Genomic DNA, 1,153,433 nt, shown 5'->3' on the forward strand with positions numbered 1-1,153,433 from the left:
CCGTGGGCATGAGAACCACTGGTAAAACAATTCCAGCCATGGGAGTAACAGGAGTAGTACAGCACTACCCTTTAAGCAAACCCGCAGAGATTACGATAGGGCCTTTGCATACCAAGCATTCTTTCCTGCTGGCTGCATCGGCTCCGACTAATCTCTTAGGGAGAGATTTACTGTGCAAAATGGGATGCGTCATATACTGTACTCCTGAGGGTGTGTTCTTGAACATACCCGAAAACCACGCTCAGGAAGCGCAAGATATGCTAGACTCCCCAACAAGATTAATGTCACACACTGTTATTATAAATAGGTGTCCGTCCAAGGTAGAAGAAATGATTTCCCAGATACCGGAGTCACTTTGGACCAAAGATGGACAAGACACTGGATTGATGGCAAATGTAGCCCCAGTAGTTGTGCAAGTAAAAGATGGTAGGATAGCTCCAAAAATCCCACAATATCCTCTGAAGCCAGAGGTGGAGTTAGGAGTTTACCCTGTAATAGAGCGCTTGCTACAACAGGGCATTCTGGTAAGGACGTCCAGCACTGCAAATAGTCCCATCTTCCCTGTTAAAAAGAGTGGGGGGAGGGGTTATAGATTAGTGCAGGATCTAAGAGGGATCAACAAAATAGTTGAGAGTCAATTCCCCGTAGTGCCAAATCCAGCTGTCATCCTAATGCAAATCCCTCCCACTGCCAAATTTTTCACTGTGATTGACCTCTGCTCCGCTTTCTTCTCGGTACCTCTACACCCTGACAGCCAATACTTATTTGCATTTACATACAGAGGAGTTCAATATACATGGACTCGCTTACCCCAAGGTTTCATAGACAGTCCAAGTATTTTCTCACAAGCTCTGCATGATTGTTTACAGTCTTTCCAACCAGTGAGTGGATCAGTATTGATACAGTACGTGGACGATTTACTACTGTGTTCAGATTCATTGGAAGCGTCCCTGAGAGATACGAAACAGCTCCTGTTTCATCTTTCAGACACAGGACACAAGGTTTCCAAAGACAAGTTACAATTATGCCAGACCCGTGTGAAGTATTTGGGACACTGTCTAACACAAGGACTGAGACACCTTACCGCTGATAGAATTCAAGCAATTCGTGACATGACCCTGCCACAAACCCAGCAACAGATTAGAACGTTTTTAGGAATGTGTGGGTACTGCCGTAACTGGATCCCAGGTTTTTCCATACTGGCCTTACCTTTGCAGGAGATGGTCTCATCAAGCAAACCTGATCGGATTTCGCACACAGACGAATCCGAGATGGCATTTGAAAGACTAAAACAGTGCCTAACGCAGGCACCAGCATTAGGTATGCCTGACTATGGGAAACCCTTTGAGCTGTACGGAACAGAGAGTGCTGGGTGCGCAGCAGGTGTCCTAACCCAGAAGCATGGTGATGCCAGCAGGCCGGTAGCTTACTACAGCGCTCAGCTTGACACGGTAGCGCGATCCCTCCCCACATGCTTGCGAAGTGTTGCAGCGATAGCATTGCTAGTTACGAAAAGCGAAGATGTAGTGCTAGGACACAACCTCACAATCCATACACCACATGCAGTGTCAGCCTTACTAAATTCTGCCCAAACCAGACACGTCTCATCAGCGCGGTTTACAAGATGGGAATTGGCATTGATGGCCCTCGTAAACATTACCATAAGGAGATGCAGCGCATTAAATCCTGCAACGTATCTCCCAGGTGTGCCTGGACAGGCACAAAGGGTGGAGGATGAGAATAATGGTGAAGGAGGATTTAATACAGAGGATGACACACATGATTGTATGGAATATTTGACCCAAAATTTCACGGCAAGGCCTGACATCAGTGACAACCCACTGGAAGATGTAGATTTTACTTTCTACACTGACGGTAGTTGTCACAGACAGACGGACTCGGGAGACTTGTGTACTGGATACGCAGTCGTAGATGACCAAGGTACCATAGAAGCAGAACCGCTAGGCCCACCTCACTCAGCACAAGTTGCTGAACTGGTTGCCCTGACCAGAGCATGTGAATTGGCTAAGGGCAAGTCAGCCAATATCTACACAGATTCTGGGTACGCATTCGGAGTAGTCCATGATTTCGGAGCCCTATGGCGCCTCAGAAATTTCATGACGGCAGCTGGCACACCCGTAGCGCATGCAGCCCACATCAAAAGACTTCTAACAGCGATACAGGAACCCGACAGAGTGGCTGTTATCAAGTGTAAAGCTCACACGTATAGCCAAGACCCGGTATCACTTGGTAACAGCCGAGCAGACGAAGCTGCTAAATCAGCAGCTAGTAACCCCATACAGACAGACATCACACAACTGATGGTATTTAATACTGTAAACACACAGAAATTGTGTGAAATGCAAAATTTGTGTTCTCCACAGGAAAAGGCAGTTTGGAAGTCAAAAGGATATGACCAGGAGTCCTCAGGACTCTGGACAGATGGACATGGTAAACCAGTGGCACCCAGAGCATACCTTCCAAGTCTAGCGGAAGCAGCACATGGGCTGACTCATCTAGGCAAAGAAGGGATGTGCAAGCTAGTAAGAGCTTATTGGTGCGCCCCAGGATTTTCTTCCCATGCGGGTAAAAGAGCGATGACATGCCTTACCTGTTTGAGGAGGAATATCGGAAAGGCAATACCGACAGAGCCATCCCATATCCCTCCAACAGATGGCCCTTTCCAGGTGATACAAATTGATTTCATACAATTGCCACCTTGTAGAAATTTAAAGTATGTTTTGGTCTGTATTGATGTATTCTCAAATTGGGTTGAAGCATTTCCTGCGGCCACAAATACCGCTGTATTTACTGCAAAGAAAATTGTGCAGGAATTTGTGTGTAGGTACGGTATCCCTAGAATAATTGAAAGTGATAGGGGTACCCATTTCACAGGTGAAGTCTTTCAAACAATGTGTAAGTTGATGGAAATTAATAGTAAGCTGCATACTCCGTATTGCCCCCAGGCGAGTGCAAAGGTGGAAAGAGTAAACAGCACTATTAAAAATAAATTGAGCAAGGTAATGACTGAAACAGGACTGTTATGGCCTGAAGCTTTGCCAATCGTATTATACAGCATCAGAACCACTCCCAGGTCCCCTCTTAATCTGTCTCCTTTTGAAATTCTGTTTGGTCGACAACCCCATGTTATGATTAACCCCCAGGATGATTTGAAATGTAACAATGAAGTAACCGTAAAGTACTTGGTTAAGATGAGTAAGCAATTGAGGAATCAGAATGATAATCTAAAGTTGGTGATTCCCGATTTGCCAGACAGTAATTGTCATGACATTGAACCTGGGGATTATGTAATGATACGGAATTTTCTACGCTCAGGTTGCCTTATTGACAGATGGGAAGGACCATATCAAGTCTTATTGACCAGCACAACTGCTTTGAAGGTTGCCGAGAGAGAGACTTGGGTCCATTCGTCTCATTGTAAAAAGGTCACTGACCCAGAGAGGTCCCGTGATAAAGAACAGACGGTAGAGGTTGTATCACTAGAGTGTCTGTTCAGGGAGGATTGAGACGACACCTGAGCGCTGAGAATAACAAGACCGGAAGCTTGTCGAGCCAGATTTCTTTTTCCCATTTGTTATTTTCTCCAGTTCCCACCTCCCTCCTATTTCTTTTCCCCCTTCTTATTTTTCTCCTTTTACTCCTCAAAGATGGACTTGCCCCAAGAGACTGTGATCCGGATTTTCCTGTTGACCATGATGTTGACCAGAGCAGTCTGTTTCGGTGAGAGTACCATGGAGGTCGAGAAAGGATCAGGAATAGGTTCTGATGACCAGGATGCAGGCGTAGATTTCCAAGAACAACATAATCTCCGAGTAAAGGCGAGTATCAGAAAACGATCTGGTAGCATTGACAATAGAAGGAATTGTGAAGGATTGTTAGCTGAAGAGAACTGCATCTGTAGGCATTGTGACAATATAGTTGAGGATGGGTGCATAAAGAAATGTCAGTCCAGTTTTAATGTCCACATGGACCGGCATCCATTGAGTGACTATCACTCCTTAGTGGGTAAAGTGTTAAATCAGACAGACTGTTGGGTATGCTCTCAAGTACCTCAAGGCCATAGCAAATCAGGACTAGTACCATTCCCTTTAACGGTAGGAGAGGTACTTGAGCTAAGTGGTGGGAGGCCGGTGGACAAGAGGTTTAATATCTCTAGTCCTCCTAGTTTGAAGCTCCACCAATATCATGTGGATAGGTCCTTAGTGTGCTTTAACATTTCCAATCCCCGAAAGCCGGGAAATTGGGAAGTGTCATGGAGTAATCAAACCATGACATTCTCACATAGAGCCGACAGATTGCCCATAGACACAGAACTTATACGCCAGATAGCCGACCATAGGAAATTCTTTCGGTATAGGTACACCTTAGGAAGTAGGATCATGCGAGTTGGAGAAGTATCACCAGGATACTGTGCACAGATCGTACAAACTGATACGTGTACTAAACAGATGGAAGAATTAGGGTTAGGAGAGTTCACATGGAAAATCTGTAATATGGTTATGTCACACTCCGTCCCATATGTTCTCCCAGATGATGCATACTTCATATGCGGGAGGAAGGCGTATAAGTGGCTTGCCCCAAACTCAGAAGGGTTATGTTATATTGGAAAAGTACTGCCTGAGGTAATGACTGTATCCCACACTAAAATGAAAGATATTCACCGTGGTGCCCAAGCTCCTTATACTCACACTCATTACGAGCACATCGTTAAACGGCACCTGATAGAAAGAACAGAGCATTCAGCCTCTGACCTGATCCATGAATCCACCGGGATTCAATTCCTACTCGCGTTAGATATCACTCGTACCGCTAGAGGAGTGATAAATTATAAATATATATCTGCGCTTGCAAATTTATTAGACAATATCACCGAAATGTATGACAACACCTTCAGGTACACTGGGAAAGAGTTACAAGCCTACAAAACGGAACTGGTTCAGCATAGGATGATTCTCAATTACCTCACAGCTGTGACAGGTGGGTATTGTGTAACCCTGGCAACTCAATATGGAATCAAGTGCTGCACGTACATTACAAACAGCACGGAGGACCCAGCCGAGGTCATAGACCAAAAGATGGATGACATTTTACAATTAAAATGGGAGTTCCGAAGGAAACACAATCTCACCCTTGCTGCTGTGGGTAATGAGCTGACCAGTTGGGTGTCATGGTTGAACCCACGAAATTGGTTCTCTGGTTTAGGAGAATGGGCCCAAGGTATTATCATGGATGTAGGGAAATTTCTTTTGTGTATTCTGGGTGTCATCATATTGGTCGGTCTGATATTTAGATGCGTTCGGGTTTTAACGAAGTGTAAACGTAGTGCCCGAGTGATGAGTTTAAGAAGCGAGGACACTGTATTAACAACGATTAATTTGATGTATGACCCAACAATAGAGACAATGTTGTGATGAAAATGTGATTCCACGGTCCGTTTCTTTCACCCGTTTCTCCTTTGTTTTCCTCCAAGTTACAAAGACATCCGCTTGGAAGAAGAATTTGACAACCTTTTACACAGACCATTGATGGACAATGCCATAGACCCCCATTTTCCCTAGTGACTCTAAAATTTTACGATAGCCCAACACTTCAAAGATTGTAAGTCTATGGACATTGAGAAAGCTTTTTGCTCAAGCAATTATAGCAAAAGCATCGGGAGACTACAGTCAACATGTACATCGAGACAAGACACAAGACAAGACCTCAAGCAACAAATGTACATTAAACTCACATAGTTTATGACTGCATTTACCATAATTGCTTCTTATCTTCATCTCTACAACCTTCAGGTAATGACACACATAGTCGATAGGGAATATAGGCACAGATATCAGCACTCACATATCCCCCCATTCATGTATCATCAACTAAAATGTGCTCCCCCATTTTGTTGCAACCAAAAGCCGAAAAGAGCTTGGTAAAGTTTGACAGCCCATCCACAGACCCGTACTACGGGATAAGAAGGAATTCAAATGTATACTTCGCAATACCTCGAAGCTTGATTTAAAACACGTACGGCACGATGATACATGACCCCTCAAACATGGACTCATACATACATGCTTCTACTATCTCACTAGGTCATACCTTTTTCCCACCTTCTTCTCTTCTCCCTTACCCAATCATAGAAATGTATTTTTACATGACATATATTTTTATCTTTTTGAACTGTTTTTAGGAAGTGGCAGTTATTGGTGACTGCCAAAGGGTGGACTGTCAAAGTCAGAAAAATATCACGCTGCACGTTGCCATATATTCACCTCATGCGCGTGCCTGCTGCACGTGCACATTCTCTCCCGTGCGTACGGATACTCGCAGCCGCGTGATGGCGCCTCGGCCATGCGCTCGAGCGCGTGGTATGTGCATTTACGGTAGAGTTTGTGTGCGTCTAGCGGGCGACTCAATCGTTAGATAATAAATCCATATAGCATGTTTTATAGGTAATGTTCCCTTTAGTAATAACTGTAAGTTTGTTTAATGTGACTTGTTCACGGACTTGGGAATCCCTCTTTGCGTGGTACAAAGGGTCTGATTAAGGTTGAACAGTGGTGTCTGGTACCTAACCGAAGAGTATTTTAATAGCAATAATCCGGTGTTGGTTAGGTAAAGATTAATCGCTCCTGCGTGTAGTTATGGCCATTAGTAGTTTCTGGACATATTCTATAATTGCAGTTCATTATCCATGCGGCGGGAATCCGGAGATTCCCACCCACCTGAGCAGTTTGAAATAGTCACAGCCCACCTGTTCAAACTAACCTATGACCTTTTGATATGATGCGAGGAGACATTCCTGTGTCCAATGAACAATGAGATTGTAGGTCCCTTTGTAGTATACTGTACTCAGTGTATATAAGATCAGCCAGCCTGAACAGCTCCCCCACTCTCCACAAACGGTTTTCATATTGATTAACTCGGAGCTGGTACCAGGCTGCGCTGCGATCGTTCCCAGTGTGTGTAAGTAATTCTCTGTGATTATCTCGCTCTTTGTTTGTATTGGCCACATTCTCTCTCTCTCTCTCTGTTTAGTTTAAGATTGTAACGTTATTGTATATTTCTGTCTAGATATTCTGTTAGAATTATATGTTAGTATGTAGTGTATGACTTGTAACTGTTTTACCCCTTTTCGATATAACTAAAAGCTTGTTAGTAAAGGTGTTGGATCCTTAGCACGGTATTGTGTGTTCATTACATTGCAGAGGGTAATAGGAGCGTCTCGATCGCTCAAACAGCTTTAGTGTTAACAAGGTTAAGCAGCGTTATATCGCTACAGTGTTTCAGTACAAGGTTTACAGTATAAGAATATCCTTTCTGTGTGTCACATTCAAGGTTTACTGATTGTCATCCTGTGAGCGTCTGCGCCGCTCGTGATCTCCTCGTGGTCTCGAGCGTCCGCTACGCTGATAGCGTAGCATTACGGTTGTCGCTCGCCTATAGCGTGCTCGACACCACGCATTAAGCTGTGAGCGAGCGTGCCGCATGTGCGTCTCGATCACGGCCTAGCGTATGCTACGCTAAATACGTACCCTTACGGTACCCCATACGCCAATTGCGTACTGTGTCTCTTACCCATTATTGTGAAGTTATAAGGTAATCTAAATCAGCATTATCAATGGGCTGGGTGTGTATATTACATACAGTGCCTGTATATGGGCTGGGTGTGTGTATATTACATGCAGTGCCTGTATATGGGCTGGGTGTGTATATTACATACAGTGCCTGTATATGGGGGGGGGTATGTTACATACAGTGCCTGTATACAGGCTGGGTGTGTATATTACATACAGTGCCTGTATATGGGCTGGGTGTGTATATTACATACAGTGCCTGTATATAGGGGGGGGGGTATATTACATACAGTGCCTGTATACAGGCTGGGTGTGTATATTACATACAGTGCCTGTATATGGGCTGGGTGTGTGTATATTACATCCAGTGCCTGTGTATGGGCTGGGTGTGTATATTACATACAGTGCCTGTATATGGGGTGGGTGTGTATATTACATACAGTGCCTGTGTACGGGCTGGGTGTGTATATTACATACAGTGCCTGTATATGGGCTTGGTGTGTGTATATTACATACAGTGCCTGTGTACGGGCTGGGTGTGTATATTACATACAGTGCCTGTATATGGGGTGGGTGTGTATATTACATACAGTGCCTGTGTACGGGCTGGGTGTGTTTATTACATACAGTGCCTGTATATGGGCTGGGTGTGTATATTACATACAGTGCCTGTATATGGGGGGGGGGGTATATTACATGCAGTGCCTGTATACAGGCTGGGTGTGTATATTACATACAGTGCCTGTGTACGGGCTGGGTGTGTATATTACATACAGTGCCTGAATATGGGCTGGGTGTGTATATTACATACAGTGCCTGTATATGGTGGGGGGGGGGGGGTGTATTACATGCAGTGCCTGTATATGGGCTGGGTGTGTGTATATTACATACAGTGCCTGTGTACGGGCTGGGTGTGTATATTACATACAGTGCCTGTGTACGGGCTGGGTGTGTATGTTACATACAGTGCCTGTGTATGGGCTGGGTGTGTTTATTACATACAGTGCCTGTATATGGGCTGGGTGTGTATATTACATACAGTGCCTGTATATGGGGGGGGGGGGTATATTACATGCAGTGCCTGTATACAGGCTGGGTGTGTATATTACATACAGTGCCTGTGTACGGGCTGGGTGTGTATATTACATACAGTGCCTGTATATGGGCTGGGTGTGTATATTACATACAGTGCCTGTATATGGGGGGGGGGGGTATATTACATGCAGTGCCTGTATATGGGCTGGGTGTGTGTATATTACATACAGTGCCTGTGTACGGGCTGGGTGTGTATATTACATACAGTGCCTGTGTACGGGCTGGGTGTGTATGTTACATACAGTGCCTGTGTATGGGCTGGGTGTGTATATTACATGCAGTGCCTGTATATGGGCTGGGTGTGTGTATATTACATACAGTGCCTGTGTACGGGCTGGGTGTGTATATTACATACAGTGCCTGTATATGGGGTGGGTGTGTATATTACATACAGTGCCTGTGTACGGGCTGGGTGTGTATATTACATACAGTGCCTGTATATGGGCTGGGTGTGTATATTACATACAGTGCCTGTATACGGGCTGGGTGTGTATATTACATACAGTGCCTGTGTGTGGGCTGGGTGTGTATATTACATACAGTGCCTGTATATGGGCTGGGTGTGTGTATATTACATACAGTGCCTGTAATGTATATGGGCTGGGTGTGTATATTACATACAGTGCCTGTGTGTGGGCTGGGTGTGTATATTACATACAGTGCCTGTGTGTGGGCTTGGTGTGTATACATACAGTGCCTGTATATGGGCTGGGTGTGTGTATATTACATACAGTGCCTGTAATGTATATGGGCTGGGTGTGTGTATATTACATGCAGTGCCTGTATATGGTGTGGGTGTGTATATTACATACAGTGCCTGTATATGGGGTGGGTGTGTATATTACATACAGTGCCTGTGTACGGGCTGGGTGTGTATATTACATACAGTGCCTGTATATGGGCTGGGTGTGTATATTACATACAGTGCCTGTATATGGGCTGGGTGTGTGTATATTACATACAGTGCCTGTAATGTATATGGGCTGGGTGTGTGTATATTACATGCAGTGCCTGTGTGTGGGCTGGGTGTGTATATTACATACAGTGCCTGTATATGGGCTGGGTGTGTGTATATTACATACAGTGCCTGTAATGTATATGGGCTGGGTGTGTATATTACATACAGTGCCTGTGTGTGGGCTGGGTGTGTATATTACATACAGTGCCTGTATATGGGCTGGGTGTGTGTATATTACATACAGTGCCTGTAATGTATATGGGCTGGGTGTGTATATTACATACAGTGCCTGTATACGGGCTGGGTGTGTATATTACATACAGTGCCTGTATATGGGCTGGGTGTGTGTATATTACATACAGTGCCTGTAATGTATATGGGCTGGGTGTGTATATTACATACAGTGCCTGTAATGTATATGGGCTGGGTGTGTATATTACATACAGTGCCTGTGTACGGGCTGGGTGTGTATATTACATACAGTGCCTGTGTGTGGGCTGGGTGTGTATACATACAGTGCCTGTATATGGGCTGGGTGTGTGTATATTACATACAGTGCCTGTAATGTATATGGGCTGGGTGTGTATATTACATACAGTGCCTGTAATGTATATGGGCTGGGTGTGTATATTACATGCAGTGCCTGTGTACGGGCTGGGTGTGTATATTACATACAGTGCCTGTGTGTGGGCTGGGTGTGTATACATACAGTGCCTGTATATGGGCTGGGTGTGTGTATATTACATACAGTGCCTGTAATGTATATGGGCTGGGTGTGTGTATATTACATGCAGTGCCTGTATATGGTGTGGGTGTGTATATTACATACAGTGCCTGTGTGTGGGCTGGGTGTGTATATTACATACAGTGCCTGTATATGGGCTGGGTGTGTGTATATTACATACAGTGCCTGTATATGGGCTGGGTGTGTATATTACATACAGGGGCTGGGTGTGTACACAGTGCCTGTATAGAGGCGGGTGAGGGTAAAGAATTGAGCCCCCATTGTGTCACTGACTGTATAGATATGACATACACAGCAGTCCTCCCACACCCGTGACAACCACCTCAACCAGTCACGCCGCTCGCGGTGCTGCTCACAACACAGACACAATAACAGCCACACGCCACCACACCCCGGCCACCCTATTGGACAGCTTAGTCAGTCAGGCCCATTGTGACTGGACGAAGCGCGCACGGCTTGTGCATTTCAACCAATCAGAAGCCGGCTCCGGCAGCAGCCTGGCCAGTGGCGGCCCCGGAGTGGTTAAGAGGCGGGCTCAGGGGCCGCTCCCATTGGCTGGCGTCAAGGCAGTGCGCAGGCGCATTGTTGAGAAAACGAAAGACGACGGAGGAAGAAGCTCTGTGTGATCCCGACATTGCCGAGAGCGATCCCGGGGCCCGCAGCGGCAGCGACGCGGGATCGACACACGGGCAGCCAGAGGGAGCGCCTTCGCCTCACCCAACGGCCCCGTCTCGGGTCTGCCGGGTCACAGCGCTGTGTCCTGTTCGTCAGCCGCCGGCTGGCCATTTCCCCCAGGTCAGTCATCGCCCGCCGCCCCCTGCCCTCGCATTCCCCTCCGCCCCGGGCTGAGTGGGGGGATGGGGGTAACTGGAGGGGATGGCCATGGGAGTGACAGCCGCCTCAGCCAATAGGAGCCTTCCGCACGTTTCCCCGGTCCCCGTTTCCGGTGTGCGGCCAATCGGATGCGAGTATAGCTGCCAGGTCCCGCCCCCTCTGCCGCTACTTCCGTTCTGTGTGTTGTAAGCGTCATTATAGTACTGACTGTCAGGGCACCCTGGGACTAGTAGTCCCCCAGGTGCTGGGAGCACCCCTCCTCCTCCTCCCCACGTAAATTCCTGACTCCCACTGATTCTGTGATGTATGTAGCTCTATTTATAATATAAAGGCGTTTATTATACACAGGTGTGTGTGTATTATAATATATATGTGTGTCTATAATATAAAATGTTAATTCACCGGTCAGTAAATATAGTGACTGTGTGCAATTCTATACATTGGCATGAATACTATGCACATGTTACCGTATACAGTCATTATATGTAGACATTACGGGTCTGATTCTGAGCCCGACGTGGGCTCGTCCTCTGCAGACTATCTGCAGTCCGTGCATGTGCCCCACACGGATGCAGAATGACAGAGTAGACGGTCTGATTCACCCGCTGACAGGTCACCCTTTCTGTGACCTCGGTATTTACAGGGCAGAGACCGCATGAAAATGGCTTCTCTCGTGTCTGTGTAGGCCGGCTCCTGGGACTGCTGTTTCTGAGGGAAGGTGTAATAGTGATAACAATGTCTGCTGTGGGGGGAAGGGGGGGGGGGGGTGTCGGCCATCCGCGTACAGACAGGAGGGCAGTCGGCATAGACAGGCCGGTACTCCCGTTACCGTAAAGCCTAGGAGAGTGGCCTGAAGGGAAAGCTGCTGTAGACACCTCTGACTCACTATCAGACCCCTTTTGTAAACCTATATCCATATGTTATACGTGTATATACAAATACATATAGCTTATTGTATTTATCACTACAATCATTTTAGGTAAACTATTTTGTGTAACAGCCTACACCTCTATTACTGTTCGCCACTCCACTTCAGTACAGTGTGACATCATCTCCAAGCATCGGTGACCCGGCTCTCCATAGGCTTGTAACAGGACGACACGGTTTACCCGTTCATACTACCCCGTTACCCCAGTTCAACCCTGCTCGCTACCCTGGTTGGATTCCCAGGTCACTGAACCTATGTAATTTTTCAGGGCCCCATTTAAACTGAGCCATGGCCCGGCAATAACCCTGGTTATTGCAGCGGTGTAAAAGGGGTATAACGCAGCCCGTATAATACCACAGAAGGAGTGACGCATATTAGTCTGCCGGATGTTATGATTATATAGGGAGAAGTCGGACAAACCACTACCCGCACGTGGATATGTAACATGTTTATTAGATGCCTGTAATATTTGTGGTGCTCTGTCTATAGTTTAGAGCATTATTTAATGTTCACAAATTATATGTGAAAAATTTATCAGAAGTAACGTGATTTCCAGATAAGATTTGTGTGAACGTGTCGTTTGTATACCTGGTACGTTACTTTGTTATTTTTTTTTACACTCCTATGTTTGGTTTATTAGTTCTAGCCAGCTGAAAAGCTAACTGGGTGATAGACATCAAGATGGCGGGTGAAAATGAAAACCCAAATCCAGGCTCCCGAATCATGACGTTCTATCCAACCATGGAGGAGTTCCGCAACTTCAAGCGATACATTGCGTACATTGAATCACAAGGGGCGCACCGAGCTGGGCTAGCGAAGGTAAGAATATGAACTCGTATTGTTGTTGCATATAACATATAATCTATATTGACTTCTTGTTAAGTAGAGGACTGCTGCTTACAAAGGAATATTTTATTAACCGTTTCTTTTATAGCGCCGCAAATTCCATTGCACTTTACAGTCGAAAACAGTGATAAAATAAAACTGGGTTATAACGAACCGTCATAGAAGTAGGAAGGCCCCGTTCTTACGCTCTGTAGGAAACTAGGCATTGATACACGAGGGTGGTCTTCAGGTTGCCGGCCTCCCGGCGACCACCATACCGGTGCCGGCATACCGACATCTTTTCTCCCTCTTGGGGGTCCACGACCCCCCTAGAGGGAGAATAGATAGTGTGGCGCGCACGCCACCATGCCCGCAGCGAGCCCGCAAGGGGCTCATTTGCACTCACCCAGCTGTCGGTTTGCCGGCGGTCGGGATTCCGGCGCCGGTATGCTGGTCGCTGGGGCCCGACCGCCGGCAAACCATACTACACCCAATACACAAGGATAGGTGCTATCTATTGCATAATTGTCCATCAGATTGCAAAGGTTCTTGATGGGCTGCATGAGATGGCCACACTGCAATGAAGAACTGGGGTCAGGAGGACGTGAAGTGAAGAAAGAGAAAATGTGTGGCCTGTACAGTGGGTATGTAATTAGATATGAAGGTTATGTGAGCGTTTCTGGAATTTGACAAGCTTGCCTGAAGAGGTGAGTTTTCAGGGAACGCTTGAAGGTTTGGAGACTATGCTTATCTTGTCCTCAGATGCATACTTTTATTTCACATTAGTCCCTTCAGTCAGAGCCCAGACAGACAGAGACCCTCCTGCAGCATTTTAACTACATCCCTGTTTTCTGTTCAGAGAAGCTTGTTGGGTAATTTTGTGTTTTATTGCACCGTCGAGAAGGAGTTGAAAGATATTACTGTTGTTACATCGTTTGTACACTCTTTCTAGGTGGTTCCTCCGAAGGAATGGAAACCACGGACTTCATATGATGACCTGGATGATCTTGTGATTCCAGCGCCAATTCAACAAGTGGTAACTGGGCAGTCTGGACTCTTCACCCAATATAATATACAGAAGAAGCCAATGACTGTCAAAGAATTCAGACGTATTGCAAACAATGACAAGTGAGTGGAGAATTTGACAATGTCTCTATAATCAGACCATTTTGAAGGAGCCCTATGCCAAATAATGGTGGTTCTGTAAGATTGGTGACAGCACAAGTTCTGGGTATGTAAAGCGCTGTTTCCACCAGGATCACTTCCTCCTCTCCAATTAAACTCCTAGAACATTGTACAATTAACTCTTCTACATAAGCCCACTTGTATTTGGTGTTACACGGAGTGTCCCCTACAACATGTAAGGACCCTGCCTCACCAGTGTGTTTGTTTGTTTTTTATACAGTATATATTGATATAATGAAATACTGTCTCGCTAGACTTCCTACCACCTCTCTGCGAATGGTGTGGTCAGCTGCACTCTGACATAGAATGGATGTGTGCTTTGTTAGGTCCACGAACAGACAACAAATATTTGTATCTAGTCTTTGCGCAATGGTTGATTTGTAAAGACATAACTTTGAATTATTTATATACGGGTTTCATACAATTTTCGGGCAGAGCCTACCTGCGAATAGAGCATATGCCCAAAATCCCAAGGTTTTCTCTGTATGTCAGTATACTGAAAACCTTTGCTGGTCTTGACATTCCGTTGTATTGGTAGTGGGGTCTTCCGTAAGACTGATTCTGTGAATTGTAGCCAGTAATCTTCCATACAGTGTACAGCTCTACTGTGTGAGCAGCAATACTGTATGGGGGCAATTCAATTGCTTTTTGCTTGCCTGCGTCCCGACGGCGCAGTTCAGTTATTGCACTGTTCGGGTAGAAATAGCGCGGGTGACATTTATTTCTGATCGCCCCCCTTTTCCTGTGGGAGAGAATAGAAATGGTGGAAAGTCTGGCTATAGGCAGCTAAACCTGGTCTATCTGGGTATGACAAAGCAAAAAGTATAGTGCCCTTGTTTAAACAAACAATTGAATTGCCCCCTATATGTAGAGTTATTTCCTCAGTCGTGTTATTAGCCTATCAAATCGCCAAAAACTAACCTCGCTAAGGCTTACTAGTAACTTGTTTTATGGAAGAAATTTAATGTGTATTGGTTTAGTCGACAAAATGGCTGCCCCTTGTCTGTAGACAGTACGTCTACTATAAAATCCCCTTCTTGCTTTGGAGTAAATGGTTTTACATTATGATGGCATTCTAATAAGAACAATGGTCACCAGCGCTTGGTTGCTTAAAGTATATATCACTAAATTAACCTACTGTCCTAGGTTTTTATTGATTGTTGAAAGAATATATGTTACATATAATAGAAACATTCACTTTAAAAGCACAGATGTCATCAATACACAGTTACTAAAATCAAAACATTCATATGTCGTGACAGATTCATATGTCCCCTCAGTAAGGAATTATATCATACCCCGGCTAGGACTCCCTCTGGAACTAAGTCCACACTAGACGGTTGGAGGAAATGAACAGGCAGTGGAGTTTGATTAAGTCTCTTATTAAGCACGGAGGTACAAGCATTTTGAGCAGGTAGGGGTAACTCCAGTTCCTCCGCAAGTGGTAATATCCACGGGAAAAGCTGTCCAATTGGTGCCTTGTAGGTAGAGCTGAATGGAATGTCCAAATGTGTTGAGGGGGGGTTTCCAATAGTGTGTCCGACAATCTCAACGCGTTTCGCTGGTGTTAACAGCCCAGCTTCCTCAGGAGTGAATGATGGGAGTCTAGCCTGGGACTCCTTATAAACCACAAACAATTAGTGGAATCCTAGACACCTGTGATTGTGTTAATTCAACAAACCTAACCGTCCATAGAAATAAAGAGCCATCATATTCATAATGTTATTGGTCTCCTATGAAAATATAGAGACCAATAACATTATGAACCCCTACCTGCTCAAAACGCTTGCACCTCCGTGCTTAATAAGGGTCTTAATCGAACTCCACTGCCTGTTCATTTCCTCCAACCGTCTAGTGTGGACTTATTTCCAGAGGGAGTCCTAGCCGGGGTATGATATAATTCCTTACTGAGGGGACATATGAATGTGTCACAACATATGAATGTTTTGATTTTAGTAACTGTGTCTTAATGACATCTGTGCTTTTAAAGTGAATGTTTCTATTAAATGTAACTTATATTTCTCTAACGTCCTAGAGGATGCTGGGACTCCTTAAGGACCATGGGATAGACGGGCTCCGCAGGAGACATGGGCACTTTAAGAAAGACTTTGGATCTGGGTGTGCACTGGCTCTTACCTCTATACCCCTCCTCCAGACCTCAGTTTGATACTGTGCCCAGTGGAGACTGGGTGCATTTCAGGGAGCTCTCCTGAGTTTCCTGTAAAGAAAGTATTTTAGTTAGGTTTTTTATGTTCAGGGAGCCTGCTGGCAACAGACTCCCTGCATTAAGGGACTGAGGAGAGAGAAACAGACCCACTTCTCTGAGTTTCAGGGCTCTGTTTCTTGGGCTACTGGACACCATTAGCTCCAGAGGGATCGGTACGCAGGTCTCACCCTTGCCGTCCGTCCCAGAGCCGCGCCGCCGTCCTCCTCGCATAGCCGGAAGATAGAAGCCGGGTGAGTATGAGAGGAAAAGACTTCAGAGGCGGCAGAAGACAGCTTGATCTTCATAGAGGTAACGCACAGCAGTGAAGCTGTGCACACCATTGCTCCCATTCACCTCACACACATCGGTCACTGTAATGGTGCAGGGCGCAGGGGGGGCGCCCTGGGCAGCAATATAAACAAATGTACATATATACATGTACAGCTGGGCACTGTACATGTATATAAAGAGCCGCCGCCATGTTTTTAAGAATTTTGAGAGTGACAGAAGCCCGCTGCCGAGGGGGCGGGGCTTCTCCCTCAGCACTCACCAGCGCCATTTCTCTTTCATCCATCTGGGGGACGCTGCGCCATTACTTGTGGGTTAGAGGTGTGTGGTTGTGGAGTTTGGCACAGAACTATTAAAACCTGACTCCTCCCCCCTCTAACCCCTCCCATCTCCTTCCTGCCTAGCCAGTACCTCAGTTTTTGTTTTGTGCCTGTGGAGTACAGACACAGATTTTTTTCTCTCTGAAGATCTTAGTTAGGTATTTTCTTATTTTATTATTTAAGTGCCTAGTCCCTGTATACAGGTGACAGGTACTATTAGAGTGGGGTTAGATAAGAGTTCCCACTCTATAATCTGCCGCTGGAAGGTCACCACACTTCGGTCACTGGGGCTGGATTCCTATTTCTAAGAAGTCGGCAGTGAGAAGGTACATGATAGACACAATCTGTCTCTGACAGTATTGGTCTATCCTTCCTATATCTTTCTATACAATTTGCACAAATATATATAATATTTATTACTTGATTTCCCCCCCCCCCCCTCCCCCAAAACACACTCTGCTCTCTCTCCGGAGGTGAACCGTGGAGCGCAGTACCAAGGATTTATTTATTCCTGCTACTGTTAGCTGAGTAGCCCGGGAGAGTGGTGAGTCACTCCCCGGGGGATCGATAGATGCTGCCGAACAGAGCCGCTGTAAGTAGCGGCGCGCGGGAGCCACTGCCAATCAGAGCCGCTGTACATAGCGGCGCGCGGGAGCCACTGCTCGAACAGAGCCGCTGTAAGTAGCGACACCCGGGAGCCGCTGCCCTAACAGAGCCGCTGTATGTAGCGGTGTGCGGGAGCCGCTAACCGAACACGGGAACTGTAGACTTCCGGTTATAGCGCGCCTACGCTGAGCTACCCGGCGCTTACATGCTTCAGAGAAGGGACGGATTCCCGCCCTGCACTACCTGGCGCACTCCCGTCCAGCGTCTGCAAAGCTCCGGGCGCCATCTTCTCCAGGGGCAGTACGGGGGACGCAGTGCAACACACAGCACACAGCTTGGACACTTTTTCAGTACTACTCACCCTGTTTATTCAGTGGAGGTCACCTAACAGCAAGTATACTTTGGGGGCATTGTGTTATTCTATACTTTAATGAGAGTTATCAGACTTTGTTTTCAATATAAATTACACAGTATGCTTCACAGTACTGACCACTACTCTACTGAGTTTATAGTTCATTGGTAGTGCATTTGTTTTAAAAAATTTCATTATGAACATAAGGTGGTCAGTGATGGCATAGTGGTTACAGTCTCCTCCTGTAATGCGTGCATCCCGTGTTCAAATCCTGGCGAGACCAGAATTTTCCAGACAGATCTACACGGGGGAAGACACCCTCGGGGGTTTTAAATTGCCTGCTTGCAATGTGAGTCAAAGCTCGCTAAGGGTAGAACGGCCGCGGGTACCCTCTGTGCTTTATGCTCTGGTGCATCTGTGGTGGACCAACAGGGAGGTTCTGCGGACCTGTCTCTGCCTCCGTGGGCTCAAAATATGGGCAGATGTCTTGCTAATTTAACAATCCCTAAACAAGTTGTAAACTCTGCCGGCAGTTTTTCTGCTACAACAAGGTCACAACCGTTGCCCGCTATAACTTTATGGGGGAGGAGTTAGAGTCATTCCCATTGGAGAATGGGGACGAAGACCCAGAGTGGGACGAAGTTTCGGTCTGGAAACATTATTGTTTTACTAGCTTAGGTGTTAGATTGCTGTTAGACACCATCCGTCAGACTCTTAATAACAGGGATATTTTAAAGGATCCCTGACTTAAGCCGGATTCTCATTCCGAGTCCCTAAGAAATTAAAATTTCTATATCCTTTTACAGAAAACAGCCCAAAGGTAGACGCTCCGATTTTCACTTTTAGCAAGAGCTACGGCTATTCCTTCGGTACAGTCGGTGACATTGAAAGATCCTACAGATAGGACGATTGAAGCAATGCCTAAATCTGTTTTCTTTACCACGATTCTAGCTGGCGCTTGGGTCCTCAGGGCCGCGGATGACTGACTAGCACAGGTCATATCTGGAATGCAGTCTGACGATCCATCGGAAGCCATTCAATTAGCAGAAATTTTTTTGGAGGCTCTTACTTATGTGACTGAGGCCTTAATTGGTTCTGCTACGCTACACTCCCGTATTTCTGCCTTGACCGTGACAGCAAGACGGTCTCTTTGGCTTCGGGTTTGGAATGCCGATTTTGACTCTAAACAGACCATGTCGGCGGTACCCTTTGAAGGTGAGTTCTCTTTGGGTCGGAATCAAAGAAGATTATTCAGCTACTACAGGAGGGCAGGAGCCCCTTTCTTCCGGCTGTTCCTCCGAAACCGAATACTACAAGGGATTCGTTCCTTTCATGTACAGGACAGAGGTAGTTCCATTCCTTTCGTGCTGTATCCACGAAGACAGTTTCAGAGGTAGAAGTAAACCTACCGACAAACCTACTGCATGATGCCGGAGGGAGCAGTGACGGTTGGGACTCTGTTACTACAGTTCAAAGAAGTGTGGCTCCTGTCAAAACCAGATAGGTGGGTGACGGAGGTCATATCCAGAGGATATACGTTAGATCTCGAGGAACCAGTCCCATATCGTGTGTTCTTCACTTCTCTTCCAAACGGTCCCTCCAGCCATCGAGTTCTTCGTCATGAAACAGCCACTCTTCTACGAAATGAAGTAACATTTTTCTAGTTTCCGCTCAGCAGAGAGGTCGGGGATTTTAGTCGTGGACAAACTGGACGGTTAGTTTCAACAATAAAGCTCAAAATGGACGCTCTATTATCGTCGCCATGGAACCAGGGGGATATTTGGCTTCATTAGACATAAGACGCCTATCTGCTTGTTCCTATGTGTACGGGTCATCAATCTCTTAGATTCGCAGTCGGCCTTGACATTTTCAGTTTCAGGCTCTTCCCTTTGACCTAGCCACGGCTCCTCGGGTATTCACAAAGATCATAGACCATGCGGTGGCAGTTTTGCAGTGTCAGGGAGTCAACATTACTCTGTATTTGGATGATCTGTTGATCAGGGCACCGTCAGAGTTGATTCTTCACCAGAACTTGCGTCTCACAATAGAGACTCTACAGTCATTCGGATCAATAATAGATTGTCCAAAGTCATCTTGGCTTCCTTCCCAGAAGATAATGTTTATGGGACTCTTATTCGATACCAACAACAGAAAGTGTTTCTTTCTCATTCAGGACATACAGTCCAGAATTTGAACACTGCTGCATTTACAGTTCACAATTTGGCCTTGGGTGAGGGTCACCACAGACGTCAACCTCATAGGTCGGATTACGTTTTTTCAGACTCATCACTTTCAGGGGCTCGGGGCCAGTCAGAGTCAAAGTTGCAGATCAACATCTTTGAGTTGAGGACGATCCGGTAGGCACTACTCCGGATTCAAACCAGAGTACAGGGTCATCCAGTGCGGATTCAGTCCGACACCGTCACGGCGGTTGCTTACATAAACAAGCAAGGAGACACTCGAAGCTGATCCGCCTTGACATGTTCAGATCTCATATGGTCTGAACATTGGGTTCCAGCCAGATCCGCGATTCACATGCCAGGAATCGAGACCTGGAAAGCGGATTTCTTAAGCCGTCACACGGTGCATCCGGGAGAGTAGGAACTTCACCGGGTGGTGTTTCTGACTCTATTAGCCGGTCGGCAATACCCGATGTAGATCTGATGTCGTCTCGTCTCAACAATAAACTTCCTCTCTACGGGTCACGTACTCAGGACCCTCAAGCAATTCTAATAGATGCACTGACGGCGCTGTGGCACTCTCAACTGGGATATATGCCAACATTTCCACTGGCTCTAGGTCTGCTTCAACGCATTCAGATTGAAGGTCTTCCAATCATTCTGGTGGCCCCAGATTGGCCAGGCTGACAGTGGTGCGCTCTTCTGCGCACTATGGTCATCAATGAACCATTCTGACTCCCTCTGCATCCACATCTTATGATTCACGGACCATCTCACTACCCAGGTTGGATTGGCTGGTTTTCATTTAAAAAAAAAAAAAAAAAAAGTTTTATTCTCGTACTGTTGTGTAAATTATGATTCAGACTAGCAAGCCGCTGGCTTCTGAATTTGACCACAGAGTGTGACGTATTTACATTGCTTGGTGTAAACAGCGGGGTTTAACACCGGATTTGTTTAGAGTTCCTCGTCTGTTATTCTTCCTTCAGGAGAGTCTCAATAAGGGTCTGAGATTTTTTTTCATAAATGGGTCAAGTTTCTGCCTTGTCGGTTCTTTTTTCAAAAGAGACTGGATATCATTCCAGAGGTTCGGACGTTCCTTTAGGGGTTTCTGCGGATTTAGCCACCTTTTGTTCCTCCGGTTCTTCCCTGGGACTTTACCTTGGTCCTTATGGCTCTTCAAAAATCACCATTGAGCCTTTGGAATCTGTAGAATTGCGGTATCTAACGTTACTCTGTTGTCTTCCTATTAAAAATTACCTCCGCTAGATGAGTATCTGTATTGGCAGCTATTTTCTTGCAGACCACCCTTGTTGGTGTTTCATGATAATCGGGTGGTTCTGCGAACAAAACATTCCTTCAGAAGGTTGTGTCAGCGTTTCATCTAAATCAGGACATTGTCCTTCCAGCGTTACTCTTTCTCCTTCCAGGGAGGATTCCCAGTTGACTTTTAGATGTGCTTAGGGCCTTACGGTTTTCTTTATCTTGTGCGGATTCTATCCGTCATGCGGATGCTTTGTTGGTTTTTAATTGATGCATCCAAACAAGATTGGCCGACTTCCAAGTACACAGTGGCTCGTTGGGTAACTTCGACCAGCATATCAGTCTTCTGATGTTTCAGTTCCTGAATCAATCCGAGCTCCTTCGCCTCGAGCTGTTGGATTTTCTTGGGCTGCTCGCAGGGGTGCACCTATTGAGCAGCTGTCAGACAGACAGCGACATGGTCGTCTGTGCATTCGTTTAAAAAGTTTTACCGTTTTCATACTTTCGGTTTGTAGACTGCCTTTGTTGGGCGTCACATTTTGCGGACGGCTATGCCGTCTCCGTCTCCCTCCTCTTATTTGCTTGCTTTGGGAAATCCCACAAGTAATGGCGCAGCGTCCCCCAGATGGATGAAAGAGAAATAGGGATTTTTGTTTACTTACCGTAAAATCTCTTTCTCTGATTCCATCTGGGGGACGCTGCGATCCCTCCCAGATGTTTGTCTGGTTTAACCAGTTAATTTTTTTTGGTCTATCTCCTTTGGCTTGGCTAAACGTTAACTGAGGTACTGGCTAGGCAGGAAGGAGATGGGAGGGGTTAGAGGGGGTAGGAGTCAGGTTTTAATAGTTCTGTGCCAAACTCCACAACCACACCTCTAACCCACAAGTAATGGCGCAGCGTCCCCCAGATGGATGAAAGAGAAAGAGATTTTACGGTAAGTAAACAAAAATCCCTATTTTTCTCCACAGCACCGCTGAGAGGAAGCTCCCCGGACTCTCCCCTGCTTGATACCACGGTGAAAGAGGGTTTTAAAGTAGAGCACATAATTGGCGCATATACATACTTGAAAAGCGCTACTGGGTAAACATTCTGTGTTTTTTCCTGGGTCATATAGCGCTGGGGTGTGTGCTGGCATACTCTCTCTCTGTCTCTCCAAAGGGCCTGGTGGGGAACCTGTCTTCAGAAAAAAGCTTCCCTGTGTGTGTGGTGTGTCAGTACGCGTGTGTCGACATGTCTGAGGTTGAAGGCTCACCTAAGGAGGAGGGGGAGTGTATGAATGCAAGGTCTCCGTCGGCAGCGCCGACATCTGACTGGATGGATATGTGGAATGTTTTAAGTGCTAATGTTAATTTATTGCACAAAAGATTAGACAAAGCTGAAGCTAGGGTACAGTCAGGGAGTCAACCCATGTCTGTCCCAATGTCTCCGGGACCTTCGGGGTCTCAGAAGCGCCCACTATCCCAAATAGTTGACACAGATACCGACACGGATTCAGACTCCAGTGTCGACTACGATGATGCAAAATTACAGCCAAAAGTGGCTAAATGTATTCGATATATGATTATTGCAATAAAAGATGTTTTGCATATCACAGAGGAACCCCCTGTCCCTGACACAAGGGTACACATGTATAAGGGAAAGAAACCTGAGGTCACCTTTCCCTCCTCACATGAGCTGAACGAATTATGCGAAAAAGCGTGGGAAACTCCAGACAAAAAACTGCAGATTCCCAAAAGGATTCTTATAGCGTATCCTTTCCCGCAAAAGGACAGAATACGGTGGGAATCCTCCCCTAGGGTAGACAAGGCTTTGACACGCTTATCAAAAAAGATAGCGCTCCCATCCCAAGATACGGCTACCCTCAGGGATCCTGCTGACCGCAAGCAGGAGGTTACCTTGAAGTCCATTTACACACATTCTGGTACGTTACTCAGACCGGCAATTGCGTCAGCCTGGGTTTGTTGTGCTGTAGCAGCATTGACAGATTCCTTATCAGCGGATATTGAAACCCTTGATAAGGATACCATTTTAATGACCCTAGGGCATATAAAAGATGCTGTCTTATATATGAGGGATGCTCAAAGAGACATTAGTTTACTGGGTTCCAGAATAAACGCTATGTCTATTTCTGCTAGGCGAGTCTTATGGACCTGACAGTGGACAGGTGATGCCGACTCAAAGAGGCATATAGAGTTTTTGCCTTACAAGGGTGAGGAATTGTTTGGAGAGGGCCTCTCGGACCTCGTCTCCACAGCTACGGCAGGTAAATCGAATTTTTTGCCTTATATTCCCTCACAATCTAAGAAAGCGCCTCATTATCAAATGCAGTCCTTTCGTTCAAATAAAAGCAAGAGTACGTGGATCGTCCTTTCTTGCCAGAGGTAAGGGCAGAGGGAAAAAGCTGCACAACACAGCTAGTTCCCAGGAACAGAAGTCCTCCCCGGCCTCTGCAAAATCCACCGCATGACGCTGGGGCTCCCCTGAGGAAGTCCGCTCCAGTGGGGGCACGTCTTCGACTTTTTAGCCACATCTGGGTTCACTCACAGGTGGATCCCTGGGCAATAGAAATTGTTTCCCAGGGATACAAGCTGGAATTCGAAGAGGTGCCTCCTCGCCGGTTTTTCAAATCGGCGCTACTGACTTCTCCCCTGGAAAGGGAGATAGTGTTACATGCGATTCACAAATTGTGTCTTCAACAAGTGGTGGTCGAGGTTCCCCTGCTTCAAAGAGGGAAGGGGTACTACTCAACTCTGTTTGTGGTCCCGAAACCGGACGGTTCGGTCAGACCCATTTTGAATTTAAAATCCCTGAACCTTTACTTAAAACGGTTCAAATTCAAAATGGAATCGCTCAGAGCGGTCATCGTCAGCCTGGAAGGGGGGGATTTTATGGTATCTCTGGACATAAAGGATGCATACCTGCATGTTCCCATATATCCTCATCAGGCGTACCTGAGATTTGCGGTACAGGATTGTCATTACCAATTTCAGACGTTGCCGTTTGGGCTTTCCACGGCCCCGAGCATTTTCACCAAGGTAATGGCGGGAATGATGGTGCTCCTGCGCAAGCAGGGTGTCGCAATTATCCCGTACTTGGACGATCTCCTCATAAAAGAGAGATCACGGGAGAAGTTGCTGAACAGCGTATCACTTTCATTGAAGGTGTTACAGCGACACGGCTGGATTCTCAATATTCCAAAGTCGCAGCTGAATCCTACGACTCGTCTGCCCTTCTTGGGCATGATTCTGGACACAGACCAGAAAAGGGTTTTTCTTCCGATAGAAAAAGCGAAGGAACTCATGACTCTAGTCAAGAACCTGTTGAAGCCAAAACAAGTGTCAGTACATCATTGCACTTAAGTCCTGGGAAAAATGGTGGCGACGTACGAAGCCATTCCCTTCGGCAGGTTCCATGCATGGACTTTCCAATGGGACCTATTGGACAAATGGTCCGAGTCACATCTACAAATGCATCAGCGGATCACCCTGTCCCCCAGGGCCAGGGTATCTCTCCAGTGGTGGCTGCAGAGTGCTCACCTTCTAGAGGGCCGCAGGTTCGGCATTCAGGATTGGATCCTGGTGACCACGGACGCGAGCCTCCGAGGTTGGGGAGCAGTCACACAGGGAAGAAATTTCCAAGGCCTTTGGTCAAGTCAAGAGACTTGTCTTCACATCAACATCCTGGAACTAAGGGCCATATACAACGCCCTACGTCAAGCGGAGACCTTACTTCGCGACCGACCAGTTCTGATCCAGTCAGACAACGTCACCGCAGTAGCTCATGTAAACCGCCAGGGCGGCACAAGGAGCAGAGTGGCGATGGCGGTAGCCACCAGAATTCTTTGCTGGGCGGAGAATCATGTAAGCGCACTGTCAGCAGTGTTCATTCCGGGAGTGGACAACTGGGAAGCAGACTTCTTCAGCAGACACGACCTGCATCCGGGAGAGTGGGGACTTCATCAGGAAGTCTTCGCACAGATTGCAAGTCTGTGGGGACTGCCCCAAATAGACATGATGGCGTCCCGTCTCAACAAAAAGCTACAAAGGTATTGCGCCAGGTCAAGAGATCCTCAGGCGGTAGCTGTGGACGTCCTAGTGACACCGTGGGTGTTCCAGTCGGGCTATGTATTCCCTCCTCTTCCTCTCATACCCAAGGTGTTGAGAATAATAAGAAAAAGAGGAGTGAGAACAACTCATTGTTCCGGATTGGCCACGAAGGACCTGGTATCCGGATCTGCAGGAAATGCTCACAGAAGATCCTTGGCCTCTTCCTCTAAGACAGGACCTGTTGCAACAGGGTCCCTGTCTGTTCCAAGACTTACCGCGGCTGCGTTTGACGGCATGGCGGTTGAACGCCGGATCCTAGCGGAAAAAGGTATTCCGGATGAGGTCATTCCTACGTTAATAAAGGCTAGGAAGGACGTGACATCTAAACATTATCACCGAATATGGCGAAAATATGTTTCTTGGTGTGAGGCCAGGAATGCTCCTACGGAAGAATATGGAATTCTTCACTTCCTACAAACTGGAGTGAATTTGGGCCTAAAATTAGGCTCCATTAAAGTTCAGATTTCGGCCTTATCCATTTTCTTTCAAAAGGAATTGGCCTCTCTACCTGAAGTACAGACTTTTGTGAAAGGGGTACTGCATATTCAGCCTCCTTTTGTACCTCCAGTAGCGCCTTGGGACCTTAACGTGGTGTTAAGTTTCCTTAAGTCACATTGGTTTGAACCACTTAGAACAGTGGAGTTGAAATATCTCACTTGGAAGGTGGTCATGTTGTTCGCCTTGGCTTCGGCTAGACGAGTTTCGGAATTAGCTGCTTTTATCACATAAAAGCCCCTATCTGGTTTTCCATATGGATAGAGCGGAATTGCGGACCCGTCCTCAATTCCTACGTAAGGTGGTCTCATCCTTTTCATATGAACCAACGTATTGTCGTGCCTGTGGCTACACGTGACTTGGAGGATTCAGAGTCCCTTGATGTGGTCAGGGCTTTGAAAATTTACGTGACCAAAACGGCTAGGATCAGAAAAACAGAAGCACTGTTTGTCCTGTATGCAGCCAACAAGGTCGGCGGCCCTGCTTCAAAGCAGACTATTGCTCGCTGGATCTGTAACACGATTCAGCAGGCGCATTCTACGGCAGGATTGCCGTTACCAAAATCTGTTAAGGCCCATTCCACTAGGAAGGTGGGCTCGTCTTGGGCGGCTGCCCGAGGGGTCTCTGCACTACAGCTGTGCCGAGCTGCTACTTGGTCGGGGTCAAACACCTTTGCAAAGTTCTTTAAGTTTGATACCCTGGCTGAGGAGGACCTCATGTTTGCTCAATCGGTGCTGCAGAGTCATCCGCACTCTCCTGCATGTTTGGGAGCTTTGGTATATTCCCCATGGTCCTTACGGAGTCCCAGCATCCTCTAGGACGTTGGAGAAAATAAGATTTTAAACCTACCGGTAAATCTCTTTCTCGTAGTCCGTAGAGGATGCTGGGCGCCCGTCCCAAGTGCGGATTTCTTCTGCAAGACTTGTATATAGTTTTGCTTACATAAGGGTTATGTTATAGTTTTCATCGGTCTTGAACTGATGCTATGTTGTTTTCATACTGTTAACTGGTTAGTATATCACAAGTTATACGGTGCGATTGGTGTGGCTGGTATGAATCTTGCCCTTGGATTAACAAAAATCCTTTCCTCGTACTGTCCGTCTCCTCTGGGCACAGTTTCTCTAACTGAGGTCTGGAGGAGGGGCATAGAGGGAGGAGCCAGTGCACACCCAGATCCAAAGTCTTTCTTAAAGTGCCCATGTCTCCCATGGAGCCAGTCTATCCCATGGTCCTTACATCCCAGCATCCTCTACGGACTACGAGAAAAAGATTTACCGGTAGGTAGGTGTATATGTATGTATGTATGTATGTATGTATGTATGTATGTATGTATTCGCTATAGCGCGTATTTTACCCCAAAACGAAGGATGAGGACTCACTTTTTAATAATGGGAGGGTCCCCGGGGACGCGCTCCGCTGGGATGCACTCTGGCGCTGTGCGCTTGCTCTGACGTTACTTGTCAGACATGCGCGTCAGGAGGCTGCTGCTGGGCGGGAGGACGCAGAGAGTACCACGCTCCCGCTGAGAGGAGCGAGGGACTGCATGATCATGCTGCCGACCACGGGAAGCCGCAGTGCGGCTCTCCGGGGAGGGAGGAGGTTCGAGAGAGCCGGAGTCTGTGTCAGAGCCGGAGCCGCGGCCGGGTGACATTACTCGGCAGTGATGAAATTTGCCGGACCCGCCACCAGGAGACAGCTCCCTGCAGTGCAGAAATTGAGGATGCAGGTAGGGTGCTGGGACAGTGAGGAAAGGAGTGTGTGGTGCTGGAGTCAGTGTGCAGGGCCAGGCAGAAACAGCAGCATGCCAATGCTCCCTTCACAGTATCTGCCCCTTCTCCAGCCCAGTGTCCCCCAGCATTACTGACCCTGCCAGCAGAGCATTTCCCCCTTCCCTCCCCATCCAGTCCACTGTGCCATCTCACTGTCCTCCCATCTAGAACCCTCAATCAGTCCAGACACACTGATCCCCCCCCACCCCACCCAGTGTCACACCCCTATCTCACTGCCACCTTCCCACCCTGCTCAGTGCCTCCCCATTCATAGTGTCCCCCCATACAGTCCAGTGTCCACCACCATCTCATGGACTCCCTCATCCCAGTCTCCCCTCCCCCAACCAGCCCCCTGCCCCCATCTCACTGCCCCCTCAACAAGAACCCCACCAGCCAGTCCCATTACAGTGCCTCCTCATTCATTCCAGTGTACTCCCTTCTACTGCTTAAGGGCCCTACACATTTAATGATCCACGCCGAGCTGCCCGACGGCGGATACAGCTGACGGGCGACCCAGCGGTGGGGGGCAGTGACGGGGGAGTGAAGTTCCTTCACTCCCTCCGTCACCTGGCTCCACAGAAGTGCAGGCAAATATGGACGAGATCGTCCATATTGGCCTGCATGCACAAGGGAAGGGGCACCAGCGATGAACGAGCGCGGGGCCGCACATCGTTCATCGCTGGTGCCTCCACACTGAGAGATATGAACGGTATCTCATTCATTTAATGAACGAGATCGTTTGTATCTTTCAGTCAGATCGACCAGTGTGTAGGACCTCTTAGTGATCCTGCATCCCACCACCATCTCTCTGCCCCATCCCCTCCAGACCAGTGCTTTACCTGGCGCAAAGTGTATAACATGCTTTGCCTGGCGCAAAGTGTGTAACGTGCTCTGCCTGGCACAAAGTGTATAACGTGCTCTGCCTGGCGCAATCTGTATAACGTGCTCTGCCTGGCGCAAAGTGTATAACATGCTCTGCCTGGCGCAAAGTGTATGACGTGCTCTGCCTGGCGCAATGTGTATGACGTGCTCTACCTGGCGCAATGTGTATAACGTGCTCTGCCTGGCGCAATGTGTATGACGTGCTCTGCCTGGCGCAATGTGTATGACGTGCTCTGCCTGGCGCAATGTGTATGACGTGCTCTACCTGGCGCAATGTGTATAACGTGCTCTGCCTGGCGCAAAGTGTATGACGTGCTCTGCCTGGCGCATTGTGTATAACGTGCTCTACCTGCTGCAATGTGTATAACGTGCTTTACCTGGCGCAATGTGTATGACGTGCTCTGCCTGGCGCAATGTGTGTGACGTGCTCTGCCTGGCGCAATGTGAACTGGCACTATTATGTGGTCACGCCCCTTCCCCATGAAGCCACGCCCCTAATTTTTAGCAGCGCGCCTTCGGCGCGCAGTCCTTGCTTCCATGCTTTGGAGAATGGGAGGGGGAGCACCTATTCACTTTCTGCTGGAGGGCACCAAAGTGTCTAGTTACAGCTCTGGTGCATGGTGTACTGTATGCCACACAGCGCAGCAGCATGGTCACCCCCTCCTCCCCCATGCAACACTTTTAAGTGTCAAAATCAAGTCTGTGTGTTTTTATATTTGAATCATTTAATACGATTAATAAGAGCCTTCATCCCGATGGGACCCAGAAAAGGACAGGTAGGACCCCAATTTTTAAAAGTGAGGGGTCCCTGGGACCCACTTTTTTTTCGGCTCAGCGCGATCACTGATTGTGATATATATATATATATATATTATACTTTTTAAGCAACCAAGCGCTGGTGACCATTGTTCTTATTGTATATATTATTTTGGGAATTTACCACCACCTGCAGCTGTTGACAGCGCACTCTTTTATGATGGCATTGTACGCTGCCTTCTCCTCCCCCAGTTGCCCTGTGTGCATGCATAGGAGATAGGCAGGTAGTGTTCACGCTAGGCTGTTTTAGAAGGGTTCCGCACCCTACCCGATTTAAAAACTGCCATATGTGCCCTGCCCTTTTAGCAGCGCCCTGCTGAAACCGCCTGCCCTGTGCCTTCCTCACTTGTGGGCTGCAGTGTCCCGCAGGTGGCGAAACTTGCAGTTGTCGATCATCGCCGGTTGAATATATGCCATGCGCACGGCATCTATTAAGTGTGGAGGGAAGGCTTGGGGCAGCCCAGTATGTTTAAGTGCTGGGCACAACCCCAAGAGTGACGACGATGGGATGGCGCCACCCTCCCCGGCTGGCCATGCCCCCATTTCAAACTCCTGCACAGATACCCTCCCGCACCATAGTGCCCTGCTTTAATGCTGGAGGGAACACTAGGCAAGGTGGGTGTTGGTTATTGTTTCCCCCACTTTACACTACTATGAACACTATCTCTAAATTCCCAAATTGCCTATTTATTTTGTTTCTTTTTCTTATGCAGAAATTATTGTAGCCATGCTTTGGTTGCATTACATGTCTACTGAAATGGCTGTAGCGTCTTCTTTTTTGCTGTGTTTCTGTTTGAAGTAGCACAATATGTAATCATGTAGCTCCCTTATTGATCTGTTAAATTAGTATTGGACTGTACATTGGCTTTTTATGACTTTGTATACAGTTTACAGTTTCTCTAGAGAATGCTGGAGAATGTTTTCTATAGCTTGTTCTATTCCTTCCTCCTCTTCAGCCAATCATGCTGCGTGTCTAGTCAGCGAATAGGCTGCATTCTCATACTTCTATTTTGAACATGCAATAGGACTATTTCCACTGTGCAGCCGGTGACTGGTCAAATGTGTAACCCATTGATGTTCAGGGCTATTTTGTAGATCTGTGACCAGATTACATTGCAGTTTTGTTAAGGCCCTTTAGAACGTTTTGTGTATGTTAAACTGGCTTGTTTTGTTTGGCTGGTTTCTCAGACAAGGCGTTCATTTTGCAGCACCATAAAATGAATCCTATATAATAAAACGCTTATGCTGCTACTCACTACTTCGGGGAAAATTTGGGTGTTTTTCACGCCAGTGGCCACTAGATGGCGCCCGACGTAGCAGTTCAAGTTCTGCTCCGTTGGGCCATGCTGACATTGCTGTTATGATGATCCGTCGTTTTTGACAACCTGGTAGCTAATAGACTTTACATGCATTCGGTGTGGAATGTAGTATTTAATATATTTCCAAGATTCTTCCCATAGTTACAGTGAGTATAGTGATATCAAATCCGTACACTGTGCAAGGTGAGAGGGAGGTGTCACTTATTTGTTACTATAGCTTATGGGTTTTCCCTATAGTCACTGATATATTTAGCGTAAGGTGCTGACTACACGATCGGTGACAATGTTGGTGTAGAGAGCGCTTCCCTACACTCAGGATTCATGTCCTATCCGGTGCCTGGTGGGGAAGTCTGGGCTCCTTTCCTCCCATGTTGCGCTGACTGTAGTGTTTGCATCATTTGACACCTGTGTTCAGCAATTGGGAATTACATTGTATTTCTCTGACGTCCTAAGTGGATGCTGGGACTCCGTAAGGACCATGGGGAATAGCGGCTCCGCAGGAGACTGGGCACAACTAAAGAAAGCTTTAGGACTACCTGGTGTGCACTGGCTCCTCCCCCTATGACCCTCCTCCAGACCTCAGTTAGAATCTTGTGCCCGGCTGAGCTGGATGCACATTAGGGGCTCTCCTGAGCTCCTAGAAAAGAAAGTATATTTTAGGTTTTTTATTTTCAGTGAGATCTGCTGGCAACAGACTCACTGCTACGAGGGACTAAGGGGAGAAGAAGCGAACCTACCTGACTGGAGATAGTTTGGGCTTCTTAGGCTACTGGACACCATTAGCTCCAGAGGGATCGAACACAGGACCCGACCTCGATCGTTCGGTCCCGGAGCCGCGCCGCCGTCCCCCTTACAGAGCCAGAAGCATGAAGATGGTCCTGGAAATCGGCGGCAGAAGACTTCGGTCTTCAACAAGGTAGCGCACAGCACTGCAGCTGTGCGCCATTGCTCCTCATGCACACCTCACACTCCGGTCACTGATGGGCGCAGGGCGCTGGGGGGGGGGGCGCCCTGAGCAGCAATATGAATACCTTGGCTGGCAAAAAATCACAATATATAGTCCCAGAGGCTATATATGTGATAAATACCCCTGCCAGAATCCATGAAAAAAGCGTGAGAAAAGTCAGCCGAAAAAGGGGCGGGGCTATCTCCCTCAGCACACTGGCGCCATTTTTTCTTCACAGTGCAGCTGGAAGACAGCTCCCCAGGCTCTCCCTTGTAGTTTTCAGGCTCAAAGGGTTAAAAAGAGAGGGGGGGCACTAAATTTAGGCGCAATATGTGTATACAAGCAGCTATTGGGGGAAAAATCACTCAGTTATAGTGTTAATCCCTGCATTATATAGCGCTCTGGTGTGTGCTGGCATACTCTCTCTCTCTCTGTCTCCCCAAAGGACTTTGTGGGGTCCTGTCCTCAGTCAGAGCATTCCCTGTGTGTGTGCGGTGTGTCGGTACGGCTGTGTCGACATGTTGGATGAGGAAGGTTACGTGGAGGCGGAGCAGAGGCCGATAAATGGGATGTCGCCCCCTGTGGGGCCGACACCATAGTGGATGAATAGGTGTAAGGTATTAACCGACAATGTCAACTCCTTACATAAAAGGCTGGATGACGTAACAGCTGTGGGACAGCCGGCTTCTCAGCCCGCGCCTGCCCAGGCGTCTCAAAGGCCATCAGGGGCTCAAAAAAACGCCCGTTACCTCAGATGGCAGACACAGATGTCGACACGGAGTCTGACTCCAGTGTCTAAGAGATTGAGACATATACACAATCCACTAGGAACATCCGTTGCATGATCTCGGCAATGAAAAATGTGTTACACATTTCTGACATGAACCCAAGTACCACATATAAGGGGTTTTATGTTTGGGGAGAAAAAGCAGCCAGTGTTTTGTTCCCCCATCAGATGAGTGAATGAAGTGTGTAAAGAAGCGTGGGTTCCCCCGATAAGAAACTGGCAATTTCTAAAAAGTTACTGATGGCGTACCTTTTCCCGCCAGAGGATAGGTCACGTTGGGAGATATCCCCTAGGGTGGATAAGGCGCTCACACGTTTGTCAAAAAAGGTGGCACTGCCGTCTTAGGATACGGCCACTTTGAAGGAGCCTGCTGATAAAAAGCAGGAGGCTATCCTGAAGTCTGTATATACACACTCAGGTACTATACTGAGACCTGCAATTGCCTCAGCATGAATAGTGCTGCTGCAGCGTGGTCTGATACCCTGTCAGATAATATTAATACCCTAGACAGAGATAATATTTTGCTAACATAGAGCATATTAAAGACGTCGTCTTATATATGAGGGATGCACAGAGGGATATTTGCCGGCTGGCATCCAGAATTAAGGCAATGTCCATTCTGCCAGGAGGGTATTAGAGACCCGGCAGTGGACAGGTGATGCTGACTTTAAAAGGCACATGGAGATTCTGCCTTATAAGGGTGAGGAATTGTTTGGGGATGGTCTCTGGGACCTCGTATCCACAGCAACAGCTGGGAAGAAATTTTTTTACCTCGGGTTTCCTCACAGCCTAAGAAAGCACCGTATTTTCAGGTACAGTCCTTTCGGCTTCAGAAAAGCAAGCGGGTCAAAGGCGCTTCCTTTCTGCACAGAGACAAGGGAAGAAGGAAAAAGCTGCACCAGACAGCCAGTTCCCAGGATCAGAAATCCTCCCCCGCTTCCTCGGAGTCCACCGCATGACGCTGGGGCTCCACAGGTGGAGACTAGTGCGGTGGGGGCGCGTCTCGGGAACTTCAGGGACCAGTGGGCTTGCCCACAGGTGGATCCCTAGGTTCTGCAAGTAGTATCACAGGGATACAAGCTGGAGTTTGAGGCGACTCCCCCTCGCCGTTACCTCACATCAGCCTTGCCTGCTGCCCTCGGAGAAAGGGAGGTAGTACTGGCGGCAATTCACAAGCTGTACTTCCAGCAGGTGAAATCAAGGTACCCCTCCTTCAACAAGGCCGGGGTTACTATTCCAAAATGTTTGGGGTACCGAAACCAGACGGTTCGGTGAGACCCATTCTAAAATTGAAATCCTTGAACACTTATATACGAAGGTTCAAGTTCAAAATGGAATCGCTCAGGGCGATTATTGCAAGCCTGGAGAATTTCATGGTATCACTGGACATCAAGGATGCTTACCTGCATGTCCCTATTTACCCTCCTCACCAGGAGTACCTCAAAATTGTGGTACAGGATTGTCATTACCAATTCCAGACGTTGCCGTTGGTCTGTCCCCGGCACCGAGGGTATTTACCAAGGTAATGGCCGAAATAATTATCCCGTACTTGGACGATCGCCTTATAAAGACGAGGTCCAGGGAGCAGTTGTACGTCGGAGTAGTACTATCTCGGGAAGTGCTACAACAGCACGGCTGGATTCTGAATATTCCAAAGTCGCAGCTGGTTCCTACGACGCGTCTACTGTTCCTGGGTATGGTTCTGGACACAGAACAAGAAAAAAGGGTTTCTCCCGGAGGAGAAGTCCAAGGAGTTGTCGTCTCTAGACAGAGACCTCCTAATACAAATACAGGTGTCGGTGCATCAATGCACGCGAGCCCTGGGAAAGATGGTAGCTTCTTACAAAGAAATTCCATTCGGCAGGTTCCATGCAAGGATCTTCCAGTGGGATCTGTTGGACAAGTGGTCCGGGTCGCATCTTCAGATGCATCGGCGGATAACCCTGTCTCCAAGGGCCAGGGTGTCGCTGTTGTGGTTGCTGCAGAGTGTTCATCTTCGAGAGGGCCGCAGATTCGGCATACAGGACTGGGTCCTGGTGACCACGGATGCCAGCCTTCGAGGCTGGGGGGCAGTCACACAGGGAAGAAACTTCCAAGGACTATGGAAAAGTCAGGAGACTTCCCTACACATAAATATTCTGGAACTAAGGGCCATTTACAATGCCCTAAGTCAGGCTAGACCCCTGCTTCAACACCGGCCGGTGCTGATCCAGTCAGACAACATCACGGCGGTCGCTCATGTAAACCGACAGGGCGGCACAAGAAGCAGGATGGCGATGGCAGAAGCCACAAGGATTCTCCGATGGGCGGAAAATCATGTGTTAGCACTGTCAGCAGTGTTCATTCCCGGAGTGGACAACTGGGAAGCAGACTTTCTCAGCAGACACGACCTCCACCCGGGAGAGTGGGGACTTCATCCAGAAGTCTTCCAAATGATTGTACACCGTTGGGAAGGGCCACAGGTGGACATGATGGCGTCCCGCCTCAACAAAAGGCTAAAAAGATATTGTGCCAGGTCAAGGGACCCTCAGGCGATAGCTGTGGACGCTCTGGTAACACCGTGGGTGTACCAGTCGGTGTATGTGTTCCCTTCTCTGCCTCTCATACCCAGGGTAATGAGAATAATAATGAGAGGAGTAAGAACTATACTCATTGTTCCGGATTGGCCAAGAAGAGCTTGGTACCCAGAGCTCCAAGAAATGATCTCAGAGGACCCATGGCCTCTACCGCTCAGACAGGACCTGCTGCAGCAGGGGGCCTGTCTGTTCCAAGACGTACCGCGGCTGCGTTTGACGGCATGGCGGTTGAACGCCGGATCCTGAAGGAAAAGGGCATTCCGGAGGAAGTTATCCCTACGCTAATTAAAGCTAGGAAAGAAGTGAACGCAAACCATTATCACCGCATATGGCGGAAATATGTTGCGTGCTGTGAGGCCAGGAAGGCCCCAACGGAGGAATTTCAGCTAGGTCGATTTTCTGCACTTCCTACAGTCAGGGGTGACTATGGGCCTAAAATTGGGTTCCATTAAGGTCCAGATTTCGGCTCTATCGATTTTCTTCCAAAATAGAACTGGCTTCACTGCCTGAAGTTCAGACTTTTGTTAAAGGAGTGCTGCATAGTCAGCCCCCGTTTGTGCCTCCAGTGGCACCGTGGGATCTCAACGTGGTGTTGGATTTCCTGAAGTCGCATTGGGTTGAGCCACTTAAATCCGTGGAGCTAAAATACCTCACGTGGAAAGTGGTCATGCTGTTGGCCTTGGCGTCGGCCAGGCGTGTATCAGAATTGGCGGCTTTGTCATGCAAAAGCCCTTATCTGATTATTTTTTTTATATGGATAAGGCGGAATTGAGGACTCGTTCCCAATTCCTTCCTAAGGTGGTATCAGTTTTTCATGTGAACCAACCTATTGTGGTGCCTGCGGCTACTTGGGACTTGGAGGATTCCAAGTTACTGGACGTAGTCAGGGCCCTGAAAAATGTGTTTCCAGGACGGCTGGAGTCAGGAAAACTGACTCGCTATTTCTCCTGTATGCACCTAACAAGCTGGGTGCTCCTGCTTCTAAGCAGACTATTGCTCGCTGGATCTGTAGCACGATTCAACTTGCACATTCTGCGGCTGGACTGCCGCACCCTAAATCTGTAAAAGCCCATTCCACGAGGAAAGTGGGCTCTTCTTGGGCGGCTGCCCGAGGGGTCTCTGCTTTACAAATTTGCCGAGCTGTTACTTGGTCGGGTTCAAACATTTTTGCAAGAGTCTACAAGTTTGATACCCTGGCTGAGGAGGACCTAAAGTTTGCTCATTCGGTGCTGCAGAGTCATCCGCACTCTCCCGCCCGTTTGGGAGCTTTGGTATAATCCCCATGGTCCTTACGGAGTCCCAGCATCCACTTAGGACGTCAGAGAAAATAAGATTTTACTCACCGGTAAATCTATTTCTCGTAGTCCGTAGTGGATGCTGGGCGCCCATCCCAAGTGCGGATTGTCTGCAATACTTGTATATAGTTATTGCCTAACTAAAGGGTTATTGTTGAGCCATCTGTTGAGAGGCTCAGTTATATTTCATACTGTTAACTGGGTATAGTATCACGAGTTATACGGTGTGATTGGTGTGGCTGGTATGAGTCTTACCCGGGATTCAAAATCCTTCCTTATTGTGTCAGCTCTTCCGGGCACAGTATCCTAACTGAGGTCTGGAGGAGGGTCATAGTGGGAGGAGCCAGTGCACACCAGGTAGTCCTAAAGCTTTCTTTAGTTGCGCCCAGTCTCCTGCGGAGCCGCTATTCCCCATGGTCCTTACGTAGTCCCAGCATCCACTACGGACTACGAGAAATAGATTTACCGGTGAGTAAAATCTTATTTTATCCCTTTTAATTGTCTCCCTGACCACTCATTGTGTGCTGTCTGTGCAGATACTGTACTCCCCGCTATACAGACTTTGAAGATCTGGAGCGCAAATACTGGAAGAACCTGACTTTCAATGCCCCCATATATGGGGCAGATGTGAATGGATCTCTGTATGACAAGGTACTGTAGGTGGATCCCTCTTGCTGATCTGTAAATATGCATGTTAGTATATCTCAGCAGTGTGCTTCTATTATTTTTATTTTTTTAAATCTTTTTCATTTTTGGTCATTGCTGGGAAACTTATATATTTTTTGACATTTTAAAGATGTTACACCTGAACATTTTGTGGTTTTTGCATGGTGATTTGCTGTAGAGCAGTGGTTCTCAAACTCTGTCCTCAGGACCCCACACGGTTCACGTTTTCCACGTCACCCAGCAGGTGCACTGTGTATCACCAACTGTCACATTTTATAAATCTATAGGTGACCTGCATAACATGAACCGTGTGGGGTCCTGGGGACCGAGTTTGAGAACCTGTGCTGTAGAGGGAATGGGAGAGCTGAGTGCAGTAACTGCCATTAAATCAATATGCTTCCATGTGTGCATCTAGCACATAGAGGACTGGAACATCGGCCACCTGAACACAATCCTGGATGTGGTGGAGCGGGAGAGCGGGATCACCATAGAGGGAGTGAACACGCCATACTTGTATTTCGGCATGTGGAAAACCTCCTTCGCTTGGCACACTGAAGACATGGACTTGTATAGCATCAATTACCTGCACTTTGGCGAGCCCAAATCATGGTGAGGTTATTCAAGCTGCCACTTGTGGCCAACTGCCCCCTATGCGTTGCTGCCCTCTCTACACTTACTAAGTCCACCTCGCTGTCTTTGCAGGTACACTATTCCACCAGAGCATGGCAAGAGGCTGGAGAGACTGGCCAAAGGTATGTCTGATGGTTATTCTGCTTTCCATAAGCTATAGATGAAGAAATATTAGTGATCATTGCAACCTGTTATTAGGAACTTCAGTCCAGTGACTGTGGGCTCTTTGTTTCTCCAAGTCGTAGAACGCCCGTATTTGCTGGTATCCAGCCGGGTCGTTGCCTTGTAGCAATTCTTAGTGATGCTCCGCCTACTGGAATGTTTCGGGTACTTAAAGGTTTCCTCTGCTTGTGGTTTGTTGCCTCCAGGAATACTTCAGACAGGTTCCTTGTTCAACCATGCACCCAGTTGGTACTGCGTTAGTTTCAGCTCTGTGCCGATAGTCACTGGTGCTGCCGCAGTTTGTTCTGGTGTGGTAGTGGAACAGTTTTCAGCTGCCTTATTGCTTGTGCCAGAAATCCCTCCTTGGAACAGCAGATCTTCTCCTTTATTGCCTGTAGTTTGCTTTCCTGGTCTGTTTAGAAAGAAAGATGCAGCCAGAATTCAGACCAAGTTAATAGAAAACCATAAGGGCCGCCCGCAGATCAGATTTGCAGGCGTTTCATGCGTGTTTTCACGCTGAGCATGTTCCGAAGCGGAGTTTGCGCTACATCAGGCAGTGCAGAATTGCAGGCAACTTCAGCCCCATCTCCATTTACGGCTTAGTGTGTAAAAGGGCATTACGTGTAAGGCGGTATACAATAAACACTGTGATTTTCCGAAGTTAATTGATTCGCCGGAGGCTATCCAATTATCCCTGATATCCAGCACTTATTGGGGATTATACTTTGTGTGCCTCAGGTACACAAAGTATAATCCCAGATAACCAGCCCTCAGAGCTGTGATAACACATGGATCCAGGAACATATCCCAGATGCCATGTGTGTTGGGCTGCAAACGGGACATTTTTCTGTCTGGAGAGGGGAGAAGAAAAAAGTGTGGCTATAATTGGATAGCCCGATACTGACCATCGGGCTAAAATCGCGATATTTACCTCCCTTTTTTTTTTTTTTCTTTTTTTTTTCCTGACAAAAATGAATGTGGCTAATAGGATACCCCTATAGACTAAATTCAGTGAGGGCCACTTGTGTTCAGTTCAGTTCTATGGGTAATGTGACGGAATCAGAAGTGTGTGTTGCAATTTGAAGGGGCGAGTCAGAGGAGGAGACTTTAGTGCACTGCTCAGCACCCTCCTATAAGTGTACATCACTACTCTTCATCCTACTGAGGCCTCTGTTTCTATGAAATAGGTTTCTTCCCTGGTAGTGCTCAGAGCTGTGAAGCCTTTCTCCGCCACAAGATGACTGTCATTTCCCCATTCATCCTCAAGAAGTATGGCATCCCCTTCGATAAGGTAAGGAGAGAACCCAAGGAGGCGATGTGGCGTAAACTGTGAAATTGGAAAACAAATCCTGGTTCTCCTGATTCTCTGTATCTGACTTTTCCACTGGTTATTGTGGGGTTTGTATACTTTGCACCATTGGTGTGATCTGTATTATCCTATATTTATACAGTGACCATATTCTGTTGTGCTTTACAGTTGTTTCCCAATGTTTCAGATCACGCAGGAAGCTGGGGAATTCATGGTCACTTTCCCCTATGCATACCATGCTGGCTTCAACCACGGATTCAACTGTGCAGAGTCCACTAATTTTGCCACATTACGATGGATTGATTACGGCAAGCAGGCTGTTCTGGTAAGATAAATTGCTCCTCCGTATTGGCAGGTTAAAGGAGTTCTCTAAAGGGAAAAAAAGATCTCTTTGGTGGCTATGTGAGCAGAAGGAAGTGTAATAACAATCTACCCCCTCCTTCCGTTGTTCCCATCTTATTGCTGCAGTTTGTTGCCAGGCTATGTAGCTTGTCTTGTCCCTGTGATCAGATCGTTCCCCAAACTACGTACAGAGGGATAGGGATCGCAAATTATAACCCAAACAGCAAGAAGCGGCACCACCCTCTGTACTGTCGTAAGGCTATAACTCAGAGGTTCCCAAACTGTGTGCCGTGGCTCCCTGGGGTGCCTCGGGACACTTGCAGGGGTGCCCTGGGTTGGTGGTCCAGGACCAATTCAAATTATTCAATATAATAGGCAAAACCAGTGCTGGTGGCTGCCAGTCATAAAATATGTGGCCAAACAGAAGCAAATCTTGTCCCTCACCACACAACTGACCCTAAGGATGACATATAAACGCGATCTACTTAATGTAATATTTCTTTCTAAATTTCTCAATAAGAAATGTTTGGCCATGGGGTGCCGTGAAAAAAAATTCTGTTATTCTAGAGCGCCGTGATTCAAAAAAGTTTGGAAACCACTGCTACAACTGTATCTTTTTAGATTTCTGCAGAGAATCCCCTTTGCAAATCTGTTCAAGAGACTTGACATTCTGTGTTGTCTTCAGTGTTCCTGCAGAAAAGACATGGTGAAAATCTCCATGGATGTCTTTGTGCACAAGTTTCAGCCTGAGCGGTATAAACTCTGGAAAGTTGGAAAGGACAGCCTAGCCATTGACCACTCCCTGCCCACACCGGAGGCTGCAGAATTTGTAGATGAACAAACCGAGTCAGAACAGAAGAAAAGGTCAGAGATGCTTTATACAAATACTTCTCCCAAATGCGTTACATAGATATAAGGGGAGCTTCGTAGTTTGATCTATTTATTTTCCTGGTGTGGTTTTAAATATAATATAGTGTTCATTCTAGCACCCTGTACCTTTCAAAATCCGTGCAGTTCCTCTTTCCTGCCTGGGGTGTCGCTCTCTGCTGTGGTGCTTCTCGGCACACTCTGATCTGTTACTCAGTGCTGTGATACAGACCTGTGTGTGCTGAGAAGTACCAGAGTAGAGAGCGACACCCCAGACAGGAAAAAGGAACTGCACAGGATGTGAAAGGTGCAGGGTGCTAGAATGAACACCAATATTGGACATCTGATCATTGGGAACCATAAAACCATGTTCAAGGACCTCAACTGAGATCCATACACCTCTGCTTTATATCCCCTTTACAATAAGGTTTATCGCCACTCTCATGTAGAGCAGCGGTGTCTTGTGCTGCATGCTGCCGTCTGACTGGATGTTCTCTCCCCAGTGTGACAAAACACCGCATAGGAACCAAGAGGCACAGGGTGTGTTTGGAGGTTCCTAAAGAACTTGACCAGAACGATGACTTTAAGAATGAACTGTGTCCTGTCCAGTGTGATATGGAGACCTCCTGCGTGGAAGAAACCAAAGAGTGCCTGGAAGAAGATATGGAACCAGGTACTTGTCCTGTCTGGAGTGGGGGATTCAAGGCAACAAATTACTTGAAATCAAAGTTTTTCTTCTGTTGTGTAGCAAAACTTTATCATTGGTTAATGCAACACAAGTGCAGTTAATGTTTGGGAAGGGGTCTTACTTTACGGAACGGTAAACTGTGTAATATCTTTTGTACGTGAGGCACTGATGGCAAATTCACTAACCCACTGTTCCAGTCCACTAACCCAATTAAGTGGACTGGAACATTTCTTACAATTGTCCTATTATAGCTGGTAGATGACATTCTGGAGTGTTTGGTTTATGGAATGCATTGAGTTTTGGACCACTGAACCGTTATTTATCTTTTCAACTGAATGTACTAGACCTGTGTGTTGTTTTTTCCCTTACTTTGTAAATACAAGTTCCGCCTCTTTGTTGCAGGCTCATCTGGTCAGCAGTTTGAAACATTGAAAAATGTTGAAAGTTTTGCCCTATCTGGAAACGACACTCCACTCTCTGACCCCGGAAGTCCCTCCAGCAGCTCGGACAGCTCTGAGATGTCGTCCTCGTCCTCCTCCTCACAAGACAGCTCTGAGTCATCAGACTCTGACTCGGATGGACAGCAGGAATTTAGCCCTGGGAAGTCCCGCAGTGTGCACAGCTATGCCAAGGAGCAGTGTAAGGAAGGCGTCTGGAAGAAAAGTAGCACCTTGGGCTGCGTCGGAGAACAGGATCTGGAAGTGGTACGTAATTGCTCTGGAGTACCCAAACGTGGCCTGGGTCTCTGGTGATTGGATCCTGCCATAGTACATTCTGAAGTGTCTTCCACTCCAAACGAACAGCCTAAAAGGAGCAAATTGGCTCCAAAAACAGAAGTACGCACAAAGGCGTTTCTATAATGGGTGCGGTGCACACGGGCCCCTGGGTCCAGGGGGGCACGCACTGCACCCATAGAATTTACTTACCCCTCTGGAGTCCTGCCACGGAGGCCCTGCTGTGTGGGCACAGATCACTCGGAAAATGGCCGCCGCGGCCATTTCCAAGTGTTTTGGGCATGCGCACTAGAGGTGTCCCCGGGAACAAGGCGCGTGCGCCATGTTCCCGGAGACCTGCGCATGCGCAGTAGACTCGCATATGCCAGAGTCTATTGCTGCTGGAGAGGAGAGGTCCCGCGATGGAGGCTGCTTGCTGGTCCCTTCCTCTCTTAAAACGCCCCTGAGTACGGAACTATTATTTTCATAAATGTTTGTGTGTGTCGTACTGGTGGTGGCACCCAGGTCATTTTCTGTTGCCATGTAGTGTTAACCATATGTCCTACCCATGACATACTAGATGGTATTTGCAGTTTATTTCAAAAATGTTTTAGAATGGAAAGTTATTAGGCTTCCACTTTAATTTTAATTCTGATCATACTCTTTTCAGACACAGCCAATGACTTGGGAATTTGCCACCCTGGGTTCTGCTTATGCCTGAAAGGATCAGTCATAGGTCCGCAACCCTGCAACAGAGCATTGTTATTCCCGGGACTTGTAACCCAGGTCAGTGACCTGGCTTATGTCTGAATGGTGCGACCCGGGTTTTTAGACCTGGGTTGCGCCAGTAAGGAGCTGACTGGCTGTTACAGATGACCTCATCGGCAGAGGTTGGCCGAGCTCGGAAAACGGCAAGGCAGACACCGCTTATGTGTGAAAGGTGTCAGGCCTGGAAAAAGTCGGCTCTGCGGTGTAGTGTAATAGGGGTTCGCCGTGCTGGAACCCAGGTTGCATCCGTGTTGAAAATCTTGGGTCGGAGCTGTGTATATCTGAGAAGGGTGTCTGTGAGCACTGGCTGAGCTTTGCGCTGCTGAAGCTGTTTATCTATGCCTTGCCCTGAGTATATTGAATAAGGTGTACATAGCTGGCTTTACATTTGTACAGTAGGTCAAAGTGCAGAGACTAGACTGTCCACCTGTGTGTGACGAGTTGTGATTCATTTCTGGTAGGTGGCCAAGAAGCACATGAACTCTCTGCATGAGAACCACAATGCCAAGAGTCGTAGGCAGCCTCTGTCCAAGCTCCCACGTTACCACCCTCTAGTGATGAAGGACAGTGGCAGCGATGATGGTAAGTGCTGGCTTACAGTATACTTTTGGGGGTGTCTCGGTAGCTGATGCATCTCAGGGGTATTATCGGTGAACCCTGCAGACTGACCAGTTTCCGGCTCATTTTACAGACCAGCCAGACCAACTGCTCATGGATGAGGAGTTTGAAGAGACTGAGACCTGGGCCAAACCGCTTGCCCATCTCTGGCAGAACAAACCTTCCAATTTCCAGATGGAGAGAGAATACAATCTGACGATGTCTCAAGTGCCTCCGCATTGCTCGGTCTGCATGCTCTTCCGGACATACTATCAGGTGAATAGACTAGAGAGGGTAGCCTAATATAATATAATGGGGTTGTAGATGCATCGCAGGGTAACTTTTATTACCCATAAATACATGGGCAATGATCGCAGTAACTTGCTGATCTGGAGTTTTCTGCAATCTGCTGACTGTAATATTGTATCTTTTATTCTCCAGTCTGAGGGTGGAGGACAGAAAAAGACTGAGCAGAACCCTGTTGGATTCCAATTGAAGACCAAGCCCCTTATCCCAGAGATGTGCTTTACAACCACTGGTAGCAATGCTGAGCTCAACCTGTCTGTACCGTTCCTGGAGGAGGACGGGACCAGCCTGCTGGTGACCTGTAAATCCTGCAGCGTCTGTGTGCATACCAGTGAGTCTTATTCCTCGCATAAACTGAGATAGCAGAGCAGTGTGTGTGTGTGTGTGTGTGTGTGTACATACCTCTCATAAACTGAGATAGCGGAGCAGTGTGTGTGTGTGTGTGTGTGTACATTCCAGTGAGTCTTATTCCTTGCATAAACTGGGATAGCGGAGCAGTGTGTGTGTGTACATACCTCGCATAATCTGTGATAGCAGAGCAGTGTGTATGTTTGTACCTTGCATAAACTGGGATAGCGGAGCAGGGTCTGTGGACATACCTCGCATAAAATGGGATAGTGGAGCTGTGTATGTGTGTGTACATACCTTACATAATCTGGGATAGCGGAGCAGTGTGTTTGTGTACATTCCAGTGAGGCTTATTCCTCGTACAATCTGGGATAGCAGAGCAGTGTGTGTACATACCTCACATAAACTGGGATAGCAGAGCAGTGTGTGTGTTTGTACCTTGCATAAACTGGGATAGCGGAGCAGGGTCTGTGTACATACCTCGCATAAACTGGGATAGCAGAGTAGTTTGTGTGTGTGTGTACATTCCAGTGAGTCTTATTCCTCGCATAATCTGTGATAGTGGAGCAGTGTGTGTGTATATGCCTCACGTAAACTGGGATAGCAGAGCAGGGTCTGTGTACATACCAGTGAGTCTCGTACCTCACACGGAACAGCTGTCCACTAGTTTGTGGGTTTCCTCTGTCTGGGGTACCCCATTGTCAGGTCAGGTGTTTTCCATTTTGTTTTATCCTGTAACCTCAAAGGATTTGCTATATCTGTAACTGCATTGAGCAGTGCAGAGAATAGACTTCATATTTTTCTCTAACGTCCTAGTGGATGCTGGGGACTCCGTAAGGACCATGGGGAATAGACGGGCTCCGCAGGAGAAAGGGCACTTTAAGAAAGAATTTGGATTCTGGTGTGTTCTGGCTCCTCCCTCTATGTCCCTCCTCCAGACCTCAGTTTGAATCTGTGCCCGGACGAGCTGGGTGCTACTTAGTGGGCTCTCCTGAGCTTACTAAAAAGAAAGTATTTTGTTAGTTTTTTTATTTTCAGGGAGCTCTGCTGGCAACAGGCTCTCTGCTACGTGGGACTGAGGGGAGAGAAGCAGCCCTACTCTCTGAAGCTAGGTCCTGCTTCTTAGGCTACTGGACACCATTAGCTCCAGAGGGATCGTACACAGGATCGCACCCTTGGTCGTCCGATCCCGGAGCCGCGCCGCCGTCCCCCTCGCAGAGCCAGAAGACAGAAGCCGGTGTCAGAAGCAAGAAGACTTCGAAATCGGCGGCAGAAGACTCCAGTCTTCATATGAGGTAGCGCACAGCACTGCAGCTGTGCGCCATTGCTCCCACACTAAACCCACATACTCCGGTCACTGCAGGGGGGGGGCGCCCTGGGCAGCAATTAGAGACCTCTTTGGCAAAAGTTAGCATAATATACATTTGGGCACTGTATATATGTATGAGCCCCCACCAAAATTGTACATGAAAGCGGGACAGAAGCCTGCCGTCGAGGGGGCGGGGCTTCTTCCTCAGCTCTCACCAGCGCCATGTTTTTTCTCCACAGCACCGCTGAGAGGAAGCTCCCCAGTCTCTCCCCTGCAGTTACACGGTAGAAGAGGGTAAAAAGAGAGGGGGGGCACATAATTAGGCGCAAAAATCAATATAAACAGCAGCTACTGGGTTAACATTAAGTTACTGTGTTATTCCTGGGTTAATAGCGCTGGGGTGTGTGCTGGCATACTCTCTCTCGGTCTCTCCAAAGGGCCTTATGGGGAAATTGTCTTCAGATGAGCATTCCCTGAGTGTGTGGTGTGTCGGTACGTGTGTGTCGACATGTCTGAGGTAAAAGGCTCCCCTAAGGAGGAGATATAGCAAATGTGTGTGAGAGGGTGTCTCCGTCGACTACGCCGACACCTGTTTGGATATGTGTAATTAAGTGCTAAGGTGAATTTATTGCACAAAAGATTAGAGAACAGACAGGGAATCTACCCATGTCTGTCCCTATGTCGCAGAGACCTTCAGTCTCTCAATGATCACTATCCAAAATAAGACACTGATATCGACACGGAGTCTGACTCCAGTGTCGACTAAGATAATGCAATGTTACAGCCAAAATGGCAGGAAAGTATTCAATATATGATTATTGTAATAAAAGATGATTTGCATATCACTGATGACTCATCTGTCCCTGACACAAGGGTACACATGTTTAAGGGGAAGAAAGCTGAGGTAAATTTCCCTCCTCTCATGATGAAAAAGAGCGTGAATCTCCAGACAAGAGACTGCAGTTTCCCACAAAGAATTCTCAGACAGTATCCTTTCCCCACTAGGGCCAGGATAGGATGGGAATCTTCCCCTAGGGTGTCACATTTGCCCAAAAGGGTAGCCCTGACGTAACAGCTATTCTCAGGGATCCTACAGATAGCGTGCACATTCTGGTACACTACTGAGACCGGCGATTGTGTCGGCATGGGTTTATAGCGCTGTGGCAGCGTGGACAGGTACCTCATCAGCAGAGATTGAGACCCTAGTATGTATGTGTGTATGTATATATGTATATATATATATATATATATATATAATATATATATATTAAAGATGCTCTCTTAAGAGATGTGTATATATAAAACATGCCCAAAGAGACATGAGTATACTAGGTCCTAGAGTCAAAGCTATGTCGATTTCTGCTTGACGTGTCCTGTAGAATATGCAATGGACAGATGATGCCGACATAAGAGGCATATGGAAGGCTGAGGATTGTGTGGAGAAGGGTTCTCGGACCTGGTCTCCACAGCTATAGCTGGTAATTCTGATATTTTGCCTTATATTCCTGCACAGCCTAGGGAAGCACGACATTATCAAATGCAGCCTTTCGAATAAAGAAACAAGAAAGTCCGAGGTGCGTCCTTTCTTGCCAGAGGCGGGGGCAGAGGAAAGAAGCTGCACAACGCAGCTATTTCCCAGGAACAGAAGTCCTCCCCGGCCTCTACAAAAATCCACCGCATGTCGCTGGGGCTCCACAGGTGGAGCTAGGTCCGGTGGGGGCACGCCTTCGTAAGTTCAGCCACAAGTGGGTTCACTCCCTGTTAGATCCCTGGGCAATAGATATTGTGTCTCAGGGATATAAGCTGGACTTTGAGAAGTTGCCCCCTCACCGACGGCCCTGCCGGCTTCCCCCCACGAGAGGGAAACAGTGTTAACTGCAATTCACAAATTGTATCTTCAACAGGTGGTGGTCAAGGTTCCCCTCCTTCAACAAGGAGAGGGTTATTATTCGACCATAAATATCTCAATATAGAAACAAAACAAAAAACTGCAAAACAAGCGCCTGAATATCAAGTTGTATAAAATAAACTAATAATAACACATCTGAAGATAACAATTCCTGAGATGCTGCGCTTGCCGGAATACTATGTGTAGTATCGAGATAGCAACAGAAGGAAAAAGGCAAACGGCTGCGCTGGATGTCAGGAATATAAATATACTGTACAGAGAGCCAACGTAAAAAAGAACAATATTTATTATAAATAAAACATTATATACCGGTAAATGATTAAGAACAATCACTAATAGTGAACTATGGGTAACTTGTAGTAGCTCAGGATCAGTATAATAAACGTAACCTTGAAGGAAAAAGTTCCGTATTCCACTTGATAAGATAGGTAATTAATAGAGAACAAGGTGCACTGGTATTATCCCAATGAGATGTAAGTTCCTCGGGTAGAATGAATCTCAATACCTCTCCGGTGGGCTGGTCAAAGCCGAGCGTCCTCGGCGTGTGTGTCCTGCAGTGCCCACATATGCTGTGCAGCGGAGGGGAGAAGACCGTCTTTTTCACAACCTGGCTGTGGCGGCGTGTATGTTAAAGCCGCTGATGACGGAAGCTGTGAACGGAGGGTGCAGTAGGGATCGATGTGCACCTTGCAGTTACACCTGAGCTGGGTGTGAGTGGGGGCGGGTACTGACGCGTTTCGTCACACTCCACGTGACTTTTTCAAAGGTACCTTGAAAAAGTCACGTGGAGCGTGACGAAACGCGTCAGGACCCGCCCCCACTCACACCCAGCTCAGGTGTAACTGCAAGGTGCACATCGATCCCTACTGCACCCTCCGTTCACAGCTTCCGTCATCAGCGGCTTTAACATACACGCCGCCTCAGCCAGGTTGTGAAAAAGACGGTCTTCTCCCCTCCGCTGCACAGCGTATGTGGGCACTGCAGGACACACACGCCGAGGACGCTCGGCTTTGACCAGCCCACCGGAGAGGTATTGAGATTCATTCTACCTGAGGAACTTACATCTCATTGGGATAATACCAGTGCACCTTGTTCTCTATTAATTACCTATCTTATCAAGTGGAATACGGAACTTTTTCCTTCAAGGTTACGTTTATTATACTGATCCTGAGCTACTACAAGTTACCCATAGTTCACTATTAGTGATTGTTCTTAATCATTTACCGGTATATAATGTTTTATTTATAATAAATATTGTTCTTTTTTACGTTGGCTCTCTGTACAGTATATTTATATTCCTGACATCCAGCGCAGCCGTTTGCCTTTTTCCTTATTATTCGACCATGTTGAAGTCCCGAAACCAGACTGTTCGGTCAGACCCATATTGAATTTAAAATCCCTGAACATATACCTGAAAAGGTTCAAGTTCAAGATAGAATCGCTAAGAGCGGTCATTGCAAGCCTGAAAGGGGGAGATTTTATGGTGACTCGGGACATAAAGGATGCATACCTTCATGTCCCCATTTATCCACCTCATCAGGCGTACCTCAGAATTGCGGTACGGGATTGTCATTACCAATTTCAGACGTTGCCGTTTGGTCTCTCCACGGCCTTGAGAATATACACCAAGGTAATGGCGGAAATGATGGTGCTCCTGCGGAAGCAAGGTGTCACTATTATCACGTATTTGGACGATCTCCTCATAAAAGCGAGATCAAGAGAGCAGTTGCTGAACAGCGTAACAGCAACACGGCTGGATTCTATATATTCCAAAGTCGCAGTTGGTTCCTACAGCTCATCTGCCTCTCCTAGACATGATCCTAGACACAGACCAGAAAAGGGTTTATCTCCCGATAGAGAGCTCAGGAGCTCGTGTCACTGGTCAGGAATCTATTAAAACCAAAACAGGTGTCGGTGCATCACTGCACTCGAGTCCTAGGAAGGAGGGTGGCATCATACGAGGCCATTCCCTTCGGCAGGTTCCATGCGAGGACCTTCCAATGGGACTTACTGGACCACTTGTCCAGTTCACATCTTCAGATGCATCGGTTAATCACCCTATCCCCCAGGGCTAGGGTGTCTCTCCTGTGGTGGCTGCAGAGTGCTCACCTTCTCGAGGGTCGCAGATTCGGCATTCAGGACTGGGTCCTGGTGACCACGGATGCAAGCCTCCGAGGGTGGGGGGCAGTCACACAGGGAAGAAATTTCCAAGGGCTGTGGTCAAGGCAGGAGACTTGCCTTCACATCAATATCCTGGAACTAAGGGCCATATACAACGCCCTAAGTCAAGCGGAGACCCTGCTTCGCGACCAGCCGGTTCTGATTCAGTCAGACAATATCACCGCAGTGGCTCATGTAAACCGCCAAGGCGGCACAAGGAGCAGGGTGGCGATGATGGTAGAAGCCACCAGAATTCTTCGCTGGGCGGAGAATCACGTAAGCGCACTGTCAGCAGTGTTCATTCCGGGAGTGGACAACTGGGAAGCAGACTTCCTCAGCAGGCACGACCTCCACCCGGGAGAGTGGGGACTTCATCAAGAAGGCTTCATGGAGATTGCAAGTCGGTGGAAATTGCCACAGGTGGACATGATGGCATCCCGCCTCAACAAAAAGCTGCCGAGATATTGCGCCAGGTCAAGAGACCCTCAGGCGATAGCTGTGGATGCACTGGTGACTCCGTGGGTGTTCCCGTCGGTCTATGTATTTCCTCCTCTTCCTCTCATACCCAAGGTACTGAGAATCATAAGGAAAAGAGGAGTGAGAACAATACTCTTTGTTCCGGATTGGCCAAGAAGGACTTGGTATCCAGATCTGCAAGAAATGCTCACAGAGGACCCGTGGCCTCTGCCTCTAGGACAGGACTTGTGCAACAGGGACCCTGTCTGTTCCAAGACTTACCGCGGCTGCGTTTGACGGCATGGCGGTTGAACGCCGGATCCTAGCAGAAAAAGGCATTCCGGATGAGGTCATTCCTACGCTGATAGAGGCTAGGAAGGATGTGACGGCTCAACATTATCACCGTATATGGCGAAAATATGTGGCTTGGTGTGAGGCCAGGAATGCCCCTCGGGAGGAATTCCAGCTGGGCCTTTTCCTTCACTTCCTACAGTCGGGAGTGACTTTGGGCCTTAAATTGGGTTCCATTAAGGTTCGGATTTCGGCCTTATCCATTTTCTTTCAAAAAGAACCGGCTTCTCTGCCTGAAGTTCAGACGTTTGTAAAGGGAGTGCTGCATATTCAGCCCCCTTTTGTGCCTCCAGTGGCACCTAGGGATCTTAACGTGGTGTTGAGTTTCCTGAAATCACACTGGTTTGAACTACTCAAAACGGTGGAAGTAAAATATCTCACGTGGAAGGTGGTCATGCTATTAGCCTTGGCTTCGGCTAGGCGTGTGTCAGAATTGGCGGCTTTGTCACATAAAAGCCCTTGTCTGGTTTTCCATGCGGATAGAGCAGAATTGCGGACCCGCCCACAATTTCTGCCGAAAGTGGTTTCATCCTTTCCTATAAACCAACCTATTGTGGTGCCTGTGGCTACTACTGATTTGGAGGATTCCGAGTCACTGGATGTGGTCGGGGCTTTGAAGGTTTATGTAGCCAGAACGGCTAAAGTCAGGAAAACTGAGTTGCTGTTTATCCTGTATGCATCCAACAAGCTGGGTGCTCCTGCTTCAAAGCAAACTATTGCTCGCTGGATCTGTAACACGATTCAGCAGGCTCATTCTGCGGCTGGATTGCCGCTTCCAAAATCCGTAAAAGCCCACTCCACAAGGAAGGTGGGCTCTTCTGGGGCGGCTGCCCGAGGGGTCTCGGCATTACAGCTTTGCCGAGCGACTACTTGGTCAGGTTCAAACACTTTTGCAAAATTCTACAAGTTTGATACCCTGGCTGAGGAGGACCTTGTGTTTGCTCATTCGGTGCTGCAGAGTCATCCGCACTCTCCCGCCCGTTTGGGAGCTTTGGTATAATCCCCATGGTCCTTACGGAGTCCCCAGCATCCACTAGGACGTTGGAGAAAATAAGATTTTACTTACCGGTAAATCTATTTCTCGTAGTCCGTAGTGGATGCTGGGCGCCCGTCCCAAGTGCGGACTTCTTCTGCAATGCTTGTATATAGTTATTGCTTAAATAAGGGTTATGTTTGGTTGTATCAGGGTTGATCTGATGCTCCGTTGTTGTTCATACTGTTAACTGGGTAAATTTATCACGAGTGATACGGTATGATTGGTGTGACTGGTATGAGTCTTGCCCTGGATTCCAAAATCCTTTCCTTGTACTGTCAGCTCTTCCGGGCACAGTTTCTCTAACTGAGGTCTGGAGGAGGGACATAGAGGGAGGAGCCAGAACAAACCAGAATCCAAATTCTTTCTTAAAGTGCCCAGTCTCCTGCGGAGCCGTCTATTCCCCATGGTCCTTACGGAGTCCCCAGCATCCACTACGGACTACGAGAAATAGATTTACCGGTAAGTAAAATCTTATTATCTATTGCTTACGGGGCATTGTGCAATCCCCTTACTTGAGCGTATTCACTTCTGCCCTTAGGTTGCTATGGAGTGCCCAAAGACAAAGCTGTAGACGGCTGGCTCTGTTCCAGGTGTGAAGAGAATGCTATCACGGAGGTAAGACAGCTGGTATGCTGGGGCGCATCAGTCTTCTGCACTGGTCTGTGAGCCCTAAGACCTGATCTTGTCCCATTTTGCTAATCTGCTTCTGACCTCCCTAGGACTGCTGCCTCTGTTCCCTGCGTGGCGGAGCCCTGCAGAAAGCCAATGACAACAGGTATCTCCTCCTGGTTTATTCTTTTTCTGAAACATTGTACTACACCTTTAGCTCCCTTTTTAGTAACTAGCTGCACTCGGATCAGATTCCCTCTTATCTAATGATTGTGACGGGATGCGGTCAAGATCCCGCCGGACGGAATCCTGGCGGTCGAAATACCGACACCGGGATCCCGACCGGCACAATCCTGACATATTCTCCCTCTGTGGGTGTCCACGACACCCATAGAGGGAGAATAAATGAGTGTGCCGAGCGTAGCGAGACACCGTGCCCGCAAGGGGCTACGTTGCGTTTGCCCCCTGTCGGGATCCTGGTGTTGGTATTCCGACTGCCGAGATCCCTTCCGGCGGGATTTCCTACTGATCCCATTGTGACCTTTTGTTGTAGCTGTTCTGTAATAAGTGGATGTACTGATTACATTATACTGTCCTCCTTTGTATTACAATGTCAGACTGTTGACCATCAGGATACCTGACCTCTTTATCTCCTGCGCCTGCTAGGTGGGTACATGTGATGTGCGCCGTGGCGGTCGCCGAAGCAAAATTTGTGAACATCGCAGAGAGGCGTCCCGTGGACATCAGTAAAATACCATTGATGAGATTCAGGCTGGTAAGTGCTCGCCGCGGCTGCTTTGGCAACTGGTCTTTGGCCGACAAGGGCATACTGAGCGCTGCGACTTCTCCATCTGTTCTAGAAATGTGCTTTCTGCAAGAAGAGACGGAAGCGGGTGGCTGGGTGTTGCGTTCAGTGCTCCCACGGGCGCTGCCCCACTTCATTCCATGCCTCCTGTGCCCAGGCTGCTGGCGTGATGATGCAGCCTGATGACTGGCCCTTTGTGGTGTTCATAACCTGCTTCAGACATAAATCCTCCAACAATGAGGTAAGATGCTAATACTATCGCTGTATATTTTCGGGTTGCACCACCTGGGGAAATGGGATTTATGAATTGATGCTTAATCCAGTGCGTAGATCAGCAGAGTACAGAATAAGTGGTGTGTGATTCTGTCACTCTACTACCTTCTCCTAACTTTAGGGCAAAGACTCTCACCGAGACATTGTACTGGGACAGACTGTGATCAGCAAGCACAAAAATGGCCGCTATTACCAGTGTGAGGTGGTGAAGTTGATGAAGGAGACGTTCTATGAGGTCAATTTTGATGACGGCTCTTTTAGTGACAACCTTTATCCAGAGGATATTGTGGTAAGAAAGCTGTGTTAAGTAACTGTCCAGAGACTACGTATTTCAGTCCTTCACGTCAGCCCCTGCCCCAGTGGAGCTTGCAAACTATATTCCCCGCCACATGTATACGCTAGGGCTTATTTGTGTTGTTAGAAGCCCATTAACCTACCCGTGTTTTTATGATTGTGGGAGGAAACTGGAACACTCGGGGGGAAAAACTGTGCACACACTGGGTAAATACAAACTCTACACAGATGGACTTGTTGGAAATTAAACCCAAGACTACAATGCTGTGAGACAGTGTTGCTAACCCCCCACCATACCATGGTTTCAAAGATTTCTTCCGTTTACACTGATGGTGCATTAAATTTTCTCTGACGTCCTAAGTGGATGCTGGGGACTCCGTCAGGACCATGGGGGGATAGCGGCTCCGCAGGAGACAGGGCACAAAAGTAAAAGCTTTAGGATCAGGTGGTGTGCACTGGCTCCTCCCCCTATGACCCTCCTCCAAGCCTCAGTTAGGTTTTTGTGCCCGGCCGAGAAGGGTGCAATCTAGGTGGCTCTCCTAAAGAGCTGCTTAGAGTAAAAGTTTTGTTAGGTTTTTTATTTTCAGTGAGTCCTGCTGGCAACAGGCTCACTGCAACGAGGGACTTAGGGGAGAAGAAGTGAACTCACCTGCGTGCAGGATGGATTGGCTTCTTAGGCTACTGGACACTAGCTCCAGAGGGACGATCACAGGTACAGCCTGGATGGGTCACCGGAGCCGCGCCGCCGACCCCCTTGCAGATGCTGAAGAGAGAAGAGGTCCAGAAATCGGCGGCTGAAGACTTCTCAGTCTTCATGAGGTAGCGCACAGCACTGCAGCTGTGCGCCATTGCTCTCAGCACACTTCACACCAACGGTCACTGAGGGTGCAGGGCGCTTGGGGGGGCGCCCTGGGCAGCAATGAAAGTACCTATGCTGGCTAAAAATACATCACATATAGCCCCTGGGGCTATATGGATGTATTTAACCCCTGCCAGGTTGTCAGAAAAACGGGAGAAGAAGCCCGCCGAAAAGGGGGCGGGGCCTATTCTCCTCAGCACACAGCGCCATTTTCCTACGCAGCTCCGCTGCTAGGAAGGCTCCCAGGCTCTCCCCTGCACTGCACTACAGAAACAGGGTTAAAACAGAGAGGGGGGGCACTTATTTGGCGATATTATTATATATTAAGATGCTATAAGGGAAAACACTTATATAAGGTTGTCCCTGTATAATATAGCGTTTTGGTGTGTGCTGGCAAACTCTCCCTCTGTCTCCCCAAAGGGCTAGTGGGGTCCTGTCCTCTATCAGAGCATTCCCTGTGTGTGTGCTGTGTGTCGGTACGTGTGTGTCGACATGTATGAGGACGATGTTGGTGAGGAGGCGGAGCAATTGCCTGTAATGGTGATGTCACTCTCTAGGGAGTCGACACCGGAATGGATGGCTTATTTAGGGAATTACGTGATAATGTCAACACGCTGCAAGGTCGGTTGACGACATGAGACGGCCGGCAAACCAATTAGTACCTGTCCAGGCGTCTCAAACACCGTCAGGGGCTTTTAAACGCCCATTTACCTCAGTCGGTTGACACAGAAACAGACACTGACACTGACTCCAGTGTCGACGGTGAAGAAACAAACGTATTTTCCATTTGGGCCACACGTTACATGTTAAGGGCAATGAAGGAGGTGTTACATATTTCTGATACTACAAGTACCACAAAAGAGGGTATTATGTGGGGTGTGAAAAAACTACCTGTAGTTTTTCCTGAATCAGATAAATTTAAATGAAGTGTGTGATGATGCGTGGGTTTCCCCCGATAGAAAATTATTGGCGTTATACCCTTTCCCGCCAGAAGTTAGGGCGCGTTGGGAAACACCCCTTAGGGTGGATAAGGCGCTCACACGCTTATCAAAACAAGTGGCGTTACCGTCTCCAGATACGGCCGCCCTCAAGGAGCCAGCTGATAGGAGGCTGGAAAATATCCTAAAAAGTATATACACACATACTGGTGTTATACTGCGACCAGCGATCGCCTCAGCCTGGATGTGCAGCGCTGGGGTGGCTTGGTCGGATTCCCTGACTGAAAATATTGATACCCTTGACAGGGACAGTATTTTATTGACTATAGAGCATTTAAAGGATGCATTTCTATATATGCGAGATGCACAGAGGGATATTTGCACTCTGGCATCAAGAGTAAGTGCGATGTCCATATCTGCCAGAAGATGTTTATGGACACGACAGTGGTCAGGTGATGCAGATTCCAAACGGCACATGGAAGTATTGCCGTATAAAGGGGAGGAGTTATTTGGGGTCGGTCCATCGGACCTGGTGGCCACGGCAACAGCTGGAAAATCCACCTTTTTTACCCCAAGTCACATCTCAGCAGAAAAAGACACCGTCTTTTCAGCCTCAGTCCTTTCGTCCCCATAAGGGCAAGCGGGCAAAAGGCCAGTCATATCTGCCCAGGGATAGAGGAAAGGGAAGAAGACTGCAGCAGGCAGCCCATTCCCAGGAACAGAAGCCCTCCACCGCTTTTGCCAAGTCCTCAGCATGACGCTGGGGCCGTACAAGCGGACTCAGGTGCGGTGGGGGGTCGTCTCAAGAGTTTCAGCGCGCAGTGGGCTCACTCGCAAGTGGACCCCTGGATCCTACAAGTAGTATCCCAGGGGTACAGATTGGAAATTCGAGACGTCTCCCCCTCGCAGGTTCCTGAAGTCTGCTTTACCAACGTCTCCCTCCGACAGGGAGGCAGTATTGGAAACAATTCACAAGCTGTATTCCCAGCAGGTGATAATCAAAGTACCCCTCCTACAACAAGGAAAGGGGTATTATTCCACACTATATTGTGGTACTGAAGCCAGACGGCTCGGTGAGACCTATTCTAAATCTGAAATATTTGAACACTTACATACAAAGGTTCAAATCAAGATGGAGTCACTCAGAGCAGTGATAGCGAACCAGGAAGAAGGGGACTATATGGTGTCCCTGGACATCAAGGATGCTTACCTCCATGTCCCAATTTGCCCTTCTCACCAAGGGTACCTCAGGTTCGTGGTACAAAACTGTCACTATCAGTTTCAGACGCTGCCGTTTGGATTGTCCACGGCACCCCGGGTCTTTACCAAGGTAATGGCCGAAATGATGATTCTTCTTCAAAGAAAAGGCGTCTTAATTATCCCTTACTTGGACGATCTCCTGATAAGGGCAAGGTCCAGAGAACAGTTGGAGGTCGGAGTAGCACTATCTCAAGTAGTTCTACGACAGCACGGGTGGATTCTAAATATTCCAAAATCGCAGCTGTCTCTGACGACACGTCTGCTGTTCCTAGGGATGATTCTGGACACAGTCCAGAAAAAGGCGTTTCTCCCGGAGGAGAAAGCCAGGGAGTTATCCGAGCTAGTCAGGATCCTCCTAAAACCAGGAAAAGTGTCAGTGCATCATTGCACAAGGGTCCTGGGAAAAATGGTGGCTTCTTACGAAGCGATTCCAGTCGGCAGATTTCACGCAAGAACTTTTCAGTGGGATCTGCTGGAAAAATGGTCCGGATCGCATCTTCAGATGCATCAGCGGATAACCCTGTCTCCAAGGACAAGGGTGTCTCTTCTGTGGTGGCTGCAGAGTGCTCATCTACTAAAGGGCCACAGATTCGGCATTCAGGACTGGGTCCTGGTGACCACGGATGCCAGCCTGAAAGGCTGGGGAGCAGTCACACAAGGAAAAAATTTCCAGGGAGTGTGATCAAGTCTGGAGACTTCTCTCCACATAAATATACTGGAGCTAAGAGCAATTTACAATGCTCTAAGCTTAGCAAGACCTCTGCTTCAAGGTCAGCCGGTATTGATCCAGTGGGACAACATCACGGCAGTCGCCCACGTAAACAGACAGGGCGGCACAAGAAGCAGGAGGGCAATGGCAGAAACTGCAAGGATTCTTCGCTGGGCGGAAAATCATGTGATAGCACTGTCAGCAGTGTTCATTCCGGGAGTGGACAACTGGGAAGCAGACTTCCTCAGCACGACCTCCACCCGGGAGAGTGGGGACTTCATCGGGAAGTCTTCCACATGATTGTGAACCGTTGGGAAAGACCAAAGGTGGACATGATGGCGTCCCGCCTGAACAAAAAACTGGACAGGTATTGCGCCGGGTCAAGAGACCCTCAGGCAATAGCTGTGGACGTTCTGGTAACACCGTGGGTGTACCAGTCGGTGTATGTGTTCCCTCCTCTGCTTCTCATACCTAAGGTACTGAGAATTATAAGACGTAGAGGAGTAAGAACTATACTCGTGGCTCCGGATTGGCCAAGAAGGACTTGGTACCCGGAACTTCAAGAGATGCTCACAGAGGACTCATGGCCTCTGCCGCTAAGAAGGGACTTGCTTCAGCAAGTACCATGTCTGTTCCAAGACTTACCGCGGCTGCGTTTGACGGCATGGCGGTTGAATGCCGGATCCTAAGGGAAAAAGGCATTCCGGAAGAGGTCATTCCTACCCTGGTCAAAGCCAGGAAGGAGGTGACCGCACAACATTATCACCACATGTGGCGAAAATATGTTGCGTGGTGTGAGGCCAGGAAGGCCCCACGAAGAAATTTCAACTCGGTCGATTCCTGCATTTCCTGCAAACAGGAGTGTCTATGGGCCTCAAATTGGGGTCCATTAAGGTTCAAATTTCGGCCCTGTCGATTTTCTTCCAGAAAGAATTGGCTTCAGTTCCTGAAGTCCAGAAGTTTGTCAAGGGAGTACTGCATATACAACCCCCTTTTGTGCCTCCAGTGGCACTGTGGGATCTCAACGTAGTTCTGGGATTCCTCAAATCACATTGGTTTAAACCGCTCAAATCTGTGGATTTGAAATATCTCACATGGAAAGTGACCATGATGTTGGCCCTGGCCTCGGCCAGGCGAGTGTCAGAATTGGCGGCTTTGTCTCACAAAAGCCTATATCTGATTGTCCATTCGGACAGGGCAGAGCTGCGGACTCGTCCCCAGTTTCTCCCTAAGGTGGTGTCAGCGTTTCACCTGAACCAGCTTATTGTGGTACCTGCGGCTACTAGGGACTTGGAGGACTCCAAGTTGCTAGATGTTGTCAGGGCCCTGAAAATATAGGTTCCAGGACGGCTGGAGTCAGGAAAACTGACTTGCTGTTATCCTGTATGCACCCAACAAACTGGGTGCTCTTGCTTCTAAGCAGACGATTGCTAGTTGGATGTGTAGTACAATTCAGTTTGCACATTCTGTGGCAGGCCTGCCACAGCCAAAATATGTAAATGCCCATTCCACAAGGAAGGTGGGCTCATCTTGGGCGGCTGCCCGAGGGGTCTCGGCTTTACAACTTTGCCGAGCTGCTACTTGGTCAGGGGCACACCCTGGCTGAGGAGGACCTGGAGTTCTCTCACTCGGTGCTGCAGAGTCATCCGCACTCTCCCGCCCGTTTGGGAGCTTTGGTATAATCCCCATGGTCCTTACGGAGTCCCCAGCATCCACTTAGGACGTCAGAGAAAATAAGAATTTACTTACCGATAATTCTATTTCTCGTAGTCCGTAGTGGATGCTGGGCGCCCATCCCAAGTGCGGATTGTCTGCAATACTTGTACATAGTTATTGTTACAAAAATCGGGTTATTATTGTTGTGAGCCATCTTTTCAGAGGCTCCGCTGTTATCATGCTGTTAACTGGGTTCAGATCACAGGTTGTACAGTGTGATTGGTGTGGCTGGTATGAGTCTTACCCGGGATTCAAAATCCTTCCTTATTGTGTACGCTCGTCCGGGCACAGTATCCTAACTGAGGCTTGGAGGAGGGTCATAGGGGGAGGAGCCAGTGCACACCACCTGATCCTAAAGCTTTTACTTTTGTGCCCTGTCTCCTGCGGAGCCGCTAATCCCCATGGTCCTGACGGAGTCCCCAGCATCCACTACGGACTACGAGAAATAGAATTATCGGTAAGTAAATTCTTATTTTAATTTATTAAATACATTTTCTCACAAAAACACGCCTGTTCATTGAAACCTGTGTGGTTTCGCCGGCCGCAGCTGCTTTCGGAGATTTTGTTTTGCCTTCCTGAAGCAGGTGAAACAAAATCCCTGATAAGCCGCGTCTCGCGCCGGCTTATTGGAGCTATTTGGATAGCCCCTGGCATGGCAATTACCCGCTATTAATGACTGCTGGTAATTAGATACCCCCCTTAGTGGATAAATGCCAATAATTCATGCCAGAATACCATCAATTTCTCTTATGCCAAAGGAAGGGGATTGGGGACTACCTGGCCCTGTGACCTCTAATGTTTTGCCGGCTGGCGCCCTTCAGATGCATCAGGAACGACCATGCGGCTTCCTGTCTGATTTTATTTAGAACATTTCTGAATGATTTTTATCTTACGTCCTAGAGGATGCTGAGGTCCACATTAGTACCATGGGGTATAAACTGGTCCACCAGGAGCCATTGGCACTTTAAGAGTTTGAGAGTGTGGGCTGGCTCCTCCCTTTATGCACCTATCAGACTCTGTTTAGAAAATGTGCCTAGGGGAGCTCCATAGGAGTTTTTATAGTTTTATTATTTTATTAGAGTTAGGCACAGGTAGGCTGCTGGCAACAGCCTCCCTGCTTCGTGGGACTTAGGGGGGAGAGTAGTGTCCGCCCTGAGGGGTCCGAGCCACTATATCCGCTGACAGGACACTGATCTCCTGAGGGTGATGATCGTTAGCCGCCCCAGGCGACCGCTCACTCCCGCAGCATGCCGCCACCCCCTAACTGAGCCAGAAGATAGAAGGTGGTGAGTTATGGCGGCAAAAGGGTAGGAGCACAGCTCTGAATGGCTGCGCTCCGGGAAGGCTCAGCGGCACACGGTGTTGGTACTATGAGGGGCGTCCTGAGCCAACCTCTAAATACCCTAAACTGGTCACGGCCGCTAACCGGAGACTGAATGCCCCAGCTAGTGACAGAATCCTCAGGCCAGTATAAAGAATTTGTGCAGGAAGATGCGCCATCTTCAGGGGGCAGAGCTTCTCCACAGAGTGGACCCAGCAGCGTTCAGCGCCATTTTCCTGCCTGCAGCTTCTATTCCAGACGCTGACAGGGAGAGCTGTCCATCCAAGCAACTCCAGCTTGGGAGGGGTGGGGAACTGTGTCTGACATTTCCCTGTGTGTGTGTGTGTGTGTGTGTGTGTGTGTGTGTGTGTGTTGAATATCTCCCATATCCATGTCTAGGGACTCTGTGTCATATGCTGCAGAAGATATTTCCTCTCAGGAGGAATCCATTCCATGTACACAGGAATGTAATGCCTTGTCTCAGATCCCTATTGATGAGCCTGAGTGGTTAACTTCTATCAAAGTAATGATTTCTCAGATCTCTACTAGGGTAGCTAATACTGAGACTAAAACTCAGGTCTTATATCTATGGCGGTTTGGTCAGGCTCTGTTCCTATTCCTGCAAAATCCCCTAGCATGTTCCCACGGAAACGTGCACTTGCCCAAATTATGCAAGATGACACGGATACCGACTGATACTGCAGACGGTGATGGGGACGTGCTGAAGGGGGCGGCATCCCTTGCAAAGGTGGTGCAGCTCATGATTGAGGCCATTGGAGATGTGTTACACATTACTGACACGCCACCTGAGCAGGTTGAGGAGGCTTACTTCACTGACAATAAGAAAGCCTCGCTAACCTTCCCTGTGTTTTAAATAATTAAAAGCTGTATTTGAAAAATTCTGGAAAAACCCGGGGGAAAAATTCCAGGTCCCAAAGAGGATTCTGATTGCTTTTCCCTTCCCTGAGGAGGATAGGAAAAAATGGGAAAACCCACCCATTGTTGACGCATCTGTCTCCAGACTGTCTAAAAAGGTCGATCTACCATCTACGATCTGTCCCTGGATCTACCGCGTTAAAAGAACCGGCTGATCGTAAGGTTGACACTACACTCTAATCCTTTTACACTGCTTCAGGAGTGACGTTAAGGCCCACTATTGACTGTGCGTGGATTTCTAAAGCCATAGTAAAGTGGTCAGGCACATTACTAGAGGATTTGGATACAATGGATAGAAGTGACATTGAATTGTTTTTATGTAACATACAGGATTCTGCGGGGTTCGTGGTTGAATCCATGAAGGACCTGGGTACGCTGACTGCGCGGATATCTTCCATGTTGGTATCTGCTCGCAGGAACTCTGGCTACACCAATGGTCTGCAGACCAGTCCAGGCGAAGTGTGGAGAACCTACCCTACACAGGTCAGGCTCTATTTGGGGAAGCATTGGATGCGTGGATTTCCACAGCAACTGCGGGTAAGTCACCTTTCCTTCCCTATGCTACGCTTCCTACAGATATATTTTCTTCAGCTGTTTCGCAGTCCTTTCGGACCACTAAGGCAAAGAAGTCAAAGCCTCCTACTAACTTCTTCAGAGGTGGTCTGGCGAAATCCAAAAAGCCTGCTCCCACAGGCTCCCAGGACCAGAAACCTGCTTCTGATTCATCAAAATCCTCAGCATGACGGTGGACCGCACAGCCTGGAGGAAGGGTTGGTGGGTGCGAGACTCAGGCGTTTCAGCCACGTCTGGGGGTCGTCCGGCCTGGATCCCTGGGTACAGGATATTGGGGGTAATTCCAAGTTGATCGCAGCAGGATTTTTTTTTAGCAGTTGGCCAAAACCATGTGCACTGCAGGGGAGGCAGATATAACGTGCAGAAAGAGTTAGATTTGGGTGGGTTATTTTGTTTCTGTGCAGGGTAAATACTGGCTGCTTTATTTTTACACTGCAAATTAGATTGCAGATTGAACACACCCCACCCAAATCTAACTCTCTCTGCACATGTTAAATCTGCCTCCCCTGCAGTGCACATGGTTTTGCCCAACTGCTAACAAAATTCCTGCTGCGATCAACTTGGAATTACCCCCATTGTGTCCCAGGGGTACAGACTGGAGTTTCAAGAACTTCCGCCTCACCGATTCTTCAAATCAGGCTTGCCAGCCTTGATGACAGACAGGGCTATCCTACAGGAAGCCATCCAAAAATTGGAAAAGTCACAGGTTATTGTTCCAGTTCCACCTCGTATGCAAAACAAGGGTTATTATTCAAACCTTTTCGTGGTACCTAAACCGGATGGTTCGGTCAGACCAATTTTGAACTTGAAATCGCTGAACCCTTACCTGAAGGTGTTCAAATTCCAAATGGAGTCTCTCAGGGCAGTGATCTCAGGTCTGGAGGAGGGAGAGTTTCTGGTATCCCTGGATATCAAGGATGCGTACCTCCACATTCCGATTTGGCTGCCGCACCAGGCTTATCACAGATTTGCACTGTTAGACAGTGACTATCCGTTTCAGGCGCTGCCATTCGGCCTTTCTACAGCACCGAGGGTGTTCACCAAGGTGATGGCGGAGATGATGGTTCTGCTCCGCAGACGGGATGAACATAATCCCATATCTGTACGATCTGCTGATAAAGGCATCATCCAGGGATACGTTGTTGCAGTCCATTGGTCTTACGACTCGTCTGCTCAGGGACCACGGTTGGATCCTGAACCTTCCAAAATCACATTTGGAGCCGACAAGGAGATTGTCTTTTCTGGGATTGATCCTCAACACGGAAGTGCATAGGGTGTTTCTGCCAGAGGAGAAAGCATTGGTTATTCAAACAATGGTCCGGGATGACCTGAAGCCAGCCCGGGTCTGGGTTCATCAGTGCATTTGCCTTCTGGGGAAGATGTTGCCTCTTACGAGGCTCTACAGTACGGAAGGTTTCATGCTCTGTCCTTCCAACTGGATCTCCTGGACAAGTGGTCTGGATCTCATCTACACATGCACCAGAGAATACGTCTGCCGCCGAAAGCCAGGATTTCACTCCTCTGGTGGCTGCAACTACCTCACCATCTGGAGGGCCGCAGGTTCGGGTTTCAGGACTGGATCCTTCTAACCACGGATGCAAGTCTCCGGGGCTGGGGCGCAGTCACTCAGGGGGAAACCTTCCAAGGAAGCTGGTCAAGCCTGGAATCCAGTCTTCTCCAAGCGGCCCATCTTCTGCGAGATCCAGCCATTCAAGAGCAGTTGGACAATGTAACAACGGTGGCCTACATAAACCGGCATGGCGGAACGAAGAGCAGAACTGCAATGTCAGAGGTAACAAGAATCGTCCTCTGGGCAGAAAAACACGTGTTGGCGCTGTCAGCAATCTTCATTCCGGGAGTAGACAACTGGGAAGCAGACTTTCTCAGCAGACACGATCTCCATCCAGGAGAATGGTCCTCCATCTGGAGGTGTTCACAGAGGTTACAGATCTTTGGGGTATACCTCAAATAGACATGATGGCCTTCCGTCTCAAAAAGAAGCTTCAGAGGTATTGTTCCAGGTCAAAGGACCTGCAAGCCGTGGCAGTGGACGCCCTGGTGTCTCCGTGAGTGTTCCAGTCGGTGTACGTGTTTCCTCCACTTCCACTCATTCCAAGAGTTCTAAAACTCATAAGGAGAACAAGAGTTCAGGCAATCCTCATTGCTCCGGTCTGGCCAAGAAGGGCTTGGTACGCGGATCTTCTGGATCTACTGCTGGAAGATCCGAGGACTCTTCCTCTTCGGGAGGACCTGTTGCAACAGGGGCTGTTTGCTTATCAAGACTTACTGCGGCTACATTTGACGGCATGGAGGTTGAACGCCAGGTATTAGCTCGGAAGGGCATTCCGAACAGTCATTCCTACTCTGATACAGGCCAGGAAAGGAGTTACGTCTAAACATTACCATCGCATTTGGAAAAAGTATGTGTCTTGGTGTGAATCCAAGAAGTTTCCTACAGTGGAGTTTCAACTGGGACGTTTTCTCCTTCCTGCAGGCAGGTGTGGATATGGGCCTGAGGTTGTGATCCGTAAAGGTCCAGATTTCGGCCTTATCCATTTTCTTCCAGAAACAATTGGCTGCCCTCCCTGAGGTTCAGACTTTTTTGAATGGGGTTCTGCACATCCAGCCTCCCTTTGTGCCGCCTACAGCGCCCTGGGATCTTAACGTGGTGTTGCAGTTCTTCCAATCAGATTGTTTGAGCCTCTACAGGAGGTTGAGGTCAAGTTTCTCACGTGGAAGGCTGTTACTTTGTTGGCATTATCTTCTGCTAGACGTGTGTTGGCGTTGGTGGCTTTGTCCTGTAAGAGCCCCTATTTGATCTTCCATGAAGATAGAGCTGAGCTCCGGACACGTCAGCAGTTCCTTCCGAAGGTTGTGTCGTCTTTTCATATCAACCAACCTATTGTGGTGCCAGTTGCTACTGACTCCTCAATTTCATCAAAGTCCTTAGATTTTCAGAGCCCTTACAATGTGAAGAGGACTGCTCGTCACAGAAAATCGGACTCTGTTTGTCCTGTGACCCCAAGAAAATTGGGTGTCCTGCTTCTAAGCAGACAATATCTCGCTGGATCAGGTTCACTATCCAGCATGCATATTCTACAGCAGGATTGCCGTGTCCAAAATCTGTTAAGGCCCACTCTACTCATAAGGTGGGTTCTTCCTGAGCGGCTGCCCGGGATGTGTCTGCTTTACAGAGCAGCTACTTGGTCAGGGTCGAAAGCGTTGGGTAAGTTCTACAAGTTCGATACTTTGGCCTCTGAGGACCTACAGTTTGGTCATTCGGTTCTGCAGGAGCCTCAGCACTCTCCCTCCCGTTCTGGGAACTTTGGTACATCCCCAGCATCCTCTGGAACGTAAAAGAAAATAGGATTTTAATTACCTAACAGTAAATCTTTTTCTCATGGTTCGTAGAGGATGCTGGGTGCCCGCCCAGCGCTTCTTTACCCTGCAGTGATTTATTGGTTCATTACTGCTTTGTTCTTGGTTAAGTACTGTTTTGTTACTTGGTAAGTAATCTTGTTCAGCCGTTGCTGATTTTTCAAACTGGTTAGCTTGATGTGCCTTGTATGTGTGAGCTGGTGTGAATCTCGCTACTATCTGTGTATAATCCTTCTCTCGAAGTTGTCTGTCTCCTCGGGCACAGTTTCTAGACTGAGTCTGGTAGGAGGGGCATAGAGGTAGGAGCCAGCCCACACTATTAAACTCTTAAAGTGCCAATGGCTCCTGGTGGGTCAGTCTATACCCCATGGTACTAATGTAGACCCCAGCATCCTCTACGGACTACGAGAAAAGGATTTAGCGGTAGGTAATTTAAAATCCTATTTCCTATTAATATGTCCTCTGTAGTTACAAAGGTGTGTAGTATGGTATGCCGGCGGCCGGGCTCTTGGCGACCAGCATACCGGCGCCGGGAGCCCGACCGCCGGCATACCGACAGCGTGGCGTGCGCAAATGAGCCCCTTGCGGGGCTCGCCACGCTATGGCGCCGGTATACTGTGCACCGGGATCCCGACAGTCGGCAACCTGAAGACCATCCGTAACAAAGGTAAAGTATTTCAGGTGTTAGTGTGGTTGAGAGTGGGTGGTTCCTTTTAGTAGTTTGTGGCTGCCTTTTGTAGGAGCGCCGGCGAGACTGTTAAGGTTTTTAGTTTTAGATATCAGATTTGTGTTTATACTGTAGAGTAGACCTTAGGATTATGGGCTTTTATTTTTGCTTATCTGTATTTGTTTCCTTCAATATTATTTAGAGCCGTGACTGTCTCAATTTGGGTCCCCCACCTGCTGGCGATACTGTCCAGGTCCGTTGGACAGATGGACTCGTCTATGGAGCCAAGTTTGTTGCATCTCACACGATTCAGATGTACCAGGTGAGCATGAGGCTTACACCCATGACAAGCACTTTTCTCCTAAAATATAGATTTAAAAAATAATAAATAAAAAAATCTGAGCCATTGTGGAATATTAAGGGAGTTACTGCTTGAATATAACATAACTGTATAGATCGTTGCCCGAAAACCAATCGGCTGTCGGATCAGGGAGTGGCGTCTCAGAACAGTACTAAAGCTGCCGGCTGTCTCTGGCTCACTATTTATTAGGGTGTGTTAGAAGTTGTGGGTGCTGCTGCATTGGTATTTTATTTATTAGCAGTTATTTCTATAGCGCACATATTCCGCATCGCTTTACAGAGACTACTTGCCCATTCACATCAGTCCCTGTCCCAGTGGAGCTTACAATCCATATACTCTACATCAGGGGTGGGGAACCTCCGGCCCGCGGGCCGTATAAGTCCCACAAAGCCGTTTTTTCTGGCCCACCAGCTTGTGTTGGTGAGACATGCCGCCGCTCAGTCCGGTGGTGGCGTGTCTCAGCTGTCCGGGCAGGGAGGAGAGCGCAGCTACATGTCCGGCGGCAGCGGCGGGTAAGATCTCAAACCAGCCGCCGGTTCGTGAGCCAATCGGATCTCGTGGACCGGCAGCCAGTCAGGAGCTGCCACTACCAGTTCGCGAGCTCTGATTGGCTCACGTACCGGCGGCTGGTTTGAGATCCTACATGCTGCCGCCCGACATAGCCGCGCTCTCCTCCCTGCCCTGACCCAGACAGCTGAAACACACCGCCGGACGGAGGAGCAGCAGCAGCGGTGAGCAGCATGGGTGGTTGGGGGGAGGGACGGAGACTGTGGAGGGCATTTGTGGATCTGGCACTGGGGGGGCAGTTGTGTACCTGGCACTGCACTGGCATACGTGTATCTGGCACTGCACTATTGGGGACATATGTGTATCACGTCCCATTTTAATTGGACACACCCATTTTTTGGCACGCGCGCCTTTTTGTATGGCCCCAGAAGGATTTTATAAATATCTAAATGGCCCTTCGTAGAAAAAAGGTTCCCCACCCCTGCTCTACATGTACATGCAGACACATTCACGCTAGAGTTGGGTGCCCATTAACCTACCAGTATATTTTTGGATTTTGAGAGGAAACCAGAGTACCTGAAGCAAATCCATGCTAGCACAGGGAGAATATACAAACTTCACACAGTTAGGGCCATGGTGGGAATTGAACCCATGACCTCAGTGCTGTGAGGCAGTAATGCTAACCATTACACCATCCGTACTGCACATTGTTATGGATTCTTCCAGCTACCTGTGGATAAAATATACTTGAACACGTACAGCTCCATCAAAGGTTTGTTCTTGCTTCTGCAATGGTACTAGAAGAATGGCTATTTTTGGCAAGTCTTTTTCCTACACTCTTAACCGGAACAATAACCACGCACGTCCTGCTGAGTATTGTGTTCCTCTATTGTACATTAGTTGCCCAAATCTCTTGGTGAGGGAATACATGAAGAGATCGGGCTCTAGCTGCAGCATCTGCGGTGACCAGGCTAGGTGACCACCATTCCTGGTGCTGTGGGGTTTTTTTTTCTCTGCTTGAGACTAGTTAAACATTGGCTATAGAAATATAGAGCCCGATTCTGCGTCACGTAGTTGAGTGCCACCGTATAAGTGAGAGCGACTGCGTTCTCAAGCGCACAGCCACAGAGGCCGTAGACAGATAAACAGCAGCTGTCATAGGTTTGGCGGTAAGTATTGATGGTGGACTGTCGGGAATCACCGGAATTGTTGCAGCGTGCAGAGAACACACAGTGGGCGTCTCAGTACTTGCTCACTCAAGCGCACACTTGTACACCAGGGGAAGGGCTGATACTAGCATCTGAATATTATCGCAACTGTGACTCCGGCAGCAGACACATCAGCCTCCATCCTTCAGTCAGGCCCATAATGTTTCCAGAAATTATAACACCACTCCTTCTTACAAATGTACAAGATCACTTTGCAATCTGTAGGGGCTTGCTTTTATTATTTTGTTTTTAAATGAGTACATTTTTTTTTATTTTAAGGTGGAGTTTGAAGATGAATCACAGCTATCTGCAAAGAGAGATGACGTGTACACTCTCGATGAGGATTTGCCAAAGAGAGTAAAGACCCGTCTGGTGAGTGCATTTTTACTGCAAGACGCAGAGATTCTGTTTGTCTCCAGATCAACTATTGGGGTGCGTTTTTTGTTTTTTCCCCTTTCCTCTGCCACCACCCATTAGAAAATGAATTGCACTTATGTCTTTCTGCACGTCAATTCTAACTCTTATTTCCCTCCCCGGCAGTCTGTGGCATCTGACATGCGTTTTACAGAAATCTTCACAGAAAAGGAAGTGAAACAAGAAGTGAAACGACAAAGGGTCATCAACTCGCGGTATCGAGAGGATTACATCGAGCCAGCTCTTTACCGCGCAATCATGGAGTGATACTGCCGCATACGCCCCTCTCCTTCATGGTTCTGGGGGGGGGCAAAACACCATTGGCCAATCGTCTCCTGCTGACTTGATCTCCATGACTGGACACTTTTCACTTTTGAATAAAATATGAATTTAAAAAAACAACCCTGCCCTCTCTTGTAAAGCATGATGGTAACGGACACCTGGGGGGACCTGTCCTGGCGCCCTGCATCGGATCTCTTGGACTCACCGGTATTTCAGATTGTGCCGGGAGATTGCAGTGGACTTGCAGGCACGTTAAACTACCTTCGTAACAGTGTTACCCGTGATCTCCTTTTCAGAGATGCAGACTCCTCCTTCGCACAGGACCCGCGGCAACAATTTTGCCAGGGAGCTTTTGAGCCGAAGTCGATCGACCTTAATATATATATATATATAATTGCCCCACTTTTGAGAAACTGCAGTCGCTTTGTGTTTTTCTTCCTTCCCAGATCCTGGCTTTGTTTTGATAAATTTTGCATTAGAAAGCTGGACTTTTTTTTTTTTTCATATTTAAGCAGAACTCTGACCGCAGATGAAATGATGCGCAGGTTTCCTGTATATGCTTCTTAGTTAAGATGAACTTCTCCTTTGAAAACACGGTTACAATGTATTCACTGTGGACGGGGTAAATATTAGACCTTTTTAAGTGTCTACCTCTAACAATCAAGTTTGTTGTGAAATGGTCAATATTTATAAATCCCCATTTTCCGGATTAACAGAACGCATTGGCAATGTGAGCAAGTCTTTTGTGATACATTTGCCCTCAGGCCCATTCTGTCTTAACGAGGAACCTCACTGCCTTTTTAATTCACGTAAATGAGCTTCGAACACGTTTACAAATTGTGTACCCCAGATTACAATTGCACCTAAACTACTAATTCGGAATTTACCAGCATTTGGACTACTGTGAAGAACAGTATAGAATATTCCCACCAAAAATATTGATTGTTGTGGGCGAAGTGGTCGGTGTGTTACGAATTAGTCAGTAACCATATGTTCTAAACTACCGTAAAACAAAGTGGTCTGAAAAGTCCTATTTTATTAAAGATCATTCCCTTTCATCTTCAGAAAGTCCTTTTAAAGAGTATATTTATAATGAAATGTTTGTAGGGGTAGTACTTTCTCGCAGAATGACGGAGGTAGTCGGTGGCCGTTTTCTAATGAATTAGCATTGTGTAGGTGAAAATGTATAATACTTTGCAGGTCAACCATATTGTAGTGTCGGATGTTGTCAATGCCTCGCTGATGGGTATCTGGAGAACTCCGAAAGTAGACTGAAGAGGAGGCGGAGGGGCTGTCGCAGACCCAGAACCTCTCATCGGATAGGAGCTGGACTGTTATCGCCCTAAACATTTTTTTTAACCGCCCCCTGATTTTGCGTTCGCTTTCCCCATGTGGGTGGGGTTTTTTGTTTGTTTTTCAGCATTAAACCCTTTCTGAACACAAAAAAAATACACAGGAAAAGACTGCTTATTTTTCTTTAAACCTTAAATTATATGGCAAGGTAGAGCATTAATTTTAGCAATAAACTGTGTGGTGTGCAGCTTTTGTGTCTGAATATTATTTGAATATATGTGGTATTTAAATAAAAAAAATATTACTCTGTATTGCTGATGTTCTCTTTGTCATTGCATTGTAGGTCCTGTGGAATTCTGGGGTTTGATTCATATTGCATATATACACTGTTATTGCTGTAGCATCTCACCAAAAGATATAGTGATCTGTGTTTGCTTAGTCATCTTGAGCTGTGGTTGCAATAATCTTTATTAGTTAAATGCATGTTCCATTAACCGTAGTCTGTTTTCCAGAGATTTAATAGCGCTCTCTCTCTCTCTCTCTCTCTCTCTCTCTCTCTCTCTCTCTCTCTCTCTCTCTCTCTCTCTCTCTCTCTCTCTCTCTCTCTCTCTCTCTCTCTCTCTCTCTCTCTCTCTCTCTCTCTCTCATGGGCCTAATTCAGGCCTGATCACTGTTGTGCGAATTCACACAGCGGCCGATTATTGAATGATTACGTATGCATCGCAATGCGCAGGCGCGAGCCCAAACAGCGACAGAATGGTGTGAAAATTTAGATCGCTAGGCGTATGCAAGGTGATTGACAGGAAGCTGACGTTTGTGGGTGATAACTGCCCATTTTCTGGGAATGTCATGACCAACGCAGGCGTTCCCAAGCGTTTTCAGGGAGGGCATGTGATGTCGGCTCCGGCCCCAATCAGCCTGTTTGTATCGCACTGGAGGAGTAGTCCTGGGCTACGCACACACTGCACAGACTGGAAAAATCATTCAATGGTGAGCGAGTTGCGAATGAATTTGTCTGCTGTATGGTGAAGTTTTTGCATGGCGTATGCATGCATTCACACACTTGCATGAGGAGGTTTTTCACACTCTATGGGCGGCGACTATCTGATCACAGAGGAGTATTCAGGTCTGTTAGGCCCTATGTCCGTGCCCATGACCTAACTTTTGTGGCTGCAGTGTGTACGTCACATTTAATGTGAGCTGCAGCACCCCAGCTCCCACTGTACACAATAAGTGTGACGTTGTGACCCAGCAGAAGCCGTGTCCAGTTATTTACCTGTAGACTCGTATATTTAGTCTGTAAATGGGACCTGTGAAACTTTTCTTAGCAAAATAGGAGTAAGTTTAGATTTAGGTGATAGCAATAACGCTCATGAGGGGTTGGGATAAAATAACTTTTCTTCTACATGCCATAGGCTTTCACAGTGGGTTAAGGCTGTAGGCATGTGGGCACCAAACTGGTAACTTTCATAGATGGAAACCACAAAGTTAATAGAGGGGAACTCTGATTTACATAGGATAAAATGTAGCAGATTAAAATCTATGGGGATGGGTTTAATTAACAGCGCAGCTGCTCACAGCCATTCACTAGGCAGCTTTTACAGTGGCCCCCTTTAGTTTCCTGGTGGGTCTTTTAATGACAGAAGTCACCCTGGTCTCTGCTCATGTTATAAGAAGTAGATGATCGTGATTTACGTGAGATCACAGACACTGAGGATATAAATCCCCTGGAGACGGCAGAGGTAGTTGAGCTCCTTATTTAAGGTACTAAACATTTCTGAGATTGTCACCGGATTCTCCAGACACTACTCTATTTGGTAGCAAGCAATGATCATCTGTCACTTATCCCTTTTCAAAAAAGCTTGACGATCGATTATCCGAGCTTGGAGAAACCCAGATAAGCATTTTCAGATGCCAAAAAGGTTTCTGATAAATTACCTCTTTCCAGCTTCAGTGATGGATAAATGGAAAAAATTGCCCTAAGTGGATTCCTCACTCCGTGTTCAAATCCATTTATACGGCAGCAGGTGTTTCACTTAGACCAACTTTGGTCAGTTCATGGGTTAACAAGGCAGTGGAATACTGGGCCACTAAGTTGATCAAGGAGTTGCAAGACGTGGTTTCGGTTGATGTAGTAATTCTAGCGGAACACATTAATGAATTGGCTATATATTTAGGAGAAGCTGCTAGGGATATCGGTCAAGTAAATTCTAAAATCTCTGCATCTGCTATTGCTGCTAGGAGTGCGCATTGGCTACGTTCATGGCAAGTATATGCGAGTCTAAGAAGGTGGTTGAAGCAATTCCGTTAACAGGAGAAATTCTTTTTGGAAAGGTCACCAAAATGCTCCTTTCATACAGCGCAAGCCTCTCAAGGACAAGGGAACCTACACCTCAACGAGGTAGAGGCTGTGGCAAACAACCAGCAATTGCTTGTTGCAGAGACCCAAATCCTGCAGAAAATAATGTGTAATGACAGTCTCCCCTACCACCGAGGCTCTGATACGGTGGGGGGCAGTTTTTTCAAATTTTTCAATGTGCTTGGTTTCTCATATCCGAGGATGCATGGGTCTGCAATGTCATATCCAAGGAATACAAACTAGATTTTGAAGTTTTGCAAATTTTTCACACAAGGTCTTCCCATTTTACTGGACAAACACAGAGATCTTCAGGGAGCAGTACAAGCCTAGGTGGACTCGGCAGTGCTGATGACTGTCCCGCCTCACCACAGAAAAAAAAGTTTACTATTCCAATCTTTTAGTAGAACCAAAACCGGACGTCCGGTAAGACCAGTTTTGAACCTGAAGTCACAATCAATTTATTTCCTACTATAGGTTCAAGATGGAATCGATCAACTTGGTAATTGCGAGTTTAGAACCCAAAGAGTTTCTGGTATCACTGGATATCAAAGATTCGTACCTTCACATCCTGATAGGGGAACCACATCAGGCTTTTCTCAGATTTGCAATAAACCAGGATCATTTTCTGTTCAGAGCTTTACTATTCAGGATCTCCACAGCACCCAGGGTGTTTACCAAGATCATGTCAGTGATTGCTCACCTCATATCATTGGGGGCTACTTGACGTACAACATTTTAGTACACCATGGTTGGATAATCAACTTCCGAAAATCCAGCCCTCAGCCGTCGCAGCGTGTCCACTTTCTAGGTATAATACTGGACACCATTGTACAAAGGATCTTTCTACCAGAAGACAAGGCGCTGAGTATCCGTCGCTTGGTTCAAAAGGTTCTCAAAACGCGAACAGTATCTGTTCACCCGTGCATTCGGTGGTGGGGAAGATGGTAGCTGCCTTGGAGGCCCTACAATGCGGTTGTTTTTATTCATGCCCTTTCCAGCTGGACCTCTTACACCAATGGTCGGAGTCTCATCTACACCTTCAACAACTGAACCGTTTATTACCTCGGACGAGAGTATCGCTCCTTTGGTGGCTGCAAATGCACAATCTCACAGTGGGCAGGCGGTTCGGAATATGGGACTGGATTCTTCTGACAACAGATGCCAGCCTCAGAGGTTGGGGCATGGTTGTGTTAGATCCACACTTCCAAGGCCATTGGTCTCAGCAGGAATCCTTGTTACCGATAAATGTGTTGGAACTGAGAGCGATCTACAATGCACTGTTGGAAAGCGCACACATTCTTCACTCCAGAGCAGTGAAGTTACAGTTGGACAGCGCAACAGCTGTCTCATACGTCAACAAACGGAGAAACTTGAAGTTACATCGCTATGCAGGAGGTAACTTGGATTCTGCAGTGGGCAGAACGCAACAAGGTAATTCTTTCGGCCATATTCATTCCAGGTGTAGACAATTGGGAGGCCGACTATCTCATTCGCTGGGTTTTCCATCTGGGAGAATGGGCTCTTCACCTGGAAGTGTTCAAAGCTCTAATACACCGATGGGGTTATCCACAGGTGGACCTCATGGCGTCCAGACTCAATTATACGCTTCCTCGATATGTGTCCAGAACACGGGATCTACAGGCAGTAGCGGTGGATGCTCTGACAGTGCCGTAGCCATACGATCTCGTCTACTTCTTCCCACCATATCCGCTTCTTCCTCGGGTCCTCAAAAGAATCAAGCGAGAAGTCACCACTGTGATTCTGGTAGCACCATATTGGATTTCGGACCTGTGCTCTTTTCTAGCGGACGATTCGTGGCCTCTTCCTCTACGTCTGGATCTGTTACAACAAAGAGCCTTTGTTCACCCAGATTTACCGCGGACATCTTAAAACATAAAGTAATTCCGGAGGCTGGGGTTCCCACAATGTTGCAGGCACGTAAACCAATAGCAGCTTCCCATTACCATCGCATTTGGCGGTCCTATGTGAATGCTGATGTTTTCCACTGGTGTGAATGCCAGAGTTTTCCACTGGATCCTTTCTCCTGTCCCAGGTTTCTGCTGTTTCATCAAGCGGGATTAGATTCGTCTGGGATCTCTGAAGGTGCAGGTGTCCGCACTATCAATATTCTTCCAACAACGACTGGTGCTCTTGCTGGAAGTACAGGGAGTTCTCAGAGTCCAACATCCGTTTGTGCCACCCGCGGCACCTTGGGATTCGAATCTCATGCTTTATTTCCTGTAGTCTAGTTTCTTTGAGCCCCTGGAGGAGGTGGCTCTGAAATACCTTGGATGGAAGATGGCTTTTCTTCTGGCCTTGGCTTCAACGAGAAGAGTATCTGAGTTGACTGTGTTTTCCTGTAAGTGTCCGTACCTGATTTTCCACGAGGATAGATCAGAATTGAGTACACATGCGTCTTTTCGTCCAAATGTCGTTTCAGCTTTTCATATCAATCAGCCCATTGTAGTCTCGTCTTTATGGGAGGATTCTGGGACACCTTCTACCCTGGATTTGGTTCGGGCTTTGAGGATGTATGTGGCCCGAACAGCACCTTTTGCAAAAATTTGATACTTTATTCATGCTGTATGATGCACCCCGCTGGTGGTGGTCAGCTACAAAACAGACCTTGGCCCGATGGATTCAATGACTATTTGACAAGCTTATCTAAACAAGTTTCAAAGACCTCCAATGTCAATTTATGCTCACTCCACACATTCCGTAGGGGCATTGTGGGCTGCTAGCCGTGGGGCTACCACGTCTCGACTCTGCTGGGAAGCAACTTGGTCTAGGATTCATACTGTTGTTAAGTTTGAAAAGTTTGATACGTTTGCACCTTCAGCTTCTATATTTGGTGGCTTAGTTTTACAGGTTCCTCAGTGCTCTCCCACCCAGGGTGGGAAACTTTTGAACAACCACAGTGTCATCTGAATCCCCCAGTGTCCCCTAGTGGCTGAATGAAAAAAAGGGGATTTTGGTACTTACCAATAAATCCTTTTCTCGGATGCCACAGGGGACACTAGACGTCCACCCAGTGCTGTTCTCTTGCCTTGGTTCTTGTTCAGGTTGGTTGTTACTTTTGTTGTATTCTCCCCTCGTTCTAGTTGTCTCTTGGCTCCCGTCTCTTCTCGGCTCATTCTTAGACTAAAGGATTAAGGGGGATAGAGGTGGAGGAGCCTGTTTCATTTCTCAATTAATTTAAAGTGCTAGATCCCTATAGCCACTGTCTATATCCCCCATGTCCTCTGAATCTCCCAGTGTACCCAGTTGCATCTGAGAAAAGGATTTATCGGTAAGTACCAAAATCCCCCCCTCCCCCTTTTATTTTATTTTTTTCACAAAGTAAATGGACTTTCAACACTGCACCCACTGCCCAGGGGTGCTGGGGATAGCCCCAGGCTTTAACCCTGGACTTTGTTGCTGGAGAAGGGGGACCCCACTTCCCCAGGAAACCCCAGCCACGTCTGACTAGTTAGGGGGGAGTTAATGTTACTGCCAGAGAACCGATATTAAAAATACAGGGGACCTCTACGTCTCTCTCCCCCTTCCTGTATTTTTTGGAACCAGGACCGGCTCTAAGAGCCTGGGGATGGTTATGCTTTGGGGGGGGGGGGGGGGGAGGAGGAGAAGAGAGAAACAGAATTGTTAATTTTTTTTTTTTACATTTACACATCGAAGCACTGCACAGATCTCGCTGATCTGTGTAGGCTTCATATTCAAGAATGCTTGGCTGCCTGCAAACACGGTGGCTAAACACAACTAAGAGCAATGGATTATGCTGCGCTATATAAGAAACTGTTAATAAATAAACTACATACATCATCAGAAAACACTATTACGTATAACACATCAACATAGTAAATTCCTGTGTTTTAGTTATAAAAAAAATAATCGCACTTTTCAAATTAATCCCACCTATGTTTAGTCTAGGACAAACACGGGTGAGATACAATTCTTAGTAAATTTACTTCTAAGGGGGGGTTTCAATTAGCTCCATTTTTTTTCCCTTGACAAAAAAAATTTGCTTTTCACTATTTTAAGGGCGAATGGGGATTTGCCCAATGCAAGAGCAGGGACGTTTTTTTGCCTAGGTGAAACCTTCATCAAGAGCGAAAGACGTGGCTCGGCGGATTCCCTTCAATGCAGTTTGCAGTGTCACCAACAAAGCTATTAAGGAGCACTGCTCCAAGTACAGATCCCTGGGGTATTCCACTGGTTACATTTCTCTCTATAGTATGTGCTCCATTAACTACAACTGTCTGTTTCCTATCCTGCAACCAGGTTCTTATCCATATAACTGTTTTATAACCCAGTCCCACACTTCTGAGTTTATTTAGCAGTCTGTGTTGTGGGACTGTATGAAATGCCTTGCTAAAGTCTACATATGCTGCATCCACTGCCAACCCCCCCCCCCCAACCCCTAAACTATTATTGTAGTCACAGAGTAAAAAAAGTAAGTAAGATTTGTCTGGCGTGATCCCCCCACCCAGTAATTCCAAGCTGTTTGGGATCCTTAAGTGGTTTAACTTTAGATATTCCACAAATATTTATTTTAACAGTGTTTCCATTACTTTCCCTACTACTGATGTAAGGCTTACTGGTCTGTAGTTACTTGCTTCCACTTTTGTGCAGTGGAACTACATTTATGCTTTTCCAGTCCTCTGGAATTGCTCCTGTATTGACGGGTTGAATAATTCTGTTTACAAACACAAACACATCTGGAAGCTCTCTTAGTATCCTTGGATGTATCTCATCCGGCCCCATTGATTTATCGACTTTCAGTTTTGAGAGTTCTTTTAGGACCTTCTCTGTAAATGTACTTTATCTACCTTATTTTTATGAATGTCCTTACAACTTAATTGTGGCCCCTTCCCTTCTTCTGTAGTGAATACTGAGCAAAAATAATTATTTAGATGATCTGCTATTGCCTTGTCTCCCTCCACCACATTCTCATTCTCCCTTTCACTAATATGCATAACGTTTTGTCTCCTTTATTTACTGCCTGGGCCATTTTCTCCCCAGAAAGCAGGAGGTTAAATACAATTGAAATTTGTGTCAGTGGTACACTTTTTTTTTTTTGTATGCAATGTTGTGAATAAGAAGCTGGAGCATGAATAAGCTGGGCGAATATATTTTTTTATTTTGTAAGTCACATACCCGGATATGTAAGGAGGATTCCTGAGGACTTTCCGAGGATAAAGAACTAGATATAATCACAGCACCTTCTATTTGTTTCTATAGTACGTGTGCACTTTGTAAATATCCTTTTTTAAAATTTATTACTACTATTTTACTACTAGAGGGCGCCTTTAGGCTTCATTTTATATATAATGAACATTACACTCCAATAAATCGGTAAAAAAAAAAAAAGTATATATTTATTGTTAGCAGCAAACATTGAGATTTGGGGCGTTTGTATATGACCCTCAGTTAATGAGCGTCCAGCACAGGTAACACCGGAAGTTTCTAAGTTACTGTAAATGTCATATTGTTATGTGCCGCCTTCTGATAGGTTACAGCACAGGTTCTCAAACTCGGTCCTCAGGACCCCACACAGTGCATGTTTTGCAGGTCTCCTCACAGAATCACAAGTGAAATAATTAGCTCCACCTGTGGACCTTTTAAAATGTGTCTGTGAGTAATTAATACACCTGTGCACCTGCTGGGTTACCTGCAAAACATGCACTGTGTGGGGTTCTGAGGACCGAGTTTGAGAACCCCTGGGTTACAGGGCTCAGAGTGGAATTTTACACCTATGCAGAGGTTTAGTCAATGACACATACTCAGCTGTACGCTATTACAAGGTATTAAAAAGCAACAACTGAGATGATTACTGAGCGGAGCAGCTGTAATTTGGCTGATTGTATATAGAGTAGTGAGGATCACACTCCTCTAAGGCAGGGATGGGGAACTTTCGGCCCCGCCGCTGTTGTTTAACTACACATACCAGCATGCATTGCTACAGTTTTGCTATTGGACCTTGCTAAAGCTGTTGCAGGGCATGCTGGGATGTGTAGTTCAACAACAGCAGGAGGGCCGAAGGTTCCTCATCCCTGATCTAAGGGATTGGGTAAAAACTAAATGGTCCAAATGGGCTCGCAGCAGCAGAATGCTGGTAGGGTGGGGGGCGAGCGCAATGGGCTCGCTGCGCTCGCTACAGGTTAAATTCTCACTTTACGAGTGGGAATAGACCCTGTGGGCCAGCATTCCAACTGCCGGCATTTTTAGCATTCGGGATCCTGGCGTCGGCATGCTGACGGCTGGGATCCCGAGTGCTGGTAACATAACCGCATCCTGTCCAAACCCCGGAATACCAGACAGGATGGCTCCATGCATCAGCCTCAGCCACTCTGGAGCTTGTAGTGTGCATCCGGTCTGTCCCCATGAGTTGGGGTGTCTGTAACGGCTGTCACCAGGGATACGGGGAGGGAGAGATTACAGCCTCCGGGTATGGAGTAGAAAACAGAATTGTCCGGAACATACAGGGAGGCTGCAACCTCTCCCTCCCCGTATCCCAGGTGACAACTGTCAGAGACCCCCCCCCCCCTTCCCCCACACACCCCCATACGGAACACGTGCTGCAATCTTCAGCGTGGCAGAGTATGCTGCAGGGAGCCGGTTCAGCGTTCTGGAGTCCGGACCGCTCAGGTTTGTACACAATCCTCTCTTCTAATTATACTTCAGCCAACAGGAACCACATTTTAACAATAGTAATATAGTCAGGGGGGCTTGTACATGCTAGATTAAAAAAGTCACGTTTAACTCATATGCAGTGAGCAAATTCCACCACATGGTGGCAGTATCTAGAACATCAGTCATTGACATATATGGTAAATACCTGTGGGGGTCATTCCGAGTTATTCACTCGTTGCCGATTTTCGCAACGGAGCGATTAAGGCAAAAATGCGCATGCGCATGGTACGCAGTACGCATGCGCTAAGTATTTTAGCTCAAAACTTGATTTACTCACGTCCGAACTAAGAATTTCCATCGTTGAAGTGATCGGAGTGTGATTGACAGGAAGGGGGTGTTTCTGGGGGTGTGTGGAAAAACGCAGGCGTGCCAGGATAAAACACGGGAGTGTCTGGAGAAACGGGGGAGTAGCTGGCCGAACGCAGGGCGTGTTTGTGACGTCAAACCAGGAACGAAACGGGCTGAGCTGATCGCAGTGTAGGAGTAAGTCTGGAGCTACTCAGAAACTGCTAAGAATTTTCTATTCGCAATTCTGCTAATCTTTCGTTCGCTATTCTGCTAAGCTAAGATACACTCCCAGAGGGCGGCGGCCTAGCGTGTGCAATGCTGCTAAAAGCAGCTAGCGAGCGAACAACTCGGAATGTCCCCCTATATGTGGCCTATATGGTAAACACCTATATGTGGCCTATATGATAAACACATTCTTTACACTCACTGAGGAGCAGAAGCAGCACAAATAGAGCAACATACGACTATAGATAGCACACAGAGAGCCAGAAGACACAGCTACTATAGAGATTAAGCACTGGGAATGTAGTTTTGTGCGCAGGGACAATACGATTGATGTACATAGTGGGGCTGAGTCAGTAGGGTTGGCCATTATTTCTGTTTTAAAACATTGATGGGAAACCATTGACAAACACCTGTGCTGTCCGTCACAGGAATGGTCATTCCTATACTGCAGTAGCTGGTCTTTTTTATCCTGTAACGAAAATAAATAAAAATACCCGCAGAAATAATAGTATATCTGCAAATGCGCAGGACTCAAAAAGTGAAAAAATATATGATAGATAGATAGACTTATAATCTGATGATGGTGCACTGGGAAGACAGTTGCCTCCTTATCAGAGGTTTTGGGCCTCGGGGTCGACAGCAATTAGGTCGACACCCATTGGTCGACAGTGGATAGGTCGACACGGCCATTAGGTCAGCATCAACAAGGTCGACATGAAAAAAGGTTGACATGAGGTTTTTATGGGGGGTTTTGTGTAGTTTTCTCCAAGTGACCGGGAACCCCAATTAGTGCACCGCGTCCCCTTGCATGGCGAGCAAAAGCTGCGGGCAAGGTGCCTCGCTCCACTACCGCTGCGCTCAGCACAGGTTACCATTCCCAATCGTAGTCCACGTGGATCGTAAAGTATGAAAAAGTTTTAAAAAATGTGAAAAACTCATGTCGACCTTTTTTCCTGTCAACCTTGTTGATGTCAACCTATTTCTAGTGTTGACCTATCGACTGTCGACCTAATGTGTGTCGACCAAGAGTCCGGATACCTTATCAGATACACAGCGCCACCACAGTGGGAAAGTCTTAAGGTGGGTACACACTAGTAGATATATCTGCAGATCAATTGATCTGCAGATATATCTATGTACGGATCGGGCAGTGTGCTGTGCATACACACTGCCCCATCCGTCGGGGGACTGACGTCATGAACTGGGCGGTCGGGCGCCCGCCCAGTTCACCTGTCAATCACCGCCGGCCGCCGCAGCATGTGTACGGGCGGTCGGCCGACCGCCCCGTACACACACAGCGTCGCGCCAATATATCGTTAGATATATTGGCCGTCGGCTGTGCTGCGCAGCCGACGCGATACGTCTGTGAACGACGGAGTTCACAGACGTATCACCCGTACACACTGGCTGATGGTCCCGCAATGTATCGGCCGTTCAAGAGAACGGCCGATATATCGACCAGTGTGTACGGGCCTTTACACATGCCCACAAGGGGGCAAAAAATAGCTAGCGAGCGATCAACGCTGAATGACCCCCAAGGTCCTAATGAGGAAACAATGTTGCCTGTAAGTCTATATGATTGCTATCAGGTGCTGGAACACAGGGAACTAGAGCGTAAACGTGGGCTACATGTAGGAGCGGCCAGTATTTACCCTGCATGCGTACATAATAACTGCATTGCCCTGCAGTGGAGCATGGCTTGTCCAGGTGCAAAGTTACTTGCCCTATTTGCTTGGCTCCCAACCTCAGGATCAGCCCTGTACCTACCACAGAGATTAGCATTAGTGAGAATAATCCAGTAGGTAGGTCACACCCAGGGCCGTTTCTTGGGGCAGGCGGTCAGTGCAACCGCACTGGGCGCCCGCCGCGGCACTAACTGTGGCTCCCTGCTTCCCCCTCCTGTTTCTCCCCGAGTTACCCGTCACGACACAACCCTGTCACTCCGCGAAACCCCCCCGAGCGGAGTACAGAGGGGGATCCAGGTTAGGAAGAGGGAAAGGCCGGCGCGAGGAGCGACTGGTGAGGCGGGCCGAAGAGCGGTAATCGCCTCTGTAAGTATTCTCTCTCTCTCTCTCTCTCTCTCTCTCTCTCAATGTGTAAAATGGGGACACCCGCCGTAATGTGTGAAATGGGGACTCTTGCCTGCCGTAGTGTGGGGATTTAACGTATCAAGGGCATTGCGGTGTGTGGCATAATATGGTGCAGGGGGCATTACTGTGTGGGGCTTAATATGGTAGAATTTTTTTTTGCTGTGGTGGTTGTGATCTGTTGGAACAGGGTCAAAAACTGGATTGTGAGGTAGTCTTTTCAGACAAGGCCATGCCCATTTAAATGAGACCACACCCATTTAGATGAGGCCACGCCCCCTTGCCGGGTGCACGCGCAAGTTGTTGTTTTTTATCTAGGTGTGGGGGGGGGGGGGGGGCACATTTTTTTATGTCATGGGGGGGGGGGGGGCGCATTTTTAAACCTCGCACTGGGAGCCAAATTGGCTAGAAACAGCCCTGGTCACACCGCACCAACCACAGGGCACAGTCCTGACCAAGCAGCTACCTGCGCCCAGCAGGAAGAGTGTGCCGAGAACATGCCAAGTCTGACCGTTTGTTCATCTCCACCACTTGTGAAGTTAAACGATGATCAAATAAAAATATATATACACTATTGTTATATAAATAATAAATACTTCTGTAGTTTAATATTAGGATGGCTGCACTTGAACAGTTTCAGTCCTCTACAATAGATATACTGGGACAGGGCCGGTTCCGGGGCTTCTTGCGCCCCGGGCGGCATTAGGGGGCGTGGCTTCATACAGGGGGCGTGGTCAGCTACGCCCCCTGTACTGTAGTAGGATGTGCGGTGCGCGATGACGTCATTGCGCACCGCACAGCAAAGGTCCTCTCCACGAAGGAAAACTAGACGCTAAGCAGCGGATCTTGCCATGGTGCGGCGCCCTCCGGATGGCGCCGGCGCCCTCCGGAAGGCGGCGCCCCGGGCAAAAGTCCTGCTTGCCCGTGGCAAGATCCGCTACTGTCTGGGGATACACAGCTGCAGCCGTAATAGAGCAATCAAGTGATGCCATAAAGCTGGGTACACATTAAGGGCCTAATTTATTTATTTATTATTTATTTATTACCAGTTATTGATCATTCAGACCTGATAGCTGTTGTGTTGTTGGCGGCTGATTATTGAACGACTGCGCATGAGTACGGATCGTAATGCGCACACACGAGGCCAAACTGCAAAAGAAATCAGCGTCTTTTTTGATCGCTAGGTGAACACAGTTTGATTGACGGGATGCAGGCATTTGGGGGTGGTAACTGCCCATTTTTTGAGAAAGGCAGGAAAAACGCAGGCGTTCCCAAGTGTTTTCAGGGAGGGTGTGTGGCGTCAGCTCCGGCCTGATCAGCTTGTTTCTTTCGCACTGTAGGAGTAGGTCCTGGGCTACGCACAGACTGGAAAAATCATTCGATGGTGATTTGTGAACAGATTTGCAGCTGACCAAAGCTTTTCGCACGGCGTACGCAGACTTACACGGGGCGAATTTCAGTCTGACTAGGTGGCAACTATCTGAGGAGCGATCAGGTCTGAATTAGGTCCACAGTGATTTACTGAATGATATATCATTCCTACGGAGATCAGAATGATACTTCATAATCCTCATAAAGTGTGTGCACTCAAGTGTGCGTTCACGGGGGTCGTACGTCGCATCTTCTCATCCAATGTGCTGCACATCCGGTAGGACAACGAGCCTAATTCCGACCTGATCGCTAGCAAGTGATTTTTGCATTGCTGCGATCAGATAGTCGCCGCCTACAGGGGGAGTGTATTTTAGCTGTGCAAGCGTGCAAACAGATTTTGTGCAGTGTCTGCCGAGGACTTACTCAGCCGCTGCGATCACATCAGCCTGTCTGGGACCGGAATTGACGTCAGGAACCCTCCCACACTAAAGCTGCGCTGGTCGGGAGCTACTCCTGAAGTGCAAAGGCATCGCTACTGTGCGATGCCTTTGCACTTCTGCAAGGGGGGGCCGGACTGACATGCTGGGCGTCCCCCCGCATGTCAGTGTGAATGATCGTAGCTGTGCTAAATTTAGCACAGCTACGATCAACTCGGAATGACCCCCAAAGTACGATGGGTATAGACGGGGTCCAAAGGGGCCAGTGCACTTTCTTCAGCTGGAAATTGAAGTTAGATGGAAATCAGAACTGAATATTACCCTAACAAATTGGGAAAAGATTTTTCTAAATGTTTTTAAGATGTCTAGATGCATCAACCATTCGGAAATGATGTTTAAACTAATGCATAATTTATATCACACGCCGGTTAAATTACATAAAATTTGGCCTGAATCCTCCAAATTTTGTTGGCGGTTATGTGAACAGGAGGGTACTCTCTAAAGCACATATTTTGGTCATGCCCGAAGATTACACCACTGTGGTTAGAAGTCTTTGATCTGATTAAGTAATGGATATCTCCCTCCCGTTCTCTCCAGAGATTGTGTTTTTACATCATTTCCCTCCTACAGTGCAAACGGTTGACAGGTATGTCATAGGGCACATATTCATTGCTACAAGAGCTCTAATAGCTCAATATTGAAGACGGAATGATACCCCCAAACTTTCAAAAATGATATCATATGTTCAACGTAGTTGTGCAATGGAAACAATAGGTTTTAAATATTCCATGGCTATGCCCTCCCCTTTGAGGAAATGGTTAGCCTGGTCTAATTATTATAGTGTTTATGTTGCTTCAAGTAATATCTAACATAAAGTTGAATATATTGTTATTGTCTTTCTCTTTCATATGCCTAACAAACTGTAACATATCTCTGCGTGGTGGACTCTGTGCTTTCTTGATAAATTTATGACGGTAGACTCTCGAGGCACACGCATATCACCTACTTAATTATTTTCTTAATCATTTACTTATATATACACCTATTTTTCCCCCTTTTTTTTGTTTTGTTTGTCTCTTTCTGTTTGTTTTTGTACGACATGATGTTATTTTATGATTAGTACAGGCTGATTAATACTGCAATGCCGTTTACTTACTAGTACTAATTTATATATGGGATCAGTACGTAATCCCGCTGGACGGGATCCGTTCTGTGAAATCTGTACTGTGAATCTAAACTGTTTTCTTCAATAAAATATAAAACTTTTTCAGTTAAATGTCTTCCACTGGGTGTGCTGGCTCCTCCCCTCTGTGCCCCCTCCCACAGGCAGTTTAGAAAAAAGTGCCCTCAGGAGAGGATGCACATCTCTACAAGCTCCAGAGAATTTTCTTCAATTTCTTTTCAATCTTCATTATTTTTGGCAGCGGCGTCACTCACCTCCTTAACATCCGCTGCGGTGGCGGGGGAAAGGGGTGGGGCTTTTATTGGAATGGGTGGTGCTTAATTAGAGGGGCGGGGCTTCACATGTGGCACCCAAATGCAGACCACTGAAGGCCTGGAAAGGGTGCGGGGCTTTGTGGGAAGGGGTGGGGCTTCATGTCCTGACACCCATTTTTTTGTCACTTGGGGGGTGTGGGAGGTGAGGGCTGACTCCCGGGGAGTGCTGTCCCTGCAGTGCTGTCTCCTACACAGTGACAGCAGCCGAGTGCTGCACATAATATAACAGTGCAGCACTCGGCTCCTGTCACTGTGCAGGAGCCGGTATTTTGGTGTCACCCCTTGGCGGGTGACACCCGGGAGCAGGCCGCACCCCCCTTGTGACGCCACTGCATTATGCTGTTTGGGCAACAGTATACCTGCACCATGGAAGTTGGGGGGAACGGTCACTGGCCTTGCGAGGTGTCAGAGTCGCTTTCCAGCTGCAGTACCTCCGTCCTGACAGGGTGTTGAACAGCTGGGCACTGCGCCTTTGCGGATACAATCGCAGCATGACGCACGCCCCTAACGATAGCCTGAAGGTGACATCAGTGGTGAGTACACACCAGGGGCCCTGCTAGGGGGGTCCCCCGGTTCATGGTGCGGCAGAACGCGAGCACTGCATACGAGACCCTCCTGGGGGGACCAGCTATAGGCACCCTGTGTACACTGGCACCGGTGGGTAAAACTAGCACTTGTGTGATGTTTTTTACTCATGGGGAGACCTTTGCCAGTATAGCAAAAACTCCGGCCCCACAGGGGCGGAGCTTCCTCAGAGCGGGACCAGCAGCGTTTTGGCGCCTTCCTCTGCTTACAGCTGCAGCAGCAGGCACACACAGCTCATCCAGGCACTCAGGATACGCAGGAAAACTAGTACCGGGGTGTAGCAAAGGGGAAGAGCCACTATTGGCCCTCATTCCGAGTTGAGCACTCGCTAGCTACTTTTAGCAGCGTGCAAACACATAGTCGCTGCCCACGGGGGAGTGTATTTTCGCTTTTGCAAGTGTGCGAACGCATATGCAGCCGAGCTGTGCAAAAACATTTTGTGCAATTTCTGAGTAGGTCTGGACTTACTCAGCCCTTGCGATCTTTTTGGTGCCGGAATTGACGTCAGACACCCGCCCTGCAAACGCATGGACACGCCTTTTTTTTTTTTAAACACTCACAGAAAACAGTCAGTTGCCACCCACAAACGCCCTCTTCTTGTCAATCTCCTTGTGATCGCCCGTGCAAATGGATTCTTCGTTAAATCCATAGCTCAGCAACGATCCGCTGTGTACCCGTATGACGCGCATGCGCAGTAGAGACCTGATCGCAGCGCTGCGAAAAACGTCAGCGACCGATCAACTCGGAATGACCCCCATTGTACACTAATCTGTGTCCTAAAATGGACAAAACACCGGTGTTTCACCGTGGTATATCAGCTTACAGCCTTACTGGGGCTGTTTAGCTTGGGTGTGCTGGTCCCTTCTCTTTGTCTCCCTCGCACATACATTTAGTGCAGGCTTGCTATTGTATTACTTGTCTGTGTGTATGTGCATATAAGTGTTGTTTACTGTAAACAATTATGCAATGTATGTCACACCAGACTCGCTCCTCCTACGTCAGGTTCATTATCATGTGAACAATGTAGTCAGTCCTCACAGCTCAGTGAGGTGACTGGGGGGGGAGGGTCAAGAGTAGAGATGAGTGGGTTTGGTTCTCAGAGAACCGAACCGTACCGAACTTCACCATTCGAGTCCGGTTCCGAGCCAGACTCGGGTTTTCCTGCCTGACTCGGAAACTTGAACACGGCAAAACTTCATCATCCCGCTGTCGGATTCTCGCGGTATTTGGATTCCATATAAGGAGCCGCGCGTCGTGGCCATTTTCACTCCAGTCTCGGAGAGTGTAGTGAGAGGATGTGTCTCCATCTTCAGTGTCTGTGTGAGGGCGGGAAAGTGGGGTGGCGAGTCTAGTGTTGCTCAGTCCAGTCCAGTGTAGTCAGCCAGTCACAGTGTTGGTGTCCTCTGCTGCTATATTTCCCCAGTGCTGCTAGTTGCTGTATAAGTCCCTTGCATTTTTGCTGTGATGTCTTGCATTAGACCAGGGGAAGTGTCTTGTGCAGCATCAGTCCAGTGACCAGTCACAGTGGTGGTGTCCTCTGCTGCCATATATCCAGTGTTACTGCCGTATAATTCCTGTGACATTGCCGTATAATTCCTGTGATATTGCCGTATAATTCCTGTGATATTGCCATTTAATTCGCGGAATACTGATGTATAATTCCTGTGATACTGGCATATAATTCCAGTGATACTGGCGTATAATTTCTGTGACATTGCCGTATAATTCCTGTGATATTGCTATATAATTCTCGGAATACTGGCGTATAATTCCTGTGATACTGCCATATAATTTCCGTGATACTGGTGTATAATTCCTGGGATACTGGCGTACAATTCCTGTGACATTGCTGTATAATTCCTGTGATATTGCCATATAATTCTCGGAATACTGGGGTATAATTCCTGTGATACTGGCGTATAATTCCTGCGATACTGCCATATAATTCCCGTGATACTGGCGTATAATTACTGTGATACTGCCATATAATTCTTGTGATACTGGCGTATAATTCCTGTGACACTGCCATATAATTCCCGTGATACTGGCATATAATTCCTGTGATACTGGCGTATAATTCCTGTGACATTGCCGTATAATTCCTGTGATATTGCCATATAATTCTCGGAATACTGGGGTATAATTCCTGTGATACTGCCATATAATTCTTGTGATACTGGCGCATAATTCCTGTGATACTGCCATATAATTCCCGTGATACTGGCATATAATTCCTGTGATACTGGCGTATAATTCCTGTGACATTGCCGTATAATTCCTGTGATATTGCCATATAATTCTCGGAATACTGGCGTATAATTCCTGTGATACTGCCATATAATTCCCGTGATACTTGCGTATAATTCCTGTGATACTGCCATATAATTCCCGTGATACTGGCGTATAATTCCTGTGATACTGCCATATAATTCTCGTGATACTGGCGTATAATTCCTGTGATACTGCCGTACAATTCCCGTGATACTGACGTATAATTCCTGTGATACTGCCATATAATTCCCGTGATACTGGCGTATAATTCCTGTGATACTGCCATATAATTCTCGTGATACTGGCGTATAATTCCTGTGATACTGCCGTACAATTCCCGTGATACTGACGTATAATTCCTGTGACATTGCCGTATAATTCCTGTGATATTGCCGTATAATTCTCGGAATACTGGCATATAATTCCCGTGATACTGACGTATAATTCCTGTGATATTGCCGTATAATTCTTAGAATACTGGCGTAGAATTCCTGTGATACTGCCATATAATTCCTGTGATACTGCCATATAGTTCCACTTATCCTGCAGTATATTTCCATATAAATCCATATAATTCCGTATAAATCCAGTCCAGTGGGGCTGCCATATAAGTTCAGTGGTGCTGTCCTGTGCTGTATATTATCTACTCCAAATAAATAAGTTATTAATATTTAATTCAAATAATTTTTAGTGTTTGCCCTGTGAGGTGTAGGGGTACGCTCTCTTGTGCCGCATATTGTGTTATATAACTCCAGAAAACTTATGGAGAACAAAAATTTGCGGGATAAAATAGGTAAAGATCAAGAACCACTTCCTCCTAGTGCTGAAGCTGCTGCCACTAGCCATGACATAGAAGATGAAATGTCATCAACGTCGTCTGCAAAGGTCGATGCCCATTGTGATAGTAGAGGGCATGTATAATCCAAAAAGCCAAAGTTCAGTAAAAAGACCCAAAAAAAGAAATTTAAATGGTCTGAGGAAAAACGTAAACTTGCCAATATGCCATTTACGACACGGAGTGGCAAGGAACGTCTGAGGCCCTGGCCTATTTTCATGACTAGTGGTTCAGCTTCGCATGATGATGGAAGCCCTCATAACTGAGGCCTTGACACTTATGTTGGTGTTAGACGTGCGTCCAGTATCCGCCATTAGTGCAGTGGGATTTAGACAATTGATGGAGGTATTGTGTCCCCGGTACCAAATCCCATCTAGATTCCACTACACTAGGCAGTGATCTTGCCAATTAATTCCAGTGATTTGGACGTATAATTACAGTGATTTTGCCAAAATATTCCAGTGATTTGGACATATAATTATTAATTACAGTGATCTTGCCAATTAATTCCAGTGATTTGGACGTATAATTATTGATTACAGTGATCTTGCCAATTAATTCCAGTGATTTGGACGTATAAATACAGTGATTTTGCCAATTAATTCCAGTGATTTGGACGTATAATTACTAATTAAAGTGATCTTGCCAATTAATGCCAGTGATTTGGACGTATAATTACAGTGATTTTGCCAAAATATTCCAGTGATTTGGACGTATAAATATTAATTACAGTGATCTTGCCAATTAATTCCAGTGATTTGGACGTATAATTACAGTGATTTTGCCAATTAATTCCAGTGATTTGGATGTATAATTACTAATTACAGTGATCTTGCCAATTAATTCTAGTGATTTGGATGTATAATTACAGTGATTTTGCCAATTAATTACAGTGATTTGGATGTATAATTATTAATTAAAGTGATTTCGCCAATTAATTCCAGTGATTTAGACGTATAATTACAGTGATCTTGCCAATTAATTCCAGTGATTTGGACGTATAATTCCAGTGATTTTGCCAATTAATTCCAGTGATTTGGACGTATAATTCCAGTTGGAATTGTTTGTGTCGCTTGGCTTAGTCATACAGCTACCTCATTGCACCTCTTTGACATCTTTGCATGAGGTGCTGTTTGGGGCCTAGTTTTTGAGAAGTGCCATTCTGTGTGACTCTGCCGTATGAGTCCAGGGGTACTGCTGTATTAGTCCTGGGGTACTGCCGTATAAGTCCACCAATTGCAGATTATTTTTAAAGTGACTAGAGCGTGCTGGAGATGCTGTCAGTGGACCAAACAATTGCAGCCCACTCTCGACATTCAGCCACTGCGTGACACTACAAGATGGGCCAGGTGGTTATGTCGGTTAGCTTAGTCATACAGCAACCTCGGTGCACCTTTTTTTCTTCTTTGCATCATGTGCTGTTAGGGGCCTTTTTATGATATCTGCCCTCCTGTCTGCCACTGCAGTGCCACGCCTAGATGGGCCAATTGTTTGTGTCGCTTGGTTTAGTCATACAACTACCTAATTGCAATTCTTTTTCTTCTTAGCATGATGTGCTGTTTGAGGGCTTTTTTATTTATTTATATATCTGCCCTCCTGTCTGCCACTGCAGTGCCACTCCTAGATGGGCCAGGTGTTTGTGTTGTCCACTTGTGTCACTTAGCTTTGTCATCCAGCAACCTCAGTCCAACCTTTTGGCCTAAAAACAATATTGTGAGGTGTGAGGTGTTCAGAATAGACTGTAAATGAGTGGAAATTATTATTATTGATGTTAATAATACCGTAGGAGCAAAATTACCCCCAAATTCTGTGATTTTAGCCGTTTTTTATGTTTTTTCAAAAATCATCCAGATCCAAAACCAAAACTAAAACCCGAAAGGCAAAAACCAAGCCAAAACCAAAACACAAAAGTGGAATTAGAACCAAAACACAAAACACGAAAAGTGCCAGCCGCACATCTCTAGTCAAGAGCCTTCCTGGCTAGGTGTCATTAAAAACATGATGTCAGATATGTCATCTCAGCTCACTCCAAATGCTCAAAAAAACTCAACATTTGCAGCAAGCTATTGCAGACCTGGCATCAAGGGCAGAGCATCCCCCCCTCTCTAATTTAGGACCACAAAAATATGGGTTACCTGCTTTACTCTCTTCAGATTCAGATGAGGAAATACTGGAGGAGGGGGAGGAATTGGAACCTATTACTGGGGATTCCCCTTCTGCACAGGGTATTGAACCACTCATTTTGGCTAAACAGGACGTGTTAAAACTCCCTCTAGAGGACGCTGCGTCACAGCAGTCCTTTTTCTTCACACAGAACAAACCAAATGTCAATTTCCCTGATACTGCAGAGTTAGATGACCTATTTAAGTTAGCCTGGAAAAAAACAGATAAAAAAAACAAGTGTCAAAACGGTTTTACACACTTTCCCATTTGTTGCTGAAGGCAGAAAATTCTGAGAAGAACCCCCGGTTGTGGACGTATCAGTCTCGCGCCTATCTAAAAAGGCGGTACTACCAGCTCCGGGCTCCTTCACCATAAAGAACCCTGGGGATAGAAAGACAGAGACTACACTAAAGTCTATCTACACAGCAGCAAGTATGTCACAAAGACCGGTCATAGCAGGTTGCTGGATGACTGATGCCATTCATACCTGGGCTACTCAAATTCAGGAGGGCCTCTCGGGGGATATGCCGCTGGTCACTACAGCGACTCTCCTGAAACACATTCAGGACACCGCACGCGTCCTGTGTGCCTCTCTCAAGGAGATAGGCAATATTAATGCTAGGACCACTGCTATAGCAGTGTCGGCACGCAGGGCTTTGTGGTTGCGTCAATGGATAGCAGACACAGAATCTAAGCACAGTGTCGAGTCTCTTCCCTTTTCGGGGGAATGGCTCTTCGGGGTAGAATTGGACACGTGAATTTCTAAAGTTACTGCGGGGAAATACACGTTTCTCCCCCCTGGGGCCGTCTACTCAGTCCTTTCTGTCTAACAAGTTTAGATCTAGGGCCAGGGGTGCCTCCAATGCAGCTAGAGGCCCCAGAGGTAAGACAAGAAAACCAGCGATCGCCAGTTCTCAGGAGAGCACCGGCACAGCTTCCACTAAGGCCTCAGAATGATGGTGCCCGCCCACCCCGAGGGGATCTCGAGGGGGAGCTCGACTGCGTAACTTCAGCCGCATCTGGGAAAGTTTCTGCCAGGATACCTGGGTCAAGAACCTCATTTTTCAGGGCTACAAGCTGGAGTTCGACTGTGCTCCTCCCCAACGATTTTTTAAATCAAGCTTACCAGTTTTGGAGGATACGTGTGTTACGCTGCAACAGGCCATCCTAAAATTGGTCCAATCCCACGTCTACTCCAACCTGTTAGTGGTCCCGAAACCGGATGGTTCGGTAAGGCCCATTTAAAGTCTAAACTCCTTGAACCCTTACCTAAAGGTCTTCAAGTTCAGGATGGAATCCTTGCAAGCGGTGATTGCGGGTCTGGAAGAATGAAAGTTCATGGTCTCCCTGGATATAAAAGACGCTTATCTCCATATCCCGATTTGGCCACCTCATCAGGCCTAACTGAGGTTTGCCCTGCTAAACGATTACTACCAGTTCCAGGCGCTACTCTTTGGCCTATCCACGGCTCTGAGGGTGTTCACGAAGGTGATGGTGGAGATGATGTTCCAACTCTGGGTCCAGGGGGTCAATGTTGTCCCTTACCTGGACAATCTTCTGATAAAAGCAAGATCCAGGGAACTTTTATTGCTCCATATAGAACGCACTATCCAGCTTCTGTCACATCATGGGTGGATCCTCAATTTACAGAAGTCCCACCTAGAGCCAACTCAGAGGCTCCTGTTCCTTGGAATGTTGCTGGATACTGTGGCCCATAAAGTGTTCCTCCTAGAGGACAAAGCGAGAACATTTCAGGAGATGGCCCACATGGTTCTCTGGCCTACTCGTACATCCATCCATCTTTACATAAGATTGTTGGGGAAGATGGAAGATTGAGGTGATCAATTATGGAAGGTTTCATGTCAGAACATTTCAATTGGATCTCCTGAGCAAGTGGTCTGGATCACATCTTCAGATGCACCAGATGATTCGGCTGTCACCTCAGGCCAGAATTTCCCTCCTGTGGTGACTGCAGTCCTCCAACCTACTGGAAGATCGAATTTTCGGGATTCAGGATTGGAGCCTCCTCACGACGGATGCGAGTCTGAGAGGATGGGAGCTGTCACCCAGGGGACTCAGTTCCATGGCAGGTGGTCAGCCCACGAAGCCCTCCTTCTGATCAACATTCTGGAACTTTGGGCGAGCTACAATGCTCTGCTTCAGGCCTCTTCTCTGCCCAAGGGTCACACGATCCAAGTTCAGTCCGACAACGCCACGGCAGTGGCGTACATCAATCGACAAGGAGGGACAAAAAGCAGGGCTTGCATGCGAGAGGTGTCAAAGATACTCTTCTGGGCAGAAAGAAATGTAAGAGCAATGTCCGCAGTCTTCATTCCGGAAGCGGACTTCCTGAGTCGCCACAATCTCCACCCGGGGGAGTGGGGGCTTCACCATCAGGTGTTTCAACAGATCGTCACAGGTGGGGCTGCCCACAGATAGACATGATGTCTTCTCGACCCAACAAGAAGCTTCGTTGGTATTGCTCATGAACCAGGAACCATCAGGCGAGGTCAGTAGATGCATTGACGTCCCCTTGGCCTTACCAGCTGGTCTACCCGTTTCCTCCGTTTCCACTGCTCCCAAGGGTGCTCAAGCGAATCAGGAATCAAGGAGTCCAGGCATTTCTGATTGCCCCAAATTGGCCTTGGAGGGCATGGTACGCGGATCTTCTGGACATGTCCGTTGAAGATCCTTGGCCTCTGCCACTAAGAATAGATCTTATTCAACAAGGTCTGTTCGTCTACCCGGACTTACGGCGGCTTCATTTGACGGCATGGAGGTTGAGTTTAACATCCTAGCTCACAAGGGCCTTTCCAAAAAGGTTATTGCTACTATGGTTCAGGCCAGGAAACCTGTGACGTCAAAACACTATCATCATATCTGCAGAAGATATGTCTCTTGGTGTGAGGAACGCACGTATCCACCTGCAGAGTTCCACTTGGGTCGTTTCCTCCATTTCCTGCAGACTGGTGTGGATAAAGGCTTACGTCTGGGTTCCATTAAGGTCCAGCTTTCTGCCCCCTCAATTTTCTTCCAGAAGAAATTGGCACTATTGCCAGAAGTTCAGACCTTCTTGCAAGGGGTGCTTCACATTCAACGTCCTTTTGTGCCGCCCGCGGCACCCTGGGATTTGAATATAGTGTTGGAATTTCTTCAGTCCTCCTGGTTTGAACCTCTCATGACAGCAGAAAACAAGTACCTCATGAGGAAGACGGTGAAGTTATTGGCCCTGGCTTCTGCAAGGCGTGTCTCAGAATTGTGGGCCTTATTGTGTAAAAGCCCTTCCTTGGTCTTTTATGAGGACAGAGCGGAGGTCAGGACCAGGCAGCAGTTCCTGCCAAAGGTCGTCTCTGCGTTCCACTTAAATCAACCTATTGTGGTTCAGTCCAGTTCTGGCACTTCTGCTCCTCCTCAGGCATTGGTTGCTGTGCGAGCCTTGAAGATCTATGTCAAGAGAACGGCTCAGATCAGAAAGACGGATTCCCTGTTCGTGCTCTATGATGCACAGAAAAAGGGTTGCCCTGCTTCAAAGCAGTACATTGAGCGTTGGCTTAGGCTTACGATCCAACAGGCCTATGTGACGGCAGCCTTGCCTGTTCCACAGTCTCTGAAGGCCCACTCTATAAGGTCAGTGGGGCTTCCTGGGTGGCTGCCCCATGGAGTCTCGGCCTTGCAACTATGCTGAGCTACTACCTGGTCGGGGAAAGAACACCTTTGTCAAGTTATACAGGTTTGATACCCTGGCCAGAGAAGATACCCAGTTTGGGCAGGTGGTGCTGCAGAAGTCTCCGCACATTTCCGCCCGTTCTGGAAGCTTTGGGACGTCCCCATCGTACTAAGTCTCCCCAATATCCCTTATGAATTCTAGAGAAAATAGGATTTCAATAACCTATCGGTCAATCCTTTTCTCGTAGTGCGTAAGGGATATTGGGCGCCCGCCTCAGTGCGTTGACTTTTCTACAGGTTCTCTTTGTATGGTTACCTGTTCAGCTGTTGCTGTTTTGTTGCCAGCCGCTGCTGGTCGTTATGTTAGTGGTGTGCTGTTGTGTAAATCTCACCACTTTTTGGGGGTCATTCCGAGTTGATCGCTAGCTGCTTTCTTTCGCTACGCAGCGATCAGGCAAAAAAACAGCACTTCTGCACATGCGTATGCAGCGCAATGCGAATGTGCGTCGTACTATTACAACGAACGATGTAGTTTCACACAAGGTCTAGCTAAGCATTTCAGCAGCACTGCTGGCCGCAGAGTGATTGACAGGAAGAGGGCGTTTCGGGGTGTCAACTGACCGTTTTCAGGGAGTGTTCGGAAAAACGCAGGCATGGCTGGGTGAACGCAGGGCGTGTTTGTGATGTCAAAACAGGAACTGAACAGTCTGAAGTGATCGCAAGCGCTGAGTAGGTCTGAAGCTACTCTGAAACTGCACAAAATTATTTTGTAGCCGCTCTGCGATCCCTTCATTCGCACTTCTGCTAAGCTAAAATACACTCCCAGTGGGAGGCGGCATAGCGTTTGCACGGCTGCTAAAAACTGCTTGCGAGCGATCAACTCAGAATGACCACCATTGTTGTTATGTTCCTTCTCTCAAGTATGTCCTTTCTCCTTCGGTCACTGTTTTACCTATAACTGAGCTGTGGGGGGAGGCATAGAGGGGAGGAGCCAGCACACCGAGCTGAAGAAATTTAAAGTGCACCGCCTCCTTTGGACCCCGTCCATACCCCATCGTACTAAGTCTCCCCAATATCCCTTATGGACCACGAGAAAAGGATATACCGTTAAAATCAATTAATTAAAATCCTATTATATATCTCCTATATAATAGCCCAGATCTGTGACTCTGTGACAGGTTACATCCAATGGGAGGCTCCGCACTTTGGCTGCTGTGTGTTCCCAGAGCAGGATTAACAATGGGGCTGATGGAGCTGCAGCTCCAGGTCCATGCCCCAAAATAGGCCCACTGCATCTGCAGCAACATACTCTCCAACAATTTACACATAAAAATTGCTACAAATTCAAAAAGGGGCATGGCCACAGGTAAAGTGGCATGGTCACGCCCCTTTTCCTATATTTTCAATGGAAGTTTGGAAAGACAAAAATCGGTACAGACCATAAAATAAAAGGTCCTGTACCTGCCACAAAGGTACAGCTGGAGGGTATGCCACTGCATCTGCAGCAAGTCTCTGCGCTGTAGATAGAGGAAACAAAAATCCTTTTACTGCAGCGTCCTCTGTCCTGCTGCCAGTCCGCCTGCCCCCTCCAGCATCAACAATCCCCACTCCCTAGCCGCGGCACCGGTGGAACAAAAGCTGCTGCGGCCACCGGCATAGATGTGTATGTGTTTCATAGCCCTCCCTGTGCCGAATACTCTCTGAGCCCCGAAGCCTCCTCTCCTCTGTCACAGAAGTGCCTCCCCGCCACAGCCGCACCCAGATCCCCAGAGGCCCTGACTCCGCAACACAGCGCCTGGGCTGCCGGCCTGGAAGCCCCAAGATGGCTAATGTAACGGATAGAGTGGGTGATATCGCGGAGGGTCATGTCTGGACGCTGAGTCAATGTAAAAGGTGACAGTTCTTTGCAGTGCAGTGGGACACTGCACAGTACTCTCACCTTTTACATTGATTCAGCGAGTCAGTCAGTTCTGCCAGCGGGTGGTCTTCAGTTTGCCGGCTTTTCTGGATCCCGGCGCACAGTATACCGGCGCTGGGATCCCGACAGCCGGCATACCGACAATTTTTCTCCACGACCCCCCTGAAGGGAGAATAAATAGCACAGCGACCCCGCAAGGGGCTCATTTGCGCTCGGCCAGCTGTCGGTATGCTGGCGGTCGGGATACCGGCGCCGGTATGCTGGTCGCCAGGAGCCCGGCCGCTGGCATACCCTACTACACCCCTGCCAGCCAGTCACTATTGTTAGCGCCGGGGTCCCAACGCGCTTATTACAGGGAAGTAGACGCACTAAATAAACTACAGCTCCCAGCAGCCTTTAGCGCCAAATCATTCCGGCGCTAAGGGTTGCTGGGAGCTGTAGTTTATTGAGTGCATCTTCTTCCCTGTAATGCGGCGTGTTGGGACCCCGTCGCTAACAATAGTGACTGACTTCTTGGTTGCTGTGCGAATCTCCGGGAGAGCCACTGCCAAAGGGAGGACAGCAGCTCCAGACCCCCTCCCAAACCCACAGCACCACAGCATCAGCCCTTCCCCCACACGCGGCACCCTCGCAACCGCCCCTCTCCCACCCGTGTCTCCCCTGAATCCCCTTCCCCATCTCCCCCGCACCCGCGACTCCCCCAACCACAGCATCTACTAGGTGATTCATCAGGCCCTGCGTGCGCTGTTCACGCCGTTGCAAGGGGCTACGACCCCTTAACCATCACATGCCCCTTGTCTGTGCAATTATGATTATGATGATTGGAGGTAATACTGCATATAATAAAAATATTGCACACCACAAGGGCGTGCAAGGATTAAGGGGGTGTAGCTCCTTACGACAGTGTGAAAATGCGCCCGTAGGGCGCGATGAATCACCTAGTATACATATATCTATTTATTTATCTATATCTATATATATGTAATATATATATATATATATATATATATATATATATATATATAAAGTGTAGAATTATGCCGGCACTCACTCCGCCTCCAGATAGGTGCCCGGGTGCCTCCAAACAGGTATCACTACCGCTCAGGTTCAATCTAAGATAGATCCTGAGACCACTGTGTCTGTTCTTTCTGCTTTATGAAGTCCTGTGAGTGCCACTGTTTACTGAATATATATAACTAGGTGATTCATCGCGCCCTACGGGCGCTCTCCACACCGTCGTAAGGGGCTACGCCCCCTTAACCCTTGCACACCCTTGTGGCGTGCAGTATTTGTATTATATGGAGTATTACATCCAATCATAATTGTGTGAGTGGTTAAATATTGCACGGACAAAGGGCGTGCAATGGTTAAGGGGTGGAAGCCCCTTGCAACGGCGTGAACAGCGCACGCAGGGACTGGTGAATTACCTAGTAGGTGCTTTGGTTAGGGAAGTAGGGGGGTGCGGGGAAGAGGACGATGGGATCCTGAGGTGCCACGGGAGGGGTGGTTGCGGTGGTGCCGCTGGTGGGGGACGGTGCGTGGGTGTTGCGGGTGGTGGTCCGGAACCGCTGCGGGTGGGGGAGGAGCAGTTGCGGGGTTGCCCCGAGTGGGGGAGGGGGAGATGCGGTGGTGTGGTGGGAGGTACGGGTGCGGGGTCGCTGCGGGTGGGGGAGGGGGTCCGGAGCTATCGCGGGTGCTGGAGGGGCGGGTAATGCTTCTCCTGCTTCTCCTCCTGTCAGCAGCTAAGCTTCTGTCCTCCCTTTGACAGTGGCTCTCCCGGAGACTCGCACAGCAGCCAGTCACTATTGTTTGCGCCGGTGTCCCAATGCGCCGCATTACAGGGAAGAAGATGTACGCAATAAACTACAGCTCCCAGCAGCCCTAAGGGACAGAATGCTTTGGGGCTAAGGGCTGCTGGGAGCTGTAGTTTATTTAGTGCGTCTACTTCCCTGTAATGCGGCGCGCTGGGACACTGGTGCTAACAATAGTGACTGGCTGGCAGAACTGTGTGACTGGCTGAATCAATGCAAAAGGTGAGAGTGCTGTGCAGTGTCAGTTGACACAGCAGACAGGGCCGGCGCTAGCCGCTCAGCAAAGGGATGCAGTGCAGGGAGGCACCAGGAAGGAGAGACGTTCTCCCTGCTCTGCATCCCTGTGCTGAGCTTCTGCGGCTATCCCTGCTGCTGCCGGCTGCTGTCGCACATGCAGCGGCGCTGGAAGCACAAAACCTTTTCTCCCCCTCGGCGCCAGCAGCACAAAGCCTCCTCTTCCCCTCGGCGCCGTCAGCATAAAACCTCCTCACCCCCCTCCCCTTTGTGACATTCAGTGTCCGGGAGGTAACCAAAGTGGGCGGAGCTAGATGGGAGTAAGGGGCGGAGCTACACGGGACCATGCTGCAGCAGGAGGATGAGCTGCTACAGCTTCGGCCAGCCAGACTTCATTAGATAAGTGTCTGGAAAGAGCGTGAGTGTGTGTGTGTATATACAGTGTCTGTGTATACTGTACATATGTGTGACTGTGTATGTGTGTAATGTATGTACAGTATGTATGTGTGTGTATTTGTGTATATATATATGTGTCTGTTGTGTGTGTGTGTGTGTGTGTGTGTGTGTGTGTGTGTGTGTGTGTGTGTGTGTATGTGTGACTGCTGCATAATGTGTGTAAGTGTCACTGGTACAGGGGGCGTTACGTGTGTAAGCGGCACTGGTACAGAGGGCGTTATGTGTGTAAGCGGTACTGGTAGAGGTGGCATTACGTGTGTAAGCGTCACTGGTACAGGGGGCGTTATGTGTCTAAGTGGCACTGCTACAGGGGGCATTATGTGTGTAAGCATCACTGTTACTTGTGTAAGCGTCACTTGTACAGTGGGGGCGTGACATGTGTAAGCGTCACAGGTTCAGGGGGCATTACATGTGTAATCGTCACTGCTACAGGTGGTGTTACTTGTGTAAGCGTCACTGGTACAGGGGGGGGCGTGACATGTGTAAGCGTCACTGGTTCAGGGGGCATTACATGTGTAAGCGTATATCTGGTTCAGGGGGCATTACATGTGTAAGCGTATCTGGTACAGGGGGCATTACATGTGTAAGTGTCCCTACTACAGGGGTCATTATGTGCGCTGTGCGTTTGTAAAGTATGCGAGGGTGCAAATTTATAGTTTGCTGGGGGGGCGCCGAACACTCTAGCAACAGCCCTGACTGCACACCCACTGCACTGCACAGCACTGTCACCTTTTACATTGATTCAGCGTCCAGACATTACCCTCCGCGAAATCACCCTCTCTATCCGCTACATTAACCAGCTCGGGGCTTCCAGGCCGGCAGCCCAGGTGCTGTGTTGCGGAGTCAGGGCCTCTGGACGCGGCTGTGCCTGGGAGGCACTTCTGTGACATCACACGCAGAGGAGGCTCCGGGGCTCAGAGAGTATGCGGCGCAGGGAGGGCTATGAAAGTCTTCCGCTGCACCGTTTTCATACACATCTATGCCGGTGGCCGCAGCAGCTTTTGTTCCACCTGCGGGCGGCTAGGGAGTGGGGATTGTTGCTGGCGGAGGGGGCAGGTGGACTGGCAGCAAGACATTGGTGGTCATTCCGAGTTGATTGTTCGCTAGCAGTTTTTAGCAGCCGTGCAAACGCTATGCCTCCGCCCACTGGGAGTGTATTTTAGCTTAGCAGAAGTGCGAACGAAGGGATCGGAGAGCGGGTACAAAAAAATGTTGTGCAGTTTCAGAGTAGCTTCAGACCTACTCGGCGCTTGCGATCACTTCAGACCATTCAGTTCCTGATTTGACGTCATGAACACGCCCTGCGTTCGGCCAGCCACGCCTGCGTTTTTCCGAACACTCCCTGAAAACGGTCATTTGACACCCAGAAACGCCCTCTTCCTGTCAATTACTCTGCGGCTGCCTGTGCGACTGAAAAGCATCGCTATACCCTATGTAAAACTACATCGTTTGTTGTAATAGTACACCACACGTGCGCAATGCGCTGCATACGCATGCGCAGTAGTACCGAGTTTTTGCCTGATCGCTGCACAGCGAACAAATGCAGCTAGCGAACAACTCGGAATGACCCCCATAGGACGCTGCAGTAAAAGGATTGTTTTTCGCCCTATCTACAGCACAGAGACTTGCTGCAGATACAGTGGCATACCCTCCAGCTGCACCTTTTTGGCAGGTACAGTCCCTTTTTTTATGGTGTGTACCGTTTTTTGACTCTCCAATCTTCCATTGAAAGTATAGGAAAAGGGGCGTGGCAACGGCGTTGTACCCGTGGCCACGCCCCCTTTTGGAATGTGTATCAATGTTTATGTGTAAATTGTTGGAGGATGTGTTGCTGCAGATGCAGGGGGACTATTTTGGGGTGTGGGGCTGGAGCTGCAGCTCCATCAGTCCCATTGCTAATCCTGCTCTGTGAAAACACAGCAGGCAAAGGGCGGAGCCTCCCATTGGATCTAACCTGTGTGGAAGGGCATTTCTCGCCCAACCAGCTGTGGACTGGGTGTGATAGACCTGCCACTAACCCAATGAGAGCTCCTAGCCACGCCCAGCGTTAGAGACCCAGGCACAGAATCACAGGGCTATTATATAGGAGATATCTCCACAAATGTTTGATAAGAAATTATGTCATCATTTTCCCATTTATATAGTTGAGAACCTTCTCACTGACCCTATAAATGATTCAGTAACACTAAGGTTTAGCTTAGGTGCCACACTACAAGAGATATCCTTCTGTAACCATGACAGAGGATAATTATTGCCCTGCCTTGTCTTCTCTGACTCAACATGGCCAATATAGATAGCAGACGGTAAGAAGAGCTTTGTATAAAAGATTATATATAGCTTAGCAGACAATACCTTGACGCACCAGCAACATTATCTCTGCCAAATCCTACAGAGGTATTTTATAGTCCTGCATGGCTGGTGACGCCAAATATACAGAATAATCCTGTTCATTATTTCTGGGATTTAACCCATTGGTTCACCATATTTCCACTCTGAATAACAGGATAGATAGATAGATAGATAGATAGATAGATAGATAGATAGATAGATAGATAGATAGAGGCCCCAGAGGTAAGACAAGAAAACCAGCGATCGCCAGTTCTCAGGAGAGCACCGGCACAGCTTCCACTAAGGCCTCAGAATGATGGTGCCCGCCCACCCCGAGGGGATCTCGAGGTGGGAGCTCGACTGCGTCACTTCAGCCGCATATGGGAAAGTTTCTGCCAGGATACCTGGGTCAAGAACCTCATTTTTCAGGGCTACAAGCTGGAGTTCGACTGTGCTCCTCCCCAACGATTTTTTAAATCAAGCTTACCAGTTTTGGAGGATACGTGTGTTACGCTGCAACAGGCCATCCTAAAATTGGTCCAATCCCACGTCTACTCCAACCTGTTATCGGTCCCGAAACCGGATGGTTCGGTAAGGCCCATTTTAAGTCTAAACTCCTTGAACCCTTACCTAAAGGTCTTCAAGTTCAGGATGGAATCCTTGCAAGCGGTGATTGCGGGTCTGGAAGAATGAAAGTTCATGGTCTCCCTGGATATAAAAGACGCTTATCTCCATATCCCGATTTGGCCACCTCATCAGGCCTAACTGAGGTTTGCCCTGCTAAACGATTACTACCAGTTCCAGGCGCTACTCTTTGGCCTATCCACGGCTCTGAGGGTGTTCACGAAGGTGATGGTGGAGATGATGTTCCAACTCTGGGTCCAGGGGGTCAATGTTGTCCCTTACCTGGACGATCTTCTGATAAAAGCAATATCCAGGGAACTTTTATTGCTCCATATAGAACGCACTATCCAGCTTCTGTCACATCATGGGTGGATCCTCAATTTACAGAAGTCCCACCTAGAGCCAACTCAGAGGCTCCTGTTCCTTGGAATGTTGCTGGATACTGTGGCCCAGAAAGCATTCCTCCTAGAGGACAAAACGAAAACATTTCAGGAGATGGCCCACATGGTTCTCTGGCCTACTCGTACATCCATCCATCTTTACATAAGATTGTTGGGGAAGATGGTAGCCTCTTATGAGGTGATCAATTATGGAAGGTTTCATGTCAGAACATTTCAATTGGATCTCCTGAGCAAGTGGTCTGGATCACATCTTCAGATGCACCAGATGATTCGGCTGTCACCTCAGGCCAGAATTTCCCTCCTGTGGTGACTGCAGTCCTCCAACCTACTGGAAGATCGAATTTTCGGGATTCAGGATTGGAGCCTCCTCACGACGGATGCGAGTCTGAGAGGATGGGAGCTGTCACCCAGGGGACTCAGTTCCATGGCAGGTGGTCAGCCCACGAAGCCTTCCTTCTGATCAACATTCTGGAACTTTGGGCGAGCTACAATGCTCTGCTTCAGGCCTCTTCTCTGCCCAAGGGTCACATGATCCAAGTTCAGTCTGACAACACCACGGCAGTGGCGTACATCAATCGACAAGGAGGGACAAAAAGCAGGGCCTGCATGCGAGAGGTGTCAAAGATACTCCTCTGGGCAGAAAGAAATGTAAGAGCAATGTCCGCAGTCTTCATTCCGGGAGTGGACAACTGGGAAGCGGACTTCCTGAGCCGCCACAATCTCCACCCGGGGGAGTGGGGGCTTCACCATCAGGTGTTTCAACAGATCGTCACAGGTGGGGCTGCCAACAGATAGACATGGTGTCTTCTCGACCCAACAAGAAGCTTCGTTGGTATTGCTCATGAACCAGGGACCATCAGGCGAGGTCAGTAGATGCATTGATGTCCCCTTGGCCTTAACAGCTGGCCTACCTGTTTCCTCCGTTTCCATTGCTCCCAAGGGTGCTCAAGCGAATCAGGAATCAAGGAGTCCAGGCATTTCTGATTGCCCCAAATTGGCCTTGGAGGGCATGGTACGCGGATCTTCTGGACATGTCCGTTGAAGATCCTTGGCCTCTGCCACTAAGAATAGATCTTATTCAACAAGGTCCGTTCGTCTACCCGGACTTACGGCGGCTTCATTTGACGGCATGGAGGTCGAGTTTAACATCCTAGCTCACAAGGGCCTTTCCAAAAAGGTTATTGCTACTATGGTTCAGGCCAGGAAACCTGTGACGTCAAAACACTATCATCATATCTGCAGAAGATATGTCTCTTAGTGTGAGGAACGCACGTATCCGCCTGCAGAGTTCCACTTGGGTCGTTTCCTCCATTTCCTGCAGACTGGTGTGGATAAAGGCTTACGTCTGGGTTCCATTAAGGTCCAGCTTTCTGCCCCCTCAATTTTCTTCCAGAAGAAATTGGCACTATTGCCAGAAGTTCAGACCTTCTTGCAAGGGGTGCTTCACATTCAACGTCCTTTTGTGCCACCCGCGGCACCCTGGGATTTGAATATAGTGTTGGAATTTCTTCAGTCCTCCTGGTTTGAACCTCTCATGACAGCAGAAAACAAGTACCTCATGAGGAAGACTGTGAAGTTATTGGCCCTGGCTTCTGCAAGGCGTGTCTCAGAATTGTGGGCCTTAGTGTGTAAAAGTCCTTCCTTGGTCTTTTATGAGGACAGAGCGGAGTTCAGGACCAGGCACAAGTTCCTGCCAAAGGTCGTCTCTGCGTTCCACTTAAATCAACCTATTGTGGTTCCATCAAGTTCTGGCACTTCTGCTCCTCCTCAGGCATTGGATGCTGTGCGAGCCTTGAAGATCTATGTCAAGAGAACGGCTCAGATCAGAAAGACAGATTCCCTGTTCGTGCTCTATGATGCACAGAAAAAGGGTTGCCCTGCTCCAAAGCAGTCCATTGAGCATTGGCTTAGGCTTACGATCCAACAGGCCTATGTGACGGCAGCCTTGCCTGTTCCACAGTCTCTAAAGGCCCACTCTATAAGGTCAGTGGGGTCTTCCTGGGTGGCTGCCCCATGGAGTCTCGGCCTTGCAACTATGCCAACCTGCTACCTGGTCGGGGAAAGAACACCTTTGTCAAGTTATACAGGTTTGATACCCTGGCCAGAGAAGATACCCAGTTTGGGCAGGTGGTGCTGCAGAAGTCTCCGCACATTTCCGCCCGTTCTGGAAGCTTTGGGACGTCCCCATCGTACTAAGTCTCCCCAATATCCCTTATGAATTCTAGAGAAACTAGGATTTCAATAACCTATTGGTAAATCCTTTTCTCGTAGTGCGTAAGGGATATTGGGCGCCCGCCTCAGTGCGTTGACTTTTCTACAGGTTCTCTTTGTATGGTTACCTGTTCAGCTGTTGCTGTTTTGTTGCCAGCCGCTGCTGGTCGTTATGTTAGTGGTGTGCTGTTGTGTAAATCTCACCACTCTTTGGGGGTCATTCCGAGTTGATCGCTAGCTGCTTTCTTTCGCTGCGCAGCGATCAGGCAAAAAAAACAGCACTTCTGCACATGCGTATGCGGCGCAATGCGAACGTGCGTCGTACTATTACAACGAACGATGTAGTTTCACACAAGGTCTAGCTAAGCATTTCAGCAGCACTGCTGGCCGCAGAGTGATTGACAGGAAGAGGGCGTTTCTGGGTGTCAACTGACCGTTTTCAGGGAGTGTTCGGAAAAACGCAGGCATGGCTGGGTGAATGCAGGGCGTGTTTGTGATGTCAAAACAGGAACTGAACAGTCTGAAGTGATCGCAAGCGCTGAGTAGGTCTGAAGCTACTCTGAAACTGCACAAAATTATTTTGTAGCCGCTCTGCGATCCCTTCGTTCGCACTTCTGCTAAGCTAAAATACACTCCCAGTGGGAGGCGGCATAGCGTTTGCACGGCTGCTAAAAACTGCTTGCGAGTGATCAACTCAGAATGACCACCTTTGTTGTTATGTTCCTACTCTCAAGTATGTCCTTTCTCCTTCGGTCACTGTTTTACCTATAACTGAGCTGTGGGGGGAGGCATAGAGGGGAGGAGCCAGCACACCGAGCTGAAGAAATTTAAAGTGCACCGCCTCCTTTGGACCCTGTCCATACCCCATCGTACTAAGTCTCCCCAATATCCCTTATGGACCACGAGAAAAGGATATACCGTTAAAATCAATTAATTAAAATCCTATTATATATCTCCTATATAATAGCCCAGATCTGTGACTCTGTGCCTGTGTGTATAACGCTGGGCGTGGCTAGGAGCCCTCATTGGGTTAGCAGCAGGTCTATCACACAGGTTACATCCAATGGGAGGCTCCGCACTTTGGCTGCTGTGTGTTCCCAGAGCAGGATTAACAATGGGGCTGATGGAGCTGCAGCTCCAGGTCCATGCCCCAAAATAGGCCCACTGCATCTGCAGCAACATACTCTCCAACAATTTACACATAAAAATTGCTACAAATTCAAAAAGGGGCATGGCCACAGGAAAAGTGGCATGGTCACGCCCCTTTTCCTATATTTTCAATGGAAGTTTGGAAAGACAAAAATCGGTACAGACCATAAAATAAAAGATCCTGTACCTGCCACAAAGGTACAGCTGGAGGGTATGCCACTGCATCTGCAGCAAGTCTCTGCGCTGTAGATAGAGGAAACAAAAATCCTTTTACTGCAGCGTCCTCTGTCCTGCTGCCAGTCCGCCTGCCCCCTCCAGCATCAACAATCCCCACTCCCTAGCCGCGGCACCGGTGGAACAAAAGCTGCTGCGGCCACCGGCATAGATGTGTATGTGTTTCATAGCCCTCCCTGTGCCGAATACTCTCTGAGCCCCGAAGCCTCCTCTGCGCATTATGTCACAGAAGTGCCTCCCCGCCACAGCCGCACCCAGATCCCCAGAGGCCCTGACTCCGCAACACAGCGCCTGGGCTGCCGGCCTGGAAGCCCCGAGATGGCTAATGTAACGGATAGAGTGGGAGATATCGCGGAGGGTCATGTCTGGACGCTGAGTCAATGTAAAAGGTGACAGTTCTTTGCAGTGCAGTGGGACACTGCACAGTACTCTCACCTTTTACATTGATTCAGCGAGTCAGTCAGTTCTGCCAGCGGGTGGTCTTCAGTTTGCCGGCTTTTCGGGATCCCGGCGCACAGTATACCAGCGCTGGGATCCCGACAGCCGGCATACCGACAATTTTTCTCCACGACCCCCCTGGAGGGAGAATAAATAGCACAGCGACCCCGCAAGGGGCTCATTTGCGCTCGGCCAGATGTCGGTATGCTGGCGGTCGGGATACCGGCGCCGGTATGCTGGTCGCCAGGAGCCCGGCCGCTGGCATACCCTACTACACCCCTGCCAGCCAGTCACTATTGTTAGCGCCGGGGTCCCAACGCGCTCATTACAGGGAAGTAGACGCACTAAATAAACTACAGCTCCCAGCAGCCTTTAGCGCCAAAGCATTCCGGCGCTAAGGGTTGCTGGGAGCTGTAGTTTATTGAGTGCATCTTCTTCCCTGTAATGCGGCGTGTTGGGACCCCGTCGCTAACAATAGTGACTGACTTCTTGGTTGCTGTGCGAATCTCCGGGAGAGCCACTGCCAAAGGGAGGACAGCAGCTCCAGACCCCCTCCCAAACCCACAGCACCACAGCATCAGCCCTTCCCCCACACGCGGCACCCTCGCAACCGCCCCTCTCCCACCCGTGTCTCCCCTGAATCCCCTTCCCCATCTCCCCCGCACCCGCGACTCCCCCAACCACAGCATCTACTAGGTGATTCATCAGCCCCTGTGTGCGCTGTTCACGCCGTTGCAAGGGGCTACGACCCCTTAACCATCACATGCCCCTTGTCCGTGCAATTATGATTATGATGATTGGAGGTAATACTGCATATAATAAAAATATTGCACACGACAAGGGCGTGCAAGGATTAAGGGGTTGTAGCTCCTTACGACAGTGTGAAAAAGTGCCCGTAGGGCGCGATGAATCACTTAGTATACATATATCTATATCTATATATATATCTATATATATATATATATATATATATATATAAAGTGTAGAATTATGCCGGCACTCACTCCGCCTCCAGATAGGTGCCCGGGTGCCTCCAAACAGGTATCACTACCAGGGCCGTCTTTTCGTATGGGCTCAATGGGCTCTTGCCCAAGGGCCCCAGGAGTAAAAGGGCCCTAGGCTGATAGCTGAGGGTCCCCTCTTTCCAGGGGTACCAGATTTTTGAAAATCGGCCCTAGGGAACCAGAGATATCCGACTTCAAAGCAGTGGTCCCCATCCAAGCCTGTTAATTGTTCTTCCCAGCCAGATATCTCGGGTTCTGTCTGACTTAGAGTTTTTCTGAGGGTATACTCCAAAAGCTGGGACTCTCCCCTTTCAGTGGACACTGGCAGCTTGCCTCTACTATGCCCAGAACCAGAGATATCAGCCTTCAAGCAACTGCTCTAGCTCCACACGCCTAATGTGCAGTTTTAAATTTTTGTTGGTGGATTGCTCTGGCTCCTGAACTATGATGAATATTAAGCCCACTCCACTATCCACCCCTCCCCTGTGTATTAAACACCCCCTAACACCCTGGAAGTCATGTACCAGATCCCCTTCATTCAGCACAATATCCCCTTCTACAGTTTAGTGTTCTCTCTCCCGCCCCATCTGTGCAGTAAAGGAGCAATTATCAGAAATTATTGCTCCAGGTCCTAAATGCTGAGCGAAAGATAGAACACCCATACCCCTCACGGGACATCAAAGCTGCCACTGATAGCACCCCCCACCCCTACTGCTGATGGTTGGGTAGGGGCCCCAGTGCATTGCTGTGCCCAGGGGCCTACACTGCTGTTAAGACGGCTCTGATCACTACCGCTCAGGATCTATCTAAGATAGATCCTGAGACCACTGTGTCTGTTCTTTCTGCTTTATGAAGTCCTGTGAGTGCCACTGTTTACTGAATATATATAATATCTCCACAAATGTTTGATAAGAAATTATGTCATCATTTTCCCATTTAAATAGTTGAGAACCTTCTCACTGACCCTATAAATGATTCAGTAACACTAAGGTTTAGCTTAGGTGCCATGCTACAAGAGATATCCGTCTGTAACCATGACAGAGGATAATTATTGCCCTACCTTGTCTTCTCTGACTCAACATGGCCAATATAGATAGCAGACGGTAAGAAGAGCTTTGTATAAAAGATTATATATAGCTTAGCAGACAATACCTTGACGCACCAGCAACATTATCTCTGCCAAATCCTACAGAGGTATTTTATAGTCCTGCATGGCTGGTGACGCCAAATATACAGAATAATCCTGTTCATTATTTCTGGGATTTAACCCATTGGTTCACCATATTTCCACTCTGAATAACAGGATAGATAGATAGATAGATAGATAGATAGATAGATAGATAGATAGATAGATAGATAGATAGATAGATAGATAGATAGATAGATAGATAGACTCCCAAGTAACCTAAAGGGTAGCAGGCAATAACGTGGGCCGCAAAGTTTAGACACAGTTCTAGTCAACATTATTGCGTTGTAGCATAGGATGGAGGATGGATATAACCTTGATATTTGTTTATTTGAAGATGTTTTGTACAAGAAAATAAAATTGAATACATGCATATAATCATGCTGTAAGAATTCTAATGATCTATGCACCCACACAAGGCTTCATGGTACACTTAGCAGAGACAAAAACCCACATTATCTAACCTGCATTTTTATTTTTAGCCAAATTGCTTATTTAGCCATTCGGCACACCCCAGAGTTTTTTGCAGCTCAGTCCATCTCTCATTTCTTAAAGCTCTTCTAATGTATTATGTATAATTCTGCACTGTCAGAGCTCCCCACAGGTGTTATAATAAATGTACAGTAGAGGGTTTTTACCTCTTATATGCTTACAATTAACAATTTTCCCTGATGCATTTCTCCAGGATTGCTAACATGTTATATATTACACCTAATAGAAGCCTCTCGTTTCTGTTCTTTTGTGATCATACATGCAAACCATAAATAGCTTATTGTTCCTAACATCCTTCCATGGGACGGAACATTTCTAGCATCTTTGCCAGGGGTGTTTGTGCCTATTATGTTAACTTTTGTTCCCCCTCCTAACAGATCCGCAGTGGAATATAAAAAAGGGAGCTGTTCATAGCTAGCCAATCAGAGCAGCTTCCCTCAGATTACCAGGAGCGTGAGAAAACCTGATTGGCTAGTATAGACCCAATGAATGAATGACCTTCATAGTTTGAATTCATTTTAAATGTATTGTTTGAGAGATTTATAAATACCCCTTAAATATATGCAAGATTCTCAATTAAAACAGCGCCACTTGAACCCCACTTTTGGAGCCCAAGCATGCTGTAATACATGATTGGGGCCACCGTCGGTCACATCATCGAAATTTAGACCAGCCCTGTGGCAGGTGCAGTGTCTCTGCCTGACCCCGGCCTCCTAAGTCTGCGGCTGTGCGCCTGTTTACGCAGCCGCTTTCACTGAAACGCCCACTGAATGGACCAGTGTTGCGTGCACTACTAGCCACCTCACAGGAACGTCCATCACTTTGACGCCACATTTCCGATACCGTCAGTTCTGATAGCAACAGCGCCTCTTTGTGTACATCCTGTGTAATTCGCAGTGGGGGTTTTCGGAAATATGCACACATGCACATTTGCAAACAATTGCTCAATTATGTGAACAGCAGTATCAGCTGCTGCTCGGAATCAGGCCCACAAAGTGTAAGCTCATATAGCCCATCTTGTAGAACTATGGGGAGATGTATAAATCAGAAAAAAGAAGTGAGTCAGTGGAAAAGTTGCCCATGACAACCGATCAGCTGCTACGTATAATTTTATAGAATGCAGTAGATAAATGTTACTTCAAATGATTGGTTGCCATGGGCAACTTCTCCACTGGCTCACTTCTCCACTGTTTTCACTGCTTTATACATCTCCTCCACCCACTACTATTCTAATTTCTAACAATATATTTATTAACCAAGATGCTACTGTATAATACAGGCTGACGTAGAAACATACACACAGAGATATTGCCGGCAGAGCGCGTCATGAAGAATCCAACAGATAAAACTAGAGCACCGTTTTGTAATGAGATTGTGAAGTATTGAGAAACAGCAGATAATGTATATCCAGCAGAGATAAACGCTATTACACATTAACGCTGCAATCAGTATAATTATTCTTAAGCCAAGAGACACATTACATCTACATACATTCACTTTGACCTTCATTTCAGAGAAGATAATCTGAAAAGTGGTGGGAAACAAATGTATACTGTATGTGTTCACAGACATGACCCCCAGAATTTAGGAATACTGTTGGCAATGTTTCTCTCCCGCATTTATCTCTTTCTGCTGGTGTGACACTCAGACTTCGATGAATGTCAGCGAATGGGTCATAACGGATTTTGTCTGGAACTGGCTTGTGGCTGCAGAGCCGGCCCTAACCAATATGATGCCCTAGGCAAGATTTTGGCTGGTGCCCCCTAGCATCGCTGCTAGTTCCACCTCTGACCCTGCACCCCTTTCCCAGCACCATCACCCCTCACCCATAGCAGTCCTCATTTTGGTGCTCCTACCCCCTATATTTTAAAAAGGAACAGTGCGTACATTCAGCATGCAGCCCAAAAAGGGGTGTGTTCTTGCTAGGAAGGGGCATGGCCACACAATAGTACCCCCAGTTCAAATTACACCACACAGCAGTTCAACTTTATTCACATTGTATCATGTGATAGTGTTCCTTATTCACAGTAGTACCACTTTACCTTATACACGTTACTCCTCAAAGTAGTGCCCCTTATTCACATTACATCACACTGAATTGCTCCTTATTCACATTACACCACACAGTAGTGCCCTTTCTATATGTAACATATACACAGTAGAGCATCTTATACATGTAATGCCACTCACTAGTAATGCCTTTTTACACATAATACCACACAGTAATACCCCTTACACATATGACATGCATTATTAATGTCCTTATAAACATAATGCACCTTACATATTATACCAACCTTTATTAATGCCCTTAAACACATAATATCCCTGACACATATTCCGCACATATTTAATACCATTATATACAAAATCACACACATAATGCCCCTTACACATATGCCCCACATTATTAATTCCCTTATACACATAATGACACACATAATGCCCCTTACACATACTGTATGTCACACATTATTAATGCATTTATACTAGAGATGTGCACCGGAAATTTTTCGGGTTTTGTGTTTTGGTTTTGGTTTCGGTTCCGCGGCCGTGTTTTGGATTCGGATGCGTTTTGGCAAAACCTCCCTGAAAATTTTTTGTCGGATTCGGGTGTTTTTTTCCCCAAAAACCCCTCAAAAACAGCTTAAATCATAGAATTTGGGGGTAATTTTGATCCTATAGTATTATTAACCTCAATAACCATAATTTCCACTCATTTCCAGTCTATTCTGAACACCTCACAATATTATTTTTAGTCCTAAAATTTGCACCGAGGTCGCTGGATGACTAGCGACCCAAGTGGGCGGCACAAACACCTGGCCCATCTAGGAGTGGCACTGCAGTGTCAGACAGGATGGCACTTAAAAAAATTGGCCCCAAACATCACATGATCCAAAGATAAATAAATTAAAAAAAGAGGTGCAAGATGGAATTGTCCTTGGGCCCTCCCACCCACCCTTATGTTGTATATACAGGACATGCACACTTTAACAAACCCATCATTTCAGCCACAGGGTCTGCCACACGACTGTGGCTGAAATGATTGGTTGGTTTGGGCCCCCACCAAAAAAAGAAGCAATCAATCTCTCCTTGCACAAACTGGCTCTACAGAGGCAAGATGTCCACCTCATCATCATCCTCCAATTCCTCACCCCTTTCACTGTGTACATCCCCCTCCTCACAGAGTATTCATTCGTCCCCACTGGAATCCACCATCTCAGGTCCCTGTGTACTTTCTGGAGGCAATTGATGGTGACTGTCTCCACGGAGGAATTGATTATAATTCATTTTGATGAACATCATCTTCTCCACATTTTGTGGAAGTAACCTCGTACGCCGATCGCTGACAAGGTGACCGGCTGCACTAAACACTCTCTTGGAGTACACACTGGAGGGGGGGGGCAACTTAGGTAAAATAAAGGCAGTTTGTGCAAGGGCCTCCAAATTGCCTCTTTTTCCTGCCAGTATACATACAGACTGTCTGATGTGCCTACTTGGATGCTGTCACTCATATAATCCTCCACCATTCTTTCAATGGTGACAGAATCATATGCAGTGACAGTAGACGACATGTCAGTAATCGTTGGCAGGTCCTTCAGTCCGGACCAGATGTCAGCACTCGCTCCAGACTGCCCTGCATCACCGCCAGCGGGTGGGCTCGGAATTCTTAGCCTTTTCCTCGCAGCCCCAGTTGCGGGAGAATGTGAAGGAGGAGCTGTTGACGGGTCACGTTCCGCTTGAGTTGACAAGTGTCTCACCAGCAGGTCTTTGAACCTCTGCAGACTTGTGTCTGCCGGAAAGAGAGATACAACGTAGGCTTTAAACCTAGGATCGAGCACGGTGGCCAAAATGTAGTGCTCTGATTTCAACAGATTGACCACCCGTGAATCCTGGTTAAGCGAATTAAGGGCTCCATCCACAAGTTCCACATGCCTAGCGGAATCGCTCAGTTTTAGCTCCTCCTTCAATCCCTCCAGCTGCTTCTGCAAAAGCCTGATGAGGGGAATGACCTGACTCAGGCTGGCAGTGTCTGAACTGACTTCACGTGTGGCAAGTTCAAAGGGTTGCAGAACCTTGCACAATGTTTAAATCATTCTCCACTGTGCTTGAGTCAGGTGCATTCCCCCTCCTTTGCCTATATCGTAGGCAGATGTATAGGCTTGAATGGCCTTTTGCTGCTCCTCCATCCTCTGAAGCATATAGAGGGTTGAATTCCACCTCGTTACCACCTCTTGCTTCAGCTGATGGCAGGGCATGTTCAGGAGTGTTTGCTGGGCTCCAGTCTTCGGCACGCGGTGGCTGAATGCCAAAAGTGGCCCGCAATTGTTCAGGCCACCGACAGCATCTCTTACACGCCCCTGTCATTTTTTTTTAAATTCTGCACCACGAAATTAATTGTATGTGCAAAACATGGGACGTGCTGGAATTTGCCCACATGTAACGCACACACAATATTGGTGGCGTTGTCCGATGTCACAAATCCCCAGGAGAGTCCAATTGGGGTAATCCATTCTGCGATGATGTTCCTCAGTTTCCGTAAGAGGTTGTCAGCTGTGTGCCTCTTATGGAAAGCGGTGATACAAAGCGTAGCCTGCCTAGGAACGAGTTGGCGTTTGCGAGATGCTGCTACTGGTGCCGCTGCTGCTGCTGTTGTTGCTGTGGGAGGCAATACATCTACCCAGTGGGCTGTCACAGTCATATAGTCCTGAGTCTGTCCTGCATGTCCGTGGTTAAGTGGACATTGGGTACAACTGCATTTTTTAGGACACTAGTGAGTCTTTTTCTGATGTCTGTGTACATTCTTGGTATCGCCTGCCTAGAGAAGTGGAACCTAGATGGGATTTGGTACCGGGGACACACTACCTCAAGAAATTCTCTAAGTCCCTGTGAATTAACGGTGGATACCGGACACACGTCTAACACCAACACAGCTGCCAAGGCCTGAGTTATCTGCTTTGCAGCAGGATGACTGCTGTGATATTTCATCTTCCTCGCAAAGGACTGTTGGACAGTTAATTGCTTACTGGAAGTAGTACAAGTGGTCTTCCGACTTCCCCTCTGGGATGACGATTGACTCCCAGCAGCAACAACAGCAGCGCCAGCAGCAGTAGGCGTTACACTCAAGGATGCATCGGAGGAATCCCAGGCAGGAGAGGACTCGTCAGACTTGCCAGTGACATGGCCTGCAGGACTATTGGCGTTCCTGTCTAAGGAGGAAATTGACGCTGAGGGAGTTGGTGGTGTGGTTTGCAGGAGCTTGGGTACAAGAGTAAGGGATTTAGTTGTCAGTGGACTGCTTCCGCTGTCACCCAAAGGTGACGTATTAGGGAGGATGTTCCTAGGTGGTTAATGTCCTTACCCCTACTTATTACAGCTTGACAAAGGCAACACACAGCTTGACACCTGTTGTCCGCATTTCTGTTAAAATAATTCCACACCGAAGATGTGATTTTTTTTGTCATTTGACCAGGCATGTCAATGGCCATATTCATCCCACGGACAACAGGTGGCTTCTTACACATATGCCAAACACTATTGCCCAACCAACCCACCCGCACACAGCACTCACACAGCCGCTAAAACTGTGACCTCTGCCTTTGCTTGGATATAGATGTGTCCTCATACATCTTGCCTTAATACGCCACGCAGCAGAAGATGCTTGGCGTGAGTCAGTTGGTAGCTCTGCTAACGTCGGGCACCTTTTTTTTGCCATATTATTTGCATTAGTATGTGACAAGGACACACAAACAGCTTCCATTGATAAAAATGATATACGGCATGCCTATATTCTGTGTGTGGCTGTTGCTGTATCTACATATGAAATGCTACGTTACAGTGATTTCCAGGAATACACTGTAACGTAGCATTTCGTATGCAGATACAGCCGCAGTCACACACAAAATATAGGCATGCTGCATATAATTTTAATCTGCAGAAGCTGCTTGTGCCACTAGACATTGGCTATGCCCTAGGGCCAGCTCTGTGTGGCTGTGTCGCCCGATGGATCTGGGCCGTTCCTCTTCCGGGGTACTCGTACTATGGCAAAGGGACAGAGAACCCCCCATTAACTCAACACAGTAAAGACACACTTTAACGGTGATGATATGATTAATTGTGCTGGAACACTTCGTCATGCTAATACGGTATAAAGTAACGGTTAGAACCATACACAGGTAATACAACATAATATAAACAAGTGGCTTGTACCATATAAGGTCAACATACACGTTTCACAATATTTACTTTAAACAGGTATTAACTAATATCCCTTCCACACAGAAAGGCAAATTCCCAGGTTAAGACGTTCTACCCGGTAATTTGCCGATAAACACAGGTCCTTTTTGCTGTGTGAAAGGGTCAACCCAGGTTGAAATTCCCAGGACTTTGACCCAGGAATTTACCAGGGTTGGAGACCTGGGAATTTCAACCCGGGATGACCCTTTCACACAGACAAAATATCTGTGTTGATCAGCAAATTACCGGGTAGAAATTCTTCACCCGTTAATTTGCTTGTCTGTGTGAAAGGGGGGTCAGGCAGGTCCCTGAATTGCCAGGTAAAAGACGGGATTTGCAGACATATCTGTCTGAAAAAGGTATAATTTGCATCTGACCCTCAATCATAGTAACTTTCACATTAACTCTATAGGTATTGAAAAATTATTCTTAAATAATCATTACTGATTAAATATAATACTTTTAAATAATAACTCACAATTATACAATGTCCCTATTGTGCGTCTTTATGTATACATCTTTTCTTCATAGTACAGCATGTTGGAGCTCAATAAGAATACAAATACCTGGGTATTAGTACAATACAATTTAAGTCTTTAAGGTGAGGTAGGAAACTCTTTTTCAGATATTTTGTAAATGTTCTTGTAATACTGTATTCTGCCACAAGGTGGGGTATTGTAACACATACAATGGGGTATATTTACTAAGGTCCCGATTTTGACCGAGATGGTGTTTTTTCTTCAAAGTGTCATCTCGGGAATTTACTAAACTCAAATCACGGTAGTGATGAGGGCATTCGTATTTTTTTGGAAGTCCATGAAAATAAATACGAATGACATTGACATCGGTAAATACGAAAATTCAGAATACGACAGCTTAGTAAATCAGTCGTAATAAATTAAAAAAGTTGCAATTTTACACTTTCGATGTCATTCGTGATTGAACTTTAACCTCATTCGGAAAAACAAGAATTTTAGTAAATATACCCCAATGTATGGTAGCCAGTGGCATGTGTTATGAAGCAGAGCAGTTGGAAACACTTTAGTGAGGTAGACCAATAAGAGCAATGTCTGCGACTCATCACTCCTGGTCACTTGTCACTGCTTTGCCAAGTCCCTTCCCTTGCTGGAGCTGACTGTGTCTCTCTTCAGCTACTTGGAAGGTTTCCTCAAACTCTGGCTCTGTAGTAGAGTACAGATCCCCTCCTGCATGCAAGAGGGTGGCGGTGCGGTGTAGTGCCTGCTGCCGTGCAGGTGTAGATTCACCACTTACCAGGCGCCGCACTCTCTCACCTTCAGGTACCGGAACCATCAACGGACCTGGAAATCTTCAGCCGGATCCGGACACGGTGATCCCCTCTCGGAGCTGACGGACGACCGAACTGAGGAGAAAATAAACTAACTTAAGGGGGGGTATCAACCCTTCTTCCACCGGAAAAGGGGATACCCCAGGGGTGGTGGCGACCTTCACCAGTTGAGTGTAAGGTCATCACTGGCACAAAGCCTCAGCCACCCAGATTTCACACACTCGCACTCTCGCGCGTAGTGTGATGAAGGGGTTCTCATGTCCGTGAGCAACCCCTATTCTGGCGCTCGGGGACAGACAAAGCGACAAACGTACACAGATGCTACTCACCGTCGTCAGTCTAGCAACGAGATCTTCCTATCCACTTACAGGTCCCTGTAAGGAGACAAACAAACAACAGCCGTGCAGGGCCTAACTAACCTATTGGGCCAGATGTACTAAGCCTGAAAAGTGATAAATATCACAGTGATAAAGTATCAGCCAATCGGCTCCTAACTGTCATTTTTCAAACACAGCCTGTAATATGGCAGTTAGGAGCCGATTGGCTGGTACTTTATCACTGATATTTATCACTTTTCAGGCTTAGTACATCTCCCCCATGTAACACCCATATACCAACTATAACAGCAGAGCCCTCAACTAACTCTGTGGGTGTGGTGAAACTAGACACAAACTTTACAAACTAACACTTTGCCCCGCACGGAAACAACATACATCACAATACACAGTGCAAGATTCAACGGTGCTGTTCCCTTAAATCCCCACCTGCCGCTAGGGGGGTGGCCGCCGTACAGCCTGCCCATCTCCTGTACACTTCCTTAGCGGGCCTGCCTACTTATCCACCTCGGGGTGGCCTGGACCTAGTGCCCAGTGCCACCTGTATTCACCTTGGGGGGGCACTTATTCACTGGCCTAGCGCCCCTAACTGCACACAGGCCAGAGGCCTGACATCACCCACGGGCCTAGCGCCCGCCTAACTTGTCACCCGTTGGGTGACCTGGGCCTAGTGCCCAGGGTCACCTTATATACACCTAATAGGGGGGGGGGGGGTTTGCTGGAACTATGGCCTAACGCCCCCTCTATCTGTCCCCCACAGGCCTACTGCCTGGATTGTGCCTAATGCCTAATGGATTGCCTGGATTGTGCCTAATGCGCGCCTATTTGCCAACGGGCCGGGAGGGCCCGACTGTGCCTACAGGCCTAGTGCCCGATCACCCGGTGGTCTAGGGAGGAGTGCGGGTACAGGGGCACCTGAGAAGGGCCTACCTGACCCGGTGGGAGAGGGACCGGGGGGGGAAGGGGGTGCTTCGTCAGCTCTCTTCCTTTTCACCCCTGGTGGCCTCTCCGGCGCTCCTTGTCAGTCTTCGGCCGCTGGCCCGTCATGGCCAGCGGCGCCGCCGTCTCTTCTCCTCGGAGCCTGGCATCTTCTGGCCTCTTCCGCGACCACCGGAGCTCTTCCCGCGATGTCTTCTTCCTCCTGACGCCGCCCGACTCTCCAGCACTCTTCCGCACGCTTCCTCTCTTCGGCTCCCGCCCGGTGTCTGATGTCAGACGCCGGGGGCGGGGCCTATGGTGCGGCGAGCGCCGATTGGCTTGCCGCGCCCTCCTCTGATTGGCCGGCACCCCGCGAGCCGCGATTGGCTCGCGGTTGGCGCCGGATTTGAAAAGCCGCGGGTGGCGCTTTCCATTGGCGGCCAAATTGGCGCCAAGTTTGAAGCGCCAATTGGGATGTATCCTTGCAGTTGGCCCTGACCCCACCCCTGCACCCAGCTCACCTCACCCAGCATTACTACAGAGTAACAGAAGCGACCGCTGGCCGCACAGTCATTTCCAAGCATCATCTCCAAGCGTCCACTGCTAGAAGACCCGGGTCTGGTGAGGAGGGTGACAACCTCGGAATAACCCATTTCTGAACGTGGGTAAGTACTGAAAACCTCCATTTCAACGCGTGTTCTGTGTCCACAGGTTGAGTTAGGTTAAAGCCAGGATTTATATCGGAAAGGGGTATAACTGTGCACTTTGGTAATATCATGCTGCACTTCAGATGGGGCAGATGTATAATGTGCAGATTGTGAGTGGTGTCCCGACTAAAAGCTAGATTGCAGCACGGCCCTCCGGAATAAGTTGTCATCGAGAGTTGGGGAATAACAACATGGTTCTGCGACAGCTCTGAGGTCCCTCTCCGCTGCTCCTCGGGGGCCTCCCCAGTGCTCCTGTGCCAGCTCATGTTCCCCATCTGCCTTGGCTCCCTTTCACTGTCCGGTCTGTTGTGCATACCCCTGTTTACCGAATTGTGCTGTTCCTATGACTCCTGCACACACCCCACAGCTGGACCTCGGTAGCCTGGCCATGAGTATTCTGCTCATATACCCTAACCCTCACACAAATACCCTAACCCTTAATCCTAATCCCCTAACACTAATCCCCTAACACTAATACCCTAACCCTCACACAAATACCCTAACCCTTAATCCTAACCCCCTAACACTAATCCCCTAACACTAATACCCTAACACTAATACCCTAACCCTCACACAAATACCCTAACCCTTAATCCTAATCCCCTAACACTAATCCCCTAACACTAATACCCTAACCCTCACACAAATACCCTAACTCTTAATCCTAACCCCCTAACACTAATCCCCTAACACTAATACCCTAACACTAATACCCTAACCCTCACACAAATACCCTAACCCTTAATCCTAACCCCCTAACACTAATCCCCTAACACTAATACCCTAACACTAATACCCTAACCCTCACACAAATACCCTAACCCTTAATCCTAACCCCCTAACACTAATCCCCTAACACTAATACCCTAACCCTCACACAAATACCCTAACCCTTAATCCTAATCCCCTAACACTAATCCCCTAACACTAATACCCTAACCCTCACACAAATACCCTAACCCTTAATCCTAATCCCCTAACACTAATACCCTAACACTAATACCCTAACCCTCACACAAATACCCTAACCCTTAATCCTAACCCCCTAACACTAATACCCTAACCCTCACACAAATACCCTAACTCTTAATCCTAACCCCCTAACACTAATCCCCTAACACTAATACCCTAACCCTCACACAAATACCCTAACTCTTAATCCTAACCCCCTAACACTAATACCCTAACCCTCACACAAATACCCTAACTCTTAATCCTAACCCCCTAACACTAATCCCCTAACACTAATACCCTAACCCTCACACAAATACCCTAACTCTTAATCCTAATCCCCTAACACTAATACCCTAACACTAATACCCTAACCCTCACACAAATACCCTAACTCTTAATCCTAACCCCCTAACACTAATCCCCTAACACTAATACCCTAACCCTCACACAAATACCCTAACTCTTAATCCTAACCCCCTAACACTAATACCCTAACCCTCACACAAATACCCTAACCCTTAATCCTAACCCCCTAACACTAATACCCTAACCCTCACACAAACACCCTAACTCTTAATCCTAACCCCCTAACACTAATACCCTAACCCTCACACAAATACCCTAACTCTTAATCCTAACCCCCTAACACTAATACCCTAACCCTCACACAAATACCCTAACCCTTAATCCTAACCCCCTAACACTAATACCCTAACCCTCACACAAATACCCTAACTCTTAATCCTAACCCCCTAACACTAATCCCCTAACACTAATACCCTAACCCTCACACAAATACCCTAACTCTTAATCCTAACCCCCTAACACTAATACCCTAACCCTCACACAAATACCCTAACCCTTAATCCTAACCCCCTAACACTAATACCCTAACCCTCACACAAACACCCTAACTCTTAATCCTAACCCCCTAACACTAATACCCTAACCCTCACACAAATACCCTAACTCTTAATCCTAACCCCCTAACACTAATACCCTAACCCTCACACAAACACCCTAACTCTTAATCCTAATCCCCTAACACTAATACCCTAACACTAATACCCTAACCCTTAATCCTAACCCCCTAACACTAATACCTCACACAGATACCCTAACCCTTAATCCTAACCCCCTAACACTAATACCTCACACAAATACCCTAACCCTTAATCCTAACCCCCTAACACTAATACCCTAACCCTCACACAAATACCCTAACCCTTAATCCTAACCCCCTAACACTAATACCCTAACCCTCACACAAATACCCTAACTCTTAATCCTAATCCCCTAACACTAATACCCTAACACTAATACCCTAACCCTCACACAAATACCCTAACCCTTAATCCTAACCCCCTAACACTAATACCCTAACCCTCACACAAATACCCTAACCCTTAATCCTAACCCCCTAACACTAATACCCTAACCCTCACACAAATACCCTAACCCTTAATCCTAACCCCCTAACACTAATACCCTAACCCTCACACAAACACCCTAACTCTTAATCCTAACCCCCTAACACTAATACCCTAACCCTCACACAAATACCCTAACTCTTAATCCTAACCCCCTAACACTAATACCCTAACCCTCACACAAACACCCTAACTCTTAATCCTAATCCCCTAACACTAATACCCTAACACTAATACCCTAACCCTTAATCCTAACCCCCTAACACTAATACCTCACACAGATACCCTAACCCTTAATCCTAACCCCCTAACACTAATACCTCACACAAATACCCTAACCCTTAATCCTAACCCCCTAACACTAATACCCTAACCCTCACACAAATACCCTAACTCTTAATCCTAACCCCCTAACACTAATACCCTAACCCTCACACAAATACCCTAACTCTTAATCCTAACCCCCTAACATTGATACCCTAACACTAATACCCTAACCCTTAATCCTAACCCCCTAACACTAATACCTCACACAGATACCCTAATCCTTAATCCTAACCCCCTAACACTAATACCTCACACAAATGCCCTAACCCTTAATCGGGTGTAGTACGGCTGACTGGCGGTCTGGAGACCGCCGGTCAGTTTACCGACGCCGGGATCCCGGCAGCATACCGATGCCGGGATCCCGGCGGGGAGGGGCACCCACGTGAGGAAATAGTCCCTGTTGGTTGGCATGCCGACCATCGGGATAGTGAGCCGTCGGGATGGTGGAGGAGGTCATGTGACTGACGGTCAGCTGACCGGCGATCACATGAATACCACCCCCGTTAATCTTAACCCCCTAACACTAATACCCTAACCCTCACCCTTAAACCCAACAGTAATACCGTAACACGGCATGATGGTCTGTCCGGGGGCGTGGTTAGAGTCAATGCAGGCTGTACAGGGGCGTGATGACAGGGAAGTGGGCAGTCCGAGGTGTGTTGCATCACGATTGCGTTATTGTGGCTCTGCCCCCGCTATACAGTGCTGAGAAAATAGACACTGTACAGCGGGTGGCGAATCGCGTCATCGGATCCCCTCGGACCGCCCACTTGTTCTCTGCTGTGGGGCGGCCGAGGGGGGGGGGGGGGGGTGGAAGGGTATTGCAGAGGGCCTGACAGGGTAAATGGAATGCTTGCCCACCTTTCCGGAGGGGGGGGGGGGCAGGAGGGTCACCCGATTTTCGTGTGCCTTCCGGCCATTCCAGGAGGGTAGGCAAGTATGACTAATACCCCAGCCCTCACGCTTAATCCTAACCTTTAACACTAATACCCTCATCATTGATCCTAATACCCTAACATTAACACTAATACCCCAAACCTCACCCTTAATTCTCACCTAATACTCAAGCCAAACCCATCACCCTAAAAGGGCAGACCTGATGGGTCAAATGGTTCTTATCTGCCGTCTAATTTTGTTTCTTTGTTTCTATGTACGTGCTCTAAAATAAGTCTGTATTTCTTTTTTTAGAGCAATTTATAGTGTCGCTTGCTGAATGATGGCGGTTCATCCCCTGAGCCCCCTCCTCTATGCCGGTGGTGGCCGTAATGCTATTGGTTGCCCACAGCAAGGGCCTAACGCACAAGTAGACTGTAAACCTGTGGGGAGGGTCAAATATTTACTACTATGCTTTAGAGCCAGTAATTACACAGATTACCTCCAAGTGAGGAATTCCGTCATGTACAGTATATCAGAGTTTACAATGTAAACCCCATAAACTTGGGTGTGGATCAATAGAGCTACAGTTATAAGATAGACAGTCAATAGGTTGTCCCAAAATGATCGATATGCGAAAAGTGAACAGGGACACAAGCTCAACACAATAATGGTCGACACAATTAAAAATAAAAAGTGACATTTTGTATGTCTCTCCATATCAGAAATGAGTGGCAACGTGTACCCTGGTAGGCTCGCGTCGCTTGCCACGCTTTGGGCAAGGTGCCACGCTGCATCGGGCACAGGTTACTATGTCTAATAGTAGCCCATGTGGATGGTAAATGGAGAAAAAACATTGTAAAATGTTTGTTTTGTTAATTTTGTCGGCCATATGTGTGTCAACCATTGCCCTGTCGACGTTAAGCATGGTCTACCTTTTTACTGTAGATCTACCGACCAGACGACGTAAACGTCATGCTCCTTTCACAAACAAACAGCGAAACACAGAAACAGCTCAGTGCGCCGACGCCATACACGCATAGCGTTAGTACATTTGTCTGCGCTGCTTATGCACATTTTAAGGGCTGTAACTAATCCTCACTCGGTTGCACTGATTGAAGACAGTGCATATTTTAATAGCGGATCTCAGTTTGCAGGGAGACACGTAGCTGCCTTATTATGGCCTGAAACTTTCACCACCTGGGTAATACACATAATCTCTGTTTTTCTAATAATGTATAACTAAGGGGGTCATTCCGAGTTGATCGTAGCTGTGCTAAATTTAGCACAGCTACGATCATCTTACCTGACATGCGGGGGGACGCTCAGCACAGGGCTAGTCCGCCCCGGATGTCAGTCTCCCCCCCACACACACACACACACAAACAAACAAACACAAAAGCATCGCACAGCGGCGATGCTTTTGTATTTGTGGAGTAACTCCCGGCCAGCGCAGCCCCTGCGGCTGGCCGGGAGTTGATCGTAGCTGCCACTGGCCTAAGCGGCTGCGTGAAGCGTCACGCAGCCGCCGCGGCCCGCAGTCCCAACGGTCCGGCCACGCCTGCATTGGCCAGACCACACCCCCTAAACGGTCGGCTTAACGCCGCCGTCCAGCCCCCTCCCGCACTGCGACCGCCTCTGCCTGTCAATCAGGCAGAGGAAATCGCTACTGGACGACGGCCTTCGGCGGCGCACTGCGGCATTCCGACCCGATGGCTGCACTGTGATAAACTGCAGCGAGCGATCGGGTCGGAATGACCCCCTAAGCCTCTTGCAAATTTAACCAAGTAAGGCAAAAGCGCACACACACACACACGCACGCATCATAAGGGGGGGACTGTAGGGACTGGAATCCCGAGCCCTTATAGAAAGGGGGGGGCCACCCGTGGCTCTTACAGTGGACTGATGCGCAGAGAGGACTTAAACAAGCCTTCCCTGTGCATCAGTTCTGTGAATTGTTCCTGCAGGGCCGCAATGCTCCAAATATATGTAACGTCATGATGTGTGACATCACGTAAGGGTGGAGCGGTGTGGCAGTATCACTGACCTGGTTTGAGGAGGTTGTGGACTCGGGGTTTCTTCCGATGACCGGGAAGTGGAACCGCAACTGGGCCGCAGCAGAGATGGCCGGATGTAAGTCTTCCTCATGCAGGATCTGATCGGCGGACAGGAGGCACGTGCGGACGCTGAAGGTCTCCTGAAAGAGAGAACTTGACAGGTGCTGGTAAATCACGAAGGTGCTGGGGGCACGGAGGTGCTGAAGGCACGGAGGTGCTTGGAGGCACGGAGGTGCTTGGAGGCACGGAGGTGAGGCACGGAGGTGCTTGGAGGCACGGAAGTGCTTGGAGGCACGGAGGTGCTGGAGGCACGGAGGTGCTTGGAGGCACGGAGGTGCTTGGAGGCACGAAGGTGCTGGAGGCACGGAGGTGCTTGGAGGCACGGAGGTGCTGGAGGCACGGAAGTGCTTGGAGGCACGGAGGTGCTTGGAGGCACGGAGGTGCTTGGAGGCACGGAGGTGCTGGAGATCACAGGTACAGTTTGAACGATGATACTCAGGCGCCGGAGCACTGCCCGGCGTCTGAATTTAAACTTCCCGCCAGGGCCTGATTGGAGGACGGGCCGATGACGTCACCCGCAGCTCCCGAGGACGTCGGACGTGGAGGCCTGCTAGACTGAGCGCCGGACGCCGGGGACCCGCCAGCGAGGACGGCCGCACGGAGACCCAGCGTGCCCGGAGAGGTAAGTATGAAGACCGCGGCGCCGTGACAGTACCCCCTCCTCTAGGAGTGGCCCCTGGACACTTTCCCGGCTTCGTAGGATGTCTAGCATGGAAGATCCGGACTAGTCGAGGAGCCGAGACCTCAGAAGCCTTTATCCAACTTCTCTCCTCAGGACCATATCCTTTCCATTCCACCAGATATTGCAGATTCTTGTGAAGGTAACGCGAGTCTAGAATATTTTTGATCTCGAAGTCTGTTCCTGTTTCAGTCTCCACTGAGGTGGGGCTAGAGGTCTTTGAATGGAAACGATTAAGGACGAGAGGACGAAGAAGAGAAACATGGAAGGCGTTCGGTATACGTAGGTGTGAAGGTAACCCCAGCTTGCAGACCACAGGATTCAGGACTTGTAGCACAGGGTAAGGACCGATGAATCTTGGAGCAAACTTCATGGTGGGCACCTTCAACCGGAGATTACGTGTGGACAGCCATACCCTGTCGCCAACCTTGTATTGTGGAGCGGCTCGCCGTTTCTTATCTGCAAAGAACTTGTACCGGACTGAAACCTTCTTAAGATTAGCATGAACCTTACTCCAAATTTGTCTGAAGTGTAGTAGAGTGGACGTTACGGCTGGAACCTCTTCCATCGGAAGGCTTAGTAATTCTGGAACACTTGGATGGAACCCATAGTTGATGAAAAATGGAGATTCACCAGTGGAAGAATGAAACGAATGATTATGGGCAAACTCTGCCCAAGGTAACAACTCCACCCAGTTGTCCTGTGAAGGGGAGAGATAAAGACGGAGGAAAGTCTCTAGATCTTGATTGACTCGTTCCGTTTGTCCATTCGTTTGGGGATGATAAGCGGAGGAAAACTTAAGTTTAATCTGTAGAGTCGAACAGAGGGCTTTCCAAAACCTTGCGGTGAACTGTACCCCACGATCAGAGACTATTTCCTGTGGCAACCCATGCAACCGAAAATGTTCTTGGATGAACAGTAGAGCTAGTTTCGGGGCTGTTGGTAGACCAGTCAAAGGAACGAAGTGTGCCATCTTCGAAAAATGGTCGACGATTACCCAAACGGTGCTGCAACCCTTGGAATGGGGCAAGTCAGTGATGAAGTCCATGGAAATATGAGTCCAGGGTTTCATAGGAATGGACAGAGGACGAAGCAACCCAGCAGGAGGTAAAAGGGGAGATTTATGCTGTGTACACTGGGGACAGGAATTAACGTAATCCTGTACATCCTTCCTCATGGAGTCCCACCAGTAAGATCTTTGCAGAAACTTGTACATCTTCTGGGCGCCGGGATGACCGGAGAATTTGGAGATATGGGCCCACTGAAGTATCCTCGACCGGAATTTGACCGGTACGGACATTCTTCCAGGAAGAGGACCTGGAGTAGTCGAGGCAGCAGAGACAGAAATTGGATTTAGAATTAAACTCCGTTCAAAGGAATCCTCATCATCTGTGGGAGTTTGTGAACGGGACAGTGCATCCGCTTTGGTATTGAAAGTCCCGGCTCGGTATTTGATAATGAAAGAAAATCGAGTGAAGAAGAGTGCCCATCTAGCTTGGCGAGGATTCAAACACTGTGCGGTTTTGATATACAACAAATTTTTGTGATCAGTGTAAATGGTAGTCACATGTTTGGCCCCCTCTAAGAGATATCTCCACTCTTCCAAGGCAGATTTAATCAACAAGAGTTCCTGGTCTCCAATAGTGTAATTCCGTTCAGCTGGAGAGAATTTACGAGAGTGAAAGCCGCACGGATGTAATTTCTTATCTGAGGCATACTGAGAGAGAACGGCCCCAACTCCGACCGAGGATGCGTCGACTTCTAGGAAGAAAGGTTCCTCGAAATTTGGTTGTTGGAGTACTGGAGCGGGCATAAAAGCTGATTTCAAGTGGGAAAAGGCCTCTATGGCTTCGGGAGACCACAACCCCGGGTTGGAACCCTTTCTCGTTAGGGCGGTAATGGGTGCAACAATGGTGGAGAAACCTCTAATGAACTTTCTATAATAGTTCGCAAAACCCAGGAACCTTTGTATTGCTTTCAAGGAGAGTGGCTGTGCCCAGTCCCGAATGGCAGAGAGTTTCTCCGGATCCATGCGAAGCTCCTTTCCCGAGATAATATAACCGAGGAACGGTATTGATGTTATTTCAAAGGTACACTTGGACATCTTGGCATAGAGATGATTCTCACGTAGACGGCGGAGTACCTCTTTGACTTGTAATCTGTGTTCAGCAAGGTCTTTTGAAAAAATCAGGATGTCATCCAAATACACCACGACACTTAGGTATAACATGTCTCGGAATATTTTGTTGACGAATCCCTGGAAGACAGCAGGAGCATTGCTAAGACCGAACGGCATCACCAGGTACTCATAATGCCCATCCCGGGTATTGAAGGCGGTCTTCCATTCATCTCCCTCTCTGATGCGTATGAGGTTATAGGCCCCCCTCAAATCGAGCTTGGAAAAAACATGGGCACCACAAACTCTATCAAATAACTCTGTGATTAGAGGCAAGGGGTATTTATTTTTGATGGTAATATCATTTAAGCCGCAGTAGTCGATACATGGTCTTAACCCTCCGTCCTTTTTTTTCACGAAGAAAAAGCCCGCTCCAGCCGGGGAAGTAGAGGGGCGGATGAATCCCTTGTGAAGATTGGTTTTGATATAGTCAGACATAGCCTGTGTCTCTGGGAGAGACAGAGGATAAATGCGACCCCGAGGCGGCATTTTTCCAGGGATAAGGTCAATGGGGCAGTCCCAAGATCTATGGGGTGGTAACTGGTCGGCTGCTTGTTCCGAAAACACATCTCTAAATTCTTGGTATGCCTCTGGAATAGGTTCCTCCTCCGCCTTAGAAGAAACACGAAGCGGACAAACAGGGGTGAGACAGTTAACGTGACAAAAAGAACCCCAAGACCGAATCTGTGCGGTCTTCCAATCGATATGGGGATTGTGACTTTTGAGCCAAGGTATTCCGAGAACCAGATCGTGATGCATTTCCGGAATCACCAGGAACTCCAAGTATTCTTGATGTAGAGCCCCGACCTGTAGTTAAACCGGAACCGTGCGTTCTGTTATGATACCCTTGGATATCCTAGTACCATTGATGGCTGTCAAGGAAATAGGCCGTTCGATGGACCGTACTTCCAAATTCAGGCTTTGAACACAGAGGGAAGAAACGAAATTCCCCGCAGCTCCAGAGTCCAACAGGGCTTCAAAAGACTTGGAAGTGGCCTTGGTGATTAACGTTACAGGAAGCAAACAGTCCGAAGTGGGAGAAGATTTGGTCGTAACCCCCAACTTGACTCCTCCGGAACAAGCTAGGCCTTCTCGTTTCCCGGACGGGATTTGCAGGACTTGATGAAGTGACCCGCAGCTCCGCAGTACAGGCAGAGCTTACCCTCATGACGACGTTGCCGCTCCTCCGGGGACAATCGGGATCGGTTAATCTGCATGGGTTCGTCTGGACTTGGACCCACCGCTTGCCTTGCAGGAGGAAGCCAGGACCTAGAACGATCCGATCGACTACGTTCTCCTCCACGTTCCTGCATCCGGAGATCTACCTTGACACAGAGGGAGATCAATTCCTCTAAAGAATCCGGAAGCTCTCGAGTGACCAACTCGTCCTTCAGGCGATCAGAAAGACCGTTCCAGAAAGCAGCTCTCAGAGCCTCATTATTCCAACGAAGTTCAGAGGCAATGGTTTGGAAATGAACCACAAACTGACCCACGGATCGGGAGCCTTGACGGATGCGGAGTAAGTCAGAAGAGGCCGAGGTCATCCTGCCGGGCTCGTCAAAAATTCGTCGAAAAGACGTGATGAATACGGAGTAATTGGAAACCAGTGAATCAGAACGTTCCCATAATGGAGACACCCAGTCCAAGGCAGATCCTTCCAGCAGAGAAATAATATATGCTACCTTGGACCGGTCTGTAGGAAAGTTGTGAGCTAGTAGCTCGAAATGTACCTCGCATTGGTTTAAGAAACCACGACAATTCTTAGGATTCCCATTGTAACGGGATGGCGTAGGCAGCTGAAGGCGCGGAGTGGCACCGGCCGATGGTTGGACATTGCTGGAGGTGGCAAGTGGTGCAGCTACCGGAACTGGTGCCGGAATTACTGAGGCTAGAGACGCCTGAATCTGATCCAGACGTCCGGACAACTCCTGGAGGTACTGCATCACCTGACCTTGTGCCGCTTCCTGACTTTGTACACGGGAAGCCAGGTCCTGGATGGCACTTGAGTCCGTGTTCCGATTCCCCGGGTCCATGTGGCCTGAGTATACAATCACTGACCTGGTTTGAGGAGGTTGTGGACTCGGGGTTTCTTCCGATGACCGGGAAGTGGAACCGCAATTGGGCCGCAGCAGAGATGGGCGGATGTAAGTCTTCCTCATGCAGGATCTGATCGGCGGACAGGAGGCACGTGCGGACACTGAAGGACTCCTGAAAGAGAGAACTTGACAGGTGCTGGTAAATCACGAAGGTGCTGGGGGCACGGAGGTGCTTGGGGGCACGGAAGTGCTTGGAGGCACGGAGGTGCTTGGAGGCACGGAGGTGAGGCACGGAGGTGCTTGGAGGCACGGAAGTGCTTGGAGGCACGGAGGTGCTTGGAGGCACGGAGGTGCTGGAGGCACGGAGGTGCTTGGAGGCACGGAGGTGCTTGGAGGCACGGAGGTGCTGGAGGCACGGAGGTGCTTGGAGGCACGGAGGTGCTGGAGGCACGGAAGTGCTTGGAGGCACGGAGGTGCTTGGAGGCACGGAGGTGCTGGAGATCACAGGTACAGTTTGAACGATGATACTCAGGCGCCGGAGCACTGCCCGGCGTCTGAATTTAAACTTCCCGCCAGGGCCTGATTGGAGATTTCACCCGCAGCTCCCGAGGACGTCGGACGTGGAGGCCTGCTAGACGGAGCGCCGGACGCCGGGGACCCGCCAGCGAGGACGGCCGCACGGAGACCCAGCGCGCCCGGAGAGGTAAGTATGAAGACCGCGGCGCCGTGACAGGCAGTATCTTTTTTTTTTTTGGGGGGGGGAGAGGTTGGGCCCTATCTATTTTGTCAATCCCTGGATCCACAATTTCTGATGGCAGCCCTGCACGCACATAAGACAATGTGGTAACAACACGAGAATTGTAGTAATTAGTACACAATATAGGGCAGCCGGAATATCCCTCCTCTACCAGAAGTTTCAATTAGTATGCAGGAAACAAGCAGAGTAACAACTACTTGTGGGAGATAATGGAGGGGGTTAGAGTGGTGAATGGTATCGCCCGGGGTCAGGTATTCCCCTCATACGCAGATGTACAGTATAAACTTTCTATTCCAACACAAGAACGTTTATCAATATCTACAGCTCCGCCCCCTTTCTACAGTGTAGAATCGATTGGCAGGCAGACCTTTAACTACTTGTGAATCACTGGCCCTGAGATCGTTAGCAACAGGGTTCATGGTTCTATTGTGTATGAAGACATCACATAGTCTGGATCCGATCTGAGGGATCCGCATGAGACGGGCTGATTTAGGGGAATCCCTAGATAATGAAGATTGGGAGGTGTGGCAGTATGAAGGTAAATTGCATTACTGACACATGTATTCTGTGTGCAGAAGGAGGGATCTTCTCACACATAGATGATAAGGTGTGATATACCTGTGAGAGACAGGACTGGAAAGATTTTATTTGCAGACTAGATGCCCAAGGATAGGTAGGTCATACTTACCGACATTCAGGCTGCCCCATGTGGGAGGGGACAGCCAGGTCGGTCAAACAGTGGCCACAGCCTCATCATGGGTGGGCGGTACGGGAGCGCGTTACCATGACCTTGCCCCGCTATTCAATGCCGATTACTGGCACTAAATAGCAGGGGGGGGGGACTATGATGACGCAAATCACGTAATCTGCCTCACCGGACCGGTCACATTGCAGGTCAGCCGAGGGGGGTGCGGGGGGGATGAGGCGGGCTCGGGAGACTTGACAGCCCTTCCAGGGGATGTGGGCGCCACCCGATTTTCTGGAGCCTCCTGGCCGATCCTGGATAGTAGGCAAGTATGAGTCGGGGGCGAAGAAGTAAGTTCAGTGCCTTAAATGTGGGTTAGATGCAGGCTCGGACTGGCCCACAGGGGTACAGGGGCCCCTCCTCCTCTAGGGATCAGGTTCCAGACTGTGCACTTGAATTATATATTATACATATGTTACCTTATACTGCACAGGATTATGATGTATTCTCTACAGTACATTGCTGTCATTAATCTGGCACATTATCATGCATGCACTAGCATTAATTACTATATAAATTATCAAGGAGTCCAGACCAGGTACTCTATAATGGTGAGCCAAACCTCTGTGGTGGCTGGCCACACCTCCTTTGGAGTCTGGCCACACCTCTAATCATGGGCCCCTACCACTGCATACCCCCGGTGGGCCCTTCATGCTCCAGTCAGACACTGGTTACAGGTTTGTTATTTCCTGTTCATTTATGTTGAATGCTGCCAGCAAAGTTTATTATTTCATTTATTCAGCGGAAAAAAATGTTTTTGGATCCCGATTTAGCACTTAGATAGACACTCAACACACCCCTATACCGAGCTAATTACCCCAAGTCATCACGGAGGATATACGTACCAATGTGTAATGTGTACCTCCATCTATGTGTGCATAAAGCAAAATGCTTAAAAAACTTTTCTATAGACAGGGCCGGCTCCAGGCATGTTCGAATAGAGCGGCCGTGCAGGGCGCCACCCTTTATGGGCGCCGCGCGCTGGCGCCGCCATATTCGAACCTGGAGCCGGCCCTGTGCACAATTACTCGGCCTTGAACTCTTGTGTGCGCTATGCGCGCTGAGCGGCGCCGGTGTCTAACGTCAGACGCCGGCGCTGTGCAGCGCGCATAGCGCACACAAGCGCTTTGGAGGCCGCCCGCCTGCACGCCCGCACCCGGACCCACACCAGCAGACAGCAGCACTCCTCCCTCTCCCAGCGCCGCAGGTATTTTTTTTTTTTGGGGGGGGGGGGGGCATTTATGGATGGCGTTGTGTGGGGACATATCTGCACTGTGGGGGCATGGCACTGTGTGGGGTCATATCTGCACTGTGGGGGCATTTATCTGGCACTGTGGGGGCATTTATCTGGCACTGTGGGGGCATTTATGTATCTGGCACTGTGGGGGCATTTATGTATCTGGCATTGAGGGGGCATATCTGGCACTGTGGGGGCATTTATGTATCTGGCACTGAGGGGGCATATCTGGCACTGTGGGGGCATTTATGTATCTGGCACTGTGGGGGCATTTATGTATCTGGCACTGTGGGGGCGTATCTGGCACTGTGGGGGCGTATCTGGCACTGTGGGGGCATATCTGGCACTGTGGGGGCATTTCTTTATCTGGCACTGTAGTAGGGGCATTTATGTATCTGGCATTGTGGGGACATATCTGGCACTGTGGGGCCACTTATCTGGCACTGTGGGGGCATTTATTTATCTGGCACTGTGGGGGCATTTCTGTATCTGGCACTGTAGGGGCATTTATGTATCTGGCACTGTGGGGACATATCTGGCACTGTGGGGGCATTTCTGTATCTGGCACTGTAGGGGCATTTATGTAACTGGAACTGTGGGGACATATCTGGCACGGTGGGGGCATTTATGTACCTGGCACTGTGGGGGCGTATCTGGCACTGTGGGGGCATATCTGGCACTGTGGGGGCATTTCTGTATCTGGCACTGTGGGGGCATTTATGTATCTGGAACTGTGGGGACATATCTGGCACTGTGTGACCATTTATGTATCTGGCACTGCTGGGGGGCATGTCATGTGTTGCTGGCACTGCTGCGGGGCATGTCGTGTAGCTGGCACGGCTGGGGAACATATCAGGTAGTGTTCCCGCTAGGCGTCTGTGGCTAAGCAATGTGTCTCAGTGCTCTGCCTGGCGCAAAGTGTCTAACGTGCTTTGCCTGGCGCAAAGTCTCTAACGTGCTCTGCCTGGCGCAAAGTGTCTAACATGCTCTGCCTGGCGCAAAGTGTCTAACGTGCTCTGCCTGGTGCAAAGTGTCTAACATGCTCTGCCTAGTGCAAAGTGTCTAGGAGGTTCTACCTGGTGCAATGTGTATTAACTGCACTACTGTGTGGTGTAATGCGAATTGCCACTATTATGTGGCCACGCACCTTCCCTACGAAGCAACGCCCCTAAATTTTTGCTTTACCATGTAGGTAGATGAGCACCAAGCATTACAGTATGTACATCATTTTGCCCTCCTAACTTATAAATGTGCCCTCCCTGTGATCAGCACCCTGCCCTAAAAAGTGAACACTATCATGTGTAGCTGGCACTGCTGGGGGGCATATTGTGTGTAGCTGGCATTGCTGGGGGGCATGTCATGTGTAGCTGGCACGGCTGCGGGGCATGTCATGTGTAGCTGGCACTGCTGGGGGGCATATCATGTCTATCTGGCACTGCATATTGGGGGTCATTCCGAGTTGTTCGCTCGTTATTTTTTTTTCACTACGGAGCGATTAGTTGCAAACTGTGCATGCGCAATGTTCGCAGTGCGCCTGTGCCAAGTAAATTAGCACAAAAGTTTGGCATTTTACTCACGGCGTAACAAAGTTTTTCTTTGTTCTGGTGATCGGAGTGTGATTGACAGGAAGTGGGTATTTCTGGGCGGAAACTGACCGTTTTCTGGGAGTGTGCGGAAAAACGCAGGCGTTTCATGGAAAAACGCTGGGGGTGTCTGGAGAAATGGGGGAGTGGCTGGGTGTGTTTGTGACGTCAAACCAGCTACTCAGAAACTGCTAAGAAATTTATTTTCGCTATTCTGCGAATCTTTCATTCACAATTCTGCTAAACTAAGATACACTCCCAGAGGGCGGCGGCTTAGCGTGTGCAAAGCTGCTAAAAGCAGCTAGCGAGCGAACAACTCGGAATCACCCCCATTATGTGTATCTGGCACTATACTGGAGACATGGGCCCTCATTCCGAGTTGTTCGCTCGCTAGCTGCTTTTAGCAGCATTGCACACGCTAAGCCGCCGCCTACTGGGAGTGAATCTTAGCTTTGCAGAATTGCGAACGAAAGATTCGCAAAATTGCGAATAGAAATTTCTTAGCAGTTTCTGAGTAGCTCGAGACTTACTCTGCCACTGCGATCAGTTCAGTCAGTTTCGTTCCTGGTTTGACGTCACAAACACACCCAGCGTTCGCCCAGGCACTCCCCCGTTTCTCCAGCCACTCCCGCGTTTTTCCCAGAAACGGCAGTGTTTTTCACACACACCCATAAAACGGCCAGTTTCCGCCCAGAAACACCCACTTCCTGTCAATCACATTCCGATCACCAGAACGAAGAAAAATCCTCGTAATGCCGTGAGTAAAATACCAAACTTCTTAGCAAATTTACTTGACGCAGCCGCAGTGCGAACATTGCGCATGCGCAGTTAGCGGAAAATCGCACCGATGTAAAGGAAAATAACGAGCTAACAACTCGGAATGAGGGCCATTGTGTGTATCTGGCACTATACTGGAGACATTGTGTGTATCTGGCACTATACTGGAGACATTGTGTGTATCTGACACTATACTGGAGACATTATGTGTATCTGACACTATACTGGAGACATTATGTGTATCTGGCACTATACTGGAAACATTATGTGTATCTGACACTATACTGGAAACATTATGTGTATCTGACACTATACTGGAGACATTGTGTGTGTGTGTGTGTGTGTGTGTGTGTGTGTGTGTGTGTGTGTGTGTGTGTGTGTGTGTGTGTGTGTGTGTGTGTAAGGAACACTACTGTGGCTGTTATGTGTAAGGCTGCTAATCGTGTGCGTAGAGGGGGGGTGAAAATATATTTATTTATAGTCTAATAATATGAAGTTATGAGGCCACGCCCACTTTTCCAGAGGCCACACCCACTTTTTCTGGAGCGCACACACCTTCGGCGCGCGCATAGGGGTTGGGGGGGGGGGTGCTTTTACATGTTCTCGCTCAGGGTACTAGTAGATCTGGAGCCGGCCCTGTCTATAGATGTTATAATGTTCCGTCCAGACTGAATGATATGCACCCAGAGAGTTCTAATTTATGCTAGACCAGGTACGGACAGGGCCGGTTCTTGCCCTTTCGGCGCCCCGGGCAAAATTTAGGGGCGTGGCTTAACATGGGGGCGTGGTCAGTCACGCCCCCCATTTGTAGCGCTGCTGGGGGAAGAAAAAAAAAATTATACTTACTGTACCCCGCTCCTGTTTCCAGACTCTGCAGACCGGCGCCGCTCTTCTCCTCGGATCTATGGGAGAGACGTCAGTCATGACGTCTCTCCCATAGCACAGCATAAGCGCTAGAGATCAATTATGACCCCTAGCGTCTATGCCACAATGCTGTGCGGTGCGCGATGACGTCATCGCGCACCGCACACCAAAGGTCCTCTCCATGAAGGGAAACTAGACGCTTAGCGTCTGATTCCCTTCAGAGCGGGGGAGGACCAGCGCCACGAAGGGAAACCAGACGCATAGCGTCTGGTTCCCTTCTCACAGCGGGAGGGGGGGCACAGCGGGGGGACACTGCTGGGGCGCACACTGACAGTGGAGGATCTTGCCATGGTGCGGCGCCCTCCGGATGGCGCCGGCGCCCTCCGGAAGGCGGCGCCCCGGGCAAAAGTCCTGCTTGCCCGTGGCAAGATCCGCCACTGGGTACGGAGGTAGGAACATTAACATTTCTGGATATGTGGTAGAGCTGGGAGGGCCGTACAGACATGGGCAGAGTACACTTATATATGTCTCAGAGTAGGGGTGGGACTATCGCCATAGCAATAGCGCAATGGCAAAGGGGCCTGGGGATAATCAGAACTACTGCCTGCACCCACCATAATGTTACGCTAAAACAGAGCGTCACTGCGCGTGCACAGAATTGCAGCATACAGACCTATCAGTTTGCAGAGGACTAGTTCTATGTTCAGTTCCCAGCAGATCAGTACTTCCTAAAATCCCCTTATTATATATGCATTCATTTTACAGCAGGATAAAACGTTTCTGGACAAGATAAAAAAATAAGTGCGATATTTCCCCTGTGTTACAGTGCTAATGTACAGTAAATGTGTGGTGTGCCATCCACTAGCAGCTGTGGCCCTCGGCCCAGTTCTTGTGTATCCAGGGATTGTCTTAGTAAATGTCATATAACAAAAAAATGTTTGCAAGGGGTGTTCCGTGTCATGCCACCAGGCACATGGAAGAAGTCTTATTTTGAAGGGAGAATGGAAACAGTAAATCACAGAGGACAGCGAGAGGACCAGTTTCCTATCATGTTTTCCCAATTGTAACTTAGCAGCGCCTCATTATTACTATAGCGCTGTAGCTGCCGGTACATAATAGATTGCTGACCGTGCATTACTGAGCGTGGAAAATGTCAGATACAGTATGTCAGAAGAATATGTTCCACAGCCATACAGTATACAGCAGAGATTTTCAACCTTTTACAACTCGCGGCACACTGGACAAGATTTAAATATTGCCAAGGCACACTCACATATAATGGTGATGCATGGTGCAGTTGCGTGTCCTAGGATGTCATGTCGCAGCTTCTCCATAGGTAACGCCTGAGCCACATCTGAGAAAGCCAGAAGAGCCCAACACTGCCCGACACCATAAATAGAACTGGCTCTGCAACCACTAGACCAGAGGTTCTCAAACTCGGTCCTCGGGAGCCCACACAGTGCATGTTTTGCACTATCTATCTATCTATCTATCTATCTATCTGTCTGTCTGTCTGTCTGTCTGTCTGTCTGTCTGTCTGTCTGTCTGTCTGTCTGTCTGTCTATCTATCTATCTATCTCTCTATCCATCTATAAAGCTATTATCTATTATAAACTATTTTCATCCATTATCGGAATTATTATTACTAATCCTCCTTTATCTGATCAGCGTGCCATGGCGTTCCACTATCCCAGGGATCTAATTAAATGTGTAACAAGCAGTAGCGCTGGCAGGAGTCACACATGATCTTAGCATGTAGCGTGACAGCTGGTCACGTCTGTCAGAGAGAGGAATACACCGCCCACCAGGGGGCTGCCTCGGTCACTGTAAGGAGCGGCTTGGCAGAGGGTTAATCCCAGCAGCAAGAGCTGTATTAGGCCGACAGAGCTCTAATGAAACTCACTGTCAATAAGCCTCTTTGTGTCTCTGGGTCTGACAGTAACTGGTGTGTCTCCTCAGTCCGAGGATTAGGGGGTGGGCCGAAATGTGCAGAATCCACGTTAACTGCTTCCAAACTGGGCCTGCGGCACCTCGTACCCAGACTCTTGGTGAGGGACTTAAAACCAGTGGATGCCAGTCTGTAATTCCATGCGGCACAAAGGCGGTCCGTGTCAGTCTGCGTTAGTCTCCTCTCCTCTAATAGCATTAGAAAGAAACCGAGGGGGAGATTTATCAAAGCTTGGAGAAAGATAAAGTGCTAACCAATTAGCCTCTGTCATTTTTCAAACACAGCCTGTAACATGGCAGAAGCTTATTGGTTAGTACTTTATCTCTCTCCAAACTTCCTATTTTCAAGACACGAGGTGGGGGGGGGGGGGGGGGGGGCAAATGTACAAAGTCTTGGAAAGAGGTACAGTGGAGAGAGATAAAGTACCAGCCAGCCAGCTCGTAACTGCCATGTTACAGGCTGGTTGGTAGTTTATCTCTCTTCAAGGCTTAGCACACCCCTTCCCAGGATAATTTTCTACGGATCATCACAAAGTCTAATCCCATTGATCACTGTTGTGTCAGCTCTTGTGCCCAGCGGTATTGATGCACATGGGATTGTTAGCACATGGAGGCAGCTGCAGATGTATTTTTCTGCTTTCATGCGATTAGGCTCGTGGGGTGTGTGGCCTGAGTATGGCCCAATTTATTTTATTTTGTTAAATCATTAATGCTGACAGCATTATTTTTGCTATAAAATAGGGGGGTGATTCAGATCTGATGGCTGGGCTGCTAATTTTGCTGTCCTGCGTTCAGATAGATGCCGCCTCCAGGGGGAGTGTATTTTCGCAGTGCAAGTGTGCGATCCCATGTGTACGCTGAGCTGCTAAAATCCAGTGTGTGCAGTGTGTGCACAGCCCAGGACTTACTCCTACAGTGCGATGAGGACAGGCTGATCAGGGCCGGAGCTGACGTCATACACCCACCCTGAAAACGCTTGGTCACACCTACGTTTTTCCGAACACTCCCAGTAAATGGTCAGTTGCCACCCACAAACGGCCTCTTCCTGTCAATCACCTTGCGAACGCTTGTGCAAATGTAATTTTCGCACCATCCCGTCACTGGCCGGCGATGCCCGTTGTTGTTGTCCGACACACGTGCGCATTTAGTACCTGATCGCCCCGCTGTGTGAAAACGCACAGCAGCGATCAGATCTGAATGACCCCCAATATTGGGATGACTTATAACGGTCCCACCTCACATGAACATAACCTTGTTCTGCACCTCACACGAACATTGTTCTGCACCCCACACGAACATAACCTTGTTCTGCACCTCACACGAACCTTGTTCTGCACCCCACACGAACATAACCTTGTTCTGAACCTCACACGAACATAACCTTGTTCTGAACCTCACATGAACATAACCTTGTTCTGCACCTCACATGAACATAACCTTGTTCTGCACCTCACACGAACATAACCTTGTTCTGCACCTCACATGAACATAACCATGTTCTGCACCTCACATGAACATAACCTTGTTCTGCACCTCACATGAACATAACCTTGTTCTGCACCTCACACGAACATAACCTTGTTCTGCACCTCACATGAACATAACCTTGTTCTGCACCTCACACGAACCTTGTTCTGCACCTCACACGAACATAACCTTGTTCTGCACCTCACACAAACATAACCTTGTTCTGCACCTCACATGAACATAACCTTGTTCTGCATCTCACACGAACATAACCTTGTTCTGCACCTCACATGAACATAACCTTGTTCTGCACCTCACATGAACATAACCTTGTTCTGCACCTCACACGAACATAACCTTGTTCTGCACCTCACATGAACATAACCATGTTCTGCACCTCACATGAACATAACCTTGTTCTGCACCTCACACGAACCTTGTTCTGCACCTCACACGAACATAACCTTGTTCTGCACCTCACACAAACATAACCTTGTTCTGCACCTCACATGAACATAACCTTGTTCTGCATCTCACACGAACATAACCTTGTTCTGCACCTCACACGAACATAACCTTGTTCTGCACCTCACACGAACATAACCTTGTTCTGCACCTCACATGAACATAACCATGTTCTGCACCTCACATGAACATAACCTTGTTCTGCACCTCACACGAACCTTGTTCTGCACCTCACACGAACATAACCTTGTTCTGCACCTCACACGAACATAACCTTGTTCTGCACCTCACATGAACATAACCATGTTCTGCACCTCACATGAACATAACCTTGTTCTGCACCTCACATGAACATAACCTTGTTCTGCACCTCACACGAACATAACCTTGTTCTGCACCTCACATGAACATAACCATGTTCTGCACCTCACATGAACATAACCTTGTTCTGCACCTCACATGAACATAACCTTGTTCTGCACCTCACACGAACATAACCTTGTTCTGCACCTCACATGAACATAACCTTGTTCTGCACCTCACACGAACCTTGTTCTGCACCTCACACGAACATAACCTTGTTCTGCACCTCACACAAACATAACCTTGTTCTGCACCTCACATGAACATAACCTTGTTCTGCATCTCACACGAACATAACCTTGTTCTGCACCTCACATGAACATAACCTTGTTCTGCACCTCACATGAACATAACCTTGTTCTGCACCTCACACGAACATAACCTTGTTCTGCACCTCACATGAACATAACCATGTTCTGCACCTCACATGAACATAACCTTGTTCTGCACCTCACACGAACCTTGTTCTGCACCTCACACGAACATAACCTTGTTCTGCACCTCACACAAACATAACCTTGTTCTGCACCTCACATGAACATAACCTTGTTCTGCATCTCACACGAACATAACCTTGTTCTGCACCTCACACGAACATAACCTTGTTCTGCACCTCACACGAACATAACCTTGTTCTGCACCTCACATGAACATAACCATGTTCTGCACCTCACATGAACATAACCTTGTTCTGCACCTCACACGAACCTTGTTCTGCACCTCACACGAACATAACCTTGTTCTGCACCTCACACGAACATAACCTTGTTCTGCACCTCACATGAACATAACCATGTTCTGCACCTCACATGAACATAACCTTGTTCTGCACCTCACATGAACATAACCTTGTTCTGCACCTCACACGAACATAACCTTGTTCTGCACCTCACATGAACATAACCATGTTCTGCACCTCACATGAACATAACCTTGTTCTGCACCTCACATGAACATAACCTTGTTCTGCACCTCACACGAACATAACCTTGTTCTGCACCTCACATGAACATAACCTTGTTCTGCACCTCACACGAACCTTGTTCTGCACCTCACACGAACATAACCTTGTTCTGCACCTCACACAAACATAACCTTGTTCTGCACCTCACATGAACATAACCTTGTTCTGCATCTCACACGAACATAACCTTGTTCTGCACCTCACATGAACATAACCTTGTTCTGCACCTCACATGAACATAACCTTGTTCTGCACCTCACACGAACATAACCTTGTTCTGCACCTCACATGAACATAACCATGTTCTGCACCTCACATGAACATAACCTTGTTCTGCACCTCACACGAACCTTGTTCTGCACCTCACACGAACATAACCTTGTTCTGCACCTCACACAAACATAACCTTGTTCTGCACCTCACATGAACATAACCTTGTTCTGCATCTCACACGAACATAACCTTGTTCTGCACCTCACACGAACATAACCTTGTTCTGCACCTCACACGAACATAACCTTGTTCTGCACCTCACATGAACATAACCATGTTCTGCACCTCACATGAACATAACCTTGTTCTGCACCTCACACGAACCTTGTTCTGCACCTCACACGAACATAACCTTGTTCTGCACCTCACATGAACATAACCTTGTTCTGCACCTCACATGAACATAACCTTGTTCTACACCTCACACGAACATAACCTTGTTCTGCACCTCACATGAACATAACCTTGTTCTGCACTTTCCAACAGTCCCTGTGAGCAGCAAATAGGGAGAGTCCTGATTGTATCACAATTTTTTTTTTGTAACTTGAAGTATACAGACAAGCATGCAAGGAGTCTATAGTAGAAAGACATGTACTAGCGGCAACTCACACAATTGCTTAAGTATGTAACAACCAACAGTCGCTGTGAATAACCAATGGGTGTCATGATTACGTCCCCATTTTCTGTTTGGGCAGTAAGGATGGTGTAATGGTTAGCATTACTGCCTCACAGCACTGTGGTCATGGGTTCAATTCCCACCATGGCTCTACCTGTGCGTGGGTTTCCTCCGGGTACTCCGGTTTCTTCCCACAATCCAAAAATATACTGGTAGGTTAATTGGCTCCCTACAAAATTAACCCTAGCATGAATGTGTGTGTGTGTACATGTGGTAGGGAATATAGATTGTAAGCTCCACTGGGGCAGGACTCTGCAGTGAATGGCTAAATATTCTCTGTAAAGTGCTGCGGAATATGTGTGTGCTATATAAATAACTGGTAATAATAATAATAAGGAATTCTCAGGCTTGCCAGCAGTCTAGTATACCAACACATTGCTTTGTACTGTATTACCAGTACAGGGCATCTGTGTGTCTAGGATGGGAAAATATTATAACACCCGGTTTCTGCAAAATAGGGATTAATGAGTGACTTGATATTCTGACTTTCATAAATGACCAGTATGTAACATTCCCTGACAGAATGTAAGATACATGATTTGGGCGGTATTCAATTGTTTGAAAAGTCAGTTGGGTGTCTGTTTTGTCCTATCTAATAGACAGGAAAACAGACACCCAACCGACTTTTTTGAATTCCCCCTTTGTGTCAATGTTTTATACTCAGCTTACAGTAGAGTGATATATTTAATGTTTTCAGCTATTTTTATTACTATTTTTATTATTATTTTATTACTGTAGATGTTTTTTTCAATATGATGTGATAGGAAGTGCAATTAGGAAATATTTGTCCACCAGTAGCTGATTATGTGGGAATGGGTCACTGTGGTCCCCATTAGATGTATGGAGACCCCCCACCACTCTGCCATTCATTATGTGTCGCTCAGACAAGTGCTGACACTGCTCATTAATATACAGTAACCAGGATGAAACAGGGTTCGCCGGCAGGTGGTTCCACATCAATTTTTTGGATCAATGCTGGTTTGCCATGTAGGCATTGGAATGGGTTTGTTTGGTTGACCCTATGTAGGTCGACAATCATTAAGTCAATCACTATTGGTCGAGAGGCACATGGAAAATGTCGACATGAGTTGTTGTTGTTTTTTTTCTTCTTCTTTGTGTAGTTTTCTTCATAAAGTGACCGGGAACCCCAATCAGTGCACCGTGTCCCCTCGCATGGCTCGCATTACTATTCCCAGTCGTAGTCCATGTGGATCGTAAAGTATGAAAAAAGTTTTAAAAATGTGAAAAACTCATGTCGACCTTTTCATGTGCCGACCTTTGCCATGTCGACCTAATGCTCATGTTGAATCTTTGCAATAGTGGTCGACCTATTGAGTGTCGACCCAAGTAAGGTCGACCTAAGGACCATGTCCCGTAGGCATTTAAGCGTCTTTGGATATAATATGGTAATGCCGCAGGATGCGTCTAAGGGCTGTACACGCCTACAGCTGGCATTGCAGATCTGAGTGCGGCATATGAGGCTGCAGCATCAGACCGGCAGATCGACCATCAGACTACTCAGATTGGCTGCCTCATCCCTGCTGCTGAGGCCTGTATATGGCAGCACTCCCAGAAAACGTGTACGATGCGCCCCTGTTATCAGGAATGCTGCACGAGGCCACGCCCTCAAGCGGCTGCAGCCTCTTAATCAGGCTTAGGGGGGGCATTGAATGCGATAACACAGGACGTGTGCAAATCAGGTCCTGCACATGCGAAGTCCACTCACCATCGGAGTTGTACGCAAAGCTCCTGCAAATGCCGCAGGAGGCGTCTTGAGTTAGAATTCACACACCGCAGGCTTCTGTGATCTACTGCTGCATCCAAGGTTGCAGCATCGGATCAACTGCGTGACCATCAGGCGCCCGGTTAAATCAGGCAGCTGGGAGCCAGTAAAGCTGTGTCCAAGCCACTGACTTCAGCACACCCGGAAAATGGGTCCAACATGTCCCCGCGGATATAAAGTACCAACCAACCGGCTCCTGTCATTTTTCAAAAACAGCCTGTAACATGGCAGTTAGGAGCTGATTGGCCGATACTTTATCTCTCTTCGGGGCTTAGTACGCAGGGGTCTTTGCGGCAGATGTTTGAAGCACTAGCAGTGATAAGATTGGAGAAGTGAGCCAGTGGAGAAGTTGACCATGGCAACCAATCAGCTTTGAAGTAACCATTCATGAAGTGAATTCTGTAACATTATACATAGCAGCTGATTGGTTACCACTTCTCCACTCTTATCACCCCTATATTCCCTATGGACACACTAGGGCCATTTTTATTTATTTATTTTTTTCTGTCAGAAACCAATGAACCAGTATGTCTTTACAGTTTTGGAAGAAACTGGAGGAAACCCACGCACACACGGGGAGAACGTACAAACTCCACAAGGTAGGAATTTAATTCGTACCGACGCCGCTCGGGATGCTGGCAACACATTACCGACAGCTGGCATCCCGATCGCCCTCACAGCGGGACGCGCTGCCGTCCTGCCGCAGAGGGGGGGAGGTTAGGTTTAGGCAAGAGAAGGGGGGTTAGGAAGCACGGATGGGAAGGTTAGGGACCGGGGAGGGAGCGTTAGGGTTAGGCACTGAGAAGGGGAGGTTAGGGTTAGGCATTAAGCAGGGAGGGTTAGGTTTAGGCAGCGGGGAAGGGACAGTTAGGGTTAGGCACCGTGGGGAGGGTTAAGGTAGGGAAAAGGTGAGGGTTAGGGGGCTGAATAGGGCCGCTGACGGTCTATCTATCTATCTATCTATCTATCTATCTATCTATCTATCTATCTATCTATCTATCTATCTATCTATCTATCTATCATCTATCCCTCTGAGGCACCTTGCAGCAGCATTGGGTAAGGGGTGCCAGCTGCAACTGCTGCTGAGTGTGTAGCGTTAATTTAAACCCTCCTACCAGTTTGTCCCTGCAGCCAGTGTGATAAAGAAGCACTACAGCCACAGCAAGGAGGGGGCAGGGAATAGGAGTGTGCTTAGGACTGCGAGGGAGGGAGGCAGAGGAAGGGAAATGCTTCCAGTGCCAGTGCTCAGGCTATACAGAGTAATAGCAGAGATGGATTATTAGTGTCCAGTGCCTGGAGCCTTCTCAATGGTGCCTTTCTGTGCTGCAGTCCTACCCTCCTCACTGCTGCCCCTCCAGCTCAGGTAACTGGGTACTGGGCAGCCCACTCATGGAAGAGTGAAGGGAGCTGTGTACACAGGAGCATGGATCATTGGGAGTGTGACCACAAGGTAAGGACACCCTGCTAATGGCCTGTGTTGTATCCTGCACTAGTACTGTAGCTGGCATAGTGCACTGGGGAAGCATCAGCTGAACAGAGCAATAAAGTTGTGTTATTCAAGTTCATGTATCTTCTGTTAATAAATGTAACAATTTTGCCAATGTCAGTTTTTAGTGAGTGATATGAAGACATGTTGTCTTGTATATGTAGCTGGTAAAGGATGGTGTGAGGCCGTCTTATAGATGACAACAGTCCCTAATTGCCAGGGGACTGTCTCAGGTTTAAAAAGAATTGTCCCTGGAAATGTCCCTATTTTTCATTATTGGCCAATTGTATTGTTCTTGTCTATACAAGATACTACTTCTTACTATCTGTATTCTGTATTTTATGTCTTATATGTATATGTATATATATTACATTCTAAATGGTGTGTCATGTCATGCTGGAACGTCTTGTGGTGCACCAAAGTCCATGTAGAAAGCACAGCGTGTGACATATTTATTTAAAGTTTCTCTGGGAAGTATTTTCTTGGCGTTAGCAGCACTCCGCATTATTTTCATGCTGTCTGTGTTATAGTCTGATACAGGTTCAGCAATGTTTTACGTTATTAGGTTTCAGTGCTGGATGCAAAGGTAAAGGGGATTCTTTCTGCCAGCACAGGATGTGTTTATAGCGGCAGTTGTCCTTCTGTGTACAGTATTCAGGCGGCTAATTGTATCTTATTGGATGGTGGCATTAATCCCGCCAGAGGCAAAATGTTCAGATTTGACAATTTGGTTGCTTTCATTACATGAGCACTGCTCAGTGTTTGTGGCCAGTGCATGCAACACTGGTATTGACGTAGTCAATGTTTATCAACTGTGCATGCAACTAATTATCTGAAATGCAACACAGTGCATGCGTCCCACGGTACCCACGCATAGAGACATGGCGATTGAAATGCACGGCCTCAGAAATCTACTGGGCATTCCTGGGCCGTGACTGGGATGTGGCCATTCAGACCCAAGGAGATGGGGGTGTCGCAAGTGTGGCCATAATCGGTAGAGAACCCATACACTTACATTGGAGACCATAGTCTGATGGAAGTTGGGCACTTAGCACAGGACTGGGGCAAGTTTCAACGGGATTGTTGTGTCTAAAGTAGGCTTACCATATCTTCCCTTTAAACTGGACGCTCATGGATTACACAGGTTCTGTGGCTGATTAAAACCAGGTGAAATGCATGGTTGAAGTCATCCAGCCCCAGAACCTGTGTAATTCGTGAGTTAAAGGGAGAGTTTAAAGGGCTAGTCTGGTAAGCCTCATCTAAAGACCCACAGAGTGCACATCTCAGTACTTGCACATTCAGGTGTAAGGATATACACTGGGGAAGGGCTTGCACTAGTATTAGCATACAGTCCCAGGTACAACTGCGGCAAAATAAACCAACATGGATGCCGCTGCGTCAAACTCAGAATCAGGCCCATTATAAGGTGTATTGGGCAGGCTGGGAAATCTGGTTGGCCAATGACTGTAGTTTGCACTAGCTGACTACTCTGTTGTATGATCTGATTGCCAAACAAATGAATGAAGCTTTAGGTCCAGGCCGGTTACCTGAGCCAAGCTGTGTGTGTGTGCTGTCTGTGTGTCAAACAGATCTGATAAGAGCATTCAGAGCAGACTGTATGTGACACAGCTCAGTGCTGGCCTAGTCATGCTGGCAGCTTTTGTGGAACTCTCAGTGTGTGGGTTTGTGATCTAGTGTGGGAATTACAGTGAGTATAGTGATTATCTGGCTGGATGTACAGTAGTGCCACCACGTTGGCTATTCTGCAGAGCTCTGCTAAGAAGTATCACTGATTTCATATTTTGTACATTACTACGTCGACACTTGTAATAGAAGCTATGTAATAAGCTTCCGTACATTTCACTGTTACTGTTTATGTATTATTATTGTTTACTACTAAAAAAAAGTGACATCATACTACGCTGCTATGTACAGAAAATATGTAATCATTAACATCAATCCTTGCCCCATTGGAGCTTACAGTCTAACATTCCTTCACACACACACACACACACACACACACACACACACACACACACACACACACACACACACACACACACACTTCGACGTAGTATATAATAATTCTCCCTTTCATTCTGTGTGAAAGTCCTCAGGTTCTTGGGGCTTTGTGCAGCTTCCGTACTGAGTTACGTCCTACCGCTTCCACTGGAGAATAGGCGGAATATGCTCCACCAGTCATAGGGTTAGAAATATAGAGCATTGGTAATAATTACAGGCCCTTCTTCAAGCACAAGCACTATATGCAATTAGACAGATCTAAGCATAGGAACCCATTGTTAGAACATTATTTGAAAGGGGTGCATGAAAAAATATACCGATGTGTAGTTAAAGCCACAGCTAATGCATATTTGGCAGTACGGATGGTGTAATGGTTAGCATTACTCCCTCACAGCACTGAGGTCATGGGTTTGATTCCCACCATGGCTCTAACTGTGTGGAGTTTGTATATTCTCCCTGTACTTGCGTGGGTTTCCTCCGGGTACTCTGGTTTCCTCCCACAATCCAAAAATATACTGGTAGGTTAATTGGCTCCCAACAAAAATTAACCCTAGCATGAATGTGTCTGTGTGTACATGTGGTAGGGAATATAGATTGTAAGCTCCACTGGGGCAGGGACTGATGTGAATGGCCAAATATTCTCTGCACAGCGCTGCGGAATATGTGTGCGCTATATAAATAACTGGTAATAAATAAATATTTATGTTATACTAGCTGGAGTACCCGCTGTTGGCCGGGATTTTAAGAATGTCTGTGTACAAAAATAAATGTAAATATTAAACACACAGTATAAATAACATTGTAGATAGCTGAATACCCATGCTTCGCTACGGGATGAGGATGGTAAATTAGAATGATAGTTGTTAGTTAATTTACGTTGGTTGGAGATCTAGTACAGGGGTTCTCAAACTATTTTGCTCTGGGACCCCATCTGACAAAACATTTTTTTATGTGACCCCAGCAAGTTACTGCCGAACAATGGGTGTAATTCCAAGTTGGTCGCAGCAGGAAATTTTTTAGCAGTTGGGCAAAACCATGTGCACTGCAGGGGAGGCAGATATAACATGTGCAGAGAGAGTTAGATTTGGGTGTGGTGTGTTCAATCTGCAATCTAAATTGCAGTGTAAAAATAAAGCAGCCAGTATTTACCCTGCACAGAAACAATATAACCCACCCAAATCTAACTCTCTCTGCAAATGTTATATCTGCCCCCTCTGCAGTGCACATAGGGGGTAATTCCAAGTTGTTCGCTCGTTATTTTTTTCTCGCAACGGAGCGATTAGTCGCTAATGCGCATGCGCAATGTCCGCAGTGCGATTGCGCCAAGTAAATTTGCTATGCAGTTAGGTATTTTACTCACGGCATTACGAGGTTTTTTCTTCGTTCTGGTGATCGTAATGTGATTGACAGGAAGTGGGTGTTTCTGGGCGGAAACTGGCCGTTTTATGGGTGTGTGTGAAAAAACGCTACCGTTTCTGGGAAAATCGCGGGAGTGGCTGGAGAAACGGAGGAGTGTCTGGGCGAACGCTGGGTGTGTTTGTGACGTCAAACCAGGAACGACAAGCACTGAACTGATCGCAGATGCCGAGTAAGTGTGGAGCTACTCAGAAACTGCTAAGAAGTGTCTATTCGCAATTTTGAGAATCTTTCATTCGCAATTTTGATAAGCTAAGATTCACTCCCAGTAGGCGGCGGCTTAGCGTGTGCAAAGCTGCTAAAAGCAGCTTGCGAGCGAACAACTCGGAATGACCACCCATGGTTTTGCCAAACTGCTAAAAAATTTCCTGCTGCGATCAACTTGGAATTACCCTCAATATCCATATATATTTATAAGTCTCACACTTTATTTTTAAGATCTGGTGATTTTTTTTATTCTTACAAAATAAATGCACAAATGTAGAGAACATGATACTTTCCTTTTTTAAATTTTTTTTTAAAGAATTCTTTATTTTGAGTGGTCAGCCAATTATACAGAAAGAAATAACACCAAGGCTGCTTGATAAACAGATAAAAGCAGACAAAATAATTGCAAAATAGCATGGTGTGTCTAGGTCTAATAAGATGACACTTTTCAATAACTAGAACTTATTTATATAATAAAAACTTTATTTACGTCTTAATTAATGGGATGGGTGAGCTTGTAGTGTTGAACACAAATTCTTGAAACGGGGTTTTGTGTGACTGAGATAAAGGCGAATGTCATCTTCAACAGCGAGACGGGATCTGTACCTATTTTTCAGTAATGTTAAAGCTGAAAATCCAGCTTCACAAAGGTAGGTAGATGTAAACGGCGTCAGCACCTTCAATGCAGCAGATGACAGGTCTGGGTATTCCTGTTGAACCGAGATCCAGAAGTTTGCAAGAGGTTGTTCAGAGTATCTCAGATTCAGTGTCTCATCACAGGAGAGATCAATCAATTTTTCAGCCACTGAAAGTGGCAAACAAGCATTTGCAGTCGCTTCAGCACTGAAGGGATTCCTAATCCACGCTTCTGCTTTTCGATCCTTTTCAGGAAAGTACTGACGAAATTGCTGTTGGAGGCTCTCCAGATGGCTGATGATAACAGGTTTCAAATCATGTTTTGGAAGATCATTGTCATGCAAAAAATCATCCAACAAAGGAAATGCTTCAAAATTACCACTTTCTACACGAGTGTACCACAAGGACAGCTTCTTGATCCAACTTTCAATCTTGTCAGTGGATGAAAAAACTGTCATTTCTTGTCCTTGGAGGGAGGTATTTAGCACATTTAACCGGTCAAAAATGTCTGCTAGGTAAGCTAGCATAGCAAGCCACTTGGCATCTAAAAAATTTTCAGCCAGCATGGAATCTCTGTCTGAAAGAAAAAAATGTACTTCGTCCCTAAGCTCAAATAAACGGTTGACCACATTTCCCCGTGACAACCAGCGTACTTCTGTGTGGTAAAGTAACTGATGGTGCTCAGCTCCCATCTCCTCACACAAAACTCTGAATAGGCGTGCACTTGTTGCACTGCTCTTAATGAAGTTTACTGTGCGTACAGCTTCATCAAGGACTTGTTTTAGAATAGGTGGCATTTTTTTTGCAACAAGGGCTTGCCTGTGTATAATGCAGTGAGTCCAGACTGCTTGTGGTGCAACAGCTTGCACTCTGGTCACTAGCCCACTGTTGTTTCCAGTCATTGCCCGAGCACCGTCACTACAAATTCCTACACAGCGCAGCCATTCCAATCCAGAGTTAGTGACAAAAGTATCCAGAAGTGAAAAAAGCTGTTCCCCAGTAGCACGTTGCGGTAGAGGCTGGCAGAAAAAAAATTCCTCATGTAGTTTTTGATAATTTTCAAATTTTATGTAGGTCAGCATCTGAGCAGACCCCGACACATCTGTCGTTTCATCAATCTGAATGGCAAAAAAAGCACTTTGCTTAACCATGTTGGTGACTTGCTCTGTCACGTCTTTTGCCATACTATGAATTCGCCTAGCTATAGTGTCATTAGACAGGGGGATCAAATCAAGCTGAGTAGCAGCATTTTGCCCAAGCATAATACAAACCATTTCTTTGGCACAAGGTAGAAAAAAGCTTTCTCCAATGTTGTGGGGTTTACCTGTTTTGGCTATCCAGTATGACACCACAAATGAGGCCTCAAGTGCTTTCTCATTAACTGTAACTGCACCTTTTAGTACGGTTTTTTGGCCGCGTAGTTCCCTCAATTTTCGTTTAAAATAATCAAGCGGTTTGGTTTGTAGAGAACTGTGCTTTGTCTGTAGGTGCCTGATCATTTTTGACGGTTTTAAGCTCTCTTTAGCAAGAACTTCACCACACACCACACACTGTGGACGTGGTGCTTCCTCTGAGCCAGCCCATGTAAAGCCATATTCCAAATATTTTGGATCATATTTCCGGTTTCTTGGCTTTTTATTGTTACTTGAATCTTCGCTGGCAATACATCTTTTGCTGCAACTGGCAACAGACTTTCCATCATTGCTCTGCTTTCTGACACTCTTTTGAAGAAAACGGTCCATTTCATTCAGTGATGTGCAACTGGCAGAGAAAAAAATGGGTTTAATGCTCTTTATTCCACTGGTTCTTTTTTATGCCATTTCAACCCCCTCCCCATCGTCTTCCTTATATATTCTTATGCCATAAAAATATATAGGGAGGATGATGGGCATGGGGGAGGGAAGGGGGGAGACGGTTTGATGAGGCATAAAATGTATGCACTTCATCTTCCTTATACAAGGGTGCTTCAATAAATAAGGTAACCTCTCATTGCATATATTTAACTCGTACATCTATCCCAGCATGGTTGAAGCGCCTGAAGCCAAACATGGCAGCTTGCTGAACTTCACTGTCATTTGCGAATAGCCTTGCACCCAGGTGCTTCAATTGTCCAAAGAGATGGGAATCAATCTGTGACAGGTCAGGGCTGTAGGGAGGATGGTCCAGTACCTCCCAAGGATAGTGGCCCTCATTCCGAGTTGTTCGCTCGCTAGTTGCTTTTAGCAGCCGTGCAAACGCTAAGCCGCCGCCCACTGGGAGTGTATCTTAGCTTAGCAGAAATGCGAACGAAAGGATCGCAGCGATGCTTCAAAAAAAGATTGTGCAGTTTCTGAGTAGCTGCAGACCTACTCCTAGCTTGCGATCACTTCAGACTGTTTAGTTCCTGTTTTGACGTCACGAACACTCCCTGCGTTCGGCCAGCCACGCCTGCGTTTCCCCAGGCACGCCTGCGTTTGTTTCTGGCACGCCTGCGTTTTTACACACACTCCCCGAAAACGGTCAGTTACCTCCCAGAAACACCCACTTCCTGTCAATCACTCTGCGGCCAGCAGTGCGACTGAAAAGCGTCGCTAGACCTTGTGTGAAACTGCATCGGCTTTTGTGTAAGTACGTCGCGCGTGTGCATTGAGCCGCATACGCATGCGCGGAAGTGCCGATTTTTTGCCTGATCGCTGCGCTGCGAACAACGGCAGCTAGCGATCAACTCGGAATGACCCCCAATGCTTTAACAACTCACACATGCATTATCAAATGTAGTGCATGAAACCCAAACCTGTTTCTGTGACATGATGTTATCACCGTGCACCTCAGCAAGTTGGCGATGAATGTCAGCTGCTGATGTGCCTTTGGACTCAGAAATCTGATCACACTATGCACTTCAATGTTTGACCATATTTCCATCAGCCCCGCCATCTTACAACTGATATTTTGTTGTGGGATGTTGGGAGGGTCAGTGTGGTATTTGTTGTGGCATGGGGAGATCAAAGCTGCATTTGGTGGTCTGAGTGGTTTGTGCTTGCCTCTCTTCCCATCTTCTTTCAGTGCCAGCCTTTCTGCCTATCCTCTGTGCCAGCCTCTCTTTCTTTCCTCTGCACTAGCCTCTTCCCTTCCTCTGTGCCCATCCTCTCTGCACAAGTCTCTCTTCCCTTCCTCTCCACTCCGGCCTTACACATAATCGGTCTTGATACATTACTTATTGAACTGCCTTGTATATTTTTATGGCATACAAATTTATAAGGAAGAACATGGGCAAGGGGTTAGAGAGGTGGCAAAAAATGTATGCACATGACCCCTCATCTTCCTTATTTATCTTTATGCCCATTGTCTTTCTTATATACAGTATTTGTATGACATAAAAATATATAGGAAAGATGATGGGCATAAAATGCAGATACTCATCTTTGCCGATAGCCATGGCAAATGCTACTTGTTTGCTGTGACTAGCATACCCACGGGTGAGTGCGTACACTGCGCATGCACCCACAAACCATAGGATCGCATGGGTGTGTATGCTCCCGCAAATGGGTCACACATGGGTTTGAGTAGTTGCAATTGCAATGCAGCTGCATGTGTGGCCCATTTGCAGCAAAGAGGAGGGCGGCATATCTGCATATACAGTATAGGGAAGGTAGTAGGCAAGGAAGGTGATGAAGCATAAAATGTATGCACATCAGCCAAAGGGCCCATCATCTTCCTAATGTATTTTTATGGCCATCATATTCCTTATACCTGTATATTGGGGTGCAGTATGTGATGCCTGGCGGTCGGACTCCCGGCGGCCAGCATACCGGCACCAGAATCCCAACCGCCTGCATACCGACAGCTGGACGAGCGCAAATGAGCCCCTTCCGGCTCACTGCGCTCACCACACTGCGGCGCTATCTATTCTCCCTCCAGGGGGGTCGTGGACCCCCAAGAGGGAGAAAAGCTGTCAGTATACCGGCGGTCGGGATTCCGGTGCCGGTATGGTGGTCGTTGGGAGCCCGGCCGTCGGCAACCTGAAGATCACCCGTATATTGTTATGGCATATGAATATTTAAGAAAGATGATTGGGCATAAAGACATATAAGAAAGGTGATAAGTGTTGTGGAAAAAAAAGCACAAACGTGAATAGTTGTAGCCAAATTGTAAAGTTTATATTGATAATGGCAGAGCAAGATTACAATAAAGTGACAGTCAGCATGCACTTATAAGTAATTACAAGGGAGCTCCATCTGCCTCCCGAACATTGCATAGATGGCCCCTAATATTGCATTTTACAAAGAATTACTCCACCCAAGCTTGGACCAATCACAGCAGGCCTTGAGGCCCATTCCTCCTTATCGAACACCATCTGGTCCTGGGTGGGCACATAACACAAATAAGCAAGACTAGGGTGACTTAGCAAGTTCTTGTCACGTACCTACATTCTTTGTCAGCAAAACATCTTACATAATAATGTCTGTTACGTATTACATGATATTAAAAAGTCAGAATAGATTCTATACATTGCTTAAATTTCCTTAACAATTCTCACCCTTTTGATAATTTTATTATCACACATATATAAAAACATAAACTAAAAGGTAACAATGGCAGTACTACTAATGCTAAGAGGGTGGTGTGACTGTGACTGGGGATGATATAGCCACAGACGCACCTGGGCCTACCCTGACTCTGTTGCCACACCCCGCAGTCAATTGGTACCTGCAGGTCAAAGTCTTGTCCTTTAGCAGCCGCTTTTCCCGGGCGAATTAGGTCCACCCAGTACTCTGATGCCCCCAGGTTTTATTATGTGACAAAGTACCAATTGAGACAGGATGTATGCAAGAGGAAGAACTGACTAAGTACTGCCTCGCGGTTGCTATTCTGCTAAGCATTCACACACCTTTATTGAAGCATTCACACACCTATCTATCTAGCTGTAAGAATAGTAACAGCAGCCAGAGGTGCACTAGGGCACAGAGACCACTCGGTGAATTCGCTGGAATCGGAATGACTGACTCGTCGAAATCACTTCTCGGGATAAACTCCCTCTGGGGTGGTGTCCAAACTGTCGAAGTGCACCTGCGGGACCCTCTTTCAGAGATGATGTCTTCCACCCAACTCTTACAACAACTGAGGGGTCTCTCAGAAGAGATGGGCAGTTGGGCTGGGCCATCAGACGGTCATCTCTGTGGCTGTTATCATTCTTCCTATTAGGCGAGCGAATCCACATTTTTCCTGAAATGAGAAATACAGCACATTAAGCATTTCCAAGCGATCAAAAGAAATACAATCAATCCTATCACTACCACTATGGGTTTTATTAAATCCGATAATAGATTGTTAAACCATACACCAATTGACCCCATCCAGGAGAAGGGATTCCATCCCTCCTTGGATATGTCTCTAGCTTGTTTCTGTAATTCCTTTACTTTATTCATGTGCTCTTCTATGGGGTCATGTGAGTCCTCAATCCAGGTACAACATTCCTTCCATATAACAGCACACGTTCCTCCCTCCATAGCTAACAAATAAATGAGAGCCATCCTATTTTGTAGGGTCACCTTCCTAATTTGAGCCTTTTCTTCATTGATAGCATGGATGGCACTTGTGGTCTCATTAATTATCCCATCCATAATATTTGCATATTTATTTAACTTATTTGCTAATTCAATTCCCCAGCCTGTCCAGGCAGGGAACCACATCCAGGCTTTATCTGCTGCAGTAAACAATTCTCTCTTGTATCTAGTCTCTCTAGGGCTTGTTTCTATCATATTGGTAAAAGAGATGTTCTCACGTTGTCTTATGGCTGGCACAACTCTTCCTATAGTGCAGTTCCCCCATGCTCCCATAGGAAGCCATGAGTATGCCCTATTTCCACAAATATAGTATAGGCCTTGCTTCAGCACCCTAGGGATTATCTTACCATGGTTTCCCAACCAGCTCTGAAACCATACCATATTATTGTGCACTTGGGTCTTACAATCCCAATCATTCTCATCCATCTGGTTAGGGCAGGCACACCTAGGGGCACAAAGAGCTTTCATTTTTGCACACCAACATTGATTGTTACAGTTACCGTTCACCTTGTCACATAACTTTTCATTGTATTCCATGTTAAACACTAAGGCAGCATTTTTACAATTTGTTTCTCCAACATATACCTTAGGTAAGTTGACTAGGTGACCTTTTAGTTCAGCCACGTGGTTAATAAACATAGGCCCTATGCACATAGTGGGCGGAGAGATTATACCAGCAATTTCTAAATATATTCCTAGGTCTGAAAGAGCATTGTGAGCAGTGTGATTTATGTCTATTTCAACATTATAGCTATAATCTGTGAGGTTAAGATCATTCATCGAGATAGGGATACCAATCAAAGGGATTCCTTTATGGTTAGCAGGAACATAAGAACAGATCCAACAGTCAGTGGCGTTCAGCTCCTTAGCGGTCTGCTGATGTAGAAGCCATATAGAGTTCTTTTGCTGTTCTCCTTTCACCTGCACACACTGATATAAAGCACAAACAAGCAGGCAGAAAAACAAGCGTATCTTAACAGTCCATTCAGTTCTCTTCTCCCCGGGGGCCCCATGCTTTTAGGACCAGTTTGCATCATTGACCTGAAAGTTAATTTTCTTACAGTGAGAAGCGTACTTTCCTCTCCACTTTGACGGAGGTCACTGTGGTCAATAGCACCTGGTACGGGCCATCAAATCGGGGTTCCAGATGTGTCTTGTGGATCTGGTAAAGAAGAAAACACTTTGCCATGCAAATTAGTCAGTGGCTTATGAAGCTGAACAACGTAGTCAGTAAGAGAAGCGTACTGTCCATGCAATTTGAGTGGCAGCCTGCCAAACAGTATCTCAAATGATGAAAGTCCATGTAATCCCTTTGGGGTATACCTCATTGCAAAAGGATCTACTAGTAAAGCTTGTACCCATGTAAGTTTTGTTTGCTCACAGATCTTAGACATTTTTAATACGCTATTTGCTCTCTCAACCGTTTCATGTAGGCCATACCTGCACACAAATTCAGATATCAATTTCTTTGCTGTTACTGCAGCCGTTACCTTGGCAACAGGCCACGCCTCTATCTACAAGGAGAACATAACCATTCTGTTATAAAGTATTTCAAACACTGTGCAAACCAAAATTTAGCAATCATATCAATCATTCCCCCTTTGGAAACATATGAAGGGAGATGTGCACACAATCGACCATCCTCATGTTTCCAAACAATATTTATTTATTTGCAACCTGCCTTCCCCCATATACCAAGTGTTTGGGGACCTGCCTGAATTGACATACTTTCTCTCTTGAGAACACGGGCTGCTCCACTGTCCACCAGATACTCCACTGAGTAAAAAGGCATTTCAGAGAGGGTCAAGTGGACAAAAGCATAACCCCCCTACTCTCCGAGTGTTAGGAAACGAGTACAATGTTACAAATTGAGACCCTGGAACTCTGTGGAATGTGTGACAACTGGGGAGTTCCAGTACTCATGAGTGAAGCTGCAGTCAGTATGAATGGCCGCAGCAAGACCTTTTCTAACCCAAACTCCATTACTCCTCCCAGTGGTCGGATGGTGCCTGAGGTGCTAGTCTTCTGCCCAAGGCAGCCGCGTTTGAATGGGCGAATTAGGTTCGCCCAAACTCCGATGTCCTCCCGTCTTACAAGGTTACAAGGCACCACCTGAGACTGCGAGTGAGGGGAAAACTAGCTACAGCTAAGGTGACTATAACATGAGAACTAAACAAACAAGTTATGTGCGGCGCTGCCGCCAGTACACAAACACAAAACTAAGGCTAGTGGGAAGACCCACAAAATATGACACTGTAGTTACCAGGCTAGTAAACAAAAGTATAGCACTCTAAATAAGTACATAAGAAATCCTGGCATGCAAACAGAAATATAACATACAATACATGAACCGAATGCAAACAGGAATGAACCATTGCTGTGGCTCATAACACCAAGATGACTGGTAACACTGGAAGCCCTCCCTGTCAGGCGCTATCCTGCCCCCCTTTTTGGAGCTGGACAATTTCTTACAATGTGGCCGTGTTTCACACAATTGTAGCACTTCACATTTCTGGGCTCCTAATTGTTCCTCCCCCTAAACTTACCCCTCTGGGGGTTACCAGGTGTGTCAACTACCATCACCCTATGGACCATTTTCTCCTGTACCTCCTGTATATTTCTCTGTCTTCAGCTGGCTAAACTCACTTGTACCAGGCATGAACTGCTCTCTAACAAGTTAGGCTGAGGCTTGAGGCAAGCGATATTCCTCGGCCCTTTCATCTCTCTCACCTTGGGTTATTTTAGGAGTGATGACAAGCTCACCTTCCACTCCACACAAAATCCTTCCTCCCCCTCTTTCTCATCTGACTGTACCTCCCCTCCTTGCTGATTTGCCCTTCCTGTTCTTGTTTCTGATGTAAAAAAAATACTTTGGGCTTTTTGCTGTCTTTTATAAGATTCTACCATCCACCTACTCCAAGCTGCCTATTCATTTGGCTCAGTGAATTTTGTTTTATTTTTTGTAGAGGGTTGCCCAGCGGGATAATTCAAAGGTTCCCTCTTTTGGGATCCCACAATCCATCCCCCTAGTCAGCCTGCCCCACTTAGGTAAATGCCGGCTGACCCATTTGCCATATTTCTTACTCATCTCCTCCTGTGGGGTACGAGGAGTCTCAGGACGTCCATTACTCTGATTTGGTGATCAGCCAAATCCACGTTTGCTGTGACTGTTTCCCATAGCCCTGCTATGGTGGAGGGGACTCTTGCACCCCTCTCTCAGTGTTTCACAGCACTATATTCTATGGCTATTGGCTGTTAGGGGAAGTCCCACACAGCGAATCCCCGCTTTTGGTCCCTCCAAATTTTCCAACAGAGCCAAATGAAAATCAGCAAGGCGAAGATGCCAAACAATATTTGCCCTCTAATGTCCTCTAGGTAAAACCATGCAAGTAAGGGATTATCTAAGTAAGAAGTATGATTTTTCATGAGACACAGAGAGACGCCAGTCTGCAGCTTCAGGACACGCCCTTCAGTGTAGCGAGAAGCAGACTCAAACCAGTGTACACAGAGCTGTCAGATAGCAGGCCAGGAGGTAATCAGAGATTATATCGCTCCTGTTCTGTGGGGAGAGCCACAATCAGTTGCCCACAGACCGGTATTGACAAGCAAGGGTAGACCAGCAGAGAAACTACTCTTCACCAACACTTATCCTTATATTTGTCCTTCCACTATGCAGACAATGTTAATGACAGTTTACGTGACAGACTGAGAAGATAGGAAACATTCGTGTCTGAGGACGATAGGGTCCTCTTACTTTTTATTCCACTGCCCCCAGCATGTTTGGGGCAGCACAATCATTCAGCCATAAAGGGCCTCTCTCGTGCTGATGTGGCAATGTGCCAGCATCTACATACACTCACACATGCATATCCAAACAGATATTACAACACAAAACAACTATTCAGGTTCTTGGGATCTGTACTCACGATAGTGGGACGGAGGGTCTTAGGAGCGGAGGAGGGGAGAGCAGACAGAGACACAAATGTTCTCACCTTTTTTGAATGGCGCCAATCTGGTCTCCAGTCCTCCGTTCCTGTCCTGATTCCGTTCCAATCGTTTTCAGATCCCGGGTTTCGGCACCAAATTGTTGTGGAAAAAAAAGCACAAACGTGAATAGTTGTAGCCAAATTGTAAAGTTTATATTGATAATGGCAGAGCAAGATTACAATAAAGTGACAGTCAGCATGCACTTATAAGTAATTACAAGGGAGCTCCATCTGCCTCCCGAACATTGCATAGATGGCCCCTAATATTGCATTTTACAAAGAATTACTCCACCCAAGCTTGGACCAATCACAGCAGGCCTTGAGGCCCATTCCTCCTTATCGAACACCATCTGGTCCTGGGTGGGCACATAACACAAATAAGCAAGACTAGGGTGACTTAGCAAGTTCTTGTCACGTACCTACATTCTTTGTCAGCAAAACATCTTACATAATAATGTCTGTTACGTATTACATGATATTAAAAAGTCAGAATAGATTCTATACATTGCTTAAATTTCCTTAACATAAGCAAAGGTGGGTAACGTGCATACATTTTATGCATCATCACTCCCCCTTGACCATCATCTTCCCTATAAATATTATATGGCCAAAAACTTTCTTCAGTATATTTTTATAGCATATAAACATCTAAGAAATATGAGAATACAAATAAAAATGGGAAGATGATGGGCAGGGGGTGAGGGTGATGTGGTATAAAAATAATGCACATTAACCTTTACTAATTTTACTACATGACAATGCTCCCATTTGTACTTACTATAAATTATTATAATTTTTTTTTTTAAACAACTGTAATTTCTTCAGTCTGCCACTAGCAGACTACAGGGGCCGCGAGTCCTTCTGTGCCTGACTAATTCTTTTTATGTTTAGTTAACTTTTTTCAGGACGCCCGGACGTCGTGACGTCATGACGCCCGGACGTCTCTTGGGTGTCAATCATAGTGCGGGGAGGAGGAGCCGACGGGGGAACGTGTGTGCTGGGTACAGGCGTACCGCTGTGAGTCAACATTGCAGCGTGTGCGCCGGGGATTGGAGCCTGTCTGAGTGCCGGTAACTGCGGGTGAGTCGCGACCCCATGCTGAGATGGGTGCGACCCACTCTGGGGTCGCGACCCACAGTTTGAGAAACGCTGATCTAGTATATAGGCATATCTTGCTTCCCTGACGCACTTTGTGTAGTGGCCGGACCCCTTTTTGGTCCCCGAGGGGACCCTGCTCTTCCCACTATACAACTCTCAGTATGTGGCTTCCTGCTGCCTCCATTGCCCTCCTCACATCATGTCAGTGCCCCTGTGAAATGACTGATTTATTTACAGTTTCTTATATAGCACAGCACATTATGCATCTCCTGATATACTCTGTGCTGCTGGGGGACCCTGCTACTTCCACTGTATAACTCTCAGTGTGTGGGTTCGTGCTGCCTCCATTCCCCTCCTCACATCATGTCACTGCCCCTGTCACATGCAGCCCTGACATCACTGACATATCATGCATGTTCTGATATACTCTGTGCTGCTGGCCACCCCTAGGGGTGCTAGTGGTGTGTTACCCCCACAGTGTTTGTTCCCAGAGTGTAAGTCAAATGTGTAGCAAGTTTGGTGTAAATTGCTCCAGGCATTCCAGAGTTATGCTGTCTGCTGAAAAACTCTGTGCTGCTGCCTCACCCTTAGGGGAGCTAGTGGTGCCTTACCCCCTCAGTGTTTGTTCCCAGCTTGTAAGTCATATGTGTACCTAATTTGTTGTAAATTGCTCCTCTGTGCTGCTGTCCCACCCCTAGGGGTGCTAGGGGTGTCTGACCTCCACAGTGTTTGTTTCCAGAGTGAAAGTCATATGTGTACCAAGTTTGTTGTAAATTGCTACAAGCATTCCACAGTTATGCTGTCTGCTGAAATACTCAGTGCTGCTGCCTCACCCCTAGGGGTGCTAGGGGTGTCTTCCCCCCACATTGTTTGTTCCCAGATTGTAAGGCATATGTATATTTCTCCAGCAACTCCGGAGTTATGCTGACTCCTGATATACTCTGTGCTGCTGTCTCCCCCCCCCCCCCCCAGGGGTGCTAGGGATTTCTAATTGTTTTAGTTGCCTCCGCCATGTTTTAATACGCTCGTATGTAAAATTTCACGATCTTCGCTTGTAAACTGTGGATTTGTATAGAAAGACAGAAGTACAGAAGGACAAATTTTCACTTTTATATAGTAGATTTCCTGCAAATGTACATAAACGTAAGATCTACCAAAAAGAGCATGTAATGAAATAAATACACAAATTCTATGCAGGCAGAGACATGCGAGGACACTTTGGTTGCAGTGACAGCAGTGTGGGGAAATAAAGGGGTGTGGTGTGACAGTCATCAGATGACCATTCAACCAGATACCCATAAAAGAAAGGAACAATAAATACAAGAAAGGCAGAGTGGGGTCTTGCGTTCTGTCGGTGAATCGCCATCGTCCTTTTCACCGTGTGTCTAGCTTTGAAGTTAAAGGGGCAGTATCACCTTTTGACAGATGATGTTTATTGTATAAAGCATACTGTAGTTCTCAAGTTAGTAAAATATTGATAAAACAGTCGCAAATGATCTCGTTTATTTCTATTCTTGTATGGTTAGCTCTCATTTCAAACCTGTTCTCCAATAAAATTATTGGATTTCACGTGAGATAAGAGAGATTGAGTTTTTGCAATTTAAAAACGTACCCTTTTTTTGTTTTTGGTTACTTTGTATCTATAAGCCTAGCAATGTGTTTTATGTTTTTGATGGGATGTGAGATAAAGGATTGGTTGCACAATGGAACGAACATCTTTTGCAGGGCGTATTCGCACTGTGCGTGCTACAGCAAATGGCGCACAGACATACAGGCAATGCAGAGCAGAGCTGTAATAAGTAAGTAGTGTGCGAGCAACAGGGCAGCCATCGTGAATGGGGGGGATGGGGGGGGGAGGACTGTGGGGACTGGTGTCCCGGGCCCTTACAGAGAGGGGGGCCCACCCCTAGATCCTACCACCAATACCTGGAGAGTTGCACCAGGCTGTGAAATAACAGTGGGCTGATGCACAGGGAGACTTCTTAAAACAAGTCTTCAACTGCGCATCAGTGAACTGTTCCTGCAGGTCCGCAACACTCCACCTATGGGGTATATGCAATTAGCGTCAAATCGTGGCAATTTTTCGCCCGTTTTTTAATTCGACACAATTCGACCGTCGAATTCCGGCAAGTGGGTGCCGGAATTCAACATATTCAATAAAAAACGGATTCGACAGTCCCGCTGTCGAAAAACGGCCGATTTGACGGATTTTGATCCGATTTTTAAAAAAACTGAAAAAACTGTAAAAAACCCGAAAAAAACCCATAACCAGCCAAGGGCTCTTCGAGCCGGTCCTGGTTCTAAAAATCCGGGGGGGGGGGGGAAATGACAGGGGATCCCCCGTATTTTTAAAACCAGCACCGGGCTCTGCGCCTGGTGCTGGTGCAAAAAATACGGGGGACAAAAAGAGTAGGGGTCCCCCGTATTTTTTACACCAGCATCGGGCTCCACTAGCTGGACAGATAATGCCACAGCCGGGGGTCACTTTTATACAGCGCCCTGCGGCCGTGGCATTAAATATCCAACTAGTCACCCCTGGCCGGGGTACCCTGGGGGAGTGGGGACATGTCGACATGTGTGAAATAAAGTTTTACTATCACGGTGTGCGTGTCCTGTTTTTATTTGGGTATTTTTTTCCCAGTAGAACTACAGGTACCAGCGGACCCGTTTTTCTCCCGCATGCTGGTACTTGTGGTTCTCCAAGTACCAGCTTGCGGGGGAGGCTTGCTGGGACTTGTAGTACTACTGGAAAAAACATTATTCTTTCAATTTTCTCAAGGCTATCAGCCCCCATCCGCAGCCCTTGGATGGGGGGGGACAGCCTCGGGCTTCACCCCTGGCCCTTGGGTGGCTGGGGGGGGGGACTCCTTGATTGAAGGGGTCCCCACTCCCCCAGGGTACCCCGGCCAGGGGTGACTAGTTGGATATTTAATGCCACGGCCGCAGGGCGCTGTATAAAAGTGACCCCCGGCTGTGGCATTATCTGTCCAGCTAGTGGAGCCCGATGCTGGTGTAAAAAATACGGGGGACCCCTACTCTTTTTGTCCCCCGTATTTTTTGCACCAGGCGCAGAGCCCGGTGCTGGTTTTAAAAATACGGGGGATCCCCTGTAATTTTCCCCCCGGATTTTTAGAACCAGCTCGAAGAGCCCGAGGCTGGTTATGCTTAGGAGGGGGGACCCCACGCAATTTTTTTACTGATTTTTACCATTCCATTTAAAAAAATAATAATAATATTTTTAAAAATATATAAATAATACTTGTACCTCCAAAATAGACAAACCAAGTACCTAATCCCTTCTAATATAAATAGATATGCTATTACCAATAAAAAAAAACACCAAAAAAAACATGTTTTACATTTTTTTTATTAGATTCCGCCACCAAAGTGTGGCGGATTGAAAATGACGAATTTACTGTCTAAAAGCACTGTTGTCGAATTTCCAAACTTCAATTGAATATACTTTTGGCGAATTGCCGCATTTGTACCATTGCAGAAATGTCGAATTTGACAAATGTCGAATTTCAAAAAGTCGAATTTGGAAAGTCCGTTTTTCTGACGGAAAGTACTGAATTGCATTATCGATTTTTTTTTTTGGGCGAAAATGTCCCGTTTTTCGACATTTTCGGGAATTCGACCGCAATTGCATATATCACATAAGGGTGGAGCGATGCTGCAGAATCTTTTTTTTTTTTTTTTTAAGGGGGGGGGATGGAGAGGGGCCCTGCCTCTTTTATCAGTCCTGGGCCCCACAATTTCTGATGGCAGCCCTGACGAGCAAAGCCACCACCCAGGGTGCAGGGCCTATGTGTGCAGTCCCATCAGGGTGCCTAGAACGGCAGCCTGCAGACTGTAGAGCCGCCACAGAGCCCATATGCTTCTAAAGAGGAGAATTGGAAAAGTTGCCTATAGCAGCTTCAACGGTAGATATAATTTATCTTGTACATTCCTTAAAATGATAGGTATACTCCAATTGGTTGCTATGGGCAACGTCTTTCCTTATACTCCTAGACTGGGGAGCGTGTTTAAAAAAAATAAAAATAAAAAAGGGCTTTGCAGAACATAAAACAGGTTGCACGATTGCACCAGCTCATAAGATCATTGAATTTGTGTTTTCAGTGTGAGGTCACCTACCCTTCAAGGAGTAGGCCACGCCGGCGGACCACAGATGCGCAAACAATAAAACAATGGAACTACATGCTGAAAGTTGATGGGCCAGAACGACACGCAGCAGCTCGCCCCCAGAATATCGGATTACTCTGCAGTTAAGGGAAAATGGATTTCCATTTCAGGTTTTATAATGCAGAAAGATTCACTACATTATGGTAATGCGGGTGTCCTGCATCTGCCAGCGGAAGCCCGCCGTGCCCACTGGTTTTAAGTACTTGATGTCAGGAGCCTCAACTCTTGCTCTCTGTGAAACCTGATTTGTACAGCTCTACAGAATATGTTGGCATTCTATTAATGATGACCTTGCAATATATCAGTCCGTCTCCACTACACATGTTATGTAAGAGGGAAAGTGACTTGTACAGCCCTCCCCCTATGGGTTGTCCCCAGAAGTACAGGGCAGGTGGGGGGTCTTCCACTTGTCTTTCTGCTGCCTCCAGTGGGCGTTCACAGCTGTCCTTCTATACACTGGCACAATAGATTCTGCATTAGAGGACCTTGCAGCTGTCTATGGGAGGCTGGAAATCCCACACCGCCTTTGTGAGCTGCGGTGAGGAGACCCCCCATCTGATCCCTGACACACTTTGTGTGGGATTTATAACCCAGCACTCCGCATAATGAAGGGTTTTGCTCATACTGAGGTCCCACAAATAAACCACTGGGTGGAAAACATAGTTAACCCCTTTGGGCCATTTATATACAAAGGAAACATGAATTATTCATCCGATGTCAAAACAGAAGATATTTTCTGAAGCTGGAAAATTGTCAGCGTGACCATTTATCATAAACAAGGAGAATATACATTAGGAGCCGTCAGTAAATGTTTCCATCTCAGGTTGCAATAACGAGACGTGGGCAATGGCTGTATCTATGACACGCACAAATGTGCCATACGGGGCACATGGGGCATTTGTGATGTCATTGCGGCTCCTTTTGCGCTGTTGGCGTCTTTGCCAGAGCTGGCAATATACGTCTGGATAGTGGACTGTATGCACCAGACACAATTGCACTTATTTATCAACCCTGGGAGAGTGATAATTAGCACGGTGATAATGCATCTGCCAACCAGCCCCTAACTGCCACGTTACAGGCTGTGTTTGAAAAATGACAGTTAGGAGCTGATTGGTTGGTACTTTATCAGCGTGCTATTTATCACTCTCCAAGGCTTGATAAATCTGGGAAATAATCTGTATCTTTGGAGGTTATCTACCAAAGTGGAGAGAGATTAAGTACCAACCAATCAGCTCCTAATATTTTCCAAACACAGGGGTAGATGTTTTAAGCCTAGGGGATCTAGTATCGACCAATCAGCTCCTGTAATTTTTCAAACACAGCCTGTAAAGTGACAGTTGGGAGCTGATTATCTGGTACTTTATGTCTCTCCACTTTGTCTTTCTCCTAGGCTTAGTACATCTCCCCGACGGCCTGTAAACTAACAGGAGCTGATTGGTTGGTACTTTATTCCTCTCCAAGCTTTGATAAATCTCCCTCTTTATTTTATTCAGCGCAAAAGCACAAAAACAAGATGGTGGCCATGCCAGCTTCATATTGGAACGAGCAGAGGGCAATGTATTGGTCAGTTGCCGGAGAGTGCATTTTTGTCTAAAAGGCTTTACAAGTTGCACGATTGCACCTGTTCATCGGATCATTGAATTTGAGTTTTCAGTGTGAGGTCAAGCACCCTTCAAGGAGCAGGCCAGGCTGGCAGCGTGCAGATGTGCAAACAATAAAACAATGGAACTAAATGCTGAAAGTTGATGGGCCAGAACGACACGCAGCAGCTCGCCCCGACTCCTGATCAGGGTGAACGTTGCTTCAATAAAGAGGTGGGGGTGGGGCCTGGATGTATGGTGGCAACTAGACCCTGGCAGTAAGTGCTGAGATGTGGCTTTGCATGGGATGCACTCAAGTAGGGGATGGTAAGGGGCTGCACATAGCATTACAGATCACACATGTACATTTAGGCGTTGTACACATTGCAGTGCCCCTGCACCCATGGTCCGCTGGGTGATAGGCAGACCCCGAGCTCCCACGTGTATTTTCTGTGCATACTTTGTGGGGTGTACTGGACACTGGGGGTCATTCCGAGTAATTCGCTCAGTATTTTTCTTCGCATCGCAGCGATTTTCCGCTAACTGCGCATGCGCAATGTTCGCACTGCGACTGCGCCAAGTAAATTTGCTATGCAGTTAGGTATTTTACTCACGGCATTACGAGGTTTTTTCTTCGTTCTGGTGATCGGAGTGTGATTGACAGGAAGTGGGTGTTTCTGGGCAGAAACTGGCCGTTTTATGGGTGTGTGCGAAAAAACGCTACCGTTTCTGGGAAAAACGCGGGAGTGGCTGGAGAAACGGAGGAGTGTCTGGGCGAACGCTGGGTGTGTTTGTGACGTCAAACCAGGAACGACAAGCACTGAACTGATCGCAGTTGCCGAGTAAGTTTGAAGCTACTCAGAAACTGCTAAGAAGTGTCTTTTCGCAATTTTGCTAATCTTTCGTTCGAAATTTTGATAAGCTAAGATTCACTCCCAGAAGGCGGCGGCTTAGCGTGTGCAAAGCTGCTTTTAGCAGCTTGCGAGCGAACAACTCGGAATGACCCCCACTGTACTCCGTGACAGATGCGTTAACAAAACAGTGAACATGACTCTGACCGAACATACTGGGGATGCAGAGGAAGTGTCCATGCTTAACTAGGCAGTCACCTAGGATAACAGTGGTTAGTGGAACCTAAAACACAGAGTGGGAGATGTCTCAAATCTTGGAGAGAGATACAGTGGAGAGATCGGTTGGTACTTTATCTCTCCCCACATTATCTCTCTTGAAAGTCTGATACATCTGCCCCCCCCAAGTGACAGAGATAATGTCACTTGTTCAACGTTGGTAATGCCCCCCCATGATGTAGTGCGCTGTTAGCTGACTGTGTGCAGTTGACGCTTCTTACCCGTGAAGCTGCCGGATGCTGGTCCTCAGTGTCAGTTACACAGTGCAGGTGTGGCACTGGGATGTGATGTCACTACACAGTGCCACACTCCTCCTCTGAGGATCAGAAGATACCGCCTCTTGTAATATAAGAAGCAGCAGAGGGTGGAGACTGAGTGGCAGATTTGATAAGCCTGGTGAAGTGATAAAGTGGAAGGTGATAACGCACCAGCCAATCAGCTCCTAACTTCCATGTTACAGGCTGGGTTTGAAAAATGACAGGAGCTGATTGGCTGGTGCGTTATCACCTTCCACTTTATTACTTCACCAGGCTTAATAAATCTGCCCCACAATGCTTGATGGGGGGGGGGGGGGGGGGGGGGAGCATTGCTCCCAAGGAGGGTGGTGTGCCACTTCCGCATAGGGGTGTAGTGGGGCATCTGCGGAGCTTCTGTTGGCCCTGAGAATATGCATACACTGGGAGCAGCCCTTTGTCTGAATGTGGGTTCCCCCTGCGGCAGCACAGTGAAGGCTACACATAAGCGGGTGATTCCAGTCCTTCTAAACTGCAGCACAGTCATCAGTAGTTTGGTATAGAAGGGATGATTTATTAATACTACAAAAACAATAATTAAACATGTACTTTATAGCACTAAGTAAGTGGTAACGGAATAAATGACACTAGTGAGATATCCAGAACTGCACCATTGTACTCTCTTAGCTTCGCTTATCTAAGGCTGAGTACACACTTGGGGGTGAGGATCATTAGATCGACAGTGTCTAGTTTGACAATATTTTGGTCGACCACTAAAGGTTGACAGTCACTAGGTCGACAGGGTCAGAAGGTCGACATGTTGTAGGTCGATAGGTCAAAAGGTCGACATGAGTTTTATATGTTTTTTTGGTGCCGTTTTCTTCGTAGAGTGACCGGGAACCCCAATTAGTGCACCGTGTCCCCTCGCATGGCTCACTTCGCTCGGCACAGATTACTGTTCCAGTCGTAGACCACGTGGAACATTAAGTATGAAAAAGTTAAAAAAAGGAATTTAAAAAAAACAACAACTCATGTTGACCTTTCAACCTGTCGACATAGAACATGTCGACCTAGAAACCCTGTCGACCTAGTGGCTGTCGACCTATAGTGGTCGACCTAAACATTGTTGACCTAGACACTGCCGATCTTCAGAACGGATCCCCACACTTGGTGATGTGCACCCGATATATATATCGTCCGATCCACCCACATGTCCAGTGTGTATTCACTATATCGTTAACAATGGGCGTTCCCACGGGTCGTTAACGATGTACAATATTACCTTGAAATCTAAAGATATTGTATAAGACTGGATGTGGCCGTGTTCCGTCACCGAGTATAGCAAGTGATATCGTTCGGTGTGTATATGAATTATATCGTTTGCGGGGGAAATCTTGCATGATGTCTCTGATGTGCATCGGCAAGTGTGTACCCAGCGCACTGGCGTATCTATAATGAGTGCAGTGTGTGCGGTGCACACGGGCCCCTGAGTCCAGAGGGGGCCCCCACCGCACACACTGCACCCATTATTTGAATACTTACCCCTCCGGAGTCCCGTGCCGGTCTCAGCAGCGCTGTGGAATCACCATGAAAAGGAAGCAGCGCCCATTTTCACAGTGTTCTGCGCATGCGCAGTAGAGAACTCACAGGGAAAATGGCCACCGCGCCATTTCCCAGGTGATCGGTGCATGCGCAGTACAGTCTGAGCCCTCTAGTGCTCAGAGTCTCCAGCATTGTTGGCAGAGAGGAGGGGGCCAGAACGGAGGAGGCAGCACACGGGTGTGGTTCATATGGTCGACCACACTTAGGTCGACAGGCACTAGGTCGACCACTATTGGTCGACAGTGACTAAGTCGACCCCTAAAATAGGTCGACACAAGAATTAGGTCGACGTGAGCAAGGTCGATGTGACAAAAGGTCGACATGAGTTTTTGTTTGTATGTTTTTTTGTCATGTTCTTCGTAGAGTGATCGGGAACCCCAATTAGTGCACTGTGTCCCCTCGCATGGCTCACTTCGCTTACCAAGCTTCAGGCAAGGTGCAGCGCTCCGCTACCGCACAGGTTACTATTCCCAATCGTAGTCCACGTGGATCGTAAAGTATGAAAAAGTAAAAAAACAAACAGAAAAATATTGTGAAAAACTCATGTCGACATAATGCATGTCGACCTAAGTGTGGTCGACCTAGAGACCGGATACCGCAGCACACGGGCCTGGCCCAGCCTCACTCTTTCCTCCTCTACTGTGCCTTTAAATCCCTCTTTAGCTCAACAGGTCTCACTTGTCTTTTCTGTTCCTTATCTGGCTTGTCCTTCTGTACTGTTCTGACACTTCTGTACACTGGTGTCTCTGTGTTATCCTGAACTAGGAATTATTCTCCTTCCTATCTCATGTTCCCTCCCCGTTCTGTCTCCCTCCCTCTGCTCCTCTGTACAATCTCTGGTCCCTCCCCATCTTAGCAAGTGCGTAACTACCATATGTTCAGGAGATGGGGCCCACAGCTGTGAGGGGAATACTCCGTCCCTGTCAAAGGCCTGTATGTACAGGTATATGTGTTTTTATGTACAGTGCATCCGGAAAGTATTCACAGCGCTTCACTTTTTCCACATTTTGTTATGTTACAGCTTTATTCCAAACTGGAATACATTAATTTTCCCCTCAAAATTCTACACACAATACCCCATAATGACAACGTGAAAAAAGTTTTTTTTGTTTTTTTTTGCAAATTTATTAAAAATAAAAAAATAAAATCACATGTATATAAGTATTCACAGCCTTTGCACAATACTTTGTTGATGCACCCATGGCAGCAATTACAGCCTTAAGTCTTTTTGAATATGATGCCACAAGCTTGGCACACCTATCTTTGGGAAGTTTCACCCGTTCCTCTTTGCAGCACCTCTCAAGCTCCATCAGGTTTTATGTTTTACTAGGTGATTCATCGCGCCTTCACGGGCGCTCTTCACACCGTCGTTAGGGGCTACGCCCCGTTAACCCCTGCACGCCTTTGAACATACGCAGGCCGGTAGATAACAGAACCAGAAATGCAGGGCAGTATAGAGGGCATACAGAAATGGGTTCCGGTTGAGAAAAGGTAGACAGGTGTAGGGGGGGAGAAAGGGAATGTACAGAAAAACGCTGTGCGATGGGTAAAGGATAGGGAGAGGCAGGGTGGTAGGGAGAGGATAAAAGAGAGGGAAGGTGTTAGACAGAAAATAGCGTTGCAAGAGGCTACGACCTGTTAACCCCTGCACGGGCTTCAGCTGTGCTATAATTGTTATTATATGGAGTATTACCTTCACAAAAGTTTATGCTATTGGGTAAATATTGCAAGGGGGAAGGGCATGCAATTGTCAAGGGGACGTAGCCCTTTGTGAGGGCGTGAAGAGTGGCCGCAGGGCACAATGAATAACATAGTGTAGTATATACTGCTAGTGTATGTAAGCAGCTTATACACACAGTGGCCACAGGTGTCAGAGCCGCATATACACACAATGGACACAGGTAGCTGAGCCGCTAATACACACAATGGCCACAGGTAATGGAGCCGCGTATCCACACAGTGGCCAGAGGTAGCAGGCCAGCTTATGCACACAATACTCACAGGTAGCAGAGCCGCTTATACACACAATACCCACAGGTAGCAGAACCGCTTATACACACAGGGCCCACAGGTAGCAGCGCAGCTTATAAACACAGCGCCCACAAGTAGCAGCGCAGCTTATACAAACAGTGGCCACAGGTATCAGAGCCACGTATCCACACAGTGGCCAGAGGTAGCAGGGCAGCTTATACACACAATACCCAATGGTAGCAGAGCCGCTTATACACACAGCGCCCACAGGCAGCAGAGCCGCTTATACACACAGTGCCCACAGGTAGCAGAGCCGCTTATACACACAGCGCCCACAGGTAGCAGAGACGCTTATACACACAGTGGCCACAGGTAGCAGAGCCGCTTATACACACAGTGCCCACAGGTAACAGAGACGTTTATACACAACGTGCCCACAGGTAGCAAAGCAGTTTATATACACAATGACCACAGGTAGCAGTGTTGCTTATACACACAATGGCCCCCGGTAGCAGTGCCACTTCTACACACAATTCCCATAGGTAACAGAGGCGCTTATACACACAGTGGCCACAGCTAGCTAAGCCGCTTATACATACAATGGCCACAGGTAGCAGCACCACTTATACACACAATGGCCACTTTTAGCAGCACCGCTTATACACACAATGGCCACTGGTAGCAGTGTCACTTATACACACAATGGCCACAGGTATCAGCACCACTTATACACACAATGGCGACAGGTAGCAGTGTCATTTATACACACAATGACCACTGGTAGCAGAGCCGCGTATACACACAGTGCCCACAGGTAGCAGCACCACTTATACACAATGGCCACAGGTAGCAGTGTCGCTTAGACACATAATGGCCACAGTATTACTTTTTTTAATTAATCCAATGTCCACTGGTGGCATCTATACTCACAGAAGTTCAGTGTGTGTGTGGGGTGTTTGGAAAGAGGGTGGGTTTAGTGAGGTGGAGGTGCCTATCCGTGCCGCTGATCACCCTGATTCAGGGAATCACTTGTAGCGGCTGTGGATGGTGTCCGAGGTGCTACGTGTGGTGGAGGTGTGGGTGCGGGAGGGGGTCCAGAGGTGTTGCGGGTGGTGGAGGGGTGGGTGCAGTCAGTGGCGTAAGTTCGTCCTAGTCGCCCGGAGGCATGATACATTTTGGTGCCCCCCTACACATACACACACATACCATATGTAGCTATCCGGCACCCAGGGTGAACAGTAGCAGCGTGCTCAGGTACCTTTCCCAATAGTAATATAGATACACATAGAAAGTGGACGCACTCCAAGTCAGTCATTACAATAAAACAGACACCAGCATACCATTATAGTACACCTACAGTGCTCCCTCACCCGCCAGGTCTCCATGGAGATGCTTTGGCGCAGCGGTGTGCCAATATAATTAGTGTTCACTGTGGTATTTTTTTTTAGGGCAGGGTGCTGATCACGGGGAGGGCACATTTTTCATTCGGGAGGGCACATTTTTAAGTTAGATGGGCAAACTTAGGTACATACTATAATGCTTGGTGCTCCCATTCCTATGGCCAAAACATGGACAGTGCGCACCGAAGGTGCGCAGCAAAAATCTAGGGGCGTTGTTTCGTGGGGAAGGTAGTGCCCCTAATACACATTGCACCAGTTAGAACCTCCTATACACACTGCGCCAGGTAGAGCACGTTATACATATTGCGCCAGATAGAGCACATTATACACATTGCGTCAGATAGAGCACATTATACACATTGCGTCAGGTAGGGAGCACTGAGGCACATTGCACCAGGTAGAGAGCACTGAGACACATTGCACCAGGTAAAGAGCACTGAGGCACAATGCACCAGGTAGAGAGCACTGAGATACATTGCACCAGGTAGAGAGCACTGAGACACATTGCACCAGGTAGAGAGCACTGAGGCACACTGCACCAGGTAGAGAGCACTGAGGCACACTGCACCAGGTAGAGAGCACTGAGGCACACTGCACCAGGTAAAGAGCACTGAGGCACACTGCACCAGGTAGAGAGCACTGAGGCACACTGCACCAGGTAGAGAGCACTGAGGCACACTGCACCAGGTAGAGAGCACTGAGGCACACTGCACCAGGTAGAGAGCACTGAGGCACACTGCACCAGGCAGAGAGCACTGAGGCACACTGCACCAGGTAAAGAGCACTGAGGCACACTGCACCAGGTAGAGAGCACTGAGGCACACTGCACCAGGTAGAGAGCACTGAGGCACACTGCACCAGGTAGAGAGCACTGAGGCACACTGCACCAGGTAGGGAGCACTGAGGCACACTGCACCAGGTAGGGAGCACTGAGGCACACTGCACCAGGTAGAGAGCACTGAGGCACACTGCACCAGGTAGAGAGCACTGAGGCACACTACACCAGGTAGAGAGCACTGAGGCACACTGCACCAGGTAGAGAGCACTCAGGCACACTGCACCAGGTAGGGAGCACTGAGGCACACTGCACCAGGTAGGGAGCACTGAGGCACACTGCACCAGGTAGAGAGCACTGAGGCACACTGCACCAGGTAGAGAGCACTGAGGCACACTACACCAGGTAGAGAGCACTCAGGAACACTGCACCAGGTAGGGAGCACTGAGGCACACTGCACCAGGTAGGGAGCACTGAGGCACACTGCACCAGGTAGAGAGCACTGAGGCACACTGCACTAGGTAGAGAGCACTGAGATACATTGCACCAGGTAGAGAGCACTGAGATTAATGTTTACAGCTGCAAAATACTTACAAGGTTAATTTAGCCCAGGGGGACTCTCATGTACGTACCGGGTCTGGCGGCGCACGGCTGGCCGACGTGGAGGGGTCCGGCAGGCAGCAAACGGCGGGGCGGCAGGGCGCACAAAAACTGGCAGGGCGGGATTCAGCTGTCTAAAAAAGGGGCAGACACCTAGCGTGAACACTAGATATATATTAAAAAAAACACAAACGCCTCATTCACTTAAACACTCACACACGTCTCACTTAAACACACACGCCTCTCACTTACATACACATGCCTCTCACTTACACACACCTCTCACACACGTGCCTCTCACTTACACACACCTCTCACACAAGTGCCTCTCACATACACGTGCCTCTCATATACACATGCCTCTCACTTACATACACATGCCTCTCACTTATAGGCCCTACACACATAGCGATTTCACTGCACGATATGAACGATCTTGTTCATTAATGAACGAGATATCGTTCATATCGTGCAGTGTGGAGTCCCCAGCGATGAACGATGTGCGGCCCCGCGCTCGTTCATCGCTGGGGCCATGTCGGCTGTGCATGCAGGCCAATATGGACGAGATCGTCCATATTTGCCTGCAAGTCTACGGAGCCGAGTGACGGGGGGAGTGAAGAAACTTCACTCCCCCCGTCACTGCCCCCCCGCCGCCGGGTCGCTCGTCGGCCGTATCGGCCGTCGGGCACCTTGGTGGCGCATCGCCTAGTGTGTAGGGCCCCTTACATACACATGCCTCTCACACACACACACACACACACACACACACACACACACACATGCCTCTCACTTACATACACATGCCTCCCACTTACATACACATGCCTCACACATGCCTCACACACACACACACACACACACACACACACACACACACACACACACTCACACACACACGCCTCTCACTTACATACACATACATGCCTCTCACACACATGCCACTCTCACACACACATCACACATGCCTCTTTTACTTGAATGTACAACTTTCCTTAAAAACACACACACCTCACTTAAAAACAAGCACACACAAAACACAGTACTTCCCCCCCAAATACACCTCTCCCCCACCCCCCACACAGTGCCTACCTTTGGCTATCATCCAGAGCATGGAGGAGCAGAGAGTTCTGAGCTTCCCTCGGCTGGCTTACTAAGGGCCCGGGAGGAGCTGTGCTCTGGAGCTCCCCCTAGCTGCAGCCAGTGCCATCTCTCTCTACAGGAGGCAGCTTCCGTGTCACTGACACAGCTCCTCCATCTGCAATAGCAGCGCAGTTCTCAGGCTGCGGGAGACAGTGGAGGAGATGCGCCCCCTTGTGGCCAGGAGCCCGGCGGCAGCCGACTCCACTGCCTCCCACAGTTCCGCCCCTGGGTGCAGTGGCACGGATGGCGGAAAGGGTGCAGAGGTGCTGTGGGTGGGGGAGGGGTAGGTGTGGAGGGGGTGCGGGTGGGGGAGGTGTGGGTGTGGAAGGGGAGTGTAGATGCTGTTGGTGGGGGAGGGGTGGGTGCGGGGGGGCTGTGGATGAAGGAGGGGGTCTGGAGGTGGTGTGCGTGGGGGAGGGGCGATGTAGTGGGAGTGTGTTTGGGGAGGTGGGGTTGCAGGGGGGGTGAGGTTGGGTTCTAGAAGTGCTGCGGGTGGAGGAGGGGTGGCTGCAGGGGAGCCGTGGATGGGGTCCGGTGGTGCTGTGGGAGATGGTCCAGAGGTGCTGCGGGTGGGGGAGGTGTGGTAGGTCCACGAATGGGGGAAGGTGTCTATAGATGATGTGGGTGGGGGAGGGGGCCGAGGGGCTGGGGTTGGGGGAGTGGCGGCTGCGGGGGCGTGGTGGGGGTCCGGATGCACTGTGGGCAGGGGAAGGGGTGGAGGGTGCTGCGGGTGTGGGTGCTACGGGTGGGGGAGGGGGCGGGAGTGCAGCGGATGGGAGGGGGATGTTGTGGATGGGGGGGCAGATGTTATGGATGCTGTTGGTGCCGCGGGTGGGGGAGGGGTGGGTGGAGTGGAGGGTGTAGCGGGGGCGAGAGGTGGGTATGGGGGTGCCGTGGGTGGGGGAGGGGTGGTGGGTGCTGCAGGTGTGGGTGCTACGGGTGGCGGAGGGACGTGTTCCGCGGGTGGGGGGCGGATGTGGTAGACGCTGTGGGTGCCGCGGGTGGGGGAGGTGCGGGTGGGGTGGAGGGTGAGGGAGGGAGAGGTGGGTATGGAGGTGGGTTGGGGGAGGGTGGGGTGGAGGGTGCGGGGGTGTAGCGGAGGGAGAAGTGGGTATGGGGGTGGGGGAGGTACGGGTGTGCCGCGGGTGGGGGAGGGGCGGGGGTTTTGCGGGTTGTGGGTGATACGGGGAGGGGAGGGAGCGGGAGTGCCGGGGGTGGGGGACGGATGTGTTGGGTGCCGCGGGTGGGGAAGGGGCGGGGGGTGCTGCGGGCCGGAGTGCCGTGGATGGGGGAGGGACGGGGGGTGCTGCGGGTGTGGGTGCTACGGGTGGGGTAGGGGACGCGAGGCGGATGTGGTGGATGCCGCGGATGTGGTGGATACTGTGGGTGGCGCGGGTGGGGGAGGTGCGGGGTGGCGCGGTGCGGGGGTGTAGAGGGGGGGTGGTGGGTATGGGGGGGCGGGGGGGCTGCGGGTGCTATGGGTGGGGGAGGGGGCGGGAGTGCTGCAGGTGGGGGAGGGGCGTGTGCCGTGGGTGGGGGAGGGATGTGGTGGGTGCTGCGGGTGGGGTGGAAGGTGCATGGGTGTAGCGGGGGGGAGAGGTGGGTATGGGGGTGCGGGGGGTGCTAGGGGTGGGCAGGAGTGCAGCGCACGGGGGAGGGGCGTGTGCCGCGGGTGGGTGGTGGATGCTTTGGGTGCCGCGGGTTGGGGAGGGGCGGGTGGGGTGTAGGGTGCGGGGGTGTAGCAGGGTGGGGGAGGTGCGGGGGTGGGGTAGGGGGTGCTACGGGTGGGGGGGTGTAGCAGGGTGGGCGTGTGGTGCGAGTGGGGGGGCAGATGTGGTGGATGCTGTGGGTGTCGTGGGCGGGGGAGGTGCGGGGGGGAGAGGTGGGTATGGGGGTGGGGTAGGGGCGGGTGGGGTGGAGGGTGTAGTGGGGGGGGGGAGATGGGGGTGGGGGAGGTGCGGGGTGCTGCGGGTGGGGGAGGGGTTTTGCGGGTTGTGGGTTATACGGGTGGGGGAGGGGGTTGGAGTGCCTCGGGTGGGGGAGGAGCGTGTGCCGGGGTGGGGGATAGATGTGGTGGGTGCGGCGGGTGGGGAAGGGGCGGGGGGTGCTACGGGTGGGGGCACGAGTGCCGCGGGTGGGGGAGGGGCGGGGGGTGCTGCGGGTGTGGGTGGTACGGGTGGGGAAGGGGGTGGGAGTGCAGACATTGGGGGCGGATGTGGTGTTATACTGTGGGTGCCGCGGGTGGGGGTGGGGTGGAGGGTGTAGCGTGGGGAGAGGTGGGTATGGGGGCGGGGGTGCCGCGGGTGGGGGAGGGGCGGGGGTGCCGGGGTTTGAGGGTGCTACGGGTGGGGAAGGGGGCGGGAGTGGTGCGGGTGGGGAGGGACGTGTACCGTGGGTGGAGGACAGATGTGGTGGGTGGTGTGGGTGCCACGGGTGGGGGAGGGTCGGGGGGTGCCACGATGGGGGATGGGGTGCTGCAGGTGTGGGTGCTACGGGTGGGGGAGGGGACGGGAGTGCCGTGGGTGGGGGAGGGGCATGTACCGCGGGTGCTGGAGGGGGGGGGAGTGGCGCGGGTGGGGGAGGGGCGGGGGGTGCTTCAGGTGTGGGTGCAATGGGTGGGGGAGGGGGCGAGAGTGCCGTGCGTGGGGGAGGGGCGGGTGCTGGAGGGGCGGGAGTGCCGCGGGTGGGGGTGCTTCAGGTGCGGGTTATACGAGTGGGGGAGGGGCGGGAGTGCCGCGGGTGGGGGAGTGGCGTCTGCTGCGGGTGGGGGAGGGGCGGGAGTGCCGCGGGTGGGGGATGGGCGGGGGGTGCTTCAGGTGTGGGTGCAATGGGTGGGGGAGGGGCGAGAGTGCCGCGGGTGGGGGAGGGGCGTCTGCCGCGGGTGGGGGAGGGGCGGGAGTGCCACGGGTGGGGGAGGGGCGGGGGGTGCTGCAGATGTGGGTGCAATGGGTGGGGAGGGGCGCTGCTGGTGTGGGTGCCGAGGGTGCGGGGTGGCGCAGGGCATGTGCCACGGGTGGGGGGCGTATATTGTGGAGGCTGTGGGTGCCGCGAGTGGGAGGGGGGCGGGTGCGGCAGGCCGAGGTCGTCCACAGCATTCTCAGCCGCACTGTCTAGCAAGACTCACCGGCTGCAGTGTCACAACTCACCAGGGTGCAGGGAGTGTACGGGGAGGGGGGAGAGAGGGGACTGGGCGGAGATGGGGAGGAGACTGGGCGGGGATGGGCGGACCGAGGGAGGGGACTGTTCCTGGCCTGCATCCAGCCACCCAGATCTGTGCCTGTGACTCCGCCCAGCGTTAGAAATGCAGGCACAGAGTCACAGGGCTAATATATAGGATATGGGGAGCGTTGGTGCACAGCCATTTTCAGATCTCTCCAGAGATGTTCAATCGGATTCAAGTCTGGGCTCTGGCTGGACCACTCAAGGACATTCACAAAGTTGTCCTGAAGCCACATCTTTGATATATTGTCTGTGTGCTTAGGGTCGTTGTCCTGCTGAAAGATGAACAATCGCCACATTCTGAGGTCAAGAGCGCTCTGGTGCAGGTTTCATCCAGGATGTCTCTGTACATTGCTGCATTCATCTTTCCCTCTATCCCACAGGTTCTCAAACTCGGTCCTCAGGACCCCACACAGTGCATGTTTTGCAGGTCTCCTCACAGAATCACAAGTGAAATAATTAACTCCACTTGTGGACCTTTTAAAATGTGTCGGTGAGTAATTAATACACCTGTGCACCTGCTGGGTTACCTGCAAAACATGCACTGTGTGGGGTCCTGAGGACCGAGTTTGAGAACCTGTGCTCTATCCTGACTAGTCTCCCAGTTCCTGCCGCTGAAAAACATCCCCACACCATGATGCTGCCACCACCATGCTTCACTGTAGGGATGGTATTGGCCTGGTGATGAGCGGTGCCTGGTTTCCTCCAGACATGACGCCTGGCATTCACTCCAGAGAGTTCAATCTTTGTCTCATTAGACCAGAGAATTTTGTTTCTCATGGTCTGAGAGTCCTTCAGATGCATTTTAGCAAACTCCAGGAGGGATGCCATGTGCATTTTACTAAGGAGTGGCTTCCGTCTGGCCTCTCTACCATAGAGGCCTGATTGATGGATTGCTGCAGAGATGGTTGTCCTTCTGGAAGGCTCTCCTCTCTCCACAGAGGTATGCTGTAGCTCTTACAGAGCGACCATCGATTTCTTGGTCACCTACCTGACCAGGGCCCTCGTCCCCCGATCGCTCAGTTTATACGACCGGCCAGCTCTAGGAAGAGTCCTGGTGGTTCCAAACTTCTTCCATTTATGGATAATGGAGGCCACTGTGCTCATTGGGACCTTCAAAGCAGCAGATATTTTTCTGTACCCTTCCCCAGATTTGTGCCTCGAGACAATTCCTTTGACTTCATGCTTGGTTTGTGCTCAGACATGCACTGTCAAGTTTGGGACCTTATATAGACAGGTGTGTGCCTTTCCAAATCATGTCCAATCAACCAAATTTACCACAGATGGATTCCAATTAAGCTGTAGGAACATCTCAAGGATGATCAGTGGAAACAGGATGCACCTCAGCTCAATGTTGAGCTTTATAGCAAAGACTGTGAATACTTATGTACATGTGATTTCTTAGTTTTTTATTTTTAATAAATTAGCAAAAATCATCAAAAAAACTTTTTCACGTTGTCATTATGGGGTACTGTGTGTAGAATTTTGAGGGGAATTTTTTTTTTATTCCATTTTGGAATAAGGCGGTAACATAACAAAATGTGGAAAAAGTGAAGCGCTGTGAATATTTTCCGGATGCACTGTATATGTGTTTTGTCAAAGTCAGAAAAATGTCTCAATGCACGTTGCCATATTTGCACCGCACACTGGTCCGTGCTGCGCATGCGTACGCTCTCCCGTGGAAGCGCATACCCGCAATAGCGTGCACTCGCACGCGCAGTATGCGCATTTACGGTAGAGTTTATGTGATCGTAGCGTGCGACTCATTAGTTACAAATGTTCACAATTAATGTAGTTTATAGATCACGGTCCCTTTGATAGATTCTGAAAGTTTGGTTAAAATACAATGTCCCAGAGCTGAGGAATCCCTCTTTATATCGTACGAAGGGTCTAACAGGAATCATACAGCAGTGTTTGGTACCCATCGGAAGAGTATTTAATTAGCAATATTCCGGTGTTGGTTTGGAGCGTATTAATCGCTCGTGCGAATAGTTATGGACATAAGAAGTTTATGTCCATTTCTATTAATTACACATACTCAGGTATGCGGCGGGAAACCCAGATTCCCACCCACCTGAGCTGTTGAAAATCGTCACAGCCCACCTGTATGAATCACCCTATGACCTTTTGTTATGATACAGGGCCGAATTCCTTCGGCCAATGGACAATGGGATTGTAGGACCAGGAGATTGCATTGTGTGTGGGGCATAAATAGGCAGGCCGACCACATCCAGCTCTCACTCTCTCATCAACGGTTATCTGCTGATAGCCGGGAGCTGGATGTCCAGGCGCATGCGATCGTTTCCCCTTGTGCGTAAGTTTCTCTCCGTTATCATTGTCTTTCTGTGAGCCAATTTCTCTCATCTCATCTCTCTCTCTCTCTCTCTCTCTCTCTCTGTTCTGTTCTCTCATATCTCCCCTAGACTAGGCTAGTATTGTATTGTATTAGATAGTATTGTATTGTATTGCATGTAGGTCAGTGTAGTATTGTCTTTTTGTATTTATTGTTTAGTTCTGTGGTTAGGAAGTCTCTGTTATATTGTAGTGTATCATATGTACTGTTATCCCCTTTTACAAGTATATTAGATATAATACAGTTAATAGGCCTTGGAACCTAAACCAGCATCTGTGTATTTCCTATAGTGTTAAGTGTTCACTTGAGCGTCGGTGACGCTCAAGCAGCTTTGTAGTTAGTCAGGTTACACAAGGTTGCACTTACACCCTGTACTCACATTAAGGTATTCAGTGTATTTCATTAGTATAAGGTTTTATCGTAAAGGTATAGTGTTGTGAGCGTCTGCATCGCTGGTGACCTCCTCGTGGTCTCGAGCGCAAGCTACGCCATAGCGAATCATTACCCTAGACATAACCAATAACGTGTCCTGTGATCACTGGGCCGTGAGCGAACGTGACGCTTGAGCGTCTCGCCTACGGCTGAGCGATCGTTACGCAACTAGCGTACCATTACGGTACTTTTTAAGTAAACGGCGTACAGTGTTCTTAGCTTCATAAAGGGTTGTTATACGACAAAGGAATTTAGCATTGTCAATTGCGGGCTCGTCCTATACTTCTCACATCTGCACTAGGTAGATCAGCAGACATTATCCCTCCAGCAAAGGGTGGGAGGTTGTCTCATAGTGCTGGCGGGATAAGCGTCTGCTTCGCTTAGATAAAGAGTGCTGAAGGAACCCGGTAACCGGAAGTAAGAACAAAACGCTTGTGTCTTTTTAAAACTGTTTATTTTTCTTTTGTCTTGCGTACGCACGCATATATCTGCATTTCTGTTTCATTTTCGTATATCACTATTCCTGTTTGCCAATTTTATAGTTGATAGAAAGTGCTAAAAAGAGATTTGCTGTTATTTCATAGTAGAGGTGATAGTTAAAGTATAGAACAAACACACGGTTTGTCTGAGATACAAGGCAGTCAGTGTGGATTGCGGTAGATGATCAGGGATCATTTACATTGATAAAAATATATTGTGTTACGGTGGATCCTTTGCATTGCGTACACGTGTCGCTAACAAAGACTAGCGTACGCAATCCAAAAGGCAGACGCACGCAGCGTTCATTACGCAACGTAGCGTCCGGTTACGCCCACGTAGCTCAAGTTGTGATAAAGTGAAGTAACGCAAAGGCGATAATTAACGCACAGCGGTAGATAACGCGAAGCGGAAAATAACGCAAATCTATTTTTGGGAAAAATCTGAAATTTAGTTTAACAGATCCTGCTCCTAATTGGTAACACTCTTGGCCTGAAGACAATTTCTGCGCAGAAATAGATATAGAAACAAAGTGTACATGTGTTGAGTGAGTGTGTTTTGTATACAAAAGTTTATATAACTTTAAGGTGGAACCAAAAGGAAAGCCGGGTACTCGTCAAGGGACATACGTGTAAGTGACATATACGGTGGCCAGGGAGGCATCCCTGGTTAAATAATATTTGAGCATTAGAGTATAGCGGACCATAAGGTAACAAGACCAGGAGGTCATAAGGTAACAAGACCAGGAGGTCGTAAGGTAAAAGGTCCGCTATAAAAGTCCAGTGGCACAACGCCTGGGGTGTTGGTGCAGAACCCATATAGGCCATACAAGCTCTGGCTGAAGGAATCGCAGCCGGAAACATAGATTCCATTGATCTTTCAGTACATGACAAGTAGTGCTCGTATACTGAACGATTGGACCGCACGTAATTGTGTGCAGTAGTTAGTAATCTGACCTAATACCATTAGAGTAAAGTGGTCACAAACGCTATCTGTACATTCTGACGTGATTTGTGTAATTTTTTATTTTTGGAAGGGAAGTTCGCTGGTCACTCGGGAACTATCCAACAACCAATACTTACTGGGGACTGGTAGGTCCAGCACGCCCCAGTAAATAAAGGTTCACAGGGGCCCTAAGTTGGGTACAGCAGCTCTGGCTACAGTGATTGCAGCACAGGCCAACGTGGGCGAGAAGTAAGTGGGGTACTTGATAAACCACCACCGCCGGCCTGCCCAAGGACATCTTGGTTTGTTTGTAAGGGTTCGCTGAAAGCCTTGATATTCAAGGAGGAATAGGCAACGCCTGCAGATTATGGGGGCCATTTGTTCAGGTAGGGGGCGATCAACCTCGGTTCGGGTTGATTCAGAGAACCGATCCATCGGGTCGGCACGATATGTGATGTGTAAGAAATATGGAAATCACGCTGAAGTTTTATGTGATGAATGGGAGAGAATGACTGTACAAGACAGGGACAAATTCCCAAGAATAGGTAGCTTCAGTCCAGTAGTGTTACAAAATTTAAGGAGGAGGATAAGTCTCGTTGAACCAACGAAGAGACAAAATAAACATTATGAATATTTACAGTTATGGCAACAGGAAAGTGAATTACAAAAAGAGTCTATTGACTTTTCTGACTCTTATCTTGAGAGGAGAGATATGGCAGCAGGAGAGGAGTTGATTGCGGAGAGAAAAGCACAAAGGTGGAACAATAAAAACGCTCTTAGCAACTGTAATATAGATTATAAGGATAAGTGTAATAAATGTAACCATGATTATTGTAATACTGTTGAATGTACAACTATTAACCTGTGCAAGCTGCACCCCATGTCAAACTTCCCTCAGGAATACAAACAAGAAAGTGAGCCCAGAACGATGTCGGCACCTCTTCCAGAAGCCATCCTACAAGACATCCAGGTGGACACGACCAAATTGGTAAAGGCAATAATCGAACCCCCTAACAGAGGGTCAGGTGAGGTCGTGTCCACAGGTACGTACAATGTTTCATATCACGCACAAACAGATGTACCCCATATTGTAAGACCAACACAAGATGATGTAACTGAGCTCGATCTGGCCAGGGTGATCTCAGTCCCCAATGGGAAGACTGACGATCAGGGAATCATTCCCGTCAAGGACAGTGCAATGCGCTGTCTCTTGTCCCGGACCGAATTGAGATCAATTATGTCCGAATTTCCTGATCCTGGGAAAAATCTAGCCAAATGTCAAAGGTTTATTAAAGAACTAGGAAACGCCACAGAACCCACCAACAAAGAGTGGCGGACAGTGCTGAGGGCATGTTTGCCCTCCAGGGTTGACCCTGAAAAATTCATTGCTGATTGTAAATTAAACATGGAGGTACCCTGTATGGAGGAACACAATCAGGAATGTATTAGGCAGATTAACCGACAGTTAGGAATATATTTCCCAACCACTGTCAAGTGGAGTGAAATTTTCTCCATAAGGCAAAACGAAAAGGAAAATGTTTCTAATTATTTCAATCGAGCACTGCAAATAATGGCTAGGAACACTGGGATCGCAGACATCAAGACAAATGCACAACATAAAGGAATAGCGGTTAAGGTATTAATGAATGGTTTAAAGGATGAATTAAAAACAAGGGTACAGACCACCAACCCAAACTGGAGAGATATCTCGGTGGCCGCACTAAGAGAGGCCGTCATTGATCACGACAGAAATATCACCAGGTACAGAGAGTCACAAAAAGATAAGTTAATAGCAGCAAATATACAGGCCCAAACCACAAGATCACCCCAACAAAAGCCCCACACCCCTGCGAGAAACCCAGATATGGTAGTCTGTTACCATTGTCATAAAAAGGGACACATTGCAAGAGATTGTAGATCAAGAGAAAGACAACGACATAATCATGGTATCCAAGGAACCAGGGAAGTACAGGGGAAACGATTGATGATGATGAGCATCCGAGCGTTTGAGGAGGCATCAAATCAACCAAAACCTCAGGTCATTGACACGTGGAGGGAGCCCAGGATTTGTTACCATTGTAGGAGAGAAGGGCATTATGCCAGCAACTGTAATAACACACATAAGGTTAGACCCCCTAGACCAAGAAATGAGCAAAATTACAATACACACCATTATAATCAAGGATCATATAGTTAGGAAAGGTGATCATTAGGAATGGAGGCAAGCCTGAGGTAACGGTTAGTAAATTGGGAGGTCATTCACTGAAGACACAGGAATGACCAGGTTAAACGTTGTAAATGTATTTGTGAAAAATGTTTTTTCTTTCTCTCTCTATCCCCATCTCTGACGATTATTGGTAAGAATTCAAACATTGCATATTCGCTTGGTCCTTGCAGAAGTCTACCAAACCCCAGCATGACCTATCCACCACAATGTATTCTGGCCAGATACAGACAGTGGAATAATGCAAGTGCTGGTGGGGAGGGACTGCTCAAGGAAACCATTAGACACGTAGATACGACAGCCAAATAGTCTGACAATGTTTTCTTAATGTTGACAATGTTTAAAAATACTTTGTTTCTCTTTTCCTATTGATGGTTAATGTCGAGTTATGTAATATATATATGCATATGAATTGTTCTCTATCTCTTTTGTTTTTTTGTTGTCTCTCTCTTCTCACTCATGTTTTCATGGTTTAAAGATGGTATGTCACCCCTCAGTTGGACCAATGGTAATGCCAGATTTTTGCTCCACACAGAAAGATCGCTAGTTAGGAAGAAAGATTACATCACCAGAAGGTTCATTCGGAAGACTGAAGAGACAGCACCTTTTGAGAGGACAGCAGAACAAAAAGAACAACAAAACGAGAGAACTTATTATCGTAACGAGTTCTCTCCCCCTCAAACTGATTTTCTTATACCCCCTTTACAAATTTCTTCTTTTCTCCTCCTGTAAGATGGACTTGCCCCAAGAGACTGTGACATGGATTTTCCCGCTAACCATGATGTTGACCAGAGCAGTCTGTTTCGGTGAGAGTACCAGTGAGGTCGAGAAAGGATCCAGAAAGGTCCTGATGACTGAGACGGAGGTGTAAATTTCCAATAGCAACCAAACCAACAAGCAAAGGCGAGTATCAGAAAACGATCCGATAGAAGAAATTGTGATGGATTGTTAGCTGAAGAAAATTGTATCTGTAGGCTCTGTGATAATCTGGTTGAAGATGGATGCATAAAGAAATGCCAATCTAGTTTTAATATCCATATAGACCGGCATCCATTGAGTGACTATCACTCCTTAGTGGGTAACGTGTTAAACCAAACAGATTGTTGGGTATGCTCTCAAGTACCTCAGGGTCACAGCAAATCAGGGCTAGTACCATTTCCTTTAACGTTAGGGGAGGTACTTGAGCTAAGTGGTGGGAGACCGGTGGACCGGAGGTTTAATATCTCCAGCCCTCCTAGTTTGAAGCTCCACCAATACCATGTGGATAGGTCCCTCTTATGTTTTAACATCTCCAATCCCAGAAAACCGGGAAATTGGGAAGTGTCGTGGAGCAACCTTACCATGACCTTTTCACACAGAGCAGATAGAATGCCTACAGATACAGAGCTCGTACGCCATATAGCCAGTAGAGGAAAATCTTTCCGGTATCGATATACCTTAGGAAATAGGATTACTAGAGTTGGAGAGGTATCACCAGGATACTGTGCACATATCGTACAAACCGATACGTGCATTAAGCAGATGGAAGAATTAGGGTCAGGAGATTTCACCTGGAAGGTTTGTAACATGGTCATGTCCTTCTCCGTCCCATATGTTCTCCCCGATGATGCATATTTCATATGCGGGAGAAAGGCGTACAAGTGGCTTGCCCCAAACTCTGAAGGATTGTGTTATATTGGAAAAGTATTGCCTGAAGTGATGACTGTAACACATGACAAAATGAAGGACATACACCGTGGTGCCCAAGCTCCTTATACTCACACTCATTACGAACACCGAGTTAAAAGACAACTGTCAGAAAGGTTAGAGCATCCGGCCTCTGATCTTATCCATGAATCCACCGGGATTCAGGTTCTGGTAGCGTTAGATTTCACTCGTACCGCTCGAGGAGTGATGAATTATAGATACATTTCCGCACTCGCCAATTTGTTAGATAATATCACTGAAATGTATGATGACACGTTTAGATACACTGGAAGAGAACTTCAAGCTTACAAAACAGAACTAGTTCAGCATAGGATGGTTCTTAATTATCTTACAGCAGTAACAGGCGGATATTGTGTTACATTGGCAACACAGTATGGCATAAAGTGTTGCACGTATATCACAAATAGCACCGAGGATCCGGTAGAGGTCATAGACCAAAAGATGGATGATATTCTGCAATTAAAGTGGGAATTTCGTCGAAAACACAATCTCACCCTTGCTGCTGTAGGTAATGAGCTGACTGGTTGGGTGTCATGGTTGAACCCGCGAAATTGGTTCTCCGGTTTGGGAGAGTGGGCTCAAGGAGTCATAATGGATGTTGGAAAGTTTCTACTGTGTATTTTGGGTGTCGTTATATCGTTTGGATTGATATTTAGATGCGGGCAGGCTTTGATGAGGTGTAAACAAAGTACGAAAGTGATGAGCTTGAGGAGTGAGGAAACTGTAATTAACCTGGATTTGATTTATGACCCAATGCTAGAAACCATGACGTAATGATGTAATGAGTATACGGTCCGTCTTTCACCCATTTCTATGTTTTCCTCCGAGGTACAAAGACCCACGTAGACGAAGGATTTGATGAGCCAAGGGGCCGACAACGGAAAGATGGAAAGAAGAAGAGCAGACGACCTGATATACAAGATTTTGATGGACAATGCCATGGGTACCCCAGTTTCCCTAGGAACTTTAAAAAATCACGCTAGCCCAACATTTTTGTAAATCCATGGACGTTGTTTGCTTTACTCACGATTTATGAGCAAAAGCACAAAGAAGAAGACTCCAATCAACCGACACCAATCAAGACCTCAATCGACGAATGTACATTTCCCTGACATAGAATATCATTGCATTTTCCATAAGTGTTCTTTATCTTCATCTCTACAACCCTCAGGTAATGACACACATAGACGATAGGGAATTCAGGCACAGATATCAGCAACCACATACCTCCCCCATTCATGTATCATCAACTAAAATATGCATCCCCATTTTGTTACAACCACAGCCGAAATGAGCTCGGTAAAGTTTGACAGCCCATCCACAGACCTGTACCACAGGATAAGAAGGAATTCAAATGTATACTTCGCAATACCTCGAAGCTTGATTTACCACACGTACGGCACGATGATACATGACCCTCCAAACATGGACTCATACACACATGCTTCTGCTTTCTCACTAGGTCATACCCTCTTCACACCTTTATTATTGACTGCCAAAGGGTGGACTGTCAAAGTCAGAAAAATGTCTCAATGCACGTTGCCATATTTGCACCGCACACTGGTCCGTGCTGCGCATGCGTACGCTCTCCCGTGGAAGCGCATACCCGCAATAGCGTGCACTCGCACGCGCAGTATGCGCATTTACGGTAGAGTTTATGTGATCGTAGCGTGCGACTCATTAGTTACAAATGTTCACAATTAATGTAGTTTATAGATCACGGTCCCTTTGATAGATTCTGAAAGTTTGGTTAAAATACAATGTCCCAGAGCTGAGGAATCCCTCTTTATATCGTACGAAGGGTCTAACAGGAATCATACAGCAGTGTTTGGTACCCATCGGAAGAGTATTTAATTAGCAATATTCCGGTGTTGGTTTGGAGCGTATTAATCGCTCGTGCGAATAGTTATGGACATAAGAAGTTTATGTCCATTTCTATTAATTACACATACTCAGGTATGCGGCGGGAAACCCAGATTCCCACCCACCTGAGCTGTTGAAAATCGTCACAGCCCACCTGTATGAATCACCCTATGACCTTTTGTTATGATACAGGGCCGAATTCCTTCGGCCAATGGACAATGGGATTGTAGGACCAGGAGATTGCATTGTGTGTGGGGCATAAATAGGCAGGCCGACCACATCCAGCTCTCACTCTCTCATCAACGGTTATCTGCTGATAGCCGGGAGCTGGATGTCCAGGCGCATGCGATCGTTTCCCCTTGTGCGTAAGTTTCTCTCCGTTATCATTGTCTTTCTGTGAGCCAATTTCTCTCATCTCATCTCTCTCTCTCTCTCTCTCTCTCTCTGTTCTGTTCTCTCATATCTCCCCTAGACTAGGCTAGTATTGTATTGTATTAGATAGTATTGTATTGTATTGCATGTAGGTCAGTGTAGTATTGTCTTTTTGTATTTATTGTTTAGTTCTGTGGTTAGGAAGTCTCTGTTATATTGTAGTGTATCATATGTACTGTTATCCCCTTTTACAAGTATATTAGATATAATACAGTTAATAGGCCTTGGAACCTAAACCAGCATCTGTGTATTTCCTATAGTGTTAAGTGTTCACTTGAGCGTCGGTGACGCTCAAGCAGCTTTGTAGTTAGTCAGGTTACACAAGGTTGCACTTACACCCTGTACTCACATTAAGGTATTCAGTGTATTTCATTAGTATAAGGTTTTATCGTAAAGGTATAGTGTTGTGAGCGTCTGCATCGCTGGTGACCTCCTCGTGGTCTCGAGCGCAAGCTACGCCATAGCGAATCATTACCCTAGACATAACCAATAACGTGTCCTGTGATCACTGGGCCGTGAGCGAACGTGACGCTTGAGCGTCTCGCCTACGGCTGAGCGATCGTTACGCAACTAGCGTACCATTACGGTACTTTTTAAGTAAACGGCGTACAGTGTTCTTAGCTTCATAAAGGGTTGTTATACGACAAAGGAATTTAGCATTGTCAGTTTTGTCGTCGGCAATCGATGGTTTGGAATCATTGAACAATGGTATAATCATTGATGATGGAGATCCGATGATTCAATGCCACCGATGGCTGTCAGGCAACAATTTGTTGTTGTTTTTTTCCTCAGTGCCAGGGAATGAAACCTAAGCCGGGTACACACTAGATGATATTGTGAACAATATGTCCGATTCCAACACATCGTTCACGAAATTGACTATTGTGTATGCACTATGTTGCTGACAATGTGCGCTCACGCACGTCGTCAGTGTCATCCTCTGTCGGACTGACTAATGCAGTCTCACACATCCTCCTCCAGGGCAAATAAGAACAGATTAATCGGCATGCGGAGTGCCAGTTGCTATGTGCCTCTCTGAGTGACACGGATGTCTAGAAACTGTGGTCACTGGAGCAGGGTGTTCTTCATTGTCACTCTGTGTTTCTACAAAGGGATCTAATTAGGCAACCACAGTGAAACCGGAATGAGAGAGTAAAAATTATCAGAGATTATACCTAAGGAAACAACGTGCTACTTAACAATACAAAGGACAGGTTATACATAATTAAAGGACCTTGTATATTTTGAGAACTAAAATCAGTAAACAGTAAAGGTGCATAAACACTAGACGACGTTGCTCTACGAGCGACGGCGGCCGGGCGTACACACTGGCGCTCATTCCGAGTTGATCGCACCAAACAACTTTTTGCTGCTGGTGCAATCAACTAATCACCGCCTATGGGGGAGTGTATTTTAGCTTAGCAGGGCTGCGATCGCTTGTGCAGCCCTGCTATGCTAAAAAAGTTTCCTGCAAAACAAGACCAGCCCTGGACATACTTACCCTGTGCGACTGATCCAGTGATGATGGGCTCGGTTCTGACGTCAGACATCCGCCCTCCGTTTGCCTGGACACGCTTGCGTTTTACTCACCACTTCCCGAAAACGGTCTCCAATGGTCAGTTGATGCCCCGGAACGCCTTCCTGCAGTCAATCTTCTTGCGATCGCCGCTGCAACCGCTTTTTCCGCTGTCAGCATCGTTGCTCGGTGATGGCTGTCGCCGGGCAACGATGCGCTTGCGCATTACGGCCCCCGCGCGTGCGCAGTAGTGACCCGGTCGCAGCTGTGCGAAGGAAAGCACGCAGCGATCGGGTCGGAATGACCCCCACTAAGAGATAGGACAACCATATTGCTTAGTGACGTCACACCGCGGCCGGGCCTGCAGACAGCTCTTGGACGACAGTCCAAATTTAATCAAACCAGCTTTGGTGCCGCGCATCGGTCGTCGTCGCCGGCATACACACTTTCCGAGAAAGTGAATGACGTTGCTCAGGAAGGGTGAAAATGAGCAACGTTATTAAGGTGCCTATTTATTATTTAATATTTGTGGATTATAAAGGCTGTTTTCAGTGGTTACCTGCAAATAGTAAGTATTCCCCAGATGTACTACATACCTCCCAACTGCCGCTAAAGGGACGCTGTCCCACTGTCCCACTTGCGGACCACAGTGTCCCACGGGCGGGAGGGTTTGTTGGGGAGGGTTTGACCACCCGCTACTCTGCTCTGCAAAGCAGCGAGTGATCCCTGAATAGATGCCATGCGCACATGCTGGGAAGTGAGTCGGGGACTGCCCAACTGCTCTGGGAGCACTGGCACCCCCCAAAATGTTGAACACAGGGTCATGTCATGAGGCCATGCCCACTTAGCCGAGGTCACACTCCCTTTTCCTGGTTGCATGCGACTCCAGCGCGCAAGGGTCCCAACCCAGGGAAAGTAAAAGATTGGAGTTATGGTACTATGGAGGGATACTTCCATTCTTGCAGGCAAATGCAGCCCCCATAGGTTTACATTGAGGCTGCAGCGCTGCTGGATTTACCAGTGCTTCACATTTTCCGGAGCGTGGCCGTGATAGGACAACGCTGTCTCCAGATGGTGTTACCTCATAATAGCGTATGGGCTCCTATTTCACACATTTTACCAGGAGAGGGTCCTCTGGAACCCTGCCAGGCAATGGCCACTGCACATGCGTGAATAGCAAACCGCACATGTGTGATCAGCAGACCGCACATGCGTGATTAGCAGACCGCACATGTGCAGAACGGCCCACGCTCCTCTTCCTGCATGTGATTGTCAGTACATTCCTGCGAGTGGTCATTTCTTATTGGCATGAATAGCGGCGATAGGAAATTCTAATTAACAGGTTTAAAACTGTTATGCACACCAGTGCCTGCAGGAAAGTACTGGTGTCAGAACTGTTATGCACTCCAGTGTCTGCAGGAATGTACTGGTGTTTGAACTGTTATGCAAAACAAATGGACTCACAGACAAACTGGGGAATATGACATAACGTACACAGAAGGTAATAGGGTAACAAAATACACACAAAGTGAACAGAGAAGCCCAGAGGCTAAGGAACTGGGTATCTCCTTTGTATTAGAACTGCACAGATGGAAAAAGCAAGATGTTGTGTTTTAATACATAGAGAACCCGAAATGCTGTTGCTAAGGGCAACAGCAAAACCCTAAAGGGTTACCAACGGGTGTGGCAGTAAACTCCTTGGTCAGAGATGGAATGATAGACACAAGGAGAGTCTCCACAATCCTATTTCTCACTTGCAGTGCACAGGTTTTAGCTTACTGCCACTAAACTGACCCCTGACACCTAGCACAGTGAGACAGGATTAGACAGGCAAGTCTTAGAATACAGCCGCAAACTTGCTAAGTTCACAGAGTGGTAACAGAACCCCAGCAAGCTAAACGACTGACTCCAGTCTTACTGCTAGGTCTGGATTGGCAGAGTGTAATACCAAATCCCCAGGCCTATTTGCAGTAAGCAACAAACAAATACAAAGCTACACAGTACTGGCTAACTTTCACGAACTGACTAACCAACAAAGATTCAGCAGCATCTGCTTACCCTGAAAAGAGGCCTTATAAAGCAGGTGCTGTCCACGCCCCACTCAGACCTCACAGACTGTGAGCACAAAAACCAGCACCGGATCCCCTGCCGTGCACAGAGCCTATAACCACTGCACAGCAAAAGACCCGAACCGGAGTATCAGCTGCGCTCAGGTTACTCCACTAGCACTTGTCTCCCGGTTGCCATGACGACGTGGCAGCACAGGGCAGGAGACCCTAACAGTACCCCCCCTCTGACGAGGGGTCAAAGAACCCCTACCACCGGGTTTATCGGGGAACTGCGAGAAGAAAGAGCGTATCAGTCTGGGGGCATGAAGATCACAACTGCGCACCCACGACCGCTCCTCCGGGCCATACCCCTTCCAGTGCACCAAAAATGACAGCCGACCCCGAACCACCTTGGAGTCAAGAATCCTTTCAACAACAAACTCCCTCTGGCCACGTATCAGAAGAGGGGAAGGTCTTCCACTGGAAGAAGGATTACTAATCGCCCGTTTTAAAAGGGAACAATGAAATGTTTTATTGATACCCAAAGAACGGGGCAGATCTAACTGAAATGCCACCGGATTGATAACCCTGGTGATCTTATAAGGGCCGATGAACCGGGGCCCTAACTTATGAGATGGCTGTCTCAACTTCAAATTCTTGGTAGACAACCAGACGAAGTCTCCTAATTTGAAGCTGCAGGGTCTTTTCCGCTTATCAAAAACCCTTTTGGTCACTAATGACACAGACACAAGGGCTTTCTTCACTTTCCGCCAAATACCTCTAAGGACCGAAACCACAGAGGAACCACCAGGCGTGGAGTCCAGGGGGTCAAAAGAATTGGCCTTAGGATGATGCCCATACACACAAAGGAAGGGAGAGATCCCTGTAGCAGAGTGAGCCGCGTTGTTATAGGCAAACTCCGCCATGGACAGATGAGCAACCCAGTCAGTCTGACACTTGGAGACATAACACCTGAGGAACTGCTCCAAGGACTGGTTCACCCTTTCAGTCTGCCCATTAGACTGCGGATGGTAGCCTGACGACAAGCTGACAGAAATCTGGAGATCGGAACAAAATGCCCTCCAGAATTTGGCCACAAACTGGGATCCGCGGTCAGAGACCACATCAAGTGGCAACCCGTGGAGACGCACAACATGCAGCATAAATAATTCAGACAGGCGTCTGGCTGATGGCAGCCCAACCAGTGGAACGAAGTGCGCCATCTTCGAAAACCTGTCAACGACAACCCAGATGGCTGTCATCCCCGAGGATTTGGGCAAGTCCACCACAAAATCCATTGAAATATGGGTCCATGGCTTAGATGGGATAGAGAGTGGATGTAATGGGCCAACAGGAACCCCTCTAGGAGTCTTATTTCGGGCACAGATGTCACATGCCCGAACCCACTGATCCACATCCTTAGCCACCGAGGGCCACCACACCGCCCTAGATAGCAACTCCCGAGTTCTGGCAATACCCGGGTGACCTGCCGACTTCTTGGCATGGAATTCCAGGAACACTCGCTGTCTTAACCTAGGAGGCACAAACAAAAGACCTACCGGAAGGTCTGGAGGAGCCTGCTCCTGTGCTCTAAGGACTAATGATAAGAGGTCCTGGGTAATGCCCACTTTAATACATGATGGGGAAACAATGGGCAACGGCTCCTCGGTGGTCTCCTGGATTGGAGCAAAACTCCGCGAGAGTGCATCAGCCTTGATGTTTTTTGACCCAGGGCGATATGTTATCAAAAAATTAAAGCGAGCAAAAAACAAAGCCCATCGTGCCTGCCTGGCATTGAGACGCTTCGCTGACTCTAAATATGCCAGATTCTTATGGTCAGTGAGAATTGAGACCACAAACTTAGCCCCCTCAAGCCAGTGTCTCCACTCCTCGAGTGCATCCTTAATAGCCAACAATTCCCGGTTACCCACGTCATAATTCATCTCGGCAGGCGAAAATTTACGGGAAAAGTAAGCACAGGGATGAAGGCGATTATCAGACACTCCCATCTGAGAAAGCACTGCCCCAATACCCATCTCAGAGGCATCCACCTCCACCACAAAAGGACGCTCTGGATCTGGGTGTCGCAGCACCTTGGCCGAAACAAATGCCCTTTTGAGACGGGCAAAAGCCGCTTTAGCCTCACAAGACCAGTGAGCAACATCCGCCCCTTTCTTAGTGAGTGCCACCAAGGGCGCCACTATAGACGAAAATCCAGCGATAAATCGTCTATAAAAATTCGCAAAGCCCAGGAAACGCTGAAGCGCCTTCAAACTAGTGGGCTGCACCCAATCCAGGACTGCCTGTACCTTGGAACCCTCCATTTGGAAACCTTCTGGGGAGATAATATATCCTAGAAATGCGATTTGCTGAACTTCAAATTCGCACTTCTCCAGCTTCGCCCCAAGCCGGTGGTCTCTGAGTTTCTGGAGGACTAAGCGTACATGCTTCCGATGTTCCTCCAGGGAATGGGAGAAGATTAGGATGTCATCTAAGTATACAACTAAGAATCTATCCAAATATTCCCTGAGCACATCATTCATGAAATCCTGGAAGACTGCCGGGGCATTACAGAGTCCAAAAGGCATCACCAAATATTCATAATGCCCTGAGTGGGTATTAAAGGCAGTCTTCCATTCATCCCCCTCTCTTATTCGGATTAGATTGTACGCACCGCGTAGGTCAATCTTAGAAAAAATGGTGGCAGTACGAAGCTGGTCAAACAAGACCGAAATGAGAGGCAGTGGGTATGAGTTTTTAATCGTGATACGGTTCAATTCCCTGAAGTCGATGCAGGGTCGCAACGAACCGTCCTTTTTACCCACGAAGAAGAACCCCGACCCAACTGGAGACTGTGAAGGTCTGATAAATCCCTTAGCCAAGTTCTCCTGAATGTACTCTGCCATAGCCTGAGTCTCAGGACGTGACAGGGAGTACAACCTGCTCTTGGGAAGCTTAGCATTTGGCAACAAATCAATGGCACAGTCATAGGGGCGATGGGGAGGTAGTACCTCTGCAACTTTTTTGGAGAACACGTCCGCAAAATCTGCATAACACCCTGGCAATCCTGGCAAACTTAGCTGCGAGAGCCTGACTGGAAGGCTCAAGCAACTCCTGAAACAATCAGTACCCCAACTAAGAATCTCCCTAGAGACCCAGTCAAATTGAGGATTGTGGGCCCTTAACCAGGGTAACCCCAACACCAATGGGGCAAAAGTACAGACAGTCACATAAAAGGACAATTTTTCAGAGTGTGTGGCTCCAATAAACAAAGAAATCTGGCTAGTGCAAGAGGTAATTTTACCTTGGGATAATGGTTCCCCGTTTAACCCACAAATCTCAATTTCCGATGCCAAGGGTACTAAGGGAACAGAGTGTTTCAGGGCGAATTGGCGGTCCATAAAAACCCCGTCGGCCCCACTGTCCACAAAGGCCTCAGTCTTGACAGTTTGACCGAGGATCTTCAAGGTCACCGGAATGATAAAAGTCTTCTTGGGAAATTCTGACTTCTGGCCTGACAGGATATTTCCCATCACCCTCAGGCCCTGAAGTTTTCCGGCTTTTCTGGGCATGATACTACCACATGACCTTTATTCCCACAGTACAAACACAACCCCTGCTGTCTCCTCCGCGTCTTCTCACGCGAGGAGAGGCGGGTAGCCCCAATCTGCATAGGCTCCTCAGAAAATTCCTCAGAGTCTGAGGTTCCCTTGGGAAGGAAGGAAATCTCAGTCTCCCTTTCAAGCCTACGCTCTCTCAGCCGTCTATCCACCCGGATGGATAACTGCATGAGCTGATCCAAGCTATCAGGCAAGGGATATTGTACCAGTTGGTCCTTTATCTGGTTAGAAAGACCTCTTCGGTACTGGTGTCTCAGGGCTGGGTCATTCCACTGGGTATCATGGGCCAACCTCCGAAACTCCGTACAGTAAACCTCAACTGGCCTTCGCCCTTGCTTAAGGATCGAAATCTGAGCCTCGGCTGAGGCCGTCTTGTCAGGGTCATCATACAACATGCCCAGTGCCGTAAAAAAAGCATCAACACTTTTAAGCGACGGACAGTCAGGCTGCAACCCATATGCCCAGACCTGTGGGTCTCCTTGTAGCAAGGAAATCACTATGCCCACCCGCTGAATCTCCGACCCAGAAGACTGAGGCCTAAGCCGGAAGTATAGCTTGCAGCTCTCCTTGAAACAAAAGAACTGCGAGCGATCTCCAGAAAAACGATCCGGGAGATTTACTTTCGGCTCCTTAACCCCTGCAGGTGCTGCTGCTGCGGGAGCTCCACCAGCAGCCTGGGAGGTGTGCATTTTAATGGACAAATCATTAAATTGTCGAGTCAGGACCTGCACCTGATCGACCACCTGTTGCAACGTATTTTGAGGGGTATGCTCCATATTCCCACAAAATTTCAACAGGAGTATTAGGCTGCTGAATATGTTATGCACACCAGTGCCTGCAGGAAAGTACTGGTGTCAGAACTGTTATGCACTCCAGTGTCTGCAGGAATGTACTGGTGTTTGAACTGTTATGCAAAACAAATGGACTCACAGACAAACTGGGGAATATGACATAACGTACACAGAAGGTAATAGGGTAACAAAATACACACAAAGTGAACAGAGAAGCCCAGAGGCTAAGGAACTGGGTATCTCCTTTGTATTAGAACTGCACAGATGGAAAAAGCAAGATGTTGTGTTTTAATACATAGAGAACCCGAAATGCTGTTGCTAAGGGCAACAGCAAAACCCTAAAGGGTTACCAACGGGTGTGGCAGTAAACTCCTTGGTCAGAGATGGAATGATAGACACAAGGAGAGTCTCCACAATCCTATTTCTCACTTGCAGTGCACAGGTTTTAGCTTACTGCCACTAAACTGACCCCTGACACCTAGCACAGTGAGACAGGATTAGACAGGCAAGTCTTAGAATACAGCCGCAAACTTGCTAAGTTCACAGAGTGGTAACAGAACCCCAGCAAGCTAAACGACTGACTCCAGTCTTACTGCTAGGTCTGGATTGGCAGAGTGTAATACCAAATCCCCAGGCCTATTTGCAGTAAGCAACAAACAAATACAAAGCTACACAGTACTGGCTAACTTTCATGAACTGACTAACCAACAAAGATTCAGCAGCATCTGCTTACCCTGAAAAGAGGCCTTATAAAGCAGGTGCTGTCCACGCCCCACTCAGACCTCACAGACTGTGAGCACAAAAACCAGCACCGGATCCCCTGCCGTGCACAGAGCCTATAACCACTGCACAGCAAAAGACCCGAACCGGAGTATCAGCTGCGCTCAGGTTACTCCACTAGCACTTGTCTCCCGGTTGCCATGACGACGTGGCAGCACAGGGCAGGAGACCCTAACAAAAACCCAATCATTAATACATCACAAGATACAATTATTGGGACGCCTATCTTTGGCAGGTGCCGTAGGTTTGACGTAAAGATTCACAATGATGACACCAGTAGCGCTAGCTAAACTCTTCTGATTGGCTGTTTATGTTTTGACCCCTCCAGCTGATTTGTCAGCATTGCAGCTATACTATGCAAAGTTGAAGCTGTTTAATCCAGTTTTGCACAGGCCAGTCCTGTTCGCTGGACTTTTTGTCAATCAGGACAGTTGTCTCAGTTTGCAGGGGGCTGTTTGGGATGTACTTACTACCCCTACTGATTTTTTTTTGTAGTTTTTTAATCCAGATGATGTGCATGGGCATTTCCCCTATGCCGCAGATATGCCCCCTGTGTGTTACAGTGCTGTACTCCCAAATGTTGGGACATGTGTTGGTCTGCAGTTGACACTCATAGTCAGAGACTGTCTGTCTTGGCCAAGTGGCACCAGTTGGAGTCGTCAGTGATGACTTGCTATTGGTAATCAGAGTAACCGCATAAAGGGTCTGATTCTGAGTCAGATGCTGCAAAATTGCTTCTCCGACTTGTGACCAAGTGGCGTCTGAATGTGCAAGGACTGAGACTCCCACTCTCAGCGTCTTAAGATGCTCAAATGCCTCTTGGTGCGTCTTTAGCTACAACCATTGGTCACACCAGGAAAACACCAGCCCCATGCCATGCAAGGTGAAGATTCTCCGTCATAGTGTGGCCACCAGTGTGAGCGATTATGAGTTCGCAACCTCCATGCCTCCGCTCAGCCACCTCACTGTCGCTGCGTAGGAACGGCCGAAACATTTCTAAAACATCTCAGAGGCCGTGCATCTGAATTGCAACCTCAGCTCTGTTCGCACGGACTCTGAATGCAGGCACAGTGTGATAAGACAGATACTCAGCAGAAAACAAATGGTTTAACTGCGTGCGACACCAACATTGCGTCAGGCCCACCGCGCAGTAGAGTGGCAGATCAACCTCATCCTGGTACAGTCTCATTTCATTCCCAATCAGGCCATGCCATTTGCCTTCCTCCATGCTACACTGTTTACTAAAGAGACCTTTCACCTATTCATATGTTCTCAGATCAAAAAGGTATAGCTTGCTTCTAGGTTTTAGAGAGTCTCTGTAAAGACCTTTGTATATACGTGGACTTCTGTTCCATTTAACAGCCTCAGTTTATTATAGAGATGAGCGCCTGAAATTTTTCGGGTTTTGTGTTTTGGTTTTGGGTTCGGTTCCGCGGCCGTGTTTTGGGTTCGACCGCGTTTTGGCAAAACCTCACCGAATTTTTTTTGTCGGATTCGGGTGTGTTTTAGATTCGGGTGTTTTTTTCAAAAAACACTAAAAAACAGCTTAAATCATAGAATTTGGGGGTCATTTTGATCCCAAAGTATTATTAACCTCAAAAACCATAATTTACACTCATTTTCAGTCTATTCTGAATACCTCACACCTCACAATATTATTTTTAGTCCTAAAATTTGCACCGAGGTCGCTGTGTGAGTAAGATAAGCGACCCTAGTGGCCGACACAAACACCGGGCCCATCTAGGAGTGGCACTGCAGTGTCACGCAGGATGTCCCTTCCAAAAAACCCTCCCCAAACAGCACATGACGCAAAGAAAAAAAGAGGCGCAATGAGGTAGCTGTGTGAGTAAGATTAGCGACCCTAGTGGCCGACACAAACACCGGGCCCATCTAGGAGTGGCACTGCAGTGTCACGCAGGATGGCCCTTCCAAAAAACCCTCCCCAAACAGCACATGACGCAAAGAAAAAAAGAGGCGCAATGAGGTAGCTGTGTGAGTAAGATTAGCGACCCTAGTGGCCGACACAAACACCGGGCCCATCTAGGAGTGGCACTGCAGTGTCACGCAGGATGTTCCTTCCAAAAAACCCTCCCCAAACAGCACATGACGCAAAGAAAAAAAGAGGCGCAATGAGGTAGCTGACTGTGTGAGTAAGATTAGCGACCCTAGTGGCCGACACAAACACCGGGCCCATCTAGGAGTGGCACTGCAGTGTCACGCAGGATGTCCCTTCCAAAAAACCCTCCCCAAACAGCACATGACGCAAAGAAAAAAAGAGGCGCAATGAGGTAGCTGACTGTGTGAGTAAGATTAGCGACCCTAGTGGCCGACACAAACACCGGGCCCATCTAGGAGTGGCACTGCAGTGTCACGCAGGATGTCCCTTCCAAAAAACCCTCCCCAATCAGCACATGATGCAAAGAAAAAGAAAAGAAAAAAGAGGTGCAAGATGGAATTGTCCTTGGGCCCTCCCACCCACCTTTATGTTGTGTAAACAAAACAGGACATGCACACTTTAACCAACCCATCATTTCAGTGACAGGGTCTGCCACACGACTGTGACTGATATGACGGGTTGGTTTGGACCCCCCCCAAAAAAGAAGCAATTAATCTCTCCTTGCACAAACTGGCTCTACAGAGGCAAGATGTCCACCTCATCTTCACCCTCCGATATATCACCGTGTACATCCCCCTCCTCACAGATTATCAATTCGTCCCCACTGGAATCCACCATCTCAGCTCCCTGTGTACTTTGTGGAGGCAATTGCTGCTGGTCAATGTCTCCGCGGAGGAATTGATTATAATTCATTTTAATGAACATCATCTTCTCCACATTTTCTGGATGTAACCTCGTACGCCGATTGCTGACAAGGTGAGCGGCGGCACTAAACACTCTTTCGGAGTACACACTTGTGGGAGGGCAACTTAGGTAGAATAAAGCCAGTTTGTGCAAGGGCCTCCAAATTGCCTCTTTTTCCTGCCAGTATAAGTACGGACTGTGTGACGTGCCTACTTGGATGCGGTCACTCATATAATCCTCCACCATTCTATCAATGTTGAGAGAATCATATGCAGTGACAGTAGACGACATGTCCGTAATCGTTGTCAGGTCCTTCAGTCCGGACCAGATGTCAGCATCAGCAGTCGCTCCAGACTGCCCTGCATCACCGCCAGCGGGTGGGCTCGGAATTCTGAGCCTTTTCCTCGCACCCCCAGTTGCGGGAGAATGTGAAGGAGGAGATGTTGACAGGTCGCGTTCCGCTTGACTTGACAATTTTGTCACCAGCAGGTCTTTCAACCCCAGCAGACCTGTGTCTGCCGGAAAGAGAGATCCAAGGTAGGCTTTAAATCTAGGATCGAGCACGGTGGCCAAAATGTAGTGCTCTGATTTCAACAGATTGACCACCCGTGAATCCTTGTTAAGCGAATTAAGGGCTGCATCCACAAGTCCCACATGCCTAGCGGAATCGCTCCCTTTTAGCTCCTTCTTCAATGCCTCCAGCTTCTTCTGCAAAAGCCTGATGAGGGGAATGACCTGACTCAGGCTGGCAGTGTCTGAACTGACTTCACGTGTGGCAAGTTCAAAGGGCATCAGAACCTTGCACAACGTTGAAATCATTCTCCACTGCACTTGAGACAGGTGCATTCCACCTACTATATCGTGCTCAATTGTATAGGCTTGAATGGCCTTTTGCTGCTCCTCCAACCTCTGAAGCATATAGAGGGTTGAATTCCACCTCGTTACCACTTCTTGCTTCAGATGATGGCAGGGCAGGTTCAGTAGTTTTTGGTGGTGCTCCAGTCTTCTGTACGTGGTGCCTGTACGCCGAAAGTGTCCCGCAATTCTTCTGGCCACCGACAGCATCTCTTGCACGCCCCTGTCGTTTTTTAAAAAATTCTGCACCACCAAATTCAAGGTATGTGCAAAACATGGGACGTGCTGGAATTTGCCCATATTTAATGCACACACAATATTGCTGGCGTTGTCCGATGCCACAAATCCACAGGAGAGTCCAATTGGGGTAAGCCATTCCGCGATGATCTTCCTCAGTTGCCGTAAGAGGTTTTCAGCTGTGTGCGTATTCTGGAAAGCGGTGATACAAAGCGTAGCCTGCCTAGGAAAGAGTTGGCGTTTGCGAGATGCTGCTACTGGTGCCGCCGCTGCTGTTCTTGCGGCGGGAGTCCATACATCTACCCAGTGGGCTGTCACAGTCATATAGTCCTGACCCTGCCCTGCTCCACTTGTCCACATGTCCGTGGTTAAGTGGACATTGGGTACAACTGCATTTTTTAGGACACTGGTGAGTCTTTTTCTGACGTCCGTGTACATTCTCGGTATCGCCTGCCTAGAGAAGTGGAACCTAGATGGTATTTGGTAACGGGGGCACACTGCCTCAATAAATTGTCTAGTTCCCTGTGAACTAACGGCGGATACCGGACGCACGTCTAACACCAACATAGTTGTCAAGGACTCAGTTATCCGCTTTGCAGTAGGATGACTGCTGTGATATTTCATCTTCCTCGCAAAGGACTGTTGAACAGTCAATTGCTTACTGGAAGTAGTACAAGTGGGCTTACGACTTCCCCTCTGGGATGACCATCGACTCCCAGCGGCAACAACAGCAGCGCCAGCAGCAGTAGGCGTTACACGCAAGGATGCATCGGAGGAATCCCAGGCAGGAGAGGACTCGTCAGAATTGCCAGTGACATGGCCTGCAGGACTATTGGCATTCCTGGGGAAGGAGGAAATTGACACTGAGGGAGTTGGTGGGGTGGTTTGCGTGAGCTTGGTTACAAGAGGAAGGGATTTACTGGTCAGTGGACTGCTTCCGCTGTCACCCAAAGTTTTTGAACTTGTCACTGACTTATTATGAATGCGCTGCAGGTGACGTATAAGGGAGGATGTTCCGAGGTGGTTAACGTCCTTACCCCTACTTATTACAGCTTGACAAAGGGAACACACGGCTTGACACCTGTTGTCCGCATTTCTGGTGAAATACCTCCACACCGAAGAGCTGATTTTTTTGGTATTTTCACCTGGCATGTCAACGGCCATATTCCTCCCACGGACAACAGGTGTCTCCCCGGGTGCCTGACTTAAACAAACCACCTCACCATCAGAATCCTCCTGGTCAATTTCCTCCCCAGCGCCAGCAACACCCATATCCTCCTCATCCTGGTGTACTTCAACACTGACATCTTCAATCTGACTATCAGGAACTGGACTGCGGGTGCTCCTTCCAGCACTTGCAGGGGGCGTGCAAATGGTGGAAGGCGCATGCTCTTCACGTCCAGTGTTGGGAAGGTCAGGCATCGCAACCGACACAATTGGACTCTCCTTGTGGATTTGGGATTTCAAAGAACGCACAGTTCTTTGCGGTGCTTTTGCCAGCTTGAGTCTTTTCAGTTTTCTAGCGAGAGGCTGAGTGCTTCCATCCTCATGTGAAGCTGAACCACTAGCCATGAACATAGGCCAGGGCCTCAGCCGTTCCTTGCCACTCCGTGTGGTAAATGGCATATTGGCAAGTTTACGCTTCTCCTCCGACAATTTTATTTTAGGTTTTGGAGTCCTTTTTTTACTGATATTTGGTGTTTTGGTTTTGACATGCTCTGTACTATGCCATTGGGCATCGGCCTTGGCAGACGACGTTGCTGGCATTTCATCGTCTCGGCCATGACTAGTGGCAGCAGCTTCAGCACGAGGTGGAAGTGGATCTTGATCTTTCCCTAATTTTGGAACCTCAACATTTTTGTTCTCCATATTTTAATAGGCACAACTAAAAGGCACCTCAGGTAAACAATGGAGATGGATGGATTGGATACTAGTATACAATTATGGACGGGCTGCCGAGTGCCGACACAGAGGTAGCCACAGCCGTGAACTACCGCACTGTACTGTGTCTGCTGCTAATATATAGACTGGTTGATAAAGAGATAGTATACTCGTAACTAGTATGTATGTATAAAGAAAGAAAAAAAAACCACGGTTAGGTGGTATATACAATTATGGACGGGCTGCCGAGTGCCGACACAGAGGTAGCCACAGCCGTGAACTACCGCACTGTACTGTGTCTGCTGCTAATATATAGACTGGTTGATAAAGAGATAGTATACTCGTAACTAGTATGTATGTATAAAGAAAGAAAAAAAAACCACGGTTAGGTGGTATATACAATTATGGACGGGCTGCCGAGTGCCGACACAGAGGTAGCCACAGCCGTGAACTACCGCACTGTACTGTGTCTGCTGCTAATATATAGACTGGTTGATAAAGAGATAGTATACTCGTAACTAGTATGTATGTATAAAAGAAAAAAAAACCACGGTTAGGTGGTATATACAATTATGGACGGGCTGCCGAGTGCCGACACAGAGGTAGCCACAGCCGTGAACTACCGCACTGTACTGTGTCTGCTGCTAATATATAGACTGGTTGATAAAGAGATAGTATACTCGTAACTAGTATGTATGTATAAAGAAAGAAAAAAAAACCACGGTTAGGTGGTATATACAATTATGGACGGGCTGCCGAGTGCCGACACAGAGGTAGCCACAGCCGTGAACTACCGCACTGTACTGTGTCTGCTGCTAATATATAGACTGGTTGATAAAGAGATAGTATACTCGTAACTAGTATGTATGTATAAAGAAAGAAAAAAAAAACCACGGTTAGGTGGTATATACAATTATGGACGGGCTGCCGAGTGCCGACACAGAGGTAGCCACAGCCGTGAACTACCGCACTGTACTGTGTCTGCTGCTAATATATAGACTGGTTGATAAAGAGATAGTATACTCGTAACTAGTATGTATGTATAAAGAAAGAAAAAAAAACCACGGTTAGGTGGTATATACAATTATGGACGGGCTGCCGAGTGCCGACACAGAGGTAGCCACAGCCGTGAACTACCGCACTGTACTGTGTCTGCTGCTAATATATAGACTGGTTGATAAAGAGATAGTATACTCGTAACTAGTATGTATGTATAAAGAAAGAAAAAAAAACCACGGTTAGGTGGTATATACAATTATGGACGGGCTGCCGAGTGCCGACACAGAGGTAGCCACAGCCGTGAACTACCGCACTGTACTGTGTCTGCTGCTAATATAGACTGGTTGATAAAGAGATAGTATACTACTAATATTATATATACTGGTGGTCAGGTCACTGGTCACTAGTCACACTGGCAGTGGCACTCCTGCAGCAAAAGTGTGCACTGTTTTAATATAATATTATGTACTCCTGGCTCCTGCTATAACCTATAACTGGCACTGCAGTAGTGCTCCCCAGTCTCCCCCACAATTATAAGCTGTGTGAGCTGAGCAGTCAGACAGATATATAATATATATAGATGATGCAGCACACTGGCCTGAGCCTGAGCAGTGCACACAGATATGGTATGTGACTGACTGAGTCACTGTGTGTATCGCTTTTTTCAGGCAGAGAACGGATATATTAAATAAACTGCACTGTGTGTCTGGTGGTCACTCACTATATAATATATTATGTACTCCTGGCTCCTGCTATAACCTATAACTGGCACTGCAGTAGTGCTCCCCAGTCTCCCCCACAATTATAAGCTGTGTGAGCTGAGCAGTCAGACAGATAATCAGATATATATAATATTATATATAGATAATAGATGATGCAGCACACTGGCCTGAGCCTGAGCAGTGCACACAGATATGGTATGTGACTGAGTCACTGTGTGCTGTGTATCGCTTTTTTCAGGCAGAGAACGGATTATAAATAAAACTGGTGGTCACTATCAGCAAAACTCTGCACTGTACTGAGTACTCCTAATGCTCCCCAAAATTAGTAAATCAAGTGTCTCTCTAATCTATTCTAAACGGAGAGGACGCCAGCCACGTCCTCTCCCTATCAATCTCAATGCACGTGTGAAAATGGCGGCGACGCGCGGCTCCTTATATAGAATCCGAGTCTCGCGATAGAATCCGAGCCTCGCGAGAATCCGACAGCGTCATGATGACGTTCGGGCGCGCTCGGGTTAACCGAGCAAGGCGGGAAGATCCGAGTCGCTCGGACCCGTGAAAAAAAACATGAAGTTCGTGCGGGTTCGGATTCAGAGAAACCGAACCCGCTCATCTCTAGTAAATATACCCCTAAATGAGTGACATAAGGTTACTAGGGTTAATTTTGTTTGGAGCCAATTAACCTACCAGTATATTTTTGGATTGTGGGAGGAAACCGGAGTACTCGGAGGAAACCCACGCACAGGGAGAATATACAAACTCCACACAGTTAGAGCCATGGTGGGAGTCGAACCCATGACCTCAGTGCTGTGAGGCAGTAATTCTAACCATTACACCATCTGTACTGCCCGCATGGATACACACATACACACCAGGGCAGTTATGGGGTGCCTTTGGCACTCCAGCTGTTGTTGAACTACACATCCCAGCATGCCCTGCTACAGTTTTGCTGTTTGGCCATGCTAAAACTGAAGCAGGGCATGCTGGGATGTGTAGTTTAACAACAGCTGGAGTGCCAAAGGTTCCCCATCACTGCACTAGGGTTATATTTTGGTCAGAAGCCAGTAAACCTACCAGTATGGCGTTTTATTGTGGTAAGTAACCGGAGAATCCAGAGTGGTTGGATTTGAACACAGCATTGTCAGTCAACAGTGCTAACCACTTTGTCACTTGTTCATGCTATCTCCGTCCTGTATTATGCAATTGTCCTGATATCAAATTATGCCTAATCCATACAGTAGCAGCTGTTTCTGCATTCTGTCTAATGCTTGATAAATAGGCGCACTGTGAGGGAAGAGACGGAACATCGCTACAAGGGTATCCGGTCAGATGGTCGACAATGTTAAGGTCGACACTCATTAGGTCGACCACTATTTGTCGACATTGACATGGTCGGCATGAACTAACGAGCGCAGCTGTAGCGGAGCGAGGGGACGCGGTGCACTAATTGGGGTTCCCCGTTGCTTTACGCAGAAAATGACACCCAAAAAAAGTTTAAAAACTCATGTCGACCTTTTCATGTGTCGACCTTTCATACCGGAACCCGCTACAGGGCACAGTCAGTTTAACTTAAATTATTAACCACACCCCCTCTACTTTATTGGCAGTGAATGAGAAAGTGGAGGTTGGGGGGTGTAATCAAATGCACAGGGTGGCCGGTGCTTAGCGAAGTCACCTGAAAAAACATAAACACTAAGGGGTATATTTACTAAGGTGTGAGTTTCTTAGAAGTGGAGATGTTGCCCATAGCAACCAATCAGATTCTAGCTATTGTCTTCTAGAAGCGGCTAAATAAATGTTAAGTGGAATCTGATTGGTTGCTATGGGCAACATCTCCACTTCAAAAAAAAAAAAATCACACCTTAGTAAATATACCCCTAAATGAGAGACGTAAGGTTACTTGCCCAGCGTAGGGTCCCCCAAAATTCAGGTTTATATCTTCAAATACATATGTAATATGATTAAAGATTGCATATTATTATGGTGACTAAACAGCAACTTGAATAACCTAAAAAACAAAAAGAACAACAATTTAAGATGGCAAAAGCCAATATGAAGTTAGCGGAAAGGTGCGGCAAGGGAAGTGCATGCTTTGTAGAGATATACGTTCAGGATCCCGGCTGTCATCAGAACACAGACGACGGAATACAGAAAAGGATCCGGATCCTGACAACGGAATCCCAACAGTCAGGATCCCGAAGGTACGTATCAACGTCCGTCTTAGGTTTAGACTGCTGAAGGGGGGTTAGGTGTAGGCACACTCCAGGGGGGATTAGGGTTAGGCTGCGGGATGGGGGAAGGTTAGGGTTAGGCTGCAGTGGGGGGAAGGGGGGGGGGGGTTAGGGTTAAGTACCACCGGGGGAGTGTTAGGGTTAGGCACTAAGGGGTTAGGTTTAGGCACACTCCAGGGGGGATTAGGGTTAGGCTGCGGGGTGGAGAAGGTTAGGGCTAGGCTGCAGTGGGAAAGGGGGGGGGGTTAGGGTTAAGTACCACCGGGAGAGTGTTAGGGTTAGGCACTAAGGGGTTAGGTTTAGGCACACTCCAGGGGGGATTAGGGTTAGGCTGCGGGGTGGGGGAAGGTTAGGGTTAAGCTGCAGTGGGAAAGGGGGGGGGTTAGGGTTAAGTGCCACCGGGGGAGTGTTAGGGTTAGGCACTAAGGGGTTAGGTTTAGGCACACTCCAGAGGGGATTAGGGTTAGGCTGCGGGGTGGGGGAAGGTTAGGGTTAGGCTGCAGTGGGAAAGGGGGGGGGGTTAGGGTTAAGTGCCACCGGGGGAGTGTTAGGGTTGGGCACTAAGGGGTTAGGTTTAGGCACACTCCAGGGGGGATTAGGGTTAGGCAGCGGGGTGGGGGAAGGTTAGGGTTAAGCACTAAGGGGTTAGGTTTAGGCACACTCCAGGGGGGATTAGGGTTAGGCTGCGGGGTGGGGGAAGGTTAGGGTTAGGCTGCAGTGGGAAAGGGGGGGGGGGTATTAGGGTTAAGTGCCACCGGGGGAGTGTTAGGGTTAGGCACTAAGGGGTTAGGTTTAGGCACACTCCAGGGGGGATTAGGGTTAGGCTGCGGGGTGGGGGAAGGTTAGGGTTAGGCTGCAGTGGGAAACGGGGGGGGGGGTTAGGGTTAAGTGCCACCGGGGGAGTGTTAGGGTTAGGCACTAAGGGGTTAGGTTTAGACACACTCCAGGGGGGATTAGGGTTAGGCAGCGGGGTGGGGGAAGGTTAGGGTTAGGCACTAAGGGGTTAGGTTTAGGCACACTCCAGGGGGGATTAGGGTTAGGCTGCGGGGTGGGGGTAGGTTAGGGTTAGGCTGCAGAGAGGGGTGTTAGGGCTAGGCACCACCGGGGGAGTGTTAGGGTTAGGCACTAAGGGGTTAGGTTTAGGCTGCGGGAAAGGGGGGTTAGGGTTAGGCTGCGGGGTGGGGGGAGGTTAGGGTTAGGCATTAAGGGGGGAGGATTAGGTTTAGGCTGCGGGGAAGGTGGGAGGTTAGGGTTAGGCTGTGGACAGGAAGGGTTAGGGGGTAGGGGAGGGAGGTTATGGTACCTAATGCACCCCTGTCGGCATTGCCGCTATCAGCATGCCGGCGTCAGGATACTGACCGCCGGCATCCCGACTGACGGCTTTTCATACTGAATCCTTTGTAGAGTGCACACAAATGCTCAGGATGAGCAGACAAATATAGAGACAAGACACAGAAAGCCCAGAACCACTGCTCTCAGGCGTTACTATGAAAGTTGCCTGTCTGGCACAAAAACCAGCCTCAAAAAAATGCTTCATACAGGGATTGTTTGCTCGGTGTGACAGCAGATAAACCCGAAGTGATGCATTTACGCTACATCTGATCTGGAGGCGGCAGACGCTGAGAGGAATTTCTTATCTCTCACTTTCTACTGCCCCTGTGGGAGCATATCCAGTAGTAAAAGTAGGTAACAAGAAAACACTGTACCATTAGCTGGGATTCTTCACACAGCCGCACAAGTAAATAGCTGCAATTATAGCACTGTGATAAATAAAATTGCTTCCGATAAATCATACAACAAAAACTGTTAGGATAAGGTAATGACTGAAAGTAACAGTCAGCTGTAGAGTGAAATGCACATAATAATAATAATGATAGACTGGCGGATTTTACCCACGGGCTGCAGCCTTCCCCCCCTCCCCCTCTAGTAAAATGTGTCACTTGCAGGGGCAGCCCAGCAGTGGCAGTGACTTCCTATTGAAAGCACTCCCTGCTAATCACAGCCAGACATTCCGTCCCAGGGGGAGGTATTTACTTCTCCTGGGACCGCCAGTCCGGAATGCAATAGCAGAGAGAACGCTTCCCATGGGAAGCCACTCCCCTGCTATTACGGCAGCCCAATCTGACTTATAGGGGCTGCAGCCGCCAATTACCGTGAGGGCAGGAGCAGGGAGGAGATCAGCCACACCGCCCACACCACTACCAGACAGGTAAGGAGCCAACCAGGCCCAGTGCTACCCGCTCAGCAAAGGGATGCAGTGCAGGTAGGCGCCAGGATGGAGAGGCGCTCCGGCTGCCCTGCATCCCCGCTGCTGCTGCGCCGCCTGTCCCCATGCTGCTGCCAGCTGCTGTGGCTCTCACACTGTGACAGGCAGCGGCGCCGGCAGCTTTAAGCGTCCTCTCCCCCTCCCTGACTGTGTGACAGGCAGCGGGGAGTGCTCAAGTTCACTCTGCAGGAAGACCCAAAAAGGGGGCGGTGCTACACAGAACGGAGGGGCAGGGCTACAAGGGACCATGCTGATCATGAGGAGGAAAGCCTGGAGGATGGACAGCTTCGGCCAGCCAGACTTCCTTTTGGTAAGAAGATGTAGAGAGTGAGTGAGCTTGAGAAAGTGTGTGTATGTACGTCGAGATCCGAACCCCCCCCGAACTTCACCTATTTTACACGGGTCCGAGGCAGCCTCGGATCTTCCCGCCTTGCTCGGTTAACCCGAACGCGCGCATGAACGTCATCATCCCGCTGTCGGATTCTCGCGAGATTCGTATTCTATATAAAGAGCCGCGCGTCGCCGCCATTTTCACTCGTACATTGGAGATTGAACGGAGAGGACGTGGCTGCGTTCTCTCCCTGAAAAGCTCCGTATCTGTGCTCAGTGTGCTGCAAATATCTGTGCTCAGTGTGCTGCAAATATCTGTGCTCAGTGTGCTGCAAATATCTACGTTCTCTGCCTGAAAACGCTCCATATCTGTGCTCAGTGTGCTGCAAATATCTGTGCTCAGTGTGCTGCATTGCGGGGACCACCAGTATATAATTATAGTAATGCAGTACAGTAGGCCATTGCTGTATCTTGCAGCTCTGTGTCACTGCAAGTATCCATTCCATATCTGTGCTGCATTGTTGTGAGCAGTATATAGTAGGACAGTGCAGCATTTTGGTGACCAGCAGTATACATATAGTACAGTACAGTAGGCCATTGCTGTATCTTGCAGCTCTGTGTCACTTCTAGTATCCTGATCAGTGCTCAATATCTGCTGCATTGTTGTGACCAGTATGTATACTGTACTGTGCGACGTGTGTTATACACCTGGTGATTTTATACATCCTGTAATCTGTACTGAGCGATGTGTGAGATACACCTGGGGATTATACACCTTGTATACTGTACTGTGCAACGTTTGTGATACACCTGGTGATTATACACCCTGTATACTGTACTGAGCGATGTGTGAGATACACCTGGGGATTATACACCCTATATACTGTATTGTGTGATGTGTGAGATACATCTGGGCATTATACACCCTATATACTGTACTGTGCGATGTGTGTGATACACCTGGTAATTAATTATACACCCTGTATACTGTACTGTGCGACGTGTGTTATACACCTGGTGATTATACACCCTATATTATTATTGATATTATTATTATTATCCTTTATTTATATGGCGCCACAAGGGTTCCACAGCGCCCAATTACAGAGTACATAAATAATCAAACAGGAAAACAGCAACTTACAGTTGATGACAGTATAGGACAAGTACAGGGTAAATAAACATAGTTACATCAGCAGATGACACTGGAATAAGTATCCGGTGGCAGAAGACTGCTGGATGTGGTACAGTTGAAGATTATTAAAGTAAGACAAAGATAAACACATGAGGGAAGAGGGCCCTGCTCGTGAGAGTTTACAATCTAAAGGGGAGGGGTAGACAGACAGGGGTGACACAGATGGGGTACATAGAGCAGAGTTAGGAATGAGTGCTTATGAAATACAGTAACATTTTGTCATAATATTTCAGAAACTGCATGGCTGGTCTCTTGCACTATTTTGCTCTAATACACCACCTGCTTTAGGATTTATATTCAAAAACATTATGTCTTCATAATCCCAAAAACGTCAGTCTTCTTGGAAAGTGGTTTGTTCCTTTGTAAGGGAAAGAGAACAAACGTTCTCAAACAACGGTTTCTCAATTTCTTTTTCCTCTGGGAAAGGATTGTGGATTTGCAGGAATATCTGAGCATTTCTGTAATCAGAAAGCAGCGACTTTCTACAAATGTTTACATTAGCTTACGTTTGGCAAAAAAAAAAAAAAAGTACAGAATCCCATTTAGGATGTCTTCACCAAATCGTAGACATAAATATGGAAATCGTCATCAAACTTAATGAAGTACACAGATGGTTTAGCTTCAACTTGATGAATAACCATGCCAGTCCTTTTTGAGCCATCTTCTTTGGCATATTCCACTTGCTTGCCCACCAGGCTGTCTACAACCTCCCTTGGTTCTCTTTCAGCTGGAGGGGAATCATTTGAGTCTGGCATGATCCGAAGATCTCCTTCTTTATAGTCATCTAAAAGTTGATACATATATAAGACTGGGTCCTTTTCATAGGTTATATAAAACCATGTGTTCATAATAGGTGTTCGTGCTAATACCATCCCTCGCCACTCATCCTTGGAACCATCCTCTGTTTCAAACATATGCTCCACTGCTTTACCAATCATTGTGTCAGCCAAATAGGCATCGCTGATTCGGGATGAGGCAACTCTGTCTGGTAGAACTTCAAGAGCAGACACCCTTTCATCCTTGTGAAGCTCAAGTCCATAGACACAATCAAATCCATCATACTTTATAAGATGGAGGGATTCACTGGTACTTGATCCAGAACTGTTCCTTTCCACTGGTCTATTGGCCCACTGCCCTCTTTCCACCCATGCTGTATTCTACAGCCTACAATATTTCGCCTTGGCTGGGAGATTGGTTTACTTGGTCCCATATTGTTTCGATGTTTCTTATGAGATGTTCTTTTCTTCATCATATTTGCAGAAACACCTGCATGTGCTGCATCAGCTCTTGATCGCTGAGCGGCCGCCTTTCCAAATGGAGTCTTCATTCATCTGTGTATTAAAGGGCAGCAGGGCTGCCGAACTAGGGTGAAAAGTGTAGTCACTCCAAGTTTGTTGTAGTCCTTCCAGTCTACATGAAAAAGAACCCCTTCCTTTCCACCTTTCAGAAAAACTCTGACCCTCAATTGCTCTGATCAGAAGTCACTTATCTGGGGCAGATAGGATGTGTTTCCCTCCACTCCCCCTGCAGGTGATGGCTGCGGCACAGTGCTCCCCTGCGGCCAGTTGCCCCAATCCTCCTCCTCCCTCCTTTGTCAGACTCCATCACCACCACTGTGCGCTGCTATGGAAGAGCAGCTCCTGCCTCACTCCCCCTGAACTTCCAAGCCCTCCGCTCAGACACTCCAGCGCTCGTTCCCTTCCATCACCCCCTCCCTCTCCACACACTGCCAGATTTGGAGCTGGCTGCTACTATACGGCCGCCTGTCACTCTGCTGCCAGGACCAGGCCTTGCCTTCCTGCCAAATACTGATCCCTCCAGAGCTGCATACTGTATACTGTACTGTGCGACGTGTGTTATACACCTGGTGATTATACATCCTGTAATCTGTACTGAGCGATGTGTGAGATACACCTGGTAATATCTGTGCTCAGTGTGCTGCATTGTGGGGACCACCAGTATATAATTATAGTAGTACAGTACAGTAGGCCATTGCTGTATCTTGCAGCTCTGTGTCACTGCAAGTATCCATTCCATATCTGTGCTGCATTGTTGTGAGCAGTATATAGTAGGACAGTGCAGCATTTTGGTGACCAGCAGTATACATATAGTACAGTACAGTAGGCCATTGCTGTATCTTGCAGCTCCGTGTCAGACTCAGTTCTAGTATCCTGATCAGTGCTCAATATCTGCTGCATTGTTGTGACCAGTATATAGTAGTACAGTGCAGCATTGGGGGACAGTCATAACTACCATAGCATTCATTTCTGATGCTAACAGGGATTACAACTGTACAAATGTAGCCATTCTCGTTGTGGCTACATCATATTGCGATTGCGCCTTATTAGGCGCGACCGCACCGCATACGTCTGGACGTCTAAGACGTGTGTGTGCCCCATACGCATGGATGGGAGCGGCAAATGCTGCAGCTCGGCACAGCTAGGCACAGGTCCCAGCAAGCCCGCCTCAGCATGCCGGCACTTGGAGAACCACAAGTGCCAGCATGCCCGGACATTAAGGGGCCTGCTGGCACCTGTAGTCTACCTGTAAAGAAAATATTTAAATAAATACATGACAGTTTTAAAATAAAATTTATTATTCAGGTCTTCACCTGGGAGGCGGCGGCCTGTAAGCTCTTTTGCATAGCCGCCGCCTGTCCAGGGCTTCTGACGTCTTCCTCCTGCACCTTCACCTGGTAGGTGGCGGCCTATAAGCTATTTTGCATAGCCGCCGCCCATCCAGGACTTCCATGGCGTCTTCTATCTTTAGGAGCTCTTCACTGCTCCTCCGCCGTTGGACTGACAGCCGCTGCCTCGCGCTGACTTATATAAGTCAGCCTGAGGGGGGGGGGTGAGGATGCGGCGAGCTGTGATTGGCTCGTGATGGCCATCTTTAATTTAAAAAATTACGCTGTGGCGCCATTTTTGAAATGGGTACCGCTCCGCTGCCAAACTCTCTGCAGAATGGCAGGCAGGGATCACGGATCCACGCCTGCCGCCACTGACACCCGCCACCGTATCACGCCACGTCCCGCCACGCGCATCTCTGCCGCCCACATCTTCACTCTGTCCTGCCGCATTCGCCTGCAGCCAGTGAGTGATGGCAGCGGATCCAGTGACGGATCCGCTGGCCAATCACATCTGGCATCACTGACAGGGGCGTGCTTTCATGGGTTGAAAGCACGTTCCTATATGAAAGCGGCACTTTAGTAGGTGTCGCTTTCCATTATATTTTGAATGGGCTTTTACTGCCCCCGCTCCTGCCCGCCCCCCATTAACATGTGGCCGCGGTATGGCCAACTTAGGCGTGGCTGGACCGTGTGGGGGGCGGGCCGCAGCGGCTGTGTGACGTCACACACAGCCGCTACGACCCAGGCAGCGACGAGTAGCTCCCGGCCAGCACGCAAAAGCTGCGCTGGCCGGGAGCTACTCCTGAAGTGCAAAAGCATTACCGCTGTGCGACTAGCCCTGTGCTGGGCACCCCCCCCCTCATGTCAGTGTGCCTGATCGTAGCCCTTCAAATTTTTTCAGGGCTACAATCAGGTCTGAATTAGGCCCAATGTAAAAGGTGACAGTGCTGTGCTGTGCAGTGCAGTGGGTGTGCAGTGTCACTGACACTAAACAGCACTCTCACCTTTCTCTTACGTCCTAGAGGATGCTGGGGACTCCAAAAGGACCATGTAGTATAGACGGGATCCGCAGGAGACATGGGCACACTAAAAAGACTTTTACTGGGTGTGAACTGGCTCCTCCCTCTATGTCCCTCCTCCAGACCTCAGTTAGATTCTGTGCCCAGGAGTGACTGGACACACACTAGGGGAGCTCTACAGAGTTTCTCTGGAAAGACTTTTGTTAGGTTTTTTATTTTCAGGGAGACCTGCTGGCTACAGGCTCCCTGCATCGTGGGACTGAGCAAAGAGAAGTCAGACCTACTTCTGCTTAGTTCAAAAGCTCTGCTTCTTAGGCTACTGGACACCATTAGCTCCAGAGGGTTCGATCATTTGGTGCGCCTAGCTGCTTGTTCCCGGAGCCACGCCGTCACCCCCCTCACAGAAGCCAGAAGAAGGAAGCCGGGTGAGTATTAGAAGAACAGAAAGCTTCAGACTGGAGAAGACTTCAGTGACGGAGGTACAGCGCAGCGGTAGCGCTGCGCTCCATGCTCCCACACACACACCAACGATACAGGGTGCAGGGTGCTGGGTGGGAGCGCCCTGGGCAGCAGTTACTGAAGGCTTTGTGTGCACTGGCAAAGGCAGATTCGGCACCCGGGCACCGTATACATTACCCCCGCCAGTATAAAAAATTCAAATTTGAGCGGGACTATAGCGCGCAGGGAAGGGGCGGGGCTTAGCCGCACAGCTCACCAGCGCCATTTTCTCTCTCCACAGCTGCTGCAGAGACGCTGGCCCGGACCTCCAAGCTCCTTACAAGTAACACCGATTTGGAATCCAGGACTGGGTCCTGCTGCCCACAGATGCAAGTCTCCGAGGCTGGGGCGCAGTCACGCAAGGAAGAAGTTTCCAGGGAAAATGGTCAAGCCAGGAATCTTGTCTCCACATAAATGTTCTCGAGTTAAGAGCCATTGACAACGGCCTCCTGCAAGCGAAGAACCTTCTTCAGGGTCTCCCTGTCCTGATCCAGTCGGGCAACATAACAGCGGTGGAGTACGTAAACCGCCAAGGCGGAACAAGGAGCAGGGCGGCAATGGCGGAGGCCACAAGAATTCTCCGCTGGGCGGAACAGCACGTGAGCGCTCTGTCAGCAGTCTTCCTCCCGGGCGTGGACAACCGGGAAGCAGACTTCCTCAGCAGACTCGATCTCCATCCAGGAGAGTGGGCGCTTCATCAAGAGGTATTTGCAGAAGTGACAAGGCGTTGGGGAATTCCTCAGATAGACATGATGGCGTCTCGCCTCAACAAGAAGCTTCTGAAGTATTGTTCCAGGTCGAGGGACCCCCAAGCCTGTGCAGTGGACGCCCTGGTAACTCTGTGGGTGTTTCAGTCGGTGTATGTGTTCCCTCCGCTTCCTCTCATTCCAAAGGTGTTGAGGATCATAAGACGAACAAGGGTTCAGGCAATACTCGTCGTTCCAGATTGGCCACGGAAGGCCTGGTATCCGGATCTTCAGGAATTACTGGTAGAAGATCCTTGGCCGCTTCCTCTAAGAAAGGACCTGTTACTGCAGGGGCCCTGCGTGTTTCCGGACTTCCCGCGGCTGCGTTTAACGGCGTGGAAGTTGAACGCCGAATCCTAGCTCGGAAAGGTATCCCGGGGAGGTCATCCCCACTCTCCTTAAGGCTAGGAAGGAGGTCACGGCAAAACATTATCACCGTATTTGGAGAAAGTATGTGTCGTGGTGTGAAACCAAAGCAGCTCCTGCGGAAGAATTTCACTTGGGTCGTTTCCTCCACTTTTTGCAGGCAGGCGTGGATGCAGGCCTGAAATTGGGTTCCATCAAAGTGCAGATTTCGGCTTTGTCTATTTTTTTTCCAAAAAGAATTGGCCGTCTGTGACAGATCACCAGTCTGTTAACTGATAACTACCAAACCTCTCTTTATTGAGCAATTAGCTTCTACGTTTGTTTCTGGTGAAGACTGTGTGTTATTTATACACTGAAATAAACTACTGTCAATAAAAGTAAAACAGGGAAGGAAAACTTTTATTTGACTGGAACCACTCTCCGTCTTCTGCTGTTTGTGGTAAATGAGGTAACATGCGCAGAGAGGTTAATACAGCTACCTAGTTCATACAATGCTAAGACACAGTGTAAAATGCAACAAAGTAATAACTTTATAATTACTGCGCACTACCGGTATCGTACGGGAAGGGGTTCCCTTAACACTTTAACTTTCTAATTTGAGTACTCATAATCACTCACTGGTGCAAATTAGAACAACAATCCCCACATTCCGACTGAGCTATGTGAGTCCCTCTATTTCCTGTGACGGCTGTATCAGCCCGTAGTCTAATTAAGAGAACCGTATAAGTGTAATATTCAGCTCTGGCAATCAACTCCTGGTTAGTGATGAGCGGGTTCGGTTTCTCTGAAACCGAACCCCCCCCGAACTTCACCTTGTTTACACGGGTCTGAGGCAGGTTAGAAGCTTCCCGCCTTGCTCGGCTAACCCGAGCGCGCCCGAACGTCATCATCCCGCTGTCGGATTCTCGCGAGATTCGGATTCTATATAAGCAGCCGCGCGTCGCCGCCATTTTCACTCGTGCATTGGAGATGATAGGGAGAGGACGTGGCTGGCGTCCTCTCCGTTTATTGTAGAAGACAGAACTTGATTCATTGGTTGTTTATTGCTTATTTGTGGGGAGGATTGGGGAGCAGCTGTTAGTTAGTACAGTGCAGAGTTTTGCTGATAAGTGACCACCAGTTTTTATCCGTTCTCTGCCTGAAAAAAACGCTCCATACCATATCTGTGCTCAGTGTGCTGCATAATATATCTGTGCTGAGTGCTCACACTGCTTAATTGTGGGGACTGGGGAGCAGCTATAGCAGTACAGTGCAGAGTTTTGCTGACAGTGACCACCAGTATACGTTGTCTGCCTGAAAAACACTCCATATCTGTGCTCAGTGTGCTGCTTTATTGTGGGGACTGGGAGTGGGGACCACCAGTATAATTAATATTATATAGGAGGAGTACAGTGCAGAGTGCACTGCTGTACCTACCTCTGTGTCGTCATCCATTAAGTATACTATCCATCTACATCATACTTACCGATATTCTGGCTGCTCTCTGCGGGAGAGAGCAGCCAGGTCGGCTCAGCGGGCGGGCAGGGGAGGCTGTGCTGTAAAGGAGGGGGTGGCCGGAGGCGGAGCAAGGGTGGGACGGGGCGGAGCAAGGGCGGGGTCACAGTGACACCTCCTTTAAGCCACGCCCCCCGCTCTGTAATGCCGCAATCACCGGCATTACACTGCAGGGGGCGTGACTATGATGACGCTATTCAGCAAGAATCGCGTCATCGACTGCCCGGACCGCCCACTTTACACACTAAGTGGGCGGACGGGCAGGGGGGACCCCGCAAATCGGGAGACTTGCCTGCTCTTCCGGGGGGCCGGGAGGGTCACACGATTTTCGGGAGCCTCCCGGCCATTCCAGGAGAGTAGGCAAGTATGATCTACATTCTATACCTGTGGTGCATTTTAGTTTTGCAGTTTGCTGACAGTGTCCACCAGTATACTATATATAGCAGTACGGTAGGCCACTGCTGTACCTACCTCTGTGTCGTCACTCGTCATCCATTAAGTATACTATCCATCTACATTCTATACCTGTGGTGCATTTTAGACAGTTTTGCAGTTTGCTGACAGTGTCCACCAGTATACTATATATATACTTATAGCAGTACGGTAGGCCACTGCTGTACCTACCTCTGTGTCGTCACTCGTCATCCATTAAGTATACTATCCATCTACATTCTATACCTGTGGTGCATTTTAGACAGTTTTACAGTTTGCTGACAGTGTCCACCAGTTTATTATATATATACTTATAGCAGCACGGTAGGCCACTGCTGTACCTACCTCTGTGTCGTCACTCGTCATCCATTAAGTATACTATCCATCTACATTCTATACCTGTGGTGCATTTTAGACAGTTTTGCAGTTTGCTGACAGTGTCCACCAGTTTATTATATATATACTTATAGCAGTACGGTAGGCCACTGCTGTACCTACCACTGTGTCGTCACTCGTCATCCATTAAGTATACTATCCATCTACATTCTATACCTGTGGTGCATTTTAGACAGTTTTGCAGTTTGCTGACAGTGTCCACCAGTTTATTATATATATACTTATAGCAGTACGGTAGGCCACTGCTGTACCTACCTCTGTGTCGTCACTCGTCATCCATTAAGTATACTATCCATCTACATTCTATACCTTTGGTGCATTTTAGACAGTTTTGCAGTTTGCTGACAGTGTCCACCAGTATACTATATATACACTTATAGCAGTACGGTAGGCCACTGCTGTACCTACCTCTGTGTCGTCACTCGTCATCCATTAAGTATACTATCCATCTACATTCTATACCTGTGGTGCATTTTAGACAGTTTTGCAGTTTGCTGACAGTGTCCACCAGTATACTATATATATATACTTATAGCAGTACGGTAGGCCACTGCTGTACCTACCTCTGTGTCGTCACTCGTCATCCATTAAGTATACTATCCATCTACATTCTATACCTGTTGTGCATTTTAGACAGTTTTGCAGTTTGCTGACAGTGTCCACCAGTATACTATATATATACTTATAGCAGTACGGTAGGCCACTGCTGTACCTACCTCTGTGTCATCACTCGTCATCCATTAAGTATACTATCCATCTACATTCTATACCTGTGGTGCATTTTAGACAGTTTTGCAGTTTGCTGACAGTGTCCACCAGTTTATTATATATATACTTATAGCAGTACGGTAGGCCACTGCTGTACCTACCTCTGTGTCGTCACTCGTCATCCATTAAGTATACTATCCATCTACATTCTATACCTGTGGTGCATTTTAGACAGTTTTGCAGTTTGCTGACAGTGTCCACCAGTATACTATATATATACTTATAGCAGTACGGTAGGCCACTGCTGTACCTACCTCTGTGTCGTCACTCGTCATCCATTAAGTATACTATCCATCTACATTCTATACCTGTGGTGCATTTTAGACAGTTTTGCAGTTTGCTGACAGTGTCCACCAGTTTATTATATATATACTTATAGCAGTACGGTAGGCCACTGCTGTACCTACCTCTGTGTCGTCACTCGTCATCCATTAAGTATACTATCCATCTACATTCTATACCTGTGGTGCATTTTAGACAGTTTTGCAGTTTGCTGACAGTGTCCACCAGTATACTATATATATACTTATAGCAGTACGGTAGGCCACTGCTGTACCTACCTCTGTGTCGTCACTCGTCATCCATTAAGTATACTATCCATCTACATTCTATACCTGTGGTGCATTTTAGACAGTTTTGCAGTTTGCTGACAGTGTCCACCAGTTTATTATATATATACTTATAGCAGTACGGTAGGCCACTGCTGTACCTACCACTGTGTCGTCACTCGTCATATATTAAGTATACTATCCATCTACATTCTATACCTGTGGTGCATTTTAGACAGTTTTGCAGTTTGCTGACAGTGTCCACCAGTTTATTATATATATACTTATAGCAGTACGGTAGGCCACTGCTGTACCTACCTCTGTGTCGTCACTCGTCATCCATTAAGTATACTATCCATCTACATTCTATACCTTTGGTGCATTTTAGACAGTTTTGCAGTTTGCTGACAGTGTCCACCAGTATACTATATATATACTTATAGCAGTACGGTAGGCCACTGCTGTACCTACCTCTGTGTCGTCACTCGTCATCCATTAAGCATACTATCCATCTACATTCTATACCTTTGGTGCATTTTAGACAGTTTTGCAGTTTGCTGACAGTGTCCACCAGTATACTATATATATACTTATAGCAGTACGGTAGGCCACTGCTGTACCTACCTCTGTGTCGTCACTCGTCATCCATTAAGTATACTATCCATCTACATTCTATACCTGTGGTGCATTTTAGACAGTTTTGCAGTTTGCTGACAGTGTCCACCAGTTTATTATATATATACTTATAGCAGTACGGTAGGCCACTGCTGTACCTACCTCTGTGTCGTCACTCGTCATCCATTAAGTATACTATCCATCTACATTCTATACCTTTGGTGCATTTTAGACAGTTTTGCAGTTTGCTGACAGTGTCCACCAGTATACTATATATATACTTATAGCAGTACGGTAGGCCACTGCTGTACCTACCTCTGTGTCGTCACTCGTCATCCATTAAGTATACTATCCATCTACATTCTATACCTGTGGTGCATTTTAGACAGTTTTGCAGTTTGCTGACAGTGTCCACCAGTATACTATATATATATACTTATAGCAGTACGGTAGGCCACTGCTGTACCTACCTCTGTGTCGTCACTCGTCATCCATTAAGTATACTATCCATCTACATTCTATACCTGTTGTGCATTTTAGACAGTTTTGCAGTTTGCTGACAGTGTCCACCAGTATACTATATATATATACTTATAGCAGTACGGTAGGCCACTGCTGTACCTACCTCTGTGTCATCACTCGTCATCCATTAAGTATACTATCCATCTACATTCTATACCTGTGGTGCATTTTAGACAGTTTTGCAGTTTGCTGACAGTGTCCACCAGTTTTTTATATATATACTTATAGCAGTACGGTAGGCCACTGCTGTACCTACCTCTGTGTCGTCACTCGTCATCCATTAAGTATACTATCCATCTACATTCTATACCTGTGGTGCATTTTAGACAGTTTTGCAGTTTGCTGACAGTGTCCACCAGTATACTATATATATACTTATAGCAGTACGGTAGGCCACTGCTGTACCTACCTCTGTGTCGTCACTCGTCATCCATTAAGTATACTATCCATCTACATTCTATACCTGTGGTGCATTTTAGACAGTTTTGCAGTTTGCTGACAGTGTCCACCAGTTTATTATATATATACTTATAGCAGTACGGTAGGCCACTGCTGTACCTACCTCTGTGTCATCACTCGTCATCCATTAAGTATACTATCCATCTACATTCTATACCTGTGGTGCATTTTAGACAGTTTTGCAGTTTGCTGACAGTGTCCACCAGTATACTATATATATACTTATAGCAGTACGGTAGGCCACTGCTGTACCTACCTCTGTGTCGTCACTCGTCATCCATTAAGTATACTATCCATCTACATTCTATACCTGTGGTGCATTTAAGACAGTTTTGCAGTTTGCTGACAGTGTCCACCAGTATACTATATATATATACTTATAGCAGTACGGTAGGCCACTGCTGTACCTACCTCTGTGTCGTCACTCGTCATCCATTAAGTATACTATCCATCTACATTCTATACCTGTGGTGCATTTTAGACAGTTTTGCAGTTTGCTGACAGTGTCCACCAGTACACTATATATATACTTATAGCAGTACGGTAGGCCACTGCTGTACCTACCTCTGTGTCGTCACTCGTCATCCATTAAGTATACTATCCATCTACATTCTATACCTGTGGTGCATTTTAGACAGTTTTGCAGTTTGCTGACAGTGTCCACCAGTATACCATATATATACTTATAGCAGTACGGTAGGCCACTGCTGTACCTACCTCTGTGTCGTCACTCGTCATCCTTTAAGTATACTATCCATCTACATTCTATACCTGAGGTGCATTTTAGACAGTTTTGCAGTTTGCTGACAGTGTCCACCAGTATACTATATATATACTTATAGCAGTACGGTAGGCCACTGCTGTACCTACCTCTGTGTCGTCACTCGTCATCCATTAAGTATACTATCCATCTACATTCTATACCTGTGGTGCATTTTAGACAGTTTTGCACAGTAAATATAGTAGTAGGCCATTGCTATTGATACTGGCATATAATTCCACACATTAAAAAATGGAGAACAAAAATGTGGAGGTTAAAGGGAAAGATCAAGATCCACTTCCACCTCGTGCTGAAGCTGCTGCCACTAGTCATGGCCGAGACGATGAAATGCCATCAACGTCGTCTGCCAAGGCCGATGCCCAATGTCATAGTAGAGAGCATGTAAAATCCAAAACACAAAAGTTCAGTAAAATGACCCAAAAATCTAAATTAAAAGCGTCTGAGGAGAAGCGTAAACTTGCCAATATGCCATTTACGACACGGAGTGGCAAGGAACGGCTGAGGCCCTGGCCTATGTTCATGGCTAGTGGTTCAGCTTCACATGAGGATGGAAGCACTCATCCTCTCGCTAGAAAAAAAAAAGACTAAAGCTGGCAAAAGCACAGCAAAGAACTGTGCGTTCTTCAAAATCACAAATCCCCAAGGAGAGTCCAATTGTGTCGGTTGCGATGCCTGACCTTCCCAATACTGGACGGGAAGAGCTTGCGCCTTCCACCATTTGCACGCCCCCTGCAAGTGCTGTAAGGAGCACCCGCAGTCCAGTTCCTGATAGTCAAATTGAAGATGTCACTGTTGAAGTACACCAGGATGAGGATATGGGTGTTGCTGGCGCTGGGGAGGAATTGACAAGGAGGATTCTGATGGTGAGGTGGTTTGTTTAAGTCAGGCACCCGGGGAGACACCTGTTGTCCGTGGGAGGAATATGGCCATTGACATGCCTGGTCAAAATACAAAAAAAATCAGCTCTTCGGTGTGGAATTATTTCAACACAAATGCGGACAACAGGTGTCAAGCCATGTGTTGCCTTTGTCAAGCTGTAATAAGTAGGGGTAAGGACGTTAACCACCTCGGAACATCCTCCCTTATACGTCACCTGCAGCGCATTCATCATAAGTCAGTGACAAGTTCAAAAACTTTGGGTGACAGCGGAAGCAGTCCACTGACCACTAAATCCCTTCCTCTTGTAACCAAGCTCCTGCAAACCACACCACCAACTCCCTCAGTGTCAATTTCCTCCTTACCCAGGAAAGCCAATAGTCCTGCAGGCCATGTCACTGTCAAGTCTGACGAGTCCTCTCCTGCCTGGGATTCCTCCGATGCATCCTTGAGTGTAACGCCTACTGCTGCTGGCGCTGCTGTTGTTGCTGCTGGGAGTCGATCGTCATCCAAGAGGGGAAGTCGGAAGACCACTTGTACTACTTCCAGTAAGCAATTGACTGTCCAACAGTCCTTTGCGAGGAAGATGAAATATCACAGCAGTCATCCTGCTGCAAAGCAGATAACTCAGGCCTTGGCAGCCTTGGCAGCCTGGGCGGTGAGAAACGTAATTCCGGTATCCATCGGTAATTCAGAGGCAACTATAGACTTGATTGAGGTACTGTGTCCCCGGTACCAAATACCATCTAGGTTCCATTTCTCTAGGCAGGCGATACCGAAAATGTACACAGACCTCAGAAAAAGACTCACCAGTGTCCTAAAAAATGCAGTTGTACCCAATGTCCACTTAACCACGGATATGTGGACAAGTGGAGCAGGGCAGACTCAGGACTATATGACTGTGACCGCCCACTGGGTAGATGTATTGCCTCCCGCAGCAAGAACAGCAGCGGCGGCACCAGTAGCAGCATCTCGCAAACGCCAACTCGTTCCTAGGCAGGCTACGCTTTGTATCACCGCTTTCCAGAATAGGCACACAGCTGACAACCTCTTACGGCAACTGAGGAAGATCATCGCACAATGGCTTACCCCAATTGGACTCTCCTGGGGATTTGTGACATCGGACAACGCCAGCAATATTGTGCGTGCATTACATCTGGGCAAATTCCAGCACGTCCCATGTTTTGCACATACATTGAATTTGGTGGTGCAGAATTATTTAAAAAACGACAGGGGCGTGCAAGAGATGCTGTCGGTGGCCCGAAGAATTGCGGGCCACTTTCGGCATTCAGGCACCGCGTACAGAAGACTGGAGCACCACCAAACATTCCTGAACCTGCCCTGCCATCATCTGAAGCAAGAGGTGGTAACGAGGTGGAATTCAACCCTCTATATGCTTCAGAGGATGGAGGAGCAGCAAAAGGCCATTCAAGCCTATACATCTGCCCACGATATAGGCAAAGGAGGGGGAATGCACCTGACTCAAGCGCAGTGGACATATATATTGTGCTGACATCTGGTCCGGACTGAAGGACCTGCCAATGATTACTGACATGTCGTCTACTGTCACTGCATATGATTCTCTAACCATGGAAAGAATGGTGGAGGATTATATGAGTGACCGCATCCAAGTAGGCACATCAGACAGTCCGTACGTATACTGGCAGGAAAAAGAGGCAATTTGGAGGCCCTTGCAGAAACTGGCTTTATTCTACCTAAGTTGCCCTCCCTCCAGTGTGTACTCCGAAAGAGTGTTTAGTGCAGCCGCTCACCTTGTCAGCAATCGGCGTACGAGGTTACTTCCAGAAAATGTGTAGAAGATGATGTTCATCAAAATGAATTATAATCAATTCCTCCGTGGAGACATTCACCAGCAGCAAATGCCTCCAGAAAGTACACGGGGACCTGAGATGGTGGATTCCAGTGGGGACAAATTAATAATCTGTGAGGAGGGGGATGTACACAGTGAAAGGGGTGAGGAATCGGAGGATGATGATGAGGTGGACATCTTGCCTCTGTAGAGCCAGTTTGTGCAAGGAGAGATTGATTGCTTCTTTTTTGGTGGGGGCACAAACCAACCAGTCATTTCAGTCACAGTCGTGTGGCAGACCCTGTCGCTGAAATGATGGGTTCGTTAAAGTGTGCATGTCCTGTTTATACAACATAAGGGTGGGTGGGAGGGCCCAAGGACAATTCCATCTTGCACCTCTTTTTTCTTTCATTTTTCTTTGCATCATGTGCTGTTTGGGGACAATTTTTTGGAAGTGCCATCCTGTCTTGATTGACACTGCAGTGCCACTCCTAGATGGGCCAGTTGTTTGTGTCGGCCACTTGTGTCGCTTAACTTAGTCACACAGCCACCTTGGTGCGCCTCTTTTTTTCTTTGCATCATGTGCTATTTGGGGACAATTTTTTGGAAGGGCCATCCTGTCTTGATTGACACTGCAGTGCCACTCCTAGATGGGCCAGGTGTTTGTGTCGGCCACTTGTGTCGCTTAGCTTAGTCACACAGCCACCTTGGTGCGCCTCTTTTTTTCTTTGCATCATGTGCTGTTTGGGGACTATTTTTTGGAAGGGCCATCCTGCCTGACACTGCAGTGCCACTCCTAGATGGGCCAGGTGTTTGGGTCGGCCACTTGTGTCGCTTAGCTTAGCCATCCAGCGACCTCGGTGCAAATTTTCGGACTAAAAATAATATTGTGAGGTGTTCAGAATAGACTGGAAATTAGTGGAAATTATGGTTATTGAGGTTAATAATACTATGGGATCAAAATGACCCCCAAATTCTATGATTTAAGCTGTTTTTTAGGGTTTTTTGAAAAAAACACCCGAATCCAAAACACACCCGAATCCGACAAAAAAATTTCGGTGAGGTTTTGCCAAAACGCGTCCGAATCCAAAACACGGCCGCGGAACCGAACCCAAAACCAAAACGCAAAAAATTTCCGGTGCACATCACTACTCCTGGTACACTAATTTTAGAGGCCACAAAGTCTGCGTGGATGAAAGCTATTCCTGAAGTTCAGCTATGGCTCCGTATTTACTGAACCGGCTTATTACAATTCTGATGCACGCTACTTACTAATGTCACCAAGTAATGTTTAGCTGTACCTCACGGTAGTGCTATCAAACTTGCTGAAATGCTGCCAGACTGGGTGACAAATGATAATATTAATCCGACTGTCCCTGACCAGACTACCACAGTGTTAAATAACTGTTAATTACACTGGCTGTTACTGACAGGGTTGAGACAAAACTGTGAGAATTGTAGATGCGCTGCACTGACTGTCTCTGGTGAGGCTGAAACAAGGCTGAGGGACCGGTAAATGCGCTGCACTGACTGTCTCTGGTGAGGCTGAAACAAGGCTGAGGGACCGGTAAATGCGCTGCACTGACTGTCTCTGGTGAGGTTGAAACAAGGCTGAGGGACCGGTAAATGTGCAGCACTGACTGTCTCTGGTGAGGCTGAAACAGGGCTGGGAGATTGACAGGTGCACTTTACTGACTGTCTCTATCAAATCTGCGGCGGGCTGGGTGTATTTAAAAAAACACTACAGCTGACCGGCTACTGGGGATACATAGATACCGTATATGGAAGCGCCGGTTCCGCCTTCAGCTGTCACTCTTGTCCCGACCCGCCTCACTCGGGGCCGGCTTGGCTGCGTCACTCCCGCCAGCCTCACTACGGTTCGTCTAGGCTCTCTTGGCTCTGCCTCACACTGTCCCTCCTTTCCAAGCTGCGCACCGTACTCTATCTCCGGTCACGGCTTCTCAGGCGGCCACCCGCTGAACTGTCAGAGCGGGTGAGACAGGTACCAACTCGCGGGGTCAACTTGGGTGTCTGGAGGTACGGGTCCCGTCTTAAGCTCCTCACGCAGCGTCGTCCCTTCTCTCTCCTCTCTCCCTCAAGACGACCAACGGTTCCTCCCCTCTCCCCTTTATATCCTTTTGGCCAGGTACCCGGATCAGTCCCGTCAGAGGTCCCTTGCACGAGCTGGCTTATCCTACAATAGTCTCGTGCCAGCACCCCTCTCCTGGATAGGCAGTGTGACAGTCTATTTAAACCCATATCCAGGCTGACAGTACGAACTCCCCTCTGTGAGGGACCCCTATCTTTCTGTGAAAGCAACTATATTAAATATGCTAATATCCTCATACGAGGGTCTCTGTGTAATTACATAAACTTTTTACTTTTCTTATCCCTATTTACACAAAGCACATTTAATAATATTATAACTTTACCCTGTTATAACTCATTGCCCACGCAGGGGTCTTAATAAAGTGCTACATACAGGTTTTAACAGGGTGTTACACGTCCTTCCTGAGGTTCAGACTTTCGTGAAGGGAGTGCTGCATATCCATCCTCCATTTGTGCCACCCGTGGCACCGTGGGATCTTGAAGTGGTGTTGCAGTTTCTTATGTCTCACTGGTTTGAACCTTTGCGTAAGGTTGAGTTAAAGTTTCTCACTTGGAAAGTGGTCATGCTTTTGGCTTTGGTGTCTGCCAGACGAGTGTCCGAATTGGCGGCTTTGTCTCACAAGAGCCCATATTTGATTTTCCATGTGGTTAGAGCGGAATAGAGGACTCGTCAACAATTTCTGCCGAAGGTGGTTTCTTCGTTTCACATAAATCAACCTATTGTGGTTCCTGTGGCTACGGATGCTGTGGCAGTCCCAAAATCTCTTGTCGTAAGAGCTTTGAAAATTTATGTCGCCAGAACGGCTCTTACTAGGAAAACAGAGGCTCTGTTTGTCCTGTATGCTTTCAACAAGATTGGAAATCCTGCTTCCAAGCAGACTATTGCATGCTGGATTTGTAATACGATTCAGCACGCTCATTCTTTGGCTGGATTGCCGTTGCCGAAGTCAGTAAAGACCCATTCTACCAGGAAGGTGGGCTCTTCTTGGGCGGCTGCCCGAGGGGTCTCGGCACTTCAACTTTGCCGAGCAGCTACGTGGTCGGGTTCAAACACTTTTGCTAAGTTCTATAAGTTTGATACCCTGGCTGAGGAAGACCTCATGTTTGCTCAATCGGTGCTGCAGAGTCGTCCGCACTCTCCCGCCCGGTCTGGAGCTTTGGTATAGACCCCATGGTCCTTTTGGAGTCCCCAGCATCCTCTAGGACGTAAGAGAAAATAGGATTTTAATACCTACCGGTAAATCCTTTTCTCCTAGTCCGTAGAGGATGCTGGGCGCCCATCCCAGTGCGGACTGTTCCTTGCAGTTGTATTGATACTGGTTATTTTCGGTTACATGAGGTTTGTGTATCAGTTATATTCAGCTTGTTGCTGTTGTTCGTTCATACTGTTATCTGGTTTCCTGCTGATACAGTTGTACGGTGTGTTTGTGGTGTGAGCTGGTATGTCTCTCGCCCCTTAGTTTAACAAAAATCCTTTCCTCGAAATGTCCTTCTCCCCTGGGCACAGTTCCTATAACTGAGGTCTGGAGGAGGGGCATAGAGGGTGGAGCCAGTTCACACCCAGTAAAAGTATTTTTAGTGTGCCCATGTCTCCTGCGGATCCCGTCTATACCCCATGGTCCTTTTGGAGTCCCCAGCATCCTCTACGGACTAGGAGAAAAGGATTTACCGGTAGGAATTAAAATCCTATTTTTACATTGATTCAGCGAGTCAGTCAGTTCTGCCAGCCAGTCACTATTGTTAGCGCCGCTGTCCCAACGCGCCGCATTACAGGGAAGTAGACGCACTAAATAAACTACAGCTCCTAGCAGCCCTTAGCACCGAAGCATTCCGGCGCTAAGGCCTGCTGGGAGCTGTAGTTTATTGAGTGTATCTTCTTCCCCGTAATGCGGCGCGTTGGGACACTGGCGCTAACAATAGTGACTGGCTGCTTGGCTGCTGTGCGAGTCTCCGGGAGAGCCACTGCCAAAGGGAGGACAGTACGTAAAGCCTCTGCTAGGTGATATACTATATTTTATATATCTCCTATATAATAACCCAGATCTGTGACTCTGTGCTTGTGTGCCTAATGCTGGGCGGAGTCACAGCGGAGGGTGGAGTCACAGAGCCTACCACATCTGCAGCAAGTCTCTGTGCTGTAGATAGGCAGCGTCTTAGGTCCTGCTGCCTGTCTGTCTCACCCCTCCGCCATCAACAACTCTGACTCCCTGGCCACAGCACCAGGGGAACAACAACGACAGCTGCCGCCGGCATATACATTTATGGGGGATGGGTGGCGCAGCAGAAGGCTTTCATAGCTATCCCTGCGCCGCGTACAGAGACCCGGCGCCTCCTCCGCGCACGTGACATTACAACGGTGCCTCCCACCATCCCCAGAGGCTCTGACTCCACAGCACAGGGCCTGGCCTGCCGGCCCAACAGCCCAGAGATTGGGGATGACACGGACAGAGTGCGTGATACTGTGGACGGTGATATCTGGATGCTGCACCAATTTCACAGGTGAGAGTGCATCGCTGAGAGTGTCAGGTGCGAGCTGGGGGCCAGGAGACAGCTCTGCCACCCCGGTGATGTATGTGGGGTCAAGCTGTCACCTCTTCCACCACCGGTCACATCTACCAGGCCCCCCCATACTTTACCTGTATACCCAGGTTCAGGAGCAAACTCAGCACACTGCCCTATCTAACCAGTGCACTTCCTCTTCTCTGTTCCCTAGGTCTACGCTTCTGGGGGGGTAATTCCAAGTTGATTGCAGCAGGAAATTTTGTAGCAGTTGGGCAAAACCATGTGCAGTGCAGGTGGGGCAGATGTAACATGTGCAGAGAGAGTTAGATTTGGGTGGATTGTTTTGTTTCTGTGCAGGGTAAATACTGGCTGCTTTATTTTTACACTGCAATTTAGATTGCAGATTGAACTCACCACACCCAAATCTAACTCTCTCTGCACATGTTACATCTGCCCCCCCTGCAGTGCACATGGTTTTGCCCAACTGCTAAAAAAATTCCTGCTGCGATCAACTTGGAATTACCCCCCTGGTGTCCACCCCCTCCACTACTTTACCTGCTTCCTCACTGTGGACTCCCCTCCCTACCACCGTGCTTCTCTGTATCACCGCCCTGCATCTCTGTATCCCCTCCCTACCGCCCTGCATCTCTGTATCCCCTCCCTACCGCCCTGCGTCTCTGTATTTTCTCCCTACCGCCCTGCATCTCTGTATTCCCTCTCTACCGCCCCGCGTCTCTGTATCCCCTCCCTACCGCCCTGCGTCTCTGTATCCCCTCCCTACCGCCCTGCGTCTCTGTATCCCCTCCCTACCGCATTGTCTTTCTGTATCCCCTCCCTACCGCTCTGCGTCTCTGTATCCCCTCCCTTCCGCCCTGTCTTTCTGTATCCCCTCCCTACCGCCCCGCGTCTCTGTATCCCCTCCCTACCGCCCTGCGTCTCTGTATCCCCTCCCTTCCGCCCTGTCTTTCTGTATCCCCTCCCTACCGCCCCGCGTCTCTGTATCCCCTCCCTACCGCCCTGCGTCTCTGTATTCCCTCTCTACCGCCCTGCGTCTCTGTATCCCCTCCCTACCGCCCTGCTTCTCTGTATCCCCTCCCTACCGCCCTGTCTTTCTGTATCCCCTCCCTACCGCCCTGCGTCTCTGTATCCCCTCCCTACCGCCCTGCGTCTCTGTATCCCCTCCCTACCACCCTGCGTCTCTGTATCGCTCCCTACTGCCCTGCGTCACTGTATCCCCTCCTTACCGCCCCGCGTCTCTGTATCCCTCCCTACCGCCCTGCGTCTCTGAATCCCCTCCCTACCACCCTGCGTCTCTGTATCCCCTCCCTACCACCCTGCGTCTCTGTATCGCTCCCTACTGCCCTGCGTCTCTGTATCCCCTCCTTACCGCCCCGCGTCTCTGTATCCCTCCCTACCGCCCTGCGTCTCTGAATCCCCTCCCTATCGCCCCGCGTCTCTGTATCCCCTCCCTACCACCCTGCGTCTCTGTATCGCTCCCTACTGCCCTGCGTCTCTGTATCCCCTCCTTACCGCCCCGCGTCTCTGTATCCCTCCCTACCGCCCTGCGTCTCTGAATCCCCTCCCTACTGCCCCGCGTCTCTGTATCCCCTCCCTACCGCCCTGTGTCTCTGTATCCCCTCCCTACCGCCCTGTGTCTCTGTATCCCCTCCCTACCGCCCTGTGTCTCTGTATCCCCTCCCTACCGACCTGTGTCTCTGTATCCCCTCCCTACCGCCCTGTGTCTCTGTATCCCCTCCCTACCGACCTGTGTCTCTGTATCCCCTCCCTACTGCCCTGCGTCTCTGTATCCCCTCCCTACCGCCCTGTGTCTCTGTATCCCCTCCCTACCACCCTGTTCTCTGTATCCCCTCCCTACCGCCCTGTGTCTCTGTATCCCCTCCCTACCGCCCTGCATCTCTGTATCCCCTTTCCACCGCCCTGCGTCTCTGTATCCCCTTTCCACCGCCCTGCGTCTCTGTATCCCCTCCCTACCGCCCTGTTCTCTGTATCCCCTCCCTACCGCCCTGTGTCTCTGTATCCCCTCCCTACCGCCCTGCATCTCTGTATCCCCTTTCCACCGCCCTGCGTCTCTGTATCCCCTTTCCACCGCCCTGCGTCTCTGTATCCCCTTTCCACCGCCCTGCGTCTCTGTATCCCCTCCCTACCGCCCTGCGTCTCTGTATCCCCTTTCCACCGCCCTGCGTCTCTGTATCCCCTCCCTACCGCCCTGCGTCTCTGTATCCCCTTTCCACCGCCCTGCGTCTCTGTATCCCCTCCCTACCGCCCTGTGTCTCTGTATCCCCTTTCCACCGCCCTGTGTCTCTGTATCCCCTCCCTACCGCCCTGCGTCTCTGTATCCCCTTTCCACCGCCCTGCGTCTCTGTATCCCCTTTCCACCGCCCTGCGTCTCTGTATCCCCTCCCTACCGCCCTGCGTCTCTGTATCCCCTCCCCACCACCATTGGCATTAATACAATCAATATTCTTAGGCCTCAGGGGCCCTAAACAGGAATTAAAACGTATTCGCTATGTTGAAACCAAATGATTAACCTCCATGGTTACAGTGATATAGTGGGGCGTGGCGTCCTCCAAGAAATCAATTATAAATACTATGCACGCCACTGCTTTGCGCTGCAAAGAGAAGCATTTGTCACTCTCAACAGCTGGCTCGGTTCCGATATGAATGGTCGACCATGTTATGGTCGACGGTCATTAGGTCGACCACTACTGTTCGACATTGGCATGATCGACATGGACAACTGGTCGACACATGAAAATGGTCAACACATGAAAAGATCGACACATGAAAAGGTCGACATGAGTTATTTTACTTTTTTGGTGTAGTTTTCTGCGTAAAGTGACGGGGAACTCCAATTAGTGCACCGCTTCGCTCGCCATGCTTCGGGCGAGGTGCCTAGCTCTGCTACTGCTGCGCTCGGCACAGGTTGCCGTTCCCAATCGTAGTCCACATGGATCGTAAAGTATGGAAAAGTTCCACAAAAGGAAAAAAAATGTGAGAAACTCATGTCGACCTTTTCTTGTGTCGACCATGTGTCAATGTCGACCAATAGTGGTTGACATAATGACTGTCAACCATAACATGGTCGACCATCCAAACGTATACCAGCTGGCCCACACCCCCAATGCTGCTGTCTGTATCTCAATGGTGCCTGAATATAGGAAGTCAGCATTGTATAGTTTTCCCTAGCACATAGGGGGTCATTCCGAGTTGATCGTAGCTGTGCTAAGTTTAGCACAGCTACAACCGTTAACTCAGACATGCGGGGGGACGCCCAGTACAGGGCTAGTCTGCCCCGCATGTCAGTGCCGGCCCCCCCCGCACAAATACAAAAGCATTGCACAGAGGCGATGCCTTTGTATTTGAGGAGTAACTCCCGGCCAGTGCAGCTCCGGGGGCTGGCCGGGAGTTGCTCGTCGCTCCCGCTGGCTGCAGTGTCACGCAGCCGCTGCAGCCCGCCTCCCCAACGGTTCGGCCACGCTTGCGTTGGCCGAACCGATCTCCTTAAACGGCGGCTTAACGCTGCCGTTCAGCCCCCTCTCGCCTAGCGACCGCCTACTGCAGAGCTTGAAAAAAGTGAAATGTTTCAATTGATTGTTGTATGTATTGTTAGATGTATAGTGTATCTATATTAAAAATGAATAAAAAAGTACTCAAACAAACAAAGGTGCTCTATGTATTGCATATGATAAAAGTCACTAGAGTGCTCTTTGTACTGTATACGAGTCACTGGAATATACTGTACTATCTGTATTCTATAGAGGTCATTGTCATGCTCTTTGCATTGTACTGTATATGTTAAGTTTACCTTATTTAACTGCAAAAGATAGTTCAATATGATCGTTGCGAAGCACAAGAACTATTTGCAAATATGAATTATAAGTGCTGCCAATTACATATGCATACACGGACAGCACTGCCCCAAGCTTCAATGCAGAAAACTCTCTGCCCTCAGAGCCAGAGCTGTACAATATATATACACATACATTTCACAATGAAAAGGCTATGACTTCACAACTGTAAACGAACTATACAATAAAGATCTATAGGTGGAAGTGTCAGGACATTCCCATTACTCGGCGTCCTATAGGTTGCTTCATCGGGTCAATGGTGGTCATTCCGAGTTGATCGCTCGCTAGGAGTTTGTAGCAGCCGTGCAAATGCTATGCCACTGGGAGTGTGCGTTAGCTTAGCAGAAGTGCGAACGTTTTTATCGCAGAGCGCCTGCAAAAAATGTTTGTGTCGTTTCAGAGTAGCTCAAAACCTACTCAGCGCTTGCGATCACTTCAGACTATTCAGTTCCGGATTTGACGTCACAAACCCGCCCAGCGTTCACCCAGCCACGCCTGCGTTTTCCCTGGCACGCCTGTGTTTTTCCGAATACTCCCTGAAAACGGTCAGTTGCCACCCAGAAACGCCCACTTCATGTCAATCACTCTGCGGCAAGCAGTACAACTGAAATACATCGCTAGACCCTGTGCAAAACTGCATAGTTGGTTGTGCCCGTACGTTGCGCGTGCGCATTGCGCCGCATACGCATGCGCAGAACTGCTGTTTTTTAGCCTGATCGCTGCTCTGCGAACAAATGCAGTTAGCGATCAACTCGGAATGACCACCAATGGGGGTAATTCCAAGTTGATTGCAGCAGGAATTTTGTTAGCAGTTGGGCAAAACCATGTGCACTGCAGGGGAGGCAGATGTAACATGTGCAGAGAGTGATAGATTTAGGTGTGGTGAGTTCAATCTGCAATCTAAATTGCAGTGTAAAACTAAAGCAGCCAGTATTTACCCTGCACAGAAACAAAATAACCCACCCAAATCTAACTCTCTCTGCACATGTTATATCTTCCCCCCCTGCAGTGCACATGGGCCCTCATTCCGAGTTGTTCGCTCGCAAGGCGATTTTAGCAGAGTTGCTCACGCTAAGCCGCCGCCTACTGGGAGTGAATCTTAGCATCTTAAAATTGCGAACGATGTATTCGCAATATTGCGATTACACACCTCGTAGCAGTTTCAGAGTAGCTTCAGACTTACTCGGCATCTGCGATCAGTTCAGTGCTTGTCGTTCCTGGTTTGACATCACAAACACACCCAGCGTTCGCCTAGACACTCCTCCGTTTCTCCAGCCACTCCCGCGTTTTTTCCGGAAACGGTAGCGTTTTTATCCACACGCCCATAAAACGCCGTGTTTCCGCCCAGTAACACCCATTTCCTGTCAATCACACTACGATCGCCGGAGCGAAGAAAAAGCCGTGAGTAAAAATACTATCTTCATAGCAAATTTACTTGGCGCAGTCGCAGTGCGGACATTGCGCATGCGCACTAAGCGGAAAATCGCTGCGATGCGATGAAATTTACTGAGCGAACAACTCGGAATGAGGGCCATGGTTTTGCCCAACTGCTAAAAAATTTCCTGCTGCGATCAACTTAGAATTACCCCCTAATGTTCCTTGCAGTGAATCTTTGTCCTGCCATTGTATACCCCTAGGGCCCTGCTTGTAGACCTGTATAATGTGGATAGGTAATGCATATTTGAAGTACAGTTTAATATAAGGACTTTGTATTAATCACATTTAATAGTCATAGTAGACGGATTTGTAAAGCCGCATACAAGCGGCTTTGTAAATCCCTTCTCTGAAAGTGCAAATGCAGAAGAAGGTGTCATACACCTCCTTGCTGCATTTGCGATATCAGTGATGTGACCAAGGTCACAGCCTGGGATCAACATCGCGATCAATGTTGCGCTGTTTCCTGCAGATGGTCAGCTGAGTAAGCTCCAGCTTACTCAGGCTGGCCGTTGCAGGGTGCCTTGCGAGGGTGTGGTTCATCAAATCGACAGTATCTAGGTCGACAATGTTTAGGTCGACCACTATAGGTCGACAGTCACTAGGTCGACATGGATGGAAGGTCGACAGGGTTTCTAGGTCGACATGTGGTAGGTCGACAGGTCTAAAGGTCGACATGAGGATTTTTTTTTCTTTTGGTGTCGTTTTCTTCGTAGAGTGACCGGGATCCCAAATTAGTGTACCGCGTCCCCTCGCATGGCTCGCTTCGCTCGACATGCTTCGGGCATGGTGCCTTCGCTCCGCTACCGCTTCGCTCGGCACAGATTACCGTTCCAATCGTAGTCCACATGGATCGTTAAGTATGAAAAAATTCAAAAAAAGAAAAAAAATTGAAAAAGTCATGTCGACCTTTAGACCTGTCGACCTAGCACATGTCGACCTAGAAACCCTGTCGACCTTCCATCCATGTCGACCTAGTGACTGTCGACCTATAGTGGTCGACCTAAACATTGTCGACCTAGATACTGTCGATCTTCAGACCGGATCCCGCCTTGCGAGGCCAGGAAGAATACATCCTGAGACACATACCCTGGTCTTGCCACTCCCGGAAAACGGGGGGAGACAATGCCCTGTTTCTGGAAATGCTGGCCGTCCCCGCCCCTGCACCCAACCCCACCCCACCCCCGAACGTCTCTGTCTGTTTATCAAGCAGAGGCAGAAGGGGGACTACGTGCGATCACTCAGGACCTGCGCAGATTCCCGATAATTGGGAATCTGCGTGGGCTTTAGAAACAGCGTCTATTGTTGAATCAAGCCCGGAGTACACAAATAATATTTATCTAAATAGTACACAGTGGGGCAGATGTATTATTATATTCTTAACATTCTTTATGTAACGTTTGGCATATCACCATTTTATCACAGTGATATGCCCACACACATCACCCTAATGTATGAACTTTAGCCCTTTCTTCATACCACTCCTTTATTCCTTCCCCAGGCGTTCTGGATCCTCTGCAGATTTCGCCGTTTGCTGTTGAGCCGCGCATGTGTAGTAATCATACTACCCAGCGGCCCCTGCGCGATTCATCTGGTTCGACCTGAGGTGGGCGTTGCAGCACGCATGTGCCAACTCCCCTGCTCCCAGTGTGAACCAGCGCATGCGTGGAGGAGCCCTCAGGCACCGTGGCCAGTCAATAAAGTTATATTTAAAAAAAAAAACACAACGAAGAGCTAGTGCTTCAGCACCAGCCCCGACCTGCTGAACTCACAGAGGCGGAGTAACGAGCGGTAAGGTGCATCAGGTAGCCGCCGCCAACACACAGCACAGCGCACCAGACAAAGCGGCCCCATGCGCATTGTGATTGCCTTAAACTCCCACTGTGAGCCGCATCATACATAGCGGTGATTCGGTAACAGCGGAGTTAGCATGCGCTATGTTAGCATGCGCAACAGCAGCGGCGGGAGGTGGCCTCATCCTCATCATGACATCCTGTGCCCGGGCTCAGCTGCCCTCCTAACCCCAGCACAGGAGCTGGGAACCGCGGGGAGGATGACGCGTCCGGCCGGGAAGATGGTATATTAGGCCAGATCTGTGAGTCTATGACTCTGACTCCGACCAGTGTTGTGACTCCGCCCAGCGTTAGGAAATGAGTCACAGAGACACAGATCTGGACAAATATATATAGTATATATATACACACTAGGTGCTTCATCGCGCCCTACGGGCCCTCTTCACACCGTCGCAAGGGGCTACGCCCCCTTAACCCTTGCATGCCTTTCTGGGGTTCAATATTTGTATTATATGGAGTATTACCTGCATTCCTTTGTTAGTGGTTAAATATTGCACAATGAAAGGGCGTGCGATGGTGAAGGAGGCGCAGCCCCTTGTGACGGTGTGAACAGCACCTGCAGGGCACCATGTACAGAATGTAGCGGGTGCGGGAGGGACTGTGGATGGGGGAGGGTGTCTGTAGATGCTGCGGGTGGAGGGGGGGCTTGCCAGGGGTGGAGTAGGGGGCCCGGAGGCGCCGCAGGTGGGGGAGGGGCATGTGCGGGTGGTGCGGCGGATGGGGAAGGGGGTCCAGTGGCGCTGCAGGTGGTGGAGGGACGGGTGCGGGGGTGCCGTGGGTGGGGGAGGGGGGGGGGGACTGCGGATGGAGGAGGGTGTCTGCAGATGCTGCGGGTGGAGGGGGGGCAGGTGTGGGGGGAGACATATATGGGGGGTGGATGGTGGAGAGGGTCTGGAGGTGCTGTGGGTGGTGGGGCAGGGGAGTGGGAGCGACGGGTGGTGTAGGGGGTCTGAAGTCTGGAGGCAGAGCATGTGGGGGAGGGGTGGGGTGCCGCATGTGGTGTAAGGGAAGGTGCGGAGGTGTGGTGCATTGGGGAAGGGTCTGGAGGCGCTGCGGGTACTGTACCTGCCAAAAATGGTAGTTGGAGGGCATGCAGTAACAGGGCCGGGACAGGGGTGACAGGGTCAGAACAGGGGTGACGGGGCCAGGACAGGGGTGACGGGGTCAGAATAGGAGTGATGGTGCCAGGACAGGGGTGACGGGTCCAGGACAGGGGCGACGGGGCCAGTACAAAAATGACAGGGACAGGATAGGGGTAACAGGGCCAGCGTAGGGGCGGCAGGACCAGGACAGGGGTGACAGGGCCAGGATAGGGTTGACAGGACCAGGATAGGGGTGACAGGGCCAGGATATGGGTGACAGGGCCAGGTCAGGGGTGACAGTGACATGACAGAACACAGGGCACGGGAGAGATTGGTATTAGGGACAAAACAGTGGTGACAGACAGATGTGTCATACCAGAGTCACTGCTGGTGGCTGCTGCTGTTCCACTCCAACCTGTTGGGATCTGCTGCTGCTGCTGGAGACTTGGCATGGCTGACTCTCTCATGCTGGAGTCCTGCTTCTTCTGCCCGTCCGCATCCCTCCCCCCCACTCCTCAGTCACACACCACTGACCTCGCGCGGCTGCCGGGCACTGTGGTAAGGGGAGACTGGGAGTGACTGGTTAGCCCCCAGGAGATGCTGAGGCTGGAGGGAGGAGGGGGTCGGAGCCTGCAAGCAGCGCGGACTTCTGCAGCGCTGCCCGCCAGCTAAAGTGTGAGAAGGAGCTGGGCGTACCTCACTGCGGGCGGCAGCGCTGCAGCTAGCGGTGGGGTTGCCGGGGCTGGAGATAACAGAGGCAGTACGGAACCTGCACAGCGGCAGGTGCCCCACAAAACTGCAGCTAAGAAGCGTGGAGTGTGCCAGAAAGTGACGCTCCTTCACGCCAGAGAGCCCCTGCTGAGTATGCTGATGTGGGGGGTCAAGCACACAGTGAGCCGGTACCCGTCTGTCTGTATGGCATACCCCCTCACACACCCGCATACCTCCCAACTGTCCCGATTTTCGCGGGACAGTCCCATTTTTTGGGGTCTATCCCGCTGTCCCACCCGCGGGCCGCAGTGTCCCGCGGTGGGGGGCAGTTGGGAAGCTCCTGTACTCGCTGTTCTGCTTAGCAGAGCAGCGGTGAATAGACGCTGTGCGCATGCGCACAGCGTCTATTTAGTGGAGACAGGAGGAGAGGGGGCATCAGGGGGTACGGATTAAGGGGGGGCCCGGCAGCAGAGCCGGATTAAGGGGGGGAGGCAGAGGGTACGTACCCCGGGCCCCTCAGTTTTAGGGGCCCCCCCGGCTGGAGTAGCTCTGTCCCAGCTCTGAAACTCCCCCGTTCTGCCAGTAACAGCAGCAGCATTGTGCTACAGTCAGCACACGCTGCTGCGTGTTGACAGGTCTGCGGTGTTGCAGTGAGGCAGCAGCCTCCCTGCTTTCTTCTGCCTGTGCGGGTGTGTAGGGGGGAGTGACTACCCCCTCTGGATTGACCCCTAGCTGAGGGGCCAAAATCCCATAAAAAAATAAAAATATTCCCGGGATTTGCATAAGGGGCGTGGTCACGCATCACATGATTAGTCCACACCCCTAAACCCACAGCAGGCACAGCAATGAGATAGGGCCCCCCTGTCTCAAGTGCCGTGGGCCCCCCAGACTCATAATCCGCCCCTGGGGGCATGCCAGCAGCTCACAGAGCACTGGGCATGCCCCCTCACTGACAAAAACGGGGGCGTGGCTCGTGATCGCGGGTCCTCCCGTGGAGCCACGCCCCCTTTTCGTTGGTCACCCCCCCTTTTCGCCGCGTGCGTGTCCCTCCGTCTGCCCGAAGAAAGCTGGGAGGTATGCACCCCTGCCTGTGCCATGCCCATACCATCTGCTTCTGCTCCTAGTCTCCTATAGATTTGCCCAGATCTGTGACTCATTTGACTAACTCCGCCCAATGTTGTCACTCCGCCCAACGTTAGCAAATGAGGCGCAAAGTCACAGATCTGGGCTAATATATAGGAGATGTTACCAGCCAGCCCATAAAACAAAACAGTAATGTCAGCACCGGCAGCTGTGTGCACCCTAACGGAGCAACAATTGAATTGCTCCATCAGGCGCCATCTAGTGGTAGCCATGTAAAACACTTGAATTCTCCTTATAGAGGTGAGAAGCAGCAGCATAAGCCTTTTATTATATACGATAGATATGGAGACACACACACACACACACACACACACACACACACACACACACACACACACACAAACTTTTTTGAATTAGGGCACCCTAGAGTATTAGAATTTTTTTCACTGCACTCCTAGACCAAAAGTCTAACTTAACTATCCATCAAGTGATCCTAAATATATATTCTCTCCTTATAAGGAAATAATAAGATTTAATGTAGTGACGCTGGTTATTAATAGTTCAGCAAGGTAGTTACATTCTTCTTCTTCACTAGATCATTGTAGTTAGTAAGCAATTACATGCGCTGTAATCAGTAATGTTTGTTACATTCAGTGTCCATGTGTTGAATTCACAATACACATTTGTTCCACAGTGTTTAGGAAATAAGGATTTGTTTATTATGTAAATGTTATACAAACGAACTACTAGTACTGAAGGGAATATAGGGCCTAATTCAGACTTGGTTGCAGCAGCAAAATCTTTCTCTAATGGACAAAAACATGTGCACTGCAGGTGGGGCAGATATGACATGTGCAGAGAGATTAGATTTGGGTGGGTTATTATGTTTCTGTGCAGGGTGAATACTGGCTGCTTTATTTTTACACTGCAATTTAAATTTCAGTTTGAACACACCCCACCCAAATCTAACTCTCTCTGCACATGTTACATCTGCCCCAACTGCAGTGCACATGGTTTTGTCCATTAGCTAATACATTTTCTGCTGCGATCAGGTCTGAATTAGGCCCATAATGTGATAAAAACAGATCAGACTGCTGCCACTGCACCTGCACATTAGTATAAATACAAAATCAATACAACCACAGATTAAATTCCACTATTGTTGTCTCCACTATGACAGGATTACAAAGCACACAATTGTATTACCATGTCCTTATAGTATTCCGTATACAATTGTCATACATTGTCCTGTGAGTTATAACTTAGACATTTGTTTGGATGTGGTCACATAAATAAATATTAGAGATGAGCGGGTTTCGGATGTAACACTAGAATTAACGCCAGTTCGGTTTTATTCGGATTCTTTCTATTGGCTATCCAAAACACGTGACATCCGTGAGCCAATAAGATAACGTTTTGAGAACTGAGTAAAACCGAACCTGCTCATCTCTAATAAATATAGCAATAAATATAGCAAGAGGTAAACAGCATTGGCCCTAATTCAGACCTGATCACACCTCTGCGAATTTGCAGAGTTTTGCGATCGGATAGTTACTGCCCAGCCTGAATGAAAATCCAGTCTGTGCAGTGTGTGCGTAGCCCAGGACTTACTCCTACAGTGCGATGAGAACAGGCTGATCGGGCCAGAGCTGACGTCACACACCTGCCCTGAAAACGCTTGGAAACGCCTGGGTTTTCCCTGACACTTCCAGAAAAAGGACAGTTACCACCCACAAACGTCCGCTTCCTGTCAATCAATCTGCATAAACCTAGCGATCAAAAAAGATGAGGATTTTTTCACAGTTTGGCCTCAAACCTGCGCCTTACGATCTGTATGCATGCGCAGTCATTCAATAATCGGCCGCTTTGCGATTTCACACAACAGGTCTGAATTAGGCCCATTGTTTAAACCCATGGGCACGCTGTATAGCATGTGCTGCATGTCAACCTCACGCACGTTTCGCTTTCAGCTTAATCATAGGAACGACTCGAGTGCCGGGTTGCCAAACATTATATTCTGATCATACACCAATCAGCGGTGAAGCCTCTGACTGTCATATGAGCCAATGTATGCTGCCTGTCAGTTTCCTCATTGGCTGATGCATGGCAGTAATACAACAGAAAGTGGTCGTATTCCATTTGGATTGTATATTTTATTAGGATTATACATTCCATCATAATGCTCTAAGGAGTCATGCTACAGTATGATTCGATCACTATATACCTAACGTCAATCTAAAATATAAAGGGGGAGATGTATCAAGCTTTGGGTAGAGATAAAGTGGAGAGTGATAACGTATAGAAACCAGAAACAGAAAACTTTTATTCTGGCGCACTCTTCAAAATCAGTTAAAACTTAACTTTGAGAATTGGACCCACAAAGGACAAACCTACATAGAACACATAAGTAAATATCAATATGCATAAATATACAATCTAATTATACACAGCACATAGGTATACAATATTATAAATCTAAGGCATGTGATGTCATATAATACTCTTTTGTAATCATATGTTGGGCTTTCCTACCAGAGATATAATCAATATAAGGGTATATAAGAGATATTCTAGAATAGTACTGTAAACACCTTGGGGTATATTTACTAAGGTCCCGATTTTGACCGAGATGCCGTTTTTTCATCAAAGTGTCATCTCGGTAATTTACTAAGCAATAATCACGGCAGTGATGAGGGCATTCGTAATTTTATGGAAGTCCAACAAAAAAAATACAAATGAATACACCATCGGTCAAAACGCGGCTGTTTAAGTATGAATCTCGGTAATTTACTAAGAAGTGCAAAGCAAAAAAAAAAACAAACACTGCCGTGAAAAATTACAACTCGTAAAAAAGTGCTAAAAAAAAACAGACCTGCTTTTTTAATCCGTGATTGTATAGGCATGCAGGGATCCATGAGATCCGTGCATGTATATCAGTGGGAAGGGGTGGGAAAGTGGTTATTTTATTAAAAAAAATTGCGTGGGGTCCCCCCTCCTAAGCATAACCAGCCTCGGGCTCTTTGAGCCGATCCTGGTTGCAGAAATATGGGGAAAAAATTGACAGGGGTTCCCCCATATTTAAGCAACCAGCATCGGGCTCTGCGCCTGGTCCTGGTTCCAAAAATACGGGGGACAAAAAGAGTAGGGGTCCCCCGTATTTTTAAAACCAGCACCGGGCTCCACTAGCTGGACAGATAATGCCACAGCCGGGGGTCACTTTTATATAGTGCCCTGCGGCCGTGGCATCAAATATCCAACTAGTCACCCCTGGCCGGGGTACCCTGGGGGAGTGGGGACCCCTTCAATCAAGGGGTCCCCCCCCCCACCCAAGGGCCAGGGGTGAAGCCCGAGGCTGTCCCCCCCCATCCAATGGGCTGCGGATGGGGGGGCTGATAGCCTTTTGTGATAATCAAAAGATATTGTTTTTAGTAGCAGTACTACAAGGCCTAGCAAGCCTCCCCCGCATGCTGGTACTTGGAGAACCACAAGTACCAGCATGCGGCGGAAAAACGGGCCCGCTGGTACCTGTAGTACTATTACTAAAAAAATACCCAAAAAAAGACAAGACACACACACCTTGAAAGTAAAGATTTATTACATACATCCACACAAACATACATACATACTTACCTTATGTTCACACGAGGGTCTGTCCTCTTCTCCAGTAGAATCCAAGGGGTACCTGTTGAATAAATTCTACTCACCAGATCCAGGGTCCCAGGGTCCTCGGGGCAACCATTTGTAATCCAGGTACTTGAATAAAATAACAAAACGGAGAGCCGAGCCACGCACTGAAAGGGGCCCCATGTTTTCACATGGGACTCCTTTCCCCGAATGCCAGAAACCCACTCTGACTGATGTCTAAGTGGGTTTCTTCAGCCAATCAGGGAGCGCTACGTTGTAGCACCCTCCTGATCGGCTATGTGCTCCTGTACTGTATGACAGGCGGCACACGGCAGTGTTACAATGTAGCGCCTATGCGCTCCATTGTAACCAATGGTGGGAACTTTCTGCCCTGCGGTTGACCTAAAGTGACGTCACCGCTGAGCAGAAAGTTCCCACCATTGGTTACAATGGAGCGCATAGGCGCTACATTGTAACACTGCCGTGTGCCGCCTGTCACTCAGTACAGGAGCACACAGCCGATCAGGAGAGTGCTACAACGTGGCGCTCCCTGATTGGCTGAAGAAACCCACTTAGACAGAAGTCAGAGTGGGTTTCTGGCATTCGGGGAAAGGAGTCCCATGTGAAAACATGGGGCCCCTTTCAGTTCGTGGCTCGGGTATCCGTTTTGTTATTTTATTCAAGTACCTTGATTACAAATGGTTGCCCCGAGGACCCTGGGACCCGGGATCTGGTGAGTAGAATTTATTCAACAGGTACCCCTTGGATTCTACTGGAGAAGAGGACAGACCCTCGTGTGAACATAAGGTAAGTATGTATGTATGTTTGTGTGGATGTATGTAATAAATCTTTACTTTCACGGTGTGTGTGTATTGTCTTTTTTTGGGTATTTTTTTAGTAGTAGTACTACAGGTACCAGCGGGCCCGTTTTTTCCGTCGCATGCTGGTACTTGTGGTTCTCCAAGTACCAGCATGCGGGGGAGGCTTGCTGGGCCTTGTAGTACTGCTACTAAAAACAATATCTTTTCATTATCACAAAAGGCTATCAGCCTCCCCATCCGCAGCCCATTGGATGGGGGGGTACAGCCTCGGGCTTCACCCCTGGCCCTTGGGTGGCTGGGGGGGGACGGACCCCTTGATTGAAGGGGTCCCCACTCCCCCAGGGTACCCCGGCCAGGGGTGACTAGTTGGATTTTTGATGCCACGGCCGCAGGGCACTATATAAAAGTGACCCCCGGCTGTGGCATTATCTGTCAAGCTAGTGGAGCCCGGTGCTGGTTTTAAAAATACGGGGGACCCCTACTCTTTTTGTCCCCCGTATTTTTGGAACCAGGACCAGGCGCAGAGCCCGATGCTGGTTGCTTAAATATGGGGGAACCCCTGTAATTTTCCCCCCCATATTTCTGCAACCAGGATCGGCTCAAAGAGCCAGAGGCTGGTTATGCTTAGGAGGGGGGACCTCACGCAATTTTTTTTTTGATTTTACACTGTTTAATTTTAAAAAAAACAAAACAAAAAAAACCCCAGCACGGATCACACAGATCCGGCCGAGATTCATTTTTAAAAAGTCGGCAGTGTTTTGCTAATCACTGCCGTTTAAAAAAAAAAAAAAAACACGAATGACATCGACATCGGAACAAAAAAAAAACCCGAATACGACAGCTTAGTAAATTAGGCGTAATAAATTCAAAAAGTTGCAGTTTTACACTTTCGATGTCATTCGTGATTATTCTCCCACCAAATCGGGAGAATTACGAATGTTAGTAAATATACCCCCTTGTTAGAAAAACCATTCCATATCAAAAAACTACCAGTTATTTATATAGCGCACACATATTCCGCAGCGCTTTACAGATAATATTTGGCCATTCACATTGGTCCCTGCCCCAGTGGAGCTGACACTCTATATTCCCTATCACATGTACACACATTCACACTAGGGTTCATTTTTGTTGGGATCCAATTGACCTACCAGTATATTTTTGGATTGTGGGAAGAAACCGGAGTACCCGGAGGAAACCCACGCAAGTACGGGGAGAATATACAAACTCCATACCGTTAGGGCTGTGGTGCGAATCAAACCCATGACCTCAGTGCTGTGAGGCAGTAATGCCAACCATTACACCATGCGTACTGCCCTACCTTATAAATAATAGAATTATTCATGGTGCCAAAAAACTGGATAACATGCAAGAAATGCCTTTATTGCCAAATGATACAGAGAGTCTATGGCACTGGTTCTCAAACTGTATGCCGTGGTACCCTGGGGTGCCTCGGGTTGGTGGTCCAGGACCAGTTCAAATTATTTATGGTCAGCGTAATAGACAAAACCAGTGCTGGTGGCTGCCAGTCATACAATATGTGGACAAACAGAAGTGAATTTTGTCATTCACCATGTACATAACCCTAAGGATGACCTATAAACACAATTTACTTAATTTCATATATATTTTTTTTCCCCCTGAATTTCTCAATAAGAAACTTTTGGCCCTAGGGGTGCCGTGAAAAAATAAATAAAATTGTGATATGTAGGGCGCCATGACTAAAAAAAGTTTTCTAAATAAATAATATGGTGTAAAACCTTTTAAAGTTTTAGTAATTTAAAAAAAAATGTGTAAAAATAAAAATCGTGAAAAGTGAGAAAAAAAACATACTAGTGAAAGTGAAATAAGACACTTTGCTATTTCACAAACCGTAACAAAATCATAAATACTGTAGTGATAATATTTACTTTTACAAAAAGACACTATGGGGGTCATTCCGAGTTGTTTGCTCGTTATTTTTCTCTCGCAACGGAGCGAATAGTCGCTAATGCGCATGCGCAATGTCCGCAGTGCGACTGCACCAAGTAAATTTGCTATGCAGTTAGGAATTTTACTCACAGCATTACGAGGTTTTTTCTTCGTTCTGGTGATCGTAATGTGATTGACAGGAAGTGGGTGTTTCTGGGCGGAAACTAGCCGTTTTATGGGTGTGTGCGAAAAAACGCTACCGTTTCTGGGAAAAACGCGGAAGTGGCTGGAGAAACGGAGGAGTGTCTGGGCGAACGCTGGGTGTGTTTGTGACGTCAAACCAGGAACGAAACTGACTGAACTGATCGCAGTTGCCGAGTAAGTCTGGAGCTACTCAGAAACTGCTAAGAAGTGTCTATTTGCAATTCTGCTAATCTTTCGTTCGCAATTTTGCTAAGCTAAGATTCACTCCCAGTAGGCGGCGGCTTAGCGTGTGCAAAGCTGCTAAAAGCAGCTTGCGAGCGAACAACTCGGAATGACCCCCTATAACCTTATTTGTTAATTTCATCTCATAGGTTTAAGGCCTCCCATTAAAAGGTCCAATTGCTCTATCTCTTTTAGTTATTGATAAGTATTACCATCCCTAATACCTAAGAGTATTCTCTCTATACCGAATGTTCTCAAACCATATGGATTTCCTTGCTGTTAGTCATGAAAATGTTGGTCTGTGGATGTCAACTTTTTAAATGTATCCAGGTCAGTTTTAGAGTTTATGATGAAGCTCACGTACTGAATGACTCTCTGTTTGAGACGACTACTGTAGTTGTCATTCCAATTTCTCGTTTGTCAAATGGACATGTGGTTCAATATACCACCCCTGATGTTTTACAATTAATAAAATTGCGTAGTGCGCAGTATGTTGTATTTCTCCTTAAATTCTATAGTGCAGTGCATATATGTGATCATTCCGAGTTGATCGCTAGTTGCATTCGTTTGTTGTGCTGCGATGAGGCAAAAAAACGGCAATTCTGCACATGCGTATACGGCGCAATGCGCACGCGCGACGTACTATTACAACGAACTATGTAGTTTCACACAGGGTCTAGCGAAGCTTTTCAGTCGCACTGCTGGCCGCAGAGTGATTGACATGAAGTGGGAGTTTCTGGGTGTCAACTGACCGTTTTCAGGGAGTGTTCGAAAAAACGCAGGCGTGCCAGAAAAATGCAGGCGTGGCTGGGCGAACGCAGGGCGTGTTTGTGACGTCAAAACAGGAACTGAACAGTCTGAAGTCATCACAAGCGCTGAGTACGTACTGAGCTATTGTAAAACTGCACAAAAAAAACGTTGTAGCCGCTCTGCGATCCTTTCGTTCGCACTTCTGCTAAGCTAAAATACACTCCCAGTGGGCGGCGACATAGCGTTTGCACAGCTGATAAAAACTGCTAGCGAGCTATCAACTCGGAATGACCACCATAGTCACAGGCCTTACCACCACCACCACATTTGAATGATCCCTCTGCTAATTGTTTCTTCTTACACTGTTTGTAAATTGGCTCCTGATCAATTTGTCTTTTTTAAATTATGTGACCATCTCCAACTGGGATGCAGTTAAAATGCCGGCGGTCAGAATACCAGCGTTCAGGAGACCGACGCCGGAATCCCAACAGCCGGCATTTGCACGTGGCTGGCATCCCGACACCCGCCCCTAATTCACACTTGGTTGGTGGGTCCACGCCACCAACTGAATGGGAATAGAACCTGTAGCGAACGAAGCTTGCCACCGGGCCCGCAGCGCGGCGAGTGTGCAGCGAGCCTGCAAGGCTTCCCGTCTGCTGGTATATCATACCGGACCCCTCCAGCTAATGGAGATGCCCTGGTCCAAGGGCCTACAAGCCAGTGCTTATGTGTTAGGTTCTGAATATCGCTTGGAGCAACAACAAAAAAACAATCCCAAATAAACCTGATGACGTCAGATTTTTTTTGTTTCTATTTTATTTGTATATATATATTTATTTATTACCAGTTATTTATATAGCGCACACCTATTCCGCAGCGCTTTACAGAGAATATTTGGCCATTCGCATCAGTCACTGCCCCAGTGGAGCTTACAATCTATATTCCCTACCACATGTACACGCACACACATTCACGCTAGGGTTAATTTTTGTTGGAAGCCAATTAACCTACCAGTACATTTTTGGATTGTGGGAGGAAACCGGAGTACCTGGAGGAAACCCACGCAAGTACAGGGAGAATATACAAACTCTGCACAGTAAGGGCCATGGTGGGAAGTGAAACCCATGACCTCAGTGCTGTGAGGCAGTAATATTAACCATTACACCATCCGTAAAAGGGAATTCCTTCCGCTTCAACATTTTTCATATCTTACCTTTTTCTATTGCCCTCTTACTGTACCCTTTACTATCTTTCAGTTGGTTCTTCTGATATTAAACTGCAAGGGACTGGAGCAATTTCTCTTAAGATGTAAAAACTCCCCTTTTGGTATTTCCCCAAAACAGGAGGAAATTGGGCAGTCGTTTCTGCAAAACACTGTTAGTCTCAGTGGGTTATCTGTGTAGGTCTGTTGAAATATCACCATCTTTCATATTTTGAAATCAAGATATGTGACCTCACTATTCAGAACTTCATGTGTTAGCCTGAGGTTCAAGTCATTAGTATTCAAGAGACCGTTGAAGTCTATACACTTGTCTGGAAGGATGAAGAGATGTAGTATATGATGGGTATACTCCTCATTCATCTGGTGAAAAAAAAATCATGGTCTCCTCCCACCGCCCTAAACAGAAGACTGCCTAGGTGGGGGCACAGGCTGCCCCCATTGCTATGCCCCTAATATGCAAGTAGAAATTGTCATTACAGACAAAAAAAACTAGTCAATACAAAAGTAAGTCCACCAAGAAATTACCAAATTCCCTTATTTTTTCCAGAAAAAAAAATCACATATCGTATGTCCTTCTCATGTTGGATACTAGTGTCCTCTGTAATGTATGGAGATGACTAGCATGTTCTCTGTACTGCATACAGTTTAAATTACTAGGATGCTCTCTGTAATGTGTGGTGCTCACTAGGTTGCTTTTTGCACAGTATATGTCACTAGAATGCTCTGGTCAGGTGGAATGCTGAAGTGTCTGATTACTGCTCTTTGATACTGTATAGCAATCTTCAAAAAATATTTAATTGGCTTGTAACCCACTTCCATGTTAGACTTACCCTGCTCACATGGCTTTAACGACATTCATTTTCCTAATGCAGCTCTTCTAGAAAAATTGGCCAACTTCTTGTGTTTGCAGTCCCAGTCCAAAAGTTGGCAACACTCTCCCAGTTGCGTCACTATGGGGGTGCGGACTACACCGGATGACAACATCTGAGTTGGTTGATACCAAAATCAGAGCAGCAGGTGAAAATATGTTGTGCCGGGAGAATCTCCGGGGGAGATCCAGAATCTCCGGGAGTGCTGGCTATGATGCCTCACTTCATTCCCTGAAAGGCCATGCCCCCTTTTTGGGTATGTGCGATTTGCAGTGGGTGACACCAGCCCTAGTGATGCCACTGCACTCCCTTGATATACATTATACACACATAGGGGTATATGCAATTGCGGTCGAATTCCGGCTGGAATTCGACTGTTTTTAAATTCGCCACAATTCGACAGTCAGACACCCTATCGCCGGGACCCGAATTCGACATATTCAATAAAAAACGGATTCGACAGTCCCGCTGTCGAAAAACGGACCACGGATTGTGTGCGTCCTGGATTTGACTTCATGGACGGCACAAGTGTGTGTAAAAAATCAAGAAAAAAATTACGTGGGGTCCCCCCTCCTAAGCATAACCAGCCTCGGGCTCTTTGAGCCGGTCCTGGTTGTAAAAATACGGGGAAAAAATTGACAGGGGATCCCCCGTATTTGAACAACCAGCACCGGGCTCTGCGTCCGGTCCTGGTGCAAAAAATACGGGGGACAAAAGACGTAGGGGTCCCCCGTATTTTTTGAACCAGCACCGGGCTCCACTAGCTGGAGAGATAATGCCACAGCCGGGGGACACTTTTATATAGGTCCCTGCGGCCGTGGCATTAATTCCCCAACTAGTCACCCCTGGCCGGGGTACCCTGGAGAAGTGGGGACCCCTTAAATCAAGGGGTACCCCCCTCCAGCCACCCAAGGGCCAGGGGTGAAGCCCGAGGCTGTCCCCCCCCCATCCAATGGCTGCGGATGGGGGGCTGATAGCCAAGTGTGAAAATAAAGAATATTGTTTTTTGTAGCAGAACTACAAGTCCCAGCAAGCCTCACCCGCAAGCTGGTACTTGGAGAACCACAAGTACCAGCATGCGGGAGAAAAATGGGCCCGCTGGTACCTGTAGTTCTACTACAAAAAAAATACCCAAATAAAAACAGTTCACAGACACTGTGAAAGTAAAACTTTATTACATACATACACGCCGACACACACATACTTACCTATGTTGACACGAGGCTCGGTCCACTTCTCCAAGTAGAATCCAAGGGGTACCTGAAAATTAAATTATACTCACAAAAATCCGGTGTAGATCGGTCCTCTTCAGAGCTTGTAATCCACGTACTTGGCAAAAAAAACAAACCGCAAAAACCGGACCACGCACTGAAAGGGGTCCCATGTTTACACATGGAACCCCTTTCCCAGACTGCTGAGACCCCCCGTGACTCCTGTCACAGAGAGTCCCTTCAGCCAATCAGGGAGCGCCACGTCGTGGCACTTTCCTGATTGGCTGTGCGTGTCTGAGCTGTCAGGCGGCGCATAGCACTATGCCGCTCCATTGTAGTCAATGGTGGGAACTTTGCGGTCAACGGTTGACCGCGAGTAACCTCATCGCTGACCGCAAAGTTCCCACCATTGACTATAATGGAGCGGCATAGTGCTATGCGCCGCCTGACAGCTCAGACGCGCACAGCCAATCAGGAGAGTGCCACGACGTGGCGCTCCCTGATTGGCTGAAGGGACCCTCTGTGAAAGGAGTCACGGGGGGGTCTCAGCAGTCGGGGAAAGGGGTCCCATGTGTAAACATGGGACCCCTTTCAGTGCGTGGTCCGGTTTTTGCGGTTTGTTTTTTTGCCAAGTACGTGGATTACAAGCTCTGAAGAGGACCGATCTACACCGGATTTTTGTGAGTATAATTTAATTTTCAGGTACCCCTTGGATTCTACTTGGAGAAGTGGACCGAGCCTCGTGTCAACATAGGTAAGTATGTGTGTGTCGGCGTGTATGTATGTAATAAAGTTTTACTTTCACAGTGTCTGTATACTGTTTTTATTTGGATATTTTTTTTGTAGTAGAACTACAGGTACCAGCGGGCCCGTTTTTCTCCCGCATGCTGGTACTTGTGGTTCTCCAAGTAACAGCTTGCGGGGGAGGCTTGCTGGGACTTGTAGTTCTGCTACAAAAAACAATATTCTTTATTTTCACACTTGGCTATCAGCCCCCCATCCGCTGCCCTTGGATGGGGGGGACAGCCTCGGGCTTCACCCCTGGCCCTTGGGTGGCTGGAGGGGGGGGGGGGGCCTTGATTTAAGGGGTCCCCACTCCTCCAGGGTACCCCGGCCAGGGGTGACTAGTTGGGGATTTAATGCCACGGCCGCAGGGACCTATATAAAAGTGTCCCCCGGCTGTGGCATTATCTCTCCAGCTAGTGGAGCCTGGTGCTGGTTCAAAAAATATGGGGGACCCCTACGTCTTTTGTCTCCCGTATTTTTTGCACCAGGACCGGACGCAGAGCCCGGTGCTGGTTGTTCAAATACGGGGGATCCCCTGTCAATTTTCCCCCCGTATTTTTACAACCAGGACCGGCTCAAAGAGCCCGAGGCTGGTTATGCTTAGGAGGGGGGACCCCACGCAATTTTTTTCACGATTTTTAACCCATTCCCACCCTTTCCCACTGAAAAACATGCTCTGATCTCTCCATATTATTTTAGTCAGTAAAAAAAAAATAATATTCTTTTAAAAAATATATAAATAATACTTGTGGCTCCTAATAGACAAACCAAGTACATAATCCCTTCTAATATAAATAGATATGTTATTAGCAATAAAAAAAAACACCAAAAAATACATGTTTTGATTTTTTTTTATTAGATCCCGCCAGCAAAGTGAGGCGGAATGAAATTGACGAAATTACTGTCGAAAAGCACTGTTGTCGAATCGACATTCTTCAATTGAATATACTTTTGTCGAAAAGCAGCATTTTTAGCATTGCAGACATGTCGAATTACAAAACTGTCGAATTGCAAAAAGTCAAATTTGAAACGGACGTTTTTTTGTCGAAAAGTACTGTATTGCATTGTCGAATCCAATTCGACAGTTTTTTTTGTCGAAAATGCCCCATTTTTCGACATTTTCAAGAATTCGACCGCAATTGCATATACCCCATATACTATTGGAATCACACATGCACAAAGCAAAAGGTGCATTACTGAATTGGAGGCTTATAAGGGTTAGACACAATCAGTGGGGACCTTAATAAGGACCGGACCTGATGCAGTGTACACATACATGTTTTGGCCACAGAATAACTAATAAGGTATAAATGATGACAAATACCAAAACCAATAAACCAGAAAAAGCAATGGGATTAGCACAAGTCGCGGTCCCTTTGCAAACCTTACTCTAAAAGGGCATAACATGGATATGAGACTCTAAAGGTGTCACCCATTCATTTTCACCCTTCCTGAGCGACGTCGTTCACTTTCTCGCCAAGTGTGTATGCCGGCGACGACGGCCGTAGCGCGGCACAGCGGGTCATTAACGACCCTCGATGTCGGTGGTGAATGTATGCTCAATCTGGACTGTCGTCCAGGAGCTTCCTGCACGGCCCGCCGCTGCGTGACATCACTGAGCGATATGAACGGTCATATTGCTCGGTGTGTACGGCTGGCCGCCGACGGCCCGGGAAGGGAAACACTAGACGACGTCGCTCATAGAGCGCCGTCGTCTAGTGTGTATGCACCTTAACACTGAGGTTGCTTTTGTTGCTGCCATAAAAGTGATAACCAGTGAAAACAGGAATTACATTAAGTTGGATATAAGATAGACACGGATGCATTACCCACAGGGTCAGTGCCAGAGCTCGATCAGGCATGCCAGGAACTCATGCAACACGTCCCGTGACTGTAACGCAGATTCTGAGAAATAAACCGTGGCCACAGTAGTGGGATGTGACACATTCCATCATCACATTCACGGTCACAAGACAGTGGCTGAGACAGTCCACAAACCAATGGAACAGCACTCCCACCCCCGGACGGCTGCTCGACAAGGGTAATGTGCCGATTATAAAATTACAAATCATTAGTGCAACGCAGAGAGCCAGACAGCTCAGTGGCAGACACATTATACAGGACGTTTACAGCCAGAAAGGATGAATAGGAAGAAAGAGAATAAGTGGAACAAGTGCTGGCATATGGCATCTTCCAGTGACCAGTGCCAAATGCAGTGTTACAACAGGAAAACACTGAGGATGGAATGCTGCAGTAACTGATACAAACATTGTGTTGGGGTCAGCATATAAGGAAGAGTGGTGACAATCAGGGCCGGCCCGACGCATACGCGGGCTACGCAGCCGCGTTGAACGCCGGGCAGTAGAGGGCGCTGCTGCAGAGAGTGAGTCACAGTGACTCACTCTCTACAGCAGCGGTGGCCAGCAAGCGGCTCGATCCGCTCCCGGCCACCGCTGCCCAGCGCGCACTGACGTCTCCAGCGGCGGTGTGTATCTGAAATTCGGCGCCGGCCGTGAGCCAATCAGAGCTTGCAGACCGGCAGCTGAGGCTCCTGATTGGCTGCCGGACCGTAAGCTCTGATTGGCTCATGGGCCGGCGCCGAATTTCAGATACACACCGCCGCTGGAGACGGAGGGGGAGGAGAGGCGCGCGCTGCGCTCTTCTCCCCTCACAGCAGCAGCAGGTGAGCAGCACTTTTTATTCCAGGTGGGGGAGGCATATCTGGCGCTGTGGGAGGCACTGTGGGGACATGTAACAGCACTGGGGGAATATCTGGCGCTGTGGGAGGCACTATGGGGACGTTTATCAGCACTGGGGGCATATCTGGCGCTGTGGGAGACACTGTGGGAGGCACTGTGGGGACGTGTATCAGCACTGTGGGCATATCTGGCACTGGGGGCATGTGTAGCAGCATTGGGGGCATATCTGGCGGTGTGGGAGGCACTGTGGGGACGTGTATCAGCACTGTGGGCATATCTGGCACTGGGGGCATGTGTAGCAGCACTGGGGCATATCTGGCGCTGTGGGAGACACTGTGGGAGGCACTGTGGGCATATCTGGCACTGGGGGCATGTGTAGCAGCATTGGGGGCATATCTGGCAGTGTGGGAGGCACTGTGGGGACATGTATCAGCACTGGGGGCATATCTGGCGCTGTGGGAGACACTGGGGACGTGTATCAGCACTGTGGGCATATCTGGCACTGGGGGCATGTGTAGCAGCACTGGGGGCATATCTTGCGCTGTGAGAGGCACTGTAGGGACCTGTATCAGCACTGGGGGCATATCTGGCGCTGTGGGAGGCACTGTGGGGACATGTAACAGCATTGGGGGAATATCAAGCGCTGTGGGAGGCACTGTGGGGACGTGTATCAGCACTGTGGGCATATCTGGCACTGGGGGCATGTGTAGCAGCACTGGGGGCATATCTTGCGCTGTGAGAGGCACTGTAGGGACCTGTATCAGCACTGGGGGCATATCTGGCGCTGTGGGAGGCACTGTGGGGACGTGTATCAGCACTGGGGGAATATCTGGCGCTGTGGGAGGCACTGTGGGGACGTGTATCAGCACTGGGGGCATATCTGGCACTGGGGGCATGTGTATCTACACTGGGGGCATATCTGGCACTGTGGGGGCATTTCTGGCACTGTGGGGGTATGTGTATCTACACTGGGGGCATATCTGGCACTGTGGGGGTATGTGTATCTGCACTGGGGGCATATCTGGCACTGTGGAGGCATGTGTATCTGTACTGGGGGCATAGCTGGCACTGTGGAGGCATGTGTATCTGTACTGGGGGCATAGCTGGCACTGTGGGGGCATGTGTATCTGTACTGGGGGCATATCTGGCACTGTGGGGACATGTGTATCTGCACTGGGGGCATATCTGGCACTGTGGGGATATGTGTATCTGTACTGGGGGCATATCTGGCACTGTGGGGATATGTGTATCTGTACTGGGGGCATATCTGGCACTGTGGGGACATGTGTATCTGCACTGGGGGCATATCTGGCACTGTGGGGACATGTGTATCTGCACTGGGGGCATATCTGGCACTGTGGGGACATGTGTATCTGCACTGGGGGCATATCTGGCACTGTGGGGATATGTGTATCTGTACTGGGGGCATATCTGGCACTGTGGGGACATGTATATCTGTACTGGGGGCATAGCTGGCACTGTTAGGACATGTGTATCTGGCACTGGGGGCATATCTGGCACTGTGGAGGCATGTGTATCTGCACTGGGGGCATATCTGGCACTGTGGGGGTATGTGTATCTGCACTGGGGGTATAGCTGGCACTGTGGGGGCATGTGTATCTGGCACAGGGGGCATATCTGGCACTGTGGGGGCATGTGTATCTGCACTGGGGGCATATCTGGCACTGTGGGGATATGTGTATCTGTACTGGGGGCATATCTGGCACTGTGGGGACATGTGTATCTGTACTGGGGGCATAGCTGGCACTGTTAGGACATGTGTATCTGGCACTGTGGGCATATCTGGCACTGTGTAGGCATGTGTATCTGCACTGGGGGCATAGCTGGCACTGTGGGGGTATGTGTATCTGCACTGGGGGCATAGCTGGCACTGTGGGGACATATGTATCTGCACTGGGGGTGTATCTGGCGCTGTGGGGACATGTGTATCTGGCACTGGGGACATCAGTCACCCACTATCTCAATGTCACCCTGCCTCAGTCACCCATTATCTTCCTGTCACCCCTGCTTCAGTCACCCACCATCTCCCGGTCACCCCTGCCTCACCAGTAACCTATTATCTCCCTGTCACCCACTATCACCCTGTACCACGGTGAGTACAATTGTGTAGCCACACCCCTTTCTTGTAAGACCACACCCCTTTTATACCATCAAGGGGCGCCAAAATAGATGTTTGCATACTAAAAAAAATAAGCTTGGGCCGCCCTGGTGACAATACAGTATTGTAATCTCACTATAACCTGGGACTATGGGCAGCTTGTGGTCACGGGAGTGGGTGCAGGGCAGTATTGTGAAAATACATTTAGAGGTCTATTTATTAACATTATTTTTACTAAAATAATGTGAAAAAGGGTGTTTTCTGTTTTCACACCCTTTTCACATTATTTTAGTATCAACTTAAAATGTATTAAAGGGCATTTGAAGCAGTTTTCATGAAAAACTGCTCCAAACCCTTTAATTCACTTTTTTTTTTTAGTAAGCCACATCGCACACCCCCATACCTCCCAACTTTTACCCTACCTGAAGAGGCCCCCGAAAAGGGGAGTGGCCTATTGAAAAGGGGGCGTGACTTCGCGGGAGGACCCGCGATCGCGAGCCACGCCCCGTTTTCGTCACTGAGGGGGCATGCCCAGCGCACTGTGAGCCGCTGGCATGCCTCCTCTCCCTCTGTCTGCACTGAATAGACGCTGTGCGCATGCGCACAGCGTCTATTCACCGCTGCTCTGCTAAGCAGAGAAGCGAGAGACGGAGCCTCCCAACTGCCCCCCCCACCGCGGGACACTGCGGCCCGCGGGTGGGACAGCGGGACAGTCCCCAAAAAACGGGACTGTCCCGCGAAAATCGGGACAGTTGGGAGGTATGCACCCCATACTTATAATGGGAAATGTGATGTGGCCAAATTTACTAACAATAAAATATGAAAAAATACCGCAATGTGCTCTGTGATAATCTCACGGCATTTGCCCAGCTTTCTCTGCCCCTGGCTGGACCCGGCTACAGCGATCAGCTATGTGTGTCCGATGGACACAAAAGACACAAAAAAAAAGAAAAGAAAAGTAAAAACAAAAAAAAACATACTCACCTGTCCAGGGAGCCGGTGTTCGCTGCTCCGCTGGCGCTGACGGGTGCCGGGTCTCCCATATGCTGCAATGTGATGCCGGTGCTGTAAAGTGACGCTGCAAAGCGTCAGCGCACTTTACAGCACGGGGGTCACCGCAGCGCACAGGCGCCTAGCAGCCCAGCAGGTGCAGTGCGGACCGGCTCCCCGGACAGGTGAGTATATTATCCTGTTGGGGGGGGGGGCACAGCACGCATGGATAGTCGCGATGGGGGGGGGGGGGGGGCGACTGGGCGGCGGCGGTAGTGGCGATGTCGGCAGGGGGTGGCGCATGCGCAGCAAGACATCGGGCTGATTTTTAAGAAAAATACCCCGATGATGCTGCGAAGAGGCATCGCAGGGACAGAGCTTGACTGCAAGCTCTGTCCCTGCTGCGATAATTGATACATCCCTGCGATGTAATCAATTATCGCAGTGCGAGTTTTATCACATGATATATGCATCCATGATGCTGATGGTGAGTAATAGGCCCCTTAGCCTGATGAAGGCTGGAACACAAAATAAGTGCTATTACATTTATAAAAGTGTGCACTAAAATATTGTGTTTCCACCCACAGTGCTAGAGATACATTCTGGTTGGTAACAGTAGTGTATGCAAGGGTATAACTACCTTAGGTGCAGGGAGTGCAGCTGCTATGGGGCCCAGGGCTGAGAGGGGCCACCTTCCCTGTCACAGTTACATGTGTTATATACAAGGACATAGCTACCATAGGTGCAGGGAGTGCAGCTGCTATGGAGCCCAGAGCTGAGAGGGACCACCTTCCCTGTCACAGTTACATGTGTTATATACAGGGTGTAGTTACCATAGGTGCAGAGAGTACAGCTGCTATGGGGCACAGAGCTGAGAGGGGCCACCTTCACTGTCACAGTTACATGTGTTATATACAAGGACATAGCTACCATAGGTGCAGGGAGTGCAAATGCTATGGGGCCCAGAGCTGAGAGGGACCACCTTCCCTGTCACAGTTACATGTGTTATATACAGGGTGTAGCTACCATAGGTGCAGGGAGTGCAGCTCTTATGGGGCCTAGAGCTGAGAGGGACCACCTTCCCTGTCACAGTTACATGTGTTATATACAGGGTGTACCTACCATAGGTGCAGGGAGTGCAGCTGCTATGGGGCCCAGAGCTGAGAGGGGCCACCTTCCCTGTCACAGTTACATGTGTTATATACAGGGTGTAGCTACCATAGGTACAGGGAGTGCAGCTCTTATGGGGCCTAGAGCTGAGAGGGACCACCTTCCCTGTCACAGTTACATGTGTTATATACAAGGACATAGCTACCATAGGTGCAGGGAGTACAGCTGCTATGGAGCCTAGAGCTGAGAGGGGCCACATTCCCTGTCACAGTTACATGTGTTATATACAGGGTGTAGCTACCATAGGTACAGGGAGTGCAGCTCTTATGGGGCCTAGAGCTGAGAGGGGCCACCTTCCCTGTCACAGTTACATGTGTTATATACAGGGGCGTGGCTGCCATAGCTGCAGGCAGTGTAGCTGCTATGGGGCCCAGAGCTGAGAGGGGCCACCTTCCCTGTCACAGTTACATGTGTTATATACAGGGGCGTGGCTGCCATAGCTGCAGGCAGTGTAGCTGCTATGGGGCCCAGAGCTGAGAGGGGCCACCTTCCCTGTCACAGTTACATGTGTTATATACAGGGGCGTGGCTGCCATAGCTGCAGGCAGTGTAGCTGCTATGGGGCCCAGAGCTGAGAGGGGCCACCTTCCCTGTCACAGTTACAGGTGTTATATACATTTCTCTGACGTCCTAGTGGATGCTGGGGACTCCGTAAGGACCATGGGGAATAGCGGGCTCCGCAGGAGACTGGGCACTCTAAAGAAAGATTTAGTACTATCTGGTGTGCACTGGCTCCTCCCTCTATGCCCCTCCTCCAGACCTCAGTTAGAATCTGTGCCCGGACAGAGCTGGGTGCTTTTAGTGAGCTCTCCTGAGCTTGCTAATAAGAAAGTATTTTTTTTTTTTTTAAAATATGTTTATTAGTTTTTCCACATAGAGACATAAAGAGAGAAAAAGGCAGAGAAACAATGCAGTACAAAGTGCATGTAAAATGCTTATACTTATGGATTACATAATAGGCAACAAAGGTATGGCATAGTATCAAACATCACCACTACCCCTGGTGCTGTGTGTAGGAGCGAGCAGTGCAGAGGACCATATCAAAGCATCAGCAGTGATGAATATAAACAGCAATTTAGGCCTATAATATATTATGAAAGAAAAACTGCATATTATCACATATGTAACAAACCAAAATCAACTAGACAATCATAGAGAAAAAGAAAGAAGAAAGAAAGACAACAAAGACATGGATAAGAAGTGTGAGGGAGGAGGGGGGGGGGGGGGGTTGCAGATGCCTAAAGAATATTCATCATACATGATAAGGCACATTCCTAGGGACTGTGGGGATCAAATCGCTCAGTATCAAGGTACGGAAGCGAGCATCACCCCGGTGCCGAAGGTGGATCATCACCAATAGGGATACCTAGTCTGCGGTAAGAATCCCAACTAAGGGAATCAAACAATTTCAGTATATGAGTTCGTTGTGGGGGTAGAAGAGAGTCAATGTATAGTCCCCATTTCTTATAAAAGCGCAAAGCGTTACGGTCAAGGTCTGGGAGAGTGGATTGGCGTTCAAAGTATAGTGTATTAGTAAGTAAAGACTTGAGGTTACCTAGGGAGGGAGAGGTTCGATATATCCAATGATTCAGAATTAACTTTTTCCCCAGGGTCAATAGTACATATAGAAACGGAATGCAGTATGTCTGGGATGGATGTAAACGCCAGGTTGTAGTATTAAGGCCGAGGAGTGCCGCTGGATCCATAAGGAGAGAGATCCGGAAAGTGGATTTTATATACCACACTACTTTATTCCAGAATCGTTTAATTTTCGGACAATGCCAAAAGTTATGCATAAAGAGAGCATTTGGTGCTTTACATTTGGGGCAACGACCAGAGTCTGTAGAGACCATATATTTGCGTTGTCCCGGGGCAATATATGCCCGATGTAAAAATTTAAAGTGGATTTCCTGAAGCTGGGCAGAATGCAGGGCTTTCAGTATAGCGGGAAGGGGGGAGAGGAAGCACTCCACCGATGGGTCCCAGGACCACTCACTCGACCATTTTGACAACATGGGGGGCCAGAAAACTTCCGGCTTGCCGGGCAACAAGTCCCGGTATAACCAGCATATCTTGTATGAAAAGGTAGGTAACGTGACCAGCAGGGCGGACAGAGGATCCTTTCTCCGCTCGTGCACAGGAGGGATGGGGAGAGTTTGTACAAAATGGCGTACTTGTAGGAACATGAAGAAATCAGATGAGGGCACACCGTGTCTCTCGGCTAAATCCGCGAATGACAGTACATGGCCACCCGGGTCAAACACATCACGAATGAGGGCTATGCCCCTAGATTTCCATGTGAGGAATTTGGTATTATCAAGGGGAGGAGTGAAGCAGGGATTTCCGCACAATGGGATAAAAGGAGAGTATTCTGGGTTGCGATGTAGGGCCTTGTTAATGGCCCACCAGGAGCGATAGGCGTCCCAGAAAAGAATATTAGGGCGTACCATTGGTGGGAGCAAAGCTTTCGGGGTATGTAGCAAAGCCCTTAGGTCGTAAGGGTGTACAAGGCCCTGTTCCATGTCATAATTAGCATATGAGGAGGTGCCCCTTAACCAATCCGAGATATACCTAAAGTTCGCAGCCTGGAAGAAAGCCAAGAGGTCTGGGACAGCCAAGCCACCCTGGGCACGGGGGAGTTTAAGTTTAGGTAAAGAAATCCGAGACCTCTTGCGATTCCACAGGAATTTGGAGAACATTCTATCACATTTTTTTAAGTCTTTAGTAGGGGGCTGGATAGGAATCATCTGGAGTAGATAAGAGATCTTGGGGAATACAATACTCTTCAAAATAGCTACTCTTCCTAGTAGGGACACAGGAAGAGATGACCAAGTGGATAGCAATTGGGAAACTTTGTTAAAAACAGCGATATAGTTGACTGAGTATAGGTCTAAGATATTCACAGGGATATATATACCCAAATATTTAAGGCCTAAGGTGTTTCTCTTAAATTGAGTGAGAACTGGCACCGGGGGGCGCTGACAGGCAATCGAGTTGAGTGGGAAGAGTTCAGACTTAGAGGCATTAACACGATATCCCGCAAAGGCACCAAACTCAGAAATAGCCAGCATGATCGGCGGGACAGAGGTCTCAGGTCGTGAAATAAAGAGGAGCATGTCATCTGCAAACAAACTCACACGGAGCTCATGGTCATGAACCAATACTCCGGAGTATTCTGGGAGATGACGCAGTTTAATAGCCAGGGGCTCTATGGCGATAGCAAATAAAAGTGGGGAAAGGGGGCAGCCCTGTCTTGTGCCTCGGTGAAGAGGAATAGGAGCCGACAAGTAGCCATTACACATGATGCGAGATGAGGAGGGGGAATACAAATTACGTATCATGTTGATCAGGTCCAGCGGAAACCCAAACTTATCCAGCGTCGTGTATAAGTGATCCCAACTGACAAGATCAAACGCTTTCTCCGCATCCAGGGAGAGGATGTATTGGGGGTCAGGGTCTCCGCTGGAGTGTAACCAGGTGGCCGCGGCAAGAACTTTACGGATATTGTTAGTGGAGTGTCGGCCTGAGATGAAACCAGTTTGGTCAGGGTGGATAATGGAGGGGAGTAATCCCTTTAACCTATCTGCAATAATTTTCGTAAATAGTTTATAGTCAACGTTGAGCAAGGAGATGGGGCGGTATGAACCGGGGAGATGGGGATCCCTTCCAGGTTTGGGAAGGAGACGTATCAGGGCTTCGTTAAAGTACAGAGGGAGGGAATGGGAAGATAAAATGTTATTAAATACCAGGGTCAGAGGATCCAGCAATTTAAGTATGAGCATTTTGTAGAATTCCCCAGAGAAACCATCGGGTCCAGGTGCTTTCATGGGCTTAAGATGTTTAATTGCCGCTTCCACCTCCTGGGTAGTAATCGGCAAGCAAAGATCCCCCTTCACCGATGTTGATATTTGAGGCAAGGAAACAGAGTCCCAGAAAGAAGTTTTAGCTGCTAGGTCGAGGGGAGGGGGGGAAGTAAATGTCAGTATAAAATTCTGAGAGGATCTGCGCCATGTCCACAGATCTGGTAGCCAACGAGCCATCGTCTCGTTTCAATGTCTGGATCACAGAGGACGGCACTGAACCCCGCAGAAGATTTGAAAGGAGACGGCCCGTTTTATTGCCGTACCTATGAAAGCGGTGATTTCTGCTAAATGTATGGCGGTCGCCCATTAATGCCAGTACAGCACCAAACTGAGACTTGCAATCTAAATATACCTTCTTTGAGGCAGGAGACGGGCACTGTTTGAAGTGTTGGTAGGCATCAGTTAGGCAGCGTTGGGAGGTATTAAACTCAGAAAGAAATTGTTTCTTTCTTGTGGAAGTATATTCCACAAGCCTACCGCATATAACCGCCTTTGAGGTCTGCCAGAACAATAAGGGATCAGTTTCAGCAATACTTGCATTATCCAGTCTGAACTCCTCCCAAAATGCCTCCAACCTGTTCCGAAATTGTAGGGAAGAGGTAAAGGAAGTGGGGAAACGCCAGCATTCAAAGGAGCCATAGTCTAATGAGGTGGTAAGGGAAACCCAAACTAGGGCGTGATCAGAAAGAGAAATTGTTTCCATCTGTGCTTCAGTATTTTGGGGAATCAGGGAATCTGAGAGCAATAAAAAGTCTATTCTGGACAGTGTGCCGTGAGCAGCCGAGAGACACGAGTACTCCCTGTCAGTGGGATGAAGAAATCTCCAAGCATCAGTCAGATGCAGTTGTTGTGCAAAAAAGGTGACACCTAAGGTAGGAGGGGAGCGTGCACGAGCGGAGGAGTTCGAATCCATATAAGCGGAGGCCACAATATTGAAGTCTCCGCCCACAATCATTGGACAGGGCATAAACGGGCACAGTGTTGTTATGAGACTCTTAAAAAAATCTTTTGAATATGAGTTTGGAGCATACACAGAACATAAAACATATTTGGTATTATGAAGTAAAATTTCGAGTATTAGGAATCTACCAGCAGGATCGCACAGGGAAGTAATGACTTCAATATGTAAGCTACTTTTAGCGAGGATCAACACACCCCTAGCTTTAGAAGAATAGGGGGCGTCTGAGAGCACCTGCCAGCCCAAAACACCCAATTTTTGGGCCTCTGGGGTGAGAAGGTGCGTCTCCTGTATAAACACTAAATCCATATGTAATCTATTTAAATAGAGCAGGATCTTCTTCCTCTTGATAGGGGAATGGATACCCCCAACATTCCATGTGCCCACCTTAATAGAAGACATGGGGCTTTAAGTAATAAGTAATCATACAGGAAGACATCTTACAAACCCATAAGCAGTGTAGGGTGGGAAAAGACACAAGAGGAAGGAGGGGAGGGGGAAGACACAAGGATAGTAGAGACATAGAGATGAGAAGAAAATATTAGACCCACCGGGGGGTCCCACAGCAATATTCGTGTAGCAACTTCACGGTATTATAATTAAAGTAATAACCAAGGGCAGCAAGGAGGGCAGTGCTCCTAGCCAGCAACCACTAATGAGCAGCATAGGGGATGGGGGGGGGGGGGGGGGGGGGGGGGGGAGAGGAAGGAGGGTAAGGGGAGGGGGGTGTGGGGGAGGGGGAGATAGGGAGTGGAAGGGGGGGAGAGGGGTAAGGGATATGAGTGAGCGGTCAGAATGACATCAGCCTACCCCTAAATGGATGGGCAAAACAGGCATCCAAGCATATAAAACTATACAAAACTGGAAACAGGCATATAGGTATACATTGCTTAGAGGAAACTTATGTCACTTTAAGATTATATATACCGTATATACTCGAGTATAAGCCGAGTTTTTCAGCACATTTTTTGTGCTGAAAAAGTTCCCCCTCGGCTTATACTCGAGTGATGTTCCGGAGCAGAGCGTAGAGAGCTCTGGGAAGGAGGGAAGGAGGAGGAGGGAGGGGGACACGGGAGCCGCAGCAGCGCACTGTAATTGGTGCATCAATCAGTGACGCTGCTGCAGCCGTCCGTCTCCCTCTCCCTGCTCGCTGAAGCACCGCCGCGCCGCCCGCCTCCTCAGCCGCTGCAGACTTTCCTGTATGACCTAAGGCCGGCCACCGATGCCCGCACCGCCTGCTGCTGCCCGCATTCCGCTGCCCCTTCATTCGTTTACACATAGCCCGTCAATGGTGAGTAGAGACAGGCGGCGGCAGTGGGGGGGTGGGGGGGAGGGTTGGGGACTGTGCATATCTGGCACCATGAGGGTATATCTGGCACTGTGAGGGCATATCTGGCACTGTGGGGGAATGTGTAGCACTGTGGGGGCATATCTGGCACCGTGGGGAAAATCTGGCAGTATGAGGGCATATCTGGCACTGTGGGGGCACATGTAGCACTGTGGGGGTATATCTGACACCGTGGGGGAATATCTGGCAGTATGGCACTGTGGGGGCATATCTGGCACTGTGGGGGCATATCCGGCACTGTGGGGGCATATCTGGCACTATGAGGGCATATCTGGCACTGTGGGGGCATATCTGGCAATGTGGGGGCATATCTGGCAATGTGGGGGCATATCTGGCACTGAGGGCTGTGTACGGCTAGACTTGCATTTCCCACCCTAGGCTTATACTCGAGTCAATAAGTTTTCCCAGTTTTTTGGGGTGAAATTAGGTGCCTCGGCTTATATTCGGGTCGACTTATACTCGAGTATATACGGTACATCACCCAGAAGACCACTGAGGGATTAGCGAGAAGGTCCAAATAAGACTAACAGGGGAACTTATAGTCCACGGGGTGGGGATGAGAAATAAATGTATGTCGAAGGTGACTAAGTCCAGGCAACAATGAAGCAGGATAGTTACAGGGCAGTGTCTGTAGAAGACGGCTATTTCGGCACTTGGTCGGAGGCTTCGGTCTCCGAAAGATAAGCGGCAGCATCCTCCGGGGTGTGGAAGTCCTTAAAAGACGTGCCATCGAAAATCCTCAGGCGTGCAGGGTAGAGTAGAGCAAACTTTCTGCCCTCGTGGGCTAATTTTGAGCATGTGGGGGAGAACGCCTTTCGTAGCCTGGTAAGCTCCGGGGAGAAGTCCTGGAAGATTAATAATTTGGCATCTTCCCAAACAAGGTCTCTTATACGGCGGGAAGCAGACCACAGGGCCTCTTTATGGAGGTAGTTAAGACACCGAAATAGCACAGCACGTGGTCGGTTGGATGTAGCGGAGCGACCGGGGCCTGTTCTGTGTGCACGTTCTACCACGAGATCCGAGCAAATATCTTGAATTCCAAGGAGATCGGGAAGTGTGTGTCGAAGGAAGTGATAAAGAGCTTGGCCCTTAATCGTCTCTGGGAGCCCAATGAGCCTGAGATTGTTTCTGCGCGATCTATTTTCTAGATCGTCGATCTTAGACCATACCATGTTTTCTGATTTCTGCAGTTTAGCGGAGATGTCGGAGAGTTCAGCGATTTGCTGAAAATTTTCACCAGCAGTATGTTCCACTTGTAAAACACGCTTGGATAGTTGTTTATACTGGCTTTTAATATCCAGGACAGCTTGCTGTAGTGCAGCAGCATGCAGCTGTGCTTGTTCTTGAATAATGGCTGGACGGTCTCTTTCACCGCTCTAACAATGCCCTCATAGGACAAGGAATGCCCCGGGGTTGAGGAGGGCAGTAACGAGCCTAGGGTAGCGGACCCAGCAAGGGATGGAGAGACGCTGGGCACAGGGGTCAAGGGAGGAGCTGAGGTAACCGCCGTTCGAGCTCCGGCCTCCAGAGAAGCCGCGGCAGCCATCTTGGAAGCCGAGCCGCGGCTTTCAGATTTGGCCCGTGGAGGCTTTCCCTGCATCGTGGGAGCTAAGAATCGGTCCATAGAGGGGGGCCGGATGTACGAGGAGCGGGCCGGTGTGAGTGACCGCTCAATGGACGCCCAAAGCGGGCGATATGTTAGAGGTCAGTGGCTGCAGGCACTGGAGCTTCTAAGCAGCGTGTCACTCCATGCGGTGCCGGAACCGGAAATCAATAAGAAAGTATTTTAGTTAGGTTTTTTATTTTCAGAGAGCTTCTGCTGGCAACAGACTCTCTGCTACGAGGGACTGAGGGGAGAGAAGCAAACCTACTAACTGCGGCTAGGTTGCGCTTCTTAGGCTACTGGACACCATTAGCTCCAGAGGGATCGAACACAGGACCTGACCTTGTCGTCCGTTCCCGGAGCCGCGCCGCCGTCCCCCTCGCAGAGCCAGAAGACAGAAGCCGGCAGAAGCGGAGAAGACATCGAAATCGGCGGCAGAAGACTCCTGTCTTCACATGAGGTAGCGCACAGCACTGCAGCTGTGCGCCATTGCGCCCACACTAACCCACACACTCCGGTCACTGTAGGGTGCAGGGCGCAGGGGGGGGCGCCCTGGGCAGCAATTGTTACCTCCTGGCGAATGCTGCATATAGACAGTGGCACACTGTTATATGTATGAGCCCCCGCCATTTATTTTACTAAAAATCGCGGGACAGAAGCCCGCCGCTGAGGGGGCGGGGCCTTCTTCCTCAGCACTCACCAGTGCCATTTTCCTTCCACAGCTCCGCTGAGAGGAAGCTCCCCAGGCTCTCCCCTGCAGTATCACGGTAGAAGGGTAAAAAAGAGAGGGGGGGGCACATAAATTTAGGCGCATAAATCATAATACAGCAGCTACTGGGTAAACACTAAGTTACTGTGTAATCCCTGGGTTATATAGCGCTGGGGTGTGTGCTGGCAGACTCTCTCTCTGTCTCTCCAAAAGGCCTTGTGGGGGTCCTGTCCTCATTTAGAGCTTCCCCTGTGTGTGTGGTGTGTCGGTACGCGTGTGTCGACATGTTTGACGAAGAGGGCTATGTGGAGGCAGAGCAAGTGCAGTTGACTGACGTGTCGCCGCCGACGGTGCCGACACCTAATTGGATGGATATGTGGAAGGTGTTAAATGATAATGTAAACTCCTTACATAAAAGGTTGGATAAAGCTGATACCTCGGGCCAGTCAGGGTCTCAACCCATGCCTGATCCTACAGCGCAGAGGCCCTCAGGGTCTCAAAAGCGCCCACTATCCATAATGGTTGACACAGATGTCGACACAGATTCTGACTCCAGTGTCGACGACGATGATGCAAAGTTGCAACCAAAAATGACAAAAGCTATACGTTACATGATTATAGCGATGAAGGATATTTTACACATATCAGAGGTAAACCCTGTCCCTGACAAGAGGGTTTATATGTATGGGGAGAAAAAGCAAGAGGTGACTTTTCCCCCTTCACATGAGTTAAATGAGTTATGTGAAAGAGCGTGGGATTCCCCGGATAAGAAAGTCCTGATTTCCAAAAGGTTACTTATGGCGTACCCTTTCCCGCCAGAGGACAGGGTGCGCTGGGAATCCTCCCCTAGGGTAGATAAAGCTCTGACACGCTTATCTAAGAAGGTGGCCCTGCCGTCGCAGGATACGGCCACCCTAAAGGATCCTGCAGATAGAAAGCAGGAAAGTATCCTGAAATCTGTTTATACACATTCAGGTACTCTACTGAGGCCGGCAATTGCGTCGGCGTGGATGTGTAGTGCTGTAGCAGCGTGGACAGATAATCTGTCTGAGGAAATGGATACCTTAGACAGGGATACCATTATGCTGACCCTGGGGCATATAAAAGACACTGTCCTATATATGAGGGATGCCCAGAGGGACATTTGCCTACTGGGCTCTAGAATTAATGCAATGTCAATTTCTGCCAGGAGGGTCATGTGGACTCGGCAGTGGACAGGTGATGCCGACTCCAAAAAACACATGGAGGTGTTACCTTACAAGGGTGAGGAATTGTTTGGGGACGGTCTCTCGGACCTGGTTTCCACAGCTACTGCTGGGAAGTCAAACTTTTTGCCATATATTCCCTCACAACCGAAGAAAGCACCGTATTACCAAATGCAGTACTTTCGCGCACAAAGAAGCAAGAAGGTCAGAGGTGCTTCCTTTCTTGCTAGAGGCAGGGGCAGAGGAAAAAAGCTGCACCTTACAGCTAGTTCCCAGGAACAGAAGTCCTCCCCGGCTTCCACTAAATCCACCGCATGACGCTGGGGCTCCACGGGTGGAGCCAGGAGCGGTGGGGGCGCGTCTCTGACATTTCAGCCACCAGTGGGTTTGCTCGCAGGTGGATCCCTGGGCTATACAGATTGTGTCTCAGGGATACGAGCTAGAATTCGAGGTGATGCCCCCTCATTGTTACCTAAAATCGGCCCTGCCAGCTTCCCCCATAGAAAGGGAAGTAGTGGTAGCGGCAATTCACAAGCTATTTCTCCAGCAGGTGGTGGTAAAGGTTCCCCTTCATCAACAGGGGAAGGGATACTATTCCACAATGTTTGTGGTACCGAAACCGGACGGTTCGGTCAGACCTATATTAAATTTAAAGTCCCTGAACATTTATCTGAAAAGATTCAAGTTCAAGATGGAATCGCTCAGAGCGGTCATTGCAAGCCTGGAAGAGGGGGATTTTATGGTGTCTCTGGACATCAAGGATGCTTACTTGCATGTCCCCATTTATCCGCCTCATCAGGAGTACCTCAGATTTGTGGTACAGGACTGTCATTACCAATTCCAGACGTTGCCGTTTGGCCTGTCCACGGCACCGAGAATATTTACCAAGGTAATGGCAGAAATGATCGTGATCCTGAGAAAGCAAGGAGTCACAGTTATCCCATACTTGGACGATCTCCTCATAAAGGCGAGGTCGAGGGAGCAGTTGCAGATCAGCGTAGCGCACTCACAGGAAGTGTTGCAACAGCATGGCTGGATTCTGAATATCCCAAAGTCGCAGCTGATTCCTACGACGCGTCTGCCCTTTCTGGGCATGATTCTGGACACAGACCAGAAGAAGGTGTTTCTCCCGACGGAGAAGGCTCAAGAGCTTGTGACTCTAGTCAGAGAACTCTTAAAACCGAAACAGGTGACGGTGCATCACTGCACGCGAGTCCTGGGAAAGATGGTGGCATCGTACGAAGCTATTCCCTTCGGCAGGTTCCATGCGAGGATCTTTCAATGGGATCTGTTGGACAAATGGTCCGGATCGCATCTTCAGATGCATCGGCTGATCACCCTGTCCCCCAGGGCCAGGGTGTCTCTTCTGTGGTGGCTACAGAGTGCTCACTTTCTCGAGGGCCGCAGATTCGGCATACAGGACTGGGGCCTGGTGGCCACGGATGCAAGCCTCCGAGGGTGGGGGGCAGTCACTCAGGGAAGAAACTTCCAAGGGTTGTGGTCAAGTCAGGAAACTTGTCTGCACATAAATATCCTGGAACTAAGGGCCATATTCAACGCCCTGAGTCAAGCGGAGCCCCTGCTTCGCAACCAACCGGTGCTGATTCAGTCAGACAACATCACCGCGGTGGCTCATGTAAACCGCCAGGGCGGCACAAGAAGCAGAGTCGCGATGGCGGAAGCCACCAGGATTCTTCGGTGGGCAGAGAATCACGTACAAGCACTGTCAGCAGTGTTCATTCCGGGAGTGGACAACTGGGAAGCAGACTTCCTCAGCAGGCACGACCTCCACCCGGGAGAGTGGGGACTTCATCAAGAAGTCTTCATTCAGATTACAAATCGATGGGAACTGCCACAGGTAGACATGATGGCGTCCCGTCTCAACAAAAAGCTGCAACGGTATTGCGCCAGGTCAAGAGACCCTCAGGCGATAGCTGTGGACGCCCTGGTTACACCGTGGGTGTTCCAGTCGGTCTATGTGTTCCCTCCTCTTCCTCTCATACCCAGGGTACTGAGAATCGTAAGAAGAAGAGGAGTGAGAACAATACTCATTGTTCCGGATTGGCCAAGAAGACCTTGGTACCCGGAATTGCAAGAAATGCTCACAGAGGACCCATGGCTTCTGCCTCTCAAACAGGACCTGTTGCAACAGGGGCCCTGCCTGTTCCAAGACTTACCGCGGCTGTGTTTGACGGCATGGCGGTTGAACGCCGGATCCTAGCGGAAAAAGGCATTCCGGAGGAAGTTATTCCTACGCCGATAAAGGCTAGGAAGGACGTGACAGCAAAGCATTATCACCGCATATGGCGAAAATATGTTGCTTGGTGTGAGGCCAGGAAGGCCCCTACAGAGGAATTCCAACTGGGCAGATTTCTGCACTTTCTACAGTCTGGAGTGACTATGGGCTTGAAGTTGGGATCCATAAAGGTCCAGATTTCGGCCCTATCCATTTTCTTTCAAAAGGAACTGGCGTCTCTTCCTGAAGTTCAGACGTTTGTTAAGGGAGTGCTGCATATTCAGCCCCCTTTTGTGCCACCAGTGGCACCTTGGGATCTCAACGTGGTGTTGGGTTTCCTAAAATCCCACTGGTTTGAACCACTTAAGACCGTGGAGCTGAAGTATCTCACGTGGAAGGTGGTCATGCTATTGGCATTAGCTTCGGCTAGGCGTGTGTCAGAATTGGCGGCTTTGTCATGTAAAAGCCCCTATCTGGTTTTTCATATGGACAGGGCAGAATTGCGGACTCGTCCCCAATTTCTGCCAAAGGTGGTGTCATCTTTTCATTTGAACCAACCTATTGTAGTGCCTGCGGCTACTCGTGACCTGGAGGATTCCAGGTTACTAGATGTAGTCAGGGCTTTGAAAATTTATGTAGCCCAAACGGCTGGAGTCCGGAAAACTGACTCGCTGTTTATCATATATGCCCCCAACAAGTTGGGTGCTCCTGCTTCAAAGCAAACCGTTGCCCGCTGGATCTGTAACACGATTCAGCAGGCTCATTCTGCGGCTGGATTGCCGCATCCAAAGTCAGTGAAAGCCCATTCCACAAGGAAGGTGGGCTCTTCTTGGGCAGCTGCCCGAGGGGTCTCGGCATTACAGCTTTACCGAGCTGCTACTTGGTCGGGTTCAACACACATTTGCAAAATTCTACAAGTTTGATACCCTGGCTGAGGAGGACCTTGAGTTTGCCCATTCGGTGCTGCAGAGTCATCCGCATTCTCCCGCCCGTTTGGGAGCTTTGGTATAATCCCCATGGTCCTTACGGAGTCCCCAGCATCCACTAGGACGTCAGAGAAAATAAGATTTTACTCACCGGTAAATCTATTTCTCGTAGTCCGTAGTGGATGCTGGGCGCCCGTCCCAAGTGCGGACTTTCTGCAATACGTGTACATAGTTATTGCTTAATAATGGGTTATGTTATGTTGGCATCCATTGTTGATGCCCTGTTTGTTGTTCATACTGTTGACTGGATAAGTGTATCACAAGTTATACGGTGTGATTGGTGTGGCTGGTATGAGTCTTACCCGAGATTCCAAAATCCTTTCCTTATAATGTCTGCTCTTCCGGGCACAGTTTCCTTAACTGAGGTCTGGAGGAGGGGCATAGAGGGAGGAGCCAGTGCACACCAGATAGTACTAAATCTTTCTTTAGAGTGCCCAGTCTCCTGCGGAGCCCGCTATTCCCCATGGTCCTTACGGAGTCCTCAGCATCCACTACGGACTACGAGAAATAGATTTACCGGTAAGTAAAATCTTATTTTTTCACCATTGAGTGGTACATAGGGGCCCTTGCAAACATTGTAAAGTGGTACAAAAAATGGAGAGCATTATACTGTTAAATAACACAAACTAGGGGCACTGTGATGTGGCACAATAGGAAGTGGGGCACTACAGTGTGGCATAATGTGAACTGGGGGCACTGTAATGTGACATAATATGAACTGGGGACACTATGTCATAATGTGATTTGGGGATACCATGTGGCATAACGTGTACTGGCAGCCCTAGAATGTGACATAATGTGAACTAGGGCACAACTACGATTCGTAAAATAAACGAGGGCACTGCTATGTGGCATTACATTAACTAGGGCACTACTATGGGTCAGAAAATGAACTAGGGCACTACTATGGGGCATAAAAATAACTGCTGCAGAGAGGTGTCTCTCTAGCATTATTGGGACAGGGTCCCCTTCAATATGTTGCTATGGTGCTCAGAAAGTTCTGGCTACACCCCTTAGAATGTGTGTCTGCTTTATGCCAGGCACGTCACAGACACTGGTGCTCATTCTGCAAACCATTTATTTTATGTGCAACAAATGCATTCGCTACAAGGACCTGTATTGCATCAGACACAACTCTCCGTCCCACGTATGCACACAAAACAAAAGCATCATTTACGTCTGAGTGGTTAAGAAAGAACCAATCAGTGGGGGTGATTCAGACCTGATCATTGCTGTGCGCCTCAGACAACAACAAACGGCATCGCCGATCAGCGACGGGATGGTGCGAAAAATCAGATCGTGCGGGCGTTCGCAAGGTGATTAACAGGAGGAGGCCATGGATTTTTGTAGCTCGGCGTACACTTGCGGCGCACACTTGCACAGCGAATTTACACTCCCCCTGGAGGCGGGGACTATCTGAATGCAGGACAGCAAAGTTTGCAGCCCAGCGATCAGGTCTGAATCACCCCCTGTGTCTGCACAGAGTTTGCAAACAGCCAATCGCATGTGATTCACTACTGCTGGCGACCAGCATCCTCATCAAAGAGACCATCGAAGCCATTGCAAACTCGTTTACAACTGCGTACACCAGTGGCGGAACTAGCGAGCGGTGGGCCCAGGTGCGACAAAATGCTTTGCCCCCATCCCATCCAAGACCACCCCATCACCCCTGGAGAGGATCTGGTGAGGGGGACCTGCTCAGGGCCAGGGAAATGGATACCTAGCAACAGTGCCGTAACTAGACATTTTAGCGCTGTGTGCAAGAAACGGCATTGGAGCCCCCCCCCTCTATGTAAAACAGGGGCAGTGCGCGACGTAGGCGCGCGCCAAAAATATAGGGGTGTGGCCTCAAAATAATACCAATTCATAAAACGGTGCACAGTAGTCTCCATTATTCAAATTACGCTGCACAGTAGCACCACTACACCAGGTAGAGACCCTTTTACACATTACGGCGTACAGAGTCCCCTTTTTACACATTACGGCAGACAGCGTCCCCTTTTTACACATTACAGCAGACAGCGTCCCCTTTTTACACATTACGGCAGACAGCGTCCCCTTTTTACACATTACGGCAGACAGTGTCCCCTTTTTACACATTACGGCAGACAGCATCCCCTTTTTAGACATAGCGTCAGACAGCGTCCACTTTTTACATATAACGGCAGACAGTGTCCCCTTTTTTACACGTTACGGCAAACATCGTACCCCTTTTTACACATTACGGCAGACAGTGCCGCCCTTTTTACACATTGTGGCAGACAGACAGAATATTTACATAGATAGATAGATAGACAGACAGAAAGAAAGGAAGAAAAGATTATACTTACTGTCTCCACTGGCAGTCAGGCTCCTCGGTGAAGCTTGATGGCGGATGATGATCCCGGGTAGGGGAGAAGAAGGAGGAGGGAGGTGGAGGAGGGAGCCGCAGCAGTGCAGTGTAATTGGTGGAGGCGCTGCTGCTGCTGTCCCTCTCCTTCACCATAGGCTGCCCTCCGCCGCTGTTAATGCTGGGATGTGCTTCCGCCACTGGCATACACGTTTGCAGCCTATGTGCAAGAGCGAGAAACATCGACCTGTGGCTACACAAACCGGCTGCTGCAGTGGCGACGCTGGCGCCATATTTCTCTACGTAGATGATCACAGTTGACGTCAGATACGCACCCCATAAGCGGCCAAGACATGCCTTTGCCGCTTCTCCCCTTTAGCTACCCCAAACGGTCCTTTCTTGTCAATCACTTTGCCATGAAATCCACATTGCGTGCGGGATCACAGCAGCACCTTAACACATGTGCACTGCGATCGCAGCAAATGCGCAGTCTGTTGATAATCACTCACTTGCGTCAATATCGGCCACAGCGTACAAACACAAATTAGGCCCTGTATCGTTTTCTCGGTCTGCATGCCTTCAATGGAGACAAATGATGGTAGACCCATTGATGGCCATCCCTACACACAAGGGGCCTGATTCAGTTGTGGTCGGAGGAGGCATCGCTGCTGCTTACATGGAAGCAGCAGTGGTGCACTAATTTCTAAATACAAAATGAGGCATATAAGTAGATGCCTCCTACATGCATTTGTGCCCAGTACTGCATTCTAGGATGCAGCATTGAATCACCTGCGACACCATCGGCCAGCTGAGTTACCCATGGAGTCACCAAGCTGGCCTCCACAGCGCCTTCCAAGAGACCAGAAAATCTCTGTCTTCAGAAGAGGGCCGTCCCCGTGCCCCATGACACCCGCTGCTCATTAAGATCCGTAATCTTGTGGGGATAGGCGTGACATCACACAAGGGGGCATGGTGTCATGGGCCAACCCCCATTTCATCATCATTCCGGGGTACGGGAGATGCTGGGCTGCCCCATGGCACTGCTGTGGCTGCACTGCCGACTCCTTCAATGTTACAGGAGCCGAGTGCTGCACATCATGTTACAGTGCAGCACACGGCTCCTGTCACTGGGAAGAGCCAGCATTTTGGTGTCACCCCTTGGAGGGTGATCCAGGGAGTGGCTCGCACCCCCTGCATACCCCGCATGACGTCACTGCTTCCGATGGAGAGCCTGGCCTCGGCAATCCCCCATAATGGAGGCGGCACTTCTCTGTTTTGGGAGACGGCTGCCGTTGCTGCACCTTCCCCGCCCCCAAATGGCTGAAGACCTTCAATCTCTTGACACCTGCAGCGGAAGTGTATTAGACCATCGGTACTTTGCGTCTCATGCCACAGATCCTTCGGTATCTGAATCAGACCCCAAGCCTAGGGATGGGAGCAGATTTTCTTTATCACTATATTTTTATTATTACTGAAATGCACCAATTAATCAGAGATTCAATTATTAATAGGCAGAAGGTTACAATTTCTGCCTCATATGCTCTAAACGCTCTCATTTATTTTTAGGATACCTTAAAGTGTTTAATGCGTCTTAATACTACAATACTACTAAGTGGTTTAATGTGTCTTAGTTAATGCTACAACTATATACTGTTAAGAGGTTATGCTCCAAGAGAAGTTTGGGTAGCACGTCAGCATTACTAAATTAATAAGAGACCTTAAGGATAATAGCATGCAAATTAAATGCAAATGTTACTCAGTATTAGCTATTCTCTGAATGCCTTTATACGAACACAAGGTCAAAAATATAAGTAACACCTAAACCTGTCATTATAGCATTTTAGTAACACATTAAGTTCAATAAGGTGACCTTACTGTGTCCTTAGGGGAGCTTGTTTCTCAGAAACGTAATATACAGCCTTCAGGGCATTACCCCTGCTTTATCATGTGTTACTCCATTCTACTGGGATACAGTAAGTACACTTTATTACTACCCTTGTGGGAATGTTTTTTGCTTTACAATATATAACTTATTTCTTTTTATTGAAACTCAGTGTGGTGTGCTGTTTTTTTTCTATGCCTCCTTGCTGGAGTATGGATTACTAATAGGACTGCAAATACTGGACCCGGGGGCTAATTCAGACCTGATCGTAGCTGCACGGCTATGATCAGCCACCCTGACATGTGGGGGGACGCCCAGCACAGGGCTAGTCCACCCGCATGTCTGGCCCTCCCCCCGCCGCACAGGTGCGATAGCATCGCACAGCGGTGATGCTAGCGCACCCGGCGGAGTAAGTCCCTACCTGTGCAGCATTGCTGCGCTGGTAGGTGACTTTTCGCCGCATCAGGGTCACAGTGGCCCGCCGGATGCACGGTCCGGGCGCTCCTGTGTTGCCCGGACCACGCTCACAAACCGGCGGCCGAATGCCGCCGGCCCGCCCCCTCCTGCCCAGCGAACGCCTCTGCCTGTCAATCAAGCGGAGGCGATCGTTGGGCTGAGATGCCGATCTTATCTCTGGCATGCACATGCTCACTGCGGCATGCGCATTTCAGTCCTGATCACCTGCAGTACAGCTTTAGTGGCAGTTTTGCTAATTTAGCAAAACTGCAACTGCTATCAGTCACATGCTGGGGGCCGCCCAGGCCAGGGCAAGGCCGCCATCAGGCTAACGGCCGCCAGCTAATTGTGATCAGATCTGTGAATAAGGTAAGCCTCCCTGCCTGCGCTGCCTGGCTGCAAAAGGCAGTCGGACCGCTGACATTTTCCCTGTCACCGGGGCTGCATGTGATGTCCCCAAAAATGACCTGGACCCGTTCCCGCTTCCAACGCTGCGCCCTCGCAGCGCTGCATTGCCACCCCCGACTGCCCCGCAGAAGCCTCTGCCTGTCAATCAGGCAGAGGTAGTTTGCATCAATGCAATCGCATTGCCCTGCCTACGTGCGTGCAGAATGGGCCCAGCATGTGCGCACTGGGCTAGAAATCAGCAGTATGCGATCTCATCTCTGATGCGACCCATACTGAATAAGGCCCACTATCTGACCTTGCACCCAACAATATTCTGGATTTGTGATTGTTCTATTTGTCTGCGGAATTCGTTTGTTTATATTCTATCTATCTATCTATCTATCTATCTATCTATCTATCTATCTATCTATCGGTGATAAGTCTCCATAGGGTTTATTGCGGATTTCTCTTCACCGGGATCGTGTCATTCGTGCGAAGCCACGTCCCCTTTCCATTAGGCCACACCCCTTTTCGGCTCTGCCGCGCATGGAGTCCCGCTCCCAAGCCTCCGGATGTTGGGAGGTATGCGTTTGCATCTAGGTAGTAATTCAGGCCTGGTCGCACGCAGGCTATTTTTCGCACTGCTGCGACCATGTATTCGCCGCCCACAGGGGAGGAGGGATTTGCTGAGCAGGGCTGCAAACGCTTGTGCAGAGAGCGGCACAAACAAAATGTCTCTGCACAGCTCAGAATTTACTCACCTGCTGCGATGATCCTTCCTGGAGCTGACGTCAGGATTCCTCCCTGGAAACGGCCGGGCACGCCTGCGTTTTCCTCAACACTCCCAGAAAACAGTGAGTTGACACCCCCTGGACGGCCTCTTCCTGTCAATCTTCTTGCGTTTGCCACTGCGAACGCTTTCTTTGCTGTTTCCGTCGCTGCCCGGCAACGGGCGTTGCTGGCCAGCGACGCGCCTGCGCATTGCGGTACACACCATGCGCTTTTTCAGACCCGATCGCACGGCTGCAAAAAACTGCAGCATGCGATCAGGTCTGAATGACCCCCACAGAGTATACGCAAAAAAAAAAAAAATTAAATAATTACACTGACCACACTAATGTTTGCTTTTAGTACCACATCATCCTCTTCCCCATTACTGTTCTCTTTCCCCCTCATAATTATAATTTCTCTTACGTCCTAGAGGATGCTCGGGACTCTGTAAGGACCATGGGGTATAGACAGGCTCCGCAGGAGACATGGGCACTCTAAGACTTTAGATGGGTGTGAACTGGCTCCTCCCTCTATGCCTCTCCTCCAGACCTGTGCCCAGTGGAGACTGGGTGCACTGCAGGGGAGCTCTACTGAGTTTCTCGGAAAAGACTTTTGTTAGGTTTTTTATTTTCAGGGAGCACTGCTGGCAACAGACTCCCTGCACCGTGGGACTGAGGGGAGAGAAGCAGACCTACTTAAATGATAGGCTCTGCTTCTTAGGCTACTGGACACCATTAGCTCCAGAGGGTCGGAACACAGGTGTCGTCCTCCCTGTTCGTCCCGGAGCCGCGCCGCCGTCCTCCTCACAGAGCCAGAAGATAGAAGCCGGGTGAGTATAAGAAGAAAGAAGACTTTACAGGCGGCAGAAGACTTCAGCTCTTCACTGAGGTACCGCGCAGCAGTCACGCTGCGCGTCATTGCTCCCACACTCACACACACATAAGGCACAGTAAGGGTGCAGGGCGCAGGGGGGGGGGGGGGGGGGGCGCCCTGGGCAGCAATAATTACCTCAAGGGACACTGGCACGAATAATAGGTACTGCGGAGGCAGTATATTACAAACCCCCCGCCAGTATAAAGAATTTGAGCGGGACCGAAGCCTGCCGTCGAGGGGGCGGAGCTTGATCCTCCAGCACTAACCAATACCATTTTCTCTGACGTCCTAGTGGATGCTGGGAACTCCGTAAGGACCATGGGGAATAGCGGCTCCGCAGGAGACAGGGCACATCTAAAGAAAGCTTTAGGATCACCTGGTGTGCACTGGCTCCTCCCCCTATGACCCTCCTCCAAGCCTCAGTTAGATTTTCTGTGCCCGACGAGAAGGGTGCACACTAGGGGCTCTCCTGAGCTCTTTGTGAAAGTTTTAGTTTAGGTTTATTATTTTCAGTGAGACCTGCTGGCAACAGGCTCACTGCATCGAGGGACTAAGGGGAGAAGAAGCGAACTCACCTGCGTGCAGAGTGGATTGGGCTTCTTAGGCTACTGGACATTAGCTCCAGAGGGACGATCACAGGTTCAGCCTGGATGGGTCACCGGAGCCGCGCCGCCGGCCCCCTTACAGAGCCAGAAGAGCGAAGAGGTCCGGAAAAATCGGCGGCAGAAGACTTTCCTGTCTTCAGATAAAGGTAGGCGCACAGCACCGCAGCTGTGCGCCATTGCTCTCAGCACACTTCACACTCCGGTCACTGAGGGTGCAGGGCGCTGGGGGGGCAGCGCCCTGAGACGCAATAAATCGTTAGAAAACCTTTTATGGCTAAAATAAATGCATCACATATAACTCCTGGGCTATATGGATGCATTTAACCCCTGCCAAAACATACAAGAAAACGGATGATAAGGACGCCGAGAAAGGGGCGGAGCCTATCTCCTCAGCACACTGGCGCCATTTTCCCTCACAGCTCAGTTGGAGGGAAGCTCCCTGGCTCTCCCCTGCAGTCACTACACTACAGAAAGGGGTTAAAAAAGAGAGGGGGGCACAAATTAGGCGCAGTATAAACAATACAGCAGCTATAAAGGGAAAAACACTTATATAAGGTTATCCCTGTATATATATATAGCGCTCTGGTGTGTGCTGGCAAACTCTCCCTCTGTCTCCCCAAAGGGCTAGTGGGGTCCTGTCCTCTATCAGAGCATTCCCTGTGTGTGTGCTGTGTGTCGGTACGTTTGTGTCGACATGTATGAGGAGAAAAATGATGAGGAGACGGAGTAGAGTGTCTGTAATAGTATTGTCACCCCCTGGGGGGTCGACACCTGAGTGGATGTACTGTGGAAATTGCGTGACAGTGTCAGCTTTGTATAAAAGACAGTGGTTGACATGAGACAGCCGGCTACTCAGCTTGTGCATGTCCAGACGTCTCATATAGGGGCTCTAAAGCGCCCGTTACCTCAGATACAGACGCCGACACGGATACTGACTCCTGTGTCGACGGTGAAGAGACAACCGTGATTTCCAAATAGGGCCACACATTGCATGATTGAGGCAATGAAAAAAGTTTACACTTTTCTGATAATATGAATACCACCAAAAAAAAAAGGGGTATTATGTTGGTGAGGAAAAACTTCCTGTAGTTTTCCTGAATCTGAGAAATAAAATGCGTGGGTTTCCCCCCGATAACAATTGATAATTTCTAAAAAGTTATTGGCAGTATACCTTTTCCCGCCAGAGGTTAGGGTGCGTTGGGAAACACCCCCTAGGGGGGATAAGGCGCTCACACGCTTGTAAGAACATGGGCTCTACCCTCTCTTGAGATGGCCGCCCTTAAGGATCCTGCTGATAGAAAGCAGGAGGGTATCCTAAAATGTATTTACACACATACTGGTGTTATACTGCGACCAGCAATCGCCTCAGCCTGGATGTGCAGTGCTGGGTTGGCGTGGTCGGATTCCCTGACTGGAAATATGATATCCTAGATAAGGACAGTATATTATTGCCTATAGAGCAATTAAAAGATGCATTTCTATATATGCATGATGCACAGCGGAATATTTGCCGACTGGCATCAAGTATAAGTGCGTTGTCCAATTATACCAGTAAAGTGGTCAGGTGATGCGGATTCCAAACGGCATTTGGAAGTATTGCCTTAAAAGAGGGGATGTACCCCAGGTCGCCTCTCAAAATAAGACGCCGTATTATCAGGCGCAGGCCTGGTTGGCAAGCGGACAAAAGGGTTCCTCTTTTCTGCTCGTGACAGAGGGAGAGGAAAATGGCTGCAGAGATCAGCCAGTTCCAAGGAACAGAAACTCTTTTCCGCCTCTGCCAAGCCCTCAGTATGACGCTAGGGCTTTACAAGTTCAGGCACGGTGGGGTCCCGTTCTCAATGAATTTCAGTGCGCAGTGGGCTCACTCGCAAGTAGACCCCTGGATCCTTCAGGTAATATTTCAGGGGTACAAATTGGAATTCGAGACGTATCCCCCTCGCCGTTTCCAAAGGTCTGTTTTACCGACGTCTCCCGCTGACAGGGAGGCAGTTTTGGAAACCATTCACAAGCTGTATTCCCAGCAGGTGATAATCAAGGTACCCCTCCTGCAACAGGGAACGGGGTATTATTCCACACTATTGTGGTACCGAAGCCAGACGGCTCGGTGAGACCGATTTTAAAATCTAAAATCTTTGAACACTTGCATACAGAGGTTCAAATTCAAAATTGAGTCACTCAGAGCAGTGATTGCAAACCTGGAAGAAGGGGACTACATGATGTCTCGGGACATCAAGGATGCTTACCTTCATGTCAAAATTTACCCTTCTCACCAAGGGTATTTCAGGTTATGGTACAGAACTGTCACTATCAGTTCGGACGCTGCCGTAGGGATGGTCCACGGCACCCCGGGTCTTTACTGAAGTAATGACCGTAATGATGATATTCCTTCGAAGGAAGGGAATTTTAGTTATCCGTTACTTGGACGATTCCCTGATAAGGGTAAGATCCAGGGAACAGTTGGAGATCGGTGTAGCACTATATCAGGTAGTGTTGCGGCAGCACGATTGGATTCTCAATATTCCAAAATCGCAGCTGGTTCCGACGACTTGTCTTCTGTTCCTAGGGATGATCCTGGACACAGTCCAGAAAGAAGGTGTTTCTCCCGGAGGAGAAAGCCAGGGAGTTATCCGACAGGAACCTCCTAAAACCGAACCAAGTCTCAGTGCATCAATGCACAAGGGTTCTGGGTAAAAATAGTGGCTTCCTACGAAGCAATCCCATTCGGCAGATTCCACGCAAGACTTTCCAGTGGAACCTACTGGACAAATGGTCCGGGTCGCATCTTCAGATGCTTCAGCGGATAACCCTGTCACCGGGGACAAGGGTATCCCTCCTGTGGTGGTTGCAGAGTGCTCATCTTCTAGAGGGCCGCAGATTCGGCATTCGGGACTGGGTCCTGGTGGCCAGGGATGCCAGCCTGCGAGGCTGGGGAGCAGTCACACAGGGAAGGAATTTCCAGGGCTTATGGTCAAGCCTGGAGACATCTCTTCATATAAACATTCTGGAACTAAGGGCCATTTACAATGCCCTAAGTCAAGCGAAACCCCTGCTTCAGGGTCAGGCGGTATTGATCCAATCGGACAACATCACGTCAGTCGCCCACGTAAACAGACAGGGCGGCACGGGAAGCAGGGGGGCAATGGCAGAAGCTGCAAGGATTCTTCGCTGGGCGGAAAATCATGTGATAGCACTGTCAGCAGTGTTCATTCCGGGAGTGGACAACTGGGAAGCAGACTTCCTCAGCAGACACGACCTTCACCCGGGAGAGTGGGGACTTCACCCAGAAGTCTTCCACCTGATTGTAAACCGTTGGGAAAAACCAAAGGTGGACATAATGGCGTCCCGTCTAAACAAAAAACTAGACAGATATTGCGCCAGGTCAGGGGACCCTCAGGCAATAGCGGTGGATGCTCTGATAACACCGTGGGTGTACCAGTCAGTGTATGTGTTCCCTCCTCTGCCTCTCATACCAAAAGTACTGAGAATCATAAGAAGGAGAGGAGTAAGAACTATACTCGTGCTTCCGGATTGGCCAAGAAGGACTTGGTATCCGGAACTTCAAGAGATGCTCACGGACGAACCGTGGCCTCTACCTCTAAGAAAGGACCTGCTCCAGCAGGGGCCTTGTCTGTTCCAAGACTTACCGCGGCTGCGTTTGACGGCTTGGCGGTTGAACGCCGGATCCTGAAGGAAAAAGGCATTCCAGATGAAGTCATCCCTACCCTGGTCAAGGCCAGGAAGGACGTAACCGCAAAACATTATCACCGCATTTGGCGAAAATATGTTGCGTGGTGGGAGGCCAAGAAGGCCCCTACAGAGGAATTTCAACTGGGTCGTTTCCTCCATTTCCTGCAAACAGGACTGTCTATGGGCCTAAAATTAGGGTCCATTAAGGTTCAAATTTCGGCCCTGTCGATTTTCTTCCAAAAGGAACTGGCTTCAGTGCCTGAAGTTCAGACATTTGTAAAAGGGGTACTGCATATACAGCCTCCTTTTGTGCCTCCAGTGGCACCTTGGGATCTCAATGTTGTGTTGAGTTTCCTAAAGTCACATTGGTTTGAACCACTCACCACTGTGGACTTAAAATATCTCACATGGAAGGTGACGATGCTGTTAGCCCTGGCTTCAGCCAGGCGTGTGTCAGAATTGGCGGCTTTATCATATAAAAGCCCTTATTTAATATTTCATTCTGACAGGGCAGAATTGAGGACTTGTCCTCAATTTCTACCTAAGGTGGTTTCTGCATTTCACATGAAGCAACCTATTGTGGTACCTGCGGCTACTAAGGACTTGGAGGATTCCAAGTTGCTTGACGTGGTCAGGGCCCTGAAAATATATGTTTCCAGGACGGCTGGAGTCAGAAAATCTGACTCGCTGTTTATCCTGTATGCACCCAACAAACTGGGTGCTCCTGCTTCCAAGCAGACGATTGCTCGTTGGATTTGTAGTACAATTCAGCTTGCACATTCTGTGGCAGGCCTGCCACAGCCAAAAATCTTAAAATGCCCACTCCACAAGGAAAGTGGGCTCATCTTGGGCGGCTGCCCGAGGGGTCTCGGCTTTACAACTTTGCCGAGCAGTTACTTGGTCAGGAGCAAATACGTTTGTAAAATTCTACAAATTTGATACCCTGGCTGAGGAGGACCTGGAGTTCTCTCATTCGGTGCTGCAGAGTCATCCGCACTCTCCCGCCCGTTTGGGAGCTTTGGTATAATCCCCATGGTCCTTACGGAGTTCCCAGCATCCACTAGGACGTCAGAGAAAATAAGAATTTACTTACCGATAATTCTATTTCTCGTAGTCCGTAGTGGATGCTGGGCGCCCATCCCAAGTGCGGATTGTCTGCAATACTGGTACATAATTATTGTTACCAAAAAATTCGGGTTATTGTTGTAGTGAGCCATCTTTTATAGAGGCTTCTCTATTATCATGCTGTTAACTGGGTTCAGATCACAAGTTGTACAGTGTGATTGGTGTGGCTGGTATGAGTCTTACCCGGGATTCAAAATCCTTCCTTATTGTGTACGCTCGTCCGGGCACAGTATCCTAACTGAGGCTTGGAGGAGGGTCATAGGGGGAGGAGCCAGTGCACACCAGGTGATCCTAAAGCTTTCTTTAGATGTGCCCTGTCTCCTGCGGAGCCGCTATTCCCCATGGTCCTTACGGAGTTCCCAGCATCCACTACGGACTACGAGAAATAGAATTATCGGTAAGTAAATTCTTATTTTCTCCACAGCAAGCTGCAGAGAAGCTGCTCCCCGGACTCTCCCCTGCTGAACACAAGTACAGAGGGCAAAAACGAGGGGGGGGGCACATTTATTTGGCGCAGAAAGTGTATAATATATCGATAAAAGCGCTGTACAGACTGGGACTTGTTTCCAGTGTCCAGTGGCGCTTGGTGTGTGCTGGCATAATCTCTCTCTGTCTCTCCAAAGGGCCTTATTGGGGGGCTGTCCCCATATTTGTATATCCCAGTGTGTGTGGGGATGTCAGTACGTGTGTGTCGGCATGTCTGAAGCGGAAGGCTCGTCTAGGGAGGAGGCAGAGCAGATGATTGTGGTGTCTCCGTCGGCACCGCCGACACCGGATTGGTTGGATATGTGGAATGTTTTAAATGCAAATGTGACTTTATTACATAAAAGATTGGACAAAGCAGAGTCCAGGGAAAAAGCAGGGAGTCAATCCATGGCTTTGACTGTGTCACAAGGCCCTTCGGGGTCTCATAAACGTCCCCTTTCCCAGATAGCAGACACTGATACCGACACGGATTCTGACTCCAGTGTCGACTATGATGATGCAAGGTTACACCCAAGGGTGGCCAAGAGTATTCATTATATGATTATTGCAATAAAAGATGTTTTGCATATCACAGAGGACCCCTCTGTCCCTGACACGAGGGTCTGCATGTTTATGGAAAAGAAACCTGAGGTAACGTTTCCCCCATCTCATGAGCTGAACGCTTTATTTGAAAAAGCTTGGGAAACTCCAGACAAGAAACTGCAGATTCCCAAGAGAATTATTATGGCATATCCTTTCCACTCACAGGACAGGTTACGGTGGGAATCCTCGCCCACGGTGGACAAGGCTTTGACGCGCTTGTCCAAAAATGGAAAGAGTCGGGGCTCTTCCTTCCTCGCTAGAGGTAAAGGTAGAGGGAAAAGAACGCCTGCTACGGCCAGTTCCCAGGAACAAAAGTCCTCCCCGACCTCTACAAAATCCACCGCATGACGCTGGGGCTCCACTGAGGGAGTCCGCACCGGTGGGGGCACATCTTCGACTATTCAGCCAGGTTTGGGTTCAGTCGGATTTGGATCCTTGGGCGATCGAAATTGTATCCCAAGGCTACAAACTGGAGTTCAAAGAAGTGCCTCCTCGACGATTTTTCAAATCGGCTTTGCCAGCTTCTCCCCCAGAGAGGGAAATAGTTTCAGCTGCCATACAAAAGCTGTGTCAACAGCAAGTGATTTTCAAGGTTCCCCTAATGCAACAGGGGGAGGGGTATTATTCAACCCTTTTTGTGGTCCCGAAGCCGGATGGCTCGGTCAGACCCATTCTGAATCTAAAGTCCCTGAATCTGTATTTGAAAAGGTTCAATTCAAGATGGAATCTCTCCGGGCAGTGATCTCCAGCCTGGAAGGGGGGGATGTTATGGTGTCGCTAGACATAAAGGATGCATACCTTCATGTCCCCGTTTATCCCCCTCATCAGGCATACCTGAGATTCGCTGTACAGACGTTGCCGTTTGGGCTTTCCACGGCCCCGAGGATTTTTACCAAGGTAATGGCGGAAATGATGTTGCTCCTGCGCAGGCAAGGAGTCACAATTATCCCATATTTGGACGATCTCCTGATAAAGGCGAGATCGAGAGATCAGTTACTGAAAAGCGTGTCGCTCTCCCTGAGAGTGCTGCAGCAACACGGCTGGATTCTAAATCTACCAAAGTCGCAGTTGATTCCGACGACTCGGCTATCATTTTTGGGCATGATTCTGGACACGGAAAAGAAGAGGGTTTTTCTCCCAACGGAAAAAGCCCAGGAACTCCAGAACATGGTCAGGGACTTGCTAAAACCAAAAAGAATGTCAGTTTATCAATGCACTCGAGTATTGGGAAAAATGGTGGCGGCTTACGAGGCCATCCCCTTCGGCAGGTTCCATGCCAGGACGTTTCAGTGGGACCTTCTGGACAAGTGGTCGGGGTCCCATCTACAAATACATCAGAAAATAAGCCTGTCCCCTAGGGCCAGGGTATCTCTCCTGTGGTGGCTTCCGAGTGCTCACCTTCTAGAGGGTCGCAGGTTCGGCATTCAAGACTGGGTTCTTGTGACCACGGACGCGAGCCTCCGAGGATGGGGAGCAGTCACACAAGGAAGACATTTTCAGGGACTATGGTCAAGCCAGGAGGCTTGTCTACACATCAATGTGCTGGAATTAAGGGCCATATACAATGGCCTACAACAAGCGGAGAATCTTCTTCGCGACCTACCCGTTCTGATTCAGTCAGACAATATCACAGCCGTGGCACATGTAAATCGCCAAGGCGGGACAAGGAGCAGAGTGGCAATGGCGGAAACCACCAGGATTCTTCGCTGGGCGGAAAATCACGTAAGCGCTCTGTCAGCAGTCTTCATTCCGGGAGTGGACAACTGGGAAGCAGACTTCCTCAGCAGACACAATCTCCATCCAGGAGAGTGGGGACTTCATCAAGAAGTTTTTGCAGAGATAACAAGTCGTTGGGGACTTCCTCAAATAGACATGATGGCGTCACGCCTCAACAAGAAGCTTTGGACGTATTGTTCCAGGTAGAGGGACCCTCAGGCAGTAGCGGTGTAAGCCCTGGTGACACCATGGGTGTTTCAGTCGGTCTATGTGTTCCCTCCACTTCCGCTCATCTCAAAAATATTGAGAATCATAAGACGAAAAAGAGTGCAGACAATACTCATTGTTCCAGATTGGCCTCGAAGAGCCTGGTATTCAGAGCTTCAGGAAATGCTCACAGAAGATCCGTGGCCTCTTCCTCCCAGGGAGGACCTGTTGCAACAGGGGCCCTGTGTGTTCCAAGATTTACCGTGGTTACGTTTGATGGCATGGCGGTTGAACACCAAATCCTAGCTAGGAAAGGTATTCCGGGGGAAGTCATCCCTACTCTGATCAAAGCTAGGAAGTGACGGCGAAGCATTATCACCGTATCTGGAGGAAATATGTATCTTGGTGTGAAGCCAAGAATGCTCCTACGGAAGATTTCCACCTGGGCCGTTTTCTCCACTTTCTACAGACAGGAGTGGATATGGGCCTAAAGTTAGGCTCCATTAAGGTGCAGATTTCGGCCCTATCTATATTCTTTTAGAAGGAATTGGCTTCTCTTCCAGAAGTACAGACTTTTGTAAAGGGAGTGCTGCACATCCAGCCTCCTTTTGTGCCCCCAGTGGCACCGTGGGACCTTAACGTGGTGTTACAGTTCCTTAAATCTCACTGGTTTGAACCTCTTCAAACGGTTGAATTAAAATTTCTCACTTGAAAAGTGGTCATGTTGCTGGCCTTGGCATCTGCAAGGCGGGTGTCCGAATTGGCGGCATTGTCTCACAAGAGCCCCTATCTGATTTTCCATGTGGATCGAGCAGAGTTGAGAACTCATCCTCAATTTCTACCTAAGGTGGTTTCGTCGTTTCATATGAACCAACCTATTGTGGTGCCGGTGGCTACAGGGGACTTGGAGGATTCCAAGTCCCTTGATGTAGTCAGGGCCTTAAAAATTTATGTAGCCAGGACGGCTCGAGTTCGGAAAACAGAGGCACTGTTTGTTCTGTATGCGGCCAACAAGGTTGGCGCTCCTGCTTCTAAGCAGACGATTGCTCGCTGGATCTGTAACACGATTCAGCAGGCTCATTCTACGGTTGGATTGCCGTTACCTAATTCGGTAAAAGCCCATTCCACGAGGAAGGTGGGCTCTTCTTGGGCGGCTGCCAGAGGCGTCTCGGCTTTACAGCTTTGCCGAGCAGCTACTTGGTCGGGTTCGAACACGTTTGCAAAATTCTACAAGTTTGATACCCTGGCTGATGAGGACCTCATGTTTGCTCAATCGGTGCTGCAGAGTCATCCGCACTCTCCCGCCCGGTCTGGAGCTTTGGTATAATCCCCATGGTCCTTACAGAGTCCCCAGCATCCTCTGGGACGTAAGAGAAAATAAGATTTTAAACCTACCGGTAAATCTTTTTCTCCTAGTCCGTAGAGGATGCTGGGCGCCCGTCCCAGTGCGGACTAATTTCTGCAAGGCTTGTATATAGTTATTGCTTACATAAGGGTTATGTTACAGTTTGGATCAGTCTCTGGCTGATGCTGTTGTTGTTCATACTGTTAACTGGTTTCGTATATTCCATGTTATACGGTGTGGATGGTGTGGGCTGGTATGTATCTTGCCCTTAGATTAACAAAAATCCTTTCCTCGTACTGTCCGTCTCCTCTGGGCACAGTTCTTTATCTGAGGTCTGGAGGAGGGGCATAGAGGGAGGAGCCAGTTCACACCCATCTAAAGTCTTAGAGTGCCCATGTCTCCTGCGGAGCCCGTCTATACCCCATAGTCCTTACGGAGTCCCCAGCATTCTCTACAGACTAGGAGAAAAAGATTTACCAGTAGGTTTAAAATCTTATTTTATCTTATCATTATCTCCCTCCTTTCAGCTCTCTCCCTCCCTTCTCGTTTTCATCATCCCTTCTTAGCTTTCCCTCCCTTTGGCCCTGATTCAGATCTGCATATGATGACAACATTGACAGAGTTTACTGTTTTTTTTGCTACTACACAGTCACACGTGAAAATTCCCAGAACATGCAAGTTCTGGGGGTGGGGCCAGACGATTTGCGTCATTAGGTCCTGGCCCATCACAGGGAAAATATGTTAAGATGAAGACGGGTGGTGCCAAATTATATTACAATAGAAAACATCATATTGGGGGTCATTCCGAGTTGTGCTGCGATCATGTTCCCAGACAAGCGGGGGGAACGCCCAGCACAGGGCTAGCCCACCCCGCATATCTGTCCGCCCCCCCCCCCCCGCACAAGTACAAAAGCATCGCACAGCGGCGCTGCTTTTGGACTTGTTGAGTAACTCCCGGTCAGCGAAGCTTCTGCGGCTGACCGGTAATTGCTCGCCGCTGCCCCTGGTTGCAGCGGCTGCGCGTGACGTCACGCAGCCGTTGTGGCCCGCCCCCCACACGGTCCGGTCAAAGCAAGCGGGAACGCGCTCCCAAAATGGCGGCCAAACGCCGCTGTGCCGTCCCCTCCCGCCCAGCGACCGCTTCTGCCTGTCAGTCAGGCAGAGGCGATCGCTAGGAAACGACGGCCTTTCGACCGTCCGGCATGCGCTAGCGCACTGCGGCGGCAGTTCCGACCCGATCGCTGCGCTGCGAACAACTGCAGCGAGCGATCGGGTCAGAATGACCCCCATTGGCCCCACATTCAAAATATTAAGCATCCCCAGGTTTTAAAAAGGAGTGAACCCTCTATTTCTGTCTGCAAAGCAGCTCCCATCAGTTTCTAAGGTGTGTAGGATCATAGGGTCGTCAGTAACTAGGTCGACAGTCATTAGGCGACCACCATTGGTCGACAGTGACTAGGTAGACACCTGAAATAGGTCGACATGGAAAAAGGTTGACATGAGTTTAAAAAAAAAATGTTGGTGTCGTTTTCTTCGGAAAGTGACCGGGAACCACAATTAGTGCACCGTGTCCCCTCACATGGCTCACTTCACTCGCCATGCTTCGGTTAGGCTACTATTCCCAATCGTAGTGGTTCCGGTATGAATGGTCGACCATGTTATGGTCGACAGTCATTAGGTCGACCACTATTGGTCGACATTGACATGGTCGACATGGACAAATTCTCGACACATGAAAATGGTCGCTATATGAAATGTTGTCACATGAAAAAGGCGACATGAGTTCTTTTACTTTTTTTGGTGTTGTTTTCTGCGTAAAGTGACGGGGAACCCCAATTAGTGCACCGCGTCCCCTTGCATGGCTCGCCATGCTTCGGGCAAGGTGCCTCACTCTGCTGCCGCTGCACTCGGCACAAGTTACCGTTCCCAATCGTAGTCCACGTGGATCGTAAAGTATGAAAAAGTTCCACAAAAGAAAAAAAATATTGAAAAACTAATGTCGACCTTTCATGTGTCGATCATTATCATGTGTCGACCATGTCAATGTCGACCAATAGCGGTCGACCTAATGACTGTCGACCATAACATGGTCGACCATCCAAACGGATACCATCGTGGTCCACGTGGATCGTAAAGTATGAAAAAGTAAAAAAAATGAAAAAAAGAAAAAAAAAGTGAAAATCTCATGTTGACCTTTTCCATGTCGACCTAGTGACCATGCCGACCTAATGCATGTCGACCAATAGTCGTCGACCTAATGAGTGTCGACCTAAGTGCAGAGTAAAGACCGGATCATGTTTCTAAGGGGGCTGCTATGCATTTGGATTTACTAGGCTCCGGAATGGTGTTAGCCCCAAGTAGCCTATGGGATACCGATTCACGAGACGTACCAGAGGGGGTACCTCAGGATCCCTCCCCATCCGCCCCATGGACACATACCCCAGCCAGCGGTTGGGCAGTACGTGCTCCAGATCTGAACCAGGAAGCAGAGCGATAGCGATTGTCAGCAACTGCGCATTTATTGGTGCTGTGCGCATGCGTATATGAGCGGTACAGATTCCAATGCATATCAGTCACATCTCACTTGTGAATGGGTGTAATTGGGGAGCAATGCAGTGTTCTGGGGGCGTATTGAGGGTGTGTCGGAGGGATTGTGGATATTTAGAGTTGAGCATACGCAGAGGTGCAATGTCAGCTCTTTCCCCGAGGATAGGCTGGTGCAGGCCTGCACTGATAGTGATATGCAGATAGAAAGATACCGAGTGGCATCCCAGACTAAACCAGATCCTCTCTCCCCCACAGGCTAACCCTAACCCTCCCTGCCCACAGCCTTACCCTAACCCTCCCCCAAAGTCTAAACCTACACCCTCCCTCCCTGTTTACCTCTCTGGTAGCCCATGTAATCATCTTTCGGGATCCTGTCGCTGGGATAGTGATAAATGTCAGGATCCCGGCGCCAGCATTAATGGATCCCTAGGTAACACATGGTTGGTTGGTGTAATGCTTTGGGCAGGGGATAATGGTGGTGATAGGGGTGTGGTATGGAAGGTAGATAGTAACTAGGTTGACAGGGTCTTTAGGTCGACATGGTCTAGGTCGACAGATCAAAAGGTCGACATGAGTTTTTAATGTTTTTTTTGTGTTGTTTTCTTCGTAGAGTGACCAGGAACCCCAATTAGTGCACCGTGTCCCCTCGCTTGGCTCGCCATGCTTCGGGCAAAGTGCCTCGCTCCGCTCAGCACAGGTTACTGTTCCCAATTGTAGTCCACGTGGATCGTTAAGTATGAAGAATTAAAAAAAAGAAAAAAATTGTGAAAAACTCATGTCAACCTTTTGACCTGTCGACCTAGAATATGTCGACCTAGAGACCCTGTCGACCTAGAAACCCTTTCGACCTAGTTACTGTCGACCAATAGTGGTCGACCTAGATAGTGTCGACCTAGTTACTGTCGACCTAGAGACCGGATCCCGGTGATAGACACCCTCTAGCTGTATTTTGTAAAACTAAAATGGTAACATAGATGTTTTTCGCTATAATAAGTGGACAATACATAATTAACAATTTTGTGATCCCCCCCTTCCCAGTGCCAGTGATTGGTTAATAAACAGCTCGGCCCCTTTGTTTTAGCGAGCGCTCATATGTAATCTGTGCACTGCATAAAACGCTGGTGCTTATTAATGGAAGGTACATTCAATCGGTCTCAAGATCATGTTACATGCATCTAAAAAACATATCCAAAATACGACCATACCTTACACAAGACACTGCTAAAACTCTAATCCACGCTCTCATTATCTCCCGCATTGATTATTGCAATAGTCTCCTAACTGGTCTTCACAAAACGAGACTCTCACCACTACAATCCATTCTGAATGCAGCTGCGAGGCTAATCTTCCTCGCTAGACGTTCATCGTCTGCAGATCCACTCTGTCAGTCCCTCCATTGGTTACCTGTACTCTACCGCATTCAATATAAAATACTTTTACTCACACACAAGGCCATTAACCAAACTACACCAACATACATCACTTCGCTTATCTCAAAATATCTCCCAACCCGACCTCTTCGCTCTTCACAAGACCTGCGTCTCTCATCCACACTCATTACTCGCTCTCACTCACGACTGCAGGACTTTCATCGGGCTGCACCCACTCTGTGGAATGCCTTACCACGCACAATAAGACTCTCCTCTAGTCTCCAAACATTCAAGCGTTCCCTGAAAACTCACCTCTTCAGGCAAGCGTATCAAATTCTAGAACCGCCCACATAACTTTCATAAACCTTCCTATCAAATTGCATCCACTCTGTACAGTCCACACATATCCTCACATGTCTTCTCATTCTATGCAATAGATAGCACTTTTCCTTATGTACACATGCCTATTTCCCTATAGATTGTAAGCTTGCGAGCAGGGCCTTCCTACCTCTATGCGAGAAGGATAATATATACCCAAGGGTATTCGGGCGCTGTGAGGCGAGATGCTCGGCTAAGCGGCAGCCAAGTTTGAGAGGGAAGTCACTCTCAATATAATTACGAAAGAAAAAGGAAGAAGGCTGCGCTGCAAGAGGGAAAGAGCAATAATCCACTAAATGTGTACAATTTAATAAATTTATTAAAAGCGCTAACTGATTAAAAAACAGCAAGGTTCTGTACAATTAAATGTGCCATGTGCATGCAAAATTTTTTTTTATATAAAAAGATTTTTTTTACCCAGAGTAATGGTTCAGGATATGTGTCATAAAGCTCTATAGGATCCGTTCCAAATATTGCCCTGGAGTGCTGAAAGTCCAGTTATAATCCACTGTGGAGAGTCCCTTTTATATGGTATTTAGAGAGTCCTTTGTAAATTCCATATGCCGCTAGAGCAGGGGTGGCCAACCAGTCAGAGACAAAGAGGCAAAATATCTTGTTAGGTACGTCAAAGAGCCGACATCAAGCCGAAGGCATGTGTGCAAAAATGGGGTGTGACCTTGTGCCTGATAGGCCACACCCCATGGTATAAAATACAATGAAAATGCCAGATCCACATAAAATACATTTTAAAGCCAGAATCAACATAAAATACATTGAAAAAGACACTTCCACATAAATGAATAAAAAAATCCAGATCCACATAAAATAAATTGAAAAAGCCATATTCACAAAATACACTTCAGCTCCTCCATGTGTCACTCCAGCCAGCTCTCTCATGTGTCACTCCAGCCAGCACCCTCCTGTATGACTCCAGTCAGCTAACCTCATTATGTCTCTCCTGACAGGATCCTTCTGTGTCACTCCAGCCCACCCTCATATGTCACTACAGCCCAGTATCTGGCTCCTTCAGTTTTCAGTCGCCGTAGTGCTGCTGTGTGTCTGGTTGGAGTGCACCAGTTTCCAGGATCGGTTGTGCTCAGGTGACTGAGCGTCAGGAGCCACATTTGAATAAAGAAAGAGCCTCATGTGGCTCAAGAGCCACAGGTTGGCCACGGCTGCGCTAGAGGATTGGAGATGGAATACAATGTCCCATGTGCAGTGGGTACCTCATGCAGTGCGGTAATTGGATGGTGCCTCTCTGGGACTCCTCTGAAAAGCTGGAAAGGTTTGGTAAGGGCTGGTCCGGATCCAATTGAGAAGAAGTCCTGCTCCAATGGGTAAAAACCTGACGCGTTTCGCTGCGTATGCCTTGCAGCTTTTTCAAAGGTATCTTTCCTACCTCTATGACTGTTTGTTATCACCCATTTTGTTATTGTTATTTCAAATTGTAAAGCGCAACGGAATTTTCTGCGCTATATAAGAAACTGTTAATAAATAATAATAAATAAATAATGGAAGGTAATAACACGCAGCAACAAGTAGTTTCCCTTCAGCAGTTACTGGCCTCAGAGCTGACAGACTGGACAATAATTACAGTAACTCCAGGTACACCTCCATACATTGATGGAAGCTGACAAGTGCACAGTGTCCCTGTGTATGCCTGTACAATGTTACTAGTCTTGTGCATCAGTTATGGTTCAGCATACACACAGAATTAACAAATGTGCCAAATGCAGCAAGAATGTCATTGTTACTAGTCTCTGATAGATCTGTAATACTAGAGAAAATGGGATTATATGTACAACTAATATATAAAACACGTTCATTGGGAAGAATACAGTTTGCGGCTGGTGCTTTGTTAAAAATAAATAAATACAAAAATAGAAAAAAAAACATACAAAAAAAAAAGTAAGATAAAAATCCCAATCTCCATCTGTACAGAATTTCCATCTTTATAAAAAAATATAAAATAAAGTAAAATAAAATATTTGACTGCTGTCATAGTAACAGTTTACTTGTCTCCTGGGAAATTACTCTGAATGGCTATCCACACATTGAGCCTAATTAATAGATGGAGCCATCTGAGAGTTGCCATGATCTATGCATGGGTATATGAGTCGCAGTGCACATGTGTCATGTTACATTGCCGCCGGTGGCTGCAGCAAGGATTTGGCCGCAGCGTGATTGACAGTCAGGGAGCGTTTTTGCCAGGTAATGGGGGAGTGGCGACTCAAACGCAGGCGTGTCCAAGGCTGCGATTATGATCCTGAATGCAGACTCAACGGTTTTGGCATGTGTTTTGGAGGCTATTCTGAGTGACCGGAACCCCTATAATCGTCTGATCTGTGATCAAAAATAGGATTTTAATACCTACCGGTAAATCCTTTTCTTGTAGTCCATAAGGGATATTGGGGAACACATTAGTACGATGGGGTATAGATGGGTCCAAAGGAGCCAGTGCACTTTAAATTTCTTCAACTGGGTGTGCTGGCTCCTCCCCTCTATGCCCCCTCCTACAGGCAGTTACAGGTAAAACAGTGCCCTAAGTAGAATGACATACTTGAGGGAAGGAACATGACGACAATAAGCGTGGTGAGATTTACACACCAGCACACCATAATATAACTTGGCCAGCAACGGCTGGCAACACATAACAGAGAACCTGCAGAACGTCACCGCACAGAGGCGGGCATCCAATATCCCTTATGGACTACGAGAAAAGGATTTACCGGTAGGTATTAAAATCCTATTTTCTCTAGCATCCATTAGAGATATTGGGGAACATATTAGTACGATGGGGATGTCCCAAAGCTTCCAGAATGGGCGGGAACGTGTGGAGACAACGGCAGCACCGCCTGCCCAAACTGGGTATCCTCTGTGGCCAGGGTATCAAACGTGTAGGACTTCACAAAGGTGTTCTTCCCCGACCAGGTAGCAGCTCGGCACAATTGCAGGGCCGAGACTCCAAGGACAGCCGCCCAAGAAGACCCCACCGATCTTGTAGAGTGGGCCTTCAGAGACTGTGGAATAGGTAAGGCTGCCAACACATAGGCCTGTTGGATAGTCAGCCTAATCTAACAAGCAATGGACTGCTTTGAAGCAGGGCAACCCTTTTTCTGCGCATCACACAGCATGAACAAGGAATCCGTCTTTCTGACACGAGCCGTCCTCTTGACATCAAGGCTCGCACCGCATCCAATGCCTCCTGAGGGGCACAAGTGCCAGAACTGGACGGAATCACAATAGGTTGATTCAAGTGAAATGCGGAGACCACCTTCGGCAGGAACTGCTGTCTAGTCCTGAGCTCCGCTCTGTTCTCGTAAAAGACCAAGTATGGGCTTTTACACGATAAGGCCCCCAATTCCGAGACACGCCTTGCAGAAGCCAGGGCTAGTAACATCACCGTCTTCGCCGTGAGGTACTTGTCTTCTAACGTCATCAGAGGTTCAAACCAGGAGGACTGTAGAAAGCGTAATACCACATCCAAATCCCAAGGCGCCACAAACGGAGGTTGTACACGTTGCAAGAAAGTCTGGACTTCTGTCAACATAGCCAACTTCTTCTGGAAGAAGATAGAAAGAGCTGAAATCTGGACCTTACTTGATCCCAGGGGTGTAGTATGGTTTGCCAGCGGCCGGGCTCCCGGCGACCAGCATACCGGTGCCGGGAGCCCGACCGCCAGCATACCGACAGCGTGGCGAGCACAAATGAGCCCCTTGCGGGCTCGCTGCGCTCGCCACGCTGCGGGCACAGTGGCGCACTACGCGCGCCACGCAATTTATTCTCCCTCCTGGACCCCCACGAGGGAGAATATCTGTCAGTATGCCGGGTGTCGGGAGTCCGGCGCCGGTATACTGTGCGCCGGGATCCCGACATTCGGCAAACTGAATACCACCCGATCCCAGACGTAAGCCTTTATCCACTCCAGCCTGCAGGAAACGAAGGAATCTTCCCAAGTGGAACTCTGCAGGCGGATAAGTGCATTCCTTGCACCAGGAGACATATCGCCGCCAGATATGATGATAGTGTTTTGACGTCACGGGTTTTTTGGCTTGCACCATAGTGGCAATGACTTTTTTGGAAAGACCTTTGTGAGCTAGGATGTTCCGCTCAATTTCCATGACGTCAAATGAAGCCGCCGTAAGTATGGGTAAATGATTGGTCCTTGCTGAAGAGAATCCCTTCTTAGTGGCAGAGGCCAAGGGTCTTCTACGGACATGTCCAGAAGAGCTGCGTACCACACTCTCCGGGGCCAATCCGGGGCAATCAGGATTGCCTGAACTACCTGATGCCTGATTCTCTTGAGCACCCTTGGAATCAACGGAATCAGAGGAAATAGGTAGACCAGCTGGTAAGGCCAAGGCAAAGTCAGCGCATCCACTGCGCTCGCCCGAGGGTATCTGGTTCGCGAGCAATAGCAGCAAAGTTTCTTGTTGATGCGAGATGCCATCAAGTCGATCTGGGGGCAACCCCACCTGTCGATGAGCAGTTGGAAAACCTGAGGGTGTAGCCCCCACTCCCCTGGGTGGAGATCGTGGCGACTCAGGAAGTCCGCTTTCCAGTTGTCCACTCCTGGGATGAAGATTGCAGACAGTGCTCTTGCATTCCTTTCTGCGAGGAGTATTCTTGACACTTCTCGCATGCATGCTCTGCTTTTTGTCCCTCCTTGTCGATTGATGTACGCCACTGCCATGGCGTTGTCCGACTGAACTTGAATTGCCTGATGCCAGAACAGAGGGGGAGCCTGAATCAGAGCATTGTAGATAGCCCGTAGTTCTAGGATGTTGATTGGAAGTAGGGCCTCTTGGGCAGACCACCTGCCCTGGAATGGCGCCCCCTGGGTGACAGCTCCCCATCCTCTCAGACTCGCATCCGTCGTGAGGAGGATTCAATCCTGAATCCCAAAGCGTTGACCTTCCAGCAGATTGGAAGACTGTAGCCACCACAGGAGTGAAATCCTGGCCTGTGGTGACAGCTGAATCATCCGGTGCATCTGAAGATGGGAACCAGACCACTTGTTCAGGATGTCCAATTGGAAGGATCTGGCATGGAACCTTCCATACTGTATCGCCTCGTATGAGGCCACCATCTTTCCGAACAATTTTATGCAAAGATTAATGGATACTCGAGCAGGTCGGAGAACCATGCAAACCATTTCTTGCAGTGTTCCTGCTTTGTCTTCTGGGAGGAACGCTTTCTGCGCTACAGTATCCAGTAACATTCCCAGAAACAGGAGCTGCTGAGATGGCTCCAGGTGGGACCTCTGTAGATTGAGGATCCACCCGTGGTGAGACAGAAGTTGGATAGTGCGATCTATATGGAGCAGTAGAAGCTCCCTGGAAATCGCTTTTATTAGGAGATCGTCGGGACCCCCTGGACTCTGAGCTGAAACATAATTTCCGCCATCACCTTCGTGAACGCCCTCGGAGCTGTAGACAAGCCGAAGGGTAACTCCTGGAACTGTTAGTGATCGTTGTTCATCAGGGCGAACCTCAGATAGGCCTGATGAGGAGGCCAAACTGAGATATTGAGGTAGGCGTCCTTGATATCCAGGGACACTAGGAATTCCTGTTGTTCCAGGCCAGTGAGCACCGATCTTAAAGATTCCATCTTGAATTTGAAAACCTTCAGGTAAGGATTCAAGGACTTCAGATTCAAATTGGGTCTTACAGACCCGTCTGGTTTTGGTACTATGAACAGACTGGAGTAGTAACCTTGTCCTTGCTGTTGCAGGGGTACTGGAACAATGACCTGGGACTGGACCAACTTTTCGATGGCCTGTAGTAGCGTAACACGCATATTTTCCAAAGCTTGTAAGCTTGATTTGAAAAAATTGTTGGGGCGGAGCACCATCAAACTCCAGCTTGTAACCGTGAGAGATAAGGTCCCTTACCCAGGCATCCTGGCAGGTACCGTCCCAGATGTGGCTGTAGTGACGTAACCGAGCTCCCACCACGAGATCCCCTTGGGTGGGTGGGCACCGTCATGCTGGAGTTTTTGCGGAAGCTGAACTGGTGCTCTGTCCCGGCAACGACTGGTTTCTTAGGCTTACCTCTGGTGCATATAGCTGCGTTGGAAGCGCCTCTGGCCCTAGATCGAAATCTGGAGGCCCAGGTAGGTACGTCTAGCAGGCGGAGTCCCCGAGGGAAGAAACATGGATTTTCCAGCAGTAGCTTTGGAGATCCATGCGTCCAATTCACCTCCGAAGAGTCTTTCACCTGTGAAGGGAAGAGATTCCACATTACGTTTGGAGTCAGCGTCTGCAATCCACTGACGCAACCATATGGCTCTGCGTGCTGACACAGCCATAGCAGTGATCCTAGCATTAATATTGCCAATCTCTTTAGAGGAGTCACAGAGGACTCTTGCCGTGTCCTGAATGTGTTGTAGGAAAGTTACCGTAGTAACTGAGGTCATGGCAGGAAAACAGGAAAACAGTTCTGAGGAGGGTCAGACGCAAACAGTACAGAGGGCAAGAACACAGGGAATAGCGGTTCTGAGGGGGGTCAGACACAGACAGTACAGATCATAGGAAAACTTGGAATAGCAGTGCTGAGGGGGGTCAGACACAGAGTACAGATGGCATGAAAACAGGGAATACAGTAGTCTCTGAGCCTCGAAATCAGGTAACATTTCACTGTGCAGCAAAAAAATAGCTAAGTGTAACTGTGCATTCTCATTACTCAGACTATACGCTTGTCATTAAACGTTATTTAAGTATAAATGAGACAGGTATAAGGAGTTTTTGTTGAGTGCAGCACCAGTTGCAGGGGCCCCATTGCATGTATTCTCCGCTATAAACTCTGTACACACCAACCATACAGAGGGCCTTATTCAGGTCCTAACAGTGTAGCCGTACATTCCGCAAAATACTGATATCTGCTACTTTGCGCATATGCCGGACCCGTACTGTGCATGTACAGTATGGGTTCTGCATTGACGGACACGCTACGGCTACAAAAGTTAGTAGATTGACAGTCTGCAGCCGTTTGGGTGTGGGAGAGAGGCGGCGATTGCATCTGTTTCCCAAAATGGAGACATGTCACCTCCATTTTGGGGGAGTGCCGAGGCCAGCATCTCCATTGGAAGACAGAGATTTCCTGGCCTCTAGGTCAGAGCTGCGGTGGTTGGCTTGTGTAACCCCGTGGGTCATGCAGCCTGCCAATGGTGAAGTAGGTGATCTGATGCTGCCTTTTAGTAAGCAGCTCGAATAACTAATGCTTGCAGTAGGTGTCTCGTTTTATCAGACACCTCTTACGGCATTACCATATAAGTGCATTGCTTATTAATTAGCCCCAGTGTGCCTCAATTGTCTCTGAATAGACTCAAATCCGCAATCTCTCTTTACTGCCAAACAGCCCCTCTGTGCTTGTACTTGTTGGGTAAATGTGTCCTGTACAATGGGTGGCTCAACAATGGGCTAAATTTACTAGGGTGGGAGATTTTTTTAAAACTGGTGATGTTGTTGCCCATGGCAACCAATCAGATTCTATCTATTATCTGCTAGAAACAGCTAGATAAATGGTAAGTAGAATCTGATTGGTTGCCCTGAGCAACATCACCAGTTCCAAAAATATCCCACCTTACAGGCCCTACACACTCGTCGATCTGCCTGAAAGATATGAACGATCTAGTTCATTAATGAACGAGATACCGTTCATATCTCTCAGTGTGGAGGCTCAATCGATGAACGATGTGCGGCCCCGCACTCGTTCATCGCTGGTGCCCCGTCGGCTGTGCATGCAAGCCAATATGGACGAGATTGTCCATATTTGCCTGCACTTGTATGGAGCCGTGTGACGGGGGGAGTGAAGAAACTTCACTCCCCCCGTCACTGCCTTCTCAGCCCCCGGGTCACACATCTGCCGTATCGGCGTTACGGCAACTCGGCGGCGTATCGCCATGTCTGTAGGGCCCATTAGTAAATTTACCCCAATGTATCTTGCAGATCTTATGGGCCCTACACACTGGGCGATAATACTGAAAGATATGAACGATCTCGTTCATTAATGAACGAGATGCCGTTCATATCTTTCAGTGTGGAGGCACCAGCGATGAACGATGCGCGGCCCCGCGCTCGTTCATCGCTGGTGCCCTATCGCTTGTGCATGCAGGCCAATATGGACAATCTCGTCCATATTTGCCTGCACTGCTATGGAGCCGGGTGACGGGGGGAGTGAAGAAACTTCACTCCCCCCGTCACTGCCCCACCGCAGCCGGGTCGACCGTATCCGCCGTCGGGCAGCTCGGCAGTGGATCTGCCAGTGTGTAGGGCCCATTAGTTTTTGTGCGTGCATGTCCATTTATACGTCAAGCACATGGGTGACATCCTCTTCTGTGGACAGCTTATTGGCTCAGTGGTTAGCATTGCTGCTTCACTGCTCTCAGACCATGGGTTCAATGCGTTGTTTCCAGGTGCTCTGGACATTTGCATCAAGACATTGGCCTCCATTTCTAATGGGGTGCTTTAATGGGGGGATTTAATTCAGCAAGATCTGCTGCCGGTCATGGATTGATGCTCGGCTGCACACATATCGGCCAATTACAGTAGCCTCGGCATCGCAAGTTTTCCTGTGCATGCAGCTGTCGAGTGCGAGTGAAAAAACGAGATTTATGGTAAGAACTTACCTTTGTTAAATCTCTTTCTGCGAGGTACACTGGGCTCCACAAGGATTGGACAATGGGGTGTAGAGTAGGATCTTGATCCGAGGCACCAACAGGCTCAAAGCTTTGACTGTTCCCAGAATGCACAGCGCCGCCTCCTCTATAACCCCGCCTCCCTGCACAGGAGCTCAGTTTTTATTTAACCAGCCCAATGTAGTAGCAGGAAAAGAGACGACAACGGTTAGTAGCCACATACACCACACTCTCACGACAAGAGAAGTGTCAGCGGCTAATGCCATACCAACCCATAAGTGCGTCAGGGTGGGCGCCTTGTGGAGCCCAGTGTACCTCGCAGAAAGAGATTTAACAAAGGTAAGTTCTTACCATAAATCTCATTTTCTGCTGCGGGGTACACTGGGCTCCACAAGGATTGGACAATGGGGATGTCCTAAAGCAGTTCCTTGTGGGAGGGGACGCACTGTAGCGGGCACAAGAACCCGGCGTCCAAAGGAAGCATCCTGGGAAGCAGCAGTATCGAAGGCATAGAACCTTATGAACGTGTTCCCGGAGGAACACGTAGCCGCCTTGCACAATTGATCTAGTGTCGCACCAAGTTGGGCCGCCCAAGAAGGTCCAGCAGACCGAGTAGAATGGGCCTTAATGTGAGCAGGAGCTGACAGACCAGCCCTCACATAAGCATGTGCAATCACCATTCTAATCCATCTGGCAAGGGTCTGCTTGTGAGAAGGCCAGCCACATTTGTGAAATCCAAACAAAACAAAGAGAATCAGATTTTCTAATAGAAGCAGTTCTCTTCACATAGATACGGAGAACCCGTACCACATCCAAAGACCGCTCTTTGGGAGACAAATCAGGAGAGACAAAGGCCGGAACCACAATCTCCTGATTAAGGTGGAACGAAGAAACCACCTTAGGCACATATCCGGGACGAGTCCTAAGGACCGCCCGGTCACGGTGAAAAATCAGATATGGGGAACTACAAGACAAGGCACCCAGATCCGACACTCTTCTAGCAGAGGCAATAGCCAGCAAGAACACCAACTTAAGGGAAAGCCACTTAAGGTCAGCTGAACCCAGGGGTTCAAACAGAGGCTTCTGCAACGCCTCCAAAACTACCGACAAGTCCCAAGGAACCACAGGCGGGACATAGGGAGGTTGGATACGCAACACACCCTGAGTGAAAGTATGAACATCAGGTAAAGTCGCAATTTTTCTCTGAAACCACACCGACAAGGCAGAAATATGAACCTTGAGGGAGGCCAGACGCAGGCCTAAATCTAGGCCCTGCTGCAGAAAAGCCAAAAGTTTGGCTGTACTAAACTTGGAAGCGTCATAATTATTAGATGCACACCAAACAAAGTAGGAATGCCAGACCCTATGGTAAATCCTAGCAGAAGTCGGTTTCCGGGCCCACAACATAGTTTTAATGACCTCTTCAGAAAAACCCTTAGCCCTCAAGACGGAAGCTTCAAGAGCCACGCCGTCAAAGACAGCCGGGCTAGGTCCTGAACGAGGAGGTCTGGGCGTTGTGGAAATAGAAGTGGACGCTCTGACGATAGGCCTTGCAGGTTTGAGAAACAGTGCCATCTGGGCCACGCCGGAGCTATGAGAAGCAGATTTCCTTTTTTTTTCTTGAACTTCCGAATTACCCTGGGCAGGAGTGACACCGGAGGGAACACGTACAGCAGCCGAAACCTCCACAGCACCGCCAGCGCATCCAAGAATGCTGCTTGAGGATCCCTTGTCCTTGCTCAGAAGACCGGAACCTTTTGATTGTGTCGAGACGCCATCAGATCTACATCTGGAAGACCCCACTTTTCCACTAGGAGTTGAAACACTTCTGGATGAAGGCTCCACTCGCCGGCATGCACGTCCTGACGACTGAGAAAGTCCGCTTCCCAATTCAGGACTCCCTGAATGAATATTGCCGATATGGCCGGTAGATGGCGTTCCGCCCAACGTAGAATCCGTGAGACTTCCTTCATTGCCAAACGGCTTCGAGTACTGCCTTGATGATTTATGTAAGCCACTGTGGTGGCGTTGTCCGACTGTATTTGAACTGGATGGTTCTGAATTAAATGCTGGGCCAGGTTCAACGCATTGAAGACCGCCAGCAATTCCACAATGTTGATCGAGAGGAGAGATTCCTCCTTGGTCCACCGACCCTGAAGGGAGTGTTGCTCCAGCACCGCGCCCCAACCTCTTAGACTGGCATCTGTCATCAACAGGACCCAGTTGGATATCCAGAAGGGACGGCCCCTGCACAACTGTCGGTCCCGGAGCCACCAAAGTAGCGACAGACGGACCTCCGAAGTCAATGAGATCATCTGAGACCTGATCCGGTGAGGCAGGCCATCCCACTTGGCTAGAATCAGCCTCTGGAGGGGGCGAGAATGGAATTGAGCATACTCCACCATGTCGAATGCTGAGACCATGAGGCCCAGCACCTGCATTGCCGAATGTATCGACACTTACGGACGAGAAAGGAAGCAACGAATCCTGTCCTGAAGCTTCAGGACTTTCTACTGAGACAAGAACAACCACTGGTTGTGAGTGTCCAATAGCGCTCCCAGGTGCCCCATGCTCTGAGCAGGGACCAGGGAGGATTTCTTCCAGTTGATGAGCCACCCGTGGGCTTGTAGAAACCGGACCGTCATATCCAGATGACACAGGAGAAGTTCTGGGGAATTTGCCAGCATTAACAAGTCATCCAGGTATGGCAGTATCCTGACCCCTTGACGGCGGAGTACCACCGTCATCACCACCATTACTTTGGTGAAGACTCGCGGAGCCGTTGTTAAACCAAAAGGTAACGCCCGAAACTGGTAATGAAGGTTGCCAATAGCGAATCTCAGGTATTGCTGATGTGACGCTGCTATAGGAATATGCAGGTAAGCATCCTGTATGTCCAGGGAGACCATGTAGTCCCCAGGTTCCAAGACCAGAACTATACAGCGAAGGGTTTCCAACTTTCCATACGGAACTTGAAAACCTTCACAAACCTGTTCAGTGCCTTGAGGTTGAGAATGGGCCGGGAGGACCCATTCGGTTTCGGGACTAGAAACAGCGGAGAACAGTACCCCCGGCCCCTCTGAGCAAGAGGCACCTGTACTACAACTCCTGTATCCAGGAGGGTCTGTACCACTGAATGCAGAGTGTTTGCCTTTGCCTGATCCAACGGGACGTCTGTCTGGCAAAATCGATGAGGGGTCGGTTTTGAAGGCTATGGCGTAACCTCGAGTGACGACTTCCCGTACCCAGGCATCTGAAGTGGTCTTCAACCATTCCTGGGTATACCCTAGAAGCCAGGGGGAGGCCCGCCCCGTCATGCGACAGGCTTATCAGTCTTGGAAGCTGGCTGACGGGCAGCCCATGCTCTTTTGGGCTTCGGCTTACCAGGTTTGGAAGTGCGGGCCTGCTTGTGGTACGCCTGACCTTTTGCTTTACCCGAACGGCGAAAAGGGGCGAAAGGACGTACTTTTAGCCTTCGACACAGAAGGAGCGGTATTTGGTAGACAGGCAGTTTTGGCAGTAGCCAAGTCAGCCACTATCTTATTTAAGTCCTCCCCAAACAGAATATCTCCCATGAAATGGAGTACCTCCAGGGTTTTTCTAGAGTCCAGATCCACAGACCAGGATCTCAGCCACAATATCCGGAGAGCCAGGACTGACGTAGTAGAGGCCTTGGCTGCTAGGATACCGGCATCCGAAGCCACCTCTTTAATATAGAGAGAAGCTGTGACAATATATGACAAGCATTGTCTAGCATGTTCAGAGGAGATTTCAGTATCTAACTCCAAGGCCCATGCTTCAATAGCCTCGGCAGCCCATGTAGCTGCAATAGTGGGCCTTTGCGCAGCACCCTTGAGGGTGTAAATCACTTTCAGACAACCCTCCACACGCTTATCCATAGGCTCTTTTAGAGACGTGACGGTAGTGACAGGCAGAGCTGAGGAAACCACCATCCTAGCCACATGTGAGTCCAATGGAGGAGGCGTTTCCCAATTCTTAGACAGCTCTGGCGCGAGGGGATAGCGAGCCAGCATCTTCCTGTGAGGCACAAACTTCGTACCCGGGTTTTCCCAGGGTTCCTGACGTATATCCACTAGGTGGTCAGAGTGAGGTAAAACTTGTTTAACCTTCTGACGCTTGAACCTATCTGGTTTCTTAGGAGGGACGGATGGCTCGGGATCATCCGTAATCTGTAAAATTAACTTAATAGCCTCCAAAAGATCAGGAACATCCACATGGGAACTACCCTCCCCATCAGCCGTATCTGAGTCAGAACCTGTGGGGTCAGTGTACGTGCCGTCTACATCAGACGAGGTGTCAGTGACAGCAGTGGATTGTGAGGAGACAAGCGCTCGCTTAGAGGACCCTTTGGACTTAGGCGAGCGATGGTCAAACTTTTTAGTAGTCAGGGATTGGTTCAACTTCTTTAACTAAGCAGATAAATCGTCCGCCCACGGCGGGTTAGCTGCAGGGACTACATACGGTTGTACCGGCATTGGGGGTCCCAGAGGGGGTGTTTGTTTATGAACTAGCGTATGCAGACGCGTGGAGAAAGCGGCCCACGGTGGGTCAGTATGTGCCTCCGTTGCCACAGTCCCACTGGGGGGCAAGGAGCCCCCAGAACCAGAGCCCACAGCTGATATATTCTCCTCATATGGGTCTGTGGCTTCAGCAACACCAACAGTGTGTTCAGCCCCAGAACCGTTACCCTCAGAAGCAGACATGATATAACTTGCAGTATGAGGTAACACAGTACAAATATCAGCAGCACTATATCCCTAAACCCAAACCTCTGCGCAGTGTATTCAGCACCAGCAGAGATAAAGGAGAGATATGGTGACTAAATCACAGAGAAAAATACGTAATACAGTATATCTTTGTGAAAATCCTATATTAGATAAAACCTGACGCACCAAGCCCCCTCAGGTTATAGACTATTGGGATAGCAGGTTGATTGAAAGACACGAGATGGACACCACTCAGCTATCAAATGCACACACAGAAAGTCACAGTTTGTACAATGCAGAGGTTATTACTGACAATAATACTGCACTGGACTAGCTTACACAGCTATATAACAATAGATATAACAGTACACAGTCAGAACTGGATGTATATCACAGGGTAATTGTACTATAAAACCCTGACTAAATGCACTCTTTCTTAACTATCACTGTCTAAAAAGGCAGGTAGAATACTTAAGTGTCATGTAAAGGCACAACACTGACAACCAGGCGGCTTTACATAGGAGGATTTGCCCAAGCAGTCCCAGGAACAGTGAGCTGAGGAGTAATGGCGCCGCAGACACTGACAGGGAGTGAGGGAAAGACAGAAATGCAGCTCCAGGGCGGGAACACTTGCTGGAAATGGCACCCTAGGGCTGGGGGAGGGGCTTTAGGTCCAAGCCTGATCACCCTGCTGGCAAAACCACCGGGTTCTGTGGGCGATATAATAATCGGTTTAGAGAGAGAACCTGACCTGCGCCCATGCCCTGGTGATCTAGTGGGATCGCCTGTACTGCCACAGTGTCCACCGCCAGCGCGCGCAGCCCGCCTCCCACTGACCGCGCCGGATCGCGATAAAGACCGGGTCCCGCAAGCGGGATCCACTTACCACCTCCCGAAGTGCGGCCACGCGATCCTGGAGAGCCCCAGCCGTGTGTGTCTAACGTGAAGAAAACCGGAGCCTCCGCTGTAGGTACCCGGCAACCAGGGCTCGGGAGTGTACAGCGCCGCTGGGGAGAGCTGGAGCTGCAGCAGTGAATGTCTCCTGACATTTACCACCGCTGCTGCCCTTGAAGTCTTCATTTTTTCTTCACAAAAAAGCTCTTTTTAGGGCTGCCTGGAGCAGCCCCCCTGTTAAGTGCCTGCTTACTGCAGCACCAACTTACAAAACTGAGCTCTTGTGCAGGGAGGCGGGGTTATAGAGGAGGCGGCGCTGTGCATTCTGGGAACAGTCAAAGCTTTGAGCCTGTTGGTGCCTCGGATCAAGATCCTACTCTAGACCCCATTGTCCAATCCTTGTGGAGCCCAGTGTACCCTGCAGCAGAAATATCAATGCAGATGGACGTGATTTGTATATTGTATCCATCCCATAGAATTGAATTCCCCCATATATGTGAGAGGGTATCTATAAGTGCAGTTCGACAATGTGAATACAAAATGCAAATGAGGAATAGTGGAAGGTGTCATGGAGACTAGAAGGACATAGGAGGAGATGTTGGTTTGGGTAATGCTACTGTCAGAGTTACACAGGGAGCCCTCTATATAAGGACATAGGGGGGAGATGATGATTTGGGGTGTTATTATTCTTTCCTTTCAGGGGTTACACAGGGAGGACATGGGGGGATGATGATTTGAGGTTATTCTCCTTTCCTTTCAGGGGTTACACAGGGAGCCCCCTATATAAGGACATAGGGGGGAGATGATGATTTGGGGTTATTCTCCTGTCAGGGGTTACACTGGGAGCCCCCTATATGAGGACATAGGGGGGTAGATGATGATTTGGGGTAATTCTCCTGTCAGGGGTTACATTGGGAGCCCCCTATATAAGAACATAGGGGGTAGATGATGATATGGGGTTATTCTCCTTTCCTGTCAGGGGTTACTCTGGGAGTCCCCTATATGAGGACATGGGGGGGGGGGGGGGGGTGATGAAGATTTGGGGTTATTCCCCTCTCCTGTCAGGTGTTATACAAGGAGCCCCCTATATAAGGAAATAGGGGGGATATGATGATTTGGGGTGATTTTATCTCCTCTCCTGTCAGGGGTTATACAGGGAGCCCCCCCCCTCTTTCCCTCAGGCAGAGTGAGTGATTGGTGGCCAGGCCTGTGCTGCCGCCATTGGTGGTCTCTCCTCCCCTCTGTCCTGTGCCATGCTGCTGCCATTGGCTGCTGCCTGGCGGCCGGGGTGGTGGTCGTGCAGGCGCGGTGGTATTGGCTGCTCCTGGACGCTGCTGCTCTCCGTAGTCGCGTCCTCCGGCCGGTGACAGGCAGCGGCCCCCAGGTGGCTCCCCATCACCCACAGCATGGCACCCCGCTGCGGCCGCTGCATGGCTCGGCTTAGGCTGGAGCGAGCAGGCCTCTCCGGGACCCTCCGTCACCCGGCGGCGCTGACCAACAACTGACGCCGCCAGGCCGACAGGTATGACTGATGAAGGGGCGAGGCCTCAGCTGATGCAGAACCTCTTACCAAGGGGGTTCTGCACAATCATCCTCATCCTCTCCCTGTGCGCAGCATGTGCGCGTCCTATCCCGTCATACATTGTATATAGTAGTGGTACATGGTATATACTGTGTATATGGTGATGCATTATACTGTATATAGTGTGTGTTTCCCGTCATACATTGTATATAGTAGCGGTACATGGTATATACTGTGTATATGGTGATGCATTATACTGTATATAGTGTGTGTATCCTGTCACACATTGTATATAGTAGCGGTACATGGTATATACTGTGTATATGGTGATGCATTATACTGTATATAAGGGGGAGAGGTCGACCTACGGCGTCCCCCCTGCTCCCGCTCAAATAAACTCCCCTTTAAATAAGAGTCTGACACATGTCTTTTGGATCGAATTACTGGCCACAGTTTATTTCCATTACCTTATTCCATGTTACCGTACAAGGTTGCAGGGCACGGACAGAAGCGGTGGGCAAGGCGCAAATGGGTCACTGACCCCTCCTGTATACCATGGGGGCGTGCCCTGCCTACCTGGTAGGCACCGCCCCAGGGGAACCAGCCCTCCTGGCGCGTATCACGCTCGCCTGGCACGCAGCCCACTGGCCCAACCGTCCAAGGCTGGAGCCTAGCGTGCGCCCATTCACCGAGGGTGAATCTGCCAACCTCAGCTGGCTCCCCCCGTTCGCCCTGCCTTGCGCACCGCTTCTTCCCGCCGCCTGCTGATTGTGACATACATATAACCTGCCTTCATTTGTTATATCACGTTAACATACAACCATAACTGTAACTTGCACATGATTGCACCTGACAATTTATACAATAAAAACTTTGATTACCATCACCCTTCACACAAAATCCTGTGACAACGCCAGATTGCAAATGTATATGTATTATTATTATTTTTTTAAACCAAACCGATGTATACTTGTCCCACATATGCGCCTACCGCGAGACAAGAGAAGGGGTACAAAATGCAAAAAGAGGGGAGTGTGCAACCTGCTAGCGGCTCGCTTTAATGGGTGGGTGAGTCACGCTAGCAGCTCTGCTCTACCTGCACTCAATGCCCGCCTCCCCCCTGCTCGTTCTATTTAACCCCCAGCTCCTGACTGGCTGCCAGGTACCCGCAGGTGTGAAAGAGGGGACGGGCGTACCTGCCCCCCCCTCCTTCGCGCCGTTGGCCCGCGGGCCGCCTGCTACCCCTCCCCCTTAACCCTCTTTGGCGCCATCTCTGGCTCGGCACCTTTGTTCTCCTAAGGGGGAGAGGTTGACCCACGGTGTCCCCCCTGCTCCCGCTCAAATAAACTCCCCTTTAAATAAGAGTCTGACACATGTCTTTTGGATCGAATTACTGGCCACAGTTTATTTCCATTACCTTATTCCATGTTACCGTACAAGGTTGCAGGGCACGGACAGAAGCGGTGGGCAAGGCGCAAATGGGTCGCTGACCCCTCCTGAATACCTAGGGGGCGTGCCCTGCCTACCCGGTAGGCACCGCAGCAACGCCTCTGGGGAACCAGCCCTTCTGGCGCATATCACGCTCGCCTGGCACGCAGCCCCCTGGCCCAACCGTCCAAGGCTGGAGCCGAGCGTGAATCTGCCAACCTCAGCTGGCTCCCCCCGTTCGCCCTGCCTTGCGCACCGCTTCTTCCTGCCACACGAGGATCTCGGATGCCCCCCGAGACCCGAAGCCCCCACCCTGCAACCAGCTACCGCTCTCCGGCCTCTAGCGCCTCCTGAAGCGCATTATTGAACAGATCAATACCGATGTCCGACAAATGGACCCCGTCGCCCCTATACATGCCCTCAATCCTTTGGTTGATGTCCTTATGCCGTATGACCCATCCGCCTAGCGCTGCAACGCACTTGCCCCACGGCAGCGTTGACCCTTTTCCGGGCCCTCTCTATTCCAGCCCCTCTCCATGCTCCGCGCAATGATAGCCTGGGGATGATGTTAGACCATATTAACTCTACCTCCGGCCATCGGTCTTTTACCCACCCTAGGTCAGCCCGTATTAGCCTGATCATGTCGAGGGATTTCATGTCGCCCAAGTCGTTACCCCCCAGGTGTAACACTATGGTGTCCGGGCTGCCAGTCGCTTCTTCCCCGAATAACAAGGTGCCCCTCAGGCCATGGCACCTCATCCCTCTTTGCCCGAACCAGCGTACTCTCCCATCCTTCTCCGCTAGCCCCAACTGCCTTCCATAAGGCCTCCCGGTGGCCCTTGCTGCCGCCCAGTGAATGTATGAATGGCCGACGATCCATATCTGCCTTGCCTCCTTTTTCCCTGCGGATGGGGATAGGTGGGAGAGGGGGATATGATGGCTAGATATTTTATGTTTCGTCGGTGAGGGGTCTAATGTAGCGTCTATAGCTGTTGGTACCCCACCTGCCTAATGCTTTGATCTCCTCGACCGCGCACCCTTCGCTAGCGGCTGACGTGGCTGCCCCTATTCTAAATGAGTGCGTCCTGAACTTCTCCGCCTGCCAGCCAAGGGCTGTTATGCCAAAACAAAAAACTGCAACAAACGAGCGCCTAATCATCAAAATAAAAAGTGAAAACCAATACGTGTTTCATAGAATTAAATAATCACTATTTTATGTTCCTGATAGTCTGCGCTTGCCGGAATACTATGTGTAGTATTGTGGTGATAGCATAGAAAAAGAACAAACGGCTGCGCTGAATATCAGGAACGAAACATAATGTACAGAGAGCCAACGTAAAAAATAACAATGTTTATTAATAAAACATATAAAAAGATTATTTATCAAATAACCGGTGAATAATATATATAAATATATATAAGAACAATCACTAGACGTGAACTAGTGGTATATTGTAATAACTCAGCTTATTGGGGTGAAAAGTTCCGTGATTCACTTGTTAGATCGTTGATAAATACCAGGTGTGTTGGTAGGATCCTAATGAATTAAAAGTCCCTCAGTTGAAATTGATATTCAATACCTTTCCAAAATGGGCTGGTAAGAGCCGAGCGTCCTCGGCTTCAATGTCCTGCAATGCCCATATACGCTGTGCAGCGGAAAGGAATGGACCGTCTCTCTCACAACCCGGTCGTGGCGGCGTGTGCGCTGAAGCCGCTGATGTCGGATGCTGTAGACGGAGGGTGCAGCGGGGACCAAGGAACACCTGGAAGATTTCACCTGAGCTGAGTGTGGATAGGGGCGCTCGGCTCTTACCAGCCCATTTTGGAAAGGTATTGAATATCAATTTCAACTGAGGGACTTTTAATTCATTTGGATCCTACCAACACACCTGGTATTTATCAACGATCTAACAAGTGAATCACGGAACTTTTCACCCCAATAAGCTGAGTTATTACAATATACCACTAGTTCACGTCTAGTGATTGTTCTTATATATATTTATATATATTATTCACCGGTTATTTGATAAATAATCTTTTTATATGTTTTATTAATAAACATTGTTATTTTTTACGTTGGCTCTCTGTACATTATGTTTCGTTCCTGATATTCAGCGCAGCCGTTTGTTCTTTTTCAAGGGCTGTTATGCATCTCTTCAGTATTGCTGAGAACTGGTACCTCGTGAGCGCAGTCTCGTCCTTGTGCACGAGAAAATTCTCCCCGCCTGCCGGCCTTGCGACCACAAAAGCTTCGACCGCCCTTACCGGGCAGATCGTAGCGTCGGCGTGCCTACGTAGCTGCTCCCATTTGCCCTTTCCGCCCCGGTCTGTCTTAGATCGACGTATTTTGCACAATACTGCATCTTTTGTTACGTTAACGCTACTGCGCTGCAGGCCAGTTTCCTTTGCCATTTTGGACTGCGCTACCAACTCTCTAACCCTCAATGCCCCACTAAAAGCCATGATAAACGCTGTTGTAAACAACCTCGCCTCACTCTGGTCGCGACAGACGCTTGGTACTGCTTCTAACAGCTTCCTCAGCCTCTCGATGGTGACTGGCTCTCTAGCGTCTGGTTTCCTAACCTCTGCCCGCGCCCAACCCCTCATTACAGTGCGCACTACAAAACTCTTTGTCTCATCCCTTTTGCCTGCCAGTTTTTGAAAAAAGGATACACCTGCTAGTATCGCATTCGCTCTGGCCCTGGAAGTCTGCTCCCTTCTGAGCTTGTCCAAGAACGCCAACAATTGATGCTGCAGGGGCTTGGATTCAGTATCTCCCGCCGCTTGGAACTGCCGCCATTTTCCCTATGCGGCCTTGTAAGCCTTCCAGGTCTTTGGTGCCAGGGACCGTTCCACCAAGCTGTCTAACTCTGATCGACTATCTGCCAGAGATAGGAGGGGCATGTTAAACCAACCGCGCTTGCTCCTGGCACTGCGGCCCTAAAGATGTCCCACTTCTGCCTGGACAATGCGTCCGCTATCGCATTCTTCTCCCCTGGCACGTGTCTAGCTTTGAATGTAATGTTGTGGTGTTGTGGTGCAGGCATGCCGCCACTAACCTCCTAAGCAACCTGACAACTGGTGGCGATGATGATCGCTGGTTGTTCACGGCTTGCACCACCCCCATGTTGTCGCACCAGAATTGGATTTGCCTATTGGCCAGCTTTTTGTCCCATATATCAACTGCCGCGACTATCGGGAACAACTCCAATGCCACTAAGTTCTTGGTGTGCCCAGCGGCCTCCCACTCTGATGGCCATTGCTGGGCGCACCATTCACCCTGCAAATATGCCCCAAACCCCGTAGCTCCTGCTGCGTCTGTAAATAACTGCAGTGCGCGGTTTGACACTACTGCCTTGGGCCAGATTTGCACACCGTTGAAATGGGTATCCGTTCACATGGTCGACCATGTCATGGTCGACAGTCATTAGGTCGACCACTATTGGTCGACATTGACATGGTCGACACGGACACATGGTCAACACATGGTCGACACATGAAAATGGTCAACACATGAAAGGTCGACACATGAAAAGGTCGACATGAGTTTTTTAACTTTTTTTTCTTTTGGGGACATTTTCCATACTTTACGATCCACGTGGACTACGATTGGAACGGTAATCTGTGCCGAGCGAAGCGGTAGCGGAGCGAAGGCACCATGCCGAAGCACTAATTGGGGTTCCCAGTCACTTTACGCAAAAAACGACACCAAAAAAAGTTAAAAAACGAATGTCGACCTTTTCATGTGTCGACCTTTCACGCGGCAACCATTTTCATGTGTCGACCATGTGTCCATGTCGACCATGTCAATGTCGACCAATAGTGGTCGACCTAATGACTGTCGACCATAACATGGTCGACCATTTATACCGGAACCATTGAAATGTAGGAGGAACTCCTCCCACACCTGCAGGTCTTCCATAAGCTCCCTGGTGATACGTATGAAGTGATGCTTCCTTGCCATGCCTGCGGTGGCTTGTTCCAGCCGCCTCTTGAAGATTCTGCTTGTGGGAATCACCATGCAAGCGAAATTTAGGCTCCCCAATAATGACTGCAACTGCCCCAACCTGACCTTCTTGGCCTTAGCACAGTCGCTCACCTCCCTGACCAACCTTACCACCTTCTCTGTGGGGAGTCTGCACTCCTGCCTAACCGTGTCGATCTCGATGCCTAAGTAGGATAAAACATCCTTAGAACCCTCCGTCTTCTCCGCTGCGATGGGTACGCTGAACTCCTCCAGCATGCCCTGTAGCTCGTGCAAGAGGTGGCTGCACTGTTCCGACTCTGGTGGGCCCGCCACCAGGAAATCGTCCAGATAATGAGCTATGGCCCCCGATCCTGCACGTTCCTGCAAACACCATTGTAGGAATGAACTAAATGCCTCGAAGAAAGCGCACGAAATGGCGCAACCCATTGGCAGGCATTTGTCCACGAAGAGAAAGCTGTCAAAGCTTAACCCCATCAGCCTGGAGCTCTCTGGGTGCAGCGAGAGCAGTCTGAAAGCTGACTCGATGTCTAGCTTCGCCATGAGAGCTCCTTTCCCTTGTGCTCTTACCATATTGACCGCCCGGTCAAATGATTGATACTGAACTGAGCATTGCTCTTTGTCCAGGGCGTCATTGACTGACGCTCCCTCGGGATAGGACAGGTGCTGAATGAGCCTGAACTTCCCCGGTGCCTTTTTTGGGACCAGTCCCAAAGGCGAAACTATCAAATCCGGTATTGGGGGGGGGGCTGTGAATGGCCCCGCCATTCTACCTAACGCTAGCTCCCTTGCGATTTTCTCGCGCACTACCACCGGTTGCTCCTTAATGGATTTCAGGTTTCTTATTCTACTTGTGAGAGGGACCTCTCTTATTATCGGTATTCTAAAGCCCTCCCTAAACCCGTCTAGCAGCAATTTGGCTTCCTGGTGCTTGGGATACCTGGCTAGCCACCCCAGGATCCTGCTTAGGTTCACTGGACTAACCGCTTTTCCCAGCCCCTGCTGCAGCGGGTAGCTTCTTTGGGTGATTAGCCCTTTTCCTATTGCAATACTTTGCGGCATGGCTTGCATTGCAAAAAGCACACGCGTGCTTGAACTTGGAATGCGCGCGGGTGCAGTGTGATTCGTTAAATGCCCAGCATTTAAGGTCATGCTTCTGCGTGCTAGACCTCCCCGCCCGGCTGCGTGTGCCGGTGTGGCCTTCTCCCCTAAACCGCTAGCTAACGCCTTGAGCCAAGCATCCAGGTCCCTAATTTCGAAGTCAATGGGCTTACAGCCCTCTGCCTTCGTTCTGAACCTCTCGTCGTACCTCAGCCAGACTGATCCACCTTGCTCCTTGTACACGGAGTATATAAAATCCGTATATTTTAGCATGCTCATCGCTACCTCGGGGTACGCTTCTATGTAACAGCCGGAGTAGGCGAACATTCCGCTCAGCCAGTTCTCAATAGTCTTGTAGCTATCGGCTTGTGTACCCCCTTTTGGTTTTGCCTTTTCCTTGTCGCTCAGCCCTTTCTCTCTCAATGAGCATATATCTACGAAAGCCCCTTTTTCAATCTCCTTCCTGGTTTGCTTTGGCAGGTGGCCTGCCACTGAACTGAACTCACAACCCACTGAGGTCCCTGTCTGCAAAAATGTCTTTGCTGTGTCCTGCTGCACCTGCCCCATCCGCTCCCTAACCGCGTCTGTCCCAGGGATACCACCTTTCTTTTTCTTACAATTCGCTCTGGCTAACTTTAGCTGCTCCCTCAACGCTCTACATGATTAGTCTTCGTCCGAATCCGCTGAGCTGTCTCCCTGCTCCCTCCCCTGACCTGCTCCGCCATTACCAACCACCCATGTAAACTTAACCATAACATTACTAACATTCTGCGAGATATCTGGGGACACGTTAACATTGCACAAACTGTTAATATCGACATTGGTCTCACCCTTCCCGTGTGAAGATGCCCCTCCAGCTACGCTGGGACTGGTTGTCGGTGCTGCTGCCGCTGGACCCTCCACGCTGGGCATCGCGCAGGACGCCGCCTTCGGTGTGGTAGCCACTTGGACCGTGTGGACTGCTGGGGCATCGCTGGCCGGATCGTAGCCCGTGACGCTCTCTCCTCGCCTCCTGGCCGCTGCATGTACGTGCGCTGGCGCTCCCGCGGCGTGATGCTATGTGCTTCGTGGACCGCCGTAGTGCTCCCATGCGGAGCTCTGGCTGGTGTGGTGAAGACTGCTGCGTCTTGACGCAAGTTCCTGTGTGTTGCCGCCCTGGCGCCTTGCCTTGCCGGGGTGCCATGCTGGCTGCTATGGTGCGCTGATCGATGCCCTCCTCCTGTAACCTGATAACGCTGTTCTCGTCTGTCCTCCTGCCTGCTGCAGCTGCACCCTCATAAATGGGCGGCAGGTCACTCACCCCGTGTAGCTGCTTGCTACTGGTCGCTGCTGCCGGCTGCTTCTTCTTCTTCGCAGCCCTTTCTGTAGTATTGGAGCTGCTTTTCCTTCTCCTCTGCTCCTACAGCCGTCCTGCTACTTTCCGGCCACCAGGGGGAGCTCCCATCTCCTTAGACCCGTGCTGCTGCTGCTGCTGCTGCTGCCATGCTCCGTCCCTCCGTGCAGAGCTGAAATGTAACCCTGTGATGTTCTCGGCCTCCTCCCGGAACCTGTGAGGTATGCTTCTCCTTCTGTCCCCCTCTCTGCCTTGCCCTCCATGCTGCTTTGAAGCTGGCTTCCTTTGTCCGTTTATGCTGCTGCGTTGAAGCTGGGTCACGCTAGCAGCTCTGCTCTCCCTGCACTGGGGGGGGGGGGGGGGAAAGATGATGATTTGGGGTTATTCTCCTTTCCTGTCAGGGGTTACACAGGGAGCCCCCTATATAAGGACATAGGGGTGTAGATGATGATTTGGGGTTATTCTCCTGTCAGGGGTTACACTGGGAGCCCCCTATATGAGGACATAGGGGGGAGATGATGATTTGGGGTTAGTCTCCTTTCCTGTCAGGGGTTACTCTGGGAGTCCCCTATATGAGGACATGGGGGGAGGGAGGGGTGATGAAGATTTGGGGTTATTCCCCTCTCCTGTCAGGGGTTATACAGGGATCCCCCTATATAAGGACATAGGAGGGAGATGATTTGGGGTGATTCTATCTCCTCTCCTGTCAGGTGTTATACAAGGAGCCCCCTATATAAGGAAATAGGGGGGATATGATGATTTGGGGTGATTCTATCTCCTCTCCTGTCAGGGGTTATACAGGGAGCCCCCCCCCTCTTTCCCTCAGGCAGAGTGAGTGATTGGTGGCCAGGCCTGTGCTGCCGCCATTGGTGGTCTCTCCTCCCCTCTGTCCTGTGCCATGCTGCTGCCATTGGCTGCTGCCTGGCGGCCGGGGTGGTGGTTGTGCAGGCGCGGTGGTATTGGCTGATCCCGGACGCTGCTGCTCTCCGTAGTCGCGTCCTCCGGCCGGTGACGGGCAGCGGCCCCCGGGGGGCTCCCTATCACCCGCACACCCGCAGCATGGCGTCCCGCTACGGCCGCTGGACGGCGCGGCTCATCCAGGAGTGAGGAGGCCTCTCCGGGACCCTCCATCACCCGGCGGCGCTGACCAACAACTGACGCCGCCAGGCCGACAGGTATGACTGATGAAGGGGCGAGGCCTCAGCTGCTGCAGAACCTCTTACCGAGGGGGTTCTGCACAATAATCCTCATCCTCTCCCTGTGCGCGTCCTATCCCGTCATACATTGTATATAGTAGCGGTACATGGTATACACTGTATATATGGTGATGCGTTATACTGTATATAGTGTGTGTATCCCGTCATACATTGTATATAGTAGCGGTACATGGTATATACTGTGTATATGGTGATGCATTATACTGTATATAGTGTGTGTATCCCGTCATACATTGTATATAGTAGCGGTACATGGTATGTACTGTGTATATGGTGATGCATTATACTGTATATAGTGTGTGTATCCCGTCATACATTGTATATAGTAGCGGTACATGGTATGTACTGTGTATATGGTGATGCATTATACTGTATATAGTGTGTGTATCCCGTCATACATTGTATATAGTAGCGGTACATGGTATATACTGTGTATATGGTGATGCATTATACTGTATATAGTGTGTGTATCCCGTCATACATTGTATATAGTAGCGGTACATGGTATATACTGTGTATATGGTGATGCATTATACTGTATATAGTGTGTGTATCCCGTCATACATTGTATATAGTAGCGGTACATGGTATATACTGTGTATATGTTGGTGCATTATACTGTATATAGTGTGTGTATCCCGTCATACATTGTATATAGTAGCGGTACATGGTATACACTGTATATATGGTGATGCATTATACTGTATATAGTGTGTGTATCCCGTCATACATTGTATATAGTAGTGGTACATGGTGTATACTGTGTATATGGTGATGCATTATACTGTATATAGTGTGTGTATCCCGTCATACATTGTATATAGTAGCGGTACATGGTATATACTGTGTATATGGTGATGCGTTATACTGTATATGGGCCCTCATTCCGAGTTGTTCGCTCGGTAAAAATCTTCGCATCGCAGCGATTTTCCGCTTAATGCGCATGCGCAATGTCCGCACTGCGACTGCGCCAAGTAAATTTGCTATGCACTTAGGAATTTTACTCACGGCATTTTCATCGTTCTGGCGATCGTAATGTGATTGACAGGAAATGGGTGTTACTGGGCGGAAACAGGCCGTTTTATGGGCGTGTGGGAAAAAACGCTACCGTTTCCGGAAAAAATGCAGGAGTGGCCGGAGAAACGGAGGAGTGTCTGGGCGAACACTGGGTGTGTTTGTGACGTCAAACCAGGAACGACAAGCACTGAAATGATCGCAGATGCTGAGTAAGTCTGAAGCTACTCAGAAACTGCTACGAGGTGTGTAATCGCAATATTGCGAATACATCGTTCGCAATTTTAAGATGCTAAGATTCACTCCCAGTAGGCGGCGGCTTAGCATGAGCAAATCTGCTAAAATCCGCTTGCGAGCAAACAACTCGGAATGAGGGCCATAGTGTGTGTATCCCGTCATACATTGTATATAGTAGCGGTACATGGTGTATACTGTGTATGTGTATATGGTGATGCATTATACTGTATATAGTGTGTGTATCCCATCATACATTGTATATAGTAGCAGTATATATTGTATATGGTGATGCATTATACTGTATATATTGTGTGTATTCTGTCATACATTGTATATACTGTATATGGTGATGCATTATACTGTATGTAGTGTGCGTCTGTGTGTATCCTCTCATACATTGTATATAGTAGTGGTACATGGTATATATTGTATATGGTGGTGCATTATACTGTATATAGTGTGTGTATCCTGTCATACATTGTATATAGTAGCGGTACATGGTATATACTGTGTATGGTGATGCATTATACTGTGTATATCCTGTCATACGTGGTATATAATGATACATGGTAGTGTATGTCCTTCTGTCATGCACTTTTTATAGTGATGCACTACGTATAGTGTGTGGGGAGCCGTCACCATACCGCTAGTCAGGATCCCGGACGTGCAATGCCAGTGGTGAAATACCTCTACATACCGATCCCAGTGTGTGTGTTCTGTCATACATATTATGTGGCACATGATATATTGTATATGGTGTATAGTATTTTGTACCCCTGTCAAATTGTATATAGTGATGCACTAGATATAATGTGTGTGTGTGTCCCTGTTATACATCATGTGATATGTCATGGTAAATAAATACATGGAGTATATTATAACCCAATGTCATACATGTTGTATAGTATATGTGTGTATCCCTCTGCCATACATGTTGTATAGCGTGTGTACCCCCCTGCCATACATGTTGTGTAGCGTGTGTACCCCCCTGCCTTACATGTTGTGTAGCGTGTGTACCCCCCTGCCATACATGTTGTGTAGCGTGTACCCCCCTGCCATACATGTTGTGTAGCGTGTGTACCCCCTGCCATACATGTTGTGTAGCGTGTACCCCCCTGCCATACATGTTGTGTAGCGAGTGTACCCCCTGCCATACGTATGTATGTAGTATGTGTCCTCTTGTAATACATTGTATACAGTGTGAGTTTTCTTGTGATAGCTTGTATGTAATGCAGGTTCTCCTGTCCTATATTGTGTGTAGTGATACATATATAGTATGTGCCCTCCTGCCCTGCACTGTGTAGCATAGGGTTAGGCCAGGCATGTCCAAACTGCGGCCCTCCAGCTGTTGATAAACTACACATCCCAGCATGCCCTGACACAGCTTTAGCATTCTCTGACAGCAAAACTGTCAGGGCATGCTGGGATATGTAGTTTCACAACAGCTGGAGGGCCGCAGATTGGACATGCCTGGGTTAGGCAATATCTGGCCATCCAGCTGCTGTGTAACTACATATCCTAACATGCCCTGCCACAGTATTGTGGCTACGGCATGCTAAAACTATTACAGGTTGTACTGTGATGTGCGGATCCATAGTAATTGCTGTGCCAGAGGTTGTCGACCCCTGGTGAAGACTGCGGCTCTTCCTGTAGCATGTCGCATATAGTGTAAAAATTGCTAAAGATTATTATTATCCTTTTATATGGCGCCACAGGGCTCCGCAGTACCTTACAAAATACAGAAATAGTACAAGTACACACTAGACAACATTTTGAATGATTTGCCCGTTTCCGACAGACTGGAACAACGAAGCGTTCAAATCATCAAGTATGCACGTTGTAGAGATTCTGATAGGGAGTGGAAGAGCGTTCCAGGGTTGAGGAACAGCACAAGCACATCTTGGAGGCGGGAGCTGAGGAAGTCATCAGTCGGCAGGAGAGGAGGCTTTCATTTGTGGGGCAAAGTGGGTCAGAGATATAAATGAGACAGGGCTGTGTAATACCACTTTTCCGCCAAAATCCCAGGTCAACCCAAGTTTATGGACACGGTTCCAGCCCGGGTCAGACCCAGTTTACACTGTACCTTGGACCTGGGTCTGATCCCGGAGATATTTTTGTGATGGAGTCAAAACCGAGCTGTTTAATTGTAGCTCCATCCGGGGGTGAATGGCTGCTGGCGCTTGCATTTCAGCTCATAACCGGTTTGGGTGCCCAAACGGCACTCTCCCTCAATCGTGCCCAGCACATTGGTCAGGTTAGCTTCTTTATGCGGCTAAACCCGACCTCTATGGCCAAGATAGCCGCGCTAAAAATGATCAATTGGATAGCGCCCTGTGATCTCCCTTTAGATGGGAAACGGGCATGATGTAACAATTGAATTCCACCCGAAGAGTTTATGGGTGGGGGCTAGTTTACTACAGACAGATCTGGCATTCCAGGGGGCGCAGGAGAGAGTTAATGGGAGAGATGTGAAAGTGATTATTAGGGTCGTAGTAGCGTGGAGGGGAGATTGATTTGGAGGACAGATATAAGAGTGCCTAGGAATGGTGCAGGTGATAGGCAAGTAGGGAGTTTAGAGTGATGTGCATGTAGGCGAGGGGAGATGTCAGGGAGAGAAGGGGGGGGGAGGGGGGGGAGGGGATGCGGGCTATGTGGTGGGGTCGCGGGACCATGGCGGGAGAGAAGAATGAATATGGAGGAGCGGGAGAGGTGGAAGAGTTACGCAGCGGTGTGTAGGGGAGACAGGTAGGAGGGGTGTGGATTATTAGATCTACACTAAAAAAGTCTACACTCAATAAGTCTACCGCTAATGGTAGACATGCATTAGGTTGACAGGGTCAATAGGTCAACATGGAAATGGTCGACACAAAAAAGGTAGACACAATTTTTTTTTTTTGGGTGTTTTGTCACTTTTCTGCCACAAACAAGCCCCATTACTGTACTGCGTCCCCTCGCCAAGCTTCGAGCAAAGGTGCCTGGCTCCGGTACTGCTGCGCTCGGCACAGGTTACTATTCCCAATTGTAGTCCACGTGAATGGCAAAGTATGAAAAGGTTGAAAAAAACAAAACAAAAAAAACTTGTGTCGACCATTGTCATGTCAACATTTTGACCGGTTAGAACCTTCCACCTTTTACATATTGACTTTTTGACCCAGTCGACTGATGACGTCACCAACCCGCTAATGTGCCATGTTGGAAATGTCAGTGGAAAGGGGCCTGAGCGAGTCGCACCTGTGTACGGCTCCCGGATGCGACCCGCGACCTGCGGTCTAAAAGAAGTGTAAGTGAGGGGGTGAGTTGAAAATAGAGGGTGTGGCGAGAAATAGGAGGAGGATAACGAAGTAGGAATGGAGGCTGTCTGATGTACAAACAGTGCCGCTAAATTGTCTTAAGTGCAGGTAAAAGAACAGGGATGGTAAATATAATAATAGTGTAGTATGAGAGGAATAATCAGGAGATGGTATGGGTGCAGAAATAGAATTAATAAAAGTAACAGTGTTAGAGGCAATGGCAACGCAGACACCCATTCCAAGTGTATAATGAGAAACTGACATTGGCACAGCAATGATGTACAGCAGTCAGAGATCCGTCTCATAGACAGGAATAGAGCGTCCGCCTCTCTAGTGAGAGGTCTCTTCAAGGGGGTAATTCCAAGTTGATCGCAGCAGGAATTTAGTTAGCAGTTGGGCAAAACCATGTGCACTGCAGGGGAGGCAGATATAACATGTGCAGAGAGAGTTAGATTTGGGTGGGTTATTTTGTTTCTCTGACGTCCTAGTGGATGCTGGGACTCCGTCAGGACCATGGGGATTAGCGGCTCCGCAGGAGACAGGGCACAAAAATAAAAGCTTTAGGACTAGGTGGTGTGCACTGGCTCCTCCCCCTATGACCCTCCTCCAAGCCTCAGTTAGGTTTTTGTGCCCGTCCGAGCAGGGTGCAATCTAGGTGGCTCTCCTAAAGAGCTGCTTAGAAAAAGTTATTAGGTTTTTTTATTTTCAGTGAGTCCTGCTGGCAACAGGCTCACTGCAACGAGGGACTTAGGGGAGAAGAAGTGAACTCACCTGCGTGCAGGATGGATTGGCTTCTTAGGCTACTGGACACCATTAGCTCCAGAGGGATCGAACACAGGCCCAGCCATGGAGTCCGGTCCCGGAGCCGCGCCGCCGACCCCCTTGCAGATGCCGAAAAGTGAAGAGGTCCAGAAACCGGCGGCAGAAGACTTTTCAGTCTTCATGAGGTAGCGCACAGCACTGCAGCTGTGCGCCATTGTTGTCAGCACACTTCACACCAGCGGTCACTGAGGGTGCAGGGCGCTGGGGGGGGGCGCCCTGGGCAGCAATGATAATACCTTGTTCTGGCTAAAAATACATCACATATAGCCCCTGGGGCTATATGGATGTATTTAACCCCTGCCAGGTCTCACAAACACCGGGAGAAGAGCCCGCCGAAATAGGGGGCGGGGCCTATCTCCTCAGCACACAGCGCCATTTTCCTGCACGGCTCCGCTGCGAGGAAGGCTCCCAGGACTCTCCCCTGCACTGCACTACAGAAACAGGGTAAAAAAACAGAGAGGGGGGGCACTTTTTTTGGCGATATTGATATATTAAGCTGCTATAAAGGAAACAACACTTCTGTAGGGTTGTTCCTATATATTTATAGCGCTTGGGTGTGTGCTGGCAAACTCTCCCTCTGTCTCCCCAAAGGGCTAGTGGGGTCCTGTCTTCGATAAGAGCATTCCCTGTGTGTCTGCGGTGTGTCGGTACGTGTGTGTCGACATGTATGAGGACGATGCTGGTGTGGAGGCGGAGCAATTGCCGGTAATGGTGATGTCACCCCCTAGGGAGTCGACACCGGAATGGATGGCTTTGTTTATGGAATTACGTGATAATGTCAGCACGTTACAAAAATCAGTTGACGACATGAGACGGCCGGCAAACCAGTTAGTACCTGTCCAGGCGTCTCAGACACCGTCAGGGGCTGTAAAACGCCCTTTACCTCAGTCGGTCGACACAGACCCAGACACGGACACCGAATCTAGTGTCGACGGTGAAGAAACAAACGTATTTTCCAGTAGGGCCACACGTTATATGATCACGGCAATGAAGGAGGCTTTGCATATCTCTGATACTGCAAGTACCACAAAAAGGGGTATTATGTGGGGTCTGAAAAAACTACCTGTAGTTTTTCCTGAATCAGAGGAATTGAATGAAGTGTGTGATGAAGCGTGGGTTAACCCCGATAGAAAACTGCTAATTTCAAAGAAGTTATTGGCATTATATCCTTTCCCGCCAGAGGTTAGGGCGCGCTGGGAAACACCCCCTAGGGTGGATAAGGCACTCACACGCTTATCAAAACAAGTGGCGTTACCGTCTCCTGGAACGGCCGCCCTCAAGGATCCAGCTGATAGGAGGCTGGAAACTACCCTGAAAAGTATATACACTCATACTGGTGTTATACTGCGACCAGCCATCGCCTCTGCATGGATGTGCAGTGCTGGGGTGGTTTGGTCGGATTCCCTGACTGAAAATATTGATACCCTGGATAGGGACAGTATTTTATTGACTATAGAGCAATTAAAGGATGTTTTTCTTTATATGCGAGATGCTCAGAGGGATATTTGCACTCTGGCATCGAGAGTAAGTGCGATGTCCATATCTGCCAGAAGAAGTTTATGGACACGACAGTGGTCAGGTGATGCGGATTCCAAACGGCATATGGAAGTATTGCCGTATAAAGGGGAGGAATTATTTGGGGTCGGTCTATCGGATTTGGTGGCCACGGCAACAGCCGGGAAATCCACCTTTTTACCTCGGGTCCCCTCCCAACAGAAAAAGACACCGTCTTTTCAGCCGCAGTCCTTTCGTTCCTATAAGAACAAGCGGGCAAAAGGACAGTCATATCTGCCCCGAGGCAAAGGAAAGGGTAAGAGAGTGCACCAAGCAGCTCCCTCCCAGGAGCAGAAGCCCTCCCCGGCTTCTGCAAAGTCCTCAGCATGACGTTGGGGCTTTACAAGCGGACTCAGGGGCGGTGGGGGGTCGACTCAAGAATTTCAGCGCACAGTGGGCTCACTCACAGGTGGACCCCTGGATCCTGCAGGTAGTATCTCAGGGTTACAGGTTGGAATTCGAGAAGTCTCCCCCTCGCCGGTTCCTAAAGTCTGCTCTGCCAACGTCTCCCTCAGACAGGGCGACGGTATTGGAAGCCATTCACAAGCTGTATTCTCAGCAGGTGATAGTCAAGGTACCCCTCCTACAACAGGGAAAGGGGTATTATTCCACACTATTTGTGGTACCGAAGCCGGACGGCTCGGTAAGACCTATTCTAAATCTGAAATCTTTGAACCTGTACATACAAAAATTCAAGTTCAAGATGGAGTCACTCAGAGCAGTGATAGCGAATCTGGAAGAAGGGGACTTTATGGTGTCCCTGGACATCAAGGATGCTTACCTGCATGTCCCAATTTGCCCTTCACATCAAGGGTACCTCAGGTTCGTGGTGCAAAACTGTCATTATCAGTTTCAGACGCTGCCGTTTGGATTGTCCACGGCACCTCGGGTCTTTACCGAGGTAATGGCCGAAATGATGTTTCTTCTGCGAAGAAAAGGCGTATTAATTATCCCTTACTTGGACGATCTCCTGATAAGGGCAAGGTCCAGAGAACAGCTGGGGGACGTAGTAGCACTAACCCAAGTAGTGCTGCAACCGCACGGGTGGATTCTGAATTTTCCAAAATCTCAATTGACCCCGACGACACGTCTGCTGTTCCTGGGAATGATTCTGGACACGGTTCAGAAAAAGGTGTTTCTTCCGGAGGAGAAAGCCAGGGAGTTATCCGAACTTGTCAGGAACCTCCTAAAACTAGGAAAAGTGTCTGTGCATCAATGCACAAGAGTCCTGGGAAAAATGGTGGCTTCTTACGAAGCGATTCCATTCGGCAGATTCCACGCACGAACTTTTCAGTGGGATCTGCTGGACAAATGGTCCGGATCGCATCTGCAGATGCATCAGCGGATAACTTTGTCTCCACGGACAAGGGTGTCTCTTCTGTGGTGGTTGCAGAGTGCTCATCTGTTAGAGGGCCGCAGATTCGGCATACAGGACTGGGTCCTGGTGACCACGGATGCCAGTCTGAGAGGCTGGGGAGCGGTCACACAGGGAAGAAACTTCCAGGGAGTGTGGTCAAACCTGGAGATGTCTCTTCACATAAATATACTGGAGCTAAGAGCGATTTACAATGCTCTAAGCCTGGCAAAACCCCTGCTTCAGGGTCAGCCGGTGTTGATCCAGTCGGACAACATCACGGCAGTCGCCCACGTAAACAGACAGGGCGGCACAAGAAGCAGGAGGGCAATGGCAGAAGCTGCAAGGATTCTTCGCTGGGCGGAAGATCATGTGATAGCACTGTCAGCAGTGTTCATTCCGGGAGTGGACAACTGGGAAGCGGACTTCCTCAGCAGACACGATCTACACCCGGGAGAGTGGGGACTTCATCCAGAAGTCTTCCACATGATTGTGAACCGTTGGGAAAAACCAAAGGTGGATATGATGGCGTCCCGCCTCAACAAAAAACTGGACAGGTATTGCGCCAGGTCAAGAGACCCTCAGGCAATAGCTGTGGACGCTCTGGTAACACCGTGGGTGTTCCAGTCAGTGTATGTGTTTCCTCCTCTGCCTCTCATACCAAAAGTACTGAGAATTATACGGCAAAGGGGAGTAAGAACGATACTCGTGGCTCCGGATTGGCCAAGAAGAACTTGGTACCCGGAACTTAAGGAGATGCTCACGGAAGATCCGTGGCCTCTACCTCTAAGACGGGACCTGCTTCAGCAGGGACCGTGTCTATTCCAAGACTTACCGCGGCTGCGTTTGACGGCATAGCGGTTGAACGCCGAATTCTAAGGGAAAAAGGCATTCCGGAAGAGGTCATCCCTACCCTGGTAAAAGCCAGGAAGGAGGTGACTGCACAACATTATCACCGCATTTGGAGAAAATATGTTGCGTGGTGTGAGGCCAGGAAGGCCCCGACGGAGGAATTTCAACTGGGTCGATTCCTACATTTCCTGCAAACAGGATTGTCTATGGGCCTCAAATTAGGGTCCATTAAGGTTCAAATTTCGGCCCTGTCGATTTTCTTCCAGAAAGAATTGGCTTCAGTTCCTGAAGTCCAGACTTTTGTAAAAGGAGTACTACATATACAGCCCCCGGTTGTGCCCCCAGTGGCTCCGTGGGATCTTAATGTAGTTTTGGATTTTCTCAAATCCCATTGGTTTGAGCCACTCAAATCGGTGGATTTGAAATATCTTACATGGAAAGTAACCATGCTACTGGCCCTGGCTTCAGCCAGGAGAGTGTCAGAATTGGCGGCTTTATCGTATAAAAGCCCATATCTGATTTTCCATTCGGACAGGGCAGAACTGCGGACGCGTCCTCAGTTTCTGCCTAAGGTGGTTTCAGCGTTTCACCTGAACCAGCCTATTGTGGTGCCTGCGGCTACTAGCGATTTGGAGGATTCCAAGTTGCTGGACGTTGTCAGGGCCTTGAAAATATATATTTCAAGGACGGCTGGAGTCAGAAAATCTGACTCGCTGTTTATACTGTATGCACCCAACAAGCTGGGTGCTCCTGCTTCTAAGCAGACGATTGCTCGTTGGATTTGTAGCACAATTCAACTTGCACATTCTGTGGCAGGCCTGCCACAGCCTAAATCTATCAAGGCCCATTCCACAAGGAAGGTGGGCTCATCTTGGGCGGCTGCCCGAGGGGTCTCGGCATTACAACTCTGCCGAGCAGCTACGTGGTCGGGGGAGAACACGTTTGTAAAATTCTACAAATTTGATACCCTGGCTAAAGAGGACCTGGAGTTCTCTCATTCGGTGCTGCAGAGTCATCCGCACTCTCCCGCCCGTTTGGGAGCTTTGGTATAATCCCCATGGTCCTGACGGAGTCCCAGCATCCACTAGGACGTCAGAGAAAATAAGATTTTACTTACCGATAAATCTATTTCTCGTAGTCCGTAGTGGATGCTGGGCGCCCATACCAAGTGCGGATTGTCTGCAATACTTGTACATAGTTATTGTTACAAAAAAATCGGGTTGTTATTGTTGTGAGCCGTCTGTTCAGAGGCTCCTACGTTTGTCATACTGTTAACTGGGTTCAGATCACAAGTTGTACGGTGTGATTGGTGTGGCTGGTATGAGTCTTACCCGGGATTCAAAATCTTTCCTTATTGTGTACGCTCGTCCGGGCACAGTATCCTAACTGAGGCTTGGAGGAGGGTCATAGGGGGAGGAGCCAGTGCACACCACCTAGTCCTAAAGCTTTTATTTTTGTGCCCTGTCTCCTGCGGAGCCGCTAATCCCCATGGTCCTGACGGAGTCCCAGCATCCACTACGGACTACGAGAAATAGATTTATCGGTAAGTAAAATCTTATTTTCTGTGCAGGGTAAATACTGGCTGCTTTATTTTTACACTGCAAATTAGATTGCAGATTGAACACACCACACCCAAATCTACCTCTCTCTGCACATGTTATATCTGCCTCCCCTGCAGTGCACATGGTTTTGCCCAATTGCTAACTAAATTCCTGCTGCGATCAACTTGGAATTACCCCCATGTGTACTCCGTTGTGTGACTGTGCTTATGTCAGTATATAGCCAGAGATTGTCCTAATTGAGGTTGTGACAGTAGTATAGAGGTTTTTTCCCCAAGTATATACATAAGATTCTACATTTCAATTACTGTAATCCTTATCAGGATGCTTATAAAATACAAGAGGACTCTGATCGATATCTTTTGCGGGTCTGGGACTCAATGTCGACACCAATTGGTCGACACAACAAATAGATGGACACGGACAAAAGGTCGACATGGAAAAAGGTCAACATGGTTTTTTAAATGTTTTTTGGGGTCATTTTCTTCGGAATGTGACCAGGAACCCCAATTAGTGCACCGTGTCACCTTGCTTCGCTCGCCATGCTTCGGGCATGGTGCCTCGCTCCGCTACCGCTGCGCTTGGCACAGGCTACCGTTCCCAATTTTAGTCCATGTGGATCGGAAAGTATGAAAAAAGTGAAGGAGAAAAAAATGGTGAAAAACTCATGTCGACGTTTTTTCCATGTTGACCTTGTTCATGTCGACCTTTTGTCCGAGTAAACCTATTTGTGGTGTCGACATAAGGTGTGTCGACCTGGAGTCCGGATACCAACTTTTGCAGTTGCTGCACTCACTGTATTAGACGATGCTGCACTCATGGATACTCTGTAAAAGAACAGTTCACCCTTTTTTGTGCAAATAATTTGCAGATTGGTTTTGGTGATACAGGTTGAGTATCCCATATCCAAATAATCCGAAATACGGAATATTCTGAAATACGGACTTTTTTGAGTGAGAGTGAGATAGTGAAATCTTTGTTTTTTGATGGCTCAATGTACACAAACTTTGTTTAATACACAAAGTTATTAAAAATATTGTATTAAATGTCCTTCAAGCTGTGTGTATAAGGTGTATATGAAACAAATGAATTGTGTGAATGTATACACACTTTGTTTAATGCACAAAGTTATAAAAAATATTGGCTAAAATTACCTTCCAGCTGTGTGTATAAGGTGTATATGTAACATAAATGCATTATGTGCTTAGATTTAGGTCCCATCACCATGATATCTCATTATGGTTTGCAATTATTCCAAAATACGGAAAAATCCCATATCCAAAATAACTCTGGTCCCAAGCATTTTGGATAAGGAAGACTCAACCTGTATCACTACCTGTATATGAAACTCTGAGGGGCATATTCAATCGCCGGCAAAATATTGAAATTCTCCACGGCGCAGGATTTTTCCTATTCAGTTGAAGAAGAGAAAATGAGCCGCAGTGATTTCTATAGAGATCACCGCTTCTTTTTTTCTTTTCATGCAGCCCCAGTGCAAGTCTAATTTTTTCTCAAAAGGGGGTTGATTCAATTCACCGACAGTTGAATAGCGCCGGGAGTCAGCTCCCGTCGCTAATCAATTCTGCTCAAGTTAAGTCGGCGAAGGGCCGTTCTCCCGGACTTAACAGGTTGAATTGTCGGGAGAACGGGCATTCTCCGACTTGACTCCCCGCCGCGATGCTGATTCCCGACAGAATCAGCCTCGCGCCGGCCGCGCAGCAGCACTTTTGTCGGATTTCCTCTCTCATCCCCTGGGAGTGAGAGAAGAATTCCCGACAATTGAGGGTCACTTGTCGCTGTATTGAATAGCGCCGGGAGCAAACTCCCGGCGCTATTCAACTGTTGGTGAATTGAATCGACCCCATTGTTTTTCTCCCCTGCGGGATTTTGCTCACAAAAAGTATTGTAACAATAAAAATTTTTGGGGGGGAATACCGCGAGTATCGGGAGCACATATACCTGCGGTGATTGAAAATTGGTCACGAGGTAGGCAGAATCCTGCACACAATTGAATATGTGCAGAACTTTTTACCTTTTAATCTGCTACATTCATCTATCTGCTGGTCGCTCAACTACTTCATACAAAAGGTCCCATTTAAGCAGTCGTTTGTTAATGATGAAAGTATACACGCATGGACGAAAGCAATACATTTACTTTTACCTTCACTGGGGAGTTTCCATATATGTAATGCTAAAAATGTAACCTTATACACACATACAGGTGCGTGCGAGTTAATATAATCCACGTACAGTATGGAGATTCTCCTGTTACACGTGTGTGTATGTACACAGTTTATGCAGATAAATACATTCATGATTCATAAGCTGTTTTTGATTAACAAATAAACTAGTGATTAGATTAGAGCTTTTGTGTGTAGCTGTCAATTGTAGCACTAGTCAGATTAATCAATCTAGCAGTCCAAAGGTATATGTAATAAAATACACACGTTAATACTTGTTTATCTTGGGCATGGGTAAAACCTTGCTATTTACTACCTAAGCTACAATCCTATTGGTACGAGGCAGGACACCTGTTCTATATTAAACAGTAAACTAGGTCTGGTAAGATACAGAGCAAAGCAACCGCAGAGTAGATCAGTGATGTGACAACAGGCGCCCACTGCTCTATCTTGGGTTTGTTTAATTCCGTTACTGCTCTTTCAACATCTAATGGAAGTTTATTGTTCACATCCAATTTGTTGCATTTACCTTTTCTTGTTTCTATAGTCTTTACTGATTAATAGGTCAGACTCGTACCACGATGTACATGTAGTTTGTGTAATCCCGCACCAGTTCTTTAACTATAATTTTTTGTGTATACAGTTCAGTTGTATTATGGTACTCTCTGCGTTACTAAAAAATATTTGGGGTTCCTCTCGACCCTATATACCACGATGCCCTAGAGTTTGTGCTGCTTTTTGCTACTAGAGTCTTTTATTTGAAGTTTCGTTTTCACATAAATTAGACTCTTTGGGTATATTTACTAAAGTGCTGGTTTTCAAAGGTGGTCTTCAGTGTGCCGGCTGTCGGGGTCCGGGCGCACAGTATACCGGCGTTGGAATCCCGACAGCCGGCATACCGACACCGTTTCTCCCTCTTGGGGGTCCACGACCCCCCTGGAGGGAGAATGGATAGCGTGGCGCCCGCAAGGGGCTCATTTGCGCTCACCACGCTGTCTGTATGCCGCCGGTCGGGATTCCGGCGCCAGTATGCTGTGCACCCGGTTTTCAGAAGTGGAGATGATGCATAAAAAGGGTTTGGCATGATATACCACTGAACAGGATGCCAGCGGTCAGATGACCGATGCCAGCATCCCGACATATAAGATCCTGTTGTCGGAGGGTGTAAGTATATATAAACCCATTACTCCTAACTCCTCAGGGGTGGTGACTAGGGTTAAACCTCGGGGGTTGGCGGCTAGGGCTAACACCCCACAAGTGCCTAACTCTAATTCCCCCTAGTGCCTTCCCCTAACCTTTCCCCCTCCAGGCCCTAACCCTAACAGTGCCCCCAATACTTACCGACAGGATGTCTGCTGTGGTGTCAGGATTCCTGCGTCGGTCACATGACCACCGGGATGCGAAATGCATCCCCATATAACAACCAATCCGATTCTGCTGAACATTTATCTAGCACCTTCTAGAACAGGCCTGGCCAACCTGTTGCCCTCCAGCTGTTGTGAAACTACAAACCCCAGCATGCCCTGCCACAGTTTTGCTGTTAGGGGAATGCTTAAACTGTGGCAGGACATGCTGAGACAAATAGTTTTGCAACAGCTGGAGAAACACAGGTTGGCCAGGCCTGTTCTAGTAGATAATACCTAGGATTTGATTGGTTACTATGGACAACATCTCTTCTTGTAAAAACCTGCATGTTATTAAATATACCCCTTTTAGGCCACAATTGGGAAAGGGGGCTTTGACACAAATATTTCAGTTGTTCTAGTGCAGCTGGGATTAAGAAGAAATATGAAGCGACTTTTAGAAATGTTTCTCAGTGCAAACAGACGACATAGTTTTTGCAGCGCCATACACAAAACATGGGAAGGAACAATAAAACATATCAGTGGTACAGTAAATGTAAGTTGACATAGCATTGGAACAACACAGAGTAATAAACCAACAAACTGCTATACGTAGGATGTGGACAAGGGTTTGGTCACTCGCGGTATCTTGACAGTCAAGTGGCAGTGAGTCACAGGGTGGGGAAGGCAGCTGAACAATCAATAAGCCTGTATCCTGCAAAGGGGGAGCACATAGTGTCAGAGGGACAAGTGATCATATTAGACCCAATAATTGTAATTTCTTATTGTCGCTATTCGCAGCAATACGAATTGATATACCGCACAAATGTTTCAAAACTTGCATGCATCCCACCGACGAATTTGAAGTGAAGTGACCGATTTCAGTGGTCTCGTTACTCCTCTATGGGGACCCTTGAGTGTTACTGCGCCGGCGAGATCTACTTATCACCTGTGTGCGGTGGCCTTTGCTGGGGAGGTCATTTTACAAACCTTAGCCCATAGCTGCCGGGACCATATGGGGTAAATCTCACAAATATTATTTTCTAAACAGGCCCCAGTGTGACTTAAGCCTACTAGGAGACAAAAGATAAAGAGGTTATAAGAATTATAATAGGGATGAATATTAAAAAGGAGGGCCCTTACATGCTAAGAGGAAGTGTGAACAGGTGGAGGATGAGTTGGGGAAGAAGCATAGGACAAGGGAGTGGGGATTTATGAGCAGGGATGTAGGCTATGAGGAACAGGTGTGTAGTAAGCTGGTTTAAGTATTACGGGTGATGCTTTGTGCATCTTTGTTGCTTTTTGGAGAAATTCAGTCTACTGGCAGTTTTGCTGCACGCTCTGCCCTTGTGTTGCTCAGAGAGAAAGGGAGGAAACATGAATACTGCCTCCCGTAACTAACTGATGCTCTAATGTCGGCCAATACGCAGTGTGATTTAATCGTCACTATTACATAGCAGGTAGCTCTCTGTGTGCTCTCTCTCGAATGCTTAGGTGAAATTTGGCTACAGCCTCATACATTCAAACTTCATTAGGCATATTAGTAGTGAAACTCTGATGTTGGGGGAGTAGGACCTGGACAGCAGGAACCCCCCCCTGAGTGTTCACCTGACACACAAAACCTTACAAAAGGTAGTGCTAACATCCACAGCAGTTATTGGGGTCAGTTCAGTTTGAGGCGATGTTTGCAGTGTGCCGCTGTGATGGCTCCTAAATTTTAGTTTGTAGCTCCATAGAGGTATATAGCAAACTGCACAAATCATAGATGCGGGTTTTCTCCCACAGTCCAAACATGCACAGGGGATATAGGGATTGATTTTTAGTTGGGAATAAAGTAAGAGAGAGCAAATAACCATGCCGCAATGCAACGGGTGCAAATACAGACATATTTTGTTTTTGCATGTACTGTAATTACTGGCTCAATTTGTATGTAGCCCACATGTGCTGGCCAGCTTTATTTTTACACTGCCATTTAGATTTCAGTTAGGACACCTCAAACTCTCTTTACACATTATACATCTACCCCACCTGCAGTTCAGCATAGTTTTACCTACCAATGTGCACAGTTACTTGCTCTATCTTACTTTATTCCCAACTCAGATCAGGCCCATAGATTGTAAGGTCCACTGGGGCAGGGACTGGTGAGAACGGTGGCAAATATTCTCTAAAGCGCTGTGGAATATGCATGCGCTATATATAAAGAACTGGTAATAAGAAATTAAAACTACCTTTTACTTTATGTAACTTTAATGCCAGTGTTGCAAGTGGCCTGGTATCTTCAGCACTGTATCAAAAATGTATATATTATATCTGACCCATTATATCCAGGAGACGCTTGTCTGCTAATAACCTTAGGGCCTAATTCATGTTTGTATGGAGCTGCACAGCTGCAAGGAAGAGGCTGTGCAATTCCATGTCATTAAAATGCAGAGGCAGCAGGAGGCGTCTGTAGGAGATAGACGCCTCCTGCATGCATTTGTGAGATGCAAGTTCTGCAGGTCCAGTAAGTCTGCGTCTGACGATGAAGACCCTGAACCTATCATGCCTTCAAAATGTGCATTCTGAAGAATGGTGCTGCCCCCGCTCCGCCTCCTGCTGCTGCTGGGGTTGCAAGCGATAATGCAAGAACTGTTCTGCACATGCACAGAACGGCCTTGCACCTGTGTGGGCCCCGCACCATCAGATTTGTGTGTAAACTATTGGGTTTACATACAAATCTGAATTAGGCCCATAATACTGACTTTGGGCCTAATTCAGGCTTGAACGCTGCTGAGAAGATCAGGTCTTAACTGTGCATGCGGCCATCTCAGCCCTGCGATTGCCTCTGCCTGATTGACAGGCAGAGGCAGTCGCTGGGCGGGAAGGTGCGGGCCGGCAGGCGTCTGGCCGCCGTTTTAGGGGCGCGGTCCGGGCAACGCAGGCATGCCCGGACCGAGAGGGGGGTGGGCCGTGTCTGCTGCGTGACGTCACACGCAGCCGCTGCGACCCGAACAGCGATGAGTAGCTCCCTGCCAGCGCAATGCTTTTGTACTTGTGCAGCGGGGCAGACTTGCCCTGTGCTGGGCGTCCCCCCCCCCCCCCCCCCCCCACCGCATGTCTGATTGGCTGATCGTATCCGTGCAAAATTTTGCACAGCTACGATCAAGTCTGAATTAGGCCCTTTGTCTGAATTAACCTGGACTCAGTGTATTAATTATCTTCAATCGATCATAAGCACATGGGCATTAATTATATGCACTAGATCAGTGGTTCCCAAACACGGTCCTCAAAGCACCCCAACAGTCCAGGTTTTAGGGATATCCCTGCTTGTGCGCAGATGGTTTAATCAAAGTGACTGAGGTGCTTTTTAAGTCACCTGTGCTTAAGCATGTTTATCTTTAAAACCTGGACTGTTGGGGTGCCTTGAGAACCACGTTTGGGAACTACTGCACTAGATTCATATTATGGGGAGAGCAGGAAATCATGCACTGCCAGCAGTCTCTAAGGACTGCTGGCAGTGCTCCTGGACACTTCCACCGGTGCACCAGGATGGTCCAGGCAGTGCAGTGGCGCAGTTAGGAACAAAGTCAAGAAGTCAGTCACTCCCCAATAGGGTGTGGCCACTCCCCTTCCTCAGAGTGATGGCACAGCATTTACTGGATACAAGTACATTAGAGATGTAACCATTTGATAGTTTAACCATCGATGGTTAGTTTGTGTGCATGCGCAGTGTACCTGGGAAGGAGCTCTGCTGTAAACACTCCTCCATCACGGTCTCCGCAGCAAAAAATAAATCATCCTCTCACTCTGCGCAAAAGTCCTCCGGTTCTTGGGGCTTTGTCCAGCGCTCGTGAGTTATGTGTTACCACTTCCACTGGAGAACAGACGGAATATGCTCCACCGGTCATTGGTAATTTTAGGCTCCTCTTCAAGAACATCAACTATATTCGGTTATACAGAGCTAAGCCTAGAACCCCATTGGCATTATGAGAGGGAGGTTGTATAAAACCTGCAAAACCCCACAAAGCACGCAACTAAAATAATGGATTATTTTTACATATTAAATAACTAGCTGCAGTAGCCGGCACCACTCAGATAGATAGATAGAGAAAATGTGTCCAGTCAGTGACTCAAACTATAAATAAATAAATAATAATTACAAATAAATGAAAGTGCAGGTGCTAGAGTCCATTATTCTTAATAAGGATTAGTTAGTCAAGATTAGATGCAATAAAACAAGCAGGAACTATTCAAATCAGTGTGATTCTTATTCAAGCTGAACCATATATGATGCTGAAGGGCGAGTGTGTTCAGCCACCCAAGGTGCGTATTTCATAGCGTGACTGCACACCTAAGAGTGGTATATCTATCTTATAAAATGGTTTGTTTCTGCTGCGGGGTACACTGGGCTCCACAAGGAATGGACAATGGGGTGTAGAGAGTAGGATCTTTATCCGAGGCACCAACAGGCTCAAAGCTTTGACTGTTCCCAGAATGCATAGCGCCGCCTCCTCTATCACCCCGCCTCCCTGCACAAGATCTCAGTTTTGTAGTTGGTGCTGCAGTAGCAGGCACTTAACAGAGGGGCTGCTCCAGGCAGCCCTAAGAAGAGCTTTTTTTCTGAGGAAAAAAGTGAAGACTTCAAGGGCAGCAGCAGTGTTATATGTCAGTGGACATTCACGGCTGCGGCTCCAGCTCTCCCCAGCGGCGCTGTACACTCCCGAGCCCTGGTTGACGGGTACCTAGAGCACGAGGCTTCGGTTTTCTTCTGTGTCAGGCACACACAACGGGGGCTCTCCGGGATCGCGTGGCTGCGCTTCGGGAGGTGGTAAGTGGGTCCCGCTTGCGGGACCCGGTCTTTATCGCGGTCCGGCGCGGTCAGTAGGAGGCGGGCCGCGCGCGCTGGCGGTGGACACTGTGGCAGTACAGGCGATCCCACTAGATCACCAGGGCATGGGACAGGTCAGGTTTTCTCTATAAACTGTTTTATTAGAGCCCGCAGTACCCGGTGGTTTTGCCAGCAGGGGGATAAGGCTTGGACCTGAAGCCCCTCCCCCAGCCCCAGGGCGCCATTTTCTGCAAATGTTCCCGCCCTGGAGCTGCATATCTGTCTCTCCCTCACTCCCTGGCAGTGTCTGCAGCGCCATTATCCCTCAGCTCACTGTTCCTGGGACTGCTTGGGCAAATCCTCCTATGTAAAGCCGCCTGGTTGTCAGTGCTGTGACTTTACAAGGTATTCTACCTGCCTTTTTAGACAGTGATAGTTAAGAAAGAGTGCACTTAGTCAGGGTTTCCTAGTACAATTACCCTGTGATATACATCCAGTTCTTACTGTGTACTGTTATATCTATTGTTATATAGCTGTGTAAGCTAGTCCAGTGCAGTATTATTGTTAGTAATAACCTCTGAATTGTATAGACTGTGACTATTTGTGTGTGCATTTGATAGCTGAGTGGTGTCCATTTTGTGTCTTTCACTCAACCTGCTATCCCTATATTCTATAACCTGAGGGGGCTTGGTGCGTCAGGTTTTATCAAATATAGGATTTTCACAAAGATATACTGTATTACGTATTTTTCTCTGTGATTTAGTCACCATAACTCTCTTATCTCTGCTGGTGCTGAATACACTGCGCAGGGGTTTGAGTTAGAGGTATTGTGCTGCTGATAATTGTACTGTTTTACCTGATATTGCAAGTTATATCATGTCTGCTTATAAGGGTAACGGTTCTGGGGCTGAACACACTGCAGGTGTTGCTGAAGCCGCAGATACCTATGAGGAGAATGTAGCAGCTTTGGGCTCTGGTTCTGGGGACTCTTTGCCCCCCAGTGGAACTGTGGCAACGGGGGCAAATAATGACCCGCCGTGGGCCGCTTTTTCCGCGCTTCTGCATACGCTAGTTCATAAACTAACACCCCCTATGGGACCCCCAATGCCGGTGCAACCATTTGTGGTCCCTGCAGCTAACCCGCCGTGGGCGGACGATTTATCTGCTCAAATAAAGAAGTTGAACCAGTCCCTGACTACTAAAAAGTCTGACCGTCGCTCGCCTACATCCAAGTCTCCTCCCAATCCACTGCTGTCACTGACACCTCGTCTGATGAAGACGGCACTTACACTGACCCCACAGGTTCTGACTCAGATACAGCTGATGGGGAGGGTGGTTCACATGTGGATGTTCCTGATCTTTTGGAGGCTATTAAGTTAATTTTACAGATTACGGATGATCCCGAGACATCCGTTCCTCCAAAGAAACCAGATAGGTTCAAGCGTCAGAAAGTGATTAAACAAGTTTTACCTCACTCTGACCACCTCATAGACATACGTCAGGAACCCTGGGAAAACCCGGGTACGAAGTTTGTGCCTCAAAAGGAGATGCTGGCTCGCTATCCCCTCGCACCGGAGCTGTCTAAGAATTGGGAAACACCTCCTCCAGTGGACTCACATGTGGCTAGGATGGTGGCTTCCTCAGCTCTACCGGTCACCACCGTCACGTCTCTAAAAGAGCCTACGGATAAACGCGTGGAGGGTTGTCTGAAAGCGATTTACACCCTCACGGGTGCTGCACATAGGCCCACTATTGCAGCTACTTGGGCTGCAGAGGCCATTGAAGCATGGGCCTTGGAGTTAGATGCTGAAATCTCCTCTGACCATGCTAGACAATGCTTGTCTTATATTGTCACAGCTTCTCGTTATATTAAAGAGGCGGCTTCTGATGCCGGTATCCTGGCAGCCAAGGCCTCTACTACGTCAGTCCTGGCTCGCCGGATATTGTGGCTGAGATCCTGGTCTGTGGATCTGGACTCTAGAAAAACCCTGGAGGTACTCCCTTTTAAGGGAGATATTCGGTTTGGGGAGGATTTAAATAAGATTATGGCTGACTTGGCTACTGCCAAAACTGCCTGTCTGCCAAGTACTGCTCCTTCTGTGTCGAAGGCTAAAGGTACTTCCTTTCGCCCCTTTCGTCCTTCATGTAAAGCAAAAGGTCAGGCGTACAACAAGCAGGCCCGCACTTTCAAACTTGGTAAGCCTAAGCCCAAAAGAGCATGGGCGGCCCGTCAGCCAGCTTCCAAGACAGATAAGCCTGCCGCATGACGGGGCGAGACTCCCTCTGGGGGATCCCAGAGTGGGGGGCGGCTTCTGAGGTATACCCAGGAATGGTTGATGGCCACTTCAGATGCCTGGGTACGGGAAGTCGTCACTCGAGGTTACGCCATAGCCTTCAAAAACCGACCCCCTCATCGATTTTGCCAGACAGATGTCCCGTTGGACAAGACAAAGGCAAACACTCTACATTCGGTGGTACAGACCCTCCTGGATACAGGAGTCGTAGTACAGGTGCCTCTTACGCAGAGGGTCCGGGGGTACTATTCTCCGCTGTTTCTAGTCCCGAAACCGAATGGGTCCTCCCGGCCATTCTCAACCTCAAGGCATTGAACAGGTTTGTGAAGGTTTCCAAGTTCCGAATGGAAACCTTTCGCTCTATAGTTCTGGCTTTGGAACCTGGGGACTTCATGGTCTCCCTGGATATACAGGATGCTTACCTGCATATTCCTATAGCAGTGTCTCATCAGCAATACCTGAGATTTGCGATTGGCAACTGCCAATACCAGTTTCGGGCGTTACCTTTTGGTTTAACAATGGCTCAGCGAATCTTTACAAAAGTCATGACGGTGGTACTCCGCCGTCAAAGGGTCAGGATACTGCCGTATTTGGACAACTTGTTAATCCTGGCAAATTCCCCAGAACTTCTCCTGCGTCATCTAGATGTGACGGTCCGGTTTCTGCAAGCCCATGGGTGGCTCATCAACTGGAAGAAGTCATCCCTGATCCCTGCTCAGAGCATGGTGCATCTGGGAGCACTATTGGACACTCACAACCAGCGGTTGTTCCTGTCTCAGGAGAAAGTCCTGAAGCTTCAGGACAGGATTCGTTGCTTCCTATCTCGTCCGCAAGTGTCGATACATTGTCCATTCCTTGTGGAGCCCAGTGTACCCCGCAGCAGAAAACGAGTTTTATGGTAAGAACTTACCTTAGTTAAAACTCTTTCTGCAAGGTACACTGGGCTCCACAAGGCGCCCACCCTGACGCACTCAGCTTCTTTGGGTTGGTATAGCATTAGCCACTGACACTTCTCCTGTCGTGAGAGTGTGGTGTATGTGGCTACTAACCGTTGTCGTCTATTTCTCTAACGTCCTATTGGATGCTGGGGACTCCGTAAGGACCATGGGGAATAGACGGGGTCCGCAGGAGACTGGGCACTCTAAAGAAAGATTTAGTACTATCTGGTGTGCACTGGCTCCTCCCTCTATGCCCCTCCTCCAGACCCCAGTTAGAATCTGTGCCCGGACAGAGCTGGGTGCTTTTAGTGAGCTCTCCTGAGCTTGCTAATAAGAAAGTATTTTAGTTAGGTTTTTTATTTTCAGAGAGCTTCTGCTGGCAACAGACTCTCTGCTACGTGGGACTGAGGGGAGAGAAGCAAACCTACTAACTGCGGCTAGGTTGCGCTTCTTAGGCTACTGGACACCATTAGCTCCAGAGGGATCGAACACAGGACCTGACCTTGTCGTCCGTTCCCGGAGCCGCGCCGCCGTCCCCCTCGCAGAGCCAGAAGACAGAAGCTGGCAGAAGCAGAGAAGACATCGAAATCGGCGGCAGAAGACTCCTGTCTTCACATGAGGTAGGGCACAGCACTGCAGCTGTGCGCCATTGCGCCCACACTAACCCACACACTCCCGTCACTGTAGGGTGCAGGGCGCAGGGGGGGGCGCCCTGGGCAGCAATTGATACCTCCTGGCAAAAGCTGCATATAGACAGTTGGACACTGTTATGTGCATGAGCCCCTGCCATTAATTTTACACAAAATCGCGGGACAGAAGCCCGCCGCTGAGGGGGCGGGGCCTTCTTCCTCAGCACTCGCCAGCGCCATTTTCCTTCCACAGCTCCGCTGAGAGGAAGCTCCGCAGGCTCTCCCCTGCAGAATCACGGTAGAAGGGTAAAAAAGAGAGGGGGGGCACATAAATTTAGGCGCATTAATCATAATACAGCAGCTACTGGGTAAACACTAAGTTACTGTGTGATTCCTGGGTCATATAGCGCTGGGGTGTGTGCTGGCATACTCGCTCTCTGTCTCTCCAAAAGGCCTTGTGGGGGTCCTGTCCTCATTTAGAGCTTCCCCTGTGTGTGTGGTGTCGGTACGCGTGTGTCGACATGTTTGACGAAGAGGGCTATGTGGAGGCAGAGCAAGTGCAGTTGAATGACGTGTCGGTGCCGACACCTGATTGGATGGATATGTGGAAGGTGTTAAATGATAATGTAAACTCCTTACATAAAAGGTTGGATAAAGCTGATATCTTGGGCCAGTCAGGGTCTCAACCCATGCCTGATCCTACAGCGCAGAGGCCCTCAGCGTCTCAAAAGCGCCCACTATCCAAAATGGTTGACACAGATGTCGACACGGATTCTGACTCCAGTGTCGACGACAATGATGCAAAATTGCAACCAAAAATGACAAAATCTATCCGCTACATGATTATAGCGATGAAGGATGTTTTACACATATCAGAGGTAAACCCTGTCCCTGACAAGAGGGTTTATATGTAAGGGGAGAAAAAGCAAGAGGTGACTTTTCCCCCTTCACATGAGTTAAATGAGTTATGTGAAAGAGCGTAGGATTCCCCTGATAAGAAAGTCCTGATTTCCAAAAGGTTACTTATGGCGTACCCTTTCCCGCCAGAGGACAGGGTGCGCTGGGAATCCTCCCCTAGTGTAGATAAAGCTCTCACACGCTTATCTAAGAAGGTGGCCCTGCCGTCACAGGATACGGCCGCCCTAAAGGATCCTGCAGATAGAAAGCAGGAAAGTATTCTGAAATCTGTTTATACACATTCAGGGACTCTACTGAGGCCGGCAATTGCGTCGGCGTGGATGTGTAGTGCTGTAGCAGCGTGGACAGATAATCTGTCTGAGGAAATGGATACCTTGGACAGGGATACCATTATGCTGACCCTGGGGCATATAAAAGACACTGTCCTATATATGAGGGATGCCCAGAGGGACATTTGCCTACTGGGCTCTAGAATTAATGCAATGTCAATTTCTGCCAGGAGGGTCCTGTGGACTCGGCAGTGGACAGGTGATGCCGACTCCAAAAAACACATGGAGGTGTTACCTTACAAGGGTGAGGAATTGTTTGGGGACGGTCTCTCGGACCTGGTTTCCACAGCTACTGCTGGGAAGTCAAACTTTTTGCCATATATTCCCTCACAACCTAAGAAAGCACCGTATTACCAAATGCAGTCCTTTCGCGCACAAAGAAGCAAGAAGGTCAGAGGTGCTTCCTTTCTTGCTAGAGGCAGGGGTAGAGGAAAAAAGCTGCACCTTTCAGCTAGTTCCCAGGAACAGAAGTCCTCCCCGGCTTCCACTAAATCCACCGCATGACGCTGGGGCTCCACGGGTGGAGCCAGGAGCGGTGGGGGCGCGTCTCCGACATTTCAGCCACCAGTGGGTTCGCTCACAGGTGGATCCCTGGGCTATACAGATTGTGTCTCAGGGATACAAGCTGGAATTCGAGGTGATGCCCCCTCAACGTTACCTAAAATCGGCCCTGCCAGCTTCCCCCATAGAAAAAGAAGTAGTGGTAGCGGCAAGTCACAAGCTATTTCTCCAGCAGGTGGTGGTAAAGGTTCCCCTTCTTCAACAGGCAAAGGGATACTATTCCACAATGTTTGTGGTACCGAAACCGGACGGTTCGGTCAGACCTATATTAAATTTAAAGTCCCTGAACATTTATCTGAAAAGATTCAAGTTCAAAATGGAATCGCTCAGAGCGGTCATTGCAAGCCTGGAAGAGGGGGATTTTATGGTGTCTCTGGACATCAAGGATGCTTACTTGCATGTCCCCATTTATCCGCCTCATCAGGAGTACCTCAGATTTGTGGGTCAGGACTGTCATTACCAATTCCAGATGTTGCCGTTTGGGCTCTCCACGGCACCGAGAATATTTACCAAGGTAATGGAGAAATGATGGTGATCCTGAGAAAGCAAGGAGTCACAGTTATCCCATACTTGGACGATCTCCTCATAAAGGCGAGGTCCAGGGAGCAGTTGCTAATCAGCGTAGCGCACTCTCAGGAAGTGTTGCAACAGCATGGCTGGATTCTGAATATCCCAAAGTCGCAGCTGATTCCTACGACGCGTCTGCCCTTTCTGGGCATGATTCTGGACACAGACCAGAAGAAGTTGTTTCTCCCGGCGGAGAAGGCTCAAGAGCTTGTGACTCTAGTCAGAGACCTCTTAAAACCGAAACAGGTGTCGGTGCATCACTGCACGCGAGTCCTGGGAAAGATGGTGGCCTCGTACGAAGCCATTCCCTTCGGCAGGTTCCATGCGAGGATCTTTCAATGGGATCTGTTGGACAAATGGTCCGGATCGGATCTTCAGATGCATCGGCTGATCACCCTGTCCCCCAGGGCCAGGGTGTCTCTTCTGTGGTGGCTACAGAGTGCTCACCTTCTCGAGGGCCGCAGGTTCGGCATACAGGACTGGGTCCTGGTGACCACGGATGCGAGCCTCCGAGGGTGGGGTGCAGTCACTCAGGGAAGAAACTTCCAAGGGTTGTGGTCAAGTCAGGAGGCTTGTCTGCACATAAATATCCTGGAACTAAGGGCCATATTCAACGCCCTGAGTCAAGCGGAGCCCCTGCTTCGCAACCAACCGGTGCTGATTCAGTCAGACAACATCACCGCGGTGGCTCATGTAAACCGCCAGGGCGGCACAAGAAGCAGAGTCGCGATGGCGGAAGCATCCAGGATTCTTCGGTGGGCGGAGAATCACATGCAAGCACTGTCAGCAGTGTTCATTCCGGGGGTGGACAACTGGGAAGCAGACTTCCTCAGCAGGCACGACCTTCACCCGGGAGAGTGGGGACTTCATCACGAAGTCTTCACTCAGATTACAAATCGATGGGAACTGCCACAGGTAGACATGATGGCGTCCCGTCTCAACAAAAAGCTACAAAGGTATTGCGCCAGGTCAAGAGACCCTCAGGCGATAGCTGTGGACGCCCTGGTAACACCGTGGGTGTTCCAGTCGGTCTATGTGTTTCCTCCTCTTCCTCTCATACCCAAGGTGCTGAGAATCGTAAGAAGAAGAGGAGTGAGAACAATACTCATTGTTCCGGATTGGCCAAGAAGGACTTGGTACCCGGAACTGCAAGAAATGCTCACAGAGGACCCATGGCCTCTGCCTCTCAGACAGGACCTGTTGCAACAGGGGCCCTGCCTGTTCCAAGACTTACCGCGGCTGCGTTTGACGGCATGGCGGTTGAACGCCGGATCCTAGCGGAAAAAGGCATTCCGGAGGAAGTTATTCCTACGCTGATAAAGGCTAGGAAGGACGTGACAGCAAAGCATTATCACCGCATATGGCGAAAATATGTTGCTTGGTGTGAGGCCAGGAAGGCCCCTACAGAGGAATTCCAACTGGGCAGATTTCTGCACTTTCTACAGTCTGGAGTGACTATGGGCTTGAAGTTGGGATCCATAAAGGTCCAGATTTCGGCCCTATCCATTTTCTTTCAAAAGGAACTGGCTTCTCTTCCTGAAGTTCAGACGTTTGTTAAGGGAGTGCTGCATATTCAGCCCCCTTTTGTGCCACCAGTGGCACCTTGGGATCTCAACGTGGTGTTGGGTTTCCTGAAATCCCACTGGTTTGAGCCACTTAAGACTGTGGAGCTGAAGTATCTCACGTGGAAAGTGGTTATGCTATTGGCCTTAGCTTCGGCTAGGCGTGTGTCAGAATTGGCGGCTTTGTCGTGTAAAAGCCCCTATCTGGTTTTCCATGTGGACAGGGCAGAATTACGGACTCGTCCCCAATTTCTGCCAAAGGTGGTGTCATCTTTTCATTTGAACCAACCTATTGTAGTGCCTGCGGCTACTCGTGACTTGGAGGATTCCAGGTTACTAGATGATGTCAGGGCTTTGAAGATTTATGTAGCCAGAATGGCTGGAGTCAGGAAAACTGACTCGCTGTTTATCCTGTATGCCCCCAACAAGTTGGGTGCTCCTGCTTCAAAGCAAACCGTTGCCCGCTGGATCTGTAACACGATTCAGCAGGCTCATTCTGCGGCTGGACTGCCGCATCCAAAATCAGTGAAAGCCCATTCCACAAGGAAGGTGGGCTCTTCTTGGGCGGCTGCCCGAGGAGTCTCGGCATTACAGCTTTGCCGAGCTGCTACTTGGTCGGGTTCAAACACATTTGCAAAATTCTACAAGTTTGATACCCTGGCTGAGGAGGACCTTGAGTTTGCCCATTCGGTGCTGCAGAGTCATTCGCACTTTCCCGCCCGTTTGGGAGCTTTGGTATAATCCCCATGGTCCTTACGGAGTCCCCAGCATCCACTAGGACGTTAGAGAAAATAAGATTTTACTCACCGGTAAATCTATTTCTCGTAGTCCGTAGTGGATGCTGGGCGCCCGTCCCTAGTGCGGACTTTATGCAATACGTGGAGAATACGGATTTGAGAACCCTTGTAAATGGCGCCCTGGAAGCTGCCCGAGCCGTGATTCACCACAATTGAATCTCACCAAAATTCAAAGTTTAAACAAATTTAACACAAAGAATGTGTGGGACTCAAACAAATACAGGCGCTTTGATATTAACGTGATTGGTACTTTACAATACGTTCCTCAATGTTCTTCTTTGACGGGACCTCCCTTTCACTCGTGTAGATGTCACCATGAAAAGAAAGGATTGTATAAATGTGTGACAGAGTCTTTAATAGTCCATGAATATCTTTTTATTAACTGAACGTATCAGACAGTGAAGAACGTGATTATTTCACCAAAGAGGCGTACCCCAACTCACTTATCCAAAGAAAAGATTACACTCATAAAGGTATCTTTCATCCACCACTGTGTTAGACAGAATCACTCTCACGGTCAAACCCTTTTGCACGGGAAGAAGATGGGCATACCTCACTCACAATAAAGGAGGCTGCTTCAAACACATCAAGGTTTCTTTTGCTGATAGTTCTTTCTTCCTCCTAAGCAAAATGTCCTTCCCTCTCGTATGGGTGTTGCCGTGAAAAAAATATATATATGTGTGAAATCGTTTTCACCTGTACAACACTTATCTAAAATGTAGATTTGTAGGATTATATAATAAAGATTCTTTAACAGTCCATAAAATATCTTTTGTTTCTGGACTTATCATACAGTGAAGAACGTGATTATTTCACCAAAGAGGCGTACCCCAACTCACTTTTCCAAAGAAAAGGTTAAACTCATAAAGGTATCTTTTATCCACCACTGTGTTCAAAAATATTTGCTCTCACGGTAAACCCTTTTACACGAGAAAGATAGGCATACCTCACTCACAATAAAGGAGGCTGCTTCAAGCGTGTAAAGGTTTCTTTCGCTGCTGATACCTTCTTCCTTCTAAGCAGAATATCTCTCCCTCTCCTGTGGGTATTGCCGTAAAAAAAGGAATATATATATATGTGTGATATCGTTTTTACCTGCACAACACTTCTCTACACTGTACAATATTCTCTTTCCTTAATATATGCATTCATCCATAAAGGAATAGTGATCACTCTCCACGCGGGGGTGTACCTTGACTCACTCTTTCTATAGAGGGGAAACGCCCATCAAGGTATCTTTTTATTCCACCACTATGATCAACTCGTAAGCCCACTTTGCCCAAAGAGAAGGAAGCGTATCTCACTCACACAAAAAAAATGCTGATGGAAGCACATCAAGGTTTCTTTATATTTAGTGAGAAAATATCAGGCGTACCCTACTCACAGAAAAGATGGTTGTGTGTAAGCTCATCTGGGTTTCTTTGGGAGACTGACCAGGGTAAAAGAGAAAGTTCCTGTCTCCGTGTGTATTAAATCCACCGTAGTGTCAGGTTTCTCAAAAAAAAAATGTGTTCCAATCACAATGGATCCATATGCAAAAAACACAATTTTTATTGTTAAAAAATACCCCACACACTCGGGGAAACATACAGCTGACAGAAACAATTCTTTTAAAAAACAGAGTCTAAAAAAGGATTGTAGCAGCAAGACTCACGATGGTAAAATGACTCAAAAAAACATATATATGATAAAGGCCTATGAATAGGCCGAAACATGTCGACCAGCTGAGAGTGTGGATCTATTACATAGGTATGAATCAAGTACTTTTCCAAGGATTTTTTTGTATATATGGATTTTAAATATATATGTTTTTTTGAGTCATTTTACCATCGTGAGTCTTGCTGCTACAATCCTTTTTTAGACTCTGTTTTTTAAAAGAATTGTTTCTGTCAGCTGTATGTTTCCCCGAGTGTGTGGGGTATTTTTTAACAATAAAAATTGTGTTTTTTGCATATGGATCCATTGTGATTGGAACACATTTTTTTTTGAGAAACCTGCCACTACGGTGGATTTAATACACACGGAGACAGGAACTTTCTCTTTTACCCTGGTCAGTCTCCCAAAGAAACCCAGATGAGCTTACACACAACCATCTTTTCTGTGAGTAGGGTACGCCTGATATTTTCTCACTAAATATAAAGAAACCTTGATGTGCTTCCATCAGCATTTTTTTGTGTGAGTGAGGTACGCTTCCTTCTCTTTGGGCAAAGTGGGCTTACAAGTTGATCATAGTGGTGGAATAAAAAGATACCTTGATGGGCGTTTCCCCTCTATAGAAAGAGTGAGTCAAGGTACACCCCCGCGTGGAGAGTGATCACTATTCCTTTATGGATGAATGCATATATTAAGGAAAGAGAATATTGTACAGTGTAGAGAAGTGTTGTGCAGGTAAAAACGATATCACACATATATATATATTCCTTTTTTTACGGCAATACCCACACGAGAGGGAGAGACATTCTGCTTAGAAGGAAGAAGGTATCAGCAGCGAAAGAAACCTTTACACGCTTGAAGCAGCCTCCTTTATTGTGAGTGAGGTATGCCTATCTTTCTCGTGTAAAAGGGTTTACCGTGAGAGCAAATCTTTTTGAACACAGTGATGGATAAAAGATACCTTTTATGAGTTTAACCTTTTCTTTGGAAAAGTGAGTTGGGGTACGCCTCTTTGGTGAAATAATCACGGTCTTCACTGTATGATAAGTCCAGAAACAAAAGATATTTTATGGACTGTTAAAGAATCTTTATTATATAATCCTACAAATCTACATTTTAGATAAGTGTTGTACAGGTGAAAACGATTTCACACATATATATATTTTTTTCACGGCAACACCCATACGAGAGGGAAGGACATTTTGCTTAGGAGGAAGAAAGAACTATCAGCAAAAGAAACCTTGATGTGTTTGAAGCAGCCTCCTTTATTGTGAGTGAGGTATGCCCATCTTCTTCCCGTGCAAAAGGGTTTGACCGTGAGAGTGATTCTGTCTAACACAGTGGTGGATGAAAGATACCTTTATGAGTGTAATCTTTTCTTTGGATAAGTGAGTTGGGGTACGCCTCTTTGGTGAAATAATCACGTTCTTCACTGTCTGATACGTTCAGTTAATAAAAAGATATTCATGGACTATTAAAGACTCTGTCACACATTTATACAATCCTTTCTTTTCATGGTGACATCTACACGAGTGAAAGGGAGGTCCCGTCAAAGAAGAACATTGAGGAACGTATTGTAAAGTACCAATCACGTTAATATCATAGCGCCTGTATTTGTTTGAGTCCCACACATTCTTTGTGTTAAATTTATGCAATACGTGTATATAGTTATTGCTTAATAATGGGTTATGTTATGTTGGCATCCATTGTTTGATGCCCTGTTGTTGTTCATACTGTTGACTGGATAAGTGTATCACAAGTTATACGGTGTGATTGGTGTGGCTGGTATGAGTCTTACCCGGGATTCCAAAATCCTTTCCTTATAATGTATGCTCTTCCGGGCACAGTTTCCTTAACTGAGGTCTGGAGGAGGGGCATAGAGGGAGGAGCCAGTGCACACCAGATAGTACTAAATCTTTCTTTAGAGTGCCCAGTCTCCTGCGGAGCCCGTCTATTCCCCATGGTCCTTACGGAGTCCCCAGCATCCACTACGGACTACGAGAAATAGATTTACCGGTGAGTAAAATCTTATTTTTTCCTGCTACTGCATTGGGCTGGTTAACTAAAAACTGAGCTCCTGTGCAGGGAGGCGGGGTGATATAGGAGGCGGCGCTATGCATTCTGGGAACAGTCAAAGCTTTGAGCCTGTTGGTGCCTCGGATCAAGATCCTACTCTACACCCCATTGTCCATTCCTTGTGGAGCCCAGTGTACCTCGCAGAAAGAGTTTTAACAAAGGTAAGTTCTTACCATAAAACTCGTTGTTGTTAAGAAATAGTTCTACGCGAAATGATATAGGGTGACACAGATAAAGAACAGGAGGAAAAAATGGTCATGTTCATGTTCTTTGAACATAAATGTGTATGTCTCTCAGTGAGGGAGGGATGTGCCGCTGTCAGTGAGGGAGGGATGTGCCGCTGTCAGTGAGGGAGGGCTGTGCCGCTGTCAGTGAGGGAGGGCTGTGCCGCTGTCAGTGAGGGGGGGGATGTGCCGCTGTCAGTGAGGGGGGGATGTGCCGTTGTCAGTGAGGCAGTGATGTGCCGCTGTCAGTGAGGGAGGGATGTGCCGCTGTCAGTGAGGGAGGGCTGTGCCGCTGTCAGTGAGGGAGGGCTGTGCCGCTGTCAGTGAGGGGGGGGATGTGCCGCTGTCAGTGAGGGGGGGATGTGCCGTTGTCAGTGAGGTAGGGTTGTGCCGCTGTCAGTGAGGGGGGGATGTGCCGCTGTCAGTGAGGGAGGGATGTGCCGCTGTCAGTGAGGGGGGGCTGTGCCGCTGTCAGTGAGGCGGGGATGTGCCGCTGTCAGTGAGGGGGGGATGTGCCGCTGTCAGTGAGGGGGGGATGTGCCGCTGTCAGTGAGGGGGGGATGTGCCGTTGTCAGTGAGGTAGGGTTGTGCCGCTGTCAGTGAGGGGGGGATGTGCTGCTGTCAGTGAGGGAGGGATGTGCTGCTGTCAGTGAGGGGGGGATGTGCCGCTGTCAGTGAGGGGGGGATGTGCCGCTGTCAGTGAGGGGGGGATGTGCCGCTGTCAGTGAGGGGGGGGGGGGGATGTGCCGCGGTCAGTGAGGTAGGGTTGTGCCACTGTCAGTGAGGGATGTGCCGCTGTCAGTGAGGGAGAGGTGTGGATGTGCCGCTGTCAGCGAGGGAGAGGTGTGGATGTGCCGCTGTCAGCGAGGTGTGGATGTGCCGCTGTCAGCGAAGGTGCGGATGTGCCGCGGTCAGCGAGGTGCAGATGTGCCGCTGTCAGTGAGGCGGGGATGTGCCGATGTCAGTGAGGCGGGGATGTGCCGCTGTCAGTGAGGCTAAAATAATTTCAAGCAGAAGTAGACCAGCCCTTGACATACTTACCCTGTACGATGGATCCAGCGATGATGGGCCCGGCTTTGACGTCACTCCTCTGCCCTCCGTTGTCCTGGACACGCCTGCGTTTCATCTCACCACTCCCCGGATCCGCCCATCCACGCCTCCTTCCTTTCAATTTTCTAAGCGGTCGCCGCTGGGACCGCTTCCGTCGGTAGCCGCGACGTAACCCGGTGACCTCTGTTGCCGGGCAACGTTGCGCACGCGTACAGCGGTTGCCAAGCATGCGCATTTTGCACCCGAAAAATCGCTGCGTGCGAACGGGTCGGAATGACCCCCATTGTTATATGCATGTAGGTAAGCACCGGTAGCATGTGTGTCTGCTTCACAGTCGTGGGTAGATTTGCTGGTACCCTTACAGTTTATTGAAACAATGCTTCATTCTTCCTGAAAAGTGCTGGAATTAAAAGCTATTGTCTCAGGTATACCTACATGTCTTTGCTATTTCATAGAGTTAAGCAAAAAAAAGAAAGTATATATAGTTTTTGTTTTTTCTCCAAAAATAATCTAAAATGGCCTGGACAGATTTGTTGGTACCCCGTAGAAAAGATAGTAAATAATTGGATTATAGTGGTTTTTCAAACTAATTGCTTTCTTCAATTAACATCACACGTGATGCTGGCAGTGGGGTGAGTGCAAAGAGTGCCCTCGCTGTGCTCGCCACAGGATCTATTCTCACTTTATGGGTGTCGTGGACCCACACAAGTGGGAATAGTCCTGTAGCGCTGGTATCCCGGATGGCGAGATTCCAGCATCTGTATTCTGACCGCCGGGATCCTGACAGCCGGCAAATTACATGGAACCCGTTCATTTTACTAACCAGTCATTAAGCCAATTTTAAATGGAAAAAAAAAGTAGTCGCTCTGATATTTGGTATCATCATGTGCACCACACTGAACATGGACCACAGAAAGCAAGAATAGCATTGTCTGAGGAGAGCAGAAAGAAAATTATAGACAAGCACATTAAAGGCTGTAAGACCATCTCCAAGCAGCTTGATGTTGCTGTGACTACAGTTGCAAATATTATTAAGAAGTTTAAAGTCCATGGGACTTCAGCCAACCTGTCTGGAGGTGGCCCCAGATTAAATAGAAGGATAGTGTGATTGGTAGAAATAGAGGCAAGGAAAACTTCCCAAGAGATACAAGCTGAACTCTACGGTCAGTGTATGTCAGTGTCTGATCGCACCATCTCTGACGCTTTTTGAGCGACTGGGCAGCGTGGAAGAAGACTTCACTTTTGAAAAAAACATTATAAAATAGCCAGACTGGAATTTGCTAAAATGCATGTTGACAGGCCAGAATGCTTCTGGAGAATATCCTTTGGACAGAGTCTCCAAATGGAGCTCTATGTTTACAGATGAAAATAATTAGCCTACAAAGAGAAGAACGCCATACCTACTGTGAAATATGGAGGAGGCTTGGCTATATTTTTGGGCTGCTTTGCTGCATTGAACATGGGGTGCCTTGAATCTGTGCAGGGCACAATGAAATCTCAGGACTAGCAAGGCATTCTGGAGCAAAACATACTGCCCAGTCTCGGGAAGCTCTGTCTCAGTCACAGGTCCTGGGTCCTTCAATAGGATAATGGCACTCGGCTACAGGCACCCAAGAATTGGATAAGAACAGAACAGAGAAAAATATAGGTTATTCTTTTTATCATAGAAGGGTACCAACAAATCAAGAATACATCAGAAACAGTTCTGTTTATAGCTCTTATAGAGATTCAATTGTGCAAACCAAAGCATAATATGGGGGAAAGTCCATTACCTGCGACCCGTTTTCATGGTAAGAAATTTCTGTAAATTCCCATTTTACTCCGATTTGTGGGGGTGGGGGGAGGGGGGAAGGAGCATTCAATTTCCACCCTGTTTTTTTTTTGTTAGAACCCAGCATGTCTACAGAGCCACAATGGAGTGAATACAGTTGATATCCCCACCCCCCTCCCTTCAGATGCCACTAGATGGCGCCTGATGGAGCAATTCAATTGTTGCACTGTTTGGGCATGCATGCAGCCAGTGGGGCACATTTCAGCTCCTAGCCTCCTCAGGCTAGGAGCTGAAATGTGCGAAAACTCTGTGGTTTGGCCTAACCAGAACTTTATATGTGTTTAGCCGCTTTGCACGGTTAAACCCGGTTCTAATGGGCGCGTACAAGCAGCTTGCGCGCCCATAAGGAGGAGCATTCAATTTCCACCCTGTTTTTTTTTTTGTTAGAACCCAGCATGTCTACAGAGCCACAATGGAGGGAATACAGTTGATATCCCCCCCCCCTCCCTTCAGATGCCACTAGATGGCGCCTGATGGAGCAATTCAATTGTTGCACTGTTTGGGCATGCATGCAGCCAGTGGGGCACATTTCAGCTCCTAGCCTCCTCAGGCTAGGAGCTGAAATGTGCGAAAACTCTGTGGTTTGGCCTAACCAGAACTTTATATGTGTTTAGCCGCTTTGCACGGTTAAACCCGGTTCTAATGGGCGCGTACAAGCAGCTTGCGCGCCCATAAGGAGGAGCATTCAATTTCCACCCTGTTTTTTTTGTTGTTAGAACCCAGCATGTCTACAGAGCCACAATGGAGTGAATACAGTTGATATCCCCCCCCCCCCTCCCTTCAGATGCCACTAGATGGCGCCTGATGGAGCAATTCAATTGTTGCACTGTTTGGGCATGCATGCAGCCAGTGGGGCACATTTCAGCTCCTAGCCTCCTCAGGCTAGGAGCTGAAATGTGCGAAAACTCTGTGGTTTGGCCTAACCAGAACTTTATATGTGTTTAGCCGCTTTGCATGGTTAAACCCGGTTCTAATGGGCGAGCACAAGCAGCTTGCGCGCTTATAAGGGGGAGCAATTGAATTGCTGCGATGGATGCCCATTATGTTTTCATTTTTCACAGTGCGTTCATCTACTTTTAAATCGATTTCATACAGGTTATGCTGTGGAAACTGGCATCGTACGCTGCATTAGCTCCAAAATCTATTGAAAAGAGTCCTTGTTCCTCACACCAATGAGAGTTCGAGGACCAAGATGACAGTAACAGAAGTAAGGCTGCAGAGTTGCATGCTTGGGAAAATTTTTATGTTTGGCGTACATTCAGCCATCAAATTTTACTGCCGTCAGAAGTTACTGCAAAGCTACCATCTGTAGTAATGTCTTTGTGAACAGTGCAAAGCTGTCTTACATCTACCCGATGGTCCTGATAACTACAGGACTACAGTAACTGCATAATAATTTGATAATTGGTAGGGGTGAACACAATCTTTCTGTTATCTAGGGACACATGATAGTATAGGGACATTTTCTTTAATGTTAGCTAGAATCTGATTGGTTGCTATGGGCGTTGCCGCCACTTGACTATTTTAGGAGGTTTAGTAAATATACCCCAGAATAACTTACTTCACTTTGAGGTTCCGCAATGGAGGGTCACAGAACAGAGTTAATGGTTAGGGGCAGCTGAGTCATGTGACCTGACATTAATTTTTTTTTTTTTGGAATATTTTGGTTTTTGGAGTCATGATATCAATAACATAGATCCGGGGGCCTGGGCGCGTTTTGGAAGCCATTCTGAGTGTCAGCAATCCTGCCTGCACTTCTCCACCCCACTGGACCTTCTCCCAACCCCCTGCGACCACTTATACCCCTTTTCCACTAGCTTTTTTAAACACGGGTAAATGCGCGGGGGCCGTGTTTTTCCCTAGTGGAAACGGGTCCCCCGGCATATTCCCGGATCAAGTGATCCGGGAATCCTACCCAGGTAGCTAGCCGGGTTGAACACGTGTTCAACCCGGCTAGCTGTCTAGTGTGAACGGGAGCCGTGTCGAGGTGACACGGCTCCCGTTCACAGTGCATAGGGAGGGCGGCGCTGGGAGATCATGTGATCTCCCAGTACCGCCCCTGCCGCGTCACTAGCGCGTCACCAACCCGGCAATTGCTGGGTTGGTGAGCGCTGCCGTGCTACACTAGTGGAAAAGGGGTATTCCCCCCCCCTTCCCCCTCCTAACATTTTCAGCTCACGGTGTTCCAATCTCAGGCTGTCTGATGATATACTGCTTTGCTCTTTATACTCCTGACAGATAAGCAACATATCTTTATTACTGCATATTGTGGTTTCTCATCTCCTGTTACCGTATATCAGTATTTCTCTGCTGCTGGAGTTCAACGATAACATTGAGTGTGGCCCTGTACTATTTTATTGATGACAGTTAGTGCTTGTTCAGGCAAGTGGACTTTTTATTTGCGTGAAATCCCCCAAATGCGAGAAAATTGTGCATTTGCGTTTTAAAAGCATATTATTGTAAGCTATGGTTTCAATTGCTGCTTGTATGAAAAGGCCTCCGGACTCCTATACGTTTTATACAGTAGTCTCCTCGCAGTGTGTTCCGTGTAAAGGGGGTAATTCCAAGTTGATTGCAGCAGGAATTTTGTTAGCAGTTGGGCAAAACCATGTGCACTGCAGGGGAGGCAGATATAACATGTGCAGAGAGAGTTAGATTTGGGTGGGTTATTTTGTTTCTGTGCAGGGTAAATACTGGCTGCTTTATTTTTACATTGCAAATTAGATTGCAGATTGAACACACCACACCCAAATCTAACTCTCTCTGCACATGTTACATCTGCCTCCCCTGCAGTGCACATGGTTTTGCCCAACTGCTAACAAAATTCCTGCTGCGATCAACTTGGAATTACCCACAAAGTGCGTTGTTAGGTAATTCATGCAGTATACTTTTTGGAATGAACCCTTGAATTTTTCTTTTACTGTGGAACCACCCCTCCACTGAGAGTCCGGCTGTAGGTATGAAACACGGGGGAAGCTGCGTTGCTTTGTAGATTCCTGGGATGGCGCCACATCAGAACTTGGTTCAGATGGTTAATTTCTCATTTGGAGCCCTGCTGACTTATTTCATTTTAAAATCACTTGTAGTGATTTCTATGAGCTGGATGATCGCCATGGTAATAGAACACATGGTCTTCGTGCTTTTGTACGTCTGTACACAGCTGTCCTTGAGAGACATAATAACCTGATTATTCTCGTAATAAAATAACCTTTAAGTCAGTTCAGCTGGATATACAGGAATAGGCTGTGCGGCTGCACTGCTGGGCAAGTATGAACTAAATGACATGCAGCCACGGAACTGCGGATCTGTTACGTGCCTGGATATAAGGGCCCCATACACTACAACGATATGTCCTGAGGCTGAATTTGGAGGCGATTTCCCTTGAACACTCCCGGGAGCTTCCTGGGAGCGATTCCATACGATTCTATACAATTCGGTATATTTTGCATGCGATATATCTTATGCGATCCCAGCCATGCCTGCGGGAACCAACATATCACGAGTGCAGCACTAACGATCTAGAGGAGCCGATCCGACCCTCAGAGGAACGCGGATCAGATCGGATACACAGCCAAAATTCCCGATTTCACCTGATATATCGGCACGAATTCCCGAAATTAGGTGAAATCGGGCATTATCTTCCTAGTGTATGTGGTCGTTTACATGTATATCCTGATGAAACTTTGCTTGATCAGAGGAGTGGTTTCAGCATGCTGTTAGAGCCATTGCAGACGTTGCATGCTATACTCCGGGTAGTCATGCGCATTCGAGTTGAGAATGTCAACATGCATAATAAGGCATTCATGGGGGTCGATTTAATTCAGCGACAGTTGAATAGCGCCGGGAGTTAGCTCCCGACGCTATTCAATTCAGCTCCAGTTAATCAGAATCAGCTTTATTGGCCAGGTATACTTGCGTATACTAGGAATTTGTCTTCGGTTTGCTATACAACAGCCAAGTAGGTAACAGATAAGCAGGTGGGGGTGGGGGGGAAATAAAGTCGCACAGATAGGTATACCGTAGGGACACAAGTGAGTTACATGTACGTCTAGTCAGTCAATGTTCAGGAGTTCAGCAGGCGGAACGCTTGGGGAAAGAAACTTTTGAGGCTTCTGGTGGACCTGGCGGGGACGGCCCTGAAGGAAGCAAGTTAAACATGCTGTGGCCGGGGTGTAGTTGGTCTTTTACGATCTTCCTTGCCCGCTTTTTAGCTCTGGACAGGTACAGGTCCTGGACTGAGGGAAGGTCGGCCCAGATGATCTTCTCTGCGGTTCTGACCACCTTTTGGAGCCTGCATCTGTCCCTCGCGCTGGCGGAGCTGTACCATACGAGTATCGAGGAGCACAGTACCGACTCCACAATCGCAGAGTAGAAGAGGAGAAGAAGCTTCTGTGGGATGTTGAACTTCCTTAGTTGCCTGAGGAAGAACAAGCTCTGCTGCGCTTTCCCAACAGTGGCGTCAGCGTTGGACCCCCATTTAAGGTCCCGGGAGATTGTGGTCCCTAGAAACTTGAAGGAATCCACTAGCGATACCACACTGTCAGCAATCGTTAGCGGAGGTGCACTAGATGACTTCTTCCTGAAGTCCGCTATCATCTCAACAGTTTTGAGGGGGTTGAGCTCAAGGTTGTTGTGGATGCACCACTGGGCCAGCCGGTCTATTTCCCGTCTATAGGCCGATTCGTCCCCGTCCTTGATGAGGCCGATGACGGTGGTGTCATCGGCGAATTTGATGATCTTTACTGATTGCGCCTCTGAGGTACAGTCATTTGTGTACAGGGAGAAGAGCAGGGGTGAGAGGACACAGCCCAGAGGGGCCCCTGTACTAATGGACCACGCTTGAGAGGTGAATTCCCCCGCTTTCACCACCTGTGTCCTATCTGTCAGGAAGTCTACTATCCAGGAACATGTAGCTTCTGGGACCTCTAGGCGAAGTAATTTGAGGTGGAGGATGCTGGGGACGATTGTATTGAAGGCTGAGCTGAAATCGACAAACATGACCCTCGCGTAGGTACCGGGAATGTCTAGGTGCTGTAGAATACAGCGCCAAGTGACACCAATTGTTGGGAATTCTCTCACCCCTGGGGGATGAGAGAGGAAATCCAATAAAAGTGCTGCCGCGCGGCCGGCGCGAGGCTGGTTCTGTTGGTAATCAGCATCGCAGCGGGGAGTTAAGTCGGTGAAGGCCCGTTCTCGCAGACTTACCAGGTTGAATTGTCGGGAGAACGGGCATTCTCTGACTTAACTCCCGCCGCAATGCTGATTACCGACAGAACCAGCCTCGCGCCGGCCGCGCGGCAGCACTTTTATTGGATTTCCTCTCTCATCCCCCAGGGGTGAGAGAATTCCCAACAATTGGTGTCACTTGGAGCTGTATTGAATAGCGCCGAGAGCTAACTCCCAGCGCTATTCAACTGTCGCTAAATTGAATCGACCCCATTGTGTACACATATTCAGAATGTCCACATATACCTATCGATATGCGCAATATTGACGCGGAAGTAATGTTGACATACTGTAGTACTATACGTCTAAAATGTCAACATGGTAATCCATCACCTGCTCCAGAACTGGAATTGACACAAGAGAGATATAGGCTTACCATATTATCCCTTTTACCTGGACGCTCATGAATTACACAGGTTCTGTGGCTGGCTGACTTAAAGCATGCATGTCACCTGGTTTTAATCAGCCACAGAACCTGTGTAATCCATGAGCATCCCAGTTTAAAGGGATGGTATGGTCAGCCTATCCAGATATGTTCATATACATTTAATCCTGTTATAACATCCTGAGCACTTGGTCCTGCTAAACAGGTGCTGCAGCCTCCAATCAGCTGCTTTCCATGGCCTCTATACACAGCAGGAGGTTTTGGTGAGCTTGTGCACACTGTTATAAACATTCTAACAGGTGTGCTCCTCTCCTAACCCGGATTGACAGGTGATAAAATCACACAATGCGTGCTTTGTGGTCAGCATTCCTAAAGGGGGGTACTCACAGAGCGATCCCAGCCTAAAATCTAAGCACTCTGACTAGAGTGCTTAGATTTTAAGCATGATCGCTCCGTGTGTACTCCCCACAGCGATAGCGATGCGCAGCCCCGCGCATCGCTATTGCTGGTGCTAGATTGAGCCTGCATGCAGGCCAATCTAGCAGGTTGCTCATTTCACTCGCTGGGTGAAATGAGCGCCCTCCCCATTCCCCCGTACGCTCAGCACACATCACGCTGTGCTGAGTGAGGGGAGAGATGTGTGCTGAGCGGTTCGCTCAGCACACATCTGCCCGTGAATATGGGCCTTAAGACTATCTGGGGGTGATTCAAATTTTTTTTTTTTTGGGTGCCTAAATAAGCAATTACATCGTTGCCGACATGCCCAAAAGCAGGGTTTAGACAAGCAAATCGGTTAAAGCTGACCTAAATACTGCCCGCAACACGACAAACTTCCATTTGGGACATTTCTCCTCGGTAGGCTGTGAACAGAAATGTTGGTGGGCGCCCTCTAGTGGCGGCTGGCAAAATAATCATTAAATCGCCACCTCTTATCTCTGCAATAACTCATCAATTTTCGCCTACAGTGCAGTATACTCACCTTTTGTTGCTGTACTGCATTTATACATACCAGGACGACATTTAGTGAAGGACTGAAGCAGTGAGAAAATAATCTTTTTGATTAGCTAGCAGGAGGGGTACGGGTCGTTGGGTCGACTCAATTTAGGTCGACAGTCATCAGGTCGACCACTGAAGGTCGACATGTACTAGGTCGGCAGGTGAAAAGGTCGACATAAGTTTTTGGGCTGTTTTTGGTGTCGTTTTCTTCGTAAAGTGACGGGGAACCCCAATTAGTGCACCGTGTCCCCTCGCATGGCTTGCTTCGCTCGCCATGCTTCGGGCAAGGTGTTTTGCTCGGCATAGGTTACCGTTCCAATCGTATTCCACGTGGATCGTCAAGTATGGAAAAATTTAAAAAAATGAAGTAATAAAAAAAAACCCAAAACCTCACGTCGACCTTTTGACCTGTCGACCCAGTACATGTCGACCTAATGACTGTTGACCTAAGCTGTGTCGACCTAACGGCCGTATCCCGGCAGGAGGGTCCTGTATGTGTATATTTATAAATATATTGCATTAGTCACATGAATATATTGATATACTGTATGTGTAGTATCTAGAGATGAGCGGGTTCGGTTCCTCGGAATCCGAACCCCCCTGAACTTCACCCATTCTACACGGGTCCGAGGCAGACTCGGATCCTCCCGCCTTGCTCGGTTAACCTGAGCGCGCCCGAACGTCATCATCCCGCTGTCGGATTCTCGCGAGATTCGTATTCTATATAAGGAGCCGCGCGTCGCCGCCATTTTCACTCGTGCATTGGAGATGATAGGGAGAGGACGTGTGCAGCGTTCTCTCAGTTGTGTTTAGTGTGCTGCAAATATCTGTGCTCAGTGTGCTGCAAATATCTGTGCTCAGTGTGCTGCAAATATCTGTGCTCAGTGTGCTGCAAATATCTGTGCTCAGTGTGCTGAAAATATCTACGTTCTCTGCGTGAAAAACGCTCCATATCTGTGCTGCATTGTAGGAGGACAGTGCACAATTTTGCTGACCAGTGACCACCAGTATTATATCAGTACGGTACAGTAGTCCATTGCACTACCTACATCTGTGTCGTCAAGTATACTATCCATCCATACCTGTGGTGCATTTTAGTTGTTGTGCGCAGTAGTAGGAGGACAGTGTATAATTTTGCTGACCACCAGTATATAATATATAGCAGTATGGTACAGTAGTCCACTGCTCTACCTACCTCTGTGTCGTCAAGTATACTATCCATCCAGGGGCGGATTGGGAACAAAAAATGGCCCTGGAAAAAATTTGTACTAGTGGCCCCACATGGGCAGCACCAGAGGTGTAAGGTCTAGCCATGGGCCATGGCAGCAGCACCCTCCCCCCAAGACTTTGCAGATAGTGGGGATGTCCAGCATCAAGGGGGAAGTTAAAAGGAAATACAATTAAATATTATGAGCACATTATATGATACACCTTTAGAATTTAGGAAACTATATCATTCTTTAGAAAGATATATTTTCTTGCTTATTACACCAACCGTATCCCAATCACTATTCACTCAATCTTATATGTCAGCCAAGCAGGCAGACAGAGCATACACTAGATCAGGGGTGGCCAACCAGTCAGAGGCAAAGAGCCAGAAAAGATCTGTAGTCAAGGGCAAGAGCTAGGAAAATGGGGGCGTAGCCTAGTTTTCACAAAGCCACACTCCATTTTGTGCACACACCTTTCGTTATGACGTTTGTAGGAGTATATCCTTGTGTCATAACTCCGTTTTTAGTCATGTTGTACAGTGCCAAATACATATAATGTCCCAGTACAGTGCCACGTACATAGAAAAATGTCAAAAAATGGGTGCCTCCACACTGCTAGAAACATATATGCCCCCACAGTGCCACATACACATATGTCCCCACAGTGCCAGATACATATATGCCTCACAGTGCCAGATACATATATGCCTCACAGTGCCAGATACATATGACCCCCCAGTGCCAGATATACATTTCCCCCCAGTGCCAGCTATGCCCCCAGTGCCAGATATATATGTCCCCACAGTGCCAGCTATGCCCCTAGTGCCAGATATATGTCCCCAAAGTGCCAGCTATGCCCCCAATGCAGTGTCCCCACAGTGCCAGATATGCCTTCAGTGCCAGATATACATGTCCCCACACAGTGCCAGCTCTGCCCCCAGTGCCAGATATATATTTCCCCCCAGTGCCAGCTATGCCCCCATGCCAGATATTCCCCCAGTGCCAGATATATATGCCCCCACAGTGCCAGCTATGCTCCTAGTGCCAGATATATATGTCCCCACAGTGCCAGATATGCCCCACAGTGCCAGATATACATGTCCCCCAAGTGCCAGATATATTATGTCCCCACAGTGCCAGATATGCCCCCAATGCCAGATATACATGTCCCCCAAGTGCCAGATATATTATGTCCCCACAGTGCCAGATATGCCCCCAATGCCAGTGTCCCCACAGGGCCAGATATACATGTCTCCCCAGTGCCAGGTATACATGTCCCCACAGTGCCAGCAATGCCCCCAGTGCCAGATATACATGACCCTTCCCCCGTGCTGCTCACTGCGCTGCTGCTGTCTGTGAGGGGAGGAGAGTGCAGCGTGCGCGTCTCCTGCCCCTCACTCTCCGGCGGCTGTCTCTCTCTTCAATTAGGCACTGGTCTATGAGCCAATCAAAGCTCGTGGTCCGGCAGCCTTAGCTGCCGGTCCGCGAGCTCTGATTGGCTCACGGACAGGCGCCGAAGAGTGAGGGGCAGGAGAGGCGCACGCTGCGCTCTCCTCCCCTCACAGACAGCAGCAGCACGGGGGAAGGGGGGGGCCAGTGCAGCGGTGGCCAGGAGCCGGCTGAGCCGCATGCGGCTCAAGAGACGCGCGTTGGCCACCCCTGCACTAGATCATCTGCAATCACAGGCTAAGTGGCAAAGTAATTTTCATATATGCAAATTGTTTGGCATCTTATTCATTATGTCTATAAATAGGACCACATGTCCTCAAACAGAACAGGCCCGCGGGTGCGTCGGCCCACCGGGAATCTTCCCTGTAGACCCTATGGTCAATCCGCCTCTGTATCCATCCATACCTGTGGTGCATTTTAGTTGTTGTGCGCAGTAGTAGGAGGACAGTGCATAATTTTGCTGACCTCCAGTATATAATATATAGCAGTACGGTACAGTAGTCCACTGCTCTACCTACCTCTGTGTCGTCAAGTATACTATCCATCCATACCTGTGGTGCATTTAAGTTGTTGTGCGCAGTAGTAGGAGGACAGTGCAGAATTTTGCTGACCACCAGTATATAATATATAGCAGTACGGTACAGTAGGCCATTGCTATTGATATATTACTGGCATATAAGTCCACACATTAAAAAATGGAGAACAAAAATGTGGAGGGTAAAATAGGGAAAGATCAAGATCCACTTCCACCTCGTGCTGAAGCTGCTGCCACTAGTCATGGCCGAGACGTTGAAATGCCATCAACGTAGTCTGCCAAGGCCGATGCCCAATGTCATAGTAGAGAGCATGTAAAATCCAAAAAACAAAAGTTCAGTAAAATGACCCAAAAATCAAAATTAAAAGCATTTGATGAGAAGTGTAAACTTTGCAATATGCCATTTACGACACGGAGTGGCAAGGAACGGCTGAGGCCCTGGCCTATGTTCATGGCTAGTGGTTAAGATTCACATGAGGATGGAAGCACTCATCCTCTCGTTAGAAAACTGCAGTGCCACTCCTAGATGGGCCAGGTGTTTGTGTCGGCCACTTGGGTCGCTTAGCTTAGCCACACAGCTACCTTATTGCACCTCTTTTTTTCTTTGCATCATGTGCTGTTTGGGGACTATTTTTTAAATCTGCCATCCTGTCTGACACTGCAGTGCCACTCCTAGATGGGCCAGGTGTTTGTGTCGGCCACTTGGGTCGCTTAGCTTAGCCACACAGCTACCTCATTGCACCTCTTTTTTTCTTTGCATCGTGTTGTTTGGGGACTATTTTTTTTAAATCTGCCATCCTGTCTGACACTGCAGTGCCACTCCTAGATGGGCCAGGTGTTTGTTTCGGCCACTTGGGTCGCTTAGCTTATTCACACAGCGACCTTGGTGCACCTCTTTTTTTCTTTGCATCATGTGCTGTTTGGGGACTATTTCTCTATCGTCCTAGTGGATGCTGGGGTTCCTGAAAGGACCATGGGGAATAGCGGCTCCGCAGGAGACAGGGCACAAAAGTAAAGCTTTCCGATCAGGTGGTGTGCACTGGCTCCTCCCCCTATGACCCTCCTCCAAGCCAGTTAGATTTTTGTGCCCGGCCGAGAAGGGTGCAATCTAGGTGGCTCTCCTAAAGAGCTGCTTAGAAAAGTTTAGCTTAGGTTTTTTACTTTACAGTGAGTCCTGCTGGCAACAGGATCACTGCAACGAGGGACTTAGGGGAGAAGAAGTGAACTCACCTGCGTGCAGGATGGATTGGCTTCTTGGCTACTGGACATCAGCTCCAGAGGGACGATCACAGGTACAGCCTGGATGGTCACCGGAGCCTTGCCGCCGGCCCCCTTGCAGATGCTGAAGTAAGAAGAGGTCCAGAATCGGCGGCAGAAGACTCCTCAGTCTTCTAAAGGTAGCGCACAGCACTGCAGCTGTGCGCCATTTTCCTCTCAGCACACTTCACACGGCAGTCACTGAGGGTGCAGGGCGCTGGGAGGGGGGCGCCCTGGGAGGCAAATGAATACCTATTTTGGCTAAAAATACCTCACATATAGCCTCCGGAGGCTATATGGAGATATTTAACCCCTGCCAGAATCCGTTAAGAGCGGGTGACGAGGCCGCCGAAAAAGGGGCGGGGCCTATCTCCTCAGCACACAGCGCCATTTTCCCTCACAGAAAGGCTGGAGGGAAGGCTCCCAGGCTCTCCCCTGCACTGCACTACAGAAACAGGGTTAAAACAGAGAGGGGGGGCACTAATTTGGCGTTAGAAATATATAAAAAATGCTATAAGGGAAAACACTTATATAAGGTTGTCCCTATATAATTATAGCGTTTTTGGTGTGTGCTGGCAAACTCTCCCTCTGTCTCTCCAAAGGGCTAGTGGGTCCTGTCCTCTATCAGAGCATTCCCTGTGTGTGTGCTGTGTGTCGGTACGTGTGTGTCGACATGTAGGAGGACGATGTTGGTGAGGAGGCGGAGCAATTGCCTGTAATGGTGATGTCACTCTCTAGGCAGTCGACACCGGAATGGATGGCTTATTTAGGAAATTACGTGATAATGTCAACACGCTGCAAGGTCGGTTGACGACATGAGACGGCCGACAAACAATTAGTACCGGTCCAGACGTCTCAAAAACACCGTCAGGGGTTTTTAAAACGCCCGTTTACTTTAGTCGGTCGACACAGACACAGACAGGGACACTGAATCCAGTGTCGACGGTGAATAAACAAACGTATTCCTTATTAGGGCCACACGTTAAAGGCAATGAAGGAGGTGTTACATATTTCTGATACTACAAGTACCACAAAAGAGGGTATTATGTGGGATGTGAAAAAACTACCATAGTTTTTCCTGAATCAGATAAATTAAATAAAGTGTGTGATGATGCGTGGGTTCCCCCCGATAGAAAATTATGGGCGGTATACCCTTTCCCGCCAGAAGTTAGGGCGCGTTGGGAAACACCCCTTAGGGTGGATAAGGCGCTCACACGCTTATCAAAACAAGTGGCGGTACCGTCTATAGATAGGGCCGTCCTCAAGGACCAGCTGACAGGAGGCTGGAAAATATCATAAAAAGTATATACACACATACTGGTGTTATACTGCGACCAGCGATCGCCTCAGCCTGGATGTGCAGAGCTGGGGTGGCTTGGTCGGATTCCCTGACTAAAAATATTGATACCCTTGACAGGGACAGTATTTTATTGACTATAGAGCATTTAAAGGATGCATTTCTATATATGCGAGATGCACAGAGAGATATTTGCACTCTGGCATCAAGAGTAAATGCGATGTCCATAACTGCCAGAAGATGTTATGGACACGACAGTGGTCAGGTGATGCAGATTCCAAACGGCACAAAGGTGTATTGCCGTATAAAGGAAGAGGAGTTATTTGGGGTCGGTCCATCGGATCTGGTGGCCACGGCAACTGCTGGAAAATCCACCGTTTTTACCCTAAGTCACATCTCTGCAGAAAAAGACACCGTCTTTTCAGCCTCAGTCCTTTCGTCCCTATAAGATCATATCTGCCCAGGGATAGAGGAAAGGGAAGAAGACTGCAGCAGGCAGCCCATTCCCAGGAACAGAAGCGTTCCACCGCTTCTGACAAGTTCTCAGCATGGCGCTGAGACCGTACAGGACCCCTGGATCCTACAAGTAGTATCCCAGGGGTACAGATTGGAATGTCGAGACGTTTCCCCTTCGCAGGCTCCTGAAGTCTGCTTTACCAAGGCCTCCCTCCGACAAGGAGGCAGTATGGGAAAAAATTCACAAGCTGTATTCCCAGCAGGTGATAATTAAATTACCCCTCCTACTACAAGAAAAGGGGTATTATTCCACACTATATTGTGGTACTGAAGCCAGAAGGCTAGGTGAGACTTATTCTAAAAAATTTTTTGAACACTTACAAAGGTTCAAATCAAGATGGAGTCACTCAGAGCAGTGATAACGAACCAGGAAGAAGGGGACTATATAGTGTCCCGGGACATCAGGGATGCTTACCTCTGTGTCCCAAATTTGCCCTTCTCACTAAGGGTACCTCAGGTTCGTGGTGCAGAACTGTCACTATCAGTTTCAGACGCTGCCGTTTGGATTGTCCACGGCACCCCGGGTCTTTACCAAGGTAATGGCCGAAATGATGATTCTTCTTCGAAGAAAAGGCGTCTTAATTATCCCTTACTTGGACGATCTCCTGATAAGGGCATAGTCCAGGGAACAGTTGGAGGTCGGAGTAGCACTATCTAGGATACTGCTACAACAGCACGGGTGGATTCTAAATATTCCAAAATCGCAGCTGATCCCGACGACACGTCTGCTGTGCCTAGGGATGATTCTGGACACAGTCCAGAAAAAGGTGTTTCTCCCGGAAGAGAAAGCCAGGGAGTTATCCGAGCTAGTCAGGAACCTCCTAAAAACAGTGCATCATTGCACAAGGGTCCTGGTAAAAAATGGTGGCTTCCTACGAAGCAATTCCATTCGGCAGATTTCACGCAAGAACTTTTCAGTGGGATCTGCTGGACAAATGGTCCGGATCGCATCTTCAGATGCATCAGCGGATAACCCTATATCCAAGGACAAGGGTGTCTCTCCGGTGGTGGTTATAGAGTGCTCATCTTCTAGAGGGCCGCAGATTCGGCATTCAGGATTGGATGCTGGTGACCACGGAGCCCAGCCCGAGAGGCTGGGGAGCAGTCACACAAGAAAAAAAAAAAAATTTCCAGGGAGTGTGATCAAGTCTGGAGACTTTTCTCCACATAAATATACTGGAGCTAAGGGTAAATTTATAATGCTCTAAGCTTAGCAAGACCTCTGCTTCAAGGTCAGCCGGTATTGATCCAGTGGGAAAAACATCACGGCAGTCGCCCACGTAAACAGACAGGGCGACACAAGAAGCAGGAGGGCAATGGCAAAAACTGCAAGGACTTTTCGCTGGGCGGAAAATCATGTGATAGCACTGTCAGCAGTGTTTCATCCCGGGAATGGAAACTGGGAAGCAGACTTCCTCAGCAGGCACGACCTCCACCCGGGAGAGTGGAAACTTCATCGGGAAGTTTTTTCCACATGATTGTAAACCGTTGGGAAATACCAAAGGTGGACTTGATGGCGTCCCGTCTGAACAAAAAACGGGACAGGTATTGCGCCAGGTCAAGAGACCCTCAGGCAATAGCTGTGGACGTTCTGGTAACACCGTGGGTGTACCAGTCGGTGTATGTGTTCCCTCCTCTGCTTCTCATACCTAAGGTGCTGAGAATTATAAGACGTAGAGGAGTAAGAACTATACTCATGGCTCCGGATTGGCCAAGAAGGACTTGGTACCCGGAACTTCAAGAGATGCTTACAGAGGTCTTATGGCCTCTGCCGCTAAGAAGGGACTTGCTTCAGCAAGTACCATGTCTGTTCCAAGACTTACCGCAGCTGCGTTTTGTCGGCATGGCGGTGGAAAGCCGGATCCTAAGGGAAAAAGGCATTCCGGAAGAGGTCATTCCTACCCTGGTCAAAGCCAGAAAGGAGGTGACCGCACAACATTATCACCACATGTGGCGAAAATATGTTGCGTGGTGTGAGGCCAGGAAGGCCCCACAAAGAAATTTCAACTCGGTCGTTTCCTGCATTTCCTGCAAACAGGAGTGTCTATGGGCCTCAAATTGGGGTCCATTAAGGTTCAAATTTCGGCCCTGTCGATTTTCTTCCAGAAAGAATTGGCTTCAGTTCCTGAAGTCCAGAAGTTTGTCAAGGGAGTATTGCATATACAACCCCCTTTTGTGCCTCCAGTGGCACTGTGGGATCTCAACGTAGTTCTGGGATTCCTCAAATCACATTGGTTTAAAACCAGTCAAATCTGTGGATTTGAAGCATCTCACATGAAAAGTGACCATGCTCTTGGCCCTGGCCTGGACCAGGCGAGTGTCAAATTGGTGGTTTTTTCTCAAAAAAGCCCATATCTGTTTGTCCATTCGGACAGGGCAGAGCTGCGGACTCGTCCCCAGTTCTCTCCCTAAGGTGGTGTCAGTGTTTCACCTGAACCAGCTTATTATGGTGCCTTGCACCTACTAGGGACTTGGAGGACTCCAAGTTGCTAGATGTTGTCAGGGCCCTGAAAATATGTTCCAGGACGGCTGGAGTCAGGAAAACTGACTTGCTGTTATCCTGTATGCACCCAACAAACTGGGTGCTCTTGCTTCTAAGCAGACTATTGCTAGTTGGATGTGTAATACAATTCAGCTTGCACATTCTGTGGCAGGCCTGCCACAGCCAAAATATGTAAATGCCCATTCCACAAGGAAGGTGGGCTCATCTTGGGCGGCTGCCCGAGGGGTCTCGGCTTTACAACTTTGCCGAGCAGCTACTTGGTCAGGGGCAAACACGTTTGCTAAATTCTACAAATTTGATACCCTGGCTAAGGAGGACCTGGAGTTCTCTCATTCGGTGCTGCAGAGTCATCCGCACTCTCCCGCCCGTTTGGGAGCTTTGGTATAATCCCCATGGCCCTTTCAGGAACCCCAGCATCCACTAGGACGATAGAGAAAATAAGAATTTACTTACCGATAATTCTATTTCTCGGAGTCCGTAGTGGATGCTGGGCGCCCATCCCAAGTGCGGATTATCTGCAATACTTGTACATAGTTACAAAAATCGGGTTATTATTGTTGTGAGCCATCTTTTCAGAGGCTCCGCTGTTATCATACTGTTAACTGGGTTTAGATCACAAGTTGTACGGTGTGATTGGTGTGGCTGGTATGAGTCTTACCCGGGATTCAAAATTCCTCCCTTATTGTGTACGCTCGTCCGGGCACAGTACCTAACTGGCTTGGAGGAGGGTCATAGGGGGAGGAGCCAGTGCACACCACCTGATCGGAAAGCTTTACTTTTGTGCCCTGTCTCCTGCGGAGCCGCTATTCCCCATGGTCCTTTCAGGAACCCCAGCATCCACTACGGACTCCGAGAAATAGAATTATCGGTAAGTAAATTCTTATTTTTTTGAAGTGCCATCCTGCTTGACACTGCAGTGCCACTCCTAGATGGGCCAGGTGTTTGTGTCGGCCACTTGGGTCGCTTAGCTTAGTCATTCAGCGACCTCGGTGCAAATTTAAGGACTAAAAATATTATTGTGAGGTGTTCAGAATAGACTGGAAATGAGTGGAAATTATGGTTATTGAGGTTAATAATGCTATGGGATCAAAATTACCCCCAAATTCTATTATTTAAGCTGTTTTTGAGGGTTTTTTGTAAAAAAAACACCCGAATCCAAAACACACCTGAATCCGACAAAAAAATTTCAGGGAGGTTTTGCCAAAACGCGTCCGAATCCAAAACACGGCCACGGAACCGAATCCAAAACCAAAACGCAAAACCCGAAAAATGTCCTGTGCACATCACTCATTTTTAGATTTGAGATATTTATGTTGGCTAAATAACATTTATTCTAACCACGGCATTGTTCTTATATAATATATTTTTCTGTAGATTGATGAATGCAGAGCTGTGTGTTTTTTGTCTTTTTTCGAGATAATGGGGGTGATTCACTTGTTTCCAGCCACTAGGTGGCTCCGGACAGCAGCAATTCAACTGTTCCGCTGTTCGGCACAATCACCGGCAGTGCCGACAATATTGCCCGCTGCCTCCTGAGGTGGCGAGCAGAAATTTGCAAAAATGTGTTTCGAAATATGGGCACTATTTTAATCGGGTTTAGCCGCTTTGTGCAGCTGAAACCGGTGCTTTTGGTTGATTAAAAGTAATGGGCGACCAATAGGAGCAACAATCGAATTGCTTTGATGAGCGTCCATTATTTTGAGCGCCCATTTGAATCGCACCCAGTCATTGTTGATATGCCACGCATGTCAACATTACGACCAGTGTTGTAAGATAGAACATGCTCATTTTCCTGGGTTTCTGCAGGAGACCTTCGGGTTCTGCTTTTGATTGATTAGTGGAGAATCAATTAGTGACTTGATGTTAGTCTTCAGTTTCAAGTGCAGCGTGAAAAATGTTTTGATATATGACTAGACCATAACTCAAATGACAGGTTGGATCTAGCCCAGTGGATGGCATATTGCTACCTTCCGCATGTTCTTTTCGTACAGCAGTTTATTTGTATCTCTTACTTACTGACCCTGTGTTGGGGTTCTTGTGTTTTGCTTTTACAAGCGCTTTCATGTCCTGTTGGCACCTGCTGTTACTCAGAAATTAATTGAACAACTTGCAATATGTATGACTAATGCTTTGGTCAGAGGTGGGTTCTGAGTTTGTGTTGGGTGTCATTAGTTTTGCTTTTAAGGTAGTGTTCATTCTAGCACCCTGCACCGTTCAGATCCCGTGTAGTTCCTCTTTCCTGCCTGGAATGTTGCCATCTGCTTTGGTGCTTCTAGCCCACTTTGGTATCTCAGCACTGAGATACAGACCAGCGTGTGCTAGAAGCACCACAGCAGAGAACGACAGCCCAGGCAGGAAAGAGGAACAGCACTGGTTTTGAAAGGTGCGGGATGCTAGAGTGAAAATTAATGCATTATAAAATGGTGGCAGGGCATGCTGGGATGAGCAGTTCTACAGCAGCTGGAGGGCCACATGTTAAATAGCACTGGCGTACACAATTACAGAATATCTCTCGCTTGGAGTCTAGCCTTTTGCCTTTATAGCACGCCGATCTCCTTATGGTGTGTACACACAGTGAGATTTCCAAAATCGTAAGGAAAGTTAGTGCAGATCGCAAGGTGAAAGTCGCCTTGCGATCCCGATTCGATGCTGATGCGCGGTCCCGCGCGAGAATAGATAGACTGTGCAGACAAGTCAATTTTGACTATCTCTATAAAAGAGAGAGTCAAAATTGACACTTAGCCAAAATCGTACATAGTCAGTATCGCAAGCACAGTCATTGGGGTCGATTCAATTCACCGACAGTTGCGGGAGTTAGCTCCCGTCGCTATTCAATTCAGCTCAAGTTAAGTCGGCAAAGGCCCTTTCTCCCGGACTTAACAGGTTGAATTGTCGGGAGAACGGGCATTCTCCGATTTAACTCCCCGCCACGATGCTGATTCCCGACAGAATCAGCCTCGCGCCGGCCGCGCAGCAGCACTTTTGTCGGATTTCTTCTCTAATCCCCCGGGGGTGAGAGAAGAATTCCCGACAATTGAGGGTCACTTGTCGCTGTATTGAATAGCGACGGGAGCTAATTCCCGGCGCTATTCAACTGTCGTGAATTGAATCGACCCCATTATGTGCTTGCGATGCCGACCTAGCCCCTATCGCATAGTGAGAATCGGGCATAGCCCGAATCTCACCGTGTGCATGGGCCACAACAGTTAGGGTGCACAAGCCAATCACACATTACCAAACTGTATTATCGGGGGACTCGTAAAATATGGTGGAACACTGGATCCACAATAAGTAATTTTCTATGATCCTTTTTTCAATATGGAATCAACCTTTGCTTCTGTAGGGCTCAATTATTGATATTGCACAAATGACAATAAATCCGTATATTGCTGTTGCCTACCTACCTACATTAGATCATCACATATCCCCATCATCCTCTTATAAGGAGCCATAAAATAATCTATTTCCTTTACTCAGTTTCTTGTATTACCATAGTTCTTTAATGAGTGGGATGTGTCAGGTGACGGCTGCAGACAAGCGAGGTGTGAGGGGAGGATGGTAATAGTGCGGCCATTCGCTGTTATCTGTTAATTTATTATCTGTTAGGCTCTAAATTGTGCCAATAATTAAATACTGTATTAAAATGATTATTTCCTAAATATCCTGGCATGAGGGGCTGTGTCTGTTACTGTATTACTGTTGCCATTTCGGTGGCTTTAAACTCTGCATCACCGAACAGCATATAAACTACAGTAAATTTGCTGGTATTTTCAGAGGGGACCAGCAAATATTAAGGAAACCTGGGATTTAAAAAGGAGGCACCGATATGTGTCGCAGTACCTCCATTTCCAACAACAAACACCCCCCCATAGAACTATGGGAGCTGCTAAACTGTCTAATTTATCAAGCTTCACATTCTGGAGCTTGGCGCTGAAGGTGGAGCAAAGCGCAGAGCCTAAGCTCTCACTGTGCGTCCAGGTCTTCGCCGGGGCAGACCCGTGTCCCCACAAAAGCTTTTTGACAAATTACAGTAAAAATGTTTATTTTCACGTTGTAAATTTTAAGCATAATTTATCACACTTGCAATAATAATGCAGATTATAATAAATAAGGAGAACCTAACAAATCATGCATAAGAAGGGTGTTGGCTGGGGGAAAAGGCTTTGAAGCAATGGACGTTAATGATTTGTGCGGGATTACCTATAGATACATACATATAGGGGGTCATTCCGACCCATATGCACGCAGCGGTTGTTCGCTGCGGTGCGAACGGGTCGGAACTGCGTACAGCGAAAAAAAGACGCAGCGCCGATCGCATGAAGATTGACAGCGGAGAGGCGTTCTGGGGCGGATACTCACCATTGGATGCCGTTTTCAGGGAGTGGTCGTCCGAACGCAGACGTGTCCAGGCAAACGGAGGGCGGATTTCCCTATAGATTGTAAGCTTGCGAGCAGGGCCTTCCTACCTCTGTCTGTTTTTACCCAGTTTTGTTCTATTACTGTTGTTCTAATTGTAAAGCGCAACGGAATATGCTGCGCTATATAAGAAACTGTTAATAAATAAATAAATAAATAAATGTCTGACGTCAAAGCCGGGAGGAACGTCGCTGAATCCGTCGCACAGGGTAAGTAGCTCCAGCCTTACTCCTAGGTTGATGAAAACTTTTTTTGCTTAGCAGGGCTGCACAAGCGATCGCAGCCCTTCTAAGCTAAAATACACTCCCCCATAGGCGTGGATTAGTTGGTCGCACCAGCAGCAAAAAGTTGTGGGGTAGAGGGGTGGGTTAGGTTTAGGGTGTAGACGTGGTCCTTGAACCGGCAATGGAAAAGCATGTACTTGCTGTGTTTCTAAAAGGATGAGTGGAGAACACTAAAAACTAAACTAACTGAATAGATAGAATAAAAATACAGTAAAAAATGCCTTTTGGCTGCTGTCACATGGTTTACTCCACGTTTAAAGCTCAGCCCCGATCTCTTCAAGTTGGAGTCGTTCATTTCCATGACGTAACTGAGAGGATGTCACATATAGTTTTCTGGAAAAATCGCACATTCTCAAAAATCGCACCCTATTACATCTGAGCCATAATGTTGGAACAGAGCTTTCTAAACTGTGATATTCTAAGGAGTCCATGGGGGAATTAAATTGAGCCCCCCGGGTATATCCAATTAGCGACACTATCAGGGATTTTTTTCCACTTGCTCGAAGGGAGGGAAAAAAAATCCCCAATAAAATAAGTTTTTTTGGCAGTCACAGCTGCAAAAACATATGGATCCAGAAACCTATCCTTGATTCTATGTGTTTTTGCTCAAAAACGGGGTTCTTCTTGTCGGGCAAATAAAAACAAGCTGCAATTGAATTGCCTGAAAAAAAATTATGGCCAAACAAACTGCAACAAATCAGTTTGTTTCAGCCAAAAAATTTTCGTGGAAAAATTAACCCCACCACCCCATTTATCAGTGACCCCAAATTTGCATTGTGTTACCGCTGCAACTTATTATTACTCACCTGTGATGAAGTGTGCGGCGCAAAGTGCATGAGATGTACCTTCACCAGTAGCGTAGTGCTCTACTGCAAAGTAGAACTAAACATAGTTGGTAAATTGACAAGACATTGTATTCCCCAAGTGAAGTCCAAAAACTAAGGGATTGCAAGAGGAATCATTAATTTCTCCTCTTTCTCTGTTGGTAAATTGAATGAAACGGTGATAGGCCGAGTGAACAGGAGAAAAAGGGGTTACCACTGCTTCGTGAGCAGACCCTTAAAAAGCAATTCACTTTCCAGCTGCAATAAATGTGAAGTAAAGGGTGCCCCCCTTAGTGCTAGCGGGGAGAGTGCCGTCCTGCTTACCCGGGTGGCTTTGTGGAACATGCTACATGGCTAGCGGGAACGCTCTTCCTAGAGGTTGGTGAAGTAGAAAGAACATGAAACGTACAGTTTATGCTGTAACACCATTAACATCTGTGTACTGTAACTGCAGCTTGCTAATACCCCTTTCACACCGCACAAAGGGGGTGGTATGGAAGGTAGATAGTTACTAGGTTGACAGTGTTTAGGTCGATCACTATTGGTCGACAGGGTCTCTAGGTCGACAGGGTCTAGGTCGTCAAGTCAAAAGGTTGACATGAGTTTTCTATGGAGGGTTTTGTGTCGTTTTCTTCGTAGAGTGACCGGGAACCCCAATTACTGCACCGTTTCCCCTCGCATGGCTTGCTTCGCTCGCCATGCTTCGGGCAAGGTGCTTTGCTCTGTACAGATTACCGTTCCAATCGTAGTCCACGTGGATCATTAAGTATGAAAAGGTTCAAAAAAAGAAAAAAATTGTGAAAAATTCATGTCGACCTTTTGACCTGTCGACCTAGATAGTGTCAACCTAGTTACTGTCGACCTAGAGATCGGACCCTCCGCACAAATAACCCAGTACCAACCCGGCGTATTGCCAGGTAGACACGGGTCAGCGCGCGGTGTGAAAGTGCCATGTCGGAAATCCCGGGTCGCCTGACCCGGCAATTCAACCTGGGAATAAAGCAGTGTTATACCTGGGTTGAATACCGGGTCAATGGCAGCGTAAACGGGCTCCGGTCGATGCGACCCGGGACCCATTCACTACAACAGGGAGTGGCGGCACAAAGGTGATCTCATCTCCCAGCACCGCCCTCGCTGCCGGCTCCGCCCCCTGCTGCTATGGCAACCCGCCCAGCATATTGCCAGGTCGGGGAAGCCAGCAGCAGCAGCGTCCAATGCCAGATCCCACCCGGGAAGGGACCGTTTCCAGTTCCCGGGTGGGATCCGGCATTAGCAGTGTGAAAGGGGTATTAGTAGCACCTGTCGTTTTTGGAGTGAATTATTCCATTGTAAACCATTATTTCCAAACTTGGATATGTAATTGTTCATATTATTAGTGGAATTCTGTACGTCAAAATCCTCTTGTAGTTCACAGGTTTGTGTATACCTCATAGACAGACGTCTGGAGGAAGGTGGGGTGTGGTATTAGAGGTGCATAGAATAGCCCCTCAAGAAAAGAGGTAAGGCGGGTAATGTAATGGGGCGCAAGAATCAGAAAGTGAGACATTTTGTGAGCGTTCTCCTCATTTACATGGCAAAAACATGGTTGATTACCCAATGCAAATGATTGCCACTTTTAAAAAAAAAAAAACACAGGAGATCGCTCACAAAATCTCTCACTTCACGATTCTCGCACCCTATTACATTTCCCCAATGGTTTACAAAGAACATGGGGGGTAATTCCAAGTTGATCGCAGCAGGATTTTTGATAGCAATTGGGCAAAACCACGTGCACTGCAGGGGAGGCAGATATAACGTGCAGAGAGAGTTAGATTTGGGTGGGGTGTGTTCAATCTGCAATCTAATTTGCAGTGTAAAAATAAAGCAGCCAGTATTTACCCTGCACAGAAATAAAATAACCCACCCAAATCTAACTCTTTCTGCACATGTTATATCTGCCTCCCCTGCAGTGCACATGGTTTTGCCCAATTGCTATCAAAAATCCTGCTGCGATCAACTTGGAATTACCCCCATGGGGAGTAATTCAGAGTTGATCGCAGCAGCAAATTTATTAGCAGTTAGGCAAAACCATGTGCACTGCAGGGGTGGGGTGGGGGGGAGATAGATGTAGCATGTGCAGAGAGAGTTAGATTTGGGTGGGTTATATTGTTTATGTGCAGGGTAAATACTGGCTGCTCTATTTTTACACTGCAATTTAGATTTCAGTTTGAACACGCCCCACCCAAATCTAACTCATCTGCACCCCCTGCACTGCACATTCCGAGTTGTTCGCTCGCTAGCTACTTTTAGCAGCATTGCACACGCTAGGCCGCCGCCCTCTGGGAGTGTATCTTAGCATAGCAGAATTGCTAACGAAAGATTAGCAATTCTGCTATTAAGTATTTCCTTGCAGTTTCTGAGTAGCTTCAGACCTACTCCTAGATTGCGATCACCTCAGTCCATTTAGTTCCTGGTTTGACGTCACAAACACGCCCTGCGTCCGGCCAGCCACTCCTGCGTTTTTACCTGACACGCCTGCATTTTTTAGCACACTCCCTGAAAACGGACCGTTTCCGCCCAGAAACACCCACTTCCTGTCAATCACACTACGATCAGCAGAGCGATTGAAAAGCTTTGTTCGCCCGTGAGTAAAATAGCATAGTTTTGTGTAAATTTGCTTAGCACGTGCGCCCTGCGGTGCATGCGCAGAACTGGCGGATTTTAGCCTATTAGCAATTCTGCTAAATAGCAGCGAGCGAACAACTCGGAATGACCACCATGGTTTTGCCCAACTGCTAACAAATTTGCTTCTGCGATCAACTCTGAATTTGGCCCCTGGCCAGGTCATGTATATAAAAAGCTAGCCTGCCTTGGTTGCCTAGAATTGTGGCTGCAGAGACCCCAGTAACTTTGAAAGAGGCTTTATATTGGCTCCCATTCAGATGTAGTTGTAGATGCGAGCTGATGCGTAAAAGTACAGACGTTTGGTTCTTTGCACACGCGCAAACGGGTCCTGCAACACCGGACTCATGTACTGCATCAAACTGTCAGTAATTGACAGTCCGATGCCAATTGGGGTCGGAGACGGGGTGGAGAAAGCCTCCTCCGTTTAGGGGGAGGTAAATGTCCAGGGATCTCCGTCTTTGCACTGATATCTCCTTGCCTCTGCAGTGGGCGGCTTGCCCATCTCCATACTGCAGTACGGACCAGTAACGCAGTAGGGGGTGTGACCCCCCCCCCCTGATGTATTACCACATTAGTGGTAGTGCTGCTTCTATTTAAGGATCAACCACGTCTGAATGAAGGCGAATGTCAGGTGCATCTGGCAGGAGGTCCCTGCCCTACAGCTCAACCTGCTAATGTTTAACCAGTAATTCTTATACCCTGCAGGCAGGGTTGGCTGCTTTAAACAAATGTTTTTTTATTTTTTCATGCTGTTAGTTCTGGCACGGCGCCGTGACTTATTAAAGAAGCCGATTATACTAAAAAATTGTGTTTTTATTCAAAATGTTTAATGCCAGTGACATGCCTGGTGCTTATACTTAACTCTTCCTTTGTATGTGTATATGTGTGTGTGTGTGTATGTGTGTGTTCCCGACTCAGACGTGGCCTAGCAGTGCAGCCTCACCTCCTCCCCCCACCGGTACTCTCTCTCCTCGGGCAGTGCTGAGAACCCGGCTCAGACTCTGCTTTCTGAAGCCGGGCAGCCTCACCTCCTCCCCCCACCGGTACTCTCTCTCCCCGGGCAGTGCTGAGCACCCGGCTCAGACGCTGCTTTCTGAAGCCGGGCAGCCTCACCTCCTTCCCCCACCGGTACTCTCTCTCCCTGGGCAGGGCTGAGCCGGGCAATAAGGTACTCTCACTGACTGACGCTACCTCTGGACCTTGGGGACCCCTCTACTAATTAGTGAGTAGGTTATTTATTTTTCTCTAACGTCCTAGTGGATGCTGGGGACTCCGTCAGGACCATGGGGATTAGCGGCTCCGCAGGAGACAGGGCACAAAAATAAAGCTTTAGGATCAGGTGGTGTGCACTGGCTCCTCCCCCTATGACCCTCCTCCAAGCCTCAGTTAGGTTTTTGTGCCCGTCCGAGCAGGGTGCAATCTAGGTGGCTCTCCTAAAGAGCTGCTTAGAAAAAGTTTTTAGGTTTTTTATTTTCAGTGAGTCCTGCTGGCAACAGGCTCACTGCATCGAGGGACTTAGGGGAGAGAAGTGAACTCACCTGCGTGCAGGATGGATTGGCTTCTTAGGCTACTGGACACCATTAGCTCCAGAGGGAGTCGGAACACAGGTCTCACCCTGGGGTTCGTCCCGGAGCCGCGCCGCCGACCCCCCTTGCAGATGCCGAAGACGGAAGAGGTCCAGAAGCAGGCGGCAGAAGACTCTTCAGTCTTCCTGAGGTAGCGCACAGCACTGCAGCTGTGCGCCATTGTTGTCAGCACACTTCACACAGCGGTCACGGAGGGTGCAGGGCGTTGGGGGGGCGCCCTGGGCAGCAATATATAATACCTTTTTATGGCTAAAAATACATCACATATAGCCCTTTGAGGCTATATGGATGTATTTAACCCCTGCCAGATCTCACAGATTCCGGAGAAGAGCCCGCCGAAATAGGGGGCGGGGCTTATTCTCCTCAGCACACAGCGCCATTTTCCTGCTCAGCTCCGCTGTGAGGAAGGCTCCCAGGACTCTCCCCTGCACTGCACTACAGAAACAGGGTAAAACAGAGAGGGGGGGCACTTTTTTTTGGCGATATTAATATATTTAAGCTGCTATAAGGATACAACACTTATATAGGGTTGTTCCCATATATATTATAGCGCTTGGGTGTGTGCTGGCAAACTCTCCCTCTGTCTCCCCAAAGGGCTAGTGGGGTCCGGTCTTCAATAGAGCATTCCCTGTGTGTCTGCTGTGTGTCGGTACGTGTGTGTCGACATGTATGAGGACGATGTTGGTGTGGAGGCGGAGCAATTGCCGGTAATGGTGATGTCACCCCCTAGGGAGTCGACACCGGAATGGATGGCTTTGTTTATGGAATTACGTGATAATGTCAGCACATTACAAAAATCAGTTGACGACATGAGACGGCCGTCAAACCAGTTGGTACCTGCCCAGGCGTCTCAGACACCGTCAGGGGCTGTAAAACGCCCTTTACCTCAGTCGGTCGATACAGACCCAGACACGGACACTGAATCTAGTGTCGACGGTGAAGAAACAAACGTATTTTCCAGTAGGGCCACACGTTATATGATCACGGCAATGAAGGAGACTTTGCATATCTCTGATACTACAAGTACCACAAAAAGGGGTATTATGTGGGGGGTGAAAAAACTACCTGTAGTTTTTCCTGAATCAGAGGAATTGAATGATGTATGTGATGAAGCGTGGGTTAACCCAGATAGAAAAGGGCTAATTTCTAAAAAGTTATTGGCATTATACCCTTTCCCGCCAGAGGTTAGGGCGCGCTGGGAAACACCCCCTAAGGTGGATAAGGCGCTCACACGCTTATCAAAACAAGTGGCGTTACCGTCTCCTGATACGGCCGCCCTCAAGGATCCAGCTGATAGGAGGCTGGAAACTACTCTAAAAAGTATATACACACATACTGGTGTTATACTGCGACCAGCCATCGCCTCAGCCTGGATGTGCAGTGCTGGAGTGGTCTGGTCGGATTCCCTGACTGAAAATATTGATACCCTGGATAGGGACAGTATTTTACAGACTTTAGAGCAATTAAAGGATGCTTTTCTTTATATGCGAGATGCTCAGAGGGATATTTGCACTCTGGCATCGAGAGTAAGTGCGATGTCCATATCTGCCAGAAGAAGTTTATGGACACGACAGTGGTCAGGTGATGCGGATTCCAAACGGCATATGGAAGTATTGCCGTATAAAGGGGAGGAATTATTTGGCGTCGGTCTATCGGATTTGGTGGCCACGGCAACTGCCGGGAAATCCACCTTTTTACCTCAGACCCCCTCCCAACAGAAAAAGACACCGTCTTTTCAACCGCAGTCCTTTCGGTCCTATAAGAACAAGCGGGCAAAAGGACAGTCATATCTGCCCCGAGGCAGAGGAAAGGGTAAGAGAGGGCAGCAAGCAGCCCCTTCCCAGGAACAGAAGCCCTCCGCGGGTTCTGCAAAGCCCTCAGCATGACGCTGGGGCTTTACAAGCGGACTCAGGAGCGGTGGGGGGTCGACTCAAGAATTTCAGCGCGCAGTGGGCTTGCTCACAGGTGGACCCCTGGATCCTGCAGGTAGTATCTCAGGGTTACAGGTTGGAATTCGAGAAGTCTCCCCCTCGCCGGTTCCTAAAGTCTGCTTTGCCAACGTCTCCCTCAGACAGGGCGACGGTATTGGAAGCCATTCACAAGCTGTTTTCTCAGCAGGTGATAGTCAAGGTACCCCTCCTACAACAGGGAAAGGGGTATTACTCCACGCTATTTGTGGTACCGAAGCCGGACGGCTCGGTAAGACCTATTCTAAATCTGAAATCTTTGAACCTGTACATACAAAAATTCAAGTTCAAGATGGAATCACTCAGAGCAGTGATAGCGAATCTGGAAGAAGGGGACTTTATGGTGTCCCTGGACATAAAAGATGCTTACCTGCATGTCCCAATTTGCCCTTCACATCAAGGGTACCTCAGGTTCGTGGTGCAAAACTGTCATTATCAGTTTCAGACGCTGCCGTTTGGATTGTCCACGGCACCTCGGGTCTTTACCAAGGTAATGGCCGAAATGATGATTCTTCTGCGAAGAAGAGGCGTATTAATTATCCCTTACTTGGACGATCTCCTGATAAGGGCAAGGTCCAGAGAACAGCTGGAGGACGGAGTAGCACTAACCCAAGTAGTGCTGCAACAACACGGGTGGATTCTGAATTTCCCAAAATCTCAGTTGACCCCGACAACACGTCTGCTGTTCCTGGGAATGATTCTGGACACGGTTCAGAAAAAGGTGTTTCTTCCGGAGGAGAAAGCCAAGGAGTTATCCGAACTTGTCAGGAACCTCCTAAAACCAGGAAAAGTGTCTGTGCATCAATGCACAAGAGTCCTGGGAAAGATGGTGGCTTCTTACGAAGCAATCCCATTCGGCAGATTCCACGCACGAACTTTTCAGTGGGATCTGCTGGACAAATGGTCCGGATCGCATCTGCAGATGCATCAGCGGATAACCTTATCGCCACGGACAAGGGTGTCTCTTCTGTGGTGATTGCAGAGTGCTCATCTGTTAGAAGGCCGCAGATTCGGCATACAGGACTGGGTCCTGGTGACCACGGATGCCAGTCTGAGAGGCTGGGGAGCGGTCACACAGGGAAGAAACTTCCAGGGAGTATGGTCAAGCCTGGAGATGTCTCTTCACATAAATATACTGGAGCTAAGAGCGATTTACAATGCTCTAAGCCTAGCAAAACCCCTGCTTCAGGGTCAGCCTGTGTTGATCCAGTCAGACAACATCACGGCAGTCGCCCACGTAAACAGACAGGGCGGCACAAGAAGCAGGAGAGCAATGGCAGAAGCTGCAAGGATTCTTCGCTGGGCGGAAGATCATGTGATAGCACTGTCAGCAGTGTTCATTCCGGGAGTGGACAACTGGGAAGCAGACTTCCTCAGCAGACACGATCTACACCCGGGAGAGTGGGGACTTCATCCAGAAGTCTTCCACATGATTGTGAACCGTTGGGAAAAACCAAAGGTGGATATGATGGCGTCTCGCCTCAACAAAAAACTGGACAGGTATTGCGCCAGGTCAAGAGACCCTCAGGCAATAGCTGTGGACGCTCTGGTAACACCGTGGGTGTTCCAGTCAGTGTATGTGTTTCCTCCTCTGCCTCTCATACCCAAAGTACTGAGAATCATACGGCAAAGGGGAGTAAGAACGATACTCGTGGCTCCGGATTGGCCAAGAAGAACTTGGTACCCGGAACTTCAGGAGATGCTCACGGAAAATCCGTGGCCTCTACCTCTAAGACGGGACCTGATTCAGCAGGGACCGTGTCTATTTCAAGACTTACCGCGGCTGCGTTTGACGGCGTGGCGGTTGAACGCCGAATTCTAAGGGAAAAAGGCATTCCAGAAGAGGTCATTCCTACACTGGTTAAAGCCAGGAAGGAGGTGACTGCACAACATTATCACCGCATTTGGAGAAAATATGTTGCGTGGTGTGAGGCCAGAAAGGCCCCCACGGAGGAATTTCAATTGGGTCGATTCCTACATTTCCTGCAAACAGGATTGTCTATGGGCCTCAAGTTGGGGTCCATTAAGGTTCAAATTTCGGCCCTGTCGATTTTCTTCCAGAAAGAATTGGCTTCAGTTCCTGAAGTCCAGACTTTTGTAAAAGGAGTACTACATATACAGCCCCCGGTTGTGCCCCCAGTGGCTCCGTGGGACCTTAATGTAGTTTTGGATTTTCTCAAATCCCATTGGTTTGAGCCACTCAAATCGGCGGATTTGAAATATCTTACATGGAAAGTAACCATGCTACTGGCTCTGGCTTCAGCCAGGAGAGTGTCAAAATTGGCGGCTTTATCGTATAAAAGCCCATATCTGATTTTCCATTCGGACAGGGCAGAACTGCGGACTCGTCCTCATTTTCTGCCTAAGGTGGTGTCAGCGTTTCACCTGAACCAGCATATTGTGGTGCCTGCGGCTACTAGCGATTTGGAGGATTCCAAGTTGCTGGACGTTGTCAGGGCATTGAAAATATATATTTCAAGGACGGCTGGAGTCAGAAAATCTGACTCGCTGTTTATACTGTATGCACCCAACAAGCTGGGTGCTCCTGCTTCTAAGCAGACGATTGCTCGTTGGATTTGTAGCACAATTCAACTTGCACATTCTGTGGCAGGCCTGCCACAGCCTAAATCTGTCAAGGCCCATTCCACAAGGAAGGTGGGCTCATCTTGGGCGGCTGCCCGAGGGGTCTCGGCATTACAACTCTGCCGAGCAGCTACGTGGTCGGGGGAGAACACGTTTGTAAAATTCTACAAATTTGATACCCTGGCTAAAGAGGACCTGGAGTTCTCTCATTCGGTGCTGCAGAGTCATCCGCACTCTCCCGCCCGTTTGGGAGCTTTGGTATAATCCCCATGGTCCTGACGGAGTCCCCAGCATCCACTACGGACTACGAGAAATAGATTTATCGGTAAGTAAAATCTTATTTTAACTTGAAACCTCCCTGACCCCCTCCCTCCACATACAGGAATTGAAGGTGGACAGGTCAATCCCAGGATTGAGATTTTTTTCAATCCCGATACCTGGGATTGAAAAAATGGCCCGGGATTGGCCTCCCTAATTGTATCAAATTAATTGTTGCTCCTGTTTTTTTTTTTTTTTTACCCAACCTTGAGGACCACAGTTGCTGCATCCTGGGGACCGGAGGGCTGCGGTGCTAGACCCTTTTCCAGTAGCATTGAGGAGATTATAATGTACACTGGCCCCTGGGGAGCAAATCTACAGAACCGGCCTGCAGCTCCAAAGTCTGGTTTGTGCTGGAGATTTAAAATAGTAATCAGTTGGACCAGGGTGAGAAAGGAAGTGAGGTTCCCCCAGATTGACACCCCCCCCCACCCCACCCCACATACCTTGTGTGATTAATGGAAAAGAAATAATTAAATAATTAATTAACCATAATAATGATGATGATCATGATAATAAAATAAAAAAGATTGCCGCAAACACCCATGTAAAGGGTTTGTGTGGCTCTTGTGTGCAAGCATTACCTTTCATTATTCTTAAAGCTTTTCCTCTATAGCTAGAATACCCATATAGCTGCTGCCATTGAGAAGAGCTAATGCTGTCATGCCTCCCCCGGCTGTCCTGCATTGAACTCTACATCATGAGTCTCCGAGTTGCCCCCTTCCCAGTAGTCCTGATTCCAGATAAGTCGTGAGGGAGGATCCTTCCAGGCACAGTCGCTAGCAAACAGGTGCTGCTATACCATGCACCAAGAAGTAAGTGGCTCTAGGTGCAAAGGGGTGGAGTCAGGTGGTGGCAGCGACTACTCTCCTACAACCACTGCTTGGTCGGTGAGAGTCCGGGCGCCAAGTAGGACATCTCCGTTACGCCACCTTCCGCAGACACGGTGGCAGAGTAATCCCATCCTATTACATGGACTTTAGAAGTTCTATTTTTATTAAAGGTGAGTATTAACTGTGCAAACACTTATAATTAAATTATCTTCAAGTGTTGCCCACCGTGCCTGGAGAGCAAAAAAGTACTTGTGTACATTCATGTGACATTTGTCACGTAATCCATGTAGGTGTCAATTAAAAGGTGCATGAGTTGACATTAAACAGCAGTACAGCGCAGACCTAGAATATGGACATCCTGTTGCCAAAACATTATTTTATTCAAGAGAAATTCATATGAAACATGAATACTCAGGAAACAAAGAGGTTATCTGTAGCGAAGGCAATAAATATGTTATTACTAAGACAACCGCGCATCTGAGATAAGATAATATTGTATTTGGTAAACGCCCTGTGGAAACTGCTATAATCTTCCTGATGCCCTCCTGCCTGGCCTTGCTGTCTGTGTCATGTGCTGTTAGGGCATACCCACACGTCTGCCCTTTCTATAGGACTAATCATGATGCCGGGAGTTGGGTTCACTCCAGCTGATACTAATTGGCAAGAGGGTTTTGGAGTTTATTCTGTATACGGCAACAGCTTAGTTTTGGTTCCTATTTGCTAGTCTGTGCAGTCGCCTGGATTTTGCAGTACTGACCCAGTCTTTCTTGCCTGCTCAGACCTTTTGGTCTGTCTTTGACTATTTTGTGACTTGTCCCTGGATTTCTGGTCCTTGTGTCAGCAACTATATAGCATGGCGATTCTGCGGCCCAGTGGGTGTCCATCACCTTGCCCATTTAGTCTTCAGGTGAGTTGATTTTTTTCTTAGAGCCTAATTAAAACCTTGTGGACCATAGGCAAGATACTGGTTTGGGGTGCCCTTTTTATTTTTTTAATTTTGTGTTTATTTTATTTTCCATAAACAAGGATGCAAGATAATGGGTATACCCGGTACAGTAACAGTAATGGGGCCCACACACGGTGCTATCTGTGCTAGGTGCGGTTTGACCCATACGATTTGTGCTATGCTATATGTATTTTAGTGGTATGCGATTTGAACTACGGGCCTAATGCAGACTTGATCGTAGATGAGCTAAATTTAGCACATCTCCGATCAGTCACACAGACATGCGGGGGGACTCCCCGCATGTCAGGCCCGAGCCCCCCGCACAAGTACAGAAGCATCGCACAATGTCGATGCTTTTGTACTGGAAGAGTAGCTCCAAGCTAGCGCAGCTCCTGCGCGCTGGCAGGGAGTTACTCGTCGCTGCCCGCATCGCAGCTGCTGCGTGTGACGTCACGCAGCCACCGCGCCCTCCCCCCCCCCAATGGTACGGTCACGCCTGCGTTGCCTGGACCACACCCCTTAAACGGCGGCCAAACGCCGGCCAAACGCCGGCGGCCCGCCCCCTCCCGCCCAGCGAACACCCCTGCCTGTCAATCAGGCAGAGGCGATCGCAGGGATGATGGCTTGCGCCGACGCACTGCGGCGCTGACGCATGTGCAGTTCGGACCTGATCAGCTGCTGTGTGTAAACGCACAGCACCGATCAGGTCTGAATTAGGCCCTACATGCGATTTGAACTACACCCGAATTTGACTGTACTACAATATGTAATGTATGCGATGTAGTTCAGAAATACCTGCCTGCACATACTATTCTTCCTTGTGATATGGACTACACGGGAGCATGCATCGCAAGGGAAACTAAACACTGTGCGATGTGAACTAGTCGCAATGCTATTTGAACTGAAAAGATCAAATAGCATGCGATAATCGCACCGTGTGTGGCCACCTTAAGTTATTAGAAAGACAAACAATAAAAACATAGTACCAAAACAGTAATAAAACAGATACAAATAATAGAACAAGATAGAGTCAGAGTACATATAGGGGGTAATTCCAAGTTGATCGCAGCAGGATTTTTGTAGCTATTGGGCAAAACCATGTGCACTGCAGGGGAGGCAGATATAACATGTGCAGAGAGAGTTAGATTTGGGTGGGGTGTGTTCAATCTGCAATCTAATTTGCAGTGTAAAAATAAAGCAGCCAGTATTTACCCTGCATAGAAACAAAATAACCCACCCAAATCTAACTCTTTTTGCACATGTTATATCTGCCTCCCCTGCAGTGCACATGGTTTTGCCCAACTGCTATCAAAAATCCTGCTACGATCAACTTGGAATTACCCCCCTAAATAACAGTGGACGTATAAGAGATAGACTGCGGCATGACAAAGGCGGGGAGGAGAAAGAGTGAGTGAAAAAATAAAGGAAAAAGAAAAACAGGAGGAGCAGAGACCAGAGTGAGGTGAAGGTTTTGGGGCCCCATTTTACCCCTGAAAAAAACAGGACATGTTTTATTTTTTCTAGTGGCTGTGCAAATTTCCCCCTTTTTTTCTGCACTGCCGCAGGTAAATAAATTAGAAGGAGAAAATTGGATGTAGGTAGGTTTAATCCAACTGTGCCCCCCCCCCCCTTTTCGCCTCTTTGTTTATACAAAACAAATGCATATGTTAGGGCTGGCATGTCCAAACTGCGGCCCTCCAGCTGTTGTGAAACTACATATACCAGCATGCCCTGACACAGTTTTGCTGTCGGAAAATGCTAAAGCTGTGGCAGGGCATGCTGGGATGTGTAGTTTCTCAACAGCTAGAGGGCCGCAGTTTGGACATACCTGTGTTAGGGTAATAAGGGTCCTTTTCATTTCCATAGTTATGCAGAAGCCTATGGGGGGATTCAGTTAACTGCAGTAATTTGCTGCGGCTAATTTACATAACCGCCACCCCAAATAACCCCCCTTGGCGGTTATCTGGGATTTTTGTTTTAAACCTGGCTGGCAAAAAAAAGTTCCCCAACAATCATCCCTAACCAGCCTCGTTCTTTATGGAAGCACATAGGTCAATAAGCTCATCACGGATTCTAGGATTCTATGTGTTTTCGCCAGAAAATTGAACATGACCGTTCAAAATGATTTTTTCATAAGAAACTGAATAAAGACTCTAGTGCAGTTGTAAATTCTGAATTCAAATATGTGATTAGAATTTTCCCATCAGGCACAGTGTGTATGTGACAGTTACTGTTCTTTTTTCTTCTTCATATTTTAATATTCTTTATGGTCTGTCATACCTACTGTGACACATTAGAAAACAACGGCCTAACGCTGTTAAGTAGCCCTTTAATGGATCCTGAAAACGTGTATTTACCTCCTCTGCATATTAAACTAGGACTGATGAAACAATTTGTAAAAGCAATTGCTAAAAACTCGGCTACATTTATGCTTCTGAAATTACATTTACAAAAGTAAGTGATGCAAAACTGAAAGAAGGAATTTTTATAGGGCCACAAATAAAATCAGTAATGGATGATGAAAAAATATCTGCACTCGTTTTCTTGGACATCATAAAGCGGAAAACTATCGTGATATAGTGAGTGATCTAGTGACTTCATACAAAGCTGTGGGTTGCAACATGTCTTTAAACTTCACTTCTTGGATTTCCACCGAGACTTGTTCCCAGAAAGTCGGTAGCAAGAGGATAGGTCAACAGTCAGTAGGTCCATCCCAAATGGTCAACGTTCATATGGTCAATCTGGTCAAAAGGACGATAGGTTTAAATAGTCAACAGGACAGTGGTCGACACAACATATGGTCAACATGAGTTTTTTTGGAATTATTTTCAACTTTTTCATACTTTGCCATCTACGTGGACTACAACTAGGAACCTTGGTCGAAGCTTGGCGAGTGAACGCAGTACATTAATTAGGGTTCCATGGGGTCGATTCAATTCACCGACAGTTGAATAGTGGCGGGAATTAGCTCCCGGCGCTATTCACTACAGCGACAAGTGACCCTCAATTGTCGGGAATTCTTCTCTCACCCCAGGGGGATGAGAGAAGAAATCCGACAAAAGTGCTGCGGCGCGGCCGTTGCGAGGCTGATTCTGTCGGGAATCAGCTTTGCGGTGGGGAGTTAAGTCGGAGAATGCCCGTTCTCCCGACAATTCAACCTATTAAATCCGGGAGAACGGGCCTTCGCCAACTTAACTTGAGCTGAATTGAATAGCGACGGGAGCTAACTCCCGGCGCTATTCAACTGTCGGGGAATTGAATCAACCCCCATGTGTTGTTAGCTAAAATTTTACACCTAAAAATAAATAAATAAATAAAAAAAATCGGGGCTAATTGAATTCCCCCCTAGTTTGCCTAATGGACGATTCGGCTGTGGTCCCAACAGCCAGTTCGACAAGTCCATTCCCACAGACTGGGCCAGTTACCGTGAATAGCACTGAGCAGCAGATTTAAGTAAAGCACATTATACCAGTGCGTAGTCGGAGCTTTCATAAATAATGAACATAATAAACAGCTAAAATGTGTCCATATTTCTAATTATTTGTGAACCAGCAAACACAAAACCCGTGAGGCTTCTCAGCCCGTCTGCAGGATAATTGGCTCCTTAGATTACATTTTTTTTGGCCTATCCATTAGCAGCATCACAACCTACTTGAAAGAGACACCGCAAATTAAATTTAATAACTTGAGTGAAGCATAATCTAATTGCAGGATAAGCTGTGATTTTCAGATGTTACTTGTGCTTTTTCCATGGTAGCACTATCTGTTTGTAATAAAAAAGAATATGGTTGCAGCTATTATGGAAATCGCACTAGGATTAACTTGATAAATGCCCCATAATCTCATCATTGCTTGGTCATTTTCACGTTTGCCATGTTAGTACGACATCTTTCATTATGTTTGGTTTGCCTTCGCGGCAAACTGGCACAGATTTGGTTTGGGGTCAGTAAAATTAATTGTTTTCTCTTATCATAAGAGCCCCTGAATGCCTTTACGCTACTGGTTACATGACATAATTTGGATCCAGGTATGGAAGAGTACCGCGACTGGTGAAACAGTGCAACCAGAATCCAGCAACATTCAAGGAGATTCACCTTTCCTCATATTTCAGGATCGAGAGAAAACACATTCATGCTGTAGCAGATTAAAAAATCTAAATGTATTTAAACAATGGTTCAAAATGCGCGTACAACAAAGCAAATGAACCAGCACTTATGACAAATTAGTCCTCCTTCCGACATCCACAGCCAATCCAGAAACAGTACCAGTGATTATTATTTCTGGTACTATTTTTGTAATATAAATACTTTTATATAATAGAGTATTGTATAAGTCCCCCCTCGTGCAGCCAAAACAGCCCTAACCTGTCGGGGCCATGGACCCCACAAGACCTCTGAAGGTATCCTGTGGTGTCTGGCACCAAGATGTTAGTAGCAGGTCGTTTTAGTCCTGTAAGTTGTGAGGTTGGGCCTCCATGGCTTGGACTTGATTTTTCAGCACATTACATATATCTCGATTGTTTAGCTGGGGAATGTTGGAGGCCACGTCAACACCGTGAACTCTTTGTCATGTTCCTCAAACCATTCCAGAGCAATTTTTGCAGAGTGCTGCTGAAAGAGGCCGCTGCCATCAGGAAATACTGTTGCAATGAAGGGGTGTACTTGGTATGCAACAAAGTTTAGGTAGGTGGTACGTGTCAAAGCCAGGAACCAAGGTTTTTCAGCAGAACATTGCCCAGAGTTTCACACTGCCTCCGTTGGCTTGCCTTCTTCCAATAGTGCATCCTGGTGCTATCTCTTACCTAGGTGAATGCCGCACACGCTCCCAGCCATCCACATGATGCAAAAGAAAAGCAGATTCATCAGACCAGGCGCTATCTTCTTCCATTGCTCCATGGTCCAGTTCTGATGCTCAAATGCCCACTGTAGGTGCTTTTGGTGGTTGACATGGGTCAGCATGGGCACTCTGACTGGTCTGCGGTTACCCAGCAAGTTGCGATGCACTGTGTGTTCCGACACCTTTCTATCATAGCCAGCATAACCTTTTTTTAGCAATTTGGTCAGTAGCTCTTCTGTGGGATGGGACCAGACAGGCTAGCCTTCGATCTCCATACACATCAATGAGTCTTGGGCGCCTATGACCCTGTCGGAGGTACACTGGTTATCCTTCCTTGGAACACTTTTGGTAGGTACTAACCACTGCATACTGGGAACATAACACGACAGGACTTGCCGTTTTGGGGATGCTATGACCCTGTTGCCTAGCTTTCACCATCTGGCCTTTGTCAGAGTTGCTCAGAATCTTACACTTGCCCATTGTTCTGCTTCCAACACATGTACTTCAACAACTAAGTGTGCACTTGGTGCCTAATCTATCCAACCCCATGGCAGCTTCACTGGAGCATGACTAAATGTTCTCTGTAAAATGCTACAGAAGGTGTGTGCTCATACATACATACATACATACATACATACATACATGCACACACATATGTAGTAGTTCTGCCAATCATAGTGTAAGTTGACACTTCACACCGTTGCCTTCCCAATGGTCCATGAAACAGACAAACAAAAAACATGTAAATCATCCAGAATAATCTGACATTTCTCACAGGAGTCATTTTGCTGAGTTTTGTTTCACAAGAAAAGGAATTTGGACCTGGGGAGTCTGTTCTGAGCCTTCCACTGGTTGGATTTGGACGATAACATCACAGAGGGGTAGCAATTGGTCTGGGATGCCGAATATAGTGGTTTAGGTCCCCGTCAGACCTCCCGTTGGTTTACACTAGATAGAGCTTTGACACAGGGAGCCTGTTGTGGGCCTTCCACTAGATAGATTGGGATGTAAACTTTAACGAACTGTAATAACTGACAGAAACAACCATAATTCTATGACCTGAAATAAGTGACTGAAATGGAGGAAGGAAGACAAAAATATTGTGTACCCAAAAGCCTTGGAATAGTAACACTGATAACAGAAACTTTATACCCATCTTGAAATGTAAAAGTCATTGTAAAACTGAACAGAAAGGACAGTTGGGGATTAGGGTTACTGACGACACCTCATAAAAAAACAAAAATACACTGAGCAGCCACCTTAAGGGTGTGTTGGAAGAGCTACTAATTATTTTTAAAATGTTGACCATTACATCCAACTCATTGATAATTTAATAACTTGAACATTTAAAATCTGGAAACGCCGGGTACTTCAGCTAGTATGTTATATTTACAATCTGTGCACCATTTTACCATTCCCATCCCTATATTGACAGTTGCTGCTTTGTTTTTTTTGTTTTAATAGGCTTACTTAGCAATTGTGGATGGGATGATCCATGTCTTCTATCATTCCAATGCAGTACAAAAGCCGTCTGGTGCTTACATACTGCTGGAAATGAGCAGGGTACTTGTGTGAAATACTATACAGGTGCAAAACAAGTTTGAAGGAGAATAACTGCACTGCTATGTTTTATTACTTCAACTTTTTGTCCTGTATCAGATCAATTGTGCACACGCTCCATTTTCTTGTAGGCAATGGGTTAAGGGCCCTACACACTTACCGATCCGCCGCCAAGCTGCCCGATGGTGGATACGTCCGACGGGTGACCCGGCGCGGGGGGGGGGGGGAGAGGTGACGGGGGAGTGAAGTTTCTTCACTCCCCCCGTCACCCGGCTCCATAGCACTGCATGCTAATATGGACAATCTCGTCCATATTGGCCTGCATGCATAAGCGACGGGGCACCAACGATTAACGAGCGCGGGGCCGCGCATCGTTAATGGTTGGTGCCTAAACACTGCACGTTTTAAACGAGTTCTCATTCATTAATGAACGAGAACGTTCATATCGTGCATTTTATCTGCCAGTGTGTAGGGCCCATTAGCTAAACAAATCTACCACTTACCAATGTTTTATATAGAGCTTATTATACTAAATGCTAATTGCAAAACTCACAGAATTGTTCAGTATAATATCCAACATAACAAAAAACTGAGAAATGAGAAGAATTTAGCAAGGGAACTAAGATCCCATCCCACAGAATCTGCAATGTACAACAATGAAATGAGCTGGTGATTTCCTGAGAACAGCAGGAGAACAGGGCAGAGAAAATCTATATTTGCAGAAATAGAAAGCCCAGCCGTAAATGCTCCCATGTAGTTTGCTTTTCATTCCACAATCGGGAAACATAACAGGCAACTGTTTTTTTTCATGGGACTGCTGATTTAAGCAATTTTTCCCTTTTAATTATTTCTGGGTAAACAAAAACATTCTTCAAACCTATATAATTATTGTTACTACACTATGGTCTCAATGTCCGTGGCAGTCGTATTATCCGTTATATTCTGTATTTCACACTGTGGGTCTTGCTGCCTCGGTTGAACCTCGGATATAGGCTCACTGTACTAGTGACGGAACAGATCAAAGACGGTGTATAATTAGCAGCATTTGGAAGAACATTAAAGCAGATTTCAATAACTGTCCGAGTCTCTAGATTTTATACATTCAGCACTAAGCATTTCAGGGCTCCGGGATAGGGGATTTCTGCCCAGTCCTCTTCAAGCACCTTTGCATATGGATTATCAAATATTAATACATTATATTGGCCATCAACAGGGTGTGTGTGCGGCGTTCACCTAGGTAAGAGATAGCACCAGGATGCACTATTGGAAGAAGGCAAGCCGACGGAGGCAGTGTGATGCTCTGGGCAATGTTCTGAAAAACCTTGGGTCCTGGCTTTGACACGTACCACCTACCTAAACTTTGTTCCATACCAAGTACACCCCTTAATTGCAACAGTATTTCCTGGTGGTAGCGGGCTCTTTCAGCAGCACTCTGCAAAAATAGCTCTGGAATGGTTTGAGGAACATGACAAAGAGTTCAAGGTGTTGACGTGGCCTCCAACATTCCCCAGCTAAACAATCGAGATATATGTAATGTGCTGAAAAATCAAGTCCAAGCCATGGAGGCCCAACCTCACAACTTACAGGACTAAAACGACCTGCTGCTAACATCTTGGTGCCAGGTACCACAGGATACCTTCAGAGGTCTTGTGGGGTCCATGGCCTCGTTGGGTCTGGGCTGTTTTGGCTGCACGAGGGGGGACCTCTACAATACTGTATTACATAAAAGTATTTATATTACAAAGATAGTACCAGAAATAATAATCACTGTTACCGTTTCTGGATTGGCTATGGATGTCGGAAATGAGGACTAATTTGTCATGAGTGCTGGTTCATTTGCTTTGTCGTACGCGCATTTTGAACCATTGATTAAATACATTTAGTTTTTTTTATCTGCTACAGCATGAATGTGTTTTCTCTCGATCCTGAAATATGAGGAAAGGTGAATCTCCTTGAATGTTGCTGGATTCTGGTTGCACTGTATCACCAGTCGCGGTACGCTTCCATACCTGGATCCGAATGATGTCATGTAACCAGTAGCGTAAAGGCATTCAGGGGCTGTAATGAACTTACTGATGGGACATCGCTCTTGTGTGTGTGAGCCATCCAGGAGTCCTGGCATCGGCCATGTGTGGAAGTTTCCTGGCTCTATGTCACACGCTGCCTATAAATAAATTCTGTTCTATTTCCTGATTTCAGAAACAAACATTAATGTGGGAGTAATGCTGTTCTGGAACCTGAAGGTCACTTATGTTCCCAGGTGCTGTGTTGCTGGGATCAGATGCCATTCTGTTTTTATAGAGCCCAATATTCAGATGTACTACTTCTGTCTAGTCTTTATCATGTTTCCCTGACGTCTGTTATCCATTCTGCTCATAGTCTGCAGCATTGTAAAGGGAATTGTGTTCTAGACAATGAGCATCCACTCATCCAGGCTCATAGGAGCTTACGCTCTAAGGGCCTAATTTATATTTGTACTCTAATGTATTGGCTATGGAACTGCAAATGTTAGTAAGTGAAGCTGCACCCAGAAATGAAAAGAGACGACTACCGGAGCTATAGCAAACTCACCGGGCCTAATTCAGATCTGATCGTAGCAGCAAATTTGTTAGCAGTTGAGCAAAACCATGTGCACTGCAGGGTGGGGCAGATGTAACAAGTGCAGAGAGAGTTAGATTTGGGTGGGGTGTGTTCAAACTGAAATCTAAATTGCAGTGTAAAAATAAAGCAGCCAGTTTTTACCCTGCACAGAAACAATATAACCCACCCAAATCTAACTCTCTTTGCACATGTTATATCTGCTACACCTGCAGTGCAGCATGGTTTTGCCCAACTGCTAACAAATTTGCTGCTGCAATCAACTCAGAATTACCCCCGTCGTGCACTCATTCACAGACTACATCAAAAACGAGCAACAGCTGAGCTAAGGATTGGTGTATGGCTGCGTTGACTGGACACAGCAGCAGCGACTCAGACACCATGTTTTTTTTTCCAGCTGTCCGCAGATACACGCCCAGTAAACGGCCATGTTGTGCCTGCGTTTTCCCAACCACGCCCCATAAACTCCTCTAACACTTTCAAATGGCCACTTCCTGTCCGTGACTTTGCAGCTAAAGCTTCATTGCAAGTGGCATGGAAGCGGCACCTTCGCGCATGCACACTGTGATAGCATCTCATGCACAGTCTACCGATAATCACTCTGTTGCATGATAACCGTGTCATTGCATACAAACATGAATTGGTCCCTAAATGCAACAGTGTGTAGGCCCCATCCACTTGTGCGATATGACCAATTTTTCATCCGATTCCGAGATTTCTGTTTGATGGATCGGATGAAAAGTGTCACATCGCATGTCATTTTTCACCGACTCCGATCCAAGGCGCGTTCCCGTGCTCCTTTGATCGGAGTCGCAGATCGCAGTGGCTGCCATGATTTTTAATTGCAATCGGAGGAAAAGGTGCACATCGGAATGCATTTGTACACAATTGGATGCTATTCATCAGATGTAAATAACACACTCAGTGCCAAATCGTAGTCGCAGGACTCCCGGGAAGGTCGGGGGAAAATCAGATCTGACTTTCAGTTCAGATAAGTCTCGCTAGTGGATGGGGGCCTTGAGATGGAAAGTATCACTTCTCATGTACTATACAGTGGGCACGATTCAATTCAAAGATAGTTGAATAGCGCCGGAAATTAGCTCCTGGGTCTATTCAATGCAGCGCCCTGTGACACCCGATGACGGTATTTCTTCTCGCACCCGTGGTGCGAGCAGAAATCAGGCAGAAGTGCCGGCGTGATGTTGATTTCTGCCCTTAGCACGGCGGAAATGGCATTGCGCCGGGCACTTAAGTTGGAGAATACTGGTTCTCCCGACAAAACACAGTTTAGTCTGGGAGAATGGGCATTCTCTGACTTTTCTCTAACGTCCTAAGTGGATGCTGGGGACTCCGTCAGGACCATGGGGTTTAGCGGCTCCGCAGGAGACAGGGCACAATAATAAAAGCTTTAGGATCAGGTGGTGTGCACTGGCTCCTCCCCCTATGACCCCCCTCCAAGCCTCAGTTAGATTTTTGTGCCCGGCCGAGAAGGGTGCAATCTAGGTGGCTCTCCTGAGCTGCTTAGAATAAAAGTTTAAGTTAGGTTTTTTATTTTCAGTGAGTCCTGCTGGCAACAGGCTCACTGCTACGAGGGACTTAGGGGAGAGAAGTAAACTCACCTGCGTGCAGGATGGATTTGCTTCTTAGGCTACTGGACACCATTAGCTCCAGAGGGAGTCGGAACACAGGTCTCACCCTGGGGTTCGTCCCGGAGCCGTGCCGCCGACCCCCCTTGCAGATGCCGAAGTTGAAGAGGTCCAGAGGTCCAGAAACAGGCGGCAGAAGACTTTCAGTCTTCATAAGGTAGCGCACAGCACTGCAGCTGTGCGCCATTGTTGTCAGCACACTTCATACCAGCGGTCACTGAGGGTGCAGGGCGCTGGGGGGGGCGCCCTGGACAGCAATGTATTATACCTTTTTTATGGCTAAAATACGTCACATATAGCCCTTGAGGCTATATGGATGTATTTAACCCCTGCCAGATCTCACAAACTCCGGGAGAAGAGCCCGCCGTTTTAGGGTCGGGGCCTATTCTCCTCAGCACACGGCGCCATTTTCCTGCTCAGCTCTGCTGTGAGGAAGGCTCCCAGGCTCTCCCCTGCACTGCACTACAGAAACAGGGTTAAATCAGAGAGGGGGGGCACTTATTTGGCGATATGATTACATATGTGAAAATGCTATAAGGGAAAACACTTGTATAAGGGGTTGTCCCTGTATAATTATAGCGTTTTTTGGTGTGTGCTGGCAAACTCTCCCTCTGTCTCCCCAAAGGGCTAGTGGGGTCCTGTCCTCTATCAGAGCATTCCCTGTGTGTGTGCTGTGTGTCGGTACGTGTGTGTCGACATGTAGGAGGACGATGTTGGTGAGGAGGCGGAGCAAATTGCCTGTATTGGTGATGTCACTCTCTAGGGAGTCGACACCGGAATGGATGGCTTATTTAGGAATTACGTGATAATGTCAACACGATGCAAGGTCGGTTGACGACATGAGACGGCCGGCAAACAAATTAGTACCTGTCCAGGCGTCTCAGACACCGTCAGGGGCTTGTAAAAACGCCCATTTACCTCAGTTGGTCGACACAGACACAGACACGGACACTGACTTCAGTGTCGACGGTGAAGAAACAAACGTATTTTCCTTTAGGGCCACACGTTACATGTTAAGGGCAATGAAGGAGGTGTTACATATTTCTGATACTACAAGTACCACAAATAAGGGTATTATGTAGGGTGGGAATAATCTACTTGTAGTTTTTCCTGAATCAGATAAATTAAAGTGTGTGATGATACGTGGGTTTCCTCCGATAGAAAATTATTGGAGGTATACCCTTTCCCGCCAGAAGTGAGGGCGAGTTGGGAAACACACCTTAGAGTGGATAAGGCGCTCACACGCTTATAAGAACAAGTGGCGTTACCGTCTCCAGATACGGCCGCCCTCAAAGAGCCAGCTGATAGGAAGCTGAAAAATATCCTAAAAAGTATATACACACATACTGGTGTTATACTACGACCAGCAATCGCCTCAGCCTGAATGTGCAGCGCTGGGGGGGCTTGGTCGGATTTCCTGACTGAAAATATTGATACCCTTGACAGGAACAATATTTTATTGACTATAGAGCATTTTAAGGATGCATTTCTATATATGCGAGATGCGCATTCTGGCATCAAGAGTAGATGTGATGTCCATATCTGCCAGACGATGTTTATAGACATGACAGTGGTCAGGTGATGCAGATTCCAGACGGCACATGGAAGTATTGCCGTATAAAGGGGCGGTCCATCGGACCTGGTGGCCATGGCAACAGCTGGAAAATCCACTTTTGTTACCCCAAGTCACATCTCAGCAGAAAAGGACACAGTCTTTTCAGTCTCAGTCCTTTCGTACCCATAAAGGCAGGCGGGCAAAAGGCCAGTCATATCTGCCCAGGGTTAGAGGAAAGGGAAGAAGACTGCAGCAGGCAGCCCATTCCCAGGAACAGAAGTCCTCCACAGCTTCTGCCAAGTCCGCAGCATGACGCTGGGGCCATACAAGCGGACTCAGGTGCGGTGGGGGGTCATCTCAAGAGTTTCAGCACGCAGTGGGCTCACTCGCAAGTGGACTCCTGGATCCTACACGTAGTATCCCAGGTGTACATTGGAAATTCGAGACGTCTTCCCCTCACAAGTTCCTGAAGTCTGCTTTACCAACGTCTCCCTCCGACAGGGAGGCAGTATTGGGAAAAAAATTCACAGGCTGTATTCCCAGCAGGTGATAATCAAAGTACCCCTCCTACAACAAGGGAAGGGGTATTATTCCACACTATATTGTGGTACTGAAGCCAAACGGCTCGGTGAGATCTAAAAGATTTGAACAATTACATACAAGGGTTCAAATCAAGATGGAGTCACTCAGAGCAGTGATAGCGAACCAGGACGATATGGTGTCACTGGATATCAGAGACGCTTACCTACATGTCCAAATTTTGCCCTTCTCACCAAGGGTATCTCAGGTTCGTGGTACAGAACTGTCACTATCAGTTCAGACGCTGCCGTTTGGATTGTCCACGGCACCCCGGGTCTTTACCATGGTAATGGCCGAAATGATGATTCTTCCTAAAAGAAATATGGACGCTTTCCTGATAAGGGCAAGGTCCAGAGAACAGTTGGCGGTCGGAGTAGCACTATCTCAAGTAGTTCTACGACAGCACGAGTGGATTCTAAATATTCCAAAATCGCAGCTTTTTCCGACGACACGTCTAATGTTCCTAGGAATGATTCTGGACACAGTCCAGAAAAGGATGTTTTCTCCCGGAGAAGAAGGCCAGGGAGTTATCCGAGCTAGTCAGGAACCTCCTAAAACCAGGAAAAGTATCAGTGCATCATTGCACAAGGGTCCTGTGAAAAATGGTGGTTTCTTACAAAGCGATCCCATTCGGTAGATTTCACGCAAGAACCTTTCAGTGGAATCTGCTGGGAAAATGGTCCGGATCGCATCTTCAGATGCATCAGCGGATAACCCTGTCTCCAAGGACAAGGGTGTTTTCTTCTGCGGTGGCTGCAGAGTGCTCATCTATGAAAGGGCCGCAGATTCGACATTCAGGACTGGGTCCTGGTGACCACGGATGCCAGCCTGAGTGGCTGGGGAGCAGTCACACAAGGAAAAAATTTCCAGGGAGTGTGATCAAGTCTGGAGACTTCTCTCCACATAAATATACTGGAGCTAAGGGCAATTTACAAGGCTCTAAGCTTAGCAAGACCTCTGCTTCAAGGTCAGCCGGTATTGATCCAGTGGGACAACATCACGGCAGTCGCCCACGTAAACAGACAGGGCGGCACATGAAGCAGGAGGGAAATGGCAGAAACTGCAAGGATTCTTCGCTGGGCGAAAAATCATGTGATAACACTCTCAGCAGTGTTAATTCCGGGAGTGGAAAACTGGGAAGCAGACTTCCTCAGCAGGCATAACCTCCACCCGGGAGAGTGGGGACTTCAGCGGGAAGTCTTCCACATGATTGTAAACCGTTGGGAAAAACCAAAGGTGGACATGTTGGCGTCCCGCCTGAACAAAAAACTAGACAAATATTGCGCCAGGTCAAGGGACCCTCAGGCAATAGCGGTGGACGCTCTGGTAACACTGTGGGTGTACCAGTCAGGGTATGTGTTCCCTCCTATGCATCTCATACCAAAAGTACTGAGAATCATAAGAAGGAGATGAGTAAGAACGATACTCGTGGTTCCGGATGGGTCAAGAAGGACTTGGTACCCGGAACTTCAAGAGATGCTCACGGAAGAACCGTGGCCTCTACCTTTAAGAAAGGACCTGCTCCAGCAGGGGCCTTGTCTGTTCCAAGACTTACCGCGGCTGCGTTTGACGGCATGGCAGTTGAACGCCGGATCCTGAAAGGGCATTCCAGATGAAGTCATCCCTACCCTGGTCGAAGCCAGGAAGGATGTAACCGCAAAACATTTTCACCGCATTTGGCGAAAATATGTTGCGTGGTGTGAGGCCAAGAAGGTCCCTACAGAGGAATTCCAACTGGGTCGTTCCTACATTTCCTGAAAACAGGACTGTCTATGGGCCTAAAATTAGGGTCCATTAAGGTTCAAATTTCGACCCTGTCGAATTTCTTCCAGAAAGAACTGGCTTCAGTGCCTGAAGTTCAGACGTTTGTAAAAGGGGTACTGCATATACAGCCTCCTTTTGTGCCCCCAGTGGCACCTTGGGATCTCAATGTTGTTTTGAGTTTCCTAAAGTCACATTGGTTTGATCCACTCACCACTGTGGAATTAAAATATTTCACATGGAAGGTGAAGATTCTATTAGCCCTGGCTTCAGCCAGGCGTGTGTCAGAATGGGCGGCTTTATCATATAAAAGCCCTTACTTAATTTTTCATTCTGACAGGGCAGAATTGAGGACTCGTCCTCAATTTCTCCTTAAGGTGTTTTCTGTTTTTCACATGAACCAACCTATTGTGGTACCTGCGGCTACTAGGGACTTGGAGGACTCCAAGTTACTTGACGTTGTCAGGGCCCTGAAAATATATGTTTCCAGGACGACTGGAGTCAGAAAATCTGACTCGCTGTTTAGTCTGTATGCACCCAACAAGATGGGTGTTCCTGCTTCTAAACAGACGATTGCTCGCTGGATTTGTAGTACAATTCAGCTTGCACATTCTGTGGCAGGCTTGCCACAGCCAAAATCAGTAAAAGCCCATTCCACAAGGAAGTGGGCTCATCTTGGGCGGCTGCCCGAGGGGTCTCGGCTTTACAACTTTGCCGAGCTGCTACTTGGTCAGGGGCACACCCTGACTGAGGAGGACCTGGAGTTCTCTCATTCGGTGCTGCAGAGTCATCCGCACTCTCCCGCCCGTTTGGGAGCTTTGGTATAATCCCCATGGTCCTGACGGAGTCCCCAGCATCCACTTAGGACGTTAGAGAAAATAAGAATTTACTTACCGATAATTCTATTTCTCGTAGTCCGTAGTGGATGCTGGGCGCCCATCCCAAGTACGGATTGTCTGCAATACTTGTACATAGTTATTGTTACAAAAATCGGGTTATTCTTGTTGTGAGCCATCTTTTCAGAGGCTCCTTCGTTGTTATCATACTGTTAACTGGGTTCAGATCACAGGTTGTACGGTGTGATTGGTGTGGCTGGTATGAGTCTTACCCGGGATTCAATATCCTTCCTTATTATGCACGCTCGTCCGGGCACAGTATCCTAACTGAGGCTTGGAGGGGGGTCATAGGGGGAGGAGCCAGTGCACACCACCTGATCCTAAAGCTTTTATTATTGTGCCCTGTCTCCTGCGGAGCCGCTAAACCCCATGGTCCTGACGGAGTCCCCAGCATCCACTACGGACTACGAGAAATAGAATTATCGGTAAGTAAATTCTTATTATTACTGCGCTCTATTGAATAGCCCCGGGAGCTAATTCCCTGCACTATTTAACTGTCTTTGAATTGAATTGTGCCCTTTATAGGCTATTTCCGTGCATAAGAGTATATTATGTGTATAAAGAGTGAGCTTTGTTTCATTTATCATACATTTCATTGCTGGAATGTTTTGTCAAGTCAGATAACTATTGCTAAAATCTACAGTAATATATATGGTGTGACTTTCCTCTGGAGACTGCAGTGGACTCTAGTTAGCGTATGGTAAATCGGTCCATTTGGACCAAATGCAAGTCTTTGTTTATTTTGTGCCATCCATTCCTGAGAGTTGGGATCTGCCGGGCACCCCCGTGTTCTTGCCATGCTCACCTTGGCCAAGATAAGCATTTTACATCTGCCTATATAAGCCCATAATGTGTATATCATTTTGCAATATGGGTTGTCTTCAGTTTGCCGGCTGTTGGGATCCCGGCGTACAGTATACCGGCGCCGGAATCCCGACACCCGGCATACCGACACCTTTTCTCCCTCTTGGGGGTCTACATTCCCCCTGAAGGGAGAATAAATAGCGTGGCGTGCCACCGTGCCCGCAAAGGGCTCATTTGCGCTCGCCCAGCTGTCGGTATGCCGGCGGTCGGGATTCCGGCGCCGGTATGCTGGCCGCCGGCATACCATACTACACCCTTGCAATATATATGTTTAGATTTTGGAGCCATTAAATTCTCATTGTGTCCTTAAGATGACTCTCACAAGTATCCATACAAGCAGTTTATGAAGCTTTGAAATCATTGTTTTATGTACGCAGTACAAGCATTTGCTTTACAATATAAATGTTACTTCCCATGGTGCACTGGTTCTGCATTGTTGCACTGGTTCTGCATTGTTGCACTGTTTCTGTATTGGTGTTTCTGAAAGTAAACTGAATATTTAATACGTTTACTACAGTATCTCTGGTACGTTTGACAGCAGCTCGCCTCAGGTACCTTCAACTGATTGTACACAAAGTTGCTTAAGATAGTTTACTTTGAGGCGTAATGCTAATATTTCTTAGGGAGGCAGTATATCTGTTTCCAGTTGTACAATAATGTATGAAACTGTAAAGTTTTTGTATCTGACCCTTCCGGGGCCGGCAACAGCAAACTTGGGGCCTGGTAAACCTATATCTCTGGGGCCCTGCAATCCTCCTTGGACCCCCCCCCCCCCCCTTTTAAAGCAGATGCCGTTTTTAAATAAATAGTGTGTATGTATGTATGTATGTATGTATGTATAAATAAATATATATAAAAAATAAAAATATAAATATATATATATAAAATCACAAACTGTATGCAGGGGACTCACCATAGTCCGTGTATCTCTTCTCTGTAGGGTACTGAATTGGACCTGTGTGGAGCCTTCGACTCAGATTGTCAGTGAGTCTGGTGGGTGGTTTTCCTGCTGGGCCGCCCGGCTCTTCGGTGGTGGTGTCAGGGACAGACGGGGAAGTGTCAGCGCAGCGACATGCATAATGACGGCAATACAGCACGGAGTACAGGAACTGGACCAAGTTACGGGGTAAAAGAAGGCGGGAGGGGTTTGGGGGCCTGTTATTATTTTCTTACTTATAAGCATTATTAGGTGGTGCGGTCCTGTTTTTTGTGGGTGTGGTATTGAAAGTCGACAGTAACTAGGTCGACAATGTCTAGGTCGACCACTATTGGTCGACAGTAACTAGGTCGACAGGGTGTCTAGGTTGACAGGGTCTTTAGGTCGACATGCTCTAGGTCGACAGGTCAAAAGGTCGACATGAGATTTTAATGTTATTTTGGTGTCGTTTTCTTCGTAGAGTGACCGGGAACCCCAATTAGTGCACCGCGTCCCCTCCCATGGCTCGCTTCGCTCGCCATGCTTCGGGCATGGTGCCTTCGCTTCGCTCGGCACAGATTACCGTTCCAATCGTAGTCCACGTGGATCGTTAAGTATGAAAAGGTTCAAAAAAAGAAAAAAATTGTGAAAAACTCATGTCGACCTTTTGACCTGTCGACCTAGAACATGTCAACCTAAAGACCCTGTCGACCTAGACACCCTGTCGACCTGGTTACTGTCGACCAATAGTGGTCGACCTAGACATTGTCGACCTAGTTACTGTCGACTTTCAATCCGGATCCCGTTTTTTGTGCCCCTTATCCTTAGGGCCCCCTGAACCTTGGGGTCCTGTACGGGTGTCCCCTTTGTCCGCCATGTCTGTGAAGAGCATCACAGTGACTGCTAGATAATGTGGACAATATTATAGTGATTACCATAAAATGCAGAGACTATTATATTGAGCACCATATATTTATTTATTTATTAGCAGTTTCTTATATAGCACAGCATATTCCGTTGCGCTTTACAATTAGAACAACAGTTATAAAACAAAACTGGGCAAAGACACAGACAGACATAGAGGTAGGAAGGCCCTGCTCGCAAGCTTACAATCTATAGGGAAATAGGCATTGATACACAAGGATAGTTGATGTCTATTGCATAATGGTCCACCAGATTGCTAGGTTCTTAATGGGTTGTATGATATGATCACCCAGCAATGTTGGAAGACAGAATATGTGAGGGTATGTGGACTGTACAGAGAGGATGTAATTGGATAGGGAAGCACTGTAGGTTATGTGGGTGGGTCTGGAATTTGGTAGGCTTGTCTGAAGAGGTGAGTTTTCAGGGAACGTTTAAAGGTTTGGAGACTAGAGGAGAGTCTTATTGTGTGTGGGAGGGCATTCCACAGAGTGGGTGAAGCGCAGGTAAAGTCCTGTAATTTTGAGTGGGAACAGGTAATACATGTGGATGAGAGATGCAGATCTTGGCAGAGCGGAGAGGCCTGGTAGGGAGATATTTTGAGATGTATAAACCAGAGAGCATCAGTGACCTCCATATAATACAGAGAACATCGCAGTGACCTCTACATAATGTAGAGAGCATTGCAATTACAGCCAAATAATACAGAGAGCATCGCATAGAGCATTGTAGTGGCTCCATATAATGCAGAGAGCATTGCCGCTACGACCATAAAAGACAGGAGAGCATCGCAGTAACCACAATATAATATAGGGAACAATTCTGTAATACTGTATACAGAGAATTACATCCAGTATACAGTATTATAGAAGAGTTGTGGTGCAGCTGTCAGTGATATATACGGAGAATGACATGCTTCACAAAGGATTACACAAGTGGTACTGTGCAGCAGTCAGTGACATATACTGAGACCTACATGCTTTACAAAGGTTTACACAAGTGGTACTGTGCAGCAGTCAGTGACATACACTGAGACTTACATGCTTTACAAAGGATTACACAAGTGGTACTGTGCTGCTGTCAGTGACATATATGGAGACTTACATGCTTTACAAAGGATTACACAAGTGGTACTGTGCAGCAGTCAGTGACATATACTGAGAATTACATGCTTTACAAAGGATTACACAAGTGGTACTGTGCAGCTGTCAGTGACATACACTGAGACTTACATGCTTTACAAAGGATTACACAAGTGGTACTGTGCTGCTGTCAGTGACATATATGGAGACTTACATGCTTTACAAAGGATTACACAAGTGGTACTGTGCAGCTGTCAGTGACATATATGGAGACTTACATGCTTTACAAAGGATTACACAAGTGGTACTGTGCAGCAGTCAGTGACATATACGGAGAATTACATGCTTTACAAAGGATTACACAAGTGGTACTGTGCAGCTGTCAGTGACATACACTGAGACTTACATGCTTTACAAAGGATTACACAAGTGGTACTGTGCAGCAGTCAGTGACATATACTGAGACTTACATGCTTCACAAAGGATTACACAAGTGGTACTGTGCAGCAGTCAGTGACATATACTGAGACTTACATGCTTTACAAAGGATTACACAAGTGGTACTGTGCAGCAGTCAGTGACATATACTGAGACCTACATGCTTTACAAAGGTTTACACAAGTGGTACTGTGCAGCAGTCAGTGACATATACTGAGAATTACATGCTTTACAAAGGATTACACAAGTGGTACTGTGCAGCTGTCAGTGACATACACTGAGACTTACATGCTTTACAAAGGATTACACAAGTGGTACTGTGCTGCTGTCAGTGACATATGGAGACTTACATGCTTTACAAAGGATTACACAAGTGTTACTGTGCAGCTGTCAGTGACATATATGGAGACTTACATGCTTTACAAAGGATTACACAAGTGGTACTGTGCAGCAGTCAGTGACATATACGGAGAATTACATGCTTTACAAAGGATTACACAAGTGGTACTGTGCAGCAGTCAGTGACATATACTGAGACTTACATGCTTTACAAAGGATTACACAAGTGGTACTGTGCAGCAGACAGTGACATATACTGAGACCTACATGCTTTACAAAGGATTACACAAGTGGTACTGTGCAGCAGTCAGTGCCATATACTGAAAATTACATCCACTATACAGGAATATAGAAGTGTTATGTATATGAGTAATTATTGCAGCTGGACTGTTGGTTACGGGATGCAGTTGATATGTCAGCGGTCGAGATCCCGGCGGTCAGGATACCGACGCCAAAATCCCATCTGCTGACAATACCACCAACCGGAATGCCATCTAACAGCGGCTGTTCCCACTTGTGGGTGTCCACGACACCTATAGAGTGGGAATAGAACCTTTGGCAAGTGCAGCGAGCCACAGAGCCCGCAAGGGGCTCCGTTGTGCTCGCCGCTCCGCCGGCATTCTTGCGGCCAGGATCCCGGGTTCGGTATGCTGACCTCCGGGATCCCGACTGCCAGCATATCAGCCCCAACCTGTGAGTTATAGCTCCCAGCTCAGGGTCTGCAAAAATAAAAGAGCAACAATGTAATTTGAGTGACAAGCTGCAGAAATTAACCCTTTCTGTGACTGCTGCACAGGGATCACACAACCTCTATTCATAGGGCTGAATTCAATTAGGGGAGATGTTCTCGCCCCACAAGTGCAGGTATATACCGCACTTACCATACCATTTGGATTCTCAGATATTTTCTTGGAATACACCATATATACATAGAAACATAACATTTTACAGCAGATAAGAATTACATGGCTCATACAGTCTGCCCTTTAGGGTTAAGGTACTAGGGATAGTTTAGGGGTCGGCATCAGCCAACCCCTAAATAAGCAATGCGGGTAAAATACTGTACAAGCTAAAACATGGAAAGGAGGGGAATAGGGGTATCGGTGACCACTGGTGTAATAATATATATTTCTCTATCGTCCTAGTGGATGCTGGGGTTCCTGAAAGGACCATGGGGAATAGCGGCTCCGCAGGAGACAGGGCACAAAAAGTAAAGCTTTAGGATCAGGTGGTGTGCACTGGCTCCTCCCCCTATGACCCTCCTCCAAGCCTCAGTTAGATTTTTGTGCCCGGCCGAGAAGGGTGCAATCTAGGTGGCTCTCCTAAAGAGCTGCTTAGAAAAGTTTAGCTTAGGTTTTTTATTTTACAGTGAGTCCTGCTGGCAACAGGATCACTGCAACGAGGGACTTAGGGGAGAAGAAGTGAACTCACCTGCGTGCAGGATGGATTGGCTTCTTTGGCTACTGGACATTAGCTCCAGAGGGACGATCACAGGTACAGCCTGGATGGTCACCGGAGCCTCGCCGCCGGCCCCCTTGCAGATGCTGAAACAAGAAGAAGGTCCAGAATCGGCGGCATGAAGACTCCTCAGTCTTCTTAAGGTAGCGCACAGCACTGCAGCTGTGCGCCATTTCCTCTCAGCACACTTCACACGGCAGTCACTGAGGGTGCAGGGCGCTGGAAGGGGGGCGCCCTGGGAGGCAATGAAAACCTATTTATGGCTAAAAATACCTCACATATAGCCTCCGGGGGCTATATGGAGATATTTAACCCCTGCCAGAATCCGTTAAGAGCGGGAGACGAGGCCGCCGAAAAAGGGGCGGGGCCTATCTCCTCAGCACACAGCGCCATTTTCCCTCACAGAAAGGCTGGAGGGAAGGCTCCCAGGCTCTCCCCTGCACTGCACTACAGAAACAGGGTTAAAACAGAGAGGGGGGGCACTAATTTGGCGATAGAAATATATATAAAAAGATGCTATAAGGGAAAACACTTATATAAGGTTGTCCCTATATAATTATAGCGTTTTTGGTGTGTGCTGGCAAACTCTCCCTCTGTCTCTCCAAAGGGCTAGTAGGTCCTGTCCTCTATCAGAGCATTCCCTGTGTGTGTGCTGTGTGTCGGTACGTGTGTGTCGACATGTATGAGGACGATGTTGGTGAGGAGGCGGAGCAATTGCCTGTAATGGTGATGTCACTCTCTAGGGAGTCGACACCGGAATGGATGGCTTATTTAGGGAATTACGTGATAATGTCAACACGCGGCAAGGTCGGTTGACGACATGAGACGGCCGACAAACAATTCGTACCGGTCCAGACGTCTCAAAAACACCGTCAGGGGTTTTAAAACGCCCGTTTACTTTAGTCGGTCGACACAGACACAGACAGGGACACTGAATCCAGTGTCGACGGTGAATAAACAAACGTATTCCTTATTAGGGCCACACGTTAAGGGCAATGAAGGAGGTGTTACATATTTCTGATACTACAAGTACCACAAAAGAGGGTATTATGTGGGAGGTGAAAAAACTACCGTAGTTTTTCCTGAATCAGATAAATTAAATGAAGTGTGTGATGATGCGTGGGTTCCCCCCGATAGAAAATATGGGCGGTATACCCTTTCCCGCCAGAAGTTAGGGCGCGTTGGGAAACACCCCTTAGGGTGGATAAGGCGCTCACACGCTTATCAGAACAAGTGGCGGTACCGTCTATAGATAGGGCCGTCCTCAAGGAGCCAGCTGACAGGAGGCTGGAAAATATCATAAAAAGTATATACACACATACTGGTGTTATACTGCGACCAGCGATCGCCTCAGCCTGGATGTGCAGAGCTGGGGTGGCTTGGTCGGATTCCCTGACTAAAAATATTGATACCCTTGACAGGGACAGTATTTTATTGACTATAGAGCATTTAAAGGATGCATTTCTATATATGCGAGATGCACAGAGGGATATTTGCACTCTGGCATCAAGAGTAAGTGCGATGTCCATATCTGCCAGAAGATGTTTATGGACACGACAGTGGTCAGGTGATGCAGATTCCAAACGGCACAAAGGTGTATTGCCGTATAAAGGAAGAGGAGTTATTTGGGGTCGGTCCATCGGACCTGGTGGCCAGGACAACTGCTGGAAAATCCACCGTTTTTTACCCTAAGTCACATCTCTGCAGAAAAAGACACCGTCTTTTCAGCTTCAGTCCTTTCGTCCCTATAAGAGTCATATCTGCCCAGGGATAGAGGAAAGGGAAGAAGACTGCAGCAGGCAGCCCATTCCCAGGAACAGAAGCGTTCCACCGCTTCTGACAAGCTCTCAGCATGACGCTGAGACCGTACAGGACCCCTGGATCCTACAAGTAGTATCCCAGGGGTACAGATTGGAATGTCGAGACGTTTCCCCTGCGCAGGCTCCTGAAGTCTGCTTTACCAAGGTCTCCCTCCGACAAGGAGGCAGTATGGGAAACAATTCACGAGCTGTATTCCCAGCAGGTGATAATTAAATTACCCCTCCTACAACAAGAAAAGGGGTATTATTCCACACTATATTGTGGTACTGAAGCCAGAAGGCTAGGTGAGACCTATTCTAAATCTAAAAAAATTTGAACACTTACAAAGGTTCAAATCAAGATGGAGTCACTCAGAGCAGTGATAACGAACCGGGAAGAAGGGGACTATATGGTGTCCCGAGACATCAGGGATGCTTACCTCCATGTCCCAAATTTGCCCTTATCACTAAGGATACCTCAGGTTCGTGGTACAGAACTGTTACTATCAGTTTCAGACGCTGCCGTTTGGATTGTCCACGGCACCCCGGGTCTTTACCAAGGTAATGGCCGAAATGATGGTTCTTCTTCGAAGAAAAGGCGTCTTAATTATCCCTTACTTGGACGATCTCCTGATAAGGGCAAAGTCCAGGGAACAGTTGGAGGTCGGAGTAGCACTATCTCGGATACTGTTACAACAGCAGGGGTGGATTCTAAATATTCCAAAATCGCAGCTGATCCCGACAACAAGTCTCCTGTGCTTAGGGATGATTCTGGACACAGTCCAGAAAAAGGTGTTTCTCCCGGAAGAGAAAGCCAGGGAGTTATCCGAGCTAGTCAGGAACCTCCTAAAATCAGTGCATCATTGCACAAGGGCCGTGGTAAAAAAATGGTGACTTCCTTCGAAGCAATTCCAGTCGGCAGATTTCATGCAAGAACTTTTCAGTGGGATCTGCTGGACAAATGGTCCGGATCGCATCTTCAGATGCATCAGCGGATAACCCTATATCCAAGGACAAGGGTGTCTCTCCTGTGGTGGTTACAGAGTGCTCATCTTCTAGAGGGCCGCAGATTCGGCATTCAGTTTTGGATGTTGGTGACCACGGAGGCCAGCCCGAGAGGCTGGGGAGCAGTCACACAAGGAAAAAATTTCCAGGGAGTGTGATCAAGTCTGGAGACTTTTCTCCACATAAATATAGCTAAGGGTAAATTTATAATGCTCTAAGCTTAGCAAGACCTCTGCTTCAAGGTCAGCCGGTATTGATCCAGTGGGATAAAACATCACGGCAGTCGCCCACGTAAATAGACAGGGCGGCACAAGAAGCAGGAGGGCAGTGGCAAAAACTGCAAGGACTTTTCGCTGGGCGGAAAATCATGTGATAGCACTGTCAGCAGTGTTTCATTCCGGGAATGGAAACTGGGAAGCAGACTTCCTCAGTAGGCACGACCTCCACCCGGCAGAGTGGGAACTTCATGGGGAAGTTTTCCATATGATTGTAAACCGTTGGGAATTACCAAAGGTGGACATGATGGCGTCCCGTCTGAACAAAAAACGGGACAGGTATTGCGCCAGGTTAAGAGACCCTCAGGCAATAGCTGTGGACGTTCTGGTAACACCGTGGGTGTACCAGTCGGTGTATGTGTTCCATCCTCTGCTTTTCATACCTAAGGTACTGAGAATTATAAGACGTAGAGGAGTAAGAACTATACTCATGGCTCCGGATTGGCCAAGAAGGACTTGGTACCCGGAACTTCAAGAGATGCTCACAGAGGACTTATGGCCTCTGCCGCTAAGAAGGGACTTGTTTCAGCAAGTACCATGTCTGTTCCAAGACTTACCGCAGCTGCGTTTGACGGCATGGCGGTGGAACGCCGGATCCTAAGGGAAAAGGCATTCAGGAAGAGGTCATTCCTACCCTGGTCAAAGCCAGAAAGGAGGTGACCGCACAACATTATCACCACATGTAGCGAAAATATGTTGCATGGTGTGAGGCCAGAAAGGCCCCACGAAGAAATTTCAACTCGGTCGATTCCTGCATTTCCTGCAAACAGGAGTGTCTATGGGCCTCAAATTGGGGTCCATTAAGGTTCAAATTTCGGCCCTGTCGATTTTTCTTCCAGAAAGAATTGGCTTCAGTTCCTGAAGTCCAGAAGTTTGTCAAGGGAGTATTGCATATACAACCCCCTTTTGTGCCTCCAGTGGCACTGTGGGATCTCAACGTAGTTCTGGGATTCCTCAAAACACATTGGTTTAAAACCAGTCAAATCTGTGGATTTGAAGCATCTCACATGAAAAGTGAACATGCTCTTGGACCTGGCCTGGACCAGGCGAGTGTCAAATTGGTGGTTTTTTTCTCAAAAAAGCCCATATCTGTTTGTCCATTCGGACAGGGCAGAGCTGCGGACTCGTCCCCAGTTCTCTCCCTAAGGTGGTGTCAGTGTTTCACCTGAACCAGCTTATTGTGGTGTCTTGCGCCTACTAGGGACTTGGAGGACTCCAAGTTGCTAGATGTGGTCAGGGCCCTGAAAATATAGGTTCCAGGACGGCTGGAGTCAGGAAAACTGACTTGCTGTTATCCTGTATGCACCCAACAAACTGGGTGCTCTTGCTTCTAAGCAGACTTTTGCTAGTTGGATGTGTAATACAATTCAGCTTGCACATTCTGTGGCAGGCCTGCCACAGCCAAAATATGTAAATGCCCATTCCACAAGGAAGGTGGGCTCATCTTGGGCGGCTGCCCGAGGGGTCTCGGCTTTACAACTTTGCCGAGCGGCTATTTAGTCAGGGGCAAACACGTTTGTAAAATCCTACAAATTTGATAACCTGGCTAAGGAGGACCTGGAGTTCTCTCATTCGGTGCTGCAGAGTCATCCGCACTCTCCCGCCCGTTTGGGAGCTTTGGTATAATCCCCATGGTCCTTTCAGGAACCCCAGCATCCACTAGGACGATAGAGAAAATAAGAATTTACTTACCGATAATTCTATTTCTCGGAGTCCGTAGTGGATGCTGGGCGCCCATCCCAAGTGCGGATTATCTGCAATACTTGTACATAGTTACAAAAATCGGGTTATTATTGTTGTGAGCCATCTTTCAGAGGCTCCGCTGTTATCATACTGTTAACTGGGTTCAGATCACAGGTTGTACAGTGTGATTGGTGTGGCTGGTATGAGTCTTACCCGGGATTCATAAATCCTTCCTTATTGTGTACGCTCGTCCGGGCACAGTATCCTAACTGGCTTGGAGGAGGGTCATAGGGGGAGGAGCCAGTGCACACCACCTGATCCTAAAGCTTTACTTTTTGTGCCCTGTCTCCTGCGGAGCCGCTATTCCCCATGGTCCTTTCAGGAACCCCAGCATCCACTACGGACTCCGAGAAATAGAATTATCGGTAAGTAAATTCTTATTATATATATATTTGGAAATGTAAATAAGATAATAGCTTTCTAAAAAAGGGGGGACCAGGTAGCCAGTATAAGAAGTTTAAAAGTATAACAATTTATTTAAGTCAGTTACCAAAAAAATAATAATAATAATAATAAAAAATTAAGACATATTAAAACAATGAGCAGAGTATAAAAATCAGGAGGTAGATCGTATCTTAGTGCAGGAGGTCAGTAAGGGAAACCCAACGTGTTTCGTCCTTAGGACTTCAATGCATTTCGTCCTTAGTACCTCATGACCTCCTGCATTAAGTGCCTTCGGCGTGCGCATAATGCATAATTACAGCCTTCACTTTTCCATACTTCCACTTCAGAATTTCCACTTCGACCACTGTATGTATGTGTATGTGCATCTTTTGGATTTTAAGTACAAGTATGCTTTTAAAGAGACAGGAACCACACCCAAGCATATCGGTTAATAAACACCTGGGGAATTTCTTAATATTTCATTTACATATGGAACAATAGGGGTGCAAGAAAAAGTGCGACCACAAAACTTTTATATAAACAATAGGCTAGAACCCACAGCACTCATACATCCGCGGTGCCAGTGGTATTTGTGACCGCCCCATTTAAATAAAAATATCACACAAATTCAGCACTCACCTAATATTAACACTTCAAACTGTAATTCATCTGAATTCAGGGAATGTTCGTTCCAAAATATTGCAATAGTTTGTTAAGCTGACCAGCCACTTCACGGCCACTCCAAACTATTGCAATATTATGGAACTAACATTCCCTGAATTCAGAAGAATTACAGTTTGAAGTGTTAATAGTAGGTGAGTGCTGAGTTTGTGTGATATACACACACACACACACACACACACACACGCGCGCGCACACTATTAATATTAATTGCTTTATTACTTAAATTGAGCAGTTGGAGTAAAAACCAATATTGGCACTATGGCCCCAGTTTTTGTGTCTCTTATCCTTGGGGACCCCTGAACCTTGAGGCCCTGTACTGTTGTCCCCTTTGTCCTCCCCTGTTGCCAGGCCTGAACCCTTTCAGTACCTCATTTGTATATAAAAGCCACCAGGCACTCACAAGTACAGTATTAAATTAATTAAGGACAGATTCTCCAGAAGGATCAGCACAAAGTAGTGCATTTTAGCCTGTGGGGACTTACCTCATGGGGGAGTGTAAAAATAATTTCTTAACTACACTGTGCACTGTGTATTTGCACTTTGTCTATAATACATATATACTTGTGTGGCAGTATTATTTCATATTTACTAATCAGCTGCTTTAACTAATAAAGTTTAAACCCAATACAAATAAATGCTAAATCAGGCTTGCTTATTAGCATTTATTTCTCTAACGTCCTAAGTGGATGCTGGGGACTCCGTAAGGACCATGGGGAATAGCGGCTCCGCAGGAGACTGGGCACATCTAAAGAAAGCTTTAGGACTATCTGGTGTGCACTGGCTCCTCCCCCTATGACCCTCCTCCAAGCCTCAGTTAGATCTCTGTGCCCGAACGAGAAGGGTGCACACTAGGGGCTCTCCTGAGCTTCTTAGTGAAAGTTTTAGTTTAGGTTTTTTATTTTCAGTGAGACCTGCTGGCAACAGGCTCACTGCATCGAGGGACTAAGGGGAGAAGAAGCGAACTCACCTGCGTGCAGAGTGGATTGGGCTTCTTAGGCTACTGGACATTAGCTCCAGAGGGACGATCACAGGCCCAGGTTGGATGGGTCCCAGAGCCGCGCCGCCGGCCCCCTTACAGAGCCAGAAGGCAGAAGAGGTCCGGAAAATCGGCGGCAGAAGACGTCCTGTCTTCAACAAGGTAGCGCACAGCACTGCAGCTGTGCGCCATTGCTCTCAGCACACTTCACACTTCGGTCACTGAGGGTGCAGGGCGCTGGGGGGGGGGCGCCCTGAGACGCAATAAAAAACACCTTGGATGGCAAAAAAATGCATCACATATAGCTCCTGGGCTATATGGATGCATTTAACCCCTGCCAGAATACATAGAAAAACGGGAGATAAGGCCGCCGATAAGGGGGCGGAGCCTATCTCCTCAGCACACTGGCGCCATTTTCCCTCACAGCTCCGTTGAAGGGAAGCTCCCTGGCTCTCCCCTGCAGTCACTACACTACAGAAAGGGTTAAAAAAGAGAGGGGGGCACAAATTAGGCGCAGTATTTAAGATACAGCAGCTATAAGGGGAAAAACACTTTTATATAAGGTTATCCCTGTATATATATAGCGCTCTGGTAAAATTCTACAAAATTGATATCCTGGCTGAGGAGGACCTGGAGTTCTCTCATTTGGTGCTGCAGAGTCATCCGCACTCTCCCGCCCATTTGGGAGCTTTGGTATAATCCCCATGGTCCTTACGGAGTCCCCAGCATCTACTTAGGACGTTAGAGAAAATAAGAATTTACTTACCGATAATTCTATTTCTCATAGTCCGTAGTGGATGCTGGGCGCCCATCCCAAGTGCGGATTGTCTGCAATACTTGTACATAGTTATTGTTAAAAAAATCGGGTTATTATTGTTGTGAGCCATCTTTCAGAGGCTCCTCTGTTATGCTGTTAACTGGGTTCAGATCACAGGTTATACGGTGTGATTGGTGTGGCTGGTATGAGTCTTACCCGGGATTCAAAATCCTTCCTTATTGTGTACGCTCGTCCGGGCACAGTATCCTAACTGAGGCTTGGAGGAGGGTCATAGGGGGAGGAGCCAGTGCACACCAGATAGTCCTAAAGCTTTCTTTAGATGTGCCCAGTCTCCTGCGGAGCCGCTATTCCCCATGGTCCTTACGGAGTCCCCAGCATCCACTACGGACTATGAGAAATAGAATTATCGGTAAGTAAATTCTTATTTTCTATTACCGTTTTAAATATCTCTGTCAAGGCCGCCGCAGATTGCTTCCTTTTTTCTATATATGTCGTAAAATGCTGAAAAAGAGAAGGATAAAAATAAATAACACATAAGTATTTATTAATGGAACTATTTTTCCTTTGTTATTTATCTTTCTAAACTCAGCGCCATCTGGTAACCCAATTATTTTATGTACTATTTTCTTTGTTCAAAGATTGATACCTCTGGCCCACCTCAACAGTTTCCTTAAGCACACACAACACACTCCACCCTCCTTAAGCACACATAACACACTCCACACTCCAGGATTAGCCACCGTGAGTGATGGCTAATCGCGTTTAAAGTAATCCCCGCATTGCGAAAAGTCCCATTTGGACATCCAACAGTTTTTTTTAGATGATTTGTCTCTGGGACCCAAAAATATTTTGCCTTAGCACAGTGTTTGCTGATGTCAGTGAGCAAGGGCTCGGCTGGAAGACAAACCAAACCTGCTACTATATTGGAGGACACAAAATTCAGGCTGTATTACTGCTATAGGTTTACCATCATAGATAGGAGGAGGATGTGTCTGCTGCAGTGGAGATGAAATGAGACACAGTTCTTAGCTTCCAGTCGCACCAGGCAGTCTACAAGAGTGCATGTACGATTTTACTCCTCCATCTACACTGTTTATGGGCAGCTACAACCATCAAAGATATGAGGAGAATGTCTCTGCTAGAGTGGAGATGAAATGAGACACAGTTCTTAGCTTCCAGTCGCACCAGGCAGTCTACAAGAGTGCATGTACGATTTTACTCCTCCTCCAGCTACACTGTTTATGGGCAGCTACAACCATCATAGATCTGAGGAGGATGTGTCTGCTGCAGCGGAGATGTAATGAGACACAGTCCTTGGCTTCCAGTCGCACCAGGCAGTCTACATGAGCTCATGTACGATTTTACGCCTCCATCTACACTGTTTATGGGCAGCTACTTGCTCATTGCCAATTAAAGATCGCTGCCAGTCGTGACTAGTCTGTAACAACTGATATTGGATAACATGTTTCCCAGTGTTGCAGGCCCAAAAGTTCTTCTTTGTATAGTTCTATGGTAAAAAGTAGCATTAAATCCGTTGTTGTAGAAATATTGCTATGACTGTTCCCTACTTGGAATATAAATTACTGCTGTTTTGTAAAGGCTTTGCTGTTAATCAACCATTTGTTTTTCCACGTTATTACCACTTGTCATTATGTCGCTGTCTTTAGAGAAGGACAAGGTGTGTTTTCTGCGGAAGGTGCGGCAGTTGTCTGCACTTGTAAAAGGATTAGGTATCAGAGATATGCCGTCTTCAAAGTGATTGGGGACATGAGCACACATGCAGTCTTTTGTCTGATTTAAGTCTTTGGCAAATTGAGATCTAGTGCCTATAAAGTTATGGAGAACATGACTAATGTCTGATGTTTACCGGCTATTTACAAGACACATTGAAATCCATTTCCTGATTACGAAGATCACTGTGGCTTAGGTGGAGAAGAGGAAGGGATGTTCTGTCCCACCGCGTGGTCTCCTGCACGCTGCACGGACGTTTCTCGCCCCTTTATCAGCGTACTATAAGAAGGTAGAGAGCTCTGAGCAGCAGTTGGCACAATGATTATTTACATTCCTGAATCTTGAGTCTTGCTTGGATGGTGAGCGATGGTGCGTGTTACCCCCTTGGCATCGTACTGTTGTGTGGGTAGTCAGCAGCACTTGGAATGCACCAGTCCACCTTCATACATGAGAAAGTTTTATATTCATGACCTTTAATGTCCCTAAAGCTTGAGGATCATATAGCCAGTGACATATTGATGCATTTCCTGTATACGCACCTCTGTTTCAGTTTGTCCCTTACAGTGTTCCAGATATAAGGGGTAGATTTACTAAAGCTTATAAAAGGAAAAGTGTAGGTGTTGCCCACAGCAACCAATCAGATTTTAGCATAATTTCTCTTGGGTTCTAGAAAATAATAGACACATACCTGCCTACATTGAAAAACTCCTCTCCGGGAGAAGCCTGGAGAGAATATGCAATTAGCCAGTGTGGAGGGCGAGGCCGGGGTACATTTCACTATACCTCGCCACCAAAATGAGGCCATTTGTGGGTAGTGGGCAGGGCTAAAGTACATGAATTTACATATTTAGCCCAGCCCCCTCCATTCGGCTCTAGGATTCCCCTGTTAACCAGGAAGCGGGCAGCATGCAGGAGATGCAGCCAATCTTCCATGCGTGTGGGGGGACTGCCTGAAAAATTGTGAGTCTCCCGCAACCTGTGAGAGAGTACAGAATCTGGTTACTATGGACACAAGACCACTTGTCTGTTTTAGAACCTTTAGTAAATCTACCCTTTGGTATAAACTCTGCTCTGTGTGTGTGTTCATATTTTTATTTTGTGTTCACTTTGTCACCCTATATAGGCCTAGCCTATCTTGGATATAGGCGTATAGGCTAAATATAAATATGCATTTTGTCATCTGTATGAAATCATTTAGTAGATTTGTAGCCTGCTTTATGGCCTGGCTGTGTCACTTGCTGCAGCCTCTGAGCTCACTGATGCGGGTGTTCGGACATGTTGCAGTTTGGACGTGTAGGATAAATAGAATAAATCTTATAGTGCACGCCTGTGAGCTGAAAGCACCCTCCTTACAGTCAAGGCTGTGTCCTCTAGCGCAAGTGAGCAGACAGGCGAAATATCAAAATCACCCCTTGCTGTGAATTCTGTTTATTAATGTATTTGCAGGAGTGTCGTTTATTTAGTGCATAATGCACAATTATAGATTTCTAGTATGCAGAAACAATACTGTTCTGTTGATTAAACAATTAAAACTGGAAATTTAGAATTGTTTACATATGAGTAGTAGAATATATTCAGTCTTAATGTACCTTTTTCCATAAATGTAAAATTGAAGCAATTTCATCTTGGATGTCATCTTGCCAACTCAAACTTAATATATCCCAAAAATAATTAATTATATTTCCTCCAGCTAATAGTAGTTACCAACCTGATATTTCTATCACTGTTTATAAATCAACCATCTACCCTACCCCACAAGCTCACTGCCTAGGTGTCCTCCTTGACTCTGAGCTGTCCTTTGTCCCCTACATTCAATCTGTCTCTAAATCATATTACATGCATCCAAAAAACATATCCAAAATACACAATATACGGCAAAACTCGAATCCATGCACTCATTATCTTCCACATTGATTATTGCAATAGTCTCTTTACTGGTCTTACCAAAACAGACTCTCACCACTACAATCCATTCTGAATGCAACTGCAAGGCTAATCTTCCTCTCTATACGTTCGTCTGCTGATCCGCTCTGTCAGTCCCTCCATTGGTTACCTGTATTCTACCGTATTCCATATAAAATACTTTTATTTACGTATAAGGCTTTTAAACAAACTACACCTATGTGAATCTCTTCGCTTATCTCAAAAAGTGTTTTTTGTGCCTTCATGGGATAGCACGTTCTGGACTGAACTCCAGACTTTTTTAATTTTTACTTTTTAATTTTTAACCACAGCCCTTCACAGCTTATTAAGAAGCTTGGGTCTGGGTCAAGGCAGCAAAAGCTTGGGTCCGGACAAGGCAGCAAAGTCTTGTTGGCGCTTGGAGAGAAGCCCCGCCGTAGACCTTCATCAGCATAAGCTGATTCCAGCCTTGGCTGAGGGAGCAGGACAGAGCTTGGAGAGAAGCCCTGTCAGTGCTCCAGACCCCAGAAAAGGTACTGAGTGGGCGGTCAGCTCACGCTGCCGCCACTCTGTGTGTCAGTACTGGGCTATCTATAGCGGTGGTCAGCTCATGCTGCCACCGCTCCGGGGGTGGGGGAGTTTTTAATCAAGGCTAAATCACCATGCGCCCTTCCCCACCACTCCCCTCATATGGAGGGGAATGGCGCTATCACCGCTGCCGCTTGTCCCTGTCCTCTCTTCCCAAATCCCCGCCGCGCGGGGGGATTTACAAGCGAGGTTTTCGGCGATCGCGGCTCACAGGCATAGATCCGCTACATTGCTCCTGCCATCGCTCCCAAGATACGCCAGACGCTGCTGGCACCCGTCACTGTTCCCTGATTCCTCACTCTGCCAGCGGTTGGTGGAGGAAATGGCGGTCTCAGTGTCTGATGGCCCAACAGACTAAGGCTACACGATTTCACAAGTGGCTATAAGGGGCAAAGCAGGCTATTAAGACGATGCTGGGGACTGTGTTCTGTATAACATTTATTTAGTCCTGTTGCTTACTATAGTCTATATGTTTAAAAAAAAATAAAAAAGACAACAAGCACACGGTGATATGCCATCTTACACTTACTTCCTGTTTCTTCCTGCAGGAAGTTTGGTGAGGTCCTACAACACTCTGCCACTGGAGGGGTCAGGGGTGTTAGTAGGGTTTTTTAGTGCAGCACAGACTTAGTGTGTCCTAGAGTGCAGTGCCCTCGGTCTAATACACACACACACTTTAGTTAGTTGTGAATATTCACTATATTACTGTTGTGTATACTGTCTGTCTCTGTGCATCATAAGCTAATGCAAAATCTAAAACGCAGCTTGTCTGCGATAACTGTGATTGTGTTACGTGATGAAACTTCCACATGCACAATGTGTCTTGCAAATGCGGGTCCAAGTAATGATCTCTGCCTTGATCCTCCTTAGGCGATGATGGCAGGTGTGATGGCTGATTTTGCGTCAGAGTTGTCCGCAGCACGCATAGATCGTGAGGCGGCTAAGTATCAGCCAAGGTCAGTGCCGTGTGAACAGCCAGAGTGGGCTCAGCATATTTCTAGAAATGTATTCCACGGTTTTACACTCTGACAATTCAATGCCAGAGCTTGTATCTCAAGAAAAACAGGAGAAGGGTGATTTGGGCCAGGAGTCCGATAGTAAGGTCACTAAGGCCTGGCTATTGATGATCTCTTCAGAGCGGTACACCAGGTGCTAGATTTTGCTAAGACATTGTTTGCTAAGAGACAAAGGGTGACTGTGTATACAGTATATATATATATATATATATATATATATATATATATATATATATATATATATATATATATATATATATATATATATATATATATATATATATACTGAACAGTCCTAGACAAGTGTGTGTATGTATGTATATCTCCTATATAATAGCCCAGATCTGTGACTTTGTGCCTCATTTGCTAACGCTGGGCGGAGTCAAAACACTGGGCGGAGTTAGTAAAATGAGTCACAGATCTGGGCAAATCTATAGGAGACTTGGAGCAGGAGCAGATGGTACGGGCATGTCACAAGCAGGGGTGCATACCTCCCAGCTTTCTTCAGGCAGACAGGGGTGCATACCTCCCAGCTTTCTTCAGGCAGACAGGGGTGCATACCTCCCAGCTTTCTTCAGGCAGACAGAGGTGCATACCTCCCAGCTTTCTTCAGGCAGACAGGGGTGCACACCTCCCAGCTTTCTTCAGGCAGACAGGGGTGCACACCTCCCAGCTTTCTTCAGGCAGACAGGGGTGCACACCTCCCAGCTTTCTTCAGGCAGACAGGGGTGCACACCTCCCAGCTTTCTTCAGGCAGACAGGGGTGCATACCTCCCAGCTTTCTTCAGGCAGACAGAGGTGCATACCTCCCAACTTTCTTCAGGCAGACAATACCTCCCAGCTTTCTTCAGGCAGGAGGCACACACGCACAGCAAAAAGGGGGCATGGCCAACGGGAAAGGGGGCGTGGATTTGCGGGTGGACCCGCGATCGCGAACCACGCCCCTGTTTTCGTCAGTGAGGGGGCATGCCCAGCGCTCTGTGAGCTGCTGGCATGCCCCCAGCGGCGGATTATGAGTCCGGGGGGCCCAGGGCACTTGAGACAGGAACCCTATCTCATTGCTGTGCCTGCTGTGGGTTTGGGGGCGTGGCCTAATTGCGGGAGTCGTGGTCACGCCCCCTTATGAAAATTTCGGGGATTTTTTTTTTTATGGGATTTTGGCCCCTCAGCTAGGGGTAAATCCAGAGGGGGTGGTCGCTCCCCCTACACACCCGCACAGGCAGAAGAAAGCAGGGAGGCTGCTGCCTCCCTGCAACACCACAGACCTGCCAACACGCAGCAGTGTGTGATGACTGTAGCACAATGCTGCTGCTGTTGCTGGCAGGACGGGGAGCTTCAGAGCTGGGACAGAGCTACTCCAGCCGGGGGGTCCCCTAAAACTGTGTGGCCCGTGGTACATCCCCCCTGGGCCCCCCCTTAATCCATACCCCCTGATGCCCCCTCTCCCTCTGTCTCCACTAAATAGACGCTGTGTGCATGCTAAGCAGAACAGCGAGTACAGGAGCTTCCCAACTGCCTCCCCCCCCCCACCGCGGGACACTGCGGCCCGCGGGTGGGACAGTGGGACAGACCCAAAAAAATGCGACTGTCCCGCGAAAATCGGGACAGTGGGGAGGTATGGGGGTGTGTGAGGGGGTATGCCGTACAGACAGACGGGCACCGGCTCACTGTGTACTTGACCCCCCACATCGGCATACTCAGCAGGGGCTCTCTGGCGCGGAGGAGCGTCACTTTCTGGCACACTCCACGCTTCTTAGCTGCAGTTTTGTGGGGCACCTGCCGCTGTCCAGGTTCCCTACTGTCTCTGTTATCTCCAGCCCCGGCAACTCCACCGCTAGCTGCAGCGCTACCGCCCGCAGTGAGGTGCGCCCAGCTCCTTCACACACTTTAGCCGGTTGGCAGCGCTGCAGAAGTCCGCGCTGCTTGCAGGCTCCGACCCCCTCCTCCCTCCAGCCGCAGCGTCTCCTGGGGACTAACCAGTCACTCCCAGTCTCCCCTTACCACAGTGCCCGGCAGCCGCGAGGTCCGCGCCGTGTGCATGCTATGACCCCCTCCTCCGTCCAGCCGCAGCGTCTCCTGGGGGCTAACCAGTCACTCCCAGTCTCCCCTTACCACAGTGCCCGGCAGCCGCGCGAGGTCCGCGGTGTGTGACTAAGGAGTGGGGGGGGGGATGCGGACGGGCAGAGGAAGCAGGACTCCAGCCTGAGAGAGTCAACCATACCAAGTCTCCACCAGCAGCAGATCCCAACAGGTTGGAGTGGAACAGAAGCAGCCAGCAGCAGTGACTCCGGTAACAGACATCTGTCTGTCACCACTGTTCTGTCCCTAATACCAATCTCTCCCGTGCCCTGTGTTCTGTCATGTCCCTGTCACCCCTGGCCTTGCCCTGTCACCCTTATCCTGGCCCTGTCACCCTTATCCTGGCCCTGTCACCCCTATCCTGGCCCTGTCACCCCTATCCTGGCCCTGTCAACCAAATTCTGGTCCTGCCGCCCCTACCCTGGCCCTGTCACCCCTATCCTGTCCCTGTCATTTCTGTCCTTGCCCCGTCACCCCTGTCCTTGCCCCGTCACCCCTGTCCTGACCCTGTCACCCCTGTTCTGGCCCTGTTACTGCATACCCTCCAACTACCTTTTTGGCAGGTACAGTACCCGCAGCGCCTCCAGACCCCTCCCCAATGCACCACACCTCCGCACCTTCCCCTCCACCACATGCGACTTTCCACCCCTCCCCCACACGCTGTGCCTCCAGACCCCCTACACCACCAGCGGCTCCCACTCCCCCACCCCTCCACCACCCACAGCACTTCCAGACCCCCTCCACCATCCACCCCCCATATATGTCTCCCCCCACACCTGCCCCCCTCCACCCACAGCATCTGCAGACACCCTCCTCCATTCGCGGTCCCCCTCTCACCCACCCACGGCACCCCCGCACCTGCCCCTCCACCACCTGCAGCGCCTCCGGACCCCCTTCCCCATCCGCCGCACCACCCGCACCTGCCTCTCCCCCACCGCGGTGCCTCCGGACCCCCTACCCCACCCCCGGCACCCCCGCCCCTTCCCATCCCACAGCACCTCCGGAACCCTTCACCCATCCGCAACATCCCTGCACCTGCCCCTCCCCCACCTGCAGTGCCTCCGGACCCCTCCCCCATCTACAGCCCCCACTCTTCTGTCTCCCCCCCACCCGCAGCACCTCCCGACCCTTCCCCATCCGGCCCCCCCGCATCTGCCCCCCCTCCACCTGCAGCATCTACAGACACCCTCCTCCATCCGCAGTCCCCCCCGCACCCGCTACATTCTGTACATCGTGCCCTGCAGGTGCTGTTCACGCCGTCGCAAGGGGCTGCGCCTCCTTCACCATTGCACGCCCTTTCATTGTGCAATATTTAACCACTAACAAAGGAATTCAGGTAGTACTCCATATAATACAAATATTGAACCCCATATAGGCATGCAAGGGTTAAAGGGGCGTAGCCCCTTGCGACGGTGTGAAGAGCGCCCGTAGGGCGCGATGAAGCACCTAGTGTGTGTGTGTATATATATATATATATATATATATATATATATGTGTGTATATATATATATATATATATATATATATATGTGTATATATATATATATATATATATGTGTGTATATATATATATATATATATGTGTATATATATATATATATATATATGTATATATATATATATATATATAATTTTTTTTTTTTTACTAAAATCATTTGGGAGTGGGTTAAATTCATGTTCTTCACCTAATTCACTCATAAAAGACCCCGACAATTTAGGAGCGCTTTTTGGGGTATATTCAATTGAAGTCGAAAACTGCCGTCTTTCGAAAAGACAGCAGTTTTCGACTTTTTAAGGTCGAATCGTGATTCGACCTATTCAATATTTTCGACAAGTCGATGAATTCGACTTGTCGAAAAGCATGTGGATCGGCGGAATAGCTGCCGATCCACGTGCTTGTTTCGAAAACGGTTTTGGCCCCCATTTCGACCATCTCAGTCCGACATAAAAAAATGTCGGACTGAGATGAGGGATTAGAGCAGGAGAGGGGTAGAGCTGCGGGGACAGGGTGAGCAGCGCTGGAGGACAGCTGCCGCTCACAGCAGCGTCCACCCGGCTCCAACAAGCAAGACATCGCTTGCTGGAGCCGGGTGGGTGCTGCCGTGAGCGGCGGCTGTGAGAGAGGGGGAGACGGGGAGCGGGACGGAGCGGCGGCTGTGACGGGGGACAGAGCGGCGGCTGTGACGGGGGACGGAGCGGCGGCTGTGAGACAGGAGGGACGGGAGAGAGCCGCGGGCAGACAGGGGAGAGCAGCGCTACAGCAGCGGCTGCTGCTACTGTAGCGCTGCTCTCTCCCATCTGCCCGTGGCCCCCCCCCCCCCCCCCCCATCTCAATTCGACTTTTGTAAAAGTCGAATCGAGATGTCCATTGAATAGGCCAGGTCGGATCCATTCCGACAAATGAATGTCGGAATGGATCCGACATCAATTGAATATACCCCTTTGACGAAATAAATGGTCAGTTAAGTGGTTAATAAGCAATTGGCGTAAGCATTGAAAAATCCAGATATACTTTTTTTATGCTAAAGCGATTTTTGTCTAACTACCCTTTTCCAGGTTATGACAACTAAATGGGAAAATGTGCCGCCAGTGGATTATTCAGTTTTCATAACTTTCAAACAAATTAACTATTCCAGTCCCAGCTGCAATGACGCTAAAACACCCGTCGGAGCGTAAGCTGGAGGCCATGTTAAAATCCATGTACACAGCAGCAGGAGTGTTGCTTAGACCTGCTTTAGTAGGAGTGTGGGTTAACAAGACAGTAATTGCATGGGCGAAACAACTCAGGTTAGGCCTACAACAGGGTCTTTCCTCAGATCAGCTTGTACTTTTCGCTGATCACATTTGTCAATCTGCTGAGTAGGTACAGCTTCTATGGATGTCGGACAGGTTAGTTCTCGACTTTCAACTTCACTAATGACAGCCTGACGGGCGCTTTGGTTGCGTTCTTGGCAGTCCGAGGCTGAGTCAAAACGAGAAATAGAAGCGTTGCCTTATACTGGCGATATGTTATTTGGTCCTGAATGGGACAAATGGATTTCTCAGGCTACTTGGGGAAAGTCTGGTTTCCTACCGTTCCCCGTGCCAGTTCCTAAAAGACAGTGGGGCAGATGTATTAACCTGGAGAAGGCATAAGGAAGTGATAAACCAGTGATAAGTGCAAGGTGATAAACGCCCCAGCCAGTCAGCGCCTGTCAATTTGCATATTGGAGCTGATTGGCTGGTGCGTTTATCACCTTGCACTTATCATTGGTTTATCACTTCCTAATGCCTTCTCCTGGTTAATACATCTGCCCCAATATGCTAGACCGGCGTTCAAATATTTTAGACCTCAGTCCTTTCGAGGCCGTGCTCAAGGAACAACCATACAGAGTAGACGTGGTAGAGGACGTGGTTTTCAACAAACTACTAACCGTCGTCAAGACACGAAGCCAGCTGACAAACCACTGGCATGACGGTCTTCCAGCCCATCTCGTATCTTCAGTTGTGGGTGCACGCCTTCAAACATTTCACTTGGCGTGGTTTCAGACGTCCACAGATAGGTGGATCCGAAATTTAGTTCGATTGTCTACCACCGATGCGATTTTTCAAGACAGGTCTGCCTGTGTCAGCAGACAAGAGGGCAGTTCTGCAGACCGCTATTCAGTTTATCGTAGATTCAGCAGTTTTAATTCAAGTACCCGTATACCAACAAGGTCAGGAGTTTTATTCCAATCTTTTTGGAATATCTGCGGTCAGGGAATGCAGGTTTAAAACCACAGGAATTCATGATTTCACTGGATCTCAAGGATGTGTACTTACACATTCCTATTTGGCCACTGCATCAGGCATACTTATCGTTTGCAGTACAATAAAACCATTATCAATTTCAAGTACTACCATTTGGTCTCTCATCAGTGCCTGGGTATTCACAGAAGTGATGTCTGTGGTGATAGCTCATCTCAGATCCCTGGTAGTGATAATAGTTCCATACTTAGACGATCTTCTCATCAAGGCTTCGTCTCAACAATGTACTAGTTCAGCACGGTTGGTTTGTCAACTTCAAAAGAATCAAGCCTGGTCCCGTCTCAACAAATTCAATTTCTAGGAATGATTCTGGATACGGTAGATCAACGCATTTACCTGCTAGAAGAGTAAGCACAAAGTATTCGTCATCTAGTACAGTTAGTGCTCAAACCACGGACGGTCTCGGTGCACTTGTGCATTTGACTGTTATGAAAGATGGTGGCGTCTTTTGAAGCACTTCAGTTCGCAAGATTTCACTCCCGTCTTTTTCAGCTAGATCTCGCACAGTGGTCAGGCTCTCATCTACAAATTCATCAGGTGGTGCCGTTGTCTCCAAGGGCCAGAATATCGCTACTCTGGTAGCTCCAAATAACTAATCTCAACGTGGGAAAAAGGTTCGGAGTCTTGAATTGGATAATTCCAGCGGCAGATGCAAGCCTCAGAGGTAGTAGTCCTACATTGTCAGCTTCAGTATCTATGGTCAGACCGAGAAAGATTACTGTCAATAAATGTCCTAGAACTCAGGCCAATTTACACCGCTCTTAAACAGGCAGTTCACATACAGCAGTCTCAGACTGTTCAGGTTCAGTCGGACAACGCAACGGCAGGCCGCTGGGGAGACGTGTGTGGCGTCGAACAATAAAGTTAATTTGATAGACAAAAAAACCCCAAACCCTGTAGCGATCCAGCAGCAGAACGGCACTGCCAGCCCCGACCAGCTGAAAGGACAGAGGGGGCTTACCGAACGGTAAGCCACTGCCCCAGCCTTAATACATCTGGGAGCCTTCACCTGCAGATAGGCACAGCGCCGCAGACGAAACTGCAGAGTGCGCTACTGGCTTTCCTTAAGGTGGTGTATCATACATCCCGGTGATGCGGTAACAACGGCAGTTAGCGTGCGCTATGTGCAAAGAGCACATAGCACACGTTCTTACATCTACCCCATTGTTTGTTCTCTATGCTGCAGTCAAGATAGATTGGCCAGCTTCCAGACAGTGGTTGGCTAGATCGATTAAGCTGACCATTTGTCAAGCTTACTATCATACTAGTTTACAACCTCCTGCATCTATTTCAGCACATTCCACGCGTTCTGTGGGAACGTCATTGGCAGTAGGTCGCGGGGCTTCCACAATATAACTTTGCCATGCGTTACATGATCATCAGTGCACACGTTTGTGCGTTTTTACAAGTTTGATACTTTTGCGGCATCAGCATCTAGCTTTGGCCGTCTAGTGTTACAGGTGCCAACCAGCTCTCCCGCCCAAGGGGGAAACTTTGGTACATCCCAAGAGTACTCCAGTAACCCTACTGAATGAAAAAGAAAATAGGATTTTGGTACTTACCAGATAAATCCTTTTCTTTGAATCCATAGGGGGCACTGGACGCCCACCCAGAGCAGTTTCACCTGTATTCTGGTAGGTTCAGTTTCTACTTATAGTACACATTATCACCTGCTTGTTTGAAGGTTAAGGTGATTGTTATCTGTTGTCGTTTCAACTTTCTAGTTGTTCGTTATATTATAATGTTATATGTAATTCTCCATTGTTCATCCTCTCTTTCGCTCCTGTTCGGCTCAGCAAAAAACACTGAGGTATCTCGGGAGTATGGAGGGAAAGGAGGGTTACACATTTAAATATTTAAATGTGCCTATCCCTGCTACTGCCCCATCCATATCCCAAGAGTACTCCAGTGCCCCCTTGTTTCTTCTCCAAGATATGCAGAAGCTGAAGGAATGGATTGGGGAGACAAAACCCCACATTTCTACGCTTGAAGATACAGATGGAGCCATCTTTATCTTGGCCTTTAATAGGATTAACTGAGCCAGGGCAGTTGGACTTAATACCCTGCTGTATTGTTCTCTGTTATTGTATTGCAGCTGAGAACAATAGATGAAAGCCTTATGCTAATAAACCATGGTGTGACTAGGCGCAGCATAGAAGCCTAGATGATCGTGGCTCCATCTATACTACCTTCCATTCTAATCGCAGATTGTGGCATATCAGCATAAACTGTTTGACAACTCCGCCACAATAACGTTTGCCTGGTCAGTTTACCCGAGAAGACGGATCCCTCTAGTTTGCTGTTGAAATAGTTAAGATTATGCATGATAAGGATTGGGATATCATTGTACAGCTTGCCAGGACCAAGGGCACCCAGGAATTTAGTGTACAGCGAGCTGCTATTTATCAAGACTTTTCTGCAAATGGAACACAAATCCTATATTGCAATTTGCGCAGGTTAAAAGACAGTTATGAGACTTACAACTTGTTGTTGTGGGACTTATGCTATTACTGCTTCGACTTTGGGGGCAATTCAGACCTGATCGCTGCTGTGCGTTTTCGCTCAGCGGGCGATCAGATCTGAACTGCGCATGCGTATACACCACAATGCGCCGGCGCGTCGCACAACAGCACCAGGCCTGGCGACGGGGTACTGCGAAAAAAGCGATCGCACGGCCGATCGCAAGGTGATTGACAGGAAGAGGCCGTTTGTGGGTGGCAACTGACCATTTTACAGGCGGGGCCGGAAAAACACAGGAGGGGACCAGGTGTTTTCAGGGAGGCTGTCTGACGTCAGCTCCGGCCCCGATCAGCAGCAGACAATCGCAGTGGCTAAGTAAGTCCTGGGCTGTGCATAGACTGCACAAACTTATGTTTGTGCAACTCTGCTGCAAAAGCGATGCCCACTTGCACATACCTTATACCCTCCCCCTGTAGGCGGCGACTATCTGATCGCAGTGCAGCAAAAAACGCACCCTAGTGATCAGGTCTGAATTACCCGCTTTGGGGGAATTCAAATGTTTGAAAAGTCGGTTGGGTGTCTGTTTTTTCCTGTCTATTAGATAGGAAAAAACAGACCCAACTGACTTTTCAAACAATTGAATATCCTCTTTTGTGTGGTCTTGGACGGAAAGACTCACTTTTTCACTTCTCGCGATGCTGCTTCCAGGCTCAGCCATCAGGGACTGGCACAGAATGGTTCTCCAGGATGAAACTTTTTCCATTATTATGTTTGATTACTGTGCAGTTCTGCTATATGGTTACCTACGTATTTGCTTTCATTTTATTCTGTTTTATTCATTAATTGAATTGCTGTTCTGTATCCAAATGTTTGTTTTGATACTGTTTTCTTATTTATATGTCCGGAGTATCGCCTGCTCTATACATTGGGGCAGAACCTGCTGGCTCCTTACTTTCTGGGCTGGATGAGTTGTGTCCTTATTTTCTAATTTGTTCTCTGTTTATAGTTAATTTTTCTTGAGTCTAGGTCATTTTGTTGGGTTTAGGTGTACCTTAGTTTGAGATTGGTGTGCAGAATCGGTTGGGCAATTTTTTTTGTTTTGTTTTCTTGTTGTTTTTATTTTTCTTGTATGATGTTTTGAATTTTCTACTTGGCACAACACCGTTATTTCATTTGTTATTAGGGATGGCGGTACACCTGCGGGCCTCTTGTTCCCCAATTGTCTCAAGTTTTGAGTTCTGTCCTCTGATTTCTCTCAGTATCGCATTTTCTATATAGAAATATTTTTCACATGGAATATCGGGGGACTCAATGATGAAATAAAACTGCTTATCAACAGGTTAAAGCCATGTTCCTGGTATTGTTGGTCTCTTAGAGACTGCTTTGGTGGGTACTAAATTACTTATCCTCAAAAACCCTGGGTGGGATTGTCCTACCATTCTACTTTCCTTTCTTATGGTGACCATACACTTGTGCGATACCCATCGCGGGGCATCGCACCTGAACTGCCAAAGTGATTACCATGCAATCATGCGATAGATCGCATGGTAATCACGTGATGGGCACGTCACCGCCGAGTGGGAGCGGCCTCCATTCGCTCCCCGCAGGTACACATCGCGCATCGCAGTGCAATATATCGCATGTGTTTTTAAAACACGTGATCGCACTGCGATTCGATAAATATTAAGTGCAACACATACTATCTTGAGACGCGAGATTCAAACGGCGTGCCTGCGCATCGCGTTGCAAGGTACCTAAATTGTGCATACAATCCTTCGATTTATCTCACAGATGCGGTCGAAATTGAAGGATAGTACCTAATATCTCACAAGTGTATGGGCACCATAACTCTAGGGGGGGGGGGTTGGTTCTTTTTCATACATCTTTGTGTTTTGTCTGTCTCAAAGCACAGGTGCATCCTCTGAGTTGTTTGTTTTCTTTAGCTGTACATAACATGCTTTCCCTTTTGTTTTGCTGGCTGTTTATATCCCCCCCCCCCTCCCTTATCCTCTGAGGTGCTCTCCAAATATTGCTACTTTGTAACTCAATTCCCCATTGTTCCCACTTATTTATTATGCTGTTCTGGATGACTCTTTAGACAGATTGAGAGAGGACGTACGTCTCCATTCAGGTGGTTCGTCTGCATTTTCCCGTTTGATTGCAGAGATAAGCCTTGTGTATGCCTGGTGTCAAGCTCACCCTTGCGATGAGATGTTACACCTATTTTTCTTCTCCAGGAATGATATGAGGTTTGTTTCCAGGTTCCTTCTCCCGGAGATCTCTGTGGTATCTTGTTACTCTTGCGGTGTTTCAAACCAATCCCCTTTGTTTTCTTCTTTGAATTTGAAGCTTCCAAGGGGGGCCTCCTTTGGAGATAAACCCCTCTATCACAAATAAGGGCGTCATTCGAACTCCTAGCAGCCTTGAATGGTTTCTTTACTGCTGACCCTTTTGGACCCTCTGCCCCACTAGTTTGGGTCACATTTAAGGCTTTTCTCCGGGGCAAGACAGAGACTTCTTTTCTCTTCTCACGATGACTACATCCAAGCAGACAGGGTGAGCAGATTTATGGCTCGGGTTGACTCTACCCCACCTACTGTGCACAGATTATTGGATGTAAATGGACTGATATACCACTACACCATCTATAGCTGCGGAGTTCTATGACTATTTTCGGAAGATATATGCTTCTCAGGTTAGCAATTTCTTTTTTTTTTTTAAACACATTTTATTGAGTGGATCATGAAATAGGTACAATGATAACATAACAGAGCACCCGAACATTTTGGGTGCTTAAAATACAAATGTAGGTACAGTAAATTGTTGCTACAACAGCATGGATCCTTTTTTTTTTGTTTTTGTGTTTTCCCGTGTTTAGAGATTCAAGTTAGAGCATAAAAAGTGGGAAACTCTCGGCAACGGAGTGGCCTTCCGTCAAGAGAGTCAGCAAAGGAAATGAAAAAAAGAGAGTGCTCGGAGAGCGATCAGAAGGGGACAGAAAAGCATAGGAGGCTGGGCACCTCCGGTTGAAGAAAAGAGGGGGGGGGGGAGTAGAGAGAGGGCAAAGAGGTGGAGGGGTAGCCTTCGGGGGCAAGACGTGGATAGGACCTTGGCATGCCGTGTCAGATTATGAATGGGGAGGAAGCCTGTTGTAGGTTTAGCCATGGGGACCATACTTTATCGAATTGCTTCGCAGTATTGCGAATAACTGCGGTCATGTATTCCATTTTGTGGACATACCATATCCGAGAAATTATCCCCTGTATTGGTGAGGGGGTCGGGCTCTTCCAGTCTGTGGCAATTTGGCATGTCATTGCCGAGACTATATGTCGGAATAGTTTGTTTTGATGTCTGTTGAGGGTAGGAAGAGTCATGGGGAGCAAAAAGTATTGGGGGTCGGAGGGGATGGAGGTGTCGAATAAACGCGAAAGCATGGTGATGAGTTCACCCCATATTGTGTAGATTTTAGGGCAGGCCCACCATATGTGTAAGAATGAACCGATGTCCGTACAGCCCCTCCAGCATCTATCTGGAGTATCGGGGAACATAGTATGTAGACGGGAAGGGACATAGTACCATCGGTAGAGTAATTTATAAATATTTTCTTTAATTCTTACACATATGGAGCTGGAAGCCGCATTGTCCCATATATCTACCCAGTCCTCATTGTCTATAGTGAATCCCAATTCCTTTTCCCATGCCACTTCATGAGGGGCCCGGGATGTTGTGGGGAGGTCGTCCAGGAGGGTGTAGATGTCTGATATAAGGCCTTTAGTGTTGGTGCGTTTCCAGCTAATGTGTTCAAAGGGGGATAAATGTCTGTGGAGAAGGGTGGTGGTGATGGTGGAGTGGAAATGTCTAATTTGTAGATAGCGGAAGAAGTCCGATGAGGGGATTACTGTTCCTTCACGGATATCTGCGAATTGTGGGAACGTAGCTGTGGAGGTGATATCATTAACATAGAAAATACCACTCATGCGCCAAGATGTGTGCGTGGCTCTGCTCATACCTGGTGGGAAGGCTGGGTTGTTAAATAACGGAATTAGCGGGGACGGGTATGGGGCCAAACTGAACCGTCTATTTGTCAGGTCCCATGTTGCCAGGGAGCGACTTACTACAGGGTGCAATAGGGCCGCACGGGGACGCTGGTTCCGGTGAAGCCACAGTAGGGAGGATAGTGTAGCTAGGCCCGTCTCCTCCGCCTCTATCCCCACCCAGACCTTCCGCGTCCCGCCTTCGTTGCACCATTGTGCACATTGAGCGAGTTGCGCGGCATAAAAGTATTTCTTAAAATCCGGGATACCCAGACCGCCGCCTCTGGAGGGGCGTTGAAGCAGTTTAAGTCTGACTCGAGGGCGTTTGTGATTCCAAATAAAGAGGGAAGATTGGCGTTGTAGGGTCTTGAAGACGTAGGTAGGGACGTAGATCGGGAGGGTCTGAAATAAGTACAGGAGTCGGGGGAGCACGCTCATCTTGACAGAGTTAATTCTGCCTATCCATGATATAAAATAACTGGACCAGTCCACCAAGTCCTCCTTAATTGTCTGTAATAAACGGGGATAATTTGCTTGGAAAAGTTGGTGGTGATGGTGGGTCAAGTACACACCAAGGTATTTAATTTTCTTGGTTTGCCAGTTACAGGGGAGAATAGTTTGAAGTTCTTGTTTGAGAGCTGCCGGGATATAAAAGTTAAGGACCTCTGTTTTGCTCACGTTTATTTTATAACCTGAGAGCTGTGAGTATGAGCTAATCTCAGATAAAAGCGCGGGGAGAGATTGGGCTGGGTCAGTGAGGGAGATCAGGACGTCGTCGGCATATAGCGCTATCTTGTGTTCAGATAGGCCTGTGGATATTCCATGGATAGCACTGTTATTACGGATCCTTGCTGCTAGGGGCTCCATGACTAGGGCAAAGATTGAAGGGGAGAGGGGGCATCCCTGCCTGGTACCATTGGTGATCCCGAAACTGGAGGAGGAGACACCGTTAACCATAACCTGGGCCGACGGAGAGTGGTAGAGTGCTTTAATTCCCTCTAGAAAGTTTCCGGAGAATCCCATTTTGTCAAGGACTGCAAAGGCAAAAGACCACGATATGCGGTCGAAGGCCTTCTCCGCGTCAAGAGCCAAAATGAGAGAGGGAGGTTTCCGTTTTTGGATTGAGTATATTAGATCTATTGCCCTTCTAGTGTTGTCGGACGCCTGGCGTCCAGGAATGAAGCCGACCTGATCCGGGTGGACCAGGCCGGGCATCAGGGGACCCAGACGGTTAGCTAGTATTTTCGCGTATATTTTCAAGTCAACATTCAATAATGAGATTGGTCTGTAATTTAAGCAGCTAGTCGGATCTTTGTCAGGCTTTGGTATTACCACTATATCGGCCCGAGTCGTCTCCGGCAGGAAGGAGGCTCCCTCGAGGATACCGTTAAATAGGGAGGCTAGGTGTGGGGCCAGTTCCTTCGCGAAGAGTTTATAATATTGGGCTGTGAAACCGTCCGGACCCGGGGCAGCCGACGAGCGCATCGATCGTATGGCAGCTATTGTCTCCTCCTCCGAGATTCGACTATTTAGGGCTTCCAATTGATTGTCGGATAGGGTTGGGAGGGGGGTATCGGATAAATATGAGCGCACTCCCCCGGATCCGTCAGGAGACAGCAGGGGCGAGTCAGGTAAGTTATAGAGGGAGCTATAAAACAGGCGGAAATCTTCAGCCATCAATTCAGGGTCATATGTATAGGTTCCCCTTTGTGGCGAGTACAGTTTATCTATTGCACCCAACGCTTGCTTACGACGTAGTTTGTTGGCTAGTAGGGTATCTATTTTATCCATTTTGTCGTAAAAGCGTTGTTGCAACTTCCGAAGAATTGTTGCCGCGCGGGTGGATAGGAGAGTGTTGAGTTGTCCTCGGAGGGAGTCTATCTGGGTGAGTAAAGAGGGGTCGGGGGATGCTTTGTGTTTGGGTAGTAAGGTGGCTATTTCTGATTCGAGGGAGGCTATTTCCTGTGCGGCTTTTTTCTTGATTGCCGACGATTTTGCTAATAAGGTACCGCGAATCGTGGCTTTGTGGGCTTCCCAAAGGATATTAAGTGGAATATCGGGAGATATATTTTCAGTGAAGTATTGTGTAATCGCTAGTCTAGTTTCCTCTAGTGCAGAGGGGTGTTGTAGAAGCGAGTCATCAAGACGCCATTTAAATTTCCTATGAGGCGAGCGGTATATATCTATGAGGAGGTAGACCCCAGCGTGGTCCGTCCAAGTCAGTGGTGTAATGCCCGTGTCCGAGATCAGTGGCGCTAGGGCAGTGGTGATGTGGATCATGTCAATCCTGGAATAGTGTTGATGTGGAGCTGAGAAGTGCGTAAAATCTTTGGTGTGGGGGTGTTGGGAACGCCAAGTGTCACAGAGACCGTGGAGTTTCATGGTGGCGGTAAGTGTGCGGGAAGCCCGAGGGAGGGTCGTCATGGAAGCATGAGGCGGAGGACCAGATCTATCCAGCAAGGGGTCTATTATGGTATTAAAGTCACCACCCATGATAATGCTTCCCTGTGCTTCTCGTGATAGGCGTTTGGAGAGAGAATCAAAAAACAAAGATTGGTCTTGGTTGGGGGCGTAGACGGAGACCAGGGTGAAAGCCTTAGAGCGGAGGGTACCCATTACCATGAGGAACCGTCCGTCTGGGTCTGTCACCGTCCTGGAGTGAATAAACGGGATATTACGGTGAACTAAGATGGCCACACCCCGTTTTTTGCAGTCTGCTGAGGCAAAGTAGGACTGGGAGAACCATTTGCCCGTAAGCCGAGTGTGGGGACCGGTGAGATGTGTTTCCTGCAGGAATGCTATGTCAACTTTCTCACGTCTGCAAGCACTCAGGAACACGGTACGCTTCCTAGGGGAATTCAGGCCATTTACATTGACCGAGAATATTTTAAGAGACATGATTATTTACGTGGGGGAGTACGGCATATTGCCAGGTATGGTCCAGCGAGGTACAATTTGTGCCAGGCAAAGGCCACCCCTCCAGGCCAAGCAAGAGAAGGAGCAGGAAAGTCAAGCAGAGGCCACAAGAAAAGAGAGAAAAGAAAGAACATAGAAAAGAAGAAGAAGAAGTACCCCAAACGGGGAAACATCCCTGAGGTTGTGGGTCCCATTTAGGGGCCGCTAGGAAAAAGCATCGAGTTAGTAACATTATAAACAACAGTAAGGGATTGTAGGGGGGTAACTGAGCTACCATGTGGGAGGGTGAGCGTCACCCGGGCCATGAAGGCTGGGAATGGCTATGACCTTTTTACATTTATAGCAAACATAATATAATATAGGACATTGAGAACTGTGTCCATACAACAAAAATGCAAGCATGAAAACAAAAAAGAGAGAGAAAAAAATAAAAATTGGGGAGGGAGAAAGAAGGGAAGGGGAGGAGGGGGGTTGGAAGAAAGGGAGGGAGGAGGGGGGGGGGATTCAAACAGTTATAACTTGTTTATAACAGCATTAACCAAGGATAGTTACGATACTGGTAGTTGAACTGAGGTCGAATCTTCCACTGTTCACACTCGTTTCGAGTCGTGGAGAAGTTGCACCGACAGTTCATGCACTATACACATCGGGGGGTTTCCCCAGGTCAGGGAGGGTCCTTGTCCACATTGCGCTGTCGGGTCACCCGTGTCCAGTCGGGAAGAGGGGACTGAGGATGTGGCGGTTGGGATGATGAGGCCGCCATGTCTTCTACTGCTGATGTTGGGAGGAGATCTAGCTTTGCCAGCAGTTCCTGTCCTTGGGGTAAGGTCTTGACCGAGTGAACAGAGTTATTGACCGAAACATGTAAGTGGAAGGGGAATCCCCATCTGTATCTGATCTGGTGTTGTCGTAGGATCCGGGTGACCGGTTGGAGGTCTCGCCGTTTTTGGATGGTGGAGGGTGCAAGATCCTGAAAGATCTGCAGCTGTGTGCCTTTAAACAGGATCTCCGATGTGTCTCGAACGGAGGACATGATTTTCTCCTTCGAACGGAAATAATGGAAACGGACAATAACATCCCTGGGCGGTTGGGCGGGAGATGGTTTTGCCCGGAGTGCTCTATGTGCCCTGTCGCAAAGGCATTCTTCGACTGTGAGGTCTGGTACCAAGTGTATGAAGAATTCTCTCAAGAATGTTGGTAGTAATGGGCCGAGGACCGTTTCTGGAACGCCACGTATGCGCAGATTATTTCTACGCGAGCGATTTTCTTGGTCCTCTTGTCGCTCCTTGAGGGACTCCATTTCCTCGTGCAATCTAGCGAGTTCACTGTCAATGCGGTGTTGGGAGCGGCAGAGATCGTCCGTCTTTGTTTCCAGTGCATCCGTCCGGTTACCGAGATCTGTAAGGTCCGATTTAAATTCGGCTATAGCGTTCGAGAGTTCTTGCTTGAACGCGGACTGCACTCCCTCCAATAGGCTCGACATAACCGCCTGTATCTGGGGATCGATACCCACTTCCGACGAACATGGAGAGGGGGGGGAGCTTGCGGCCATGGTGGGGTTCTGTGAGCCCTTGGACTTTGAGCCAAAGAAGTTAGTCGGAGCTTGCGATGCTTTTTTGTTTTTGGACATAGTGGCTTATATCCATAAGAGGTAGGGTAGGAGTGGGGGTAAAAAAGAAAAAGGAAGGAAAAATTATTGCTGGGGGGACACAGGCCCGAGTCCGTTTAATGAACAGGTAATCCGGTCAGATCCGATCCTCCAACCGCGGAGCTGGGGGGGTAGGGTGCCAGAGTATTATATATGGGGTCTGATCATTTGGCTATGGCACATGTAGTATTTTATTATTTTGCGTTAAATCATCTTGAGAGTCATCTTAAGGATAGGTCTGGGATGTGCGGATCCGAATATCATAACGCTGAGGCCATGACTCTTCCAGGCGCCAACTCCGACGTCGGGGCAGATCGCGGTTCGATCCCCTATTCAGTGGCCCGGGCGCACTTGGGTGGTATTAAAGCACTTCCATAGCCTTCGCCGATACTGGCGGTAGTGTAAATAGAATCTGTACTCCTGCGGGGGTGAGGAGTGTGTGGTATAGTGCGGGTTATCTTTACCCTGGCTGAGTGCCAGAAAGTAAAATGGTGACTCTGGGTTCCTGTCGTGGGCTTCTATGGAGCAGGGGTGCAAATGAGAAATGAGTGCTGTGGCAGCAGCAGGCACTCACAATATTCCAGGATGGTTGGGTGCTAAAGGTAATGCAGCCTTTTTGGATGTGCTGTAGAGATTCCTAGAGCTGCAGGTGTGCTCAGCCTTCTCCAGCTAAATCTCCAGGAATCCAAGATGGCCACCGCAGCACTTATAGGGCTGCTCCTTTCCCCTCTTTTATCCCTTGTGGGGCTGCTTGTGGCACAGAGGCTCTTTGGAGGTGCTTAAGAGTGTCCAGCCTCGCATGTGGGGGTGATCCGGGGTGTCGGGGAGCCCGTCGCGGCCGCGTTCCGATCCCGGAGCTCACGGCCGGGTCTTCCCCGAACTCGAGGTCCCGGCTTCTGGGCGCGTGTTAGGCCGCGGCGGCCGGAGGTAGCAGGGGGGCCGCAGGCCCGCTTCAGCTGCTGCACAGCTCCGCCGGAGGGGTCCGCAGGAGGGATGAGGCCACCACAAGCCGCTGCCAACGGTCCGGAGGGGAGGAGATGAGGGTCCCAAGTCCCGCGAGTAGCTCCGGAGCCCGGCCCCGTGAGGCGGCGAAATCGAGGCCCCGGTTTCACAGGAGGGGGAAGGCCACAATCCGCAAGGGCAGCCAAGGCCGCCCTCCGACTCCGCAGCACGCTTCCCCTGGTCGGGTTGATGTAGGCAGAGGCAGTGGGGTAAGTGCAGGGGGCACCAGGATACTAAATAGAGTTGTTTTTCTCTATCGTCCTAGTGGATGCTGGGGTTCCTGAAAGGACCATGGGGAATAGCGGCTCCGCAGGAGACAGGGCACAAAAAGTAAAGCTTTTTCCGATCAGGTGGTGTGCACTGGCTCCTCCCCCTATGACCCTCCTCCAGACTCCAGTTAGATTTTTGTGCCCGGCCGAGAAGGGTGCAATCTAGGTGGCTCTCCTAAAGAGCTGCTTAGAAAAAGTTTAGCTAGGTTTTTTATTTTACAGTGATTCCTGCTGGCAACAGGATCACTGCAGCGAGGGACTGAGGGGAGAAGGAGTCAACTCACCTGCGTGCAGGATGGATTGGCTTCTTGGCTACTGGACATCAAGCTCCAGAGGGACGATCACGGGTACAGCCTGGATGGTCACCGGAGCCACGCCGCCGGCCCCCTTGCAGATGCTGAAGACAGAAGAGGTCCAGAATCGGCGGCTGAAGACTCCTGCAGTCTTCAAAAGGTAGCGCACAGCACTGCAGCTGTGCGCCATTTTCCTCTCAGCACACTTCACACGGCAGTCACTGAGGGTGCAGGGCGCTGGGAGGGGGGCGCCCTGGGAGGCAAAATGATTACCTATAAAGGCTAAAAATACCTCACATATAGCCCTAGAGGCTATATGGAGATATTTAACCCCTGCCTAATTTCTCTAAATAGCGGGAGACGAGCCCGCCAGAAAAGGGGCGGGGCCTATCTCCTCAGCACACGGCGCCATTTCCTCTCACAGTTCCGCTGGTCAGGACGGCTCCCAAGTCTCTCCCCTGCACTGCACTACAGAAACAGGGTAAAACAGAGAGGGGGGGGCACATTTATGGCGATAAAATTGATATAACAAAGCAGCTATAAGGGAGCACTTATTAAAAGGCTATCCCTGATATATATATAGCGCTTTTGGTGTGTGCTGGCAAACTCTCCCTCTGTCTCCCCAAAGGGCTAGTGGGTCCTGTCTTCGTTAGGAGCATTCCCTGTGTGTCTGCTGTGTGTCGGTACGTGTGTGTCGACATGTATGAGGACGATATTGGTGTGGAGGCGGAGCAATTGCCAAATATGAGGATGTCACCCCCTAGGGAGTCGACACCGGAATGGATGCCTTTATTTATGGAACTACGGGATAGTGTCAACACGCTAAAGCAGTCGTTTGACGACATGAGGCGGCCGGACAATCAATTAGTGCCTGTCCAGGCGACTCAAACACCGTCAGGGGCTGTGAAACGCCCTTTGCCTCAGTCGGTCGACACAGACCCAGACACAGGCGATGACTCCAGTGGTGACGGTGACGAATCAACCGTATTTTCCAGTAGGGCCACACGTTATATGATTTTGGCAATGAAGGAGGCGTTACATTTAGCTGATACTACAGGTACCACTAAACAGGGTATTATGTGGGGTATGAAAAAACTACCTATAGTTTTTCCTGAATCAGAAGAATTAAATGACGTGTGTAATGAAGCGTGGGTTGCCCCTGATAAAAAACTGATAATTTCAAAGAAATTATTGGCATTATACCCTTTCCCGCCAGAGGTTAGGGAGCGCTGGGAAACACCTCCTAGGGTGGACAAGGCGCTAACACGCTTATCTAAACAAGTGGCGTTACCCTCTCCTGAGACGGCCGCACTTAAAGATCCATCAGATAGGAGGATGGAAAATATCCAAAAAAGTATATACACACATGCAGGTGTTATACTACGACCAGCTGTAGCGACTGCCTGGATGGGCAGTGCTGGGGTAGTTTGGTCAGAGTCCCTGATTGAAAATATTGATACCCTGGACAGGGACAATATTTTACTGTCGTTAGAACAAATAAAGGATGCATTTCTTTATATGCGTGATGCACAGAGGGATATCTGCACACTGGCATCACGGGTAAGTGCTATGTCCATTTCGGCCAGAAGAGCTTTATGGACGCGACAGTGGTCAGGTGATGCGGATTCAAAACGGCATATGGAAGTTTTGCCGTATAAAGGGGAGGAGTTATTTGGAGTCGGTCTATCAGATTTGGTGGCCACGGCTACAGCCGGGAAATCCACCTTTCTACCTCAAGTCACTCCCCCACAGAAAAAGGCACCGACTTTTCAACCGCAGCCCTTTCGTTCCTTTAAAAATAAGAGAGCAAAGGGCTATTCATATCTGCCACGAGGCAAAGGTCGAGGGAAGAGACAGCAACACGCAGCTCCTTCCCAGGAACAGAAGCCCTCCCCGGCTTCTACAAAAGCCTCAGCATGACGCTGGGGCTCCTCAAGCGGACTCGGGGATGGTGGGCGGTCGTCTCAAAAATTACAGCGCGCAGTGGGCTCACTCGCAGGTAGATCCCTGGATCCTGCAGATAATATCTCAAGGGTACAGGTTGGAATTAGAGACGGATCCACCTCGCCGTTTCCTGAAGTCTGCTTTACCAACGTCCCCCTCCGAAAGGGAGACGGTTTTGGAAGCCATTCACAAGCTGTACTCTCAGCAGGTGATAGTCAAGGTACCTCTTCTACAACAAGGGAAGGGGTATTATTCCACTCTTTTTGTGGTACCGAAGCCGGATGGCTCGGTAAGGCCTATTCTAAATCTGAAGTCCTTGAACCTGTACATAAAGAAGTTCAAGTTCAAAATGGAGTCACTCAGAGCAGTGATAGCGAACCTGGAAGAGGGGGACTTTATGGTATCCTTGGACATCAAGGATGCGTATCTCCACGTTCCAATTTACCCCTCACACCAGGGGTACCTCAGGTTCGTTGTACAAAACTGTCACTATCAGTTTCAGACGCTGCCGTTCGGATTGTCCACGGCACCTCGGATCTTTACAAAGGTAATGGCCGAGATGATGATTCTTCTTCGAAGAAAAGGCGTATTAATTATCCCATACTTGGACGATCTCCTAATAAGGGCGAGGTCCAGAGAACAGCTAGAGATGGGATTAGCACTGTCTCAAGAAGTGCTAAAACAGCACGGGTGGATTCTGAATATTCCAAAATCCCAGTTAATGCCGACAACTCGTCTGCTGTTCCTAGGGATGATTCTGGACACGGTTCAGAAAAAGGTTTTTCTCCCGGAGGAAAAAGCCAAGGAGTTATCCGAGCTTGTCAGGAACCTCCTAAAACCAGGAAAGGTGTCTGTACATCAATGCACAAGAGTCCTGGGAAAAATGGTAGCTTCTTACGAAGCAATTCCATTCGGCAGATTCCACGCAAGAATTTTCCAAAGGGATCTGTTGGACAAATGGTCAGGGTCGCATCTTCAGATGCACCTACGGATAACCCTGTCTCCAAGGACAAGGGTGTCTCTTCTGTGGTGGTTGCAGAGTCCTCATCTATTGGAGGGCCGCAGATTCGGCATACAGGATTGGATCCTGGTGACCACGGACGCCAGCCTGAGAGGCTGGGGAGCAGTCACACAAGGAAGAAACTTCCAGGGAGTATGGACGAGCCTGGAAACGTCTCTTCACATAAACATTCTGGAACTAAGAGCAATATACAATGCTCTAAGCCAGGCAGAACCTCTGCTTCAGGGAAAACCGGTGTTGATCCAGTCGGACAACATCACGGCAGTCGCCCATGTGAACAGACAGGGCGGCACAAGAAGCAGGAGTGCAATGGCAGAAGCTGCAAGGATTCTTCGCTGGGCAGAGAATCATGTGATAGCGCTATCAGCAGTGTTCATCCCGGGAGTGGACAACTGGGAAGCAGACTTCCTCAGCAGACACGATCTTCACCCGGGAGAGTGGGGACTTCATCCAGAAGTCTTCCACATGCTGGTAACCCGTTGGGAAAGACCAATGGTGGACATGATGGCGTCTCGCCTCAACAAAAAACTGGACAGGTATTGCGCCAGGTCAAGAGATCCGCAGGCAATAGCTGTGGACGCGCTGGTAACGCCTTGGGTGTACCAGTCGGTGTATGTGTTTCCTCCTCTGCCTCTCATACCAAAAGTATTGAGAATTATACGGCAAAGAGGCATAAGAACGATACTAGTGGTTCCGGATTGGCCAAGAAGGACTTGGTACCCGGAACTTCAAGAGATGATCACGGAAGATCCGTGGCCTCTACCTCTAAGGAGGGACTTGCTTCAGCAGGGTCCCTGTCTGTTTCAAGACTTACCGCGGCTGCGTTTGACGGCATGGCGGTTGAACGCCGGATCCTAATGGAAAAAGGCATGCCGGAAGAAGTCATTCCTACTTTGATTAAAGCAAGGAAAGAAGTAACCGTGCAACATTATCACCGAATTTGGCGAAAATATGTTGCGTGGTGCGAAGATCGGAGTGCTCCGACGGAGGAATTTCAACTGGGTCGATTCCTACATTTCCTGCAATCAGGATTGTCTATGGGTCTCAAATTGGGATCTATTAAGGTTCAAATTTCGGCCCTGTCGATTTTCTTTCAAAAAGAATTGGCTTCAGTCCCTGAAGTCCAGACCTTTGTGAAGGGAGTGCTGCATATACAGCCTCCTGTGGTGCCTCCAGTGGCACCGTGGGATCTCAATGTAGTTTTGGATTTTCTAAAATCTCATTGGTTTGAACCACTAAATAAGGTGGATTTGAAATATCTCACTTGGAAAGTGACCATGCTTCTAGCCCTGGCTTCTGCCAGGAGAGTGTCAGAATTGGCAGCTTTATCTTACAAAAGCCCATATCTGATTTTCCATTCGGACAGGGCAGAACTGCGGACTCGTCCGCATTTTCTCCCTAAGGTGGTGTCAGCATTTCATCTGAACCAGCCTATTGTAGTGCCTGCGGCTACAAGTGACTTGGAGGACTCCAAGTTACTGGACGTTGTCAGAGCATTAAAAATATATATTGCAAGAACAGCTGGAGTCAGAAAATCTGACTCGTTGTTTATATTGTATGCACCCAACAAGATGGGTGCTCCTGCGTCTAAGCAGACGATTGCTCGTTGGATCTGTAGCACAATCCAACTGGCACATTCTGTGGCAGGCCTGCCACAGCCTAAATCTGTAAAGGCCCACTCCACAAGGAAGGTGGGCTCATCTTGGGCGGCTGCCCGAGGGGTCTCGGCATTACAACTTTGCCGAGCAGCTACGTGGTCAGGGGAGAACACGTTTGTAAAATTTTACAAATTTGATACTCTGGCTAAGGAGGACCTGGAGTTCTCTCATTCGGTGCTGCAGAGTCATCCGCACTCTCCCGCCCGTTTGGGAGCTTTGGTATAATCCCCATGGTCCTTTCAGGAACCCCAGCATCCACTAGGACGATAGAGAAAATAAGATTTTACTTACCGATAAATCTATTTCTCGGAGTCCGTAGTGGATGCTGGGCGCCCATCCCAAGTGCGGATTATCTGCATAAATTGTACATAGTTATTGTTAACTTATTCGGGTTATTGTTGTAGGAAGCCATCTTTCAGAGGCTCCGCTGTTATCATACTGTTAACTGGGTTTAGATCACAAGTTGTACGGTGTGATTGGTGTGGCTGGTATGAGTCTTACCCGGGATTCAAAATCCTCCCTTATTGTGTACGCTCGTCCGGGCACAGTACCTAACTGGAGTCTGGAGGAGGGTCATAGGGGGAGGAGCCAGTGCACACCACCTGATCGGAAAAAGCTTTACTTTTTGTGCCCTGTCTCCTGCGGAGCCGCTATTCCCCATGGTCCTTTCAGGAACCCCAGCATCCACTACGGACTCCGAGAAATAGATTTATCGGTAAGTAAAATCTTATTTTTTTATTTATGTTGGCCAGTTTGCAGGAGCTCCTAGGGAGTGCTTCCTCTCCCATTGCCAGCCAGGCCACGCCCCAGTGCGGGTGATTTTCAATTGGGAGAGTCGTCTTCTCGGGTCTCCTTTAACAGGAGCTCTAGCAGTGGCACAACTTCTCCCTTCTACGTCCAGGCCACGTCCCCAGCATCTCCTTATTCTTACCTTCAATTTTTACCTTACAGTATAGGAGGTGAGGATGGCCACTAGCTGCCGGCTGCTGTGCCTGTCCTCCCCGCCCCCAATCACCTGTGACAGCGGGCTGTGTGCTGTCCAGGTTAGCAATTTCATGACGATCTTAACCCTTTATTTAGAACAGATTGTTTTGTCCATGTTGACAGATAATAGTAAGGCATTTTTTAGATTACCCCATCTCTCTGGAGTATTGTGGCTAATCCCGGGATCAGGATCGGCGGGATCCCGGGATTTAGGCCAAAAATTGTCCGGAATTCAATCCTGGTATTGGAACTTCCAATCCCGGGGATTTTGGGATTAGCCAATCCACTGTTTTGTTTTTTTCCAGTACCAGGCAGTGTTGAACCTCTCTTTAGCAGGCTCAGACGCTGCCTGGCTCTCTCCTCCCGGTTTCCCCTGCCCCCGGCTGTGCGTAATGTACAGCGTGACATGATGTCAGAGGTCACGCTGTGCAGTCTGATGCCCGCCCCGCACGGTCCGCACATGGTCGTTTGCAGCCTGCAGCCAGTGAACCCTCCTGTCTAGGATGGTGAGTATTTGTGTGGGCTGGGTTGGGCTGGGCAGGTTCGGGGGGTGGGGGGAATCACTGAAGATTTAAATTTAAAAATCTTCAACCCAATCCCGGGTATCACAGGAATTCCGGGATTGACCATTTTTCAATCCCGATACCCAGGATTGAAAAAAAGGCCCGGGATTGGCCTCCCTACTCCGGAGGAGGTGAAGGATGCCATTGAAGTTCTTTCCATCTGTTTCTGGTGTTGATGGGCTCCCTGGTGAGCTGTACAAGGCTCACTTGGGCTTTTTTGTCCCTAAACTGTTGGAGGTTTTTAATACGCTCCTGGATGTTGCAGCGTCTATAGCAGAGGCTCTGTTAGCGATAATTCCCAACCCCCGTAAGGATGTAGTTTTTCTGGACTCCTAACATCTAATCCCTTTATTGTCCACTGATATTAAAATATTGGCCAAGATCCTTGCTGTATGTTTTTATAAGGTAGTCTTGACAATTATTCACCCTGATCAAACTGGCTAGGATGATGTTTATTTTAATTAATGCAGCAGACTACTTTTCTGTAGCTACGGGCACCAGGCAGCGCTGTCTGCTTTCTCCCTCCTTTATTTGCCATTACCATTGTACTGGTAGCTTGTGGACATTTCCTACTATCCGTGAGTTTATGGTATCGGGTCGTGAGGGAAAGCTTCCAAATGTAATAGAGTGAGAGTTTCAAAAAGTGAGAGATTTGGTAAGGTTTTGCATTTTTTTTTAAAGTGGCAATCATTTATTTACACAGCAAGATCAACCTGGTTTTGCAGAGTAAATGATTGCCACTTAAAAAAACCTAAAAAACCTTACCAAAGCTCTCACTTTCTGAAACTCTCACTCTATTACATTTGGCCCATGGTGTTTTTCTCTGACATACAACTCTCCCTGACATCTCTGGGCAATGATGGATACTTTTTTATTTTTTTTGGGGGGGTGTATGGATTAATTGGGATAGGTGTATACCTTGCCATCTGCTGTACTCATGTCTGCAAGTTTTGTATCTTTGGCTTATGCCTTTAAGCACTACAGCTCTATGTGGAATATTTACTAAAGGTCGACTTCAGTTGTTATTTTTTCATAGATTTTTAATTTGATCTAAATCAATATTTTGTTTCAGGGGCTAAAATACACATTTACTAACAGACCATTTTTTTTTTTTTTTTATGACGTTTAACTCCTAAAACACAACATTGTTTTAGATCGATTTAAAATTGATCTTTAGTAAATATACCCCTATGTCTCTGTTCTAATGTTGTCCAAAGTGCTTATTGCTTGGGATGGATGGTCCACACACCCCTGCTTTTCGCTTCTTGGATTGGTGTGGTAAATTCTATTGTTTCTTATGAATGGTTCATATATATCCTCAGAATGATATAAGATTTAGCTGTATTTCGTAATACATTTTTTATGCAAACAAGAAAACCTGTGAGTGCCGTCCAATACACCTTTCTACATTTGACGGAAATACAGCATCTGACTAGGACACCGGGGTAATATTGCCTTTATATTGAGTGCCGGACCCTGCTACTATATATATCTCAAGCTGCAATGTCCTGATAAATTTGATAAAGTGTGGTCTCTTTGGCAATCATCCTGTTTTGACTTTGACCTAGAACCTCCTGCTCTCCGGATTACCTGGGTATCCCGTGGGTGTTCCCGTCTCCTCATTAGCTTTATAAATGTTGTTTTGGTTTTCTGTTGGTATCTAATGTCTGCTCAAACCATTGTGAGTTTATACCTTGTTTTATACTGTATTTTTAGTTTAGATCTTTTATTTTTATTCTGCAAGTGAATTGCTGTTTATACTTTGATAATGCTGATTTATATACAGGAATGAAAGCTATACCTTAAACACGCCTTAAATACACTTTACCATGGAGCCGCTGCGGCCGCTATACTTAATACACACTCGACTTACTTTGTACGCTATTAGCGTAGAGTCCCGTACTGCGTACGGACTTTGCGTACAGATGCCGCGCTGACGGTACAAAGTACACCCAGCGCGTACACACCCAATGAATACACTTTAAACCTTATGCAGCAATGCGATGCTAATACACTTTAAACCTTAGCAGGGAAAGAAAGACACGACACCAGTCTGTAGTTAAACCACTGGGTTCCGACACCACAGCGTATTATTGCTGAAAGGGGGTTACAATACAAACAATACAATACAACAGAATAATGGCTACATTCAATGGTACATACGTGATTGGATTCGCCGCGCTACCCGGTCCGGCACTCGGTCATCTAATAGATAACTTTGTGAGTCTTGTGTCTGACCAGGCCTGCAGCAGGCTCTTTTTATACACTTCATCCAAAACTTAACACAATGGATACTGTAATCTCTTTGTCCATTGGACACAGGTATGGTCATTTACAGTACAGGAGAGGTCATAGGTCGGTTTGAATAGGTGGGCGATGTCTGTTCCAACTGCTCTTGTGGGTGGTCTCTGGATTCCCGCTGCATACATAATGTACAGTAAATACAGTTTATATCTATATTCTGCTCCTGCACATAACTATCCGCAGGAACATGCAATCTTTCTCAAACCAACACCGGAATGTTACCCTTAAAATACCCTACAGCTGGATACCAAACACCACCTTATAACCTTGTTCTGTCCCCTCCTATCCTGTAAAGGCGAATCCCTTTGTTCTGTTACCATTTAAACTGCTGTTACTTTCTGATGTGGTGCAGGGAGATTATGTGTACATTGTGCACTATTTGGATTAAATATGTCATGTGTTTTGATGGCTTTTCCATGCGTTCACAAACTCTACCGTAAATACTCATACCACGCGCTAATACGCAGGTCCGCGGGAGCGACCATACGCAAATTGCGGATATTCGCACGCACGGCAGAGCAAGTACGCGCACGGAGGCCATCTGTGTGTAGTTTGTACGTGATGTGTGTATTGCAATATTTTGTCTGGATGCATTGTAGCGCTTATGTGTGTATTATGGGCCTAATTCAGAATGGAACGCTGCTGAGGCAGCGCTCACACGCTGATGCCTGTGAAGTGCGCACATGCGCAGACCCGCACTGCATGTGCTCACACTGTGAGATGACATTTCTGCCTGATTGACAGGCAGAGACGTTCACAATATGGGAGGGGGCGTCGTTTAAAGGGCGTTGGGAGGGGGGGCACGGTCCGGACAACACGGCTGCGTGATTTCACACGCAGCCAATGCGACCCAAAAGCTGCGTAGGCAGAAGGCAACCCTAAACATGTGAAAGCATCGCTGTCGTACAATGTTTTCGCATGTGTGCGCTGGGGTGGGTGGTGGGCAGGGCCAGACTTGCCCTGTCAGTGTAATGGATTGTAGATGTGTTGTTGTTTTTCCTTTTTGTTTTATTTGAACAAAGCTTCAACAAAACAATTACCATTTACAGTCCGTGTTCAGCTCATTCCCTTCTGTTATCATATGTAGCATGGAGCTGTGTTAAACGGGGGCGGTAGCTATTAATCCGACATTCACAATCACATTGCTCACTCATTTTTCCTGCTACCAACTCGTCAACCGCGACTTCAGTTGTCTGAACTCATAGTTGACTTACATCATAAATTGTAAACGTGCTGATTAAACATTTATACCAGAGGATGCACAGATTGAATGGAATCACCTGCGCACAAAGAATCACCTACATGCACTCTTCACAATCAGCTGCCACCTCTACAATTACTGGTGCCTGACTCAGATGCGGTCAAAATGCTGACACAGCAGCGATCTTTTTCAGTGACGGAACTGCAAAACAAGTGTAGCTGCCAACCAAAAGTGAACAGAGACACCCACCGAAGCCATCGCAACATGCTCAGCAACTGCGTACTCCTTCGCAACTCTGTGATGCAGATGCAAGGAATTCCGATTTCCTTAGTGCCACCATGGCCACGAGAGCTGCGACAATGGCACCAGGTTTTATGCTTATTAGATTGCAGTCGCACAACGAGACACTACTAAGAAATGGTCACGACATGCCTACGTTTTTGCAGACACTCCCCGTTACCTTCCCCTAAACTGCCATTCTTGCCACTCACTCTGCAACTGATTCCAAGTGAAATGGCAAAAGGTACCTTGGCGTGTGCACCCTGCAGTGCATGTGCAGTTTGCAGATCATTTCTCACCATTGAAGTTGCGACCGAATCTGAATCCGGCGCATTTATCATTGGACAGATTGCAGCAATCCTTCATTTACCTATGAGAAAGGCGCGGGTAGCGCATAAATACGTTAGGGTGGAGAATTGAAGCCTCTATAGCCCTGTCTATAGCCTGTATAGCAGTCGTTTAATATTTGCACCTCTGCAGTGTGAATTTTAAAAGACATTTAGGGGTATATGCAATTGCGGTCGAATTCCCGAAATTGTCGAATTTCGGGTCATTTTCGACCAAAAAAAAAATTCGCCTATGCAATTCAGTGCTTTCCGACCAAAAAACGGACTTTCAAAATTCGACTTTTTGAAATTCGAATTTTTGCAAATTCGACTTTTCTGCAATGATATAAGTGCTGCAATTCGACCAAAGCATATTCAATTCAAGTTTGGAAATTCGACAGCAGTGCTTTTAGACAGCAAATTCGTCATTTTCAATCCGCCACACTTTGGAGGGTGAAAACAAATAAAAAATTTTTAAACATGTTTTTTTTTGTGTTTTTTTTTTTTGGGAATAGCAGATCTATTTATATTAGAAGGGATTAGGTACTTTTTTTTTTTTTTTTTGGAGGCACAAATATTATTTATATATTTTTTAAAATATTTTTTTTTTTTTTTTTATTGCTGGAACGGTAAAATCCTAAAAAAAAATGGCGTGGGGTCCCCCCTCCAAAGCATAACCAGCCTCGGGCTCTTCGAGCTGGTCCTGGTTCTAAAAATGCGGGGAAAAAATTGACAGGGGATCCCCCGTATTTTTAAAACCAGCACCGGGCTCTGCGCCTGGTGCTGGTGCCAAAAATACGGGGGACAAAAAGCGTAGGGGTCCCCCGTATTTTTAACACCAGCATCGGGCTCCACTAGCTGGACAGATAATGCCACAGCCGGGGGTCACTTTTATGCCGTGCCCTGCGGCCGTGGCATTAAATATCCAACTAGTCACCCCTGGCCGGGGTACCCTGGGGGAGTGGGGACCCCTTCAATCAAGGGGTCCCCCCCCCCCAGCCACCCAAGGGCCAGGGGTGAAGCCCGAGGCTGTCCCCCCCCCATCCAATGGGCTGCGGATGGGGGGGCTGATAGCCTTTTGTGATCATGAAAAGAATATTGTTTTTTCCAGCAGTACTACAAGTCCCAGCAAGCCTCCCCCGCAAGCTGGTACTTGGAGAACCACAAGTACCAGCATGCGGGAGAAAAACGGGCCCGCTGGTACCTGTAGTACTACTGGAAAAAAAATACCCAAATAAAAACAGGACACACACACCGTGAAAGTAAAACTTTATTTCATACGTCGACACACACATACTTACCTATGTTCACACGCCGACATCGGTCCTCTTCTCCATGTAGAATCCAGGGGTACCTGAAAATAAAAGATCAATATACTCACCTCAACCAGGCTCCAGAGATAAATCCACGTACTTGGAGAAAAAAACAAACCGAACACCCGCTCCATGCCGGACTGAAAGGGGTCCCATGCTGACACATGGGACCCCTATCCCCGAATGCAGAGAGACCTGTCAGTGACAGCTGTCACAGAAAGGTCTCTATAGCCAATCAGGAAGCGCAACTTCGTTGCGCTCATCTGATTGGCTCTGTGCGTCTGAGCAGACAGCGCATCGCACAGCCCAGTCCATTATATTCAATGGTGGGAACTTAGCGGCTAGCGGTGAGGTCACCCGCCGGTCAGCGGCTGACCGGCGGGTGACCCCCCCGCTAGCCGCTAAGTTCCCACCATTGAAAGTAATGGAGCGGTTTTGCGATGCGCTGTCACATCACAGACAGCGCACAGCCAATCAGATGAGCGCCACGGAAGTAGCGCTTCCTGATTGGCTGAAGGGACTTCAGTGACAGGAGTCACGTGATGTCCCGGCATTCGGGAGAAAGGGGTCTGATGTGAAAGCATTGGACCCCTTTCTAGTCCGGTATGGATCGTTGTTCGTTTTTTTGTTTTGCCAAGTACGTGGATTATCTCTGGACCTGGATGTACCTCTGGACGCTGGAAGGTGAGTATAATTTTTTCACAGGTACCTCGGATCGTCGGAGACCGTGGCAGTCGGCGTGTCAACATAGGTACGTATGTGTGTGTCGGTAGTGTGTAATAAAGTTTTACTATCTAGGTGTGTGTGTCCTGTTTTTATTTGGGTATTTTTTCCCCAGTAGTACTACAGGTACCAGCGGACCCGTTTTTCTCCTGCATGCTGGTACTTGTGGTTCTCCAAGTACTAGCTTGCGGGGGAGGCTTGCTGGGACTTGTAGTACTGCTGGAAAAAACAATATCTTTTTATTATCACAAAAGGCTATCAGCCCCCCCATCCGCAGCCCATTGGATGGGGGGGGGACAGCCTCGGGCTTCACCCCTGGCCCTTGGGTGGCTGGGGGGGGGGGACCCCTTGATTGAAGGGGTCCCCACTCCCCCAGGGTACCCCGGCCAGGGGTGACTAGTTGGATATTTAATGCCACGGCCGCAGGGCACGGCATAAAAGTGACCCCCGGCTGTGGCATTATCTGTCCAGCTAGTGGAGCCCGATGCTGGTGTTAAAAATACGGGGGACCCCTACTCTTTTTGTCCCCCGTATTTTTGGCACCAGCACCAGGCGCAGAGCCCGGTGCTGGTTTTAAAAATACGGGGGATCCCTGGCCAATTTTTCCCCTGCATTTTTAGAACCAGGACCAGCTCGATGAGCCCGAGGCTGGTTATGCTTTGGAGGGGGGACCCCACGCCATTTTTTTTCCGGGTTTTTCACGTTTTTTTACCGTTTTTTTAAATCGCGGCAAAATCCGCCAAATCGGCCGATTTTCGCCCGCGACTCTGGCGAATCCGTTTTTCATTGAATATGGTGAATTCCGGAAGCCACCTTCCGGGATTCACCTGTCGAATTGAGTCGAATTAAAAAACGGCGAAAATTGCCGCGAATTCGACCGCAATTGCATATACCCCTTAAGCTTCACAATATTCTGATATCTACTTGTACCACAAGAGGGCTCTTTTCCCAAACTGGAGACCCAAAACAAGTTCCAAGGAACCTGCAATATCACAGGCACGTGATCTACAACATACTATTACTGGATCTGAGGCATACGGCGGGGCTTTAACCATCTGGATTTCAGGCTACAATCCGAAGGGTCCTGTAAAGGGGCCTACACACAGAGGGATTCTGTCTATGAACGATTTTAGCTTAACGATATTTCCCTTGAAGCTCCTGGAGTCCGGAACCAACGATATTGACTATACACACTGAACGATTTTGGCTATGAACTATTATAGGCTAATATCGTTCACTACATTCACACATAAACGATATGCACTATCTAAGCCAAAATAGACTATGCACGCACAGTCTATTTTTTCCAGTGATGACGATATGCGGAAGCGCTCGTAGGGCCTAATTCAGACCTGATCGCTAGGCTGCGTTTTCGTAAAGCGGGCGATCAGGTCTAAACTGTGTAATGCGCAGGCGCGGCGCACGGGTACAAAGCGGATCGCCGCTCAGATATGGGTTTGTGCGACTGATCCGTTCGCACGGGCGATCGCAAGCAGATTGACAGGAAGAAGGCATTTGTGGGTGGCAACTCACAGTTTTCTGGGAGTGGATGGAAAAACCCAGGCGTGTCCAAGCGTTTGCAGGGCGGGTGTCTGACGTCAATTCCGGTCCCCGGACAGGCTGATGTGATCGCAGCGGCTGAGTAAGTTCTGGGCTTCTCAGAGACTGCACAAAATCTGTTTGTACAGCTCTGTTACACATGCGATCGCACACTTGTACAGCTAAAATACACTCCCCGTGTAGGCGGCGACTATCTGATCGCAGGGCTGCAATAATCGCCTGCTAGCGATCAGGTCTGAATTAGGCCCCATATCGTTAGTTAATATCGCTCCGTGTGTAGGCCACTTAAGTGCATAAGACTTTATAATAATCCTGGACTGCTACAGCAACAATTAATGAAAGTGCAAATCTAATAGCATATATTCAATAAGGGCATGACTAATGAATCTCTACTTTTATATGATTACAATATCAAATTATCTCTAGTGAACTAGTGCTTCTAAAATATTGGTTCTAGAGATATATATTTATTGAATTAATTTTTTGTACACTATATAAATATTGGTGAAATGTTTTTATTATATAATATGTGAATTTATTAAATACCTAATAACTTTGGAATTTGAGGTTTGCTTTTAAAGTGATCATTTTTATTTGCTTTATAACATTGCCGGTTTTCAAGCGCAAGTGTTGTGGTTTCTATAGTTTGTATTAGAGATCGCGTTGAGCTCATATTTACCCGCTGCTTCAAACTTCCATCTATAGCAGTTGAATGAGTATCTGATTTGATCTATACTTTAGGACTTTTTTCATTTGTAGAAGTATCTATACGTGAGATTTTGATTGGGAGATATTGCACCAAGTGCTATTTTATATTCTATATTCACTTCAAAAACTGACTGGTCACTTCCTGCCATGACAGGTGCCATTGGAACGGATATTCAATGTTATTCACGTCACCTGTCGGTTTCATGTTATGGATGATTGGTGTATGCCGGGTTCCAATGTGTAGATAGACAGTCAATAGGTCCACCCTATATGGTCAACATGGTCAGAAGGTCAACAGTTTCAAAAGGTTGACATAACAATGGTTGACACAAGTTATTTGGGGTTTTCGTATATTTTTGACAATTTTTTTTAAATTTACCTTCCACGTGGACTATGATTGGTGGATTGGGTTGCTACACCGGCTGTCAGGATCCCAGCTTTCAGGATATCAACGCCGGAATCCCGACAGCTGGGGAAAGGGCGGTGGTCGGAAATCTGACCGAAGATCGATATTCCCACTCGGGTTGTAGGTCAACACCACCATCCGAGAGGGAATATAGCCTGTGGGGAGCGAAGCTCATTACCAGGCCCGTAGCGAGCCGAGAGGGGACCTGCTGCCTCTCTGCCGGGATTCCGGCTCATGAGAATGCCGCTGTCTGTATAGGACTGCCGGCATCCTGTCAGCTGGGATTTCGTATGTATTCCGCGATTGGGAATAGTAACTTGTTCCGAGTGCAGCGGTAGCGGAGGTGAGAAAAGCAAGTTAGCGAGGGTATACGTTTGTCATTATTATGGTCTCGTAGGATGAAACACAGAAAATTACAGCCAAAAACCGTAAAAAACTTGTCAACCTTTTTTGTTTGTCATTTCCATGTCGACCTTTTCTTTACCTGTCGACCTTTTCTACTGTCTAACTTTTCTATGTTGACCTTTTGACCCTGTCCAGGGCCGTTTCTAGCCAATTTGGCTCCCAGTGCGAGATTTAAAAATGCCCCCCCCCCCCCCCCATTCACATAAGAAAAAATGCGCCCCCCCCCCATAGATATAAAGAGGAAAAGTATGCGTGCGCGCTCCCGGCAAGGGGGCGTGACCTCGTCACAATGGGCGTGGCTTTGTTAAGATGGGCGTGGCCTCATCTGATCTCATCATCGTGGCCACCACAGGATAAAAAAAAAAAAAGTCATAATTTTACACATTACAGCAGGCAACTGTCCCCATTTTACACCGCACGGTAGGCAAGTGTCCCCATTTTACACATTGCGGCAGGAAAGTGTCCCCATTTTACACATTGCGGCAGGCACGTGCCCCCATTTTTACACAGTACAACAGGCAAGTGTCCCCATTTTACACATTGCGGCAGGCACATGCCCCCATTTTACACAGTACGGCAGGCAAGTGTCCCCATTTTACACATTGCGGCAGGCACGTGCCCCCATTTTACATAGTACAACAGGCAAGTGTCCCCATTTTACACATTCCGGCAGACAGGTGTCCCCATTTTACACATTCCGACAGGCAGGTGTCCCCATTTTACACATTCCGGCAGACAGGTGTCCCCATTTTACACATTCCGGCAGGCAAGCGTCCCCATTTTACACATTCCGGCAGACAAGCGTCCCCACTTTACACATTCCGGCAGACAGGTGTCCCCATTTTACACAGTACGGCAGGTGGTGTTGGGGGGGGGGGGGGGAGGGAGAGAGAGAGAGGGAGAGGGGCTGACTTACATTTGAAGCGGTTCTTCCCACTCTTCAGCTGCCTCTCCCTCGTCTGCGCAGCGCTGGCCGGCTTGGCTCCCCCTTCTCCCTCCTCCCGAGTGCCCAGCTCGGGGGGCGGGGTTTCGCAGAATGACGCAATTGCGTCGTAACGTCACGACGCAAACGCGTCATTCCGCGAAACCCCGCCCCCCGAGCTGGGCACTCGGGAGGAGAGGGGAGGGGTGTGTGAAAGTGCTCAGGAAGTGCAGCGGCGGGCGCCCCGTGCGGTTGCACGGCTCGCCTGCCGCAAGAAACGGCACTGACCCTGTCTACTTATTGCATGTGTATCATATGGGGGCGACCTAATGACTGTTTATCTAATGACTTTAGATCTTCTGTAGCACACACGTGTATGACGGACTGGCTGATATACTGCACTACATAGAACATTTATTTACAGTGTGTAACATATCGTTAATAGCCATTATTGATCTGTAGGCCTTCAGATAAAGCCATATTGTATACAGAGACGCCTAGAGTCATGGACAGTGACACAGTGACTCTGTCACGCTGGTCATCCTGTCCAGATATAAGGGGATACACCCCACATTTCACACCCAGGACTCGTTAAACTAAGGTTAGCGCAGACCTCACAACTTTTTGCTGTCGCAATATGACTTTGGCCAAAATAAGGGGGAGTGGCCTCAGGACTGGTGAGTGGCCATGTGGAAAATGTCATACCTACAAGCCACGCCCCCTTTTAATTTTTTATGTGGGGACATGCGCAACTCATGACACTGAGCTGCTGGTCATGCCCCCTCTGAGTAAGGGGGGCTTCCCCCACTGCAGGACACTGGCCAGCATGACAGTGTTCGAAAAACGGGACTATCCCACCAAAGTCGGGGCACTTAGGAGACATGGATAGTGTATTTATTGTAACTCTTGTAGTGTTGTACACATGTGTAAAATAGAGCACTTCAGTGAAGTATCATACATTAGACAACCTTATGAATAAATACTAAAGGTGCATTTACTATGTAAAATACAGTGAATTATAAATGCGCACAAAGAAGAAGAAAAGATTAAAATGCTTATTAAGGGGCAGATGTATTAAGCCTGGAGAAGTGATAAAGCAGTGATAAGTGGAAGGTGATATCGCACCAGCCAATCATTACGGATTTGAAAAATGACAGGAGCTGATTGGCTGGTGCTTTATCACCTTGTACTTATCACTGCTTTATCACTTTGCCAGGCTTAATACATCTGCTCCTAAATTCAATACAAAAATCCATTATTTTTCCTTTTATTAAAATAAAAACATTTTCAATTTGTTTTCCTGCTGCAATCTGATTACAAATATCTAATAATGAAGGTGAATAGATCACGCACTAATAGTAGGTTGTGTAGGTGGGAGAGTTGAAGACTAACTCAGCCAATCGGTAGCAGCGGCCAATCATCGTCCTATTTAGTGCATATATTACAGCAGGGATTGAGCATCCGCAAGGGATCCGCCGCCTGACATTCACGCATTTGTCTTTCTTTTGTGGTCAGCATGGTAGACACTGAGGTTAATACGCCTTTACTGTACACATACAGTGATTGCACGTACCTTCTACTACTTCTACTCCCATTCTGCCTCTAAGGGGATATTCCATTGGCTGCTGTATATTACAATGTCTAATTGATCCCTTTGGGGGGGGGGGGGGGGGGGGGGTGGTAACTCAATAATCCCCGATAGCCAGCAATATCTGGGATTTTTTTTCACCTGCCCGGATGCAGGAGAAAAAAAAAATCCTGATAAGTAACCCGTTTTCGCAGCCCCATGTGTTTTTCGGGTGAGTTTTCACAAAAACAAAAAAAACGGACTCATTTGAATTGCCCGATAACACCATCGGGCAATAACTTGCGTTAATTTCCCATTTTTTGTTTCCGGTCGAAAACGTTGACCAATTTAATTCCCCTCTAAGTGTAAGTGCAAGGTGAATGCAAATCTACATAGTCATAGAGGCGCAAGATAATTTTGTGTATATGAGTACAGTACAATAATAGTGCACTTTGTTCCACAATTCTCCATCCAACATCAGCCACGATTAGCCGATTTCCAACAGCTCGGAACAACAAATCATTCATATCATCCAGTGTTTAAGTGTCACGCTCGGCAAAGATTGGGGTTCCGACAACCGAGCTTGGGCTGGGAGGACAGCTGACTGTGTGGGAAGTAGGTGAGTTGGTTGAATGTAGTTCTTCCTCATGAGGTGGAGGCCTAGTAGGTGTAGAGTTGGCTGGTGAGCAGAAGAAAGAGTGAGGACTCTGTAGGAGGTTAACTGTATCTATAATGAAGAAACAACTGTACACCGATACTTGAAGAATTGAAAGACACGGAAAAAGAACTGGAGTCAATGATTAAATGATTTGAGGAATGGAGCTGAAGATCACCGGTATTTGAGGCACTGAAAAACTGTGGTTTAAGATTGGTAGACAAGGCTGAAGGAGACTGGGTTTTGAAAAACTGAAAGACTGTGGCTCGTGACTTGTAGACGAGATTGAAGGAGTCTAGTTTTGAAGAACTGAAAGACTGTGGCTTGAGCCTGGAGAGCGAGGCTGAAGAACTGAGATTCTGAAGAAACAAAGACTGTGGCTTCGGCTTGGAAAGCGAGGCTGAAGAACTCAGATTCTGAAGAAACGAAGACTGTGTGGTTTGGGCTAGCGAGAAGCCCGCAGGGACCACCGTTTAGCATCCGAACCCCCTTAATGACCGTGAGCCCGTGAGCGTCTCCACGAGTGGCGACGGGTTAAGCGACAAGACTTCAGCAGCGATAGGTCACGAACTGAGGATAGCAATCGAAACCGGGGAACCAGGAGCAGCCTGCAAGCACAGAGCTGGAGCACCTTTCACAGGAAAGCAACTTGAAGCACTGGCACTCTCTCCCTGAGCCAGCACCCTTTTATAAGGGAAGATTGCACCGGATTGGCTGGAAGCAGAGTGTGAATTCAATTGGCAGATCTGTGGTCTCCAACATGGCCACCCCCAGCACTGGGGACATTCTCAACTGCAGCACTTTAGCTAACACAGCTCCGGCCCTGACTTCCTGAAACAGAGTCACTGCCAGAGGGCTCTGATGCAGCGACTACCCACTGCAGCGCCCTGCTCGCCAGGCCCCCTGACCTCCGGAAGCCGCACACTTGCCCAAGGACCCGCTGCAAGCAGTTCCCCGCCATCTCAGCCACGCCAACCACCGGGATGGCAACCCCCGGGAGACCGCACTGGAGGTAAGGCTCCGGATACTGACAGTAAGCACGCTCCTGCGGGTCGTTCGTCGCATCTTCAGATTGGCCGTGCATGCAGGTCAGTCTGAAGATATCGTTTGTGGGGCTATGCAGTGTTATGCAGGACAGAACGAGGGATCATTCCGTCGTTCATTACATCAGCCAGTGCGTCTCGGCTATCTTGCCTGGTCCAGGACAAGCATAAAATCATCCCAACCATCAGCAAGATTGCCAGTCGTCTAGTGTGTACCCAGCTTTAGTCTCAGTTTAATTGTAGAATAGCTCCGTTATAGTGTATAATGTATTGATTAACATTTATTTAGATAGAGCCAGCTTGTGCCGCAGCACTTTATAAGAGGCGAGTGGATGAAGGTGCTATGCTATGAACTGGACATAGCACTTTTATCTGCAAATATATCAGTAAATAGACTAACAATATTTTTTTTAAAAACATGATCCCTGGGATATAATACCTTCATCTATTAAAAGAAAAAAAAAATGCAGAAAATTGTTACGTAACACAGTCACCAACTCTCCTCTTCAATCGAGAACAAATAGGCCTGGGTATTAGCAAACAGCAGCCTCCTTCCTTCCCTCCGCAGCCAGTCCTTCCCATTTCTAAAGAAATCTCCCTTCCTTCAGGATTTTATGATGTCTTCACTACTGTTACGGAAAACGTTTAAATGCACTATTTGTGTGTGGTGTGTTTTTTATTTTATTTTTTAGCTGTTGTTGGAGAAGAGAATGAAGTGTAGCATTCAGCAGATATTTATAATCTCATTAACATCCAAATCTTGTCCGTTCTTTGTAAATAGCTGTACATAAAAGCTTTAGAAATATATTGATGCTAGGCCTGATTGAGAGATGTACGCAAATACATTTGCAACTGCAAATTTGTACGCAGCAACCGTGCGAATGTCGCAGCCTCCTGGATTTATATTGAGGCGGCCAAATCAAGTCCGCTTTTCAAATCCCATCAGCTGCGTACAAAGATGCAGAACGGTCGCAGGAAGTCAGACGCCACAGTCATTGCACCTGTGTACAGTATCTCAGGCACCGCTTCAAACATGCCACCAAAATGGCCGTGGCACACCAGTGTTTTTTGCAGGCGGCCCCTGACTTTAAATCACTTTCCAAATAAATCCTCTTTGCAATTGCCGTTGTAAGACCATCCATAGTGCAACTAAGAGGCCAATAATCGCTCAACGGCGCAAAACTCGGGTTTGTGTACATCTCTGAATCAGGCCCTCTGTCTCTTCATACTGAGGCCCATTCAGGTGCGGTTGTTCTAGCTGCTACCGTTACTATCTTTTGCCTTACGCAATTGCGACTCTATGCTAATATGAGCAGAAGCTAACCTGAGCATAGGGACACCCACTGCTATGGCATCACTTCCATCCGACGGTGTGTAATTGCTGATACATCGGTACCATCGTCGCATATAGGGTCATGTTGCAGAGTCTGAGTGCCTCTGTAGACGCAGAGGACTCTCCAGTAGTAAGATCACAAATGCTAATTTATGCACACGCCCAGAAAACGCCATCTGAGCGGCCATGACACGCCTGCGTTTGGCAGACTACTCTCTGTTCCCACCCCCAAACGCTGTCTTCCTCTCACTCGCTTTTCGACTAATTCCTCATTGTGACCGCCATCACAATTCACTTGCTACGTGTGGGCACTGCGGCTCAGACACATGCGCAGTAAGGAAACATCAACCGGTTTCCAAACAATAGCTGTTTTGTGACTGCGTCTGAATCAGGGCCAGTGTGCATCACATAGGCAGATCCCACAAAAATGAGTCTTAGACAGCAAAGAGCTATAGTTTTTTTTTATTTATTTTTTATTTCAGGGGCACCAGCTGGAGGGGCGCATACTCAGATGCCCGGGGCTTAGGCTTTTCTTACCCCTTGAGGTGACTGGGGGCGCTCTGGGGTAGACAGGGTTGAAGGTGGGAAACTCCTGCCGCCTTTGGTATGCTGCCCAGGTGTTCTGTGTGCTGCTGTGTTGCAGGTCTTCGTGGTGCTGGTCTTCACGGTGCTCTGGATGGAACATGCTGGAAGGTTTATTTCATTTTTTTTAATCGTTTTTGATGCAGGGGAGGGGGGTGGGGTAGGGTAGGCATTGCCCCCGATGGGTGTGATCAGGTGTTGGTATTCGAAAAACTGCTGCCTTAGGTGTTCTAATTCATGTGAGTCAATGGGGGGTATTGCCATACTGAGGTGCATGTTGAGGTCAGCTGCAATCACTATTGGTTCTAGGAGAGGCTGGAAGAACTTCCACCAATCTGCCACGAAGCTTTCAGCCTCTCCTAGAGCCAAGAGTGATTACAGCTGACCTCAACATGCACCTCAGTGCGTTAATACCCACCATTGGCTCACATGGATTAGAACACCTAAGGCAGCAGTTTATAAAGCGGTCACACCCATACTTAGATGTTATTGATAGTGTAGGAGCTTCCGCAGTATAGCAAATATATATTGATTCACGCTTTTTCGCATTTATTAAGATATTTACTGTATGCACAAAATGGGTTCATGTGTCCTTAAGAAAAATATTGCAGAGTTGGTAATATCTTGTCCTAAAGCATGACTTGCACAAAGACAAAAGCAACATTAAATGTATCCAAGGCGGACAAAGCAACACCAGATATATCCAAGGCTAACTGAGAAGAATGCTGAAAGAAATCTTCTGAGTTTATGTCCGAAAGACTGATAAACGAAACAATAACCATTTTCAAGGCTGTTCTAGTTGCCACTTGGAACATTGTATGACAGTCGATGTATTTCAAGACATACATGGTATATTCTGATTGGCTAAATGTATTGGCAAGCGTGATTTTGTCTTTAAGCTATAAATAATAAAGCTATGACGGCCCCTAGCAGGTCATTTATGATTTGCATAGGTTACACATGAACTTGTGTCATCTTATCATTTATTGACCTCCAACCGGTTGCTAAAGGAACAGAATTCTGACTGATGACTGCAGAGAGTTTATAGACCAGACCTGAATAGGTTAACATACCCTAACATTTGGGGGCTCGTCCGGGATATTCCAGCATCTCCTCCACTGGCAACAAATCCTCTGATCTTTCAGGAACCGCTGATGACAAAAACCGGTAAGTGAGACTTAATGTGTAGATTTCTACCTGCTCACTTGGCTCAGCGTTTTCTTGAATGCATCTGGGAAAGTCCAGTCGAGAAGATCAGAGAATATCTTAAAGAGCCCAGTATCAGTCAGAAGAAGAAATTTTTTTAAGGTAAAATATATATTGTGATGTTATATTGTTGAATTGTGGGTAAATATCTTCAGCTAATTTGTCACAAGTGTACAGGGGGAATTAATCAAATATTCAGACAAATTTTACATTTTTAAAAGGTGGCGTATGGCCAAGGTGTATTCTATTGCTGATAAACAGTTTGAATTGAGAAATAACCAAAGAGGTGTATGCAAATCTTGTACCTGTGTTGTTGTGTTAAGAAAATACAAAGGGTCTGTAGCACCGAGATTGGTGGCAATTACAAGCACTGAATTCTCATTTGGTTATGTGGAAAATGATGATGAATTTTATTGTACAATAGGTTGTCATTTTAAAAAGAGAATTGTTGGAACATTACATTGAGAATGATTGGTCTAACATCATAACCTATTGGCCTAGGAACCACATAATCCCAGGTCTAAGACCCATTTGCCCGTGCAGCCTCAAACAGCTGCCGTGCACATAGATAACAGATATAGCATTTACTGTCATCCTTGTTTTTGGATCCTTGCACTGTTGTATGTACTCTGTCAATATGCTTTTGAAAAGGTGGGGGGAGTCGGGGTGTCTGCTGAATAATGAAACCAGTGTCAGTAACTAGATTCTCCTGCACACATTGTACTGTATATATTGTATGTCCCTATGCAAGACAGTTAAGGGGTAGGATGGGGTCAGTAATAAAGAACAGCTACTGTCTGAAAGAAAACAAGGGATAAACTTACATGGTAACCCCAATAGAAAGGAGTCTCAGGTATGATTGCCTGCGGTGCACAGGACACATAATTTTCCAGACACAAGGTGATCGAATTCCAAGAATAGTGGGGAGTTTACCAAGAACACAAGGAACAACAGGGGTACTGGTACAAGCAGGAGTCTATATAGGCAGGGGGATAGACCCTTGGAGTAACTTAACAATAATATTAGGGACGCATCTCAGTGATCCAGAAGAAATAATCTATTATGCAGGTCTCACTTGGGGAGCAGTACTAATAGATTTTCCACCAATACAGGGAGGAAGGGGCAACACTACAACCCCAGTCATTTGTCCACAGACGGATTTAAGGAGCTCTTTAGGTACAAGGATAGAAGAAATTCTTCAGAGTCAGCGTCTCGCAAGGAGATTTTAAGTCCCTCATAAGGAGTTACTAAAATACCACATCAGGAGGGGTTCCACGCACGTTCACCCAGGCATGGGAGCGCGGTCTGTAAAGATGTCAGGGCCCGACAAACCCGTGGATATTGTTAGTAACAAGGAGGGGAGAAAAGCTCTGAAAGGAGATTTTAAGTCCCTCATAAGGGGTTACTAAAATACCACATCAGGATGGGTTCAAACCCGTGGATATTGTTAGTAACAGGGAGGGGAGGAAAGCTCTGAAAGGAATAAGTAACATTTTCAAAAGAGCAGGTTTTCCGTCAGAAGGGACACTAGACTTAGAGAAATGGGAAAAATTTGCCTCCTGTAACAAGAGTTGGATAATTAAGCATAATTGTAGAGATCAAGCATCCATCTGGATCACTGTAAAAGAATTAGAAGCAGAGAATAGAATGATTTCCCCATTGTACCAGAGTACCCAATAGCACCACAACCAGCGTTAAACTCACTGCCTGTAATTTCAGCAACAGCACCTGCACACTATACCCCACCCCTATACCCAGACATGCATGCACACCCAGGTACCCCTAGTATGAACAGAATTAAATCACCTGCAAGCTCACTAACAGTGAAATTGAAAAGAGATGAACCTGGAAAAGAGTGGCGAATAATCAGCCCTATCTTGGAAGGATCTGTGGTTGAAAACCCGAATGATTTACCTGAGCTATGTGTACAGAGTATGCCCCAGTGTCCTGATACTTTATCACAAGAAACCCCATGAACCGCCATGCCAAGATAACTATGCAACCAGAAATGCTGAAAGACTGTCAGCATTGCCTATTGCTCTGTATCCAGTACAAGTGCAGAGAATACGCAACACAAATGATGCAACCAGGGTGGATGAACCATACATCGTACAGAGCCAACACCACAAACCCTGGTATGGCAATGACCTCGCAAAAATAGTTGCAGAGTCCCCAGATCCTAGAAAAAACCCAACAGCATTTTATGCCTATATGGAAAGAATTCAAGCCATATGGACACCAGCATGGGTCGACTATCACCAGTTGTGTGAGGCTATACTAGGACCAGGAACAGCTCAAGCAGTAAGCACCATGGCAGCAGCAATTGCAGCAAACGATTGCCCAGCCATAGAGGCCGTTCCGACAGAGGAAAATAGAACAACGTTTGAAAGTGGAAAGATGTACATGACAAGACTTAAGAGATGGTGTCATGCACAGACACTCAGGGCACCAGCAGCCCCAGACTTGAAACAGGAGAAGACTGAGTCCATCAGAACTTACTATGATAAAGTCACTATACGACACACAAGATGATAGAATATGAGGGTGTGCAACTCCTGTGTCGGCAACAGTGTACTCAGTCACCACTGGCAGTTCGATAAAAGTGACTTTACCCACAGGAGACACACGGGTTTCAAGAGCTGTTTTTATGCACAACCAGATTCCTCTACATTTACTTACTGATCAGGCCATTGCAACGACTGGATTGGGAGGTTAAGCCCTACCCCTGCAAGAAAGCAAAGATGTAACCTGAAATACAAGCTTGCTATACAAGTCTATCTCTCACAGGAAAAGTAAGACAAAGAGGAACAACAACTCCCAGCATGAACATCATTATGTTGAACACCAGCCTGGGTGGACTTGGACTAAGAAGATGACATGCCAGCAGCAGTGAGAAAGAATATGCAAGTGAAGAAAGGACAAAGTATGAAGAATAATGAATGAATCATAAAGAGAGGTGATTGAAAAAAGAAAAGTTGAGAAACAATATGAAGGTCGCATGAAAGTTTGGAGACTAAAGGAAGTCTGCTTTAAAAAGGACAAAGAAAGACATCTGACAAGTGGTCAGTACTACATGGCAAGATTACAGAGATAATGCCATGATTTAAAGCAACAGAAGCTCCGGGGTTTAAAGCAAATAATAAGGAACAAGACAGAAAAAGTTCCAAAAGACAAATAAATGATGCTTCTTTTGCCAATATGAAGTACAAGCTTCTTCAGGTACTCCCCAGTGAACATAATGTCTCCAGAGGAAACAGCAGAAGGTATAATTACAGTCACCTTGCCCACTGGAGAAATATGTTTGTGCCTAATGAATACTGGAGCCAGCACACGCAGAAGACAGCAGAGGGAGATACCACAAGAACTGATGAATTCAGAAATTCTTAAAAGGACAGGAGATGCAAGAACTACAGTCACCAATACCAGCCCAGTTCTTGACCTCGGAGTACATGTCCAGTGACTTTGCTGAAGCACAATGTACTAAAGCTTATCCAAGGAGAATACAGTACACACCAGTAGAAGTTTAACTTTCCAGCAACTTATCAAAGGAAAGAACAAAAAGCCATTTAGCAGCAAGTTAGAACAGAAGTTCAGTATTGGCTCATTCCCGCAGTACCAGTTGTAGAAGAAAGTAAGCAATACTACTGGACCAGGATAGCCCTGTGGAGGGGCTATATCACCAAGTGATTTATCCACAAAACACACAGCTAAATACAGGATGTGATGAACTGCTGATTGCCACCACTACTAAAAGAAGTACCAAGAAGGAGCAGTATCCTTAGTGAAGTTTCTGGAAGAACAAGACTGCAGAGCCTCAAAAGGAGAAATTGCAGTTAGTCAAGCAAGAGTTAATCTTCCTAGGACACTCAAGGTACCTGACATCTAACAAAAGTGAGAAGGAAAAGATTTATACTGCAAGCTAAGATGCCAACTAGTGTCAAGCAAGTCAGATGATCATTCCTTGGGCCTAGTAGGACACTACAGAACATGGATACCTCTAGCACCAGTCTACATGCAAGCATTGTATGACAACACTGAAAGAGAGGAGGGTCCGCATCCTACATACAGCAACAGATGAATTAAGCTATTGAACACTTGGAAACAGCAGTTGCCTCATCTCAAGCCCTAGAACTACCTGACTATTAAAGAAAGAGGCCATACATAGAAGTCCTTACGCAAAATCATGGACTGAGGTGAAGACCAGTGGCCTACAACTCAAGCAAGCTTGACAGCAGTAATCAAAGAGCACCTACCGGCATCAGAGCAGTGATAGCAGCAACAGTCCTAGCAGAGTATAAGAGCACAGACAGTGCTGAATCAGTAGTCCTAGAAGAGGACAAGAGCACAGGCATAGTGCTGAATCATGAACTTATCATCCAGGGTCCACATGCAGGTACAGAGAAGCTTCAACAAGCAAGAACCAAACACCTGTCAGTGGCAAGGCTGACCATGTATGAAGTAGCACTGCCAAAGTGCGACAAGTAACCATCAGAAGATGTATTACCCTCAACTCAGCAACCCTTTTCCAACATTAATCAATAAAGGTGTTGAATCTCAAGATTCAAAATGAGGGAAAAACAGATTATCTACTGATGAATGGGAAAGCCAGAAGTTTCTAACATTCACTCACGAAGGTAAACAATATTGTTGGACACGATTACCCCAAGGGGGAGCAACCAGTCCATCAGATTTCTCAGAGGCAATGGCATTAATACTGCAAAAAGGAAACAGCATCACTACTCGTCTTTTTGGCAGAAGAAGATTGCAGAGTGTCAAATGCCAAACTACAGCTAGTACAGAAAAGAGTTATCTTTTTAGGACACTGCATACCCCAAGGAACAAGGCATCTTACTGATGAAAGAACAAAAGCAATAACTCTAGCAAAAACCCCAAGAACATTAAAAGAAATCAGAGCTTTCCTGGGCCTTATTGGTTATAGCAGAGAATGGAGACCCTCAGCTTCATTACTGATGCAACCTCTATATGAATTAACAAAAAAGGAGGCGTCAGCAGAAAACAGGGACACCATTGAAGAAGCAGTAAGAAAACTAAAGCAAGTCATAATAACAGCCCCAGCATTAGGATTGCCTGATTACAAAGAGCCTTTTAACCTATTCTGCCATGAAAACAGAGGGCATTCTTTAGGGGTGCTCACCCAGAAATACGGACCAAAACAAAGACCAGTGGCATACTGTTCAGCCCAGCTGGATCTGATTATCAGAGGAGCACCATCCTGTGTCCGAGCAGTGGCAGCAGCAGCAATACTGAGGGAAAAGGTGACAGACCTTGTGCTTGATCATCCACTGTGTATACAAGTACCGCACGCTGTAACAGAAATACTAAGTCAAGAAAAAAAGCAAGCATCTTTCTGCAGCCAGACTTACCAAATATGAAGTAGCACTATTTAAGTGCCTCCCATGTCACCATCACAAGATGCATTGTACTAAACCCAGCTACACTCCTTCCAATCAACGATTCAAAAGAGGGGAGGAGAGGGGGAAATGGTAATGATGGTAAATCGTTAGATGAGGAGGAAAATGCTGCTACAGACGCAGAAAATACAACACAAACATTTCCACATGATTGCCTAGCCCTCATGGAATTAGAGACTTTACTTCTTCCTAATGTCCAAGATACACCACTGGACAATCCAGACATGAACCTGTTCGTCGATGGATCAAGATATTATAAAAATGGATCCCCAAGGACAGGATATGCAGTAACAACTGAAACTGAAGTCATAGATTCTGGACCAAGAATGTCAGCACAAGAAGCAGAACTCATAGCAATGACCAAAGCCTGCATACATGCTGAAAACATGACAGCTAACATCTACACGGATTCACGCTATGCTTGGGGGGGGGTGTCCCAGGATTACGCTGTTATTTGGAAAAGTAGGGACTTCAAAGGTGCAAATGGAAAACCCATCAAACATGCCAGTTTGATTATGGAACTACCTAAAAGAATTGGCATAGTCAAGGTACAAGCACATACTAAGAGCCAAACCATGGAAGCTAAAGGAAATGCATTTGCAGATGCAGAAGCCAAGAGAATTGCCTTACAATCAAAAGAACCTGAGCAAGTCTTAGTAGCTCAAGATGTGAAACAAATGCCCAGTGAAGAGGAGTTGATCAAAATTCAACAACAAGCATCACAAGTAGAAAAGGAGAAATGGACACGATTGGGGGCAGAAGAAGATTAACATGGACTTTGGAAGTCAAGAGAATTAAAGTACTGTCTACCAGCAGCTCTATTTCCACCTATGTTACAAGTAGCTCATGGACAAGTACATCATTCAAAGGAAGCCATGGTAAATAGAGTACAAGAGCATTGGATAGCTCTAGGCTTCAATAAAGCTGCAACAAACTTTGTAGCAGGATGCTGGATCTGTGGAATCAGCAATCCAGGACAAAGAACCAAGACACCTCTAGGAACTATACCCAAAGCCTCTTACCCATTTCAAAGACTACAAATCAACTATATACAGTTGCCACGAAGCGGTCCATATGAATATGTACTAGTAGCAACGGACATGTTTAGTCACTGGGCCGAAGCCTGGCCAGTAGGCAAAGCCACAGAAAAAACCACTGCAAAGAAACTGATAGCAGAAGTAGTATGTAGATTTGGGATACCTGAGGTTATAGAATCAGATAGAGGTACACATTTCACAGGAGAAGTCATGCAGCATATAATGAAAGATTTGGGGGTACAGCAGGCCTTCCACGTGCCTTACCGTCCCCAGGCGAGTGGGGAGGGGGAACATCTGAACTTTGACCTTAAGCTAAAACTACAGAAAATGATGACAGAAACCAAAAGAACTTGGCCAGAATGCCTACCTATAGTCTTGTTCAATATTAGGACCACACCTATGAGACCTAGTAAACTGACTCCATATGAAATATTGTTTGGGTCAGCTCCAAGAACAGGTTGTTATTATCCACAACAATTACAACATAATCATGGTGATTTAACAGGTTATGTACAGGAGGTCTGTAAAACATTGACTAACCTCCATTGCCGAGTGTTTTCTTCCATTCCAGACCCAGAAGGATCAGCTACGCATAAGCTAAATCCAGGAGATTGAGTCTATTTAAAGAGACATGTGAGAAAGACCTTTGAACCAAGATATGATGGTCCATATCAAGTGCTGCTAACCATGCCTACCTCAAATTAAGGTGTCAGGTCGCAATACCTGATTACACGCCTCCCACTCGAAGAAGCTGACAGTGACTCTCCAGCCAGAAGAATGAAGTTGCTTATCCTTTGGTTGTTGTTAAGGGTAATCCCCAAGGTTTGGGCTATAAGTCCAGGCAACTGGTTTACTGAAAGGGAATAGTTCAGGCCTAGTGTAGGTAGAATAGGGAGAAAAAGTGGAATCAAAAAGAGGGGAAATGATAGTGTAGGAGATTCCGCAGTATAGCAAATATATATTGATTCACGCTTTTTCGCATTTATTAAGATATTTACTGTATGCACAAAATGGGTTCATGTGTCCTTAAGAAAAATATTGCAGAGTTGGTAATATCTTGTCCTAAAGCATGACTTGTACAAAGACAAAAGCAACATTAAATGTATCCAAGGCGGACAAAGCAACACCAGATGTATCCAAGGCTAATTGAGAAGAATGCTGAAAGAAATCTTCTGAGTTTATGTCCGAAAGACTGATAAACGAAACAATAACCATTTTCAAGGCTGTTCTAGTTGCCACTTGGAACATTGTATGACAATCGATGTATTTCAAGACATACATGGTGTATTCTGATTGGCTAAATGTATTGGCAAGCGTGATTTTGTCTTTAAGCTATGACGGCCCCTAGCAGGTCATTTATGATTTGCATAGGTTACACATGAACTTGTGTCATCTTATCATTTATTGACCTCCAACCGGTTGCTAAAGGAACAGAATTCTGACTGATGACTGCAGAGAGTTTATAGACCAGACCTGAATAGGTTAACATACCCTAACATTATATTAGCCTGGTGTATGGGATGTCACTGTCCCATATATCTGCCCACTCAGCTTCTTCTTCCTTGTACCTGTAAAAAGAAGAGAACCTTGTAAATGACAAAGGTAAAAGGAGTCACGTGCACAACGGAAACAGTGCAGAAGGCCATAAATGTGAACATTGTGAGGGAAAGACAATGGGCGGAGGAAAGGCGGGAGGGAGTATGTGTGAAGATGAGGTTGGAAATGTAGGGAGCAGGGAAGTTGGAGGGGGCCTTGTACGTGAGGGTGAGAATTTGAAGCGTATTTTATAGGGGAAGGAGAGCAGGTGTAAGTCAGACCGGATGCACTAAGTGGTTCTTGTCTGTAGTCAAATTCTAGGTTTCTAAGGCTTGGTAGTGTGGTGGGGGGGAGGTAGATGTGGAGAGGCGAGACAAGACGATAAGTCTAGTTACAGCATTAAGTACAAGTTGAGTGAGATGGGTGTCAGGGAGGCCTGTAAGGAGAAGGTTGCAGTGGTTGAGATGGGAAAGGATGAGTGAGTGGACAATAGTTATATTGGCATTCTGCAGCTACGAAAGTCACTTACTTATTAAGTCTTTGCTCCATCTCCCTGAGCCTACGATGGTACTGTGGACACACAATTTTTTTTTAAGAGGAATATAGAGGGCAACCATCAATACAAGCTAGTTACTAAATGTTACAGGTTTATTACCATAAAGCAGCGATTTTCAACCGCTGTGCCGCGACACACTAATGTTCCGTGAGCGGTCTCTAGGTGTGCCGCGGCCAGTCAGAGATGCTGCCCGCCAGACAGATCCATTGCCGCCTGCCAGCCAGAGACCCGCCGCCCGCCGCAATCAATAGCCGGCTCGGGCAGTGCTGTGCAGTGTGCACTTCCGCGTGCGTGACTCATAGGTCACGCACGCCAAGTCTCATTCCTGCCTGCAGTGCCTGCTTGCCCGCCCACTGAGAACTCCACGTTGCATTCCTGCCTGGAGTGCCCGTCCGTGCACTGGCCTCTGCACCTCCTCCATCCATGCTGCCATCTCCGCTTGGGGAGGGGGGACGACGACTCCTTCCCCTCTGTTCCCTGCTGCATATATCGGATTAGGAACAGGCCATAGCCGAATTACTATATATGTAATATAATTATTATTATTATACTCCACCACAGAGCAGGGATAGATAGGGATGTAGTTACAGTGACTACATACATAATGTAGGCAACACAAGAAGGCGTTCGCTATCGGGGCTGAGCTCCAGAATACTTCCCATTCCAGAGCTTAGTAACTCTCGCAATATAGACACCTATGGGGGCTGCTATTGGGATGGAAACTGATATTTGCTGCAGAACCCCTGTAATACATCCAGGGGACACTTACATTATGTGTCAGCTTTTAGGGGATTTTCCGGAAAGAAATATATCCGAAAGAGAGAGAGATTGCTTTATTCCAGTTGTAAAGTTGATACAGATGTGTCCTCATACATCTAGCCTCAATACGCCATGCAGCGAGAGACTCCAGGCGTGAGTGATCCGCCAGGTCACGTCTGACTCTGCTTGTGAGCACGAAAAATGTGTCTTAGTGAGACGCACCAGGAGATTACACTGATTCATTGTATATGTGACACTTGTGTATCTGTGTGTGACTTACTCTGTATATAAAGCACAACAGAACGTGGCGTGGAATAAAGCAGTGGCCGCTGCATCCTAGCATGTCCTATACAGATTTTGACTTCGTCACAGACAAGATGTACAAGTGCCACATATCAAATTAATCAGCGCAGTCTCCTGATGCGTCCTAGTCACATAGCATTGTGACTATGACGCTTTATCGGGCAAAAAAGACAATTGGCGCAAGTAGAGTCTCACGGGACCTAAGTTATGGTTAGTGTAATAGGTAAAACCAGTGCCGGTGGCTGCCAATCAGAAAATATGTGGACAAACAGAAGCAAATCTTGTCCCTCACCATATAAATGAACCTAAGGATGATATATAAACACAATTTTCTTAATTTTATATTTTTTTCTTCTAAATTTCTCAATAAGAAACTTTGTGCCTATTGGTGTTGTGAAAGAACTTCTGATACTCCTAGGGTGACATGATTCAGAAACGTTTGGGAACCACAGGATTAAAGTAACAGTGAAAGGGTATAATAATGTAAGACAGCGTTTCCCAGGGGCGTGTCTTGCTGCTGTGATGAGGGAGGACAGGTTATCAGTCTCTGCGCTGTATGCACATTGCACAAATTACTGTTAGGGTCACTTTGGTGATGTAAAAATATTAATTTGTCTCTGAGAAATTATTTCACACAGACCCCGCCACCAAATAGAGGTTGAGTATCCCATATCCAAATATTCCGAAATACGGACTTTTTGGAGTGAGAGTCAGATAGTGAAATCTTTGTTTTCTGTGGCTCAATGTACTCAAACTTTGTTTAATACACAAAGTTATTAAAAATATTGTCTAAAATGACCTTCAGGCTGTGTGTATAAGGTGTATATGTAACATAAATGCATTCTGTGCTTAGACTTAGGTCCAATCGCCATGATCTCCCTTATGGTATGCAATTATTCCAAAATACGGAAAAATCCGATATCCAAAATACCTCTGGTCCCAAGCATTTTGGATAAGGGATACTCAACCTGTATTAATAACTATTAGAATCATAGAATTATGACGGCAGATAAGAACCGCTTGGCCCATCTAGTCTGCCCTAAATACATGTATACAGACACAGTAGGGTTAATTTTTGCAGGGAGCCAATTAACCTACCAGTATATTTTTGGATTGTGGGAGGAAACCAGAGTACCCCAAGGAAGCCCACACAAGCACAGGGAGAATATACAAACTCCACACAGGGCCATGGTGGGAACTGAACCCATGACCTCAGTGCTGTGAGGAAGTTATGATAGCCATTACACCACCCGTACTTCCCGACTGTTGTATGCCAGAGCCATACAGCTCAGTCTCCCTCACATTCCCTAGACCAGGGGTGGGGAACCTCCGGCCCGCGGGCCGTATACGGCCCGCGAAGCCGTTTGGTCCGGCCCACCAGGTTGTGTCAGTGAGACACGCTGCCGCTCAGTCGGGCGGCAGCGTGTCTCAGCTGTCAGAGCAGGGAGACGGAGGAGAGCGCGGCTGTAGAATGGGACCAGCGGCGTGTAGTACTTCAAACCAGCCGCCGGTCCGTGAGCCAATCAGAGCTCGCGGACCGGCAGCCAATCAGGAGCCGCGGCTGCCAGTCCGCGAGCTCTGATTGGCTCTCGAACCGGCGGCTGATTTGAAGTACTACACGCCGCCGCTTTCACCCGACAGCCTCGCTCTCCTCCGTCGCGTCCACGGTAAGCAGCACGGAGGGGAGAGGGGGGGGCGTGGGGGCTGTATACCTGGCACTGTGGGGGGTATTTGTATACCTGGCACTGTGGGGGCTGTATACCTGGCACTGTGGGGGGTATTTGTATACCTGGCACTGTGGGGGCTGTATACCTGGCACTGTGGGGGGTATTTGTATACCTGGCACTGTGGGGGGCATTTGTATACCTGGCACTGTGGGGGAATCTGTATACCTGGCACTGTGGGGGGTATTTGTATACCTGGCACTGTGGGGGAATCTGTATACCTGGCACTGTGGGGGCTGTATACCTGGCACTGTGGGGGCTGTATACCTGGCACTGTGGGGGGTATTTGTATACCTGGCACTGTGGGGGGCATTTGTATACCTGGCACTGTGGGGGAATCTGTATACCTGGCACTGTGGGGGCTGTATACCTGGCACTGTGGGGGGTATTTGTATACCTGGCACTGTGAGGGGCATTTGTATACCTGGCACTGTGAGGGGCATTTGTATACCTGGCACTGTGAGGGGCATTTGTATACCTGGCACTGTGGGGGGTATTTGTATACCTGGCACTGTGAGGGGCATTTGTATACCTGGCACTGTGGGGGCATCTGTATACCTGGCACTGTGGGGGCATCTGTATACCTGGCACTGTGGGGGCATCTGTATACCTGGCACTGTGGGGGGTATTTGTATACCTGGCACTGTGAGGGGCATTTGTATACCTGGCACTGTGGGGGCATCTGTATACCTGGCACTGTGGGGGCATCTGTATACCTGGCACTGTGAGGGGCATTTGTATACCTGGCACTGTGGGGGCAATTGTGGATCTGGCACCGCACTATTGGGGGCATATGTGTATCACGTCCCATTTTAACTGGCCACATCCATTTTTTTGGCGCGTGCGCGCCTCCGGCGTGCACACACAGTAACTCTAGGGGGCAGACCTACTGGGGGGCAGGGTCATTTTTTAAGTTGAAAATTTTTGTATGGCCCCCGAAGGATTTTATAAATATCCAAATGGCCCTCGGTAGAAAAAAGGTTCCCCACCCCTGCCCTAGACTGATGTACAGGGGCTTTATCCACTCACCAGCACTCTGCCAAAGAAATCTACCACCTCGTCGAATCTTGTTACGAGGCCTGTAAATAAAATACAAAACAGTCATATTGATGGACACTGTGGCGTGTAGAATATTTCTATATACTGTACTACACTGTATATTACACACTATGGGTGGAATTCAATTAGTTGTACACAAATTTAGCCACATTTACTCTCTGTGAGATTTAAGGCGGCCTTTTATTGCAGCCCCTGAGCAGGTGTAAAGTTTGGCAAATCCCTATTGTGAGGTAAAAATGTCGGGACTTGGTTCAGAACCCCTGGGGCACTCCCACTAATGATTAATTAGGCTCTTATAAGTTTTTAATTAGCTTAATTTGGCTAATCATGACGTGTCATGTTTGGGATGATATTCTGCAAATGCGGAATAATAGGTAAATGAACAGGTACATGGGGGGGTTGTATTGTTGGGACCGGTGTTTTTATGCTTGGAGGTGGGAGGTGTTTTAGCATTTGGCAATACTGACACACACCAAATCTACTTACAGGCATTTTATGCCCCATCTTTATCTAGAGCAATTCCTGTAAAACACCGGCGTTCTATTATCTTTCATTGGTATTAAATAATGAAAAAATCAGGTATATAACACCTTTTAAGTGTCCTAATTACTTTGTTATCTGATGTTAGTTTGCACTTTTCGGGGTACAGGCTGATTTCCCCATGTGTCCCCTCTGACCATCATAGGAAATGAGTGCACAACTGCTTTTCACAGCATATGATGTCACAGCGCTGTCTACGTTACTTACAGGTGACTGATCTCTGCACGGCCTGTGCACAGACCCTGCAGAAATCCCTTCTTTCTGACATAGTGAAGCTGTTGAGTGCAAATACAAAAATATAAAAATTAGCAGCCTATATAATATATATACATACACATAATAAATATATACATACTGTGTTATTAGCCTACATGATATATATACATATTAATACATCTGGTGGAGAAATGCTAAACAGTAACCCTGGGTACAGGGGTAACCCCCGGAGAGCCCCATTACCTGTGGGCCCACATCCTCCTGTAGGGATCAGGTCAGACTGCAATTGAGATATACATTATACATACTGTATGTTACATTATACTGCACAGGATTATGGTGTATTTTCTATAGTGCATTGAGTTAGTAACCTGGTACTTTATCATCATGCACTAGCAGTATTTACTATATATAGTTATCAGGGAGCCCAGGCCATGTCCTGTCTAATGATTAGCCAAAACCTCTTTGGAAGCTGGCCACACACCTAAGCATGGTCCCCTACCATAGCATTCTCCCGATGGGCCCTCCACATCCCAGTCTGATACTGACCCTACCTGTATTGTAGCATGGTATTACCCACCCCACCTACAGTGCAGCATGGTATTACCCACCCCACCTGCATTGTAGCATGGTATTACCCACCCCACCTGCATTGTAGCATGGTATTACCCACCCCACCTGCATTGTAGCATGGTATTACCCACCCCACCTATAGTGCAGCATGGTATTACCCACCCCACCTGCATTGTAGCATGGTATTACCCACCCCACCTGCATTGTAGCATGGTATTACCCACCCCACCTGCATTGTAGCATGGTATTACCCACCCCACCTACAGTGCAGCATGGTATTACCCACCCCACCTGCATTGTAGCATGGTATTACCCACCCCACCTGCATTGTAGCATGGTATTACCCACCCCACCTGCATTGTAGCATGGTATTACCCACCCCACCTATAGTGCAGCATGGTATTACCCACCCCACCTGCAGTGCAGCATGGTATTACCCACCCCACCTACAGTGCAGCATGGTATTACCCACCCCACCTACAGTGCAGCATGGTATTACCCACCCCACCTATAGTGCAGCATGGTATTACCCACCCCACCTATAGTGCAGCATGGTATTACCCACCCCACCTACAGTGCAGCATGGTATTACCCACCCCACCTACAGTGCAGCATGGTATTACCCAGGTGCACAGTTACTTGATCTTTTCTGAATCAGGCCCTATGTCATATTAGCGTATGTTCTGCTTCTGTGTAAGGCGCTGCAGAACACTTGTGGCCCCATATAAATAATAATAATCACCGCCAGGTTGTCACAGAATGTAATCAGTGACAGAAGGTCAGCCTCAGGCCTGTGATTTGTTGCTGCTATTTATTATTGTATACAGGTTTATTCTGATAATTATTATACTGCTATTAGTTTCTGAATAGTTTTACTAATAAATATAAAGCCAAAGAAATGTCACTTACCAGGACAGGTGTTCACAGTCGTCTGCTCAGAATGGTACTGGCCTGTTGCAGCCTGGGAGCAGTAATAAGTATGACTTCCTATGACATCACAAGTCACTAGTCATAGTGGCCAGGCCATGGCATATAAAGGGTCTATCCCCATTACATCACTCTAATACACTTCTCCATGATTTGTGTGTTAAATGATACTGGTTCCAAAAATAAACTACAATACGAGGGTAAAGCCACCCTAATAGTGACCGAGAGACCACTGAAGAGCGGCTATTACACCCGCATTACCGGAGTGTTGTAGATCATTCTCTAACCAATCAGCAGCTTTTTTGTCAAACTCTGTGCTTCATACTGTACTTTGTGAGTTTTTATTTTAATTCAACATATAAACCAAACCTCCTGACATTTCTATAGGACAATAGGGACACTTAAAATTTCATGTGTTTTCAACCGAAGAAGAGTAATTTTCATGTGATTAAAAAAAGGGGGCTGCTATTGAATTACCCAATAAATAGATGGAAAAACATTGCGAATACCCCCAAAACTCTAATCCATTATAGTGAAGCTGCTTGTTCTCTAAACTAGAATGCTCTTTCAACTACTAAAGACCAAAGGCAGTATTTAAGTCTACAAAACAGCTAATTAAGTTTGAAATATTATTTGCTGCAGACTAATTAGATTAACATTCACTACTGTATATATTAAAGGAGCCTCTAGCCAAATCCTCTGCAAGCAACTGCTTAGCGTTAGGGTGAATTATAACCTCAGTCTGTGTTTACTAAGGCCCGTACACACTGGCCGATATATCGGCCGTTCTCTTGAACGGCCGATATATCGCGGGTCCGTCGGCCAGTGTGTACGGGCCGATACGTCTGTACGTCGGCCAACCCCCCGTACACATGCTGCGGTGGCCGGCGGTGATTGACAGCTGAACTGGGCGGGCGTGTGTACACGCCCGCCCAGTTCATGACGTCAGTCCCTGACGGATCAGGCAGGGAGTATGCACAGCACACTGCCCGATCTGTCCATAGATATATCTGCCGATCAGTTGAACGGCAGATATATCTTCCAGTGTGTACCCACCTTAAGAGTGAGGAAAGATATAAGTCCTGCCAGGGGAGGATGCAAGCGAAGAGACCATTATTTAATATTGCAACTTTTTTAGTGTGTGTGTGTGTGTATATCTATGTATATATATATATATATATATATATATATATCTTCTTATAACCCAGAGTGGGAGTTGCCCATTTTAGCCAATCAGCACATCCCGATTCAATCCTATGGACTGGCTGTCGGGAACCAGACATTTTGGGTTTTGTATGTACAGCATGTCCGTGGGGTCCGGTATGCATTTTTTTAAAGGGCCCTTTTGTTTTAAGTGGGAGACACAGACTACCCTAGTGATTCTCCTCCTGGGCTGACCAGTTTAGGGCTTGTAGCCATTATGGCAGGGGGGACCTCATGCTGTCACAGAAATCAGTGATGATTTCTAATGTAATTTACTGTTGGGAATGGATTTTTATTTCTTACAATACACAAGTTTTCTTACCGAACACTGAAGTTATAATATCAGAATTGTTTGTACAGATATTATTATGTCCGGGATATTATATCCAGAGTGGCTTTACGCAGCATTCCCTCCCCCACCTCCCAATAATTTATTATATTATTACACTATGGAATAGAAATTAATTTAGGATTTGTTTCCACAGATAAAAAACAAATTAATCAATTATCTAAAAAACTAAACCAAAACTTTTTCTTAATTCGCTGCAAATAATAATATTATGCTCTAGTTACATAAGTATTCACCATTGTCACCCTTGTTCTAATGCTTTAGGTGACGTTACAGTTGAGTACTCCACTTTAGGACACTGCAATTTTGAATCCAGTCTTCGTGCTATTGCTTGTGCTAATCAGGATTTTTCAGCACTTGTCCATTTAATCACTGTATAAATTCAATAAGTTACTGTAATTTTGGGTTGGTATTGGGAGACCGGCGTTTGGGATCCCGGAGGTCAACATACCGACCACGTTACAGGTCACTGTTTTTTGCTGTAGGATTATTGTCACAAATTTTCTCCAAGGTTCTAGGCACCTTGTAGAGGTGAGCAATAATTTCCATTCCACATTTTCCCATGTGATTGACAAGTTTCCACAGTGGAATGTTGTGGCTTGAAGGTTACCCGGTCCTATCCTATCCCGACCACACAACAGAATGAATTGACTGTCTATTACTAATTTACTAAATCTTCATTACTTATCATACACCTTTAAAGGAACAGCTCCTCCTGGCTGAATCCAGTTACTATCTCTATTGTCTGGGAGCAGTGCAGGAGCGTAGCTAGAGAGGAGGAGGCCCATGTGCAGGCTTCATCTGAGCGCCCTCCACTCAAGCCAGCAGCGATGTAGCCTAGCGCATTCCCAGAGCCTAGAGCGCATGCGCAGATCTACGGAAAAATGGCGCAGTGGAATGTTCCTGGCCGAACTGAAGGTCGCATTCGGGACTGTCAGCGTCACGTGACTCTTTTTCTTGATGGTTTACTGCAACATTCTAAGTTCCTGGGCACCATACATACCAGGGAGCATCAGTGACCTACATATAATACAGGGAGCTCTAAATAACAGAGTATTGCAATGATGCCCAGATAATGCATAGAGCATTGTAGTGGCTACCATATAATGCAGAGAGCATTGCGTTACGACCATAAAAGATGAGAAAATCGCAGTAACCACAATATCATATAGGGAGCACTTCTATAATACTGTATACAGAGAATCACATATAGCATACAGTATTATAGAGATGCTGTGGTGCCGCTGTCAGCGACATATACTGAGAATTACATGCTTTACAAAGGATCCACTCACTATACAGGAATATAGAAGTGTTGGCTGTGTTATGTATAGGAGTAATTATTGCAGCTGGTCTGTGGGTTACAGCTCCCAGCTCAGCTCTGCAAAAGAGCAACAATGTAATGTGAGTGACAAGCTGCAGAGATTAACCCTTTCTGTGACTGCTGCACAGGGATCACACAACCTCTATTCATAGGGCTTAATTCAATTAGGGGAGATGTTCTTGCCTGCAAGTATATCCCGCACTTACCGTACTGTTGGATTCGCAGATATGTTTTTGCAATACGCTATATACATAGAAACATAGAATTTTACAGCAGATAAGAATTATATGGCTCATCCAGCCTGTCCTTTAGGCTTAGACATTAGGGTTAGTTAAGGGGTCTGGGTTACAGTTAGGGTCGGCAACAGAAATCTTGAGGTCCGATATCTCTGGGGCCCCCCGCAACCACCCTTAACCACCAGAGGGTGGTTTTAAAAAAACCCAGTTAATACATTTAGATTGCTGCTGTAAAGTATCTAAATGTATTTCACATATAGAATTATTTTATAAACTCCTCCACCGTCCGTATTTCACCCCATCCCGCTTACATGCGATGCAACCCTCCACATCTAATCTCTGTTGGCGCAACTGTGGTAATGTTGGAACTTTATTACATATTTTCTGGGAGTGCCCAGCGCTTGCCCAGCATTGGAACTCTGTCTTTCACCTTATAGGCTTGGTGTTAGGCCATCGTCTAACTCCACACCCACGACTGGCTCTCCTCCACCTCTTTTATGGCGACTTGTCGCCGGGTGATCGATATGTCCTGGGCCATATACTTATCTCCACCATACTTCTAATTGCCCGTCAGTGGCGCTCCCCCGGGGTCCCCCATATAACGGCGATAGAAATGGCTGTGTCTCATTGTGAATTTGAAACAGCAGGAGTTGCCTATTCCTCTACCACATCCTGTCCTCTTCTTCGCTGGTATTCGTGGTCTACCTACTGGCAGGGCCGCCCGCCAGATGTCATACACATTCACGACACATAGACACTTAGTTTGACAAACTAACACGTAACTGATGTTGGAAGGATTTGACTTCACGTGTTTTTACTGTTTGTTGATTTTCTTAATAATCTATGCACAATTATGTACATGTTGAATAATATGTGTACCCCCGAACCCCTTCCCCCCCCCTTTTTTTTTCCATTCTGTACCCCACTCCCATTAGCTTCTGTTCAACTACAAAATAATAAAAAATAATTGAACCCCCCCCCCCCCCCCCAAAAAAAAATACAGTTAATATAATAGATAAAATGTACCTTATCCTTGCCCCCCCCCCAGAACCTTGGGGCCCTGTACAGGTGTCCCCTTTGTCCCCCTCCTGTTGCCGGGCCTGCTCTGCTGTATGCTGCAGTACGTGTTTGTTGAATATCCAACATATATTACAATTGTACAGAAAATCCTCTGAAAATGGCTGCAAAAACAGATTAATAAATAGGTCCCTTAATCTGATGTCAGAGATTTCTCTCTTTATTACTTGGTAATAAATACATTAAACTAGAAAGCAATGTAGAGAATGAAATTATGCATCAGGTCTTTTATTACATGTATCACTTTTGTGTGTTTTAAAGTTTATTATTATTATTATTATTATTATGATGTTCATTTAGAAATTACGTGTACGTAGAAATCCCAAACGGCACCTCATTGTAGGAAGACATCCAAAATTCCTGAGATAAAGAAGCGTCCTCCTCAAAGCCAAGCTAAACTGATCAGTTGTCCTAAATTTACCCTCAAATCATTTCACCCTCAAAACAGAAGCTCAGTCTAGCACATGGTGGTGTAACTAGTCATCTAGAAACACGCAGCCTGGCCACCCAGCTCCTCCCAGCCAAAGATACTAGGTTTTTGCCCCACAAGCCTATGCACTTTTCCCTTAATCTGGGTGCATTTGCCGCAGGTATCCGCATAAACTCTGCCGAAGCTTCAGGTCTTCCATTGTCATATATTCACATATATTCAGAAAATGAAGCATTGCATGTTTCACAGACTGCTATAAAGGAGGTGTGTGCCTGTTGCCCACTCACCCGCTTTTTCTTCTCCCCACAGGTCATGTAGGAGGGCAGGAATGCTATGAAGATGGGAATTTTGGTGTTCATGAGGAACTTGCTGCTGGCCCTTTGCCTCTTCTTGGTGTTGGGCTTTCTTTATTATTCTGCTTGGAAGCTCCACCTACTGCGCTGGGAGGATTCACGTAAGTCTCTTAATCTTTCCCTCTCTTGCTATATCATTGCTGTTTAATATCCTCTGAGCTTTTGCTACTACTTCCAGGTGTCTCTTAGTCAGGACAAAAGCTTCTTCCTCTCCCTGGGTCTCTGTCCACTCTCTCCTGCCCATTAAGTCTTTTTGTTCTCTCTCTCTCTCCCTCTCCCTGGCTCTGTCCTCTCACTATTTCTCTCACGACTGGGTTGCGAATTTGGAGGGATATTCTCTTTTCGGGAGGGATAGGGCTACCAAAAGGGGACGAGGGGTATGTCTCTTTGTTAAACCATCTCTAGAACCAAACCTAAAAGATGGTATTTACGAGGGGACTGGAGATAACGTGGAATCACTATGGGTTTGAGATCACAAGTGTGGGCACAGAAGCAAGGAGACTAATCATTGGCACGTGCTACAAGCAACCAGATATTAGCGTGCATGACGAGGAACAACTCTTATTGCAAATTGAAAAAGCTGCGAGAATGGGGGACATCCTAGTGTTAGGGTATTTTAACTATCCGGATATAAATTGGAGTAACGATTTATGTGTAAAAACTAGGAGCAGCAGATTCTTAAATACATTAAAGGATCAATACTTTTCTCAATTAGTCGAGGACCCAACTAGAGGTAAAACTATTCTGGACCTAGTTATTACCAATAATGTGGACATTATATCAAACACTAAAGTTGGGGAGACCTTGGGAAACGGTGACCACTATATGATCACATTCGATATCCGTTTCAAGAAGCATAGCTATAAGGGGACAACTAAAACATTTAACTTTAGAAAAGCTAATTTCAATATGCTGAGACAGGCACTAAACGACATTGACTGGGAAGTTTTGTTTCATGGTAAAGACACATCGGAAATGTGGGATGCTTTAAAAGGGTTGCTTGATAGCAATATTCACAAATTCATTCCTATGAGCAGTAAACAGAGTACTAAACATAAGCCTATGTGGCTTAATAAGGAGGTCAAAGAAGCAATGGCTAAAAAGAGGTGTGCTTTCAGAATATTTAAATCAAATGAAGGGGAGGAGTCATTCCAGCATTATAAGGAATGCAATAAAAAATGCAAAAAAGTAATAAGGGCAGCTAAAAGTGTAAACAAAAAGCAAATCACTATAGAGAGTAAAACCAATCCTAAAAAGTTTTATAAATACATAAACAGTAATTGGGAGCTTTGATAAACGTTGATAAAATAAAAGCTGAAATACTGAACAATTTTTTCCCCTCAGTATTCACCAGGGAGGATCAGACGGTGAGAGTAGTGCATAACGATAGTGAAGGTAATGACTCTTGGCTTGATGCTTGTTTAAGTGAGGAAGTAGTCCTGGAGAGACTAAGCAACATAAAGATTAATAAATCACCAGGCCCAGATGGTTTTCATCCAAGGGTTATTATGGAGCTTAGGTCGCAGCTAGCAAAACCACTATACTTGATTTTCCATAGTTCAATTACATCAGGCATGGTACCAAAGGATTGGCGCATAGCTGAGGTAGTGCCTTTATTTAAAAAGGGAACTAAAAATAATCCTGGTAACTATAGACCAGTTAGTTTAACCTCTATAGTGGGTAAAATATTGGAAAGTATTTTGAGGGATAGCATAGACGATTAGCTGCAGGTTAATAAGATTATTCGCAAAAGTAAGCATGGATTTGTAAGGGGCAGATCATGTCAAACTAACTTAATTAGCTTCTACGAGGAAGTGAGCGAGATTCTTGACCAGGGAAAATCAATGGATGTGGTGTATTTAGATTTTGCAAAAGCCTTTGATACAGTGCCTCACAGGAGACTGATCATCAAATTAAGGGAACTTGGCCTAGGATATACTATTTGTACATGGATAGGTAATTGGCTGGATAACAGAGTACAACGAGTAGCGGTCAATGGAATGTTTTCCAGCTGGGCACCAGTAGTCAGCGGAATACCACAAGGGTCCGTACTTGGCCCGCTACTATTCAATATATTTATCAACGATCTAGGAATAGGCCTGGAAAGCACAGTGTCAATCTTTGCAGATTATACTAAACTATGCAAGGTAATTAAGTCAGAAAGCGATGTGGAGTCTCTACAGAATGACTTATTTAAACTTGAAACCTGGGCATCTAAATGGGGAATGAGGTTCAATATAGAAAATGCAAAGTTATGCATTTTGGGACAAAAAACACACATACATCCTATACTCTTAATGGGGAAAATATAGGGGTGACTGGTGGAAAAAGATTTGGGGGTGCTCATAGATAATAGGGTTAATAACAGTATACAATGTCAAAATTCAGCAAAGAAGGCAAGTAAGGTGCTTGTGTGCATTAAACGGGGCATTGAGACAAGGGACGAGGATGTAATTATGCCGCTGTACAAATCATTGGTACGTCCGCATCTGGAATATTTTGTTCAGTTTTGGGCACCATATTATAAAAAAGATATCGGGGAACTAGAAAGAGTTCAAAGGCGAGCTACTAAATTGATTAAAGGGTTAGAGACACCGGAGTATGAGGAAAGGCTTACTAGGTTAAATATGTATACACTAGAAAAGAGGCGTCTAAGGGGAGACATTATTAATATCTTCAAATATATAAAGGGTCATTACAAGGAGTTAGCAGGGGACTTGTTTATTAAAAGAACTCTGTATAGGACACGTGGGCACTTGCTGAGGCTAGAGGAGAGAAAATTCTGTACACAACGTAGGAAAGGGTTCTCCATGGTAAGGGCAATAAAGATTTGGAACTCCCTGCTGGAGAAGATAATAATGGCGGACTCTGTAAATGCATTTAAGAACGGACTGGACAAATTTCTAAATGGAAATCTTATCCAGGGTTATAGCTTTTAACATAGTGACATTAATATCTGGGAGTGGTAAGAATCATAGTTGTCAATTGGTATTGTATTATATTGGTATTATAGAGTAGATTTGGGTGGGTTATTTTGTTTCTGTGCAGGGTAAATACTGGCTGCTTTATTTTTACACTGCAATGTAGATTTCAGTTTGAACACATCACACCCAAATCTAACTCTCTCTGCACATGTTACGTCTGCCCCCCTGCAGTGCACATGGTTTTGCCCATTAGCTAACAAATTTGCTGCTGCAATCAGATCTGAATTAGGCCCTATGCCTCTCCCTTTTCTGTCCTCTCTGTGTCTTCTCTCTTTCTGTTCTCTCTCTCTCTCTCTCATTGGGGGTCATTCCGAGTTGTTCGCTCGCTAGCTGCTTTTAGCAGCTTTGCACACGCTAAGCCGCCGCCTACTGGGAGTGAATCTTAGCTTATCAAAATTGCGAACGAAAGATTAGCAGAATTGCGAATAGACACTTCTTAGCAGTTTGAGTAGCTCCAGACTTACTCTGCCACTGCGATCAGTTCAGTCAGTTTCGTTCCTGGTTTGACGTCACAAACACACCCAGCGTTCGGCCAGACACTCCTCCGTTTCTCCAGCCACTCCCGCGTTTTTCCCAGAAATGGTAGCGTTTTTTCGCGCACACCCATAAAACGGCCAGTTTCCGCCCAGAAACACCCACTTCCTGTCAATCACATTACGATCACCAGAACGAAGAAAAAACCTCGTAATGCCGTGAGTAAAATACCTAACTGCATAGCAAATTTACTTGGCGCAGTCGCACTGCGGACATTGCGCATGCGCATTAGCGACTAATCGCTCCGTTGCGAAAAAAAAAAATAACGAGCGAACAACTCGGAATGACCCTTATTATCTCTGTGTCCTCTCTGTCTCACCCCTCCCCCCTTTCTCTCTCTCTAACTGTCACTGTGCCCTCCCCTTCTCTCTACATTACCTGGTGTGCGTACCCCCTTCTCCATATGTACTTTTGTTCCACTACATTTCCTACACAAACATCATTACAATTATTAGCTCCTCATTGCTACAGAAACATTCAATATTGTGGAGATGTACTGGGGGGGGGGGGGGGGGGCAGCGTGTGGGTTTGTACAGCTGTATTACCACATTGCTGTTAGTGCCTTTGTAAAGAACAGCCCACAGATGTGATAACTAAAGGGCAAGTCTGAGAATCCTCAGCCGGGGTGCAGACCCGTTACAGTGGGGATGTGTACAGATGTTTGTCCTCAATAGCAGAGGTTGTCTGTCAGCGGCTTCTCACTCTCTGCAGGCACGTGAGGCTTCTGTGTGTCACTTGTGGTGTTCTAGAAGCACATACAGCGGTTATCTTTGTGGGATGTATGTGATTCTGGAGCGAGAGGTCTAGAACTTGTACACTGACAATATAGAAGATTCCGCATTCCGCTGCCGAAACCATAGAGAACAAAGTAAATGTAGAAATGTTCCTGGTTTATAAGGGAAACCGTAGTCTTTCTAAATGTTCTCAACATGCATCTTGCTTTTGTTTTTTGTTTTTTTTAGCAACATACTGTTAATGCTGGTTAACTTACAGGACTAAAAAGCAATACCTTATACATTAAAATTCAAGCCGCTGCGGCCGCTGTATGTAATCCTCAACCTACGTACTGTTTACTCAATTAGCGTACAAAGGCCCGTACCGTGTACGCACTTTGCGTACACACGCCTCAACGGACGTACAAAGTACATGCTGTGCATACACACACCGACACGCTGTGAGCACAATGCAGCTACACGTGTGGCTTAAATACACTTTAACCATAGCAGGAAATAGACACGACACCAATTGTATTTAAAATGCTGGGATCCGACCCACCAACATATAATTGCTGAAAGGAGGTTACAACAGATATACAATCACAATAAGAGAAAAGAGGCTACAGTCAATGGTACATACGTTTGTTTTGCCAGCGCCACACGGTCCCGGTGCTCAGTCAAACAAGCAAGATGACCTTCAGAGAGAGAGAGTGAGTGACCAGCTAGGCAGCTTGGCTTTTATACATTTGGTCAAAACATAATACAATAGAAACTGTAATCCCTTCACCTGTAGGTCAAAGGGCTGGTCATTTACAGTACATGAGAGGTCATAGGTTGGTTTGAATAGGTGGGCGATGCCTGGTCCAGGTGCACTTGCAGTTGGTCTCCACTGGGTTCCCGCCGAATATCAGAGTACAGTAAATACAGTATAATATTAATATCCTGTTCCTGCGCATAATTATGCGCAGGAGCGTGCTATCTTCTGCAAACTGCTACCGCAATGTTGCCCTTAAAATACCCTTCAGTTGGATACCAAACATCACCCCATAACCTATTGCTGTCCCCTCATATCCTGTAAAGGTGAATCCCTTTGTTATTGTACCTTTTAAACAAGTATAACTTGCTGGTGTGGTGCGTGTGGGCTATGTGTACATTGGCCCTCATTCCGAGTTGTTCGCTCGGTATTTTTCATCGCATCGCAGTGAAAATCCGCTTAGTACGCATGCGCAATGTTCGCACTGCGACTGCGCCAAGTAACTTTACTATGAAGAAAGTATTTTTACTCACGGCTTTTTCTTCGCTCCGGCGATCGTAATGTGATTGACAGGAAATGGGTGTTACTGGGCGGAAACACGGCGTTTCAGGGGCGTGTGGCTGAAAACGCTACCGTTTCCGGAAAAAACGCAGGAGTGGCCGGAGAAACGGTGGGAGTGCCTGGGCGAACGCTGGGTGTGTTTGTGACGTCAACCAGGAACGACAAGCACTGAAATGATCGCACAGGCAGAGTAAGTCTGGAGCTACTCTGAAACTGCTAAGTAGTTAGTAATCGCATTATTGCGAATACATCGGTCGCAATTTTAAGAAGCTAAGATTCACTCCCAGTAGGCGGCGGCTTAGCGTGTGTAACTCTGCTAAATTCGCCTTGCGACCGATCAACTCGGAATGAGGGCCATTGTGCACTATGTAGATTAAATATGAAATATGTCTTTGTGGCTTTTTCCATGCGAATACAAATGCTACCGTAATTACTCATACCACGCGCTAATACGCATGGACCGCGTGAGCGGTCATACGCAACTTGCGAATATGCGCACGCACGGCAGAACAAGTACGCGCACGGAGGCCATCAGTGTGGGATTTGTACGTGATGTGTGTACTGTAATATTTTCCGACTTCGACAATACAATTACATTTACACCCTGTGAGTAGATCTTTGCATGTGTAATTATTCGTAATATACTTGGAAATGCCCATTACAGTGTTAACTTTAATAACAATAGACAAGGAGAGAGTCCAAACCGTGCAGGATTATATAGAATGTGCTTGGTCGTTGGGTAGACACAACTTAGGTTGACAGTCATTAGGTCGACCATGGAAGGTTGATATGCATTAAGTCGACAGAGACAATAGGTCAACATGGTCATTAGGTCGACATGTACTAGGTTCACAGGTCAAAAGGTCAACATGGGTTTTTAAAACTTTTGGCGTTGTTTTCTACGTAAAGTGACGGGGAACCCCAATTAGTGTGCCATGCTTCGGGCAAGGTGCCTCGCTCCGCAACCACTTCGCTCGGCACAGGTTACCGTTCCAATCGTAGTCCGCGTGGATCGTTAAGTATGGAAAAATCCAAAAAATGTAAAAGAAAAAAAAGTAATATACACATGTCGACCTAGTACATGTCGACCTAATGGCCACGTCGACCTATTGACCATGTCGACCTAATGCATGTCGACAGTCAGTGGTCGACCTAATGACTGTCGACCTAAGCTGTGTCGACCTAACGGCTGTATCCTGGAGATTATGCGAGTCTTTCCTGGGCTTTAGCGGTAGCCAGCTCTTAATAATGAGATCCCACCTCAAATAACATTACCTTAAGCTCCCGATCTAAATACGAGTACCCCTCCTCTATAGCTTTGCTCACTCTACATATGATTGTATTAATAGCCTCCATGGTTGCATAGTTGGTTAACACTTATTTTGCTATCCAGGGAAACCTAATCTAGAGGGGCAGGGGGCAATATGTATCAGTGATAAATATGCCGATGTGTATACACACTTGCCGATGCTGGGAGCAACGGCAGGGACCATGCTGCATTCGTCAGCATGGCCCTTGCTGACGAAGTTGCTCATCGGACCTACATGCAGGTCCGACGGAGGATGTCGCAGCTGACACACCGGGGCGATTTCAGTGATGTGTCATTCCATTCCATCGGAATCGGGCACATTGTTCAAATTATTGTATAGTGTGTACCCGGCATTAGACTGTGGCTGTCGCAGATGTTACACTGGTGATTGAAACGATGTGTTATTCCATGCCGTCAGAATCGGAAAACATCGTTCAAAATATTGTGTAGTGTGTGCCCGGCATTAGACTGCGGAAAGATGTGTGCTACAAGTATGACAGGTTCTTCAATACTCAAACAAGCATAGCTGCGCTACCATCGCCAGTTACCTTGCCCGGGGCTATCCAGTAAACCCTGATGGCAGCACTAATTGGGGATTGGCAGGCAAAACCAAAACACTGATAAGGACCCATTTTTTCACACAATTGTGGCCACAGAAATGCATAGGTTCGCAATTTACATTTTTTTTGCAAACAGACCCTTTTTTCGCATCTGAAGAATTTTCGTGGCCAATTAGATACCCCCCTATTAAGTTAGGAATCTGTTTAATTGAGTAAATAAGTCAATGTTTTTACACGTTAGGTTAGCCTTCATTACAAATTTGTATAGTGTGCCATCTAGTGGTAGAATCTGCAAACTGCATTCTTGTTTATAGATTGTTTCTCTAGCATCCACAAGGAATATTGGAAACACATATAGTACGATGGGGTATAGACGGGATCCAAAGGAGCCAGTGCACTTTAAATTTCTTCCACTGGGTGTGCTGGCTCCTCCCCTCCCCTCTTGGACAACAGCATACCTGCACCGTGGGAGTCAGGGGAGGGGGTGGTCACCAGCCTCCTGAGGTGCAGAGCCGCTTCCCCGCTGCAGGACCACCGTCCTGAGGGGTTGTTTGTTCAGCTGGGCACTGAGCCTTGGCTGTCGCAACCGCAACACGCTGCACACCCCTAACATTGCCTGAATGTTAGGGGTGATCGTCGGTGATCATCAGTGGTGAGTACATACCGGGGGCCCTGCTAGGGGGTCCCCCGGTTCATGGTGTGGCAGAAGCGCGGGTGAGGCATACGGGTCCCTCCTGGGGGGGGCCTGCGTGAGACTGGCTAGCGAAGACTGTGCCAAGCATTTATGTAAAGCTACAGCATGGTTAGGAGACGGGACCAGTATAAATATTACTGGGTAGCTCTGGCGCCATTGTGGTGGGCGGAGCTACATCAGAGCGGGCTCAGCAGCATTTTGGCGCCTTCCTCTGCATAAACAGCAGCAGCCTCACACAGCTCCTCCAGACTGTCACATGCTGGATCACTGGTACAGGGTGTTGATTAGGGGGAGAGCATTGTATAAGCAGTTCTCACTGTTATGTAAAAATGCTGACAGCCTCACTGGGGCTCTGCAGCGTTGGGTGTGCTGGGTCCTCTCTTCCTCTGCGTCTCCTTTCACATGCAATAGAGCAGGCTTACATTGTAATCAGTCTGTTTTGTATGTATGTTGTGTTTTCATTATGGTGAAACAAAAGTTATGCAGTGTATGTAATGCCAGATTCTCCCCTCTTTCATCTGGTTCCATATCATGTGAGCAGTGTAGTCAGTCCTTGCAAAATGCTGAGGACAATGAGAGGGAGAGTGACGAGACCACCTGGCTGGGGGCTATCAAAACTATGATTTCTGATATGGCATCTCAGCTCACTGCAAATGCCAACAAAACACAAGAACTGTAAAATGTAGTTGCAGATCTAGCTGCCAGGGCTGATGTTCCCCAATCTCCCCCCTCTCTACTGCAGGTCCACATAAATGTGCTTTACCTGCACTTCTATCAGATACTGATGATGATATACAAGATGATGGGGACGATGTGGATCCCATAAGTGGGGATTCCACTCCTACACAGGGTATTGAACCCCTTATTTTAGCTATAAGGGATGTTCTAAAGCCCCCCCTAGAGGTAGCTGCAAATCAGCAGTTGTTTTTCCTCCCTCAACACAAACGGACTGAACATTTCCTGATTCTAAAGAATTGGATGATTTATTTAAACTGGCCTGGAAGAATCCAGATAAAAAATATCAGGTGTCAAAACTGTTTCTCTATCGTCCTAGTGGATGCTGGGGTTCCTGAAAGGACCATGGAAATAGCGGCTCCGCAGGAGACAGGGCACAAAAAGTAAAGCTTTAGGATCAGGTGGTGTGCACTGGCTCCTCCCCCTATGACCCTCCTCCAAGCCTCAGTTAGATTTTTGTGCCCGGCCGAGAAGGGTGCAATCTAGGTGGCTCTCCTGAGCTGCTTAGAATAAAAGTTTAGTTAGGTTTTTTTTATTTTCAGTGAGTCCTGCTGGCAACAGGCTCACTGCATCGTGGGACTAAGGGGAGAAGAAACGGACTCACCTGAGTGCAGAGTGGATCGGGTTTCTTAGGCTACTGGACACTAGCTCCAGAGGGACGATCACAGGTTCAGCCTGGATGGGTCACCGGAGCCGCGCCGCCGTCCCCCTTACAGAGCCAGAAGAGACGAAGAGGTCCGGTGAAATCGGCGGCAGAAGACATCCTGTCTTCAGACTAAGGTAGCGCACAGCACCGCAGCTGTGCGCCATTGCTCTCAGCACACTTCACACTCCGGTCACTGAGGGTGCAGGGCGCTGGGGGGGGGAGCGCCCTGAGACGCAATATAACGGAATACCTTAGGTGGCAAAACAGAATACATCACATATAGCTCCTGGGCTATATGGATGTATTTTAATCCCCTGCCATTTTACACAGAAAAGCGGGAGATAAGGACGTCGTGAAGGGGCGGAGCCTATCTCCTCAGCACACAAGCGCCATTTTCCCTCACAGCTCCGCTGGAAGGACGGCTCCCTGACTCTCCCCTGCAGTCCTGCTTCAGAATCAGGGTAAAAAAGAGAAGGGGGGGCATTTTTGGCAGCAAATAACGATAATAACAGCAGCTATAAGGGAATAACACTTATATAAGGTTATCCCTGTATATATATATATATATATATATAGCGCTGGGTGTGTGCTGGCAGACTCTCCCTCTGTCTCTCCAAAGGGCTAAGTGGGGTCCTGTCCTCTATCAGAGCATTCCCGGTGTGTGTGCTGTGTGTCGGTACGCGTGTGTCGACATGTATGAGGAGGAAAATTATGTGGAGGCGGAGCAGTTGCCTGTGTTGGTGATGTCACCCCCTAGGGAGTCGACACCTGACTGGATGATTGTATTTAAACAATTAAGTGATAATGTCAGCAATTTGCAGAAAACTGTTGACGACATGAGACAGCCGGCAAATCAATTAGTGCCTGTCCAGGCGTCTCAGACACCGTCAGGGGCGCTAAAACGCCCGTTACCTCAGTGGGTCGACACAGACCCTGACACAGATACTGAGTCTAGTGTCGACGGTGACGAGACAAACGTAATGTCCAGTAGGGCCACACGTTACATGATCACGGCAATGAAAGAGGCATTGAACCTTTCTGACACTACAAGTACCACAAAGAAGGGTATTATGTGGGGAGAGAAAAAACTACCAATATTTTTTCCTGAGTCAGAGGAAATAAATGAGGTGTGTGAAAAAGCGTGGGTTTCCCCCGATAAAAAACAGCTAATTTCTAAAAAATTATTAGCATTATATCCTTTCCCGCCAGAGGTTAGGGCGCGTTGGGAAACACCCCCTAGGGTAGATAAGGCGCTCACACGTTTATCAAAACAAGTAGCGTTACCGTCTCCTGATACGGCTACCCTCAAAGAACCAGCTGATAGAAGGCTGGAAAATATCCTAAAAAGTATATACACACATACTGGTGTTATACTGCGACCAGCAATCGCCTCAGCCTGGATGTGCAGTGCTGGAGTCGCATGGTCGGATTCCCTGACCGAGAATATTGATACCCTGGATAGGGACAATATTTTGTTAACTATAGAACATTTAAAGGATGCACTACTATATATGCGTGATGCACAGAGGGATATTTGCACCCTGGCATCAAGAATAAGTGCTATGTCCATCTCTGCCAGAAGAGCGTTATGGACGCGACAGTGGTCAGGGGATGCGGATTCCAAACGGCACATGGAAGTATTGCCGTATAAAGGGGAGGAGTTATTTGGGGCTGGTCTATCGGACCTGGTGGCCACGGCAACGGCTGGAAAATCCACCTTTTTACCCCAGGTCACTCCACATCAGCAGAAAAAGACACCGTCTTTTCAAACTCAGTCCTTTCGTTCCCATAAGTACAAGCGAGCAAAAGGCCACTCTTTTCTGCCCCGGGGCAGAGGAAGAGGAAAAAGACTGCACCATGCAGCCGCTTCACAGGAGCAGAAGCCCTCCCCTGCTTCTGCCAAGTCTTCAGCATGACGCTGGGGCTTTACAAGCAGACTCAGATATGGTGGGGGCCCGTCTCAAGAATTTCAACGCGCAGTGGGCTCACTCGCAAGTGGATCCCTGGATTCTACAGGTAGTATCGCAGGGGTACAAACTGGAATTCGAGGCGTTTCCCCCTCGTCGTTTCCTGAAGTCTGCTTTACCAAAGTCTCCCTCCGACAGGGAGGCAGTTTTGGCAGCCATTCACAAGCTGTATTCCCAGCAGGTGATAATCAAGGTACCCCTCCTGCAACAAGGAAAGGGGTATTATTCCACGCTGTTTGTGGTACCGAAGCCGGACGGCTCGGTGAGACCAATTTTAAATCTGAAATCCTTGAACACTTACATAAAAAGGTCCAAATTCAAGATGGAGTCACTCAGAGCAGTGATAGCAAACCTGGAAGAAGGGGACTATATGGTGTCTCTGGACATCAAGGATGCTTATCTCCACGTCCCGATATACCCTTCTCACCAAGGGTACCTCAGGTTTGTAGTACAAAACTGTCATTATCAGTTTCAGACGCTGCCGTTTGGATTGTCCACGGCACCTCGGATCTTTACCAAGGTAATGGCCGAAATGATGATTCTTCTAAGAAGAAAAGACATTTTAATTATCCCTTACTTGGACGATCTCCTGATAAGGGCAAGATCCAGGGAACAGTTAGAAGTCGGAGTAGCACTATCTCAGGTAGTGTTACGTCAGCACGGGTGGATTCTAAATATTTCAAAATCGCAGCTGATTCCAACGACCCGTCTACTGTTCCTAGGAATGATTCTGGACACAGTCCAGAAGAAGGTGTTTCTCCCGGAGGAGAAGGCCAGGGAGTTATCCGAGCTAGTCAGGAACCTCCTAAAACCAGGACAGGTCTCAGTGCATCAGTGCACGAGGGTCCTGGGGTAAATGGTGGCTTCTTACGAAGCGATTCCATTCGGAAGATTCCATGCAAGAACATTTCAGTGGGATCTACTGGACAAATGGTCCGGATCGCATCTGCAGATGCATCAGCGGATAACCCTGTCGCCAAGGACAAGGGTGTCTCTCCTGTGGTGGCTGCAGAGTGCTCATCTACTAGAGGGCCGCAGATTTGGCATTCAGGATTGGATCCTGGTAACCACGGATGCCAGCCTGAGAGGCTGGGGAGCAGTCACACAGGGAAGGAATTTCCAGGGCCTGTGGTCAAGCCTGGAAACGTCTCTTCATATAAACATTCTGGAACTAAGGGCCATTTACAATGCCCTAAGTCAAGCAAAACCTCTGCTTCAGGGTCAGGCGGTGTTGATCCAATCGGACAACATCACGTCAGTCGCCCACGTAAACAGACAGGGCGGCACGAGAAGCAGGAGGGCAATGGCAGAAGCTGCAAGGATTCTTCGCTGGGCGGAAAATCATGTGATAGCACTGTCAGCAGTATTCATTCCGGGAGTGGACAACTGGGAAGCAGACTTCCTCAGCAGACACGACCTTCACCCGGGAGAGTGGGGACTTCACCCAGAAGTCTTCCACCTGATTGTAAACCGTTGGGAAAAACCAAAGGTGGACATGATGGCGTCCCGCCTCAACAAAAAACTGGACAGATATTGCGCCAGGTCAAGGGACCCTCAGGCAATAGCAGTGGACGCTCTGGTAACGCCGTGGGTGTACCAGTCAGTGTATGTGTTCCCTCCTCTGCCTCTCATACCAAAAGTACTGAGAATCATAAGAAGGAGAGGAGTAAGAACTATACTCGTGGTTCCGGATTGGCCAAGACGGACTTGGTACCCGGAACTTCAAGAGATGCTCACGGACGAACCGTGGCCTCTACCTCTAAGAAAGGACCTGCTACTGCAGGAGCCTTGTCTGTTCCAAGACTTACCGCAGCTGCGTTTGACGGCATGGCGGTTGAACGCCGGATCCTGAGGGAAAAAGGCATTCCAGAAGAAGTCATCCCTACTCTGGTCAAAGCCAGGAAGGACGTAACCGCAAAACATTATCACCGCATTTGGCGTAAATATGTTGCGTGGTGTGAGGCCAAGAAGGCCCCTACAGAGGAATTTCAACTGGGTCGTTTCCTTCATTTCCTGCAAACAGGACTGTCTATGGGCCTAAAATTAGGGTCCATTAAGGTTCAAATTTCGGCCCTGTCGATTTTCTTCCAGAAAGAACTGGCTTCAGTACCTGAAGTTCAGACATTTGTAAAAGGGGTCCTGCACATACAGCCTCCTTTTGTGCCTCCAGTGGCACCTTGGGATCTCAATGTGGTGTTGAGTTTTCTAAAGTCACATTGGTTTGAACCACTTTCCACTGTGGACTTAAAATATCTCACATGGAAGGTGTCGATGCTGTTAGCCTTGGCTTCAGCCAGGCGTGTGTCAGAATTGGCGGCTTTATCATATAAAAGCCCTTACTTAATTTTTCATTCTGACAGGGCGGAATTGAGGACTCGTCCTCAATTTCTACCTAAGGTGGTTTCTGCATTTCACATGAACCAACCTATTGTGGTACCTGCGGCTACCAGGGACTTAGAGGACTCTAAGTTGCTTGACGTTGTCAGGGCCTTGAAAATATATGTTTCCAGGACGGCTGGAGTCAGAAAATCTGACTCGCTGTTTAGCCTGTATGCACCCAACAAGCTGGGTGCTCCTGCTTCTAAGCAGACGATTGCTCGTTGGATTTGTAGTACAATTCAGCATGCACATTCTGTGGCAGGATTGCCACAGCCAAAATCAGTAAAAGCCCATTCCACAAGGAAAGTGGGCTCATCTTGGGCGGCTGCCCGAGGGGTCTCGGCTTTACAACTTTGCCGAGCAGCTACTTGGTCAGGGGCAAACACGTTTGCTAAATTCTACAAATTTGATACCCTGGCTGAGGAGGACCTGGAGTTCTCTCATTCGGTGCTGCAGAGTCATCCGCACTCTCCCGCCCGTTTGGGAGCTTTGGTATAATCCCCATGGTCCTTTCAGGAACCCCAGCATCCACTAGGACGATAGAGAAAATAAGAATTTACTTACCGATAATTCTATTTCTCGGAGTCCGTAGTGGATGCTGGGCGCCCATCCCAAGTGCGGATTATCTGCAATACTTGTACATAGTTACAAAAATCGGGTTATTATTGTTGTGAGCCATCTTTTCAGAGGCTCCGCTGTTATCATACTGTTAACTGGGTTCAGATCACAGGTTGTACAGTGTGATTGGTGTGGCTGGTATGAGTCTTACCCGGGATTCAAAATCCTTCCTTATTGTGTACGCTCGTCCGGGCACAGTATCCTAACTGAGGCTTGGAGGAGGGTCATAGGGGGAGGAGCCAGTGCACACCACCTGATCCTAAAGCTTTACTTTTTGTGCCCTGTCTCCTGCGGAGCCGCTATTTCCATGGTCCTTTCAGGAACCCCAGCATCCACTACGGACTCCGAGAAATAGAATTATCGGTAAGTAAATTCTTATTTTTTGCATACATTCCCCTTTGCCTCTGAGGGTAGAAAGTTCTGGGAAGAATCTCCGGCTGTAGACGTCTCGGTCTCTCGCCTCTCTAAGTAGGCGGTACTCCCGGCTCCGGGCTCCTTTACGGTAAAGGACCCGGGGGATAGGAAAATTGAGGCCACACTGAAATCTATTTACATTGCTGCAGGTGTATCTCAAAGACCGGTCATTGCAGGTTGCTGGATGACACATGCAATTCACTTCTGTGCTACTCAAATTCAGGAGGGTCTTTAGGGTAATATGACCCTAGTTACTGCAGTGACTTTCCTAAACCACATCCAGTACACGGCAAGAGTCCTCTGTGACTCCCTAAAAGAGATTGGCAATATTAATGCTAGGACCACTGCTATGGCTGTGTCAGCACGCAGAGCCATATGGTTGTGTCAGTGGATTGCAGACGCTAACTCCAAACGGAATGTGGAATCTATTCCCTTTACAAGTGAATGGCTCTTTGGAGGCGAATTGGATGCATGGATCTCCAAAGCTACTGCTGGGAAATCCGCATTTCTTCCTTCGGGGGCTCCGCCTGCTAGACGTACCTACCCGGGACCGTCTACTCAATCTTTTCGGTACACCAGATTTCGATCTAGGGCCAGAGGTGCATCTAATGAAGCTAGAGGCACTAGGGGTAAACCTAAGAAACCAGCCATTGCTGGCTCTCAAGAACAGAGCACCAGTTCAACATCCGCAAAACCTCATCATGACGGTGCCCGCCAACCCCGGGAGGATCTCAAGGGGGGAGCCCGGTTACATCACTTCAGCCACATCTGGGAAAGTTCCTGTCAGGACGCCTGGGTAAGGGACCTTATTTCTCAGGGTTACAAGCTGGAGTTCGACGGGGCTCCTCCCCAACGATTTTTCAAATCAAGCTTTCCAGCTTTGGAAAATATGCGTTACGCTACTACAGGCCATCGCAAAGTTGGTCTATTCCCAAGTCATTGTTCCAGTACCCCTGCAACAGCGAGGACAAGGTTACTACTCCAGTCTGTTCGTTGTGCAAAAACCAGACGGGTCTGTGAGGCCCATTTTGAATCTAAAGTCCTTGAATCCTTATCTAAAGGTTTTCAAATTTAAGATGGAATCTTTGAGAGCAATGATCGCAGGCCTGGAACACCAGGAATTCCTAGTGTCCCTGGATATCAAGGACGCCTACCTCCACATCCCAATTTGGCCTCCTCATCAGGCCTATCTGAGGTTCGCCCTGCTGAACGATCACTACCAGTTCCAAACGTTGCCCTTTGGCCTGTCTACAGCTCCGAGGGTGTTCACAGAGGTGATGGCGGAAATGATGTTCCAGCTCAAAGTCCAGGGGGTCAAGGTGGTCCCTCACCTGGACGATCTCCTGATAAAAGTTTCAGGGAGCTCCTACTGCCCCATATAGATCGCACTATACACCTTCTCTCGCACCACGGGTGTATCCTCAATCTACAGAAGTCCCACCTGGAGCCATCTCAGCAGCTCCTGTTTCTGGGAATGCTACTGGATACTGTAGCGCAGAAAGTGTTCCTCCCAGCGGACAATGTGAGAACTCTCCAGGAAATGGTTTGCATGTTTCTCCGTCCGACTCGAGTTTCCATTCATCTTTGGATAAGATTGTTGGGAAAGATGGTAGCTTCGTACAAGTCCATCCAGTATGGACGGTTCCATGACAGACCTTTCCAACTGGACATCCTGCACAAGTGGTCCGGTTCCTATCTTCAGATGCACCGAATGATTCAACTGTCACCCCGGACAGGAATTTCACTCCTGTGGTGGCTGCAGACTTCCAATCTCCAGGAAGGTCGACTCTTCGGAATTCAGGATTGGATTCTCCTCACGATGGATGTGAGCCTGAGAGGATGAGGTGCTGTCACTCAAGGGGTGCAGTTCCAGAGCAGGTGGTCTGCCCAAGAAGACCTACTTCCGATCAACATTCTGGAACTTCGGGCTATCTACAATGCCCTGATTCAGGCCTCCCTTCTGCTCCGGGATCAAGCAATCCAGGTACAATCGGACAACGCCATGGCTGTGGCGTACATCAATCGACAAGGAGGGACAAAAAGCAGGGCCTGCATGCGAGAAGTATCAAGCATACTCCTCTGGGTGGAAAGAAATGCACTAGCACTGTCCGTAATCTTCATTCCGGGAGTGGACAACTGGGAAGCGGACTTCCTGAGTTGCCACGATCTCCACCCAGGGGAGTGGGGCCAACATCCTCAAGTGTTTCAACAGATCATCGACCGATTGGGTTACTCCCAGATCGACATGATGGCGTCTCGCCTCAACAAGAAACTTCGCTCCTATTGCTCGCGAACCAGAGACCCTCAGGCCTTGGCTTTACCTGCTGGTCTACATATGTCCTCCGATTCCGTTGATCCCAAAGGTGCTCAAGAGGATCCGGCATCAAGGTGTACAAGCAATTCTGCCTGCTCCGGATTGGCCCCGGAGAGCGTCGTTTACGGACCTTCTGGACATGTCCGTCGAAGACCCTTGGCCTCTACCACTCAGAAGTGATCTTCTTCAACAAGGACCGTTCGTCTACCCGGACTTACGGTGGCTTCGTTTGACGAAATGGAAGTTGAGCAGAACATCCTAGCTCACAAGGGACTTTCCAAAAAGGTCATTGCAACTATGGTGCAAGCCAGAAAACCTGTGACGTCAAAACACTATCATAATATCTGGCGGAGATACGTCTCCTGGTGCGAGGAACGCACATATCCATCTTCTGATTTTCACTTGGAAGGTTTCTTCATTTCCTGCAGGCTGGTGTGGATCAAGGCTTACGCCTGGGATCCCTTAAGGTTAAAATTTCGTCTCTTTCCATCTTCATTCAGAAGAAGTTGGCTATACTGCCTGAAGTTCAGACCTTCTTGGAAGGGGTGCTTCACATCCAACCTCCGTTTGTGCCGCCTACGGCTCCTTGGGATTTGGAGGTGGTATTGCGATTTCTACAGTCCTCCTGGTTTGAACCTCTGATGACGGTAGAAGACAAGTACCTCACGTGGAAGACAGTGATGTTACTGGCCCTGGCTTCTGCTAGATGTGTCTCAGAATTGGGGGCCTTATCGTATAAAAGTCCGTATTTGGTCTTTTATGAGAACAGAGCGGAGCTCAGGACTAGACAGCAGTTCCTGACGAAGGTTGTTTCCGCGTTTCATCTGAATCAACCTATTGTGATTCCGTCCTGTTTTGACGCTACTGCTCCTCCGGAGGCATTGGATGGTGTGCGTGCCTTGAAGATCTGTGTCAAGCGTACAGCTCGGATCAGAAAGACGGATACCTTGTTCGTGCTCTACGATGCGCAGAAGAAAGGTTGCCCTGCTTCAAAGCAGTTCATTGCTCGTGGGATTCGGCTTACTATCCAACAGCCTTATGTGTCGGCAGCCTTACCTGTTCCTAAGTCTCTAAAGGCCCACTCTACTAGATCAGTGGGCTCTTCCTGGCGGCTGCCAGTGGTGTCTCGGACTTACAACTGTGCCGAGCCGCTATCTGGTCATGGAAGAACACCTTTGTGAGGTTCTACAAGTTTGATACCCTGGCCAAAGAGGATACCCAGTTTGGGCAGGCGGTGCTGCAGATTTCTTCGCACATTCCCGCACGTTCTGGAAGCTTTGGGACATCCCCATCCTACTAATGTGTCCCCAATATCCCTTATGGATGCTAAAGAAAGTGGGATTTTAAATACCTACCGGTACATCCTTTTCTCGTAGTCCCATAAGGAATATTGGGCGCCCGACTCTGTGCGGTGACTTTCTGCAGGTTCTCTGTTAGGTGTTACCTGTTCAGCCGTTGCTGTTTATGTTGCCAGATGTTGCTGGCCCAGTTATGTTATGGTGTGCTGGTGTTTAAATCTCACCACACGTCTTATTGTTATGTTCCTTCTCTCAAGTATGTCCTTTCTCCTTCGGGCACTATTTTACCTATAACTGCCTGTGGGAGGGGGCATAGAGGGGAGGAGCCAGCACACCCAGTGGAAGAAATTTAAAGTGCACTGGCTCCTTTGGACCCTGTCTTATACCCCATCGTACTAATGTGTCCCCAATAGCCCTTATGGACTACGGGAAAAGGATTTGCCGGTAGGTATTTAAAATCCTATTTCTCTGACATCCTAGTGGATGCTGGGAACTCCGTAAGGACCATGGGGATTAGCGGCTCCGCAGGAGACTGGGCACAAAAGTAAAAGCTTTAGGACTACCTGGTGTGCACTGGCTCCTCCCCCTATGACCCTCCTCCAAGCCTCAGTTAGATTTTTGTGCCCGGCCGAGAAGGGTGCACACTAGGGGCTCTCCTGAGCTTCTTAGTGAAAGTTTTAGTTTTAGGTTTTTATTTTCAGTGAGACCTGCTGGCAACAGGCTCACTGCCTCGAGGGACTAAGGGGAGAAGAAGCGAACTCACCTGAAGTGCAGAGTGGATTGGGCTTCTTAGGCTACTGGACACCATTAGCTCCAGAGGGACCGAACACAGGCCCAGCCTCGGAGCTCGGTCCCAGAGCCGCGCCGCCGGCCCCCTTACAGAGCCAGAAGCAAGAAGGGGTCCGGAAAAATCGGCGGCAGAAGACTTCGGTCTTCAACAAGGTAGCGCACAGCACTGCAGCTGTGCGCCATTGTTACTCAGGCACACTTCACACTCCGGTCACTGAGGGTGCAGGGCGCTAGGGGGGGGCGCCCTGAGCAGCAATGTAAAACACCTTGGCTGGCATAAATACACCACATATAACCCCCAGGGCTATATGGATGTATTTTAACCCCTGCCAGAACTTGCAAAAAAGCGGGAGAAAAGGCAGCCGAGAAGGGGGCGGAGCCTATCTCCTCAGCACACAGGTGCCATTTTCCATCACAGCTTCGCTGGAAGGACGTCTCCCTGACTCTCCCCTGCAGTCCTGCACTACAGAAAAGGGTAAAAAAGAGAGGGGGGGGCACTAATTTGGCGCAGTTTTGATAATACAGCAGCTATAAAGGAAAAGCACATTTTATAGTGGTATTCCTGTTTATATATAGCGCTCTGGTGTGTGCTGGCATACTCTCCCTCTGTCTCCCCAAAGGGCTAGTGGGGTCCTGTCTTCTATCAGAGCATTCCCTGTGTGTGTGCGGTGTGTCGGTACGATTGTGTCGACATGTTTGAGGAGGAAAATGAGATGGAGGCGGAGCAATTGCCTATTATACAGTTGTCACCCCCTGGGGAGTCGACACCTGAGTGGATGAGCTTATGGAAGGAATTGCGTGACAGTGTCAGTTCGTTACGACAGACAGTTGACGACATGAGACAGCCAGCTACTCAGCTTGTGCCTGTCCAAGGGTCTCAAACGCCATCAGGGGCTTTAAAACGCCCGTTACCTCAAATGGCAGACACAGACACGGATACTGACTCCAGTGTCGACGATGATGAGACAAACGTGACTTCCACTAGGGCCACACGTTACATGATTGAAGCAATGAAAAATGTATTGCATATCTCTGATAATACAAGTACCACTAAAAAGGGTATTATGTTTGGTGAGAAAAAACTGCCTGTAGTTTTTCCTGTATCCGAGGAATTAAATGAAGTGTGTGATGAGGCGTGGGTTTCCCCCGATAAAAAACTGATAATTCCTAAAAGGTTATTGGCATCGTACCCTTTCCCGCCAGAGGATAGGGCACGTTGGGAAACACCCCCTAGGGTGGATAAAGCGCTCACACGTTTGTCAAAACAGGTAGCACTACCCTCTCCTGATACGGCTGCCCTAAAGGAACCTGCCGATAGAAAGCTGGAGAATATCCTAAAATGTATATACTCTCACACGGGTGTTATACTGCGACCAGCAATCGCCTCAGCCTGGATGTGCAGTGCGGGCCTCGCGTGGTCGGATTCCCTGACTGAAAATATTGATACCCTAGATAGGGACAGTATATTACTGACTATAGAGCATTTGAAGGATGCATTTCTATATATGCGTGATGCACAGAGGGATATTTGCCGACTGGCATCAAGAGTTAGCGCGCTGTCCATTTCTGCTAGAAGAGGTTTATGGACGCGGCAGTGGTCAGGTGATGCGGATTCTAAAAGGCACATGGAAGTATTGCCTTATAAGGGGGAGGAGTTATTTGGGGTAGGTCTATCAGACCTGGTAACCACGGCAACTGCTGGAAAATCCACATTTTTACCCCAGGTAGTTCTCAACCTAAGAAGACGCCGTATTATCAGGCGCAGTCCTTTCGGCCCCATAAGGGCAAGCGGGCAAAAGGCGCCTCATTTATGCCCCGTGGCAGAGGGAGAGGAAAAAGGCTGCAACAAACAGCCAGTTCCCAGGAACAAAAGCCCTCTCCCGCTTCCGCAAAGTCCTCAGCATGACGCTGGGGCTTTACAAGCAGACACGGTGGGGGCCCGTCTCAAGAAGTTCAGTGCGCAGTGGGCCCACTCGCAAGTGGACCCCTGGATCCTCCAAGTGGTATCTCAGGGGTACAAATTGGAATTCGAGACGTCTCCCCCTCGCCGTTTTCTAAAGTCTGCTTTACCGACGTCTCCCTCAGACAGGGAGGCAGTATTGGATGCCATTCACAAGCTGTATTCCCAGCAGGTGATAATCAAGGTACCCCTCCTACAACAGGGAAAGGGGTACTATTCCACACTATTTGTGGTACCGAAGCCGGACGGCTCGGTGAGACCAATTTTAAACCTAAAATCCTTGAACACTTACATACAAAGGTTCAAATTCAAGATGGAGTCACTCAGAGCAGTGATTGCAAACCTGGAAGACGGGGACTATATGGTGTCTCTGGACATCAAAGATGCTTACCTACATGTCCCAATTTGCCCTTCTCACCAAGGGTACCTCAGGTTTGTGGTACAGAACTGTCACTATCAGTTTCAGACGCTGCCGTTTGGATTGTCCACGGCACCCCGGGTCTTTACCAAGGTAATGGCCGAAATGATGATACTCCTTCGAAGGAAGGGAGTTTTAGTTATCCCTTACTTGGACGATCTCCTGATAAGGGCAAGATCCAGGGAACAGTTGGAAGTCGGGGTAGCACTATCTCAGATAGTGTTGCGCCAGCACGGTTGGATTCTCAATATTCCAAAATCTCAGCTGCTCCCGACTACCCGACTCCTATTCCTAGGGATGATCCTGGACACAGTCCAGAAAAAGGTGTTTCTCCCGGAGGAGAAAGCCAGGGAGTTATCCGAACTAGTCAGAAATCTCCTAAAACCAGGCCAAGTCTCAGTGCATCAATGCACAAGGGTCCTGGGAAAGATGGTGGCTTCTTACGAAGCAATCCCATTCGGCAGATTCCACGCAAGAACCTTCCAGTGGGATCTGCTAGACAAATGGTCCGGGTCGCATCTTCAGATGCATCAGCGGATAATCTTGTCACCAAGGACAAGGGTGTCTCTCCTGTGGTGGTTGCAGAGTGCTCATCTTCTAGAGGGCCGCAGATTCGGCATTCAGGACTGGGTCCTGGTGACCACGGATGCCAGCCTGAGAGGCTGGGGAGCAGTCACACAGGGACGAAATTTCCAGGGCTTGTGGTCAAGCCTGGAGACATCACTCCACATAAATATCCTGGAGCTAAGGGCCATCTACAATGCTCTAAGCCTAGCAAGACCTCTGCTTCAAGGTCAGCCGGTGCTGATCCAGTCAGACAACATCACGGCAGTCGCCCACGTAAACAGACAGGGCGGCACAAGAAGCAGGAGGGCAATGACAGAAGTTGCAAGGATTCTTCGCTGGGCGGAAAATCATGTGATAGCACTGTCAGCAGTGTTCATTCCGGGAGTGGACAACTGGGAAGCAGACTTCCTCAGCAGACACGACCTCCATCCGGGGGAGTGGGGACTTCACCCAGAAGTCTTCCACATGATTGTGAACCGTTGGGAAAAACCAAAGGTGGACATGATGGCGTCCCGCCTCAACAAAAAACTGGACAGGTATTGCGCCAGGTCAAGGGACCCTCAGGCAATAGCTGTGGACGCTCTGGTAACACCATGGGTGTACCAGTCAGTGTATGTGTTCCCTCCTCTGCCTCTCATACCCAAGGTACTGAGGATCATAAGAAGTAGAGGAGTAAGGACTATACTCGTGGCTCCGGATTGGCCAAGAAGAACTTGGTACCCGGAACTTCAAGAGATGCTCACAGAGAAGTGGCCTCTACCTCTAAGAAAGGACCTGCTTCAGCAGGGACCCTGTCTGTTCCAAGACTTACCGCGGCTGCGTTTGACGGCATGGCGGTTGAACGCCGGATCCTGAAGGAAAAAGGCATTCCGGATGAAGTCATCCCTACCCTGATCAAAGCCAGGAAGGATGTAACCGTGCAACATTATCACCGGATTTGGCGTAAATATGTTGCGTGGTGCGAGGCCAGGAAGGCCCCTACAGAGGAATTTCAACTGGGTCGTTTCCTACATTTCCTGCAAACAGGAATGTCTATGGGCCTAAAATTAGGGTCCATTAAGGTTCAAATTTCGGCCCTGTCGATTTTCTTCCAGAAAGAACTGGCTTCAGTTCCTGAAGTTCAGACTTTTGTCAAGGGGGTACTGCATATACAGCCTCCTTTTGTGCCTCCAGTGGCACCTTGGGATCTCAATGTAGTTTTGGGTTTCCTAAAATCACATTGGTTTGAACCACTCTCCACTGTGGACTTAAAATATCTCACTTGGAAAGTGGTAATGTTATTAGCCCTGGCTTCAGCCAGGCGTGTCTCAGAATTGGCGGCTTTATCCTATAAAAGCCCTTACCTAATTTTTCATACGGACAGGGCAGAATTGAGGACTCGTCCTCAATTTCTCCCTAAGGTGGTTTCAGCATTTCACTTGAACCAGCCTATCGTGGTGCCTGCGGCTACTAGGGACTTGGAGGACTCCAAGTTGCTGGTCGTAGTCAGGGCCCTGAAAATATATGTTTCCAGGACGGCTGGAGTCAGGAAATCTGACTCGCTGTTTATCCTGTATGCACCCAATAAGCTGGGTGCTCCTGCTTCTAAGCAGACTATTGCTCGTTGGATTTGTAGTACAATTCAGCTTGCACATTCTGTGGCAGGCCTGCCACAGCCTAAATCTGTAAAAGCCCATTCCACAAGGAAGGTGGGCTCATCTTGGGCGGCTGCCCGAGGGGTCTCGGCGTTACAACTTTGCCGAGCAGCTACTTGGTCAGGGGCAAACACGTTTGCTAAATTCTACAAATTTGATACCCTGGCTGAGGAGGACCTGGAGTTCTCTCATTCGGTGCTGCAGAGTCATCCGCACTCTCCCGCCCGTTTGGGAGCTTTGGTATAATCCCCATGGTCCTTACGGAGTTCCCAGCATCCACTAGGACGTCAGAGAAAATAAGAATTTACTTACCGATAATTCTATTTCTCATAGTCCGTAGTGGATGCTGGGCGCCCATCCCAAGTGCGGATTGTCTGCAATACTTGTACATAGTTATTGTTACAAAAATCGGGTTATTATTGTTGTGAGCCATCTTTTCAGAGGCTCCTCTGTTATCATGCTGTTAACTGGGTTCAGATCACAGGTTGTACGGTGTGGCTGGTATGAGTCTTACCCGGGATTCAAAATCCTTCCTTATTGTGTACGCTCGTCCGGGCACAGTATCCTAACTGAGGCTTGGAGGAGGGTCATAGGGGGAGGAGCCAGTGCACACCAGGTAGTCCTAAAGCTTTTACTTTTGTGCCCAGTCTCCTGCGGAGCCGCTAATCCCCATGGTCCTTACGGAGTTCCCAGCATCCACTACGGACTATGAGAAATAGAATTATCGGTAAGTAAATTCTTATTTTTTGTAATATGAATAGCACCAGATAGAGGTTCCTGAATGACTTGTAGGCTATTTCAGTACATTGAGTTTTATAATATTCAATAGGACTCTTTACTAAAACCACAAACTTAATATAGAATGACTTAACCAAGGAGATTCAGTACATACGGTCACACAACGGGATATTGTATTACTTAAGAAGGAACCTGAAAACATTCTAAAAATGTATTCAATAGAGACTCCTAAATATTTACACCAAACCTAATACAACTACCCTAACTGGTTTTGTGGATCCACCTTAAAGTTCAAGTTATAGAAAAACATAAATTGTGCAAGTGTCACTTTCCCGTAGTATGCGAAGTGTCCATTCTAAAGTCTAGGCTGAGGCCTGGATGCCCCTTCTAGGCAGAGGCCTAGATGCCCCTTCTGGGGGTGGAAGAATTGGGTCCTTATGGGTAATTAAACTACTGTGTGCCGACCTGCAATACAGGGCTCATCTTTCTAAATGCCCCTTCTCCATCCCTGGCGGCTGGCATAAATAATCTGACCCCACAAAACAAAATCTAGTCTTTCCACTTGGCAGTAGAACTGGGCATGGTGATATAGGGTTGTAGAATGTGGCATAAGAACAAGGATGTTTCTTGGGAGTAGTTCCTCTGTTCTAGAATATTCCCCTGAGGTGAACTTGTTGCTTCCAAAAACTGAGGTTCAGCCATTTTGACCCAGATTTATCAAGCCTTGGCGAGTGATAAATTGCATGGTGATAAAGTACCAGCCAACCAGCTTCTAACTGTAATTTTTCAAATGCAACTTGTGACATGGAAGTTAGGAGCTGATTTGTTGGTACTATGGGGGTCATTCCGAGTTGTTCGCTCGTTGCCGATTTTCGCAACGGTGCAATTAAGGCTAAAATGCGCATGGTTCGCAGTGCGCATGCGCTTAGTAATTTTACTAAGAACTTAGTAGATTTACTCACGGCAGAACTAAGCTTTTTCATCGTTGAAGTGATCGGAGTGTGATTGACAGGAAGTGGGTGTTTCTGGGCTTAAACTGGCCGTTTTCTGGGAGTGAGCGGAAAAACGCAGGTGTGTCAGGCAAAAACGCGGGAGTGTCTGCAGAAACGGGGGAGTGGTTGGCCGAACGCTGGGCGTGTGTGTGACGTCAAACCAGGAACGAAACGGCCTGAACTGATTGCTATTTGTGAGTAGGTCTGGAGCTACTCAGAAAATGCAAAGATATTTCTTTTCGCTATATTGCGAATCTTTCGTTCGCAATTCTGCTAAGCTAAGATTCACTCCCAGAGGGCGGCGGCTTAGCTTGTGCATTGCTGCTAAAAGCAGCTAACGAGCGAACAACTCGGAATGAGGGCCTATATCTCCATGCTATTTATCACTCTCCAAGGCTTGATAAATGGGGGCCTTTGTGAGCTCCACCGATATTTCTGGCTATGCAGCCTATCCGAGTAGCAGGAGCGGTTGCTTTTTCCATCGGCTTCCACTAGTGCAAGGAGAAAACCTAAAACTCATCAGTAGTGGCATGATACTTCTGAGTAAATACAATGGCCCCATAAAGCTGTCATTAGGTTTAAATGTAACTTTTCCTTTAAAGAAACCCGGGTATAGGGTATACATTGTCAGCTATGAATCGTGGAGGTAAAACACATTGTTCAGTGTTACACTGACACACTGCTGACACTCCTTTGTAGAAGTATACATTCCATACCACATATTTAAGAAAGTGTCCTGTTGGGTCCTTATGCAGATCTAAAAGCTGAGAGTGCTGTGACATCACTGGCCCTGCCCCTGTGTACGAATCCACCAATCCCTATAGTACATTTCTGCAGAGCAAGACTGCTACGTAGTCAGTCACTCAGTGTCTGCTCTTTTAGACAATCCTTCTCCTAACTTAGCACTCTTCTGCAAAAAGGTGGTAATGCAGAGTGGGCACAGTTAAATATCAATTCTTCATTTATTTTATTTATGTAGCTCTATAATATCCATTAAAATAAAAATATATATATACTGTGTGTGTGTGTGTGTGTGTGTGTATATATATATACAGGTTGAGTATCCCATATCCAAATATTCCGAAATACGGAATATTCCGAAATACGGACTTTTTTGAGTGAGAGAGATAGCGAAACCTTTGTTTTCTGATGACTCAATGTACACAAACTTTGTTTAATACACAAAGTTATTAAAAATATTGTATTAAATGACCTTCAGGCTGTGTGTATAACATGTATATGAAACATAAATGAATTGTGTGAATGTAGACACACTTTGTTTAATGCACAAAGTTATAAAAAATATTGGCTAAAATTACCTTCAGGCTGTGTGTATATGGTGTATATGTAACATAAATGCATTCTGTGCTTAGATTTAGGTCCCATCACCATATCATCTCATTATGGTATGCAATTATTCCAAAATACGGAAAAATCCGATATCCAAAATACCTCTGGTCCCAAGCATTTTGAATAAGGGATACTCAACCTGTATATATATATATATATATATATATATATATATATATATATATATATATATATATAAAAAAATATATAATATAATTCTTTTTTCCCCACTTTGTATGGTGGCTTCACTTGTTTACTTAGTGAGGGGTCTGTATTATTAAATGGCTTTCCCTTTTTAACATAGTCTATCGGTTAGCAATATGATCAGTTACTACAAGTAATGACGTTCATTATGAAAAGGGTTGCTAGGAATGGGTAAGTTCAGCCCCATCATTTACATGGTAGTGGTCACATCCCGTGTCCTGATTTGTATAGTCAGAGGGAAAAATCATTGACTTAAAAGTTCTGCCTTTTGGTAGCACCCTCTGATGTGAGAGCCACACCATGGATTGGCTAAACCTCATTATTCACTTGGGGGTCAGTGAAGAGATGCAAAATACTAATTGCACACATCATTTTTTTTGATGCTGTACATTGGAAGTGCATGGGCAATATAGGGAGACGTTTAATGATTGAGCTCTTGAAATTTAGTACCTGAGGAACACCAATAGGTGGTGCTATTACCTTGTCCTTGTACAGTGTATATCTTGGAATTACTGTAGGTTCGGTGCTACCTAATATCTGTACTGATATTATCTGTGACTTTACTGCAGCTGAAATGTGACACGTTCTCACTACCTTGAGGCCAAAAGACATTCTAATCTATATAACTGTATCATTTGACTTAAATGGGGTAGATGTATTAAGCCTGGAGAAGTGATAAAGCAGTGATAAGTTCAAGGTGATAACGCACTAGCCAATCAGCTCCAATATGCAAATTGACAGCTATGAGCTGATTGGCTGGAGCGTTATCTACTTCCACTTATCACTGCTTTATCACTTCTCCAGGCTTAATACATTTGCCTCATTGTTACATATTTTATAGAGCACACATACACTAGTGTACTAGAGTAAATATTCATATAAATTACCAAATATATATACAATTATTATAATTGACTTGATTTTGCATATTTTTATACTATTTATTTATTATATTACTATTTATTAATTATATTTCCAACACCTAAAACACGTTTAACAGTAAATATACTTAAATATAAAACTTGCAGCCAGAGCCATTTATCCTATGTATAGAAATTAAAGCAATGCTGTATTTAATTTTACCAACAACTGACTGTAGAAAGTGGTAAGATGCAGTACAGTGGTCATTGTGAGACCTCCTATTGCATGCAGATGTAGATGACTGCAGGGGGAATATAGTACATGTGCAACCACTACAGGATGAAAAGAAATATACTTGATTGTTATTATTATTATTATTATTACTCTTCGTATGGCACCACAAGGAGTACGCAGATCCTTACAAAGTACATAAATGGATACATTAAAAACAAAACAAGAAAACATTGACTTCCAGCACATGACATTGCAGGAAATGCAAATGGTTTACAAACATTGCTGCATCAGTGGTCATAAAACCCAAGTAAGCAGTAGAGGTGCCATCGTAGGCAGTGGGGAGGAGAGGATGGTGTCAGTGAGGGACAGAAAATACCATGAGGGAAGATGGCCTAGCTTGTGAGAGTTTACAGTCTAAAGGGGAGAGACGGTGAGCATAGAACAGAGGGTTAGGATGAGAGATGGCTGGGTTTGATGAAGAGCTGCGTCTTGAGAGCCCCGTTTGAGGTTTTTTAGAGAGGTGGAGATTCTGATAGGGAGAGGTAGAGACTTCCAGAGGTAAGGAGCAGCACGGGCAAAATCTTGATTGTGGGAATGAGAGGAAGTAATCAGTTGGCCGGAGAGAAGGCATGCATTTGTGGAGCCAAATGGGTAGGCGGGAGTTTGAAGAGATATAGGGGTCTATTCAATTGAAGTTGGAACTGGGGTTTAGTCTGAAAGACGTCGGTTTCCGACTTTTTTAGGTCAAATCATGATTCGACCTATTCAATGGTCCTGCCGTTTTTCCGACCTGTCGGAAAACACGCGGATCGGCGGATTAGCCGCGGATCCACCTGTTTTGCCGGATTTGCGGCCAAATCTGACAGGTTTTAGTCCCGTTTTCAACAATGTCAATCCGACTTTAAAAAAAGTTGGATTGGCATTGTCGAAAATGGGCAAAATCTATCGGATTTGCCCGCAAATTGAATACTGCATTGTCGGATCCTCTCCGTCGGAGAGAATCCGACATGCATTGAATAGACCCCATAATGTCAAAGGAGAGCATTGGGTGAGGGCTTTGTGAGTGTAAGAAGCTTGGATTGGGTTCTGAAGGGGAGCCAGTGTAGGGCCTGTAGGAGAGGGGAGGCAGATGTAGTTAGCTTGGAGACCAAGATCAGCCGGGCAACAGCAGTGAGGACAGGTGAGAGTGGAAAGAGGTGGGAGGCAGCGAGGCCAGGTAAGAGGAGGCTATACCATAGTTGCCTACTTTTGAAGTCTCTGGGAGAAGCCCGAAGAAGATACACTGCTTGCAACTTCGGGGGACGGCTGTCAGCCATTAGGCCCCGCCCCCAAAATGCAGTGATTCGCTGGCCCGCGGAGGGACTAAATTATGTGAATTTTCTCCATTTAGTCCCGCCCCCATAAGATGCAGGAATTGCCTGAATAAATCTCCTTATCCTGCCCGCTTCACTAGGTATAGGAAATCCAGCCACTCTTCAGTGGGGTGAGGGAGACTGGCATAAAAATCTTGAGTCTCCCACAACTTGCAAGTATGGGTTACAGTAGTCCAATCTGGAGATGAGCAGTGAGTGGATGAGGGTCTTAGCAGCATTCAGGGTGAGGAATGGTCTGATCCTGGAGATATTTATGAAATGGAAATGGCAGACCTGTGAAAGGTACTGCATGTGTGGTTTAGAGGGAGGGGGAGGAATCAAGGATAACTCCAAGACAGCGCACTTGCGGGCTAGACGAGATAGTGAAATTATGGGAGATGTTTATTCTGGAGTGTGGAAGATTATCAACTCCGTCTGCTAGCTATACATCAGACCAACCATCCAACTGTCCAACCATCCAACTTGTCTGTCCAACCATCCAACATGTCTGTCCAACTAAAACGCTGCCCCACACACCTAACCAACTTTTTCATCCATCCAGTAACCCAGCCAACTTTTTCATCAAACCAGCCAACTTTTCTCCAACTCATGATGTCACAGTAGTAGGTGGATAGTGTCTGCCTACTTTGCATGTATTGAATACATTTTTTTTAGAAATATATTTCAATATGCTTTTTTATGCTATTGACAGGTTTCCTGTTATTTAGGGAACAGGACTGAACTGTTGAGCTACTGCATTACTGCTGAAATAATTTACCTTTGTTGAAGGTAACAAATAGATACTTTTGTTTCTTTATATACGTAAGTTGCAACTACCATAAGCAGATACATAAAGTGATACAGTTACTGACATTTCTGTCACATTACACCAGGTACAACTCTTTTTACGCCGTTTACAGCCCTTTACACACATCACACCACCAGGTAGAGCCCCTTACACACATTACGCCAAGTAGAGGTCCTGTCTGATGGGGGAAGACAGGACAGGCAGACGGGTAATCTGCGCACATAACCAGCACTGTAATTGTTGTATAGCACATCTGACACATACAGTAGGTGCTCTGTATATAAGTGGTTTTATATTTACTGTATTATTACAATAATGGTGATGGGGAAATGAATTCAGAGACATTAAAATATGGGGTACACAGTCCTTACAGCGGAATTCCGTATCTGTCTCCCATACTCTCCGTCACCCCCAAGCAGAAGCCCCCCCGTAATAAGCATCTGTGACACCGCAGGCATAAAGGGACTGACAAGTTGTGAGACTTGCTTGGTAGAAATGCATGGCGTGAATGAGCTGAATCCTACACGGGTGGTGCCAGTTATAGTACAGTAACATGAACACCGCCGGAGCCGCAGATTTTTGTACATACTGGGCGGAGCTCCAACTATGCGTAATATTGGTGGTTATATTTTCACTGAGTAATGTATTTTACCTTCATGGTTCCTTTATATCTGACGTGAAATCTGATCTGCAAAGTGAATTAATTCCAGTTTCAGTTGGCAGTAAAATGATTTCGCAATAATTTTATCAGTTGGGTTAAAATGCAGAACGGGACAGCGTGGAGCAATGATACTTCATAAATAGCTGAATGTCAAGTGTTTCGCGCCTCTGCATATTTCTGTTAGTAAATGCCCCCTGTGTTTTTATTCCTCACAGTTACTTGAAGCACAGTGATTGGTTGTCGGCTGGGTTTGCCCTCTTTTCTAATAAACAGGCACCCTGCACCTGACGACGAGGTGTTATAGCCTGGTGTTATTGTATATTGGGATGTCATGATAGGGTGGCACTGTGGGTTGGCATGGTGAGGCAGAGGAATGGCATGGCAGGTGATGCGGTGAGAGACATGGTGGGATAGTACACATAGTCATGATGGGGTGGCACTGTGGGGAAGGGGGTGCCGGCCTAAGGGACACAGTGATCGCTGGTGCTGGCGAGGTGGGAATGTGAGACATGCGGCTACAGGTGCGGTCCTCTACCTGCTCCATTGCTGATAATGCTTGGCTGATGGGCAGACCGACAGTAATGAACTGCTGCAGCAGTCCGGGAGCAGCTCCTGCTCCAGTCTCCTGTTAGTAAGTCAGCGGCACCTGTAGCTCAGGGGGGCGTGGCGGCTCTAGGCTCTCGCTCCCCGCTGACATCCTATCAGACTCCCTGCCTCCGGATGCCGAGTTGACAGGGGCAGCTAGGCAGCAGTGACAGACTGCCGCAGCTGCCCCTGAACCTCCTCCCACCTCCTGCTTCTTTACCGCCACTGCCGGGGGGAGAGGGGCAGCCGGGGGGAGAGGGGCAGCCCGGCAGCAGTAATACACTGCCGCAGCTGCCCCTGAACTTACTCCCACCTCCCGCTCCTCTGCCGCCGCTGCCGGAGTGAGAGGGGCAGCCCGACAGCAGTAATGCACTGCTGCAGCTGCCCCTGAACCGACTCCCGCTCCACAGTACCACCGCTGCCAGGGATCCTGGGCTGACTGGCCCAGCCGGCAGTGATGGGGGAAGAAGTAGGCGGACACTGCTGGTCAGTGTCCGCCTACTTATCAATCCCCCCAATCAGTTGGGGGGAAGTTCCCCCTACACCTTGAACGATTAGTTGGGAAAATCAAACAGGTTTGATTTTCCCAACTAGTTGGACAGACCGTTTCTGCCCGTTTTTTAGAGTGTGGGAGCAACCGGCTGATAATCGTTTGCTCCCACACACTGCCAGGTTATCTTTCTAACCAGCCAAACAGTTGGCTGGTTGGAAAGATATCATCATGATGTATGGCTACCATAAAGCTGGCCATACACCTAAAGATTTATCTGTCCAATCCTGCTGGTTGAAATGAAAAACTAGTAATGGATTGAGAGCAAATGGCAATTGACCGTTTGCTTCTATTTGCTTCTAGGTGTATGGCCAGCTTTAGCCATGTTACGTTTAGGAAAACTCTGGGAGATCCAGGAGGAAATAGTACTTGCTGACAGACGTATGTATTGACTGGATGAATGGAGAGAGAATTATGGACTGAGAGGGAGATGTATAAAGCCTTGGAGAGTGAAAACGTGGAGATGATGCCCAAAGAAACCAATCCGCTTCTGTCATATTTCTAGCACAGTCTTTGAAATGACAAAAGCCGATTGCTTACTTTGGGCAACTACTCCACTTTATCTCTTGCCAAGGCTTGATACTGCTCCTCCTCAGAGTCTTATACTAACAACGCAGCAAAGGTGACTGAGCGTATGCTGACCACTTCCGAATAATCAGAGACCAGATGATGGAGTATGTTAAAAATGTGGACACCAGTTTAATGCAGCCAGCAGTTTGTCATCTGACGGCATCGGTCTTCATGAAGAGTTTACTGTCTGCATAACTTAATGTAGAATAAAGCAGCCGCCCACAGGACCGCCTAGTTACCTCCTAGCACCTGGAATTTGGTTCATACTGTCCATTTGCTGAAATGTATTTACATCATGTATGTATTGCATCTTTAGTGATCTCTAGTCATTTGTAATTATTTTTGGGTTTCGTGTCATTTCCAAGTAGTGACCTCCCTGAAAAGCCGGACTGTAGTTAAATCAAGAAGCAATTTACTCAGATCTGGTGATTGATGGCTCGGCTTTACATAAAGGTGGTCAGCGGATGTAGCTTTTACTGCCTTGACCTGTGTTATGGCCAAGTGGTCTTCTTTGGTGGTCCCAAATCATTACATCAGAACAGCCTATAGGGGAATATCATGAACTGCTCTGTTCTTTTCTGTTGCTCTACATAGTAACATAGTTTCTGAGGTTGAAAAAAGACAATTTGTCCATCAAGTTCAACCTATTTTTGTACTCCTACGCTGTATTATTTTTAGGATTAATATTATTTGTTGTGAATGTCGACCGTTGTGGTTATTCCTCTTTTGTTAACTAGTGCGTGATCTTCCCACTATAACCCTGTATATGCTTATCCATTAGGAATTTATCTAGCACATTCTTAAAAGTATTGACCAAATCTGCCATTACTACTCTCTCAGGCAGGGAATTCCAAACACGTATTGTACGTACTGTGAAGAAACCTTTTAGCTTCCGTGCAAAATCTCCTCTCCTCTAACCCAAGTGGGTGTCCACGTGTCCTCTGTGTCGTTCTTATCAAAAACAGATCCTCCGCGAGCTCTATGTTTTGTCCTCTTAAATATTTGTAAATGTTAATCATGTCCCCTCTTAATCTCCTCTTTTCCAATGTAAACATGCCTAGCCTAGCAAGCCTTTCCTCGTATTCCAGCGTCTCCATCCCATTAATCAGTTTGGTTGCCCGCCTCTGAACCTTTTCTAGTTCCAGGATATTCTTTTTGTAGTATGGTACCCAAAATTGTGCACAGTATTCCAGATGGGGCCTCACTAGGGATTTATAATGGGTATAACACTCTCATCTCTATTATATTATATCTATATTATATAATGGAAGTATAACACTCTCATCTCTATTTCTCCAAGTCGTTGTATAATCCAAATAACTATCCTATAATCCGTCATATAATTTTAGTATATATAGAATATTATAGTGCAGTATGTAATTATTATTTACGCAGTGTCTGGTGGACCAATACTTTTTACAGATCTACGGAATATGTGCAATGCCAAGAGAAAGTTTGGCTGTGTCCTGCTTTAATAAACTAACTAGCATTTGCCCTCAATGGATGTGGATGTCTGTTATTGCTCAGCAGAACTAATTTTACAAAACAGTCGTGCCATCTATTATTGTAATGTACATGGTCGAATCACATTATTATGACCACCAGCTAATAGCCAGAGTAACCGCCGTGTGCAGCACGGACAGCAGCTAGACGGGCTGAACTGTCATTTTAGAACACGTTTGTTATCCCCCAGGTTCATTCTGACAGTGAGCCGCTCCACTGTAGCATGACGGTCGGCCCTCACGCACCTCTGTAGCCCTGTCATGCTCCTCACATCAATGGCACGTGATGCTCCGTAGTTTCCACGTCAGTTATTCGCAGTGGCGCCATTTGTCCAGCCACGATACACCTTCACCACAGCAGCATGTGAACAGTTCACAAACTGCGCCGTTTCAGAAATACTGGCGCCCTTGGGCCGTAAGCCGATAATCATCCCATTTTACAACTCTGATAAATCGCCTCTTTTACCCATGAGAGCAACAAGTGATATATGTGCAGACGGCCTATCGCACGCCTTATATACCCACCAAGCCAGCGCACGACATGTGACGTACTTCATGGCTACGCGCTGCCGACATCAAATGTAGTAGGTGGTCATAATAATCTGACTCGATTGTGTATATTTTATATTGTACATATTGATCGCAAACATTTTTTGTAAATACCATTTGCAGTTTTTCCTTCAGGGATTAATACAAACAGATGCTTGTGGCTACTAACTCATGAGCAAGCCACGTAAAGCTGCCATTGGGAGAAGCAGCTGGTCCTGAGATCTGTGCCTGCAGCCCTGAGTGTTTGCCCGAGTGTCAAGTGTCTGGTTTTTCCTTTTTGGCTCCTCGCCTTGATGTCACATAGAGATTATTTATTTTTCTCTGACGTCCTAGTGGATGCTGGGGACTCCGTCAGGACCATGGGGAATAGCGGCTCCGCAGGAGACAGGGCACAAAAGTAAAAGCTTTAGGATCAGGTGGTGTGCACTGGCTCCTCCCCCTATGACCCTCCTCCAAGCCTCAGTTAGATTTTTGTGCCCGGCCGAGAAGGGTGCAATCTAGGTGGCTCTCCTAAAGAGCTGCTTAGAGTAAAAGTTTTGTTAGGTTTTTTATTTTCAGTGAGTCCTGCTGGCAACAGGCTCACTGCATCGAGGGACTTAGGGGAGAGAAGTGAACTCACCTGCGTGCAGGATGGATTGGCTTCTTAGGCTACTGGACACCATTAGCTCCAGAGGGAGTCGGAACACAGGTCTCACCCTGGGGTTCGTCCCGGAGCCGCGCCGCCGACCCCCTTGCAGATGCCGAAAAGTGAAGAGGTCCAGAAACCGGCGGCAGAAGACTTTTCAGTCTTCATAAGGTAGCGCACAGCACTGCAGCTGTGCGCCATTGTTGTCAGCACACTTCATAGCAGCGGTCACTGAGGGTGCAGGGCGCTGGGGGGGGCGCCCTGGGCAGCAATGATAGTACCTTATTCTGGCTAAAAATACATCACATATAGCCCCTGGGGGCTATATGGATGTATTTAACCCCTGCCAGGTCTCAGAAAAACGGGAGAAGAAGCCCGCCGAAAAGGGGGCGGGGCCTATTCTCCTCAGCACACAGCGCCATTTTCCCTCACAGAAATGCTGGTGGGAAGGCTCCCAGGCTCTCCCCTGCACTGCACTACAGAAACAGGGTTAAAACAGAGAGGGGGGGCACTTATTTGGCGATATGACTATATATTTCTCTAACGTCCTAAGTGGATGCTGGGACTCCGTAAGGACCATGGGGAACAGCGGCTCCGCAGGAGACAGGGCACAAAATAAAAGCTTGAGATATCAGGTGGTGTGCACTGGCTCCTCCCCCCATGACCCTCCTCCAAGCCAGTTAGATTTTTGTGCCCGGCCGAGAAGGGTGCAAACTAGGTAGCTCTCCAGAGCTGCTTAGAATAAAAGTTTAGTTAGGTTTTTTTATTTTCAGTGAGTCCTGCTGGCAACAGGCTCACTGCATCGTGGGACTAAGGGGAGAAGAAGCGAACTCACCTGAGTGCAGAGTGGATTGGGCTTCTTAGGCTACTGGACGTTAGCTCCAGAGGGACGATCACAGGTTCAGCCTGGATGGGTCACCGGAGCCGCGCCGCCGTCCCCCTTACAGAGCCAGAAGAGACGAAGGTCCGGTGAAAGCGGCGGCAGAAGACATCCTGTCTTCAAGACTAAGGTAGCGCACAGCACCGCAGCTGTGCGCCATTGCTCTCAGCACACTTCACACTCCGGTCACTGAGGGTGCAGGGCGCTGGGGGGGAGCGCCCTGAGACGCAATATAACACACATATACCTTAGCTGGCAAAAGGAATACATCACATATAGCTCCAGGGCTATATGGATGTATTTTTTCCCCTGCCATTTTACACAAAAAAGCGGGAGTTAAGGACGTCGTGAAGGGGCGGGGCCTATCTCCTCAGCACACTGGCGCCATTATTCCCTCACAGCTCCGCTGGAAGGACGGCTCCCTGATTCTCCCCTGCAGTACTGCATCTGATTCAGGGTAAAAAAGAGAAGGGGGGGCATTTTGGCAGCAAATAACTAGATTAACAGCAGCTATAAGGGATTAACACTTATATAAGGTTATCCCTGTATATATATATAGCGCTGGGTGTGTGCTGGCAGACTCTCCCTCTGTCTCTCCAAAGGGCTAAGTGGGGTCCTGTCCTCTATCAGAGCATTCCCGGTGTGTGTGCTGTGTCGGTACGCGTGTGTCGACATGTATGAGGAGGAAAATGAGGTGGAGGCGGAGCAGTTGCCTGTGTTAGTGATGTCACCCCCTAGGGAGTCGACACCTGACTGGATGATTGTGTTTAAGCAATTAAGTGATAATGTCAGCAATTTACAAAAAACTGTTGACGACATGAGAAAGCCGGCAAATCAATTAGTGCCTGTTCAGGCGTCTCAGACACCCTCAGGGGCCCTAAAACGGCCGCTACCTCAGTGGGTCGACACGGATCCAGATACAGATACTGAATCTAGTGTCGACGGTGACGAGACAAACGTAATGTCCAGTAGGGCCACACGTTACATGATCACGGCAATGAAAGAGTCATTGAACCTTTCTGACACTACAAATACCTAAAAGGCGGGTATTATGTGGGGTGTGAAAAAACTGCCAATAGTTTTTCCTGAGTCTGAGGAAATAAATGAGGTGTGTGATAAAGCGTGGGTTTCCCCCGATAAAAAACAGCTAATTTCTAATAAGTTATTAGCACTATACCCTTTCCCGCCAGAGGTTAGGGCACGGTGGGAAACACCCCCTAGGGTAGATAAGGCGCTCACACGTTTATCTAAACAAGTAGCGTTACCGTCCCCTGATACGGCCACCCTCAAAGAACCAGCTGATAGGAGGCTGGAAAATATCCTGAAAAGTATATACACACATACTGGTGTTATACTGCGACCAGCAATCGCATCAGCCTGGATGTGCAGTGCTGGAGTCGCATGGGCGGATTCCCTGACTGAGAATATTGATACCCTGGATAGGGACAATATTCTGTTAACTATAGAACATTTAAAGGATGCATTGCTATATATGCGTGATGCGCAGAGGGATATTTGTACCCTGGCATCAAGAGTAAGCGCAATGTCCATCTCTGCCAGAAGAGCATTATGGACCAGACAGTGGTCAGGGGACGCAGATTCCAAACGGCACATGGAAGTATTGCCGTATAAGGGGGAGGAGTTATTTGGGGCTGGTCTAACAGACCTGGTGGCCACGGCAACGGCTGGAAAATCCACCTTTTTACCCCAGGTTACTTCACATCAACAGAAAAAGACAGTCTTTTCAAACTCAGTCCTTTCGTTCCCATAAGTACAAGCGAGCAAAAGGTCACTCTTTTCTGCCCAAGGGCAGAGGAAGAGGAAAAAGGCAGCACCATGCAGCCGCTTCCCAGGAGCAGAAGCCCTCCCCTGCTTCTGCCAAGTCTTCAGCATGACGCTGGGGCTTTACAAGCAGACTCAGACACGGTGGGGGCCCGTCTCAAGTATTTCAACGCGCAGTGGGCTCACTCGCAAGTGGATCCCTGGATTCTACAGGTAGTATCACAGGGGTACAAACTGGAATTCGAGGCGTTTCCTCCTCATCGGTTCCTGAAGTCTGCTTTACCAAAGTCTCCCTCCGACAGGGAGGCAGTTCTGGAAGCCATTCACAAGCTGTACTCCCAGCAGGTGATAATCAAGGTACCCCTCTTACAACAAGAGGGGGACTATATGGTGTCGCTGGACATCAAGGATGCTTATCTCCACGTCCCAATATATCCTTCTCACCAAGGGTACCTCAGGTTTGTAGTACAAAACTGTCATTATCAGTTTCAGACGCTGCCGTTTGGATTGTCCACGGCGCCTCGGGTCTTTACCAAGGTAATGGCCGAAATGATGATTCTTCTACGAAGAAAAGGCATCTTAATTATCCCTTACTTGGACGATCTCCTGATAAGGGCAAGAACCAAGGAACAGTTAGAAGTCGGAGTGGCACTATCTCAGGTAGTGCTAAGTCAGCACGGATGGATTCTAAATATTCCAAAATCGCAGCTGATTCCAACGACACGTCTACTGTTCTTAGGAATGATTCTGGACACAGTCCAGAAGAAGGTGTTTCTCCCGGAGGAGAAGGCAAGGGAGTTATCCGAGCTAGTCAGGAACCTCCTAAAACCAGGACAGGTCTCAGTGCATCAGTGCACAAGGGTCCTGGGAAAAATGGTGGCTTCTTACGAAGCGATTCCATTCGGAAGATTCCATGCAAGAACTTTTCAGTGGGATCTACTGGGAAAATGGTCCGGATCGCATCTTCAGATGCATCAACGGATAACCCTGTCGCCAAGGACAAGGGTGTCTCTCCTGTGGTGGCTTCAGAGGGCTCATCTACTAGAGGGCCGCAGATTTGGCATTCAGGATTGGATCCTGGTAACCACGGATGCCAGCCTGAGAGGCTGGGGAGCAGTCACACAGGGAAGGAATTTCCAGGGCTTGTGGTCAAGCATGGAAACATCTCTTCATATAAACATTCTAGAACTAAGGGCCATTTACAATGCCTTAATTCAAGCAAAACCTCTGCTTCAGGGTCAGGCGGTGTTGATCCAGTCGGACAACATCACGTCAGTCGCCCACATAAACAGACAGGGCGGCACGAGAAGCAGGAGGGCAATGGCAGAAACTGCAAGGATTCTTCGCTGGGCGGAAAATCATGTGATAGCACTGTCAGCAGTGTTCATTCCGGGAGTGGACAACTGGGAAGCAGACTTCCTCAGCAGACACGACCTTCACCCGGGAGAGTGGGGACTTCACCCAGAAGTCTTCCACCAAATTGTAAACCGTTGGGAAAGACCAAAGGTGGACATGATGGCGTCACGTCTAAACAAAAAACTGGACAGATATTGCGCCAGGTCAAGGGACCCTCAGGCAATAGCAGTGGACGCTCTGGTAACGCCGTGGGTGTACCAGTCAGTGTATGTATTCCCTCCTCTGCCCCTCATACCGAAAGTATTGAGAATCATAAGAAGGAGAGGAGTAAGAACTATACTCGTGGTTCCGGATTGGCCAAGAAGGTCTTGGTACCCGGAACTTCAAGAGATGCTCACGTGGCCTCTACCTCTAAGACAGGACCTGCTACTGCAGGGGCCTTGTCTGTTCCAAGACTTACCGCGGCTGCGTTTGACGGCATGGCGGTTGAACGCCGGATCCTGAAGGACAAGGGCATTCCAGAAGAAGTCATCCCTACTCTGGTAAAAGCCAGAAAGGAAGTAACCGCAAAACATTATCACCGCATTTGGCGTAAATATGTTGCGTGGTGTGAGGCCAAGAAGGCCCCTACACAGGAATTTCAACTGGGTCGTTTCTTGCATTTCCTGCAAACAGGACTGTCTATGGGCCTAAAATTAGGGTCCATTAAGGTTCAAATTTCGGCCCTGTCGATATTCTTCTAGAAAGAGAACTGGCTTCAGTACCTGAAGTTCAGACATTTGTGAAAGGGGTGCTGCACATACAGCCTCCTTTTGTGCCTCCAGTGGCACCTTGGGATCTCAATGTTGTGTTGAGATTTCTAAAATCACACTGGTTTGAACCATTGTCTACGGTAGATTTAAAATATCTCACGTGGAAGGTGTCGATGCTGTTGGCCTTGGCTTCAGCTAGGCGTGTGTCAGAATTGGCGGCTTTATCATGTAAAAGCCCTTACCTAAATTTTCATTCTGACAGGGCGGAATTGAGGACTCGTCCTCAATTTCTACCTAAGGTGGTTTCTGCATTTCACATGAACCAACCTATTGTGGTACCTGCGGCTACTAGGGACTTAGAGGACTCTAAGTTGCTGGACGTTGTCAGGGCCTTGAAAATATATGTTTCCAGGACGGCTGGAGTCAGGAAAACTGACTCGCTGTTTATCCTGTATGCACCCAACAAGCTGGGTGCTCCTGCTTCAAAGCAGACGATTGCTCGTTGGATTTGTAGTACAATTCAGCTTGCACATTCCGTGGCAGGATTGCCACAGCCAAAATCAGTAAAAGCCCATTCCACAAGGAAAGTGGGCTCATCTTGGGCGGCTGCCCGAGGGGTCTCGGCTTTACAACTTTGCCGAGCAGCTACTTGGTCAGGGGCAAACACGTTTGCTAAATTCTACAAATTTGATACCCTGGCTGAGGAGGACCTGGAGTTCTCTCATTCGGTGCTGCAGAGTCATCCGCACTCTCCCGCCCGTTTGGGAGCTTTGGTATAATCCCCATGGTCCTTACGGAGTCCCAGCATCCACTTAGGACGTTAGAGAAAATAAGATTTTACTTACCGATAAATCTATTTCTCGTAGTCCGTAGTGGATGGTGGGCGCCCATCCCTAGTGCGGATTGTCTGCAATACTTGTATATAGTTATTGTTACAAAAAATTCGGGTTATTATTGTTGAGCCATCCTTTCAGAGGCTCCTTTAAATTTATCATACTGTTAACTGGGTTCAGATCACGAGTTGTACGGTGTGATTGGTGTGGCTGGTATGAGTCTTACCCGGGATTCAATATCCTTCCTTATTATGTACGCTCGTCCGGGCACAGTATCCTAACTGGCTTGGAGGAGGGTCATGGGGGGAGGAGCCAGTGCACACCACCTGATATCTCAAGCTTTTATTTTGTGCCCTGTCTCCTGCGGAGCCGCTGTTCCCCATGGTCCTTACGGAGTCCCAGCATCCACTACGGACTACGAGAAATAGATTTATCGGTAAGTAAAATCTTATTATTAAAATGCTATAAGGGAAAAACACTTATATAAAGGTTGTCCCTGTATAATTATAGCGTTTTTGGTGTGTGCTGGCAAACTCTCCCTCTGTCTCCCCAAAGGGCTAGTGGGGTCCTGTCCTCTATCAGAGCATTCCCTGTGTGTGTGCTGTGTGTCGGTACGTGTGTGTCGACATGTATGAGGACGATGTTGGTGAGGAGGCGGAGCAATTGCCTGTAATGGTGATGTCACTCTCTAGGGAGTCGACACCGGAATGGATGGCTTATTTAAGGAATTACGTGATAATGTCAACACGCTGCAAGGTCGGTTGACGACATGAGACGGCCGGCAAACCAATTAGTGCCTGTCCAGGCGTCTCAAACACCGTCAGGGGCGTTAAAACGTCCTTTTACCTCAGTCGGTCGACACAGACACAGACACGGACACTGACTCCAGTGTCGACGGTGAAGAAACAAACGTATTTTCCTTTAGGGCCACACGTTACTTGTTAAGGGCAAGGAAGGAGGTGTTACATATTTCTGATACTACAAGTACCACAAAAAAAGGGTATTATGTGGAGTGTGAAAAAACTACCTGTAGTTTTTCCTGAATCAGATAAATTAAATGAAGTGTGTGATGATGCGTGGGTTTCCCCCGATAGAAAATTATTGGCGGTATACCCTTTCCCGCCAGAAGTTAGGGCGCCTTGGGAAACACCCCTTAGGGTGGATAAGTCGCTCACACGCTTATCAAAACAAGTGGCGGTACCGTCTCCAGATAGGGCCGCCCTCAAGGAGCCAGCTGATAGGAGGCTGGAAAATATCCTAAAAAGTATATACACACATACTGGTGTTATACTGCGACCAGCGATCGCCTCAGCCTGGATGTGCAGCGCTGGGGTGGCTTGGTCGGATTCCCTGACTGAAAATATTGATACCCTTGACAGGGACAGTATTTTATTGACTATAGAGCATTTAAAGGATGCATTTCTATATATGCGAGATGCACAGAGGGATATTTGCACTCTGGCATCAAGAGTAAGTGCGATGTCCATATCTGCCAGAAGTTGTTTATGGACACGACAGTGGTCAGGTGATGCAGATTCCAAACGGCACATGGAAGTATTGCCGTATAAAGGAGAAAAAGACAACGTCTTTTCAGCCTCAGTTCTTTCGTCCCCATAAGGGCAAGCGGGCAAAAGGCCAGTCATATCTGCCATGGGATAGAGGAAAGGGAAGAAGACTGCAGCAGGCAGCCCATTCCCAGAAACAGAAGCCCTCCACCGCTTCTGCCAAGTCCTCAGCATGACGCTGGGGCCGTACAAGCGGACTCAGGTGCGGTGGGGGGGGTCGTCTCAAGAGTTTCAGCACGCAGTGGGCTCACTCGCAAGTGGACCCCTGGATCCTACAAGTAGTATCCCAGGGGTACAGATTGGAAATTCGAGACGTCTCCCCCTCGCAGGTTCCTGAAGTCTGCTTTACCAACGTCTCCCTCCGACAGGGAGGCAGTAGTGGAAACAATTCACAAGCTGTATTCCCAGCAGGTGATAATCAAAGTACCCCTCCTACAACAAGGAAAGGGGTATTATTCCACACTATATTGTGGTACTGAAGCCAGACGGCTCGGTGAGACCTATTCTAAATCTGAAATAGTTGAACACTTACATACAAAGGTTCAAATCAAGATGGAGTCACTCAGAGCAGTGATAGCGAACCAGGAAGAAGGGGACTATATGGTGTCCCGGGACATCAGGGATGCTTACCTCCATGTCCCAATTTGCCCTTCTCACCAAGGGTACCTCAGGTTCGTGATACAGAACTGTCACTATCAGTTTCAGACGCTGCCGGTTGGATTGTCCACGGCACCCCGGGTCCTTACCAAGGTAATGGCCGAAATGATGATTCTTCTTCAAAGAAACTGGACGATCTCCTGATAGGGGCAAGGTCCAGAGAACAGTTGGAGGTCGGAGTAGCACTATCTCAAGTAGTTCTACGACAGCACGGGTGGATTCTAAATATTCCAAAACAGCAGCTGTTTCTGACGACACGTCTGCTGTTCCTAGGGATGATTCTGGACACAGTCCAGAAAAAGGTGTTTCTCCCGGAGAAGAAAGCCAGGGAGTTATCCGAGCTAGTCAGGAACCTCCTAAAACCAGGAAAAGGGTCAGTGCATCATTGCACAAGGGTCCTGGGAAAAATGGTGGCTTCTTACGAAGCGATTCCATTCGGTAGATTTCACGCAAGAACTTTTCAGTGGGATCTGCTGGAAAAATGGTCCGGATCGCATCTTCAGATGCATCAGCGGATAACCCTGTCTCCAAGGACAAGGGTGTTTCTTCTGCGGTGGCTGCAGAGTGCTCATCTACTAAAGGGCCGCAGATTCGGCATTCAGGACTTGGTCCTGGTGACCACGGATGCCAGCCTGAGAGGCTGGGGAGCAGTCACACAGGGAAAAAATTTCCAGGGAGTGTGATCAAGTCTGGAGACTTCTCTCCACATAAATATACTGGAGCTAAGGGCAATTTACAATGTTCTAAGCTTAGCAAGACCTCTGCTTCAAGGTCAGCCGGTATTGATCCAGTGGGACAACATCACGGCAGTCGCCCACGTAAACAGACAGGGCGGCACAAGAAGCAGGAGGGCAATGGCAGAAACTGCAAGGATTCTTCGCTGGGCGAAAAATCATGTGATAGCACGGTCAGCAGTGTTCATTCCGGGAGTGGACAACTGGGAAGCAGACTTCCTCAGCAGGCACGACCTCCACCCGGGAGAGTGGGGACTTCATCGGGAAGTATTCCACATGATTGTGAACCGTTGGGAAAGACCAAAGGTGGACATGATGGCGTCCCGCCTGAACAAAAAACTGGACAGGTATTGCGCCAGGTCAAGAGACCCTCAAGCAATATCTGTGGACGTTCTGGTAACACCGTGGGTGTACCAGTCGGTGTATGTGTTCCCTCCTCTGCTTCTCATAACCAAGGTACTGAGAATTATAAGACGTAGAGGAGTAAGAACTATACTCGTGGCTCCGGATTGGCCAAGAAGGACGTGGCACCCGGAACTTCCAGAAATGCTCACAGAGGACTCATGGCCTCTGCCGCTAAGAAGGGACTTGCTTCAGCAAGTACCAGGTCTGTTCCAAGACTTACCGCGGCTGCGTTTGACGGCATGGCGGTGGAACGCCAGATCCTAAGGGAAAAAGGCATTCCGGAAGAGGTCATTCCTACCCTGGTCAAAGCCAGGAAGGAGGTGACCGCAAAACATTATCACCACATGTGGCGAAAATATGTTGCGTGGTGTGAGGCCAGGAAGGCCCCACGAAGAAATTTCAACTCGGTCGATTCCTGCATTTCCTGCAAACAGGAGTGTCTATGGGCCTCAAATTGGGGTCCATTAAGGTTCAAATTTCGGCCCTGTCAATTTTCTTCCAGAAAGAATTGGCTTCAGTTCCTGAAGTCCAGAAGTTTGTCAAGGGAGTATTGCATATACAACCCCCTTTTTGTGCCTCCAGTGGCACTGTGGGATCTCAACGTAGTTCTGGGATTCCTCAAATCACATTTTAAACCGCTCAAATCTGTGGATTTGAAATATCTCACATGAAAAGTGACCATGCTGTTGGCCCTTGCCTCGGCCAGGCGAGTGTCAGAATTGGCGGCTTTGTCTCACAAAAGCCATATCTGATTGTCCATTCGGACAGGGCAGAGCTGCGGACTCGTCCCCAGTTTCTTCCTAAGGTGGTGTCAGCGTTTCACCTGAACCAGCTTATTGTGGTACCTGCGGCTACTAGGGACTTGGAGGACTCCAAGTTGATAGATGTTGTCAGGGCCCTGAAAATATAGGTTTCCAGGACGGCTGGAGTCAGGAAAACTGACTCGCTGTTATCCTGTATGCACCCAACAAACTGGGTGCTCTTGCTTCTAAGCAGACGATTGCTCGTTGGATTTGTAGCACATTTCAACTTGCACATTCTGTGGCAGGCCTGCCACAGCCTAAATCTGTCAAGGCCCATTCCACAAGGAAGGTGGGCTCATCCTGGGCGGCTGCCCGAGGGGTCTCGGCATTACAACTCTGCCGAGCAGCTACGTGGTCGGGGGAGAACACGTTTGTAAAATTCTACAAATTTGATACCCTGGCTAAAGAGGACCTGGAGTTCTCTCATTCGGTGCTGCAGAGTCATCCGCACTCTCCCGCCCGTTTGGGAGCTTTGGTATAATCCCCATGGTCCTGACGGAGTCCCCAGCATCCACTAGGACGTCAGAGAAAATAAGATTTTACTTACCGATAAATCTATTTCTCGTAGTCCGTAGTGGATGCTGGGCGCCCATCCCAAGTGCGGATTGTCTGCAATACTTGTACATAGTTATTGTTACAAAAATCGGGTTATTATTGTTGTGAGCCATCTTTTCAGAGGCTCCGCTGTTATCATGCTGTTAACTGGGTTCAGATCACAGGTTGTACAGTGTGATTGGTGTGGCTGGTATGAGTCTTACCCGGGATTCAAAATCCTTCCTTATTGTGTACGCTCGTCCGGGCACAGTATCCTAACTGAGGCTTGGAGGAGGGTCATAGGGGGAGGAGCCAGTGCACACCACCTGATCCTAAAGCTTTTACTTTTGTGCCCTGTCTCCTGCGGAGCCGCTATTCCCCATGGTCCTGACGGAGTCCCCAGCATCCACTACGGACTACGAGAAATAGATTTATCGGTAAGTAAAATCTTATTATTAATAGTTTCTTATATAGCGCAGCATATTCTGTTGCGCTTTACAATTAGAAAAACAGTAATAGAACAAAACTAGGTAAAAACAGAAAGACATAGAGGTAGGAAGACCCTGCTCGCAAGCTTACAATCGTACATATTTCATACATACTGTACCTCAGTTTCTTTCTAGGTCACTAAGCTATACAGTAGTGAAAATGCGATCCATATTCATCTAGTAGTTTTTGTGTGATGTTGAAACGAACAAACAAACATAATTTCCGGGAACATTTTTTTTTTTGTCTCCAGGGTTCATAAACAGTCCCTAGAAGTATAGGTCTCAAAAAAATAAAATAAAAAAAGTTCAGACACAACCCTTACATTTTTATTATAGGTATAGATTAGGTTTTCGTCCTACATCATTGTCCATTGTCAGAAACGCTGTGTGTGTTGATGTTGAGGCTCATTACATCAGCAGAAAGTGGTTCACAAACTGTATATTTGAATGTTCTCTAAATTGATCTCACTGATCTTTTGAAGTGATTTTTCATTTCAGTTAGACTAGATCAGTTACCTATATACAATCATCAATTAAACAGCTATATGAGCAGGTAACCTATGGGGGGATGCAATAAAAACAGACCTAATTGCATACACTCCCTATGAATAAATACAGTATATGCTACATTGGGTTCTAGTGTTTATAGTCCCACTAGAACTAGGGAAAATATTAATTTATTCCAGTTTGAAATAAGGCTGTAACATAAAATTTGGATAAAGTGAGGCGCTGTGAATACTTTCCGGATGCACTGTAGGCTGTCACTTGACCATAGATTCCAAGAAAACAATGCACGTAAACACCCGGAGAAATGTAGACCATTTGGGATCCGGTAATCATGGGAGGTGACTACAAGGAAATTAGTCAGATTTAGTATTTGGAATTGAGAATATTTGCTTCTTGCAAATGTAATTCTCTAGGAGAACCATAAACCCTGTGCATTATTAGAAGAGCATAAAAGGCTCTAATTAGAGTCTGCTAGCTCCTAGATTTTTCTGACTCCTGTATTCTTCTTTCTTTTGTTCGCCACTAGTCTTAGTACTCATTGATTTCGTTGATGGCCTTTGCTTAATCCGTAATCTTGAAAGGAGCATTCACAGAACATCAACTTTAGCACACACTAAACTTTGCTCCAGCAACCAGTACTCCATCTATTTCCTAGACTTGTTGGTCCTTTTATGTTAAATGTGCATTTTCCTAAAAACCACAGCGTGCTGCAGTCAGAGTCAAACCCCATCAGCCGTGGAATAAATGGGACTTTCATTTTATTCTCCATTTCCACAGTTATTCTCTGTAAGCTAATATCCACATCCGGCCTCCATGCAGATAGAACCCATATTAAGTTCTTTGCTCCTGTGCTCACCTCTATACTAAGCTCCAATAGTCTCACAGCTATCTGATCATTGAGGTTCTAAAAGCTCTTTGAGTCTTGCAGAAACACAACTGATATTGTTTTTACTTGATATCCTGATAAGAGTCAATGGTACCTTTATTCTGCCCACTCACCTTGTTCAGCCCCCTTGAAATCTTCCTTTTATCCACCATACTCCCAACAAGTCTAGCCATCTTCACCCATGCACTATTTACAGAATGTTTCTCACACATCTAAGCTCTTGAACTGTCTCCTTATAATTTCACATCTTGATAACTGAAACTTACTGTACTTATGTCATCTCCCAGCGACGACTGTACCCCTCTGTTCCCAATGGTGAACTCTGACACTTTCTATAACTTTCGGGGTGGAACTGAAGATGATAATCATTGCCTAAGATGTCCTTCACAATTCCACAGATATTTCTGACCTCACCAATGACTCCCAGCTGCCTTTCCTGTTTCCCCAGTGACCACCTAATGTCACCTTTTTCCATTGTCTCGACTTTTCATCTGCATGTCCCCATTTGTAGAACTCTACTCCACTTTTAAAGTTTTTGGGTGGATCTGTCACTGCTCACATAGTTTCTCAGGCGGTTTAAAGCCACCCCCTACTGATGTCTCAGGAGGTGCTCTGCTATATCTGGCAAGTAACATGCTAAACTGACCTATAGGTACGGTATGCTGTTTAGTGCTGTACCCCATCCGGTGCATACTGTTGCAGGGGCCCATGTTTAGGGGTGTGGCCAGTCTCCAGAGGGGGTGTGGTCAGCTGCCACAGAGGCTTGGCTACTCATTACAGAGTGCATAGTCTGGGCCCCTTGATAAATATATAAAGTACAGTATAAAAAGTATAAACAGTATACATATGTATAATGTAGAATTTAAGTGCACAGTCTGGAACTTGATCCCTAGAGGAGGTGGGCCGCCCCCCAGGCATGGGGGGCCGCCGATGGTTTCCCCTGTAGCCCAGTCTAACCCTGACCCCATCTCTATGCCTTACATTGCATACCAGCAGGATTTTAACGTTTCTTTCTCTTCTCTCTCTCATCAATCCCACACTCCATATCATCGTCTGTACCTAAACCATCAATAGGAGCATGAACTGAGGTTTTGGGGTTAGGGGGTATGCAATTAGCGCAGTTTTTTTTCACCTAGGAGAAAAAACTGTGCTTTTTGCTATTTATAGGACGAATGGCGATTCGCCGTCTGCAATAGCAGGGCAGTTTTTTCGCCTAGGCGAAACATTCAGCAGGAGCGAAAAACGTGGATCTGCGGATCCAGGTGTTTCCGCACCTGCGCGCAAACAGGCTGTTTTCTCCGATTTGGAGACATTTTTCACCAATGCCTTTTCACTTAAAAAGGGGAAAAGGCATTGCCAAAAATGCCTTAAAAACAGGTGAAAACGTCCCGCAATTGAATACCCATGGAGTCTAATTCAACGGCTCCGAAACGTTCGGCGCTAATTGCATACCCTCTTGTGTTGCGCTAATTGCATACCCTCTTGTGTTTTACCACCAAAAGATAGGCCAATCCTACCCCTTCCATTCTATCATGTGTTCCCTTCACCTCTTATAAGTTGCGACATAGGTACACGTTGCATGCCATTACACTTTATTTACAAGTTGGTCCCTTTTAAAGAGCAGGGGGGCATAATTTGATGACACTGTTTAAATAAAGATGAATAGTAATTTAGAAAACATATTATAATGATTAATAATAATTGAGCCCTGAATGCGAAAAGCCTTGTGGGACATTTACAAACCCAACTGGGGATTGACTTTATCAAAACTCTGCTTTTGGATCCAGAGACGGATGGGCAGCCCTGGTCCGTTCCGTTACTGAGAGACCCCTGAATATCTGTTTGATTCTCTTATTCTAATCGTGGGCTGAGCTGGACCTGCAGACCTTCAGGCTAAGAATAGGTTTCCTCTAGAGTTTTGATGTGTAACAGATGGAGCGATCGCTGTTGGACCATCAAAATTTCCTTTTTCCTTCTGTCCTTGTCGTGCCTAATGTAATTGGTTCCGACATCTGCTGCTCGTTACATGCTGTGGTATGTATTTTTCTGCTTATTTGTTTTTTTGCATCAATTTTTTTTCTATGTCATTAAAATCAAAGCATCCAAGCAACTTTCATCGTTCTCAGAGCAAAGCCGGGATGAAAATAGTTCCCTCTCCGTTTTCTCTTGTGTCTCGTGGGCTTGTAGAAAGCCTGTTTATTACAACAGTCAGGACGGGGGCCTGGGATTGTGATATGTGCAAGGGGCTCACATGATGCCGAAGCGTTTAATAAACCGTAATCTAGCAGGTTCACATCGCTGCGCTCCAGGCTGGCCGCAGTCCATTTGCAGTTCAGGGGGATATAGACCTTTTTTCATAGAAAGGGATAAGGAAATTTGTACAGCGCTGTAGAATATGTTGCTGATAAATGCATACACACACGTATCTGATTTTGTAGGGGCGGTTTGTCAAGTAACACATGGAGTCGGATTGCCCTGGAACTGTGCGCGCTGAACATTATAGGGGGGAATTCAAATGTTTGAAAAGTCGGTTGGGTGTCTGTTTTTTCCTGTCTATTAGAAAGGAAAAAACAGACGCCCAACTGACTTTTCAAACAATTGAATTGCACCCTATGATACATATCAACTCTGCATATGGGCAAAAGTAATGATTTAGGGGTCTATGTAATCAGCCCTGTAGGGAGGAAAAGCGGATGGAGATAAAGTACCAGCCAATCAGCTCCTAACTGTCATTTTCAAACACAGCCTGTGACATGGCAGTTAGGAGCTGATTGGCTGGTACTTTATCTCCATTCACTTTATCTCTCTCCAAGGCTTAGTACATTGGGCCTCATTCCGAGTTGATCGCTCGCTAGCTACTTTTTAAGCCGTGCAAATGCATAGTCGCCGCCCACGTGGGGAGTGTATTTTCGCTTTGCAAGTGTGCGATCGCATGTGCAGCCGTTTGGGACGAAAAAGTTTTTTGCAGTTTCAGAGTAGGTCTGAACTTACTCAGCCCTTGCGATGACTTCAGCCTGTCCAGTCACGGAATTGACGTCAGACGCCTGCCCTGCAAATGCCTGGTCACGCCTGCGTTTTCCCTACCACTCCCAGGAAACGGTCAGATAACACCCATAAACGCCCTCTTTCTGTCAATCTCTTGCGATCACCCGTGAAAATGGATTTGTCGCTAGAAGCATTGCCCAGCAATGATGCTGTTTGTACCCGTACGACGAGTGTGCGCATTGCGGTGCATACGCATGCACAATAGTAACTTGATCAATGCACTGCAAAAATCGGCATCGTGCGATCAACTCGGAATGACCCCCATAGACCCCATAATCCTGCTCACACAATGCACCAGCAAAACGTATCTAATAAAATGTAAGGTTCACTGTCTAGGAAAATCTGCGCCATTTGCACAACCTTTTTAATATAGGGGGATATTCAATTAGTGACGAATTTTCCGACAGTCGGAAAATCGGCACTAATTCGACCTATGTGTATTCAACAGCGGGCGTTTTCGCACACTTTTGGATCCATTTTCGCTCATGCCTTTTCTTTTATTTTCTTTTGTTGAACCAACATGGGCGAAAATGGACCTAAAAATGGTCGAAAATGCCTGCAAATTCGGCAAAACGTGTGTATCGGCGGCGAATTCGCTGATCCACATGGTTTTCGCCTGTGCCGGATTTTTCAAACAGTCAAAAAAAAACAGCACGGGCATTGAATAGGTCGGATGTAAATTTCGACCTAAAAAAGGGGGAAAAGTGTAGTTTTTTCGACTGGTCGAAAAAACGACACTAATTGAATACCCCCCATAGTGAGATAATAGTGCTCTCCTCCCTTCCTACAACTTGTGCAGTAGGACCTACCTCATAACAGTCTCAGGTTCCACGCTGTGTAGAGGATAGGCTCACTTTACGTCTATGTTCGGCACCATGTAATGGCTATGGTAGTGTCTTTATTTATTTATTATTATTTATTAACAGTTTCTTATATAGCGCAGCATATTCCGTTGCGCTTTACAATTAGAACAACAGTAATAGAACAAAACTGGGTAAAAACAGACAGACAGAGGTAGGAAGGCCCTGCTTGCAAGCTTACAATCTATAGGGAAATAGGCATAGATACACAAGGATAGATGCTACCTATTGCATAATGGTCCACCAGATTGCTAGGTTCTTAATGGGATGTATGATGATACCCCACAAAGTTATCCAAGTGTCAGGAGGGTGTGAGACTAAAGAAATAAAATACTTTTACTCACATACAAGGCTATTAACCAAACTGCACCAACATACATCTCTTCACTCATCTCAAAATATCTCCCTACCCGACCTCTCCGCTCTGCACAAGATCTACGTCTCTCATCCACACGCATTACTTGTTCACACTCAAAATTACAGGACTTTATCCGGGCTTCACCCACTCTGTGGAATGCCCTCCCACGCACAGTAAGACTCGCCTCTAGTCTCCAAACCTTTAAATGTTCCCTGAAAACTCACCTCTTCAGACAAGCCTATCAAATTCCAGACCCACCCACATAACCCTCAGTGCTTCCCTATCTAATTACATCCTCTGTAGAGTATTCATAACATCACATATCTTGTCTATTTAATACGGTAGAATACCGGTAACCAATGGAGGGACCGACAGAGCGGATCTGCAGACGATGAACGTCTGGCAAGGAAGATTAGCCTCGCAGCTGCATTCAAAATGGATTGTAGTGGTGAGAGCCTATGTTTGGGAAGACCGGTCAGGAGACTATTACAATAATCAATGCGGGAGATAATGAGAGCATGGATTAGAGTTTTTGCTGTGTCTTTGGTATTATATCTCTGTCTCTGCTTGCAGCATTAGGGTACCGGTGGCTAGTCCCTGGGTCTTTCAGCCATCAGCCGATTTGGAGTTACCCATCTGATGTGATGCAGACTATGACGTTCCCTGGATAATAATATTTCATGTGATATATACTGTACCTGTGTTTGGATGCTGAGCTGCAGTCACATAAGTACCTGCATTGTTCTTTATGTGTTATGATGAATCTGTGAATCAATAAATCTCTCCCAAATGCCAGACCAGTCTAGTCCAGTAAAGTCCAGACCATAGTCCAATTAGGGGTCCTGATCCCAGTTAAAAGTTTGGTTAAATACGTAAATTAAAGCAAAACTGAAAACAAGCCTTGATTGGAAATATTAAAACTTTAACATCCCTACTGTGCATGATTTTCCTAGGGTCCCTCTCCCCCTACCAGCAAGATGAGGGTCTACACAATAAAAATACAAAATACATGCAACAAAATGTATCAGTTACTTTGCTTATTATGTTTCTATACAGAGTTGCAGATGTTTTATTTGAAAACAGATATTTTAATTTGTGAATTTCATTTGTATTGAATAAAACTGTGTTCCCTGAGCGTACCATAACTGCCATGGAGCTTCAGCCTTTGCTCAGCTTGCTGTGTGCATAAAATGTTGTCTCTATTAAGCACAAACAGAGGCATTCTTGGTTACATCACCTCATTACTCACATCTGCCACCTATTGTTTCTCTGTAATGCGTCATGTGGGCTCCATCATTAATTTAGAAGGGACAGCCAGGAAATTACATTGATTAGAACACATGGATAACTTTACTTCTGCAATCATTAACTTTTTCTTCAGAAACCACCTAAAAACCTCTGAAGAACAATCACTGAGGAGAGTTTCCATGTTTTCCAGGGGTGTGGTTCATCAAATCGACAGTGTCTAGGTCGACCACTATAGGTCGACAGTCACTAGGTCGACACGGATGGAAGGTCGACAGGGTTTCTAGGTCGACATGTGCTAGGTCGACAGGTCTAAAGGTCGACATGAGGATTTTTTATTTTTTTTGTGTCGTTTTCTTCGTAGAGTGACCGGGATCCCAAATTAGTGCACCGCGTCCCCTCGCATGGCTCGCTTCGCTCGCCATGCTTTGGGCATGGTGCCTTCACTCTGCTACCGCTTCGATCGGCACACTTTACCGTTCCAATCGTAGTCCACGTGGATCGTTAAGTATGAAAAAATTCAAAAAAAGAAAAAATATGTGAAAAACTCATGTCGACCTTTAGATCTGTCGACCTAGAAACCCTGTCGACCTTCCATCCATGTCGACCTAGTGACTGTCGACCTAAACATTGTCGACCTAGACACTGTCGATCTTCAGACCGGATCCCGTTTTCCAGTGTGCAGGGCAATGTTGCGTACAGAGCTATGGCATACCTCCCAACATGACCTTCACCAGGAGCGACACAATGCTCTGCTTCTGGATTTTTCTCTTCATTTATGATTGCCGGCACCTGTTTTGAACATGTTAATGACAAAGGTGTTTCAGCACGGGTGCTGGCAATCATAAATTAAGTGGGAAGTCTAGGGGCAGAGCATTGTGTCTCTCCTGGAGAGGGTCATGTTGGGGGTATTCAATGGTCACTTAGTTCCTCTGCTAGTTAGTGTGAGGAGCGCTGCTACAGAAGGTAATGAGGAAGGAATTCCATATATACGAAGACATCACCACTCCTCCTACAGTTACTATGAGGAGCACTGATACTCAAAATAATGAGGAAAGAGGATCAGGCACATAGATGACCTTACAGCTCCTCCTTCTACTGTTAAGGTGCCCATACACCTAAAGATTTATCTTCCATTCTGGCTGGTTGGAACAGAAATCTGGTAATGGATGGGAGAAAATGACAGTTGACCATTTGAAATAGTCAACTGTCATTTGCTCCCATCTATTACCAGATTTTCGTTCCAACCAGCCAGATTGGAAGATAAATCTTTAGGTGTAACTGTGAGGAACACTTCTACACAAAGAAATGAGGAAGGATTGTCACATGCAAAGACAACATTACAGTTCTTCCTCCTGCTGTTACTGTGAGAAGCACCTCTATACATGTTCATGCGAAAAACGTATCCTACACAGAAGCCAATACAGCTCCTACTAGAGTGACTACTAAAGTACAGAGGAAGGAGTTTGATGCTCCTCCTACAAACACTGTGTAGAGCACTGCTACACAAGTTAATGAAGCAGTATCATGCACACAGACATCATAGCTCCTACACATGGTCATGTTGCTTCAGCCACTTTGATGGAGCTGCTGCGCAGAATAATCATTTGGGAAAGACAAAAAAAACATCCAGCATACGCTGGCTTGTGACGTCATGGAACTTTTCTGCAGCATATACCCCTGGTTATACAGAAAGTGCATGAATGGAGGTATCTGAAGGGGGGGTTGCATCTTCTGATAGGTGGCACTAGCCGTATCCGGACATTGCTTACTAAACGCTGGCCTGGTACTCGCCTCATCTAGCATTGCGCCTAGGTCTTTTTTTTCCGAGATTATTGGCATGTTCTGGTTACTGGTTGGTTGTAGACCCTTTCACCCCTCATGATAAGTAGCAGTACCGATTGCATATATGTATTTATCGGAGTGGACTCAAAAAGGTTAAACCAAGAAATCTCACCTGATGTTCCCTCACCCTCATGATGCTATCAAATGCCAAGTAAGATCAGAAAACAGTTTCTGCCGTGCATAATTATATGTGCACCCAGAATCTGCAAGAGTTTATATTATGGTCACTAAATGTATGTGTTGTCCACTTAAACTCCTTAACATTTTCTTGTTCCAGTCAGTAAGTTTTTCTTTTCTCTACTGACATATAGAGCGGAACATAATGACATTTTAGGTTTTGTGTGCTATGCTTATCTGTTAAGATTCTGCTGTCACTAAAGTTTGTTTTAATGCAACAGATTAACACGTGGACTTCTGGTATAATCGCACACAGGTTCTACGTCCAAATAGCGAGCAGCGATCACCATTCATGTCTATATGATCCATCTACCCAGCATCTGGAAAGCTTTAGAGGCTGCTCAATTAATAGGGAACATTTTTACAGTGTGTATATATATATCTCGGGGCTGAGAGGGAGCGACGGGCTGCAAACAGCAATACACTTCGTGTTTTATGTGGGGAGAGGGATTGATCTGGGTTTAATAATCCTCTTTTTATGAGCAGGTGTAAGGAGCAGACCGAGATATCTCCTAGACCACCCAAGACCGTGCGACCTCTGACCCTCGGCCAGGCCACTGACGAGCTCACCTGAGAATGAATATTAAATGCAATAAATTTCTTCTGACTTAAGTGCATAATGCACTTACGTGTGATATATTACACACAGCACCAAATAATTACATTGCTATTGCAGGCCGAGGAACGGAATTAATAGGAATAAGCCAAATACTCCATCATATCACTGCTCTTGGGATTGCTTTCTCTTGCTCAATAGATATATTAAAGACTCGTCGATTTTACTTAGACTAGTGGCTAAACATAACAAGGCTTCGCATTATTCTATTTTTCCAGATACCTCTATTAAAGTCTTCCCTCTTACCTATACGCTGCAAGGTATCCATATTAGGGCTCACGATGAAGCATGTTGGCACCGTTTTCTGGGCATGCGGAGATCAGTGACTGCGTACTCGGATGCAGTGTCACTAGCCCCGGCAGTGTAGTTTTGCCGGACATCCTGGGGTAAATGTACTAGGGTGCAAGAAGCCAGAGGTGCCGGAGTTTGTGCGGGAATGCCCGTATTTTAAAGCAACAGTCATTGACAAGGCACAACCAGGTTGCCTTGTAAATTATATATTATGTCTGGGTCCACTCGCTACGGGGAAGTGAGGTTTGGGGCAGTGCAGGTGGTGAGGTCACACTGCGCAGTGCGCACAGCCGGGGGCAGGGGAGCTCAGCAGGGGAAGCCGACCAGTGTCTGAGCCTCCTGAGGACACTCAATGCTGCCCATCATTTAAAAAATTAAGCGGCTGGCTAATCCCGAAATACCCGGGACTGGAGCTTCCCCATCCCGGGATTAGCCACCATAATTCTCTGGCGACAGGGAGGACAAAGGGGACACCTGTACAGGGCCTAGAGGTTCAGGGAGCCCCAAGAATAAGAGGCACAAAAAATGGGACCACACCATCTAATAATGCTTTTAAAGAAAAAAAATTAACAGGCCCCCAAACCCCTCCTGCCTCCTTTTACCCTGTCAGTTCCTGTGGTCCATAATGTATCACCATCATTACGCATGCCCAGAGGCGGATTGACCACTGAAGTCACTGGTATATTCCCTGGGAGGCCGGCCGGACTGCGGGGTCGCATGCAGCATGTGGCCCTGCCCCCAGTAGCTCGTGACACTCACCATAACTCTGTCAAGACAGGCAAAGGAACGTGTCAGAGGCCGCAGCTTGGAAGAGCTGTGTGCTTCTGCAGCCGCGAGAATAGGCTATCCTCTCGAAGACAGATCTCCTCCAGTCCCCACCGGCACCCACCCAGAAACAGCACCGCAACCCAGAGACACATGGCCATGCACACACAGTGAGTGGCTTCTTTCGTTGGGCTGCCCTTTCTTCTTCGTGTCACCTCTTTTCTCTCCTCTCCAACCTCGGTTCTCTTCCCTCCCTCATACAGCACCAAACGCTCTGCGACACCCTCTCCCACAGGTTCCCATCATAGCTCGAAACTGTATAAGGGCTCTCCTGTGTGGCGGAACAAGTATAAGGGCTCTCCTGTGTGGCAAAACGTGTATAAGGGCTCTCCTGTGTGGCGTATCATGCATCAGGGCTCTGCTGTCTGGCGTAACATGCATAAGAGCTCTGCTGTCTGGCGTAACGTACATAAGGGCTCTGCTGTCTGGCGTAACGTGCATAAGGGCTCTGCTGTCTGGCGTAACGTGCATAAGGGCTCTGCTGTCTGGCGTAATGTGCATAAGGGCTCTCCTGTCAGGTGTAACATGCATAAGGGCTCTGCTGTGTGGCGTAATGTGTATAATGGCACTGCTGTCTGATGTAACGTGTATCAGGGCTCTCCTGTCTGGTGTAACATGCATAAGGGCTGGTGTAACATGCATAAGGGCTCTGCTGTCTGGCGTAATGTGTATAATGGCACTGCTGTCTGATGTAACGTGTATCAGGGCTCTCCTGTCTGGTGTAACATGCATAAGGGCTCTACTGTGTGGCGTAATGTGTATAATGGCACTGCTGTCTGATGTAACGTGTATAAGGGCTCTCTTGTCTGGTGTAACATGTATAAAGGGCTCTGCTGTGTGGTGTAATGTGTAAATAATGACACTGCTGTCTGATGTAACGTGTATAAGGGCTCTCCTGTGTGGCGTAACATGTATAAGAGCTCTGCTGTGTGGCATAGCGTAATATGCATAAGAGAAGAGCTCTTCTGTGTGGCGTGACGTGCATAAGGGCTCTCCTGTGTGGCGTGACGTGCATAAGGGTTCTGTGTAGTGTAATGTAAATAACAGACACTACTGTGCGATGTAATGTAAATTCCAAATATTATTGTGTGGTGTAATCCCGCCTACTTTGGTGTTGGTCCCGCCCACATGAGGCCACTTCATGAAATTTTTCCAGGGCCACATTTAGTTTCCAAGCCGCCCCTGCCACTTCCTTGTCTGTCCCTGACCCCACCACTGATGAGATGCGCATGCCAGCAGGAGAACCACCCACTGGACTCACTGACACCCTGAGTCAAAGGCTCCACACAGAAGCTGTCCACAGCCCCACTGCTGTCCAATTCCACTCCCTACAGACAAGAGATACCCTGGCTGTGGTGAGCCCCTTTACATACAGTCTGTATATATATGTATGTATATATACACACACAATTTTTTTAAAGCCTCCCTCTGCTTTAAAAAGGGGGATTGCAGGGGCCCAAAAGATATTGATGTACCAGGTCCCAAGATTTCTGTTGCCAGCCCTGGCTCAGCCACAGCAGCTCCCTCCGGCCTCACAGTGCCGCCCGTCTGCTACCGCCTCCCAACCCCTAGTGGTACAGTATGTCAAAAAAAATGCAATATGTGCTGTATATGAGGCTTGTGCATATGTATGTATGTATGTATGTATGTGTGTGTGTTTGTGCACACACATACACACAGAAACCCCCTGACTAAATCCTGCAGTTGCCTCTGGTGTTGGACATAATCAGGTGCAATGGGCATTACTGTATGGGTCTTAATATGGTGCAAGGGGCATTACTATGTACTATGTGGGGCATAATTTGGTGCTAGGGGCATTACTGTATGGTGCATAATATGATGTAAGGTAGTATTTTCTGCTAGACCACTCCTACTTTTCTGGGGCGCCTTCGGTGTGCGCATTCTCCTCCCCCCCCCCCCATAACTATTATAATTAATTTATTAGATGCTTTTTTAAGGATTCTGTTGGGGATCACATTATGAAAGTATGAGTTTTTGCTGCAGAATTGTTACTGTATTTTCACAACCCTTATAGTGCGATTCCCTCACCGCGTTACATGATTATCACTCTATCTGTGGCTTCTTGGTCAACACAACTAAAACAGAGGCTTTGGCTCTCCAAGGAGAGGCAGACCGTGGCTGGGGTCCCTCTTTTCCTTTTAGATGGGCAGTCTCTATGATGACTTATTTTGGTCTTACTGGTATCTCGGCTCAGCTATCAACAGCCGTACTCCCTGATTTTCCCTCATCACATCCGTCACACGCACCTGGTCTTCCAATGATGAGCCATCGTCCACTATCATACCTTAGCCAGTGCCACTCACTTAGGATGATTCGTTTCCCGTCTCTTGTACTGTATCCATATAGTGCCGTTTTTATTACGCCAGCATGATCTTACGCTCCTAAATTAGGCGGTTGGCAAAGTTATATGGGCAAATAAATGCCCCTGTATCTCTTGTTGTAAACAACAGCAACCTGCAGAATTAAGGGAGGAAGGGGGAGGGGTACCCTCCTTATATTAAAGCTTTAGCTGCCAAGTACAGATATGCTGTAGATCAGATTTGTGAATTTTGCAGGTGAACAATCTTTGGGGGATCATTCCGACCCGTTCGCGCGCTGCTGTTTGTGGCAGACCTGTCAGCAGGTCTTGTCTTGTCGTTGCCCGGCGACGACGACGCTAACGACAAAAGCGGTTGCAGCGGCGACCACAAGAAGATTGACAGGAGGAAGGCGTTCCAGGGCATCAACTGACCATTTTCCGGGAGTGGTTCGGCGAACGCAGCCGTGTCCAGGCGTTTGGAGGGCGGATGTCTGACGTCAATTTCTGGACCTGCATCGCTGGAACAGTCGTACTTACCCTGGTCTTCTTTTACAGGAAACTTTTTCCTATGCAGATATACACTCCCCCATAGGCGGCGTCTAGTTGATCGTACGGGCAGCAAAAAGTTGCTACGTGCGATCAACTCGGAATGACCCCCCTTTATTCCTGGATGTTCATTTGATCAGCCTGCTCCATTTCTCCCCGTCCATGGTCTCCCCTTCTCTGGCTGAGAAGCCATAGACTGCCATGACATGCTATGCATGGCGACTTCTTTGGAAACGCCTTGGTTTAAGTCTTTTTGCTGTTTCTTTGCAATCCAGAATTTCAGGGTGAAAATCATTCCTCCCTGTTTTAATTCCTGCATCTCCAGCAGTGAGTTTATAGATGGTACTTGTTCCCAGCTTTGTGCCAAATATACAGATCTCTCCATTTCCCTATTTTATATCGCCGAGCTAGTACCTATATGAAGATGGGGCTCACACATATGCCTTAAATGGAAAAACGTTAGTGGCTAAATAAAGTACCCAGTAATCAGCCATTGAGGTCATGTTGTATCTTTTCTATTGTGTATATACTAGAGACTTGGGGGGTAATTCAGACCTGATCGCTCGCTAGCAATTTTTTGCAGCGCTGCGAGCAGATAGTCGCCGCCTACAGGGGAGGGTATTTTAGCTGTGCAAGTGTGCGATCGCATGTGCAGCCGGGCGGTACAGAAAACATTTGTGCAGTTTCTGAGTTGCCCAGAACTTACTCAGCCGCTGCGATCACATCAGCCTGTCCGGTCCCGGAGTTGATGTCAGACACCCGCCCTGCAAACGCTTGGACACGCCTGCGTTTTTCCAACCACTCCCTGAAAACGGTCAGTTGCCACCCACAAACGCCCTCTTCCTGTCAATCTCCTTGCGATCGGCTGTACGAATGGATTCTTCGTAAAACCCATAGAACAGCAACGATCTGCTTTGTACCCGTGCGACACGCCTGCGCATTGCGGTGCATACACATGCGCAGTCCTGACCAGATCGCAGTGTGGCAAAAAACGCTAGCGAGCCGTCAGGTCTGAATTACCCCCTTAAATACTCTCTCAGATGTCCTGGCTAAATGGCGCCCCCTTTCCCAGCGGTGTCTTTGATATTATAGGACCATGCGTACGGTCGAATAGATCATTAATATCTGCTTTTTATGCCGAAATGCATTATAAACTCTTGCATAGATCCTATTACACTCCGCTGCTCCGGTGTATTACCAATGTGTCTGCTGACGCTAATTGTTTGAGCCTAATGCGAGCCTGATTCTCTGCATTTGGTCTTTTGATTGTGTACATATTTTTTGGCTCTTGGTCCAAAATGTAATTGTGACCTTACGTTGGTGTTCTGCCAGCGTGTGGGCTTTATTCCCTTGCTGCTTCCTCAGCACCCCGTAAGGGAGTCAAGATTTTACAGGCGAAAGTTGCAGCTGCAGCCAAAAAAGTCCATATTGTCTCAGTGGGTGGAACCAGGAGCTCCCTCTGAGCCATTAATGTTACCTAGACTGGCGTATCTGTGCCATATGGTCTGGACGGAGTTTACAGCAGAGCGAAAAAGTTTCTATCTGGTTGTTATATATTCATACCCTTACTCTTTACTGTCAAGGCAGCCGTCGGACAGAAAGTCGGCTTATACCCTGAAGTCTGTTTGTGGTTATATGTATGTGACCCTTCTGCTTCTCTTATATTGTTTGTGTATTCAGTATACTTTGTTGAACATTTCAATAAATATATATATTAACAGTCACACGTGTGGAAAACTGGTACTTTGGACTGTTGTTTTCTCTCTAACCACAAGGGGGTGCAAATCTGCCATGACTTCGCTGCAGAGTTCACCAAGGAACTGTTTAATACAGGTTATATGACTTGTGCTGTTGTATAGATATCCTATACTTACTTAGAATTAAAGCGTGGAGAACATGATTTTAGATTTCTATTTTACAAAGGGATTTTATAACCCTTGTAAAATGTCTAATGTGATTATGAAAAGAATATTTCAGCTGTGAATCACACACAAATACACAATGTGTGCACAGCAATTAGTCACACAGCCAAACTTACCTAACCACAGTTGAAATCCTTAAAGTATCTATTGGCTATAGAGGAGGCAGCAGGTGATCCGGAAAGGTATGCCCAATTTGGCTGGGTTCCATTGTCAGGCACAGATAATGCCATCCTGAGATGGGCAACAGAATGATTTATAGAGTGAAGGAAGCCATCAGTAGGGATATAGAAGACAAGTACATTATTAGATGCATTTCCTGACCACCTACTGGGCTCTGCCCAGGCTTACAATGTTATCTGGTGACATCTGCTTGGCACTTTCTCTATCAGTGAGAATTGCCAGTCAAAAGATATTAATACCTTTGCTGCGGAGAACTAGTGGGGCTTGTCCTATGAATATACAGCTAGACTGCAGATATGTGCCCCTCTCGTCCTCCGTAGTGAATCGCTGCATAAATAAAAAAAGAGAGAGATAAATATATATAAATAATTACATCTGCGACACCGGTTCTGGGGACCAATGGGGGACAACTGGCAGCTCCCGGACCAGATTGTGAAGAGTAGCTGAACCTTTTGAAACAAAAAAAACGGAATTGAATTTAATTGATTGGATGAAAACTGCTGAGGGAAGGGACTTAAAGTCCCTCTAGTGACCGAGCACCAGCACCTATAAAGATGGGACATCCTCATTTGAAAGAGGGGACTCCCCTCCCCTGACCCCAGTAATATGAACTGCAGAGTGTGTCTTCTGTGAGTGTGTGACCCCAGCAATATGGACTGCCGAGTGTGTCTTCTGTGAGTGTGTGACCCCAGCGATGTGGACTGCAGAGTGCATATTCTGTGAGTGTGTGATCCCAGCAATATGGACTGCTGAGTGCATATTCTGAGTGTGTGACCCCAGTGAGTGCGTCTTCTGTGAGTGTGTGACCCCAGCGATATGGACTGCTGAGTGTGTCTTCTGTGAGTGTGTGATCCCAGCAATATGGACTGCAGAGTGCATCTTCTGTGAGTGTGTGACCCCAGTGAGTGTGTCTTCTGTGAGTGTGTGATCCCAGCAATATGGACTGCTGAGTGCATATTCTGTGAGTGTGTGACCCCAGTGATTGCAGCTTCTGTGAGTGTGTGACCCCAGCGATATGGACTGCCGAGTGCGTCTTCTGTGAGTGTGTGACCCCAGCGATATGGACTGCTGAGTGTGTCTTCTGTGAGTGTGTGACCCCAGCGATATGGACTGCAGAGTGTGTCTTCTGTGAGTGTGTGACCCCAGCGATGTGGACTGCTGAGTGTGTCTTCTGTGAGTGTGTGACCCCAGCAATATGGACTGCTGAGTGTGTCTTCTGTGAGTGTGTGACCCCAGCAATATGGACTGCTGAGTGTGTCTTCTGTGAGTGTGTGACCCCAGCGATATGGACTGCAGAGTGTGTCTTCTGTGAGTGTGTGACCCCAGCGATGTGGACTGCTGAGTGTGTCTTCTGTGAGTGTGTGACCCCAGCGATATGGACTGCAGAGTGTGTCTTCTGTGAGTGTGTGACCCCAGCTATGTGGACTGCTGAGTGCATATTCTGTGAGTGTGTGACCCCAGCAATATGGACTGCTGAGTGCGTCTTCTGTGAGTGTGTGACCCCAGTGAGTGCAGCTTCTGTGAGTGTGTGAACCCAGCAATATGAACTGCAGAGTGTGTCTTCTGTGAGTGTGTGATCCCAGCGATGTGGACTGCTGAGTGTGTCTTCTGTGAGTGTGTGACCCCAGTGAGTGCGTCTTCTGTGAGTGTGTGACCCCAGCGATATGGACTGCAGAGTGCGTCTTCTGTGAGTGTGTGATCCCAGCGATGTGGACTGCTGAGTGTGTCTTCTGTGAGTGTGTGACCCCAGTGAGTGCGTCTTCTGTGAGTGTGTGACCCCAGCGATATTGACTGCAGAGTGCATCTTCTGTGAGTGTGTGACCCCAGTGAGTGTGTGATCCCAGCAATATGGACTGCAGAGTGCGTCTTCTGTGAGTGTGTGACCCCAGCGATATGGACTGCTGAGTGTGTCTTCTGTGAGTGTGTGACCCCAGCAATATGGACTGCCGAGTGCGTCTTCTGTGAGTGTGTGACCCCAGCGATATGGACTGCAGAGTGCGTCTTCTGTGAGTGTGTGACCCCAGCGATATGGACTGCAGAGTGCGTCTTCTGTGAGTGTGTGACCCCAGCAATATGGACTGCAGAGTGCGTCTTCTGTGAGTGTGTGATCCCAGCAATATGGACTGCTGAGTGTGTCTTCTGTGAGTGTGTGACCCCAGCAATATGGACTGCAGAGTGCGTCTTCTGTGAGTGTGTGATCCCAGCAATATGGACTGCTGAGTGCGTCTTCTGTGAGTGTGTGATCCCAGCAATATGGACTGCTGAGTGTGTCTTCTGTGAGTGTGTGACCCCAGCAATATGGACTGCAGAGTGCGTCTTCTGTGAGTGTGTGACCCCAGCGATATGGACTGCAGAGTGCGTCTTCTGTGAGTGTGTGACCCCAGCGATATGGACTGCTGAGTGTGTCTTCTGTGAGTGTGTGACCCCAGCGATATGGACTGCAGAGTGCGTCTTCTGTGAGTGTGTGACCCCAGCGATATGGACTGCTGAGTGTGTCTTCTGTGAGTGTGTGACCCCAGTGAGTGCGTCTTCTGTGAGTGTGTGACCCCAGCGATATGGACTGCTGAGTGTCTTCTGTGAGTGTGTGACCCCAGCAATATGGACTGCAGAGTGCGTCTTCTGTGAGTGTGTGACCCCAGTGAGTGCATCTTCTGTGAGTGTGTGACCCCAGTGATGTGGACTGCTGAGTGCGTCTTCTATGAGTGTGTGATCCCAGCAATATGGACTGCAGAGTGCGTCTTCTGTGAGTGTGTGACCCCAGTGAGTGCAGCTTCTGTGAGTGTGTGACCCCAGCGATATGGACTGTGAGTGGGAATATATTTCTGGTAAAATGTAGAACATCATCAGTAAATATCAGGTCACGATTTCCCGCAGCCTCTAGGGCTGTAGAATCCAGACGTCATTACTATCTGCATGATGTTTGATACTGGATTATGCAGTATAGCAGGTGATGTTTACATTTCTTATTTACCACTTGTGCTTAGATGCTGAAACTTTCTCCATAATCCTCTCCTCGGGCCGTATCGTGGGGATAACCCTGGCTGAGCGATTGATGAGCCAGAGGGTGACTCAGATGCTCTCACAGGAACCAGCTGTGGTTCCGTCTTTGTGCTTGTATCACAACGTCTGTCATAGTGAATGTGTTTCTATTCATGCTTACAGAAGCCAGCTATGTATTACACTTCCAAGATCCCTGCAATTAAGGGGCTCATCCTTATTCTAGACACTGTAAACTTTCCTAGTCTTCTTTTATTACAGTTTTGTTCCCAATTGTACCGTGCAATTATATGTGCTGGCGCTATATAAATAAATGTTAATATTATATTTGGGACTCTCTGATTCAGATCTACCTGGTTATTGTAGGACTACAAGTCACAGCAAGCTGTTCTCTGCTGTCTGGCTTTGCTCTCGGTCCACCCGTGTCCAGTGCCAAGTAAACAGTCATATTATAATTATATGGTTTATTAAGTTCTCCCCATCGAACACAGACATGGCTGTATCTATGGAATAAATAGTGTATAGTAAGCAATCTGCAGAATTGCATCCAGCATACTGACTACAGCAAGCGGTGCTGTGTGTTGCATGCAAACGGGATCCGGTCTTTAGGTCGACACTCATTAAGTCGACCACTATTGGTCGACATGCATTCGGTCGACATGGTCACTATGTCGACATAGCAAAGGTAGACACATTGAAAGGTCAACATGCGTTTTTTCTTTTTTTGCATTTTGCAAACTATGGATTATGATTGGTAATAGTAAGCATGGTGAGCGAAGCGATGCACTAATTGGGGTTCCCGGTCAGTTTACGAAGAAAACAACACTTTATTTTTTTTTCAAACTCCTGTCGACATTTTTCCACGGCGACCTAATGACCGCATCGTCCTATGTCATCTGTCGACCAATAGTGGTCAACTTAATGAATGTCGACCTAGTTACTGTCGACCCAATGATCCACACCCAATGCAAACACAGACGCACTGGATGCCCGGCGGTCAGGTGATCGACCACGGAATCCCGACACCGTGCGGAATCCTGGACCTAGAACCCCCACCAATGGCATGTATTGGGGTTAAGGTTAGGCAGTAGATGGGGGTTAGCCGTAGCCCCCCTCCCCCCCAGTCGTCCGAGTCTTATCTTAGCTCTAGCCCCCCCCCCCCCCCCCTTGTGATAAGCCGTAGCCGTTACTCCCTACTGTCTTAGCCCTAGTCGCCACCGCAGGCAGGTTAGGGTAGGGGAGGAGTATATTTATTATCCCGTCCCCTGTTGGCATTCTAAAAGTCGGGATGCCGCCGTCGGTCATGTGACCACTGGCATCCCGACCGTGAGCAATTCATATGACACTCATCTAAGGGCCTGATTCTGATTTGGGACTAAAGAAAGAGCAAGTAACTGTACACCTGGGGAAAACTATACTGCGCTGCAGGTGGAGCGATATAACCTGCAGAGAGCGTTAGATGTGAGAAGGGCGTGTCCAAACTCACATATAAATTGCAGTGTAAAAATAAAGCTGGCCAACATTTGTGGGCTACATGCAAAAACGGCCAGTATTTACCCTGCATGCAAAAAATCTTAAAACCCTCTATTTGCACTAATTGCATCGCAACATGGTTTGTTCAGGGGCACAGCTACTTGCTCTTTTATACTTTATTCCCAAATCACAATCAGGGCCTCCGTCCCAAGATGCGTCCTGCTCAAGCACGGTAGTATTTGCAGAAGGCGTAACAAGTGGATAAACAAACACTGCGTGTAAGGCCATTGTAGAGATGTAAATGCTAAAGTCGCATTACCCTGTTTGTATACAATAATAATGTAATGAAGTGTCATATACACAATAGAGAATAATGTTCTACCCCTTACACACAGAAAACCTGTGTTATTGAACACGATTTCAAGCCGTGTTCACACTGCAGGCTGGACCCGTGTTTTTGCCAGGTCATCCCTTTCGGGCTGCACCCGTGTCTCATGCTACCAGATCTGCTGGCGCTTGGAGATGACATTTAGCATGACCCGCAACGGATAACCCGGGTCGTGCCTCTCACACTGCTGCCTACCTGGGTCGGTTCCATGCTCGACCCTGGTCATGACCCAAGTAGCAGATCCGGAACACACAACCCAGGCGGATCCTTTCACACTAAGGGCGGGATGTATTAACATACATCGCCGCCCCTCGCCGGTTACCGCAGCGATGTTGATCGCATATGTACTAACATATGCGATCAACATCGCGATGCGGTGACGGAGGCCCCCCGCGATACCTGTTAGGTGGTCTGCGGGGGGTCTCCGTCACCTCCCACGGGTCCCCACACAGGCTAGATGCCGGGAAGCAGCAGCAGGCTGCCCCCGGCGCCTCCTCCTCCCCCCTGCAGCCGGAAGGACGTCCGGCTGCGTTGCTAGGGGGAGGAGGAGACTACCTTCCGGGTCCAGGGCAGCCTGGAGGAAGGTAAGCTGGGGCGGAGGGGGTTTGGCATCTGCGGCAGTGTCGGCGGGTTGCGGCGGTCGGCGAAAAGAAGCCCATAGGCTTCTATAGGGTATCGCCATCCAGAGATGGCGATACCCTGGACGCCGAAAACGCGGCGGTAGGGTGTTAGTAAATATGAAAATGCGGTAAAACCCCCGTTTTCGGGGGTTTTACCGCATTTTTGCTTTAGTACATCCCACCCTGAGACAGGATCTGCACTGGCTGGCCCCGGCTCAGTGTGTAAGGGGTATTCACAAATGTAAAAGCCGCGTTTTCAATATCACATGTACTTATACACCAACACAAGTGCAATTACAATACATGCAAACAAAGGGAATTCTTTTTCAAGCATTGATTTTTTTTTTTAAAGGTTGTTACAGGTAATATCAGGTGTGTTATGTTATAAAATAAATATTTTCCAACTCCACACAATTGGTTTTGCTTTTAATAAAATTGAGGATTTAAATCGCTACGTGATAAATCCCAAAATTGTGAAACTGTCCTGCAGTAGAAATAGAATTAAGTAATGCAAATTGACAGATGCAACTCTGTAGGTTCACTGAAAGAGTCCGTACTCAACCAGCCAATCAGAAGTGGCTACACAGTGCTGCTGATTGTCACATGATTGCATAATGTTGCAGCAGCCACCGCAGGAGATTTACCTCCTAAAAGTTCTGTTGCGTCAGTCTGTAATGGTGTCGCTGTTACAGAACCGCATCCTTACTGTACTTGCCCCATGAATGCCAACCCCTTCTCTCACAAACTGTGCCCCTTCCTTCCCCCATTCCGCCTCTCCTTAGGAGATGCAAGATATTTATACACCAAAAGATAATTGTAACATTTGCACCTGGATTTTTTTGCATGCATGCATGCTAAGTGCCGAAGTGGACAAATGTTCAACCGTATAAATGAGCCCCTGAATGATTGCTTGCCAAATGCCCTGTATAAATACATTTGCTGTGTGATTATGTAACTGGTAAACTTTGGGGCTATGGGAGTTTTCTTGCTCACACACTGAAAGCATATTACTAATCATAGTTACAGACGTAGCAGTAAATTCACCATACAGCGTGTACAACTAGTGCTGGCAAGAGGTCTGAATCATCAGATGCTTTGTTGAATACGCAGCTGAGACCACGCCAGGGTGGTGGTTGTGTTTCTACAATACGTGTCCTAGCAACGTAGACTTTCTGATGGGAAACTGGATACACAACGCAAGATGCAGTTGCAGTTTGGGTTCGGCTGATACAGCCAATTAGGAACCTCCTATGTTTAAAGGGATTTAGTGACCGTGAACGTATTGTGATTCTCACTGACTAATGAGGCCTAATATGTGGCCTAGCCTCTGTTGGCATATGTGGGCTGGTGAGTTTTTATTACTTTTTTCCTGTGAGTACCATGTGCACGATGCCAATATTATGTATTTATTTATTTATTTGAGTAAAGTCCATCTCACTGAGGAATGTCTGGGAGAAGAAGAGACCATGGACCACTTTAGGTATTCCTTGCCTATCGCGGCTTAGTTACCCGGAATGGGTTTATGGGACATTCAAACGGTATGAGGCTTTTGAGTTGAGCACTATTTTTAGTTAGTTTAGCGGTCAGGTACCACATATGGGGGATAATTCCAAGTTATCCCCCATATGTGGTACACATGTTATATCTGCCTCCCCTGCAGTGCACATGGTTTTGCCCATCTGCTAAAAAAATTCCTGCTGCGATCAACTTGGAATTACCCCCATGGAGTGCACGGTGTAAGGTATCTCTAAGGGGTATATTCAACAACTGTCGGAAACTGCCGTCTTGTCGGAAAGACGGCAGCTTCCGACAGTTTTAGGTCGGAAGGGGTTCCGACCTATTCATTATGGCCCCATTTTTTCCAACAAGTCGGGAAACCCGACTTGTCGGAATGAACGCTGATCGGCGGCTTCAGCCGCCAATCAGCGTGCATTGTCGGAAGCGGGGCCAAACCTGACAGGTTTTAGCCCCATTTCCGACAATTTCAATTCAACTTTAAAAAAAGTCGCATTGAGATGAGGGAGCAGCGGGGAGAACAGGAACCCAGCGGCAGCATCCACCCGGCTCCAACAAGCGAGGTCCCGCTTGCTGGAGCCGGGTAGATGCTGCCGCGAGCCTCCAGTTACGCTGCTGCAGCCGCTGCTCCCCCGTCTCCCCCCCCCCCCCCCCCTGTCCACTTAGTCTCCTCCGCTGCTCCTCCCACCGCCGCAGACATCCCCTCTTCACCCCCCAGTACCGCTGGCAGCTCCCCCCTCATCCCCGGCACTGCTGACATCTCCCCCCTCTCCCTGATGCCGCTGTCAGCGCACCTGCAGCGCTGACAGCAGCAGCAGGTCAGGAAACCGGGAACGGCCAAATCCGACAGTCGGATTTGCCCGCTCTTTTGAATAGGGGTTGTCGGGTCCATTCCGACAACTGCATGTCGGAGTGGACCCGACTCTTATTGAATATACCCCTAAGAGGCAAAGTCCTTCCCTGTAGAGAGGTGGTGGATATAATTCTGCACAAGATGAGACGGATGATGAAGTTTGAGAGCGGGGGGTTAGACGATGTCAGCTGGTCCCGTTTATGGCGCCAGTTGAAGCCCCCTGAGTGGGTGGCGGATGACTTCCCTCTCGTCAGCCTTTGACTACTAAGCTTTCTTTCACTAGAATCTGTATCTTTAGATTTTGGTATGGTTTGTTTTGTGAAATGGTTTCCATGTGTCCAGGGGCGTCAGAACATTTTTAGGTTGGGGGGGGCAAGATATAAATTCAGTTTGGCGCCCCTAGCTTCCCAGCACACTGTGACATTGGGTGACATGGTAATAATCATATGTGTGGGTGTATTATTAGGTGACTGGATGACAGGAGTTCAGCAGGTATATGACAGTTTTGGTGGCAAATTTAAAGCTGACCTCCGCTCCAAACGTCACCAGCAGCAGGTTCTGGCGCAGGCTATACGGAGGTGCAGCGTCTGCTGGCAGGTCCCTGTCCCTCAGCTTCCCTGGCATTCCTCCACAGGAAAAGCCTGATCTCAAGCAGTGACATCAGCAGCGGGACCATGCTCTCACTGAGCCGCTCCCCTACGGGCCAGAACAAGGAACCTGGTAATTATGCAGGAATCCATTACAGAATTCTTCACGAACACTGAGCTGCCAAAACAGGACATGTTTTCTTACACCATGTTTGAATGCTATTTGGACATAGGACCCCGTCATTTGAAAATAATAGAACACACAACCAACTTAGATTGACAGATCAAAGGCCAATCAGTGACATGACATTCCGTCCAATAGAAATTTGGTCCGGCCCCCAGATGAACACTCAAAACCCCGTCAATCCAGACAGTACAACAACTCCCAGAGGAAGTCCGAAAGGTTGAAACGCGTTGGTGCCACTACACATGTTGAACTACCTGATGCTTTACTTTTAATACTACACAGAATGCTCTCCACGGAGAAAAGACCCGGTCACATGACCGGACAATCCGGAAACCAACAGCGATGCGAGGAGACCACACAGAGGAGGAAGAAAGGAAGCCGGTGACGGAGCGCGGCGTGCAGCAGAAGAGGGTGACAGGTGAGTTCTCCGTACGCGGCGGGGGTTACACAGCTGGCCGTTCTGCAGAGCGACATCTGAGTTTCCCCCTACCCTAGACAGGTCTGCCTCTTGAACCGACCGGCCCCCAGGGGACGTCTGAACCAGGACGTACCATGGGGAGCAGGGGCTAAAGAGGACAGACCAGTCCGGAGATCCCTTTATATCCTACTTATGCTATCACCGTTAGCCCAGTGCACCGTGAAGACCTAAGAGGAAGTACCAGCATCCACCCCCACTGTTTGCTTTATTCAAGAATAAAGGCACACGACCAGCAGACGTGCGGGGCGCCGCAATCTGCATCACAAACTGTATGAACTTTTTAAGAGAACTTTTAAGAGACTAATTTCTTCCAATCCACATCGTATCCTTTAGCACCATAGTACGAAAATAAATAACAGTGGTACAATAAGTACCCATTTGCACCAATTGTCAGTATTGATTTTCTAACATATATCTCCCCCCCATATACTGGGTTTCCATATATCTACATCAGTTGTGTACTCTACTATTCAATACTAGTACATCACACACATTAGGGGCTGAGCGCAGTTCACCTGTGGTTTATCCACATACTTGTTCAAATTAACATACAGGTGGGTTGGGACACCCACCAGAACGAGCAGCAATATATTCCATATAACCTCAGTGCGCAGAGTCATCCATCTTTGTAATATTGCAAATTTAAAGCTGACCTCTGCTCCAAACGCCACCAGCAGCAGGTTCTTGCGCAGGCTATCCGGAGGTGCAGCGTCTGCTGGCAGGTCCCTGTCCGTCAGCTTCCCCTGGCATTCCTCCACAGGAAAAGCCTGATCTCAAGCAGTGACACCAGCAGCAGGACCAGGCTCTCACTGAGCCGCTCCCCTACGGGCAAGAAGGACGAGCACTCTGTTTCCCCATTGCTGTCCTGGGGTACACCCCTCCATACTGCCAGTATGGTATGGAAGGTAGATAGTAACTAGGTCGACAGTGTCTAGGTCGACCACTACTGGTCGACAGTAACTAGGTCGACAGGGTCTCTAGGTCGACATGTTCTAGGTCGACAGGTCAAAAGGTAGACATGAGTTTTTCCCGAATTGATTCGTTTTTTTTAACCTTTTCATACTTAACGATCCACGTGGACTACCTTGCCCGATGGAGCCATGCGAGGGGACACGGTGCACTAATTGGGGTTTCCGGTCACTCTACGAAGAAAACTACACCAAAAACCCCCATAAAAAACTCATGTCGACCTTTTGACCTGTCGACCTAGAGAACCTGTCGACCTAGAAACCCTGTTGACCTAGTTACTGTCGACCAATAGTGGTCGACCTAGACACTGTCGACCTAGTTACTATCTACCTTCTATACCACACCCATAATAAGTATACACCAGAGCAAAGAAAAAAAGAAAAAAAATTGTAAATAGTAAAAATCACTGGGTGCTACACACGCAGAGGTGCAGGGGGTGCAAAATGCATTAAACATAGGGGGGATGGGGACCCAGGATGTCACAAACACAGGAGCAGGGTACGCACAGTGCACCCGTCATACACACGGTTAGGGGGGCACAGGGTGAAACACAATGTCAGCGGGCACAGGGGGCCAGAAATCAGGGTGATGGGGTTAGAGTGCTACATACACAAGGTGGACAGCACAGGGGGCCACACACAAGGGGGTGGGGGGCAGTAGGGCACAAGGCGTCACACACACACATACACGGGGCCACACATCAGGGTGGGGGGGGGGAAGGATGACACACACACATAAGACGGGGTACAGGGACACACACACACAGTGGGGGGTGGGGCAGGAGGGCACAAGGTGTCACACACATACAGGGGGCCACACACTAGGTTGAGGGGGGGTAGAGAGTGGCACACATACACATAAGGCATTGTACAGGGGGCACACACAAGGGGGTGGGGGTAGGAGGTCACAGGGCCCTCTGGTCACTCACCACTCCATGTCCACTCAAGCTTGGGGTGTCAGTGAGGGAGGACTGCAGAGGCACAGGCCGAAGAGGTCAGTGAAGGATAAGTGTGCCAGCGCCCACGCATCACCACGGCGCCGCGTCTGCTTGCCTGTTGTTGTGAGGCTGGAGGTAACTAGGGCACTCCTGGAACATGTGCCCGGTTATGAGATGCAGAGGCCGAACTCTGCTTCACCCCCCAGGGAGCGCGGAGTGGCGCTGCTGAAGGAGAGAGGGTGCTGGGGCCACTTGAGGAGTTGGGTAGCTCAAATCTCCAGTACATAGGGGGGGGGAGAGCATAAATGCAGCGTAGTGTGACAGACACATGCGGTGGACACACACGCAGCTCGCTCCCCCCAAACATAAGAGAGGCGCCGCTGCCGCACTCAGGGCATGCCGACCATACCATGCACCCACTGGAACACTGTGTCCTCTGCTATTCTGTGACAGTATAGCAAAGGACGCAGTGTTATGTGGGTGCATGGTATGGTCGGCAAGCCCTGACTGAGTGCGGCAGCGGCGCCTCTCTTATGTTTGGGGGGAGCGAGCTACCCCCCTGCCCCCCCTATTCCGACGCCTCTGCATGTGTCTGAAGGGCTTCAAAAATCCCTTATTCTTTCTTGTTAAATGTTGGTAGTCCTGGTTTGAGTGAAGGATGTTTGGGACTGTGTGGGAGAGTGAATGGAGTATGAATGGGTGTGAATGGGGAGGGATGTTTGGTGGTGGAGGGAGTATGAATGGGTGTGAATGGGGAGGGATGTTTGGTGGTGGAGGGAGTATGAATGGGTGTGAATGGGGAGGGATGTTTGGTGGTGGAGGGAGAATGAATGGGTGTGAATGGGAAGGGATGTTTGGTGGTGGAGGGGTATGAATGGGTGTGAATGGGGAGGGATGTTTGGTGGTGGAGGGAGTATGAATGGGTGTGAATGGGGAGGGATGTTTGGTGGTGGAGGGGTATGAATGGGTGTGAATGGGGAGGGATGTTTGGTGGTGGAGGGGTATGAATGGGTGTGAATGGGGAGGGATGTTTGGTGGTGGAGGGAGTATGAATGGGTGTGAATGGGGAGGGATGTTTGGTGGTGGAGGGAGTATGAATGGGTGTGAATGGAGAGGGATGTTTGGTGGTGGAGGGAGTATGAATGGGTGTGAATGGAGAGGGATGTTTGGTGGTGGAGGGAGTATGAATGGGTGTGAATGGAGAGGGATGTTTGGTGGTGGAGGGAGTATGAATGGGTGTGAATGGGGAAGGATGTTTGGTGGTGGAGGGAGTGTGAATGGGGAGGGATGTTTGGTGGTGGAGGGAGTATGAATGGGTGTGAATGGAGAGGGATGTTTGGTGGTGGAGGGAGTATGAATGGGTGTGAATGGGGAAGGATGTTTGGTGGTGGAGGGAGTATGAATGGGTGTGAATGGGGAGGGATGTTTGGTGGTGGAGGGAGTATGAATGGGTGTGAATGGGGAGGGATGTTTGGTGGTGGAGGGAGTATGAATGGGTGTGAATGGGGAAGGATGTTTGGTGGTGGAGGGAGTATGAATGGGTGTGAATGGGGAGGGATGTTTGGTGGTGGAGGGAGTATGAATGGGAGATGAGCGGGTTCGGTTTTACTCGGTTCTCAAAACGGCATCTAATTGGCTCACGGATGTCACGTGTTTTGGATAGCCAATAAGGGTCGTTTTTGAGAACCGAGTAAAACCGAGTAAAACCCGAATCCGCTCATCTCTAGTGTGAATGGGGAGGGATGTTTGGTGGTGGAGGGAGTATGAATGGGTGTGAATGGGGAGGGATGTTTGGTGGTGGAGGGAGTATGAATGGGTGTGAATGGGGAGGGATGTTTGGTGGTGGAGGGAGTATGAATGGGTGTGAATGGGGAGGGATGTTTGGTGGTGGAGGGAGTATGAATGGGTGTGAATAGGGAGGGATGTTTGGTGGTGGAGGGAGTATGAATGGGTGTGAATGGGGAGGGATGTTTGGTGGTGGAGGGAGTATGAATGGGTGTGAATGGGGAGGGATGTTTGGTGGTGGAGGGAATATGAATGGGTGTGAATGGGGAGGGATGTTTGGTGGTGGAGGGAATATGAATGGGTGTGAATGGGGAGGGATGTTTGGTGGTGGAGGGAGTATGAATGGGTGTGAATGGGGAGGGATGTTTGGTGGTGGAGGGAGTATGAATGGGTGTGAATGGGGAGGGATGTTTGGTGGTGGAGAGAGTATGAATGGGTGTGAATGGGGAGGGATGTTTGGTGGTGGAGGGAGTATGAATGGGTGTGAATGGGGAGGGATGTTTGGTGGTGGAGGGAGTATGAATGGGTGTGAATGGGGAGGGATGTTTGGTGGTGGAGGGAGTATGAATGGGTGTGAGTTTGAGTTTGTCTGGGCTCCTATAAGATAAGGGACAGGAAGATGATGGTTTAAAGGTTATAAGAGGGGACTCCTTTGAGTGAAGAATTTTTATTTTTTTTATTTGTTTGTTTTGACTTGGTTTGGAACTACCGCAGAAATAAATGTAGAAAGGTTCTGTGGTCATTAGAGATAATTATCTATTACATCATTGCAAGATTTTCTTTGTTGATTATGTATTTTTATTTTCATTAATTTATTGTAAAAATGTATATATGTATAATTTGATGTAATTTTATAATAAAAACATTCTCACCGTATTTGTTACATTTTGCCTGTATGTATCTCATGAAAATATTTAGCTATAAATTACTGGTAAACCATCATAGGACTATACCTATTTTCCATGAATGGTTTAAGGGGCTCATACATCTGCCACTGATTGCTGCAATTCCCCAATCCCCTGACGTCTGAGTTTGGGGAATCTGCAAAATCCAACATGTTGGATTTCCCAGAATTGCCAGTCCTGGGCAAAAATTGATTGGGATTGGCAAAGTGGGTATTTTCCCTGATTCTCTGATTCTCAATACCCACTGCAGCTTTGATTAGCAGATCGGGGTATTGGGAAATTGCGGCCCTGATGATTGGCCTGCATAAGTAATGTCTGCATAAGCAGCTATATCGCAACTGATAGTTTGCCTGCCGGAACTGGTGGGGTTGGAAGTTTACAGCAATTGGCCTCTGATTTGCATGTGCATAACTGACGACTCAGCGGGCTGCCCTTCTCTTGTCCTGTGCCCTCCTGTCACTCTTACTGCCATGTGATACAGGTTGAGTATCCCTTATCCAAAATGCTTGGGACCAGAGGTATTTTGAATATCGGATTTTTCCGTATTTTGGAATAATTGCATACCATAACGAGATATCATGGTGATGGGACCCAAGTCTAAGCACAGAATACATTTACGTTTCATATACACCTTATACACACAGCCTGAAGGTCATTTAATACAATATTTTTAATAACTTTGTGCATTAAACAAAGTGTGTCTACATTCACGCAATTCATTTGTTTCATATACACCCTATATACACACAGCCTGAAGGTCATTTAATACAATATTTTTAATAACTTTGTGTATTAAACAAAGTTTGTGTACATTGAGCCATCAAAAAACAAAGGTTTCACTATCTCACTCTCACTCAAAAAAGTCCGTATTTTGGAATATTCCGTATTTCGGAATATTTGGATATGGGATACTCAACCTGTAATCCCCTCTCAGTATTTAGGGTGCTCAGTATTGTGTATTATTATTATTATTATTATTTTATTATTAACAGTTATTTGTATAGCGCACACATATTCCGCATCGCTTTACAGAGAATATTTGCCCATTCACATCAGTCCCTGCCCCAGTGGAGCTTACAGTCTATGGGCCCTCATTCCGAGTTGTTCGCTCGCTAGCTGCTTTTAGCAGCATTGCACACGCTAGGCCGCCGCCCTCTGGGAGTGTATCTTAGCATAGCAGAATAGCGAACGAAAGATTAGCAGAATTGCGAATAGAAATTTCTTAGCAGTTTCTGAGTAGCTCCAGACTTACTCACACATAGCGATCAGCTCAGTCAGTTTCGTTCCTGGTTTGACGTCACACACAAGCCCTGCGTTCGTCCAGCCACTCCCCCGTTTCTCCAGACACTCCCGCGTTTTTTCCTGGCACGCCTGAGTTTTTCCGCACACTCCCAGAAAACGGCCAGTTTCCACCCAGAAACACCCACTTCCTGTCAATCACACTCAGATCACTTCAATGATGAAAATTCTTCATTCGGCCGTGAGTAAATCTACTAAATTTTGTGCTAAATTACTTAGCGCATGCGCATTTTTGCCTTAATCGCTCCGTAGCGAAAATCGGCAACGAGCGAACAACTCGGAATGACCCCCTGTATTCCCTATCACATGTACACGCACACACATTCACTAGGATTAATTTTGTTGGGAGCCAATTAACCTACCAGTATATTTTTGGATTGTGGGAGGAAACCGGAGTACCCGGAGGAAACCCACGCAAGTACGGGGAGAATATACAAACTCCGCACAGATAGGTCCATTGTGGGAATGGAACCCATGACCTCAGTGCTGTGAGGCAGTAATGCTAACCATTACACCATCCGTACTGCCCATGATTGTGCTCAGTATTGTGTATTTTAGGGCACAATATGGCACCCTTAGGAAGCACCCCCCACTATCAGGAGAGCAGAAAATGTCATATATTGAGTCCTGCGTCTGTACTTGTAAATATTAGGATACTCTTCTCCCAGTAGTGTGCAAAATCATGGGCTGTACCTGGAAAGAATTAAGGAAAAGTGTATGTACAGTAGCTAGATAATATCTCAAAAAGTATATCTTGAGTTGTGACGTGAATCATATTGGGAAAATAGTGCCTTCACTTCTGTAAGATAACCCTCTTATTCGGAGACTAGTGACTCAATGGGAAAGTGTTCCGTGATGGTATTAAAGATCAGAGAAAAACACACCTGTATATACAGGCAACTTGCCATATGTCAGATGGAAAACTAGTGTATTATTTACACAAGGATATTATCCTTTAGCTGTAATACTGTACTGTAGCAGGGACTGTACATATCACCGTATACTATACTGCTATATTACTGATCTATGGTTAGAAAACCCGTGGACATAAATTCCACGGTCTCCACCAGTACAATCTCGTCTCTCATATTCCAGCATGCACTGCAGGCCAGTGACTGGCAAGGCATGCTGGGACTGATAGTTCCACATTGGTTGGAGACCCACAGGTTGCCCAAAACTGACAATCCTGTATTAAGAAGGATACAATTAATAACGCTGTGACTAGTAGTTTTATGGAGTGAACGTTAGATCTAGTTTGAAGTAATTTTGGAAATTCATGTTCACATTTATTTGTCACATCTATAACTACTTCTGTTCACAATCTCAGTATATGAAATGCAGTTCTGGCTTCATGTACACAGGGCGGCAGATAGGTGGCGTCGTTGCGCACTTATAAACTGGACTTCTCATTGAATAATCCATCTTATACATCTGATTTATTGTGAAATATGTAGTTTGTTATCAGCGCAGATGGATGTGGGAAATGGCTTTTTAGAGGTCATTAGCAATTTTTGTATAGGGTCTGTTAATTAGTATTTAGAGATGATGCTAATTCTAAAACTTTATTCAAAAGAGCTCATAAGTACATTCACGTATAAGTAACAGTTCCCATGGGATCCGGTCTGAAGATCGACAATGTTTAGGTCGACCACTGTAGGTCGACAGTCACTAGGTAGACATGGATGGAAGGTCGACAGGGTTTCTAGGTCGACATGTGCTAGGTCGACAGGTCTAAAGGTGAGTTTTTCACATTTTTTTCTTTTTTTGAATTTTTTCATACTTAACGATCCACGTGGACTACGATTGGAACGGTAAAGTGTGCCGAGCGAAGCGGTAGCGGAGCGAAGGCACCATGCCCGAAGCATGGCGAGCGAAGCGAGCCATGCGAGATGACGCGGTGCACTAATTTGGGATCCCGGTCACTCTACGAAGAAAACGACACCAAAAAAATAATAATCCTCATGTCGACCTTTAGACCTGTCGACCTAGCACATGTCGACCTAGAAACCCTGTCGACCTTCCATCCATGTCGACCTAGTGACTGTCGACCTATAGTGGTCGACCTAAACATTGTCGACCTAGACACTGTCGATTTGATGAATCACACCCAGTTCCCATACCAGAGCAAAACCTGAGACAATTTGCATTTGGTTGTAGTGGTTAGGTTCCAGTTATTGATTTCTTCATCATTTGGGTATTGATGACTGATAGACGTTATGTGACTGAGGATGGGCTCAAGGCAAGTCAGCCGTAATTGCTTGCACATTGCGTTCATGGAAATAAATGCTTCACCAGAGTTGAATGCATCATTGCGGTGCATCCGGCCCCTATCCATGCGATTGAATTGCGTACAACTCTGTATAACCCGTACTTTCTTACCCTGTGTTCCGGGCTCATGATATGTTCATCTCTGCATCAGGCTGGAACAAGCATTTACATTTTAATAAAACTTAATATTTGTGAAAGAGCAAAGATAAAATCTCACAAATCAGTATAAACCAATATAGGCCTATAGTAGGTCATGCGAATTGTATTTTATTGTTAGAAAAGAACTAAAATGTGAAAAACACCTGGGAAAAAGAAGGATTGAGTAACATTAATGCTATAAGGGACAAAGACTTCAAACCTTAGGGAGTAATTCAGACCTGATCACTGCCCTGCGATCCGATAGTCGCCGCCTAAATGAGGGGGGGGGGGGGGTTTGAATTCGCTGTGCAAGTGTGTGTTTGGATGTGTAGCAGAGTTGCACAAACTGATTTTGTGCAGTCTCTGCTCAGCCCAGGACTTACTCAGCCGCTGCGATTCCTTCTTCTTGATCGGGGCTGAAGCTGACGTCAGACACCCTCCCTTCAAACGCTGTGACACGCCTGCGTTTGTCCAAACACTTCCTGGAAACGGTCAGTTGCCACCCACAAACGGACTCTTCCTGTCAGTCACCTTGTGAACGGGTGTGGTTCATCAAATCGACAGTGTCTAGGTCGACAATGTTTAGGTCGACAGTCACTAGGTCGACATGGATGGAATGTCGACAGGGTTTCTAGGTCGACATGTGCTAGGTCGACATGTCTAAAGGTCGACATGAGGATTTTTTATTTATTTTTGTGTCGTTTTCTTCGTAGAGTGACCGGGATCCCAAATTAGTGCACCGCGTCCCCTCGCATGGCTCGCTTCGCTCACCATGCTTCGGGCATGGTGCCTTCGCTCCGGTACCGCTTCGCTCGGCACACTTTACCGTTCCAATCGTAGTCCACGTGGATCGTTAAGTATGAAAAAATAAAAAAAATTGAAAAACTCATGTCGACCTTTAGACCTGTCGACCTAGAAACCCTGTCGATCTTCCATCCATGTCGACCTAGTGACTGTCGACCTATAGTGGTCGACCTAAATATTGTCGACCTAGACACTGCCGTTCTTCAGACCGGATCCCCTTGCGAACACCCGTGTGATCGGATTTATCGCATCATCCCGCCGCTGAGCGGTAATCCCCGTTGCTGCGTCGTGCCTATGCATTGCGGTGCATGCGCAGTTCAGATCTGATCGCACGCTGTGCGAAAACGCAGCCTAGCGATCAGGTCTGAATCACCCCCTTAGCCCCCTACGGCAGAAAACCCATCGTTACCCGATCGTGACACTGCTGATTAAATAACTTCAAGTAGGTGCAAGGTTTTGCATGGAATATTCATCCAATGTCTTTGAAAATACTGTATGCCTGTGAAAAGTTTATCACGTAAAGGAAATCATTTCAACATTTTATTCTAATTTAAACCTTACCGTACGATACTTTGAAAACAGCGAGAATGGTTTTTAGGGCAAAAAATAAGCTTTGCGTTTTTGAATAAAAAATTGTTGTGTAATTGATCTAATCACTTTGACCAGGCATGACTAACTCAAAATCCCAACTGGGCTGAATGATGAAGGTCTAATACACACTGGGCGATGGCAGCAATTTGGACGATGATCGGTCTTGATGATATCCAAATTGACTTGCATTGCAAAGCAACGGAAAACCAACGATGATTGACGGCGGGGCCGCACATCGTTCATCGTTGGTGCATACACACTGAGCGATATGAACGATTTCTCGTTCATTAATGACCGAGAATATTTATATCGCCCTGCAACATCGTCCAGTGTGTCGGGCGCATAAGTCTTGTGTGGGCCAAAAGAAAAAGTCTTGAAAGGTTTATGAGAAAAACCAACAATAAACTGTAATCAAAGAGATGTCAAGTAACGGGTAGGAAACAACTTTAATAGTGTGACCTGAGAGCTGTGTTATTCCCCCTCATATATCACTGTGTGGTCCCATCTCATATATATAATATATATCGGTGTGAGCTAGTGAAATGTGTCACTTCCAAACCCCCCCCCCCCCCACCCCCACCTCTATCTCTCCAGTCCAGCCACATGCCCACTGGTAACCCCTCTTGTTCCTTGTGTCCCCTCCAGCCACAAGCCCTCTGTGCCTCCCGTGCCAGTCCCCTTCAATTTCCTTCTTTGGTAAGAAACTTTTTTTCTATCCATATTCCAGAAGAATCACTACAGACAGGCCAACAGTAACCCTTCCGGCAGCGGTGGGCCACATTCCATTGTTTTTTTGTTTTTTTTTAAAGTAAACTTGGGCCGCACAAGTATGCGTTGTGGGCTGCATGCGGTATTTTGACATGTCTGACTTGGACAATACCGGTCAATGTAACCAGATTGATGATATGTTTCACCCACCGTTCTGCACACAATTTATAAGACGTTCCTCACATTTGCTTTAGTGAAAGTAATACCCAAGGAGATTTCACATATATTTGGAGATGGTGGGATAAACTAAACTACTTCCGAAACATAATTGAAAAAATATCTAGAATGGTAGATTAGTTTATCTCTACTGGCAGCTTAGTGGGTGCTTAGTGGAATTATCCAACGCATCAGAAGAAGAAATTGGTAAATCTAACGCTTACAGGTAGAAAAAGTATCATTTTCTCTAAGCCCGTGGCCACCAGTAGTGAACGTTTTTGCTTTTTTAGATCCTATCAGGAATCTCCAATATGGAAGATTGCAGAAGCCTTTGCAGCAAGGGGCAATGACCAGGACACTGTGTGATAATAAAACCACATGAGATTGCAAGGATCAGACCTTTTTGTCTCAAGTGGAGACAGGAGGGAACATAGTGTATCTGCTTCATAGAGAAAAATGTTTAATACTATGAATTAAGTAAACACTAGTTTTACTCTCTTATAAACATCACAGGGTCTTCAAAGCCGGAGACCTAAACTGTTTAGATAACGTGAGTCATTCAATCCCGTGTTTTCCGCAAAGAACGCCATCATCAAATCATTGCGCAGTTGGCGTGAGATCTTTATGTAAAATAACATGTTCATTTTATCCTAGACTGGCTCTGTAGTTGCTACTCTGGGATAAGATGTTTAAAAAAATGTAAATTCGATTTTTTTATAAAAGGTAGAATTTGTAAAACTCACATTTAAAAAAATGGGAAGAAGCATTAAGGGGGACAATAAGGTTTTAAACATAACCGCTGTATCAGGATCTCACGGTGTGCAAAATCGTAACAATTCGGTCACTTACGAAGCGGTACCAGGGTAAATTTATCATTTTAAATCAATTTAGCTTTTTTCTCGGGCAGAAGAGTTTAATCTTCTTTGTACATAATGGTTCATATACTGATTTTCCTACGGAGAGCTGAAATGGATACTATTGATCTACTGTGGTTACAACAGGGAAGAAAGACAGCTATATACAGTAAGAAAAGAATTAGGTACTATGTGTTTTTCATATTGACAACATCCAAACTATTGTATGTTTATGCATCCCCACTAATTGTCACTCGGGCTTTATACCAACTACTCTAGGAGGTTTCACAGTCCAAGAGGTATAGGGCTTTTCCCAAATCTTTAATGTTAGTGAGGCCAAATATGCAACAATGGTCAATTCGGCATACAATGAACTATTGAAGCAAGAACAAAACACAGAGAGAAGACCTGTATTTTCTGGATCAAGTTTTTTGATAGGTATCGCTGATCTAAATAGTTTTAAAGATTTTTGATAAAAAATAATGCTGTGCAGGCTTTGACAGTAGTGTAGGAAACTAAACAAGACATTGCGTCTTGGAATGTTCACTCTGCCTTGCCCAGATCCTCACTAATTGAGGGCAAAATACCTGGGATGTTTCAGAAAGTGCTATGGGTAGTTGACATGTGGCGTTATATCGCAAATATTAATGAAGTGAAAGTCCTGGGAGACGTGAACATTATTAAAGAGCTCATCGGGCCGTCGGATTTAGAATAGTTCCCAAAGTTCCCAAAATAACTGCATTCTCTCACTAGTTCATTAATGGAATGAGAAAAGGGAGGATGGGATTGCCTGTAATGTTGAAGCTGGTTAGAGTGTAGGTACCTGAGGAGACTTCTTAGATGTTCCCTACTTTGGAATGGACAATGAGGTTCTCCATTACCAGAATAAACAGCATGAATCCTGGATGCCACCGCCTGTTGTTAAAGTAATCCGTGAGAATACCATTAACCTTAATCCTAGCCATGAGGTTGTGATGTAACACATTGGCACAGGTGCTATAAGATTAAATTAGATTAAACTACATCAGTCTACTCGATCAAAAGCCTTAAAGGCATCCGACGGCTGTAAAAGGTTTGTCTGCGTTTTGTGTCAGTCATTAAGCGTTAACATTTTATATTTATTGTTAATAGTACAAATCCTACTTGATCTAAGTATATAAATGGTGAGTAATTCTAGGGAGGAGATGTCATTATTTCTATAAAACTGAAATGAAGTGCCTATTGATATTTGCAGACACTGTAACCGTTGCAGCTTAAATAAAATGCCCAAACAGTGGTTATTAAGACAGGTGAAGTGGTTTGGGTCAAACTGTTACATCTTTGTTACTGCTACAGTCACCAATGTAGAACACACGGCATGAATCATGTAACAGATGTGCCTGACAGGAAGCAATTCATTATCCCTGATGATTGCTGCAATTACTTATACCTTCGAGATTAATTAAAGCAAAGTTTTACTTTATTCAGGATATCCAATGATTCCGCTGTGGATTACAGATTAATTATATGGTAGAGAACTAAGAGTCACGGTGAAAGTGCCCAAGGAGCAGCTGACTCTTTCTGTTTGATGTAAGTGTATGACCTCTGGGGGTAATTCAGAGTTGGTCGCAGCAGCAAATTTGTTAGCAGTTGGGCAAAACCATGTGCACTGCAGGTGGGGCAGATATAACATGTGCAGAAAGAGTTAGATTTGGGTGGGGTGTGTACAAATTTAAATCTAAATTGCAGTGTAAAAATAAAGCAGCCAGTATTTACCCTGTACAGAAACAAAATAACCCACCCAAATCTAACTCTCTCTGCACATGTTACATCTGCCTCCCCTGCAGTGCACATGGTTTTGCCAAACTGCTAACAAATTTGCTGCTGCGATCAACTTGGAATTACCCCCTCTGTGCCGATACGTTTCTGACTCTTGATTAAGATTTATACAGTATTTTGTATCTAATTGTTCTGGAACCAACAAAGGATCAAAGTCCAGATCATTGATGTAACTCATATTCTCAGACTAATAGGAATTTAGTAAAACTATGTAAGAAGAAATAGTAATCAAATGTGGATCGCTTCTTAATATGGGTTTATGGCACTAACTGCAGGTCAAATGGCAATTGTTCCTTCACCCACTGGCAGTGTTGGTGAGAGATAATGTGGTGGACATGATTGTGGGGTAAATCACAGTCTGCAGAAGCTACAGAGCAGTGGGGGAAGCTCAGTAGATTCTGGAGGCATCAAGTGTTGTCTACGACTCCTTCAATGGGCACACAAACATTATTGTTTAGATTGCCTCTCCCGGTCACAGGGGTGACACAGGAGTGCTGCTCCGCTTGCAATTAATTGGCTACTGTCATCAGCCAATTAGAAAGCAGCAGCACATTCTTAATGTCATTCCAAGTTATGTGTTAAGTGCTGATAGGGCAGCATCACTGCAGGTGCAGGCTCCTCCTGAATCCCAAATCAGATGGGACACCCTATCCACTATACTGTAGATATCCTGAAAGGGCATTTTAGCAGCATGCTTTCCTGTCGTATTGTCCGCCTGGTGCTTCTATCACACTGCGGTCACATCTGCCTTGATATGGAAACATCCCACCAGTTTTTGTTTTCATGTTATTGCCACCTCCTTTACTATCACCTGTTTGTGCACTAGAATTCACTATGTGGGTGATTCAGACCTGATCGCTGCTGTGCGTTTTCGCACAGCGGGCCATCAGGTCATAACTGCGCATGCATATGCACCGCAATACGCACGCGCATCGGACAACGACAACAACGGGCACCGCTGGCCAGCGACAGGATGGTGCGAAAATTCAGATCGCACGGGCATTCATTCGCAAGGTGATTGACCAGAAGAGGGCGCTTGTGGGTGGTAACTGACCGTTTACTGGGAGTGTCCAGAAAAATGCAGGCGTGCCCAAGCGTTTTCAGAGAGGGTGTCTGACGTCTGCTCCGGCCCCGATCAGCCTGATTCTATTGCACTGTAGGAGTAAGTCCTGGGCTGCGCACATATTGCACACACTGGATTCTTGCAGCTCGGCGTGCACATGAGATCGCACACTTGCACAGCGAATTTACACTCCCGCTGGGGGCGGCGACTATTCTGAACGCAGGACAGCAACGTTAGCAGCTCAGCGATCAGATCTGAATCACCCCCCTATATTCCTTTGTTATACTTCAGCAAAATACTTGTACTGTAGTTCTGTTTCTTTGTCAGATTTGAAAGTGTTAATAGCCAGCAGGGGGAGACTACAAGGGTCACCTTCTCCTGTTTCCAACGGCATTTCTGTGTTTCTTCATTTTTAAATAGTTTCAGGAATGCGAGTGCTGCAGCCTGACACATGGCCGCCTGTCTCCGCGTTCATGCACAGACCCCTGCAGGGAGGGCACCCTTACCCTCCACAGTCAAGTTATTGTTTGTAGTGTCTTATATGAAGGCTGTAACTGTACCTGGAGTCATCTGTGGATCTTGCACAAGGTCAGCGCTATTTTCCAGTCCCTGGTGTCATCCTCTCACTGGTATGTCTCTTATGTAAACCGCCTGTGTTTGCAGGAGATCAGCAGGATACTAGCAGTAGGTGCCGCGGGTCAGTTATTAGCAAGTTGCCGGCTGTAGAATTTCTTCATGTTTGTTGTTATTCCATTGACGGCCGGAGTTGACACTTGTTGCAGGATTTGGGGGGCGGTGGGGAGGGGACTGAAATTGAGGTCTTACGTACAGTGTCTGTCTGAAGATGTAAAAATGGCTTCGCGGTGACAATGTTAAATTCCTTTGTCGTATAAACAACCCTTAATGAAGTCTAAGAACACAGTACGCTGTTTACTTAAGAAGTACCGTAAGGGTACGCTAGTTGCGTAACGATCGCTTAGCCGTAGGCGAGACGCTCAAGCGTCACGTTCGCTCACGGCCCAGTGATCACAGGACAGCAAGTTATTGGTGATGACTAGAGTAATGATTCGCTATGGCGTAGCGGACGCTCGAGACCACGAGGAGATCACCAGCGGCGCAGACGCTCACAACGCTATACCTTTATGTCTAAACCTTTTATCAATGAAATACACAGAATACCTTAATGTGAATACAGGGTGTAAGTGCAACCTTGTGTAACCTGACTAACTACAAAGCTGCTTGAGCGTCACCGACGCTCAAGTGAACACTTAAAACTATAGGAAATACACAGATACTGGTTTAGGGTCCAAAGCCTATTATCTGTATTATAACTATTATACTTGCAAAAAGAATCACAGTACAAATGATACACTACAATATAACAGAGACTTCCTAACCGAATAACTATACAAGAAATACAATACAATACTATGCTGATCTAATACAATACAATATTAGTCAATGGGAGATACGAGAGAAAGAGAAGGGAGAGAGAGAGAGAGAGATTGGCTCACAGTAAGACAATATGATTACGGAGAAAAACTTACGCACAAAGGGTATGATCGCATGCGCCTCTGGACATCCAGCTTCCCGATTATCAGCAATGAGAACCGTTTGATGAGAAGTGCAAGCTGGATGCCACAGGCCCGTCTTTTATGCTACTCACACAATGCAATCTAATGGTCCCTACAACCTCATTGTCCATTGGACGCAGGAATTCGGCTTCGCACTATAACAAAAGGTCATAGGGTGATTCATACAGGTGGGCTGTGACGATTTCAAACAGCTCAGGTGAGTGGGAAACTAGGTTTCCCGCCGCATACCTGAGTATGAGTAAATAATAGAAATGGACATAAACTTCTTATGTCCATAACTATCCGCACGAGCGATTAATACGCTCCAAACCAACACCGGAATATTGCTATTTAAATACTCTTCCGATGGGTACCAAACACTGCTGTATGATTCCTGTTAGACCCTTAGCACAATACAAAGAGGAATTCCTCCGTTCAGGGACATTCCATATTAACCAAACTTTCAGAATCTATCAAAGGGACCATGGTCTACAAACTACATTAATTGTGAAAATATGTAACGATTGGGTCGCACGCTACGACTACATACTCTTTACCGTAAATACGCATACCGATGCGAGCGGGTGCACGCATCAGCGGGTATGCGCTATCACGGGAAAGCGCACGCATGCGCAGCGCGGACCAGCGTGAGGTGCAAATATGGCAGCGTGTATAGGGATATTTTTCTGACTTTGACAGTCCACCCTTTGGCAGTCAACAACAACTGCCACCTTCAAAACAAAAAAAGGAGAAAAATATAAGTCAGGGGTTAATTCATTTCCATGGTTGGGTAAGGAAGAAGAGAGGAGTAGGTGTGAAGAGGGTATGACCTAGTGAGAAAGCAGAAGCATGTGTGTATGAGTCCATGTTTGGAGGGTCATGTATCATCGTGCCGTACGTGTGGTAAATCAAGCTTCGAGGTATTGCGAAGTATACATTTGAATTCCTTCTTATCCCGTGGTACAGGTCTGTGGATGGGCTGTCAAACTTTACCGAGCTCTTTTCGGCTTTTGAACAAAATGGGGAGCACATTTTAGTTGATGATACATGAATGGGGGAATATGTGATTGCTGATATCTGTGCCTGTATTCCCTATACTATGTGTGTTATTACCTGAGGGTTGTAGAGATGAGGATGAAGAACACTTATGGAAAATGCAATGATATTCTATGTCAGGTAAATGTACATCTGTCGTTGAAGTTTTGTTCGGTATCTGTTGAGAGTCGTCTTCTTTGCGCTGTATTGCTCCTTGGGCATGAGCAAATAGCTTTGTCAGTGCCATCAGATTTACAAAAATGTTGGGCTAGCGTGAGTTTAAAAATACTAGGGAAACTGGGGATCCATGGCAAAGTTCATCAAATGTCCATTTCTCAAGTGGTCAAAACTTCATCTTTGGTGCTTGTCTGTTGTCTGTATAGCGTCTCGTCAACTTCCTCGTCCAAGGGGGTCTTTGTATCTTGGAAAAAAGCAGAAAAACAGGTGAAAGAAACGGACCGTATAATCGCATTTTTCATCACATCCTGGTTTCTATCATTGGGTCATAAATCAAATCCAGGTTAATTACAGTTTCCTCACTCCTCAAGCTCATCACTTTTGTACTTTGTTTGCACCTCATTAAAGCCTGCCCGCATCTAAATATCAATCCAATAGATATAATAACACCTAAGATACATAGGAGAAACTTTCCAACATCCATTATGACTCCTTGAGCCCAGTCTCCTAAACCGGAGAACCAATTTCGCGGGTTCAACCATGACACCCAACTAGTCAGCTCATTACCTACAGCGGCAAGGGTGAGATTGTGTTTTCGGCGAAATTCCCATTTTAATTGGAGAATATCGTCCATCTTTTGGTCTATGACCTCTACCGGATCCTCGGTGCTATTTGTGATATACGTGCAACACTTTATGCCGTACTGTGTTGCCAATGTAACACAATATCCGCCTGTTACTGCTGTAAGATAATTAAGAACCATCCTATGCTGAACTAGTTCTGTTTTATAAGCTTGGAGTTCTCTTCCAGTGTATCTGAACGTGTCATCATACATTTCAGTGATATTATCTAACAAATTGGCGAGTGCGGAAATGTATCTATAATTCATCACTCCCCGAGCGGTGCGAGTGAAATCTAACGCTACCAGAACCTGAATCCCGGTGGATTCATGGATAAGATCAGAGGCCGGATGCTCTAACCTTTCTGACAGTTGTCTTTTAACTCGGCGCTCGTAATGAGTGTGAGTATAAGGAGCTTGGGCACCACGGTGTATGTCCTTCATTTTGTCATGTGTTACAGTCATCACTTCAGGCAATACTTTTCCAATATAACACAATCCTTCAGAGTTTGGGGCAAGCCACTTGTACGCCTTTCTCCCGCATATGAAATATGCATCATCGGGGAGAACATATGGGACGGAGAAGGACATTACCATATTACACACCTTCCAGGTGAACTCTCCTGACCCTAATTCTTCCATCTGCTTAATGCACGTATCAGTTTGTACGATATGTGCACAGTATCCTGGTGATACTTCTCCAACTCTAGTAATCCTATTTCCTAAGGTATATCGATACCGGAAAGATTTTCCTCTACTGGCTATGTGGCGTACAAGCTCTGTATCTGTAGGCATTCTATCTGCTCTGTGTGAGAAGGTCATGGTAAGGTTGCTCCATGACACTTCCCAATTTCCCGGCTTACGGGGATTGGAGATATTAAAACATAAGAGGGACCTATCCACATGGTATTGGTGGAGTTTCAAACTAGGAGGGCTGGAGATGTTAAACCTCCGGTCCACCGGTCTCCCACCACTTAGCTCAAGTACCTCCCCTAACGTTAAAGGAAATGGTACTAGCCCTGATTTGCTATGACCCTGAGGTACTTGAGAGCATACCCAACAATCTGTTTGGTTTAATACGTTACCCACTAAGGAGTGATAGTCACTCAATGGATGCCGGTCCATATGGATATTAAAACTGGATTGGCATTTCTTTATGCACCCATCCTCAATCAAATTGTCACAGAGCCTACAGATACAGTTTTCTTCAGCTAACAATCCATCACAATTTCTTCTATCGGATCGTTTTCTGATACTCGCCTTTGCTTGTTGGTTTGGTTGATCTTGGAAAACTACGCCTCCATCATCATAATCGGAACCCATTCCAGAACCTCTCTCGACCTCTATGGTACTCTCGCCGGAACAGACTGCTCTGGTCAACATCATGGTTAACATCAAAATCCGGATCACAGTCTCTTGGGGCAAGTCCATCTTCGAGGAGGAAATAGAGAAGAATGAGAAGGGGGAAAAAGAAATTTTAAGGGAGAGGGGATGGGAAGTGGAGAAAAACAATAAAAGGGGGAAGGGAGTCAACAACTGCTTTCGGTCTTCAAGGCTCAGGTGCCGCCTCAGTCCTCCTGGAACAGACACTCCAGTGATACAACCTCTACCGTCTGTTCCTTATCACGGGACCTCTCTGGATCAGCAACCTTTTTGCAGTGGGATGAATGGACCCAAGTCTCTCTCTCAGCAACCTTCAATGCTGTGGTGCTAGTCAATAAGACCTGGTATGGTCCTTCCCATCTATCAATAAGACAACCTGAGCGTAGAAAATTTCGTATCATTACATAATCCCCAGGTTCAATGTCATGACACTTACTATCTGGTAAATCAGGAATCACCAACTTCAGATTATCATTTTGATTCCTCAACTGCTTACTCATGTTAATCAAGTATTTTACAGTTACTTCATTGTTACATTTCAAATCATCCTGAGGGTTAATCATGACATGCGGTTGTCGACCAAACAGAATTTCAAAAGGGGACAGGTTAAGAGGGGACCTGGGAGTGGTTCTGATGCTATACAAAACAATGGGTAAAGCTTCTGGCCACGTCAATCCTGTCTCTGCCATTACTTTACTCAATTTATTTTTAATAGTGCTGTTCACTCTTTCGACCTTCGCACTCGCCTGTGGACGGTACGGAGTGTGCAGCTTGCTATCAATACCCATTAATTTACACATTCCTTGAAAGACATCACCGGTAAAATGGGTACCCCTATCACTTTCAATGATTCTAGGGATACCATATCTACATACAAATTCCTGCACAATTTTCTTAGCTGTAAACATAGCGGTATTTGTAGCTGCTGGAAATGCTTCGACCCAATTCGAGAAAACATCTATACAAACAAGTACATATTTCAAATTTCGACATGGGGGTAATTGAATGAAGTCAATTTGTATTACCTGGAAAGGGCCGCCGGCAGGTGGGATATGGGATGGTTCAGTAGGTATTGCTTTTCCAACATTCTTTCTCAGACAGGTAAGGCATGACATTGCTCTTTTACCCGCATGAGAGGAGAATCCTGGGGCGCACCAGTATGCTCTTACCAATTTGCACATTCCCTCCTTGCCTAGATGAGTCAACCCATGAGCTGCTTCAGCCAGACATGGAAGATATGCTCTGGGGGCCACTGGTTTACCATGTCCATCCGTCCAGAGCCCTGAGGACTCCTGGCCATATCCCTTTGCCTTCCAGACTGCTCTTTCCTGTGTGGAACACAAATTCTGCATCTCACACAACTTCTGTGTGTTGATGGTATTAAATACCATCAGTTGTGTGGTGTCTGTCTGTATGGGGGTAGCAGCTGCAAGCTTAGCTGCTTCGTCTGCTCGGCTGTTACCAAGTGACACTGGGTCTTGACTATATGTATGTGCTTTACATTTGATAACAGCCACTCTGTCGGGTTCCTGTATCGCTGTTAGAAGCCTTTTTATATAAGCTGCATGCGCTATCGGTGTACCAGCTGCCGTCATGAAATTTCTGAGGCGCCATAGGGCTCCGAAATCATGTACTACCCCGAAGGCGTATCTAGAATCGGTGTAGATATTGGCTGACTTACCCTTAGCCAATTCACATGCTCTGGTTAGGGCGACCAGTTCAGCAACCTGGGCTGAGTGAGGTGGACCTAGCGGTTCCGCTTCTATGGTGTCTTGGTCATCTACGACTGCGTATCCAGTACACAAGTCTCCCGAGTCTGACTGTCTATGACAACTACCGTCAGTGTAGAACGTGAGTTCTGCATCTTCCAGTGGATTGTCACTGATGTCAGGCCTTGCGGTAAAATTTTGGGTCAAATATTCCATACAATCATGTGTGTCTTCCTTTGTATTAAATTCTCCTTCCCCACCACTCTCACCTTCCACCCTTTGTGTCTGACCAGGCACACCTGGGAGAAATGTTGCAGGATTTAATGCGCTGCATCTCCTTATGGTGATGTTTACTGGGGCCATTAATGCCAATTCCCATCTTGTAAACCTTGCTGATGAGACGTGTCTGGTTTGGGCAGAATTCAATAAGGCAGATACTGCATGTGGTGTATGGATTGTGAGGTTGTGGCCTAGCACGACATCTTCGCTTTTTGTCACTAGCAATGCTATCGCCGCAACGCTACGCAAGCATGTGGGGAGGGATCGCGCTACCGTGTCTAGCTGAGCGCTGTAGTATGCAACTGGCCTGCTGGCATCACCGTGTTTTTGGGTTAGTACACCTGCTGCGCAACCAGCACTTTCTGTTCCGTATAGTTCAAAGGGTTTCCCATAGTCTGGCATACCTAGTGCTGGTGCCTGCGTTAGGCACTGTTTGAGTCTCTCAAATGCTGTTTTGGATTCGTCTGTATGCGAGATCCTATCAGGTTTGTTTGAGGAGACCATTTCCTGCAAAGGTAACGCCAATATGGAAAACCCTGGGATCCAATTACGGCAATACCCACACATTCCTAAAAACGTCCTGATCTGTTGCTGGGTTTGTGGCAGTGTCATGTCTCTAATGGCTTGGATTCTATCAGCGGTCAGGTGTCTCAGTCCTTGTGTTAGACAGTGTCCCAAATATTTTACCTTAGGTTGGCATAATTGCAACTTGTCTTTGGAAACCTTATGTCCTGTGTCTGAAAGATGAAACAGGAGCTGTTTCGTATCCTTCAGGGAAGTTTCCAGCGAATCTGAACACAGTAGTAAATCATCTACATACTGTATCAATACTGATCCACCCTCCGGTTGGAAAGACTGTAAACAATCATGCAAAGCCTGAGAAAATATACTTGGACTGTCTATGAAACCTTGGGGTAACCGAGTCCACGTGTATTGGACTCCTCTGTATGTGAATGCAAACAAATATTGGCTGTCAGGGTGCAGAGGTACCGAAAAGAATGCGGAGCAGAGGTCAATAACAGTGAAAAATTTGGCAGTGGGAGGAATTTGCATTAGGATGACAGCTGGATTTGGCACTACGGGGAACTGACTCTCAACTATTTTGTTAATCCCCCTTAGATCCTGCACTAGCCTGTAACCCCTCCCCCCACTCTTTTTAACAGGGAAGATGGGACTATTTGCTGTGCTGGACGTTCTTACTAGAATGCCCTGTTGTAGCAAGCGCTCTATTACTGGGAAAACTCCTAACTCCACCTCTGGCTTCAGAGGATACTGTGGGATTTTTGGAGCTATCCTACCATCTTTTACTTGTACAACTACTGGAGCTACGTTTGCCATTAATCCAGTGTCCTGTCCATCTTTTGTCCAAAGTGACTCTGGTATCTGAGATGTCATCTCTTCTATTTGGGATGGATTCCTATTTGTCATAATGGGATGTGACATTAATTTTGATGGGGAGTCTAACATGTCTCGTACTTCCTGAGCGTGATTCTCAGGAATGTCCAAGAATACACCTTCAGGAGTACAATAAATGACGCAACCCATTTTACATAGTAAGTCTCTTCCCAGGAGATTGGTTGGTGCCGATGCAGCTAGCAAAAATGAATGCTTGGTATGCAAAGGCCCTATTGTAATCTCGGCTGGTTTGCTAACAGGGTAGTGCTGGACTACTCCTGTTACTCCCATGGCTGGAACTGTCCTACCAGTGGTTCTCATGCCCACTGTCGAATTTATCACTGACTTGGCCGCCCCTGTGTCTACAAGAAAGTTTAAGGTTTCACCAGCTACATTGATTGCAATCTCTGGTTCACTTCCAAGACTGGCAATCAATTTCACTGGCTGCAGATTACAGGTATGGCCACACCCCTATTGGGTATGCTGACCTCCCTGAATCCCGTTGGCAGCAACTACTTGTGGGGGAGTTAGCTGGGAACTACCAGAGGCATGCCAATCTCTGTTCGGGGGGTATCTTTTTGTTTCCCCTGTATGTGGCTCAAAACTCCGCCTCTGTGCACCCTGATCCCAATGTCGTGTGTCGTGTCGTTGTCTAGGGGGTTGAAAAGATCTTTGTACACTCTTTGTTCTACAGTCTCGTGCATAGTGTCCCTGTTTGTTACAAGAAAAACATGTTATTACACTTGACTTACCCACAGGATTCGGTGGTACATACGGAGGCTGCCTTGTGGTCAGCGCCTGTATACTTACTGCCATCAACTTATCACTTTGCGACTCCCTGTGTCTAGTGATGTTTCTGTCGTGATCAATAGCAGCCTCTCTCAATGTGGACACCGACAGACCTCGCCAACATGGTTGCGTGGTCTGAACCCTAGTCTTTAATGTTTCCTTTAAACCATCCATCAGTACAGATACTGCTACTTCTTGGTGGTTTGGGTTGGTCCTAATGTCTTCTATTCCAGTGTACTTTGCCATTTCTAATAGTGCCCGATGAAAATATTCTGTTGCCGTTTCGGACTCTTTTTGTCTAATGGAGAATATTTTGTTCCATTTAACAACGGCTGGGAAATACTCCTTTAGCTGTAAATTTATCCTTTTTACGTTATCTTTGTTGTATACATCTGAAAGTGGTACTTCTTTATCTAGTCCACAATCGGCTAAGAATTGAACTGAGTCGACATTTGAAGGTAAACAAGCTCTTAGCAGTATCTGCCAATCCTTGTTGTTGGGTTCTACAGTGTTACCTAGATCCCTGATGTATTTTTGGCTAGCAACTAAGTCTTTCCTGGGGTCAGGAAATTCGGACACTATTGTTCTTAATTCCATTCGGGAAAATGGAGTGTACATGGCAATGTTCCTTATGGGAGTGGCTCCTGATACATCTGTTTTCCCATTGGGAACTGCTATTACTCTAACAGGGTTAACTCTAACAACCTCATTCTGTGTAGATTCTACAACTTGTGGTGAAATTGTTTCAGTATAATGCATGGTGCCGTACTTACCCGTTGACACGACCTCACCTATCCCTCCGCTAGGGGCCTTCGCTAATCTCGTGGGTGTTGCTGTGCCTACTGTGGTCTCTGCTATGGTGGCCGCTAGAGAGAGAGCTGAAATTGTTGCTGGATCGTCTTCTTGATCACACTCCTGAGGAAAGTTCAAAACAGGGTACAACTTGCACGGGTTAATACTTGCATGAGTTACTTGGTTAACATCATTAACATTTACAGGGTTACTAAGTGTTTGTGTTTTACAACCCAGTGCGTTTCTCTCCGTAACCAACTTCTCTCCTGCTATGTATGGTGGTGGTGGGGCTGTGGCTATCAGTTTCCTGGCTGCCCCAGATCCCGCCGCCAGAGCCAAACCTCTCTGTATCTCACCTTCCTGTTGCCACAACTGTAAATAATCATGATGCTGAATTCGTCTCTTTGTTGATTTTATGAGACATATCCTCCTCCTTAAATTTTGTAACACTTCTGGACTGAAGCTACCTATTCTTGGGAATTTCTCCCTGTCTTGTACAGTCATTCTCTCCCATTCATCACATAAAACCTCTGTGTGACTTCCGTATTTTTCACACATGATGTATCTTGCCGACCCGACTGGTCGGTTCTCTGAATCAACCCGAACCGAGGTTGATCGCCCCCTACCTGAACAATTGGCCCCCATGATCTGCAGGTGTTGCTTATTCCTCCTTGGATCTTTATATCAAGGTTTTCAGCGAACCCTTACAAACAAACCAAGATGTCCTGGGCAGGCTGGCGGTGGCGGTTTACCAAGTACCCCACTCACTTCTCGCCCACGTTGGCCAGTACTGCAATCACTGTATCCAGAGCTGCTGTACCCAACTCAGGGCCCCTGTGAACCTTTATTTACTGGAACATATGAGGGTTACCCGCAGGACACTTACTCTTTCCAGTAAAGGTGAGGTTGTTAGATAGTTCCTGAGTGACCAGCGAACTTCCCTTTAAAAATAAAAAATTACACAAATCACGTCAGAATGTACAAATAGCGTTTGTGACCACTTTACTCTAATGGTATTAGGTCAGATTACTAACTACTGCACACAATTACGTGCGGTACAATCGTTCAGTACATAAGCACTACCTGTTATGTGCTGAGAGATCAATGGAATCGAAAATTGCGGCTGCGAATTCCTTCAGCCAGAGCTTCCAATGGCCTATATGGGTTTTAGCACCAACCCCCGGGGTTGTGCTTCTTGTACCTTTATAGCGGACCTTCTTGTACCTTATGACCTCCTGGTCTTGTTACCTTGTGACCTCCTGGCCTTGTTAACCTTGTGATCCGCTATACTCTAATGCTCATATTTTATTTAACCAAGGATGCCTCCTTAGCCACCGTATATGTCACTTACACGTATGTCCTACCCGATTTCTTTTTGGTTCAACCTCTAAGTTATATAGCTTATGTAATAATAAAAACACACTCACTCACCACATGTACACTTTTGCTTCTATTTCTATTTCTGCGCAGAAATTTTCTTTAGCCCAGCTGTGTTACCAATTAGGAGCAGGATCTGTTAAACTAAATTTCAAATTTTCCAAAATAGATTTGCGTTATTTACCGCGTCGCGTTATCTACCGCTGTGCGTTACTTATCGCCTTTGCGTTACTTGAGCTACGTGGGCGTAACCGGACGCTACGTTGCGTAATGAACGCTGCGTGCGTCGGCCTTTGGATTGCGTACACTAGTCTTTGTTAGAGACACGTGTACGCAAAACAAAGATCCACCGTAACACAATATACTTTTATCAATGTAAATGATCCCTGATCATCTACCGCGTACCCCACTGGCTTTGCCTTATCTCCCAGGCAAACCTGTGTGTTTGTCTACACTTTTAACTATTACCTCTATTATGAAATAACAGCAAATCTTTTTTTTTTTTTTTTTGCACTTTCTATCAACTATAAAAATTGGCAAACAGGAATAGTGATATACGAAATTTAAAAAGAAATGCAGATATATATGTATGCGTGCGTGTATACGCAAGACAGAAGAGAAATAAACAGTTTTAAAAGACACAAGCGTTTTGTTCTTACTTCCGGTTCCCGGATTCCTTCAGCACTCTTTATCTAAGTGAAGCAGACGCTTATCCCGTCAGCACTGCGAGACAACCTCCCACCCTTTGCTGGGGGATAATGTCTGCTGATCTACCTAGTGCAGATATGAGAAGGACAGGACGAGTCTCCCAATTGACAATGTTAAATTCCTTTGTCGTATAAACAACCCTTAATGAAGTCTAAGAACACAGTACGCTGTTTACTTAAGAAGTACCGTAAGGGTACGCTAGTTGCGTAACGATCGCTTAGCCGTAGGCGAGACGCTCAAGCGTCACGTTCGCTCACGGCCCAGTGATCACAGGACAGCAAGTTATTGGTGATGACTAGAGTAATGATTCGCTATGGCGTAGCGGACGCTCGAGACCACGAGGAGATCACCAGCGGCGCAGACGCTCACAACGCTATACCTTTATGTCTAAACCTTTTATCAATGAAATACACAGAATACCTTAATGTGAATACAGGGTGTAAGTGCAACCTTGTGTAACCTGACTAACTACAAAGCTGCTTGAGCGTCACCGACGCTCAAGTGAACACTTAAAACTATAGGAAATACACAGATACTGGTTTAGGGTCCAAAGCCTATTATCTGTATTATAACTATTATACTTGCAAAAAGAATCACAGTACAAATGATACACTACAATATAACAGAGACTTCCTAACCGAATAACTATACAAGAAATACAATACAATACTATGCTGATCTAATACAATACAATATTAGTCAATGGGAGATACGAGAGAAAGAGAAGGGAGAGAGAGAGAGAGAGATTGGCTCACAGTAAGACAATATGATTACGGAGAAAAACTTACGCACAAAGGGTATGATCGCATGCGCCTCTGGACATCCAGCTTCCCGATTATCAGCAATGAGAACCGTTTGATGAGAAGTGCAAGCTGGATGCCACAGGCCCGTCTTTTATGCTACTCACACAATGCAATCTAATGGTCCCTACAACCTCATTGTCCATTGGACACAGGAATTCGGCTTCGCACTATAACAAAAGGTCATAGGGTGATTCATACAGGTGGGCTGTGACGATTTCAAACAGCTCAGGTGGGTGGTAAACTAGGTTTCCCGCCGCATACCTGAGTATGAGTAAATAATAGAAATGGACATAAACTTCTTATGTCCATAACTATCCGCACGAGCGATTAATACGCTCCAAACCAACACCGGAATATTGCTATTTAAATACTCTTCCGATGGGTACCAAACACTGCTGTATGATTCCTGTTAGACCCTTAGCACAATACAAAGAGGAATTCCTCCGTTCAGGGACATTCCATATTAACCAAACTTTCAGAATCTATCAAAGGGACCATGGTCTACAAACTACATTAATTGTGAAAATATGTAACGATTGGGTCGCACGCTACGACTACATACTCTTTACCGTAAATACGCATACCGATGCGAGCGGGTGCACGCATCAGCGGGTATGCGCTATCACGGGAAAGCGCACGCATGCGCAGCGCGGACCAGCGTGAGGTGCAAATATGGCAGCGTGTATAGGGATATTTTTCTGACTTTGACAGCGGAAATCGGAGATGACTACAAAACATCGCTGCAGTGCCGCGTGGAAAGCTCCGTTGGGTGACATGTAGCTGGAACACGGACACAAATTTTGTGTGGGCAGTTCCAGGAATATTTAGTACCATTCATTATCCCTTTACTTAAGCTATTCATCTGCTAGTGCAGTATGTAGTGAGTAACTGTGGGGTATATTTACTAAGCCTTGGATGGAGATAAAGTATCAGCTAATTAGCTCCAAACTGTCATTTTTTCAAACCCAGCCTGTGACATGACAGTTAGGAGCTGATTGGCTGGTACTTTATCTCACTCCAAGGCTTAGTAAATAGACCTCTGTATCACTCACCACCAGATGTGTCCAGAGTTTGGCCACACAGGTGAGAGGCCTTAATGGATGGACTGGTTTAAGGGATGGGGTTAAATGATGGGAACACGGACCCTGTACAGTCCAGTCGGCCTATAACATAGCTTTGGTCTACCAGGATGATGGGGCATATCTCATCTGTTCGTGAGAGACCGCAGACAGCTTTGGGTGAACACATAGCGACTTTGAGCCAGTTGTCATTGTCTTAACCTATCTTAGAACACAGACGCAGATAACACAGAAGTGGGAAATATTAATCTAATATCTCAAGACAGACGAGGTCTTATGAAATACACTCGGCAAGAAAGATGTAATACAGAAGGTTGATATTATTTACTGGAGAAAAAAATATATGTATATAGTGATGATGTTCTGTAAATGCAGACAGTGGACAGTCTAAATAACTGTATAGTTATTATTTGCATTGTGCCCGTCAGTGGAACCTAAGAGATGCTTTAGCAACTGCAACTGGTCTGTACCACTGGCTGAGGTAGGTGTCTGGGTCATTACTGTTGTGGCTCTGAAAATGCACAGTCCTTTTGATCGTGTAAGCCCGTCTATAGGGGGTCATTCCGAGTTGATCGCACGTAGCAACTTTTTGCTGCTCATGCGATCAACTAGACCCCGCCTATGGGGGAGTGTATTTCTGCATAGCAGGGCTGCAATCGCTTGTGCAGCCCTGCTATGCTAAAAAAGTTTCCTGCAAAACAAGACCAGGGTCATACTTACTTACCCTGTGCGACGGATCCAGCGCCGAAGGTCCTAGGATTGACGTCAGACATCTGCCCTCCAAACGCCTGGACACACCTGCGTTCGGCTCTCCATGGCCGGAAAACGGTGAGTAGACGCCCCGGAACGCCTCCCCGCCGTCAATATTCTTGCGATCGCCGCTGCGATCACTTTCAGCGCTGGCGGCGCTGCTGCCCTGCGATGACCGTCACCAGGCAACGACACGCATGCGCATTGCAGGCGCCGTGCAGCCGCAGTTCCAACCCTTTTGCACCGCAGCGAAGCACCAATGCGTTCGAATGGGTCGGAATGACCCGTATAGCCTCCCTTACTTCCCAACCTTCCAGGGATCTAATAGTCCTCTTTCCAATTCTGGTGGGTGAGTTTGAGGACAGCTCTGTGGCCTGAGGACAGCAGAAGACTTTTGTATACGCGTAACCGCAGCAAACTAAATGCTAATATGTAGGGACAGCTACGTATAATGCTTCATCTCTTGTTCCTTTCAGAAAGTAATCAAGGTTAATTGAAGTTTTTATAGGTCTGACTTATGGAGGAGAGGACAGGGGGACCTGCTATGTTTTGTGCGCTTCAAAATCTCCAACACAACAGATTAATTAAAGCGTCTGGATGCAATTAGATTCATTGCCAAATAGGGTTTTAAGTTTGATACAGGAATGACCTCATCAGCCGGCCAGATGTGCTGGACCTCCATTACCGCTATCTTTATAGTCCTCCTTGGCCAGCTGGGCATGTTCTATTAGTTATGCCGCAGTTCAGACTTTGTTACATCACTCTGATAATGTCATGTTTCTGGTAAAGAAGCACATTTGAACTGGAACTATATCCAAGCCAGAATCCTCGTTCTTGTTATTAATGTTAGAGTGTGTTTATGTAACGTATCCATCTTCCACCGAGCATTGGATATTGATTTATGCGGAATGTTACTTAGCAATGCCGAATTATTCCAAATGCATAAAGGTTGGCTAGAATTACTCCGTTTACCATTCATATGCCTTGTGTCCCTATCTAACCCTTCCATTAGAGCACCTCATTGGAGATCCGTATACTCCTAGCCTCAATACTCCATACAGCGTTTGACGCCAGGCATGATTGAGCCACTCTGAGGGGTGTAGCATAACTTCTTTGGGGCGTATTCATTTAGTGCCGGTTCTTTCGTCAAGGCGAAAAACTGCACTTTTCGGCTGTTTATAGGTCGAATTTACATTCGACCTATTCAATGCCCTTGCCGTTTTTTCGACTGGTGGAAAAAACGGGGACCGGCAAAAACCACACGGATTGGCAAATTCACTGGTGTTTTCGCCCGTTTTCTCTAACGTCCTAGTGGATGCTGGGAACTCCGTAAGGACCATGGGGAATAGCGGGCTCCGCAGGAGACTGGGCACTCTAAAGAAAGATTTAGTACTATCTGGTGTGCACTGGCTCCTCCCTCCTCCAGACCTCAGTTAGAATCTATGCCCTGACAGAGCTGGGTGCTTTTAGTGAGCTCTCCTGAGCTTGCTAATAAGAAAGTATTTTAGTTAGGTTTTTTTTATTTTCAGAGAGCTTCTGCTGGCAACAGACTCTCTGCTACGTGGGACTGAGGGGAGAGAAGCAAACCTACTAACTGTGGCTAGGTTGCGCTTCTTAGGCTACTGGACACCATTAGCTCCAGAGGGATCGTAACACAGGACCTGACCTTGTCGTCCGTTCCCGGAGCCGCGCCGCCGTCCCCGGAGCCGCGCCGCCGTTTCCCTCGCAGAGCCAGAAGACAGAAGCCGGCAGAAGCGGAGAAGACATCGAAATCGGCGGCAAAAAACTCCTGTCTTCACATGAGGTAGCGCACAGCACTGCAGCTGTGCGCCATTGCGCCCACACTAACCCACACACTCCGGTCATTGTAGGGTGCAGGGCGCAGGGGGGGGCGCCCTGGGCAGCAATTGATACCTCCTGGCGAAAACTGCATATAGACAGTGGGACACTGTTATATGTATGAGCCCCCGCCATTTATTTTACAGAAAATCGTGGGACAGAAGCCCGCCGCTGAGGGGGCGGGGCCTTCGTCCTCAGCACTCACCAGCGCCATTTTCCTGCCACAGCTCCGCTGAGAGGAAGCTCCCCAGGCTCTCCCCTGCAGAATCACGGTAGAAGGGTGAAAAAGAGAGGGGGGGCACATAAATTTAGGCGCATTAATCATAATACAGCAGCTACTGGGTAAACACTAAAGTACTGTGTAATCCCTGGGTTATATAGCGCTGGGGTGAGTGCTGGTATACTCTCTCTCTGTCTCTCCTAAAGGCCTTGTGGGGGTCCTGTCCTCATTTAGAGCTTCCCCTGTGTGTGTGGTGTGTCGGTACGCGTGTGTCGACATGTTTGACGAAGAGGGCTATGTGGAGGCAGAGCAAGTGCAGTTGACTGACGTGTCCCCGCCGACGGTGCTGACACCTGATTGGATGGATATGTGGAAGGTGTTAAATGATAATGTAAACTCCTTACATACAAGGTTGGATAAAGCTGATACCTCGGGCCAGTCAGGGTCTCAACCCATGCCTGATCCTACAGCGCAGAGGCCCTCAGGGTCTCAAAAGCATCCACTATCCAAAATGGTTGACACAGATTCTGACTCCAGTGTCGACGACGATAATGCAAAATTGCAACCGAAAATGACAAAAGCTATACGCTACATGATTATAGCGATGAAGGATGTTTTACACATATCAGAGGTAAACCCTGTCCCTGACAAGAGGGTTTATATGTATGGGGAGAAAAAGCAAGAGGTGACTTTTCCCCCTTCACATGAGTTAAATGAGTTATGTGAAAGAGCGTGGGATTCCACGGATAAGAAAGTCCTGATTTCCAAAAGGTTACTTATGGCGTACCCTTTCCCGCCAGAGGACAGGGTGCGCTGGGAATCCTCCCCTAGGGTAGATAAAGCTCTCACACGCTTATCTAAGAAGGTGGCCCTGCCGTCGCAGGATACGGCCACCCTAAAGGATCCTGCAGATAGAAAGCAGGAAAGTATCCTGAAATCTGTTTATACACATTCAGGGACTCTACTGAGGCCGGCAATTGCGTCGGCGTGGATGTGTAGTGCTGTAGCAGCGTGGACAGATAATGCTGACCCTGGGGCATATAAAAGACACTGTCCTATATATGATGGATGCCCAGAGGGACATTTGCCTACTGGGCTCTAGAATTAATGCAATGTCAATTTCTGCCAGGAGGGTCCTGTGGACTCGGCAGTGGACAGGTGATGCCGACTCCAAAATACACATGGAGGTGTTACCTTACAAGGGTGAGGAATTGTTTGGGGATGGTCTCTCGGACCTGGTTTCCACAGCTACTGCTGGGAAGTCAAACTTTTTGCCATATGTTCCCTCGCAACCTAAGAAAGCACCGTATTACCAAATGCAGTCCTTTCGCGCACAAAGAAGCAAGAAGGTCAGAGGTGCTTCTTTTCTTGCTAGAGGCAGGGGTAGAGGAAAAAAGCTGCACCTTACAGCTAGTTCCCAGGAACAGAAGTCCTCCCCGGCTTCCACTAAATCCACCGCATGACGCTGGGGCTCCACGGGTGGAGCCAGGAGCGGTGGGGGCGCGTCTCCGACATTTCAGCCACCAGTGGGTTCGCTCACGGGTGGATCCCTGGGCTATACAGATTGTGTCTCAGGGATACAAGCTGGAATTCGAGGTGATGCCCCCTCAACATTACCTAAAATCGGCCCTGCCAGCTTCCCCCATAGAAAGGGAAGTAGTGGTAGCGGCAATTCACAAGCTATTTCTCCAGCATGTGGTGGTAAAGGTTCCCCTTCTTCAACAGGGAAAGGGATACTATTCCACAATGTTTGTGGTACCGAAACCGGACGGTTCGGTCAGACCTATATTAAATTTAAAGTCCCTGAACATTTATCTGAAAAGATTCAAGTTCAAAATGGAATCGCTCAGAGCGGTCATTGCAAGCCTGGAAGAGGGGGATTTTATGGTGTCTCTGGACATCAAGGATGCGTACTTGCATGTCCCCATTTATCCGCCTCATCAGGAGTACCTCAGATTTGTGGTACAGGACTGTCATTACCAATTCCAGACGTTGCCGTTTGGGCTCTCCACGGCACCGAGAATATTTACCAAGGTAATGGCAAAAATGATGGTGATCCTGAGAAAGCAAGGAGTCACAGTTATCCCATACTTGGACGATCTCCTCATAAAGGCGAGGTCAAGGGAGCAGTTGCAGATCAGCGTAGCGCACTCTCAGGAAGTGTTGCAACAGCATGGCTGGATTCTGAATATCCCAAAGTCGCAGCTGATTCCTACGACGCGTCTGCCCTTTCTGGGCATGATTCTGGACACAGACCAGAAGAAGGTGTTTCTCCCGACGGAGAAGGCTCAAGAGCTTGTGACTCTAGTCAGAGACCTCTTAAAACCGAAACAGGTGTCGGTGCATCACTGCACGCGAGTCCTGGGAAAGATGGTGGCATCGTACGAAGCCATTCCCTTCGGCAGGTTCCATGCGAGGATCTTTCAATGGGATCTGTTGGACAAATGGTCCGGATCGCATCTTCAGATGCAGCGGCTGATCACCCTGTCCCCCATGGCCAGGGTGTCTCTTCTGTGGTGGCTACAGAGTGCTCACCTTCTCGAGGGCGGCAGGTTCTGCATACAGGACTGGGTCCTGATGACCACGGATGCGAGCCTCCGAGGGTGGGGGGCAGTCACTCAGGGAAGAAACTTCCAAGGATTGTGGTCAAGTCAGGAGGCTTGTCTGCACATAAATATCCTGGAACTAAGGGCCATATTCAACGCCCTGAGTCAAGCGGAGCCCCTGCTTCGCAACCAACCGGTGCTGATTCAGTCAGACAACATCACCGCGGTGGCTCATGTAAACCGCCAGGGCGGCACAAGAAGCAGAGTCGCGATGGCGGAAGCCACCAGGATTCTTCGGTGGGCGGAGAATCACGTGCAAGCACTGTCAGCAGTGTTCATTCCGGGGGTGGACGACTGGGAAGCAGACTTCCTCAGCAGGCACGACCTTCACCCGGGAGAGTGGGGACTTCATCACGAAGTCTTCATTCAGATTACAAATCGATGGGAACTGCCACAGGTAGACATGATGGCGTTCCGTCTCAACAAAAAGCTACAACGGTATTGCGCCAGGTCAAGAGACCCTCAGGCGATAGCTGTGGACGCCCTGGTAACACCGTGGGTGTTCCAGTCGGTGTATGTGTTTCCTCCTCTTCCTCTCATACCCAAGGTGCTGAGAATCGTAAGAAGAAGAGGAGTGAGAACAATACTCATTGTTCCGGATTGGCCAAGAAGGCCTTGGTATCCGGAACTGCAAGAAATGCTCACAGAGGACTCATGGCCTCTGCCTCTCAGACAGGACCTGTTGCAACAGGGGCCCTGCCTGTTCCAAGACTTACCGCGGCTGCGTTTGACGGCATGGCGGTTGAACGCCGGATCCTAGCGGAAAAAGGCATTCCGGAGGAAGTTATTCCTACGCTGATAAAGGCTAGGAAGGATGTGACAGCAAAGCATGATCACCGCATATGGCGAAAATATGTTGCTTGGTGTGAGGCCAGTAAGGCCCCTACAGAGGAATTCCAACTGGGCAGATTTCTGCACTTTCTACAGTCTGGAGTGACTATGGGCTTGAAGTTGGGATCCATAAAGGTCCAGATTTCGGCCTTATCCATTTTCTTTCAAAAGGAACTGGCGTCTCTTCCTGAAGTTCAGACGTTTGTTAAGGGAGTGCTGCATATTCAGCCCCCTTTTGTGCCACCAGTGGCACCTTGGGATCTCAACGTGGTGTTGGGTTTCCTAAAATCCCACTGGTTTGAACCACTTAAGACCGTGGAGCTAAAGTATCTCACGTGGAAGGTGGTCATGCTGTTGGCCTTAGCTTCGGCTAGGCGTGTGTCAGAATTGGCGGCTTGTCATGTAAAAGCCCCTATCTGGTTTTTCATATGGACAGGGCAGAATTGCGGACTCGTCCCCAATTTCTGCCAAAGGTGGTGTCATCTTTTCATTTGAACCAACCTATTGTGGTGCCTGCGGCTACTCGTGACTTGGAGGATTCCAGGTTACTAGATGTAGTCAGGGCTTTGAAGATTTATGTAGCCAGAACGGCTGGAGTCAGGAAAACTGACTCGCTGTTTATCCTATATGCCCCCAACAAGTTGGGGGCTCCTGCTTCAAAGCAAACCGTTGCCCGCTGGATCTGTAACACGATTCAGCAGGCTCATTCTGCGGCTGGATTGCCGCATCCAAAATCAGTGAAAGCCCATTCCACAAGGAAGGTGGGCTCTTCTTGGGCGGCTGCCCGAGGGGTCTCGGCTTTACAGCTTTGCCGAGCTGCTACTTGGTCGGGTTCAAACACATTTGCAAAATTCTACAAGTTTGATACCGTGGCTGAGGAGGACCTTGAGTTTGCCCATTCGGTGCTGCAGAGTCATCCGCACTCTCCCGCCCGTTTGGGAGCTTTGGTATAATCCCCATGGTCCTTACGGAGTTCCCAGCATCCACTAGGACGTTAGAGAAAATAAGATTTTACTCACCGGTAAATCTATTTCTCATAGTCCGTAGTGGATGCTGGGCGCCCGTCCCTAGTGCGGACTTTCTGCAATACGTGTACATAGTTATTGCTTAATAATGGGTTATGTTATGTTGGCATCCATTGTTGATGCCCTGTTGTTGTTCATACTGTTGACTGGATAAGTGTATCACAAGTTATACGGTGTGATTGGTGTGGCTGGTATGAGTCTTACCCGGGATTCCAAAATCCTTTCCTTATAATGTCTGCTCTTCCGAGCACAGTTTCCTTAACTGAGGTCTGGAGGAGGGGCATAGAGGGAGGAGCCAGTGCACACCAGATAGTACTAAATCTTTCTTTAGAGTGCCCAGTCTCCTGCGGAGCCCGCTATTCCCCATGGTCCTTACGGAGTTCCCAGCATCCACTACGGACTATGAGAAATAGATTTACCGGTGAGTAAAATCTTATTTTTTGGGTCAATTTTCGCCCATGCTGATTCATCCACAACAAAAAACAAAAAGGCATGGGTGAAAGTAACTCAAAAATGGGCAAAAACGCCCGCAATTGAATACACCGATGTCGAATTAGTGCCGTGTTTTCGGCTAGCACTAACTTTGTCTTTAAATTGTACATCTTATTCGCAGCACAAATGAAGCGAAACACCACTCACAGTGCACTACAGACGCCGGGTTGTTTCGGATAGAATGGAGATCACGTGCTGAGCCTAGAAAGTTTTTATCTGCCGCCGTTAGTGCAGTTACAGCGTAAATATTAACAAAACTAAAGTGCAATAAATACAGCAAGATAATATTCTGTGTGTTTGTCATACACCTGTGCCCCCGCTATTTTCCACACACGGGGGGAATTCAATTTGCTGCTGTAAATTTACCACAGCTTATTGATCTCCCAGGGGCTATCTAATTAGCCCTAAAAGCTGACACTATCTGGGAATTTTTTTCACCTGCCTTCAGTCAGGTAAAAAAAAAATCCCTGATATATTACTCATTTTCGCGTTCACGGCCGCGCAAACACATGGGTCTGGGAACTTATCCTGGATCCTATGTGGTTTTGCCCGAATATTTTTTTTTTTAGATGAAAAAAAATGTGCTGCCCATGTAATTCTGTATCTCCCAACTTCATGCTGTACAAGATCGGGATAGCATGCACCACCTCACGTTGGGGGCAGGTCAGGTCTCCTTGCTGCGTGGCCCAGCCTTTCGAAATTGCGGTGTTGCCACATATCCCCTTCCCTAAAAATCACACGATCAATGCCTTATGCTCCTGCTGCTTGTATGTGTGACATTGAAGTACTGTACCACCTGCCATTTCCCCACTTTATACATGGAATGACTGAATATTTTCTGTATTGTTGATAGAAACAGTTGGACAGACCCGTAAATTGGGAAAGTTGGCAGGTTACGAGAAGTTAGAAAATGTCTTATTTTGCAGGCGGTTTTGTGTTGTAGGGAGGTTGTGAAATGTAATACTTAAAATGCTGCGATATGTATATACAGGTGTACAGTATATAAGATACAGGGGTATATTCAATTGAAGTCAAAAGCTGCCGTCTGTCGAAAAGACGGCAGTTTTCGACTTTTAGGTCGGAAGGGGTTTCCGACCTATTCAATCTAACCCCAAATTATTCGACAAGTCGAAAAGCACGTGGATCGGCGGAATAGCTGCCGATCCACGTGCTTGTTCCTTTTCAACCATCTCAATTCGACTTTAAAAAAAGTCGAAGTGAGATGCGGGAGCAGAGACCGGGAGAGCCGCGGGCAGGCGGAGAGCAGCGCCGGAGGATGTCACAGCACCGCTCACAGTACCTGGCTCCAGCAAGCGAGACCTCGTTTGCTGGAGCCGGGTGGGCGCTGCCGCGAGCGGTGGCTGTGATTTGGGGACCGGCAGAGGCAGGGGGGGGGGGGGGGGGGAGCCATGGGCAGACAGGGGAGAGCAGCGCTACTACCATTCCGACAAATGAATGTCAGAATGGATCTGACTTGAATTGAATATACCCCAATGAGCTCACAATTGTACAGCAGTGTGGTCAACTAATAATCACAAATACAGAGCATCCACAGGCATCTGCCATGGAACCATCCAGGAGGAATGAAGGCCTGAGATGGACTTTATGCACTTTTTATAAAGCCATGTGACATTTGCCTAAGCTGCTGATTGGTGTCTTTATGTTCCATGCCCTGTGATTGGCCTGATTCTTCAGTGCTTGTTATTCATTTGGCAATTTATTTACTTTTTAATTTTTTGTCAAATTTCCTAACACTGAATCTCTGAAATTCACCTGCATCAGCTCGCCCATCTCTCCTCGTGCATGGAAAACCTGATGTCAGGACTGCTCGTTGCAGAATTTGTGACTCCTTCTTGTTCCAATGACTCTTATGTTCCTGACACAGCGAACAAGTTCTTGCCAGTCATCCTTATTACCAGAGTAGACTTCGGGGAATGTTCCGTCAGAGGCCTATACAGTATCTACATTTCTAGCCAATTTTTCCATTTGGACAGTTTATGAACCAGGTCATTTCAATGGTCAACCATTGTTTTTTCATACCTGTGTGACAGTCTCATTGGGGGTAATTCTGAGTTGATCGCAGCAGCAAATTTGTTCGCAATTGGGCAAAACCATGTGCACTGCAGGTGTGGCAGATATAACATGTGCAGAGAGAGTTAGATTTGGGTGGGTATATTGTTTCTGTGCAGGGTAAATACTGGCTGCTTTATTTTTACACTGCAATTAAGATTTCAGATTGAACACACCCCACCAAAATCCAACTCTCTCTGCACATGTTATATCTGCTTCCCCTGCAGTGCACATGGGCCCTCATTCCGAGTTGACCACTCACTAGCTATTTTTTGCAGAGCAGCGATCAGATAGTCGCCGCCTCTAGGGGAGTGTATTTTCGCTTTGCAAGTGTGCGAAAGCTTGTGCAGCCGAGCAGGACGAAATTTTTTTTTGCAGTTTCTGAGTAGGTCTGAACTTCAGCCTGTCCGGTCCCGGAATTGACATCAGACACCCGCCCTGCAAACGCCTGGACACGCCTACGTTTTCCCTGCCACTCCCAGAAAACGTCCTGTCAATCTCCTTGCGATCGGTTGTGCGAATGGATTCTTCGCTAGAAGCATTGCACTGCAACCGTACGACGCGCATGCGCATTGCGGTGCAAACGCATGCGCAGTTTTGCCTTTTTTTAACTGATCGCTGCGCTGTGAAAATTGGCAGCAAGCGATCAACTCGGAATGACCCCCAAGGTTTTGCCCAACTGCTAACAAATTTGCTGCTGCGATCAACTCTGAATTACCCCCATTATCCACAGCTCTCGCAGGACCTGTGCAATTATATTCTACTTGTGATGTATATTGTACAGTTTTCTTCCTGTTTATTAACAATCCCTATTGATGAAGGTATAATGCTCTAGCATACGCACAGTGCCAGGATTGTGCTAAGATAATGAATTTGATAATGACTTGGGATGCATCCACTACAGCTAAAAATGAGATTGTATTTTAATAGGATTTATAAAGTTTCTTTATTAAGTTTCTGCCACCAAATATACAAATTCCCAGCTTTTTCTCAGCTTGTGCTATAAAAAGGTTTATTGTTCCGCTGTGCGTGTTAAAATCTCCTCAGAATATGTTCCAGCTCCCATTGCAGAACCCCAATACTCGCCTGCAGTAACGACGCTCCGCACTGGGAAGTTTTTAGAAGTAAAATCTGTTTTGGGAGAAAATCGCCCTTTTCTGGGTATCTGGAATAGGGATTGTGTTTGTTGTGTTTCCAGTAGGACAGGCAGGAACCCAAGATTTCTGTGAGAAAACATAAAAAAATGTTAATTCACTCCGGGAATAACAGGAAGGCGGATGTCTGCGATGATTACATAGATATTGGCATTTCTTAATAAAATAATAGTTTTTGCAGTCTGTTATCGTCACATGCTGGAAGCATTACATAAATGATAACTCATAGCATCATCGGGTTATGTTGTTACAGTCAGTAACCTAACACCTGTTCTCTACCATTACAGAATAGCACACACTAAATAATAACCCCCTCTCCAATTCAAGTGGATACCCCACCCTTACATTAAGTAATCACAGTGACTGCCCTAGTGTTCATTCTAGCACCCTGCACCTTTCAAATCCTGTGCAGTTCCTCTTTCCTGCCTGGGGTGTCGCTCTCTGCTCTGGTGCTTCTCAGCACACACAGGTCTGTATCACAGCACTGAGTAACAGATCAGAGTGTGCTAAGAAGCACCACAGCAGAGAGCAACACCCCAGGCAGGAAAGAGGAACTGCACAGGATTTTGAAAGGTACAGGGTGCTAGAATGAACACTACTGCCCTCTGCCAGCCTTCTCTGCCGGTCTCTAATATAGAGGAATATGAAAGCAATGATGCCAAGTGTCACTGTTGGAATAGAAGCACAGAGATGCGCGTCACTTCTGCGCATAGCCACTGGGTGTACGTGCTGAGGAGCTACTACACATGGGATCAGAAATGGAGAGGGAAGGTGATGGGCATTGCTGGGCACTGACTGGGAGGTGGGCTGAAGTGAACGCCATGTTATGGGAGTGGTGCAGGGTCTGTCACTGAAAGCGGCTGCATTCCCAGGCGCACAGACCGTAACTCAGAGGGCATGTAAAGATTGACACACTCCACTAGCCATAGGAAGTTGCATGCGATGGTGCGCTAAAGCTTTATTGTCTGGAACCCTCAGCGGTGTGTTAGTGTCTAGGGGTGCAGAAAGTGGGCATCTGAAACTAGCATCTGCAAATTATCCCACCCGTGACTCGGGCAACAGACACAGCAGCTCCCACCGCAGAATCAGGACCGCTGTGTTTGAGCTGTGGGGGTGTTTGAATTGATATGTTGGGAGTTGTTAAACAAAGTTAAAAGGGTAAGAGAATCATTTATGAATATGACATGTAGTCAAAATGTCCACATGATCTGACTGTTGGCATTCATGATGTTGACATGTTCCGGATTTTGAGATTTTGCATGCCGACATTCATAATGCAAACACTAACACAATGTTGATACACAAAATTAGGGTTAGGCTAAAACAGGATTGTCAACATTCTGAAAATGCCGACATCGCGTCACTGTCAACATCATGAACGTCAACATGTTAAATGTGGATATTCTGAACATGTCAACATTCAAACCATTGACATTGTGGAGGGAATTCAATTAAACACGCTATTGAATCGTGTCCTGCAATGAAGAGGGGAGATGAAGGTTACCACGCCTAAATAATGCAGCTTAGTTGGGGTGAACGGCATTCGGCATTCTCCAACTAAGTGGCGGGCACAATGCTGTTAGTATGGGCGGGCACTAGTTCTGTCAGATTTCTGATCGCACCTCAGGAGGGATTACATATGATAACCCGGCAGACGGGATGCCGGCTGTCAGTATACCGACAGTGGCATCCCGTCTGCCGGAATCCCAGCAGCGAGTTCACTTGCGGGCTCACTGTGCCCGCCACATTTCAGGCCCGGTGGCTCGCTGCGCGTGCCATAGGTTATATGCCCATAGGCGTGGACCCACCAACCGAGTGTGAATACCAGGAGGTGGTCATGATTCTGGGGGGCCGGTATTGTACCGGCTGTCAGGATTCCGGCATCAGTCTCCTGAACTCCAGGATCCCGTCAGCCGGTATTTTAACTGCTTCCCCTCAGGAGGGTGCAAGCAGAAACCCACAGCTAATTGAATAGCTACAGGCACTCATTCAATAGCACATTTAATTGAATTCCCCACAAGGAATGTCGCCACTTCCACCCACACCCTATGAAAACTAATGGAGATAATATTATTTTATAGCTGTTATCTTTGTAGTGCAGTTTAGGCAATATAAGTCGCATTCTTAGTGATGTAACGAACTACAGGGGTGCAGCCGCCACGGAGCCTGAGTGCTGCTGTTTGCTAGCATTGTGGCAGCATTCCAGTTTCCAGATCGCATTGTGTTTCCATTCTTTTGCGCTTGCTGTGTGGAAAATGTGTTGGAGAAACCTACAGTGAGCTCCTAAATGCAAGTAAGGGTACACTGTCTCCGGCCACCATCTGTCCACCATCTGGCTAAACTCTCTTGTCTTGTGGCTTGTTTATTTTTTTTTTCTTAGACCCAACTCTCTGCCAAAGATATATTGATAATAACAACACCCAAAGTCATCAGAAAGGGATTAAATAAAACTAGTTTTAATAAGAAAATCAAAACCTTATTAAAGTACTTTAACTCTCATCTGAAAATCTGCTCTGTTCCCGGAGTATAGAGTTCATGTATTATGGAATATTAATAGCATTCCCCTGGTCTGTCGGAGGGGCTGAGTAATATCTTTTAATGTTTTATCATAACATTTATAAGAAGCATATAATGCTCGGACTAAAAGTAAATCTGGTTCTGCATTTCCTTATGCTGTAGCAATCTCCCATCCTTAAATACAAATATTTTTCTTATAAGCTTAAAAAACAAAAGACTACATGTCCTTATAAGTGGAAGACGGTATGAAAACGTCAGCTTTGTACAAGAACGACTAAGTGTATTTAGATGTCTACAACGCAGCAAACTCATTATTAGGCGGGTTTTATAGTTCCGTATCAGAATAAGGCTCATAGATCACCAGATACCGCTCAGCCCCACAACATTCCTGGGGTTTAATTGAGATTCGGAAAGATTATTATATGTATTAAAGAATTTGGGACCCATATTAAGAAGTTAGTCTCATCTTGCTCAGAATGTACTGTACATGCCTATGCTAATTTAAACTCAACTCGCAAAGGGCTCTACGGTTGTTCTAGCATTAATTAATTAATTTTATATCAAGAGTACACTTTGCTGTAATAAGATTTAGTTTTTTTTATACAAGTGATAAAAAAAAACACCTGGAATAATAAATGTTATACAGGTTGAGTATCCCATATCCAAATATTCCGAAATACGGAATATTCCGAAATACGGACTTTTTTGAGTGAGAGTGAGATAGTGAAACCTTTGTTTTTTGATGGCTCAGTGTACACAAACTTTGTTTAATACTCAAAGTTATTAAAAATATTGTATTAAATGACCTTCAGGCTGTGTGTGTAAGGTGTATATGAAACATAAATGAATGGTGTGAATGTAGATACACTTTGTTTAATGCAAAAAGTTATTAAAAATATTGGCTAAAATTACCTTCAGGCTGTGCGTATAAGGTGTATATGTAACATAAATGCACTCTGTGCTTAGATTTAGGTCCCATCACCATAAAATCTCATTATGGTATGCAATTATTCCAAAATACGGAAAAATCCGATATCCAAAATTCCTCTGGTCCCAAGCATTTTGGATAAGGGATACTCAACCTGTAGTATAAATGACCTCTAATAGGGTGAGTGCCACAAACAAAGAGAGTACTTCTCTTTCTCCTTGCTTATACCTGTATTCTATTCTACTCTCATGGGTGCACCTCCAGTGGTCTATTAGCAGTTGGCTCTTAGAGGCATGATTTTTTGCCCGCAGGTGGAATTTTTCTTTCTAGCATTATGGGGGTCATTCCGAGTTGTTCGCTCGTTGCCGATATTTGCAACGGAGCAATTCATGCGAAAATGCGCATGGTACGCAGTGCGCATGCGCTGAGTATTTTAGCTCAAAACTTAGCAGATTTACTCACGGCAGAACGAAGAATTTTCATCGTTGAAGTGATCGTAGTGTGATTGACAGGAAGTGGGTGTTTCTGGGCGGATACTCAGCGTTTTCATGGCGTTTGCGGAAAAACGCAGGTGTGCCAGAGTAAAACGCGGGAGTGGCTGGAGAAACGGGGGAGTGGCTGGCCGGACGCAGGGCGTGTTTGTGACGTCAAACCAGGAACGAAACTGACTGAACTGATCGCTAATCGTGAGTAGGTCCGGAGCTACTCAGAAACTGCTAAGAATTATTTATTCGCATGCTAATCTTTCGTTCGCAATACTGCTAAGCGAAGATACACTCCCAGAGAGCGGCGGCCTAGCGTGTGCAATGCTGCTAAAATCTGCTAGCGAGCGAACAACTCTAAATCACCCCCAATATACAGCATACACATCAGTGCTTAGGTCCCTTGTTCCCTCCTCGGGTTATTTAATATTACCACCGTCAGGGCTATTACGTACGTTGTTTTACCTCCGCATCCTCAGATTACATATGTTTCTGCTGTATCCCCACGTCTGCGTCCTCAGACTATGTACATTGTTTCTGATGTATCACCTCCTCTGTCTCCTTAGATTATGTACATTGTTTCTGCTATACCGCCACCCGGGCGTTTTCAGATTATGTAGGCTGTTTCTGCTGCATGCCCATCTCTGCGTCCTCAGATTATGTACGTAGTTGTTGCTGTATCCCCACCTCTGCGTCTAGATTACGTACATTGGCCCTCATTCCGAGTTGTTCGCTCGTTCTTTTTCTTCGCATCGGTGCGATAAGTCGCAAACTACGCATGCGCAATGTTCGCAGTACGCCTGCGCCAAGTAAATTAGCACAAAAGTTTGGTATTTTACTCACGGCTTAACGAAGATTTTTCATCGTTCTGGTGATCGGAGTGTGATTGACAGGAAGTGGGTGTTTCTGGCGGAAACTGACCGTTTTATGGGTGTGTGCGAAAAAACGCAGGCGTGTCAGGGAAAAACGCGGGAGTGTCTGGAGAAACGGGGGAGTGGCTGGGCGAACGCTGGTGTGTTTGTGACGTCAAACCAGGAACGAAACTGACTGAACTGATCGCAGTGGCAGAGTAAATCTCGAGCTACTCGGAAACTGCAAATAAATTTCTATTCGCTATTCTATTCGCTAATCTGCTAATCTTTCGTTCACAATTCTGCTAAGATAAAATTCACTCCCAGAGGGCGGCGGCTTAGCGTGTGCAATGCTGCTAAAAGCAGCTAGCGAGCGAACAACTCGGAATGAGGGCCCTTGTTTCTAATGAACACCCGCCTCTGCGCTCTCAGATTACGTATGTTGTTTCTGATGTTCCCCCACCTCCGCATCCTCAAATTACATACGTTGTTTCTGCTATACCCCCACCTCTGCGTCCTCAGATTATGTAGGTTGTTTCTGCTGCATCCCCACCTCTGCGTCGTCAGATTATGTATGTTGGTTCTGTTGCACCATCACCTCTGCATCCTCAGATTACATACATTTGTTTCTTACAGTAAACTGCACTGAATAAGAAATATATTCAAACTAATTTAAATCATAGGAAAACTAAATATAATTAAATAGCATACTGTATTTCAGAAATCTAGAAAACAACCCTTGTTTATTAATTAAAGTATTTGTTGGACTTTGATTGCAATGAGAGCAAAGTGGGTTAAAGAAAGAGAAAATTCTTATCCAGCATTAAATGCTACTAATTATATTCACAAAAGTATTTAAGTGCCATTATCATCTTACAGCCACGGCAATATGGGACATATTTAGCAGTGCCGTAACTAGACATTTTAGCGCTGTGTGCAAGAAACCGCATTGGCGCCCCCTCCCCATATACAGCGCTGTAATATATAGGGGCGTGGCTTCATGAGGAAGGGGCATGGCCACAAAATAATACCAATTCATATTACACTGTACAGTAGTTTCTATCAATCAAATTACGCCGCACAGTAGCGCCACTTGCACGCATTACACCAGGTAGAACCACTGTTATACATTACGCCAGCTACTGCCCCTGTCACACAGTATGCCAGGTAGTGCCCCTGTCACACGTTACACCAGGTAGTGCCCCTGTCGCACATTATGCCAGGTAGAGCTCCTGTCACACATCACGCCAGGTAGAGACACATTTTACACATTTCTCCAGGTAGAGCCCCTATCACACATTACACCAGGTAGAGTCTCCTTTTACACAGTACGGCAGGTAGAGTCTCCTTTTACACATTATGCCAGGTAGAGTCTCCTTTTACACAGTACTGCAGGTAGAGTCTCCTTTTACACAGTACGGCAGGTAGAGTCTCCTTTTACACAGTACTGCAGGTAGAGTCTCCTTTTACACAGTACGGCAGGTAGAGTCTCCTTTTACACATTATGCCAGGTAGAGTCTCCTTTTACACAGTACTGCAGGTAGAGTCTCCTTTTACACAGTACTGCAGGTAGAGCACCATTTTACACATTTCTCCAGGTAGAGCCCCTATCACACATTACGCCAGGAAGAGTCCCCTTTTACACAGTATGGCAGGTAGAGTCCCCTTTTACACATTACGGCAGGCAGAGCTTCCTTTTACACATTACGCAGGGCAGTGTGGCAGCGCAGGACGTCATCACGTCTCTCCCGAGTCCGGAGACACTGGAGGGTGGGCGGATCATCTGATCCTGGCACTGACAGTCCCAGAAGCTGGCGGTGGCAGCGCTCCCTTACAGCAGCGGCGGCCGGCGGGAGTGAGTGTACCAGAGATAGCGGGTGTTCTGCTAGATGGTACGCCCTCAGTGCATTTGCGCTGTGGGCAAGGCACCATTGGCACACACCTAGTTACGGTCCTGATATCTAATTGTCTATTTGTTCTATGTTTTAATTTCAGAATAATTAAGACATTAAATAGTACATTTCAATAAATACTGAAAAGAATAAAGTGTTGTAATACTCTGCATCAGCAGTGTACCTTTTCTTCTATTTATTGATCCAGATGATCCATCTTTAAATGTATTTATTGGAAAACGTATGTGATCCCCTTCGGCAGCAATGACGTCACACCGGATCCGCTTCAGCTCGTGGATGTTGGAAGGCTTTATTGCATGAACACTGCACTTCAGGTCCTACCGCATCCACTGGAGAGTAGTGGTTGCCTCTCTTCTTCTGTGACATTGGGGGTCATTCCGAGTTGTTCGCTCTGTATTTTTTTCTCGCAAGGGAGCGATTAGTCGCTAATGCGCATGCGCAATGCCCGCAGTGCGACTGCGCCAAGTAAATTTGCTATGCAGTTAGGTATTTTACTCACGGCATTACGAGTTTTTTTCTTCGTTCTGGTGATCGTAATGTGATTGACAGGAAGTGGGTGTTTCTGGGCGGAAACAGGCCGTTTTATGGGTGTGTGCGAAAAAACGCTACCGTTTCTGGGAAAAACGCGGGAGTGGCTGTAGAAACGGAGGAGTGTCTGGGCGAACGCTGGGTGTGTTTGTGACGTCAAACCAGGAACGACAAGCACTGAACTGATCGCAGATGCCGAGTAAGTGTGGAGCTACTCAGAAACTGCTAAGAAGTGTCTATTCGCTATTTTGCTAATCTTTAGTTCGCAATTTTGATAAGCTAAGATTCACTCCCAGTAGGCGGCGGCTTAGCGTGTGCAAAGCTGCTTTTAGCAGCTTGCGAGCGAACAACTCGGAATGACCCCCATTACCATGGCATTCTTTGTGATATCCTGGAATGTTATGTGCATTGCTATTGGAGGAGAGTAACATTTGTGTTGTAGTTTTGCCATATGTTTCCTTGGACTGTGGTGAAGCCCAAAGATTTTAGAAATAGTTTTGTAACCTTTAACAATATGATGAGCATCAACCAGTGGTGAATCTATAATGGATACACACATGTTCTTTAATACATCTCTATACTCATACGGGTTCTGTAATATTTACTTCTCCGTAGTCCCACAGCGCTGCACAAATCACGGGGAATATGGCAATTTTCCTGGCGATATGCGCATGCACAGTAGAAAAATCACTGGGAACATGGCTGCCGTACCATTTTCCTGAAGACCTGCATACACTCGTAGACTCTAGCACAGTGCCAGAATTTACTCGCTTCTGTCACCGGCTAGAGAGGAGGGGGCCAGGACAGAGGCTGCGCATGGGTCTGTTATTATCACTATTGTAGTGTTGTATAAATGCTGCGCCTACCAGTAACGGTATCTTCTCCAACCCAGACAGCTGTTCAGATACTCTCATCCTCCACCATAACATCTTCTATTTCCATTTAAATGCAAGACCTTATTTATCTATACCGCATCACATCCGCCCATCAGATTATGCAATTTGTTCAACCCGTCCGCTTCTGACATCTTGCAGGCACCCACCTCCTCCTTTGAGGATCAGGTTCCAGACTGTGCACTTGAATTATGCAGATACTGTATATTTATCAAGGGACCCAGCCCATGCACTCTTTAATGGTTAGCCAAGCCTCTGTGGCAGCTGGCTAAAACCCTCTGGAGACTGGTGACAGCCCTAGGCATGGTACTCTACCACTACGTTCCCTAGCCCGACTCTGTTTGCATTGAAACTCCCACTAACCGGCTAATTTTTGTATGCGCTAATAGCCACCTCCAAGTCACCGCCCAGGGATGCCCGTCACTTTTCCCCAACGTTTCTGATACCACAAAAAAAATGTTAATGGCTCTGCGCTTATTTAGAAACTTATCATGGCAGAACGAACAGACAAGACACTTTTACAATAATATAATAAATACATTATTGCTGTACTGATACAATATATAGTACATAAATATTTCATTAATGTCTGAAGCCATAAGCAAACAAATATAAAATGCTCACTAATTCAATTACATTATAATTACAAATAACAAATGCTCACTAATTCAATTACGTAAAACCAATCATATAAGTGTATTCGTAGGCATACAGTACGCCTTTGCTCTAAGCCGGGTACAAGCTGGAGCAGCAAACTGAACTTGGGTGCACATCACAGTGGAATGCCTAGCTAAGGCATGATTGACATGTTTCTGCTATTTTGGGACAGGGAATGGGCGGCGAAAGGAGTGGCGAGGCCAGTGTCTGCGTCTTCTGATGGCCATTCTGAGGGTATGCAGTTAAATTACCGTCTGTAGGGATCCCAGTGGCCAGGATACTGATGCCCGGAATCCCGACAGTCGGGAGAATTGCCTGCAGTCGGAATCCCGACCCAAGCCCGGTATTCCCAGTATAACTTATGCACTACTGTGACCATCCACACCACAACCTGAGGGGAAATGTAATAGTGTGGCGACCTAAGGTCGCCACCAGGTCCGAAGCATAGTGAGCGGACATGCTGCGGTCGCTGACGGAGTTCTGGCTGTCGGGTTCCCGGCGTAGGTCTCCTGACCTCCGGAATACCATACCAATCCCATTCTGAGTATCCTGGATTTAGGTACACACTATACATGTTTTTTGGTCAAATTGACAAATAGGCCAATTTTTCAGCCCATGGAAGGTGTCGATAAACTGCGCGAAGCATTTTTTTCCCCCCAAGTTTGCAATTTTCTTTCACACCTCACTAAATTTGCATATGTCCGTCTACAAGAGAGATATGGGCAGATTATCGAGAATACACACACGTTGCACGGTGTCAGGACGTTTTGGGCGATATTTTCTATCAAGGCCGATCGATCGGATAACCGAAGGCAAGCGTTCGCTCATGCCTGCAGACTGCACAATAAAACAGGCCGATCACCTGACTATTGGCATATTGGCCCAATAATTGTATACAGTAGTGTATATGTAACTTTAGGCTTACTCAGATGCAGTGGGCAACTTTTGTCCTCTGGCACCTACTGTCCATTAACATATTTGTGTATTGTATTCCATATCTTTAGATTGTTACTATTATCAATATAGCACAAACGTATTCTGTCACGTTGTACAAAGTAAGTAGCACATTACTGCAGATTTGTGCTGAGGGACACATGTAAATCTGCCATATAGAGGTAGAGGTCAGGAGAGGGAGCAGAATCGCATTTCATGGTGGCCTAAATGTGCATTCTCCCTCCTGCAAACTAAAGTAATAAATCTGGCCAGGATTCCTATCAAATAAGATGTAGGGTTCCAGCTTGTGACACTTTTATTATGGAAGTAATGAGAGAGAGGTCAGGAGCGCACTCTGTAAAATTAATCTGCGTATTATTTATGGTTAATTGCTAATGAAAATGCTGGTTTGATTTATGGAACATGATCTTTAGTTTTAGCACTAGCACAGAATTTCTTTATGAATTTATCCCATTAAGAATAAAGTGTCTTGTGAAGGGGTGAGGGAATGTTATGTTACTGGGGGACATTCAAAATGGTATCAAATAAAGTGGACAAACAAGCTAAAAAAGTGCTATTTATTTACATCCACAAAGTCCATCATCAGAGTTCTACATGTAAATAAAATAACAAGGAGCACTCCGAGTGGGTCATGAACCTCTGATGGGGTCTGCATCCTTTCATCAAGAGAGGAGGAGGATGCAGAGGCAGGAGCACCTGATGGTGAATGGCTGGAGCATGCTGAGGAGGTGGCAGAGGCAGGAGCACCTGATGGTGAATGGCTGGAGAGTGCTGAGGAGGTGGCAGATGCAGGAGCACCAGATGGTGAGAGGCTGGACTGCTGTGGAGGCAGAGGCAGGAGCACCAGATGGTGAGCGGCTGTAGAGTGCTGTGGAGGTGGCAGAGGCAGGAGCACCTGACGGTGAGTGGCTGGAGAGTGCTGAGGACATGGCAGAGGCAGGAGCACCTGATTGTGAATGGCTGGAGAGTGCTGAGGAGGCGGCAGAGGCAGGAGCACCTGATGGTGAATGGCTGGAGAGCGCTGAGGAGGCGGCAGAGGCAGGAGAACCTGATGGTGAATGGCTGGAGAGTGCTGAGGAGGTGTCAGAGGCAGGAGCACCTGATGGTGAATGGCTGGAGAGTGCTGAGGAGGCGGCAGAGGCAGGAGCACCTGATGGTGAATGGCTGGATAGTGCTGAGGAGGCGGCAGAGGCAGAAGCACCTGATGGTGAATGGCTGGAGAGTGCTGAGGAGGCGGCAGAGGCAGGAGCACCTGATGGGGAATGTCTGGAGAGTGCTGAGGAGGCGGCAGTAGCAGGAGCACTTGATGGGGAATGGCTGGAGAGTGCTGAGGAGGCGGCAGAGGCAGGAGCACCTGATGGGGAATGTCTGGAGAGTGCTGAGGAGGCGGCAGAGGCAGGAGCACCTGTTGGTGAATGTCTGGATAGTGCTGAGGAGGCGGCAGAGGCAGGAGCACCTGATGGTGAATGGCTGGATAGGGCTGAGGAGGCGGCAGAGGCAGGAGCACCTGATGGTGAATGGCTGGAGAGTGCTGAGGAGGTGGCAGTGGCAGGAGCACCTGATGGTAAATGGCTGGAGAGTGCTGAGGAGGCGGCAGAGGCAGGAGAACATGATGGTGAATGGCTGGAGAGTGCTGAGGAGGCACCAGAGGCAGGAGCACCTGATGGTGAATGGCTGGAGAGTGCTGAGGAGGCGGCAGAGGCAGGAGAACCTGATGGTGAATGGCTGGAGAGTGCTGAGGAGGCACCAGAGGCAGGAGCACCTGATGGTGAATGGCTGGAGAGTGCTGAGGAGGCGGCAGAGGCAGAAGCACTTACTGGTGAATGGCTGGAGAGTGCTGAGGAAGTGGCAGAGGCAGGAGCACCTGATGGTGAATGGCTGGATAGGGCTGAGGAGGCGGCAGAGGCAGGAGCACCTGATGGTGAATGGCTGGAGAGTGCCGAGGAGGCGGCAGAGGCAGGGGCACCTGATGGTGAATGGCTGGATAGGGCTGAGGAGGCGGCAGAGGCAGGAGCACCTGATGGTGAATGGCTGGAGAGTGCTGAGGAGGCGGCAGAGGCAGGGGCAACTGATGGTGAATGGCTGGAGAGTGCTGAGGAGGCGGCAGAGGCAGGAGCACCTGATGGTGAATGGCTGGAGAGTGCTGAGGAGGCGGCAGTGGCAGGAGCACCTGATGGTGAATGGCTGGAGAGTGCTGAGGAGGCGGCAGAGGCAGGGGAACCTGATGGTGAATGGCTGGAGAGTGCTGAGGAGGCGGCAGAGGCAGGGGCACCTGATGGTGAATGGCTGGATAGGGCTGAGGAGGCGGCAGAGGCAGGAGCACCTGATGGTGAATGGCTGGAGAGTGCTGAGGAGGCGGCAGAGGCAGGAGCACCTGATGGTGAATGGCTGGAGAGTGCTGAGGAGGCGGCAGAGGCAGGAGAACCTGACGGTGAATGGCTGGAGAGTGCTGAGGAGGCGGCAGAGGCAGGAGCACCTGATGGTGAATGGCTGGATAGTACTGAGGAGGCGGCAGAGGCAGGAACACCTTATGATAGACTGCTGGGCTGTGCTGAGATGATACCTGCAGATTGTCCTGATTTGCAGGGTTGCACTGTGCATATGAAGAGAGAATAGTTGTGTAATTTACCACGGTGTATTTTATTGCATGATACCTTGATTCCATAAATAAAAAGTTTTTTTAAAGAGTGACCGATAATTTCATCCAATCTACCGTCCAGCTCGCACTGCCCTCCTCCCTCCCTCTCTTGTTGTCACTGACACGTCAGACAGCCATAATTAATTCTTCCACTTAAAAACATAATTTTTTTTTCTCTTATAAATTTGACGCGCCTCTGGGCACAGGACTAGGTCATCTTACTGTAATGCTTAGGCAGCCTATGTCCAGGGCCGGCCCTGCTTAGGTAGAATACAAAGTCTTGCATAACATGCAGGATAAGGCAGTCCTAATGACATCCCTTTCAGTGTTCACCTCAGGATCAATTTCATGGGTGTTTTCTCCTTTTCTATCCAGGACTTATCGTACGTTTTTTTTTAAGGCAGCAAACGTTTACATGGCAAAACCTCATTGATTTTTGCCTTGTAGACGTTTGCTGCTTTAAAAAACGTACAAGTCTCGAAGCTCCCGCTGTCTCACAAGTCATTACGTCCAGCCCAATCAATGGATAAAATTATACGTTACTGTAACAGGCACGGTAACAGAGATCCCCTCCCTTTTCTTTAAGGGGCACAGCGTGGTTTGGATGGCAGGAACATTGCAGGGAGGGTAGATGGAGAGGTCATCAGTGGGGACAGATTTTATTTCATCCTCCTGTCCATGGTTCTCTTCAACCAGGCTGCAGTTGTCTCCATTCAGGTGCATCTGTGGCGATGGTATTACTTTGGGGTGTGTCCTCGTGCAACCACTTTGCATAGTACTGCATTTGCCTGGGTCTCCAGACCTCACGAGGGATCCAGCACTTTGTAGTCGCCTCACCAACCATTACGATATCCAGAGATCCATTCCCACTGGTCACTATCAGGTGTCCCTCATCGTTTGCTGGGTCCGTCAACTCTGTTAAACCCTAATATATCTCAAGGTTTTGGTTTTCTCCCATACGATGACTTATAGATTCTTCTATGATGTGCTCTTCAGGTGCCTCCACTTCATTATATGCTTCTTTTTCTTCTGGCTCTCCAACCAGTAATCCATGATGTTGTTCCAATTCACTTTGAATAAAGGCTTCCTCTAGGATATTTTCAGAGGAGTCCATTTTGATCTGCTTTCACTTGATGCAAATACTGTAAATATCAAACACCAATTACAAGTCCAGTAAGCGTTAACTAACTCTCCTTGGAGTCAGCAGAAAGAGTTGGGCACGGAACAGTTGCATTTCCATTTGCAGTTGAAGATGGCGTAACTGTGTTTGGTAACAGTGAGTTCACATGTAGGCTACATCCGTTGAGGGCACGTTGAATTGTGGGCTATGCCGTAATTACACCTGTTTGTAGATGTGTTTGTTGCACCAGGGTTCGGGCTGGCGCATGTATGCCCTGATAATGATGTTGGCTATGAAACAAGCGCATGGCGAGGATGGTTCTGCTGCAAAGATAAGTACAGCACTGCAGTTGGTGAATATGCGCATCTAGGGCCACGCGCACAGTATTATTATTATTACATTTTATTTATAAGGCGCCACAAGGGCTGTGCCGTACAAAGGGCATACAGTAGAACAGTACAGGGAGACAGAACTTAACATTACAGTAAATAAACAACAAAAATAGGTAACAAAAAGCACCACAATTCTCAATACGTAATACAGCTTAGATGTAAGTAGCGATTGAGTAATCAGCGTACTACAAGGGGCTGGCGGCCATAGATAGAGATAAGCTTTTACCAGCAGGAAAAAATGCGGGTAAATATGGTCGCTGAGTAGGAGAAAGCTGTAAGTGAAATGTGTTGAGAAGAGGGCTTTGACAACAAGAGGAAAGAGGGCCCTGCTCTTAGGAGTTAACAATCTAGTGGGAAGGTGGCGACAGACAGATGACGTGAGGTGCAAGCACCCAGGAGGTAGCCTGATGGCAGGATGCAAGCAAAGCATGAGGCAGGGGGATGGAGGAGCAGCCTCAGGACTACTGTAGGTTATGTAGCGGAAGGGTATGCTTTGATGAATAGGTGGGTTTTCAGTGCCCGTTTTAAGCTTTGCAAGGTCGGGGAGAGTCTAATGGAGTGGGGGAGCGTGTTCCACTGAAGGGGTACAACGCGGGCAAAATCTTGAATTCGAGCTTGGGAAGCAGTGACCAGGGTAGAGGAGAGGCGACGGTCATTAGCTGACTGTAAGGGGCGGAAGGGAGTATGAAGGGAGAGGAGGTTGGAAATGTAGGGAGCAATGGAATTAGAGATGGCCTTGTATGTGAGGGTGAGGAGTTGAAGAGGATTCTGTAGGAGAATGGGAGCCAGTGCAGATTTTGTTGAAGGGGAGTGGCAGAAGTGGAGTGGTGAGAGAGGAAGATAAGCCTACCTGTGGAGTTGAGGACAGATTGGAGGGGAGCAAGTGTGGCCAGTGAGGAGAACGTTGCAGTAGTAGAGCCATGAGATGACCAGTGAGTGGATGATAAGTTTAGTTGCACTCTGGCCTGATGCGAGCAATGCGGTGTAGCTGTAACTGACAGGAGTGTGCCAGAGCTTTGATGTGGGGTGCAAAGGAGAGGGAGGAGTCAAAAATAACGCCCAAGCAGTGGAGTTGGGGAACGGGATAGATGAATGTGTTGTCAACAGTGATAGAGATATTGGTGTTACTCTGGCTGGGGGAAAGATAATGAGTTCAGATTTGTCCATGTTGAGCTTCAGAGAGCGCTCAGCCATCCAGGAGAAGATGGTGGAGAGGCAGCTGGAAACCTTAGAGAGGACAGAGGGGGACAGCTCAGGAGAGGAGAGGTAGAGTTGTGTGTCATTAACATAATTGTGGTATTGAAGGCCAAAGGAGTTAATGAGCGCACCCAGGGAAGAGGTGTACAGGGAGAACAGAAGGGAGCAGAGGACAGAACCCTGAGGGGACACCAACAGAAAAGGATAGAAGGGTGTGAGGTGGTGCCGGGACAGACACAGAAAAGGAGCGGTTAGTGAGGCAAGAGGTAAACCATTCAAGGACAGTCCTAGAGAGGCCAATGTTTTGGAGTGTGCGGAGGAGGAGAGGATGATCCATGGTGTCGAAGGCACCTGCATTCACTCATCATCAGCCCCAGTGTATTCTGCCTCCACCTACTTATTATCCTGTTTCAGAAACTGGATTGTGAAGGTTTACACTGTTGTGGAGGGTGTTACTTTTTGTTGTTGTTTACCAAACTGATAATCGAAGGCAAGCGTTCGCTCATGCCTGCACACTACACAATAACACAGGCCGATCACGTGACTTTTGGCAAATTAGCCTACTAATGGAACACAGTATTGTGTATCTAACTTTAGGCTCACTCAGATGGCCGATGGTGATCTAATGCTGCGTCTTCGGACACAACACTCGGATCTCCAATGCCGGCAGTGAAGGGTGTTTTTTCCGTTTACTTTATTGTTCTTAACCAGAGCCTGGCGGTCTGGGTGGTCTCTGCTCTAGGCAGAGGTTGTGCTGAGACGTTCTGTCTCCCCAGCAGTAACTGTACTGTCTAGTTTCACTACATCTCCCATTTTTCTCCTTTGTGATTTCCTGTTTCTATAGAAGTTACTACCTAGGAGGACTACATCTCCCACCATGCTTATATGGTATTTCCTATTTTGCTGGCCCTGTAAATAAACACACCCCCTAGTCATGTTTCAATTTGGTTTTAAAAGGGAACAGGAGCTGGGAGAGGACATGTCGGGATTTGGCTGTGTTGCTGGACACTCCTGGAAGCTGCGTGTAGTAGGCAGCATGAGCTGGTTATGCTAGCGGAGCCTGGCCAGCATATATTCTGAAGCACTGTTCATTTCTGTACTGAAACTCCGCCAATTACTGAGTGGAGAAATGTCTCCCTCACAACGTGGGAACCTGGTGCTGAGAAGTCACTGAGCACCATACCTCCTGGAGAAGTCACTGAGCATCATACCTCCCATACTTGTCTGATTTAAGTGGACTGTCCCTCTGGGTGGCATCAGGGAAATTGCTGTGTGCACCAGAGGCAGGCGTCTCTGGTGCACACTTTCCTCTAAGTAAGTCCACAATCCTAACTCTGTTGGTCCTGGGTAATGACCAGCAGCGGCTGCTGCCCCTGGGCTGCAGCACTGTCCACGCAGTGCAGGGGGGAGCTGGTCAGGACATATGAACATACATGTGTTGTTGTATGTAACATATATCCTCTCTTCCTTCCCTAGGGAACCGCCGCCGCAGCATGGAACACATTGCGGATCACTAGGGAAGGAAGCCAGGACATATGTTATATACAACTACACATGTATGTTCATATAACCTGGCCAGCTCCCTCCTGCACTGCTTGGACGGCGCTGCAGCTTCCGCTGGTCATTACCTAGAACCAACAGAGCCAGGATTGTGGACTTGCTTAAAGGAAAGTTAATCTTTTTGGAGTGTGGAACTCACTTTAGCTTTTCCCCCCACGCGCTCTACATGTAACTCTTTTTAGTCCCTAATGAAGTTTACCTGCTACTGTTTCTAATATTTGGCAACCTTGACAAAAGCTAAGAGAGCAAATAAGGAACCTGATATTATGACACTTCCTTATATCTCCTACTATAAGATCAGTGTAGTGTCCTTAACAGTCACACCTGCTTTCCAGGATAAGAACAAGAAAGTAACAGGACAAGTCAACAGCACAACCAGCCCAATTTCAGACCTGAAAGGAGATGGAGTTTGCATGAAAGTGGGCAGAGCTTTGTCCAATACAGTGATTGGGCGGAAAATTAAATTTGTGTGTTTGTGCAGATCTGAGGCAGAGTTTGATATGATCCAAAGTGGGTCTTATTTTGTCTTTATTTTAGCTTTGTAAGTGGTTGGATGTTTTAATACAACTTTCTAGTACAGTTCGTTATTTTTCTCATTAGCATACCCAAGCTGAAATTATTTATTTGTGTAATACTCCTATGAGCAATGTTTTCTTGCATATGAGTGAAGGCAGGGAAGCAGTAGTAGCAGCAGGCCATTCATGCTTATACATATACAGGGCCGTCATAACAGCAGTTTAGGCCCCTGGGCACAGCAATGCACTGGGGCACCTACCCATCCTCCAGCGGCAGGAGTGGGGGTGGTACCAGTGGCAGCTTTGATGTCCCGTCGGCGGTAGGGGATGTTCCATCTTCCGCTCAGCATGTAGGACCTCGAGCAGTAATTTCTGCTAATTACTCCTTTACTGCACATATGGGGCAGGAGGGAGAACACTAAACTGTAGAAGGGGGCATTGGGCTGAATGAAGGGGCCCTGGTACATGATTTCCCGGGTGGTAGGTGGTGTTTAATACATAGGGAAGGGGTGGATAGTGGAGTGGGCTTAATATTCATCATTTTCCGGTGAGAGTGCATCTTGCTTGACTGCAGATATCTCAAGTTCCTGTAAATAGCTTTCTAAGCTTTGAATGGGATAAAACACTAGAGAGTACCGCCTTTCAGGAGATACTGGGGACTTGGGGATCAGAGTTTAGGAGCCAGAGCAATCCACCAACAAAAATACAAAACTGCTTACCAGGTGTGTGGAGCTGGAGCAGGGACCAGCTACTTGAAGGCTGATATCTCGGGTTCTGGCCATAGTAGAGACAATCTGACAGTGTTCACCAAAAGGGGAGAGTACCAGCTTTTGGAGTATACCCTCAGAAAAACTCTTAAGTCAGACAGAACCCAAGATATCTGGCTGGGAAGAACAATTAACAGGCTTGGATGGCGACCACTGCTTTGAAGTCTGATATCTCTGGTTCCCCAGGGCCGATTTTCAAAAATCTGGTACCCCTGGAAATAGGGGACCCTCAGCTATTAACCTAGGGCCATTATACTCCTGGGGCCCTTGGGCAAGTGCCTATTGAGCCCATATGAAAAGACGGCCCTGTACATATAGTATACATGGGACTTTAGCCTGTGAGGGGGGAACAGTTATGGCACATTGGTAGTAAATTAATTATCAGGGATTGCACATTGGTAGCAGAGCTTGTGCAGGAAGGGTGGTCAAGGTTGGTACCATGATAGTAGAGGTTGAGTTCAGTTGTGACAGTGTGAGGATTCGGTTGAGGGGACAGGCAATATAATGGTGGAATAGAGCAGGTGTGCAGAAACAGTGAAACTGGAACAGAGCTTGTACAATGGCAGGCATTATTAAGTAACATATGTGATGTAATATAATGATGTTTTGTATTTTAAGATTTTATAGATATTCAGTATATAAAATATAATATTCTTTAATAAGACAAAAATGTTGCCTTGAATTAAATTGAACCTGGTGCAGTGCACACACTTGGGCATAATGATGGCGGCATAGATTGGTCTGATATGTTGGTTTATCTGAGTAAATATTGCTTGGTGCTACCATTGGGTTAGCTTGTCCAGTCCTGGTTTATGGATATTATTGACCTCGATAATGTGTACTGTATGTAAATATATTTGCTCTTTAAGCAAACACATATGAATAGGAATTTTATGGAACACAGCAAACCTTTGTGTAATAAATGCACACTATAAATAGTTTCTTTCAATTAGAGAGTTCAACAACTTTTTTTTATAGAGTTATATATTTAATTATTTTCCATTTTCAACAGCCCATAAATCTCACGCTATCTCCAGCCTTATTTTTGGATTATTTATAAGGCTATGTTTGGAAACCTGTGAGGGTACTTGAGGGTATTTAAAAATAACATTTTGAGACTAAGTAAATAAATAACTTGTTTGAAAATGAATAATCGTCAATCTGGGTTGAGTAAAGCAATTTTAGTTCCTCTTCCATAAAGCATTAATATGTTCATTCTGAGATTAGTGTGATGACCAGGTGGCCATTCAGCTGCATACTCATAAAATAAGAGTTTCTCCTTTAAATGAGACCTCGCCATTTATTAACAAGAAATGCCAAATTCTGTGCCGTGCAGATTAAGGGGTATATTCAATTAGGGTTGAAAGCTGCCGTCCATCGAAAAGACGTCAGTTTTCGACTTTTTAAGGTCGAATCGTGATTCGACCTTTTCAATCCCAGCTGTTTTTATTCGACAAGTCTGGGTATGCGACTTGTCGAATAGTACGTGAATCGGCAGTATAGCTGCCGATTCACGTACTTTTGAGTGAAACGGGGCCAAATTCGACAGGATTTGGCCCCGTTTCCGTCCATCTCAGTCCGACATAAAAAAATGTCGGACTGAGATGAGGGACTGTGGAGGAGAGGGGGGAGAGTCGCAGGGAGACGGGGGAAAGCCGCGGGCAGCCAGACGGGGAGAACCGCGGGCAGCCAGACGGGGGGAGAGCAGTACTGGAGGATGTCAAAGCCGCCGCTCATACCAGCGTCCACCCGGCTCCAGCAAGCGAGACCTCGCTTGCTGGATCCGGGTGGACGCTGCCGTGAGCGCCGGCTGTGATGCGGGGACGGGGAGCGGAGGGACGTGGAGACTATGAGGCAGAGAGACAGTGGGGGGGAGCTGCGAGCAGACTGGGGAAAGCAGCGCTACAGCAGCGGCTATATAGCTGCTGCTGTAGCACTGCTCTCTCCAGTCTGCCCGCGGCTCTCCCCCGTCTAGCTCCTGCATCTCAATTCGACTTTTTTAAAAGTCGAATTGAGATGACATTGAATAGCCCAAGTCGGATCCATTCCGACAAATGAATGTCTGAATGGATCTGACTTCAATTGAATATACCCCTAAAACAAGTTGCCCACGGCAATGTAAGCTGAGAGCAGTACCTGTCCCCTAGTGGCATTGGCAATTGTTTAACTCTATATACGCCTCTATCACTTTTTTAGAAGTCAAAAAAATAAATAAATTGGAATTGGTCAGGCAAACAGTATACATATGCAAACAATCACAATTAAGAGGGATCATTGCAAGGAACGGTGCAATAGCATGGTAACAAAAGCTGTGAATAAACAGTGGTGCAATAAATAAAGCACACAATTGGTATGTGTAAGTGGAGAAAGCCTCTAATTTGGGGAGAGGTGTGTGCTGAGCGATGCGGGGGAGGACGGGGCGTGGGGGGGGGGGGCGCTCATTTCACCCAGCAGGTGAAATGAGCTACCAGCTAGTTTGAGCCTGCATGCAGGCCAATCTAGCACCAGCGATAGCGATGCGCGGGGCTGCGCCACGCTATCGCTGTGGGGGTACACACGGAGTGATCGCTTCTTAAAATCTAAGCAATCTAGTCAGATTGCTTAGATTTTAAGCAGCGATCGCTCCGTGAGTACCCCCCTTCATCCTTTTTAAAAGAAGAATTTCCAAAAAGAATTATTGTTCTGTTTTTCTTTAAATCTAAAGTTAAGTACTTTTAAACATTGTCATTGTTCTTGATGTTTGTTTACAGATCATTATCTTATTTTCAGTGCATCTCTGGAGGGGAGAGTACAGATGTGTCCTCTTGAGGGGGGTGCACACGCAGCAATATTTACTTCATTTCTAAGCAATCTGACTAGATTGCTTAGAAATTAAGTAAACATCTCTCCATGTGTAGTGGTGCCGGCGACAGTGATGTTCGGCCCCGCGCGTCGCTATCGCCAGTTTTAGATTTGTCAGGTGAAGTGAGCTTTTTTTTTTTCTTTCCCTCCCTCACTCAGCACACAGCGCACACATCGCGCTATGTGCTGAGCTTGAGAGATGTGTGCTGAGCAATCTGTGCAGCTCCTGTTGATTAAAATGATATCCAGCATACCTATTAGACCGCCTAAGACGCATTTTCACGGAAAAAAAAAAAAAGATGTTCAGCGCCACAGAGTCACGCGGCTCTCACGCATTATGTGTAACGCGACTTGTAGCCCACGGAGCAAAGATGTAAGAGGACACGTCTGTATTTCTGCCACACACACACACACACACACACACACACACACACACACACACACACACACACACACACACTCACTCACAGCTCTGTGTGTCATGTGATAGCAGAAGGGTGAGGATGTCAGAGTGCAGACACTCACTGGTGCGTTCCAAAGCCTCTCTGCTCACTACATCATGCGACTGTGGTAGTCATGGTAATCACAGACACTTTGCAGAAGTATTAATCACTAATAGAAGCCTACAGAAACAAACCAAGGAAAATGATAGCAGCTGCTTCTTATAGCATTGTACAGTGATTTATGCTAAAACAAAATAAATAAAAAAGGCTTCATTTTGTTGGTGGGATGGCTGCTTTAAGGGGCGATTTGTAAGGGAAGGTGTCCCACCAGACTTGATGGGGTGGACAGTTTAGTAATGAAAGTTTTGGGAGGATTCAATAAATATCTTCATCTTCTAATGGCAAAATATGAAGCATATTGTCACAAGACAGAAAGAAAAGGGATTGAACTTGTCCTCTTGTATTACAGATTCAGTGCTTCATTCCTTTGACTCCGTTGGACACAATTTAGGCCCAGGTACAATTTCCCCCTTTCCTCTTCTTCCCCCTTCTCATTTCAGGCTTCTGTTTAAGGTTCAGTTATAGCAAAGTCCAGAATACTTTTTCTGGAAGCTTTATTCTGCAATTATCAAGTGCGTTACTTACCCCACTGATGTTAATTTTATGCAGATAGTGGAATAACAACATAGACGCCCAATGTGCATTCCATGTTTCTGATGCAGCCTAACACTGTATGATGTTTGTATTGGAAAATTAGTTTCTTTCCGGGCAGACCTGGAATGTCACAGTCCACACGGAAATCTGTGCACATTGTCTTCAGTGCATATTTAAATATTGGCAGCTTCAGAGTTGAGGTAATTTAAAGTGGAACAAACCACCACAGTTAATAACACTTACTGTACAATTCAATGTAAGAGATATCTATCTATACATTTAAAAGTAATATGTTTGTATAAAATATACTGTCTTACGTGAGTACATAGCGCCAACAACACATAACACAATGATTTACAAACAATGGGGTAGATGTATTAACCTGGAGAAGGCATAAGGAAGTGATAAACCAGTGATAAAGCAGTGTTAAGTGCAAGGTGATAATGCACCAGCCAATCAGCTCCTAACTGTTAATTTACATATGGGAGCTGATTGGCTGGAGTGTATATCACCTTCCATTTATCACTGGTTTATCACTTCCTTATGCCTTCTTCAGATTAATACATCTGCCCCAATGTTTTTTCTTTCACATTAATTGTATCAGTGGAGCATATAATCTATAGTCCCTGCTACATGAATACACAAAGGGGGTATCCAATTAGCTCCGATGCGGCATGTTCCTCTTTCAAATGTGTGCACATGAAGCATAATCCATGATACATGCCCCCTAGACCCGCGATAAGTGCTGCGAAAATACATAGGTCCGTGCTTTTTGCAGGACCTATGTATTTTCGTGTGAAAATTTTTATTTTTTATTTTTTGGCGAGCTGAAATGAGCGAAAAGTGACCCGTTTCAACGTCCAAATGGCACTTTTCGCAGTCGCGCCCATTAATTTAAGCACTAATGGGCGAGATCGGCGTAGTGGTGGGTAAAAACAACTTGACGTTACTTAGGTGATAGGACCCTCTATCAGGCAAAAATGTGTCTTTTCACTTGAGATAGGGCTTATTCACATTTGGGCAGCCCACCGACCAACTATGGTCTTTGCTAGCTATGATGACTGTTTAAGTACCACCGGCTGTCCTATCATTCAGGATAACGATAGCAGAAGCAGGAAAGATTATATTTATTATTATTTACCATTGCAAACTAGAGTCAACTCATTTTAATGTTGGGGGCCAATTTATTAAGCAGATCCCTCCCAAAAATTATGCAAAAACGGACATGCCGGCATATTAAGGCTGCACTTTCGCTGGAGAGGGATCTCCGGAGCTCTCGCTGGCTGCTGGGACGCAGTTGCTCAGAGCGGCCGAGAACTGGGCTGCAAATCGGTATTTTTACCTCTGCTAACCGGTATTACTGAGGTACTAAGCATTGCAAGGCTTTACTCTTAGGAGTTTTTAGAACAGAACGCAGCGGTAGAAGATTTTTTTTTCTTTTTAATAAATAGAGCCATAAATGAGATAATAGAAGTCTGTGGAAGCGAATACTGCTGTTGGTGACTTCGCACGTGTGACAGGCTTATTACACAGACAACAGGCAGCATTCGGAGAGTAACTTGGGGTCATTCTGAGTTGATCGCTAGCTGAAAATGTTCGCTGCGCAGCGATGATGCGAAAAAATGGCACTTCTACGCATGCGTACTTTCACAACGGCCGATGTAGTTTCACACAAGGACTAGCGAAGCTTTTCAGTCGCACTGGCTGCCGCAGAGTGATTACCATGAAGTGGGCGTTTCTGGGTGTCAACTGAGTGTTCGGAAAAACGCAGGCGTGCCAGGAAAAACGCAGGCGTGGCTGGGCGAACGCAGGGCGTGTTTGTGACGTCAAAACAGGAACTGAACAGTCTGAAGTCATCGCAAGCGCTGAGTAGGTCTGAAGCTACTCTGAAACTGCACAAAATTATTTTGTAGCCGCTCTGCGATCCTTTCGTTTGCACTTGTGCTAAGTTAAAATACACTCCCAGTGGGCGGCGGCATAGCGTTTGCACGGCTGCTAAAAACTGCTAGTGAGCGAACAACTCGGAATGACCCCCATAGAAGAGTATTCTACAACAAGTATATGAAAACATTTGTTGGGAGGTTCCACTATAAATTACAGTACTTTCAGTGGGAAAAGAAAACCAGAAACACTTAAAAAATAATAAATCAAAAATTAAAATTGACGTTATAAGTTTGTTTATATTTTTTCTGTTTCCTGTGTTTTGAGAAATGATTATTCTGATGTTTCCATCTAATGTAGATACCCATGCCCATTTAACAGTTAAAACCACATTTTCCATATTTAACACACAATATTTTTTGAATAAGAACCATCTTTGTCCTCTGACAAGTATTTGGAGTGCTTCATCCCCTCACCCTGTCTATAGTACTATGCAGCCTTCAGCCTTTGCTGTAAACCCTCACACCAGCCTTGCAGAGCCCAGACCCCTATGTCCTAAGGGTCGTTTTAACGGCCAGCGAGAACCTATTGGCTTTCCTGTAATAAAGCTGCATCTGCTTACTTTCAGCTCTGCTGCCGCAATTTTCAATTCACCAAATGCCTTAACAGTTTTCCATCATTTGATCTTTAATCTAACACAGAGAACTAATACTATGTGCTGTTGTCTTATTATATTGCTATAATTGTGTATTGGATATTTATATGGGCACTGTGGCCATTCATTTCCACCATAAATGCATTTCTCTGTACTCTGAATGGGTGGGCTCCCTTCTCTTTGCAGATTGTTCTGGTGTCATCGGAAGCTGTATATTAAAGGTGGACTCCCCTATTCTGCATTATTCAGGTCCACTTGAGCAAAGACTTTAATGTTTAACAGATTGTCAGTTTCTGAGTGAAGTGCAGCAGCCTGCGGAGGCTCTAGCATCCAGTACAGGGTCCCGGCTGTTATGCCATTTGGAGCGCCACCTTAGGTCACTTTTAGCTTTTTTTTCTCCTGAGATACATCATGTTTAACACAACATGTATTAAATAGCTCCTGATGATGTTCCTAGATTCAGAGATGTATGGTAATGCATTCGCAGCCGCGATCCCATATGCAGCTACTGTGCTAAAATACGGTAGTGCTGCTGCTGCCTGGAATGCATTAGAAGCCTACTGGCGGTCTTGCAAATATCAACATCTGTAGACAGACGCCCGTGTGCAGAATGGCCGCATATATTGAGACGCTGATGCCATGTTTTCTGCTTACAGGATCGCAGTAGCAGTGTGAGACATGCCCCCAAATGGTCATGACATGGTTTCATTTTTTTGCCGCCACTCCCCCTTTCCTACCCAGTACATAAAACCGGCGGTCGGTATACCGTCAGCGGGATCCCGGCCACGGATATGCCGGCAGTGGGGCGAGCGCTGGCAAGCCCCTTGTAGACACCCATAGAGGGAGGAAAGCCTGTGGCGCCGGGATTTCGGCGTCCGTATTTCCCCACTAGTCAGGATTCCAGCGTCGGCATTGTGACATCCGGGATCCCAGCTAGCGGTATGGTGACCGATTGCCCCTCCCCCAAATGCCTCTTGTCAGTCACTGCGAGTGACATCGATAAGGACCTTGACGTGTGCGCAGTACGACTTAGAAGCACGCGTAGCTTGCCAATTATCGCTCACTGCGACATCGTACAATTCAGAATCAGGACCCATAATGGGACATTTGGGTTACTTTAATTGCACAATTTTAAATTGTGACATTGTTTTACCTGCTTATATAAATCTCCTTCCTTTAATTATTATTGCCAGCTCCAAGGATCTTCCCTATAGGTAAACAGAAACATTTAGGGCTACACTGTTCCACTATGCTGTGCTGAGTTTTATCAAAGCCTGTGTGATCTTTATTTTGCTAAATAATAGCTACAGTAGGTGGAACATATGCCAGTATCTCTCATCAAAACGTTTTTCTAACTAAATACCCCTTTTCCACTAGCTCAAAAAACACGGGTAAATGCACGGGGGCGCGCATTTACCCGTGTTTTTTGCAAGTGGAAAAGGTTAAACCCGGATCGAGTGACCCGTGAATCCTACCCGGCTATCTACCTGGGTAGGACACGGGAATGATCCGGGTAGGGTTGTAGTGTAAAAGGGAGCCGTGTCGATGCGACACGGCTCCCGTTTACACTGTATGGAAGGGCGGCGCTGGGAGATCATGTGATCTCCCTGCGCCGCCCCTGCCGCGTCACTAGAAGCATCACCCACCCGGCATATGCCGGGTTGTGACTGCTGATGGGAAAGGGGCCGATCACGGGTCGCAGCAGGGGGCAGCTCCCGTGTCAGGCTCCCGGCTGCGACCCGTGCTCGTAGGTGGAAAAGGGGTATTATGGAAGAGAAGCCTGGAACCTGTCAAGAATAATGTCAGTGAACTAGTAAGGAAGGCAACAGGATTAGGTTCAATCCTGTGTTTATTGTTTGTGTTTTTTTGTAGTTTTTGTGTTTAATTTATTTACATAAAATTGTATTAACACAACATTTGTAAAGAGATCCTTTGCAGAGAAACCTAATTTATGGGTAGTGAGTCTCCAGACTGTTTTGGGTTTGTTTCATAAAGTAATTAAGAAAAAATGTAGTCTGTCTCCCGAATTATGTTACCTCAAACCTGCAAATTGCAGGCAACATAATCTGGGTGATAACAGTAAGTGTAATTAAATCTGTACCCAGGACACTGTTGGTTGTGAAAACCCTGGGTTCTTTATTTTCTTGTTCTACTGGCCCTGAGAGGTTGCCCAGACTCTTAGATATTGAGAAAAAGCCTTACGGTACGTCAGTGGTTTCCAAACTTTTTTGAATCACGGCGCCCTAGAATATCCAAATTTTTTTCACGGCACCCCTAGGCCAAAAATGTCTTTTTGAGAAATTTAGAAAGAAATATTACATTAAGTAGATCGCGTTTATATGTCATCCTTAGGGTCAGTTGTGTGGTGAGGGACACAATTTGCTTCTGTTTGGCCTCATATTTTATGACTGGCAGCCACCAGCACTGGTTTTGCCTATTATATTGACCATGAATAATTTGAATTGGTCCTGAACCACCAACCCAGGGCACCCCTGCAAGTATCCCGAGGCACCCCAAGGAGCCACGGCACACAGTTTGGGAACCTCTGCATTAGGTGATTAATCTGCCCTTTAGCAAATCTCTAGACAGCTGTGTGTTTAATGCTGGTGGTTTTTGTGATGGGTAAAAACAACTTGAAGTCAATTAGGTGAGTATTTAAGACAGAAAGATATCTTTATTTTCGAGGGGTGAACGTTCATTTTCCTCTGAGACAGTTTATAAAAATGGTTGTGAAACTGTGTTTTGTAATTATTACCACTTTGTTATACATGGACAATATTCAATTGTTTATCTCTCCCGTCCAAAGTGATGGGAGATCGGGAAGGGGGGGGATATTGAATAGCTCTATTTGGCGTCATCTATTGGCTGCTGGCGAGAAAACAATTGAATCTCGCTGTATATGTTTGGTGGTAAGTGTAGTAAATTCTATTAAGTAGCATGGAAATAAAGTATCATCAATTTGTCTCCCATATGTGTAGGTCACAGTCAGCAATTAATGGGAATGCAAAACAGATCCAATGTATATATATATATATATATATATTTTTTTTTTTTTTTTTTTCCCCCTTGGCTTATAAATCTACAGGTCACCCACAGACTTCCAAAGCTTCTCACAAGTCTTCTGAAGCTCTGCCAGGGCTTTCACTGGTTTCTAAGTCTCACCACCACTGGCACAGCTACGCTATTAGAGTTGGTTGTTTTTGGATGACTTGCAGACAAATTATCTCTTATGCAACAGAAGATAATAAAAGAGTTGTTTAGTGTCCGCCAGCACTTAGCTAATGCAGAAGCCACAAACTCATTATGTTCACAGGGTTTCAGCAGTTGCCAGTAGTTAGAATAACAACTTGTAGTACAACCAATTCATTGTTTAAATGTTGTCGTTGGGGGATATCTGTATTATAAATGTATTGCAATACAACAGTCGTAGCATGGTAAAGGTAATCTTAGTTTGGGTTCTTCTAATCATTTTTCACATTTTAGCCTTGGCGGTTTTGACCATATTAGTAATTTAAAGGGGGTCGTCTCCTGCATCCGCCACAATTTGCTCAACGTAACAGGGTCACTGTACATAGAGACGCACGCTTTAATCGGCCCTTGTAGTATTGTCTGATAACAGTTGGATCAAATTCCAGCTTCTCAATGGATTTCTGATCTGTAAACTGGAACTGGAGCTTTTAGTCCCTTCCGGAAAACCTCCGACTGCACTCAGAGACCATGTGGCGGTGTTGCCACCACGTTTCACTTACAGTTATTCAATTTCAGGTGATTTTAGGTTTCCTCTTCTTTCCCCAATGTGTTTAGTTGCCAAAATACAAGCAAAGTGGCCAGACAGCATTTCAAATGCATATATAGATGTGTCCTCATACACTTTTGCCGCAGTCGCACCAAACAACCCTTCTCCGTGTGCGTCATTTTTTGTTTGAATGTGCATCTTAGTCGTACAAATTGAAACAATTGATTGCAACAAAACTGCCTAACGAGTCTGCACTGATTAATTTGATACACAATGCGACGCTTGTGCATCTGTGTGTGACGGGAGTCTGAATGTGTATACAACGTGCTTTGATGCAGCGGCCGCGGCTTTCTTTCATGCCAAGCTCCGTTGTGCTTCATCTCCGACTTTGTACATATTTAGAACTAATTTTAAGGCGGAGTCTCTGGTGTGAATATAAAAATTTGCTATGCTACACTGCTCAGCGCGACTCACTCGCGCCTCATGGCTTACTGAGGCTGTGCGTATGGGTATCGGTCATTAGGTCGACATGCATTAGGTCGACATGATCACTAGGTCGACATGGTCATCAGGTCGACATGAACATGGTTGACATGGAAAAAGGTCGACATGAGTTTTTTAAAAACGTTTTTTGGTGTCGTTTTCTTCGTAAACAAGTCACCGTTCCCAATTGTAGTCCACGTGGATTGTAAAGTATAAAAAAGTTAAAAAAATGTAAAAAAAAAATTAATGTTAGATTTTTTCATCGACCTTGTTTATGTCGTCCTAATGACCATGTTGACCTAGTGACCATGTCAACCTAGTGCATGTCGACCAATAGTGGTCGACCTAATGACTGTCAACCTAACTCTTGTGGACCTAATGACCATATCCCGTTCGTATGAGGACACATCTGTAGTATCACGAGTAGTCATGATTTCCTTTTTTATTTATTCTTTATTTAGGAAATGAGCGTGAGATAAACAAGTAGAAATAAGGGGCAGATTCGGTACATGTTAAAGTGGGAAGGTGTAAAGTACATAAACATACTGAGGTAAACATCTGTACAAGTTGAAATGAGTAAAAGCAAGAAGTTGATGGAAAGGTTGGTTGGGGGGGAGGTATGTTATTGCATACAGTACGGGGTAGTGGACTCAATAATATGGGCGACATAAGCAAGACTCACAACAAGGATGGGCAGCAAAGGATAAGAAATGTGCGGACAGTTGGGGGGGGGGGGTGAGGAGGAAGGTCACATATTTAACCAGGGAGCCCAAATATGGTGGATCTTATCCTCAATGTTGTATGTGTGTGGCAGGTAATCCTTTCCATACAGTCTACCAGACTAGAGATTTTCAGTGCTGAGACGTTGAGTGGTTCAGCTTGCATCCAAAAGCTAGCATAATGTTAGAACTGTGGATGGACATCTGCGAGCGGATAACCAAGAGGGGAGTACCAAGGGTTTTAATGGACCGGACACAGGAGCAATGACGAGAGGAAGGAACTGACCTTATCCTAAAAGGAGGATAGTTTAGGGCAAGTCAACAATATCTATATAAATAAATGCAAAAGCCCTCACTCACTCACTCACTCACTCACTCACTCACTCACTCACTCATTCTCCTACTTCCCGATATGTTAGGAAGCTGAAATGTAACATAGGTATTCTTCAGGTGGAAAATAGGAAAATTACATAATTAGAATCTTAATAAACCTCCCCTAAGGTGATGAACAGGGGGTTGACATAATTACATCATTACCAATGCGTGGTTTGCGATGCGTGAAGATAACGCCCAAACAGACAATCGGATCAAAATTTGGATTTCACCTCCAGGGGGTAGAAGTTAATAAAGTACAAAAATGGTCTTTTTTGCTGTATCTGCTATGGGTGCTCCTCGGGTAACACCAAGAAACATGGATTAATATTTACTTACATTAAGATGTCTCAGATTTACATCTCTATAGATTTACCAAATTTTTAACACTCGTATTTACAACCGTGAAAATCAGAAACTCCCGTGCGAAGAACGGGTAGAACACCTAATACTCTATACAGGAACATGATGCAGTAACCACAACCATGCAACAGTACTCAGAAGTTGTGGTGTAGATGCTAGCATATTTGTCAGGAGTCATCAATAATAACCTTTATAAGCATTCTCTTTAATCAGGGATGTAATTGAGATATGAGGCAGTCTTCTCCCTGAGGGCTTCCCAATAGTCCTTCTCATGGAGTGGGGCCTTAGTCCCTCTCCCACTTCTCTTTGTGTCGGCTTGAAGAACCTAGGATGCTATTGAGAACTACATTAGCAAGAAAGGGTATTGCCACCCTTCCATAGCGGTTGCAAAAGGCACAGCTTCTCAGATGGGGAGAGCAAAGTTGGAGATCTTCCCTGACCAGACAGATTGTTCAAAATGCCCAACTTGCAGATATTTAAAGATCTTTGCATTTAGTACAGAGTCCCTCAAAGAATAGGAAAGATCTTCAGGCCAGGAGGTCGCCTTGGTGAAGGGTGTCAGTGTGATGACCAATCACATGACTGAGAACCACTGCCATAGACTATTGAAGGAGTGTTAATATGCTAGTGCTACTACAATACAATTTCTCTGACGTCCTAGTGGATGCTGGGGACTCCGTAAGGACCATGGGGAATAGCGGCTCCGCAGGAGACGGGGCACAGCTAAGAAAGATTTAGGACTACCTGGTGTGCACTGGCTCCTCCCACTATGACCCTCCTCCAGACCTCAGTTAGAATCCTGTGCCCGGCTGAGCTGGATGCACACAAGGGGCTCTCCTGAGCTCCTAGAGAGAAAGTATATTTTAGGTTTTTTATTTTACAGTGAGATCTGCTGGCAACAGACTCACTGCAGCGAGGGACTAAGGGGAGAAGAAGCGAACCTACCTAACTGGTGGTAGCTTGGGCTTCTTAGGCTACTGGACACCATTAGCTCCAGAGGGATCGACCGCATGGAACCGGCAATTGATGTTCGGTCCCAGAGCCGCGCCGCCGGCCCCCTTACAGAGCCAGAAGCAAGAAGAGTCCGGAAAATCGGCGGCAGAAGACATCAGTCTTCACCAAGGTAGCGCACAGCACTGCAGCTGTGCGCCATTGCTCCTCATACACACTTCACACTCCGGTCAAAGAGGGTGCAGGGCGCTGGGGGGGGGGCGCCCTGAGCAGCAATAAAAACACCTTGGCTGGCAAATATATCACAATATATAGCCCCAGAGGCTATATATGTGATAAATACCCCTGCCAGAATCCATTAAAAAGCGGGAGAAAAGTCAGCCGAAAAAGGGGCGGAGCTATCTCCCTCAGCACACTGGCGCCATTTCTCCCTCACAGCTCCGCTGGAAGGAAGCTCCCTGGCTCTCCCCTGCAGTCTACACTACAGAAAGGGTAAAAAAGAGAGGGGGGGGGGGGGCACTAAATTTAGGCGCAATATACATATAGCAGCTATAAGGGGATATGATTTAGTTAATCCCTGTATTATATAGCGCTCTGGTGTGTGCTGGCATACTCTCTCTCTGTCTCCCCAAAGGGCTTTGTGGGGTCCTGTCTTCTGTCAGAGCATTCCCTGTGTGTGTGTGCGGTGTGTCGGTACGGCTGTGTCGACATGTTTGATGAGGAGGCTTATGTGGAGGAGGAGCAGGTGCCTATAAATGTGTTGTCACCCCCTGCGGGGCAGACACCTGAGTGGATGGACTTGTGGAAGGAATTACGCGAAAGTGTCGACTCCTTACATAAAAAATTTGACGACATGCCAAATGCGGGGCAGCCGGCTTCTCAGCCCGTGCCTGCCCAGACGTCTCAAAGGCCATCAGGGGCCCTAAAACGCCCGCTACCTCAGATGGCAGACACAGATGTCGACACGGATACTGATACCAGTGTCGACGACGAAGAGACTAATGTAATGTCCGATAGGGCCACTCGTTATATGATTGAGAAAATGAAAAATGTTTTACACAGCAGTGCATTTCTGATGTGACCCCAGGTACCACAAAAAAGGGTATTATGTTTGGGGAGAAAAAACTACCAGTAGTTTTTCCCCCTTCTGAAGAATTAAATGAAGTGTGTGAAGTAGCGTGGGCTTCCCCCGATAAAAAATTGGTAATTTCTAAAAAGTTACTAATGGCGTACCCTTTCACGCTAGAGGATAGGTCACGCTGGGAAACACCCCCTAGGGTGGATAAAGCGCTTACACGCTTATCAAAAAAGGTGGCACTACCGTCTCCGGATACGGCCGCCCTAAAGGAACCTGCTGATAGAAAGCAGGAGCATCTCCTGAAGGCTATTTATACGCACACTGGTATTATACTGAGACCAGCTATTGCTTCAGCATGGATGTGCAGTGCTGCAGCTGCGTGGTCGGATTCCCTGTCGGAAAACAATAAGTGCACTGTCCATTTCTGCCAGGAGAGGTTTATGGACTCGGCAGTGGACAGGTGATGCAGATTCTAAAAGGCACATGGAAGTTTTGCCTTATAAGGGTGAGGAGTTGTTCGGGGATGGTCTTTCGGACCTAGTTTCCACAGCAACAGCTGTGAAGTCAGCATTTTTACCACATGTCCCCTCACAACCAAAGAAAGCACCGTATTATCAGGTACAGTCCTTTCGTCCCCAAAAGAACAAGCGGGGTAGAGGCGCGTCCTTTCTGCCCAGAGGCAGAGGTAGGGGAAAAAAGCTGCAGCATACAGCCAGTTCCCAGAAACAAAAGTCCTCCCCCGCTTCTTCTGCTGAGTCCGCCGCATGATGCTGGGGCTCAACAGGCGGTGCCAGGTACGGTGGGGGCCCGTCTCAAAAACTTCAGCAATCAGTGGGCTCGCTCACAAGTAAATCCCTGGATCCTTCAAGTGGTATCTCAGGGGTACAGGCTGGAATTCGAGACATTTCCCCCCCCGCCGTTTCCTCAAATCTGCCTTGCCAACGACTCCCTCAGACAGGGAGGCTGTGATAGAGGCAATTCACAAGCTGTATTCCCAGCAGGTGATAATCAAGGTGTCCCTACTTCAATAAGGACGGGGTTACTATTCCACAATGTTTGTGGTACCGAAACCGGACGGTTCGGTGAGACCCATTTTAAATTTAAAATCCTTGAACACATATATAAAAAAATTCAAGTTCAAGATGGAATCGCTCAGGGCGGTTATTGCAAGCCTGGAAGAGGGGGATTACATGGTATCTCTGGACATCAAGGATGCTTACCTGCACGTCCCCATTTATCATCCTCACCAGGAGTACCTCAGATTTGTGGTAGAGGATTGTCATTACCAATTCCAGACGTTGCCGTTCGGCCTGTCCACGGCACCGAGGGTATTTACCAAGGTAATGGTACGAAATGATGATACTCCTTCGAAAAAAGCGAGTTTTAATTATCCCATACTTAGACGATCTCCTGATAAAGGCGAGGTGCTACACCAGCACGGTTGGATTCTGAATATTCCAAAGTCACAGCTGGTTCCTGCGACACGTCTACTGTTCCTGGGGATGATTCTGGACACAGTCCAGAAAAAAGTGTTTCTCCCAGAGGAGAAAGCCAAGGAGCTGTCATCTCTAGTCAGAGGCCTCCTGAAACCGAAACAGGTGTCGGTGCATCACTGCACGCGAGTCCTGGGAAAAATGGTAGCTTCCTACGAAGCAATTCCATTCGGCAGGTTCCATGCCATAACTTTTCAGTGGGACCTGTTGGACCAGTGGTCCGGGTCGCATCTTCAAATGCATCGGTTGATAACCCTGTCTCCAAGGACCAGGGTGTCTCTGCTGTGGTGGCTACAGAGTGCTCATCTCAAAGAGGGCCGCAGATTCGGCATACAGGACTGGGTCCTGGTGACCACGGATGCCAGCCTTCGAGGCTGGGGGGCAGTCACATGGGGAAGAAACTTCCAAGGACTTTGGTCAAGTCAGGAGACTTCCCTACACATAAACGTTCTGGAACTAAGGGCCATTTACAATGCCCTAAGTCAGGCAAAGCCCCTGCTTCAAAACCAGCCGGTTCTGATCCAGTCAGACAACATCACGGCAGTCGCCCATGTAAACCGACAGGGCGGCACAAGAAGCAGGACGCCGATGGCAGAAGCCACAAGGATTCTCCGATGGGCGGAAAATCACGTGTTAGCACTGTCAGCAGTGTTCATTCCGGAAGTGGACAACTGGGAAGCAGACTTCCTCAGCAGGCACGACCTCCACCCGGGAGAGTGGGGACTTCATCCAGAAGTCTTCCAATGGCGTCCCGCCTAAACAAAAAGCTACAAAAGTATTGCGCCAGGTCAAGAGACCCGCAGGCGATAGCTGTGGATGCTCTAGTGACACCGTGGGTGTACCGGTCGGTTTATGTGTTCCCTCCTCTTCCTCTCATACTCAAGGTACTGAGGATAATACGGAGAAGAGGAGTAAGAACTATACTCATTGTTCCGGATTGGCCAAGAAGAGCTTGGTACCCGGAACTTCAAGAAATGATCTCAGAGGACCCATGGCCTCTACCGCTCAGAGAAGACCTGCTGCTGCAGGGGCCCTGTCTGTTCCAAGACTTACCGCGGCTGTGTTTGACGGCATGGCGGTTGAACACCGGATCCTGAAGGAAAAGGGCATTCCGGAGGAAGTCATTCCTACGCTGATTAAGGCTAGGAAAGAAGTAACCGCAAACCATTATCACCGCATATGGCGAAAATATGTTGCGTGGTGTGAGGCCAAGAAGGCCCCAACGGAGGAATTTCAGCTGGGTCGATTTCTGCACTTCCTACAGTCAGGGGTGACTATGGGCCTAAAACTGGGTTCCATTAAGGTCCAGATTTCGGCTCTGTAGATTTTCTTCCAAAAAGAACTGGCTTCACTACCTGAAGTTCAGACATTTGTCAAGGGAGTGCTCCATATTCAGCCTCCTTTTGTGCCTCCAGTGGCACCGTGGGACCTCAACGTGGTGTTGGGTTTCCTAAAGTCACATTGGTTTGAGCCACTTAAAACCGTGGATTTAAAATATCTCACGTGGAAAGTGGTCATGCTTTTGGCCTTGGCTTCGGCTAGGCGTGTGTCGGAATTGGCGGCTTTATCATGTAAAAGCCCCTATTTGATTTTCCATATGGATAGGGCAGAATTGAGGACTCGTCCCCAGTTTCTTCCTAAGGTGGTATCAGCTTTTCACTTGAACCAACCTATCGTGGTGCCTGCGGCTACTAGGGACTTGGAGGACTCCAAGTTACTGGACGTAGTCAGGGCCTTGAAAAATTTATGTTTCCAGGACGGCTGGAGTCAGAAAGACTGACTCGCTATTTATCCTGTATGCACCCAACAAGCTGGGTGCTCCTGCTTCGAAGCAGACTATTGCTCGCTGGATTTGTAGCACAATTCAGCTTGCGCATTCTGCGGCTGGCCTGCCGCAGCCTACATCGGTAAAAGCCCATTCCACGAGGAAGGTGGGCTCTTCTTGGGCGGCTGCCCGAAGGGTCTCGGCTTTACGACTTTGCCGAGCTGCTACTTGGTCAGGGGCAAACACGTTTGCAAAATTCTACAAATTTGATACCCTGGCTGAGGAGAACCTTGAGTTCTCTTATTCGGTGCTGCAGAGTCATCCGCACTCTCCCGCCCGTTTGGGAGCTTTGGTATAATCCCCATGGTCCTTACGGAGTCCCCAGCATCCACTAGGACGTCAGAGAAAATAAGATTTTACTCACCGGTAAATCTATTTCTCGTAGTCAGTAGTGGATGCTGGGCGCCCGTCCCAAGTGCGGACTGTCTGCAATACTTGTATATAGTTATTGTTACCTAAAAGGGTTACTATTGAGCCATCTGTTGAGAGGCTCTGTTATGTTCATACTGTTAACTGGGTATAATATCACGAGTTATACGGTGTGATTGGTGTGGCTGGTATGAGTCTTACCCGGGTTTCAAAATCCTTCCTTATTGTGTCAGCTCTTCCGGGCACAGTATCCTAGCTGAGGTCTGGAGGAGGGTCATAGTGGGAGGAGCTAGTGCACACCAGGTAGTCCTAAATCTTTCTTAGCTGTGCCCAGTCTCCTGCGGAGCCGCTATTCCCCATGGTCCTTACGGAGTCCCCAGCATCCACTACGGACTACGAGAAATAGATTTACCGGTGAGTAAAATCTTATTTTTGTATCATTATAAATAGTATGAGCATATTCCAGTCACCTCAGTGTTAAATCTGTCAACAAAAGTGGAGATTGAATTCCATTGTACACTGTCAGCATCAACAAGTGGTCTTGTCATGGGGCCGCTCCTTGCAAACTGATGTGCCCTGGGGTCTCTGGCGTTTCAAGCAAGTATATATTAAGTGGATATGATGAAGGTAGAGATGGATGCGAATGACAGGAGCTTATCCTGACACTTACAGTGTAACTATGCGGATGTTGTAAAGGGCTGAGATGTGACCTAAATGTGCGCTCTGTCCCTCCACCCGAAACTGACTCAGGCACTCTGACTCCTCCTTTAATAATTATTATAGTATCTTATGAATACATCCAGCAAAGCGATACCTTCCTTACAGAGGGGTTTATAATGTGTACTTGGGCCTCCAGCCTAAAGCGCAAACTCTCTTCTGCTTTTCCTGGTGCAATATTTATATCCAGTCGACTTGTAAGAGTCATTACGGGGCTGGTACAAAGTGGTTGTAGCTGCAGGCTGCCATGGGAGCCCAATTTACTACTTATGCCAGCATCCAATCAACTAATGCAGGGGTTATTGAGTGTGCAAGTGGAAATCCGTGCCGTTTAGTGATTTTACTGTCATTTTTAGTATCTCCATGCTAGGTGCCCTTTCCCGTATGCACCACTCACTCCCACACCACGCCAACATACAATTGCATATGCTCAGGGTGGAGGCATGCCATTGTATTGCATCAGCTAATTCACCGGATCTTCCTATTTCAAGGAGCGGCAGATCTGGCCAAGTTGCGTCTGACTTGGAATAGGACGGAAGTAGGTTTGCATCCGTGAACAGAATCAGCCCCTACATGAGTCCTGATGGTCTGCGTGATGCCACTAATTTTACTTGTCTCCCCAAACTTTGAATGTTCTATATCTCCCTACGTTGTGGTCAATCAAATGAGCCGCAATGATATCACGGGAGCGGACACACTTTATGGCAGCCCGAACTTACTCAAAAGTGCTTCCTGCCCCATAGGGTTGCAAACAATGTTGTGCAAATTCAGGCAGAATCCAGGCTGAGAAGGGTGCGAGATCGGGTGCCGCTGTCAGCGATTAAACGCTGCGGAAATGGTACTCCTCCCCCTCCGCAGCTAATTGGATTGACCCCTTAGTAAGAGAACACATCTATGAACATCAGATATTTATTAAGAACCAAATATCCACAATGCTACAGGTTAATGCAGAGCTGAGTCACTTTCATGTGCATTTGCATGTCGGCAAAGTTAATTTCAGTTGTTTTTAACAGAATTGTGGGATGTGCAGGCTGTGCGCACGCGTAATTTCACCTGTTTACAGAAATTGGGTTGGTGCAAGTACGCATTGATGACTAGTATCACACAAAGCCTACAAATAGGGGGCAGTACAGCCACAGAGATGTCTAGAACTCAGCCTAAGGCAAATAAATGCATTTATGAACATGCACGCAATTAAAGAACTGTGGGAAACGTGTGTCAGTATAGATATGTAGATATAGATGTATGCATGCTTGTACATATATATGTATATGGATGGATATATTTATGTGTGTTATGTACTTATATATGTATATGTATGTTATTCGCCACTCATGCGGTCAGAAATATTTTGCCATGTAGCCACTGGGGGGCAGTATTTCACTGGAGTCTAAGCATGAGCATTCCTTTTGCCTCTGCCATGTGACTCCCACTGCTGTTAAATGCACATTTTGTATAATGTGAGGTTCTTTCAGCCAATTCTCATAACACTTTTTCAGTTATATAGAACATACAATTGCCATTTGGAAGACTGGTCGGTCTGATGAAGATGTATAAGTTTTATTCATGGTGTGTCACACTGGACCCCACCTCCGTGATTGGGGCAGTGTCCCCCTTTTCCAATTCCAAATCTGTCTCTTCTCATCGATGCGACTGGCTGCATACAGTTACTAATTAGTGATGCCTGTAGCTGTCACTGGCGGTTGTGTTCTAGACGGGGAGAGTTCCCCTCACTTAGATATTCTGTTTTTCTGTTGCCAGAATGTGGTAACTTCCTTATCTCAGGAGCTGATTCACTGAAGACCAGCGGACCGTCTGTAATTAAATAGTGCTGGGTTTATGGGGCTCACATTTCACTTGTATAAATACAACTTGACAGGATCTCACTTGAGAGAGTTCTCAGGCGATGGATTAAATGTACAGTATGTAACATAACTCGATTCTGCGCTACAGTGGCTGAGCCTGATCTACAGTATTACTGCTACAAGAGAAGTTTTACAGAAACTGATTAATGTACAGTATTTTAAATTTAATCTGAAACTTTTATATACACACTGACACAGATGAGTTGGTGGCACTGGTTTTAAGAGCTTGCAATCACACGTTCACAAGATGGCCTTGAATGGGCCGCTGTGGTTGGGTTTGACTCCTTCAGTTATTTTGTAAATATTTTAGTTAAACGTCTACACTGTTGCTAGTAGTAGATACAGTACAGGGACAGGTTCCGGGTACAGTTTAATTGCAAACTTGGATCCGTTTTTTTCTGTATGTCGGGAAATGACGCATGATGGAAGCAAGATTTTAATAGTTTGCATATAAACACTGATTTGTGGGAATTTCCCTAAACTCTCATTTTGTTATCCTGAAGCTGACTAGGTTAATTGAAGAGGAATTTTGCATATCTTCTTGGCATGGTCTATGCTGAACAATTTCCGATGTTGCCAGAAAGTATGTTCAAAGCAGGATACAACAAGATTTCCATGAGTAGATGATCAATGATGATACGTTTGTGAGGAACTAAAGGAAGTCAATTGTCCAATAGTTCCTATAATCCACAAGGTTGAGACCTTCGTACAAAATGAACTTTCTTTATTGAAGCCAATACGGTAGAGTGACAGTTGGGTCCTCAGTGGAGAATTCATCTGTTGCAAGCAAGTAGATCTATTTTTCATCTGTTGAACTGGTGCCCTCAGCCAGTGGATCCCACTGGGAATTTCCCCTACAACCTGTAGACCAGTCCGCCCCTAACTGTAACTGTATCATACTTCGAACCTTAGACAAATTGGGACAAATGTACATTTTCCCTGAATCTTCTCCTCACCACCAGATTGAGGATCGAATTCATGTGTAATAAACAGAATACGTATTTTCAAACCCATCCTATTCTATAAATAGGGAAATGATATGCTTGTTTGGTAAAGCTTCATTTACAAAATGGGAAATTGAATAGTCCCCTATATTCTTAACCTTTTCAGTCTTATGAAGGTATCACAAGAAGAAGTAAATTGAGTTCTTATGGAGAACAATGCCAAGAGCTTTGTAAGGATCACCAGTGTCGGAATGACGGATGGAAGGCAGGAGGAGAGAAGGAAATGAGTCATTCTGTGTGTTGTACCTTCCGATAACTGGCGGGCAGGAATAAAACTGTTGTATCACGTAGGCGTGACCAAGTCATTGGCTTACAGATTCTTCATCTATTGAATATTTAAAGAATGACAGGCATGAGCTCCCTGTAAAGAAATCTCGTCCTCACACAAGGTTATTGCTCTAGAGATATTGCATTGTAACCTCTAACAGTGTATTATATTTCTTCATAGTATAGAAAACTTCCATTAAACCTTCAATAATGATTATTCCACCCTAAAATAAACAATGTTGAAAGATTTGGGTGGATTACCAGTGAGCAAACCAATCTGAAAATCAGGGTGGTCTGGCACTCGGGCCAACCAGTGGGTCACCCAATGTCTTCAGTGTGCCTGCTGGTACTTAATGGGCAATGTGATTTTGGTGGACTTCATTGAGCCTTGGTTGACAGGAGAGAATAGAGCCTGGCGATCTCTGACCCTCTCTCTGTTCTTCTATCAAATCTGTCTATTTGGGACCAGGATGTACTTGGGATTTTCCAGCCAATATATTTCAGTTTGTTCTTTCAATAGTTTAAGAGCAAAATTACACCCCTGATCACTTCCATTGCCAATAGAGGTATAGTGGACTAGAATATAGATCTAGTGTGTGAGGTTAGAGGTGCAGTGCAACTAGAGTTGCAGGGTGAAACTAATCTAGAACACGTGGAGGTGTCCGCAATGTCTGTCTGTTATAATGGATTTACGCTATGGGATTTTGTGGTCTTCTGGGCAAATGGATGTCTCATTTAGAATATGGGATGATACAATAGATCCAAACAGATATTTGTTAGCTGATCACATTATGTGTGTTTTTGCTCTGCACATGCTCCAGAACTTTGTAAATGCAAATACAGATGATACAGAGCTGTGCACATTTTTTTTTACAAAAATGGTTTTCATTCTGAAGTCTATCAATCAGCTCGATAACAAATTAGATGAAAAATGAGTGCAATTAATAGTGATTCTTGAGTCCTGTTGGAGAAAGAACGCTATATTCATAAAATTATTTATTATTATTATTATTCAAACCAATGATATGTAATTAGCAGACGTCAGACACTTTAGCAAAATAGGGAAAATGGAAGGCGTGCTGTGCGAAACAAGAGGATATCACACTAAGAAATAGGAGGATCATCATCATCTGCAAACCTAGTTAAGTGCCACGATGAGAAACATTGGTGGTCATTCCGAGTTGATCGCAGCCAGCAACTTTTTCCTGCTGCTGATGCGATCAACTAGTCCACGCCTATGGGGGAGTGTATTTTAGCTCAGCAGGGCTGCGAACGCTTGTGCAGCCCTGCTAAGCGAAAAAAAAATTTTAAAGCAAAAGAAGACTAGGCCTGGACATACTTACCCTGTGGGACGATCTCTGCAATGCTGGGGCCGGCTTTGACGTCAGACATCCGCCCTCCGTTCTGCTGGACATGCCTGCGTTTTCTTCTCTACTCCCCGAAAACGGTCTCCAACGGTCCGGAACCGCCCAGGTATGCATTCTTTCTGTCAATCTTCTTGCGGTCGGCTCTGCGACCGCTTTCTTCGTAGGACGCGACGTAACCTCGTGACCCCCGTCGCCGGGCAACATCGCACACGTGCACTGTGGCCACCGCGCTTGCGCATTCCGGACCTGTTTGCACCGCAGCGACAAACCGCTGCGTGTGAACGGGTCGAAATGACCCCCATTGATCTATCAATTGTGTCTCCCAAGTCTCAAAAACTCTGGATTCCTTAGCCAAGGAAGCTTCCAGCCAGTCCATCCGGCATAGGTTAATTAAATAAATAGATAAAAAGGGGGCACTCCAGGTTGAATAGGTGAGGAGGAGGGACCCATTAAAAAGTTGTGGACTAATATATGTTATGCGATATAAATTCAGAAATAAATCAAACAAGTTTTTGAGTAATATGTTGACATTGAGATCAGGAAAGTGGTGTAGCCACTGGGGCAGACCAGTCTGGACTGTAGCTGTGCACATTTATTTCACATCTACACTTAACGACTGAAGAGGCAAGACAGTGGCATTCTCACTTAGTCAGAGTTAAGTGAGGGCACACCATTGCACCTGTAGACTATGCAGACCTGGACGTCAGTGCTGAGTGAGGGCGTGTCTATGCACCTGCAGACTATGCAGACCTGGACGTCAGTGCTGAGTGAGGGCGTGTCTATGCACCTGCAGACTATGCAGTCCTGGATGTCAGTGCTGAGTGAGGGCGCGTCTATGCACCTGCAGACTATGCAGACCTGGATGTCAGTGCTGAGTGAGGGCGCGTCTATGTACCTGCAGAATATGCAGACCTGGATGTCAGTGCTGAGTGAGGGCGCGTCTATGCACCTGCAGACTATGCAGACCTGGATGTCAGTGCTGAGTGAGGGCGCGTCTATGCACCTGCAGACTATGCAGACCTGGATGTCAGTGCTGAGTGAGGGCGTGTCTATGCACCTGCAGAATATGCAGTCCTGGATGTCAGTGCTGAGTGAGGGCGCGTCTATGCACCTGCAGACTATGCAGACCTGGACGACAGTGCTGAGTGAGGGCGCGTCTATGCACCTGCAGACTATGCAGACCTGGATGTCAGTGCTGAGTGAGGGCGCGTCTATGCACCTGCAGACTATGCAGACCTGGACGTCAGTGCTGAGTGAGGGCGCGTCTATGCACCTGCAGACTATGCAGACCTGGACGTCAGTGCTGAGTGAGGGCGCGTCTATGCACCTGCAGACTATACAGGCCTGGACGTCAGTGCTGATTGAGGGCGCGTCTATGCACCTGCAGACTATGCAGACCTGGACATCAGTGCTGAGTGAGGGTGCGTCTATGCACCTGCAGACTATGCAGTCCTGGATGTTAGTGCTGAGTGAGGGCGCGTCTATGCACCTGCAGCCTATGCAGACCTGGACATCAGTGCTGAGTGAGGGTGCGTCTATGCACCTGCAGACTATGCAGTCCTGGATGTTAGTGCTGAGTGAGGGCGTGTCTATGCACCTGCAGACTATGCAGACCTGGATGTTAGTGCTGAGTGAGGGCGCGTCTATGCACCTGCAGACTATGGAGACCTGGATGTTAGTGCTGAGTGAGGGCGCGTCTATGCACCTGCAGACTATGCAGACCCGGACGTCAGTGCTGAGTGAGGGCGCGTCTATGCACCTGGAGACTATGCAGTCCTGGATGTCAGTGCTGAGTGAGGGCGCGTCTATGCACCTGCAGACCATGCAGACCTGGATGTCAGTGCTGAGTGAGGGCGCGTCTATGCACCTGCAGATAATGCAGACCTGGATGTCAGTGCTGAGTGAGGGCGCGTCTATGCACCTGCAGACCATGCAGACCTGGACATCAGTGCTGAGTGAGGGCGCGTCTATGCACCTGCAGACTATGCAGACCTGGACGTCAGTGCTGAGTGAGGGCGTGTCTATGCACCTGCAGACCATGCAGACCTGGATGTCAGTGCTGAGTGAGGGCGCGTCTATGCACCTGCAGATAATGCAGACCTGGATGTCAGTGCTGAGTGAGGGCGTGTCTATGCACCTGTAGACCATGCAGACCTGGATGTCAGTGCTGAGTGAGGGCGTGTCTATGCACCTGCAGACCATGCAGACCTGGATGTCAGTGCTGAGTGAGGGCGCGTCTATGCACCTGCAGACCATGCAGACCTGGATGTCAGTGCTGAGTGAGGGCGTGTCTATGCACCTGCAGACCATGCAGACCTGGATGTCAGTGCTGAGTGAGGGCGCGTCTATGCACCTGCAGATAATGCAGACCTGGATGTCAGTGCTGAGTGAGGGCGTGTCTATGCACCTGCAGACCATGCAGACCTGGATGTCAGTGCTGAGTGAGGGCGTGTCTATGCACCTGCAGACCATGCAGACCTGGATGTCAGTGCTGAGTGAGGGCGCGTCTATGCACCTGCAGACCATGCAGACCTGGATGTCAGTGCTGAGTGAGGGCGTGTCTATGCACCTGCAGACCATGCAGACCTGGATGTCAGTGCTGAGTGAGGGCGCGTCTATGCACCTGCAGATAATGCAGACCTGGATGTCAGTGCTGAGTGAGGGCGTGTCTATGCACCTGCAGACCATGCAGACCTGGATGTCAGTGCTGAGTGAGGGCGCGTCTATGCACCTGCAGATAATGCAGACCTGGATGTCAGTGCTGAGTGAGGGCGTGTCTATGCACCTGCAGACCATGCAGACCTGGATGTCAGTGCTGAGTGAGGGCGCGTCTATGCACCTGCAGATAATGCAGACCTGGATGTCAGTGCTGAGTGAGGGCGCGTCTATGCACCTGCAGATAATGCAGACCTGGATGTCAGTGCTGAGTGAGGGCGTGTCTATGCACCTGCAGACCATGCAGTCCTGGATGTCAGTGCTGAGTGAGGGCACGTCTATGCACCTGCAGACCATGCAGACCTGGATGTCAGTGCTGAGTGAGGGCGTGTCTATGCACCTGCAGATAATGCAGACCTGGATGTCAGTGCTGAGTGAGGGCGTGTCTATGCACCTGCAGACCATGCAGTCCTGGATGTCAGTGCTGAGTGAGGGCACGTCTATGCACCTGCAGACTATGCAGACCTGGATGTCAGTGCTGAGTGAGGGCGTGTCTATGCACCTGCAGACTATGCAGTCCTGGATATCAGTGCTGAGTGAGGGCACGTCTATGCACCTGCAGACCATGCAGACCTGGATGTCAGTGCTGAGTGAGGGCGCGTCTATGCACCTGCAGATAATGCAGACCTGGATGTCAGTGCTGAGTGAGGGCGTGTCTATGCACCTGCAGACCATGCAGACCTGGATGTCAGTGCTGAGTGAGGGCGTGTCTATGCACCTGCAGACCATGCAGACCTGGATGTCAGTGCTGAGTGAGGGCGTGTCTATGCACCTGCAGACCATGCAGACCTGGATGTCAGTGCTGAGTGAGGGCGCGTCTATGCACCTGCAGACCTAGATGAAGATGCTAATGTGCCTGCTTGGATGCATATCATTTGCACCTGGTATAGGGTAGGTGCAAGTGCGTACTGATGATAAAGACTAGTAGCAAACCAGATGCACACATAAAGGGCAGGCACACTGAAGACAAGTACAACTCTGCATATTTGTTGCCATGCTGGCAGCGTGAGAGCACATACACCTGATCCTCATCCAAATCATCGTCAGACTAACTGTGTGCAAGGTTCAGTACACACTCCTCACTGTTATGTCTGCTAGTAGTCACCATAGAAATACTCAAGGCTCAGACTTAGGGCATGTACATAGGGCACAGAAATCCGAGGGGACTTCTAATATCCATGTTAATTAGTAGTTGCGTTATTCCTATAATAAACATTAAATTAGCACCTGAGCTCACTCTTTATACAGATATTGTTTATCACTTCTCTATTACTACCATGTTCTGCTGTACATTCTGTATTCTCGGTGTTAGGAACTTGGCTCTCACACCTAAATAACCCTTTCTTGCATGCCGGAATCCTTTCCACAAGATCTGTATGAAGCTAGATATCATGACACGTAACACAGTAATGTGAGGGCCTTATACTGCTACCTGCCGCTCCCAGCACCTGCTGCCCTTTCTAATCAGGTGTTACAGTATGTTGTTTAAACTGAATGTATATTTTGTGATTTGTGAGTGTAAATACCAATTTATCAAGCTTGCTATTACTGCTGTGCCAACTATTTCTCTCTTCTGAATCTGTCTCCACCCCCTTTCCAATGACACTTTCAGCTTCACGCTTGCAAATGACCCAGAGGAGACAGACTGAGCAGAAGTTCCAGTAGTGTAAGAAAGTTGGCCCCAACAATATAGTTTTTGGGAAACAGATGGAAAGATAAATGCAGTGGTTCCTTTCAGTTTTGAACATATATAGTTGGGTAAGCGCGTTCCAATTATGTGTTTTAAAGATACCAGCGATTTCTTAATTATCCAACATTCAGAGCCTGATTCTGATTTGCCCGCTACTGCGACCGCTTTAATGTCTTTTGCCACCATCGGTCGCACCATCGAAACTTGCACCAACCCTATGGAGGGTTCAGCTTTTAGTGTGGCCTCCAGTGTGAGCGATTTAGGAGTAGATGTATGAAGCTGTGAAAAGAGTGGAGAAGTTGCCCATGGCAATCAATCAGCTTGGAGGTAACCTTTATCAAGTAGAAACGGCTGCGCAAAAGTGGAAGAACAACCACCAATAGCTAATGGGGAATAATTAATAAAAAGAGCTGACGTAGAAAAAGAAAAGATTTATTATGTTAATAACATTAATTAAGACATTCGGAGTCTACATATAAAATGCAATAAAAAAACATAAACAAAATTTAAATATGTCAACACCTAGATCATAAGATGTATGAGCTGCAAATTCTCAATCTGCTTATTGAGAATGGGAACCACAGAGTCCAGAATTGATGTAATTGGAATGTCCACAGTTCCAAATAAACAGTCGATCAGTGTGTGGCTGATAATAAATGTTTTGAGAGATTTTCACAGGTAGGTGGGCGAATTAATAAATAAATTGGATTACCTTCTCCTAGGGCTGGTCCGTACCGAGCGTCCTCGATATTGCGGTCCTGCAATGCCCAGTGTACATCTGCGCGGCAAGGAGATGACTGTGCGGTAACCAGGCAACCAGCGGTAAAGAGTGTAATTACAGCCGAGTTCTGAGAGAAGATGTCAGCAGCCGTGCACGGGGCCGATGCGTGGGGCTGAGAAGCCGGATGACTTACGAGCAATTCACTGCCTGATACGTGGTAGTCTCCCCAATATAATGAGAGGAGTGGCTGACGGCCGTGTGATGAGCCGGGATGTGCAGCCGGTGTAGAGCCGGGATATCCGTGGTTCAATGAGCAGTTTGAGCCAAGATGTAGGGCCGGTGTAGAACCGGGATTTCTGTGGCTCAGTGTGCAGCTTGCTACCTAATAGGTAGAATGATCCAGGTGTGCAAAGAGGCGGTGTGTAGCAAGCTGCACACTGAGCCACAGAAATCCCGGTTCTACACCGGCCCTACATCTTGGCTCAAACTGCTCATTGAACCACGGATATCCCGGCTCTACACCGGCTGCACATCCCGGCTCATCACACGGCCGTCAGCCACTCCTCTCATTATATTGGGGAGACTACCACGTATCAGGCAGTGAATTGCTCGTAAGTCATCCGGCTTCTCAGCCCCACGCATCGGCCCTGTGCACGGCTGCTGACATCTTCTCTCAGAACGCGGCTGTAATTACACTCTTTACCGCTGGTTGCCTGGTTACCGCACAGTCATCTCCTTGCCGCGCAGATGGACACTGGGCATTGCAGGACCGCAATACCGAGGACGCTCGGTACGGACCAGCCCTAGGAGAAGGTAATCCAATTTATTTATTCATTCGCCCACCTACCTGTGAAAATCTCTCAAGACATTTATTATCAGCCACACACTGATCGGCTGTTTATTTGGAACTGTGGACATTCCAATTACATCAATTCTGGACTCTGTGGTTCCCATTCTCAATAAGCAGATTGAGAATTTGCAGCTCATACATCTTATGATCTAGGTGTTGACATATTTAAATTTTGTTTATGTTTTTTTATTGCATTTTATATGTAGACTCCGAATGTCTTAATTAATGTTATTAACATAATAAATCTTTTCTTTTTCTACGTCAGCTCTTTTTATTAATTATTCCCCATTAGCTATTGGTGGTTGTTCTTCCACTTTTGCGCAGCCGTTTCTTCTTATTATCCATTCACTATAAACACACACACAGTGTTTTACGGCAGCGCAGGTGACAGAACAATTGTACAAATATATAAATTATATTTATGATCTGAGGCGCTATTCAGCAGTTTTGTACTTTTATTTTTGTAACCTTTATCAAGTGCATTCTATAAAATTATACGTAGCAGCCGATTGGTTGCCATGGGCAACTTCTCCACTGGCTCACTTCTCCACTCTTTTCACAGCTTCACACATCTCCCCTAAGTGGTAAAAGTAATAGGGTGCAAGAAGCTGTTGGTGCAGGGGTTTGTGTATTTTTAAAGCGGCAATCATATACAAGGCAAAACCGGGTTGGTTGTGCCTTGTAAATGATTTGCGCTTTAAAAATACAGGCATTCTCGCATAAACTCCCGCAACTCCGGCTTCTCACACCCTATTACATTTACACCTAAGTGTCTGTTCGTAACCACTTCATCGGCATTCCCACAACCCTCCCATAAATGTCCATAGGACGGACCATCTTCGTGCATCTGTTTAGTTGCCTCCCAGTCACTGCCTAGCAATGCCCAGCGCATTTCCAATACATTTCTGATACTGTGCTTCTTAATCGCAACTGCGCCTCTGTGTGTACACACAGTGTAACGCATGCACCAAGCAAATCGTTTTGTGATTGTCACACACGCGCAGTGCGTGCCTCTCAGACTCTCAGGGGGATATTCAATTGTTTGAAAAGTCAGTTGGATGTCTGTTTCTCTGACGTCCTAGTGGATGCTGGGAACTCCGTAAGGACCATGGGGAATAGCGGCTCCGCAGGAGACTGGGCACAACTAAAGAAAGCTTTAGGACTACCTGGTGTGCACTGGCTCCTCCCTCTATGACCCTCCTCCAGACCTCAGTTAGAATTTTGTGCCCGGCTGAGCTGGATGCACACTAGGGGCTCTCCTGAGCTCCTAGAAAAGAAAGTATATTCTAGGTTTTTTATTTTTCAGTGAGATCTGCTGGCAACAGACTCACTGCTACGTGGGACTGAGGGGAGAGAAGCGAACCTACCTGCTTGCAGCTAGCTTGGGCTTCTTAGGCTACTGGACACCATTAGCTCCAGAGGGATCGAACACAGGCCCAGCCTCGGTCGTCCGGTCCCGGAGCCGCGCCGCCGTCCCCCTTGCAGAGCCAGAAGCAAGAAGAACGTCCAGGAAATCGGCGGCAGAAGACTCCGGTCTTCATTAAGGTAGCGCACAGCACTGCAGCTGTGCGCCATTGCTCCCTGTGCACACCACATACTCCGGTCACTGATGGGTGCAGGGCGCTGGGGGGGGAGCGCCCTGGACAGCAATTAGAGTACCTTAAGAGTTGCAAATCACACATAATATAGCCTAATAAGCTATATATGTGTGTAAAATACCCCTGCCACATTATGATTATAAGAGCGGGAGAAGTCCGCCGAAAAAGGGGCGGGGCTATCTCCCTCAGCACACTGGCGCCATTTTCTCTTCACAGTGCAGCTGGAAGACAGCTCCCCAGGCTCTCCCCTGTAGTTTTCAGGCTCAAAGGGTTAAAAAGAGAGGGGGGGCACTAAATTTAGGCGCAAATCTGTGTATTATAGCAGCTATAAGGGAAAAATCACTGTGGGTAGTGTGAATCCCTGCATTATATAGCGCTCTGGTGTGTGCTGGCATACTCTCTCTCTGTCTCCCCAAAGGACTTTGTGTGGTCCTGTCCTCAGTCAGAGTATTCCCTGTGTGTGTGCGGTGTGTTGGTACGGCTGTGTCGACATGTTTGATGAGGAGGCTTATGTGGAGGCGGAGCAGATGCCGATAAATGTGATGTCACCCCCTGCGGGGTCGACACCTGAGTGGATGGACATGTGGAAGGAATTATGTGACAGTGTCAACTCCTTACATGAAAGGTTTGACGACATAGCAGATGTGGGACAGCCGGCTTCTCACCCCGTGCCTGCCCTGGCGTCTCAAAAGCCATCAGGGGCCCTAAAACGCCCACTACCTCAGATGGCAGACACAGATGTCGACACGGATACTGACTCCAGTGTCGACGACGATGAGACTACTGTACATTCCAATAGAGCCACCTGTTACATGATTACGGCAATAAAAAATGTGTTGCACATTTCTGATATTACCCCAGGTTCCACAAAAAAGGGTATTATGTTTGGGGAGAAAAAAGCTTCCAGTGGTTTTTCCCCCATCTGATGAACTAAATGTGTGAAGAAGCGTGAGTTTCCCCCGATAAGAAACTGGTAATTTCTAAAAGGTTACTAATGGCGTACCCTTTCCCGCCAGAGGATAGGTCACGTTGGGAGACATCCCCTAGGGTGGATAAAGCGCTTACACGTCTGTCAAAGAAGGTGGCACTACCGTCTCAGCCTGCAGATAGAATGCAGGAGGCTATCCTGAAGTCTGTATATACACACTCAGGCATTATACTGAGACCAGCTATTGCTTCAGCATGAATGTGCAGTGCTGCAGCTGCGTGGTCAGATTCTCTGTACCTTAGACAGGGACACTATATTGCTAACCATAGAGCATATTAAAGACGCAGTCTTATACGTGAGAGATGCACAGAGGGATAATTGCCGACTGGCATCTAAAATAAACGCAATGTCCATTTCTGCCAGGAACTTGGCAGTGGACAGGTGATGCTGATTCTAAAAGGCACATGGAAGTTTTGCCTTACAAGGGTGAGGAGTTGTTTGGGGATGGTCTCTCGGACCTCGTTTCCACAGCGACAGCTGGGAAGTCAGCATTTTTACCCCATGTTCCCTCACAGCCAAAGAAAGCACCGTATTATCAGGTACAGTCCTTTCGGCCCCAGAAAGGCAAGCGGGTTAGAGGCGCGACCTTTCTGCCCAGAGGTAGAGGGAAAAAGCTACAACATACAGCCAGTTCCCAGGAACAAAAGTCCTCCCCCGCTTCCTCTAAGTCCACCGCATGACGCTGGGGCTCCACAGGCGGAGCCAGGTACGGTGGGGGCCCGTCTCAAGAACTTCAGCGACCAGTGGGCTCGCTCACGGGTGGATCCCTGGATTCTACAAGTAGTATCTCAGGGGTACAAGCTGGAATTCGAGACGTCTCCCCCTCACCGTTTCCTCAAATCTGCCTTGCCGACAGCTCCCCCGGACAGGGAGGCAGTGCTGGAGGCGATTCACAAGCTGTATTCTCAGCAGGTGATAATCAAGGTACCCCTCCTTCAGCAAGGACGGGGTTACTATTCCACGATGTTTGTGGTACCGAAACCGGACGGTTCGGTGAGACCCATTTTAAATTTAAAATCCTTGAACACTAATATAAGAAGGTTCAAGTTCAAGATGGAATCGCTCAGGGCGGTGATTGCAAGCCTGGACGAGGGGGATTACATGGTATCACTGGACATCAAGGATGCTTACCTGCATGTCCCCATTTACCCTCCTCACCAGGAGAACCTCAGATTTGTGGTACAGGATTGTCATTACCAATTCCAGACGTTGCCGTTTGGTCTGTCCACGGCACCGCGGGTATTTACCAAGGTAATGGCCGAAATGATGATACTCCTTCGGAGAAAGGGAGTTTTAATTATCCCGTACTTGGACGATCTCCTTATAAAGGCGAGGTCCAGGGAACAGTTGTTGATCGGTGTAGCACTAGCTCTGGAAGTGCTACAACAGCACGGCTGGATCCTGAATATTCCAAAGTCGCAGCTGGTTCCTACAACGCGTCTACTATTCCTGGGGATGGTTCTGGACACAGAACAGAAAAAAGTGTTTCTCCCGGAGGAGAAGGCCAAGGAGTTGTCATCTCTAGTCAGAGACCTCCTAAAACCAAAACAGGTGTCGGTGCACCACTGCACGCGAGTCCTGGGAAAGATGGTGGCTTCTTACGAAGCAATTCCATTCGGAAGGTTCCATGCAAGGATCTTTCAGTGGGATCTGTTGGACAAGTGGTCCGGATCGCATCTTCAGATGCATCGGCTGATAACCCTGTCTCCAAGGACCAGGGTGTCGCTGTTGTGGTGGCTGCAGAGTGCTCATCTTCTAGAGGGCCGCAGATTCGGCATACAGGACTGGATCCTGGTGACCACGGATGCCAGCCTTCGAGGTTGGGGGGCAGTCACACAGGGAAGAAACTTCCAAGGACTAAAGTCAGGAGACTTCCCTACACATAAATATTCTGGAACTAAGGGCCATTTACAATGCCCTAAGTCAGGCAGGACCCCTGCTTCAACGCCAGCCGGTGCTGATCCAGTCAGACAACATCACGGCGGTCGCCCATGTAAACCGTCAGGGCAGCACAAGAAGCAGGATGGCGATGGCAGAAGCCGCAAGGATTCTCCGATGGGCGGAAAATCATGTGTTAGCACTGTCAGCAGTGTTCATTCCCGGAGTGGACAACTGGGAAGCAGACTTTCTCAGCATACACGACCTTCACCCGGGAGAGTGGGGACTTCATCCAGAAGTTTTCCAAATGGTTGTACACCGGTGGGAAAGGCCACAGGTGGACATGATGGCGTCCCACCTCAACAAAAAGCTAAAAAGATATTGCGCCAGGTCAAGGGACCCTCAGGCGATAGCTGTGGACGCTCTGGTAACACCGTGGGTGTACCAGTCGGTGTATGTGTTCCTTCCTCTGCCTCTCATACCCAAGGTACTGAGAATAATAAGAAGGAGAGGAGTAAGAACTATACTCGTGGTTCCAGATTGGCCAAGAAGATCTTGGTACCCAGAACTTCAAGAAATGATCTCAGAGGACCCATGGTCTCTGCCGCTCAGACAGGACCTGCTGCAGCAGGGGCCCTGTCTGTTCCAAGACTTACCGCGGCTGCGTTTGACGGCATGGCGGTTGAACGCCGGATCCTGAAGGAAAAGGGCATTCCGGAGGAAGTTATCCCTACGCTAATTAAAGCTAGGAAAGAAGTGACCGCAAACCATTATCACCGCATATGGCGGAAATATGTTGCGTGGTGTGAGGCCAGGAAGGCCCCAACGGAGGAATTTCAGCTAGGTCGATTTCTGCACTTCCTACAGTCAGGGGTGACTATGGGCCTAAAATTGGGTTCCATTAAGGTCCAGATTTCGGCTCTATCGATTTTCTTCCAAAAAGAACTGGCTTCACTACCTGAAGTTGAGACATTTGTTAAGGGAGTGCTGCATATTCAGCCCCCTTTTGTGCCCCCAGTGGCACCTTGGGATCTCAACGTGGTGTTGGATTTCCTAAAGTCGCATTGGTGAACCACTTAAAACCGTGGAACTAAAATATCTCACGTGGAAAGTGGTCATGCTGTTGGCCTTGGCTTCGGCCAGGCGTGTGTCAGAATTGGCGGCTTTGTCTTGTAAAAGCCCTTATCTAATTTTCCATATGGATAGGGCGGAATTGAGGACTCGTCCCCAATTTCTCCCAAAGGTGGTTTCAGCGTTTCATTTGAACCAACCTATTGTGGTGCCTTCGGCTACTCGTGACTTGGAGGACTCCAAGTTGCTGGACGTAGTCCGGGCCCTAAAAATCTATGTTTCCAGGACAGCTGGAGTCAGAAAGATTGACTCGCTATTTATCCTGCATGCGCCCAACAAGTTGGGTGCGCCTGCTTCAAAGCAGACTATTGCTCGCTGGATCTGTAGCATGATTCAACTTGCACATTCTGCGGCTGGACTGCCGCATCCTAAATCTGTAAAGGCCCATTCCACGAGGAAGATGGGCTCTTCTTGGGCGGCTGCCTGAGGGGTCTCGGCTTTACAACTTTGCCGAGCAGCTACTTGGTCGGGGTCAAACACATTTGCTAAATTCTACAAGTTTGATACCCTGGCTGAGGAGGACCTAGAGTTCGCTCATTCGGTGCTGCAGAGTCATCCGCACTCTCCCGCCCATTTGGGAGCTTTGGTATAATCCCCATGGTCCTTATGGAGTTCCCAGCATCCACTAGGACGTCAGAGAAAATAAGATTTTACTCACCGGTAAATCTATTTCTCGTAGTCCGTAGTGGATGCTGGGCGCCCGTCCCAAGTGCGGATTGTCTGCAATACTTGTATATAGTTATTGTTTAACTAAAGGGTTATTGTTGAGCCATCTGTTGAGAGGCTCAGTTATATTTCATACTGTTAACTGGGTATTGTATCACGAGTTATACGGTGTGATTGGTGTGGCTGGTATGAGTCTTACCCGGGATTCAAAATCCTTTCCTTATTGTGTCAGCTCTTCCGGGCACAGTATTCTAACTGAGGTCTGGAGGAGGGTCATAGAGGGAGGAGCCAGTGCACACCAGGTAGTCCTAAAGCTTTCTTTAGTTGTGCCCAGTCTCCTGCGGAGCCGCCATTCCCCATGGTCCTTACGGAGTTCCCAGCATCCACTACGGACTACGAGAAATAGATTTACCGGTGAGTAAAATCTTATTTTTTTTCCTATCTAATAGACAGGAAAAAACAGACACCCAACCGACTTTTCAAACAATTGAATATCCCCCTCATTGTCTTTTGCCACAACTCTTTTTTTCCATGTGCACAGTTACGATTTTCGAGTAACCAGAAAGTGATATTACCTGACTCCGGCCTTCTGTGAGGTTGTTTGTTCTTTAAAAAAAACAAAACAACGATGGTGGTTTTGCAGACTTTCCCATTGATTGATTGTAAATAATATATCCTTTAAATAATGTCCTACAAAATCTCTGCTGATAAAAGGAATCCGTAAACTGTAAAGGTGGTTCTGCATTTGTGTGAATTACAACAAAAGCCGAACAACCTTTAAAGTTTACCGATTCACTCCGTGTTCAATAAATAAATGTGCAATGTGACAGGGCGCATCACAGAGGTCCATCTGTCCATTCCTTAGCATCCATCTTCATTTTAGACACGTCGCCCCATTAAGCAGCATTGTGACAGTATTGACATAATGAGGAGCCGCTGCCCCCCCCACCCCCCCCACCCACACCCGCACCCATCTCCCTCTCAGGCTACGCAGGCTATCTGCCTCTGCTTGCTTTCTTACGCTGCCCTTTCAGCCTGGTTACTGAATTACTGAGGGAAAGATTTCCTTGTTGAACAGGACGGAGAGAGAGAAAAGCTGGGATCCCGACCCTTCCCTCAGTGGCTCCATCGCACATTGTGGCGGACAGAACCCAAGAAGAGCCGGGGGGCGCTCCAGAACCATCAGACATAAGTAGGTGTACTAGGTTTAAGGCATTACTGATTGAGATTTCACCTTGTCCTACTAATGACATGAGCATTACTTTGTGTGACGCTGCACTAACAATACTTACCATTGGCTTATTATTTCTTTTGTCGCTTGCCGGAGTGTGGTTCTAGTTGTGTCGCCATACTAAATGGGACCTTTATCATTATACCTCTGATGATGTGTGACCTGGATCAAATACTAATCATATACTATCATAGTATTCGTTATCTGTAATTGAACACATCGTAATAAACCGTTACACGTATAATGTATGACTTGTTGCCAGTGGTGGTGCTAATGCAGCTGGGGTCCGGAGATAAGCAGGGGCTCCAAGCCGCTGCGTTTCGTGCAATGGCGGTAGTTCCACCACTGTCAGCCCTACATATCATGTAGCAGTGGGCATTGTACATCGATATAGTGCAACCGTATATGTTTTGTGGCCGCCGGTGTGCGATGGGGTTTTATTTGCCAATAATCTTGAGAAGATAACTCTCCACCGATGATGATGCCCTTCCAACCACCAGGCACACCCAGCACTGTCCAAAATCAACAAAAAAGTACAGAGTCAATGTTTTCATCCAAAACAGTGCCCAAATTTATGTCAACATCAGTGTCATCCTGATCTGGTCCCATCACTAACATTAAGTCAGTGTAAGCAGTATGAAGCTGATAGAGGACTTCAAGGGCTCAGAAGAGCAGGGTCCGCAGGAGCGAGAGGACAGAGAGCATTGCCTGGTCCCGCCATGCAAGTTTTATGTAGTGTTCCATACCTGATTGGGGATGCGGTTATGTTACCGGGGCTCGAGATCCCGGCGGGCAGCAAGCCAATGCTGGGATCCTGAATGCCAAAAATGCCGGCAGTTGGAATGCCGACCCACAGGGTCTATTCTCACTCATGGCTGTCCACAACACCCATCGGAGGGGAATTCAAATGTTTGAAATATCGGTTGGGTGTCACCCAACTGACTTTTCAAACATCTGAATTCCCCCCATAGAGTGGGAATAGAACCTGTGGTGAGCGCAGCGAGCCCTGATCTAGAATTAAAGCAGCAGTGTGAGAGTACTACTGTGTAAAGAGCAGAGCAGTTCAAGGTACCTCTCATGATAGAATGTCACCAGCAACTGTCAGCACACCAAAGTGCTTTATATTGCTGCAAACATTGGTAGGAAAAAATAAATACTTTTATTGAAATAAAAAAAAAAAGACACAAAAACATGTCATAAATGCAATGTTATACACAAAGGGCCTAATTCAAGGTTGATTACAAAACAACATTTCTCTGACGTCCTAGTGGATGCTGGGAACTCCGTAAGGACCATGGGGAATACACGGGCTCCGCAGGAGACTGGGCACTCTAAAGAAAGATTAGGTACTATCTGGTGTGCACTGGCTCCTCCCTCTATGCCCCTCCTCCAGACCTCAGTTAGAATCTGTGCCCGGCCAGAGCTGGGTGCTCCTAGTGGGCTCTCCTGAGCTTACTAGAAAAGAAAGTATTTGTTAGGTTTTTTATTTTCAGTGAGATCTGCTGGCAACAGACTCACTGCTACGAGGGACTGAGGGGAGAGAAGCAAACCTACCTGCTTGCAGCTAGCTTGTGCTTCTTAGGCTACTGGACACCATTAGCTCCAGAGGGTTCGAACACAGGCACCTGTCCTCGATCGTCCGTTCCCGGAGCAGCGCCGCCGTCCCCCTTGCAGAGCCAGAAGAACAGAAGCTGGAAGACTACGAAATCGGCGGCTGAAGACTCCTGTCTTCATTAAGGTATCGCACAGCACCGCAGCTGTGCGCCATTGCTCCCAGCACACTTACACACTCCGGTCACTGTAGGGTGCAGGGCGCTGAGCGGGGGGCGCCCTGGGCTGCAATTGAGGTACCTTTGGCACAAAAACATACATATATACAGTCTAGCACTGTATATATGTAAAAAACACCGCCATTTTTTACATGAAATGCGGGACAGAAGCCCGCCACTGAGGGGGCGGGGCCTTCTTCCTCAGCACACCAGCGCCATTTTCCCTTCACAGCTCCGCTGGAAGCAGCTCCCCAGGCTCTCCCCTGCAGTATCCAGGTACAAGACGGGTTAAAAAGAGAGGGGGGGCACATAAATTTAGGCGCAAATCAATACAAAAAAGCAGCTATTGGGAAAATCACTTATTAGCAGTGAAAATCCCTGTGTTATATAGCGCTGTGGTGTGTGCTGGCATACTCTCTCTCTGTCTCCCCAAAGGACTTTGTGGGGTCCTGTCCTCAGTCTGAGCATTCCCTGTGTGTGTGCGGTGTGTCGGTACGGCTGTGTCGACATGTTTGACGAGGAAGGTTACGTGGAGGCGGAGCAAGGGCAGATAAGTGTGGTATCGCCCCCGTCGGGGCCGACACCTGATTTGATGGATATGTGGAAGGTCTTAAATGACAATGTAAACTCCTTACATAAAAGGTTTGATGACGCTGCAGCCTTGGGACAGCCGGGGTCTCAGCCCGCGCCTGCCCAGGCGTCTCAGAAGCCGTCAGGGGCTCATAAACGCCCTCTATCTCAGATGGTTGACACAGATGCCGACACGGAGTCCGACTCCAGTGTCGACGATGATGAGGCACATTTACAGTCTTAAATGACCAAGGCCATCCGATACATGATTATTGCAATGAAAGATGTATTACACATTTCTGAGAGTAACCCGGTTAATACCAAGAGGGTTTATATGTTTGGGGAGAAAAAGCAGCCAGTGACTTTTCCCCCATCTGATGAATTAAATGAATTGTGTGAAGAAACGTGGAGTTCCCCTGATAAGAAATTAGTGATTTCTAAGAGGTTACTGATGGCGTACCCTTTCCCGCCAACGGACAGGTTACGTTGGGAAACATCCCCTAGGGTGGACAAGGCGTTGACACGCTTATTTAAAAAGGTGGCCCTGCCGTCTCAGGATATGGCCGCCTTAAAGGAGCCTGCGGATAGAAAGCAGGAGGCTATCCTGAAGTCAGTGTATACACACTCTGGTACTCTACTGAGACCTGCTATTGCTTCAGCCTGGATGTGTAGTGCTGTAGCAGCGTGGACAGATACTCTGTTAGACGACATAGATTCCCTCGACAGAGATACTGTTTTGCTAACCCTGGGCCATATCAAAGACGTCGTCTTATATATGCGAGATGCTCAGAGGGACATTTGCCTGCTGGGCTCTAGAATTAATGCTATGTCCATTTCTGCCAGGAGGGTCTTATGGACTCGGCAATGGACAGGAGATGCTGATTCTAAAAAACACATGGAGGTTTTGCCTTATAAGGGTGAGGAATTGTTTGGGGACGGTCTATCGGACCTCGTGTCTACAGCGACAGCTGGAAAGTGGACTTTCTTGCCTCATGTTTCCTCACAGCCTAAGAAAGCACCGTATTATCAAATGCAGTCCTTTCGTTCCCAAAAAGGCAAGAGGGTCAGGGGTGCATCCTTTCTTGCCAGAGGCAGGGGTAGAGGTAAGAAGCTGCACCATGCAGCAAGTTCCCAGGAACGAAAGTCCTCCCCTGCTTCCACTAAGTCCACCGCATGACGTTGGGGCTCCACAGGCGGAGCCAGGTGCGGTGGGGGCGCGTCTCCGAAACTTCAGCAGCCAGTGGATTCGTTCACAGGTGGATCTCTGGGCTATACAAATTGTATCTCAGGGATACAAGCTGGAATTCGAAGCGACTCCCCCCCGCCGTTACCTCAAATCAGCCTTGCCAGCTTCCCCCATGGAAAGGGAGGTAGTGCTGGCGGCAATTCACAAGCTGTACCTCCAGCAAGTGATTGTCAGGGTCCCCCTCCTTCAACAGGGAAGGGGTTACTATTCCACAATGTTTGTGGTACCGAAACCGGACGGTTCGGTGAGACCCATTCTGAATCTAAAGTCCTTGAACACTTATATAAAGAAATTCAAGTTCAAAATGGAATCGCTTAGAGCGGTTATTGCAAGCCTGGAAGAGGGGGATTTTATGGTGTCGCTGGACATCAAAGATGCTTACTTGCATGTCCCCATTTACCCACCTCACCAGGAGTAACTCAGATTTGTGGTACAGGACTGTCATTACCAGTTCCAGACGTTGCCGTTTGGCCTGTCCACGGCACCGAGAATATTTACCAAGGTAATGGCCGAAATGATGATACTCCTTCGGCAGAAGGGAGTTATAATTATCCCGTACTTGGACGATTTCCTCATAAAGGCGAGGTCCAGGGAGCAGTTGTTGATCAGCGTAACACTCTCTCAGGAAGTGGTGTTACTACAGCACGGCTGGATTCTGAATGTTCCAAAGTCGCAGCTGATTCCTACGACGCGTCTGCTTTTCCTGGGCATGATTCTGGACACAGAACAGAAGACGGTGTTTCTCCCGGTGGAGAAGGCCCAGGAATTAGCATCTCTGGTCAGGGACCTCCTGAAACCAAAACAGGTATCGGTGCATCACTGCATGCGAGTCCTGGGAAAGATGGTGGCTTCATACGAAGCCATTCCCTTCGGCAGGTTCCATGCAAGGATCTTTCAGTGGGATCTGTTGGACAAGTGGTCCGGATCGCATCTTCAGATGCATCGGCTGATCACCCTGTCCCCAAGGGCCAGGGTGTCTCTTCTGTGGTGGCTGCAGAGTGCTCACCTTCTCGAGAGCCGCAGGTTCGGCATACAAGTCTGGGTCCTGGTGACCACGGATGCAAGCCTCCGAGGGTGGGGGGCAGTCACTCAGCGAAGAAACTTCCAAGGGCTGTGGTCAAGTCTGGAGACTTCTCTACACATAAATATACTGGAATTAAGGGCCATTTACAACGCCCTGAGTCAAGCAGAGCCCCTGCTTCGAAACCGGCCAGTGCTGATTCAGTCAGACAACATCAAGGCGGTCGCCCATGTAAACTGCCAGGGCGGCACAAGAAGCAGGATGGCAATGGCGGAAGCCACAAAGATTCTTCGATGGGCGGAGAATCACGTGCAAGCACTGTCAGCAGTGTTCATTCCGGGAGTGGACAACTGGGAAGCAGACTTCCTCAGCAGACACGACCTCCACCCGGGAAAGTGGGGACTTCATCAGGAAGTCTTCCAACTGATTGCAAACCGATGAGAGCTGCCACAGGTGGATATGATGGCGTCCCGCCTCAACAAAAAGCTAAAAAGATATTGCGCCAGGTCAAGGGACCTTCAGGCGATAGCTGTGGACGCCCTAGTGACACCGTGGGTGTACCAGTCGGTATATGTTTCCTCCTCTTCCTCTCATACCAAAAGTACTGAGAATAGTAAGAAAGAGAGAAATAAGAACAATACTCATTGTTCCGGACTGGCCAAGAAGGACTTGAGACCCGGAACTGCAAGAAATGCGCACAGAGGACCCATGGCCTCTGCCTCTCAGACAGGACTTGCTGCAACAAGGGCCCTGTCTATTCCAAGACTTGCTGCGTTTGACGGCATGGCGGTTGAACGCCGGATCCTAGCGGAAAAAGGCATTCCGGATGAAGTTATTCCTACGCTGATAAAAGCTAGGAAAGACGTGACAGCAAAACATTATCACCGTATATGGCGGAAGTATGTTGCTTGGTGTGAGGCCAGGAAGGCCCCTACAGAGGAATTCCAGCTGGGTCGATTCCTGCACTTCCTACAGTCAGGGGTGACTATGGGCCTAAAATTGGGGTCCATAAAGGTCCAGATTTCGGCCATATCCATTTTCTTTCAAAAAGAACTGGCTTCACTGCCTGAGGTTCAGACATTTGTTAAGGGAGTGCTGCATATTCAGCCGCCTTTTGTGCCACCAGTGGCACCCTGGGATCTTAACGTTGTGTTGGATTTCCTGAAATCCCACCGGTTTGAGCCACTTAAGACCGTGGAACTAAAGTATCTCACGTGGAAAGTGGTCATGCTGTTGGCCTTAGCATCGGCTAGGCGTGTGTCGGAATTGGCGGCTTTGTCATGTAAAAGCCCATATCTGATCTTCCATATGGACAGGGTAGAATTGAGGACTCGTCCCCAATTTCTCCCAAAGGTGGTGTCATCGTTTAATTTGAACCAACCTATTGTGGTGCCTGCGGCTACTCGGGACTTGGAGGACTCCAAGTTGCTGGACGTAGTCAGGGCTTTGAAAATATATGTTTCCAGAACGGCTTGAGTCAGGAAGACTGACTCGCTGTTTATCTTGCATGCACCCAACAAGCTGGGTGCTCCTGCTTCAAAGCAAACTATTGCTCGCTGGATCTGTAGCACGATTCAGCAGGCTCATTCTGCGGCTGGATTGCCGCATCCAAAATCAGTGAAAGCCCATTCCACAAGGAAGGTGGGCTCTTCTTGGGCGGATGCCCGAGGGGTCTCGGCGTTACAGCTTTGCCGAGCTGCTACTTGGTCGGGTTCAAACACATTTGCAAAGTTCTACAAGTTTGATACCCTGGCTGAGGAGGACCTTGTGTTTGCTCATTCGGTGCTGCAGAGTCATCCGCACTCTCCCGCCCGTTTGGGAGCTTTGGTATAATCCCCATGGTCCTTACGGAGTTCCCAGCATCCACTAGGACGTCGGAGAAAATAAGAATTTACTCACCGGTAATTCTATTTCTCGTAGTCCGTAGTGGATGCTGGGCGCCCGTCCCAAGTGCGGACTCTCTGCAATACGTGTATATAGTTATTGCTTAAATAAGGGTTATTGTTATGAGCCATCCGTTGAGTGAGGCTCAGTTGTTGTTCATACTGTTAACTGGGTAAGGTTATCACAAGTTGTACGGTGTGATTGGTGTGGCTGGTATGGGTTTTACCCTGGATTCAAAATTTCCTTTCCTTGTAATGTCAGCTTTTCCGGGCACAGTTTCCCTAACTGAGGTCTGGAGGAGGGGCATAGAGGGAGGAGCCAGTGCACACCAGATAGTACCTAATCTTTCTTTAGAGTGCCCAGTCTCCTGCGGAGCCCGTCTATTCCCCATGGTCCTTACGGAGTTCCCAGCATCCACTACGGACTACGAGAAATAGAATTACCGGTGAGTAAATTCTTATTTTTCCTCTAATGGGAAAAACCATGTGCACTGCAGGTGGGGCAGATATAACATGTGCAGAGAGAGTTAGATTTGGGTGGGATGTGTTCAAACTGAAATCTAAATTGCAGAATAAAAATAAAGCAGCCAGTATTTACCCTGCACAGAAACAAAATAAGTCACCCAAATCCAACTCTCTCTGCACATATTATATCTGCCCCTCCTGCAGTGCACATGGTTTTGCCCAATAGAGGAAAAGGTTGTTTTGCAATCATCCTTCAATTAGGCCCAAAATGGTTATTAAATGTAAAGGTTTTTTATATATATATATATATATATATATATATATATATTTTTTTTTTTTTTTTAATGTGTAGAACTCGTGAATACCAGAGACTTAGGATTACATTTTTGTATAATCAAGAAACAACCAAAACCACGAGCGCACAAAATCGCCCAGAGGTACATTCTTTGTTCTTCTCACACTATTAATGTTGCTGTAACGTTATACCTAATTTATTCTGGGTTACGTATAGGAATACTGAAGGTGTGAACTCTATTAGCAGTTTTGCATACAGGTATGTGCCGTAATGGCATGTACTGTATGTACAGGGTGAGGCAACAAAACCTCACATATGTTAAAGGCTAACAAAAAAGGCATGGTACAGTAAATGCTAATTAGAATTTTTGTACATAGTCTAATAGTGCATGGAATATAGTTTATTTTCAACTAGCTGTAGTACCCGCCGGGTTTACATTTTCCAGTTATTAAGTTATCAATGAGTTGGATGTTCTTGTCGACTAATTAAAAATAATAAGTAGATAATTGTCTCTTCCAACACACCCTCAGGGTGGCTGCCCAGTGTCATTTGTGTTTTGGCGTGTCACCAGTAGCCCTGATTTCCAGTTTTCCTTTCTGATCTGTTTTATAATCATTTCTCCATTGCGGGATGGGTATAAAGTTTTCCTTCTGTTATCAATGTTGCCGTGCCAAGGCTTTTGCATACACATTTTTTGTCTTCCCACCTGCATTCCTACAATACACACTGCAGACTAACAAACAAACAGACCAATTAATGTTATATAAATCAGATAGATAGGTCCCTGGCCCCAAAAGGGGTAGATTTTTTAGTTTAAACCCTGCCAGTATTTTAAGTTAGATTATTTATTTATTTATTTATTTATTTATTTATTAGCAGTTATTTATATAGTGCGCATATTCCGTAGCGCTTTACAGAGTATGTTTTGGCCATTCACATCAGTCCCTGCCCCAGTGGAGCTTACACTCTATATTCCGTACCACGGGGGTAATTCCAAGTTGATCGCAGCAGGAAATTTTTTAGCAGTTGGTCAAAACCATGTGCACTGCAGGGGGGGCAGATATAACATTTGCAGAGAGAGTTAGATTTGGGTGGGTTATTTTGTTTCTGTGCAGGGTAAATACTGGCTGCTTTATTTTTACACTGCAATTTAGATTGCAGATTGAACTCAACACACCCAAATCTATCTCTCTCTGCACATGTTATATCTGCCCCCCCCCCCTGCAGTGCACATGGTTTTGCCCAACTGCTAAAAAATTTCCTGCTGCGATCAACTTGGAATTACCCCCCACATGCACACGCCATTAACCTACCAGTATATTTTTGTATTGTGGAAGGAAACCGGAGAACCTGGAGGAAACCTGAACTACGTGGAGCATAGACAAACTCCACACAGTTAGGCCCATTGTGGAAATTGAACCCATGACCTCAGTGCTGTGAGGCAGTAAAGCTAACCATTACACCATCCGTACTAAAGGGTATGTGTACCAAGATTGGTCCAGATCTATCAAACCATGCAGGAGCTTATGAAGAACATACATACTTACATACATAGGGAGCCATTCATTTTGCCGGCTGTCAGGATCCCGGCAGTCAGGATACCGACGCCGGAATCCCGACACCTGGTGAAATACCAGCGGTTGAAATCCCGACCGCTGGCCGAAATCCCCACCCGAAGGGGACACGCTGCGCTCTCTGCCGGTGTGCATCTGTCTACTGACTGCTGGGATCCCAACAGCCGGCATAGCATACTGCAACCCATACTGTACATATGTCCAGAAAAGAAGGTGGCACTCAGAGGCTTAAGAAGTCAGGTGAAACAAACCAGCATGTGTTTTAATAGAATTTCAATGTTTCGGGGGACGCACCCCTTCTTCGGGAAAAAAACACACACACTTGTGTGTTGGTTTTCCTGAAGAAGTGGGTGCTCCCCCAAAACGTTGAAATTCTATTAAACACATGCTGTTTTGTTTCACCCGACTTTTTAAGCCTCCGAGTGCCGCCTTCATTTCTGGACATATTAGGGCAGCAAACAACCCTAAGGAGGGCACCGGAGCCAGTATCCAGTTGGGGGAGGTGAGTGCCGGACTGCATCGAGGACTGTATGTGTGTGTGTGTATATATATATTTATATATATATATATATTAAAATCAGTTATGAATATGAGATCGTCCAGATGGCAGCCTTGATTCTTAAAACACATTTGTAGTCGATTTCTGAAGTATCGCATCACTCGGCAGGTAATTTCCAGCGTTTTTGCTTTAATCTCCTGGCGAAGATCACTTTCATTTGTCTGGCTAAATTAACAAGCAGAATTTTTGTTGCTGGGTGGAATACATTCCTCATCAGCTTCATGAGAGGCCTCTACAAAGCCAACGTGGCTGCTCAGGTCTACAAACAACAACAAAGAAACATTAATGAACTGAAGGCTGCTATACGCCAAGAAAGACAATATCATATTCAAAACCAGCTGAAAATAATCTGTATTCCATGCACTCTTATATTATGTACTAAGTTTTTGAATAGCATTTACCATGCCTTTTTTGTTAACCTTTAAAATCTGGGAGGTTTTTTTTTTTTTTCTTTGTCTCAACCTATACTTTACTGCCTGTGTTTTTTATTTTATTTTATGTTTTACTATCTTCTTCTTTTGTGTTGTTGTTATTGTCCCTGCCATTTGTTAGTTGAATTAACCGTATCATTTATTTTTCTCTAACGTCCTAGTGGATGCTGGGGACTCAGTAAGGACCATGGGGAATAGATGGGCTCCGCAGGAGACATGGGCACTTTAAGAAAGAATTTAGATTCTGGTGTGCTCTGGCTCCTCCCTCTATGTCCCTCCTCCAGACCTCAGTTTGAATCTGTGCCCGGACGAGCTGGGTGCTGTTCAGTGAGCTCTCCTGAGCCTGCTGTAAGAAAGTATTTTGTTAGGTTTTTTTATTTTCAGGGAGCTCTGCTGGCAACAGACTCCCTGCATCGTGGGACAGAGGGGAGAGAAGCAGCCCTACTCTCTGAAGCTAGGTCCTGCTTCTTAGGCTACTGGACACCATTAGCTCCAGAGGGATCGTACACAGGATCTCAACCTCGTTGTCCGATCCCAGAGCCGCGCCGCCGTCCCCCTCGCAGAGCCGGAAGACAGAAGCCGGGTGAGCATAAGAAGCAAGAAGACTTCGAAATCGGCGGCAGAAGACTCCAGTCTTCACTGAGGTAGCGCACAGCACTGCAGCTGTGCGCCATTGCTCCCACACACACCTCACATACTCCGGTCACTGTAAGGGTGCAGGGCGCAGGGGGGGGGCGCCCTGGGCAGTAATTGGAACCTCTTTGGCAAAAGTTTAGCATATGTATGAGCCCCCGCCAAGAAAATGTATATTTAAGCGGGACAGAAGCCCGCCGTCGAGGGGGCGGGGCTACTTCCTCAGCACTCACCAGCGCCATGTTTTTTCTCCACAGCACCGCTGAGAGGAAACTCCCCAGCCTCTCCCCTGCAGATACACGGTAGAAGAGGGTAAAAAGAGAGGGGGGCACATAATTAGGCGCAAAAATCATTATAAACAGCAGCTACTGGGTTAACATTAAGTTACTGTGTTATTCCTGGGTTAATAGCGCTGGCATACTCTCTCTCTGTCTCTCCAAAGGGCCTTGTGGGGGAATTGTCTTCAGATGAGCATTTCCTGAGTGTGTGGTGTGTCGGTACGTGTGTGTCGACATGTCTGAGGTAAAAGGCTCCCCTAAGGAGGAGATGGAGCAAATATGTGTGTGAGGGGTGTCTCTGTCGACAACGCCGACACCTGTTTGGATATGTGTAATTAAGTGCTAAGGTGAATTTATTGCACAAAAGATTAGAGAACAGACAGGAAATCTACCCATGTCTGTCCCTATGTCGCAGAGACCTTCAGAGTCTCAATGCTCACTATCCAAAATAATAGACACTGATATCGACACGGAGTCTGACTCAAGTGTCGACTACGATAATGCAAAGTTACAGCCAAAATGGCAGGAAAGTATTCAATATATGATTATTGTAATAAAAGATGATTTGCATATCACTGATGACTCATCTGTCCCTGACACAAGGGTACACATGTTTAAGGGGAAGAAAGCTGAGGTAAATTTCCCTCCTCTCATGATGAAAAAGAGCGGGAATCTCCAGACAAGAGACTGCAGTTTTCCACATAGAGTTCTCACGGAATATCCTTCCCCTACTAGGGCCAGGATACGATGGGAATCTTCCCCTAGGGTGTCACGTTTGCCCAAAAGGTAACCCTGACTTAACAGCTATCCTCAGGGATCCTGCGGATAGCGTACACATTCTGGTACACTACTCAGACCGGCGATTGTGTCGGCATGGGTTTATAGCGCTGTAAGAGCGTGGACAGGTACCTTATCAGCAGAGATTGAGACCCTAGTATGTATATATATATATATATATATATATATATATGTATATATATAGATATATATATTAAAGATGCTGTCTTAAGATATATATATATATATATATATAAAAAATATGCCCAAAGAGGCATTAGTCTACTGGGTTCTAGAGTCAACGCTATGTCAATTTCTGCTTCACGTGTCCTGTAGATATGCAATGGACAGGTGATGCCGACTTAAGAGGCATATGGAAGGCTGAGGATTTTGTGGAGAAGGGATCTCGGACCTGGTCTCCACAGCTATGGCTGGTAATTCTGATCTTTTGCCTTATATTCCTGCACAGCCTAGGAAAGCACGACATTATCAAATGCAGCCTTTCGATCACAAAGAAACAAGAAAGTCCGAGGTACGTCCTTTCTTGCCAGAGGCAGGGGCAGAGGAAAGAAGCTGCACAACACAGCTAGTTCCCAGGAACAGAAGTCCTCCCCGGCCTCTACAAAATCCACCGCATGTCGCTGGGGCTCTACAGGCGGAGCTAGGCCCGGTGGGGGCACGTCTTCGTAATTTCAGCCACAAGTGGGTTCACTCCCTGTTGGATCCCTGGGCAATAGATATTGTGTCTCAGGGATACTAGCTGGACTTTGAGGAGATGCCCCCTCACCGACGGCCCTGCCGGCTTCCCCCCACGAGAGGGAAATAGTGTCAACTGCAATTCACAAATTGTATCTTCAACAGGTGATGGTCAAGGTTCCCCTCCTTCAACAAGGAGGGGGTTATTATTCGACCATGTTGTAGTCCCAAAACCGGACGGTTCGGTCAGACCCATATTGAATTTAAAATCCCTGAACATATACCTGAAAGGGTTCAAGTTCAAGATGGAATCGCTAAGAGCGGTGATCGCAAGCCTGAGAGGGGGAGATTTTATGGTGTCTCTGGACATAAAGGAGGCATACCTTCATGTCCCCATTTATCCACCTCATCAGGCGTACCTCAGATTTGCGGTACTGGATTGTCATTACCAATTTCAGACGTTGCCGTTTGGTCTCTCCACGGCCCCGAGAATCTTCACCAAAGTACTGGTGGAAATGATGGTGCTCCTGCGGAAGCAAGGTGTCAATTATCTCGTACTGGGACGATCTCATAAAAGCGAGATCAAGAGAGCAGTTGCTGAACAGCGTATCACTTTCTCTGGAAGTGTAACGGCAACACGGCTGGATTCTAAATATTCCAAAGCGCAGTTGGTTCCTACGGCTCATCTGCCTTTCCTAGACATGTTTCTAGACACAGACCAGAAAAGGGTTTATCTCCCGATAGAGAGAGCTCAGGAGCTCATGACACTGGTCAGGAACCTGTTAAAACCAAAACAGGTGTCAGTGCATCACTGCACTCGAGTCCTGGGAAGGATGGTGGCATCATACGAGGCCATTCCCTTCGGCAGCTTCCATGCAAGGACCTTTCAATGGGACTTACTGGACAAGTGGTCCGGATCACATCTTCAGATGCATCAGTTAATCACCCTATCCCCCAGGGCCAGGGTGTCTCTCCTGTGGTGGCTGCAGAGTGCTCACCTTCTCGAGGGCCGCAGATTCGGCATTCAGGACTGGATCCTGGTGACCACGGATGCAAGCCTCCGAGGGTGGGGAGCAGTCACACAGGGAAAAAAGTTCCAAGGTCTGTTGGCAAGTCAGGAGACTTGCCTTCACATCAACATCCTGGAACTACGGGCCGTATACAACGCCCTACATCAAGCAGAGACCCTGCTTCGCGACCAACCGGTTCTGATTCAGTCAGAAGCCACCAGAATTCTTCGCTGGGCGGAGAATCACGTAAGCGCACTGTCAGCAGTGTTCATCCCGGGAGTGGACAACTGGGAAGCAGACTTCCTCAGCAGGCACGACCTCCACCCGGGAGAGTGGGGACTTCATCAAGAAGTCTTCACGCAGATTGCAAGTCGGTGGAAACTGCCACAGGTGGACATGATGGCATCCCGCCTCAACAAAAAGCTACAGAGGTATTGCGCCAGGTCATGAGACCCTCAGGCGAAAGCTGTGGACGCACTGGTGACACCGTGGGTGTTCCAGTCGGTCTATGTATTTCCTCCTCTTCCTCTCATACCCAAGGTGCTGAGGATAATAAGAAAAAGAGGAGTGAGAACAATCCTCATTGTTCCAGATTGGCCACGAAGGACCTGGTATCCAGATCTGCAAGAAATGCTCACAGAGGACCCGTGGCCTCTTCCTCTAAGACAGGACCTGTTGCAACAGGGGCCCTGTCTGTTCCAAGACTTACCGCGGCTGCGTTTGACTGCATGGCGGTTGAACGCCGGATCCTAGCAGAAAAGGGCATTCCGGACGAGGTCATTCCTACGCGGATAAAGGCTAGGAAGGACGTGACAGCTAAACATTATCACCGTATATGGCGAAAATATGTTTCTTGGTGTGAGGCCAGGAATGCTCCTACAGAGGAATTCCAGCTGGGCCGTTTCCTTCACTTCCTACACTCAGGAGTGAATTTGGGCCTAAAATTGGGTTCCATTAAGGTCCAGATTTCGGCCCTATCCATTTTCTTTCAAAAAGAGTTGGCTTCTCTACCAGAAGTTCAGACGTTGGTAAAGGGGAGTGCTGCATATTCAGCCTCCTTTTGTGCCTCCAGTGGCACCTTGGGATCTTAACGTGATGTTAAGTTTCCTGAAATCACACTGGTTTGAACCACTTAAAGCGGTGGAGTTAAAATATCTCACGTGGAAAGTGGTCGTGATATTAACCTTGGCTTCGGCTAGGCGTGTGTCAGAATTAGCGGCTTTGTCACATAAAAGCCCCTATCTGGTTTTCAATATGGATAGAGCAGAATTGCGGACCCGTCCACAAGTTCTGTCAAAAGTGGTGTCATCTTTTCATATGAACCAACTAGAGATGAGCGGGTTCGGTTTCTCTGAATCCGAACCCGCCCGAACTTCATGGTTTTTTTCACGGGTCCGAGCAGACTCGGATCCTCCCGCCTTGCTCGGTTAACCCGAGCGCGCCCGAACGTCGTCATGACGCTGTCGGATTCTCGCGAGACTCGGATTCTATATAAGGAGCCGCGCGTCGCCGCCATTTTCACACGTGCATTGAGATTGATAGGGAGAGGACGTGGCTGGCGTCCTCTCCATTTAGATTAGAAGAGAGAGAGAGAGATTGACCTGATTTACTGGAGCTTAGGAGTACTGTAGAAGTGTAGAGAGTGCAGAGTTTACTAGTGACTGACCACAGTGACCACCAGACAGTGCAGTTTTATTTAATATATCCGTTCTCTGCCTGAAAAAAACGATACACACAGTGACTCAGTCACATACCATATCTGTGTGCACTGCTCAGCCCAGTGTGCTGCATCATCTATGTATATATATCTGACTGTGCTCAGCTCACACAGCTTATAATTGTGGGGGAGACTGGGGAGCACTGCAGTGCCAGTTATAGGTTATAGCAGGAGCCAGGAGTACATATTATATTAAAATTAAACAGTGCACACTTTTGCTGCAGGAGTGCCACTGCCAGTGTGACTGACCAGTGACCTGACCACACTGACCACCAGTATAGTTAGTAGTATACTATATTGTGATTGCCTGAAAAAGTTAAACACTCGTCGTGTGACTTCACTTGTGTGGTGTTTTTTTTTTTATTCTATAAAAAACTCATTCTGCTGACAGACAGTGTCCAGCAGGTCCGTCATTATATAATATATACCTGTCCGGCTGCAGTAGTGATATATATATATTTTTTATATCATTATTTATCATCCAGTCGCAGCAGACACAGTACGGTAGTTCACGGCTGTAGCTACCTCTGTGTCGGCACTCGGCAGTCCATCCATAATTGTATACCACCTACCCGTGGTTTTTTTTTCTTTCTTCTTTATACATACATACTACTACATCTCTTTATCAACCAGTCTATATTAGCAGCAGACACAGTACAGTACGGTAGTCCACGGCTGTAGCTACCTCTGTGTCGGCACTCGGCAGTCCGTCCATAATTGTATACCACCTACCCGTGGTTTTTTTTTCTTTCTTCTTTATACATACATACTACTACATCTCTTTATCAACCAGTCTATATTAGCAGCAGACACAGTACAGTACGGTAGTTCACGGCTGTAGCTACCTCTGTGTCGGCACTCTGCAGTCCGTCCATAATTGTATACCACCTACCCGAGGTTTTTTTTTCTTTCTTCTTTATACATACATACTACTACATCTCTTTATCAACCAGTCTATATTAGCAGCAGACACAGTACAGTACGGTAGTTCACGGCTGTAGCTACCTCTGTGTCGGCACTCGGCAGTCCGTCCATAATTGTATACCACCTACCCGAGGTTTTTTTTTCTTTCTTCTTTATACATACATACTACTACATCTCTTTATCAACCAGTCTATATTAGCAGCAGACACAGTACAGTACGGTAGTCCACGGTTGTAGCTACCTCTGTGTCGGCACTCGGCAGTCCGTCCATAATTGTATACCACCTACCCGTGGTTTTTTTTTCTTTCTTCTTTATACTTATACATACTACTACATCTCTTTATCAACCAGTCTATATTAGCAGCAGACACAGTACAGTACGGTAGTCCACGGCTGTAGCTACCTCTGTGTCGGCACTCGGCAGTCCGTCCATAATTGTATACCACCTACCCGTGGTTTTTTTTTCTTTCTTCTTTATACTTATACATACTACTACATCTCTTTATCAACCAGTCTATATTAGCAGCAGACACAGTACAGTACGGAAGTTCACGGCTGTAGCTACCTCTGTGTCGGCACTCGGCAGTCCGTCCATAATTGTATACTAGTATCCATCCATCTCCATTGTTTACCTGAGGTGCCTTTTAGTTGTGCCTATTAAAATATGGAGAACAAAAATGTTGAGGTTCCAAAATTAGGGAAAGATCAAGATCCACTTCCACCTCGTGCTGAAGCTGCTGCCACTAGTCATGGCCGAGACGATGAAATGCCAGCAACGTCGTCTGCCAAGGCCGATGCCCAATGTCATAGTACAGAGCATGTCAAATCCAAAACACCAAATATCAGTAAAAAAAGGACTCCAAAACCTAAAATAAAATTGTCGGAGGAGAAGCGTAAACTTGCCAATATGCCATTTACCACACGGAGTGGCAAGGAACGGCTGAGGCCCTGGCCTATGTTCATGGCTAGTGGTTCAGCTTCACATGAGGATGGAGGCACTCAGCCTCTCGCTAGAAAAATGAAAAGACTCAAGCTGGCAAAAGCAGTAGCACCGCAAAGAACTGTGCGTTCTTCGAAATCCCAAATCCACAAGGAGAGTCCAATTGTGTCGGTTGCGATGCCTGACCTTCCCAACACTGGACGTGAAGAGCATGCGCCTTCCACCATTTGCACGCCCCCTGCAAGTGCTGGAAGGAGCACCCGCAGTCCAGTTCCTGATAGTCAGATTGAAGATGTCAGTGTTGAAGTACACCAGGATGAGGAGGATATGGGTGTTGCTGGCGCTGGGGAGGAAATTGACCAGGAGGATTCTGATGGTGAGGTGGTTTGTTTAAGTCAGGCACCCGGGGAGACACCTGTTGTCCGTGGGAGGAATATGGCCGTTGACATGCCTGGTGAAAATACCAAAAAAATCAGCTCTTCGGTGTGGAGGTATTTCAACAGAAATGCGGACAACAGGTGTCAAGCCGTGTGTTCCCTTTGTCAAGCTGTAATAAGTAGGGGTAAGGACGTTAACCACCTCGGAACATCCTCCCTTATACGTCACCTGCAGCGCATTCATAATAAGTCAGTGACAAGTTCAAAAACTTTGGGTGACAGCGGAAGCAGTCCACTGACCAGTAAATCCCTTCCTCTTGTAACCAAGCTCACGCAAACCACCCCACCAACTCCCTCAGTGTCAATTTCCTCCTTCCCCAGGAATGCCAATAGTCCTGCAGGCCATGTCACTGGCAATTCTGACGAGTCCTCTCCTGCCTGGGATTCCTCCGATGCATCCTTGCGTGTAACGCCTACTGCTGCTGGCGCTGCTGTTGTTGCTGCTGGGAGTCGATGGTCATCCCAGAGGGGAAGTCGTAAGACCACTTTTACTACTTCCACCAAGCAATTGACTGTCCAACAGTCCTTTGCGAGGAAGATGAAATATCACAGCAGTCATCCTACTGCAAAGCGGATAACTGAGGCCTTGGCATCCTGGGTGGTGAGAAACGTGGTTCCGGTATCCATCATTACTGCAGAGCCAACTAGAGACTTGTTGGAGGTACTGTGTCCCCGGTACCAAATACCATCTAGGTTCCATTTCTCTAGGCAGGCGATACCGAAAATTTACACAGACCTCAGAAAAAGAGTCACCAGTGTCCTAAAAAATGCAGCTGTACCCAATGTCCACTTAACCACGGACATGTGGACAAGTGGAGCAGGGCAGGGTCAGGACTATATGACTGTGACAGCCCACTGGGTAGATGTATGGACTCCCGCCGCAAGAACAGCAGCGGCGGCACCAGTAGCAGCATCTCGCAAACGCCAACTCTTTCCTAGGCAGGCTACGCTTTGTATCACCGCCTTCCAGAATACGCACACAGCTGAAAACCTCTTACGGCAACTGAGGAAGATCATCGCGGAATGGCTTACCCCAATTGGACTCTCCTGTGGATTTGTGGCATCGGACAACGCCAGCAATATTGTGTGTGCATTAAATATGGGCAAATTCCAGCACGTCCCATGTTTTGCACATACCTTGAATTTGGTGGTGCAGAATTTTTTAAAAAACGACAGGGGCGTGCAAGAGATGCTGTCGGTGGCCAGAAGAATTGCGGGACACTTTCGGCGTACAGGCACCACGTACAGAAGACTGGAGCACCACCAAAAACTACTGAACCTGCCCTGCCATCATCTGAAGCAAGAAGTGGTAACGAGGTGGAATTCAACCCTCTATATGCTTCAGAGGTTGGAGGAGCAGCAAAAGGCCATTCAAGCCTATACAATTGAGCACGATATAGGAGGTGGAATGCACCTGTCTCAAGCGCAGTGGAGAATGATTTCAACGTTGTGCAAGGTTCTGCTGCCCTTTGAACTTGCCACACGTGAAGTCAGTTCAGACACTGCCAGCCTGAGTCAGGTCATTCCCCTCATCAGGCTTTTGCAGAAGAAGCTGGAGACATTGAAGGAGGAGCTAACACGGAGCGATTCCGCTAGGCATGTGGGACTTGTGGATGGAGCCCTTAATTCGCTTAACAAGGATTCACGGGTGGTCAATCTGTTGAAATCAGAGCACTACATTTTGGCCACCATGCTCGATCCTAGATTTAAAGCCTACCTTGGATCTCTCTTTCCGGCAGACACAAGTCTGCTGGGGTTGAAAGACCTGCTGGTGAGAAAATTGTCAAGTCAAGCGGAACGCGACCTGTCAACATCTCCTCCTTCACATTCTCCCGCAACTGGGGGTGCGAGGAAAAGGCTCAGAATTCCGAGCCCACCCGCTGGCGGTGATGCAGGGCAGTCTGGAGCGACTGCTGATGCTGACATCTGGTCCGGACTGAAGGACCTGACAACGATTACGGACATGTCGTCTACTGTCACTGCATATGATTCTCTCACCATTGAAAGAATGGTGGAGGATTATATGAGTGACCGCATCCAAGTAGGCACGTCACACAGTCCATACTTATACTGGCAGGAAAAAGAGGCAATTTGGAGGCCATTGCACAAACTGGCTTTATTCTACCTAAGTTGCCCTCCCACAAGTGTGTACTCCGAAAGAGTGTTTAGTGCCGCCGCTCACCTTGTCAGCAATCGGCGTACGAGGTTACATCCAGAAAATGTGGAGAAGATGATGTTCATTAAAATGAATTATAATCAATTCCTCCGCGGAGACATTGACCAGCAGCAATTGCCTCCACAAAGTACACAGGGAGCTGAGATGGTGGATTCCAGTGGGGACGAATTGATAATCTGTGAGGAGGGGGATGTACACGGTGATATATCGGAGGATGATGATGAGGTGGACATCTTGCCTCTGTAGAGCCAGTTTGTGCAAGGAGAGATTAATTGCTTCTTTTTTGGGGTGGGTCCAAACCAACCCGTCATATCAGTCACAGTCGTGTGGCAGACCCTGTCACTGAAATGATGGGTTGGTTAAAGTGTGCATGTCCTGTTTTGTTTATACAACATAAGGGTGGGTGGGAGGGCCCAAGGACAATTCCATCTTGCACCTCTTTTTTCTTTTATTTTTCTTTGCGTCATGTGCTGTTTGGGGAGGGTTTTTTGGAAGGGACATCCTGCGTGACACTGCAGTGCCACTCCTAAATGGGCCCGGTGTTTGTGTCGGCCACTACGGTCGCTAATCTTACTCACACAGCTACCTCATTGCGCCTCTTTTTTTCTTTGCGTCATGTGCTGTTTGGGGAGGGTTTTTTGGAAGGGACATCCTGCGTGACACTGCAGTGCCACTCCTAAATGGGCCCGGTGTTTGTGTCGGCCACTAGGGTCGCTTATCTTACTCACACAGTCAGCTACCTCATTGCGCCTCTTTTTTTCTTTGCGTCATGTGCTGTTTGGGGAGTGTTTTTTGGAAGGGCCATCCTGCGTGACACTGCAGTGCCACTCCTAGATGGGCCCGGTGTTTGTGTCGGCCACTAGGGTCGCTAATCTTACTCACACAGCTACCTCATTGCGCCTCTTTTTTTCTTTGCGTCATGTGCTGTTTGGGGAGGGTTTTTTGGAAGGGACATCCTGCGTGACACTGCAGTGCCACTCCTAAATGGGCCCGGTGTTTGTGTCGGCCACTACGGTCGCTAATCTTACTCACACAGCTACCTCATTGCGCCTCTTTTTCTTTGCGTCATGTGCTGTTTGGGGAGGGTTTTTTGGAAGGGACATCCTGCGTGACACTGCAGTGCCACTCCTAAATGGGCCCGGTGTTTGTGTCGGCCACTAGGGTCGCTTATCTTACTCACACAGTCAGCTACCTCATAGCGCCTCTTTTTTTCTTTGCGTCATGTGCTGTTTGGGGAGTGTTTTTTGGAAGGGCCATCCTGCGTGACACTGCAGTGCCACTCCTAGATGGGCCCGGTGTTTGTGTCGGCCACTAGGGTCGCTAATCTTACTCACACAGCTACCTCATTGCGCCTCTTTTTTTCTTTGCGTCATGTGCTGTTTGGGGAGGTTTTTTTGGAAGGGACATCCTGCGTGACACTGCAGTGCCACTCCTAAATGGGCCCGGTGTTTGTGTCGGCCACTAGGGTCGCTAATCTTACTCACACAGCTACCTCATTGCGCCTCTTTTTTTCTTTGCGTCATGTGCTGTTTGGGGAGGGTTTTTTGGAAGGGACATCCTGCGTGACACTGCAGTGCCACTCCTAGATGGGCCAGGTGTTTGTGTCGGCCACTAGGGTCGCTTAGCTTAGTCATCCAGCGACCTCGGTGCAAATTTTAGGACTAAAAATAATATTGTGAGGTGTGAGGTATTCAGAATAGACTGAAAATGAGTGGAAATTATGGTTTTTGAGGTTAATAATAATATGGGATCAAAATGACCCCCAAATTCTATGATTTAAGCTGTTTTTTAGGGTTTTTTGAAAAAAACACCCGAATCCAAAACACACCCGAATCCGACAAAAAAAATTCGGTGAGGTTTTGCCAAAACGCGGTCGAACCCAAAACACGGCCGCGGAACCGAACCCAAAACCAAAACACAAAACCCGAAAAATTTCAGGCGCTCATCACTAGAACCAACCTATTGTGGTGCCTGTGGCTACTCGTGACTTGGAGGATTCCGAGTTACTGGATGTGGTCAGGGCTTTGAAGGTTTATGTAGTCAGAACGACTAGAGTCAGGAAAACGGAGTCACTGTTTATCCTGTATGCATCCAACAAGCTGGGTGCTCCTGCTTCAAAGCAAACTATTGCTCGCTGGATCTGTAACACGATTCAGCAGGCTCATTCTGCGGCTGGATTGCCGCTGCCAAAATCAGTTAAAGCCCATTCCACTAGGAAGGTGGGCTCTTCTTGGGCGGCTGCCCGAGGGGTCTCGGCATTACAACTATGCCGAGCTGCTACTTGGTCAGGTTCAAACACTTTTGCAAAGTTCCCTGGCTGAGGAGGACCTATTGTTTGCTCAATCGGTGCTGCAGAGTCATCCGCACTCTCCCGCCCGTTTGGGAGCTTTGGTATAATCCCCATGGTCCTTACGGAGTCCCCAGCATACACTAGGACGTTAGAGAAAATAAGATTTTACTTGCCGGTAAATCTATTAATCGTAGTCCGTAGTGGATGCTGGGTGCCCGTCCTAAGTGCGGACTTTTTTCTGCAATACTTGTATATAGTTATTGCCGCAATAAGGGCTATGTTATTGTTGCATCAGGGTTGAACTGATGCTCTGTTGTTGTTCATACTGTTGACTGGGTAAGTTTATCACAAGTTATACGGTGTGATTGGTGTGGCTGGTATGAGTCTTGCCCTGGATTTCCAAAATCCTTTCCTTGTACTGTCAGCTCTTCCGGGCACAGTTTCTCTAACTGAGGTCTGGAGGAGGGACATAGAGGGCGGAGCCAGATCACACCAGAATCTAAATTCTTTCTTAAAGTGCCCATGTCTCCTGCGGAGCCCGTCTATTCCCCATGGTCCTTAAGGAGTCCCCAGCATCCACTACGGACTACGAGAAATAGATTTACCGGTAAGTAAAATCTTATTATCACATGTATAGGCTAGAAACATATTGAATGCATGCAGATTTTTCCAATAGAAGGTATTATAAATGTTAATAAGTTTGAATTGCATTTTATTGGGGGATAAGATTAAAAAAGTATGGGTCTTTCTATTAAAAAAACTTCCAAAGTTATAACTAGAAACAAGTATTTTACAGACGTGTCCACATTTACCTAGCACTATTGCACCATATGGCGCGACTTAGATGCTCCGTTACAGGTAGTGATTTGTACTTTTTCCTGAATGTTGCCTGTTATTTGCATCATAGCCACATACAGAGTAGTATACAGTGTAATAGCACAATAGATTAGTATGTTATTTGCAAAGGAATAGGTATAAAGTCACAGGTTCAGCATAATAATGTGTAGCGAGGCATATGGCGCTGTATCGGAACTCCGTCTCTGGCCTATGTTTGGCCAGCTTAGTGACTGAGTCGTACACAGGAGCTACATGTAGTCAGGGTGCCCGTGTATTGTACTTTTGTTGCATTAGTGATGTCAATAAGACACACATTTTAAGAAAACGTTTTAAGCAAAAGTGTATGTGGACACATCTGTAGTAGTGGTATTTTCTCTTACGTCCTAGAGGATGCAAGGGTCCACATTAGTACCATGGGGTATAGAGTGGTCCACCAGGAGCCATTGGCACTTTAAGAGTTTGAGAGTGTGGGCTGGCTCCTCCCTCTATGCCCCTCCTACCAGACTCAGTTTAGAAAATGTGCCCGGAGGAACCGGTCACAGCTAGGGGAGCTCTACAGAGCTTCTTTAGTAAAAGTTTTTTTAGAGTTTATTATTTTACAGGGAGGCTGCTGTCAACAGCCTCCCTGCATCGTGGGACTAAGGGGGTAGTAGTGTCCGCCCTGCGGGGTATGAGCCACTATCTCCGCTGACAGGACACTGAGCTCCTGTGGGGATAGATCGTTCCCCGCCACAGGGGAGCGCTCGCCCCAGCAGCATGCCGCCACCCCCTTACAGAGCCAGAAGATCAGTGGCGTGAGTCACTGACACCCCTAGCAAGCGGGGGGCCGGTGTGAAGATGGCGGCAACAGGGTGGGAGCGAAGTACTAACTGCGCTCCGGAGGCTCAGCGGTACTTAGTGTGACACTGTGAGGGGCGCCATGAGCCAGCGCCTGAACCTTGCACTGGTCATCAAGCCTATCGGGGTCCATGGATCTCAGCTAGCATTTACCTCAAGCCAGTATAATCCTTGTGAAGAGCGGGAAGACAGCGCCATTTTGGGAGCAGAGCTTCTCAGAGCGGACCCAGCAACTTTCAGCGCCATTTTCCTGCCTGCACAGCGCTGTCCAGGAAGAGCAAGTCCCTCCACAGCAACTCCAGCTATCTCTCACGGTACCAGGGGGTTGTAGAAAGGGGGGGGGGGGGTGGAGGCTGCATGAAGAGTGTGTAACCTATTAAGGTGCACAGTCAGCGCTGGTAGGGGGTCTCCCTTTACCGTAAAAGTGCTGTGTGTGGGTTGATTCCAATCTCTGTGTCTCTCTTGCCATTCTTGGGGGTGAAACTCTGTCTGTCCTCCCCTGTGTGTGTATTCTGTCGGGCCATTCAAGTGCAGTCGGACAATGTAACGACAGTGGCTTACATAAACCGACAGGGCGGAACGAAGAGCAGAGCTGCAATGCTAGAGGTGACAAGAATCATCCTCTGGGCAGAAAAACACGCGTTGGCGCTGTCCGCAATCTTCATTCTGGGAGTGGACAACTGGGAAGCAGACTTCCTCAGTAGACACGACCTCCGTCCAGGGGAGTGGGGCCTCCTTCCGGAGGTGTACAAGGCAATAACAGACCTTTGGGGGGTACCTCAAATAGACATGATGGCCTCTTGTCTCAACAAGAAGCTTCGTCATTATTGTTCCAGGTCGAGGGACCCACAAGCAGTGGCAGTGGACGCCCTAGTGTCTCCGTGGGTGTTCCAGATGGTGTACGTGTTTCTACCTCTTCCACTTATCCAAAGAGTTCTGAAGCTCCTAAGGAGGACAAAGGTTCAAGCGATCCTCATTTCTCCAGACTGGCCAAGAAGAGCTTGGTACGTGGACCCTCTGGATCTTCTGCAAAAAGAACCTTCCTCTTCCGGAGGACCTGCTGCAGCAGGGGCCGTTCGCCTATCAAGACTTACCACGGCTTCGTTTGACGGCATGGAGGTTGAATGCCTGATTCTAGCTCGGAAGGGCATTCTGAACAAGGTTATTCCTACCCTGATATGGGCTAGTAAAGGAGAAACCGTCCCAGTTAAAACTCCACCGTAGGAAACTTCTTGGAGTCACACCAAGACACACATTTTTTCAAAATACGATGGTAATGTTTAGATGTTACTCCTTTCCTAGCCTGTATCAGGGTAGGAATATCCTTGCTCGGAATACCCTTCCGGGCTAAGATCTGGCGTTCAACCTCCATGCCGTCAAACGTAGCCGCGGTAAGTCTTGATAAGCGAACGGCCCCTGTTGCAGAAGGTCCTCTCGAATTGGAGAGGCCACTGATCTTCCAGCAGTAAGGCCAGAAGATCCGCGAACCATGCTCTCTTTGGCCAGTCCGGAGCAATGAGAATTGCCTGAACCCTTGTCCTCTTTATAAGTTTGAGAACTTTTGGAATGAGTGGAAGTGGGGGGAACACATACACTGACTTGAACACCCACGGTGTTACCAGGGCATCCACCGCCACTGCTTGTGGGTCTCTCGACCTGGAACAGTACCTCCGAAGTTTCTTGTTGAGACATGAGGCCATCCTGACTATTTGAGGCACGCCCCAACGACTGTTTACCTCTGTGAACACCTCCGGATGGAGGCCCCATTCTCCCGGATGGTGATCGTGCCTGCTGAGAAAGTCCGCTTCCCAATTGTCCACTCCTGGAAGGAAGATTGCCAACGGCACCACTGTATGTTTTTCTGCCCAGTGGAGGATTCTTGTTACCTCTGACATAGCAGCTCTGCTCTTTGTTTCCCCCCTGTTGGTTTATGTAGGCCACCATCGTTACATTGTCTGACTGCACCTAAATGGCCCGATCTCGCAGAAGATGTTCCACTTGGAGAAGACCGCTGTACACGGCTCTTAGTTCCAGAATGGTTATTGGAAGAATGGATTCCAGACTTGACCACCTTCCTTGGAGAAGGTTTCCCCTTGAGTGACTGCACCCCAGCCCCTGAGACTTGCATCCGTGGTTAGAAGGATCCAGTTCTGAACCCCTGAACCCGCGGCCCTCCAGAAGGTGAGGCATTTGCAGCCTCCAGAGGAGTGAAATCCTTGCTTTCGGCGACAGACATATCCTCTGGTGCATGTGTAGATGAGATCCCGACCACTTGTCTAGGAGATCCAGTTGGAAGGATCGAGCATGAAATCTTCCGTACTGTAGAGCCTCGTCGGAGGCAACCATCTAACCCAGAAGGCGAATGCACTGATGAACTGATACCCAGGCAGGCTTCAAGATATCCCGGACCATTGATTGTTCCAACAACGCTTTCTCCACCGGTAGAAACACCCTCTGTACTTCCGTGTCGAGGATCATCCCCAGGAAAGACAATCTCCTTGTCGGCTCCAAATGTGACTTTGGATGGTCCAGGATCCAAGCATGTTCCCTGAGCAGACGAGTCGTGAGAGCAATGAACTGCAACAACTTCACCCTGGATGATGCCTTTATCAGCAGATCGTCCAGATATGGAATTATGTTTACTCCCTGTCTGCGGAGGAGAACCATCATCTCTGCCATCACCTTGGTGAACACCCTCGGTGCCGTGGAGAGACCGAATTGCAGTGCCTGGAACTGATAGTGACTGTCTAACAGTGCAAATCTGAGATAAGCCTGATGCGATGGCCAAAACGGAATGTGGAAGTATGCATCCTTGATATCTAGGGATACCAGAAACTCTCCCTCCTCCAGACCTGAGATCACCTTTCTCAGAGACTCCATTTTGCACTTGAACTCCCTCAGATAAGGGTTTAACGATTTCAAGTTCAAAATCGTTCTGACCGAACCATCCGGTTTCGGTACCAGGGACGTGCGGTGAGCTAAATGGCTCAAGAGGCACTGGCTAGCGCCGGGGCCAGATTTACACGCAATATATGAGCCAAAGCGTACATCTGGGCATTATACACAGGTGCAGCAGTATAAACTCCTGGAAATTTGGTGAGTTTTGATCAGAGATGTGCGGAAAATATAGCCAGGTGAGGCACTGCCTCCCCTGCCATAGACTTTTTACTCTGGAGTTTTGGCTATAAAAATGAGTAGAATAATGCAAAGAAGATATTTCAAACATATTCTTTGTATTTTTCATATACTTTATACAGTAAAAACTCTGGCACAAACATTAGTATGGCAGGAAAGGCTCTGCCTCACCTGTCTCACCCCACCGCACGTCACTGTTCGGTACCACCAAAAGGTTTGAATAGTAACCCATGTGTTACATATGAGGTGGAACTGGAACAATGACCTCTGACTTCCAATTTTTGGATGGCTTCCTGTAGGATAGCCCTTTCTGTCGGTAAAGCTGGCAAGCCTAATTTGAAGAATCAGTGAGGCGGGAGTTCTTGAAACTCCAGTCTGTACCCCTAGGACACAATATCCTGTATACAGGGATCCAGGCCGGACGACACCCAGACGTGGCTGAAACGTCTAAGTCTCGCACCCATCAGCCCGTTCTCCAGGCTGTGCAATCCACCGTCATGCTGAGGATTTTGAGGAACCAGAAGCAGGCTTCTGGTCCTGGGAACCTGCAGGTGCAGGCTTTTGGGATTTTGCCCGACCACCTCTAAAGAAGGTGGTAGGATGCTTGGACTTTTTTGTCTTTGCGGTCCGAAAGAACTGTGATGTTGATGAAGAAAAGGGTTTCTTCGTAGAAGGAGTAGCTGAGGGAAGAAAGGGTGACTTACCCGCGATTGCCGTGGAAATCCACGCATCCAATGCTTCCCCAAATAGAGCCTAACCTGTGAAGGGTAGGTTCTCCACACTTCTCCTGGATTCCGCGTTTGCAGACCATTGGCGTAGCCAGAGTCCCCTGCGAGCTGAGACAGCCATGGAAGATATCCTTGCATTCAGCGTACCCAGGTCCTTCATGGACTCCACCATGAAACCCGCCGAATTCTGTATGTTACATAAAAACATTTCAATGTCACTTCTATCCATTGTATCTAAGTCCTTTAGTAACGTGCCTGACCACTTTACTATAGCTTTAGAAATCCATGCACAGGCAATCGTGGGCCTTACCGCCACTCCTGAAGCATTGTATATGGATTTGAGCGTAGTGTCAATTTTACGATCAGCCGGTTCTTTTAACACGGTAGCTCTAGGGACAGGTAAAACCACCCTTTTAGACAGTCTGGAGACAGATGCGTCAACTATGGGTGGGTTTTCCCATTTTTCTATCCTCCTCAGGGTAGGGAAAAGCAACCAGAACCCTTTTGTGGATCTGGAATTTTTTCTCCGGGCTTTCCCAGGATTTTTCAAATAGAGCGTTTAATTCTTTAGACACAGGGAAGGTTAGCGAGGCTTTCTTATTGTCTGTGAAGTAAGCCTCCTCAACCTGCTCAGGTGGTGTGTCAGTAGTGTGTAACATCTCTAATGGCCTCAATCATGAGCTGCACCCCCTTTGCAAGGGATGCCGCCACCCTCAGCACATCCCCATCACCGTCTGCCGTGTCAGAGTCGGTATCTGTGTCGGCTTGCATAATCTGGGCAAGTGCACGTTTCTTTGGGTATATGCTAGGGGATTTAGAAGTAATAGGAACAGAACCTGACCAAACTGCCATAGATTTCTATAAAACCTGAGTTTCAGTCTCAGTATGAGCCACCCTAGTAGAAATCTGAGAGATCATTCCCTTAATTGAAGTCAGCCATTCTGGCTCAGACATAGAAGCCTGAGACAAGACATTACATTCCTGGGTACATGGAATGGATTCCTCTGGAGAAGAAACTTTCTCTGCAGCATAAGACACAGAGTCCCTGGACATGGCTATGTGAGAGAACATACACCCACACACAGAGGAAAATGTCAGACACAGTTTTCCCCCCAAGTACCTTCAGAGAAACACAGAGCTTGGAGCCAGCACACACACAGCGATTCAACAGGTAGATATAAACCAAATACCTGGCGCTGACTGTGTACTCTTAAAAGACTACACAGTAATTAACAGCCTCTCCCCTTCTACAACCCCCTGGTACCGCACAGGATAGCTGGAGTCATGTGGAGGGATAGCACTCTCTGTCAGCGTCGCTGTAGATGTATCTGCAGTGAGAAAATGGCGCTGGAAGCCACTGGGTCCGCTCTGAGTAGAAGCTCCGCCCCATGAACATGGCGCATTTTCCCTGCACTTTCAAATCTTTATACTGGCCTGAGGTATGGGCTAGCAACATTACCAAGGTGCCTGACAGCCTTGAGTGACCAGTGTAGGGTATTCGCGCTGGCTCAGGGCGCCCCTCATAGCACCGCACTAGGGGGATCATTCCGAGTTGTTCGCTCTGTATTTTTTTCTCGCAACGGAGCGATTAGTCGCTAATGCGCATGCGCAATGTCCGCAGTGTGACTGCGCCAAGTAAATTTGCTATGCAGTTAGGTATTTTACTCACGGCATTACAAGGTTTTTTCTTCGTTCTGGTGATCGTAATGTGATTGACGGGAAGTGGGTGTTTCTGGGCGGAAACAGGCCGTTTTATGGGTGTGTGCGAAAAAACGCTACCGTTTCTGGGAAAAACGCGGGAGTGGCTGGAGAAACGGAGGAGTGTCTGGGCGAACGCTGGGTGTGTTTGTGACGTCAAACCAGGAACGAAACTGACTGAACTGATCGCAGATGCCGAGTAAGTCTGGAGCTACTCAGAAACTGCTAAGAAGTGTCTATTCGCTATTTTGCTAATCTTTCGTTCGCAATTTTGATAAGCTAAGATTCACTCCCAGTAGGCGGCGGCTTAGCGTGTGCAAAGCTGCTAAAAGCAGCTTGCGAGCGAACAACTCGGAATGACCCCCCATATACCGCTAAGCTCTGCGGAGCGCAGGTAGTACTGTGCTCCTAACCTGTTGCCGCCATTCACACCGGCTCCCCGCTTGTCGGGTCGCCGGTGACACAATCGCCACCGGAATCTTCTGGCTCATGGTTAGTTCGGGACGTGAGGATTTCACATGGTTAGTGCGTGAAGATGGGAAATTGTGTGGTTAGTGCTGAAAGATGGAAAGTTACATGGTTAGTGCGGGAACATAAGACATTGTATATTATAGTTAGCGCAGAAAGATGGGAAGTCACATGATTAGTGTGGGAAGATGGGAAATTGAGTAGTTAGTTTGGGAAGTACGAGAATTGCATGGTTAATGCTGTAAGATGGGAAGTCACATGGATAGTGCAGGAACATGGAAAACAGTATACTGTAGTTAATGTAGGAAGATCAGAAATTGCATGGTTAGTGCAGAAAGTGAGGAAATCACATGGTTAGTGCGGGAAGATAGGAAGGTAGGTGATTAGTGTGGGAGGTGTGGAAATCTCATGGTTAGTGCGGGAAGAAAGAAATCACATGGTTAGTGCAGGAACATGGGAAATTGTGTACTGTAGTTAGTGTAGGAATATAGGAAATCGCCTAGTAAGTATGGAAAATCGCATGGTTAGTGTGGGAAGGACTATCTCGTGGTTAGTTCACCCACAAGTCTGCTCGCACTGGATCAACAGTTTAGACATGTGCTATGGGCTGTTGTCTTTTAGTCTAACCTATGCAATACCTAACAAAGGTTTAGTATAGGCGCTTAAAAAATAATTGTACCCAAAACGTGAAATGTTGGTTTTGGCCCTCTTTTTATCGCATGATGGGGTCCCAGAGGCAAACGTAGGATTTGTATATGGGGGTTTCTGTATAAATGGGATACAGACAGATTATATCTCCTATCTATCTATCTATCTATCTATCTATCTATCTATCTATCTATCTATCTATCTATCTCTATATATATATATATATATATATATATATATATAAACAAAGTTAATATGACGGGCACTCCACTGAATCACAGAAATACCTGGGTGCTGTCCCACAGGACACAAAGGACCAGCAGACAGCAGCATAGACAACGGGCGGCGCTCCAAGGCTTTTCAAAAAACGAGTCTTGCACCATATCAGTCAGTCAACGTTTCAGGTGCTTTTACTAACACCTTTACCAACGCGTTTCAGGCTAACGAGCCCTATGTCAAGGATGATCCTTGATAAAGGGCTCGTTAGCCTGAAATGTGTTGGAGAAGCGCAAGCAGTCCGGATCCAGCACGTCATCCACCCGGCGCCGACGGGCGAGTGAGTGCGGAAATGCGAGCGAGAGAGAACAATAGTGGGAACCAGCCGAGCAGCAGGACATTGTACACAGCAAAAGAGGTAGGCAGCGGTTGGGAGAGTTAGATTAGACATCCCCGCCGGACTCCCTTATTGCGGTCCTGACCGCTGGCAACCATACGGAACCCCTAACAGTATCCACACAAAAGGACTGTAAACATTGCTTTTCTAACCCCCATTTTTTCACAGGTATTAGCGCTTTTACATACACCTAGCGCTCCACTATATATTTCATTAATCAGGCAGAGGCGTTCGCAGTTATTGTGACCCAACCGCATTAACTGCTTGCACACGGGCAGGGCGGGACCTGCGCGTGCGCACAGCGGCCCAGTCTCAAAAATTGCAGTCGCATTGAGTTTGCAATGCAACTCGACAGGTTTTAGCCCCGTTTCCGACAATGTCAATTCGACTTTTAAAAAAGTCGGATTGATATTGCCGCCACATCCTCCATCCACTGTGCCGTGCTGAAGATCTCTCTCTTCATCCCGGGACCCGGCTCAGTGACACCGCTCCCACCTGTACCCGTCACAGGCTGCTGCCCTCCTGTACAGATGTGATGCCAGGCCAGCGCCTACCCCCCACTGCACACAGGGAGCACGGTCGCCGCACTGCAGGTGACTCCCGTAACTAGTGCCAGCGGCGAGGGGGGGAAGGTGTCACCTGGGGGGGGGGGGAGCAGCAGCAACAGCATCAGGGAAGATGAGGACGCCCGGCCAGTGGGGAGGGGCGCAGCAGCAACAGCCGCAGCAGCGGGGAGGATGAGGACGCCCGGCCAGCACTGGGATTGGGGTGAGCAGCAGCGGCCAAACAGTTGGATTTGGCAGCTTATTGAATAGTGCATTGTCGGATCGGATCCAACACTTATTGAATATACCCCTAAGTGCTGCATGGAGGAAACAGGATGTGTTTGATCGTTGCCTTACCTTAAGCTTGAGGCTGTTGCCGGCTTCATTGAGCTGGGGCGTCCTGATACTTCCCAGCCACAGTGCACAGCCTCTTCCCAGGGAGGGTTTGACTCACTCTGTGTCCCCTGTTTTATCTATATGTATTTTATGGTTGTATGAATAAATCCTTTTTTGACTGATATCAACCTTCTGTGTCCTGTATGATCCCTGCGAGGTCCAGGTCACTAGTTTAACACTTGCTAGACAGCTTTCTGCTTTGAAGCTGGAAGATACCTTTATGTGAAAGCGTCCAGCTTATTAAAGTAAGTGTCGCTTCATTGGGAGAGTATTGCAATTGGCTTGAGGTGTACATCGAGATATAAATCCTGCCACTTGTGAAGATTTGGATATATAGCTCACGGCTCACCATTTATCAACAGTTTATGTAAAGGCAGCGCTGTGGTTTCTTTTCCCTTTTGGTTTCTAGGGAATTACAGTGGTGCTTTAAAGTTTGGGAACCCTTCAGAAATTTCTATATTTCTGCTGAAATTTGGCCTAAAAGTAGATAAAGAGAACCAAATCAAACAAATGAGTATGTTTAATTTTTTGGTCTCATTCTTGTATTGTGGAAAATTATCTAATATCACATATCTGTGAGTGGCAAAAGTATGTGAACCTTTAGGCAGATATTTTGATGGTGTAATTAGAGTCAGGTTTTTTCAGTCTATGGGATGACAGTCAGGTGTGAGTGGACAACCTGTCTTTTTAAAAGAACAGGGATCTATCAAAGGGGGTCATTCTGAGTTGATCGCTAGCTGCCATTGTTCGCTGCGTAGCGATCAGTTAAAAAAACAGCAAATCTGCGCATGCGTATGCTCAGAAGAAGAGATGTTGATGCTCATCAGGCTGGTAAAGTTTACAAAACCAGCTCTAAAGAGTTTGGACTCGACCAATCAACAGTCATACAGATTGTGTACAAAGGAAGGAAATTCCAAACCATTATTACCCTCCCCAGGAGTGGTTGACCAACAAAGATCATGGCAAGAGCAAGGCGTCTAAAAGTTTGCAAGGTCACAAAGGAACCCAAGGTAATCTTTAAGCATCTGAAGGCCTTTCTGACATTAGCTAATGTAAATGTTCATGAGTCCACCATCAGGAGGACACTGAACTTCAGTGATGTGCATGGCAGGATTGCAAGGAGAAAGCCGCTGCTCTCCTAAAAGAACATTGCTGCCCATCTGCAGTTTGCTGAAGATCACCTGGACAAGCCAGAAGGCCGTTGGAACAAGTTTTGTGGACAGATGTGTCCAAAATAAAGCTTTTGGGTTTAAATGAGAAGCGTTATGTTTGGAGAAAGGAGAACACTGTATTCCAGCATAAAAACCTCATAAGACACGGTGGTGAGTGGTGGTGGTATCATGATTTGGGCCTGTTTTGCTGCATCTGGCCCCTCATTGATGGGACAATGAATTCTGAATTATACCAGAATATTCTATTGGAAAGTGTCAGGACATCTGCCCATGAGCTGCATCTCAAGAGAACGTGGGTCATGCAGCAAGACAACAACCTGAAGCACACAAGTCATTCAACCAAAGAATGGTTAAAGAAGTATAAATGTATAAAGTTTTGGAATGCCCAAGTCAAAGTCCTGACCTTCATCCAATCGAAATGTTGTGGAAGGACCTGAAGTGAGCAGTTCATGGGAGGAAACCCACCAATATAACAGAGTTGAAGTGGTTTCGTACGGAGGAATTTTACCCCAAGCCGATGTTCAGAACTAATCAACAATTACCAAAACGATTACATGCAGTTATTGCTGCACATGTGGGTCATACCAGACACTGAAAGCAAAGGGTCACATACTCACACTCACAGATATGTGATATTGGATCATTTTCCTCAATAAAAAAATGATCATGTCTAATTTTTTTTTTCGTTTGATTTTGTTCTCTTTATCTACTTTTAGGACTTGTGTGAAAATCTGAGGTAGTTTTAGGCCAAATTTCAGCAGAAATATAGAAAATTCTGAAGGGTTCACAAACTTTCAAGCTCCACTGTAGGTGATATACAAAATGCACATCTCCTGGGGGCTTTATCGATTTACTGTAGCATGACTGAAAAGGTTCCATGGGTTGCACTAGGAGCATCAGCTATTCAAGAAACGTAGGTATTAATTCAGACTGGATCGCTGCAGCGATCGCAGTCTGAATCCCAGCCCAGTAAGATAGTAACAGCATCTCTGGGCTGTGATCGCCTCTGCCTGATTGACAGGTAGAGGCGGTCGTGGGAGGGGGCAGCCGCTAGCGGCTTGTTAAGACCATTGCAGAGGCGGTACGCGGCGGCTGCACGATGTCAGATGCAACCGCTGCGACACGGGACAAGGCGGGTAGCCTCCTGCCAGCTCGCAGGAGCTGCACTGGCAGGGAGCTACTTGCTGGGTGCAAAAGCATTGCTGCTGTGCGATGCTTTTGCACCCTTGCAGCGGTGGTGGGTGGGTAGGATCAGGGGTAGAGCCAGACAGGCTGGGCGTTCCCCGCATGTCTAAATTTAGCACATATACGATCAGATCTGAATTAATCCCTTAGATTACATGACACTTTGGTCATGGTTCTCTGCTTATGTGCCAATATAATAATCTTCTTTCCTGCATCTGCAGAGATTTTTCTCTTATCTTTGTGCAGGCATCTTTCTTCCCTGTATCTGGAGAGGAAGTCATGGTCCTCATCCGGTCCTCACCCCCCTCCACCTCTCCACTTGACCCTATTCCCTCCCGCCTTCTCCGCTTCCTCTCTTCTTCTGCCTGTTCCCATCTTGGCCATCTACTCAATCTCTCACTCTCATCAGGCACTGTCCCTTCTGCCTTCAAGCATGCACCTGTCTCCCCTATTCTTAAAAAACCTACCCTTGATCCAACCAATCTCTTCAACTACTGACCCATCTCTCTTCTCCCTTTTGCCTTTAAACTCCTTGAGCGTATTGTCTACAACCGCCTCACTGTCTTTCTTTCTTCCCACTCACTGCTTGACCCTTTCCAGTCTTGTTTCCGTCCTCAGCACTCCACTGAAACTGCCTTCACGAAAGTGTGCAATTACTTCCTTGCTGCGAAATCCAGGGGCCATTACGCTCTGCTTATTCTCCTTGACCTCTCTGCTGCTTTTGACACTGTAGACCACCCTCTCCTCCTGTAAATCCTTTACTCCCTTGGTTTGCGTGATACTGCTCTCTCCTGGCTGTCCTCCTACCTTTCTGACCGTTCCTTCTGTCTCCTCTCATGACTCCACTTCCCCCCCACTTCCTCTACCAGTAGGTGTCCCCCAAGGTTCTGTTCTTTGGCCTCTCCTTTTCTCTCTCTACACATCCTCATTAGGTGAGCTCATTAGCTCTTTTGACTTAAAATATCATCTCTACGCTGATGATACTCAAATTTACCTTTCCTCCCCTGACCTCTCCCTTGCTCTCCTCACTCGTATCTCCAACTGTCTCTCTGCTATCTCCTCCTGGATGTCCCAGCGCTTTCTTAAACTTAACATGTCTAAGACTGAGCTGATCATCTTCCCTCCCTCCCTCATAACCTCACCTCCCACAATTTCATTATCCATTGATAGCACAACTATCTCCTCTAGCCCCCAAATGCAATGTCTTGGAGTAATCCTTGACTCCTCCCTCTCCTTCAAACCACACATTCAGTACCTCTCAATAACCTCAACCTTTCCACCTCAAAAACATCTCCAGGATCAGACCCTTTCTCACCCAGGACGCTACTAAGACCCTCATTCACTCACTGGTCTTCTCCAGATTAGACTACTGCAATCTCCTCCTATCTGGCCTCCCTCAAAAATGCCTCTCTCCACTCCAATCTATCCTCAATGCTGCTGCCTGTCTCATCTTCCTCACCAAACGTACTACATCCACATCCCCTCTCCTGCAGGACCTTCACTGGCTACCCTTCCCATTCAGAATCCAATTCAAGCTTCTCACACTCACCTACAAAGCCCTCACCCACTCTTCTCCCTCTTACATCTCTGACCTTATCTCTCTTTACATTCCCACCCGTCCTCTTCGCTCTGCTAATGCACGCTGTCTCTCCTGCCAATTAATTACCTCCTCCCACTCCTACCTCCAGTATTTTGCACGTGCTGCTCCCTATCTTTGGAATGCTCTACCTCTCCCCATCTGACTCTCCACCTCTCTAGAGAACTTCAAACTGGCTCTCAAGACCCACTTCTTCACCAAACCCAGCCAACTCTCCTCGTAACCCTCTTGTCTATGCTCACTGTCTACCCCTGTCACCCTGTTCTGTAAGCCCCTCACCTTTTAGATTGTAAGCTCGCAAGCGAAGGTACTTCTTTCCTCATGTGCCTTTCCTTTTCTTACTTACACTATCTTATACTCCATACTCCCTTTGATGACACCTAACCCCGGGTTTTCTATACCTGTCCTATTTTGTCATGTATTGTAAGTGCGGTTTTCTTGTTTGCTATTTTGTCATGTACTGTAAGTGCGGTTTTCTTGTTTGCTCTTTTTATTATGTACTGTGTAACGGGCGCTGTGGATCCCTTGTGGCGCCATATAAATAAAGGATGATGATAATAATAATAATAATAATAAATTACCGGGTTGAGAATTTCGACCTGGCAATTTGCAGATCAACACAGGTATTTTGTCTGTGTGAAAGGGTCAACCGGTGTCTCCGACCCTGGTAGATTCCAGGGTCGAAGTACCGGGAATTACAACCTGGGTCGACCCTTTCACACAGAAAAAGGACCAGTGTGTTTCATGAAATTACTGGGTGGAACTTCTTCACCCGGTAATTTCATGTTCTGTGTGAAAGGGGTATAACACTTACTCCAGCAGCATCATCCTTTGAATTTACAATTGGGAATAAAACAAGCCTGCGTCATAACAGACAAAGAGGCTGCTTGCAAGTTTACAATCTATGCTAGTTTAGGTTTATATAATTCCATTGTTATTGTATGTACTATTATCCTTTAATTGAACTGACCTGTCGGATAAGCATCTGCTATTCTCTGCCCTTATGTACGTACTGGTAAATCATTCACAATTTCAGATAAGCGGCAGGAGATCTGTAATGTGCAATTAGCGGCCTGCTCTGCTGCCGAGTGCGTTTAATTACAAGTTTACGCAAGCCCATAGGAACTAAAAAGAAAACGTCCTGAGGGCTCGCTCACTGTGATTACAAACCTGAGGTTTCAGACATAAATCTCAGACTGAACTATATAACCAAATAAGCCGCAAAACCCTGCACATTCTCCATCTGAGAGTTCCTAGCCGCTGGATCGACACGTTAAATGGCTGTAAATCACCATGTGTCTCACGGTTAGTTATTTTACCTTGTTTATTTAAATAAGATAAAACTGATGACATATGTGAGATATATTATTATGTAAAACATTCCTCCGCTGTATGGTGAAATATAGCGGAGAAAGCCATTAAATTCTATGAGGTTTTAGAACAATTTCACAATATTATGACATTTTGTTAACATGATATAATGGACTTGACTCATTCTAAGCATGTAATAGTTGGGAGATTAAAGGAGATGAAATGAGTAAGATAGGTACACAGACATAAATGTATGTATTTAATGATAAACACACTTGACATTTGCAGCCTGGTAAAGACAAGCGTGTTCCTGCAATGATGTTAATAAGATATGGTATACTGTGTAACCTGGTAATGAGGATAAACATGGTGTATTTTCCCCAGAGAGCGCTCACTTAAGTACTTCTCTAATTCATACTGCGGCAGAAACTGATATTACGGTGCAGCTTACAGTACATTTAAACATTTATATATATTTACAATAATATGTGACTGTCCACAGAACTGTAGATTTTATAGTGTATTGATAAAAGTAGTGGACAGAAAATAGAAATAGAAAAAAGTAAAGATACAGGTGCACATTGCAAACACTGGCAATCAGAACACTTATAATAAACTGTGCTATTTAACATAGAGTAAAATCTAGGTTCTTTGCATACGTTTTGGCCAAAACATTTGGGCCCATCTATTGCAGGTGACCTCATCTGGTGGATCCATAGCACGTTCAGGTTCAGAACACGGGACCCCCAAGCCAGCACAGCGCAACCGCCTCAGTGCATCACACTAGTGCCAAGTACCTTGATTTTACTCCATATTAAATAGCAGAGATTATTATAATTGTTCTGATTGCCTGTGTTCTTGATGTTCAGAGTGTGCACCTGCATCCTTCCTTTTTTCAAAAAAATCACTTATGTGAGAGGGCATAAAGAATTGAAACATTTTTATTCCATATTAAAAACTATAAAATTCTATTATAGCATCAACATATGCATAATATCGCTAGAGAGCTTTTGAAACAATGTAGTTATTATTAGCTAGAATATTATTACACACAAAGAACTGTCATTAAATAGAAAAACAAGTCAGTCTATGATAATATGTTTATCACCAGCTGCCACTTATTAGCGAGTTTGACTTCAGGACTTCTTTTATTTCCACCTTGCGGCTAGAGTATAGCTTAATGTCCCGCATCAATAGATTCTTTCTCCACAAAGTTGGTATATAGGCACCGCTTTAACTTCTTAAATAATGACTACTGTTCAAATAAAGTTAAAAATGCTGCAGCAAAATTCCCCCTTGCTCCAATATTTTATTCAGACTGTAGAGCTTTTAATTGATTTGTATATGAACAGACTTCATTTACCATACAGGGAAAATCTCCTCTTATCCACTGACACACAGATGGTAACGTGTCTATCAACAAAGGGATTGTTGTTAATTTAGAGAACTATGGGGCAGATGTATTAACCTGGAGAAGACATAAGGAAGTGATAAACCAGTGATAGGTGCAAGGTGATAAACGCACCAGCCAATCAGCTCCTAACTGTTAATTTACATATTGGAGCTGATTGGCTGCTGCCTTTATCACCTTGCACATATCACTGGTTTATCACTTCCTTATGCCTTCTCCAGGTTAATACATCTGCCCCTATGTCTCACCTCACCGTAGCCCGGGTGCTGTTATCCTCCCTCAGAGGAGACAGCCCACAGCCGTCGCCGATAGCCGCTGTATCTTCCCTGCTGCCGCTATGCTCACGGAGCGTGACGTATCCGTCTATGAGACGCCCAGCCGCGGCATTATGCCTCGGGAATCTTCCCTGTTGAAGCCATCCGGCTTCCCCCTGCCGGAGCCTGTGAATCCAATAAGTGGTGTGGTGATGTACTGCGGCACCCAGCTAAGGCGGCGTGCCGCTGGATTTCCCCTGCTGGAGCCGTCCGACTTCTCCTCACCAGAGCCCAATTAGGCAGATATAGGCTTTGCAGTAAATAGTAGTAATGCTGGTCCTTCAGGTATACGGCAATAGAGTCTGTCACACAGTCCGATTGGGGGATGTTCAAAAGCACTTAGCAGAGTACCCTTAACGCGTTTCTCCGTTATAGAATTTTAACGGTTTCATCAGAAGGTAACCACCTGTACTGAGCACACCTCTATTTAAGAAAAATCTCCTCCAATCGATATCTCTCATTCATTATAGGAGGCAGGTGTGCTTCAGGTGTATAGGCATATGTGCATTTTGTGGTCAGCTGAAAAAACTCAATTTTACTACATTACAGAGACCATATCCCACAAAAACATACATTAAAATACCATATGTACTAGTCATCATCCTCACCAAGGGGATAATATATAAAATAATTTTAAAACTGTACACATTTTTAGCATTTTTAGAAGTTTTTAAGAATGGCAACACGTGAGTAGATTATTATCACCTCTATCGGTCTACGAAAGAAGTAAATATAGATTACTATCTTGGCTACCCATGGCAGGCATAGCCTAATGGAGAGAACTACGGACAACCAATAAATTCCCCTGGGTTCCAGTCCCACTCCAGACTATATTCAACCAATTAAATCTCCGTTATATAGAATTTTATAAAGTGTCCATTCAATTCATAATATCCACTAATCTCTCCATTACATTATTTATATTAGAATAGATTTTAAGAAACACCTTCCAAAGTACCACATATTTCTCATATAGCCATATAGGCACTAATCATTGTTCCTAGGAACATATATCATATTTTCAAACAGACACTTCCAATAGGTCAAATATATAATACATCCCCACCATAGCGGGAGATATTACTTTTAGAACCTTTTATCAGGAGGATATTAAAAAATATTATTGCAAAGAAAGAAAGAAGGAATTTTTTTTTTAATTATACTAACATAGGGGATCCTACTGTCTTTACACTTTGTCTCATGATCTCATATATTATTAATTTCTATGTTATCATTGAGACCAAGATGAGACAGAGAGCCCAAGGAAAATATCCAAAAAGCCTCCCTCTTACAGAGACGATTGAACCTATCCCCACCTCTAACAGTGGTGGGACTATGCTCAATTCCCTGTATCACCAGACCATCCATACTACCTTTATGTTTAAATTGGATATGTGCGGACAGAGTATGTGTCCTTACCCCCTTTACTATATTGCGTCTATGTTCTAAAAACCTTATATTTAGCTTACGAGTAGTTCGCCCTACATATTGAGTGCCACATATGCACGTTATCAAATATATTACATATGTGGCATTACAATCAATATGACCCTTAATTTCAAAGTCAATATCATATGTATTAGAGTGAAAGTGTGTACTGTTATGCCCTATATGTTCACAGGTCATACACCCTAGTCGTCTACATCTAAAGCAGCCCTCTTTTTGCGGAATAGAGCTTAACCAAGTTTCTCTTGTTTTCCCAATTGGAGCAGAGCCCACATAGTGACTGGGTGTCAGGAAGCTCTGAAGATTCCTCGCTTTCTTGAATACAATCTGAGGTTCTATTTCCAATAGCGGTGCTAATACTATATCTGCCTTCAGAATAAACATGTTCTTTTTGAACAGATCTTTAATTTACCCTGAGCTAGAGTTAAATTTGGTGATGAACCTAAGCTCAGTATTCCCCTTAGAATTACACTTATTTTTGTTAGTTATTAAGAGAGATTCCCTATCTGTTGTTTTGGCCTGCCTTTCTGCTTCCTCTAAGATATCTTCAGGATATCCCTATTCAAGGAGTGCAGTAGTAAGATCTTGTGCTTGCTGATTATAATCTATGATGTCTGAGCAACTCCGTCTATGCCTCATATACTGGCTTCGTGGTATATTCCTAAGCCAAGGTTGGTAACGGCAGCTAGAAAAGTTTAGGAACTTGTTACAGTCGACCTCCTTCTTAAAAGTAGAAGTGGTTATATTACCATTTTTAGCTTCTAGGGCAATATCCAGAAAGGAAATCCTAGTGTCATGTATAGTGCTTGTGAGTTTTAATCCAAATTGATTTGTGTTTAAATAATCCACAAACAATTTGGCCGAACTAAAATCCCCTTCCCAAATAAAAAACATATCATCTATGTATCTGCCATAGAGCACCAAGTCTGCCCCATATGGGCCTGACCAAATGAAGGTCTCTTCAAATCGGCCCATATATAGATTGGCAAAGCTAGGGGGCGAACTTGGTGTCCATGGCAGTACCCAAAATCTGTAAATAAAATTGTGCATTAAAAGTAAAATAATTGTGAGTAAGGGTGAAGGTAATAGCATCTAGAACAAACTTAAGTCTGACCTCACTCAGATCAACATCCCGGAGGAGGAAGCTTTTGATCGCCTCTACTCCCCCCATATGTGGGATGTTTGTGTATAGGGACTCTACGTGTCACGTGATAAAAATATAATTATTCTGCCATATCACAGATGACAGTAAATTCAAAAAGTGCATTGAATCTCTAATATACGACCTGAGTGTGGTCACGTGGCTGTAAAAAAGAATCAATGAAAGAAGATAAATTAGTGGTAAGGGACCCAATACCAGAAATAATGGGACGCCCAGGGGGTGCAGGGAGGGATTTGTGAATTTTGGGCAAATGATAATATGTGGGTATTACAGGGTGTGGATTAAATAAAAAATTATATTCTTGTCTAGATATTGCCCCATCTGAAAACGCCCTTTCCAGCAGCATCTTAAATTCGCACACAAAGACAGATGTTGGATTGTATGTTAATTTAGAATAAGGGGTATATGCAATTGCGGGCGAATCGCGGCAAATTATCGCCATTTTTTTAATTCGACACAATTCGACAGGTGAATTCCGGCAGGTGGCTGCCGGAATTCACCATATTCAATGAAAAACGGATTCGACATTCCCGCGGGCGAAAAACGGCCGATTTGCCGGATTTTGCCGCGAATTAAAAAAACAGGAAAAAACGGGAAAAACACGGAAAAAAATGGCGTGGGGTCCCCCCTCCAAAGCATAACCAGCCTCGGGCTCTTCGAGCTGGTCCTGGTTCTAAAAATGCGGGGGGAAAATTGACAGGGGATCCCCCGTATTTTTAAAACCAGCACCGGGCTCTGCACCTGGTGCTGGTGCAAAAAATACGGGGGACAAAAAGAGTAGGGGTCCCCCGTATTTTTTACACCAGCATCGGGCTCCTCTAGCTGGACAGATAATGCCACAGCCGGGGGTCACTTTTATACAGTGCCCTGCGGCCGTGGCATTAAATATCCAACTAGTCACCCCTGGCCGGGGTACCCTGGGGGAGTGGGGACCCCTTCAATCAAGGGGTCCCCCCCCCCAGCCACCCAAGGGCCAGGGGTGAAGCCCAAGGCTGTCCCCCCCATCCAAGGGCTGCGGATGGGAGGCTGATAGCCTTGAGAAAAATGTCAGAATATTGTTTTTTCCAGTAGTACTACAAGTCCCAGCAAGCCTCCACCGCAAGCTGGTACTTGGAGAACCACAAGTACCAGCATGCGGGAGAAAAATGGGCCCGCTGGTACCTGTAGTAGTACTACTGGGAAAAAAATACCCAAATAAAAACAGGACACACACACCGTGACAAGTACAACTTTATTACATACTGCCAACACACACATACTTATCTATGTTGACACGCCGACTGCCACAGTCTCCGACAATCCGAGGGTACCTGTGAAAAAATTATACTCACCTTCCAGCGTCCAGAGATAAATCCACGTCCAGAGTATAATCCAGGTACTTGGCAAAATAACAAAACGCAAAAACCCGTGCCAGCGGACTGAAAGGGGTCCCATATTGACACATGAGACCCCTTTCCCCGAATGCAGAGACCTCTCCGTGACAGCTGTCACTGAAAGGTCTCTTCAGCCAATCAGCGAGTGCAACGTCCTTGTACTCTGCTGATTGGCTCTGCGCGTCTGAGCTCAGACAGCGCATCGCAAAGCCTCTCCATTATATTCAATGGTGGGAACCTTGCGGTTAGCGGTGGGGTCACCCACCGGTCAGCTGCTGACCGTGGGTAACCCCCCCCCCCCCCCCGCTGACGGCAAAGTTCCCACCATTGAATATAATGGAGAGAGCTGTGCGATGCGCTGTCACAGCACAGACAGCGCACAGCCAATCAGGTGAGCGCCACGTAGTAGCGCTTCCTGATTGGCTGAAGGGACCTCACAGGAGTCACGTGGGGTCCCGGCACATTCGGGGAAAGGGGTCTCATGTGTCAATATGGGACCCCTTTCAGTCCGCTGGCACGGGTTTTTGCGTTTTGTTATTTTGCCAAATACCTGGATTATACTAGAGATGAGCGCCGGAAATTTTTCGGGTTTTGTGTTTTGGTTTTGGGTTCGGTTCCGCGGCCGTGTTTTGGGTTCGACCGCGTTTTGGCAAAACCTCACCGAATTTTTTTTGTCGGATTCGGGTGTGTTTTGGATTCGGGTGTTTTTTTCAAAAAACCCTAAAAAACAGCTTAAATCATAGAATTTGGGGGTCATTTTGATCCCAAAGTATTATTAACCTCAAAAACCATAATTTACACTCATTTTCAGTCTATTCTGAATACCTCACACCTCACAATATTATTTTTAGTCCTAAAATTTGCACCGAGGTCGCTGTGTGAGTAAGATAAGCGACCCTAGTGGCCGACACAAACACCGGGCCCATCTAGGAGTGGCACTGCAGTGTCACGCAGGATGTCCCTTCCAAAAAACCCTCCCCAACCAGCACATGACGCAAAGAAAAAAAGAGGCGCAATGAGGTAGCTGACTGTGTGAGTAAGATAAGCGACCCTAGTGGCCGACACAAACACCGGGCCCATCTAGGAGCGGCACTGCAGTGTCACGCAGGATGGCCCTTCCAAAAAACCCTCCCCAAACAGCACATGACGCAAAGAAAAAAAGAGGCGCAATGAGGTAGCTGACTGTGTGAGTAAGATAAGCGACCCTAGTGGCCGACACAAACACCGGGCCCCTCTAGGAGTGGCACTGCAGTGTCACGCAGGATGGCCCTTCCAAAAAACCCTCCCCAAACAGCACATGACGCAAAGAAAAATAAAAGAAAAAAGAGGTGCAAGATGGAATTGTCCTTGGGCCCTCCCACCCACCCTTATGTTGTATAAACAGGACATGCGCACTTTAACCAACCCATCATTTCAGTGACAGGGTCTGCCACACGACTGTGACTGATATGACGGGTTGGTTTGGACCCCCCCCAAAAAAGAAGCAATTAATCTCTCCTTGCACAAACTGGCTCTACAGAGGCAAGATGTCCACCTCATCATCATCCTCCGATATATCACCGTGTACATCCCCCTCCTCACAGATTATCAATTCGTCCCCACTGGAATCCACCATCTCAGCTCCCTGTGTACTTTGTGGAGGCAATTGCTGCTGGTCAATGTCTCCGCGGAGGAATTGATTATAATTCATTTTCATGAACATCATCTTCTCCACATTTTCTGGATGTAACCTCGTACGCCGATTGCTGACAAGGTGAGCGGCGGCACTAAACACTCTTTCGGAGTACACACTTGTGGGAGGGCAACTTAGGTAGAATAAAGCCAGTTTGTGCAAGGGCCTCCAAATTGCCTCTTTTTCCTGCCAGTATAAGTACGGACTGTGTGACGTGCCTACTTGGATGTGGTCACTCATATAATCCTCCACCATTCTTTCAATGTTGAGAGAATCATATGCAGTGACAGTAGACGACATGTCCGTAATCGTTGTCAGGTCCTTCAGTCTGGACCAGATGTCAGCATCAGCAGTCGCTCCAGACTGCCCTGCATCACCGCCAGCGGGTGGGCTCGGAATTCTGAGCCTTTTCCTCGCACCCCCAGTTGCGGGAGAATGTGAAGGAGGAGATGTTGACAGGTCGCGTTCCGCTTGACTTGACAATTTTCTCACCAGCAGGTCTTTCAACCCCAGCAGACTTGTGTCTGCCGGAAAGAGAGATCCAAGGTAGGTTTTAAATCTAGGATCGAGCACGGTGGCCAAAATGTAGTGCTCTGATTTCAACAGATTGACCACCCGTGAATCCTTGTTAAGCGAATTAAGGGCTCCATCCACAAGTCCCACATGCCTAGCGGAATCGCTCCGTGTTAGCTCCTCCTTCAATGTCTCCAGCTTCTTCTGCAAAAGCCTGATGAGGGGAATGACCTGACTCAGGCTGGCAGTGTCTGAACTGACTTCACGTGTGGCAAGTTCAAAGGGCATCAGAACCTTGCACAACGTTGAAATCATTCTCCACTGCGCTTGAGACAGGTGCATTCCACCTCCTATATCGTGCTCAATTGTATAGGCTTGAATGGCCTTTTGCTGCTCCTCCAACCTCTGAAGCATATAGAGGGTTGAATTCCACCTCGTTACCACTTCTTGCTTCAGATGATGGCAGGGCAGGTTCAGTAGTTTTTGGTGGTGCTCCAGTCTTCTGTACGTGGTGCCTGTACGCCGAAAGTGTCCCGCAATTCTTCTGGCCACCGACAGCATCTCTTGCACGCCCCTGTCGTTTTTTAAAAAATTCTGCACCACCAAATTCAAGGTATGTGCAAAACATGGGACGTGCTGGAATTTGCCCATATTTAATGCACACACAATATTGCTGGCGTTGTCCGATGCCACAAATCCACAGGAGAGTCCAATTGGGGTAAGCCATTCTGCGATGATCTTCCTCAGTTGCCGTAAGAGGTTTTTAGCTGTGTGCGTATTCTGGAAAGCGGTGATACAAAGCGTAGCCTGCCTAGGAAAGAGTTGGCGTTTGCGAGATGCTGCTACTGGTGCCGCCGCTGCTGTTCTTGCGGCGGGAGTCCATACATCTACCCAGTGGGCTGTCACAGTCATATAGTCCTGACCCTGCCCTGCTCCACTTGTCCACATGTCCGTGGTTAAGTGGACATTGGGTACAACTGCATTTTTTAGGACACTGGTGAGTCTTTTTCTGACGTCCGTGTACATTCTCGGTATCGCCTGCCTACAGAAGTGGAACCTAGATGGTATTTGGTAACGGGGGCACACTGCCTCAATAAATTGTCTAGTTCCCTGTGAACTAACGGCGGATACCGGACGCACGTCTAACACTAACATAGTTGTCAAGGCCTCAGTTATCCGCTTTGCAGCAGGATGACTGCTGTGATATTTCATCTTCCTCGCAAAGGACTGTTGGACAGTCAATTGCTTACTGGAAGTAGTACAAGTGGGCTTACGACTTCCCCTCTGGGATGACCATCGACTCCCAGCAGCAACAACAGCAGCGCCAGCAGCAGTAGGCGTTACACGCAAGGATGCATCGGAGGAATCCCAGGCAGGAGAGGACTCGTCAGAATTGCCAGTGACATGGCCTGCAGGACTATTGGCATTCCTGGGGAAGGAGGAAATTGACACTGAGGGAGTTGGTGGGGTGGTTTGCGTGAACTTGGTTACAAGAGGAAGGGATTTACTGGTCAGTGGACTGCTTCCGCTGTCGCCCAAAGTTTTTGAACTTGTCACTGACTTATTATGAATGCGCTGCAGGTGACGTATAAGGGAGGATGTTCCGAGGTGGTTAACGTCCTTACCCCTACTTATTACAGCTTGACAAAGGGAACACACGGCTTGACAAATGTTGTCCGCATTTCTGGTGAAATACTTCCACACCGAAGAGCTGATTTTTTTGGTATTTTCACCAGGCATGTCAACGGCCATATTCCTCCCACGGACAACAGGTGTCTCCCCGGGTGCCTGACTTAAACAAACCACCTCACCATCAGAATCCTCCTGGTCAATTTCCTCCCCAGCGCCAGCAACACCCATATCCTCCTCATCCTGGTGTACTTCAACACTGACATCTTCAATCAGACTATCAGGAACTGGACTGCGGGTGCTCCTTCCAGCACTTGCAGGGGGCGTGCAAATGGTGGAAGGCGCATGCTCTTCACGTCCAGTGTTGGGAAGGTCAGGCATCGCAACCGACACAATTGGACTCTCCTTGTGGATTTGGGATTTCGAAGAACGCACAGTTCTTTGCGGTGCTTTTGCCAGCTTGAGTCTTTTCAGTTTTCTAGCGAGAGGCTGAGTGCTTCCATCCTCATGTGAAGCTGAACCACTAGCCATGAACATAGGCCAGGGCCTCAGCCGTTCCTTGCCACTCCGTGTGGTAAATGGCATATTGGCAAGTTTACGCTTCTCCTCCGACAATTTTATTTTAGGTTTTGGAGTCCTTTTTTTACTGATATTTGGTGTTTTGGATTTGACATGCTCTGTACTATGACATTGGGCATCGGCCTTGGCAGACGACGTTGCTGGCATTTCATCGTCTCGGCCATGACTAGTGGCAGCAGCTTCAGCACGAGGTGGAAGTGGATCTTGATCTTTCCCTAATTTTGGAACCTCAACATTTTTGTTCTCCATATTTTAATAGGCACAACTAAAAGGCAACTCAGGTAAACAATGGAGATGGATGGATACTAGTATACAATTATGGATGGACTGCCGAGTGCCGACACAGAGGTAGCTACAGCCGTGGACTATTGTACTGTACTGTGTCTGCTGCTAATATAGACTGGATGATAATGAGATGTAGTATGTATGTATAAAGAAGAAAGAAAAAAAAACCATGGGTAGGTGGTATACAATTATGGATGGACTGCCGAGTGCCGACACAGAGGTAGCTACAGCCGTGGACTACCGTACTGTGTCTGCTGCTAATATAGACTGGTTGATAATGAGATGTAGTATGTATAAAGAAGAAAGAAAAAAAAAACCACGGGTAGGTGGTATACAATTATGGACGGACTGCCGAGTGCCGACACAGAGGTAGCTACAGCCGTGGACTACCGTACTGTGTCTGCTGCTAATATAGACTGGTTGATAATGAGATGTAGTATGTATAAAGAAGAAAGAAAAAAAAAACCACGGGTAGGTGGTATACAATTATGGACGGACTGCCGAGTGCCGACACAGAGGTAGCTACAGCCGTGGACTACCGTACTGTACTGTGTCTGCTGCTAATATAGACTGGATGATAATGAGATGTAGTATGTATAAAGAAGAAAGAAAAAAAAACCACGGGTAGGTGGTATACAATTATGGACGGACTGCCGAGTGCCGACACAGAGGTAGCTACAGCCGTGGACTACCGTACTGTACTGTGTCTGCTGCTAATATAGACTGGTTGATAAAGAGATGTAGTATGTATGTATAAAGAAGAAAGAAAAAAAAACCACGGGTAGGTGGTATACAATTATGGATGGACTGCCGAGTGCCGACACAGAGGTAGCTACAGCCGTGGGCTACTGTACTGTGTCTGCTGCTAATATAGACTGGTTGATAAAGAGATGTAGTATGTATGTATAAAGAAGAAAGAAAAAAAACCACGGGTAGGTGGTATACAATTATGGATGGAGTGCCGACACAGAGGTAGCTACAGCCGTGGACTACTGTACTGTGTCTGCTGCTAATATAGACTGGTTGATAAAGAGATGTAGTATGTATGTATAAAGAAGAAAGAAAAAAAAACCACGGGTAGGTGGTATACAATTATGGATGGACTGCCGAGTGCCGACACAGAGGTAGCTACAGCCGTGGACTACTGTACTGTGTCTGCTGCTAATATAGACTGGTTGATAAAGAGATGTAGTATGTATGTATAAAGAAGAAAGAAAAAAAAACCACGGGTAGGTGGTATACAATTATGGATGGACTGCCGAGTGCCGACACAGAGGTAGCTACAGCCGTGAACTACCGTACTGTGTCTGCTGCGACTGGATGATAAATAATGATATAAAAAATATATATATATCACTACTGCAGCCGGACAGGTATATATTATATAATGACGGACCTGCTGGACACTGTCTGTCAGCAGAATGAGTTTTTTATAGAATAAAAAAAAAAAACACCACACAAGTCACACGACGAGTGTTTAACTTTTTCAGGCAATCACAATATAGTATACTACTAACTATACTGGTGGTCAGTGTGGTCAGGTCACTGGTCAGTCACACTGGCAGTGGCACTCCTGCAGCAAAAGTGTGCACTGTTTAATTTTAATAATATGTACTCCTGGCTCCTGCTATAACCTATAACTGGCACTGCTCCCCAGTCTCCCCCACAATTATAAGCTGTGTGAGCACAGTCAGATATATACATAGATGATGCAGCACACTGGGCTGAGCAGTGCACACAGATATGGTATGTGACTGAGTCACTGTGTATCGTTTTTTTCAGGCAGAGAACGGATTATATTAAATAAAACTGCACTGTCTGGTGGTCACTGTGGTCAGTCACTACTAAACTCTGCACTCTCTACAGTACTCCTAAGCTCCAGTAAATCAAGTGTCTCTGTCTCAAATCAATCTCACTCTCTCTCTTCTAATCTAAATGGAGAGGACGCCAGCCACGTCCTCTCCCTATCAATCTCAATGCACGTGTGAAAATGGCGGCGACGCGCGGCTCCTTATATAGAATCCGAGTCTCGCGAGAATCCGACAGCGTCATGATGACGTTCGGGCGCGCTCGGGTTAACCGAGCAAGGCGGGAAGATCCGAGTCGCTCGGACCCGTGAAAAAAAACATGAAGTTCGGGCGGGTTCGGATTCCGAGGAACCGAACCCGCTCATCTCTAGATTATTCTCTGGACGTGGATTTATATCTGGACGCTGAAAGGTGAGTATAATTTTTTCACAGGTACCCTCGGATCGTCGGAGACTGTGGCAGTCGGCGTGTCAACATAGGTAAGTATGTGTGTGTCGGCAGTATGTAATAAAGTTGTACTTGTCACGGTGTGTGTGTCCTGTTTTTATTTGGGTATTTTTTCCCAGTAGTACTACAGGTACCAGCGGGCCCGTTTTTCTCCCGCATGCTGGTACTTGTGGTTCTCCAAGTACCAGCTTGCGGGGGAGGCTTGCTGGGACTTGCAGTACTACTGGAAAAAACAATATTCTGACATTTTTCTCAAGGCTACCAGCCTCCCATCCGCAGCCCTTGGATGGGGGGGACAGCCTCGGGCTTCACCCCTGGCCCTTGGGTGGCTGGGGGGGGGACCCCTTGATTGAAGGGGTCCCCACTCCCCCAGGGTACCCCGGCCAGGGGTGACTAGTTGGATATTTAATGCCACGGCCGCAGGGCACTATAAAAGTGACCCCCGGCTGTGGCATTATCTGTCCAGCTAGTGGAGCCCGATGCTGGTGTAAAAAATACGGGGGACCCCTACTCTTTTTGTCCCCCGTATTTTTTGCGCCAGCACCAGGCGCAGAGCCCGGTGCTGGTTTTAAAAATACGGGGGATCCCCTGTCAAATTTTTCCCCGCATTTTTAGAACCAGGACCAGCTCGAAGAGCCCGAGGCTGGTTATGCTTTGGAGGGGGGACCCCACGCCATTTTTTTCCTTGATTTTACCGTTCCAGCTATAAAAAAATATATATATATTTTTAAAAATATATAAATAATACTTGTGCCTCCAAAAAAGACAAACCAAGTACCTAATCCCTTCTAATATAAATAGATATGCTATTACCAAAAAAAAAAACACCCAAAAAAACATGTTTTAAATTTTTTTTTATTGGTTTCATCCTCCAAAGTGTGGCGGATTGAAAATGACGAATTTACTGTCTAAAAGCACTGTTGTCGAATTTCCAAACTTGAATTGAATACACTTTGGTCGAATTGCTGTACTTGTATCATTGCAGGAAAGTCGAATTTGACAAAAGTCGAATTTCAAAAAGTCGAATTTTGAAAGTCCGTTTTTTTGACGGAAAGCACTGAATTGCATTGACGATTTTTTTATTTTTTTTACGAAAAATTCCCGAAATTCGACAATTTCGGGACTTCGACCGCAATTGCATATACCCCTAAAACTTCTTATTATTAAGTTGTCTGTATGCTTCTTCTTCATATGCACTCTTATCCTGCACTACTGTACCCCCTCCTTTATCCGCATTCTTGATTATGATGGATTTATCCTTCATTACATTTCTAAGTGCGTTTCTTTCTCCTTTATGTAAGTTATCCCTATTTTTTATTTTTTTACTACAGATGTCTCTTAGGCCATCTAAGGTTAAGGTGTAAAAGGTTTCTATCATACCGCTTTTATGTTGCATCTGCTAAAATTCAGATTTCTTCCTAAATGTGTTTTTATTTTCCTGTTCTATGTCGAATACCTTCACTGTCTTATTACCCTCTTGCTCAAGTTCCACAAGTGTCTCCAGAGCTACCTGATCTGTTCTATCTAAAAGGACGGGAAACTGGTTCGCTTCTTTCAACACTTTATTTGCAAAATATCTTTGGCTGCATAAATCTCTAGTGAACCTATTGAGCTCAATAAAGAGCTCAAATAGATCAGGTCCCTGCGTAGAGCAAATTTTAACCCCTTGGCAATAACAGCCTTCTCACTTTCACTTAATACTCTAGATCAGGGGTGGCCAGACTTTTGGAGCCGGCGATCTACTTTGAAAGCTAAAAAGCTTTTGTGATCTACCTAGGAGGAATAATAGCAAAAAGGGGCGTGGTATAACAAAAAATGGGTATGGTATAACAAAAGTGGGCGTGGTATAACAAAAAGTGGGCGTGGTATAACAAAAAAAGGGACGTAGCCTTGCTGCACAGAGTGTAATGACTATCTCGCACGAAATAACACATTGGCCCCCACAGGTAAAAAACTCAAACACATATGCCCCCACAGTGCCAGATACACATATGCCCCCACAGTGCCATGTGCCCACAGTGCCAGATATGCCCCCACAGTGCCAGATACAGATATGACCCCACAGTGCCAGATATGACCCCACAGTGCCAGATACAGATATGCCCCCACAGTGCCAGATACAGATATGCCCCCACAGTGCCATGTGCCCACACTGCTAGATATGCCCCCACAGTGCCAGATTACAGATATGCCCCCACAGTGCCATGTGCCCGCAGTGCCAGATATACCCCATAGTGCCAGATATGCCCCCACAGTGCCAGATTACAGATATACCCCCACAGTGCCATGTGGCCGCAGTTCCAGATATGGCCCCAGTGCCAGATATGCCCCCACAGTGCCAGATATGCCCCCACAGTGCCAGATTACAGATATGCCCCCACAGTGCCATGTGCCCGCAGTTCCAGATATGCCCCCACAGTGCCAGATATGCCCACACAGTGCCAGATATGCCCACACAGTGCCACATATGCCCCGCATTGCCACATATGCCGCCACTGTGCCATGTGCCCGCAGTGCCAGATATGCCCCCACAGTGCCAGATATGACCCCACAGTGCCACATATGCCCCACATTGCCACATATGCCGCCACTGTGCCATGTGCCCGCAGTGCCAGATATGCCCCCACAGTGCCAGATATGCCCCCACAGTGCCAGATATGACCCCACAGTGCCAGATATGACCCCACAGTGCCTCATATGCCCCCACATTGCCAGATATGCCCCCACAGTGCTCACCGTGCTGTGTGGAGAGCGCAGCGCGTGCTTCTCCTGCCTGCCCTCCTGCCCCTCAGTCTGGTCTCCGGCGGTGACGGCAGCGTGTATAGCTCAAATCAGGCGCCGGTTCGCGAGCTCTGATTGGCTAACGAACCGGCGCCTGATTTGAGTTATACACTCCGCCGTCACTGCCGGAGACCAGACTGAGGGGCAGGACGGCAGGCAGGAGAGGCGCGGCTTCGGGTGGATGGGCAGCGGATCGCGATCGACTGGTCGCATCGATCGAGATCGACTGTTTGGCCACCCCTGCTTTAGATGATAAATTGAACAGACCTCTATTTCTTAATCTTTTCTTGCGCTTTTGGTGGTATTTTTTACTTCCTCCTCTGCATCCTCTGATTCGAAACCCTTTCTTTTGGGCGAGTCTTGGCTCAACGCTGCGAACCTGTTTCGACCTTTCCAAATGGGGTATAGGTCTTTCTCTAAAAAAGAGGAACCAGAGGAGGTGCCTGAGTTTTCTTTATTTGTATTTGCGATCTGCTCCTTAGCCTTGGGTCTATCCCCCCTATGATTATACTCTGTATTAGGGCGAGTACTATTACAATTCATTTGTGGATCTCGTGTCCTCATAGTATTTTTAGGACTTTGGTATCTTGGTGGTTCTCTCCTTACCTTGGTTCTCTCTCTATCTCTTCCCTGTTCCCCAGTCTTATTCCTCCTATAAGTCTTATTTCTGAGGCCATAATTCCCTTTTGGATATATATTTGACAATTCCTGTCCTGGATGGTTTCTGAACTCGCTAATAAGTGGCAGCTGGTGATAAACATATTATCATAGACTGACTTGTTTTTCTATTTAATGACCGTTCTTTGTGTGTAATAAGATTCTAGCTAATAATAACTACATTGTTTCAAAAGCTCTCTAGCGATATTATGCATATGTTGATGCTATAATAGAATTTTATAGTTTTTAATATGGAATAAAAATGTTTCAATTCTTTATGCGCTCTCTCACATAAGTGATTTTTTGGTTAGAGTTTGGTAATACTTCAGAATACTGAGTGGGAGCTGCATTTAGATTTTAAGTTGTGGTGATCAGCAAAGTATATTGGATACTGTATGGAAACTAAATAATTTTTTATTTGATTATAATATATTTGCGCCTGAATTTATATTCACACACAGACGCAGGGGGACCTGTAAATAGTTTTGGTCCTGTGCTCCTGTGTGTCTATATAATTGTATTATCCTTCCTTTTTTTCCTGTGTGAAACTATAATTCTCAGCATGGTAGCACCTCCTGGACAAAAAATGTTAACCTAAGTAAATGAGGGACACCAACCATACATGATCCGATTCAGGGTTGCATGCAAGTCGGCCGCAGATTTGGATATTTGTCTGCATTCAGTGTTGGCCTGCACCACGCTATGCTTCCGCTTGTGTAAGTAATTGTCATCACTGTTAGGGCCTGGTTCTGAGTCGCATGCAGTAGCATCTATTGGCGGTCACCCATCTGCAACAAATGCCGCTACAAACACCTTCCCTCGTGTAAATCCGTGCGGCCGAATGTACGAGCACTGAGACACCCACTTTTAGAGCCCGTGTACGCTGTAATACTGATTGGTGTGTCCATATATTCCACTGTGCGTCAATGACCTCCTATGCCTGTGGCTGTGCATCTTTGTACGTAGCTGCTTTCAGTAACCCGGCTGCACGGCCATTTTTGCATGCACCTCCGAGTCTTCACCTTAGAACGCCCATCACTTCTCTACAACATTTCTGATGCCGACACCTATGTGTACAATCTGGATAACGGTGCCAGAGATCCGTCTGAGATCAGACACAAAGAGACGGGCGTATGCCCAACTCTGAGAATCCCACAATTCTGCCTGTGTGGCCACTGCATGCCCTCGGAACAGCTAGCCTACCTGCAATCGCTTAATGTTGCAAATGCAGGCTCTGCTATACACACACACAGCATGAAAACTCGCACAACTTGTTCACAATACAGACCTGTGTGTAATTCTAAATCCGTCCTACTGAAAACAAGGGCCTCCACCAGATGTTGTGCAGGGTTGGTTAAGCAAATATCTTCCCAGCATGGCGTGTACATATATAAAATTGCTGGCCTTACCTGGCCGCCTGTAATTATGGCTGCAAGAAACACCATAGTGAATGTGATAGGGGGGTGATTGTTGGGGAGAGTTTGACAAGAGATCCAGAGGCTAAGGTAGTTCAGTGGTGCAAACAGCCCACAGAATGGACTACTGAGCAGTAGGGGGGACGGGATATGGTCACATGATCCTGATAAATGGACAAGTATGCACTTTGCTCCAACCAGAAGAACTTTACAGCCCTAAGCGCTTTTTTCCAACAGGCAAGGCTCTGCTGGTTTCGGGAAGTTGTGGGGGCATTTGTTGTTGAGACAAAGTCAATGCTAATCACTGCGTAATGGATAACATTTCTTTGCTGTCGGGAAGGGGGTGTGGGGGGTTCCAGGAGGACAATATCCCCATCCGCAGAGCACATGGTCACCCAGTAGTATTGTGTCGTGGCCTTCTCATTCACCAGGTCTGAACCAGAAACACAGCTCTGGAGTCATAGGTTGAACCCATCCAGCAGAGCTGGCCTTAGGTATAGGCAAACTAGGCAAATGCCTAGGGCATTTGGTATGCTTAGGGGCACCAGCAGCTTCTGCTGATTAAAATGATATGCGGCATGCCTGTGTTCTGTGTGTGACTGCGACTGTATCTGCATACGAAATGCTACGTTGCAGTGTATTCCTGGAAATCACTGTAATGTAGCATTTCATATGCAGATACAGCCGATACAGAATATAGGCATGCCGCATATCATTTTAATCAGCAGAAGCTGCTTGTGCGTCCTAGCCACATAATAATGCAAGTAAGATGCATTTTCCTAAACAAAAGGCGCCCGACGTTAGCAGAGCTGCTATCTGACTCATTCCAGGCATCTCCTGCAGAACTAGCGGCGGTGCTAGGGGGCACCAGCCAAAATCTTGCCTAGAGCATCATATTGGTTAGGGCCGGCTCTGCCAACCAGGGCCCTATTATTGTGGAGTTTGTATGTTCTCTATGTTTTCATCCGATAGCGCTGTTTTTCCCCCACAATTCATAAACGTACAGGTAAGTTAATTGGCTGCTGACAGAAGAATCTACTGCGGTGAGGGTCTAATTCATGTTTCTCTAACGTCCTAAGTGGATGCTGGGGACTCCGTAAGGACCATGGGGATTAGCGGCTCCGCTGGAGACTGGGCACAACTACAAAGAAAGCTTTTAGACTACTGGTGTGCACTGGCTCCTCCCACTAAGACCCTCCTCCAGACCTCAGTTAGATTCTTGTGCCCGGCCGAGCTGGATGCACACTAGGGGCTCTCCTGAGCACCTAGAAAGAAAGTATATTTAGGTTTTTTATTTTCAGTGAGATCTGCTGGCAACAGACTCACTGCAGCGAGGGACTAAGGGGAGAAGAAGCGAACCTACCTAACAGGTGGTAGTTTGGGCTTCTTAGGCTACTGGACACCATTAGCTCCAGAGGGATCGTCCGCAGGACCCGACCTTGGTGTTCGTTCACGGAGCCGCGCCGCCGTCCCCCTTACAGAGCCAGAAGCACGAAGAAGGTCCGGAAAATCGGTGGCAGAAGACTTCAGTCTTCACCAAGGTAGCGCACAGCACTGCAGCTGTGCGCCATTGCTCCTCATGTACACCTCATACTTCGGTCACTGATGGGTGCAGGGCGCTGGGGGGGGGGGCGCCCTGAGGGCAATAGATAACACCTTGGCTGGCAAAATATACATCATATATAGTCCCAGAGGCTATATAGATGTAAAATTACCCCTGCCAGTATCACAGAAAAAGCGGGAGAAAGTCAGCTGAAAAGGGGGCGGGGCTTCTCCCTCAGCACACTGGCGCCATTTTTCCCTCACAGTTCCGCTGGAAGGAAGCTCCCTGGCTCTCCCCTGCAGTCTGAGAAACTACAGAAGGGTAAAAAAGAGAGGGGGGGCACTAAATTTAGGCGCAGTATAGATATATATATGTAATATATATAAAAAAGCAGCTATAGGGAAAACACTCATTGATAGTGGGATCCCAGTGTTATATAGCGCTCTAGTGTGTGCTGGCATACTCTCTCTCTGTCTCCCCAAAGGGCTTTGTGGGGTCCTGTCCTCTGTCAGAGCATTCCCTGTGTGTTTGCGGTGTGTCGGTACGGCTGTGTCGACATGTTTGATGAGGAGGCTTATGTGGAGGCGGAGCAGATGCCTGTAAATGTGATGTCACCCCCTGCGGGGTCGACACCTGAGTGGATGGTGCTGTGGAAGGAATTACGTGATAGTGTCGACTCCTTACATAAAAGGTTTGACGACATACCTAATGTGGGACAGCCGGCTTCTCAGCCTGTGCCTGCCCAGGCGTCTCAAAAACCATCAGGGGCTCTAAAACGCCCGCTAAATCAGATGGTTGACACAGATGTCGACACGGATACTGACTCCAGTGTCGACGACGAAGAGACTAATGTAACTTCCAGTAGGGCCACACGTTACATGATTGAGGCAATGAAAAATGTGTTGCACATTTCTGATGTTACCCCCGGGACCACAAAAAAGGGTATAATGTTTGGAGAGAAAAAACTACCAGTAGCTTTTCCTCCATCTGAAGAGTTAAATGAAGTGTGTGAAAAAGCGTGGGCTTCCCCTGATAAAAAGATGGTAATTTCTAAGAGGTTACTAATGGCGTACCCTTTCCCGCCAGAGGATAGGTCACGCTGGGAAACATCCCCTAGGGTGGATAAAGCGCTCACACGCTTGTCGAAGAAGGTGGCACTACCGTCTCCGGATACGGCAGCCCTGAAGGAATCTGCTGATAGAAAGCAGGAGGCTATCCTGAAATCTATATATACACACACAGGTGTGATACTGAGACCGGCTATAGCTTCAGCCTGGATGTGCAGCGCTGCTGCTGCGTGGTCAGATTTCCTGTCAGAAAATATAGATACCCAAGAAAGGGACACTATTTTGCTGAACGTAGAGCATATAAAAGACGCACTTTTATACATGAGGGATGCACAGAGGGATATTTGCCGGCTGGCATCCAAAATTAGTGCAATGTCCATTTCTGCCAGGAGAGGGTTATGGACTCGGCAGTGGACAGGTGATGCAGATTCCAAACGACACATGGAAGTTCTGCCTTATAAGGGTGAGGAATTGTTCGGGGATGGTCTCTCGGACCTCATTTCCACAGCAACAGCTGGGAAGTCTACATTTTTGCCCCATGTTCCCTCACAACCTAAGAAAGCACCGTATTATCAGGTACAGTCCTTTTGGCCCAATAGGGGCAAGCGGGTAAAAGGCGCGTCCTTTCTGCCCAGAGGCAGAGGTAGAGGAAAAAAGCTGCAGCATACAGCCAGTTCCCAGGAGCAAAAGTCCTCCCCCGCTTCCTCTAAGTCCACAGCATGACGCTGGGGCTCCACAGGCAGAGCCAGGTACGGTGGGGGCCCGTCTCAAGCATTTCAGCAAGCAGTGGGCTCGCTCACGGGTGGATCCCTGGATCCTTCAAATAGTATCTCAGGGGTACAAACTGGAATTCGAGACGTCTCCCCCCCGCCGTTTCCTCAAATCTGCCTTGCCAACCACTCCCTCAGGCAGGGAGGCAGTGTTACAGGCAATTCAAAAGCTGTATTCACAACAAGTGATAGTAAAGGTGCCCCTACTTCAACAAGGAAGGGGTTACTATTCCACAATGTTTGTGGTACCGAAACCGGACGGTTCGGTGAGACCCATTTTAAATTTGAAATCCTTGAACACATATATCAATTCAAGTTCAAGATGGAATCGCTCAGGGCGGTTATTGCGAGCCTGGACGAGGGAGATTACATGGTATCGCTGAACATCAAGGATGCTTACCTACATGTCCCCATTTACCATCCTCAACAGGAGTACCTCAGGTTTGTGGTACAAGATTGTCATTACCAATTCCAGACGTTGCCGTTCGGTCTCTCCACGGCTCCGAGGGTCTTTACCAAGGTAATGGCGGAAATGATGATACTCCTTCGAAGGAAGGGAGTTTTAATTATCCCGTACTTGGACGATCTCCTGATAAAGGCGAGGTACAGAGAGCAGTTGTTGGTAGGGGTAGCACTATCTCGGGAAGTGCTACAACAGCACGGCTGGATTCTAAACATTCCAAAGTCACAGCTGGTCCCTACGACACGCCTGCTGTTCCTAGGGATGGTTCTGGACACAGAACAGAGAAAAGTGTTTCTCCCGGAGGAGAAGGCCAAGGAGCTGTCATCTCTAGTCAGAGGCCTCCTAAAACCAAAACAGGTGTCGGTGCATCACTGCACGCGGATCCTGGGAAAAATGGTAGCTTCCTACGAAGCGATTCCATTCGGCAGGTTTCATGCAAGAACCTTTCAGTGGGACCTGTTGGACAAGTGGTCCGGATCGCATCTTCAGATGCATCGTCTGATAACCCTGTCTCCGAGGACAAGGGTGTCTCTGCTGTGGTGGCTGCAGAGTGCTCATCTTCAAGAGGGCCGCAGATTCGGCATACAGGACTGGGTCCTGGTGACCACGGAGGCCAGCCTTCGAGGCTGGGGAGCAGTCACACAGGGAAGAAACTTCCAAGGACTATGGTCAAGTCAGGAGACTTCCCTGCACATAAATATTCTGGAACTAAGGGCCATTTACAATGCCCTAAGTCAGGCAAAACCCCTGCTTCAAAACCAGCCGGTACTGATCCAGTCAGACAACATCACGGCGGTCGCCCATGTAAATCGACAGGGCGGCACGAGAAGCAGGACGGCAATGGCAGAAGCCACAAGGATTCTCCGATGGGCGGAAAATCACGTGTTAGCACTGTCAGCAGTGTTCATTCCGGGAGTGGACAACTGGGAAGCAGACTTCCTCAGCAGGCACGACCTCCACCCAGGAGAGTGGGGACTTCATCCAGAAGTCTTTCAAATGATTGTAAACCAGTGGGAAAAACCACAGGTGGACATGATGGCGTCCCGCCTAAACAAAAAGCTAGAAAAATATTGCGCCAGGTCAAGAGACCCGCAGGCGATAGCTGTGGACGCTCTAGTAACACCGTGGGTGTACCGATCGGTTTATGTGTTCCCTCCTCTTCCTCTCATACCAAAGGTACTGAGGATAATAAGGAGAAGAGGAGTAAGAACTATACTCATTGTTCCGGATTGGCCAAGAAGAGAGTGGTATCCGGAACTTCAAGAAATTATGTCAGAGGACCCATGGCCTCTACCGCTCAGACAGGACCTGCTGCAGCAGGGGCCCTGTCTGTTCCAAGACTTACCGCGGCTGCGTTTGACGGCATGGCGGTTGAACACCGGATCCTGAAGGAAAAGGGCATTCCGGAGGAAGTCATTCCTACGCTGATAAAAGCTAGGAAAGAAGTAACCGCGAACCATTATCACCGCATATGGCAAAAATATGTTGCGTGGTGTGAGGCCAGGAAGGCCCCAACGGAAGAATTTCAGCTGGGCCGGTTCCTGCACTTCCTACAGTCAGGGGTGACTATGGGCCTTAAATTGGGTTTCATTAAGGTCCAGATTTCGGCTCTGTCGATTTTCTTCCAGAGAGAATTGGCTTCACTACCTGAAGTTCAGACTTTTGTTAAGGGAGTGCTGCATATTCAGCCCCATTTTTGTGCCTCCAGTGGCACCTTGGGATCTCAACGTGGTGTTGGATTTCCTAAAGTCACATTGGTTTGAGCCACTGAAAACCGTGGATTTAAAATATCTCACGTGGAAAGTGGTCATGTTGTTGGCCTTGGCTTCGGCCAGGCGGGCTTCAGAATTGGCGGCTTTGTCATGTAAAAGCCCTTATCTGATTTTCCATATGGATAGGGCAGAATTGAGGACTCGTCCCCAGTTTCTTCCCAAAGTGGTATCAGCTTTTCATCTGAACCAACCTATCGTGGTGCCTGCGGCTACGAATGACTTGGAGGCTTCCAAGTTGTTGGATGTAGTCAGGGCCCTAAAAATTTATGTTTCCAGGACAGCTGGAGTCAGGAAAACTGACTCGCTTTTTATCCTGTATGCGCCCAACAAGTTGGGTGCACCTGCTTCTAAGCAGACTATTGCTCGCTGGATCTGTAGTACGATTCAGCTTGCACATTCTGCGGCTGGACTGCCGCATCCTAAATCAGTAAAAGCCCATTCCACAAGGAAAGTGGGCTCTTTTTGGGCGGCTGCCCGAGGGGTCTCGGCTCTTCAACTTTGCCGAGCTGCTACTTGGTCAGGGGCAAACACGTTTGCTAAATTCTACAAATTTGATACCCTGGCTGAGGAGGACCTTGAGTTCTCTCATTCGGTGCTGCAGAGTCATCCGCACTCTCCCGCCCGTTTGGGAGCTTTGGTATAATCCCCATGGTCCTTACGGAGTCCGCAGCATCCACTTAGGACGTTAGAGAAAATAAGAATTTACTCACCGGTAAATCTATTTCTCGTAGTCCGTAGTGGATGCTGGGCGCCCATCCCAAGTGCGGATTGTCTGCAATACTTGTACATAGTTATTGCTTAACTAAAGGGTTATTGTTGAGAGGCTCAGTTGTTATCATGCTGTTAACTGGGTATAGTATCACGAGTTATACGGTGTGATTGGTGTGGCTGGTATGAGTCTTACCCGGGATTCAAAATCCTTCCTAATTGTGTCAGCTCTTCCGGGCACAGTATCCTAACTGAGGTCTGGAGGAGGGTCATAGAGGGAGGAGCCAGTGCACACCAGTAGTCTAAAAGCTTTCTTTGTAGTTGTGCCCAGTCTCCTGCGGAGCCGCTAATCCCCATGGTCCTTACGGAGTCTCCAGCATCCACTACGGACTATGAGAAATAGAATTACCGGTGAGTAAATTCTTATTTTGTATGCAGTGGCCAATTATCACGCGACGATGATTATCTTCAGGCTGCACATGTGCCGCAATGCACATACGTGCAGGTGCCGCTGTGATTCCGCTGTAATGAGAATTTCATGGAAAAGTGATTGTGACAGTAAGTGGCCATTTTGAGGTGATAATGGGTAATTTATGGGGGGTGGTTGGGAAAACGCAGACGCGTCATGGCTGTCTTCAGGGCGCCTATATGCTGATGGCTGCAAGCTCTTACGTGCAAAAACATGGCACCTGAGTCGCTACTGCTGTGTCCAGTCTGCGTAGCCAGAGACCCTTAGCTCCGATGTTTCTTGTTTTTGCACATTTCTAGGTGGCAGCTTCACTAGCTAACATTAGCAATTCCATAGCCAAGACAATCGCAATTAATAATGCATTAGTGTACAAACATGAATTGGGCCCTGTGTGCGTGTGTGCCCATGTGTAAGGGAATATAGATTGTAAGTTCCACAGGGGCACGAATGGATGTGAATGACTGAAGTATTCCCTACAGTACATACATATTATTTGTGTGTTTTATAAATATATATATATATATATATATAAAATAATAAATCCACGTAACTATGCCTGAGGCAGCAATTTTCACCGCCAACCACCAGATGTTGGTTGAGTGACTTTCCTGTGGAGGATGGTGCTTCTTCCTTCATGCGCGGTTTCAGACCCTGGGCGACTCCATGCCTTGTGTGCATACGTGTTGTACTACCTGCATGTGGTGACTCAGCAACCGACAGTATTATATGAATTAATTTTTTCTCCTTCGTCCTAGAGGATGCTGGGGACTCCAAAAGGACCATGGGGTATAGACCGGATCCGCAGGAGACATGGGCACTTTAAGACTTTAAATGGGTGTGAACTGGCTCCTCCCTCTATGCCCCTCCTCCAGACCTCAGATTCTGTGGCCAGAGGAGACTGGTCACACACTAGGGGAGCTCTACAGAGTTTCTTTAAAAAGACTTTTGTTAGGTTTTTTATTTTCAGGGAGCACTGCTGGCAACAGGCTCCCTGCTTCGTGGGACTGAGGGGAGAGAAGCAGACCTACTTCTGTGAGTTGAAAAGCTCTGCTTCTTAGGTTACTGGACACCATTAGCTCCAGAGGGTCTGATCACTTGGATCACCTAGCTGCTAGTTCCCGGAGCCAGAAGTAGGTGAGTAACCGAAGCAAAGGAGACTTCAGTGAAGGTGGCAGAAGACTTCAGTCTTACTGAGGTACCGCGCAGCGGTCGCGCTACGCGCCATTGCTCCCACACACACAGGCACTGCATGGGTGCAGGGCTCAGGGGGGGCGCCCTAGGCAGCAATAAAAACCTCATAATTTGTGACTGGCATGTATGTGGAGTGCGAAGGCACTATCAGGGGACCCCCGCCAGTGTAAAAAAATTGCGGGACGGGAGCGCGCCATGTAGGGGGCGGGGCTTCGTCCTCTGGCTGTAACCAGTGCCATTTTCTCTCCACAGCTTGCTGCAGAGACGCTGCTCCCGGCCCTTCACTGCTGGCACAAGTAACAGGGTGCTAAAAACGAGGGGGGGGGGGCACTAAAATTGGTGTTGGTTATTATTATTATTAATATATAACAGCGCTGATAGGTCTGGGGCATTGTTTCATTCTTCAGACCGGTGGGGCGCTGTGTGTGAGCTGGCAATCTCCCTCTGTCTCTCTGAAAGGCCTTACTGTGGGTCTGTCCCCTTTAGCCCAGTGTGTTTGGGGGTGTCGGTACGCGTGTGTCGGCATGTCTGAGGCTGAATGCTCTTCCCAGGAGGAGGCTCGTGTGGGGGCTGAACAGAATGAGGGAGTGACTCCGTCGGCACCGCCGACTGCTGATTGGGTTGAAATGTGCTTGGGAAAATGGTAGCGGCCTATGAGGCCATTCCGTTTGGCAGATTCCATGCAAGAACTTTTCAGTGGGACCTGCTGGACAAGTGGTCCGGGTCCCATCTGCACATGCACCGGAAGATAAGCCTGTCCCCCAGGGCCAGGGTTTCTCTCCTGTAGTGGCTCAAAAGTTCTCACCTTCTAGAGCAGGCATTCCCAACCACGGTCCTCAAGGCACACCAACAGTGCGGGTTTTAGTGATATCCAGGCTGCAGCACAGATGGTTAAATCAAAATAACTGAGCTACTAATTAAGTCACCTGTGCTGAAGCCTGGATATCTCTAAAACATGCACTGTTAGTGTGCCTTGAGGACCGTGGTTGGGAATGCCTGTTCTAGAGGGTCGCAGGTTCGGGATCCAGGATTGGGTTCTGGTGACCACGGACGCGAGTCTTCAAGGTTTAGGAGCAGTCACACAGGGACAAAATTTCCAGGGAAAATGGTCAAGCCAGGAAGCTTGTCTGCACATAAACGTGCTGGAGTTAAGGGCCATCTACAATGGCCTTCGGCAAGCGGAACATCTTCTTCGCGATCTGCCCGTCCTGATTCAGTCGGACAACATTACAGCCGTGGCGCACATAAACCGTCAGGGTGGAACAAAGAGCAGAGCGGCAATGGCGGAGGCCACCAAGATTCTTCGCTGGGCGGAAAAACATGAAAGTGCTCTGTCGGCGGTCTTCATTCCAGGCGTGGACAACTGGGAAGCAGACTTCCTCAGCAGACACGATCTCCATCCAGGAGAGTGGGGTCTTCATCAAGAGGTCTTTGCAGAAGTGACAAGTCGTTGGGGACTTCCTCAAATAGACATGATGGCGTATCGCCTCAACAAGAAGCTTCAGACATATTGTTCCAGGTCGAGGGACCCTCAAGCAATAGCAGTGGACGCACTGGTGACTCCGTGGGTGTTTCAGTCGGTCTATGTGTTCCCTCCACTTCCACTCATCCCAAAGGTGATAAGGATCATAAGAACAAGGTTTCAGGCGATACTCGTTGTTCCAGATTGGCCACGGAGGGCCTGGTATCCGGATCTTCAGGAATTACTCACAGGAGATCCCTGGCCTCTTCCTCTAAGAGAGGACCTGTTACAGCAGGGGCCGTGCGTGTTCCAGGACTTACCGCGGTTGCGTTTGACAGCATGGCGGTTGAACGCCAAATCCTAGCTAGAAAGGGTATTCCCGGGGAAGTCATCCCCACTCTACTTAAAGCTAGAAAGGAGGCAACGGCGAAGCATTATCACCGTATTTGGAGAAAATATGTGTCTTGGTGTGAATCCAAGAAGGCTCCTTTGGAAGAATTTCAGCTGGATCGTTTTCTCCACTTTTTGCAAGCAAGTGTGGATGCGGGCCTGAAGTTAGGCTCCATTAAAGTGCAGGTTTCGGCCTTATCAATTTTCTTTCAAAGGGAATTGGCCTCACTTCCAGAAGTACAGACTTTTGTGAAGGGTGTTCTCCACATCCAACCTCCATTTGTGCCCCCAGTGGCACCGTGGGACCTTAACGTGGTGTTACAGTTTCTTACGTCACATTGGTTTGAACCTTTACAAAAGGTTGAGTTGAAATTTCTCACTTGGAAAGTAGTCATGCTATTGGCCTTGGCGTCCGCAAGGCAGGTGTCCGAATTGGCGGCTTTGTCTCACAAAAGCCCCTATCTGATTTTCCATGTGGATAGGGCGGAATTGAGAACTCGTCAACAATTTCTGCCTAAGGTGGTTTCGTCGTTTCACATGAACCAACCTATTGTGGTGCCTGTGGCTACTGAATCCTTGGCGGATTCCAAGTCTCTTGATGTGGTCAGAGCTTTGAAAATTTATGTAGCCAGAACGGCTCGTGTTAGGAAAACAGAGGCGCTGTTTGTCCTGTATGCGGCCAACAAGGTTGGCGCTCCTGCTTCTAAGCAGACTATTGCACGCTGGATCTGTAATACGATTCAGCAGGCTCATTCTACGGCTGGATTGCCATTCCCGAAATCGGTGAGAGCCCATTCCACCAGGAAGGTGGGCTCATCTTGGGCGGCTGCCCGAGGCGTCTCGGCATTACAGCTTTGCCGAGCAGCTACTTGGTCGGGTTCAAACACTTTTGCAAAATTCTACAAGTTTGATTACCCTGGCTGATGAGGACCTCATGTTTGCTCAATCGGTGCTGCAGAGTCATCCTCACTCTCCCGCCCGGTCTGGAGCTTTGGTATAAACCCCATGGTCCTTTTGGAGTCCCCAGCATCCTCTAGGACGAAGGAGAAAATAGGATTTTAATACCTACCGGTAAATCCTTTTCTCTTAGTCCGTAGAGGATGCTGGGCGCCCGTCCCAGTGCGGACTCTTATCTGCAGTAATTGTTAATAGTTATTGCTTATGTTACACAAAGGTTGTATTTTGGTAAAGGTCAGCCTGTTGCTGATCTCTTTGGTTCACGCTGTTAACTGGTTTTAGTTAAATGCCATGTTGTACGGTGTGTTGTGGTGTGAGCTGGTATGTATCTCACCCTTAGTTTAACAAAATCTTTTTCCTCGAAATGTCCGTCTCCTCTGGGCACAGTTCCTATAACTGAGGTCTGAAGGAGGGGCATAGAGGGAGGAGCCAGTTCACACCCATTTAAAGTCTTAAAGTGCCATGTCTCCTGCGGATCCCGTCTATACCCCATGGTCCTTTTGGAGTCCCCAGCATCCTCTACGGACTAAGAGAAAAGGATTTACCGATAGGTATTAAAATCCTATTTTTTTCTCAATATATTTGGGGGGTGGGGATGAGGGGTTTGGTTCAGCGAGATTGTTCTATTTTTGGATGCAGGAATGAATGTCAGCATATTTCCACTGCTCATACTCAGAAAATTAAAGTATGCAAATACGATTATGCATAGGCATGTGCAATTTGGACTCATCAACTTTTTTACGGTTAAACATACAGAATTGGGGAGGAAAGAGGCTTCTCACGTAGGAAAGCCTTGCACACCTACAAATGGGTTGGGTACGGGATAACAGCAGTTAGGAGGCCAGTGGTCAGAATAACGGCCTTGGCATCCTGACGGGCATAATCCCAGCAGGGGCGAAAAACTCATGTTGACCATTTGACCTGTCGACCTAGAGCATGTCGACCTAGAACCCCTGTTGACCTTGAAAATATGTCGACCAATAGTGGTCGACCCAAACATTGTCGACCTACACACTGTCGATCTTCAGACCGGATCCCCTTCCTGCAGCCTAACCCTAACTCTCCCTTTCTGCAGCCTAACCCTTCCTCCCCACAGCCTAAACCTAACCCTCCTTTCCCGCAGACTAACCCTCCCCCCCAGTAGCCTAACCCGCCCCCCTGCAGCCTAACCCCCCCCCCCCCCGCAGCCTAACCATCCCATCCTGCAGCCTATCCCTCCTTTTCCACAGCCTAACAATAACCCTCCCATCCCGCAGCCTAACCCTAACCACTCAGACTTCCTGGACACGCAGACCCCCCTTTCTTTGGTTAGCTGAGTAAGCTGAGGCTTAGGAGGCTGGCCATCTGTGTGAACATCACTACTGGTGGTTGCAATATTGGATCCCAACTTGTGACGTCGATCGCAGTGCCAGGATCACAGATACATGCAGTTACATCACTTGCATGTTCCTCCTCAAAACCAACAGAAATTCAAAGCTGCTTAGGAGCGCCATTAATTTCCGTCCGTCTCTGATTCAGGCCCTATATCTTTAAAGAGCTCTAATCTAAAACTAAAGCAGTGACCGGACATTTCTGAAGGATGTAGAAGTTGGGAGTAGAAGGGAAGGAGAGGGGTATTAGTGATGGATATAAAAGGCCTAAAACTGAGCAAAATATTCATGTTATTTCAGTCTTAACATGCAGGAGAAATATCCTTTTGTAAATCAATCCATAAATCTGTCTGATCTGTAAATCATCTTTATTGTGATAATTATATAGAAGACTAAGCAAGGAAAACACCGTACAGAGATTATAGAATCACATAGTTTGCTTTCAGCAGTTTTGGTGCTTACCCAGTTACCCTGAGAGAGCCACTCGGTAATTCTCAGATCCCCCCCAGCAAATAAATGTTACTCATGAGATTGGATTTCCCTTTCTGGCTCATTCCTAGAAACCGTGTGGTTCTGCTATTTTTATGTGTGAGCCAGGTGTAACCCTATCTGCCAGACTTCCGACAGTATTCTGTGCTGTGGTTCTCATGTATGTGCAAGAGCGATGCAGTCTAAAGGGCCCCATACACTAGACCGATTTTGCCCGATTTCAGCCCAATTCGGGCCGATATATTGGGTGAAATCGGGCATTTTCGGGGTGCTTGAAAAGCCGATCCGATGTGCGTTCCCATGAGCATCGGCTCGGATCCCCCTAGATCCGACAAATCACGAGTGCTGCACTCGTTATATGTCGGATCCCGCAGTAAATAGATAGGACAGTAAAAGATACATCGTATGCAAAAAAAAAACCTGCATACGATATATCTAATACTATCCTGCCAACGGGGAGGCTGCCGGGAGGTTGGGCGAAATCTTATATGACATGACGGACCGTCATGTCGTATAAGTGTATGGGGCCCTTAACGGGGGTTGGGTATGATATGACGACATGCAGAATGTTGTCCGTAATGTCGACACGTTCAGAACTTTGATATTCAGCATGTCTACTTATTCAGAATGTCAACGGATGACATGACGACTTGCAGAATAGTGGTACGTATATAATGACAATATTTGCTGACTGTCAATAGTACAATTTTAGCCTAAAACCCTAACTGCACCCTAGCGCTAATTCTGCCTAACCCCAACTCTTAATTGCATGTGTCAACATTTAACTGTCAACATTCACACTATTCACAGTTTGCACATGTCAACATGCCGCTACAATACATCCCAGTACATTGTCCCTGCATAGTGATCCGTTTAGCTGGTGAGGTGCCCTGTGTATGGAGGGAGGCTGCTGCGTCTGGCATGTATCATTAGTAAGTGCACAGCAATGAGGAACATATGACTGTTCAGTTTAGATCATAGAATTCTCTGGGGAAATAAATCGTTCAGTGCCGTCAGTTCAGTTAGTGAAAACAGAAAGCGCTTTTACATCAGAGGCACGGGCAGTGTAGACGTGTCTGTCTGTAATGGAATCGCTCATTGAATGACTTATATTCCCTGATATTTAGCCCACAACAGCCATGGCAGCGTCCCTCTCACTTCCCGCAATCTCTGTACTTGGCAGTGCTGTAACCAGACCATTCTATAGGCTGCTGACTCGCCTAATTATTGCATGTAAGCGAGGCTTTTCAGCAGGCGCCCAGTACATAGGGGGTCATTCTGAGTTAATCGCTCGCTAGCAACTTTTTGCAGCACTGCGATCAGATAGTCGCCGCCTATGGGGGAGTGTATTTTCGCTTTGCATGTGTGCGATCGCTTTTGCAGCCGACGGCACAAAAGTTTTTTTGCAGTTTCTGAGTCGCTCTGGACTTACTCAGCCGCTGCGATCACTTCAGTCTTTTTGGTCCCGGAAATGACGTCAGACACCCGCCCTGCAAACGCTTGGACACGCCTGCGTTTTTCCAAACACTCCCAGAAACCGGTCAGTTGACACCCATAAACGCCCTCTTTCTGTCAATTCTGACTATTATGGCTGACAGTGGTGCTGACCATACTGGCTCTGCAATCAGACTTTCTTATCCGGCATCCGTACTGTGGTATTATGGGTGCAACGCTCCCCTTTTTACTAGTGAGAGACGGAGACGCTTGCAGATAATCTGCTTCAATGTCACATTTTCAGTGTCCCTGATTGTGGTACAATTGTCTGTAGACCTCGATTTGAACAATAAGTAGATAATTTGCCGTACTCAGGGTTGCAGTTCATGTTTTCAATTTACTGTTTAAATATTTGTTATTTTGGAACACTAAATTCATGTGTTCACTAATACACAAAAGTATTAACTGTGTGTGAAGTGTGCCATTTGTATTCAAGCCCAGCCAATTGCCAAACAAAACATTAAAATTGTGTCAACTTCCGCTACAAAGTGATTGAACCGGTTGCGCATTCGCTGAAAAAGGTTTGCTTGTGGTTGGACCAGCTCAGACATGATAGGATCTGTTGAGCTCTATCAGTTGATCAAACACTACAGAACTGCTGTCCAGTTCAAGCATCTCTAGTAATGAGCATCTATGTTACCTAGGAGACTGTAAGTCACTCAGACTTCTGAACAGCCGTGGTCTCCTCTCTGTATTCTATAGTGATGTAAAGCTCCACTCTACCATGAAATGAGATAAATGCTGTACAGGCAAAATTATAAAACACTTCAGTTATATCAAGTTACTTATTTAGTTCAGTTTGCATTTAAGTGTATGAGTGTACAGTCCAGCGTAGATTATCTTCTCTGTCACAGCCATCTAAGCACAGACAGATGTCAGTTCAAGAGTCTGAGGAAGATTGATGTTATCACGAATCCAGATGGCATCATCAGCGGGTAGATAATATAACTGGCAGTCTCCGATCTGAAGCACTGATGGGTCTGTGATGATTCAGCTACATGTCTCAGCATTAGCACATGCAGTAAAATATCACGGTCTGTGCTGCAGATTAATCCGTTAAATTAAGCGTAATTGCTAATAGGACGTCATTTACTATAAATAAACTGGCACCGCCTTGCAACTTTACTTGCCCCTTATTCACCGTATAGGGCACCCTCCCTGTCTTCAGGGCCCTATTATATCTCAATCCAGTACATTGGTGTCATGTTCCGTAACAGAAATAGTGAGACATTTTCTTAACTCTAAAAACAAATGGTTTCCTGTCGCATCAAGAGTCTGAGTTCCGCAAAACTATTGAACCAAGGAGGCTACTAGTCTGGTTAATCTCTGGATTCTCTGAAATTGTTTCAAAACCTAATTTTTTTTTTTTTAACAAACAATAGAATCAAATAAAAAGAGACACAATGGGGGTCATTCCGAGATGATCGTAGCTGTGCAAAATGTAGCACAGCTACGATCATTCACACTGACATGCGGAGGGACGCCCAGCACAGGGCTATCCCGCCCCGCATGTCAGTGTCGCCCCCCCCCCCCTCTCCTCCCGCCCGCAGCGGCTGCATGTGATGTCACGCAGCCGATGCGGCCCGCCCCCCATTCGGTCCGGCCACGCCTGCGTTGGCCGGACTGCGCCCACAAAACGGCGGTCAAATGCCGCCGTTCCACCCGCCCAGCGACCGTCTCTGCCTGTCAGTCAGGCAGAGGCGATCGTAGCGTACCAACGGCCTTCGTCCGTCTGGCATGTGCCGGCGCACTGCGGCGCCGGCGCATTTGTGCAGTTCTGACCCGATCGCACTGCTGCGATAAACTGCAGTGTGCGATTGGGTCAGAATGACCCCATTGTTTTTCCACTAAACATAAAAGAACTTTGGTGAATACTGAGTCAGTGGCAGTGTGAATGGGTTGCCGGGTCAATGCGACCTAGGACACATTCACTACATAGAGAGAGGTGCCACGGAGATGAGCTCATCTCCCAGCGCCGCCCCAGCTGCCGGCTCCGCCCCCCACTGCTATGGCAACCAACCCGGCATATTGCTGGGTCGGGAAGCCTGCTGTTCGGGTCCAATGCTGGAGCCCACCCGGAAAATACCCGTTTCCAGTTCCCGGGTGGGATCCGGCATTGGAGATGTGGAAGGGGTATGAGTCACCTGTGGACAAGCATGGAGATACTTAAAACCGGGACCGTTGGCGTGCCTTGAGGAGGTATCTGGTCTTTAGGTCGACAACACTTAGGTCGACCACTATTGGTCGACATGGTCTTTAGGACGACATGGTCAGTATGTCGACATAGCAAAGGTCAACACGTGAAAAGGTCGACATGAGCTTTTCACAATTATTTTTATTTTTTGAACTTTTCATACTTTACGATCCACGTGGACTACGACTGGGAATAGTAACCTGTGTCGAGTGTAGCGCGAGGGAACACAGTGCATTAATTGGGGTTCCCGGTCACTTTACGAAACAACACCAATTTAAAAAAACAACAACTCATGTCGACCTTTTCCCATGGCGACCATTTCCATGTCGACAAAATGATCGTGTTGACCTATTTCAGGTGAATACCTAGTCACTGTCGACCAATACTGGTCGACCTAATTAGAGTCGACCCAATGAACCACATACCCTTGAGGACCACGTTGGGAACCGCAGGAGGGGTTGCAGTCGTTAGGTCGACATGCATTGGGTTGACCACTAACGGTCAACATGCACTAGGTCGACAGGTTCGTTGGGTCAACATTTGCAAGGTCGACAGGTCAAAAGGTCGACATGAGTTTATCACGATTTTTTTTTTTTTTTACCTTTTTCATACTTTACGATCCACGTGGACTACTAATGGGAACGGTGACCTGTGCCGAGTGCAGCGGTAGCGGAGCGGGGCACCTTACGCTTGCCATGTGAGGGGACGTGGTGCACTAATTGGGGTTCCCTGTCACTCTACAAAGAAATCAACACCAAAAAAAGTTTTCAGAAAAAAACATGTCGACCTTTTGACCTCTCGACCTTGCACATGTCTACCTAACGACACTGTTGACTTAGACACCCTGTCGACCTAGTGCATGTCGACCTTTAGTGGTCGACCCAATGCATGTCGACCTAATGTGTGCCGACTCAACGACCCATACCCCGCAGGAGTAGGCCTATTTATATATTACTATTATTTATTTATTTATTTATTTAGATACTATTAAACATTTGAATTCATTTATAAACAAACTCTTTAAAAAATATATATTTTATACCTAATTTTATTCCTGTTTTGACACATTTGTTTCAGTTCCCACAATTCTAGATAAGATACATACAGGTAAAATTGTGGTGGTTTATGTTTATTGTGCAAAGTGTGTTAGTGGCAGCAAAATGCCATTGAGTATGACAGGGCTAGAAGCAGTGGTTACAATAGCCGGAGGGTATACGCTTCTATTTTGGAACATAAATAATACACATTTTAATACATAAAGTTGAAAGAATGCAAAGTATTGTGTAGAAATGAATAAACACATATTGAGTTACATCTCATTGTGTCACAGTAACCGCTGCTGACAAACATGTATCCGCTAATAGTCACACGCGTTGCACTGACATGCAGCACACACTGCACTCACTGTATTCCTGACGGGGTCTGATCATCGGGAACGCCACTTGCTTTGATTGTAGCACAGATCAGAGGATGAAGTCAGATAACTATCTGCCCGAGGAAACAAGCTCTATTTGTCAAATCAATGATGGTATTGAAAATCATAGTTTAAATATAAATATATGTATGTGCATGACTTACACAGTCCCTCAATTCCTGAGTGGTCAGAGCCTCGGAATTAAATGGCAGCATCTCACGGGTGAAGAGGCCAAAGTGTGGCTTTGTGTCTGGTCTGTGACAAGTGTTACTTCCAGAGGTAAAACACAGCAAAGTCTTTCTGAAAGTACTAAATCTGCAGTGCAAATAATTCCTAATGGATGATAGTGACAGGTGGAGAATCCATCACATATCCGAGTCCTCACCTTATTCACAAACACAGAGTGGATTTAATTAGGGGGTGATACCGGCAATGCGTCACTCCGGAATAGCACACCGACTCTTTTTCCTCGCACTCCATAGAGGTGTGCAGGATTATCAGCGTCGCGGACAGTACCGTAAAGGGCAAGTAGGTGCTCAGCCGTACGTGGAGGAGATGTGCCACCGCAGCACGTCATCCCTTGGTATTAAAAGATCTTCAGGAAAAAAATGGTTCTAAAAAAAATGGTTCTTTTGATGATGTACAGGGTAGTTGGTTGTCTGTGATTGTGAAGACATAACCCGTCAGCTGTAAGTACTTAAGTCATGGTTATTCGGGATGGCTATTTACAAGAAGCTTAGTTAGGTAATGTAGAAGTAGGCCTTTAGAGAAGTGTGGTAGGCAGGAGAGGTGGCTCTAGTGTGTGGTTGTCTACTCCTCCTATAGACATGACTTGAGTTGAGGAATCATGTTCTAATAAGGGGAGTAAGGTCCTGCTTCCAGGAAGCTGGTTATCAGCCCACTAGCTATATTTGTAAGGTGCATTAAAAGGGACCTTTTCTAATTTCTTATATGCCTTTCCCACTAAAATGCCGGGTATGACCCAAGTTTTCAAACACAGTGCAAATGTGTCACAGCCAGATCAGACCCCGTTCACATCACAGGCTGGACCCAGCATATTGGCGGGTAGACCCCTTTCAGACTGCACCTGTTTATGGCCTGCCTGATATCATCTCCAAGCGCCAGTGATCCAATTCTCTGTATACTTTTAGCGTGACCCAGGTCACGCCGCTCACACCGCACCATTACCCGGGTCGGTGCCGGGTTCCCCAGTAACGGCACCCTGGTAATGTTTATCTGACCCTATCGCACCAAATCTCAACCTGGGTTGCCCTGGCACTAACCCGGGGTAAAAGTTTGGTGGAAAAGGGGTATTAGAGGGTATTTCTTGTGGTGCAAGAATAAATGGTTGTATCTCCTGGTATCTTCATACTGTGCACCCCTGTTATCAGTGCTATACTACACTACCAAATGGTCTGGACCTCAGTGATTCCCTAGATAATATTAAGGACTTCTACATTGCAAACATTGGAGAAACGCATGTGTGCAGCACTGTGGACACGCAGTACCATCTCTTGGGCTTTGTACCCTGGTCATGTATTCACAACTAGTGTCTTCATACAAAGATATTTCCCCAGTGTCATTGTGTTTCCTATTGAGGTCCCCTCTCCCATCTTTTACAACCTCTTGGTTGACTTATGTCCAGAATTTATCATCACCCGTTCCGTCTGCCAGACTTTGGGTGGAGATGGATATTGCAGGAGATACTTGAGCGTTATTTATATTTAGCACTGCTCGGGGTGAGCCAAGTCTCGATTTATAATGTGTGTCCTGTCCCTGGTTCTTTCCCAAAGCATGGATGTGTTTTCAATTCTAAACTTCCTGCTTTGTTCTATATAAAATCACCCCATTCCGTGCCATTCATTCTTCAGCCTTGTAAGCCGGAGGCCTCCCAACAAGTTTGCACTAATCGAGTTAGTTCAGATAACAATGACGCACCTATGAGTCACTCCGTAACCTTTAGCACATTAAAGGCATCTGTGGTGCCAGACCCATTTCCACCCTGCAGCAAGTAAACTGCAGTAATTGTGGTACTGGCATGTTTGACTTTATAGATTAGCAATATCCCCTGACACGTGTAACCCTGGATAACTGTGTAGTCGACCGCTGAGGGGGTGTTACCTCTTTAAGATTTATTTATACGTTTTTGGGGGGAATTGAACTTTTATACTAGAAATTCACCCTTGTAGTGGGAATGATGTATTAACCTGGAGAAGGCATAAGGAAGTGATAAACCAGTGATATGTGCAAGGTGATAAAGGCAGCAGCCAATCAGATCCTAACTGTTAATTTACATATTGGAGCTGATTGGCTGATGCCTTTATCACCTTGCACATATCACTGGTTTATCACTTCCTTATGCCTTCTCCAGGTTAATACATCTGCCCCTGAATGGTCACTTCCAGTGGTTGCCAGAGAAAACCCTTTCTAAGGTTTGTCTTGTAGCTTTTTGCTGATCGGGGCAGCACACTGGCACAGTGGTTACTTGCTGCCTCTCAGCGCTGTGGTCCTGGGTTCGATCCACACCTAGGCCCTTTCTGTGCAGAGTTTGCATGTTCTCAAAGTGCTTGCATGGCTATCCTCTGGGTACTCCAGTTTCCTCCCCATGTTCCAAAAATACACTGGTAGCTTGGTTAGCTTGGTCCATCTAAACAAATAAATAATAGGGACTGATGTGAATGATTAAATATTGTCTACAAACGCTGCAGAATATGTTCAGGAGCATATTAACGCCTGACGTGACCCGTGTGCTGCGTCCCCCCCTCCTCTGAGTAGCAGTCCTCCCCCCAGCCCCTTATCTCACCTTGTGTCGTCAAACAAGTCTTTTCACCCCTACAGCGCCACCAGCTTCCCAGTGATATTTGGGAGGATGGCTTATGTGCACAATAGAACAAAGGCTCTCTGTCACTGGGAAGATGGCGTAGTGGAGGAGGAGGTACCGCTTGCCAGCAAAAGGTAAGTATACTGGATCCAGCGGGCTGTGAGCACTGCATAACTTGCATCTGTTATATATACGCCTTTGTGTGCGCTATATAAATAACTGTTAGTACAGAATTGTTGCAATAAATGATATATACAATATAGTACAGAATTGTGATGAACATGTGAGGCCATCCTGTAACTGGTTTGTAAGCAAACAAGCCTTCATTATGATCCAGTTCTATCTCTCGTTCACAACTAGATCACTAGAATAGGGCAGTTCATGTATGTAGCTAATTGCTCACTGATCCGATTGTGGAGCATGGGTATGTGCGCCAAATTCTGGGAAGTCTGCTGATCATTAATGTTTGTGCTGTCATTTATGTCCTAGTGTGCCTGGTGCTTGGGATCTGCAGGTGCCCATCAAGAGAGATTGGCCCTTAAGTCGATAATTACTGAAGGTCGCTGGGATCACTAGCAGAAGATGCACAGAAACTGTCATATGGACACCATTTGCTTCCACAACCTTGGAGCCTTGGAAATATTGGGGGGAGGCAGGCTCATATATTGGCCAATGTATGCCAAGAACCTACGATATAATGCTTGTATGGTGCACCTGCTCTCTTGTTCCTATGGTCTTGGAAATATCACAGCTGTGAAGCTGGCCAAAGAGAACCACACTGTTCCGACAGCCTTGTTACCTTTCATCCAACATATTTATAATGCAATTAATCCAAGAAGCTTCTGTTATCTTGTCTGCCTGTTGTCTGGTATTCACAGTGTTGTCTAACTTGGCTTTGTCCATAACATAGACTAAATTCACTTGAGAAATAAAAAACAAACATTACAAATGACTGAACTCTATTCCGCTTGTGTGTCAGAAGCCAGGATCAGATGGACCCGTCGGTGCCAGAGTGAAAAGCTATAAAAGTGTTCCCGTCACAGCTGTATGTGTGGTCCAGGAGAAACCTGCACTTTACTGTACTTTGTCTGTGCTTGTGTTTCCTTTGGATTTGCGACTACTCTGTAATTATCTGCATCCTTTCCCTACTGTCAATAACATAAGTGAACTATTGCAGTCTCCTTGTTGACACGTGGGCAGTCACAGTATAAACCTTTGTCAGGTAGAAACCAGTTGTTACTACCACTTAACCTGAGTGCCGCGGGGCAGTTCCAGGCGGTGGAGCACTGATTGAGCCGGCTGTTGCCATGTGCTAGCAGTCAGACGCAGACATCATCCAGTTATAGCACGTGCCCAGGTCGGGTGCCTGATTAATGTTGATTTTCCACAAATGAACTCTTTGGGGGGGAATTCAAATGTTTGAAAAGTCAGTTGGGTGTCTTTTTTTCCCTATCTAATAGACAGGAAAAAAAAACACCCAACCGACTTTTCATACATTTGAATTCCCCCCTTTGTATGAAGCCATCTCCAGTCCAGCTGAACAATTTCACTGGGGGTTCCATCAGAGCAGGAATGGAATTTCCACCTGCAGATAAGATTTCTCCCTTACTCGGGCATGGAAGTACTGATCAGGAATCTGCTGAGTTATATAGTAGAAGAAGCAGGGTTCCCCAGCAGCACAGCGTATATCAGGAAATGAATGATGTGTTAGTGAGGACAGCGCTGCATGTGACATATGAGGTAGGGAATGTGGGCCGCAGGAAGCTACAGACTGAGAGTTATATAACGGTAGGAGCAGGGTCCCCCACAGCACAGAGTATATCGGGAGCTGAGTGATGTGTTAGTGAGGACACGGCTGCATGTGACGGACAGTGACATGAGGTGAGGAGGGGAATGGAGGCAGCATGAAGCCACTGACTGAGAGATATACAGGATAGTGCAAGGAGCAGGGTCTCCCAGCAGCACAGAGCACATCAGGAGATGAGAGATGTGTTAGTGAGGACATAGCTGATGTGAGGAGGGGAATGGGGGCAGCTGGAACTCAAACGGAGAGTGGTAAGATTTGTGTCCCCATGATCCATTATGCAGAGATTTGCAGCTTTATGGAGCGGGGGGCTGCATGACTGTAGCACAATTTGCTGTAAATTGTGTCATTACACCCCGGTCCACTTCACTGGTGAAGTAAATGGATTCCAAAATTTGGGAGTCCCCCAGACATTTTGGGACAGTAGGCAAGTATGGTCTTCCAGCACTACAGAGTAAAGAATTGAGGCTCTTGTCACACTAAAGCAGGAATACATTTAATTTGTATTAAAATTAATGCAATAAATGGATCTGGAAATGAGATCACTCTGTAAAGGTGTATTTAGCAACATAATTAAGCATTAAATACTTAGGGCGGTATCCAATTAGCCACAATATTTTCTCGTGGCTTATGGCAGGTGAAACAAAGCTTTTTAGGGCTAATTGGATAGCTCTAGGAGAATCCATTAGCCATGAGAAAATATTGTGGCTAATTGGATACCTCCCTAAGTAGAGCTTGGCAAAAATTTTCACAAGATTTGCCTCATATGGCAGAAGAATTTTTGTACATTTTGGCAGCAGAATTTGGACTTCAGTGTTCCTCATCTAGCCATCCTACCCCAACTTTATGATACAGTAGAATGAATTGACTGTTGTTGTCCAGGCTTTGTCCATAGCTCAGTGGTTCCCAAACTTGGTGCTGTTTGAGGTGCCGCGGGGCACTTGTAGTGGTGCCCTGGGTTGGTGGTCCAGAATCAATTCAAATTATTTATGATCAATGTAATAGGCAAAGCCAGTGTTTGTGGCTTCCAATCATAAAATATGAACAAACAGAAGTGAATCATGTCCCTATTTCTTTCTGAATTTCTCAATACGACACTTTTGGCCTAGGGGTGCTGGGAAAAACACTCTATGACGCCATGATCCAAATAGGATTGGGAACCACTACCACAGATTATAAATTCACATTTGCGAACACTTACAGAATAAATAGAGAATGATGATGCAGAAGGAGACATTGAAGATTAATCGCCATCCAGGGTTGGTGGAACCATAGAACCATGTTCTAGCACTGTACTCGCTCATCGGTATTCCATGACTTTATCTATAGATCTCAGATATTTTCTCTGGTGTATATATTTCAGTTCTCTGTATATTATGAGAATTTTGGTTCTTCATACTGTACATGACCTCTGAGAACATAGAATAACTTTTCACTCTATACTAACTAAACATACATCAGACATTTATTACTTCCCACCGCGGTATATTTAAACATTAATCTTGTACAACCAAGTTATTAGATTTGTAAATGTCGATCTGAGGACCTGAATAACAGACATTTTATTTGGAATCCGCTTCTCACGGTATTGCTGGTTACGTTGGTGCTTTTGTAGCTTCTCTCAACGTATATCTTTCTTATGATCCTACCAGTGTCTCAGGACATGGGGTCCTGGAAGTTTGGGCAACCTCTGTAATATATGCCTATTCTTAATCCGCCTGTGAATGTACATTATATGAATGATGGGTATTATTATCTTTGTGTAAATATTAGTGAAGCCATTTTTCCCAGAAACACATAACTAATAAGCAGACTGACTTTATAGATCTCTCTCTTCATGTTCGCAGATCCCAACAGATTATTTGAACGTCCCACTTTCTGAGTGTGACTTTTAAAGTGACTGGCATGACCCAACTCTGCATCAGGTGGTACAAAGTCCTCCGCCTGTTTCACCATAAACCTAGTGCCCATGGCCCCATGTTCCTAGCGGCCTTTCAGCATGGGTGGGATGGATCAGAGGTCATCTGCCTTCTGGACTGGTGCCTCCAGAGCTTCATAGGAGGCAGGTAGAAAATGATGCCTGGCCAGTCTGATTGTGGATTACGCCCAATCACAGCCTGCAGCCAAGCTCCGAATGGCTGTCAGCATACTGATTCGTAGGTGGCTGGAGCTATTCACCAATCAGAGTGCAGCATTCTCTACCTGCCTGCAGCCAGACAGCGATTGGCTGTCAGCTGGCTGATTGGTGGATGGTTGGAGCTATCCGGCAATCTGCGCGCTAACAGCCATTCACTATATGGAAGGATGTGGAGAAACGGCGTGAGACCGCATGAGAGGGGTAACTTAAGATTTTATATATTTATTATTACTCTGCATGGATATGTAGGGTCCCCAGTGCATTGTTTTGCCCAGGGCCTTCTTTGCTGGTAAGATGGCCCTGATCATATGATTAGACATTATGGTATAATGCATCTGTGTGTAGGTAATGGCTCTAGTCTGACTACACCAATGCTATGAGTGGTGAGGTCTCTAAAGCTATGGGTGTGCCAACCGCACAGCCCGTGTGTTAGCTTAAATGATGTCGCGGTCCATATCCCATATTTGTTTTTATTATAAACATACAATAAGAGGAATTTCTATATCTATAAATACAATAAATGTTGAGAGTGCTTCCTGAGAGAAAATATTCTGCCGTAAAACTTACACTTTATATGAATTGAGCTACAATTGTATCAGCAGGACGTGTGTACCAGGGTTGCTGCTACTTAAATGGAGTTGGATTTAATTATCCAATTGTACTGAATAATTATAACAATTTTTTGCTGGCAAGACAACGCATCTGCATCCTTATTTCTATCGCAGGGGTTTTGCTGTGCAGTAGTTCTCTCATCGGCTGCGCTGGCTTATTACCATCAGCCGACAGCAGAAACGAAATTCACACGCTAAGACCCAGGTGACCTCACTTTATCTCCATTGGCTGGTGCGAGTACAGATCTCTCACCCCGTCTCCAATGCACAAGCAAATACTGGGCTGCAGAATCTGGAAAACACCCCTCTACAAGCCATGTCTGCTTCTTTCTCTCAACAACATTCATTTACTGGTGCATACAGAACGCTGTCACGCATCTCATAGAGCATAAAATATTTGAACCTGTGAATCCTTTATTACATGTTTTTTGTTTCATGTTATGTCTATATTTCGTCTTTTAAAATATGTGAGAGTATTCAAAACTCACTTTTACTGTAATATTAAAAGTTAAGTTTTAGTATATTTTCTTCTGTGCAGACCCTAATCTGGTATATGTAGGATCAGTTAGAGTGCCGTTCTTCCCCAGCCCCCCTTATCTGTCTGAGTGGTGAGGTGCATGATATGGGGGGTCATTCCGAGTTGTTCGCTCGTTATTTTTTTTCCGCAACGGAGCGATTAGTCGCTAATGCGCATGCGCAATGTCCACAGTGCGACTGCGCCAAGTAAATTTGCTATGCAGTTAGGTATTTTACTCACGGCATTACGAGGATTTTTCTTCGTTCTGGTGATCGTAATGTGATTGACAGGAAGTGGGTGTTTCTGGGCGGAAACTGGCCGTTTTATGGGTGTGTGTGAAAAAACGCTACCGTTTCTGGGAAAAACGCGGGAGTGGCTGGAGAAACGGAGGAGTGTCTGGGCGAACGCTGGGTGTGTTTGTGACGTCAAACCAGGAACGAAACTGACTGAACTGATCGCAGATGCCGAGTAAGTCTGGAGCTACTCAGAAACTGCTAAGAAGTGTCTATTCGCAATTCTGCTAATCTTTCGTTCGCAATTTTGATAAGCTAAGATTCACTCCCAGTAGGCGGCGGCTAAGCCTGTGCAAAGCTGATAAAAGCAGCTTGCGAGCGAACAACTCGGAATAACCCCCATGGTCACAATTGGGTGTACTACGGTATGCTGGCGCCGGGATCCCAACCGCCGGCATACCGGCAGCGGGCGAGCGCAAAAGAGCCCCTTGCGGACTTGCTGCACTTGCCATGCTGTGGGCACGGTGGCGTGCTACGCACGCTGTTTATTCTCCCTCCAGGGGTTTCATGGACACCCCAAGAGGGAAAATAGTTGTTGGGATTCCGGCGCTGGTATGCGGAGCGCTGGGATCCCGACAGCCGGCATATCAAGTGCTACCCGGTCACACCATATGGCATAAATCCTGATAGGGCCACCTGCTTATTAGGCTATAAGGATAAATCTGTCACAGGAGATATTAATTCCTTCTTTTCTTTTTCAGAATATGATCGCCTGGGATTTCTACTTAAATTGGATTCTAAAATGTAAGTAAGATCCTGTTCCTTTTCACTTGTATTTACCACTTTTCAACTAATATAGTGTTTTAGATATTAGTATTATGGTGCTTGGTGCTCATGATAAGGGAAAATTGCTGATTCCATCTTTCGGGCACCAACGTGAATTGCTTGTAGTTGAAAGGAGAACTAGATGCCATATTAATGTAATAATTCAGAATTCTGCAGAGAGATATGAGAAACAATTGGAAGATATCTGACCCTGTGTTGTGCATGGTACGGGATCACTGGAGGTAGCCAATCACGTAGGCTCAACCGATATGTACGGGACTACATTGTATGAATTCACTAGGAAGCAGTGATATCACTAAGATATAAAGGATAAATTACAGGTACACTAAGTGCTGGCGGTTCCCCAGGAAGGCCACAGAATTGAATGGCTTATTAATTAAAGAACTAAATTATCTATGAACATCTTTTTCTGGTCTGTGCCCTAGTGATCATATTGAGGACAGTAAAGGAAGCAGGCTACTGACCTGTGGTTTCTTATTTTACGGACATGGATTGCACATCCGTATACTGACCTCCCCTTTAGTGCCGCAGCCGCTAGCTGCCTGCTGACAGGAGTCTTCTGCACCACTTCTTATCAGTCTGTTACCACCATTGTGACACTATGGTACAGGCAGAGGGGCTGATCCTGGGGCGCACACAGAGCGGACGTAGTTGCGGGTAGCCGTGGAGGCCGGATTGAGGGGCAAATATGCTAAACATTGGAAAGTAATAAAGCGGAGAGAGATAAAGTGCCAACCAATCAGCTACTAAGTATCATTTTTCAAACACAGCCTGTAACATGACAACACAGCCGGTAACATGGAGCTGATTGGCTGGTACTTTATATCTCTTCACTTTATCACTCTCTGAGACTTAGTACATCTACCCCTAACTGCCTTTTGCTAAAGACAGATTCCGTACAGCTATTGCGGCTATATGTGCATCTGCAAATGGAACGTCGGTAACACCCACTGATTTTACCCCTGCGCCGCAACTGTCACATACCCTTCAACATGACCCATTCCATTAGGTACAAAATGCTCTGTTTGCTGGACTTCCTTGTCAGTGGCAGTTGTAGCGCAGCCCAATATTCAAATAAGGGAGCCACACCAACTGCCAGTGAGTCCCAGACAGCGATGTTTGGGGTGGCACTAGGTGTGACTCAGGTCCTGAGAGTATTTCTAATCCGCTAGCTTAGTCATGGCGCTCCAAACACAGTGACAGCAGGACGGAGCGCAGGTGTTTGGTGTCAGTTATTGCAGAGCACGGCTGTGAGCCAGGAGGAGAGGTGCAGCTCCCGGATGGTGTCACCTGAGACCGATCTCTCGTCTAACTTGTAAGAATGCAGAATGTAAGAGAACGTCAGTCCTGACCTCGGGCCTTCCAGCATTTCTGATTCAGGTCTGATTACTAGTACAAATACTATAATAATAATTTATTTCAGCCACCTCTGAGCAGGTACATTCTAAAATTAAGGGAGTCTGTTTTATTGTGGGGGTCCCTTTCATCCCTGAAAAATGGTGCCGTGCATGCACAGAAAGCAGCAGCGACCCAGTTTTTTTTGTGTTGCAGCACAATCAGACTTGTGTGCAGCGCTCCCTTCCCTTGACCCAGGAACCTGCATGCACGGCACCTACTGCCCCCTTAATGGGGGAGGGGGGGTGCTGGCCTGCACATCCAAATCCTAAATATAATAAGAGGGGCTGCCATAGCATTATTTATGGACAAAAAATATGGGACCAACTACAGTACCACGTCCAGGTGACCTCATCAGGTGACTCCTCAATAATCCTAAGGTTCAAGTCCAGAGCATGGCATCCCCCGGGCCACCACAACCCAACCACCACAAGGCATCATACTACTGAGAAGTAGCAGTTTAAGGGCTGGATGTAATGACCATCAAGTTCGACAGCCGTGTACGATGGCGGCCAAACTCTGACTTTTTTTTTAAAGGGGCAATCACTTCCAAGGCAAAACCATGCCTTGTAAGTGATTGCCCCTTTAAAAATACGCCCGAGTCCGGCATCCTACATGGCCACTGAACTCTGTGTCATTACATCGGGCCCTAAGTTTAAAAAGGACCCCGTCTGTCATCCTGAGTGCTACACTTTGTCCTGTATTTAGGCTTCATATTGTACTGTATGCTGCTGCATGTTCAGCGGGAGCCGGAGGTGGTCATGCTGATAGGAGCGGGAATATAATATAAAATAATGCACAATTCCCGTATAATCGCTATACTGTGCCCTGTTGTCAGTCACCTTTTGGCATTTGGATGTGTAAGATTACAGGATGCCAGATGTCATTAGGCGATTAGGGGAAAGAGGGCATGTGAGGGTGTCTTCAGTAAAGTAACTTGCATAGGTTGTAAGCGTTTCGTGCTTACCTATACTATTGAATCGGAAGAAATGCGTATTACTTTTCTGTTGCATACGAATGAGCAGAATAATGTGACTGACTCGTGAAGGAAAATCATATTTTTGCATACAATTGATTCTCTCGCTTTCAGCTGCCAGGTCCTGAAAGGGGACCACACAGCAGAAACAAACATCAGTGACACAATACGCAATACTTTATTCTCCTGACCGATCTAATATAGTGACACTGATGTCATGCGACCTCGGTCCACACTACTCCTTCAGCATTTAGTTTTTTTCTGGTCTTGCAGTAAAAGCAATCCGCCAGGCGAGGAAATCTATCCCGCTCTGAGAACCCTGTGATAGACATGTCTTGATTACATGGATCTACCTCTGGATGCGTTAGTGCTAACAGGATTGTGTTGCTGACATATTGTGTCATCAGGTATCAGGCGGAGTGTGGTGGCTGGTGGGAAGCGTTCCCGGCCCACTGACTCTGCTCTTTTATTCCCGTCTCCTTCTGTCACGTAGAGTTCATGTGTTCTCTACCAGGGCAGTTTTACAGCAGCTCAGAGAGAAATGTTTCCTTCCACTTTGTCCCTAGGTGTGTGTCATTGAGAATCATCGTTTTCCTAATAATTCTCATTGCCTGAGTGCAGCAGTCGGCAATTTTGGGATTGGCCAAATAGGGTGATCCAGGATGCCTCATTCTCTAAGATTTATCTTCTCTGTGACAGGGACTCCCACCTCTCACATTCCAGGAGCTTCCCCCCTTCACAGCTACCAGATATTCTGCTGGCTATAAAACCTGGCGGTATAATACTGTCCTGTCCCATGTAGCCGGCTGTAAATTATTCCCTGATCACATCTGCGCTGTGAAATTACAGCGCTCCTTCCTCTGTCCTCCCGGCCTTTATTCCTACAGTGTCACTCCCTGACGCGTATCTTCCACAATTCTATATATGTATATTTTGTGACTTGACCCCTTTAAATAATAGCCATATACTTTCATTATGGTTTTGATGAAGTGCTGGGGGATATTTGTTTCCTTCTGCACATGCATTTAAGTCGCACTGTGCATTAGTTCCGGGTGTGGTTCATCAAATCGACAGTGTCTAGCTCGACAATGTTTAGGTCGACCACTATAGGTCGACAGTCACTAGGTCGACATGGATGGGAGGTCGACAGGGTTTCTAGGTCGACATGTGCTAGGTCGACAGGTCTAAAGGTCGACATGAGGATTTTTTTTTTTTTTGTCGTTTTCTTCGTAGAGTGACCGGGATCCCAAAGTAGTGCACCGCGTCCCCTCGCATGGCTCGCTTCGCTCGCCATGCTTCGGGCATGGTGCCTTCGCTCCGCTACCGCTTCGCTCGGCACACTTTACCGTTCCAATCGTAGTCCACGTGGATCGTTAAGTATGAAAAAATTCAAAAAAAGAAAAAAAATGTGAAAAACTCATGTCGACCTTTAGACCTGTCGACCTAGCACATGTCGACCTAGAAACCCTGTCGACCTTCCATCCATGTCGACCTAGTGACTGTCGACCTATAGTGGTCAACCTAAACATTGTCGACCCAGACACTGTCGATCTTCAGACCGGATCCCATTAGTTCCAGCATGTGCACCGAGATTAAGTTGCAAATGTGGCACATGGGAGACACACGATCTTGGAAATGTTTTACAAATATATTGGGCGATCCCGGGGGCTGGGTACACACGACAGGGATTAGTTCCGACATAGGAACGAATCCCGTTAGGCCGAATTGCCCCTACACACTGGGGCGACACTAATGAAGAACGGAATGACCATGTTCCGCCCTTCATTAACATAACACAGGACGCTAGCGACGGACGCTTGGTTTGATGTACAGCACAAAAAGCCAAGCGTCTGTTGCATGCGACCGCGGGAGCGCACAATCCTGGGTACAGGATGTAAGCAATACGTCGCTCCTAAGCGGCATATTGGAGCGACATCGCTTCAGTGTGTACCCAGCGTAAGCGAACTCACGGAGATCTTGTGGACGTGTTATGGCAGTGTTGCGGATAGTGATTGCGTTCAGATATGTAGCGTTGTTCACATAGGAGGCCGTATTCTGACAGATAATCTGCACCTGCCATGGGGCTATTGAAAGTTTCGATGATGCGAGTGCGACCGGTGGTGGACGCACAAATTGGTGTTTCAGAGTATATGTATGCGGATACTGGGTGCATTAAGCCTTGCACAGATGTACACCAGGGAAGGGTTTTGTAGTGGCATTTGTATAAAGTCACAGACGTGTGACCGGCAAATGATGCATACACGACGCTGCTGCTACCGATTCGGAATCAGGCCCTAAAGGTTATCTGTGTGAGTGGCCAGGTAGAGACTGCTATTTTCTGTCTTTGGGTCTAATTCAGACCTGATCGCAGCAGCAAATTTGTTAGCAGTTGGGCAAAACCATGTGCACTGCAGGGGGGGGGGGGGGGGGGGGGCAGATATAACATGTGCAGAGAGAGTTAGATTTGAGTGGGATGTGTTCAAACTGAAATCTAAAAATAAAGCAGCCAGTATTTACCCTGCACAGAAACAAAATAACCCACCCAAATCTTACTCTCTCTTCACGTTATATCTGCCTCACCTGCAGTGCATATGGGGGGTAATTCAGACCTGATCGTAGATGTGCTAAATTTAGCACATCCACGATCAGTTTCTCTGACATGCGGGGGGGGTGCAGCACTGCGCATAGTAATTCAGACTGCGATCGCTGCCGCTGCAGCTATGCAGTCTGAATTACCCCCATACTGTAGTTTTGCCCATTAGCTAACAAATTTACTGCTGCGATCAGGTCTGAATTAGGCCCTTTGTCAGGTCAGAGACTGCTGTTGAAGTCTTCTCTGCTAGAGATATACCCTAATAAACAGAACTTAATATAAGCCTGAAATAATAACAATAATCAAAAAAAATAAATGAAAAAAATTATATATATACAGTATATCCGACTGTCTGTGAGCAGGTGCATATTAAAATGCATTCATTCATGGTTGGAGACAATCCAAATCTGCATTTCCAATGAGTGACCAGGCTAAAGGTATTGCCTTGCACTTTGCTGTATATAATCATGTCTTCTGCAGAACAGGGCGAGGGTTATAATTACATATATCTCTTTTGCCTATTAACAGTCCAGACTGGGGGAAAAAAACCTCATTATACATTAATATTAGTGGATTTCAGAACAATAGTTTGTGCTTAGTGTTCTGTGCACTGGAATATACATTACAGCTTAATCTGAATGATGGAGAGGGATAGAAGGGTCTGTATGCAGCACCAGGAGGTGATCTGGTAACATGGGAGCTGATCGTGTACAGAGTACGTCGTATTGAGTTACTGTTATGTTACAACAGAGCCGCATCTCATAGCAGCAGACTTTGGTGGCTCCTCACTGCCGCCTCATCCCTATCACAGCAAAGGAATTCTCATTGTACGGGAAGAGGCAGAGGGCGCGGGCAGAGTCTGACGGATAGTCTTACACCGGTCTCCCAGAATTTTCATTAAAATGTTTTCTCTGTTACAATGGATGACGATTGACTCATTCCGGAGGCACTCATTTCCATCACATGATTAATAAGTGATTCAATATACCAATTCCTGTAATAAAAGTGCACATTCATTCTTATCCAATAACAACATTACCCCGCTCTTCACATCTTCATGGGAAAATAACACTGATTTCGAGTCCACTGCATGTGCAAGAGTGGTTCATCATCTAGTGTGCGTGTGTGTGCGTGTGTGTGTGTGTGTGTGTGTGTGTGTGTGTGTGTGTGTGTGTGTGTGTGTGTGTAAGAATGAGTCAGTGTCTGGTACATGTGCAAGAGTACAAGAGTGAGTCCGAGCCTGGTGCACCTGAAAGAGTAAGCCTGAGTCATGTGAGTGAGCCTAGTGCACCTGGAAGAGTGAGTCTGAGCCCAGTGAATGCACAAGAGTGAGTCCAAGCCCAATGCATGTGCAAGAGTGAATCCAAGCCCAATGCATGTGCAAGAGTGAGTCCAAGCCATGTGCATGTGCAAGAGTGAGTCCAAGCGTTGTGCATGGGCAAGAGTGAGTCTGAGCTCTGTGCATGTGCAAGAGTGAGTCTGAGCCATGTGCATGTGCAAGAGTGAGTCTGAGCCATGTGCATGTGCAAGAGTGAGTTCGAGCATTGTGCATGTGCAAGAGTGAGTTCGAGCGTTGTGCATGGGCAAGAGTGAGTCCGAGCCATGTGCATGTGCAAGAGTGTGTCCGAGCCATGTGCATGTGCAAGAGTGAGTCCGAGCGTTGTGCATGGGCAAGAGTGAGTCTGAGCTCTGTGCATGTGCAAGAGTGAGTCTGAGCCATGTGCAAGAGTGAGTCTGAGCCCTGTGCATGTGCAAGAGTGAGTCTGAGCCCTGTGCATGTGCAAGAGTGAGTCTGAGCCCTGTGCATGTGCAAGAGTGAGTCAGAGCCCTGTGCATGTGCAAGAGTGAGTCAGAGCCCTGTGCATGTGCAAGAGTGAGTCTGAGCCCTGTGCATGTGCAAGAGTGAGTCTGAGCCCTGTGCATGTGCAAGAGTGAGTCTGAGCCCTGTGCATGTGCAAGGGTGAGTCTGAGCCCTGTGCATGTGCAAGGGTGAGTCTGAACCCTGTGCATGTGCAAGAGTGAGTCTGAGCCCTTGCATGTGCAAGGGTGAGTCTGAGCCCTGTGCATGTGCAAGGGTGAGTCTGAACCCTGTGCATGTGGAAGAGTGAGTCTATGCTTTGCGTATATGCAAGAGTGAGTCAGAGACCTGTGTATGTGCAAGAGTGATTTCGAGCTAAGTGCTTTTGAAAAAGTGAGTCTGGTCCACTGTACTTTATGTGTATTAGTGGGTCAAATGACAAACACGCTATATGTGGTTTGTGAGCTGAGTGGAATGGGTCAGGTTGTGTTTCATCTGACAGATGTGAAAGCAAAAAACCTGAAACCTGATCATCCCCAGAAACAGGACATCTGCACCCCCCAATATTGATTTGCCCCCACCCCATCATCATTTTCCAGACTCATCTAATGAAATCCGACCTGGGCCGGGGAATCTCATAAACTGTACTAAGGATGTGTGGAAACATGAGGGTTACACTTCTTCTGCTACTTTCATTGTTTTACGACAAAGATGGAATAACAAAAGCGTTTATCGAGCCGTCCCCTGTGTGTGTCCCGGAGCGAGGGCCTGGACCATATTTTTACAGCTCTCATTACGATCTGACACAGAAGACTTTCCCTTATGAAAGCCTCGGCAGCTGGCACAAGAGGTTGTCTCCAGATGAATGTGCTGCGCATTCCTGCATACACTGTGTTCCTGCTCTTCCACATAAAATAGCAGCTCTGCGTTGCTTTCAAGTCTTTCTTTCGTAGTCGGTTGCAGTTAGTAGGACTCAGGATACTGTGCCTAATTCAGGTCCCGATGCCTCTGTTCAACTATGTGCAAAGTTCTAATGATCGGTACTTTGCGCATGTGCAAGACGATGTGCATCGTCGCAAGCAGAGCGGCTGCAGACGCCAGTTGATTGACAGTCTGCAGTCGTTTGTAAACGGGTAGGGGACAGCAATGGTTTCCGTTTCCCAAAACTGAGGCATGTTGCCTCCGTTCTGGGGGAGCGCCTGGACTCGTTGGAGTTGCAAGTGAGTCGATGCTGCAACTCCAAAATCACAGATATATACTGAACATCTTTACGTAAAGTCTGTGGCATCTTACAATGATGACTACTTGTGACCAGAGGTAGAACAAGAGAGGAATGGGGCAGGCATGAGTACAGTAAAGGTATATTAGTGGCTGAGGTAGACCCGGACCCATATAACCCTGTCCGGATACGTATCACTTGCTGCTGCTGGTACAACAAATAATTAGCTACACAACCTACATGCTTCTGATTGGCTGATCATGCCTGGCCCCCTCACAGTGATGGGTTCGGTGTGGGATGCCGGCGGTCACATGAATGACACTGGCATTCCCGACATTGCGAACGCAGACAGGGGATGTGATCATTATTTTACCCGTCCCCTACCCTAACTTGCTTGGGGTGGCAGCTAGGAATAAGACCCCAGGGGTGGCAGCAAGGGCTACCCCCCTCCTCTAGTGATTAAAGGGGATGTCGGCTTTCGGTGTACGGCGCCGGGATTCCGAGTGGTATCCAGATTCCGGCGTCATCACATGACCACTGGCATTCCAACTGCCAGGGTGCTAAATGCTACTATATTATTTGAAGTTGCAGCTGTCTGTTTGCATTACTTAAGTAATGTTTCCATTTGGACTTTTAACAGGAAAGTCAATTGCCGTTTGATTTTTAAGAGAGAAAACAGATGTTTGTATTTAATTTAATTAGTAGTTTGCAGTTGTGTTTAATTCTATTTTAAATGGAACATGTGACTTTCACATTTATTTTCACTCTGATCACTGTGCAGTAGTGGAATCCCGTCCTCTCAGGGCAAAACTCTTAACTGTCTTTATCTGCTTCTGTATCCACTTTCCTGCCTCCACTAGGGCACCACACAGAATCAAACTGGACCCTCTGCCATGCCCCTTATTTATTTATTTAACAGGTTTCTTATATAGCGCAGCATATTCCGTTGCGCTTTACAATTAGAACAACAGTAATAGAACAAAACTGGGTAAAAGCAGACAGACATAGAGGTAGGAAGGCCCTGCTCGCAAGCTTACAATCTTTAGGGAAATAGGCAATGATACACAAGGATAGATGCTACATATTGCATAATGGTCCACCAGATTGCTAGGTTCTTAATGGTTGTTGTTGTATGATATGATCACCCAGCAATGTTGGCCAAGTGTCAGGAGGGTGTGAGAGTAAAGAAAGACAAGATACAGTGGGGTTTGAAAGTTTGGGCACCCCAGGCAAAAATTCATTTTAATGTGCAAAAAGAAGCCAAGGAAAGATGGAAAAATCTCCAAAAGGCATCAATGTCAGGTCCCCGCCGCGGCCGCCGGGCTTGTCCCTCCGAGGCTGCTGGCTGCCCGGGCGGCCGTCCCCGCTGGCGGTTTCTGTCGCCCGGCGCTCCGTCCGGCGTCCATAGGGTGGACGTCGGGGGCGCGTCCGACGTCTCCGGGGACGGGTGACGTCATCAGCGCCTCTCCAATCAGGGGCTGGCGGGAAGTACAAATCCAGACGCCGGGCAGAGCTCCGGCGCCTGAGTATCATCGCTACTACCGTACCTGTGATCTCCAGAGCTCCTGTGCTTCAGCACCTCCGTGCCTCCAGCACCTCCGTGCCTCAGCACTCAGCACCTCCGTGCCTCAGCACTCAGCACCTCCGTGCCTCAGCACCTCCGTGCCTCAGCACCTCCGTGCCTCCAGCACCTCCGTGCCTCAGCACCTCCGTGCCTCAGCACTCAGCACCTCCGTGCCTCCAGCACCTCCGTGCCTCAGCACCTTCGTGCCTCAGCACTCAGCACCTCCGTGCCTCCAGCACCATCGTGCCTCCAAGCACCTCAACGTCTCTAAGCGTCTCAGCGCCTTCAAACACCTCAGTACCTCTAGCATTTCAGTGCCTCTAGCACCTCAGTACCTCCAGCACCTCAACATCGTTCACAGTAAGCTTTTGGTACTCTCCACCAATTCACCAGCACCTTAACAAGTCTTGTTTTTCAGGAAACCTTCAAGCATCCACCCGTGCCTCCTGCCTGCCGTCCTAATCCTGTATGAGGAAGACCTACATCCAGCCATCTCTACTGCGACCCAGTAGCGGTTACTCTTCCCGGTCACCGGAGGAAACCCCGAGTCCACAACACTTCCAAACCAGGTCAGTGATAGTATACTCAGGCCACATGGACCCGGGGGATCGGAACACAGAGTCGAGTGCCATCCAAAGTTTGGCTTCCCGAGTTCAGTCTCAAGAGGCGACACAGGGTCAGGTGATGCAATATCTCCAGGAATTGTCCGGCCGATTGGATCAAATTCAAGCATCCTTAGCCTCCGCAATTCCGGCTCCAGTTCCCGTAGCTGCTCCAGCTGCTGTTTCCAGTAATGTCCAGCCTCCGGCTGGTACCAGGTCACGTCTTCAGCTTCCTACTCCTTCCCGTTATAATGGGAACCCAAAGAATTGCCGTGGTGTTCTAAATCAGTGCGAGGTGCACTTCGAGCTGCTCTCTCATAACTTCCCTACGGATCGCTCTAAGGTAGCGTATATCATTTCCCTGCTTGAAGGGTCAGCGTTGGATTGGGTGTCTTCGTTATGGGTACGATCTGATCCCGTGGTTTCCAACTACACCAACTTCATCACGTCCTTTCGAAGAATCTTCGACGAGCCCGGCTGGATGACCACTGCTTCTTCCGACTTGCTCCATGTTCGTCAGGGCTCCAGTTCCGTGGGTCAGTACGTGGTTCATTTCCAGACCATTGCCTCTGAATTGCGCTGGAATAATGACGCTCTGAGGGCTGCCTTCTGGAACGGTCTCTCCGACCGGCTGAAAGATGAGTTGGTCACAAGGGATCTGCCGGATCCATTAGAAGAGTTGATTTCCCTTTGCGTCAAGGTGGATCTTCGGATGCAGGAGCGTGGATGAGAACGTAGCCGTTCAGATCGTTCCAGGTTCCGGAATCCTACTCCTAGACCGGTGGCTGTGCCTAGTTTGGACGAACCCATGCAGATTAACCGATCCCGACTGTCTCCGGAAGAACGACAGCGTCGTCGTGAGGGTAAACTTTGCCTTTACTGTGGAGCCGCAGATCATTTCCTCAAGTTTTGTAAATCCCGTCCGGGAAATGGGCAGGCCTAGCTTGTTCCGGAGGAGTCAAGCTGGGGGTCACGACTAAATCTTCTCCAATTTTGGACTGTTTGCTTCCTGTAACTTTAATCACCAATTCAGTCTCCAAGTCTTGTGAAGCCCTGTTGGATTCCGGAGCTGCGGGGAACTTCATTTCTTCCTCCTGTATCCAAAGCATGGATTTAAAGTTACGGCCTATCGAGCGGCCTATTTCGTTGACGGCTATCAACGGTACTAGGATTTCCAAGGGTCTCATAATGTGGTGCACGGAGCCAGTTAAGCCGCAGGTCGGGGCTCTACATCAGGAAAGTCTGGAACTCTTGGTGATTCCAGAAATGCATCACGATCTGGTCCTTGGAATGCCTTGGCTTAAAATTCATAATCCCCACATTGACTGGAAGTCTTCTCAAGTTCTGTCTTGGAGTTCCTTTTGTCACACTGACTGTCTCACTCCCGTTTGTCCGCTCCGTGTCTCTTCTAAGATGGATGAAGAGCATATTCCGGAGGCGTATCAAGGGTTCAAGGATGTGTTTTCGGAATAGGCGGCTGGTCTGTTACCACCTCATAGGCCTTGGGACTGCCCTATTGACCTTGTCCCAGGGAAGACGCCACCTCGTGGTCGCACATATCCCCTGTCACTTCCCGAGACTCAAGCTATGTCGGACTATATTAAGTCCAATCTGCTCAAGGGATTCATTCGCTCCTCTTCCTCCCCTGCTGGAGCGGGCTTCTTTTTCGTGAAGAAGAAGGACGGGGGGTTGAGACCATGTATCGACTACCGCGGCTTAAACGATATCACCATCAAGAATAAATACCCCTTGCCACTAATCACAGAGTTATTTGATAGGGTTCGTGGCGCCCGCGTTTTCTCCAAACTCGACTTGAGGGGAGCTTATAATCTTATACGCATCCGTGAAGGGGATGAATGGAAGACCGCCTTCAATACCCGGGATGGGCATTACTAATACCTGGTGATGCCGTTCGGCCTTAGTAATGCTCCTGCTGTTTTCCAGGGATTCGTCAACGAAATCTTCCGAGACATGTTATATCAAAGTGTTGTGGTATATTTGGACGACATACTGATTTTTTCCAAAAATCTTGTTGAACACAGGACTCAAGTCAAAGAAGTGCTCCACCGTTTATGAAAGAATCATCTCTATGCTAAGCTCTCCAAATGTACCTTCGAAGTAACATCAATTCCGTTCCTCGGTTATATCATCTCGGGGACGGAGCTTCGCATGGATCCGGAGAAGCTCTCTGCCATTCGTGACTGGACTCAGCCTCTCTCTTTAAAAGCAATACAAAGATTCCTGGGCTTTGCGAATTACTACAGGACATTCGTTAGAGGTTTCTCCACCATTGTTGCACCCATTTCTGCCTTGACGAGAAAGGGCTCTAATCCGAGTTTGTGGCCTCCCGAAGCCATTGAGGCCTTTTCCCACTTGAAGTTAGCTTTCATGTCCGCTCCAGTTCTCCAACAACCAAATTTCGATGAACCTTTCTTCCTAGAGGTTGACGCATCTTCAGTTGGAGTTGGGGCCGTTCTCTCTCAGTACTCCTCTGCTAAGAAATTACATCCGTCGTGGCTTCCACTCTCGGAAATTCTCTTCGGCCGAACGAAATTACACTATTGGAGATCAGGAACTTTTGGCAATTAAATCCGCCTTGGAAGAGTGGAGATATCTCTTGGAGGGGGCTAAACATGTGTTTACCATTTACACGGATCACAAAAATTTGTTGTATATCAAATCCGCACAATGCTTGAATCCTCGCCAAGCGAGATGGGCACTTTTCTTTACTCGATTTTCTTTTGTTATCAAGTACCGGGCCGGGACTCTCAATACTAAAGCGGATGCGTTGTCCCGTTCACAGATTTCCACAGACGAGGATGAATCTTTCGAGCGGAGTTTAATTCTAAATCCAATTTCTGTCTCCGCTGCTTTAGCTACTCCAGCTCCTCCTCCTGGAAGAATGTCCGTACCAGCTAGATTTCGGCCAAGAATTCTACAGTGGGCCCATAACTCCAAGTTTTCCGGACATCCCGGTGCCCAGAAGATGAACAAGTTTCTGCAAAGGTCTTACTGGTGGGACACCATGAGGAAAGATGTACAGGATTACGTTAATTCTTGTCCACAGTGTACACAACATAAATCTCCTCGCCTGCCTCCTGCTGGGTTGCTTCGTCCTCTACCTATCCCTGTGAGACCCTGGACTCACATTTCCATGGATTTCATCACTGACTTGCCCTGTTCCAAAGGTTGCAACACCGTCTGGGTGATCGTCGACCGTTTTTCGAAGATGGCACACTTCGTTCTATTGACTGGTCTACCGACAGCTCCGAAACTAGCTCTACTATTCATCCGAGAACATTTTCGGTTGCACGGGTTGCCTCAGGAAATAGTCTCTGATCGTGGGGTACAGTTTACCGCGAGGTTTTGGAAAGCCCTCTGCTCGGCCTTACAGATTAAACTCAAGTTTTCATCTGCTTATTATCCCTAAACGAATGGACAAACGGAACGAGTCAATCAAGATCTAGAGACTTTCCTTCGTCTTTATCTCTCCCCTTCACAGGACAGCTGGGTGGAGTTGTTACCTTGGGCGGAGTTTGCCCATAACCATTCATTTCATTCTTCCACTGGTGAATCTCCATTCTTCGTCAACTATGGGTTCCATCCACGTGTTCCGGAATTACCAAGCCTTCCGATAGAAGAGGTTCCAGCTGTAACGTCCACTCTACTACACTTCGGACTAATTTGGCGTGGGATACATGCTAGTCTTAAAAAAGTCTCTGTCCGATACAAGTTCTACGCCGATAAGAAACGACGAGACGCTCCTCAATACAAGGTTGGTGATAGGGTATGGCTGTCCACACGTAATCTCCGCTTAAAGGTGCCCACTATGAAGTTTGCTCCAAGATTCATCGGTCCTTACCCTGTGCTACAAGTCCTGAATCCTGTGGTCTGTAAGTTGGGTTTACCTTCTCACCTGCGTATTCCAAATGCCTTCCATGTTTCTCTTCTTCGCCCTCTTGTCCTTAATCGTTTTCATTCAAAGTCCTCTAGTCCCACCTCGGTGGAAGCTGAAACAGGAACAGACTTCGAGATCAAAACAATTCTGGACTCTCGTTACCTTCACAAGAATCTGCAATATCTGGTGGAATGGAAAGGGTACGGTCCGGAGGAGAGAAGTTGGATAAAGGCTTCTGAGGTCTCGGCTCCTCGACTAGTCCGGATTTTCCATTCTAGACATCCTACAAAACCGGGGAAGTGTCCAGGGGCCACTCCTAGAGGAGGGGGTACTGTCAGGTCCCCGCCGCGGCCTCCGGGCTTGTCCCTCCGAGGCTGCTGGCTGCCCGGGCGTCCGTCCCCGCTGGCGGTTTCTGTCGCCCGGCGCTCCGTCCGGCATCCATAGGGTGGACGTCGCGGGCGCGTCCGACGTCTCCGGGGACGGGTGACGTCATCAGCGCCTCTCCAATCAGGGGCTGGCGGGAAGTACAAATCCAGACGCCGGGCAGAGCTCCGGCGCCTGAGTATCATCGCTACTACCGTAACTGTGATCTCCAGAGCTCCTGTGCTTCAGCACCTCCGTGCCTCCAGCACCTCCAAGCCTCAGCACTCAGCACCTCCGTGCCTCAGCACCTCCGTGCCTCCAGCACCTCCGTGCCTCAGCACTCAGCACCTCCGTGCCTCAGCACTCAGCACCTCCGTGCCTCAGCACCTCCGTGCCTCCAGCACCATCGTGCCTCCAAGCACCTCCGTGCCTCCAGCACCATCGTGCCTCCAAGCACCTCAACGTCTCTAAGCGCCTCAGCGCCTTTAAACACCTCAGTACCTCTAGCATTTCAGTGCCTCTAGCACCTCAGTACCTCCAGCACCTCAACATCGTTCACAGTAAGCTTTTGGTACTCTCCACCAATTCACCAGCACCTTTACAAGTCTTGTTTTTCAGGAAACCTTCAAGCATCCACCCGTGCCTCCTGCCTGCCGTCCTAATCCTGTATGAGGAAGACCTACATCCGGCCATCTCTACTGAGACCCAGTAGCGGTTCCTCTTCCCGGTCACCGGAGGAAACCTCGAGTCCACAACACTTCCAAACCAGGTCAGTGATAATCAAATTACAGATTAGACATTCTTATAACATGTAACATGTCAAAAAAAGTTGACCAACTTTTGCAGACACCATTTTTTGTTTTCTGTTCTTTTGAAAGTGTAAATGATGAAAATAAAATCAAACTTTTTTTGAAATGTTACAAGAATGTCTAATCTGTAATTTGATGCCTTTTGGAGATTTTTCCATCTTTCCTTGGCTTCTTTTTACACATTAAAATGAATTTTTGCCTGGGGTGCCCAAACTTTCAAACCCCACTGTATGTAATGTTATGTGTACTATACAGAGAGAATGTAATTAGATAGGGAAGCACTGAAGGTTATGTGGGTGGGTCTGGAATTTGGTAGGCTTGTCTGAAGAGGTGAGTTTTCAGGGAATGTTTAAAGGTTTGTAGACTAGAGGCGAGTCTTATTGTGCGTGGGAGTGCATTCCACAGAGTGGGGGAAGCCCAGATAAAGTCCTGTAATTCTGAGTGTGAACAAGTAATGCGTGTGGATGAGAGATGCAGATCTTGTGCAGAGCGGAGAGGTCGGGTAGGGAGATATTTTGAGATGTGTGAAGAGATATATGATGGTGCAGTTTAGTTAATAGCCTTGTATGTAAGTAAAAGTATTTTATATTGAATATGGTAGAATACCGGTACAGTGATCGCGCTGAGCCCCAAAAAAAAGTGGGTCCCAGGGACCCCTCACTTTTAAAAATTGGGGTACTACTGGTCCTTTTCTGGGTCCCATCGGAATTAAGGTTTTTATTAATATAAATCTTATTTGGACACTACAAAAGTGTTGCAAGGTGGGGGATGGGGTGACAGTGCTGCTGGGCTGTGTAGCATGCAGGACACTCTGCCCCAGAGCTGTAACTAGATATTTTGATTAGAGATGAGCGGGTTCGGTTTCTCTGAATCCGAACCCGCCAGAACTTCATGTTTTTTTTCACGGGTCCGAGCGACTCGGATCTTCCCGCCTTGCTCGGTTAACCCGAGCGCGCCCGAACGTCATCATGACGCTGTCGGATTCTCGCGAGGCTCGGATTCTATCGCGAGACTCGGATTCTATATAAGGAGCCGCGCGTCGCCGCCATTTTCACACGTGCATTGAGATTGATAGGGAGAGGACGTGGCTGGCGTCCTCTCCGTTTAGAATTAGAATAGATTAGAGAGACACTTGATTTACTAATTTTGGGGAGCATTAGGAGTACTCAGTAGTGTACAGTGCAGAGTTTTGCTGATAGTGACCAGTGACCACCACTTTTATTTATAATCCGTTCTCTGCCTGAAAAAAGCGATACACAGCACACAGTGACTCAGTCACATACCATATCTGTGTGCACTGCTCAGGCTCAGGCCAGTGTGCTGCATCATCTATTATCTATATATAATATTATATATATCTGTCTGACTGCTCAGCTCACACAGCTTATAATTGTGGGGGAGACTGGGGAGCACTACTGCAGTGCCAGTTATAGGTTATAGCAGGAGCCAGGAGTACATAATATAATCCGTTCTCTGCCTGAAAAAAGCGATACACAGCACACAGTGACTCAGTCACATACCATATCTGTGTGCACTGCTCAGGCTCAGGCCAGTGTGCTGCATCATCTATTATCTATATATAATATTATATATATCTGTCTGACTGCTCAGCTCACACAGCTTATAATTGTGGGGGAGACTGGGGAGCACTACTGCAGTGCCAGTTATAGGTTATAGCAGGAGCCAGGAGTACATAATATATTATATAGTGAGTGACCACCAGACACACAGTGCAGTTTATTTAATATATCCGTTCTCTGCCTGAAAAAAGCGATACACACAGTGACTCAGTCAGTCACATACCATATCTGTGTGCACTGCTCAGGCTCAGGCCAGTGTGCTGCATCATCTATATATATTATATATCTGTCTGACTGCTCAGCTCACACAGCTTATAATTGTGGGGGAGACTGGGGAGCACTACTGCAGTGCCAGTTATAGGTTATAGCAGGAGCCAGGAGTACATAATATTATATTAAAATTAAACAGTGCACACTTTTGCTGCAGGAGTGCCACTGCCAGTGTGACTAGTGACCAGTGACCTGACCACCAGTATATATAATATTAGTAGTATACTATCTCTTTATCAACCAGTCTATATTAGCAGCAGACACAGTACAGTGCGGTAGTTCACGGCTGTGGCTACCTCTGTGTCGGCACTCGGCAGCCCGTCCATAATTGTATATACCACCTAACCGTGGTTTTTTTTTCTTTCTTTATACATACATACTAGTTACGAGTATACTATCTCTTTATCAACCAGTCTATATTAGCAGCAGACACAGTACAGTGCGGTAGTTCACGGCTGTGGCTACCTCTGTGTCGGCACTCGGCAGCCCGTCCATAATTGTATATACCACCTAACCGTGGTTTTTTTTTCTTTCTTTATACATACATACTAGTTACGAGTATACTATCTCTTTATCAACCAGTCTATATATTAGCAGCAGACACAGTACAGTGCGGTAGTTCACGGCTGTGGCTACCTCTGTGTCGGCACTCGGCAGCCCGTCCATAATTGTATATACCACCTAACCGTGGTTTTTTTTTCTTTCTTTATACATACATACTAGTTACGAGTATACTATCTCTTTATCAACCAGTCTATATATTAGCAGCAGACACAGTACAGTGCGGTAGTTCACGGCTGTGGCTACCTCTGTGTCGGCACTCGGCAGCCCGTCCATAATTGTATACTAGTATCCAATCCATCCATCTCCATTGTTTACCTGAGGTGCCTTTTAGTTGTGCCTATTAAAATATGGAGAACAAAAATGTTGAGGTTCCAAAATTAGGGAAAGATCAAGATCCACTTCCACCTCGTGCTGAAGCTGCTGCCACTAGTCATGGCCGAGACGATGAAATGCCAGCAACGTCGTCTGCCAAGGCCGATGCCCAATGTCATAGTACAGAGCATGTCAAATCCAAAACACCAAATATCAGTAAAAAGCCTCTTTTTTTCTTTGCGTCATGTGCTGTTTGGGGAGTGTTTTTTGGAAGGGCCATCCTGCGTGACACTGCAGTGCCACTCCTAGATGGGCCCGGTGTTTGTGTCGGCCACTAGGGTCGCTTATCTTACTCACACAGCTACCTCATTGCGCCTCTTTTTTTCTTTGCGTCATGTGCTGTTTGGGGAGGGTTTTTTGGAAGGGACATCCTGCGTGACACTGCAGTGCCACTCCTAGATGGGCCCGGTGTTTGTGTCGGCCACTAGGGTCGCTTATCTTACTCACACAGCGACCTCGGTGCAAATTTTAGGACTAAAAATAATATTGTGAGGTGTGAGGTATTCAGAATAGACTGAAAATGAGTGTAAATTATGGTTTTTGAGGTTAATAATACTTTGGGATCAAAATGACCCCCAAATTCTATGATTTAAGCTGTTTTTTAGTGTTTTTGGAAAAAAACACCCGAATCCAAAACACACCCGAATCCGACAAAAAAAATTCGGTGAGGTTTTGCCAAAACGCGTTCGAACCCAAAACACGGCCGCGGAACCGAACCCAAAACCAAAACACAAAACCCGAAAAATTTCAGGCGCTCATCTCTAATTTTGATGCCCTTTGGCAGAAAGTGAATTGGAGCTCCACCTCCCAGATTCGAAACTACAGGGGCGTGCCGCAAAAATTTAGGGGCATGGCTTCATGGGGAAGGGTCGTGACCACATAATAGTGCCAATTCACATTACACCAAACTGTAGTGCCGCTTATACACACTGCGCCAAGTAGAGCACGCAGTTATACACACTGCGCCAGGTTGAGCACGCCGTTATACACACTGCGCCAAGTAGAGCACGCCGTTATACACACTGCACCAGGTAGAGCACGCTGTTATACACACTGCACCAGGTAGAGCACGCCGTTATACACACTGCGCCAGGTAGAGGACGCCGTTATACACACTGCGTCAGGTAGAGCACGCCATTATACACAATGCGCCAGGTAGAGCACGTTATACGCAATGCGCCAGGTAGAGCACGTTATACATAATGCGCCAGGTAGAGCACGTTATACACAATCCGCCAGGTAGAGCACGTTATACGCAATGCGCCAGGTAGAGCACGTTATACGCAATGCGCCAGGTAGAGCACGTTATACGCAATGCGCCAGGTAGAGCTCGTTATACGCAATGCGCCAGGTAGAGCACGCCGTTATACACACTGCGCCAGGTAGAGCACGCCGTTATACACAGTGCACCAGGTAGAGCACGCCGCAGCACAGTAAAGAAGACCATATACCTTAATGCTATATATACTAAAGACTCAGTACATGGGGCACACTTACTACAAAGCTACTGTAGAGAGCACAGATTACTCCAGGTGATCAGCTCAGTTACATACCCATGGACATGAAAGTTAGGACTCCGTGCCGCTACCATGCATGCACCTCACTCCCTCTCTGCCGCCTGCTATATGGGAACGTACCTTCCGCACCAGGGCCCTGTGCTGTCACCGCTGCTTCCGTCAGGTAAAAGAAGTGAGAAGAAGTTTTAGGAAGAGGGGGGGGGGGGGGGCGGTGGTTCCCCAATGCGGCCACCTCGGGAACTGTCTCCCCTGTCACAGGCCCGCTCACTGACCGGTCACTGCTGCTCTCCTTCACAAAGATCGCGGGAGAGCACACTGGAGGCAGCCGAGAGGGAGGTGCAGTTCACGTGTAACATTTGCAGGAAGGAGAGCGCAGCTATAGCCAGCGGTGGCGTGTAGGACCTCAAACCAGCCGCCGGTTCATGAGCCAATCAGAACTCGCAGACCGGCAGTGGCGGCTCCTGATTGGCTGCCGGTCCACGAGCTCTGATTGGCTCACAAACCGGCGGCTGGTTTGAGATCCTACACGCCGCCGCTGGGCATAGCTGCGCTCTCCTCCCTGTAGATGATACACGCCGCCGGCAGGCTAAACACAAAGGGGAAGGAGAGGCGCACGCTGCGCTCTTCTCCCCTGTCACACACAGCAGCGAGTGGTCGGGCCGGATCAATTGACTTTGCGGGCCTAATACGGCCCGCGGGCCGGAGGTTCCCCACCCCTGACCTAAAGGATAAAAAAGGGGCAGACTAGATGGGCCAAGTGGTTGTTATCTGCCGTCAAATTCTATGTTTCTATGTCAGGGTGACATTCTGTGCTGCGGCTCCGTCACCTCCCGAGCGGCGTTGCATACTCCCACTGGCTCTGTTCCCGGGTACTTGCTGCGGGAACTCTCTGGCTCTAGGCACACGGTCGCAGACGCTCTCCTGGTTCACGTGGCTACTACAGAAGGGAGGAGGTAAGAGGGTCCCCCAGGCGGAACCCGCCATTAAATCACGTTCCGGCCGCAGTCTAAGGAGACGGACTGCGACACTGGCGTGGACACTGTAACAGAGCAGGGACCCCACTATATCCACCAGCGCAGAGGAGTACAGGTCGGATATGTTAATGTCCACTTTATTAAGACTCCATAGTACCAGGTGGTGAAGTCCAGCATAGGGGAGAAGGTGCTTGACCTATAGCCCATCCCCCGGCCCAGGGCGCCATTCTAATAGTGAGTGTTCACGCCCTGGAGCTGCCACACACTCTCTCCCTCACTCCCTGACCGAGACGCTGGGTGTCATTTTCTAAAATAGCTGCTACTGGTCTCCAGGACTGCAGGGCAAGGTCTCCCTTGTAAACCCGCCTGTACATCTGCGCTGTGGTTTTACAAACACTTAAGTATTCTGCATGTCAATATTAAGACAGCATTAGTCAAGAACAAGTGTACCTGTGCCAGAATATATTGTACGAGTATTCTGATATATACATCCGGTCTCAGACTGTGCATTGTTTTTTATATATATATATATATATATATATATATATTTATTTATTTATATGTGCTCATATAATGATCCAATGCAATTTTATTGTCATGAAAATAATTATCTGCATTGCAGACGTGACTGTGTGCCTGTATCTGATATGTGATTTCACTGCGGTGTATCCCAGATATATCTATCACTGTATACTGTACCCTAGGGGACTAGGTGCATCTGGGTCATTATATAGTGCGTCACAGTATTTACCTATTACGTGTATTCTACTGTGTACTCAGTCACATAATACCGGATTTATTCGCAGGTGTTGTGTACTGGGTACTCAGTCACATGCTAACGGATTTATTTGCAGGTATTGTACTCTGTCTGGCTTCATAAGCCGCTCTCTGTTGCATTTGTGTATAATGTTTAACATGTAGGGCAGTAAATCTGGTGACATTCCTGCAACCCTGCAGGGCATGCACAACGGATTTACCTGTTTAAGTACTGCATTGTTACTTGGTTAAGTACTGTTGTTCAGCCGTTGCTGAATTGTTTCAAGCTGGTTAGTTTGGCTTTCTGTTGTTATGTGTGAGCTGGTGTGAATCTCACCACTATCTGTGTATTTCCTTCTCTCGGAGTATGTCCGTCTCCTTGGGCACAGTTTCTAGACTGAGTCTGGTAGGAGGGGCATAGAGGGAGGAGCCAGCCCACACTATTAAACTCTTAAAGTGCCCATGGCTCCCAAGGGACCCATCTATACCCCATGGTACTAATGTGGACCCCAGCATCCTCTACGGACTACGAGAAAAGGATTTACCGGTAGGTAATTAAATTCCTATTTTTACCCTACAGCAGCTACACAGACACTGACTGCAGGGACGCGCAGCTCCTCTTTAGAGCCTCCAGATTACCTCAGCGGTACCAGGGGGTCATAGCAGGGGGGAGCGTTATACTTGTGTACTAAGTCCCTAATCTAAGTACTTAGTCTGCGACCCGGCTAAACTTGGCTTTAGCGTTAAGGGCGCCGTGAACTGGTTCTATCCTCTCTCTGTGTCTCCCTGGAAGGGCTCTTTGTGGGTTAATTGTGCTTTTAACCTTTTCCTGAGTGTGTGTTACTACTGCAGTATGTCAGGCAAAGAGTGGGTAACATGCAGGGCACAGTGTTCCCCTTCTCCAGAGAGTACACTAGTGTGTACTCAGTGTAGTATCCCTCCTCAGGCTAGTGTGGTGGAGCCAGCATGGCTGGACTCCATTTGGGGGAGGATTTCCACCATCTCTACTAAATGATCTCGTAATGAGAAGGAGACGCAATACTTAAGACAGTCTATCACCAATATTCAATTTGTCCCGTCGCTGGTGGGTGATAAGTTTTGCTGCTGGGGGCTATCTAATTGGCCCCGATAAGTCAGCGCGCGAAGCAAACTGCCCGATAACAGCCCCGTTTTCATCCGAAAACGGGGCTATTTCACCCCAAATCACACAGGTTTCACTGAACCTGTGTGTTTACGGGTGTAAAAGGACTTGTTACCGGCCGTGCTAATTAAATAGCCCAACCGCAGCACCCGAAGAAATATCGGGGTTTTTTACTCCCGATGTCTATTCGGGCCAAATTGAATATCCCTCTATGACTGAGTTTATGCAAAAGGACTCAGTACTCAGACCAGCGTCTCAGTCCTCTACCATTTGTCCGCATAAACGTACTTTGACCCATATCCTGCATTCTGACTCTGATAATGAAGGGTCTGAAATGGAGGAAGGTGAGGTGGACATAGAGATGGGGGAGGGTACTCTGTCGCAAAGTGTAGAGGCTCTCATAGATGCTATCAGAGAAGTCCTAAATATCCCTGATAAGGTGACAGAGGTGTGTGAGGAATCTTTCTTTAATGTTAAGAAAAAATCCTCAGCCACTTTTCCTGTGTCAAAGGAACTAAATACCCTGTTTGAGGAACCGTGGGTTAATCCAGATAAGAAATTTAAAATTCCTAGACGGTTATTATCATCTTTTCCATTTCCTCCTGAGGATAGTAAAAAAAAAATGGAAAAATCCACCGATAGTGGATACGTCAGTCTCCAGGCTCTCACGTAAAATAGTGTTACCTGTTCCTGGTGCAGCCTCCCTAAAGGATGCAGCTGATCACAAGATTGAGACTACACTCAAATCTTTGTATACAGCTGCTGGGGTGGCCCAGAGACCCACTATAGCATGTGGGTGGATTACGCGAGCCATTGCAAAATTAGTAATTTAATTTAGGGGTTTGACACCTTACCTCAAGAGGAAATTGTTTACTCCTGCAACACCTCCAAGATTCTGCGAACTTTATGGTGGAAGCCATTAAGGAAATAGGTTTGCTCAATGCACGCACCAAAGCTGTGGCAGTGTCGGCACGCAGGGGATTATGGCTACGTCAGTGGACTGCTGATGCAAAAAAGGTGTGGAAGGCCTGCCTTTCAAAGGTGAGGCCTTATTTGGCGATGAACTCAACAAGCGGATTTCGTGAGCTACTGCGGGTAAGTCCACATATCTACCTTCTGCAGTTCCGCCAGCTAGAAAGAACTCACCAGGATCCAGTTTACAGTCCTTTTCGGACTGCAAAGTTTCGGGGCAAGACCAGAGGTTCTTCTACCGCCGCCAGAGATGCTAGAGGAAAACCATGCAAACCAGCGGCTGCCGGTTCACAGGAACAGAGCTCTGGCTCTGCCTCCTCAAAGCCTTCCGCATGATGGTGGACTGCGATGCCTTGGAGACAGGCATGTGGGAGCCCGGTAAAATTCTTCAGTCACATCTGAACAAGATCTTGCCAGGATCCCTGGGTCATAGACTTTATATCCTAGGGCTATAGGCTGGAGTTCCAGATCTCCCACCTCACAAATTCTTCAAATCAGGCTTACCAGTTTCACAGGAGGCAAGAATAATCTTACAAGACGCCATTCAAAAACTGTTACAGACCCAGGTCATTGTTCCAGTTCCACCTCATCTACAAAACAAGGGATACTATTCCATCTTGTTTGTAGTACCGAAACTGGACGGTTCGGTGAGACCAATTCTGAACCTCATGTCATTGAACCCATACTTAAGAGCGTTCAAGTTCAAGATGGAGTCTCTGAGAGCGGTGATCTCAGGTCTGGATATCAAGGATGCGTACCTTCACATTCCGATCTGGCCGCCTCATCAGGCTTATCTACGGTTTGCACTGCAGGACTGTCCAGGCCCTGCCATTTGGTCTCTCCACGGCACCGAGGGTGTTCACCAAGGTGATGGCAGAGATGATGGTACTCCTCCGCAAACAGGGAATGAATGTAATTCCTTACCTGGACGATCTTCTGATAAAGGCTGCGTCCAGGGAGCAGTTGTTGGAGAACATTGGTCTCACAACCAGATTACTCCTGGATCATGGGTGGATTCTGAACCTACCAAAATCTCACTTAGAATCAGAAGCTTCATTTCCTGGGAATGATACTGAACACAGAGGCTCAGAGAGTGTTCCTTCCCTTGGAAAAGGCAGTGGTAATCCAGTCGATGGTTCGGGCTGTCTTGAAGCCGACCCGAATCTCAGTATATCTGTGCATCTGCCTTCTGAGGGAAATGTTGGCTTTTTACGAAGCAATTCAGTACGGAAGGTTTCATGCGAGGTCCTTCCAGCTGGATCTGTTGGACATATGGTCCAGATCGCATCAACACATGCATCAGAGGATTAGTCTGTCGCCAAAAGCCAAGATCTCGCTCCTGTGGTGGCTACAAACTTCTCACCTAATGGAGGGTCGAAGGTTCGGGATTCAGAATTGGATTCTTCTAACCACAGACGCAAGCCTCAGAGGTTGGGGTGCAGTCATCCAGGGGGTGCAGTTTCAAAGAAGATGGTCAAGTCAGGAATCGTTCTTCCAATAAACATCCTGGAACTCAGGGCTATTTACAACGCCCTTCGGCAGGCCTCACATCTTCTTCAGAATTAGGCCATTCAAGTTCAGTCGGACAATGTGACGGCGGTGACGTACATAAACCAACAGGGCGGAACGAAAAGCAGAGCGGCAATGTCAGACATGTCAAGAATTCTCCCCTGGGTGGAAAAACACGCCGTGGCGTTGTCGGTGATCTTCATTCTGGGAGTAGACAACTGGGAAGCAGTTTTCCTCAGCAGACACGACCTGCATCCAGGGGAATGGGGCCTCCACCCGGAGGTGTTCCAGTGGCTGACACGTCGGTGGGGGTATCCAGAAATCGACATGATGGCCTCTCAAATCAACAAGAAGCTCAAGTGGTATTGTTCCAGGTCGAGGTACCTGCAAGCTGTAGCGGTCGATGCCCTGACTACTCCATGGGTCTACCAGCTGGTGTACTTGTTTCCTCCTATTACTCTGATGCCAAGAATTCTCAAAAGGATAAAAAGGTAAAGAGTTCAAGCAATACTCATTGCTCCGGACTGGCCGCGAATGGCCTGGTATGCGGATCTTCTCAAGATGCTAATAGAAGATCCGTGACCTCTGCCTCTTCGAGAGGATCTCCTGCAATAGGGTCAGTTCGTTTATCAAGACTTACCACGGCTACATTTGACGGCATGGAAGTTGAACGGCTGATTCTAGTCAGGAGAGGGATTCCTGGCAAGGTCATCCCGACTATGATCAAGGCCAGGAAGGGGGTAACATCAAAACATTACCATCGTATCTGGAAGAAGTATGTCTCTTGGTGTGAGAGCATACAATATTCTACTGTGGAATTTCATCTGGGACGTTTCCTGCCATCGGGAGTTAATGTGGGTCTATGCCTAGGTTCCATAAAAGTTCAGATTTCGGCCTTTTCTATTTTCTTTCAGAAAAAATCGGCTTTTCTCCCTGAGGTCCAGACGTTCTTGAAGGGTGTTTTTCATATCCAACCTCCCTTTGTGCCTCCCTCTGCACCTTGGGATCTCAATTTGGTTCTGCAATTCCTCCAGTCGGACTGGTTTGAACTGTTACAGGAGGTAGATGTAAAGTATCTTACGTGGAAGACCGTCACGCTGTTAGTCTTGGCTTCGGCAAGGCGCGTGTCGGTACTGGTGGCGTCTCACAAGAGCCCCTACTTGATTTTCCTTGAGGACAGAGCTGAACTCAGGACTCGTCAGCAATTCCTTACTAAGGTGGTGTCGGCGTTTCACAACAACCAGTCAATTGTGGTTCCGGTTGTTACTGACACCTCTGCTACTCGCTGTTCGTTCTTTATGATGCCAATAAAATTTGGTGTCCTGCTTCAAAGCAGTCAATTGCACGCTGGATCAGGCTCACTATCCAGCATGCTTATTCCATGGCAGGTTTGCCGATTACGAAATCTGTACAGGCCCACTCTACTAGGTCGGTGGGTTCTTCCTGGGCGGCTGCCCGGGTGTCTCGGCATTACAGCTCTGCCGAACAGCTACTTGGTCGGGTTCGAACACGTTTGCCAAGTTTTACAAGTTTGATACCATGGCTTCTGAGGACCTTCAGTTTGGTCAATCTGTTCTGCAGGAACCTCAGCACTCTCCCACCCGGTTTAGGAGCTTTGATACTTCCCCATGGTACTAAATTGGATTCCCAGTATCCCCTAGGACAGGGGTGGGGAGCCTTCGGAACTCCAGCTGTTGAACAACACATACCAGCATGCCTGTCTACAGTTTTTCTATTTGGCCATGCTAAAACTGTTGCAGGGCATGCTGGGATGTGTAGTTCAACAACAGCTGGAGGGCCGAAGGTTCCCCATCCCTGCCCTAGGACGTAAGAGAAAATAGGATTTTAATTACCTACCGTAAATCTTTTTCTTGTAGTCCGTAGGGGTTACTGGGCGCCCGCCCGGTGCTTCGTTCTTCCTGCAAGGTTACTTGTTTAAGTACTGTTGTTTGGTTCAGCTGTTGCTGTCCCTGTTTTCGAGTTTGGTTAGCATGGCTTTCCCCTTGTTCTGGTCGTGCTGGTTCAAAATCTCACCACTTTCCTTATCTATTTCATTCTCTCAAAGTACGTCCGTCTCCTCGGACACAATTTCCTAGACTGAGTCTGGTAAGAGGGGCACAGAAGGAGGAGCCAGCACACGTTATAAAACTTCTATAGTGCCCATGGCTCCAAGTGGACCCGTCTATACCCCATGGTATTAAATTGGATTCCCAGTATCCCCTACGGACTATGAGAAAAGGATTTACCGGTAGGTAATTAAAATCCTATTTTTTGATTCATGTTTCATTGTCACCTACCCAATAAATGTTACTGAGCCCTTTGCAGTACAGGTTCCCCAGTGTGTTTCCTGTAGAACTGGAGCCAATATTGTCCGTCATTCCATACAGAGATACCTGTGCATACCCGTGCACGCCTGCTTGTCCACAGCCAGGACCTTCAAGGAAACGCCTCCTATTGCACATGTTCATCCACCTCACAGATAGTCACGTGTCTCGCTCATCTGTCCCCTAAAAGTCACATCTCAGTTGCTCAACAGAGAAACGTTCCCAGCTCTTACTCAATTAGCTCAGCCCCATCACACAAACTCTCTTCATCTATTATATCATGTCATATGCACACATACCCTATCCTAATCTTCACCTAACATGTTCTACATACATGTCCCCCTCCTAGCTACCATATAATGCACTGCCTTTCACACACGCTAGCCCCTGAAACATCTGTTATATCATTCTCCTCTCCCCCAGTTATATCATTGATAAATGGAGGCCACAGTCGCAGTGGGTTATTTATTGAGTGGTGGCTTGCAGAGGTCGCCGCTTCTTGGCGGGTCTGGGCCGGTGAATATAATAGCAGGACACGTTGTTTGTTTCACCATCAAGTGCTTTGTGCTTTTGAGTTTCCAGCTTGGGCGCACTGGTAGGTGGCGGCTTTTGCAGGCTGCCGCTTAGTAAGTAAGCCGCTAGGAATCTGATACTCTGTCTGCCCTTCCCAGGGCACCAGTTCACTGACTGCTCCAGGTTTTATTTCCAGTGGTTATTGTCATTCATGTCTAAGTCCATTCAGTTGATATCATTTTGGAACTGAAGCAGTATCAAAAAGTTTTTAAAATTAATAGTAAGCAGTCAATTCAGTTGACCAGGACAAGGTGAAGTGCAATGGTGTGCTGGGTAATGTGATAGATGATACTTGTATACTGTGTGTGACTGAGTCTGTATACGGAGCAGAACAGAACTTGTATTGGGAAAAAAGCTGCGGCTGCTACATTGTAGCACTGAGTATACATACTCAGAGACTCAGTCACACACAGATATACAAGTGTCACATATCACATTACTCAGCACAGTCTTCTCGTGCATTGCGAATAAGATGCATTTTCGGCAAAAAGACACCCAATGGAGTGAATTTACTAAGATGGGAGTTCTATTTAAGATGGGATGTTGCCCATAGCAACCAATCGTGTATTATCTTCTAGAAAGTGCTAGATAAATGAGAAGTAGAATCTGATTGGTTGTTATGGGCAATATCCCATCTTAAATAGAACTCCCATCTTAATAAATTTACCCCAATGCAAGAAGATTCTGGCGCGACCTGGCATGCAAAGAGGGGCTGCTTGGCGTGCCTTCAGCAAAGATGTATTAATAAAGGGATGTTGTTGCATCAGTGGGGAAAGAAAGGTAACATTCACAATGGTATCAAGTAAAGTGGACAAACCAGCTAAAACAAGTGCTATTTATTTACATCCATAAAGTCGCACTCCAAGTGTGTCATGAAACTCTCCCAGAGTCTACAGTAGGGGTGGGCAACATGCGGCCCGTGGGCCGAATGCGGGCCGCAAACCGATCCTGTCTGGCCCGCTGTCCCCCAGCAGTGCGCAATGACAAGCGGCCCGACTAGCTGAGCCGCTGGTCATTGCGCTGCAGCAGCTCAAAGAAGCGGCGCCGCTGAGGAAATCCCGGTCACGTCACAGGGGCTGCTGACCGGGATTTCCTTTCCGACGTCAGGCGCTGGGCGGTGTGGTGGCAGAGCCAAAGCAGGGGTAGAAGTGGATGCGGCCAGCGGATCATCTGGGCAGCTGGACGCCCGGCTGTCTCCTGCTCCCTGGCTAACCACCTCGGCCGGCTCTGCATCAAGGAGGAACTGCGGCAGCGTCCCCCACACCCTCCCTCCTCCAGGGAGGAGGAAGCAGACCTTGGCCTCCCAGTCACTGTTCCGCATCACACCCAAAATTACTGGCTCCTTGGACTGCACAGCACATGATCTTCTGGCCTGTACCTGGTTACCGCATGTGACGTCCTGCAACTCAGTTGTGTGTGACTCACTGTACCTAATACCTCTGTGTGAGTGACCCCCACTACCACCCTCACCCCTGGTGTGTGTCCCAGTACCCTCCTACCCCTGTGTATGTATTCCACACCTTGTACCCCCCCCCCCCCCCCGTGTTTGATACCCGGTACCCCCTGCCTCTATATATATATATATATATATAACAAAATTTCCACGAAGTGGAAGGTGCACTCTCGCTATTAATAAATGAAGTCTTTTCATAAAAAGATTTTATTGTGAAAATCGGAAAGCCTGATGAGTCGACGTTTCGGTCCGTATGACGAACCTTTTTCAAGACTAATAGCTCTTTAGGTTAACATCATTCATCATAATCAAGTGTCTGTGAAAAAAACAACAAAGTATAGACATATTCACTTATGCAGGGAACTGCGCCTCCCAGGCCAAATCACATCTGCTGAAGCTTCCCAGAATGAATTCAACTGTGAAGCCAATCACCAAGACCAAATGTGTCAAACCTTAATAATATACTCAGATTCACCACCATCACCTGTGCCAGAGCCTCCCAGACTCATAGTACCTTGTGATATAAAAAAAAAAAACATAAAGCTCACCTGTGATCAGATCAGACTTAATCAGAGGTGTATAACACAATGAGGTAGCATATCATGACGCAGCCATACTGGTCTAGGAAGTAGGTATAGAATATACATCTAAAATTCAAATTTTAACAATGAGTTATACTCAGAGTGAGCCAAAGGTGCTTTCTAGTGCATCATAAAAAGTATTTACTCACATACCTGTTCAAACAGGTCCTGCTACCTAGGTACAGCTACAGGGTCACGGTCTAAACGACATGCTGCATAAAGATCACAAAAACTGCATCCGTATCTCATCTCAATAGATGTAAAGAATAAATAAATCACTCAAAATATAACACTTACTTGAGCCTGGAGGAGAGTAGGGCGTCCCTATGCTGCATGCTAGATTGCTGCTGCGGGACTGCTATTTAAATATCCAGGACCGGAAGTGACCGGATCCGTGTGGTGCACCTTACAAAAACCTCCCCGGAATCAATGCTGACAACCAAAGCCCCACACAGGGCCCCCAAGAGCACCCCCAATGAGGCCACAGACCCCGCACCACAGGGCGCCACGCAGGGCTACCCGCAACTCAGTATTGCAGAGACTGTCTTGGCCGCTCCGGCTGGACGCGGCCTCCATGCGTTCCACCTGCCGGAAATGCGTTCCACGCAACCGGAAGTGTCGCGGACGGGTTCACAAAAGCTCAGACGGGCTGATGCTGGGTAGAGGTGCTAATGGATATTGGTTCCCAACCAATCAAGGCTGGAAATCAGGTGTCTGGGAGTAATGTATTGAGACATGTAAACAAATCTCAAATGGTGGGCCATTAACGTTATGATGGTGGTGAAACAAGTGAAATGCAGATGTCTAGGCCTGGGAGATAGTCCATGCAGACGAGAATAGCACAAAGGATCCATAGTGCACAGGAAGGATATGATATACAACATAATAATAAAAATAATAAAAATAAAATTAAAATAAAAAATAAAAAATAAATAATAAAAAAATAAAAATGAAAGGAATGAAAATGAGTGAGAAAAAAATGGGTGAGAAAAAAAAAAATAATAATAATAATAAATAAGAAATAAAAAATTGTGAACTTATATCTTGATCTAGACCATTGCAGCCTGTTAGAATTAGGCTACCAATATGCACTCTACATCGAAGTATCAAATAACCAATGCTTCATACAGTTAGATCGAACTCAGTATCATAGCCTAATGTGGTCAATTCAACATAAAGTGGAAATAATCATCCTCAACAACATTAGTATATGTCAAATGTTCTTAATAATACCAATTCAGTATTTACCTAAACATTTTGTATAAATGAATGGGCACCGAAACAGGAAAAGCTATTGAACAGTGTTACAAAAACACATTAAATGGATTGGATTCATTAAGTCCTCTGGGGGAGACCGTGTCCAACCGATGTATCCAATAGCTTTCGCATCTCTTCAACAACAGGGTCCGGTCGCCTCCAGTCGGACATGGTGGGATCCAATCTATCAATTTGCACTTTAAACTAGCTACTTGATGTTTGGCAGATAAAAAGTGCCTGGCTACCGGTTTATCAGTTTTGCCTGTGATCAATGCAGTATGAATCGAGGACCGATGGTTAGCCATCCGGTCACGAAAAGGCCGTGTGGTCAGACCTACATATACTAACCCACAGGGACATTTAAGTATGTAAATTACGTGGTCTAACCGGCAGTGTAAATGATATTTTAGCTTAATCACCTTACCAGAGTGAGGGTGATAAAACACTGGGCCAGTCAACATAGATCTACATGCAGTGCAGCTACCACAAGAGTAGCTGCCTGGTCTGGACTGCATCACTTGAAATGGAGTTAAATCCTTTTTAGGGAACATGGTGGGGCGCATCAATAGTTGTCTGAGATTCGCGCCTCTACGATAGGCTACCATGGGTGTGTTCATTTTGGAAAAGGGAAGATTGGCGTCTGAGGCCACAATTGGCCAGTGCTTTCTTAATGATTTGCGTATCGTGGTGGAGTTATCGAACTGCGTGGGGAAAATCATACGGTCTGTGCTTTTATTTGTCCTACTCTGTTGACCTAAAAAGATCTTAGTGGCTCTTTTCAGACATTTAGCTAATGTTTTTGGTGTGTATCCACGATCCAAAAATCGAGAGGTCACTTCAGTACACTGTATGTTTCTACGATCAAGGTCGGAATTGATGCGCATGATTCGTAGATACTGTGAAATGGGAAGGCTTTCTTTTAGGGCCGGGGGGTGAAAGCTATCCGCCTGTAATAGCAGATTTCGATCTGTAGATTTACGGAAGACCGTAGAGATAAAACCAACCTCTGTTTTAATAATTGTGACATCAAGGAAATTGATTTGGGTGGGGGAGATGGTATGTGTCAAACGAATAGGGCTGTCTAATGCATTTAATTCCTCGACCATACGAATGAACTCAAATTCAGTGCCCCGCCAAAGTAGAAAAATGTCGTCAATAAATCTTCGGTAGAAGATAATCTTATGGCCATAATTTGGCAATAAGTGTGAGTTCTCATAATCGGCCATATAAAGATTGGCATAGGCAGGGGCCAAATTAGACCCCATTGCGGTGCCTGCGACTTGCAAAAAATATTTATCCTTATAAAGGAAATGATTTTGAGTTAATACTAATTCAGTAAGTTCTAGTATGAATTCAATGGGGAATTCAAGGTTCTCAACCTTCAGCAGATGTTTCTTAATGGTGTCAAGCCCTAATTGGTGCGGAATTACTGTGTATAACGAACAGACATCTAAGGATGCCAACATCAAATTTTCTCCATCCACCTGTACCCCATGTAACTGGGTCAAAAAGTCGCCAGTATCCTTTAGATAGCTTTCAATGTTTAATACCAGTGGTTGCAAAATGCTGTCAACTAGAATAGCTAATGGTTGTAAAATGGACCCGTCGGCAGCTATGATAGGCCTTCCAGGGGGATGGACCAAGGTTTTATGTATTTTCGGGAGGGTATAAAGTATTGGGCATTTGGGGTGCTCAACTCTCAGAAAGTTTTTTAAATCGTCATTTATCCAACCCTGTTCATAGCCGAATTGGATGGTAGAATCAACCTTACTCTTTATTTTCATCATTGGATTGCTATCTAGTGGTCTATACGTACTAGCGTCCGCTAGTTGTCGTAAGATTTCCTGGTCATAGTCAGCCCAATCCTGGACAACGACCGCACCCCCTTTATCCGCAGGACGGATAACTATAGAGGTATTATCTCTAAGGGCTTTAAGAGCCAAACGTTCGGGGGGAGTCAAATTGTCATGCATCTTAGGTGCTTGGTCTGACTCAATGTCAGATTGTACTAATCTCAAAAATGTTTTAATACTTGAATTTGAGGATGGGGGGTCAAAATTAGATTTACCACGGAATCTACTCTTTTCCCCAACGGTAGATTTATCTGAAAAATATTCACGGAGCCTCATAGACCTGCCAAACTTATATTGGTCCACTAATTTAGTGAAAGTTTGTGTTTTACAGACTGGCACAAACGTTAGCCCTCTGGATAAAAGTTTTATTTCAGCCTCATTTAATTGTTTGGAAGACAAATTGAAAACGGTGTTTACTTGCGTTTCTGTCGCCCTCTTCGCTTGACCGCCACCCCTCCTCGTGTGCGGTCGGTGCCGCTTCTGAGGAATTTGCCGGGTCCGGTGGTATTGTCCGGTCCGGACTCTAAAAAATTAACTGAATCTGAGGGTCCTTCGGTGTAATCAGCGTCGGAGGTGGAAACAGAAGACCCAAATTCTTTGGGAAACATCTGAGTTCTACGCCTCCGTGGATAACGCCTACCGGAATCCTCTGAGTTGCCAAGGAGCCAACGGTATACTGTGTGGTTTAAATAATCGTTGGTCACTGTTAGTAATTTTTTACGTTTGAAAGAGAGTAATTCTTTTTTATAGTTATCAACTTGAGTTTGTAAACGATCTGTCCAATTTTGGGATTTATCATCCCGAAGTGTTGGAAGTGCTGTAATGTTCGTGGTCTCAATATCTATCTTAATCTTTTTAAGTTCAAAACCAACCTCCTCTATAACGAGGGCCATAAGATCAAGCGAACATTTATTAAGAACCCCACACCATCTGCTACAAAATGTGGGGTTATTTCTTCCTAATGTGGGAATATTGGCTATTCGGAATCCTCTAGGTAACTGCTTACGTCTGTGATATTCAGAGAGGAATTGGCCGTGCAAGGTCAAGTCAACCTCTCTCTGTCGCTGTTTCAAAACTTTATAGAATACATCAATAGGGGTGTCTGAAGGTAAGGCTTCAAAATCTAACTTATCAAATAGGAGTTTTTCAACTTCCTCTTCTGTAAAGGAGACAGTGCCCCCTTCTGCCTGGGATAATAATCCGTCATCTAATAGATATACTCCGGATTGTGACATCCTATGGAGTAAAAAAGCCCTAATGGAAATCTTTTGAACCACAGTGCAAGCAAAGAGTGCCAATGATAGGGTCTTAACTACAATAACAGGGTACAAATATGACAGAAAATAATCCAAAAAAATATATAATAATAAAGAAAATAAACAAATTATATTGTAAAAGTAAAGAGAAAACAGTCCCTTATGCGTTAATGGTCTGCAGGACTAGAAGAGTCCCTGCACATGTGCAAAAAGTCCAACTTTTTCAGATGGGTGTCAGGAAATCTGGTCCAGATTTCCTGACACCCATCTGAAAAAGTTGGACTTTTTGCACATGTGCAGGGACTCTTCTAGTCCTGCAGACCATTAACGCATAAGGGACTGTTTTCTCTTTACTTTTACAATATAATTTGTTTATTTTCTTTATTATTATATATTTTTTTGGATTATTTTCTGTCATATTTGTACCCTGTTATTGTAGTTAAGACCCTATCATTGGCACTCTTTGCTTGCACTGTGGTTCAAAAGATTTCCATTAGGGCTTTTTTACTCCATAGGATGTCACAATCCGGAGTATATCTATTAGATGACGGATTATTATCCCAGGCAGAAGGGGGCACTGTCTCCTTTACAGAAGAGGAAGTTGAAAAACTCCTATTTGATAAGTTAGATTTTGAAGCCTTACCTTCAGACACCCCTATTGATGTATTCTACAAAGTTTTGAAACAGCGACAGAGAGAGGTTGACTTGACCTTGCACGGCCAATTCCTCTCTGAATATCACAGACGTAAGCAGTTACCTAGAGGATTCCGAATAGCCAATATTCCCACATTAGGAAGAAATAACCCCACATTTTGTAGCAGATGGTGTGGGGTTCTTAATAAATGTTCGCTTGATCTTATGGCCCTCGTTATAGAGGAGGTTGGTTTTGAACTTAAAAAGATTAAGATAGATATTGAGACCACGAACATGTTAGGGTCTCCTGCCCTGTGCTGCCACCTCGTCATGGCAACCGGGAGACAAGTGCTAGTGGAGTAACCTGAGCGCAGTTGATACTCCGGTTCGGGTCTTTTGCTGTGCAGTGGTTATAGGCTCTGTGCACGGCAGGGGATCCGGTGCTGGTTTTTGTGCTCACAGTCTGTGAGGTCTGAGTGGGGCGTGGACAGCACCTGCTTTATAAGGCCTCTTTTCAGGGTAAGCAGATGCTGCTGAATCTTTGTTGGTTAGTCAGTTCATGAAAGTTAGCCAGTACTGTGTAGCTTTGTATTTGTTTGTTGCTTACTGCAAATAGGCCTGGGGATTTGGTATTACACTCTGCCAATCCAGACCTAGCAGTAAGACTGGAGTCAGTCGTTTAGCTTGCTGGGGTTCTGTTACTACTCTGTGAACCTAGCAAGTTTGCGGCTGTATTCTAAGACTTGCCTGTCTAATCCTGTCTCACTGTGCTAGGTGTCAGGGGTCAGTTTAGTGGCAGTAAGCTAAAACCTGTGCACTGCAAGTGAGAAATAGGATTGTGGAGACTCTCCTTGTGTCTATCATTCCATCTCTGACCAAGGAGTTTACTGCCACACCCGTTGGTAACCCTTTAGGGTTTTGCTGTTGCCCTTAGCAACAGCATTTCAGGTTCTCTACGTATTAAAACACAACATCTTTCTTTTTACATCTGAGCAGTTCTAATACAAGGGAGATACCCAGTTCCTTAGCCTCTGGGCTTCTCTGTTCACTTTGTGTGTATTTTGTTACCCTATCACCTTCTGTGTACGTTATGTCATATTCCCCAGTTTGTCTGTGAGTCCATTTGTTTTGCATAACAGTTCAAACACCAGTACATTCCTGCAGACACTGGAGTGCATAACAGTTCTGACACCAGTACTTTCCTGCAGGCACTGGTGTGCATAACATATTCAGCAGCCTAATACTCCTGTTGAAATTTTGTGGGAATATGGAGCATACCCCTCAAAATACGTTGCAACAGGTGGTCGATCAGGTGCAGGTCCTGACTCGACAATTTAATGATTTGTCCATTAAAATGCACACCTCCCAGGCTGCTGGCGGATCTCCCGCAGCAGCAGCACCTGCAGGGGTTAAGGAGCCGAAAGTAAATCTCCCGGATCGTTTTTCTGGAGATCGCTCGCAGTTCTTTTGTTTCAAGGAGAGCTGCAAGCTATACTTCCGGCTTAGGCCTCAGTCTTCTGGGTCGGAGATTCAGCGGGTGGGCATAGTGATTTCCTTGCTACAAGGAGACCCACAGGTCTGGGCATATGGGTTGCAGCCTGACTGTCCGTCGCTTAAAAGTGTTGATGTTTTTTTTACGGCACTGGGCATGTTGTATGATGACCCTGACAAGACGGCCTCAGCCGAGGCTCAGATTTCGATCCTTAAGCAAGGGCGAAGGCCAGTTGAGGTTTACTGTACGGAGTTTCGGAGGTTGGCCCATGATACCCAGTGGAATGACCCAGCCCTGAGACACCAGTACCGAAGAGGTCTTTCTAACCAGATAAAGGACCAACTGGTACAATATCCCTTGCCTGATAGCTTGGATCAGCTCATGCAGTTATCCATCCGGGTGGATAGACGGCTGAGAGAGCGTAGGCTTGAAAGGGAGACTGAGATTTCCTTCCTTCCCAAGGGAACCTCAGACTCTGAGGAATTTTCTGAGGAGCCTATGCAGATTGGGGCTACCCGCCTCTCCTCGCGTGAGAAGACGCGGAGGAGACAGCAGGGGTTGTGTTTGTACTGTGGGAATAAAGGTCATGTGGTAGTATCATGCCCAGAAAAGCCGGAAAACTTCAGGGCCTGAGGGTGATGGGAAATATCCTGTCAGGCCAGAAGTCAGAATTTCCCAAGAAGACTTTTATCATTCCGGTGACCTTGAAGATCCTCGGTCAAACTGTCAAGACTGAGGCCTTTGTGGACAGTGGGGCCGACGGGGTTTTTATGGACCGCCAATTCGCCCTGAAACACTCTGTTCCCTTAGTACCCTTGGCATCGGAAATTGAGATTTGTGGGTTAAACGGGGAACCATTATCCCAAGGTAAAATTACCTCTTGCACTAGCCAGATTTCTTTGTTTATTGGAGCCACACACTCTGAAAAATTGTCCTTTTATGTGACTGTCTGTACTTTTGCCCCATTGGTGTTGGGGTTACCCTGGTTAAGGGCCCACAATCCTCAATTTGACTGGGTCTCTGGGGAGATTCTTAGTTGGGGTACTGATTGTTTCAGGAGTTGCTTGAGCCTTCCAGTCAGGCTCTCGCAGCTAAGTTTGCCAGGATTGCCAGGGTGTTATGCAGATTTTGCGGACGTGTTCTCCAAAAAAGTTGCAGAGGTACTACCTCCCCATCGCCCCTATGACTGTGCCATTGATTTGTTGCCAAATGCTAAGCTTCCCAAGAGCAGGTTGTACTCCCTGTCACGTCCTGAGACTCAGGCTATGGCAGAGTACATTCAGGAGAACTTGGCTAAGGGATTTATCAGACCTTCACAGTCTCCAGTTGGGTCGGGGTTCTTCTTCGTGGGTAAAAAGGACGGTTCGTTGCGACCCTGCATCGACTTCAGGGAATTGAACCGTATCACGATTAAAAACTCATACCCACTGCCTCTCATTTCGGTCTTGTTTGACCAGCTTCGTACTGCCACCATTTTTTCTAAGATTGACCTACGCGGTGCGTACAATCTAATCCGAATAAGAGAGGGGGATGAATGGAAGACTGCCTTTAATACCCACTCAGGGCATTATGAATATTTGGTGATGCCTTTTGGGCTCTGTAATGCCCCGGCAGTCTTCCAGGATTTCATGAATGATGTGCTCAGGGAATATTTGGATAGATTCTTAGTTGTATACTTAGATGACATCCTAATCTTCTCCCATTCCCTGGAGGAACATCGGAAGCATGTACGCTTAGTCCTCCAGAAACTCAGAGACCACCGGCTTGGGGCGAAGCTGGAGAAGTGCGAATTTGAAGTTCAGCAAATCGCATTTCTAGGATATATTATCTCCCCAGAAGGTTTCCAAATGGAGGGTTCCAAGGTACAGGCAGTCCTGGATTGGGTGCAGCCCACTAGTTTGAAGGCGCTTCAGCGTTTCCTGGGCTTTGCGAATTTTTATAGACGATTTATCGCTGGATTTTCGTCTATAGTGGCGCCCTTGGTGGCACTCACTAAGAAAGGGGCGGATGTTGCTCACTGGTCTTGTGAGGCTAAAGCGGCTTTTGCCCGTCTCAAAAGGGCATTTGTTTCGGCCAAGGTGCTGCGACACCCAGATCCAGAGCGTCCTTTTGTGGTGGAGGTGGATGCCTCTGAGATGGGTATTGGGGCAGTGCTTTCTCAGATGGGAGTGTCTGATAATCGCCTTCATCCCTGTGCTTACTTTTCCCGTAAATTTTCGCCTGCCGAGATGAATTATGACGTGGGTAACCGGGAATTGTTGGCTATTAAGGATGCACTGGAGGAGTGGAGACACTGGCTTGAGGGGGCTAAGTTTGTGGTCTCAATTCTCACTGACCATAAGAATCTGGCATATTTAGAGTCAGCGAAGCGTCTCAATGCCAGGCAGGCACGATGGGCTTTGTTTTTTGCTCGCTTTAATTTTTTGATAACATATCGCCCTGGGTCAAAAAACATCAAGGCTGATGCGCTCTCGCGGAGTTTTGCTCCAATCCAGGAGACCACCGAGGAGCCGTTGCCCATTGTTTCCCCATCATGTATTAAAGTGGGCATTACCCAGGACCTCTTATCATTAGTCCTTAGAGCACAGTAACAGGCTCCTCCAGACCTTCCGGTAGGTCTTTTGTTTGTGCCTCCTAGGTTAAGACAGCGAGTGTTCCTGGAATTCCATGCCAAGAAGTCGGCAGGTCACCCGGGTATTGCCAGAACTCGGGAGTTGCTATCTAGGGCGGTGTGGTGGCCCTCGGTGGCTAAGGATGTGGATCAGTGGGTTCGGGCATGTGACATCTGTGCCCGAAATAAGACTCCTAGAGGGGTTCCTGTTGGCCCATTACATCCACTCTCTATCCCATCTAAGCCATGGACCCACATTTCAATGGATTTTGTGGTGGACTTGCCCAAATCCTCGGGGATGACAGCCATCTGGGTTGTCGTTGACAGGTTTTCGAAGATGGCGCACTTCGTTCCACTGGTTGGGCTGCCATCAGCCAGACGCCTGTCTGAATTATTTATGCTGCATGTTGTGCGTCTCCACGGGTTGCCACTTGATGTGGTCTCTGACCGCGGATCCCAGTTTGTGGCCAAATTCTGGAGGGCATTTTGTTCCGATCTCCAGATTTCTGTCAGCTTGTCGTCAGGCTACCATCCGCAGTCTAATGGGCAGACTGAAAGGGTGAACCAGTCCTTGGAGCAGTTCCTCAGGTGTTATGTCTCCAAGTGTCAGACTGACTGGGTTGCTCATCTGTCCATGGCGGAGTTTGCCTATAACAACGCGGCTCACTCTGCTACAGGGATCTCTCCCTTCCTTTGTGTGTATGGGCATCATCCTAAGGCCAATTCTTTTGACCCCCTGGACTCCACGCCTGGTGGTTCCTCTGTGGTTTCGGTCCTTAGAGGTATTTGGCGGAAAGTGAAGAAAGCCCTTGTGTCTGTGTCATTAGTGACCAAAAGGGTTTTTGATAAGCGTAAAAGACCCTGCAGCTTCAAATTAGGAGACTTCGTCTGGTTGTCTACCAAGAATTTGAAGTTGAGACAGCCATCTCATAAGTTAGGGCCCCGGTTCATCGGCCCTTATAAGATCACCAGGGTTATCAATCCGGTGGCATTTCAGTTAGATCTGCCCCGTTCTTTGGGTATCAATAAAACATTTCATTGTTCCCTTTTAAAACGGGCGATTAGTAATCCTTCTTCCAGTGGAAGACCTTCCCCTCTTCTGATACGTGGCCAGAGGGAGTTTGTTGTTGAAAGGATTCTTGACTCCAAGGTGGTTCGGGGTCGGCTGTCATTTTTGGTGCACTGGAAGGGGTATGGCCCGGAGGAGCGGTCGTGGGTGCGCAGTTGTGATCTTCATGCCCCCAGACTGATACGCTCTTTCTTCTCGCAGTTCCCCGATAAACCCGGTGGTAGGGGTTCTTTGACCCCTCGTCAGAGGGGGGGTACTGTTAGGGTCTCCTGCCCTGTGCTGCCACGTCGTCATGGCAACCGGGAGACAAGTGCTAGTGGAGTAACCTGAGCGCAGCTGATACTCCGGTTCGGGTCTTTTGCTGTGCAGTGGTTATAGGCTCTGTGCACGGCAGGGGATCCGGTGCTGGTTTTTGTGCTCACAGTCTGTGAGGTCTGAGTGGGGCGTGGACAGCACCTGCTTTATAAGGCCTCTTTTCAGGGTAAGCAGATGCTGCTGAATCTTTGTTGGTTAGTCAGTTCATGAAAGTTAGCCAGTACTGTGTAGCTTTGTATTTGTTTGTTGCTTACTGCAAATAGGCCTGGGGATTTGGTATTACACTCTGCCAATCCAGACCTAGCAGTAAGACTGGAGTCAGTCGTTTAGCTTGCTGGGGTTCTGTTACTACTCTGTGAACCTAGCAAGTTTGCGGCTGTATTCTAAGACTTGCCTGTCTAATCCTGTCTCACTGTGCTAGGTGTCAGGGGTCAGTTTAGTGGCAGTAAGCTAAAACCTGTGCACTGCAAGTGAGAAATAGGATTGTGGAGACTCTCCTTGTGTCTATCATTCCATCTCTGACCAAGGAGTTTACTGCCACACCCGTTGGTAACCCTTTAGGGTTTTGCTGTTGCCCTTAGCAACAGCATTTCAGGTTCTCTACGTATTAAAACACAACATCTTTCTTTTTACATCTGAGCAGTTCTAATACAAGGGAGATACCCAGTTCCTTAACCTCTGGGCTTCTCTGTTCACTTTGTGTGTATTTTGTTACCCTATCACCTTCTGTGTACGTTATGTCATATTCCCCAGTTTGTCTGTGAGTCCATTTGTTTTGCATAACAGTTCAAACACCAGTACATTCCTGCAGACACTGGAGTGCATAACAGTTCTGACACCAGTACTTTCCTGCAGGCACTGGTGTGCATAACAGAACATTACAGCACTTCCAACACTTCGGGATGATAAATCCCAAAATTGGACAGATCGTTTACAAACTCAAGTTGATAACTATAAAAAAGAATTACTCTCTTTCAAACGTAAAAAATTACTAACAGTGACCAACGATTATTTAAACCACACAGTATACCGTTGGCTCCTTGGCAACTCAGAGGATTCCGGTAGGCGTTATCCACGGAGGCGTAGAACTCAGATGTTTCCCAAAGAATGTGGGTCTTCTGTTTCCACCTCCGACGCTGATTACACCGAAGGACCCTCAGATTCAGTTAATTTTTTAGAGTCCGGACCGGACAATACCACCGGACCCGGCAAATTCCTCAGAAGCGGCACCGACCGCACACGAGGAGGGGTGGCGGTCAAGCGAAGAGGGCGACAGAAACGCAAGTAAACACCGTTTTCAATTTGTCTTCCAAACAATTAAATGAGGCTGAAATAAAACTTTTATCCAGAGGGCTAACGTTTGTGCCAGTCTGTAAAACACAAACTTTCACTAAATTAGTGGACCAATATAAGTTTGGCAGGTCTATGAGGCTCCGTGAATATTTTTCAGATAAATCTACCGTTGGGGAAAAGAGTAGATTCCGTGGTAAATCTAATTTTGACCCCCCATCCTCAAATTCAAGTATTAAAACATTTTTGAGATTAGTACAATCTGACATTGAGTCAGACCAAGCACCTAAGATGCATGACAATTTGACTCCCCCCGAACGTTTGGCTCTTAAAGCCCTTAGAGATAATACCTCTATAGTTATCCGTCCTGCGGATAAAGGGGGTGCGGTCGTTGTCCAGGATTGGGCTGACTATGACCAGGAAATCTTACGACAACTAGCGGACGCTAGTACGTATAGACCACTAGATAGCAATCCAATGATGAAAATAAAGAGTAAGGTTGATTCTACCATCCAATTCGGCTATGAACAGGGTTGGATAAATGACGATTTAAAAAACTTTCTGAGAGTTGAGCACCCCAAATGCCCAATACTTTATACCCTCCCGAAAATACATAAAACCTTGGTCCATCCCCCTGGAAGGCCTATCATAGCTGCCGACGGGTCCATTTTACAACCATTAGCTATTCTAGTTGACAGCATTTTGCAACCACTGGTATTAAACATTGAAAGCTATCTAAAGGATACTGGCGACTTTTTGACCCAGTTACATGGGGTACAGGTGGATGGAGAAAATTTGATGTTGGCATCCTTAGATGTCTGTTCGTTATACACAGTAATTCCGCACCAATTAGGGCTTGACACCATTAAGAAACATCTGCTGAAGGTTGAGAACCTTGAATTCCCCATTGAATTCATACTAGAACTTACTGAATTAGTATTAACTCAAAATCATTTCCTTTATAAGGATAAATATTTTTTGCAAGTCGCAGGCACCGCAATGGGGTCTAATTTGGCCCCTGCCTATGCCAATCTTTATATGGCCGATTATGAGAACTCACACTTATTGCCAAATTATGGCCATAAGATTATCTTCTACCGAAGATTTATTGACGACATTTTTCTACTTTGGCGGGGCACTGAATTTGAGTTCATTCGTATGGTCGAGGAATTAAATGCATTAGACAGCCCTATTCGTTTGACACATACCATCTCCCCCACCCAAATCAATTTCCTTGATGTCACAATTATTAAAACAGAGGTTGGTTTTATCTCTACGGTCTTCCGTAAATCTACAGATCGAAATCTGCTATTACAGGCGGATAGCTTTCACCCCCCGGCCCTAAAAGAAAGCCTTCCCATTTCACAGTATCTACGAATCATGCGCATCAATTCCGACCTTGATCGTAGAAACATACAGTGTACTGAAGTGACCTCTCGATTTTTGGATCGTGGATACACACCAAAAACATTAGCTAAATGTCTGAAAAGAGCCACTAAGATCTTTTTAGGTCAACAGAGTAGGACAAATAAAAGCACAGACCGTATGATTTTCCCCACGCAGTTCGATAACTCCACCACGATACGCAAATCATTAAGAAAGCACTGGCCAATTGTGGCCTCAGACGCCAATCTTCCCTTTTCCAAAATGAACACACCCATGGTAGCCTATCGTAGAGGCGCGAATCTCAGACAACTATTGATGCGCCCCACCATGTTCCCTAAAAAGGATTTAACTCCATTTCAAGTGATGCAGTCCAGACCAGGCAGCTACTCTTGTGGTAGCTGCACTGCATGTAGATCTATGTTGACTGGCCCAGTGTTTTATCACCCTCACTCTGGTAAGGTGATTAAGCTAAAATATCATTTACACTGCCGGTTAGACCACGTAATTTACATACTTAAATGTCCCTGTGGGTTAGTATATGTAGGTCTGACCACACGGCCTTTTCGTGACCGGATGGCTAACCATCGGTCCTCGATTCATACTGCATTGATCACAGGCAAAACTGATAAACCGGTAGCCAGGCACTTTTTATCTGCCAAACATCAAGTAGCTAGTTTAAAGTGCAAATTGATAGATTGGATCCCACCATGTCCGACTGGAGGCGACCGGACCCTGTTGTTGAAGAGATGCGAAAGCTATTGGATACATCGGTTGGACACGGTCTCCCCCAGAGGACTTAATGAATCCAATCCATTTAATGTGTTTTTGTAACACTGTTCAATAGCTTTTCCTGTTTCGGTGCCCATTCATTTATACAAAATGTTTAGGTAAATACTGAATTGGTATTATTAAGAACATTTGACATATACTAATGTTGTTGAGGATGATTATTTCCACTTTATGTTGAATTGACCACATTAGGCTATGATACTGAGTTCGATCTAACTGTATGAAGCATTGGTTATTTGATACTTCGATGTAGAGTGCATATTGGTAGCCTAATTCTAACAGGCTGCAATGGTCTAGATCAAGATATAAGTTCACAATTTTTTATTTCTTATTTATTATTATTGTTATTATTTTTTTTCTCACCCATTTTTTTCTCACTCATTTTCATTCCTTTCATTTTTATTTTTTTATTATTTATTTTTTATTTTTATTTTATTTTTATTATTTTTATTATTATGTTGTATATCATATCCTTCCTGTGCACTATGGATCCTTTGTGCTATTCTCGTCTGCATGGACTATCTCCCAGGCCTAGACATCTGCATTTCACTTGTTTCACCACCATCATAACGTTAATGGCCCACCATTTGAGATTTGTTTACATGTCTCAATACATTACTCCCAGACACCTGATTTCCAGCCTTGATTGGTTGGGAACCAATATCCATTAGCACCTCTACCCAGCATCAGCCCGTCTGAGCTTTTGTGAACCCGTCCGCGACACTTCCGGTTGCGTGGAACGCATTTCCGGCAGGTGGAACGCATGGAGGCCGCGTCCAGCCGGAGCGGCCAAGACAGTCTCTGCAATACTGAGTTGCGGGTAGCCCTGCGTGGCGCCCTGTGGTGCGGGGTCTGTGGCCTCATTGGGGGTGCTCTTGGGGGCCCTGTGTGGGGCTTTGGTTGTCAGCATTGATTCCGGGGAGGTTTTTGTAAGGTGCACCACACGGATCCGGTCACTTCCGGTCCTGGATATTTAAATAGCAGTCCCGCAGCAGCAATCTAGCATGCAGCATAGGGACGCCCTACTCTCCTCCAGGCTCAAGTAAGTGTTATATTTTGAGTGATTTATTTATTCTTTACATCTATTGAGATGAGATACGGATGCAGTTTTTGTGATCTTTATGCAGCATGTCGTTTAGACCGTGACCCTGTAGCTGTACCTAGGTAGCAGGACCTGTTTGAACAGGTATGTGAGTAAATACTTTTTATGATGCACTAGAAAGCACCTTTGGCTCACTCTGAGTATAACTCATTGTTAAAATTTGAATTTTAGATGTATATTCTATACCTACTTCCTAGACCAGTATGGCTGCGTCATGATATGCTACCTCATTGTGTTATACACCTCTGATTAAGTCTGATCTGATCACAGGTGAGCTTTATGTTTTTTATATCACAAGGTACTATGAGTCTGGGAGGCTCTGGCACAGGTGATGGTGGTGAATCTGAGTATATTATTAAGGTTTGACACATTTGGTCTTGGTGATTGGCTTCACAGTTGAATTCATTCTGGGAAGCTTCAGCGGATGTGATTTGGCCTGGGAGGCGCAGTTCCCTGCATAAGTGAATATGTCTATACTTTGTTGTTTTTTTCACAGACACTTGATTATGATGAATGATGTTAACCTAAAGAGCTATTAGTCTTGAAAAAGGTTCGTCATACGGACCGAAACGTCGACTCATCAGGCTTTCCGATTTTCACAATAAAATCTTTTTATGAAAAGACTTCATTTATTAATAGCGAGAGTGCACCTTCCACTTCGTGGAAATTTTGTTGTTCAAGTGGACCTGACCGGGTTCATTAGGAGCACCCGCAACGTTGGAATTTATGGGATGAGAGTGCAGGATCACCGTGGATATATATATATATATATATATATATATGACACCCTGTAACCCTACCTCAGTGTATATGGCACCCTGTACCCCTACCTTCCTGACGTTTTTGACAGTGAACACACCCTGACGCTTTGTGACACACCCCTGGGGGTCCGAGTTACGGATTTTCACAGCGCAGCGATCAAGGCAAAATGGGGCTACACTGTGCATGCACCACAATGCGCATTCGCGTCGTATCGTACGGGTACAATGGCCGGCGTGTTTTTGCACAGGATCTAGCGACGCTTTCAGTCGCACTGGTGGACGCAAGAAGACTGAAAAGAAGTGGGAGTTTCTGGGAGGCAACTGACCGTTTTCTGCGAGGCGAGTGTTTGGGAAAACGCAGGCATGGCCGAGCGTTTGCAGGGCGGGTGTCTGACGTCATTATTGTGTCACTCGTCGCAACAAACATCGCACAGAATACGTAACTACAGGGCTGGTCTTGTTCTGCACAAAATGTGTTTGCAGGCGCACTGCTGCACAGGATGCTATTTTAATACACTCCCCCGTGGGCGGCGACTATGCATTTGCACGGCTGCTAAAACTAGCTAGCGAACGACCAACTCGGAATGAGGGCCCCTGTACCCACTTACACCTGTTTGTGTTTTTGTTATACCTTGTACCTGTGCGTGCTCAGGGAGGGAGGGGATATTTTGTGTGTGGCCCTCGAATATTCGATGGAATGTGTTAAATGGCCCCCCAGCTGAAATAATTGCCCACCCCTGGTCTACAGACTTGATGGTGAATGGCTGGAGAGTGCTGAGGAGGTGGCAGAGGCAGGAGCACCTGATGGTGAATGGCTGGAGAGTGCTGAGGAGGTGGCAGAGGCAGGAGCACCTGATGGTGAATGGCTGGAGAGTGCTGAGGAGGTGGCAGAGGCAGGAGCACCTGATGGGGAATGGCTGGAGAGTGCTGAGGAGGCGGCAGAGGCAGGAGCACCTGATGGTGAATGGCTGGAGAGTGCTGAGGAGGCTGCAGAGGCAGGAGCACTTGATGGTGAATGGCTGGAGAGTGCTGAGGAGGCCGCAGGAGCACTTGATAGTGAATGGCTGGAGAGTGCTGAGGAGGCGGCAGAGGAGGGGCACCTGATGGTGAATGGCTGGAGAGTGCTGAGGAGGCTGCAGAGGCAGGAGCACTTGATGGTGAATGGCTGGAGAGTGCTGAGGAGGCCGCAGGAGCACTTGATAGTGAATGGCTGGAGAGTGCTGAGGAGGCGGCAGAGGAGGGGCACCTGATGGTGAATGGCTGGAGAGTGCTGAGGAGGCGGCAGAGGCAGGAGCACCTGATGGTGAATGGCTGGAGAGTGCTGAGGAGGCGGCAGAGGCAGGGGCACCTGATGGTGAATGGCTGGAGAGTGCTGAGGAGGCGGCAGAGGCAGGAGCACTTGATGGTGAATGGCTGGAGAGTGCTGAGGAGGGGCACCTGATGATGGAGTGCTGGGTGGTGCTGAGATGGTTTCTGCAGATGGTATCGATTGGCAGGGTAGCACTGTGTTTCAGAAATGCATATGAAGAGAGAATATGAGTGTCATTTACAACTGTGTATTGTATTGCATGAAAAATTAATTACATAAATAAAAATACTTTTTTAAAGAGTGACCGTTTATTTCACCCAATCTACTGTCCAGCTCGCACTGCCCTCCTCCCTCCCTTGTTGTCACTGATGTGTCGGACAGCCATACCTGTAACTGTATTCTTCCACTTCCAGTTAAAGACATACAGTTTTTTCTCTTATAAACTTGATGCCCCTCTCGGTGCAGGACCAGGTCACCCTAGGAAAATGCCTTTGCCACCTATGCCTAGGGCCGGCCCTGCTTTAGGTACAACACAAAGTCTTGAGTTACAGGCTGGATAGTGCATTCCTGATGACATCCCTTTCAGTGTTCACCCCAGGATCAATTTCATGGGCATTTCCACCCGGCTTTATGTTTACATGCCAACCGGGGATCAATTTCATGGGCATTTCCACCCGGCTTTATGTTTACATGCCAACCGGCATCAATCCTGGACAAAATCAGACGATACGTTACTGTGACAGGCACAGTAACAGATCCGCCCCCCTCGTCTTTAATGGGCACAGCATGGTTTGGACATCTTTGATTGTGGCTCTATCTGCATCCGAAATGCCACGTTACAGAGTTTTCAATGAAAACACTGTAGCAGAGCATCTTGTATGCAGATACAGTCTCAGTCACACACGGAATATAGGCATGCTGCATATCATTTTACTCAACAGAAGCTGCTTATGTATCCTATCACTTTGCGTCTAAGATGCATTTTCGCTGAAAAAAATGTGAGACACTCTGTGATACCGAGTCGCGTGGCACTCACGCGTTCTGTGTAGCGTACGGAGCAAAGATGTAAGAGGGCACATCAGTATATTGCAAGAAACCACTATATATGCGTCCAGCCAGACTGCGCTGCCTCCACCCGGCTACTACCTAATGCCGCCCGTCTGGTAACATTTACATTTTCTGGGGACAACACTACTTTTATTTGTCCGTACTTATGACATTGCATGTTATAACGTGCAAAGGAAAAATATATATCTTACCTGCAGCAGCTGCGGCCTCAGATGGTGCAGGTGTTAGTGCACTTCTACAAGTTGTTCTCCAGCTGGGTATTGTAGTGCATCAGACCTCATCCCAGCAATGAGCGCGACAGAACATTGTATAGTCAGGTCGAGCTGCAGTGCGTATTGCACCGTCCTGGGTATCTGGCTCATCCCCAACATTTATTGCAGCAACCTTGTTCCTGCGGCGCCTCTGAAATATATTTTGCACAGATGTTCTTAGTCTTCTAATCCAGCCAAACCATCCAGTTCTTCTACGGGGCATCTTATCTACCTCCTTCTTCTGCAGCTGGAGTTGTTTTAATTCTGCCTCACCTGCAGGCTCATCTGTGGTGGTGGTGGTGGTGGTGGTGGTGGTGGTGGCACTTTGGGGTGTGTCATTGTGCACCAGCTTTGCAAAGTACTCCATTTTCTTTAGGTTCCAGCCTTCACGAGAGTTCCAGCACTTTGTAGTCGTCCCACCAAACATTACAATCTCGAGTGATCCATTCCCACGGGTACCATCAAATGTTCCTCCTCGTCTGCTGAGTCCTTCAGCTCTGTTAATTCATAATATATATCCATATATTGGTTTTCTCTTATAAGATGACTTGTTGATTCTTCTATGACATTCTGTTCAAATGCTTTATTACATCCTCCTTGTTCTTCTGGATCTCCATCCAGTAATCCATGATGTTCTACCTCCACACTTTCAATAATCGCTGCCTCTTGGTTGTTTTCAGAGGAGTTCATGTTGATCTGCTTTCACTTGATGCCAATTAATATCGAACACCAAAACAAGTCCAGTAAGCGCTAACCAACTGTCCTTGGAGTCAGCAGAAAGACAGGGGCCTGTACAGGGAGCAGGGTTTTATAGCAGGTCTGCATCAGACACCTTTATGACGTCATAAGGTATTGTTTCTGTAGCGTCCAATCAGCTATGTTTCTGTACCGTCCAATCAGGTACTAGCTGCCATGTAATAGGCTGTATTTGAAAAATGATAGGAGTTGATTGGTAGTTTATCTCTCTCCACTTTATTACTCTCCAAGGCTTAGTATATCTGTCCCTGTGGCTATATAGGGGACTATTTACTAAGTCTTGAATGGAGATAAAGTAACAGCCAACCAGCTCCTAACTGTCATTTTTCAAACACAGCCTGTGACATGGCAGTTAGGAGCTGATTGGCTGGTACTTTATCTCTGTCCACTCTCTGTCCGCCTTTCACCAGGGCACCAGTACATTGATTTCTACATGTTTAATTCCGGTGATTATTCAGATCTTATCGCTGGGCTGTGATTTTTGCTGTCCTGCGGTCAGATAGTCTCCGCCTCCAGGGCTAGTGTATATTCGCCGTGCAAGTGTGCGATGCTTTGTGTACGCCAAGCTGCTAAAATCCATTGTGTGCAGCCTCTGCGCAGCCCAGGACTTACTCCTGCAGTGCGATCAGGCTTAACGGGGCCGGAGCTGACGTCAGACACCCTCCCTGAAAACACTTGGGCACGCCTGCGTTTTCCCGAACACTCCCAGTAAACGGTCAGTTACCACCCACAAACGGCCTCTCCTTGTCAATTACCTGGCGAATGGATTTTTCGCAAACATCCCGCCGCAGACCAGTGATGCCCTTTGTTGTTGTCCGACACACGTGCGCATTACGGTGCATGTGCATTTAGTACCTAATCGCCTGCTGTGCGAAAGCACACATCAGATCAGATCTGAATGACCCCTAAGTCCGTTTAGTTATTTTTAAAATGTAAGAAATATTTGCTAAATTATTGCATGAACAACAAAGAGTTTTTCAGATTACAGTAACGGGTCAATTCAATTAGTTACATGTGAGGCAAAGTGCAATGGCGTGGAAATGTCGGTAACAAGATCTCATCTCACCCTGGATATATGGATTTTTGTACTCAACCCTATGGGGCTGTGACCAAAAATCCACAAGCTGATGGTTACCGTAAGTGCGGCATCGTGGCTAATTGAATTGACCCTTTAATTGCATTTGACATAGAAAAAGTAAAGAAGAAGCATTCAATGCTCGATACTTAAATTTCTTTAGTAAAACCTTAATTTATTTATTTGTGGCTTAAAAAAAAAGTCTATTATTGTCATTATTACATGCGTTCCTCCTTAAATTAATTAGGTGTAGCAGCCGTGGGGGGGGGGGGGGTCCCGCTTTGGATAAGGAGGGGAGTGTTGGCTTTCTGCACAAATAGCAGAAGCTCTAGCACTTTGGGGCTCATTTATCAGTGATAAGACTCATTGTGAATGATAAAACTAGTTGTGTATGGTAAATGGTTCCCCAGCCAATCAGCTCTGGATTGTCATGGGTTCAGCTCCTAACTGTCATCTGTTTGAAAAGTGACAATTGGAAGTTGATTGGCTGGAGCGCCATTCATCATACGCAATGAGTTTTATCAGTCAGCAGTCAGCCACCGAGCCCGCAAGGGGCTTCGTCGCGCTGGCCCCCGTCTGACATCCTGAATGCCGGGATCCCGGACGCTAGTCACCCGTGCCCAACACACATTACCTCAGGAGTTCCCATACTTCTAAAACAGAAAATTGCATTTTGTCATTCTCAAGGGAACAGAGTTTTCTGCAGTGGGGTACACTGGTATTCCACAGGGAATAACATCAGGGTGTAGAGTTGGATCCTGATCCGAAGCACCAACAGGCTAAAGCTTTGACTGTTCCCAGGATGCACTGCACCGCCTCCTCTATATCCTCACCTCCAGTGCAGCTAACAGGGAGGGCTGCTCTAGGCAGCCCTGAAAAGAACTTTTCTGACAAGAAAGAAGGCTTCAAGGGCCGCAGCATAGGCACTTGGTGCTATATGTCATGCTGACATATCGTGCTGCGGCTCCCTCATCTCCCCCAGCGGCGCTGTATACTTCCGCGCCCTCGTTGCCGGGTACTTACAGCGGTGGCGCCCCGGTCTCATCAGGCACACATGCCGTCGCTGCTCTCCTGGATCGCGTGGCCGCACGATAGGGAGGAGGTAAGAGGGTCCCCCAGGCTGGATCCACCGAAATTGCGATCCGAACGCGGTCTCCGGCGACGGACCGCGTGGACACTGTGGCCGTGCAGGGACCCCACTATATCCACCAGGGCAAGGAGCACAGGTCGAATTTACTAAAATCCGTTTAGTACAGGCTCCATAGTACCCGGTGGTGAAGTCCAGCAGAGGGGATAAGGCTCTGATCTGTAGCCCCTCCCCCAGCCCCAGGCACCATATACAGCAGGTGTTCCCGCCCTGGAGCTGCATCTCTCTCTCTCCCTCACTCACTTCCTGTCAGCGTTTGGGCGCCATTACACAGAGCTGCGCTGATTCTGGGACTGCTGGGCACTGTCTCCTCTGTAAAGCCGCCTGCCTCATCAGCGCTGTGCATTTACAGGACACTTGAGTATTCTACATGTCGTTTAGACAGTGTTAGTTAAGAACAAGTGCATAACTACAGAGATATTTAGTACAAGTATCCTGTGATATACATCCAGTATTTACTGTGCAGTGTTATATCTGTATACATACATCGCTTTACTTAGTATTGCTAGTCCAGTGCAGTTTTATTGTTTGGTTGTAATAATTTCTACATTGTACATGTGACTGTGTGTGCCAATAGCTGATATGTGGTTCCTATGCCGTGTATCTCATACATATTGCTATCCCTATATTCTGTACCCTGACGGGGGCTAAGTGCATCAGGGTCATATATATATATATATATATATATATATTTCTCTTACGCCCTAGAGGATGCTGGGGACTCCGTAAGGACCATGGGGTATAGACGGGCTCCGCAGGAGACATGGGCACCTAAAAGAACTTTTCCTATGGGTGTGCACTGGCTCCTCCCTCTATGCCCCTCCTCCAGACCTCAGTTAGATTCTGTGCCCAGAGGAGAAGGGTACACTGCAGAGAGCTCTCCTGAGTTTTCTGTGGAAAAAGAATTTTGTTAGGTTTTTTATTTTCAGGGAGTCCTGTTGGCAACAGGCTCCCTGCATCGTGGGACTGAGGGGAGAGAAGCAGACCTACTTAACTGATAGGCTCTGCTTCTTAGGCTACTGGACACCATTAGCTCCAGAGGGAGTCAGAACACAGGTCTCACCCTGGGGTTCGTCCCGGAGCCGTCCTCCTTACAGATGCCGGAAGATAGAAGCCGGGTGAGTATGAGAAACAAGAAGACATCTCAGGCGGCAGAAGACTTCAGATCTTCATGAGGTAAGGCGCGCAGCGGTAAGCTGCGCGCCATTGCTCCCATACACAACACACAGACAGCACTGATGGGTGCAGGGTGCAGGGGGGGGGGGGCGCCCTGGGCAGCAATAAACCTCGTTTTTGGGCAATAAGGTGCTATTAGGCTGCGGAGGCAGCAAATAGATGATCCCCCGCCGTTTTTGTGAAAATTGAAGAGGGACCGAAGCCTAGCTTGATCCCTCAGCACTAACCAGCGCCATTTTCTCCACAGAGCTGCATGAGAAACGCTGGCTCCCCGGACTCTCCCCTGCTGAACGCTTCAGAGGTTGGAAAAAAGAAAGGGGGGGCACATTGGCGCGCAGTGAGTGGGAAATTGGATATATATATATATATATATATATATATATATAATATAAAAGCGCTATCTGGTTTTTCCAGTGTCATTTGGGCGCTGGGTGTGTGCTGACAACTCTCTCTCTGTCTCTCCTAAGGGCCTGGTTGGGGTTTTGTCCCCTTATAGGTATATCCCTGTGTGTGTGTGGGGGGTCGGTACGTGCGTGTCGACATGTCTGAAGCGGAAGGCTTCTCCAAGGAAGAGGTAGAGCAGATGAGTGGTGTGTCCCCGTCGGTAGTGCCGACTCAGGAATGGATGGACATGTGGCATATGTTGAATGCAAGTGTGACATCTTTACATAAGAGGCTAGATAAGGCTGAATCCGGGGAGGCGTCAGGGGGTCAATCCTCGTGAGGATTTTCACCAAGATAATGGTGGAAATGATGGTGGTCCTGCGCAAGCATGGAGTCACAATTATCCCATACTTGGACGATCTCCTGATAAAGGCGAGATTAAGAGAGCAATTGCTGAGCAATGTGACACTCTCTCTGAGAGTGCTCCAGCAACACGGTTGGATTCTAAATCTACCGAAGTCACAGTTGATTCCGACAACTCGACTAACGTTCCTAGGTATGATACTGGATACGGAACAAAAGAAGGTTTTTCTCCCGTTGGAAAAAGCCCAGGACATCCAGAACATGGTCAGAGACCTGCTAAAGCCAAAAAGAGTGTCAGTTCATCAATGCACTCGTGTTCTGGGGAAAATGGTGGCAGCCTACGAGGCCATCCCCTTCGGCAGGTTCCATGCAAGGACGTTTCAATGGGACCTTCTGGACAAATGGTCCGGGTCCCATCTACATTTACATCGTAAAATAACACTGTCCCCGGGGCCAGGGTGTCTCTTCTATGGTGGATGCACAGTGCTCACCTTCTGGAGGGTCGCAGGTTCGGAATTCAGGACTGGATCCTGGTAACCACGAACGCAAGCCTCCGAGGATGGGGAGCAGTCACCCAAGGAAGACATTTTCAGGGACTGTGGTCAGACCAGGAGTCCTGTCTACTCATCAACGTGTTGGAGCTAAGAGCCATATACAACGGCCTTCGACAAGCGGAGAGTCTTCTTCGCAGCCTACCGGTTCTGATTCAATCAGGCAATGTCACAGTAGTGGCTCATGGGAACCGCCAAGGCGGGACAAGAAGCAGAGCCGCGATGGCGGAAGCAACCAGGATTCTTCGCTGGGCGGAAAACCACGTAAGCGCTCTGTCAGCTGTCTTCATTCCGGGAGTGGACAACTGGGAAGCAGACTTCAACAGCAGACACGATCTCCATCCAGGAGAGTGGGGACTTCATCAAGAAGTCTTTGCAGTAATAACGGGTCTTTGGGGGGTTCCTCATATAGACATGATGGTGTCACGCCTCAACAAGAAGCTTCGGAGGTATTGTGCCAGGTCCCGGGACCCTCAGGCAGTAGCAGTAGACGCCCTGGTAACGCCATGGGTGTTCCAATCGGTCTACGTGTTTCCTCCTCTTCCTCTCATCACAAAGGTGTTGAGGATCATAAGGCGAAAAAGAGTACAGACAATACTTATTGTTCCAGACTGGCCTCGAAGGGCCTGGTACTCAGATCTTCAGGAGATGCTCACAGGAGATCCCTGGCCTCTTCCTCTAAGGGAGGACCTGTTGCAGCAGGGTCCCTGCGTGTTCCAAGACTTATCGCGGTTACGTTTGACGGCATGGCGGTTGAACGCCGGATCCTAGCTGAGAAGGGGATTCCGGAGGAGGTCATCCCTACTCTAATAAAGGCTAGAAAGGAGGTGACGGTAAAACATTATCACCGTATCTGGCGAAAATATGTGTCTTGGTGTGAAACCAAGAACGCCCCTACGGAAGATTTTCATTTGGGTCGTTTTCTCCACTTCCTACAGACAGGAGTGGATATGGGCCTGAAATTAGGCTCTGTTAAGGTACAGATTTCGGCCCTCTCGATATTCTTTCAGAAGGAATTGGCTTCTCTTCCAGAAGTCCAGACTTTTGTAAAGGGAGTGCTACACAACCAGCCTCCTTTTGTGCCTCCAGTGGCACCATGGGACCTGAACGTGGTGTTGCAGTTCCTAAAATCACACTGGTTTGAACCACTTAACAAGGTTGAGTTGAAATTTCTTACCTGGAAGGTGGTCATGTTGTTGGCCTTAGCATCTGCAAGGCGAGTGTCAGAATTGGCGGCCTTGTCTCACAAGAGCCCCTACTTGATTTTTCATGTTGATAGAGCGGAATTGAGGACACGCCCTCAATTTTTGCCTAAGGTGGTTTCTTCATTCCATTTGAACCAACCCATTGTGGTGCCTGTGGCTACGAGTGACTTGGAGGATTCCAGGTCCCTGGATGTAGTCAGGGCCTTGAGGATTTATGTAGCCAGGACGGCTAGAATTAGGAAAACAGAGGCTCTCTTTGTCCTGTATGCTGCCAACAAGATTGGCGCGCCTGCTTCGAAGCAGACTATTGCGCTGGATCTGTAACACGATTCAGCAGGCTCATTCTATGGCTGGATTGCCGTTACCGCATTCGGTTAAGGCCCATTCCACTAGGAAGGTGGGCTCTTCTTGGGCGGCTGCCCGGGGCGTCTCGGCATTACAGCTTTGCTGAGCAGCAACTTGGTCGGGGTAAAAACACTTTTGCTAAATTCTACAAGTTTGATACCCTGGCTGATGAGGACCTAGCATTTGCTCAGTTGGTGCTGCAGAGTCATACGCACTCTCCCGCCCGATTGGGAGCTTTGGTATAAACCCCATGGTCCTTACGGAGTCCCCAGCATCCTCTAGGACGTAAGAGAAAATAAGATTTTAAACCTACCGGTAAATCTATTTCTCCTAGTCCGTAGAGGATGCTGGGCGCCCGTCCCAGTGCGGAAACTCTGCAAGACTTGTATATAGTTGTTGCTTACATAAGGGTTATGTTACAGTTGGATTCGGTCTTGGACCGTTACTGTTGTTTGTTCATACTGTTAACTGGTTATGTATGTTCCAGGTTACATGGTATGATTGGTGTGGGCTGGCAGGAATCTTGCCCTTGGATTTATAAAATCCTGCCCTGGTATTGTCCATCTCCTCTGGGCACAGTTCTCTAACTGAGGTCTGGAGGAGGGGCATAGAGGGAGGAGCCAGTGCACACCCATAGGAAAAGTTCTTTTAGGTGCCCATGTCTCCTGCGGAGCCCGTCTATACCCCATGGTCCTTACGGAGTCCCCAGCATCCTCTACGGACTAGGAGAAATAGATTTACCGGTAGGTTTAAAATCTTATATATATATATATATATATATATATATATATATATATATGAGTGTTTCACAGGATATACTGTTTGGTATTTTTCTCTGTGTATTTCAGTCACCATATACCACTTAAATCCTCTGTTTGTGATCTGCATTGCAATCACACTCCACAGGGTTTTTTTGTCAGGTATTGTATATGGCTATATTGTACTGTTACGCCCTAGAGCTACATTCTCCAATAATGTCTGCGTCACAGGGCGGGAGATCTGTGGCTGATCCTGCATCATGCAGTGCTGACGCCGGAGATTTATCTATGAAAATATTCCAGCTGAGGGTCCAGGTGTTGGGGGTTCTGTACCAAGACCCACCTTGGGCTGCTTTTTCTATTTTACTGACTACGCTAGTAACGAGACTTGCGCCCCCTGTGGGACCTCCTGTGCCTGTACAATCACATATTGTCCCTGTAGTAAATGGGTGGATTTCCTGTCGACTCAGTTACAGCAGTTAAATCAGTCTTTGGTTAAACAAAAGCCTGACCCTCGCCCCCCTAGGACCAAAGGGTCATCTAAGCGGGCCATTTCTTCCTCACAAGACACTCATGTTTCGGATACTTCATCCGATAAAGATCACGTATATACTGACCCATCAGACACTGATGCAGATGCTTCTGATGGGGAATCTACAACACAGGTGGATGTTCCTGACCTCTTGGAGGCTATCAAACTGAGTCTTCAGATCGATGATGAAACTGAACCTCCAGATACGACTAAGAAACCTGATAAGTTCAAGCGTCAGAAGGTTACTAAATTAGTTTTGCCACATTCTGACCATTTAGTTGACATATATCAGGAATCCTGGGAGTCTCCAGGAAAGGAATTCTCCCTGTCTAAAAAGATGCTAGCTCGTTATCCCTTCGCTGCACAGTTAAGTAAAAAATTGTGAAACACCGCCGCTGGTGGATTCACACGTCTGGTGGTGTCATCTACTACCGTCACCTCTCTGAAGGAACCGATGGATAAGCGCGCGGAGTGTTGCTTGAAGTCTTTTTATACTCTTGCGGGTGCTGTACATAGACCTACTATAGCAGCCTCTTGGGCTGCAAAAGCTATTGAAGCCTGGGTTCAAGAAGTTGAAGCGGAGCTACCGTCTAGTTTTTCTAATAATGCCAGACAGTGTCTTTCATATATTACCACAGCCTCTCATTACATTCAGGAGGCGACCTCTGATGCCAGTGTCCTGGCAGCCAAAGCATCTACTATGTCCATTCTGGCTCGCCGGATTCTGTGGTTGCGGTCCTGGTCTGTGGATCTGGACTCTAAAAAGACCTTGGAGGTGATCCCTTTTAAGGGAAACATCCTTTTTGGGGAAGATCTGAACAAGATTGTTGCTGACATAGCGTCTGCTAAAACTGCATGTCTGCCGAGTACTAATCCTTCGGCTCCGAAGACTAAAAGTACCACCTTTCGTTCCTTTCGACCTCCAAATAAAGCAAAGGGTCAGGCGTACCCAAAACAGGTTCGCACTTCCAAAACCTCGAAGCCCAAACCTAAACGTTCCTGGACTGCCCGTCAGCCTGCTTCCAAACCGGACAAGCCTGCTGCATGACGGGGCGGGCCTCCCCCTGGAGGACCACAGGGTGGGAGGCCGACATCTGCGGTTCGTCCAGGTATGGTTACAGACCACTTCAGATGCCTGGGTGAGGGAAGTCATCACTCACGGATACGCCATCTCTTTCAAGAAACGTCCCCCTCGCCAGTTTTGCTTGACAAATATCTCTTCAGATCCGTTGAAAGCAAAAACTGCATTTGGTGGTACAATCCCTCCTGGACACAGGAGTGATAGTGCCGGTGCCTCTGGCTCAGAGAGGCAGGGAGTACTATTCAACGTTGTTCCTAGTTCCGAAACCGAATGGTTCCTCCCGGCCCATTCTCAACCTCAAGTCTTTGAACAAATTTGTGAAGGTATCCAAATTCCGTATGGAAACTCTTCGCTCTATCGCTCTGGCCTTGGAGCCCAAGGACTACTGTATATGGTATCCCTGGACATACAGGATGCTTACCTATATATACCTATTGCCATGTCGCATCAGCAATATCTGCGGTTTGCTATTGGCAACCTACATTATCAATTCCAGGCCTTGCCTTTTGGACTGACCATGGCTCCGTGAATCTTCACCAAGGTCATGGCGGTCATGACTACCCTTCTCCTCCGTCAGGGTATCAGGATCCTGCCGTATCTGGACGACTTGTTGATCCTGGCAAACTCCCCAGAGGTTCTCCTACGTCATCTGGAACTGACGGTCCAATTCCTGCAAGCCCACGGGTAGCTCATCAACTGGAAGAAATCCTCACTGGTCCCTGCTCAGAGCATGGTGCACCTGGGGGCATTATTGGACACACACGACCAACAGTTGTTGTTGTCTCCGGAGAAGGTCCTGAAACTTCAGGACAAGATAAGATGTTTCCTATCTCACCCACGTGTGTCGATACACTCGGCGATGCAAGTACTAGGCCTCATGGTGTCGGCTTTCGACAGGGTAGAGTACGCTCAATTTCATTCTCTCCCTCCGCAGCGGTTAATCCTTTCCAAGTGGTACGGCCTGCCTCACCGGAACAGGTCTCACATGATTTCCTTGACTCCGGAAGTTTGTCTGTCTCTGAGCTGGTGGCTCCAGAACCAACGATTGAGCAGGGATCGTCCCTTCTGGATCTTCAACTGGGTCCTCCTAAAGACAGATGTCAGTCTACGGGGTTGGGGCGTGGTGTTGGAGCAACACTCTCTTCAGGGTCTGTGCACCAGGGAGGAATCCTTCCAATAAACATTCTGGAGTTGCGGGCAGTGTTCAATGCTCTGAAACTGGCCCTGCCTCTAGTACAGAAGAGGCCTGTTCAAGTATAGTCGGACAACGCCACCACAGTGGCGAACATAAATCATCAAGGCGGCACTCGAAGTCACATGGCAATGATGGAAGTGTCAAAGATTCTTCTATGGGCAGAACGCCATCTGCCAGCCATATCGGCAGTGTTCATTCCGGGGGTCCTCAACTGGGAAGCAGACTTCCTCAGTCTGCAGGGCGTGCATGCTGGAGAGTGGAGTTTTCCTCAGGAAGTCGTTCAACTCCCAGTGGACAAGTGGGGCCTACCAGATGTAGACCTGATGGCGTCTCGACACAATCACAAAGTTCCGGTCTTCTGATCAAGAACCAGGGATCCTCAAGCAGCATTCGTGGACGAATTGACAATTCCATGGAACTTTTGGTTGCCATACGTGTTCCCTACAGTGTCACTCCTACCCAGGGTACTACGGAGGTTCAAACAAGGAGGAATACTACTTCTAGTCACTCCAGCATGGCCCAGATGGCATTGGTTCTCAGACCTGCAGGGTTTATCGATAGAGCGTCCTCTTCTACTTCCTCAACGCCCAGACCTCCTCGTTCAGGGCCCTTGTGTCTACCCAGACCTGGCCAGACTGGCTTTGACGGTGTGGCTCTTGAAGCTTCACTTCAAGAGGGCCAAAGGATTCTCAGAGGAGGTTATCCAAACTATGCTGAAGGCCCGCAAACCGGCATCTGCACGGATTTGTTACAGGGTCTGGAATTCTTCACCTGGTGTGCTGTTAAGAATTACGATGCTTACATATTCAGTACTTCCACACTTCTGGCTTTTCTACAACAGGGCCTGGATTTAGGCCTTGGTCTGGCCTCCCTCAAGATTCATATCTCTGCCTTGTGGGTGTGGTTTCAGAGAAAAATTGCGTCTATTCCTGACATTCATACTGTCACTCAGGGTGTTTTACGGATTCAGCCTCCCTGTGTCCCTTCTGGGGCTTCATGGGATCTGTCTGTTGTCCTGAATGCCCTGCAGTAGTCTCCATTTGAACCTCTTGAGTCAGTGGACCTTACATGGCTCACGGTCAAGGTCCTGTTCCTACTGGCTATTGCCTCTGCCAGGAGGGTGTCTGACTTAGGCGCTTTGTCCTGTCGTCCACCCTTTCTGTTTTTTTCACCGTGACCGGGCAGTTCTTAGAACTTCGACCTGGTTATCTACCTAAGGTGGTGTCATCTTTCCACCTTAACCAAGAGATTGTGGTTCTGGCTTTTATCTCTTCTAGTTTGTCTTCCAAAGAGCGGTCTTTGGATGTGGTACAGGCTCTCCGTATTTATGTGGAGAGGACTGCCTATATTAGGAGGTCAGATACCCTTTTTGTACTTTTTTTGTTTTCACAAATGTGGCTAGCCTGCGAACAAGCAAACATTGGCCAGATGGATTGGAATGGTGATTGCACAAGCATATGGACAGGCTGTTCTTCCAGCTCCTGCTGCTATTAAAGGCCATTCTACTCTGTCTGTTGGACCTGCTTGGGTGGCCCGCCGAGGCGCATCCACTGAACAATTGTGCAAAGCAGCTACGTGGTCCTCAGTAAACACGTTTGTGACCGGACGGTCCCGGACGACAGCCCTCACCGCTTCGCGTCCCGTCCCCATTCACAGAATGGCTGTTTAGGTCACACGGGACCTGGCCGCATAGGGGATTCCCGCTTACTGTCAGAAACTGCCTGTTACTGACTCCACCCACTCGCAGTGGGCGGGTTTATGCTGCCACCACCAAACTCCTAACCTGCTGTGGCGTCTGAAACCATGGTTCTGCTCTGTATGCGTCGACACGCCACCTTACCACACCTGTGTGGTGTTGACGAATCCCCACTAGTCGCTTGACTAGGCCTCTACCCAGTAGCTGGCTGGATGCGGAGCTTGGAGACGCTGGGTACACCCCGGACAGCCAGAAAGCGGAGCTAGATTTTGCCTAGCCCTGCAGGTCACAAGATGAAGCGGTCGTCTTGAGGTAGATGATGTTTATTTGCTCAAATAGCCTTCAAAAAGACTCTTCCCTATTGGTAGGGGCCACAGCAATAAAGGAAGATATTACAGCAGAAAGTAGTTGGTATAATACACTCTGGAGCTCACAGGCCTCCTCTTTTTATACAGTAAAACTACAGTGCAACTCAGGGGGTAGTTCCTACCATGAGTCCTTTCCGTCCAAACAGGATAACTTACAAAATATAAATAAATTACATTTTAAAGGATATACAGTAAGTGCATGAAGCAATTTCCTCCTTCCTGTCACACACAAAGTTTGGTGTCATTTAAACTCCAATTCCTACCACCTGGTTGTTTACATTTCGCCATTGATACATTTATCACATAGCTTCAAAATACGGTTTGTTTTTGATTTCCCAAACAAATGTTCTTCCTTCCTGCATATACCATTCAGGATTCGTATATCAACTAAACCAGCTACATAAATAAATGCAGGTTCCAAACCCATACCAATCCATACCACTTTACATATGGAATAAGGAATCCCCCGTGATGAACATCTTTCCCTGAGGAACTCACACTACCAGCATTTACCTGCTGTGCACTGCCCAACCTCAAATGTTTTGTCATTCACACATCTGCTAGGAGAGGGCACTTAGCATGCCATTTCCTAGTCACAGAAGATAGGGGATGTTTATTCAGACAAATATACAGTAGTAAGTTTCCCCTTAAAATACATGTGACCGCATATTAAATATAAATACATTTAAACATGCAATCCTACAATTGTGCACAGAGCACTACATATGACATATTAAAACACATCATTAAACATATTTTTAAACAGTCCGCGTCCAGCGCCGTAATTACATTTCAAATATGGTGCCTAGCACCAGTTGTCCTTAAAATGGCGCTGGGAACTTAAGGGCTAACCCCTTACGTGCCATGGCCACCATTAACCATGTTGCTGCCAGGGTCTCCGGCCACACTGTTCATTAGGTTTTATGAATTTGATACTTCCGCCTCCCAGGATGCTTCCTTTGGACGCCGGGTTTTCATACCCGCTACGGCGCGTCCCCACCCATGAGGAACTGCTTTAGGACATCCCCGATGTTATTCCCTGTGGTATACCAGTGTACCCTGCTGCAGAAAGAGATTTATGGTGAGACTTACCATTGTTAAATCTCTTTCTGCGAGGAACATTGGTTCCACAGGGCGCCTGCCCTGACACACCTACCGTCTATGGGTTTGTATGGCATTAGCCGCTGGTTCCTTCTCCTGTCTTGAGAACGTGGTTCTATGTGACTAACATCTGCCTTCTCTTTTACCTGCTCCTGCATTGTACTGGTTAACGAAACTGAGCTCCAGTGCCTGGAGGCGGGGTTATAGAGGAGGCCCCAATGCATCCTGGGACAGTCTAAAGCTTTAGCATATTGGTGCCTGTGGATCAAGATCCATCTCTACACCCCAATGTTTTCCCTGTGGAACCAATGTACCTCGTAGAAAGCGTTTTACCAATGGTGAGTCTACCATAAATCTGTACTTCAAGTGATGTACTTCATTAATGTCTGCATGCCTACACCTTTCCGTTCTTATACAAATTCAGGCATCCAATGTCGGCAGTATAGCTACTTTGCATAAAATCTACTGGTGGTCATAATAATTTGCCCACCTGGTGTATGTGACACTATATATAGAGACACAGGGCCTAATCCATGTTTGCATGCAATGGCCGATGTTGACGCAACAGAGCGATTATCAGCAGACTGCGCAGGTGCTGTGATTATACTGTGCATGCACCAAGGTGCCGCTGCGATCCCTCTCGCAATGAGGATTTCATGGAAATGTGACTGAGAGGAAGTGACTGGAGGTGTTAATGGAGAGTTTCTGGGGTGTGTCATGGCTGTTTTCGGGGTGTGCATATGCAGTCAGCTGCGATCATGTAGTGAGAGAAACATGGCGCTAGCGTCACTACTGCTGCGGCCAGTCTGCGTCGCCACAGAAGAAGGAATAGTACTACTGAGGAGTGCATCCTTCCTCATTTACTCACATGTAATTCTGGGGCAGATGTATTAACCTGGAGAAGGCATAAGGAAGTGATAAACCAGTGATATGTGCAAGGTGATAAAGGCACCAGCCAATCAGATCCTAACTGTTAATTTACATATTGGAGCTGATTGGCTGCTGCCTTTATCACCTTGCACATATCACTGGTTTATCACTTCCTTATGCCTTCTCCAGGTTAATACATCTGCCCCAATGTCACTCTCTTAGGTGTAAATATCCCTTCCCAGTTTATGAACTAAAAGAAAGAAGCTGTGCATTTTTAATGTGACCTAATGTAGAATTTTCACGTGCAGCGATAGATACTGTGTCTCCCTGGTGTATGTGCCATCTTGTTGTAGTTATTTTGGTATTGGACAGTGACTGGGAGGATTGGCTGACGCTGCTGGAGAGTGTCACCCAGGGCTGGAGTGGCTTCCTCTCCCTGGGACTGTGCACAGAAGCTGCATCACATTCCTCAGATATTAGCAATCCCGCTCCGGGCTCTGTGCTTCACACAAACCGCAAATTACCTCTCAGCCGCACCACACCCCTTGTGGTTTTTGTGTGAATCACTCAGTGACAGTTTTCTCCTTCTAACAACAATCCTCTGAAATCACTGTCAGAAAGGATCCACGTTACATCACAGCTTCCCATCGGCTCTTATTAATATTCCCACAAGCCCAATTCCCCCCACACGCTCTCTAATGCAAGTTATGCTCTGACATGATCTGTCCTTTGTGTTCATGTCTGGAGACGTGTTCCCGTAACGCTTAATCTCTGTGCCATACACGAGCGCGAACACATCCGAGCCACTGAGGAGTAAACATGCGTGTGTGTGCACACATGTGCTACATATTGATTAACCCCTTCACGAGTTTCCCTATGTGGGTGAAATCTGGAACGCTATTTATCATAATGATTAACTCATTCTACATTGCTGCACGGTGGCACAGTGGTTAGCTTGCTGCCTCAAAGCCCTGTGTCCAATTCCCACCAAGGCCATGGGGGTCATTCCGAGTTGATCGCACGTAGCAACTTTTTGGTGCTCGTGCGATCAACTTGACGCCGCCTATGGGGGGAGTGTATTTTAGCATAGCAGGGATGCGATCACTTGTGCAGCCCTGCTATGCTGAAAAAAGTTTCCTGCGAAATAAGACCAGGGTCAGACCTACTTACCCTGTGCGACGGATCCAGCGACGAAGGTCCCGTGATTGACGTCAGACATCCGCCCTCCAAACGCCTGGACACGTCTGCGTTCGGATCTCCACGCCCGGAAAACGGTGAGTAGACGCCCCGGAAAGCCTCCCTGCTTCCAATCTTCTTGCGATCGCGCTAACGATCACTTTCTTCTTTGTTCTGGCCGTCGCCGGGCAACGACGCGCGTGTGCATTGCGCCCACCGCGCATGCGCAGTTCTGAACCGCTGCGTGCGAATGGGTCGGAATGACCCCCTATATCTGCATGGAGTTGACATGCATAGTATGTTTGCATTGGTTTCCTCCTGGTGCTTCGGTTCCCTCCCACAATCCAAAAACGTAATAAGCTTGTGTGTGTGGTCAAGACCAGATTAATAATGGGGCGAATGGAGCAGCAGCTCCAGGCCTCCACAAAAAATAGGCCCGTCACCCTTGCAGCATGATAATATATTTTGTATTTCTATTTTTGTGTATCTAGGAGGCAGCTGGGGTGAAAGTGATGGGTGATGTACACACCCACACTGCACTGGTCCCCGCTCCTCCCCTACTCAGTATAGGCCTTTGAGCATTTTCAGCCCCACGCCCATGTCGCCCTCAATCCGTCCGTGTGTGGGGTAGGGAACATGGATTCGAAGTTCCACGGTCAAAGGGACTGATGTGATCGATTACTCATTCTCTGTAAATCGCTGCATAATACGCCTGCGCTATATAAAAATTCTGTTTCCTGAATAAGAGTTCTGCAGATATAACAAAGTGGGGTCAATCAATTACCTGCAATATACACGCGAGTGCCACTCTGGCTATATACTGCACTGATGGTTCTGTCACATTCATGGATTCTCTTCACAGACCCATAGGACAGTTTACAAAAATGGGATGACATTGGGCCGTGAGTGGGGTGAGTTCCGACGCCATTGCCCAGGTTTACATGCCGCTGCATTGGCAGTTTATCCCCCTCACGGAGGCGAGATGGGGGGAGGATTAATTGGATTGGTACCTTCCTCTTCCATGTTCAGAGACATGCATTAAATGACACTATTGCTACAGCAGTGATATTGCTGGCTGATAGTAACACCAGCCGCTGATATGTACAGTAGGCAGAGAGTACCGATTACTGAACCGGCAATGTGATTGTAATGGAATGGAAACTTTCTTATTAGCATTGTGATGCTATTTGTATATGCTGTTATACCAGTCAGGGACGGTTCTAGACCTTGTGGCGCCCAGGGCGAAAGTTTCCTTTGGTGCTCCCTCCCGACGGCGAAACAGGGTTAGTGCGCGCCACAGGCGCACGTTACAAAAAATGGGGACGTGGCTTTATAGTAAAAGGGCATGGTCAGTTTTTCTCCCTGTAGTTTTGCCCCCTGTAGAGTTGTGCACCCTGTAGAGCTGTGCCCCCAGTAGCTGTTGTGCCCCCTGCAGCTGTGCCCCCAGGCTGTTATGCCCCCTGCAGCTCTTGTGCCCCCAGTAGTTGTGCCCCCCATAGTGTACCCACCAGTAGCTGTGCCCCTAGTAAAAAAAAAAAATACTTACCAGCCCCGTTCCTACTTCCCGACCACTGCACTCCGTCTCCGCCGCCGGCGCCGCTCCTCTGATCTATGGGAGAGACGTCATGACGTCTCTCCCATAGCGCCGCACAGAAAGGTCCTCTCCGTGAAGGGAAACTAGATGCTACCTCGCTGCGCGTCTAGATTCCCTTCACGGAGAGGACCTTTTCATAACCACCGCCATCCTAGTTAGTAGCGGCTCTTGCCACGGCGGCGGCGCCCTCAGGACAGCGGTGCCCCGGGCAAAAGTCCTGCTTGCCCGTGGCAAGAGCCGCTACTGATACCAGTGTATATGTGTCCTAACAAACAATTCATATTCATAAACCACTCTGCAAAGGTTCTTCCATAGCCACAAACGGGAACATGTTATTGCCCTGCTTTGAGTGTTTATGACATTCCAGAAGATGGTTCAGTACAATTCATTAGAACATGCTACTGCTTGCTTTCTGTGCAGTGACATATATGTAAAATATATATATGTGTGCAATGAAACAATCACATTGTATCGGGTGTGGTTCATCAAATCGACAGTGTCTAGGTCGACAATGTTTAGGTCGACCACTATAGGTCGACAGTCACTAGGTCGACAGGGTTTCTAGGTCGACATGTGCTAGGTCGGCAGGTCTAAAGGTCGACATGAGGATTTATTTATTTTTTGGTGTTGTTTTCTTCGTAGAGTGACCGGGATCCCAAATTAGTGCACAGCATCCCCTCGCATGGCTCGCTTCGCTCGCCATGCTTCGGGCATGGTGCCTTCGCTCCGCTACAGCTTCGCTCGGCACACTTTACAGTTCCAATCGTAGTCCACGTGGATCGTTAAGTATGAAAAAATTCAATAAAAGAAAAAAAATGTGAAAAACTCATGTCGACCTTTAGACCTGTCGACCTAGCACATGTCGACCTAGAAACCCTGTCGACCTTCCATCCATGTCGACCTAGTGACTGTCGACCTATAGTGGTCGACCTAAACATTTTCGACCTAGACACTGTCGATCTTCAGACCGGATCCCCATTGTATCTGTGGCACACATAATAACCAAGTGACTGTTACTGCAATGTTTACTAAATACATTGCTCTTCCTCCTGCTTTCTATCCCTACTTGCCAATTTGTTTTGTCTCCTTTCCGGGAGTAGCGCAGAGTGGAGGTGCTTCTGGGCACGTTGGGGGCGGAGCTGTCACATCCTTAGGCCCCACCCCCACCACGAGGACAATGCCACGATTCGCTCGGGCAAAAAAATGATGCTCCCCCTCCATATGGCACTGTGATTCTTGCCCCGTATCCCCATCCTGCCTGCTTCATCCAGGAAGCAGGTGCATGTGGGAGATCCATCTACTCTTCCGGGGTGTGGAGGCCTACCCGAAAAAACCGGTGGAGTAGACGGATATGTTTCTATTTGCTTCATCTCTGGTGTTTATGTCTGTGGGAAGGAAGTTGGTAATTTGGTATGCAGCCACATTGTTGTCATTCATGATTTTGAATGTTCTGTTATTGACATAGGTGGCCATTCCGAGTTGATCACATGCAGCAACTTTTTGCTGCCCGTGCGATCAACTTGACGCCGCCTATGGGGGAGTGTATTTTAGCATAGCAGGACTGTGATGGCTTGTGCAGCCCTGCTATGCTAAAAAAGTTTCCTGCAAAACAAGACCAGGGTCGAAGAACCGCTGCGTGCGAACGGGTCGGAATGACCCCCATAGTGGCTGATTCAGAGGTGGATACTGTTTCGATGATCTTGCCAGTCTCCGATGGTTTTGGATTAATGCATGCGCCTGAGCCACACTACGAATGTGCAGATCTGGTCCTGCAACGAAGGTCGCATGGCCGCAAAAGCCGCACTGTGATTGACACTGTGGTATGCGATTGTGCGTAATAAAGTATTAACACATTCACTGTGCGAGTACTGACTTTTAAAAAATATTTTCTTTTCAGTAGAGGTACAGGTGCCAGCGGGTTCTTACTGTCTGGGCATGCTGGCACTTGTGGTACCAGGGCAAGCAGACTTGCTGGGACCTGTAGTTTCATGGTAAAGCACAATATTACACTATGAACCCTTCATTCACCACCACCAGGGCTTCACCCCGGGCTTGAGGGTTACCCTCAGAGGAGATCCCTTTATTGGGGGTCCCCACTAACCACGGAATTCCAGGCCTGGGATGACCAGTTTGGGGCTAGTAAATGTGTTGGCGGGGGGACCCCATAATGTGTCATGGCATAACCTCCTAGCTGGTGCAGGTTACTGGAAAATCCCACTCCGGTTTTTCTCCAGATTTTACAGTACTAGAACGAGCTCAAAGGAACAGGATCTGCTTAGGCTTTTGGGGGTGGGGGGGGCCCTAAGCCATTAGACTACAATGCACAAAAGCCTGCACAGATCATCAGTTCTTAGGAAATCCATGATTTTTGTTTGTGTCCATGTTATGGATACAGTTTGTTCTGATGGTGTATTGCAGTGAACTGAAGTGTGATGTCGTGATTCACCTGCAGTTTGCCCTTGATTTGTTTTTTTTAGTTAATCTCCAATTTGCAAAATCACACCCAAATCGCATAAAAACACATGGGGGGTCATTCCGAGTTGTTCGCTCGTTATTTTTTTCTCGCAACGGAGCGATTAGTCGCTAATGCGCATGCGCAATGTCTGCAGTGCGACTGCGCCAAGTAAATTTGCTATGCAGTTAGGTATTTTACTCACGGCATTACGAGGTTTTTTCTTCGTTCTGGTGATCGGAGTTTGATTGACAGGAAGTGGGTGTTTCTGGGCGGAAACTGGACGTTTTATGGGTGTGTGTGAAAAAACGCTGCCGTTTCTGGGAAAAACGCGGGAGTGGCTGGAGAAACGGAGGAGTGTCTGGGTGAACGCTGGGCGTGTGTGTGACGTCAAACCAGGAACGAAACTGACTGAACTGATCGCAGTTGCCGAGTAAGTGTGGAGCTACTCAGAAACTGCTAAGAAGAGTCTATTCGCAATTTTGCTAATCTTTCGTTCGCAATTTTGAAAAGCTAAGATTCACTCCCAGTAGTCGGCGGCTTAGCGTGTGCAAAGCTGCTAAAAGCAGCTTGCGAGCGAACAACTCGGAATGACCCCCATAATCGGCAAAAAACGACTTTTAGTAAATTCCCCCCCCCCCCCAGGAGTGTGTTTAAAACCACCAATTGGAAATAATCTGTAGGTAGATACCTCCTTTAGGGCAGCATACTCCTTAGATGTCCCTCTTCTGAGGGGCCTGTCATCCATATTTCTTTGGCTACTTTTTGCTTTTCAATCTGCCCTTCTTCTAGGTCTGGGGTATAGTCGATGTACAATGTTATACCCCACTGGCTTCCCGCTTAGTTTGGTTGGATGTAGTAGCACAGATGTTATGCTGGTGTTTAACTGTTTACAGAATTTCTTGTTGTAGGCTATAAATGTGTGCAGGAAAGGCTCTTGATTGCTAAAGTCTAGGTTGTCCCTCTGTGATCATATAAAACATTGGTGGGTTCCGTGGCAAGTGGTAAAGCAGTTGCTATTGTTTAGTAAATGCCGTTTTAACTGTGCAAGAAATCTCAGTGCAAAAAAAAATATTGGTCCTGATTCAGATGTGGATGGAGGTGCAATGTAAGCAGCAGTGAGGCACTAATATGCTAATGTAGCAGGAGGCATAGGTATGAGTAGATGGCTCCTGCTTCCATTAGCGCTCTACGGCAACACCATCAGCCAGCTGTGTTACCCATGGGATCACCAAGTCGGTTATTGCAGCTTCTGCCAAGAGGCCAGGAAATGTCTGTCTTCCAACGGAGATCCTGGCCTCGGAACCTCCCCATAACGCATGTGATACGCCTACATTTTGGGCAACGGTTGCCGTCGCTGCCCCTGTCAATCACTGGCCGTGTGCAGCCTATCCGCTTTGCCAGTCGCAGACCAGTACTGCACATGTGTAGTACAGATCTGCCGCAAATTACCAAACAGTACCAATCATAACGTGATGGAAGAGTGAGACGTAGGACTACGTGTGGTCATATGTGTGGTTACCTTAACAGTTATCCCTTGTCCTGTGCTTAGTAGCTCCTCTATTGTACACCAAATGTGCAAATCATCCCATAATGTTTATTCGGGTTGCCAGGGGAAACACTAGTAACCCCACTACGCCTTCCTCCCCGCCTTCACCGGTGTAGCACTCCCCAATGTTAGTAGATGAGTTCTATATGCAGCTATTGGGATCTGAGTGCTAGGGCGGTCTTAGTGCATGTAGGGACATTTTATAGCAATGAGAGGTGATAATTATGGTCTTCTGTAAGCTATGGACCCATGCGTTCCTCACTGTCCCTCATTTGTGGGAATAGACTTAATTCTGATTTGCACTATAAATGGTTCTTGCGCCGTACCGTAGTGTCTGCTTTAGGTTACTTTGTATGTGGAAGTCTGCAGGAAATGTGGACTTTTATTTGAACGCCTGCAGAGTCTGAATGTTTATTACAAAACTTACGGCTCTTGCTGAACCCTTTGAAGGCCTCCACCCGCCCAGGACTCAGATGCGTGAAATCATAGAGCCATGAGATTGCATGGGTGATGGATGGACGTTGCCACATGGCAGAGAATAAGGCGCATGTTTATCAAATCCTCCTGTGGGCAACAGATGATTTGTGATTTACAAAGATGCTGAAATGTTCTGTGATCACTGAGAGATCTGTGTATTCCTGAGTAAAACTGCTAAAGTCTGTGTTAATCGAAGACTCTTTGTCACGAACAAAGGTGGATCAGTTTTGAGAGGACAGGCAGGGAACACAGCCAATAGGAGAAGAGATTTAGGATTTCCATGGGCTGCATTCTTACAGGTGGTAGGGATCCGCCAGTGTGTGTCCGACATTAGGCAAATACCTGTAGCCACATATAAAGATGATAAACTTGATGATGTAGACAAATTATGCAATGGACATGTGATATAAGTAACGGTACCTTTGGGCATAGAACGGAGAAGTAACTGTGATCATTCATGAACACAAACTAAATCAACTTCATATATTTGTACCATCCGTTTTCATCAGTATTATAATGTTGTATAAATGCTGCGCCTACCAGTAACGGCATCTTCTCCAACCCAGCCAGCTGTTCAGATACTCTCATCCTGCACCATAGCATCTTCTATTTCCATTCAAATGCAAGACTTTGTTTATCTATACCGCATCACATCCGCCCATCAGATTATGCAATTTGTTCACCCCGTCCGCTTCCGACATCTTGTACGCACCCACCTACTCCTCTGAGGATCAGGTTCCAGACTGTGCACTTGAATTCTGCATATGTTACCTTATGCTGCACAGAACTATGGAATTACTTACAGTTATTAATCTGGTACATTATCATGCATGCATCTTTACTAGATACTGTATATTTATCAAGGGACTCAGCCCGTGCACTCTCTAATGGTTAGCCAAGCCTCTGTGGCGGCTGGCCCCACCCTCTGAAGACTGGTGACCCATCTAAGCGCGAAGCCAATTCCTGCCCATTTTTTCAATCCCGGGTATCGTGATTGAAAAATGCCCAATCCCGGGATTCCCGGGATTGGCTTTTAACTATGTGGCCGCCCCCTCGCCCCGCACACATAACTAACCATATACCGCGGGTGGGGAACTCCACATTCTCTCTCCCCCAGTGGCGGCTGACGGTACAGCGTGACCTCACGTTGCGCCGTGGGAGCCGGAAGGAGGAAGCCGTGCAGCGTCTGAGCGTCCTGTGGACACTCAACGCTGATCCCTCAATCCCCGGGATTGGACCTTCCAATCCCGGGATTGAATCCCAGCCGTTTTTGCCCCTAAATCCCGGGATCCCGCTAATCCCGATCCCGGGATAGGCCTCCCTAATGACAAGCCCCAAACCATGATACTGCCGTTATAATTCTTCACGGTTGAGATGTCTTTGTCTTTATCCTAGTATAACGTATCTTTTTTTGGATAAAAACTCTATTTTAGACTCATGTATTCCCTACTACATTCTACCTGGGTCATCCAGGTGGTCTTTAGCAAAGGTTACATGGTCAGCAATGGTTTTCTTATACCCCTTTCACACCACACAAATAACCCGGTATCACGGGTTGCTGTGCGGTGTGAAAGGGTCCATGGTCAAATTCCCGGGTCGCCTGACCTGGTAATTCAACCCGGGAATAAAGCAGTGTTATTCCTGGGTTGAATACCAATGACAGTGTTAATGGGTTGCCGGGTCAATGCGACCTGGAACCTGTTCACTACATAGGGAGAGGCGTCGTGGAGATGAGCTCATCTCCCAGCACCGGCTCCGCCCCCTGCCGCTATGTCAACCAGACCCGGCATATTGTCAGGTCGGGAAGCCTGCAGTTAGGGACCAATGCTGGATCCCACCCGGGAAGGACCCGTTTCCAATTCCCGGGAGGGATCCGGCATTGGCGATAGGAAAGGAGTATCAAAGAGTAGTGGTTGCCTCTCTTCTTCTGTGACATTACACTGGCATTCTTTGTGATATCCTAGAATGGGGTGGTCTTCAGTTTGCCTGCGGCCGGGCTCCCGACGACCAGCATACTGGTGCCGGAATCCCGACAGCTTTTCTACCTCTTGGGGGTCCATGGCCCCCCTAGAGGGAGAGAATAGATAGCGTGGCCACCGTGCCCGTAGCGTGGCGAGCGCAGCAAGCCCGCAAGGGGCTTATTTGCACTCGCCCAGCTGTCGGTATGCCGGCGGTCGGGATTCCGGCGCCGGTATGCTGGCCGCCGAAGCCCAACCGCCGGCATAACATACTACACCCCCTAGAATGTTATATGTATTGGTCTTAGAGGAGAGTAATGTTTGTTGTATTTTTTGCCATGCGTATCCTAGGACTTTGGTGAAGCCCTAAGATTTTAGAAATAGTTTTGTAACCTTTTCCAGTGTGATGAGCATCAACCAGTGGTGTATCTATAATTAATACAGAGGGTGCGGTGTACATGGCCTGCTGGGTCCATGTTCTTTACTACTATAATATATTATATTATACTACTATATTATATTATATTATTATATTATACTATATATATATATATATATATATATATTGTTCTTTACTACTATATTATATTAATTTATATTAATTCGTGTTCTGTAATACTTACTTCTCCATAGTCCCACAGCGCTGCACAATTCACTGGAAAATGGCCATTTTCCCGGTGATAAGCGCATGCACAGTAGAAAAATCACTGAGAACATGGCTGCTGTACCATATTCCTGAAGACCTGCATACACTCTGTAGACTCTAGCACAGTGCCAGAATTTACTTGCTTCTGTCACCGGCTAGAGAGGAGAGGGCCCGGCCAGAGGCTGCGCATGGGTCCCCTTCTCATTTAATACACCCCTAGCATCAACAACGGTTTATTTGGAGGCGATGGAACGGCGGGGGATGCCGGCATTGCTAGCAATTTCTTCTGCTTGACCCTGCAGCATGGCCTACTGGATGATATCGCTAACGACAGCAGGGGCCTATTCACTATACACTTTGAACGATCCGGCCGATAGAGCGTTTCCGGTTGGAAACAACATATTGGGGAGAGATCGTTCCACTGTGTACCCAGCTTTAGGCTTGCTTTATAGTTAAGATTTACATGAAGATCTAAACACACTTATGCAGATATTCAGAGAATTCTAAAGGCTTCACAAACTTGTTATCCCCACTGTCTACATTCACATTTATTAATATCACATTGCGGCTTCTCTTAGAGTCCAGGCTGGCTGAACTGAGCCTCACAGAACACTTAATATCTTATAGGGAACAATGGAGGTAATTCAGGGTTTATTACAGCAGCAAATTTGTTAGCAATTGGGCAAAACCATGTGCACTGCAGGTGGGGCAGATATAACATGTGCAGAGAGAGTTAGATTTGGGTGGGTTATATTGTTTCTGTGCAGGGTAAATACTGGCTGCTTTATTTTTACACAGCAATTTAGATTTCAGTTTGAACACACCCCACCCAAATTTAACTCTCTCTGCACATGTTACATCTGCCCCACCTGCAGTGCACATGGTTTTGCCTAACTGCTAACAAATTAGCAATCAACTCTGAATTACCCCCATTGAGACACGACACACAGCCGCAGAAGGCGTGCTGTCCATACCTCTGTCACGTAAACGCGCCGCTCGCTGCCCATTATTTCCCATGAAAGGGGAGCGTGACTGAAACTGATTACAGGTACTCCCGTACTTTAAATAAAATGCATCTGCGACCATTTCTTCTTTGACGCCATAAATCAAAAATGCCGGGCCCGTTACACTTCATAGCAGAACCTCTGTCCAGACCTCAACATTTAATGGCTCGCTTAGATTCCATTTTTAGTTGCAAGGATAAACAATTCTGGATTGTGACATAATGATGAACATTCGGCCTAAATACTGATGTTTTCCTCCACTATGTCGCGGAGCTTTCTTCTGTGCAGAGTTAACCCTCGCCGCCCTGCGGTTGGATTGTTGGAGCAGTACATCTGCAACACGTTCACCTCTGCGTGATCAAAACCACATCTTGGATTTTGCAACACATTGAAAGATAAACCAGGACGATGTTTGCATAGGAATTCTCTATAAGCAGTATCTCATTAAGATTCCGGATTTCCATGTGCTGCATCCAAGATAACTTTACAGAACTTATCGTATAATCAGTTACTCATGTTCTGAGTATAACCGGAATGCAATTATGTGAAGCATATAACACTACTAATTATATCATGTTTGATGGTTTCTTTGCAAATTTCTACCACTTTAAAGGGTGTCTCCTGCAACGCATCACTTTTTTTAATATTCCTATCACTTTGCATCTGGATTTACTGACGGGGAACATTCCAGCTGTCACCGAGTACGATACGTCCTTCCCTATCTGCCCACAACTCCTGGAATGGTAATAATAGTGAAATCCTATCTGCCTTCACAGGAGAGACATATGTACAGAATAATATTTCAATGTCTGACATATATTTACCACCACAGATTAGCCAGTGTATCAGTGACTAACAGGTCTTCATCACTATATAGATTCAGGTCCTATTCACTAATTCCTGAATGCTGGGGCCAGTCTTACTCACTGTGCTTCTCCCACAATTAGGTTCTCTGGCATTCTTAACAGATGGAGTAGACTTTATTACCATTTCTTTAGTACACCACAGGGCAATTGTCATAGCATGTCAGAGCACATCTCTAGTCACTTCATTGGAGTAGTTATAACTGTATGTTATTATTACTAACTGGAGAACCAAATGCTGCTGAAATAAAGACGTCTTCATCTGCGCCACCCATTCACACACTGTGTAGGCTGCATACAATGTTAATGCTGCACAAATCCAGATTAAGTGACTCTTTGTGGCCCTTGTAGTAAATGGCCAGGAGGCCTAGGAGTGTATGTAAAGGTGTGGAAAATATGAACTTGGATGGTTTATACTGTGAAACACACAAACGTCAGGAGTGTTACAAGTGGGCACATCCGTAATTGAAATCTGGGGCGTACAAAAGTTGCTGCTTCTTGGCGTGTTTAAGCAAGAAATTGCAATATTATTCAAAGAAGAAGCAGTGAAGGGGTAAAGTTACCCCCTTGGACTGAACCTGTCACAACATCTCTTATTACCACCAATAAGGTTCTGATACCTGTGTTAGGAATAGAACGTGTTTAGTGAATTATATTTTTTTTATCCCAACGATTACACTACTAGAATGCTGCTCAATCTGTCTCCTCGCAATAAAGGAACATGTCAACATGTGGAACATACAGTAGATGTGTAATATAGGCTATGTAGCGTTTCCCCCCTCTGTGACACTCTTCCCTGTATACACAAGGGTCAGCTGCTTCCAACAAGCACTAACACAGTGATGTAGGTTTAAGCGGAACTATGCTGAATCTTACTATACTGTCCAAGGCTACGTCAGTCATTCCATATATGGGAGGAGCTATGATAATGAGCACAAGGACCTTTGTAGCAGCTGAGCGGACACCAACCGCTGTTAGGTGTCACAATGACATTTTTTTTTTTTTTTTTGGAATATCCAGAGAAGAGCATTAAATCAAGATCACACGGCTACATTAAACACCAAAGATGGTTTATTAAGCAGATATTAGATGTGCATAATATGGCGGTCTCAGGGCCCTTCCCGTTCTCAGATGTATAAGCACCGTGGAATAATAAACTCATTTAGCATGGATCGCGTGTGGTGTATACACTGATTGATGGGCTATAACTGTTTCTATAACAACTTGCATGCAGTGACACGAGTGAGGGGTCACAATCTAATGCAGTGAACTAATACCCCTGCACTGGGGAAAGTCTGATGTCCCTGAACTGTCAGCAGTTATATGAAACATAACTTAGGGTCAAACACAATGAGTGGTAACCTAGTTCATGTGCGGCCCTCTACCCTTAATCTAGGTAACAAATTAGGAGTTGGGGGTAAGGCTGAAACCTGCGCAATGTAATTCTGCAGAGACGTTTTCATCTGTGACCCTGTTGCACTTGTGGTTATTAATGTAGCTCCTATAAAACATGGGAGTATATGTAATAGCCTACAAGTACCAGGCAGCCACAAGATCTTGGTGAATTCCGTATACTTAAAGCAGCAATGTTTTAAAAGGCAAAACCAACCTGCTTTTGCCTTTATGATAATTGCCGCTTCAAATATGGAAGCTAATTCGACAAAATCTTGTGGCTGCCAGGCTATTACATATATGATTGGGACCCAAAAAGACACCAGAGCTTTGCAGCACATTACTGTGTAACAGAACTTGTACCTTGCTGTAATGATTTAATCCAGAATCACACAGCTCTTTATATTAGATGAAGGAGAGAGGACATGTGGTACCCATTCTATATGCCACCAATTCTGATCTCTCATGCGCCATTGGCAATGGGAAACAATTGTTAAACCTCTTCTTAAAAAAATATAATTTAGATCTCGACTGCATGACCAACTACAGACCAGTATCAAACCTTCCTTTTCTAGGAGAGGTTATTTAGAACGTGGTTGCAAATCAACTGGAAACCTGCCTGACAGCCCCTCATATTTATGATCCATTCCAATCAGGTTTCAGGAGAAGATATAGCACAGTCCTGGTGTATTTGTCAAATGATCTTCTGATGGTAAGAGACAGAGGTGACTGTTCAATCTTAATCCTTCTGGATCTCTCTTCAGCATTTGATACCATGGACCTTGGGATTCTGTTTTATGTGGACTGATCATGTACGTAATCTTGGCGTTGTCCTGGATGGTGGCTTGACACTTAAACATCAGGTATCAACCACAATGAAATCCTCATTCTTTCACCTGAGGAACATAGCCAGAATCAAGCACTTAATTCCCTCTGAAGATCTGCCAAAAGCCTTCCATGCATTTGTATCATCTCGATTAGACTACTGTAATGCTTTCTACCTTGGTCTCCCAGCAAAAGGATTGCAACGCTTACAGCTGGTACAAAATGCATCTGCCAGGCTATTAACTAACCAGCCCCGTTCCAGCCACGGAACATTCTTTACTCCCTCCACTGGCTGCCTGTAAGATAGCGAAACGTCTTCAAGATTGGCGTACTGACTTTCAAAGCCCTACATGACCAGGGTCCAAGGTACCTGAAGCAGCTTCTGATCCCTTACTTCCCCGCTCGATTACTGCGATCTGTAGATGAAGGTCTATTAGCAGTACTTAGAAGCTCCCGGAATTATCTGGGGGTCGAGCTTTTAGCCATGAGGCTCTGACTCTATGGAACTCACTTCCCCGCACTGTGCGAGAGGCCCCAACTATAGAATCCTTCAAAAGTAGACTCAAGACTTTCCTGCTTACTCTAGCATTTCTTTTATTGTCTATTTAGTATCTCCATACTCTGTATTTTATGAAAAGCTTTTCTGTACTTTAGTGTTTCTGTACTGTATTATGTTAAGTGCCTTGAGTCCTATTGGAGAAAGAGCGCTATATTAATAAAATTATTATTACCTGTATTATTAATTCTTATTATTATTACCTTCTTTGCATAGGGGATGTTATGTGGTGTGGAAGTTGGCAGAATAAGATCACACTTAGTCTAGTATTATATGACACTGGCCCAGCTATTCTGTAGTATTCTGAAGAAGCTGGGGTATAAAGCAAAGAACAAAGGGGCCGATTCAGACCCTGATGTGAAAAACTCGATATGAAGCTATTTTTGCACATCTGCGCATGTGCGTACGCTTGTATGTGCATGTGCAAGGTCCTAAGCCCTGGAGGGGCGGGAATGGAGCGTCAATTCTCCATTTTAGGGGTGCGGTCCAGACAACAGAGGCGTTTCCGACTGTTGGAGGGCCGGGTCACAGCGGCTACATGATGTTGCAGTGCTTGGGTGTGACCCTTAACATGGCGGGTAGCCGCCTGACTTTTCAGGCAGTGGTCTACGCTAAACATGTGAATGCTTTGCCACCGTGCGATGCTCTCGCATGTCTGCGGGGGGAGGGGGTTTGGTTGGCTGGATTCGGCATGCTGGGCATCTTACCACAAGTCAAAGAAATTGATCATAGATGTGCGTTTTCTCGCACATCTACGATCAGGTCTGAATTATGCCCACAGCTGGGTACACACTCTGCAGATCAGATAAGTGCTCTGATACTTGGAGCGATTATGCGATCAGCGTACAGCGTTATTCATAGCTCAGTGTATACATTTTTCATTGGATTGGGAGGTTGGGCACGTTAAGCAGTTTAAAATGCAACCTCCTGATCTGAGCGCTTGCAGGAGTGCTTTAAGCCGTTTATCCTGCATACACGCATGCGCAGTTATCGGGCCGATCAGCCGATATCGGGTGATCAGACCAATAATTGTATAGGTGTGTATCTAGCTTAAAAGCGGAGGCCGAAAGGGCATGAATCAGTAATGGGCAGAGAGGGTGGCAGATGAAAACTGGAGGGGCCGTCTGTTTCCCGTCGCTGCCTGTGCTTAGCAGGAAATTACACTTCTGTACAAAATAAATACGATTCGCTGCGCCATGCCTGGTAAAAGATCCCCATCCTGTGTAATGATCCTTGTTTTGGTCTACTTATATTACTGTCTAAGAAATGAATAATTGGACCACAAGTTGCTATATTCCATGGTCTAGGCCAGTGGTTCCCAAACTTCTTTGAATCACGGCGCCCTCGAGTATCAGAATTTTGTTCACGGTACCCTTAGGCCAAAAGTTTCTAATGTAGAGATTCAGAAAAGAATATTAAAGTTATAGTAAATTGTGTTTATACGTCATCCTTTAAGGTCAGTTATGTGGCAAGGGACAAGATTTGCTTCTGTTTCTCCATATTTCTCTAACGTCCTAGTGGATGCTGGGACTCCGTCAGGACCATGGGGAATAGCGGGCTCCGCAGGAGACAGGGCACATCTAAATAAAGCTTTTAGGATCACATGGTGCGTACTGGCTCCTCCCCCTATGACCCTCCTCCAAGCCTCAGTTAGGTTTTTGTGCCCGTCCGAGAAGGGTGCAATCTAGGTGGCTCTCCTAAAGAGCTGCTTAGAAAAAGTTTTTTTAGGTTTAAATCTCAGTGAATCCTGCTGGCAACAGGATCACTGCATCGAGGGACTTAGGGGAGAGATTTCCAACTCACCTGCGTGCAGGATGGATTGGAGTCTTAGGCTACTGGACACTTAGCTCCAGAGGGAGTCGGAACACAGGTCCTCCTGGGGTTCGTCCCGGAGCCGCGCCGCCGATCCCCCTTACAGACGCTGAAGACGGAGGTCCGGAAAGCAGGCGGCAGAAGACTCCTCAGTCTTCATGAAGGTAGCGCACAGCACTGCAGCTGTGCGCCATTGTTGCTACACGTCTCACTGATTCAGTCACGGAGGGTGCAGGGCGCTGCTGGGGGCGCCCTGGGCAGCAATATTAAATACCTTTAGTGGCAAAATAAATACATCACATATAGCCATTAAGGCTATATGTATGTATTTAACCCAGGCCAGTTTTCTTAAAACCCGGGAGAAAAGCCCGCCGAAAAAGGGGCGGAGCTTATTCTCCTCAGCACTCAGCGCCATTTTCCTGCTCAGCTCCGCTGGTGAGGAAGGCTCCCAGGACTCTCCCCTGCACTGCACTACAGAAACAGGGTAACAAAGAGAAGGGGGGCATAATTTGGCGATATTGATATATTAAAAGCGCTTATATCAAAAACAACACCTTCTAGGGTTGTTTATATACATTTATAGCGCTTTTGGTGTGTGCTGGCAAACTCTCCATCTGTCTCCCCAAAGGGCTAAGAGGGTCCTGTCTTCGATTAGAGCATTCCCTGTGTGGCTGCTGTGTGTCGGTACGTGTGTGTCGACATGTATGAGGACGATGTTGGTGTGGAGGCAGAGCAATTGCCGGTAATGGTGATGTCACCCCCTAGGGAGTCGACACCGGAATGGATGGCTTTAGTTATGGAATTACGTGATAATGTTAGCACATTACAAAAGTCAGTTGACGAAATGAGACGGCCGGAAAACCAGTTAGTACCGGCTCAGGCGTCTCAGACACCGTCAGGGGCTGTAAAACGTCCCTTACCTCAGTCAGTCGACACGGGTACCGACACAGATGAATCTAGTGTCGACGGTGAAGAAACAAACGTATTTTCCAATAGGGCCACACGTTATATGATCACGGCAATGAAGGAGGCTTTGCAGATCTCTGATACTGCTGGTACCTCAAAAAGGGGTATTATGTGGGGGGTGAAAAAACTACCTGTAGCTTTTCCAGAATCAGAGGAATTGAATGACGTGTGTGACGAAGCGTGGGTTAACCCAGATAGAAAACTGCTAATTTCCAAGAAGTTATTGGCATTATACCCTTTCCCACCAGAGGTTAGGGCGCGCTGGGAAACACCCCCTAGGGTGGATAAGGCGCTCACACGTTTATCAAAGCAAGTGGCGTTGCCGTCTCCTGATACGGCCGCCCTCAAGGATCCAGCAGATAGGAGGCTGGAAACTACACTGAAGAGTATATACACACATACTGGTGTTATACTGCGACCGGCAGTAGCCTCAGCCTGGATGTGCAGTGCTGGGGTAGTGTGGTTGGATTCTCTGACTGAAAATATTGATACCCTGGATAGGGACAGTATTTTATTGACTCTAGAACAATTAAAGGATGCTTTTCTTTATATGCGAGATGCTCAGAGGGATATTTGTACTCTAGCATCAAGAGTAAGCGCGATGTCCATATCTGCCAGAAGAAGTTTATGGACGCGACAGTGGTCAGGTGATGCGGATTCCAAAAGGCATATGGAAGTATTGCCATATAAAGGAGAGGAATTATTTGGGGTCGGTCTTTCGGACCTGGTGGACACGGCAACTGCCGGCAAATCCACTTTTTTACCTCAGACCCCCTCCCAACAGAAAAAGACACCGTCTTTTCAGCCGCAGTCCTTTCGCTCCTATAAAAACAAGCGACCAAAAGGACAGTCTTATCTGCCGCGAGGCAGAGGAAAGGGTAAGAGAGGGCAGCAAGCAGCCCCTGCCCAGGACCAGAAGCCCGCCCCGGGTTCTACAAAGCCATCAGCATGACGCTGGGGCTTTACAAGCGGACTCAGGAGCGGTGGGGGGTCGACTCAAGATTTTCAGCAATCAGTGGGCTCGCTCACAAGTGGACCCGTGGATCCTGCAGATAATATCTCAGGGTTACATGTTGGAGTTCGAAAGGTCTCCCCCTCGCCGGTTCCTAAAGTCTGCTTTACCAACGTCTCCCTCAGAAAGGACGTCGGTTTTGGAAGCCATTCACAAGCTGTATTCTCAGCAGGTGATAGTCAAGGTACCCCTCCTACAACAGGGAAAGGGGTATTATTCCACACTATTTGTGGTACCGAAGCCGGACGGTTCGGTAAGACCTATTCTAAACCTGAAATCCTTGAACCTGTACATACAGAAATTCAAGTTCAAGATGGAGTCACTCAGAGCAGTGATAGCGAATCTGGAAGAAGGGGACTTCATGGTGTCCCTGGACATAAAGGATGCTTATCTGCATGTCCCAATTTACCCCTCACACCAAGGGTATCTCAGGTTCGTGATACAAGACTGTCATTATCAGTTTCAAACGCTGCCGTTTGGTTTGTCCACGGCCCCTCGGGTCTTTACCAAGGTAATGACCGAAATGATGGTTCTTCTACGAAGAAAAGGCGTATTAATTATCCCTTACTTGGACGATCTCCTGATAAGGGCAAAGTCCAGAGAACAGCTGGAAGTCGGTGTAGCACTAACCCAGGTAGTGCTTCAGCAACACGGGTGGATTCTGAATCTTCCAAAATCTCAATTGACCCCGACAACTCGTCTGCTGTTCCTGGGAATGATTCTGGACACGGTTCAGAAAAAGGTGTTTCTCCCGGAGGAGAAAGCAAGGGAGTTATCCGAACTTGTCAGGAACCTCCTAAAACCAGGAACTGTGTCAGTACATCAATGCACAAGAGTCCTGGGAAAGATGGTGGCTTCTTACGAAGCGATTCCATTCGGCAGATTCCATGCACGGACATTTCAGTGGGATCTGCTGGACAAATGGTCCGGATCGCATCTGCACATGCATCAGCGGATAACACTGTCACCAAGAACAAGGTTGTCTCTCCTGTGGTGGTTGCAGAGTGCCCATCTGTTAGAGGGCCGCAGATTCGGCATACAGGACTGGGTCCTGGTGACTACGGATGCCAGCCTACGAGGCTGGGGAGCAGTCACACAGGGAAGAAACTTCCAGGGCGTGTGGTCAAACCTGGAGACGTCCCTTCACATAAATATACTGGAGCTAAGAGCGATCTACAATGCTCTAAGCCTGGCAAAATCGCTGCTTCAGGGTCAGCCGGTGTTGATCCAGTCGGACAACATCACGGCAGTCGCCCACGTAAACCGACAAGGCGGCACGAGAAGCAGAAGAGCAATGACAGAAGCTGCAAGGATTCTGCGCTGGGCGGAGAATCATGTCATAGCACTGTCAGCAGTGTTCATCCCGGGAGTGGACAACTGGGAAGCAGACTTCCTCAGCAGACACGACCTTCACCCGGGAGAGTGGGGACTTCATCCAGAAGTCTTCCACATGATTGTGAACCGTTGGGAAAGACCAAAGGTGGACATGATGGCGTCTCGCCTCAACAAAAAATTGGACAGATATTGCGCCAGGTCAAGAGACCCTCAGGCAATAGCTGTGGACGCTCTGGTAACACCGTGGGTGTACCAGTCAGTGTATGTGTTCCCTCCTCTGCCTCTCATACCAAAGGTACTGAGAATTATACGGAAAAGAGGAGTAAGAACAATACTGGTGGCTCCGGACTGGCCAAGAAGAACTTGGTATCCGGAACTTCAAGAGATGCTCACGGAGGATCCATGGCCTCTACCTCTAAGAAGGGATCTGCTTCAGCAGGGACCTTGTATGTTCCAAGACTTACCGCGTCTGCGTTTGACGGCATGGCGGTTGAACGCCGGATTCTAAAAGAAAAGGGCATTCCAGAGGAAGTTATTCCTACCTTGATTAAGGCTAGAAAGGAAGTGACTGTACAACATTATCACCGCATTTGGCGAAAATATGTTGCGTGGTGTGAGGCCAAGAAGGCTCCAACGGAAGAATTTCAATTGGGTCGATTCTTACATTTCCTGCAAGCAGGATTGTCTATGGGCCTAAAATTGGGGTCCATTAAAGTTCAAATTTCGGCCTTATCAATCTTCTTCCAGAAGGAATTGGCATCAGTGCCTGAAGTACAAACTTTTGTCAAAGGTGTACTACATATACAACCCCCAATAGTGCCTCCAGTGGCACCGTGGGATTTGAACGTAGTTTTGAATTTTCTCAAATCTCATTGGTTTGAGCCTCTAAAATCGGTAGATTTAAAATACCTTACATGGAAGGTAACCATGCTATTGGCCCTGGCTTCAGCCAGGAGAGTTTCAGAGTTGGCGGCTTTATCATACAAAAGCCCATATCTGATTTTCCATTCGGACAGGGCAGAACTGCGGACACGTCCTCATTTTCTCCCTAAGGTGGTTTCGGCTTTTCACTTGAACCAGCCTATTGTGGTGCCTGCGGCTACTAGCGACTTGGAGGACTCCAAGTTACTGGACGTTGTCAGAGCATTAAAAATATATATTTCAAGGACAGCTGGAGTCAGAAAATCTGACTCGTTGTTTATATTGTATGCACCCAACAAGATGGGTGCTCCTGCGTCTAAACAGACGATTGCACGTTGGATCTGTAGCACAATCCAACTTGCACATTCTGTGGCAGGCCTGCCACAGCCTAAATCTGTAAAGGCCCACTCCACAAGGAAAGTGGGCTCATCTTGGGCGGCTGCCCGAGGGGTCTCGGCATTACAACTTTGCCGAGCAGCTACGTGGTCAGGGGAGAACACGTTTGTAAAATTTTACAAATTTGATACTCTGGCTAAGGAGGACCTGGAGTTCTCTCATTCGGTGCTGCAGAGTCATCCGCACTCTCCCGCCCGTTTGGGAGCTTTGGTATAATCCCCATGGTCCTGACGGAGTCCCAGCATCCACTAGGACGTTAGAGAAAATAAGAATTTACTTACCGATAATTCTATTTCTCATAGTCCGTAGTGGATGCTGGGCGCCCATCCCAAGTGCGGATTGTCTGCAATACTTGTACATAGTTATTGTTACAAAGATCGGGTTATTACTATTGTTGTGAGCCATCTTTTCAGAGGCTACTTCGTTTTTTGTTATCATACTGTTAACTGGGTTCAGATCACAAGTTGTACGGTGTGATTGGTGTGGCTGGTATGAGTCTTACCCGGGATTCAAGATCCTTCCTTATTGTGTACGCTCGTCCGGGCACAGTACCTAACTGAGGCTTGGAGGAGGGTCATAGGGGGAGGAGCCAGTACGCACCATGTGATCCTAAAAGCTTTATTTAGATGTGCCCTGTCGCCTGCGGAGCCCGCTATTCCCCATGGTCCTGACGGAGTCCCAGCATCCACTACGGACTATGAGAAATAGAATTATCGGTAAGTAAATTCTTATTATTTTATGGTTGGCAGCCGCCGGCACTGGTTTTGCCTATCACACTGACTATATAAATAATTTGAGTTGGTCCTGGACCACCAGCCCAGGGCACCCAGTTTGGGAAACACTGATCTAGGGGGAACTGTTACCTTTTGAATACATGAATATATAACTGATTGCTTATAATATGTTAGATGTGATGGAGTAATCTCTACCTCAGTTATGACTTTGCTTTCGTATTTGATTTTTAGATCGGCAGAACTTGCAACACGGTACGCAAACTTCTCTGAGGGCATCTGCAAACCGGGCTATGCTTCTGCGATGATGGCGGCCATCTTTCCAAAGTAGGTACCACTGCAGATCGTTACTTTGTTGTCTCAGTGTATTTGTGCAAAAGACGGAATGCCAAAGAGTATCTTTTGCCACTAAGCATATACGAGATTGCTCATGGTTGAATTAGGATGTGGGGCAGTCTTTGACTGAATTATGGTGGTGTGCGATGAGCAACCTTAGTGTGATTTTCTGAGTAATGAGCTGCTGCAGAATACCAGTTAAGGTAAGTCTTTTCTCTATAGCAGCTCACGATTGTGCAGGACTTCTTACCAGCTGATATCACCAGGCAGCTGATTATCATCCAGCAATTTTATTAATAAATTGCAGCAATAGAACATTTTATATCGCTATGACAATTGTCAATTGAAAATCTTTGTTATAGACGCATAATAATAAATAAGACCAAAGACTATGGCCGGGCACTATTAATTTATAAAGATTGATACAAATTATAATGGAAAAAATTACTCTGCAGCAAAAACCTCTACACATATGCCTGTAAACATATGTTAGTTATAAATGGGTCACAAATAACCCATATATAATAGAAACCAGTGTCGGGCTGGGGCATGTAGGGCCCACCGGGGTAATGCAAGGGTAGGGGCCCATGTTTAGGGGTGTGACCAGTCTGCAGAGGGGGTGGGGTCTGCCACCTCATTGGTTTGACTAACCATTAGAGAGTGCAATGTCTGGGCCCCGTGTATACAGTAAATTCAGCTGCTGCATGCATGATAATGTACCAGATTAATAACAGCAATGCACTGTAGAAAATACACCATAGTCCAGTATAAGGTAACATATGTATGATGTATAATTCAAGTGCACAGTCTGGAACCTGATCCATAAGTAGAGGTCGCAGGATCGTGGCCCAGCTGGGATGGAAAATAAATGTACACGTATATAAGTATTATTATTTTTTTTAAGTTCTCTGGACTTTTATGTTTGATATTTATTTAATTACTAATACTCTATTTTTAAGAAGTATATGTCTATTTGTATTTTTTATATGTGTGTTTAATAGATTATATATAGATGAATGACATATACTGTATATGCAATTTTGAAATAATACGGGAGGTGAAACTAGTAAAGAAAATCATTAAGGCCAGTTATATTATGAGTCAATGGCTGTATAATTGGATCAATACACCTGAATGGGGAGAAACACCTGAAGTAATTCATTGATCCATGAAGCAGGTATAAGAGGTCCTCTGGTATCCAACTACCACTTCTCTTTGAGACAGCTCCCTGATAGGAGCAAAACCGGTTAGAGGATTACCTGCTTGGGTTTCACTGTGAATTTAAACCTGAGACATCCACCAAACCTGTACCTGCTGCAGCATTTGTGAGTGTTGTCGTCCCATGAGAACTTTGCCTTGAGTGCATATTGCCAATGTTCTACAGGTGAGCCGGGAGCTGCAGCTGGCCATCTCCATCACCGTGATTGGTATGGGATGCCGGTGCACGAGATGCCGAATGTCAGTATGCCAACATCGGTATCGCCAAAATGCCGGCAGGGGGATGAGCGCAATGAAGCACCTTGCGGGCTCGGCGTTCTTAGCTCGTCACAGGTTCTGTTCTCCTCTACTGGTGTCATGGACACCAACAGAGGTGGAATAATCTACTTTGTCGGTAATTCGGCTGCGGTATAGTACCCCTGTCGGGATCCCGGCGTCAGTATTGAGACAGACAGGATCCCGTCGGGCGGTATTTTAACTAGAGATGAGCGGATTCGGTTTTACTCGGTTCTCAAAACCGAATCTTATTGGCTATCCAAAACACGTGACATCCGTGAGCCAATAAGATTCGGTTTTGAGAACCGAGTAAAACCGAGTAAAACCGAATCCGCTCATCTCTAATTTTAACCACATAAACTGCCACCGGTATCCAAGCACTCTGGGAACGGTCCACCTGATGACAGTGGTCTCCGCACAGCGTTTTGTCCTTTCCGCCATAACATCCAGAGGTGGCTGGGCAGTGTAGCGCTATTACGTGCCATAGGATAGAGGAGATTTGATTTTGCAGGACTCTCAACAGGACAGATGCAAACTCAGATTAGTTTACATAATAAATTTCAATTATTTTAAACAGCTGTTGTGGATATTTTATCTGGACTGTGCTTTGGATCAATAAACATTGTGATATATCACTATTTTCTCTGACGTCCTAGTGGATGCTGGGACTCCGTCAGGACCATGGGGAATAGCGGCTCCGCAGGAGACAGGGCACAAAAGTAAAAGCTTTAGGATCAGGTGGTGTGCACTGGCTCCTCCCCCTATGACCCTCCTCCAAGCCTCAGTTAGGTTTTTGTGCCCGTCCGAGCAGGGTGCAATCTAGGTGGCTCTCATAAAGATCTGCTTAGAGTAAAAGTTTTGATAGGTTTCTTATTTTCAGTGAGTCCTGCTGGCAACAGGCTCACTGCAACGAGGGACCTAGGGGAGAAGGAGTGAACTCACCTGCGTGCAGGATGGATTTGCTTCTTAGGCTACTGGACACTAGCTCCAGAGGGACGATCACAGGTACAGCCTGGATGGGTCACCGGAGCCGCGCCGCCGACCCCCTTGCAGATGCCGAAGTAAGAAGAGGACCAGAAACCGGCGGCTGAAGGCTTTTCAGTCTTCATGAGGTAGCGCACAGCACTGCAGCTGTGCGCCATTGCGCTCAGGCACACTTCACACCAGCGGTCACTGAGGGTGCAGGGCGCTGGGGGGGGCGCCCTGGGCAGCAATGAGATTACCTTTCTGGCTAAAAAGAATACATCACATATAGTCCCTGAGGCTATATGGATGTATTTCACCCCTGCCAGGTCTCAGAAAAACCGGGAGAAGAGCCCGCCGGAATAGGGGGCGGGGCCTATCTCCTCAGCACACAGCGCCATTTTCCCTCACAGAACTGCTGGTGGGAAGGCTCCCAGGCTCTCCCCTGCACTGCACTACAGAAACAGGGTTAAAACAGAGAGGGGGGGCACTTATTTGGCGATATGATTATATATTAAGATGCTATAAGGGAAAACACTTATATAAAGGTTGTCCCTGTATAATTATAGCGTTTTGGTGTGTGCTGGCAAACTCTCCCTCTGTCTCCCCAAAGGGCTAGTGGGGTCCTGTCCTCTATCAGAGCATTCCCTGTGTGTGTGCTGTGTGTCGGTACGTGTGTGTCGACATGTATGAGGACGATGTTGGTGAGGAGGCGGAGCAATTGCCTGTAATGGTGATGTCACTCTCTAGGGAGTCGACACCGGAATGGATGGCTTATTTAAGGAATTACGTGATGTCAACACGCTTCAAGGTCGGTTGACGACATGAGACGGCCGGCAAACAAATTAGTACCTGTCCAGGCGTCTCAAACACCGTCAGGGGCTTTAAAACGCCCATTTACCTCAGTCGGTCGACATAGACACAGACACGGACACTGACTCCAGTGTCGACGGTGAAGAAACAAACGTATTTTCCTTTAGGGCCACACGTTACATGTTAAGGGCAATGAAGGAGGTGTTACATATTTCTGATACTACAAGTACCACAAAAAAGGGTATTATGTGGGTGTGAAAAAACTACATGTAGTTTTTCCTGAATCAGATAAATTAAATGAAGTGTGTGATGATGCGTGGGTTTCCCCCGATAGAAAATTATTGGCGGTATACCCTTTCCCGCCAGAAGTTAGGGCGCGTTGGGAAACACCCCTTAGGGTGGATAAGGCGCTCACACGCTTATCAAAACAAGTGGCGTTACCGTCTCCAGATACGGCCGCCCTCAAGGAACCAGCTGATAGGAGGCTGGAAAATATCCTAAAAAGTATATACACACATACTGGTGTTATACTGCGACCAGCTATCGCCTCAGCCTGGATGTGCAGCGCTGGGGTGGCTTGGTCGGATTCCCTGACTGAAAATATTGATACCCTTGACAGGGACAGTATTTTATTGACTATAGAGCACAGAGAGATATTTGCACTCTGGCATCAAGAGTAAGTGCGATGTCCATATCTGCCAGAAGATGTTTATGGACACGACAGTGGTCAGGTGATGCAGATTCCAAACGGCAATTGCCGTATAAAGGGAAGGAGTTATTTGGGGTCGGTCCATCGGACCTGGTGGCCACGGCAACAGCTGGAAAATCCACCTTTTTTACCCTAAGTCACATCTAAGCAGAAAAAGACACCGTCTTTTCAGCCTCAGTCCTTTCGTCCCCATAAGGGCAAGCGGGCAAAAGGCCAGTCATATCTGCCCAGGGATAGAGGAAAGGGAAGAAGACTGCAGCAGGCAGCCCATTCCCAAGAACAGAAGCCCTCCACCGCTTCTGCCAAGTCCTCAGCATGACGCTGGGGCCGTACAGGACCCCTGGATCCTACAAGTAGTATCCCAGGGGTACAGATTGGAAATTCGAGACGTCTCCCCCTCGCAGGTTCCTGAAGTCTGCTTTACCAACGTCTCCCTCCGACAGGGAGGCAGTATTGGAAACAATTCACAAGCTGTATTCCCAGCAGGTGATAATCAAAGTACTCCTCCTACAACAAGGAAAGGGGTATTATTCCACACTATATTGTGGTACTGAAGCCAGACGGCTCGGTGAGACCTATTCTAAATCTGAAATATTTGAACACTTACATACAAAGGTTCAAATCAAGATGGAGTCACTCAGAGCAGTGATAGCAAACCAGGAAGAAGGGGACTATATGGTGTCCCGGGACATCAGGGATGCTTCCTCCATGTCCCAATTTGCCCTTCTCACCAAGGGTACCTCAGGTTCGTGGTACAGAACTGTCACTATCAGTTTCAGACGATGCCGGTTGGATTGTCCACGGCACCCCGGGTCTTTACCAAGGTAATGGCCGAAATGATGATTCTTCTTCAAAGAAAATGGACGATATCCTGATAAGGGCAAGGTCCAGAGAACAGTTGGAGGTTGGAGTAGCACTATCTCAAGTAGTTCTACGACAGCATGGGTGGATTCTAAATATTCCAAAACCGCAGCTGTTTCCGACGACAATTTGCTGTTCCTAGGGATGATTCTGGACACAGTCCAGAAAAGGGTGTTTCTCCCGGAGAAGAAAGCAAGGAAGTTATCCGAGCTAGTCAGGAACCTCCTAAAACCAGGAAAAGTGTCAGTGCATCATTGCACAAGGGTCCTGGGAAAAATGGTGACTTCTTACGAAGCGATTCCATTCGGCAGATTTCACGCAAGAACTGTTCAGTGGGATCTGCTGGAAAAATGGTCCGGATCGCATCTTCAGATGCATCAGCGGATAACCCTGTCTCCAAGGACAAAGGTGTTTCTTCTGCGGTGGCTGCAGAGTGCTCATCTACTAAAGGGCCGCAGATTCGGCATTCAGGACTGGGTCCTGGTGACCACGGATGCCAGCCGGAGAGGCTGGGGAGCAGTCACACAGGGAAAAAATTTCCAGGGAGTGTGATCAAGTCTGGAGACTTCTCTCCACATAAAACAATGCTCTAAGCTTAGCAAGACCTCTGCTTCAAGGTCAGCCGGTATTGATCCAGTGGGACAACATCACGGCAGTCGCCCACGTAAACAGACAGGGCGGCACAAGAGGCAGGAGGGAAATGGCAGAAACTGCAAAGATTCTTCGCTGGGCGGAAAATCATGGGATAGCACTGTCAGCAGTGTTCATTCCGGGACTGGACAACTGGGAAGCAGACTTCCTCAGCAGGCACGACCTCCACCCGGGAGAGTGGGGACTTCATCGGGAAGTCTTCCACATGATTGTGAACCGTTGGGAAAGACCAAAGGTGGACATGATGGCGTCCCGCCTGAACAAAAAACTGGACAGGTATTGCGCCAGGTCAAGAGACCCTCAGGCAATAGCTGTGGACGTTTCTGGTAACACAGTGGGTGTACCAGTCGGTGTATGTGTTCCCTCCTCTGCTTCTCATACCCAAGGTACTGAGAATTATAAGACGTAGAGGAGTAAGAACTATACTCGTGGCTCCGGATTGCCCAAGAGGGACTTGGTACCCGGAACTTCAAGAAATGCTCACAGAGGACTCATGGCCTCTGCCGCTAAGAAGGGACTTGCTTCAGCAAGTACCATGTCTGTTCCAAGACTTACCGCGGCTGCGTTTGACGGCATGGCGGTGGAACGCCAAATCCTAAGGGAAAAAGGCATTCCGGAAGAGGTCATTCCTACCCTGGTCAAAGCCAGGAAGGAGGTGACCGCACAACATTATCACCACATGTGGCGAAAATATGTTGCGTGGTGTGAGGCCAGGAAGGCCCCACGAAGAAATTTCAACTCGGTCGATTCCTGCATTTCCTGCAAACAGGAGTGTCTATGGGCCTCAAATTGGGGTCCATTAAGGTTCAAATTTCGGCCCTGTCAATTTTCTTCCAGAAAGAATTGGCTTCACTTCCTGAAGTCCAGAAGTTTGTCAAGGGAGTACTGCATATACAACCCCCTTTTGTGCCTCCAGTGGCACTGTGGGATCTCAACGTAATCTGGGATTCCTCAAATCACATTTTAAACCGCTCAAATCTGTGGATTTGAAATATCTCACATGAAAAGTGACCATGCGGTTGGCCCTGGCCTCGGCCAGGCAAGTGTCAGAATTGGTGGCTTTGTCTCACAAAAGCCCATATCTGATTGTCCATTCGGACAGGGCAGAGCTGCGGACTCGTCCCCAGTTTCTCCCTAAGGTGGTGTCAGCGTTTCACCTGAACCAGTTTATTGTGTTACCTGCGGCTATTAGGGACTTGGAGGACTCCAAGTTGCTAGATGTTGTCAGGGCCCTGAAAATATAGGTTTCCAGGACGGCTGGAGTCAGGAAAACTGACTTGCTGTTATCCTGTATGCACCCAACAAACTGGGTGCTCTTGCTTCTAAGCAGACGATTGCTAGTTGGATGTGTAGTACAATTCAGCTTGCACATTCTGTGGCAGGCCTGCCACAGCCAAAATATGTAAATGCCCATTTCACAAGGAAGGTGGGCTCATCTTGGGCGGCTGCCCGAGGGGTCTCGGCTTTACAACTTTGCCGAGCTGCTACTTGGTCAAGAGCAAACACGTTTGCCAAATTCTACAAATTTGATACCCTGGCTGAGGAGGACCTGGAGTTCTCTCATTCGGTGCTGCAGAGTCATCCGCACTCTCCCGCCCGTTTGGGAGCTTTGGTATAATCCCCATTGTCCTGACGGAGTCCCAGCATCCACTAGGACGTCAGAGAAAATAAGAATTTACTTACCGATAATTCTATTTCTCGTAGTCCGTAGTGGATGCTGGGCGCCCATCCCAAGTGCGGATTGTCTGCAATACTTGTACATAGTTATTGTTACAAAAATCGGGTTATTATTGTTGTGAGCCATCTTTTCAGAGGCTCCGCTGTTATCATGCTGTTAACTGGGTTCAGATCACAGGTTGTACAGTGTGATTGGTGTGGCTGGTATGAGTCTTACCCGGGATTCAAAATCCTTCCTTATTGTGTACGCTCGTCCGGGCACAGTATCCTAACTGAGGCTTCGAGGAGGGTCATAGGGGGAGGAGCCAGTGCACACCACCTGATCCTAAAGCTTTTACTTTTGTGCCCTGTCTCCTGCGGAGCCGCTATTCCCCATGGTCCTGACGGAGTCCCAGCATCCACTACGGACTACGAGAAATAGAATTATCGGTAAGTAAATTCTTATTATAATCTACAAACTTATACACTTCATGTCTGGAAATGTAACAGTTTAATTGTGGATATATCATTGGATACACACTGCCCTTACCAGCGACTACATGTGTGGTTTACTACTGTATATAGAGGTATAATATTAATGTCCCCATACAAGATCTTTTGCATATTTGTCAGTAAAAGTTTCTGCATGTGTATGTAAATTTGTATGTTCACCGCTGGTTGTGTCATTTTATAAATTGTTATAAATATTTATTTTTAAACAATATAATATTTATCATATACAGTATGAACAGTGGTACATTGTACTTTTCCCCCCTATCGGACTATGTATATGATGAATTATAATAACAGATTAAGAAATAGGTGCTTACTTCAGTCACTTTCCCATTATATTATGACCTGGACCTATTCCAGTTTGCTAAGAGCTTATTTCCTGTAGAGAGGTTTATTGAAGCAGTAAGAGCTAACGCATTTCAGGGTGTGTCACGCATTTTATTAGAATAACATGGAAACAGTATTCCTGTATGCAAAATAATATTTCAACGCAATCCAGACCACACATAATAAAATGCACCAGTCACGTAATTTTAGTTATTTTATCACACGCTGTCTGTGCGTGCTCACTTTTTGTGTGTCTGTGCGTACTATGGGGGTCATTCCGACCCGATCGCTCGCTGCAGTTTCTCGCAGCGAACGGGTTGGAACTGCGCATGCGCGGGCACCGTAGTGCGTCGGCGCATGGCAGCCGTCATTGCCTCGTGATCGCCTCTGAGGCAGAGGCAGTAGCTAGGTGGGAGGGGGCTGGACGGCGGTGTTAAGCCGCCGTTTAGGCCGGTCCGTGGGGGGGGGGGGGCTGCTGCGGGCCGGGAAGCGACGAGTAGCTTCCGGCCAGCACACTAAAGCTGTGCTGGTTGGGAGCTACTCTTGAAGTGCAAAGGCATCGCCCTTGCACTTCTGCGGGGGGCAAGGCAGTAATCCCCACCCCCATAAATTCATACATGATATAAAAATAACAAAACAGAAAACAAACAAACCCTATCAGACTAAAATAATCAGATTATCAAAAAAAATGTAAAAAGGGGATACTACTGGACAGTATTCCCCTATGTGCCTCAAATGCCCCATGCCCCGCCAGTGTGTTCAATTACATGCTCCTCTGTGTGTCCCCATACATTGCACTATATCATAACACTTTATCACTGCTCTACATTCCCCTATCCACTGCACTACATCACTATACTACATCCCCTACATGCTGAACTACATCACTACACTACATGCCCCTATGCACTGCACTACATACCCTATATGCTACACTACATCACTACACTACATCCCCTTATACGCTACACCACATCAGTGCACTACATGCTCCTATATACTGCAATACATTACTATACTACATAACCTATATGGTACACTGCATCACTGCACTACACCCCCCTATAATCTACACCAAATCCCCCTATCTGGGAGGCAAAGCGGAGGTTGATACTGCTAACTGGGAGCACAGTGCGCTTCTATAGCTTGTACAGTGTACCGCACACTAGTCGCAGCACTGCATGGCAAAGAAGCGATTTTAAGACAGTAGCCGACATAGGAGAGATCCCAGGTACTGGAGGTCACTCGCACAGCGTCGGAGCCAGCTGCAGACAGAAATGTGGGTCAGATACATTGCCCTTGGAGCTGTCTGCTGTCTCAATGGAGCAGCACAGCACTGACTGTAAAAAAAAAAAAACATAACCCTGCTCCTCTTTTACTCCTTGGCGCCCCCTCAAATCCTGCACCCGCGGCCATGCCCCCTTGGAAACCCCCCGTAGTTACGGCCCTGGGCTACCTCATCTATGTATGGGCCTAATTCAGACCTGATCGCAGCAGCAACATTTTTCTCTAATGGGCAAAACAATGTGCAGTGCAGGTGGGGCAGATGTAACATATGCAGAGAGAGTTAGATTTGGGTGGGGTGTGTTCAAACTGAAATCTAAATTGCAGTGTAAAAATAAAGCAGCCAGTATTTACTTTGCACAGAAACAAAATAACCCACCCAAATCCAGGGGTTAATGAGGGGGGGGGGGGGGGACGACGAGGTGGAACTGAGTAATGGTAGGGGGAACTAGTTCCATCTCCTCCATTGACCTGCACAGTAATTCCAACAGAAAAGCCCACCCCATCATCTGCATCAATCGATGATACAGGCGGCACTAGTGTTGCTGATGAGCTGCAGCCACCTACTCCTTCCTCAGGTCCTGGTGCCTCCATGATCCTCCTCCATGAGTTCCACCACCTCACCAGGACCACTTTAAACCCTGCCCAAATCTAACTCTCTCTCTCTCTGCACGTTATATCTGCCCCACCTGCAGTGCACATGGTTTTGCCCATTAGAGAAAGAGTTTCTGAATTAGGCCCTATGTCACATTATTAGTACATACACTATCTGTGGTGCCTACCACGTGTTATTATAAAGGCAGAGAAAGTGGCATCTGAAACGAGGTTTGCACAGATAACGATTGCCTTTCTCACAGGGTGATGGAGACTGTGGGAATGGGGCTCATCATTCACTCTCTTAGTTTGCGGCAGATGTAGATTGAAAGAGATTCTGTTACCAGTATTCTACGAGCTTTGCTCTGTGACCCTCCAGGATGTGGCTCCTTCCCGCAACACAAAGATTTAGAAGGTTCACTCACCCTCTTGGTGCTATCTAGTAATCTCATCCCATAAGATATGTATCAGACCACAGACCGTAATTGTGAGGGGTCTCATATCTTGCAGCAGACAAGTCCAACAAAAGCCCTCTCTTCTCTGTATGTCGCTCTCTCTGCAGTCGCCGCGGTGAAGAGGGGATTCCGAGGGATTGATTTTATCTCTTGTTGCTGGTTAATTATACCGATGGGGATGGATTCTCTCTGAGTTTACAGACCGTACAATAAATGCATCTTTGTGTAGATGGAGAAAATATGTATGTTTGTATTTATCATTTTGTCACTTAATGAGGAAAGAAATGCCATTGGCTGTGAGATCTGAGCAGATAGAAGCAGGATAAAATGATGTCATTGTATGGTAACTATTATAGGGATTACACAGCTTACATTTAAACATGACTGATTGTGTACGACATTGCTCTTCCCGTTACCTTGTGCAGCAGCTCTTCATATGGTGACTATGGTGCTCGTGTATCACTATCACTAAATTTCAGTGCATTCTGGGTATGATACAGGTGACCAAAATTGCATTGTGGTGTATGATAATACCCCCGGAGTGTATCATATACTATATTAAGGGACAGGGGCTCTGAAATGAGCTCCCCTATATCATAGGCTATAACAGGTTGACACTATCTTCAGAACTTCAGTTTGGTAAACCTGACAGCTTTCCATCCCCCTTTTGGGACTGCAGCTGCTGACGTGTAGCAGCGCTCCTCACAGTGACTATAGGGGGAGCTGTTCAGGAACCACATTTGTATCTTATTCCCAAATTGCAGCACTCCTCACAGTGACTATAGGGAGAGCTGCTCAGGAGCCACATTTGTGTCCTATTCCCATACTCATTACCTTGTGTAGCAGCACTCCTCACAGTGACTATAGGGAGAGCTGCTCAGGAGCCACATTTGTGTCCTTATTCCCATACTTATTACCTTGTGTAGCAGCACTCCTCACAGTGACTATAGGGAGAGCTGCTCAGGAGCCACATTTGTGTCCTTATTCCCATACTTATTACCTTGTGTAGCAGCACTCCTCACAGTGACTATAGGGGGAGCTGCTCAGGAACCACATTTGTATCTTATTCCCATACTCATTACCTTGTGTAGCAGCACTCCTCACAGTGACTATAGGGGGAGCTGCCCAGGAAACACATTTGTATCCTATTCCCATACTTATTACCTTGTGTAGCAGCACTCCTCACAGTGACTATAGGAGGCGGTGACCATGTCTATGTGTGTCACATTCCCACACTCATTACCTTGTGTAACAGCACTCCTCACAGGGACTATAGGGGGAGCTGCTCAGGGACCATGCTTGTGTGTGTCACATTCCCATACTCATTACCTTGTGTAGCAGCACTTGGCACATTGACTATAGGAGGAGGTGCTCAGGAACCATGTTTGTATCTTATTCCCATACTCATTACCTTGTGTAGCAGCACTTGGCACATTGACTATAGGAGGAGGTGCTCAGGAACCATGTTTGTATCTTATTCCCATACTCATTATCTTGTGTAGCAGCACTTCTCACAGTGACTATAGGGGGAGCTGCCCAGGAAACACATTTGTATCCTATCCCATACTTATTACCTTGTGTAGCAGCACTCCTCACAGTGACTATAGGAGGCGGTGACCATGTCTGTGTGTATCACATTCCCACACTCATTGCCTTGTGTAACAGCACTCCTCACAGGGACTATAGGGGGGAGCTGCTCAGGGACCACATTTGTATTCTAATCCCATACTTATTACCGTGTGTAGCAGCACTCCTCACAGTGACTATAGGGTGAGCTGCTCAGGAAGCACATTTGTATCCTATTCCCATACTTATTACCTTGTGTAGCAGCACTCCTCACAGTGACTATAGGGGGAGCTGCTCGGGAACCACATTTGTGTCCTATTCCCATACTTATTACGTTGTGTAGCAGCACTCCTCACAGTGACTATAGGGGGAGCTGCTCGGGAACCACATTTGTGTCCTATTCCCATACTTATTACCTTGTGTAGCAGCACTCCTCACAGTGACTATAGGGGGAGCTGCTCAGGAACCACATTTGTATCTTATTCCCATACTCATTACCTTGTGTAGCAGCACTCCTCACAGTGACTATAGGGGGAGCTGCCCAGGAAACACATTTGTATCCTATTCCCATACTTATTACCTTGTGTAGCAGCACTCCTCACAGTGACTATAGGAGGCGGTGACCATGTCTATGTGTGTCACATTCCCACACTCATTACCTTGTGTAACAGCACTCCTCACAGGGACTATAGGGGGAGCTGCTCAGGGACCATGCTTGTGTGTGTCACATTCCCATACTCATTACCTTGTGTAGCACCACTTGGCACATTGACTATAGGAGGAGGTGCTCAGGAACCATGTTTGTATCTTATTCCCATACTCATTACCTTGTGTAGCAGCACTTGGCACATTGACTATAGGAGGAGGTGCTCAGGAACCATGTTTGTATCTTATTCCCATACTCATTATCTTGTGTAGCAGCACTTCTCACAGTGACTATAGGGGGAGCTGCCCAGGAAACACATTTGTATCCTATCCCATACTTATTACCTTGTGTAGCAGCACTCCTCACAGTGACTATAGGAGGCGGTGACCATGTCTGTGTGTATCACATTCCCACACTCATTGCCTTGTGTAACAGCACTCCTCACAGGGACTATAGGGGGGAGCTGCTCAGGGACCACATTTGTATTCTAATCCCATACTTATTACCGTGTGTAGCAGCACTCCTCACAGTGACTATAGGGTGAGCTGCTCAGGAAGCACATTTGTATCCTATTCCCATACTTATTGCCTTGTGTAGCAGCACTACTCACAGTGACTATAGGGGTAGTTGGCAATATTTATGTGTATGATATTCCCATACCTATTACTTTGTGTAACAGCACTCCTCACAGTGACTATAGGGGGAGGTGACCATGTCTGTGTGTGTCACATTCCCACACTCATTACCCTGTGTAACAGCACTCCTTACAGGGACTATAGGGGGAGCTGCTCAGGGACCATGCTTGTGTGTGTCACATTCCCATACTCATTACCTTGTGTAGCAGCACTTGGCACAGTGATTATAGGAGGAGGTGCTCAGGAACCATGTTTGTGTGTATGACATTCTGCTTTGCGTATCAGTGCTCCTCACAGTGACTATAGGAGGAGGAGTTTGTTGATTATGACTCAATGGGCGCGATTCAAATCTATTTCTTGCCGGCAGCCACTAGATGGCGTCGAACAGATCTATTCTAATGTAGCTGCGTTTTGGTGCGATCGGCTTCCGGTGTCTACATTTCAGCTTGCACCCGCCAGGGGTGGCGAGTTGAAATCCGTGCAAAGTGATCTGTTTGGGCGCCCTTTTCCTGATCGCCCCACCTCTACCCCAGGGGCATTTTAAGGGATGAAGGGGCCCGTGTGCAGACTCCGGGTGGGACCCCTCCCCTCCACAGCGCTGTAGGCTCTCCAGCAGGTCTCCGGAAACATGGCGCCCGCTTTGGTCTGGAGACAAATTTCGTACTACGCATGCACGGGGGCCATTTTGGGTATGATTTTTACCCACGGCTGCTGTGGCTGCAGCTGCTGTAGCACCTGTCATGGGTCTCTGGAAAGGTAAGTATTAAAACAACATGGGTGCGGTGTGGGCCCCCCCTTGACCCAGGGGCCCTCCCTTGACCCAGGGGCCCGTATGAACCACACACATTGCACCCATGATAGAAACGCCAATGCCCCCCCCCCCCCCCCCAGTACTATGTATAGGTAGGCTTACCATACTATCCCTCTAAACCGGGACACTCATGGACTATACAGGTTCTGTGGCTGGCTGACTTCAAGTCTGCAATTCACCTTTATTTAATCAGCCACAGAACCTGTGTAATCTATCAGTGACCTGGTTTAAAGGGACAATATGGTAAGCCTACAATATGTATAGTGTATGGCAATACTGTGCCTTGTATTGCACACTCAGTGTAGCAAGAAGGGATACGTAAGTTTTGCCGGCAGACAGGATGCCAGCTGTCATGATTCCGACAGCGAGAATGCCGGCAGAGGGGCGAGCACTAGAAAGCCCCTTGCAGGCTCGATGCTCTCGCCACGGTGCCCGCAGACCACAGGTTATATTCTCCCTCTATGGGTAGTCGTGCACACCCACAGAGGGAGAATAGCCTGTGTCGCCGGCAGCATTTCACTCTCTCAGGATTCCGGCGATGGTATGGTGACCGCCGGGATCCCGACTGGTGGTATTTCTCTGACGTCCTAGTGGATGCTGGGAACTCCGTAAGGACCATGGGGAATAGCGGCTCCGCAGGAGACTGGGCACAAAAGTAAAAGCTTTAGGACTACCTGGTGTGCACTGGCTCCTCCCCCTATGACCCTCCTCCAAGCCTCAGTTAGATTTCTGTGCCCGACGAGAAGGGTGCACACTAGGGGCTCTCCTGAGCTTCTTAGTGAAAGTTTTAGTTTTAGGTTTGTTATTTTCAGTGAGACCTGCTGGCAACAGGCTCACTGCATCGAGGGACTAAGGGGAGAAGAAGCGAACTCACCTGAAGTGCAGAGTGGATTGGGCTTCTTAGGCTACTGGACACCATTAGCTCCAGAGGGACCGAACACAGGCCCAGCCTCGGAGCTCGGTCCCAGAGCCGCGCCGCCGGCCCCCTTACAGAGCCAAAAGCAAGAAGAGGTCCGGAAAAATCGGCGGCAGAAGACATCAGTCTTCAACAAGGTAGCGCACAGCACTGCAGCTGTGCGCCATTGTTACTCAGGCACACTTCACACTCCGGTCACTGAGGGTGCAGGGCGCTAGGGGGGGGCGCCCTGAGCAGCAATGTAAAACACCTTGGCTGGCATAAATACACCACATATAACCCCCAGGGCTATATGGATGTATTTTAACCCCTGCCAGAACTTACAAAAAAGCGGGAGAAAAGGCCGCCGAGAAGGGGGCGGAGCCTATCTCCTCAGCACACGGGCGCCATTTTCCATCACAGCTCCGCTGGAAGGACGTCTCCCTGACTCTCCCCTGCAGTCCTGCACTACAGAAAAGGGTAAAAAAGAGAGGGGGGGCACTAATTTGGCGCAGTTTTGATACTAACAGCAGCTATAAAGGGAAAAGCACATTTTATAGTGGTATTCCTGTTTATATATAGCGCTCTGGTGTGTGCTGGCATACTCTCCCTCTGTCTCCCCAAAGGGCTAGTGGGGTCCTGTCCTCTATCAGAGCATTCCCTGTGTGTGTGCGGTGTGTCGGTACGATTGTGTCGACATGTTTGAGGAGGAAAATGAGATGGAGGCGGAGCAATTGCCTATTATACAGTTGTCACCCCCTGGGGAGTCGACACCTGAGTGGATGAGCTTATGGAAGGAATTGCGTGACAGTGTCAGCTCGTTACGACAGACAGTTGACGACATGAGACAGCCGGCTACTCAGCTTGTGCCTGTCCAAGGGTCTCAAACGCCATCAGGGGCTTTAAAACGCCCGTTACCTCAAATGGCAGACACAGACACGGATACTGACTCCAGTGTCGACGATGATGAGACAAACGTGACTTCCACTAGGGCCACACGTTACATGATTGAAGCAATTAAAAATGTATTGCATATCTCTGATAATACAAGTACCACTAAAAAGGGTATTATGTTTGGTGAGAAAAAACTGCCTGTAGTTTTTCCTGTATCCGAGGAATTAAATGAAGTGTGTGATGAGGCGTGGGTTTCCCCCGATAAAAAACTGATAATTCCTAAAAGGTTATTGGCATCGTACCCTTTCCCGCCAGAGCATAGGGCACGTTGGGAAACACCCCCTAGGGTGGATAAAGCGCTCACACGCTTGTCTAAACAGGTAGCACTACCCTCTCCTGATACGGCCGCCCTAAAGGAACCTGCCGATAGAAAGCTGGAGAATATCCTAAAATGTATATACTCTCACACGGGTGTTATACTGCGACCAGCAATCGCCTCAGCCTGGATGTGCAGTGCGGGCCTGGCGTGGTCGGATTCCCTGACTGAAAATATTGATACCCTAGATAGGGACAGTATATTACTGACTATAGAGCATTTGAAGGATGCATTTCTATATATGCGTGATGCACAGAGGGATGTTTGCCGACTGGCATCAAGAGTTAGCGCGCTGTCCATTTCTGCGAGAAGAGGTTTATGGACGCGGCAGTGGTCAGGTGATGCGGATTCTAAAAGGCACATGGAAGTATTGCCTTATAAGGGAGAGGAGTTATTTGGGGTAGGTCTATCAGACCTGGTAGCCACGGCAACTGCTGGAAAATCCACATTTTTACCCCAGGTAGCTTCTCAACCTAAGAAGACGCCGTATTATCAGGCGCAGTCCTTTCGGCCCCATAAGGGCAAGCGGGCAAAAGGCGCCTCATTTATGCCCCGTGGCAGAGGGAGAAGAAAAAGGCTGCAACGAACAGCCAGTTCCCAGGAACAAAAGCCCTCCCCCGCCTCCGCAAAGTCCTCAGCATGACGCTGGGGCTTTACAAGCAGACACGGTGGGGGCCCGTCTCAAGAAGTTCAGTGCGCAGTGGGCTCACTCGCAAGTGGACCCCTGGATCCTTCAAGTGGTATCTCAGGGGTACAAATTGGAATTCGAGACGTCTCCCCCTCGCCGTTTTCTAAAGTCTGCTTTACCGACGTCTCCCTCAGACAGGGAGGCAGTATTGGATGCCATTCACAAGCTGTATTCCCAGCAGGTGATAATCAAGGTACCCCTCCTACAACAGGGAAAGGGGTACTATTCCACACTATTTGTGGTACCGAAGCCGGACGGCTCGGTGAGACCAATTTTAAGCCTAAAATCCTTGAACACTTACATACAAAGGTTCAAATTCAAGATGGAGTCACTCAGAGCAGTGATTGCAAACCTGGAAGACGGGGACTATATGGTGTCTCTGGACATCAAAGATGCTTACCTACATGTCCCAATTTGCCCTTCTCACCAAGGGTACTTCAGGTTTGTGGTACAGAACTGTCACTATCAGTTTCAGACGCTGCCGTTTGGATTGTCCACGGCACCCCGGGTCTTTACCAAGGTAATGGCCGAAATGATGATACTCCTTCGAAAAAAGGGAGTTTTAGTTATCCCTTACTTGGACGATCTCCTGATAAGGGCAAGATCCAGGGAACAGTTGGAAGTCGGGGTAGCACTATCTCAGATAGTACTGCGCCAGCACGGTTGGATTCTCAATATTCCAAAATCTCAGCTGATCCCGACTACCCGACTCCTATTCCTAGGGATGATCCTGGACACAGTCCAGAAAAAGGTGTTTCTCCCGGAGGAGAAAGCCAGGGAGTTATCCGAACTAGTCAGAAATCTCCTAAAACCAGGCCAAGTCTCAGTGCATCAATGCACAAGGGTCCTGGGAAAGATGGTGGCTTCTTACGAAGCAATCCCATTCGGCAGATTCCACGCAAGAACCTTCCAGTGGGATCTGCTAGACAAATGGTCCGGGTCGCATCTTCAGATGCATCAGCGGATAATCTTGTCACCAAGGACAAGGGTGTCTCTCCTGTGGTGGTTGCAGAGTGCTCATCTTCTAGAGGGCCGCAGATTCGGCATTCAGGACTGGGTCCTGGTGACTACGGATGCCAGCCTGAGAGGCTGGGGAGCAGTCACACAGGGACGAAATTTCCAGGGCTTGTGGTCAAGCCCGGAGACATCACTCCACATAAATATCCTGGAGCTAAGGGCCATCTACAATGCTCTAAGCCTAGCAAGACCTCTGCTTCAAGGTCAGCCGGTGCTGATCCAGTCAGACAACATCACGGCAGTCGCCCGCGTAAACAGACAGGGCGGCACAAGAAGCAGGAGGGCAATGACAGAAGTTGCAAGGATTCTTCGCTGGGCGGAAAATCATGTGATAGCACTGTCAGCAGTGTTCATTCCGGGAGTGGACAACTGGGAAGCAGACTTCCTCAGCAGACACGACCTCCAGCCGGGGGAGTGGGGACTTCACCCAGAAGTCTTCCACATGATTGTGAACCGTTGGGAAAAACCAAAGGTGGACATGATGGCGTCCCGCCTCAACAAAAAACTGGACAGGTATTGCGCCAGGTCAAGGGACCCTCAGGCAATAGCTGTGGACGCTCTGGTAACACCGTGGGTGTACCAGTCAGTGTATGTGTTCCCTCCTCTGCCTCTCATACCCAAGGTACTGAGGATCATAAGAAGGAGAGGAGTAAGGAAGGACTATACTCGTGGCTCCGGATTGGCCAAGAAGGACTTGGTACCCGGAACTTCAAGAGATGCTCACAGAGGACCCGTGGCCTCTACCTCTAAGAAAGGACCTGCTTCAGCAGGGACCCTGTCTGTTCCAAGACTTACCGCGGCTGCGTTTGACGGCATGGCGGTTGAACGCCGGATCCTGAAGGAAAAAGGCATTCCGGATGAAGTCATCCCTACCCTGATCAAAGCCAGGAAGGATGTGACCGTGCAACATTATCACCGTATTTGGCGTAAATATGTTGCGTGGTGCGAGGCCAGGAAGGCCCCTACAGAGGAATTTCAACTGGGTCGTTTCCTACATTTCCTGCAAACAGGACTGTCTATGGGCCTAAAATTAGGGTCCATTAAGGTTCAAATTTCGGCCCTGTCGATTTTCTTCCAGAAAGAACTGGCTTCAGTTCCTGAAGTTCAGACGTTTGTCAAGGGGGTACTGCATATACAGCCTCCTTTTGTGCCTCCAGTGGCACCTTGGGATCTCAATGTAGTTTTGGGGTTCCTAAAATCACATTGGTTTGAACCACTCTCCACTGTGGACTTAAAATATCTCACTTGGAAAGTGGTAATGTTGTTAGCCCTGGCTTCAGCCAGGCGTGTCTCAGAATTGGCGGCTTTATCCTATAAAAGCCCTTACCTAATTTTTCATACGGACAGGGCAGAATTGAGGACTCGTCCTCAATTTCTCCCTAAGGTGGTTTCAGCATTTCACTTGAACCAGCCTATTGTGGTGCCTGCGGCTACTAGGGACTTGAAGGACTCCAAGTTGCTGGACGTAGTCAGGGCCCTGAAAATATATGTTTCCAGGACGGCTGTAGTCAGGAAATCTGACTCGCTGTTTATCCTGTATGCACCCAATAAGCTGGGTGCTCCTGCTTCTAAGCAGACTATTGCTCGTTGGATTTGTAGTACAATTCAGCTTGCACATTCTGTGGCAGGCCTGCCACAGCCTAAATCTGTAAAAGCCCATTCCACAAGGAAGGTGGGCTCATCTTGGGCGGCTGCCCGAGGGGTCTCGGCTTTACAACTTTGCAGAGCAGCTACTTGGTCAGGGGCAAACACGTTTGCTAAATTCTACAAATTTGATACCCTGGCTGAGGAGGACCTGGAGTTCTCTCATTCGGTGCTGCAGAGTCATCCGCACTCTCCCGCCCGTTTGGGAGCTTTGGTATAATCCCCATGGTCCTTACGGAGTTCCCAGCATCCACTAGGACGTCAGAGAAAATAAGAATTTACTTACCGATAATTCTATTTCTCATAGTCCGTAGTGGATGCTGGGCGCCCATCCCAAGTGCGGATTGTCTGCAATACTTGTACATAGTTATTGTTAAACAAAAATCGTGTTATTATTGTTGTGAGCCATCTTTCAGAGGCTCCTCTGTTATCATACTGTTAACTGGGTTCAGATCACAAGTTGTACGGTGTGATTGGTGTGGCTGGTATGAGTCTTACCCGGGATTCAAAATCCTTCCTTATTGTGTACGCTCGTCCGGGCACAGTATCCTAACTGAGGCTTGGAGGAGTGTCATAGGGGGAGGAGCCAGTGCACACCAGATAGTCCTAAAGCTTTTACTTTTGTGCCCAGTCTCCTGCGGAGCCGCTATTCCCCATGGTCCTTACGGAGTTCCCAGCATCCACTACGGACTATGAGAAATAGAATTATCGGTAAGTAAATTCTTATTTTTAACCGCTTCCCAGCAAGACTTTACATGGAGTACACGCAGCATTCATAGATCAATGACACATGTACGACAGGCAAGTTGAATTAGAACAGTAACATGCTTAATTAAAATACATAGCCCTGCAACATGGTAGTTTCCTGACGTTTTAACAATTACTATTCACTTAAGAATAAGAACAGACTGTCTCCCAATCACAGAGGAGGCTGGAAACTTAAATGCAAATAAATGAAAACCAAATGTGCTGTGAGAAAGTCACTCCGCATCCCACAACTGGAGATGGATGACACTAACTGCTCTGGGGCAGGTCAGGAGCACATTTAACCTCAGCCCAATACAACAAAGCGCACGTATAATTCACTAAGACACACGATCCAGCTCTGTTCACTTTTCATCAGTGGAAGGAAATGTATAACGACAACTGGACCAAAATTCAGCATAAAGGCGGTGGAGGGTAAGACGTGTACCAGGGTTCTAGAACACCCAGGCATGTGACATGATGAAGGTCAGCAGGTCACAGAGACACCTTCACTAATTTCATTTAGACAGACCTGTAATTAATATACCAGTATTGTTTCAGTCATACCTGTCAGATGCGCGGTATGAGTAGTACCCCGGGGAGAACAGAGGATTTAAGACATTGATACACTTATTAAAGGGAGAAGATACATTTAAATAGTTACCAGTAAGAGTTTAAAAAAAACAACAAAAAGAAAAACGATTTATTGTCTTAATAGAGAGCAGCTGTGTCCCCGAGCACCGTGAGGTCAGCTGGGCGTCCTCCTCAGGTTACTATGTAATACTGTGCAATATGTGTTGTTTTGGTTTATTCTGTAATGTGGCCATTGTGGCAAGTAAATTCATGGTATTCTGAGCAATCCTGAAAACCTGCATTGGGGATAGACATGTGGACGTGGTGCATTAGATACACACCCGTATGGCATTATTTTTGCACTTCTGCGCCTATCTGTAATCCTAATGTGCACACCTACTCTGGGTGCAATGGTTAGCATTACTGACTCAGCACTGAGGTCATGGGTTCCATTCCCACCATAGCTCTAATTGTGTGGAGTTTGTATATTCTCCCCGTACTTGTGTGTGTTTCTTCCCACAATTCAAAAATATATTGGTAGGTTAATTGGATCCCAACAAAAATAAATCAATTAATTAATTAACCCTAGCATGAATGTGTGTGTACATGTGGTAGGGAATATAGAGTGTAAGCTCCTTTGGGGCAGGGACTGATGTGAATGGCCAAATATTCTCTGTAATGCGCTGTGGAATATGTGCGCGCTATATAAATAACTGGTAATAAATAAATAAATGATACTCTCTGGTCGTCAAGACGTCTGTCAAACTACAAGTGCACCTAGGTGTGCGGAGACACTGAATCACCAGATGGGTGCACCGTTCATAAATGCTAATGTCGCACAAACCTGAATCTACCACCACTCTAGAACCGACCCTATCATTGATTTGAAACATTCCCCTTTTCTCTAACGTCCTAAGTGGATGCTGGGACTCCGTAAGGACCATGGGGATTAGCGGCTCCGCAGGAGACTGGGCACAACTAAAGAAAGCTTTACGACTACCTGGTGTGCACTGGCTCCTCCCACTAAGACCCTCCTCCAGACCTCAGTTAGATTTCTGTGCCCGGCTGAGCTGGATGCACACTAGGGGCTCTCCTGAGCACCTAGAAAGAAAGTATATTTAGTTTTTTTATTTTCAGTGAGATCTGCTGGCAACAGACTCACTGCAGCGAGGGACTAAGGGGAGAAGAAGCGAACCTACCTAACAGGTGGTAGTTTGGGCTTCTTAGGCTACTGGACACCATTAGCTCCAGAGGGATCGACCGCAGGACCCGACCTTGGTGTTCGTTCCCGGAGCCGCGCCGCCGTCCCCCTTACAGAGCCAGAAGCACGAAGAAGGTCTGGAAAATCGGCGGCAGAAGACTTCGGTCTTCACCAAGGTAGCGCACAGCACTGCAGCTGTGCGCCATTGCTCCTCATGTACACCTCACACTTCGGTCACTGATGGGTGCAGGGCGCTGGGGGGGGGCGCCCTGAGGGCAATAAATAACACCTTGACTGGCAAAATATACATCATATATAGTCCCAGAGGCTATATAGATGTAAAATTACCCCTGCCAGTATCACAGAAAAAGCGGGAGAAAGTCCGCCGGAAAGGGGGCAGGGCTTCTCCCTCAGCACACTGGCGCCATTTTCTCTTCACAGTGCAGCTGGAAGACAGCTCCCCAGGCTCTCCCCTGTAGTTTTCAGGCTCAAAGGGTTAAAAAGAGAGGGGGGGCACTAAATTTAGGCGCAATATATGTATACAAGCAGCTATTTGGGGAAAAATCACTCAGTTATAGTGTTAATCCCTGCATTATATAGCGCTCTGGTGTGTGCTGGCATACTCTCTCTCGGTCTCCCCAAAGGACTTTGTGGGGTCCTGTCCTCAGTCAGAGCATTCCCTGTGTGTGTGCAGTGTGTCGGTACGGCTGTGTCGACATGTTGGATGAGGAAGGTTACGTGGAGGCGGAGCAGAGGCCGATAAATGGGATGTCGCCCCCTGTGGGGCCGACACCAGAGTGGATGGTTAGGTGGAAGCTATTAACCGACAGTGTCAACTCCTTACATAAAAGGCTGGATGACGTAACAGCTGTGGGACAGCCGGCTTCTCAGCCCGCGTCTGCCCAGGCGTCTCAAAGGCCATCAGGGGCTCAAAACAACGCCCGTTACCTCAGATGGCAGACACAGATGTCGACACGGAGTCTGACTCCAGTGTCGACGAGGTTGAGACATATACACAATCCACTAGGAACATCCGTTACATGATCTCGGCAATGAAAAATGTGTTACGCATTTTCTGACATAAACCCAAGTACCACATAAAAGGGGTTTTATGTTTGGGGAGAAAAAACAGCCACTGTTTTGTTCCCCCATCAGATGAATGAATGAAGTGTGTAAAGAAGCGTGGTTTCCCCCGATAAGAAACTGGTTATTTCTAAAAAGTTACTGATGGCGTACCCTTTCCCGCCAGAGGATAGGTCACGTTGGGAGATATCCCTTAGGGTGGATAAGGCGCTCACACGTTGTCAAAAGGTGGCACTGCCGTCTTAGGATACGGCCACCTTGAAGGAACCTGCTGATAAAAAGCAGGAGGCGATCCTGAAGTCTGTATTTACACACTCAGGTTATATACTGAAACCTGCAATTGCCTCAGCATAAATAGTGCTGCTGCAGCGTGGTCTGACACCCTGTCAGATAATATTAATACGCTAAGACAGGGATAATAATATTTGCTAACATTGAGCATATTTAAGACGTTGTCTTATATATAAAGGATGCACAGAGGGATATTTGCCGTCTGGCATCCAGAATGAATGCAATGTCCATTCTGCCAGGAGGGTAGTAGAAACCCGGCAGTGGACAGGTGATGCTGCATTTAAAAGGCACATGGAGATTCTGCCTTATAAGGGTGAGGAATTGTTTGGGGATGGTCTCTGGGACCTCGTATCCACAGCAACAGCTGGGAAGAAATTTTTTTACCTCAGGTTTCCTCACAAAAGCCTAAAGAAAGCACCGTATTTTCAGGTACAGTCCTTTCGGCTTCAGAGAAGCAAGCGGGTCAAAGGCGCTTCCTTTCTGCACAGAGACAAGGGAAGAAGGAAAAAGCTGCACCAGTCAGCCAGTTCCAGGATCAAATATCTTCCCTCGCTTCCTCTGAGTCCACCGCATGACGCTGGGGCTCCACAGGTGGAGACAGGTGCGGTGGGGGCGCGTCTCGGGAACTGCAGGGATCAGTGGGCTTGCCCACAGGTGGATCCCTAGGTTCTGCAAGTAGTATCACAGGGATACAGGCTGGAGTTCGAGACGACTCCCCCTCGCCGTTGCCTCACATCAGCCTTCCCTGCTGCCCTCGGAGAAAGGTAGTACTGGCGGCAATTCACAAGCTGTACTTCCAGCAGGTGAAATCAAGGTACCCCTCTTTCAACAAGGCCGGGGTTACTATTCCAAAATGTTGTGGTACCGAAACCAGACGGTTCGGTGAGACCCATTCTAAAATTGAAATCCTTGAACACTTATATACGAAGGTTCAAGTTCAAAATGGAATCGCTCAGGGCGATTATTGCAAGCCTGGAAAATTTCAGGGTATCACTGGACATCAAGGATACTTACCTGCATGTCCCTATTTACCCTCGTCACCAGGTGTACCTCAAAATTGTGGTACAGGATTGTCATTACCAATTCCAGACGTTGCCGTTGGTCTGTCCCCGGCACCGAGGGTATTTACCAAGGTAATGGCCGAAGTACTTATCCCGTACTTGGACGATCTCCTTATAAAGTCGAGGTCCAGGGAACAGTTGTTCGTCGGAGTAGCACTATCTCGGGAAGTGCTACAACAGCACGGCTGGATTCTGAATATTCCAAAGTCACAGCTGGTTCCTACGACGCGTCTACTGTTCCTGGGTATGGTTCTGGACACAGAACAGGATAAAAAGGGTTTCTCCCGGAGGAGAAGTCCAAGGAGTTGGCGTCTCTAGACGGAGACCTCCTAATACAAATACAGGTATCGGTGCATCTATGCACGCGAGCCTTGGGTAAAGATGGTAGCTTCTTACGAAGAATTTCCATTCGCCAAGTCCCATGCAAGGATCTTCCAGTGGGATCTGTTGGACAAGTGGTCCGGGTCGCATTCTCAGATGCATCGGCGGATAACCCTGTCTCCAAGGGCCAGGGTGTCGCTGTGGTGGTGGTGACTGCACATCTTCTAGGGGGCCGCAGATTCGGCATACAGGACTGGGTCCTGGTGACCACGGATGCCAGCCTTCAAAGCTGGGGGGCAGTCACACAGGGAAGAAACTTCCAAGGCCTATGGAAAAGTCAGGAGACTTCCCTACACATAAATGTTCTGGAACTTTGGGCCATTTACAATGCCCTAAGTCAGGCTAGACCCCTGCTTCAACACCGGCCGGTGCTGATCCAGTCAGACAACATCACGGCGGTCGCTCATGTAAACCGACAGGGCGGCACAAGAAGCAGGATGGCGATGGCAGAAGCCACAAGGATTCTCCGATGGGCGGAAAATCATGTGTTAGCACTGTCAGCAGTGTTCATTCCCGGAGTGGACAACTGAGAAGCAGACTTTCTCAGCAGACACGACCTCCACCCGAGAGAGTGGGGACTTCATCCAGAAGTCTTCCAAATGATTGTACACCGTGGGGAAAGGCCACAGGTGGACAGGATGGCGTCCCGCCTCAACAAAAAGCTACAAAGATATTGTGCCAGGTCAAGGGACCCTCAGGCGATAGCTGTGGACGCTCTGGTAACACCGTGGGTGTACCAGTCGGTGTATGTGTTCCCTTCTCTGCCTCTCATACCCAGGGTAATGAGAATAATAAGAAGGAGAGGAGTAAGAACTATACTCATTGTTCCGGGTGGCCAAGAAGAGCTTGGTACCCAGAACTCCAAGAAATGATCTCAGAGGACCCATGGCCTCTGCCGCTCAGACAGGACCTGCTGCAGCAGGGGGCCTGTCTGTTCCAAGACGTACCGCGGCTGCGTTTGACGGCATGGCGGTTGAACGCCGGATCCTGAAGGAAAAGGGCATTCCGGAGGAAGTTATCCCTACGCTATTTAAAGCTAGGAAAGAAGTGAACGCAAACCATTATCACCGCATATGGCGGAAATATGTTGCGTGCTGTGAGGCCAGTAAGGCCCCAAAGGAGGAATTTCAGCTAGGTCGCTTTCTGCACTAACTACAAGTCAGAGGTGACTATGGGCCTAAAATTGGGTTCCATTAAGGTCCAGATTTCGGCTCTATCGATTTTCTTCCAAAATAGAACTGGCTTCACTGCCTGAAGTTCAGACTTTTGTTAAGGGAGTGCTGCATAGTCAACCCCCGTTTGTGCCTCCAGTGGCACCGTGGGATCTCAACGTAGTGTTGGATTTCCTGAAGTCGCATTGAGTTGAGCCACTTAAATCCGTGGAGCTACAATACCTCACGTGGAAAGTGGTCATGCTGTGGGCCGTGGCGTCGGCCAGGCGTGTATCAGAATTGGCGGCTTTGTCATACAAAAGCCCTTATCTGTATTTTATATGGCTAAGGCGGAATTGAGGACTCTTTCCCAATTCCTTCCTAAGGTGGTATCAGTTTTTTCATGTGAACCAACCTATTGTGGTGCCTGCGGCTACTTGGGACTTGGAGGATTCCAAGTTTTCTGGACGTAGTCAGGGCCCTGAAAAGTATATGTTTCCAGGACGGCTGGAGTCAGGAAAACTGACTCGCTATTTATCCTGTATGCACCCAACAAGCTGGGTGCTCCTGCTTCTAAGCAGACTATTGCTCGCTGGATCTGTAGCACGATTCAACTTGCACATTCTGCGGCTGGAATGCCGCACCCTAAATCTGTGAAAGCCCATTCCACGAGGAAAGTGGGCTCTTCTTGGGCGGCTGCCCGAGGGGTCTCGGCTTTACAAATTTGCCAAGATGTTACTTGGTCGGGTTAAAACACTCTTGCAAGAGTCTACAAGTTTGATACCCTGGCTGAGGAGGACCTAGAGTTTGCTCATTCGGTGCTGCAGAGTCATCCGCACTCTCCCGCCCGTTTGGGAGCTTTGGTATAATCCCCATGGTCCTTACGGAGTCCCAGCATCCACTTAGGACGTTAGAGAAAATAAGATTTTACTCACCGGTAAATCTATTTCTCGTAGTCCGTAGTGGATGCTGGGCGCCCATCCCAAGTGCGGATTGTCTGCAATACTTGTATATAGTAATTGCCTAACTAAAGGGTTATTGTTGAGCCATCTGTTGAGAGGCTCAGTTGTTATCATACTGTTAACTGGGTATAGTATCACGAGTTATACGGTGTGATTGGTGTGGCTGGTATGAGTCTTATCCGGGATTCAAAATCCTTCCTTATTGTGTCAGCTCTTCCGGGCACAGTATCCTAACTGAGGTCTGGAGGAGTGTCATAGGGGGAGGAGCCAGTGCACACCAGGTAGTCCTAAAGCTTTCTTTAGTTGTGCCCAGTCTCCTGCGGAGCCGCTAATCCCCATGGTCCTTACGGAGTCCCAGCATCCATTACGGACTACGAGAAATAGATTTACCGGTGAGTAAAATCTTATTTTCTCCTAAAGTAGTTCTCTGGTTAGCCTCACTGGGGCTTCAACTACTCACAAGAGATAGGGTACAACGGCACCAGTGGCGGAACTTGTCAGTGCTGGGTCTAGGTGCAAAAATTTCATTTGGGCCCCCCTCCTCCACCACAACCCAAGTTCACAATATGCCACACGGCAGTATGTGAAAGGGAGAGGCAGAGGGTGACAGCGTAAGGCAGGGGGAGCCAGAGGGTGACAGGATAGGGAGCCAGAGGGTGACAGGGGTACAAGCACATTGTCCTGCGCAGTGCAGAGAACACCGTGCATGAACACAGTGGCGTCTGGGGGTTATTCAGAGTTGTTAGCAAACCAAAACCAAAAAAGTTAGCAATTGGGCAAAACCATTTTGCAGTGCAGGTGGAGCTGTAACATGTGCAGAGATTTAGATTTGAGTGGGTTATATTGTTTCTGTATAGGGTAAATACTGTCTGCTTTATTTTTACACTGTTATTTAGATTTCAGTTTGACCACACCACACTAAAATCTTACTCTCTCTGCACATGTTACATCTGCCCCCCTCCCCTGCAGTGCAACATGGTTTTGCCCAATTGCTAACTTTTTTGGTTTGCTAACAACTCTGAATAACCCCCTCTGCTCTGTTGGTAACAGGGGCCCCCGCTCCTTGTGCTTTCCTCAGTTTGGCACTCGGTCAGGCAGACTCTGACAGTGCCAATTACACCGGCTGGGAGCTGCCTATCAGGGACGGGGAGGCAGGGGAGGCAGTGCCTCCCCTGTCATTACTGATTAAAATAATATAAAGAAGATACTTATGACACATATTCTGTGTCATAAGTATTTGCTTTATATTATCCTAATCATTACTCAGAGTCCTGTGTAAAAAGTGTTTGGGAGGCACCCATCGTGGTGCCTCCCTGTCAGATAGGGAAAGGTATGGGAGCGGGGGGCGGACGCGGGCTGGGCCTAGCAATGGGCATTAAAAGCCCATTGAAAAATCATCGGAAAGCGGCACCATTACTGGTGCCGCTTTCACACAGGGACGTGCTTTCAACCCATGAAAGCACGCCCCTGTCAGTGAGGCCACAGTGATTGGCCAGCGGATCCGTCACTGGATCCGATGTCAATCACTGTTGTGGGCGCGGCGGAGGTGCGGGCGTCGGCGAAGGTGCTGGCGGCGTGGGAGCGGGCGGCATGGGTGCGGGCGGCGGTGCAGAGTTTGAGCAGCGGAGCGGTAACCCATTTCAAAAATAGCACCTCAGCGTCATTTTTGAAATTGAAGATGGCTGCCGCGTCATCGCTCCGCCCCCTCTGGCTGATTTATATAAGTCAGCGCAAGGGAGCGGCTGTCAGTCCGACGGCGGAGGAGGAGCGGAGAAGAGCTCCTGAAGGCTGAAGACGCCGGAAGTCCTGGATGGGCGACGGCTATGCAAAAGAGCTTAGCAGCCGCCGCCCACCAGGTGAAGATGCTGGAAGCCCTGGGGAAGGCGGTGGCCATGCAAAAGAGCTTTAAGGCCGCCGCCCCCAGGTGAAGACCCTGAGCAATAAAACCTATTTTTTAAGACTGTGTGGTGTTTTTATGTTAATATTTTCTTTACAGGTGGACAACAGGTGCCAGCAGGCCATTTATGTCCGGGCATGCTGCCACTTGTGGTTCTCCAAGTGCCAGCATGCTGGAGCAGGCTTGCTGGGATCTGTAGGCCACCTGTAAAGAACAATTTTAACAATGAACCCCGCCCCCAGGGGTACGGGGCATAGCAATGGGCTATCAGCCCAGTGCTGGTTATTGCTCGGGAGGGGAACCCCATGTTTATTTTTTGGGGTCCCCACTTCCGAGGAATTCCAGCCCTGAACGGCACAGCATTTATGAGTTGTCACCTTGTGTGTTAGAGACCTGATCTTCACAAGCTTATCCAAATAACCTATCAGCTGCTACAAACTTGTCTTGTACACAGCCACGAACCCCGCCATGTTTGACAAACCCATTACAACTGTAATCCATCGGCACTAATAACCCGTTACCATCTGAACCCGGATAGTCGGATGGACTGTAATTACATTTTAAGGGGATTAATTCTCTAATTGGTCCTGGTGTGACCTTAGATCTAATTGGATTGCTATAGATCGCCTCTTTCCCATACTGTGACTTTTAATTAGGCTTTTATGGACTTTCTGAGAATTTCTGCTTTTTAAGCATTATTTTTAAAGGAGAATTCTATTTTACTGTATATTTTGTGCTTTGTACAGCTTGTTACTGATTATCGTATTGTTGCTGATACTGAATATATTGAATGTTTGATATTGTGCATAGCGGCTAAACGCGTTTGACGCCCACCCATGGACGTTTTACACATATCTTCTGGCCACCTCAGGAAGCTGCATGAAGAGATGAGTCTCCTCCAGCGGACCGCCCCTCCGGCGGCATTTGTAGTACAATTGCTCCATCGTGGGCCATCTACTAGTAGGGGGGGGTGAACAATTGAATACGCCACCTAAGGCCGGGTACACTCCAGAATGACGGTCTGTCTGCGCGCCTGTCTCGCACTGAGTGAGATTGGCCGTACACACTGTGCAATTCTATGAACAATGGAACGATATCGTACTCCGTCAGTCATTTAACTACTCCACATCGTAAACAATATCTTCTGATTGGCTGTGAAGTAAGGGCAACCGGAAGATATTGTATACAACCCGCGGGAGCACGCAATTGATCATGCACACTGCACGATCCGTGTGATATGTCGTTCTGATGTCGTGCAGGTGTGTAACTGGCCTTAGACTCTGCAGCTATCATTCACTGGATCATTTATATTTACTGTCATTTAAAAAAAAAATTAGGATTATTTACATATTTTGTGCCAAAGGAATCTTTTTCATTTAGTTTTGTATTACATTATTCAAACCTTCAATCAGAGGTTCCCAGGTACATAACAAACGCCTGACCTATTAATACTGTTGCAGTACTAATGATTTACTACCTAATGGTCTGCTGACCCGCCAAATCATTACCATGCAGAGAGAAGTACCACGTCTGTATAGTTCTAACACAGCATCACATCGGTATGCCAAGAAGAGAAAATAATGACCGTTATAGAAACATCACGAGGGGAACGGGAAATATGACTTTATCTAGAGAGTCTCTTTAAAGTGGTACACCAGACCCTCCGACCTTTTCATGATACGCGGCTGCTCCCCTAAACCCTCTCCGTCATCGCACGGGAAGACCCCACATGAGAAGCACAGCAGAGAGACCTTGTGACTGAGCGAGAGGAGAGGGCAGCAGAGGGGATGGAGAGGATGCAGAGAGACAAATATTAGCATTCTTGCAGGCTTAATCTAACATTTCTCCAGCATATTGATAAGCATGTGACAGGAAGAGTGCATGGAGCTTCCAGATGTCCCAGATTGCCTTTCCCAGCCTCCGTTACTCCGTTCTCTGGGTTTTCCAATGGAAATGTTTATTAACATGATGGCAACTTGCAAAGGCTGCGAAGAGCAGCAAAAGTGTGCGTGTGGTGGGGGGAATAGATACATATATTCTTTACATTTAAGATTGTGGATTCAGTGTGAGTCGTCCAAGGGGGATCCGGTCTCTAGGTCGACCACTATTGGTCAACAGTAACTAGGTCGACAGGGTTTTTAGGTTGACATGTTCTAGGTCCACAGGTCAAAAGGTCGACATGAGTTTTTCACAATTTTTTTCTGTTTTTGACCTTTTTCATACTTAACGATCCACGCAGACTACGATTGGGAATAGTAACCTGTGCCGAGCGCAGCGGTAATGGAGTGAGGCACCTTGCCAGAAGCATGGCGAGCAAAGCGAGCCATGTGAGGGGACATGGTGTACTGATTGGGGTTCCCGGTCACTCTACGGAAAAAACGACACCAAAAAACATAAAAAAACTCATGTCGACCTTTTGACCAGTCGACCTACACCATGTCGACCTAGAGACTCTGTCGACCTAGTTACTGTCAACCAACAGTGGTCAACCGGGTTACTGTCGACTTTGCATACCACACCCATACAAGGTCTGCAGCCATTCTGTAATGAGGATATTACTAGGTAATTAACATTTGGACACTTTTTATTTTGTTTATTTTATTTATATCTTTTTTGTTAGTTTTTTTTAACAAAATGTATGTTTCCACTTTTTTATAGTTTCAAATAAATGTATTACCTGGCTTTTGAGGAGGTTTTGTAAAAAATCTCCTCCATGCCCCAAGATTTGCATCAGCTCCACATGCTGACCGCGTTTCCCGTACCCCTGATGAGAAAGGTGATCGGCCCAGATTTATGAGACTTGCATTGTTAAAGTTATTTCAAACCAAGACTAAACTAGAACCCGCACCGTGTAAGGCAAGGATGTGGCTTGGGGCGGAGAGCAGTGGGGTAATACTCAATTTCAATAGGGTTAATAGCTCTTATTTTCTCTAATGTACATATAGAATATCTTTTCTTCCTGGTAACAGACCACACCAGGAATACCCCCTGGATTTGCCCTCAGAGGACCAGCATTTGTGTGTTTTTTCTCTTGCATATATTGGGGGTAATTCCGAGTTGATCGCTAGCTGTCGTTGTTCGCAGCGCATCGATCAGGCTAAAAATCAGCATTTCTGCGCATGCGTATGCACCGCAATGCGCACGCGCGTCGTACGGGTACAAAGCCAATTGTGGTTTTGCACTGGTTCTAGCGGTTATTCCAAGCACACAGCCGGCCGCAAGGAGATTGACAGGAAGAGGGTGTTTCTGGGTGTCAACTGACCGTTTTCAGGGAGTGCTTAGAAAAACGCAGGCGTGGCAGAAAAAACGCAGGCGTGGCTGGGCGGGTGTATACGTCAAAAGCCGTCCCTCCGTCGTTAGAATCAACACACACGAAGAGTAACTACAGGGCTGGTCTTGTTTTGCACAAAAAGATTTTGCAGGCGCTCTGCTGCACGAGCGTTCGCACTTCTGCAAAGCGACAATACACTCCCCAGTGGGCGGCGACAATGCGTTTGCACGGCTGCTAAAAACTGCTAGTGAGCGATCAGCTCAGAATGACCCCCTAAATTACATAATTGGGGGAAAGCTATGTATTTAATCATTGAGTACATTCCAGTTGTCCCAGCTTATTTCTAGCTGTTTAGGTTTAATATAGGCAGTATGACACCTTTATAACATAATATAAAGAGGCACCAAATGGTTTCATTATTTTATACTAGAGTACTGTTCCATAAGATATGTTTTGGCCTTGGAACCGAGTAACTAGTTGCTGATACACTGCGGGAGTGAAGTCATCTACAGTATTACTACCTATCCGGAATAGTGCATTGTGAGGGTATACTACGCTTGCCCGGCTGTCAGGGTCCCAACCGCCGGAATGCCGGAAGCAGGTCTAGCGCAAAAGAGCCCCTTGCGGGCACGGCATTTATTCTCCCTCCAGGGGTGTCGTAGACACCCCAAGAGGGAAAATAGTTGTCGTATCCCGGCGCCGATATGCTGAGCGGGATATCGAGTGCTACCCCATTGTGATCATTGTATGTACTAGGATTACTTAAGGGGACAACAGCAGATAAGACACAAGTTACGTAAATGCAATTGAAGTAATGGTATTAAGGATTTGTAGTGTTTAAGTGGACCGGCCGTGCAGGTTTGAAAGCTTAAAGTCAAAGCCTGATTTCAACGTACCATCACTCACGCACCTACCACCTAGCAGAATCTAGCACGAGCAGGATGGAAAACATTTTATAAAGTACATTTCTTTCCTCTTTTACTGGGTAGTTCTTATTTCTGCTAATGCAATTTATAGGGAAGAGGCAGATTCCACAGTTTTCTAGCAATGAAAGAGAGAGAAGCCCCATCAGCGGGTTGCAGTTAAAATACTGACTGTTGGGATCCCGGCGTTCAGGATACCGACGCCGAAATCCCGACAGCCGGCAACACTGACAGCCGGAATCCCGACCCACCAGGGCTATTCCCACTCATTTCTGTTTCTGACAGTTCAACTACATGCACTTCTCCATAACGTTCCGTTCAGATTCGGCCGCTCCGCCAGTATCCGTTCCTCTGGAAGAAGCAGAGGAGAACAGCTCCTCAGAAAATGCCAAACTCCTATATAATAGCCCAGATCTGTGACTTTGTGACTCATTTGCTAACGCTGAGCGGAGTCACATCGCTGGGCGGAGTCAAGTCACAGATTTGCCCTAATATATAGGAGAGATATAGGAGAATACATAGGCGAATAGGCTATATAGATAGAGTTACTGATGATAAAAGTACTGCAGGATGTAATTATTGAGACCAGTACAGACCGCTGGATTGTGTGCGGAGACATCAGCAGCTGCACCAGGTTAAGGCTCCGTCCACGTCCCGCCCTCCGACGCCAGCCATTGGACAGATGGCGGAAGCCCGCGCTGTCATTGGCCGCTGCGGCTAGCTGCAAGCAGTGCTAGGCTTCACTCCTGCTGGCTCTCACGCATGGCGCCGCTGCCGGACACTGGGATGCCACGCCGTCCCCTCATACTGCGCCCCTCCTGCTACCCGGACTCATCCCCCGTCCCTGCTGTATGGAGGGAGCTGGGGATGCTCTGGAGCACGCACACCAAACTGCTCCTCTGCCCCTGCGTGCTCCAGAGCGGTATCAGGCACAACCTCTGCCTACTCGCCCTGACCTACAGCAGCAAATACATACCCAGCCGCTACGTGTGGACACCGGAGCGGGGCCAGCAGCAGTAGCAGGCGGATGGAGCCTGAGGACAAGGGGGACACCCAGCACATAGATCCAGAGGCTGGAGTGGCTGCCGAGCTGCATAACCCGTCACATTCTGGGTAACCCACCTCCCCACTATCTCAAACTGTATATGCACTACTGTATTCTACCTATGTATAACAAATATACTATACCTACCTCCATCCCACCCACAGCACACCCACACCCACCCCTACATCACCCGCAGTGCCTCTGAAACCATCCACCGCACCCCCACCCCTCTCCCACCCACATAACCCCAGCCCCTCACCGGCCTGCCATCCCACCGGACCCCCAACACCACCCGCAGCACACCCGCAACACCTCTCTGTAGCTTCTCCCTAACACACTGCATCGCACGGGTGCAAAGCAGATCTCTGCCATGGGTTTGAGCCAAGAATACATTTGCACGATACTCGGGTTACAGGGGCGCAGCCCCTTCCGACGGTGTGAAGAGCGCCCGTAGGGCGCGATGAATCACCTAGTAATCTCATATGTGTGTAATATGACCCCTTGTGATCCCCTTGTTGTCCAGCGCGAGAGGAGTAGCACTACCCTTCTCTCTGGATAGCTGCACACACCGATCTCAATGTGCAGCGCCGGTCTACTGTGCGGGTTGGGTATGGAATCCCAGCGGTCAGGATACCAATGCCAGGATTCTGGCCGCCAGAATGCCAGCAGCGGGGCGAGCGCTAGAAAGCACCTTGCGAGCTTGCTGCATTCGCCACGCTGCGCTTGCCACAGGTGCTATATTCCCGCTCTATAGCTGTCATGGACACCCACGAGTGGGAATAGCCTTGGTGCAGCTTTTGGCATTCTCTGTGGGCAGTCAGAATACCGCTGGGATATTAACTTCATCCCTTCTGTGCCTACAGAGGGAATATTACCATACCTCAGGTACATTATGTGTTCTCCACAATCACCAGTGGTCAGTGTAGAGCCAGCGCATTGTGCGCGGCTGGGGGAGAGAAGCTGCAGGCAGCAGATGTTTGCAGTGACCAGGAAAGGTCATTCTGGTTGTTACTGAAGCCTCTCTAGGAATGCTGGAAACCTCCCTAAACCTCATTACTGAGAAAATAACTCCACTTTTATAGAAGCATGATAACTTAGAATGAGAAAATTTACCAACCATAAAAAATGTGTAAACTAAACAATGAATAAAAATGTTTATAAAACCCCAGAATTGGAAGAAAATACAAGGTTTTGTATATTTGTGCTTCTAAATAAGGAGTACGTCTGGAGTCTCGGACATATGTATTAATCCCTCTAGTTAAAGGAGACCTTCAGTCAAGATATAATACACCTTATATAACGATCCGCTTTCCAATACCTGACTGTATGGAGGTGGTTATTTCATCCCTCGGGCCTTGCAAAATTACACTTCCAAGGGATCTGTATTTCATTAAGGGCAAAGCTGTTCCTACAGTTTACCTAACGTTATTCTGAAACAGGGGGTAGAGTGGTGTATTTAACTGTTACTGCCAATGGGTTCTGTGTGCTGCCCTCATCACTGCCTATCCCATACTGCCTGGTCTCCAAGGGGGTTTGCTTGGACAAGGTTAGGGACGGGCAGAGATTACAGCACCCATCTGACCGGAATCTATTAGGAACCACGTGCACGGGATACGGTCATTAGGTCGACACAGCTTGGGTTGACAGTCATTAGGTCGACCACTGAAGGTCGACATGCATTAGGTCGACATGGTCATTAAGTGGACATTTACTAGGTCGACAAGTCAAAAGGTCGACATGAATTTTTCACATTGTTTTGTTTTTCTTTTATTTTTTTCATATTTAACGGTCCACGTGGACTATGGTTGGAACGGTACCCTTGCCCGAAGCATGGCGAGCGAACAGAGCCATGCGAGGGGACACAGTGCACTAATTGGGGTTCCCCGTCACTTTACAAAGAAAACGACACCAAAAAAGTTTTAAAAAACCCCTCATGTCGACATTTTGACCTGTCGACGTACATGTCGACCTAATGGTCACGTCGACCTATTGTCCCTGTCGACCTAATTGGGGTTCCCTGTCACTTTACGAAGAAAACGACGCCCCAAAAAGTTTAAAAAACACCCTCATGTCGACCTATTGTCCCTGTCGACCTAATTGGGGTTCCCTGTCACTTTACGAAGAAAACGACGCCCCAAAAAGTTTAAAAAACACCCTCATGTCGACCTATTGTCCCTGTCGACCTAATTGGGGTTCCCTGTCACTTTACGAAGAAAACGACGCCAAAAAAAAAGTTTTAAAAAACATCCTCATGTCGACCTTTTGACCTGTCGATGTAGTACATGTCGACCTAATGGTCATGTCGACATATTGTCCCTGTCGACCTAATGCATGTCAGCCTTCCATGGTCGACCTAATGACTGTCGACCTAAGTTGTGTCTACCCAACGACCCATACACGCGTGCACAGCAGCAAGACTTCATGGAATAGACCAGGGGTGGCCAACCAGTCAGAGACAAAGAGCAAAAAATCTTGTTAGGTAAGTCAAAGAGCCGACATCGAGCAGAAGGCGCGTGTACAAAAATGGGGTGTGGCATTGTACCTGCTAGGCCATGCCCATGCTATAAAATACATTGAAAAAGCCTGAGCCACATGAAATACATTTAAAACCAGATCCAACATAAAATACACTGAAAAAGCCAGATACACATAAAGTATATTGAAAAAGCCAGATTCACATAATACACTTTAGCTGCACCATGTGTCACTCCAGCCAGCACTCTCCTGTGTCACTCCAGCCAGCTCCCCCATGTGTCACTCCCACCAGCTCCCCCATGTGTCACTCCCACCAGCTCCCCCATGTGTCACTCCTACCAGCACCCTCCTGTGTTACTCAAGCCAGCTCCTCCATGTGCTACTCCTGCCAGCACTCTCCTGTGTTACTCCAGCCAGCTCCCCCATGTGTCAATGTGTCACTCCCCCATTGTCTCGCCTTCCAAGACCCTCCTGTGTTACTCCAGCCAGCTCCCCCTTTTGTCACTGCAGTACACCCTCATATGTCAGCAACGCTGCCCCCCCAACTCGTGCCATTGCAGCAGCCCCTTATATGTCCTCTGTTTGCCGGTGGCTCCCTCAGTTCTTCGTCCCCATAGTGTTGCTGCATGTCTGGCTGGCATGCAACAGTTTCCAGATCTGTTGTGGTCATGTGACTTTGAGTGTCAGGAGCCACATCTGAATAAAGAAAGAGCCGCATGTGGCTCAAGAGCCACGGGTTGGCCACCACTGGAATAGACCAACAAAACAGTCAGAAAAAAAATAGTAACAGTCGTCGTTCAAATGAATAATAATAAAAAAAAAAAAAAGGAAAAAATGCCGCTATTCACTCTCCACCGGGCAACAGCTCAGACCAGGTCGGACGTGTGAGATACACTGTTGTACTGTGTGAATAATGGGGGTAATTCCAAGTTGATCGCAGCAGGAATTTTGTTAGCAGTTGGGCAAAACCATGTGCACTGCAGGGGGGGCAGATATAACATGTGCAGAGAGTTAGATTTGGGTGGGTTATTTTGTTTCTGTGCAGGGTAAATACTGGCTGCTTTATTTTTACACTGCAATTTAGATTGCAGATTGAACTCACCCCACCCAAATCTAACTCTCTCTGCACATGTTATATCTGCCTCCCCTGCAGTGCACATGGTTTTGCCCAATTGCTAAAAAATTTCCTGCTGCGATCAACTTGGAATTACCCCCAATATACTAGGTGCTGTGTATTGTAAACTGTTGCTAAATAAAATGACAACTTATCCCTGAGAAGTGAATGCCATTAATTCCTTTGATAAAAGTGAACTCAGAGACGCATCTGCAGATGTTAGTGGATTCCTTTGTTTTTACTTGTGCCCATCCCAGTGCAGTATGTGAGCGATACATCCACCATGCATGGAAAACCCCATAGCATTAAGGTTTAGAGAACATTCGTGGATTGAGAGGTACCATCAAGGCTATCCCGCCCCAAATTACTGGAGGGACTCAGACACCTGTAGGAGGTTATAATTAGCTGGAGGAGTTCCGTAGGTATCTGGTCACGTTGTCAAAAGTTACCATGTAGGTTTCTAGGCAACTTGTCGACATCCTCAGAATGCCGTATTGGTCATAATGTTGAATGCCGACAGGTTTAGGTGCTCCCAGGAGGGCTACAGTATGGCTGCAGGGGTGATTAGGGTTAGGCACTAGGGGGCTTGTTAGGGGTAGGGATTAGGGTCCGGCATAGGGGAAAATACCGAAACGCTACTCCATTAGATCACTGCACCGCAACTGCTGGTCACATGACCACCAGAACCCGGGAGACACCACTTTTGCCGGGACCAGGTAAGTGACTTCTGAATCACCACGGATATTATGTTGTTTTTCTCTCCTGTCCACATGTCATCCGTGTAGACAGGATGAATGTCAGCATGTTTACTGTCGACATGCTAAGCATGTCAACAATATCACGTCAACCTTAGGTATGTTTGCCATGATAATATAAGCACACCGGTTCTGTGAGACTGCCTTAATCATTCTAATTCAGTTTTGAACTTTGAATAATCCCAACCCCAGGAGTCGGTTCTACGTCATGTATGTAACCTGCTACATGTTCGAGAAACATTACGTCTCATTCACACGCTGAAAGCCGCCACTTGCTTTATAAGGCTCTTCTAAAGTTGTTATGTAATTAATATCCCGGCGGCCAGAATACCGACGCCGGGATCCCGACCGACAAGAATGCTGACAGCTGCGTAAGGGCTATTCCCACAAATGGGTGTCCACGACACCCGTAGCGCCCGCAAGGGGATTTCTAGCGCTCGCCCTGCTGCCACATTCTGACAGCCGGGATCCCGGTGTCGGTATACTGACCTCCAAGATCCCAGCCGCCGGGATTCCATCCCCAACTCCTTTTAAATATTGTTCTCATCTATACCATCTTGACTGCTCCAATATTGATCTGATAGGAGTAAGTGGTGGCTATATAATCGGCATCTCTAATTAAGGAATAGGATGCTACTGTGCTAGCTGCTACTTGTTATTTTAATTTACGGTAATATAAATTAATTTCTGCTGCGGGGTACACTGGGCTCCACAAGGATTCACATCGGAATGTAGAGTAGGATCTTGATCCGAGGCACCAACAGGCTAAAAGCTTTTGACTGTTCCCAAGATGCTCAGCACCGCCTCCTTTATAACCCCGCCTCCATGCACAGGGAGCTCAGTTTGTAAATTGGTGACATGCAGCATGCAGGCAGCCTATTCAGAGCTTCATTTTTAGGAAAAAAGGAGATTATTGAACAGAATACTAATGGCTGCAGCAGGCAAAGTCTTATAGACTTCCCTGTGTGCAGCTTCATCACCCCCAGCGGCGCTGTATACTCCTGTGCGCTGGTTGCCGAGTCACTGCAGCGGAGGCTCTAGTTTCTTCCACAAGGTCAGTCACACACGCCGACCTCCCGGATCATGGGGCCGCAGACAAGGGGGAGGTAAGGGGCTTCTGTGCTGCACTTTACTGCGATTCAGCGCGACCGTAGGAGGCGGGCCGCACACGCGCTGGCGTGGACACTGATTACTGGGCAGCTGCTCCACTAGCCACCAGGGACGTTCATGGGCACAGGTCTGGGGGGGGGGGGGTGTTTCTTCACATGAACCCCCCGTTTTTTGCCGCCTGCAGTACCTGGTGGGGATGCCAACAGGGGGAGCAGGTCGGACCTGAGGCCCCTCCCCCCCAGCACGCCATTTCTGTAATGTTCCCGCCCTGGAGCTGCATATCACTCTCTCTCACTCCTGACAGGTTGACCTGAGCTGTTTCTAGGACTGCTGGGGCAAATCCTCCTCTGTGGAACCGCCTGACTGCCAGTGCTGTGCTTCCTACAGGACACTTAAGTATTCTACCTGTCACTGGGACTGTGTTAGTTAAGAAAGAGTGCATACTGTCAGGGTTGTGTGGTACAAACACCCTGTGATATACATCCAGTGTTCACTGTGTTTTTTAGTTTTATGGTACATCGTTTCTGCATGGTACGCTTGTGACTATATATGTGTGTGTGTGTGCATGTAGCTGCTGCGTGATTGCCTCAGTACAAGGGTATTTCACTCAGCATGCTATTCCTATATTACTATACCTGAGGGGGATAAGTGTATCAGGTGTATTTTTTTGTTTGATATAGGATTGTATCACAAGATATACCTGCTGTGTATTTTTCTTTGTGATTTATAGTCTCCATATACGTTTATATCTCTTGACCCCCGGTCTGTGCGATCATAGGCACATTTCACGGGGGCTTTTGCTAGATATGTTGCTGCTACTTTGTAACGGGTTGCCCAACATTGTGCACGCTGTTATGTCTGCTTCACGTGGCAACGATGCTGGGGCTTCTCCCACATTGTGTGGTAGTGAGGCCGTGGACGTAATGGAGGATAATATGGCAGCTGAGAGTTCAGGTCAGGGGGTTCCTTACCCCCCCAGTGGGTCGGTAGCACCTGGGGCTTCACATGAACCACCTTGGGCTACATTTTCCACGCTTTTAAACACGCTTGTAACTAAATTGGCGCCCCCTGTGGGACCACCTGTGCCACTGCAACAGTTTATGGTCCCTGCTATTAATCCGCCATGGGCAGATCAAATCTCCACTCAGTTACAGCATTTGAAACGGTCACTGATTAAATCTAAGTGTCACTCTAGCCCGCCTAAGACTAAGTCCTCTTGTAAACGGGCTATTACCTCCTCCCAATCCACTGCTGTCCAAGACACGTCCTCTGATGAGGATGGTGCATATTCTGATCCCACAGACACTGATACTGATGTTTCTGATGGGGAAGGAAAGTCGTTAGTGGATGTCCCGGATTTGATTGAAGCGATTAGGCTCATTCTTCAAGTGTCTGAAGGCTGTCTCTAAGAAACCAGATAGGTTCAAATGTAAGAAAGTGGTTAAACAAGTTTTACCCCATTCTGATCACCTGGTTGACATACGTCAGGAATCCTGGGAAAATCCGGGGACAAAATTTACACCGAACAAGAGACTGTTGGCTCGCTATCCTCTCTCTGCGGAGGTATGTAAAAATTGGGAAACCCCTCCGCCTGTTGATTCTCATGTGGCGCGTATGGTTGTTTCCTCTGCTCTGCCAGTAACTACCGTCACCTCTCTGAAGGAACCAACGGATAGACAGGTAGAAGGTTGTTTGAAAGTGATTTACACCCTAATGGGGGCCGTACATAGGCCAACTATTGCAGCGACATGGGTTGCTGAAGCTGTTGAGGCGTGGGCTCAGGTACTAGAGGCGGAACTGCCTTCCAATGCATCTGAGCATACTCGATAATGTCTCTCTTATATTACCACGGCTTCTCTGTATCTTAAGGAGGCGGCATCCGATGCCGGGGTGCTGGCGGCCAAGGCTGCTACTACGTCAGTCTTGGCCAGGCGTATCCTTTGGTTGAGATTCTGGTCGGTGGATATGGATTCCAAGAAAACCCTGGAGGTGCTTCCTTTCAAGAGAAACATTCTCTTTGGAGAAGACCTCAATAAGATTGTGGCTGATCTGGCTACTGCTAAAACAGCTTGCCTACCTAGTACGGCTCCTTCTGCACAGAAGGCTAAAAGTACTTTTCCTCTGCCCTTTCGTCCTCCGGGTAAAGCAAAAGGTCAGGCGTACCCAAAGCAAGCTAATGCTTCCAGACCTGCCAAGCCCAGACCTAAGTGAGCCTGGGCAGCCCTTCAGCCTGCTTCCAAAACTGACAAGCCTGCCACATGACGGGACGGGCCTCCCTCTGGGGGATCCCAGGGTGGGGGGCTGACTTCTAGGTTTTGCCCAGGAATGGTTGAAGACCACTTCAGATACCTGGGTAAGGTAAGTCGTCACTCGAGGTTACGCCGTACCCTACAAGAATCGTCCCCCTCATAGATTTTGCATGACAGATGTCCTTCTGGACCCGGCAAAAGCAAACACTATGCATTCAGTGGTATATTCTGACCACAGGAGTGGTGGTACAAGTGCCTCTGGCTCAGAAAGGCAAGGTGTACTATTCACCACTGTTTCTAGTCCCGAAGCCGAATGGGCCCTCGCGGTCCATTCTCAATCTGAAGTCCTTGAACAAGTTTGTGCGGGTTTCCAAGTTTTATATGGAAACTCTGCTCTCTATTGTTCTGGCCTTGAAACCTGGGGACTATATGGTCTCCCTGGACATACAGGATGCTTACCTGCATATTCCCATTGCAGTTTCTCATCAGCAGTACCTGAGGTTCGCGGTGGGCAACCTTCATTACCAATTTCGGGCATTACCCTTTGGTTTGACAACGGCTCCCTGAGTTTTCACCAAAGTAATGGCGGTCATGACGGCTTCACTTCGCCGTCAAGGGGTCAGGATACTACTGTACCTAGACGATCTGTTGATCCTGGCAAATTCCCCAGAACTTCTTCTGTGTCATCTCGTTCTGACGGTCCGGTGCATGAAAGCCCACGGGTGGCTGATCAAATGGAAGAAATCCTCCCTGGTTCCTGCTCGGAGCATGGTACACCTGGGAGCGTTATTGGACGCTCACAACCAGCGGATGTTTCTGTCTCAGGAGAAAGTCCTGAAACTTCAGGACAAGATCCGATGCTTCCTATTCCGTCCGCAAGTGTCGATTCATTTGGCGATGCAAGTGCTAGGTCTCATGGTGTCGGCTTTCGATATGGTGGAGTATGCTCAATTCCATTCTCACCCTCTAAAGAAGTTGATTCTGTCCAAATGGGATGGCCTGCCTCACCGGATCAGATCTCACATGATCTCTCTGTCTCCGGAGGACGACGGATGCCAGTCTGAGAGGTTGGGGCGCGGTGTTGGAACAACACTCTCTCCAGGGTCGGTGGACCAAGGAGGAGTCACTACTCCCAATAAACATTCTGGAACTGCTGGCAGTGTTCAATGCATTGACAATGGCCCAGCATCTCATACAGAAAAGACCTGTTCAAGTACAATCGGACAACGCGACCACGGTGGCGTACATCAATCATCAGGGTGGCACTCAAAGCCGCATGGCAATGAGGGAAGTATCACGGATTCTTCAGTGGGCAGAACGCCATCTGCTGGCCATATCAGCAGTGTTCATTCCGGGCGTTCTGAACTGGGAGGCGGACTATCTCAGTCGTCAGGACGTGCACGCCGAATAATGGAGCCTACATCCAGAGGTGTTTCAACTTCTCGTGGACAAGTGGGGCCTCCCAGATGTGGACCTGATGGCGTCTCGACACAATCACAAGGTTCCGGTCTTCGGAGCAAGGACAAGGGATCCTCAAGCAACGTTCGTGGATGCTCTGTCAATCCCGTGGAACTTTCAGCTGCCGTATGTGTTCCCTCTGGTGTCACTCCTGCCCAGAGTAATACGGAAGTTCAAGCAAGAAGTAGGAAACCTACTTCTACTCGCTCCAGCGTGGCCCAGGCGGCACTGGTTCTCCGATCTACAGGGTCTCTCGTTGGATCGTCCCCTTCTACTTCCAAAACGACCAGACCTCCTCGTTCAGGGCCCTTGTGTTTACCAGGATTTGGCCGGCATGGCTCTTGAAGCTTCCGTCCTGAGGGCCAAGGGTTTTTCTGAGGCGGTCGTTCAAACTATGTTGAAGGCCCGTAAGCCAACTTCTGCTCGGATATACCATAGGGTCTGGAATGCTTACTTTACTTGGTGCGCGTCTCACAATCATGACGTTTTCAAGTTTAGTACGGCCAAACTATTGGCCCTTCTACAACAAGGCCTGGACTTGGGCCTGCGTCTGGCCTCCCTCAAGGTTCACATCTGCCTTGTCGGTTTGGTTTCAGAGAAAGATTGCTACCCTACCTGATGTCCATACATTCACTCAGGGTGTGTTGCGGATTCAGCCTCCTTATGTGCCACCTGTGGCCCCTTGGGATCTGTTGGTGGTTTTGGAGGCCTTGCAAGAGTCTCCGTTTGAGCCTCTTACCTCTGCTGACCTTAAGTGGCTTTCCCTTAAGGTGTTGTTCTTGCTGGCTATTGCTTCAGCTAGGAGGGTCTCAGACTTGGGTGCCTTATCCTGTAAGTCTCCCTATTTGATTTTTCACCGTGACCGGGTGGTTCTTAGAACGCGGCCAGATTATTTACCGAAGGTGGTGTCTTCCTTCCACCTTAACCAGGAGATTGTGGTCCCGGCCTTTAATTCTCTCTGAGTTGTCTACCAAAGAGTGGTCTTTGGATTTAGTACGGGCTCTCCGTATCTATGTGAAGAGAACATCCTCCATTAGGAAATCCGATTCTCTTTTAGTTTTGTTTGGTTTTCACAAACGTGGCTGGCCTGCTTCCAAGCAGACACTGGCCAGATGTATTAGAATGGTGATTGCACATGCTTATGTACAGGCTGGTCGTCAGGTTCCTGCTACCATCAAAGCCCATTCTTGGTCGGTTGGATCTTCTGGGTCGGCCTACCATGGTGCAACCCTTGAACAGTTGTGCAAGGCGGCTACGTGGTCCTCAGGGAACACGTTCATTAGGTTCTATGCCTTTGATACCGCCGCTTCCCAGGATACTTCCTTTGGACGCTGGGTTCTTGTGCACGCTACAGTGCGTCCCCTCCCATAAGGAACTGCTTTAGGACATCCCCGATGTGAATCCTTGTGGAGCCCAGTGTAACCTGCAGCAGAAAACAAGATTTATGGTAAGAACTTACCGTTGTTAAATCTTTCTGCGAGGTACACTGAGCTCAACAATGTGCCGACCCTGACGCACTTTGCTTCTTTGGGTTGGTATTGGCATAGCCGCTGACACCCTCTCCTGTGGTGAGTGTGTGGTGTTTTTGGCTACGAGCGATTGTCGTCTCTGGTACCTGCTACTGCGTTGGGCTGGTTAGCGAAACTGAGCTCCCTGTGCATGGAGGCGGGGTTATAGAGGCAGCACTGAGCATCTTGGGAACAGTCAAAAGCTTTGAGCCTGTTGGTGCCTCGGATCAAGATCCTACTCTACACCCCGATGTGAATCCTTGTGGAGCCCAGTGTACCTCGCAGAAAGAGATTTAACAACGGTAAGTTCTTATCATAAATCACGTTTTGTGTGCCCTACTGTTTTATGTGTTTTCTGGTGAATAATAAATTGTTGTGATATAGATGAGGCACTTCCGAGTAGTATCTAGTTGGCTGCGGAAAAGGTTTTCATTCATTTATAGTTAATTAGAAAAAAAAAAAATGTCCCCACTAATCTACGCCCAGTTTGCTAAAGATTTGTACATAATGGTCCGGTGAGAGTACGCCGTGCCAGGGGTATCTCTTTGTTGGTTATATTATATCAGGACAAGGTTTCATATCTTAGTAAGCTGTACATAATTTTTTATAACGTCTCAGCACTTTGAGAATACCCTGGATAGTTAAAGACTGTGGGGCAAATGTATTAAGCCTGGAGAAGGGATTAAGAAGTGATAAGTGGAAGGTGATAATGCACCAGCCAATCAGCTCCTAACTATAATTTTTCAAACCCGTAATGATTGGCTGGTGCGTCATTACCTTCCACTTATCACTGCTTTATCACTTCTCCAGGCATTTTACATCTGCCACTGTGTACTGGTATGTGACTTCTTATGGATTTAACGTGTATATCTCAGGCCGTCTCATTTCTCTGGTTTTAAATTCTTATTATATAAAATTGAAAATCAACAAAATGTGTGTACATTATGGGGGTCATTCCGAGTTGATCGCTCGCTAGCTACTTTTAGCAGCCGTACAAACGCATTGTCGCCGCCCACTGGGGAGTGTATTTTCGCTTAGCAGAAGTGCGACCGCTTGTGCAGCAGAGTGCCGTCAAAATCTTTTTGTGCAAAACAAGACCAGCCCTGTAGTTACTCTTCGTGTGTGTTGATTCTAACGACGGAGGGACGGCTTTTGACGTCACACACCCGCCCAGCCACGCCTGCGTTTTTCCCGACACGCCTGCGTTTTTCTAAGCACTCCCTGTCGGTTGACACCCAGAAACACCCACTTCATGTCAATCTTCCTGCGTTCGGCCGTGCAACTAAAAGCTTCGCTAGAACCTGTGCAAAACCACGATGCTCTTTGTACCCGTACGTCGCACGTGCGCATTACGGTACATGCGCAGATTAGCCATTTTTATCGCTGCGCTGCGAACAACGGCAGCTAGCGATCAACTCGGAATGACCCCCTATGTTCCTTTATTCCCTTGTATTATGCATTATATTCATTTGTGAATGGTAAAGAGATTAATGAGTAAAAAAAACCCTGAGGTTTATTTATCAAAGCATGGAGAGAGATAAAGTACCAACCAGTTCTATTTACCAAAGCACGGAGAGAGATAAAGTATCAGTCAGTTCTATTTATCAAAGCACGGAGAGAGATAAAGTATCAATTAGTTCTATTTATCAAAGCATAGGGAGAGATAAATTACCAACTAATCAGCTCCTGACATTTTTCTAACTCAGCTTGTAACATGGCAGTTAGAAGCTGATTGGTTAGTGCTTTATCTACACGTTATCTCTCTCCATGCTGTAATAAATACCCCTCTATATACAGTTGGATGTATAGAGCCCCAACTTTTTAAAATGATAGGGATAGTGAAGTTACCCCCTCCCCATGTGTTGAAAAACTGCCATCCATAGACAAGGCGGTATACGTTCAGAATGTTGACACGAGAATGGCTTGAATGTCAACACTGGCAGAATGTCGACATTCACATTGTCAAAAATTACAGAATGCCGACTTGTCATAGTTGTCATTGTGAATATCAAAAGACATATATATTTTTTTTTTATGTTTCTATGGTTAATCTGCAATTAGACTGCTGTTGTCAGGGTTAGGCATAGTTACCCTGGCACCGTAGATCTGCATGTTCGACTTGCTGACTATCGACATTCATGGTGCTGGCAGTGTTGACACGTCATCATTCTGAACGTCGACATATACCACACCTGACAAGACTAGCGGGAGCACAAAGAGTTGGCACTTATAGATGAATAGATCATTTGTGTATATTCATTGTAGAATAATTAGTATATTATAAAAGGATTGTGGTAAGAGTGAAATCATTATTGAGCAGATTCATAAAACGGAGCCACTGTCCGTGTTCTTCTCCTCTCGCTGAAGCTTACTCGCGAGCAGGGCAGTAGAAAGCCTGGCTGGGCCCTGGTACTTCTCAGGGGGACACTGGACCCCTCCATCAGACCAGGGCCTGGGTAATTAGTACTCTCCCCAGTGGCAAACGCAGGATTTGCATGGGGGGGTTTCCAGAACTGGGTGGAGCCAATCACGGGGGTGGGGACTGAGGTGACCCAGTATATGCTGGGTCCGTAAAACTAGTGTGTGTGTGTGTATATATATATATATATTTCTCTAACGTCCTAGTGGATGCTGGGGACTCCGTCAGGACCATGGGGAATAGCGGGCTCCGCAGGAGACAGGGCACATCTAAAAAGCTTTTTAGGTCACATGGTGTGTACTGGCTCCTCCCCCTATGACCCTCCTCCAAGCCTCAGTTAGGTTTTTGTGCCCGTCCGAGAAGGGTGCAAACTGGATGGCTCTCTTAAGGAGCTGTTTAGTAAAGTTTTTTTTTAGGTTTCTAATCAGTGATTCCTGCTGGCGACAGGATCACTGCAACGAGGGACTTAGGGGAGAGACTTGCAACTCACCTGCGTGCGGGAGGATTGAAGTTTTAGGCTACTGGACACTGAGCTCCAGAGGGAGTCGGAACACAGGTCAGCCTGGGGTTCGTCCCGGAGCCGCGCCGCCGATCCCCCTTACAGACGCTGAAGAAAGACGGCGGAACGGAGGTCCGGAAACAGGCGGCAGAAGACTTCACAGTCTTCAGAGAGGTAGCGCACAGCACTGCAGCTGTGCGCCATTGTTGCTACACGGCTCACTGACACGGTCACGGAGGGTGCAGGGCGCTGCTGGGGGCGCCCTGGGCAGCAATATAAATACCTATTTGGCAAATAAATACATCACATATAGCCATTAAGGCTATATGTATGTATTTAACCCAGGCCAGTTTTCCTAATAACCGGGAGAAAAGCCCGCCGTGAAAGGGGCGGAGCTTATTCTCCTCAGCACTCAGCGCCATTTTCCTGACCAGCTCCGCTGGTGAGGAAGGCTCCCACTCTCCCCTGCACTACAGAAACAGGGTTAAAGAGAAGGGGGGCATAAATTGGCGATATAATTATATATTAAGAGCCCATATATAGAAACAACACCTTCTAGGGTTGTTATATACATTATGGCGCTTTTGGTGTGTGCTGACAAACTCTCCCTCTGTCTCCCCAAAGGGCTAGTGGGTCCTGTCCTCTATCAGAGCATTCCCTGTATGTGTGTGCTGTAGGTCGGTACGTGTGTGTCGACATGTATGAGGAAAATGTTGGTGAGGAGACGGAGAAAATTGCCTGTAATGGTGATGTCACTCTCTAGGGAGTCGACACCAGAATGGATGGCTTACTTATGGAATTACGTGATAATGTCAACACGCTGCAAGCCGGTTGACGACATGAGACAGCCGGCGGACAAATTAGTATCGGTCCAGGCGTCTCAGACACCGTCAGGGGCTTGTAAAAACGCCCATTTACCTCAGTCGGTCGACAGACACTGACACGGACACTGACCCCAGTGTCGACGGTGAAAAAAACAAACGTATTTTTCCTTTAGGGCCACAAGTTACATGTTAAGGGCAATGAAGGAGGTGTTACGTATTTCTGATACCACAAGTACCACAAATAAGGGTATTTTGTAGGGTGGGAATAAACTACTTGTAGTTTTGCCTGAATCAGATAAATTAAATGAAGTGTGTGATGATACGTGGGGTTCCTCCGACAGAAAGTTATGGGCGGTATACCCTTTTTCCCGCCAGTAGTAAGGGCGAGTTGGAAAACACACCTTAGGGTGGACAAGGCGCTCACACGCTTATAAAAAACATGGCGTTACCGTTTCCAGATACGGCCGCCCTCAAGGAGCCAGCTGATAGGAAGCTGGAAAATATCATAACAGTATATACACACATACTGGTGTTATACTACGACCAGCAATCGCCTCAGCCTGGATGTGCAGCGCTGAGGGGGCTTGGTCGGATTTCCTGACTGAAAATTTTGATACCCTTGACAGGGACAGGATTTTATTGTCTATAGAGCATTTTAAGGATGCATTTCTATATATGTGTGATGCGCAGAGGCATATTTGCATTCTGGCATCAAGAGTAAATGTGATGTACATATCTGCCAGACGAAGACACGACAGTGGTCAGGTGAGGCAGATTCCAGACGGCATATGGAAGTATTGCCGTATAAAGGGGCGGTCCATTGGACCTGGTGGCCATGGCAACAGCTGAAAAATCCACCTTTTGTTACCCCGAGTCACATATTGGCAGAAAAGGACACAGTCTTTTCAGTCTCAGTCCTTTCGTCCCCATACGGGCAGGCGGGCGAAGGCCAGTCATATCTGCCCAGGGGGAGAGGAAAGGGAAGAAGACTGCAGCAAGCAGCTCATTCCCAGGAACAGAAGCTCCTCACGGCTTCTGCCAAGTCCGCAGCATAACGCTGGGGCCGTACAAGCGGACTCAGGTGCGGTAGGGGGTCATCTCAAGAGTTTCAGCAACACTCGCAAGGGAACTCCGGGATCCTACATGTAATATCCCAGGTGTACATTGGAAATTCGAGACGTCTCCCCCTCACACAATTCACAGGCTGTATTCCCAGCAGGTGATAATCAAAGTACCCTTCTTACAACAAGGAAGGGGGTAGTATTCCACACTATATTGTGGTACTGAAGCCAACCGGCTCGGTGAGATCTGAAATATTTGAACACTTACATACAAGCGTTCAAATCAAGATGGAGTCACTCGGAGCAGTGATAGCGAACCAGGAAGAAGGGGACGATATGATGTCACTGGATATCAGGGACGTTTACCTACAGGTCCAAATTTGCCCTTCTCACCAAGGGTACTTCAGGTTCCTGGTACAGAACTGTCACTATCAGTTCAGACGCTGCCGTTTGGATTGTCCACGGCGCCCCGGGTCTTTACCAAGGTAATGGCCGGAATGATGATTTTTCTTAAAAGAAACATGGACGCTTTCCTGATAAGGGCAAGGTCCAGAGAACAGTTGGAGGTCGGAGTAGCACTATCTTAAGTAGTTCTACGACAGCACGAGTGGATTCTAAATATTCCAAAATCGCAGCTTTTTCCGACGACACGTCTACTGTTCCTAGGGAAGATTCTGGACACAGTCCAGAAAAACGTGTTTCTCCCAGTGGAGAAAACCAGGGAGTTATCCGAGCTAATCGGGATCCTCCTAAAACCAGGAAAAGTGTCAGTGCATCATTGCACAAGAGTCCTGGTAAAAATGGTGGCTTATTACGAAGCAATTCCATTCGGCAGATTTCCCGCAAGAACTCTTCAGTGGGATCTGCTGGACAAATGGTCCGGATCGCATCCTCAGATGCATCAGCGGATAACCCTATATCCAAGGAAAAGGGTGTCTCTCCTGTGGTGATTACAGAGTGCTCATCTTCTAGAGGGCCGCAGATTCGGCATTCAGGATTGGATGCCGGTGACCACGGAGGCCAGCCTGAGAGGCTGGGGAACAGTCACACAGGGAAAAAATTTCCAGGGAAGTGTGATTAAGTCTGGAGAATTCTCTCCGCATAAATAAGCTTAGAGCAAATTTATAATGCTCTAAACTTAGCTAGACCTCTGCTTCAAGGTCAGCCGGTATTGATCCAGTGGGATAACATCACGGCAGTCGCCCACGTAAACAGAAGGGCGGCACAAGAAGCAGGAGGGCAGTGAAAACTGCAAGGATTTTTCGCTAGGCGGAAAATCATGTGATAGCACTGTCAGCAGTGTTCTTTCCGGGAGTGGACGACTGGGAAGCAGACTTCCTCAGCAGGCATGACCTCCACCCGGGAGAGTGGAAACTTCATAGGGAAGTTTTTCAACATGATTGTGGACCGTTGGCAAAGACCAAAGGTGGACATGATGGCGTCCCGCCCGAACAAAAAACGGGACAGGTATTCCGCCAGGTCATGAGACCTTCAGGCGATAGCTGTGGATGTTCTGGTAACACCGTGGGTGTACCAGTCTGTGTATGTGTTCCCTCCTCTGTTTCTCATAACCAGGGTATTGAGAATTATAAGACATAGAGGAGTATGAACTATACTAGTGGCTCCGGATTGGCCAAGAGGGACTTGGTACCCGGAACTTCAAGAAATGCTCACAGAGGACTAAGGGCCTGGGGAGCTAAGAAGGGACTTGATTCAGCAAGTACCATGTCTATTCCAAGACTTACCGCGGCTGCGTTTGACGGCATGGCGGTTGAATGCCGGATCCTGAGGGGAAAAGGCATTCCATAAGAGGTCATACCTACCCTGGTCAAAGCCAGGAAGGAGGTGACCGCACAACGTCATCACCACATGTGGTGAAAATATGTTGCGTGGGTGAGGCCAGGAAGGCTCCACGACGGAAATTCAACTAGGTCGATTTCTACACTTCCTGAAAACAGGAGTGTTTTGGACCTCAAATTGGGGTTCATTAACATTTAAATTTCGGCCCTGTAGATTTTCTTCCAGAAAGAATTGACTTCAGTTCCTGAAGTCCAGATTGTAAAGGATGTATTGCATATACAGCTTTTTTGTGCCCCTAGGGGCACCGTGAGATCTCAACATAGTGTTGGGATTTCTTAAAATCATATTGGTTTGAACCGCTCAAATCTGTGGATTTGAAATATCTCACATGGAAAGTGACCATGCTGTTGACAAATTTCTCACATGGGAAGTGACCATGTTGTTAGCCCTGGCCTCGGCCAGGCGATTGTCAGAATGGGCGGCTTTGTCTTACAAAAGCCCATATTAAAATTTTCCATTTGAACAGGACAGAACTGGGACTCGTCTCCAGTTTCTTCATAAAGGGGTGTCAGCGTTTTCACCTGAAACAACCTCTTGTGGTGCCTGCGGCTACTAGGGACTTGGAGGACTCCAAGTTACTAGACGTGGTCAGGGCCCTAAAAATATATATATATATATATATATATATATATAGTTAGGACGGCTGGAGTCAGAAAGTCTGACTTGCTGTTTATACTGTATACACCCAACAAGCTGGGTGCTCATGCTTCTAAGCAGTCTATTGCACGCTGGATTTGTAGTACAATTCAGCTTGCACATTCTGTGGCAGGCCTGCCACAGACGAAATATGTAGATGCCCATTCCACAAGGAAGGTGGGCTCATCCTGGGCGGCTGCCCGAGGAGTCTCGGCATTACAACTTTGCCGAGCAGCTACGTGGTCAGGGGAGTACACGTTTGTAAAATTTTACAAATTTTGATACTCTGGCTAAGGAGGACCTGGAGTTCTCTCATTCGGTGCTGCAGAGTCATCCGCACTCTCCCGCCCGTTTGGGAGCTTTGGTATAATCCCCATGGTCCTGACGGAGTCCCCAGCATCCACTAGGACGTTAGAGAAAATAAGAATTTACTTACCGATAATTCTATTTCTCGTAGTCCGTAGTGGATGCTGGGCGCCCATCCCAAGTGCGGATTGTCTGCAATGCTTGTACATAGTTATTGTTACAAAAATCGGGTTATTACTATTGTTGTGAGCCATCTTTTCGGAGGCTACTTCGTTTTGTTATCATACTGTTAACTGGGTTCAGATCACAAGTTGTACGGTGTGATTGGTGTGGCTGGTATGAGTCTTACCCGGGATTCAAGATCCTTACTTATTGTGTACGCTCGTCCGGGCACAGTACCTAACTGAGGCTTGGAGGAGGGTCATAGGGGGAGGAGCCAGTACACACCATGTGACCTAAAAAGCTTTTTAGATGTGCCCTGTCTCCTGCGGAGCCCGCTATTCCCCATGGTCCTGACGGAGTCCCCAGCATCCACTACGGACTACGAGAAATAGAATTATCGGTAAGTAAATTCTTATTATATATATATATAGACACACACACACACGTCTACACATATATATACCGTATATATATATATTCACAGACGGCGGCACTCGTAAATTATCAGGCAAAGACAGGGATGTGCTTCAACGTTTCGAGGACTTTATTTCCTCGTCATCAGGATAAATAAACAAACACAAAACTCACGTTTATATCCCCTCACCGCACCACGTGGATCACGGCTGGATCCGGAAGACCGAGGACGGCGCCCACATGTGACGTCATCATTCGTTCCCCGTCACCATAACAACCGATCAACAAACTTCTGTGACAAATAAAACGGCATAATGAGGGAACGAGTCACCATAAGGAGTATTCAGACAGATACACAGAGTAGTTCTAATACGTCTTATGTTATAAATATAATTGTTATAATCCATTGTTGATCTGGATCCGATCACACAAAAAATAGTACATTATATGGTATTCATTAAAACTCACATTAAAACTCACATATACCATATAATGTACTATTTTTTGTGTGATCGGATCCAGATCAACAATGGATTATAACAATTATATTTATAACATAAGACGTATTAGAACTACTCTGTGTATCTGTCTGAATACTCCTTATGGTGACTCGTTCCCTCATTATGCCGTTTTATTTGTCACAGAAGTTTGTTGATCGGTTGTTATGGTGACGGGGAACGAATGATGACGTCACATGTGGGCGCCGTCCTCGGTCTTCCGGATCCAGCCGTGATCCACGTGGTGCGGTGAGGGGATATAAACGTGAGTTTTGTGTTTGTTTATTTATCCTGATGACGAGGAAATAAAGTCCTCGAAACGTTGAAGCACATCCCTGTCTTTGCCTGATAATTTACGAGTGCCGCCGTCTGTGAATATATGTTTGGAGTACCCTGCATGCGGGACCCCTACGGAAGGCACCGGACCATTGTAATCTCTGACTGTGTGTGCTGCCTATCTGGACGTTTATATATATATATATATATATATATATATATATATATATATATACACACATATACATAGCATATTAAACATATATATATATATATATATATATACATACACACACACACAGTACACGTATATATACACATGTATATATATCATATGTGTGTGTGTGTTTATATGTATGTATATACACGTGTATATATGTATGCACATGGATATATATGTACTATAATTAAAATAAAGTAAACTTTTATTGCACTTACAAGTGCCACCAGGAAGACAGCAGGCTGCAGAGGATGCTAGACAGCCATTAATAATACTCATGCAGCTAAAAAAAAAAAAAAAATTATTAATTTTTTTTTATAGTGGAGGGGGGTTTCTGGGTGCTCGGAAACCCCCCTGGGTGCGCCACTGCTCCTCTATCTCGGCGCTACACAACCCGCGAGCACAATAATGCAGCATGTCTCGCCATATCACATGTAACATTGGTTACTACGCATTGATTGCCGCAGGCTGGGTAATCGGAGCAGCAGTCAGGAGAAGCGGAGGTTCACGGTTCGTGATGGCATTGTTTGATGTGGCTGGTTACCGATGGACGGGCCTTGAACTGATTAGCTGTAAAAGCACATCACTTCCCAGATAAATAAATATATATGAGTAGGAGCACACACTCTAGGACGGCATGTGCTGCAGCACATTATTATTGTATGGAAAGAAAGCGTTCTTATAAACAATATTAAGAATTGGCTTGCGGGCGCCAGACTGCTGCTATAACAGAATGCTTAGCATTTTACTGTGTTTATCACGACACCCTAGCTCCATTTGTGTGATAACTATTACACTGCTACTGATCCAGGTCATTGTGTATGACGTAAATCCTCAGATTTATGTGTTTATAGAGTCTCTTCTGTTAACCTCCTGTCTCTTATTCAGTTTGTTATCTTCAAGTGTAACCTGTTGCAGCAAAGATAAAGCATAATTATCCTGCTTCCGATGCTGCGGCTGCCCCTACAGACTTCTTTCCAAGAAAAATGGCAGCTCTGCATCAGGCACGGGCACCGATGGAATTCACAGGTTACTGCACTGTGGACACTGAGTTTGGGAAATACATCATCACAACATATTACAGCGTGTAGCTTCTAGCTAGAGTGACATGAAAATATTCAATAAAATGTATTCTATATGACTCTGCTCGGCAGGTCGGCATTTACTAGTTTGTCTTAATTACATTATTTACGCTTATCAGTATACAAACGGTAGGAGACTAGTATAGATGTCAGTATAGAAACAATAGATGACTAGTATATAAACAGTAGGAGGCTAGTATAGATGTCAGTATAGATGCAGTAGTAGACTAGTATAGATGTCAGTATAGAAGCAGTAGGTGATTAGTATAGATGTCAGTATACAAGCAGTAGGAGGCTAGTATAGATGTCAGTATAGAAACAATAGATGACTAGTATATAAACAGTAGGAGGCTAGTATAGATGTCAGTATAGATGCAGTAGTAGACTAGTATAGATGTCGGTATAGAAGCAGTAGATGATTAGTATAGATGTCAGTATAGAAACAGTAGGAGGCTAGTATAGAAACAGTAGGAGGCTAGTATAGAAACAGTAGGAGGCTAGTATAGATGTCCATTATAGAAGCAGTATGAGGCTAGTATAGATGTCAGTATCGAAGCAGTAGGAGGCTAGTATAGATGTCCATTATAGAAGCAGTAGGAGGCTAGTATAGATGTCAGTATACAAGCAGTAGGAGGCTAGTATAGATGTCAGTATACAAGCAGTAGGAGGCTAGTATAGATGTTGGTATAGAAGCAGTAGGAGGCTAGTATAGATGTTGGTATAGAAGCAGTAGGAGGCTAGTATAGATGTTGGTATAGACACAGTAGGAGGCTAGTATAGATGTCAGTATAGAAGCAGTAGGAGGCTAGTATAGATGTTGGTGTAGACACAGTAGGAGGCTAGTATAGATGTCAGTATAGAAGCAGTAGGAGGCTAGTATAGATGTTGGTATAGACACAGTAGGAGGCTAGTATAGATGTCAGTATACAAGCAGTAGGAGGCTAGTATAGATGTTGGTATAGAAGCAGTAGGAGGCTAGTATAGATGTCAGTATAGAAGCAGTAGGAGGCTAGTATAGATGTCAGTATAGACACAGTAGGAGGCTAGTATAGATGTTGGTATAGAAGCAGTAGGAGGCTAGTATAGATGTCAGTATAGACACAGTAGGAGGCTAGTATAGATGTCAGTATAGAAGCAGTAGGAGGCTAGTATAGATGTTGGTGTAGACACAGTAGGAGGCTAGTATAGATGTCAGTATACAAGCAGTAGGAGGCTAGTATAGATGTTGGTATAGAAGCAGTAGGAGGCTAGTATAGATGTCAGTATAGAAGCAGTAGGAGGCTAGTATAGATGTCAGTATAGACACAGTAGGAGGCTAGTATAGATGTTGGTATAGAAGCAGTAGGAGGCTAGTATAGATGTCAGTATAGACACAGTAGGAGACTAGTATAGATGTCAGTATAGAAGCAGTAGGAGGCTAGTATAGATGTTGGTATAGACACAGTAGGAGGCTAGTATAGATGTCAGTATAGAAGCAGTAGGAGGCTAGTATAGATGTTGGTATAGACACAGTAGGAGGCTAGTATAGATGTCAGTATAGAAGCAGTAGTAGGCTAGTATAGATGTCAGTATAGAAACAGTAGGAAACTAGAACAGATAACAACAGTATGGAAAAAATAGGAGGCTGGTATAGATAGAAGTATGTATTATGGTGCCCATACACTTGTGAGATATCAGGTACAATCCTTCGATTTTGACAGCATCTGTGAGAGAAATTGAAGGATTGTATACACATTTAAGGTACCATGCGACGCGATGCGTGGGCACGCCGCTCGAATATCGCGTCTCATGATAGTATGTGCTGCCCTTAATATTTCTCGCATCGCAGTGCGATCACATGTGTTTTTTTATATTGCATTGCGATGGGCACCCGCCGGGAGCGGCCTGAGGCCGCTCCCTCTTGGCGGTGACATGCCCATTACATGATTATCGTGCAATCTATCGCATGGTAATCACTTTGGCAGTTCAGGTGCGATTTCATTGCACCTGAACTGCCGGTGCGATGCCCCGCGATGTTGCGTTGCGGGGCATCGTACAAGTGTATGGGCACCATAACAATAGCAGTCTAGTATAGATGACACTGGAACACATTTTTGCTACGAGGAAAACTCTTAGTGTTCTAGGCTAATTTGGGTGTGCCCAGTCGAAAATCAGAATTTACCTGTGACTTCAGGATTTTGTGTTCTAGACATTACCAACGTCTAAACTGTACATGTGTTATATAGTTTTTGATATTTTATACAAATGAAACTTTAGCAGCATTATCTTACTGAAACATTAAAAATGATCAAAAACAGAGCTTGGATAACATATACGATATGTCTCCACATTAGCAGTAGCGTTGTCATCACTGTCCACCTCAGCAGTAGTTGCTGGAACAGCCTCTAGAACAGATTCACAGTCTGGATGTGTTATTTCCGATTTCTTTTACTTTGAAAATCCCGAGAAGTTTGTCATACAGAAGTACCAGTCCGAGCGGTGATTTTTGGCTTGCGCTGTATCATGGGCACTGGAAAAGGCTCTCTTTTACCTCTTAGCCATTGCGTCAGCCCTGTGTTACGCACAGTACAGCAAATGTGAGGTGCCACCATTTGTCTTCCTCTCCAACTTCCACACCAAGGTAATGGCGGTAAGCAGTCGTCACTTTTGCAGCCAGGTTTTTACGTTGGTCCGGAAGTGTAAATCATCCACAGATAATACAGAAGTTGTCTGGGTGGCTGACACAGGCTTATTTACTTTTTTTCATAGAGATCTGAAAGAAAAACATGACGAATGAATGTCAGGATTAAAGAAATTACAAGTCATCCGTCACTGTAATAGCTGTTGTATAATGTTGACCTAACACAGTAGGATGGCCATTGCTTAATACTGCTTTTCCACCCGGGATTTACCCCGTTTCCACTGCACCTGGTATTCGGCAGCGCTCGGAGATGACGTCTTCTCCAAGCGCAGCAAACAGTGGACGGAGACCGGCGGCGGACAAATGGTGACGGATGTCGAGAAGAATGCCAGGAGACCACCAGTGGCGGGCAGTCTCCGAGCGCTGCTCACAGCGGACAGGAGAACGACGTTGGGCGGTGTGCGGCGACGAGGTGGGAGCAGTGTATTTGGGAGGGTTTTTAGCTAATCACCAGGCCGTAAACGGGTTATCCGGGTCAGATGACACGGGTAACCCCTTTCCACTGCGGCTCACCCGGGAAAGACCCGCTAAAAGCCCTGCTTGTTACGAGGGTAAAAATCCCAGGTCACTTGACCCAGGATTTTTGCTTTGTATCTGTTTCCACTGACAAAAATCCCGGGTTGGTGCGCGTTCATGTGCAAAACCCCGGGATTTTCATGTCAGTGGAAAAGGGGTATTACTTCCTGACGTCATTAGCTAAGTTGGAGTTCGGATTCAGAATCAGCACACAAAATTAATCACGAACACCTGGATTTTCCTCAGTGGCTGACAATAACTATTTTTTGTTGTTGTATAGTGTAATAATCTTAATAAGAAGGCTTAAAAATGTATAGGTGGACCCCATGTGTCTATATTTGGATGGATACAAGTATATAGTAGATAACAATTGGAGGCTAGTATATAGATAACAATAGGTGCATTGAATAGACACAGGTATACAGTAGGAGACTAGTATAGATAACAGTATTGATAACAATAGGATACCTTGCAGCATCTGTGAAGGTTTGAGCTCAGTGAGTTCTGTACTTTAGCTAACTCTCAGCCACATTCTCTGCACATCCTGCTACTATGCAAATGTTATGTTTTATGAGGTTCCAAGGTTTCAATGTTATTAACAAATTATATCTTACGTTACAGAAGATGGGAACGTCTACATACAGAATATGTGTGTGCATACTCTCAGTAAATGTTTTTGTATAAGGGACTTGGGGTAAATGTGATAGCCTATTACCTGCGGGCATTGGCGAGAATCTGATGAGTCTTCCCAATGTTTTAAAGATGCAATCCTTTAAAAGGCAACCGCCCCCCCCCCCCCCCCCACACACACACACACACACACACACCCCAAAATATAAATACAATAAAATAAAAAAATCGGGAGACGGGTCATGTGGTTGTGCCATCACATGTCCTGCAAGTATCAACAAAATCTGTAGCACTTAGTGACCCTAATGTCAGAGAGGCTGTAAATTCATCCAGACTACTTTGTACATCTATCCCTCATGTTCATCCTTGTTAAAGCAGATTTATTCTTAACAATGAGCGATGGAGGACAGTCACCCATAGACATAGAAGTAGAGAGACACACTCTGATTTACAAACACATACACTCACACCTACAGACAGGTCACATTCACACCAACCTACACACACACACACACACACACACACACACACACACACACACACACACACACATCAACAGACAGACCCACTCACTCACACACACATATACACACACACTGATGCATTGCTGTCACATACACACACCTATAGACAGACACACACTTACTTACATACATACACTCACACACTATCCCAAACACACTCTATAAAACACTTATTATACAGGAAAATAATGTATCAAATTGAGTGATTTTTTTTTACATTTTTCATGGTAAGCAAACCTCTAGCTGTAGCACTATAGCAGTACCTATTATCTATTATATAATGCTCTCAGGCGTATGTCTAGCACAGGCTCAGTAATGAGCTGCAGGGTGGCCCCGCCCCCTCCCTCCTCTCACAGCTCTCACTGGCTGCCTGGACACTACAACCTGTCTTCTCCACCGGTTAATCGGCAAACACACTAACAGGGTAGACACCATCCTTCCGCCCAGTGTCGGACTGGGGCATTAGGGGCCACCGGGGGGGTGCTGTGGTAGGGGCCCATGTGGCCAGCCACCATAAAGGCTTGGTTAACCATTAGAGAGTAGGGATGACTATCGATAGTTGGAAAATATTGATGGCTAACGGTTTGATAGTTTTGCCATTGATGGAGCTGAGCCCCTCCCCCAGCGATCCATCAAGCCCCGCCCCCATTGTTGAGTGGCCCACCAGCCAGCACATTCGCCACAGATGGTTTATGTGCCATCGATGGCTTTCACCAATGGCATCATCGATGGACAGTCCACTGATGGCCATCCCTATTATTTGTCTAGGCCCCTTAATTAATATATAAATACTGCTAGTGCATGGTTACGTACAGATTTTTTTTTTTTTGTGGGGGAAAGTACACCGTAATCCTGTGCAGTATAATGTAACATATGTATAATGTATAATTCAAGTGCACAGTCTGGAACCTTATCCCTAGAAGAGAGGGTGGTCCTTCAGGCAGTGGGGCCCACAGTGGGATTCCCCAGTCCGATCCTGCTGCTGCCCTACTCTGCTGTAGGCTTCACGGCTTTATTGACAGATTTAATATTGGCTAAGTATCAATAACTTCGCAGGATTCTAGAGCGAGTGCTGATAAGATCCTAAGTCCAAAAACAGGTGACATAAACAAATCTGAAAAGAATACATCTGAGCTACATATTCTTATTGTAGATTCAGGCGTTTGTGGTTTAGGAACTATGCAGAATCTCCAAACTTGTGCAATATTCTTTGATAAATGTAACCACTAATCCTCAACCAGATTCCTTGAAATGTAATAAACCGTTCCATTCATTTAAGCTTTCAGCAATATGACAAACAATCGGAGGAAGATTAGCTACAAATCCCCTCTGATGAATGTTTCTCCCCCGAGAGTCCTGCTGAAGTGAGAAACCATGACTTGAAATAAAAAACAATCTCGTTTACGGCAACAGCAGTTAGCGCACAGAGATACTGTATGTGCATTGATGCTTGTTATACCATGACTAGAGGAGCTAGAGGTGTCTGTAGGCGTTTTCTCTCCATGGCGCACCGATCAGCCTTTCATCCAGAATCGGTAAATCTCTTCAGCTTAGGCCCCTCTCATTCAGCATCCAAGTTATTTTGTCATCTGCCAGGAAACCCATGTCTTGCTGTCTTGTCCCGTGACTTGCTTTATTCTTTGTGTATGGAGAGAAAATCCCAGGATGAAAACAATAAAATTACCATGTAATCGGAAGAATAATAAACGTTGCCATCAGCCATTGTCTACCCCCAGCCTCAGGAGTCTCCGGAGAGACTAGATTGTGATCCGAGAGGGAGACATTCCTGCAGAACCTGCGCTATTCCCTTTTTATTACTTCACTAGCCCATGACCAACTGATGTCATATTTAATGACGGCATAAAGATCTTGGAGTGAAACCCACCCAACCTTACAGGCCTGAGAAAACACTGTCAGCTACAAGCTAAACAAAGGAATAATGCTCTAGGACTACGAGAACCGGAGGAATGCCTTATTGGGGGGCAATCAGCCCAAAATGCTGAGGGTTATGGTGTAAATGACCATGGAGATCCTGTGATGTTTTATGCCATGCAATCATCTTCCGCAGGAGTTCAGTGAACAATATGGGTCACACATTGTCCAACACGCATAGCATGCTTATTATATATGTCTGCATATTTGTGTTTATTTATAGGAATTGTGGTTTATGTCTTATTTTGTGTTTCTGCCAAGGTAAAACTGAAGGGCCATTATTCACGTTTAAAAACAGGCCTTTTATGGACGTATTGGGCAGCTGTTTTCTACAGGTTTGATATTGCCTGATACCATATTTGCCATCTTCTTAGAAGAGACGCAGCCAGTCAGTTCGGAGAGCGGGGGCCTGACTTTTGACTCATTAGGCCCCAATCCATGTAGAGGATCGGGATCTAACACAATATGATTGCTCATAATTTAGCCTCGCCCATCCAAAACCAGTTGCGAATCCCAGTATTATCTTTGCATCCTCCCCGCCTCACTAGTAAGCGGATGGAGTGCGGGAGATCCGCCTTCTCTTCTGTAGATGTGGGGGGGACTACCCAAAAGATCCGGGAGTCTCTCGCAGTTTCCAGGAGAGTAGGTGAGCATGCCTTATACAGACTCGGACACATTTGTTGTTCCCTTTCCACGCAACAAAAAATAATAACTCATGTTTTTCTCTTAAATAACTTGTGGCAAACGTAATTGGCATTTATTCCTGTTTAATAGAAATCAGACTATGCATTTGATTTTTGATTCAACAGAATATTTTTAAGAATTTAACAAGTGAAAATACCATGGGCAAAAATGATGAGACCCTTAACCTATTATCTTGTTGCACAATATTTAGAGTCAATCACTGCAATCAAGTGACTTCTGTGGCTCTCAATGAGACTTCTGTATCTGTCAACAGGTAGTTTGGCCCGCTCTTCCTTAGCAAACTACCCAGGGGGTCAATATGAAGAATCGGGAATGTCTGAGATTGCAGTCTCCTGTATATTTAGCCTTTTTTTTAAAAAAAATCTGAGATTTACTAAAGCCAAGCAAGAGAGATTAATCATGCGTTGAACTGCAAAACATGGGAGCATGCGCAAACAGAAGTCAGTACGCCATTGAACCAACTCGCAACTACTCTCAATAGAAAAGACTACAACACTGAATCATGTTCACAAACTCGGAGTAAACTTGGACCCAGGGCCGGTTCTAGACTTTGTGGCGCCCAGGGCGAAAGTTTCCTTTGGCGCAATAATAATAATTGTGTGGGGTCCCCCCCAAAAGCGTAACCAGTACTGGGGAAAAAATTGTGCAGGGTTCCCCTGTATTTAAAGAACCAGCACAGGGCTCAACTAGCAGGGGTTAATGCCACAGCCAGGGGACACAAAGCACTACCCCCCCCCAACTAGTCAGCCAGGGCCAGGGATTCCTTGGGAAGTGGGGAACCCCGCCAATACGGGGGTCCGGACTCTTGCGAGTATATCCCAGGCCTGGGCTGAAGCCCGAGGCTATCACCTGCACCCCTGGGCGGTGGTTGCGTCGTTGATTGTAGCGTCGTTTGTCACATTGTCAGATTGGCCGTGCATGCTGCTCAATCTAACGATGTTGATTGCAGCACCATGCATTGTAATGAAAAACGGAGCGACAGATCCTTATGTTGTTCATTACATCGTTCAGTGTGTATGCGACGGCAAATGTATCGTTACATCGGCCATCGCGTGATCTGTGTACACACATCATGTAATGTGTACCCAGCTTTACATTGAAAGTAATATTGTCCTTTACAGTAGGACTACAGGTCCCAGCAAGCCTCCCCAGTATGCCGGCACTTGGAGAACCACAAGTGCTAGCATGTGTAGCTTTACGGGCCCACTGAAAGCTATAGTCTCCCTGTAAAGGAAATACTAAAATGAACACAGTACACACACACACACACACACACACACACACACACACACACACACACACACACACACACACACACACACACACACACACACACACACACACACACACCAGTACACACACCATAGGTTGTAGTTCTTTAACCCCTTCAGTGGTGGTTTTTATTAAAAAGTACACACCCCCCGTGGTGTGTTTTTAAATTTTGGGAGTGCAGGGGTTAAAGTACGGGGGGGAGTGCAGAGGGGCGATTGCCCGCAGGGAAATCCAGCGTGAGTGCTCATGCAAAAAAAAACCCCTAAAACAGTGGGTTTTTATCTAAAGAAATAAACACCTACCATGGCGTCTTTTTAATTCCCGGAGTGCAGGTGTTAAAGTGCATGAGGGGAGGGGGGGGGGGGGGTGCACTGCTGCCCCTGGGGAGACAGCAGAATGCCCAGAAATCTTAAGGGGTAGCCAGCGCTGACATCACTGGCTACCCCGGAAGATTTCCAGGCATACCACTGAGGAGGTTACTACACACTCATACCCTTATTCACTGTACATACATTGGCCCTCATTCCGAGTTGATCGCTTGCTAGCTATTTTTAGTCGCCGCCCACGGGGGAGTGTATTTTCGCTTTGCAAGTGTGCGAACGCTTGTGCAGCCGAGCGGGACAAATTTTTTTTTTGCAGTTTGAGTAGCTCTGGACTTACTCATCCCTTGCGATCACTTCACTCCGGTCCCGGAATTGACGTCAGACACCCGCCCTGCAAACGCCTGCGTTTTCCCTACCACTCCCAGAAAACGGTCAGTTGACCCCCATAAACGCCCTCTTCCTGTCAGTCTCCTTGCGATTGGTTGTGCAAATGGATTCGTCGCTAGAAGCATTGCACAGCAACTATGCTGTTTGTACCCGTACGACGCGCGTGCGAATTGCGGTGCATACGCAATAGTAACCTGATCGATGTGCTGCGAAAAACGGCAGCGATCGATCAACCATTGTCCCTAACACCGAGCTGGGACTGATCGGTGTTGTTTTTGTAAATACAGGGGAACCCTACACAGCCTTCCTTGTATTTTGAGGATCAGGGCTGCCTCAATGAGTCCGGTGCTGGTTATGTTTTGGGGGTTTAGAACCTCACACATTTTTTTTTTTTTTCCTTTACCCTGACACACAGAGAAGCCTGCATGGATCACACTGATCTGTGCAGGCTTCTCCAAACAGGGTGTAGTATGAGTGGCCGGTGAGCGGGATCCCAGCGTACCGGCAACTATTCTCGCTCTTGGGGGTCCACGACCCCCCTGGAGGGAGAATAAATGCGCCAGCTTGCCAGCAGCGGGGCAAGTGCAAATGAGCCCCTTACGGGCTCGCTGCACTCTCAACACTGCGGGTATGGTGGCACGTTTATTCTCCCTCCAGGGGGGTCGTGGATCCCCAAGAGCGAGAATAGTTGTTGGTATGCCGGGTGTCGGGATTCCGGCGCCGGTATTCTGTGCGCCGGGATCCCAACAGGCGGCATACTGAATGCCACCCATCCAAACATGCTACCGGATATATCGATAACAAACAAACCACCGTACGGCACACGATATATTGTTTGGTAGTGTGTAAGATTGCACAGTGTGTACGCACTATATAGTTTGATCGGGAGTTTGAGGAATTCTGGATGACCATCACGTTGTTTGCACATCATGTAATGTGTACCCAGCTACGTTATCAGCCTGTCTGCTGTCATCCTCTGCGTGCATTACAGTGGAATATGTAAAGCTGTTGTTGTGCCTGTCTGTCTTATACAGAGAAGTATCCTAGTGACTATACACTTACTGTATACACCTATAGAGGTAACTGGTACTGAGCAGCAACGTGTAGCCAGTCCTGATCGTCTGCAGCAGCATTCTGGTCCATCCCTTTCATGCTTCAGAGCTGGATGATAAAGTGGAGCTAGGAGTCTCTGCAGACAGTTCATCAGCCTCAGCTCATTGCAGGGCCCGGCGTACGTGCGTAATGGTGCATTAACGCTATACATATCCATCAGCACAATACACCAGGCCTAATGACCTCCAGCCAGTATCTGTCATGGAGATAAGCAGTGACTGCACAGTATGATGGAGCACTTCCAATACGTACCCTATGCAAGTGACATTTACTAGGTCCGGCACGTATATACTCACAGCGGAGTACGAGGGATTTCTTCCTTCAGTCATTATCTCCTTGTCATGGAATATAACATCCCGGCCTCTTCATAGCCCTGTATGTCATATACACATGGGGGGCTAGTGGACGGACCAACACGCTGCTTTCAGGGTCCTTCTGACAATTGTTAAAAGAGCAATTAATAGAATATAGGGGGTCATTCCGAGTTGTTCGCTCAGTAATTTTTTTCGCATCGCAGCGATTTTCCGCTTAGTGCGCATGCGCTATGTCCGCAGTGCGACTGCGCCAAGTAAATTTGCTATGCAGTTAGGAATTTTACTCACAGCTTTTTCATCGTTCTGGTGATCGTAGTGTGATTGACAGGAAGTGGGTGTTACTGGGCGGAAACAGGCCGTTTTATGGGTGTGTGCGAAAAAACGCTGCCGTTTCTGGGAAAAACGCGGGAGTGGCTGGAGAAACGGAGGAGTGTCTGGGCGAACGCTGGGTGTGTTTGTGACGTCAAACCAGGAACGACAAGCACTGAACTGATCGCAGATGCCGAGTAAGTCTGGAGCTACTCAGAAACTGCTAAGAGAGGTGTAATCGCAATATTGCGAATACGTCGTTCGCAATTTTAAGAAGCTAAGATTCACTCCCAGTAGGCGGCGGCTTAGCGTGAGTAAATCTGCTAAAAGCAGCTTGCGAGCGAACAACTCGGAATGAGGGCCATAGCGTTGACTATAGCGATCAACTTATACCTGGTGGTCATAATAATAACCGTGTAGTGTGGTAAATTAAGTATAGTACATCTGAAGTAAAGTCTGAAAGTCTCGTTTGTAATCATGATAATAAATAGCAACTTTTATTGCTGCCTAAAATCATTAAGATAGAGCAATATAAACTGTGGGCAAAGACTTTTGCAGGCTAATGTATATTTAAATAATGCATATTTCCTGTGCCCCTGCACTGCTGTCACCCACTCTATTATTATTATTATATAGTGTGCTGCATTAATCTGCTGCATGGTGTCAGGGTCTCTTAATGATACACCAACATCTAAGGCCAAGGGACAGCTGCAAATGATTAATATTCTCTGTACTGTGCTGCACTGTATGGCGGTGCTTTGGAAAATATAATAATACAGGTGAACTTGCATTGACCTCAATGTTGAGATACAGGCTAGCAGTGCATCCTTCCGCTGTACTCACTAGGGGGCTGATTGGATGTCAGACTGATCTCTGGCACGGACGCAGTCGCAGAGTGGTGGTCATTCAGAGATGTTCGCTCGCTGCCGATTTTCGCAGTGCAGCGATTAAGTAAAAAAACGACAAAAATGCGCATGCGCTAAGTACTTTCACACAAAACTTTGTAGATTTACACAAGCTCGAGCGACGTTTTTTCATCGCTCGAGTGATCGTAGTGTGATTGACAGGAAGTGGGTGTTTCTGGGCGGAAACTGGCCGTTTTCAAGGGAGTGTGCTAAAAAACGCAGGCGTGCCAGGTAAAAACGCAGGAGTGTCTGGAGAAACGGGGGAGTGGCTGGCCGAACGCAGGGTGTGTTTGTGACGTCAAACCAGGAACTGGTAGGTCTGGAGCTACTCAGAAACTGTAGCAAATTATTTAGTAGCAGTTCTGCGATTCTTTCGTTCGCTATTTTGCTAAGCTAAGATACACTCCCAGAGGGCGGCGGCCTAGCGTTTGCAATGCTGCTAAAAGCAACTAGCGAATGAACAACTCGGAATGAGGGCCAATGTTTGCACACAGCGCTTGCGCAGATGCAGATTTAGGCATTTTTGCATATGTCTGTCCTATTATGATTCAGGTGGATCTTGGCCGGATTTGTCTTTCCGTGAATATGGGTGTCATTTGGCGCCAACAGTGCAAGCACACGGAACCACCCTGACTAGTGGGGACAGAGAAGGGAGGCCTGTTTGTGATGGCTCTCTTGCACCTATGCTGGTGCAAGTGCAGATACTATTGATTGTGGTTTTGGCGGTTGGTGTGAAACCAGTGGGCGGCATGGGCTTCCGCTAGCAGACGCACCTTCCCCCGCATTAGCAGTATGGATACTTGCATTAGCATAAGGTAGTAAATCAGGCACAGAGTCAGCCCTAGGAATCCTATACTGACGGCTGTATCATATGCTGGCTACTACAGTATGTCTGTTAGATGCAGATGTATAGTAGAACTTAGGAGACTTTCTTGCTATTCAACATTCACCTTTACACATTATCTGTTTATTTTATCTGTTCATTGAATCAGCTTTAAAGTTCGAAAGTTGCAGTAAACTTCTGCAGCAAGTTGAACAGATCACATTCAGGCTGACGTGCTACAGTGTATTTAGTACTTTCATTGGTTTAGATTTTTCAAGGGAATTAGAATTGCGGGCGTGTTACGGATTAGTGCACTTTTTACATCCAAGTGCAATGATAGTGACCAAACCCTATAGCGTGAGACGTAAATAGGTCTTCTGTTTCCCCGAGGAAAATAAATTCTGATCTATTACAACTGCTCAATAAAAAAAAACCGTAATAGACTATCGCACACACTGAGGTTTTGCCAAAGCTCTTGGCTGAAACAAAACTGGAGGCTCGCAGCGAGTAGTGCCAAAAAGTCTCTTACACGGGAATATTTGGCTGTGTGCGTTTTCTGGGAGAATATTTTCTATCATACACAGATGTCCAGAATTAGGTACAAACATCGCATCCCGTGGGGCTGGGAGAATAGTATTTTAGAGGTTTGGCTTTCATATCATTTATTTACATACGGCTTTTTATATTTGCCTCTCCAGTAACATGACTGGAACTGCTTTGTTCCATGTGAGAACAAGGAAAGAATAGATTATATTGATGGGAGATCTTATTATTAGGTTCATGTCACTTACTTTGTGAGGAAGACAATTGTACAAATGAGAGGCAGCAGAAGACAATAATGGCCTCATATTCTGCAGCCATAGAAGACCAGATATGCTCGGCTGCCCGGTAAAACTGTCCGGGAGCGGTATATGCGTGACCCTACTCATGGATGATGTGGTTATGGAAAGTACTCCGTACTAGTAACTTCAAGCTTCTTGTTAAATATTCTAAATGGGCCTACCTCACAGCATTGCTGGCAAGGTGATCAGTAGAGGCCACATCGCAGAGGGGACATGCCCAGGTCCATGGAGTCAGCACACCTATGCATCAGGCTTATCTAGCAGGCTGCTCCATACCCCTCTTTTGTTCCATCCTACCATCTTTTCTGTGGGTGCCGGCCCCGTTTTGTAGGCGTGCCACAGCCAGGTTCTATGCCTTCCGACATGGATTTCCCGACCCCGGCAGAGGAGTTCTGGCAGTCATTCTGAGTAAGGTCAGGCGAAGGAAGGCTGGGACCATCCTGACCAATAGTTGCGATGGTGATTCTATGTTGCATTTTCAGAAGCAGCATCGATGCCGGCAAGAGGCGTCTTTTGTCTTCAGATGCCTCCTGCAGCATTTTTTCACATTGCTGCTGTGTCCATCTCTTGAATTACGCCGTATATACTCTTTGGTAAATAGGCCCGTAAAGAATATAGGGATATATTTATAAAACACCCAAGAACATTACAAAATTTCATACACCCAACTCTAACCTACCTTTAAAATAAAGCACAGTCATGCAAACAAAACACACTACAGACTGAGCGGACGCCAATGGTATTACGTGCCCTGGGAATTGACCTGTGTACTGAGATGCTGCTTAGAACGCTTGTTGCTGGGGTTGGGCTGGCTGCATTAATGCTCAATTTACCAAAACACATCATTTGGGGGTGAAGAAGCTTGGGATTAGATGACCATGTCAGGGTGTTCCTAACTATTGCGTACAGGGAAGTCCGTACTCTACACTTTCTGGTCGAAACTAAATGTTGCAGAATGAGAATTTGGAATGAGCTTGTAGAGGTGAAGAGAGCCCCCTCTGGGGCGTTTCCGGGCGGTACGGCCTCTTTCCTTCTGATGGTTTATAGGGGTCATTAATCGGAAGTCATCCTGAACGTTGATGGAACTGATGCTTTTTGCAACTTCCAGGTGACCGATTTGCATGTTTGTAGATGAAGGGACAGAAAAGGTCCCCGTAACACATTTCCATATATGCAAATGAGCTTATTTACCTGCCACAGGTGCACACGCTGTGCTTTTCACTTTTGTGGGATAGTAGAAATGCACATGATGGTTGCATTAATAGATGACCATGTATTGTCTGTTAGTTACACAATGTTGCATCAGTCAGTCTCACATTACTTACAGTACATGTCCAAAAAATCCAACGCATGCAGGTGATGCCTCATGCAGCATTAGGTGCTGATTCGGAGTCTAGCGCTGTTACCAATGTGTTAGCGTCTTTTGCTGCAGTCGCGCCTTTATGCAGAATGGCTGAGACGCCAACTTTGAGCGTTTGCAGTCGCAGCCCATGCTACAGTCTCTCCAATGGCATACGGCCTCTAATGTGAGCTATTAAGTGTCTGATTCCAAAACAACGTTAACAACACACTTGCGACACTTCCGTAACACGCCCATAAGAATTAATATTTCTGAGCGTTTGCGTAGTCCCCTTCCAGTCACCATCTAAAAACGCCCAACACATTCCAGAGTCCGTTCAGCTCAATCAGTCCTGCGACCTCCTTGAGACGCGTGACTGACAAATTTTTTAGGTATTAAGATGCAAACGTACTCGCAAAATATTGCCAATGGATAACTTGGGGTGGAATTCAATTCAATTAACGGTTTTGCTATAAAAACAAGTTTTTTATCGCAACCTGCGAAAAGCAGGTATTCAGTTGTCTGAAAACGGACCCACGATAATTCTCCATGGGTTTTACTGCAAATTTGTATTCACCCCATCTGAGCAGATTAAAAGTTGGGGAAAATTCCTATTTTAAGATAGACACCCCTGGGACACCCCCCTGAATGATTAATTAGGCTTTTGAAGTTTATAATTCTTTTTTATTAGCCAACAATGACATGAGGTGCGTTATGAGTGGGACAAGTGTTTTTAGTCTTGCAGGTGGGAGCAATTGTTTTGGTTTTTTTTTAAGTGATTTAAAATCAGAATCAGCTTTATTGGCCAGGTGTACTCACGTACACTAGGAATTTTTTGTGGTACAATGCATCGCCAAGCAGCAACATGTAAGGGGAATACATAGCATAAGAAGGGGGAAAAACGTAGCATACATTACAAACATTACACGTATGAGTTTATACTGCACATTGTAACTGTACGATAGACTCGACATATTAGACATATTATACATGTAAAAATATAAACGAGGGCTACTTAGCAGAGCAGCACCGAGGCAGCCATCCGATTTAAGCAATACATCAAAAGACAAACCACACAGACATAAAAAAAAATTACCCAAATATATACTTATACCTATTTTTATGTACCCCCAATTTAATTTGAGCGCTTCTTTTGTTGGAAAACACTTGCTTTCTATCATTTTTCCACTTTTTTAGAAAAATGCATATAACAGCCATTTGACAGATTTTTTTTTTTATTGTGACCACTAATACACTTCTATACTGTTAATCTGTATTAGTTTTGCTTTTTTGTGGGTACAGGCAGATCTCCCAATTTTTACCTACACTTTGCTCTGGTTTTGCTAGCAATAATTATCGCAAAAATCCAGTTTTCGTGAATTTGCAATAGGCTATGTCAAATCGCGGGATCACGTTGTACCCCCGAAAAGCCGCTTTTCGCTGCACTTTTCTGGCAATAGCTGTAAAAAAAAGTCAGATCGCTGTAAATGACCGCGTTTTTGCGGCTGATTGAATTCCCTCCATAGGCTACAATTCAGGATCTCTCCAGCTTTGGCCGCCTATGCCCTGGTGTGAGATTTATAGTCCATGCAGATGGTTAGATTTAGGGGTAAAGGGAATAGCCTGCAAATTGCAGACAGCCACGAGATTTTGTAGGTTTAGACCCTAGATTTAAAGCAGCAATTTTTTAAAAGACAAACATGTTTTTTGTTTGTTTTGTTTTTTATCAATCTATTCTTTAAATCTAGCACTCAGTTACCGAAATCTTGCAGCCACCTTAAACCCACAGCTCGTTACATTTACCCCTAAGTGTATTAGATTAGGTGTCATCCTTGACTCTGAACTGTCCATTGTTCCCCACATTCAATCTGTCTCAAAATCATGTTACATGCATCTAAAAAACATCGAAAATAGGACCATACTTTACACAAGACACTGCAAAAACTCCATTCCATGCTCTCATTATCTCCCGCATTGATTGTTGCAATAGTCTTACCAAGAAGAGACTCTCACCACTACAATCCATTCTGAATGCCACTGTGAGGCTAATCTTCCTCTCTAGACGTTCATTGTCTGCAGATCCAATATGTCAGTCCCTCTATTGGTTACCTGTATTCTACCGTATTCAATATAACATTCTTTCTCTGACGTCCTAGTGGATGCTGGGAACTCCGTAAGGACCATGGGGAATAGCGGCTCCGCAGGAGACTGGGCACAACTAAGAAAGATTTAGGACTACCTGGTGTGCACTGCCTCCTCCCTCTATGCCCCTCCTCCAGACCTCAGTTAGAATTTTGTGCCCGGCCGAGCTGGATGCACACTAGGGGCTCTCCTGAGCTCCTAGAAAAGAGAGTATATTTTAGGTTTTTTATTTTCAGGGAGATCTGCTGGCAACAGACTCACTGCTACGTGGGACTAAGGGGAGAGAAGCGGACCTACCTGCTTGCAGCTAGCTTGGGCTTCTTAGGCTACTGGACACCATTAGCTCCAGAGGGATCGAACACAGGCCCAGCCTCGGTCGTCCGGTCCCGGAGCCGCGCCGCCGTCCCCCTTACAGAGCCAGAAGCAAGAAGACGTTCCTGGAAATCGGCGGCAGAAGACTGCGGTCTTCATCAAGGTAGCGCACAGCACTGCAGCTGTGCGCCATTGCTCCCCATGCACACCACATACTCCGGTCACTGATGGGTGCAGGGCGCTGGGGGGGGGGGGGGGGGGGCGCCCTGGGCTGCAATATGAGTACCTTGCTGGCAAATACCACATAATATAGTCATAAAGACTATATATGTGTAAAATACCCCTGCCAAATATACATTTAAAAAAGCGGGAGAAGTCTGCCGGAAAAGGACGCTCCCCAGGCTCTCCCCTGCAGTTTCCAGACTACATAGGGTAAAAAAGAGATGGGGGGGCACTAAATTTAGGCGCATATAATATATATATAGCTGCTATAGGGAAAAATCACTTGTGTAGTGTGTATCCCTGCATTATATAGCGCTCTGGTGTGTGCTGGCATACACTCTCTCTGTCTCCCCAAAGGACTTTGTGGGGTCCTGTCCTCGTTCTGAGCATTCCCTGTGTGTGTGCGGTGTGTCGGTACGGCTGTGTCGACATGTTTGATGAGGAGGCTTATGTGGAGGCGGAGCAGGGGCCGATAAATGTGATGTCACCCCCTGCGGGGTCGACACCTGAATGGATGGACATGTGGAAGGAATTACGTGACAGTGTCAACTCCTTACATAAAAGGTTTGACGACATAGCAGATGTGGGACAGCCGGCTTCTCAGCTCGTGCCTGCCCAGGCGTCTCAAAAGCCATCAGGGGCTCTAAAACGCCCGCTACCTCAGATGGCAGACACAGATGTCGACACGGATACTGACTCCAGTGTCGACGATGATGAGACTAGTGTACATTCCAATAGAGCCACCCGTTACATGATTACGGCAATGAAGAATTTGTTGCACATTTCTGATATTACCCCAGGTACCACAAAAAAGGGTATTATGTTTGGGGAGAAAAAACTGCCAGTGGCTTCTGATGAATTAAATGAAGTATGTGAAGAAGCGTGGGCTTCCCCCGATAAGAAACTGGTAATTTCTAAAAAGTTACTAATGGCGTACCCTTTCCCGCCAGAGGATAGGTCACGTTGGGAGACATCCCCTAGGGTGGATAAAGCGCTCACACGCCTGTCAAAGAAGGTGGCACTACCGTCTCCGGACACGGCCGCCCTAAAGGAACCTGCTGATAGGAAGCAGGAGGCTATCCTGAAGTCTGTATATACACACTCAGGAATTATACTGAGACCGGCTATTGCTTCAGCATGGATGTGCAGTGCTGCAGCTGCGTGGTCAGATTCCCTGTCGGAAAACATTGATACCCTAGACAGGGACACTATATTGCTAACCGTAGAGCATATTAAAGACGCTGTCTTATACATGAGAGATGCACAGAGGGATATTTGCCGGCTGGCATCTAAAATAAACGCAATGTCCATTTCTGCCAGGAGAGGATTGTGGACTCGGCAGTGGACAGGAGATGCAGATTCTAAAAGGCACATGGAAGTTTTGCCTTACAAGGGTGAGGAGTTGTTTGGGGTGGTCTCTCTGACCTCGTTTCCACAGCAACAGCTGGGAAGTCAGCATTTTTACCCCATGTTCCCTCACAGCCAAAGAAAGCACCGTATTATCAGGTACAGTCCTTTCGGCCCCGGAAAGGCAAGCGGGTTAGAGGCGCGTCCTTTCTGCCCAGAGGCAGAGGTAGAGGGAAAAAGCTGCAACATACAGCCAGTTCCCAGGAACAAAAGTCCTCACCCGCTTCCTCTAAGTCCACCGCATGACGCTGGGGCACCACAGGCGGAGCCAGGTACGGTGGGGGCCCGTCTCAAGAACTTCAGCAACCAGTGGGCTCGTTCACGGGTGGATCCCTGGATTCTACAGGTAGTATCTCAGGGGTACAAGCTGGAATTCGAGACGTCTCCCCCTCGCCCTTTCCTCAAATCTGCCTTGCCGACAGCTCCCCCGGACAGGGAGGCAGTGCTGGAGGCGATTCACAAGCTGTATTCTCAGCAGGTGATAATCAAGGTACCCCTCCTTCAACAAGGACGGGGTTACTATTCCACAATGTTTGTGGTACCGAAACCGGACGGTTCGGTGAGACCCATTTTAAATTTAAAATCTTTGAACACTTATATCAGAAGGTTCAAGTTCAAGATGGAATCGCTCAGAGCGGTGATTGCAAGCCTGGACGAGGGGGATTACATGGTGTCACTGGACATCAAGGATGCTTACCTGCATGTCCCCATTTACCCTTCTCACCAGGAGTACCTCAGATTTGTGGTACAGGACTGTCATTACCAATTCCAGACGTTGCCGTTTGGTCTGTCCACGGCACCGAGGGTATTTACCAAGGTAATGGCCGAAATGATGATACTCCTTCGGAAAAAGGGAGTTTTAATTATCCCGTACTTGGACGATCTCCTTATAAAGGCGAGGTCCAGGGAACAGTTGTTGATCGGAGTAGCACTAGCTCGGGAAGTGCTACAACAGCACGGCTGGATCCTGAATATTCCAAAGTCGCAGCTGGTTCCTACAACGCGTCTACTGTTCCTGGGGATGGTTCTGGACACAGAACAGAAAAAAGTGTTTCTCCCGGAGGAGAAGGCCAAGGAGTTATCATCTCTAGTCAGAGACCTCCTATACCAAAACAGGTGTCGGTGCACCACTGCACGCGAGTCCTGGGAAAGATGGTGGCTTCTTACGAAGCAATTCCATTCGGAAGGTTCCATGCAAGGATCTTTCAGGTGGGATCTGTTGGACAAGTGGTCCGGGTCGCATCTTCAGATGCATCGGCTGATAACCCTGTCTCCAAGGACCAGGGTGTCTCTGCTGTGGTGGCTGCAGAGTGCTCATCTTCTAGAGGGCCGCAGATTCGGCATATAGGACTGGATCCTGGTGACCACGGATGCCAGCCCTCGAGGTTGGGGGGCAGTCACACAGGGAAGAAACTTCCAAGGACTATGGACAAGTCAGGAGACTTCCCTACACATAAATATTCTGGAACTAAGGGCCATTTACAATGCCCTAAGACAGGCAAGACCCCTGCTTCAACACCAGCCGGTGCTGATACAGTCAGACAACATCACGGCGGTCGCCCATGTAAATCGTCAGGGCGGCACAAGAAGCAGGATGGCGATGGCAGAAGCCACAAGGATTCTCCGATGGGCGGAAAATCATGTGTTAGCACTGTCAGCAGTGTTCATTCCGGGAGTGGACAACTGGGAAGCAGACTTCCTCAGCAGGCACGACCTCCACCCGGGAGAGTGGGGACTTCATCCAGAAGTCTTCCAAATGATTGTACACCGTTGGGAAAGGCCACAGGTGGACATGATGGCGTCCCGCCTCAACAAAAAGCTAAAAAGATATTGCGCCAGGTCAAGGGACCCTCAGGCGATAGCTGTGGACGCTCTAGTAACACCGTGGGTGTACCAGTCGGTTTATGTGTTCCCTCCTCTGCCTCTCATACCCAAGGTACTGAGAATAATAAGAAGGAGAGGAGTAAGAACTATACTTGTGGTTCCGGATTGGCCAAGAAGAGCTTGGTACCCAGAACTTCAAGAAATGATCTCAGAGGACCCATGGCCTCTGCCGCTCAGACAGGACCTGCTGCAGCAGGGACCCTGTCTGTTCCAAGACTTACCGCGACTGCGTTTGACGGCATGGTGGTTGAACGCCGGATCCTGAAGGAAAAGGGCATTCCGGAGGAAGTCATCCCTACGCTGATTAAAGCTATAAGGAGGTGACCGCAAACCATTATCACCGCATATGGCGAAAATATGTTGCGTGGTGTGAGGCCAGAAGGGCCCCAATGGAGGAATTTCAGCTGGGTCGATTTCTGCACTTCCTACAGTCAGGGGTGACTATGGGCCTCAAATTAGGTTCCATTAAGGTCCAGATTTCGGCTCTGTCGATTTTCTTCCAAAAAGAACTCGCTTCACTGCCTGAAGTTCAGACGTTTGTTAAAGGAGTGCTGCATATTCAGCCCCCTTTTGTGCCTCCAGTGGCACCTTGGGATCTCAACGTGGTGTTGGATTTCCTTAAGTCACATTGGTTTGAGCCACTTAAAACCGTGGAACTAAAATATCTCACGTGGAAAGTGGTCATGCTGTTGGCCTTGGCTTCGGCCAGGCGTGTATCAGAATTGGCGGCTTTGTCATGTAAAAGCCCTTATCTGATTTTCCATATGGATAGGGCAGAATTGAGGACTCGTCCCCAATTTCTTCCTAAGGTGGTATCTGCTTTTCATTTGAACCAACCTATTGTGGTGCCTGCGGCTACTAAGGACTTGGAGGATTCCAAGTTGCTGGACGTAGTCAGGGCCCTGAATATCTATGTTTCCAGGACGGCTGGAGTCAGGAAAACTGACTCGCTATTTATCCTGTATGCGCCCAACAAGCTGGGTGCTCCTGCTTCAAGGCAGTCTATTGCTCGCTGGATCTGTAGTACGATTCAACTTGCACATTCTGCGGCAGGACTGCCGCATCCTAAATCTGTAAAAGCCCATTCCACAAGGAAAGTGGGCTCTTCTTGGGCGGCTGCCCGAGGGGTCTCGGCTTTACAACTTTGCCGAGCTGCTACTTGGTCGGGTTCAAACACGTTTGCTAAGTTCTACAAGTTTGATACCCTGGCTGAGGAGGACCTTGCTTTTGCTCATTCGGTGCTGCAGAGTCATCCGCACTCTCCCGCCCGTTTGGGAGCTTTGGTATAATCCCCATGGTCCTTACGGAGTTCCCAGCATCCACTAGGACGTCAGAGAAAATAAGAATTTACTCACCGGTAATTCTATTTCTCGTAGTCCGTAGTGGATGCTGGGCGCCCATCCCAAGTGCGGATTGTCTGCAATACTTGTATATAGTTATTGCCTAACTAAAGGGTTATTGTTTACAGCCATCTGTTGAGAGGCTCAGTTATTTTTCATACTGTTAACTGGGTATAGTATCACGAGTATACGGTGTGATTGGTGTGGCTGGTATGAGTCTTACCCGGGATTCCAAAATCCTTTCCTTATTGTGTCAGCTCTTCTGGGCACAGTATCCTAACTGAGGTCTGGAGGAGGGGCATAGAGGGAGGAGCCAGTGCACACCAGGTAGTCCTAAATCTTTCTTAGTTGTGCCCAGTCTCCTGCGGAGCCGCTATTCCCCATGGTCCTTACGGAGTTCCCAGCATCCACTACGGACTACGAGAAATAGAATTACCGGTGAGTAAATTCTTATTTTTACTCACACACAAGGCCATTAACCATACTACACCAACATACATCTCTTCGCTTATCTCAAAATATCTCCCAACCTGACCTCTCCACTCTGTACAAGATCGACGTCTCTCATCCGCGCTCATTACTCACTCCCACGCACGATTGTAAGACTTTCTGCGGGCTGCACCCACTCTGTGAAATGCCCTATCACGCACAGTAAGACTCCCCTCTGATCTCCAAACCTTCAAGCGTTCCCTGAAAACTCACCTCTTCAGACAAGCTTATCAAATTCCAGAACCGCTCACATTACCTTCATACCTTTCATATTTAATTATATCCCCACTGTACAGTCCACACCATACTTACCGATATTTTAAATCTCCTCTCCGGGAGATGACCGGAGAGGAGAAGCAGGTGGGCGGTGATGAGGGAGGAGCCAAGCTGATTACATCAGCAGGCCCCGCCCACCCACCGGAAAAGATGGTAATTGGATGAAATTTGGCTAGGGGCGGGGCTAAAATGACGCGATTAGCATCTGATCGCGTCATTAGGCTCCGGCCGGGACCGTGATTTTACGGTGTTATTCTCCCTATTCTGCCCACTTCACTAGGAAGTGGGCAGAATGCGGGAGGGGTGCCCACTCTTCCGGGGGCTGCGGGGGATTACCCGAAAACCGGGTGTCTCCCGCAGAATCCGGGAGAGTAGGTAAGTATGGTCCACACATATCGTCACATATCTTCTCTTCCTTCACTTTCCCATCCTCCTGACCCTGGTTCATCATTGCTGTGATGTGATATCTTGCAGCCCACCGAGAACCCTTGTAATCTGGCGGACAACTATACAATAGATAGCACCATGCCTATTTCTCTATAGAGTGTAAGAGCAGGGCCTTCCTCAGGGCTGCCGTGAGAAATTATGGGGCCCGGGACTAACAAAATAGACAGGGCCCCTCCCTCCCACCAAAACATTCTGCTGCTCCACCCTAATGTGATGTCATACATTGTGACGATACATATAGGTGGAGTCTTATGGACCTACAGGAATGGGTCACAGAGATCTGCCCAGATAAGGCTTGTTTTTAGAAGTCCTCCCTGCACATCAGCCTGCTGTTGATTCACAGACTGGTGCAGCTCTACAGGTATTTGCGGTAGGAGCCAGGGGTGGGCGCCCCTCTCTGTATGGGCCCGGGACACCAGTCCCCACAGTCCCCCCCTGATGGCTGCCCTGGCCGTCCTACCTCTATGACTGTTATTACCCAGTTTTGTTTTATCATTGTTTCCAAATGTAAAGAGAAATGGAATATGCTGCACTATATAACGAAACTGTTAATAAATAAATAATATCTAATTGATTATCACACATTAGCGAGACTGACAGTAGGGCTTTGGTGGGAGGTAGGCGGTACATAGGTGGTCATTCCGAGTTGATCACTTGCTAGCAGTTTTTAGCAGCAGTGCAAACGCTATGCCGCCTCCCACTGGAAGTGTATTTTAGCTTAGCAGAAGTGCGAACGAAAGGATCGCAGAGCGGCTACAAAGTTTTTTGTGCAGTTTCTGAGTAGCTCAAAACCTACTCAGCGCTTGCGATCACTTTAGACTGTTCAGTTCCTGTTTTGACGTCACAAACACCCCCTGCGTTCGCCCAGCCACGCTTGCGTTTTTCCTGGCATGCCTGCGTTTTTTGAACACTCCCTGTAAACGGTCAATTGACACCCAGAAACATCCACTTCATGTCAATCACTCTGCGGCTGCCATAGCGGCTGAAATGCATCGCTAGACCCTGTGTGAAACTACATAGGTCGTTGTAATAGTACGTCGCGCGTGTGCATTGCGCCGCATGCGCAGAAGTGCCGTTTTTTTTAACCTTATCGCTGCACAGTGACCGAAAGCAGCTAGCGATCAACTCGGAATGACCCCAATAAGCTTATACTCTGAGAGCAGTGATAATAGTGTGCTTTATATCATACTGTCATTTTGTCACTAGTCAGCTGTAAAGTAAAACAAAAATAGTTATTCTGGCTTTAGATACACTTCTTACTATTGCCTCTTTCTCTCTTTCTGTCATTATACTCTGCTTTTAAGTTAATGTAACGACGTTCATGTTACAAGCTCTGTAATACCCAGATAAATAATGCAGGGCACCGGTCCTTTTGCTGCTGTCAAAATCAATGAAATGGTGACAGATAATGTTTCTGTTAAATTACGATCCCTGTCCCAGGAGTAGAATCCAGTGCAATAATAACATTTACTCACGACAAGCACATGATGCAGTTTCCCCAGACCAAGAGCTATGTCCCCCCCACCCCCCCATAGCCGGGCTCCAGAATAACGTGACTCTACCACCACAAACTCTCCGTCTTACGTTCGTTTGCCAGAATCTCCCTGCATCTGCCAGACAGATCTGCGTATTTCTAGGACTGTTGTTGAGATGAGGAGATGGGTCCCCCGGGAGGGATTCACGTAGTCACTGAGGCTTCTCTTTTGACCTCTACACTATGATGACACAGGGATGGGGGGGGGGGGGGGGGGGGGGTGTTTATGGTACATCTGTCCAAACTCTGGTGGTTTCCTCGTATGAAGACAGACAAGTGTACAAGTCGGTGGATATTACATCTCTCCTGTGTAATGGGTTAGACCGCAGAGCACGTACGCAGTGACACTGCAATAAATGTCACTTACACAAACAGTACAGTATTATGTATCGGTTGGTCTTCAGGTTGCCGGCGGCCGGTCTCATGGCGACCACCATACCGGGCCGGAATACCGATATCTTTTCTTCCTCTTGGGGGTCCACGACACCCCTGGAGGGAGAATAGCACCGTGCCCTCAAGGGGCTCATTTGTGCTCGCCCAGCTGTCAGCATACCGGCGGTCAGGATTCCGGCGCCGGTATGCTGGTCGCCGGAACCCCGACTGCCGGCAAATCATACTACACCCTTATGTATCATATAAACACGTAGTGCAGCCATTCGCACGCAGCTCTGTAGCCGATTTACACGTTTATCTATATGTGCCCGAATTGGAATCAATGATTGGTGATCAGTCAGGAAATTGGCAAAATCCAACATGTTAAAAATCACCGATCCCCATAATTTTTTTGGTGGGATTGGCAAATTTGACTTTCCCCAATCCACTGACCCAGGCATCGGGAGAACGGCGAATTGCCCCCATACCAGCCTGATGTTTGGGTCCCTTATGACCCTATAGACAATCTGTAGTGCAGAATGTTTATGTATGGCCATGGTTATGTATTTTATACCGTTTGTCTTACAGGTTCTCAAGACCAGCGCCAATGTTTCTCGACGACTCTTTCAGAAGATGGGGAAAGATCAAGGAATACGTTCCACCTTTTGGGATTAAAGGACAAGGTAAAACCCATGTTCTGTGCACTGATTTACTGCTTATTCTAGGTGCAAGCGGATTTCATAGAGGAATTGGGTCAGCACCAAGCGGAACCATTGTTTTATATTGTAATTGCTATACAGTAACTGATACTTGAATTCTCACACAGCGGCTCTATTGTATGGAGAACAGATACTTGCCCACCTGCAGACTATGTAGTCGGATGTACAGAGTTTACTATCATGGTCTCCTACTGTTTTATCATTCTTTGCACAATCACATTCAAGTGATTGACAGCCTTTAGCCGTTTGGAATCGGGGAAGGGGGCTGTGACGGCGTGTTTTGTGGGAATGCCAAGGCCATAAGACGGGGAGTTCCTGTCCTCAGCGACGGAGCTGCAGCGGCAGGTCTGCATGACTTCAGGGCCACTCAGCGGGCTGATGGTGTAGCAGTTGACCCGGTGCTGGGTCCTCAGACCCAGCTAGGAATCACAGATGCATGCAGGAGGTGTTTACTTATAGCAGATGCCTCCGGATGCATTACCATATCTGTGCATCGCTGCTGTTGAAGTAAGCAGCAGAGCGATGCACCATCCAATCCCATCCGAATCACCCACGCTGTGAGCAGAACCCAGACTGAGCGGTGTCAGAGTTATAGGAGGTACAGGCAGGCAGTAATGTGTACAGACTCTGGTTATGCAGCCATTGATGGATGTTTATAACAAGTGGGAAAATAAAAAGATAATGTGCAGGATGTACTGCCGTCCGTGTACGGCCAGCATGCGGTATACTGACCAAACTCTGACTTTTTTTTAAAGGGGCAAACACTTATAATGGTGACTGGAGAGACAGTGATCCGGGTGAGGAAATGCAGCTAGAGGGACAAATACGCACATTCTGGTCCTTGTACTAAGGGGGTCATTCCGAGTTGATCGCTCGCTAGCTACTTTTTGCAGCGCTGCGATCAGATAGTCGCCGCCTATAGGGGAGTGTGCGAATGCTTGTCGAGCTCTGCAAAAACATTTTGTGCAGTTTCTGAGTAGCCCAGGACTTACTCAGACGCTGCGATCACATCAGCCTGTCCGGTCCCGGAATTGACGTCAGACACCCACCCTGCAAACGCTTGGATACGCCTGCGTTTTCCCAAACACTCCCAGTAAACGGTCAGTTGAGACCCACAAACGCCTTCTTCCTGTCAATCTTCTTGCGATTGGCTGTGCGAATAGATTCTTCGTAAAATCCATCGCACAGCAACGATCCGTTTTGTACCCGTACGACGCGCCTGCGCATTGCGGTTGCATACGCATGTGCAGTTTTGCCGAGTTTTGACCTGATCTCAGCGCTGCAAAAAATAGCTAGCGTGCGATCAGGTTGGAATGACCCCCTAAGCGTACAATTTCTGGCTGCCATTTCTGCTTAGATAATGCAGATTTTCCTGTATAAAGACACTGTTCTTTCCTGTGGAAGTTTGTGCGCTGTCCTCTCAGTATATTAGCTTTATTTATCCGGAGTAAAAATGCCACCGGGAATCCTATGATTTCTTCATGATCCAGATGTTCCTTCATCACTCGGCTGGTTTGCAGCATTAATGATTTAGCACATTTCCGTCTGCCGAACGACCTCACCAGCAGGTTAAACCAACTACAAGCTACCCCTTCCCCTGTCCTGTGCTACCTGATCTGCTGATCTTTGTGACATTGCTCCTCTTTCCTGGGGTCACCCTGGGTGAGCGGCATTGGTTTTCCTGCAGTGCATTCATGCAGAACGCTCCGTACAATCCCAGTACCGCTGGTGGCCGGCCCACATGTGTAAACAGTGAAATATTGTGATATGTGGAGGATAGACTAGGTCTTTCCATCTACATATGGCTCATTGTGCTTACGCTCTGGGTGTATGGATATATGGAGATGAGGCGGTACATGTATGTACTGGCTGTATAGCAGAAAAGCTGATTGCTGTGACATTGTCATGTTGGATTTGGCCTGAAGGCTGCTTTGTGCTATGGTTGTTGGGTCTTATAAGTATGTTGTGACTTGGAGGTCCAGTAATATCCCTTTAGGAGTCCATTAAACGCCCCTAGTTTGTTAGCATCAGTGTGTTCTGGGGCATCGTCTGCAATGGTCTCGTGGCGAGATATTTATCTCACAGCTGCGGATGTTCCATATAATGGTTTATTAAGGGAAACGTGTTTGGTTTTCTGGTGTATGAAATGTAGAGAGTTCTGCAAGTGGATTGGTCAGCGTGGTCCTGCCAGCTATATTCCAGGCCTACTCCTGGCTCTTGGCATCTTGATGAGGTTCACCTGGCTTATCCCTTTGGAGCTGACCCAGCTCAGTTCAGTCTATCTCTGGGGACAAAGACAGTATGTCAATCTGTTAACGGACCGCCACAAGTTAAGATGGGTGTAGTACGGCTGACCGGCGGTCTCCTGACCGCCGGTCAGCTTACCGACGCCGGGATCCCGGCAGCATACCGACGCCGGGATCCCGGCGGGGAGGGGCGAGTGCAGCAAGCCCCTTGCAGGCTCGCTGCGCTCGCCACGCTGCGGGCTCGGTGGCGACCTGCGGTCGCCACGGGTTCTATTCCCACTCTATGGGTGTCGTGGACACCCACGAGTGGAAATAGTCCCTGTTGGTCGGCATGCCGACCATCGGGATAGTGAGCGCTCGGCATGGTGGAGGAGGTCATGTGACTGTCGGTCACCCGACCGCCGGTCACATGAATACCACCCGTTAAGATACAAGCTAATCTATATGAATGAAGATAGGGTGGGTTGAGATGGCAGCAGTCAGAATACCGATCGCAGCATCCCGATTGTGGAAATCCTGACATAGGGAATGTAAGTATAATTATCGTCCCCCAATGCCCCCCTAACCCTCCATTCCCGCTGCCTAAATCTAACCCTCCCTTCCCCGCAGCCTAACACTAACCCTCCTAAGGGGTGCCTAAACCTAAGCGCCTCCTCCCTTTCCACGGCCTAAACCTAACCCTCCCTTCTCTGCAGCCTAACACTAACCCTCCCTGGGGGGTGCCTAAACCTAACCCCCTCCTCCCTTCCCGCAGCCTAAACCTAACCCTCCCTTCCCCGCAGCCTAACACTAACCCTCCCTGGGGGGTGCCTAAACCTAACCCCCTCCTCCCTTCCCGTAGCATAAATCTAACCCCCTCCTCCCTTCCCGCAGCATAAACCTAACCCCCTCCTCCCTTCCCGCAGCATAAACCTAACCCACCCTTCCCCGCAGCCTAACACTAACCCTCCCTGGGGGGTGCCTAAACCTAACCCCCTCCTCCCTTCCCACAGCCTAAACCTAACCCTCCCTTCCCCGCAGCCTAACACTAAACCTCCCTGGGGGTGCCTAAACCTAACCCCCTCCTTCCTTCCCGCAGCCTAAACCTAACCTCCCTCCTCCCTTTCCGCAGCCTAAACCTAACCCTCCCTTCCATGCAGCCTAACACTAACCCTCCCTGGGGGTGCCTAAACCTAACCCCCTCCTCCCTTCCCGCAGCCTAAACATAACCCTCCCTTCCCCGCAGCCTAACACTAACCCTCCCTGGGGGTGCCTAAACCTAACCCCCTCCTCCCTTCCCGCAGCCTAAACCTAACCCTCCCTTCCCCGTGTCAGGTGTGTGATCCTTTTCGGAATTCCGGCATCGATATTTAGACTGCCGGGATCCTTACCACACACATGGATATGTAAAAGTTCCAGGAGTTCAGTGGGATGGACGATATTATATAAAAATGTACAGATGTGTCCTCATACACCCAGGGATTTATTTACTAAAGGTCAAATTACATTAATGGGAAATTGATCTAAAATCAATGATGGGTTTTGAGGGCCAACACACACCTTTACTTCCTTTTAAAAATCAATTAATATATAAAAAAAAAAAAATCTTAGTAAATGTGTGTAAATTTGCCCTGTAACTCCAACATCGATTGAGAAGGATTTCCAGCAATTTCAAATCAATAAAAGTCGATGGGAATTGTAAATAAACCTCTTAGTCTCAAAACACCATGCAGCACGAGTAGATTGGAACAAATGAGCCACGCCAGGCGTCTTTTGTGCGCGAATGTGCATTGTAATCACAATGCGTCAGAACCGCTTCATAGACTGCACGGATTAATCAGACATAGAAACACAGAATGTGACGGCAGATAAGAACCACTTGGCCCATCTAGTCTGCCCTAAACACATGTACGCACACATACACACTAAGGTTCATTTTTGTTGGGAGCCAGTTAACCTACCAGTATATTTTTGGATTGTGGGAAGAGGAAACCGGGCAAGCACAGGGAAAATATACAAACTCCACACAGTTAAGTTTGTTGTGGAAACAGAACCGATGTGCTGTGAGGCAGTAATGCTAATTATTGCACCATATCCGACACTTGAATCTGTATACGAAGAACAACCAAACTACGGCACTTCGTGTACAGATTCATTCATATGAAAAAATGCTGAGCACATAGTGCGTCGCATAGGACCTAGGCCCAAATGTATTAAGCCTAAAAAAGTGATGCGGTGGAGGCGGATAAAGAACCAGCCAATCAGATTCCTAACTGCCGTGTTACAGGATGTGTTTGAAAAATGACAGGAGCTGATTGGCTGGTCATTTATCATTCTTTATCCGTCTCCCTTTTAGCACTTTTTAAGGCTTAATACACTTGGGCCCTGGTGTGCCAAGGAGGGATGTCGGGATTCCTGCGCCGGTATGCTGGCCACCGGGAGCCCGACCGCCGGCATAACATACTACACCCGTACAGCAATGGGCTAACTGTGGGGTGACTGGGAGGTATCCTGAAGTGAATGCACAATCTGTCTCATGGACGTATTACGGGTGTGCTGCTAGTTTATCCCTATTTTGAATTTGTGTATAACCTTTTAAGTGTTTTTTACATGTACTGTATAACCTTTTTTAGTGTCTAATCTTTGTTCGGTGGTGCATATATATAATTTTCTGTGGTTGATTTATCGTGTGTATGCATTTGTGTGTATGCTTGTTGAAATAGGTTGTATTTTCATGTAAATCATTACTTATAGGCCCTCATTCCGAGTTGATCGGTCGCAAGGCGAATTTAGCAGAGTTACACACGCTAAGCCGCCGCCTACTGGGAGTGAATCTTAGCTTCTTAAAATTGCGACCGATGTATTCGCAATATTGCGATTACTAACTACTTAGCAGTTTCTGAGTAGCTCCAGACTTACTCTGCCTGTGCGATCAGTTCAGTGCTTGTCGTTCCTGGTTGACGTCACAAACACACCCAGCGTTCGCCCAGGCACTCCCACCGTTTCCCCGGCCACTCCTGCGTTTTTTCCGGAAACGGTAGCGTTTTCAGCCACACGCCCCTGAAACGCCGTGTTTCCGCCCAGTAACACCCATTTCCTGTCAATCACATTACGATCGCCGGAGCGAAGAAAAAGCCGTGAGTAAAAATACTTTCTTCATAGTAAAGTTACTTGGCGCAGTCGCAGTGCGAACATTGCGCATGCGTACTAAGCGGATTTTCACTGCGATGCGATAAAAAATACCGAGCGAACAACTCGGAATGAGGGCCATAGGACCTTATTAGGCTTTTGCACATCCGTGAACAACAAACGTGTTAATGGTTCATCACTGACAGGAAATGCCGTTGCTGGCAGGAAGTAATATGCCTCCAGCTGACCTGCTTTGCTACCTATACAGGTTCTGTTTCAACACAAGAAGGCAAACAGTGGCTTCCGGATCGGCAGGGGCACATAAAACCACTGTCGCATTTCACATTCCTAGCGTTCCAGTCCTCTTACAGTGTAGCAGTGCTCCACGCAGTGAAGGCAGAACAAATACTATGGAGCAATGTTCAAAGTGCAAGCATGATTGTTCTGTGTACAAATCAGCCAAGTATAATGTACGTACCAGCAACTTTATTTTACTTACTGAAAACCACCAAACAGTTTTATCTGAGCCTAAAAACGTGTCTTTGGGTGAAGCTCACTAAAATAAGAGTAAGGAGATCTATTTGCTTTTAGTGGGGTGTTATCTCACTGACAGCACTGGTTCCTCCGAAGGCTCTTAATAAGCCAGCGATTCAGACACCCATGAATGGAGGTATCAACAGCACCTATGGTATAAAGGGTTGTAATGGCTTTGTTCCCCTAATACTACATACTGTATAAGTAACACAATACATACTGTAAATAACAATAGCTAAGCAGACAGTGGATTTCTAAACTACCATGTTGGGGAATATTTAGGCAGTGATAAAGATGTCTCACATTAATTCCCCCTTTACAGTACATACGTTACCAATTGAGATGATTGACTGTTTGATAGCTATTGCCGTTCATATACATTAGTGTATAGTCTTTGTAGTTTTAGACTATCTTTGCTTGCTGAGTTATTCATCGTTGCTGACATTTCCTGAGTAGACAATTGAGTTGTGAGGAATGTATTCAGATTCTTACTACAGAGCTTGTTACACACTATGGGGGGTATTGAATTAGTGCCATTTTTAAACTGCATTTTTCGCCCGTTTTTAGGGCGAATTTACATTCGACCTATTCAATGCCCGTGCCGTTTTTTTTTTTTGTTTGTTTTGTTTTGCAGTAATTGCATATACCCCTATGCAGTAATGTTAGGTGTAGGAGAAACTGGTCAAGTGAGTACCCCCAATAAGTTAGCTCCTATATATAGCATCATATTGACCCTACTATTTCCTTACATTGTGTATGTAAGATTGGAGTATACTTGCTGATAGTTTGCACCTAGATGGGAAAGTCCAGGGGTGTCAAGGGCTGGGGGCGCAGCAGCGCAATTTGCATCATCATGCAGTGCACCAATTCATGCCATTGCGCAGAGGGTGGCGAGCCACGACGGTGGGATTTGCCACGATGCAGGAGGATGGACTGCGCTTCTGGGAGATCTCCCTGAAACGCGTGAATGTCCATGACATTCCTGTATGGATTGTAGCCTGAGCTGACGCAGCACACCATGCGACTCGCTCGCCCCATCTATATGACTGTCTTGGTGTGTAGACGTGGCAGATAATCAGGTCTTTGTAAGAAGATGTTTTGCTTCCTCACAGTGAGCTGGAGGTCTGGAGTCCACACTTCCCCTGGATTATGGTGCGTTGTGAGCCACAAAGTCAGGTTCCAGTGAAACATTCAGCAGCTCTGATTCTGTAGGAGGCAGGTGTGCGGCGCCTGTTCTCCCCTGCTGCAGGGCAAATAGCTGGAATACTACAAAAATCAAATGCAACATTTTTAGAATGATGAAAAAGCACATTACAGAGATACAGCAGACATTGTTGAGCGTTGCTCTGCTGTGTGCATTGACATTGTGCCGCTGATGTCATGTAATTGCCGTGGCCGGATTTCCTGCATAACAACGGAATAGAAGTAGCATTGACATTCTCCATCCACAATGCCTCTCTCACTGCCCCATTCATCTCTGCCGTCACATCTCCTAAATGTCTCGCATAAAGCTAGGAACAATTAATGCTTGTTGGCCATTCCCAGTGAGAGGATGGCTATAATGAGCGTTACATTTTTCCTGCTGCTCGTGCCGTCCGCTCCACCGCTGAGCAGACCCACTCTGCATGAGGAGGCGCAGAGAAGAACAATGCCGTGGCTTGGTTGACTTTGTGCCACTGTGCGTGCAAAGGATGGTTGACGCTTCCAAGCATTCATTCTTTACAAGCCAACATGAAAGCAGGGAGCTGCCAGATTGGAAGGCAGCCATGTGTCAGATCGTCTCTGGGACTATTGTTTGAGAAGTTGCTAAACAGTAGTAACACATCGTATCTGACTGTCGCGTTACTGTAGAAAAAATGGACAGCAGTGAAATAGGAATCAGAAGCAGCCTGCGGTTATTTTACACCCTAATCTTCTGAGAAACCGCTGTATATACCGCTGTAATGGAGCTCCCCCGCTCCATTAGACTCTCCTCAACCTTGCAAAGCTTCAAACGGGCACTAAAAACCCACCTATTCATCAAAGCGTACCCTTCCGATGCATAACCTAGTCCTGAGGCTGCTCCTCCATCCCCCTGCCTCATGCCTTGACCATCTCTGCTTGTCATCTGTCTGTCGGCCCTTCCCACTAGATTGTTAGCTCTTCAGAGCAGGGCCCTCTTTCCTCTTCTTGTCAAAGCCCTTTTCTCCTCACATTTCACTTACAGCTCTCTCCTACTCAGCGACCATCTTTACCCGCATATTTTTCTGCTGGTAAAGGCTCATCTCTATCTATGGCCGCCGGCCCCAAGTAGTAGTCTGATCACTCCCTCACTACTTACTTCTTAGCTGTATTATGTATGAGAATGTGTGGTGCTCTATGTTACCTGTACTCTATTTTTGCTATTTATTTACTGTAATACTAAGTTTTGTCTCCCTGTACTGTCCTTTGTACGGCGCTGCGAAACACTTGTGGTGCCTTATAAATAAAATGTAGTAACAATAATGTAATAATATACTGTGGTGACAGCATGTGACGGTCACCCCCGTGTACTACCTGTGACAGAACTGAAGGAAGGAATGTACTTTGTTACAGTACTATAAGATTGGCACAGTGCATCCCTAGAGCAACATGGAATTCAGTGCTACAGTCCCTGTCATCACCCACGGGTCTCTTCCAAAATATCAGAGCTGAAATCTGCTCTTTACAACTCTTCATCTGATTTATAGTATTTATAGTACACAAGATACAGCGGGGGAGTGCACGGGGCTCGCCTTGTAAACACAGAAGATTCCTGAACTCTAGTAGGGTGTATTTAGTGATCAACAGCAGATGGGGAGGGCCCTTAATTCCCTGGAAATAGCCCTTTGGGTTTCATTTTTTCTGTCTTTGTGAATTTGAGTCTTTAAGCTTTAGGCTGTTGGTGTCTGTTTTACACATTTTACTCATACGAAAACATCCTGCCTGTCAGTGGTTGCTGCACTTGTGCTCTTCACTGGGGTTGTGGCGATAGTTCTTGTTGGGAGATGAGAACCTTTTCCTCTGGGTATCATACAGAACTCTTTCCTACAGTGTGGGCTTCTCCAGGCGTACACAGCATTGAGAAGCGGTGGTTCTACTCCTTGGGAGGATGGGAAGACCCCCCAATACTCTGGGTATGCAGTACACGGCAGTGGTCCCAGGTAGTGACCACACACCTCAGTTTGGGGCAGTTTTGTTCTTCTAAAGCTGCCAAATTAGCCGCCAATTTCCTGGGTGTGCTCTAAGGGGTATATTTACTAAGGAGTGAGTTTTTTAAAAGTGGAAATGTTGCCCAAAGCAACCAATCAGATGCCACTTAATATTTATGTAGCTGTTTCTAGAAGATAATAGCTAGAATCTGATTGGTTGCTAAGGGCAACATCTCCACTGATAAAAAATCCCACCTTAGTAAATATACCCCTAAATGTTGTATAAATAATGTGTTATGTCCCTCTGTAATCTGACAAAGCCCTAGAACAACGTAACATGTTCCTGTTGAATCTGTGTTTTTTAAATATGTGTTATGTCTCTGTAATCTTACCATGTAATGTGTCCCAGTCTGATATAACCATGTTTAATAAAAATGTAACACGTCTGTGTACTCTAACCACATTCTATAAAAAAAAAGTTATGAGTCCCTGTGTAATCTGTGTTCTTTAAAAATATAACATGTCTCCACGTACTCTGAAAGTATGTTTGGATATGGGGCAGTCCAGGGCCGTAACTAAGTGTGTGCCACCATCTGGCAGCACCACCCGCACGGCCGCTGCCCGCTTTATCTCACGGCCTCCCACCGCTGCAGCGCTGGGGGGGTCCTGACCTTTTGTATATATGTAAAGAAGCTGGAGCCGCGGGCCGTTATTTAAGCCCCGCCCGCTCTGGAATTTGGCTCCACCCCCTTCAAAGACCCACAAATCGCGGGTTGTGCACTTGTGCTGTTGTAACCTCTGACTGCCTCAGTCCCTCCACAGGCTGCTGCATCCTATAACTACAGCCCATTGCCTGGTCCTCTTCCTGGAGGAACTTGTAAGTGATATTATTCCAAAAATACTTATAGCTGCTAATGTGTAAAAAGGGGGACTCTGCTGCAGTAATGTATAAAAAGGGGTCTCTGCTGTTGTAATGTGTAAAAAGGGGACTCTACTGCTGTAATGTGTAAAAGGGGGACTCTGCTGCCGTAATGTGTAAAAAAGAGGACTCTACCTGCCGTAATGTGTAAAATGGGGCTCTACCTGACGTCATGTGTGACGGGCTCTACCTGGTGTGATGTGTGTAAGTGGAACTACTGGGCAGCGTAATTTGAATAATGGAGACTACTGTGCAGCGTAATATGAATTGGTATTATTATGTGGCCATGCCCCTTACCCATGAAGCCACGACCCTATATTTTGCCATGCGCCAACGGCACGCACTGGCCCTATTTAAATATGGGGGGGAAGGGGGCGATGCTGTTTCTTGCACACAGCGTTAAAATGTCTACTTACGGCACTGGGGCAGTCCATGCATTGCCTGTGACCATGTGTACTCTCCTCCCTGTATTCTGCTCCCTGGTGTCCCTCAGGTTGAATATGGGACAGTCCATACGTAGCTTGTGTCCTGTGTATTCTCCTCCCTGTATTCTGCTCTCTGGTGTCCCTCAGGTTGTATATGGGGCAGTCCATGCATTGCCTGTGAATCTGTGTATTCTCCTCCCTGTATTCTGCTCTCAGGTGTCCCTCAGGTTGTATATGGGGCGGTCCATGCATAGCTTGTGACCTGTGTATTCTCCTCCCTGTATTCTGCTCTCTGGTGTCCCTCAGGTTGGATATAGGGCAGTCCATGCATTGCTTGTGACCTTGTATTCTCCTCCCTGTATTTTGCTCCCTGGTGTCCCTCAGGTTGTATATGGGGCAGTCCATGCATTGTCTGTGACCTGTGTATTCTCCTCCCTGTATTCTGCTTCCTGGTGTCCCTCAGGTTGGATATAGGGCAGTCCATGCATTGCTTGTGACCTTGTATTCTCCTCCCTGTATTCTGCTCCCTGGTGTCCCTCAGGTTGTATATGGGGCAGTCCATGCATTGTCTGTGACCTGTGTATTCTCCTCCCTGTATTCTGCTCCCTGGTGTCCCTCAGGTTGTATATGGGGCAGTCCATGCATTGTCTGTGACCTGTGTAGTCTCCTCCCTGTATTCTGCTCTCTGGTGTCCCTCAGGTTGGATATGGGACAGTCCATGCATTGCCTGTGACCTGTGTATTCTCCTCCCTGTATTCTGCTCCCTGGTGTCCCTCAGGTTGTATATGGGGCAGCCCATGCATTGTCTGTGACCTGTGTATTCTCCTCCCTGTATTCTGCTCTCTGGTGTCCCTCAGGTTGAATATGGGGCAGTCCATGCATTGCCTGTGACCTGTGTTCTCTCCTCCCTGTATTCTGCTCTCTGGTGTCCCTCAGGTTGTATACAGTCCATGCATTGTCTGTGACCTTGTATTCTCCTCCCTGTGTTCTGCTCTCTGGTGTCCCTCGGTTGAATATGGGGCAGTCCATGCATTGCTTGTGACCTGTGTATTCTCCTCCCTGTATTCTGCTTCCTGGTGTCCCTCAGGTTGTATATGGGGCAGTCCATGCATTGCCTGTGACCTGTGTAGTCTCCTCCCTGTATTCTGCTCCCTGGTGTTCCTCAGGTTGGATATGGGACAGTCCATGCATTGCCTGTGACTCTGTGTATCCTCCTCCCTGTATTCTGCTCTCTGGTGTCCCTCAGGTTGGATATAGGGCACTCCATGCATTGCCTGTGACCTGTGTTCTCTCCTCCCTGTGTTCTGCTCCTTGGTGTCCCTCAGATTTGGATGTGTCGTAGCCGTCATTCATATGTAACTCTAATTAATGCCACAGAGGCCAGACCAGAATCATTTTGGGGTTTGTCAAATGCAAATTAATTGATGAATACATCTGCTGGGAGGAAATGAAAGAAAAGAGTCTAAGATCAGAAACAGTTGTTACAGCTGGAAGAATTAGGCATGTGGAATGCAGAGAGAGTGTTTTCGCTGGAAGTAATCAAAGAAACAGTTCCAATAATAGGAATGATCTGCGCAGAAGAATGGCGGTCACAGCGAGCACCGTCTGCAAAGACTGAAGATTCCAAGCAGCGCGGATATCCAGGAGCTGAGGCTGGGTTGGACCTGCGTCCATCTGGTAGAGCGCATACTGGAGAAGAGTGCAATATTCTGTGTAATGCAGATAACGGGCGGTATCCAATTAGCCCTGATGCAATTTTGGCTGTTAAAAAACGGCAGGAAATCACGATTAATGACCGATGGTATCCAATTAGAGGATGTTTTTAACGGCTGAAATTGGACCCGCGATCGCACGAAAACAAATAGGATCAGGATAAGTCCCCGATCCAGGGACGCTTTAAGAGAGGAGGAGGCCCGTGTCCAGCCTCTTCCATTCGAGCCCCCTCCTCTCTGTCGGCAGCATTGTAGAGTCTGAGGACTTCTGCGCATGCATAAATCTCCGGGAAAATTGCGCAGCGGCCATTTTCCCAGGGAAAATTGCGCAGCGGCCATTTTCCCAGTGATTTCTCTATTGTGCATGCGCAGAGCGCAGTGAAAATGCCCGCTGTGCCATTTTCACGGTGATTTAACACTGCTACTGCCGTCAGCATGAGACTCCGGGGGGTGAGTATTCAAAAAAAATAAATGGGTGCGGTGGGGACTCCCTTTGGACTCAGGGGCCCGTGTGCACCGCACGCACTGCATCCATTATACATACGCCAGTACCCCGATCCCATGTGTTATCACAGCTCCGGCGGCTGCTTATCGGGGGGTTATGCACGCAAAGCATAATACCTGATAAGTGCCGGTATCGGGGGCGAAAGAACGCCAGCATCTGGGCAGATAGGAAAGCCCCCTGGTGAACCTATTAATGTGGAATCTCCTACGTGTGCAATACTAAACTACTATGCAATTCTGAGCTCATTGCAGAGGAAATGTACAGTAAACATAATTTAGCATGGTTCAGAATTCTTAGCTAATTAAGGAGCTCAAAGGTGAGGACACAACTACAATGGTGCCACTACCTTAGAAGAAGTCACTCTGGCCCACAGTGATGCAATGACAGCAGATAGATGAAGACATGCAGGGGCGAAGCTTCTATCTATCATAGATTGTATTTCATAAATGGTAACAAGAATCTGATTGGTCACTATTGACAACGTCTCGGATTTTCCACTCTTTAGAGGTTTGATACATCTCCCCTATGATGAAGGGCAACACTTGAGCAACTTGAGGAGTGACAAACTCCAATAGCGATGTAAGACTACAGGCTGACTATGGAGGAGAGGACTTGAGCAGAGACGCTCAACCTCACTCACATAGATTATGGCGGTCAACCCTTCAAACCAATTCCAGGGAGAAGTTCTAATGACAGTAACCTACTTATGGAATCATCCTTCATCACCATATACAGTATATAATGGCAACGCCTCTGACGGTAATCCAGGATTTCAGGCACCAGGAGAAGGAGCAAAGTAACTGCGTGGAACTCATCCACCTGCTAAACAGTAAACACGTGATAGCAAATCCACAAAGCACACATCCACGTCCAGAACTCTCCTAGGAAAGTCAGCTGCGAGGGTCAAACCGGATCAACATCCAGATACCAGCCCTCAGATTCCCATGCAAAACTCACACACAAATTACTGGAACGCAGCAACTCCTGGGAAGAGATCAGTCAGCTGCCCGAGGAGGAAATTAGTTCCTTGCCTAGAAATGAAACACTGGCCTCGGCACTTTTGCGAGCTGTCAAAACAAGCTTTGTTTTCTGTTTTGTATATGCACAAGTGCGCTCACGTGTCCGACAAGTGCGTTCTAGAGTGCACACCTGACCATGTAAGCATCCCTGAGAATTCTACCTGCAGAACTGAACAGGCATGGCCGAACTGTTGCTCATATCTGCAGTAGGTAAGGCCAGACCCTGACTATGGTGAACTTGGGAATGGTACTAATGGCCTGGTTCGGAGATGGAAGCAGTGCCTGTATCTTCGCAGTTGGGTCTGACTCACACTGCACATGTGCAGCGATGACTTAGAGACGGCGGTCGCAGAGAGGATTTAAACCTCAATAGACGCAGTGTGATGGACAGACAGGAACCGTTTGTGGGAGGTAACGGCTACAGAAACGCAGATACCTCGCCTCGGCGGATTAGTTGCGACTGCAGTCTGAGTAGCCAGAGGTCCAACGGCGCTACCGATCTGAGATGCTGGTGGTGGGCATCCCTGTACACAAGACAGCGGCTGGGGGGCATTAGTATACTGTATCTTCTCAGATCTTCTGCGTACAGAGGTGCGGCGTATAATATACAGAATATATAGGTGCTGCTCTCTCTGGTTATGTCAGCAGTTCATGGCCTTTGGGATGGACCTGCACAAACCAATCCCTATCCTAAAAGGCAATCCAGATGTATAGTGTTATCACAGAGATGGCAGGACTGCAGTACTGTCCAGCGAGTGTTAAAGCTGCTGACCAACTGACCGAGTCTCTGCTCTGAGGTCGTTATGATGAACTGATGAGGATGAACCGTGTGGAATTATTGTTTCTATGGCGGAACGAATCCCCATTGCTCTAGTGTGTACCCACCTTAAGACTTATGCACAGTACTATAAACCGCTATTAAAATGTAACAATCCCCCGTGAACTGTAAACTGTATGTGTGCACAAATACTGTAACAAACACAGAACATCTCCTGTTTGTCACCTGCATTTCCCCTGCCAGCTACCACCCAGCCCTGCCGCATACTGTAGCTCCAGTGTATTTAGTTGCAGGTCCAGAGCCTTCATTTCATCAGTGCTGCCTGGGTCAGGTTACCCGCTAGTGATTCATAATCTCCCTCATCTGATTGATCTGTGTGTAGCTGGGATCAAGTTAGTACCGGTACAGTACCGGGCAGCAGTAACCGAGTGTTGGCACTTTCTTTCATTAATCTGTCCCTGTCATTCTTTGTGGGGCCATCATCAGATCAGACTCACTTGCTTGAATAGTTATTGATATGCAATTACCTTCTCTGCATAGTTTGGCAGAATAATTTAGGTGCATGTCGCCCATTGCCAAGAACAGGGATTATAATCCCGGAGCACCTGGGGCTTTTCTACGCTTTGTAAATAATCATGTTTAATAAAGAGAAACCTATTACGCAGCACTGTCTATTGAGAAGATAACGTCACAAACACATTACATTCACTGATATGAAACTGAAGGTAAAGATGACCCTGCCCAATGAGCTTACACTCTAAGAAACTCGGGACACATGAGAACAAACTACAAATAGAACTCAGACCAGGACTGAGATAAGTAATGAACATATAATTACTAGCATCTGAACACAGACTTTGCTGATTGATGGATAGTCTTTTATATGTACATCGTGTAGGACACAACATAAGATTTATCTTTTATTAATACCCCTGTCGGACTGGCTAAAGACATCCTGAGAAAATGAAAAAGCTAAATTGCTACACTGTTTCATATATATATTTCTAATTGTCCATTAAGTGCCATCTCCATAAAGTGTAAATATTTATTAGTATATATATATAGAATACTAGGTGATTCATCGCGCCCTTCACACCGTCGTGAGGGGCTACACCCCCTATCCCTTGCACACTCTTGTGGCGTGCAGTAGTTGTATTATATGGAGTATTACCTCCAATCATAATTCTGTGAGTGGTTAAATATTGCATGGACAAAGGGGTCTTAGCCCCTTGCAACGGCGTGAACAGCGCATGCAGGACCTGATGAATCACCTAGTAGGTGCTGTGGGTGTGGGGGAGACGCGGAGGGGGGCGGGGGGTGCCGCAGGTGGGGGAGGGGCTGCTACGGTGGTGGGGGAGGGGCGGGTGCAGGGGTTCTGCGGGTGGGGGAGGGGGTTTGGAGCCACCGTGAGTGGTGGAGGGGGGGTGTGCGGGTGCCGCGGATGGGGCCCAGAGGTACTGCAAGTGGGAGAGGGGCGGGTAATGCTTGTGCTGCTTCTCCTCCTGGAAGCAGCTAGGCTGCTGTCCTCCCTTTGGCAGTGGCTCTCCTGGAGCCTCGCACAGCAGCCAACCAGCCAAACACTATTGTTAGCACCTGGTGTCCCAACGCACAGCATTACAGGGAAGAAGATGCACTCAATAAATAAACTACAGCTCCCAGCAGCCCTTAGCGCCTGAATGCTTCGGCGCTAAGGGCTGCTGGGAGCTGTAGTTTATTTAGTGCGTATACTTCCCTGTAATGCGGCGCGTTGGGACACTGGTGCTAACAATAGTGACTGGCTGGCAGAACTGACTGACTCGCTGAATCAATGTAAAAGGTGAGAGTGCTGTGCAGTGTCAGTGTCCAGACATTACCCTCGGCGATATCACCCTCTCTATCCGCTACATTAACCATCTCGGGGCTTCCAGGTGGGCTGCCCAGGTGCTGTGTTGCGGAGTCAGGGCCTCTGGGGATCTGTGCGCAGCTGTGGCGGGGAGGCACTTCTGTGACATCACATGCAGAGGAGGCTCAGAGAGTATGCGGCGCAGGGAGGGCTATGAAAGCCTTCCGCTGCGCCGCTTTCATACACACCTATGCCGGTGGCCGCAGCAGCTTTTGTTCCACGTGCGCCACGGCTTGGGAATGGGGATTGTTGATGCCGGAGGGGCAGGAGACTGGCAGCAGGACATAGGGGGTCATTCCGACCTGAACATAGCTGTCCTAAATTTAGCACAGCTACGATCACTTACACTGACATGCGGGGGGACGCCCAGCAAAGGGCTAGTCCTTCCCGCATATCAGGCCGCCCCCACCCCCCTCCTGCACAATTAGAAACGCATCGCACAGCGGCAATGCTTTTGTGCTTGAAGAGTAACTCCCAGCTAGCGCAGCTCCTGCGGCTGGGCGGGAGTTGCTCGCTGCTGCCGGCGTCGCAGTGGCTGCGTGTGACATCACACAGGCGCTACGGCTCGCCCACCTCACAGTTCGGCCGCGCCAGCGTTGGTCGGACTGCGGCCACAAAACGGCGGTCAAACGCCGCCATGCCGCCCCCTCCCGCCCAGCGACCGCCTCTGCCTGTCAATCAGGCAGAGGTGATCGCCAGGCAACGACAGCCGTCGGCTGTCAGCCATGTGCCGGCGCACTGCGGTGCTGACGCATGTGCAGTTCTGACCTTATCGCTGCACTGCAATGAACGGCAGCGGGGGATCTGGTCACAATGACCCCCATAGGACGCTGCAGTAAAAGGGTTTTTTTTCCCCTATCTACAGCGCAGAGACATGCTGCAGATGCAGTGGCATACCCTCCAGCTGCACCTTTTTTTATGGTCTGTACCGATTTTTGGCTCTCCAAACTTCCAATGAAAGTATAGGAAAAGGGACTGCACCTGTGGCCACGCCCCCTTTTCAGACGTGTAACCATTTTTATGTGTAGATTGTTGGAGGGTATGTTGCTGCAGATGCAGTGGGCCTATTTTGGGGTGTGGGCCTGGAGCTGCAGCTCCATCAGCCCCATTGTTAATCCTGCTCTGGGAACACACAGCAGCCAAAGGGCAAAGCCTCCCATTGGATGTAACCTGTGTGGGAGGGCGTTTCTCACCCAATCAGCTGTGTGACTGTGTGTGATAGACCTGCCACTAACCCAATGAGAGCTCCTAGCAGCGCCCAGCGTTAGCCACAGAGTGACAGATCTGGGCAATTATATAGGAGATACTGTAGTTAGCATATAGGGGGTAATTCCAAGTTGATCGCAGCAGGATTTTTGTTAGCAGTTGGGCAAAACCATGTGCACTGCAGGGGAGGCAGATATAACATGTGCAGAGAGAGTTAGATTTGGGTGGGCTGTGTTCAATCTGCAATCTAATTTGCAGTGTAAAAATAAAGCAGCCAGTATTTACCCTGCACAGAAATAAAATAACCCACCCAAATCTAACTCTCTCTGCACATGTTACATCTGCCTCCCCTGCAGTGCACATGGTTTTGCCCAATTGCTATCAAAAATCCTGCTGCGATCAACTTGGAATTACCCCCATAGTGTATACAATATACATAATATTACATGAGCATTATAAATTCTGTGCTAACTTTATCATAAATCTGATACAACATTTATTATAAGTAACTGGATTGGATTGTCGGATATATGTAATACATGGGAGATGAAAGAACTGTCCGTTCCTGTGTCTGTGACACTGTGACACTGCCTGACGGCTACAAGTATTTGTTTTTCTTTCATATAACTCCTCAGCTATGTAGCATCGGGGAATTCTGACAAGTCCTCCTGTCATGTGCAGTATATGGTTGTGTTTGCCTTTCCATAAAGGATGTTTTTGTGGGTCTGATTGGAGGCAGATGCACATGTGGACGGCATATTGTCTGCATCTTGTATGAGTCAGGATCCCTCCAGCTCAATGCAGTACAGAAGAGACACTCTCCAAAACGCGAGGGGCTCCTCTATCAGGCTGGTCACATGGCTGTTACATAAAGATGAAGTAGTTCCAGTTACAGTATATACTGTTCTAGAATGGCCAGACTGTCTCACTAAGTTGTATTATTACTGTATCGCACTAGCAATAGCCGGTCGTATGAATATATGTGTATACAGTTTAGTTCAAGTTAATGTGCGACACATCAGTCTTAGACTATAATAATATATGGATCTATCACCATGAGCACATAATGTAATATAATACTGACAGTCACACATCCCCCCTACAATGCCGACTCACTGGCTGTTTATCCCCCGATTAGGGGCCTTTGAGCAGGCCTGGTGCCTCTGGAGCTTGCTGGGAGACAAGTAGAGACTGTTGTATGGTCACTCTGATTGTGAATTACACACAATCAGAGTGCAGCATTCTCTACTTGCCTCCCAGCCTGCAGCTAGACAGCAAATGGCTTTCAGCATGCTGATTGGTGCATGGCTAGAGCTATCCACCAATCAGAGGGCAGTATTCTTGCCTCTGAGCCTGCAGCCTGACCGTGAATGACTGTGAGCATGCTGATTGGTGGATGGCTGGAACTATCCACCAATCAGAGTGCTTACAGCCATTGATTGAATGGAAGCATGTGGAGAGATGGTGCGGGACCGCAGGAGGGGCATGTTATGATTATTTAAATTTATTCCTGTGAATGGGTAGGTAGGGGCCCCAGTACATTGCTATGCCGAAGGCCTACTATGCTGTTAAGACGGCCCTGGATTAGGTCTGTGGTTGAAATCCTCAAGCTATAGAAACTGTTGATCTGGTAACAAGACTTGTGGACACCGATCCCCTAAGGAGGTACCCCCTGGTTCACACAGCAACTTCTTACAAGCACTTTCTGTGCCCAGCATATACCTGCTGTGTCTTGTCTGTGTTTAACACTGGTGTCACACAAGCACTGTCTGCGCCCAGTGTGTACCTACTGTGTCTTGTCTGTGCCTAACGGTAGTGTCTCACAAGCACTGTCTGCGCACAGTGTGTACCTGCTGTGTCTTGTCTGTGCCTAACGCTGGTGTCACACAAGCACTGTCTGCGCACAGTGTGTACCTGCTGTGTCTTGTCTGTGCCTAACGGTAGTGTCTCACAAGCACTGTCTGCGCACAGTGTGTACCTGCTGTGTCTTGTCTGTGTTTAACACTGGTGTCACACAAGCACTGTCTGCGCACAGTGTGTACCTGCTGTGTCTTGTCTGTGTTTAACACTGGTGTCACACAAGCACTGTCTGCGCACAGTGTGTACCTGCTGTGTCTTGTCTGTGTTTAACGATGGTGTCACACAAGCACTGTCTGTGCACAGTGTGTACCTGCTGTGTCTTGTCTGTGCCTAGTGGTGGTGTCACACAAGCACTTTCTGCGCACAGTGTGTACCTACTGTGTCTGGTCTGTGCCTAACGCTGGTGTCACACCAGCACTGTCTGCGCCCAGTGTGTACCTGCTGTGTCTTGTCTGTGTTTAACGCTGGTGTCACACAAGCACTTTCTGCGCCCAGTGTGTACCTACTGTGTCTGGTCTGTACCTAACGCTGGTGTCACACAAGCACTGTCTGCGCCCAGTGTGTACCTGCTGTGTCTTGTCTGTGTTTAACGCTGGTGTCACACAAGCACTTTCTGCGCCCAGTGTGTACCTACTGTGTCTGGTCTGTACCTAACGCTGGTGTCACACAAGCACTTTCCATGCCCAGTGTGTACCTGCTGTGTCTTGTCTATGCCTAACGCTGGTGTCACACAAGCACTTTCTGCGCCCAGTGTGTACCTACTGCGTCTGGTCTGTGCCTAACACTGGTGTCACAAAAGCACTTTCCATTCCCAGTGTGTACCTGCTGTGTCTTGTCTGTGCCTAACGCTGGTGTCACACAAGCACTTTCCATGCCCAGTGTGTACCTGCTGTGTCTTGTCTGTGTCTAACGGTAGTGTCACACAAGCACTTTCTGTGCCCAGTGTGTACCTACTGCGTCTGGTCTGTGCCTAACGCTGGTGTCACAAAAGCACTTTCCATGCCCAGTGTGTACCTGCTGTGTCTTGTCTGTGCCTAACGCTGGTGTCACACAAGCACTTTCCATGCCCAGTGTGTACCTGCTGTGTCTTGTCTGTGTCTAACGGTAGTGTCACACAAGCACTTTCTGTGCCCAGTGTGTACCTACTGCGTCTGGTCTGTGCCTAACGCTGGTGTCACAAAAGCACTTTCCATGCCCAGTGTGTACCTTCTGTGTCTTGTCTGTGCCTAACGCTGGTGTCACACAAGCACTTTCCATGCCCAGTGTGTACCTGCTGTGTCTTGTCTGTGTCTAACGCTGGTGTCACACAAGCACTTTCTGTGCCCAGTGTGTACCTACTGCGTCTGGTCTGTGCCTAACGCTGGTGTCACAAAAGCACTTTCCATGCCCAGTGTGTACCTTCTGTGTCTTGTCTGTGCCTAACGCTGGTGTCACACAAGCACTTTCCATGCCCAGTGTGTACCTGCTGTGTCTTGTCTGTGTCTAACGCTGGTGTCACACAAGCACTTTCTGTGCCCAGTGTGTACCTACTGCGTCTGGTCTGTGCCTAACGCTGGTGTCACAAAAGCACTTTCCATTCCCAGTGTGTACCTTCTGTGTCTTGTCTGTGCCTAATGCTGGTGTCACACAAGCACTTTCCATGCCCAGTGTGTACCTGCTGTGTCTTGTCTGTGTCTAACGGTAGTGTCTCACAAGCACTGTCTGCGCACAGTGTGTACCTACTGCGTCTGGTCTGTGCCTAATGCTTGTGTCACACAAGCACTTTCTGTGCCCAGTGTGTACCTGTTATGTCTTGCCTATGCCTAACGCTGGTGTCACACAAGCACTTTCCATGCACAGTGTGTACCTACTGTGTCTTGTCTGTGTCTAACGCTGGTGTCACACAAGCACTTTCCATGCCCAGTGTGTACCTGCTGTGTCTTGTCTGTGTCTAACGGTAGTGTCACACAAGCACTTTCTGTGCCCAGTGTGTACCTACTGCGTCTGGTCTGTGCCTAACGCTGGTGTCACAAAAGCACTTTCCATGCCCAGTGTGTACCTGCTGTGTCTTGTCTGTGCCTAACGCTGGTGTCACACAAGCACTTTCCATGCCCAGTGTGTACCTGCTGTGTCTTGTCTGTGTCTAACGGTAGTGTCACACAAGCACTTTCTGTGCCCAGTGTGTACCTACTGCGTCTGGTCTGTGCCTAACGCTGGTGTCACAAAAGCACTTTCCATGCCCAGTGTGTACCTTCTGTGTCTTGTCTGTGCCTAACGCTGGTGTCACACAAGCACTTTCCATGCCCAGTGTGTACCTGCTGTGTCTTGTCTGTGTCTAACGCTGGTGTCACACAAGCACTTTCCATTCCCAGTGTGTACCTGCTGTGTCTTGTCTGTGTCTAACGGTAGTGTCACACAAGCACTTTCTGTGCCCAGTGTGTACCTGTTATGTCTTGCCTGTGCCTAACGCTGGTGTCACACAAGCACTTTCCATTCCCAGTGTGTACCTGCTGTGTCTTGTCTGTGTCTAACGGTAGTGTCTCACAAGCACTGTCTGCGCACAGTGTGTACCTACTGCGTCTGGTCTGTGCCTAATGCTTGTGTCACACAAGCACTTTCCATGCCCAGTGTGTACCTACTGTGTCTCAGCTGTGCCTAACGCTGGTGTCACACAAGCAGTTTATGTGCCCAGTGTATACCTGCCTCCAGATTCCTGTTACATTGCTGCAGATACACTCTGACTGTGCCTGCTGTAATGTGACAAGGAACCAGGGTCTGTGCTGCCTGCAGTGCTCAGACAGAAGGAGCAGCTGTGCTGTGTGACAGACCCCTAAGGCTGCAGGGTGATAAATGGGCATCTCCCTGCAGACGGCATCTCTCAGGTGTTCTTATTTATTTATCAGCAAAGACAAAGTGAATGGCTAAAAGATAGTATGGTTCAGGGGTGCAAGGTAGTATGGTTGGGTTTAGGCACTCCCCAGGGGGAAGTTAGGGTTACATAGCGGGTAGGGGGAGGGTTAGGCTGCGGGAAGGTGTGTGTGTGGGGGGGTTAGGTTTAGGCACCACCGGGAGGGTTAGGGGGCCAGAGGGGGAAGGTAATCCCTGTCAGGATTCTAATCATCGGGATGCTGCAGTCGGTGTTCTGAACGCCGGCATATTACTGTATATCCAACCCCTATCCCCCTGTAAGACAATAGGTCTGGATAATAAATAGGCAGTATGTGATCCACTCTGAGGAGAAATATTATAATCACTCACAAAAGCAGCCAATTAACTTCCCAGTATGTTTAAGGTCTATGTGCCTGATTCATGTTTGTAAGTAACTGTGTCTGGAACGAACCGTGCTGCCATGCAAGGGGAGCAAAAACATTTATATTTTTTCTGTGCAGGGTAAATACTGTCTGCTTTTGCCTGTAGCCCACAAATGTTACACAGCTTTATTTTGACACTGCAGTTATGATTTCAGTTTGAACACAACTTACCCAAATTGAAATCTCTTTGCACATGTTACGTCTGCCCCACCTGCAGTGTAGCGTGGTTTTGCCCAGTCGGGTGCTTTTTTGTTTTACTTAACAATATGAATCAGGCCCTGTGGGAGGAAACCGGGGCAACCGGAGGAGACCCACGCAAACGGGAGAACATACAAACTCAAATAGATAGCGCCCTGGGTGGCTTTGCTAATCACTGTACCACATACAGTCACTATGGTGTTTTGGGAGTGGGGGTGGGGAGAAGTCACAAATGACCCTAAATGTCAAGAAAGTGACAGTAAGGATAGCCATACTTGGGCACAGGTGACTTAATTAGTACTGTACCTCAGTCAGTTTGATTTAACCATCTGGACTCAAGCATGGATATCCTTAATACCTGGCTTGTAATGACAGCGTTTGGGAAGCTCTGAATTACAGCATCTGGCTGTGCATCACACACTGATTTTTAATAATTGTTTCCTTAAACGTTTCTTTTCTTTAGCAGTCTTGACCTTGTTGCTAAAAAAGTGTTATGTTTCATCTTCTGGTACATCCTCAATCTATCAGCGATGCATGCGTAGCAGGCGTAGGGTGCTGCAGGATACACAGGGTCAGCACTTACATAGTACTTTCCAAGCATTTATTCCACACATTTCAGTCATTCACTATCTACAGTACATGAGCCAAACTTGCCTGCAGGAGACTTCGGGGGGCGGGGCCGAACTGTGACATCATCAATTTGCTTCATTTTAACCCCTTCCCCACCTGACGGACCCGCGAATACGGGAGAGTATCTCTCCATCCTGCCCTAATCACTAGGGTCCGAGCAGGATGCGGGAGACCAGCCTACTCTTCCTGGGGTGTGGGGGGCTACCCCCAAAAACGGGAGCCTCCCGCAGCTTCCGGGAGAGTAGGCAAGTATGACATGAGCAGATGTCCCAAAGAACAGAATTCACATTTAGGGCCAGATTTATCAAGCCTTGTAGAGTGATAAATTGCATGGTGATAAAGTGCCAACCAATCAGCTCCTGTCATTTTTCAAACACATCCTGTAACATGGCAGTTAGGAGCCGATTGGTTGGTACTTTATCACCGTGCTATTTATCCCTCTCCAAGGCTTGATAAATCGCGGCCTTAGTAAAATAACACAACATCCAAAATAGGATTCTTCCGTCTGGAAAATATGTTGTTCTTAAAGGGGATTTGTGAAATAGAAAACAATGGAGCCTCCTCGATACCAGACCACCCAATATAGAGAATACTGGATGAGCCCTAAACCTGCAGTAAACCCTAATATAAGCACCAAAGCAAATTGTGCTCCATCGGCGCATGCTGTATGCAAATGGCACATACTGGATTCAGATTCATACTCCTTCCAGGGTGTCCTTCTCCTGTAGTCCGAGGCTGTGCCCACGGGGATTTGGCACTCTGCAGTTTCACATAGCGTGTGCCAGTTTGTCTTTGTTGTTTAACATATAGTGGTCAGGGTACAGTATTATAAGACAGATAATGTGCACACCCAGCGAGTCTCACCTCCTACCTGTTCCTCATACGCTATCTGCATTGTTTGGAGAATGTGGAATTCTGGTGTCTTATGTACGTTCGCGACCTCTCAATTTATTGACATCACTTTTCATGTCTCAGAAGCATTTTACAGAAATAATATCCGCAGGCTCCCATAAATACAAAGAGTTAAATGATGAGAATTCCAGGAATAACAGGCTCCCCGGTGCCAGGGAGCTCACAATCTACACAGGTGTAGACAGATTTCATTGAGAAGTAATCTTAGAAGATTGTATTTGCACATCACTGTAACCTGTCCCCTGACTGCGTCTCACATTATGCTGTTTCTATTGCACAGATAACGTGATCAAAGCCATCTTGTCGGCTACAAAAGAATATCGTCTGACGGCGTCGCTGGACAGGTAAAACATACACATCGCTGGTGTAAGGTGCCAGTCTCTATGTGACATCTTAATGGGGCATTATATGTCTACGGGATAAACCATTAGCAATATCCTCAGTTCTACCTTCATTATACAACCACAGAAATGATTCAGAACTCGTTTTGTGGTTTTAGTAGAACACATTGTAGTTGTAAGAGGCTGCTCTCTTATTGTAATATCTGCTCAATTTAAAACCTCAGAATGTGACTGGCAAGGCTTGCTGGGACTTGTAGCTCTAAAACAGCTATAGCAACAGGGTTCCTACTAGTGTAGTTGTGAGATGAATGTGGATTTTAACACTTAGATGGTTATAGTAACACTTCCTGCCCATAGGATTTCATTAAACATGTCTCTCTGTAGCCGTCATTTATTACAGTTCCCTATTTATTTATGTAGGCGGGGGGCTGTAGCAATATATACACTGCAGTTATCTGCCTATACGCAGCTCTTCTCACATTCATCGTGTGGCTGCGCGGACTGCGGCTCCGAGCGAGCAGAGTTTCCAGGTGTTCCCAACATAAACAGCTGCATCCTATATATATATATCACTTGGTCTAGGAGTGACCTTTTTTCCATTAAGATAATAGCAGTTTCATGAATGCACTTACGATAATGTTTAACATTTACAGTATGTATCGTTGGTGTCTGATCTACACAGATGTGTATATACATTTCTAATCACAAACATGGGCTCGTAAGATGTGCAGAAATAATCTGTGCAAGTACACAGACTGTGGGGAACATGTACTATGCAGTGATAAAAGTGGAGAAATGAGCCAGTGGAGAAGTTGCCATGGCAACCAATCAGCATTGACGTAACATTTATAATTTGCATAATATAAAAGTATACAGAGCAGCTGATTGGTTGCTATGGGCAACTTCTCCACTGGCTCACTTCTCCACTTTTATCACTGCTTATTACATGTAACTATTACCGAGAGTGCCACGCAGATAACTTGGATTACATTTCCTGTTACTTGTAGCTGTTTGCCTGTTTGTTGCTACAGTAACCATCACCGCCGAAACATAAAAATGTGGCGATTTATATGCTTGTCTGAATTGCGTATGTTTCCACCCAGTTTGCAGTGCCGGCGATGTATCATTGTAGGGAACGGAGGGGTGCTCGCAAACAAGTCCCTGGGATCTAAAATCGACAAGTACGAGGTGGTTGTCAGGTAAGAGAGAGAGGTCTCTCCGTGATGAAATAAACGTTTACAAACCGCCACCCATAATAAATGTTTTCCCTCTTGTTATGTGTCCAGATTGAATTCTGCACCGGTGAAAGGTTTTGAGAAGGACGTGGGGAGTAAGACAACACTGAGAATAACATATCCGGAAGGAGCCATCCAAAAGCTTGAACAATATGAGAAAGATTCCCTTTTTGTCTTGGCCGGATTTAAGTGGCAAGATTTCAAATGGCTGAAATACATTGTTTACAAGGAGAAAGTGGTACGTTTGGGAATTCACTCTGGTGATTAAAAGGTTCCGTTCTCACTTTTTACATTATCGCCGAGATGTTCTGAAATGTCTATGTTGTGGTCTTTTATAGAAGCAGAAGCCCAGCAATGTCTTGTAAGAGCAGGGTTACTATTACATGTAATCTCTCACAGACCACCAGCACTGGTCACAACGGTGTCTACAGATCAACACAAAATCTCACACGTTCTCAAAGCCAGTCCGAGTGTATGGCTGCCATGTTTCCTCTTGCTCAGCACCCAGGCAGTGACACAGGCGATACGTGTGCCCAGTGGGTGGCTGCAGGCAGGGCAAAAAGTTATTAATGGTGCTTTTATCAAACCAAATGCCTCAGTCGCTATAGTTACCCAGCAACGCGGTTACGGAACTGCAAGATTATTGAGTCTCTGCCCCAGTTGTTTGCTTTTCCTGCCTTATTGTGTATCGGACCTTGGCCTATCCCCTCCTGCCTTGTTGTATTACGTTTCAGACATTAGACGTGCTGTGCTGACCAAACATGAGGGTAAATTTACTAAAGAATAAGGGTTTTTTTTGTGGAAGTGGAGATGTTGCCAATAGCAACCAATCAGATTCTACTTATTCATCTGGCACCTTCTGGAATCTAGAAGATAATATCTGCAATCTCCACTTCTAAAAAAACTCACACTTTAGTAAATATACCTCATGATTTCTTATTTTGCGTATCAGACCCTCTGAGGCTAGCTTAGCCCTAATTATCCTGTATGACCCTACCAAATCCAGGCTACTGCCCTCTCCGCGGGGATGCATTGCATTGCTGCTTAATAAATCAGGTTTAGCTGTCATCGCCGTAGAGTCCGCAGGGACGGAGGGAAAGTGGGGGATCGCTACTACAGATGTGTCCTCCTCATACACCTAGCCTCAATACGCCTTGCAGCGCGCGAGACAGCCGTGCTGAGCGATGTACCTTACCGACTTTTTCTTTAACTTTGCCTCTTATTTGCACAGCAGATACAGGGAAACACCCCTCAGTCTGTACCAGACGCCGGGCTGCCACTTTAACTTCACAGGAATTAGTTTTAAATCTGTACAAAGTCGCAGATGAAACACAACGGAAGTTGGCATGAGAAAAAGCTGCCACCACTCCATCGTAGCAAATTCAGACTCATTCGCACAAAGATATACAAGTGTCATATTTCAAATATATTAGTGCAGTCTCGTGAAGCGATTTTTTTGCATCACATTGCAACTAAGAGACCTAGATGAGCAATAAAGATGAATTGCATGGGACCTGGTCTGCCGAGAAGGGTTGTTTGAGAAGATGGGTTGTTTAATAGAGCCCTCATTGTCTGATATCATCAGAGCGGGACCCCAGCCACATGGGTAAAATCTCATAGCCAGGGGGGAACTGGGATGGAAAACCAGCCTGGGAAATTTATGGAATGTGGGTGCGGTCTGATGAGGGGGTGAGATCTTTTGAGGTGGGTGTGATCGCTCCTCACAGGGCCTGATTGTACGCAGTTGCGGCCTTCCTTGCGTCTTTTACTGCAGTTGTGTCTGAGACCAGTGGCGGGTTGGGAACTAAAAGTGTCCCTGTAAAATTTGGTAGAAGTGGCCTGATATGGGCAGCACGAGAGGTATAACATACCGTGTAGCCATGTCGGCCTACCGGGAATCTTCCTGGTAAGCCCTATGGCCAATCTGCCCCTCATCACAGCTAATTGCACTCATCATTTGTGCTATCTACATGGCAGTTACATATTCCATAGTGCCTTACATTAGGGCGATGTGCCCTGCACCTGCCCTACTGCTGCGGTGACACTAGGGGTAGATTAACTAACAGGATTTTGAAAGCCACTGCAGCTTGGCGGCTTTGACCGTTGGATTTACAACAGCAACTGTAATAAATTCCAATTAACCTTTTTTTTCTGTAGACTTGTGGTTTTAAATTGATCAGTCATCCTGTAATATAGGCGGAATACTCTCATCGTACATGTGCTATAGGAGAGGACAGTGTCGGGAACAACAACATTAGCGCAAGGTTCCATAACGAGGCTGCTAATTACTCTGAGGATCAGATACTGCACGCAGCACAGGTCACCCGATTTTAGCAGTTTGGCATAGAAGTATATCTAAGTAGCATTTTGATTCGTATCATTTTCGTGTCAGTTTCCCGCAGACATGACGATTACCATAAGATAAATGAGCTGTGTTCTTTTGCGCTGCCACTATCCGGCACGTTGCTGAGGCATCTGGAGCATTTCAGCCTCGGATTATTACTATGTAGTGTGTTTCTTGGCTAATGCTGCAGACTGCCGACTTAATCAGGGCAGAGAGGAGTAATTAATGAAACTTTTCCTTTTGATTTTTAATCTGACAAAGTGAACAGAGGCCCGGGGTCAGCGACCTATGTCCTGCTTGCCGAGATGGATAGACATGGGAACGGGGTGGGTTTGGGGAAAGTGCAGGCGAGATATGACGGCCAGACCAGGACGGTGTGATGCTGTCACCGGACTCTCCTGCGTGATGTATGAAGATTTCTCCGTGCCTCTGGGAAGGACGCTGCATTCATTCTAATTCATCACAGCGATCTATGAAAATACCAGGCTGCATGAGAAAGCACGTAGGCAGCTTTTATAGCCGTTAGCTTGGCTGGAATAATAAAAAGCAGGGACATGTAAATAAGTGATGAAATCATTTCACAAAGCAGCGAATGGAGGATCTGCTCCTCGGACAGATCAGTATTATGCGATCGGTACTGATGCAGCGATAGCAAACAGCTGGCAGCGCTCACCTCCCACGCTCTCTGCAAGCAAAAAGATTCCAAACACAGATACATTTTTGTAAGTACACTTACAGGAACACCAAGCCTGCCACCGGGCCATAGACTTCTTACTCTCCGGCTGTGTGGTAACTACCAGACATCTAATTCCAAAGCGGAAATCCCCAAACAGATATTTTTTGTAAAGGTCCAAGTCAGCTAATTAAATGTTTTGCACTGTTTGGCCTCTAATTAAATAAAAACAAACTCCTCCTATTACTATAATTACCTCCCGTGTTTCCAGTACACTGCGCCTAGCCCTGGACTCCTCATACTGTTTATGGTTGTTCCCGAGCGCTGGTGTAACTTATTATGAAGGCGACACCTTTTCTCAAAGTGCACCCAGATCCCATTTCTATGTTTTTCCAGGAACAAATAGACTGAGAATTCCTTGTCGCATTGAAGCACATCACATACTGGTCTTCTGCATACAGTTACTGCAGTTCTACATCATGACATGATCAGTATAACACGAAGAAGCAGTAACAGCACATGCCAAAGTGACATCGTTCCACATATCCATTCCTACCAGGGCTCTGATAGCTCTGTAAGGATATTACTATCACATACTGTATATGATGTGCGCTCCATGTGAGGGGAATGCGAGCAGAAGGACCAGTGACAAATATGAGGGAATGGGTTGCAGAATTACCGCTATAGCAGAGATGACCGAAGCTAGGAGTGGCTGCACTATTTCCACCAAGGCCTATGCCTGCTATCACATACCCACCAACTGCACATTTCTCTGACGTCCTAGTGGATGCTGGGAACTCCGTAAGGACCATGGGGAATAGCGGCTCCGCAGGAGACTGGGCACAACTAAAGAAAGCTTTAGGACTACCTGGTGTGCACTGGCTCCTCCCTCTATGACCCTCCTCCAGACCTCAGTTAGAATTTTGTGCCCGGCTGAGCTGGATGCACACTAGGGGCTCTCCTGAGCTAGAAAAGAAAGTATATTTTAGGTTTTTTATTTTCAGTGAGATCTGCTGGCAACAGACTCACTGCTACGAGGGACTTAGGGGAGAGAAGCGGACCTACCTGCTTGCAGCTAGCTTGGGCTTCTTAGGCTACTGGACACCATTAGCTCCAGAGGGATCGAACACAGGCCCAGCCTCGGTCGTCCGGTCCCGGAGCCGCGCCGCCGCCCCCCTTGCAGAGCCAGAAGCAAGAAGAACGTCCAGGAAATCGGCGGCAGAAGACTCAGGTCTTCATTAAGGTAGCGCACAGCACTGCAGCTGTGGCCATTGCTCCCTGTGCACACCACATACTCCGGTCACTGATGGGTGCAGGGCGCTGGGGGGGGGGCGCCCTGGGCAGCAATTAGAGTACCTTAAGAGTGGCAAATCACACATAATATAGCCTAATAAGCTATATATGTGTAAAATACCCCTGCCACATTATGATTATAAGAGCGGGAGAAGTCTGCCGAAAAAGGGGCGGGGCTATCTCCCTCAGCACACTGGCGCCATTTTCTCTTCACAGTGCAGCTGGAAGACAGCTCCCCAGGCTCTCCCCTGTAGTTTTCAGGCTCAAAGGGTTAAAAAGAGAGGGGGGGCACTAAATTTAGGCGCAAATCTGTGTATTATAGCAGCTATAAGGGAAAAATCACTGTGGGTAGTGTGAATCCCTGCATTATATAGCGCTCTGGTGTGTGCTGGCATACTCTCTCTCTGTCTCCCCAAAGGACTTTGTGTGGTCCTGTCCTCAGTCAGAGCATTCCCTGTGTGTGTGCGGTGTGTCGGTACGGCTGTGTCGACATGTTTGATGAGGAGGCTTATGTGGAGGCGGAGCAGATGCCGATAAATGTGATGTCACCCCCTGCGGGGTCGACACCTGAGTGGATGGACATGTGGAAGGAATTACGTGACAGTGTCAACTCCGTACATGAAAGGTTTGACGACATAGCAGATGTGGGACAGCCGGCTTCTCAGCCCGTGCCTGCCCAGGCGTCTCAAAAGCCATCAGGGGCCCTAAAACGCCCACTACCTCAGATGGCAGACACAGATGTCGACACGGATACTGACTCCAGTGTCGACGACGATGAGACTACTGTACATTCCAATAGAGCCACCGTTACATGATTACGGCAATAAAAAATGTGTTGCACATTTCTGATATTACCCCAGGTACCACAAAAAAGGGTATTATGTTTGGGGAGAAAAAAGCTTCCAGTGGTTTTTCCCCCATCTGATAAACTAAATGTGTGAAGAAGCGTGAGTTTCCCCCGATAAGAAACTGGTAATTTCTAAAAGGTTACTAATGGCGTACCCTTTCCCGCCAGAGGATAGGTCACGTTGGGAGACATCCCCTAGGGTGGATAAAGCGCTTACACGTCTGTCAAAGAAGGTGGCACTACCGTCTCAGCCTGCAGATAGAATGCAGGAGGCTATCCTGAAGTCTGTATATACACACTCAGGCATTATACTGAGACCAGCTATTGCTTCAGCATGAATGTGCAGTGCTGCAGCTGCGTGGTCAGATTCTCTGTACCTTAGACAGGGACACTATATTGCTAACCATAGAGCATATTAAAGACGCAGTCTTATACATGAGAGATGCACAGAGGGATAATTGCCGACTGGCATCTAAAATAAACGCAATGTCCATTTCTGCCAGGAACTCGGCAGTGGACAGGTGATGCTGATTCTAAAAGGCACATGGAAGTTTTGCCTTACAAGGGTGAGGAGTTGTTTGGGGATGGTCTCTCGGACCTCGTTTCCACAGCGACAGCTGGGAAGTCAGCATTTTTACCCCATGTTCCCTCACAGCCAAAGAAAGCACCGTATTATCAGGTACAGTCCTTTCGGCCCCAGAAAGGCAAGCGGGTTAGAGGCGCATCCTTTCTGCCCAGAGGCAGAGGTAGAGGGAAAAAGCTACAACATACAGCCAGTTCCCAGGAACAAAAGTCCTCCCCCGCTTCCTCTAAGTCCACCGCATGACGCTGGGGCTCCACAGGTGGAGCCAGGTACGGTGGGGGCCCGTCTCAAGAACTTCAGCGACCAGTGGGCTCGCTCACGGGTGGATCCCTGGATTCTACAAATAGTATCTCAGGGGTACAAGCTGGAATTCGAGACGTCTCCCCCTCGCCGTTTCCTCAAATCTGCCTTGCCGACAGCTCCCCCGGACAGGGAGGCAGTGCTGGAGGCGATTCACAAGCTGTATTCTCAGCACGTGATAATCAAGGTACCCCTCCTTCAACAAGGACGGGGTTACTATTCCACAATGTTTGTGGTGCCGAAACCGGACGGTTCGGTGAGACACATTTTAAATTTAAAATCCTTGAACACTTATATAAGAAGGTTCAAGTTCAAGATGGAATCGCTCAGGGCGGTGATTGCAAGCCTGGACGAGGGGGATTACATGGTATCACTGGACATCAAGGATGCTTACCTGCATGTCCCCATTTAACCTCCTCACCAGGAGTACCTCAGATTTGTGGTACAGGATTGTCATTACCAATTCCAGACGTTGCCGTTTGGTCTGTCCACGGCACCGCGGGTATTTACCAAGGTAATGGCCGAAATGATGATACTCCTTCGGAGAAAGGGAGTTTTAATTATCCCGTACTTGGACGATCTCCTTATAAAGGCGAGGTCCAGGGAACAGTTGTTGATCGGTGTAGCTCTAGCTCGGGAAGTGCTACAACAGCACGGCTGGATCCTGAATATTCCAAAGTCGCAGCTGGTTCCTACAACGCGTCTACTGTTCCTGGGGATGGTTCTGGACACAGAACAGAAAAAAGTGTTTCTCCCGGAGGAGAAGGCCAAGGAGTTGTCATCTCTAGTCAGAGACCTCCTAAAACCAAAACAGGTGTCGGTGCACCACTGCACGCGAGTCCTGGGAAAGATGGTGGCTTCTTACGAAGCAATTCCATTCGGAAGGTTCCATGCAAGGATCTTTCAGTGGGATCTGTTGGACAAGTGGTCCGGATCGCATCTTCTGATGCATCGGCTGATAACCCTGTCTCCAAGGACCAGGGTGTCGCTGTTGTGGTGGCTGCAGAGTGCTCATCTTCTAGAGGGCCGCAGATTCGGCATACAGGACTGGATCCTGGTGACCACGGATGCCAGCCTTCGAGGTTGGGGGGCAGTCACACACGGAAGAAACTTCCAAGGACTATGGACAAGTCAGGAGACTTCCCTACACATAAATATTCTGGAACTAAGGGCCCTTTACAATGCCCTAAGTCAGGCAAGACCCCTGCTTCAACGCCAGCCGGTGCTGATCCAGTCAGACAACATCACGGCGGTCGCCCATGTAAACCGTCAGGGCGGCACAAGAAGCAGGATGGCGATGGCAGAAGCAACAAGGATTCTCCGATGGGCGGAAAATCATGTGTTAGCACTGTCAGCAGTGTTCATTCCCGGAGTGGACAACTGGGAAGCAGACTTTCTCAGCAGACACGACCTCCACCCGGGAGAGTGGGGACTTCATCCAGAAGTCTTCCAAATGGTTGTACACCGGTGGGAAAGGCCACAGGTGGACATGATGGCGTCCCGCCTCAACAAAAAGCTAAAATGTTATTGCGCCAGGTCAAGGGACCCTCAGGCGATAGCTGTGGATGCTCTGGTAACACCGTGGGTGTACCAGTCGGTGTATGTGTTCCTTCCTCTGCCTCTCATACCCAAGGTACTGAGAATAATAAGAAGGAGAGGAGTAAGAACTATACTCGTGGTTCCGGATTGGCCAAGAAGATCTTGGTACCCAGAACTTCAAGAAATGATCTCAGAGGACCCATGGTCTCTGCCGCTCAGACAGGACCTGCTGCAGCAGGGGCCCTGTCTGTTCCAAGACTTACCGCGGCTGCGTTTGATGGCATGGCGGTTGAACGCCGGATCCTGAAGGAAAAGGGCATTCCGGAGGAAGTTATCCCTACGCTAATTAAAGCTAGGAAAGAAGTGACCGCAAACCATTATCACCGCATATGGCGGAAATATGTTGCGTGGTGTGAGGCCAGGAAGGCCCCAACGGAGGAATTTCAGCTAGGTCGATTTCTGCACTTCCTACAGTCAGGGGTGACTATGGGCCTAAAATTGGGTTCCCTTAAGGTCCAGATTTCGGCTCTATCGATTTTCTTCCAAAAAGAACTGGCTTCACTACCTGAAGTTCAGACATTTGTTAAGGGAGTGCTGCATATTCAGCCCCCTTTTGTGCCCCCAGTGGCACCTTGGGATCTCAACGTGGTGTTGGATTTCCTAAAGTCGCATTGGTGAATCACTTAAAACCGTGGAACTAAAATATCTCACGTGGAAAGTGGTCATGCTGTTGGCCTTGGCTTCGGCCAGGCGTGTGTCAGAATTGGCGGCTTTGTCTTGTAAAAGCCCTTATCTGATTTTCCATATGGATAGGGCGGAATTGAGGACTCGTCCCCAATTTCTCCCAAAGGTGGTTTCAGCGTTTCATTTGAACCAGCCTATTGTGGTGCCTGCGGCTACTCGTGACTTGGAGGACTCCAAGTTGCTGGACGTAGTCCGGGCCCTAAAAATCTATGTTTCCAGGACAGCTGGAGTCAGAAAGACTGACTCGCTATTTATCCTGCATGCGCCCAACAAGTTGGGTGCGCCTGCTTCAAAGCAGACTATTGCTCGCTGGATCTGTAGCACGATTCAACTTGCACATTCTGCGGCTGGACTGCCGCATCCTAAATCTGTAAAGGCCATTCCACGAGGAAAGTGGGCTCTTCTTGGGCGGCTGCCCGAGGGGTCTCGGCTTTACAACTTTGCCGAGCAGCTACTTGGTCGGGGTCAAACACATTTGCTAAATTCTACAAGCTTGATACCCTGGCTGAGGAGTGATAAAGCTGATTCTTATACTCTACAACACAAGCTATTACATCTATACCGTGAAGCCGTAATGGCCGCTGAACCTCGTGCACGTGCTACGCACTCCGTACGCTATTTGCGTAAGAATACCTTGCACGTGGTACGCAAGTCACGTACACACGCTGCGCTGGGTGTACTGAACACACAGCTAGCGTACACACAGATAATAACCTTTTATACCTTACACAGAGTATGCTTATACTGTAAATCTTAGTGTTAGATACTGTAATGATATAATGCTGTTTAACCTTGGTTTGTAAGCTAGTTGTTTGAGCGATTGAGATGCTCCGATCACCCTCAGTAATGTAATAAACACTCAATACCTGGCTAAGGTTCCAACACCTTTACTAACAATATTTAACTAAGTAAATGGGAAAAGAAAACAGTGAACAGTTCATACACTACAGGCTAACATTAAAATCTAACAGAATAACTAAACAGAAATATACACAATAGCGAACGATCGCAAACACTAATACAACAAATAAGTATGAATGACTAACATTTAAACGGGTAACAAAGTGGCCACAGAGAAACATACCATACGGGGAACACTCGCAAGCGCAACCGGAATCCAGTCCTCCAATTATCTGAGATAAATGTTGAAGAGTGAGAGTACTGGCCGGTCTGGGGACAGTGACCCTTATATACACAACATACAGTGTACTACAAAGGGCCCTACAATCTTATTGTTCATTGGACACAGGAATGTCTCTCTGCACTGTAACAAAAGGTCATAGGTGGATTTGAACAGGTGGGCTGTGGCTATTACAAACTGCTCAGGTGGGAGGGAATCGCCGGATTCCCGCCGCATGGATAATGAACTGCAAATATATGAAATGTCCAGAAACTACTAATGGCCATAACTACACGCAGGAGCGATTAATCTTTACCTAACCAACACCGGATTATTGCTATTAAAATACTCTCCGGTTAGGTACCAGACACCACTGTTCAACCTTAATCAGACCCTTTGTACCACGTAAAGAGGGATTCCCACGTCCGTGAACAAGTCACATTAAACAAACTTACAGTTATCACTAAGGGGAACATTATCTATAAAACATACTATTTGGTTTTATTATTTAATGATTGAGTCGCCCGCTAGACGCACACAAACTCTACCGTAAATGCACATACCACGCGCCAATGCGCACGGCCGTAGAAGCTCCATTACGCAGCTGCGAGTATCCGCGTACACGGGAGAGAATGTGCACGTGCAGCAGACACGCGCATGAGGTGAATATATGGCAACGAGCAGCATGATATTTTTCCGACTTTGACAGTCCAACCTTTGGCAGTCATCAATAACTGCCACTTCCTAAAACAGTTCAAAAAAGAGAAAAATATATGTCATGTGTAAATACATTTCTATGGTTGGGTAAGGGAGAAGAGAGGAAGGTGGGAAAAAGGTATGACCTAGTGAGATAGTAGAAGCATGTGTGTATGAATCCATGTTTGAGGGGTCATGTATCATCGTGCCGTACGTGTTTTAAATCAAGCTTCGAGGTATTGCGAAGTATACATTTGAATCCTTCTTATCCCGTATGACGGGTCTGTGGATGGGCTGTCAAACTTTACCGAGCTCTTTTCGGCTTTTGGTTGCAACAAATGGGGGAGCACATTTAGTTGATGATACATGAATGGGGGGGGTATGTGAGTGCTGATATCTGTGTCTATATTCCCTATCGACTATGTGTGTCATTACCTGAAGGTTGTAGAAATGAAGATAAGAAGCAATTATGGTAAATGCAGTCATAAACTATGTGAGTTTAATATACATTTGCCGATTGAGGTCTTGTCTTGTGTCTTGTCTCGATGTACATGTTGACTGTAGTCTCCCGATGCTTTTGCTATAAATGCTGAGCAAAAAGCTTTCTCAATGTCCATAGACTTACAATCTTTAAAGTATTGGGCTATCGTAAAAGTTAAAGTCACTAGGGATATTGGGGGTCTATGGTATTGTCCATCAGTGGTCTGTGTAAAAGGTTGTCAAATTCTTCTTCCAAGCGGATGTCTTTGTACCTTGGAGGAAAACAAAGGAGAAACGGGTGAAAGAAACGGACCGTGGAATCACATTTTCATCACAACATTGTCTCTATCGTTGGGTCATAAATCAAATTAGTTGTTGTTAGTACAGTGTCCTCGCTCCTTAAACTCATCACCCTGGTACTGCTTTTACGCTTCGCTAAAACCCGAACGCATCTAAATATCAGGCCAACCAATATGACGACCCCCAGAATACACAAAAGAAATTTCCCTACATCCATAATAATATCTTGGGCCCATTCTCCTAAACCCGAGAACCAATTTCGTGGGTTCAACCATGACACCCAACTGGTCAGCTCATTACCCACAGTAGCGAGTGTGAGATTGTGTTTCCTTCGAAACTCCCATTTTAATTGTAAAATGTCATCCATCTTTTGGTCTATGACCTCGGCTGGGTCCTCCGTGTTGTTTGTAATGTACGTACAGCACTTGATTCCATATTGAGTTGCCAGGGTAACACAATACCCGCCTGTCACAGCTGTGAGGTAATTGAGAATCATCCTATGCTGAACCAGTTCCGTTTTGTAGGCTTGTAACTCTTTCCCAGTGTACCTGAATGTGTCGTCATACATTTCGGTGATATTGTCTAATAAATTTGCAAGCGCAGATATATATTTGTAATTTATCACTCCTCTGGCGGTACGAGTGATATCTAACGCGAGTAGGAATTGAATCCCGGTGGATTCATGGATCAGGTCAGAGGCCGAATGCTCTGTTCTTTCTATCAGGTGCCGTTTAACGATGTGCTCGTAATGAGTGTGAGTATAAGGAGCTTGGGCACTGCGGTGAATATCTTTCATTTTGTTATGGGTTACAGTCATTACTTCAGGCAGTACTTTTCCAATATAGCACAATCCCTCTGAGTTTGGGGCAAGCCACTTATACGCCTTCCTCCCGCATATGAAATATGCATCATCGGGGAGAACATATGGGACAGAGTATGACATTATCATGTTACAAACTTTCCATGTGAAATCTCCTAACCCTAATTCTCCCATCTGTCTAGTACACGTATCAGTTTGTACTATCTGTGCACAGTATCCTGGTGATACCTCTCCAACTCGCATGGTCCTTCTTCCTAAGGTGTACCTATACCGGAAAAATTTCCTATGGTCGGCTATCTGGCGTATAAGTTCTGTGTCTATGGGCATTCTGTCGGGTCTGTATGAAAAGGTCATGGTTTGATTACTCCATGACACTTCCCAATTTCCCGGCTTTCGGGGATTGGAAATGTTAAAGCATACTAAAGACCTATCCACATGATATTGGTGGAGCTTCAAACTAGGAGGACTAGAGATATTAAACCTCTTGTCCACCGGCCTCCCACCACTTAGCTCAAGTACCTCTCCTACAGTTAGTGGGAATGGTACTAGTCCTGATTTGCTATGGCCTTGAGGTACTTGAGAGCATACCCAACAGTCTGTCTGATTTAACACTTTACCCACTAAGGAGTGATAGTCACTCAATGGATGCCAGTCCATGTGGACATTAAAACTGGACTGACATTTCTTTATGCACCCATCCTCAACTATATTGTCACAATGCCTACAGATGCAGTTCTCTTCAGCTAACAATTCTTCACAATTCCTTCTATTGTCAATGCTACCAGATCGTTTTCTGATACTCGCCTTTACTCGGAGATTGTGTTGTTCTTGGAAATCTACGCCTGCGTCCTGGTCATCAGAACCCATTCCCGATCCTTTCTCGACCTCCATGGTACTCTCACCGAAACAGACTGCTCTGGTCAACATCACAGGAAAATCCGGATCACAGTCTCTTGGGGCAAGTCCATCTTAGAGGAGTAAAAGGAGAAAAATAAGAAGGGGGAAAGGAAATAGGAGGGAGGTGGGAACTGGAGAAAATAACAAATGGGAAAAAGAAATCTGGCTCGACAAGCTTCCGGTCTTGTTATTCTCAGCGCTCAGGTGTCGTCTCAATCCTCCCTGAACAGACACTCTAGTGATACAACCTCTACCGTCTGTTCTTTATCACGGGACCTCTCTGGGTCAGTGACCTTTTTACAATGAGACGAATGGACCCAAGTCTCTCTCTCGGCAACCTTCAATGCTGTTGTGCTGGTTAATAAGACTTGATATGGTCCTTCCCATCTATCAATAAGGCAACCTGAGCGTAGAAAATTCCGTATCATTACATAATCCCCAGGTTCAATGTCATGACAATTACTGTCTGGCAAATCAGGAATCACCAACTTTAGATTATCATTCTGATTTCTCAATTGTTTACTCATCTTAACCAAGTACTTTACGGTTACTTCATCGTTACATTTCAAATCATCCTGGGGGTTAATCATAACATGGGGTTGTCGACCAAACAGAATTTCAAAAGGAGACAGATTTAGAGGGGACCTGGGTGTGGTTCTGATGCTGTATAGTACGATTGGCAAAGCTTCAGGCCATAACAGTCCTGTTTCAGTCATTACCTTGCTCAATTTATTTTTAATAGTGCTGTTTACTCTTTCCACCTTCGCGCTCGCCTGGGGGCGGTACGGAGTATGCAGCTTACTATTAATTCCCATCAACTTACACATTGTTTGAAAGACTTCACCTGGGAAATGGGTACTCCTATCACTTTCAATTATTCTAGGGATACCGTACCTACACACAAATTCCTGCACAATTTTCTTTGCAGTAAATACAGCGGTATTTGTGGCCGCTGGAAATGCTTCAACCCAATTTGAGAACACATCAATACAGATTAATACATATTTTAAATTTCTACAAGGTGGCAATTGTATGAAGTCAATCTGTATTACCTGGAAAGGACCATCTGTCGGAGGGATATGGGATGGCTCTGTCGGTATTGCCTTTCCGATATTCTTCCTCAAGCAGGTGAGACATGTTATTGCTCTTTTACCCGCATGGGAGAAAAATCCTGGGGCGCACCAATAAGCTCTTACTAGCTTACACATCCCTTCTTTGCCTAGATGAGTCAGCCCATGTGCTGCTTCCGCTAGACTTGGAAGGTATGCTCTGGGTGCCACTGGTTTACCCTGTCCATCTGTCCAGAGTCCTGAGGACTCTTGGCCATATCCTTTTGACCTCCAGACTGCCTTTTCCTGTGGGGAACGCAAATTTTGCATTTCACACAATTTCTGTGTGTTTACAGTATTAAATACCATCAGTGGTGTACTATCTGTTTGTATGGGGTTACCGGCTGCTGATTTAGCAGCTTCGTCTGCTCGGCTGTTACCAAGTGATACCGGGTCTTGGCTATATGTGTGAGCTTTACACTTGATAACAGCCACTCTGTCGGGTTCCTGTATCGCTGTTAGAAGTCTTTTGATGTGGGCTGCATGCGCTACGGGTGTGCCAGCTGCCGTCATGAAATTTCTGAGGCGCCATAGGGCTCCGAAATCATGGACTACTCCGAAGGCGTACCTAGAATCTGTGTAAATGTTGGCTGATTTGCCCTTAGCCAATTCACATGCTCTGGTTAGGGCAACCAGTTCAGCAACTTGTGCTGAGTGAGGTGGGCCTAGCGGTTCTGCTTCTATGGTACCTTGGTCATCTACGACTGCGTATCCAGTACACAAGTCTCCCGAGTCCGTCTGTCTGTGACAACTACCGTCAGTGTAGAAGGTAAAATCTACAGCTTCCAGTGGGTTGTCACTGATGTCAGGCCTTGCCGTGAAAATTTTGGGTCAAATATTCCATACAATCATGCGTGTCATCCCCTGTATTAAATCCTCCTTCACCATCACTCTCATCCTCCACCCTTTGTGCCTGTCCAGGCACACCTGGGAGATACGTTGCAGGATTTAATGCGCTGCATCTCCTTATGGTGATGTTTACGGGGGCCATCAATGCCAATTCCCATCTTGTAAACCGCGCTAATGAGACGTGTCTGGTTTGGGCAGAATTCAGTAAGGCTGACACTGCATGTGGTATATGAATTGTGAGGTTGTGTCCTAGCACTACATCTTCGCTTTTTGTGACTAGCAATGCTATTGCTGCAACACTTCGCAAGCATGTGGGGAGGGATCGCGCTACCGTATCTAGCTGAGCGCTATAGTAGGCTATCGGCCTGCTGGCATCACCATGCTTCTGGGTTAAGACACCTGCTGCGCACCCAGCACTCTCTGTTCCGTACAGCTCAAAGGGTTTCCCATAGTCTGGCATACCCAATGCCGGTGCCTGCGTTAGGCACTGTTTAAGTTTCTCAAATGCCATCTCAGATTCGTCTGTATGCGAAATCCGATCAGGTTTACTTGATGAAACCATTTCCTGCAAAGGTAAGGCCAGTATGGAAAAACCTGGGATCCAGTTACGGCAATACCCACACATTCCTAAAAACGTTCTAATCTGTTGCTGGGTTTGTGGCAGAGTCATGTCACGAATTGCTTGAATTCTATCAGCGGTGAGGTGTCTCAGTCCTTGTGTCAGACAGTGTCCCAAATACTTCACCCGGGCCTGGCATAATTGTAACTTATCTTTGGAAACTTTATGTCCTGTGTCTGAAAGATGAAACAGGAGTTGTTTCGTATCTCTCAGGGACGCTTCCAGTGAATCTGAACACAGTAGTAAATCGTCCACGTACTGGATCAATACTGATCCACTCTCTGGTTGGAAAGACTGTAAACAATCATGCAGGGCTTGTGAGAAGATACTTGGACTGTCTATGAAACCTTGTGGTAAGCGAGTCCATGTGTATTGAACTCCTCTGTATGTGAATGCGAATAAGTATTGACTGTCAGGGTGCAGAGGTACCGAGAAGAAAGCGGAGCAGAGGTCAATCACAGTGAAAAATTTGGCAGTGGGAGGGATTTGCATAAGGATGACAGCTGGATTTGGTACTACGGGGAATTGACTCTCAACTATTTTGTTGATCCCTCTTAGATCCTGCACTAATCTGTAACCCCTCCCCCCACTCTTTTTAACAGGGAAGATGGGACTATTGGCAGTGCTGGACGTTCTTACCAGAATGCCCTGTTGTAGCAAGCGCTCTGTTACAGGGAAAACTCCTAACTCCACCTCTGGCTTCAGAGGATATTGTGGGATTTTTGGAGCTATCCTACCCTCTTTTACTTGCACAACTACTGGGGCTACGTTTGCCATCAATCCAGTGTCTTGTCCATCCTTGGTCCAAAGTGATTCCGGTATCTGGGAAATCATTTCCTCTACCTTGGACGGACACCTATTTACAACAACAGTGTGTGACATTAATCTTGTTGGGGAGTCTAGCATATCCTGCGCTTCCTGAGCGTGGTTTTCGGGTATGTCCAAGAACACACCTTCAGGAGTACAGTATATGACGCATCCCATTTTGCACAGTAAATCTCTCCCTAGGAGATTAGTCGGAGCCGATGCAGCCAACAGAAAAGAATGCTTGGTCTGCAAAGTCCCTATCGTAAACTCTGTTGGTTTGCTTAAAGGGTATTGTCGCACTACTCCTGTTACTCCCATGGCTGGAATGGTTTTTACCAGTGGTTCTCATGCCCACGGTCGAATTTATCACTGACTTGGCCGCCCCCATATCTACAAGGAAATTTAGAGATTTACCAGCTACATCAATTGTGACCTCGGGTTCACTTCCAAGGCTCGCAATTAATTTCACTGGCTGCAGACTACAGGTGTGGCCCCGCCCCTATGGTGCGTGGTGACCTCCCTGCATTGCACTGGCAGCTATTACCTGTGACGGAGGTAAATGGGAATTATCAGAGACTTGCCAGTCTCTTCTTGGGGGATACCTTCTTGTTTCCCCTGCGTGTGGCTCATAACTCCGTCTCTGCGGTCCTTGATCCCAATCTCGTATGTCATGTCGTTGTCTAGGGTTTTTATATGCATTGTGTGGATTACTGGTGCAGTTACGTGAAAATGACCTTCCCTGTTACAATTGTAACATTTTACCGTATGTGGCTTACCACCAGGGGTCTGAGATTTAGACTGAGGCTGCCTTGTTGTGAGGGCTTGGATACTTATAGCCATCAGTTTATCACTCTGTGACTCCCTGCGTCTTGTGATGTTCCTGTCGTGCCCAACAGCAGTCTCTCTTAAGGCGGCCACCGACATACCTCTCCAGTTAGGTTGAGTGGTTTGTACCCTATTCCTTAATACCTCCTTTAAACCGTCCATCAAGACGGACACCGCTACCTCTCTATGGTGTACATTTGCCTCAATTTCCACGATCCCAGTGTATTTAGCCATTTCCTCCAGTGCCCGGTGGAAAGTCAGCGGCAGTTTCTCCTTCCATTTGTTTGATGGAGAAGATTTTGTTCCATTTTACCACAGCTGGGACGTATACTCCCAGCTGCAGATTGATCCTGGTTACATTATCTTGATTATACTCATCCGTAAGGGGTACTTCTTCATCTAATTTACAGTCAGCTAAAAATTTCACAGGGTCAATACTAGAGGGCAGGCATGCCCTCAGTAGTGTCCGCCAATCTTTGTTATTTGGTTCAGTGGAGTTACCCAGGTCCTTAATGAACCTCTGACATGCGGCTAAATCTTTTCTGGGATCAGGAAATTCAGACAAAATTGTTATTAATTCTGCTCGGGACCAGGGACAGTGCATTGCAATATTCCTGATGGGTGTGACCCCATTTGTGTCGGTCTTCCCATTGGGGACCGCTATCACTCTAACAGGTTCAATATTAATTACTTCACTCTGGGTTGATTCTACAGTGGGTGGTGCAACAGTTTCAGCATATTGTACAGTGCCGTACTTACCTTTAGATACAACCTCACCTGTCCCTGAACTATGTGCCTTTGATACCAATCTTACTGGTTGGGTGATGCCCACTGAAGTATCGTTTATGGTGGCCGCTAGAGAGAGAGCTGAAATCGTAGTGGGCTCATCTTCCTGGTCGTATTCCTGGGGGAAGTTTAAAATGGGATACAACTTGCATGGGTTAGCGTTAGTCTCAACATTTGCATTAACTTTCATTTTACTCTTATCATTACTACATTGGTTAAGTGCACCCTTATCGTACACCCGCATGTCATTCTCTGCAGCCACTTTGTCCCCTACTATATACGGTGGTGGTGCCGTTGCTATCAGACTCCTACCAGGATTTGAATTTGCTTTCTGAGCTAATTCCTGTTGTATTTCACTTTCCTGTTGCCATACCTGTAAACAATCATAATGTCTAATCCTCTGCTTTGCAGATTTTATTAGACCTATCCTTTTTCTTAGATTCTGCAATACCTCAGGGTTCAAACTGCCTACCCGGGGAAACTGTTCCCCATCATCCTCTGTCATTCGTTCCCATTCTTTGCAAAATACCTGTGTGTGTGATCCGTATTTTTCACACATTATATACCGTGCTGACCCTTTGGGCCAACAATTACCAACGTGAACCCTTGTTGGACGTCCCTTCTTTGAGCAACTGGCCCCCATTGTTTGCAGATATTGCTGTCTCAGCAAATTCTTACAAGACAAACCAAGTTGCCCGCGGTAAGGCGACGGTGAAAGTTCCACTAGTGCCTTCACTCACTCTGCGCCCCAATTGGCCAATCCAATCCGTGGGATCTTTTGTAACCTCTATTTACTGGGGCGCGTGGGAGTATGCTACCCTCCCCAGTAAGTATTGGTTGTTGGAGATTTCCTGAGTGAACAGCGAAACTCCCTTAAAAAAACAAAAACCTACACAAATCACGTTAGAATGTACAAATAGCGTTTATGGTCCCACAGTAAATTTTAATGGGTATCAAGGTAACAAACTAATGCACACAATTACGTGCGGTCCAGTCGCACTGCGCATAAGTAACTTAATATTTATACGCTGTACGACCAACGGAATCAGTTGTTTAGGCTGCGAAACTTTCAGCCGGAGCTCAATCTATATGGGTAATACGCAAAACCCCCCGGGCTGCGCTTAAACCTTCGCAGTCGTTTTGTCGGCGGATACTACTTGCGCCTTTTACCTTGTATAATGTTAACGCGGGCAAGCCAGTCCCACGCCACCAAGTGTCTACTCACCTGATGTGGTCTCCGACGGGATCCCGATTTGTGGGTTCACAGAAAATAATACCTTTATTTCCACACTCACTCCTACTCACTCATATACACACTGATCTTTCTGTACAGAAATTCCTTTCATACAGGCAGTAGTTCAATCCGTGAGTATTGCAATGGAAAAAGGTTCTCTTCTAACTAAGCTTTTTGGAAAACTGAACAAACCTGTGCTATTATTCAGGTGGCTATACTATACCGCCCCCACTAAAACAATGTTATCGTGTGATTTGAGTCTCGGTGGGCGTATCCGTACGCTCTGCTGAGTAAACACGCCACGTGCGTATGCCTTTGTGTTGCGTACGTAATCTTGCACGTTGCCCGAGACACGTATGCACAAAGTCCAGATATGCTCACAGCAATGCAACCAACACGCTTCTATCAATGTAAACGATGTTCAACTGTAATCGCTTACCGTACACCACACAGTATTTCCTATGCTGTGTGCGTGTCCTTTACAATTATTTCCTTAAAAAAAATTATCCTTTATAATCTCAACTAAATAGCACCAGATTTCCTCAGCACGTTTCTAATGGCAACAAGAGAGTGAGCCGCAACAATGCAGGTGTGTGCGTGCGTGCGTGCGTGTGTGCGTACGCAAAAACAGAAATGAACAGTTTTAAAAGATAATAGCGTATTGTTCTTACCTCCGGTTCCGGATTCCACCAGCACTCTTACAACGTAGCGAAACAGACGCTTATCTAGCCAGCACTACTGCCTTCCCGCCCTTGCTGGCAGATAACGTTTGTTTTCGTTAGTGCGGATATGTGGAGGACGGACGAGCCCTCAATTGATAAAGCTGATTCTTATACTCTACAACACAAGCTATTACATCTATACCGTAGCCGTAATGGCCGCTGAACCTCGTGCACGTGCTACGCACTCCGTACGCTATTTGCGTAAGAATACCTTGCACGTGGTACGCAAGTCACGTACACACGCTGCGCTGGGTGTACTGAACACACAGCTAGCGTACACACAGATAATAACCTTTTATACCTTACACAGAGTATGCTTATACTGTAAATCTTAGTTTTAGATACTGTAATGATATAATGCTGTTTAACCTTGGTTTGTAAGCTAGTTGTTTGAGCGATTGAGATGCTCCGATCACCCTCAGTAATGTAATAAACACTCAATACCTGGCTAAGGTTCCAACACCTTTACTAACAATATTTAACTAAGTAAATGGGAAAAGAAAACAGTGAACAGTTCATACACTACAGGCTAACATTAAAATCTAACAGAATAACTAAACAGAAATATACACAATAGCGAACGATCGCAAACACTAATACAACAAATAAGAATGAATGACTAACATTTAAACGGGTAACAAAGTGGCCACAGAGAAACATACCATACGGGGAACACTCGCAAGCGCAACCGGAATCCAGTCCTCCAATTATCTGAGATAAATGTTGAAGAGTGAGAGTACTGGCCGGTCTGGGGACAGTGACCCTTATATACACAACATACAGTGTACTACAAAGGGCCCTACAATCTTATTGTTCATTGGACACAGGAATGTCTCTCTGCACTGTAACAAAAGGTCATAGGTGGATTTGAACAGGTGGGCTGTGGCTATTACAAACTACTCAGGTGGGAGGGAATCGCCGGATTCCCGCCGCAATGGATAATGAACTGCAAATATATGAAATGTCCAGAAACTACTAATGGCCATAACTACACGCAGGAGCAATTAATCTTTACCTAACCAACACCGGATTATTGCTATTAAAATACTCTTCGGTTAGGTACCAGACACCACTGTTCAACCTTAATCAGACCCTTTGTACCACGTAAAGAGGGATTCCCACGTCCGTGAACAAGTCACATTAAACAAACTTACAGTTATCACTAAGGGGAACATTATCTATAAAACATACTATTTGGTTTTATTATTTAATGATTGAGTCGCCCGCTAGACGCACACAAACTCTACCGTAAATGCACATACCACGCGCCAATGCGCACGGCCGTAGAAGCTCCATTACGCAGCTGCGAGTATCCGCACGCACGGGAGAGAATGTGCACGTGCAGCAGACACGCGCATGAGGTGAATATATGGCAACGTGCAGCATGATATTTTTCCGACTTTGACAGGAGGACCTAGAGTTCGCTCATTCGGTGCTGCAGAGTCATCCGCACTCTCCCGCCCGTTTGGGAGCTTTGGTATAATCCCCATGGTCCTTACGGAGTTCCCAGCATCCACTAGGACGTCAGAGAAAATAAGATTTTACTCACCGGTAAATCTATTTCTCGTAGTCCGTAGTGGATGCTGGGCGCCCGTCCCAAGTGCGGATTGTCTGCAATACTTGTATATAGTTATTGTTTAACTAAAGGGTTATTGTTGAGCCATCTGTTGAGAGGCTCAGTTATATTTCATACTGTTAACTGGGTATAGTATCACGAGTTATACGGTGTGATTGGTGTGGCTGGTATGAGTCTTACCCGGGATTCAAAATCCTTTCCTTATTGTGTCAGCTCTTCCGGGCACAGTATCCTGAGGTCTGGAGGAGGGTCATAGAGGGAGGAGCCAGTGCACACCAGGTAGTCCTAAAGCTTTCTTTAGTTGTGCCCAGTCTCCTGCGGAGCCGCTATTCCCCATGGTCCTTACGGAGTTCCCAGCATCCACTACGGACTACGAGAAATAGATTTACCGGTGAGTAAAATCTTATTTTTTTTATGGTCTGTAGCTGACAAAATGGGCTTTGTACCGATTTTTGACTCTCCAAATTAACATTGAAATTATAGGAAAGGGGGTGTGGCCACGTCCCTTTTACCCATGACAATGCCCCCTTTCCTAATTTGTACCGGTTTTCATGTGTAAAATGGGTATGGGTCATAGGGTCGACAGTGACTAGGTCGACACCAGAAATAGGTCGACACAGTCATTAGGTCAACATGGAAAAAAAAAATTGGTGTCGTTTTCATCGTAAAGTGACTGGGAACCCCAATTAGTGCACCGTGTTTGTTCGCCATGCTTCGGGCAAGGTGCCTCGATCCACTACCGCTGCGCTCTCCCCAGTTTACTATTCCCAATCGTAGTCCACGTCAACCGAGAACATGTCGACCTAGTGGCCATGTCGACCAATAGTGGTCGACCTAATGACTGTCGACCTAAGTGTGGTCAACCTAATGACCGTATCCCTGTAAAATGTTGGAGGGTATGCTATCATGTCAGGGCAAGCGCCATGGCAACTGATGGCACTGCTCAGATTCCCCCTCCAAAATGTACTATTATCAGAGTCGACATTTTCCAGCTGTTGACATTTATGATGCTGACATTTTAACCATGTCATTATCATAACTGTCAACATTCTGGTGTCGACATTATGCCCCGATGCTCATTTGTAACATCAGACATCTTCCAAACAATAGACGGCACTCAGGGACTGTAGTTGTCAGTACAATGGTGTATTGTTCCAAAACGCCAACGTTTCAAGGAAAGACGCCTTTCATCAGGGCACAAACAAGAATAAGGGCTGTATGACACGTTACATAGCAGATTTATATAGGTTTAATTCTATGCTTCCTGCTTCCAGCTGTCTGTAGCTTGGTATAAAGTACTACGTATTATACAGTATAAACGCTTGTTTTGGGTGTTGCCTACAGTAGAAGAATCCTGATGTCCTGCTATATAGCTGTCCGTGTGGTGTTACGTGTCCCCTACTAGCCCTGTGTGCAGTTAGGTATCGGTGAGCAATTCCTGCAGTAATGTGACGGCTCCCGCAGTGCTTAGTAAAGCTGAATCAGAGTTAAACATAGAAATCCATCTACATTGCGCATAATGTGCTGATGGAACCAGGAGGAGACTCATATGGTGGGTCTAAACCACAGAGAAAAGGGAAATCTGTGTCGGACACAGAGACATGGCATTGCCAGTGACAGCAGCGTGATTCAGAGACTCCTTCGTGAGAGACTTGGCAGCCAGTTACGGGAATTGGAGTTTCTCCTGGAGAACTGGTGTCATTTGCTGATGTGTCAGTGTATGAAGGAGGAGAGCTTACAGTTATATATTTACCACCACACGCTACTGTGACATCATACACTGCCCTGTGATATACTGTACAACCACACACCACTGTGACATCATACACTGCCCTGTGATATACTGTACCACCACACACTGTGACATCATACACTGCCCTGTGATATACTGTACAACCACACACCACTGTGACATCATACACTGCCCTGTGATATACTGTACCACCACACACTGTGACATCATACACTGCCCTGTAATACACTGTACCACCACACACTACTGTGACATCATACACTGCCCTGTGATATACTGTACAACCACACACCATTGTGACATCATACACTGCCCTGTGATATACTGTACCACCACACACTGTGACATCATACACTGCCCTGTGATATACTGTACAACCACAAACCACTGTGACATCATACACTGCCCTGTGATACACTGTACCACCACACACTGTGACATCATACACTGCCCTGTGATATACTGTACAACCACACACCACTGTGACATCATACACTGCCCTGTGATATACTGTACCACCACACACTCTGACATCATACACTGCCCTGTAATACACTGTACCACCACACACTACTGTGACGACATACACTGCCCTGTGATATACTGTACAACCACACACCACTGTGACATCATACACTGCCCTGTGATATACTGTACCACCACACACTGTGACATCATACACTGCCCTGTGATATACTGTACAACCACACACCACTGTGACATCATACACTGCCCTGTGATACACTGTACCACCACACACCCCGTCACATGATACACTGCCCTGTGATAACTACTGTGACATCATACACAGCCCTGTGATACACTATACTGCAGTACAACACTGTGACATCATACACTGCCCTGTAATATACTGTACCACCACACACCCTGTGACATCATACACTGCCTTGTAATATACTGTACTACCACACACTACTGTGACATCATACACTGCCCTGTAATACACTGTACCACCACACACTGTGACATCATACACTGCCCTGTGATATACTGTACAACCACACACCCTGTGACATCATACACTGCCTTGTAATATACTGTACTACCACACACTACTGTGACATCATACACTGTACCACCACACACTGTGACATCATACACTGCCCTGTGATATACTGTACCACCACACACCCTGTGACATCATACACTGCCCTGTGATATACCGTACCACCACACACCCCATCACATCATACGCTGCCCTGTAATACACTGTGCCACCACACACTGTGAAATCATACACTGCCCTGTGATATACTGTGCCACCACACACTGTGAAATCATACACTGCCCTGTGATATACTGTACCACCACACACTGTGACATCATACACTGCCCTGTGATATACTGTACCACCACACACTACTGTGACATCATACACTGCCCTGTGATATACTGTACCACCACACACCCCATCACATCATGCACTGCCCTGTGATATACTCTACTACAGTATAACACTCACTGTGACATCATACGCTGCCCTGTGATATACCGTACCACCACACACCCCATCACATCATACACTGCCCTGTAATACACTGTACCACCACACACTGTGACATCATACACTGCCCTGTGATATACTGTACCACCACACACTGTGACATCATACACTGCCCTGTGATATACTGTACCACCACACACTGTGACATCATACACTGCCCTGTAATACACTGTACCACCACACACTGTGACATCATACACTGCCCTGTGATATACTGTACCACCACACACTGTGACATCATACACTGCCCTGTGATATACTGTACCACCACACACTGTGACATCATACACTGCCCTGTAATACACTGTACCACCACACACTGTGACATCATACACTGCCCTGTGATATACTGTACCACCACACACCCCATCACATCATACGCTGCCCTGTGATATACTCTACTACAGTACAACACTCACTGTGACATCATACGCTGCCCTGTGATATGTTGTATGACTAAACACTACTGTGACATCATATGCCGCCTAGTGATATAGTGTACCTCTTTTCACTACTGTGACATCATATACAGTATAACATTGCACTGGTTTTATATTTTGTATTAATCAATGCTGCCTGATTATGTCCTGGAGAGATATATAGCTTCTAATGGTCCCTCCTTTCCCTCAGTGCTGCCATACTGCACTGTATATGCTCTGAGCCACTATATACCACCTGTAGGAGCAGGGGGTAATTCATAGCATCCAGACATTCGTGTCATCATCTAGCAAGCACGACTCGGGTTAATACGGATTGCTTGCTGGGGCTGAAGTGGAACACAAGCCCATTTTGTGGGCACTGATGATGACTGTCACATGCGGAATAGGGGCAGTCCAGCCTCCTCCATGCAGCCAGCTCTGAATATAGTGAGACCTGTATTTCCATACGAGCACACACATGCAGCCACCACTGTGACCGACTGCCATGTTACTCTCAATCAGGCCGTGATGTGAGCAAAGCAGTCACCACTAGGGAAGCTGAGATACACTGTAAATGTAATACGATAGGCTCCGCATAACCATAATCCGCTTGTGGCTACCCTATTCCTCCCGACTTCAGCCAAGTCCTGTTAGTGTGAATCTAAAACATACAGTATATTACAGTAAATTGGCAAATTATACTATATGGATATCTGAGAGTGGTAATGTATGTACCCCAAATGATGAATAGCAAATATGGATTATCTGGTAAAACATGTTCAGTGGAATGTATGGACCATTAATATTTCCCGCCCCATCCCTCCATACCCAGTGCAGCTCCCCCTGCACACCCGCATATTCCTGACCTTCCTTTCAGAGACTCTTTGGGATCCCGTACATCTCTTGGCATGGCAAATGGTTATTGGTTCACATATATCAGTGTGGGAGTGCATTTATAGCCTCTATTCCCAAATCATATATCCCAATACCTACCTACACACAGTGCCTCGCTGGGGCTGTAAGATGACAGCTATGGGTAGTCCTATCTTATTGCAGCAGTGGGTTGTGCACAGTCTCCATTACTATCACATACTGTATAACTCACTGCTTCCATAACTCCTGTAGCATATAACGCATTGCTCCCATCACATATAACTCATTACTCCCATAACTCCTATAGCAAATAACTCATTACTCCCATAACTCCTATATCACATAACTCATTACTCCCATAACTCCTATATCACATAACTCATTACTCCCATAACTCCTATAGCATATAACTCATTACTCCCATAACTCCTATATCACATAACTCATTACTCCCATAACTCCTATATCACATAACTCCTATATCACATAACTCATTACTCCCATAACTCCTATAGCATATAACTCATTGCTCCCATCACATATAACTCATTACTCCCATAACTCCTGTAGCAAATAACTCATTGCTCCCATAACTCCTGTAGCATATAACTCATTGCTCCCATCACATATAGCTCATTACTCCCATAACTCCTATATCACATAACTCATTACTCCCATAACTCCTATATCACATAACTCATTACTCCCATAACTCCTATATCACATAACTCATTACTCCCATAACTCCTATATCACATAACTCATTACTCCCATAACTCCTATATCACATAACTCATTACTCCCATAACTCCTATAGCATATAACTCATTGCTCCCATCACATATAACTCATTACTCCCATAACTCCTGTAGCAAATAACTCATTGCTCCCATGACTCCTGTAGCATATAACTCATTGCTCCCATCACATATAACTCATTGCTCCCATAACTCCTGTAGCATATAGCTCATTACTCCCATAACTCCTATATCACATAACTCATTACTCCCATAACTCCTATATCACATAACTCATTACTCCCATAACTCCTATACCACATAACTCATTACTCCCATAACTCCTATATCACATAACTCATTACTCCCATAACTCCTATATCACATAACTCATTACTCCCATAACTCCTATAGCATATAACTCATTACTCCCATAACTCCTATATCACATAACTCATTACTCCCATAACTCCTATATCACATAACTCATTACTCCTATAACTCCTATAGCATATAACTCATTGCTCCCATCACATATAACTCATTACTCCCATAACTCCTGTAGCAAATAACTCATTGCTCCCATAACTCCTGTAGCATATAACTCATTGCTCCCATCACATATAGCTCATTACTCCCATAACTCCTATATCACATAACTCATTACTCCCATAACTCCTATATCACATAACTCATTACTCCCATAACTCCTATATCACATAACTCATTACTCCCATAACTCCTGTAGCATATAACGCATTACTCCCATCACATATAACTCATTACTCCCATAACTCCTATAGCAAATTACTCATTGCTCCCATCACATATAACTCATTACTCCCATAACTCCTATAGCATATAACTCAGTACTCCCATAACTCCTATAGCATATAACTCATTGCTCCCATCACATATAACTCATTACTCCCATAACTCCTATAGCATATAACTCATTACTCCCATAACTCCTATAGCATATAACTCATTGCTCCCATCACATATAACTCATTGCTCCCATAACTCCTGTAGCATATAGCTCATTACTCCCATAACTCCTATATCACATAACTCATTACTCCCATAACTCCTATATCACATAACTCATTACTCCCATAACTCCTATACCACATAACTCATTACTCCCATAACTCCTATATCACATAACTCATTACTCCCATAACTCCTATATCACATAACTCATTACTCCCATAACTCCTATAGCATATAACTCATTACTCCCATAACTCCTATATCACATAACTCATTACTCCCATAACTCCTATATCACATAACTCATTACTCCCATAACTCCTATAGCATATAACTCATTGCTCCCATCACATATAACTCATTACTCCCATAACTCCTGTAGCAAATAACTCATTGCTCCCATAACTCCTGTAGCATATAACTCATTGCTCCCATCACATATAGCTCATTACTCCCATAACTCCTATATCACATAACTCATTACTCCCATAACTCCTATATCACATAACTCATTACTCCCATAACTCCTATATCACATAACTCATTACTCCCATAACTCCTATATCACATAACTCATTACTCCCATAACTCCTATATCACATAACTCATTACTCCCATAACTCCTATAGCATATAACTCATTGCTCCCATCACATATAACTCATTACTCCCATAACTCCTGTAGCAAATAACTCATTGCTCCCATAACTCCTGTAGCATATAACTCATTGCTCCCATCACATATAACTCATTACTCCCATAACTCCTATAGCATATAACTCATTACTCCCATAACTCCTATATCATATAACTCATTACTCCCATAACTCCTATATCATATAACTCATTACTCCCATAACTCCTATATCATATAGCTCATTACTCCCATAACTCCTATATCACATAACTCCCATAACTCCTATATCACATAACTCATTACTCCCATAACTCCTATATCATATAACTCATTACTCCCATAACTCCTATATCATATAGCTCATTACTCCCATAACTCCTATATCACATAACTCATTACTCCCATAACTCCTATATCACATAACTCATTACTCCCATAACTCCTATATCACATAACTCATTACTCCCATAACTCCTATATCACATAACTCATTACTCCCATAACTCCTATAGCATATAACTCATTGCTCCCATCACATATAACTCATTACTCCCATAACTCCTGTAGCAAATAACTCATTGCTCCCATAACTCCTGTAGCATATAACTCATTGCTCCCATCACATATAGCTCATTACTCCCATAACTCCTATATCACATAACTCATTACTCCCATAACTCCTATATCACATAACTCATTACTCCCATCACATATAACTCATTACTCCCATAGCTCCTGTAGCAAATAACTCATTGCTCCCATAACTCCTGTAGCATATAACTCATTGCTCCCATCACATATAACTCATTACTCCCATAACTCCTATAGCATATAACTCATTACTCCCATAACTCCTATATCATATAACTCATTACTCCCATAACTCCTATATCATATAGCTCATTACTCCCATAACTCCTATATCACATAACTCATTACTCCCATAACTCCTATATCACATAACTCATTACTCCCATAACTCCTATATCATATAGCTCATTACTCCCATAACTCCTATATCACATAACTCATTACTCCCATAACTCCTATATCACATAACTCATTACTCCCATAACTCCTATAGCATATAACTCATTACTCCCATCACATATAACTCATTACTCCCATAACTCCTATATCATATAGCTTATTACTCCCATAACTCCTATATCATATAGCTCATTACTCCCATAACTCCTATATCATATAGCTTATTACTCCCATAACTCCTATATCATATAGCTCATTACTCCCATAACTCCTATATCATATAACTCATTACTCCCATAACTCCTATATCATATAACTCATTACTCCCATAACTCCTATATCATATAACTCATTACTCTCATAACTCCTATATCATATAGCTCATTACTCCCATAACTCCTATATCACATAACTCATTACTCCCATAACTCCTAAATCACATAACTCATTACTCCCATAACTCCTATATCACATAACTCATTACTCCCATAACTCCTATATCACATAACTCATTACTCCCATAACTCCTATATCACATAACTCATTACTCCCATAACTCCTATATCACATAACTCATTACTCCCATAACTCCTATATCACATAACTCATTACTCCCATAACTCCTATATCACATAACTCATTACTCCCATAACTCCTATAGCATATAACTCATTACTCCCATCACATATAACTCATTACTCCCATAACTCCTATATCATATAGCTCATTACTCCCATAACTCCTATATCATATAACTCATTACTCCCATAACTCCTATATCACATAACTCATTACTCCCATAACTCCTATAGCATATAACTCATTACTCCCATCACATATAACTCATTACTCCCATAACTCCTATATCATATAGCTTATTACTCCCATAACTCCTATATCATATAGCTCATTACTCCCATAACTCCTATATCATATAGCTTATTACTCCCATAACTCCTATATCATATAGCTCATTACTCCCATAACTCCTATATCATATAACTCATTACTCCCATAACTCCTATATCATATAACTCATTACTCCCATAACTCCTATATCATATAACTCATTACTCTCATAACTCCTATATCATATAGCTCATTACTCCCATAACTCCTATATCACATAACTCATTACTCCCATAACTCCTAAATCACATAACTCATTACTCCCATAACTCCTATATCACATAACTCATTACTCCCATAACTCCTATATCATATAACTCATTACTCCCATAACTCCTATATCACATAACTCATTACTCCCATAACTCCTATATCACATAACTCATTACTCCCATAACTCCTATAGCATATAACTCATTACTCCCATCACATATAACTCATTACTCCCATAACTCCTATAACATATAGCTCATTACTCCCATAACTCCTATATCATATAACTCATTACTCCCATAACTCCTATATCATATAACTCATTACTCCCATAACTCCTATATCATATAGCTCATTACTCCAATAACTCCTATATCACATAACTCATTACTCCCATAACTCCTATATCACATAACTCATTACTCCCATAACTCCTATATCATATAACTCATTACTCCCATAACTCCTATATCACATAACTCATTACTCCCATAACTCCTATATCACATAACTCATTACTCCCATAACTCCTATATCACATAACTCATTACTCCCATAACTCCTATAGCATATAACTCAGTACTCCCATCACATATAACTCATTACTCCCATAACTCCTATATCATATAGCTCATTACTCCCATAACTCCTATATCATATAACTCATTACTCCCATAACTCCTATATCACATAACTCATTACTCCCATAACTCCTATAGCATATAACTCATTACTCCCATCACATATAACTCATTACTCCCATAACTCCTATATCATATAGCTTATTACTCCCATAACTCCTATATCATATAGCTCATTACTCCCATAACTCCTATATCATATAGCTTATTACTCCCATAACTCCTATATCATATAGCTCATTACTCCCATAACTCCTATATCATATAACTCATTACTCCCATAACTCCTATATCACATAACTCATTACTCCCATAACTCCTATATCATATAACTCATTACTCCCATAACTCCTATATCATATAACTCATTACTCTCATAACTCCTATATCATATAGCTCATTACTCCCATAACTACCAAATCATATAACTCATTACTCCCATAACTCCTATATCACATAACTCATTACTCCCATAACTCCTATATCATATAGCTCATTACTCCCATAACTCCTATAGTATATAACTCATTGCTCCCATCACATATAACTCAATGCTCCCGTAACTCCTAGTATATATCATGTGCTGCTGTGCAGTTTTGGCCTCTAACCCATTCATGGTAAGTCATCGATACAATAGCAATGTGTAAGGTTATCTGGTTTCCATGGTACAACCTACAGTTTAATTACCTTCAATTTCTTGTCTCTCAGAGTGCTGCGGATGGATTCTGGAAGTCAGTGGCCACCCGCGTACCACGTGAGCCACGGGATATTCGTATCCTCAACCCATACTTCATCCAGGAAGCAGCATTCAGTTTCATTGGGCTGCCATTCAACAATGGACAAATGGGAAGAGGGGTAAGGTTCTAGAAAGAAGATGGTCAATGTTTTAAGTTAATGTCTTTATTATTTTAGTGGTATAAAGCTCAGAGGAAATAAAGATAAAATGCCCACTATATATATAACCTACTTTCCTTCTGTAACTGTCACAACGATTCCGCTATAAAGTCCATTTAAAAATGCTTTATTGAATTATCCTTGCCCTGTGCCCGATAAGTGAGTGTTTCTCCCCAGAGGGACACATAGTGGGCCTGGTGTGTGGATCTCCCCCCAGTGGAGAGCTGTGGTCGATCTCGTTCCTGTGGCATCCACCAGTGTGATAACAGGCCTTAGAACAGCAGCTGTTAGTGTTGGGAAATCGTTTTACACTTATATACTGAAGCCGCAGAATGACGGTGATAACCACACTTTGATATGTAATGATTTCTCTGGACTGAAGATTCCTAGATCTTTTCCTGACTAGATGTGACTACAGGCGATTGCTCACTGAACCTGCTCTGCATCGCTGTCTGTTCTGTCGCCACCTTATTTTCTGTGGCTGAGGAATAACAATACTTGATAAGAGACTGTTCACCAGCTCCCACATACGGAGCGGCTTCTCGCTCTTTTCACCGTACACTCACAGCTGAAACAAAAATTGCTGTCAGGAAGACTGATCACTGTACAAATACCGTACGTTACCCATGGCCAAGATACTTTACATTCAGTTCAGATAATGCAACAGATTTGTATCTTTTCCCAAGGGGGTTACCAATAGGTAAATTCTACCTTAAGGCCTTGTAGTGACTGGCGTGTGACATAGCATTTGTGCTTTAGTTCGGGAGGTCACTGTAGGTCACTACATTCGCCTCTATGCACTAAGTACAATGAGTGATGCTTGAAAAACCACGATGCCTTCATAAAGGCAGGTGGGCTGTTACTGGTAACAATAGGCCAGATTTAGAGTCGAACACAAGTAGATGTAGATACAGTAGATCTCACGATTGTTGCGCATTGTCTGTAGCAAAGTATAAAGATCTTTGAACAGCTAAGTGCAATTCCGTCATATACATTTCAGTGTTACAATAGCTGCACTTGCCGCTGGGTGGGCGTGACTGGGCCAAGTGATTTGCGGGTGTATTGTGGGGATGTAGGTGGAATTGCCCACAATTAGTGCATGCAGAGATCTGACTGATTACAGGTGGATCTCTTGCACCGGATATTGGATAAGGGGCAGTGCTGCCGTATATATCGTGCAACTATGAATTTATTTCAAAATGCTGCATCTGATTTGTGTGCAGCTCTGAACTAGACCCAAAGAGTCCATTGTCAGATTCATTTACGCCAATGGTGTGCAAGCCTTCACCTGCGTTCAGCTCCTGCCTGCTTTATAGGGGGTATGCAATTAGCTGCGATCATTTCGGAGCTAATGAATTCGCCCCACTGACTATTCAATTAGGGCCGTTTTTGACCATTTTGAAGGCTTTTATACCCTCAAGTGGTGATCGCTAAATAATTTCCTGAGATGCAGAGCTATGGATCAGCCGGGTCTCAGGGAAGTATTCAATGAGGTTATGAGTTGCCTGGCCGCGCTGGGAGAAGTGAAAGAGATGGGGAGTTTGCTGTCTGTCTGGAGCCTGTAACCGGGGATTATCACCAGATCTGCACTGTGACATATGGGCGATTATTCTCTCGCCTGGCTGATTTAGTGTTTCCATCTGCTCTGTGCAGCCCACTGCGGACAATAAGGAATTATGCACAAACTCTTTCTTCTGGAAGCCATCAGTGAGGGATGGGTATTAGCAGGGAAGTATCACATGGCAGCGCTATATCATTATCTTTAAGATGATTTGCAATCCATCCCAAGTATATTGGTCCCTTGGCCCTTTCCTCTGACTTCAGCCACTAGGCGTTCTGTGGAATTCACATTGTGTTTCGCCTGCTGTGTGATACTTTCATTGTTTTGTTACAAGAGGATGAGCCCCTACCACCAAGGCTTCCTGCAGAGGATCCAAAATTTGTCAGGTCCACACGGTGAGCGTCCTCTTTGCAGCATACTAAAATCTCGTACAGATAGATATATAGAATAGCAATAAAACAAACTCTGAAACCACTAATGATTCTGTGCTCATTCTAAGCACTCGTTATAAGTCTGTCATCCCGGGATGGCGGCTGATCAGGCGACTGGCTGTCTATGCCGCAGTTTGGATGCAGGTGGTGGGTTATCCTGTGCGGTGGGGAATGTGCTGCTGTAATCTTTGTGTCTGTCTCTTCTCCGCAGAACATCCCTACTCTAGGCAGTGTTGCTATCACTATGGCACTACACAACTGTGATGAGGTGTCAGTGGCAGGTTTTGGGTATGATATGAACCTTCCGAATGCGCCTCTACACTACTACGAGACTATCAAGATGGCAGCCATTAAAGAGGTAATACTCGCTTTCCCTGGTGCGGATTTATATAGTCACCTTTACACTTACAACTGAATTCTCTTTACCGGTAAGAGGGCTCATTTAGGGCCTGATGCAGAGATGGGCACACTGCCAATATCAGATATAGTGGAGCAATGTTTTGCTACTGCGCAGGCATCTAACTCGCACACCGCCTGCCTCTAACTCGCACACCGCCTGCCTCTAACTCGCACACCGCCTGCCTCTAACTCGCCTCTCACTCCCACACCGCCTGCCTCTCACTCCCACACCGCCTGCCTCTAACTCCCACATCGCCTGCCTCTAACTCCCACATCGCCTGCCTCTAACTCGCACACCGCCTGCCTCTAACTCGCACACCGCCTGCCTCTAACTCGCACACCGCCTGCCTCTAACTCCCACATAGCCTACCTCTAACTCGCCTCTCACTCCCACACCGCCTGCCTCTCACTCCCACACCGCCTGCCTCACTCCCACATCGCCTGCCTCTAACTCGCACACCGCCTGCCTCTAACTCGCACACCGCCTGCCTCTAACTCGCACACCGCCTGCCTCTAACTCGCCTCTCACTCCCACACCGCCTGCCTCTCACTCCCACACCGCCTGCCTCACTCCCACATCGCCTGCCTCACTCCCACATCGCCTGCCTCTAACTCCCACATCGCCTGCCTCTAACTCCCACATTGCCTGCCTCTAACTCGCACACCGCCTGCCTCTAACTCCCACATAGCCTGCCTCTAACTCCCACATAGCCTGCCTCTAACTCGCACACCGCCTGCCTCTAACTCCCACATAGCCTGCCTCTAACTCCCACATAGCCTGCCTCTAACTCGCCTCTCACTCCCACACCGCCTGCCTCACTCCCACATCGCCTGCCTCTAACTCCCACATCGCCTGCCTCTAACTCCCACATCGCCTGCCTCTAACTCGCACACCGCCTGCCTCTAACTCGCACACCGCCTGCCTCTAACTCGCCTCTCACTCCCACACCGCCTGCCTCTCACTCCCACACCGCCTGCCTCACTCCCACATCGCCTGCCTCTAATTCGCACACCGCCTGCCTCTAACTCCCACATAGCCTGCCTCTAACTCGCCTCTCACTCCCACACCGCCTGCCTCTCACTCCCACATCGCCTGCCTCACTCCCACATCGCCTGCCTCTAACTCGCACACCGCCTGCCTCTAACTCGCACACCACCTGCCTCTAACTCGCCTCTCACTCCCACACCGCCTGCCTCTCACTCCCACACCGCCTGCCTCACTCCCACATCGCCTGCCTCTAACTCCCACATCGCCTGCCTCTAACTCCCACATCGCCTGCCTCTAACTCGCACACCGCCTGCCTCGCACACCGCCTGCCTCTAACTCGCACACCGCCTGCCTCTGACTCCCACACCGCCTGCCTCTGACTCCCACACCGCCTGCCTCTGACTCCCACACCGCCTGCCTCTGACTCCCACATCGCCTGCCTCTAACTCCCACATCGCCTGCCTCTAACTCGCACACCGCCTGCCTCTAACTCGCACACCGCCTGCCTCTAACTCCCACATAGCCTGCCTCTAACTCGCCTCTCACTCCCATACCGCCTGCCTCTGACTCCCACACCGCCTGCCTCACTCCCACATCGCCTGCCTCACTCTCACATCGCCTGCCTCTAACTCGCACACCGCCTGCCTCTAACTCGCACACCGCCTGCCTCTGACTCCCACACTCCCTGCCTCTGACTCCCACACCGCCTGCCTCTAACTCCCACACCGCCTGCCTCTATCTCGCACACCGCCTGCCTCTCACTCGCCTCTCACTCCCACACCGCCTGTCTCTAACTCCCACACCGCCTGCCTCTAACTCCCACACCGCCTGCCTCTAACTCCCACATCGCCTGCATCTAACTCGCACACCGCCTGCCTCACTCCCACATCGCCTGCCTCTAACTCCCACATCGCCTGCCTCTAATTCGCACACCGCCTGCCTCTAACTCCCACATAGCCTGCCTCTAACTCGCCTCTCACTCCCACACCGCCTGCCTCTCACTCCCACACCGCCTGCCTCTCACTCCCACACCGCCTGCCTCTCACTCCCACACCGCCTGCCTCTAACTCGCACACCGCCTGCCTCTGACTCCCACACCGCCTGCCTCTGACTCCCACACCGCCTGCCTCTGACTCCCACACCGCCTGCCTCTGACTCCCACACCGCCTGCCTCTGACTCCCACACCGCCTGCCTCTAACTCCCACATCGCCTGCCTCTAACTCGCACACCGCCTGCCTCTAACTCGCACACCGCCTGCCTCTAACTCCCACATAGCCTGCCTCTAACTCGCCTCTCACTCCCACACCGCCTGCCTCTGACTCCCACACCGCCTGCCTCACTCCCACATCGCCTGCCTCTAACTCGCACACCGCCTGCCTCTAACTCGCACACCGCCTGCCTCTCACTCGCCTCTCACTCCCACACCGCCTGTCTCTAACTCCCACACCGCCTGCCTCTAACTCCCACACCGCCTGCATCTAACTCCCACACCGCCTGCCTCTAACTCGCACACTCCCTGCCTCTAACTCCCGCACCACCTGCATCTAACGCCCTTACCACCTGCATCTAACTTGCACACCGCTTGCATCTAACTCAACTCTCCCCACGCCTGCATCTAACTCTCACCGCGCCTGCATCTAACTCTCACCGCACCTGCATCTAACTTTGTAAGTGGCTAACAAGCATTCTACGCCACAGTGATTTGTGATTGTTTCAACCAGCTTTTCATTTCAGGCTGTGATCAATTACTTCAGCTAATACAACAGCTTCACTGGCTTGTCAATTTCCATTTGGTTATTTTCCTTCAGATGCGGCCTTCCAGTAAATAAGGGACAATATTCAAAGTTTTATATAGGATTCTTTTTAACGAATTAAGTGTTATTTTTGCAATCTATGCTACATGTATTTTATGCCATATACATTTTAATTGCAATATTCATTAAATAATTTATATTTATTTCCGGCTCTCCATTTGTTTGAAATTATAGTGCTGCTCCCACGAGCGCTGCTATTTTCCAAACCTCCTGCAGAGTATCATTGTAAGCTTGCGAGCAGGGCCCTCCTACCTCTATGACTGTTTGTTTTTACCCAGTTTTGTCATCTAATTGTGTCCAGTTGTAAAGCGCATCAGAATTTGCTGCGCTATATAAGAAACTGTTAATAAATAAAGTATCAGTGATTGGTTCTAGCAGTAGCATTAGAATAGTCCGCAAAGCTGCCATCATGTCAGGGCGACTGTTTACGACCTTGTCTGGTCATGGACAGGAATCCAGCACAGTGAGGTGGTGAGCATTTGGCTATTGCCAGGGGGAGCTAAGCCGGACTTGCCTGCAGAGAAGGAGGTACAGTAGGAGAGTCTGCACTGGAGCATACTATCATCAGCCACATCGGGGTTTTCAAAATCTAAGTTAGACTTTCCATGAATCTCGTATATGATCAATACGTAACGATATAGGTGACTCAGTTATAACTGTATTTTAAATATGTAATACAGATGAGTACTCTTACATCCTTGCTGCAGTCACGCTAAACAGCCCTTCAAGTCGCGTCATGCCATGGTAGGACTTGGTAGCGCTGAGCTTTTTCCGCAAAAATGGGTCTTATACACAATGTAATGCAATAGGACGCACAAGCAGCTTCTGTTGATTAAAATGATATGCGGCATGCCTATATTCTGTGTGTAATAGCGGCTCTATCTGCATCCAAAATGAAACGTTAGTGTTTTCCACGAAAGCACTGTAGCATAGCATTTTGTATGCAAATACAGTCGCAGTCACACACAGAATATAGGCATGCTGCATATCATTTTAATCAGCAGAAGCTGCTTGTGCGTCCTATTGCATTACATTGCGTATAAGACGCATTTCGGCAAAAGATGCAGAAAAGACATCCGGCGCTACAGAGTCGCACGGCAGTCACGCGTTATGTATAACACGACTTGTAGCTCATGGAGCAATGTAGTGCAAGCAGTGTAGCCCATGTGAGGAAGCAGTGGCACCGGCAACAGTTTGATAGTAAAGTCCTTAACGCGTTTCCCCGTCTCAGTATGTTATTGGCGGCTTCCTTAGAAGGTTGTTGGTGGGGAAACACGTTAAGGACGTTACTATCAAACTGTTGCCGGTACCTGTACTTCCTCACATGGGCTGCACAGCTTGCACTACTCTCCCTCCAGAGAAGGCTACATTCCCTGCATAAGCAACAGCAGCCGGGAGGTGAGCTCACACCTTACTGACGTCTTGCCCAGCACAATAGCTGATAGAGTTACCTGCTTTTATTATTCTAAGAAAACTATTGTCTGGCCAGGAATAAACCAAGCAGGAGATAATTATACTATATATTAATATCTACTGACAAACGTTGATCATGTAGCAGACGACATTAATCAGAGTGACTGCTGCCTTATTAACACCCTGCTGCTTCTACTGTCACACAGGACGGTGACTATTACTGACAACTACTCAGCACAAGAAATGCATGTCAGCTTTTCTGGAAGAACTTTTATATTAGTCATTCAAGGGCTGGATTACAAGTCTCTCAGTTATGACTGTACATGACCTCTAATAAACCAGCATTAGACACACAGGCAAATACATAGCTTGGCATATATATCCCTGCTACGGGAGCAGTATGATTTACTGGCACACGGGATCCAGGCGTTCGTAACACCGACACCGTGATCCCGATTTTTAAGAAGCCGACAGGGCTGAAGAAGGGGCGTTCCGCCTAATTTCCCCCCCTCCCCCGCAGCCTAACCCTAACCACCCCCTTGGTGCCTAAACCTAACCCCCCTATCCCTGCTGCCTAAACCTAACCCACCTGACCACTGACAATGCCTGCAGCCGGAATCCCGACCACTGACGATGCCTACAGCCGGAATCCCAACCACTGACTGCCTACAGCCGGAACTCCGACCACTGACGATGCCTACAGCCGGAATCCCGGCTAACGGGCTATTCCACTCGTGGGTGTCCATGACATCCATAGAGTGAGAATAGAACCTGTGGCATCATTGCTCTCTCCCCCCTGCCGGCATTTTGGCGGCCGGGATCCCGGCTGCTGTCATACCATTCCCAACGCCTCTCAACAGTTGTCTTCCAATACCTAGGACAGGCATATTTTATTATAACACCGTCCGTAAGGTATTACTCTCTGATTTCAGCAGAAGGCTTTTATGTGACACAATGGCAGTTGTATTAACCTGGAGAAGGCATAAGGAAGTGATAAACCAGTGATATGTGCAAGGTGATAAACGCACCAGCCAATCAGATCCTAACTATTAATCTACATATTGGAGCTGATTGGCTGGTGCATTTATCACCTTGCATTTATCACTGGTTTATCACCTCCTTATGCCTTCTCCAGGTTAATACATCTACCCCATTGTGCATTACAATGGATATACGCCGTCACAACACTGACTGTGCACTACTGACACCCTTTCTCTGTGTCCTATCTATGTTACAGTCATGGACTCACAACATCCAGAAGGAGAAGGACTTCTTACGGAAGCTGGTTAAGGCGCGTGTAATTAATGATCTCACTAGCGGCATCTGATGGGAAACTTCGTAACATGGACACTAACCATTCCCAGAGCTACAGTATTGTGAACGGACCTCGAGATGGAAAAGCAGACAGGCTTGCATGCCATGAAGGTGTCTGAAATTCCACGGGTCAGCTCAGTGGGACACAACTCAGCGGCCATAAGAAGAGGAAGAAGCGACAACTATTCTTAAAGAACTTTTACCTTTTTATTTTTTAAGTAGTTCTGACTTTAATACTGAAAAAGGACACTGTTATCGTGTTAAAGAAGTCTATGTGCCAAGCGTACCTCTGGTGGCTTTGGTGGGTGCGGGTGGTACAGCACATGCATTTTGAATGTATAAAGTATTATTTTTTAGATGCAAGCATGGGAGGAGATATGGGTAAGAATACACTAATACATATGCAGGTAAATGCACATACTGACATATCTCTGACTGCTACTTGCAGGTTCCTTCACTTGTGAAGATAGAAAATATGACCGTCCAGGAATGGGGCATTGTTGGTGCTGCTATTATGTAGATAGGCAAATATTTGATCTATCTATATACAGTATCTGTCTTTGATGAGTGTTTTTATGTTTGATGGGGGGTTCGGGGGGGGTAACTTGTATACTTTAAAGTCATCGATCAGTGTTAGACTTGTGCCGTTGATCAGTGTTTGATTCCTTTACACCCAGAAGAACCATAACAGCAGTCAGCCTATTGGCTTGGTTCAGTCGCTGCCCTTAAGCTTATAGGGGAAAGCAGTCTGATCCGAGGACAGAGCAGGTTCCTTCTACCAACATTTGTGTGACTCATGGAGCTATCAGCAATACATTTCATATCAGTTAGAGCCATGGAGACAGCACTACACATGCCACAGCTGTATACTGATCCTTACTGAGCAGTGACATCATTCCACTAGAGTGGCCGATCTATCATTAAACTCCATTCTAAGCTGGAAACACTGTATTTCCTTTTCTGTCTTGTTGTGTTTCATTACGGTTACACTAATGTGCTAACGTCACACCCTGTACACAAACATACACAATACATAATAACCTGTGTGTCTAATATATGGTCTGTCTTGCCAAATGTAATCGATAAGGTTAGTAGAAGCCACCAAGTGGCTATATGAATAAGCTTACCGTACTATCCCTTTAAACGGTATCCGGACTCCAGGTCGACAGCACAAAGGTCGACACACCTTATGTCGACGCCAATTGGCCGACACACCTTAAGTCGACATGGACAAAAGGTCGACATGGAAAAGGTCGACATGAGTTTTTCGCGATTTTTTTCTTTTTTTGAACCTTTTCATACTTAACGATCCACGTGGACTACGATTGGAACGGTAAAGTGTGCCGAGCGAAGCGGTAGCGGAGCGAAGGCACCATGCCCGAAGCATGGCGAGCCATGCGAGGGGACGCGGTGCACTAATTGGGGTTCCCGGTCACTCTACGAAGAAAACGACACCAAAAAACCCATAAAAAACTCCTGTCGACCCTTTTCCATGCCGACCTTGTTCCTGTCGACCTTTTGTCCATGTCGACATAAGGTGTGTCGACAAATTGGCGTCGCCATAATGTGTGTCGACCTTTGTGCTGTCGACCCTCAGTCCCAGACCCCCTTTAAACCGGGACACTGATGAATTACACAAGTTCTGGGGCTGGCTGACTTCAAGCCGGCATTTCACCTGGTTTTAATCAGCCACGGAACCTGTGTCATCCAGGAGTGTCCCAGATTAAAGGGATAGTATGGTAAGCCTGCGTATGAAGACACAGGGCCTGATCTGAGGTGGAAGCGAAGCACAAAAAGAGCAGGTAACTTTGCACTTGGGTAATACCATGCTGCACTGCAGGTGGGGCAGATGTAAGATGTGAGAGGGGGCGTGTTCACACTCAGATCTAGATTGCAGTGTGTAAATAAAGCGGTCCAGTGTTTGTGGGTTACATGCAAGAGCAGCCGGTATTTACCCTGCATGCAAAAATATATATTTACACATCTAGCATTGCAGCAGGGTTGTCCTGGGGCACAGTTACTTGCAGGCTCTCAGTGTCTATGTGGGGCAACATCTGATCGGATGTTCCAGAAGTGGGGGCAGTACCGAGCAGTTTTGTGCAGGAAGATATGCGATATTCAACTGTGTAGATGAGATAGTGACCTAACCAGATCCTTTACGTTTGGTTCTAATGGTGGCGGTGGCTGACTTTTTTTTTTTTTTCCTTTACAGTTTGACAGCAAATAGGGAAGGAGATAATGGGGTGATTTATGACCCAAACACTACTACCGTAACCAGAGATGTTCATGTTCTTGAAGTTCTGAAATAAATGTTTAGTCTTTAACATCAACAAACAAAAAATGCAGCATAATTGCTGGAGCAGCGTTAGTAACTACATGACGCCCGTGTTAGAATAGGAGAGAGTTACTGCGCAGTCTCCAATATGGCTCCTCGGGGGATGCGTCATTCCATTATCCAGATTGCCCCCAGTACTACCCTGCACTGCTACCGCATCCAGGAGACAGTACCAGATGCTTCACTTCATGCCCTCAGCCAGTGTAACAGTGAGTACGGCTGGTAAACCACACTGCCTGGCTAAGCTAAAGTGGACTTGAATAGGATCAGTTATAGTTCCGCTGGTGTTTACAAATCACCATCCGCACACACATTTCCAGCAGCAGGAGACGGACTGTTTTTTGTGTTCACTACAGGCCACCATCCAGTTACCGCCCAGGAGCGCCAATCACTTTTCAATTCTTATACCATCTGACCCGATGGCGACAGTCCCATGTTGCGTACTCTGTGTAACGCAGGCGCTGCGGGGGCTTGCAGAATTTCTCACACATCTGCAGTTGCTGAACTACATGAACACTGGTATTGCGTGCCAATCTAAAACAGGACCTGGGAATAGCTTAGCGGAATATTTACTAAGCGTCGGTTTTGGGTTTTCCGGCAATTTTTATCTATTGCAGAAGAAGTCAGAAACGGTTACATTGATCGCTCTCTTATGAGGAAAATACTATTTTATTAATATATTAGTGGAAAACTGATTCACTATTAAGAGAGCAATATTATTAATGGGTATCGGTCGTTGGGTTGACACACATTAGGTTGACATGCATTGGGTCGACCACTAAATGTCAACATGCACTAGGTCGACAGGGTATCTAGGTCGACAGGGTCGTTAGATCAACGAGCAAGGTCGACAAGTCAAAAGGTTGAGATGGGTTTTTTAACTTTTTTTGGTGTCGTTTTCTTCGTAGAGTGACGGGGAACCCCAATTAGTGCACCGCGTCCCCTCGCATGGCTCGCCATTCTTTGGGCAAGGTGCCTCGCTCCATTACCGCTGCTCTCGGCACAGATTACCGTTCCCATTAGTAGTCCACGTGGATCGTAAAGTATGAAAAAGGTCAAAAAATGAAAAAACTCGTGAAAAACTCGTGTTGACCTTTTGACCTGTCGACCTTGCACATGTCGACCTTTAGTGGTCGACCCAATGCTTGTCGACCTAACGACTGCAACCCTTATTAATCATATCAAGGGGCAATATTAAGTAAATATGAATGTATTTAGTGATGGAGGAAGCATTATATATTTCTGGTGTGTATACCATTTATATATCTATAAATCTGGGATGGGCAAAATTTGTCCCTCCAGCTGTTGTTGAACTACACGTCCCAGCATGCCTTGCAACAGTTTTAGCATGGCCAAATAGCAAAACTGTAGCAAGGCATGCTGGTATGTGTAGTTCAACAACAGCTGGAGGGCCGAAGGTTCCCCATCCCTGCTACAAAGTAATAAAATGTTCCCCTCATCATTAAAATACATTTAAATACATTTTGGAACCCTGCAGTTTTGCTTTGGCATTAGGGGCCGATTCATGTTTGTACGCAATGTCCCTGCACAATTTTAAAACGGCAAGATGCATCCTGCCCTCGTCTGTCCCTGCCTGTGGGCCATGATCCACACACAGTAGTGGCGGTTGCTGATTCCTGGTTAAGGCAGTCACCACATATTTCTCTAACGTCCTAAGTGGATGCTGGGACTCCGTAAGGACCATGGGGAATAGCGGCTCCGCAGGAGACTGGGCACAACTAAAAGAAAGCTTTAGACTAACTGGTGTGCACTGGCTCCTCCCACTATGACCCTCCTCCAGACCTCAGTTAGAATCCTGTGCCCGGCTGAGCTGGATGCACACTAGGGGCTCTCCTGAGCTCCTAGAAAGAAAGTATATTTTAGGTTTTTTATTTTACAGTGAGATCTGCTAGCAACAGACTCACTGCAGCGAGGGACTAAGGGGAGAAGAAGCGAACCTACCTAACTGGTGGTAGTTTGGGCTTCTTAGGCTACTGGACACCATTAGCTCCAGAGGGATCGACCGCAGGACCCGACCTTGATGTTCGGTCCCGGAGCCGCGCCGCCGGCCCCCTTACAGAGCCAGAAGCAAGAAGTGTTCCAGAAAATCGGCGGCAGAAGACTTCTGTCTTCAACAAGGTAGCGCACAGCACTGCAGCTGTGCGCCATTGCTCCTCATGCACACCTCACACTCCGGTCACTGATGGGTGCAGGGCGCTGGGGGGGGCCGCCCTGAGGGCAATATAAGACACCTTGGCTGGCAAATCTACACCATATATAGTCTGGAAGGCTATATAGGTGTAAAAATACCCCTGCCAGAATTCCAGAAAAAGCGGGAGAAGTCCGCCGGAAAAGGGGCGGGGCTATCTCCCTTAGCACACTGGCGCCATTTTTCCCTCACAGCTCCGCTGGAAGGACGCTCCCTGGCTCTCCCCTGCATTGTGCCAAGCTACATAAGGGTAAAAAAGAGAGGGGGGGCACTAAATTTAGGCGCAGTATATATATATATATATATATATATATATATATAATATAAGCAGCTATAAGGGAAAAAACACTCATTTATAGTGGGATCCCTGTGTTATATAGCGCTCTGGTGTGTGCTGGCATACTCTCTCTCTGTCTCCCCAAAGGGCTTTGTGGGGTCCTGTCCTCTGTCAGAGCATTCCCTGTGTGTATGCGGTGTGTCGGTACGGCTGTGTCGACATGTTTGATGAGGAGGCTTATGTGGAGGAGGAGCAAATGCCGATAAATGTGATGTCACCCCCTGTGGGGTCGACACCTGAGTGGATGGTTCTGTGGAAGGAATTACGCGACAGTGTCGACTCCTTGCATAAAAGGTTTGACGACATACCAAATATGGGACAGCCGGCTTCTCAGCCTGTGCCTGCCCAGGCGTCTCAAAAGCCATCAGGGGCTCTAAAACACCCGCTACCTCAGATGGCAGACACAGATGTCGACACGGATACTGACTCCAGTGTCGACGACGATGAGACTAATGTATCTTCCAATAGGGCCACACGGTATATGATTGAGGCAATGAAAAATGTGTTGCATATTTCTGATGTTACCCCGGGTACCACAAAAAAGGGTATTATGTTTGGAGAGAAAAAACTACCAGTTGTTTTTCCTCCATCTGAGGAATTAAATTAAGTGTGTGAAGAAGCGTGGGCTTCCCCCGATAAGAAAATGGTAATTTCTAAGAGGTTACTAATGGCGTACCCTTTCCCGCCAGAGGATAGGTCACGTTGGGAAACATCCCCTAGGGTGGATAAAGCGCTCACACGCTTGTCAAGGAAGGTGGCACTACCGTCTCCGGATACGGCCGCCCTGAAGGAATCTGCTGATAGAAAGCAGGAGGCTATCCTGAAGTCTATATATACACACACAGGTGTTATACTGAGACCAGCTATTGCGTCAGCATGGATGTGCAGTGCTGCAGCTGCGTGGTCAGATTCCCTGTCAGAAAATATTGATACCCTAGACAGGGATACTATATTGCTAACCGTAGAGCATATTAAAGACGCACTCTTATACATGAGGGATGCACAGAGGGATATTTGCCGGCTGGCATCCAAAATAAGTGCAATGTCCATTTCTGCCAGGAGAGGGTTATGGACTCGGCAGTGGACTGGAGATGCAGATTCTAAAAGGCACATGGAAGTTTTGCCTTATAAGGGTGAGGAGTTGTTCGGGGATGGTCTCTCGGACCTCGTTTCCACAGCAACAGCTGGGAAGTCTACATTTTTACCCCATGTTCCCTCACAGCCAAAGAAAGCACCGTATTATCAGGTACAGTCCTTTCGGCCCAATAAGGACAAGCGGGTTAAAGGTGCGTCCTTTCTGCCCAGAGGCAGAGGTAGAGGGAAAAAGCTGCAGCATACAGCCAGTTCCCAGGAGCAAAAGTCCTCCCCCGCTTCCTCTAAGTCCACAGCATGACGCTGGGGCTCCACAGGCGGAGCCAGGTACGGTGGGGGCCCGTCTCAAGAACTTCAGCGACCAGTGGGCTCGCTCACGGGTGGATCCCTGGATTCTACAAGTAGTATCTCAGGGGTACAAGCCGGAATTCGAGACATCTCCCCCCCGCCGTTTCCTCAAATCTGCCTTGCCAACAACTCCCTCAGGCAGGGAGGCAGTGTTCGAGGCAATTCACAAGCTGTATTCCCAGCAGGTAATAGTAAAGGTGCCCCTACTTCAACAAGGAAGGGGTTACTATTCCACAATGTTTGTGGTGCCGAAAACGGACGGTTCGGTGAGACCCATTTTAAATTTGAAATCCTTGAACACGTATATAAAAAAATTCAAGTTCAAGATGGAATCGCTCAGGGCGGTTATTGCAAGCCTGGACGAGGGGGATTACATGGTATCACTGGACATCATGGATGCTTACGTGCATGTCCCCATTTACCATCCTCACCAGGAGTACCTCAGATTTGTGGTACATGATTGTCATTACCAATTCCAGACGTTGCCGTTTGGTCTATCCACGGCTCCGAGGGTATTTACCAAGGTAATGGCCGAAATGATGATACTCCTTCGAAAGAAGGGAGTTTTAATTATCCCGTACTTGGACGATCTCCTGATAAAGGCGAGGTCCAGGGAGCAGTTGTTGGTCGGGGTAGCACTATCTCGGGAGGTGCTACAACAGCACGGCTGGATTCTAAATATTCCAAAGTCACAGCTGGTCCCTACGACACGTCTACTGTTCCTGGGAACAGAAAAAAGTGTTTCTCCCGGAGGAGAAGGCCAAGGAGCTGTCATCTCTAGTCAGAGGCCTCCTAAAACCAAAACAGGTGTCGGTGCATCACTGCACGTGGATCTTGGGAAAGATGGTAGCTTCCTACGAAGCAATTCCATTCGGCAGGTTCCATGCGAGAACCTTTCAGTGGGACCTGTTGGACAAGTGGCCAGGATCGCATCTTCAGATGCATCGTCTGATAACCCTGTCTCCAAGGACCAGGGTGTCTCTGCTGTGGTGGCTGCAAAGTGCTCATCTTCGAGAGGGCCGAAGATTCGGCATACAGGACTGGGTCCTGGTGACCACGGATGCCAGCCTTCGAGGCTGGGGGGCAGTCACAAAGGGAAGAAACTTCCAAGGACTATGGTCAAGTCAGGAGACTTCCCTACACATAAATATTATGGAACTGAGGGCCATTTACAATGCCCTAAGTCAGGCAAAACCCCTGCTTCAAAATCAGCCGGTACTGATCCAGTCAGACAACATCACGGCAGTCGCCCATGTAAACCGACAGGGCGGCACGAGAAGCAGGACGGCGATGGCAGAAGCCACAAGGATTCTCCGATGGGCGGAAAATCACGTGTTAGCACTGTCAGCAGTGTTCATTCCGGGAGTGGACAACTGGGAAGCAGACTTCCTCAGCAGGCACGACCTCCACCCGGGAGAGTGGGGACTTCATCCAGAAGTCTTCCAACTGATTGTAAACCATTGGGAAAGGCCACAGGTGGACATGATGGCGTCCCGCCTAAACAAAAAGCTAGAAAGATATTGCGCCAGGTCAAGAGACCCGCAGGCGATAGCTGTGGACGCTCTAGTGACACCGTGGGTGTACCGGTCGGTTTATTTGTTCCCTCCTCTTCCTCTCATACCAAAGGTACTGAGGATAATAAGGAGAAGAGGAGTAAGAACTATACTCATTGTTCCGGATTGGCCAAGAAGAGCTTGGTACCCGGAGCTGCAAGAAATGATGTCAGAGGACCCATGGCCTCTGCCGCTCAGACAGGACCTGCTGCAGCAGGGGCCCTGTCTGTTCCAAGACTTACCGCGGCTGCGTTTGACGGCATGGCGGTTGAACACCGGATCCTGAAAGAAAAGGGCATTCCGGAGGAAGTCATTCCTACGCTGATTAAAGCTAGGAAAGAAGTAACCGCAAACCATTATCACCGTATATGGCGAAAATATGTTGCGTGGTGTGAGGCCAGGAAGGCCCCAACGGAGGAATTTCAGCTGGCCCGTTTCCTGCACTTCCTACAGTCAGGGGTGACTATGGGCCTAAAATTGGGTTCCATTAAGGTCCAGATTTCGGCTCTATCAGCCCCCTTTTGTGCCTCCAGTGGCACCTTGGGATCTCAACGTGGTGTTGGATTTCCTAAAGTCACATTGGTTTGAGCCACTTAAAACCGTGGAATTGAAGTATCTCACATGGAAAGTGGTCATGTTGTTGGCTTCGGCCAGGCGTGTATCAGAATTGGCGGCTTTGTCATGTAAAAGCCCTTATCTGATTTTCCATATGGATAGGGCAGAATTGAGGACTCGTCCCCAATTTCTCCCTAAGGTGGTATCAGCCTTTCATCTGAACCAACCTATCGTGGTGCCTGCGGCTACTAAAGACTTGGAGGCTTCCAAGTTGTTGGACGTAGTCAGGGCCCTGAAAATGTATGTTTCCAGGACAGCGGGAGTCAGAAAGACTGACTCGCTATTTATCCTGTATGCGCCCAACAAGTTGGGTGCACCTGCTTCAAAGCAGACTATTGCTCGCTGGATCTGTAGTACGATTCAGCTTGCACATTCTGCGGCTGGACTGCCGCATCCTAAATCAGTGAAAGCCCATTCCAAGAGGAAGGTGGGCTCTTCTTGGGCGGCTGCCCGAGGGGTCTCGGCTCTACAACTTTGCCGAGCAGCTACTTGGTCGGGGTCAAACACGTTTGCTAAATTCTACAAGTTTGACACCCTGGCTGAGGAGGACCTAGAGTTTGCCCATTCGGTGCTGCAGAGTCATCCGCACTCTCCCGCCCGTTTGGGAGCTTTGGTATAATCCCCATGGTCCTTACGGAGTCCCAGCATCCACTTAGGACGTTAGAGAAAATAAGAATTTACTCACCGGTAATTCTATTTCTCGTAGTCCGTAGTGGATGCTGGGCGCCCATCCCAAGTGCGGATTGTCTGCAATACTTGTATATAGTTATTGCCTAACTAAAGGGTTATTGTTGAGCCATCTGTTGAGAGGCTCAGTTGTTATCATACTGTTAACTGGGTATTGTATCACGAGTTATACGGGGTGATTGGTGTGGCTGGTATGAGTCTTACCCAGGATTCAAAATCCTTCCTTCTTGTGTCAGCTCTTCCGGGCACAGTATCCTAAACTGAGGTCTGGAGGAGGGTCATAGTGGGAGGAGCCAGTGCACACCAGTTAGGCTAAAGCTTTCTTTTAGTTGTGCCCAGTCTCCTGCGGAGCCGCTATTCCCCATGGTCCTTACGGAGTCCCAGCATCCACTACGGACTACGAGAAATAGAATTACTGGTGAGTAAATTCTTATTATTACACACATCTATGCTTATATGTGCTCACAGGCAGCAGACACCACTGGTTACAATGAATTGCTCAACCACATGAACCTGGTTTGTGTACTACTCTGATGGTGGGTGGAACTGCGTATGTGCCTGCAACTAGCAGCCGGCAGGAAAGCAGAACAAGTTCAATGCCTATAAATGATAAGTATGATGAGTCGGAAACACCAACTGTACATGAAACGGTTATAAAGCGAAATATTGATCACCAGCCAGCAGTGTATATGCACTGATTGTTATTCTGAATAACGACGGAGGTATATTCAATTACAGTCTGATCCTCTCCGACGGAGAGGATCCGACACATCAGTATTCAATAGCGGGCCGTTCCCCTCCCATTCCAACCATTCATTTCCACCCTCTCTTATGGGCAAAAATGAATGGTCGCAAACTGACCGTTTTTCGACCGCGGCAAGGTGGAAGAACATGGATTCCGCTGATCCATGTGTTTTTCGACTTGACGGAAGTTCCGACAGGGCGGAAAAACAGCACTTCAATTGAATATTGAAGTGTTGGAAACTTCCGATTATCGGCGGAAAGTTCCGTCTTTCCGCCCTGTTGGAACTTCTGACTGTAATTGACTATATCCCTGAATGAATTATGTCTGAATATACCAAACAGACGTAAACAGAGTCCAGAATATCACTGCAAAAATCAACTTAACGACTAATTAAATTGACTACTTCACAGGTTCTCAAACTCGGTCCTCAGGACCCCACACGGTGCATGTTTTGCAGGTCTCCTCACAGAATCACAAGTGAAATAATTAGCTCCACCTGTGGACCTTTTAAAATGTGTCCGTGTGTAATTAATACACCTGTGCATCTGCTGGGTTACCTGCAAAACATGCACTGTGTGGGGTCCTGAGGACCGAGTTTGAGTACCACTGGACTACTTATTAACCATAATGGTTGTACTGTAAGACCTCTGCATCCCGCCAAATAGATCCAATAGATGTCAGACCTCAATACGACCAGTAACGTAGAGTTCATGGCACATACTCCACTGCTTTCCAGTAAGCGGCTTATTTGCCTTGTGATTACTCTACACCAGAATCATAATTAAAGGTTTAAAGACGCCGCGTAACTACAAGTTATAATTCTCCGGATTTAACTTTAAAAAAAAAAAAAGTAAAATGTAACTGAACTTTTGTTTTACTGTATTATGCAGAACACGGACAGTGTATCACTTCCAGGAGACAATGTTACGTTTGCTGTCCAGGAAAGGGTTTAGACAACCATTACAAGTTTTCCACAAATAACTTCATGGTCCAGAGGCTTCTGTCCAAAGGAATCATCGGTTCCAGGCAGCTCCTCCAGCTAAGACCAGGTGGCGTCTAATTGTCAGACAGCAATAAGCAGATTCAGTTATTTGTTGTGGTCATTTTGAATAGTGAAGCCAATCGGTCAGCACCTCTGCTCCACTGTACCACAGGATAAGGCACGGCGAGGGCCACAGGCCTGGTCCGGTCCAGGAGGCGTAGAAAACGGGAGGAATGGAGATGTTGCCTTAACGTGACCTTGGAATCATCCTTTATTCAGAGCATTATGGAGATAATGTTTTAAAGAACAAAAAGTACTAATTCTTTTATCTGCTAGCGTTAATACTTATTCTCATTTTGCCCATATAAGTTAAAGATTTGCTCCTGGCGGCAGCATTGCAGTTATCGGTATTAGCTCCCCTTTTCGTTGGGAAGCCTGTTTAACAATTATGGTGGCTTTACTGTACATGAACCTGTGTCATCTCAGGATGGTGATTACTCATGGAAATCAGTGAAACAAAAGGGGCTTTATTTAATTACAAAACAATTTTGTTTTATTACTCCTATTCCTTTATCTATTTTTCTCTGACGTCCTAGTGGATGCTGGGAACTCCGTAAGGACCATGGGGAATAGACGGGCTCCGCAGGAGACTGGGCACTCTAAAAGAAAGATTAGGTACTATCTGGTGTGCACTGGCTCCTCCCTCTATGCCCCCTCCTCCAGACCTCAGTTAGATTTCTGTGCCCGGCTGAGCTGGATGCACACTAGGGGCTCTCCTGAGCTTCTAGAAAGAAAGTATATGTTAGGTTTTTTATTTTACAGTGAGACCTGCTGGCAACAGGCTCACTGCAACGAGGGACTAAGGGGAGAAGAAGCGAACCTACCTGCTTGCAGCTAGCTTGGGCTTCTTAGGCTACTGGACACCATTAGCTCCAGAGGGATCGACCGCAGGACCCGTCCTTGGTGTTCGTTCCCGGAGCCGCGCCGCCGTCCCCCTTACAGAGCCAGAAGCATGAAGATGGTCCGGAAAATCGGCGGCAGAAGACATCAGTCTTCACCAAGGTAGCGCACAGCACTGCAGCTGTGCGCCATTGCTCCTCATACAGAATTCACACTCCGGTCACTGAGGGTGCAGGGCGCTGGGGGGGGGGGGGGCGCCCTGAGCAGCAATAAAAACACCTTGGCTGGCAAAATAATCACAATATATAGCCCCAGAGGCTATATATGTGATAATTACCCCTGCCAGAATCCATAAAAAAGCGGGAGAAAAGTCCGTGAAAAAGGGGCGGAGCTATCTCCCTCGGCACACTGGCGCCATTTTCTCTTCACAGTGTAGCTGGAAGACAGCTCCCCAGGCTCTCCCCTGTAGTTTTCAGGCTCAAAGGGTTAAAAAGAGAGGGGGGGCACTAAATTTAGGCGCAATATTGTTTATACAAGCAGCTATTGGGGAAAATTCACTCAGTGATAGTGTTTATCCCTACATTATATAGCGCTCTGGTGTGTGCTGGCATACTCTCTCTCTGTCTCCCCAAAGGGCTGTGTGGGGTCCTGTCCTCAGTCAGAGCATTCCCTGTGTGTGTGCGGTGTGTCGGTACGGCTGTGTCGACATGTTTGATGAGGAGGCTTATGTGGAGGCGGAGCAGATGCCGATAAATGGGATGTCGCCCCCTGTGGGCCGACACCAGAGTGGATGGATAGGTGGAAGGTATTAACCGACAGTGTCAACTCCTTACATAAAAGGCTGGATGACGTAACAGCTATGGGACAGCCGGCTTCTCAGCCCGCGCCTGCCCAGGCGTCTCAAAGGCCATCAGGGGCTCAAAAACGCCCGCTCCCTCAGATGGCAGACACAGATGTCGACACAGAGTCTGACTCCAGTGTCGACGAGGTTGAGACATATACACAATCCACTAGGAACATCCGTTACATGATCCCGGCAATAAAAAATGTGTTACACATTTCTGACATTAACCCAAGTACCACTAAAAAAGGGTTTTATGTTTGGGGAGAAAAAGCAGGCAGTGTTTTGTTCCCCCATCAAATGAGTGAATGAAGTGTGAAAAAGCGTGGGTTCCCCCGATAAGAAACTGGTAATTTCTAAAAAGTTACTGATGGCGTACCTTTTCCCGCCAGAGGATAAGTTACGCTGGGAGATATCCCCTAGGGTGGATAAGGCGCTCACACGTTTGTCAAAAAAGGTGGCACTGCCGTCTTAGGATACGGCCACTTTGAAGGTACCTGCTGATAAAAAGCAGGAGGCTATCCTGAAGTCTGTATTTACACACTCAGGTACTAGACTGAGACCTGCAGATAGTGCTGCTGCAGCGTGGTCTGTAACCCTGTCAAACAGGGATACTATTTTGCGAACATAAGTCGTCGTCTTATATATGAGGGATGCACAGAGGGATATTTTGCCGGCTGGCATCCAGAATTAATGCAATGTCCATTCTGTCAGGAGGGTATTAGAGACCCGACACTGGACAGGTGATGCTGACTTTAAAAGGCACATAGAGCCTTATAAGGGTGAGGAATTGTTTGGGGATGGTCTCTGGGACCTCGTATCCACAGCAACAGCTGGGAAGAAAATTTTTTACCTCAGGTTTCCTCACAGCCTAAGAAAGCACTGTGTTATCAGGTACAGTCCTTTCGGCTTTAGAAAAGCAAGCGGGTCAAAGGCGCTTCCTTTCTGCACAGAGACGAGGGAAGAGGGAAAAAGCTGCACCAGTCAGCCAGTTCCCAGAATCAAAATTCTTCCCCCGCTTCCTCTGAGTCCACCGCATGACGCGGGGGCTCCACAGGCGTAGCCAGGTACGGTGGGGGGCCGCCTCAAAAATTTCAGCGATCAGTGGGCTCGCTCACAGGTGGATCCCTGGATCCTTCAAGTAGTATCTCAGGGGTACAGGCTGGAATTCGAGGCGTCTCCCCCCCGCCGTTTCCTCAAATCTGCCTTGCCGACAACTCCCTCAGGCAGGGAGGCTGTGCTAGAGGCAATTCACAAGCTGTATTCCCAGCAGGTGATAGTCAAGTTGCCCCTACTTCAACAAGGACGGGGTTACTATTCCACACTGTTTGTGGTACCGAAACCGGACGGTTCGGTGAGACCCATTTTAAATTTGAAGTCCTTGAACACATACATAAAAAAATTAAAGTTCAAGATGGAATCGCTCAGGGCGGTTATTGCAAGCCTGGAGGAGGGGGATTACATGGTATCCCTGGACATAAAGGATGCTTACCTACATGTCCCCATTTACCATCCTCAACAGGAGTACCTCAGATTTGTGGTACAGGATTGCCATTACCAATTCCAAACACTGCCGTTTGGACTGTCCACGGCACCGAGGGTCTTTACCAAGGTAATGGCAGAAATGATGATACTCCTTCGAAAAAAGGGAGTTTTTAATTATCCCGTACTTGGACGATCTCCTTATAAAGGCGAGGTCCATGGAGCAGTTGTTGGTCGGAGTAGCACTATCTCGGGAAGTGCTACAACAGCACGGATGGATTCTATACATTCCAAAGTCACAGCTGGTTCCTACCACACGCCTGCTGTTCCTGGGGATGGTTCTGGACACAGAACAGAAAAAAGTGTTTCTCCCGCAGGAGAAAGCCAAGGAGCGGTCATCTCTAGTCAGAGACCTCCTGAAACCAAAACAGGTATCGGTGCATCACTGCACACGAGTCCTGGGAAAAATGGTAGCTTCTTACGAAGCAAAATTCCATTCGGCAGGTTCCATACAAGAACCTTTCAGTGGGACCTCTTGGACAAGTGGTCGGAATCGCATCTTCAGATGCATCGGCTGATAACCCTGTCTCCAAGGACCAGGGTATCTCTACTGTGGTGGCTGCAGAGTGCTCATCTTCAAGAGGGCCGCAGATTCGGCATACAGGACTGGGTCCTGGTAACCACGGATGCCAGCCTTCGAGGCTGGGGGGCAGTCACACAGGGAAGAAATTTCCAAGGACTTTGGTCAAGTCAGGAGTCGTCCCTACACATAAATATTCTGGAACTGAGGGCCATTTACAATGCCCTAAGTCTGGCAAGGCCTCTGCTTCAAAACCAGCCGGTACTGATCCAATCAGACAACATCACGGCAGTCGCCCATGTAAACCGACAGGGCGGCACAAGAAGCAGGATGGCGATGGCAGAAGCCACAAGGATTCTCCGATGGGCTGAAAATCACGTCTTAGCACTGTCAGCAGTGTTCATTCCGGGAGTGGACAACTGGGAAGCAGACTTCCTCAGCAGACATGACCGACACCCGGGAGAGTGGGGACTTCATCCAGTAGTCTTCCAACTGTTGGTAAACCGTTGGGAAAGGCCACAGGTGGACATGATGGCGTCCCGCCTAAACAAAAAACTAGATATTGCGCCAGGTCAAGGGACCCTCAGGCAATAGCTGTGGACGCTCTAGTGGCACCGTGGGTGTACCAGTCGGTTTATGTATTCCCTCCTCTGCCTCTCATACCAAAGGTACTGAGAATAATAAGAAAACGAGGAGTAAGAACGATACTCGTGGTTCCGGATGGGCCAAGAAGAGCTTGGTACCCAGAACTTCAAGAAATAATATCAGAGGACCCATGGCCTCTACCGCTCAGACAGGATCTGCTACAGCAGGGGCCCTGTCTGTTCCAAGACTTACAGCGGCTGCATTGGACGGCATGGCGGTTGAATTCCGGATCCTAAAGCAAAAGGGCATTCCGGAGGAAGTCATTCCTACGCTGATAAAAGCCAGGAAAGAAGTAACCGCAAACCATTATCACCGTATTTGGCAAAAATATGTTGCGTGGTGTGAGGCCAGGAAGGCCCCAACAGAGGAATTTCAGCTGGGTCGTTTTCTGCACTTCCTACAGTCAGGAGTGACTATGGGCCTAAATTTGGGTTCCATTAAGGTCCAGATTTCGGCTCTGTCGATTTTCTTCCAGAAAGAACTGGCTTCACTGCCTGGAGTTCAGACATTTGTAAAGGGAGTGCTACATATTCAGCCCCTTTTTTGTGCCTTCTGTGGCACCTTGGGATCTCAACGTGGTGTTGAGTTTCTTAAAATCACATTGGTTTGAGCTAATTAAAACTGTGGATTTTAAATATCTCACATGGAAAGTGGTCATGTTATTGGCCTTGGCTTCGGCCAGGCGTGTGTCAGAATTGGCGGCTTTGTCATGTAAAAGCCCTTATCTGATTTTCCATATGGATAGGGCAGAATTGAGGACTCGTCCCCAGTTTCTCCCTAAGGTGGTATCAGCTTTTCACTTGAACCAACCTATTGTAGTGCCTGCGGCTACTAGGGACTTGGAAGATTCCAAGTTACTGGACGTAGTCAGGGCCTTAAAAATGTATATTTCCAGGACGGCTGGAGTCAGGAAAACTGACTCGTTTTTTATCCTGTAGGCAACCAACAAAATAGGTGCTCCTGCTTCTAAGCAGACTATTGCTCGCTGAATTTGTAGCACAATTCAGCTGGAGCATTCTGCGGCTGGATTGCCGCATCCTAAATCAGTAACAGCCCATTCCACGAGGAAAGTGGGCTCATCTTGGGCGGCTGCCCGAGGGGTCTCGGCTTTACAACTTTGCCGAGCTGCAACTTGGTCAGGGGCAAACACGTTTGCTAAATTCTACAAATTTGATACCCTGGCTGAGGAGGACCTTGAGTTCTCTCATTCGGTGCTGCAGAGTCATCCGCACTCTCCCGCCCGTTTGGGAGCTTTGGTATAATCCCCATGGTCCTTACGGAGTTCCCAGCATCCACTAGGACGTCAGAGAAAATAAGATTTTACTCACCGGTAAATCTATTTCTCGTAGTCCGTAGTGGATGCTGGGCGCCCATCCCAAGTGCGGATTGTCTGCAATACTTGTATATAGTTATTGCCTAACTAAAGGGTTATTGTTGAGCCATCTGTTGAGAGGCTCAGTTATATTTCATACTGTTAACTGGGTGTAGTATCACGAGTTATACGGTGTGATTGGTGTGGCTGGTATGAGTCTTACCCGGGATTCAAAATCCTTCCTTATTGTGTCAGCTCTTCCGGGCACAGTATCCTAACTGAGGTCTGGAGGAGGGGCATAGAGGGAGGAGCCAGTGCACACCAGATAGTACCTAATCTTTCTTTTAGAGTGCCCAGTCTCCTGCGGAGCCCGTCTATTCCCCATGGTCCTTACGGAGTTCCCAGCATCCACTACGGACTACGAGAAAGTCCCGGCTATCTAGCCCCCTCGTGCGTATATCTACAGAGACTGGCTGAACCTAACCACTCCAGGCCAGTAGGCAAATATTTTCTTGATGAATTATGGGAAAACTGGGAATGTCTGATGCTGTGGAGGGAGGTCTGAGCAGGAGCAGCCCCAATGGTTGTGATTGGCTGCTGACTGGTTCTCTAACTCACTAACGTAGCATCAAGTTATGGAATGCAGACCTCCATCTACCTACTAGAACCTTGTTATATGCTCCTCGCAGCAGTATCTCATAGTACTCTCTCAATGCTCCCCAAGGTACTTTCGCTAACGTCCTAGTGGATACTGGGGTGACAGTATCATGGGGCATAGATCGGGTCCATTGGAGCCTGGCACTTTAAGAAATCAGTCAGTGTGTGCTGGCTCCTCCCCTCTATGCCCCTCCTGCAGACTCAGTTTAGAAAAATGTGCCCAAGGAGCCGGGTGCATTCTCTGGAGCTCCAGAGAGTTTTCTTCAGACTTTATGTTAGTTTGTTATTTTCAGGCAGCACTCGTTGGCAACCAGTCTCCCTGCGCCGTGGGGCTTAGCGGGGGACCAACCCAACTTAATATATAGAGTTAATGGTTCGTATCCCCACTGACAGGACACTGAGCTCCTGAGGCGCTGTTTCTCATGCCCCAGGGTGTTACCCCACGCCAGCAGCATGCCGCCACCCCTAACAGATGCCAAATAGACGCAGTGTGGTGAGTACTACACCAGGGTCCCGGTTAGCATGTCCCAGTAACGATGGCGGCATTAGGGCATGGCGGTCACCGGGCCTCGAGCTGCGATGCCCGCTGGGTACCCACGCTGGCGCAGAGTAAAAGGAGGATCCTCATCTCTCTTTTTACACAATATGACATTAAAATGGCAGTATTAATCTTTATAGGGACCGCGCGCAATTGAAGGGGCGGGGCTTCCTGGAGAGCGGGAACAGAAGCTGAAAGGCGCCATTTCCTTCTGCTGCTGCTGACTACAGGCTGCACTCTGAGACTGCTCCTCCACAAAGGCCACTGAACCACCAATTATACTGGTACCAGGGGGTCTTATAGAGAGGGGGGAGCATATATACAGCGGTAACACCGCTGTGCTAATAGCAAACATATAAATATACCCAGCGGAGCGCTGCTGTGGACTGAGGTATTGTGTGCTGGTCCCAATCCTCTCTCACTCCATTGAATTATTCATTATTATGAATTAGAATCATTTAAAACAATGATTACTAATATAAATTCAGAGTTAGCTGCTGCAAAGCAAGAAAGGCAGACCCTGAAAGTCTGTAGATGATTTCTTGGTTAAGACTGCTGACCACAGACGGGCTGCTCAGCCCCCTCTGGTGGTCTCTCATAAACGCACACTGCCACAGGTGCTCCAGTCTGACTCTGATAATGAAATGCCAGAGTTAGATGAGGGAGAACTGGAGGTGGAAGATGACAAAGGGCCTAATTCAGACCTGATCGGTGCTGTGTGTTTTCGCACAGCAGAGATCAGGTCTGAACTGCGCCGGCGCCGCAGCGTGCCAGTGCATGTCAGACAGCCGACAGCTGTCTTAGCCCTGCGATCACCTCTGCCTGATTGACAGGCAGAGGCGGGCTGGCAGCGTTTGGCCGTCGTTTAGGGGGCGCGGTCCGGTCAACGCAGGTGTGCCTGGACCGTCAGGGGGGGGGGCGGCTGCGTGACATCACACGCAGCCGCTGCGACCCTCACAGCGACGAGTAGCTCCCTGCCAGTGCGCAGGAGCTGCGCAGGTGGGGAGCAACTCTTCAAGTACAAAAGCATCGCCGCTGTGCAATGCTTTTGTACTTATGCGACGGAGCAGGGACTGACATGCGAGACGGACTAGCCCTGTGCTGGGCGTCCCCCCGCATGTCAGTGGGACTGATCGTACTGTAGATGTGCTAAACGATCAGGTCTGAATTAGCCTCAATGTTCTGTCCCCGATAGTTGAGGCCCTGATTTATGCTATTAGGGCAGTCCTCAACATACAGGATAAGGAGACAGAACCAGAAGAGGAATTGTTTTTTAATGTGAAACCAAAATTCTCTGTCACCTTCCCTACCTCAAAAGAATTAAACTCCCTTTCCGAAGAGGCGTGGGTAAATCCTGAAGAAATGTATTACTCCTAAACGGTTACTAAATTCCTTTCCCTTTCCTGCTGAGGATAGGAAAGTTTGGGAAAACCCACCGTCCGTGGATACTTCAGTGTCCAAGCTGTCGCGTAAAATCGTGCTGCCTGTTCCTATCTCCCTCAAAGAGCCAGATGACCACAAAATTGAGGCTACACTCAAATCAATCTATACTGCAGTGGGCGTAGCCCAACTCCCCACTATTGCTTGCGGCTGGATATCTAGGGCCATTGTCTAGGGCGTGCGCATTGCGGTGCATATGCATGCGCAGTTTTGCCATTTTTTTAACTGATCACTACGCAGCGACCAACGGCAGCTAGCGATCAACTCGGAATGAGGGCCATAGTCACATACTTGGATGATCTTCTAATAAAGGCGGTGTCCAAGGAACAACTGCTGCACAGCATGGACTTGACAACTCACCTACTTACGGAGCATGGAAGGATCCGAAATTTCCAGAAGTCTCACCTGGAACCGTCTCAAAGAATTCAATTTCTGCGAATGATCCTGGACACAGTCTCTCAGAAGGTATTCCTTCCAATGGACAAGGCGTTGACTATCCAGGCTATGGTCCGCTCGGTACTCAGACCCTGCAAAATCTTGATTCATCTTTGCATTAGATTGCTGGGCAAAATGGTAGCCTCCTACGAGGCAATACAGTACGGCAGGTTTCATGCGCATCCGTTCCAGCTGGATCTGCTAGACAAATGGTCAGGTTCTCACCTGCACATGCACCAGAGATTAAACCTCTCGCCAAAAGCACGGCTCTCCCTGTTGTGGTGGCTACTTTGTGGAGGGTCGGTCTTTAAGCACCCAGTCTTGGACCCTACTGACGACGGATGCCAGTCTCAGAGGTTGGGGGGCTTTGACCCAGGGGGCCCAGTTCCAGGGGAAGTGGTCGTGTCAGGAATCTGCCCTTCCCATAAATGTCCTGGAACTCAGGGCAATTTATAATGCTCATCTGCAGGCCTCCTATCTTCTACAGAATCAAGCCATCCAGGTACAACGCCATGGCAGTGGCGTACATCAACCGACAGGGAGGAGCAGGGTCGCAATGCGAGAGGTGTCAAGGATACTCCTCTGGGCGGAAGCCAACGGAAGCGCCATCTAAGCCATATTCATTCCAGGAGTGGACAACTGGGAAGCGGACTTCCTCAGCAGGCACGGCCTCCATCTGGGGGAATGGAGCCTTCACCCTCAGGTGTTCCAACAACTGGTTCACCAGTGGGGCTGTCCGCAGATAGACCTGATGGCTTCTCGTCTCAACAAGAAGCTCCGTAGTTCATGTGCTGAACGAGGGATCCACAGGCTGCAGCAGTGGATGCTCTGACGGTGCCGTGGTACTACCAGTTTATATACCTGTTCCCTCCAATCCCTCTCATTCCAAGAGTTCTAAAAAGACTTAAAAGGGAAAGAGTTCAGGCAATTCTAATTGCCCCGGATTGGCCTTGGCGGGCCTGGTATGCGGACCTCCTAACCAAGGGGGTCATTCTGAGTTGATCACTTGCTGCTGCTGTTGTTGTTCGCAGCGCAGCAATCAGGCAGAAAATTGGCATTTCTGAGCATGCGTATGCACCGCAATGCGCACGCGCTATGTACGGGTACAAAGGCTTTTGTGGTTTTGCACAGGTTCTAGCGCCGTTTTAATTTGCACTGGCGGCCGCAAGAAGATCGACAGGAAAGGGGTGTTTCTGGGTGTCAACTGACGTCAAAAGCCAACCCTCCAACGTTAGAATCAACGCACACGAAAAGTAAGTACAGGGCTGGTCTTGTTTTGCACAAAATGTTTTTACAGGCGCTCTGCTGCACAGGCGTTTGCACTTCTGCAAAGCGAAAATACACACCACAGTGGGCGGCGACAATGCGTTTGCACGGCTGCTAAAAACTGCTAGCGAGCTATCAACTTGGAATGACCCCCCATGTCTCTGGAGGAACCCTGGCCTCTGCCGCTACTCAAGGACCTTCTTCAACAAGTTCCATTCGTCTATCCAGACTTACTGCGGCTACGTTTGATGGCTTGGAAGTTGAGAGGGAGATCTTAGCTAGAAAAGATCTCCCATCCAAGGTTATTTACACTATGGTCCAGGCCCGTAAGTTGGTCACGTCCAAGCATTACCACCGTACCTTGAAGAAATATGTCTCGTGGTGCGAGGGTAGGAAATATCCTCCTGCGGAATTTCGACTTGCCCGTTTTCTGCTTTTCCTGCAAGCAGGTGTGGATAAGGGTTTAAGGTTAGGCTCCATCAAAGTTCAGATTTCGTCTCTATATTCTTCCCGAAACAACTAGCGGTACTCCCAGAAGTACAGACTTTCCTAAAGGGTGTTCTTCACATTCAGTCACCCTCTGTCCCTCCCACAGCTCTGTAGGATCTCAATGTGGTCTTGACCTTTTTCCAGTTGGACTGGTTTGTTTCCTTACACAGGGTAGACTTGAAATATCTAACGTGGAAGACAGTCACGTTGCTGGCTTTAGCCTCTGCAAGACGTGTATCAGAATTGGGGGCCTTATCCCCATCAGGAACTGTGGGGCCCGGGACTGACAAAATAGGCAGCCCCCCCCCCTCCTTTTACAGTACACAGGCAGGTGTACATCACGTGACTTCCTGTGCACTGGTGGCACTGCCCCCTACTACTTGAATCCATCTCTGATGGAGGGGGGAGGGGAGAGGGGGCGGTGCTGAAGACTGCTGTCTCTTCAGTCGCAGACGGTAGGAAAGAGAGGTTGGGGGCACACTGCTGCCTGTCTTCCAGCTTGACAAGCACAGTGGGGAGGAGCGAGCAGGGGGTTGGGGGAGGGTCCTGACGCAGGAGGAAATCATAGTAACTGAAGAGCTTCTGTTCATCATACTGCCGGTACCACAACCTGTCATACAGTGTGACAGGTGCAGGCTGCGGCATCCAGCAGCAACACTGTGCATCAGCAAGGTAGCAGAGCAGGAAGACCTTGCTCAGCAGGTAGTGCCGAGCCTGATAGCAACTGATTTAAAAAGAAAAAACATTTAAAAAAAAAGTATATATATATATTAACATGCGCATACTGCCCCTGTCCTACCCATTTACACAGGGCCGGTTCCAGGGCTTCTGGCGCCCCGGGCGCCATTGGGGGGCGTGGCTTAATACAGGGGGCGTGGTCATTTACGCCCCCTGTACAGACTGGAATGATGCGCGGTGCGCGATGACGTCATCGCGCACCGCACATCAAAGGTCCTTTCAACAAAGAGAAACTAGACGCGTAGCGTCTAGTTCCCTTCGTGGAGAGGACCTTGGCCGTGCGGTGCGCGATGACGTCATCGCGCACCGCACAGTAAAGGACCTCTCCACGAAGGGAAACTAGACGCGTACGCGTCTAGTTTCCCTTCCCAGCGGCCAGCGGCAGCAGGGCGACAGCGGGGGCCGGGGGGCACACACTGCAGCAGCGGATCTTGCCCTGGTGCGGCGCCCTCCGGAAGGCGCCCTGCGCCCTCCGGAAGGCGGCGCCCCGGGCAAAAGTACTGCTTGCCCGTGGCAAGATCCGCTACTGCATTTACACTCCGTTCAAGATGTCATATGGTACAGTACAGTGGCACTTGCCTAATGGGAAATTCACCACTGCCTGTGGTGAGCTAAGTAAAAAGAACTGCCGGTGTTAAAACAGGATTGCATCCTGCCGCGGGGGGTTCGGTTTAGGGTGCAGGCACAGGAAGGTTATGGTTTGGTACCGGGGAGGGGGGGGTTAGGGCTGGTCACTTTCAAGGGGAGGATAGGCACCAAGCGGGTTTTTAGTAGTGATGTGCACCTGAAATTTTTCGGGTTTTGTGTTTTGGTTTTGGGTTCGGTTCCGTGGCCGTGTTTTGGGTTCGGACGCGTTTTGGCAAAACCTCACCGAATTTGTTTTGTCGGATTCGGGTGTGTTTTGGATTCGGGTGTTTTTTTCAAAAAACCCTAAAAAACAGCTTAAATCATAGAATTTGGGGGTCATTTTGATCCCATAGTATTATTAACCTCAATAACCATAATTTCCACTCATTTTCAGTCTATTCTGAACACCTCACACCTCACAATATTATTTTTAGTCCTAAAATTTGCACCGAGGTCGCTGGATGGCTAAGCTAAGCGACCCTAGTGGCCGACACAAACACCTGGCCCATCTAGGAGTGGCACTGCAGTGTCACGCAGGATGGCCCTTCAAAAAAATACTCCCCAAACAGCACATGACGCAAAGAAAAAAAGAGGCGCAATGAGGTAGCTGTGTGACTAAGCTAAGCGACCCTAGTGGCCGACACAAACACCTGGCCCATCTAGGAGTGGCACTGCAGTGTCACGCAGGATGGCCCTTCAAAAAAATACTCCCCAAACAGCACATGACGCAAAGAAAAAAAGAGGCGCAATGAGGTAGCTGTGTGACTAAGCTAAGCGACCCTAGTGGCCGACACAAATACCTGGCCCATCTAGGAGTGGCACTGCAGTGTCACGCAGGATGGCCCTTCAAAAAAATACTCCCCAAACAGCACATGACGCAAAGAAAAAAAGAGGCGCAATGAGGTAGCTGTGTGACTAAGCTAAGCGACCCTAGTGGCCGACACAAACACCTGGCCCATCTAGGAGTGGCACTGCAGTGTCACGCAGGATGGCCCTTCAAAAAAATACTCCCCAAACAGCACATGACGCAAAGAAAAATGAAAGAAAAAAGAGGTGCAAGATGGAATTCTCCTTGGGCCCTCCCACCCACCCTTATGTTGTATAAACAGGACATGCACACTTTAACGAACCCATCATTTCAGCGACAGGGTCTGCCACACGACTGTGACTGAAATGACTGGTTGGTTTGGGCCCCCACCAAAAAAGAAGCAATCAATCTCTCCTTGCACAAACTGGCTCTACAGAAGCAAGATGTTCACCTCATCATTATCGTCTGATTCATTACCCCTTTCACTGTGTACCACCCCCTCCTCACAGATTATTAATTCGTCCCCACTGGAATCCACCATCTTAGGTCCCCGTGTACTTTCTGGAGGCAATTGCTGCTGGTGAATGTCTCCATGGAGGAATTGATTATAATTCATTTTAATGAACATCATCTTCTCCACATTTTCTGGAAGTAACCTCGTACGCTGATTGCTGACAAGGTGAGCGGCGGCACTAAACACTCTTTCGGAGTACACACTGGAGGGAGGGCAACTTAGGTAGAATAAAGCCAGTTTGTGCAAGGGCCTCCAAATTGCCTCTTTTTCCTGCCAGTATACGTACGGACTGTCTGACGTGCCTACTTGGATGCGGTCACTCATATAATCCTCCACCATTCTTTCAATGGTGAGAGAATCATATGCAGTGACAGTAGACGACATGTCAGTAATCGTTGGCAGGTCCTTCAGTCCGGACCAGATGTCAGCATCAGCAGTCGCTCCAGACTGCCCTGCATCACCGCCAGCGGGTGGGCTCGGAATTCGTAGCCTTTTCCTCGCACCTCCAGTTGCGGGAGAATGTGAAGGAGGAGATGTTGACGGGTCGCGTTCCGCTTGACTTGACAATTTTCTCACCAGCAGGTCTTTGAACCTCTGCAGACTTGTGTCTGCCGTAAAGAGAGATCCAAGGTAGGTTTTAAATCTAGGATCGAGCACGGTGGCCAAAATGTAGTGCTCTGATTTCAACAGATTGACCACACGTGAATCCTGGTTAAGCGAATGAAGGGCTCCATCCACAAGTCCCACATGCCTAGCGGAATCGCTCTGTTTTAGCTCCTCCTTCAATGCCTCCAGCTTCTTCTGCAAAAGCCTGATGAGGGGAATGACCTGACTCAGGCTGGCAGTGTCTGAACTGACTTCACGTGTGGCAAGTTCAAAAGGTTGCAGAACCTTGCACAACGTTGAAATCATTCTCCACTGCGCTTGAGACAGGTGCATTCCACCTCCTTTGCCTATATCGTGGGCAGATGTATAGGCTTGAATGGCCTTTTGCTGCTCCTCCATCCTCTAAAGCATATAGAGGGTTGAATTCCACCTCGTTACCACTTCTTGCTTCAGATGATGGCAGGGCAGGTTCAGGTGTTTTTGGTGGTGCTCCAGTCTTCTGTACGCGGTGCCTGTACGCCGAAAGTGGCCCGCAATTCTTCTGGCCACCAACAGCATCTCTTGCACGCCTCTGTCGTTTTTTAAATAATTCTGCACCACCAAATTCAAGGTATGTGCAAAACATGGGACGTGCTGGAATTTGCCCAGATGTAATGCACGCACAATATTGCTGGCGTTGTCCGATGCCACAAATCCCCAGGAGAGTCCAATTGGGGTAAGCCATTCTGCGATGATCTTCCTCAGTTGCCGTAAGAGGTTTTCAGCTGTGTGCGTATTCTGGAAAGCGGTGATACAAAGCGTAGCCTGCCTAGGAACGAGTTGGCGTTTGCGAGATGCTGCTACTGGTGCCGCCGCTGCTGTTCTTGCAGCGGGAGGCAATACATCTACCCAGTGGGCTGTCACAGTCATGTAGTCCTGAGTCTGCCCTGCTCCACTTGTCCACATGTCCGTGGTTAAGTGGACATTGGGTACAACTGCATTTTTTAGGACACTGGTGAGTCTTTTTCTGACGTCCGTGTACATTCTCGGTATCGCCTGCCTAGAGAAGTGGAACCTAGATGGTATTTGGTAACGGGGGCACACTACCTCAAGCAATTGTCTAGTTCCCCGTGAACTAACGGCGGATACTGGACGCACGTCTAACACCATCATAGTTGTCAAGGCCTGAGTTATCCGCTTTGCAACAGGATGACTGCTGTGATATTTCATCTTCCTCGCAAAGGACTGTTGGGCAGTCAATTGCTTACTGGAAGTAGTACAAGTGGTCTTCCGACTTCCCCTCTGGGATGACGATCGACTCCCAGCAGCAACAACAGCAGCGCCAGCAGCAGTAGGCGTTACACTCAAGGATGCATCGGAGGAATCCCAGGCAGGAGAGGACTCGTCAGACTTGCCAGTGACATGGCCTGCAGGACTATTGGCTTTCCTGGGTAAGGAGGAAATTGACACTGAGGGAGTTGGTGGTGTGGTTTGCGCGAGCTTGGTTACAAGAGGAAGGGATTTACTGGTCAGTGGACTGCTTCCGCTGTCGCCCAAAGTTTTTGAACTTGTCACTGACTTATTATGAATGCGCTGCAGGTGACGTATAAGGGAGGATGTTCCGAGGTGGTTAACGTCCTTACCCCTACTTATTACAGCTTGACAAAGGCAACACACGGCTTGACACCAGTTGTCCGCATTTCTGTTGAAATAATTCCACACTGAAGAGCTGATTTTTTTTGTATTTTGACCAGGCATGTCAATGGCCATGTTCCTCCCACGGACAACAGGTGTCTCCCCGGGTGCCTGACTTAAACAAACCAGCTCACCATCAGAATCCTCCTTGTCAATTTCCTCCCCAGCGCCAGCAACACCCATATCCTCATCCTGGTGTACTTCAACACTGACATCTTCAATTTGACTATCAGGAACTGGACTGTGGGTGCTCCTTCCAGCACTTGCAGGGGGCGTGCAAATGGTGGAAGGCGCAAGCTCTTCTCGTCCAGTGTTGGGAAGGTCAGGCATCGCAACCGACACAATTGGACTCTCCTTTGGGATTTGGGATTTCGAAGAACGCACAGTTCTTTGCTGTGCTTTTGCCAGCTTAAGTCTTTTCTTTTTTCTAGCGAGAGGATGAGTGCTTCCATCCTCATGTGAAGCTGAACCACTAGCCATGAACATAGGCAAGGGCCTCAGCCGTTCCTTGCCACTCCGTGTCGTAAATGGCATATTGGCAAGTTTACGCTTCTCCTCAGACGCTTTTAATTTTGATTTTTGGGTCATTTTACTGATCTTTTGTGTTTTGGATTTTACATGCTCTGTACTATGACATTGAGCATCGGCCTTGGCAGACGACGTTGATGGCATTTCATCGTCTCGGCCATGACTAGTGGCAGCAGCTTCAGCACGAGGTGGAAGTGGATCTTGATCTTTCCCTATTTTTTTAACCTCCACATGTTTGTTCTCCATATTTTAATGCGCACAACTAAAAGCCACCACAGGTATAAAATGTAGATGGATGGATAGTATAGTATTATATTACTTATGGAGGACGACTGACGACACAGAGGTAGGTACAGCCATGGCCTACCGTACTGCTATATATATATATATAATATACTGTATAATATAATAATGGACCTGGTGGACACTGTCAGCAGACTGCTAAACTAGTATGAAGAAAAAAAAAGCCACCACAGGTATACAATGTAGATGGATGGATAGTATAGTATTATATTACTTATGGACGACGAGTGCACTGACGACCCAGAGGTAGGTACAGCCGTGGCCTACCGTACTGCTATATATATATATATAATATACTGTATAATAATAACTGACCTGGTGGACACTGTCAGCAGACTGCTAAACTAGTATGAAGAAAAAAAAAGCCACCACAGGTATACAATGTAGATGGATGGATAGTATAGTATTATATTACTTATGGACGACGAGTGCACTGACGACACAGAGGTAGGTACAGCCGTGGCCTACCGTACTGCTATACATATATATATATATATATGTATATATATATATATATATATAATATACTGTATAATTATAACGGACCTGGTGGTCACTGTCAGCAGACTGCTAAACTAGTATGAAGGAAAAAAAAGCCACCACAGGTATACAATGTAGATGGATGGATAGTATAGTATTATATTACTTATGGACGACGAGTGCACTGACGACACAGAGGTAGGTACAGCCGTGGCCTACCGTACTGCTATATATATATATATATATATATATAATATACTGTATAATAATAACGGACCTGGTGGACACTGTCAGCAAACTGCTAAACTAGTATGAAGAAAAAAAAAGCCATCACAGGTATACAATGTAGATGGATGGATAGTATAGTATTATATTACTTATGGACAACGAGTGCACTGACGACAAAGAGGTAGGTACAGCCGTGGCCTACCGTACTGCTAATAGATATAATAAATATACTGTATAATAATAACGGACCTGGTGGACACTGTCAGCAGACTGCTAAACTAGTATGAATAAAAAAAAAGCCACCACAGGAGTGTTTTTCAGGCAGACAAACGTATACTGGACTGGTGGTCACTGTCAGCAAAACTGTGCACTGTACTCCTGCTATAACTGCTCCCCAGTCCCCACAATTAGGCAGTGTGAGCACTGAGCAGTGCACTCAGCACAGATATATCATGCAGCAGTGCAGCACACTGAGTGAGCACAGATATGGTGGAGCGTTTTTTTCAGGCAGAGAAACAAAGGATTAAACTCACTGGTGGTATAATCAAAACCCTGCACTGTACTCCAACAGCTGCTCCCCGTCCCCAATCCTCCCCACAATTATAAGTCACTCAGGGGCAGATTTATTAAGCTTGGTGAAGTGATAAAGTGGAAGGTGATAAAGGACCAGCCAATCAGATTTTAACTTCCATGTCACAGGCTGGGTTTGAAAAATGACTGTTAGGAGCTGACTGGTTGGTCCTTTATCACCTTCCAATTTATCACTTCACCAGGCTTAATAAATCTGCCCCTCAGTCTCTTTACTCTTTTCTTCTACTATAACGGAGAGGACGCCAGCCAAGTCCTCTCCCTATCAATCTCAATGCACGTGTGAAAATGGCGGCGACGCGCGGCTCCTTATATAGAATCCGAATCTCGCGAGAATCCGACAGCGGGATGATGACGTTCGGGCGCGCTCGGGTTAACCGAGCAAGGCGGGAGGATCCGAGTCGCTCGGACCCGTGAAAAAAAAGGTGAAGTTCGGGCGGGTTCGGATCCCGAGGATCCGAACCCGCTCATCACTAGTTTTTAGGCAGTGGGGAAGGAAGATTTAGGCACCCACAAGCAGTGGTGTCAAGAGAGGGGGGAAAGAGGGTACAAATTACCTGGGCCCAGGTCTGATGGAGGAGCCCAGTGAGGTTCCAGTAGCATGGCAGCTACAGCTTTTCTCCTCAGCCCAGCACACTCTGCTGTGTACTGGGCTGCAGTGTGGCCATGGAGGTGCTTAAAATACAATTTTTTTCAGTATTTTTTCTAAGGGTACATGACCACACCTCCTGTGATTAGTCCACACCCCTTGAAAAGTACCTGGACTTTCAGGTGGGGCTGTCGGGTAACATATAGCATTTTAAGCACAGTTTTAACATATTTGTCACTTGATAAATTTAAGCTCTTTTCAAGTAGATAGACCATTGAGAAGTTTGCAGATCTGAAACCGGTCTGTGTCCTTTCATAGGGAAAAGATACAAACAGAGTGCGCTGGCAACGGCAGCCGGTACAGGGAAGGTCAATTCCCTTAGTTATGTAAAAAAGAAAAAAAAATGGGTACTGGCGCCGGTTGTTATTCAAAGATACATCAGACAACTGGATCAATTGATAAAATGTAAATAATTACTTTTAATATACATTCATAAAAGGAGATTATCCTACTCCTCAAGAATAAAAAACAATTGCTATAGCACAATGAAGGTTTAAAATGCCACAAGTACCCTTCCAAACACAATGTCCACGGTCCCTGGCTAGGACACTAATCCACAGTTGCCCACAAGTTCAATAGGGTGTAAATGTATTTTACCAGACTTGTTTCCGGATAAGGTCCCCTAGGTATCCTCTGCAAATAGAAACCAAATGCCAAATGGGGACGAGTCCGAGTCTGTGAGAAACTTGTGTAGGAATTTGATCCAGTGGAGGCTAGTAGGTCAAAATATCGCCAGGAGGTGGATGAGGGTTCTGCAGGAAAAGTCGAACGCGTTTCGCTGGTCTGATGGGTGCCAGCTTCCTCAGCAGCAGTATGAGCGGCCCGGGCCCTCCACTCTCTGTCCGGGCCAAGTGTACACATAGTACCCTCTTGATGGCGGCCCTGCCTGTTAGAGACGATTTTTCGATGTTTCACGTGGATAGGGCGGAGCTCAGTACTTGCCCACAACTTCTGCCGAAGGTGGTATCGGCTTTTCACATTAATCAACCGATAGTGGATCCAATACTGTCTGACTCATCGGTTGCTCCAAAGTCCTTGGATGTTGTGAGGGCTTTGAGGATTTACGTCAAGAGGACAGCTCATTACAGGAAGTCTGACTCCCTTTTTGTCCTTTATGATGCTATCAAGATTGGTCGTCCTGCTTCTAAGCAGCCCATTGCGCGCTGGCTCAGGTTGACCATTCAACAAGCCTATGCTTCTGCAGCATTGCCGCTGCCGAGTTCTATCCAGGCCCACTCCACATGGTCGGTGGGTTCTTCCTGGGCAGCTGCCCAGGGCTTCTCGGCCTTACAGTTGTGCCGTACAGCTACCTGGTCTGGTTCGAACACGTTTGTTAAGTTCTAGGGGTTCGACACCTTGGCCAGTGCTGACCTTCAGTTTGGTCAGGCGGTTTTACAGGGGTCTCGGCACTCTCCCACTCGTTCTGGGAGCTGTGGGACTTCCCCATGGTACTAATGTCATCCCAGTATCCACTAGGACGTACGCGGGAATAGGAATGTAATACCTACCAGTAATTCCTTATCTCGTAGTCCATAGTGGATACTGGGCGCCCGCCTCAGTGCTTCGAGTTCCTGATTACCTGGTTGTAAGTGTTCTTGATTGGGTCTGCTGTTGTTGTCCCTGTTCCGTGTTTGGTTAGCGTTGCTATCCTTTATTATAGTTAGCGTTGCTTTCCTCTGTTCTGGTTAGCTCTGCTATCTTCGTTATTGTTGTGTGTTGGTTCGTTACCTCTATTTGTGTTTATATCCTTCTGTAAAAGTATGTCCTCGGGCACAGTTTTCCTAGACTGAGTCTGCAGAAGGGGCATAGAGGGGAGGAGCCAGCACACACTGACTGATCTCTTAAAGTGCTAGGCTCCAATGGATCCGATCTATACCCCATGGTACTAATGTCACCCCAGTATCCACTACGGACTACAAGAAAAGGAATTACTGGTAGGTATTAAATTCCGATTTTCATCACCATGCTCCAAACTCAACAACCAATCCCCCAATTTATCCTCTCCCCAGGGGATGTGCTTCTCATCCACCCCAGATCCCACACTAGCAATTAGCCTCCCATTATCACACTCCTGCCAGTTCAGGGCCCGATTTAGAATTAGGAGTAAAGCGAATAAAGACCAGTTTGCAGTGCACCTTGGTGAAACCATGCTACACTGCAGGTGGGGCAGGTTAATTCTATAGATGGCCATACACTAGTGCGTCTCCTCCGAGGGGAGAAGTCGCATACGTTGTTCTTGAACTGCCCGGCAGCTTCCCGGGCGGCAGGCTCACATATGATACATCGTATGCAGTCCTTTTGTATATGATGTATCATATGCAATCCCAGCCAAGGCTGCCTGAACCCACCACCTCAGAGAAATCTACAGTGCAGCCTCTGCGATCCGATGAGCACGGGGTCGCACTTCAGATTGGATTGACCTGCGATCTGCCACGTTTCATCCAATTTTTCGGCCCGATTTGTTGAAATCGGGCACAATCGCACTAGTGTATGGGCACTTTAAAACTCAGTGTAAAAACGAAAGCTACATAGGGGGTCATTCCGAGTTGATCGCTCACTGCCGATTTTCTCAGCGCAGCGATCAGGTGAAAAAATGGCATTTCTGCGCATGCGTATGCCCCGCAATGCGCACGCGCGACGTACGGGTACAAAGCTCTTTGTGGTTGTGCTCAGGTTCTAGCGAAGTTTTCCTTCGCACTGGCGGCCGCAAGAAGATTGACAGGAAGGGGGCGTTTCTGGGTGTCAACTGACCGTTTTCAGGGAGTGTTTGTAAAAACACAGGCGTGTCTGAAAAAATGCAGGTGTGGCTGACGTCAAATCCGGACACGAATAGGCTGAAGTGATCGCAAGCGCTGAGTAGGTTCAGAGCTACTCTGAAACTGCACAAACTGTTTTTGCAGAACTCGGCTGCACATGCGTTCTCACTTTTGCTAAGCTAAAATACACTCCCCAGTGGGCGGCGGCATATCGTTTGCACGGCTGGTAAAACTAGCTAGCAAGCGATCAACTCGGAATGACCCCCATAGTGTCTATATGTGACCTTTGTAGCGCAACATGGTTTGTTCCAGGAGCAAATTGCTATGCCCAAAGTCCTATGCAGTAGAGGCCTTATATATGAGAGCACACTGTTACTTCCCCATTCCACCTCAGTGACACTCACTTTTACCTCCCCACTTCCTCCTCAGCGGCACTCACTGTTAGATCTCCACTTCATCCTCTGCAGTGCTCACTGTTTCTTCCCTACATTCTCATCAGCAGTACTCCCTGTTAATTCCCCACTTCCTCCTCAGCAGCACTCACTATTACTTTCCCGCTTCCTCCTCAGCAGTGTCCACTATTACTTCCTCATCAGCTGTGCTCACTGTTACTTTGCCACTTCCTCCTCAGCGGCGCTCACTATTACTACCCGACTGCCTCCTCAGCGGCGCTCACTGTTACTTCCTTCACTTCCTCCTGAGCTGCGCTCACTGTAACTTCCCAACTTCCTCCTCAGCAGAATTCACTGTTACTTCCTCCTAAGCGGCACTCACTGTTACTTCCCCCACTTCCTCCTGAGTGGCACTCACTGTTACTTCCTCCACTTCCTCCTGAGCTGTACTCTCTGTTACTTACTCCTGAGTTGTGCTCACTGTAACTTACCAACTTCCTACTCAGAATTCACTGTTACTTCCCCCACTTCCTCCTGAGCAGCATTCGCTGTTACTTTCCCAGTTCCTCCTCAACAGAATTCATTGTTACTTCCGCTTAGGCGGCACTTACTGTCACTTCCCCCACTTCCTCCTGTGCGGCGCTCACTGTTACTTCCTCCTGAGGTGTACTCACTGTTACTTCCTCCTGAGCTGTGCTCACTGGACCTTTCTCACTTCCTCCTCAGCAGAATTCACTGTTACTTCCTCCTGAGCGGCGCTCACTGTTACTTCCTCACCGGCGCTGTTACTTCCCCACTTACTCCTCAGCCGTGCTCACTGTTATTTCTTCGGCACTGCTCACTGTTACTTCCTCACTTCCTCCTCAGAGCTGCTCACTGTTACTTCCTCCAATTCCTCCTGCGCTGCACTTACTGTTACTTCCCCAGTGCCTCTTCAGCAGTGCTTACTGTTACATCCTCCTGAGCTGAGCTCACTTTTACTTCCCCCACCTCCTCCTCATCAGTGCTCACTGATACTTCCTCAGCGGTGCTGTTACTTCCCCATTTACTCCTCAGCCATGCTCACTGTTACTTCCTCACTTCCTCAGCGCTGCTCACTGTTACTTCCTCCAAATCCTCCTAAGCTTCACTCACTCTTACTACCCAATTTCCTCCTCAGCAGTGCTCACTGTTTCTTCCTCCACTTCCTTCTGATCGGCGCTCACTGTTACTTCCCCACTTTCTCCTCATTGCTGCTCACTGTTACTTCCCCACTTTCTCCTCATTGCTGCTCACTGTTACTTCCCCACTTCCTCCTCATTGCTGCTCACTGTTACTTCCCCACTTCCTCCTCATTGCTGCTCACTGTTACTTCCCCACTTCCTCCTCAGTGCTGCTCACTGTTACTTACCCACTTTCTCCTCATTGCTGCTCACTGTTACTTCCCCACTTCCTCCTCAGTGCTGCTCACTGTTACTTCCCCACTTTCTCCTCATTGCTGCTCACTGTTACTTCCCCACTTCCTCCTCAGTGCTGCTCACTGTTACTTCCCCACTTTCTCCTCAGTGCTGCTCACTGTTACTTCCCCACTTCCTCCTCAGTGCTGCTCACTGTTACTTCCCCACTTTCTCCTCAGTGCTGCTCACTGTTACTTCCCCACTTCCTCCTCAGTGCTGCTCACTGTTACTTCCCCACTTTCTCCTCATTGCTGCTCACTGTTACTTCCCCACTTCCTCCTCAGTGCTGCTCACTGTTACTTCCCCACTTCCTCCTCAGTGCTGCTCACTGTTACTTCCCCACTTCCTCCTCAGTGCTGCTCACTGTTACTTCCCCACTTCCTCCTCATTGCTGCTCACTGTTACTTCCCCACTTCCTCCTCAGTGCTGCTCACTGTTACTTCCCCACTTCCTCCTCAGTGCTGCTCACTGTTACTTCCCCACTTTCTCCTCATTGCTGCTCACTGTTACTTCCCCACTTCCTCCTCAGTGCTGCTCACTGTTACTTCCCCACTTCCTCCTCAGTGCTGCTCACTGTTACTTCCCCACTTTCTCCTCATTGCTGCTCACTGTTACTTCCCCACTTCCTCCTCAGTGCTGCTCACTGTTACTTCCCCACTTCCTCCTCATTGCTGCTCACTGGTACTTCCCCACTTCCTCCTCAGTGCTGCTCACTGTTACTTCCCCACTTCCTCCTCAGTGCTGCTCACTGTTACTTCCCCACTTTCTCCTCATTGCTGCTCACTGTTACTTCCCCACTTCCTCCTCATTGCTGCTCACTGTTACTTCCCCACTTCCTCCTCATTGCTGCTCACTGGTACTTCCCCACTTCCTCCTCAGTGCTGCTCACTGTTACTTCCCCACTTTCTCCTCATTGCTGCTCACTGTTACTTCCCCACTTCCTCCTCAGTGCTGCTCACTGTTACTTCCCCACTTCCTCCTCAGTGCTGCTCACTGTTACTTCCCCACTTTCTCCTCATTGCTGCTCACTGGTACTTCCCCACTTCCTCCTCAGTGCTGCTCACTGTTACTTCCCCACTTTCTCCTCATTGCTGCTCACTGTTACTTCCCCACTTCCTCCTCATTGCTGCTCACTGTTACTTCCCCACTTCCTCCTCAGTGCTGCTCACTGTTACTTCCCCACTTCCTCCTCAACATCGCTCACTGTTACTTACTCCAATTCCTCCTGAGCTGCACTCCCTGTTACTTCCCCACTGCCTCATCACCAGTGCTCACTGTTACTTCCTCACTTGCTCTTGAGCGACGCTCACTGTTACTTCCTCACTTGCTCTTGAGCGACGCTCACTGTTACGTAACTTACACCGCACTTACTTATGTCCCAAGTGATTCCTGTGCTGTACGTCTTAGATTGTTAGCTCCGTTTCATGGGCCCATCGCTGCCTTCTGATTTGATATCTGGTATGTTACAGTATTGTACATTATGTCAGTGGTTTTTAAATGAGAACATTACTTGGGAGATGAAGGATACATCCAACTTCCCGAATATTTTTTTTAAACTCTATTATAAAGATCCTTTGAGCAACTTAAATGTAGTATATATCTTAGCCTGTTGGTTGTATATATTATATTCATAGAGTGTAAGATCTCCTAGCACTTCGGTAAAGCTTGCCTTCCTCGGATGGGCAATATATAGGTACACTGGCACCACCCCACCCCCACTGCGGTATCAGCAGATATAAATAGCACAGCGCTGGACAGCTATTCCACAGAAGAGACCTACAACTGTCAATATACAATAATATACCACAAGTTATCACTGACGCTCCGTACCTTCAAGTTACTACTACACCAAACGTTCCCTTGTAGAAACAATACCTGTTAAACCAGCCTCTGTCAGAACCTGAACCAGTCTTTGGCAGTTTTCAAAGGCATCAGCCTAAATGAAATAACAGAACACAGACGCGGTGTGACGGCTCCCTGCGCAGCAGGTGGTTTTATTTTTATGCTGATTTTGTTTAGAGGTTAGAAGTTCACCTGTATTGTACCATCCCGGTCAGGATAGTATTTCCCACCCATCGGAACTCCTGGCAGAAAATGTAAGCCCCGGGACTGTATTCTGAAGGGCGTGGAAGAGAGGGTGTTACTGGAATTTGGCACATGGGAAAAAAGAATTTTTCAACACAGGCAAAATGACCATAGGGAACACTCCCTCGCGTGCAAAGATCAAGAAGACTCCTGTTTTCTGAATGAATGCACACAGCCAAAAGTGAGTCACTCGGTCTCGTGAGCTGCAGAGAACTATGGGGAGAGAATGCCTCTGGGAGGATGTGACAGGACACCTGTACAGTGCAAGCACCTGGGTCACCGTCTTATCACTGGCAGAGTAATGCCATGCGCTGGACCCTTATCACACCAACGCTAGCATGGCTGGAGGGCAGACTGTGGTTATCAGGTCATCAGGGTCACTCACACCCAACATGACAAATGACCCACGGGACTCATGGCTAAGCCATCCATCTATTTCATGCGTTGGGTGTGATCTGATGGTGATAACACGTTTGGTGATTGACAGCTGCTTCACAGAGCAGGAATACATGATAAATGTACATTAGGACAATAGATCTTCAACCCGTGCAGATTATGTACTGTAGCCGCCCCTTATGAGGCTGCCTCAACGGTCATACATGCAAAGTCTTACTGTCGTCATGCGTACTTTATATATGAAGCCCCAAAAAACGAGGACTAGAAAGTGAGATATAAAGCAATCCGCTCACAATTTACAGTGACATATAAAGCAATCAGCTGACAATCTACAGTGAGCTATAAAGCAATCAGCTGACAATCTACAGTGACATATAAAGCAATCAGCTGACAATCTACAGTGAGCTATAAAGCAATCAGCTCACAATCTACAGTGACATATAAAGCAATCAGCTGACAATCTACAGTGACATATAAAGCAATCAGCTGACAATCTACAGTGAGCTATAAAGCAATCAGCTGACAATCTACAGTGACATATAAAGCAATCAGCTCACAATGTACATTGAAATATAAAGCAATCAGCTGACAATCTACAGTGAGCTATAAAGCAATCAGCTCACAATGTACATTGAAATATAAAGCAATCAGCTCACAATGTACATTGAAATATAAAGCAATCAGCTGACAATCTACAGTGACATATAAATCAATCAGCTGACAATCTACAGTGAGCTATAAAGCAATCAGCTGACAACCTACAGTGAGCTATAAAGCAATCAGCTGACAATCTACAGTGACATATAAAGCAATCAGCTCACAATGTACATTGAAATATAAAGCAATCAGCTGACAAACTACAGTGAGCTATAAAGCAATCAGCGCACAGTGTACATTGAGATATAAAGCAATCAGCTGACAATATAAAGTGAGCTATAAAGCAATCAGCTGACAATGGCCCTCATTCCGAGTTGATCGCACCAAGCAACTTTTTGCTGCTTGTGCGATCAACTAATCTCTGCCTATGGGGGAGTGTATTTTAGCATAGCAGTGCTGCAATCGCTTGTGCAGCCCTGCTATGCTAAAAATGTTTCACACAAAACAAGACCAGCCCTGGACATACTTACCCTGTGCGACGGGTCCAGCGATGATGGTCACGGCTTTGACGTCAGACATCCGCCCTCCGTTCGCCTGGACAAGTTGCGTTTTTCTTACCACTCCCCGAAAACGGCTTCAAACGATCAGTTGACGCCCCTGAACGCCTTCCTGCTGTCAATCTTCTTGTGGTCGCCGCTGCGACCGCTCTTCGCTGTCAGCATCGTTGCCCGGCAACGACGCACATGCGCAATGTGCACGCCATGCATGCGCATTCCAGACCCGATCGCACCGCTGCGAAGAAGTGCAGCATGTGATCGGGTCGGAATGAGGGCCAATGTACAGTGAGCTATAAAGCAGTCAACTGACAATCTACAGTGAGATATAAAGCAGGCAACTGACAATCTACAGTGATCTATAAAGCAATCAACTAACAATGTACTGTGAGCTATAAAAGCAATCAACTGACAATCTACAGTGAGATATAAGGCAGTCAACTGAAAATCTACAGTGAGATATAAAGCAATCCGCTCACAATCTACAGTGACATAAAGCAATCAGCTGACAATCTACAGTGAGCTATAAAGCAATCAACTGACAATCTACAGGGAGCTATAAAGCAATCAGCCGACAATCTACAGTGAGCTATAAAGCAATCAGCCGACAATGTAAAGTGAGATATAAAGCAATCAGCTGACAATGTAGAGCGAGATATTAAGTAATCAGCTGACAATGTACAGTGAGATATAAAGCAATCAGCTGACAATCTACAGTGAGATATAAAGCAATCAACTGACAATCTACAGTGAGATATAAAGCAATCAACTGACAATCTACAGTGAGATATAAAGCAATCTGCAGACAATCTACAGTGACACATAAGGCAATCAGCTCACAATGTACATTGAGATATAAAGCAGTCAGCTCACAATGTATAGTGAGATATAAAGCAGTCAGCTGACAATCTACAGTGAGATATAAAGCAATCAGCGGACAAACTACAGTGACACATAAGGCAATCAGCTCACAATGTACAGTGAGATATAAAGCATTTAGCTGATAATCTACAGTGAGATATAAAGCAATCAGCTGACAATCTACAGTGAGATATAAAGCAATTAGCAGACAATCTACAGTGACACATAAGACAATCAGCTAACAATGTACAGTGAGATATAAAGCAGTCAGCTGACAATCTACAGTGAGATATAAAGCAATTAGCAGACAATCTACAGTGACACATAAGACAATCAGCTAACAATGTACAGTGAGATATAAAGCAGTCAGCTGACAATCTACAGTGAGATATAAAGCAATCAGCGGACAATCTACAGTGACATATAAGGCAATCAGCTCACAATGTACAGTGAGATATAAAGCATTTAGCTGATAATCTACAGTGAGATATAAAGCAATCAGCTCACAATGTACATTGAGATATAAAGCATTTATCTGATAATCTACAGTGAGATATAAAGCATTTAGCTGATAATCTACAGTGAGATATAAAGCATTTAGCTGATAATATACAGTGAGGTATAAAGCAATCAGCTCACAATGTACAGTGAGATATAAAGCATTTAGCTGATAATATACAGTGAGGTATAAAGCAATCAGCTCACAATGTACAGTGAGATATAAAGCATTTATCTGATAATCTACAGTGAGGTATAAAGCAATCATCTCACAATCTACAGTGAGATATAAAGCAATCGGCTCACAGTCTACTGCAATGAGACTGCAGAATGCGTAGAAAGATCCGCGTTATCCTAACCAATACATAAACAAGTCGTCTGTCGTCGTCATCCCCCCTCCTCACCAACACCCTCCCCCAACAAAAGTCTTCATCTGTATATAAACTGGTCTAGTGGGGACCTCTTCAGATTTTTATTCTTGACAGTTATAATAATAATAGTTTAACACTCGTAATGTTAATAACATCTTAAAACTAAACATAGATGAGACAAGGTTGAGACTGTGGATGAAATACAGGTCTGCAGAAAGTCAGACGGACAAAATCTAAACAAAATCCCCCTTTCCCCGCTCATATCCAAGACCCAAATCCTCTATGCTGGCCTGAGATCAGTCTATAAGTGGTGAATATTGGTGACGTCACCGATATGTATTGGGGCAGTACGGATGGTGTAGTGCAGGCATTCCCAACCACGGTCCTCAAGGCACACCAACATTACAGGTTTTAGTGATATCCAGGCTACAGCACAGATGGTTAAATCAAAATAGCTCAGCTACTAATTAAGTCACCTGTGTTGAGGGCTGGATATCACTAAAACCTGCACTGTTAGTGTGCCTTGACGACCGTGGTTGGGAATGCCTGGTGTAGTGGTTAGCATTACTGCCTCACAGCACTGAAGTCATGGGTTCGATTCCCACCATGGCTCTAACTGTGTGGAGTTTGTATATTCTCCCCGTACTTGCGTGGGTTTCCTCTGGGTGCTCCGGTTTCCTCCCACAATCCAAAAATATACTGGTAGGTTAATTGGCTCCCAACAAAATTAACCCTAGCGTGAATGTGTCTGTGTGTACATGTGATAGGGAATATAGATTGTAAGCTCCACTGGGGCAGGGACTGATGTGAATGACCAAATATTCTCTGTAAAGCGCTGCGGAATATGTGTGCGCTATATAAATAACTGGTAATAAATAATAATAAAATGTTACATCTGTTCTCTGACAGCACTTGTACATCCAGGTGAGTAACGAATCAGACCACTAGGGATGTGTTTATTTAACAAAGGGATTTTAATTTCGGTGTCAGTGTCCTGTTGTTTTATAAAATATTTTTTTTCTTGCAGGTGCCAGGTTCATGATGGCACTTGTGGTTCTCCTAGCTTTTTATAATAAAGGAATGGAGGAGGAATAGACGCTCATACAGACAGATCTATCTCAAGGGTATGATATGCCAAACCGAAATTAGATCACCAACAGGGCAAAGTAACATTTCTTTCTACAACCCCATCTACGGTCCGCTGTCTGTACTGTGTAGTTGTCCATATGCTCCGCACAAAGGGCCTAATTCAGGAAGTGCAGGGAAGCGGCTGCGCAATTCCGGGTCATTAAAATTCAACTGCAGCAGGGGGCGCCTCCTGTGAGTGCTGCACCTGAGGTCACAGCTGAAGCTTACTCAAAGATGGCCATAGGAACCGGGCACGGACCAGTCATGCCTTCAAAACAGGGGCGGGGTGAGGCACGCCCCCCCCCCCCATAAAAAAACACGCCGCAGCATGTCAATCAAACATCGGTTTTACGTACAAATGTGAATTAGACCCAATTGGGTGGAATTCAGTTGTTTGAAAAGTCGGTTGGGTGTCTGTTTTCCTGTCTGTCAGGTAGGCAAAAACAGACACCCAACTGACGTTTCAAACAATTGACTACCCCCACCAGTGTACAGCATCCATCTCTCCTCCAGATACCTATAAATATCAAGGGGTATATTTACTAAATGCCGGTTTTAATCGCACATCATTGATATACTGTACAGTGCAGAGATTTAGAATTGATAAATATATTTAAAAAAAAAAAAAAGGACCCTTAGTAAAGTATCAGTGCAGGATTGGAGAGGCCGGTGTGAGCAAGCCCTAAATATCTGTGGGCCAATCACTAACTCATACTGGGTACACACTTGCTGATAGATCATACAGCTAATGAACAATATATCGGTTGGACCATCGGTTCATGAGTACAACCGATATGTCTGTCGAACGTCATTCGCAGTCATATCAGGTCGGCCCTGCTGCACGGCCAATGCCAATATAGCTAGCAGATATTCCGGTATATCAGCCTGTGTGTACGGCAGAGCCATAACTAGACATTTTGGTGCCTTGTGCCAGAAAGAGAATTTGGTCTACCCCCCACCCCCACCCTTCCTTTCATGTCCTGTCATGACGTCTCTCCCAGGAAATGGAAGGGGGTGGAGCACACGGGCAGGCACCTGCAGTGGTGCCCCCCTAGTAATGTATGTAGATGTGCACCCAGCAGAGAAGGAGCCAGGTGCACTGCTACATACATTACAAGGGGGCAGCATTGCAGCTGCCTACCCGTGTGCTCCACGGAGCATATGTGCTGTGTGCTGAGCACCGTCCGCACCACACCAGTTACGGCCCTGGTGTACGGGTGACCCGCTGACTGACCCATATGTCTGCCACAGAAACCATTGACTATGACGTCACTTCCAGTGCCTGTATGTCAGGTGGCAGATTGCTAAGTGCGTATGCACAAGATCATTTGTGCATAAACCTTACAGATGCTGTAATGGTTAGCATTACTGCCTCACAGCACTGAGGTCATGGGTTCAATTCTCATCACTGCCCTAACTGTGTGGAGTTTGTATATTCTCCCTGTACTTGCGTGGGTTTCCTCCCACACTACAAAAATATACTGGTAGGTTAATTGGCGTCTGACAAAAAATAACCCTAGTGTGTAAGTGTGCGTGTACATGGGCAGACTAAATGGCCCAAGTGATTTGTTTCTGTCATCACATTCTATGTTACCAATCGGTAGCTCGGTCAGCCAGGTGTGTACTCAACTAATAGAATATGATATTGACTCTGCCAGGGCTCTCCGTATCTTTCCCCTGTGCTATGAGGAGACAGTCCCATTGCTGATCAATAACTAGGCTTTCTCATAGACACAGAACCCAGGAGTCGGGGAACTTCATTAATATATATAGCAGTGGGAGGGTAATGTCTGCTCCTGGCTACATGGCCTGTTCATTTACATTCTAGTTATAGAGAAATGATTAAAGAAATGCAGAGGATCCATCAAATGGACGGCAAGATGTAAACACTCTGAACCCGTGCAGGATAAGTACATTTTATTTGTACATACCAGAAGCCTAAGCCTCTATGTGTGATTGTAGCCCCCTGCTCCTGGCAGCGTGGTGTCTGTGCACCCCCTGGCACCTAACAGCAGAGACTGCAGATAGCAGAGTTCTCTTCATCTCACAGTAAAGAGGGGCCCCGGTGTGTGCAGGCTTAGTACAGTGAGCTGGTGAGTAGCGGGAGCAGGGGGAGTAGCGCAGTATAAGCACAGATGCTTGGGGACAGACTGTATGACATCACTTTCTTCTCTCTTCAGCATGCAGATTTCTTTTTACGTCACATATGAAAGTTATGCTTCACCCCTGTGGTCACAAGAGCTGACATTCATACACCCACTGCTCATCTCCCTGACAGGTCATACTTACCGCCGCCTCCAACATCAAGCTCTTACAGTATACACTCAGCACCCCTATAGCTGGTCTGAGCATTCACTGGGAAACCAGACTCACGTTACACTCCGCTATCAGCTCACCCAACAACTCTTAGGCGCAAGATCCTCTAGTCTCATTGGGTGTAGCTCTTCAAGCCCACAGCCTGGCGCAATGAGGGCCATTCAGATGTGGTTAGAGTAGCTATCACTGCTGCCTCCTGCTTCATTAATAATCCTTCCCGCGTCGCATCGGATCACTCATACGTCATCATGCAGCTTGCGGCACCCATGGTGACGCGTTAGCTGGCGTTGCGGAGGCCAGGAAATCTCTCTGCAATGACGGAGATACCTGGCCTCTTTCCTCCTCCTAAAGTTTTGCCAAAACTAAGCAATGTGTTTGTATAATAACAGCTGGAGCGTGCACCGAAGGAGCTGGAGGGGTGTATAATACTTACCTGAGCCGACTGGACGGGCCTGGATCAGTCAATCAGTCAGGGAGAGAGAGGAGACTGCTACTGCTCAACAGCGGTCTCTCTCCCCCAACCCAGCACACGCTGCTGTGTCATACTTACCTACTTTGTAATTCTCCTCTCCGGGAGAAGCCTGGAGAGGGGATGATGCCGGAAACCTCGGGGGTGGGGCCAGGCTGTGACATCAAGCCCCACCCCACAACGGGAAAATGACGCCATTCGCGTCATTTGAACCCCTTCCCCTCCCCACGGACCAGCGAATACGGGAGAGTATGTCTCCATCCTGCCTGCATCATTAAGGTGCGAGCAGGACGCGGGAGACCTGCCTACTCTTCCGAGGGTGTGGGGGGCTACCCCAAAAAACGGGAGCCTCCCGCAGCTTCCGGGAGAGTAGGCAAGTAGCTGTGTGTTGGGCTGCGGAGGGTCCAGAGAGCCTGTTGGCGCTGAGCAGTTGCAGTCTCCTTTCTCTCCCTGCAAATCCGCCCTCCTTTCCAGCTTCTTGGTGCAGCGCAAAGTTCTTTAAACAAAAATAAAGTAAAATTGGGAGGTGGCATGGCCACACCTCCCCAATTTGGCCACACTCCTGCACAGTACCCAAGCCAGTCACTACTCTCGACGGACATGTCTTCTTTTCAACTCTGGCTAAGCATGGCCTCTGTGGCATCTGAGAACTGCAGTCAGGGAAACGCGTGCGCCAAAGGGGATTTCAGGACTTTTTGCGTAGTCATAAAAAATCGCTCAGCTGTGCAAACATCTGCACTGCACCCACCTCTTAATCACAGGTGTGGTACACCGTACATAGGGCCTTGTTCAGGTTTGTTAGCAAACCAAAAAAGTTAGCAATTGGGTAAAGCCATGTGCACTGCAGGTGGGGCAGATATAACATGTGCAGAGAGAGTTAGATTTGGGTGGGTTATATTGTTTCTGTGCAGGGTAAATACTGTCTGCTTTATTTTTACACTGCAATTTAGATTTCAGATTGCACCCCCCCCACCCAACTCTAACTCTCTCTGCACATGTTACATCTGCCCCACCTGCAGTGCAACATGGCTTTGCCCAGTAGCTTGCTTTTTTGATTTGCTAACACACCTGAATAACCCCCATAGACCCTGAAATTAAATGAAATTAAATAATTTTTTTGAATTGCCTCAAAATGAGTCTGATGTAGTGCAGACAATAAACACTTATCTACGTGTAACTGAGACGGGGAGCGCATCACTGCGAGTGTCTGGGGTACGGCTGCACTATTCTCAGGTGACCTGAAAGACTTGTTTAGCTACAGAACACAGAGGATCGCAAGGCGCCTCCCTGTCCTTTCTCTCTGCGAGGCTCCTTTCATGCACATTCATTGTGCTGCAGCCCTACAGCTCATTCCTGCATGACTAGAAGCCCAGGATGACTTCTCAGCTCCACAACACTGACTTAAATAGCGCCTGCATATTCTGTCGCGCTTTACAATTCAATGGCTGCAAGGTCTTCTCATGACGCATGTAGGATTTGTTAAGCAACTTTCCGTCTGTTCATGGATTTGTAATGGCCTGACAAGGGTTAATAAAGACGTTTGGGCTAAATAAGCAGATTGGCCTCTATTTACGCGATATGCGCTAATTCCAGGTAGACTGTTTTCGATGGTTCTTATCCGCGTGGGGCCATTATATAAAGATGCAGAAAACACTGGTAACTTCATTTCTGAGGGAATCGCTCTGGAATGTGAATCTTTACAAGAATTTTGTCTTACGAGGCTCTATGGAATGGAAACAGAAGATGTTCCCCAGTCCTATTCCTGCGAGTCTCCTCTTAAGGTCATAGTATGTGCATTTCCCTCTCTCACCTGGTTTATTCTCTCCCGCGCTATCTTTGTGTCCCAACAAGGGAAGACCGCCACGGTGATGTCACAGGGAAACGAAGATGCATTTCTTACCGGTGATTTATAAGGCAAGGGTCTGTGCGTTTATCAGCCAGAAGGCTGTATATCTTATGGAATATGTATGGCCTTAACATGTGATTTACTTAAATCTTCCTTTCAAAAGCCATTGGTTATGCTGTCATGCTATATTGAGATTTATCCAAGTGCTAAGCGAGAATTATCGTTTGATCCTGGGAAGTCACGGGGATAAGTCCCTGATAAATTGCTGTATCCCCTTACAAGTCATGCACTGCCGAAAGGTCACATCTGCAAATCAATTTATAAGCACTGAAGGAATAAAGGTAGCTCCATCACAATACACTCATCCTGAGAGATCACTCAGCAGCTAGCATGCAATCCGCTGGTTCCCGGAGTGTACTGGCAGCATAGCCTATGGAGGGAAAGCTATAAGGTGCAATTAGTTCCAATATTATTATTATTACTACCAGTTATTTATATACCACATACATATTCTGCATGTTTTTACTTTATTACACCTGCAGGCAGAGTCAGTCTAGACTTGCTATAATCACTGCCCAATATCTATATTGAACATGACTAATAAACATGAATTACTACATAATAGCGCACGACAAGTGATGTCTATATATTTTATACACACACTCAGGAGTCATATTATTACGTACAGCTGTACATTAATGCACATATTTCACCAGCTAATCATGTGGCAGCATCTCATGCAGAGACGGTCAAGAGGGTCAGTTGTTATTCAGACTAAACACTAGTATTTATGATTAAAAGAGAGGCAGGGACAAAATGAATGCGATTTTCATAGAATTACATCTGTTTGGTCCCACACCGTCCCTACTGATGTGTGATTCCCGATATTAGTCCACCCACTCTTTCAGGGGTCCGGGGGCATTATCCAAAAAGTAGGGATAAAGTCTCCCGGACGTTCCAGAGGAGTAGGTAATTATGAGGTGGTTTATTCAGAAATTGCCATAAACGAAGTGAATCCACGAACCACTGACAGACATCAGGGAGTAAATTTACTAAGATGGGAGTTCTATTTAAGATGGGATGTTGCCCATAGCAACCAATCAGGTTCTACTTCTCATTTATCTAGAACCCTCTAGAAGATAATATCTGGAACCTGATTGGTTGCTATGGGCAACATCCCATCTTAAATAGAGCTCTCATCTTAGTAAATTTACCCCCTGGTGTCTGTCAGTGGTTCGGCCAGTTGCTGTAGTCTAATGGGGAATAGTTCCTTAGGCCCCCTAATACCAGTTGTATTGTTTACATGCCACAGTCTGCCTGATTATTGCTGCTGACCATGTGCTCCCCTGACCAGTGGCGGAACTAGCGAGCAGTGGGCTCAGGTGCGACAAAATGCTTTGCCCCCCCCCCCCCCCCCCCCCATCCAAGTCCACCCCCTCACCCCTGGAGAGGATCTGGTGAGGGGGACCTGCTCAGGGCCAGATAAATGGATACCTAGCAACAGTGCCGTAACTAGACATTTTAGTACTGTGTGCAAGAAACGGCATCGGAGCCCCACCCCTGCATGCAAAACAGGGGCAGTGCGCGCCGTAGGCGCGCGTAAAAATGCATAGTGGCGTGGCTTTGTGGGGAAGGGGTGTGGCCAAAAATAATACCAATTCATAAAACGGTGCACAGTAGTCTCCATTATTCAAATTACGCCGCACAGTAGCACAACTACACCAGGTAGAGACCCTTTTACACCTTACGGCGGACAGATTAATCTTTTTACACATTACGGCAGACAGCGTCCCCTTTTTACACATTACGGCAGACAGCGTCCCCCTTTTTACACATAACGGCAGACAGCGTGCACTTTTTACACATAACGGCAGACAGCGTGCACTTTTTACACATAACGGCAGACAGCGTGCCCTTGTTAAACATAGCGGCAGACAGCGTACACTTTTTACACATAACGGCAGACAGCGTACACTTTTTACACATAACGGCAGACAGCGTGCCCTTGTTAAACATAGCGGCAGACAGCGTACACTTTATACACATAACGGCAGACAGCGTCCCCTTTTTACACATTGCGGCAGGCAGATTCCTCCTTTTTACACATTGCGGCAGGCAGATTCCCCCTTTTTACACATTGCGGCAGGCAGTTCCCCCTTTTTACACATTGCGGCAGACAGTACCAAGAAAGAAAGAAAGAAAGAAAGAAAGAAAGAAAGAAGAATTATACTTACCCTCTCCGCTAGCTCAGGCTCCTCGGTGCAGCTTCTGGTCACGATTCCCGGGCAGGAGAAAAGGAGGAGGAGGGAGGTGGAGGAGGGAGACGCAGCAGCGCTGTGTTATTGGTGGAAGCGCTGCTGCTGCTGCCCCTCTGCTTCACTATAGGCTGTTCTCAGAAGACAGCCTATAGTGAAGCAGAGAGACAGCAGCAGCAGCCCTCCACCAGTAACAAAGCGCTGCTGCGGCTCCCTCCTCCTCCTTCTCCCCCGTACCGCTGCTCCTCTCCTCTCCGTCCGGGTGGCTGTGTGCTGCGGGCAGCGGTTGCCCGCAGCACACAGCGGCATGTAATGAGTCAGTTTGACTCATTACATGCTTTGGGCGCCTGGACAGAGGCGGGCCCCAGTGCAACGCACTGGTTGCACTGGCGGTAGTTCCGCCTCTGCCCCTGACAGTGAGCTCAGTGTCCTCCAACCACTTCCTGTCACCAGCACCTTTGGGATGGGAGACTCACAGGATGAACGTGCAGCTGACACATCTGCAGCCAGTGCCTGATGCTATCATGTTACCCTGTCCAGGCTCCTAGGCTTTCAGGTATTTTGGTCGCCTTCCGGCACTTCAGTCTTTCACCCCAGCAGAGCTGACGTTTGGGAAGCAGAGCTTATGCCATCATTTACACATTCAGTATTCACACGGACATCGATACCCAGTAGAGAGCTGGTTGGTTGGTACTTTATCTTCGTCCACTTTATCTCTCTCCAAGACTAGGTACATAGCCCCCAAAGTTTGCTAACCTCTTTTTCTTTTTTTTTTCACAGCGCAATTGTTCTTCCTTTGCCTTTAACCATTGGAGCCCTAGGGTACAGGTGTAAGTGCCTCATTAAAAAAAAAATGACGGGCCCCCTAGTCCCTGCAAGGCCCCTAGGCTTTAGCCTAAAGCATAGGTCTGCAAACTCGGTCCTCATTACCGAACACAGTGCATGTTTTCCAGGTCTCCTCACAGAATCGCAAGTGAAATAATTAACTAGACCTGTGGACCTTTTAAAATGTATCAGTGAGTAATTAATACACCTGTGCACCTGCTGGGTTACCTGCAAAACATGCACTGTGTGGGGTAATGAAGACCGAGTTTGCAGACCTATGGCCTAAAGGATAATACAGCCCTGGTTCCAATCACCTTGCTGTTCCTACATGTATGTTGCTGGTATCAAACAGTATGAACAGCAAGGTGTAATGGTCATGACTGCTGGGACTGGACCGAAACAAAGAGGGAGGCCTGCCCCTTAGCAGGGAATATTCATGCGGGTCTGCCCAAGGAGAACACAGATGAAGGCATCTTCTTGTTGGAGGAAGGTGGCCAGGCCTCTATGCTGTGTGACTTCCAGGTGGACACAGAAACTGGCATTGTGCAGACATTGCAGCTGATGGACAGGGAGAGAAGCTTTGAGGCTGCAACAGTGCAGGGAGACCCCCTTCCCCATGGGTCAGGCAGGGGGAATTGGAGGGGTTAATAGTAACTCTAAAGTTGGAGATAAAATAGAGGAGTTTGTGCAGGGAAATACACACAGAGACATGAGTGTGGGTCCAGCAGGCCTTTACCATGGGCTAGTAAGGGAAGAGTCCGAAAAAGAACACAACGTAGGCCCATGGGTAAAAGTGACTTCTAGTAACCTGGCCAGGTTTTTTGTGTGTAGGGATAAGGCAGTCTCGGGCCCCCCAATGTCTGATGTGATAATGTCGATTTTTATATTAAAACATACAGCTATACCTTTAAACACACTTTTACCATGGAGCCGCTGCGGCCGCTAGACTTAATATGCACTCTACGTACCTTTTACGCTATTTGCGTAATGAGTCCTGTACTATGTACGGACTCTGCGTACAAATGCAGCGCTGACGGTACAAAGTACCCGCAGCGCGTACACACCCAATTATTACACATAAAACCTTATACAGCTAAGCAATACAATACACTTTAAACCTTAGCAGGGAAAAGAGGACACAACACCGATTTGTAGTTAATCACTGGGTTCCGACACCACAGAGTAATATTTCTGAAAGGGGGTTAACAATACAAATTATGCACTACAATACAACAGAGTAAATAGCTACAGTCAATGTACATACGTGAGAATATTCGCTTGCGCAACCCGGCCCGGTCCTACGCTATCAGGTTGATTGCGTTGTGAGTCTTGTGTATGGCCAAGCTGCAGCAGGCTTTATTTATACAATTCTTCCAAAAGCAATACAATGGATACTGTAATCCCTTTGTCCATTGGACACAGGAATGCACTTTTACAGTACAGGAGAGGTCATAGGTCGATTTGAAAAGGTAGGCGATGTCTTTCCCAACTGCTCTTGTGGGTGGTCTCCTCTGGATTCCCGCCGCATACATAATATACAGTAAATACAGTTTATATCTATATTCTGCTTCTGCACCTAACTATCCTCAGGAACATGCGATCTTCCGTAAACCAAAACCGGAATGTTACCCTTAAAATACCCTACAGTTGGATACCAAACACCACCTTAACCTTAGTCTGTCCCCTCCTATCCTGTAAAGGTGAATCCCTTTGTTCTGGAATCATTGAAACTGTTGTTACTTTCTGATGTGGTGCAGGGGGACTATTTGTACAATGTGCACTATTTGGATTAAATATGTAATGTTTTGATAGCCCTCCATGCGCTCACAAACTCTGCCGTAAATACCCATACCACGCGCAGGACCGCGGGAGCGACCATACGCAAATTGCGGATATGTGCACGCACGGCAGAACAAGTGCACGCGCAGTGGGCATGTGTGTGTAGTATGTACGTGATGTGTGTTCTGCAATATTTTTAGACTTTGACAGTCCACCCTTTGGCAGTCAACAATAACTGCCACTATCTAATCACTAAACAGAAAAATATCTACACAATATCTACAGAAAATTGGATGATCGGGGGAGAGTTGTAGGTGGGAAATGTATGACCTAGTGGGATAGTAAAAAGCATGTATGTATGGATCCATGTCTGAGGGGCATGTATCATCGTGCCGTGTATGTTCTAGATAAGCTTCGAGGTATTGCGAAGTATACATTAAATCCTTCTTATCCCGTATTAAGGGTCTGTAAGTGGGCCAACAAACACTACCGAGCTCTTTTCGGCTTCTTGTTCCAACAAATAGGGTGCACATTTAGTTGATGATACATGGAGGGGGAACATATGTGAGTGCTAGTACATGTGGATATTACCTGTTGACTATGTGTGTGTCATTAACTGAAGGTAGTAGAGATGAAGATAAGACACATATCTAAATTACATTCACATAACATTTTCATAAACATTCTTGGGTATGATTGATGTCTTTTCCGGATGGGTGTATCTGGGCAGAAGGGGAGACAAAGGAAAAACGGGTGAAAGAAACAGGCCATGGAATTCATTTGCAATCCTTATCACAACACTGTCTCTATGGATAGGTTGTAAATTAAATCTGCTGCTGTAACAGCGCCCCCGCTCCTTAGACTCATCAATTTTGTGCCGTGCTTGCGCCGCGTTAGAATTCAAACACACCTAAATATCAAGCCAATAATTATGACGACTCCCAGGATACAAAGGAGAAACTTCCCTACACTCATAATAACATTTTGAGCCCACTCTCCTAAACCTGAGAACCAATTGCGTGGGTTCAACCATGAGACCCAGCCGGTCAGTTCATTACTCACAGCAGTCAGGGTAAGGCTGTGTCTCCTCCGGAACTCCCACTTCAACTGCAAGATATCGTCCATCTTTTGATCGATTATCTCCGTGGGGTCGTCAGTGCTGTTCGTGATATACGTACAACACTTCACACCATATTGAGTTGCTAGAGTGACACAGTACCCACCCGTCACGGCTGTGATATAATTAAGGACCATCCTGTGCTGGATCAGTTCCGTCTTGTAAGCTTGTAACTCCCTTCCTGTATACCTGAAGGTTTCGTCATACATCTCAGTGATATTATCTACCAGGTTCGCTAGCGCATGGATCTACCTATAATTTATAATTCCTCTGGCAGTACGGGTGATGTCTAATGCGAGAAGGAATTGAATCCCGGTGGATTCGTGGATCAAATCAGAGGCTACGTGCTCTGTCCTCTCTATGAGGTGTCTCTTGACGATGTGTTCATAGTGAGTATGAGTATAAGGAGCCTGAGCACTGCGGTGAACCTCTTTCATCTTATCATGGGTTATGGTCATGACCTCTGGCAACACTCTTCCAATATAACACAATCCTTCTGAGCTCGGGGCAAGCCACTTGTACGCCTTCCTCCCACATATGAAATAGGCATCATCGGGGAGAACATAGGGGACAAAATATGACTTCACCATATTGCAAACTTTCCAAGTGAAAAAACCAATCCCTAGTTCTCCCGTCTGCTCAGTACAAGTATCGGGCTGGATGATATGAGCACAGTACCCTGGTGATACTTTTCCAACCCACATGGTCTTACTTCCACGAGTATACCTATACCGGAAATACCTTCCACTGTTGGCTATTTGGCGTACAAGTTCAGAGTCTATGGGTATCCTATCAGCTCTGTGTAAAAAGGTCATTGTCTGGTTATTCCACGTCACTTCCCAATTTCCCGGTTTTCGGTAATTGGAAATATTGAAACATAATAAGGATCTGTCTACATGATACTGGTGGAGCTTCAAGCTAGGGGGCCTAGAAATATTAAATTTCTTGTCCACCGGTCTCCCACCCCGTAATTCGAGTACCTCATCTATTGCTAAAGGGTATGGTACTAATCCTGACTTGCTCTGACCTTGAGGTACTTGTGAGCACACCCAGCATTCTGTCTGGTTTAAGACCTTACCCACTAGTGAGTGGTAATCACTCAATGGATGACGGTCCATGTTGATATTAAGGCTGGACTGACATCTTTGGATGCACCCATCCTCGACTATGTTCTCACAATTCCTACAAATGCAATTTTCCTCAGACAATAACCCTTCACAGTGCCTCCGAGCTCCTTGACTACCAGAGCGCTTTCTGATACTCGCCTTTGCTTGATTAGTGTGTTGCTCTTGAGATTCTACAAATCCATCCTCGCCATCAGAACCCATTCCAGATCCTTTCTCGACCTCTCTGGGACCCTCACCAAAACAGACTGTCCTGGTCAACAACAGGATTAACAGGAAAACCCGGAACGCAGTCTCTTGGGGTAAGTCCATCTTGTTAAGGGAAGAGAAGGGAGACAAGAAGGGGGGGGGGGGGGGGGAGAAAGAGAAGAAGAGAAGAAGGGTAGTTGGAGATGGAAACAAAAAAAAACTGGTGCGACAACCGCCTCTGGTCTTGTTGTTCTCTGCGCTCAGGTGCCGTCTCAACCTTCCCGGAACAGACACTCCAGTGATACGATGTTTTCTACACTTTGCTCTTTGTCACGGGTTCTCTCCGGATCAGCGACCTTCTTACAGTGGGACGAGTGGACCCAAGTCTCTCTTTCGGCAACCTTTAATGCTGTCGTGCTGGTTAGCAAGACTTGGTACGGTCCTTCCCACCTGTCAATGAGGCAACCTGAGCGTAGAAAATTTCGAATCATTACATAATCCCCAGGTTCAATGTCATGACAATTACTGTTCGGTAGGTCAGGAATCACCAGCTTTAGATTCCTATTTTGATTCCTCAGCTGCTGGCTCATCCTAACCAAATATTTCACAGTCACTTCGTTATTGCATTTCAAATCATCCTGGGGGTCTATCATTACATGGGGTTGTCGGCCAAAAAGAATCTCAAAGAGTGATAGGTTAAGTGGAGACCTGGGAGTGGTTCTGATGCTGTACAACACTAGTGGCAAAGCTTCTGGCCACAGCAATCCAGTTTCAGCCATCACTCTGCTCAGCTTGTTCTTAATAGTGCTGTTCACTCTCTCTACCTTTGCACTTGCCTGTGGCCGGTACGGAGTATGCAGCTTGCTATTAATTCCCATCAGTTTGCACATAACCTGAAAGACTTCACCTGTAAAATGGGTACCCCTATCACTTTCAATTATTCTAGGGATACCATATCTACACACAAATTCCTGAACAATTTTCTTTGCAGTGAACGTAGCAGTATTTGTGGCAGCAGGGAACGCTTCTACCCAATTGGAAAACACATCAATATAGACTAACACATATTTTAAATTCCTACAGGGTGGTAACTGTATGAAATCAATTTGTATTACCTGAAAAGGGCCATCTGTCGGAGGGATATGGGATGGCTCTGTTGGTATTGACTTTCCAATATTCTTCCTCAAGCAAGTAAGACATGTCATTGCTCTCTTACCTGCATGATAAGAGAATCCTGGCGCACACCAGTAGGCTCTCACCAGCTTACACATACCCTCTTTACCCAGATGAGTCAGACCGTGTGCCGCCTCAGCTAAGCTTGGGAGATATGCTCTGGGGGCTACTGGCTTACCTTGTCCACCTGTCCAGAGTCCTGAGGACTCCTGGCCATACCCCTTTGACCTCCAGACCGCCTTTTCCTGTGGAGAACACAAATTTTGTATTTCAATTAATTTTTGTGTTGATTGTGTTGAATTAGCAGCTTCATCTGCCCGGCTGTTACCAAGTGAAATTAGGTCTTGGTTGTAAGTGTGTGCTTTGCACTTGATAACAGCCACCCTGTCTGGTTCTTGTATCGCTGTTAGAAGTCTTTTTATGTGGGACGCATGCGCTACAGGTGTGCCAGCTGCCGTCATGAAATTTCTGAGGCGCCATAGGGCCCCGAAATCATGCACCACTCCAAAGGCATACCTAGAATCTGTGTATATATTAGCTGACTTACCCTTGGCCAATTCACACGCTCTGGTTAGGGCGACCAGCTCAGCAACTTGTGCTGAGTGCGGTGGGCCCAGGGGCTCAGCTTCTATGATACTTCTGTCGTCTACAACTGCGTACCCAGTGCACAAGTCTCCCGAGTCCGTCTGTCTGTGGCAACTACCGTCAGTGTAAAAAGTAAAATCTGCGCCTTCCAGTGGGATGTCACTAATGTCAGGTCTGGCAGTGAAAGTCTGGTTCAGGTATTCCATACAATCATGCGTATCAGTGTCTGCACTAAATCCTCCTTCACCATCATTCTCATCCTCCACCCTTTGTGTCTGTCCACGCACACTTGGCAGATAAGTTGCAGGATTTAGTGAGCTGCATCTTTTAATGGTGATGTTTACAGGGGCAATTAGTGATAATTCCCACCTTGTAAACCGCGCAGATGAGACATGTCTGGTTTGGGCAGAGTTCAGTAAGGCTGATACTGCATGAGGTGTATGGACGGTCAGGTTGTGTCCTAACACTACGTCTTCGCTTTTACTCACTAGCAAAGCTATCGCTGCAACACTTCGCAAGCATGTGGGGAGAGACCGCGCTACGGTGTCCAACTGTGCACTGTAGTAAGCTACCGGCCTGCTGGCATCACCATGTCTCTGGGTTAGGACACCTGCCGCACACCCAGCATTTTCCGTACCGTACAATTCAAAGGGTTTCCCATAATCTGGTATGCCTAATGCAGGTGCCTGCGATAGGCACTGTTTGAGCCTCTCAAATGCCAGTTTGGACTCATCTGTGTGCGAGATCCGATCTGGTTTGTTCGAAGAGACCATCTCTTGCAAAGGTAAAGCCAGTATGGAGAACCCTGGGATCCAGTTTCGGCAGTACCCACACATTCCAAGAAAAGTGCGGATTTGTTGCTGGGTTTGTGGCAGAGTCATGTCGCGAATCGCCTGTATTCTATCAGCGGTGAGGTGTCTAAGTCCTTGCGTCAAGCAATGTCCCAAATATTTTACCCTGGTCTGGCACAGCTGTAACTTATCCTTTGAAACCTTGTGTCCCGTATGGGAAAGATGAAACAGAAGCTGTTTCGTGTCTTTCAAGGACGATTCGAGTGAATCAGAACACAGCAATAAGTCATCGACATACTGTATTAAGACTGATCCGCTCTCAGGTTGAAAGGATTGTAAACAGTCATGCAAAGCCTGGGAGAAAATACTTGGGCTGTCAATGAAACCTTGGGGGAGACGAGTCCAGGTGTACTGTACTCCCCTGTATGTAAATGCAAACAGGTATTGGCTGTCAGGGTGCAGAGGGACAGAAAAGAAAGCAGAACAGAGGTCAATAACAGTGAAAAATTTCGCAGTAGGGGGAATTTGCATGAGGATGACAGCTGGATTGGGCACTACGGGGAATTGGCTCTCAACTATCTTGTTTATCCCCCTTAGATCCTGCACTAGCCGGTAACCCCTCCCCCCATTCTTTTTCACAGGGAAGATGGGACTATTGGCAGTGCTGGACGTCCTGACTAGGATGCCCTGTTGTAGCAAGCGCTCTATGACAGGGTACACTCCTAATTCTACCTCTGGCTTCAGAGGATACTGAGGGATTTTTGGAGCAATCCTACCATCTTTTACTTGAACTACTACTGGAGCTACATTCGCCATCAATCCAGTGTCTTGTCCATCTTTGGTCCAAAGGGAACCCGGTATTTGTGAGATCATTTCCTCTACCTTTGATGGACACTTGTCTATAACAGCAGAATGTGACATTAGCCTTTGTGGGGTGTCTAACATATCCTGCACTTCCTGAACGTGATTCTCGGGTATATCCAAGAAGACACCCTCAGGAGTACAATATATGACACACCTCATTTTACACAATAAATATCTTCCAAGTAGGTTAGTCGGAGCTGATGCAGCTAGCAAAAAGGAATGCTTGGTCTGCAAAGGCCCTATCCTAATCTCCGCTGGTCTACTCAAAGGGTATTGTTGCACTATTCCTGTTACTCCTATTGCCGAAATTGTTTTACCCGTGGTTTTTATACCTACCGTCGAATTTAACACTGACCTGGCCGCCCCTGTATCTACAAGAAAAGGTAATGATCTACCAGCTACATCAACTGTGACCTCAGGTTCACTACCAAGGCTAGCAATCAACTTCACTGGCTGCAGACTACAGGTGTGGCCCAACCCCTATTGTATATTGAGACCCTCCCGCAGCGCACTGGCAGCTACAATATGTGAGGGGGGTAACTGAGAATTTTCGGAGGTCTGCCAGTCCCTTCTAGGTGGGTACCTCCTTGTTTCCCCTGTATGTGGCTCATAACTTCTCCTATGCGGTCCCTGATCCCAATTATGTGTATTATAGTGTGGTTCATATCCTGGTCTAGGGGGTCGGTATACATTACGTGTGCCTTTATACCTACAGTTCCGTGCAAAATGTCCTTCCTTCCGACAGTTATAGCATACTACTACATGCGACTTACCCTCAGGGGTCTGGGGTTTTGGCTGATGTGGTTTTGTTGTAAGAGCATCTATACTTACTGTCATCAGCTTATCCCCCTGAGACTCCCTGTGCTTAATGACGTTCCGGTCGTGCTCGATAGCGGACTCTCTTAGTGCAGCCACAGAGATACCTCTCCAGTTAGGTAGAGAGGTTTGTACCCTTGTTCTTAATGCCTCTTTTAACCCGTCCATTAATACTGACACAGCTACCTCCCTGTGATGTACATTGTCCTTAATGTCCTCGATCCCAGTGTATCTAGCCATTTCCTGCAGTGCTCGATGGAAATATTCAGATGCCATTTCACCTTCTTTTTGTCTTATGGAAAAGATTTTATTCCATTTGACAACAGTAGGGAAATATACTCCTAATTGCAGATTGATTTGTCGTACATTCTCCTGAGTGTACTCATCAGTGAGAGGTACTTCTGCGTCTAATCTACAATCAGTAATGAATTTCGCGGGGTCAATATTGGAGGGTAAACATACTCGTAGCACTGTTCGACAATCTTTGTGGGTTCGGTGGCGTTACCTAACTCTTTAATGAACCTCTGGCATGCAACTAGATCTTTTCTGGGATCGGGGAATTCTGCCATAATTGACCTTAACTCTGTCCGGGACCAGGGACAATGCATGGCAATGTTCCTGACGGGAGTTACTCTCTGAGCGTCAGTCCTCCCATTGGGGACTGCGATCACCCTGACAGGATTTAATTCAATTACGTCATTCTGAGTTGATTCTACAATGTGAGGTGCAATTGTCTTTGCATAATGTATGGTACCGTACTTACCTGTGGACACGACCTCACTTATCCCTCCGCTAGGGGGCCTTACTACTGCTCTTGCTGGTTGGGCCGTGCCCACCTGAGTATTCTGTATGGTGGCTGCTAGAGAGAGTGCCGATATCGTGCTGGGCTCATCTTCCTGCTCGCAGTCCTGGGGAAAATTTAAAATGGGATACAACTGGCAAGGGTTAGCGTTAGTACATTTATCACCTATACTTTTATCTGTTACCAATATGCCATTGTCTGTAGCCACTTTCTCCCCCACAATATACGGTGGTGGTGGTGCAGTTGCCATCATTTTCCTGCTAGGTTTGGAACCTACTGCATGAGCTAATTCTCTTTGCATATCACCCTCTTGCTGCCATAAGTTTAAACAATCTGTATGTCTGACCCTTTGTTTTCGGGATTTTATCAGACATATCCTAATCCTTAAATTCTGCAATACCTCTGGTTCAAAACTGCCTACCTTAGGGAATGGTTCCCTATCTTCCACAGTCATACGTTCCCATTCATCGCATAAAACTTCTGTGTGCCATACTTTTCACACATAATGAACCTTGCTGACCCCCTGGGCCGCGGTATGTCAACCTGAACCCTGGTTGCACCTCCCTTACTTGAGCAACTGGCCCCCATAATTTGCAGGTATTGCCCTTTCCGCTAATCCCACAAAAAAACAAAATACTCAATATAAAGCAACAGTGAAAGTTCTCCGAGTGCTTTCACCCACTCACGCCCACATTGGCCAGTACTACCATACACTGTTGATAGCGAAGGCAATGTACCCAACCTAGGGCCCCTATGTAACCTCTATTTACTGGAAGTTTCTGGGAATAACTTACCCTTTCCAGTAAATATAGGCCGTTGGAGATTTCCTGAGAGAGGCCAGCGAAAACTCCCTAAACCTTTATTATACACAAATCACGCTTGCGTATGCTATATACAGCGCTAATGATACCGCGATTTTACGCAAAGCTCGTAAAAAGGGTATCACATTGTGCTAAATATTGCACCCACGAACGCACGGTCCAATCGCACAGCGTATAGGTACTTGTTACTTATCCGCCGTACGACCACTGGAATCGAATCACAAGCTACGAAACCTCAGCCGGAGCGTATCAAAAACTATATGGGTAAACCTCGCTGACCCCCTGGGCCGCGGTACTCTAAACCTCGCTGACCTCCTGGGCCGCGGTACTCTAAACCTCGCTGACCTCCTGGGCCGCGGTACTCTACTACCTTGCTCCTTTGTACTTCAATCTACATTAACATGAGTCAGCTGCCTCACGCCACCAAGCCTCCACTCACTCGGTGTACCACTTCGACGGGATCCCGAATTCCTGGGGTCCACTACGTTCAATGTTACGTTCGCTCACTCACGTTCGCTCACTCAAATACACTTTGGTTTTTCTGTACAGAAAATTATCTTTCATTCAGATAAAACAGCTTTTTTCTCAGAGGCAATACAGTAAGAAAGGTTTTATTTAAACTAAATCTTGGAAACCGAGCAATTTGTGCTAATGTAGCATGGCTACTGTCCCGCCTTTAAACGAAACGATACTATGGTGTAATTTGTACTTAGCGGTCGTACCCTTACGCACATTGCGTAAACACGAGACCGTGCGTATGTCTTTACATTGCATACGCAGTCCCGTACTTTGTCTGAGACACGTGTACAAAAACCGTACGTCCGCAATAGTACAAATCCCACACTTCTATAAATGTAAGCGATATTACCTATAATCGCTCACTTAACACAACACAGTGTCTTTCTGTATAAACCTATTTAACTAGGCCAGACTGTGTTTGTGTTTTACGTTTACTTCCTTAATATTTATTCTATATTGTAACTAAATAGCAACAAATTTCTCCGGCTTTTACACAGGTCTAAATGAATCTAGTAATCAGTACTTATGGCAACAATGTGAGCGGGTATACAAAGAGTACATGTGTACGATTGTGTTGTGTGCGCATTTGGCGCCAAACAGAAATTCACAGACTTTTCAAATAGCTTTGCGTATTTACTTTACGGGTCCTACCAGCATCCCTACAAACCATGCAGAGCAGACGCCATCTAATCAGCAATAAAATAGGGTTTCCAGTGTATCCACCGGCCAGAAAAAGGTTTACGTAGGATACGTGTCCGCCCTTTGCTGATAAAGTCTGCTTTAACCTGCTAGGCTGCGGGTATGAGGAAAAAAACGGACGATCCCGCAATTGATAATGTCGATTTTTATATTAAAACATACAGCTATACCTTTAAACACACTTTTACCATGGAGCCGCTGCGGCCGCTAGACTTAATATGCACTCTACGTACCTTTTACGCTATTTGCGTAATGAGTCCTGTACTATGTACGGACTCTGCGTACAAATGCAGCGCTGACGGTACAAAGTACCCGCAGCGCGTACACACCCAATTATTACACTTAAAACCTTATACAGCTAAGCAATACAATACACTTTAAACCTTAGCAGGGAAAAGAGGACACAACACCGATTTGTAGTTAATCACTGGGTTCCGACACCACAGAGTAATATTTCTGAAAGGGGGTTAACAATACAAATTATGCACTACAATACAACAGAGTAAATGGCTACAGTCAATGTACATACGTGAGAATATTCGCTTGCGCAACCCGGCCCGGTCCTCCGCTATCCGATTGATTGCGTTGTGAGTCTTGTGTATGGCCAAGCTGCAGCAGGCTTTATTTATACAATTCTTCCAAAAGCAATACAATGGATACTGTAATCCCTTTGTCCATTGGACACAGGAATGCACTTTTACAGTACAGGAGAGGTCATAGGTCGATTTGAAAAGGTAGGCGATGTCTTTCCTAACTGCTCTTGTGGGTGGTCTCCTCTGGATTCCCGCTGCATACATAATATACAGTAAATACAGTTTATATCTATATTCTGCTTCTGCACCTAACTATCCTCAGGAACATGCGATCTTCCGCAAACCAACACCGGAATGTTACCCATAAAATACCCTACAGCTGGATACCAAACACCACCTTATACCCTTAGTCTGTCCCCTCCTATCCTGTAAAGGTGAATCCCTTTGTTCTGGAATCATTTAAACTGTTGTTACTTTCTGGTGTGGTGCAGGGGGACTATGTGTACAATGTGCACTATTTGGATTAAATATGTAATGTTTTGATAGCTCTCCATGCGTTCACAAACTCTGCCATAAATACCCATACCACGCGCAGGACCGCGGGAGCGACCATACGCAAATTGCGGATATGTGCACGCACGGCAGAACAAGTGCACGCGCAGCGGGCATGTGTGTGTAGTTTGTACGTGATGTGTGTTCTGCAATATTTTTCGACTTTGACAGATGGCAGCCCTGGTGGGTATGGGTCATTTGGTCGACAAGACTTAGGTCGACAGTCATTAGGTTGACCACTATTGGCCGACATGCACTAGGTCGACATGCTCACTAGGTCGATGTGGAAAAAAGGTCAACATGAAATTTGTAAACTTTTTTGGGTGTTGTTTTCTTCATAAAGTGATGGGGAACTCCAATTAGTGCACCGTGTCCCCTCGCATGGCGAGCTACTTCGGGCAAGGTTACCGTTCCCAATTGTAGTCCACATGGATTGTAAAGTATGAAAAAGGTCAAGAAAATTAAAGAAAATGTGAAAAACTCATGTCGACCTAGTACATGTCTACCTAATGACCATGTCGACCTAATGGATGTCGACCAATAGTGGAGTTTGTATGTTAGTGCTAGGTTCCTCCAGATGCTACTATTTCCATACAAAGTTCAAGGACATACTGGTAGTATAATTGGCTTCTGAAAGAGTCCACCCTAGTAGGTCTGTGGCTGAGAATACAGATTGTAAGCTCCAGAGACTGAGGGTGGGATGTACTAAAGGAAAAATGCTGTAAAACCCCCGAAAACGGGGGTTTTACCGCATTTTCAAATTTACTAAAACCCTACCGCCGGTTTTTCGCCGTCCAGGGTATCGCCATCTTTGGATGGCGATACCCTATAGAAGCCTATGGGCTTCTTATCGCCGACCGCCGCAACCAGCCGCCTCCGCCGCCCACGCCTTCCCCCCGGCATACCTTCCTCCAGGCAGCCCTGGTACCGGAAGGTAATCTCCCCCCCCCCCTAGCAACGCAGCCGGAGGTCCTTCCGGCTGCAGGGGGGAGGAGGAGGCACCGGGGGCAGCCTGCTGCTGCTTCCCGGCATCCACGCAGTGTGGAGACCCCTGGGAGGTGACAGAGACCCCCCGCAGACCACCTAACAGGTATCGTGGGGGGCCTCCGTCACCGCATTGCGATATTGATCGCATATGTTAGTACATATGCGATCAACATCGCTGCGGTAAGCGGCGAGGGGCGGCGATGTATCTTAATACATCCCGCCCTAAATGATTAAATATTCTCTGGAAAACACTGTGTGATATTGTGGCGCCATATAAGGAATCTGCATCTGGGTCATTCCATGTGACTCACGTTACGATTCATGTTAATAGAAGTGTAAATGCACGACACACAAAATATTAAGCTGGAATTCAACATTTTCAAATTTTGTCAATAATATATGAGGTAGGCAGTCATAATGCTTAGGAGCAGGAAAAAATGTACACCCTTAGGGCGGGATTCAATTCTTTTCACCCCTTTCCACATCCGTTCTGTTTCTGCCCTCAGGGGCATGATATCATTATTTCAGCTCGATACCCTGAAGTAGGGAGGCACCCAAGCCTTTACACAGCTAAACCTGATCACTATGGGTGCAATATGCGTGATAACGTAGATCATTTTAAAAAGGAAATTGGGCGTGATATATCATTTGAATCGCACCCATAGTATTACATTTTACTATGTGTGACTCACGTTACAGCAGAATGGACATAGGAACTGAGGGGATACGGTCATTAGGTCGACCACTATTAGTCAACATGCATTAGGTCGACATGGTCATTAGGTCGACATGTGCTAGGTCGACATTTACATTTTCGAGATGAGTTTTTCACATTGTTTTTTATTTTTTGAACTTTTTCATACTTTACGATCCACGTGGACTACGATTGGAAATAGTAACCTTGGGGGTCATTCCGAGTTGTTCGCTCGGTAAAAATCTTCGCATCGCAGCGATTTTCCGCTTAATGCGCATGCGCAATGTCCGCACTGCGACTGCGCCAAGTAAATTTGCTATGCAGTTAGGATTTTTACTCACGGCTTTTTCATCGTTCTGGCGATCGTAATGTGATTGACAGGAAATGGGTGTTACTGGGCGGAAACAGGCCGTTTTATGGGCGTGTGGGAAAAAACGCTACCGTTTCCGGAAAAAACGCAGGAGTGGCCGGAGAAACGGAGGAGTGTCTGGGCGAACGCTGGGTGTGTTTGTGACATCAAACCAGGAACGACAAGCAGTGAAATGATCGCAGATGCCGAGTAAGTCTGAAGGTACTCAGAAACTGCTACGAGGTGTGTAATCGCAATATTGCGAATACATCGTTCGCAATTTTAAGATGCTAAGATTCACTCCCAGTAGGCGGCGGCTTAGCATGAGGAAATCTGCTAAAATCCGCTTGCGAGCGAACAACTCGGAATGACCCCCCTTGTCTGAAGCATGGCGAGCGAAGTAATTGGGGTTCCCGGTCACTGTACGGAGAAAACGACACAAAAAAAGAAGAAAAAAAACCCGCATGTCGACCTAACGGCCATGTCAACCAATAGTGGTTGACCTAATGACTGTCGACCTAATGACCCATACCCGGAACTGAGGGGACTTATATGTTTATTTAAACCTGCTCTCCTAATTTTTACAATACGATTGTTATATTACATATTTATAAACGTATGATTGACACACAAAAAACTCAATGTTAACCAAACCATACTTAAAATCAGTTTTGACATGTGACTCATGTTACATACGAACGTGACTCACGTTACATTTCTGTGCCCAGCAACAGGGCTCTGATACAAATTACTCAAACCTGTAGAATCCATGTGAATTAATCATTGTAGCCCTGTTTATCTTCCTGATTAACTGTGAAGATGTATCAAATATTTCTTTTTGTGATGATGGCAATATAAAAACGAGATTTATGGTAAGAACTTACCGTTGTTAAATCTCTATCTGCGAAGTACACTGGGCTCCACAAGGAATAACATCGGGGTGTAGAGTAGGATCTTGATCCGAGGCACCAACAGGCTCAAAGCTTTAGACTGTTCCCAAGATGCACAGCGCCACCTCCTCTATAACACCGCCTCCATGCCAGGGAGCTCAGTTTCGTTAACCAGCCCAATGCAGTAGCAGGTACCAGAGACGACAACCGCTCATAGACAATTACACCACACACTCACCGCAGGAGAGGGTGTCAGCGGCTATGCCAATACCAACCCAAAAGAGCGAAGTGCGTCAGGGTGGGCGCCTTGTGGAGCCCAGAGAACCTCGCAAAAAGAGATTTAACAACGGTAAGTTCTTACCATAAATCTCGTTTTCTGCTGCGGGGTACACTGGGCTCCACAAGGAATAACATCGGGGATGTCCAAAAGCAGTTCCTTATGGGAGGGGACGCACTGTAGCGGGCACAAGAACCAAAGGCATAGAACCTAATAAACGTGTTCCTTGAGGACCACGTAGCCGCCTTGCACAACTGTTCAAGGGTCACACCGCGGTGGGCCACCCAAGAAGGTCCAACCGACCGAGTAGAATGGGCTTTTATAGTAGCAGGAACTGGACGACCAGCCTGTACATAAGCACGTGCAATCACCATTCTAATCCATCTGGCCAATGTCTGCTTAGATGCAGGCCAGCCACGTTTGTGAAAACCAAACAACACAAAGAGAGAATTGGATTTCCTAATGGAGGAAGTTCTCTTCACATAGATAGGAAGAGCCCGTACCACATCCAAAGACCGCTCTTTGGAAGACAACTCAGGAGAATTAAAGGCCGGAACCACAATCTCCTGGTTAAGGTGGAAAGAAGACACCACTTGGGTAAATAACCAGGGCATGTCCGAAGAACTGCCCGCTCACGGTGAAAAATCAAATAGGGGGACTTATAAGATAAGGCACCCAAGTCCGAGACCCTTCTGGCCGAAGCAATAGCCAGCAAAAACAACACCTTAAGGGAAAGTCACTTAAGGTCAGCAGAGGTAAGAGGCTCAAACGGAGAGACTCTTGTAGAGCCTCCAATACCACCGACAGATCCCAAGGGGCCACAGGTGGTACATAAGGAGGCTGAATCCTCAGCACACCCTGAGTGTATGTATGAACATCAGGCAGGGTAGCGATCTTTCTCTGAAACCAAACCAACAAGGCTGAAATGTGAACCTTGAGGGAGGCCAGACGCAGGCATAAATCCAGGCCTTGTTGTAGAAAAGCCAATAGTTTGGCCGTACTAAACTTGAAAACGTTATGATTGTGAGACGCACACCAAGTAAAGTAAGCATTCCAGACCCTATGGTATATCCGAGCAGAAGCCGGCTTACGGGCTTTCAACATAGTTTGAACGACCGCCTCAGAAAAACCCTTGGCCCTCAGGACGGAAGCTTCAAGAGCCATGCCGTCAAAGCCAGACGGGCCAAATCCTGGTAAACACAAGGGCCCTGAACGAGGAGGTCTGGTCATTGTGGAAGTAGAAGGGAACGATCCAACGAAAGGCCCTGTAGATCGGAGAACCAGTGCCGCCTGGGCCACGCCGGAGCGACTAGAAGTAGGTTTCCTCCTTCTTGCTTGAACTTCTGTATTACTCCGGCCAGTAGTGACACCGGAGGGAACACATACGGCAGCCGAAAATTCCACGGGATTGACAGAGCATCCACGAATGCTGCTTGAGGATCCCTTGTCCTTGCTCCGAAGACCGGAACCTTGTGATTGTGTCGAGACGCCATCAGGTCCACATCTGGGAGACCCCACTTGTCCACGAGAAGTTGAAACACCTCCGGATGTAGGCTCCATTCTTCAGCGTGCACGTCCTGACGACTGAGATAGTCCGCCTCCCAGTTCAGAACGCCTGGAATGAACACTGCTGATATGGCCGGCAGATGGCGTTCTGACCATTGAAGAATCCTTGATACTCAATTTTCAGGGGGCGTGGCCTGGACGCAGAGGACAGCAGACGTAAATCACATGGGCCCCTGCTGTTAAAAATTTTAAAAGCATATTTCAAAACCTTTTCCTGCTCCTATTGCCAAATAGGGAGAACCCCAGCCCCTGCTATCACTGCTAGAGTACCCCTGCCAGAACCGCGGAATCGGGGAGCACCTTTCGGAGCTCCCACGGATTGCGGCCTGCAGGCACCTCTCGGACCGGGACCTCAATTTCCGCATCAGCCCGGAAGGCCTTCCGGGACCGAAGTGACGTTGCCGCGGATTCCCCCACTGCATCTGAGGGACGGGACGGACGCTGGAGACTACCTGAGGCAGACACTGAGGAGCTGCGGCTGTGCTCGAGACCCGGCCGATCAGAGCCGTCGGCGGGGAGCCGGAACTGTGCGGCGCTCGGCGGCCGTGCGAGAGGAAGACCTCGCTCCAGGCTTGGAGCTTAGGCCCGCGCCCCGCTGAGGAGAAGGACCTGACACTACCAGGTGAGCTCCAGCGCTGTAGTGCGGCCGCGACGGTGCTCCCCGGCGGCCTGCACACCCATACACCCCTCTCACTGAACTGCCTATACCGTCCCTCCTGCACGCTCCTACCTGCTCTGGTGGTCTTGGGAAGCCCCCTCAGCTGCTGTGGTCTGTGCTCCGGCGGCCACCACTTCCTCACTGCTACCTGGCCCTGGAGGTGCCCTGGTCACCGGCTGGACCGTGGCCGGGCCTCACCTTGCGGGTGTGCTCCTAATATTGGCCCTGGAGAGGGATGTACATGCCAAGAACCACACTATATCCTCAGCACCCATCATCCCTGCTTGTCTGACCCCCTCTGGTGGTGGATAGGTCTTATTGCATGAAGTTGTGTGTACTCCATTAAAATTTCCACCTGCTCCTGCCTGTCTCTTCATACCATACAGGACCCTTGCAGTGTCGTGGCTCTCTGACACTGTCTCACACACGGCTTTCTATTGACGCTCTCATGACTCCCCCCTGAACCTGCTGTTCCACTCCCCCTGGTCCTGAGCCGAACGACTGGAGCTCCCTTTCTATCTTCCATCTTGACGACTACCCCTATTTCCACCCTCTCAAGATTCTTAGAGGTGGCAACAACTCCACACATAGTAAAATCACCGGCTCTGAATATCCCAGGACCATCGGAGAACGGGAGTCATAGCTGGCCGGGTCTCAAATTCACCCTGTGTAGCCCCTCCGTGATGTCCATGTGAAACACCTTCCTCTCTCTGCAAGGCATTGGGCTCTACCCCACCCCTCTCACAGTTTTTTCAATACATCTACACATTGCCGCTCTGAAATATAGTGGTCATGTCTAACAGAAACCGTAAAGCTCCTCCTGGAGACTCATCGTCATTCTTTGGCCCTAAAAGGGGCAAAAATGTGAACCAACACCCGGCTTCGCCTGGGACTCTGCAGGATACGGGATCCTCCCCGTCCAAATCTGATTCGGCTCTCACTGTTGACTCTGACCCCTATGATTCCTTAGTACAGAGGATTGCGACCACATTCAGAGTTGAACTACGTGCGGCCATTCAGGAACTTAAAACGGAAATATCCTCCCTGGGATCTCGTACTGACGCTTTAGAACGTAAGACTGATGATATCTGCAACTATCAAGATGTGGTTACTCAGGAAGTCTCGGAACTGCGGTCGGAAGTTGACCTCATGCGCGAACAAGTCGAGGACCTGGAGAATCGCTCGCGCAGAAACAATTTGCGAATACGCAACGTACCAGAGTCGATAGATACACCTGCACTGCCGGAGTATCTCCTGGGCCTCTTTCAACAACTACTCCCGGACCTCTCAGAAGATCAATTTCTGCTGGACAGAGCACATAGAGCTCTCCGTGCAAAACCTCCCCCGGACCAACCCCTGAGAGATATTGTCCTCCGCATGCACTTCTTTCACATCAAAACTAAAGTGCTCAACGCCTGCCGAGGCACTCCTGCTATCCCGTATCAGGGATCAAACCTCCTCATCTTCCAAGATCTGGCCCCCTCCACGCTCAAAAAACGAAGGGAAATGTTGCCCGTCACTAAGGCCCTACGCAATCGCCAGATCCTATATAGATGGGGATTTCCGTTTGCTCTTCAGTTCACCTTCAACGGTCGGAATTATTCTGTGAAGAACCCTGACGATGGCTTGTCGGCCCTGCGGCGACTGGGGCTCTTCTCGACTTCTCCTCCTGCACCATCCTCAGATTCCCCTGAGAACCCGAAGTCGAGACAGCCCCCACATGCTGATTGGTCGACCGTCCGCTGAACACACTACTTGACCTCAAGACTCTCAGGTTTTTGTTACATGGACTTACAGAATATCTTTTTCTAATTTAAGGTTATAGAGATGTTGTTTGTTCTCTTGTTTATGCTGCATTTGTGCCTAGTGCCCGTTCTTCCTGCGCAGCGGCATGCGGCTCCCCTTATGCACCCTCACACCCTGCCTCCCCGTCTCACTACCTCACTGATTTTGTGATATTACCATATGAAAATCCCCGGGATCGCCCCATGCCGCTGCTCGGCGATGCTATGATTGTCTTTATTGATGATAATTATCTATCTCTATTACCTGTTATACATTTATATCCTTTCATATTCGTCTGTTATACTGTGATAATTTAATCTGACACATTAGGGTATAGTTTGTTCCTTTGCTAGGATCATTCCGTCACTGGAATGGACCCTCCCTAGTTGGAGTACACTCAGACCCTATTTACAAGTTACTGGGGTATCCCCCCCCCCTCTTTTTGCCATGCAGACCACCCTTCCCCCATGCCCACGTTAACGATCCACGTTATCCTGTTGTTCTGGTTGGTGGACAGTTGGTATGCCTCTGTTCTCCTCCCGGCCTCGCCCCCACAACACCAGGTCCCCCTCCTGTGCGGATGGAGCCCAATAGTGGTGTTGTACGTCGTGTCCTTCAGACTGCGACCTTTTCTGGATACTCGGTTGGCCGCATGACCTCCATTCCCCTTGTTTTTTGCCCCTAATTTCTCCCGTCCTATTTATACCCACCCTATGCAGCTTTGTACTACACTGTGGGCGGTCAGACCTCCCTCGAGCAGAGTTTCGCCCTGGAACCCCCCATGACTCTTAACATTGTATCACTGAATGTCAACGGACTCAACTTCCCCCAAAAGCGTACTATGGCCATCCAATTCTTTAAAAAACAGAAAGCGGACATAATTCTTTTACAGGAGACACACTTTAAAACTGAACACCCCTCCTTGGCCTCGAGGGCCTACCCTCAGACCTTCTACTCCACAACCCCCCAAAAGCGTAAAGGTACTGCGATCCTGCTTCATGCCTCACTTCATTACACTATTGAGAGCTCTTTCTCGGATCCCAAAGGTCGCTTCAATATTGTTGTCCTACAGCTTGGGGACTCCTTTTTAACTATAGCCTTGATCTATTCCCCTAATATGGAGCCTTCCACAACGATTTCCGTTCCCAACTCGATACATTATCAAAGGGACGGGTGATAATTGGTGGAGACTTTAATGCCGTGCCAGATCTAGTGTGGGACCGTACTCAATCTCGTACCCCTAGCCCATCGACAGTTAGGGAATCCAGACGATTAGCTGACTACATAACGTCCTCGGGATATTACGATGCCTGGAGGGTACTATACCCATGTGAACGAACGTACACTCATTACTCTATTCCCCATGAACTTCACTCTAGACTTGACCTTTTTCTAGTAGACTCTTCCACTGTACAAGGCCTAATCAAGGCCTCGGTCTCCCCTGTGGTGTGGTCAGATCATTTAGCGGTTTCCTTGACTGTTGATTCCTCCCCTACACCCCCCACAACTTTCCGTTGGAGATTGAACTCTGCTCTCCTTCTGAAAAAGGATTATATTGTCCAGACTACTGAAGTCCTGAAGGAATTCTTCTCCCTGAATGCCACGGCCGAAATATCTCCCGCAATAGTTTGGGAAGCACATAAAGCTACCATCCGGGGGCATTTTATTTCTTTAACTAAAGCCCAAAAATTAAAGGAACGCCGGGCGGTTGCGGATCTTGAGAACCAAATCAAAGAACTAACGACCCGACACCAACAGACGCCCAGACGCTCTATATATAGTAAACTCCTGGCTCTTAAAGGCCAATTATACCAAATATTATCAGCCAAAGCCGCTAAGACCATGCGATGGTTACAACATAAGTTCTACTCCAAGGGTGACAAAGCTGACTCCCTCTTAGCCTCCCGCTTGCGCGCTCGCAAACAGAGGAATAGAATCCTCTCGCTGAAAGACCAACGTCACAAGCTGACTTATGACCCTCAGCAAATAGCCCACTGTTTCAAGGAATATTACCAATCCCTGTATAACCTACCCACTCTAGATGATCCCGTTAGTCTGCAAGAGCGCATAGACAACTTCCTCTCTTCCTGCCCCCTCCCGATACTATCTAAACAACAGATTGACTTACTCAATGCAGAGATATCTGCGGAAGAGGTTGATATCACAATCAAGTCATTGAGAAATGCCTCAGCTCCGGGTCCGGATGGACTACCAGCTTTATATTATAAGAAGTTTAATGGTACGCTGACCCCGGCCCTGACAGTATTGTTCAATGCGATTCTAGCTGGTACACCCTTCGATAGTTCCACTACTAGAGTGGAAATAGTTGTCATTCCTAAACCTGGATGCGACCCCACGGACTGTAGAAGCTATCGTCCAATATCACTGCTAAATTCAGATCTGAAATTATTTGCGAAAATACTTGCTAACCGGCTTGCGGGGATGATCACTTCCCTGGTTCACCTGGACCAGGTCGGTTTTATCCCCGGCAGACAGGCCTTTGACAACATTAGAAGAGCGATCGATACCCTGCACTTCGCTGACTCTTCTGGAGTCCCCTCCCTGGTGATGGGGTTGGACGCTGAAAAAGCGTTCGACCGCATATCGTGGGTATATATGGACTGCACCCTCCGACGCTTTGGTCTTTCGGGCGGTTTCCTCACGGGCATTGAATCCCTCTACGCTTCCCCATCAGCTTGTGTCCTAGTGAACGGCCTATTATCCCCTCCATTCTCGATTGCGAATGGCACGAGACAGGGCTGTCCTTTGTCACCCTTAATTTTCGCGCTAATGATGGAGCCTCTGGCGTCGAAAATCCGCAGCTGCCCGGATATCTCGGGGATCACAGTGGGCTCTTCTCAGTTCAAGATCTCTTTATATGCGGGTGATATTTTGCTCACTCTCTCGAACCCGCATATCTCTCTCCCAAACCTTTTCAAAGTTATACGGGGGTTTGGTGTTATTTCCAATTTCAAAGTCAACACTTCTAAGACAGAGGTATTAGACTTTCACCTACAAACCCCGCTGAAAGCCTCCCTATGTAACAATTTCAAATTTGACTGGAAAAAATCCCGCCTGAAATACCTGGGCGTATTTCTCACCAGACAATATTCCCAACTATATGCAGCTAACTACCCTCGGTTGATTCATAGTGTTACTGGTGATCTCCAGAGATGGTCTGGTCAGTTCATTTCTTGGTCTGGCCGAGCCAACGCTCTGAAAATGAATATCTTACCTCGCCTCTTGTATCTCTTTCAGGCACTCCCGGTACGGATTCCCTCACAAGTGTTCTTAGACTTGCAGAAGAAATTCTCACACTTTCTATGGTCAGGCAAAAGGCCTCGGGTTAGATTCAAAACGCTCTATAACAGGGCCAGGGAGGGTGGACTTGGAGTGCCCAACATTAAATTATATTATTATGCGGCCCATCTATCACAGGCCGTTCTCTGGCACTCGCACATATCCTCTCGTAGATGGGTTCAATTGGAATCCGAACTTGTTCGTGTGCGCTCCGTCTCCACCCTTCTATGGATCCCTCGATCTCACAGACCCCCTGAATATACTAATTTCCCATCTATAACATTCACCATCTCGCTATGGGATAGGCTCACTAAGATCTTTGCTCTATTATCCTCCCCTCCCGCTCTTGCTCCCCTCTGGGACAACCCACTGTTCGTCGAAGGACGGACCTCACAGGCCTTCCAGCACTGGTCGGCTCACGATCTCCTGTTTATCAACGATATTGCACTGTCACGCTCTTTTCCAGCCTTCTCAGATTTACAGAATCGATATGGACTCCCTCCGCAATGCTTCTTCCAATACCTGCAATTACGTAGCTTTCACATAGCATTTCTCCAATCACACAGCTCTTTGTCCCGATCCCCTCTGGAATCATTATGCTTCCTTCGTTCTCCCTCTAAGGGCCTACTGTCATCGATATATCGCCTCATGCTCACGCATAACCTACCCACATTGGCACCTCATGAAATAGCTTGGGAAGCTGACTTGCAGGAGCACATAGAGACAGACACCTGGGAGCAGATTAAACAGAATCTGGTTTCCTCTGCGACCTCTATTAGACACAGAAAGAACTCGTTTAAACTATATGTCCGTTGGTACCTGGTTCCGACGCGACTGAGTAGAATATTCCCTTTCGCATCGGATAGATGTTGGAGGGGCTGCGGATCAGAGGGTACCCTGCTCCATATATTTTGGGATTGTCCCGGGATAACATCACTCTGTAAGGTCATTCGGAGACTGATTTTGCGAATCACTGGAGTGAACATGCCCTCTTCCCCGTCCTTCTTCCTTTTCCCGAGACCCATTCCCGGAACACCGAAATCTTCACAAAAGCTCATCTGGCACATCACGACCGCACTGAGATGTAAAATCGCTTTCCACTGGAAATCGCACACGATTCCATCCATTGCGGCTGTGATTGCTGCTGTCTGGGATACTTACCATATGGAGTTTCTCTCCAGTGTGATCGAGAGCAATGCAGTCACCTTTACTGATATTTGGTCCCCATGGCTGGCGTACTACAAATGCCCCCCTCCGTTGACATACGGTTTTTGATATACCTACTTACCTGATATCATATGTTTACATTGCTGCACCCCATTCCCTCTCCCTTCCCTCCCATTTTTCCTTCTGTCTTCCCCTTCCCCCATCCTCCTGTACATTGTCAATTGTACTTTGGTAAAATTTTCAATAAACAGTACTTACAAAAAAAAAAAAAAGAATCCTTGATACTTCCCTCATTGCCATGCAGCTTCGAGTGCCGCCCTAATGATTGATTCGCCCGATTATACTTGAACAGGTCTGTTCTGTATCAGATGCTGGGCCACTGTAAATGCATTGAACACTGCCCGCATTTCCAGAATGTTTATTGGGAGTAGAGACTCCTCCTCGGTCCACCGACCCTGGAGAGAGTGTTGTTCCTACACCACGCCCCAACCTCTCAGACTGGCTTCCGTTGTCAGCAGGACCCAGTTGGATATCCAGAAGGGACGGCCCCTGCTCAATCGTTGGTCCTGAAGCCACCAGCTCAGTGACAGAGGAGGTCATGTGAGATCTGATCCGGTGAGGCAGGCCGTCCCACTTGGACAGAATCAACTTCTGCAGAGGGCGAGAATGGAATGGAGCATACTCCATGTCGAAAGCCGACACCATGAGACCTAGCACTTGCATTGCCGAATGAATCGACACTTGCGGACGGGATAGGAAGCATCGGATCTTGTCCTGAAGCTTCAGGACTTTCTCCTGAGACAGGAACAACCGCTGGTTGTGGGTGTCCAATAACGCTCCCAGGTGTACTATGCTCCGAGCCGGAACCAGGGAGGATTTCTTCCAGTTGATCAGCCATCCATGGGCTTTCATGCACTGGATTGTCAAATCGAGAGGACACAAAAGAAATTCTGGGGAACTCACCAGGATCAACAAATCGTCTAGGTACGGGAGTATCCTGACCCCTTGGCGGTGTAGCGTGGCCGTCATGACCGCCATAACCTTGGTGAAGATTCGCTGAGCCATTGTCAAACCAAAAGGTAACGCCCGAAATTGGTAATGAAGGTTGCCCACTGCAAACCGCAGGTACCGCTGATGAGATACCGCAATAGGAATATGAAGGTAGGCATCCTGTATGTCCAGGGAGACCATATAGACCCCAGGCTCCATGGCCAGAACAATAGAGCGCAACGTTTCCATACGGAACTTGGAAATTCGCACATGCTTGTTCAAGGACTTCATATTGAGAATGGGCCGTGAGGACCTGTTCGGTTTCGGGACTAGAAACAGCGGTGAATAGAACCCCTCGCCCCTCTGAGTCAGAGGCACCTTTACCACCACTCCTGTGGACAGGAGGGAATGCACCACCGAGTGCAACGTGTTTGCTTTTGCCGGATCCAGAGACACATCTGTTAGGCAAAATCGATGAGGGGGTCGATTCTTGAGGGGTATGGCGTAACCTCGAGCAACGACTTCCCTCACCCAGGTATCCGAAGTGGTCTTCAACCATTCCTGGGTAGTACCTAGAAGTCGGCCCCCCACCCTGGGATCCCCAAGAGGGAGGCCCGCCACGTCATGCGGCCGGCTTATCAGTTTTTGAAGCTGGCTGAGGGGCGGCCCAAGCACGCTTCAGTCTGGGCTTGGCAGGTCTGGAATTACGGGCTTGTTTCGGGTATGCCTGACCTTTTGCTTTACCTGGAGTACGAAAGCGCCGAGGGAAAGTACTTTTAGCCTTCTGCGCGGAAGGAGCATGTAGGCAGGCTGTTTTAGCTGTAGCCAAATCAGCCACAATCTTATTGAGGTCTTCTCCAAAGAGAATGTCTCCATTGAAAGGAAGTACCTCCAGGGTTGTTCTGGAATCCAAATCCACCGACCAGGATCTCAACCAAAGGATACGTCTGGCCAAAACGTACACAGTAGCAGCTTTGGCCGCGAGCACCCCTGCATCGGAGGCCGCCTCCTTAAGGTACAGAGAAGCCGTGGCAATATACGAGAGACATTGTCGAGCATGCTCAGAAATATCAGAAGGCAGTTCCGCCTCGAGTTCCTGAGCCCACGCCTCAACAGCTTCAGCAGTCCAAGTCGCTGCAATAGTTGGCCTTTGAACAGCCCCAGACAGGGTATAAATCGCTTTTAAACAGCCCTCCACCCAACGATCAATCGGTTCCTTCAGAGAGGTGACGGTAGTAACTGGTAGGGCAGAGGAAACAACCATACAGGCCACATGAGAATCAACAGGCGGAGGGGTTTCCCAATTTTTACACACCTCCGCAGAGAGAGGATAGCGAGCCAACAGTCTCTTATTCAGTGTAAACTTTGTCCCCGGATTTTCCCAGAATTCCTGACGTATGTCAATCAGGTGTTTAGAGTAGGGTAGAACCTGCTTAACCACCTTCTTACGCTTAAACCTATTAGGTTTCTTGGAGACAATTTCAGGCTCAGATACATCAGCCACCTGAAGAATGAGTCGTACCGCCTCTATCAAATCCGAGACATCCACGGACGATTTCCCCTCCCCATCTGAAACATCAGCGTCAGTGTCCGAGGGGTCAGTATAAGCACCGTCCTCCTCGGAGAACGTGTCAGTTAAGGCCGCGGATCGGGAGGAGGTAATGGCCCTTTTAGAAGACGACTTAGTCTTATGCGCGCGAGAGTGACCCTTAGATTTGGACATCGATCGATTCAAATGCTGTAATTGAGTGGAAAGCTGATCCGCCCATGGCGGGTTCACAGAGGGGACCATAATCTGTGATAGCGGCACAGGTGGTCCCACAGGGGGCGTCAATTTAGTTACAAGCGTGTTTAACAATGTGGAAAATGTAGCCCAAGGAGGATCTTGTGTTGCCCCGAGTGCTACCGACCCACGGGGGGGCAAGGAAACCCCTGAACCTGAACTCTCAGCTGCCAAATTATCTTCCATGCCGTCAGTGGCCTCACTACCACACAGTGTGGGAGAGGCCCCAACGCCGTTGCCACGTGTAGCAGACATAACAATGCGCACAGTAATGGGCAACTTGGTACAAACAGTATGTTATATTTAGCAGCACTGTACCTAGGAAGAACACTCAAAATAACAGCCGCAGCTGGCACAGACTGAGGGTTCAATAGGAATAAAATATATATATAGTGACTATAATTCACAAGTAAAAAATACTCCAGTAGTATAACTTGTGAGACAAACCTATATTATCAGAGAAAAACCTGAAACACTTGGCCCCCACAGGTATAGTAGTAATACAGGGATAGCACGCTGAGTGAAATACCCTGCAATAAGGTAAACGCACAGCAGCTACATGCACACACACATATATAGTCACAAGTGTACCATGCAGATATTATGTACCATAAACTGCACTGGACTAGCAATACAAAGTAATACTCAGTATGGCTATATGTGATAATGATAGATATAACAAACACAGTAAGCACTGGATGTATATCACAGGGTGTTTGTACCACACAACCCTGACAGTATGCACTCTTTCTTACTAACACAGTCTCAGTGACAGGTAGAATACTAAGTGTCCTGTAGGAAGCACAGCACTGGCAGTCAGGCGGTTCCACAGAGGAGGATTTGCCCCAGCAGTCCTAGAAACAGCACAGCTCCACCTGTCAGGAGTGAGGGAGAGTGATATGCAGCTCCAGGGCGGGAACATTACATAAATGGCGCCCTGGGGCTGGGGGGAGGGGCCTCAGGTCCGGCCTACTCCCCCTGCTGGCATCCCCACCGGGTGTGCGGGCAGTAAAAGAAGCGGGGGGGTAATGGTGCAAGTGTCCCCCCTGACCTGTGCCCCTATAAAAAACACCCTGGTGGCTAGTGGAACAGCAGCCCAGTAATCTGTGACAACGCCAGCGCTCGCGCGGCCCGCCTCCTACGGCCGCGCGGGATTGCGGTGTACAGCGCGGCACAGAAGACCCTTACCTCCCCCTCGACAGCGGCCCCGCGATCCGGGAGACGACGGCATGTGTGTGACTCATGAGGACAGAGGAAGAAAAGCCGGCACCTCCGCTGTAGTGACCCGGCAACCGCAGCGCGGGCGTATACAGCGCCGCTGAGGGTGATGGAGCTGCTGCAGGGACGTCTCGTCTGACACAGCCTGCTGCAGCCCTGTGGTAAAATCCTCTTCTTCTGTTAAGCTAAAGCTAAGAAATAGGCTGCCTAAGGCAGCCCCCTGCTAAGTGACCTGCTACTGCAGGCACCAACTACAAACTGAGCTCACTGGCATGGAGGCGGGGTTATAGAGAAGGCGGCGCTGTGCATCTTGGGAACAGTCTAAAGCTTTGAGCCTGCTGGTGCCTCGGATCAAGATCCTACTCTACACCCCAATGTTATTCCTTGTGGAGCCCAGTGTACCCCGCAGTAGAAATATATTTATTAAATACGTGGAAATTAGACGCTTTTGCATCCACCTCAACAACTTCCATATCGTGTGTTCTATGTTTACACACATTGGAAATCGATAAGGGATAAATATATTGATTTTCAATGATCACACAATATACGACTATCTTTTAGCAGCATAAATATACTAACATGTTAGCGGTTATGTGAAATTTAATGTTAATGTACAGTGTCCTATATTTCATGGCATCAGCATGTGTAATGGGCGGTACGGTCAGCAGATGACTAGGTCAGTAGCTAGACAAACATGGGGTGGCTCGTGGTCACCTTAGCCATATTCTGGGATGGATTTACATATTTTTGCACAAATCTACAAACCATCGGAGAGGTGCATAAGCATTGGGCATACGTATATCTCTGAATTAGGCCCTCTCGCTGTAATCACTTTTAGTAAATACATCATTTGCCACCAACTGCCAGAGCCTGCACAGCACAAGGAGAACAACTGCAGGAAGCGGTTACATATCTGTAGCGAAGATTCTATGTTGGCAACACAACATCAAATTTTTGTCTGGAACTTTCTCTTCTGGCCAATTTAAGTTGTAACAAACTTCCAAAACCCTAAATGAACACATTGTGATTCTCAAGATGCTCAGTGTGTATCATGACGATGTCGGGAAAACCGCGATGTCCTTTCCAGAACTCATTGATCAAACTAATAAGATAAGTGTTTGATGCAGATTCCCACAGCGGAATCTCTGTGCACACACAGCAATCACCTGGGTGAATGTGTAACACCCTGGGGTTGGTGGGTATGTCTAAGTGGTTGGAAGAGGTATCACAGATGTTGGGTGGCTGTGATAGACCTTTCCCCTAAAATATTCTTCTTTGTTTGTAGTACCTTGCGGATAAATTGATATGAAACAGGAATGAGACAACAATCCCAACGGGATGCCTTTTTATTGAGCCACAGTGAACTCTGGATTATAGAGGATGATTAGTTGTTTGGCAAAATATGATAATCACAAGAATGACATGGCATCAAAGAAGATTGGTAAATCACAGTTATCAAAGAAGATTGGTAAACCATGGTTGACATTAGCTAATGACATGCAGAAAACAAGTAGTAATTCAATAGGACAATCAATCAATCTAATCACAGATATATTCTTATTCCAATAGGAAACAAGAAAAATGTGGTGGTGAAAAATATAATTCACTTTTACAATTTCTAAATTCCTAACTTTCTCTAACAAGGATGTTTTAATCTTCACAGGCAAATAACATTGGAGCTCTCTGTAAATCCTGAGGTGCCACAGTTTCGCAAAGGGGGTATAGCACATGTAAATACAATGAATCGAGAGGTAGCAAGAATGTCACTTTGACTCAGTCTATTCAAAGAGGATGAAACTAGCGAAGGTATTATGGTGTCTTTCAATAAATACAGCTTACTTAGTGGTAAGGGTTCCTTGGGCAAGTCAACTCAGTCCTTTCCAGATAAAGTAACTCACTTTCACTTGCATGAATGACACTTCTTTCTTTCTCCTCAAAGATCACTAAATATGTCTCTCAACAGCTCTTGAACAGGGGTTGTTTGTCTTAGCTGTACTCAAACAGGGGCTGGTTTGGGAGATGTTGAATGCTTGTTCCATTTACAATGTGCAGCATGTGACAAATGGATACTTGGGCATGGCACTTTGTTTGCCAGTTGCTCGTAACAATTGCAGTCTGTGTACTCACTCAGAACCTCTGTGATAGAGGTAACCACGTTGTGGCGTCCGTGCCTTTCAGTATGGCTGGCGGTCGCCGTTTGTGACGTTTCACACTGGCTCACCCGACTCTCTGCTTCCTGGTAGCACCCCGCTGCTTCTGCTCTGCAGCGCTGCTCTCACCACCCAGCGTGACCATGAGGTTTGCATCCGTTACTCAGCATGTCCAGCACCTCCAATCACTTCCCTTGGACTCCTGCTCTTTCTTCCCACAATGCTTCTCTGCTCCCAGATTGCCTCGTCCAATCTGCATTCACCATCATGTGACTGTACCAGGGTCTGTCCTTAACCCTTGTTGTACTAGCATATCACCTTCACCAATGCAAACACTGTTAGTTAGCCTTAAAGTGGCACATACACCACTCTCTGGGGTGCCACATAGTGTACACAGTACCGGGGGGATGGAAGGAAATCCTGGTTACTGGGTTGGATCATCACTATCATCTAACCATAAGACCATGTGAAGTATTTGCAAGACTGAGTCCAATATATAATGCCTGTGCTTTCATGTCACCTTATTTGCAAATAAAAGATCATTACATTCAGGCCAGAGGGTTGTGGACCTTCTCTGGTGTCTTGTCCTTTCTATTCTATGTACATTGGTTCCTAACAGCTGATTCTGTCAAACGACTGCAATACAAAGTAATGGCGGGAACAGTCTCTAGGTCACATCTAATTGTAACATCTCATTTAGCTTTAAATACAGATTTATTCTGGATTCTCTAAGTTCTGGAAGTGTCATGTTCTGTACGTAGGACAAGTATGGTTTTGTTCAGACATAAATAGATATTACTGATGCTGATCTAGGGCAGGCCTGGGCAGCATGAGGGGCATATCTGGCAGCAGCATGAGGGGCATATCTGGCAGCAGCATGAGGGGCATATCTGGCAGCAGCATGAGGGGCATATCTGGCAGCAGCATGAGGGGCACATCTGGCAGCAGCATGAGGGGCACATCTGGCAGCAGCATGAGGGGCATATCTGGCAGCAGCATGAGGGGCATATCTGGCAGCAGCATGAGGAGCATATCTGGCAGCAGCATGAGGGGCACATCTGGCAGCGGCATGAGGAGCACATCTGGCAGCAGCATGAGGAGCACATCTGGCAGCAGCATGAGGAGCACATCTGGCAGCAGCATGAGGGGCATATCTGGCAGCAGCATGAGGGGCACATCTGGCAGCAGCATGAGGGGCACATCTGGCAGCAGCATGAGGGGCATATCTGGCAGCAGCATGAGGGGCACATCTGGCAGCAGCATGAGGGGCACATCTGGCAGCAGCATGAGGGCATATTTGGCACTATGAGGGGCATATCTGGCCGCAGCATGAGGGGCATATCTGGCAGCAGCATGAGGGGCATATCTGGCAGCAGCATGAGGGGCACATCTGGCAGCAGCATGAGGGCATATCTGGCAGCAGCATGAGGGGCACATCTGGCAGCAGCATGAGGGGCATATCTGGCAGCAGCATGAGGGGCATATCTGGCAGCAGCATGAGGGGCATATCTGGCAGCAGCATGAGGGCATATCTGGCAGCAGCATGAGGGCATATCTGGCAGCAGCATGAGGGGCATATCTGGCAGCAGCATGAGGGCATATCTGGCAGCAGCATGAGGGGCATATCTGGCAGCATGAGGGCATATCTTGCACATCTGGCACTGTGGGGCATATTTGGCAGCATGAGGGCATATCCGGCACATCAGGCACTGTGGGGCATATCTGGCACTGTGGGGGCTATCTGGCAGTATGAGGGCATATCTGGCACTGTGGGGCATATCTGGCAGTATGAGGGCATATCTGGCACTGTGGGGGCATATCTGGCAGTATGAGGGCATTTCTGGCACTGAGGGCTGTGTACGGCTAGAGCTGCATTTCCCACCCTAGGCTTATACTAAAGTCAATAAGCTTTCCCAGGTTTTTGTGGTAAAATTAGGTGCCTCGGCTTATATTCGGGTCGACTTATACTCGAGTATATACGGTATATATATATATATATATATATATATATATATATATATATATATATATATATATATATTTTATTTTATTAAAATGTCCTACTTTCGACACCACAAAGTAGATAATTGTTATTAAACTATGAATAAAGGAAAAACGTCCAAAAAGGCCGAATACAACATCCTGTAAGAGGTTTCCGTGCGCACAGAAGACAATAAAATAACAAGTGAAGCAGAGGCTTTAATGTGGAAAATCCAGAATCCCCTCAGACATTCCGAGTCCCTTTTTGTCTTTCATCTGGCAAATAAAGTGTTGGATGAAAGTCCTCCTGTCTGTCACTGCGTGGAGAGGTAGGGGATGCTGTGAAGTAAATGAGGAAAGCAGGCGGACAGGGAGGGAACCCTCCGGGAGGTGGGAGCAATCCTCAGCAGCTCAGCGTAGGATAGGATCAGCACAAGCCTTTCTATCCCAGAGCATGCCATGGGGTGGATCAGAGAAGCATCTGTCTGCTTGCAAGAGAAGGCCGGCAAGCAAGGTAAGAGTGCGTTCCATGGCTAGAAGTGGCCAGAAGGGGGACTGGCAGGTGGGCTGCAGGGGGAACATGATGGAAAAAATTGGAAAAGAAGATTAATGATGACAAAGTGTAATTGGTCTTAAATTAACCCCTTGGAAGAAATGTGGGTTGTTGTTTTTTTGGTTTTTTTTGGGGGGTGGGGGGAGCATTTATGCCCCCTCCTGCTCTGTCTTCTCTATGGAAACTTATACACATAGGACATAGCGGACTTCTCCATAAGGATTTACAGAGAGGCTATCCCTTACTGCGAACGTGATTCCTCCTTTATTAGTTCTGTTCTCTTTTCCTGCCTCTTTAGCAGACGCTCTCCTCCAGTCTCATCCTTTCTGCATTCTGCATTAGTGTCTGTACTGTCCAACGTCTAGCAAGCACTCGGAATAAACCGGTGCGCAGTCCAGGAGAACCCCAGGACACTCTCCCTCGCTAGATCCAAGGTTTACATTTGATTTGCAGGCTGATATGCGCTGCCAGATTGCAGCAGACGATATAAAGCAAAACATTATGCAAAGACATGAGTTTTAGGTCAAGAAGCTTGCAATTCATTGCTGTTGCTGACAACATCGCTGAATGTCTGACATGTAGTAACCAGATGTCTGTTTATGCTGGGACACCAAGAGCGCTGGGGAGAACCTGGAGGGGGTTACTGTAAGGAACATCTGTATTTACATGCTGATCTATTAACTCTATCAGTCAGAAGCAATCCCTGGCCTCGCACAGGAGGGTTAATGACATATATATTAGTGTGTGGTTGCTGCCCTCTCTATTATATGAAACTATCAACACCTCCTTTGTGGACTTTGCATTGCTTGCAGTACAATGTCAGGCTTATTCATATTATATTGTATTATTACCGTCATGGGTCCAGGAGAGGCCACCAGGAGACTATCTGTATTCTGGGCTACTGATGTCGATCACTTCTGTTCTGTGACTTTGCTAATAAGATGTTGGGAACACGTTTGTCTTTATAGTGAAAATACTGCCTTATTGTGCCGGGATCCGGTCTGTAGGTCGACCACTATTGGTCAACATGCATTACGTCTACATGGTCACTCGGTTGACATGACAAATGTCGACACATGAAAATGTCGACATGAGTTTTTCACAATTTTTTTTTTTAATTTGAACTTTTTCATACTTTATAATCCATGTGGACTATGATTGGGAATTGTAACCTGTGCCGAGTGCGGCGGTAGCGGAGCCAGTCACCTTGCCTGAAGTTTGCTCGCCATGCGAGGGGATACGGTTCACAAATTGGAGCTCCTGGTCACTTTACGAAGAAAACGACACCCAAAAAATGTAAAAAACCCCCCAAATGCTGACCTTTTCCCATGTCGACCTATTTCAGGTGTCGACTAGTGGTCGACCTAATGACTGTTGACCTAGTTACTGTCGACCTAATGATCCACACTCATTGTGCCACCAGTCTAGCAAACCATAATTCAGCAACATCTATAGGAGAGAGTTATATGCTGGCTGTGGATTGTGTATCGCTGAGCGGCCAGACTCTATCCTGCTAATCGCAGCGGTGGCAATCCCCCACCTATCCTCACTCCCACCTGTGTTGTATACGTGTGCGGCTTGTCGCTCAGTATTACTAGTCACACGGAGCTTGGCGTTGCAGAAATTCAGAACTTGTCGGCTTGTTGGGAAGAAAGCTCTTTAAACAACATTATAGACAGAAAGGAACCTTGGAAGGAATCTGTAATAATATCTTTGAGCTATTTAATCACTCCACAGACAGCGTAACAGGGTCCTATTACCGGGATAAGGTGAATTCATATAGTGAGGAAGAGTCAAACTTTGTCTCAACTTGTCCCCAGACATGCGGAGAGCTCTGCTCAAACTCATCCTTTCCCCGTGTCTGTGCAGTCAGGTACACAGGACTGGTTTACATCCATCCGAGTATCTGTCACATCATAAACGTAACAGAACTTTTTCCATGACAGCATCCCGAAGTATGGCGACTTTTTTTGACGCTGGGATTTCTCCTGCCCAGATGCTGGAGTCCTTACTCCGCCACGCTTAGTGGATGCGGGGTTGGCAGTGGCCGCTTAGCACACAGCAGCCCAACTCAAGATAACACTCAGCAATGACTGTGTACAGTAAATTCCAGGGGGTGACACATGTTACCAATGTCAGACTGAGGCATGTAGGGCCCACTGGGGGGATGCAGTGGTAGGGGGCCCATGTTTAGGGGTGTGGCCAGGCCGCAAAGGGGGTGTAGGTTACAGTATAAGGGGGTACAGTATAAGGTAACATATGTATGATGTATAATTCAAGTGCACAGTCTGGAACCTGATCCTTAGAGCAGGAAGTGGGGCACCAGGCAGTGGGGCCCACCGGTGGTTTCCCCTGTACCCCTGTGGGCCAGTCCAAGCCTGCATGTTACAGTGGTGAGATGGACAATCCTGACACCCAGAGACACAAAGTGACAACAGCAAGTGTGCTGCAAGGGATTCCTGCCTTGTATATAACAGACTGCTGCAGATTCATCGCAGCGGAGCAGACTGTGTGTCACACAGAGCTGAGGAATCATTGGCTGCACACACTGTACAGTAATGCTGTAACACATTGTGATTCCTGTGCAGAGTGAGGTATGGGAGCACTCATGGGGGCTCTGTGGGGATGGCTGAACCTCTGGGGTGAGGACAGATCACAAACATCAATATTACCATGACACCGCTCAGGTCAGGGCATGTGGTCCATACGTTTCTGGGTGGCCTCATGCCCTTGCTGCATCCTGTTCTAGGTACAGACACACAGGTGTTCAGGTTATTGGGGGACCTTCAGGTCTCCAGGGAGCACAGGCTGAGCTCCCAGTAGGGCGCAACTAGGCCTATAAAGTGGTCAGGGATATACCGCCACACCACCATATGCCTGCCCAATTTATGATAGATATGGAATAGTTAAGTCAGGCCCAGCTGTTTTATACTGCAATGAGGTCTACAGACAATCATATATAAATTGTACAGCGCTATGGAGGATGCTGGTGCTATATAAGGGTTCATAGTCAGAAATGACTGTTAATAATTATACCCCACACAGCTTGCACTGAAGCACCTAAATATTAGCCTCATACTGCAGGCTGCTCTGCATGGTGAATTGTTTCCGAGCACGCGCAGTTTGAAAGCACGCAAAATACGTTCCGCAGATGGATGCGTTGAGCTCTGCAGCACCCCCTCTAGGTTGCAGCATTTAGGAGAAACCAAAAGCAAGAGGATGAAATCTTGTAAACCCTACTTGGGCCTGAGATCTGTATCATAGGAATAGCTGAGCATCACCATTTTTGTCCATGCACATTTCCTTCAATGTATCTGCCGCGCTCATGACATCACATCCAAGACCAGTGTCTCCTGTGCCACCCTGCATCCCTGTGGTTTGGGGTGGGAATGTATTTGCATCTATAGGCTTAAATGCTGTGTTTGTTTTTCACCTTGATATCCATCCCATGAGCTCACATTGACTAAAGGCCACAATTCCTGCTGCGTCTACAGCAGCCAAAAGTTCTGCGTCATCTGCTTCCGGGTCACGACCTCACCCAATGAAATCACAGTTTCAGACCTTATAACTTAACTGCAGAGCTGAATGCGAGGTGCATGTATTACTGTACATGTATTAGAAGGTATTATGCCCCTTATAAAGTCAGATGATGCTTATACTACTGGCTGCACCACTCCTAATTAGCTACGTCAGTCACAGGAGCATAGAGCATCCCCAGAGATAATTGTATGAAATGTAGGATTTGAAGAATGAGGGAATTATGGGCAGACACTTGGGAGTCTCTGGATTAATGACATTTGCTTTGTGTTCCTCTTCCCCTCCTCTCTCTGTTTTATCTGCACCCATTCTCCCTGCAGGCACACAGTGTGCTCTGTGCTCAGAGGTCCAACCATTCCCTACGGAAGGCGTTCCTGACCCCTCCGACGGGCAAGCGTTATCCCACGACAGACTATGGTGCCGCGGAACTGGATTTAAACTGGGCTCATCCCCTGGAGATGCTCAGTTTTGGGCACGGGGACCTCACTGTCACTTCGCATCACTGGTGGAGGAATCGGATCCAGATCTGCAACCCACTGCCAGGAAGGCTATCAGACGATGGGAAGGTCGCTTGGGGGGGCACAGTGAAAACTTCAGAGGATCGGTGTCCTGAATGGAGCCTGGCAGGAAAGACATCTGCATCAGTCGGGACTAAGCGTGCAGGAAATTGTTCTCAAGTCTGGAATCGAAATCGGACGCTTAGGAAGAAATCTCCTAGAGAGCAGCATTGCAACAGGAGATCAGATCACGGTGAGTGAGCTATCATTCTATACGCAGAGTCGGGCACACGGGGGGGCTGGTTCATGTTTGTAAGTAAAGCAAAAAAAGCAAGTAACTTTGTGTCTGGAACAAACCATGCTGCCATGCAAGGGGAGCAAATACATTTATATTATTTCTGTGCAGGGTAAATACTGGCTGCTTTTGCATGTAGCCCACAAATGTCAGACAGCTTTATTTTTACACTGCAATTTAGATTTCAGTTTGAACATACCCCACCCAAATCTAACTCTCTCTGCACATGTTACACTTGCCCCACCTGCAGTGCAGAATGGTTTTGCCCAGTTGTTTGCTTTTTTGCTTTACTTACAAACATGAATCAGCCCCAGTGCCTTTCACCTGGTGCATTTTAAAGCAAGATATTTCAGATAGGAAGGATGAACGGTTACCTGTGATTGCTATATCTGATTTGGATTTATCTCTTCCTCCTGTATAAAATGTATTTTGCATAACAGTATATTGCAACATTCAATCAAAAGACTCCTCCTACAACCTGATTAAGTCCTTGGGACTTGTGCTTCTTTTCAGCACTTAATGCAAGTTCTTATGCCCATTGACCGCCCTCTGATGCCGTAAACGCACACTTTGCCCAGGGCCATCATGGCAGCACGGCTAGCAGTGGTAACATTTGGTAACATACAATGGAGTCCTATGGGAAGGCACATTAAGTGAATCATACACTACACTTAAGAACGCGCTGCTAATGCTACATTAAAAGCCAGAAGAGACCTGCAGGTTTAATCTCCTCTTGAGGAGCATTATTAGTGCACATCCCAGACTACAGGGATGTTATACTGCAGTTGTCACTGTACAGAACAAGTATTCCGCAATAAGCAATATCTATCAGGGGATTGTTGTGCAGCTCCAGGCGCCAGGACGCCATCATTCCCCAGCGCCCCCCCGTCCTCCCCTCCTCCGTCCTCACTCAGACATGTAGTGGCTGTATAATAATGTAAAGCTTAACATACAGAAAACCCACCACATGAATTACTATCTCTCTACACTACTTCCCAGTTCATTGACCACAAGGACGTAACGTTTGCAAATTCTTCTCATACTTGCTGCAACATGTTCATCAGCTCGTTAGGGGTGGTGGTGGGGGGGGGAAACCTATGCAAAATACATTTCAATTCGTATTAGTCACAAAATGTAACAGGAGAAATACTTTTATCTCCCACCAGCATTTTCAGTGTAAGCGTCCGCAGCTCCATGTACTGTAATAGGGGACCTTCGTAATCCAGCCAGCGAGCATCTGGGTGTAGTCATGACCGCCGGTCATCCCATAAGGGGGGGGGGGGGCTGCATTTTTAGACATGCAGGATAATAAGGGTCATTTCAACCTAATCGCACGCTGCCGTTTTTCGCAGCGCAGCGATCAGGTCACTACTGCGCATGAATATGCACCGCAATGCACAGGCGCGACATACGGGTACAAAGCGGATCGGTGCTGAGTGATGGATTTAACGAAGAATCCATTCGCACAGCCGATCGCAAGGAGATTGACAGGAAGAAGGTGATTGTGGGTGTCAAGTCAACTGACCATTTTCTGGGAGTGTTTGGAAAAACGCAGGCGTGTCCAAGCGTTTGCAGGGCTGGTGTCTGACATCAATTCCGGGACCGGACAGGCTGAATTGATCACGAGGGCTGAGTAAGTTCTGAGCTACTCAGAAACTGCACAAACTATTTTTGTACCGCTCGGCTGCACATGCGATCGCACCCTTGCACAGCAAATATACACTCCCCAGTGGGCGGCGACTATGCGTTTGCACGGCTGCTAAAAGTAGCTAGCGAGCGCTCAACTCGGAATGACCCCAATATTCGCTGCTTCTGCAGGTAGCGCACAGATACTGGCTGGTACCAGCAAATATTAAGGATCTCTTGAATGTATGATGGTGAGACCTCAGCAGGTATCTCCATATATGCTGCTGTCCCTCCATTACCAAAAGCAGCTGTAGCCTCTATATAAATGTTCTTTGGGGGGCTGCAGAGCAGTCAGATTTACCAATCTCCGGAACGGAAATCATTAGCCGCAGCAGCCTATGATGAGCTACAATGCACAGAAAATTACTGGGAGAGGGTTTCCCTGGAACCCTCCCCAGCAATGGCTGCCACACATGGTCAGCAGACCGCGCATTCACAGAATAGCCCTGTCCCTGAAGGATGACCTTTCTGAACCCCTTTCAGGTGGTTGATAGCACATTTGGGAGATTTAGAATTTCGTATTTCTACAAATAGCGGTGATAATAAATTATAATTATTGTCTAAAACGCTATAATTATTATATCTGCCCTTAAAGGTGGGCAGTAATTTTCAGCCCGTTCCTGGTAGCAGTGCACCCTGAGCTGTGAATCCAAGGTAGCTTTCAGGTTATTATTATTCAGATCTTGGAACTTAGTGATAATGCCCGTAAAGAACAGATCTGTAGTGCAGACAGGTAACTGCTATGGAAACACCTCTGGGCTATGAGGGAGGGTGCAGGTGGAGGGAAGAATGTTCAGCAGTTTGTCAAAAACTCACTCACCCCTCTCTTTCCACATCCCTGGAGGTGGCACAACACCCGTCTGAAAGAAGCAGTAGTCCGCCCCCGTTTACATATGACCACCCAGTTACATGCCAAGAGGAAGTGGTGTGGCTGTTAGCGTACAGGTGTAATAACCTGGAGAAGGCATAAGGAAGTGATAAACCAGTGATAAGTGCAAGGTGATAAACGCATCAGCCAATCAGCTTCAATATGTAAATTAACAGTTAGGAGCTGATTGGCTGGTGCGTTCATCACCTTGCTCTTATCACTGGTTTATCACTTCTTTATGCCGTCTTCAGGCTTAATGCATCTGCCCCATAATAATACCCATAGTTTTCAGCGCTCGGCTCTAGAGCATGCACACAGCAAAAACACGTAATATCATCCGCAAAACTGCCTTGTGCTCAACCCCATTCCAACCCCTTACGTGCAAGCCCATTGTGCAATAAACGCTACTTATATAGAATCGGAGTCCTCGATATGTCGTCACAGTTGGCCAACGTTTTAAGCCTGTGCGTGTCTGAGTCGCATTGCGCATGCGTCTGTGCTCAGAGACGCAGTACTGATTCAGGGTCTGTGAATTTTAGTGGGCGATCCTGGAAGGTAACAGAGGAGAGATTTAGGGGGTCATTCCGAGTTGTTCGCAGCGCCGTGATTAGGAAAAAAAAGCGGCACTTCTGCGCATGCGTATGCGGCGCAATGCACACGCATATGCAGCGCAATGCGCACGCGCGATGTACTTTTACAACAGCAGATGCAGTTTCACACAAGGTCTAGCGACGCTTATCAGTCGCACTGCTGGCCGCAGAGTGATTGACAGGAAGTTGGTGTTTCTGGGTGGCAACTGACCGTTTTCAGGGAGTGTGTGTAAAAATGCAGGCGTGTCAGATACAAACACAGGCGTGCCCGGGGAAACGCAGGCGTGGCTGGCCGAACGCAGCGCGTGTTTGTGACGTCAAAACAGGAACGAAATAGTCTGAAGTGATCGCAAGCTAGGTCTGCAGCTACTCTGAAACTGCTCAAAAATATTTTGGTGCCGCTCTGCGATCCTTTCGGTCGCACTTCTGCTAAGCTAAGATACACTCCCAGAGGGCGGCGGCATAGCGTTTGCACGGCTGCTAAAAGCAGCTAGCGAGCGAACAACTCAGAATGAGGGCCTTAGTCGGCAGTTGGCAGCCAGGGAATTATGACCTAATTTACGCCATGGGTATCAGCAACTGTATAACCTCCGTTACCTGCACATGTGCGGTAGGAATGGGGATATCGTGAGTGTGCATACGCCCTGTGCTCTGCATTTGGCTGCATTACAGAGGGCGCTACGAGTGTATTAGCCTAGTGCATTTGTAACTCTGAATCAGGCCCTGTGTATATCAGCCCCTGATTGTGATGGAAACAATAGGCTCTTTATAAAAATGTTATTAGACTTACGCCAGTCTGTGTAGCTTAAAACACTTAGAATTACCCCGTACGTTTAGACATATAAAGGGCGCATGCATTTCTGCCCATGCAGAATTGCACTAGTCCCACAATTACGCCGTGAGAGGCAAAAAAGTACTAACGCAGGTTGAGGACTGTAAGGGTGCGTTCACTTAATTCCAAACAAATCCGCAGAGGCGCATATACTCCAGTCCAAGCTGCGTTATTTGCTGGCGTCCGAAGGTAGCTGCAAATACACAATGACGATGATGTAGGTCGCCAACGCTAGGGAAACGATGGTCATTGGCCGACTGCGGATGCGCCACTGGCGCTGATAGGTGCTACTCTTAGTGCTTGTGCATATTGTATTTTTGTTCGTGGTCCGTTCTGCATCACCATCAGCCGGCTGCATGACCTGTAAGGTTGCACAGGCCAGCCGCCGCAGATGCAGCAAAGAGGCCGAGAAATCTATGTTTTACGACGGAGATCCTGGCCTCAACCCTCTCCCACAGTGAACATCAGTACTTTCCAGCATGTGTCGCAGTAACAACAGCAGCTGAATCAGGCCCCTTGTGCCGACCTGTGTGATAACATTTCCCAGCATCTGGGGTAACAAGGGTGGAGCATGAGGGGTTTTCATCACTTTGTTTGAGGGTTCACATGTCCCCCTGGCATTGATCCCCCCTAACTTAGGGTCTAATTCAGACCTGATCGTAGCAGCAAATTTGTTTGCAGATGGGCGAAACCATGTGCACTGCAGGGGGCAGATATACCATTTGCAGAAAGAGTTAGATTTGAGTGGGTTATATTGTTTCTGTGCAGGGTAAATACTGGCTGCTTTATTTTTACACTGCAATTTAGATTTCAGTTTGAACACATCCCACCCAAATCTAACTCTCTCTGCACATGTTACATCTGCCACCCCTGCAGTGCACATGGTTTTGCCCATTAGCTAACAAATTGGCTGCTGCAATCAGATCTTAACTATGCCCTTACTGTTGTAGGGCAAGTCAAGCCATACTTACCTACTCTCCCGGATTCTGCGGGACACACCCAGTTTTCGGGTAGTCCCCCGCAGGCCCCGGAAGAGTGGGCACCACTCCCTCATTCCGCCCACTTCCTAGTGTAGTGGGCAGAAGAGGGAGAATAACAGGGCAAAATCACGGACCCAGCGGAGGGGCTGAGCCTAATGACGCAATTATATGCTAATTGCGTCATTTTAGCCCCGCCCCTACACAAATTTTGCCCAATCACAGACTTTTCCTGGTGGGTGGGTGGGTGGGTGCGTAGGGCCTACTGATGTAATCAGGTTGGCCCCTCCATCATCACCGCCCACCTGCTTCTCCTCTCCAGGCATCTCCCGGAGAGGAGATTTGAAATATCGGCAAGTATGAGTCAGGCACAATGAATAACAAATAATCTCTATATAGTCCTGCACAAACTGGCGGTGCTATAGTATAAAATAATAATAATAATAATGATGATAATAATAATAATAATAAAATGAGGAAATATCCTATGAATACTATTAATTCAGAAGCAACAGCAATCTGAAGAATAGGAAAATACATATGTTAAGGATTTTGGATGGAAAAAAAGTGGGACTGTCCTGTGAAATCAGGGATGCACAGAACCTTGCTCCAGTTGCAGTAAGTGGAGAGCAAACCTGTGACACATCTCCAGCACGCACCTGTGTGCTAGAGCAAGGGTGTCACACAAATGTGACGGGTTCCCTTCAGCAGTCTGTACCTCAATTGCTGCTCGATTGAGAGAATATGCTACGTAGGAAGACGCAGAAATGGATATGGTTGCAGCCATCTGAGTTACCCAAGCATACAGGGTCGAACTGGCCCACAGGGTTACAGGGGAAACCACTGGTGGGCCCTAATGCCTGGGCCCCCCACCTCCTCCTTTAGGGATCAGGTTCCAGACTGTGCAGTTGAATTGCACTTGAATTATACATTATACAGTACATATGTTACCTTATTTATACTGCACAGGACTATGGTATATTATTATTTTCTAGTATTAATCTGCTACATTATCCTGCATGCACTAGCAGTATTTGCAATATATATTTATCATGAGGCCCAGACCATGCCACCCAACTACAGACTGGCCACACCCCTAAACATGGGCCCCTACCACAGCATACCCCCGGTGGGCCCTTCATGCCCCAGTCCAACACTGCAAGCATATTCAGACTGACCACTGGAACTCCACTGCTAGGCCCCAGAAGATGCAGACTCTGACCTCAGCTTATATGGGGGGTGGCGGGGTGCCCCTGGACTGCACACCCATTCTAAACATAAGAGGTGCTACCACGCTGTATATATTCTGTATTGTGTGTACCTGTGTACACTTGAAGGTGGAGACTCTTTCAGATTCTAATGGATTAGCACCCCTCCCACATGCCCAAGCGTGTTTTTAATTAGCATTCATTTGCAGACTGTGTATAGGAAAAGGCATTATGTTTGGTAAATCCTGAAAAAATTTATACAAAATGTCAGTTGTAGGGATGGGGGCAGGGCCCCCTGGGCTGGTGTGGCCTGGCTGCTTTGGGACATCATATTGCAACAATCTAGCACTTTTTTTGTCACCTAATTATTATTTTATTTTTATTTTTTTACCAATGTAACACTTTTTAACATTCTAATTATTACCTTTCACCTATATAAAAAAACTTTTAACATATAGCTTTTGCGTCTTACTTATGCAACACTAACAGCTAAACCTCTTACTAATATGTTGCCTTGGGGCGGTTGGCTTGTGCTGGCCTGGGGGGGTCCCATGCCCTGGACTTGAACCTTAGTATTAGGGACCTTCCAGATGAGGTCACCTGGTTGTGGTAGGTGGGCACATATTTTTGGACAAAAATTATGCTAAGCACCTCACTGTTGCTCTATGTCATAGTGCAGAGTTTATTATAGTTATTCTGCTTAGCAGTGCTTAGTAATAGAGTGTGCATCTGCATTTTCTCTGACCTCAGCATGCCTACAATACAGGAGCCCTTGCACCAGCCAAATACTATGCGCAAGAGATTCCTCAGAAACAGGCTTTCCTTCACCATACACACAACTCAGAATAGTATGGAGCTTTAGATACATGTCCACATCACTCCCATAGGTCATTGTCAGGCCCAGTTCATGTCCCCAAAAAAAACATTCTATTTCACGGAAAGACAGATCCAGCCAAGTATAATCTAACTCAGAATAAAATATATAAATTCGCTTCTACGCTATATGCAAACACTCGCCATTTGCTGCGTGGATAGAGAGTCGCGTGACTCAAAAGCAGCCTATCAGGTCCCTACCTCTATCACCATAAAACATGGCTTCATGACTTACGTACATCCCACACATGCTCAGTACAGCACAGCCGCTGGAGAACAGACTGCACCACTGGGGGCTGTCAAATATTGCTAATGGGCCTGGTGTTCCGCCCCTGATTAGAATATTTCTAACAAATGAAGCCTCTACTTTCTGGCACTGGTGTGAGTCTCGCCTCCCCCAGTGCACCCCAGGTTGGGAAGGACATCGGAAGCCCGTCCTTGGATGATGGCTGAGCTTCTACCTTCTAAACTTTCCCTGCGATGGAAACTTACCAGATATCTAATGGTGAAAACATTACCATCACAAGAAAAACATGGATGGTGTTACACCATGGAACATCGATGTCGATTGCTACCTCCATTCACAGAGCGGCAGACAGTGTTCTACTTGCATACGGAGTGCTTTTGTGACTGACAGGAGCCACTAACCTCCCAGTATTGCTTCCTCAGGCCCTACGACCTGACCCAAAATATTCTGAACATATCATGTAGCTGCAACTGAGAATCTCGCACAGAGAAATCGCTGGTTTTAGGCAGAAACAACAAATATTTCCAATGCTTGCACAATACTATCTGGAAGGGATATTCCTCATACAGTACAGCCTTTTGTACAAAACGACACTCAACAGGCCGGCGGCTGGTACAGGAATTTACACGGTTTATTTCAGCATAACATTGCTCCAAGTAAATACTGCGAGTGGTTTAATAACATATTCGCTATTGTGTGCCGTAAATTGCAACTAAACTGTTTCTATTGTACAATGAAAAGTATTCGTTGTCATTTTTGTCATTAAAAACTATGGAAACTTTTCACTGCGCCATTAAATTAGAAGAGTTCATTACATTCTTCATATGGAGCAGTACTAGGGTTCGTTGTATTCTTCCGTCATGTCTTACGTTGGAGATTCACCATGTTCTGGATGTATGTGCTTTTCTCACATGTTGCGTTCTGTACAGAACACGTGGAAGTCCTGCAAATAGGATCTCTGTAAAAATGAGAGGCCAAAGAGCAAATACACACACCAATACAAATCCTACCTTGCCGATTACAAGTCTGTATTAAGGACAGGCAAATTGCAAGGTCAGCAATGCACTTATTGACTCTTGTTATCATGGCCGCGATAGCAGTTATATGAGCAGGCGGGTATAGAAATTACTTATGCTATAGATGATGCTCTGATAACCTTATAAACACAATCCAATCAATATACTTTGTACTATATATATCAGGGGTGAAGCTAGGCTTCCTTTCACCAAGGGCAAAAATTCAGCTTTTTTTTTCAAAATTGGTTTCAGAAACCAAAAAGAAACTTGATCAGTCACTCCAATATGTCATCAGACCTCCCCTCATTCCCCTGGACATCTACCCCACATACCACCAGACTCCCCCTACATTCCCATCAGATCTTCCCGCTTGCCCCTTACATGCCATCAGACATACTCGCATGCCCCTCACATCTACCCACATGCCGCCCTACATTCCTATCAGACCTCCGTACACATTCCCAACAGATCTTCACACTTGCCCATTACATGCCATCTGATGTCACCACATGCCCCTCACATATCCATCAGACCCTCCCCCACATGCCATCAGAGTGATTGTGGTTGACTGCAGGTGTTGTATCTTTGGTATATGTGGAGCCACAGCGCGTGCTGCTGGCTATAGCTGTAAGTACTCCTGTTTGGAGGCATATCTTTTGCACATCGTATAGTGCAGGTGCGCATTGATGATGAACTTCAGACAAGGTGCTGAGAACAGGGCATGGACAAAGTACTTGGGCCCAGGTCTCACTTGGTGGCTGATTATGGTGTAGTGGTTGGAGCTATGCCCGCATATGCCCATCCAGACACCATCTCAGCTTGTCTGTAGACCAGGGAAAGTGCCTGAAGGGATCATTCACTCCCTAATACACTGTACTCCCCCTGGCACTCTCCACGCAACCAGTGTAGTCCACCATTGATGATAGAAGGTCATTTAATTTGTCTTATTAAAGCTCCAAACTCCTAAACATTTATTCTTGTTCACCACTTGGCTCTCTCCCAGATGAAGGCTTTTATAAGTCTGTATCCCCTCTGTTACTCTTTCAACAGGCGAATGGAGGAGAAGCTGACAGTCAAAGAATTCTAGAGAGAGACCTCCAGGTAGTACGCGTGGTTGTTTTACCATAGTGGGTGACAAAACAGAGGCAAGTAGATGCCATTCCCCCATCCCTGTTCCATGACCAGCTATGGCAAACCAGTTGGGTGGAATTTCATCATAGTATCTCCAGAGATTAATGAGCTTTGCGAGTTCCTGTTTCTCCACCTCTTATCTGTCATAAACTGACCAGAGGTGAGAGATGTGAGCAACGCCTGTGTGTTCAAGCCCCAGGCTGTTCTACTAAAGAATGTCCGTCCCGTCTGCCTGCAACCTTAAATATGAAGATCAAATTCTTGACCTTCTGTATGTTTCCGATACTGTTTCTGTAAATAACACTGGCCACATGTTAGCCAATAGTTGACAAAAGCCAAACACCAGGACCCATGTACAGTTGGGCCGCAGACTCTGATGACCAGACCCATCTTGTCTCTTAATGCTCAGGCCAAGCAGTCTAGAAAGCCCACAGCCAACCAGTCTGGAGAGCCCACACGTATGTTACTTATGGGAGGGCTGGCCCGATATACTGGCTACTGCAAGAAATAATCCACAAATAATTACTAGTCATCAAAATCACATCTGAGTCACCCCCAACCTTCAATCTTTTAAGGACGCCTTCAAAACCTCCAAACTACAGCTTACACTACCCCCAAATGATACAATCAACTCTCTGCACATCTCCACTCCTCTGGACTGAACCTCCAACGAGCAGGGCCCTCACCACCTCTCATATCTGCACTTTCTTCCTTTATCTGAACTTGTACTGTATTAACGTAACATTTATTATACTAATGGGCCCTACACACTGGCCAAGGTACCCGATGGCCGATACGGATGACCTGGCGGCGGAGGGGGGGTGACGGGGGGATTGAAGCTTCTTCACTCCCTGAGGTCACCCGGCCCCATAGCCCTGCATGCCAATATGGACGAGATTATCCATATTGCCTTGCATGTATAAACGAGCCGGCACCAACGATGAACGACCGCGGGGCCGCGCATCGTTCATCGTTGGTGCCTACACACTGATCGATATGAACGATATCTCATTCATTAATGAACAAGACCGTTCATATCGCTCAGTGTAATCGGTAAGTGTGTAGGGCCTATAAGGTGTATATTTACTAAAGCTCGGGTTTTTAGAAGTGGAGATGTTGCCTTTAGCAATTAGCAACCAATCAGATTCTACTTAATTTTTATCTTGCACCTTCTACAAGATAATAGCTACACTCCGATTGGTTACTATGGGCAACATCTCCACTTCTGAAAACATGAACTTAACTAAATATACCCCTAAATGTCCGAAGCTGCAGAGATTTGAAGATGAGGATATTTGCTCAACTTTGCATTATCACTATGATGCATCCTAAATAGGGAAGCCAATCCTAGGATCACAGATGTTTTTGAGTCCCAAAAATATCTGGGATAATAAACATTAAATCCCACCTATTACGGGACTTGGGGCATCTGTATAATAGCTATTGACTCGGTTCCAGTCGCATTATCCGGTTCTCTCAGGCTCTCCCAGCTGTCCGCAGAATGGATGGAGTTCCACAATGAAGATTCTCGCAGTCCCTGATAAACTGGAAGCGTGCTGCGCGGTGACATCACTGTGCGGCGCTCTCCCAGCCAATCAGTGACTGAAAGTCAGTTCAGTCAGCAGCCAATTAACCTACCAGTATGTCATGAAAGCATGAGAGGAAACCTTAAGACCCGGAGAAAACCCATGCAAACATGGGGAGAATATTGAATCTAATTACCTAGTGCAGGCCTAGCCAACCTGCGGCCCTCCAGCTGCGGTGAAAATACATATCCCAGCATGCCCTGCCACAGTTTTGGCATTCACTAATAGCAGAACTGTGGCAGGGCATGCTGGGACTTGTAGTTTCACAACAGATGGAGAGCCACAGGTTGGCCAGAAATCACCTAGTGTACACACTTTATTCACTCTGAGTGTAACACAATCTCTTCAGAGCGTTTCCGGTGTCTTTATCAAATACAACAGCAAGATGCGTACGCAGAGCCGTAGTATTATGCGGGTTACAGGCGAGAACAGCAGCATTTTCAGCACTGCCGGGAAAGGAATTCTGCTCGCTACCATGTGCATTCCGGCCAAATATTTTCCAGAATTTGTAAACTTGGACTTAATTGCTGTTTCATGTGGGATTAACTTGCATTGGCCATCGATTGGTCCCCGTCTCTCCAACCGAACGATTGCAGATACTTTTTCCTGGCTGTACACATCCCTCTATCTCCGCTGCGTGTTTATATGTAGCATGCCTGGTACTCCTGTCTCTAGAATTCCACCCTTATTGCACACATGGCAGGGCCTGCATTCCAGCCGCCTCATATTAGATTTTAAGAAACATTCTGTAACTGCAAACTGTCAATGAGCCGACTGTGTACACTGCATACGGTGAATGTTTCTGTATGGTGTTTGTTATTTGCTTGACAAAAAAAAAGTCCTGAGCTTGTACTATGTGGTCGTCAAGAGGTTAAATAATTTTAAAGACTATCCCTCTTCCAACCCCCATCTCACACAATGCAGACACCTCCCCTACATGTAATGCAGTAGGTGCTGGAGGCAGCGAGAGCTCAGACCCACTGATGACAGCACTTGGGTATGAGCGGAGCCTGGTTTGGACGTTTGATGTCTCTGTGTCCACCTGTCACCTGTCTGTCTGAGGGTCCCCTCTCCACATGGTAGGTGATGGTGGGGAGGGAGCTGTGTCATGCTTGATATTTACTAACCTGCATTGTGAGTGACAGTCAGATATTCAGGTGTGTAGCTAGCTACAAGCAGCTGTGACAAGAGGTTACCTGGAAGATCAGCAGAACGAGCACGTTGAATAATCTGCATTACTATTTCCACGTTGCCACGTAACAGATGGAGCATAATGTGTGCTGAATTATTAGTCACATAGAAATGTCATAGTTTCTTACTGAAGGCTCTTAAAGGTGCAGCCACGTAAAGCGGCAGCTCTGAGTCTAAACAGCAGCCTGGGAAGAAGTTGGAGAAGCAGTAGTGCAACTATTTGTGGGAGGCAGAGATCTGAGAACAGCTGTGTCTGTACAGTGTATATTACTACAATAAAGTGCAGAGGGCGGAAGCCTTGCTCAGTAAAACCACTGGAGGCCAATATAAAGAGGGAGCAGGGTCGGAGGGTCTGATATACGTAGGGAATACAGAAAAATTCAGAATTTTCCCGCCGCCGTAGGACGTATAACTGGTAACAATTATCATACAGAAGAATGTCTTCTTAGTGTAGTTTGTGTTAGGCATACTAATGGTATCAGATAGGAAAGGGCGACCATGCGACATGCCAGGGCTGTGCCAGAGGGGCAAGCCACAAAATTTGACATTTGAAATGGGGTGCAGGGAAACGTATATATTTTTAGATTCACGTGGTTAAACCTGGAGGCACGTCAGTGAGTGTGGTAGGGTAGAGACAGGGAGACAGAGAAGCAGAGGGAATAGGTGTCGGAGGAGTCAATGTGAAGTTATTAGAATATCCCAAGGGGGCATTAGGATTTAATTGATGAGTTCCCACTGGAAATAGGTCATGCACATTTAGTATTCCTGTCGGCGGAGAGAGGAAAAAAGGAGGGAGTATGGTGTACAAGTGGCTCTAGGGAATGATGGTATGTGCAGTTGTGGATGTGCATGCTGTAATGAATATTGCAAGAAAACCAGTGTCAGTAAATAATGTTATGCAGCCGGAAAGTGGGGATGCCGTGGAGATACACAGGGAGATGTGGGACAAGACAGCAGCATTGTATATCGGGAAATAGACACTTCTGTATGTAGATGGTGATGGAGATGACGCAGAGAAAAACTGGCGTACTTTTGGGGAGTGTACCTTGCTTATATTCGCACGTGCCAAAAATGGGCTCTGCAGACTAAGGCGCAATTTAATCACATCATCCAAAGAGGGTAAACTGGGGTGTCAACATGACACACACACACACACACACACACACACACACACACACACACACACACGTGGACATCTCAGGATGCAAACAACTTTTTTATACTGGCGGATATTTATGTTCCGTGCAGGCTTCTTTTCTACAGTGTGCGTGCAATTTACTGCCAACAGGTCCTGTACGCCCACACTGGCCTCTAGGACTATATGACACTAGGGAAGGGGGGAATTCAATTGTTTGAAAAGTCGGTTGGGTGTCTGGTTTTTCCCTGTCTATTAGATAGGAAAAAAACATACACCCCACTGACTTTTCAAACAATTGAATCTCCCCCTAGGTGTATCTTACACTAAAACATCTCATCATAATCATATACTGCATAAGAACTGAAATAATATTATATGAAGCATCTGGGCACCAGGTGTCCTCCCCTGTAGGTATTGTGACACTATAATCGTCCAGACAGGACAGGTTTCTTATAGAGTGGTCTAAGTGGATTCAAATGTCTTAAACTTAAAAAAGTCTGTATCCCAATATTCACTATTAGGGACTTGGTACCAATGGGCAGAGGAATAAGGTGCCTACAGTATGCCCCAGTATTCAATACTGGGTATTATTCTGTATGTATTTATTAGACTGGTGATACTACCGAGTTATAATCTTCTGATGCCAAGCCACACTACGCATTTCGCAATTTAGAGAAACAGATCATTAGTATTGTGTATCCGTTTGTGCAATATAAAATATTCATCATGGTACACAATGTCAGTGTGTAAAATAAAAGATCTTCCTGGCGCTTCGCTATTCAGATCTGGCCTAATTTGGGTACAGATTCTTATGGGAATGCAGAGAATGAATGTGAATTGTATGATGACCTCTGGCAAAAGGTCTGTGCCGGTTATTAATAGAGAAGTGACACCGACTTAGCATGACAGACCAGACTGGATGGGAGAAAGGTTACAGAGATGTGTTACTGCCACCTAGTGGGGAAATAGTTCACTGCGGGAGATTTATAGGATTGTGATAATGTCTGGTGGAAAAAATTATTATGTAGATTTGTATCAGAGCAAAACGTAGGTGAGGCGATAATCCATGTTATACTTATAAAAGTTTGCACAAAAGGTTTACATTTTAGAGCTTTATTTATTTTTATATTGATAAGCCCATATAATGGAACAGTAGTTAATATGGAAGTAACTTTTTGCATCCTCAGAGACATCACCTTTCTCAGAGAGTAGAGGGATTCATTGCTAATTTGCCAGTGGTACTGTCTGTCTCAGAGACTCTGTGTGAATGGGGTGACATATCACTTATGCATTGGATTGCTAGCTAATGGCCAAGAGTGGATTAGCATGCAGCAATTACTAACCAATTACATAGGAAATGTTATTTATTTTTACACTTTCCTCCAACTTTGAATACAGGACAGTGCTATATATGCTATATTTAAACATCCAGAATCAAATTAATTTTTTTTTCTTTTTAAAGTGCCCCTTCAAATGTAACAATCCATTAGGAGGGGTTTTACCCCATTACAAACTCCCCTCCCTACCCAATAATAGTACCATTCTTGAGGTCTGTCCCTTTGCTGAATTTAGCAGGGTCTGGTACTTATATAGCCCAGGCAAACACTTCCACCACATACTTGCCTACGTTTGAAAAAGCATTTCAGGGAGATTGTGAAAGTAATACCTATGAGCACGGACGTGTACTGCTACATCTGAGAGGCGGGTCATAAAAATGACTTACTTCCAAATGTAAATGAGCTCCAAAGTTTGTAAGATCCTCTTGTAGAAAAGACACTCATATTTTTCAGGAATTGTTTGTGTATTGTGGTGTGTTGTGTTTTCCATATACTGTAAGTGCCAAGAGAAACCTTATTTAAAATGCATGTAGCCATAGCGATCATTGTGCCTTATAACAATGCAGGGAAATGGCGCTGATGAACTCATTTGAATGTATGTATCTCTGATTTATTTTTTTTACCCCAAGAATGTAAAGTAAAATCAGGGAGATTGCTGGTTTATTCAGGGAGTGAGGGAGATTGATACTATTTCAGGGAGTCTCCTGCAGAATGAGGGAGGGTAGGCAACTCTGTTCCACCATTGCTCAGATATTATGAATGCAAGCAACATCAACATAATAATAGTTATATATTGTATATAATGTTCTGTTTTTGTTAGTGGATTATTTTTTAACTAATAGAACTGAAAGCCAAAAATGTGGGCACACAGGACCACTTCACAACGACGCTGACTGACCCGGTGAAAACACCTTCTAGGGGTCCAGAAACAAAACTGTGCTGGTACCGAAGGGATGAAATGGTACGGTGTAGCTCATTATAATGTATCTGAATTATTCTGTAGTTTTGTCATTCAGTGTCCACAGAAAGCAGTGAGGAATGGCATACCTGCAGCCAAAAATAGAACTCCCTACTAGCTGATCCTTAATATATTTACTGGTACTAAGATTTGGGCTCCAGGGCTTAGGAACAAGCAACAGAGATCAGAAAATGATTTTCTAGAAACCAATGGCGCATCTACAGAGGAGGGGACCCGTGTGCAGTCTCCGTGTGTGGGAAACCCAGATTATCTTGCCAGCATTGGATCCCTGCTTCAGTGCTAGATTACATTTTAGTATAGTTGCCTACCCTCTCGCATTCTGCGGGAGACTCCCTGAGATAGCAGCAATCTCCCTGACTCCCTGAATAGACCAGCAATCTCCCCGATAGCACCTTACACCCATTATGTAGCTGTTACATTCTTGGAGAAAAAAAGAAAAGAAATCAGAGATACATACATTCAAATGAGATCATCAGTGCATTGGTTATAAGGCACATGATCCATCCCTAAAGCTACATGCATTTTAAATAAGATTTCTCTTGGCCACTTACAGTATATGGAACCTCTTGTAAAACACAAAACATGAACAAATCCTGCAAAATATCAGTGTCTTTTCTTAAACAAGTAGATCTTACTAACGCCGGGACTCATTTACATTTGGATGTAAGTCATGTTTATGACACGCCTCTCAGATGTAGCAGTACACGTGACATCAGCGCTGATAGTCGTTACTTTTATGATCTCCCTGAAATGCTTTTTTAAAAGTAGGCAAGTATGCATTCTAGTCATTGCCCGCTGGCTGCTGCGGTTCCTCCTGGCAGCGTCCTGAAGTTGCCCAGGAAGATGTATTAAGCCTGGGGAAGTGATAAAGCAATGATAAAGAAGTGATAAGTGGAAGGTGATAATACACCAGCCAATCAGCTCCTGTCATTTTTTCAGCCTGGAATGATTGACTGATGCATTATCACCTTCCACTTATCACGGCTTTATTACTTTTCCCGACTTAATACATCTGCCCCAGTGTTCCTGCCTTACTAACCAGCCCTCATTATTTATTATTTATTTATTAACAGTTATTTATATAGCGCACACATATTCCGCAGCGCTTTACAGAGAATATTTGGCCAATCACATCAGTCCTTGCCCAGGTGGGCAGTACATTGTACACACACACAAATTCACACTAGGGCTCATTTTACTGGGATCCAATTAACCTACCAGTATATTTTTGAATAGTGGGAGGAAACCCACACAAGTACAGGGAGAATATACAAACTCCACACAGTTAGGGCCATAGTGGGGAATCGAACCCAGGACCACAGTGCTGTGAGGCAGTAATGCTAACCATTACCCCATCCATACATGGAGATTGTTATGATGGTGCGATGTTATGATGGCGTTGTGAGAAATATACATATATAAGGCCTTAAGCCATCTACAGGGGCATCAGATGCCAAACCTCTGCAACAGGGTGGCGTGTTCAGACAGAACCAGGGAGGAGGTGTCTGGGAAAAAGGCCACTTCCCGTCCCGAGCATTCAGGTGTTTTCTTCCCAGACTGATTCCACCTGTTACCTCTGACACCAGTAGAGGATCTCTGTAAGGGAATTGTACAGAATTAGTGTCAGCTGCAATTGTTGCTCTGGCAATTCACAGTTCTGGCGCACATTACCTCTTCCTCAATGGACCGCATTGGGGCTGATTCAGAGGATGACAGATCTGTTTGTATGGATGCAAATAGCCAGTTTTAGCTTATAATGCATGTACCAAAGCAAATATGCCCATTTGTGTGTGTATCTGGTCAAATGGGCGAGCGTCTCCTCCAGGGGGACAAGTTGGCACATTCACAAGTTACAAAGTAGTAGTAGTAGTAGCAGCAGTAGTAGTTGTAGTAGTAGTTAGTAGTATTAATGGTAGTAGTAGTAGTAGTAGTAGTAGTAGTAATGGTAGTAGTAGTAGATTGTTGTTGTAGTAGTAGTAGTAGTAGTAGTAGTAGTAGCTGTTGTAGTAGTAGTTAGTAATAGTTGTAATGGTGGTGGTAGTAGTAGTAGTAGTTAGTAATAGTAGTAGTTGTTGTTGTTGTTGTTGTTGTTGTTGTAGTAGTTAATAGTTGTAGTTAGTAGTAGTAGTTGTAGTTAGTAGTTGTAGTTAGTAGTTGTAGTAGTAGTAAAGCAATAATAATCCTGTGTAGACATGCTCAACATAAATATTTAGATTTTCTTATTCTTCTCCCGTTGGGTGGTATACAATTAGCCGTGGTAATTTACTTAGGTAGGCAAAGCCAAATCCCCAATAAGTGACTATTTTTGCCACGATAAGTGCGCAAAATTACATAGGTCCGTAGCTTTTCAGGGTGATGTAATTAGATACCACCGAAAAAAACATTGATCAAATAAAAAAAAATTGCAAAAAAAAAAAAAAACACTGTTCGCGGTCACGGCATTAAGAATGACAGAAAACATATGTATAAGAAAATCTAAGATCGCGTATAATAAAATACTCTCATGGCTCAGCCAAAAGCTGTGGACGGCGTGACAGTGTGGAGGGTCCAATAGGAAGCTGCAATTGCAGGGATTCTCTCACCGCAGCTTCACAGCCAATTTAGTGGCAGCGAGTGGGAATGGATTTTGTGGGTCCTTCATCGCAGGAGCATAGGATTTCCGGGTACACTGACATGCCCTTATCAGGGCTGCATTAACACGGACCGGGTGACTGGTAACGTGGCTGCACGTGGCACGGACTGGGCAGGTGTTGGCTCCATTTTAATTTTCTTATTTGCTCTAGAAATAAATGCGGGATCTGCAGTAGTTCTCATGAATTATAATCCCACTCCGATGTTGGTCCTACACCTTACCAATCCTACAATTCAGGTCTTGGCGACATAGGGGCAGATGTACTAAGCCTTGCAGAGAGATAAAGGGGGAGATGTATGAAGAGGTAGTAAGTGTCAGAAGCAACATACTTACAAACAGCCCTGGAGCCGGATGTACTAAGCGGAAAATGCGGTAAACTCCCTGTTTACCGCATTTTCCTGATGTACTAACCCCCGGCCGGCAGGTCAGCGCCGCGGCGGGGTACGCCAGCTTTAGCTGGCGATAGTCCATAGAAGCCTATGGGCTTCTCTCCGCGGCGCTGTGTGAGGGATCCGATCCTCCCATCATGCCCTGCGGCCGCCCCCGTCACCCCGCGCATGCGCAGACTGACTCCCGGGACGAATCCCGGAAGTCAGGCTGCCGCTGTGCATCGCGGAGGTCAGCTCTTATCGGAAGAGCTGTCCTCCGCAATGCTGATCGCTTATGTTAGTACATATGCGATCAGCATCGTGGCGCAGGGCGGCGATGTACATTAGTACATCCGCCCCTGGTATGTATGAAAGCCGATACCGCAGCGATAAATCACTTTTCTCCACGTTATCTGCAAACATCTAACAATTTTGCCGTTGCCATACTATTGTATGGCGACGGAAAATCATCCAGATGTATTAAAAAGATAAGTGCACATTTGCGTTGTATTGTTTTTTTCACACGTAGGCTGGTGCTACTTGCCGGTATGTGTACATAGCTGCGGCGGCTGATGGGCTCCAGGCTGTTTCACGTGAGATCTTGCAGTGGTTGCGAGATCTTGCGCATGCCCAGTGGAGGCGGCCAGGAGACACAGGGCATCAGCATGAGGCCGATGCGCTGTGGCGCTGGCAGAGATCACTGGAGGGGGTAGTTTTCTCTCCTCCACAACGGCCTCTGAGATGTTGATACATCTCGTCGGTACTGCTTCCTGCTTCGTCTCGATAAAGAGGCACCGATTTATCAGCATGTTTTCCTTCCGTGGTAATTAGATCTGAGATAAAAGCCTTACTGTAATAACAGGAGGGAGAGATCTGGTGGAATCTGGCTTGTGTTTGTGAGGAATGCTTTCAGTCTGATCTGGCGTACTCCCAGACCCAATGTAAACACACACACACACACACACACACACACACACACACACACACACACACACACACACACACTTCTCTTTCTGGGCGGGATGTATTAACATACATCGCCGCCCCTCGCAGCGATGCTAGTTGCATATGTACTAACATATGTGATTAACATCGCAATGCGGTGACGGAGGCCACCCGCGATACCTGCGAGGTGGTGTGCCGGGGGTGGGGGGGGGGCGGTCTCCGTCACCTCCCTGGGGTCACCATATCCTCCCTGCACGGCATGCAGGCAGCAGACTGTCCCCGGGCGCCTTATCCTCCCTGCAGCCGGAAGGACCTTCGGCTGTGTTGCTAGGTCGGAGGAGGAGTTTGGTTTCTGGGACCAGGGCTGCCTTAACAGAGGTATGCCGTGGGGAGGGGGGTCGGCCAGAGCCGGCCATAGGCATAGGCAAACTAGGCAATTGCCTAGGGCATTTGATATGCCTAGGGGCATCAGCAGCTTCTGCTGATTAAAATGATATGCAGCATGCCTATATTCTGTGTGTAGCATTTCATATGCAGATACAGCCACAGTCTCACACAGTATATAGGCATGCTGCATATCATTTTAATCAGCAGAAGCTGGTTGTGCATCCTAGCCACATAGCAATGCAAATAAGATGCATTTTCATAAAAAAAGGTGCCGACGTTAGAATTGAGGCAAGATTTCTGAGGACACATCTGTATCCAAGCAGAGGCAGAGGTCACAGTGTTAGTGGCAGTGTGAGTGCTGTGTGCATGTGAGTGGGTTGGTTGTGCAGTAGTGTTCGGAATATGTGTAAGTAGCATTATGTGTGTCATGTAAAAATGCATTAGTAATGTGCAACATATGTGTAAGGGGCACTATGTGTGTCATTATCTGTATAAGGGCATTAATAATGTGCGGCATATGTGTAACAGGGTAGTACTGTATGTGTGTCATTATGTGTATAGGGGCACTAATAATGTGCAGCGAATGTGTATGGGGCACTATGTGTGTCATTATGTGTATAAGGGTATTAATAATGTGTGGCATATGTGTAAGGGACATTATGTGTAAAAGGGCATTAATAAAGGTTGTCATAATGTGTAAGGCGCATTATGTTTATAAGGACATTAATAATGTATCTCATGTGTAAGGGGCATTACTGTGTGGCATTACGTGTATAAATGCATTACTAATGTGTGGCATTATGTGTATAAGGTGCTCTACTATGTGGCGTTGCATATAGAAAGGGCACTACTGTGTTGTCTAATGTGAATAAAGAGCAATAGGGTGTGGTGTAATGGGAATAAGGAGCAATTCAGTGTGATGTAATGTGAATAAGGGGCTCTACTGTGAGGAGTAATGTTTATAAGGTAGAGTGATACTACTGTGGGATGTAATATGAATTATGGACACTATCGCATGATATAATGTGAATAAAGTTGCAGTACTGTGTGGCGTAATTGGAATTGGGGTTACTATTGTGTGGCCATCCCCCTTGCCAGCAAAAACACCCCCCTTTTTGGGCTGTGCGCCAAATGTGCAAACTGTTCCTATTTAAAATATAGGGGGTGCAAACACCAAAATATGGACTGCTATGGGTGAGGGGTGATGGTGCTGGGAAAGAGGTGCAAGGTCAGAGGCGGAACCAGCGGTGGTGCTAGGGGGCAAAGGCCAAAATGTTGCCTAGGGCATCATATTGGTTAGGGCCGGCTCTGGGGTCGGCGTAGGCGGCGGGTTGCGGCAGCCGGTTGCACAACATTTTTAGGGTATTGGTATTGGTAACAAGTGAGCTGTGTATATGTCATTCAGCCTTCACTGCAGTTTGTTAAATTCTGTACTCAGACCTGAGCGATAATGGGAATGTAATGGGAATATTGTGACATTATTATGATAATTACACAACAGCTATAGGGAATTATGCAAAAGAAAAAAAAAAACTATTATGTAATGCAACTTTTTTCTTTTTATTTGCATGCAATTACCTGCAGACCATGGTGGCTCTGCTGTTCCATTCTGCTACTCTGACCCGGAAGCATTGGTAATTTTGCCAATCCCACCGGGCCAGGGCCGCAGATGAGAGCCTGGCGAGCCGCCAGCTGTGCGCAAGGAGTGTCCTCACTTAGCCCTCAGGTCCTGTAACTCAGCCAGGGACCGATAGAAGCCGTTCCCAGTTGGCAGATTACTTTTAGGATGTTGCACAACATTCTATACTGCGTGCAGTTAAATCTGCACTTCACCTGGGAATTCCAGCTATGTCGTGACCACTTTTCCTTGTAGCAGAGACAGATCCAGATCAATTCCCAGCATAGATTCCGCTCGAAAGTCCAGTAACATTATTAGGGCAGAAAAATCCAGCAATGTGTTGAAATGACACTTCTGTGTCTGTCTTTACCAGAGGTTTTCTACGTGTTCTACCCTTAATAAAAATACTGTCCGTTGAGCAGGTTCTCGGGGGCTCATTCAGAGGTGTACACTATTTCGCCGCAGCGTCTCTCTCTCTGCATGCAGCGGCTGTGCAGCAATATGCAGATGACAGACACCTCTGGGGCACTGCGAGCGACATCACAGCCCCAGATTTGCACATGTGCAGGTATAAAAAGATCGGAGTGGTGCGTAAACATCGGGTTCCGCATCTCTGAATTCGGCCCTCAGTCCATAACACTGGGACACTCAAACAGAAAAAAAGTCCCTTCCCTACTTGCTTTTGTCATATCGCCAAACCTCCTATGAGGGATCTCCTCATCCAAGTGTGCATGACCTATAGTAGTGGACAGACCAATACACTGTAGACTATGTGGAACGTAGGAAAGGTTTTTTATAATAACAATATGTTTGTTTCTGCAGACAGGCCCGAGCTGTTCATGGGAAGAGGATCCCGGCCTGTGACAACCCCGCCCTGGAGCTGTAAGGTAAGTACTTGGGGGCCCTATGATGCAAAATGTGGCTGTTGAATTGAATACTGGGTTGAGATATTTGAAATAAATGAATAGGGCTCAAAGCCTGACTTATGATTCCATATTCCATTATCCTGCATTCCAAAGACGACGCGCACTTTAGTGAAAAGAAACAAAGTTGTGCAGAAATTGTTTGAAAAGAAAGAACGCACCCTCTCCCCCCAACAGGTCCTACAATCGGGATCCCGCGCCGAGATCACTGCCAATCCTTGGGGAGGGGGGGGGGGGGGAGTTTGACTAATATTATTCAAGCTCAATGGCAGATTATATAAAAGTGGACATTAATTGGAAGCCCGGGGGACTTAGACAGTTTTAGCAAGTATGAATTTGACAAAGTGACCTTGAGGTGATCATCTCACTGAATATCCCAATGTATTTCGGGAGATTACTTGGATAAGAGGCTTGCTGTGTATATTAATAAGTGATCCGCAGACAGGGGACGATCAGGCCCAAAGCAAAGATTATATGGAGTGTGGACAGAGGTGTAGCTAGGTGCCATGGTGCCCGGAGCAAGGGTATGTTTTGGCGCACCTCCCCTGTACTGAATTGGGGCATGTTACATTTCAAAAGAAAAAAATAGATAAAGCCAACATTGGTGACAGGGCCGGTTCTAGACCTTGTGGAGCTTAGGGTGGAAGTTTCTTTTGGACTCCCCTCATGAGCAAAACAGGGACAGTGCAGGTGTCTTGTATAAATAGCTCCCACTGACGCCTTCTGTGATCCACTGCTTCAGATCAGATCCTTCAGGTTACTCAGGAAATCCGGTGAAGTCCCGCTGCTAAATCCACTAAAGCCACTGTGTTTTCTTGCACGCAGCCGGTCGCCACCCCGGTAATGCCAGCAGCTGCTGTGGATTTTGGGGCACTGTGAGCAATCTAATAACATCGGAAATGAGCGTAGACATCGGGTTTACATAAATCTCTGAATTACTGTAGATTCAATATCCAATACGTTATATCAAATGGGCAGTTACTAAACAGGTTCATCACATAGTCTTGGCGTTTCATGGTCCACTTAGAACTTTCTCCATCATAACAAACCCTAGTCATTCATCAAGAGTCATTCTGAAAAATCACAACTCTAAGCATTCTGCATTCTGAGAAACTTGGCTTTGCAGGATGACGTAATTGCTCCAAAGTACTGTAGTTAGTTCTTCTTTATTTGATACAACAAACTCATTGCTTGTACAGAAAGGATATAGGGAAAATAAAGGAAATAGCAGGAATGTCAAATGTGGAACATATTTAGGTGATGAATTGTACAGGGAAGCCATCAGGGGGGCTGTGGAGACTGGTGTACCGGGCCCTTATAGAGAGGGAAGCCCACCCCTGGCTCCAATGCACAAGGAGAACTTCTTAAAACAAGCCTTATATATTTACACATCAGCTCTCTATAAACCGTTCCTGTAGGGGAGGGAGGGGCCCTGTCTCTTTTGTCAGTCCCCGGGCCCCATAATTTCTCATGGCAGCCCGGCTCTCTGTGTCCCAGGCAAACCCTCCTACGGATGCCTATAGTAAACGAGACATCAATACGGCTTCAGGAATATAAAAGGCAGCTGAAAGCAACGCTGCTTTTAGTATTAAATGAAAGGGTGTGATAGATTATCAGGGGGGGGGGGGAGGTGTTTAGGGCTAAATTTCAAGGGTGGCGACTACGGTGGCAGCATTTGGGGTCTACTCATTATTTATTTATAGACACAGAAAACTTACTTTCTGTATCTAGGTAGCACAGGTTTCACCGAGATCTCCTGCTTACCTGACAGCACCGCAGCAGAACACAGTCCCCCTACACTAATAGGGTAACCTAGTAATTCCCAAATTCAGCAAGCAATGATAATGCACAATATTTGGAATTTCTCAGTGTAGTGAGACGCCCTCTCAGGAGGTGTAATTAGTCCTAATCTTCTTGTAAACCAATTTCTCAGCCAAGACAGTGAAAGGAATGCAGTGTTGTAAACTAGAACTGTATTGGTCTGGTAAGTATGTGTCCTGGGTTGACCCTTTAAACATTCACCCAAGTTAGTATTAAAAGTAGCCATAAGATCATGTACTGTAGCTTCAAATTGCTGGTTCGCAAGAAAGGCGGCGGTAGAGTTAAATGCATTTTGCATACAAAACACAGGCAAAAATGACCCCCGAAAAAAGATGCATTTTACACAGATTGCAGATCTTGAAGTCTCAAGATGGGTCAGGTCTGCAATATGTGTCCGTTTTACGCCAGGAGAATGCGCCAGATTAATGCTAGGATAACACAGTAGTGTATGTGTCCGTTTTACGCCAGGAGAATGCGCCAGATTAATGCTAGGATAACACAGTAGTGTATGCGCCAGGTTTACACCAGGAGAATGCGCCAGATTAATGCTAGGCTAACACAGTAGTGTATGTGTCAGTTTTACACCAGGAGAATGCGCCAGATTCATGCTAGGATAACACAGTAGTGTATGCGCCAGGTTTACACCAGGAGAATGCGCCAGATTAATGCTAGGATAACACAGTAGTGTATGCGCCAGGTTTACACCAGGAGAATGCGCCAGATTCATGCTAGGATAACACAGTAGTGTATGCGCCAGGTTTACACCAGGAGAATGCGCCAGATTCATGCTAGGATAACACAGTAGTGTATGCGCCAGGTTTACACCAGGAGAATGCGCCAGATTAATGCTAGGATAACACAGTAGTGTATGCGCCAGGTTTACACCAGGAGAATGCACCAGATTCATGCTAGGATAACACAGTAGTGTATGCGCCAGGTTTACACCAGGAGAATGCGCCAGATTCATGCTAGGATAACACAGTAGTGTATGCGCCAGGTTTACACCAGGAGAATGCGCCAGATTAATGCTAGGATAACACAGTAGTGTATGCGCCAGGTTTACACCAGGAGAATGCGCCAGATTAATGCTAGGATAACACAGTAGTGTATGCGCCAGGTTTACACCAGGAGAATGCACCAGATTCATGCTAGGATAACACAGTAGTGTATGCGCCAGGTTTACACCAGGAGAATGCGCCAGATTAATGCTAGGATAACACAGTAGTGTATGCGCCAGGTTTACACCAGGAGAATGCGCCAGATTAATGCTAGGATAACACAGTAGTGTATGTGTCAGTTTTACACCAGGAGAATGCGCCAGATTAACGCTAGGATAACACAGTAGTGTATGCGCCAGGTTTACACCAGGAGAATGCGCCACATTCATGCTAGGATAACACAGTAGTGTATGCGCCAGGTTTACACCAGGAGAATGCGCCAGATTAACGCTAGGATAACACAGTAGTGTATACGCCAGGTTTACACCAGGAGAATGCGCCAGATTAATGCTAGGATAACACAGTAGTGTATGCGCCAGGTTTACACCAGGAGAATGCGCCAGATTAATGCTAGGATAACACAGTAGTGTATGCGCCAGTTTTACACCAGGAGAATGCGCCAGATTAATGCTAGGATAACACAGTAGTGTATGCGCCAGGTTTACACCAGGAGAATGCGCCAGATTAATGCTAGGATAACACAGTAGTGTATGTGTCAGTTTTACACCAGGAGAATGCGCCAGATTAATGCTAGGATAACACAGTAGTGTATGCGCCAGGTTTACACCAGGAGAATGCGCCAGATTAATGCTAGGATAACACAGTAGTGTATGTGTCAGTTTTACACCAGGAGAATGCGCCACATTCATGCTAGGATAACACAGTAGTGTATGCGCCAGGTTTACACCAGGAGAATGCGCCAGATTAATGCTAGGATAACACAGTAGTGTATGCGCCAGGTTTACACCAGGAGAATGCGCCAGATTAATGCTAGGATAACACAGTAGTGTATGTGTCAGTTTTACACCAGGAGAATGCGCCAGATTAATGCTAGGATAACACAGTAGTGTATGTGTCAGTTTTACACCAGGAGAATGCGCCAGATTAATGCTAGGATAACACAGTAGTGTATGCGCCAGGTTTACACCAGGAGAATGCGCCAGATTAATGCTAGGATAACACAGTAGTGTATGTGTCAGTTTTACACCAGGAGAATGCGCCAGATTAATGCTAGGATAACACAGTAGTGTATGCGCCAGGTCTACACCAGGAGAATGCGCCAGATTAATGCTAGGATAACACAGTAGTGTATGCGCCAGGTTTACACCAGGAGAATGCGCCAGATTAATGCTAGGATAACACAGTAGTGTATGCGCCAGGTTTACACCAGGAGATGTGGGTGACAGTAGTTAATACTAAAATGACAATACATATTTCGTACAGAATATATATTTTTTACTATTTTTAAATGGCCGGGAGGGTCCGAAAACTTGGGTGCTGCTCCCGGCAGCCGAGAAGAGCATTTAAGTCTCCCAGAGTACACCACCAAGTCTGCCCAGCACCACCCACTCTCTGAGTAAAGTGGTCGGTCCAGGCCACCTGGCATTGTAAAGTGGGGGGCAGGGCCCCGATGATGTCATTACACGGTCACGCCCCTGCATCGCCCCCCTTGCCACACCCTGACCCCTGCTGTGCTGACGTGCCAACTATGCTTTTATCTCAAACATAAGACAGTCTGTGTCTGGGCATAAGAAATACGTAGTTACATTTACCATGTATAACACAATAAAGTACAGATGCTAATACAAAGTAAAGATTCCATTCAAATTAAATACCAGCGTCTGTAAGTTTCTCCTTTAACGATCAAGTAGGAAAGCTCTATGTCTGCCTCAGACCAATTGCAGATATGAACTAAATAATGTGAATAGAAAGCAGCAGCCATATTAATATTTATTAGAATATCAGTAGGAGGGATCAAGACTAGGGTGGCCAATCCCGGGATCAGGATAGGCGGGTTCCCGAGACTGGACCTTCCAATCCCGGTGATTTCGGGATTAGAAGTCCGCTTGTTATTTCAATGCCAGGAAGCGTCGAGCGTCCTCAGGAGGCTCAGACGCCACCCAGTTCCCTCCACCCAGCTCCCACTGCTCCCAGCTGTGCACATTGCGCAGCGTGACGTGAAGTCAGAGGTCACGCTGCGCAGTCTGATGCCAGATGCCCGCACTGCCCAGATCGCAGTTCGCCGCCTGCAGCAAGTGAAACTGCCCGCACTCCCAGAGGATGGGGGGTAGTTCTGTGGGCTGGGCGGGTTTGGGGGGCACTGAAGACTTTAATTTTAAAATCTTCAACCCAATCTCAGATATCCTGGGAATCCCAGGATTGATCATTTTTCAATCCCGATACCCGGGATTGAAAAAATGGCCCAGGATTGGCCTTCCTAATCAAGACGATCTCGGCCAATCAAAAACAGCTTCTGGTTGTCATCATCGGCCCTTATTTTGCACATTGGATAGCACCGGCAAGTGACGCACCTCCTGATAGGCTTGTGTCTTTGTTGTGATCTGCGTGAGTCGCCTTTGTGTTAGCACTCCCTTACTTGGTCAATGCTTGCACTCCATTTTGCCTCTAAGTGTGAGGAGTCAATGGATGCGCAATACATTTTTGTGCGTGCGAACAGTACAAAGAAGAGCAATTTGCATAAAAAGAAACAGACATCCAACGTTAAATCACCCCCAACGTTTAGAATACTTGCCTACTGTCCCAGAACAGCCTGTAGGCTCCTGAAAATCAGGTGACCCTCCCAGCCGCCCAGAGAAGTGGGCATTTCTCCCGAGGCCGGCCTCTGCCTCCCCACTAAGCTGGGTGATGACGCGTTTTACGCTGAATCGCGTTATCGTAGCCACACCCCTGCTGTGCAATGCCAATAACCTTGGCATTTTATAGCCGCGGTGTAGCCTCGATGACCCAACCGCATAAATGACGCACCCCCACACAGCATTCTTTGGCTCCTTGTACTGCTCCCTGGTGTGCTGGCCTGGCTGCCCTTTCCCGAATAGGGCAGCCAGAAAGTCGCCAACTATGAACTATTAGAACTCGAGGACATATACTGAAACTGGAGGGAGGCAGGTTCAGGGGAAATTTAAGGAAAAATTACTTCACAGAAAGGGTAGTGGATAGGTGGAATAGCCTCCCATCAGAGGTGGTAGAGGCTAAGACTGTAGAGCAATTTATAAACATGCTTGGGATAAGCATATGAATATCCTTACAAAGAATTAAGGTTCAAAAAGGGTTGAGATTACCTAAAGGCTAAAAAGAGGGGCAGACTAGATGGGCAAAGTGTTTCTTATCTGCCGTCAAATTCTATGTTTCTATGAAGTATATATTAGCTTAACATATGTGAGCTAAAGGGGGTGTTCTAGTGACATCTATTGGTGAGATTGAGGAATTTAGCTCAATGGAGTTTATCTCAAAACCTCTTGAATATCCGAAGTCATTTCTCAATGTGATCCGAAGTGTTACTGACAGATGTTCCTGATCACTAGAATCATTGCTGGCTTACTGACATGTTCCCGTTCATCTAGAATCTGATCATTGACCATTTTCCCATTGTGTTTGTAGGTAACGCTCTGGCCTCTTCTATTGTCCTTGCTGCTGTCAGCGATGATCACCTCCGGGTCTCCAACTCCTGTTATTGGGGGGCCGTCTGACACAGAGACAGACTCTGACACGTCGGTGACCTCCGACCCCAGTAGCATCGATTTTGTGGTGGAGGAGAACTTAGACATAACCATTAAATCTACATGGAGTACTACATATGGTGAGTAGAATCACTCTCTATTGTTCAGGCAATAAAGTTTATATTATGTTATATTTTATGTAAGTTATTAGAACGACCAGTAAAGTCTAACAAATAAATACATTTACAGGAAATATAAAGACTGGTAATAATATTAGATTTACGGTGTGCTGCAATTTATCAGTTTGATATTAAATAACGTGCACATTCCAAATCAATGACTTAATAGGGGCCTTACTTTAATCATAAGAAAAAGACCATTGCTAAGGTGTGTAAGAGAAACCGAACTCATTATGTAAAGTGTGAAAGAGAACTGTACATCTGGTCTGTGCAAGGCCAGATTAACAGCTCCAGGCCTCACATAAATAGGCCCATCATCATGGAAGCATGATGACCACCCACGAGATGGTCACTATTTCCACCATTAACCATAAGTATTTCCATTGTATTTCTATGTTCCTCATAAAATTATTACATTTATATATTTTTACATATTTACGTATACATTGAAACTGGTAGTGTAAAGGTGTGCATGCCCATGTGACACTGGCCACACCCACACAGCTCTGGGCACACCCACAATGTACTGACCACACCCACACAGAGCTGGTCACTGCTCCTCAGCTTCTCATTATGGGCCCTTGAATCATTTTCAGCCCCGGGCCTATCCGTAGGGAAATCGGGGAAATTCAAGTTCAAAATTCCCGATTTGCCGATCCCAACCGTTTTCAGTCGGGATCGGGGACCTGCTATCCTCCCCCATTTCATCGTGGCTCTTCCCCTTTTTGGGTGCGCAGCGAGGTCGTTCTAGAAAGTTGGGACGTATATTAATGTGGGAGTTAAAGAGAAAGTATCTGATGCCTCATTAACGTGTTCGTATTTCGCTTTAGAAAATATCACATCTGAGGGCCGCAGTGAAGACGAACTACAAGACAACATCCTATTCCGTGCCGAACGCTCTCCTGAAACTTTGGTTAAGCCAAAAAAGAACAGGAAGTCTGGTAGCCGTGGGAACGGTAAGAAAGGCGAGAAAGGCTGCAGCAAGCAAAGTCTGCGAGTGAAAGTCAGAGACCTGGGACTGGGATACGACTCTGACGAATGGATCACGTTTTATTACTGCAGTGGTACCTGCCAACAGTCCCGCAGCAATTATGATGTCACGCTTACTACTCTGCTCAACAACAAGAACATCACGCACAGCTCTCACGGACGGGTCAGCAACCACCCTTGCTGTCGGCCCACCAGTTACCTCCCGGTGTCATTCATGGACGTCAAGAACAACTGGAAAGTAGTAGACAAGTTGTCTGCGGCCGATTGCAGCTGTGTGCGCTGAGGTTTGTTAGACGTCACAAACAGGAAGTAGGAACAATTGACGGCTCCTGGTATAAACCAAGAATCGCCAAGGAAGCGAAGGTCGAGCAGTCCGATGCCCAACAGGGGAAGCAACAGGCCGTACAGGGCATTTCCCTGCATAGAACTGAAATGCTGGCGGAAGAACCACCCTCGCAATCTGCAGATGGAGTTGATGGTCCTACAAAAGTCCCACCTCAGTTGTTTAAAATGTTTAAAACTTGGCCAGAGCAGGACTCACGCAAAAAGGTTGTTCACAAATGAGGCCTCTCATGGAGATGGAGATTGTCTATCGCTAATGATGCTGATGATAAGTAATGCACAAAAGGGTCAATGAATGGCAACGTCTTCTTTTGACTTTAGAGGTGAAGTCTTCTTCATAAATGACCAACCTGCAGCTTGGAGGATAGAAGTTGCGTCGTAGGAAAAGCGTATTTGGTGCACTCGGGGATCGCTGTTTGTTACAGTCGCCAACCTACCGTATTATGAGGCAGATATAGAAAATAGACACAAGATTACTGTATGCGACAATCACTGTGTGAATAAACTGAACTGTGTATATTCGACAAATAATCCCGGATTACTATAGCAAAGTATTTGTGGTCTTTTGTATACAAGACGCAGGAATTTGCTGGGATAATTTTAGGCCTTTCCAGTCAAGTGCTAGAAAAATACAGTTGCGAATGGATGTATTAAGTCATAGCTTTACTCTAGTTCAATGACATTCGAAGGTCATTATATAGCACGGCTAATGATAAAATGAGACCCTTTACCGCCATTACTCACCGCCGTCTCCAAGGCAGCTTTTTGGTTCTTTCACCATCCTCCAAATATAAGAGACACATTAACCTGCTGAGAAATATGGCTTCTTCTGTGTAATGGGGAATTGCACATTTGTTCCACAATTCTACTGAGAAACAGCTATGGGGGCATATTCAATCAGTCGAAGTTTTATTTTGTTATTTTTTTTAATGTCACTTAAAAAGTAAAAACTCAGCCATGTTTTTCAGTGGTAACAATAACCTCTATTAGCACAATAATATGTACTATGGTGTTCTTCTCCATACTGCACTGAGGTAGTCTGTGCAAAATAACAGCAACGCATTTCGCATTTCTGCTAATGCTCTGAATACAGGAGGAAGGGCAGGGTAGAGCCTTGGGAAGGATTCTCCACACCTGATTAAATGTTTGTGTTTCATCTAATTGTTCTTCCAGACACTGTATACACATACGTTAATTATGTGTCATGTTAATTGTTTACAAAGAAGTCTAAATATATTATAACAAAACAGTAACGTTTTTAACGCTATAAGTATTCAACACAGGTTTGCCGGCATAAACCCTTAATCCATCACTTCCGGTTTCCTAGTCCACAGTAAATGCCACATTTCCACATCTGCCTATGGCCCTCATTCCGAATTGTTCGCTCGCTAGCTGTTTTTAGCAGCATTGCACACGCTAGGTCGCCGCCCTCTGGGAGTGTATCTTAGCTTAGCAGAATTGCGAACGAAAGATTAGCAGAACTGCTACTAAATAATTCTTAGCAGTTTCTGAGTAGCTCCAGACTTACTCACAGATTGCGATCAGCTCAGTCCGTTTAGTTCCTGGTTTGACGTCACAAACACGCCCTGCGTTCGGCCAGCCACTCCCCCGTTTCTCCAGCCACTCCTGCGTTTTTACCTGACACGCCTGCGTTTTTTAGCACACTCCCGGAAAACGCTCAGTTACCACCCAGAAACGCCCCTTTCCTGTCAATCATTCACCGATCAGCAGGGCGACTGAAAAGCGCCGCAGGATCCACAGCAAAACTGCTAAGTTTTTAGTTAAATAACTAAGCACATGCGCTCTGCGTGCCTTGCGCATGCGCATTAGCAACAAATCGCAGCATAGCGAAAATCGGCAACGAGCGAACAACTCGGAATGACCCCCTATATTTGCTATTTGGATATATGTGGATATTACGCCAGTGTACAAATATTATCACACTATTTCTAAAGACAGGGAATGTTGATGTTACATTATGTTTTTGGCTGCTGTACTTAAATGATAAAAAAAACAACAACAGGGATAGTAAAACAGGTATCACATTGCTCACATAGAAAGACCAGATGTATATTTTTTCTACGGCTAAATTCTATGCTTCATTACCGGGAATATCTGCCTAAAACACATTTTCCTCTACTGTAATATATGCATGGCAATGACGCAAAAATGTTTATATTAAAATGACTGACAAATGAAGCTGCCAATTCCGGGATTGCAAAATTACCTGGCAGCCGCAGCATTAACTAGAAGTAGTTTTGTTCCAAACCATAAACGAATTAACATTCAAAACACTACAGTACTATGCTGCTTCGCATTCCTTACTACTATTGCTAAAACATCATTCTAGACTCGCAGTTTTATAAGCTGATGTTTAAGCCCCTGATGTGTTGAAACGGGTTGGGGTCAGGTGACCGCCGGTCACCTGACTACATCCCGTTAAAACAACACAAGGGAAATACTGTGGTAAAATCAAGTTGTTTCACCACTTGTTTACAGACGGCTCGTACAAATCTAAATACAAAAAAAAAATAACGAACGATATAAAAGTCTAAAATGAATTATGTCGTAAACACAAACAAAAATAGCACAAATCTACAACATGTAAAAGCAAAAAAGTAAATAATTTATAATTGATAGCAGATTTCTATGCGTGCTTTTCAAATTCTCCAAATATCTTTACGGAGAACGGTAGAATGTATTACTTCACAATAAAAGGAATCTAGAATGATAAATGAATAAAAGTTGGTCCCCCCAATAAATCAACATGCAAATATTTATTAGGAGACAAGAAGGAGAATTAACAGGAAAAACATATTTCCTAAAAATTTAGCTTTTTTTTTTAATCCTAATGGGTCTTCTGTGTATTACATAACCTACACACATTATTGTTTCAATAGGATTAGTCTCCAAAGCTACCAATAATTTATATGTACTCATTATACTTTTACAAAACATAACAACCCAACACCTCATACTTGTAATGAGGTCCCTTGAACTAGAGGGGTGTTGGGAGGAGATAAATAACAGTGGGTTCTGTTACTACCTGGTTATCTTCAGGGGCATCTTGACTTCCACATCAAGCTTTGTAATTAAAAGATTGAGACCTTAGTGGTTTCAAGTGTGGAATAAAATATGACACAGTTACAGTATGTATATCAAAAGACACACAATAACTAACCCAAGCCCACCCCACTGCATCTGTTCCAACAGGCACTGACAACCTTCTACCCTCTCTGACAACCACTGATCTCTATACTAATAGACTTGCTGCTACATCAATAGGAGTAACACACAGGTGACCAATTAATGTATACATTTTAAATAGAGAGAATAATTGTCTCCCATGCCTCAGACGGGCGTGATATATGATCCCGGCGGTCGCATGACTGACACCGGCATCCCGGCAATTAGAATGCCGACAGGGGACAGGGTCATTATTTGACCCCTCTCCTGTCCCCAACCCGCTTGGGGTGGGGGCTAGGACTAAGACACTGGGGGTGGGGGCTATGGCTACCTCTTCTTTCTAGTGCCTAACCCTAGCCTCCCCCCCCCCCCCCCCCGGGTCCTAACTCTAATAGTGGCCCCGATACTTACTTTCGGGATGTCAGCACTCCTAGTGGTGTCGGGAATTTGCGTTGGTCACATGACCGCCAGCATCCCGTCTCAGATAACCAGTGGTCCTCCAGCTGTAGTAGATCTGCATGCTGTGACTTGCAGTTCCACTACAAATGAAGAACTACAGATTCCATAAGTTATGGTGTTAGAACACGCACACAAAAAGTCCCCATTGAACCGTTATTTCAAGTGGCCACCGAAGCTTTACTTACTATATTTGTATGCCTAATAAGAAGTGCAGTTTCCCAATAATCATTAGCACACACTTTGCACCTACAGTCTGTACAGGGGATGGTGCTGAATAATCTCTGTGATCCATGGAATCAGCCAACGATACGTAGGTCAGATTATATTTTATGAACAAGATAGACAAGTGAATCTGACAAATGGCTCGTTTGCAGAACAATAATGAATTTGGCACATCGGTATTCCCGTACCGCCTAACCCCGCCGTAACGGCCACTGCCCCGGTCTTTGCATGTACAGACATTAGAGAACGTTACATCCTATACACTTCACCACTCTGCAATGGAAGCTGTTACTTTTACTTAAACACTATATCGCAGTGTGCCTCACCGACTATGTATTTATTACATCTAACTTATTTATTTATTGGTTGTATTTTGTATGATTTGTTTTCCTTTTTTTAAAGAATATTTATTAACTTCTATTAACCTTGTTTATATTTTGTGATGTAGTCATTGTTTAAAATGTACTTTTTTATTACATTAAGTCAACCTACCTTAACCTTGGATCTGTATGAGGGGACAGAAATACATTGCTGATTCCAATTCAGGACGTTTAAGGGGGATGTAATCCAGCACAGGATACATTAACAAGTCATTGGTTACATCCAACATGTTTGTCTGTTAAATTAAAATATATATATATATTGTTATATAGTTTGTACCATTTTACAGAGATATTAACCGAATTGCTGTTTTTATTACAATAAAACTATATTTTTGTATAGATGCCTGTTTACTATAGGAATAAAGCAGATACTAAAACACACTTTGCTGCGAGTGTAAACTTTTAAAAAACAGTAGAAACCCACAAACATTACTGATAATAATATACAGTTACCTTATTCTTACTGTGGCAACAAACAGTGGTAAATGCTGGTATCTGGTGTCTCACCTCAGTAGCTTAGTATTACACATGTGTGCATCCAGTGTCGGACTGGGGCAAGTAGGGCCCACCGGGGGAATGCAGTGGTAGGGGCCCATGTTTAGGGGAGTGGCCAGTCCGTATAGGGGGTGTGGCCTGCCACCTCATTGGTTTGACTAACCATTAGAGAGTGCAACGTCTGGGCCCCTTCATAAATATATGGAGTAAATTCAGCTGCTGCATGCATGATAATGTACCAGATTAATAACAGATTAATAACAGCAATGCACTGTACAAAATACACAGTACAGTATAAGGTAACATATGTATAATTCAAGTGCACAGTCTGGAACCTGTTCCTTAGAGCAGGAGGTCTGGGGCCCACCGGTGGTTTCCCCTGTACCCCTGTGGGCCAGTCCGAGCCTGTGTGCATCACTGTGACAGTAAAGATGTCTGCAGTCTGCAGATGTGCAGTAGCACATCAGGTTGCCTCCCCTGCAGACTCTGGGTCCTAGTGCCTGAAGTGCATGCAGCATAGGAGACATTGCAGAGTGCTGTTCTCCCAACATTTACTTCCACAGAGCAAAGCATTCAGGGGCAAAGTAACTCAGCTCCCAGACTAACCCGAGTCTCATTCTAGTCACGCTTCTTTCCAAGCATTCCAAAATGGATGGTCACCAGCTTACAACATTTACTATGTAACTAAGTATTAAATAAAACTTAGCAAATACATATTACTACCTCTTATCATATTATCTGGTTTCCAGAGACAGAGCTAACACACTTGCAGAGGTGAAGGTTAGAGGTGAGGGGGACTAATCATGCTGGGATTTATGGTGCATGCGGCATTCTCAACGTGCTCTCAGAAGAGTAGGGACCTGCAGTAGGGTTGCTATGGGGTATGGCCTTGGCGTGTTTTGCTGGTGTCTGAACATGTTATTCAATTTGAGGGATTTTTAGAACTGCCTAAACAACAATATGGACGATCTGCAATCAGAAACCAGCATAACACTTATATTTCAACGGCCTAGGTCTCAGGCGATACGTGGGTGTGTAGCTTGCATTGTGGGGATGGGGGGTGTCTACAACACACTTACACTGTTAATGACCAGAGTTCTCCTGCTCCTAAAACTTTGCTTACATACTCTACAGAGATCCTACACATTTACTGAACACTCCCACCCACCGCTATGATCCCTTTGTTTCCACTCAGTTTACCTGGCACAGAAATCCCACCGTACATATTGACTTTAGAAGGAACACCAGCTGTGCATGCAGAAAAAGGGATAGGATGTGGCTGTGCAAAAAAACAACCTGACACCTTCCAAACCGATTAATTACAATTTATTAACAGTACATCTATAAAAAAAATAATAATCAATAAATGTATAAATAAGCACAATAAAAGGAAACATATAATAATACATGAATTGTAATTTGTTCAAACTGGATATAAAAATAAAAGTACAGTGCAGTGCACAGATTTAGGCTTTGCACTATCAGTATAATTGTGCCTTTCACTACTGTGCCCACAGTCATTCTTAAGGGGAGATGTATCAAAGGGTTATGGACAGGGCCGTAACTACGTGTGTGCCTGGCACACAGCGCAGTTGCCCTGAGGGCGCAACGGCCAGCGGCTTGTAATGAGTCAAATTGACTCATTACAAGCCGCCTCTGCTGTGTGCGCCGCGCTGGTGAGGAGAGCAGCGGCGGAGGCAGCGGAGAAGGAAGAGGAGGGAGGAGGACTGGAGCCACAGCAGCGCTATGTAATTAGTAGTAGCGCCGCTGCAGCAGTCCCCTCTCCTTCCGTATTGGCTGCCCGGCGCTGCTGTGAATGCTGGGATGCGGTTCCTTCATCCCAGCATCCACAGTGGCGGCGGGCAGCCAATATACGGAAGGAGAGGGGACTGCTGCAGTGGCGCCTCTACCAATTACATAGCGCTGCTGCGGCGGCACCAGTCCCCCCTCCTCCTCCACCTCCTCCCCTGCGGCTGCCCGGGATCTGCCAGTACGAGGAGCCTGACTGACAGCGGGGAGAGATGGTATCTCTCTCTCTCTCTCTCCTGTCTGCCACAATGTGTAAAAGGGGGGACTGGCTGCCATAATGTGTAAAAAGGGGACTCTGTCTGCCATAATGTGTAAAAAGGGGGGCGCTGTCTGCTGTAATGTGTAAAAAGGGGGACGCTGTCTGCCGTAATGTGTAAAAAGGGGACGCTGTCTGCCGTAATGTGTAAAAACGGGGACGCTGTCTGCTGTAATGCGTAAAAATGGGACGCTGTCTGCCGTAATGTGTAAAAAGGGGGACGCTGTCTACCGTAATGTGTAAAAAGGGGGACGCTGTCTGCCGTAATGTGTAAAAGGGTGACGCTGTCTGTCGTAATGTGTAAAAGGGGCTCTACCTGGTGTAGTGGCGCTACTGTGCAGTGTAATTTGAATAATGGAGACTACTGTGCACCATAGTATGAATTGGTATTATTTTGTGGCCACGTCCCTTCCCATGAAGTCACGCCCCTATATATTTTTTGCTGCCCCTAACTTGCATGGGGGGGGCACCAATGCCGTTTCTTGCACACAGCGCTAAAATGCCTAGTGACGGCACTGGTTATGGATCAAAGGGTCGATAGCAAATGGTCAACATACACATAGTCAACAGGGATGAAAGGTCAACACAGAAATTGTCGACACATGAAAATGTAAAAATTTGTATTTTTGGTGTCAAAATTTCCCTTCCAGCATGTGGACCCCCCTATTTGTACACCGCGTTCGCTTGCATGGCTTGCTTCGCTCACCATGCTTCGGGCAAAGATTACCATTCTGAATTGTAGTCTGCGTGGATGGTAAAGTATGAAAAAGTCCTAAAAATTAAAAAGAAATCCAAAAAACTCATGTCGACATTATGCTGCTTCGACCATTGTCATATCATTTGAAACTGTCGGCCTTTTGACCATATCAACCATTTGGTATCGACCAATTGCTTGCCACCTTTTAAATGTCGACCTATCGCCTGGATACCTTATCAAAGCTCGGAAAGAGACAGTATTATTCAGTTTCTAGCGTGTCATTTTACAGGCTATTTGGTTGGTAGCTCCAAGCTTTTGATAAACCTCCCCCTATGTTTGGTCTTCCGTGTAAATTTCATGTTTATGAACTCGGTAATCACAACTTTAAAGCTCAGTTCCAGCTTCATTCAATGCCTGTTGAAAAGAACGGACATTGGCGATTTAAATGGCAGGTATGCACCAATATGCACCAATATTTAACCCATAAATAATGGACGTCAGAGGTGTCCGCAGTAAATCTTTAACTAGTGAGTTTGGTCAAGTCATTGGGGGAGGAGGAATTCAATTGCCGGTGATTATCTCGCGAGGGAAAAAAAATTTTTTAGGACACCCGCTGCACTTTACGACAGCGGGATCTTGTTAAAAAGTAGTCATTACACCATAGGGTAGTGAGCACTTTTGAAAGACAGAGGTGCGAATCGGCCGGGCAAAAGGTGTGAGTTGGACTGCCGTTGCCGGTGTTTAAATGCTGCTGCAATGTCAATTTGCTCCCTTTGCCCATAACTGAATCCCCCCATTATGTTTTAAGTATAATGCCAATTAAAAGGTGACTGATGTTCAGTTGTTTGCTAAAATGTGACATATATATACACACATACAGTTGTGCTCATAAGTTTACATACCCTAGCAGAATTTGTGATTTTCTGGCCATTTGTCAACTTTTCTTTCACTCATGGTTAGTGGTTGGGTGAAGCCATTTATTGTCAAACAACTGTGTTTACTCTTTATATCATAATGACAACAGAAACTACCCAAATGACCCTGATCAAAAGTTTACATACCCCAGTTCTTAATACCGTGTATTGCCCCCTTTAACATCAATGACAGCTTGAAGTCTTTTGTGGTAGTTGTGGATGAGGCTCTTTATTTTCTCAGATGGTAAAGCTGCCCATTCTTCTTGGCAAAAAGCCTCCAGTTCCTGTAAATTCTTGGGCTGTCTTGCATGAACTGTACGTTTGAGATCTCCCCAGAGTGGCTCAATGATATTGAGGTCAGGAGACTGAGATGGCCACTCCAGAACCTTCACTTTATTGTGCTGTAGCCAATGACAGGTCGACCTTGCCTTGTGGTTTGGATCATTGTCATGCACCCAAAATTAGTGAAACCAGGTGGCGCAACCTTATCACAACAAGATTTAAATGGTCAAAGAAAGGCTTACACAATAAATATGATAGAATGGTTCCAGCTCCAGATTGATTAACAATGGGCTAAAAAAAATAATGAGAAAATACAACACATAGTGTATTCCGCTTGAATGAAAGTGTGATTTTATTACTCAATGGTCCCACTCACATAGTATAGCTGGTAAATTTGCATGTAGTAGGCAGAATCTCATTCTGGCTGGTTTTACTTCTTAAATGTGTTACGATACCATTCCCATACGGAGCTTGAATAAAGAATAATGATAGTGCAATACCGTCTGTGTATTTGATTTAAAATAAATTTAATACAAGACACACTCACAAACAAAGGTTAAAAAACAGCATATAACAAAAGGTGTCCAGAAGACTGCAGCGGACAGTGTATCGTAACACATTTCAGAAGTAAAACCAGCCAGAATGAGATTCTGCCTACTACATGCAAATTTACCAGCTATACTATATACTATACTATACTATACAGCTATGTGAGTGGGACCATTGAGTAATAAAATCACACTTTCATTCAAGCGGAATACACTATGTGTTGTATTTTCTCATTATTTTTTTAGCCCATTGTTAATCAATCTGGAGCTGGAACCATTCTATCATATTTATTGTGTAAGCCTTTCTTTGACCATTTAAATCTTGTTGTGATAAGGTTGCGCCACCTGGTTTCACTAATTTTGGGTGCATGATTCTCAGTGGCAAACGCAGGATTTGCATGGGGGGGGGGTTTCCAGAACTGGGCGGAGCCAATCACGGGGGTGGGGACTGAGGTGACCCAGTATATGCTGGGTCCGTAAAACTAGTGTGTGTGTGTGTGTGTGTGTGTGTGTGTGTGTATATATATATATATATATATATATATACACATATATCTACATATATATATATATATATATACATACACACACACATACATATACACATATACATAGCATATTAAACATGCATACATATATATATATATATGTACACACACATATAGTACACATATATATACACATGTATATATATATCATATGTGTGTGTGTGTTTATATGTATGTATGTATGTATGTATGTATGTATATACATGTGTATATATGTATGCACATGGATATATATGTACTATAATTAAAATAAAGTAAACTTTTATTGCACTTACAAGTGCCACCAGGAAGACAGCAGGCTGCAGAGGACGCTAGACAGTCATTAATAATACTCATGCAGGTAAAAAAAAAAAAAAAAATTTTTTTTTTTTTTTTTTTTAGTGGAGGGGGGTTTCTGGGTACTCGGAAACCTCCCCTGGGTGCGCCACTGATTCTATATTAAAACCACGTTGAAGGTTTTTTGTGTGACCAAGGGCTGCCACCTATTTATAAGCGCAATTAGGATCGTCTATTTTCGCTTTATTTTGGATCATTGTCATGTTGGAACATCCAAGTACGTCCCATGCGCAGCTTCCGGGCTGATGAGTGCAAATTTTCCTCCAGTATTTTCTGATAACATGCTGCATTCATCTTGCCATCAATTTTGACCAAGTTTCCAGTGCCTTTGTAGCTCACACATCCCCAAAACATCAGCGATCCACCTCCGTGTTTCACGGTAGGAATGGTGTACCATTCATCATAGGCCTTGTGGACTCCTCTCCAAATGTAATGTTTATGGTTGTGGCCAAAAAGTTAAATTTTGGTCTCATCACTCCAAATGACTTTGTTCCAGAAGTTTTGAGGCTTGTCTCCGTGCTGTTTGGAGTATTGTAAGTGGGATGCTTTGTGGCATTTGCGTAGTAATGGCTTTCTTCTGGCGACTCGACCATGCAGCCCATTTTTCTTCAAATGCCTCCTTATTGTGCATCTTGAAACAACCACACCACTTTTTTTCAGAGAGTCCTGTATTTCAGCTGAAGTTATTTGTGGATTTTTCTTTGCATCCCAAACAATTTTCCTGGCAGTTGTGGCTGAAATTTTTGTTGGTCTACCGACCGTGATTTGGTTTCCACAGAATCCCTCATTTTCCACTTCTTAATTAGAGTTTGAACACTGCTGATTGGCATTCTCAATTGCTTGGATATCTTTTTGTATCCCTTTCCTGTTTTATACAGTTCAATTACCTTTTCCCGCAGATCATTTGACAATTCTTTTGCTTTCCCCATGACTCAGAATCCAGACACGTCAGTGCAGCACTGGATGAAAGATGCAAGGGTCTTTCAGGAGTCCAGAAACTCACTGACCTTTTATACACACACTGATTACAAGCAAACAGATCACAGGTGAGGATGGTTACCTTTAGTAGCCATTCAAACCCGTTTGTGTCAACTTGTGTGCATGTTATCAGGACAAAATCTCCAGGGTATGTAAACTTTTGATCAGGGTCATTTGGGTAGTTTCTGTTGTCATTATGATTTCAAAAAGAGTAAACACAGTTGTTTGACAATAAATGGCTTCACCCAACCACTAACCATGAGTGAAAGAAAAGTTTGTGCGTTATCATTCATATTCTCTGACAAATGGCCAGAGAATCACTAATTCTGCTAGGGTATGTAAACTTATGAGCACAACTGTATACAGATGGGTCCATGTTTATCTTGACCTTTAATAGGATTATCTGAGACTGGGCAGTCGGACTTAATCCCCTGCTGTAATGATTTAATCCCCTGCTGTATTGTTCTCTGTATTGTATTGCAGCTGAGAACAACAGATGAAGGGTTTATATTAATAAATCATGTTGTGCCTTGGTGCAGCAAACTAGCCAAGATGACCGTGTATATATATAATGGTGTGGTATATTGAGACAGATTTCACCAACATGATTGGACACATAAAATCACATGACCGTGCATTCTTTCCCTACTACCGCGCATCTCAGGCCTGATCTACTTCCTGCTGTGACCAAAACCTCATCACAAAACCACAGCTGTATCACTCCACAGGTTTACACAGTAACATCTCTCACACAGACACTGCTCACAGAGGAGCAGCACATCACTGCCTCACTATGACGGATATTTCTGACAGAAACATTTCCCAAAATGTCAAATTTACCACATAACTCAAATGATATCACATCAGACCTCATCACCCCAGACAATGATGATCTATTCCCTGAGCAGCCACTTCAGTAGCAGCAAACATCTGCGTCACCCTACATTATCTCCACACAGAACTATTTTGTCACAATAGGAACCATTTTATAAGATAGACATACCACTCTTGGGTGTGCGACCACGTGCAGATATACACATGCCTTTCGGCTTCGTTCATCACAACGCACATCAATGCATGCGTATATCAGAATTTAGCCTAGCCGCACACCCAAGAGTGGTATATCTAATATCCCAACCACAGCCTCGTATTCCCACTCGGGTGTTGGGTCCACGCCACCACCTGAGTGGGAATATAACCTGTGGTGAGCAAAGCTCGCCACCGCCCCCCCCCCTATGCGTGGCGAGCGCAGCGAGGTATATCATCGCATGTATTATCTCTCATTATATATATATATATATATATATATACACTAGGTGCTTCATCGCCCTACGGGCGCTCTTCACACCGTCGCAAGGGGCTAACCCTTGCATGCCTTTCTGGGGTTCATGGATTCCTTTGTTAGTGGTTAAATATTGCACAATGAAAGGGTGTGCGATGGTGAAGGAGGCGCAGCCCCTTGCGACGGCGTGAACAGCACCTGCAGGCCACAATGTACAGAATGTAGCGGGTGCGGGGGGTACTGCGGATGGTGTCTGTAGATGCTGCGGATGGAGGGGGGGGCGGAAGTGGGGGTGGGGCCCGGATGGGGAAGGGTTGGGAGGTGCTGCGGGTGGGGGAGGGGCAGAGGAGTGGGGGATGCAGATGGGGGAGGGGTCCGGAGGCACTGCAGGTGGGGGAGGGGCAGGGGTGCCATGGGTGGGGGAGGGGCAGGTGTGGGGATGTTGCAGATGGGTGAAGGGTTCCGGAGGTGCTGTGGGATGGGAAGGGGCGGGAGTGCCACTGGTGGGGTAGGGGTCCGTAGGCGCCATGGGTAGGGGAGGGGCAGGTACGGGTGTTGCGGCAGATGGGGAAGGAGGTCCGGAGGTGCTGCAGGTGGTGGTGGGGCAGGTGCGGGGGTGGCATTGGTGGGGGAGGGGTGGGTGAGGGGGGGACCGCGGATGGAGGAGGGTGTCTGCAGATGCTGCGGGTGGAGGGGGGCAGGTGTGGGGGAGACATATAAGGGGGGTGAATGGTGGAGGGGGCCTGGAGATTGCTGGGGGTGGTGAAGGGGCGGAGGAGTGGGAGCCGCGGGTGGTGTAGGGGGTCTGGAGGCACAGCATGTGGGGGAGGGGTGGAGTGCCGCATGTGGTGGAGGGGAAGGTGCGGAGGTGTGGTGCATTGGGGAGAGGTCTGGAGGTGCTGCGGGTACTGTACCTGCCAAAAAGGTAGTTGGAGGGTATGCAGTAACAGGGCCAGGACAGGGGTGACAGGGTCAGAACAGGGTTGACTGGGCCAGGACAGGGGTGACGGGGTCAGAACAGGGGTGACAGGGTCAGAACAGGGGTGACGGGGCCAGGACAGGGGTGACGGGGCCAGGACAGGGGTGACGGGGCCAGGACATGGGCGACGGGGCCAGGACAGAAATGACAGGGACAGGATAGGGGTGACAGGGTCAGTGTAGGGGCGGCAGGACCAGGACAGGGGTGACAGGGCCAGTATAGGGTTGACAGGGCAAGCACAGGGGTGACAGGGCCAGGATAGGGGTAGCAGGGCCAGCATAAGGGTGACAGGGCCAGGATAAGGGTGAAAGGGCCAGGATAAGGGTGGCAGGTCAAGGCCAGGGGTGACAGGGACATGACAGAACACAGGGCATGGGAGAGATTGGTATTAGGGACAGAACAGTGGTGACAGACAGATGTGTCTTAGCGGAGTCACTGCTGCTGGCTGCTGCTGTTCCACTCCAACCTGTTGGCATCTGCTGCTGGTGGACACTTGGCATGGCTGACTCTCTTAGGCTGTATTCCTGCTTCCTCTGCCCGTCCGCATCACTCCCCCCCCTCCTCAGTCACACACCGCAGACCTCGCGCAGCTGCCGGGCACTGTGGTAAGGTGAGACTGGAAGTGACTGGTTAGCCCCCAGGAGATGCTGCGGCTGGAGGGAGGAGGGGGTCATAGCATGCACGTGGCGCGGACCTCACGGCTGCTGGGCACTATGGTAAGGGGAGACTGGGAGTGATTGGTTAGCTCCCAGGAGACGCTGATGCTGGAGGGAGGAGGGGGTCAGAGCCTGCAAGCAGCGCGGACTTCTGCAACGCTACCCGCCGGCTAAAGTGTGTGAAGGAGCTGGGCGCAACTCACTGCGGGTGGCAGCGCTGCAGCTAGCGGTGGGGTCGCAGGGGCTGGAGATAACAGAGGCAGTACGGAAAGTGCACAGCGGCTGGTGACCCACAAAACTACAGCTAAGAAGCGTGGAGTGTGCCAGAATGTGACGCTCCTCCCGCCAGAGAGACCCTGCTGAGTATGCTGATGTGGGGGTCAAGTATGGCATACCCCCTCACACACCCCCATACCTCCCAAATGTCCCAATTTTCGCGGGACAGTCCCATTTTTTGGGGTCTGTCCCGCTGTCCCACCCGCGGGTCGCAGTGTCCTGCGGTGGGGGGGGGGGGGGGAGCAGTTGGAAAGCTCCTGTACTCGCTGTTCTGCTTAGCAGAGCAGCGGTGAATAGTGGAGACAGAGGGAGAGGGGGCATCAGGGGGTACGGATTAAGGGGGGGTTCCAGCAGCAGAGCCGGATTAAGGGGGGGCAGGCGGTACGTACCGTTGGCCCCACAGTTTTAGGGGCCCCCCCGGCTCGAGTAGCTCTGTCCCAGCTCAGAAGCTCCCCCGTCCTGCCAGCAACAGCGGCAGCATTGTGCTACAGTCAGCACACGCTGCTGCGTATTGGCAGGTCTGTGGTGTTACAGGGAGGCAGCAGTCTCTTTCTTCTGCCTGTGCGGGTGTGTAGGGGGAGCGACCACCTCCTCTGGATTTAGCCCTAGCTGAGGGGCCAAAATTCCAGTAAAAAATAAAAATAAATAAAAATCCCGGAATTTGCATAATGGGGCGTGGCCTCGCGTCCCGCGATTAGGCCACGCCCCCAACCCACAGCAGGCACAGCAATGAGATAGGGCTCCCCTGTCTCAAGTACCCTGTGCCCCCCGGACTCATAATCAGCCCCTGGGGGCTCACTGCCCCCTCACTGGCGAAAACGGGGCCCTCCCGTGAAGCCACGCCCCCTTTTCGCCGTGTGTGTGTGTGTGTGTGTGTGTGTGTGTGTGTGTGTGTGTGTGTGAAAGCTGGGAGGTATGCACCCTGCCTGTGCCATGTCCATACTATCTGCTTCTGCAGCTGCTCCTAGTGTCCTATAGATTTGGCCAGATCTGTGACTCATTTGACTAACTCCGCCCACTGTTGTAACTCCGCCCAGCGTTAGCAAATGAATCACAAGATCACAGATCTGGGCTATTATATAGGAGATATACACTTCTCAAAAAAATAAAGGGAACACTAAAATAACACATCCTAGATCTGAATGAATGACATTTTCTTATTAAATACTTTGTTCTTTACATAGTTGAATGTGCTGACAACAAAATCACACAAAAATAAGAATTTACTCACCGGTAATTCTATTTCTCGTAGTCCGTAGTGGATGCTGGGTACTCCGTAAGGACCATGGGGAATAGACGGGCTCCGCAGGAGACTGGGCACTCTTTAAAGAAAGATTAGGTACTACATCTGGTGTGCACTGGCTCCTCCCTCTATGCCCCTCCTCCAGACCTCAGTTAGGGAAACTGTGCCCGGAAGAGCTGACATTACTAGGAAAGGATTTGGAATCCAGGGTAAGACTCATACCAGCCACACCAATCACACCGTACAACTTGTGATAACTATACCCAGTTAACAGTTGAGCCCCAGTTAACAGTTGAGTTAACAGTTAACTATACCCAGTAACAGCTGAGCCCCATTCAACAGATGGCTCAGAACAATAACCCTATAGTTAAGCAATAACTATATACAAGTATTGCAGAAGTCCGCACTTGGGACGGGCTCCCAGCATCCACTACGGACTACGAGAAATAGAATTACCGGTGAGTAAATTCTTATTTTCTCTGACGTCCTAGTGGATGCTGGGTACTCCGTAAGGACCATGGGGATTATACCAAAGCTCCCAAACGGGCGGGAGAGTGCGGATGACTCTGCAGCACCGAATGAGCAAACTCAAGGTCCTCCTCAGCCAGGGTATCAAACTTGTAGAAATTTGCAAACGTGTTTGATCCCGACCAGGTAGCAGCTCGGCAAAGTTGTAAAGCCGAGACCCCTCGGGCAGCCGCCCAAGAAGAGCCCACCTTCCTCGTGGAATGGGCATTTACTGATTTAGGATGCGGCAGTCCAGCCGCAGAATGAGCCTGCTGAATCGTGCTACAGATCCAGCGAGCAATAGTCTGCTTAGAAGCAGAAGCACCCAGCTTGTTGGGTGCATGCAGGATAAACAGCGAGTCAGTTTTTCTGACTCTAGCCGTCCTGGAAACATAGATTTTCAGGGCCCGGACTACGTCCAGCAACTTGGAATCCTCCAAGTCCCGAGTAGCCGCAGGCACCACAATAGGTTGGTTCAAATGAAACGCTGATACCACCTTAGGGAGAAATTGGGGACGAGTCCTCAATTCTGCCCTGTCCATATGGAAGATCAGATAGGGGCTTTTACATGACAAAGCCGCCAATTCTGACACACGCCTAGCCGAAGCCAAGGCCAATAGCATGACCACTTTCCACGTGAGATATTTTAGCTCCACGGTCTGAAGTGGCTCAAACCAATGTGATTTTAGGAAATCCAACACAACGTTGAGATCCCAAGGTGCCACTGGAGGCACAAAAGGGGGCTGAATATGCAGCACTCCCTTTACAAACGTCTGAACTTCAGGCAGTGAAGCCAGTTCTTTTTGAAAGAAAATAGACAGGGCCGAAATCTGGACTTTTATGGATCCCAATTTTAGGCCCATAGTCACTCCTGACTGTAGGAAGTGCAGAAATCGACCCAGCTGAAATTCCTCTGTTGGGGCCTTCATAGCCTCACACCAAGCAACATATTTTCGCCATATGCGGTGATAATGTTTTGCTGTCACATCCTTCCTAGCTTTTATCAGCGTAGGAATGACTTCAACCGGAATGCCCTTTTCCATCAGGATCCGGCGTTCAACCGCCATGCCGTCAAACGCAGCTGCGGTAAGTCTTGGAACAGACAGGGCCCCTGCTGCAGCAGGTCCTGTCGGAGCGGCAGAGGCCAAGGGTCCTCTGAGATCATTTCTTGTAGTTCCGGGTTCCAAGTTCTTCTTGGCCAATCTGGAACGATGAGTATAGTTCTTACTCCTCTCTTTCTTATTATACTCAGTACCTTTGGTATGAGAGGAAGAGGAGGGAACACATAAACCGATTGGTACACCCACGGTGTCACTAGAGCGTCCACAGCTATCGCCTGAGGGTACCTTGACCTGGCGCAATATCTTTTTAGCTTTTTGTTGAGGCGGGATGCCATCATGTCCACCTGTGGCCTTTCCCAACTATTTACAATCAGCTGGAAGACTTCTGGATGAAGTCCCCACTCTCCCGGGTGGAGGTCGTGCCTGCTGAGGAAGTCTGCTTCCCAGTTGTCCACTCCCGGAATGAACACTGCTGACAGTGCTATCACGTGATTCTCCGCCCATCGGAGAATCCTTGTGGCTTCTGCCATTGCCATCCTGCTTCTTGTGCCGCCCTGTCGGTTTACATGGGCGACCGCCGTGATGTTGTCTGACTGAATCAGCACCGGCTGGTTTTGAAGCAGGGGTTTTGCTTGACTTAGGGCATTGTAAATGGCCCTTAGTTCCAGAATATTTATGTGTAGGGAAGTCTCCTGACTCGACCATTGTCCTTGGAAGTTTCTTCCCTGAGTGACTGCCCCCCAACCTCGGAGGCTTGCATCCGTGGTCACCAGGACCCAGTCCTGTATGCCAAATCTGCGGCCCTCGAGAAGATGAGCACTCTGCAGCCACCACAGCAGAGACACCCTGGCCCTCGGGGACAGGGTGATCAGCCGATGCATCTGAAGATGCGATCCGGACCACTTGTCTAACAGATCCCACTGAAAGATCCTTGCATGGAACCTGCCGAAGGGAATTGCTTCGTAAGAAGCTACCATCTTTCCCAGGACTCGCGTGCAGTGATGCACCGACACCTGTTTTGGTTTCAGGAGGTCTCTGACCAGAGATGACAACTCCTTGGCCTTCTCCTCCGGGAGAAACACCTTCTTCTGTTCTGTGTCCAGAATCATACCCAAGAACAGCAGACGTGTCGTAGGAACCAGCTGCGACTTTGGGATATTCAGAATCCAGCCGTGCTGTTGTAGCACTTCCCGAGATAGTGCTACTCCGACCAACAACTGCTCCATGGACCTCGCCTTTATAAGGAGATCGTCCAAGTACGGGATAATTATAACTCCCTTCTTTCGAAGGAGTATCATCATTTCGGCCATTACCTTGGTAAATACCCTCGGTGCCGTGGACAGACCAAACGGCAACGTCTGGAATTGGTAATGGCAGTCCTGTACCACAAATCGGAGGAACTCCTGGTGAGGTGGGTAAATGGGGACATGTAGGTAAGCATCCTTGATGTCCAGTGATACCATATAATCCCCCTCTTCCAGGCTTGCAATAACCGCCCTGAGCGATTCCATTTTGAACTTGAACTTCCTTATATAAGTGTTCAAGGATTTCAAATTTAGAATGGGTCTCACCGAACCGTCTGGTTTCGGTACCACAAACATTGTGGAATAGTAACCCCGTCCCTGTTGAAGGAGGGGAACTTTGATTATCACCTGCTGGAGGTACAGCTTGTGAATTGCCGCCAGTACTACCTCCCTGTCCTTGGGAGTAGCTGGCAAGGCTGATTTGAGGTAACGGCGAGGGGGAGACGTCTCGAACTCCAGCTTGTATCCCTGAGATACCACTTGTAGAACCCAGAGATCCACCTGTGAGCGAACCCACTGGTCGCTGAAGTTCCGGAGACGGGCCCCCACCGCACCTGGCTCCACCTGTGGAGCCCCAGCGTCATGCGGTGGACTTAGTGGAAGCAGGGGAGGATTTTTGTTCCTGGGAACTCGCTGTCTGGTGCAGCTTTTTCCCTCTACCTCTACCCCTGCCTCTGGGCAGAAAGAACGCGCCTCTGACCCGCTTGCCTTTCTGAGGCCGAAAGGACTGTACTTGATAATACGGTGCTTTCTTAGGCTGTGAGGGAACCTGAGGTAAAAAAGTCGACTTCCCAGCTGTTGCTGTGGATACGAGGTCCGAGAGACCGTCCCCAAACAATTCCTCACCCTTATAAGGCAAAATCTCCATGTGCCTTTTAGAATCAGCATCACCTGTCCACTGCCGAGTCCATAATACTCTCCTGGCAGAAATGGACATTGCATTAATTCTAGATGCCAGCCGGCAAATGTCCCTCTGTGCATCCCTCATATATAAGACTACGTCTTTAATATGCTCTATGGTTAGCAAAATAGTGTCCCTGTCAAGGGAATCAATGTTATCAGACAGGGTATCAGACCATGCTGCTGCAGCACTACACATCCATGCTGAAGCAATAGCAGGTCTCAGTATAGTACCTGAGTGTGTATACACAGACTTCAGGATAGCCTCCTGCTTTCTATCTGCAGGCTCCTTTAAGGCGGCCGTATCCTGAGACGGCAGTGCCACCTTTTTTGATAAGCGTGTGAGCGCCTCGTCCACCCTAGGGGATGTCTCCCAGCGTAACCTATCCGTTGGCGGGAAAGGGTACGCCATTAGTAACCGCTTAGAAATCACTAGTTTCTTATCTGGGGAACCCCACGCTTCTTCACACAATTCATTTAACTCATCAGATGGGGGAAAAGTCACTGGCTGCTTTTTCTCCCCAAACATAATACCCTTTTTTGTGGTAACTGGGTTAATGTCAGAAATGTGCAACACATTTTTCATTGCCGTAATCATGCATCGGATGGCCCTTGTGGATTGTACATTTGTCTCATCCTCGTCGACACTGGAGTCAGACTCCGTGTCGACATCTGTGTCTGCCATCTGAGGTAGCGGGCATTTTTGAGCCCCTGATGGCCTCTGAGATGCCTGGGCAGGCGCGGGCTGAGATGCCGGCTGTCCCAAAGCTGCGTCATCGAACCTTTTATGCCAGGAGTTGACACTGTCGGTTAATACCTTCCACATATCCATCCACTCTGGTGTCGGCCCCGCAGGGGGCGACATCACACTTATCGGCACCTGTTCCGCCTCCACGTAAGCGTCCTCATCAAACATGTCGACACAGCCGTACCGACACACCGCACACACACACAGGGAATGCTCTGACTGAGGACAGGACCCCACAAAGTCCTTTGGGGAGACAGAGAGAGAGTATGCCAGCACACACCAGAGCGCTATATAACAGAGGGATTTACACTATACACACAAGTGAATTTTCCCCCAATAGCTGCTTATATCACAATTTGCGCCTAAATTTATGTGCCCCCCCTCTCTTTTTTACCCTTTACGTAGTGTATACTGCAGGGGAGAGCCTGGGGAGCGTCCTTCCAGCGGAGCTGTGAAGAGAAAATGGCGCTGGCTGTGCTGAGGAAGATAGCCCCGCCCCTTCAGCGGCGGGCTTCTCCCGCTTTTTTAATAATAATTATGGCGGGGGATTAGGCACATATACAGTTTAGAACTGTATTATGTGCATTTTGCCACTTATGGTATACTAATTGCAGCCCAGGGCGCCCCCCCCCCCCCCCCCAGCGCCCTGCACCCACCAGTGACGGAGCGTGTGGTGTGCTGCGGGAGCAATGGCGCACAGCTGCAGTGCTGTGCGCTACCTTATTGAAGACCGGAGTCTTCAGCCGCCGATTTTCTCCGGAATCTTCCGTCTTCTGGCTCTGCAAGGGGGACGGCGGCGCGGCTCCGGGAACGGACGATCGAGGTCGGGCCCTGTGTTCGATCCCTCTGGAGCTAATGGTGTCCAGTAGCCTTAGAAGCACAAGCTAGCTGCAAGCAGGTAGGTTTGCTTCTCTCCCCTAAGTCCCACGTAGCAGTGAGTCTGTTGCCAGCAGATCTCACTGAAAATAAAAAACCTAACAAATACTTTCTTTTTAGTGAACTCAGGAGAGCCCACTAAGTGCATCCAGCTCTGGCCGGGCACAGATTCTAACTGAGGTCTGGAGGAGGGGCATAGAGGGAGGAGCCAGTGCACACCAGATGTAGTACCTAATCTTTCTTTAAAGAGTGCCCAGTCTCCTGCGGAGCCTGTCTATTCCCCATGGTCCTTACGGAGTACCCAGCATCCACTAGGACGTCAGAGAAATTATCAATGGAAATCAAATTTATTAACCCATGGAGGTCTGGATTTGGAGTCACCCTCAAAATTAAAGTGGAAAAACACACTACAGGCTGATCCAACTTTGATGTAATGTCCTTAAAACAAGTCAAAATGAGGCTCAGTAGTGTCTGTGGCCTCCTCGTGCTATACACTGCTCAAAAAAATAAAGGTAACACTTAAACAACACAATGTAACTCCAAGTCAATCACACTTTTGTGAAATCAAACTGTCCACTTAGGAAGCAACACTGACTGACAATCAATTTCACATGCTGTTGTGCAAATGGAATAGACAATAGGTGGAAAATATAGGCAATTAGCAAGACACCCCCAATGAAGGAGTTGTTCTGCAGGTGGTGACCACAGACCACTTCTCAGCTCCTATGCTTTCTGGCTGATGTTTTGGTCACTTTTGAAAGCTGGTGGTGCTTTCACTCTAGTGGTAGCATGAGACGGAGTCTACAACCCACACAAGTGGCTCAGGTAGTGCAGCTCATCCAGGATGGCACATCAATGCGAGCTGTGGCAAGAAGGTTGGCTGTGTCTGTCAGCGTAGTGTCCAGAGCATGGAGGCGCTACCAGGAGACAGGCCAGTACATCAGGAGACGTGAAGGAGGCCGTAGGAGGACAACAACCCAGCAGCAGGACCGCTACCTCCGCCTTTGTGCAAGGAGGAACAGGAGGAGCACTGCCAGAGCCCTGCAAAATGACCTCCAGCAAGCCACAAATGTGCATGTGTCTACTCAAATGATCAGAAACAGACTCCATGAGGGTGGTATGAGGGCCCGACGTCCACAGGTAGGGGTTGGGCTTACAGCCCAACACCATGCAGGACGTTTGGCATTTGCCAGAGAACACCAAGATTGGCAAATTCGCCACTGGCGCCCTGTGCTGTTCACAGATGAAAGCAGGTTCTCACTGAGCACATGTGACAGACGTGACAGAGTCTGGAGACGCCAAGGAGAACGTTCTGCTGCCAGCAACATCCTCCAGCATGACCGGTTTGGCAGTGGGTCAGTAATGGTGTGGGGTGGCATTTCTTTGGGGGGCCGCACAGCCCTCCATGTGCTCGCCAGAGGTAGCCTGACCGGCATTAGGTACCGAGATGAGATCCTCAGACCCCTTGTGAGACCATATGCTGGTGCGGTTGGCCCTGGGTTCCTCCTAATGCAAGACAATGCTAGACCTCATGTGGCTGGAGTGTGTCAGCAGTTCCTGCAAGACAAAGGCATTGATGCTATGGACTGGCCCGCCCGTTCCCCAGACCTGAATCCAATTGAGCACATCTGGGACATCATGTCTCGCTCCATTCACCAACGCCACGTTGCACCACAGACTGTCCAGGAGTTGGCGGATGCTTTAGTCCAGGTCTGGAAGGAGATCCCTCAGGAGACCATCCGCCACCTCATCAGGAGCATGCCCAGGCGTTGTAGGGAGGTCATTCAGGCACGTGGAGGCCACACACACTACTGAGCCTCATTTTGACTTGTTTTAAGGACATTTACATCAAAGTTGGATCAGCCTGTAGTGTGTTTTTCCACTTTAATTTTGAGTGTGACTCCAAATCCAGACCTCCATGGGTTAATAAATTTGATTTCCATTGATAATTTTTGTGTGATTTTGTTGTCAGCACATTCAACTATGTAAAGAACAAAGTATTTAATAAGAATATTTCATTCATTCAGATCTAGGATGTGTTATTTTAGTGTTCCCTTTATTTTTTTTGAGCAGTATATATATGATCCAGGTTTATTCAGAGTACAGGTGTCAAGATCAACATCATCATCAACATGTAAACTTGCAGCAGGCCTGTGTGAAGCACAAGGATACGTATCTTAAAGATAAAATGAAGTCAAATCTAACATATCACAGAGGGTTAAATCCGGTGTGAATGTTGTGTACACAAGGTGCAGCTTGCAAACTAGCGGCTTGTGGCCTAATTCAGCTTCAGTAGTGGTTTTGCTAATATAGCAAAACTGCTATTGGTTGCAATCGCATGCTAAAGGCCGCACAGCATGCCAAGTGCCGCCCAGTGATGCGACCGCAATCCAATTGCAAATGCATCACAGAAATCGGCAGTTAGTGGAAGCCCCCTGCATACGCAGCCTGGCAGGTGCACCACCGCCATGTTTCCGATCGCAGGAAGCGCAGGTAACTGCACCGAAAATGGCCATGACACGCCTGCGTTTCCTGCTGCCCTCACCCCCAACAGCGCATCGCCGCCCTCAAATGTCCACCGCCTGTCAATCAAATTGCAATCGCATCCTTCCAGGATGCAATCACAAAATGAAAGTTTGCACATGCGCAGATGGCCAAAAAGCGTCTGCCTGCCATTTTTGTAAATTAGCAACTGATGCTGAATTAGGCCCTGTGTCTTCTAAAACCACCATACATCAGATGAAAATATACGCAGCGCAGATTAATAATTAAACGTTGTTTTTGTGTGAAAACTGTAACTGACTGATGTTGTTTTTAAAGTTACCTCACAAAAAAGTTAAAATGCACATTGGTACGTCCAGTGCCGGATTTCCCACTAAGCACTTGAGGCATGAGCCTAGGGGCGACACCTGCTGGGGGCAGTACGGAAGCTCCCCCCCCCCCCCCCCCCCTTCCCACCTTGTTTGAGCATTCTTTTTAATGTTGTTCAGTAATAACGGCCCGCAACCCCTCCACCCGCAAGTCGCAAACACCCAACGCCCACAAGTCGCGTGTGAAGGGGGATGTGGGTCATGGGTGTTGAAAGTCACGGGTCATGGCCCCCTCCCCCCTTTTACAGCATACGGCTGGTGGGGCAGCCAATATAAATTGTGCTTAGGGCGGGGGGCCCTGACTTCCAAATCCGCCTCTGGGTACGTGTCCCCAAGCGTGTATATTTTATTTCCTGCAAATACCACACTTAAATTGTTTGTCCTGTTTAACGTTAAAATGCCATCACTATAAAAACTTGTCATTTTTTTTTATAAATATTTTTATTAGAAATTTTACAAATATATACATTAATATTATATGAGACTGTGTTGTTTTGTTTTGAGAGATATAGCAAATAAGGGAAATATGTTGTCTCAAAGAAAGGCAAAATATAGGCAATAGCTAAGTTTTATGAGAATGTATGAGGAAGATTATTCTGCGCCTTTCATCCACTCGCTCCCACTCACGATTGCAGGACTTTCTTCAGGCTGCACCCACTCTGTGGAATGCCTTACCACGCACAATTAGACTGCCCTTTAGTCTCCAAACCTTCAAGCATTCCCTGAAAACTCACCTCTTCAGGCAAGCATATCAAATTCCAGAACCGCCCACATAACTTTCATAAACTTTCCTATCAAATTGCATCCACTCTGCACAGTCCACACATATCCTCACATGTCTTCTCATTCTTCACTCTCCCTTCCTCCCGACCCCCGGTAACTGTAATGGCCAATCCGGCCCTGAATGCAGCCCACCAAGAACCTTTGCAATCTGGTGGACAACTATGCAATAGATAGCACCTATCTTTGTGTATCCATGACTATTTCCCTATAGATTGTAAGCTTTGTGATATCATTGTTATTTACAATTGTAAAGCGCAACGGAATTTGCTATGCTCTATAAGACACTGTTAATAAATAAATAAATTCTGTTTTATATAGTACACCCAAACCGCCCCTCCCCCTTTTTTGTATTCTGGTAAAGCAACATTTTTGTCAAAGCATCAGATTCCTAATAGTACCGTTTTTAGGTTGCATAAGTATGGGGGGGGGGGGGGGGGGGGGGGGTGACTGGAAGTCATTCTTCACATACCGCATTGTTTGTAATTATGATGATTAATGAGAGGTTCATTTCTCAAAATGTCAAAACAGACTTCTAGTTATCAATACTGCAGAGAAAAATCTATATGGTCCTTCTGTAATCCAGTCTTACAAGACTTGTTTATAAACAAAGGAACCGTATCCAACACCACATACAGTACAATGAAGCCATTAGCGTTAGGTGGCAGAGACCTACAAAGAAGCCAAACTGTTTTGTTTTGTTTTCTGGCTGAGAGATGTATGATCCATTGTTTTTGAAGGTGTCTCCTGTAATAAGATTACAGATAAATTCACTGTTGTTTTTTTTTAATATAGAAAATAATGGTATTTTGTTCTATTATCCATGATAATATATGTCTACCAAACTTAGCGAGTCCTGTAGAGCATTTCATTTTGTCAGGACTATCAGTTGCTTATCTATAATGGGTGAGCCAAGATCATGGACCAAAGTCAAGGACAACAGAACAGAGACCTCCAGGTTACTGGGCTGCATATGGTGGGGGTGGGAGGTGAAATCTTTCCTGGAATGATTTTGTAAAGATGCCATCTGTACTGATGATAGCACTTTGCCATCTGCTGCGTTTGTCTCCACCATATTCTCCACTTCATCAGGGGTAAAGGAAATTTGGTCTGGTCCAGAATGATGGATTTGTAGTACCCTGGCGGTTAGCAAAATAAGCCAACATGTAATCATATATATCCAAGTGTGTTTTATGTTAAAATAAAATTATAGAAAACACTTTAAGTTCATGGGTTTTATTGTAAAATGTAATGTCACTTAGTGGTAACTGGTATTGAAAAATTATAATGCATGTTACCCTCATAGAGGGCAGAAACTTATATAAGATGTATCACACCCCCACGGAGGGTAAATACGTTGGGCAGGACAGTTGATAGCCCAGGAGTTGTATGGGCTCGTGGCCCCAGGACTTGACCACTGGCAGAGTGCTGGGGGGTGCTTGGAGCGTGCCTGGAAGAGGAGAGACCGGCGCGTGCAGTGAGGGAGAGCGGGACTGATCCGGGGACCTGAGACGGAGGATTTAAAAGGGAGCGTGAGAGGACCGTTGAGCGCTCTGAGGTAAACGAGATAGAGGGGAGAAGAGTGCATCGTGAGGCCGGAGCAGTGTGCCGGGTGGTGTGAAGAGCGACGCCGCCTGTGATACTGGAGAGGCACCGCAACTGTTACCGGGGATTACCTGTTACGATCTCCGCCTCGGACAGCGCAACTTTAACTGTCTGCGGCTTCATCCAGGAAAGAGAGGAGGCGGCACATTGACGCGACGGCGGTGACGGAGGAGGAGGTCTGCGGGAGCTAACTGGTGAGATTGCCCCTTGACGACGCCCCGAGCCGGCCCACTCAACTGAGTAAGCCGTGAGTGTCCAAATAAGGCAGGGCAGAGGGTGGCTCCGGACATCCCATATAAGGTGAGGGGCGGAAAGTCTAGAGACTGACATAGCAAAAGGGCTTCTCACGGAAGGGAATATTAGTCCAGGCATCATAAGAGACTATGCCACTACGGCTGTACACTGAAGGGAAAATAACTCCGCATCGCACAAAGAGCTTCTAACATTACAGTACTATATTGGAAGCCACTTAATATAACACTAGGTGATTCATCGCGCCCTACGGGCGCTCTTCACACCGTCGTAAGGGGCTACGTCCCTGTCGGCTGAGGGATGGTGGAGGGGGCAGGAGGTGTTGGGCTTGTTGGAGTTGTGGGTGTGTGCGGCAGGGGGATTGGGGAGGTTATGTCTGAGGCTGCCATAGGTGGTGGAGTTCCACATGGGGTGTGTGGGTGGATGGTGAAGGGTATGGGGGATTTGTAGTGTTAATGGGAGGGGTGGAGAGTAGGGTACGGGGAGGGGGAGGTTGATGGTTTTGTTGAGCTTTCGTGTGAGCTGCAGGGTGGTGTATTAGCATAAGCTGTGTGCCAAGGTGGGGAAGGGGGTGTGGTGGGGGATGCGCTGCTGCTGGGTCGTATATAAGCCACATATATTATTGTGTGGTTGATGGGGATGAGGGCTGTGGTTGGTTGGGGAGGGTGTTGGTTGAAGGTTGCGCTGGGTGATGCGGGAGTGGCGAGAGGCCTGTCGCCCGTAGCCAGACAGGTGCGAGTGAGGGGGCTGGTGAAGTGCAGAGCGAGGTGGCGGGTCAGTGTGGGGCGGCTTTTGCAGTGTGTGCAGCGGCAGTGGGGAGGGGGGGAGTGGTGTGTGCGGGCTGGGTGTTAGCCATGAGTGTGTGGCTGCTGCGTGGCTGCAATCTTACAGATGGTAGGGGGGGTTATCGGCGGCCTTGGTTGTTGCTGTGTGTCCCACCGTGGTGGGGAAGGTGGGTGTGTTAGGTTGTGGTGGGTGTTTGCAGGGGAGGTGTGGGGTGAGGCTGCATGGGTGTCCATGCTTACGTGGCTGTGTGGGTGGTCAGTGCACTGCTACCTTGTGGCAGGGAATGGTGTGTGCAATCTGTGGCTGGTGGTCCCTTCTGCTAGTGGTGTGTGCTGTGCTGACACTGGGACAGGCCAGGAGCTACTAAGTCCGCCCAGGTCTGTGACTCCACCCAGCGTTAGAAATGCAGACACAGAGTCACAGGGCATATAGGAGATATTTGTGTTTTTTTTTTTTTTTTGGTTTGCTATGTGTTTTGTTACAAACACATATGTTTAACTTTGAATGCAACTGCTATAATAAAGACAAAATCAGTCCATTAAATAAGGAAAAAACACAAGAGTTTAATGAAGTAATGATATGTAAATGCATTATACATTTGAAAGAGTTTAAGAAGCCTAATATACAGCATTGTAAGTAAAATTTGGTGACAACACTATACTATAGTAACACAGGATGGGACACAAAAGTAAAATTACTTTACATGCGGCAAAACAGAAGGGATACAGCAGGAAGAAGACGACCTTTATGCATGTCAGTAGGGGGAAGGCACGAAGAGGGCGGGGAAGAGATGCGTTGGCGGAGGCGACGGACAGCACCAGGCAATGCGGAGGCAATGGACAGCACCAGGCATATTCAGCTTCTGCGGGCAGTAAGTATAGTGGTGACTGTGTGTTGATGGTATCGCTGAGCACATGATAGCGCCTGCTAGGGGCCCCTCAGTAAAATGACACCGCCACAGCTTTTGCTCCTATCTCTGACTGTGACCTTGCGATCCTGGCCACGTGATGATACTGCGGATTTCTGATGTCAGTGGGTGAGAATCTGGCCGCTGCCAAAGGGTGTTTTCAAATAAAGATTTTGGTCCATGAGGGTGTGTTTTTGGGTAGTCCGAAACCCCCCCTGCATGCGCTACTGTCTTGTGAGTGAGTGAGCAGTGTCTATATGGGAGGCTGGTTAGATGTTAGGTGTAAATGTTATGTATAGTAAAGATGGTAGTCCAAGGCAAAGATGTGAAGATATGGTTTACATGTGAAAAATTTGTGTGAAAACTACATTTTTAGTAAAGTGTTGGGTGTCACCAAGGAGCTGTCCTTGTTGTTCAGTTGGTGTAATGTGTACTTTGACGTGATGTGCTTTTCTTGAGCGTGATAATGCAACGTACAGTTGGCCATGTGAGAAGACGGATGTTTGTAGACAAATGCCAACGTGATCAAAAGTTTGGCCTTGTGATTTGTTGATGGTTATAGCGTAAGCTGGAGTGATTGGAAACTGTCTACGGCGTAATATAAATGGTAATGTTGTATCACTTGTTGCCAAATCAATGCGTGGAATAAAGACTTCGTCCCCGTGGTTGCACTCAGAAAGAATGCGGCATTTTATGAAGTGGTGTGCCAGGTCTTCTATGATTAATCGTGTGCCGTTACACAGTCCCTTTTGTGGGTTAAGGTTGCGTAAAAGCATGATAATGACACCTTTTTTTAAAAGCAGGACATGTGGAGGCATTCCTGAGGGTGTTTGGTTGTGTAGAAATTCTAGGGGGAAGGTCAAAGTGTCGTTTGGATCTTCCGTGTCCACAGAGTCGGCACTGTAATAAATTGTTGGATTTCCTGGTATTAAATCAATGATTTTTCTATTCATGTCTAGTGTGTGTGCATTTGTGGGTGCAACAATGACTCGTTTTGCAAGGGAATCCTGTGACATGTCGTGTACATGATTAAAAATTGTTTCAATAAGATCGTCGTGGGTGATCATATGTGGTGGGATTTGAATGGTGGTATTGTCATTAAAATGGGGGTTTGGTGGCAGGCTTCCCATTCCAACGTGTAGAAGCCATGTATTGTGTGCCTCCTCTCCCTCTGTGCGCATGTTGGTTGTAAGAGTGAGATGAGTGAAAAGTTTCCACAGGTGGCTTGCTTTAATGCAGCATTCAAGAATATCAGTTTGGGTGCCTCTTGGAACAACTGGAAGTGTTTGGCGGAAATCTCCTCCTAAGACGATAACTTTGTTTCCAAATGGTGTGTTTATGTTCATGATGTCACGTAACAGTGTGTCAATACAGCGTAGTCCATGTTTGGGAAGCATAGTAATTTCATCAATAATGATGAGGGTAGCTTGACGTAATAGATCTGCTTCCGGTGAAGTTAGGCGGAGGGAAGAAACGGTGGTATCAAGCAGTGGTACAGGAAGTTTGAATCCACTGTGAACAGTTCGTCCTCCTTTGAGTAAGGTAGCGGCAATTCCAGTGGTTGCAAATGGCAATACTGTTTTCCCCTTTCCTCGTATGTATGCTATGAGTGTGGTGTAGAGGAAGGTTTTGCCAGACCCACCAGGTCCATCCAGATAAAATGCATGGTTGGTAACATGGCTGTTATCCACAGCCGTGATAATTGTGTTGAAAGCATGTAACTGTTGTGGGTTGAGCATTGCAAGGCGTGTCATAGCTTCCTGAGCCTCATCTGTGATATTATACATGTGTTCTGGTGGTGGGTGACCCTGTGGATTAGGCAAACCAAGTAGTGTACAGGAAAGTCCATGTTGTTTTAAGACTGTGTTAATTTCGTGTAGTGCTTTGTTTTGTGAAATGTTTTGAGAATTGTGTTTAAGAAAGTCAAGAGTTAGATCAAGTAGGTGATCTTCGCACAGTCGTATTGGGTGAGTAGGCTGACAAAAGCAGCAGATGTATGAGAACATTTCGCGTAACTGTTTTGGCATGAGGTAGGTGGCTTCGTCTGTTAAGCAGTGATGCCATTCTTCATCGGATGCAAGAAGGCAGCGTGCAAAAGCAGTGGCTTTAAAGGTTTCATAGTGTACATTATTGACTGTGCGCAATGATTGAAAACTGGTTGCACCCGGCACATGGAGAAGTAACATGCGTAAGTAGAAGCGTTCCTCATTTTTTAGACTGACCGTCTACATTCTTGCCACAATTTTATCACCTCCTCGTTTTCTTTTTAGCCAATGTCCATGCGTATAAACGTAGTATTGTGGAATGTCAGTGTAGAGCCATTGTTGTGCATGTTGGTCATGTGCGTTGAGTTCAAACCAAGATTCCAGTTTAGTTTTTCCTGTTTTGGCAGCAAGGAGGGCTTCTTCCTCATGTCCGTGTTCAAAGATGATTGTTTGTTGGTGAGGTAGATGTACCGGAAGTCGTATGACAGCATGTGATCTTTTGTGCATAACATATTCTCGTAGTCTCCAAATAGCTTCTGGTGGGCTTACATAGCGACAGTCAATAAAATTTTGTATTTCATTGTACTGTTGCTCTGGCTGACCATCTGGTTTGATAACCACATTAGCACAATCGAATCCCTTAAAAATGTACTTGTAGATGTACTTAATAGCGTAAAGGGATGTGCAAACTTCCACATTTATGTGTGCATTGTACTTTAGGGCCACGTATTGATTGTATGGTACCACATTTTGGTTGGACATAAGTACGCCTCGAACTTCAACGGTTTCTTGAGGTCGACGTTGGTACACAGGATAAGTATGACGATGTATAATGGTGTTGTCATTAAAATCTTTTGGGACATTTTTTGAACATTTGCCATTTGTCATGCAGGGTGCTCGTGGATTAGCGGTGCCGCATGGACCATGTAGCATGCAGCGGATAATGATTTGGCGTAAAATGGGTGTTTGTATATGTGGTATTTCTGCCGATACAAACTTATTGATTTTTTCAGCAGTGTTAAATTTATCCTCAGCTCTTAGTGCAAGTAGTATGTGAGCGTGAGGAAGGCCTCTTTTCTGAAATTCAATAGTATAGACAAAGGATTTTGTCTGTCCGAAAAGGCAATGTTTGGTTAGGTCATCCATAAGTGCATCAAGTTTGACGCGTGCAACTAAATCAGGTCTATCAGAAGTCTGTTCACCTGGCTGTAAATTGTTTATTATTTCCGGCCATGTGGGATTAGCAGTGAAAGTGATGAAAACATCTGGTGCTCCCCACTTAGAAAAAATAGACATAGCATCACAGCAACGTTCACGCATATGTCTTGGGGATCCTTCAAAGGTTGATGGTAGAATAATGGGAACGCCAGCTGGTATGTGATTATAGTCTGCCATGTTTGCAACGTGGTCAGCTAGTCCTTGATACTGTTCTGCTCTTAATCTGCTTTGATTGTGGCGAATGTAGTTTAATCGGTTTGCCTCAACCTGAAGATAGGAATCAACTAACCACTGTTGTGTTAATTTGCCTGCAGACATAATGGGACTGAAAGTATCGCGAATAGCTGTTAAAGCGGCTTTGTATTGCAACATGGTAACATAGTTGCGAACTTGATTGAGTTGTGCTCCACGGTAAGAATGACATTGCCAATTTGGTTGCCAGCCAGGTTCCCCATAAGGGAAAAACAGAGCATATGTCATAGGATCCATGTTTGGGCTTAGAATGTTAAGGTTAATGAATGGTTGGTTTGGATCTTCTGGATTTTTTGGATAGATTCGTATGTCTCGTTGGAAAGGTGGTTCTCCATCTTCGTTGACAAAGATCATGGCAACTTCATTGGATGTGGGGTTGTTGTATCGTCGGTAATCAGAGTGGCGATCACGTCTAAGGGCCATACTAACGACTGGAACTTGTTCTCCTGTTTGAGCGGCAAGTTGCACGTGGTATTTATGAATGTTAGTAATTAGCTGGTAGCTATGTGCAAGGCGATTGTGTTTGCGAAAGAAGCGATCAATTTGGTCCATGATTTCAGGTCGACACTCATCATTGGCGGCATGTTGTTCACGAAAGGTGGCTGCTTGTGTGCTGTCTATAACGTATAGCTGTGCAAACTGTGGGGCTTGGTTGTTGACCGGCTGTAGGTGTGAAGTGCGATGATATGTCTGTCCGTGTACTTTGAATACGTAAGGGCCTTTTCCTGGTAAAGTCACAATGGTAGCTCCAATTGAAGCAAAGGAAACAGCACTGTTGTAAGAGCGGATGTTTTCTCGAAAATGAATGCAGTTGGGGTTAGCTGTGTCAGAGAGTAATTTGTGTAGAAAATCAGGATACAGTAAATCAAATGAATTGATGTCTTGTGGCTTTGGCAACTTTACTTTGCCTTTTTGGCAACAGCTTGTGAATTTTCCGTCAGATGGCCTTTCGGCGACAAAATGTCGTGCTTCACAGAATTGGAACATGACGTTAAAAGGTCCGCAAGTGTGTGGGGTGACATGATGGTGTTGTAACGTAATATCCTGATAATGTATAAAGTGAGTGTGTAAGTCCTGAGCATGTAAATGGGGTTGTGAATGTGGGAAAGGTGTTGCTGTAGTTGTGTCAATAGTTTGGCAAATGCGGCTACGCTGCTGAGATTGAGCATGTGCAGTGCGGCGTACAGTGCCTTCTTCTAACGTTTCTTGTTGGATTCTTATTTTGTGCTGTAGTGCATCTTTACTGCGACGTGACTGAGCTTGTTGTGTAGTTTGTTTTTGACGTTGAAGGCGTTGAGAGTTTGCATGTCGAGATCTGCGGAGTGTTGTGGTTTTCAATGTTTGGCTTAGTAGTCTGGCTCGTTCATATGCGGCTTTGGTTTGTCTGCGTGTTGTGGCTTGTTGCATGGTTTGGAGATTATGTTTGTTTTTAAGAGATACTGTTTTACAGGCGACAATGGTACTGCGCGTGGCTTGGCTTTGTTTAGCTAGCCATCTGGCCTGGCGTTCTTTGGTTTTGCGTTTTTTTCGGACTAAGGGATCCTCATGTAAATCCATAGTAATCTAGTGTTGAGTAAATGAAATTGTTAGTGGAGACAATGATATTTGGTGCCTTACATGTGTGTAAAGGAGAGGGTTTTTGGAAGTAATAGTTGTGTATGAAGCTCTTGGTCATGTGGAGAAGAAGGGTAAATGTAGACAATAGAGGGAGACATAGAAATAACAGGGTAGTAAATAGTATTAAATTGTGAATACGTTATGAAGGTGCAGAGGCGCCGTATGTAGAAATTAGAGAGATGGAAGGTGATAGGCAGGGGAATGGAAATGGTAAAAGAAGAGACATACACGACTTGTGAGGAAGGGAAGTGGGTTACAGAGGGTGAAATGGATGTTAAAAAAATAAGGATGAAAGTGAAGGAGAGGATAGATACATTGGGGGTCATTCCGAGTTGTTCGCTCGCAAAGCGGATTTTAGCAGATTTGCTCATGCTAAGCCGCCGCCTACTGGGAGTGAATCTTAGCATCTTAAAATTGCGAACGATGTATTCGCAATATTGCGATTACACACCTCGTAGCAGTTTCTGAGTAGCTCCAGACTTACTCGGCATCTGCGATCATTTCACTGCTTGTCGTTCCTGGTTTGACGTCACAAACACACCCAGCGTTCACCCAGACACTCCTCCGTTTCTCCGGCCACTCCTGCGTTTTTTCCGGAAACGGTAGCGTTTTTTCCCACACGCCCATAAAACGGCCTGTTTCCGCCCAGTAACACCCATTTCCTGTCAATCACATTACGATCGCCAGAACGATGAAAAAGCCGTGAGTAAAAATCCTAACTGCATAGCAAATTTACTTGGCGCAGTCGCAGTGCGGACATTGCGCATGCGCATTAAGCGGAAAATCGCTGCGATGCGAAGATTTTTACCGAGCGAACAACTCGGAATGACCCCCATTGTGTTGTGTTACATAGGAAAGGATGTTGGTTAGTGATGGTATGTGGAGTTTGTAAGGGACGCTAATGGCGATGTGTTATAAATGCAGGATGTTATGTAAGGTATAGTCATGTGTAGTTTGGAGTGGAAATGTGCTGATAGGTAATGTTAGGTACATTTATTATTGAAAGTTGTGTTGTAAGGTTTGAGTAATGTATTGGTAATAGGAAATTGGTTGGGTTGTATTACTGTGTGTATTGTTGTGGGTTGTTTGGTGTGGGCCTAAAAATGCACTGAGTGCTAAATTGTGGATTAGTGATCAATGAGAGAGAGGACAGTAGGTAATGTAGTGGTAAAGGGAGATGATTACACTGGGAAGTAAAACATAGTGTTAGGAAGGGAAATTGTGAGAAGTGGTGTGGGGTGAATTTGGAATGGGTTGCAATTGAATAGGAGATGGCTACGGATAAGTAGTGTGTAGAAAAGAGTGTAAGTTGTTGAAAATTTGGTTGTGAAGTATACAGTTGTGTAAAGTATGTTTGTGTATGAATGTTGTGTAAGTTGAGAAAGAGGGACAATAAAAGTAACAACAGAGTGGGAGTGCATAAAGTGTAAAGTTTGGGGAAAGAAAAGTGTTGTAGTTGTGCTGTTGGTGACGGCTAGAAAGGGTGGTATATTAAGTTGATGTTTGTGTAGTACAAAGTGTTATTGGGAGTTTTTAACAATGGCCATGTAATAGAAGAAAAAGACAGCATAAGAAGGAGGGATAAATGTGTTATGTGTTTGTTGAATTGTGTAATGTTGTGTTCAGTAGGCGGCAGAAAAAGTGTAGAATGGTCTGTGGGAAGAGATAGTAGAGTGAGTTACAGAGTGAATGTGTACAGGTGTCACAGATGTGTGTAAAGAGAAAAGCGTTCGGTAGGAGTGGAGGGTATGCAGTTAAAAATTTGTACGTAGTGCAGGTGGATAGACACAGGGTGTGTGCAGATTTGTTTGTTACGTATGTAGACAGTGTTGACAGGGAAGTAGGGAGTAGATACACAGTGTGCAGTGTTACTACATAGGCTGCGACACAGTGTGCATAGGTAGTAGTGTGCCTGATAAGCAGAAAAGAACCAGGGGAGTGTGTTAAATAGACTATGTTGGCCGACAGCGTGGCGAGCGGAAAGGAGCCCCTTGCGGGCTTGATGCGCTGGTCACGCTGTGGGCACGGTAGCGCGCTAGGTGCAGCACACAATTTTTTTCTCCATCCAGGGGGGTTGTGGACCCCCATGAGGATGAATAGGTGTGGGTATGCGGGGTGTGGGGATGCCGACGTCGGTATACTGTTTGCCGGGATCCCGACATTCAGCATACTGAAGACCACCCAGTACAGATTATGGTATGATTTATTTTGTTTGAGGGGGGTGATGGGTATTGGAGGTGTAATGTCTGTTGGAGGTGCACATGCTGTGTGTAGGGATGGGGGAAAGGTATGTGAATGTGGAAGGTTGTGTGAATGTGTAGGGGGTAGTGTTGTGGGGTGTATGTGTGGGAGGTATGTGTAAGGTATGGTGTTTTGGGTGAATGGTCTATGGACATGCTTTGCGTTGGTTGTTGGTAAGGTGGGTGGGGGTGGCATGGGGTTGCATGGGAAATAAGCACGTTTGGATTGTATGCAAAAGCGGGTGGTAGCATTAAGGTGGAGTTGTGTGTTGCAGTTAGTGTGTTCTTGAGTTTGAGGGAGTGACTTGTAGCGTGTAGTGATTGTGTTATAGTGTGTGTGGAGGATGTGTGGTTTTGAAAGGGGTGTGTGTGTGTGTGTGTGTGTGTGTGTGTGTGTAAATAGTGGTGTATGTAGAAATGTTGTGTGTTAATGGGTTGATTGGTTTTGGTTGGTGAGTGGGGTTGAAGGAGATGGAGGAGGCTGTTTGGATATGGTGTGTGGGAGGAAGGGTTGGTATTCAGTAGGAGTCACAGGGGTAGGAGGGTATGGTATATGTACTGTATGTGTTGTGGTCGTGTGGTAAGGGTCGGTGGTTGTGGTGGGTGGATGTAGGTTGTGTGTGATGTGCGTTTGGGGTGGTGGTGTGGAAATGGTTTGGTGTTTGAAGGTACTCTTGTGGATGTGGAGTTACTGGGGATAGGAAGGGTGGATGGTATTGGTTGGGGGATGAAGTGGTGTGTGGAAGTGTATGGGTGGGTAAGGGTAAAGGTATATACATAGATTTTAGTGGTAGTGATGTTGGTGGGGAAAGAAGTGTTTTTTTGTTCTAATGTTTGGTTGTTGGGCTTAGGCAATGGGTGGAGTGAGTTGATTGGTGGTATAGGTGGTGGATTTCCACAGTGGTTGGAGTGTATGTTGGGGCATGTTGTGTGTAGGGGTGTGTGGTAGTTGGATGGTGATGGTTGTGGCGAAGGGTAGTTATGTGTGTAGGGGTGTTTGGTGGGTAGTAGGTATGTGTTTAGTTAGGTAGATGTATGTATGTGGGGGTTGTGTGGTGGATGGGTAGTTGGGTGGATTGCTGTGGTAGTTATTACACTTAATTTTAGTGTTAGTACAGAAAATTAGGTTGGGTGCAGGGAGTGGTGTGGGGTTGGTACTCGTGGGGTTAGGGAGTGATTTAGGTTGTTTGTTAGAGGGGAGTGGGGTTTTGGGAATGTGGTGTGTGTGGGTGAGGAGTGGAGTCAAAAGGGCATTGTAGATGGGGGTGTAGCTGGGGAGGACATGTTGTTAGTGGTGGCTGTACATACTGTGTGGGGGTGTGTGTTGGTTGTGGTGTGTATTGAATGAGGTTAGGAGTAAGGGTGCACAGTGTGTGTAGTAGAAAATATTGTTGTTGAGGTGTGTGCAAAATGGGTTGAAGTGTATGTGACAGGGGCTAGGTAGGACAGTGTGGTGGATGTGATTGTGGCTTCTGTGGAGGGGCTTAGGAGTTATATGACAGATGGTGTAGGCTTTATATGTGTAGTGTGCAGTATAGTGGAGGTAGAGTGGTGTATACAGTGTTTGTGAAGTGTAATTGGGGTGGGTAAGATGGTGTGGGTGTTGGGTAATTAGGCAGGATGCTGTAAGGGTGCAGTTGGGTGTGTATGCTCAGGGTTAGCATTGATGGATGTTGTAGTGAACAGAAGACATAGGAATTGCAGGAATAGTGTTTGTGGGGTTGATGGGGAATGGGTGAGAGTGTTGTAAGGTGTCATGTAAGTGTGATTGGGACATGGTGAAGTGAGCAATATCAGCTTGCCTTCCAGTTCCCCCCCCCCCTTCCAGCACGATAGCCGGCATTAAGAACCCCCACCCCACCACCACCACCACCAGCAAGAGGCCCAATAGCAGCTCAACTTCCGTCGGCGCGGCAGCACTGTAGATGGAAGGGGGGGGCGGGCGGGCGCACTAGCCGCGGACTGGCTAGCGTCCGTGTGTGGCGCCGTAGGCGCGGCAGCACTGTAGATGGAAGGGGGGGCGGGCGCGCTAGCTGCGGACTGGCTAGCGGCCGTGTGTGGCGCCGTCGGCGCGGCAGCACTGTAGATGGAAGGGGGGGCGGGCGCGCTAGCCACGGACTGGCTAGCGGCCGTGTGTGGCGCCGTCGGCGCGGCAGCACTGTAAGAGAAGGAAGGGGGGGGTGGCGGGCGGGCTAGCGGCTGTGTGTGGCGCCGTGGAGGGTAAGGTGGTTGCAGTAGGTGGTGGTGGGTGTTTGCAGGAGAGGGGTGTGTGGGTCTCCTAGCTTACCTGGCAGTGTGGTGTGTCTGTAGTGGTCCGTTCTGCTGTGCTGAGACTGGGACAGGGCAGGGTCTGTGACTCCACCCAGGTGTGCTGACACTGGTACAGGGCAGGCTCTGTGACTCCACCCAGCGTTAGAAATGCAGACACAGAGTCACAGGGCTAATATATAGGAGATTGCATCTTCCCTAATATATTCAGTCTGGAATAATGTTGGAAGAGTATTTTGTCAAGATTCAGAAAGACTATATTGAGCTTATGAGGAGAAACAACAGTTAGCCAGCAAATAAACTATACTGTTAGGATATAAGAATATACTTACCGCAGCAGCAGTTAAGACACAGTAGCCCAGCCGCTTGCTCTTCTATATGTTCCTCAGAGTTGCGATGGGCAGAGATTTCCTCCATAAGTTGTAGACAACTAAGTAAAGAAATTCATTTACATTAGTAAGAGAAGTTATACAAGGAAATACCAGCATAATACAGTCTAAGAAAGGAGGGATAGTTACTTGAAGATAACTATGGGGGTCATTCCGAGTTGTTCGCTCTGTAAAAATCTTCGCATCGCAGTGATTTTCCGCTTAATGCGCATGCGCAATGTCCGCAGTGCGACTGCGCCAAGTAAATTTGCTACGCAGTTAGGAATTTTACTCACGGCTTTTTCATCGTTCTGGCGATCGTAATGTGATTGACAGGAAATGGGTGTTACTGGGCGGAAACAGGCCATTTTATGGGCGTGTGGGAAAAAACGCTACCGTTTCCGGAAAAAACGCAGGAGTGGCTGGAGAAACGGGGGAGTGTCTGGCCGAACGCTGGGTGTGTTTGTGACGTCAAACCAGGAACGACAAGCACTGAACTGATCGCAGATGCCGAGTAAGTCAGAAGCTACTCAGAAACTGCTACGAGGTGTGTAATCGCAATATTGCGAATACATCGTTCGCAATTTTAAGATGCTAAGATTCACTCCCAGTAGGCGGCGGCTTAGCATGAGCAAATCTGCTAAAATTCACTTGCGAGCGAACAACTCGGAATGAGGGCCCATATACAGACTAAGCAGCATACCTCCCTATTTTCAGACAATTATGGCCCTCATTCCGAGTTGTTCGCTCGTTCTTTTTCATCGCATCGCAGTGAAAATCCGCTTAGTACGCATGCGCAAAGTTCGCACTGCGACTGCGCCAAGTAACTTTACTATGAAGAAAGTATTTTTACTCACGGCTTTTTCTTCGCTCCGGCGATCGTAATGTGATTGACAGGAAATGGGTGTTACTGGGCGGAAACACGGCGTTTCAGGGGCGTGTGGCTGAAAACGCTACCGTTTCCGGAAAAAACGCAGGAGTGGCCGGAGAAACGGTGGGAGTGCCTGGGCGAACGCTGGGTGTGTTTGTGACGTCAACCAGGAACGACAAGCACTGAAATGATCGCACAGGCAGAGTAAGTCTGGAGCTACTCTGAAACTGCTAAGTAGTTAGTAATCGCAATATTGCGAATACATCGGTCGCAATTTTAAGAAGCTAAGATTCACTCCCAGTAGGCGGCGGCTTAGCGTGTGTAACTCTGCTAAAATCGCCTTGCGACCGATCAACTCGGAATGAGGGCCTATATCTGAAACCATAACGAGTTTTTTTGTTAATATCAGATGATACGGATTCTGCTCCCTTCCCCACCTTTATCCAGGATCACCAATCATTTATTTTAATCTCAATTTCTTTGATATAAAGATATTGCGCAATAAAACGGCTGTAGAATCGGGACTCTTAAAGACTTCATGTGCACCAACGACATGGCCATAGGACATTAGGGGTCATTCCGAGTTGTTCGCTCGTTGTTGTTTTTTTCGCAACGGAGCGATTAATCGCTAAAGCGCATGCGCAATGTCCGCAGTGCAACTGCGCCAAGTAAATTTGCTATGCAGTTAGGTATTTTACTCACGGCATTACGAGGTTTTTTCTTCGTTCTGGTGATCGTAATGTGATTGACAGGGAGTGGGTGTTTCTGGGCGGAAACTGGCCGTTTTATGGGTGTGTGTGAAAAAACGCTACCGTTTCTGGGAAAAACACGGGAGTGGCTGGTGAAACGGAGGAGTGTCTGGGCGAACGCTGGGTGTGTTTGTGACGTCAAACCAGGAACGAAACTGACTGAACTGATCGCAGATGCCGAGTAAGTCTGGAGCTACTCAGAAACTGCTAAGAAGTGTCTATTCGCAATTCTGCTAATCTTTCGTTCGCAATTTTGATTAGCTAAGATTCACTCCCAGTAGGCGGCGGCTTAGCGTGTGCAAAGCTGCTAAAAGCAGCTTGCGAGCGAACAACTAGGAATGACCCCCATTGTGTAGAATAGATAGGCACTGAGGGGAAAGAGCGCTTACATTAGGATTGTGGGAAGTATAAGTGTTACATCTAATATTGTTGTCATTATAGCGGATGCACAAGATTTGCAGAAAAGTGTATTGCTAGATAAACAAAAATAAGAATTTACTCACTGGAAATTCTATTTCTCGTAGTCCGTATTGGATGCTGGGGACTCCGTAAGGACCATGGGGAACAGACGGGCTCCGCAGGAGACTGGGCACTCTAAAGAAAGATTAGGTACTATCTGGTGTGCACTGGCTCCTCCCTCTATGCCCCTCCTCCAGACCTCAGTTAGGGAAACTGTGCCCGGAAGAGCTGACATTACAAGGAAAGGATTTTGGAATCCAGGGTAAGACTCATTCCAGCCACACCAATCACACCGTACAACTCGTGATAACCTTACCCAGTTAACAGTATGAACAACAAGAACAACAACTGAGCATCACTCAACGGATGGCTCATAACAATAACCCTTTATTAAGCAATAACTATATACACGTATTGCAGAAAGTCCGCACTTGGGACGGGCGCCCAGCATCCACTACGGACTACGAGAAATAGAATTACCGGTGAGTAAATTCTTATTTTCTCTAACGTCCTAGTGGATGCTGGGGACTCCGTAAGGACCATGGGGATTATACCAAAGCTCCCAAACGGGCGGGAGAGTGCGGATGACTCTGCAGCACCGAATGAGCAAACACAAGGTCCTCCTCAGCCAGGGTATCAAACTTGTAGAACTTTGCAAAAGTGTTTGAACCCGACCAAGTAGCCGCTCGGCAAAGCTGTAAAGCCGAGACCCCTCGGGCAGCCGCCCAAGAAGAGCCCACCTTCCTTGTGGAATGGGCTTTCACTGATTTTGGATGCGGCAATCCAGCCGCAGAATGAGCCAGCTGAATCGTGCTACAGATCCAGCGAGCAATAGTTTGCTTTGAAGCAGGAGCACCCAGCTTAGTGGGTGCATACAGAATAAACAGCGAGTCAGTCTTCCTGACTCCAGCCGTTCTGGAAACATATATTTTCAAAGCCCGGACTACGTCCAGCAACTTGGAGTCCTCCAAGTCCCGAGTAGCCGCAGGGTCCACAATAGGTTGGTTCAAATGAAACGATGATACCACCTTTGGGAGAAATTGGGGACGAGTCCGCAATTCTGCCCTGTCCATATGGAAGATCAAATAAAGGCTTTTACATGACAAAGCCGCCAATTCTGATACACGCCTCGCCGATGCTAAGGCCAACAGCATGACCACTTTCCACGTGAGATACTTTAGTTCCATGGTCTTAAGTGGTTCAAACCAGTGGGATTTCAGGAAATCCAACACAACGTTAAGATCCCAAGGTGCCACTGGTGGCACAAAAGGGGGCTGAATATGCAGCACTCCCTTTACAAACGTCTGAACTTCAGGCAGTGAAGCCAGTTCTTTTTGAAAGAAAATGGATAGGGCCGAAATCTGGACCTTTATGGACCCTAATTTCAGGCCCATAGTCACACCTGACTGTAGGAAGTGCAGAAATCGACCCAGCTGGAATTCCTCTGTAGGGGCCATCCTGGCCTCACACCAAGCAACATATCTTCGCCATATACGGTGATAATGCTTAGCTGTTACATCCTTCCTAGCTTTTATCAGCGTAGGAATCACTTCATCCGGGATGCCCTTTTCCGTTAGGATCCGGCGTTCAACCGCCATGCCGTCAAACGGAGCCGCGGTAAGTCTCGGAACAGACAGGGCCCCTGTTGCAACAGGTCCTGTCTGAGAGGCAGAGGCCATGGGTCCTCTGTGATCATCTCTTGTAGTTCTGGGTACCAAGTCCTTCTTGGCCAATCCGGAACGATGAGTATTGTTCTCACTCCTCTTTTTCTTACTATTCTCAGTACCTTGGGTATGAGAGGAAGAGGAGGGAACACATATACCGACTGGAACACCCAGGGTGTCACTAGCGCGTCCACAGCTATCGCCTGAGGGTCCCTTGACCTGGCGCAATATCTTTTTAGCTTTTTGTTGAGGCGGGACGCCATCATGTCCACCTGTGGCAGTTCCCATCGATTTGCAATCTGTGTGAAGACTTCTTGATGAAGTCCCCACTCTCCCGGGTGGAGGTCGTGTCTGCTGAGGAAGTCTGCTTCCCAGTTGTCCACTCCCGGAATGAACACTGCTGACAGTGCTTGTACGTGAATCTCCGCCCAACGAAGAATCTTTGTGGCTTCTGCCATTGCCACCCTGCTTCTTGTGCCACCCTGGCGGTTTACATGGGCGACCGCCGTGATGTTGTCTGACTGAATCAGCACTGGTCGGTCTCGAAGCAGGGGCTCCGCTTGACTCAGGGCGTTGTATATGGCCCTTAGTTCCAGTATATTTATGTGCAGACAAGTCTCCTGACTTGACCACAGCCCTTGGAAGTTTCTTCCCTGAGTGACTGCCCCCCATCCGCGGAGGCTTGCATCTGTGGTCACCAGGACCCAGTCCTGTATGCCGAATCTGCGGCCCTCGAGAAGATGAGCACTCTGCAGCCACCACAGAAGAGACACCCTGGCCCTCGGGGACAGGGTGATCATCCGATGCATTTGAAGATGTGATCCGGACCACTTGTCCAACAGATCCCACTGAAAGATCCTCGCATGGAACCTGCCAAAGGGAATGGCTTCGTATGAGGCCACCATCTTTCCCAGGACTCGCGTGCAGTGATGCACCAACACCTGTTTTGGTTTTAGGAGGTCCCTGACCAGAGTCACTAACTCCTGGGCCTTCTCCTCCGGGAGAAACACCTTCTTCTGTTCTGTGTCCAGAATCATACCCAGGAAGGGCAGACGCGTCGTAGGAATCAGCTGCGACTTTGGAATATTCAGAATCCAGCCGTGCTGTTGCAACACTTCCTGAGAGTGTGCTACGCTGATCAACAACTGCTCCCTGGACCTCGCCCTTATGAGGAGATCGTCCAAGTACGGGATAACCGTAACTCCTTGCTTCCGAAGGAGTACCATCATTTCGGCCATTACCTTGGTAAATACTCTCGGTGCCGTGGACAGACCAAACGGCAACGTCTGGAATTGGTAATGACAGTCCTGTACCACAAACCTGAGGTACTCCTGGTGAGGTGGATAAATGGGGACATGCAAGTAAGCATCCTTGATGTCCAGAGATACCATAAAATCCCCCTCTTCCAGGCTTGCAATGACCGCTCTGAGCCAGGGCCGTTTCTAGACAATTTGGCTCCCAGTGCGAGATTTCAAAATGCGCCCCCCCCCCCCCCCCTATTGCTCTAAAAAAAAAAAAAAAAAAAAAAGTGTGCCCCCCCCCATATAGCCATAAAAAGAAAAAGCATGCGCGCGCCGTAGGCGCGCGCGCTCCCGACAAGGGTGTGTGGCCTGATTAAAATGGGCGTGGTCTCATTAAAGTGGGCATGGCCTCATCTGATATCATCACACCCACCACAGTACGGAAAAAAATAAAAATGTCCCCTTTTTACACATTACAGCAGGCAAGTGTCCCCATATTACACAGCGCGGCAGGCAGGTGTCCCCATTTTACACAGCGCGGCAGGCAGGTGTCCCCATTTTACACAGCACGGAAGGCTGGTATCCCCATTTTACACAGTACGCAGGCAGGTGCCCCCATTTTACACAGTACGCAGGCAGGTATCCCCATTTTACAAAGTGCAGCAGGCAGGTATCCCCATTTTACACAGCGCGGCAGGCAGATATCCCCATTTTACACAGCACAGCAGGCAGATATCCCCATTTTACACAGTACGCAGGCAGATGCCCCCATATTACACAGTACGCAGGCAGATGCCCCCATATTACACAGTACGCAGGTAGGTGCCCCCATATTACACAGTACGCAGGCAGATGCCCCCATATTACACAGTACGCAGGCAGATGCCCCCATATTACACAGTACGCAGGCAGGTGCCCCCATATTACACAGTACGCAGGCGCCCCATATTACACAGTACGCAGGCAGGTTCCCCCATATTACACAGTACGCAGGCAGGTGCCCCCATATTACACAGTACGCAGGCAGGTGCCCCCATATTACACAGTGTGGCAGGCAGGTATCCCCATAGGCAGGTGCCCCCATATTACACAGTGTGGCAGGCAGGTATCCCCATAGGCAGGTGCCCCCATTTTACACAGTGCGGCAGCGGCAGGCAGGTTTCAAGCTGAGGAGAAGGAAGGGGGAGAGAGAGAGAATACTTACGTCTTCCCGCTCTTCGGTCCCGCCGCCTCACGTCCCGCGCCGGCCGCCTCCTCCTTCTTGCTTCTCCTTCTCGCCTCTCCCGAGCGCTCCTGCTCGGGGGGCGGGGCTTTGCGGAATGACGCGTTTGCGTCGTGACGTCACGACGCAACGCGTCATTCCGCGAAACTCCGCCCCCCGAGCAGGAGCGCTCGGGAGAGGCAAGAAGGAGTAACTAAGTGCCGCGGCGGGCGCCCCGTGCAGTTGCACGGCTCGCCCGCCCCTAGAAACGGCACTGCTCTGAGCGATTCCATTTTGAACTTGAATTTTTTCATATAAATGTTCAAGGATTTTAAATTCAGAATGGGTCTTACCGAACCGTCCGGTTTCGGTACCACAAACAGTGTGGAATAGTAACCCCTTCCCTGTTGAAGGAGGGGGACCATTATTATCACTTGCTGGAGGTACAGCTTGTGAATTGCCGCCAGGACTACCTCCCTTTCCGTGGGGGAAGCTGGCAAGGCAGATTTTAGGTAACGGTGAGGGGGAGTCACTTCGAACTCCAGCTTGTATCCCTGAGATACAAGTTGTATAGCCCAAGGATCCACCTGTGAGCGAACCCACTGGTTGCTGAATTTTCGGAGACGCGCCCCCACCACTCCTGGCTCCGCCTGTGGAGCCCCAGCATCATGCGGTGGACTTAGTGGAAGCCGGGGAGGACTTTTGTTCCTGGGAACTAGCTGCATGGTGCAGATTCTTTCCTCTACCCCTGCCTCTGGCAAGAAAGGATGCACCTCTGACCTTCTTGCATCTCTGAGAACGAAAGGACTGCATTTGATAATACGGTGCTTTCCTAGGCTGTGAGGAAACCTGAGGCAAGAAAGTCGACTTTCCAGCTGTCGCTGTGGACACAAGGTCCGAGAGGCCGTCCCCAAACAATTCCTCACCCTTATAAGGCAAAACCTCCAAGTGTTTTTTAGAATCGGCATCCCCTGTCCATTGCCGAGTCCATAAGACCCTCCTGGCAGAAATGGACATTGCATTAATTCTAGAGCCCAGCAGGCAAATGTCCCTCTGGGCATCCCGCATATATAAGACGGCGTCTTTTATATGGCCCAGGGTTAGCAAGACAGTATCCCTGTCCAGGGCATCTATGTCCTCTGACAGAGTATCTGTCCATGCTGCTACAGCGCTACACATCCAGGCTGAAGCAATAGCTGGTCTCAGTAGAGTACCAGAGTGTGTATACACTGACTTCAAGATAGCTTCCTGCTTCCTATCCGCAGGATCCTTTAGGGCGGCCGTATCCTGAGACGGCAGGGCCGCGGCTTACTAGTGGTTCCCTCCCACAGGCTGGCGATGTCCATGTGCGCTTGTTTGCCGAGCGCCCAGCAAATAAGCGCACACGGACATCGCCAGCCTGTGGGAGGGAACCAGAGCCGGAAACCACTAGTGAGCCGCGGCCAGCGGTTCACGGAAGGTAGGGAGAGCAGGGACAGATAGGTTGGCACTCAAATGTGAAGAAATATCACCACCTAATCCGGACAACTAAACGGAACCCTCAATACTCTGCAATACATCATATACCTCCAAACACCTCACAAAAAGAGCTGTATACATTTTACATAATAAATGTTTTTATTATAGGTATGAGCGGCCATAGGCAAACGCAGGGGGGGTTTCCGGTTGCCTGGAAACCCCCCTCCTCTTGGCCAGTGGCTCAAATTATGACAATAGCAATAGTATATAATACAACTACTAGAGCTGCTGCCACATCATTCAGTATAGGGGACAGAGCAGAGCTGCTGCATATGCCCAGTGGTAGCAGCTTATTCTACCTAGTTTGCCATGTGTGGATCTGAGTCCTCAATCAGTGCACTGGACCAGAGAGTAGCTACCAGGAAGAAGAGACAGGAGCCTTACCATGAGGTGGGAGAATGTGTGCTTAGAACGTGCAGTACTGGTTCTATTATGTTTGTGTATTTATGTATTATTTAAATATGTTTGCTACAGCCTATACTAGTGTGTTAGATATTAATACTATATTCCATACAGTAACCAGTGTATAAAAAGACCAATGTTTACATTAATATCCATGGGCGTGATAATGTCAAATATTATCTTAAAACACAAAGCTATACTCTATTACCGTGGAGCCGCTATGGCCGCTAGACTAATTACACACACTACGTACTAAGTACGCTATTTGCGTACTGAGTACCGTATGGATACGCACTTAGCGTATCAGACGCTGTGCCGTGGGCACGACGCACACGCGGCACGTACGCACACGGATTCACACTACGTACTAAGTACGCTATTGGCGTACTGAGTAACGTATTGATGCGCACTTAGCGTATCTGACGCCGTGCCGTGGGTACAACGTACACGCGGCGCGGACGCACACGGAGTGATATACAGTAAACCTTAATTAATGAATCAATGTAAGGATATGCTTATACTTTAAACCTTAGCAGCCTAGTACTGCAACAATGTAATACCTTAAAACCTTAAGTAGCGCTGGCAGTACCCGCAGTGCTTACACCTTAACAATGCTTATACACCTTATAACGATTAATACGCTATGAAAGCCCTTTGCAGGAAAGTGAAAACACAACATCGGTTTGTGGTAAACCACTGGGCTCTAACACCGCAGTGGATTATTCAGAGAAAAGGGGTAAACAGATACAAGTTATACACTACAGGCTAACAAGGAAATCTAAACAGAATAATAGAGAATAATGGCTACAGAGAATATACATACGTGGGGAATCGTTCGCAAGCGCGTCCTGGACCCAGTCCTCCGCTATCAGGTAGAAAGCGTAAGAGTCTTCTGACCAGCCAGGCAACAATGGTCTTTTTATACACAACATGCATACACAATACAATGGTCACTGTAATCTCATTGTTCATTGGACACAGGGATGTGTCCCTACATTACAGCAAAGGTCATAGGTGGATTTGAATAGGTAGGCGATGTCCTTTCCCAACTGCTCTGGTGGGAGGTATCCTCTGGATTCCCGCCGCATGTGTAATTTACAGCAAATACAGTTAATGTTCATAATCTACTTTTGTACATAACTATACACAGGAGCAAGCGATCCTTTCCTAACTAACACCGGAATGTTACCCTAAAAATACCCTACAGCTGGATACTAGACATCACCTTCCAACCTTTGTCTGACCCTTCCTATCATGCAAAGACGAATCTCTCTGTCCAGGAACTGTTTAAACTAACATTACTCGCTGACATGATCTAAGGGAACTATATCTACAAAATGCACTATTTGGGTTAAATATGCTATGTTCGAGTCACACGCTACACGCTCACAAACTCCGCCGTAAATACACATATCATGCGCATGAGTCGCCGGAGCGTCTCTTACGCAACTTGCGGATATGTGTACGCACGGGGGACCGGGTGCACGAGCAGCGTGCATGTGCATGAGGGGTTAGTACAAGGGATATGTATAACAATATTTTTCGACTTTGACAGTCCACCCTTTGGCAGTCAACAATAACTGCCACTATCCAAACAGAAAAAATATACACTACAATCTTTACAGCTGGTTAGATTGAAAGGAAAACAATACAATACCTAAAAATGATTGGGTAGTGGGAGGAGAGGAGTAGGTGGGAAATGTATGACCTAGTGGGATAGTAAAAGCATGTGTGTATGAACTTTATGTCTGAGGGGCATGTATCATTGTGCCATACATGTTCTAGATAAGCTTCGAGGTATTGCGAAGTATACATTAAATCCTTCTTATCCCGTATTAAGGGTCTGTAGGTGGGCCAACAAACACTACCGAGCTCTTTTCGGCTTCTTGTTCCAACAAATGGGGTGCACATCAGTTGATGATACATGGAGGGGGAAAAACATGTGAATGCTAATATATGTACCTATATCACCTGTCGACTATGTGTGTCACTACCTGAAGATTGTAGAGATGAAGATAAGACATGTGTCACAAATACATTCACATAATAATGTGTGCAATCATCTTTGGGTGTCGGTTGAAGTCTTGTCCGGATAGGTGTATCCTTGCTGTGGGTGATAATCAAAGTCTTTCAAGTGTCCATAAAAAGTCTTTAAAGTCTTTAAAGTCTCTATCAAAGTCTGTAGAAATGTCCATCAAAGTCTGTAGAAATGTCCATCAAAGTCTGTAGAAATGTCCATCAAAGTCTGTATTCTTCTTCCGAATGGATGTCTTTTTGCTTGGGAGAAAAACAAAGGAGAAACGGGTGAAAGAAACGGACCGTGGAATCACGTCTCATCACAACATTGTCTCAATTGATGGATCATAAATTAAATCAGTTTGTTTAACAATGCCCTCGCTCCTCAAACTCATCACTTTGGTACTGCGCTTGCGCTGCATTAAAAATCGAACACATCTAAATATCAAACCAATCATTATGACAACTCCCAGGATACAAAGGAGAAATTTTCCTACATTCACGATAACATTTTGAGCCCATTCTCCTAAACCTGAGAACCAATTGCGTGGGTTCAACCATGAAACCCAGCCGGTCAGTTCATTACTCACAGCAGTCAGGGTAAGGTTGTGTCTCCTTCGGAACTCCCACTTCAATTGCAAGATATCGTCCATCTTTTGATCTATGACCTCGGTGGGGTCATCAGTGCTGTTTGTGATATATGTACAACACTTCACACCATACTGAGTTGCTAGGGTGACACAATACCCGCCTGTCACCGCTGTGATGTAATTGAGAACCATCCTGTGCTGGATCAGTTCCGTTTTGTAAGCTTGCAATTCCCTCCCAGTATACCTGAAGATGTCATCATACATCTCGGTGATATTGTCTATCAGGTTCGCTAGCGCATGAATATACCTAAAATTTATAATTCCTCTGGCGGTATGGGTGATATCTAACGCGAGTAGGAATTGAATCCCGGTGGATTCGTGGATCAAATCAGAGGCTGCGTGCTCTGTCCTATCTATAAGGTGTCTCTTAACAATGTGTTCGTAGTGAGTGTGAGTGTAAGGAGCTTGAGCATTGCAGTGAACGTCTTTCATCTTATTATGGGTAATGGTCATTACTTCTGGCAACACTCTTCCAATGTAACACAATCCCTCTGAGTTTGGGGCAAGCCACTTATACGCCTTCCTCCCACATATGAAATATGCATCATCGGGGAGAACATATGGGACAGAATATGACATCACCATATTGCAAACCTTCCAGGAGAAAAATCCTATCCCTAACTCTCTCATTTGTTCAGTACACGTATCGGGCTGTATGATATGCGCACAGTACCCTGGAGATACTTCTCCAACCCGCATGGTCCTACTTCCTAGAGTGTACCTGTACCAAAAATACCTCCCACCGTCGGCTATTTGGCGTCTAAGTTCAGGGTCTACGGGCATTCTATCGGCTCTGTGTGAAAATGCCATGGTTTGGTTATTCCATGTCACTTCCCAATTTCCCGGCTTTCGGGGATTGGAAATGTTGAAACATATTAAGGACCTATACACATGATATTGGTGGAGCTTCAAACTAGGAGGCCTAGAAATATTAAATTTCTTGTCCACCGGTCTCCCACCCCTTAATTCAAGTACCTCATCTAGTGTTAAAGGGTACGGTACTAATCCTGACTTGCTCTGACCTTGAGGTACTTGTGAGCACACCCAGCATTCTGTTTGGTTTAAAACCTTACCCACTAATGAGTGATAGTCACTCAATGGATGACGGTCCATGTTGATATTAAGGCTGGACTGACATCTCTGGATGCACCCGTCCTCAACTATGTTTTCACAATTTCTACAGATGCAATTTTCTTCAGCTAATAACCCTTCACAATGACTCCTAGTGTCATGACTACCAGATCGTTTTCTGATACTCGCCTTTGCTCGGTGAATGTGTTGCTCTTGGAATTCTACGAATCCATCCTTGTCATCAGAACCCATTCCAGATCCTTTCTCGACCTCTCTGGTACTCTCACCGAAATAGACTGTTCTGGTCAACAACAGGGTCAACAGGAAAACCCGGAACGCAGTCTCTTGGGGTAAGTCCATCTTGCAGGAGGAGAAAGAAAGAGTGGTAATGGGAGGTAAAGAAAATAATAGAAGGGAAAGAAAACTGGTACGATAACCGCCTCTAGTCTTTTTGTTCTCCTTGCTCAGATGCCGTCTCAACAGTGCTGCCTCTCAGTCTTCCCGAAACGGACACTCCAGTGATACGATATTCTTTCCGAATCAGCGATCTTTCTGTAAGGAGCATAAATCTTGCATTACCATGTGTTTAACTGTTGTGTGAAATACCATCCGTAGAACATGAAAAAAAAAACCCCCACAAAAACACAAATAAATAAAGAAAAAAATTGTCAGATTTCCGTTCACCTTCAGGCTGTCACACCAACATGTCTATCGGTATCTCTGCACAGTCTCCCCCACCAGTATTTCCACTCTCCACCCTCTGTGCATGGCCAGGCACAATGATGCTGGTGAGATATACTGGGGTTGGGCAGACCTCTGAAAAGACCGAGTAGACATGTGACGTTTGAGCTGTAGTTCTGTCGGTGAACGTCAGAGATGAAAAAGGAAACTTTAAAGATAAATCACAGAGTTTACCTGGCCGCCCCTGTATCTACAAGGAATGATCTACCAATTACATCAACTTGGGACCTCAGGTTTACTTCCAAGGCTCGCAATTAATTTCACTGGCTGTAGACTACAGATGCGGGCCAAAATTTTCCCTATGTGATCCCTGATTCCAATTACGTGCGTCATACAGTGTGTCATGTTCTGGTCTAGGGGGTCGATATACCTTATGTGGGTCTCTAAAATTACAGTTCCGTGCGTAATGTCCTTCCCTCTGACATTTATAACATTTTACCCCATACGACTTACCATCAGGGGTCTGGGGTTTAGGCTGATGTGGCTTCGTTGTCAGGGCTTTTATACTTACTGTCATCAGCTTATCCCCCTGTGACTCCCTGTGCCTAATGATGTTCCGATCATGCTCAATAGCGGACTATCTTAACGCAGCCACCGAGATACCTCTCCAGCTTGGTTGAGTGGTTTGTACCCTGGTTCTCAACACTTCCTTTAACCCGTCCATTAATACGGACACCGCTACCTCCCTATGGTGCACATTATCCTTAATGTCTTCGATCCCAGTAAATCTAGCCATTTCCTGCAGTGCTCGATGGAAATAGTCAGAATCAGTTTCACCTTCTTTTTGTCTAATGGAGAAGATTTTATTCCACTTGACAACAGTTGGGAAATATACTCCTAATTGCAGATTGATCTGTTTTACGTTCTCCTGATTGTATTCATCAGTGAGAGGTACTTCTGTATCTAATTTACAGTCAGCAATGAATTTCACAGGGTCAATATTGGAGGGCAAACATGCCGTAGCACTGTCCGCCAAACTTTGTTATTGGGTTCGGTGGCGTTACCTAGTTCTCTAATAAACCTCTGACATGCGGCTAGATCTTTCCTGGGATCGGGAAATTCAGACATAATTGTCCTCAATTCTGTCCGGGACCAGGGGCAATGCATAGCAATGTTCCTGACGGGAGTGATTCCCAGAGCGTCAGTTTTCCCATTGGGGACTGCGATCACCCTGACAGGATTCAGTTCAATTACATCATTTTGGGTTGCTTCTACAATGTGAGGTGCAATTGTTTCTGCGTAATGTACTGTACCGTACTTACCTGTGGACACGACCTCACCTGTCCCTCCACTAGGGGCCTTCGCTACTGCTCTTACTGGTTGGGCCGTGCCCACTTGAGTATCTTGTATGGTGGCTGCTAGAGAGAGTGCCGATATCGTGCTGGGCTCATCTTCTTGGTCGCAGTCCTGAGGGAAGTTTAAGATGGGATACAACTTGCACGGGTTAGCATTAGCATTAATACATTTATCTACTTTACTCTTATCGTCATTAATACATTTATTAAGTGCACTCTTATCGTATATCAGTATGCCATTCTCTGTAGCCATTTTCTCCCCTGTAATGTACGGTGGTGGTGGTGCAGTTGCTATCAGTTTCCTGCTAGGGTTGGAACCAGCTGCTTGAGCTAATCCCTGTTGTATATCACCCTCCTGTTGCCATAACTGTAAATAATCATAATGTCTAATCCTTTGTTTTCTGGATTTTATCAGACATATCCTTCTCCTTAAATTTTGCAACACCTCAGGACTAAAACTGCCTACCTTAGGGAACGGTTCCCTATCTTCCACAGTCATACGTTCCCATTCATTGCATAAAACCTCTGTGTGTGATCCATATTTCTCACACATTATGTACCTCGCCGACCCTTTGGGCCGCGGATTATCAACCTGAACCCTGGTTGATCGTCCCTTACTTGAGCAACTGGCCCCCATTCTTTGCAGGTATTGCCTTCTCAGGTAATTCCTACAAAAAACAAATTACTCAGAGGTTAAGGCGACGGTGAAAGTTCTCCGAGCGCTCTCACCCACTCACGCCCACGTTGGCCAGTAGACCCACACACTGTGCCCAATGCTGGTCGTACCCAACCTAGGGCCCTGTGTAACCTCTATTTACTGAGAGCGTGTGGGAGTGACTTACCCCTCCCAGTAAATATCAGTTGTTGGAGATTTCCTGAGTGAACAGCGAAACTCCCTTAAAATAAAAAAAACCTGTTACACAAATCATGTCTGCGTGTACAATTAGCGTCTATGATCCCGCAATTTTATGCAAATGGCGTAATGGGTATCAAGTTGAACCAACTATTGCACACACTAACGTGCGGTACAGTCGCACTGCGTATAAGTAACTGTTACTTATCCGCCGTACGACCAACGGAATCGATTGTTTAGGCTGCGAAACCTCAGCCGGAGCGTATCTGAACGGGCCTATATGGGTACTACGCAAACCCCCGGGGCTGCGCTCTCACCGCTGACCTTTCTCAGGCCACGGTTTTCAGAGCTTCGCTTGACTTAGTCAGCGGATTTCTGACTTCGCTGACCTCTTGGTCTGCTGTTATACTAATTGCTCCTTTATACCTTATACAATGTTAACGTGAGAAAGCCACTCCCACGCCACCAAGTGTCCACTCACCTGATGTGGTCTCCTACGGGATCCCGAATTCTGGGTTCACAAAACCTTTATTTGCACACTCACGCTTGTTCACTCATATACACTTTGATTTTTCTGTACAGAAAATTAACTTTCATTCAGGTGAAACAGCCTAGTCCCAGAGGTGACACAATAAGAGAAGGTTCTTTTAAAGTAAATATTGGAAACTGAACAAATTTGTGCTATTGTCGCGTGGCTACCGTATCGCCTAAACTGAAACAATGCTATTTGTATCAAGTGGGCGTACCTGTAGGCACGTTGCGTAAAATACGCCACGTGTGTAGGCCTTTACGTTGCGTACTCAGTCTCGAACGTTTTTCCGAAACACGTGTACAATGGCCGTATACGTCCGCAGTAATACAAATACCACACTTCTATAAATGTAAACGATATTTAACTATAATCGCTTACCAAACACCACACAGTATCTCCTGTATAAACCTTTATAACTAGACCAGGCTGTGTGTGTGTTTTACACGTACTCCCTTAAATATTACTCTATATTTTTAACTAAATAGCAACAAATTTCTCAGCACGGGTCAAAATGGAGCTAATGGCAACAAGCGAGTAGATATGCAGAATACACAAATAAAATACAGGTGTGTGCGTGTGTTACGTGTGTTGCGTGCGCAGTTGGCACCAAACAGAAATTTCACAGATTTAAAAAAACAATGGCCCTCATTCCGAGTTGATCGCAGAGAGACATCGCATCGCAAATGTGCAAAACCTAACTAACTGCGCATGCGCAAATGCGTAAATACGCATGCGCGAGCTCAGCCGTACGACACCGGTGCAAAAATACTACAAAAAAACCCACACGTTACTCACAAACGAAAACGAGGAGTGGCGGAGGCGTGGCGGAGGCGAGACTTCGCAATGGTCCGACATGGGCGTGAAAGTGGGCGTACAGTGTGGGAGTATGCAACTCGCAATGGGCGTGTTTTTCGCAATAAAACATTGTCGCTGTTAAAACTAACATAGGAATCCATAGCAATCTTCACGCAGCAGCCGAGTAGGTCTGCAGTTACTCTGCATTTGCGAAGTGCTGTTCCAAGTGTGTATGCAGTAATTAGCAGTTAATTGGAGAGCACATTCATCTGTTGGCCAATTACTTGTTAAATACTGCTCAGATGAAAGTTAGCAAACAGCAATTGTCTGAACCCACATTACATGTTTATTCTACTCACATATAAATCTCACACACTGCCAAATAAGGTTGTTGTTTGTGTTAAAGTTGGTGTGTAAAATGTTTGTAAAGGGCAGGTTTTAATGTGTGTAAGACTACTAACTGCAAACAAGTGAAATTACACAAAATGTTAATTGCAAGCAGCAACATTTTACCTAAATAAACAGACACCCACATAATGCAGCATACACTTAATTTTGGCCAGAAATGTTTTTTTTTTTTTTTTTTATAATATCTGACAATGTTTTAAATGATGTCCTGTTGACCATAGATAAAACTAAAAAGTGTTGTGTCAGTTTAATTAATATGGACATTAAAGTGTGGTGCAAGGCATACCTGTAGTATTTTTGAAGATGCAATTGTTTTTAAAACTTGCAGATTGTTCCCTCGTTACACAAGTGTCTATATGCTTACATAATCTTCCTGGAACTAAGATTTACATAATGCATTACCTTGAATAAAGTGCACAATTGTTGGTAAAATATGATATGTTTATTACTGTAGTAATATTTTTAAACATCAAAACAACATGGCTACACGTGAGTATCACAGGCAGAGATGGACCAAGCAGCAAGCAGATGACACTGACACAAATGAGATAGCAGAACTCAGTACTCGGCAAAATTCAGCTTCTGACAAACTGAGAAATTTAACTAACAAAATAAAATATTACACACCCTGCCACACAAAAATTTGGACCCAACTGAGAAAGAATTAGGATCCACCACACAAACACAGCAATACATAGCACACTAGTAAGAGGAAGATGGCTCTGTTGTTTCTGAAAATAAGCTCACAGGCTACAATACCTCCAAACATTAATAATACATTTCACTAAGAGGGAGTTAGCCATTCTGGACACACAAGCCAACTCCAAAATAACATAGAGGCAACATGAAAAACATGGGTGCTGCCCATCTGGAGAGACATCACTTTCTTTTTTATCGCCCCGCCTGAGGCTGTTCTTCTTGGCTTGGTCTGCGGAGCGACCTTCGTTGGGCCTGCCCAGTGGCCTGTTCTTCCTGGGCAGGGGCAGGGGAGGGAGCCGATGTGGCTGGCTCTCTGCCACTGTGGGCAAGGGAGACAGCGATGTCCTGGAGCCCTTGCAAGATGTTAGTTGCAAGGCTTTGGAATGAGGAGGCAAGTTGTTCTTGTCCCTGCCTGATCTCTGCCAGACCTTGGCAGAGTTGAGCAACACCTTGCTCAACACTGGTTCGGTGCTCACTGAGCCGGACAGCTATCTGGCTTACCTCCCGGAGGACCCCGTCTTGAAATGCATTTAGGCTCTCACCATACCTAGCTATTTCAAGCAGGATCTCCGGGATAGCAGAGGGTTGGGTGGGGGGGCCAGTAGGAATCTGCAGAGGTGGGATTTGTGGGCCCACACGGCCAGACCCACTAGGTCCCTCCACCTCAGCCTCAGCCACATAACCTTCCTGTGACTCTAACTGATCACCCCCCTGTGCTGTGTTTTGTGGCAAGCAAATAGAAGAATGTGTGGGAAAAGAGTACAATAAAAAATTAATTTTATTTAAAAACATACAGTTTAAATTGCAGACAAATACATGTGTAAACTTACCTGGCAAGTCATGTTCCGTCAGGATCTCAGGCAGGTCCGTGTCCATATTTGACACCCCTTGGGCCTCCTCATAACTGATACAGGGCATCGCCATCTCCTCCAAGTCTGTAAACTCCACAGCGACAGATGGTCCTCCACCTGTAGCCCTAGAGGCATTCCACTCCGCAGACCTCTTTGCCTTCAGGCGGGATTTGAAGTCGGCCCAACTACATATGTTTGTGGAAATAGGGGCAAAGTAGAGTATTATTATTTCTGTCTAAAAAATATATAGGACACATGTTCTGCTTTTGTTTGCTATACATAACATCACATGTAACTACATTTTTAAGACAACTTAGCACAGAGAATGGACTGCCAAGATGCACTTACCGTCGTCTAACTTCCTGTGATGTTCTGACGACAGAGCCAACTTCATTCACAGAATGTGTGATGTCCCTCCAGATGCGATCTTTCGTAGCAGCACCCATGTTTTTGGGGCCTCTATGTATTTTGGACATGGCCTGCGTGACCAAAACACGCAACTCCCTCTTAGTGAATGCTGGCTGTCTTTTCTTACGTCTGGAGGTAGCCTGTGAGCTTTCTTCCTGCTGCTCCTCACCATCTTCCTCGTCACTAGCAGCTTCTGTCTGTTGTGCTTGTGTGGCTAATGCTGATTCTCCCTCAGTTTGGCCAGTATGTGTGTGTGGCAGGGTATCCCCACTTAATTGTTGGGGCGCAGAAGCTGACATTTCCCGAGTACTGGGTCCTGCCTCTTCAACATCCGCAGAGGCGGATTCCATCATCCGTCTCTGGCACTCGATGCGTTTTTTCGCCAATGCCATCTGCTGCTGCATAATGCGGTCCATCTCTGCTGCTAATTCCTCACGAGTAGCCATGTTGCAGATGTCGTCTGTACGCCCAGGTGTGTGCCTATTTATACCTACGTGCGGCGCGTTCATTCACACAGGTGTACAGTATGCTAATCTTGCTACTGATTGTACTGCTTATTTAATGGCCTGGTTTGCACGCTGTGAGTGTTTTGGTGATGAATGGAGTTTGTGTTTCTGGCTCGTGCGATAAGGTGCTCTTGGACTTTTCTGAGTGAGTAATTTTAGCATTGTCAAGCATACAATTTTCCGTTTATTTGCTTTCAGCATATACACTGTATTAATTAATTTTTGCGAAGTTCCGTTTGTGAGTATTCGTGCAATCGTGTTGTTAAATGCAAGTATGTTTGTTGGTGCAATGCAGGTGTTTTTCTGATGTACTTAGTTTTTTTTTTATTTTGTTTTCAATGTTGATTTTTTATGTAATTTATGCACATAACCTGTACTTTACTGTTTCTGTTTTGTGGACTAATGTTAAAATGTTGGTCTTAGTCTCATTTTGTGTCTTTTGTAGGTGTTTCTTTTTGGAGAAGGACTCCATTTTGATTTTGAGGCCAAATTCAGGTCTTTTTTGTGGACACAGCTTGTGACACTAATTGAGTGTCTTATTTTGACGAGCAGGTAAGTCCCCTAGGCCTGTGTTTGTGCTAATGGGCTCTATGTGGTCTTAGTCTCATTTTGTGTCTTTTGTAGGTGTTTCTTTTTGGAGAAAGACTCCATTTTGATTTTGAGGCCAAATTCAGGTCTTTTTTGTGGACACAGCTTGTGACACTAATTGAGTGTCTTATTTTGACGAGCAGGTAAGTCCCCTAGGCCTGTGTTTGTGTGTATTTGTGCTAATGGGCTCTATGTGGTCTTAGTCTCATTTTGTGTCTTTTGTAGGTGTTTCTTTTTGGAGAAGGACTCCATTTTGATTTTGAGGCCAAATTCAGGTCTTTTTTGTGGACACAGCTTGTGACACTAATTGAGTGTCTTATTTTGACGAGCAGGTAAGTCCCCTAGGCCTGTGTTTGTGTGTGTTTGTGCTAATGGGCTCTATGTGGTCTTAGTCTCATTTTGTGTCTTTTGTAGGTGTTTCTTTTTGGAGAAGGACTCCATTTTGATTTTGAGGCCAAATTCAGGTCTTTTTTGTGGACACAGCTTGTGACACTAATTGAGTGTCTTATTTTGACGAGCAAGTAAGTCCCCTAGGCCTGTGTGTTGTGGAGTATGTGTGTGTTCAAAGTGTTTTCATTATGTTTGTCAGCACTATTTTGAAAAAATACACTTATTATTTCCAGGATTGTTCTGCAAAGTAGTGCTGTTATTGCCTGTAATAGCTACTAAAGGACTAAATTTTGTGTGGAATCTAGTTTAGATTTATAACATAATTTTCATTATTTATACTTAGGTGTATTTTTTTTTCTTTTAGCTCTTATTATGTGTCTGTTTGGTAGGTTTTTTTTTTTTTTTTAGGGGTTAAACTATGTTTTTTTTTCACTTTTTTAATTTGTGTTTCTCCTTTTTTGTCTCAATTTCAAATTGGTCTGTAATTGAATCCAGAAACAATGTCGTATGCTCCTGCAGTAAGTTTACACCCTGAATTTTTATTTAGTTTTAAGGTTGTACATTTTTTTTTTGCATTTGTCTTATTCTCAATATTATTATCTTTATTTTAAGTTGGTGATGTCGGTCTTTGTGGCTGCAGAAGCCCTCCCACCCCAACCCACGGAAGCACTCCCACCCCAACCGCCAGCCCCCCAACCACAACCGGCTCCTCATCAACCAAGGCAACGGAGGCGTGCTAGGCCACCAATTTTCCGCACCCGTGTCATACTTTTTGGGATGCCAGATGATGTGGTTTTGCGTAGATACAGGCTGCCACCACATCTAATCCTAGACACTCTCTCCATAATAGAGAGTGATCTGGAGTCTTCAATTCGGTATCCTACAGCAATACCACCATTGACACAATTCCTTGCTGTGTTACATTTTGTGGCCACAGGCTCATTCCAGCATGTGGTTGGAGACCTGGTTGGCATGTCGCAGGGCCAGTTCAGTAAGGTCCTGCGGCGTGTCAGCCAGGCTTTCCTAAAGCGTGTTAAGCAATTTATTGCTATGCCTTTGGATGCTGGTGCCCTAGATGTGGTGAAGCGGCAATTTGAGGAAGGTGGTAGTCGCTTCCCACATGTTATTGGGGTTGTGGATGGCACACATGTAGCTATTGTCCCACCAAGACATAATGAAGAAATTTATAGAAACAGGAAACTGTTTCATTCTCTGAATGTAATGGTTGTTTGTGGGCCATCCCTCCAGATCCTGTCCCTGAATGCTAAGTTCCCTGGGAGCTCCCATGACGCACATGTTATTAGACAATCAGGGATATGGCAGAGATTAAGATCAACTCAACGCCAAGACATGTGGTTATTGGGTGAGTTATTTTTTTAATTTGGTACTTAATTTTTTAATACCTAAATAATATTCACATTCTAATTTAATGTTCTCATCAAACAGGAGACCGTGGATATCCTTGCACCCCCTGGCTCATGACTCCTTACCGTAATCCCAGGCCAGGACCACAGACGGCATTTAACTCCGCGCTTACTGCCACTAGACAGCTGGTGGAGCGCACAATTGGTGTGCTTAAAGGACGTTTTCGTGTGCTCCACCGCACTGGTGGCGATATCATGTATTCGCCGGAGATGGCAAGTAAAATAGTGGTCCTGTGAGCTATACTTCATAACATCGCGGTAAGGAGTCGCGTTGAGCTTCCTGACACAGAGGAATTGCCAGATGAGGAGCCAGGGGTTGGGCGGAGATTTGGTGGTGGGAGTGTTTCCCGGAGGGGCAGCCAAGTAAGGGCAAGCATTGTCCAAGAATATTTCAGGTATAGTGTATTTTGTTATCCTTTTGAAAATTACTAAAAAACCCTGTATGCTTATGGTCATTTTGAGCACGTCATTTAGGTTGTTTTTGTAAGGTCTTTGTGTAATTGTTAGGGTGTGTTTGAATATATTATTCTGTTTTTTTTTTTTTTTTAATTATAAAATGTTAAGCTTACAATGTTTTTTCAGGGAATATAATAATGTGTCGTTGCTAATTTTTTTTTTTTTAAACAATTATGTTTTCTTTGAACAAAACACCAACATATGTTTCAAAATGTTGAACATTTTGTGACTGTGCAGCTGATTTTTCACACCAAATGTGGTGAGTACACTGTGTTTTTTATTAATTTTATACAAAGTGTGTATGTATTGGGTGTTGTGTCAGAATAGTTTTTTTTCCTTGCTCTTCCGCGACTGCGTATTTCCGCTCTAGCTAAATAATGACTCTGCTCTTCCCAGCATTGACTCTGCTCTTCACAGCATTGCAAACATCAATAAAGTTTATTTCAATGACAGCATAGATTTTACACCAATCACATGCCAACACACACTATAAATATATGCCCAAACAAGGAAAACGCCATTGCCATGATGCGTGCTGCCCCGTTCACACGGCGGGAACTCCGCGTGCTGGTGGCGGTAATGGACCGACGCGTAGGGCGTTTTATCCCAAATAGGGTAAAACGCGAGGCCTACGCGGAGGTCCGCCGCTTACTACGGGGGCGCCTCCGCAGTCGCAGGACCATCATCCAGCTTGAGAGGCGCTGGAGCGACCTGCGGAGGCGCACGCCAGACCTCCTGGCGGAGCTCCGCCAACAGATCCGGACCCTACGTGTCCGCAGTAAGTAACATTTCGTGCACAGACGGGATTAACGCATAACCTTTGCATACTATCGTTAAGTGTGAGTGCCAAAATTTGCACATAGAAAATTTGCATGAGTGTGTGTAGGTAGGTTATGCAGTGATGCATAACTCCCAATATGACCTTTTGCAAGAGGAAACGAAAACTCTGCTTAGGTATTTGTAACTTAATAGTTATTCTCCAGATTTCAATGCACAAGTAATGGAAATCATACATTAAGAGTGAAGTGACGGAGAAGAACATTCTGTCCCTCCTGGCGAGACTCATGTTGGGAGGTATGGTACTGACTGTATGTTGTTGGCCATAATTAATACACAGGCCGAAAAGTATAATAAATTTCCGGCTCATTGTTTTAGTAAAAATTAACAAATGTGGGTCAATTTTGACACTGGGGATGTTGTTTAGATTTAAAAATGAAAATATATTTGTAAATGGATAGACGGTATTTAATATAGTTGAATTTGAATCTGTTTGTTTGATAAGGCCAAAATCACCATGAAATATATTTAAATAACTTAGTCATGTTAACCCTGTTTCTTTAACATGGTACAGAACAGAGTAATAGAAATATACTGTGATTATTTTTTTCTTGTTTTTTATTAATTTTAACATATGTCATTATAGGGCGAGCACATTATAGGTAGTCCACACCAGCAACATTCCCCATCCCCTTTCCGATCACACTCCCCCTCTCCTGCCCAATCCCCCTCTCCTGCCCAATCCCCCTCTCCTGCCACCTCCCCCTCTCCAGCCACCTCCCCCTCTCCTGCCCAATCCCCCTCTCCTGCCACCTCACCCTCTCCAGCCCAATCTCCCTCTCCTGCCCAATCCCCCTCTCCTGCCACCTCCCCCTCTCCTGCCCAATTCCCCTCTCCTGCCCAATCCCCCTCTCCTGCCACCTCACCCTCTCCAGCCCAATCTCCCTCTCCTGCCCAATCCCCCTCTCCTGCCACCTCCCCCTCTCCTGCCCAATCCCCCTCTCCTGCCCAATCCCCCTCTCCTGCCACCTCACCCTCTCCTGCCCACTCCCCCTCTCCTGCCACCTCCCCCTCTCCTGCCCAATCCCCCTCTCCAGCCCAAGCCCACTCTCTTTCCCAATCCCCCTCTCCAGCCCACACCCCCTCTCCAGCCAAAACCCACACTTTTTCTAAATTCCCCTCTCTGCCCCCCTCACCCTCTGTGTCCGTAAAAATAACACCACCACCCTCACCCTATCATTCCTTAACCCACTCTGCAAGTCCCTCCCCCTTACATCCAGTCACACTATGGGACCCTCCTTCCCCCATCCTGCCTCCTTCCACCATCCAGCCTCCATCCCCCATCCAGCCAACCTCACCCCTCCAGCCTCCATCCCCCAGCCAGCCAACATCACCCCTCCAGCCTACATCCCCCAGCCAGCCAACATCACCCCTCCAGCCTACATCCCCCAGCCAGCACCTAGCACCCATCCAGCCTCCATCCCCCAGCCAGCCAACAACGCCTTCAGAATGGGCAGCAGAGGCCCCAGAGCCACTCGAGGGAGGTTGTGAAGTGACAGAGGATAGTAAGTTCGCACACATTCCTTATTTTTAAAAAACAAAAACAAAATGAACAAATAAAAAAAGCATTGTTGTACTGTGTATAATCTTTTGTCTAGGTTAAATGCTTGTCTTCTTCATCATGGTATGGATGATGCATTCTCATTTGTGTGCGGGACATTATATGTACAGTGTGTCCATCTGGTTGTAAATCACTATGTCGACAGGTTTGCCTGCACAACAACCTTTGTATGTGAAACATTATCTGCAACACATTTAGACCTGAGTGTTTTTTTTTTATAATTTTTTTTTTATTTAATTTGTTTGTGTTTTGCAAGTTACATTCACAAAATGATTATTTTATTTATTAAAAACGAATTGTCCATAATTTTTTTGTAAGGCAGGCTTTCAGGGAGTGTTGGCATGCTAGGATATGTTGTCCTTCTGAAGATGTTGATATGCAGTGTGATGATGCAGGTCAAAACAGCACAAAAAACAAGTCTGCTTCACTACAGATGTGAATGAAGTCGAGTATGGGGTTACATGTACTAATTTGTGGTTGTGATTCTAGATAGGATGTTTACCTTTGCAAACAAACAAACACACAGTTACAGTTATTTCCCACCTTCGAGAAGAGAAGTAGAATGTGATTTGTTGCTATGGACAACATCACACCCTCAATAGAACGCCCATCTTAGTAAATGTACATCATAGTGTGGTAGACTTTTACATATTGTAATTTAGCTATGTCAAACATTGCTGAGTATGCTTGTGTGTTGGTATGCTACTGTTTAGTCATTTCTACATACATGATGTATATCATTTGATATGAAAGTGTGCTTTGTGGAATTGTGATGTAATAGGAAATGTTTTTTTTTTAATAATTATTCATTTTTACTCTGCATTTCAGATGGTGCCATTGGAGATCCCACAAGGCTGGCAGGCATCGTTGGCCATTTGAGATTACAATTGGAGGCCATGTTGGCGGAAGTGAATCATTTGGCCAATTTAATTTAAGTTTTATAAAAAAAAAAAAAACGTTTATAAAAATGATAAACAAAAAAATTGTTACAAAATAAACAATCATTATTTACTGTTATGCGCTTGTGATGTTTTTTAAGCAACAATCTAAAAGCATATTGCAATGCAGAAATTGGTTAGCTTTAAAAAAAAAAAAAAAAAAAAGGAGTTTAAATCTAATTTATTACATACAAATTAGGTTAGGTACCTTATTTTAATTTTAAAACAAGTAAACACATACATTCACACACTACACATACACACCAAATTATGCTATCTACATTTCTGTCAGGTACAGTTTATACATCTCTTGCACTTCTTTATAAAAAAACATGGTAATGAGCAATTATGCCTACAAACTTTTCTTAAGGTATTCTTAGCAGACTTAATTGGTCATGCACATAATCAATCATTACACTAATTGGATTTATAATTGAGGGACGCTTGCTGAGTTAGAATTGCAAGGTGTCATCTAAATTAGGTTAAAAAAACCATTGCTGTGCGTTTGTTTGCACAAAACTTAGCATATTTAAGAGGAATGCGTAAATCTACGATGACATCGTATTTTTGCGATGAGGTTTGTGTGTATGCGTTGTATTCGCAATAATGCGTTGTAATTTGGCATACGCCTACCTTGTGTAATACTGCGTACGAAATCGCAAAACACTGTTGGGGGGCGGATGTTCGCTATTTTACTACATTAACGCAACTATGCGAATATGTTGTGCGAACGAAAAACTTAGCGACCAACTCGGAATGACCTTCAATAGCTTTACGTTCTTACCTTTCGGATCCCACCAGCATCCCTACAAACCATGCGGAGCAGACGCTTATCTAATCAGCACCTCGGTATCCACTAGTGTTGAGCACCGGAAATTTTTCGGGTTTTGTGTTTTGGTTTTGTGTTCGGTTCCGCGGCCGTGTTTTGGGTTCGAACGCGTTTTGGCAAAACCTCACCGAATTTTTTTTGTCGGATTCGGGTGTGTTTTGGATTCGGGTGTTTTTTTCAAAAAACCCTAAAAAACAGCTTAAATCATAGAATTTGGGGGTCATTTTGATCCCAAAGTATTATTAACCTCAATAACCATAATTTCCACTCATTTTCAGTCTATTCTGAACACCTCACACCTCACAATATTATTTTTAGTCCTAAAATTTGCACCGAGGTCGCTGGATGACTAAGCTCAGCGACCCAAGTGGCCGACACAAACACCTGGCCCATCTAGGAGTGGCACTGCAGTGTCACGCAGGATGGCCCTTCCAAAAAACACCCCCCAAACAGCACATGACGCAAAGAAGAAAAAAAAGAGGCGCAGTGAGGTAGCTGTGTGAGTAAGCTAAGCGACCCTAGTGGCCGACACAAACACCTGGCCCATCTAGGAGTGGCACTGCAGTGTCACGCAGGATGGCCCTTCCAAAAAACACCCCCCAAACAGCACATGACGCAAAGAAAAAAAGAGGCGCAATGAGGTAGCTGTGTGACTAAGATAAGCGACCCAAGTGGCCGACACAAACACCTGGCCCTTCTAGGAGTGGCACTGCAGTGTCACACAGGATGGCCCTTCCAAAAACTACTCCCCAAACAGCACATGACGCAAAGAAAAATGAAAGAAAAAAGAGGTGCAAGATGGAATTGTCCTTGGGCCCTCCCACCCACCCTTATGTTGTATAAACAGGACATGCACACTTTAACCAACCCATCATTTCAGTGACAGGGTCTGCCACACGACTGTGACTGAAATGACGGGTTGGTTTGGACCCCCACCAAAAAAGAAGCAATTAATCTCTCCTTGCACAAACTGGCTCTACAGAGGCAAGATGTCCACCTCATCATCATCCTCCGATATATCACCGTGTACATCCCCCTCCTCACAGATTATCAATTCGTCCCCACTGGAATCCACCATCTCAGCTCCCTGTGTACTTTGTGGAGGCAATTGCTGCTGGTGAATGTCTCCACGGAGGAATTGATTATAATTCATTTTAATGAACATCATCTTCTCCACATTTTCTGGATGTAACCTCGTACGCCGATTGCTGACAAGGTGAGCGGCGGCACTAAACACTCTTTCGGAGTACACACTTGTGGGTGGGCAAATTAGGTAGAATAAAGCCAGTTTGTGCAAGGGCCTCCAAATTGCCTCTTTTTCCTGCCAGTATAAGTACGGACTGTCTGACGTGCCTACTTGGATGCGGTCACTCATATAATCCTCCACCATTCTTTCAATGGGGAGAGAATCATATGCAGTGACAGTAGACGACATGTCCGTAATCGTTGTCAGGTCCTTCAGTCCGGACCAGATGTCAGCATCAGCAGTCGCTCCAGACTGCCCTGCATCACCGCCAGCGGGTGGGCTCGGAATTCTTAGCCTTTTCCTCGCACCTCCAGTTGCGGGAGAATGTGAATGAGGAGATGTTGACAGGTCGCGTTCCGCTTGACTTGACAATTTTCTCACCAGCAGTTCTTTGAACCCCAGCAGACTTGTGTCTGCCGGAAAGAGAGATCCAAGGTAGGTTTTAAATCTGGGATCGAGCACGGTGGCCAAAATGTAGTGCTCTGATTTCAACAGATTGACCACCCGTGAATCCTTGTTAAGCGAATTAAGGGCTCCATCCACAAGTCCCACATGCCTAGCGGAATCGCTCTGTGTTAGCTCCTCCTTCAATGTCTCCAGCTTCTTCTGCAAAAGCCTGATGAGGGGAATGACCTGACTCAGGCTGGCAGTGTCTGAACTGACTTCACGTGTGGCAAGTTCAAAAGGTTGCAGAACCTTGCACAACGTTGAAATCATTCTCCACTGCGCTTGAGACAGGTGCATTCCACCTCCTATATCGTGCTCAGTTGTATAGGCTTGAATGGCCTTTTGCTGCTCCTCCAACCTCTGAAGCATATAGAGGGTTGAATTCCACCTCGTTACCACTTCTTGCTTCAGATGATGGCAGGGCAGGTTCAGGCGTTTTTGGTGGTGCTCCAGTCTTCTGTACGTGGTGCCTGTACGCCGAAAGTGTGCCGCAATTCTTCTGGCCACGACAGCATCTCTTGCACGCCCCTGTCGTTTTTTAAATAATTCTGCACCACCAAATTCAAGGTATGTGCAAAACATGGGACGTGCTGGAATTTGCCCAGATTTAATGCACACACAATATTGCTGGCGTTGTCCGATGCCACAAATCCACAGGAGAGTCCAATTGGGGTAAGCCATTCTGCGATGATCTTCCTCAGTTGCCGTAAGAGGTTTTCAGCTGTGTGCGTATTCTGGAAAGCGGTGATACAAAGCGTAGCCTGCCTAGGAAAGAGTTGGCGTTTGCGAGATGCTGCTACTGGTGCCGCCGCTGCTGTTCTTGCGGCGGGAGTCCATACATCTACCCAGTGGGCTGTCACAGTCATATAGTCCTGAGTCTGCCCTGCTCCACTTGTCCACATGTCCGTGGTTAAGTGGACATTGGGTACAACTACATTTTTTAGGACACTGGTGACTCTTTTTCTGAGGTCTGTGTACATTTTCGGTATCGCCTGCCTAGAGAAATGGAACCTAGATGGTATTTGGTACCGGGGACACAGTACCTCCAACAAGTCTCTAGTTGGCTCTGCAGTAATGATGGATACCGGAACCACGTTTCTCACCGCCCAGGATGCCAAGGCCTCAGTTATCCGCTTTGCAGCAGGATGACTGCTGTGATATTTCATCTTCCTCGCAAAGGACTGTTGGACAGTCAATTGCTTGGTGGAAGTAGTAAAAGTGGTCTTACAACTTCCCCTCTGGGATGACGATCGACTCCCAGCCGCAACAACAGCAGCGCCAGCAGCAGTAGGCGTTACACGCAAGGATGCATCAGAGGAATCCCAGGCAGGAGAGGACTTGTCAGAATTGCCAGTGACATGGCCTGCAGGACTATTGGCATTCCTGGGGAAGGAGGAAATTGACACTGAGGGAGTTGGTGGGGTGGTTTGCGTGAGCTTGGTTACAAGAGGAAGGGATTTACTGGTCAGTGGACTGCTTCCGCTGTCGCCCAAAGTTTTTGAACTTGTCACTGACTTATGATGAATGCGCTGCAGGTGACGTATAAGGGAGGATGTTCCGAGGTGGTTAACGTCCTTACCCCTACTTATTACAGCTTGACAAAGGCAACACACGGCTTGACAAATGTTGTCCGCATTTCTGTTGAAATACTTCCACACTGAAGAGCTGATTTTTTTTGGTATTTTCACCAGGCATGTCAATGGCCATATTCCTCCCACGGACAACAGGTGTCTCCCCGGGTGCCTGACTTAAACAAACCACCTCACCATCAGAATCCTCCTGGTCAATTTCCTCCCCAGCGCCAGCAACACCCATATCCTCCTCATCCTGGTGTACTTCAACACTGACATCTTCAATCTGACTATCAGGAACTGGACTGCGGGTGCTCCTTCCAGCACTTGCAGGGGGCGTGCAAATGGTGGAAGGCGCATGCTCTTCACGTCCAGTGTTGGGAAGGTCAGGCATCGCAACCGACACAATTGGACTCTCCTTGTGGATTTGTGATTTCGAAGAACGCACAGTTCTTTGCTGTGCCTTTGCCAGCTTAAGTCTTTTAATTTTTCTAGCGAGAGGCTGAGTGCTTCCATCCTCATGTGAAGCTGAACCACTAGCCATGAACATAGGCCAGGGCCTCAGCCGTTCCTTGCCACTCCGTGTGGTAAATGGCATATTGGCAAGTTTACGCTTCTCCTCCGACGATTTTATTTTAGATTTTTGAGTCCTTTTTTTACTGATGTTTGGTGTTTTGGATTTTACATGCTCTGTACTATGACATTGGGCATCGGCCTTGGCAGACGACGTTGATGGAATTTCATCGTCTCGGCCATGACTAGTGGCAGCAGCTTCAGCACGAGGTGGAAGTGGATCTTGATCTTTCCCTATTTTTGGAACCTCAACATTTTTGTTCTCCATATTTTAATAGGCACAACTAAAAGGCACCTCAGGTAAACAATGGAGATGGATGGATACTAGTATACTTATGGATGACGAGCGACTGCCGACACAGAGGTAGCTACAGCCGTGGACTACCGTACTGCGTCTGCTAGTATAGACTGGATGATAATGATATAAAAAATATATATATATCACTACTGCAGGACAGGTATATATTGTATAATGACGGACCTGCTGGACACTGTCAGCACTGCAGACTCCTAAACTACTAGTATGAAGAAGATAGAAAAAAAAAACCCACCACAGGTAGGTATACAATTATGGACGAGCGACTGCCGACACAGAGGTAGCTACAGCCGTGGACTACCGTACTGCGTCTGCTAGTATAGACTGGATGATAATGATATAAAAAATATATATATATCACTACTGCAGGACAGGTATATATTGTATAATGACGGACCTGCTGGACACTGTCAGCACTGCAGACTCCTAAACTACTAGTATGAAGAAGATTGAAAAAAAAAAAACCACCACAGGTAGGTATACAATTATGGATGAGCGACTGCCGACACAGAGGTAGCTACAGCCGTGGACTACCGTACTGCGTCTGCTAGTATAGACTGGATGATAATGATATAAAAAATATATATATATCACTACTGCAGGACAGGTATATATTGTATAATGACGGACCTGCTGGACACTGTCAGCACTGCAGACTCCTAAACTACTAGTATGAAGAAGATAGAAATATAATGAATGACGGACCTGCTGGACACTGTCAGCAGAATGCGTTTATAGAATAAAAAAAAAAAACACCACACGAGTGTTTAACTTTTTCAGGCAGACAATATACTGGTGGTCACTGCTGGTCAGTCACACTGGCACTCTGGCAGCAAAAGTGTGTACTGTTAAATATGTACTCCTGCTATAACTGCTCCCCAGTCTCCCCCACAATTAAGCGGTGTGAGCAGTGAGCACTACTCAGCACAGTCAGATATACATAGATGATATTATCCTGCAGCACACTGAGGCTGAGCACAGATATGGTATGTGACTGTGTATCGTTTTTTTTCAGGCAGAGAACGGATTATATTAAATAATAAATAAAACTGGTGGTCACTAGTATAACTATCAGCAAAACTCTGCACTCTCTGAGTACTCCTAATGCTCCAGTAAATCAAGTGTCTCACTCTCTATCTAAACGGAGAGGACGCCAGCCACGTCCTCTCCCTATCAATCTCAATGCACGTGTGAAAATGGCGGCGACGCGCGGCTCCTTATATAGAATCCGAGTCTCGCGATAGAATCCGAGCCTCGCGAGAATCCGACAGCGGGATGATGACGTTCGGGCGCGCTCGGGTTAGCCGAGCAAGGCGGGAAGATCCGAGTCTGCCTCGGACCCGTGTAAAAAGCGTGAAGTTCGGGGGGGTTCGGTTTCCGAGAAACCGAACCCGCTCATCACTAGTATCCACCTGACCATGAGAAGGCTAACAGGGGATACCTTTATACCTTCCCGCCATTTGCTGATAGATAAAGTCTGCCTTGTCCTGCTAGGCTGCGGATATGAGGAGTACCGGACGATGCCCCCGATTGATAATGTCTAATATTATCTTAAAACACAAATGTCACAACTGAGGGCCTGAGCTGACGGGAGGCAGCCTCAGTTGTAGGGGCTGAGATGTAACGGAACCTGGGAGGTTGTATCAGACCCCTAGACATGTAAGTAACATGTAGAATAACTGCCCGAAGGCGTGACCACGACAACCAGGATAAAAGTCAATGATGTTTATTATGACAAACTCCGTAACACAGCAGCAGTAAAAGGAAACATAAAAGTCAACAGAGGATAAATACAATTCCTGGGTACTACAGGGTGGCCAGGGCCACAGGCACTGGTAGTGTGAGACAGTTCTTATAATCTTCTAGTTGGAAAGTCCTTACCAGGCCTGACTGTAGCAATGGAGAGAACCCAGGATCGTACCAGCTGATGTTCCAGGAAAGGCTGGGCTGCTGAAGGTAAAACGGCTGCTGTGGATACTGGCTGGAACCAGACTGTTGTTGGTACGGAGTGGATACTGGCTGGAACCAGTTAAATAATAAACGAACTTGAGAGCGATGAAATAATAATGAAGTTTGGAGTTTGAGAGCGGTGAAGTAATAATACCGGTGGAGAGTGGTAAACTGCAGAAAAGGACACCGGCCCTTTAAGAGAAGCTGTACACTGCTGGAAGCTGGGCTGGAAGCAGGTGATTGTTGTAGCTGGAAACAGGTGAGTCCAGAATGGATCGGAGAGTCAGGCTACACCGCAGATGGAATGCTGGTGCGGGTCTCTATAGCAGAAGTCTGGAGACAGGAGCTGGAACCTGGAAGACAACCACAGGAGAGAGACAAACTGGAACTAGGTTAGACAACCAAAGCATTGACGCCTTCCTTGCTCAGGCACAGCATACTTATGCCTGCAGCAAGGAAGGGGTTGGCTAGGCAATTATGCAAATCAACAATACAGACAGCAGATTGGTGGAAATAATCAGATGACAAAATCCAAGATGGCTGCGCCCATGCAGACACTTGGAGGGAAGTTTGGTTTGTAATCCATGTGAGAATTGAAACAGTAATGGCGACGCCGGCCACAGGAGACAGGAGACGCCAGACTGACAAGCGCACATTTAACCACGCGGGCACAGCGGAGGACGCGGCTGATGAAATCACCACTCTGACATTCTGCATGTGGAAACTCAGGAACAGCGGGATCCGGTCCTGGAACGCTGAGCCAGCCTTAGGAGGCATCTGAAGGGTAAGTAATGGCGTCCAGATACCCGGATCGTGACAGCACCCCCCCCTTTAGGAGTGGCCCCAGGACACTTCTTAGGCTTTAAAGGAAACTTTGCGTGGAAATTTCGGACCAAGGCAGGAGCATGGACGTCTGAGGCATTGGTCCAAGAGCGTTCTTCAGGACCATAGCCCTTCCAGTCAATTAGGTATTGTAACTGACCGTAACGGAAACGTGAGTCCAAAATCTTGGCCACCTCGTACTCGACTCCCCGTTGAGTCTGAACTTTGGGAGCTGGAGGAAGTGCGGAATGAAACCGATTCAGGATCAGCGGTTTCAACAAAGAAACATGAAATGTCCTGGGTATTTTCAAGAAGGATGGTAACTGTAACCTGTAGGCAACAGGATTGATGACTTGTTCAATCTTGAAGGGTCCGATGTAGCGAGGTGCAAATTTCATGCTGGGAACTCTCAACCTCAAATTCTTCGTGGACAGCCACACACGATCACCCACCTTGAGAGCAGGAACCGCTCTACGCTTCCTATCGGCAAACTTCTTATACCTGAATGAGGCTTTAAGCAGGGCTGCGCGGATGTTCCTCCAGTTATTTGAAAACTGACGCAAGGTGACATCCACTGCTGGAACAGAAGTTGCGGGAAGCGGTTGGAATTCTGGGACTTTAGGGTGGAATCCATAATTAATGAAGAATGGTGTAGAAGAAGATGAGGAATGGTATTGATTGTTGTGGCTGAACTCGGCCCAAGGAAGGAGTTGAACCCAGTCATCTTGAGAGGAAGACACATATATATGGAGGAAGGCCTCCAAGTCCTGATTCACCCTCTCGGTTTGACCATTGGTCTGAGGATGGTAAGCCGTGGAAAACTTTAACTTGACTTGGAGGGCTTGACACAAACTTCGCCAAAATTTGGCTACAAATTGTACTCCACGATCCGAGATGATCTCTTCAGGAAGACCGTGAAGTCGGAAGATCTCTTGTATAAACACTTGAGCCAACTTGGAAGCTGACGGAAGACCGGTGAGAGGGATGAAGTGTGCCATCTTGGTGAACCGGTCAACTACCACCCAGATGGTATTAAACTTGTTGCAGATAGGTAGATCGGAAACAAAGTCCATCGACAAATGGGTCCAAGGTCGACGGGGAACAGATAATGGAACCAGTTGCCCCGCAGGCGACTGGCGGGAGACTTTGTGTTGGGCACACTTTGGGCAGGAGGCAATAAATTCCATAACGTCCTTCTTCAGAGTTGGCCACCAGTAGGACCTAGAAATAAATTCAAGGGTTTTCTGAATGCCTGTATGTCCAGCAAAACGGGAAGCATGGGCCCAATGCATGAGCTTCTTCCTTAGAACTGGCTTAACAAAACTTTTCCCTGGTGGAGGCGTAGAGTCCATCCCTACCGTGGAGAATGCCAACGGATTAATAATAGGATGCTTGTCTGCAGACTCGGACTCATTTTCTTGCTCCCATGAGCGGGAAAGGGCATCGGCCTTACGATTCTGAGAACCCGGACAGAACTGGAGTTTAAAGTCAAACCTAGAGAAGAAAAGTGCCCATCTGGCCTGACGAGGATTCAGACATTGTGCGCCTTTGAGATATAAAAGATTTTTGTGGTCGGTAAGTATGGTGATTGAGTGGGAAGCTCCCTCCAACAGGTATCTCCACTCCTCCAGAGCGAGCTTGATGGCTAGCAACTCCTGATCGCCAATGGCATAGTTGCGCTCAGCTGGGGAGAACTTCCGGGAGAAGAAACTGCAAGGATGTAGATGTCCATCTTTGGCCCTCTGGGATAACACTGCTCCTACTCCAACGGAGGAGGCATCTACCTCTAAGATAAAAGGAGAGTCGGTGTCGGGCTGTTTCAGAACTGGTGCAGAGATGAACCGTTGCTTCAGAAGGTGAAAGGCCTGTGTAGCTTCCTCGGACCACTTGGACGGATTAGCACCTTTCTTGGTTAATGCAGTGATAGGCGCCACGATGGTGGAAAAGTCTTGTATAAATTTTCTATAATAATTGGCGAACCCTAAGAACCTCTGGACCCCTTTGAGGCTTAAGGGTATAGGCCAATTCTGGATTGCTTGGAGTTTCTCAGGATCCATCTCTAGTCCGGAACCGGACACAATGTAACCTAGAAACGGAATGGTTTTAACTTCAAACACACACTTCTCCAATTTACAATAGAGGTGATTGACACAGAGACGGGAAAGAACCTCTTTTACCCAGAAATGATGATCTTCGAGATTATTAGCAAAGATGAGGATGTCGTCTAGATAAACCACGACATGGCGGTACAAGATGTCCCTGAAAATCTCATTCACGAAGTGCTGTAAGACTGCTGGAGCGTTGCTCAATCTGAAGGGCATGACGAGGTACTCATAATGTCCGTCACGGGTGTTAAAGGCGGTCTTCCACTCGTCACCCTCACGGATTCGGATGAGATTGTAGGCACCCCTCAAGTCCAGCTTTGTGAAAATAGTTGCACCACTAACTCTATCAAAGAGCTCGGTAATCAGGGGTAAAGGGTATCGGTTCTTGACGGTAATGTCGTTCAGACCTCTGTAGTCGATGCACGGACGCAGACCACCGTCTTTCTTCTTAACGAAGAAGAAGCCTGCGCCGGCTGGAGAAGAAGATGGTCGGATGAAACCCTTCGCCAGGTTCTCTTTGATGTACTCTTCCATGGAGTGTGTCTCAGGCAGAGACAACGGATAAGTTCGGCCTCGCGGTGGAACCTTCCCTGGAATGAGGTCGATTGGGCAGTCCCATTCTCTATGAGGAGGAAGGATATCAGCAGAGGCTTTACTGAACACGTCCGTGAAGTCTTGATATGGAGGAGGCGGAACATCAGATGACCTGGGGAAGGAAAAACAAACAGGAAGAACTTTGGCTAAACAAGTCTCAGCACAGGAGGGACCCCATGCCAGTATTTGCGTAGTCGTCCAGTCAATTGATGGGTTGTGGAGACGGAGCCATGGAAGGCCTAAAACCACTGGATGTGTGGCTCTTGGAATGACTAAAAAAGAAATATACTCAGAATGAAGAACTCCCACTCTCAGACGAACTGGAAGAGTCCTTAAGGAAATGACTGCGTCAAAAATCTTGCTGCCATCCACGGCAGTCAAAGAGATGGACGAGGACAGTCTCTCGGTGGGTAGGGACCACCGTTTAACATAAGCTTCGGTTATGAAATTCCCAGCTGCTCCGGAATCAAGGAGGGCAATGACGTTCCTGTAACGTTGAGCAATTTGGAGCGACACTGGGAGGTTACAGTCATGAGGAGATGGAGAGGAGATCATTACTCCTAGCCGGCCCTCTCCTTGGCGAGCTAGGATCTGGAGTTTCCCGGACGTTTGGGACAGGCATTGATAGTGTGCGACGGAGCTGCACAGTAGAGACAGAGAGACTCAGAGAGACGTCTTCGGCGCTCAGCGGGAGATAGACGGGAACGACTAATTTGCATAGGCTCATCCTTGGATGGAGATGGTTGACGAGGAGGAGGAGCAGAAGATTTAGGAGTAGATGATCTTCCTCGCTCGGTTGCTCTCTCTCTGAAACGTAGATCAACCTTCGTGCAAAGAGAAATTAGCTCATCCAACTTAGAGGGCAAGTCTCTGGTAGCTAACTCATCCTTGATGCGTTCTGATAAGCCATGCCAGAATGCAGCATACAGGGCCTCGTCGTTCCATGCCAGTTTGGATGCCAGGATTTTAAACTGTATAAGATACTGTCCCACAGTACGTGTTCCCTGGCGTAAACGGAGAATCTCAGATGAAGCAGATGTTATCCGGCCTGGCTCGTCGAAGATGCGCCTGAATGTAGCTACAAAGTCAGTATAGGAGGATAGCAGGGGATCAGACTTCTCCCATAAAGGTGATGCCCAGTCAAGGGCTGAGCCACTGAGAAGGGAGATGATATAGGCAATTTTGGTACGGTCACTGAAGAAATTGCCAGGTAGAAGCTCAAAGTGGATTTCACATTGATTGAGAAATCCCCTGCAGAACCTTGGAGATCCATCAAATTTTGCTGGCGTTGGAAGATGAAGATGTGGACTGGAAATGGGTAAGGTGGGTGGGGTTACAGCTGGTGTTACTGTAGTGGACGCACCGGACGTGCCAGGTCCACGGAGGGTCGTTTGAATCCCATCCAGCCGTGTAGAGAGATCCTGGAGACAGCGGATGATGTGGCCCTGTGCAGCCTCCTGATGTTCAAGTCGGGCTGCCAGTTCTTGCATCGGCCTGGCCGATTGATCCTGGTCTCCGGCTGGATTCATCTGGTCAGTGCTTACTGTCACAACTGAGGGCCTGAGCTGACGGGAGGCAGCCTCAGTTGTAGGGGCTGAGATGTAACGGAACCTGGGAGGTTGTATCAGACCCCTAGACATGTAAGTAACATGTAGAATAACCGCCCGAAGGCGTGACCACGACAACCAGGATAAAAGTCAATGATGTTTATTATGACAAACTCCGTAACACAGCAGCAGTAAAAGGAAACATAAAAGTCAACAGAGGATAAATACAATTCCTGGGTACCACAGGGTGGCCAGGGCCACAGGCACTGGTAGTGTGAGACAGTTCTTATAATCTTCTAGTTGGAAAGTCCTTACCAGGCCTGACTGTAGCAATGGAGAGAACCCAGGATCGTACCAGCTGATGTTCCAGGAAAGGCTGGGCTGCTGAAGGTAAAACGGCTGCTGTGGATACTGGCTGGAACCAGACTGTTGTTGGTACGGAGTGGATACTGGCTGGAACCAGTTAAATAATAAACGAACTTGAGAGCGATGAAATAATAATGAAGTTTGGAGTTTGAGAGCGGTGAAATAATAATACCGGTGGAGAGTGGTAAACTGCAGAAAAGGACACCGGCCCTTTAAGAGAAGCTGTACACTGCTGGAAGCTGGGCTGGAAGCAGGTGATTGTTTGAGAGCGGTGAAATAATAATGAAGTTTGGAGTTTGAGAGCGGTGAAATAATAATACCGGTGGAGAGTGGTAAACTGCAGAAAAGGACACCGGCCCTTTAAGAGAAGCTATACACTGCTGGAAGCTGGGCTGGAAGCAGGTGATTGTTTGAGAGCGGTGAAATAATAATGAAGTTTGGAGTTTGAGAGCGGTGAAATAATAATACCGGTGGAGAGTGGTAAACTGCAGAAAAGGACACCGGCCTTTTAAGAGAAGCTGTACACTGCTGGAAGCTGGGCTGGAAGCAGGTGATTGTTGTAGCTGGAAACAGGTGAGTCCAGAATGGATCGGAGAGTCAGGCTACACCGCAGATGGAATGCTGGTGCGGGTCTCTATAGCAGAAGTCTGGAGACAGGAGCTGGAACCTGGAAGACAACCACAGGAGAGAGACAAACTGGAACTAGGTTAGACAACCAAAGCATTGACGCCTTCCTTGCTCAGGCACAGCATACTTATGCCTGCAGCAAGGAAGGGGTTGGCTAGGCAATTATGCAAATCAACAATACAGACAGCAGATTGGTGGAAATAATCAGATGACAAAATCCAAGATGGCTGCGCCCATGCAGACACTTGGAGGGAAGTTTGGTTTGTAATCCATGTGAGAATTGAAACAGTAATGGCGACGCCGGCCACAGGAGACAGGAGACGCCAGACTGACAAGCGCACATTTAACCACGCGGGCACAGCGGAGGCCGCGGCTGATGAAATCACCACTCTGACATTCTGCATGTGGAAACTCAGGAACAGCGGGATCCGGTCCTGGAACGCTGAGCCAGCCTTAGGAGGCATCTGAAGGGTAAGTAATGGCGTCCAGATACCCGGATCGTGACAACAAAGCTATACTCTATTACTGTGGAGCCGCTATGGCCGCTAGACTAATTACACACACTACGTACTAAGTACGCTATTTGCGTACTGAGTACCATATGGATACGCACTTAGCGTATCAGACGCTGTGCCGTGGGCACGACGCACACGCGGCACGTACGCACACGGATTCACACTACGTACTAAGTACGCTATTGGCGTACTGAGTAACGTATTGATGCGCACTTAGCGTATCAGACGCCGTGCCGTGGGTACAACGTACACGCGGCGCGGACGCACACGGAGTGATATACAGTAAACCTTAATTAATGAATCAATGTAAGGATATGCTTATACTTTAAACCTTAGCAGCCTAGTACTGCAACAATGTAATACCTTAAAACCTTAAGTAGCGCTGGCGGTATGAAGTACCCGCAGTGCTTACACCTTAACAATGCTTATACACCTTATAAAGATTAATACGCTATGAAAGCCCTTTGCAGGAAAGTGAAAACACAACACCGGTTTGTGGTAAACCACTGGGCTCTAACACCGCAGTGGATTATTCAGAGAAAAGGGGTAAACAGAAAAAAAGTTATACACTACAGGCTAACAAGGAAATCTAAACAGAATAATAGAGAATAATGGCTACAGAGAATATACATACGTGGGGAATCGTTCGCAAGTGCGTCCTGGACCCAGTCCTCCGCTATCAGATAGAAAGCGTAAGAGTCTTCTGACCGGCCAGGCAACAATGGCCTTTTTATACACAACATGCATACACAATACAATGGTCACTGTAATCTCATTGTTCATTGGACACAGGGATGTGTCCCTACATTACAGCAAAGGTCATAGGTGGATTTGAATAGGTAGGCGATGTCCTTTCCCAACTGCTCTGGTGGGAGGTATCCTCTGGATTCCCGCCGCATGTGTAATTTACAGCAAATACAGTTAATGTTCATAATCTACTTTTCTACATAACTATACGCAGGAGCAAGCGATCCTTTCCTAACTAACACCGGAATGTTACCCTAAAAATACCCTACAGCTGGATACTAGACATCACCTTCCAACCTTTGTCTGACCCTTCCTATCATGCATAGACGAATCTCTCTGTCCAGGAACTGTTTAAACTAACATTACTCGCTGACATGATCTAAGGGAACTATATCTACAAAATGCACTATTTGGGTTAAATATGCTATGTTCGAGGCGCACGCTACACGCTCACAAACTCCGCCGTAAATACACATATCATGCGCATGAGTCGCCGGAGCGTCTCTTACGCAACTTGCGGATATGTGTACGCACGGGGGACCGGGTGCACGAGCAGCGTGCATGTGCATGAGGGGTTAGTACAAGGGATATGTATAACAATATTTTTCGACTTTGTCAGGCGTTACTAGGATCTTCTACCACTCTCCCAGACTCCCGCACTTCCTCTAGTGTTCCGCAGAGTGGGAGATTGTAGATTGCATTTGGAAACCCCCCTCTAGAAATCCTGCGTTTGCCACTGGCGGTCAATATTAAATAAAGTGCGTCCTTTTCAGATACAAAAGAATGTAAAGTATGTTACATAAAGTTGATCTAATATTATATGTTCTACCACTATTAAGTATCAGCCTGTCGGATCTACTAATTTGAAGTGTATAGTTATCAACAGGCACTTTGCTATTTATTTTGAATTCTATCCATTCCAAGCATACGTAAGTCACTATCACTTTGTATGGTTCATTTGTCATGTTCTTTAGAATTTAAATGGGTTTCCTGCAAAAAAACAAAAATGTGTCAGATCTGATTTATATGATTGCTGTATGTGATACATTTTAATGTTAAGTGTTAGAGTTGATGTCTCAGAAATTCCCCAAATGGTGCTTTAGGCTAGACATAGAGTATGATTGTATGATCAAAGTGTTACTCTTAAATTAGAAGATATAAATAGTATAACTGTATTTCTTGTCAAAATCTGGAAGAGGGCAGGGCTGGATTAAGGGTCACGTGGGTTATAAATGACCAAAGGCCTATAGTGGGAAGCGGAGAGGGTGTATCCTGTGAAGTGTGGGTGTGACCAATGCCATATGGGAGTGACCAGTGCTGTGTGGGTGTGGTCAGTGCTAATATGCTGTAACTGTTTGCTGCGGATCCCTTGTGGCGCCATATAAATAGAGGATGATAATAATAATAATAATAATAATAAGAATAATAAGAATAATATGGCACTAGGGGGCAAATCTTTTGAGGGTTATATAAGACACAATTTGGCAAACAAGAAGGGAAAACGTACAGCAAAAACATTTATAAGAACTTGAAAAAGTAGAAGTGCCCAACTTTCACCACACAAATGAATTTCAGAAAATGTAGTACAATCTTAAGGGCCCTACACACCTAGTGACCCACTGCCGAGCTGCCCAACGGCCGATACGGCAGACGGGCGACCCGGCAGCTGGGGGAAGATGACGGGGGAGGGAAGTTTCTTCACTCCACCCGTCACCCAGCTCCATAGCACTGCATGCTTGCTAATATGGACGAGATTGTCCATATTGGCCTGCATGTTTAAACGAGCCGGCACCAGCGATTAACGAGCGCAGGGCTGCGCATTGTTCATCGTTGGTGCCTACACACTGAAAGATATGAACGATATCTCGTTCTTTAATGAAAGAGATCGTTCATATCTTTCACTGGTATCGACCAGTGTGTAGGGCCCATTAAAACACATAACTGGAGAAGCAGGAATAAATCTGATCATCATAAACAATGAAGGAAAAAAGAGGAAAAGAATGTCTCTTTGTTGGCGCACATGAAATATTGAAATTTCAAATTTAACTTTTATTAGGTCCATTAAGATTGTCCAAACACGAAATAAGACAGTACAATACACCAAAATTACACTAATTATATAGTGAATAAATTACTAAATAAAGTGAATTTTAAAACCAAAAGCAAAGAGACATTCTTTTTCTCTTTTTTCCTCTGTACAATATAATTGTCTCTGGTAGCACCCCCGAATATCCAGTAATAAGCGAATGATTCACTGATGGATATTAATCGGCGTCCTCTCTTTCTCCTTTAATTTAACACTACTAATTATTTAGCTAGTGCAGAGCTCATCCCATTTCCCCATTCCTTTTATGCTCATCATAAACAATTATCCTAACCAGGGCCCTCATTCGGAGTTGTTCGCCCGCTAGCTGCTTTTAGCAGCATTGCACACGCTAGGCCGCCGCCCTCTGGGAGTGTATCTTAGCATAGCAGAATAGCGAACGAAAGATTAGCAGAATTGCTACTAAATAATTCTTTGCAGTTTCTGAGTAGCTCCGGACCTACTCATGAATTGCGATCAGCTCAGTTCCTGGTTTGACGTCACAAACACGCCCTGCGTTCGGCCAGCCACTCCCCTGTTTCTCCAGCCACTCCCGCGTTTTTCCCTGACACGCCTGCGTTTTTTTGCAAACGCCCGGAAAATGCTGAGTTGCCGCCCAGAAACGCCCCTTTTCTGTCACTCATTTACCGAACACCAGTGCGACTGAAAAGCGCTGCAGAAGCCACAGCAAAACAGCTAAGTTTTGTGGTAAATAACTAAGCGCATGCGCTCTGCGTACTATGCGCATGTGCAGTTAGCAACAAATCGCAGCATAGCGAAAATCGGCAACGAGCGAACAACTCAGAATGACCCCCCATATCAGGATGCCATTAAATATGTATGTAACGGAACCCGAAAAATCTTAGTAGTAAAAAATATAACAGAAACAAGGACATAAAAAGGAAACCACCTAATAAATCCAGTTCTGAGAGACCTGTATCCAGTATACAGTGGTCTCTCAACTGTCCTGCTTTTTAGGGACTGTCCCGATGTCCCACCCACGGGTCACAGTGCCCCATGGGAAGAGGGGAGGGGCACACACACACACACACACACACGCGCACATTATCTGTGTACACTGCAGGAAGAGCCTGGGGGCAGCCCAGCATGTCTGGGAGTGCTGGGCACCCCCCCAGAGTGATGAAAAGGGGGGGGCATGAGACCACACCCCCTCCCATGAGGTCACATCTCTTTCAGGGGCACCATCATCTTCGTTGACTAAACCAGGAGACTTCATAGATGATCCAAGTTTGCTAGATGTAAAACCAGTGCAGGAAAATTGACCTCATAGACTGCATCAAGTTTAGCCGGAACACTGCTGAGCCAATCCTGGTCAAGCCAATCCTCCAACCACCTGCAGTGCCAGTGGAATCTCACCTGCACATCTTCTTAAATCCACCCAAGTTCAATAGGGACCCTAAGAAGTTTTGTGTTCCAACTCCTTGAACTCCTTTGTGGGAATTATTCATCTGAAAAGGCCACAGTAGATCTCATATTTTCCTCACTTTTCTCTTTGACCAACCTATGTCCCGGGCAACCCCTTTATGGAAGCATAACCTTTTATCAAGGTTCAGGAGGGAAACATTCTTCAAATGAAAGGAAATATTAGAACTCGAGGACATGCACTGACACTGGAGGGAGGTAGGTTCAGGGGAAATTTGAGGAAATAATTACTTCACATAAAAGGGAAGTGGACAAGTGGAATAGCCTACCATCAGAGGTGGTAGAGGCTAAGACTGTAGAGCAATTTAAACATGCATGGAATAGACAAAAGGATATCCTTACAAAGAAAGGAGGATAAAATAGGGCTTGAGGTAACAATATGGTTAAAAAAGAGGCAGACTAGATGGGCCAAGTGGGTCTTATCTGTTGTCAGAATCAGAATCAGCTTTATTTTGCCAGGTATATTTGCGTATACTAGGAATTTGTTTTCGGTTTGCTATACCCAGGGCCGTCTTTCTGTATGGGCTCAATGGGCTCTTGCCCAAGGGCCTTAGGAGTAAAAGGGAACTAGGCTGATAGCTGAGGGTCCCCTCTTTCCAGGGGTAACAGATTTTTGAAAATCGGCCGTGGGGAACCGGAGATATCCGACTTCAAAGCAGTGGTCCCCATCCAAGCCTGATAATTGTTCTTCCCAGCCAGATATCTCGGGTTCTGTCTGACTTAGAGTTTTTCTGAGGGTATACTCTAAAAAAAGACTCTCCTCTTTCTGTGGACACTGGCAGCTTGTCTCTACTATGCCCAGAACCAGAGATATCAGACTTCAAGCAGCTGGTCCCTGCTACAGCTCCACACGCCTAATATGCAGTTTTATATTTTTGTTGGTGGATTGCTCTGGCTACTGAAGTCTGATCCCCAAGTCTCCAGCACCTACTGAAAGGTGGGACTTTCTAGTTTTTTTTTTTATCCCATTAAAGCTAAGAAATCTATTTCCAGAAACTGGAGCTATCTGCAGTTAAGCAAGCTGCCCTGACCCCTGGAAAATAATGAATTTATCAGCCCACTCCACTATCCACCCCTCCCCTGTGTATTAAACACCCCCTACCACCCTGGAAGTCATGTACCAGTGCCCCTTCATTCAGCACAATGTCCCCTTCTACAGTTTAGCGTTCTCCTTCCCGCCCCATTTGTGCAGTAAAGGAGTAATTAGCAGAAATTATTTCTCCAGGTCCTACATGCTGAGCGAATGATAGAATCCCCCTACCCCCTGTGGGACATCAAAGCTGCTGCTGATAGCACCCCCCACCCCTGCCGCTGATGGGTGGGTAGAGGCCCCAGTGCATTGCTGTGCCCAGGGGCCTACACTGCTGTTAAGATGGCTCTGGCTATACCACAGCTAAGTAGGTAACAGATAAGCAGAGGGGGAGTAAAAGGTCATACAGATAGGAATACCCAGGGCTTAAAGTGGTCCTGGTGAGGTGGTGGAACTCTTGGAGGAGGACCATGGAGGCACCAGGACCTGAGGAAGGAGTAGGTGGCTACAGCTCATCAGCAACACTAGTGCTGCCTGTATCATCAATTGATGCAGATGATGGGGTGGGCTTTTCTGTTGGAATTACTGTGCAGGGCAATGGAGGAGGTGGAACTAGTTCCCCCTACCATTACAGGTGGTGGAACTCAGTTCCACCTCGTTCCCCCCACTTTAACCCCTGGGAATACCGTAGGGACACAAGTTAGTTACATGTACGTCTAGTCAGTCAATGTTCAGGAGGCGGACTGCTTGGGGAAAGAAACTTTTGAGGCTTCTGGTGGACCTGGCGGGGTCGGTCCTGTAAGGCCTGCCTGAAGGAAGCAAGTTAAACATGCTGTGGCTGGGGTGTAGCTGGTCCTTTACTATCTTCGTTGCCCGCTTTTTATCTCTGGACAGGTACAGGTCCTGGACTGAGGGAAGGTCGGCCCTGATGATCTTCTCTGTGGTTCTGACCACCTTTTGGAGCCTGCATCTGTCCCTCGCACTGGCAGAGCCATACCATACCAGTATCGAGGAGCACAGTACCAACTCCACCATCGCGGAGTAGAAGAGGAGCAGAAGCTTCTGTGGGATGTTGAACTTCCTTAGTTGCCTGAGGAAGAACAACCTCTGATGCGCTTTACCAACAGTGGCGTAAGCGTTGGACCCCCATTTAAGGTTCCAGGAGATTGAGGTCCTTAGGAACTTGAAGGAGTCCACTAGCGATACCACACTGTCAGCAATCATTAGCGGAGGTGCACTAGCTAACTTCTTCCCGAAGTCCACTATCATCTCGACAGTTTTGAGGGGGTTAAGCTCAAGGTTGTTGTGGCTGCACCACTGGGCCAACCGGTCTACTTTTCCATTCTTGATGAGGTCGATGACGGTGGTGCCGTTGGTGAATTTGAGGATCTTTACGGATTATTCCTCTGAGGTGCAGTCATTTGTGTACAGGGAGAAGAGCAGGGGTGAGAAGACACAGCCCTGAGGGGCCCTGTACTAATGGGCCGCGCTTGAGAGGTGAATTCCCCTGCTTTCACTCCTGTGTCCTATCTGTCAGGAAGTCTACAATTCAGGAAGAGGTAGCTTCTGGGACCCCTAGGTGAAGTAATTTGGGGTGGAGGATGATTGTATTGAAGGTCGAGCTGAAATCGACAAATAGGACCCTCGCGTAGGCACCGGGAATGTCTAGGTGCTGTAGAATGTAGTGCAGGCCCAGGTTGGCTGCATCCTCGACACACCGATTCGAACGATAGGCGAACTGTAGGGGGTCCAGTTGGGGGCCAGTCACAGTTTTCAGGTGATTCAAAACCAGACGCTCAAACGTTTTCATGACCACAGACATCAGTGCTATCGACCTGTAGTCGTTCAGGTTCGTGATAGAGGTTAAATTCTATGTTTCAATTCTACACAAATGTATAGTGTTAATGGTGGTTTTTCACAAAATTTTCAACACATAATTACTATCATATGTAAGTTAGACCAAGGAACTTCCACTGTTGGACTGAAAATGATCTCATTCTGGACTTAACCTTTGAATTTATGTAAAACAACGAGGCTTCGGTGCTTAAGTATTGGCAGGGGCTTAATCAAATGAAATAATTAAAGATGAGCATGCTTCTAGAAAACTTCCTGCCTCCCTTGATGAAGTAATCCCCTTTGCAAGGTGATGGATATTGCTTACAAGAGAGAACTCAGTGAAAATGCGTTTCCACGCTCCAGCTGTAGTTCATCACTTGAGGACTCACTGATGTTGGGGTGATCTGCCCCCACAGGAATGGGAAAAAAATGTTTTTAAATAACCTTTTCCTCTACTGTGGAACCTCCAGCTCACAGAGTCGCTGAGTCAGGGCAGCCACCAGGGGTGGCTGTGGGGACTGGAGTACCGGGACCTTATAGAGAGGGGGGCCCACCACTGGCTCCTACAATGGGCTGAGAACTTAAAACAAGCCTTCCCTGCGCATCAGCTCTGTGAATCGTTCCTGCAGGTCCGCAATGCTCCACCTATATGTAACGTCATGATGTGTGACATCACATAGGGATGAAGCGGTGTGGCAGAATCTTATTTTTTTTTTTTTTTTAGGGTCCACCTGTAAAGAATAGTAATAGTGTTCTTTACAGGTGGCCTACAGGTCCCAGCAAGCCTGCCCCAGCATGCTGGCACTTGGAGAACCACAAGTGCCAGCATGCCCGGACATAAATGGCCCGCTGGCACC

General features: G+C 47.3%; 5 protein-coding genes and 1 pseudogene across 13 annotated transcripts; 4 read left to right on the top strand and 2 right to left on the bottom strand.

Annotated features, from left to right (window-relative positions):
- The first annotated feature begins 10,893 nt into the window (after positions 1-10,893).
- On the top strand, positions 10,894-69,690 carry KDM4A (lysine demethylase 4A). The gene is made up of 22 exons (XM_063939356.1): positions 10,894-11,179; positions 12,787-12,965; positions 13,924-14,099; positions 36,896-37,010; positions 37,441-37,634; positions 37,728-37,777; positions 39,005-39,108; positions 39,314-39,451; positions 40,154-40,332; positions 40,839-41,008; positions 41,426-41,727; positions 42,966-43,086; positions 43,196-43,377; positions 43,543-43,738; positions 51,515-51,591; positions 51,696-51,751; positions 52,252-52,360; positions 52,446-52,631; positions 52,785-52,952; positions 65,517-65,636; positions 67,670-67,762; positions 67,931-69,690. The coding sequence occupies exons 2-22, from the start codon at positions 12,828-12,830 to the stop codon at positions 68,069-68,071; spliced, it is 3,015 nt and encodes a 1,004-aa protein (XP_063795426.1). The 5' UTR covers positions 10,894-11,179; positions 12,787-12,827; the 3' UTR covers positions 68,072-69,690.
- Positions 69,691-143,522: 73,832 nt separating this feature from the next.
- ST3GAL3 (ST3 beta-galactoside alpha-2,3-sialyltransferase 3) lies at positions 143,523-954,069 on the top strand. Of its 9 annotated transcripts, none has more exons than XM_063939361.1 (14): positions 143,523-143,785; positions 382,480-382,603; positions 476,307-476,451; positions 608,019-608,066; positions 640,664-640,777; positions 721,807-721,849; positions 806,639-806,731; positions 887,368-887,462; positions 912,152-912,215; positions 913,316-913,411; positions 913,499-913,685; positions 945,008-945,154; positions 947,397-947,543; positions 953,038-954,069. In XM_063939361.1, exons 3-14 carry the CDS (start codon positions 476,331-476,333, stop codon positions 953,125-953,127), a joined length of 1,245 nt encoding a protein of 414 aa, XP_063795431.1. In that variant the 5' UTR covers positions 143,523-143,785; positions 382,480-382,603; positions 476,307-476,330; the 3' UTR covers positions 953,128-954,069. The 9 variants fall into 9 exon arrangements, with proteins under 9 accessions (XP_063795431.1, XP_063795427.1, XP_063795433.1 ...); XM_063939357.1 differs by lacking the exon at positions 382,480-382,603 and adding an exon at positions 398,432-398,617; XM_063939358.1 differs by lacking the exons at positions 143,523-143,785; positions 382,480-382,603 and adding exons at positions 313,730-313,963; positions 398,432-398,617.
- LOC134956672 (spindlin-Z-like) lies at positions 209,689-210,710 on the bottom strand (annotated as a pseudogene).
- Positions 954,070-1,033,752: 79,683 nt separating the features above from the next.
- On the top strand, positions 1,033,753-1,073,299 carry ARTN (artemin). Its single transcript, XM_063939366.1, has 5 exons — positions 1,033,753-1,033,805; positions 1,037,702-1,038,131; positions 1,060,605-1,060,669; positions 1,067,143-1,067,341; positions 1,068,211-1,073,299. Exons 2-5 carry the CDS (start codon positions 1,037,840-1,037,842, stop codon positions 1,068,651-1,068,653), a joined length of 999 nt encoding a protein of 332 aa, XP_063795436.1. The 5' UTR covers positions 1,033,753-1,033,805; positions 1,037,702-1,037,839; the 3' UTR covers positions 1,068,654-1,073,299.
- A 23,896-nt stretch (positions 1,073,300-1,097,195) lies between these two features.
- Positions 1,097,196-1,099,043, bottom strand: LOC134958720 (ATP-dependent DNA helicase pif1-like). Its single transcript, XM_063941472.1, has one exon. The coding sequence runs from the start codon at positions 1,099,041-1,099,043 to the stop codon at positions 1,097,196-1,097,198; it is 1,848 nt and encodes a 615-aa protein (XP_063797542.1).
- Positions 1,099,044-1,127,331: 28,288 nt separating this feature from the next.
- On the top strand, positions 1,127,332-1,128,518 carry LOC134956673 (putative nuclease HARBI1). Its single transcript, XM_063938688.1, has 2 exons — positions 1,127,332-1,128,076; positions 1,128,160-1,128,518. Exons 1-2 carry the CDS (start codon positions 1,127,332-1,127,334, stop codon positions 1,128,372-1,128,374), a joined length of 960 nt encoding a protein of 319 aa, XP_063794758.1. The 3' UTR covers positions 1,128,375-1,128,518.
- Positions 1,128,519-1,153,433: the final 24,915 nt, after the last annotated feature.

Source organism: Pseudophryne corroboree, chromosome 9, assembly GCF_028390025.1.
Source record: "Pseudophryne corroboree isolate aPseCor3 chromosome 9, aPseCor3.hap2, whole genome shotgun sequence".
In the NCBI taxonomy this organism is placed as follows: domain Eukaryota; kingdom Metazoa; phylum Chordata; class Amphibia; order Anura; family Myobatrachidae; genus Pseudophryne; species Pseudophryne corroboree.

Excerpts from the sequence above, each read along its gene's own strand:
- ARTN (XM_063939366.1), top strand. The coding sequence starts at position 1,037,840 with ATGCTCAGTTTTGGGCACGGGGACCTCACTGTCACTTCGCATCACTGG. Across the intron at positions 1,038,132-1,060,604 it reads CAACAGGAGATCAGATCACG|ACAGGCCCGAGCTGTTCATG; the intron begins GTGAGTGAGCTA and ends TTGTTTCTGCAG. Across the intron at positions 1,060,670-1,067,142 it reads CCCCGCCCTGGAGCTGTAAG|GTAACGCTCTGGCCTCTTCT; the intron begins GTAAGTACTTGG and ends TTGTGTTTGTAG.
- KDM4A (XM_063939356.1), top strand. The coding sequence starts at position 12,828 with ATGGCGGGTGAAAATGAAAACCCAAATCCAGGCTCCCGAATCATGACG. Across the intron at positions 39,109-39,313 it reads ATGGCATCCCCTTCGATAAG|ATCACGCAGGAAGCTGGGGA; the intron begins GTAAGGAGAGAA and ends CCAATGTTTCAG. Across the intron at positions 51,592-51,695 it reads AAGAGAATGCTATCACGGAG|GACTGCTGCCTCTGTTCCCT; the intron begins GTAAGACAGCTG and ends TGACCTCCCTAG.
- LOC134958720 (XM_063941472.1), bottom strand. The coding sequence starts at position 1,099,043 with ATGTTACTTCTCCATGTGCCGGGTGCAACCAGTTTTCAATCATTGCGC.
- ST3GAL3 (XM_063939361.1), top strand. The coding sequence starts at position 476,331 with ATGAAGATGGGAATTTTGGTGTTCATGAGGAACTTGCTGCTGGCCCTT. Across the intron at positions 640,778-721,806 it reads TCCAGAACCATCAGACATAA|AATATGATCGCCTGGGATTT; the intron begins GTAGGTGTACTA and ends TTTCTTTTTCAG. Across the intron at positions 912,216-913,315 it reads CTGACGGCGTCGCTGGACAG|TTTGCAGTGCCGGCGATGTA; the intron begins GTAAAACATACA and ends GTTTCCACCCAG.
- LOC134956673 (XM_063938688.1), top strand. The coding sequence starts at position 1,127,332 with ATGTCGGTCTTTGTGGCTGCAGAAGCCCTCCCACCCCAACCCACGGAA. Across the intron at positions 1,128,077-1,128,159 it reads CCAAGACATGTGGTTATTGG|GAGACCGTGGATATCCTTGC; the intron begins GTGAGTTATTTT and ends CTCATCAAACAG.